This window comes from Callithrix jacchus, chromosome 13, assembly GCF_049354715.1.
Source record: "Callithrix jacchus isolate 240 chromosome 13, calJac240_pri, whole genome shotgun sequence".
In the NCBI taxonomy this organism is placed as follows: domain Eukaryota; kingdom Metazoa; phylum Chordata; class Mammalia; order Primates; family Cebidae; genus Callithrix; species Callithrix jacchus.
The window spans coordinates 87924258-89019396 of record NC_133514.1 but is presented as its reverse complement, the minus strand read 5'-3'; the positions used below and the strand labels follow the sequence as shown (position 1 = coordinate 89019396).

Genomic DNA, 1095139 nt, shown 5'->3' with positions numbered 1-1095139 from the left:
TTAATTGTTCAAGGCTAGGTGTGGTGGTACACACCTATAATCCCAGCACTTTGGGAGGCTGAGGCAGGTGGATCATCTGAGGCCAGGAGTTTGTGACCAGCCTGACTAACATGGTGAAACCTGTCTCTACTAAAAAAAAAAAAAAAAAAAAGCTGATGTGGTGATGCATGCCTGTAATCCAAGCTACTTGGGAGGCTGAGACAGAAGAATCACTTGTACCTGGGAGGTGGAGGTTGCAGTGAGCCAAGATCACACTCCAGCCTGGGCAACAAGAACAAAACTCCATCGCAAAAAAAAAAAAAAATGATTGTTCAAAGTCTGACTTCTTTTTTAGATGGAAACCCCAGTGGTAGCAGGGCCCTCGTCTATCCTTTTTCCTGCTGTTTCTCCAGCACCTGGCACATAGTAGTGACCATGAAAGAATTAGTGCAACCATTGTGGAAGACAGTGTGGCGATTCATCAAGGACCTAGAAATAGAAATTCCATTTGACCCAGCAATCCCGTTACTGGGTATATGCCCAAAGGATTATAAATCATTCTATTATAAGGACACATGCACACATATGTTCATTGTGGCACTGTTTACAATAGCAAAGACCTGGAACCAACCCAAATGCCCATCGATGATAGACTGGACAAGGAAAATGTGGCACATATACACCATGGAATACTATTCAGCCATAAAAAATGATGAGTTCGTGTACTTTGTATGGACATGGATGAATCTGGAAACCATCATTCTCAGCAAACTGACACAAGAACAGAAAATCAAACACCACATGTTCTCACTCATAGGTGGGTGTTGAACAATGAGAACACATGAACACAGGGAGGGGAGCACTGCACACTGGGGTCTGTTATGGGGGGTCAAGGGAGGAACGGTGGGAAGGTGGGGCGGTTGGGGAGGGATAACATGGGGAGAAATGGCAGATGTGGGTGATGGGGGGATGGAGGCAGCAAACCACATTGCCATGTGTTTACCTATGCAACAATGCTGCATGATCTGCACGTGTACCCCAGAACCTAAAGGACAATTAAAAAAAAAAGAATTAGTGGCCCATAAGAAAACATAGCTAGAGAAATAAACACTTGAAAGAGAAATAAGCAGTGCAAAGTGAGTGAAGCTAGTCAAGCAAGTACGTGTGCTAAATTCAGTAAATGGGAGCTATTTTGTAGACTGTTGGCGTATTAATTCGGGTTCCATCAGAAGCAGACCCTGAGATAAGGATTTGTGTGGAAGTACTTTTTCTGGAGGGTGATTCCAGAAGTGGGGATACAAGATAGGGAAAGGGAGGAAGGCAAAAGAAAGCATGCATTATCAAGCAAGCTACACGGCAGGCAGCTGGAGCTTACTCCTGTTGAAGACTCCCAGGAAACAGTGCAGAACACACAATTAGGGCTGGGCGCAGTGGCTCACGCCTGTAATCGCAGCACTTTGGGAGGCCAAAGCAGGTGGATCACCCAAGGTCTGGAGTTTGAGACCAGCTTGGCCAACATGGTGAAATCCTGTCTCTACTAAAATTTAAAAAACTAGCTGGGCCGGGTGCGGTGGCTCACACCTGTAATCCCAGCACTTTGGGAGGGCGAGGCAGGCAGATCACTTGAGATCAGGAGTTCAGACCAGCCTGACCAACATGGAGAAGCCCTATCTCTACTAAAAATACAAAATTAGCTGGGCATGGTGGTTCATGCCTATAATCCCAGCTAGTCAGGAGACTGAGGGAGGAGAATCTCTTGAACCGGGAGGTGGAGGGTGCAGTGAGCCAAGATCATATCAATTGCATTCCAGTCTGGGCAACAAGAGCGAAAGGGTCTCAAAAACAAAATAAAATAAAAAAGGTGTCGCATGAGCTTTTGCACCTGTTTCACCCAAATTCACCACTGGTGAGGCCTCGTTAACTGTGATTCTGCAGCACAGTTTTTTGTGGCTGCCTGTGCCTCCTTAATCATGACATCATATTGAGACTGAACCACAAGGGTTTGGCATTCTAATGGCTTGCATTACATATGAACATAATTGAAATGCACTGTGGTAATCGAGGCATTTACAAAGACCTGTAAAGTTCAAAGGAAAAATAATTATTTCTCATGAATGGGTCAAAGAGAATGAAGCATTTGAATACTGGTAAAGTGGTGTCACAGGGGTTTCTTGTACAGATTATTTCGTCACCCAGGTACTAAGCCTAGTACCCAATAGCTATTTTTTGAGACAGAGTCTCGTTCTGTTGCCCAGGCCAGGATGCAGTGGCATTATCTCAGTTCACTGAAACTCTACCTCCCTAGACTCAAGTGATCATCCCACCTCAGCATCCTGAGCAGCTGGGACTATAGGCATGTGCCACTACTCCTGGATAATTTCTGTGTTTTTTATAGAGACAGGGTTTGCCATGTTACCCAGGCTGGTCTTGGACTCCTGGGCTCAAGCGATCCTCCAGCCCTCAACCTCCCAAAATGCTGGGATTAGAAGTGTGAGCCACAGTGCCAGGCTCCAGTAGTGATCTTTCTAATCCTCTCCCTCCTCCCACTGTCCACCCTTAAATAGGCCCCATGTTCTCTTCTCTGTGTCCATATGCTCTCAACATTTAGCTCCCACTTATAAGTGAGAACATGTGGTTTTTGGTTTTCTATTCCTGCACTAGTTTGCTAAAGATAATGGTTTCCAGCTGTTCCCAGGAGGGACATGACCTCGTTCTTTTTTATGGTGCAGCACAGATGTTATCACCATTTTATTTCGCCCTGATTGAGACCGCCTTTACAAAAATAATAACTGAGAAGATTGTGACAGTGAAAGATATCAGACCTAACTGACCCCCTCTTGCGTCTAACCCCTAAACTGTCCTTGTTCATTCCTGGGCATAGGCCGAACTGGCTTTCAGAAGGGATTTAGTGTATAGTTTGTATGTTAGCCTTTTCCAAAAAGCTAAATTGTTCTTGTAAAATGGGCACCAGTCACCAAGTCAAGATGAGAAGGGCTGGGATTCTTTTTTTTTTTTTTTGAGATGGAATCTTGCTCTGTTATCCAGGCTGGAGTGCAGTGGCACAATCTCAGCTCACTGCAACCTCCGCCTCCCTCACTGCAACCTCAACCTCACTGCAACTTCTGCTCAAGCTATTCTCCTGCCTCAGCCTCCTGAGTAATTGAGATTACAGGCACCTGTCATGACACCCAGCTAATTTTTGTATTTTTAGTAAAGACTGAGTTTCACCATCTTGGCCAGGCTGGTCTTGAACTCCTGACCTCGTGATCCACCCACCTTGGCCTCCCAAAGTGCTGGGATTACAGGTGAGTCACCACATCCAGCCTTTTTTTTTTTTTTTTAAGATGGAGTCTTGCTCTTGTCACCCAGGCTGGAGTGCAATGGAGCAATCTCAGCTCACTGCAACCTCCACCTCCTAGGTTCAAGTGATTGTCCTGCCTCAGCCTCCCGAGTAGCTGGGATTACAGGCACCCACCACCATGCCTGGCTAATTTTTGAACTTTTTGTAGAGATGGGGTTTCACCAAGTTGGCTAGGCTGGTCTCGAACTCCTGATGTTGTAATTCGTCTGCCTCAGCCTCCCAAAGTGCTGGGATTACAGGCATAGCCAGAGTGCCCATGGCCCAAATTCCTCATTTCCTTAAGGACAACAGTGGTATTGGATTAGGGCCTATCCTTCTGACTTCATTTTAACTTGATTACCTCTCTAAAGAGCCTGTCTCCAAATAGGGTTACATTCTGAGGTACTGGGGGTTTGGACTTCAACATAAGAAGTTGCAGGGAGGGACAGAATTCAACCCACAACTGTACACATATGCCAGCTCCCATCCGTCATTGGCTGAGGGTTGCTCTCAGTTTGGGGGAATGCGCTATTTCCCTGGAACTTTCAGCCTACTGAACATGGACGCTCTGAGGCAGAGATGCTAGTTATTGGAATTTAGGAATGAACACTCAGAAATGGTAAGTGACACGGGATACGAGTGGGACACCAGCAGTGTCTGGTGCTCTAAGGGTGCAAATAACTACACTTGACCCTTGAAAAACACAGGTTTGAACCATGTGGGTCCACTTATACACAGATCTTCTGCCTCTGCCACCTGAGATAAGCACAACCCCTCCTCTTCCTTCTCCTCCTCTCTCTGCTCGACATGAAGATGATGAGGATGAAGACCCTTTGATGATCTACTTTCACTTCATGAACAGTAAATATATTTTATCTCATGCTTTCTTTTTTCTTTTTTTTTTTTGAGATGGAGTTTTACTCTTATTGCTCAGGCTGGAGTACAGCGGCCTGATCTCGGCTCACTGCAACCTCCACCCCCCGGGTTCAAGCCATTCTCCTGCCTCAGCCTCCCTAGTAGCTGGGATTACAGGCGCCCACCACCATGCCCAGCTAATTTTTTGTATTTTTAGTAGAGATGGGGTTTCACTATGTTGGTCAGGCTGCTTTCGAACTCCTGACCTCAGGTGATCTATCTACCCACCTCAGCCTCCCAAAGTGTTGGGATTAAGGTGTGAGCCACTGTGCCTGGCTTATGATTTTCTTAATAACTTATTTTCTCTAGTGTACTGTAAGAATACAGTATATTTTATATATATATAACATGCAAGATATGTGTTAATTGTTTACTTTATCAATAAGGCATCTGGCCAACAATAGGCTATTAGTAAAGTTCTGGGGTGCCAGGTGTGGTGGCTCATGTCTGTAATCCCAGCATTTTGGGAGGCTGAGGTGGGTGGATCACCTGAGGTCAGGAGTCTGAGACCAGCCTAACATGGTGAAACCCTGTCTCTACTAAAAACACAAAATTAGCCGGGCATGGTGGCGCATGCCTGTAATCCCAGCTACTTAGGAGGCTGAGGCAGGAGACTTGCTTGAACCCGGGAAGCAGAGGTTGCAGTGAGCTGAGATCATGACATGCACTCCAGCCTGGGCAACAAGAGCGAAACTCCAACTCAAAAAATAAAAAGTAAAGTTTAGGGGAGTCAAAAGTTATATGCAGATTTCAAGTTTGTGGCATATCAGTGGCCCTAATCCCTGCATTGTTGAAGGATCAACTGTGCTTGTCTGACTCATTTAATGTTTGGAGATTATGAGAGGGGGAATAATAGGAAAAAAGGACAAACATTATATGATTTGCTGCCTATGGAAGCAGAGTCTGCTAATGGAAAAAAATGCACCTATGGAAGAGAGTTTATTAGGAAAACGTAGGTTGCACATTTTTGGTACCTACTTGTTCTGCGAGCTAATTGTCTCAAGAAACTAAAATAATTTAGAAGTAACCTGATTCTTTCGCAATTTTGCAAAATGTATTTAGTAATGAAGAATGACAAAATAATGCCTCGTGCAGTTATGATATACAGAAAGTAACTACTTTAAGCATTAATGACTTCTCGGAAATCATATGTAAAGGGTTTCACCAATCGGGCATTGCCACCAGATGGCAACAGAGACTCGGGAATGGAATTTTGCAAGGGGCTTTAAGAAGGAAGGGTCAACCCAGCGCACCTTCTAGAGTTCAGCAGCTTTCACTGAACCCTATTTTTACCCTGTTCCACATGCTGGCTGACTTACGAATCCTAGTCATAATATATTATGAAATGCCATATGTGAGTTACAGTCTTTTTTTGAATGCCTTGTTCTTGTTTTTTTTTTGAGAGGGAGTTTTGCTTTTGTTGCCCAGGCTGGAGTGCAATGGCACAATCTTGGCTCACTGCAACCTCCATTTCCTGGGTTCAAGTGATTCTTCTGCCTCAGCCTCCCGAGTAGCTGGGATTATAGGCATGTACCACTACACTGGCTAATTTTTGTATTTTTAATAGAGACAGGGTTTCTCCATGTTGGTCAGGCTGGTCTCAAACTCCCGACCTCAGATGAGCCACCTGCCTTGGCCTCCCAAAGTGCTGGGATTACAGGCATGAGCCACAATGCCCAGCTGCCTTGTTCTTGTTTTTAATTGATCAGGATTTTAATCATGAGATTAAAAACTATTTTAAATTCTTAAAGCCACAGTGATAATTAATACAGCCTATTAGAGGGAAATCTGATAAATATTTACCAAAATTAAAAATGAGAATGCCTCTCTGATCAGCAATTTTAAATCTAGGAATTGATTTTATAGAAATAAACATGCATAAAAATATATTAGTGGTTATATATAAGCACTGTTTTTAATTGTAAAACATTGAAAACAACTCAATGGCCATCAAAAGTCTGTTTAAATATGTTTAAATAAGTTTATGGAGTATTTTATTAATTAAAGGAAAAACGAAGTGAAGGCATCTGTTCTTACAAGGAAATAGCTCTAGGATTCATTAATTAAAAAAGGTCACAATCTATACCTAGACATGGAATATTTGAGAGTGTGATTTCGCATATGGACAGAGAAAAGTCTTTAAGGACATATACTGAACTGTTAATGTTAACTCTGGGAAGAGGAGTATTAATTTACTATCATGGGCACTTCTATATTGTTTGCAGGCACATTTAGAAAAATAATTTAATACAAAAATTAGCTGGGTGCGGCGCCATGTTCCTGTAGTCCCAGCTACTTGGGAGGCTGAGGCAGGAGAATCACGTGAAACTGGGAAGTGGAGGTTGCAGTGAGCTGAGATGGAGATCGCTCCATTGTACTCTAGTCTGGGTGTCACAGTGAGACTGTCTCAAAACAAACAAACAAAACAAACAACAAAAAGAAAGATTATAATTTAAAATGATTATAGACATTTTTGAAGATAAGAAAAAAACAACCTTGACATCCAGCAGTCAACTCTGTCACTATTATGATGAATACAGTTTTATGAATACAGATTCATCACTATTATGATGAATCTTTTAAATGAAATATTTCTGATAGTAATCTTGGCCCCAGTGTATAAGTATTGAATATTGCAAACATGGAGACAGTAAGCCTGGCTTCCTCTTCCAAGCCCATTTATATTGTATAACTGCGTTCGTTCAAATCCCAGCTCCACCACTTACATAAGCTATGCAACCTTAGGCAAATAAGTCAATCTCTCTGAGTCTTAGTTATCTTTTTATAAAATGAAAACAATAAAATCCCCAACTTTGCAGGGTTGTTGGAAGAATCCAATGAGTTAATATGTGAAAAGTACTCAGACCAGTGCCCAGCAGAGAGTAAGAGCTTAGGAAGTGTTGGTGATGATTATTATAGCCCCAAGTAGCAAACCCTTCTCTCCTAATAATGCTTATGATGAAACTTGCTTGCTGTCAAGGTGGATTTCTTTAGTATCTCTGCAAACAATACTTATGCAGAGAAAGCACATTTGCTGTTATTTTGCTTTTTCAAATTAGTATTTTAAATTATTTAAAAATTAATATTAAATTTATTAAGCCCCTACACTTTCTAAAATTAGTTTCTGTTAAGTGTTTTTTTTTAGACAGGGTCTTGCTCTGTTGCCCAGGCCGGAATGCACTGGTGCGATCTCAGCCCACTGGAACTCTGCCTCCTAGGTTCAAGCAATTCTCACGTCTCAGCCTCTCAAGTAGCTGGGATTACAGGCATGCACCACCTCGCCTGGTTAATTTTGGTATTTTTAGTAGGGACGTGGTTTCACCATGTTGGCCAGGCTGGTCTCAAACTACTGACCTCAGGTGATCCACCCGCCTTGCCTCCCAAAGTGCTGTGATTACAGGCATGAGCCACTGTGCCCAGCCACAAATTCAGTTTATAAATATGATAGATCTCAGTTTCTTAGAGATATTCCATGATTATGTAAGCTGTGTAAAATTATCTTATTTTTTACCTAAAAAATATGTAATCTAAAATCAGGTGGTAAAATACGTATTTTAATTTGGAATCACAAGGTCTGTATCCTTTAATTTCCCAAATTACCTTAACCAGTGCAAGCACTTTAAATACAAAAGACACAGTTTATTCTCAATTTAACACAGAAGGATTATGCTGTTGGCTTTATCTGCTTTGTATTTGATTCTAAACTTTCCTGAGATGATACTTTACTTCCAGGAAGTAGTTTACTTTTTTTTTATTTTTAAGCCGGGGTCTTGCTCTGTCACCCAGGCTGGAGTGCAATGGCACCATCTTGGTTCACTGCAACCCTCCGCCTTCCAGGTTCAAGTGATTCTCCTGCCTCACCTTCCCCAGTAGCTGGTATTACATGCTTGTGCCATGATGCCCGGCTAATTTCGGTATTTTTTAGTAGAGATAGGGTTTCGCCATGTTGGCCAGGTTGGTCTCCTGACTTCAAGTGATCTGCCCCCCTCTGCCTCCCAAAGTGCTGGGATAACAGGTGTGAGCCACCACTGGTGACCAATTTACTTTTTCAAGCTACTGCCTCAACAAGTTGGGTTTAGCAGCCTTGGAAACTCAGATTGCTTATCAGTTTTCTAGCTGAGACATGAAATCCTTGACTGCATGTTCAGGAACTTTTCTGAGTCCCTACTCCCCTTCTCCCTTTTAAAATTATATCCTTCAAAAAGAGTCTTTTCAAAACCACCTTCTGGGTTCAAATTACATCATTACCCAACTGATTGTTGCTTTATCCTTTGTTTGGATTCTACTGATCTCTTTGCTTCCTGATTGAATTTGACACTTTCTCTAATATACAACTTGAATTGTCTGGCTGTTTGGTCCAATATCTGAAATTATTCCAATGACAGATAACTTCATGATGGAAAATGTACCGGGCGACTGGGTCCCCACCTCCTCTTGTCTGGTTCCTAAATCTCTGCTTATACAGAGCAATTTGGTTCTTTCTGGCCTCTTCAGTCATCATATTCACATTCACTATCTTAAGAAGTGCAGTAAGCCACATAAACGCAACAGAAGTACCTTTTAATGCAGTCCTGGGAGGTTGCGGTGGTGGCTTTTAGTGCCCAGGGTGATTTAGTGCCCAGGTTGTGATTTTTACTTAGTTACAGACTAGCTTCTTTGAGTTGCTTTTTAAATAACCTTCATTTCTTTCCTTCTCTTTTTTCCTTGTCCAGCGCAACCCAAGACACCTGCGCGCGGGGCGGAGCCAGAGCTAGAGGTGGGGCCTGGGCTCCGGGAAGGGGGCGGGGCAGCCGTCCTCCAGGGCAAATGCGTCCCGGAGTGGTTTGTCCTACGTTGCGGCCCGTAGAGGCTTCGAGTCACCGCCTCTTCTCCGGGAGTGGCGGAAATTCGATCATGTGACAGTTCGGAGGCCAGAACTGGGCAGGTTGCGTGAAGCGCAAGGGTTTGACAAAAACAAACGGTGACGGCGCCGCGGCAGGGTCTATGGCCGAGGCGGTGAGGCCCCAGCGCCGGGCCAAGGCTAAGGCCAGCCGGACTAAAACAAAGGTGAGGATCTCCCCACCCTCCCGAGGCTCTGGCTGTGTGCTCTGTCTCCCTGCTGCTCTCTTCGGCCTGCCCAGCCAGCTCTACTCCCGTTCCCTGAGCCATCTGCATGCTGTGCCTCCACCTTCCAAGTATTTGATCCCACCCCGCCGTTCACACCGGCCTTTCTCCATTCCTTCTCCACACCTCCCTGCCACACTCTGTGAGGAGCCCATTTTCTCTTCTCCCTCCTATGACTTCACTGGCCTCTTCTTTTTCTGTTTCCTTCTTGGCTTTCCTTATCTGGGTCTGGTTTCCTGCCGTGAAGTAATTTTTCTCTTTCCAACCCCATCGGTGACTCTCACTTTACTCCTTTACATCCTAGAAACATTTTCAGTCCCTGCCATGCAAAAAGAGGGAAGGTTCCTCTCCTCCACGCGGAGAAGGTACCTTTGGCAAAACTTCATGGATAGTCACAGATGTAAAGTAGACTAGTGGTGTGCCGTTTCTCATCACTTTGAAAGTTCAGGATGACAGTGGTGCTGCCTGTTTATTTCATATTATCTTGATTGTTTATATGGGGCACGAATGACTAGAAATCAACCCAGAGCGGATCTCACACAGTAGGGACATATTTCAATTTTCTGGGTTTCCTGTATTAGACTACATGTGGTATTAGAGTGATTTTAAGTGGATTTGTTTATAAGTGCACTCTGGATATTCATTTTATTTATATATTTTTTCTAAAATGGACAGATTAAATACTGCTCCCAGATGGCCAGACCCCATAAACTTGGCTTACCTGAAACAGTTTACATTGGGGAAATGTGGAAGATAGAAGTACAGAAAACTTTTTTCCCAAGAAGTGGATGATGTTCCAAAGCAAGTGTAATTTAAACATCCTATAATCTGATTTTCTCATGGGAAGGCGGTTTTAACAGGAGGTTCATAGGTACCATTTTTAATAGACTGAAATTGACTTATGTGGATTCCTTTCATTATGATGCTTTTTGTTCTTTCCAACTTTTATTTTAGGTTTAGAGGGTATATGTGCAGATTTGTTACATGGGCAAATTGCATGTCTTGGTGGTTTACTGTACAGATAATTTTATCACACAGGTAATGGGCATAGTACCTTACACGTGTTTTTTTTTAATCCTTACCTTCTTCCCATGTTCCACCCTCAAGTAGGTCCTGGTATCTATTATTCCCTTCTTTGTGTCCATGTGTACTTAATGTTTAGCTCCCACTTTTAAGTGAGAACATGTGGTATTTTGTTTTCTGTTTCTGCATTAATTTGCTTAGGATAATGGCCTCTAACTGCATCCATGTTGCTGCAGAGGACACAGTTTTGTTCTTTTTAATGGCTGCATAGTATTCCACGGCAAATATTTATGACATTTTCTTTATATGACTTTTTAAAAGGCAGTAGTGGACATATTGGTGTATCCAGGTCTGTGAGGAGTTATTCTGGTGAGAAAGTAATTCTGGTACCAAATTTCAGAAGTATTTTCAAGAGAAATGCTTTTCCATTGTATTGGGTTGGTGAAGAACCATCCAGGCCCAGGAGGAAGAAAAAAGCCATTGGCCGGCTATAAGATCCCTGAACCTGCCTAACAATGAGGCTACAAAAAAAAAAAAAATTCCTGAACCTAGAATGCAGTGGTGCATGACACATAAATGTTAGTTGTCTGTCTGTGGAGAGCAGAATCTTAAGTCTTTTTTTTTTTTTTAAGACGGAGTCTCACTCTGTTGCCCAGGCTGGAGTGCAGTGGCATAGTCTTGGGTCACTGCAACCTCCATATCCCAGGCTCAAGTGATTCTCCCACCTCAGTCTCCCTAGTAGCTGGGACTACAGGCACCTGCCACCATGCCTGGCAAATTTTTCTATTTTTTGTAGAGATACGGTTTCACCATGTTGGCCAGGCTGGTCTTGAACTCCTGACCTCAAGTGATCCTCCTGCCTCAGCCTCCCAAGGTGCTGGGATTACAGGCATGAACCACTGCACTTGAATCAGGCCAGAATCTTAAGTCTTGATCTCTAGTTATTTTCCCCAAGATAATGAAGAAACTAAAGCCTCCAGAGGTTAAATATTGCACAATGTCATGCAGTTTATGAGAGGACTCAGGTTAAAGCCAGAAATTCTGACTCTTAATCCGGGAGCTTAATAGTTATTTCATATATCTATATGTCTTTGTCTTTCCACAGATAGCATGTTACAAATGCTTAAAAAGGCGTCTGTTAAGGGGATTCTCTCTTATTTTGTTTAAAACAGAATTTCTTAAATTAAATAAAAAATTAAAAAGCTTTTAGATACGTCATGAAAAACCAATTGATTATATTTTTGTATCTTAGGCAACTTTTCTATACAAATGTACATTAATTTTTTTTGTTCGAGTTTATGAAGAGGCCTTTATTTCAGAGGCATTTGGTCAAACCAAAAATTTTTGATATCTACTTTTTCTTACCCACTAAATCTAATCATTCACGAAGTCTTGCCAATTGCATTTTCTAAATATTCTTTTGAGTCTGCATTTCCTCTCCATCCTAACTACTACGACCTTCCTCCAAGGGGGGATTTCTTCTAAACTGGCCTGTTTACATTCATTCTTGCTGCCCATTCTCTAAACTGAGCTGGATATATATTTTCCAAACAAAACTGATCATGTTACTCTCCTTAAAACCTTTCAAAGGTTTCCCATCACCCAGAGGCTAGAGTTCAAAGCATGGACTAAGGGTTTTGTATGATCTTGCCTCTGTCTTCCTCTTCAGCCTCAGTTCTACCACCTCTTCTACCTCTCTCTCCCTCTCTCCCTCTCTCTCTCTCTCTCTCTCTCTCTCTCTCTCTCTCTGTCTCTCTCTCTTTGAGACAGAGTCTCACTCTGTTGCCCAGGCTGGAGTGCAGTGGTGTGATCTCAGCTCACTGCAACCTCTGCCTCCTGGTTCAACTGATTCTCCTGCCTCAGCCTCCCGAGCAGCTGGGATTACAGGTGCCCACCACCATGCGGGGCTAATTTTTGTATTTTTAGTAGAGACTGAGTTTTACCGTGTTGGCCAGGCTCTTCTCAAACTACTGGCCTCAGGTGATCCATCTGCCTCAGTCTCCCGAAGTTCTCTTTTGATTCTTTTTCTGTTTTGTTTTTGAGAATGGAGTTTCGCTCTTGCTGCCTAGGCTAGAATACAGTGGCTTGATCTCAACTCACTGCAAACTCTGCCACCCAGGTTCAAATGATTCTCTTGCCTCAACCTCCTGGGTAGCTGGGATTATAGGCACCTGCAACCTCGCCCGGCTAATTTTTTTGTAGTTTTTAGTAGAGACAGGGTTTCACCATCTTGGCCAGGGTGATCTTGAACTCCTGACCTCGTGATCTACCTGCCTCAGCCTCTCAAAGTGCTGGGATTACAGGCATGAGCTACCACACCTGGCTCTCTTTTGATTCTTAACCTTTATGTCCTTTCCTGCTTCAGGGCCTTTCCTTGTGTCGTTTCCTTCGACACCCCTTTCTGTCCTTCTTTACCTAGCCAACTACTCATTTATGAGGTGTCAGCTAAACAGTACCTTGTCAGAGAAACTTTTTCTCATCACCCTCATGTCACTACCCCCTCCAGTAGCACTCTGCTCCCCTTTCTGCCACTCATTTCATTTGAAGTTTCTCTGTCAACATTTTTCTTCTTCCTTAGATTTTGAACTCATTGACGGAGGGACCTGTCTTGTTCTCAGTACCCTTCACAGCCTTTTTATCACTTGATAATGTTCGTCGAACGATGAAGTAAATGCCAGTAATGAAGAATATTCCCAAGCGTTGTCACTCAGAAGAATTTACTCTAGTAAATTTCCTCTGACTAGTTTGAGAAAACAAATGGAAAAAGTCCATGACATTAGCAAGGTCCCCATCCTTGTCAATGTAGAAAGTTAGTTCTTTTAGAATAAAACCATCTAGATAGAAAGTTAATTCTTTTAGAGTAAATCGATACACTTCTTAGTGCTGTTGTGGTTCGGTTATGGTTATCAAGTCCTACATTAACAAAACCTTTACCATCTGTAGTATAATTTGGCAGCTATGTAGGGAACCACAAACTGGTTCAAAGGCTCAGTTGAGGAAGTGGATAGTGTCATGTGCTGTTGGCTTTAGACAGTGAGTGGCTTCAGGATTTAACCCAGCAGCTGACCTGCATTCCTCAATGTTAATCATCTGATAGCTAACCTCAGCTGCTAGGTTATGGTTGGGCATGTGGCACTTATTGCCTGATGCCTAAGAGATAGTCCTAATGTTTTTATTCTTTTAGTATCATTCTCTGCTATAAAATCCCCCAACTGTGAGGACCCTGACTTCATTGATCTTGATAAATTACGCGTTAAGTGCAGTAGATTCTTAGATTTGGACTTACTTTGCAGAAGAAGTCATTTTCTAGTGTTTTATAAAGTTAATGTTAAATTCTGAATTCCAGCAACTTATCAATAGTGAGAGTATCTGGTAATTGCTAAGGACAGGCAGATGTATCCCAGAAGGTCACAGGAAAACCTTTTCAATTCCCATCCCCGCTTGTGCCATGCCTAGATGATTGATTTCTCCCTCTAGTCCCTTTCCACCAGGAGTGGTTTGGTGTGAAGCTGGGGGACACTACATAGTATTATTTAGCTTCTTTTGTGCCTCCTAAGAGCAAATTCATTTATTAAACAAACACTTATTGATCACCAACTGTGTTCTAAAAACTATTCTAGGTACTTGGGATGTAAAAGAGAAAAAACCCAAAGATCCTGGCATTAGTGGAACTTAACGTTCTAGAGGGAGAAGACAAAAAACAAGCAAGCTAAACAAACAAAAACCCATGAAGAATAAAATATATCAGGCCTTGTAAGTGCAATGGAAAAAAGAAAAAGGACAGGTCAAAGATTTGGGGAAGGCAGGGCACGGTGGCTCACGCCTGTAATCCCAGCACTTTGGGAGTCCAAGGCGGACAGATCACCTGAGGTCGGGAGTTCGAGGCCAGCCTGACCAACATGGAGAAACCCTGTCTCTACTAAAAATACAAAAATTAATCGGGCATGGTGGCCCATGCCTGTAATCCCAGTTATGTGGGTGGCTGAGGCAGGAGAATCACTTGAACCCAGGAGGCAGAGATTGTGGTGAGCTGAGATTGCTCCATTGCACTCCAGCCTGGGCAACAAGAATGAAACTCCATCTCAAAAAGAAAAGAGGGGGTTTGGGAGTACTGTTGAGAGGTTAGGATGGGTGGTCTGGATAGATCTTATTGAAGGTGACATTTAAGTAAAGACATGAAATGGAAGAGGGAGTTCGCTATGTGGTTATTTGAGGGAAGAGTGTTTCAGGCAGAGGGACTAGCCAGGAAAAGGCCATCAGGCAGTGGCATGCTAGACCTGTTCTAGGAACTGCAAGGGGGCAGTGTGGTTAGGGTGGAGTGAGTGAGGGAGAATAGTAGGGGATGAAGTCAGAAACATAGCAGAGCCAGATCATGTCGGGCTTTGCATAAGCTTTTACCCAAGTGACATGGAATCAACTCAGGGTTTTGAGCAGAGGAGTGACATGATTCCACTTGTGCTTTAAAGGATCACTGTGTCTGCCTTTTTGGAGAATAGACTGTAAGGGGGCAAGGGTAGAAGCAGAGACCATCAGAGGCTATTGCAGTCATCCGGGCAAGTGGTGATGGTGCCTTGAGCCAGGGTTGTCAGAAAGAAGGTGGTGAGGAGTGTTTGAAGTCTGAGAGCCAAGAGGGTTTGCTGAGGTTTGGATGTGAGGTTTGAGAGAAAAAATCAAGGAAGACCCTAAGAAGGGGAAAGCTGTAGGTGGAACGGGTTTCAGGGGGAAAATCAGGAGTTTGGTTTTAGATATGTTAATTTTGAAATAAACATGTAAAGATGTAGAGTAGGCCTGGACATGTGAATCCAAGCCTGCTCCACATCTCTACATGTCTATTTCAAACGATGAATAAAAACTTCCCATTTATTTTCCAAAACTTGAGAAAATTTTTATTTTTAAATGATTTCTTTCTGATTCCTCATTGCTTAAAGTGTGTATGAGGGTACACACACACACACACACACACACACACACACACACACTCTATACAGCTCAGAAATGAGATGCCCAGAATTCTGGCTCCTGGAAATAACTGTTGGTAATAGTTTGTTGTATTTTTCTTTAGGTTTCCCCCCTTGTACCCACACTCTAGGGCATATTTACTGTAATATATAGTTAAGTATGTTTTTCTGTGTTTATCAACTCTTTCTGTATTATTTGCTGTTTATTATTTCTTCATTTGAATGATTTAAAAATTGGTATTTTACCTGTATGTAACTTATGTGGAGATCAAAAATAAAGAAATAGATTCTTCTTAATCTGCCTGGCCATTTTTATTGTAAGAAATTTCTTTTGTCAGTGTGATGGTACCAGCCTGTAGTCCCAACTACTAGGAAGGCTAGGGAGGAGGACTGCTTGAACAAAGGAGTTCAGGGCTGCAGCATGCTATGATTGTGCCATCAAATAGCCGGTACACTCTAGCTTGGACAACATAGTGAGACTCTATCTCTAATTTTTTTTTTTTTAAGACAGAGTCTATCTCTGTTGCCAGACTGTAGAGCAGTGGTGTGATCTTGGCTCACTGCAGCCTCCGCCTCTCGGGTTCAAGCGATTCTCCTGCCTCAGCCTGCCAAGTAGCTGGGAATACAGACAAGCACCACCACACCCAGCTAATTTTTTGTATTTTTAGTAGAGATGGGGTTTCACCACGTTGGCCAAGATTGTCTCAAACTCCTGACCTTGTGATCTGTCCGGCCGCCTCAGCCTACCAAAGTGCTGGGATTACAGGTGTGAGCCATTATACCCGATCCTGTCTCTAATTTTCTTTGAAAAAGGAAATAGCTTTTGCTTAAATTATGTTACTTGATACACATGGAATTAATACACATAGAGTCGTCTGAATTTTATTTTGTGATCTATAATGATATTATATATACATTATGTCCTCCTTCTGTGTCTTTATTTTTATAAAAACAGAGATGGGATCTCCCTGTGTTGGCCAGGCTGGTCTCAAACTCCTGGGCTCAACAGATCTTCTCGCTTTGGCCTCCCAAAGTGCTAGGATTACAGGTGTGAGCCACTGCACCTGACCTTTATTTCTTTTTAACTGAAGTGGGCAGGGTAATTGGAAGCTGGCTTTCTTTTTTATTTTATTTTATATTTATTTATTTTGAGACAGAGTTTTGCTCTTGTTGCCCACGCTGGAGTACAGGGGCACAATCTCAGCTCACTGCAACCTCTGCCTCCTGGATTCGACAGATTCTCCTGCCTCAGCCTCCCAAGTAGCTGGGATTACAGGCGCTTGCCACCACACCGAGCTTATTTTTTGTTTTTGGTAGAGATGGGGTTTCACTGTGTTGGTCACGCTGGTCTCGAACTCTTCACCTTAGGTGATCCACCCACCTCGGCCTCCCAAAGTGCTGGATTTACAGGTGTGAGCCACCATGCCCAGCCCTATTTATTTATTTTTTGAGACAGAGTCTCACTCTGTTGCCCAGGCTGGAATGCAGTGGCCAGATCTCGGCTCACTGTAACCTCTGCCTCTCAGGTTCAAGCAGTTCTCCTGCCTCAGCCTCCTGAGTATCTGGGATTACAGGTGCCAGCCACCATGCCTGGCTAATTTTGTAACTGCCCAAGGGGTTCACCTTGTCTTCTGCCTAGACAGGGCTGATTCATCAAGACAGGAGAATTGCAGTAGAGAAAGTAATTCATGCAGGGCCAGCTGTGCGGGAGACTGGAGTTTTATTACTACACAAATCAGTCTCTCCAGCATTCAGGGAGCAGAGTTTTTAAGGATAACTTGGTGGGTGGGGGAAGCCAGTGAGCCAGGAGGGCTGATTGGTTAGAGATGAAATCATAGGGAGTTGGAGCTGTCTCCTTGTGCTGAGTCAGTTCCTGGGTGGGGGCCACAAGATCAGATGAGCCAGTTTGTTGATCAGCTGGTGCCAGCTGATCCATCAAATGCAGGGTCTGTAAAATATCTCAAGCACTGATCTTAGGAGCAGTTTGGGGAGGGTCAGAATCTTATAGCCCCCAGTTGCTTGACTCCTAAACCGTAATTTCTAGTCTTGTGGTTAATGTTAGTCCTACAAAGGCAATCTAGTCCCCAAGCAGGAAGGAGATCTGCTTTGGGAAAGGCTGTTACTGTCTTTGTTTAAACTATAAACTAAATTCCTCCAAAGTTAGTTCATCCTATGCCAAGGAATGAACAAGGACAGCTTGGAGGTTAGAAGCAAGATGGAGTCAGTTAAGTTAGATTTCTTTTACTCTCTCAGTCATAATTTTGCAAAGGCACAGTTTCAATTTTTGTACTTTTACTAGACATGGGGTTTCACCAGGTTGGCCAGGCTGATCTTGAACTCCTGACCTCAAATGATCTGCCTGCCTTGGCCTCCCAAAGTGCTGGGATTACAGGCATGAGCCACTGTGCCTGGCCTTTTTTTTTTTTTTTAATGAGATGAAATTTTGTGTATTAACTATAAGAATAGATTCAGACTTGAGCATGAAAGTTCATTTTCTTCTGAATTAATTGGATTTTTTCCTTTGCTTTTTGACATGCATATGAAAATAAAGTTTTGAATGTGCCAGAGCATGTGGTAAATATACATATTCTTTTGATGATTCGACAGTTTCTTTACCTTAAAATTCTAGTACTTAGGACAAAGTTTAGCATGCACTTGTTACTCCCAGGTCATCACTACTGCCTCAAGAAACACTTAAAACACAGAGGCAGATCAGATCCAGACAGGTATAAAGTACAGCCCAATATACTTGTGGTTATTTGGGAGACAGAACATAAAGATTAATAACAATGAGGTAGCACCTGACCAGGGCTTGATGACAAATATCTGTTGCAGGGCTCACAGGAAAGCCCACATGGAAAGGTTTGTGTTGGGACAGGATCATAACTGAGTCATCGAGGGCACTGAATGTCAGAGTTAAGAGTCAGTCATTAAAGTGAAGAGCTGGGACTGCTTTTGTGGTGTTCCGAGCAGTGATTTAGGGAAACTAGTCTTACAGTGATGTTTGGATTGAATTGGTGGTAGAGCAGAGGCTGGAGGCTTGGAGACATTCAGGACCTGCCCCCTATTCTGCTCTTTGGAGAAGTGACATGAGCCACAGGGAGGCTTCACCACTGCTTTTGGTGTTCGTGACCATCAACAGGTGCTCTCTCTTTCCATATGCATCCCAGAACTCCTGTTCCTATCTCAGATTTGTAAGGGAGCAGGAACAGGCCTGTGCCACCTGCTCAGGCAGTTGTGCTTCCGCCAGCTGTCCACACCTTCCTCCCGCCTGCCTCCCTTAGTGTGGCTAGTCCATTCTTTGAATTAAAGCATTAGCTTCTCCTTTTCCCCTGCCTGCTTCCCTGAGGCAACTCCAGGTTAATTCCCTTATTAGCTCTAACTTCCTTTGTTGGACCTAATTCTAATTAATTCCCTTATTGGACCTAACTTCCCTATTGTTAGATATAGTGAACGCCAGGTTTCTCTTCAGAGAGTTGGTATGTAAGTATGTTCAGCTCTCTTATTCTTTAATTCTCCATTTTAAAGTTTAACTTCAGTAAACAATCTTTTCTACCAGTTCTAATTAGTAGTTCACATCTGTTCCCCTGGTCCTCTGCTCTGTCCTGACTCATTCCAGTCACCTGCTCTGTTCACCTACCCTGGTCACCTACTTTGAGCTGAGTCACCCCTGGTCACTTGCTCTGACCTGTCCCATGACCATCCTTCCCTCCAAACTACCCACCCTGCCACTCTAGCTTGTACCCCGCTCTCTTTAAAATAGCCATTTGGAATTAGTTTAGACTGTGTGCTGTAACCCAGCCAATAGGGGAATGACAAAGCAGTAGGGGCTACCTGCATCAGGAATAAGAACTTCCCCTCCCTTGTTCAGATGTGCACTTGCCATTGTTCCATCTGTGAGCTGCACCCCTTCTATAGAAGTAAATTGCCTTGCTGAGGAAATTTATATTTGAGTACTGCTATTTTTCTGGCACTGAAAATTTACATATAACACTAACAAACTCAGGGGTAGGAAGTTTTCTTTGGTAACACTTTTGAAACCCTGGGAGGTGAGTTCCACCCTTAGAGAAAATAAAAACCTGAACAGGCTTCTGTGTTCTTCATGGAGGGAGTAGGAAGGTTAAAATAGTCTTTATCGATTATTTAACCCCCAGCTGTTGCCATTATTATGGTTATGATGATTCCTGATAGGGTAAATCTGCAGGGTGTGGGTGGACAAGTTTAGGACTTGTAGCTGGTGAAGGGAAAGAACGTGAAATTTCTTTTTTTAAAAAAAATTTTTTAAATTGCATTTTAGGTTTTGGGGTACATGTGAAGAACATGCAAGATTGTTGCATAGGTACACGTGTGGCAGTGTGATTTACTGCCTTCCTCCCCTTCACCTATATTTGGCATTTCTCCGGATGCTCTCTCTCCCCAACTCCCCACCTCCCACTGTCCTTCCCCTATTTCCCCCCAACAGACCCCAGTGTGTAGTGCTCCCCCCCGTGTCCATGTGTTCTCATTGTTCAACACCCACCTATGAGTGAGAATATGTGGTGTTTGATTTTCTGTTCTTGTGTCAGTTTGCTGAGAATGATGGTCTCCAGGTTCATCCATGTTCCTATAAAGGACATGAACTCATCATTTTTGATGGCTGCATAATATTCCATGGTGTATATGTGCCACATTTTCCCTGTCCAGTCTGTCATTGATGGGCATTTGGGTTGTTTCCTGGTCTTTGCTATCGTAAACTGTGCTGCAATGAACATTCGTGTGCATGTGTCCTTATAGTAGAACAATTGATAATCCTTTGGATATATACCCAGTAATGGGATTGCTGGGTCAAATGGAATTTCTATTTCTAGGTCGTTGAGGAATTGCCACACTATCTTCCACACTGGTTGAACTAACTTACACTCCCACCAACAGTGTAAAAGTGTTCCTATTTCTCCACATCCTCTCCAGCATCTGTTGTCTCCAGATTTTTAATGATCGCCATTCTAACTGGTGTGAGATGGTATCTCAATGTAGTTTTGATTTGCATTTCTCTAATTACCAGTGATGATGAGCAGTTTTTCATATGTTTGTTGGCCTCATGTATGTCTTCTTTTGTAAAGTGTCTGTTCATATCCTTTGCCCACTTTTGAATGGGCTTGTTTTTTTCTTGTAAATCTGTTTTAGTTCTTTGTGGATTCTGGATATCAGCCCTTTGTCAGATGGGTAAACTGCAAAAATTTTTTCTTACTCTGCTGGTTACCAGTTCACTCTAATGACTGTTTCTTTTGCCATGCAGAAGCTGTGGAGTTTGATTAGGTCCCATTTGTCTATTTTGGCTTTTGTTGCCAATGCTTTTGGTGTTTTAGTCATGAAGTCCTTGCCTATGCCTATGTCCTGAATGGTTTTGCCTAGATTTTCTCCTAGGGTTTTTATGGTGTTAGGTCTTACATTTAAGTCTTTAATCCATCTGGAGTTAATTTTAGTATAAGGTGTCAGGAAGGGGTCCAGTTTCTGCTTTCTGCACATGGCTAGTCAGTTTTCCCAACACCATTTATTAAACAGGGAATCCTTTCCCCATTGCTTGTTTTTGTCAGGTTTGTCAAAGATTGTATGGTTGTAGATATGTTGTGTTGCCTCCGAGGCCTCTGTTCTGTTCCATTGGTCTATATCTCTGTTTTGGTACCAGTACCATGCTGTTTTGATTACTGTAGCCTTGTAGTATAGTTTGAAGTTTGGTAGTGTGATGCCTCCAGCTTTGTTCTTTTTGCTTAGAATTGAGTTGGCTATGCGGACTCTCTTTTGGTTCCATATGAAGTTTAAGTTCTGTGAAGAAGGTCATTGGTAGCTTGATGGGGATAGTGTTGAATCTGTAAATTACTTTGGGCAGTATGGCCATTTTCATGATATTGATTCTTCCTGAATGAACATGGAATGTTTCTCCATCTGTTTGTGTCCTCTCTTATTTCGTTGAGCAGTGGCTTGTAGTTCTCCTTGAAGAGGTCCTTGTTAATGTAAATTCCTTGTTAGTTGTATTCCTAGGTATTTTATTCTCTTTGTAGCAATTGTGAATGGCAGTTCATTCTTGATTTGGCTCTCTTTAAGTCTGTTATTGGTATATAGGAATGCTTGTGATTTTTGCACATTGATTTTGTATCCTGAGACTTTGCTGAAGTTGCTTATCAGTTTCGGGAGATTTGGGGCTGAGACAATGGGGTCTTCTAGATATACAATCATGTCGTCTGCAAATAGAGACAATTTGGCTTCCTCCTTTCCTATTTGAATACCTTTTATTTCTTTTTCTTGCCTGATTGCTCTGGCTAGAACTTCCATTACTATATTGAATAGGAGTGGTGAGAGAGGGCATCCTTGTCTAGTGCCAGATTTCAAAGGGAATGCTTCCAGTTTTTGCCCATTCAGTATGATATTGGCTGTTGGTTTGTTGTAAATAGCTTTTATTATTTTAAGATACGTTCCATCAATACCGAGTTTATTGAGGGTTTTTAGCGTAAAGGGCTGTTGAATTTTGTCAAAGGTCTTCTCTGCGTCAATTGAGATAATCATGTGGTTTTTGTCTTTGGTTCTGTTTATGTGGTGAATTACATTTATAGACTTGCATATGTTGAACCAGAAGAATGTGAAATTTAAAGGTCAATCCTGGTATGGGGAAAGGAAGCAAAGAGATGGTTTGGGGTGAGGTGGTGAGAGGGATAAAGGGAAGTTAAAAACTGCCTGAGGGGGCCGGGCGCGGTGGCTCACGCCTGTAATCCCAGCACTTTGGGAGGCCGAGGTGGGTGGATCACGAGGTCAAGAGATCGAGACCATCCTGGTCAACATGGTGAAACCCTGTCTCTACTAAAAATACAAAAAATTAGCTGGGCACGGTGGCGCGTGCCTGTAATCTCAGCTATTTAGGAGGCTAAGGCAGGAGAATTGCCTGAACCCAAGAGGCGGAGGTTGTGGTGAGCTGAGATCGCGCCATTGCACTCCAGCCTGGGTAACAAGAGCGAAACTCGGTCTCAAAAAAACAAAAAACTGCTTGAGGGACAGGCTAGGGAAGAAGCCTTGGATTGGCTTGAGGGCTTGTTTGCTATGCCAGGATCCTGTGGCCCAGCCTGTGATTGTCCCCTGCCTTCTGTCTTTCCCCTAGTTAGCATTTAAGGTCTCAGAGTTCTCCTACAGCTTCAGAAAACAGAAAAAAAAATTTCCACCCTCTACTTCCTTTTCATTCATTCATTTATTTTTTTGAGATGGAGTGTTTCTCTTGTCATCCAGGCTGGAGTGCAGTGGCATAATCTTGGCTTTCTGCAGCCTTCGTCTCTGGGTTCAAGGTGCTCCCTCAATCTCCCTAGTAGGTGGGATTACAGGCATGCACCACCACTCCCAGCTAATTTTTGTATTTTTAGTAGAGAGCAGGTTTCACCATGTTAGCCAGGCTAGTCTTAAACTCCTGACCTCAGGTGATCCACCCACCTCAGCCTCCCAAAGTGTTGGGATTATAGACATTAGCCACTGTGCCTGGCCCTTTTCATTCATTTCTTAACTCATTAAATACTCTTAATCTTTTTTTAACAGCATTATTGTGATATAATTCACAAACTATGCAGTTGACCTAAAGTGTATAATCCAGTGGTTTTTCATATGATCACAAGGTTGTGCAGGCATTCCAACCTGTTTTCCATTGTGACTGCATCATGTTACATTCATTCCTACCAGCAGTATTCCTTCTAATTTTTCTATGGCCTTGTCAAAACTTGTTGTTATTTGACTTTTTAAATAGTCATCCTCATGGATGTGGCATGGTATCTCACTGTGGTTTTGATTTGCATTTCTCTTTTAATGTACCATTTGTTTATCTTCTTTGGAGAATTATCTATGCAGATCTTTTGCCTGTTTTAAAATTCAGTTGAGTATCTTTTTATTATTATTGAGTTAAAAGAGTTGGTTCTATATTCTAGATGTAAGCCCCTTATAAGATATTTGCTTTGCAAATATTTGTCTCCATTTTGTGATCTTTTTACTTATTATTATTTATCTTAATGGAGTCTCGATCTGTTGCCCAGGCTGGAGGCAGTGGTGCAATCTTGGCTCACTGCAACCTCTGCCTCCTGGGTTCAAGCGATTTTCCTGTCTTAGCCTCCTGAATAGCTGGGATTATTGGTGTGTGGCACCAGGCCTGGCTAATTTTTTGTATTTTTGGTAGAGGCGGGGTTTCAGCGTGTTAGCCAGGATGGTCTCAATCTCCTGACCTCATGATTCACCTGCCTCGGCCTCCCAAAATGTTGGGATTACAGGTGTGTGCCACTGTGCCTGGCCCTTTTCACTTTCTTGATGGTATTTGCAGCATGAAAGTTTTTAATTTTGATGAAATCCAGTTGATCTTTTTCTAGCGAATCTCCAGATTTAACACACTCAATATTGGCCAATACGACATATGAAACACATTGCTTGCAAAGTGAATTTAGGTTTCATTTGTTAAATGAAGAAATTTAGATTTTATTTGCAAGTTTAAAATTCCTCCTGCTGAAAGCCTCAATTATTGTTATAAATTATTTCACATTATATATCTTGTTTTTAGGAAAAGAAGAAATATGAAACCCCTCAGAGGGAAGAGTCCGATGAAGTCTTCCTTCCAAAAACCTCCAGAGAGCAGGAAATTCCTTCTCCAGCCTGTGAATTCAAAGGAGACCATCTGAAGGTGGTGACTGATTTCCAGCTTCAGGATGATGCCAGTGGACAAAATGAGAGTGAAATGTTTGATGTACCACTCACCTCCTTAACTATAAGCAATGAAGAGTCCCTGATGTGTAACACAGAGCCCCCAAAGGAAGGGGAAGAGGCCAGACCCTGTGTAGGGGACAGTGCAGTCAAGCCAAAGATTGACCCTGGAGGCAGTGTTGGAACTAAAGTAGAAACTCCCAAGAACTTTACAGAGGTAGAGGAAAATAAATCGGTACAATGTGGACTTTCAGAAAGTATACCCCAGTCGAATTCTTATACTCAGCCAGAAATGGAAAGTGTAAAAGTCAGAGAAACTCAGAATAGCAAAGAAGACAAACAATTCCTGGTTTGTTCTTCAGAGGTGCCACAGAACGTTGGTGTGCAGAGTTCCTGCGAAGCCAAACATGTTTTTCCGACACCTAAAGTGAAGAAACTGTATCCCCAGTTGCCAGCTGAAATTGCCGGAGAAGTACCCACTTTGGTGGCAGTGAAACCCTTGCTTCGTAGTGAGCGACTCTACCCAGAAATCCCATCTCAACCAGAACTAGTACCATTTACTAAAGAACAGCTCAAAATCTTGGAGCCTGGTTCATGGCTGGAAAACGTCGAGTCATATTTAGAAGAATTTGACAGCATGGCTCACCAAGATAGGCATGAATTTTATGAGTTGCTTTTGAATTACTCACGATGTAGGAAGCAACTGCTGCTGGCCGAAGCTGAGCTGCTCGCTCTGATGTCTGATTGCCAAAATGCTAAAAGTCGGCTGTGGCAGTTTAAAGAGGAACAAATGTCTGTACAGGTATTTTGATCAGAAGTCTGGGATATTTGCAGTGGAGCTGCTATTCCTGGGGTGCCGTCCAGGTCTGGAGTCTGTTCCGTACACCCACACTGACCCTGCCTCAGGCTATAGTAGCGCAGGGCAGGGATCACAAAGTCAAATGCCTGCAGGAGCCAGGTGTATAACCTGGAGGAGTGAAGCAGGCTGATTGGACAGTGGTCACTGGGTCAGCGCATGCCTGGTTTAGGGGGACAGCCACTATTGAGTTCTGCTTGATTGTTGTTGTGAGGTTGTGGTGGTTCAGCATTGCCACATCTTACGATTTTCTAAGAAAAACTAGAAATCTGGATTTTTGTGTGAGGAATGGTAATGTGCAAATGTTAGCAACTAATCTGACACATGCACACACATACACACACATTATAGGCTAAGCAAATCATGTCTCCAGCTGAAATTGAGCCCATGGGCCATTAGTTTGTGACCTTGGGCATAATGCCACCAACATCCAGTGGGTAGAGAGTGTCAAGGTTGAGAGTGGAAGAGGAAACTGAAGGTGTTATGATCACGTTGGCCTCCATAGGGTTGCATGTAATGGTCTTCCCCATCCATTGAGAGGACATGAGGAATCTGAAGGTGATAACTGATCCCCAGCTCCAGGATGATGGCAGTGGAGAAAATGAGAGTGAAACTCGCCTCCTGATCTCTAAGCAATGGAGAATCCCTGATGTGTAACACAGAGCCCCCAAAGGAAGGGGGAGACGTCTCTTCGAGGTAGAGAGGGGAGGGGGAAGACTATTAGATGCAACCCTGTGGAGGCCAAAGGATTTTGGCCATTTCATAAGCCATTTCATAGTGGCTTGGGAGAGATGGCAAGGAAGACGAGGTTACTCTTGACAAGTTTTGCAGTGAAGGGAAGCTGGAGGAGATATTGGAGAGAAACGTGATTCCCCCATCCCTAATCCTTGTTCATTGGCAGACCTATATATCTCTGTAGATAGGAAAGAGGGAAACATTTGGAAATACTGTATTGAGAAAGAGAGGACAGAATCAAGAACACAGCTGAAGTTAATACTGGAGAGGAGAGGTTTTTCCTTCTTTTGAGCAGAGCTACAAAGAATGATGAGGGTAGATTCAGAGGTGTTTTGAGGTACCGTGAAGTTTAGGGAATATCACATTGGCTTTATGTTAGTAAAATAGAAGGCAAGATCATCAGCCTGAGTTGTTCTGTTATTTGCTTGCAGCTTTCACTGCTGACTACTTCTTAAAGTTACTCTTCCATCCTCTGAACTTGTGATGTATTTGTTATTGGTTTTATGATCCTTTGCACCTGATCATATATTTGCTGGTAATGTTCTGTGCACATTAATATGTCCCCTCACCATGATTGTAAGCTCTTTGAAGATGGTACTGAAGCCTGTGTATCTTATACTTGCTGCCTGCTTCAAATGGAAAGAGTAACTGATTTCGTACTTTACCTTTTTGTCCACCGGTAGGGTATCTGTGCAGATCAAGTGAAAGTTTCCAGCTATCATCGCTACCAAAGAGTAGAAATGAATGAAAATGCACTTGGGGAGCTGAAGAAGCTATTTGATGCCAAATCTGAGCACCTTCACCAGACCCTGGCCCTTCATTCTTATACTTCTGTGCTCTCAAGATTGCAAGTGGAGTCTTACATCTATGCATTGCTCAGTAGTTCAGCTGTTCTGAGATCTTTAGTAATTCACCAGCAAGGCCGAGGTGTGTAAGTAATGAAGGTCTCACTCTTTCCTGTGTTTTGAAATAAAAAAAAAAAATTGAGGGATGTAGTCTGGTTGAATCGACTATGTAGTAATTGGCCTTACAAGGTGCTGTTTGTGCTTGCAGTTTTACTATGCTTCCCTCCGCGTAGGATTGAGATCTGCCTTAATGACATTTCTTGGGAATGTTGCCAGGTCTCTTTTCTCTGTGGTTGTCTTTCTCTGCTTCTCTAGGATGCCAGAACTCTATCACTATCTATCATTAATGTCCTTTGCTTTCCTAGTTTATGTGCTTGTTACCAACTTGAGTCCAAATACAGGTTTTGATTATAAAATGAATCATCAGAATACTTTTTCACCCTTTATCTTTTGTGCTTTATTTGGACGCTTTTTTTATAGGGCTCTTTTGTTTAATTTTCCAACAGAAGATTAATAATGTTCTGAATTTTTCATCTTATTTTGGATTTTAAGAAATTAGCCTTAACGACACAATATTAACTATTAAGTATGCTTATTGAATTATGCAGTTTTTATTTTTGGGGAATATATTAGGATACTTTAACGTAAAAGTCCCCCTCATTTTCTTAACTAATCAAAGAACTGGGGGTAAGTCAGAGATCTACTGATTTTCAAAAAAAAAAAAAATGGATTATGGTCAGGCATGGTGGCTCGCATGTGTGATCCCAGCACTTTGGGATGCTGAGGTGGGTGGATCACGAGGTCAGGAGTTCGAGACCAGCCTGGCCAACATTGTAAAGCCCCATCTCTACTGAAAATACAAAAACTAGCTGGGCATGGTGGTGGGTGTCAGTAATCCCAGCTACTCAAGATGCTGAGGCAGGAGAATGGCTTGAACCTGAGAAGTGGAGGTTGCAGTGAGTTGAGATCATGCCACTGCACTCCAGCCTGGGTGACAGAATGAGACTCTGTCCCAAAAAGAAAAAACAATGAATTGTGATGAGGTTGATTTTTCCTTTATTTTGAAATACTTCAGTGTTAAATACATTTTTGGCTTGGCTGTTTATAAAAATTTAAATATTTTGATATGACTTTTCTCCTTTTATTTTTATCTGCACTAAGTATTTTTAAGGTTTTTTTTGTTGTTGTTGGTTTAAGTGAAGACACTAAAAATTCCCCCAAAAACACCATTTGTGAGGGACTCCTTTAATTTCTTTCATTTACAGCTTCTAAGCAGACAGAAAGCATTCCCTCTGATCTGTGTCAACTAAAGGAATGCATTAGTGTCTTATTCATGTTCACCAGGAGAGTTAATGAAGATACTCAGTTTCATGATGATATTCTTCTCTGGCTGCAGAAATTGGTAAGTGGACAGAAATACATAGAGTAGTCTGTTTTATTTCTCTTATAATTTAGGAATTATCTGTTATTTCATCATATTTGGACTTCAACAGCTTTAAGGGGACAGAAATAAACACAGTAGTCTTCGTTTTATTTCTCTCATAATGTAGGAAATATCTGTTATTTCATCATATTTGGTCTTCAACAGTTTTTTCCAGCTAATTTATATAATGAGTTAGTGACTTTTCTTTGATGATGATACGTGGTAGTAAGTTATCTAGTGCATTATTGAGCACAAAGTATGTTTCTCTGTAATAAACATGTTAAATGAGCTCTGGACTTCAACTTTGGAAGAAATGGAAATGCAGGAAGTTTGCTAAATTGAAGACTAGATGTATATTCAGAATATAGGCACAGGTTGAGCGTTCCTAATTTAGAAATCTGAAACAATCCAAAATTCCAAACTTTTTGAGTGCCGATGTGATGCCACAAGTGGCAAATTCCACACGTAAGTACTTAATAAAAACTTTGTCTGATGTACAAAATTATAAAGAATTTTGTATAGCCTGACGTTCAGGCTGTATATAATAAGGTATATATGAAACAAATGAATATTGTGTTTAGACTTGTGTTTCATCCCCAAATGTATTAGTCCTTTTTCACACTGTTGTTAAAGACATACCCGAGACTGGGAAGAAAAGGAGGTTTAGTTTGACTTACAGTTCCACAGGACTGGGGAGGCCTCAGAATCATGGCGGAGGGCAAAAGGCACTTCTTACATGATGGCAGCAAGAGAGAATGAGGAAGAAGCAAAAGCAGAAACCCCTGATAAACCCATCAGATCTTGTGAGACTTATTCACTGTCACGACATTAGCATGGGAAAGACCAGACCCCATGATTCAGTTACCCCACACTGGGTCTTTATCGTAACACATGGGAATTCTGGGAGATAAAATTCAAGTTGAGATTTGGGTGGGGACATAGCCAAACCATATCACTAAGATATCTTATTATGTTTATGCAAATATTCCAAACTCTGAAAAAATCTGAAATATTTCAGGTCTTGTCCATTTTAGATAAGGTATCTGATCAAAAAATTTTCTGTATCTCACTCTTTTTGTCAGTTGATATTTAATGTTGTGCTTTAAAAAGTTTCTTTTAAGAGAAAGAAGAAAGGCATAAGGATTTGGAAAACTTAGGGAAGATGTTAGGTGTGTTATGGGAAGAGAGGTGTTTGTTTATTGATTATGTTTCTCAATGGGGCTGTCTTGGATGCCTGTTTTTAGATTTGTACTAGAGTTCTTAAATGTGGGGTAATGTTTCAAGCATACTTATCTGGATTTAAGAAACTAGCTTATTTGACTCATGTATCTATTCACTTGTGGCCAGGAACATTAGTGACTTATAATTTGCCAGAGAAGAAAAAAATAGATTTGTAGAGAAACTGCTTGGGTGTTATCATAGCACTCACAGATTCACTGGCCTCTGATGCGCCTCTGTGGTAGAAACTCCGCCAGAGAATAGTGTATCTTGTGTTTGGTTACTCTTTTGAAAGATTGCATGTATTTAAGCATTGGATGAATGACTTTACTAGACCCCTAGATAAATTATTCTTGATTTAAAAAATAGTGAGATCATATGACCTTTATTGTTCAGGTATCAGTCCTGCACAGAGTTGGCTGTCCTGGAGATCACCTCTTCCTTCTAAACCATATTCTTCGATGCCCTGCTGGTGTTAGTAAATGGGCTGTTCCTTTCATCCAGGTATGATGAATGGTCAATTCTTTCCGAGGGGTTGGGGGAGAGCTTTTATTAGACATTTTTCCTGAAGAAATTGTGAAAAAAAGACTGTTTAAAGAATAGTAATATTTTAAATAAAATTCTTAAAATATATCCAGTATACATTTATAAAAATTTTAATGCTGAAACTTGTTGGGCCACCCATAATTGATAGAATTGTACTAGTTTGCTTGTAGTCTGGCTGGGTAGGTTCAGTCATATTTAATTCTACACAATTTCTGTGCAGGAAGGCTCACTAGGACTTTTTCATGGTATTCAGTACAGCTTCCTAAGTCAATCTGTCTTACACCACAGTTGGTACAGGTCAAACAGAAGCCTCCGCATCTCAGAGTTCTTTAATACTAGCAGAGATCTCAGGTCTGTTTGATCAACTCTTGTATTCTTAGGAGTTGACAATGTGGTTTTTAGATTCTCCTCTCTGCTGTTGCCTTTGGGTCAATTTGTTACTCATAGCAACCACTTAGAATGGGCAGGACCAAAATGTTTCCCAAATTCAGCTTCTCCACATCTCCTTTTTTTTTTTAGTATTTCTGGTGGCAAGAAGTCTGAATCTTATTAGTTAGAAGGAGGATTTTTTTGGTTTTTGTTTTGTCTCTCTTTGGATTAAAGTAGCAGTCGTGTCCTTCATCCCATGTTGTTATGGATAATTGAGCGAACTGCCCAGCTACCTCTGTTCTTTGAGTGCAGCTGACTCAGCGCTGCCAGGTAACCCATGGGCTGTGCTTGACTCTTGTGTACTAGGTACCAGTGTCAGCCTTGTTCTCTTAACAGCAACTTTGGTTAGAACACTTGTGAACCGCGACTGCAGACACCTGGTTTATTTCTTTTCTACAGTATGCTTTTTGCTCTTCTGATTTCAGATCACAGTGTTGCATAACCCATCAGGGGTCTTTCATTTTATGCAGTCCCTTGCGCTGCTGATGTCTCCTGTCAAGTAAGTGTGGAGGAGCTTTGCGAAGTAGACGTTGAAATGCTTCCTTCTTCTAAGGGATTGGCTTCTGAAACTGCCTAGATCCAAAGAGGAACAGCTAAGGGAAGTTTGGCATTCTCGAATTTAACATTGCAGATTTTCTTTGGGTTTGATACTTGTTTCAAAGTGACCCTTCAACTGCTTATATGTAAACAACCATTTTTATGGGTTCCCCTGTTCGGTGGGTTTGCCTCTCTTGTCATATATACTATTGTGAAAGGTGCTGCAGACAAAAAGGTGATCTGTTTCTTGGAAAAAGAGGTTTAGTGCCAGAAGAGAAATAGCACAGAGAGATTTAAGTGTTAAATTGTGAAGCTATGCAATAGAAATGAAGAGGATAAAGAGTTGAGTGGAGGAGTCAGAGAGGGTTTCATGGTAAATGAGCTATGTTTGGAGAATGGATTGGACTGGACATGGTGGCTCATGCCTGTAATCCCAGCACTTTAGGAGGCCGAGGCAGGTGGATCACCTGAGGTCAGGAGTTTGAGATCAACCTGGCCAACATGGTGAAACCCCATCTCAACTAAAAATACAAAAATTAACCAGGCATGGTGGTGTGATCACCTGTAGTCCCAGCTACTCAGCAGGGTGAGGCAGGATACTTGCATGAACCCTAGAGGCAGAGGTTGCAGTGAGCCAATATCATGCCACTGCACTCCAGCCTGTAACAGAGCGAAGCTCCATCTGAAGAAAAAAAAAAAAGAATGGATTGGATTTCAGTAGGCGAAAAGGACAAGAGAGAACACGTAGGTGGGAGAACAGTGTGAGCAAAGGCCCCAACACAGGTTAGGATAGCTGTGCAGAGCATAGGTAGATTAGTGTGGCTGAAGCTAAGGTGTGTGCAGGAGCTGGTAATAAAGGTGAAGAACTCGGGTGGGTTGGATTATATAAGTCCTTGAAATTAAGATGAGGAATTTAGATGTGATGATTCCTTTCCCTTACTGCCTTGGATACAAGGGGCTGCTCCTGCCTGTGGTAGATTATGATTTGACTCACAAGTTTTCACATTTATATCTATGTTTTGGCTGTAAAGAAGCCTCTCCATTCTCCTTTTTTCACTCAGTAAGTCATAGTTGCTAAAATAGTTTCCCTGGCAACACTCGTTTGAGTTAAGTTCCGCAGCATATGTATTGAGGTCCTGCGTCATGCAGGGAGCTGTGCTAGTGTAGCTGCTTTTCTGCAGTTACTCATCATTACTAATTCAGAATAGTTGCATTCTCCACCAAAATTAGTGCAGTTTTAGTAGCCTTGGTTTTTGGCCAGTTCTTATTTCTTATTTACTAATTTAAACCATTTGAAGATTGGGTTGATGTGTGGCTCTTGTTCAGGGTGAGGAGATACTCCAGAAAACAATAACGTGGGGCTTCATGTAAGTGATGGGAGTGATCATTCTTGTCCTTTAGAAATCGAGCTGAGTTTATGTGCCACATGAAGCCCAGCGAGCAGAAGCCATCCTCCTCAGGGCCTGGATCTGGGACCTGGACGCTAGTAGACGAAGGAGGAGAAGAGGTAACTTGTCATGTCTGTATCATTTTGATGAATCATTATGAACCCTTCTTATGCCCCAGGTATTGTTCTAAGCACTTTTTACATAGTATCTCATTTAAAACATAGTATCTCATTTAATTCTTCCAGCAACCCCATGAGCTAAAGACTCTGATTCCCATTTTATAGATGAGGAAACTGAGGTGCATGAGTTTGAAGTATGTTCTCTCAAACCATAGAGTCATTAAATGCCGAGCCCCTAGAGCTTGTGCTTTGAGCCAGTGTGCTGTGTTGCACCCCTTCTCTAAAATATCATTCTGTTCAGCTGGGAGAACTTGGCACCTGGAAGTTAAAGTCATATTATATAAGATGTATATGAGGAGTTTCTTTATGTCGTAACAAGTTTCTGGGGTTCGAGCCTCACCTACAGATGATATGAATCTGAATATTAAAAAGCTGGAACTTAGCAGGATTTTCCCTTAACTCATAAACTTCTTATCCAGAAATTCTCAATTGAAAGGTGGATGATGATTTTCCATTTGTGGTGAGAATTTAATGATCAAAATCCAGCTTCCTGAGATCGCCCTTGTTACTTTTCCTTTCTACTATACCCATCATGCGTATATTTATAAGTAGTTTTGTTCTCCAGCTAATGATCAGTTCTAGTCCTTTGTTCTGGTCTGAATCATGATTTGGTGTTCTGGTCTAGGATGCTGAGTGACCAGATTTGTTACAATCCCTCTCTTAAAAGGAGATGAAAGTGTGCAGCAGACAGTTCTCAGAATGACAGCCATGGCAGCTGTGGGATCATGTCTGTGTATCTCCCAGAGTGCTCCTTTAGAAGTGAGGATCCCCCTTCACAGTTGTTTTTCTCTTCCCGAGACTTGCAGGAGGAGGTGGTTAGGTGGTGGGAAATGACGTGGATGTGCAAGCGTCTTTGCTAGAAACTGAGGAGTCATTCTGAAGCAAGCTTCTCAGGAGCCAGTAAAGATTGGTCTTTTAAAGATTGTAGTGGAGCAATGTGTTTTTTTTTTTTGAGTGGTCTTTCTTGGGGGAGAAGTCTTTTTTCTGGTAGGTTTCCTGCATTTAATCCCAGACAGATAATGATTAAGGAGCATTATAAATACTTTATTGTTTAGTTAAATCATTACAAGTTACTGGAAGTGTTTTAAATACTTCCAGTCAAAGTATTTGATTAATTATCTCACCCTGCATTGGGTGCCTGGTTCCTGTTTAGCACTCCCTAAATATTCAGTGAATTCAAGAATATGGGGAGTAGATGAGAAAGTTGGGAGTGCCATTGCCTCAGAAAAGCTGTGGGGAGGAAGGCGTTCTGAATTATCCACATCAGTGGTTTCTTGATACTAGCCATATACTAGAATCACCTGGACAACTAACAAACCTTGCCCAGGCCCATACCCAGACATCCAGATATTTCAAAGCCTCCCTGGGGATTAAATGTAAGGCTGAGTTAAGAACAGCTAAGTTGAGATCTACTGCCTTAAGTAGAGTTCCTAAAATTCTTGTTTGTTAGCCATTTTAGATACATAGAGGTAAAAAATTGAGTGGCTTAAGAAAATTATGAATGGCTGGCATCAGTCCCTTGTTGAAATTCAGGTGATATATTCTTCAGGTTCTCAGGATCTTTTCACTTCCTTCCCTTTTTCATGTAGCATGTCTCAGGACATAAATCAACTTGGTTTTAAGGTGACTTTAGTGCACTGTGTCAAACAAAAAGACCATGAAGATTTCCCCTATGTAATAATTTTATATGACCACAGTTATCTTATACTGCTTTTCGCAGCACTAGTTGACAACAGAACTTCAGTCATCCATAGCAAATGTCAATTGCTTCCTCTTAAGTCTCTTGAATATTAGATAGACCTTGATTTTGGGGGAAAAGAATTGTAGCTAACACAACTTGAACTCTCATCTATGGTTCTGTTTTTTTTTTTTTTGAGATGGAGTCTCGCTCTGTCATCCAGGCTGGAGTGCAGTGGTGCGATCTCTCGGCCCACTGCAACCTCTGCCTCCCAGGTTGAAGCAATTCTCATACCTCGGCCTCCAGAGTAGCTAGGATTACAGGCGCACACCACCACCTCTGGCTAATTTTTGTATTTTTAGTAGAGATGGGGTTTTACCATGTTGCCCAGGCTGCTCTTGAACCGCCCACCTTGGCCTCCCAAAGTGCTGGCATTACAGGCATGAGCCACAGCTCGAGGTCCATCTGTGGTTCTTTAATTGATGTTATCAAACCACTGATCCCTATAGTAAGGTCCTCACTCTAGAGAATTTCTTGTTTTCTATTTTCTTTGGGATGGACATTTAATGAGAGCAGTTTCAGTCACTGGCTATGACCCAGTTGCATGTAAAATTGTGCTTGCAATTTCAGGGGATTTACTGTGGAACTATCTGTGGAACTGAGACTATACATTTCTGTCCTGGAGAAAAGGTCTATGAAGACTCATGAGGATATCACATGTATACCATTGAGACCTGTAATAATTTAGCTCTTGTAACTCTAGACCATAGTGTGATCTGATCAAACCAGCTGACATGATTTTTTGTCTTTTCCCTTAGGATGAAGACCCTGAGAGCAGTTGGATTCTCCTTAATGAAGATGATTTGGTGACCCTTTTAGCACAGTTCCCGTTTCATGAACTCTTTCAGCATCTTCTTGGGTTTCAAGTGAAAGGTAGACTAATTTGTCTTGTCATGTGTAAAATGTGGTAGCGACAAGTGCAAACACAGTAACTCTGCATCGAGTCTTACTTCCTGTGCAGGCTCTAACTCAGGTTTCTTGTGCCGAGCTGTACTAGGCTTCTCTTGTGCTTGTAATTTCCCACTTGGTGTTGAGATGTGAGAAGGCTAACTAGCTTGTACATTGCCCAGCTTAAATGAATTGTTTCTAATTTTCACTTTGTCTCAAGTTTTTTCCCATTTCATGTTGATATGGGAGCCAGGGTAATAATATTGTCAGTTCTTCTCCATCTTGGCTTTGGGTGTTCATTAAAATATTTATATAGCTGTATGTGTTCATGTGTTTTCATAGTAATTATGATGTTTTTCTTTTATCTGGTTAACTTCTAGGTGATTATTTACCTGAAACAACAAGACCTCAAGAGATGATGAAAATTTTTGCCTTTGCCAACTCACTAGTGGAACTTCTGGCTGTGGGGTTAGAAACCTTTAATAGAGCCCGCTATAGGCAGTTTGTGAAGCGGATTGGTTATATGATCAGGTAATACTGCTGTTGGTCTATCTTTCTCTGTTACTTTCACCCTGGTCAGACACAGAATCTGTATAATTGGGATGATGGACATTTTAGTTGTAAACCTCAGGTCTTATTTTTTATAAAAGTTAACATTTTTTCCTTCACTATCTGTAAGATGGGAATTTCATAAGTGCTTCCAGTCAGAATATTTTTTTGAATTATCTCAAATTTAACTGGCTTGCTAGATGATTGTTCTGGGAGTTGAGATCCTCAACGCTGCTGCTGGGTTGAAGTCTGGGCAAGAGAGAAGGCATCTAGGAAGATGCAGGCTCTTAGTGCTTCTGATGTCTTGATAAATTCAGAGAATATGTACTGCTTTTCTTTGAATTAATTTTATACTCTTTTTTTTGCTTTATTTTTCTGTCTTTACTGGATAATTTCCTACAGCATATACAGATGCTATTATTCAACTTCCTTCTCCACCCAAAAGAAACTTCAGAATCTAGCCGTGTCTTCCCATCTTCACTGCTCACATCCCATTTCATTCCTAAGTCTCCTGACTTATCTTCCTGCTTCTGACTGCCCACTGCTCCCTTCCGCCCTTTCCCCACTTCAGTGTATTCTCAAACATCCAGTGTTCCTTATGAGTCATGAGTCAGCCCAGTCACTGTCTGCCCAGAAGTCTACCGTGCTCCCCACTGCACTCAGGGAAAGGGCCGAGGTCCTCACTGTGGCCTGCCGGGCCCTTCACAATCTGGTTTCCTGCTACTTCTCTGTTTCATCTCCAGCCAGTCTCCCTCTCAGCACTCTGGCCACTGGCCTCGTTGCTGTTCCCTAAACATATCTGACACCCCTCAGAGCTTTTGCTTTGGCTGTTTGTTCTATGTGGCCACTCTTCTCATAGATACTCTTGTGACTCCTTACTGTTTTCTGGACATTATCAAATGTCCCTCTTTTTTTTTTTTTTGAGAGAGTCTTACTCTGTTGCCCAGGCTGGATGGAGTGCAATGGTGCAATCTCAGCTCACTGTAACCCCTGCCTCCTGGGTTTAAGCAATTCTCTGCCTCAGCCTCCCAAGTTGCTGGGATTACAGGCATGTGCCATCACACCCAGCTAATTTTTGTATTTTAAGTAGATGTGGGGTTTCACCATCTTGGCCAGGCCGTTCTTTAACTCCTGACCTTGTGATCTATCCACTTTAGCCTCCCAAAGTGCTGGGATTACAGGCGTGAGCCACCATGCCTGGCCCAAATGTCCCTCTTTAGTGAAGCCTCTTGTGCTCCCAACTCACCTCCTCACCCTGCCCACTCCTCCATCTCCAGACATACCTTATTCTCTCTGGCTTTATTTCTCTCAGTGTCACTTACAACCATGTGACAGACTATATATTACTTTATTTGTTGTCTCTTTGCCCTTCACCAAATGTAAGCTCCATGAAGGTAGGATTTTATTTAATTTTTAAAATTTATTTTTGTTTCTATTTTTGGAGATGGAGTCTCACTCTGTCACCAGGTTGGAGTGCAGTGGTGCCATCTGGGCTCATTGCAACCTCCACCTCCTAGGTTCAAGTGATTCTCCTGCCTCAGCCTCCTGAGTAGCTGGGATTACAGGCATACCACACCCAGCTAATTTTTGTATTTTTAGTAGAGATGGTGTCTCACCATGTTGGCCAGGCTGGTCTTGATCTCTTGACGTTGTGATCTGCCTGCCTTGGCCTCCCAAAGTGTTGGTATTACAGGCGTGAGCTGCTGCACCTGGTGGAAGGTAGGATTTTATTTTTTCCATTTCATTATCTTCAGAACCTGGACGATAGTAGGAGCTCAATAAATATGGGTTGAGTAAATGAATGTTGTAAATGTAATAGAAAGGTGCAGCTATTGAGCTAATGAAAAGTACTGTATTATCTTTCCTCATCTCAGAATGACCCTTGGTTATGTAAGTGACCATTGGGCACAGTATGTGAACCATAACCGAAGCTCAGAATTGGCCCAGCAGCCCTACTCTGTGGAGAAACTACAGGTTGAATTTGATGAGCTGTTTTTGAGGGCTGTCCTACATGTGCTGAAGGCCAAAAGGTAAGTCATATGATGATATTTAGTGAGAAGTAACTTCCTCACTAGTGAGAATATTTGAGTGAAAGCCACTAAGTAGGTCTTTTGTAATAGTTTTTTCAGTATATTTCACCTATTATCTAGGGCAAATTCTTGGGCCTTCGTGTCCATATCTGTTATATCCCCCTGTTGACTGAAATGATCTTCCTCTCAATTCTTTCTGTTAACACTACTATTCTGGTGTCTCAGTTTTTTGCCACCTTGAACTTTTGGGGCAGCCTTGAACAGGGGAAAACAAGGATAGATTCTCTCTATCACCTTCCCCTTGCAGTGCCTGCGGTGAGATGCAGTAGGTGCGCAGCATGTGGTACAAGTGATTGACTGATTTTATTGTTCAGTTTGCCTTCCTGCAAGGGTTATAAGGTCTGGGAATGATATGGATCTTGGTCCTCTGCCTGGGCTTTGTAAATGGTATCTTTGGATCATGCTATCTGTGCCACTGCTTACAGCCTAGGACCTCTTTGAGGCATAGGCAGGGACACAGTGATGCGTCCCGTGTTCCCTTCCCTGAGCCACTGGCCACGTTGAGGAGGGGATTCTGCTGCAGGATTATGCCTTTCACTAGGAGATGCTGGCCCGCCTCCACCCCCACCCAGCTTGGCTTATAAACTGCTGGCTTTCCCCAACTTTGGCCATGTCCTGGGCTAGCTGTCTACACTCCCTCTTGCCATGTGACTCTTAGCCTCAGACCCCAATTTATTCTGTGTTGTGTAGTAAGTTTGAGTCTTGGTCTGCCATTTACTGTTACCCTGGAAAAGTCACTTAATATTTGTGGTCTTACTTTCTTCATTGATAAGACTGAGGTGGTGATAATGATACTGCTGTTCCATTAACCTCATGGATATGTGATAAGGGTGAATTGTGGTAATGTGAGGAAATATATTTTAAACCATAAAGAACTTTTCAAATGTGACTACGGGTTGTTCTAACGTGGTTTCATATGGGGAACAGAATAATCTAGAGACTTAGAGACTAAGATCAGGAGTTCTTAGCTAAGTGTTAACCACTTTTAGACACTGTGAAGGTGTGAGTCTAACTTAAATAGAACTTTGGTATAGAAATTTATCTTTTTTATTTTTATTTTTTTTTTGAGACAGTCTCACTTTGTTTCCCAGGCTGGAGTGTAGTAGCATGATTTCAGCTCACTGCAACTTCCACGTCCTGGGTTGAAGAGACTTTCTCACCTCAGTCTCCTGAGTTGCTGGGATTACAGGCACTTGCCACCATGCCCGGCTAAATTTTTGTGTTTTTAGTAGAGACAGGGTTTTACTGTGTTGGTCAGGTTGGTCTCAAATTCCTGACCTCAAGTGATCACCCGCCGTAGCCTCCCAAAGTGCTGCGATTACAGATATGAGCCACCACAGCCAGCCTTATCTTTAGATTCTTCCTGTTACATGGGTACCATAAATTTGCTGGTCTCATGAGATGCACCAAATCCTGTTGGGAACAGTGTCAGGGTGTCAGTGCAGTAGCACCTGCCCACTGATGCCAGCCTGGTGCCTGGAGAGTCTTCCTTCTTTATCTCCTTCACTTTTTCTTGACCTTTCTTAGGTGAGAGGCAACGCTTTCATCCTAGTTACTTACTAGGTCTTATGTGTTGAGCTGTGAACCCTTCCTGTAACATTATATATATAATTCACAGAGACAATTGTTTAAAAATATTGGCAGCCATTGTTCTTCAGTTTATTTTAGGAAACAAATTATATGAGAACCAGATATTTAAAGCTATGAAATTTAAATTTATTTGTGACTCAAATGGAAATTTCTGACAATAGCTATCCCTTCAACCTAAAACAAAGGTAAATATACTTAAAAACAAACAACAAAAATATAAGCTATGGCTGGGCATGGTGGCTGACGCATGTAATCCCAGCACGTTGGGAGGCTGAGGCAGGCCGATCACCTGAGGTCAGGAGTTCGAGGCCAGCCTGGCCAACATGGTGAAACCTCGTCTCTACTAAAAATACAAAAATTAGCCAGGCATGGTGGCAGACTCCTGTAATCCCAGCTACTCAGGAGGTTGAGGCAGGAGAGTCACTGGAACTTGGGAGGTGGAAGTTGCAGTGAGCTGAGATCGCGCCACTGCACTCCAACCTGGACAGCAGCACAAGACTCTCTCTCAAAAAAAAAAGTACATATATATATATATATATATATTTTTTTTTTTATACAAATTCATATATATATATTTGAGATGGAGTCTTTCTCTGTTGCCTAGGCTGGAGTGTGATAGCACAGTCTTAGCTCACTGCAACCTCTGTATCCCGGGTTCAAGTGACTCTCCCACCTCATATATTTATATATGTATATATTTATATATATGTATATGTGCCAGACTTCCCTGAATGCCTGCCATATAGGGAATTTTATAGCCTGAAATATACCCTGTTTGTGATGTTACTTTTAAGTCCTCTACAATTTCCCTTTATTGTTTTGGGGTTTTAAAACAGCGTCAGGTCCCATGTGAAGTGTTGGGATAATTAATTTATAAGATAGAAACCTGGCCCACCTGGCCTTAGAGAATTTTCTTAGTCTCTTGGTCAGGAGTCTAGCTGGTGGTGTTTTCAGAGTCCAGGTCAATGTGGGTTTGGCTGCCAGTTGCCTGTTTAGGTTCATAGGTGTGAATTATGCATACACTATTCATTTCTTTCTTAAATTTGGTTTATTTGTAATTAGATAATTTGTAACTGGATAATTTGTAGTTGTGCCTCAAATATGGCAACAGCTTTGAGTGCCTCATATATATATGTTTTTTTAATTTAACAGTTGGTAAGTTGCTATACATACCTTAGCAGATTTTATTTTGAAGTGGAGTCTCACTGTGTCCCTCAACATGGAGTGCAGTGGTGTGATCACTGCAACCCCTGCCTCCCGGATTCAAGCAATTCTCCTGCCTCAGCTTCCTGAGTAGCTGGGACTACAGGCATACATCATCACGCCTGGCTAATTTTTGTATATTTAGTAGAGATGATGTTTTACTATGTTGGCCGGGGCTCGAACTCCTGACCTCAAATGATCTATCTGCGTTGGCCTCCCAAAGTGTGATTACATGCCTGAGCCACTGTGCCCAGCCAGTCCTTAGCAGATTCTGACTTCCATGACCACCATCCTGCTACAAGTTTGTTTTTTTTTTTAAAATCATGATGACATTCACATACAATTTTAATAAGCATCCATTGAGTGCTGAGTGTTTTTGAGATACTGGTTTAGATAGCAGATAATTAAAAGACAAGGTTCTAATTATAAACTGGTTTATATAAAAATGAACAAGACCTGGTTTCTGCTCTCAAATTGCTGTTAGGCTAGTATGTTATATATAAATTACAGTACCTTGAGGTGTTTCTCACATTGTAGTTTAAGAATCACTTGAGTCCGCGTCACCAAGGGTGACTATTAAAAGGCTCAAATTCTTGTGCCCCAGAATTTGTGACCTACAAAGTCAGGGTCTCTATAGGTGAGGCTTGGGAATCTGCATTTTCCACAGTCCCCAGGTGGTTTTTCTGCCACTGCAGTGTGAGGATCCCTGATGACGCCAAAGTCAGGTACGGGTAGAGTTTTGTAAAAGTGCAGAGAAGTCCAAGGAGGGCTTCACCCATGGAAGAAGCCAGCCTGGAGGTGTGGGGTCTCTCCAGGCTTCTTGGATCGCAGTGGTAACTGAAGGAAGGCAGAGAGGGCTCTGGTTGGAAATACGGGCCAGAGCCGTACTATGGAAGCCTTTGAGTTTGGGCTGAGGAGTTTGAACTTGGTTCAGTGCTCAGAGAGGAGTTACTGGATGGATTTCAGTTTTTCTCCCACCCACTGCACGTGTGTCTGTGTGCATATGTATACCTGTACGTTTGCTCAGACACACACATCCACAGCCGGCCTGCCACCCACTACCAACTGTGCCTTAGTAGCTTGTGTGTGTTGGGGCTAATATCCATCATAATAATAATTTTTGAGACAAGAGTTTCGCTCTTGTTGCCTAGGCTGCAGTGCAGTGGTACAATCCTGACTCACTGCAACCTCTGCCTCCCAGGTTCAAGCAATTCACCTGCCTCAGTCTCCCAAGTAGCTAGGATTACAGGCATGCACTGCCACACTCTGCTAATTTTGCATTTTTAGTAGAGATAGGGTTTCATCATGTTGGTCAGGCTGGTCCTGAACTCCTGGCCTAAAGTGATCCACCTGCCTTGGCCTCCTAAAGTGCTGGGATTTCAGGCATGAGCCACCGTGCCTGGCCATATCCATAATTATTGTCTTGGTTTTTGTGAGGATGAATTGAGTTCATATCGTACATATATGTATACACACACACATGCACACATTGTCGTGGTTAGAACAGTACCTGGCACAGGCTCAGTGGTTTATATTTGCTGTTAATGTTATCCATCCTTGAGGTGTTTATGACTAAAGCATATTAGAAAAATTGTAGTGTGATTTAAGAATCTTTTTTCCGTGAGAGCCAATGGTTTGTCTACTTTCTTAGTGAAATGAAGCTGACTAATACATAAAATGATTCCTGCTTACATGCAGACTTGGCATTTGGCTGTTTATGTCGGAGATGCCCTTCGGGACGCTCTCTGTGCAAATGCTCTGGAAGCTCTTCTACCTCATGCACCAGGTGGAGCACGAGAACCTGCAGCAGCTCTCCTCCTCCCTGCAGCCCTCCCAGTGCAAGCAGCAGCTCCAAGGTACAGCCCCTCAGAGCAGGCGGCATCCAGCTCTCCCTGTCATTGTGTGCTTCTCTTCATAGCTTAATTTTTACTTTTAGAAGGACTAAGAGAAAATATTTTACTCTACGTACTCAAGTGTAATGATTTTGAAATTCAAGAGACTGCTTCACAGTTTTGATGTATTAAATAGCAACTAGCGTATCTGAAATCAAAGTTTGGTGAGTCGCAAACAGTATGCCAGTGAACACAATATTCCGACTTTTAGAAGCACTTTTTTTATGTGTGTGTGTGAAATTATTCTAGTTGACATTTGTATTAACAGAAATGTATTAATTATCTAGAAATTTGTTAAGGCTTTGTGCCCAGCTGCTCCACTAATATCTTTCTTTTATTGCTGTTTTTTTAAAAGTTGTATCGTTTTTATGAATGATGTAGACAGGTATACTTTAAAAATTAATTTTGTTGAAAACATAAGTTTTAGCATCATACCACCTCTAAACTATAGGATATTGATTTATTTTTATTTTTTTTTGAGACTGGGTCTCACTCTGTCACCCAGGCTGGAGTGCAGTGGTACACTCTTCGCTCACTGCAACTACCACCTCCTGGGTTCAAATGATTCTCATGCCTCAGCCTCCTGAGTAGCTGGGCTTACAGGTCCATGCCACGACACCTGGCTAATTTTTGTATTTTTAGTAGAGATAGGGTTTCATCATGGTTCCCATGCTGGTATTGAACTCCTGACCGCAGGTGATCTGCCCACCTTGGTCTCCCAAAGTGCTGGGATTGCAGGCGTGAGCCACTGTGCCTGGCCATGATATTTATTTATAACAAAATTATAATGTTCAAAATGAAAAACACTATTTAATTGGATGTATGTTGTAGTGATTTCTAAAAGTTACCATGTACATTAAAAAATGATAGACAATATATTGAAATACTAACAAATTAAAAAAAAACAAAAGATAATTATATTTTTGAAATGTTTTTTCCTTAACAACAGGAAGTAAAGACTGTTTTCCAAATTTTAAAATGTCCGTATCACTTAAAGCCATACACTTTAAAAATTATTGAGCCCCTATTGTTTGCAAAGTAGTTTCTGCAGACATTCAGTATTTGTTTTTTTTCAATTTCCTTTTTTTCTTTTTGAGAAGGAGTCTTGCTCTGTTGTCCAGGCTGGAGTATAGTGGTACAATCTTGGCTCACTGCAACCTCTGCCTCCCAGGTTCAAATGATTCTCTTGCCTCTGCCTCTTGAGTAGCTGGGATTACAGGTGGGCACCACCACATCCAGCTAATTTTTATATTTTAGTAGAGACAAGGTTTCACCATGTTGGCCAGGCTGGTCTTGAACTCCTGACCTCAAGTGATTTGCCTTTCTTGGCCTCCCAAAGTGCTGGGATTACAGGTGTGAGCCACCACACCTGGCTTCCATTTCTATCTCTCTAGATTGATGTCTTTATTCTTCTGTTTCTTTTTTTTATTTTCTGGTGCTCTGCATGCATTCTTTTTTGTCTCTTTCTGTTTTTCTTTTTACCTTTTTAGTGATAGCTGTGGACTCCTTTACATATGTTCTGCTTTGTAAAATGCTTCTCCACTGTCCTAGGGGCAGTGCTTCTGTTAGACTGGTTGGACCTGGGCTTACACAGTGAGCTAGGTGAGAGGTCTCACAGTCATTGTCTGTCCTCTGGCAGCTATTTCTGTGGGTGAAATAGCTAACACAGAAGACAGACATTTCCTTTGGAAGTGCCTGGGATGGTCAGCAGCACTTCTTTGTTAGCTTGAGTCCTGGGAGGTCTCCTTTGTAGAGTCATCTCCCTTCATTTCGGACTTACTATCTGCCAGGCTACCTATTAGCACATGTGGCAGATGGAGCTGGTGTCGAACAGCTCAGCTCTGTAGTGAATGAGATTCCAGACCCTGAAGTGACAGTACCAGCCTCGCCTCAGCCTGGAGCTTTGGATTCTGGGGCTGGAGTCTTCTGTCTGGATTCCAGACTCCTGCGGCACTTTTTATCTTTATCTCCCTTGGGGCCTGTATCACCTGACATGGGAGTTACTGTGTCACAGCAGAGAAGTTTCATTTGCCTTATTACGTTCTAACCTTGAGAGTGGAGACTTTGCAAACTTTAATCCACCTGCTCTAATTTGCTGTTTTTTCATCTTCTCTTTTGCTTAATCTTTTATATACCAATTTTTTTAGGAGGCTTGATTTTTATTGTTAATAGAAGAATAAGGCTTCCTAATGTATTTGACCTTTCCAACATTTTATATTTAGTAAACGCCAGAAGTACTTACTCTTCACAACCAATTCTTACTTATCTGTGGTAATGTGGGTAAGGTGAGCCTGAAATCAGTTTCTAAGGAACAAATTTTAACTAGTTTTAACATTTCCTGACTAGCAGATTTCTCAGCAGTGATTGTTCAAAACTGGTCTGTTTTAATTTGGCTTCTTTTTGTTTATTTATTTCGAATCTGATCAACATTCTGGCTACTAGTAAAGTGTAGCCATAAGCAAATTTGATGATAAATAAATGTAGAAATGTGTTGATCTTGTTTGTCCTTGTAGTTAATATTTTAAATGCTAATTAGAAAGTTATTTCACTTTTCCATTGTTTTTCCTATAGAGTTATTTAAAATATAAGGCCTTTTCCTTGTTTTGTACCTTAAACATTATAAGTTTGAATGATAATTCTTTTTTTTTTCCTTTTTAAATATCTTTTCACAATGTAAGTTAGAATAGTCATGGCAATTTTCATTATTCTGGGAATGCTATGTGTAATAATTTCCACTACAAATACAGTTTGGAGATCGAAAATGAAAATTGGTTTGGTATATGTCCCAGAGTTACTTTGAAAATGCAGATTTGGTGAGCTACCTTGGTTTCTCAAATGTGTAGATATGAGAATGATTTTTGGCTTGTTGCCTTCTTACTGTGAAAAGTTCCCTCATATATATATATATATATATATATAATTTTTTTTTTTTTTTTTTTTGAAAGGGAGTCTTGCTCTGTTGCCTAGGCAGCAGTGCAGTGGTGTTATCTTGGCTCACTGCAACCTCTACCTTCCAGGTTCAAGCGATTCTCCTGCATCAGTCTCTTGAGTAGCTGGGACTACAGGCATGTGCCACCACACTAGCTAATTTTTGTAATTTTAGTAGAGATGGGACTTCACCATGTTGGCTAGACTGGCCTCAAACTCCTGACTCAAATGATCTGCCCACCTCGGCCTCCAAAAGTGCTGGGATTACAGGTGTGAGCCACTGTGCTTGGCCAAGGACATATATTTTTAGAATGGGCTTTTTTTCCTTTCCGCTGTGGAACTTTGCAACATCCAGTTTACTGTCATTTATATTTGTGAATATTGCCTCCTAGTGGCAGAATTTAGTATTGCTTACACAGCATCCTTTGCCATATAGGCAAAACATATCACATTTATTATATTGTTTATGACATTCATCAGTAATTCAGTTACGGTTATAACTAATTTCTTGCCCCCAGTTTTTCTTTGTAAGCAAATCTCTTTTTTTTGGAATGACTTGTTTGCCAAGTAGTTTTCTAGTATTAGCAGTTTTCATTAGTCAGGTCTTTGTTTGTCTGACGGTTACCAAGTAGCTTCAAGTGTGCCTTTGAAGGTGACTGCCTAGTGACAGCAGCACTGCTTTTCAGTTAACAAAGCACGTCACCAGTGACATACTATTTAATCTTCTTATTAAATAACCTTTTGAGACAGAGGTGGGAACTGAAGCTTAGAGATGGTAAATGTCTCCTGTGAGATTACATTATGTTTAGAGTTTGTTGGAATTTCAGGGGCTGTCTGGTCCAGCCTTCTTCCTGATGCCTGCAGAAATCTATTTTGGAACAAAGAAAGACCTTTTGTATCTTTAAATATTCCTAAATCTTTTTCTCTAGAAGAGTGATTGAAGATATACATTTATTCTTTCCCTACTTTAATTTTCTTGATGTGAATTTGCAGACCCAGAACATTTTACCAACTTTGAGAAGTGTCTTTCTTCTATGAATAGCTCAGAAGAGATTTGCCTTCTGACTACCTTTGCTCAGATGGCTCAGGCCAGAAGAACCAATGTGGATGAAGACTTCGTAAAAATTATTGTTCTGGAGATATATGAGGTTAGAATGTGAAGTTTTATGAATCAGCTAAAAAGTGGATTCTTTTGCATTGTCTAGTGACTTTTTGGGGGGATTGCTTTTACAAATTGTGACTTATTTAGCTACTGTCTATACTTTTGAGAAGGAATAATCAGTGGAACATTATTTTACTATAGTGAATATTGAGAATGTGAATTATATCCATTCCATTCCCCAGTACATATTATCTTTTGAAATTTGTCGCACCTGTTTCAGTAAGGAAGAGACAATGTATTGAACAGCCTAATAAAGTTTTTATGTGGCATGTTTTCCTCGCCCCACCCCTTAAACTAAACTCTTCCCCTCCTGCTAGTAGCAGGAACCTAGCTTCCAAGCCAGTTGAAATGAGATGGTGGGAAGAACATTGAACCTGGAGTTAGGATACCTGAGTTTTAACTCTGCTATTAATTGGCCATCTCACATCAAAAAAATTAACTTACCACCCCAGGCTTCATTTTCCTCATCTAAAATATGAAATTACAGGCTGGGGTAAGATCTTTGCTCTCTTTACCTTTTCACTGAGCCATCCCTGATGGTGGAAGGGAGTGAAATTTGGACTGCTGAGCATCTCGGGACTTGCCCACAGTGGTTACCAAAACATTCGTTGGAGTTTTTTGTATACTTAAACAGTCCTGTACATTTTACACTTTAGGCTGTCATTGATCTGTTGCTCTGCATACAAAGTATCTCCTCCAAAGTATTCAAGTATACGCAAGTAAAATTATGTTTGAAGATGATTATTTGGGTTTTATTACCTTCCCTTAATAATCCAGTTTGACAGTGACAAACTTGGATGTTCTTTCCAGGATCAAATACTTGATTCAGCTGTTCCTATACCAAAACTTCATAATCTTGCAAAAAGTTAAGATATTGATGGATCTGGAATTCAAACCATTGTCACGATCTGAAAAATCTGGGTAGAGAAGACATACTTTTATATACATTAAGTGACGTTCTCAAGATCTATTGCTAAAGGAATATTTATGCTCTTGAGTAATGTTTCCAGTGTTTTGACCAGGAGTCACAATAAAAATTACATTCCATATTGCAGTCTGATCCTGTGTGTGTATGTACAATTGAAGCAATACTTGCTCTTCCTGTGATGCACTATTACATTTTTCTATTTTATTCTCTGCTATTTTTCTGTTTATTCCATTGTGTTTAAAAATACCATTGGCATTAATGGATTGTAACCTATACTTTGAAAGACGTAATTCAAAAGGAGTTGGTAAACATTAATGTTTTAGAAGATCTTGTAGTTTAGGGATCTTATTTTGTAGGGGAAGATAGGCATTTCCATGAAATGCATTCTGATTTTCGTCATTGTAGTGATTTCCTCAAATTTAGAAAAGTTTTGAAACTGTAGGAACTGTTTTATTGCTACTGACAAACTTGGGATATACTTTTTGAATTCACACTTGAAGCCATTGTTGTAAAAAGCTGCCATTCTCTCTTTTTTTTTTTTGAGACGGAGTTTCGCTCTTGTTACCCAGGCTGGAGTGCAATGGCGCGATCTCGGCTCACCGCAACCTCTGCCTCCTGGGTTCAGGCAATTCTCCTGCCTCAGCCTCCTGAGTAGCTGGGACTACAGGCACGCGCCACCATGCCCAGCTAATTTTTTGTATTTTTAGTAGAGACGGGGTTTCACCTTGTTGACCAGGATGGTCTCGATCTCTTGACCTGGTGATCCACCCACCTCGGCCTCCCAAAGTGCTGGGATTACAGGCTTGAGCCACCACGCCCGGCCTGCCATTCTTTTATATACCCTCTCCCACCACCTTTCAGCCTGAGTAGACAGTTGCCTATATGAAGTTTTAACATTTTTTGGAAGATAGTGTCAACTAAAGCTCAATGTAATATTCTTTCTGTTTTGCTTGAAAAAACCATATAAGTGTCTTTTGACTGATAATTGGTATTAAAAGTGCCGTCTTCTTCCCCCTGCCCCCCATTTAGGTATCTTACGTCACCCTGTCTACCAGAGAGACTTTTTCAAAAGTTGGTCGAGAGCTTTTAGGGACCATCACAGCTGTTCACCCTGAGATAATTTCTATCCTTTTAGATAGAGTTCAAGAAACCATTGACCAGGTTGGAATGGTAAGAGCGCTGATTTTGTTTGTTTTTGTTTTTCTCAGTCTTGGGGTAATGGGACATTGGCAAAAATAGGAAGGTTCTTGGGAATTACTTTGTCACTTGGGGGTATAACAGGACGAAAGGAACTAGCATTTATTCTGCTGGGTTCTGTGCCGTTGACCACGCCAGTTTGGGATTAACTGCTGCATATAAAAAGCTGTGATTATTTCTGTCAAAATCAAGGTTGACTTGTCCACCTCCAGTAACATATCTTTACTTATGACCTATAGTTAATTAACAATTTTTATTTCATAGTTTTCCTGTTTTATACTTGGCAGAAATAACTGACAAAGAAGGTCCTATTTAAAGTCAGTCAAAAACAAAATAAATAGTATGCAGTAACTTAAGTTGAGGAGGATGCAGATTTAATTTGTTTCTGTCATTTGTCACAATCCCTTTTGCAATCTTCATATTGTTTTTCAAAAGTTTTCTTGAGATACAATTCACATACTATACAATTTACCTATTTAAAATGTGTAAGTCAGTGGTTTTTAGTCAGTTCACAGATATGTACAACTCTCACCACAGTCAATTTTAGAGCATTTTCACCACCTCAGAAAGAAATCCCACAAACTTCAGCTATCACTCTTCTTTTTTTTTTTTGAGACACAATTTTGCTCTTGTTGCCTAGGCTGGAGTGCAGTGGCTTGATCTCTGCTCACTGCAACCTCTGCCTCCCAGGTTTAAATGATTCTCCTGCCTCAGCCTCCCAAGTGGCTGGGTTTGCAGGTACCCACCACCACATCCAGCCAATTTTTTTGTATTTTTAGTAGAGATAGGGTTTCACCACGTTGGTCAGGCTGGTCTCAAACTCCTGACCTTAGTTGATCCACCTGCCTTGGTTTCCCAAAGTGCTGCGATTACAGGTGTGAGCCACCGCGCCTGGCCCTAGCTATCACTCTTACTCTTCTGTCTCTTTCAGCCCTAAGCATCTTTCTTAGATTAGGGCCCTAAGCAGCTTTCATACATTGGGGCCCTATGCTGTCTCTAGATTTTGCCTATTTCAGACATTTCATATTAATGGAACTATATAATATGTGGTCTTCGTGACTGGTTTATTTCACCTAGCATAATATATCCTCAAGGTTCATCCATGTTGTAATATGAGTCAGCATTTACTTTGTTTTTAAGCTTGTATAATAATTCCTTTGTGCATGTGTGTTTGTGTGTGTGTGTGTTTGTGTATATATATATATATATATATATATATATATATAACTTTTTGTTTATCCATTCATTCATTGATGGGGACTTGGGTTGCTTCTGCCTTTTGACTATTGTGAATAAAGTTTCTATGAACATGGATGTACAGATACCTCTTTGAGGCTTTGCTTTCAGTTCTTTTGGGTATATTCCCAGAAGTGGAATTACTGGATCATGTCATAATTCTATTTTTAATCTTTTGAGGAGCCATGATAATTGTTCTCCATAGTGGCAGTACATGGTACATTTTCCTTTTAGGAAAAACATTGTATGCTACTGCAAGATGATTATATTGAGATACAAAGCTTTTCATAGACAGTTCCGTGAAGTAGGAAGTTTTCTGTTGCTCCTTCTTTAGTGATTATCTAGTGGATAAATTCCAGAGAAATGTACAGTGGATCATATGATTCTTTCAGTTTGAGCTTATGACATTTTTTCTCAAGGGTTTTCTTGTTTTTGGTTACATTTTTTTTTTTTCTGAGACATAGTCTTGCTCTGTCTCCCAGGCTGGAGTGCAGTGGTACAATCTAGGTTCACTGCAACCTCCACCTCTTGGGTTCAAGTGATTCTCCTGCCTCCCGAGTAGCTGGACTTAGAGGCATATGCCACTATGCCCAGCTAATTTTTGTATTGTTAGTAGAGATGAGGTTTCACCATGTTGGCCAGGCTAGTCTTGAACTCCTGATCTTGTGATCCACCCACTTCAGCCTCCCAAAGTGCTGGGATTACAGGTGTGAGCCACTGCATCTGGCCCTACGTTAATTTTTTTTACTTTGGCCTTTGGCCTTAATACTTCTAGTAGTAAATTGTGCCCAGAGATTTGCTTAAAGTTAAGTGTGAAAATTGAAGCCACAATGTTTCAGTGTAAGTTGCCTCCACTCCTGTTTATACCTATGTTTCCATTGTGCTCTATGAACTTGTAAGGTTTTTGGAGGAAATTGTTTAAGCCCCTATGCTTTCAGATGGATATGATGGCTTTGAATATTTTCGCAGTGACCTTGGGCTAATCTGGAATCAGACCCTAGCTCCAGAGTCAGAATGTGCTATGACTGGGGGCTCTGAACTTTCAGTGACACACTTGGAGTATGTCTGAAGAGAACTTTCTATTCTAGAGGCCTAGCATGAGAGGCACATTCTATGTAGAAATTGCTGTGGGATAGGATAATTGTTGATAAAGACAAAACCTTTTGGTATATAGCTTGTTTGGAGGTTCTAGCAGGGGAGTGCAGCTACTCGTATACCCTTGACTGAAGACCAGTCCTCCTCTATCGGGGATGGTAGTCCTCTTTGATTGAGCGCGCAGCTTTGGGAGGGACGCACATGGAGCAGTGAGGGAGGAAGGGGACACCTGCCTAGCCAGCCAGATCAGCCGAATCAACCCTGGCGATCAATGGGGTGACAGATGTCGCAGCCAGATCGCCCTCACATCCGATCCCCGAGTACAAAATGCAGAAATTTATTTGGTAACAACCTGCAAATTGATGTCAGATTTTTCTTTTGGCCTATTGTATAATTTCAAAAATTGGCTCACTTTGGAGGACACGTTCTACTTTCAGTTGTGAAATCCATGCATCTTTCCTTTAACCTCTTCAGGTAGAATTAGTGATACTTTGACTTTCAGTAAAAACATAAATATATTTTAAAATATACTAGGTAAATCCTGTTTTGTTGAGAACTCTAACTAGAATTCTTAATTGGATTTTCTTTCTAATTGCTACGCCTTTAATTTCTTTTTCTTGCCTTAGTGCATTGACTCTAAGCCCTTTATTACAATATTGAATAGAATTAGTGCGAATGGACATTCTTGCCTAATTACCTGTCATAGAGGGAAGGGTTTAAAAGTTCACTTTTAAGTATAGATTTCACTGATGCTTTATATTAGGCTAAGGAACTGTTTTTCTGTTTCCAGTTTGCTGAGTTTTCTTCATGAATGAGTATTCAAGTGGTTTTTGCACATTCATATGAGATAATCGTATGATTTCTTCCTTTATTCTCTTTGTTGATGAATTTCATTGACCAGTTTTCTAATATTGAACTGTCATTGTGTGTTTCTGAAAAAAAAACAAAAAACAAAAAAACCCTTTTGTGTATTATTACTTTTTTGAGGTATTGCTAGATTCTATTTGAGACTATTTTATTGGCAGTTTTTACATATATCCATGAGGGATGCTGCTGTATCATTTCATTTCTTGTTATGTCTTTATTAGGTTTTAGTTTTAGAGCTATGTTAGCCTCATAACATGAGTTGGAAAGCATTTGCTCCTCCTCTGTTGTTTGAAAGAATTTTTCAATAATTGCTATTAATTCTTCTTTGACTGTTTGATATAATTTACCAGGGAAATCATCTGGTCTGGAGTTTCCTTTGTGGAAAGTCTTTTGATGATACATTCGATTTTTTTTTTTAAATAATTTTTTATTGCATTTTAGGTTTTGGGGTACATGTGCAGAACATGCAAGACAGTTGCATAGGTACATACATGGCAGTGTGTTTTGCTTCCTTTCTCCCCTTCACCCATATTTGCCATTTCTCCCCAGGCTATCCTTCCCCAGCGCCCCCACTGCTGGCCCTCCCCTTTTCCCCCAATAGATCCCAGTGTTTAGTACTCCCCTCCCTGTGTCCATGTGTTCTCATTTTTCATCACCCACCTATGAGTGAGAATATGTGGTATTTCATTTTCTGTTCTTGTGTCAGTTTGCTGAGAATGATGTTCTCCAGATTCATCCATGTCCCTACAAATGACACTAACTCATCATTTCTGATTGCTGCATAATATTCCATGGTGTATATGTGCCACATTTTCCCAATCCAGTCTATCATCAGTGGGCATTTGGGTTGGTTCCAGGTCTTTGCTATTGTAAACAGTGCTGCAGTGAACATTCGTGTGCATGTGTCCTTATAGTAGAACGATTTATAGTCCTTTGGATATATGCCCAGTAATGGGATTGCTGGGTCAAATGGAATTTCTATTTCTAAGGCCTTGAGGAATCGCCACACTGTCTTCCACAATGGTTGAACTAATTTACACTCCCACCAACAGTGTGACAGTGTTCCTTTTTCTCCACATCCTTTCCAGCATCTGTTGTCTCCAGATTTTTAAATGATCGCCATTCTAACTGGTGTGAGATGGTATCTCAATGTGGTTTTGATTTGCATCTCTCTAATGACCAGTGATGATGAGCATTTTTTCATATGATTGTTGGCCTCATATATGTCTTCTTTTGTAAAGTGTCTGTTCATATCCTTTGCCCATTTTTGAATGGGCTTGTTTGTTTTTTTCCTGTAAATCTGTTTGAGTTCTTTGTAAATTCTGGATATAAGCCCTTTGTCAGATGGGTACACTGCAAAAATTTTTTCCCATTCTGTTGGTTGCCGATTCACTCTAGTGACTGTTTCTTTTGCCATGCAGAAGCTGTGGAGTTTGATTAGGTCCCATTTGTCTATTTTGGCTTTTGTTGCCAATGCTTTTGGTGTTTTGTTCATGAAGTCCTTGCCTACTCCTATGTCCTGGATGGTTTTCTAGATTTTCTTCTAGGGTTTTTATGGTGCCAGGTCTTATGTTTAAGTCTTTAATCCATCTGGAGTTAATTTTAGTGTAAGGTGTCAGGAAGGGGTCCAGTTTCTGCTTTCTGCACATGGCTAGCCAGTTTTCCCAACACCATTTGTTAAATAGGGAATCCTTTCCCCATTGCTTGTTTTTGTCAGGTTTATCACAGATTGTATGGTTGTAGATATGTTGTGTGATTTTTTTTTTTTTTTTTTTTTTGAGATGGAGTTTTGCTCTTGTTACCCAGGCTGGAGTGCAATGGCGTGATCTTGGCTCACCACAACCTCTGCCTCCTGGGTTCAGGCAATTCTCCTGCCTCAACCTCCTGAGTAGCTGGGATTACAGGCACGCGCCACCATGCCCAGCTAATTTTTTGTATTTTTAGTAGAGACAGGGTTTCACCATGTTGACCAGGATGGTCTCGATCTCTTGACCTTGTGATCCACCCACCTTGGCCTCTCAAAGTGCTGGGATTACAGGCTTGAGCCACCACGCCTGGCCTTACATGCGATTTTTTTTTTTTGTTTTTTGAGACAGACACTCTGTCGCCCACGCTGGAGTGCAATGGCACAATCTCGGCTCACTGCAACCTCTGCCTCCTAGGTTCAAGCAATTCTCCTGCCTCAGTCTCCTGAGTAGCTGGAATTACAGGCACATGTCACTACGCCTGGCTAATTTTTGTATTTTTCGTAGAGATACAGTTTCACCATGTTGGCTAGACTTGTCTTGAACTCCTGATCTCAGGTCATCTATCCGCGTTAGCCTCCCAAAGTGCTGGGATTACAGGCATGAACCACCACGCCTGGCCAACACAGTGGATTTCTTTGTTTTTTGAGATGGAGTCTTGTTCTGTCACCCAGGCTGGAGTGCGGTGGCTCGATCTTGGCTCATTGCAACCACTGCAGTCGTGTTCAGCAATTCTCCTGCCTCTGCCTCCTCAGTAGCTGAGATTACAGGCACATGCCACCACACCTGTCTAATTTTGTATTTTTAGTAGAGATGGGGTTTCACCATGTTGGCCAGGCTGGTCTCGAACTCCTGACCTCCAGTGATCTGCCTGCCTTGGCCTCCCAAACTGCTGGGATTACAGGCGTGAGCCACTGTGTCTGGCAACAATTGGATTTCTTTAACAGATGGGACTATTCAGATTTTTTTTTTTTTTTGAGTCAGTTTTGGTAAGATGTTTTTAAAGGGATTTTCCCATTTAATCTAACTTGTTGAATGTATTGGCATAGAGTTGTTTATGGTAGTCTCTTGTTAATCTTTTAATGTCTCTGGGGTCTTTCATTATAGCTTCACTTTCATTCTTGATGGACAGATATATGACATGCCATTGGGACAGATGCTTCACAGACAGATCTCATTGCTATATTGTGCTGACACTACTATTTTGCTCTTCCTGTCAGATACCTGCAACACACAGTAGGACTTTTCAGTTTTTGAAATTATCATTTTACCATTTTATTTGAAAGATGCAAGACCTATATTAATGAATCCTCACGAAAATTTAAGCACACAGAAAAATTAAAAAAGGAAAGGAAGGGTTTCTTTAAAATTCACTGTTTCTACTGTTTGTAAAAATTTTGTTTTGGGTAATGGGGATCATTTTTACCTCAAACCTCAGCGTCTGCATAGTATACCTATGTAACACCTGCACATGTACCTTGTGAATGTAAAAGTTGAAATTATATTAAAAAATTTTGTTTTGGCTTCAGGTTAGAACAGTGAAGGAACCTGATAAATGCAATATCTAGACGTTTGTTGTTTGATATGATAGCTGCTAGACACTCATGACTATAGATGGAGCTCTTGAAATGTGGCTGGTCCAAGTTCAAACCTGCTCTAAGTGTAAAATATTCACTGAGGTTTGAAGACTTTGCATTCACCAAAGAATGTAACACATCTCAGTTTCATGTAATAGTTATATGTTGTAATGATAATGTTTTGGACCGCAGATTAAATAAAATACATTATTAAAATTAATTTTCCCCGTTTCTTTGGGCTTTTAAAAATGTAGCTGTTAGAAAACTTAAAATTGCATATATGAGTTACATTGTTTTTCCATTGTACAGCACTATTCTAACTATTCTAGACGTTGTAAAATGAATTGCTCTTCTGATCAGTCTCCCTTAAAGCAAACTTTATTCAGTGAACTTAGATTTATTTATTTATTTATTTATTTATTTATTTATTTACTTACTTACTTACTTACTTATTTGAGATGGAGTGCTGGGATTGTATCACTGTACTCTGTCGTCCAGTCTGGAGCACAGTGGCACAATCTCAGTTCATGGACACTTTCCAGGCTCAAGTGATTCTCCGGCCTCAGCCTCCTGATAGTTGGGACTACAGGCACCCACCACTCTGTCTGGCTGATTTTTGTATTTGTAGTATTGATGGGGTTTCACCATGTTGGCCAGGCTGGTCTTGAACTCCTGACCTCAGGTGATCTGCCCGCTTCAGCCTCCCAAAGTGCTGGGATTACAGGTGTAAGCCATCATGCCTTACCCAGATTTTTCTTAATTTGCACACTTGGATGTATTATTTTAAAAGTAGTGCTGTAGACTTTTTGTAAATAGGATTTAAAAACTTTTTATTGTGGATTATCTCAAATGCATATGAAAATAGTATGGTATAATGACTTATCATCAAGTTTTAACAGTAACTGTCAACTCTTGGTCTCGTTATTAATCTTGTTTCATCTTACCACCCTTCCCCTAACCCCACCATGGCCTAGATGGCTTGGAAACCAATAGAGTATCTTTTCAAATGCCATAGAATAAATAATCACCTAAAGTGCTAAATTGTTTTGCACTTTAAGTAATTAAAGTGAATAGCTGTCCCCCGCTTTATCCTGACTTTAAAAATGTACATTAGTATGGTGATTTACCTAAATTGAAGCATGTCAATTTGAATATTTTAAAATGATTGATCTTTACAAAGGATTACAAAATGTACTTTTGATGTATCATCAATTTTAATGCCTACTTGATTTGGTTGGCCATAATTTCCATTTTACTTGTCTAAAAATCAAACAAAACCCCAGTTCCTTTTGGAGAATTTTTTTTTTTTGAGACAGAGTGTCCCACTGTTACCCAGGCTGGAGTGCAATGGTGCAATCTTGGCTCACTGCAACCTCTGCCTCCCGGGTTCATGTGATTCTCCTGCCTCAGCCTCTTGAGTAGCTGGGATTACAGGCTAACACCACTATACCTGACTAAATTATTTTTATTTTTATTTTTAGTAGTGACAAAGTTTCACTGTGTTGGCCAGACTTGTCTTGAACTCCTGACCTTGTGATCTACCCGCCTCAGCCTCCCAAAGTGCTAAGATTGCAGGTGTGAGCCACCACACCTGGCTGGAGAAAATTTTTTACAAGCAGTTTAATAATATAGTATTGTAGTAGTATAGCATTGTTCCTAAGTCTTTATTTTAATGATTATTGTTTTCTTTTTAATAAGGTTTCTTTATACTTGTTTAAAGAACTGCCTTTGTATCTTTGGCGACCTTCTGCATCTGAGATAGCTGTGATTCGGGATTGGTTATTGAATTACAACCTGACAGTGGTGAAGAATAAACTGGCCTGTGTTATTCTTGAAGGACTGAATTGGGGATTTGCTAAACAGGTATGTGTTCAAACCATTCTCTGGAGACTGGAGGTCGTACCTGCATCAGTTTCAAAGAAGCGTTCTCTCAAAACACTAAAACACTTCTGAGTATCATTTGCAAGGTCCACAAATTCTTTTAGCTGTGTCAGAGTTAGGATTTTCTCTTCAATTCTCTTTTGTAGAACGAGCAACTGTGAAATGAAGATAAATTTTTCCATGTTGAAAATCTTCCCTTTTTCCTTATGCGCTTGTATCTATTTGTATGTATGTATGTATGTATTTATTTATTTATTGAGATGAAGTCTTGCTCTGTTGCCTAGGCTGGCTCACTGCAACCTCTGCCTCCCAGGTTCAAGTGATTCTCCTGCCTCAGCCTCCCAAGTAGCTGGGATTACATGTGCATGCCACCACGCCTGACTAATTTTTGTATTTTTAGTAGAGATGAGGTTTTACCATGTTGGTTAGGCTGGGTTCTAACTCCTGACTTCAAGTGATCAGCCTGCCTCGGCTTCCCAAAGTGCTGGGATTATAGGCATGAGCCACCACGCCTGGACGTATCTGTTGTTTTGTCTCTGGTTAGTTACTTTTAACAAGTGATACAACAAGAAAAGAGAATGCAGACATAATTTATTAAATATCTTTCTTTCTTTTCTTTTTTTTTTTGAGACGGAGTTTCGCTCTTGTTACCCAGGCTGGAGTGCAATGGTGCGATCTCGGCTCACTGCAGCCTCCGCTTCCTGGGTTCAGGCAATTCTCCTGCCTCAGTCTCCCGAGTAGCTGGGATTACAGGCACACGCCACCATGCCCAGCTAATTTTTTGTATCTTTAATAGAGACCGGGTTTCACCATTTTGACCAGGATGGTCTCGATCTCTTGACCTCGTGATCCACCTGCCTCGGCCTCCCAAAGTGCTGGGATTACAGGCTTGAGCCACCGCGCCCGGCCTTTTTTTTTTTTATTTTTTCGAGTTAGAATCTCTCTCTGTCACCCAGGCTGGAGTGCGGTGTCATGATCTTAACTCACTGCAACCTCTGCCTCCTGGGTTCAATCTATTCTTCTGCTTCAGCCTCCCAAGTAGCTGGGACTACAGGTGTGTGCCACCACACCTGGCTAATTTTTGTATTTTTAGTAGAGATGTGATTTCACCATGTTTGTCAGGCTAATCTTGAGCTCCTGACTTCGTGATCTGTCCGTCTTGGCTTCCCAAAGTGCTGGAATTACAGGCGTGAGCCACCATGCCCAGCCAGTTTATTAAATATTTTTCTGTTTATCTAAGTAAGCATCTTCCTGGTTTGTGGCATTGCCCTGGACCCAAAGTGTTTGCAGAGATTCTTGGGTGGAATGGGGAATAACACTTAAAGATACCTTTTTTGGCTGGAGTAGGGATTAAATCAGGTTCAAACCTGTCTAGGTACAGGTTCAAACCTATCCAGGCTCTTGACAGTTATTTGTCTGTTGTCATTTTATAGCTTCAGTGTGTTGAAGGTGATTTTTGGAACATTTAGCTTCTGTGTCAGATATTCTTTTTTACTCTTCTGCCTTCTGTACCTTGTTTGAAACATATGAAAACAAAGCAAAACCAAGGTTGTATGTTTGTGATTATTTTTCTCTTTAAAAGGGTACCCTTCATCTGGATCAAGCAGTCCATGCTGAAGTGGCTTTAATGGTTCTTGAAGCTTATCAGAAGTACCTTGCTCAGAAGCCATATGCTGGGATTCTTTCTGAAAGTATGAAGCAGGTATTTCTTTCTCTTCTGTATTGAGAACTTGAATCTTTATCTTCCCAAGACATTTAGAGATAAAGATGAAAAACTTATATGATTGACCATTAGGTATCCTAAGAACATTTCTGGCAATTTAAGATATTATAATTGACTTCTATGGTTTGGTAAAGATTCTTCCTTAATAAATAGCCTTTATATAACTATTCTAATATTACAGAATTTGAGTTGAACTGCAATGATGTGTTCCGGCTTGGCTGTACTGGCTCTGGAGAACTGGCTTAAATTTTCAGGAACTTTGCAAGCCAGGTCATTAAGCTGTTGGTAGCTTAAAATTGACTCTGGTGGGAAATTTTACACCAATAAAATTGGCAAATGCTATAAATGAGACTCCTGCCCTGATTTCCTGATTGTTAAACGTATTTATCAGCACACCATTCATTGAGTATCAACTTTTATGTTACTTTTCTTTTGCACGAGCTAAGATCAGGCTCACAAAGTGACTAGTAAGTAAGCAGAAGGGGTGAGTGTGAAATCGCTTTCATATAGTGCAATAAACATTAATTGGAGACCAGCAAGTAGAATATTCCTCGCTTTTGAGGACATTGTTGGTCACAAAAGGTGATGAGTGTTTGAGCTTCCTGATTTCATTTGTGTGTGACTAATGTGGCTTAAAATAAATAATTGTTCTAGGTTTCATATTTGGCCAGTATTGTTCGATATGGAGAGACGCCCGAGACCTCATTTAACCAATGGGCCTGGAGTTTAATCTTGAGGTTAAAACTGCACAAAAACGATTATGGAATACAGCAGAATTGTCCAGCTGTTCCTTTCTCCAGCACTGTGCCCGACATGACAGAGTCACCCACGTTTCATCCTCTCTTGAAGGCTGTGAAAGCGGGCATGCCCATTGGCTGTTATCTAGCCTTATCTATGACAGCTGTGGGCCACAGGTACAGTGTTGGGCTGAACTTCTAGGGTTGCTGAACCTTGTAGATAGTTCTAGAATTTTATCTTTCATATCCCAAGTTCTGGGCCTCTGTCAAACCTACTGAGGAGTAATTAGGGCCTAGCAATAGTCCTTGATTAACAGCTTATCAAGGGGAGATGCTGCCCAAATTCACATTCTTCAGATTCGTACAAGCGAGTCACCTCGTTACGTTATGAAGAGAGTTCTGCTTGTCTCCTGGAGTGGAATGTTCATGTAAAATAAATGTTAGTGATCAAATACAAATAATTGATCACCTGTAGTAAAAATTTTGAAAAATTGATGGCAGCCCAACTCAGGCTTCTTAACTAGAGGTTTCCTTAACTGTCCAGAAGAATGAAATGCCTGACCAGGTCACGTGCCTTTCTGGTATGAGCCCAGAGCTGTCTGTTTCTTCCACTGGAGCATTTATCACACTATATCATTGTTAATCTGTTTAATTTTCTCAGAGATTCAGTTATATATAACTTCTATGAGAGAAGTGTCCAGAAATGGCATTTAGCTTGTGTTACCATTTTATCCCTTGTGACGAAGACCATATCTGGTACAGTAAATAATTGGCATGAATTACTTCTCAGTTGATTAAACATCCTTTTCTTTAAAGTTTCTTTTCTTATGCATTATTTTTTTTCTAGCCTATTCATTTTCTTCAGACTCTTTGACCTCTGCTTTCTGATGTCTCACTGTCTAAAACACAATTTAGCATCCTCATTTCAACATCTTGTTCCACAGTAATTGTAATTTCAGTGGGATACCAGTTGCGATCAGCTGTAGTGTTCAACCTTGTGTTATGAAGTAGGAGAGACACAGAATTGTTTTTTTTTTTTTTTTTTTTTTTTGAGACGGAGTTTCGCTCTTGTTACCCAGGCTGGAGTGCAATGGCGCGATCTCGGCTCACCGCAACCTCCGCCTCCTGGGTTCAGGCAATTCTCCTGCCTCAGCCTCCCGAGTAGCTGGGATTACAGGCACGCGCCACCATGCCCAGCTAATTTTTTGTATTTTAGTAGAGACGGGGTTTCACCATGTTGACCAGGTTGGTCTCGATCTCTCGACCTCGTGATCCACCCGCCTTGGCCTCCCAAAGTGCTGGGATTACAGGCTTGAGCCACCGCGCCCGGCCAGAATTGTTTGATAGCTTCCCTTGGTTGTTGACAGTTTAGTGGAGATGATAGACCTAAGACAATCGGCAGTCCTATAGAATATAATTGCAGGCCGAATGATATGTGGAGAGCAGTGGTTCTCAAATTCTATTCTTCTTTAGATTCACTTTTAGAGCCTTTAAAAAATCCCAGTGCAGGGGAAAAGGGTGAGAATCCTGGCCTAAGTGGGCTGGGGTCCAGTGCTCTAGATACCTTTAAAGTACACCCTGGATTGAGAGCCACTTAGAAGCTGAGCAGAAAGAATGTAAAGGAGAGAAGAGTAGAGTGGGATACCTTCATAGAGGAGCTGAGGTTTGGAAAGGAGTCTTCAATTGGACAAGACATCTGCTGTAGTTTGGGTGTTTGTCCCCCTAAACCTCATGTTGACATTTGATCTTCAGTGTTGGAGATGGGGCCTAACGGGAGGTGTTTGGGTCATGCAGCCTGATCCCTCATGAGTGTTTTAGTGCCATCCTCTCAATGAATGAGTTCTCATTCTCTTAGTTCCCATGAGAGCTGGTTGTTAAAAAGAGCCTGGCACCTCGCCTCTATTATGCCATGTGATCTCTGTACCTGCCAGCTTCTGTTGGCCTTCTGCCATGTATGGAAGCAGCCTGAGGTTCTCACCAGATGCTCAGTCTTCCAGCCAGCAGAATTATGACCCAAATAAATCTTTTTTCTTTATAAATTGCACAGTCTCAGTGCTATTTCCTTTATAGCAATGCAACATGGACATCCTAGGCTAATGAACAGAGTGATGATACATTTCTCTTACAGTTACTTAATGCCCACAGTTTGTTGAAGATTCAGCTCAAGGCCATCTCCTGCCACCTGCAGCCCCTGTACATTCTGAACAGCATGCTCACTGTGTTTTATTGTCATTGTAATCTCCCCCATTCCTCATGGACTGTTTAGGAAATTAGGAAAGCGGAGAAAAAGCCACTCACTTCTGCCACTCTTCTACAATGACTATTTTGTTGTGACATTGTCCCTGTATTCCCCTCTCTAGTAGTTATGATCATGAGTATAAAATTTTATGTTTTATTCCCTAGTATCTATATAGCAGATGTGTTTTTCCATATGGCCTTTGGTCATCTTGTACGTTATTTTAAAATGATGCAGTAACATTTCCAATTAAATCGATTTTTCTAAAATTTCCTTAAGTCTCTGAGTTTTAGAGTTAAAAACAAACCTGAAAAGCACATCTTTACATGGATCATCTTTTATATTTTTTTCCATACTTGAGATTATTTCTGAAGGATAGATTTTTTTGAAGTGAGGCAGAGAATAAGAAAAGTTTTATGCCAAATTGTTTTTAGCAGAATTTTGCAGTTTATTCACTTCAAGTATCCCTAATCTGAAAATAAGCTTTGAAATGCTCCAAAATCGGAAACTTTAAGTTCTGACATTGCACTCAAAGGAAATGTTCATTGGAGTATTTAGGGTTTTTGACTTTTGAGTTAGGGATGCTCAGCTTATAAGTATGTTACAAGTTCTCCAAAATATAAATAAGTTCGAAATCTGAAGTGCTTTTGGTCTCAAGCATTTCATGTAAGGGATAGTCAACCTGTACTGACAGATTGAGCTCACTTTTGAGTCTTCTCTTTGCTATGATACCTTGTGGGAATATCCAGATGAGGAGAACCCTTGTGGCCCTTAGGAGAAGCTCTGTTTGAGAAACAAAATATGGTAGTGGAGAGTGCTGTGGATTAGAAATTTGTAAACTGGGGTTCTCATTTTGACCTTACCCTAGGAAATTATGTGAATTTGGGCACGATACTTCACCTTCCTCATCCACAAAATGAAAATATAGCTTAACTTTTAAGTTCCTTTGTAATTCTAGAATTCTGGGTCTAGTATTTCTGTGTCAAGATACAGTATAAAACATGTGTTGGAGACCTGAGATAACCCAAGGTATTGAAGGCTGATAACTCATTGGGAGAACAGGATTTTATGAACCAGCTACCTAGTATATTCATTGCCTTTCTCTTTTTTCATAGCATTGAGAAGTTCTGTGCAGAAGGCATTCCACTGTTGGGAATTCTGGTCCAGTCGAGACATTTGAGAACAGTGGTCCATGTCCTGGATAAGATTCTACCTTTATTTTACCCTTGCCAGTATTACCTTCTGAAAAATGAGCAGTAAGTGTGTTCCATCTGTGGCAGAAGACACTCTTTAGAAACAGTCCAGCAAGTACAAATCACTGTGTCTTCTGGTTTCTTAAGTAAAATAAAGGGAGCGCTATTTCAACAGTATATTATGGGGCAAAAATATTCTGCACCCCTGTTTAGAATGCAGGTTGATGAACAGTGATTCTAATAATGTCTCCAGTTTTATTACCATAAAAGATATTTTGTTTTTCATCTATTAGAACTTTGAATTGCTTATGAAAGCTTATTAGTATATGAAGGAGCAGTTGTTTCCCTGAGATTCTGGGAATCGTGCTTCTGATATTGGGCAGCAAATGGCTTTGCCATTGTCACAATAGAAAACATTGTTTTTAATTGTTTAGTGTACACAGTGCAGTGTTGCAAACAGATAAGATGTGTAGGAAGGTGGGAAGAGAACAGCTTGTCTAGGGAGTAGAGAGTGGAGCATCTGGCTGGGGCCTGTTGAAGAGTGATGAAAGGGGAGGTGAGGCCTCACCCCATGTGGAGGAACCCTGTACAGTGGGGACACTTAGTATATCCAGAGGCACAAGGGGAGATTACAGTTTTCCTGTTGTGTGTCTTTTCAAGCAGTATGTCTCTAACTTGCCCAAAAGAGCTTATTAAATATGGATTCCCCCTTTCTCCCTTGGAGATTTTAGTTTAGTAGGAATGGGTTAAGTCCTGGGACCTACTCACCCAACCCCTGAACCCTCTTTTTAAGAACCAGCACCCTGGGCATGAGGCAAGTTTGGTAACAGTTTGGAAACATCTCTGCCTTTATTTGTGGGCATGGGGAGTGTGGAGGGGAGAGTGATGCCTTTGGGTGTTTTTCCTCTAATGCTCTTTAACTAGCATGTGTTTGTGTGCTGTTGATGTGTTCTTAAACCTCTGCGGGTAGACAGAATTCCTCTTAACCCATGCTAAATGTGAAAACTTTATTCTTCAAGAGTCTCTTCTTAAATAGTGCTTTTGTCTAACAATGAGACCAATTTTAGAGCTTTCTGTTTCCTCATAAGTAATTAGGGAAAATTCTGTTGACTCCTGATCGGAAAATAAAGTATGGCCTACTGTGTGCTTGGCAGGTTTTTGTCACACTTCCTCTCGTTCCTACACTTGGACAGTGGTGTCCCTCAGGGTGTCACGCAACAGGTCACCCACAAGGTGGCACAGCACCTGACAGGAGCCAGCCATGGGGACAACGTGAAGCTTCTCAACAGCATGATCCAGGTGAGGGCCCTTGTAAGCCCCTAAATACACTCTCCTGTCTTCCCAACCAAGACCTCGAATGTTAGCACACTTACGCTTTAGTCATTTCAGATCACTTGGCTCAGTGTGCTTTTGGGCAAGAAAGGCAACAGATTTGGGCTTGTAGTGGAGGTAGATATGATTTTGTTGCTATTTAAAAAATGAGAGGCTGGGCTGGGCATGGTGGCCCACGCCTGTGATCCCAGAGCTTTGGGAGCCTGAGGCGGGTAGATCGCGAGGTCAAGAGATTGAGACCATCCTAGCCAACGTAGTGAAACCCCATCTCTACAAAAATACAAAAATTAGCTGGGTGTGGTGGCGCACACCTGTAGTCCCACCTACTCGGGAGGCTGAAGCAGGAGAATTGCTTGAACCCAGGAGGTGGTGGTTGCAATGAGCCGAGATCGTGCCACTGCACTCCACCCTGGCGCCTGGTGATAGAGCAAGATTCTGTCTCAAAAAAGAAATAAAAAGAGAGTCTGGTTATTACCTTTCCCATCACATGAGCCTTTTCTCTGCAGGCACACATCTCTGTAAGCACTCAGCCCAATGAAGTGGGCCCCGTTGCTGTGTTGGAGTTCTGGGTTCAGGCTCTCATAAGCCAACATCTCTGGTACCGGGAACAACCTATCCTCTTCCTCATGGACCACTTGTGTAAAGCAGCTTTTCAGCTGATGCAGGAAGACTGCATACAGAAATTACTCTACCAGCAACATAAGGTAAAAAACCTGTTAGAGAATTCATCTTTCAGTGAGTGATGTAGTAGCTAGATATAGTAGCTTTCTACAAAGATTCCCCCAAATGCAGTTTTCAGAACCACTCTGTGGCCATTGCCTTCTGTAAGCTTTGCCTTAATGGTATTTTATCCCAATAATTATAGTCCACTAGCATAGATCCCAGGGAAGTTAAAGGAAAGGACTTCCCAGGAAGAGTCCTGCTCATTATATTTGGCTGTAATGCTCTGCCTTGGACTGTTGCTGCTGGTGGACTCATCCTTGAAATCTCTGTCAGAATCTTATGTTGTAGTAAGACAGTTGCTGATACTCTTGTAAAGGTCATTGATAAGATTTTTCTTAAAGCCTCCTCTCTCTACTCCACATCTCCTGGTGTAGAATGCCTTGGGTTACCACTGTGATCGGAGTCTGCTCTCATCTTTGGTGAGCTGGATTGTGGCAGGCAACATCACTCCTTCCTTTGTGGAGGGCTTGGCCACGCCCACTCAGGTAGGAAATTGAGAGCCGTTTGTTAACTTTAATCTCATGATTATCCTTATAAGAAATTACTAATAGGTTAAACTAACTTGCATTTCACACTTTTAGTCTTCACAGTAGCCCTTTGCTGAGGTTGTGCTATTGCCATTCCTATTTTACAGAGGAGTTAACCGAGTTTTTTTTTAATTAAAAAAAATTTCTGGAGACAGGGTCTCACTTCGTTGCCCAGGCTGGTCATCTCAGTCTCCTGTTGTTAAGTGATTCTCCTGCTCCCAAGTATTTGGGAACTACAGGCACACACTACTGTGCCTAGTAAACTGTGGCTAAGGTTCAGTGGACTTAAGGGCTGTCTCAGGAATAGACAGCTCTTGATTGGACTCCAGCCAGCTGATTGCAGAGACTGCCCCGCAGCACTGCAGAGAAGTTTGGTGTAGGCACTGGAGCCAGACAGCCTGGGTTTCAATCTGGGTTCTGCTGTTTGTTAGCTCTGTGCCTTGGGCAGCTTGCTGCCTACCCTCTGTCCTCAGTTTTCTCCACTGTCAAGTGGGAATAATGATGGCACCTATGTGTAGAGCATTTAGAACGGTGCTTAGCACATAGCCAGTGCTCGCTGAGTGTTGGCCATTGTTATTGTCATCATCATCAGCAGCAGCAGCATAATTTTTATCATTACTACCTCTTAGACTTTGTGTATAGAATTACACCTGTTTCATCACTTCGGTCAGCAGTAACATTCTTCAACCTCCTATCCCTCTTAGTACTTGCTCTTCTTCCCACCTGAGTCTCATGGATTGAGCTGTTTAACAGATTCCTTGATGTACCTAGACACATCCCTGACTTTTCCTCTTTTTGTCTCTGCCTAGGAGATTCTCTTACCAGCATGCCTTTCCCTCCGATCTCTACATAGAACCATCTCTGATATAGCACTTCACCTTGACTCAATCCTCACTACTGCTCAACTTCACGTTTTGGTGACTTTCATATTAGTCTTGTCTGCTCCAGGAGATGGAAAACTTCTTAAAGACAGAGCCTCTGTCTGGTCCTCTTTCCTATTCCTCTTGCACACGAATGTTGCCCAGTAAATATGGAATAAATGAACATCTTGTACTAAAGTAGCCTTTCCAAAGGAATGTAACATTTTCCAGTGATCTATTTTATATAAATTTATATCCATGACAAGACTATATCTAGGTATAAAAATGTGTTAATTTTAGAAACTGCAAATATTTGCTGATTGAGATTGAGATAGGAAGAGAGTTGAAATTGTGGAATATCGATGTATTTTGCCAGTAGGTTGAGCTGCTCATTCCCCTCCCCTTTGTCTGGTGTCATTGCAGGTCTGGTTTGCATGGACAGTGCTGAACATGGAATCCATCTTTGAAGAGGACTCCCAGCTCCGGAGGGTTATTGAAGGGGAGTTGGTGATAAACTCTGCTTTCACCCCTGACCAAGCTCTGAAGGTATAAATAGCAGTTCTGCATTTGTGTGGTAGAAGGTGGCTTAGACTTTGATGCTGATGGATTCACCTGTAGCTTTCGGGCTTTTGTGTTTTCTTTTGTTGTGAATGTTTGGAAAGCTCAGCAACCAAACCAATACTTAAAACTGTGCAATTGAAGAGTACTTGCTTCTCAACATTTGTTTAACAAGAGTCTCAGCCTAATATTTGCAGACCGGATCATTGCACATGTGACAGGAGTTGCCATTGCATCCCACGTATGTCCAAATCCCCTGGAGAGCTTGTTAAAAAGCAGATTCCTAGACCTCACTTTCTGAGATTTGGAGTCTCTGAGTCTGGAGTGGGACCAGAAGTTTATTTTTTAAAACTCCCTAGCTGATTCTTAGGCTTACTAATGTGTGGGAAAGACTGGAATAAGGCTTTAAAGACCTGCTGTCTTAGTATAGATTTTGCTTTGGGATTTCAGAGCCTGTCAAAGAATTCAGCATTCTTGAATATCCTTTTGAAATCCGAATTTTCAAAAGATTGATGAAGTTTGACAGTCTCATAGTCACATTTACTTTTTTTTGGAGACGGAGTCTTACTCTGTTGCCCAGGCTGGAATGTTGCAGTGGTACTATCTCAGCTCACTGCAACCTCCATCTTCCAGATTCAAGCGATTGTCATGCCTCAGCCTCATGAGTAGCTGGGATTACAGGTGTGCACCACTACACCCAGCTACTTTTTGTATTTTTAGTAGAGACAGGGTTTTGCCATGCTGGCCAGGCTGGTCTTGAACTCCTGACCTCAAGTGATCCACCTGCTTTAGCCTCCCAAAGGGCTGAGATCACAGGCATGAGCCACTGTGCCAGGCCTTACTTTTGGTTTTCATATTATTCTACTCCCTTGCACTACAATGTTGTATTTGCAAAGGAATTTTGGAAATGAAAATGATGTTAGACTAGATGACTTTTAAGACCAGTACCCATTCTGGGTTCTGTGAAATGTTTTGACAGAAAAAAAGCTGCCTTACATGTCTTGCTACCAACGGGGTTAAAACATTAACTAGTGGATAGGAGAAGTGAGTTTATATGACTTAAAAAAATTATTATTGAATTGAAAACAATGTCGTGTGTTTCATTTGGATCACTTAGAAGGAGCAAACTGTTTGCATTTGTGTTCATTTTGTGGTAACTCAAAGCCCTTCCTTTTTTGTAGAAAGCCCAGACCCAGCTGAAGCTCCCCATCGTGCCATCCCTCCAGAGGCTGCTGATTTATCGCTGGGCCCACCAGGCCCTGGTCACGCCTTCGGATCACCCTCTCCTGCCACTCATTTGGCAGAAGTTCTTCCTTCTGTATCTTCATCGCCCTGGACCACAATATGGGTATGGAACTCAGTATTGTAGTAGGTTTCTGTGAATCCATTTCTGCCTTTGCGCTGCTCTCATTCTGTGTGTTTTTAGACTGTGGAGTGTGAGTTGGAATAATTCTTTGGTGATCTCTGGCAAGTATTCTTTCTCTCTCTTTAACATTTATTAGACTGGACCTTTTTTGAGTTGGCAGGGTCTTATGGCAGCTTCTCTTTACCATCTTCCATAACCAGTGTGGTAATGACAACACTCTGGAACTGGGCGAGGCTTCACATAGAACGTCTGGAGATGCAAAGAGAGAGCAACCACCTCAAACTGAGGCTTTCTGTGTGACCATCATGGGTCTTGTGTGAGGGGACTTTGTGATGAGTGGTTCAGGTGTGAACAAAGGCCAGGCGTGTCTGATACCTGTGGGTTGTGCTTAGGAATATTCAGCGTATTCGTATGAAGATACTCCACCCAACCCGCTGCATCCACTATTACCAACTATTGCTCTCTAACTCCTGCCTCAGTTCCTTGTTCCCTTAACTCATTCATTTGAAATATGTAGATATTGGTCAGACATGGTGACTCATGCCTGTAATCCCAGCACTTTGGGAGGCCTAGGCGGGCAGATCACTTGAGGTCAGGAGTTTGAGAGAAGCCTTGGCCAACATGGTGATACCCTGGATCTACTAAAAATACAAAAATTAGTCCAGTGGGGTAGCATATGCATGTAATCCCAGCGACTCTGGAGGCTGAGGCAGGGGAATTGCTTGAACCTAGGAGGCAGGCAGAGGTTGTAGTGAGCTGAGATTGTGCCACTGCACTCCAGCTTGGGCGACAAAGTGAGACTCTGTCTCAAAAAGTATATATATAATATAAAAAATATACATAAAAATGTATATATAAAAATATATAGAATATACATAAAAATGTATATATATAAAAATAGATTCTTAGTGACTTCAATTTTTTTTTTGCCAGATTGCAAGTTTTTCAAGAACACAGACCATCTTTAGTCTATGCTGTACTTCTAAGTAGTGGTGATGTCTTAAATTTGTGCAGCATTTCACACTTTTAAAACTTTCATATACACTATCTTGTTGGATCATCAAAATAATCTTTGAGGTAGAAATAATAGATATTAATTTAATGGTGTATATACACAATCACAATAAATTACCTTGATAATTGACGGCTATTTTATGCCATACAGAAAGTGCATCTTGTGTCGAAAGGTTATAGATCTGTGCTTGTGTTTTTTAAGGTTACCCATAGATGGTTGTATTGGGAGAAGGTTTTTTCAAAGTCCTACTTATATCAGTTTGTTGAAAGAAATGAAGAGGCGTTTGACAGAGGTGGCCGACTTCCACCATGCTGCAAGCAAGGCCCTCCGTGTACCAGCAGAGGGCAGTGAAGGGCTGCCAGAGAGCCAGGCTGGCACCCCTGGTTACCTGACTTCACCAGAACTGCACACGGAGCTGGTGAGGTGAGTATGGTTATTTAGCCACTTACATTGTTGATTACAGCACAAGTACTGTGCTGGCACAGTTAACTGTGTTACAAACTGCTAGATGTTCTCTTAACATGGTTAGATTGAATATGCAAGGTGGCTTTAATATAGATTTGCATCTTGAAATGTTTCTCTCTTATATTCCTCAAGAGAAGTGAATCAACAGTTTGGATGTACTTGTATCGAGTGGCTGGAGTCTCTTCTATTTCTTTATGTAAAAATAGAAATAAATGAAATTTTATCATAGCAGGTAAACAACTATTAAAGCCTGCTAGACAGCCTGGGCAACATAGTGAGACCCTGCCTCAAAAAAAAAAAAAAAATTAGCCAAGCCTGGTGGCATGCTCCTGTGATTCCAGCTACTTGGGAGGCTGAGGTGGGAGGATCCCTTAAGCCTAGGAGGTCAAGGCATAATCATGCAGTGAGCCATAATCATGCCACTGCACTCCAACCTGGGCAACAGAGTGAGACTTCATTTCAAAAAAACCTTGCTAGGATAGTTCTTTTTAATTTTTTTTTAAGAAGGAATGTCTCACTATGTTGCCCAGGCTGGAGTGCAGTGGGTTTTCGTAGGCACAACCGTAGTGAGACGATTATAGCGCACTTCAGCCTTGAACTCCTGGGCTTGAGTGATCTTCCTGAGCAGTTGAAACTGCAGGTGTGTGCCACCACACCTAGCTTAGAACAGCTCTTCAAAAGGAACACATGACCAAGGCAGGGCTCTTTAAGTGTGATTCACAGATCCTCCACAGGATTCAGGGATCCACCTGGGATGGGGGTTTAGTGATCTTCCCAAAATATGTGCCCTATAAAATCAGGATACAATATTTGCCTCCTCTTAAAGGTTAAGAACGCTGAAGTAAGTTTGGATTCTTTTCACACTATTCCTTCACCTTTCATTTATAAGTTTGGTATAAACCAAATACTAGTCTTAGAAATAAGACTTAATAAAAATGGCTCTTAATGATTAATCCTGAATACACAATAGCTTGGTGAGGCCCCCATTTCATCTAGCACTGAGGCCTCAGGCTTGCTTGCCCTCAAGCTCTCAGGGCTCTCTCTCAGCCTCCAGAATGATTTCTCCCCTTATTTTACTTGTTGAAGGAAAGCTTATTTTTAACCAGCCTTAGCCTGTGGAAGGCTTTCTCAGTGAACATTTTAGATAAGCCAAAAAAGTCTTTGATACTCCCTTCTGCTTCTCTTACATTTTCCTTCCTGGGATGTGTTCATAAAGGGGCCATCTATTTCACTGAGTCAGAAGCTGGGGGAGAGAACTACCTAGCAATCTCTTCCCTGTAAGAACCCCAATGCCCTGTCCTTGTCTCTCTTCCTGGACTGAATGTTACAGAGGTAAAGGAGGAAATTTTCCACTTTATTGAGTGAAGTCACTCCAGGCCACCTCCCAGTCATTTGTGTATTGCTGACTATTTTTCTAGTACTGCTGGTAAAAACAAAATAAAAATGAAGGAAGTATCATATTTTGTAAAAAGTTTTTACTGGAAAATTGAAACTTTTTTTTTTTTTTCTTGAGACAGAGTCTCATTCTGTCGCCCAGGCTGGAGTGCAGAGGCGCAATCTGGGCTCACTGCAACATCCACCTCCTGGGTTCAAGTGATTCTCCTGCCTCAGCCTTCTGAGTAACTGGGATTACAGGCATGTTCCACTACACTCAGCTAATTTTTGTATTTTTAGTAGAGAACAGGTTTCATCATGTTGATCAGGCTGGTCTCGACTTCCTGACCTCGTGATCTGCCTGCCTCGGCCTCCCAAAGGGCTAGGATTACAGGTGTGAGCCACCATGCCTGGCTAGAACTTTTATTTTTTTAAGTTTGATTTTATTTTATTCCTTCTAGATGAGAGCAGGATATACACATGCTGTGATATTTATTTGCGATTCTTTGAGGCGGGAGACGGTTCTTGAGCCTAAAGCTGGAAAGTTTCTACAATGCAAAAGTTTAAAAGCTCTTAATATTTTCTCTGAAAATGTTTTTGTTTGAGTGTTATTATGTTACTGTGACTAAATTGCCCAGGAAAGAAAAGCTCCGAATTCAGATTCTGGGTCTGATAAAAATCGCCTTTTCCAGTTATTTCCTTCTATGTGCTGTGTTTAAATCAACTTTAAGAATGGTTGGTAGAGCACCTGGTTTCAAATGCTTTGTTTGAGCAGTTCTCATATCATATTTGAATGATACATGAACACGTCTCCCCTGCTGGACCAAGAGTTCCCTGGGACCCGTGCTTTTGTTGGCCACATTTTCATATTATGGGCTTTCTTTACTCTCATGTGGTAGTACCAGTGTTCCTAGAGATGTAAGAAACTTCATTTACATGCTCATCTTTTTATATTTCATGTAATTATGTTTTTATCTTTTAGGCTCTTCAATGTATACATATTATGGCTAGAAGATGAGAATTTTCAAAAAGGAGATACCTATATCCCTTCTCTACCAAAGCATTATGATATTCACAGGCTAGCAAAAGTGATGCAGAATCAGCAGGTGAAACTATGGCACTGTCTTTCTTGTAATTTGAACTGATCATATTCATAATGGTAAAACCATTTATTGATAAGAAAATGGATAGTCACTCGGATGGTCATTGTTTCTGTGGGTTTTGTCAGTATCTAAGTGATTATATTGACGGAATATTCCCCTTTGAATTTCCTGCCTCACTGGACCTTCTACCTGAAGGCTTAAAGCTTGTTCTAGGGCTTTTTACAACCTCATAAACATAACCTTCTCCTGACTGTGTTTTTTTTTTAATTTGAAGTTGTTAGTAGCTGAACACCTTTAAGCAATTATCTCTACTCGCATTCTTACAAGCAGTGTAAGAATTTGTAAGGATCCATATGTGATGTAGGAGGTCAGTTGCATGGAGGAGATCAGGAGCTCACCTTTGATTGGCTTTGGAGGTGCTTACTTGTCATTGTCACAGTTCTGGTGTCTCTTCTGGAGCCACTCGATTTCAGTCTTCATATGTCCTAAGCTCTTCTCTCCCAGGCATTCAAAGATGTCTGTGATCCTTTTTTAGACCAAAACTTCTTGTAATCTCAGTTTTCTCTAAGTTTCTCTAGCCATCTTGGGGATAGGGAAGAGGGGTTGGGAAAGACAATTCTCTTCTATTCTAGTTCTTTTTTTTTTTTCTAGGATTGCACTCTCTTGAGCATTGTCCAGCACCAGGATGGGATTTAGGAATCTAAAACTTGAGACACTTTCATTTGGATCCTTAAACCTTCCTACTTTCACATTCTGTGTATATTTCATCTCAGTAGGTATCTTTTTCTTGTTTTCTTTCTTTCTTTCCTTGCCTTCTTTCTTCTTGCTTTCCTTTCCTTTTGTGAGTATTTATTGAGTGTCTTCTAAATGCCAGGTGCCAAAGATACAAAAAGAAATCTGATATGTCCCTGCCTCCAAAGAGCTTATTGTCAAACAGGAGACTAAACAATTATTACATTTTGCGATCAAGATTGTGGGCTGGGCAAGTGGCTCATGTCTGTAATCCCAGCACTTTGGGAGGCTGAGGCGGGTGGTCCTGAGGTCAGGAGTTAAAGACCAGCCTGGCCAACATGGCATCTCTACTAAAAAATGCAAAAAATTAGCTGGGCCTGGTGGTGGTTGCCTGTAATCCCAGCAACTTAGGAGGCTGAGGCAGGAGAATCGGTTAAACCTGGGAGTCAAGAGATTGCAATGGGCTGAGATTGTGCCACTGCACTCCAGCCTGGGCAACAGAGAGACACTCTGTCTCAAAGAAAAAATAAAAAAGGGTTGTGAGAGTGGAATGCACAGGGTACTGTGGGAACATAGAGGAATAGCCCCTGATTTGGATTGGGCCTGGAGTGGTGACCTTTGAGCTGATCCCTGAAGGACATATGGGAATTGGGCAGGTGGAAAGGAAAGGTATGGTGTTAGCGAGTGGCAGAGAGGATGTTAATGGGCAGAAAGACCAGTGTGTGCAGAGACATAGCAGGTGAGAGAGGTTAGGGCATGTTCAGAAAGGTGCAGGGTAGGGCAAAGCACCTGAGGCGGGACAGATGAAACCAGAGAGGTGAGTAGGAGTGAAATCCCTAAGGGCCATGTATACTTTTCTAAAGAATTTGGATTTTATTTTGAATTCTTTGGAGAGCTCTTGAAATAGAAGCAGTTGCTAATCAAATGGATGAATTAAAATATTTTGAGGAAGAATCAGATACCCAAAGACTTCCACATTTCTAACTTTGGTCCCCAGAGATAAACACTGGAAGAGGAGGTGTCTGAGGGGCTTCAGAGAGCTCTGTATCAAGGAGTTGGTCAGAAGGGAGATAGAGATCTAGAATTCAGGAATGAGGCAAAGTAGGATATATGGATTTAGTGGTAAGACAATACGTAGACAAAGAAGAGGACTGAAGATGGAACCCTGAGAAATAACAACATTTAAGGCACGGAGAAATAGGACTGAGAATATAGAGCCAGAGAAACAAGAAAAATAAACATGAGACCTTGATGTCCTGACATCCTTTAGTGCAGTTCTATCCTTATCTTTTTATGCTTGACTCATCCTTATCCAAGGCTTTGTACATAGTAGGTACTTGGTTAGTGTGTGTGTGTGTGTTTTTTTTTTTTAATTCAGCCATAGCTTTCTTGGTTCTCTGAGATTTATCCTGGTTCCTCAGCAGTTGCAGAATTAATTGCTCTCTTTGCTCTCTTTCTCCCTCCTTTTCTTTTTAAGTCAGTCTTTGCTTGACGTTTGAAGTCTAATTTCTTGATCTGTAATTCAAGCTTAGGGTTGTTTTGTATTTTTATGGTGTCTAAGACATCTCTGCTTACCTATCATTAATTCCTAGTATTTGCTCTAATCATTAGCCTCTGTTAACAGTTACTTAGCATAGAGGCAGAGAAAGTGACATAGTGACCCTCTTTAAAGGAGTGTGTACACAATAGGAGGATCTGGCCCAGCACATTGAATAGTCAGCTGCATGTAGGATTCAGGATTATGATCAGGATTGTTACATTACAGCTGCTCCTCTGAGTCTGGAATGCCTTGCGCTGTGGGATTCGTTTGGAAATAATGATTTGGGACTTCACAGCAGCGTGCTTTATTGAAAAACAAGGGACATTTTTTGTTTTAGAGGAATTCTTGTGCCTTTAGAACACTTAAAATCCAAAAAAAAATTATGGTCTACAAACTCATAGTCCCTATTTGCTCACTTGCTATTACTATTTGAAGTTCACTGACAATTTGACTTTTTTGTTGTTATTAAAGACAGTCCCCATTCTAATATGTAGTGATCACCAAAGTGAAATAAATATAATTCAGAATATATAAGACAGCCCACAGGAGTTGGATAGTAGGGAGAGGATACTATAGCTGCTATATTTATTTTTTTCTCATTTATTCACTTATATGATACCTGTTATTATGAAAAAAATTCAGTCATACAGGAAAATAGGCAGACCAGTATAATGGGCATGCTCTTCTTCCCCCTTCACACGTACCCTGTGTCCAGTTTCATCTATAGCCCATCCACTTCCTCTTCCATATTATCTCGGAGGTAATCCCAGAGAGCACTTGATACATGAAGATTTTAAAAGATAAGGTTAAAAAATGATATAACCCAATAGCATACCTAAACATATTAGAAATAATTTTAATATCAAATATTTAGTCAGTGTTCAAGTTTCCAGCTTTCTCTTAAATGTCATAAAAGTTTTATTTTTATTTATTTTTATAGTTCAAATCAGGATCCACATGTGTGATTCGTTGATATGTCTTATAAATCTATTTAATCTTCAAGTCCTCCCCTTATCCCTTTACTTTTCCTTGCAATTTATTTGTTGTAGAAACTGAGTAGTTTGTCCATAGAGCTTCCCCACATTATGGATTTTGCTAACTGTATCTTCATGGTGTAGTTTAACATGTTTTTCTGTCCCCTGTATTTACCATAAATTGATAGTTGCATTTAGTGTCTTGATCTAATTCAGATTTGATTATTTTTAATATTTTATTTTTTATCTCTTTAAGATTTGCTATTTTTTACCTATGTCTTGTAGTATATGTAATGTATTGGCTGTATACTGTATGTATGTAATTTATAAATATAAATATGGGGCTGTTAAAATTTTTTCTAATCATGATACACAATCAAAAAAGTTCTATAGCTACTTCAGAGATTGTTAGAGTGGTCATTTTCATGGCAATTTATCCTAATCCTGGAGAACTTGGAGTAGACCACTTCATGTTGAAACTTACTGGTTCAGTTTATAGTTAAATATATAGTTTTATATGTGAATCTGTGACTTGTCTGTCAGAGTTAAAATACTGTCTTTCTGTTCCAGGATCTGTGGATGGAGTATTTGAACATGGAGCGCATCTATCATGAGTTTCAGGAGACTGTTGGTCTGTGGACGCAGGCCAAGCTTGAATCCCATTCCACACCCTGCAATTTGTCAGTGCAGCTGGACTTCACTGATCCTTTGCTGGGTGGGTCCTGTGAGCACCTGCCTCTTCCATTGAGTGAATGAATGATTGAGTCAGAGCCATTGAGGGTTGAGGCTGATATACTTTATTCCTCCAGTGTCCCTTTTTTCCCTGGTGCTTTCAGTTTACTTTTACAGTGGTGTAAAGTGCAACTGTAAATGCCATTACTTTGGGTTTGCAGTTTTAAAAATCAGAAGTCTGTCTTTTTCTTTCATAAATTCTTTTCTTTTCTACCTGGAACCCTTACCATACAAATGAATCAGATTCCTGAAGTTTTTAAGGTGCTTGTTTCTCCCAGTACATTTTTTTTTAGAGAAACAGTGTTATAAATTGTCAGTTTTCTCTCAGGCCACAAAAGCCCATTTAACCTATAAAGTTGCTGATATTTGGGGTCACCTATTAATTTTAATACTGAATACATTTCAAAAATATGGGACCTACAGTTGTAAATTCAATTGTCAACCAAAATATTTATTATAATATGTAGTGTAATAGGACCCTGAAGTGATTCAGAGAAATGCAAAAATACCTTCTTATTGCAGCTTGTCACTAACCAATGCACTAGTTATATGAAGAGAGAGAAGTAAGAACTTCCGTGGACTTTACTTCATTCATCTGTAAAATGGTGCTGACTGGTCTCTTCTAAGGCTCTAAAATTTTTCCCTCCAATGTTCCTCTCCCTGCATTTTTTCTTAAAACGATAACATTTTGTGATTATAAAAGTTATATCTATTAATTTAAAAATTAAATGATATAGAAAGGTATATAGAGGAAGGGATAAAAATTGCCCTCAAGCCGACCACATAGATTCTCATTTTTCTATTGCTAAAAGTTTGTTAAATGAGAAGAAGAAATATGTGAGTAGATCTGGGAACTATAAAATGCTTTCTGTTCATGCCCTTTTATTTGTAGTGTTTCCACGTTGCCTGAACACGGCCCTAGAAGGCGAATTGTTTTCACCAGAGTTAAGCTAGTAATTTATGAAGCCCCTAGTTTGTTCCAAGCACTGTATCAGTGCTTTATATGCATTAACTCAGTCCTCACAAAAACCCTATGTTGTGAGGTTATTCCACTGAGCAGATAAGAAACCCAGTTTGTAAGCTGGTTAGCTGACCTGCCTGCATGGGCCACATAGCTGGTTGTTGGGCAGAGCCGTCTGACTCCAGAGACCTGCTGTTCACCACTCAGTATTCTACCTCCTGGGTCTGGCAATCACTATACCTTGCACTTCTAAACAAAATTAGGGCCTAGATTTCTAAATAATGAGTTTCAGGTTTTTCTCAGATATAAGAGTTAGTTGATGATTATATTAAATGATTGAATTTGTGGTTGTGATTGGTTGTAGGAAAAGTTTCACTAGCACTCTTTTGATAACAGTTTCTTTTTCTTAAACTAAATTTGTTTTATTGGCTTCAACATTTTTATCAGTTGTAGTACAGAGTGGGGCTTACTGTTAAATATGAATTTGATTTTTTGTTTGTTTTTAAAATATCCCTGGTTTTTCTTTTATGGTAACTTACATTGGGTTTGAAAGAGCCCCCAGTTTTCCTTTAGCATCATGGCCTCTTATGTTGCTTGAAAGGAACTTTAACATAAATAGTCACAAGTCTTATCCAGTGATGAATACCCAGCTTGGTTACATCTGTGCAAAAAGTGGTAGTTCTAATGGAAAAACACCAGCTATAAGGGACAGTGCTGTATTCAACCTATTTGTAATGCTAATTCTGTTTGGGGTACGAACAATACAAGTCTCCTTATGCCAAGTAAAGTCATGGCTATTAATTTTTCTCAACAAGAATAGAAAATTGAATGTTTCATCTGGAATGTAATAGGAAATTCATAGTAGTCCCTTAAGTACTTGTTGACTTTTTGACTTGATATTCCCTTGAACACTGCCTTCCTCTGTTTCTTGCTATTGAAAAGAATTGGGTAGGTAGCAGCATTTTTCTTCATGTTATTCAGTCCCCACCTGCTGTGTGGTATGTGTATAGTGTGGTGAAGGAAGCGAGAGGGAGGAAAGGAATCTATTGGATACCTACTGTGTATTCAGCTCTGTACTAAGTCTAGAAGTATCAAACATTTAAATTTGATTAAACAGTGTGAGATCATGTGTAATCTAGGGCAAAGTTGTATGGTAGAGATTCACTTTTGTGTGCATGTGTGTGTGTGGGGGGGGCACTGGATTGCTTATTTGGACTCCATTAATCATTTGTTGAGTGAATGAATAAGTAAATGACTGATGGACTCTCTGACTACATAAATAGAAATGCTGAAGGAGCTTATGTGTATGTCTTTATTCATTTTATCTCTTACTGCATCAAGTCTTCCTGTTCAAACCTTGACCTGATTGCAGATTTTGACTCAGCTGTATTCCATAATTCTTATTTATTTTTCTTCTGTTCCTCTGAATTCTGGATGATGGCATTAAACCCTTAACCAGCCTCCAGATCTACTCCATTCACCTAAACTATTATTCAGATGATAGCTACCATCTGACTCAAGCTTGCATAGAGCTGTTCATTAGATTCACATGATATTATTGTAAAGTACTAGATACTAACTTTACACTAATATCAAGTCCAAACTTCTTAGCATGTCATGCAAGGCCTGTCTAGGGTAACAATTTAAGATCATGAGGTTTAACTTTGTCATAAGACTATCATCATTTTGAGGATAGGAATTCTACTGAATTGTACCATATACTTCTGATCGCCTGCTAATTCACCTGATTGCTCAGTATATATGACTTACTTTTCTTTCAGCTAAAGAAAGGGTTTTAAGTAACTTGCAGAAGCATGAGGCTCCCCAGCCTCCTCTTGTTCTGCACCCGATGAAGCCTCCCGTGCCAGTTATTTCCTCTGCTGCGCTATTGAGTCAGAAGGATGCCACCCAGCTGGTGTGCACAGACCTGAATCTGTTGCAACAGCAGGCCAGGTAAGACTGTGCAGCCTCAAGGATCATGTTCCCATGCTGGTAGCTTTGACAGCCTGGATGATTTGCTACCTGGAGTGGCTTCCTCATCAGCATTTTTACCATGAGAACAGTTTAATCAAACTGGCCTAGACGGTTCACTTGGTTAACCAAGTTGTGACAGGTCTTACAATTTCACCTTGAAATTGTGTGGTATTCTCGCCAACTATCAGTTTCACGTTTCCTGTGGTAGCATTTCTGGGTGTCAGTAGTGCCAGTTAAGATTTTCTTACACTTCTCGTGAAGAGATCTTATGATACTGGAAAGATGGTGTGGGCAAGGTGCAAAGCGAGAGTTCCTTTCTTTTCTCATTGCTGTACTCTCTGCCTCTCCATATTCTTTAAAAAACTGACATAAACATTGATTGAAGTGTGGAAAAGTCATTAAATGTTTTGATTTTACATGGTAGATACAAAATGATCAACAGTTTAAGGTTTTGATCCAACTTGAGTTCTTGCGTGAAGGAGCGTATGTGGAATAAGTCTGTTTCGTTAACAGTAAGCGAGCCTCACTGTTACATATCCTATGTGAATCGATTTCTTATTGATATTTTTCGTTGGCTGTTTTTGGTCCAGACATTTATTGAGTGTGTGTTGAGTGCACATATAAGCACCTGCCCGTTAATATAATGATAAATACAGTTAGACCAGTTTTGACACCCCGTGAATGCCATTAGCTTTCTTGGTCTTTGATGTTTCACTTCGAGTTGCTAATACCTAAGAAGTCGTTGGCACTTACAAGTAAGGCACCCCCTGTTAAGTTAGGATGGAATTCTCATTGGTTCTTGTAGGGTCTGTTTAAAAAGTGTTGTTGATATAACATGGATTCTAAAGGGAGCTTTGTTTGTGGCTATAATGTTGTCTCACTTTTCTATAGGTTTTTCTTTCATTTCTTAGCTTTCTCTTTAGCCTTTCTGCCAGGGAGACAATTTGGGTAAGCCTTGGCTCACAACCTTTCGTCCTCTGTTACTGTGGAGTGTGCGTATCTTGCTGCACTATCATGCTGGCTGTGGGTAACTAGAAGCCTTTATCACTTATCATATAACCTTTCCTAAGACTTTCCTTTACCTCCTGATGATGTTTTTCAGAACTGCAGCTCTTCGGGAATCTCAGCAGGTTGCTCTGGATGGTGAGCTGTTGGACATAATGCCCAGGCAGTATGTGAATCGTGAAGAACAGGCCACACTACATTTGGAGTGCAGAGGCAGCAGCGGTAAGAAATGCCAAGGAGCTGCAGTTGTCACGGTTCAGGTAAGTGTTTAAATTTCTTCAGAATTTATAGAATTTTAATTGAGTCTGTAATGTTGACGTATCACTGAGAAAGATCGAAAGACCTATAGCACACTGTCTGTGTCCCAAACATTTACTAATTTGGGGGGACATGAAAACACTCGTAGAGCTAATCACACATTTCTGTAGGTACCAGATGAGTCCTGTGAGACAGATAATCAAATAGGAATTCAAAGTAAAATAGAATCATTGAGAATATTTCTAGAGAGAGGGGCTTCAACTGATTCTTAAAAGACTTTGGTGATGATACAGTTGGAAGGAATGTGGAAATGGAGTGGCCATGATGTCATTTAGGGGTCAGTGGCTAGGTGAGCCTGTTTCAAGTGTTTTGTGGGTGATGGTGGGAATTCACATTGGAGTTCCCATGTCTGCTGTATGTGTCAGGGAGCCCCTGAAGATGAACATGGGAAGGGAAGCAGATTAATTGGGTGGAGCTTGCTGATGGGCAGAGGAGAGACATGCACCAACGTGACTGAAACTTGAACCGCCTCTCAGAGTTACTTTCTTGCGCGCTGGAACAGAGGCAGAATTTGGATCTGTGATACCATATGGACTTCACAATGGAAGCTTAGCTGAAGCTAACATGTCATAGCATTTACTTTATGCCAGGCGCTGTCTAAACACTTTAAATACCTTTTCCTCACAACAATTCTGTGAGGTGGCCATTGTCATCTTCATTCCTCAGGTAAGGAAGTAGAGTCACAGAGAAGTTAATTAAGTCACACACCTGAAGTGCCACAGCCTGTAAGTGGCAGAGCCAGAAAGGCCCAGGCAGTCCAGCTCCAGAGCCAGTGCTCTTTTAAAAAAAAATTTTGTAGTAGAGATGGGGTTTTGCTCCATTGCCCAGGGTGGTCTCAAACTTCTGGGCCCAAGCAATCTGCCTGCCTTGGACTCCCAAAGTGCTGGGATTGCAGGCCTGAGCCACTGCACCCAGCCAGCCTGTGTTCATTAATCCCCGCACTGTATTTCTCCTTTGAGTGAAGTCATGATTCCGTAAGCTGAAAGAGCAATGCTTGGTTGTGGGCACTGCCTGTCTAAATCTGTCTATACACAAATGACTCTTTTTTGTTAGCATTTGGAAATTGGAAAAAATTTATTTTACTCACCCTTGTTTGTCTTTCAGAAATTTCCCTTCTTTTTTTTTTTGCTAATTTTCATTGTAACTATTTCAATGTATTCTCCATCAAAATCCTTGGGAAACTCTTTCCCACAAAATGTCTTCTCTCAAATAATCTTCTATATGTGTTGTAGTTTTCACTACTTTCAAAATGTAGCTCTGATTTTTCAACATAGTTGTATAATTTCGAAATTTGACCTAAAAGTTAGGATGAGTCTAACTTATTTTCCTGGATGTTATTGTAATATGTGCGACTCCTAAACAGTGAGTTATGATTGACCAAGTGCTTTATACAGTTAGTTTTCTTTTGGTGTATTTTTGTCCCAGTTACTAACGCTGTGGTAGTAAAACCAAGGTAGAAATATTTACGAAAAAATATCTTGCCGAAGTAATAAAACTGGGAGAAAAGTTTGCCAATATTGGGTGGAGTTCAAGTTAGTGAGGAAAATACTGAAAATCCGGTTATAATTTAAAAAGGGATGTCATCACCAATCTGTGTTTTTCCATATTTTCAAACTACGTATCTTTGCCAGGCTGTTGATTTTATATAGAGAAGAGAATTCTAAAATGCATTTTGTAAGTGACAAGTGAGATAACTATAAAGAAATGTTTTTCCAATTCTGGCTGATAGCTTGCTCTGTGAAGACTTGTAAATATTTGCTGCTTAGCCAAGGAACAGGTCTCTTACCCTGCCTGACCTCCTGGTAACTCTCTGGGTCTTGCAGTGGAAAATACCACCAGACAGGCCAGGCAGCTGTAGCTCTAAGCCTACCGGTGACTTGTCTCCTTTCCTTTACAGAAAAAGGGATCACAGTATTATATTATTTGCCTGAACCCTTGAATTGAGATTTTAAACATAATCTTTTGCTTTGTTAATTCTGAAATAAAAAGTTACACCTTTTCTTTTTTTTTTTTGAGACGGAGTTTCGCTCTTGTTACCCAGGCTGGAGTGCAATGGCATGATCTCGGCTCACCACAACCTCCGCCTCCTGGGTTCAGGCAATTCTCCTGCCTCAGCCTCCTGAGTAGCTGGGATTATAGGCACGCTCCACCATGCCCAGCTAATTTTTTGTATTTTTAGTAGAGACGGGGTTTCACCATGTTGACCAGGATGGTCTCGATCACTTGACCTCGTGATCCACCCGCCTCAGCCTCCCAAAGTGCTGGGATTACAGGCTTAAGCCACCACACCCGGCCTACACCTTTTCTAAAATGTCTTCTAGGTAATTTTGATTGGAGGGAGGTTAAAAAAAAAAGATGGTTTATGATAAGGACTGATGTGAATGTGGCTTAGATGTTTTTATAAACATACTGAAGTTCTTGTGCTTTCCTTTCTTCAAAGAAAATTGGGCTGGGCGTGGTGGCTCATTCATGTAATCCCAGCACTTTGGGAGGTTGAGGTGAACAGATTGCTTGAGCTCAGGAGTTCAGCAGCCTGGGCAACATGGATTAACTCTGCCTCTACAAATAATATTATATAAAAATCAACCAGGCTAGTGATGGCATATGCCTGTGGTCCAAGCAGCCTCCGCCTCCTGGGTTCAAGTGATTCTCTCTGAGTAGCTGGGACTACAGGGGCGTACCACTATGCCCAGCTGATTTTTGTATTTTTAGGAGACGTGGAGTTTTACCAGTTGGCCAGGCCAGTCTCGACCGTCTGACCTCAAGTGATCCGCCCACCTTGGCCTCCCAAAGTGGTGAGATTACAGGCGTGGGGCACTATGCCTGGTCTATCCTACTTAATCTTCACAGAATGAGGATAAGTTCAGAGAAACATGTTCAGAGACACTATGAGACTTGCCAGAGTCACATAACTAGTGAGTAGCTCTGTCAGGATTCAGGTCTGCATGTGTCTAAGTTCAAGACCCCTACTTTTCCCATTCAGTATTGCTAGGCCATTTTGCTTCAGCTGTTTCAGCTGCAGCTTCTGAATACTCACAGTGTGATTCTGAGTAAGCTGATCATGACAGTTAAATCTCCTGTAAGTGAATGTAGGTACCATTTTATTTTCTCTCTGAGTCTGCATAATAGTATTGCCTTCTTTTTTCATTCTTAACGTTCTTAACATTTCAGTCTTAACATTCTAGATTAGATCAGTTTTTCAAAATTAGCTTTATGGGAAATGACATCAGGTTTTAAATATACTTTTTTTTTTTTTTTTTTGAAATGGAGTCTTGCTCTGTTGCCCAGGCTGGCGTGCAATGGTGCAATCTCAGTTCACTGCAATCTCTGCCACCCAGGTTCAAGCAGTTCTCCTGCCTCAGCCTCCGGAGTAGCTGGGATTACAGGTGTGCACCACCACACCCAGCTAATTTTTACAGTTTTTGTAGAAATGGGGTTTCACCAGGTTGGCCAGGATGGTCTCTAACTCCTGACCTCAGGTGATCCACCTGTCTTGGCCTCCCAAAGTGCTGGGATTACAAGTGTAAGCCACTGTGCCCAGCCTTAAATATAATTTTTAATGGCTTCTTTATAAAGAGTTCAAGTTATATCATGAACATATTTGTTCCTTAATAGAATTTTTCTGAGAAAGAATGTCCTGGAATTTTCCAGCTATTTGCAAGCAGTTGAACTTGTATGGCTTGTTTGGGGTATACAAAGGCAAATGTATTTTAGGAAGACATGCTTCTTTCTGTGTTCTCTCTTCCCAATAGAAGCCTTTAACAATTCAGTGATGTCCCCTGGGGAAATGGGGTGATTTATAATTGTTTTTTTTTTTTTAATGTACTTTGGTATTGTGGGTAGTTTGCTGGCCCCAGGATTGATTTATTATCATGTGAAAAATTTGTTTATTCCTAGAAATGACCGATGGAAAAGACCCACTGAGGGCCTCACATTATTGTAAAAACTGGCTAGAGGACATGCTTTGTCAGAGTTTTAAATTTAGACAAGGAAACTTTTAAATTTCTGTTCTACTTAAAATGACTCAAGTGAAGGGGCTTCCGCCATACTACTTTGTTCTATTGTCTATGACTTCTCGTAATTATGAACTGATGGTCATTCAATTTCTCTCACCTTCATTGTAGTAATAAAATAAATCTTTCAGCAGTAGTGGGAAAAATAAACAAAAATAAATAGAATGGAAAATAAAGATAATTTGGGGATGTTTTTCGTGAGAGAGTCTAAACTTTCCTAAATTAGCTGATTTTCTTTTAGTAGTTTCTACAACATGGAATGGCAATTGTAACATTTGGGTCACAAAGCAGTTTTAGTCCTGTCTCTGCATTTTCCAATCAAGTGGTCTCTGGATCCTTCGCCTTTCCACCTCCCTTCATTCTGTGTCTTCTTTCCTTATCTCAGATTCTCTCTTTTCCTGTTTGCCTGCTTTCTCTCCAGGCCAGCTGGGCAATTCTGTATGCAATGGTCCCAGTCTAACTGTATTTGGTGACATATTGAACAAAAAGGCTGACTGCAGATACTACTAATCACATTTTAGGATATTAAACATTGGTCTATTATTTAAAAGATTTAAAATTTAATTCAGATACTTGTATTGATTTATTATCTAGTTAAATACAAGTAATTCATTTTTTAATCTTTCTCCAATAGTAAAAAAGTAATTATTGTTAACATTGTATTTCTTGAGTATTTACTTTCATGCATTTTGATGTCATGGAGCTTTTTTTTTTTTAAGGAAGTTAAGTAAAGATTTTGGTGAGTTTTATATAAGGAAGTTATCACAATCATAAAAAATAGGTGCTCAGTGTATTGTCAGAGTTGTGCTGTGCTGAGGTTCTGGGTAAGTAAAAACAAATAGGACCATTGCCCTTCAGGAACCTTTTTTTTTTTTCGAGACTGTCTTATGCTGTTGCCCAGGCTGGAGTGCAGTGGCGTGATCTCAGCTCACTGCAACCTCTGCCTCCTAGGTTCAAGCAATTCTCCTGCCTCACCCTTCTGAGTACCTGGGACTACAGGTACCTGCCACCACATCTGGCTAATGTTTGTATTTTTAGGAGAGACAGGGTTTCACCATGTTGGCCAGGCTTGTTTCCAACTCCTGACCTCAAGTGATCCGCTTACCTCAGCTTCCCAAAGTGCTGGGATTATAGGCGTGAGCTACCACCCTTTAGGAACTTTTAATACAGAATTTGTGATAATAACCCCGGGCCTCATAAGTGACATAAGGGCTTCAGGTAATAAGTTTGTGAATTAAATATTTACATTATTTACAAAGGATACCTTTAATCATTGCAGTGATGGCGTAAGACGGGGTTTGGACAGGGAAATGTAAAGGAAAACCGTAGACCCTACTGCTCACCCATGTGATTGGGGAAGACTGTAGGAGGAAAATGTAGAATTTAGAACTCTTGCCTTCTAAATGTTCTGGTCTCTTCAGCTGTGCCTGTAAGATAATTCCAGACTTCCTGGCCTGCTATTCAAACCCTCCCCAAGAGGCTCTCCCAGCTCCCCAGTCAGATTTTACTGTACCCTGCAACCCTGGCCGGGCTCCTCGTCCCTGGCTCTCTGTCTTACATTAGCCACGGCTGTCACGTCAGTCCTGTGTTTGTGTTACAGCCTGGGCCCCGGATGTCTTCTCTTTTCTTCTGCCTCTATCCACATCCAAAAAAATGACACAAAAATGGCATAAACGAACCAGTTATGTATGTCACTGTCAGATAAAGGGTTTGTTGATAGCTCTTCAAGTCAGGCTAATCTTAAAAAAGAATAATCTTTGAGTTGAAAAAAATTTAGTTTTTTTTAAAGTTCAATAAATTCTCCTTATTTTTCACACCTTTACTGAAAACCAATAAAAGTTTTATCAAAGATCAGTTTTTAGGAACCTAAATTGGTGAATTTAGGAATTAGCCAATTGCTCTTTCCTTGGCATGCAGTTGGTTTAGGCTTTTCCCCATATTTTATCTTATTTTGTTGTTTGTGTTATGATTGTATATATTTTCTTCCTTTCAAAACTGCATTTGTGAGCAGCATCTGTGTCATCTTTTTTTCATGCTGGGCACACATGTCTGCAGCCGAGTGTTTCGAGTTGAGTTGTGTGTGTGTTGGAGTGAGAGCACACAGAAGGACTATGGCTAGGGAGGCAGGATCAGCAGAGGAGGGGCTTTCTGTGCTGCAAGAAAAGCTTCAGCCAGGCACAGTGGCTCACACCTGTAATCCCAGCACTTTGGGAGGCTGTGGCAGGTGGATCACGAGGTCAGGAGTTCGAGACCAGCCTGGCCAATATGGTGAAACCCCATCTCTACTAAAAATACAAAAATTGGCCAGGTGTGGTGGTGCATGCCTGTAGTCCCAGCTACTTGGGAGGCTAAGGCAGGAGAATCACTTGAACCCAGGAAGCAGAAGAGGCAGTGAGCTGAGATCACACCACTGCACTCCAGCCTGGGTGACACAGCGAGACTCTGTCTCAAAAGATAAAAAAAAGAAAAGCATCTCTGGTGGAAGACGTGGGGTCTGTTTTTGATGAGGATTTGAGGAGTTGAAACATAAGTGAAATAGTATCCTACAAAAGACTTTGAACTATTGATAAATTAATTCGAGATCTTATCAGTTTGTAAGGCAGTCATATAAAGAGATACACATTTTAGTATTTTTATAAGATAATAATTTTATTTAATTTAAGTTTGATTCTTCACAGAAAACCTGAGATTCTTTTTTTCTTTAAGTAGAGATGCAGTTTCACCATGTTGCCCTGGGTGGTCTTGAACTCCTGAGCTCAAGTGATTCACCTGCCTTGGCCTTTCGAAGTTCTTCCATCACCTTGAAGTTCAACTGAAAGTTTTAAATTAAATTATAATATTAGTTGTAATAGTATTCTTTGTTATATGCCTAGTGTATTCATAATAAAATATCTGTTCTAGAAACATGGGGGGAAATGTCTTTTGGTAACTTTAATTCTTGTTAGTTTGAAGGCATGCATAAGAATGAAGCAGTAACCCAACAGCTTCATGTTTTACGGAAAGAAGTGAAGCAGTTGCAAGCAGAAGCTGCTAAACCACCATCACTTAATATTGTGGAAGCCGCTGTACATGCAGAAAACCTGATCACGTAAGTTTTTTGGGCATTATAATTTGATGTTTTGTTATTATTAATAGTAATCATACATGCTACTATGCCACTACCACCCTGCAGCACCCACAGATTAATTTAGTACAGAGCTCAGCAGACTATGGCCTTTGGGTCAAATCTGGCCTGCTACTTATTTTTATAAATAAAGTTTTATTGGAACACAGCCATCTGCATTTATTTATAATTTCTATGGTTTTTATGCTTTAACAGCAGAGTTGAGTGGTTCTAACAGAGGTATAAAGCAGAAAATATTAACTATCTGGCCCTATATAGAAAAAGTTTGCTGACCCCTGAATTATGATATGATGCAGTGCATTGAAATTCAGTTGTGGAGAGAATTAGTGCTTATGTTTTATAGCAAAGTCACATTTACCCAGGAACTTATTATTGTCAACTCAGATTACTGAACAAAGTTCATAGCACAGTTACTTAGGGGAATCAGGGCCCTCAAGTGTGATTGTGAACTTGGATTTGACGATAGTGGTTTTCTTTTGGATTTCATTGTGGTTTACTCTCACTGTCCTCTTTTCTTTCCAAAGCCACCATGACATGACTTGGGAGGTGGGGGTTGACTCTCTGCCTTTACTTTAAGGTGACTGGCTCCACATTTAGTTCCAGCACCTGATTCCCTCAGTAGAGTAGGATGGTCTATGGAGGGGAACATTGAGTCCTTTTGTGTGTTGGGCTGGGGAGTCTGGGAAAGAGAAGGAGACCAGGCAAACAAGAGGTTGATATTTCTTTTACTGGGAAAGGGACACAAAAAGGTATGAGAATTGGAAGGGATATCTTTATTCTAGGATCTTATTCTATAGAGAAATCTTTATCTCAGCTTTAGTCAGTGTTTTGGATTTTAAAACAGAGAGAAATCAGGGTTGTGTTTAAAAAAATTATATGAAGAATACAAAAAGTTAAATAACATGAATTACATGCAAAATGGACATTTTTAATCAGGATGAGAATGTTAATTAGTTCTTATAGCTGATTTTTTTCTCTAGGAGAATATGAAGTCATTACTAAATATTGAAAATCGGCCAGGCACAGTAGCTCATGCCTGTAATCCCAACACTTTGAGAGGTTGAGGTGGGCAGATCACTTGAGGTCAGGAGCTCGGCAAAAGCCTGGCCAACATGGTGAAACCCCGTCTCTAGTAAAAATACAAAATTGGCTGGGTGCTTTAGCTCATGCCTGTAATCCCAGCACTTTGGGAGGCCCAGGCAGGTGGATCACCTGAGATCAGGAGTTCAAGACCAGGCTGGCCAACATGGTGAAACACTGTCTCTACAAAAGTACAAAAAAATTAGCCAGGCATGATGGCGGGTGCCTGTAATCCCAGCTCCTTGGGAGGCTGAGGTGGTAGAATTGCTTGAACCTGGGAAGTGGAGGTTGCAGTGAATTGAGATTGTGCCATTGCACTCCAGCCCAGGCAACAGAGTGAGACTCTGTCAAAATAAATAAACAAGTAAATAAAATAAAAATAAAAAATTAACTGGGCATGGTGACATGTACCTGTAATCCCAACTACTCAGAAGGCTGAGGCAGGAGAATCACTCAAACCTGGCAAGCTGAGTTTGCCGTGAGCCGAGATCATGCCACTGCATTTTGAGACTCTTGTCTCAAAAAAAAAAAAAAGAAAAAAAAAATCAATTGTCAGTGAAGTTTGAAGATACATATTTAGTCCATGAAATATTTCTAAAGTGACATTTTCATGGGAGCTCTGAGGACTCTTAGGAATATTTCCTGAGAAACATAGGGTATCAAAGAAGGTCTTGTGAGTATGGAATCTTTAACTGTGAGCAGTAGTCTTACCCACATTTTCCCACAGGGCCTTAGTGAATGCCTACAAGTTGCAGCCTACACCTGGGATTCAGAAAGTTGGCATTAGCCTCTTCTTTACCATTGTGGATTACGTCAGTGATGAGACGCAGCGTCATCCCCCCACGAGGCAGTTCTTTACTTCATGCATTGAGATCTTGGGACAGGTAAGGTTATTTCTACCTTTTGCCTTGATCAGATAAAATGAGTCCCCGAGATGTCTTCGTTAGAGATAGTCAGCATTGACTTCAGACTTACATTACAGGTTCAGAGTCTTACCCAAGTCAGAACCCCTTGGAGCTGTAGGCTTCTCAAGATATGATTAGAATTTTTGGTATAGAATTTTGCTTCTCAATAAGGGAGAATAAATTATTCGTATTTGAAAGTCTGTGGAGATGTCAGAATTTGTCATATATCCTTGGTGTTCTTAACAATAACATTACCAAAGCTCTTTATTGCTTGTAAAAATACTTTCCTGTTTATTTCATCCTCATGGGGAATCTGTGTGATTGAGATTCCCATCTTAAAGATGAGAAAACTAGGTTCTAGAAGATTAAGTGACTGGCTTCAAGAATTCATCTGGTGAGTGTGGAGCTGAGACTGGATCTCAGGGCTTCTGACAACACTCAGTGCTCACCCCGCGTCCCCACTGCTGTGTCCTGGTTGCTAGTCTTGGTCAGCATTTGTTTGTTTGTTTATTTATTTGACTTGCAGTTGCATAGATGGATATTTAACAAGGGCAAAGGCTGGCTAATCATGCCAATTTATGAAATGTGTCATAAAAGAAAGGAAAACTTCTTGTTTGAAATATGTAAACATTAATGAACCATGTACTCTCACCCCAAATTCAACTGAATGAGTACTTACTTATTGGATGCTTTAAGAAAGTGATGCTGAAAAGTTATTATCATTGATTTTTTTTTTGTAGGAAGTTTTTTATCCTGATCATACAATTAATGTGTGCAGACCGGGGATGGTGGCTCACGTCTGTAATCCCAGCACTTTGAGAGGCTGAGGCAGTTGTATTACCCGAGGTTGGGAGTTTGGCACCAGCCTGACCAACAAGGAGAAACTCCATTTCTACTGAAAATACAATATTAGCCAGGTGTGGTGGCACATGCCTGTAATCCCAGCTATTTGGGAGGCCAAGGCAGGAGAATCGCTTGAACCCAGGAGGTGGAGGTTGCAGTGAGCCAAGATTGCGCCATTGCGCTCCAGTCTGGGCATCAAGAGCGAAACTATGCCTCAAAAAAAAAAAAAAAAAAGAATGTGTGCTGATTATAAGCAATGCAGACAGTGTGGAAAGTATGAAGAAGAAAAATTTCTTATAATCCTAACTACCTGGAGCTACTGCTTACATAGCTAACATTTCATTATGGTTTGTCTTGTGTATGTGTGTCTATTTGTGTGTATTTATATGTAAACATGAGATTTAATTTCTACATATACAGAGATATATAGAGAGGCACTTAAAAATGGGCACATGCTATTTTGTAACCTCCTTTTTCATTTAAACACATCTCTTAGATATGATTTCGTGTTAATAAATACAGACCTATATCATGACCTTGCATGTCTGTGTAGTGTTCCATGAGACAGATTTAGTACAGTGTGTCCAGCTAGTGCTTGATGGATGGATATTTAGATAAATTGTTTTGTTACAATAAGGCTGAGGTAAATATTCTTGTATGTCTTTGTGAACTTCTTGGGCTATTTTAAGATAATTTCTTAGAGGTATGCTTGCTGTGTCAGGAATTTGATGTACATTGTGTATTTGACGTTTTACATCATACTTGATATATATTTTCACACTGCCTTCCCTGGGAAGTTTGCACCTATTTATGCTATCACAGCAGTGTTTGAGTTTGTTGTTCTTCATAGCATAACCAACATTAGGAATTCTCATTCTTTTTAAGTTTTGCTAATCGGATAAGGAAGTAGTATTTCATTATTATTTTAATTTGTGCTTCTTTAAGTACTTGTTAAGTTATACACCTTTTCATGTGTTTATTGGCCATTTATATACGTTTGTGAATTGCTGATTGTCATCCTTGGTACACTTTCCTGTGAGAATTTCTTGTTTTCTGATTGCTTTGAAAGAGCTCCTCACACTGTTAACCTGGCATCTGGAATGTGTTATAAATACATTTTTCTAGTTTGTCATTTTTTTTCTTTAACTTTATGATGCTTTTGCCTTACAGAAGTTAAAATTTTAATATATTCAAGCTTATCAGTCTTGTTCTTTTATTATTTCTGTTTTTGGTCAGCCATATGAAAGCCTTCCTGCCAGTGAAATTGTTTCAATTTTTGCTTATATTCCGGTCCTTTTTAATACTAGAACCAAGTTAAAACAAGATGACATTATTTTGATTATATATTACTATGAAAGTTAGTTTTCGAAAGGTGTTAAATATGCCTCTCAGTAACATCTGTGACCTGGAAGTTTTGTTTTCCTGATGTAATGCAGCACCAGGTTGGGTACCTTAGTAATCGTGGTAAGCACAATTGCACGTTTGTGGATTCCAATTACCTCAATATTTTAATCTCTTAAAAATCTTGTAGTACGGTTAACTCAGCATTTTCTTTTCTTTTTTCTTTTTTTTTTTTTTAATTGACATGGCATCTCATTCTATCACCCAGGCTAGAGTGCGATGGCATGATGTCAGCTCACTGAAACCTCCACCTCACGGGTTCAAGCAATTCTCCTCCCTCAGCCTCACGAGTAGCTGGGATTACAGGTGCCTGCCACTGTGCCAGGCTAATTTTTGTATTTTTAGTAGAGACGGGGTTTCACCATGTTGGTCAGGCTGGTCTCCACCTCCTGACCTCAGGTGATCCACCTGCCTTGGCCTCCCAAAGTGCTGGGATTACAGACAAGTGTGAGCCACCACACCTGGTCCACCTCAGGATGTTCTATATATGGTTTGTCCAGATCAGATTAATGGATTATCCAGAATTTCTAATATTACCTACCTTGGAAGCAATAGGCTTATCTATGTTGATTTTAGCTCTTTTGATTGTTTCAGACTTTCATTTAGAAAAAATATCCTATGCACTCTATTTGGTGCCCCTTAAAAATATGCTTGCTCAAATAAAGTTTGAGAGGGAAGAATCTGGTGACATTTTTCCTTTTGATTTTTCCAAGGTGTTTATCAGTGGCACTAAATCAGAGTGCAAAAAAGTACTTGCAACCATTCTGAAGAACAGCAGGCTCTGCTCCCTGTTGTCTCCTTTCTTCACTCCCAATGCCGCGCCCGCGGAGTTCATACAGCTGTATGAGAAAGTGGTGAAGTTCCTAAGTGAGGACAATAGTGATATGATTTTTATGCTGCTAACCAAGGTAAGATGTGATTCCGTCCTCATCGTGTTGTTGAAATGTAGCAACAATTGTTCTTCCTACTCCATAGAAATGAAAGGACCTCTGAAGTTTTGTTTCCAGGTACAGCAGTGGCTGAGAGGCCTTTTTCACATTTTGCATGAGCTTCAAGCAATCTGACCCTACAGCAGCTTCTTAGTGGGGGTGGAGCATTGGTTGTGTTGCATAGCGGTGGTCTTCAACCTTTTTGGCACCAGAGACCAGTTTTATGGAATACAGTTTTTCCATGGACTAGAGTAGGCGGGATGTTTTTGGGATGGTTCCACCTCAGATCATCAGACATTAGATGGAGCGTGCACCCTAGATCCTTCACATGCAAAGGTTGCAATAGGGTTCATGCCCCTATGAGAATCTAATGCCACGGCTGATCTAGGTAGTCTTATTTCACTTAGTATAAAAAGGACCTAATTCCCGCCCCTCTGAAAAACTTAATACAGTTTTGAAAATATTCATAATAGTAGTTTAGTACATCCTTCTTTTAAATTTATCCTGAATTTATGCCTAAACAGTGTTTGATAAAAGTTTTAATTTGTTAGTCTTTCTCATATTTAGAATAAGCTGGATCTAAGCAAATTGCCTTTTAGCTCATTCTGAATAGGATATTGACTCTGGTAAGGTAGTGAGTTTACTTAATCAGTTGAGAATTTCAGAGTCTTAGCTACTTTGCCTTCACTTGTATTTCTCTTACGTCTATGAATCAACAAAACCTTGGCAGTTTTGGCCAGGTGTGGTGGCTTATGTGTGTGATCCCAGCACTTTGGGAGGCCAAGGCATGAAGATTGCTTGAGCGTAGGTGTTTGAGACCAGCCTGGCCAACTAGAGACCCTGTCTTTCCAAAAAAATTAAAAAAAAATAAAAAAAATAGCTGGGCTAGTGATACTCTCAGCTACTTGGGAGGCTGATGTGGGAGAATTGCTTAAGCCCTGGAGGTTGAGGCTGCAGTGAGCTATGATTACACCACTGTACTCCAGCCTGGGTGATGGAGTGAGACCTGCTGCCAAACAACAACAAAACACAAAAAGCCTTGGCAATTTTAGGGCCTGGAGATTGATCTCAGTCTGTAATGGAGGAGAGCATGTTTCATGCTTTGGGATTTTGGAAGAGAGTATCAACAGTCTGAATTTTATTAACTGAGGCAGGTAACTGATGCAGACCCAGAAACATGGCTGTTAAATTGAGACAGTTCCATAAAGTGGCTGCTTGTTTGTGGCACTGTGACCAGTGAAGGAGAGCTACAAAGTTCTGATCCAGGTCTTGGAGAGGAAACTTAATATAAGACAGAAAGAATATGAGTCTTTCAGGAACAGTGTAAAATGACAAGCCAATAATGAATGGTCAGTAAGATTTTTAAATTGTAAGAAAAGCACACCGAGCTAACAAAACTCTGCCTCTGAGATTCTAGATAGTAACATAGAAATAGATGCATAATGGCACCAATTAGTGAACTTCCTATATTCTTTTATGTACTTCTCTATTTATTTATTTATTTTGCAGTTAGCTTCCTCCGGTTGACTCTTTTATGTAATTGTTTATACATTTTAGTTTTAATTTTTATAAGATGCTAGGTAATTTTTTGATCTTTAAACTGAATTTACACAGACCTCTCTCCTCCTAAACTATTTTTCTAGAGTAAATAAAACTGCTTCTTGTTTCTTTTTCTTTTTAGTTCGATCTTAAACAATGGTTAAGCGCCACTAAACCTGCTCTGTCTGATCGTACCAGGCTTCTGGAGTCCATTCACTTGGCACTTACTGCCTGGGGCCTTGAACCAGATGAGGATATTTTGATGCCATTTAATCTTTTCTGTAAGCACTGGACTTACCTTCTTCTCTACCAGTTTCCTGACCAGTACAGTGACATTCTCAGGCTGCTGATGCAAAGTAAGTGTTTTCATATAATTGTAACTAAGTAGATCTTAGTGAATATTTAATATTACATTTTTCATTTTACGGATGTCATTCAAAGATATGAAAGTAATACTGGGATGGGCATGGTGGCTCGCGCCTATAATCCCAGTACTTTGGGAGGCCGAGGTGGGCCACCTAAGGTTGGGAGTTCAAGACCAGCCTGACCAACATGGAGAAACCCTGTCTCTACTAAAAGTGCAAAGTTAGCTGGCTGTGGTGGTGTGTACCTGTAATCCCAGCTACCCAGGAGGCTGTGGCAGGAGAATAGCTTGAACCCAGGAGGCAGAAGTTGGGGTGAGCTGAGATCACATCATTGTATTCCTGCCTGGGCAACAAGAGCGAAACTCTGTCTCCCCCCCCCGGCCAAAAAAAAAGAAAAATGGAAGTAATACCAGTATAGGAGTTTAGAATCACTAGCTGTCACCTTAAAGGGCTTGATGAACAATGCCCAAAGAGCTATTACTGTAAATATGGTCAATTGTTGTCCTAAATATGAGTGGGGGCTCTAATTGGGCAAGGCAGCTCCTAGAGTTTGGTGGAGTCCACAGTCATGCACCCACTTCTTCGCCTTGACTTTTCAGCTACGTTGAAGTGGAGTGGGAAAGGACCGGCTTACTCTGCAGACGACAGATCTTGCAAGGGAGGGAGGTTGTGACTTATGATATGTTTAATATGATGCTTTCTCGGTAGTTCCAAACATTTTGGGATTTTTTTCCTTTCTAATTTTTTTACTCTTTTTTTTTTTTTAACAAGTTAATTTTATCCATATATAATGATAGACTTTATATTTACAGAGGAAAAGAGCAGCATTAAAATGTCCACATTCTTACCTTTTTCTCTTCCCTCCTTCTAATGATTTTCTATAGGAGTTTTAGAGTTTAGAGAAGAAATCAATAGGGTAGGCTTTTTTATTTTTGGAGTTTCACTAGGCAGTAATTTAAAGTTTGATAAATGAGATAGTATTTACTTTTTTCATGCAAACTTTATGTGGTTTATAGATATAATAGAAAATGAAATTTTGCTTTATACCAAATTTTTGTGTTACATATAGGAATTGTTTAATGGATACGTTAATGATGCAGTGTATTGGGTTACCCGAAGGACCCTGAAATGTGCAGTCTCTCATTTTCAAAGCACTTCAAGCTTTAATTGTTTTCTCCAGAGGCAGCTTGCAGGGTGGGTGGAGAATAGTGGTAGGGAAATACATTTGTACAAATTTCAGTGAATATGTGCCTAGCTAATTTTTGCTCTAAACTTTTAAAGTTTGATACAGTGTGTGTTGTGGATTTTTCCCTGAAATCTTTTAAAGAGATTGTACACCATTTATATTAGACCAGCATTGACTTGAATTTAGCAGGAAATTTATTCTTACCAAGAAAAGAAATTCAGACCTAAGAACAACAACGTGACACCTCTCAGATGTCATGACCTGCTGTCTCCTGGTTTCTTTCTTCTCCCTGGCTACCATGTTGATGTCCCCCTGGGAACACCCTTTGTTCTTCCACTGCATTCATTCCCTCTGGGTGAGCCCATCATTTTCCATGATGTCACTGCCGTGTGATTTCCACAGTGATAGCTTAATTTCGGGGTGCTGTTCTAAGATCCAGACCCCGGTGGCCATTGGACGGAGACTGCTCACTGTCCCCAAGTACCTCACACTGGACATACTGTACTGGCCTCACCATCGTTCCTTTCAGACCTGCTCCTGTGAACCTCTGTGATTTTATTTGATTCTCATGTTTGCTCTGGGTGGAAAGTACTTTAGGAGATATTATTCCTGTCCTGTGGGATGGGAGGTTATTAAGTAGTGGAGCTGGGACTAGGTCAGATTACAGGCTGCTGGACTTGCCCAGCTTTTCCGTGCTGCCTCTGGGTCTTGGTTTCAGGGAATTTGGGGACCGGTAAGAGATTCCTCCCTGAGAGCCCAGGCCCTGAGTCGCCTTCCGCACGTAGTCTCTGTGCGACTGCAACCGCACGTTGTGAGAGCACTGTTGTTTCTGTCACACCCATAGATAGCTGTGGTCCCCCAGCCAGGAGAGTGGCACTGCCGTCATTCCCCAGCTAGGGTCGGAGGGTCGGGTCCCCCCACCCCTGTGAGTGTAGCTCCACCAGCTTCAGCAGTGCTCACTCCCGGCAGGGTCACCAGGAATGACGAGAACCAAATGTGCGGGAGGTCATTTCTTCTCATAGGTTCTCTTGATTTGGGCCTCCTCACTCCAGGTATCCCCGTGAGTTTGTTTTGGATTTTTGCTTAATTTTTATTCCTTTGCAAGGTACTCGTGTTCTTTGATACAAGCTAAAATACTTCATTTGGGAAAGCCGCTGACTTGCTCTTCCTGTCCCTGCTGGCAGGCTCCGCGGAGCAGCTACTGAGCCCCGAGTGTTGGAAAGCGACTCTGCGAGCCCTGGGCTGCTGCGCCCCCAGTTGCCAGCAGGGGGCAGCGTCTGCCGAGGGCACTGTGCTTCCCAGCTCTTCTGATGCTCTGCTGTCAGACAAGCAGGTAGGTGTGTAGCTTCCGTGTTTGTACATTTCTTTTAATTTTCTCTTGCTATTTATTTTTTAAACAGTTGGAAAACTTTTGTGCATTGTGTTTTTCTTTGTTAAGTCCTTTGCTTTCCTCATGTCCCCTCTGTCCAGCCCACCCTAGTCCATTGGACTCCACCCTGAGACCACTGGTCAGGTTTCTATGATGTAGTGTCCCGTGGAGCTCTCTGTTTTATCTGTTCTGTCTGATAGGGGATTGCTTGAGAATTTATTTGAAATAATGGTTCCACTGCTTTAGACGCGGTGGCTCATATCTATAATTCCAGAACTTTGGGAGGCCGAGGTGGGTAGATCACTTGAGGCCAGGAGTTTGAGACCAGCCTGGACAACATGGTGAAACCCTGTCTCTACTAAAGAATATAAAAGTGAGGTGGGCATGGTGGTGCACACTCAGGAGGCTGAGGCAGGAGAATCCCTTGTACCTAGGAGGTTGAGGTTGCAATGAGCCAAGATCATGCCACTGCACTCTACCCTGTGTGACAGACTCCACCTCAAAAAATAAAAAAAATTAAAAACCCAGAAAAAAAACCCATTGATTTATTTCTCATATGCTTCACATCTTTGCAACTCTTTTTATAAAGTCAAAGGCCTACTATATACAACCCCCATCACAGTGTGTTATAATACTTTGCTAAAAGTAGACATTTAGTAAACATTTTTTGACTAGTTGTCTCTTCTAGGTAATGGAGACGATTCAGTGGCTTTCAGACTTTTTTTATAAGCTTCGGTTATCCAAGTTGGACTTTAAAAGCTTTGGTTTATTCTCAAAATGGAGTCCTTATATGGCTGATGTGAAGACATTCTTGGGCTATCTTGTGAAAAGGCTGATTGACTCAGAAATGGCCTGTTTGGCCCAAGACACAACTGCGAGCAGGAAAACAGGTAATACTTTTAGTGCAATGTGAAGTTAGGTGTTTGGACTTTTCATTAAAGAAATTTTAAATAGACACACCAATAGATTTATGATGAGTGTCAAAGAGAGAAAATATATACAACAGGCATGAGCCCATATATGTGTCATATATGTGTCACGATATATGAATGGATATATTCACTGCATAGTGAATGTAGGGTGCTTTCTACAGCTTGTTTCTGCCCCTCCTTTGCAGGGTAGGGTATAAAGAGATAGTTTCAATTTCCATCCCTTTCTGTCATTTTTCTTACTAAGGAAAGGTTCTGAATATTTCTACATTTATCTTCTTTTAAAATATGTTATAAAATTATCTATGATATTGTGGTGTATACAAATTCTTCAATTCAGAGAAATTCCAATGTAGCAAATGAAAATGTAAACATACGTAGTTAACACTAAGCGTGTTGTTTGTATATTAACATAGGTTTATGAACCTAGAGATAATAAGAGGTAGATTTTTATATATAATGTGATCAGTGTTATTGACAAATGATGAGCTTGGTTTTTTGTCTCTGAAAATTTTTAGTGCTGAAATCCCTACATTCAGTAATCATTCAGCTCTTTAAGCCATGGATCCTGGTGTTAGAGGACAGTGAAAGGTAAATAGTTTTTCAGATATTCAAATTCCTTTGGCATTTGTAGACTTACAATCCTAATGGTATTTGGTAGAAGTGATGAGTTCTTGGTAGAAGTGATGAGTGACAGATTGAATTTTTAGTGTAAGGCCATGTTTAAATTTAGAAAAGGCTTCTTTTCAAAACATAAGACATATTCTATATATGAAACTGCTATTGTGGGTGATCAGAGATATTATCTTGTTATGAATTTTGAAACAAAACTGGACACTCATTTCTAGTTTTCCACAATAAAGAAGTTGAATAAATTTTAATGTTTACCCAGAAAAACGGATGCTGTTCTCCTGAGGGTTCGCTTAGAATTTTATGAGACTGATTTTTCTGTGCTATATCAGTTGTGTTTGGAACTAAGCTGGCTATAAAATTATTGGGTGGGAATTACCTTTAAATATGGAACTCTGCAATTAAAGTATTATTTCACAAGCATTTGAAATACTTAGAGGTACAGAGCTATCCAAATTCAGTGAGTTGCCTTCTGAGTCTTTTATTCCCTAAAAGTATACAAGCAGAAGCTAGTTGAACTTGTCAGGGTTTTATAAAAATTATGACAGTGGTAAACATCACATTATAGGAGGTATTTTCAAAACCATGAATTTGATTCTGAGACTCAGAGAAAATGAATGTCATACTGAAGTCTCATAGCTGGTTGCTTAGTGCCAAAGCTGGGACTAATGCTGAGGTCTTAGACTTCCGTTTCTAGACTCTTTGCATTAACCCATCCTGCTTTAGGAGCCACTTAGGGAAAGTGTAAAAGGTTCTGGATATTTGCATTTGCTAGAGGGCTATCTGAATAACTGGAAGCTTCAGGATTTTGTAGTGACTGTATATATAGACTGCTTATCATAAGTGCTAGCTGCTTGTTTATTTCCAGTAAAAATTAATGGAACTTATTTGGATATAGAGTTTTCTAGACCAGAGTCAGAAAATTAAAAAAAAATAATTTCTTTTTGAGACAGAGTCTCACTCTGTTGCCCAGGCTTGAGTGCAGTGATGTGATCTTGGCTCACTACAACCTCTGTCTCCCAGGTTCAAGCTATTCCCCTACCTTAGCCTCTTCAGTAGCTGGGATTACAGGTATGCACCACCACGCCTACCTTCACCTCTGGGATTCAAGCAACTCTTCTCCATCAGCCTCCTGAGTAGCTGGGATTACAGGTGCTGACCACCACACCCAGCTAATTTTTGTATTTTTAGTAGAGACAGTGTTCTGCTATGTTGGCCAGGCTGATCTCAAGCTCCTGACTTCAAGCAGTTTGCTCAGTTCTGCCTCCCAAAGTGCTGGGATTACAGGCATGAGCCACCATGGCCAGCCAATTAAAATTTTCATATAAGGAATTTCTTTGGGCCAGGCACAGTGGCTCACGCCTGTAATCCCAATATTTTGGGAGGCCAAGGCAGGCCAATCACTTGAGGTCAGGAGTTCAAGACAAGCCTGGCCAACATGGTGAAACCCTGTTTCTACTAAAAATACTAAAATTAGCTGGTTGTGGTGGTTGACGCCTGTAATCCCAGCTACTCAGGAGGCGGATGCAGAAGAGTTGCTTGAACCCAGGATGTGAAGGTTGCAGTGAGCTGAGATCCCATCACTGCACTCCAGCCTGGGTGACAGAGAAAGTCAGTCTCTCCCTCTCTCTCTATATATATCTTTCTCTCTCCTTCTCTCTCTCTCAAAAAAAGAATTTCATTGGTCATTTTATATCTATTAATTTTGGCCATCTCTTTGTTACATGAATTTGATTTTTTTTTTTGAATGCTTTGAGTAGGGAAAACTGTTGAAGCTGCCTTAGGGTGCTTTTCTAAGGCATTTGAAATGTAACCAAAATGTCCAAGGGTCTAAATTCGATGTAAAAAGATCCTAATTTAAGGATAATTTAGCTTGCACATTTTTGAAATCTAATTGCATTGGAATAAAGGATAGGAAGGAGAGGAAATAAAATTATATGGTTGGTGTTACAAGCTACAATTTGCCTGCAGGTATTTACAGCCTTTGAAGTGTTCTAAATGTGTGTTAGGCCTACATAATGGACAGGTTTCCAGGACTTAGGCCAGCCCTAGACCCTGGGACTTACAGGAATTTAATCACAGTTGCATTCCTAAGTGTGTGTTTCTTTTTTTTAAAGCAGCCAACAGCGCCATTACCCCTGGCTAGAGAGTGATACTGTGGTGGCCTCAAGCATTGTGCAGCTGTTCACTGACAGTATTGACTCACTGCATGAAAGTTTTAAAGGTAAGAAGATGTCAGGCTGTCTCTACTTAGTTTAATTTTTCTCTCAGTCATTCAATCAGTCTTTTCCTTCTACTTTTCGCTATTTAATTTTTAGTTAATAGGCAGTTATCTGTGACTGAAGAAAGGTCACTGATACAATTATTTAGTGTTAAGTGTGTTTGTGAGGTTGCTCTTAATTTCTCAGTTATGGAAAATTTGCAGCCTTTCTCTCTTCCAATATCGTCTATCCTGCATGTTGAGTTTCTTCCTGTCCTCCCTGACTCTTAACCTCTTTTTTGTATTTTCTGGGTTTTTTTTTGCTGTGTTCTGGGTAATTTCTAGATATCTTTCTTCCAGTTCTTCAGTCTCTGTCTTCAGCTGTGTCTTATCTGCTTAAAATATATCAAGTGAATTTTTCATTTCAGTGATTATTTTTTCCATTTCTAGATCTATTTGTTTGTTTTTCAAATCTACCCTGATCCTTTTTGGTAGTATCTTTTTTTTCTTTTATTTAAAATTCTTTTTTTTTGAGATGGAGTTTCGCTCTTGTTACCCAGGCTGGAGTGCAATAGCGTGATCTCGGCTCACCGCAACCTCCGCCTCCTGAGCAGCTGGGATTCTCAGGCACGCGCCACCATGCCCAGCTAATTTTTTGTATTTTTAGTAGAGATGGGGTTTCACTGTGTTGACCAGGATGGTCTTGATCTCTTGACCTCGTGATCCACCCACCTCGGCCTCCCAAAGTGCTGGGATTACAGGCTTGAGCCACCGCGCCCGGCCCTAAAATTCTATTTTTTATTTTCTTAAAATGTGTAAACATGCTTACTTTATGATGTATATTATAGTAATTTCATTATTGGAAATTCCTGTTGGGGATTGCCTTATGCTGCTATTTAATTTTCCTTTGGACTCTTGTTCTTGGAGGCTTGTCTTCTTGTGTGTTTTGTAATCTTGTATTGTGAGCCCATATTTGGAGAGACTGTTGGGAATCCTCTAAGACCTAGGCTGAGGGTATGTAAGGCCTCCAGAGAGGATCCACATTTGTTGTCAATTGGAACTATGTAACTTCTTGGCTTGGGGTGTTTCACGCTACAAGTTATATGAAGTTAAACCCCAGACTCACTTGCAGGCTGGCCTCAATTCTCACAGTAAACTTTTTGATCTCCCCTGACTCACAGTCTAGAATAAAGCAGAGAAGTTTCCTCTTTTCCCCCAGTCTGCCCTTTCAATAAGAATATATTCCTTAGAAAACCTTGTGTTCTGTCCTCTTGCACTGTTAGAACTCAGCAGGCAAATAGTAACAGGTTGGCTGGTTTCAGCATCTGTTTTACATTCTGGCTTCCTCTTTGCTTCTGGCTCATGGTGTTTTCTTCCACTGAATGCACCTAGTGCCCCTGTGGTTGCCATGTGTTTGTGTGGTATTTAGTTATAGAGTGATGTGGTTTGGCTGTGTCCCCACCTAAATGTCATCTTGAATTGTAGCTCCTATGATTCCCATGTGTTGTGGGAAGGAGCCAGTGGGAGATGATTGAATCATGGGGGTGGTTTCCCTCATACTGTTATCATGGTGGTGAATGAGTCTCACAAGATCTGGTGGTTTGATAAGGGGTTCCCCCTGTCGCTTGGCTCTCATTTCCTCTCTTGCCTGCTGCCATGTAAAATGTGCCTTTTGCTTTCTGCCATGATTGTGAGGCCTCCCTAGTCATGTGGAACTGTGAGTCTGTTACATCTCTTTTTCTTTGTAAATTACCCAGTCTTGGGTATGTCTTTAACAGCAATATGAAAACGGACTAATACATAGAGTTAACCATATGTCATCCAGTTTTGTTTTTTTTTCATAATAGATTTGATTTTTTGTTTAACAGATTTTATTTTTTAGAGCAGTTTTAGATTTACAGCAAAATTAAGTAGAAAGTACAAGAATTCCTATATAACCTCTGCCCCCATATATGCTCAAGCCTTCCCCACTCGAGACATTCCACACCAGGGTGATAAATTTGTTGTAATTGATGAACCTACATTAAGGCATTGTTATCACCTAAAGCCCATAGTTTACATTAGAATTCACTCTAGGTGATACATTCAGTGGATTTTGACAAATGACAGATAACATGTACCCACCTTTCTAGATTCATGCAGAGCAGTTTTACTGCCCTAAAATTCTCTGGGCTCTGCCTGTTTATCTCTCCTTCCCGCCAACCCCTAATCCTTTTACTATCTCCATAGTGTTACCTTTCTAGAATGTCCTATGGTTGGAACATAGCATTTTCGGATTAACTTCTTTCACTTAGTAATATGCATTGAGGTCTCTATGCCTTTTCATGGCTGGAGAGCTCATTTCATTTTGTTTGGCTGCATCTTATTTGTATTTCTGATTTATTTTTTGCTTATCTGATGTTTCTTGAAGAGGTGTAAACTCTTAATAGAATAACAGAAATGTTACTCTTTGCTGCTTTTTGTCCCTTACAAAACTGAGGTAATGCCATATTCTCAGTGTGTGTTTGATAAACAGTGGTTCAATAACACATTAAATCCTAGTAGTACTCACTTTTTTTTTTGAAAGGCTGCTTTTTACCATCCAGAATATATTGATTACTGAGAAAAAGATTTGAGCACTGAATTATAGTCATAAAGGCTATATGTTTAAGTTCTTAGTATGAGGAAAGCATCCCAAGGCTCTTTTGCCTGTGTATATAAATAAGAAAGTGGCAAGAGGGACAGGAGGGTACACAGACAACATCAAGACTTGGTAGCTGGGTTCAAAGAAAGGAAACAGGAGAGCTTTGCAAGGTGGGATGAAGAAGTATTGTACCTTTTTAGTGAGCTTATCTGATCCACTAGCTCCTTCTATTGATGAGGAAAGTGAAGGCCTGAAAAGTGAAAAGAATTTACCTGACATCACGGAATTTGTGTCTTGGCTGGAACTGTTAGCTCAGTCTTATCCTAAGACATCCTTCTGGATATCTTCTACATACTTACCCAACTTTATCTAAACAAAACTGCCTTTTATCTATATGTAAACAAATGCTATCATTAACCTCTGTCTTGAAGGTTGTTAAAAATGTGCTTTCCTGTTTCATGCTGGGTTGTGGAATTGACGGCACACGCATGTTAAAAATGAGAGTTGTCTAGTACAATGTGTTGATGCTCATTTGGCTTTTCTTTTTTGGAGGAATCTCACTCTGTCGCCCAGGCTGGAGTGCAGTGGCATGATCTCTGTCACTGTAACCTCTGCCTCCCGGGTTCAAGCAATTCCCCCAACTCAGCCTTCTGCATAGCTGGGATTACAGGCGCCCACTACTACACCTGGCTAATTTTTGCATTTTTGGTAGAGATGGAGTTTCACCATATTGATCAGGTTGTTCTTAAACTCCTGACCTCAGGTAATCTGCCTGCCTCAGCCTCCCCAGTGCCGGCATTACAGGTGTGAGCCACTGCACCCAGCCTTATTGGCCATTTTGTAAAGATTTGTGTGGAGGGACACCATCAGGTTTCTGTTGCTGACGGTGTGTGGCTCTGTCTTCTTGACTGCATTCCACTTGCATAGAACCAGAAAGTCTGAAACCACTTGTTTTAGCTAAACGTTTCGTATATTAGTCATTAGACCTTGAAGACATTAATGGAATTGATACTTGTGAAGATAATACTGAGTAATAATCCAGGTCTCAGAAAAGCATGAGATTTATTTTAGAATGACTTACATGAGTGACAGTTATTAGGCTAGTTTCATTGCACGAAGGGTTAGTTAAGTTTTAGTCATTTGGAACATTTCCACCCTTTTTAAAATTAAAAAAATAGTAATGTTATCTTTGATCGACAAATGATAATTATATACATTGGTGGGGTACAATGTGATTTACAATGTGATGTGATTAAATCAAGCTAATTAAGATACCCATCACCTTGCTTACCTATCATTGTTTATGGTGAGACCTTTGAAGTTTATTCTCTTCTTATTTTGAAATACGTAATGCATTGTTATGGATGGTAGTCACCCTGCTGTACAATAGATCCTGAAACCTACTCCTGCTGCTCTGTGAAACTCTGTACCCTTTTGATCAGCAACTCCTCATTTCCTCCCTCTTCCCCTGACACCCCACAGCCTCTGGTAACCATCATTCTACTTCCTACTTCGATGAGTTCAACTCTATTAGATTCCACGTATGAGTAAGATCATGTAACATTTGTCTTTCTGTTCCTGGTTTTCTTCACTTAGCATGGTGTCCTCCAGACTCATTCATTTTGTTGCAGATGACAGGATTTCCTCCTCTCCTAAGGCAGACTGGTATTCCATTGTGTATATCCACCACATTTAGAAATACCCATTCATCTGTTGAGGATGCTTAGCTTGTTTCCCTATCTTGGATATTGCGAATAATGCTACAATGAACATGGGAATGCAGTTATCCCGTCAACATATTGACTTCCTTTCTTTTTGAAATATACCCACAAGTGAAATTACTGGATCACATGGTAGTCTACTTTTAGTTTTTTGAGGAACCTCCATGCCTTTTTCAATAATGGTTGTAGTAATTACACTCTCACCAACAATGTTTAAGATTTCCTTCTCTCCAGATCCTCTCTAACACTCGTTATCTTTCACCTTCTTGGTACCAGCTATCCTAACAGCTGTGCAGTGACATCTTGTTGCAGTTTTAGTTTGCATTTTCCTAATGATCAGTGATGCTGAGCATTTCTTCATGCACCTGTTGGCCATTTGTATGTCTTCTTTGAAAGAAAAAAGGAACATTTCCTTTTGAGGAAGATTGGATTTCTCCTGAGTGTCAAATGAATGAAGCACTAAATGTGTAAGACTGAGTAGATGCTGAGGGCAACAGGCCGTAGGAGAGTATTTCAGTTAAAAAGTCATATATTTAGAAATTTTGAAGAAGAGCTGATTATTTCCCACACACCATCTGCTCATTCCAGTTACCCAAGTGAGTAAAGTATCATCCTTTATGTCCCCTTAACCACTCTCCCCACTCAAAAATCTTTGAAATTGAGTCAGTAACGAGAACCTTAGATTTTAGACCTTTAGTTCAAATTTGCATTTTGTCTTTTTTTTTTAAAGGTAAACCAAAGATCTTCAGCTCTTTTTTTTTTTTTTTTAATTCTAGATAAGCTGTTGCCAGGTGATGAAGGAGCCCTTTGGTTACACTTGATGCACTATTGTGAAGCATGTACAGCACCCAAAATGCCAGAGTTCATCCTGTGCACTTTCCATAGTGCGTACCAGAAACTGCCGTGGAAGGACCTGCACCCTGACCAGATGCTCATGGAGGCCTTCTTCAAAGTAAGCCCTTCACTCTCTGGGTCGCAGCCTAGAGAGATCTGGCTTCTAGTGAGCAGCCTGGTCACTGTGGTTGTTAGGCATAGTTGCAGTGTGAGTGGACTGTGAATACATTCTGTGTTGCTTCAGTGGTGCTTGTGGAAAACGGTGTCCCACAGAAGTCATTTCATTGTGTTAAAACATCTACAGGACCATTTTTAAAACCCAGAGAAAGATCTTCTCTATAATATGTCAGTCATCCCCGAGACTTTGAAATGTTGAGTGAGTACACAGTTTAATGCCTCCATCACACTTAATCGTGGTTGTTGTTTATGGATTTGTGTCGTTACAGTTTGTGTCAACAACTGCTTATTGTGGAATGTTCTAGTAAAGCAAAATGTAAATTGGTACTGAAGCTATTAGTTTCTTTTAGCAGTTATGCAAGTGAATAATTCGATTATAGGAGATAAAATGCATTGTGACAACTGACGATGCATCATAATCGTGTACAGACCTGAAATGACCTGAAAACAGTGCCAGTCAGTGCATGCGAGTCTTTGCAGTAGAAGTAATGGTTACAAAAGCCAGACAACAGTGTGGTGTAACTTACATGCCAGTCAGGTATTTGGAGCTATTACTGTTTTTCTATTTTTTTTTTAAATTATACTCTTGTCTTAGGTTTTTATGGTGGTTTCAGTTCATTTGTCCATAGTCTCATGAGTTACTTTGTGTTTACTCTTACTGTCAAATTGATTAGTGAGACACCTTAAGTGCTTTGATACAGATCTGTAGTTATTTATGACAGTTAGCAGAATGTACTCAACTTTTGTAGTGCCCTTAATGGAACCCCATCTGTGCTGCTCTTGTCAGCCACTCCTCGGTAGCTGAAATGCAAGGAAAGCTGAGGGCAGTTGTTCTAGAGAAATCCAAGGCTTAAGAATGATTTTATAGCTAGATTTAGTATATGAGACAGGCATTAAATAAGTATTTGTCACCGTTATGAACATATTAGAGAAAGGTGGTTTAAAGAACTATAAGATGAAATTTTAACTAAGTAAAAGGATGGCCTTAACTATAAGACAGATTAAATAGTAGCATGGCCTGTTAAGGGATGCTGTAGACTCTATCTCTAGGAGTTCTATTCCAATGGTAGATGGCCCTGACCTCCCCAGAAGCTGGGGATCTTTAATTCTTTGTGTCTTGTTGGCATAATAAACCATATTTTTTTGGTGAGGTTGAGGGTGAGGATAGAGAACAGATTATAAAGGACAATGAAGAATCATTTTCTAAAAGAAAGAGAATTAGTAGTTTTCATGATATAATAACAGTAATGGGAAGAAATGAATCATCACCAAATTCCATTGGTCATGCTTTTATAAATAGAATAGAGCTTTTAATCTTCATTTTGAAAGGAAAAATTCATGAGTAGCCATGTTTTATTTTAGACAAATTAGAAGTATTAAATAGCTTGTAAAAGATCTTTGAGGTTTCTTATATACTTTATAGTACATCTGTTCCTCATTCTCTAATATATTTTAAATGGAATTTAAGCGTTATATAGTCATGAAAAATTATGAAGACTAATAATATGGAGACATTGTTATAGTAGAAAATTACATTAAAAAGGCAATATAAGTAACATATACTAGCGTAATGCATCTTAAAGTGGTAGGGTTGTTGGGACAGCAGCATCAGTATTACCTGGGAGCTTACACATTCCTGCTCTCCAACCATATCTGCAAAATTAAAAGCTCTAGGGGTAGGTCCAGCAATCTCTTTCAATACACCTTCCACTTGGTTCTGATACACACTTAAGTTTGGGGACTACTGACTAGTAACTTCAGCATTGCCCTGTGCTGGGACACCTGAGGATTCGGATTTACTCCCTACAGCTCCAGTGACTTACTGTGGCAGTGATTCTCTACCCAGGGTGGGGTTAGGAAAGGTCATTTCTCTCTTGATAACAGTGATTGGAATAAATGATGAAATCCGAACAGACAAACTAAAATATATACACATACACTGCAGAAGGAAAGATATTACAAATATCAAGTCTAAATCTCTAGGAGGTGAGATTGTAAGTGGTATAATCTGGGGAAAAAGTGTTTTTTAAAAACATAATTATGAAACAATTTACATACATTTTCCAGGTACTTAGACAGCACAAGGCAACACATTGATTTTAATTCTTTTCCTTTTAGGTGGAACGAGGAAGCCCCAAGAGCTGTTTCTTATTTTTGGGGTCTGTACTCTGTGAAGTCAATTGGGTTAGCGTTCTCTCTGATGCCTGGAATCCCAGTCCTCACCCAGAAACCCGCAGGATGATTGTCTGCCTCCTTTTTATGATGATTTTATTGGCAAAGGAAGTTCAACTGGTAGACCAAACAGTAAGTTTGGGAAGTTTATGGCAAAAACCTGGCGAGGCTGCTTAGATCTTTGCTTTCTACTAGGTTGTAGTTTTTCAGTTGTTTTTCCACTGCCCCTATCAGTATGAACAGATGCTTGGCATGTGAGACGTACCTTTAACCAGATGCCTGATTTTCTTGGATAGCTCATTATCTGATTCTAAATTATGCAAAGAACCACACTGAGTTAGAATATATTAATCAACTTTATTTTACATCTCATAAAATCTCTTGTATGCTTCTTGAAGCCATTTTGGCATGTCCCACCAGAACAGAGAGTTCTTTTGAAAGAAAAGAACTTTGGTTCCAAATACTTAATAAATCTTAATATGAATGTGTTTTTGCCAAGACTTTGGTTATTGCTCTCACTAGTACACCTAATTCGAGTAGATACTTGACATCATAACTGTCCTGTGCTTACCATAGGCTGTCTTAGTGGTTATTCCACAGACTACTTAGCGACACACATTTCTGGTAAAACTGGGGCTCTGGAACTAAAGGAATATGTGTTTTATTTTTAGGATTCACCTTTACTTAATCTCCTTGGACAGACAAGCTCACTTTCATGGCATCTTGTGGATATTGTGTCGTACCAGAGTGTGCTAGGTTATTTCAGCAGCCATTACCCGCCATCCATCATCCTGACAAAGGAATCTTTTGCTGAATTAATCATGAAGCTCCTAAAAGTGTCTGCAGGCCTTTCCATTCCTACTGACAGCCAGAAGCATCTCGTAAGTTGAGAGGTAGTTTAGAAGGTGGGGACTTTTCTTGGAGATTGGTAGTAACGTAAGTGCTACAAAGGACAGTCTTGAACCTAGGAACTGCTCAGCAGAGGAAGTCACAGGATGTGTATTATTATACACTCATATTTTGGCCCTGGAGATCTTTTGGGTTGAGTTCTCCCTTTGGGTGAGCCTTTACTTACTAGCAGTGTCACACGTTGATGAAAGGTCAAAAGGATTGAGAGCTGCCAGTAAGCTACTGGTTTCATGATCTGAACATTACTGGCAACAGAATAGCAGGCAGGGAGGCTGGGTGGTAGTATGAGCTTGAGGTCTGACAGGGCAAGTCTTTCAGTTTTCTTATCTAATTAGAAATAGTACTTTGCAAAGGCTGGGCATGGTGGCTCACGCCTGTAATCCCAGTACTTTAGAAGGCTGAGGTTGGCGGATCACCTGAGGTCAGGAGTTCGAGACCAGCCTGGCCAACATGGTGAAATCCCATCTCTACTCAAAATACAAAAATTAGACAGGCATGGTGGCAGGTGCCTGTAGTCCCAGCTACTTGGGAGGCCGAGGTGGGAAAATTGCTTGAACCCAGGAGGTGGAGGTTGCAGTGAGCCAGGATCACACCACACCACTGCAATACAGCCTGGGTGACAGAGCAAGACTCCATCTCAAAAAAAAAAAAAAAAAAAGTACCTTGCCTCAAAGTGGTGTTGTGAGGATTGAATTAGATAATGAACATAAAAGTTTTTGGAAAAGTTTCCGGCAAGTAGTTAGTGTTTGGTTAATGTTGTTATTCTTACAGTAAAAAAGGAAGAGTATTCTGCCAGAATTTGGGAAAACATGGGCCCTGGCCAAAGTGTTACCATAGATTTACCTTTTACTAGAGACAGGGCCCTTGGGCCATGTGGTCCCCTCTACTCCCTACCCAAGCATTCAGTGCAGTGCCATACTCCCAGGAAATGTGCAGTTAACACTCCTTGCTTGGATTTGTTTGAATGATTTTTTTTTTTTTTTCTGTCAGGATGCAGTTCCAAAATGCCAAGCTTTTACTCATCAGATGGTTCAATTCCTCAGCACTCTGGAACAAAATGGAAAAATCACCTTAGCAGTCCTAGAACAGGAAATGTCTAAGCTCTTAGATGATATCATTGTCTTTAACCCGCCCGGTAAGTGACCATTCAGAACTCCTGTATTCATTCAGTCAATGCATTCCTGCTGTGTGTGAGGCACTGTGAGATCAGGAGGACGTTCAGGACACTGGCACTCCTCTTTCTAGAGAAGCAATGGTCAGACAGGTGTTTGGACACCAGGGACTCAGCGGTGGGGAAGGATTGACCCTGACAGATGCTGGTGTGTGTTGGGCGAGACTGTGTTAAGTTACTTGATGGGATCTAATGATTGGGAAATTCAGACACCTTCCAGTGAGCTATATTTCTAGGAATTTTGGTCTTTAACTGGGAGGGCACTTCAGAATCACCTGTAGACTTGTCAAGAACCTGTGTATGGAGAACTTGTGCTCCTGGCAGTTCGGTAGACTAGACATGCTGACTGCCTCTCCTGCTGAAGACAAGTGGGTGCTGGATGAAATGCTTTTAAGAAACCAGAAATTTAATAAATCTCCGGTTTATTAAAGTGGCAAAAAGGTAAGGAAATCTCAGAGGCCAGAACCTAAGTGAAAGGAGAAACCCATAAATGTAGGTGGAGTACTGAGACAGCTGTCACCCTGAAGAATTTTGCTGAATATGTTTAGATATTAGGGGAAGGCGTTGAAGCCCAGGGCCTGCCTAAGATAGGAGTCTAAAAGGAAATCCCATACATAATCCATAGGGTGACATTTTCACTGTAAAGATGAGCTAGAAGTAAACCTGCTCCTGTGAGAGTAAGGCAAAGACAGTTATCCGTTTTTGCCTTGTTGTTAGGTTAAATGTTTATGTGGCAGGAAAAGAGATACCAATTTTAAGAATTGATAACAAGCTGACCCTCATGTGGTTTTGAAGCAAGAATTCAGGCTACCTAGGTTGTTAAAGTCAGCAAAACCTAAAGTGCAATAAAATATATATATAAGTCAGCAATAATAACAACCACCTCTCGGTTGGCACTGCCACCAGCATTCGGCAAAAAGCAACTATAGATCCTGTTTGGAGAAACCAGTCTTTAACTCAAGCCTCAAAGTTCCAAGAAACTCATAGTAAAAAAAATCACAAAAAAAACAGCAGTGTCAGATATGAAATGATTAAAGATAGTGGAATAGTTAGTATAGTAAGCCAAAAAGGTATTTTTATTATATGCTGAAATAAGAGAGAATTGAAGATCTCAGTAAGAAGCAAGGGATTGTAGAAATACGCAGATTTGAGAGACTTATTTATTTTAGAAATGAAAAATATGAAGATAATAAACTTAACAGATAAGTTCAAAGATAGATTAAACCCATCTGAAGAAAAATTGGTAAACTGGAAAATAAATCTGAAGAAAATACTCAGATTGCAGCACAGGGGAACAGAGAAGGAATGTAAAAGTGAGCTGAGCATGGTGGCACATGGGACTACTTGGCAGGAGATTGAGGCAGGAGAATTGCTTAAGGCCAGGAGTTCGAGGCCACAGGGTCCAATGATTGTGTATGAATAGCCACTACACTCCAGCCTGGGCAACATAGTGAGACCCCTTCTCTAAAACAAGCAAGAAGACCATGAAAGTGAGGTTAAAGGGCACAGAAGGTAGGCTGAGAAGGTCAGTAAACATCCTGTTATCCAAGTGGAATTCCAGAAGCAGAGGAGATACTTAACTGGGGAGAAGCAATATCTGGAGTTAGCATGGGTGAAAATTTTCAGGGCTGATGAAGACAACAATCCTCAAATTCAGTAAACCCAGCAAATCCCAAACAAGATATAGAGAAAAAATTCAGACTTGTGTACACTGTAGTTAACCTGCAGAAGCACCCGTGGCAAAGTTAAAAAAAACAAAAATGAAAAAACCCTTTACATCCAGGAAGGAAAGGCAGATTGCCTACCAAGGAGCAGCGTTTAGACTGATGGCTGACTTCCCAGTATCGAGTAACAGAATCTGTAAGGCAGTGGAATAACAGCTTCAATATGCTATGAGAAAATGACTCATAACCTAGAATTGTAAACTAAGAAACTACCCTTTAATGACGAAGGTGAGGTAAAGAACCATAATTTCATTCAGCACTGAGAGAGTTTGTCCCAGTAGATGTCACTAAAGGAAATACTAAAGCATGCTCAGTAGGAGGTTGAGTTAAAAGTGTTCTACAGGAGGCTGAGGCAGGAGAATTGCCCGAACCCAGGAGGCGGAGGTTGCGGTGAGCCAAGATCGCACCATTGCACTCCAGCCTGGGTAACAAGAGCAAAACTCCATCTCAAAAAAAAAAAAAAAAAAGTGTTCTAAAGTTGTACTGTTTAGTGGGTCAAGAGATTAACTTGATACCTTGATAAAGTATGACTATAAAAATTTCAAGAACTTAACCAAAAGAATAGAAATTAAAATGGACAATTACCAAGTTAGTAGAGGGAGATCAAAAGGAATGTCTAAAATGTGTTCAGTCCAAAGAAGGCAAGAAAGGAAGCCTGGAGAAAGTGAGAAAAATAACCAGAATAAGGTGATAAAATTCAAATGTGTTGGTAAAGAGACTAATGTTCAAAAGACGTTAGTTAAAAGACAAAGATTGTTAAAGTAGATTAATAACCAACAACGTCTAGCTTTAAGCTGTTTATAAGAAATACATCAAAAGCATAAAGATATAGAAAGCTTTCCACAAGGTGATTATATCAGGCAAATATTAAAATACAAAGCTGGCATAGCATATTAATATCAGATAAATAGAACTGTAAGGCAGAAAACTTTGTAAGAGCCAGATGATCTCTAACTGTGTATTTCTGCCCAAGTTTGAGACAGATGAACTGTTATTATCTCTCTCTCTCAAACTTGTTTTTTAAGTCCTGGCTTCATAATAAGGAGGTCGCACAGGAAGATCAAGTGAAGGTTTATTTAACCCTGCATAAGTAGATGAATTTGTTTTGATAGATGTGATGAATAAGATCTCTCTCTCAATTTTTTACCATTCCTATTGTCGTAAATACTGAATCCTTGTTGTGTGAAAACTACAGTTCTACTCCTTTAAAAAAAAATGTCCCCAACTTAAGGAAAGCTAAAGAGTTTGCAAAAATTATTCTGGTCAACTCTTAGTCAACAATATTTTCTGTTTCTGAGTATGAAAGAAGGAATCTACCTCAGTGACCTTCTGTTATTTGAAATTCTCTTGTAAGATAAATCTGTTCTTTTTCTTAAATTCCTCTTTGCCTCCAATTTTTTTCAAAAAATTATCAGTCTGTTTATTTTCCTTATTTAAATAACAAAGAAATAATAGAGCTACTATTAGGAGCCTTTACAAAGGTTTTCCTTATATTTATATTTAGTTTTAAGTAATAACCTTTCACGTGTGTAAATCACCCTAGAATATTGACATTGGTGGCAGTGATAGTGAGTACTATTGCTTCTTGGTTTACTGAATGACTGGTGAGATCTACATATTTGGTTTTCCAGGAGTAAAGGATGGAAAATAGAGACTGACTAGGCATGTTCTGCTAAGTTACTCTTTCACGCCAGCTTCAGATTTGTCTATTTATTAAAGTATTGCTCTGCTATGCTGCTGTACCCAGGGAACTCACTGTAGTTCCTGCACTTACTCTTATAAACTGTGTACTGCATTCTATACAGAGAAGCTCAATGCCATCCAGAACCTTCCTTCCGGTCCCTTGCAGTCAGCTACTAGCACTGTAAAATCTGCCTGGAGAGCAGCTAAGATTGAAGCACTGTTATTCTCCTGATTGCATGGATATCACCTTTCTGGTAGCCATTCTTGAGTGTGTCTATGTTCCTTTCAGACATGGACAGCCAGACCCGCCACATGGCCCTCAGCAGTCTCTTTATGGAAGTCCTGATGATGATGAACAATGCGACTATTCCAACAGCAGAGTTCCTTCGGGGCAGTATCCGGACCTGGATTGGCCAAAAAATGCATGGGCTGGTGGTGCTGCCCCTTTTAACAGCAGCCTGCCAGAGCCTGGCGTCTGTCCGCCACATGGCTGAGACTACAGAAGCCTGTATCACTGCCTACTTCAATGAAAGTAAGAGGAGGTCACCTTTCGCTCCCATTGTATTGGTCTTTTCCAGAAAGATTAAAGCATTGTCATCAGGAGATATCTTTCCAGATCCTTCCCAGTGAGGGATTTGCCATTCTAATTTTCTGCTCTGCAAATGTTGTGGACATTTCTGAATATATGTATTTTTGATAAGGATCTGCAGTTAGCGTGAGGACCTGTGGCCATGTCTGTTGGTACGATCATGTTTCAAGGGAAAAAAAGCTCTAATTCACTTCACATTTGTTTGGGAATGTGAGACATGCAAACTGTGTTATGTCACGGGCCAAGTCATAGTTCTCAAAACAAATGCTGTAAACCAGAATCTATATCATCATGATCCAGGAGGTTACTTTTCCCTGTTTTTGTCACTTTTGGTAAAAGGAGTTTTCATAGAAGTTTTTAAAATTGCTGCTTATCAGATCTTTTTAAAGCATTATGAAGGGCTCATTCATACTCCTTTTTAAAAATCTTTTCTACTTTCTGCCTCTAAACTCTGAGACTCTGGAAGTAGCTTAATCTGATTAAGAATTGCTGAAGAATAGGCCAGGAGTGGTGGCTCACACCTGTAATCTCTGCACTTTGGGAGGCCGAGGAGGGCGGATGTTTTGAGATCAGGAGTTTAAGAGCAGCCTGACTAACATGGTGAAACCCTGTCTCTGCTAAAAATACAAAAAAATAGCCGGGCATGGTGATGCATGCCTGTAGTCCCAGCTACTTGGGAGGCTGAGGCAGGAGAATTGCTTGAACCCAGGCGGCGGAGGTTGCAGTGAGCCAAGATCACGCTGCTGCACTCCAAGCTGGGCGACAGAGTGAGACTGTCTCAAAAAACAAAACAGAATTGCTGAGAATAGCACTTCTCAACTCTGCTATCCAGATACACATCATACTGCAGTCAGTGGGAGAGAAGGAGGGGTAAAAAGGAGAGCTACTGGAGCGAGGATCCAGGAAGTGCCCACAACTTGCCATCTGCCCTGTCCTGACCACCCATGAATAGCATGTGTCCACCCATAGAGGTGGTGTGCATGGCACCATGCCATCCTCACTCCCCCAAAGAGTGGAGAACCATTAGGATAACACTGCTATTCCAAACTCATCAGTGTTACTAAAATCAAACAGTTTCAATATGTGAGTTAAACTAAGCTTTGATAACTAAAACTACTCATGGATTAAGTGGTAACAGTTTCCTGTGGAAAAGCATGAGTGTTCATATGTTCTTAAAAAGGGTATTAAAGTTAAAACTCTTAACTGACCAGGACAGGCAGTGTCTACATGTGTTTTTAAGGACCATAATGTGATAGAAAGCTGATTTTTACCTATGCAGCCCTGAATTCTGATTTCTTAAATCTTTCTTGTGGCTATGCTGGGGACAGGCATCTGGCCCGAGGGCTTCCCAGTCCGAGCCCTGAGGTACGTTTCACTTTTGCAGCCTCCAGGGTCATGAAGCTCATTATCTCATAGATTGCTATGTCAAAAAAACAAATGAAGCTTAAAGTGAAAATATTCGCTAGAGTTGTCAGGTAATTAGATTCCTGCCTATATCTTGATATCTCTCTCCCCTTCGTGTTCTAGGCTCTCTCAAACAGAATTCAGGATGGGGCCCCATTCTGGTGTCCCTTCAGGTTCCCGAGCTCACCATGGAAGAGTTCCTGCAGGAGTGCCTCGCCCTGGGCAGTTACTTGACACTTTACGTCTACCTACTTCAGTGTTTAAACACCGAACAGACTCTAAGGAATGAAATGAAAGTGCTGCTTATCTTAAGCAAGTGGCTGGAACAGGTGTACCCAGGGTATGTTGGCCCTCAGGCTGTGACATCAAATTTGCTGTATCTGGTTAACTTGGAATTTAGAGTTTAAGTGTAGATTTAAGTACACAGAACCAAGTGATGCATAAAATATTAGATTTTAAGGTATGGTGACATATGTTTTGGAAATATTCTTTTTTTTTTTGAGATGATCTCTTTCTTTCACCCAGGCTGGAGTGCGATGGCGCAATCTCAGCTTCCTGCAACCTCCACCTCCTGGGTTCAGGTGATTCTTCTGTCTCAGCCTCCCGAGTACCTGGAAGTACAGGCATGTGCCACCACGCCTGGCTAATTTTTTGTGTTTTTAGTAGAGACTGGGTTTCACCATATTGGCCGGGCTGATGTCGAACTCTTGACCTCGTGACCCACCTACCTCGGCCTCCCAAAGTGCTGAGATTACAGGTGTGAGTCACTGCGCCCGGCCTGGAAGGATTCTTAATTTGATGGGCCAGTTTTCTGAGCAGATTTTTTGTTTCCTGAAACTGGCATTTTGAAACAACAAGCATCAGTTTTCTTACCAGTTAAGTCGAGACAGTAACCCCTACCTGATAGGGCTGTTATGAGGGTTAAGTAGAAGCACAGAAAGTCCATCACAGTGGCGTGGAGTAAGTGTCCATAGATGGTGGTGGTTCTAATCCCATTGCTTTATTAACATTGGCCGTTAGTCTGTGCTTTTGAAGTCCTGAATGTCTCCTATCCTTAAAACTCTGATGTGGACTTGCAGTTAAATGGGAGTGGAAAAAATTCATTTCTAATTTTATTTTCCTCCGGTGCCTCCCCTAGCTCCATGGAGGAAGAGGCAAAGCTATTTTTGTGGTGGCACCAAGTCCTGCAGCTGTCCCTCATTCAGACAGAGCAGAATGACTCCGTCCTGACAGAATCTGTCATTCGAATTCTGCTCATGCTTCAGAGCAGGCAGAGCCTCGTGGCTGAGGAGAGGCTCAGCTCCGGGATCCTGGGGGCGATCGGGTTGGGCCGGAAGTCGCCCTTGTCTAACAGGTGAGGAAGCGCCTTTCTAATACTGTTCTTCTAAATAGGCCTCAGACATCTGTACCTACTTACAGGTTGTGATACTTTCGTAGGTTTTTCGACTTAGGATCTAGGTTTTCCAGAAAGATTAATGGAAAAAAAAACCCACCAGAGCCTGATTACATCTTTACATTCTAAAAAGCATTTTTATTTTTTCTTACCTTTTTAAAAAATTTTAAGTTCAAACAGTATTTTTAATAGTGTCTCCTGTTGTGTTTTGACTTTGTTACCTAACTGCACTACTGGTTTCTTTTTGGTTTTGAGCCATTCATGAATGGTATGTGAGCTTAGTTTAAAAGCCAAGTCAGGCCGGGTGCAGTGGCTCACACCTGTAATCTCAGTGCTTTGGGAGGCCGGGTTGGGCAGATCGTGAGGTCAGGAGATTGAGACCATCCTGGCCAATATGGTGAAACCTCATCTCTACTAAAAAAATTAATAAATAAAAAATACAAAAATTAGCTAGGCGTGGTGGTGTGTGCCTGTAGTCCCAGCTACTCAGGAGGCTGAGGCAGGAGAATTGCTTGAACCTGGGAGGCAGAGGTTACAGTGAGCCAAGATTGCACCACTCTACACTAGCCTGGTGACAGAGTGAGACTCCATCTCAAAAAAAAAAAGCCAAATCAGCTGGGCACTGATGCATTCAGAAAAATCCAAAACCTGTGAAGGACTCAGTTTGGTGAACATTAAGTTGTCAAGCTGGGTTAATATCTGCTGGTGGCCAGATGTAGTGGTTCACGCCTGTAATCCCAGCACTTTGGGAGGCCAAGGCAGGCAGATCACTTGAGGTCAGGAGTTTGAGACCAGCCTGGCCAACATGGTGAAACCCCATCTCTAACAAAAAATACAGAAATTAGTCAGGCATGGTGGTGCACGCCTGTAGTCTCAGCTACTCCGGAGGCTGAGGTGGGAGAATCACTCGAACCTAGGAGACAGAGATTGCAGTGAGCTGAACTTATGCCATTGCACTCCAGCCTAGGCAACAGAGTGAGACCCTATCTCAAAAATAAATAAAAATACAAACACAAATACAAAAATTAGCTGGGTGTGGTGGCAAGCATCTGTAGTCCCGGCTACTCAGGAGGCTGAGACAGGAGAATTGCTTGAACCCGGGAGGCAGAGGTTACAGTGAGCTGTTATCATACCACTGCACTCCAACCGGGGTGACAGAGCAGGACTCTCTCTCTCTCTCTCTCTCTCTCAAAAAAAAAGGTCTTTTGGTAAGAAAGATAAGTAATGAGAAACAAGTCTGGATTTTTGTTGCAAAAAATCCCAAGGCATGAAAGAATTTGCCAATAGCTTCCCATTTTCTCTCATAATACTTACATCATGGTTTTCTTTTCAAGCCCCTGTCAGTGTTGAAGAGTTTGCAGACTTGATGATGTCAGCATTCTTGTGGAATAGCCCATTTTGGTGGTGTTGCTTTGGGAATCACTCATTCCAAACCAGTTTACATCACGTTTCTTTGTTTGCGGTGAACTTAACAGGACTGTTGTGATTTTGTTTTACTTAAATTTGGCTTGTGTCTTTTATTCTTTTTTAAAAAAATTACGATAAGATACACATAACTTAAAACTTTCCATGGTACCTGTTTTAATATGCACGGTTCAGTGACATTTAGAACATCCACAGTATCACCGCAATCTAGCCTCAGAACATTTTCATCACTCTACTACACCCATTAAGTAGGCACCTCCATTCCCTTCAACTCGCACTCTCTGGCAACCACTAATTGACATTATGACTTTATGTATTAAATCCTGTTTTGGACACTTTATATAAATGGAATCATATAATGTGTGGCCCCTTATGTCTGACTTTTTTCACTTAACATAAAGTTTTCAAGGTTTATTCATGTTATAGCATGTATCTGCACTTCATTTTCTTTTATGGCTGAATACTATTCCATTGTATTCCACGTTTTGTTTATTCATTCATTAGGTGATGGACATTTGGGCGTTTGGATTGATGGACCTTTTGGCTATTGCAGATAATGCTGCTATGAGCATTTGCTTACCAGTTTTGTTAGAACATCTGTTTTAGTTTTTGGTGTATACCCATGAGTGGAGTTGCTGGGTCCTCTGGTAACTCTATGCTTCAATTGTTGAGGAACTGCCAAACTGTTTTCTCTAGAGCCTGCACCATTTACACTCCCACCAGCAATGTGCAGGGGTTCCAGTTATTTCCCATCTTTGCCAACACTTTCATTCTTGAATCTGAATTATACATATATTGTTTGGATGGTGATAGTGGATAAATTCTTCTTGATCATATTTAAGATTTTCCTGAGAAGGTGAACAGCACAGTAGATCTTGAAATGTGTTAATCTTGTTTTGTGATAGAAAATATGGTGTTTATTTCAAAATGCTTACTTTACTAATCATTTACTTCTCCCGACCTCTCCCTAATGCTGAAGGTTTCGAGTGGTTGCCCGAAGCATGGCTGCCTTCCTTTCAATTCAGGTTCCTATGGAAGACCAAATCCGTTTGAAGCCTGGCTCTGAGTTACATCTGACCCCCAAAGCTCAGCAGGTCAGTATATACAATGAAGGGTTAGAAGTTTGCTCGCACATCTTCCCTAGAAGGCAGGGAGGTGGCAGCTGTAGCCTGTGGGCATCACGACATGGTGGTCTGTGGTGATAGCACAGTGTTCCCTTTCACGGTGTTTCAGTAGTGCCCTACTTATTAGAAAATGATTACATGTGCCCCCCTCCAGATTTTTGTAGGCAGTTGTCTAGATCACTGTTACTGTCACTGCAGAAGAAGTAAGGTCAAAGGAAAGCCTGTCTAGGATTAAATTTGGTTTTGACAGTGTGAATACGCACTGATCTACCCCAGGCTTGGGCTGAGGCAGGGGCTGGAGCTGGGGGCTAGGATCTCACACAGAAGATGTGACTACAGATGGGATGAATGGAAATAAGCTGAACTTTAGCTTAGAACCGAGAAAGTAGTTCCTGTTTTGTGAGTCTGAAGGTTGGCTATTGTTGGCTGATGCTAGAATAACCTAACATGGACAGAATGGTAACTATGAGAGATGACAGCTTCTTCTAAAAACATGGAAGGCCGCATTCCTGTAACCTGTGGACATGCTGGTCAGGTACAAAGGTGCACAGTATAAAATGATGGTCAGCATTTGTGAGTACTTCCTATGTGCCAAGTATTGTTATAAGTTTTAACTTGATCAATATTAATGAGTTAAAGCTTTAACTAATTTAATCCTCATAACAATGCTATAGCACGGAAACTATTTTATTTTTTAAGACAGGGTTTTATTCTGTTGCCCAGGCAGGAGTGCCGTGGTGTGATCACACCTCACTGCAGCCTTGAACTCCTGTGCTCATCGATCCTCCCACCTTGGCCTCCCAAGTAGCTTGCACTACAGGCATGCACTGCCACTACTGGCTAATTTAAATTTTATTTTTGTAGAGACAGATCTCACTTTGTTGCTGAAGTTGGTCTCAAACTCCTGGCTTCAAGCGATCCTCTTCGCCTCAGCCTCCCAAAGTGATGGTATTATAGGCATAAGTCATTGCATCCAGCTGGGAACTGTTATTATCCTGGTTTTTTGGAAGAGGAAAGAGAGATAGAGAAAGGCCAAGTAATTTGTCTCAAACCACACACCCTAAGCATTGGGCCTGGAATTCACACTGGCTGGTCTGGCTCCTGGTCTTACCCATTCCCCACTCTGTAGGGCTGTCTCTGTAAGTGGTCAGAGCTTAAACACCCCAGCCCCTCTGCTGGGGCAGCTTTATCATGTTTAAGCCAGCTACGTACAATGTCAGATCTTGGTTATTAAGAGCAAGGATCAGACAGAACAATTAGCAGGTTCTTCATAGGTATCTAGGCTTATAAAATACCTGTTAGTTGTCACTTACTGCCTAGGCAGCTGCTGTTTGAATCCCCTATTGTCTTACATGAAATGGCACAGTGGGCAGATTAATATCCTGAGGGCAGGTTGTGAAGTCAGTGAGATGCAGGGTGTATTTGAGAAGGCTATGTCTCCTGTGGCCACCAGTACCTGGAGGGTCAGTTTCCTGCTTTAGCTGGGGGCCCCAGGCTGCCCAGGCCTGGCCTCTTTGCCTGCATTTCTTAGACTTCAGGCGATGACTCCTTCTATGTCCCATACATATTTGTCGTCAGGATTTTCAGATTTAAAGAAAGTTATCTTTTTAGAAAATGATTATTCTTAGGTAAACTGTCAAAGTAGACTGTTTGGGGGACTAAATTTAAAGAAGGAAAGAAGAGGGAGAGAGAGAGGGAGACTGTGGTTCATGGGAATGCCTGTCCCAATTGATTGCTATTCTTAAATTAAACTGTGTTTACATAGGTCTTAATTTGGTACCCAGATGCCTTCAGTTTATTTTCAACCTAAAGACTTCCATCTACAGCCCTCCTGGTAGTTAATTTATAAAATTCTAGTTTATTATCCTCAAAAAAATAATTGTTTTTGAATCAAGCACATTCCATCTTCTAATACATATTTTCTAGTGCAGTGGTTTCTGTAAAAGGAACCAGGAGGGAGTGGGGGACTCCATGGTGGGGGATGTGCCCCGGTGAGGAGGAGGACACCGTCAGAAGCCTGGGGGTGGATGAGCTTATTAAGTTGGAAAAAAAATTCTCCACCCTCAAGAGCCACTGTTGATTTTTTGTTTTCTCCATAGACAGTCTCTTCCCCTTCTCTTCTCCTACTCTGAAGAAAGGAATAATCAAAATTATGAAGTCAAAGAATGTTTTTCTTTCCTTCTTCTGAAGAGAGGCATGGGAACACTTTCTGCCATGATTTTGTGTCATTTGTCAGATGGATTCGGGAGGAATCTGATCTGTACTTTATGCTTGTGGGTTGATTTAACAACCTTCTCACTTGCTCTTGGCAGCAGTTAGTAACTGGTTCCTCTAGAATTCCTTTCCGTTATAGTTTCATGTGACATTATCTCATAACCTAGGAACATACCCAAAAGCAGAGGCTGGTGCCTGGGATTTCCGGTTGGGATCAGGAACGGAAGAAGCAGACAATCTGGTGGGGAGGACCCCACAGCTGGGACTGGGGAGAACAAGGACAAGGCAGGCTTTAGAAACGGGTGTGACAGATGAGGGGCTGGCAACAAGAGCAGCCTGCCACAGCAGTGGCTCTCAGTAAGGAAAGGTTGGGAAATAGCACAGAACAGGAAGAGGGAAGGCTGGGTGTGGGATGCTGCAAAGGCTAGAGAAGCTTGGGCTGCTGACCTTGTTCTGGTTGTGGTAATCACCGTCTGCCTTCCAGGCTCCTAACCTCAGTTCTGTGGCTTCCTTCCCATAGGGCTCACAGTTGAAGTACATAGTAATAATGGGTGTGCTGCACCTGTGGCAGTCATGTTACGTGCCTCTGTGGAGTTAACCCTCTCGTCTTCCATGTCTTTTAGGCTCTGAATGCTCTTGAATCCATGGCAACAAGTAAGCAGTACATTGAATACCAGGATCAAATATTGCAAGCCACTCAATTTGTAAGGCATCCTGGCCATTGCCTTCAAGATGGGAAAAGCTTCTTGGCTCTTCTCGTTAACTGTCTGTATCCAGAAGTGCATTATTTGGACCACATACGATAGTAACACTGAGGCTCTTGGAAAACCCCGTTGCTGTTTATGTTTACATTTAACTCTGCTATTACATAAGTAACTTTGCTCAATTTCACTGCAGAACGCAGTTCGGCCAATGTGTAGTTGACTGAGATGCAAGTTGGGAGACATTAGATATTAGATAATTCTGTGTGCGTGTGTGTGCGCATGTGTGCGTGTGTGTGTGTGTGTTTTCTTAGCTCTTAAGACCTTCTGGGGACTTTTTAAGTTTTTATGTTTCTCCGCAAGAGAAACTTACTAAGTTCCACTTGGGTCCAGAGCCACTCATGGCTGCCCAGTGTCATCTCACAAGACCTCCAGATGGAGTTCTTTGTATGTTTCCACTTCTGTCTCCGTTTTATTTAAATGTTCCAGATCTGACAACCTTGGAAGTCACATAGTACTCTTACTTTTAAACCCCATTTGTGTTCCTTTAAAGTAAAAAAGTCAGTTTTGAAGATTTCTTTATTTCTCAAATGTGGGGAAATACAATAGCTTTAAAGTATTGTCTTTCTCAGAAGGGAGTAAAAATGCTGAGTTAGTTAAAGTGGGTCATGTGTAAAATATGACCACTTGATCGTGGTTATAGTGGGCAGTAGAGATGATGACAAGTCCATTTCCATCCAGCCACGTGTCGTCATGGAGAAGGAGCTGCCTGTCTGAATCAGAGTGGCAAGCTGGCCGTCTGGGAGGAGCCTGTTTTGCACAGATGTTTTGTTTGGTACACTTGGTGAGGAGTGCAGACAGGGCTGACTCTCCAGTCACCAGAGTCCCTGCATTCCCTCGGGCCCTGACCCTTGCCTCATTTGCATCACTTGCCCCTGTTGACACCTAAGTTTGCACTCTTTGATAGACACCACATTTGGTATCTGAAAGGCTTACTGTCAGGAGACTGAGACCGAGGGAGACTGAAGACCTGATTCTCTGTTCCCTGCTTGTTTTTTCACTTCATATTTCAACTCAGATGAGGCCAGTGGACCTGCTGAAACACTTGTCTGTGGAAACTGGTTCAGGTCAGGAGCTCTACTGAAATTTGGCTTTTTTTCAATAGCCACGTGCCTTCTGTTGTTGACAGTTCATTCATTACCAAAGCCTGGGTGTAACTTTGCCTTGTTCCGTGGCCATCTTCTTGCTCATGTTACTTCTCCCAGGAATGAGCAGTTTGACTTCTGTCATCACGTTCCTCATTCTGTCAGTTCTAGATGGATTTTGCCTGCACAGCTGGCTTAATGTGTCTTTATGTGTGGGTAGTTTGTAGCTCGAGAATATTTACCTAAAATTATCTAAACAGCTACCAAGAACGTTTATAGGGGTATAGTGATGGAGTTAACAGAGTGTTAATCTCTTCTCAGATATCCTTTTGGAATGCTTCCCCCAAAATTGGGAAGTTGGGAGGAGCTTTTCTTTATTTCAAATTTCTTTAGTTGGACAGGACTATTCTGTCTTACACACATGCTTTGCAGCTCTGATAAAGAACATCCCTCTTCCGTCTCTTGAGTTTTACAGGCCACAAAACGTCCATCTCAGAGGGACTGTCTCAACTTTTCTTATTTTTGCTTCTCTCCATTTTCAAAATCAGTCATCTTGTTCTGTGTATATGAAAATTTGAGAAGCTGTGGACAGTTTAATAGTCTGATCTGGCAACAGTGATTTTTATTTGGAAATATTTTGTGTTTTCTTTGAGGAGGATATAATTATTGATATCCTAGAATGTGAAATTTTTGAGTGACAGTATGTACATTTTAAAGAAAATTATGATCTGTATAATGTTTTTGGTCTGTAAAAATTATAAAAAATAAATAAATCTTTGGCTGTAACTGGTAAGAATTAAGTTATAGGGATATCATATTATCTTGTAAAATGCTTCAGCTGTTAAAGTTTATGTCGGTTTTTATGCCTGATGTCATCTAATTTATTTGACATTGAACTTCATTCATCATCAGAGATGGTCAGTAAAAGCTCTTCCTCTTTAACTCCTTCTTGCTTAACCTTGGAAGGTTGACTCAAAACTCATAGGTTTCTATGGGAAACTCTGGGCTAGGAACGTGTTATAAAGACACTGACAGTTCAGACATGGCCATGCTGCTGTAGCCTCCTGGGAAAGAAGGGCGGCAGAGAGACCAGCCTGCCCATTGTCTTGAAGGGGTAATGAACCTTTGCCTGAAAAAACTGTTGGCCTCCAGAGAGCACGGGGCTATGGGTTCGGAATCAGTGATGGGTGCTGCACATCAGTATTGGAATCAAGCAAGACCAAGGCCTCATGGACTGAGCAGCGTGGAGGGTGAACTGCTGCAGGCTCCAGACTTCACCTTAGGGCGGCCAACAGTGGCATCGGGACCTGATAATAAGGATGTCTAACAGCTTCCTGGGAGCAGGAGGAGGCAGCCTTCTGGTCACCATGAAAAGCATCTCTCTGGCTGTCCATCACTCCCCATCCTGCAGTGCACAGGTGGGTTGCAGAGGCAGACTGCATCTCTGAATCATGTTGTCCCACCACCTATTAATAGAACAAGTGAAGGTCAGGATGCTGGAACACACCAGACATGGAGGGAGGTCCTGCCTGATGAGTCTACACAGCTGTCTACACAGCATGACAGTAGCAGTGGAGCCGGGACCCACCTGTACATGTTTCTAAAGCTCCTGCACACTCAAGTCCTCCAAGGCATGACTTGTTTCTTAGACTCACCACCCGTTTGTTGGTTCAGTCATCCCATACCTCTGCCCCACTGGGGTTGTGTGCCTGAGTCTCTCACTTCTTTGAGGGGAAGTAAAAGTCCTGAAGATGAAAACCCAGAGACCAGCCTAACTTCCTTTCAACCAAGTGATGGCCTTCTTGTTCCTCCCAGTTCATCACCAAAAGCAGCATGTCCGTGTCCTACAAGCCAAGAGTGTTCATGTCCTTGCTCCTTTCAAATGAAGGTGATACACACGTTTTCACTGAGTTTTTATTCCTGAAATTCTTTCTTCTGGAGCAGGAAGCAAATGTCCTGGAATCATAGACTTTTAAGGTCAGAAGGGTCATTCAAGTTCATCTAATGCCCCTCTCTGCAGGGATCTTCCCGGCTCTCCTTTACCCCTGTCCAGTGCCTGGTGGTCCAGCCTGTGATGGGCAGGCCCACGCTGCCATTGGCAGGCTCTGTAGTTCTGCTTTCTATTGAACTGAGATGTTTCCTGGTCACATTGCCTATTGGTTGTGGTTCTGCTTAGAGCAGTTCAGGTTGGGGCTGCTTTCTTGCCCCTCCTTGAGGCAGACTTTTAGACATTTCCAGTTTTCATTCCATGTCTGACACCACTTCCACCCCACCCCCTCACCTTTTAGTCCTCTCCAGGTTAAATCCCCCAGTGTCTTTTGTTAGTCCTTTTCCACCATCATGTCTAACTGGGCTGCAATTTGGGGAAAGTGTCCAAATTAGTCCATGTTATCCTAAGAGGGGTATGCCCAGGATTAGCAAGGCCAAGGCTAGGGTGAGACAAATGAGGCACTGGGGCACACAGTTAAGTCGGTGCTTTCCTGCAGGTGCCAAGAGGGTGCTTCCTTGTATTTACACCCATGGTGCCTCCCTTACCTCACTCTGGCTCCGGTCCTGGGGTTAAAGTCGTGCCAGTGTGGTCCAAGCAGTTTAATTCTCTCTCCTAGATGCTTGGGCAGCATCAGCTTTCAGTAGCTGTGCCCCGTGTTGGGCACATTAAGCTAGCGGCAAGTTCAGAATGCAGACCTGAGCTTAACATCAGCTGTTCCCCAAGACAGATGTCATCCCACATCTTCATGACAGGCCTAACAACAAGGCACTTTGCCCTTCATCCTCTGCTACTACCTGCTCTTCATATTGGGCCAACTGCACAGCTTATTTTGAGATACTAGCTGATCATTTTTCTGATCAGTTAACTTTGTCTTATTAAGCAAAGCGGAGAATATAATGTTGGGAAATAAGTGTGTTGTTTAAAAAAAAAAATAGTATCTCCTGCCATCTTCCAAGTGTCTGGGTCATACTGGGTGAAATTCTAGACTTACTAACGCCGACTTCATTCTGGTCCAGTTTCCACAGCATGCCTTGGGCATCAGTGTCCAGGAATAGCTGTATTTGAGGTTTCCTTCACTCTGGTAGGTTCCTGATTAAAGTAACTTGAAGAAAAAATTATACTACTGATCCTCTTTTGGGATAATGAAATTGCTAAGGAATATTGTTGATTATAACTTTTATTTTTTAATGTACAGATGTAATATCTCTCACTGAGCACTGAGAGTTAGAATTTATTTTTCTTTCAGTAGTTTAAAATCATTAATGTGGAGACACATACTTCTTAAGTATGTTCAACTCTTTTTCTTCCCACAAATCTAGTGTGAACTTTAAAAACCACAACTCTATTTTGAACTTTAAATGTGCAATATTCACTACTTATTCATTGTTCAGCTTTTTTCATACTTGTACAAAGGGTGAGTTTTTATGTCATGGTGAGAAACAGGAAGAAATGACAATTGGTTAAGTAAAATTCTGCAAATAAACTAGATTCAAGTTTAATTTACACATGGTGGGCATGTCTCATTGTTTCCTGCAAGTTGGTTGACAGTTTTTTCATCCGTAAATCACAATAAGAAAAATTTTTTATGAGAAACTTTGAAATGGATAGAGTCTTCATTCTGTGACCTTTCACCACTATGGGTGAGGCCTCTAATTTCAAATAGAAGTTTTAACTTGAGAATTTAAGAACTGGCAGGGACAGGAGACCCACCTGGTGATCCCAGCGAGGTCAAGAAGTCTATACCATGGCCTTGGGCTTGTTATAGCCCAGAGCCATGTTACAGCCAAGAGCAGGGCCATAAGAGTTGCACAAATGAGGTGGGAGTGGGGGTGCTTCTGGCAGTGTAACCCCAGCTTGGTCCTGGTCTGCTGGGGAAATCCACCTTCAGTGATAGGAGGGCCAGGGAGTTCTTGGTGTTATTTTTCACTCACATTTGTAAGATACACTTTGAATGGGCCAAGGTGTGGAGAAGGGTCTGCACATTCCATTTGAAAATAACACCAACGCCTTTCTGGGAGTGGGTTATGGCTCCTTCATCCTTGTCTAAGCTTGGTAGCTTTGAAACCAGAGGGAACCACAGGATTTAAGGGTTGGAAAGTGGCCTAGAGGCAGGTTGTCTCACTTCCTTCTCATGCAGCCTTCAGCTTAACTGCCTCCAGACCGGTGCAGACACTCTGAAAGGAACGATCTTTCTCCAAAAATGCTCCTCTTCTGAAGACAGCCCTTTTCCCTCTTGGTCTTTCCTTGCCAGCCTAAACTTTTTCAGGAAACAGACCCATATTCCTGGTCCATTGGTGAGAGTGGACTAAGTTGGTCTCTGACTTGGACACCATATTTTAATGTAGTCTAAATTTGTGTCTTAGATCAGATTTACCTTGGAATCCCCCAGCCTTCTCTAGTTGACCTGCTCTCTGCCACTTCCTGCTTAATCAGCATTTCTTAAGGCCTCTTCCTCTACTTCCTCTACTTTTTCCTTTCCCCAATCCTTCCCCTTCCCCACCCATCCTGCTCTTCCTCACCCTGAGATCACAGTCAGACTCAGCTGCCTCTGCTGGAGGTTCAGAGGTGAGTGTCCCCATAGGGACCTTCCTGGGGAATCTTCAGCTCTGGTGGCCTTTGAGGTCATTAGCAGTCAGGACTTGTTATCAAACAGAGCATAGCACTTACCTGGCTCAGTAAGGTCAAATGCTCCACGCCAAGGATTGCGGTAGGAGAAAGAAAGCTGTTTATTGTTTTTGTTGGGTGCCAAACAAGGAGAACTGGGCAGCTCACACTTAAATCCTGGCCTCCCAGATGGGGTTTTAAGCGGGGTGAGGTAGAAGTTATAGGCAAAGTCATAAATAAATACATGGAGGCTGTATATGGCTTTGACCTAAAAGTGGGACATCTCAAAGCAAGGGCGCATGGGTCAAGATTCTTTGATTTGCAATTGGTTTAGGAGGCAAAGCTTGTCCAAAAATTTGGGATAAGCAGAAAATAATGTTAGCTCTGGCTCGTGGGCCTGACCTACTCTAGGGCCCTCAGGAAGAAATTTAGTACAAAGGACAGAGATCAAAGTTCAGTTCTCACTTTCCCTTTACCTGAGGCCTGTGTGGCAGCAGGATCCATTTGGCGGGGGTCTGGGTTTCAGAAAAACAACTCGGGCATATGTGAAGATTTTTATCTGTAGTTTCTATAGGGGAACAAAATGTCCTGCAATTCTAACTTTCTTGGCTATTATGCAAGCTACTATTAATCTTTTTTCTTATCAAGTTGTTTATTTACTTCTCAGGACTAGCTGGAATTTTTTTGAAGGAAATCAAGATTTTATTTCCATGCTTAGGGAAACCCATAGGCCCCTAAGAGGAGTCCCTGTTCCATCTCAGACTTGGGGATAAGCTGTGGAGGAGGAAGGCCTGGGAACCCAAACCCTGAAAACCTGGAGAGTCCCCACCCCAAGTAATTCTGTACCCTTGTATTGGCAGATCATGTGTTTTTTTGGTTCCTGAAATACGGAGGAAGGAGCCCAGGGGAAGGGGAAAGAACTGGGAGTGAAAACAAGGGAAGAAGGCAGCAGGTGATGTGGAAGGCAGGCACACTGCCAGGAGCTGGACCCAGAGCTGCCAGCCCTGGATTCTAATCACAGTTTTGTTGCTAAACTCGTATGTCCTTGGCCAGATTGTCAGATGCATTTGAACCAGAGCAACTCCATCTTGAGTAGGGTCTGGGTAAAATGAAGCTGAGACCTCCTGGGCTGCATTCTCAGGAGGTTAAGTCATTCTTAGTCACAGGCTGATGAGATAGGAGGTTGGCACAAGATACAGGTCATAAAGACCTTGCTTATAAAACAGGTTGCAGTAAAGAAGACGTCCAAGACCCAACAAAACCAAGAGGGCGACGAGTGACCTCTGGTCATCCTTACTGCTACACTCCTACCAGCACCGTGACAGCTTACAAATGCCATGGCAACACCAGGAAGTTACCCTGTCTATAAAGGGGAGGCCTGAATCATCCACCCCTTGTTTAGCATATCATCAAGAAATAACTTAAAAAGAAAAAAAAGGGCAACCTGTAGCCCTCAGGGCGACTCTGACTTTCTTAAACTTGCTTTCGCTTTGCACTGTGGACTCACCCTGAATTCTTTCTTGCTCAAGATCCAAGAACCCTCTCTTAGGGTCTGGATTAGGATTCCTTTCTAGTAACAAGATCTCTTTCCTCCCTGGGGCTTTCCCTCATTTTAAAATGAGGATAATTCCAGTCTTACCTCCTGGGTTCTTAGAACCCATGAGATCTTTTTTTTTTTTTTTTTTTTGAGACAGTGTTTCGCTCTTGTTGCCCAGGCTGGAGTGCAGTGGCACTATCTTGGCTCACTGCAACCTCCGCCTCCTGGGTTCAAGCAATTCTCATGCCTCAGCCTCCTGAGTAGCTGGGATAACAGGTGCCCACCACCATGCCTGGATAATTTTTGTATTTTTAGTAGAGATTGGGTTTCACTATGTTGGCTAGGCTGGTTTTGAACTCCTGACCTCAGGTGATCCGCCCACCTTGGCCTCCCAAAGTGCTGGGATATAGTATGAGCCGCCATGCCTAGCCCCCACTGAGATCTTATAGGGCTTCGGGGATTGCAGGGGGCCCAGAAACATGAGGGGCTGTTATTAAGGAGGGGGTGGGACTAGACCTAAGTGACCAGCACTGGAGCTGGGGACAAAACCCAGGACCTCTAACTCTTGTCTAAGGAGCCTTCCAGCCTGAGGCCTCTGTGACTGGTGGGGGACCAAACACCCACTCTGACCCTGGCTCTCTTATCCTGTCTGACCAGTGAGGTGCAAGTGAAACTCAGCCCACAGAGTCTCCAGCCAAGTCATTTCCATCTCAAGGCAGGGCCTACTTTCACTGCAGATGAGCCCCTGGGCAGTTTCTTCTCATGTAGCTACATCTAGTTTTAAATTTCAGTGGGCAGCAGGGAATGTGTGTTGGGCTCTCGGTGGACACGGGAGATCACCCAGGTAGTTGTCGGCCACTTCCTCTCACTGCTGTCTTCAAAGTCTGGTGGGCACTGACCACAGAGGGAGGCCTGCAGGCTGCAGCCTGCTCAGCAGAAGCCCCTGGAAAGAGCAGTGTTCATGGAACGCTGTGCCGAGGCCAAGGAAGGCTCTAGCCCTGTACCCTACACTACAACAGGAACTCCAGTCTTGAAAACACCATGTCTTTCGGGTCATTACTCTCCTTGACTCTGTGCCCCAGGACACTGTGCTGACTCAGCCTGCCGCTTGTGTCTCTGGTCTTTGTTGCCAGCGACAGAGCCTGAGTACTCTGAGAGGGAGGGCAGGGGAAAACAGGCAGCTCTGCTCCACCCAGGCCCCTTACAGGGACAGTGCTAGGCTCTGAGGTCAGCCCAGAGGGTCTGGGAGGGCTGAGTGCTATCCCCTCACCACCCTCCCCTCTCACCCTAGGAGCAGCTGCTTTATCAGGAGGCCAGGCTGGGGGCTGCCTGTGCACTGTGTGTGGTTGTTAAACGGGGTGCCAGCTGGCTGTCCCTCCTCAATGTGCTTCCCACAGCTGTCACTGCATCTGAAACCACGCCATCAGAGGTGCGTCCCTCTGAGGAATGGTGCTTCTTCCGGTCCCAAGAAGCCCTGCTTCAAAGTGCCAGTACCGCAAGAGGGTAAGTATCAGCTATCACCAGCTGATTACCTGGCACCCTTACACATCTGCACTGCCATGCTGACGCCAGGCACACCCAGAGCTGCAGTCTCAACCATTAGCTTAAGAATCACCTGGAGTCAACTGCTTCCTGCTTAAAAACAACAAACTCAAAAAGGCATTTTGAAGACAGTTGGGGAAATCTGAATATGGACTGTAAAGGGATACTGAATTCAAGTTAATGATCTCAAGTGTGGTGATGGTATTGGGGTGATAGAGGAGAATATTTAGGGGTCAGGTATTTAAGGCTGAAGAACTGATGTCTGCTGCTTACTCACTAATGGGTCAGCCAAACACATACAGGTACATTAAGCAAATATGGCAAAATAGGAGTTGCCACTGAATGGAGGGGGTAGGTCCATGGGGGGTTAGCTAACTTTTTAAAGCCTTTTGGGTGTCTGTTAAAAAGATCATAATACAAAGATAATACAAAATCACCTGATTATTTAGAATTCCAGGCCTTCTCCCTCCACATCCCTGCCCCCAACCTGTAGCTCAGCAGGCCCTGGTGGTGCTCAGATGGGCACTTGGACAAGCTCTCCAGGTGCTCCTGACTCGGGTGCCCCTCAGAGCCCACTGAGAGACACTGCTGAGTGCCCAGGGCTCAGCCTCAGAGCATTCTGGCTCTGAGAAGGCAGTGGTCAGATGGGTGAAACCCACCATGCTGAGTACAAGAAGCCCAGCACTGAGCTGGAGCTGTGGGCCACTCTGGTTCCCTTCTGTACTCTCATCCCTGCTGGGGGCAGCACTATGCACCAGCTTGAGGCATCCTACTGCTGCAGGCCATGCCCTGCGTCTACCCTCATCCTCCAGCAGCTTTCAAGCACTTATGCACCATGCTGGCTCCAACCTCGTGGTCTTTGCTCAGACTGTTCTTTCTGCTGAGAGCCTTTCTCACCTATCTCCCAACCCCTATTCTCCCCCTATAAACTCCCCCATTTGCATAGCTAATGCATACCATCCATGTATACTCTTCCAGGAAGCCTTCCCGAGATGGGCCAGTTATCCCTTTTGGGTGCTCCTATAGCACCCTCAGCTACCTCCACTGTGGCCCTTACCTGATTTCCACTTACTGTGCCACTCACTGGTGTGAGAGACTCTCTAGTCTCCCTGTGGAGTTACCCAGTGCTGTTCCCAAGCGTTCCTGGCTTTCCCCGTCCAAGTAGCATGTAGCATTGCACTGCCTGGTCTCTTACAGGTGTGTGGGACACATGGCTAGTTCTGACTCATGATCTGCTATCACAAGGGGAGGCCCTCCAGGACTTCCTCTTAACCTCTCATCCAGCAATCACAGCATCAGAGATGGTGGATCCCTGGGAGCTGGGTCCCTGATAGCAATCATGAGCAACACCTCCCTGCTGATCTGCAATGGGCATGTAGCTTTGGACAGAAAGAAATACCTGTTGTTTTCAACCATGGTGACTTGGGGGGTGGTTTGTTATCACAGCACAACCTAGCCCACCCTGATACAGATGCCGTATTCATTTTTGTCCCCAAAGATCTAGCCTGATTCTTAGCACAAAGCAGATCTTAAGAAATAATTCCTATTGCAATTTTTCTTGGCTGTGAAACTGGCCTCAAAGACCAGGCAGATGTTGCAATACACACCACTCCTGTGTCTGTAACTTCTTTCCTGGTGATGCAGGACTCTCCATGGAGGTGCCCCAAAGCATCCCTATACTAGGAGATATACATACTCCTGTGACCTCTTAACAGCTCAGGATCCTGGATGAATCCCAAGTTAATCAGGAGCTACCTCTTGCCCTGGTGAAGGCTCTGGTGAGGAGTGGAGCTTTGCAACCCACTGGCCTGCGTAATAACTTGTGAAGATCTTGTGAAGATTCCTTGACCTTCAGACCATCTGCCTGGAAAAAGCATCGCTGCCTCTTTCTTTAAAATATATTTTTAATTAGCATGGGTATATAATAGCTGCATAAATGTATAGGGTACATGTGGTGTTTCGATACGGGCATACGGTGTGCAGTGATCAAATCAGGGGGATTAGCGTATCCAACACCTCAAGTATTTAACATTCCAGTTCCACTCTTAGTTATTTTAAAATATGTAAGTTGTTAAGTATAGTCACCCTCTTGTGCTAGCAAATACTAGATCTTACTCATTCTTCCTAACTGCTATCCTTCCCAGCCCGTCACCCATTATCCTATTATCTCCGTGAGTTCAATTTCAACTTTTGTTTAGCTTCCTCATATGAGTGCCAACATGTGATATTTAGCTTTCTGTACCTGACTTATTTCCCTAAACATAATGGCTGCCAGTTCCATCCATGTTTTTGCAAGTGATAGGATTTCATTCTTTTTTATGGCTGAATTATATTTAATTGTGTTCATTTTCTTTATTCATTCATTCCTTGATGGACACTTAAGCTGATTCCATATCTTGGCTATTGTAAATAACACTGTAGTGAAGTACTGGTATCTTTTTCAATATACTGATTTCCTTGCTGATGGATTCCCAGCAGTGGGACTGCTGGATTATATGGTAGGTCTTTTTTTTTTTTTTTTGACAGAGACTCACTCTATTGCCCAGGCTAGAGTGCAGTGGCACAATCTCAGCTTACTGCAACCTCCACCTCCTGGGTTCAATTCTTCTGCATCAGCCCCCCAAGTAGTTGGGATTACAAGTATGTGCCACTATGCTTGGCTAATTTTTGCATTTTCAGTAGAGATAGCGTTTCACCATGTTGGCCAGGCTGGTCTCGAACAGCTGACCTCAGGTGAACCGCCCACCTCGGCCTCCCAGAGTGATGGGATTATAGGCGTGAGCCACCATGCCTGGCCTATTTTTAGTTTTTTGAGGAAACTAGGATTCTCCATGTGGCTGCACTAATTTACATTCTCATCAATGGTGTATGGGGATTCCTCTCTCTCCACATTCTCACCAGCATTTGTTACTAACTGTCTTTAGGATAAAAGCCGTTGTAACTGGGTTGTAATGTCTTGTTCCTGGCCTCGTTAGTCCCTAGCCTGTGGCCCTTTCCTCTTGCCAGCTCTCCTAGGACTCCCTAAATCTCCCTCCTCTCCCTAAGCCCCAAGAACTTATTCACCCTTGGGGCATAAATAGGGAAGCAGCACCCCTCAAAGTCAGCCTGGCCACGTAAGGGCAAAGGGGGTGAAGTTGCCAGTGCATTTGGACTTTGCATGCCCTGAGAGGTTGCAGGTCAGAGAGAGGTCAGAGCCGTAGCTGCTTTACCCACAGGGACCCTCCAGCCAGACCTCCCCTCAGATCTCCTGGCTTCAGCCCCTGAGACAATGGTTCCCAGATGCCTTGAGAGAGGGGAGCTTGGCTTCCTTTTCCTAGGGGTCCCAGCTCAAGGCAATGCAGGGCAGCTGATGGGGCAAGAGTTGGGCAGAGGGTGTGGGAGAGTCACAGTGGAGATCCCGGGGGCATGGGGGAAAGGCCCCAGGTCTCTCCCTGCCACCAAATTTCCAGGATTCGATGTTCCTCTGACTACAGGTTCACACAGCCCCTGCCCCAGGCTTGTTGTCTGGAGCTCTGTGTTCTCTGTGACACTGCTGCAGGGGCCACACTTCTGCATGTCCAAAGGTCACTCTGCAAGGAGGGGCCTGTCATGCCCCTCGCGAGTAGATGGCTTTGTGCTTTCCAGAGCCCTTCACATCCATTGTTTCCTCAGACCTTGGCAGGCCAGAGGGAAGAATATTATTGTCCGTGTTCAAGAGTAAATGAACTGAGGCCTAGAGAAGGAAGAAAGTGTCCCAGGTCCACACAGCAAGTCGGCGACAGAGGAGGACAAGACTGGGCCTCCAGACCTGTAAACAGTTTCCTGTCTGCTTTACTAGACCAGGTGTTCTAGGTAAGAAAGGGCAGGGGAACATTTCTGGAAGTTTTGTGCTTAGGTTGATGAATGTACACACACACACAGACACACACACATGCACACACTTTCAAAATGCTTAATATCATAAATATCAGGGAGCTTCGAAGTGGTTGTCCACATAGGAGGCCAAATGAGTCTCCCTGAGCAGGGTCTTGACCCTGAAGTGGGGAGGAGTCACCCAGGTGGGGGCTGCCAAGGTGCCCAGGAACCAGGATGGGCCATACCAGCCAAGCCTCGCACTGGCCTTTATTCTTTATGGTGCAGAAATGGATGCTGGTGGCTAAGGGACCCCTCACGGTGAGCACACAGCAGCTGGTGGGCTCCGGGGGTTCATCTGGTTCAAATTTTCATAATTGGACTCCTGGGCCTGGGGCCTGTGGACAGGAGAAAGTTGAATGACCACCCAAGACAGGTGGAGGTCCCCAACTACCCAAACAACATGCCAGCAGCGGGCCAAGAAGAAGAGACATGCTGGGAAGCAGTGCAGCTGGAACTGGCAGGGCTCAGAGGCGAACAGCATCCGAGGCTGGGCAGAGTCACTAATAGGGAGGGGCTCACAAAGGTCAGGGCAGCCCAGACAGTAGAGTCTCTATCTCCACCTGAGGCCTCAAGACTGGCTCCATGTCCCTGATCTACAAATCTCCAGGCCTGGCCTCCGGGTCCCTAACTGCTTTCCTGACCTCGCCTAGGACATCTCAGTGGGAATCTCAAATCTCAATGTCCAGGGTGCTGCAAGTGACCCTCACACCTGCCCCACTCTCTTCTTCTCTTGCCTTTATCTCAGAAAGTGGCACTCAGGGCTCAGGCTCCCAACCTGGGCAGCCTGGCTCCCTCACACACTATGTGCTGCCCACTGGGCCCTTGGGCAAGCCCTCCCTCCAGTCTGTCCACCTCCCTGCATTTTGTCCAAGCAGCCAAGCCAGCCTCAGCCTTGCCAATGGCCTCCAGCCATTTCTCCCTGGCCTGCTTGTTCTGATGGGGGTACTGGTCTGCTTAAAACCATTTGGTGACTTCCCACTGCACCCACAATAAACCCCCACGCCTTTCCTGCCTTCCTCCTGCCCACCCTCCAGAAATGCCTGCCTTCTTCCTGGGCCTTGCCTGAGCCTTTCTACTTACCTTTTCCTCTCCTGGGCCTCCTGACTCCAATCCCTGTTTTACATCCACACTCCAATGGGGCCTGCTCTCTGGAATTCCACCCCCGACTCCTGCCCAGGCCCCAGACTTCATCCTCAGGTCCTCTCAATGTCATGTCCTCCAAGAAAACTTGATCTAAAGCAGCCTCAGCTCAGCAGTGGGCCCCCTCCCCAGGGGATCTGCCGCATCGCTGTGTCTATTTCCTCACAGCTCGCTCTTTACAACGTCAGGCCACCGGTTTCTGTATTTATTAAAATTCTCCACAATAGGATGTGAGTTCTGTTAGAGCAGGGATTTTGCTGTGTCTTTAGTACCAGTGGGTGGTACACAGTAGGTACTCAATAAGTATTTGTTAAATGACTGAACAACAGTCGGCTTTCAGATTCGGGGCATTGATGTGGCAGTAAATCAGCAAACAGGGACATAGGACAGGTTGTAGGGCTGCGGAGAGGTCAGCAGGCAGCTCACCAGAGGAGCCGCCAGCAGTGTGGCACCTCCAGCCCTCAGGGCACAGGTGGGTGCAGTTACGGGAGTGCCTGGGCTCCTCCTCCCACTCCTATCACCCCTGCCAGGATCAGCCACAGCCTGTCCAGGGTCTATGAATTGGGTTCTTTCTCCTTCAACACCAGCCTTCACAGGGGCAGATGCCACAGAAGAGGAGAGTGTGACCCAAGAGTAAGTGATTTCCTAGGGGACCCCGGGCCCCTCACCTAGGCCCTCAGAACGCCTAAGGGCTCTTTTGTTTGCAAAGTCTTCAGCAGAGTGCTGGGGAGAGGCAGGGATGAGTGTCCCCAATGTGGCTTTTGTGTGAATCTGCCTGTTCCAGAATGTGGAGGGGAAACTACAGGAAGAAATACAGCCTGGGGTTGTGGAGGAGGAGCAGGTCAGCAACCTGGTCCATCCAGGGAAGGGCCTGGTGGGCTGCAAGGAGGGACCAGCCTCTGGTCAAGGCAGGACGCTGGTCCCAGCTCTTTGCCATTTCTTACTCCTCCTGCCTGAATACCCTGGCTGATGGGGACTAGGTGGGTGGGGTAGGGTGGAGGTGGGGAGCTCACTTACCTTGGGGGGATGTCCGGGGTGTCAGGGTGCTCTGTGGAAGGGACAGTGAAAGAGGAGGCATGAATCTCTACTGAAGTCTGCAGCCTACACACCTGCCCCCACCCATGCCATGTGGCAGGGGTCTCAAGAAACCACTGTGAAGCAAACAGCAGACTAGCAGGGTATGAAGCTGCACCATGAAAATCCTGCCCGGGAGCTAGTGGGGGGAGGGGTGGACTGAGGAGCAGTCCCGTAAAAAGTCCCCTCTTCTAAGCACCCTGAGCACAAAACACTTGGTGAGTTCAAAGAACAGGCAAGAAAGCCACCGTGGCCACAGCAGCAGGCAGGGCCACTGTGATAAGTGTGGATCTCTAATAGTGAAGAGTGTGAGGCTAGTGCTATGGAGCTAGGGGTTCTGAGGGGCTCTGAGAAGCTCCCTCCCTCTCTGGGGCACAGGGCAGACTTCTGATCTAGCTCAGCGTCAGCAGTGGTGGCTCTCTCAGGACACCCTGCTAGTCAAGGTGCCATAATCTCTGCTAGGAAGAGCATCACTCCTTGTTTTTCTAGCTCATGCCTACTTACATCTTTTTATTTAGCCCTCCCAGTACGGCTGGTGTGAAGCCTTCTTTAGAGCCCCACCAGTGGGAGGCATACCTCCTCTGGCTTCTGCAGACCTGGGGTCTAGGAGAGCCCTTCTCATAAAGCACATTGCAATGATCTTCCTACTTGTCAGCGCCTACTGCAGGGCAGGGAACCATGCCTTATTCATCTCTGTATTCCCAGCACCCACACAGCACAATAATGGCTAAGCGGCCATTATTGTCGCAGAGCAGGGTGGGGGCTAGAGTGGAGCCACTGCTCTAGGGATGGGACCCTGATTCAGGCCTCTTTGTATCTCAGGGTCTGGCAAAATGCCTGGCACTACTTGGAGGGTTCTCTGTGCACTCCTGGGTAGAGGGGCTCAGAGTATCTTAGGGCTGGTAGCACACACCCATTGCACTTCTTGCCATATTTAGGATGACCATTCACTTGTTTTCCTCTCCGCTTTAGTCTGAGAGCCACTGGGGACTCCCCACATAGTAGGTCCTCAGGATGTTTCTCCTATCATGATGGGAAGGTGCTGTTTAGGAAGGTCAGACCTCCAGAGGAATCATTTGCGAGGTGGTGGTAAAGGGGTGGCTCTAGAGTTAGACGGGTCTGGGTCTCCATCTCTGTGCCTCTTTCAAAAGGCAGGTTACATAATCTCTGAGCCTCAGCTTCCTTAATGCAAAATGGGACTTTTTTTCACGCTGGTTACACCTGCTGAGCTTCACGCAAAGAGAGCAAAGCGCCCGATGCACAGGGCAAAAAACCGACATTCTGGTAGTGCCAGGTGGTTTCATCTAAGAGGAGAATCCTGGCCCAGCCCCTCGCGCCCACCCAGGACTGGGGTGCACCCACCTGGGCGGCGGCGGGCGGCGCCGGCGGCCAGGACCCCAAGCAGCAGTAGCGCCTTGAGGCCGAGGGCGCCGAGCAGGAGGGTGACCATGCAGACTCCGCTGGCGCCGTGGAAGCGGAACAGGTAGACGCTGGCCTCCGAGCGGCCCAGGCTGTTGGTGGCTGTACATGTATAGCGGCCGTCGTGGGTCAGCGCGGGCAGCTCGGCGGTCACCAGGTGACCGTGACCCTGACCCAGGCTCGGGGCGGCGGTAGAGCCGTCGCCTAGGGCCGGGCCGGACCAGGCGAGGGCGGGCGGCGGCTCCCCTTCGGCAGTGCAGAGCGCGCGGAAGGCGTGCGCCTGGCCGGGCAGCACCGAGATGTTGACGATCCGCGGCGCAGCTGTAGGGAAGAGGGCAGACGACCGTCACTAGCCGCGGTCAAGGTGCGGTGAGTATAGGGTTAGAAAGCGGATCGCAGTGCGCAAGCGGCGGGTAAAGGCAAAAGCACCCCTCCCCTTAGCCTTTTGGACTCCAGAGCCGGAGGGGTGGGGGCGGTTCAGAAGGGAGGAACGGGCACTTGGGTGCCAGGCTGCCCCCGTCCCAATACACGCGTGGCCTTGGGAGAACGATGCTACCGTCTGTGCTTCAGTTTCTCCATGTGTAAAGTGAGGATCATGATAGCAGTTGCCTTGAGGGGTTGCTGAAAAGATTTGGCAAATTAATACTTGTGGGTGATTGGACTAGGTCCTGGCCCCCTAGCAAAAGCTAAGTGGCCATTATTGTCGCAGAGCAGGGTGGGGGCTAGAGTGGAGAGCCACTGCTCTAGGGACGAGACCCTGGTTCAGGCCTCTTTGTATCTCAGGGTCTGGCAAAGTGCCTGGCACTACTTGGTGGGTTCTCTGTGCACCCCCTGGGTAGAGGGGCTACGAGTGTCTTTTAGGGCTGGTAGCACACACCCATTGCACCACTTGCCATATTTAGGATGGCCATTCACTTGTCTTCCTCTCCGCTTTAGTCTGAGAGCCACTGGGGACTCTCCACGAGAGTCACTGCGATCCTATCCCGGGGCCCACCTCAGCCCTTCCTGGGACCTGGATTCTGCATTTCCCAGGTGGTCCTGAACCACCCCCAAGTGTGAGGCCCCTGGGGTAGCGAGGAGGGCTGGGTCTCGTAGCCCTTCCTGGCGCAGCGGCAGGCACAGCGCCTGGCACCCAGGAAGCCCTCGGGGCTGGACCAGCGGGCAGGGAGGCCGGGCCCGCCCCCGCACCGCCTCACCGGTCACGTGCAGCCGGACGCCGTGGCGGCTCTCGTAGCGGTCGTGGACGTCGCCGGCGAACTCGACGCGGCAGAAGTAGCGGCGGTCGTCGGTTAGGGCTAGGCGCTCGACGCGCAGCGAGAGGTCGTTGCGGCGTGGGTTGCCCAGCAGGCGGAAGCGGCCGTGTAGGCTCAGCGCAGTCTGGCAGAGCTCGCTGCCCCGCGCCACCGCGCAGCGGAACACCTGCGGGCCGGCGTAGGGCTCGCCCGCGCGCCAGATGGCAGTCAGCGGCCCGTCGTAGTGGCGGTGCGGGTGCGTGAAGGTGCAGGGCAGCACAGCCGCGTCGCCTGCCGCCGCGCTCACCTCGGCCGGCACCTGCATGGACCAGCGCTGCGCCGGCGAGTCTGCGGGCGGGGCGGGCTGCGTCAGGCTCCGGGCGCGGGGTGCCCGCACCCGGGGCCTGGAAACCCCACGACCTAGGAAGCGCTCTCCCCACTTCCAGCCTGGAAACCCCAGGACTCAGGAATCATCCCCCATTTCCAGGGGAGCTAGAACTCCACCTCCTGACTTGAGGGGCAATTCCTGGTGCCTGCAATTTTTTTTTCTTTTTGAGATGGAGTTTCGCTCTTGTTGCCCAGGCTGGAGTGCGATGGCGCGTTCTCAGCTCACTGCAACCTACGCCTCCCGGGTTCAAGCGATTCTCCTGCCTCAGCCTCCCGAGTAGCTGCGATTACAGGCATGTGCCACCATGCCCAGCTAGTTTTGTGTTTTTAGTAGAGACGGGGTTTCTTCATGTTAGTCAGGCTGGTCTTGAACTCCTGACCTCAGGTCATCCGTCCACCTGGGCCTCCCAAAGTACCGGGATTACAGGCATGAGCCACCGAGCCAGGCCGGTGCCTGCACTTTCAGGGCCTGTATTCCCATGAGTTGGGAGGTACCTGGGTTCCCCTGGCTTTTCCCTGGGACTATTCTCCTCTTTGCTTTCTAACTCACCTGCAGGCCCCTTGACCCCATACGCTTACCCTTAGTTCTTCCCCATCAAAACCCGCCCTGTCGAAAAGCACTGGGATCCCGTGGTTACAACAGACTCCCAAGATCCCCAGGATGGTGATAATAATAGCACTTACTGTGTGCCTCTGTGTCGAGCAAGTTCTCCGTGGTATCTATTTTAGTTCTCACAAATGAGCCTACAGAGAAGCACAGTTATCCTTGGGTTACATGTGAGTAAACTGAGGCTCAGAGGAGTTAAGTAACTGAAGTCAGGCAGCCAGGATGAGGCCACGCCAGCGTTCAGGATTGCTTCACTCCACAGTCTGTACACTAAAGTACTAGAGATCAGGAACTCTGGGGCTCCTCCGAGGACACCAGCCCTTCCACTTAGAGAGAAGGGGAAACGGGCCCTGCGAGGGGACAGTATGTTTGGAAGCTAATGCGTAGAGTTGGTGCATGAGATTCCTCTAGAATCCAGGTACACCCAAGTGAACTGTGCCCTGACTGGCTTCCCGAGTGCCTGGGCAGGGAGGGAGCTAAGAGACCAGAAAGATGGGCTGTTTTGATGCCTCTGTGCTGTGCAAACACCTCTGGACACAGTTTCCCTGTTCCCCACGTTGCAAGCCATGGAAGTGCAGTCGAGTCAAGGTCTGGAAGCGGAGCTGTGCTTCCAGCTCACAGAGGCCTGGTGAGCTGCAGGGTATGTGTGGTTGCCTATGCGTGCTGCTTTGGGGGAGAGGGGGGCCCGCCTCAGAGGATTAGGCCAGGGGTGGTGCCTCCCAAGGAGAGAGGGCAGTCTTAGAAGCTTGCCCAGTGTGTATCCCAGGGTGCAGTTCACAAAAGGATAAGGGCTTTAAAGTTTACACAGCACTTTCATAGATACCATGTCATGTGACCCTCAAAACACCCAGTGCAGAAAGGCAGGGCAGCTATTGTTAAAGGCGAGAAAATGAAGGCTCAGAGTCACACATGTCGAAGATAGGAGAAATCTTGCTTTTCTGACTCCAAGCCCAGTGCTCTCTGCTCTTTGAGGTAATTTATCCCAATTCGCTTCTTGGGCAGGAGTCCTCTCAGCTCTATCCACTGCTGGCCAACCATCCTCCATGGGGACCATCTATCTATGAATAACCACAGGTCAGGACATTCCTGCAGCACAGAACCAAAATATCCCACTGCTGCAGGACCACCATGGCTCTCTGGGGTGTGCATATCACCTTCCCATGATAGCCCCTTGCAGGGTCTTGTCATGACTATCCTGGACCCATTGAGCCTTCTCTTTTCTGGTGGAAAAATCCCAGTCCCTCTGCTGCCCTTCCTTATCCTCACTGTCTTCTTCCTTCATTGTAGTGTCCCGAGCCTGGGGGCTCCAAGTATGCGCTCTAGGTGTGCTGGACCTGCGGAGTCGTGAGTCCTGTAGTGCTGCCCTGGGCTGTGGGTGCTGTGCCTGGAAAACAATCCCACTGTGTGTTCATGTCCAGCTTGCCATCAAGTAAAACTGCTACCAGATGGTGCCTCGAGGTTCCAGGTTCTTGGTGCCACAAAGAATTGGACATGACAAAAACAGCAAAGCAAAACAGCAAGAGTGTATGAAGCACAGTGTCACCCTCTTGGAGTGGGAGAGTGGACTGATCTCTACAAAATAAGATCAGCACCAGTTTGTTACATTTCATGGCCTTTTATATGTTTTTTCTCTTCCAAGCTGCCTAATCTTTAGCCAGAATCTGCCCTTTGATTGTTAAGTTGCTTAGTTACTTCTACCTTTGTGCGCTTGCAGTCACCTCCATCCCATAATTTTAAGTACATGCATGAGGTACAGTCCATATGCATGGATCTTAAATACTAATTACTATACAGGGTCATTTTAAGTATGCTTTTCTTTCTAATGCGCATGCCCATCTCTGAGAAGCTTATCTTTACTGGTCTGGTCTGGATCTTGCTGGCCATGGGGTTTCTTACTTGTTTCTTTATCTCCATCAAAAGATAAAGATTTATTTTGCCTTGTTTTGGCTGCTCAACTTCTGCCTCTTCTCTTGTTTCCTGCTCACCTGCCCCTTCACTTTGCTTCTGTTTCTACTTATTCTCCTGCTTCAACCTCCAGTTCCCTCTGCTATTCTCCTGCCTCAAAACTCCAAGTTCTTTTTTCATACAACCTGTTTTTAGGCCTAATCTCTCTTTTTTTCTGGACAAATGTAATTACATTTTGAACCCGAGCAGAGGACCTAACATTTCATCTCCAGAAAGAGCTTGTTTGTTCAGTTGTTAATCATCAAAGAACCTTGTTCCAAATTTGAGAAACCCTGTCTGAGGGTTTTGCTGGTTCAGTCAGTACTTCTAGCTGCAGAAAGCATCTCTCCAATCTTGAGGCTGAGCTCCTGCCTTAGTTTCCCTGCTGCTTCCCCCTTTCTGTGACCTCAGCCTCCTCTGACGTCTTGCACTGTATGGGCAATGCAGAGCCAGGCACAGATTCCCCACATAGTACTTGCTATTGTGCAGTCATCAATTCAGCAAGCATTTATTGGACACTTGCCCACTTTATGCCAGGTCCTGGGGTACAAGCTGTGGTGACAAAGGTGAACAGAATACCTTATCATCCTGCTGGGGCTCACAGCTTAGAAAGGGAGACAGATTTGTAGGCACATAATTACGCTACAGTTTGCCAGGTGCCATAAAGATGGGCTTGAACAATATCCCTTCTGTCTGAACATGGCTTCTGGCCTATTTCACTCACCAGCTCCTCCTCTTCATCCTCAGGGCTCCACTGAGTCTTTCCTACAGCAGGGGGAGTTCCCTGAGCCCCAAGCCCTCCGTCCCCTGTGCCCCAGAGCTGGCATAGGTATTTCCTCAGTATGAGCATTGCCTTTGAACTGTATGTCTTGCCCAGACACCCAGAAGCTCTGACAGGGCAGGGACCACATCTGTCTGGTTCTGTTTGTGTTGATGTTGCCCAGCATGGTACCTGCCTCCGAGTAATTGACATTGGATTGACTTGCTATGTGAGAGCAGAAGGGTGGGTGGCCAGGCTGACAGAAGAGGGTGGTTAGAGTAGGGGTGTGTTGGGCAGGCAGGGATTGGAGAACCCTTGAGAGAGATGTCACTTCAGCAGAACCTTGAGAAAGGGAGGGGACTGTGCGAAGCCTTGAGGTAGCATTCTAGGTAAAAGGATCAGCTGAGCAAAACCACAAGGCATGGCCATCAGTCAGCATAGAGGTTGCCAGACATGCAAGCATAATGAGGACAGAGCACACAGTGCTTTGGGGAGTCCTCATCTCATTAAGAAACAATACTCCGTCATGTGTCATGTTTCCATGGGGTCATGGATTTTTTTTCTGTATATTTTGGTCAATTTGTTCCCCTCTGTATCAATGCAGCATGTCGTGTTCTTCATCACTACAGTGCTCTAATGAATCTGGATGGTTCCCTCACCTTTTCCCTCTTATTCAATCCTACAGTCCTATATATCTATACCTGGGTCTTTTCCCCGCCCCCCCCCCCCCGCTTTTTTGAGATGGAATTTCACACTTGTTGCCCAGGCTGGAGTGCAATGGTGTGATCTTGGCTCACCACAACCTCTGCCTCCCAAGTTCAAGTGATTCTCCTGCCTCAGCCTTCCAAGTAGCTGGGATTATAGGCATGCGCCACCATGCCTGGCTAATTTTGTATTTTTAGTAGAGAAGGGGTTTCTCCATGTTGGTCAGGCTGGTCTTGAACTCCTGACCTCAGGTAATCCGCCAATCTTGGCCTCCCAAAGTGCTGGGATTACAGGCGTGAGCCACTGTGTACAGCCATGCCCTTTTATAGAAATTTTAGTTTATGAACAATAATGAGAGCAGCAAACTTTTCTTGAGAATTTGCTTGGTTTGCATTAAATCTGTACATCAGTTTAAAAAGGACTGACATTCTCAAATGATATTCTCATCTCATTTAAAGTGCATAGGAGGCTGGGTGAGGTGGCTCACACCTGTAATTCCAGCACTTTGGGAGGCTGAGGTGGGCAGAACACTTGAAGTCAGGAGTTCCAGACCAGCCTGGCTAACATGGTGAAACCATATCTCTACTAAAAATACAGAAATTAGCCAGGCGTGGTGGTGGTCGCCTGTCATCCCAGCTACTTGGGAGGCTGAGGCATGAGAATTGCTTGAGCCCGGGAGGTGGAGGTTGCAGTGAGCTGAGATTGCATCACTGCACTCCAGCCTGGACAACACAGCAAGACTCTGCCTCAAAGTAAACAAACAAACAAACAAATAAATAAAAAATAAAATGCACAACCACCCCATCAGGTGCTCTCATTAGCTCCCTCTTAGAGAAGGAGAAGCTGGGGAGAAACTACTTGCAGAACTGAAACCACTTGGTGAAGTCACAGAGCCAAGGCTTCACTCTGGGTAGTTTTACCTCCTTTGTTCAAAGGACTTTTACCTTTACCTGTAGGCTCCATGGCTCAAGTCCAGTTTGAAAATGGCCTGAAATGTGCTATGAATGACAGGTCTGGGCCCCTCCCTCCCTGAGTGGGCTTTGCTCTAGGAGCAGAAAAGGAACACAGAGGCTCTTTCACCAAAGGTTACGATCTTGGCTTCCATTAGACAGAGATTTGTCTTTCCTGTTTACCTGCTGACTGGGATTCAAAGAAGCGGGCACTTGGACTCCCACTTACACAGAAACCTTTGGATGAGGCTGCCCAGGGGACTCAGGATGAGGGTGGGAAGGACTCAGCAGGATTTGCCCAAGGAAAAAAATGCATTTGCTTTGGCTGGAATCCAAGCTCCCAGTGACATTAAATGTCTCCTGTGACATTTACCATTCCCTTTGGCAGCTTATGCCTATCTGCTAAGACAGAGGAGGGAGGATTCCTGAACTGGAATCATGGCCCCTTACTGTAGGGTCTCTAATCTCTCTGCTTTATCTCTGTCAACCTTCAGGAGTCATCAGGAGACCCCCATTTCCTGTTGTCCAAAATACCCTCTGGGCATTCTTCATCAGACTTTTATCAAGCACCCAATCTGTGCTTGGCACATCCTAGGCTCCTTCACGTACTGGGTGATCTTTGGCCAAGTTAAGTAATATCCCAGGTCTCATGGTCCTGTGCTGCAAAATGGGGAACATAGTACCTTCCACATAGGATTGAGGATCGAATGAAACCATGTATGTAAAGCACCCAGCACAGTGCCTGACACACAGCAAATGCTCCATATGTGTCAGTTCCCTTCCGTCACTAGTCCTGCACAGGGGATGTGAACAGAGTGGTGGAGAAGTGCTCAGGGTGATGCCACAGGGGGTTAAGATGTTGGATTGAGTACCGTGGCTCACGCCTGTAATCCCAGCACTTTGGGAGTCCAAGGAGGGTGGATCACCTGAAGTCAGGAGTTCGAGACCAGCCTGGCCAACATGGTGAAATCCCATCTCCCCTAAAAATACAAAAATTAGCTGGGCATGGTAGTGTGTACCTGTAATCCCAGCTACTTGGGAGGCTGAGGCAGGAGAATCACTTGAAACTGGGAAGCGGAAGTTGCAGTGAGCCGAGATCACACCACTGTACTCTAGCCCAGGCAACAAGAGTGAAACTCCCCCTGAAAAAAAAAAAAAAAAAAGATGTTGGTACCTGGACACGGCACCATTTACAGTTGAATTTAGCATGTTGGACCAGCTGAAGTACAATAGCCCAGTCCTTGTCCTTAACTCACCTGGAAATTCTTCATTGATTTATTCACGTATTCACTCCATAGGTATTTACTGAGAGTTTACCATGTGCTAGAGAGTGCTGGGTACTGGGGATACAGTGGCAGTGGCAATTAACAGCCTTCTCGTTACGTTGACAGTTTGGCCATCGCTCAGCCACTATTTGTTTTTAATTTATGCATAATTTTTTTTTTTCCTTTTTTGAGATGAAGTCTCACCCTGCTGCCCAGGCTGGAGTGCAATGGTGCGACCTCAGCTCACTGTAACCCCCACCTCCCGGCTTCAAAAGATTCTCCTGTCTCAGCCTCCTGAGTAACTGGGATTACAGGTCTCCACTACCATGCCCACCTAAGTTTTGTATTTTTAGTAGAGCTGGGGTTTCATCATGTTGGCCAGGCTGGTCTAGAACTCCTGACCTTGTCATCCACCCTCCTCAGCCTCCCAAAGTGCTAGGATTACAGGCATGAGCCACCACGCCGGGCCTAATTTATGCACAATTCTCACACAGTTATTTGGTTAGTTTCTCAGCCCAGGGACATGAAAATTGAAAAGCTAGAATGTGGTTTCTGTTTGTAGACTCATGGAAAGCTGCAAGAAATGAGAGTTGCCATTCAATGAGGGGGAAAAGTTTCAGTAAAAGATTATGGAAAGACAGCGTAGGCAGAAATGATGACTGTACAGGGTCAAAGGGGCCGTTTGGAGAAGGAGTGAACCCAGAAGGCTTTGAGCCATCACAACACTGCAGCAGGTGAGAGTAGCAGGTGCACATGGGGAGGGCCTGAGTCACCATGGAGGGGTTCACTGCTGCGAGAGGCATCCTGCTTTAGTGACATGCCCCTCAGAGGGGGTGTCGGGTCTGTCTGAGGCTCCAGTCCTAGCTCTGATGCTGACTTTGGGACCTTAGGAAGTCCTCACAGTTCTCTGGCGTCATAGTCTCATCCATGAGTTGATGACTCTAGATATTTACTAAGGTGACATTAAATTTTAAAAATCTGTCTGAAAATGATACTTGGATAAAAATGACAAGAAAGCACATAAAACATTTAAGAAAAATGTCTAGCTAAAAGAAATCAAAGGACTTTTAGGTATTCAAAAATAAGCCACTAGCAATTCAGAAACGTGACTTGGAAAGAAGCATTCATGCCTTGATGGTCTTTCACAGCAAAACTCCCCCTGTAGCTCCCTTCATGCTTCCTCGTGTGACCAGTCTACAGGAGGAAGGATTGGGGCTGCAGCATCGGCCAATAGCTCCACGTCATTAGAATCATTGGAATCACGATTCCACTAGGGAGTAGTTGATTGACGCCGAACCTACTCTCCCAAAGCCCCCTACCTGTGGTGACAGAGTCGGCAGAGAGCTCCAGGGAGACAGAAACGGAGCTGGGGAACCTAGACCAGCAGAAGCTGCAATTGGATGGGGTCAGAAACAGAAACCTTGGTTTTGCCATAGCTGACCAAAGATTTCCACCTGTTCCTCGTGAGGAAGAAAGCAAAGCAAGAAACTGCATGGGAACCTCTATGTAGACCTTTTGTGGGCATAATCATGCTTATGTTAACTAGAGAGAAAGCTGCTTGTCGGTTTCGTGGTGGATCACGGGTCATGTCTGTGGATGTTTTCCTAATGCCTGGAATTAAAAACCCTCTCCAGAGTGTCACAGACAGGAAAGTGAGTCCCGTGGGTGGAATAATGGCCAGAGGGGGTGCCCTTACAGAATGGCACTTTAACAAGAATTATGTCTGCTTGGGTGGGTTTTATGTGACATGGATTTTGAGGGATTGAGGGAAGGATGGAGTCAGGTGGGCGGTCACCATAGGGAGACCACACCTCCAGGAGGGACAGCATTGTGGCCCTCAGAGCTGGAGTCCCTCAGACCTCTCTTGTGCCCCTGCCCCCACAACATGGCTGACATTACCAGCTGATGAGTGGCCAATCTGTGGAGCCCAACAATCTGTGAGGGGGCTGCTCTCCTTGAGGACACCTGGGCATGCCGACAGGGTGCCCCCAGAGAGCGGCTCCGGTGGTAGCCCTTCTGGCATTGTGGCACTTGGAGGGCCAGGAGAGGGCATTTTGGGGGAAAGGAGAGACACGCGTTGGCTGTCGACCTCACCTGTGGGTATGTGGGTGGAGCTGAGGCTCACTGCAGCTCAGCCCATCCCCTCCTGTCCCTCCGTTTGCTCCCTACAAATCTTTCTCTGGGCTTGCAGGTTGTCAAGATAGGTTATCAGAGGACAAAGGGCAAGAATGGGGTGGAGATCAGAGAGCAGAGGAGGGAGAGGAAGCAGGAATTCCATCTGTAAGCACAAACCAGACCCTGAAGGTTCCAGGGAAGGGGTGAGGTGTGAGTAGTGAGTGAAAGGCCACTGATCTCCATCTGCCTCAGGGTTATCTGGCTTCCCCTTTAATCCATGCCTCTGCTGCAGGTTGTAAGTGTGACGTGGATGTGGCCCTGCTTACCTGAGCTGATGGAGAGGCAGGGCCACAGGCTGACCCTGCCATGGTGCCTGTGCCCACCCCAGGGTGCTGCTCTTCAGAGTCCCAAGGTAGCCTGTCTCTGCTGGTGCCCCCACCCCCTTCCCCAGCCTCCATAGAGGGCCCTGCTCCTTTCACTCCTCCCCTTTCTGCCCCACTTTCTCTCTGGGAGTGAAATGCCCCAGCTCATTAAAACCCCCATTTCCTCTTGGGCTACGACAGCAACCCATCTCCTCCCTGACCTTTCCCAGCCTCCCACATAAGCACCCCTGCATCTTTGGGTGACCACTGCTATTTGTCTTGCCATTTGGGTTTGTTTTTCTGCGGCAGTTCAGAACTAGTTAAGTAAATAGTTTTCCACACCAAGCTTTGCCCAGGCTTCTTGCCCACTGCAGGAGGGCGCGGGAGAGGTCCTCTAGTTCCCATTAAGGCTAAACACTCCAGCAAAGTCACCGAACCCCCAATGCAGAGGCCAGGAACCTCACTTACAAGGCTGTGCTGAAGAGTAAATGAACTGTCACAGGCCTGGCACAAGGGGTCCTGAAGATGACAGTGGTTGTGACACCTGCCTATCACAGGCTTGAGGACCACCTGAGGACTGGTCCAAGGGTCACCTGGGTGGTCGGAGCTTCAAGGCCAGTGTTCTTCCCCCTGCCCCATGTTCCCTGGCATCTCCAGCTTTCTAAAAGCAGATATAGGGAGAGAGGCGGGGAGGACGAGGGAGACTGTGTAGGGAGCCCCTGGGATATTAGGGGCTGCTGAGCACTGCATGTCAAGTATGGGGGTCTCCGGCATGGAGGGGAGGCCATGGAAAGTGGAAGGGGCCTTTCTAGGACAAATTCTTCCCACTTTTCTCTCACCAAGAGCCTGTCCTGGGTCAGGGAAGGGACTGTGACCTGTGGGTCCCCACGTCACAGAGCCCCTGGTTCACACACAGCGGTGAAGCCGAGCCTGCCCGTTGGGCCTCCTGCACAGGCCGTGGCCTGGACATCTTCTGGCTGAGCCACGAGGAGAGGCTCTCAGGCAAAGAGCGGCCAGAAGGGCCTCAGGAAGTGGGAGCCTGGACCACCTTGGTTCTAACAGTGAAGCAGCTGCTGTTTGTAAAGAAAATGACTGCAGCTGAATCTGCTCACGCGCGTGGCTTGGCCGCCCTCAGTCATCTCAACAGAGCAGGTGTGTGGTTTGGCATTTGTTTTTAATCATGTGACTGCACAGCCCATGCTTCCCCTAAATCCTTTGTCTTTTGCTGATTCACAGCAGCTGACTCGTATCAGGAGAAAAAAAAAAAAAAAATCACACCAAACCTAAGATCCCCAAAGCCTAGCCTATCTGGAAACAGTGTGACTTTGGCAAGGTTTCGTGACCATTTATTGCACAGCTACTGAGGACCAGGGCCTTTGAGGTGGCATCTAATTAACCTCCGCAGCACCTCTTAAAGGTGGCAGGGACCCCATTTTACAGGAACTCAAGAAAGGTGGGCCAGCTGCCCAAGACCTTGCAGCCAGTAAACAGCAGAGGCAGGCTTCAGACCTGCCCCGAGGCCAGCATCCACACCCTCAACCCTCTCCCATAGGCCACTCAGGTCTGGTCACTGTCTAAGGGGGACCTAACCCTAAATCATCCCAGAAAGATGGCTAAGTTAGGTCAACTTGGGAAAAGATAGCTCCTTCCCTGTCAGTGCCCACCGAAGGTCCATGGCTGTGTGGGGTGGGGGGTGGGGGGCCCAGCCAAGAGCTCCACACCCATGGGTTCAAATCCCAGCTCCACCTCTGCCACTTCCTGAGCCTCTCTGGGCCGCATGTTCTTCATCTGTGAAAAAGAGAATGTTTCATAGGGAAGAGTTCCTTTCTCTCTGCCGGGCACTGTGGCTCACACCTGTAATTTCAGCATTTTGGGAGACCAAGGCGGGCTGATCACTTGAGGTCAGGAGTTTGAGACCAGCCTGGCCAACAAGGAAAAATTCCATCTCTACTAAAAATTAAAAAAATTAGCCAGGCATGGTGGCACACGCTTGGAATCCCAACTACTTGGGAGGCTGAGGCATAAGAATCACTTGAACCTGGGAGGCGGAGTTTGTATGTGAGCGGAGGTTGTGCCACTGAACTCTCCAGCCTGGGTGATAGAGTAAGACTGGGATCTGGAGAGAGGGGCTCTGAGGATTGCCCTTGTCATTAATCCCAGGTGCCTTCAACTGCATCGAGCATCAGAATCACCTAAGGTGGTGAAAATGCAGATTCCCAGGCCCTGCTGTCTGATATTCTGATTTTGCAGATCTGGAGTGAAGCCAAAGAACCTGCATTTTAGCAGATGCCCTCTCCTCACCCTGGGGCTTCTGATGCAGATGGCCCCTGTGCCCTTTGAAACACTTCATAGGGACACCAAGTCACCAAGCTAAGTGACTGATGATTATTGCTTAAACTTGCCACAGAGTTCCCACCCACCCATGGAGGTTTCTGCTGGGAAGGCCTCTATCCCTCACTATGTCCCCCACATGAAATCACCTTCTTCTCTCCCCTTTTTCCTTCCCTTATCCCATACCCCAGCACTGTCCCCAAATGCCCATGTGCTCTCCTCCCTTCTTCCCTTCATGCTGTTCACGTCGACACACAGCACTTGGGTGACAGCAACATTTGAAGCTTGTTCAGAGCCTGTGATGTCCTCTCTGTACTTGGCCTAATGTCCCCTGGATCCTGACAGCAATGGGTGGGGCAAGTAGCTTTTATATAGATGGCCACCCTGAGGCCAGAGACATTGGGCACCTGTCTCAAGTCACCTGAAATCCAAGACAAAGCACTGATTCAAACTTCTTGTGTCTGTCACCACAGCCCCCAAGCGCAGCTCTTCCTCCTCCACAGGCCTGGAGGCCCTGTGCACACCCACTTCCTGCCTTCCAAGGGAGACTGTACCTAAGATGCTGTCAACATCTACTCTGTCCTGAGCATGGGCCAGAAAGTGTAGCACTTACCTGTTGGGAGGACACACGCAAAGTAGGCCAGCAGCCAGATGGACGTTTCCATGCTGCGAGCATCCAAACACCCCAGGCCAGACCCCCTCTGGGCCACCTCCCCAGTGACGGCCCTCCCAGGTGTGATGGGGGAAGGAAGGTGGGAGGGGGTGGGCAGGGCACCCAGATCTGCAAGCCCCTGTGGGCTCTGTGGGAGCTGGAGGGACTAGGGAGACGCAGCCTGGAAGCTTAAGGTCTGATCATTCAAGCCCCGTGGAGTTTAGTCATGTGGAAAACCAAGAGGGGAACTGCTGGGATGATTTTCCGGGACAGGAAACAGTAAAGAGGATGGGAAAAAAACAGGGTCATTTCCTGTGGCTGCCATCCTGTCACAGAAAACTGTTGCTTATATGCTGTTTATATGCTGCTTGCCCTCCCTGCTTGCTTGCTTCCTTCCTTCCTTCCTTCCTTCCTTCCTTCCTTCCTTCCTTCCTTCCTTCCTTCCTTCCTCTCCATCTTTCCCTTCATTGCCCCCTCTTCCTCCCTTTTTCTCTCCCTTCTTCCATCCCTTCCTCCCTTCTTCTCTTCCCTTTTTCCTTCCCTTATTCCTCCCTTCCTCCCTTCTTTCCCTCTCTCTCTCCTTCCTTCCTTTCCTCCCTTCCTACCTCCCTTCCCAAAGCTTGGGCTGGGTCTCCAGGGCCTGGTCAAGAATGCACAGAGAAGATACACAGATGTTTGCTCTGACCCAACTATGGATCAGTTTCTTCCTTAGATAGTGACCCGACACCCCCTGCTAGCTGCCTCCCTGTCCCTCTGTCCCCTTCCCTCAGCACTTGGGGGTCCTCTTAGTCTCCTGAACCTGCATCTCCAACTCAGCTGTGAGTCCCCAGAGCCAGACCCATTTCTTCAGCTGCCTGTAGACTTCTCTGCCTCAATATGCCCACAGAGCCTGTCCTGAGCATGGGCCAGAAAGATACCCCCTCTGCCTCCTCTTGTCCCCCACCTTCTAGGTTCTGTGATTCAGTGGATGACAGCCTTCTCCTTCCAGGAAGGCCGAGCCAGAAACGCGCAAGTCCCCCTTGACACCACCTCCTCCTCACTGCGCACAGCCAGTCCCATGTTCTGTTCCTTCTTCCTTTGACCATCCCTGCCTTGGCTCAGGCTGTATCCCTTCTCATGGGACTCCTTCAACTTCTTGGTCACTTTCTGCAAGCACAGAGACTCTTGAAAATGATGAAACTGGTAATTTCTCTTCCCTGCTTAAAACTCTTTCATGACATTTCATGGTTCTCTTCTTCAAGTTCCAACTGGAGATTGACACAGGAGGCCCTTCAGATTCAGAACCCAGGACAGAGGCTGGTCTACTGTCTGTGACTCCCCTCCCTCACCTGCCCACATCCAGCCAGAGTTCCCAAGCCCGTCTTTGCACCTGTGGTCTTCCCAATCCCTTCTCATCCTCTGGGTCGGCTCCTTCTTAACCCTCAGTCCTCAGCATCATCTCTGCCTGAAATGACATTATTTGTTTTCTTGTTTACTGTTCCCCTTGCCCCCAGGCGGAAGGTCCATGTGCTCGGCACTAGTTGCCATGTGATTCTTATCACCTAGAGTGCCACTTGGTATCCCATAGGTGCTGGAGAGGTATTCGAAAGAACACAGGGCATTTGCTCCCTGTGTGTAGACCTCCTCATCACATGTGCTGTGCTGTGTTGTCATTGTCTGTTGCGGGTCTGCTCCATCCCCTTTCCTACCTCCCCTTCTTTTTCTGGGCCATAATTATGGAGGAGAGAACCATGTTTCTGGTCTGTATCACAGGACTTTATGCAGCCTAGCAATTAGATAAATCAATTAGATGAATAAAATAAAATAATAAAATAATGAACAAAATAAAATATTGTCCTCAGGAAGATACTTCAAGCTCACTCACACTCAGTGTAAATGGCCTAGGGTCACCAAGAGTATGACTCCGTTCTTCCAGGGTGATGCAGTGGTCAAGTGTTCACAGTTGTTTATTGGGGTTAAGGAAATACAGCTTTAGTGATGGAATGCCAAATGTCATTGAACTGGTGAGAGTGGTAATTTAGGGACAAGGGGTCCCAATTCTGCTAGGAAAACTCAAGTTGCCTCTAAGACTTTCCAGTACCACCTCCACACTGTGGCTGTCAGAGTGAACGTTCTAAAGTGAAAATCTGATTATGTCCCTCTCACCCATCTCAGGTGTCTCCAGAGGTACCTTAAAACCTCAGTATCAACCTCAAATTCCTAAATTTGATGTTAAAACAACTCCCGTCTACCTTCCATACTGTTTTTTCTGCCTGGAGTACCCCCACTCCTACCCCATTGAATCTCAGTAACTCCTAGCTTGTTATTCAAAACTCATTCCCATGGTCACCTCTCCTAGGAAACCTTCCTTGGCATCCCTATCTGATCTGGCTGCCCGCCTGTGTTTTTCCACTGTTCTCTGTGAACCCCTACCCCTAGGTATATCCCTTTGACCTAGGATCTTTGATATTTTTGTCTAGCTTTCCTCTAGACTTTAGGGAACTTGTGGGTGTGGCTGTGACTTTACATCTCCCTCACCAAGCACAGGGTCAAACCATAGGGGGTACCTAGTAATTAGTCCTGGAAGGCATGAATGCCTCAGTGAAAGGACACCCCACTTGCAGCCTGATTATATTCTGTCGTGATTTATTTTCCAGTTGTTTCTTGGGCTAATCTGTTTTCTCTGATTGGATTTTCAAGGAGAGACATATGTAATAAATATTCTTTTAAAAATCTTTAATTTTTTAAATTAAAAAATTTTAATGGACACAAATTTGTTCATATTTATGGGGTACATAGTAATTTTTTGATATATACAATGTCTCGTGACCACATCAGGGCTATTAGCATATCCATCATCTTAAACATTTATTATTTCTTTGTGTTGGGAACATCCAATATCCTTCTTGCAGCTATTTGAAACTACATAACCATATTGTTAATTATAATCATCCTACAGTGCAATAGAACACCAGAATTTATTCCTCCTATCTAGCTGTAATTTTATATCTTTTAACAAATCTCTCCCTATCCTCTCCTTTCCCTGCCCTTCCCAAACTCTAGTATCCTCTGTTCTACTTTTTACTTCTATGACATCAACTTTTCTAGCTTCTGCATGAGTGAGAACATATAGCATTTCACTTTTTGTTTCTGGCTTACTTCACTTAACATCCTCCAGGTCTATCTATGTTGCCACGAATGATGGGATTTCATTTTTTATGGCTGAATAGTATTCCACTGTGTATACCACATATTCTTTCTCCATTCATCTGGTGTCGGACACCCAGGCTGGTTCTATATCTTGGCTCTTGTGATTAGTGCTGCCGGAAACGTGGAAGTGAAGATGTCTTTTTCATATGCTGAGTTTCTTTTCTTTGGATAAATGTCCCCTACTAGGATTCCTGGATCATATGGTAGTTCTATTTGTAGTTTTTTTGAGGAACCTCCATATTGTCCTCTATAGTGGTTTCACTATATGTTATTTTTTTGTCCTTTTGGTAATAGCTATTCTAACAGGGGTGAGACAATATCTCATTGTGGGTTTGATTTGCATTTCCATCATTATTAGTGATGGAAGCATTATTAGTGATGTGGAACATTTGTTCATATACCTGTTGGCCATTTGTATGTCTTCTTTTGAGAAATTCTGTTCAGATCATTTGCCCGTTTTTAATCGCATTGTTTGTTTTGTTGCTGTTGAGATGTTTGAGTTCCTTATGTATTCTGGGTATTAACCCCCTGTAGAGGATGTATAGTTTGCAAATATTTACTCCCATTCTATAGGTTGTCTTTTCACTCTGCTGATGATTTCCTTTACTACGCAGAAGGTTTTTAGTTTGATAGAATTTCCCTTGCTTATTTTTGCTTTTGTTGCCTGTGTTTTTCAGGTCTTACTCATTAAATCCTTTCCAAGATGTATGTCCTGAAGTGTTTCCCATATGTTTTTTTCTGGTGTTTTATAGCTTCAGGTTTTACGTTTAGGTTAGATATTCTTATATAAAATGCCTTCTTTTTTGTCTTAAGCACCTTGTGATACATTAATATATATTCATTCATTAATTTGATTCATAATCTTACTGATTTTAAAATAATTCCACATATAGTAACTTTGCATAAAGAGGATAAAGTTGGTTTGTTTTTAGATATCCTTGGCACTGCCACACATTGCTGCATTATAGTGCATCCATTTCTCAGGATTTCTCACAGTCCTGCAGAGAGCACAGGAAACATCTTCACAGGTTCTCAGAGAACATAAAATCCATTCTCCAAAGATACTGCTTTGCTGAGAGTCATCAACGAGAAAATCGATCTCATTCCTTGACACTTTTACTTTGCAATGGATTTTCACATCCACGAGTCTGTCCTACTCTTATAATATTTCTGGGAAGTGAGCAGGCTAGAACTTATTTATCTGCACTTGACAGATGTGTACAATGAAATACTGTGGCAGCAGTCTCTGAACTTCTATCAGATGACCCCTGGTTTTCATTGGTTCTTTTCTTGATTCTCAAATACAATGTCCCAGGGGACTACTATTTAGGGACTTGGTAATGAGTTTTTCCCAGATAAATTCTCAAACAGGTAAGAATATGTGAATCAGGAACCATTGTGATTTATATTCCCCATGAGGTTGTGCAGTATACAACCTGCACAGGGGTATGCGATAATCTTGTGTGAATGTTGGGGAAAAGGTAAGGAAGGGTTGGGACGTGAAACCAGGATTGTTTCTTGGGAGCTTAAGGGCCTCGCTCAGCCACCTGCCACTTGCAAACAGATTTAATTTGATGAAGATAAACCCTCAGCTGGCCCAGGTCAGTGTAACAGGCGCGTCAAATTCAGTAGCAGCAGGTGGCCGTGTAGGAGCAAGGAGGAATGGCAGAAGAAGCCTGCGGGAATCTCCAGTGGGAGGGTGCAGGGATCCAGGCTGAAATGAATTTCTAATTCCTCAGCACCTGCCAACTCCATGCCTAACCCCAGCCAGGTAAGGTGATGCTCCAAAATTCAGTGGGCCCCAGAACCAGGGCCAGCTACAAGGCTTGGGTGGTTAGGAAGCCAGGGAGGTCAAATCTGGTCTCTGCCTAGAGGCTACCAGAGAGCAGAACATTTCCTAATACATGACATGGGGAACTTGACTGAGGTCAGTGGAACACCAGCTTATATCACACTTAGGTTGGGAAGAAGGACAGAATGCTTGGAAGGACAGAATAGCTAAGTCATTCTCTGTCAGAGTCCATGAGGCCATGTCCTCCTGCTCATTCTGGATGAAGATGGTCATTCCTCTCCCTGCCTCCTCTTCTCTGGAAAACCCAGTTATTTTCAGTTTCCCATGCTGTTTTTCCTCTACCCTATCCATCATCTGGGAAAGGCCGTATTGTGTTCTGGCAAGAGCACAGTTTCTGCACCAGACGGGGCTGGAACTGGGTCCCGGCTTTCTCCCTAACTACAGAATGACTTTGGGCAAATACATATTTTATTTCCTATGCAAAATGAGGATAATAATGGCCTCCTCATGGTTTTGCTACAAGGACAATAAGGTGATATAAAAAGGGGTGATGCCCAGTGCCTGGCTCACAGTAAGTTCTCAACTAATCAGGAAAATGCAGCATGATCTTTTTATTTTGGATCCCACTTGTGTGGAATACACATTAATTCACATCTATCCTGAAAACAACAACATATTTTAGAAAAAAACAACATGAGTTCAAGAATTAGACAGAAGATAGTGGAAAACAGATACCTATGAGAGGCTGAAATGATTTCAAGCACTTTAGAAACATTTGGTGCACTAATTAACACATCTATCTTCTATTAATTAATGTGCATCCTCTGAGGACCTGGACAAGTCTTCATTGTTGGTTTTAGTTGTTTTGAGAAGCAACACAGTTGCTTTTTAAAATACAATTATATAATTTAGATATCTATCTGTTTTCTGCACTCTCAGTGCTCCCTAAATCCTCTCCACAATTCCTTATCACTTCGCAGCTGTGTTTACTTGCTGTGAAGAAAACTTCAGCTCCACAACATTTTTCCTCCTCTCAGTACTTCAAAAATTTCCCTTAAGGGGATACTTCAGATCAATGAAACAAAGCAGAGAATTTATAAATAGTCTGCCAAGCAGAGGGAAACATAGCATAAGATATCATTTCAAATTATTGGACAGAAGTAGATTATTTAATAATTGGTATTGGGAAAACTATTTGAATATAATTAAAGCTAGATATTCTTCTCAATTCTTAATCAATATCCCAGATGGAGTAATTACTTAAAGGTAAAAATCAAAATCATAAAAATTCTAGAAGAAAACACAGGTGATACTTAAATGAGTCATGAAATGAAGATCTAAGTTTGAGAAAAAAACCCAGAAACCATAAAAGTTTGATAAATTTGACCTCTTAAAAATTTTGCTTTAAACTTGACTATTTAAAAGTTTAGTCCAGGTGTGGTGGCTCACTCCTGTAATCTCGACACTTTTGGAGGCCAAGGCAGGTGGATCATTTGTGGTCAGGAGTATGAGACTAGCCTGGCCAACCCGGTGAAATCCTATCTCTACTAAAAATACAAAAGTTAGCTGGGTGTGGTGGTGAGTGTCTGTAACTCCAATTATTTGGGATGCAGAAGCAAGAGAATCTCTTGAACTCAGAAGGCAGCAGTTGCAGAGGCCCGAGATTGTGCCACTGCACTCTGGAGCAAGACTCCATCTCAAAAAAAAAAAAAAGTTATGCAAAAAAACCCGAATTAAAGTCAAAAGGCAAATGACAAAGTAGGGGAAAATATTTGCAGCATGTATGGTAGATAAAGTTTCTTTTGTTTTACACATTAACACAATACAGAAAGGAAATAAAAATGGCTGATAAATGTACTTAATGGTAATTAAAGAACTGCAAATTCAATGGATGATGAAATACTGTGTTTCACCTATCAGAATGGCAAACATTGTAAAGACAGATGAAAACCTTACAAGAGTAGGGAAAGGGACTCTTAGCAATACAGGTGAATGTATCAACCAGTCATCTTTTTAGAAACAATTAGGCATAATTAAACAAGATTGCAAATGTGTGTATCCTCTCACCCAGCAATTCTACTCCAAGGACTTTATTCTCTAGATGTTTTCACATAAATTGGCAAAAATAGGTATATTAAAATCTTCCTTACAGTATTGTTTTGCTATAGTAGACAACTGTAAACAACCTGTATTACCATTAGCAGGGACTGGTCAAGTATTTAAATACTCATATAATTATATGGTTTAAATCTATTAAAAAGATTAGAACAGATCTGTATGTGCTGATTTAGGAAGATTCTCAAGATAATATTGAATGGAAAAAACAAGGTATAGAATAGTCTATACAGTGAGATTTTACTTACATTAAAAGGAAAAGGGGCTATAAGCTTGTGTATGCATAAATACTTTCTAGAAAGACTCAGAAGAAACAATTACAGTTATTTTCTCTGGGGAGGTGTGATAGTTTAAATATTTGTACACAAGTATACTCCTTCCTTCCTTCAAAAGATGGAGATTTATTCTCCAGGGGACTGGACTTATTGACTCACTTCTAATGAACAGAATGTGGCAGAAATGACAGTGTGTAACACCTTAAATGTATCATAAAAGTCAATGTGGCTTTCTCCTTTCTCTCTCTTTTTTTACTCTGGGAGAAGTCAGCTGACGTGTCATGAGGACACTCAAGCAGCACTGGGGAGAGGCCCAAGTGCTGAAGAACTGAGCCCTCTTACCAATAGCAGTGAGGGCCTGAGACTACCTGTCAAAAGTCAGATGAATAAAATAACCTAGAAGCAGATCCTCCAGCCTCAGTTATGCATAACTTCAGATGACTGCAGCCCTGAAGATGTTGACATCTTAGCTGCAATCTCATGAAAGACTCTGGGCTCAACCACTCAGCTAAGTGCCTCATGAATTCCTCACTCACAGAATTATAAAATAAATGTTTGTTAATTTAAGCCATTAGGTTTTGGTGTACCTTGTAATTAGCAACAAACAGCTAATATAGAAGTAGAAGTAGTGGTAGAGAAAAGAAAGGAAATAAACTAAAGTTTTTCTAGAAAAGAAAAGAAACATTTTTATTTTTCTATTCTTTCATTAAAAAAAATAGTTCCATAAGTTATTGGAGAACAGGTAGTGTTTGGTTACATGAGTAGGTTATTCAGTGGTGATTTGTGAGATTTTGGTACACCCGTCACCTGAGCAGTATCCGCTGCATCCTATTTGTAGTCTTTATACCTTACCCACTTCTCACCCTTTCCCTTTGACTACCCAGAGTTTATTGTGTAATTCTTATGCCTTTGCATCCTCATAGCTTAGCTCCCACTTATGAATGAGAACATAAGATGTTTGGTTTTCCATTCCTGAGTTATTTCACTTAGAATAATTGTCTCCAGTCTCATCCAGGTTGCTGCAAATGCCATTAACCCATTCCTTTTTATGACTGAGTAGTATTCCATCATATAAATCACAGTTTCTTTATCCACTCATTGACTGATGGACATTTAGATTATTTCCACTTTTTTTGCAATTGCAAATTGTATTGCTATAAATATGCATGTGAAAGTATCTTTTTCATATGATGAATTCTTTTCCTCTGGGTAGATACCCAGTAGTGGGATTGCTGGATCAAATGGTAGTTCTACTTTTAGTTCTATAAGGAATCATCACACTGTTTTCCATAGTGGCTGTACTAGTTTACATTCCCACCAGCAGTGTAGAAGTGTCCTCCTTCACCGCATCCACTCCAACATCTACTATTTTTTGATTTTTTTATTATGGCCATTCTTGCAGGAGTAAGGCATTATGGTTTTGGTTTGCATTTCCCTAATCACTAGTGATGTTGAGCATTTTTTCTTTTTTTTTTTTTTCTTTTTTTTTTTTGGGGGGGGGGAGGAAGGCAGGAAGGAAGGGAAGAAGGACGGTAGGGAGGAAGGAAGGGATGAAGGAAGGAAGGAAGGGAGGAAGCGGGGAGGGAGGGAGGGAGGAAGGGAAGGGAAGAAAGAAAATCAGGCAATGAAAGAGACATTGCCGACCTGGATCTAGAGGTTTACAAGTTGATTTATTTTTTTTTGAGAGAAGGAAAGAAAAAAAAAAAAAAGTAAAGGAGAGGAAGAAAGAGGAAGAGAAAGAGGGAGAGTAAATGGAAATATTGCTTTATTTTGAAAAAAATTGGGTATTAATAATGGCCAATCAATGTTTCATTTAAACTAATGGGTAGGTGTGATGTGGTATAGACAAGAATGTATATTTTGTGTATTTGAAGTGGAGAGCTCTATAAATATTTATTAAGTTTACTTGTTCTGGATCTGAGTTCGAGTCCTTGATATCCTTATTAATTTTCTGTCTCATTGAATCTAAGTCTCCTATCTGGGTGTTAGAATCATTAGCTCTTGTTGTTGCATTGATCCTTTTACCACTATATCTTTGTTGCTTTAAAATCTATTTTATCCGATACAAGAATTGCAACTCCTGCTTTTTATTTATTTATTATTTATTTTTGCTCTCCATTTGGTTGGTAAATCTTTCTCCATCCCTTTGTTTTGAGTCTTTGTGTATCCTTGCATGTGAAACAGGTCTGGATGTAACATGCCGTTGGGTTTTGGCTGTGTCTTTTGATTGGGAATTTAGTCAATTTAAATTTAGGGTTACTGCCATTTGATGTTGACTGGCTGTTTTATCCATGTGTTGGTGTAAATTCTTCTTTATGTTGGTGCTCTTTACTTTTTGGTGTATTTTTAGAAAGGCTAATACTGGTTGTTTCTTTCTGTGTGTAATGCTTCTTTCAGAAGCTCTTGTAAAGCAGGCCTGGTGGTAATAAAATCTCTGAGTTCTTGCTTGTTCATAAAAGATTTTATTTTTCCTTCAGTTGTGAAGCTTAGTTTGGCTGGATATGAAATTCTGGGCTGAAGGTTCTGTTCTTTGAGGATGTTGAATGTTGGCCCCCACTCTCTTCTGGCCTGTAGAGTTTCTGCCGAGAGATCTGCTGTAAGTCTGATAGGCTTGCCTTTGTGGGTTATCCGACCTTTCTCTCTGGCTGCCCTTAGTATCCTCTCCTTCGTTTCAGCCCTGGTGAATCTAACGATTATGTGCCTTGGGGTTGGTCTTCTTGAGGAATATCTTTGTGGTGTTCTCTGTATTACCTGGGGTTGAATGTTGACCTGCTTTGCTAGTTTAGGAAAATTTTCCTGAATAATATCCTGAAGGGTATTTTCCAGCTTGGATTCATTCTCTCCGTTGCATTCGGGTACACCTATCAAATGTAAATTTGGTCTTTTCACATAGTCCCACATTTCTTGGAGACTTTGCTCATTCCTTTTTATCCTTTTTTCTCTAATCTTTTCTTCACGTTTTATTTCATTAAGTTGGACTTTGACCTCTGATATCCCTTCTTCTGCTTGAACAATTCGAGTGTTTAAACCTGTGCATACTTCTCGGAGTTCCTGTATTGTATTCTTCAGTTCCATTAATTCACTCATACTCCTCTCTAAGTTGTCTATTCTCAATAGGATTTCATCAAGCCTTTTGTCAAAGTTCCTAGTTTCTTTACGTTGGGCTACAACATGTTCTTTTAACTCACCGAAGTTTGTTATTATCCATTCCTTGAAGAGTGATTCTGTCATCAGGAGGCGCTCGTTCTCCATCAAGCCTTGTTCCATTGTTGATGTGGAACTGTGATCATCTTTAGAGGGAGAGGCGTTCTGACTTTGAGTATTCTCAGCTTTTTACGCTGGTTTCTTCCCGTCATTGTAAATTTATCCTCCTCTCGTCTTTGAAATTACCAACTTTCAGATTAGGTCTCTTGAGTGGACGTCCAGGTTGTTAGTTCCCAGGGCCAGAGCAGCGGCGTTAAAACTGATGGTGCTTTTCTGCCCAGGATTCTCCTGTCGGGCTTCCTTCTTGTTTCCGTAGTAGGCGACTCTGCCTTCCCGGGGCTCCAAACCTCGGTCAGAAGGGGAACCGGTCTTGTTTACCCTGCGCCGAGAGCTGCCGCGCCAAGGTGCCGGCGGAACCGCTGCACCGACCACGAGAGTCGCGCTGGCAACCCGTGTGTTTCCACCACTGGGGGATCTTCTGCTCTGTGAGCGACCAGACTTTGTCTGAAAGTGTGGCGTCCTCTAGTTCTCCGCGCCTTCCCTGAGAGCTGCAATCCCGGGATGTTAGCGATCGGCCATCTTGGATCGTTCTCGCATTTTTTCATATGTTTGTTGGCTATTTGTATATCTTCTTTTGAGAATTATCTATTTATGTCCTTTTGATGGGCTTGTTTGCTTTTTTCTAGCTGATTTGTTTGGGTTCGTTGTAGATTCTGGATATTGGTCCTTTGTCAGATGTATAGATTGTGAATATTTTCTTCCACTCTGTAGATTGTCCGTTTACTCTGCTGACTTCATTTTGCTGTGCAAAAGCTCTTTAGTTTAATTAAGTTCAATCTATTTATTTATTTATTTATTTTTTCGAGACGGAGTTTCGCTCTTTTGACCGAGGCTGGAGCGCAATGGCACGATCTCGGCTCACCGCAACCTCTGCCTCCTGGGTTCAGGCAATTCTCCTGCCTCAGCCTTCTTAGTAGCTGGGATTACAGGCACTCACCACCATGCCCAGCTAATTTTTTGTATGTTTAGTAGAGTCGGGGTTTCACCATGTTGACCAGGATGGTCTCGATATCTTGACCTCGAGATCTACCCCCCTCGGCCTCCCAAAGTGCTGGGATTACATGCGTGAGCCACCGCACCCGGCCTTATTTTATTTATTTATTTATTTATTTATTTATTTATTTATTTATTTATTTAATTGCATTTACTTTTGGGTTCTTGGTCACTAAATCTTTGCCTAAGCCAACGTATAGAAGAGTTTTTCCATTGTGATTTTCCAGAATGTTTATAGTTTCAGATATTAGGTTTAAGTCCTTAATCCATCTTGAGTTGATTTTTATATAAGGTGAGAGATGAGGATCCAGTTTCATTCTTCTACATGTGGCTAGCCAGTTATTCCCCAGTACCATTTGTTGAAAAGGGTGTCCTTTCTCCACTTTATGTTTTTATTTACTTTTTTGAGGCTTGGTTGGCTGTAAGTATTTGGCTTTATTTCTGGGTTCTCTGTTCTGTTCCATTGGTCTATGTGCCTATGTTTATGCCAGTACCATGCTGTTTTTGTGACTATGGCCTTACGGTATGGTTTGAAATCAGGTAATGTGCTGCCTCAAGATTTGTTCTTTTTGCTTAGTCTTGCTTTGGCTATGTGGGCTCTTTTTTTGGTTCTATATAAACTTTAGAATTAGTTTTTCAAATTCTGTGAAGAATGATGGTGGTGTTTTCATGGGAATTGTGTTGAATTTGTAGATAGCTCTTGGCAGTATGATCATTTTCACAATGTTGGTTCTACCCGTACATGAGCATGGGATGTGTTTCCATTTGTTTGTGTCATCTATGGTTTCTTTCAGCAATATTTTGTAGCTTCCTTTGTAGAAGTCTTTTACTTCCTTGGTTAGGTAGATTCTTAGGTATTTTATTTTATTTTACTGTAGCTATTGTGAAAGGGGTTAAGTTCTTGATTTAATTTTCAGCTTGGTTGCTGTTGATGCATAGAAGAGCTACTGATTTGTATACATTAATTCTGTATCTGGAAACTGCTGAATTTTTTTTATCAGTTCTAGGGGCTTTCTGGAGGAGTCATTAAGGTTTTCTAGGTAAACATTATATCATCAACAAACAGTGACAGTTTGGCTTCCTCTTTGCTGATTTGGATGCCCTTTATTTCTTTCTCTCTTCTGATTTCCCTGGCTAGGAATTTCAGTATTACGTTGAAGAGGAGGGGTGAGAGTGGGCATGCTTATCTTGTTCTAGATCTCAGAGGGAATGCTTTAAACTTTTACTCATTCAGTATTACATTGACTATGGGCTTGTCATAGATGGCCTTTATTACATTGAGATATGTCCCTTGTATGCTGATTTTTTGAGAGTTTTAATTATAAGGGGATTTTGTCAAATGCTTTTTCTGCATCTATTGAGAAAATTATTTGATTTGTTTTTAATTCTGTTTATGTGGTGTATCACATTTATTAACTTGCATATGTTAAACCACCCCTGCCTCCCTAATATGTAACTCACTTGATCATGGTGGATTTTTTTTTAAATTTTTTATTGGATTATAGGTTTTGGGGTACATGAGCAGAGCATGCAAGACAGTTGCGTAGGTACACACATGGCAGTGTGCTTTGCTTTTCTTCTCCCCTTCACCCACATTTGGCATTTCTCCCCAGGCTATCCCTCCCCACCTCCCCCTCCCACTGGCCCTCCACTTTTCCCCCCAATAGACCCCAGTGTTTAGTACTCCCCTCCCTGTGTCCATGTGTTCTCATTTTTCATCACCCACCTATGAGTGAGAATATGCGGTGTTTCATTTTCTGTTCTTGTGTCAGTTTGCTGAGGATGATGTTTTCCAGATTCATCCATGTCCCTACAAACGACACGAACTCATCATTTCTGATTGCTGCATAATATTCCATGGTGTATATGTGCCACATTTTTCCAATCCAGTCTATTATCAATGGGCATTTGGGTTGATTCCAGGTCTTTGCTATTGTAAACAGTGCTGCAATGAACATTCGTGTACATGTGTCCTTATAGTAGAACGATTTATAGTCTTTTGGATATATACCCAGTAATGGGATTGCTGGGTCAAATGGAATTTCTATTTCTAAGGCCTTGAGGAATCGCCACACCGTCTTCCACAATGGTTGAACTAATTTACACTCCCACCAACAGTGTAAAAGTGTTCCTTTTTCTCCACATCCTCTCCAGCATCTGTTGTCTCCAGATTTTTTAATGATCGCCATTCTAACTGGCGTGAGATGGTATCTCAATGTGGTTTTGATTTGCATCTCTCTGATGACTAGTGACGATGAGCATTTTTTCATATGATTGTTGGCCTCATATATGTCTTCTTTCGTAAAGTATCTGTTCATATCCTTTGTCCACTTTTGAATGGGCTTGTTTGTTTTTTCCTGTAAATCTGCTTGAGTTGTTTGTAAATTCTGGATATCAGCCCTTTGTCAGATGGGTAGACTGCGAAAATTTTTTCCCATTCTGTTGGTTGCCTATCCACTCTAGTGACTGTTTCTTTTGCCGTGCAGAAGCTGTGGAGTTTCATTAGGTCCCATTTGTCTATTTTGGCTTTTGTTGCCAATGCTCTTGGTGTTTTGTTCATGAAGTCCTTGCCTACTCCTATGTCCTGGATAGTTTTGCCTAGATTTCCTTCTAGGGTTTTTATGGTGCCAGGTCTTATGTTTAAGTCTTTAATCCATCTGGAGTTAATTTTAGTGTAAGGTGTCAGGAAGGGGTCCAGTTTCTGCTTTCTGCACATGGCTAGCCAGTTTTCCCAACACCATTTGTTAAACATGGAATCCTTGCCCCATTGCTTCTTTTTGTCAGGTTTATCAAAGATTGTATAGTTGTATGTATGTTGTGTTGCCTCCGGTGCCTCTGTTTTGTTCCATTGGTCTATATCTCTGTTTTGGTACCAGTACCATGCTGTTTTGATTACTGTAGTCTTGTAGTATAGTTTGAAATCCGGTAGTGTGATGCCCCCCGCTGTGTTCTTTTTGCTTAGAATTGACTTGGCTATGCGGGCTCTCTTTTGGTTCCATATGAAGTTCATGGTGGTTTTTTCCAGTTCTGTGAAGAAAGTCAATGGTAGCTTGATGGGGATAGCGTTGATTCTGTAAATTACTTTGGGCAGTATAGCCATTTTCACGATATTAATTCTTCCTAACCATGAACATGGAATGTTTCTCCATCTGTTTGTGTCCTCTCTGATTTCGTTGAGCAGTGGTTTGTAGTTCTCCTTGAAGAGGTCCCTTACGTTCCTTGTGAGTTGTATTCCAAGGTATTTTATTCTTTTTGTAGCAATTGTGAATGGCAGTTCGCTCTTGATTTGGCTTTCTTTAAGTCTGTTATTGCTGTAGACGAATGCTTGTGATTTTTGCACATTGATTTTATATCCTGAGACTTTGCTGAAGTTGTTTATCAGTTTCAGGAGTTTTTGGGCTGAGGCGATGGGGTCTTCTAGGTATACTATCATGTCGTCTGCAAATAGAGACAATTTGGCTTCCACCTTTCCTATTTGAATACCCTTTATTTCTTTTTCTTGCCTGATTGCTCTGGCTAGAACTTCCAGTACTATATTGAATAGGAGTGGTGAGAGAGGGCATCCTTGTCTAGTACCAGATTTCAAAGGGAATGGTTCCAGTTTTTGCCCATTCAGTATGATATTGGCTGTTGGTTTGTCATAAATAGCTTTTATTACTTTGAGATACGTTCCATCGATACCGAGTTTATTGAGGGTTTTTAGCATAAAGGGCTGTTGAATTTTGTCAAATGCCTTCTCTGCGTCAATTGCGATAATCATGTGGTTTTTGTTTTTGGTTCTGTTTATGTGGTGAATTACATTGATAGACTTGCGTATGTTGAACCAGCCTTGCATCCCTGGGATGAATCCTACTTGATCATGATGAATAAGTTTTTTGATTTGCTGTTGCAATCGGCTTGCCAATATTTTATTGAAGATTTTTGCATCTATGTTCATCATGGATATTGGCCTGAAGTTTTCTTTTCTCGTTGGGTCTCTGCCGGGTTTTGGTATCAGGATGATGTTGGTCTCATAAAATGATTTGGGAAGGATTCCCTCTTTTTGGATTGTTTGAAATAGTTTTAGAAGGAATGGTACCAGCTCCTCCTTGTGTGTCTGGTAGAATTCGGCTGTGAACCCGTCTGGACCTGGGCTTTTTTTGTGAGGTAGGCTTTTAATTGCTGCCTCAACTTCAGACCTTGTTATTGGTCTATTCATAGTTTCAGCTTCCTCCTGGTTTAGGCTTGGGAGGACACAGGAGTCCAGGAATTTATCCATTTCTTCCAGGTTTACTAGTTTATGTGCATAGAGTTGTTTGTAATATTCTCTGATGATGGTTTGAATTTCTGTGGAATCTGTGGTGATTTCCCCTTTATCATTTTTTATTGCATCTATTTGGTTGTTCTCTCTTTTATTTTTAATCAATCTGGCTAGTGGTCTATTTTGTTGATCTTTTCAAAAAACCAGCTCTTGGATTTATTGATTTTTTGAAGGGTTTTTCGTGTCTCAATCTCCTTCAGCTCAGCTCTGATCTTAGTAATTTCTTGTCTTCTGCTGGGTTTTGAGTTTTTTTGATCTTGCTCCTCTAGCTCTTTCAATTTTGACGATAGGGTGTCAATTTTGGATCTCTCCATTCTCCTCATATGGGCACTTATTGCTATATACTTTCCTCTAGAGACTGCTTTAAATGTGTCCCAGAGGTTCTGGCACGTTGTGTCTTCATTCTCATTGGTTTCGAAGAACTTCTTTATTTCTGCCTTCATTTCATTGTTTACCCAGTCAACATTCAAGAGCCAGTTGTTCAGTTTCCATGAAGCTGTGCGGTTCTGGGTCGGTTTCTGAATTCTGAGTTCTAACTTGATTGCACTATGGTCTGAGAGGCTGTTTGTTATGATTTCAGTTGTTTTGCATTTGTTGAGCAGTGCTTTACTTCCAATTATGTGGTCAATTTTAGAGTAGGTGTGATGCGGTGCTGAGAAGAATGTGTATTCTGTGGATTTGGGGTGGAGAGTTCTGTAAATGTCCACCAGGTTTGCTTGCTCCAGGTCTGAGTTCAAGCCCTGGGTATCCTTGTTGATTTTCTGTCTGGTTGATCTGTCTAGTATTGACAGTGGAGTGTTAAAGTCTCCCACTATTATTGTGTGGGAGTCTAAGTCCTTCTGTAAGTCATTATGAACTTGCCTTATGTATCTGGGTGCTCCTGTGTTGGGTCCATATATGTTTAGGATCGTTAGCTCTTCTTGTTGTATCGATCCTTTTACCATTATGTAATGGCCTTCTTTGTCTCTTTTGATCTTTGTTGCTTTAAAGTCTATTTTATCAGAGATGAGAATTGCAACTCCTACTTTTTTTTGCTTTCCATTAGCTTGGTAAATCTTCCTCCATCCCTTTATTTTGAGCCTTTGTGTATCCTTGCATGTGAGATGGGTTTCCTGGATACAGCACACTGATGGGTTTTGGATTTTTATCCAATTTGCCAGTCTGTGTCTTTTGATTGGTGCATTTAGTCCATTTACATTTAGGGTTAATATTGTTATGTGTGAATTTGATACTGCCATTTTGATTCTAAGTGGCTGTTTTGCCTGTTAGTTGTTGTAGATTCTTCATTATGTTGAAGCTCTTTAGCATTCAGTGTGATTTTGGAATGGCTGGTACTGATTGATCCTTTCTATGTGTAGTGCCTCTTTTAGGAGCTCTTGTAAAGCAGGCCTGGTGGTGACAAAATCTCTGAGTACTTGCTTGTTCACAAAGGATTTTATTCTTCCTTCACTTCTGAAGCTCAGTTTGGCTGGATATGAAATTCTGGGTTGAAAGTTCTTTTCTTTAAGAATGTTGAATATTGGCCCCCACTCTCTTCTGGCTTGTAGTGTTTCTGCCGAGAGATCTGCTGTGAGTCTGATGGGCTTCCCTTTGTGGGTGACCCGACCTTTCTCTCTGGCTGCCCTTAGTATTCTCTCCTTTATTTCAACCCTGTTGAATCTGACAATTATGTGCCTTGGGGTTGCTCTTCTTGCGGAATATCTTTGTGGTGTTCTCTGTATTTCCTGCATTTGAGTGTTGGTTTGTCTTCCTAGGTGGGGGAAATTTTCCTGGATGATGTCCTGAAGAGTATTTTCCAGCTGGGATTCATTCTCTTCGTCCCCTTCTGGTACACCTATCAAACGTAGGTTAGGTCTTTTCACATAGTCCCACATTTCTTGGAGACTTTGTTCATTCCTTTTTGCGCTTTTTTCTCTGATCTTGGTTTCTCGTTTTATTTCATTGAGTTGGTCTTCGACTTCAGATATTCTTTCTTCTGCTTGTTCAATTCAGCTATTGAAACTTGCGTTTGCTTCACGAAGTTCTCGTATTGTGTTTTTCAGCTCCTTTAATTCATTCATATTCCTCTCTAAGGTATCCATTCTTGTTATCATTTCCTCGAATCTTTTTTCAAATCTTTTTTCAAGGTTCTTAGTGTCTTTGCATTGATTTAATACATGATCTTTTAGCTCACAAAAGTTTCTCATTATCCATCTTCTGAAGTCTAATTCCGTCATTTCGTCACAGTCATTCTCCGTCCAGCTTTGTTCCCTTGCTGGTGAGGAGTTTTGGTCCTTTCTAGGAGGCGATGTGTTCTGGTTTCGGGTGTTTTCCTCCTTTTTGCGCTGGTTTCTTCCCATCTTTGTGGATTTGTCCGCTGGTGGTCTGCGTAGTTGCTGACTTTTCGTTTGGGTCTCTGAGTGGACACCCAGAATGTTGATGATGAAGTATTTCTGTTGCTTGGTTTTCCTTCTACCAGTCTAGCCCCTTCGCTGTACGACTGTTGAGGTCCGCTCCAGACCCTGCTTGTCTGGGGTGCACCTCTAGTAGCCGTGGCACAGCGAGGGATGCTACCAGTTTCTTTTTCTGCTCTCTGTCCCAGGATGATGCCTGCCTAATGACAGTCTTTTGGATATAGAGGGGTCAGGGAGCTGCTTGAGGAGACAGTTTGTACTTTATAGGGGTTTAACTGCTGAGCTGTGCACTCTGTTGTTCATTCAGGGCTGTTAGGCTGCTATGTTTGATTCTGCTGCAACACAGCTCATTAAACAACCCTTTTTTTTTTCTCAAATGCTCTGTGTTGAGGGGTTTGGGCTTTATTTTTGGATGTCTGATCAGGTGTCCTGCCCAGCTCGAAGGCAGACTAGCCACTGTTTGGCTGCCGAGGCTCCGCCCTGCTGTTGTGTGATTCCCGCTGTTCCTGCCGGCTCTGCTGTGGTCTCCGCCATGCCCTGCGGCGGAGTCTCTTCGTTGTAGCATGTTGCCTCAGCAACGGCAGGCTGCGTCAGCAGTGGGCGTGTATCTCAGTAGGGACGGGTTGCCTCGGCAACGGCTGGCTGCGTCAGCAGTGGGCGTGTATCTCAGTTGGGGCGGGTTGCCTCCGTAGTGGTGGACGCCCCTCCCCCACAGAGCGTCTCGGACCGTCTGCCCGGGATAGTTTGAAATCGCGGTTTTGTTCGTCCCACTGGGTATCTCAAGCGATCTGTCCCTGCAATCCCCTGGGCTGGGCTACTGTGCAAGTCTCGTTCAGTCTCAAGTCCAGCCCTCTCAAGTCTCAGGTTGCCGGTTCAACAAGGCACCCGGACAAGCGCGCCCTGTGGGGATTGCTGGGTAGGGCCGGCCGCCGCCGCCCCGGCTGCCGGCTTCGCCAGGCAGACCTACTGCCTGGCGTCCCGTGTCTTTTTATACTTGGGAGTTTCCCCGTTCTGTGGGCAACAAAGATCAGTCTGGAAATGCAGCACTGACTCACCGTTTGCGAATTCAACGCGGGCTCCAATCCTGGGTTGTTCTCACAGCGCCATCTTGAGTCCCCTCCTCGGATTTTTTTTTTAAGACTGAATTCCAATCTGTTGCCCAGGTTGGAGTGCAGTGGTGCGATTTGGGCTCACTGCAACCTCCGCCTCCCGGGTTCAAGTGATTTTCCTGCCTCAGTCTCCCAAGTAGCTGGGATTACAGGTGTGCACCACAATTCCTGGATAATTTTTGTATTTTTAGTAGAGATGGGATTTCACCATGTTGACCAGGCTGGTCTCGAACTCCTGACCTCAGGTCATCTGCCCACCTGGGCCTCCCAAAGTGCTGGGATTATAGGTGTGAGCCACCATGCCTGGCTAGATTATCTTTTTGATATGTTGTTAGCTTTGGTTAGCTAGAATTTTGTTAAATATTTTAGCATCTATGTTCATTGAGGATACTGATCTGTAGTTTTCTTTTCTGTTTATGTCCTTTCCTGGTTGTGGTATTAGGATGATACTGGCTTCATAGAATAATTTAGGAAGGATTCCCTCTTTCTCTATCTTGTGGAACAGTGTCAGTAGGATTGGTACCAGTTCTTTCTTGAATGTCTGGTAGAATTCAGCTGTGACTCCATCTGGTCCTGGACTTTTTTTGTTGGTAATTTAAATTATCATTTCAATCTTACTGCTTGATATTCGTCTGTTCAGGGCATCTAATTCTTCCTGATTTAAGATAGGAAATTTGCATCTTTCTAGGAATTTATTCATCTCTTCTAGGTTTTCTAGTTTATGTACATAAAGATGTTCATAGTTGACTTGAATGATCTTTTTTATTTCTGTGGTTTCAGCTATAATGTCTCCCATTTCATTTCTTATTGGGCTTATTTGGATTTTCTCTCTTCTCTTCTTGGTTAATCTTGTTAATGATCTATCAATTTTATTTATCTTTTTGAACAATGAGGCTTTTGTTTTATTTATCTTTTGTATTTTTTGTTTCAATTTCATTTAGTTCTGCTCTAATCTTGGTTATTTCCTTTCTTCTGCTGGGTTTGGGTTTGCTTTGTTCTTACTTCTCTAGTTCCTTCAGGTATGACCTTGGATGATTTGTTTATGCTTTTTCATACTTTTTGATGTAGGCATTTAGGGCTATGAACTTTCCTCTTAGCACTGCCTTTGCTCTGTCACAGAAGTTTTGATAGGTTATGTCACTATTGTCATTTAGTTTGAAGAATTTTTAAATTTTCATCTTGATTTCATTTCTGATCCAATGATCATTCAGTAACAGGTTATTTAATTTCCATGTATTTGTATGGTTTTGAAGGTTTCTTTTGGAATTGATTTTCAGTTTTACTTCACTGTGGTCTGAGAGAGTGCTTGATATAATTTCAATTTTCTTAACTTTGTTGAGGCTCATTTTGTGGTCTATCATATGGTCTGTCTTCGAGAAAGTTCCACGTATGGTTGAATAGAATGTATATTTTGTGGTTGTTCGATGAATGTTCTGTATATATCTGTTAATTCCATTTGTTCTAGGGTATGGTTTAAATCCATTTTTTTGTTGACTTTCTGCCTTGATGACCTCTCTAGTGCTGTCAGTGGAGTACTGAAGTCCCCCACTATTATTGTGTTGCTGTTCGTATATTTCTTATGTCTATTTGTAATTGTTTTATAAATTTGGGAGCTCCAGTGTTAGATGCATATGTGTTTAGGATTGTGATGTTTTCCTGTTGGATGAGGCCTTTTATCATTATATAATGTCCTCTGTCCTTTAAACTGCTGTTGTTTTAAAGTTTGTTTTGTCTAATGTAAGAATAGCTACCCCTTCTTGCTTTTGGTGTCAATTTGTATGAAATGTCTTTTTCCACCTCTTTACTTTAAGTTCATGTGAGTCCTTATGTGTTAGGTGAGTCTCCTGAAGACAGCAGATAGTTGGTTGGTGAATTCTATCCACTCTGAAATTCTGTGTCTTTTAAGTGGGGCATTTGGGGCATTTACACTCAATGTTAGTATTGAGATATGAGGTACCATTTCATTCATCATGCTATTTGTTACCTGTATATCTTAGTTTTTTGTTTTTATTTTTAAATTGTATTTTTGTTTTATAGGTCCTGTAAATTTATGCTTTAAAGAGGTCTGTTTTGATGTGTTTCCAGGATTTGTTTCAAGATTTAGAATTCCTTATAGTAGTTCTTAGAGAGGTGGCTTGGTAGTGGCAAATTCTCTTAGCATTTGTTTGTCTGAAAAAAAAAAAACTGTATCTTTCCTTTGTATATGAAGCTTAATTTTACTGGCTACAAAATTCTTGGTTGATAACTGTTTTGTTTGAGGAGGCTGAATATAGGTCTCCAATCCCTTCTGGCTTGTAGGTTTTCTGCTGAGAAATCTGCTGTTAATCTGATGGTTTTCCTTTTTAGGTTACCTGGTGCTTTTGTCTCACAGCTCCTAAGATTCTTTCCTTCATCTTAACTTTAGATAACCTGATGACAATGTGCATAGGTGATGACTTTTTTGTGATAAATTTCCCAGGTGTTCTTTGTGTTTCTTGTATTTGGATGTCTACATGTTTCTAGCAAGACTGGGGAAGTTTTCCTTGATTATTCCCCCAAATATGTTTTCCAAACTTTCAAATGTCTGTTCTTCCTCAGGAACACTGATTATTCTAGGTTTGATCATTTAACATAATCCCAGACTGCTTGGAAGCTTTGTTCATATTTTCTTATCCTTTTTTGTCTTTGTTGGATTGGGTTATTTTGAAGACCTTGTCTTCAAGCTCTGAATTTCTTCTATTTGTTCATTTCTATTGCTGAGATTTTCCAGAGAATTTTGTATTTCTGTAAGTGTGTCCATTGCTTCCTGAAGTTTCTGTTGTTATTTATTTATGTTATCTGTTTCATTGAATATTTCTCCCTTCACTTCTTGTATCATTTTTTAAAATGTCTTTACATCGGGCTTTGCCTTTCTCTGATGCCTCCATGATTAGCTTAATAACTAACCTCCTGAATTTTTTTTTTTCAGGTAAATCGGATTTTTTTCTTGGTTTGGATTCACTGCTGGTGAGCTAGTGTGATTTTTTGGGAGTTTTAAAAACCTTGTTTTGCCACATTACCAGAGTTGGTTTTCTGGTTCCTTCTCATTTGGGTAGGCTCTGTCAGAGAAAAGGTCTAGGGCTGAAGGCTGTTGTTCAGATTCTTTTGTCCCAAGGGATTTTCCCTTGGGATGTAGAACTCTCCCCCTTTTCCTATGTATGTGGCTTCCTGAGAGCCGAGCTGTAGTGATTGTTTTCTCTCTTCAGGATCTAGCGACCCAGTAAGTCTACCAGGCTTGGGGCTAGTATTGGGGTTTTCTTTTTGCACAGAGTATTGGGATGTGAACTGTCTGTGGGTCTCTCAGCCACTGATACCAGCACCTGTTCTGGTGGAGGTGGCAGCAGGTGAAATGGACTCTGTGAGGGTTCTTAGCTTTGGTGGTTTAATGCACTATTTTTGTGCTTGTTGGCCTTCTCTCAGGAGGTGGCGCTTTCCAGAGCATATCAGCTGCAGTAGTATGGGGAGGACTAGGTGGTGGACAGGGACCTAGAACTCCCAAGAGTATATGCCCTTTGTCTTCAGTTACCAGGGTGAGTAGGGAAGGATCACTGTGTTGGGGCAGGGCTAGGCCTGTCTAAGCGCAGACTCTCCTTGGGCGGGTCTTGCTGCACCTGCTGTGGAGGATGGGGATGATGTTCCCAGGTCAATGGAGTTATGTTCCTAGGAGGATTATGCCTGTCTTTACTGTGTCATGCAGGTTGTCAGAGAAGTGAGGGGATGCCGGCTTTCACAGGTCTCACCCAGCTCCCACGAAATCTGAAGGCCTGTCTCACTTTCATTGTGCCTTCTAACCCCCAACAGAACTGAGTGTGTTTCCAGGCAATGGGTGAGCAGGGCTGAGAACTTGCCCCAGGATACCTGCCTCCCAGCTATTAAAGCAAGTATGTCTTTCCTTCTTCCCCCAGCCTGTGGAGTCTGCACACCGGATTCACGCCCTCCCCTGAGTTCTGACCAGGAGACTTCTTGATCAGTTCAAAATGTTTCAAACTTCAGCTGGAGATTTCCTTCTCCCTGTGGCCTTTTTCTGGTGCCTCTGGGAGCCTCCCCAAAGGATCCCTGTGAGGCCAGGCAAAAACGGTTTGCTAGGGGACCCAGCAAGCTCACAGGTCTTTCCCTGCTGCTTTCCCTACCCCTGTATTTTGCTCAGCTCTCTAAATTGACACAGCTCCAGGTAAGGCGAGAGTCTTCTCCTGTAATCTAGACATTCAGTTTCCCCAGTGAGGGTATGTGTTCAGAGGCAGACAATCTCCCTTTCCCACTTCTACAGTTTGGGGACTCACAGTAATTGATGTGTCTCCTGGGTTCTGAGGGTCTTCCTTCAGAGGGTCTATGGGTCCTCTCAGGTTTCCTGATTTATTCTTGCAGTAATTCTGAAGCAAAAATTTACCATGCAAGCCTCCATATGCTGCTCTACCCATCTGAGTCAGAACTGCAATCTAGTCCAGCCTCCTGTTCACTATGATCCCCTTATCTTTCTATTCTTTTATACTGTTTTCACTTTTCTATTATCTGAATATATTAATTTAGAATATAAATAGTTTTCCCTTATGTTCAGATCTTGAAAATCTGCTCTTCATTGCACCCAAACTAGCCAACATTAGTACACAACTATTAATTAAGTGCCAGACTTTATTCAGATTTCTTTGTTTCTTCACAAATAACATTTTTTTTCCTGTTCCAGAAGCCAATCTAGGGTATCCTATTGCATATAGTGCCTTTTAAAAATTATTATTTGGACATGTTTTAGAATGTCTGTTAATTTACATATTAATGTTTTTGCTATAAATTATTAAATTTTTTCCCTGTGGCCACTCTAAGAATCATGATATATATTCTTAACTTCTCATAATCGAATTTGAGTTTACATTGTTCCACTAGGCATAAAATATACAAATCTTGCAATCATATAGATCCTCTTATACCTGCCCGAGCATTTCCTTTGTGCTATGATTGTCATATGACATGTATGTACATTACACATCCTACAATGCAATGTCATAATTTTTGCCTTGACTAGTGATATATATTGGAAAGGAATTAAGCTAGAAAAGCAGTCTTTTATATTTGCTAGTCTCGATGTTCTTCATGTCTTTCTAAAGATCCATATTTTAATTTGATATCATTTATCTTTAGGCCAAAGCACTTCCTTTAGCATTTCTTATAATACTAGTCTGTTAGTAATAAATTCTCATCTCCCTGCGCGCATCAGTGCACCGCCTGAGGCTGTCTAAGGAGTCGGCGGCCATTTTGTTCTTCTTGTGGTTCCAGTGGGGATAGAAGGAGGAAGCAGGGAGCGGGGCAGTGGTGGGGGACCCGTCGCAGCTGCTGCCACCGCCGCCGTCACCGCCTCTGCTCGTGGCGTGGGAAAGGAGGTGTGAGTTCTGGGCGTGAGCTGGCTGTGGTGCCTCTGAGGGAGGGTGGGCGGTGGGAGGGCGATGGCGGATTTAGATAAACTCAACATAGACAACATCATCCAACAGCTGCTGGAAGTGAGAGGGTCCAAGCCTGGTAAGAATGTCCAGCTTCAGGAGAATGAAATCAGAGGACTGTGCTTAAAGTCTCGTGAGATCTTTCTCAGTCAGCCTTCCTACTAGAACTTGAAGCACCACTCAAAATATGTGATGACATCCATGGGCAATACTATGATTTGCTACAACTTTTTGAGTATGGTGGTTTCCCTCCAGAAAACAACTACCTGTTTCTTGGGTACTATGTGGACAGGGGAAAGCAGTCATTGGAGACAATCTGCCTCTTACTGGCCTACAAAATCAAATATCCTGAGAAATTTTCTTCTCAGAGGGAACCATGAATGTGCCAGCATCAACAGAATTTATGGATTTTATGGATGAATGTAAAAAGATACAACATTAAACTATGGAAAACTTTCACAGACTGTTTTAACTGTTTACAGATAGCAGTGATTGTGGGTGAGAAGATATTCTGCTGTGATGGAGGTTTATCACCAGATCTTCAATCTATGGAGCAGATTCAGTGAATTATGCAACCAACTGATGTACCAGATCAAGGTCTTCTTTGTGATCTTTTGTGGTGTGACCCCGATAAAGATGTCTTAGGCTGGGCTGAAAATGACAGAGTGTCCTTCACATTTGGTGCAGAAGTGGTTGCAAAATTTCTCCATAAGCATGATTTGGATCTTATATGTAGAGCCCATCAGGTGGTTGAAGATAGATATGAATTTTTTGCAAAGAGGCAGTTGGTCACTCTGTTTTCTGCACCCAATTATTGTGGAGAGTTTGACAATGCAGTTGCCATGATGAGTGTAGACGAAACACTAATGTGTTCTTTTCAGATTTTAAAGCCTGCAGAGAAAAAGAAGCCAATTGCCACGAGACCTGTAACACCTCCAAGGGGTATGATCACAAAACAAGCAAAGAAATGGATGTCATTTTGACCCTACCTAGTTGGGGCTTGTAACATAGAGTATATAACTGTCATTTTTAGACTGTAATGTGTACTGGTCAGCTTGCTCAGATAGATCTGTGTTTGTGGGGGCCCTTCCTTCCATTTTTGATTTAGTGAATGGCATTTGCTGGTTATAACAGCAAATGAAAGGCTTCACTCCAAAAAGTGTTTTTTTTAATTTTTTATTCCTTTTGCAAACAATTTTAATGATGGTGTTAAAGCTGTACACCCCAGGACAGTTTATCTTTTCTGAGGGGTAAGTGTACAATTGATCTTTTTTTAATTCAGTGCAACCCATAATCATGTAAATGCTCATTTTTTTAGGACAAAAAGAGAGCCCTAGGGTGCTCCAGATCTGTACATGTTCTTGTCATAAAATGTATACTGTTGATACAAACCACTGTGAACTTTTTTTTTTTTTTAAGACGGAGTTTTGCTCTTGTTACTCAGGCTGGAGTGCAATGGTGCGATCTCGGCTCACTGCAACCTCCACCTCCTGGGTTCAGGCAATTCTCCTGCCTTAGCCTCCTGAGTAGCTGGGATTACAGGCACACGCCACCATGCCCAGTTAATTTTTTGTATTTTTAGTAGAGGCGGGGTTTCACCATGTTGACCAGGATGGTCTCAATCTGTTGACCTCGTGATCCACCCTCCTCGGCCTCCCAAAGTGCTGGGATTACAGGCGTGAGCCACCGCGCCCGACCAACATTTTTTATTTGAGAATTTTGTTTCAAAGGGACTGCTTTTCCCTCTCATTGTCTTGTTACGTACAAACTAGTTTTTATAGCTATCAACATTAGGAGTAACTTTCAACCTTGCCAGCATCACTGGTATGATGTATATTTAATTAAAGTACACTTTTCCCCTACCGTATACTTAAAATGATGATTAAAGCCATTCTTTTAAATATTTGTGACTCTTTCCTAAAGCCAGAGTTTCTGTTGAATTATGTATTGACACGCCCCTAAGTACAAGGTGGTATGGTTGTGTACACATGCTACCTTCTTGGGGATTCAAAAATACATTTTTGATTTTGAATAGCAATTAGCGATATAGTGCTGTTTAAGCTACTAATGATTAAAGGTAATAACATTTTGTAAATTTCCATATAGTCTATTCATTAAGTAATCTTTTTACAGTTACATCAGGCCTGAACCCGTCCATTCAGAAAGCTTCAAATTATAGAAACAATACTGTTCTATACGAGTGACTGATTATGCTTTCTTTGGCCTACATTCTTTATTCTGCGGTGAAGTTGAGGCTTATAAGTTAAAACAAAGGATCTAACCAGTTTATACAGAACTCACAGTATCTATCTATGACTTTTTTAAACCAAGATCTGTTAAAAAAGAAATCTGTTTCAACAGATGACCATGTACAATACCATGTGGTGAAAATGAATTCAGACTTATTAAATGATGAATTTGTCAAAAAAAATAAAATAAATTCTCTTAGTTTTCTTATATTTGGAAAGTCTTTATTCTGCTTTTATATTTGATAGATATTTTATCTGGATATTAAATTCTGGGATGACAGATCTATTATGCTTTTAGTGCTTTAAGAATGTTGGTTCATTGTGTTGGCCTCCATTGTTCCTGATATAAGAAATCAGCAGCCATTTGAATCATCATTTCCCTCTGTGTAATGTTCTGTTTCTCGCTGCATGCTTTTGACACTTTACCATTCGACTCTGATGTGCATAGACAGAGTTTTCTTTTATTTAACTTGATTGGGATTTGCTGATCTTCTTATATTTGTAAATTTGTGTCTTTTGCCAAATTTGGGGATTTTTTTGGCCATTATTTATTCAAAAAATTTTTTTCTATCCCATTTCCTCTGTTCTTCTAGGAGTTCAATTGTACATATATCAGACCTTTGAATACCATCCTTCAGATACTATCATTTTAATTTCTGTATTTCAGATTGGATATTTTCTGTTGATCTCTCTTTAGATTTATCTACTCTTTCATCTGTTTTAAAAAATTTTGTTAAGCCCCATCCAGTAATTTTTAAAAAATTAGATATTGTATTTTTCAGTTATAGAATTTTTATTTGATATTTTTAGTTGTCTCTATGTGATATTTACTATGTTTTCATCATTATAAGCACATTTTTCTTTATGTCATTTCGTATAGTAAGAATTTCCATTTAAAATAAATTTCTGCTAATTTTAGTATCTGTGTCATCTTGAGCTTGACTTTTGTCTATTTTATTTACTCTTGAGAATGCATCACATTTTCCTGCCTCTCAATGTGTCAAGAAATTTTGGATTGTGCCCTGGACATTGTGAATGTCATGTTGTAGAGACTGGATTGTGTTGCATTCTTTCAAACAGTTTTGGATTTTTGTCTTAATAAGCAATTAACTTGGTAGGGTTTAAATGGCAAATTCTGTTTTTTGGGTGGCCTCTTATATCTGTTTTCTGTTCTTTCACCCTAAGATAGGGTGCTTACAATCTCTCCTGTACATGGGTGATTGGGGATCAGGCAAAAATTGGGGCAGACTTTACACTTGGAATTTAGGATTTTTTTTCTCTGGTGCTCTCCTTTCCAGGATTCTCCCTCACTTTTCAGCAGCTGGGCTTGCCCCCAAACTCTGTCTGCCAGTTCTTCAGGCCAGAAAGATGCTTAGTATCCTCTTCGTTTTAGCTGCCCCTCAGGACAGTGACTGTACCTGACCCTCAGGCCAAAAGTGGTAAAAACAGGAGACTGACCTCATAGTAATCCCTTCTTGCAAGTGTTAACTTCCCTCTGGAGCCTGCATGCTCTTGTGTACTCTCCCAGGCCTTCAGATAGATTTTAACTTCCCGCAAACCCTGAGTTTATAGTTGTTATTGGCAGGAAGCTCAGTACAGTAAGCATTTACTCAGCCACACCAGAAGTGGAACTCAATCTAGATCCTGATTCCTAGCCTCTGAGTTGGACTGACTATCACTTAGTAAAATGGCTCTTCTGGCCTCATCACATATTCTATAAAGGATCATTGCTCTGAGAAATGTCACAAATGGTAGGTTTTCAGATATTATGTAAGGCTGATATTGTCTTTGGAGATGGGGACTTTTCATCAATACTTTTCAAATTACAATGCCTAGTCCATTTATAAGACAAGCCCCGCTCCGCTTCCTTTTTTTCCTATAGAGAAAGTCATGACTATATACACAAACAGGAGATACTGACTCATGAACGGCTAAGCTGGCCTCTGTGAGTGACTCACTATGCCTTCAGAGGCCAGGGGAAGTGGCCATGTGGTCAGGCCACCTACTAATGCTTGATTCTAACTTGACTAGATGTAGAGCAAATTGACTCTGATTTGGGAAAGGTATAAACTTGATTTACCAGGTCATTAGAAGACATTTGTTGTTCACTTTTATTTACCATCAAGAGAGCATAAGATCCTAGGATGTGATTAGAAATGAGCAAATAAATGCAATTTGAATTAAGTCATTTAGTCATGCAGCGTGAGGGTGGGGTCAAGATGAGGGGAGGCACTAGGACAGTGTGAGAAAAGGTACTGGGCACAATTGGGCCCTCCTGGGCTTAGTCCCCATCTCCTCCCTTCTCTGGGCACTGGGGTGGGATTGGATGTTTGAAGGTAGCTAGAAAGGACCAGAGACTTTTTTTGAAATGGAATCTTGCTCTGTCACCCAGGCTGGAGTGCAGTCTCAGCTTACTGCAATCTCCACCTCCCAGGTTCAAGAGAATCTCCTGCCTCAGCTGCTTGAATAGCTGGGACAACAGGTGCTTGCCACCTTGTCCAATTAATTTTCATATTTTAATAGAGACAGGGTTTCACCATGTTGGCCAGGCTGGTCTTGAACTCCTGATCTCAAATGATCCGCCTGCCTCAGCTTCCCGAAGTGCTGGGATTACAGCCGTGAGCCACTGCATCTGGCCTGGACCAGAGTTGTAAGGCAGTGCCAGCACTTGTTGTAGCTGCAGTCTTCCCTGACTGGAGAGTGTTGGGGTCTTAGGTTGTTCCAGGGAGTCTCCAAGGAAGGGCCACACCACATCAGCACTCCACTGAGGGAGGATCACAGGGAACAGGAGGCAAGACAGGAGGGGCTGGGGGCAGGAGGGAGTGGACACTGCAGGGTGATGTGCCACAGGCCAAAGCCATCCTTGCTGTTCCCTGTCAACCCTTCTGACAGGATGCACCCATCAACCTGTCATTAGAGCTGATGAGGCAGGACTAAGAGAGCCCTCTGAGAGTGTGATAAAGCTCAGCCCTCCCTGTGGTGGGCACTGCTCCTGCCTCTCAGGAGAGCCCTGACGGCAGTGGATGCCAAAGCCGACTCCTAGTGGCTGTAGCTGCCATGTGAACTCCTGCCATCTGGGCTTCCTTCCTGTGGACTAAGTAGCTTCAGCTGCAGACAGCAACATTAGGGAGGAGAAATTCACTTTCTTGCACCCCTTCTTCCTGGGAGTGGGACTCTAAGTGATTAAGGGAGTGGGAGAAGGGAAGGAATGGGGGGATTAAAGGCTGAGAAAGGAACTGAAGGGAGAGAGGGAAATAAAACTGACAGGAATAACAAGAGGATGTGTCATGCAGTTGTCACAGATTCTGGATTGCAGACTGAACTCAGCTCAGTGCCATCTCCTCTTCCCTGGCACCACCTCCTCCTCCAAGTTTGGGCAGGTTCTTTTCCTGCTGGTTTCCTGTTTCATAACTATTGAGTTTTGCTCACCAGCACCCTCCATCAAATGTTTAAAAGCTAGCTACTGGGGAGGTCAAGAGAGGAGGATTGCTTTAACTCAGGAGTTTGAGACCAGCCTGGACAACATAGTGAAACCCTGTTTCAAAAAACAAACACAGAGCCGGGTGTGGTAGCTTATGCCTGTAATCCTAGCACTTGGGAGGCTGAAGCAGGCAGATCACTTGAGGTCAGGAGTTCAAGACCAACCTGGTCAACATGGTGAAACCCCATCTCTACTTAAAATACAAAAATCAGCCAGGTGTGGGAGCATGCACCTGTAATCCCAGCTACTCAGGAGGCTGAGGCAGGATAACTACTTAAACTCCGGAGGCAGAGGTGGCAGTGAGCCAAGATCACACCATTGTACTCCAGTCTGGGTGACAGAGGGAGACTGTCCCAAACCAAAACAAAACAAAAGCCAAAACAAAGCACAACTCCATTCCAAGAAGCAAAAACCCAAACACACAAATAAAAAAACTTAAGAAAGTAGGAGGAGGATGCTTTGGCATCTATACACCACCCCTTTTAAATTTTTAGATTTTTCACCTGAATTTCCCTCAACCAGTGTTCCCTCCTTCCAAACAGGTATCAAGATCTCACCTTCTAAAGGGCTTGCCCTAACTGGAGTGCTGGAGCCTGAACTTTCTTTGAACATTGTTTGATCTCAGATGCAGCCAGTCTCTGCATAGCCTGACAGCATGGAATGCACACGGTCCCCATGTGATTCCCCTGGGTAGCTTAGCTGAGGAAAACAGCTTTCTCCATGCAAAGAAGGCAGCACAGGAAGAAGAAATGCCAACATCAAGAGTGTGAGGGCTGCAAATTCATCAAGAGCTGCCACCTCCAACCAAAAATGTGCAGTTATGGATAAACAAAACCAGCTTTTGTTTCAATTTTTGACTTTTTGATTTTTAGCTTTTTCCTCCCTAGCCACTGTGGTGCTGTATGCCCATTGTAGAAATCTGAGAAAATGATAAAGAGATTGATGAATTGTCTATAAACTTACTACCCACTGTATTTTTCATCTATTTTTTCTTTTATACCCGAGAGAAAATAGTATATACTAATTTTTTTTTTTCTTTTTGTGAGAGAGGGTCTCATTACATTGCCCGGCTGGTCTTGAACTCCTGGCTCAAGGGATCCTTCTGCCTCAGGCTCCTGAGTAGCTGAGATTACAGTTATATACCATACATTCAGCTATCCTATTTATACTGCTTTAAAAACTTAACTTCATGTCAATAAAATTTTCCCATGACATTAAAACTCTGTAAGCATCGTTTTCAATGGCTGCATGACAACCTGCCAAAAGTATTTGCTTATTTTGCTTAACAAATTTGCTTGCTTTTTGCATACTTGAGTTGTTTCCAACTCTACCTTACTTTTAAGTTATTGTAAGTAAATCTGAAATGAACATTTTGGTGCACAAGTCCTTTAGGACAGACTTCTAGGAGTGGGATGACCAGGACAGGTTTCCCTTAATCCTGGGAGGCTGAGTCTCAACCTCCACTCCTCTGCCCTTTGCATTCTTAAGCCAGTTACTATCTTCCACCTCATTATTTCCCCATATCACCCAAGTTTGTATCCGTTCACATTCCCACCAGCCCTGGGTGGAAATTCAGGTTATTTTGAGAGGTCATTTGCAAGCTGGAAAAACCCTTCTATTGCTCTGATCACAAGGAAAGTCACACATCTCCCTGACCTCCCATCAGGCCCAGTCTCCTGAGCCTGTCCCTCAAACAATGACACAATTAACGATCACAAGAGAATCAACAAATCTGTAGTAAATTTCAACTTCATTCTGTTTTGCGTGAGTAATCTAATCCTTAATGCAACCTTGGCAGATTGCAATATTCCCCATTCCAGTTTTATAGATGAAGGCGCAGAGGTTCAGAGATGGGAACTTGCCCAAGGGGACACAGGTGGTGAAAGTCAAAGGGAGGAGGCAGCCAGGTTGGCTAGCTCCAAAAACCTGTGCTCTTTCTACACACTGCAGGGCTTTAAAAGCAGAGAGGAAAGGACTTGTGGCTGAATGCCGAGAGCTGACTTTCTAAGAGTTTGAGAGTCATTTGTGAGTCAGGGGAAATGGGACCTGGTGAGGTTTTCTGGATTTTGGTTTCCATTGTGGTTTTGGCTCTAACATTTGGGTCACCTGCCACAGAGATGGAGGCCGACAGGTGGTCGCTCAAGGCTGTGCTGTTGGAAGGACAGGTCTTGTTATGCTTTTGATGTAGTCAGAGACTTTCGAAAATGGATGTTTCTCTCCCAGTTACCTGGTCTAGGCTGCAGGGCCCTCAGGACCGGGTTTCCTGGAATTGAGCAGTGCAGCTGCTCTACTGCTCTGAAAAACAAGATACTTTCAACTTAATACCCTTGGATATCTAACCTCCTGCAAACACAAATTTAATAGCTGCAAAAATATGGCTATATATATACTCATCTGCATGTCATTTCCCCCCTTTGTTGTTTTTCGATCTGCTCTTTCTTTCTTTCTTTTTTTCCTTCGGTAACTGCCCAGTGGTTCCCTTCCTCCTGTAACTGTTGGGCTGTTTCTTGCCCACTGCCTAGACAGTGGTGACTTATCCAGGCAGGGGAATTGCAGTGGAAAGAGAGCAATTCACGCAGACAGCAGGCTGTGCAGGAGACTGGAGTTTTATTGCTTAAATCAGTCTCCCCAAACATTCAGGGATCATAGTTTTTAAGGTTAATTTGGTGGGTGGGGGGAGTTTAGTGAGTTTGAGAGTGCTGATTGGTTGGGTCGGAGATAAAATCATGGTAAACAGAAGCTGTCCTCTTGAGCTGAGTCAGATCCTGGTTGGGGGCCACAAGATGAGAGGAGCCAGTTTATCTATCTGGGTGGTGCCAGCTGATACATCAAGTGCAGGGTCTGCAAAATATGTCAGGCACTGATCTTGGGAGTAGTTTAGAGAGGATCAGAATCTTGTAGCCTCCATCTTCATGACTCCTAAACTGTAATTTCTAATCTTGTGGCTAATTTTGTTAGTCCTACAAAGACAGTCTAGCCCCCAGGCAAGACAGGGTTTTGTTTTGGGAGAGGGCTATTACCATCTTTGTTTTAAACTATAAACTAAGTTCCTCCCAAAGTTAGTTCAGCCTATGCCCAGGAATGAACAAGGACAGTTTGGAGGTTAGAAGCAAGATGGAGTTGGTTAGGACATATCTCTTTCACTGTCTCAGTTATAATTCTGCAATGGCAATTTCACTCCTTCCACACCATTATCCTGCCCCCAACCTCAGGTAAACCATGTTTACAACAATTCACTCTGCCATATTTCTTCATGCCATATATGTATGTATATATATGATAGATATGTATACATATAATCCATGCATATATATGTACATCCAAACATTTACATATACAGCATTTTGAGGCAATTAACTTATTAAAATGGATCAAGTTATGAACATTTGACTGTGGTTTGATTTTCTTACTTAATGATGTTTTCTGAAGACCTCTTTAAGCTATTTGTGATATCTGATTAATTCTTTTAAACGATGGCATAATATTCCATGGTGTGGCTATACACAAACTTATATAGCTACGTCTCTATTAATGGTAATTTCATTTGTTTTTGTTTTCCCCCCACTATGAAAAATCCTGTATGAAACACCCTCACACATATATCCTCATGTACTAGCAATTTTATTTTTTTATTATTATACTTTAAGTTCTAGGGTACACATACAGAATGTGCAGGTTTGTTACATAGGTATACACGTGCCATGGTGGTTTACTGTACCCATCAACCTGTCATCTACATTAGGTATTTCTCATAATGCTATCCTTCCCCTAGACCCCCAACCCCTGACAGGCCCTGGTGTGTGATATTCCCCTTCTTGCATCCCTGTGTTATCATTATTCAACTCCCACTTATGAGTGAGAATGTGCAGTATTTGGTTTTCTGTTCTTGTGTTAGTTTGCTGAGAATGATAGCTTCCACCTTCATCCATGTCTCTGCAAAGGACATGAACTCATCATTTCTTATGGCTGCATAGTATTACATGGTGTCTATGTGCCACATTTTCTTTAACTAGTCTATCATTGATGGGCATTTGGGTTGGTTATGAGTCTTTGCTATTGTGAATAGTGTTGCAATAAACATAAGTGTGCATGTGTCTTTAGAGTAGAATGATTTATAATCCTTTGGGTAATGGGATTGTTGGGTCAAATGGTTTTTCTGGTTCTAGGTCCTTGAGGAATTGCCACACTGTCTTCCACAATGGTTGAACTAATTTACCCTCCCACCAACAGTGTAAAAGCATTCCTGTTTCTCCACATCCTCTCCAGCATCTGTTCCCTGACTTTTTAATGACAACCATTCTAACTGGTGTGAGATGGTATCTCATTGTGGTTTTGATTTGCATTTCTCTAATGACCACAGATGATGAGGTTTTTTTCATATGTTTGTTGGCTGCATAAAAGCCTTCTTTTCAGAAGTGTCTGTTCATATCCTTTGCTCACTTTTTGATGAGGATGTTTATTTTTTTCTCGTAAATTTGTTTAAGTTCTTTGTAGATTCTGGATATTAGCCTTTTGTCAGATGGATAGATTGCAAAAATTGTCTCCCATTCTGTAGGTGCACTCTGATAATAGTTTTTTTTTTGTTGTTGTTTTTTGTGCTGTGCAGAGGCTCTTTAGTTTAATTAGATCCCACTTGTCTATTTTGTATTTTGTTGCCATTGGTTTTGGTGTTTTAGTCATGAATTCTTTGCCCATGCCTAGTTCTGAGTGGTATTGTTTAGGTTTTCTTCTAGGGTTTTTATTGTTTTAGGTCTTATGTTTAAGTCTTCAATCCATCTTGAGTTAATTTTTGTATAAGGTGTAAGGAAGGGGTCCAGTTTCAGTTTCCTGCACAAGGCTAGCCAGTTTTTCCAACACCATTTATTAAGTAGGAATCCTTTCCCCATTGCTTGTTTTTGTCAGGTTTGTCAAATATCAGATGGTTGTAGATGTGTGGTATTATTTCTGAGGCCTCTGTTCTGTTCCATTGATCTATCTATGTGTTTTGGTAACAGTACCATGCTGTTTTGGTTACTGTAACCTTGTAGTATAGTTTGAAGTCAGGTAATGTGATGCCTCTAGCTTCATTCTTTTTGCTTAGGATTGTCTTGGCTATGTGAGCTCTTTTTGGTTTCATATGAATTTAAAGTAGTTTTTTAAAAAAATTCTGTGAAGAAAGTCAGTGGTAGCTTGATGGAGTTAGCATTGAATCTATAAATTACTCTGGGCAGTATGGCTATTTTCACGATATTGATTCTTTCTATCCATGAACATGGAATGCTTTTCCATTTGTTTTTGTCCTCTCTTATTTCTTTAAGCAGTAGTTTGTAGTTCTCCTTGAAGAGGTCCTTCACATCCCTTGTAAGCTGTATTCCTAGGTATTTTATTCTCTTTGTAGAATAAAGAGAATGGGAGTTCATTCATGATTTGGCTCTCTGTTTGTCTATTATTGATGTATAGGAATGCTTGTAATTTTTGCACATTGATTTGTACCCTGAAACTTTGCTGAAGTTGCTGATAAGCTTAAGGAGATTTTGGGCTGAGACAATGGGGTTTTCTAAATATACAATCATGTCATCTGCAAAAAGAGATAATTTGACTTCCTCTTTTCCTATTTGAATACTATTTATTTCTTTCTCTTGCCTGATTGCCCTGGATGGAACTCCCAATACTGTGTTGAATAGGAGTAATGAGAGAGGGCATCACTGTCTTGTGCCAGTTTTCAAAGGGAATGCTTCCAGTTTTTGCTAATTCAGTATGATACTCACTGTGGGTTTGTAATAAATAGCTCTTATTTTGAGATATGCTCCATCATTACCTGGTTTATTGAGAATTTTCAGCATGAAGCACTGTTGAATTTTTCTTGAAGGCCTTTTCTGCATCTATTGAGATAATCATGTGGTTTTTGTGATGGATTATGTTTATTGATTTGTATATGTTGAACCAGCCTTGCATCCCAGGAATGAAGCTGACTTGATCGTGATGGACAAGCTTTTTGATGTGCTGCTGGATTCTGTTTGCCAGTATTTTATTAAAGATTTTTGAATCAGTGTTCATCAGGGATATTGGCATGAAATTTTCTTTTTTTGTGTCTCTGCCAGGTTTTGGTATCAGGATGAGGCTGGCCTCATAAAATGAGTGAAGGAGGATTCCCTCTTCTTCTTTTGTTTGGAATAGTTTCAGAAGGAACGGTACCAGCTCCTTTGCTTACCTCTGGTATAATTCGGCTGTGAATCTGTCTGGTCCTGGACTGTTTTTTGGTTGGTAGGCTATTAATTACTGCCTCAATTTCAGAACTTGTTATTGGTCTATTCAGGGATTTGACTTCTTCCTGGTTTAGACTTGGGAGGGTGTATGTGTCCAGGAATTTATCCATTTCTTCTAGATTTTCAAGTTTATTTGCATAGAGATGTTTATAGTATTCTCTGATGGTAGTTTGTATTTCTGTGGGATCAGCGGTGATATCCCCTTTATCATTTTTTTATTGTGTCTATGTGATTCTTCTCTCTTTTCCTCTTTATTAGTCTGGCTAGCAGTCTATCTGTTTTTTGATCTTTTCACAAAACCAGCTCCTGGATTCATTAATTTTTTTGAAGGGCTTTTTGTGTCTCTGTTTCCCTCACTTCTGCTCTGATCTTAGTTATTTCTTTGTTTTCAGTTGGCTTTTGAATTCGTTTGCTCTTCCTTCTCCAGTTCTTTTAATTGTGATGTTAGGGTGTCAATTGTAGATCTTTCTTGCTTTCTCTTGTGGACATTTAGTGCTGTAAATTTCCCTCTAGAGACTGCTTTAAATGTGTCCTAGAGATTCTGGTATGTTGTGTCTTTGTTCTCATTGGTTTCAAAGAACTTCTTTATTTCTGCCTTAATTTTGTTATTTATCCAGTAGTCATTCAGGAACAGGTTGTTCAGTTTCCATGTAGTTGTGTGGTTTTGAGTGAGTCTCTTAATCCTGAGTTCTAATTTGATAGCACCGTGGTATGAAGACTGTTATTATTTCCATTCTTTTGCATTTGCCTAGGAGTATTTTACTTCCAATTATGTGGCCAATTTTAGAATAAGTGTGATGTGGTTCTGAGAAGAATGTGTATTCTGTTGATTTGGGGTGGAGAGTTCTGTAGGTGTCTATTAGGTCCACTTGGCCCAGAGCTGAGTTCAAGTCTTGAATATTCTTGTTAATTTTCTGTCTTGTTGATCTAATACTGACAGTGTGGGGTGTCAAAGTCTCCTACTATTTTGTGTGGGAGCCTGAGTCTCTTGGTAGGTCTCTAAGAACTTGGTTTATGAATCTGGGTGCTCCTGTATTGGGTGCATATGTATTTAGGATAGTTAGCTCTTCTTGTTGCATTGATTGCTTTACCATTATGTGATGTCCTTCTTTGTCTCTTTTGATCTTTGTTGGTTTAAAGTCTGTTTTCTAGGGTTGCAACTTCTGCTTCTTTTTTGCTTCTCATTTGCTTAGTAAATATTCTTTCATCCCTTTATTTTGAGCCTATGTGTGTCTTTGCATGTAAGATGGGTCTCCTGAATATAGCACACCAATGGGTATTGATACTTTATCCAATGTGCCAGTCTGTGCCTTTTAATTGGGGCACAGCCTGTTTACATTTAAGGTTAATATTGTTATATGTGAATTCGATCATGTCAATATGAAGCTAGCTGGATATTTTGCCTATTCGTTGATGCAGTTTCTTCATAGTGTTGACGGTCTTTAAAATTTGGTAGTTTTTGCAGTGGCTGGTAACAGTTGTTCATTTCCATGTTTAGTGATTCCTTCAGGAGCTCTTGTAAAGCAAGCCTGGTGTTGACAAAATCTCTCAGCATTTCCTTGTCCATAAAGGATTTTATTTCTCCTTTGCTTATGAAGTTTACTTTGGCTGGATATGAAATTCTCAGTTGAAAATTCTTGTCTTTAAGAATGTTGAATATTGGCCCCCACTCTCTTCTGGCTTGTAGGGTTTCTGTAGAGAGATCTGCTGTTAGTCTGATGGGCTTCCCTTTGCGGGCAGCCCAACTTTTCTCTCTGGCTGCCCTTAACATTTTTTCCTTCATTTTAACTTTGGTGAATCTGACAATTATGTGTTTTGAGGTTGCTCTTTTCAAGGAGTATCTTTGAGGTGTTCTCTGTATTTCCTGAATTTGAATGTTGACCTGTCTTGCTAGGTTGGGGAAGTTCTCCTGGATAATATTCTAAAGTGTGTTTTCCAACTTGGTTCCATTCTCCCTGTTACTTTCAGGTACATCAATCAAACATAGGTTTGGTCTTTTCACACAGTCCCATATTTCTTGGAGGTTTTGTTCATTCCTTTTCATTCTATTTTTCTCTAATGTTGTCTTCTCACTTTATTTCATTAAGTTGAACTTCAATCTCTGAAATCCTTTCTTCTGCTTGATTGATTTGGGCTATTGATACTTGTGTATGCTTCATGAAGTTCTTGTGCTGTGTTTTTCCAGCTCCATCATGTCATTTGTGTTCTTCTCTAAACTGGTTATTCTAGTTAGCAATTCTGCTAACCATTTTTCAAGGTTTTTAGTTTCTTTGCATTGGATTAGAATATGCTTCTTTAGCTCAGAGGAGTTTGTTATTACCCACCTTCTGAAGTCTACTTCTGTCAATTCATCAAACTCATTCTCCATCCAGTTTTGTTCCCTTGCTGGGGAGGAGTTGTGATCCTTTGGAGGAGAAGAGTCATTCTGGTTTTTGAAATTTTCAGCCTTTTTATGCTGGTTTCTCTCCATCTTCATGGATTTATCTACCTTTGGTCTTTGATATTAGTGGCCTTTGGATGGGGTCTCTGAGTGGACATCTGTTTTCTTGATGTTGATGCTATTCCTTTCTGTTTGTTAGTTTTTCTTCTAACAGTCAGGCCCCTCTGCTGCAGGTCTGCTGGAGTTTGCTGAAGGTCCACTCCAGTTGCTGTTTGCCTGGGTATAACCAGCAGAGGCTGCAGAACAGCAAAGATTGCTGCCTGTTCCTTCCTCTGGAAGCTTTGTTCCAGAGGGTCACCTAACAGGTGCAAACCAGAGGTCTCTTGTATGAGGTGTCTGTCAGCCCCTACTGGGAGCTGTCTCTCAATCAGGAGTTAGGGGGATTAGGGACCCACTTGAGGAGGCAGTCTGACCCTTAGCAGAGCTCAAATGATGTGCTAGAAGTTCTGCTGCTCTCTTCAGAGCCACCAGGCAGGGGTGTTTAAGTCTGGTGAAGTTGTACCTACAGCCGCCCCTTTCCCCAGGTTCTGTGTCTCAGGAAGATGGGGGTTTTATCTATAAGCCCCTGACTGGAGCTGCTGCCTTTTTTTTTTTCAGAGAGCAATTTTCATTTTATAAGATGGATTCCCAGAAGTGGGATTGTTAAGCCAAAGGGTATATACACCTTTTTTTTTTTTTTTGAGATGGAGTTGTGCTCTGTCACCCAGGAGTGCAGTGGTACGATCTTGGCTCACTGCAGCCTCTGCCTTCTGGGTTCAAGCAATTCTCCTGCTTCAGCCTTCTGAGTAGCTGGGATTACAAGTGCCCACCACTACACCCTGCTATTTTTTGTATTTTTAGTAGCAATGGGGTTCACCATGTTGGCCAGGCTGGTCTCAAACTTCTCACCTCAGGTGATCCACCTGCCTCAGCCTCCCAAATTCCTGGGATTATGGGCATGAACCACCACACCTGGCCATACAGTTTTAATTTTAGTGATAACCCCAGTTGGCTACGATTCTGATATGTCACTTTTCCACTCTAAATAGAGGAAAATGCCACATATTTCTCTACATCCACACCAGCAATAGGAGTTCTAAGTTTTAATTTTCTTTTCTCATTAGAAGGGCATATAATAATGTTTTGTAACTATGTAAAATTTATTTCTATGGCTGTGAGTGAATTTGAGCATGTTTGCTGGCTTTTTGGGTTTGCTCCTATGTGGGTTTTAAAATAATTTGATTGTCCACTTTTCTTTGTGATGATTGTCTTTTTCTTGTCACACTTGTAAGAGCTGTTTGCATGTTTTATGAACTAAACATCTGCATTAGAAATATTTTCCTTTGGGCAGTTGCGTTACTCTAAAGTTGACCCTTGAGTAATATGGGTTTGAACTGCATGGGTCCACTTATATCCAGATTTTTTTCAGTGAAAATTGGATTGAAAATACAATAATTACAGGATGCAAAAATTTCATATACAAAAAGCTGACTTTTCATATATGCCAGTTCTGCAGGACTAACTATTGTTATAAGAGAGAGTCCCGAAACCAATCCCCTGTGTATGCTAAGGGACAACTGTAGTTTGTTTATGGGATCTTTTACTGTACAAAAGTTCTTGTTTTCTTTGTAATTTTCAATGGTCAAAATATGTCCATCTTTTTAAAAAATTTTCTTTCCTATTTTTTTTTTTTTTTTGTTTAAACAGCTTCTAGGTTCTCAGTTTTGGTTATGAAGTCCTTCTCTGCTATTTCATATATATCATGTCTTAGTCTGCTTGGTATATCATTCAGAACACTGTAGACTGGGTTGATTAAATATCAGAAATTTATTTCTCACCATTCTGGAGGCTGGGATGTCCAAGATCAAGGTGCTGGCAAATTTAGTTTCTGCTGAGAGCTCTGTTCTGGGTTTGCAGATGGCCACACAGCAGAGAGAAAGGAAGAGAGAGAGAGACAGAGGGAGAAAATGAGTGAGGGAGCGAGAGAGCTCATGAGTGCTCTGGTGTCTCTTCCTCTTCTTATAAATACATTAATCTCATCATGAAGGCCTCACCCTCATGAACTCATTTGACCTGAATTACCTCCCAAAGGCCCCATCTCCTGCTACCATTACACTGGGGTTTGGTGCTTTAACATATGAATTTGGAGGTGGTACACAAATATTCAGTCAATAATATATTGTCTACTAGATTCTCTTTGTGAGTTTTTTTTTTTGCATTTCTGAAGTACAGGAATGAGCACTAATTAAGGTAACAAAACACTCCAAAGCCTCAGTGGCCAGCACAAGAGAAGCTTAGCTTTCAATCAGTCTTATCAGGTGTGGGACAGTCAACCCAGAGCAATGAGTTGGGGACACAAATACTTGCCATTTGTGATGGATCTTCAACATGTGACTCCCACAGTCACTGCAGAACAGGATGAGAGAGTGAGAGAGGGGACACCTACTCAAAGGATTTTTTGTGTTCTCTGTTACTTCCTCCTATATTCCACTGCATGGAACCCAGCCCCATGGTCTCAACCAAACTGGAAGAGAGGCTAGGAAATGTCTTTCTCAGTGCTCAGAAAACGGAAAAGGATTAATCAGCAGCTAGCCAGCCTCTACCATATTTATTTTTAATATTCAACCTTTTAATTCAAATGGGGTTATATGTGTTCATTTTTATTTTCTTCTAGATGCAGCAGCAGCAACGCCATATATTAATTAGCTTATTCTCTTTAGGCTGAATTGAATTACTGCTTTAAATTTTTATTACTTTTAAAATTTTTTACATGAAAGCTTTTAGTTTATTAATCTGCTCAGGAAAAATCCACACGATGTCTGCCGATGATGTCACTGTGGCAGCTTTACTCTTTTGGCTTTTTGCCAGCACCAATATTAGCCTTTGAAGTTTCCCTGACTTTCTTCATTTTGTTCTTGTGCTTCTTTCACTGCTTTTGTGAGGTCTTCTTCTTCTCATACAGACCATGCCTTGCAAGTCTGTGTTTGTACCCAGGCTGGCGTGTGGTAGCTATTCACAGATGGGATCGTAGTTCACTCCAGCTTTGATCTCCTGAGCTCAAGCCATCCTCCCACCTTGGCCTCTCGAGTATCTGGGACTATAGGTGTGTGTCATGCTCTTGACTTCTAGTGTGTTCTTAACCTTCTGGATTTGCATTTTTAAAATCTTTCTAGCCTCTGTGGAATTATCTTTCTTTCCCGCTGGCTCATAAATATCTTTTAAAAATCTAACATTTTTAGTGTGCTGTATGGGAGGTCTTTTGCTGAGCATCTTGTCAGCAACGTGATTGGAAAATCTAACCTCCCATCATGAAGCATAATGGCTGCTTATTTTTATGTGGCCAACTTTGTTCAGTTTCTCTCAGTGCAGCATCCTCTGCTAGACACTGTGGGACACAAAGATAAATAAACATTGGTCTTGTCTCTCAGGGAAGCTTATGCTCTAACAAGGGGATACAAGAAGAGATGGGGTTTGAAGGCCATGCTGAGTGCAAGAAGCCGTTCTGAACTGTGTCAGCAAGTTGAGATGCACATGGGCTGCCCTTCAGGAACTACCTCCATGCAGTTCTCAGTTAGAGGGAGGTTTTCTTTCACCTGAGTGAAATCTCCTTCCCCCTATCTCAGCTCTGCCCTTTGGAGCTCTGCTGAGTGATCCAGCTCTGCAGATGTTGAAGACACACACAGTTAGCCTGTGGTAGTTTGTTTGGCTTTCAGCTGCTTCTCAGTCCCATCTCTATTTGGGAGAATTCCCCACTGTGTGACTTAGTGGGAAGCGTTCCCTTCCAAGTATGGCATATGCCAAGGGCCAGCTTTCTCTCTCTGCCCTTGGCAGCTCAGGGTGGGTTCGTGACTAAGTCTGGGCTATTGAAGGATCTCATCTGGACTCTGAGCCTATAAGGAACGATGCAATTTGCAGGGACAGGTTATAGGTTACTGATCAGTAAAGGTGGAGACAAGGATCCAGAGACAGTGGCAGCATCAGCCCAGAACCAGCAGTACCAGAAGTGCCCTGCCAATTAGGGTGCCCCTCATGGCTGTATCAGCTGTATGACTTCCTGCCTAGCCTCCCTGGTTTGCCATCCAAGCCTAATTTTCCAGTATTCCAGTCATTTCTATAATCTACCAATATGTTCTTTTGTGTGTGTGTGTGATAGGGTCTCACTCTGTCACCCAGGGTGGAGGGCAGAGGTGTGATCTCACCTCACTGCAACCTCTGCCTCTCAGGTTCAAGCAATTCTTCTGCCTCAGCCTCCCGAGTAGCTGGGATGACAGGCACCTGCCACCATGCCCAGCTAATTTTTGCATTTTTAGCACAGACAGGTTTTCACCATGTTGGCCAGGCTGGTCTCAAACTCCTGACCTCAAGTGATCCACCTGCCTTGGCCCTCAAAGTGCTGGGATTACAGGTGTGAGCCACTGTGCCTGGCTGATCTACTAGTATGTTTTTTTCTGCCTAAGTTAGCCAGAGTTGATTTTTATTATTGACAGCAAGAGCTACAACTGGTACAAAAACTCATATGCCCCGCACGAGGACCCCCCCTTTCAGTTATAATGCCAAATATTGCTGCCCTGGCTTCTGCCCTTCTGTGAGGGTTGCCAGCCATTAGAATGTTCTCAGATATCAAAGGGGCTCACTCCACGGTAGGGTAGACAGTAGAGGCTTTTCCAGGGCCTTACCTAAGACCGGCACTGTCCCTCTGCTAACTATTCCTGGGGGCCCCTATGGAACCAATTCCTTGGAAGGTGTACAAAGGCTTTGGTGTACCTTATTTAAGTACAATAAGCAGTGACTACCATTAATCCAGATTTGCTTTCATTGAGAGGGAAAAAAGATTTACATGGAAGCATCAGGGGACTCAGGCCTATGTTGGGGATTTTTCAGAGGGTCTTTCAAAACACTGCTTGTCCTCATTAAAGAAATGTATGTTTCCTTTTCAAATATGTCCTATTTTTTATAATTTACCAATATTACTGTTGATCAATCTGATGATACTTAAGACATTTATTTTAAAAATAATAGGGTGTAAAATATTTTATGTGTGTTGGGATACACAGAATAAGACAGACACAGTCTCTGTTCTCAAGGAACTCACTGCTCATGTATACCTCTGCATTTATTCATACCATTCCCTCTGCCTGGCCTTCTCTCCATGTATTCCAGGGTTTCTCAACTTGGACACTATTGGGGAATTTTAGGCTGGATAATGCCTTGTTGTGGGAAACTTTCCTGTGCATTATAGGACTTTAAGCAGCATCACTGGCTTCTACCCTCTAAATGCTACCCCTCATCCCTGGTTGTGACATCCAAAAATGTTTCTAGACATTGCCAAATGTCCCCTGGGGGCCAATGGAACCACTGATCCATTTTGAGTTTATTCAACTTTCGTGACCTCATTGAAATCCCACCTCTTCCATGAAGCTTGCTTTGGTTAATTCTGATCATGCTAATTTCTCCTTTATTTGTTTTCCTGTGCAAATTATTGCTGCTGCTTTCCAACTTACCATGTAATAATCCACTTCCTTCTTTTGATCACAGTTTGGAAGGAAACAGCCTCGAGAATGGTTCTGGAGATGTGGATTTTATTCAGGAACCATTGCAAATCTGTTATATCTCCTAGAATAAGTGGCTTCCATTCTGCCATGAAGACCCCAGTTTTCTCAGCTGTCAAATCAATTGCAGTGCTATTCAGAAATGTTCAGCCACAAATCGTCAAAGATATGGAGGGGCCAACTGCACAGGTTTCTTAAAATGAAGCAGATTTTATGTTTTATACATTGAGTCTCTGTATGGTGTTGGGATGGTATCATGGCTGACACATGTCCAAAACCACTAAATCATCTTAAAGGCTTTTCTAACATTTGATCATGATCATGAGATTTCATTTGTATTAAATTCTGTCTCTTAATTAGGGTGTGAATGCCTTCAGTGCCTGCTACCTTAGTGATTTCCATAGTGCCACCTAGCTAAGTGCTGGTTTCACAAGAAGTTCAATATTTGCTGTTTGATCATGTTTTTAATCCTAAAGCCGAAGATGATTTTGCTCTGATGCTGGGTCCTGACATTAGGAATCTCCCTGCATCAATCAGGAGTGCTTTTATTTGCAAATTATAGAAAGCCTACCCACAGTAGCTTTAAACCAGAGTGTTTTTTTTCTCACATAAGAGAAAAGCAATGTTAGTACCTTTGAGATTTTCTGAGCCTTTCCCTCCTGCATGTTTCCTCATAGTCATGAAAAGGCTGCTTCAACTCTAAGGGACATATCTGCATCAAGTCTAGGATCAATACCAGGATCAGTGCCAGCTCATCTGTCTCTTATCAGCAAAGCTAAAGCTTTCCCAGAACCCTCCCACCAAACTTCTGATTACATCTCATTGGCCAGAACTGTATCACATGACCACTCTATGATACCAGGATATTGGAAGAGTGAATATTTAGCTACTGAAGACTTTCTAATGGAAAAAAGTAAAGAAAAAAAAGGTAGAGGATGGCTGCTATGCTGCTATAGCATCAGGGTCTGCTATCACCCCATTCGAAAACTCCAGCACCTATAGCCCTGAAAGGCAGGCAGCCAGAGGACCACATCATAGGGTGCTGCACCTTGACTGGAGTTTCTGTCTCAGCAGTGCAGCCTTGATCCCCTGAACTCACCCACTGCCCTGGCATGGCTCCAGGTGGTTCTCTGAGAGCAGGGACAATGGTTCAGTGCTCCTAGAGTAGGGGTTAATCCATCTGTGGTTTAGGTTTCTCTTTTCTCTTGGCAGAGTTTGCAGTTGGAATCAAAGGCTCCCCAACAAGGAAACAACTAAGTAAGTTAAACAATACTTACTGCTCTTGAAACCCCATGGGTTTAACTGGGATTAGAAGTACCAGTTTGAGCATTAGCCCAATAAATTCTTTGATCCTTTATGCTGGCTGAAGCAAGGGAAGGAAATCAACAAAAAGAATATTTTTCTTCTGTTCTTATTTCTCTACTGACCCCTGAAACAGCCCCCTCAAATGATCATACACATCGCTTTCTGATTCATTTTTCTGTTTCTGTCCCTCTATTCCTAAAAAATTCTGATCCTCATTTCTATCCAAAGTCCGTATCAGACTTCTTCTAATAGAGGCAGCCTAGCTAACATAGACCAAACTTCCCTCCGAAAACAACTACCAAATTCGGAGAAAACAGTAAAAAATTTCTCCCTAAAATATGAAAAACTAATACGATAGTCAGGAAGCAACCAAGATCTAGAAGAAGATGAAGCTCTAGAGAGGCAAGCTTAGCATTTAGGGCTACTTTTGCCCAGGGGGCATTTGCTCATCTAAAAGGAAGACTGAGACATGAGCCAAGTTTTTGAAAACTGTGGGTGGCTAGGTGCCCATAAGTTCGAATCTACTGCTTAATTTCTTTTCCTGGGTGGAGGTCCTGGTAAACTACTTGGCATTCAGAGTTGTGGCCTGAAAGGGCTGCTCTGTCAGACTGGAATTAAACTTCACATGGAGTCTAGCCTAGCGTAGTCATCTGGGTGGCTCTAGAAAATTTGAAGCTTTGACTTTGAATTGAAGCAATCTTGGTTAGATTGCTAGTGCCCCTGGATGCCTGGCATAGAAACTGAAAATCATGTCCAGAAGAAGATATCATCCTAAGTCTCATATTATTTCTATAAATACTTTGTCAAACATAATGTTCAACACACAGTAATAACTAACCAAGCAAATGAGAAATGAAGACAACATTCAAAGATTAGCACAAACAGGAAGTGACAGAAAGATATTCATGGTCATTCTTGACAGTGCGATTACTATGCACAGCAACATTATAATATCCTAAAGCAACGCAATATACTCAAGAAAATAAAAGCCAAACTTGAAATTTGTTTGCAGGGATTGAAAGTTATAAAAAGTAATTGTCCACATTTGATAGAGAACCTCCAGAAACTCTCTAATTAAAAATATAATAAACAAAATCAAGATCTCAATGGACGTATTTAGCAGCAAATAAATACAGTTAATGAAAGAACTAGGAGAAAGGTCAAAAGCAACTATTCAGACTTAGCTCAGAAAAAAGCATGAAAATTTAGAAGAGTCAGAGACATATGCAGTTTAATCAGACTATAAACTAAATGTGTACATATCCAAATGGAGTTCCCAAAGGAGAGAAGAGAGAGAACATTTGAAAAAAAATAGTGGTTGAGAATTTCCCCAAACAGATAAAAATCCTATGAATCTTAAGCAGCATAAATAAAAGGTACTCATACCTAGACATATGGCAGTCCAATTTCAGAAAACCAAAATCAAAGGGAAAAATTTTAAAAGCAGACAAGTGACACAGACAGAAGCAAGAGTTAGAATGGTGGTAAACCAGGTGTGGCGACTGCCTGTATTCCTAACTACTGAAGGGGCTGAGGAGGGTGGGAGCATTGCTTGAGGCCAGGAGTTTGAGGCTACAATGAGCTATGATTACACCTGTGACTAGCCATGTCTCTACAACCTGAGCAACACAGTGAGACCCTCATCTTCAAGAATGAAAAGAATGACAGCAAACTTCTCAAAAATGATAATGGAAATAAGAAGAGATAGAACGATATTTTCCATTTGGTCAATCTAGAATTCTACACCTAGTAAAAATATTCTTCAGTAATAACGGTAAAATAAAGTCAGTGAAATAAAAACTGAAAGGAACTGCCACTAAGAGACCTGCACGAAAGGAAATCCTGACAGATATTCTTTGGGTAAAGAGAAAATGATCCCAGATGGAAGCTTGAAGATGAAGAAGGAAAAACTGAAGAAAATGGAAACAATGCAGGTAAATATAAAAGAATACTGACTATACATAATGAAAATAATAATGGCTAGTGAGGTTTAAAATACATACTCAAGAGACATAACAATAGCAAGTCAGATGTAGGGGTAAATGGAGTTGAAGTGTTCTAAGCTTCTTGCATTGTCTTGGAGGAGGGAAAAGTAAGAGTTAACATTAATGTTTAATAAATCGGTGATGTATGTTGTAATTTCAAGAGTGGCCACTAATAGCATAATAAAAGTGTGAAAAATCCTCCCATCAAGCCCACCTTCAGTGGCATATGTAGTGCCACCACCGGTTATATCTTTGACTTTCACAGCTCCTCTTCACAGCATCTCTGCTATTTGCTACAGCTATTAGATCTAGTCACTGCCCCCAACTATGTATTGTTCCAGCCTCTGTTCATTTATTAATCTATTCTCTTCTCCTAGGAGGGTTTCTTCTTACATCTGTTCACATCCTTTTCTTTCAGGCATCATGCAATTTCTGCCTCTGCCCCAATCATGTTTCCCCTAACTACTCTGACACCCACAGTTCCTCTGTCCACCAAACTCCTAGATCCTTAATGGAATGACTCATTCAAGATTGGATTTTTTGTACACTTATTACATTGTGGCTATTTGGAGAATATGTTTTATTTTTCCTAAAATAGAGGTTCCTGGAGGATAAGGATCATGTCTTTAATAACTTTTGTATCTCCTATGTGTCTATCACTATGCCTTGCCAAGGAGACACTTTGTTTTATTTGTACTCTTTTAAAATAATTTTTACAGAAATAGGTAACCATAGAAAGCTATTTAATATCTGTGAGTCATTTTGCAGCGGTTAAAATGATTAAAACAATACCTACTCTAATTCATAAGGTTGATGATAAGTTGAAATGGGCTAATAGATATGAAATAATTTGTATTATATAACGTACTATAAAGAATTGCTAGCAGTGGCTGGGAGTGGTGGCTCATGCCTATAATCCCAGCACTTTGGGATCCCAGCCGAGGTGGGTGGATCACCTGAGGTCAGGAGTTTGAGGTCATGTAGCCTGGCCAACATGGTAAAACCCCATCTCTACTAAAAATACAAAAATTTAGCTGGGTGTAGTGGCAGGCGCCCGTAATCCCAGCTACTCAGAGGCTGAGGCAGGAGAACTGCTTGAACACAGGAGGCAGAGGTTGCAGTGAGCTGAGACTGACCCATTGCACTCCAGCTTGGGTGACAAGAGTGAAACTCCATCTCAAAAGAAAAAAATTACTAACAGCAATAAGCATTGATGATCAAGCTTGGGATAACATGAAGAGCATTAAACCATAAATGATCAGAGAGCAAAAACAATCAGAAAGCCATTATCTAAGCCCTCAGTTGACAAAAGGATTCAAGTCATCCATTCATTCATTCATGCATTGATGTTTACTGAGGACATACTGTAGTGGCTAACATTGTGTCAGACACTGAATGTACAGAAGTACAAGTTTCTGCTCACACCTCGCTCAGTCTGGTGGGTGACCTTAAGGTGGTAAATGGATATAACAGATTCATAAGGTGCTACAAGAATACAAAAGGGAGACACCTGACCTAGGAAGGGAGGTGTGAGGTGGCCTTCCTGGAAGAGGTAGTCAAAAAACAAGTCTTGAAGGACAAATAGGAGATAGTAATGGAAGAAAAAGGCTATGTCAGGAAGAAGGAGAGGCATCTGTAAAGGCTGGGTTTCAAAGAGCAAATCGCTTTAGAGAAAGTTTTAGCAGTTTTATGTAGATGAGGAAGACTGTTGCCTTAAGAAACTGGACAGTTACATGAGGACCAGATTAGCGAGGGCCTTGTATGGCCTCATGAGCCACATTAAAATGTATGAGCTCTCTTTTCTGCAAGGGACTTGCCAGATCATTTAGTCGTTTGTTCTCAAACTAGAGCATGAATCAGAAACACTTGGAGGGCTGTTGAAAGACTGGGCTTTCTGCTGAGTTTCTGATTTAGTAGATCTAGGACTGGCCAATAGTTTTTATTTCTAAGCAGTTCCCAGGGATGCCGATGTTGCTGGTCCGGGGACCACTTTGAGAATCACTGCTGTAGAACAGCCTTTTCTTTCAGATAAACCACTGGGATCTACAGGTGAAATTCATTAACCAAAGTCATCAGTTGAAATAGGGCAAACGTGCCAAGCAACCAGAGCTGACACCAGCTTCCTCCCCGCCCCTCACAGTGGAGCTGTTCCTTCTAGGACCATCAACAGCTTTACCTCTCTCTTCCTCCTTCCCCCCTCAAGAATTCCACCCTTTCAGTGCTCTGCTTTCAGCGTCTGTAAGGGAAGGAAATCGGTTGCTCCAACTTATATTAGGATTTACTTTTAAAGAGGATCCTTGAAAAGGACAGCGTTTTAACCTAAGGGAGTGCATTTTCGGGCAGGGAGCGAAGCAGGCATTTCCCGACATGCCCGTGGGCAAGACCTGATCACTGCCCAGAAACCCTGCTTTGCAGACGGTGACCACCCCGGCCCGGGAGAACGGGGCCCAAGCTGCGAGCCGCCGCCGTGACTCGGTCATAAGACCCGCCAGACAGGTGAGGTTTCCGGTCCCAGGCCGCCCCTTCGGCCCCGCGCAGCTTCCGGACCTCGCCCCGCTGCTGGGCTTCGCGCTGCAAAGCGTGGGCCCAAATACTGCGGCTCTTGAGTCATAGCTTCATAAGTGACTTTCCTGAGAAGGCTAGGGCTGGGGATCATGATAGCAAGAAACCCAGCTTCCGGAGCCCAGTGCGTTGCCCTTCTCCTTCCCCCATTTCCTCCCACCCAGGCAAGAGTGTCCGGCAAACCCTTCCCGTCTGCCTGCAACCCAACAGTTCCGCCCTCCTGAGGGTTCTCAACCTCAGGGTCTTTCAACCTTCGGAACAAATACAGCGTTCTACCTAGGAGGTGTTTCTTAAGGTTGTTGAATTCTCTGAGTCTTGAAGCTTGTAGGGCATCCCCTGTATCTGTCTTGTTCTCTGCAGTTTAAGACTGGCTTAATAATAGCAACTAATTTTATTATTATTAACAGCTGCCTGTACAATGTTATGCCCTGTCTCTTTAATTCAGTGTATTGATCATGGGTCTTCCATTTACATTGTCCTTTATTAGGCATGTGGGGCATTCAAACATGGACAGCACACACTTTCTGCACTACAGGAACTTTAAAAGATAATGTTGGGAAAATAAATACCACAGGAAGAGTTAAAACACCATTCTCCAGCATTTTAGGTAGGAATGATACAGACTGAACACATGTTACCATGTGGAAACAGAAGAAGAAAGTCACCTGAGTGGTCAGGGAGGCTTCAGAGAGTGGGTAGAGCTTGAAGTGTACTTTGGTGGGCTAGGTAGCCATTAGCTGGGTGGACAGGAGAAGAGGGGCCATTCCAGATTGGAAGTGGAGTGAAGGGGAAGTGAGGTGAGGAATGACATGACCAAGGTTGGGGTGGGAAAACTCACATAGGTGGGAAGTGTATGTTGACATGTAAACGCTTATCTCCAGAGATGCAGTCCTATCTTTGATTTTGCATCACCAGCAGCCTTAGTAATGCAACAAGATGTGACACTCCTCTCCCTATCTGGCTCCACCTGAGACCTAAGACAAAGAGGAGTAACACAATCCTGTGGGCTCTGGCTTCCATGCCTCCCTCAAAGCCACTGGGAAATGGCACATACCCTTGGCAGGCACATGAGGTCCAAACAGAGAAGCAGGAAGCTATGTGGGTTTTATGGACAGCCACATAATAGAAGAATGATGTTTGGCAGGGCGCGGTGGCTCAAGCCTGTAATCCCAGCACTTTGGGAGGCCGAGGCGGGTGAATCATGAGGTCAAGAGATCGAGACTATCCTGGTCAACATGGTGAAACCCCGTCTCTACTAAAAATACAAAGAAATTAGCTGGGCGTGGTGGCGCATGCCTGTAATCCCAGCTACTTGGGAGGCTGAGGCAGGAGAATTGCCTGAACCCAGGAGGCGGAGGTAGCAGTGAGCCGAGATTGTGCCATTGCACTCCAGCCTGGGTGACAAGAGCGAAACTTTGTCTCAAAAAAAAAAAAAAGAATGATGTTTGTCTTCTAGGGTGATGTTTATGATTAAGAAGACCTGTTTAAACATGGTTAGTGGCTTATTCAAACCCCATTTAGGGAGAGCTAAAGGAAACCTTAGTTTCTATGGTTTCTTAGTTAATAATCACAGCAGGGCTGGAAGAGGGCAGATTGTGATAAGCAGAGTGGAAGAGAGAGGATTCCCAGGGGAAGACTAAAGTTGGTAAGACACTCTGAACAATACTTCATATACTAAGGCTTTATTTATTCTAGCAGATCTTTTCTCCTTGAAAATATAATAAAATCTGTAATATCACTTCAAAGGAAAGGAAACATTAAATCATTTTAGATTCAGAAGGTAACAAGTTTTAATGAGGACTTACAACAGGGAGAGGGAGTGGGAGTGGGCACCTTCTCACATCTGGTGTAAAATCGATCATCTTTTTCTGGTTTGTATAGAAGGCTATGAATAGAAGATGGAGAAGAACCACCAGGAGACTGCCTCAGGCCCTTTCCTCCTAAGTCTCTACACAAATGCTGCATTGATTTCTCTCCTTCTAGTCTTTGCCTTGGATTCTTTAGGGCTACTAAATTCCTCCTTCAAGGTGGGATGTGATGGCTCACACCTGTAACCCCAGCACATTGGGAGGCTGAGACAGGCAAATCATTTCAGGTCAGGAGTTCGAGCCCAGCCTGGCCAACATGGTGAAACCCTGTCTCTACTAAAAATACAAAAAAATTAGCAGGGCTGGGTGGTACATGCCTGTAATATCAGCTGAGGCTGAGGCAGGAGAATTGCTTGCAGGAGGCTGAGGTTGCAGTGAGCTGAGATCAAGCCACTGCACTCCAGCCTGGGCGATAGAGTGAGACCCTATTTAAAAAAAAAATTCTTCCTTTAAAATGAAATACACTTTAATGGGAGGAGATGAAGGATAACAGAAGGATAAAGAAGGTGGAAGATCCACCTGGCAAACATGATGAAACTCTGTCACTGCTAACAATACAAAAATTAAGCTGGTGTAGTGGCACACACCTGTAATCCCAGCTACACTGGAGGCTGAGGTGGAAGGATTGCTTGAACCCAGGAGTTGGAGGTTGCAGTGAGCTGAGATTATGCCATTGCACTCTAGCCTGGGCAACAAGAGTGAAACTCCATGTTCAAAAAAAAAACAAAAAAAAAAAGAAAGAAAAAGGAAGAAGAAGGGAGGGATAAGACTTGAAGGATTCTAAGCATAAGGGCACCTTGAGGGAAGAAGATCTGAGAGGGGATCTTCAGAGGACCTTGTAGAGAACTGGATTGTTGGGAAAAATCATCAACAAAGAACTGGGAATGCACTCGGACAGACTTTGCCTGATGTGTGGTCAGTGTTAATACAAAAATTGTGTTAAATGCCAACTATGAGAAAATTGCTTCAGAACTCATGAGGGTTTTTCAGATTTCTCTTGACACCTGCAAAACTAATCAAAAACTTAATTACTTGAATCAATAAGTCCATTGTGTTGTGTCTAATGATTTTGGAGGTCAGAAATGAGGGGGGGACTCTGCTAGAAGATTCTGCTATTCTATGTGGAGGCTATAAAGGTCACCCAATGGTTCTCTGCTACCATTTAAGAGGAAGAAATGGAAAAAGTCAACTAATCAACATTCTTTGAGCACCTACTTAGCATGGCACAGGCTCTGTTGTCAGAATGGAGCAGTCTCTTCCAACCTGCATGTCCTTGCAAGAGTCACTTAACCTCTCTAAGTGTTCAGTTTTGTAGAGAAACTTCCTCATGGTATTATTATGAAGTTCAAATGAGATTTTATATATATATATGTGTGTGTGTGTGTGTATATGTATATATACATATATATGTAAAAGTTACTGCTGTTGTTTTTGTTCTTTGGGAAAGTTATCTTGCTTATGTGTGGAGGCACAAAGATAAAGTAGATGTGATTTCTATTATTAAGCAGCTTAGAGAGACAAGCCCTACACCACAGATGGATAAGATGGCAATGCACAGTAGCTGTGACAAGTGCTGGCTTAACATGGGAGATTAGTGGGAGGGAAATGACTGTGATCCTACAGGACTTCATGGAAGGTGAACGTGTTTCAGATGAATGAGTAGAAGAAGGGCATTCCAGGCTATAGGGGAAGCAGAGATAAAGGGGAAAGCTGAAGGGATGTAGCAGTTGTATCATGTAAGGTTCTTGTGGGGAGGTGGGGTTAGCTAAGTCTGGAAAGCAAGTGGGATGGACTGGAAGGTCTGAAATTCCATCAAAAGCCATTTATCCTGTTTCAAGTTGTTTTTCATAAACTTCTATTGAAATATTCTAAATAGGAGCTTGCTGGAGTCCAAAGCCATACCACAAGCAAGACATCCCATGGAAGTCTCATATTTTATCTTAGAAGTTCCTGTAGTTTTTGTGTTTTGCTCAGCAGTGTCTTCAGATTTACTTTTTCATATGAAAATGATCTTTTAAATTACTTATATTGAGTGAAAGGGAAGGACCCAGTGTTGTATTCTATAGCTTCCCTTCTTCCAGGTGCATGGTCTCATGCTGCTGTGGGGGAGACCCCGGTGTGAGACATAAGACCATGTAGGGTCTGGGTGACTACAGACTGGAATGAAAGCAATGTTCATAAATAGTCTATCTATTGTGGGGGTGGGGGTGGGGGTGGCGTGGAGACTAGTGGAGTTGCTAGAGGAGGGCGCCTGAGAGTCTGAAATGAAGGGCTCACTAGAATTGGTGAGAGGACATGTTAATGTCTACGGATCCAAGTTGACATCCGGAGGCAGTCACTTACTGGCTGTATGGCATGGTGAAGGTGTAACGTTTCTCAACCTCAGAGCCCTTACTCACTGGTACAGCCAAACTTTATAATAATGTCTTTCTTGAGGGGTTGGTGGGATTTGATTATAGGACATTCATATGGTTTGGCTGTGTCGCCACCCAAATCTCATCTTGAATTGCAGCTCCCCAAATTCACACATGCTGTGGGAGGGACCAGGAGGGAGATAATTGAATCATGGGGCAGTTTCTCCCATACTGTTCTTGAGATAGTGAATAAGTTTCACAAGGTCTGATGGTTTGATAAGGGGTTTCCTCTTTCATTGGTTCTCATTCTCTCTTGCCTGCTGTCATGTAAGACATGCCTTTCAGGCCAGACACAGTGGCTCACACCTGTAATTCCAGCACTTTGGGAGGCTGAGGCAGGTGGATCACCTGAGTGCAAGACCAGACTGGCCAACATGGTGAAACCCTGCCTCTACTAAAAATACAAAAATTAGCCAGGCATGGTGGTAGGCACCTGTAATCCCAGCTATTCAGGAGGCTGAGGCAGGAGAATCGCTTGAACCTGGGAGGTGGAGGTTGGAGTGAGCCTAGATATGGCACTCCAGCATGGGCAACAAGAGTGAAACTCCATCTAAAAAAAAAAAATACATGCCATTCACCTTCCACCACGATTGTGCCATATGGAATTGTGAGTCTGTTAAATCTGTTTCCCTTAAAATGACCCAGTCTTGGGTATGTCTTTGACAGCAGCATGAGAACAGACTAATACAGTGATAATGTGCATAAAGAGATTATCTAACAGTTCCTGCTCCTAACGGGGACTTAGGAGTGTGAGTATTCCTTTCCAATCCTCTTTTTCTTCTTTCTCTTCCTGCCTCCCTGCATGATGAAGTGGCAGTGGGAATTCAGGGAAGAAGTAATGGCTATATTTCCTCTTCCAGAGCCTCCCATCAATTTCCCCTATGTTTCTGAGTCATTTAGCCTCAGTGCCAGTTTCCACATCTTTAGAATGGGAAAACTTCCTCATGGATATTAGGAGGTTCAAATGAGATCACATATGAATACTCAGTAAATTTAAATGATTAAAAATAGTCCCAAGTGCCTCCCATCTTTAAAAGAATCACCTTCCCATCTCCTATCCAGCTCTGGTTGTTGCCCTCTTTTAATCTCTTTACAGATTAGCTTCACCAAAGTTTTCCAAGTGACTGTCCTCACTTCCTACCTCCCATTCTCTCTGAAATCTAAGGCTCTCTGGCTTTGCTCCCATCCCTCCAAGCTGTGGGGGGTCATCAGGGACCTCTTCCTTGTAGAATCTCAGGGACGACCTTTTGAAAACAGTAGCCACGATTAAACTCCTTTCTTAAAATCTGTTCATCCTTTGAATTTTGTTGTAACCACTCTCATAGTTTTCCTTCTGCCTCTCTGGCTACTCTTCCTCAGTTTTTCTTATGCCCATTTTCTTCTGTTGCAGCTTAAAGGCTGATTTTTTCCCCCTGGGGTTCCCTGTTCATCTTCTTCTCACTCTTAATTCTTTCGGGAGGTCATCTTATTGACTTGTGGTTTGATTTATTATTTCCTGCCTAAATCACTCTCCTAAGTATCAGGCCATTATGGTCAACTGCCTCCTGGGAGCCTTTACTTGGATTCTTCTGCCCCTGCCTTTGCAACTTGCTTCCTTTCTGTGTTTGACTTTTCACTGACTGTCACCACCTCAGGTGCCTAAGATAGTCATTGCTGACTACTCCCTTTGTCTTATTCTTCATGTGAAATCAATCACTAAGTCTTCATTCTACCACTCAAAGTACTTTAGGAACTTTTCCTTTTATCCACCCCAATACCATTCTCTTGTGTCAGACTTTCATCATTTCCTACCTGGAGTGTTACACTAGCTTTCTTAATAGTCTCCCTACTTGGAATACTGCTCTGCTACAGCCCATTCTCTACATGCAGCTCGAGTTGCTCCCCAGCCTTGAACCTTCCAGTGCCTCTCCATTGCCCTCAAGGCAAAACCCACATTCCTGTACTTGTGTGCAATGAAGGCCACTCCGGCTCTGGCCTTGCTTACCTTTCCAGCTTCCCCTTTCACCACTCTGGGAGAGGTTTCAAATGAATGAACTACCTGTAGTTTGTATACATCATTGGATGATTTACTTTCAGCTCTTGGTGTATGTTAGTTCTCCTGGCCAGTATCCTCCAATTCCTCCAACTCTTTTGTGACTAACACGTATTAAGCCTTCAGAATTCAGCTCTGTGGATGTCTTCTTGGATAAGCCTTTGATAATCTTATGTTCTAGGTCTGTTCTAGGTCTCAGTTGGGACCTCATTGTACTTGGATTATTTTGATGGTAGTAAGATATGCAAATGTAGGACCTCAAGAGACAGAGACCTGTAGGGGACTTATATTTTCTCTTTATTCTATGTCCATTTAAATTTGAATACCACTAAGAGTATTAGGTGCACTGCTTCCAAACCTTTGTAGGCATGGTTCTTTAATGAACCAAGCTGTCTTGAGCCCAGGGTCTGGCATAGCTTTCTTGGTGCTGGGGGAATATGTAGAGAGGCTTCTCTACATCCTTTAGCCAATCTCTACTCGTGATTATTCTAGCAAGTAGGTGTAGGGAGTCCTGATTCCTTTTATTCTCCCTCTGGCAAAAATTATGGGCTCATAGTGACGTAGAATTATGACTTTTTTTTCCTTTAGTGTAGTCTCAGAGCTCAGAAAATCCATCTTTGTAAAAAGTGCCTTTTATAATGTTGTTATTCATTTCCTATGCCAGTAATAGAAAATGCCTTCCCAGACCTGAAGTACTTGATTCGTAATGCTTTTGGTAGAAATGATGCCTTCTTATTTTCTGTGACTTTGCAAGCTCTTGTTTTACATCTGGGTGTGTAGTGTCTCCTGAAACATTACAGGAACTTTCTCATGCTACACGAATGTGGATTTGTTTCTACATCCAAGATGTTGGACTGTTAGAGCTAAGAAGGATTTCTACTAGTCCAGTAATTCTCACAGCTACTGGGCATGAGAACATATGCACTTAAGGAAAAACACACAGATTCTCAGCTCCCACTATAGAGTTTCTTAATCTATGGAGTTAGAATAATTCTATAGATTAAGAATAATGATCTTAGAATTTGGAGTGAGCCCAGGAATCTGCATTTTGAGTACACTTCTAAGTTGATTCATGCAGGTAGCTCAGTGCTGGCCTGGGAAACCTCTGGATCCAAGCCTTAGACTTGCAAAGGTGAAAATAGACATGCAGGTAGGATATGGGTTGCTGAAGGTCGTATGAACGGGTAGTGGGTTCAGAATGGCCTCAGGGATTGGTGACTGCACTGCTGTTTCTTCCACAGGTATGTTCCTGCAAGACTTCTCTCTTTCCCTGGGGGCTTCATCACAGACATCTCTAGGTTTGCCTTGGCCATGATGTCCAAGTGGTCTGCTTGGTCCCATGTCTGTGTCTGAGCTGGCTCTGTGGGAGGTGCCAAGCTGCCTTCAACCTGTGCATAGCACTTTAAAGCGCTCAATAAATATTTGTCAAGTGAAGTCAATGAAGCAGGAAAGGATCTCAACTAGCTTTGAGTTAATGGTTCAAGATGACATTCTTTCTTCCTAAGGCAACAATTCTCAAAGCGGGGATGGGGAAAGCAACCACTTCTTGGCAGGGAGGGGAATGATTTTTTTTTTAACCACTAGTCGTGGGAAAGGTGGCAAGAGGAGGAAGACAAATTTAATTTGAAAAATCATGTCCAATATAAGTACTGTGTCAAAGACTCAGTTTCTGACTAAGCACATTGCTGCTAAGGATAAGGACTACATTTTTCAGCTATATGTGGCCATGTGATTAAGCTTTGGTGAACAGAATATACGTGGAATTGTGTGGAAGCTTCTAGAAACTTTCCTTGTCAGCTGGCATATGCCTTTTGCCCCTTTCTTCTGTATGCTGACCTGCTTCTTCGATCACAGGTGTGATGGACAGAGTGAGAACTGGGTGCCTCAGCCTCCACACTGTTCCCACGTTGGGCTTAGATAATTCTTTGTTGCCGTGGGTTGTAGGACAACATTTAACAGCATCCCTGGCCTCTACTTATTTGATGCCAATTTCACCTCCTCCCCAGTGTGACAAGAAAAAATGTCTCTAGACATTGCCAACTGTCCTTTAGGGGAAAATAATATCTGTGATGAAGAGCCACTGATCCAGAACCATCGTAGACTGGGAGGTAGTCTTGGGAAAGATAGAAGGAGCCTGGGTCCTCAACTCCTTGGTGGGGCACCAACTGCAGGGAGCCTGTCTCCAGATTTTCCAAATAGGAGAAATAAATAACCCACGATTACTTTGAATCTATGCTAGTTGCAGTCATACTTAATTCTAATTGATTAAATTGCCTGTTTTTTTTGAAATACAAAACAAAGCTCAACAGAATTTATTTGGCAGCCATAAAAAATGAAATCATGTCCTTCGCAGCAAGATGAATGGAATTGGAGGCCAGTATCCTTGGTGAACTAACTCAGGAAGTCAAATACCATGTGTTCTCACTCATGAGTGGGAGATAAATAATGGGTAAACATAGACATAAGATAGAAATGACAGACACTGGGTACTCCAGAAAGAGGGAGGTTGGAAGGAGGGCGAGGGTTGAAAAATTACCCATTGGGTACAATGTTCACTATTTGGGTAATGGGTACACTAGAAGCCCAGTCCCCACCAATACAAAATATACTCAGGTGACAAACATGCACACGTACCTCCTGAATCTAAAATATTATAAAATAATAAATTGCATTACTGTTAAAATAGCAAAGCATCGGAAGCAACTTGAACCAGTAATAGAACACTTAAATGAACTACCATATATCCATAGGATGAAATTATATTTGCTGAAAAAGGAATGACAAATATCTCTGATTGGTACATGTACATATGTTTGTTTGTATGTATGTATTTAGGTATGTAGGTATTGACTCATGGTTTTCTATATTATTTGAGAGGATGTAATCTATTACTGTCATTATTTATTTTCATGCTCAAACGGTCCGAAGTTTGGCTAGTGGAAGTTCTTTCAAACTGACTCCTGTGTCTTTATCAGTTTTCCCCAATATTCTTTGATCACTATTTGGTTCTTTTGTTCCTTGTTGTTACTTTAAGTTCTGGTATACATGCGCAGAACGTGCAGGTTTTAAGAATGGCATTTAGAAGCCAAGCTCTTAGTGCTAGGTATGCTCACTGCTTTTGGCATGTAAAACAACCAAGCCCTCTCAAGTGGGCACTGTAGGAAATATTATATATGTGCAATAGGTTGAATAGTGTGCCTCTAAAGCTAATGTCTATCCAGAACCTCAGAATGTGACTTTATTGGGAAACAGAGCCTTTGCAGATATAAATAGTTAAGATGAGGTTATATTGGATTAGGGTGGGTCCTAAATCCAATGACTGGCATCTTTGTAAGCAAAAAGAGACGAAGACATGAAGCCACAGAGACACAGGCCACGAAGAGAAGACCATCTGAAGACAGAAACACAAAGGTTGGAGTGATGCCACTGCAAGCCAAGGAATGCCAGAGAACCTCAAGGATTGCTGGCTACCACCAGGAGCTAGTCAACAGGGAATAGTTTTTCTCAGGGAAAAACCCAACTCTGCCAATACCTTAATTTTGGATTTCTAGACTCCAGAACTGTGAAAGAATAAATTTCTATTGTTTTAACTGCCCCTCCCCCGCCACACACACACACACACACACACACACTCAAATTCATTCTATTGGGAGGATATATAAACAGAATGAGAAAGTACTGTGAAGAACATGGGTTTAAGAAAGTTTAACTCAAATGTTAAGGAATGGTTAATTAGTTGAAAGTGTCAGTTATACTTTCTATATTAGCTTAAGTAGAAAAGGCAAGGAAGCTCGTACGTAGAATCTAAAGCAGACTTGCAGGAATCTCTGGTGACCTCTGGGACTTGAACCAGAGAACTGGGGCCCCTAGAACACACACTCTCTCCCTACTTCACCTACCCCACTGTCTAATTCTCTCCTACTCCACATGATCTTTCTCCACATAGTGGAGAACATGGCCCCTGAGACAGCCTTGGACTCACATGGCAACAGCTGGGTCAAGAAGGAAAGGCATGAAGCGGGCAGGTCACCTGAGGTCAGGAGTTTGAGACCAGCCTGGCCAACATGGTGAAACTCCATCTCTACTGAAAATACAAAAATTAGGCTAGCGTGGTGGCACACACCTGTAATCCCAGCTACTCAGGAAGCTGAGGCAGGAGAATTGCTTGAACCTGGGAGGCAGAGGTTGCAGTGAGCGGATGTCGCACCACTGCACTCCAGTAGAAAGGCATTCGCTCCTACCAGCTGCACGCAGAAGCACTGAGATTGGCACTTGCTGTGATAAGACCGTCCTGAGTCAGTCACTGTGGTCGAGGTAAAGTGCTGTGATTGTTCCAGCCTGGCTCATGCCCTTCCTCTGCAGTTAAGGGTTCAAGGCCTGAGACTAGAAGAGCCAGGGGTGGGAAGTGGGCACAGACAACACTACTTTGCTGCCCAATTCACACGCAACTTTCTTCACACATGCACAATCTCAAAGATATGTGTGCTTAAAATAGCACCAAGTTGTTTATACCTCCTTCCCCAGGAGAAAACCGCCACCCCAGTGCACCCAATATAGAAACCGTGGTGGAGGAGAAACAAGATAATAAAAGCTTTTATTTTTAAAAAGGGGAAAGGGAACAGAAGAAGGCAGCCACTGGCGGAGAGCACAGTGTCCTGCTTGTCAGGAAGAGTGAGTCAGCAGGCAGACAGTTCCTTGGTTGTTCCAGCCTGGTTGTGGGTGAGTCTGTGGTCGGTCAGTATGGCTTCCCTGTTGCTGGGATCTCCCATCAAGGACTCACCTCAGACATGCCTGAGGAGCACCTGGGAAGATTTTGCTGCTGGGATTGTCCTGCCTTGAGGCCCACTCCCTTCTGGCATGGGCTCTGGGGCCTGGGGTTGACAATCATATGCACCTATATGTTCAGCTTAAGGTTTCTCTGACAATACAGCCTCATAAAACTCCCACTCATTTCATTGGTTCGAATCTGTGCCCAATCTTGCAGTTCTGTCCCTTAGCTCATTTCCTTAATTCTCAGCTTAATGGCATTGTCGGCTGTTGCCTTAGATCCAGGGCCCAGAGCTTGCTACTTCCTATGAGGCCCTCTCTGAGCCTGTTTATGAGGCTGGGGCAAGAGCTCAAAAATAAGTCCCTTGTCCACTCCATCTTCTCTTTCCACTGGACTCTGTTCTGCTCAGTGGGGCCCCATGCAAGCATATGGACAACTCAGTGGGCATGTCCAAACTCCATTCACACCCAGCCTCCATCAGCATCTCTTAGTAGCACCTCAGGCTAAGGGGTGTGTTACCTGGAAGCCCAATGCCCTTTTAGAAGGAGGATTTGGAGAAGGGACCCTAATGGGAACGGAAAGCAAGCTCTGGGCCATTTGGGCAGGGCATTCTGTGGTCCTAGGTGCTTGGAGCATGGTCTAGAAGAGAGTCCCAGGCTCCAGGTTGACATATCCTCTTGGACCCATGAGCTCCTTGTCTATAGGGAAGGGGCAGAGGAATGGCTAGAGGGAGGTCAGATTGGGACATTTTAAAGCATTAAGGGTTAATATAGGGTCCTTCTTGCACCGGCATAAGGTCAGTACGGCCTCTGTCCCCAGGCTGCTCCCAAGTGAGTGACACCTAATCATGGCCAGGAATTGCTAGCATTTTTTTTTTTTTGGCAATGAAAACATTTAGAATAGAAGGTGTTTGGGTTCAGAATTCCCCATTTCTTTTCATCCTCCCAGGTAGTCACTTCCTAGTCAGGACATTAATTTTAATCAGGGTCAGGGACAGAACTCACTGAGGAAGGAATGACGCAGCTGGTGCTGAACTGTTTAAGGGGGCCTGATGAGTCAGGTTGTGGGAAAGTGACAAGGAGTTGGAAACTACTGCTGAAAGGGGCCAATCCCTCTCCCCTCCATTCTCCCTGTATTTCACCCTGTTGGCAGAATCCAACAGGCAAAGGAAAACTGTGTGTTGGGTCGGGTGCGGTTGCTTACACCTGTAATCTCAGGACTTTGGGAGGGCGAGGTGGGCAGATCACCTGAAGTCAGGAGTTCAAGACCAGCCTGGCCAATGTGGCAAAAACCCATATCTACTAAAAATACAAAAACTAGTTGGGTGTGCTAGCAGATGCCTGTAATCCCAGCTACTAGGGAAGCTGAGGCAGGAGAATCACTTGAACCTGGAAAGCAGAGGCGGCAGTGAGCCAAGATCATGACACTGCACTCCAGCCTGGGTGACAGAGAGAGTGAGACTCCATCTTTAAAAAAGAAAGACAGAAAACAGTGGGTTGCAGAGTCCCTGCCATCACAGATTAGCGTGTAGAAGGGTGGGCTTAGAACTAGGAGACAATAACTTAATACCTGCTCAGGCAGGGAGCTCAGTCATTCTCCCCCACCCAGCCCCCGGGTCTTGGAGCATTAGCTAAAGGCAGAAAGAGGCAATTCTAATATGTCCATGCATCCTGCTTTAGTCTAACTAAAATGAGCAGTCAGAGCGCTCTAATATTCTGACATTTTCCTACCAAGCCTTTTCTAATGCTTTAGGCATGGGTACACACGATTTGGATCACAGTATATATCAGCTAGTCGTTTAACCATGTAGCAAGGACTGTCAGATCCCCAGCACTTCTTGACTCTACCTATTCCATCTTCTAGAGATGTCACTTGTAACATTCTGTATCAATTTTGGTTGTGGTTGCAATGACACAGATTCTAACTTAAGTACCAATTGAGTTTATTGGAAGATAGGGGGATGGGGGAGAGTTGATGTTATTACATCAAAGTAATAGCAACCTGGGCTTGGGAGGGAAGGAAACCAGGATGACTCTGGGTATCTCTTGGCATTTCTCCTACAGCACTGTTGTCAGACCCAGTCCCAATTTCCCTTCATTCTGCATGTCTGTGTACTTAAGGGTTCAAATTCCTTCAGGGAAGAATCTTATTGGCTAAGTTTGGGTTAAGTGTCTGTCCCTTGGGCCAATCCCCATGGCCAGGGGATTGGAGTACCATGATTGATTACACCTGAGTCACTGACTCTATTTTGAGAGTGTGGTATTGAGGCCGGCAGACCCCATGGGATGGGAAAGGAGCAGATCCCATAAGGAAGGGAAGGCGCTGTTACTAGAAGGTGGGAAGCGTGCAGGGAAGACAAAAACAAGAAATGATGATTACAGCAGGCCAGCTGGGATTTGAAGATTATGAGAAGAGGAAGTAACCAGATTGTAAAAGGCATGGAGGAGGGAAGATGCTTCTTAGCCCAGGCTCACACCTCATTGACTGATAAGTCAAATCCTTCCTGACTGGATTGTCTCTTCACTGCAATGTGTTCAGGGGAACACGACTTAAATGACACATTGTCCTGGGTTTCCTCTTGTATGCCCTCTTCCACCTTGTTCTTTTCCTTTGCGTGATACTGCCCTAATTCTGGATGGCCCCCCTCCTTGGATTTCCCATCAAAACTAATCTTTCTAGAGTCTTTTTCCTATAGGACTTTCTCTTTTTTTTCCTTATGACTGAGTCTTGCTCTGTTGCACAGGCTATAGGGCAGTGGTGTAATGTTAGCTCATTGCAGCCTCTGCCTCCCAGGTTCAAGTGATTCTTTTGCCTGAGCCTCTTGAGTAGCTGGGATTACAGTTGCCCTCCCCTACACCTGGCTAATTTTCTATTTTTACTAGAGACAGGGTTTCGCCATGTTGACCAGGCTGGTCTCCTCCTGACCTCAAGTGATCCACCCACCTTAGCCTCCCAAAGTGCTGGGATTACAGGCCTGAGCCACCACACTGGCCAGGACTTTCTCTTGCTATTAGATGGGAAGAGATTGAGAAGAGACCAGGTAAAACTAGTTCAATTAGGATGTTAATATCTAAGATCTTACTGTGTTGCTTCTCTCACTGAAAATCCAGGGAATGAGTGGAGAAATGTTAGGCTCCATGGTGGGCTGCTGGTAAAGGCATCTTAGGGGATAAATTTTGCTGCCTCTCAGTCGCATCATCCAGATGCTGGCTTGATGTGGGTGTGACTGCACGATCCTGATGCCAGGTGTTTGCATGCCCTCGTGCACCTGACGCTGAGTCTGGAGTCCTTAGACTCCATCTTGCAGCCTCAAAAGAAATGATTATTTGCATTCAATTACAATCAGCATTAGGCATATAAAATCTGTCTGCCATGTGGTGCCAGGGTGACATTTAAAACCTTAATCGGCTGGACATGGTGGCTCACTCCTGTAATCTCAGCACTTTGGGAGGCTGAGGCATGCGAATCTCGAGGTCAGGAGTTCAAGACCAGCCTGACCAATATGGTGACACCCCATCTCTACTAAAAATACAAAAACAAACAAACAAACAAACATAATTAGCCAGGTGTGGTGGTGCACACCTGTAGTCCCAGCTACTCAAGAGGCTGAGGCAGGAGAATCGCTGGAACCCGGGAGGCAGAGGCTGCAGTGAGCTGAGATCGCACCACTGCACTCCAACTTTGCCAACAAGGGCAAAACTCTGCCTCAACAACAACAAAAAGGCTGTTGGTACCTGGACACTGCACCATTTGCAGCTCAGTTTAGCATGTTGGACCAGCTGAAGTACAATAGCTCAGTCCTTGTTCTTACCTGGAAATTCTTCATTGATTGATTCATGTATTTACTCCATAGGTATTTATTGAGAGTTTACCATGTGCTAGAGACTGTGAGACTCCCTCTCAAAACAAAACAAAACAACCCTTAATCACCTGGTAAGGTGAGGGGACTGACCAATCAGAACTATTGCTGGAGCTCTCAGCTGTGCTGTGTGTTAACCGTTTGGTTGCTGGATTATGGAGAAATTCCTGAAGGTCCTAGAGAGAGACTAAGGTGATAGGGCTCAGAGCAGTGACTGCTTCTCACAAAGCGTGCAACATATTTCAATATTTTAACAATTTGAATGTCTGCACTGGTGTGAATCAGGAGGCAGTCAGTCCTAGATGTGGGTATAGGGAAGAATAATCTGGAGTCCTGAAGGTCAAAAGGGCCTGAATTTGGAAGTTCCTAGGATGAGCAGATAGGTGTGGAGGAAGGGGGTCCTTAGGCTACCATTGGCCTTGTGGCTTGGAGCTTGCAGGGTGCTGTGCATGGCAGTGCGGGGCAGGGCTGCAGGTGATGGGTGCTGTCCATGAGGAATGTGTTGGTCAGAGGTGGGACAAGTGGGATGGGTGTGGCAGTTAAAGGAGGTCCCAGGAGAAGGAAAGAGAAGCACAAGCCTTCCTCACAAGTGGGGAGTTGGAGGCAGGAAATGGTAGGGGGAGGGCCTGGGAATGACAGTATTGGCTGCTGCTTTAGGCAGTTCTGTATTTATGTAAAATATGGTTATATATTTCTAGGTCCTCCTCACAGTTGAAAAGGCATAAGCACACAGCAGCCCATGAGGGTGATTAAGACAAACGCCATGACATTGCCTTGGCTCTGTCAAGGTGGGGTGGGAGCTAAATGGGGAAAGAAGGAAGGCTATTATGGGCTGACTTGACATACAGAAGCTTTCAGCATTTAAAAACGTAGATTCTGTGCCATGGCTCCTTCCTTCTGCTCTGGCCACCTTCTGTAGACACTGCCTGAATGATGAATCTTAGGACCCCCCACAACATGGCCCTTGGGTAAAAGCATCATTTCTTTGGTCCTTAGCAGTGGTTCTGGAAAGGGCGTGGTTGGGGGTCCAGGAGGAGCCCCGATGAGCTTCTAAAGCCAAGTCTAGGTGAGCCAGGGAGGGAATGTGTCAGAAAGAGGCCAGAGTCACACCTCCTCCAGGAAGCCATCCTCATTTACTCCAGCCTCCAGGGGACTCTGAATTTTCTGAATGTGCAATTGCTTTTATGTAGGAGGGTCTATTATGTCAACCGAGAAAAAGATGAGACAAGCCTCAATCATTTTAGGAGGTTTACTTGCCAAAGTTAAGGACACACACCTGGGTGACAGGTCTATGCTTTTCTCTGAAGATGATTTTGAGGGCTCCAAATTTAAAGGGGAAAGGGCAGGATATTGAGAAGTACACAGTTTTCATGCAAGAGGGAGGTAGGGAGAAAATAGTCATTTATGCCTTTGGCTCAGTGAATCTGTACTTTTACATAAGATAATATAGCCAAATGGGACTGGGGAAATGCAGGGAACCTGCACTTTTACAGAAGTTAACATAGACAAATGGGGCAGGGGAACAGTCAGGTGTGCATTTGTGTCAGGTGGGGAGAGGGGTGATTGCATCTGTAAAGATAAGTGAGCATTTACATTGTCATGGTGAGTTTTAACAAAAATGCTTTAAAGATCTTCAAGCTCACTAGGGATTTCTTTCTTTCTTTTTTTTTTTCTTATTTTTTTATTGCATTTTAGGTTTGGGGGTACATGTGCAGAACATGCAAGACATTTGCATAGGGCTCACTAGGGATTTCTATGTGGGCAAAATATTAGGGAGGTATGTGGCTTTTCATCTTGTAGCCATCTTATTTAGGAATCAAGGGGAGGCAGTTCTGTGTGACCCAGTTCCCAGCTTAACTTTCCCTTTGGCTTAATGAGTTTGGGGTCTTGAGATTTATTTTCCTTTCACATTTTGAATTATCTGTAGTACCTTTAGCAATTCAAATTCAGAAGGTCTAAGAGGAGATGGAATGACTGAATTTTTTCAAAGGCCCTGAGGCATAATTCTGATAAATGCCCCTGGTTATGAAGCATTGTAGAGCTTTCATAAGAGCTGCCTGGAAATAGAACTTGCAAAATGAAGCCCACCAAAGAAATCCAGCTCCCAAATGTGCTTTGTTTGTTTACCATAGTGTTAAAAAAAATCTGAATGTGAATGCTTTTAGGTGAGGGCATGAAATCTTCATTTTGCTACAGTCTCCTCTATTCCCTATTGCCTTATACCCAAGTACTTCACTTTTTTCATAGCTTATGACTGATGAGCACTTGTACATCCAGGTTAGAGTTATCCTGCACATGGACACATGGGGAGGCAGCCTGTTTTTCCCAGTAGTACTGTCTGAGGGCCAAATATTTCTGAGGCTGTTCTTCAGGTACTGCCTTCAGAATAACTTAGTATCACACACAGGAAAACCAGACTCCTCACTCTGTAGCCATGTCATGGTTATTTTAAGAAATGACATCCTCAGGGTGCACAGCATTTAGTCCTCCTGGAAAAGTACAAAATTTTACCTGAAATTGACATTAAGAATCTTTGAATTGATGAATTTGAGATAAAGACCCCAGAATCAGTAAGCTCTGTCTCCACGATGAGACAGAAGAGAGGCCTCTTTTCCATGCATTATTTCTGGGGGAAGAATGAATGAATTCTCCAGAAGTTGAATTCCATCAGCTCAATGCCATCTAAGTTGCTATGGAGACTTTGTAAACCACTAAGAACCCAGGGCTGGGGCACTCTCTAGCTCTCTCACATTCAACAGAAGTACAATGTGAGCCACAAGTGCAAGTCATTTGTATAATTTTAGATTTTCAAAAGTGGTCATCTTAAAAAAAAGTATTTAAAAAGTTGAAGTTAATTTTAACAATATATTTTGTCATTTAAAAATTTAACAAATATAGAGAATCATTGAGATATTTTTCCTCTTTTGTTATAAGTGTTTGGAACCCAGTGTGCAATTTACACTAGAACATATCTCAGTTTGGACCAGGTTCACTGCAAGTGCTACACATGGGTAGTGGCTACTGCATTCAACAGTGCAGATCTACCCTCTCATGGAGAGGCCAACATGGGGAGGGAGGTCTCAGAATGTGGAAAGACCTTCTTGGGTTGGCCAGTTCCATGGCCTGCCTGTGTGTGCTCTTGTTGCCCCAAATGCACTGGCAGTTGGACCATTGACTCATGTGCTAGCTGCCATTGTTTCCTTTGGACTGAGGGACTTAATTTTAGCCCGGTTTCCTGGCACTGTGCCAACTTTCCTCTGCGCTTCATTTCTTCCCTCTCTAGTCCTTGCATGTCATTGCAACATAATTCAAAGCTTTGATGGGCTAGGATCCAATGTACCCAACCCAAACAGGAAACTGGCTTCCTCATTATTTATTTGAAACTTATTTAAAATCATGAACCAGAAAATGTTGGACACTTGTTTTCAGTACTTCATTGAGCTGTAACTGAATTGAACCTCAGCAATTTCCAGTGGGGCTTCCGATGTGGAATGATTTAGAAGCCTGAACTGTGAGATCAAGAGAACTAATTAGAACATGAATTGACCCTAAGTTTTCCCTGCCTGAGCATGATCACATCTTGTCCTTTGCTTAGAATCTTATTGGTTAGAGGTTATACAACCTTGTATGAGTCTAGGGTATCCCAAAATACTCTGGGACTATTCCCACCAGTATTCCATAAAGAATCTGTTGCGTAAAAGTTCTTCGTCTAGATTTCTGTCCCAAATCCCTTTGTGAATCCCACAAAAGACAGTCTTACCTGTCACCGTGTCTCTTTCTTGTGTGTGCACATAGGAACTATGCACTATATGGTGGTACTATATACCATGTAGCGGCCATGTTGGCTGCCTGTCCAATGGCCATTCCGCTTGCTTTTGCTCCAATATGGCAGAGTTCACCTGTTACGAGAGAAGCTGCATACCAGACGCACACTTTCTCAGACATTTTGGCAGCCATGAATGGCCATACAACCCAGTTCTGCCAAAAAGACACAAGTGAAAGTATTTTGGAGGAGCCTCTAAGAAGGATTTCCCTCCCTGATAAAGAAGAGGAACAGGAGAGAATGACCCTCTTGAAACTCTGTTTGCCCACCTTCTTCTTGATGTGGTTATGATGTATGTAAGCAGGGCAGTCATATCATGACTATGAGGCAACAAGCTCTAGGATGAAAGTGAAGCTTTCTGAGGATGCTGAGAACGATGAAGAAGATGGAAAAAATTGCACCCTTGATTACATCATTGAGGACCAAACCTGGAACTTCCTACGTTTAGGAATAAAATTTCTGTCATTTTAATCACTTTTTTGTCAGGTATTTTGCTACTAGCAGGCAAAGGCATCCTAACTGGTATGGATGCCTGGTACTTGATGATATATTCTTGCCTTCGTTTTTTAGAAGAAAGAGGAGGTCACTGACATACTCTTCCCTCACCTTGTCACCTGGCTGACTCTTACTCATCATGATCACCACACTATATTATATTACTCCTTTACTTGTCAGTTTACCTCATAAAGTTTTTGTGAGGGAAGAGACCATGGCTGTCTGGTTCACTATTGTAGTTTACAGTTCCTGTTATGTAGTAAACGGTAATTCAATAAGTGAATGAATGAATGAATGGGGGCTATCAAGGAGGTGGGACCCTCAGCGCTTGGGTATCTATTTCCTGGAGGTGAGAGAATGAAGACAAGGATGGCATCCTGTTTCTGGCTTTTCCAGTTGGGTGGAGGGTGCTGCCTTTCTCCATGAGTCAACATGAGAGGGAGAGAATAATCTAAAAAGATGAGTTTTGTCCTGGATTTGTTGAGTTTGAGGAAGTGCTTTAGAAACAGTCCCTGTAGGGAGTTGAAGATAAGGTCTAGATTGAAGCATGAGAAGGATGAGATTGGCAAGGATGAATGTACAGCATGAAAGGAGAAGTGAGCCTTCAGTGCTCCATTGATGATGTGGCACCACCATTCACCTTATGGCCCAAGCTAGAAATCAGGAAGTTGTCCTTGTCACCTCCCTCTCCCTCATCCTGCAAATCAACTCATCACCAAGTTCTGGTGATTCTGCCTCCTGTCTGTCATATCCATGAATGTCTCTCCAACACCACTGGAGTCCAAGTCACCATCACTTCTCTCCTGTACTACTGCAGTGGCCTCCCAGTTGGTTTGTCGAATTCACTCCAGTGCCCTTTCATTCATCATAATCCAGCCACAGCAATCTTCTCACTCCTTGAAAGCACCAATCTCCTTGTCTCAAGGCCTTTATCCACAAGGTTCCCTTTGCCAAGGGTACCTCTCCCTCCACACTCCACCTTCTTACACCTCCTGCCTATTCCCTAGATCTCTGCCTAAACCTCACTTCCTCATGGAGGCCTTCCCTAACTACACACCCCCTCACCCTATTGACCTTTGGGGCTTCAGAAACTTAACTTTTTTTGGAGCACCATGTGGAGGGTGTGTGATTTTGTGATCTGTAAAGTTCGTTAAGTAAAAATTTAAAAGACATACATAAAAATTAGAATTATCAACCAAAGTGAGAAATGTAGCTATCAAGGATCAGAACTCATCAGTGTGGACACATGTGTTTTTTACCCTGTAAGACAAGTTGACACAGGAAGCCAAATAGCTTGTGAGTACAGGATTGGACAAGAAACAAAAGTTGCTTGGTTTAAATAGTTCAATTTACTAAACCATAATACCCCCAGTGCCATTTCCCCTACAGAGCTCACCCTTGACACATGTGGCTGTCCCACCCCCCCCCAAACTTCCAGTACTGAAGACCCCCTTCCTAGGTTTTCCTCCTTCCCCTGAGCCTCAGTGGTTGACTTGCTACCCATCAGGTGGACTTAAGCTTGCTTTAGATATGTTCACACCTACCGGGTTAATATTAAACAAGGTTAAGTCAGTCCTGGGAGCAATTTTCTCTGTTAGATGACTTTGTACATGTCTGCTCTGATCTACTACATCTACCTTTTAGTTTTATTAAGAGCTGCGAAAGCAGACCATACTTATATTTCATTCTTTAAAAGTCTATTATTTACTATATTCATTTATTCAGCCTTAAATTCCTTCAGGATCTGAATTGTTGATTGTTTTGGAAAGTGGAACTCCACGGCCTTGAAGCTATTAGCCCTCCTAATGGTCTGGGGATTGTCAGTGTAGATTCAAAACGAAGATGAAACTAAGGAGGGAAGCTGTTTGGAAGGAAGTGGATACGGAGAAAGGCTGAAAACAGTCCTGTGTATGAAATCTTGTCTTATGTTTACTAACCACAAAAATACTCTTGCAAAGTTGTTTATAAGAAGCTTCCTTAGAAATTCCTGGTTTCTTTTAAAAGTAGCTTTGATCTTGACGTATTCCATGCTAATCACATATCATGGGTAACAGGCAAGTTGGCTCCTGTAGCTCCTGAAGGTATAGCGTGTCTTCAGCATAAGAGCCTCACAACCTGTCTTTTGTCACCCAGACAAAAGAAGACATAGAATGACCAGATCACTCTGGTAAATTTATTTGATTTTACCTTGAAACCATAGGTAGGAGAGGTTTTATTGTGACAGAGGGCACTTCAATAGGGACAGCCCATTGTGGCTTCTTTAGTTTCCTTTTAGGGCTGATTTGGAACTTATCATTCAAATTTGTTGAAGTAAATTTCCCTTCTTAGCATATTTTCTTTCAAATCTGCCAACTGTGGTGAAGGGAGGTGGAAGAGAAGTGCTTCTGTGGCAGAGACAAGCATGGATGTGGGTTCAGCCTCAGGGTCTAACATTCTGATAAGTGGCTTGTCCTAGAGAGCTGACCCCTGAGGCATGCTGTGGCCCAGGGTCAGCCCTGATGGGGGTGCCCAGGACCTGTCTGGGAATGCATGGAAGTGGCTCTCAGGATATTGATCTCAAAGTGTTAGGAGCATGTCCTGAACAACTGTCTTCAGTTACTCATTCTCATGAGTTGAAAGAACAATGGATAATTGAGAGGATACCCAAGGGGAGTAAACCTCCAATCGAACAGGGTTTACTCCACTATACAGCTGGTACTATTACCAAGTAAAGGAAAGAATAAGGATAGAACATAAGCAATACCTACTTATGCTTGTGATTGTTCATCTACATGATGGCTATGAATGGCACATACACATTATGAGCTGTGGGCATAATTTATTCACATACTTGCATAGAAATGTGTTATACAGACATTAGGAAAACATATAAGTGCTCCCTACAAATACTCAATTTTAGGATAATAGTAACAAATATAGCTTGAGAAAATGAATATTATTTAAATTAGACAATGTACAAGGCTTTGCAATGTTCCTGTTTAAGGATTTGTGTGAGCACAAGAAGATGCTGCACAGCAGTGCCCTTTTCTGAAGATCAACTTGGGTCCATGTTAGAGGCCTCTGGTTCACTCAGCCACAGCCTAGATTCTTCACTGCAGATGATCTTTGGTTATACTTGCTTTTTTTTCACCTACAATTCTTCTTTCACACATTCCCTAACAAGAAAGGTTTCAGTTCAAACACTGAAAATTGAGCTTCCCTATAGCAAGATCCATAAACTACGACAGTTGCAAAGTTCATAGTTTCAAAGGCTTTGGTCAAAAGGTTTTAAAATTGGAACAGTGTGTGCTTGTTTGCTTTCCTGAGAAAGGGAAGAAGTGAGCTTCTCCCTAAAATATTTGTAAGTTTACTTCCTTATTTCTGTTTATTCATTCAGCAAACTGTATATTGTGCACTGAGCACTGCAAACTCGAAGTGGAAAAAACCTTCAGGATTCCGAAGTTTCACTTTCCAACCTCCAAAACACTGCACGATACATACTGAAGTGGAAGGCAAATGAACATGACTTCCTTTTTAAATTAATTAATTAATTATTTTAGAGAGAGGTTCTTGCTCTGTCACACAGGCTGGAGTGCAGTGACATGATCATAGCTTACTGCAGCCTCAAACTCCTGTGCTCAAGCTATCTTTCCACCTCAGCCTCCTGAGTAGCTGCTGCAGACGTGTGTTGCCACACTTGGCTGATGTTATTTTTGTTTTTTTAGAGATGGGGTCTTGCTGTGTTGCCCAAGCTGGGCTCCAGAGATCCTTTTGCCTCCATCTTCGAAAGTGCTGGGATTACAGGTGTGAGCCACTGTGCCCAGCCCCTGAACATGACTTCTGTTGCTGTCTTCAGCATGTTTGGTCACAGAGCCTTTACAGAACTGATAACTTTTAAATTAAGGAGAGGAAAACAGGAGAATCCTTACCTGTATTTTTTCTTTTTTTCCTGAGACAGGGTCTCACTCTCTCTCCCAGGCTGGAGTGCATGGTGTGATCTCAGTTCACTGCAGCCTCCATCTCCTGGACTCAAGTGATTCTCTCACCTTAGCCTCCTGAGTAGCTGGAACTACAGGCGCCCACCACCACGCCTGGCTAATTTTTGTAATTTTTGTAGATACGGGGTTTCAACACGCTGTCCAGGCTGGTCTTGAACTCCTGGGTTCAAGCAATCTGTCCACCTCAGCTCCCCAAAGTGCTGGATTATAGGCGTGAGCCACCATGCTCAGCCTTCATTTCTTTTTGGTGGTTCAAATGCCATTGGTTTCTGAGAGAGAATATTGTGAGTGTGCAGAAAATAATGAACTTTTATTCATTAAGAAATTCAACAACTTATAAAAATAACACCCATAAGCAATCTGACCTTCGCCCTCAGTTTTTATAAGACATCCTCAAATGAATAAGAAATATGATTTTAAAGAGCCCTTTGGAGGTTGGTAACAATTCTATGCATTTGTGGCACTTACAAAATCAATGTAGGGGCTAAAGTGAAAATACCTGAGTATTTCTTAAATACAGTATGTAAGTTTTCTTTGATATCTAAGAACAGGTTAAGCCAGGAACTTCTCCTATTTTGTCTCTTTTAAAACAGATCATTTTTCATATGGAAAAATAATCTCTACCTAAAAAATCCTTTACCGTCTGTGAGAAAAGTTGCAATACAGAATAATTTTGCTGGACAAAATTCCTTTCTCCCTCTTGCAGTCCCATCAGTCTGAAAAACTCCAACTATGTCCCATGAGAGAATGCCACACACACAAGGGACAGGGTGCAGGCCATTGTTTGCAGGAAGTGGGGACCGAGCTCAGCTGTCAGCTTGCACCTCTGCAATACTGACACAGGCTGTAATTTGTAACTTGCATTGATTTTTTTTTTTTAAAGCCAAATTGCTTATCACAGAATTGTGAATTAACTTCAATTTTGTGACTGTGAATTCCATAAGGCTTAGTTGGTTTATGGGGTTTAATTTTTAATACTGTTAACATCATCCGGCTAGTGAAACACCAAGAATATCAATAAATACCAATAGTTTGTTTTTACTTCCTCCTCCTGTTGGAGCACTTTGACTTTCTATATGTTCCAGTCTTAGTGCCAAGCCCCCACTGGGCTTTCCAATTCCATATCAGAGCATATCACCTAGATGTGGGTCTCATATGCTTGAGAATATTCCTGGAGTTGAACGGAAAATATAAAATGAGCATAAGAACAGATCGCAGATGCGTTAGTACGAAAGTTGATAGTCTTGAAAAACAGCAGTTTGCTGAGACCCAGGAAGTTAGCTGGAGCAGTCAGGCAGAAATGACTCGTGACCATGGCTGCAGATGGGGCTTATTCTCACAAAGGGCTTTCCACTATCCTTTTCTTGGTTTGCAGGTAGAAGATGCGGTTTTCTTCAGGATAAGTAACTTTACTGAGGGGCATCTTGTAGATGTTGGAATTTTTTGTGGTCATGATGAGGAACAATAACGTGGCCAAGCAGAAGGGCCAGGTACAAGCTGGCAATCCAATCTAGGAAAGAAGAGAAAGCCACATGCTCCTTTCAGATCCCATCTGACAGCTGGGCTGCACAAAGCATCCCTCTCTACTCGCATTCAGCCCAGGGGGATGAACCACTGGGGACACTGCTATGGATTCTGTGCATGCTCATGGAGACTGAGTCTACAGTCTCAGGACACTGAGCAGTTGGAATGTTGACATCCATTTTTTAGGGTAGCCACTTATGTCTCTATCTTGTATGTCTTTCTCTCCCTCTTGTATATTCAGATTTCCTGTACCAGATGTGCCAAAAGGACACTTGACAGCCAGAGATGACACTTGCAAACTGAGATGGCCCCTGACCACTCATCATGTATGCAAGGCCTTCTTTGATTAGTTCAACCCACAGTGACCTCTCTAACCTTGACTTTTGCCTGGTCTAGGTCTTAGACTTGACTTACTTTGTTTCTTTCGATTCTGTTTCCCAAATAGACTCTAAGTTCCTTGAGGGTAGGCCCTCTTTGTGTTGCCCATGGAAACACATAATTCTGAGCAATACACCATTGGTTAGCTCTGGCCAATGCATGGACCTCCCCAGGGTGTGATGGAGTGTAGGGGTACCCTAACATGACTTTACATAGAATCATCTGGGGTAGTTAAAAAAACACATATGCTTGAGCATCATACAAGACCTACTCTATCAGAAATACCAAAGGACAGGGCCTAAGGCTCCATATTTTTCTGCCTTCCTAGCTGACTCTGGTGTGCAGTTTGCCCATTTGGGTCCATGGACTGACGCCTGTGAACCTTCTTCGTTGACATGTGAAGGGCCCCCTGTGCTCTGATATACTCTCCATCATGCATGGCTGTAATGGGACTTCGGCTTTCTACCAGAAAGACACTCTGTCTCCTTAGGGACCCTCCCAGATAATATCTCCATGCTTCTGCCAAGAGGGCTAGATACTGCCTTGACTCCTCAGCATCCATGACCATGTCAGCCTGGACTGAGCTAACAGAAACTGGCCCGGCATCACCTGCAATGGAATATCTGGTTTTCTGGTTAAGTGAAAGATATCCTAAAGTCTACTTCTTATCACTCAGAGTTAGTCTCTGAACTTGATAATATATTATACAACCCAAGTTTCATTTTTTTTTTAACCAAGCAATCTGATATTTGTAACATACTGGGTGATTGTGGATTAGACTAAAATTTGCTGTGATGCTGAAAGAAAGGCCAGGCAGCTCCAGCAGAAGGGAGAGCAGTGTTTCTCATGGTCATGGGTCCTGCCACTGGATGCCACTACAGTGGACTTCAGGAGCGCTTCCCATATAATTGAAAGCTGGTCAGTTATGCTAATAAAAAGTGAGATTAAAGCAAACTCACCCCAGCCATTAAGTTTGCCATGCCGACTCCAAGATAGGCTGTGAACAGGGCTATAGAAAAAAAAAAAAAAGAGAGAGAGAGAGAGAGAACAATGCTTGGTAGATGCACTTGTAATCACAGGAAAGGCTTTCTTCCAATATAAATCACCTAGAATGCACAGTGCCCTGGTTACAAGCATGAGCCTAAAGTCAGCAGTCCTGGGTTCAAATCCTGGCTCCACCACTTAGGAGCTCCAGGGACTCTGTTTTAACCCTCCATTTCCTCACCTGTACAATAAAAATAAGAGGAATATTTCTTTCATGGTGTTGGTGTGAGCTTGAAAGTAAATAATGCATGTGTTTAGCACACAGTAAGTGCTCAATAAAGGTAGTTTTCTGTGGTTACTATTTTGTTGTTATTGCTGATACTTAAGGGAAAGTCCTTCCATGGCAATTAACTTCTCTGATGTTTATCCAAGCAAGGCTGAATTAAAATGAAACTTCTGAATGTTTCTTGAGATAGCATGGTTTCTAAACAATCTCTCTGCCTCTAGGATTCTCATATTAATGAACTGAACTCCCAGCTACAAAAAATCACAGTGCTTGCTTTGGCAGCCCATGTACTCACAACCGAAACCAAACCATGTACACCAAAATAAGAAGGAAAGAACTCAGAGAACAGCAGGAACTGAACACCAACTCAGGATTCCTCCCCTTGATAACATCTCCAATACCATTAAAATCAATGAATAGATGCCTTATGTTTTTATTTACTTTGAGTGGCCAAAAAAATTGTAGAGTCAGTAATTTGAGTATAGGCGTGACTTTCCATGTAAAACAACAAAAGCAAAGATCCCAACCAGCGAATTACCTATTCCTCAGTTTTGGTTGAAGAGGAGGCTCACGGAGGCTCAGGGAAGCCCTCAGGTTTCATGGGGACAGCCTGAAGAATGGCCTTCATATAATGGCCACACAGCCACTTGGGCCACCAGAGCTCACCGTTAGACATACTCCCCATCTCGTCTTCATGTCTGGTGAGAAATCACATCAGCTGTCTTGGTGTGTGGGGATGTAGCAGGACATGGTGGGAGGGCCTCTGTGACCCTCACTTACTTTACCATAGACTTCTGTCCTTTTACTAATATGTTATCTTTTTATCCTGGTGTTCCTTATTCAATAGTAGATCAAATGTTTTCAGGTCTGAATTGTCTCCCACTAGCAGGAAGGGCTGGTCTTTGGAAACAGTACTGGTTTCAAATCCCAGCTCTGCCATTTGATTTGTTGTATAACAAATCACTGAATGTCTTGGAATTTAGTTTTATCATCTGTGAAAAGCAACTTGAAGATCTGCCTTACTGGGAGGTGATGAATCTCAAATGAGAGGTTGTATTTCCACAAACAGATGTGAATGCATCTCTTTCACCATGGGACTAAGCTACTGCTCTGAGCAGAAGGGTGCTCATGGCTTGGCTTAGAAGGGTTTCTCTACTCAGTCACATCAATTCCATTCATTGTTAAAGTTTTATTAATCAATTAATTCCACAACTATTCATTGGCCCTCTGCTAAGCACCGGGGCCCTTTGTCCCTGCTCTCTTGAGTGCCCCCTCTGCCACAACACTGCCCTTGAGCACATGAGACCTTATTACCTTCTCTCTTTTTGAGTCCCACTATGATAACCCAGCCAATCGAGAATACAAAATGTGTTTACAGTTTCCACTAATAAAGAACAACATTGAGATATTCTCTGCAGTTGTTCTGGCTTAGAGGCCAGATAAGAGCAGTGCCAGGTTCTGTTAGTTTCCCGAGTCCACTTCCTGATAAAGTCACTGGGAGCTAATGAAAAAATAGCTCTGTAAGAAACGTCTGCCATTTATTTACCTTGGCTGACAGGGTTGGTCTTTTGTTTGGCAGTATCAGGGTGCTGTGGACAAGCTGAAACTTGCTGTGGCATTTTACATGTGAGATTCGCGTGAGAAGAGGTGCTGGAGATCTGTCTTAAAAATCCATGCACAGAGATTTAAAAGTCTGATTGTACCCTGTGGGGACCCAACAGGCACTGTCACACACTGTTGGCAGCAGTGAAAACTGGTATGGCCCTTTTGGAGATGAAGTTGGCATCCATTGAAATTAAAATTGGCATTCCCTTTAACCCATCAATTCAGCTTCTTGGAAAAACAGTGAATCTTCTTTCTTACAGAAATGCTTGTACAAAGTACACAAGGACATTTGTACCAAAAATATTCATTGCAGGACTATTTGTAATGGTTTCAAACTAGAAGCAATCTGAACTTCCCCCAGTGAGAGGGCACTTATCATATAAAGTGTCTACACAGCCACCATCTCCATGGCCTTGAGCAGTGGAGGTTCTACACCCTGCAGCATGGGCCTCCCTTTTTTCTTAGATAGACCAGGAAAAATGCAGCTCAGGCCTGGGCTTCCACTCTCCACTCAGGGACTCACCCAGACAGCTGATATCCTGAGGGAAACATGAGCTCCCAGGACAAGGAAAGGGGACATCCTAGGAGAGCAAACACCGTAAAAGAAGGACAATAAACCGAACAACCTACAGTTGATACATTTTTTTTTGAGACAGTCTAGCTCTGTCACCAGGATGGAGTGCAGTGGTGCCATCTTGGCTCACTGTAACCTCCGCCTTCCAGGTTCAAGCAATTATCCCGAGTAGCTGGGATTACAGGAGTGTGCCACCATGCCCAGCTAATTTTTGTATTTTTAGTAGAGACAGGGTTTCACCATGATGGCTAGGATGGTCTCGGTCTCTTGACCTCATGATCCACCCACCTCAGTCTCCCAAAGTGCTGGGATTACAGGCGTCAGTCACTGTGCCTGGCCAATAAAATTTAATTAATGTACCAGAAATGAAGAACTCAATGGATGATGTGGTCAGCACAACGGACAGAGTCAAAGAATGATGGGGCTGATCAACTGAACTGAAGGGCCTCATGAAAACATAGAGGTAAAATATTAAGAAAAAGTCAAGAGTTATGAAAAAAATAGAGTATTGCCTCAAATACTAGAAATCACAGAAGGAGAGGGGAAAAAATGGAAAAGATTTGACAAAGTGAAAACTGATATTGTTCCCAGAATTAAAGAAAGATATGAGGGCTCACACTGAGGGGACCTGAGTACCAAGTAGCATAGAAAAAAAAGCTACATCTAGACAGATAACAGTGAAATAGAACTATGTATATATCTATCTAATATGCGAAGAGAAAATTCAGAGAGTCCAAAGAGAAAGATAAAATCAACTTTAACAAGAATCAGTTTCTTTTCAGACATCTTAACGATTCAGGGTATAAGAAGACAACGGAGTAGACAATTATCAAAATATTGAGAAAAAATGTTAAATCTTGAGTTTGGTAGCCAGCAAAACTAAAATTTAAATGAAGGTGAAATGAAGATATTCTCCAGCATACAAGGTCTCTTTGCAAACCCTCTTTGAAGAAAACAAAACTCTCTTTGCAAACCCTCTTTGAAAAAGTAATCCAGCAGGAAGACACATAAATACAGAAGGTTGCTGAGCACAGTGGCTCATGCCTATAACCTCAGCATTTTGGGAGGCTGAGGCTGGCAGATCACTTGAGGTCAGGAGTTTGAGACCAGCCTGGCCAACATGGCAAAACCCTGTCTTTACAAAAAATACAAAAAATTAGCTGGGTATGGTGGCAGATGCCTGTAATCTCAGCTACTTGGGAGTCTGAGGTATAAGAATCACTTGAACCTAGGAGGCGGAGGCTGCCGTGAGCTGAGATTGCAGCACTGCACTCCAGCCTGGGGAATGGAATGAGACTCTGTCAAAAAAAAACAAAAAACAAAAAAAAACAGAAGGTTAATATGAACTAAGTCAGAGTGAATAAACAAGTTAATAAAGTTTACAGTTGCCTAAATAAGCAAGTATCACAAACAAAACCCATACTTACAATTAATCCAAAATAAAAATTCTATCCAGTATCAACAGTGTTAGTAGTTGTTAGGGGGTGGGCCTTCTCAGAGGAAGTAAAAGCAGGCCCGGGTATTAGCTGTATTTGGGGAGAAGATACAGGTGTTGATGAACTTAAGAAATTGAGAGGAGAAAATAAACAAGTTTGATTCTTATTAAGTTATGCAAAGCCACCAGAAAAACTTTTTTTCAGAATTTTAAATAGTGCTTACTGAGTACTACACACTATTTATTCATTGAGTTTTACACACACATTAATTTAATCATCAGAACAACTATATGAATTAAATATGGTAACTTCCATTTTTTAAGATGGGAAAACTGAGGCACGGAAAGGTTTAGTAATTTGCTTAAGTTCATAAGCGAATACACTAGTAAGTAGCAGAACTGCTGGAATTGAATCCAGGCTATCTGGCACCAGAGTCTGAGCTCTTAACTAGTTTGGTATACTGCCTTAACCATTATGCTACACCAGTGGGAAAAAAAAACCCACATCTATCCAAAGGAAGGTGAGTGTGGTAGGAAGAATAATGGTCCCCAAAGGTGTCCACATCTTAAGCCTCAGAACCTGAGACTATGTGACCTCAAATGCAAAAGGGACTTAGTAGCAGCTGTGATTAAGTTAAAGACCTTGAGATGGGGAGAGTATCCTAGACTATTGAATGGACCCAATGTAATCACAAGGATCCTCATAAGAAAGGAGCAAAAAGTCCTTTCTAGGGAGTAAGATGGAGTGTTTCCACTTTCTGTTGTATACATTTCTATACAGATTACATTTTTGTTTTGTTTTATACAATTAACCTGTGCTGCTGCTTCTATAATTGAGAAAATGTCAAAGATATTCCCACTTGGGGAAGCACATGTCAAGAGCTTTGGCTGCTTCCTTCTCCATGGTCTGCCAAAACCTCATCACCATGTCCTGTGCTCAAGATGGCTTCTCCTTGATGTTGAAGGACATGCTCAGGCTGTCCCCAGGCGGCCTGCACCACCCTTTCCACCAAACAGAATTCTTCCTCTTATTTTCTAGCATTTATGGAAAAGCCCCCTTCTCTAGGAGGCACTTTCTGATCATTCTGAATGGAAATGGCCCCCTGGAGAATTCTGTACTGTGGACTTCTCCTTCTTCTCCCACAAAGATTGCATGGTGTCCTTTGGGCTCCCTCCCTTGCCTGGCTTCTGCCCTCTACTGTAATGCTCTGTGCATAGGAACTGCAGAGGACCTAAAGCTTCTAAACCACTTGCTCTTCCTGGTACGGTCTCAATTGTATCATGTGTGTTTAATGCATATTTGTGGCTACGGCCCCCAGGAAAATAAAGGTATGCATCCCAAATAAAGGTTTGAAACCCCTAATGAATCTCAGAATAAAGCTGAAAGGTTGTAGGATAAACATTCTAAGCCAGCTGAACTCAGGTGACTACAGCACCTGTCCATAACCCTCTCCTTTACCCTAAGCTTCTGAACAAATATGGAGAAGGAGCACAACATTTAAACAGAACCGTTAGGTGAAATAACTGAGTAACAGTAAAGAATTTTACAAAATGACATCTACATGGCTATAGCACAGCAACCTCAGTTGTTACCCTTGCTATAGCATCCAATCAAAATGGAATGGGTCTTTAAAAACCGTTGGTATCATCCCATTTTCTGCCAGTGCAGAAACCTATCCTAAACATTGCCTGATACATGGTCCACCATTTTAATAACTGCTCAGATACCTTGATTAATCTGGTGATAAACTTACTATAGACATATGTTTTCACTAGATTAGAAATAATTTCTCCACATTCCACTATCCTTCTTCCTTTTTGTTCCCAAGGGATTCTCATTCTCTCCACTCTAGAAGATTATCTTAAATGCTTATACTTTTGTTGAATTAGGGATGCCAGAGGCTATGGGTGAATGAGCCTCCATTCACAATCCACCTGGGACATCCATTAGCTTTTCAGATTTAAATCACATGCAGCCTGTTTTCACCTAAGAGGTTGCCTTGCAGGCCTAAATGCTACAAAAGGGAAGCAGAGGAGTGCAGTCCGATGACTCTGGAGGTGAATGGTAAGTGTGGGTTCTGGGTGTGAATTTACCCCTCACTGCCCAGATGCCCTACAGCACATCCCTTAGCCTCTCTGGCCTCAGGACCCCAAGAGTAAAGTGACAAGGATGGAGTGGAAGTCTCCAGAATGCCTTCTTGCTCTGACAGGCTGAGTCTGGCAAGAACACTTGGGGTCAGAAAGGAGACAACAGTTCTTGAAATGTGATCCCAAGAAAAACAGCATCAGCACCGCCTGAGAACTTGTTAGAAGTGGAAATTCTGAGGGCGCAGTGGCTCAAGCCTGTAATCTCAGCACTTTGGGAGGTGAAGGTGGGAGGACTGCTTAAGCCCAGGAATTCAAGACCAGCCCGGGCAACATAGGAAGACCCCGTCTCTATTGAGCTGTGTTCATGCCACTGCACTCCAGCCTGGGCAACAGAATGAGACCCTTTTTCAGGAAAAAAAAAAAAAAAAAAATCTTCGCCCCCACCTCTAACACTGAATCAGAGACTGAGGCAGGGCAAGAGGGGACAGCAATTTGTGTTTTAACAGGTCTTTCAGGTGATTCTGATGCACTCTCAAGCTTTAGAATGGCTGGATTACTGTGATGCTCAAAGAGCCAAATGTAATCAACCCTGATTGACTAGGGGATGTTGCTCTGTATTTAGCTGGTGTTATTTCCCTTTAGTTTCTTGGGTCAAACAACTATTTTGAAGAAGGTAGGACAAGTCATTTCTATCCTCCCAAACATCCATATTTTTGTACGTTAATATGACTCAACAGGCTCTTGCCTTCACAATCACCAGGGAGGTAGGCAGAGGCGACTTTAATGCTCTCAGAGAAGGGGTGTCACTTGTCCTGTTCACACACTTAGACAGCAAGTGGGCCCAAGCCAGACCCCTGGCCCTGATTTTTATTGCTTTTCCTTTATTTGGATCCTGTAGTCATGAGCAGCCCTCCCCCAGGTGTGCGGGAGACTCACCACAGCCAAGAGCCAGGAGGTGGGTTTGCCAAGTGAGTGCCATGAACATTCCTCCCATTGCAATGCAGGCCAGAGAGCTGTTGAAACCCCAGAGTCCAAAGTAGATGTCCTCAAACGGGGCTGCAAGACTGAGTCCTGTTAAACAAGACAGGAGGGGTCATAGTTTAGGACTAAAGGCAGGATGTTGTGGAAGGAGACTGAGGGTGGGATTGGAGGTTAGCAGGAAGCATCTCGAGAACTCCCATTGGTTGGTAGGAAGCCAAGACCTCAAGAAAGATCTGGAGCACAGGAGATGCCTGAGACTGCATGGGATGGAGGAGGTGCTTGATATTTGGTAAGGGCCCTTATGCTTACCTGCTGCTATGCCCAGCAAGGATCCAATGGCAGCATGCAGGCACATGAGTGGGGAGGAGAGCAGGATGGCTCCCAGGAAAATGCCCCCTGTCCACGGATTATCACAGCCATAGATCTGACCAACCCCCACTGGTATAGATTTCAATAACTGCAAAAGAAATTTTAAAAAATGAGGCCGCCAAAACAACTGAACAGAAACCCCCCAGGACACCCACAAACTCCTACGATGTAATTTTAGACCTGACATACCTTATCTTTTTCAAGAACAGTGTTACTGCCTTTTAAAATTCTCTCTTTCATTGCAGAAAAATCCCAGCCATTCTTCAGCTTTATCCCTAGAGACACACCAGCCCTTCCCTGGTGCATGCCATGCGTGCCTTCTCAAAGCTCCCCCTGGCTCTCCTGCTTGCACTGACACTTGGCCTTGGTCACCAATAAGCTTCCAGTGTGATGCCACTCACTGGTCCTGGCTGTGAGGATCTGCCATGCTTACCCCTGGGGATGGCAGGGACCACAGCTGATACTTCTTTTGCTTTCAACTGTCCGTCAGTGCTGAGGGCAATCTATTCTATCCATTCATCCCTATGTTCAATAGAGACATTATTATCACCATGTAATTTGGATGCTTACACTAAAGCCAGAGACCCAAAGCCGGGTTATCTTATCCACAATTTAGAAGCAATTATTAGCAAGTTTGTGAATTTACTTTTCTATCTTTAAATGGAACATGTATTCATTTAAACCAAGATATCTTTAGCTTATTCTAGTTATGCACAACTGTTAAGCAGGTCTCAAAACACAAAAATACATGGAAATGTCACAATTCTACTTTCTGGCTGAGGCCTGAATTTAGTTATTCTGTTCATAGAGTGGCAGTTCTCAGGAGTGAACAAGGGTTTGGCCGCACCTAACAGGTGATCATTCTTTACAGCTGAGCTTCTGGTAGGGCTAGAATAGACATAATTAGCCTTTTGAGCAAGGCCATTTACTGAAAGATGTTTTCCCCAGCTCCCATCTTGCCCTCTTCGCCATTTCTAGGTCGTATGTGCACCAAAGACCTTCTGGAGGCAGTGACTCTGCCAGAGGCAGCCCCAGCTTTGACACAAGGGGAAGTGTCTTCTCTCTTCTTATAGTAGGCTGAGCCTAACATCGGCTAAGTGCACTGACCATAGTGTGAGTTTGCCTCTATCCTAAGATATAGACTCTAAATTCTTCCAGCCCATGCTGGGTCTTCATGTCTAAAGATTTGCTATTTCTATACCAGGAAACTTGGCAACGATGGCATAGGCTTTTTTTTTTTTTTCCCCTTTGGACTTGATTGCAGAACTCTCTCTCTCAGGTAGCTATGGGGTTGGGGTTGGTGCTGATGATGGGCTGGTCGTTCAGAGTGAAGAGAAGGACAAGGTTTCCCCTGCCCCAGATCAGCACTGTGCAGGAGAATTTTCCGAGACGATGCAATAGTCTGTATCTGTGATGTCTAATACAGTGGGTTCTAGCCACGTGTAGCTATCAAGCACCTGAGATGTGGCTAGAGAGGTTGAGGAACTCAATTTTTAATTAATTTACATCTATATTTATATAGCCACATGGGGTTGCTGGCTCCTGTGTTAGTGTGGTTCTAGATAGATTAATGCTATTTTATACTGTTATTTTTCATGGGTAGATCTAATGAATCTTTGATTTTCCTTCTGAATTATTTCTAGGTGCTTCCTCTCATTTTCTGGCAATAAGCTAAAGAAAAGGTGACTTGAGCTTCTCATGTGTTTTGATCACTCAACAAGACAGAAAAGGGTGTTCCATAATCTAATAGTGGGAGAGCACATTGAAAAAGGTAAGGTTTCTTTGGTTTTCTTCTAATTTCAGGTGTTCTCTTGTTCTTGACAATCCAGAAACCTTAAGCAGATTCATTAAACACCAACAGGAAGGGCTGGAATTTGATTTGGGTTAACTAGGTTTTAAAAATACAGGATCTCTTTATGGCCATCTTTAAAGAGATACATAGGATGCATCCCTTGATACAGCGGTTCTCAAACTCTGGCCTGCATCACAATTTGGGGAGTTTGTTAAAACAGGTTCCAGGCCCCACCCTTAGAGATTATGACTTAGAGTGTCTGAGATGAAGCCTGTTTGGGTATTTAAAAAAAATTGCCCAGGTGATTCTGATGCCTATCAAAGCTTGTGAACCCTAAATTATTCTACATGTTCTATGGGCTATGACATAAGGAAAAGCAGAATAGTGGGGTGCTGTCATGAGCTCTAACAGTAAGCATCCAGTTTTTTGATTGGAGGAAGTAGATTGTGGAAGATTTAAAACCAGGCGGGAGGCCACATGCCTTAAGGGCTGGCTCCCATCACCTCACCCCCAAGCTTACGATAGAGTGACTCCCAGTGGAACTACACTCTGGGGTTAGCACTGTAGATGTTTAGAGTAAAAGGCAGAAAAATTAGCTTGACTAAATAGTAATTTTTAAAAAAGTCCTTAGATCTTAATGCTCTGGAGTAGAACAAATGCCTTAAATGGCAAGATGAAGGCAGAAAGGCCACCAAAGTTCTGAGCATCTAGGAGACTCTGACATCCATGGACAATTGACTAGGAGGCCATTATCTATCTTGGAGAGCCAGGGAGAATGTGAGAAGCCAGTGTCTCTTACCTCCAGGGCACTTAGATCAGACCAGGAGATATTTGGCGGTGAAGTTACAGGTGTGACCAATTTGCCTGGAAAGAATGGATTGAAATGTCCTGTGGCTGAAAGGTACATTGACAATGCCATGTTGAAAGGGAGGGTGAAGACAGGGAGGTCCCATCTGCTGAGCATGGAACTCAATGCGCTTGAGAAAATTGGGCTAAAAAAAGAACAGAGCAGAAGAACATGCATGTGACAAACCAGGCTGACACATGGAATCACTATACTCCAGAGGGACTTTGTTTCACCTGCCAATAGGTCCCTCACATGTTGTGTTGGCAAATTTGCCACAGAAAGAATACTTGGGATAAATCCTATTATCGAGACAGTAAATATTGCATAAAGTAAAAACTCACCTCTCAGCTTATTTGGCTTTTGAAAAATTCTACTTGGAGTTGCTCAGAGTGAGCTACATATTGAGATTTAAAAAATAATTTTGAAGTACTTATTACATACAAAATAAAATATTGTCTACATATTTAAAGTCCACTTTGTACCTCCTCTTACTCTTATGTCCCTCCCTCCCCACTAGGGGCAACCTCAATCCTGAATTTGGCATATCTCATTTTTTTCATGTATCTATCTTTGGAAAAGAGAAACAATTGTTCAAAGATGCCGGTAGTGTGAGCAAGAGGAAACAGATCTCAGAGTGTGCGTCCTCTTCAGTCTCTAAGCCTGTAAACTGGGGGGCTGGGCTGCATGGTGCCCAGGTCCCTATAGGCTCTCATTTGTTGGCCCAATCAAGGAGCCATCGCTTAAAGACCAGAACTCCCATTTTCCTGGATTGTGGAAGGGAGTGTGGTGAGCACTTGAAGGCGAGGCCTCCTTCCCATGAACCTATTCTTCAGAGCAGGTCCCAAATTACCTCCTGAGGAGGTTGGCTCTATAGGTAGGTCCTCATCCACACACCTGTGAGTGGGTGAGTGGCCTTTCCGCAGATACTGCCCACAGCAGGCTGTGCTTCTCATTTATGTGCATATTAGTATTTTATATTTAATTGCAATATAGAAAGAAGGAAATCTTTGTTTCCAGAAAAAGGATTTAAGACAATATCAACATAAAAACTAGTTTGAAGGATTTGAGTTTGAAAAAAAAATGAATTAAATTCCATGGAAAAAATTTTCTAAGGGAGTGCTGGGGGGCAGGTGGGTAAGGAGAATTCACGTAGGCACAGTGGTTCTCCCAGCATCACCTGGAAATGTGTTAGAAATGCAAATGATCAGTCCCCACCCCAGATAGACTAAATCAGAAACCCTGGGGATGGGGAGCAGGTGCCTGTGTTTTAACAACCACTGCAGGTGATTCTGATAGTGCTCAAGTTTGAGAAGCAATGATGAAGGAAGTGGGTCTGAACTTAGGCTATGCTGTAGAGTCACCTGGGAAGCTTTAGAAACTCCCAGTGCCCAGGTGCTAATGCAGACAAATGACAGCAGAGTCTCGGGACGGAGAAGTTGGGTGTGTGAGGGGCCACGTGCATCAGTGTGTTTCTACCAAAAAGACACCTGCACTCGTATATTCACTGCAGCAGGGTTTCTGCTCCCCACGGAAGTGTCAGCGTGCAGCCAGGGTTGAGAACCTCTGGTTGAGAGGTATCGGTGGATGTGTAGCCAGATTAGGCAAAAGGCCAAGTAACTGGTTGTAAGGAAATATACATCTTATAAAATAGTTGTTTTTGTTGCCGACAGAATCTAAAGGAATCCAATTTTAAATTTACCATTTTAGCCATTTTCCCTCCTCTTCCCCCTCCTGCTTCTCCTCTTCCCTTCCCTCTCCCTCCTTCTCCTCCTCCTGCTCTTTCTTCTGTTCATTCTGACCAAGCAAGGAGGCTCTGGAAACTGGAGTGCAGTGATGCAATCATAGCTTACTGCAGCCCCTAACTCCTGGGCTCAAGTGATCCTTCCCCCTCAGCCTTCTGAGTAGTTTGAACTACAAGCGAGAGCCACTGCACCTGGCTAACCGTTTTAAGTGTGCAGTTCAGTGACATTAAGAATAATCACATTGTTGTACAACCATCACCACTATCAATTTGCAGAAAATTTTTCATCTTGCAAAACTGAAACTCTATGCCCATATGAAAATAATGCCCATTCCCCCTCCTGCCATATTTTTTTTTTAAAAAGGCATTTTGGAAACCAGTTGTAACTTACCAAGTCATGGACATAGCACATACAGGGAATAATAACCACCAGAAATAGTCTCCCTTGTCCGAAAAGACAGCCATGAGTATTCCCACCAGGGTAGCATTGTAGCCATAGAGCCCAGACGCTATTGATGACCTGTGGGGCAAGAGACACAGCATGGACATTTTCTGGGTGGGCTTTGGTTGCACTTGCATATAAATAACACTAGTAACTTTCAGATCATAATCATATTAAAAAACGAGTTTATATTTTGAAATGTATTTCAAAATCTATATAAGTATTTTATAAATACTAATAAAAACATGAAATGAAATATACACAGATAAAAATATAAATGTGCATTTAGATCTGTGGTCCCCAACCTTTTTGGGACCAGGGACAGGTTTCATGGAAGACAATTTTCCATGCATGGGGAATGGGGGATGATTTCGGGATGAAACTGTTCCACCTCAGATCATCAGGCAATTGTTAGATTCTCACAAGGAGCATTCAATCTAGATCCCTTGCATGTGCAGTTCACAATAGGGTTTGTGCTCCTAAGAGAATCTAATGCCACTGCTGATGTGACAGGAGGTGGAGCCAGGCGGTAATGCTCACCTGCCCATGCTCACCTCCTGCTGTGTGGCCTGGTTCACAGCAGGCCACAGACTAGTACTCGTCTCTAGCCCAGGGGTTGGGGGACCCCTGAGATAGAATGACTCCCTCCACAGGTGTCACGGCTAAAGACAGGTCTACAGTGGCTGAGAGAGGAAAGGGGAGTTTAGCAAGGCAATCTGCTGTTTCCTTTTAGCCTTTCCTTTGGAAAGTTATTCTTTGTTTTAAATCAAGAGCCTCTGACTTGAATAGCGCCTTTAGCATACGAAACTGTTTCCTAAGTTTGATTTCTTGGTGAAAGATACAAGATTCCTGAAATGTAAATTCACTTTCATAGTGCCTTTGATCTTATAAACATTCATCTTCCAACTTAGCATACATTTTTGTGTTCTGATGCTTCTATTTTGTTATCTCCAGTTGTACATTTTCAAGTTATTACAAAGAAAACAATTGCTTTTCTCTTACTTGGAGAAGTACCCCATTTAATTATGTGCATGTTGAGCATCCATTTCTTTCTGAGGTTGCTTTTTGCTTAGTATTCAATCTCACTTCTTCCCTGTCTTTTCCTTCTTCTACTCCTCCTCCTTCTGCTGCTGCTTTTTTAGATTGAGGGGGTGCGTGTGCAGGTTTGTTACATGGACATATTGCATGATGCTGACTGAGGTTTGGGCTTCTATTGAACCCTTCACCCAAATGTTGAACATAGTACCCGATAGGTAGCTTTTCAACCCTTGTTTCCCTTCCTCTCCTCTTTTGAAGTCCCAGATGTCTACTATTTCCGTCTTTGTGTCCATGTTTACTCAATGTTTAGCTCCTGCTTATAAGTGAAAAGGTGCGGTATTTGATTTTCTGTTACTATGTTAATTCACTTAGGATAACGGCCTCCAGATGCATCCATGTTGCTGCAAAGGACATGATTTCAATCTTTTTTATGGCTATGTAGTACTTCATGGTGTATATGTACCACATATTCTTTATCTGCTCCACTGTTGATGGGCACTTAGATTGATTCCATGTGTTTGCTATTGTGAACAGTGTTGAATTGAACATGTGAGTGCAGATGTCTTTTGGGTAGAATAATTTCTTTTCCTTTGGGTATATTTCCAGTAATAGGATTGCTGGGTCAAGTGGTAATTCTATTTTAGTACTTTGAGAAATCTCCAAACTGCTTTCCACAGGGGCTGAGCTAATTTACATTTCTACCAACAGTGTATAAGCATTCTATTCTGACCAAAATGGTCCTGGTTTCATAATTGGTAAGTAGAAGCCCCCTAGTGAGAAATGGAAGAATTTCCACAGACTAAGCTCTAAGGCTGACAAACCAGGTCCCCCATAGCTCTGAGAGTTGACAACGTCTGGCACAGGATCCACTTCCCAAGGGCCTGGCACTCAAGGGCGATGTCTGTAGGGGACGGGGGAGTAAAGAATGGTGAAGTGAGTGGGTGAGGTCTAATGCTGGGCTTGAGCAGGAGGTGCTACAATTGGTGAGCCATGCTGCAGGGGCTGGTACAGGATAGCGTGACAGCTGCTGCTTGGCTTGTTTCTAACTGGGCCAGGAGGCACTGTTGCAACAGGCAAGATGATGTCACATACATTAATCTGGATGAACATTAGAGGTGGGACTCCCTGTTCAAAAGTTCTTTGTCTCCCTTAAATAATCCTTGAGGGCATATTGGAGGTGATGCAATTTGCGATGATGCAACCCGGAAATTGGGACCACACATGATGACAATGGAGAGCTATGCAGACTTCTCTCAGCAGTTGACTTGGAGATGTTAATGCTTGAATCTGATGAGTGGAAAATTAATGGCAACATCTATAAGTTGTAGAATGTCATAGTTAAAGCCACAGCAAGACATATATTTACTTACAACAGATGATTGCCATTTTAATGCAGTCTTTTCAGACCAAGGAAAATAAAACATTTGAAACTAATACATATACATATGACTTGTCTTCTAAGTAATATCTGACAAAAAATAGTTGATCATGTTTCATCAGAGCAAAACAATAAGGGAATATTCAATATGGCGCAAATCTAGATTCCATCCCCAAACTGAGAAGACCTTTTCTTGGCCTGCCTTGGAACAGAGTTTAACCTAAGCTATACAATTCCCTTCTACAGAGAGCAAATCAGCCTCCTTGAAATTGATTAAAAAGTGAAACATTTGCTAAGTATCTCCCCATGGATCTCTTCAGGCAATTTGCAGCATGTGTTACAAGAGCTTAGTTGTGTAATGACCACACTGGGGATTATGCATGAATCCCAGACACCTGGAATACTGGTTCCCTCCCTGAAGGAACTGGCTAGTGAGGCGCTGTCTACTGTCCTGGTGAGAGTCAGCTCATCACTTCTTCAATGACAGATCAATTTATAACGTACATGCTATTTTTATTCTAATGCATGTATTGGAAGTTTCGCTGAGGCGTCTTAAGTCAGAATCTACTAACTTGGAATTTATAGTTATTCTTTTCTCCAGGAGCTGATCTGCCCTTTGCATTGTCTATGAAGAATGAGTTTGCCAAACTCATCACGGCAACAAGCCATAATGGGGGTTATTAAGCCACTAAAACTTTTCCTGAACTCGTATCCACTTTTGCTCGAATAGAATGCTGATGACAAATAATTTTATCAATCATTAAAGAAGATGCCTTCAGAACCTCTCCAGGGAATTACTTGTAGTTTAGTTCTGGTTAGCACATAATGCTATAAGAATCTGGCATTATTTAGACCAGCCACTTATTCAGATATCAAAAGTAAGAGACTGTAACTGATTCTCTGACCTCTGACTAAAGGCAAATATAAAGAGTTCTGTGGGCTAAAGGTTGTTTCTCCTGGGAAGGATGTGGCTTTATTACTGTTGTTCATAGTAACTTGTCAGCCCCTGTGTCTTAGAAGGGAGCTGAGAAGTCTGGAAAGGGTACACCTACCTGTCCTGGCTGAGCAAGAGGGCCATCAGAGTGGAGACCACTGTTCCCAGCCAGCCAGTGAGAGCCCACCAGGGGTTCTGAACAAGAAGTCCCACCAGAATCAGGATTCCACTGATGGAGTTGTTGACAAACACCACTTGGGATATGCCCCGAAGAATCCAGTCGACGAACTGGAGCACCACAGGTTTGTCTGGAAGGGATGAGATAAAGCAGAGCTAAGGAAGCAGCCAGCTGACACTCTTCAACCACAGGCCCACCCTGAGCAAAATCAGCAAAATATCCTGGAAGTAAAATGTATTTTTGATATTTCCTTCTTTCTTTCTCTCTGAATGCGTTGTCCCCTTAGTGGCACCCAGATCCCTGCATCTATCTACCATATGCTCCACTCACATGGCCCCTCCCAGAATCTAAGCTCCTGAAAGCATCGAATGCACTTATTTACCGTGCTTACAGGCACGAACTCTGAAGCCAAAGGAATGAATTGCTAATAGTAAATTTAACTTTTAAGTACTGAAACTACAGGATGAAGCCAGGTGCCTTCTTCTAATATGAGCTGGGCCCTGGCCACTGTCTCCGTAAGAAAAAAAAAAGTCTGCAGATTAAAAGATAAAAAGTAGAAAAACAGTGAGTAAAGAGATCTATAAAGTGTTGGAGAATATAACTAAAGATATAAGTAGAAGTACCAGGACACCATTTCCCCCAAAGCTACTTCTCCCGTCTTTCCAAAAGATGAAAGCATAAATACCTTTAAGCCAGTTGGCAAGTTCTTTCATATCACCGGTGACATAGCCAAGAGCTTTGGGGAAGCACCTTCTCCCTCGACATGGTGAAACTTGGTTTTCACCCCTGTCCACTCTAACCATAGTGGGGCTATCCTCCATGGCTATCTCTTTCTCTGGCTCCTTGAGGGAAGGACAGAGTTCATAAGTATCCCTAAAGCAGAGCCTTCCAAATTGGCCAGCTTTGGGCCTGGTTATAGTAGAAGATCTTGACCATTATGTTCCATAGAACTTAAGAGAGCACCATTTTCCTCCTGAGATACCACCACAGAGCTTATTGTTCAAACCCAAATCCCACAGTACCTTTGTCATCAGTGTCTCTAATGCTACCATGAGAAGTTTATGGTCTTTAATTTCATAATGTTCAGTGTCTGGTCCAACAAACATTTACTGAGCACATATTTACTGCTCTTAAGAGCTCAGTCTAGCTGAGAAGACTGAAAAACAATAATGTCCACAGAATGAGTCAAATCATATAGAAAGAGCTAAAATCCAGTGCTTAGTCTCCATGCTGTCAATTAAGGATCAAGAAATCATGTTATGGAATGGCCTGCTCACCAATGCAGGCTGATCAGCTACTTGCCAAGACCTTTTGAAATTCAGTTTTTATTTTACGAAAGTTTTATTTTTAAAAGATTGAAAGGGAAGAAATTTTAAAAATTTTGTGTGTTGACACTGCCTCCCCATTCTATGCTAGTCCAAGATTGCTTGAATTTGTCCTTATGTCATATGACTGCCTCAGATACACTTTACTTTTGGAACTTGTTATTTAAATGTGTAAAACCAGGCAAGAATGCTATTTCACCAAGGTAGAGAAACTGGGACAGATGGAATTGGACAAAGCTGTTGGAAACCAAAGAGCTGTAATCTAAGGATTGCATGATAGAAAAATGTACAGGGCATAATTATAGTAAACACACCTCTGGAACATATGAACACTGTAAGCATGACTGTGTTCACTACGGGACCATTCGCTTCTCATGATAGATTTCTTTTTCTGCAAGAAAGCAACAATATCACCAGAATTTGGTACCTTGAAGACAAAAATGATTTCATAGTGCTGATGGTAGACACAAAAGAGTACCAGTGGCATAATCCCAGAGGCAGGCTGAGGGAGGAAGCCAATGGCAAAACCACCTTGAGTGTGCAAGAACAGCCAACAGCACAGCCAGGTCAATTGGGAAGCAGGGAAACACCAAAATCATCAGACCCTGGAAGGCATAATTGTGGAACGTTGAAGCCACAGCCACATAAGACATGAGTACATGACTAAAGAAACACTGAAAGCCCACGCAGAGAAACCAGTCCATGTTCTCCATGTTGCCAGGCTGTGATCAAATGGTCCTCATGGCTATTTCTGGCCCCATCATTGTTCCATTTATCATATCTAACAAATTACCTAACAAATAGCAATGAATAGATAGTAAGTTATATCTATTTTAAAAAATTGAACTCTAGATTTGGCTTCTATTAATCCCAGTAAGGAAATCAATATGAGTAACTGATTTATTGCTAACAATTACATTTCAATTGCATTACCTCACTGCCCAGCTAACCATTCTGCTTTTTAAACAATGATGAACTATTAATTGTTGCACAAAAAAAAGCAGCTATTTATACACAGCATTCCAGACCGAGGTCATTTTGTCTTGGCAAAACAGTGTTGACACCAACATCTGTGTGACTTGCAGTGAATCTTGGCTGTCAGGAACCAAAACTAAGTCTATGTGGAGCTGAGTTGGCTCCATAGTTAAAGGTGAAAAATTGTATGAATAATGAAGCACCTATGAAAAATTACTTTTTATTTCATAATCCGTCTAAGTGGTGGCTATCATTTATTTTCAGATCATCTCCCTTTTCAAATTTCATAGCTGAAAATATTGCTTGGTAAGCCCCTGCCTCTGCTGCAGTGACCCATTTTTAAAGCCATACCAACTTATGGGAGGCATCAGGCTTCAGCTCATGCAAGGACAAGCAGCCCAAAGACATAACTGCCTTGAGTTTCTGGAACTGAATCTATGAAGCAGTATCAAATGCAAACACTCAGGTGGCATTTTCCATCAACTACCAAAGCAGGAACTTGGGCTATTTCAGAATAAATGAATTCATATTCTCAAAATTTCCAGCATATATTTATTTTAAAGAGGTTTAAATATCCCATCACCTCAGAGATTTTAGAGATACAGATTCGAAACCTGATAATATAACTGGCCAGACGTGATCGAGAACCTGAATGGCCTGAGTCTCCTGTTGAGCCACCCAAAGTTAAGTAAAGATTAAACTAGTTTTCTCTAAATCTATAGCCCAACATATAGAAGACTTATTGCAATTTCTGAATCTAATTTCAACATAATTGGGGTTGGTTTAGGGCTAGGATGTCCTGCAGAGAAGGGTCTTCTCATGACCGGAGCAGACAGTTGCTGCTGTTTCAGAGTCCCCAGGAACCATTTATTTCGAACTGCTGAACCCTTCTGGAGCCCCTGGGAGCCCTGGCTACTTGCTCCAGAAGTCAGGCATGAGAACTCCTTAGGAAAAAATAACTTAAAATTGTAGTTCACCCTAGAATTTTGCCATGCTAGAATATCTGCATCTCTTGGGGAACTTTAAGAGTCCACACATCCTAACTGGGAAGACAGTGCAAAGCTATGGAGCCAGGACCTTCTGCCGATGCTCAGACATTTTAGCCCCAGTGAAGCAGGCCATTAATTTCAACTAAGAAGAAGGGACAATAAATAAAAGTCATTCTAATAAAGTAGACACAGGGTAAATGTAAAACCACAGGTGACTTCCCCCAGCTTTTCCATGGCTGTCAAAACTCCTCAGCTCAATGGTCCAGCCTCCAAACCAAGATGACCACCGCAGCGCTTTTTGGACCAAGATCCCTGTGCTTTTGGCTCATCTCACAGCCAACCCCGACTTCCCAAGCTCTGCCCAGAAAAGACACACCAGAGTTTGGAGCAGGCTCCCAGGTTCTCCGAGCCAGAAGCTGCATGAAGGAAGCATACCTGTTCCTGCGACCCATCTGCCAGGGCCAGGCTTAGCTGGTCAATGTCTCTGTGTGCTGCCTCACCAGCTTTAGTTCCGAAAGGGTCCTTCCAAACAGGACCATGACGGGCATCACCAGCGCCGCCAATCAAAGACCGTCTATTCATCCTTCCTTTTTATTAATATGTGACAAAGGGCAAAAATATGTGAATCAGCGTGATGTGTGCTCTAGCTCCTAGCAAAAGGCAAGTTGAGGGAGGCTGGAGCGCGCCCAGCGGGTTCCTGGTGAGGGAAGACGTGGCCCCACACGGGAGACCTCTAACAGAGAAGGAGGACATCCCCTTCACCAAAGAGCTCGCATTGGGTGGAGGGACATCCAGCTGACCACGGATATTAAATGTTCATTTACTTTGCCTAAGAAAAAATATTAACAATGGCAAGCCATCCTACACGGAGACCAATGCCCAGATTTTGTTCTGCTGTGTGTCTCCGCTGGTGGATCTGAAGCTGCCTGTTCCAGAGGGGAGAATGGGCTTCATATTCTGAAACATTTGGGGGCAGATTGTAAAGGCTGCATCTTGGGGACTAACACCAATGCAACAGGTTGCCTCACAACAGGTTCCCCTGGTCTTGTTTATGAAACATGGGAAGAAGGATGCATGATGTGGGCTCTATTTTCTGTAATAAGACACTAGCCACAGTTTGTATGCATGCACAAGCCTGCTTTGAGAATCTCCTAATAGGTGTTGTTTTTTTTTGCCTATGCCACCACATCCAGCTAATTTTCAAAATTATGGTTATTATTATTTTTCGCAGAGACGAAGTCTCATTGTGTTGTCCAGGCTGGTTTTAAATTCCTGGCCTCAAGTGATCATCCCACCTCAGCCTCCCAAAGCACTGGGGATTACAGGAATAAGTCACTATGCCAGGCCAGGAACTCTTAAATTTTGAACATTACTTTGTTTATAATAAACAGTTTTTATTTGAATTCTACAAATGTGGCAGGTTTTTATAAATTTTCTTTTTCCTTTTTAAAAATTCATTGCATCCAAGAATATCATTCTTTTTCCAGAAGTTTCAAAAAAGTTGTGTGTGTGGTATTTCTCTTTTTCTCCCTCTGTTGTTTGTTCTAGTTTTACTATTTTCTACTGGCTTGGCCTGAAACCTGAAAACCTACTCTTTACCAGAGTGACTCAGAAAAATCCATAATTTTGGAAAATACTTCTGATGTGTCTCAGGTAAAATTGTGCGTGTGCATGCATGTGTATTTGCCTATGGTAAACTAGCTAGCTAGTTCTGCACCACACTGATGTGCCTGCATGTTGCATTATGAGTACTTTTATTTGATCAAGTACAAATGGTTAAGAAACCCAGTGGTAAGGCTCTCATGTTATATAAAGCTAAAAACAAAGAAATAAGAAAGAATGAAGAATGAAAAAGAGACAAGCAGGGGTTGTCACATTCTCTCAGTGTAGACACCTTCCCCTTCTGCCCCTGCCTGGTGCCTGCCTTTCCCCTACCATGAAAATCACACATCTTGGAGAACCACTTCCTTGAGCTCAACATTAGTGTTTTCCTAGAACCAAGAGATTGGGGAATTTGAGAGCTAGGTAGGATTTTAGAGACCATATAGTTCAAGCTTTCTTCTTCTTCTTCTTCTTCTTTTTTTTCTTTTTTTTTTTTTTGAGACAGAGTTTTGTGCTTGTCACCCAGGCTGGAGTGCAATGGCACGATCTCAGCTCACTGCATCCTCTGCCTCCCAAGTTCAAGTGGTTCTCCTGCCTCAGCCTCCTGAGTAGCTGGGATTATAGACATGTATCACCACACCCGGCTAATTTTGTATTTTTATTAGAGACAGGGTTTTACCATGTTGGTCAGGCTGGTCTCGAACTCCTGACCTCAAATGATCTACCTGCCTTGGCCTCCCAAAGTGCTGGAATTACAGGCATGAGCCACGATGCTGGCCCAAGCCTTCATTTTATAGAAGAGAAAACTGAGGTTCAGAGTGGGCACCATCCAAATTCACTCAGCATGTGGCAGGCAGAGTGGGTCTTGTGAAATAGGTCAGCTCTGGTGGTTCTTAACTTTTCAGTCTGGGGCCAGGCACATTAATGCCACACAAGGTTCTGTTCAAGTCAACAAATAAGTGAAGCAGCAGTTTCTGTGGGCTGGAGTCTGCAGCAGGGGCCAGGAGTAGACGATGCAGTGGGCACAGACTGTCTTCACACTTCCTTTGAACTATTCTTGGGGTGGGGGTTGAATAACCCCAAAGAAAGGGCTCTGCCATCCCCAGTTTTACCCCATGCTCTTGCCAGAAACAGTTACTCTCTGACAGACAAATGTTCCCTTGTGCCTCAAAGCTGGCACAGCAAGGCTTGTGTGTGCTGAAGTTAACATCCCGAGGATATTCTGGAAGCTGTGCCTGAAGAGCTTCCCAGCAGAAGCCAAAAGCACTTTTTCATCCCCCAGATCACTAGTAAAATGAAGCAGTGCTTAGCATTTTAATACAAGGCAGTATCAAGATTTCAATTCAACTAGTCTTCCCTATTTTATCACATGAAATAAAATGTATTCTACTGCTGGCATGTATTGGAAATTTGTGCAATTGGAGAGACCTACAGTCTTCAATTTTCCATGCCTCAGCTATTGTTTTTAAAAATAATATGAAGTGTTGGCTATGAATATGGAAGAAAGCATTTAAACACTCATACTCCAGCATAATAAACAGATCTTCAGCATTGGCACTTATTTGGTACTTACTATAATCTTTATTTTAGGTAGTTTTTGATTTGAAGTGGCAGGAGATGCCCAGTTTTCTTTAAAGCTGTAATCAGAAGCAAATAAAACATTGTCAGATATTCCTGTGTCCTGGTTAAAACACTTCCCTCCTTAGAAAACGCTACTCTCAGAAGTCTTGGTTCCACACATCGGAAAGTGCAGCTGCAAGGAAACTGCCGAATTCGTGGCTTCAGTTGTGACTGACTCGTTCTCCTGATGGGTGCACAAGAACATTTCCTTCAGCATGACGGTGCACGCAGAGGAGTCCATAAATCCATCATTGGAAAGGGCCATTCCCAGTTGCCTACTTTTTTCTTTTGAGTCATGTAGACACTTGCCTCAAATTTATTTCAAGAACACAGTCTGAATTGTTATTTCAAGAACACAGCTCAAAACTCCTAATAGTGTCAATTAACTCAGAATGATTGGTCACCTCGGGTGGACACCTCCCTCCAAACCCTCTTCCATATCGGCTCAGGTGCTGCATGCACCTTGCTTCAGAAATTGCGAATGAAGCATGCCTTTGAGCTTCCAAGAAGAAGCCTGTGGCTTTGGTAAATTGCTTTCTTGTCTATCAGAACTCTGGTTTTGCTGCTTCTAATCAAGTCTGGTATAGAAAACATTTTCTCCATTAAGAAAAAGAGAAAAACTTAGGACCGCGAAGACAAGCTCCAAATGGTGAATAGTGGGAAATGAATAGAAATGAGAATAGGTACTTACGCCACTCTAGCTGGCTTCCTGATGGCAGAAGGCAGTGGCTGATAAAGATTTGCCCGGCTCCACTACAAGGGAGAGTGCGTCCCAGGAGATAGTGCTGGAGGGAGGCACCTAACATTTATACACCCAGAGCCCTGCTCTGCTCAGTGTGTTTGTGGGCTCAGCTTTCTCCTCCCACTGCAAGCACTAATGCCAAAGCAACACCAAGGAACTGGTCCCCTGGCTTCAGTGCCCGATGTCTCTCTCTCTCTCACTGTTCTTGACACGGTGCCAGCTGCTTTGCCATTGTTTCCACGGCATTCCAAGATCTTTGACCAGCAGGAATCCTACCAAAATGCATCTTTTCCTTCTCCTATTCCTCTGGCCCCCTACTCATGTTTTTGGAAAGATTTACAACTGAATAAAGGATCAACAGTATTAAAGTAAAAACCACAGGGCAGGTTGCTGCCATGTGGGCTTGGAGGCTAAGTGGCTGCTCCCGGGGTAAAATTGTCTTGGACTTACTTGACACAACTTCTGTGCAGATATAAGACTCTAGCAAGAGCCCGAGGGGCTGCTGGGAGGGTGGGGAAGAGAAAGTACATGCAAGTTGTTTCCTGTAAGCCAGGCACCCTTTTCTCCGGTGAGGAGAAAACAAAAATATCAGTGTTTCCCTGGAATGTCCCTCTTTCCAGTTGAGAATTCTTGGACATACTCTGCTGCTTCTTAAAAGTCAGGAGGCAAACATTCCATAGCAGGGGAATCTAAAACTGAATCAAAATATCTCCTCCTTCCTCCTCCTTATTAAATTTCAGTTTTGTGGCTTGTTCTGTTATGGCAAAAATCTAACTGAAATGTACTTTTATGAGCACAGAATTAAAAAAAAAAATGTAATCCCACAGTCAGCCATGCAGATGTCATAGGTCTTCTTTCGTCTGGGTCTCTCGTCTGCTTGGATGTGCAGATAGCACTTATCAGCCTTCAGCAAGGTGGCCTGTGGCTGGGAGCTCTCTGGCTCCACCCACTGGACACCCGCCAGACCACAGGTTCCTTGTCTGCTTGGGACATCCTTCCTCCAAGTGCCTCTGGAGCACTGGGGCCTGAGGGGGCACCCATAGGTCCAGGTTTATAATAAGAGTTTTGAGGTTCAGGCAGATCTCCTTCCAACATTTTTTCCCCGGTAAAAAAAAAGGAGAAAATAAGCTCCTAGGGTTTCCCTGATGGAGTATAATGAATAACCAGGAGACAGTGTGAGTGGCCTGCTTTGGGAATGAAAGGAATCATATGAGTGTCTCCACGACTTCCTTATGCAAATGGGCCACTGTCCCTGATAGAAATAATCAAGGTAGTGAGAATAAGAATTGCCACAAATGGTTAAGCATTTGCAAAAATCCTATGTTATACGATTGTCCCCATTTTGTAGATGAGCAAACTGAGGCTCAGAGTTTAAATAACTTGCTCAAAGTCTGACTCAGCCTTTGTACTTTTAACCACTCGAGTGCTGCCCAATATTTCCAACTTCTGCCCATATGTTTGCTTTTCATTCATTCATTCACTCAACTCAGCCATGATGCATATTTATGGACCTCATCCTGAAGCTGCTTCCACACGACACCCATGCAGCCTTCTGCCTCAGTGGCACTGGTCAGGGCTGAGGGTGTGTAGTGAGTCTCAGGCCTTCTTGGAAAAACCACCTTCTTCTTTACCCACCCTCCCTCCCTGGCCTTTCTACTTGTCCCTGTAAAGCCACACCTCAAGTAGGGGGTCACAGAACATAGCCTTGCCATATTGTATGCACAAGGCAGTTCAAAGCACATGGAATTTCAAGTTGGATAGACCTGAGTTTGAATACTGGCTTTTTTCTGGCAAGCTCTATGACCTTAGGCTTGTTACTCACTGTCTCTGAGCCTCAGATTCCTCAGTGTAAAGTGGGATAATTTTACTTCCTTTATAAAGTCGTGATGAGGGATGACATCTTTAAAGCACCATGCTGAACATGTAGAGGTGCCACCATTCTGATGCCTGCCCCTCTTAATCAGCATTGGTGTTCTTTGGGAATTTCCAAATGGGACCTTCCTCCGGCTTCAATAGGGGACAAGCTTCTCCTTGGCTTTGACATCAGAAGGGGTGCAGTTATGTGTACAGAGGAAATCATTTGCTTCATTCAAGAACTGTAAACTAGGTAGGTTTCTGATGCAGGGCTTGCCAAGTTCTCACACTGCAGGATCCTGAGATGCCAGGGTCCGCTGCCACCCTGTTGCTGTAGACAACTGGGCGCTCAATATTTTGTGCATACATGTGTTCTCTGTGCTTTTAAGCAGCCTAATTGCACAATACAATGACCTTTTCTCTGTTATTTCTACAGTAGCTCCTTTATTATTTCCAGAGAGTCATTTGCTACGTATTTATGCCCTAACATTGTTTTTCCTTGGTCTTTCCCATGCATCTCCTTTTTGGGTGCCCCTCTCTGTTCTTGTTCCAAGTGAATGCACCTTCCAGCACTCTGCATAGAATGATCACAAATGAACATACAAAAAGTTGCTCTCCTCTTCCACTTTCTCCTTGGAGTTTCTGCCCCTAGGATGTTTTCTCTCTCCTCCTCCTCCTCCTCATGCTCCACCCAAATCAGTTTGGATTTCCAAGTGGGCTTCTCTGCACTTAAAGCAATTTACATCTCTGTTCCTCATTGAGCATGAAATCATGCCCCCCAGCCCTGAAAACGTTCTGGTAGTGCCTTTTATTTTTAAAATATATCTTATAATGCACAGTCCCACCTGGGCTGGAAGGTATTAGATGATGAAGTCAGGATCCAATAGCTCTCTGTATTCATAATGGACCTCCCTCTTTCCAGAAAGATGTTGAGGCAGTTCAACAGATATATGTAAGAGGATATAAGGACTAGGTGACAAAATGGAGAAGGGAGAATGCAACTATGGATAAAACACAATTTTAATATTTTTTCTATACCTTGCATTTGTAGGTATTTCTAAATTTGTGTTGTTTTAATCAAATTATTATAACACTGTTTCATTTGATTGCTGCTTGATATTGATCTGTGCATAGGCAATTTGATGTTGCAAATAATTGACACCTCAAGAGTATGTAATTGGGTGGTGCCCACACTGAGAAATTCTACAAGATATTCTCATGCTTCCCTGTCTCCTCACCCCCCATGAAGAGAGTAGCAAGGACTACAAGCATGGAACAGAATGTTCCTTTGTAGTGTGTTCTGAGCCTACTGACTTCTTCGGTTTGGAAAACAGACAAAAAGGCACCAGATGAGAGCCCAAACTCCCAGAATAACACTTGGAGGATACCCTTTGTGATAGGCATTCCCTAGAGCGAAGCCAAGGGCCAAGCTGGAGCAGAGTGCAAACGTCTCACTCAAACCTCCTCCACCCGCCCTTGCTGGGGGAACACAATGATGGGTGATGGCAGGAGGCACTGAGGTCCCCAAGATTTTAGTTCTTAAATGCAATCCTGCAATTATTCCATCCATTTTAGGAGTAAAAGGGGATCAATAGCTGGGAATATCCAGAGATGTTGTTCCTCTGGCACAAAGCAGAGGGTCCAGGTAATCTCCATCCTTACCTACAGCTTTTGTCAGATGCCCACCTGTCACCTTTCCAGGTTTTAAATTAAAATCAGACCAGTGTAAGACTCATAATGTAGTCTCTGGTGTCCTGGGCCAATGTGTGAGGATGTGTAGGTCGTGCACTACAAAAATGCACCACCTCTAAGGGGTCACTGTTAATGTCCTAGACATTTATGTGTTTATTGCAACAAAGTTCGTGCAGATGGCACTAAAATGTCTTCAGAAAAGGGGTGCTAGAATGTCTTTATGCAAGGAACCATATTGTCAAGCAATACCATAAATACCCTGAGCTTTAAAAATTTTTCATTTTTTTGAACTCTGAGAAGCTAGCTTTTGTTTCTTTTTGCTTTCTTTCTTTCTTTTTTAGAAAGAGTCATGCTGTCTTGCCCAGGCTGGAGTGCAATGGTGCAATCTAGGCTCACTGCAACCTCTACCTCCCGGGTTCAAGCGATTCTCCTGCCTCAGCTTTCTGAGTAGCTGAGATTACAGGCCTGCACCAGCATGCCTGGCTAATTTTGCATTTTTAGTAGTGATGGGATTTCACCATGTTGGCCAGGCTGGTCTTGAACTCCTGACCTCAAGTGATCCACAAACCTCAGCTTCCCAAAGTGCTGGGATTATAGGCATGAGCCACTACACCTGGTAAGAAGAAAGGCTTCCCTGATCGGGAACTGAACCAGGGCTATGGAGGTGAGAGCACCAAATCCTACCCACTAGACCACCCGCGGCATCATCCTCCCTCCCAGGCTTGTGCTTTTTGTTTCTTTAAAATTAAAAAAAAAAAAAAAAACACTTATCAACGAGGACAATAGGGAAAGAAGTAGGAAGAGAATCATTTCAATCTCTTTAGGCTCAGATGAAAGGGAGAGTAAAGTGTTGGGGCAAATGAGGGATGGGGACTGGCATGGCTGTAGTTCCTAGTCCCTCTTTTGAGGGTAAACCACACACATTGGATTGTTCTCTCACTTTGAAAGATACGGGGATGCTGGCCCCAAGCTCAGGAAGTTGAGCTCGATTCGATAATTGGGCCAGGAAGAAGAGGTGCGATGGTCTGGCATCACCGTTGCAAATGGGGTTTGCTGGACACCCAGATCTATCTGCTGCCATTTTGTCTAAAGGTTTACCAAACCAAAACATCAGTGGGCTCAGAACACACTGCAAAGGAATGTTCTGTTCCAATCTTGGAGTCCTTGCTATTCTTTGTGGTGGGGGGTGGGGAGCAAGGGGACAGAGAAAGATGAGAATGTCTTGTAGAATTCCTGAGTGTGCGTGCTGCCCAATTACATACTCTTGAAGTGCACATTATGTGTAACATTAAACTCAGGATCTGAGTTACTCACCAGGGGCCTGGCTGGGATGGGGCAGGTGTGTTAAAGTGCAGCTGCTCTCTGGTGCTGCGGAGGTGGCAGCAGGCTCAGGCCCCTTCCTATCATTTGTCTCAACTGGAGACTTGAGTGTCTGCCGGATACACAGTTTTGTCTGTTCAGCCTGATTTAAGGACCTTTTGTAGTTATTAGGAATCCTCACTGTTACTGTTCCCGAGCCTTATATGAATTGGCAGCCAAGAGCTGGAGAGTGATACAGACTCCCTTGGCCCTGTCCCCTCCTCCCATTCCCCTGCCTCTTCCTTCCTTCTCCCCCACCCCCCACCCCGCCCCCAATGCTCTGTCCAGGCTCTGGGCAATCAGGGTGGATGGGGACTGGAAACCCTGAACCCTCAGGGTTCAGGACAGAAGGTTCCAGCTTGGAATCTCAGTATTTCTGGGTTTTGTGTGCACCTGGGACCTTCCTGGTGGGGTAAAACAGGAGGGTGTTTGCCCTTCCCAGCCTGAGTGAAGAGGACATGGGGCTTGTGTTCTTCTGTTCTGATCAGGAAAAGAGCTCTGAGGGCTGGCCCTGCACAGAGGAGGGGGCACTGGAGACTCATTGACCCACTGCTGTACCTTCTGCATCTGCACTCACTGCCCACCACCTTTTCTCTTCCTTGCAGGTGGCTTCTGCATGTGTGCCAGCTCCTGCAAATGCAAAGAGTGCAAATGCACCTCCTGCAAGAAGAGTGAGTGTTGGGCCATCTCCAGGAATCGGGGGCTGTGGCTAAGGTTGAGAGGGAACTCTAGGCTGGCCCTGAGTACATAATTCTGGGGAACTGGGCTTTCTTTGCCCCTGTTGGCTGTGTCATTTTCTCTCAGAGGGCTTTGTGCCCTCTGGGTCTGGGGTCTGAGCTGGAGCCAAGCTTGCTATTAGGGAGGTGCCTGGTCAAGTCAGCTCACCTCTCATTCTTCCCTTTCACCTCAGGCTGCTGTTCCTGTTGCCCCATGGGCTCTGCCTAGTGTGCCCAGGGCTGCATCTGCAAAGGGGCATCTGAGAAGTGCAGCCACTGTGCCTGATGTGGGGACAGCTCTGCTCTAGATGTAAATAGACCAACCTGCACAAACTTGGATTTTTTAAAAAATATAACCCTAAGCTGTTTGCTGCATTTCTTTTTCTCTTAAATATGTGAGTGACAATAAAACGACTTGAATCTTATCTGGCCTTTTTTGTGTGTCTTGGAATAAATGGACTGGGGTGGGAGTTGAGCCAGGAGTTTAAAGACCAGGCTCTGGGTGGAAATGTGAGCCACTAACAATGCGAACACCTTTGGGAAGCCAGGTTACCTCACTGAGTCTGCACTGCTGTAAAATGGCATTGCATTGTGCCACATCAAATGGGTGGGGTGTTACAGATGATCGTTTCCAGTCTCAATTGTCAAACATGACCCATTTTTTAGATTCAACGAGGAAAAATGCAGTGAATACATGAAGAAACAACAGGAAAAACGAAAGATGTACAAATTTTGACGACATGATGATGTGGAAGGCAACCTCAGGGAAACTGGGAAAGGCGGCCAGGACCTTGGGGACCTGGCGTACCTCCAGGCACACAGCCCTTTCTGCGAGAGCGAGCAGGCGCCAAAGGCGCGGACCCACGGTGTGCACCAAGCAGAGCGCAGGGAGTGGTGCGCCTGGCCCCTCTGCCGCGCACAGCCCAGCCCGGCCCAGCCCAGGACCTATTTCCTTGAAGTAAGCACTTATCATGCTTCTTAATTTAATGCAGAGTCATCACATCAGGGCAAAGTTCTCTCCCTTGGTGACGTCCCAAGCTTTGGACGTCCTTGGTCTTGGTGGGCCATCTAGGCTGTGGGAAGCCCAAAAGAAGTTAAAAAGCAAAAGAGGACTTAAACAAATGTACCCATCACCCTCTCAGGAGTGGAGGATGGAAGGGAGGGAGGCAGGGCCCTGTGTCTGGCCTGTTGCTGTGAAGAGGAGAAACGAGGCCAAAGGACCTGGATGACTATGAAGGTGGGTCGAAGGTCACATGGGAGGCTGGTCCTCTGCACACAACTCCCTTGCTGCGCTTCCTGCCTCGGTCCTATCTAGGAACTAGGCTGGGGTTGCACACGGATTCCCACAGAGGCGAAGTTAGGTCACTGGTGCCGGGTGCGAGGGCGGGGATATGGCCACCACCTGAGGCTGGGTTCCTGGACCGCCCAGGACAGGAGTGGACTGCAATCTAAGGGAAATTCGGGAGGGCCAGGATTATAGTCAGGACGCCGCGTAATGCCGGGAGCACAGCCCCCCAAAGCCAGCGAGAGCCAAAGGGCCGCCCTCAGGGTGCATCCTGCTCCGGGAGAGGATCCTGCGCTCGGCCCGCCTGCAGCGTGCAGTCAGGCCCTGAACCCAGGGTCGGCGCTGACACTGTGCGGGGTGGCTGCCAGACCTGGGCCAGGGCGTCTGTGCCCGGCACCCTGCCCTGACTCTAAAGTCAGAGGCCTGATCCTGGGCTCTGTTCCGCCTCCCACCGGCCAGCCTGCTTTTTTTTTTTTTTTTTTGCCTCTGGTTTAGGAACTCCAGCCTCATCTGACCTCCAAATGGACCCCAACTGCTCCTGTGCCGTTGGTAAGGAATGCCGGGTTTCGGGGCTTAGGGTCTTCATTTTCATACTCCAGAATAGAAGGTTGCTGGGGCAGGAGGCAGGTGCATTTTGAGCTCTACCTAAAACGGACTCCTTTGCTTTGCACTTCTGGAGCTTTCTCCCCGCCAAGCACCTTCATCACTACTCGGAACACTGCCATCTTCTCACTGCCTCCCATTTCTGAGGTGAGAGGACAGGCTGAGAATTGGCCGGCTCTAGGTCACCCTCAAGGCCAGAGGTGTGCTGAACTAGGACCCAGTGCTTTGTCCAGCATTTGAGCTGCCTGAGGTGGATGGGAGGTATGACACTCACCGCTCACTGCCTTTTTCTTCCTTGCAGGTGGCTCCTGCACCTGTGCCAGCTCCTGCAAATGCAGAGTGCACATGCACCTCCTGTAAGAAGAGTGAGCGCAGGACCATCTCCAGGAATATGGGGGCTGGGCAGAGTCAAAGGAGGGATCTCCACAGGTCAGAGCCAACCAATGATGAGCCTCCCACATCTCCTTGCTTCAGCAAATGACTTAGGATCACAGCTGGAAGGACACTAGAGATGGTTAATTCCCAATCTTCATTCTTACCATGGGGAAGCTGACACCAAGAGCGCACACCAGCATCTCAAGCACAGACCTGATACTTGAGGACTTTCCTCACTTAAGTGTATCATTCTAGGAGACTGTCCTTCCTTTTACTGCAAATAGCATGTCACTCTCTCTCCAGGCTTCTACCATGTCCTGGGCACAGGAGGGGTGGGCAGCTTTTTCATGGCAAGACTCTCACCCCAAAGATTCAGGAGTTGTCTCCTGACAAGCAATGCCACCCTGAACTAAGGGTCCTTGGGCTGGAGGCAAAGCTTGAGCCAGTCCTCTGTTGGGGCAGGGAGGTCACTGTTTGAGTCTGCTCTGACCTCTTACTCTCCCCTTCTTCCCCAGGCTGCTGCTCCTGCTGCTCTGTGGGCTGTGCCAACTGTGCCCAGGGCTGGGTATGCAAAGCGGTATCAGAGAGGTCCAGCTGCTGTGCCTGATATCAGATGTAAATAACAAAACCCTTACAAACCTAGAGGTTTTTTCAAATACAAGCATAACCCATTTACTGTGTCTGTTTTCTCAAGTGAAACATGGGAATGACAATAAACATTGTTGGCCTTATTCTGCCTCAATGGTTTTTTTGAGGGGTGTCCTGACATAACAGACCCCAGACCCAGCAGAGCTGGGATCCTCCTATATACTGAGTGCCCTAAAGCAAGTTGGGTTACCTGTCTCTGGTCAGTTTCCTAGCTAAAAACGTAAGAGCATCATGCCAGATGATTTGAGGGCACAGGAATCAGTCATGGACCTAAGCTTTGGTGAGATAAATAGAATGAATGAGTATGAAAAATAAAAATGCAGGCCGGGCACGGTGGCTCATGCCTGTAATCCCAGCACTTTGGGAGGCCAAGGCGGGTGGATCACAAGGTCAAGAGATCAAGACCATCCTGGTCAACATGGTGAAACCCCGTCTCTACTAAAAATACAAAAAATTAGCTGGGCATGGTGGCACGTGCCTGTAATCCCAGCTACTCAGGAGGCTGAGGCAGGAGAACTGCCTGAACCCAGGAGGTGGAGGTTGCGGTGAGCCGAGATCGCACCATTGCACTCCAGCCTGGGTAACAAGAGCAAAACTCCATCTAAAAAAAAAAAAAAAGAAAAAAGAAAAAAATAACAGGAAAAAACTACTAATGCTGCACATCTGTTATAAGGTGTAGTGATACTCAGTAGGAAGGAGGAAGGCCCTGGGTATCTTGTAATTCATGGCAACTGTTTGTTTTCTGGCTATTTGGTGAGGCAATTGATGTTTGATGTTCAAAGAGGAAGAGGAGTCACGTGGCCCAAGAGTAAGCATCATGCTGCCTTAAAGTGCTTTGTGAATAAGGGATTTCAGAAGGTAGTTTGGCCGGGTGCAGTGGCTCATGTCATGCTCTGCTCAAGCCAAGGCAGGAGGATTGCCTGAGGTCAGAAGTTTGAGACCAGCCTGGGTAACTTAGTGAGAACCCCTCTCTATGTAAAACAAAACATTAACATAAAAGAAGAAGAGAAGGCAGCCTGGCCAAGTGCAGGTGGTTTGGTGTCACACAAGTGGGTTCACAGCCCACTTCACCCCTTACTGGCTGCGTGACCGGGGCAAGGTGCTTAACCTCTCTGAGACTGCATTTACCCATTTGTAGAAAGAAGATTCTATCTCTACTTTGGGATGAAATGTGTTAGTGGCCTAGCACCTGGCTAGGACTCAGTGAAGAGTGCTGTTATAATCATTTGTCCACATGGACTTTGCAGACAGAGAATCCTATTGGATCTCATCAAGCTCCTTGGGAAAGGACCACCAGTTCCTTGGAAGCATGACTATGGAGTGGAAGTTGGGAATGTGTTTGAAGTCTTGCTGGTCTGGTCTTAAGGGTATGTGGATGACTTCCTGCACCAACTCCCCAGCATAAGACACTGCTCCAGCATCTGGACAGAGAACAAGCCTTTCCCACCCTTCAAGTCATTTGATCTTCACACAAACCAGAGAGACAGTATGTGCAGAGGCTGGATATGTAGGGGAACACTGTCCTCTAGAGTAGTTAAGAACCTTCCCAAGGTCACACAACTCACAAGGTCATCCAACTACAGGTTGGATGAACTTATGGTACAGCTGTCCTCAAACCCTCTCCAGAGCTGGCACATCATTGTGTAAGTGGATGCTAAGCCCTTCCCATCACAGTTCTTAGCTGGAAGTGCCTTTGGTGAGTTGGCCTAATTGTGCCCTGACTGGAAAGAGGCATACTGATGCCCAGGAAGGTTAAGAGCTATGAAGAGGGATTGATTGCCAGCTATTACTCTTCCCTCTGCTGTCCTTGCGCCAGGTTTTCTGTGTCCTTGTGTTTTACATGACATAGGGTGCTGGTTGAGGCAATGACGTTGCGTGAGTGCAAATTTCAGCTGTGTCATTTATACGTGGGTAACACAACCACTCTGTGGTTCAGGCTCCTACCCTGTTCCATGCATAATAACAGGATCTGGCTGGTAGGACCACATCAGTTAATTCATATAAAGAACCTAATACAGTGTTCAGTGTGTCTCAAGTAGTCTGTAATAGCTATGCTTTTATTATATTTATAGGAACATTTTAGTACCTCCAGACAAATAAGCCAGTCCTGATAGGCTTAGCTGTGTGTCCCATGTTGTTCCCATCAATAACATGAGCATATGACATATGGATCCGAGAGGGAACCCTACCCATCCACAAATAGGGATCTACGCTGCATATATATAAAGCCATAAGTAAGATAGTCTGTGTCCGCATAACAGATGTGAAAGGATTCTTGCCATTTCTGCCAACACCTGCACTGTTATTTTCCTTAACATTTTCCTTTAAAGAATCCTATTTTTTAAAATGTATTTACAGAAAAAGCAAACTCTCTGACACTACTGAAAATAAGAATCAGTCACCTTGCAGACATGAAAGGTAGCCACACAGTTATATATATCCCTCTGTATCACTTCTGTTGCTCTTGGGATTGAAGTTGACATTTGTTTTTGTTTAAAGATTTCAAGCAGTGAAGAGGTGCTGAAGACATAGCAAGGGCAAAGGGAAGTTTCATCACTGACCTCTTTTCCTTGAAAAGCTGAGTGGTGGCTGGGTGCGGTGGCTCAAGCCTGTAATCCCAACACTTTGGGAGGCCGAGGTGAGCAGATCGCCATGTCAAGAGATCGAGACCATCCTGGCCAACATGGCGAAACCTCGTCTCTACTAAAAATACAAAAATTAGCTGGGCATGGTGGCGTGCGCCTGTAATCCCAGCTACTCGGGAGGCCGAGGCAGGAGAATTGCTTGAACCCAGGAGGTGGAGGTTGCAGTGAGCCGAGATTGTGCCACTGCTCTCCAGCCTGGCGCCTGGCAACAGAGCAAGACTCTGTCTCAACAACAACAACAACAACAACAAAGCTGAGTGGCTTCAAACCTGCAGCACTGCTTTCACTCTCTGTCCTGGGCTAGCTACTTGTCTCCTTGTGTTGTCCTTGTCTGATTAGTAAGACGCTGTCATAAAGAGTATTTTCCTTGAGGGTTGCTGTGAGGGTTGAAACAGCCAAAGTGAATAAACAGGGTCTGGCTGAGTCTAAAAGCTCTGTAATAGTTAAGAATCCTGAAAGTAATAACTACTTTTCATGCTTCTTAATTTAATGCAAGGGTGAGCACATCAGGAAAAAGATCCCTCCCTTGGGAACATTCCAAGTTTTGGGAAGCTCCATCCTTGGGCCTGGTGGGCCAGCTAGGCTGTGGGAAGCCCCAAGAAGTTATAGCAAAGGAGGATGTGGACAAACGTGCCCATCACCTTCCCAGGAGTGGGGAATGGAAGGGAGGGAAGCAGGGCACTATGTCTGCTCTGTTGCTGTGAATAAGACAAACGTGGCCAAAGGAACTGGGTGGCAATGCAGGTGAGGCAAAGGTCACATGGGAGGCTGGTCCGCTGCACACAACTCCTTCGCTGCACTTCCCTATCTAGAGATGCAAGCACTAGGCTGGGGTTGCACATGGACTCCAACAGAGGTGAGGCTCAGGTTACTGGTGCAGGGTGCTGGGCAGGGGACACCGCGACCACCTGTGGCTGGGTTGCCGGACCGCGCAGGGGCAGGAGTGGACCACAATTTCTAAGAAATTCGGGTGGGCTGGGATTATAGCAGGGACACCGCCTAATGCCAGGCATGCAGCCCCTTCAAAGCGAGTGGGAGCCAAAGGGCCGCCCGCAGGGTGCACACCAGCCTCGCTAGGGAGGATCCTCCACTTGGCCCATCTGCTGCGCACAGCTGGGCCCTGAACCCAGGGTTCCTCTGACACTGCTGGAGCCAGAGCCAGACCTTGGGTGGGACCTCTGCACCCAGCACCTCTCCCCAACTACAAAGCCAGCTCCCGCTGGCTTGCCTGCTTCTTCAGCTCTGGCATAGGTGCTCCAGCCTCACCTGCTCTCCAGATGGACCCCAACTGCTCCTGCGCCACTGGTAAAGTATGCCAGGTTTCAGGGCCTTTAGGATCCCTGATTTTTAATGGGGGATTAAGAAAATGCAGAAGGCAGGTGCATTTTGAGCTCTACCTAAAGTGGATTTTTTTTTTTTTTACTTTGTACTTCTGTTGCTTTTTTTCTTACCAGAAACCTTTATTATTATCACTGAAAACCTTACCATGGTCCCAGTGCCTCCCATTTCCAAGGAGAGAGGAATGAGGCTCAAAACTGCCCCTGCTCCAGGTCACCCATAGGCCAGAGGTATGCTGAGCTGGGAGCCAATGCTCTGTCCAGCATTTGAGCTGCCTGGGCAGGTAGGGAGGTGGGAGACATTGCTTCTTCAAGATTCCCCACTTAAGTCTCTGTGTCGTATTAAAAAGGAGGGCACCTGCCCATTTGAGCCTGTGGGGAGGGAAGCTGGGCTTCCCGTGCCTGGATGGAACTAGGTAACAGGTTTCCCGTGCAGTGAGCAGGATGCTGAGAGGCTGCTTCTAACCTTGCACCACACTCACTGCTCACTGCCTTTTTCTCTTCTCTGCAGGTGGCTCCTACACCTGCACCAGCTCCTGCAAATGCAAAGAGTGCACCTGCACCTCCTACAGGAAGAGTGAGTTCGGGGCCTTCCCTGAGAATCTGGGGGCTGAGCAGAGTCAGAGGAGGGAACCCAGAGCTTAGTGGGCAGGAGCGGGACAGTGACCAGCTTTCCACATCTCCTTTCCTGGCAACTGATTCAGGATCACAGCTGGAAAAACAAGATGGTTGATTCCCAACTTTCATTCTTAAAATAGGGAAACTGAGGCCACACGAATGCACCAGCCTGCCAAGCACAGACCTGATACTTCAGGACTTTTCTCACTTAAGTCAATGGTTCTGGGGAACTGGTTTTCCTTTGTCTCTGTCACCCCAGCCACTGCCTCTCCAGTCTTCTGTCCTCTCCTGGGTATAGGTTGTGCTGGGCAGCTTTTCACTGGAAGACCCTCACTCCAAAGATCCAGCTGATTCCTCATAGAGCAATGCCACTGTAGACTAAGGGTCCTCTGGAGCTGGACATAGGGCTTGAGCCAGGCCTCTGTTGGGGCAGAGAGGTCTTTAGTCAAGTCTGCTCTGACCTCTGACTCTCCCCTTCTTTCTCAGGCTGCTGTTCCTGCTGCCCTGTGGGCTGTGCCAACTGTGCCCAGGGCTGCATCTGCAAAGAGGCATCAGACAAGTGCAGCTGCTGTGCCTCATGTCAGGGCAGCCCTGCTATAGATGTGGAAAGAGTTACCTAAACAAATTTGGAATTTTTTTCCATACAACCATGGCCTTACTATATTTGTCTCTCTTTTATAAAATATGTGAATGATAATAAAAGTTGTTGCCTTTATTCTGGTTCTGGTTTTCTTTGTGTGCCTTGGAAATAGTTTCCCAGGTTGGGTAGCACTCTCACTCACCACCTCCCTTGGCTCGGGGGTGGAAGCTCCCTGTCCTGTGTGGCTCTCAGCTGAGCCACTGCACTGACCCTGCTGACACCTTGGTCTTGAACTTCCAGCCTCCAGAATTGTGAGAACACATTTCTGTTGTTTCTGCCCCCCAGTCTGTGGTACTTTGATATGGCACACCTAGAAAACTAATAGAGACGGCTGGCATAATAAACTTAAAACTCAGATGTTACATGCAGCTTTAAATATACCAGTTCCTTCTTACAAAAAACTGCAGTAAGATTTCTTATTAAAACTGTTTAACTGTGTTGTCTACTAAGGTAATTTGCTAGTTTTATTTTATAAGGTTAAGTATTCTCAAACATGAAACTAACCGTCAAAAATGCCATATTACACATTTCTGACATTAATACATTGTTTCAAGTTATATACTAAGGGGGTCAGGAACCTTTAAAACTAACGTACTAGGCTGGGTGCGGTGGCTCACGCCTATAATCCCAGCACTTTGGGAGGCCGAGGCGGGCCACGAGGTCAGGAGATCGAGATCATCCTGGTCAACACGGCGAAACCCCAACTCTACTAAAATACCAAAAATTAACCAGGCTTCGTGGCATGTGCCTGCAGTCCCAACTACTCAGGAGGTTGAGGCAGGGGAAATCACTTGAACTCAGGAGACGGAAGTTGCAGTGAACCAAGATCACGCCATTGCACTCCAGCCTGGTGACAGGGTGAGAATCCATCTCAAAATAAATAAATAAATAAATAAATAAATAAATAAATAAATAAATAAATAAAACTAACCTACCATAAAATGGCATTTCTGTCATTTAATATTTATGGCCTGTAACAAACTTCCAAGTTAGTTCAGACATACTTTTACTAGGCTTAAAAACAGGCGTTTAAAAATGCCACTCAATCTATTTTTAACAAACAAGTGAATTTTACAACTTTCACTATAAATGAACATGAAGGCTTTGCAAAGCTGACACAGGCACTTTATAATAAATAGGTAACTACACAAAAATATGAAATAACTGAACAACCTGCCAAGGTGCCCTTTATCTTGCAGCAATGTGTGGAGTAGATCAAGCCTCCTGGCGTGAAGGAGGTGGGCATCTACTGCGGGTCTGGAGTGGCCACGGACATCCAGGTGCTGAAGGCAGCCTTTGTCATCAGCCGGATCATGTCGTGATGGAGGTGCGGGCGTCAATGTCCACAGTGAGATCTCACAGCGCTCCACGGCCAGGTCACATCACATTCTTCACTGTGTCTTTTCTTCATTTACTGTTTTATTATTTTTTAAAAAGAGAAGACAAGAGTTGTAGAAGGAGCTTCTGTAGAAACCAGTTCTTGAACCATCCTACCCACCCATGTCACTTGCTGGGTGGACCCAGGGCTGCCAGGGGGCCTTGGCCTTCCTGCCTTGAGGGTGGACATGAGGTACGGAAGCCTGGGACTCAGTGTGTTTTGTCTACTGCCCTGTGTGAGGATGTGGTGGGCAGAGGGCACTGAGGGGACCCAGCTCAGGCTAAGGCTGCACCACCTCCACCTCCATCCCACCACCCCTCAGAGTATTAAGGACCTGGACCTGCCCCAAATGCCAGGGGAGGGCACTGAGAACCCAGAGTGTCCTTGTCCAGCAACTTCAAAGCAACAGGACTTTGTGCCTGTGACCTTTCTTTGGGGCACACAGCACTCACCCAGACCAGGACCCCTAGAATGCCCAGCACGCCTGGGTGGGCCGTGTGGTAGTTTCAGTTCCCTCTGGAGGCCCAGGATGGATCTGGCCTGTGGTGGGGAGGTCAGCTCCAGTGGCCAACTGGATCCAAAGGAAGACACTGGTTCAAACACTGGAACCCATCAGATTCTCCCACAGCCTTCCTGCTGTCAGAAGACTGGTACAGGGGTGGTTGCTATGAACAGGGCAGAGCCACCTGATTCCCATGCAGGCTCGGAGTCCCACCAGGCTTCCTCCTGGACATCACATTGGGCTAAGCAGGCGAGAAATATGGGAATGCACACACCCCTTCATCATCTCTACACAGACACAGAACCATGCACAACTCTTGGGAGGAGGAAGATGAGCTGCTTAAAGCCAGGGAGGGACCCGCACAGTGGCCAGCGTGGCAGGGATGGTGCTTTAGCCAAGGCAGGGATGGTGGGAGACCTACTTGGGATCCTCAAGGAGGCTGCAGCACTTCCATGTTCTTTCCAGATAACAGGGATGTGTCAATGATGATGAGTGAGATGGACATACATGCCATCGCAGACATGCTGAAGCTCTACTTCCATGAACTGCCTGAGCCCCTCTTCACTGACAAGTTCTACCCAGTACTTGGTGAGCACTGGAGGCCTTGGCATCATAGGAGGCATCTCCTCCATGTGCACTACTGCAGTTAGGGGCTGTGGAAAGTGTGGTGTGAGAACCCAAGCTGTGTCCTTTCTGCCATGGTCAGTGTTTTAACCAAGCTCAGAAAGCAGGGGCCACAACTGAGGCCGTTGTGTAAGTCCTCGTCTGTCCCCAGAGGACTCCTTGTCCTATTTCTCAAGGAGACCACAAGAGTAAAATGCTCATCACTGCTGTGCTGTGGGGTCGTAAAGTCTGCTGTCCCCCTTCCAGCAGACCAGGGCTGAGCGAGGGCTCCCAGGTGTTCTAGCCACGGGTCCTGGCCCAGTCAAGCACAGGAGCAAACCTGGCCTGACCCCGAGTCAACCTGCAGGCTGATGTCTAAGCAGGGCACTGGCGTGTGCAGCCCTGTATCCTCCGCATGACCCTTAGGGCAGGCCTGCCTCCCGCACCCACGCCCAGGGGACCTGGTCTACCAGCCTGGGGTGCCCCTGCGGAGTCTAGGGTGAAGAGAGGGTTTCTGCTTAGTTTGTGGGGCTGGGGCCACCCACCTCCCACCTCCTTGTGTCCCTCACTCCCCTTTTTCATTTTATGCTGAGCCTCCACTACTCTGGGCTGCCCTCGGGAGGGGGTGGCAGCTGCAGTTTCCCACGGGCAGCTCTGCCCATGAGCCACTGCTCTCACACCACCTCCTGCTGCTGTTCTCCAGGTGCTGCTGACCCCTGTGGGGCAGAGAAAAGGGATTCAGGTGGCTCATACCCCACACTGGTGCCCTTCACAGGTCCTCATTGGAGCCCAGTGCTGTGGGAGTGAGGATGATGACGAGCCTAGGCTGTTCAGGAACACGTGTTCCGGATGCTCCATGTCACCAACTCTGTAGAGGTCTCCAGCTCGTTGTGACCATGAGAAGTAACCCACTGCCTTCTACAGTAATTTCAGACCCTGCTGCAAAGGAGAACTCCATGCTTAACCTGCCCTTGTCCCGGCTGGAGGCCAACCTGCTCACCTTCCTTTTCCTTCTGGACCACCTGAAAAGGTAGCCCGCTCTCTCATGGCTGCCCAGGGAGGGCTACAAAAACTCAGGCCACAGGGTGCCCCTCTGCTCACATCAGACCCCTAGCACTGAGGACCTTTTACCCCAACCCATCTACAGTTCCTCACTGCCTCTGGGAACAAGCGCCACTGCCAACCCTACCCCAGCCTCTCCTCTTTGCCCTGCTCCCCCCTCTGCACTGTGGCTTCACAAAGAGCTTAGAGCTTTGGCCATGACCAGCAGTGCACTTGAATACCCCAACTCCCTCACTCCCTGACAGTGGAGGAGACCTCCTCACCAGCCCAGAGCTAACCCCTTGTCCTGGGCCACTGAGACCCACAAATACCAGGGCTGGAATCAACTTGCAGCACAGCCAGGGTTGAGGTTGCTCCCTCCCAGAGGACTCCAGCACAGCCCAGCCCCTCTGCCTCTTTCCTGGTGGTGGCGTAGAAATAGCACCCTCTGCTTTGGTCCTGCACAGGGTGGTAAGAAAAAGGCAGTCAATAAAAGTCCCTGCTCAACCTCGCCATGGTCTTTGGCCCCACACTGCTTCAGCCTCAGAGGAGAGCAAGCTCTCTGCCAATCCCACTGGCCCATCACCATGACCTACAGCTGGTCCTTGGAGGTCATGACCTACGTGTGGGAAGACAGGCTCCAGCCAGCCCATGCCACCCCGACCTGACAGAGGTGGCCTCTGCCTGCTACACCTCCAGTCCTGCTCTGCCCAGCTTCCTACTTGCATTGTCGGTGGTGGTGCCTGAGATTCAGAGAGAGAAACTTGCCTAGGTCTGCATGGATGAGAGTGTTGGGGAGGCCCAGACCACCTCTTGGTCCTGCTGGTGCACCTTACTGGGGGCTTAAAACCGCCCTAAGTGTTTGGGTGTGGAGGCTCATGTCTGTAATCCCAGCGCTTTGAGAGACTGTGGCAGGATAACTGAACCCAGGTGTTTGAGACCAGTCTGGACAATGCAGCAAACCCCATCTCTAGAATAGAGAAAAGGAAAAATTAGTCAGGCATTGTGGCACACACCTGTAGTCCTAGCTACTGGGGAGGCTGACACAGGAGGATGGCTTGAGCCTAGCAGTTAAGAGGCTGGAGTGATCCATGATGGAGCCACTGTACTCCAGCGTGGGTGACAGAGCAAGGCCCTGTGCACCTCTAAAATAACCCCCCCAAGTCATGCCTTGTCCGCATCCACACCCCCACCTCCCGTCTCACTGTAAAGGCTTCATGGCAGCAGCAGAGGACCCAGCACCTGAGCTGGACTTGGGGGCTAAAGATCACCAGCTGTGAGCACCCTCTGAGCCTCTCTCCTCTTTCCCACTCTTTCTGGCAGGTCCAGGTGCTGCTGTACTTCCTGCAGCTGGAGGCCATCCCTGCCCCAGTAAGAGACAGAGCATCCTGTTCTCAACTGAAGTCTTAAGGCCCCTGTCCATCTCCAGAAGGCAGATAGATGTCCCTAAAACATCTGGATAATCAGCCCATTGTAGAGTGGGAACCAAACCTTCCTGAGGTGTCTTTGGGCCAGCCCCAAGCATCAGGCCATTTGCCAAGGGACAGTGAGACAAAGCAGAAGGACAGGTGGCCTGGGGACATCCTGGCCAGGTCTGGAAGCCCCAGACTGGCCCTAAACTGTGGTTTCTCACACGGCCACCTGAGGCCACCCCAAGCCAGTGTATCTCAGAGTCTGGGCCAGGTCCTGGGGGACAGAGTGAAGGGAGTGGTTTTAGGAACTTACATGTCTCCTGGATCACTTCTCGAGATGTGCCCTCTCCGGGGAGACAGGAGTGTGATGGGATCCCCTCACTGCTGTATCTTGAATAAATGCTGCTGCTTCATCCTCTGGGGTCATGGCCCTGTCCCTGTGCAGGAGGGGCCTTTTCCATTCCCTGACTAGGAAAGCACACTCCATTTAGAAAAGAATTGAGAGGCTAAGTCAGCACTGGATAACATTTTGACTCCATTCATGGCTTTCTTTTTTCTTCTTTCCAGAAGGACTTTTGTGCAGAAATGGATCTTTTCTTGCTGTGTTTGTCCTTATTGGAAGGCAGCTCCAGGAGGCCTGTGAAATGTTGGGGGACTGGACCCCAGGGGAGGGAGTCCCAGGCTGTGCACTTTAGGATTTCTCCTCCAGGGAGAGCGACCTCATCCCCGATCCTGACCGCCCTCCTGGCTCACGCTCTCCTGTTTGGCTTCTACAGGCTGAGACTTCTCTGGCTTCCCTCTGCCCACACTCTCCCTGCCTCAAGTGTCCCCAGCACAGGTGGCTTCATTTTTCTCTCAACTCAGGGAACTTGCTCAACTTCTGTAAAAGTCCCCACTTAGTGGTAGAAGCTCACTGATGGCATGTTTTAAAACTTTGATTCAAATAACCTTTTAATACTTGAATATTTTAAGTTTTATACATAGTTCCTAATTTTTTTCCTAACAGATTCAGATACCTAATAAGATCCTAGAATGACACCATTTTGTCTTTCTCTAAGTGCCTGGCTCTGCTCTCAGGAGTGAGTTCTGAGGTCTCTGGACTATAGGATATTCAGAAGGTCAGGAAGAAGCCCAGCCTAGGGATGAGGGGCAGGAGGACGGCCGTCTTCCTTGAGCAGGCAGAGGCACAGCACCACCTGCCGCCCCCTCTGCCAACACCTGTGTGGGAGCCCAGGCATCCTTTGTAACCCTGCATTACCAGCAGGCTGAAAGAAAACAGAAGCGTGGAGGCAGCCACTTATTTTCAACAAATAAACCCATAAACAATTCCCTAACTTTTTCAGAAAAAGGAGGTTGGGGCAAGGAGAAGGGAGAAGGGAGATGAAACCCAGAACTGAGTTTCCAGAAAACCCTGCAGGAGAAAAGGATGCAGCTGCCCAGAGGAGGGAAGCAGGATCACACTCAGGAAAGTGTGTGGGGTCCTGGATGACACCAACACCCAGTGCCGTTCTGTCCAGTGACCTCTCCCAAGGTGGGGAAGGTGAGTGTTCCCTGGATGTCTGTGGGCAGATCCTGCTGAGCATGCAGCATGTTGGGGAGTCTGACACTGGAGCCATTCTCCTCCACTCCAGGCAATTCCAGACAAGGCCAGGCCAGGCCAGGCCAGACCAGGCCGGGAAAGGAAATTTGAGGCAAGGCAATTCCAGGTAAGTCAAGGCAAGGCAATTTTAGGGAAAGTAACTCCAGGAGAGGCAAGGCAAGGCAAGGCAATTCCAGGCAAGTCAAGGCAAGGCTATTCCAGTCAATGCAAGGTAAGGCAAAGCAAAAAATTCCAGGCAAGGAAATTACAGGCAAGGCCAGGCCAGGCCAGGCCAGGCCGGCAGGCAATTCTGGGAAAGGCAATTCCAGGAAAGGAAATTTGAGGCAAGGCAAGGCAAGGTAATTCCAGAGAAGGTAACTCCAGGCAATTCCAGGCAAGGCAATTCCAGGCAAGGCAAGGCAATGAGGGCAAGGCAACTCCAGGCAAGTCAAGGCAAGGCTATTTCAGGCAAGGCAATTCCAGGTAATGCAAGGTAAGGCAAAGCAAAAAATTCCAGGCAAGGAAATTCCCTGCAAGGCAAGGCAAGGCAAAGCAAGGCAAGGCAAGACCAATCCGGGCAAGTCAATTTCAGGCAAGGCAAGGCAATTCCAGGGAAGACAATTCAAGGCAAGGCAAGGGAATGCAATTCCAGGCAAGGCAACTTCAGGCAAAGCAAGACAAGGCAATTTCAGGCAAGGCAATTCCAGGCAAGGGAAGGCAAAGCAAGGCAATTCGAAGCAAGACAAGGAAAGGCAACTCAAGGCAATTTCATGCATGCAAGGCAAGGCAATTCCAGGTAAGGCAAACCAAGGCAAGGCAAGGCCTAGGAATTCCAGGCAAGGCAAGAAAAGGCAAGACAAGGCAAGGCAATTCCAGCGAGAAAATTCCAGTCAAGCAAGGCAAGAAAACGTAATTCCAGGCAAGGCAATTCCAGGCAAGGTAAGGCAGGGCAATTCCAGTAAAGACGATTCCAGGCAAGGCAAGGCAGGGCAACGCAATGCAATTCCAAGCAAGAAAATTCCAGGCAAGACAAGGCAAGGCAATTCCAGGCAAGGTAATTTCAGACAACAAAAGCAAAGGTAATTACAGGCAAGGCAAAACAAGGCAAAAAAGGGCCATTCCAGGCAAGGCGATTTCAGGCAAGGCAAGGCAATGCAATTCCAGGCAAGGCAAGGCAAGACAAGGCAAGGCAATTCCAGACAAAGTAATTCCAGGAAAGGCAAGGCAATTTGCCTGGAATTGCCTTGCCTAGAATTGCCTTGCCTTGCCTAGCCTTGACTGGAATAGGGTTGCTTAGAATTGCCTTGACCTGCCTTAGTGGGAATTGCCTTGCCTGGAATTGCCTTTCCCTGCTTTTTCTTGCCTTTCCTGGCCTGGAATGCCATTCCAGCAATTGCCTTGCCTGGAATTGCCTTGCCTTTCATTGCCTGGAATTGCCTTGCCTGGAATTGCATTGCCTTGCTTTGCCTTGCCTAGTTTTGCCTGGAATTACCTGGCCTAGAATTGCATTGTCTTGCCTTACCTTGCCTTGCCTGGAATTGCCTTGCCTGGAATTGCCTTTCCTGGAATTACCTTGTCTGAAATTACCTTGTCTGGAATTGCCTTGCCTTGTCTTGCCTGGTATTTTCTTGCTTGGAATTGCATTACATTGCATTGCATTGCCTTACCTTGCCTGAAATTGCCCTGCCTGGAATGACGTTGCCTCTCCTTTCCTTTCCTTTCCTTGTCTGAAATTACCTTGTCTGGAATTGCCTTGTCTTGCCTGGAATTTCCTTGCTTGGAATTGCATTGCATTGCATTGCCTTGCCTTGCCTGGAATGACCTTGCCTCTCCTTGCCTGGAATTTGTTTGCCTTGCCTTGCCTTGCATTGCATTGCCTAGAATTCCCTTGCCTGGAATAGATTTGCCTTCCCTTGCCTGGAATTGCCTTACCGTGCATTGCCTTGCCTTCCTTGGAATTACCTTGCCTGATATTGCCTTTCCCTGCCTTGTCTTGCCTTGCCTAGCCTGAAATTGCCTTTCCTGCAATTGCCTAGCCTGGAATTGCATTGCATTGCCTTGCCTTGCCTTTTTTTGCCTTGCCTGGAATTGCTTTGACTTGCATTGCCGTGCCTGGAATTGAAATGCCTGGAATTGCCTTGCCTTGCCTTACCTGAAATTGCCTTGCCTGGAATTGCATTGCATTACCTTGCTTCTCTTTGGCTGGAATTGCCCTGCCTTGCCTTCCCTGGAATAGCCTTGCCTTGACTGGAATTGCCTTGTTTCAAGTTGCCTTGGCTTGCCTTTCCTCGCATGGAATTGCCTTGCCTAGAATTTCCTTGCCTGGCATTGCATTGCCTTGCCTTGACTGGAATTGCCTTGCCTGGAATTACCTTGCCTTGCCTTAGTGGGAATTGCCTTGCCTGGAATTGCCTTTCCCTGCCTTTTCTTGCCTTGCCTGGTCTGAAATTGCCTTTCCAGCAATTACGTTGCCTGGAATTGCCTTGCCTTGCCTTGCTTGGAATTGCCTTTCCCGAAATTGCCTTGCCTTGCCTTGATTTGCCTTGGATTGCCTTGCCTGGAATTGCCTTGCCTTACCTTGCCTGGAATGGTCTTCACTGGAATTGCTCTGCCTTGCCCTACCTGGAATTTCCTTGCCTGGAATTACCTTGTCTTGTCTTGCTTGACTGGAATTTTCTTGCCTTGCTGTGCCTTGCCTTGCCGTGCCTTGTCTCCTTGCCTGGAATTGCCTTGACTTGCCTTGCTCTGCCTGGAATTTTCTTTCCTTGCCTTGCCTTTCCTTGCATGGAATTGCCTTGAGTTGCCTTTTATTTCCTTGCCTGGAATTGCCTTGTCTTGCCTTGTCTTGCCTTGCCTGGAGTTGCCTTGCCTGGAATTGCATTGCCTTGCCTTGCCTTGGATTGCCTTCCCTGGAATTGCCTTGCCTTGACTGAAATTGCCTTGCCTGGATTGGCCTTGCCTTGCCTTTCCTTGCCTGGAATTTTTTTGTCTTGCCTTGCCTTGCATTACCTGGAATTGCTTTTCTTGGAATAGCCTTGCCTTGTCTTGTCTGGAATTGCCTTGCCTTGCCTTGCCTGTAGTTACCTTTCCTAGAATTGCCTAGCCTTGCACTCCTCTCTGCTTATGGATCTGGTGAGGCAGGGAGCAGAAAATAAAGCCACATGAAAGTTTTCTATATCTGCGTGTAGTGTTGATTTAGTTGTGCTTTTTTCTTGCTGGGAGAGCACAGCCACTGTTTGCAAGAAGTGTTGCCCTCATGGGTGGGAGAACAGAACAGGAAGGAGCCTCTGCCCTCTGTACCTTTCTGGGCCCGCTGGGCTCCCCTGTCCTGGCTTCCATCTCTGTCTGTCTCCACAACCCTCCAGCCCTGCAAGGGAACACATGTAACTTAGAAAAGCCAAATCCAGCCTTTGTCTCAGTCTTCCGTGTTCTCATGATGTGCATCTGCCACCTTGAAACTGGAAAGCAATCTGTCGATGTCTGTGTCAATTTCCATTCCCTGCCTCACTTCTGTCCCCATGCAACTTATATTTATGTATGATGTGTGCTGTCTATCGATGGGATGACCATACTTTCCATGTTCTAAAAGGGCTCCTTTCCTGCTTGGCCCCAGGGGTGATGGTTGCTTTGATCTGAGGCTGTGTCTCTTACCTGCCTCCTGCCTCAAAAGCCTGTGCAGTGGCAAAGCTGGTGCAGGGCTGGGAAATGAAGGGTTCTCCGGGACAGGGAATTGGCTCTTCCCCTGAAATGCAGGCAAAGGCCTGGACGCCAGTGTGATCTCCCACAAGGCATGGCTGCTTGCTAGACTTTCCGACCACAACTGATGCTTTTTTGCATCAGGCTCTGGGTTTGAAGCAGCCTGACTTTCTCTCTCGGTAAGTGGCTGGTGTCTTAGCAGCTGCAATGGAGCTCATCCACCTACACACCACCATGAGGGAAAGAACTGCCCACACTTTCATTAAAGTTATCTGAGATGACTTGCGTGCATGTCGATTTTATCATCAGAGCCACTGGATAGAAGCCCTAAGCTGGTGGGGCTGAAAGCAGCAGGTGCAGGGATGGGCTGGGTGCCCAGGAGACCTCAGTGCTCAATCAGGCAAAGATGGCCATGCACAGGCCACAGAGAAGGCAGGCCTGGCAATGGGGAAGGGTGTGGGTGAGCACAGGCAGGCACCAGCTGGACAGCATTGGATATTGGAGCAGCAGCTGTAACTCCACTGAGGCAGGCAGTCTGGTTGGGGCGGTGAACACTGTTGCTTTCCTGGAGAGAGACAATCACCTGTTAGGAGAGGCTGTTCTGCCCCTGCAGGTGGGTCCCAGACAGATCCTGCCAGGATGACGTGGCTGGTGCTCCATTGCTGTGCTGGGCCCTGGGACAGGGAGGACTCCCGCCACACACAGCCCAGCCCCAGGTTCTTACCTGCAGCCTCCGCTCTGGCATGAGCCCCTCAGCCTTGGGATGTTTCTGCTTGGTCTGGGGTTTGGTGTGGCTGCTGAGTCCAGCCTTTCCTTGTGGCTGTGTCGAAGCCAAGGCCAGGTAACTGTCATGGCCCAGGGAGCAGGACCATTCACTTCTGCCCCAAATCTGAGATCATTCCACCTCAAAGAGACTTTCTCATTTAATCCCTTTATTTGATAACTGGGGAGACCAAGGTGCACAGAGCACCCCCAGCTCACTTGCGGTCTCATGAGCAGAGGCTGAGATCCTGGGATCTCATCCCCCTGCCTCCCCGCAAGCTCGCTTCCTTTCTGCTGGATGAGATGGGGCTGGACCTCTACCGGCAGCCCTGCCTGGACATGACGGCTCATGCAGGTGCTTGGGCCGAGATGTCCTGGCATCGTGTATTATATTATTATTCTGAGACAGAGTCTTGCTCTGTCACCCAGGCTGGAGTGCAGTGGCACGATCTTGGCTCAGTGCAACCTCTGCCTCCCAGGTTAAAGTGATTCTCCTGTCTCAGCCTTTCAAGTAACTGGGACTACAGGCTCACACCACCACGCCTGGCTAATTTTTGTATTCTTAGTAGAGGCGGGCTTTCCCCATTTTGGCCAGGGTGGTGTTGAACTCAGGTGATCTGCCTGCCTTGGCATTCCAAAGTGGTGGCATTACAGGTGTGAACTACCCCATGATTCAAATGTAGTGAGAGGCCAGGCACCGTGGCTCACCCTGATAATCCCAATATTTTGATACAATGAGGCAAGCAGATCACCTGAGGTCAGGAGTTGGAGACCAGTGAGGCCAACCTGGTGAAACCCCGTCTCTACAAAAAATAGAAAAAAATTATCCCTGCCTGGTGGGGCACACCTATAGTCCTAGTTACTCTGGAGACTAAGGCATGAGAATCGCTTGGACCCCAGAGGCAGAGACTGCAGTGAGCTGAGATGCAGCCACTGCACTTGTTGCCTGGGCAACAATGTGAGACCCTGTCTCTAAATAAATAAATAAATGTGGCAGAGCATGGTGGCTCATGCCTGTAATCCCAGCACTTTGAGAGGCCGAGGCAGGCAGATAATGAAGTCAGGAGTTTGAGACCAGCCTGGCCAAAATGGTGAAATTTAGTCTTTACTAAAAATACAAAAATTAGCAGGACGAGGTGGCATTTGCCTTTATACCCAGGTACTGTTGACACTGAGGCAGGAGAATCGCTTGAACCCAGGAAGCAGAGGTGCAGTGAGCCAAGTTTGGGCCACTGCACTCTAGCCAGAATGATTGCTCAAAACTCCAGCTCAAATAAATAAGAAATAAATAAATGTAAGCCTGTAATTCTATCACTTTGGGAGGCTCCGGTAGGTAGTTCATAGTTCACCTGAAGTCAGGAGTTTGAGATCAGCCTGGTCAATATGGGGAAACCCCGTCTCTACCAAAAATATAAATACTAGCTGGGTGTTGTGGCATGCGCCTGTAGTCTCAGCTGCTCAGGAAGCTGAGACAGGAGAATTACTTGAACCCAGCAGGCAGAGGTTGCAGTAGCCAAGATCATGCCACTGCACTTCAGCCTGGGCGACAGAGCCAGACTCCGTCTCAAAATAAATAAATAAATCAAATTAAAAATTAAAAAAAAAATGTAGTAAGATTGCAGTCGTGCAGCGGAAGTGTGCTAGTCCTATCCAGGTGGTGAAGGCAGACTTCATATACAAATCTCACAAGAACTTTTATATCCACCCCTGAAAGAAAGCCCTGATTGTCTTCTAAGGAAGCAGTACATGGATAAATGCATGGGCTGTCCCAAACAGCACTGGACAGATCAAGAGAAAACAGGGATTGACATCCTCAGCCCTTGAGGCCAAAGTGCCCTTTTTCAGAGCAGCTGCCAGAAGACAGCGAGCAGGATCGGGTTGGAGGTCACCTGTGGGTGAAGGGGAGAATGGTCAGATCTGGGCAGGGGTGTAGGAGCCTGGCATCCTCACTGGAATAGAAGAGAGCTGCTCCGTGATGCTCAGCTGATAGGCAAATCCAAGTTCTCATGGTACAGAGAGGCCAGCCAAGGTGAGGACAAAGACAGGCATGCACAGGAATGGTTTCCTGGAGGACAGGGCCCAGTTACATCTCTCAGATGGGACCAGATTGGTAGGAAGATCAGCTGCTTTGGGCAACTGAGGTCGCTTCTGGGTGAGCTCCCAAACTAGATGGTGCCAGAGGCCCTGGACCAGGCAGCTGGATTGGACATCTCATGGTCCCATATTCCAGGGAACAGCATCTAGCACTTGTCTGGCCAGTTTTCCAAAAGAACCATCCACATGCCATCTTTCCATTTCCCCCCGGTTCACAGGCTGGCCAGGGCCTGACCAGAAACTTTCCCTTAGGGTTTTCAGTCACTGCCAAAATCGGAGCCCGGCAGTGAGGAGGTGATGTTAACATGTGACTCTGGGCCAGGCACTGCCTCATGCTGAAAACCCACTGCTTTTGGGAAGCTGAGCTGGGAGGATCACTTGACATCAGCAGTTCAAGACCAACCTGAGGAACATAGATCTCTACAAAAAAAAAATAAATAAATAAAAATTACCAAGCTCTGGTGACATGCACCCAGAGTCCCAGCTACTTGGGAGGCTGAGGTGGCTGGAGCTCAGGAGTTCAAAGCTGTAGCTCTGATGTTGCCGCTGCACTCCAACATGAAAGATGGAGTGAGGCCATATCCTGAAAAAGGAACAAACACGCTAGGCATAAAAGAAACATACCTGAAAATGGCTGGGCGTGTGGCTCACGCCTGTAATCCCAGAACTTTGAGAGGCTGAGGTGAGTGGATCACCTGACGTCAGGAATTCAAGAGCAGCCTGGCCAACATGGTGAAACCCCATCTCTACTAAAAGTACAAAAATTAGCTGGGCATGGTGGAGGGCACCTGTAAACCCAGCCACTCAGGACTCTGAGGCAGGAGAATTGCTGGAACCTGGGAGACGGAGGTTGCAGTGAACTGAGATCTTGCCATTGCACTGCAACCTGGGTGAAAAGAGCAATACTTCATCTAAAATAGAAAAAAAACACAACCAACATACCTGAAAATAATGAAAGCTGTTTATGACAAAGCCATGCCTAACCTACTACATAATGAGGAAACGTTGAAAGCATTTCCTCTGTAAACAGGAACAACACAAGGATGCCCATTCTCACCACTGCTATTCAACATCACACAATCAGGCAAGAGGAAAAAACAAAAGCCATCCACATTGGAAAGAGGACATCAAGTTATCCTTATCTGATGAAGATATGATCTTGTATTTAGAAACATGTAAAGGTTCCACCAGAAAACCCCTAGAGTTGATCAATAAATAAATACAGTTATTGCAGGATACAGAATCAATGTACCAAAATCAGCAGCATTTCTATACACCAATAATGGTCTAGTTGGGAAGGAAATTAAGAAGGCAATCCGATTTACAGTAGCAACAAAACGAAAAAAAGATATGCCACAGAATAAATTTGACAAGAAGTTTGAAGATTTCATCAAGAAAAACTACAAAACACTGATGAAAAACTAATAGGACAGAAAGAAATGGACAATCATCCCATGCTAATGGATGGAAGAAACTCATAGCATTAAAATGACCATACTGCCCAAAGCAGCCTAGAGATTTAATACAACCCCTGCCAAAATACCAGTGTAATCACTCACAGAATTAAAAAATCATACAATTTATATGGAACCAAAAAAGAGCTCAGAGTCAAAGCCTTCCTCAGCAAATAGAAAAAAAACTAGAGGCACCCCATTTCACTACAAATTAGAACGACAAAATTTTTGACAAGTGCGTGGTAACTAAAACAGCATGGCACTAGCAGGAAAGTAGACACATAGATCAATGGGACACATGACAGAGCCCAGAAAGGCAGCCACATATTCACAGCCAATTGATCTTTGACACAGCTGACAGAAACACACACTGGGGAAAGGACACCCTCTTCAGTGAATGGTATTGGGAGGGCTGGATAGCCACATGCCGAAGAATGAAACTGGACACTTCTTCTCTCACCGTATACAAACATCACCTCCAGATAGATCTGAGACTTGAACACAAGATACGAAACTAGAAAAATATTAGAAGGAAACCTAGAGAAAACTCTTCCGGACCTTGTTTAACGCAGTCGCCTAACTTTGGCAGGTGTACAGTCCGAGGAGGCAGCACGTGCATCACGGGGAGAGGAAAAAGATGGGTTAGAAAGGGTCCCAGCCTGGCTCGAGGTGGAAGTGGTGGGTAAGGAAGCCCCTGTGGCTGAGTGTGCTGTGGTGCCCTGGGCTGGCTGTCTTGGAGCAGAAGATAAGGCCTGGGCTGCAGCTGAAGCAGCTGGATGGGAATATGGACAAACCTGCCTCAAGGTGCGGGTTCCCTGCTGCTGTCCATGAAGGACCACAGGTTTGGGCTGAGTGATGGCTGCAGCCATAACGGCAAGTTTCCATAGTGAGGTGTGACCACTGACCCTCGGTCTGGCCAGGGTGGTGATGAGAGAGGCAGAAGATGGGTTAGAAAGGGTCCCAGCTGGGCCTGTATCCCAGGTCAACTTTCTTTTGGTGGGGGGGCTCAAGGCTGAAGCAGCTGGATCTGAAGACAGACGAACCCACTTCAAGCCGCGGGTTCCCTGCTGCTGTCCATGACGGATCACAGGTTTGGGCTGGGTGATGGCTGCAGCGGTCACGGAAAGTTTCAGTACTGAGGTGGGATCACTGATCCTCAGTCTGGCCAGGGTGGTGATGAGAGAGTCAGAAGATGGGTTAGAAAGGGTCCCAGCCAGGCTCCAGGTGGAAGTGGTGAGTAAGGAAACCCCTGCAGCTGAGTGTGCTGTGGTGCCCTGGGCTGGCTGTCTTGGATCAGAAGATGAGGCCTGGGCTGCAGCTGAAGCAGCTGGACAGGAATATGGATGAACCCGCTTCAAGGTGCGGGTTCCCTGCTGCTGTCCATGAAGGACCACAGGTTTGGGCTGGGTGATGGCTGCAGTGATAGTGGCAAGTTTCTATAGTAAGGCAAAACCACTGACCCTCTGTCTGGCCAGGGTGCTGGCATGAGAGGCAGAAGATGGGTTAGAAAGGCTCCCAGCCAGGCTCCAGGTGGAAGTGGTGGGTAAGGAAACCCCCGCGGCTGAGTGTGCTGTGGTGCCCTGGGCTGGCTGTCTTGGAGCAGAAGATGAGGCCTGGGCTGCAGCTGAAGCAGCTGGATGGGAATATGGATGAGGCTGCTTCAAACCGTGGGTTCCCTGCTGCTTTCCATGAAGGACCACAGGTTTGGGCTGGGTGGTGGCTGCATCGGTAATGGGAAGTTTCAGTAGTGAGGTGGGACCACTGACCCTCTGTCTGGCCAGGGTGGTGGTGGGAGAGGCAGAAGATGGGTCAGGAAGGCTCCCAGCCAGGTCTGCAGCCCAGGCCTCATCTTCTTCCCAGACTTTCTTTTGGTGCGGGGGCTTGAGGTGGAAGTGGTGGGTAAGGAAGCCCCTGTGGCTGAGTGTGCTGTGGTGCCCTGGGCTGGCTGTGTTGGAGCAGACAATGAGGCCTAGGCTGAGTCCCAGGAGTGTGCAGAGGTGGCAGAAAGGGTGTCTGAGGAGGAGAATAGGGGACCTGCTGACCTTCACTTCCTCCCCGACGCAGGAGGTCTAGAGGGGACCCTGCAGCAGATGCTTGGAGGGCCATGGGGTCCAGACCATCTTGGGACTTGCATCTCTCCTGCTGTGCTTCCGTGCTGGGTGCTTTAGGGACAGCAAGAAGAGAAAAGATGTCCCTCTTGCCGGTGAGGACAAAGCATGGGAAAGCAGTGAGGCTCTGCAATCCCAGAGAGATTTTTCCTCACCCTGCAGTGCACTGTTTAGCCACAAAATTTCGGCATTTTTCTCCAGGTCCAGGTCTTCAGTGGTGACCAGGAATCCCAGCTGTAAGGGAGGTGGCAGCATCAGAGGCTCCCCATACCTGCGTGGCAGCAGAGGGAACTTTCGTTTACGAGGACTAGAGGCCTGATATGTCGGGGAGCCACTCCTGGGGGCCGGTTTCTCCCCAGATGCTGAATCTGCTGCTTTTCACACTGGGCCTGACCCTGAGAGACAGCCTGAGGGCTGACCTCACTCACTGTCTTTGAAGAAGTGAGGGGCAGCTGACAGTGGGATGAGGCTGGCCCCTTCCTCCTCTTTAGCCACGGGAAGCCTCCCGTGGAGCTGTAGGAGCTGGAGATGGAATTGTGTTTGACGCAGCAGCTCATCCTGGAGGACTGGGATGTCTTGTCAGATGGGATTTCTGACCTCTGGGTATGGAGGTCTCTCTGAAGGGGCCCGGGCCTGGGTACGAAGGGAGAGAGGCCTCCACTGTCCCTCAGGGGTCTAAATGCAGACCGTGCATCCCTGGTGCCCTCAGGGCCCCCTTTCTGATCATCAGGCTTCTCTTGGACTCTGGGGTCCTTGTCCTGCTCAGGCATCCTTGCCCCACTCTCCATGAGGGCCCTCGACATGATCTCTGGATGGGAGTGTGGGGTAGAGCTGGGTGTTCTGGGCCCCAAAAAGGCGATTACCTCCTTCAGGGCCTCTCTGAGAGTCCTTAGGATCCGTGCAATTGCTGTGCTGCCGGACATTCTGGTATAGCGAGCACACAGCACTGGATTGCTGCAGTACCTGTGCCTCAAATTGAAGGCAGGATCGCTGGACGGAACACAGGGCTTGTAAGATACAGAAATCCTTGGAGTTGTTTCAACACCAGGCTGATTCCAAATGTCTGGGTACTTGTAGGAAGGCTCTCCGTCCAGGGGCAGGAGCAACGGAGAGATCCCACAAGCAAAGTGAAGTGAGGGATGCGGGCAGTAGGCTCAAGGCAACTGAGTCCTACTGGCAGGTCCTCGGCCCCAGGAAGGGACCGGGACAGGGATAAAGGGCACAGAGTACCCAGGTAACCACTCCTGGGAGCAGTGGGGTATTTTTGGATCATTGAACTCTCAAGAGCTGGGCTCTGAGCATCCTCCTGTCTGCTGCCAACTGGCGAAGGGAGCATTCTCCTGTTGCCAGGAAACGCATCATTCAAACCTGAGCGAGTGGGGCGCGTGCAAAGACGAGCGAGCACAAGAACCAGATCCGCGTTGGAAGGGCGACCTTAAGGAATTCCCACTACAAGGTATGCGCACCAGGCACCCGCTGACAATGCGGAGTCGGTGGCGGTGGTGGTGGGGGGGGGGGTCAAAATATGCACGCGAGGCACCTGCGAGCAATGGCGGCGGGGGAAGGCACGGGGTAGAAGGGGCGCCTGATAGGTGCTAGAAGGAGAGGCACGCACACAAAGGACGCCAGACGTTAATGGTTTGGCCTGCAAGGTTGGCGCACAAGGTACCTGATGGCAATGGAAGGGGCGGCGTGCACAAAGGGTACTGTAAGGAGAGGCGCGTGCTCTAAGGACCTGGGACCTTAACGAATTGGCGGGGCAAGGTATGGGCACAAGGCAGCTACTGGCAACTGCGGGATTGGGGGCGGGGTAGGGAGCGGCACGCGCACTAGGTACGAATATTAGCTGGTAGTGGTGGCACGCGCCTGTAGTCTCAGCTACTCGGGAGGCTGAGGCAGAAGAATCGCTTGAACCTGGGATGCGGAGGTTACAGTGAGCTGAGGTCGTGCCACTGCACTCCAGCCTGGCAACAGAACGGGACTCTGTCAAAAGAAAAAGGAAAAAGAACCAGCAGAGCCTTGTCCACACACAGCGCCACAGCGTCGACGAGCTGGAGCGGCGGCTCGACGGAGCTGAGCGCGGAGAATTGCTGCTTGTGGGAGCATCAGCAGCTGCTGCAAGCGTAGCCTCCGCCAGGATTCTTTACCTGGTGGTCTTCGGGCTGCCGGCCTCCTAGGCACCGCTGCCGGGGCCCAGGAACCTCTTCAGCACTAAGGACAGCGCTCTTTCGCCCAGTCACAGCCCGCGCCCCCCTACCGGCATCGTTTCAGAACCATGGACAGCTCCTGGCGCAACCCCAACCGGGCCCTGGCGGCAGGGCTCACACACCCCAGGCAACCTTTCTGCTTCTGCCTCCAAAAGTTTTGGGATTACTGGCATAACCCCCACCATGTCCCTCCTAAATATTTTTGAGATTCATAGAGATGAGTAGGTCATGATAATAGTTCACAACTTGTAGTTACGTTTAAAATCTTTTGAAATTACTCTGCCACCCCCATTGTAATTTAAAGGATTTGTTCCGGACCTGGCTTTACTTGTCGGTGAGGGTTGCTGACCCCTTGGACAATATTCCATGACTGAAGCAGTGATAATAAACCCGCAGCTGCCTCCAGAGGGCGCTGTGCGTAGGTTCACAAAAGGACCTGGGCGGTCTCTGGTGCAGATGTGGGTGCAGCTTCCATTCTACTTTCTGACACCCCAACCACGGGACCAGGCTTAATGTGACTCCATCACTGCTTAGCTCGCTACACATTATTATTATTATTATTTTTTGGAGAGGGAGACTCTCTGTCTAAAAAAAAAAAAAAAAAAAAAAAAAAAAAAAAAAAAAAAAAAGACCAGGAACGGTGACTCATGCCTGTAATCCCAGCACTTTGGGAGGTTGAGGTAGGCGGATCACCTGAGGTCGGGAGTTCAAGACCAGCCTGGCCAAAATAGGAAACCTTGTCTCTACTAAAAATACAAAAGTTAGTTGGGCATAGTGGCGCACACCTGTAGTTCCACCTACTCTAGAGGCTGAGGCAGGAGAATCGGTTGACCCTGGCGGGCAAAGGTTGTGGTGAGCTCAGATCACACCACTGCACTTCATCCTGGGCAAAAGGGTGAGACTCCGACTTGAGAGAGAGAGAGAGAGAGAGAGAGAGAGAGAGCTGTTAATTTAATGCGCTTATATGCTTGTGTTCTTCAATTTGCTTGGAGACACCCACACTTGAGAGCTGGGACCATGGTCCTGATTGTGGACATGAAATATATGTTTTCTGGCAAAAAAAAAAAAAAAGACACTGAATAACTACGATTTAATTGAGCTAGATATCCATTTGGTTTCTTCTATATTTTTCCAAATTTTTACCCTAATTATTTTTTCCTTTTTTTTCTTTATTTCTTGAGACAAAGTTTCACTCTTGCTCCTCAGGCTGGATTGCAATGGAGTGATCATGGCTCACTGTGACCTCCGCCCTTCAAGTGATTGTCCTGTGTCAGCCTCTCTTGTAGCTGGGATTACAGGCAAATACCACCACACCTGGTTAATTTTTGTGTTTTTAGTAGAGACAGGGTTTCTACTAAAAACCTGGACAGGCTGGTCTCAAACTACTGACCTCAAGTGATCTGCCTGTCTTGGCCTCCCAAAGTGCTAGGATTACAGGCGTGAGCCACAGTGCCTGGCCCCATCCTAATATTTTAATGATGTTAGAATTATATATAAATCATTCCTGATCTCTATACAATATCATAATTCTTGCTATGTATGTGATAATTTTTCATTTCCAGATGATTTCAAACCTGAGAGAGGAATTATGAAACAATAAAATGGCAAGAAAGAGAAATAGTAGTTACCTTTGACATTGAGGTACCCCTTCAACGTTATAAATGCTATGTTCTGTAAAGTATAGAAAAAAATGCACTCTTCTCTGGACACCAAGGAAATCCAAATGCATATGTTCCATTAGGATTGACCAAAAATGAAAAGCTGCCTAAAAAGATTTCATTAATCACAAATATGTGGATATAAAATTGAGTCTTCGATAAAACAAACAGCTTGTGATTTATTGGAACTTGAAATATCCTTTATTTCTTCTGTACTTTCTGATAAAAATTTTAGAAAAGACCTGTTATTATCTAGTTTCTGGTGAGTCTGGGGACATTTTCTGCTTTTTGTTAATAAAGTTCTAAAACTACACCTCTGTGATCACCTAGAAAAGTATTTTTGAAGAAATAAATGTGTCTACTGAGTGGCATTTTTAGAAAACCCTTCTGATGATTTGGGAGGCTGAGGTGGGATGGTGGTTTGAGGTTAGGAGTTTGAGACCAGCCTGGGAAATGTAGCAAGTTCCTTGTTCTTCAATAATAGTAATAATAATAATAAATTAAAATTAAAAAAAATTAGGCTGGTGGAGCACACCTCTAGTCCTAACTACTCAGGAGTCTGAGTCATGAGGATCTCTTGAGTCCAGGAGCTTCAGGTTGCAGTGAGTCATGATCCTGCCACTGCACTCCAGACTGGGGGACACAGTAAGACTCTGCCTCTGAAATGAAAGAAACAGAGAGATAACTTTTCTCAGAAAGTTTCATTACTTTTCTTGACTAAACTGAGACCATTTTTATTTCTATGGATCTCTGACTGCATTCCATACACGTAGATGTGATCTCATTCATATTTGGTTAAAAGACCCCATGAGGCATCCCCAATTCTCTTAGATCTCCAGATCTAATAGGCAGGGTAAAAGCCAGAGGCTGTCAACCTCAGCACTACTGATATTTTGGGGTGGATAATTTTTTAGGAAGGCAGGTTGTGCATAGTAGGATGGTTAGCAGCGTCGCTCCTCTACACACCAGATGTCCAAGTCCATATTATGAAAAATACGCTTTAGTCCTTGTGTGAGCTCTCCTTCAATTATGTCCTGGAGTCAGGCTTGGCTTGCTGGGTTCATTTCTTTGGTGACCACTTCCACAACAGTCTACAGAAGCAAAGAGGTGCTCACTAAAAAATGGAGCAAGCTGGAAGGACACAGGAGCCCATCTCAAGGAGCTCCCAATGGCCAGACCTGAAAGCATCTTAGCTAGAAAGTGAGTATTGATAGTATTAAATTAGAAGCCATACAATAAAGTAAGTATCAGCAAGTCTATACAGACAGAAATAAACAACTGAATGAATAAACAAGTGTAGAAAAAGGGACCAGTCATCCTTAAGGAAGATTTCCAATTAATAAATGTAGAAAGAATGAGAGAAATAAGAATCACATTGAAGCAAGAAATACAGGAATCACTGTTGCAGACAAGAATCTTCCAAGGAGCCTAAAATCTCTAAGCAGAATTCTGAAAAGGCTCAGGACATTGACATAAACTCAATGGGCTGTCTCCAAAGTATGCCTGACCTATGAAAGTTAATACCACCATCTGGGCATGGTGGCTCATGCCTGTAATCCTAGCACTTTGGGAGGCCAAGGTGGTTGGATCACCTGAGGTCAAGAGTTCAAGACCAGCCTGGACAATGTGGTGAAATCCTATCTCCACTAAAAATGCAAAAAAAAAAAAAAAAAAAAAATTAGTTGGGCATAGTGGTGCATGCCTGGAATACCAGCTACTTAGGAGGCTGAGACATAAGAATTTCTTGAACCTAAGAGGCAGAGCTTGCAGTGAGCAGAGATTGCACTACTGCACTTCAGTCTTGGCAACAGAACCAGAGTCCATCAAAAGAAATAGAGGGAGAAAGAGAGAGAGAGAAGAGAAGAGAAGAGAAGAGAAGGGAAGAGAAGAGAAGAGAAGAGAAGAGAAGAGAAGAGAAGAGAAGAGAAGAGAAGAGAAGAGAAGAGAAGAGTAAGTAAGTTAGGAACACCAAAAAAATAACACTAATAACTTTCCCATATAAAAACATGGCAGATACTGCATGAACTTTGTGATCAAGTTAATATCACCTACAAACAAGACACAGCAACATCAGGTACCCTCTGATGTGACACATGAGGGAAAAGAAAACAAAGTAATTTGTAGATTCAATGCTATCCCTATCAAGCTACCATTGACTTTCTTCATAGTATTGGAATGAAAATAAGAGCCAATATAGCCAAGACAATCCTAAGCAAAAAGAACAAAGCTGGAGGCATCACGCTACCTGACTTCAGACTATGCTAAAAGGCTGCAATAACAAGAATAGCATGGTACTGGTATCAAAACAGATATACAGATCCATGGAACAGAAAAGAGGCCTCAGAAATAACACCACACATCTACAACCATCTGACCTTTGACAAACCTGACAAAAGCAAGTAATGGGGAAAGGATTTTCTATTTATAATAAATGGTGTTGGGAACACTGACTAGTCATATGCAGAAAACTGAAACTGGACCCCTTCCTTTCACATTATACAAAAATTTACTGAAGATGGATTAAAGACTTAAACATAAGATTTAAAACCATAAAAACCTTAGAAGGAAACCTAGGCAGTACTGTTCAGGACAGGCATGGGCAAAGACTTCATGACTACAACACCAAAAGCAATTGCAACAAAAGCCAAAATTGACAAATGGGATCTATTTAAACTAAAAAGCTTCTGCAGAACAAAAGAAGGTATCATCAGAGTGAACAGACAACCTACAGAATGGGAGAAAATTTTTGCAATCTACCCATCTGACAGAGGCTAATATCCAGAATTTACAAGGAACTTAAGGAAATCTACTTAAAAAAAAATCCCAGCTGGGTTCATGCCTATAATCCCAGCACTTTGTGAGGCCGAGGTGGGTGGATCACGAGGTCAAGAGATCGAGACCATCCTGATCAACATGGTGAAACCCCGTCTCTACTAAAAATACAAAAATTAGCTGGGCATGGTGGCACATGCCTGTAGTCCCAGCTACTCGGGAGGCTGAGGCAAGAGAATTGCTTGAACCCAGGAGGTGGAAGTTGCAGTGAGCCATGATCGCGCCATTGCACTCCAGCCTGGGTAACAAGAGTGAAACTCCATCTCGAAAAAAAAAATCCCATCAAAAAGTGGGTGAAGGATAAGAACAGACACATCTCAAAAGAAGGGACTTCTGTAGCCTACAAACAAATTAAAAATAAAAAAGCTCCTCATCACTGATAATTAGGGAAATGTAAATCAAAACTACAATGAGATATCATCTCACACCAGTTAGAATGGCGATCATTAAATAGTCAGGAAACAGGGCAAGCATGGTGGCTCACATCTGTAATTCAAGTGCTTTGGGAAACTGAGACAGGCAGATCACCTGAGATCAGGAGTTTGAGACCAGTCTGATAAACAAGGTGAAACACCACCTCTACTAAAAATGCAAGACTAGCCAGACATGGTGGTACATGCCTGTAATCCTAGCTATTCAGGAGGCTGAGGTAGGAAAATCACTTGCACCTGGGAGGCAGAGGTTGCAGTGAGCACAGATCACACCATTACAGTCCAGCCTGGGCAACAAAGAGTGAGACTCCATCTAAAATAAGATTTAAAACTACAAAAATTAGCCTGGCACAGTGGCAGGTGTCTGTATTCCCAGCTAGTCGGGAGGCTGAGGCACAGGAATCCCTGGAACCTGGGAGGTGGGGGTTGCAGTGAGCCAAGATCAGGACATGGCACTCCAGCCTGGGCAACAGAGCAAGATTCTATCTAAAAAAACAAACAAACAAACAAACAAACAAAACAAAAACAGATCAGGAAACAGCAGATGCTGGAGAGATTGTGGAGAAATAGAAGTGCTTTTACACTGTTGGTGGGAGTGAAAATTAGTTCAGCCATTGTGGAAGACAGTGTGGGAATTCCTCAAGGATCTAGACCCAGAAATACCCTTTGACCCAGGAATCCCATTTCTAGGTATATACTGAAAGGAGTATAAATCATTCTACTGTAAAGACATATGCACACCTATGTTCATTGCAGCACTATTTATAATAGCAAAGACTTGGAACCAATCCAAATGCCCATCAATGATACACTGGATAAAGAAAATGTGGCACATATACACCATGGAATACTCTGCAGTCATAAAAAAGAATGAGTTCATGTCTTTTGCAAGGACATGGATGAAGCTGGAAACCATCATTCTCAGCAAACTAGCATAGGGACAGAAAACCACACACCATGTATTCTCACTCATAAGTGTGAGTTCAACAATGAAAACACAAGGACGCAGGGAGGGGAACATCACATATTTGGGCATGTCAGGGGGTGGAGGGCAAGGTGAAGGATAGCATTAGGAGAAACACCTAATGCATGCAGGGCTTAAAACCTAGATGATGGGTTGATGAGTGCAGCAAACCACCATGGTTCATGTATATCTATAGAACAAACCTGCACGTTCTGTACATTTATCCCAGAAGTTAAAGTATATATATATAACAAAACCGCAATGAGATATCATCTTACCTCAGTCACAATGACTATGATTAAGGGGTGAAAAATAAAGAGCTGTTGGCAAGGATATGGAGAAAGGAGAGCTCTTTTTCATGCCCTTGGTGGGAATGTAAATTAGTACAGCTTCTATGGAAAGCAGTATGGTTCCTCAAAGAACTAAAACTAGAACTACATTTCCATGGAGCAGTCCTACTACTGGGTTATCTTCCCAAAGGAAAAGTAGTCAGTGTATCAAATACATACCTTGATCTGTATGTTTATTGTAGCAACATTCACAGTAACAAAGACATTGAATCAACCAAAGTATCCATCAATGAATGACTGGATTAAAAATGTAATTATATATACGCAATGACATACTACTTAGTCATAAAGAGAGAATGAAATCACTCTCTTTCATAAAGAGACAATGAAATCACCATATTTTATGGTAATATGGATAGAACTAGGGGTCATTTTCTTAAGTAAAACAGGCTAGATACAGAAAATTAAATATAACAGGTTCTCATTCATAAGCAGTTACTAAAGAATGTGTTTACATGGATGAAGAGAGTGATATGATAGACAATGATGACTTGGATGTGTGGGAGCAGAGGGGTTGAATAGTGTGATATTAATTAATAAATACAGTGCTTTTTATTTGAATAATCAATACCCTAATGTCATGTCTTAAGCACTATATAATGTATGTAACAAAATCAAACTTGTAATACGTACATTTGTGCAAATAAAAGTTTTCAAAAATTGACAGAAAATCTAGACATACTGCTCCCCCATCCCCACCATAGAAAGAAGACTATGACCAGTGTGGCCATAGCAGGATGAATTAAGTATAGAGCAGCCCCCAATTCGAGAGATAATTACAGCTCAATACATAGGACCTTAGCATAGCAAAAAATTAGCATCTTGATTTTAGAGAGTAAAAGTTGTGGCAATCAACTGGAAAACATAGAAAAGTAAAACAATTTTTAAGTGGTTACTGTGGGGAATTCACTTTTGGGAAATAAATAGAGCTGCTATTTGATGTAACTTCAGATGAGGCTTGCTGAGATGGGCTGATAGAAATGGAAGTGATGAAACCAGCTGCAGTAGGAAATGACTCTGAAGCTTGAACCTCACAATGATCACATAGCTTATTTGACTAGACGTAATGTAATGTAATAGGGAAAGAGAAGAGGCAAGAATAAATCCTAGTTTGCTTAGTTAATTAGGTAAATTATTACCAAGACCAAATAGAGTTGGAAGAGGAAGAACTTTGTAGTTGAAGGAGGGAAGAGGCGGAGGTGGGAGAAACCCCAGGAGATAGTGGGAGGTTCCTGGAAAGATTGATGGAGTGTTCCCCGAACAAGGGTAGGATCAATGGTGTTAAACTGCAGAGGGGTCACAGGAGATGCAGAACTGAGAACTGATTCCTAAAATAAGTGAAATGGAGACACTAGAAGACAGACGTGGAGTGAAAAGAATGAAACCATCTTTAATGTGTGTGTAAGAAAAAAATAGGAGGTGAGGGGATGGGCAAATAATTATATACATATGTGTTAAGAACTTTTACAATAAAAACGGCAGACAAATAATATGGTAGGAAAGAAGCACTAAGAGTCTTAGGAAGCCCTCTGTAGAAATGGGTGATGTTTCAGCAGGTCTTTGCTGATGGAAATAATTTCATAGTGTATAGATGTAAGAATCAGGAGACAAAAGGGTCACATGCAGAAGCAAAATTCTCGATTGGGTAATGTGGCACAGAATCAAGAGGGAAGGTGAGAGATGGGGGTAGGGAAGCTTCACCTATGATAGTAGGAGAGAAGCCAGAGACCTGGAATTGAACTGAATGTAGGTTGGTCAACTTGGTGGTGGTTATGGTGAGGTCTTCTGTTCTGATTTTTCTGACTTCTTCGTGAATTCTCTGAGGCTATCAGTGGGCACACGGGCAGTTTTCTAATATTGAACCCTCCTTGCTTGAGAAGCAGAAATGCCAATCTCTGCAAGGTGTTTGGTATGTATGTTATCTCATCAGTCTTTATTCTCTAAGATAATTGCTATGATTATTCTCATTATAGATGAGGAAATTTAAGCTCTGAGAAACCAACTAGCTTTTTTTTTTTTTTTTTAATTTTTTATTGGATTTTAGGTTTTGGGGTACATGAGCATAGCATGCAAGACAGTTGCGTAGGTACACACATGGCAGTGTGTTTTGCTTTTCTTCTCCCCTTCACCCACATTTGGCATTTCTCCCCAGGCTATCCCTCCCCACCTCCCCCTCCCACTGGCCCTCCCCTTTTCTCCCCAATAGACCCCAGTGTTTAGTACTCCCCTTTCTGTGTCCATGTGTTCTCATTTTTCGTCACCCACCTATGAGTGAGAATATGCGGTGTTTCATTTTCTGTTCTTGTGTCAGTTTGCTGAGGATGATGTTCTCCAGATTCATCCATGTCCCTACAAACCCAACTAGCTTTTTAAGAGTCCAAAGCTAGAAAGAAAAAGAATTATGTCTTAACTAAAATCTGAGAGTGTCCAAATTCTTTGCTCCTTAAAACCATGCTGCCTCCTTGATGAAATCCACTCAGTTTTCATTGAAGAATGGTGAGGAACATCAGGGGGGAGAGAAGGGATCACTGTTAAAATTGGGTAAATGGGATAGAGCGGGTTCTGGGAATAAGACGCATACAACCATATTCATTCCCTTGAAAATCAAACTCAGTTTCTTCAAAATTATAAGGATTTCGTTCAGCTTCTGGGACTTTTTTGCGTTTGTTGTGTTTTTTATCCTTTAGATTACTGGAATATCACTAGATAATCTAAAAACAATGTTAAAATTTCAATTTGTGCAATGGAAATCAGGGATGGCCCAGGTGTGGTGGCTCACGCCCATAAGTCCAACACATTGGGAGGCTAAGGCAGCGGATCACTTGAAGTCAGAAGTTCGAGCCTAGTCTGGCCAACAGGGTGAAATCCCATTTCAACTAAAAATACACACACACAGAAAATATCTGGCTGTAATGGTGGGTACCTGTAATCCCAGCTACTCTGAAGGCTGAGGCAGGAGAATAGCTTGAACCCAGGAAATGCAAGTTGCAATGAGCTGAGACCTCACCATTGCACTCCAACCCAGGCGATAGAGCGAGACTCTATCTTGGTTGGTGCAGGGAATAGAAATTGGAAGTAGAGAAACAGCACATTTTTCATGGAAGCTGGCTAAATTAGGATTAAGGAGGAGGAAACTAAACTAATTACAATTAAGGAGAAGGGACCCTAGATGTTTTTATAATGTGTTCTTGATCCTCACATTCCACCTTCACAAACACTGAGAAAGAGACCACAATCAAAAATTGCAAGCTGATTATTTTATTGGTATATTAAAGGTAAAGTTATGATGACGTTGTTTCAATGCCATGCCATGTGATGCAATTGAACTATTTGAATAACGGATATCTTCTTATTCACTTCCTGAAAGAAACAAACAAGGAAGTTCCCAGAGCAGACTTGGGATGGCAGGAAATGTCTAATTCCTCACCGGAGTTACTGCAGTAGAGTACGTGAGCCCACCCTCTCTCCCCATATCACTTCTACCTCTTGTTTCCTTCCTAATTTTTCTGTGTTCACCCTTTTGATGCCCTTGCACACAGTGTGCTCCAAAGTGTTGCTTAGAAGATGAAGAGAGAAGATCATTCTTAGGTTGTTATGACTCCTTGTGGTTGAATTTGTTCAGGGATATATTTATACAGATGGTAACTGGAACATATTATCCCCCCAACTCCTAAGACAGGATCTTGTTCTGTCTCCCAGGCTGGAGTTCAGTGGTGCAATTATAACTCATTGTAACCTCGAACTCCTGGGCTCATGTGATCCTCCCACTGCAGCCTTCCAAGTTATCTTGGACTAGAGGCACGTACTACCATGTCTGGTTACGTTTTAAAATTTTTTATAGGCAGGGTCTTCCTGTATTGCCCAGGCTGATCTCAAACTCCTAGCTTCAGGTGATTCTCCTGCCCCAGCCTCCCAAAGTGCTGGAACTCCAGGCATGAGCCTCTGTGTCCATCTGAATGGCTATTATCTGAAAGTTTTTTGTATTGTTAAGCTACCCCTTTCCTAGTCCTCTGGCAAAAGAGAGCAGGATTTTGTTGGTGCTTTTGTATATGCGGCTATTGGCATTTCTGGGTTGCTAGTGTCTTCAGTTCCAAGTCTGGGATATATGAAGCCAAAAAAATAAAATAAAATAAAAACCAAAAAGCAAAAAACCATACACCACCACGTTGTTCCTTGGGTCTTTTTTTTTTTGAGACGGAGTCTTACTCTGTTGCCTAGGCTGGAGTGCAGTGGAAACATCTCGGCTCACTGTAACCTCAGCCTCCCCAGTTCAAGCAGTTCTTCTCCCTCAGCCTCCTGGGTAGCTGGGATCATAGGTGTGTGCCACAACAACCGGTTATTTTTTGTGTATGTTTTTAGTAGAGGTGGGGTTTCACCGTATTGGCCAGGCTGGTCTCGAACTCCTTACCTTGTGATCTGCCTGCCTTGGCCTCCCAAAGTGCTGGGCTTACAGGCGTGAGCCACTGCACCCGGTCCCCTTGGGTCTTAAGGTTCCCAGTTGCTTTGCCTTCTTCCCTCTGTCTTTCACAGTGTTCTTACGTTTGTTTTACATGTAATGCCTAGGGGTTTTAGCTGTGCTTAGCAGGAGGAATAGGGAAAAGTGTGCTTACTTTATCTTCCTGGAAGTGGAAATCCTTCCTTAAATTTTGAATCTCATTGTCTCCTGCTAGACTGGTGGTCTTCCCAAATAGGGAGGATGCAGAAAAGTCCAAGAATGAATGTTGATGGAGGCCCCTGGGTGCTCTGTGCTTCTGCATGTGCAAGTTCACTGAGTTCTCATGAGCTGGTGAGGATGGTTTATTACTCCCTCTTTACAGGTATGAATAACCTGAGGCTCAGAGAGGGTAGGTTCAAGCAGGCAGGCGGGGCTGGCCTGGCCTTGAACGCAGGCTTCCTGACTTCAGCACACATGCCTTTTCTACCACAGGTCACTCAGCAGCTAAAATCTAGGTTTGCTATTAGTACCATGAGACCTGGAAACATTGTTTATAACTGCTTCTTCTTTTTTTTTTTTTTTTTTTTGAGACAGGGTCTTGTTCTGTCATCCAGGCCGGAGTGCAGTGACACAATCTTGGCCCACTGCAACCTCTGTCCCTACCCTGGGCTCAAGGAATCCTCCCACCTCAGCCTCCTGAGTAACTGGGACTACAGGTGCCTGCCCCCACATATGGCTAATTTTTGTGCTTTTTGTAGAGATGTGGTTTTGGCACGTTGCCTAGGTTGGTTTCAAACTTGTGGGCTCAAGCGATCTGCCTGCCTCAGCCTCCCAAAGTGCTGGAATTACTGGTGTGAGCCACAACACCTGACTGTTATCTTTTTGGCAGCACCTTTTGTGTTCCCCCTTAATAGAGATGACATTTGACTGTATTGCCCAGGCTGATCTCAAACTCCTGGGCTCAAGTGATTCTCCCACCTTGGCCTCTCAAAGTGCTGAGATTACAGGTGTGAACCACCATACCTAGCCCACAGAAACATTTTAAAATAAATTATATCAAGATATTCACTCCTGTGTCATCATACATCTCCCGAAATCCCCACATTTTCCTATATAATCACAAGAACATTATTGCAACTGAAAAAATTAATATTTTCTAATATCTAATCCATTAAAATTTTGTCTATTGTCCCCCAAATGTCTCTTTAGACATTCATTACTGCATTGGTTGTTTGGTCCCTTTGTCTTTTTAACCTGGGTTGGTTTCTGACATTTGGAGAGTTTTGTTTTGGCTAATTTTGGTGGAGGGGGTAGAAAGGAGCAGAGGTACTTGGGGTCAAAGCTGGGACTGCCTGACTCAGTTTCTGTCTGGGGCCCTCTGGTCAGAGTTCTCCATGGGATCCTATCTTTTTTTTTTTTTTTTTTTTTTTTTGAGATGGAGTCTTGTTCTGTTGCGCAGACTGGAGTTCTGTGGTGCGATCTCGGCTCACTGCAACCTCTGACTCCCTGGTTCAAGCAACTCTCCTGCCTCAGCCTCCCAAGTAGCTGGGATCACAGGCATGCACCACCATGCCCAGCTAATTTTTTTTTTTTCGTATTTTTAGTAGAGACAGGATTTTACCATGTTGGCCAGGATGGTCTCGGTCTCCTGACCTCGTGATCTGCCCACCTTGGCCTCCTAAAGTGCTGAGATTTACAGGTGTGAGCCACCACACCCGGCGAGGATCCTATCTTTCTTGTAAGCAGGCAAGCTATGGCACAGGAGAGGGCCTGAGAAGTCATCCTCACATACTCAGGGTTTAGATTTAGGACAATTTAGACCTTGCACACCAGCTCCTGCCCTGGCCCCCCAGAGTCTAACAAGAAAACCTCAGTTGCCAGTTCCAAATGAAAGAACAAATATTGACCGTGCTATTTCTTGAGAAGCCGGAGCAGTGGGTGCAAGTGAAAGTGACTGTTTCCTTCTACTGCAAAGGATGTATCATGCCCATAAGTACTGCACGGTGGCCTGCTTGTGAGGTGGGCCCTTGGAATCAGTGGACCGATGCTGTCCAATCTCCACGAACGTCTAAGCTCCTGCCCCATGTTGGGGTGGCTGAGTGCATGGGCTCAGGCAGCTGGGATGGCAGAAGGTTCTTTGGGGTTTCAGGGGTGGGCACAGGGGCAAGGGCTGAGGTATGTGGGTACTGGGGCTGACATCTGTGAGTGCAGGCTCTGGAAGCCCCTCTCCTCAGACGAACTGAGGATGCGGTAGCTGTTCTGTGTTGGGCTTTCTGTAGCCAACAGAGGGTGTAGGCTGCAGATGGAGGAATAGCATCTGTCTTACAGCTGGATGCCACTGGCTAGTCCCTTCAGGCCCTGGAGGGTGAAAAGACCAGGTCAGCATGGGTGAAAGAAGTGGTGTCTTTTTCTAACATGGTTTATACCTGCCTTCTGTATGCTGCCTCGGTGCCAAATGGGCCAGGCCATCACCTTTGAGAGGGTACTTCCCTGCCTGTGGGGGCCAGAGCTTCTGGAGAGGGGAGCAGAGTCCTGCCTGGCAGTCCTGAGAGAAACTGACCAGTCAGGAAGGAAATCCAGCCACAGGCACGAAGGAAGTTTTCAGAAAGGGAAGGACTTCCTCGACGTTCTGTGTTGAGTGGGCAGTTGGGGATCAGGGTGTTGTTGCTCAGAGACACTGCGGGAAGTTGTGGGTGGGGGCAGAGGTAGGCATGCTGGGGCCAGGGCTGCCCCTGGGGGTGGTGGAGACTGCAGAGCAGACTGCCAGGCCAGCTGCAGTGGGCTCCTTCCCTCTGGAGGGGCTGGAGTGCTGCCCACTCTTCATTCTGCCTAAGTGGCTATTATCCAGGAGAACGGAGCCCAGCCTTACTGTGGAGGGTCATGGTGCCCGCTCACCGTGGGTGTGATTGCTCTCCACTGCCGTTGAATATTTCATTGTGAAAACACAGGGGTCCAAATCGGCTGCCAAGCTGGCACTGGGCACTGATGACTCTAATGGGTGGTGGCTGTGTGTGTGGTGTGTGTACGCATTTGGGGTTGTGTATGCACGTATTTGTCTACATGCATAGTAGGTGTGCACATATAGGGTATTGGTGCATGCATATGTGATGAGTGTGTGTGTATCACTGTGTGTGCGTGTGTGTGTATGTACATTGGGGGTCTCAGCACTTACCATGGCTTCAGCCCCCATCTGCTATTCCTTCTTTGTGGAATTCTTCCCTGGGAGCCACCCCACCCCACCAGGATCAAGAACTAGGTCTGGAGGCAGGGTTTTTTTTTTTTTTTTTGAGATACAGTCTTGCTTTGTAGCCCACGCTGGAGTGCAGTGGCTTGATCTCAGCTCACTGCAACTTCCACCTCCCAGGTTCAAGCAATACTTCTGCCTCAGCCTCCTGAGTAGCTGATGTTACAGGCCTGTGCTACCACGCCCAGCTAATTTTTTTTTTTTTTTTATTTTTAGTAGAAACGAGGTTTCACCATATTGGCCAGGCTGGTCTTGAACTCCTGACTTCATGATCTGCCTACCTCAGCCTTCCAAAGTGCTGAGATTACAGGCGTGAGTCACTGCAGCTGGCCTGGAGGCAGGTTTCTAATCACAGGCCACACGTGAGGGTGTGGAGACATTAGATGGAAGAACAGTGTTCCACATCACTGCAGAGTCGCAGTGGTTCTTTTGTTACACTCTCCTTTCTAGCTGTGGTTTCGCAGCTCCTCCATCACCCCCTCATCCTGTGAACCTCACCCCTGTCCAGCCCTGCTTGGCCTCAGCACCCCTGGGTGCCGTGTGCCTCATCCTGCCATTTAATCTACCTGGTGTCTCCTACCCTGTGTCAATCCCTCTCTACCCCACAACCTTCTGAGAGCAACTGTGGGTGGGGGCTTCCTTTGCACCCTTGGAACAGCCTCTCCAGCCCCACATTCAGCAGGAGGAGGGAGTGGGAAAGATAACAGTGGAGGAGGGGCTGTGCTCCTGAGGCTGAGGCCTAGAGGAAGAAAGGGGTGAGAAGGATGGAGGAGCTGGGCTTGGGGTGGGATGACAGAGAAGCGTGGACCTCACTGGGGTCTGCAGAGTTCCAGGTACCTAACTACCCAAGTGGTGAGGACCTCTGATCATGGCCTGTCATCACACACCAGGGCTGGTCCTTTGGAGACCTTTTCCTTATGATCCTGAGTCATGCGGTGTCTGTATGGTCCTGACTCTACCCCCCACCCCACCTTCTGGATGAGATGTAGCTGCAGGGGCAGCCCAGCCATCTGGCTTTGGGCTTGTGTCTGAATACTGTTTGGCAGTGGGGAGGGCTGAGGGGTGCTTTGGATCTCATTGGCAGTGATCTCTAAGGATAGCCTGACCTCACCCAAGACTCCATGAAGCATGCTGGAATTTTAAGGCAGGGAGGAGCCTCAGAGGTGATTCACCAACCCCTTTCTCAGTGTGGGCTTACTCTTACCCCACCCACTTCTGCATCCACCTCCAGAGTCAGGAATCACCCCACTTTGTGGTTGAACAGCCAGACTGATAGGAAAGTTCTGCCTTAAGTCTAACGTCACTCCTTCATGTAGGAGTATAACCTCTTTTTACTCTTCCAGTGGAGATGGAGGTGTCTGCTGTTGTCACAGCCTCCGTGCTGGCTAGCCTAGGCTCTGTCATTCCTGTCATCTCCCTGGAACTAAGCCATGGCGGGGAGGGTAACTGATGACGAGGTAAGACCCCTGAATTACTAGGGGAAAATAACTACCTAGGAAAAGTATCATCATTTCCCTGGAAGAAACCCTACCTGATTGTCCCCTAGAGATTTTTACAAGGAGTGAAAAAATGTAAGCAAGCAGGAATCAATACATACAATTCAGATTTCAAAACAGTCCTTGAGTTCACAGTACAAGCTATCATAAGAAAACCACTGTTTGGTTCTGTTTTATTTGTGTAAATGTGTGGGGGGAAAAGGGGAGGGCCAGTGGGGTGGGAGGTGGGGAGCGATAGCCTGGGGAGAAACGCCAAATGTGGGTGAAGGGGTGAAAGCAAACAGAACACACTGCCATGTATGTACCTATGCAACTGCATTGCATGCTCTGCACATGTACCCCAAAACCTAAAATGCAATAAAAAAATAAGGAAAAAAAAATAAATAAAAGTTGTTCTTTTTTTTTTGAGATGAAGTTTCGCTGTGGTTGCCCAGGCTGGAGAGCAATGGTGAAATCTCAGCTCACCACAACCTCTGCCTCCTGGGTTCAAGCTATTCTCCTGCCTCAGGCTCCCAAGTAGCTAGGATTACTGGCATGTGCCACCACACCTGGCTAATTTTTTGCATTTTTAGTAGAGACTGGGGTTCTCCATGTTGGTCATGCTGGTCTTGAACTCCTCAGGTGATCTGCCCACCTCTGCCTCCCAAAGTGCTGGTATTACAGGTATGAGCCACTGCACCTGGTCAAAACTTGTTCTTTGTAGAAAACTACAAAAACCCAGAAACATATAAAGTAGAAAACCAAAATCAGCTGTGATTCCACAAAGCAGGGCCTAGCTCAGTGCCACACACAGAAGGAGCGTCACTGGAGAATTGTTGAACTGGTGAAGGAGGCAAAGAAAGCTCTGGCAACATTTTGGAATGTTTCTTTCCAGGCTTTTTTTCTGTGCATATTGATGTATTCATAGTTGAGATTATACTGTATATAGATTTGTGTATAGGTCTGCTTTTGCATTTCATCTTATAGCTTGAGAATTTTTTAATGTTATTAGAAGGTTGCAATTGGCTGCTGATAGATCAGCTTGGAGATATACCATACTATTTTTTTTTTTTTGCCAGACCCCTACAGGTAGATATTTAGATTGTTTCTAGTTTAGACTATATTTTATAATATTTCAAAGGACTTTTTCACATTGTTAGTGTGTCTTTTTTGGTTGTTTTTTTTATTTTTTATTTTTTTGAGACAGAGTCTCGCTCTGTTGCCCAGGCTGGAGTGCAGTGGTGTGATCTCAGCTCATTGCAACCTCCTCCTCCCAGGTTCAAGTGATTCTCCTGCCTCAGTCTCCCAAGTAGCTGGGACTACAGTGCTTACCACCATGCCCAGCTAATTTTTGTATTTTCAGTAGAGATGGGGTTTCACCACGTTAGCCAGGATGGTCTCGATTTCCTGACCTCGTGATCCGCCTGCCTTGGCCTCCCAAAGTGCTGAAATTACAGGCATGAGCCACCGTGCCTGGCCTTGTTTTTTTGTTTTTAAGATGAGATCTGATTCTGCTGCCCAGGCTGAAGTGCAGTGGTGCAGTCATAGCTCACTGCAGCCTCACCCTCCTGGGCCAAAACAATCCTCCTGCGTAGCTGGGACCACAGGCATGCACCACTATGCCCAGTGAATTTTTAAATTTTTTTTAGTAATGTTGGTGTATCTTAACTACACAACTACCCACATAAGTAGAGACCTGGGGCTTAGGCCTTGGCTCCGAGCCCAGGAACCAGTTCTGGCTGTGGGAGCCTCTGGACTGGCTTGGGGAGCAAAGGTCTCTGTCCAGCTGATGGCCAGTCAGTATACTGAGGCCTCTGAAACATCAAAGCAGGAGAGCAAGCCAGAGATTGACAGCAAACAGCAGCAGAGTGGAGATTTGAGGGGCATGGATGCTAGAAAAACACCCAGGGCACTAGGACTGGGAGGGAGAAGATTTTCAGCAGCGCCTTCTGCATTTTTTGGATTATCCATTGTTCTTTTTGACAGTACCTTTGAACTCCACTCCAATATACGTCAACGTATCCATGGGGTATGTATGTAGTACTTACCAATGAACACTAAATATTTAATAAAATTATTTTTCTCCACTTAGAGAAAATAATACACACAGGAGATTTGTATTTTGCCCCTTGCGAGCCACAGATCCCTTTGCCCCTTTGGAGAACACCTGCTGTCAAGGGTGGGGGCTGAGCCAGGCCAGGCAGAGGCTGTGGGGCCCCAGTGAAATTAGGAAGACCACCAGATGGAGAGAAAGGGGCTCTGGGTGAATTCAGAGTCACACCCAGTGGCTTACTCCAGGATGATTATTTAACTTTTACACGTGATTTAAAAATCAGTGTTCAGGCTGGGTGTGGTGGTGCACGCCTGTAATCCCAGCACTTTGGGAGGCCACGGCAGGCAGATGGCTTGAGCCCAGGAGTTTGAGAGCAACCTGGGCCACAGAGTGAGACACAGTCTCTAAAAACAAAAAAGAGGCCAGGCGTGATGGCTTATGCCAGTAATCCAGCACTCTGGGAGGTGAGGTGAGTGAATCATTTGAGGTCAGGAGTTTGAGACCAGCCTGGCCAACGTGATGAAACCTCATCTGTATTAAAAACACACAAAAAATTAGCCGGATGTGGTGGTACATGCCCATAGTCCCAACTACTAGGGATGCTGAGGCAGGAGAATCACTTGAACCCAGGAGATGGAGGCTACAGTGAGCCGAGATTGCACCACTGTACTCCAGTCTGGGTGACAGAGTGAGACTGTCTCAAACAAACAAACAAAAGGAAAGTGACTTTGATGAATGAGCTTCAGGCTTGCTAGTGATGTTGAGATCACATGGTGGTGATGTACCATGGTGGTGAAGTACCAAGGTGGGAACAAACAGCTATGGGGGAAACTGAAGAGCTTTGTGCCTCATCAGAGAAATGGTAGATGGGGGCGAACTGTCTGAGTATAAACAGATACACAGCAGTGGTTTCCAACCCAGGGTCACTTTAAGACGTGTACCCAGAATTTCCAAAATACTCTCCCTGCCACTATTGAATGTTTATCTCTGTCAAGGGACCGGTTTTCTCTGCTTTTATTTTACACTGTCAAGTTCACATGGTAGGTGGTCTTCACGCTGGTCAGAGCTCTTGACTGGTAGTTATGATTTGGTTAAAATTGGAAAAAGGATTTCAATTCTTTATTTATGTGTTTATTTATTGCTATGGGGTCTTGTTGTATTGCCCGGGCTGGTCTTGAACTCCTGGGCTCTAGCCATCCTCCCACCTCAGCTTTCTAAGTAACTGGGATTACAGGCATGCGCCGCCGTGCCCATCTTTCAATTATTTCTTGATACATGCAACTTGTTCTGTGGGCGAAGTTTCTTGAAACTTGGAAGCCTTGTTAAGTGGGTGGCTCAGGAGGATTCGTTAAAGAGGTCCTTATTGGAAGAAATATTGAACTGCTGCTAAGATGTAAGCTACCCATCAGGACACAGTGAAGGACACAGAAATTTTGAAGGCTGTATAGATATAGTTGGAACTTAAAAACATCAGCTCCCTGAAAACAGTGGCCCCAAAGTCAGGGAAAATTTGCGTTTGATGAACTTGGAGCTGAATGGGAATATACTGTCCTGCTGAGACATCACAAAGCCTTTGATGATCACATCAGACTCTCATGAATCAGAGATCTTGCCCAGTATTAAGATTTACTAAATAATTTCAAGGATATAGGTAATCAGGAAGCACAAATGAAACAGACGGAGGTCTGGGACCACTGCATATCTCAGCAAGTCTTTTTTCCTTCCATCAGAACTTCCTCTGCCCAGATTTACATATGATGTATCTGAGTATGTGGCTCCATTACTCACACAGAAGAGAACTATTTTAGTTTTGAAAAATCTCCAGCGTACACTCAGAGTTACATAGCTTATGTGACAAAAGGGATCCATGCTCTGTAAATGTGTAGATTTCCATATTTATTTGCCATAAGCAATCCTAGACACTCATATAAATGAGGTGCATCTGCTTAAAGCATTCCACAGATAAGGACGTACTGTTAGCAAACACCGTTGGTTTGTGTTTAGAGTTCTGTCGTCTGTCTCTAGCGTGTTTCTAAGGGACTGTCATGTTTCTTTCCCAGGACCCCTCCACCTTTCCCCTTAATCATTTCCTTTTTAGGAAACCACTTTGAGCCATGATACCTACAGTTGCCACAGGCAATAGTTTCTGGTCTTAGTGACCTTAATTCCTGGTTGAAAGCAGATGGAGTGAATGCCACACTTTAGGTAAATCACGAAATAGCCGTTCTTCTCACTCTAAACATGTCTGCACCCAAATAGGTAGAGTGGCCTTTCTAACCAGAAATCTGCTGCAGATCTCTTCCTACCCCTGCTTAAAACTTTTTGATAATTCCTGCCACACTGAGGATAATGTCCCAAATTCCTTTTTTCCCCCGAGATGAGTCTAGCTGTGTCACCTAGGCTGGAGTGCAATGGCGTGATCTTGGCTCACTGCAACCTCTACCTCCCAGGTTCAAGTGATTCTCCTGCCTCAGTCTCTCAAGGAGCTGGGACTACAGGCACGTGCCACCATGTCCGGCTGATTTTTGTATTTTTAGTAGAGACGGGGTTTCTCCATGTTGGCCAGGCTGGTCTCGAACTCTAACCTCAGGTGATCCACTCACCTTGGCTTCCTGAAGTGCTGGGATTACAGGTGTGAGCCACCGCACCCAACTCCAAGTCTTTAATATGGGCCTGCACATGTACCACCTGCCTGCCTTCCCAGTCTCATCTCCCAGCACTGGTTCTCCCGAGTTCCAGCCGCACTGGACTTCTTTTGGTGCTCTGAGTGCTCCGTGTGCCCTCCAGCCTCAGGGCCTTTGCACACACCATTTCCTCAGCTTGGAAAGCTCTTCCCACCACTTACCCCACTCTGGTGAACTCCTGCTCATCCCGTGGTGCACAGCTTACACAGACACCGCTTCAGCCTCACTCCACATCTTCTCCCCAGACATCTTACTCCAGCCCCTGCTGTGGTGACCAGTTGCACACAGGCTTTGACCAGCTTTGCATAGATGTCACCTGATAGGGCTCCACCGTGGCCCGTTCCACATCCTTTTGCTTCCTGTCCCAGGGCTTTTCTGACACAGGTGGGAGACCTCTGAGGGCGCCCACAGACTGGTGTCGAAGTTCGGGGCTTAACACCAGCAGTGTGGCTGTCCAGAGCACTGATGGACAAATGCTTCCCCATCTCATTTCCTGGAAGACCTGAAACCCTCCCTAGGAGCTCAAGTGGGATGGAGCCCAGTTGCCGACAGCACTGGCCTATAGCTGTATTTGCTCTCCTTCCTTCCTTCTCTGTTTCTCTCCTCCTGAACCTCTCTCTTGCCCTGTGGGATCACCTCCCGAATAAACAACATGCACACATGCCTTTGTGTTAGATTTGCTTGTGGGAACCCAGGCTAAGGCACAACCCAAATGTGACTTCCTTAGGGAGAGCTTCCGTGACGGCCCCCCACTGAGAGTCTGTATTGTCTGCTCTTACTGTTACACATCCCTGAACTTTTATGTCTTAGAATGTTGTTGTGGATGATGTTACTTAAAAATTCAGATGTGGAAGTCCTAACCCCCAATTCCTCAGAATGTGACTGTATTTGGAGATAGGCCTTTAAAAAGGTAAGGAGTGTAAAATTAGTTCATATACATGGGCCTTAATCCAGTCTGTCTGGGATTGTCATAAGAAGACTTTAAGAAGCAGATTTCTGGTTAAGAAGCAGATGTAGGGAGAAGATGGTACCTACAAGCCAAGGAGAGAGGCCTCAGAATGAAAGCAGTCCCACAGGCGCCCTGATCTTACACTTCTAACCTCTGGAACTGGGAGGAAATACATTTCTTTCTTTTTTGTTTCAAAAACAGTGGACATGACTAGACCTCGTGCCACTTACAATCTGGCAGGCTAACCGAGGCTTAATAGGGTTGTCAAGAGGAGCAGGTGAGGACAAGTCCAAACACACCAACATGTTCAAAACTTGGCTTTGCATGCTGGGCGCGGTGGCACGTGCCTGTAGTCCCAGCTACTCGGGAGGCTGAGGTGGGAAGATCGCTTGAGCCCAGGAGTTCTGGGCTGTAGTGTACTATGCCGATCGGGTGTCCGCACTAAGTTCAGCATCAATATGGTGACCTCCCGGGAGTGGGGGACCACCAGATTGCCTAAGGAGGGGTGAACCGGCCCAGGGCAGAAACGGAGCAGGTCAAAACTCCCGTGCTGATTGGTAGTGGGATCGCACCTGTGAATAGCCACTGCACTCCAGCCTGGGCAATACAGTGAGACCCTGTCCCTAAAAAAAAAAAAAACAAAAACAAACAAACAAAAAACTTCGCTTTGCATTCTTTTATTTATTTATTTATTTATTTTAGAAACGACTTTAATTTTTGTTTTAATTATTTTTAATTTCAATAGTGTTTGGGGAACAAGTGGTGTTTGGTTACACGAATAAGTTATTTAGCAGTGATTTCTGAGATTTTGGTGCATGCATCACCTGAGCAGTGTACACTGTACCCAGGGTGTAATCTTTTATCCCTCACCCTCTCCCCTGAGTCCCAAAGTCCATTGTATTCTTTTTTTTTTCTTTGAGACAGAGTCTTGCTCTATCTCGCCTAGGCTGGAGTGCAGTGGTATGATCTCGGCTCACTGCAGCCTCTACCTCCCGGTTCAAGAGATTCTCCTGTCTCAGCTTCCTGAGTAGCTGGGACTACAGATGTGTGCCACCACGCCAGACTAATTTTGTATTTTTAGTAGCAACAGGGTTTCACTATGTTGGCCAGGCTGGTCTCAAACTCCTGACCTCAGGTGATCCACCTGCCTCGGCCTCCCAAAGTGCTGGGATTACAGACATGAGCCAACGTGCCTGGCCCATTGTATCATTCTTATGTCTCTGCATCCTCATAGCTTAGCTCCCACTTATGAGTGAGAACATATGATATTGGGTTTTCTATTCCGGAGTCACTTCCCTTAGAATAGTGGTCTCCAGCTCCATCCAGGTTGCTGCAAATGCCATTATTTCATTCCTTTTTATGGCTGAGTAGTATTCCAATGGTATATACACCACATTTTCTTTATGCACTCATTGATGGATAGGCATTTGAGCTGGTTCCATGTTTTTGCAATTGCAAATTTGTACTGCTATAAACGTGTGCAAGCATGTTTTTTTGTATAATGACATATTTTCCTCTGGATAGATACCTAGTAGTGGGCTCAGCAGTGTGAGCAAACTAATATACAGCCTTCCCTTGGTGTATGTGGGACGTATACTGATCCATTCCCTCGTATACCAAATTCCACACACACTCAGGTTCTAAGGTTGAACCTGTGGAACCCATGTATACAAAGTCAGCCCTCTATGTCCTTGGTTTCCCATCCCACAAATACTGCTTTTGATCTATGTTTGATTGGGGAGAAAAAGCCTCTGGGTAAGTGGACTCTTGAGGTTCATGAGTCAACTGTAAATGTATTATAGTTAGTATTTACATACTTCTATAATTATGCTATTATATTCCTCTCCTGGAGGACTGTAATCTCCATGAATTAGGGTCTGCACCTACTTTACTTACCATTGTACCTCTTGTGCTTAGCACAGTGTCTGGCACTTAGTAGGTGCTGAACAGGTTTCTGTTGCATGAATGAATGAATGAGTGGAGAGCTTTGAAAGGGTCCAGTCACTGTGCAGCAGGGTGAACACAGATGAGTCTGCTTCAGTCTGGGCCCAGGCATCTAGAGGGAGGATGTGAGCACCACATGGAGATTCACAATGGGTTTAAGGTCAAAGAACCGGCCTTTTGCCATACCTAGAAGTAGCTAAGAGACTTCATGAAATGTTAAAATAATATATTTAGCGTGGGTTCTGAATATATGGCCTTTGTATACTGAGGGTTTGTTAATACATGGTACTAATCTGAAAATAGAACCGGATTTAAGGACATATCGATCCAGGGATGGTCTGCTTCATTCCAGTGAATATTTCCCAATTTAGGGAAGACTGGAATGTTTGGGAATGTCCTTGGTAGTGCCTTGGTACTGACCCATGGGCAGTTCTCTGGCTGAAGGGTAATTAATGGGCCGTGGGGGAGGGATATTTTGGACGGATTTATGCCCCTCCCTTTCGTTAAGGCCAGCACTGTTCCAAATGCTAATTTGGACTTTTTGTTGCAAATTTTACTTTCTCATATGTCATTATTATTATCATCCCATTTTAAAGATGAAGCTGAGGTTTGGCAAGGTTAGGTAACTTGCCTTATGTCATATACCTAGTGGGTTAAGAAGGAACTGTTTGAGTCTGGGTTTTCTGACTCGATATTTTCTTTCCATGGTGTCTTGGGGTGGGTTCCTGAGAAGCAGAGCTTCAGACAGGGATCTGTGAGCAGGTGTTGCACTGAGCAGGCTCTCCAGAGAAGGAGTATGAGCGAGGAGGTCTTGTCCAGCCTGATTGCAAGGTGACTCCACAGTGGAAATTGCACCATGGTCTCTGTCTTGAAGGAAGGGAGCTGAGCTTTTGTGCCTGGTCCTTGTCAGTTGCTGGCCACACCGGGATGGGGTGGGGAGGGATGGGCTCCAAAAGCCTCCACTAAAAGCAGCTTCCATCACTGGAGCATGGCTCCCGAGCAGACAGCAGCTGGGGGATGGGCAAATTAGATAGTAAAACGGTCTCCAGGAGATCTGGGAAGGATGCACTCGTGATAAAGGGGTCGGGAAAAATGGTGGGCAGGGCACCAACAAGGTCCTCGTGGGAGCACCAGGCTTTGGTTGATGTGAAATATGCAGAGTCCTTTGAGGCTCAAAGAGTGTCACTCCGTGTGTTCCTCGCAGGCTCAGATCTGGGCTGGCACATGCCATTCTCAAGTCTCCCCACCCCTTAGACTTCCCAGGCATGTTTCTCAGCAGAGCTTCTGTGTGTGTACATACCTGTGTTTGGAGTGATCGTGCCCGTCTGGCAAAGGGGCACTGTTTTATTTTTCAGGTGAACCCCGCACTTGTCCACTCAAATGAATGCATGACCTGACTCATCTAGTGGGACTCAAGGTCAAATGTGGGTTTGAGGACTAGAACAGGAGAGACACAGAAGGAGGTCAGGGCCTTGTCTCCCTCTGAAAAAGCCAACTTATGGTTTAATGAGGGGTTTGCTCACTGCCCTCTTGGCCTCTTTTGTTTTCTATCTTCCTGCTTCTTTCTAAAACAATCAGAAAACACTCTCCTGCATTTCTGGTTTAACTGACATGTAGAAGGATCCCTGGAGGGTACTATCTTTTGGGATAGGGCCCTGGCTCAGACTGGGGACTCCTCCTGATGGAGACGCAGGGCTGAGGCTCCTCCATCAGGCTGGCAGCTCTCTTGGGGCAAGAACTGGGTCTTCCTGTCTGGCAGGGAGCTCCCCTCAGTAGGAGATGCATCAGACTGGGAGCTGTCTGTGGTCGGGGCTGTGTCTTTCCCATCAGACCAGTGTCTCTGGCAAGGAAAGGCTGAGTCTCTTCTGTCAGCTAAGGGAGAGACTGAAGGCAGAAGCTGTCTCTTCTTTCCGACTGGGAACTTCCTGGAACAAGGGCTGTGTCTCACTGGACTGGCAGTGGAGGAGAGGCTATGTCTCCCCTGTCAGACTGGGAGCTACCTGGGCCCAGGGCTGTGCCTCTCCATTGGACTGGCAGTTCCCTGGGTGGTAGGAGCTGTGTGTCCTCTATCAGACTGGGAGCTCTCTGGGGACAGGGGCTGTGTCTCCCTCATTAGACTAGTGTCTCTTTCAAAACCAGGCTGTCTCCTCTGTGAAGTGGGGCCCAGTTGGTGGAGGAAGTGGTGAGTAATTGCCACTGTCCACCATCCGTTCACCAGATATGAAAAGCGGGGTGCTCATTTCCAAAGCCAACTCCTTTCCGAGTGAGGGAAGCTGTGGGCATGTCTTAGCCTTTGGGTCTTACTTTGGATCAGAAGGCAGAGGAGAAAAACAAGGTCTCAGTGTCCTTTCGTGGCCCAGGGTTAGGCACGGGCTGTGAAGGCCGCCCAAAGGGTGCAGAGTCAGGTTCCACAGCAGTGGAAGTGCAAGGGGGATGTAGTTCTGCCCCTTCCTGTTCATAGGGGAGAGAGAATAGGATCGTGGCCCCTCTGAGGAATGGAAGTTGGCTTTCTGAAGAGGGTCCCTGCTTGGGATGGCGGGATCTGGGGATTGTCCACTGTGAGAGCTAGAACTCTTCCCGTGAGCCTGGCAGGGTCAGGGAGGCCACACTACAGCCTTTCCCCTGCCTTTCTCCTGGTTTAAACTTGTGTGTTCCAATCCCGTGGACTTAGGGCCCTGCTGCTTTTACTTCACTAAAGCCCCCCCCCTTTTTTTTTTTTTCTTGTAACCCCAGCATTCTGGGAGGTCAAGGTGGGCAGATCACTTGAGGTCAGGAATTCAAGACCAGCCTGACCAACATGGTGAAACCCTTTCTCTCCTAAAAACACAAAAATTAGCATGCCTGTAGTCCCAGCTACTTGGGAGGCTGAGGTGGGAGAATCACTTGAACTGGGGAGGCAGAGATTGCAGTGAGCCAAGATCATGCCATTGCACTCCAGCCTGGGTGACAGAGTGAGAACTTGTCTCAAAAAGAAAAGAAAAGAAAAGAAAATTGCAAACAATGGTTTCTTCTACATATAAAGTGCAAGAAAAATTAAAAAGGGGACCGGGTACAGTGGCCCATGCCTGTAGTCCCAGTTACTCAGGAGGCTGGAGTAGGAGGATCTCTTGATCCCAGGAATTCAGGTCCAGTCTGGGCAACATTTTGGGACTCTTTCTTTAAAAATACCTTTTTGTTTTAGGTGGGGTCTAGTGGCTCACACCTGTAATACCAGCACTTGGGGAGGCTGAGGCGGGAGGATTGCTAGAGCCCAAAAATTCAAGACCAGCCTGGGCATTAGAGTGAGACCTTGTCTCTTAAAAAAATATATATATATATTTTTTAAGAAGAAAGAGAAAGAAAAAGAGGGAAAAAGAGAAAAAGAGGGAAAAAGAAATATTACTTCATTCCTAAAATGGGTATCAATAATGGCCGATCAATATTTTGTGTGTTTAAAGTGGATAATATATATTTTGTGTGTTTAAAATGGAGAGCTCTATTGAGTTTATTTGTTCTGGATCTGAGTTCAAGTCCTGGATATCGTTATCAATTTTCTGTCTCGTTGAATCTAAATCTCATTATGGGTCTTATGTATCTGGGTGTTCAAATCTCTTATTATTACATTAATCCTTTTACCCTTGTATCCTTGTAGCTTTGAAATCTATTTTATTAATTGTGAGAATTGCAACTCCTGCTTTTTATTTATTTATTTTTGCTCTCCATTTAATTGGTAAGTTTTTTTCCAACCCTTTATTTTGAGTCTTTGTGTATCTTTAGATATACCGTTAGATTTTGTCTGTATCTTTTGATTGGGGTATTTAGTCGATTGAAATTTAGGGTTACTGCCATTTGATATTAACTGTCTATTTTATCCTTTCGTTGATGTAAATTTTTCTTTATGTTAATGCTCTTTACTTTTTGGTGTATTTTTAGAAAGGCTCATACTGGTTGTTCCTTTCTATGTATAATGCTTCTTTTAGAAGTTCTTGTAAGGCAGGCCTGGTGGTAATAAAATTTCTGAGTACTTGCTTGTTCCTAAAAGATTTTATTTTTCCTTCAATTGTAAAGCTTAAATTGGCAGGATATGAAATTCTGGGCTGAAAGTTCTGTTCTTTAAGTATATTGAATATTGGCCCCCACTCTCTTCTAGCTTGTAGGGTTTCCGCTGAGAGATCTGCTGTAAGCCTAATAGGCTTCCCTTTATGGGTAACCTGATCTTTCCCTCTGGCTGCCCTTAATATTTTCTCCTTCGTTTCAACCCTGGTGAATCTAATGATTATGTGCCTTGGGGTTGGTCTTCTTGAGGAATATCTTTGTGGTGTTCTCTGTATTGCCTGGGGTTGAATAGTGTCCTGGTTTGCTAAATTAGGAAAATTTTCCTGGATAATATCCTGAAGAATATTTTCCAGCTTGAATTCATTCTCTCCATCACATTCAGGTACACCAGTCAAATGTATATTAGGTCTTTTCACATAGTTCTATATTTCTTGAAGACTTTGCTCATTCCCTTTTATCCTTTTTTCTCTAGTCTTGTCGTTTTATTTCATTAAATTGGTCTTCGACCTCTGATATCCTTTCTTCTGCTTGATCCATTCGGCTATTTAAGCTTGTACATATTTCACTAAGTTCTCGTGTTGTATTTTTCAACTCCATAAGTTCATTTGTATTCCTCTCTATATTGTCTATTCTTTTCATCATTTCATCTAACCTTTTTTCAAAGTTCTTAGTTTCTTTACATTGGGTTAGAACAAGTTCCTTGAACTCCCAGAAGTTTCTCATCATCCACCTTTTAAAGTCTACTTCAGATAATGGAACACAGTCTTTTTCCATCAGGACTTGTTCTGCTGCTGATGAGTCCTTTTCCATCAGGGCTTGTTCCGTTGCTGATGGGTTCTGATTTTGAGTATACTCGGCCTTCTTAGGCTGTTTTTTTCCCTTCATTGTAGATGAACTGCCTTTCTAATTAGGTTTCTGAGTTGACGTCCGATTTATTGATTCCCAGTGCTGGGATCTGAGCAACCCACTGTGGCGGCCTAAATAGCAGTGATAAGACTGATGGTGCTCTTCTGCCCGGGAATCTCTGGTCTGGCTTCCCTATTGAGTCCGCAACAAGCGGCTCTGACTTCCCGGAGCTCCAAACTCCGGTCAGTAGGGGTAGCAGTCCCGTTTGCTCTGCATGAAGAGCTGCTGTGCCGAGGCGCCTGCAAAACCGCTGCGGCGGCCACAAGAGTCTAGCTGGCGACCCGTGGGGCTCCTCCACTGGGAATTGGCTGATCCGTGAGTGACGAAAATTTGTCTAAAAGTGTGGCATCGTCTCGTTCTCTGAGCTTTCACTGGGAGCTACAATCCCGAGCTGTTAGTGATTGGCCATCTTGGATCATATATCCACCAAAGCCCTTTCATGCTCACTGTCCTCTGAGGTCGGTGGGTAGGAGGTGTTCTCCCATTTTGCAGATGAAGAAACAGAGTCAGGGAGGCTCAGTAGCTTCTTCTGTGGTATACACAGCTGGGAAGTGACAGAGCTGGCATCAGAACACAGGTCTTTGTGAACCACAGCCCATACCATTCCTCTCTATCGCACCACTGCCAGGTGCCATTTTGCCAATGAATAGCTAGTACCAAATTATAGAACAGTTTGATGTTGGTGACATTTACGGAGGCAAATCGTATAGTGAAAAGGGCCCCATGCCAGGAATCAGAAGATTCTTCCTATGAGCTAGTGATTTTAGGTGAATCAGATTCACAGAAATGCTGGCTCCTCATCTCCAATGTTTGTGGGATGGCCGAGAGGCCTGCCTGGTATCGTGTTATAGCGGTGGTTCAGAGGCAAATCCCAGCTGTTACCTTCTAATCCTGTGACCTTGGGCAAATTATGTAGCCTTTCTGAACCTGTTTTTCTCATCTGCCAATTAGGGTAATTATAACACCTATATCCTAGGTTTGTTATGAAGATTTTATTTTCTTTCTTTCTTTTTTTTTTTTTTTTTTGAGACGGAGTTTTGCTCTGTCACCAAGGCTGGAGTACAATGGCGTGATCTTGGCTCACTGCAACCTCTAGCTCTCCAGTTCAAGTGATTCTTGTGCCTCAGCCTCCCAAGCTGGGATTACAGGTGTGCAACACCACACCTGGCCAATTTTTATTTTTAGTAGAGACTGGGTTTCGCCCTGTTGGCCAGGCTGGACTCCAACTCCTGACCTCAAGTGATCTGCCCGCCTTGGCCTCTCAAGGTGCTGAGATTATAGGTGTGAGCCACCTCACCCGACCATTATGAAGATTTTAGCATAATGCCTTGGCCAGAGTAAGCCCTCAATATTTGTTGAACTACCATTTATGTAGTAGGTCTTTTTATTAAGATTGTAACCTGGGTATCCACTGGGGTCCCCTTGAAATCTGGATAAGAAAGTGTTGTTCCCATGCCCTCCTCGAGGGGGCATCTGAACTGGGTTGATGGCTTGATCTGCACTGCGGCTGTGAATACCGGGGACTCTCAGTGGTTACCCCTCATTGTTCCTGTGCCCCACCCCATCTTGCCTTCCTCTCCCCTCAGGAGGAAAGCGGATGAGAACCCTGCCTTGGCACTGCCTCAGTGCTGCTCCTTCTGCGGTTGCCAGCCTTAGCACCCCCCCACTCCCCACCCTCAGGGTCCAGGTCCCCCAGCCAGTATATCAAAGGCTTTCTTCCCCCAGAGGCGTGCTGGTGCCAGCTGTTAAGACAATGGATTTTCCCACTCAACTATGTGCTGCACAGCATCCATTGAAACCCCTGTATAGAAGCTTAGAGTCAGGAGGGACCTGGAAAGTCAGCCGAATCCTTTGTGCTTTGGCCTTGAGAATGTGTCAATAATCAATTGAATGACCAGCCTGGAGAGCAGCTCTTCCTCCAGCGGGGGCTTAGACTTCATCATGGTCCCTGCGGCAGGATGGGACAGCAAAGTAGGGTTTTCGCTGTTTATTTTATTGTTTTGGCTGGGGGAATACTCCGTTCCTTCTTCAGAGGCAGCCCTGCATCTTAAGTCTGGCCTGATCTGGGGGGAGAAACATGCTTTTCTTCCATCCCTGGAAGTCCAGCCGGGCTGTGTCCTCACCTCCAGCAGTTTCTCTCCAGGCTGTAGTGTTATAATAAAGCCTCCCCTGTGAACACTCCGTGAAGCCTGATGTTAGGTTGGAATACAATTGCAGCAGGTGGGACAATAAATAAGCCAATTAATTTTATTTCACCTGCTTGGAGTTGGGGTCTTTTTTGAATCAAAAGAATCAAATTTATGCAAATGTAATGCAAATTAGATCCTTCCTGGACTAATAAAAAGAAAATTGAAGTCCTGGGTAGTGCCCAGGGCCTGACATAGAACGGACTGTATTGTGAATCTCAGTGTGCTGCAGGGGGTGAATGGGGGTGCCAGGGAGGGCATGTGTATCCTGAGATTCACAGTGGGGTGAGGCTGTCAGGTCACCTCTGGAGGTCTCAGGTAGGCAAGGATCTCAGGTGTGGCAATTTTGAGGAGTGCGTGGTCACCCACAAACCCTCTTCCCCCACTCCTTACCCTTTCTACCTACTAGGGACCTTGCTTGGTCTAGTCTCAAATGTGTCTGGGGAGGACCTCTGAAAGGCCCCCTAACCCCTGCTCCTTTCTCCTTCCTTGGTCACAAAGGGCTCAGTTCTGCTCTTACCAATCCCCATAGATACTCTACATCTTCCCTTGGACCTGGCTTCTAGAAAAACTTACACCTGCAGTCCTAGTGACTCAGAAGGCCGAGGTGGAAGGATCGCTTGAGGCCAGGAGTTTGAGACCAGCCTGGGCAACATAGCAAGACCACCACTTCTACAAAATAAAAAAGAGAAAAGCCCCGTTTAGTGTCTACCCTAAATCCTTCCAGTTGCAGAATAATCCATGCCATTGTGTTATATCCTAATGGAGACAGATTAGCACCGAAGTCCTTAACTGTGGCTGCACATTGGAGTCACCCGGAGAGCCTTAGACATACTGAGATCCAGATGTGATTGCTCTGGGGGCCGTATGAGCGGCAGGAGTTCTCAGAGCGCCCTGAGGATTCCAGTGTGCAGCCCACTGAGAACTACTAGCTTAACATGTCACTGGGCTTTATACAATTACTTTATTCTTATTTTAGCTTTTGGAGACAATGTCTCTCTCTATCACCCAGGCTGGAGTGCAGTGGTGCAATCATAGCTCACTGCAGCCTTGACTCCGGGGCTCAAGTGATCCTCCCATTTCAGCCTCCTGAGAAGAATATGATTGCTTTCGAATAGGGATCTATCTATCTTATCTATCTATCATCTATCTATCTATCTATCTATCTATCTATCTATCTATCTATCTATCTACCTACCTATCTGAGATGAAGTCCTGCTCTGTTGCTCAGGCTGGAGTGCAATGGCATGATCTTGGCTCACTGCAACCTCCGCTTCCCGGGTTCAAGCAATTCTTCTGCCTCAGCCTCCCTAGTAACTGAGATTATGGGAGCATGCCACCATGCCCAGCTAATTTTTTGGGTTTTTAGTAGAGACAGGGTTTTGCCATGTTGCTCAGGGTGGTCTCAAACTCCTGACCTTGTGATTCATCCCCCTCAGCCTCCCCAAGTGTTGGGATTACAAATGTGAGCCACCACATCTGGCCTCGAGTAGGGATTTAATGTCCCTCATCTTTCCCCTGTTGCTCATTGGAACTCTAAGGTCCCATTATTTGAGTACCTATTAAGTGCCAGGGGCTTTAGATATGTTGTCCCCCGCAAGCCTCTAAACAGCCCTGCGGGAAGTACCATCTCCATCTTTTCCATGAGGAAACCGAGGCTCAGAAAGGTGAGGTTTCTTTCCCAATGTTATGCATCAGGGAAGCAGCAGAGGCAGGATGAGACTCCAGTGGCATCCTCTTCTGTGCCTCCTCTCATTGTCCTTCCTGGGGATTAGCCCAGCAGAGCTGAGAGGGCTCCTGCAGGGCTCAGGGTCGCAGGGCTGCAGGCCTGGGTTTACTGCTTATCACCTGTGTGATGTTGGGCCTAAACCCCACCTTCCCCATGTGCACGTTGGGGATAGCAACGCGGGGCCCCTCCAGCGGTCGTGAGGATTAAAGAGAAGGAGCAGGTGCTCTGTAAACCATGAAGTGCTACACCCACATTCATTATATTTATGACACGTCCCCTTCCCACTGGCATCCGTCCCCCTCCCCTTAACCTCCATCCCACCCCAGCAGGCTGAGGGCTTCTGAAGCTTGGATTCCTTGGCCTCCCCTCCCTAGTGCCAGAGGATTCTGCTTAATCCTCTGCACTCCACAGAACACAAGTGACTGCCTCCCTGGGAGAATGGGGCAGTATTAGGTTAAATAATTTAAAGTAACTTTTAATTTTTAAATAATCCTAATTTGCATTTGTGCAATTTACTTTTCTTCTCTCCCCATCCCTCCTCCCCCATGGCTTTCCTGGTATTATTTGTTTGTTTAAAGTTTTTTTATTTTTCTTTTTCCTGGATAACCCATTTGCTTCAAATGGCAACTAGCCAGCTCCACTCAGAATCATCACAGCTTGTAAGGCAAAGGTAGGAGGCAAAATCTGCTGACTGGGAAGCATCTGAAAGACAACTTTGTCCAGCCTGGCAACCCCCTTTAGGAAAGGAGGATAAGGAAAAAATTTGTGCTTGTGGTTAACTTCCGATTTTCTGCAATGGTGTCCCCTCAGTGTTTGGTACCTGGTGCTCGGTGGCAGCTAGGAAAAAGTCCAGAAGGTCTCTGTCCTCAGTGGGTAGACAATGGCCAGTAGGTGGAGGGGAGGAGAGGGCCAGAGTCTGCGCACTGGGTCCAGGTACTGGCATCTACTGGTGCTCCCAGCTGCAATGCCTCGGGCAAGGTGGACCCTCCCTCTGAGCCTTGGGCTCCCCATCTGCAAAGTGGCGAAACCAGAACCAAGCCAGTGTGGGGTTTCCATGAGCATGTGTGTGGGAAGGCCTAGCGGGGTCTGACCCGCAGTTAAATGCTCTCCGCTGTGGGATCCCTGACCCATGAGCAAAGGGAGTTAGGGCTTTGGGGCAGACAGAGAAAGGCTGTAATCTGGCAAGTTTTCTTGGCGATTCTAATGTGCTGGCAAGGCTGAGAACCACTATGCTAAATCTACCTAACCCTAATTCTCCACTCTCCGAAACAAGGAACTGCATCACAGTGGGATCAGATAGATTGTGGAGTTTAAAAGACTAGATTCAATTTCTAGCCCGCAATAGCACCTCAGGGAAAATTGCCTCACCTTTTTGAGTTTAATTTCACTATGAAATTAATTAAGATTAATAAAATTTACCCACCAAATATAAGGATTAAAAAGATCATAGAACAGTACAGGCATTCAAGCAAAGGTAATTATTATTATTTTCTCCTAAAACAGTTCCTGTCTCTGACTTCATTATTTCTGCCAATGGTGTTACCATTATCTCAGTTCCTAGACTTGACAAATGCTTGCACAGCGAGCACCAGATTGTAGAGCTGATCATCCTCCCTCATGAAGGAGAAAGGAAGGTTTAATTTCACTGCCTTTGGTGAATGTTTTCAGGTCTTGCTATTCAGAATGTGGTCCACAGATCAGCAGCATTGACCTCCCTTGGACCTTGTTCAGAAAGGAGGCATCTCAGCACCTGCCCACACCCCCGCCCCACCCCACCTCTGACCTTCAGGATCAGAATTCACATTAAGTAGATCCCCTAGGGGATTTGTGTGCACATTACTGTTTGGAAAGCACTGCTCTAAAGCATCCCTGTCCTCAAGACTAGGTGAAAAGGCATGAGTTTACCTCCTGGAGTGGTGACAGTTTACAAATTCCAAAGTCTTGTTTGGAGATGCCATGGTGGCCCAAGTGAGTCATGGTGGTATTCCAGCTGGCAGCAGGGAATGTGCTGTCGCATGCTGGGTCATGCAAGTGGAAGGCAACACTCTAGGCCAAGCCTTATCATCCCATTAAACTCTGTCAAGTCACTCCATCAGGTTCCGCCCTCTGTGTGGTACTGGTTGCTTCATATAGGTTTGGTGGGTGCCTTGAGGCCATCAGTTACCATGAGAGATCATCACATGTTACGGGATGGTGATGCTTGCATGCACAGGGGCAGGGCTTCCTCCAGCCCAGGGATCCTGGCAGCACCTCCTATGGTCTAGCCAGAGGCCTCTGCATTCTGCCCTCCCACAGGACTGACACCCACTGCACTGCAGAAGAAATCCCCACCCCAGGGTTTCTGAAGCATTTTCTTGGTGGGCCCCATGCCCTGGTTTTTCCACCTTGGATTCTTTGACCTTTGTACACTCAGGGACCCCTCAATAATTCTCTCCCATGACACCCCAGAATACATACAACTTCTTTAGCCAGAAGGCCAAAAACTAAAGCACCGTGTGGTACTGTACTTTCTATAGCCTATATTACAATAATAGACATGTTGAAGGCAATTTCCTAAACGACACTGCCATCCCATCTGCTGTCCCTCCTACCCCAGGACAGGAGTGGGTAAGCATCGTCCATTATGACTCCTGTTGGAGGAAAGGTGAAACTTCAGGCCACAACCATTGGCATGCATCTCCCAAAATATATCTCTTTCCTCTCACCATAATTACAGGATTTTGCTAGTGCATGCTTTACAGAGCTTCCCCACTTGCTGGCTAGCTTCCTGAGAGCAGAGCCTGGGATGGTCTTGTTTACTGCTGTAGCCTCAGGTTCAGTGTCCGGCTCATAGACATTCACAATAGTTATTTGTTGAATATATGGATGAATAAATGGGTGAATGACTCTGACACTTGAAGACTAGAAGGAGTTCCTGCGAGGTCCTGAGATAGGGTGTGTGTGTCTCTAGGGTGGCAAGGAAGTGGGAGTAGAATACCCCCAAATATGGCCCTCAAAACAGGACTCCCGAATTATGACTGGGACAGGTAGCCCAGGGTCAATGCTCTTGCCACTGTGTTCACACACACAGCTCACAGCTCCTGTGGCAGATAAATCAGCCTTATACACCAAGCTCCCAGGATGCCGGCCTTGCAGATCTACCCCGAGGAGAGAGGCTTTAGCTGGCTTCTAGGACTGCCCTAAACCTGGAAAGTGTGTCAAACCTCAGCTCCAGGTGCATAGATTGGCCAGTTCTGGGAACACCTGAGCCATTCTGAGGATGGCAAGCAGGAAGGAAGCCTGTATCTTCAGGACCTCTTTGGCGGGGATCATTGTGGATGACACAGGACAATCCCAATCCCAGCTGGCAACAGGAGGCTTGAGGTCCCTAAGGATCAGGTGTGGAATGGGACTGGTCCGCCTGCCTTTACATCTTGGTCACAAGCTGTAAACTCATGATGCCTTGGCCAGTTTGCCACCTTCCTATTTTCCAAACTCAGCACCTTCTCTCAGGCTGCTGGCCATGCCCTGACAGCTTCCTTCCAAGTGACTGCCATTTGTTCACCCCAAGTTTCCCATCCTACTGAGTTTCTGGGTAAGTCCTCAGGACTCCAGGGAATGGTGTGAGGTGTGAGATAGTTCTCACACCTGGGGCAGCAATAAGACACAGGAGCGTCAGTGAAAATCAAGGCTGCAGAAGATCAATGGTGACATCGGGGCAGAATAATGCTTCTTCCTTAGTGCACAAAGGGTTTGTAATATCATTAGCTAAAAGGGAACCCATTGTGTGGTATTCCAGACAGGGACAGGATGCCTGTCAAGGTCAATCAAGAACTGCCATGTTTTAAGTCTCCCTTAAATGATACTACGTGATGTGCCATTAAGTGTTAAATTGTGGGCAGACACAACTTAGGATGAGGAGAGTTTGGGTGATATCGGTAGTGTCTAGAGTGAGCAGAGGAACTTAAGATGCCGGCCTAAGAAGGCCCTTAATATTTGAGTAGCATTTAGCAAAGGCAGGAAAAAAGAGAACGGCCTTTAGGGCAGAGACTTAAGTATAAGCTGAGAGAAGCATGGCTTGTTTTAGGGACCACAAACAGCCTTGTGATCAGACTAGAGGGTGTGTGCTGTGAGTTATGGCCTGTGGATCTAGCCACCACCTATGTCCACAAGGAAAGTAGTGCTCCTTCATGTTTACACAAGGCATCAGAACTGGTAGCCTCCTCTGACATTCCCTTCCTCATGGTGCTATAGAATGACCAGGCATGGAGCCCCTGCTGCCCCTACCAAAGAACTCAGCATCAAATAAAGTACAGTAAGAAAAATACTACATTATCAAAGACAAGATGCAACTATGAACCCCTATGCCATTTAAAATAGCAAATTATGTTCTACATTCTATAACATGGGCCGTATGAACTAGAATGCACTGGGATTTCCTATAGAAAGTGCACATTCAAATAGTATCTATAATAAACTGTAAGCCAACATTAAACACACAGCAGTTTGACTTGCTTCTTAACCTGTGGGAGAGATAAGTGTCATTTGCCTGCTCTCCATTTTCCATGTATTTCTATGATTCCTTGTAATAATGGAAGGTTTTAAAAACTTTCTACTGGTCTAAAACCTCCCTCAACCGGGCATGGTGGCTCACATCTGTAATCCCAGCACTTTGGGAGGCCAAGACATGCAGATCATGTGAGGTCTGGAGTTTGAGACCAGCTTGGCTAACATGGTGAAACCCCATCTCTATTAAAAATACAAAAATTAGCCAGGCATGGTGGTGGGTGCCTGTAATCCCAGCTACTCACAGGGCTGAGGTAAGACAATTGCTTGAACCCAGGAGGCGGAGGTTGCAGTGAGCCGAGATTGTGCCATTGCACTCCGGCCTGGGTGACAAAGCGAGATTCCATCTCAAAAAATTAAAAAATAAAAATAAAACCTCCCTAAATGTGGCAGATGCTTGATGATTGTAGCTAATGAAGATGTTTCTCTCACTGAGACACAGTTTTAAAACCAGGGATGACTTGAAATTTCTCTGTATTACCTGCTTTTCTCCTGTCCAGTTACTATCCAAAGTTCTGCCTGCTTTCATATCAAATAAATAATACCAATAAATGAGAAGTGGTGGCTGCCACTTTAAGAAAGTTATGAAAACCTGCCAAGTCATTAGAATTTTTAAAAAGTTCTTTACAACTTGAGGCTTCTCTGAAAACAAGGGTGTTGGAACAAGTTCTCTGAGGCTTTGCCACCACTAACCCTCTCCAGCTAGTGGGAAGGCAATGTTCCTTACAGAATGGCTAATAAAGAAGACCGTTTTCCTGCCAAGCAAGCTGGTGTTGGAGACTTACTGGAAGAGAGATGATGGCATTGGAAAATGACATGTGGGAATTATGGAGCCCGAAGGAAAAATGAGGTCATCTTGATCATTGACCAGTTTGCAGAGTCTTAAAAACCAGACAAACAGATACAGCTCTAAAGTGACTAGAGATCAGGTGTGACTGAAGTTCTGTGGACAGAAACAAGAGGAAAAAAGGAGCATTTAGGGAGATTATCTGGGAGCAGTCCAGGGGGCAGCCATAGCCAGGGAATCTGACTACGAGCTCTCCTGAAGCAGGGCAGTACTGAGAGGAAAGGGCTGAAAATATGAGTTAACTCTGGAGGAAAAAGAAATACCTTAGGCATGGGGGTGATGGGAGGGTGAATCAAAAATGGCATCAAGTGTTGGTGAGGAAGTGGAGTTGTTAAATCTTATACATGCTGCAGGTAGAAATGTACATTGATACGGCTACTTTAGAAACTGCTGGCACTGGCTGGGTGTGGTGGCTCACACCTGAAATCCCAGCATTTTGGTAGGCTAAGGTACTGAGGTCAGGTGTTTGAGACCTGCCTGGCCAACATGGTGAAACCCCACCTCTACTAAAAATAAAAGAAAAAGTAGCCAAGTGTGGTGATGGGTGTCTGTAATCCCAGCTACCTGGGAGGCTGAAGCAGGACAATTGCTTGAACCAGGGAAGTGGAGGTTGCAGTGAGCCAAGATCATGCCACTGCATTCCAGCATTCCAGCCTGAGTGACAGAGTGAGACTCCATCTCAAAAAAAAATGAATAAAAATAAATAAAAGAAAAGAAAATGCTGCTGGCAGCATCTATGAGAGCAGATATGCATACTCTATGGCCCAGCAATTCCTTCTTGGGACTATATACAAAAGAAATGCATACATACAGTTACAAAAAAAGACATGCACTATCAAGTTTAATACAGCAGGACTCATTGTAGCCACCACAGGGAAATAATCTGATTGCCATCATCAGTAGACTGGGTAAGTAATGCTGTAGTTGCACAGCAAGAGAATGGGTGGTCTACACCTCCATGCGATGGTATGAATGAATCTCACTGTGTTGACCAAAAGAATCCAGACATGGAAGAGAACAGACTGTATAATTTCACTTACACAAAGTTCAAAAACAGGCTAAGCAGACAGAAGTCAGGCCATTGGTCACCCATGAAAAGGGGCCCTGGGGCACTTCTGGGGTACTGATAATGTACTGCTGCTTGATCTGATTCTTGCTATGCGGGTGAGTCCATTAAGGAAGGTTCATCAAGCTGTCTGCTTATGATGTGTGCACATCAATGTAAATCTATCACACCTTAATAAAAATTTTAGAATGAAAATAGAAAGTGGAGCATAGGGAAGTGGGAGTCCATTCTGTGAGAGTCTGAGGTGTCTGGACAGGCAGGTGGACGTGGCCAGGGTGTAGCTGGAGATGTGGGATTCTGGTCTGTGTAAAAATCCAGGGCTGGAGACACTGAATTTGGGAATCATTTACACAGAAGTGACAGGGAAGATGACAGCATGGGCATAGGGCAGTTAGAATCAACTAGAAGCAATTGGAGCCAGCTAGAAGCAACTAGAACCAGTTAGCCATTAAAGGCAGGAGGCTGAGGAGTGCCCAGAGCCATTCATCATAGGTATGTTCAGCACTTTTCCCCCATTAGGTCCCTGCGCTTGACTCTGCCAGCCGTGATTTTGGTCCTTCATGACTTATGTTTTGATGGGGTGTGGCAGGTGATTCTTCATCATTTCATGTGGCATCATCTTTGTTTTACAAGCTGAGGAAACAGAGGGTGGGTGAGGTGAGCTGTCCAGGGCTGGTGAGGGGTGGAATGAGGGCACCTGTCCAGCCTCCCACGTACTTCAGGGTATGCAGTGCCTCTAACCCTGCAGCTCTCAACAGCGGAGGGCAGCAAGGCCCCTGGGCAGGTCAGCTGGCCTCACAGAAGGGCCCTAAAGGTCAGCCGAGGGGGTGATGAGCAACATGCTACTCTGCACCCCTCCCTGGAGTACAGGACCTCTTGAGATAAAGGAGGAATGTGTTGGAACCCATGTTCACACACAGCAGTGACGCAGGCTTTTTCCCCACTGCCTCATGTGAGCTGCTGGCCTTGTGCTTTTCCTGTAAGCACATTAGGCCAGGAGATCAGGGTGCCATTCCAAACCCCTGTGTGCTGCTGGGGGCCAGGGTGATGTGTCAGTAACAGAGCCAGTACATTTTCTCTCAGAAAATCCCAGGGCAGTGGGGACTACCAAACACACCCACATGAAACATCAAGACATCTGCAGAAGAAATGCAGAATAAAAACTACACATCAAGATCTCACACACATGCACAAATTCTTCTCAACCATCACACGTGAAGGGGCAGGAAGGGTGAAGTAGCAGGTTGGGGCCAGTGAGAGATGCCCTCCATCAAAGCTCCTCTACCTGTTTTCAGGACTCTCCCTCTGTAATGGGGCATGACTCCACCCCTCCAGGCTTAACTCTCATTACTCTTCAATGGGATGTTGCATGTGGGTGTCAGTTCCCAGATAGGCGAAGTGCCCGGGGACAAATTGTCCTTATTCCCATCCTGGGCCTTTGCCTGTGCTGTTCTAGGAAGATGCACTGGGGAGCCAAATGGGTTGAGATCCTGGTTTGGGGGCTTCTCAGCATCATAATATGTAGATTTGGGACAAGTCCTGTTACCTCTCTCTTTTCTTTAAAAGGGGGATGGCCCTCTCAGTGGTATCAGTGAGATGGTATACGTGAAGTCCTTAGTGCAGAGACCAGTACAGAGTTGGCAGGCAAGCAATCATAGTTGTTCTCCACCTCACTTCCCTTATCTCTTGCTTGGAATGTCCTGGTAGTTGATGTCATCTTGTTCTCCAAACATCTCCAGTTGTTTTGAAACTGACCCAGTTGCCACATAGATAGTTTTCTTTTTTTTTTGTAAACATAGAAATGAATGCCACTTGTCTTAAAAATTGAAACTTACCTATGTTTTCTTTTCTTTTTTTTTTTTTTGAGATGGAGTTTCGCTCTCATTACCCAGGCTGGAGTGCAATGGCGCGATCTCGGCTCACCGCAACCTCCACCTCCTGGGTTCAGGCAATTCTCCTGCCTCAGCCTCCTTAGTAGCTGGGATTACAGGCATGCGCCACCATGCCCAGCTAATTTTTTGTATTTTTAGTAGAGACGGGGTTTAACCATGTTGACCAGGATGGTCTCGATCTCTTGACCTCGTGATCTACCTGCCTTGGCCTCCCAAAGTGCTGGGATTACAGAAACTTACCTATGTTTTATCTGAGTTTCTTTTTTCAGGAAATGGCCTTCTTGCTGCATCCAGACAATGAGATGCCAAATCCCTCATTCATCATCATTGCTTACCTGCCCCTCCCTAGTTCCTGTTTTCTTACACATTGTTACATCTCTTTTCTGCTATGTAAACCCCGACTTTTAGTCAGTGAGGGAGATGGATTTGAGTCTGAGCTCCCATCTCCTTGGCTGCAACACCTGATTAAAGCCTTCTTCCTTGGCAACACTCATCACTTCAGTCATGGGCTTTCTGTGGGGTGATCAGTAGGACCTAGACTGGACTCCTGGTGTTTTGGTAACAGTTTCACTCAGGTAGATAATGCACTTGCTTCTCCTGCACCTGGCTCAGCTTCAAGGCTCAGGTGTATTCACAGTGGGCCCCAGGTGACTTGAGGGCTTGGGTTTTTCTTTGGAATGGAACACAGTGTCTCCAGACCCTTAGAGTGACTTCCTCCGTGGCATTTTCATTTCTGTAACTTCTAAAATGTCTTCAAAAAGCTAAAGAACTACTTGCATATTTGAAATTTGATAACTTTTAATAAGTTTAAATAGTTAAAATGCATTTTTCTGTACAATTATTGAGGATCTTCTGGAAACTGGTAACATTCTGTTTCTTGACTCACATGCTGGTTACATTGGTGTGTTTATGGGAAATTTGTTGATTAAGTGGTACATTTATGATTTGCTCACTTTTCTGGATAGATGTTATATTTTACGAAAAACATGAAAAACCAAAAAACTTGTTATAGTGTTTCTGAGCCCAGAGCACATCTTGCCCTGCTGCTCAGCCTCGTAGTAAGTGTGCAATCCTGTAATGGACTGACTGCTGGCTTGCCCTGAGAAGCATCCCTGTTTTGCTTTGTTTCTCAAAGGGAATTGTTCCAGCTTTTGTTTATTTAGTATGATGTCGGCTGTGGGTTTGTCATAGATGGCTCTTATTATTTTGAGGTGTGTTTCTTCATTGCTTAGTTTATTGAGGGTTTTAAACATGAAAAGATAATGGATTTTATTGAAAGACTTCTGCATCTATTGAGATGATCATGTGTTTTTCATTTTTAGTTCTGTTTATGTGATGAATCACATTTATTTATTGATTTGCATATGTTGAACCAACCTTGCATCTCAGGTATAAAGCCTACTTGATTGTGGTGGATTAGCTTTTTGATATGCCACTGGCTTCAGTTTGCTAGTATTTTGTTGAATATTTTTGCATCTATGGTCATCAAAGATATTGGCTTGAAGTTCTTTTGGTTGTGTCTCTGCCATGTTTTGGTATCAGGATGATGCTGGCCTCATTGAATGAGTTGTGGAGGAGTCCCTTCTCATTTTTTTTTTTTTGGAGTATTTTTCAGTAGGAACAGTACCCCCTCTTTTTTTATACATCTGGCAGAATTCAGCAGTGAATCCCTCTGGTCCTTGGTCTTTTCTGGTTGATAGGCTTCTTTTATGGATTCAATTTCAGAACTTGCTATTGGTATCTTCAGAGATTTAGTTTCTTCGTGGTTCAATTTTAGGAGGTTGCATGTTTCCAGGGATTTATCTATTTCTTCTGGATTTTCTAGTTTGTGTGAATAGAAATGTTCCCAGTAGTGTTGGAGGGCTTTTTTTTTTTTTTGCATTTCTCTGGGACCAATGGTAATCTCCCTTTGCTATTTCTGATTGTGTTTATTTGGATCTTCTCTTTTTTATTCACCTAGTTAGCAGTCTATTATTCATTCTTTTAAACAACGAATTCCTGGATTTGTTGACCTTTTGTATGGTTTCTCACACCTCAGTTTACTTCAGTTCAACTCTGATTTTAATTATTTATTGTCTTCTGTAACTTTGGGGTTGGTTTGCTTTTGTTTCTCTAGTTCTTCTATATGTGAATTAGGTTGTTAATTTGAGATCTTTCTAACTTTTTGGTGTAGGATAGTGCTATAGAACTCCCTCTTAACACTGCTTTAGGTGTGTCCCAGAAATTCTGGTATGTACTATCTTTGTTTTCATTAGTTTCAAATAATTTCTTGATTTCTGCTTCAATTTTATTGTGTATTTTAAAGTCATTTATGAACAGGTTGTTTAATTTTCTTGTATGGTTTTGAGCAATCATCTCCTCCTCCTCTTCCTCTTTCTTCTTCCTCCTTCCTTCTTATCTTTCTCCTTCATCCTCTTCCTCCTCTTGTTCCTCCTCTTCTTCCCTCTTCCTCTTTCTTTCTCTCTTTTCTTTCCTTCTCTTTCTTTCGTTTCTCTTTCTTTCTTTCTTTTTCTTTCTCTCTTTCTCTCTCTCTCTCTCTCTCTCTCTTCCTTCCTTCCTTCCTTCCTTCCTTCCTTCCTTCCTTCCTTCCTTCCTTTCTTTTTTTCTTTCTTTCTTTCTTTCTTTCCTTTCTTTCTTTCTTCTCTCTCTCCCTCTCTCGTTCTGTCACCCAGGCTGGAGTGCAATGCCATGATATCAGCTCACTGCAACCTCTGCCTCCTGGGTTCAAGTGATTCTCCCATTTCAGCCTCCTGAGTAGCTAGGACTACAGGCATGTGCCACCACACCCAGCTAATGTTTGTATTTTTAGTAGAGACAGGGTTTTACCATGTTGAACAGGCTGGTATCGAACTCCTGACCTTAGGTGATCCTCCTGCCTCAGCCTCCCCAAGTGCTGGGATTACACCTGTGAACTACCACACCTGCCCCCTTAGTATTGATTTCTATTTTATTGCTCTGTGATCTGAGAATGTGTGTGGTATGATTTTGGATATTTTGAATTTGACAATATTGTTTCATGGTCTGTTGTGTAATTGATTTTAGAGTATGTGCCATGTGCAGATGATAAGAATGTATATTCTGGTTTTGGGTAGAGAGTTCCATAGATGTCTGTTAGGTCCATTTGATCAAATGTTGAGATCGGGTCCTGAATGATGTCTTTGTTTGTTTTCTGCCTTGATGATATGTTAAATACTTTCAGTGGGGTGTTGAAGTCTCTAACTATTATTGTGTAGTTATCTAAGTCTCTTCATAGGTCTCTGAAAACTTGCTTCATGAATCTAGGTGCTCTTGTGTTGGGTGCATACCTATTTAGGATAGTTAGGTCTTCTTGTTGAATTGAACCATTTACTATCATGTAATTCATTCTTCGTCTTTTAAAAATTATTTTTGGTTTAAAGATGATTTTATCTGAAATTAGAATAGCAACCTCTGCTTTTTTTCTGCTTATTGTTTGTTTGGCAGATTTCTCTCTATCCCTTTACTTCGAGCTTATGAATGCCATTGCATGTGAGATGGGTCCCTTGAAGACAGCATATATTTGGGTCTTTCTTCTTCATGTAGCTTGCCACTTTATGCCTTTTAACTGGGGCATTTAGCCTGTTTTCATTCAAGATTAATATTGTTATGTGTGGATTTGATCCTGGCATTCTGTTGTTAGCTGGTTATTATGCAGACTTGATTGTGTGGTTGCTTTATGGTGCCAATGGTCTATGTACCTAAGTGTGTTTTTGTGGTTGTCAGTAACGGCCTTTCCTTGAGGTAGGTCTGGTGGCAATGAATTCCAAGAGCATTTCCCTGTCTAAAAACGATCTTATTTTTTCCATTGCTTATGAAGTTTAGTTAGACTGCATATGAAGTTCTGGATTGGAATTTGTTTTCTTTAAGAAGGCTGAATATAGGCTCCCAATCTCTTCTTGCTTATAGAGTTTCTGCTGAAAGATCCACTGCTAGCCTAATGGGATTTCCTTTGTATGTGACCTGCCCCTTCCTTCTAGCTGCCTTTAACATTTTGTTTTTTATTTTGACCTTGAAGAATCTGATGACTATGTACCTTGGGGATGATCATCTTATATAGTATCTTGCAAGGGTTATCTGCATTTCCTAAATTTGAATGTTGGCCTCTCTAGTGAGATTGGGGAAATTTTCATGGATGATATCCTCAAATGTTTTCCAAGTTGCTTTCTCTCTCCAGTAAGTTGTAGATTTGGTCTCTTTACATAATCCCATATTTCTCAGAGGTTTTGTTTATTTTTCTTTATTATTTTTTTGTGTCTGAGTTATTTTGTAGAACTAGCCTTCAAACTCTGAGGTTCTTTCCTCAGCTTGGTTGATTCTGCTATTAATATTTGTGATTGTATTATGAAATTCTTGAAGTGAGTTTTTCATGTCCATCATATCAATTTGGTTCTTTCTCAAAATGCCATTTCATATGTTATCTACTGTATTGTTTTATTCCTTAGATTCCTTGGATTGGGTTTCAACTTTCTCCTGGATGCCAATCATCTGTCTTCCTATCCATAATCTGAATACTTTTTCTGTCATTTCAGCCATTTCAGCCCAGTTTAGGGACCATTGCTGGGGAACTCGTGTGGTCATTTGGAGGTAAAAAGACATTCTGGTGTTTTGAGTTGCCAGAGTTCTTGTTCTGATGCCTCTTCATCTGTGTGGGCTGATGTTCCCTCAGTCTCTGAAGTTGCTATCCTTTCAATGTTTTTTTTTCTTTTCTTTTCTCTTCTTTGATGCTGTTGGGATTTTGTTATAAGACTTGTTTGTTTCTGGAAGATTTTAGGGGCCAAGGCTCAGCTCAACACTCCTGGTGGACTCTAACTCTGGGAGCTGGTACTGGGACTCCAGCTTTGTTATCTGGCCCCCCGAGATTGGGAACCTGCTGCATCAGAGGGGCCAAAGTGTTCCTAGTCCACTGGCCACACCCTTTGATGGGTGGTGCTAGACAAAGTTCTTCTCTGTGGCCGTGGCAGCAGGATCTGTGCTCACTCACGTGTTCTAGCACCTGTGGCAGCACAGCAGGGTGCTTATGACTTGGCAGGGGTGGGGTGCTAGTGGAAGTAGAGCTGCTGCATTCCTGTGTGCCCTTGTACCAGTGTCCATGCTTACGCTTGCACCAGTGGTGGCAGGGGCAGGGTGCTGGTGGTTGCTGGGCTGCTGACTTTCGTGGGCATATTTGCCTGTTACCTCATTTAACCATCAAAAGAACTACAATAACAGGCTAAGAAATTAGTTCCTTGTTAGGATGAGAAATTTGGGCTCAGAGGCATTAAACAAATTTCCAGGCCCACAATAAGTGAGTTTCTTAGCAGCTGTTTACTCTCTTGAGATCCAACGTCTCTTTGAGAATCAATGAGGCGGGGGGACAGGTCTAAGCCTGGAAACTAGATGCCTGCAATAGAATGCAAAAACCTGGAGCGCAAACGGAAGGCAAGGAGCAAATGGAACCTTCTTTTGGAGGGGCTTTTGGAGGGGCTCTGGCGCCCTCTGCTGACAGTGTGAAGGTTTCATAAGCCAAGAAGTGTGCAGTGTGTCCAAGTCCATTGATTATACGGGAGGGATGTGTCAACATGCAAAAGGGCACAGAATGTGGGCAGTAAGTAGAGATGAAGAAAGGAAGGGACAAAGGCACAGAAAGAGCCATCTTGGTCCTAGGTACATGTCAGCCTCTGTCCCCTATCTCTTTGCAAACAACGGGGTTCACTTTCTCTTAATTTCAAGGAAAAGCATGCTTTTCAAACTTCGACGTACACAGGAATCACCAAGGATCCTAGGGGAGTACAGTCTGGGCTCCAGCCCCAGTGTTTTTGATTATTAGGTCTGATGGGCCTTAGAGATCTGCACTTTTTAACTACACCCAAGTGATTCTGATTCAAGTGGTTCTTGGACCACACTTTCAAAAAGCAAAACAAAACAAAAACACAGTCTTTAATATTTAACTTTTAAAAAATTGACACTTCAGAAACAAACTAAAATTGTGGCTTCTACATTCAGTTGCTAGAAAAACCCAGAGGAATTCACAGGTCATGGTATTCTTTCTGCTCTGGCCTTAAAGATAAAAGCTACAACTCTACAAAACACACAAACCCCAGCCATCCAGTTGGCCTAACTCTCCAAGATGAAATTAGAACAATCCAATACCATTCAAGTCAGTAGTCTATTCCCGCAAAAGAGTGATCCCAAAACTTGAGGTGTTGGGAAGTGTACTCGAGATATTAATATGTGGACACACACACACACACACACACACACACGCACACACACACACATGGCCTTCTCTGACAAAAGAAGGATGAGTGATTCGGTGAAAGCACACTGGCATTCAAGTCTTTGAGAAGCCAATGGTAACAAATGATGTTTAACTTTATTTGGCTGAAGGTACCTGGATCTTGTTGGATCATGTGACTTTTTCTTATTTTACATTTTTTCTTTTGGATATGTATTTATTAAGGTCCATGACTGACGAGTTCTGGAAATTCTACCTTAGAGTAAGAGGAAATGTAAATTAAACGTATTTTTTTTTTTTTTGGATTCTGAAAAAAAAATCCCATATGCAAAAAGAATAGTCTTTTCAATAAATAGCACTGGGACAACTGAATATTCACTTGCAAAAGACTGAGGACTCCGCTACTGTATACAAAAATTAACTCAAAGTGGATCAAAGACCTAAGTATAAGCACTAAAGCTATGAAACTTTCAGAAGAGTTTCATCTCCTCCCTAGCCTGAGCCCTTAACACTCAGACAGTTTCCCTCTCTCCATGGAAGCCATTCAGCACCTTTTATTCTCCTCAGATAACAGTCTCAGAACCAGGAGTTCAAATAGCACCTGAATCAAGCAGCAAGGATATCCTGTGCTCAGTGGTGTGTTTGGTCTCCAAAGTATGTTGTGTTTAAGTAATTATAAGATGAGGTCTTTGACCTCAGAGTTTCCCACCTTGCTGAGCAAATAAGACCCTCCACCCAGATGACAAGTGATACCAGATAATGTAAAATTAAATGTTGAATTATGTGGTCAATATTAAATTTTATGTGAAAACTATAGTTTTCTTAAAGAATACAGAAGCTACTAGGACATTCATGACGGAGGTAAATTGAAGTTTTTGGGGTGTGAGAGGCACAAACCATTTATATGTCCCTCAAGTTATCCCAAATCATATTTCCATTCTTTCCCACGAGTGTGAACAGTAACAGTGGTTCCCATGAGCTCTCTGGGCCCTTGGGGCCACTGCTGTGATGGTGATGAGGGAGGGTGGGCATGGGCCACAGAGGCATGGACCCAGCCGCAGGTCTGCTGCTGCTTTTGGCAGACAGTAGCCACCTGCCTTGACCCCACCCCCTGCAACCCCAGTCCCCATCAGGGACTTTCTAGGACAAGGCCTTAGAATTACTGAATTTGCAAACTGCACACTGACCCATGGCCACACATGCAATTATGTCCTGGGCTTCTATGTGAATTTGACTCACATCCCTGTGCTGAGGCCCCGCTCTCTGCCCACCTCCTTCAGTTCTTCAGACAGCCAGGAGCATCAGCCTTCTGAAGTGACTTGTGATGCACGTAAAAATGCAGATACCCTGTCACCTACTGAATTTCAATATCTTGGGGTTCAGGGGAGGTGCTAGAATCTGCATTTTTATTAAACATTACTTTGTTTAATATATACCTTCTGGAATTAATTCCAGGCTTACAGGGATGTTGAATTAGGGGTCCATCTGTCAGTAAATGTGTATCCAGCATTTATCATATGCCAGGCCTGGATATGGGGGCCGTAATGATACATAATCTGGCCCCTTAGAGGTTATAACATGGTGGGGAAGATGGGTTACTGAACGAGCTGTGGTGTGATGTGTTGGGCAGGAAGCCAGGTCATGGTGGTGCTCCCCGCTCACACACGCTCCTGATTGGGTAAAATCCGGCTAAACGTCGATTCAAGGAACACCCAGGGGAGTGTGTAGGGATCAGGAAAAGGCTGGCTGCTGTTTCTGCCTTTCTCCAGCAGGACGTTTCATGATCTGATTATGAGTAGGGTCTATCTGGGTCTTTCATTTGCTCCAGGTGGAAAATCCATAAATATTTTGGTTGCTGGGTATCTTCCCAGTTTGTTCCAGTCCCTGAGCCATGGAGCCTGGGTGTGCTGGGTCTTCAGAGTGGAGGGTGCCACCTCTCTCTGCATTTCCTTTGCTCCCTGGGGTGCTTGTCAAGTGAGTATCACACAAGTGAGGCTCTGTGTACATCAGCTGTCATGGGTGAGGAAGGAGTTTGAAAGCAGAGAACTAGCCCAGGGGGACAGTGAATGCAGCCATGGGAGAGCAAGCTCTAGTTGCCACCAAGAGCTCTGTGCAGGACCAGCTAAGTAATTCATGGGACCCAGTACAAAATGCAAATATGGGTCCACTTGTTCGAAAGCTATTAAGATTTGAAAGACTCTGATGGGAGGACAGATGACAACAGAGAAGGCAATGCCTCTGTTTTGCTGGATGTGACTTAGAGGACCTGCTTTAGTATAACAGTGTCATTCACTCACTCATTCACTCCACTGGGGAGAGAGACCCCAGATAGGGAAATGTACAAAACTCATCCCTGTTCACAAGGAGCTTACAGTCTGTTCATGTTGAGAACCTGGGGCTAAGGCCAAGGAGCCAGGGTGGGGCCTGGGAGAACAGGAATTCAGCCCCTGAAGGTGGCTTGTGGCCCAGGAATGGTGGTAGGTGTTCCAGCCACAGCCCAGTGTCCCTGTCCTGCCCTCTAGATTGTTACTTTAATCTTGTGTCCTGAGCTCTCCATCTTGCTGTATGCTAGGGTTGTTAGAAACTAGCTGGGCATCAATGTCTCTTTGGAAGCTTAAAAACAAGAACTAGGCCAGGCGTGGTGGCTCACGCCTGTAATCCCAGCACTTTGGGAGGCCGAGGCAGGTGGATCACGAGGTCAAGAGATCGAGACCATCCTGGACAACATGGTGAAACCCCGTCTCTACTAAATATACAAAAATTAGCCGGGTGTTTGGCACATGTCTGTAGTCCCAGCTACTCGGGAGGCTAAGGTGGAAGAATCGCTTGAACCCGGGAGGCAGAGGTTGCAGTGAGCCAAGATTGTACCACTATGCTCCAGCCTGGCAACAAAGCAAGACTCCGTCTCAAAAAAAAAAAAAAAAACAAACCCACCAAGAACTACACACAGATGAGCAGAAGAGGATTTACAGGTCTCTAGAGGGCCCAAGAGCACAGCTTACATTTGTCCAGATCCAGCGGTTAAGAACCGCATGGTTACAGGCCTCCTCTGACCCCAGGGACAGAGACAATCTCTGCTTGACAAAATCATGCTGCCCGGGGTTCCTTCCACTTGAGAGCTCTCTAGAGAATCTTCTCCCTGCAGCCCTGCACAGCACCAAGCGCCTCTCCTACCTTCTACCGAGGGGGCTCCCTGGAGAGCTTTGGAAACCACCCAGGCCTGTGTTGCCCCTAAAATTCTGATAGAGCTGGTCTGGGCTGTTGCCTGGACACCAGGGTTTGTAATGCTTTGCCGCCCGACTGGCACATTTCCCCACCCTGTGACACACCTTGCAACTACTGCTTAGGCCGTGCTGTAAGTGACAGATGGATCCTAGTGACCCAGACTGACCCCTCAAGAAGCAAGCATGGAGGGAAGGAGTGAGAGCCACCCCATTCCTCTCCCATCTCCAACCCTGGCCCCACCAGGCAGTTCGCAGAGGGGTGGAGCCTCACCCCACCACCAAAACTGTTGTTATTTTTGCCCTCTTCCTGTTACAGTATCAGCGGGCTGCTGTACAGCACCAGCACCTGTGCTCTGCATGGCCCCATGTTCTGCTCTTCTTTACCTTCTTAACCCCTGATGGCAGATGTCTGCCTGCGCAGGGTTCCCTGCATGCCTGTCTCAATGGAGCTGCTTTTCTATGCCCACCACCCGCTGCTGGCTTGCCCTCTTACAACAGCTGCTGCCATCACCATTTCCCCCAACTTCCACCTACTGCCCCATTCCAGGGCAACCCTTACTCCATCCTACCTGCTCATAGGGCACACCTGCTGCATCTCACCTGGGGCCACGCCTCTGATCTCTAGCCAACTCTGCCAGTATGGTCAGAGGGGCTCTGGACAACCCCCTGCTCCACTTTTCTAAGGCCAAGTCGCTCACTCAGCAGGCTTCTAGGGCCAAAGTGAAACCTTGCTTTTGCGCTCAGCCTACTGAGCCGGATGTTTCTGGTTAGTGGTTTTATTTATCTAGTCCTCTTTGGGGTACAGGGCTGGCCCCCAACAGTGAGAAAGAGAGAAACTTCTCTTTGGAGGATTCTCTGTACTGTCTGTGCTCCTCCTGCCTCAGTGCCCAGTGCTTCTTACTACATCCCATACCAGGTTCAGATAAGGGGTAGCCCTTATCTGAACCCGTTTGGGGACTCAGGATGGGGACTGGGGGTTAACGGAGGGCTGAGTAGTGACTCAAATTGGAAACAGTTGGGGTCCAAGAAATAGGCAGCACAGTTGTTTTCCTGCCGCAGTTGCCTGTTAGAATCACCCCAGGAGCTTTAAAAAAATTACCTGTGCCCAGGCCCATTGCTGGCCTAATTGGCCTGATGTAGGGCCTGGCCATCAGAATCAGTGGATCCTAATCTAGCCAAGAGTAAGAACCTGTGCAATGAGCTCTGGCCCTGGATCAGGTGCACTGAGAGTTTGTTAGAAGCTCAGATTTTTGGTGCTGCCGAGATCTAGTGAATCTAAATCTCTGAGGTTGAGGCCCAGGGATGTGTGTTTCAATAAGCCTTGCAGATGATTCTCAGATGCACAACCAGTGCATTACAATATGCAATGAAAGGGAAATAAATGAGTGGAGGCAGCATCCTATTTCTATCTCCCGGCTCTCAAAGTATGGGCCCCCAGACCACAGAATCAATATCTGCAGAGAACTTGTTAGAAAAGGAAATTCTCAGGCTTTGCCTCAGGTCTGCTGACTGACACCCTTGGAATAGGGCCCACTAATCTGTGTTAAATAAGGCTTCCAGGTGATTCTGATACATGCTCAAGTTTGAGAAATCCACATCTATCTACCTGCGCCTCACCTGAGACCGTTACATAGTTTGAGGGTCTGAATCATAAAGGCTCTGTAACGAAAGGATGATGGCAGAAGACCATTTGCAAAAGAGGCTTGAAGTTATTTCTCATAAAATGATGGAATGCTGAGGGCTCCATGCCGTGCACCACTCTGAAAAGTTCTTCCTCTGAACCCTACACAGGTGTTTTGGGAGAAGGCTACAGGCAGTAAGTGTTGGAGGCAAGTCAGTTGGCCTACTTGAGGGCCTGCGTGTCTAAGTACATTGTTGTGTGCATGAAACAGTTTTCCAATTCCAGCCAATAGGGAGAGTCTATTCTCTCTACAGAGTCTATTCTGTAGAGAAAATAGAAAAGTAGCTCCATTGAGACAGAGGGGTAGGAGGGTGTTTCAGTCAATTACTCAGTCACTATTTCTCAGGGCCATTATGTGCCATCAATGGGCTACTTCAGTGAAGGAAAAAAACTGTACATGTATGCGTGTGCATATGTGTACATACATGTAGCACACACACTGCCCCAACCAGTTAAAAAATTTTTCTGACAGTTGAGTTAATCATGTGTTTTAGTCTCTGGCATATCTTCATGGTCCCATACAAGGCCCCCCTCTGAGATATAAGGTGTGTATGTCCTTTTATTTTTATACCCCACTCCCTTTTCCCTCTCACATTCCTGTGTACCTTTGTGTGTGTGCTTGTAAAACATGTGTTGGTGTTTTATGTGCAGGCCCAGATTTGTAGAGTTTGCTGATTTCTGTGATGTAAAGACTCCCACCATGGCCGGTTTCAGGCTATCAATGTGATGTCACTGAATGGCATGGGGAGGAATGTGCCCACTTGCACAGTGGGCTCTCAGGAGCCGGTGGCGCCAGCTTAGCTCTCCACTGTTGGTGCTTAATTGAAGTGCCGGGCTAGACTGGCTACTTTGGTATGCTATAGACCTTGTATGTTTTCACAGGTCAAATTCTTCTACCCCATCTATTTCTACTTTGCTTGGGCCAACTCAGCTTGCTTTATAGGCCAGGATATTGAAATGCTTTGAACAGCTGAAGGGTTTTATTAGTGGTCAGTAACCAGAACAGCATGCACGGGAAGGGTTTCCTGCTCTTAATAAAACCAGGTTATAACACTTTGGTGGGAAATACATGAAAACTGGTACTTAATAGTTATCATCACTTGGAAGTTCTGGGGCAACTGAGTGAGCTGTGAGCATAAACAGCCTTCTGGTGAAATTCCTGGATGCTTAATCCTCAGAGAGCACTAATTCCATGGTCATTAAAATACAGCCTGAGACCTTCTTGGCCTTGAGGTGTGATTGCAAACTCAGAGGTAGCCTCTGGAGTGTGACTCGTTTGCTTTTTCTATGTGGAAGATTTGTTTCCATCCTTAACTGCTGCATTTTCCTGGAGAAGTCATATAGGCTAGATATAATTTGGAAGAGAAATATGTGGCCCGGTGCTCTTGGGCTGCTAAAAGATGGCCAAAATCTTGGGGGCAGATTGAGAAAAGGTAAACATAGAAATTAACTTTTTCTAAATGATGAATTTGCTACAATGTCATTCTTTCCTTAAAGCTATGGTTATAGAGGGTCTGTCCCCCCTCTTCTCCCCCATTCCCTCTTGTGTCCTTATCCCCATGACACTAAACTGGGAGTGCGTGTGTGCTGGGGTGTGGTGGGAGGCCCTGCTGTGGCAAAGGGGTTCATTCCCCTCTGGAGAAGGGGTGGGAAGGCCAGGCCACATGGAGTTCCACAAAGAAGGTTTGTGGCTTAGGAGCTTGAAGCTATAACCAGAGTGACTAAGGAAGAGTGACTGGCCACTCCAGACTGGCTTGATTTGTAGTTTGGGGGCACAAAGCTAAAAGACTGTACCCTAAAAAGTGAGGTGGGTTATGAACAATCTGTGCTTCAACTCAAACAGAAAACCATGTCCAAGGTCATTTCTGTATAATTCCCTCCGTAAGCAAATCAGACCCTGTTATGATTTTTAGCCCACCCTTGTCTCTTTTCAGGCACATGCTTGACCATGGAAAACCCCTCAAGTGAGCAATGTATGAACCTCTAGGTGAGCCCATTTTAAGAAAACCCTGATGCTGTCTTGCAAATTTAAGTCGTTTAATGAGAGTATGATGATAAATATTACAAAGGGGAATACATTTGTTTATAATATGATTTGAGTGTTGATAAAGATCAGTTTTCATCTGACACTTCCAGAAATAATTCTATAATGTAAAGGAAAGCACATTGGCATTTTCAGTGAATTTAGGTTCCTAACCCCAAGTCTGGAGAGAGCCTTTAAATGACCCAAGAATAAACCTTTGTTAACATTGTCCTGCCTCTTCTTGGGCAACCCTTCTGTCCTTTACTTAAAATAATTACTTGTTGTCACGCTGACTTCATCAGATTGTAGGAGAGAATAATCAACATTTCTGTGGAAAGGACTTTCAAATCCCTCCCTGTCATGAAACGGATTAAGAAAGCAAGGGTGAGAGTGGGGAAGGACTTACTCAACATGGTAGGGTTCATTAGCAGCAGAGCTGGGCAGAATCAGCCCTCTGGCCTTCCAGGCTAAGGCACAGTTCTTGGTACTGTGCTTTGCTATATTAAATGACTGAGTTGGGTGACCATGTCACTGGCCTCTATCCCTTTCTTGGTGACTTCTCTTTAAGGACGAGGCTTGTTTTGTAGAAGATGGCAAGTTCCCCACAAAGCGAGCTCTTACAGACAAACTATGGGCATAAAGACTGAACTAAGCTTATCTTTCATGAGCGTTGTGCATGTTAGAACAGGGAGGTTCTGGAATAGTGACTACATACATGTTTCTTTGTGCTTGGAGAGAGAGTCATAGAACAGACCAAAAGGATAAGTGGCCCCTTATCCTGGTGACATGGACTGCTGGCTGGAGGCTGAATTTACAGTGATGTGTTTTAGAGAGGGAAACCTAGGAGATGTCATAGGCCTGGTACTTTGTTATGGTTGATGCCCTTCTGTTTCTCTCCTGGGACAGATAGTAGATGCGGTTGGCCTCTGGGTAGGTGACTTTGCTGAGTGGAATCTTGTAGATGGCAGGGTTGTTGGTTGTCAGGAGCAGGAACATGAGAGCTGAGAGACAGAAGGGCCAAGTGCAGGGTGGCAATCCAAACTGGGGGGAAAGAACACAGATAAGTCTTGGTCACATTAGGTGCTTGTGCTGGTTTAATCAGGCTTTATCAATCACCTACAGCCCTGGTGACAAGAGGGACTGCTTTGTGGGCATTGATAAAGATATTTCATTGGTGACCAAATAAAATCATGCCAGTGCTTTTCATCTTTATTGTAACAGGTGAATACACAGTCTTCAAAATGCAGCCACTGGAACCCTAATAGGGGCTAATATGCTCTTATGTAGAAGTCATCAAAGCATCATATGCCTTTTGTAGAGGCTGTGTTTTGTCAGAAGCCATGTTTCTGGCCAGGTTAGACTTCTAACTCTAGGAACTATGGCTATCCTGTGTCTTCTCTCATCAGCCCCTGTTGGAGAAGTATCTTTGGCAACCATTTGGTAGCTCACGACTTTTTTTTGTTTGATCATAGCTGATTGGACTAGAGAGAGGCACCTGACAGAAACACCACTTCCCATAGGCAGGTGAACGTGCCCTTGGCCAGCAGGATCCCTCTCTTGAGAAGTTGAACGAAGAGGCATAAATATTGTTCTACATGGTTCTGGAACTGAAAAAACTGGAGAACAAACCAGTGACGGTGGCCAATGGGGGATGTGTGCAGTAGAAGAGACACAGGGAAAGTGAGCAGAGAGATGGAGAGAGGCAAAGGTGTGGCATCATCATCCCAGGGAGCTGGGAACAACGCAGCTGCCACTCTTCTCAAGGGCTCTCCCATCCCTAGCTCTTTTTCTCATGATGTTGACTTGTTTTTATTTCTTGAGATGCTCTAAGACTTTTTAGTACTCTTCACCACTCTTTATTTGAGATAGCTTGAATGGATAATTTGCTAACAACAAGCCTGCAACTTGAGTTATGAGGTAGATCAGATATACCCCCTCTTGCCAAAATGTCATCTTAACAAACAGTTAAAACCTCAGATACTACTGTGGGAGTAACAATGCCAGTCCTGTGTGTGTCCAGAGATGGCACTGTTGGGTGGGTCTTGGGAAACAACAAAGACAGCCTGCTACCAGTGCTGAGGCTGTCAAAGGCACCCATGAGTGATGAGTTCCATTCAGTAAGTCTTCCGAAGCCCCTTGGAATGGCACAAGGTGTTTGGGAAGCACCCTTGGAGTCCTACATTGGGAAGGATGTTGGTTTGGAGTTCCACAGACTCAGATCATCTTGTTATGGCCATTTAACCCTTCTGAGACTTCGACAGTGAAATAGGAATAATAAGGCCTACTCAGAGAATTGGTGCCTAGTGTATACTAAGTACTCAATGTAGGATCAATACAAATGATCCTAAATATGTGGTTATTATCATCAAGTGGATGACGGCATTGTTGAAGACACGAGGCTGTACATACATGTGCCAGTTAGAAAACGAGAGTACAGCTCCTTTATGCTCTTCTGAGGGCTTGAATGGTCCCATAAATATTGTTCAACATTTTTGATATCCTGTTCCTCAATGACATTATGGAATATTCCTTCACGTGAGTTAATAGCCTGTACGTTTCTGTATGTCAGACAGTGGTCAGCACAATGTCTTAAACATAGTGGGCAAATGGGGCAAACTTGGCTTTGTTTTGAAAACTGTCTAAATTGAGTGGTCTAATCTGTAACTTCTCTGAAAACGGAGGGAAGAGCCAGTCATCACTGTGAACATCTATCATCAGGAATCACAGTTCCCCATTTTGCATTTCTTTCAGTGCGTTGTCAAGGAAGGCACAGATTTAGTGGATGAACGATTGGGTGAATGGATGGGTGTAGGAGGAGATGATAAAGTCTGAAAGGAGCCTCAGAGCCCGTATTCCATGCTTTTCTTCCCTCTCAGGATTTCTGACGCTTTGCTATTCAGGCCCCACTCTAATGTACCCCATTGTAGAGGCTCACTACCTTAGGGAGCCTCAGAGCCTATATTCCATGCTCTTCTTCCCTCTCAGGATTTCTGATTCTTTGCTATTCAGGCCCACTCTAATACACCCCCTTGTAGAGGCTCACTACCTTAGGGCTTCATTCATCCAGTATTTCTTGAGCACCTACTATGTGTTGAAGACTGTAACAGATACTAGAGATAAAGATAATATGATAGGCTCTTTGTTCCAAGGGAGAGCACTGGCTAAGGGTGGAAGAAGACCAATGGGTACTAGCCTCATCACAAAACTGTACGACATCAGGTGTTTAGCTGAGGTGCCCACAAATGCAGTGAGGCCCAGAAGAGAGATTTAGTTCATTGGGGGAGACAGGATAGTACAGGGAAGGCAAATTCTACTGCTTAGAAACATTCCTTCCTATGCTAAGTCCAAACCGTTCATTTCCACTAAAGGTAGAGGGAGAGATTTAGGCATGTGTGAATAGAATGCCCATCCCATCCTTATCTGTAGGATCACCTGGACTTCTCCTAGTTGTCCATGCGAGGTATGCCCTTGTGCTTTTATCCGAGAAGGGGAGGCACCAACTGCAAGTGGGGCCCTGAGCCCTCTGCACTGGGGCTGGGGGCCAGCACGGGCTCCTCCTGACCTCACACATCACCCTACACTGGAGCCCAGATGAGGAAGGGGTTTTCAGACTGTGGCCAGTGAACTTAAGCCACAGCTCTGGCTTCACTCTGGCCTGGCTGGGGCTTGACTCCCCTTCTATCAAGGGGAGTCAAGTTGCCGTGGGACAAAGATACATGCTGGCTCAGAGGCTAGTTGGATGGACACACACAAATTGAATAATAAAGATTTAAACATATTTATAGAAGACGATGGAAGGGAGTTTGATTTATAAGATCATGCTCCTCAGTTGTCCTCTAAGGAGCTCCTGGCCTACTGATGATAAGAATGGATTGGCCCATAGTTGAAATGTAAACTTTTAGGGCCTGGCTCCTTTTGTCTAGTTGGTGCTAAGGTAAATAGTGTGACTTGAAATAAGGGAGATGAATTGGGGAAGGGTTCATAGAGGAGAGGTTTTCAGCAGGTTTGGGAAGCAAGAGGACACCAGAAAAGATGTTGTAGACATCTTCTGAGCCCGTGTTGACTCACCACAGATAACATGTTAGCCAGGGCAGCACTCAGGTAGGCAGCAAACAGTGCTAGAAAAAAACCAAGAAATAGACCAGTACCTATTTATTAGCACCTCAAGATTAGTCTACATGTTCTCTTCCCATCAGTTTTATGCCACAGATGCTATCTCTCAGATTTAAAAAAAATTAATCGTGTTTCCATTGCTTGGCAGCTTTGAAAGTGTTAAATTCCATGCAAATGCCGGTGCAGCAAAGACAGCAGATGAACTTGTTAAAAAGCGCCAGAATTGAGTTGTTATGGTTCTCTTGGGTCCCACCACCTTGCATTCCAGTAAAGGTACATTTAACAGCATAAACCATAAATGAAAATTTTACTATACGGTGAAGGCAAGTGAATCCCAGAACTCCCTCCTGGAATATTTCATCACGAGTTATTAACATAATATGAGTTTCTAGGGAGGAGCAGCATTCTGAAAACTTGAGGAAGATAGACATGCCCAGTGCCTTGCCGTCTAGGCTCTGTGAAAGGCATAACGAGGCTGGCCACTGGGAAAAGCCCAGCGCCGGCAACAGGGGAGAAGCTATTAAAATGTGCTAGTGTAATTGACCTTTGCGTCCAAACCCCTAATTTCACACTGAGAGCATCCCAATTGTCCTTGGGATTATATTAACAAGAGCTAACCTTTATTAGAGTGTTCTTGTGTGCCCAGCTGGTAGCAACACTACCATAGCTTTCGGCATTCCTGCAGTGTAAGCATTATTATTGTCTTCATTTCACACATGAGAGAACTGAGGCTCAGGGAGGTGAAATAATATGACTGGCCCGTATTTCAGTTGAAGTCCCTAATGTTTTGGAGGTGGAGATTCAAAGTGGAAAGTAGGTGAGATTAAAGAATGAATTACGCTGGCTGGTTGTGGTGGCTCATGACTGTCATCCCAGCACTTGAGGAGGCCCAGGTTGGAGGATCACTTGAGCCCAGGAGTTTGAGACCAGTCTGGATAACAAAGCAAGATCCCATCTCTACAAAAACCAAAAACATTAGCTGGTTTGGTGGCATGTGCCTGTAATCTCAGCTACTCGGGAGGCTGAGGCAGGAGGATGGCTTGAGCCCAGAAGTTTGAGGCTGCAGTGAGCTATGAGAATGCTACTGCGCTCTAGCCTGGGTGACAGAGGAAGACTTTGTCTCAACAAACAAATAAATAAAAGAGAATGAGTTAATGAGTTCTATGAAGTGGAGTGTGGGGCTATTGACGGGTTTCGTTGGTCACACCAGGCAGCTTGTTCTCTGAGGGAATAGGAGCTCATGTTATCCTTTGTTTGCTGAATCCTCATTAATTAATATACATCGTTCAACTAGAGATAATAGAGCTCAGCACTTACTGCACACTCCCTATGTGTCAGGATTATTCTCTTCATGTTCACAAATGATCGAATTTGATTCTGACAACAGCTATAGGAGTTGGCCACTGTTATCAGGCATGGAGAGTTTCAAGCAACTTGCCCGGGATTACATGGCTAACAAATGGTAGACTGGCCATCTTTCTCTGGGACTGGGCTCTTAACTAGCCTCTCAGATCTGAGGTTAGAAAGAGGGGATAAACCAAGCACCACCAAGGCCCCCAGAATAGAGGGAAGCCAGATGGTCTGAGCAGGACTCTGGGCTTGCTCTGTGAAGAATGGCAGACTCCAACTCTGTCTGTCTTCCCTGGGATGCAGAGCCAAAGAATTCATTCTCTCTCTTCTCCCACTGATATCGGCTATTTTATCAAATTTGGTGTAGCTACAGCAGGAAAACCCTCTGAAAACCTTGTGTGGGCTCCTGTGTGGCTGTAGGGCTTTCGGAGTAGGGAGAGAGGAGGAAGGATAGAAGGAAGAAGACGAAATGAGACAGGCTGTGGTGGAAGGAAGCTTTGCTTTAATGCCTGGCCACTTGGCCTGTCCTATCCGTCACTGACTGTGTGATGATGGAAAAGGGCCGGACTGTTCTGGGCTTGGATTTTTGTCACAGATAGAAAAAGCACTGGCTTCAGGAAACAGTGTGGTGTCCTGCAAAGAGCACTGCCTTTTACTGTCAGGCAGCCCTGACTTCAAGCAATGTATTTCGCTTCATTTAGCCTCATTTCTCCATCTGTGAAGTGGGGTTATTAATATCCACATACTTTATGGGGTTGGAGGGAAGATTAAATGAGACGACCTCTACCAAATTCACAGCTCTGGCTCTGTGGACACTTCGGATGGGCAATTCTTTATTGCAGGGGACTGTCCTGCGCATATCAGGGTGTTTAGCAGCATCTCTGGCCTTTACCCATTCGATGCCTTTAGCACTTCCCCCAACCTCAGGTACGACACACAAAAATGTCATGAGACATTGCCAAACGTTCCTGGGGAAGGGGAAAATCACCTTGGTTGAGAACCACCAGGGTAATGTCTGACATAAGTTAGGCATTTAAGATTTGTTTGTTGAACATGAATATTCCTTAGTAAGTTGGTAGCCAGGGATATCCTGTAATGTCTCTTCCCAGCTGGCATCCTTGATGTCCTTGTCCTCTGAGACTCTGGACAGAAGTTACAGCTCCAGGCTCTGGATGCAGCTGCTCCCCACCCAACATCCCCCTAGCAAACCAGGCCACCTGCTCTGATCCTATGTGGAGTTCATGGGCCACTGAGAGAGCCTAGAGTGGCAGAGTCTTGACTCTGAATCTTTAAACATTTCAGGACTCCTTGACTTTTCATTTCTATCATTTAGACTTTTTATTTTTAATGGGATAAGGGCCAAACCAATTTAATAATATAAATGACTACTAATTTTAAAGATGTCTGAGCATTTAGAATTTTAGTCATTGGGACATTTTTATGGAAGGAAGTAATTTATGCATAGATCTGGTTTCAGGTCATGTAAAAATGCTGGCCTATTAAGAAGTTAAAGTTAATTTAAATTAAGATATTCACTGTGACATTTATTTCCAGTGGGGCTGTTCTGCCTGATGAAGGAGCTATCAGTCCCTCCTGCTCGCACTGTCCCCTGGTTGCCTATCAATGGGCCCTACATGCAAATAAGCTTGACCATGTGTTCCAGATTTTCTAGATGGCCTCAACTTCCTATTTTCATTAAACCTATTAAAAACAGTTGTTTGTGAGACTGAGCGGGCAGATCACTTGAGCTCAGAACCAGCCTGGGCAACATAGTGCAGCCCTGTCTCTACAGCAATACACACACACACACACACACACACACACACACACACACACACACACACACATTAGCTGGGAATGGTGGTGCATGCCTATAGCATCAGCTACTCAGGAGGCTGAGGTGGGATGATCTCTTGAGCCTGGGAGGTTGAGGCTTCAGTGAGCTGTGATTGTGCCACTGTACTCCAGCCTGGGCAACAGATGAGACCCTGTCTCAAAACAACAACAACAATAAAATGGCCCCCAAACCCCACTTGTATGTGTTATAGACTGCTTTCCCATTTTTGTTCTATAAGTACAGCGCTGGATGCTTCCAGATCTTTCTTTAACTTGTAGAAGGTGTGTTGACTCTACCTCTGCCCCCGGGCAAGTCCTTTTACATCCCTAAGCCTTAGGCACCATAGCTACAAAATAGAGCTGGAGTTTTCAGCTTCTTAAAATGATCTAATGTAGTAATATTTAGAAAAGTATTTTGGTGAAAACCAATAAATGTCAGACATTACTATGGTGTAGTATGTCTAGAGGTTCAAAGATCCACCTAAAGAGGCTTAAAATTCCTTCACTTTAGAGTATTCTTGTGTTTCTTGAGGTTGTTAGGCCCATTGGAACTGTTGGGAGATAATGTGACTCAGTTTCCTTGAAACCAATGAGTGCACCTTGATTCATCAGAGGCTTCTGGAACAGAGAGAGGTGCAATGGTAGGAAAGGGGGTGGGGAGCTTAGAGCATGAGATCGGACTGAGGAAGACCTAGGTTGTCTCAGCCTTGTCTTTTACTACACGGTTGAGCTGCTTCACCTCTTTGACAAGGCTGGGACGTGGGGAGCTGAGTGAAGCACCTGGGTGCAAAATTTCAGGTGACCCTCACTCTCAGGGTGGGGGTGGGGTGGGGTATGTTAGTCACGGTCATCACCTGCTCGGCCCTGAGAGTAAGCACCTCCTTACATTTTGCATCCCAGATGTCTCCCTTGTCTCATCCTAGTCTTGCTCTTTGATGCAACTTTTCTCTTTGCGAAATGTGAATAGTAATACTAACCTTGAAGAATTAGTGATAGAGGTAGAGATGAGGTATTTAAATTGCCTACTTTGTGGTGGGTGTTAGGTGAATGACTACCTTCTATTCGGGCAACATGACAGTCACTATTTTTTTTAAAGTAACTACTGTGTGCTGGCCTTAGGTTGGGGTAGCAAAAAATAATTTTAAGAAAAGCTAATGAAATAGAGCAGCTTTCCCTTCACATCTTGTTTAGAGTTGGTAAAAGAAAATATATTTACAAATTATCTTAAGGAAACAAATATATGGCCATAGCTGATCCAGAACATCTTCCCTAGCAAAGACTATTTGGAAAACTTTTAATATATATTTATTAAAAAAAGATTATATAGATAATGTTCACAGAATCTATAGATATACGGAAATAGAACTTCTGTTTTAAATGTTCTCCTTCTCAAAAGGAGTCTTTTTTTGGTTTCCACTCATATAACATCAAGAAATAATGGATGTTCAAGGATGAGGACATAGAAATCTACCGAATTGTTACTGTTGATCTAATTTCCTGGGACTCTGAACGAATATATAACCAACAGGGATCATTTGAAGGGCCTGCGGTTAATGTTTGCATCCTTAAGGCTGATGGGGGCTACTGTAGATGATGTAAATCCCCCAATTCCACGTGTAAGGAATAACCTGCATAAAAGTTGCTTGGTCAGTTTGCTCCAGCCCCTGCCAGGAGAGCAGCCATCATAGGAGGCAGCCCAGGAACAACCAAACCTTCACTACCTGTCTTCATGTGACTGAGCATTGTGTACTCAGTGAAAATAGTGTTGTTTTTTGTTTTTAGATGGAGTCTCACTCTGGAGTGCAGTGGTGCGATCTCGGCTCACAGCAACTTTCACCATCTCGGTTCAAGTGAATCTCCTGCCTCAGCCTCCTGAACAGCTGGGATTACAGGTGCGTACCACCATGTCCAGCTACTAGAATTTTTGCAGGGTGGTTTTCTTTGTCTGGATAGACATAGGCATCGTCTGAGATAGTCAGGGAACTTTGTGGGCAGGACCTACCACAGGCGACGGCGAGGAGGTGTGTCTGCCAGGTGATGACGTAGAACATGCCTCCTATTGCTATGCACGCGAGACTGCTGTTGAAGCCACACAGGCCGAAGTAGATGGAGTCAAAGGGCGTTGCAATAGTGAGCGCTGTGAGAGAAGGCAGGCATCAGGGTTGAGTCTGGGGTCTTATGGGGCCCATGTGCTGGCCTTGAAACCTACCACAGCCCTCAAGGCCCAGAGCCGGTTATCTTCTTAAGTAGTTATACAAAAAAGACTTCTGGCTTTATTCTTTTTTTTTTTGAGACGGAGTTTCGCTCTTGTTACCCAGGCTGGAGAGCAATGGCGCAATCTCGGCTCACTGCAACCTCCGCCTCCTGGGTTAAGACAATTCTCCTGTCTCAGCATCCTGAGTAGCTGGGATTACAGACACGTGCCACCATGCCCAGTCAATTTTTTGTATTTTTTAGTAGAGCCGGGGTTTCACCATGTTGACCAGGATGGTCTCCATCTCTTGACCTCGTGATCCATCCGCCTCAGCATCCCAAAGTGCTGGGATTACAGGCTTGTGCCACCATGCCCAGCCTTCTGGCTTTATTCTTAAACATCTAAACAAACAAATGGCCAGAGAGCCCCTTGAATACTAGGAGTTAAGCTGGCATTTTTGAATGTTTGAAGAGATTCTTTGAGTAAGGACAGAAGTCTGATTTAAACAGCCCAGAGAATGTCCTTCCCCTGCCAAGAAAGAGAACCTCTCCTTTGTCATTGATACCTTAATTCTCTAATGGAGAACAACTCTTTATTCTTGTCATTAGAGATGATTAACATGAAAATATGCCTGGAATAAACTCCCAAATTTTAAATGTAGACTAAGGTATAAATGACTAATACCAAAACCTTTCTTGAGGGCAGCTGTGGCTCAGGGGACGATGAAGGGACTAGACCAAAAATGGAGAAACAAGGGACAACAGAGGGAGAGAGTTCACAGGAATCAGCAGGTGGAGTGTTGAAGACGAGAGTCACCATTTTATTTGAAGCCGGCCCCAGGCTCTAACCCCCTCACCCTCTAACCTCAGGGAAGTAAGGACACAGACCTGCTAGCATCCCCATGGTGGATCCAATTGCTGCATGCAGGCAAATGAGAGGCGAGGAGATGAACAGAGCTACGAGGAAGATGCCTCCAGTCCAGGGGTTATCACAGCCGTACACTTGGCCAATTCCAACGGGGATGGCTCTCAAAAGCTATAGGCACAACAGGATTACAGGCTTATTATGGAGGCAAAAGAGACAACTTGACCTTGGCTGCAAAAGACTTGCATCGAACCCTCCCCACTAATGTTTTGCAACAGATTTCCAAGATTTCTATTCAAATAGGTTAACTCTAAAAGGAACAAAAGTTTTATTATCTTAGTCTTGAGTTCTTAGAACACTGATGGATTAGGATGTTGAGTTTCCTTTATTTGGAAATATGAGTGTGAGGCATTTATCCCCCAGGGAAGAGAAACTGAAAACCTTTAAACTGAAAACCTTTCAAAGTAGAGTACTGTTCATGAGAAAAGTAATATATACCTGATCAAAGTTGGAGTTTAAAAACCCTTTGTGAATTTTTTCTTAAAGCTAAAAAGATGATTAGAAGGCAAAATTAGACAGAAAAATGGCCCTGTATGTTTTCAAGAGCAACATGTTTGGGGTGTGATTGTGTTAGTAAGGTCTGGGGGAGGAATTGGGACTGGTGTCTGCAGAAGCGGCCAGGAGAAGGTAGCATCACCCAGCATCTGCTGTTTTGATGAGTATAGCCCCGGGGTACCCTGCTGGATCAGTCCTCCATCTGTCCCTGGGTCTGGTGGGGCCTGCCTTGTGGGGAACTGCATAAGGGTCCTAGAGTTTGGAAAGAGGATCCTGGAAATGCCAGCTTCCCTAGCGACAGGGACTGTGTTTTGGAGGGTCTGGCAAAGGCCCTTGAGCAGGAAGCTGAGGAGAGGCAGTGTTCCTGGGTGAGCCTGTGTATAGGTTATGGCAAGGATGCTCTTCTCTAGAGAACTCTTGCAGCTGGGCATGGCAGGGGAGGGAGATCCTGAAGCGCTGGGGCCCTCATGCCACAGTGAGTGTGTGGGTACAGGACACAGGCGGAGTGGGTTAGGCTGTGGGCTCAGTTTCCTGTTACCCAGGACAGAGAAGAGAATGAGGGCTCTGGCCTCACCATGCAGGGCAAGGGGGACAGGCGAGAGAGTGTTGTACACAGAGGCAGCAGCATGGGCAGTTTTGTCCCCAGCCAGTTGCACCCTTCAGGGGGGCTCTCAGTAGCCACAAGAGCAGAGGAACCCGTGGGGACTCAATATTGCTGGAAAGTTTAGACACTCCCTGTGACATTCACCACTTATCAGAAACAGAAGGCTCTAATTTAAAGGTCAAAAAGACAAAATGTATGAATCATTGCCATAATCCAATTGACCAAAAAGTAACTTCTTAAAGAACAATGCCACGAAATTGATTTTTCTTTCCTGGAAGGTTGGCGGGGTTGGGGGAATTGTCTAAAGTGTTTGTACAGGATTATCCCTTTTTTCCATTTCTATAAAATTTTAAAATATCTTCTCAACTGAAATTGTGACATAGAGAATGAAATATCTAAAATTTGCATTTTCTAACACCATCTCCTCATAGCACACCACTTAGAGCAAGTTCATCTCCAGAAGATATTAATTGGGTACACTAAGAATGGGCAGCTTAAGAAGCTGAGCTGCCAGCCCAGCACCTTTTCTTGTTTCTGGTCCAAGAAGGTCCTCACACATACAAAATAATTAACAAACAAGGATGCAACTAACACAAATAGTTCTCAGCCAGGTGCAATGGTTCATGCCTGTAATTCCAGCACTTTAGGAGGCTTAGGTGGGGTGACCACTTGAGGCCAGAGGTTTGAGACCAGCCTGGGCACCATGACAAGAGCCCATCTCTACAAAAAATCTAAAGAATTAACTGGGTCTGGTGGTGCATGCCTGTAGTCCCAGAAACTCACAAGCCTGAGGCAGGAGGATCACTGGAGCCCAGGAGTTTGAAGCTGCAGTGAGCGGTGATTGTGTCATGCATTTCAGCCTGGGTGATAGAGTGAGACTCTGTCTCCAAAATGAAATGAAAGCCCCAAATCAAATAGTTTTCTTGCTAAATACTGGTGCTTCTCAGTATAAATTCAGGGCTCTTTCTACTACATCGTGGTGTTGCCTGCTGTGGAAGGTTAAGAGAAATAAGGCACCATTATTTCAGAGAGAGTTCCTTCAACAAGCCCCATGACTTTGTGGTCAGATGATGAGTTGCCAATAACGAAGTCTCAGAGTAAGCACCAGACTGTGGGGCTGTTCACGTAACGGAAAGCAGGAGGGCCTCGGAGAAAACTGGCCTGTTAGATAAGGCAGCTAATGGGCACATTTCTCCAGGCTGACTTACACTGTGAGTACAGCTTCTTATTAATCACCTTGGCTGACTTCCAGAGGTCAGGCTTATATACAGAATACTTATTTAAAAAAACTTTAAAAGCTCTGTTATATGTTTCTTAATGAAGGAACACCTGCGCTTTAAAATGTGAGTAAGCTTTGGACAGCGAAGGGAATAAACTCTGCAGGTTGGAACAGTGACTTCTTAAGCCAATAGATGGTAGCATGGTGTGTATGACTTGGACGATTCTGGGTGATTGGATGAAAGAAAATGCACACTGTAAGCTGTAAGCATCAGAAAGACTTTTTAAATATCCACAAAGAGCCCAGGCCTGGAAGTCAGGAGGCTGGAGTTCTAGTCTTGACTTTGCTCCTTCCTGATTGGCTGTAAGACCTAAGGCAGGTCTCTTAACTCAGCCTCAGTTTCTTTCTCTGTGCTATCATAGGGTGGGACCAAAACTAAGCCTTTTTGCTCTCAGAAGCAGAAAACGGTGGTAGCTCATGAGATATGTATGCAGAGTGCCTGTAACTGTGTAATTGTTAACAATGATTACTTGTGGATGTTTCTGATGTACAAGATATGCAAATGCCACTAACCTCCAGTGTGGACAGACACTGCCCTTCCTCCTTCCATGATACCTACCAAGGGCACTTGGACCTCTGACCAGGTGATGTTGGGCACAGTGGATGCAGGCTGCAGCAGCATTGTGGGGAAGAAAAGGTTGTAGTGGCCCATGGCTGCCAGGTACAAAGTCACAGTGATATTGAAGGGCAGTGTGAAGACTGGGAGGTCCCACTTGCTGAAGATGGTACCCAGGGCACTGGAGAGGATGGGGCTGGTGGCAGAAGCATGAGAGATGCTGGTTAGGAACCTGCCTGGTCCAAACACCAGACTGTGCTTCAGTGGGGGCTTCCTGTGGCTCCCTAGAGAAAAGCAGCCCGCTGGGTATTCTCTGGAACCTGATTGGCCCTGAGCAGTTTTCCCCCCAGGCCTTCTCCTCCCTGCATAGTGATAGGGTGGGGCACCCAGACTCAACTTCAGAAGGAGATATAAGGCAGTTGGTCTCAGAACTTCCTTGAGGAGTCCTATAGCTCCATCCCCAGGCATCAGGAGGAGGGAAGCTTGGGGAAGCAGAGGGGAGGGAATCACATTCTTTCAACAAATGTTTTTTGAGTGGCCATGTGCATTGGCTTTGTGGCTAGGGTGCCCTGTGTTCTCTCGGCATGGGGTAGAGCAGGCACTGGCGGCTAGCCTGTGGCTGGGTCTTCAGCCTACCCTAGGAGGTGGTTTTGGTCTGCTCAGCAGTCCCAGGGATTTAGAAAAGCTGGGGTGGGGGAGTATTGAAAAGAGTTCCAGAAACTGACAGGACCCTATAGTGTAGCTCTTAACCCATGTGGGCCTCAGTTTCTTTCTCTGGTCCCTGGCAGGATGAGACCAAAAATGCTTTAATCTTAAAGAAAAATTAATAAAGGGTGGTTGCTAATGGGATACTGTATATAGACCTAGCATGGGGCTGCCATGGTATAAACGTGGTCATAATTTCCAGTGGGCATTTCTGATGTGCAAGCCAAATACACGTTACTTCAGCCTTGCGTTTAGACAGGTGGTCATGGGGTCGGGCTGAAATGGTTGGTAGCCTTTGATAGGAACCCACAACCCCTCAAAAGCAAACTTACCAAGACATGGACATGATGATGACGGGGAGCAAAAGCCACCAGTAGTAGTCACCTTTGTCTGAGAACACAGCCATCAGCAGCCCCACCAGCACCCCGTTGTAGCCATGAAGTCCTGCCGCGATGGCCGACCTGGTGGGAGAGGGAGGGCAGGTGGAGCAGGGGCTTCCCCAGGGCCTTTGACATTTTCCTACTGAGTCAGATTCTTTTTATCTGGGGTCTGACTACACACGCCTTTAAACAGACCACCCTTCTGGGAGTGAGGAGGGAAGACCACCCTATGAATCCTTCATATTTCTCAAGACCATGTGTTGCTATGAAAAAATAACCAGGAAACAGTCATTTTTAGTTATCAGTGTCCTTGTTTTGCAGGGTTGCTGAGCTGGGAAGAGGAAGAATGGTCCCCGATGGGAGGACTTCTTGGCTGCATGCTCGGACTCTGAGCCTCTGGCACTTACTTGTCCTGACTCAGGATGAGGGCTGTCAAAGTGGACACGATGGTACCCAGGCAGCCCGAGATGGCCCACCAGGGGTTCTGGACGAAGAGGCCGAGGATGATGAGGATGCCGCTGAGGGGGTTGTTCACAAACATCACCTGAGATGTGCCTCGGAGGACCCAGTCAAGGAACTGGAACACTGGGGACTTGTCTGAAATGGAACCGGGGCAGGATGTAGGCAGGAGCTCACTGTGGGAGGCCCTAAGTGGGCAGGCAGAGGGTGTGAGGGAATCTAGATATCCAACGTGCGTTTGCAGGAAGCCACCTGCTGTCGCCTGCCAGCAAAGACAGTAAACAAAGAAGCCAAGAGAGCATCTGACTGCCTAGAAAACTCTTGAGACCCATTGCCAGCTGGATGTGACCTTCAGGTGGTTTTTCTGGCAGGGGAGATTAGGAACCTTGAGCACTCTCTGCCCCCTATGATGGAACCATGAATTTTCAAGAAAATGCTCTTGCTGCATAGAGGGCATTAAACCCATGGCCTGAGCTCTGGAAAGACTGCCAAAGGGCACCTATTGGCATGGTAGACACAGCTCTCCCATGAGCCATCCAGATGGTATTCGTTTAGAATGTTGGCTCTAGAATCCCAATGTGAAAAACACCCATCTGCAATATTCAGATGGGATATTTGAGACAGCAGAACTGTTGTGTTCAGAATTAAGAGCTCATGAGTTCACACTCTTATGGATCGCTCTTTATATTCCAAGAGGCTGTATGTCTGTTTTAATGGCAAAACCCCCAGCTTCCAGGAAAGACTACAGTCACAGAGCTCAGTCTGGTCTAAGTCTAGTCTATAGGGAACCCCCATGGCAATGGGTTTTCTGGGGATGGCTGGAGGTGACCTTTTTAGGGTGAGGGTCAGGGTTGCTTTCATAGATTTTACCTTTGAGTCCCTCTCCACACTCCTTCATCTCTCCTGTGATGTAGCTGAGGGCTTTGCTGACCCTTTTCCCACCGGCAGCCACAGAACTCCGAAGCCAGGATGTCTTGGAAGTGTTTGTTTCCACTTTTATCTCAGAGCTCTCCTCCATGGTGTCCAGATTCTGTCCAGGACAGAGATAGGCAGGAGTCCCCCACATTGGGTGGTTCTTACACTGAGAATTCATGTTTGTGGTCACTCAGGGACCACGTAAGATTTTCATTTGAATTCTTCACTGAATTGCTATTTAACCTTCTGTTTCTGTAGATTAGACTGTCTTTTGTTTGACACATTACCTCATCTGATAGGTTTACTACTGTGAGGTACAATAAGGTAACATGCTTATTCTCATTTTGTGGATGAGGATTCCAGCATGTGGGGGTTCTCATTTTCAAAGGTCAAACAGGAGAACTGAGATTAACCACAGATTTTTAGTCTTTTTTTTTTTTTAAACATAACTCTTACTGTACTATACTCTTTACAGAAGAAATAGCTTTCTCTCTAGCATGTCTAGTCTTTAAGATGTAATGTTTATAAACATAAGGGTATGAAATTGAACATGTAAAAAGATTCTGTTTTGGAAAATGGGCACCAGCTTATTTCCTAAATGCTTGAATACTGGGTTTAAAGGAAGCCTGTTAAGAAATAAGTCAAATAAAAGGAATATGAAAAGTCACAAAGGAAACCACAAAAAAGACGTTTTTGTCCCAGGTAATTTACATTTTGGAAATATGAACTCTAGGAAAGTTCGCCTCAATTGGAGAGCATTGTTTTCGGCTCTCAGCTCCTTCATCCGCTGTGGGCTGTGTGACTGCAGGGCGCTGTCCCTGATTCAGAGCCCTCAGTACTCACCAGCAGCTCGACCGTGGGCTTCCGGTATTGATAGGGAAACGGGTCTTTCGTTTGTCTCTCCTGATGTTCGCCTTTCCCAAACACTGGAGTTAGAAGGAAAGAGCATCATCACTTAGGACGCCTCTACTCTGGCACCTCAGAGGCTCATGTCCTGTGAGTCTCAAGAGGTGTCAGACTATGCAGTATTCCCTGTTCCTCCTGATGAGGCCATCACCGAGCCTTGCAGCTGGAAGGCTCTTTTGTTCTTTTACTGGTCATGGATGCATCTGGGCCCTTCCTTTGGGGAAAAAAACTATACATACATATCAACAGAGCATTTTATAAGGAATTTAGGGAGCTCAGAGATTTCACTAACTTTTAATTAAGAAGCCCTCATTTAGCTCAACCTTGATATTTTTTAGATGAGGAAACAGTAGCCTGGAAGGACAGTGACTTATGTGTGATCTCTGAATCCGGGGTTCTTTCTCCTGTTCCACGTGGAGAACTTGCAGGGAAACAAAAAACAGCAACAACAAAAAAACAAACTTGGATGTTGGTGAAGCCCTTCATTTCCTGTTCACAAAGTATGAAGCTGCCTGAGCCATGAGCCACGCACGATCTGTGTTTGAATTTGGCCATGGCTCTCCTTACCTGAATAACCTCAGGCTGTTCTTTTTTTAAAGGTATTTTAGTAGCAATGGCTGGTTGGATAAGGACAAGAGACATCCATGTAATCACTTGAAGCAGATTTTGGTAAGCCCTTGTAATTCTAGAAAACGCTTATGATGTGTCTCTAAACATATATTTTTTTTGTTATTACAGGTAATTTATGTTTAGAGACGACCAATTTCAGTAGGGTTTTATGCATCATGAAAGATGTTCAGGCCCTTGGAAGTTTTGGCCTTGATGCTTTGGTTCCCTCCTGTGGTCAAGTGTGAGAATAGCAGGCTGGGCTCTGACTACACTGTGTTTTCAGACTGAATTGCCTGATGCCCCCCACCCCGTTCTGCACTCACAAGTTGTTGGGGTGTCAAAACACTAGAAGGGATGCATCAGAGACACTGTGTTCCCACTTGTGAAGGAGTAGGGACTGCAGATAACAGTGTGGTTTGGAGGTGACACCATTCAGGAGAAACACATTCATTTTGAAAGCTTTGAAATGAAGAGTAGGAAGCAGAGAGGATCCCTTGAACTTGGAGGCCTGTGTGTGATATGCCCACTGACCCGCTGCTTCTGTCTGAAGCTCCTCTCTGACTGCTGGTGCCGCAGGGTGCTCTACCATGCTCTCTCCGACCCCAGGCCCTATCCTGTGATGATATTAGGAGGAAGTTCTTAAGCCTTTGAGGCAAACCATGGTCTCTTCCACACTCTGCTGGGGTCCCCTGTCAAAGACAAACTCCTGAGCTGCAGGGGCCCTTGAGACAGGCAGTGTTCTCGGTAATGCCCTCCCCACCCTGTGTATTTTCCCATAATCCATTCCTCTGGGCTGGCTGACTTTTGGTATAAAATGATGCGACTTGGAGGAACTGGAGGAGGAAGGTCTCAGGCATCTTCTGGGGAGCATGTGATACTGCACTAACTCGGGAATCACTTTTATTCCCAGCAATGGCCCTAGCCAGCTGTGTGACGCTGTGCAATTCTGTCCCCCTCTCTGGGGGTTGCGGGCCTCTCTGGGATTAGATTGCCCCTCTGTCCTGGATCTTCACAAGGCTGCTCCAACCTTGCAGCTGGTTGAGGAATTCCCCCTAGACTCCTGTTGGCAACCACACGTTCTCAGCTTCCACACCCAAGTTTCTGGCTTCTCCACCTGTTCAGCTTTAGCAGCCTTGGATACCCTCTTCCTGGCCTTTGGCATCCCTTTCCCCACCATGGGCCTCTACCATTGCCAAAGGTGGGAACTTTCCATCTCTGGCCTCCTAGACCAATGGTTTTTGATGTGATGGCAAGTTAGAATCTCCTGGAGAGCTTTAAAAGCTCCAGATGCCCACCCAGGCTGCTCCACAGATGTATTAAATGAGTCACTGGAGATGGGATCCCAGTGATTCTAATGTGCAGCCAAGTTGAGACCCCAGAAGCTCACTGCCTGTCCCAGCGCCAGTCTCTCCAAGACCCAGGGGACATCCAGACACATCCAGAGAACTGTGGCTTTGGTCAGGGGGCAGAGGTCAGGTGTGAGAGGTCAAGTCTGACTCCAGTGGGTCTCCCCACCACCCTGTGAAGTAGGTATTGCCATTGTCCCTGTTTTGTTATAGACTAGGAAGGCAGGGATCCAAGTGTGAGTGGGAGGAAATGCACACCTTTGCTCCTCCTCCGAATGGATGACCACTCGATGTGAAATACACTCCTGTGCTTGGACAGCACAGCCTCCAAGCCCTCCTCCACCTTTGGGCCTGCTGTGGGTGGCTGCTCCCCACCTCCACCTAGCCAGGGGCAAAACAAGACAGGTCAGTGTCCCACTTGGTCTGCACCTGAGAGAGCCAAGCAGAGAGCCAGGAAAAATCACACACATGCTGGGAAGGAGAGAGCAGTGAAGCCTGAAGCTGGAGTAGTAATTGCATTGGTCCCTGCATAAAACACCTAGCTTCTCTATTTCTCCCATGAAAACTTCTGCTTTCTCTCCCCACAGTAACCTAGGTTATAACCTGCCAAAAGATGGATGAGCAGTTTGCCTTCTTTCTCTAGCAAGGAAGCATTCTAAGACCCACTTAAGTGCAACTTGAGCTGGCATGAGCAGGTGGCAGCCAGCATCTTGGACTTCATCTGTGGCAGGGAGTCCCAAAGCTGCCTGCATGTTAGCATCACCCAGGTGCTTTAAAAGAAATGCCTCAGTGAATTTTGGGACTTCCCCCAAGATGGCCGAATAGGAACAGCTTCGGCCCATGGTTCCAGCTAGAGCGACCCAGAAGGCCAGTGATCTCCACATTTCCAACTGAGCTCTTAAGGGAGCAACAGATCTTCCAGAATAGCACTTGAGCTCTGAAAACGGACAGATGGCCTCTTCAAGTGGCTCCCTGATTCCCATTTATCCTGACTGGGAGACACCTCTTACAGAAGAGCACAGGCTGACATCTGACGGGTACACTTCTGGGATGAAGCTACCAGAGGAAGGAACAGGCAGCAATCTTTGCTGTTCTTCAGCTCCTGTGGGTGATTGCCAAGCAAGCAGGGTTTGGAGTGGACCTCCAGCAAACTCCAACAGACCTGCAGCAGAGTGGCCTGTTAGAAGGAAAACTTAAAAAAAAAAAAAGCAGAAATAGTTTCAACATCAACAGAAAAGATGTTCACTCAGAGATTCCATCCAAAAGTCACCAACCTCAAAGACCAAAGGTAGATAAATCCACCAAGATGGGAAGAAACCAGCACAAAAAGGCTGAAATTGCCCAAAACAAAAATGCCTCTTTTCCTCCAAGGGATCACAACTTATCAACAAGGGAATAAAGCTGGATAGAGAAAGAATTTTATGAATTGACAGAAACAGGCTTCAGAAGGTAGGTAATAACAAACTTCTCCGAGCTAAAGGAACATGTTCTAACCCAGTGCAAGGAAACTAAGAACATTGAAAAAAGGTTAGATGAAATGCTAACTAGAATAACCAGTCTAGAAGAGAATATATATGACTTGATGGAGCTGAAAAACACAGCACGAGAACTTCGTGAAGCATACAGAAGTTTCAATAGCCAAATAAATTAAGTGGAAGAAAGGATATCAGAGATTGAAGATCAACTTGATGAAATAAAGAAAGAAGGCAAGATTAGAGAAAAAAATGAGTGAAAAGAAATGAACAAAACCTCTAAGAAATATGGGATTATGTGAAAAGACAAAATCTACATTTGATTGGTGTACATGAATGTGACAGGGAGAATGAAACCAAGTTGGAAAACACTCTTCAGAATATTATCCAGGAGAACTTTTCCAACCTAGCAAGGCAGGCCAACATTCAAATTCAGGAAATACAGGGAACATCACAGATATTCTGTGAGAAGAGTAACCCCAAGGCACATAATTGTCAGCTCCACCAGCGTTGAAATGAAGAAAAAAATGCTAAGGGCAGCCAGAGAGAAAGGTCGGGTCACCCACAAAGGGAAACCCATCAGACTCATAGTGGATCTCTTGGCAGAAACCCTGCAAGCCAGAAGAGAGTGGGGGCCAATATTCAATATCCTTAAAGAAAATAATTTTCAACCCAGAATTTCATATCCAGTCAAACTAACCTACATAAGTGAAGGAGAAATAAAATCATTTACAGACAAGCAAATGCTAAGAGATTTTGTCACCACCAGGCCTGCCTTATAAGAGCTCCTGAAGGAAGCACTAAACATGGAAAGGAATAACCAGTATCAGCCACTGCAAACACATACCAAATTGTAAAGGCCATTGACACTGTGAAGAAACTGCATCACATATGGGCAAATCAACCAGCTAGCATCAAAATGGCAGGATAAAATTCACACATAACAATATTAACCTTAAATGTAAATCGGCTAAATGCCCCAATCAAAAGACACAGACTGACAAATTTGATAAACAGTCAAGACCCATTGGTGTGCTGTATTCAGGAGACCCATTTCACGTGCAAAGACACACTTAGGCTTAAAATAAAGGGATGGAGGAAGATTTACTAAGCAAATGGAGAGCGAAAAAAAAGCAGATGTTGCAATCCTAGTCTCTAATAAAAAAGACTTTAATCCAATGAAGATCAAAAGAGACAAAGAAGGGCATTATATAATGGTGAAGGGATCAATGCAACAAGAACTATACTAAATATGCACCCAATACAGGACCACCCAGATACATAAAGCAAGTTCTTAATGACCTACAAAGAGACTTAGACTCCCACACAATAGTAGTGGGAGACTTTAACACCCCACTGTCAATATTAAATCAATGAGACAAAATTAAAAAGGATATCCAGGACTTCTATGACCAGGTGTACCTAACAAACATCTACAGAACTCTCCACCCCAAATCCATAGAATATACATTCTTCTCAGTACCACATCACACTTACTCTAAAATTGACCACATAATTGGAAGTAAGTAACTCCTCAGCAAATGCAAAAGAATGGAAATCATAACAAACAGTTTCTCAGACCACAGTGCAATCAAATTAGAACTCAGGATTAAGAAACTCACTAAAAACTGCACAACTACATGGAAACATGCTCCTGAATGACTACTGGATAAATAATGAAATGAAGGCAGAAATAAAAATATTATTCAAAACCAATGAGAACAAAGACACAATGTACCAGAATCTCTGGGAAACATTTAAAGCAGTGTCTAGAGGGAAATTTATAGCACTAAATACCGATATGAGAAGTGAGGAAAGATCTAAAATCAACACCCTAATGTCACAGTTAAAAGAACTAGAGGAACAAGATCAAACATATTCAAAAGCTAGCAGAAAACAAGGAATAACTAAGATCAGAGCAGAACTGAAGGAAATAGAGACATAAAAAACACTTCAAAAAAATAAATCCAGGAGCTGGTTTTTTGAAAAGATCAACAAAATAGACTGCTAGCCAGATTAATAAAAAAGAAAAGAAGAATCAAATAGATGCAATAAAAAATGATAAAGGGCATATCACTACTGATCTCACAGAAATGCAAACTACCATCAGAGATTACTATAAACACCTCTATGCAAATAAACCAGTAAATCTAGAAGAAATGGATAAATTCCTGGACACTTACACCCTCCCAAGACTAAACCAGCAAGAAGTTGAATTCCTGAGTAGACCAACAACAAGGTCTGAAATTGAGGCAGTAATTAGTAGCCTACCAACTAAAAAGAAGTCCAGGACCAAATGGGTTGACAGCTGAATTCTAACAGAGGTACAAAGAGGAGCTGGTACCACTCCTTCTGAAACTATTCCAAACAATACAAAAAGAGGGATTCCTCCCTAACCCATTTATGAGACTAACATCATTCTGATACCAAAAACTGGCAGAGACATAACTAAAAAAGAAAATTTTACGCTAATATCCACGATAAACATTGATGTGAAAATCCTCCATAAAATACTGGCAAACTGAATCCAATAGCACATTCAAAAAGTTTATCCATCATGATCAAGTAGGCGTCATCCCTGGGATGCAAGCCTGGTTCAATATATGCAAATCTATAAACATAATCGATCACATAAACAGAATCAATGACAAAAACCACATAATTAGCTCAACAGATTTAAAGAAGGCCTTCAACAAAATTCAATAGCCCTTTATGCTAAAAACTCTCAATAAACTAGGTATCGATGGAACATATCTCAAAATAAAAGGAGTTATTTATGACAGACCCACAGCCAATATCATACTGAATGGGCAAAAACTGGAAGCATTCCCTTTGAAAGATGGCACAAGACAAGCATGCCCTCTCTCACCCTCCTATTCAACATAGAATTGGAAGTTCTGGCCAGAGCAATCAGGCAAGAAAAAGAAAGGGTATTCAATTAGGAAAAGATGAAGTCAAATTGTCTCTATTTGCAGATGACATGACTGTATATTTAGAAGACCCCATTGTCTCAGCCCAGAATCTCCTTAAGCTGATAAACAACTTCAGCAAAGTCTCAGGATATAAAATCAATGTGCAACAATCACAAGCATTCCTATATACAAATAACAGACAACAGAGAGCCAAATCATGAGTGAACTCCCATTCACAATTGCTACAAAGAGAACAAAATACTTAGGAATACAACTAACAAGGGATGTGAAGGACCTCTTCAAGAAGAACTAACTATAAACCACTGCTCAAGGAAATGAGAGGACACAAACAAATGGAAAAAAATTCCATGCTCATGGTTAGAAAGAATCAACATTGTAAAAATGGCCATATTGCTCAAAGTAATTTATAGATTCAATGCTATCTCAATCAAGATACCATTGATTTTCTTCACAGAATTGGAAAAAACCACTTTAAAGTTCATATGGAACTATAAAAGAGCACACATAGCCAAAACAATCCTAAGAGAGAAAAAAAAAAAAAAGCTGGAAGCATCATGCTACCTGACTTCAAACTACACTACAAGGCTACAGTAATTAAAACAGTATGGTACTGTTACAATACAAAACACATAGATAGATCAATGGAACAGAACAGAGGCCTCAGAAATAACATCACACATCTACAACCATCTGATCTTCGACAGACCTGACAAAAACAAGCAATGGGAAAGGATTCTCTATTTAACAAATGGTATTGGGAAAACTGGCTAGTCATATGCAGAAAGCTGAAACTGGATCCCTTCCTTACACCTTATACAAAAATTAACTCCAGATGGAGTAAAGATTTAAGCATAAGCCCTAACACCGTAAAAACCCTAGAAGAAAAAAACCTAGGCATGGGCAAGGACTTCATGACTAAAACATGAAAAGCAATGGCAATAAAAGCCAAAATAGACAAATGGGATATAATTAAACTAAAGAGCTTCTGCACAGCAAAAGAAACTGTCATTAGAGTGAACTGGCAACCAACAGAATGGGAAAAAATTTTTGCAGTCTACCCATCTGACAAAGGGCTAATATCCAGAATCTATAAAGAACTGAAATTTACAAGAAAAAAACAACCCCATCAAAAAGTGGGCAAAGGATATGAATAGACACTTTTCAAAAGAAGACATTTATGAAGCCAACAAACATGAAAAAAGCTCATCTTCACTGGTCATTACAGAAATGCAAATCAAAACTACAATGAGAAATCATCTCACACTAGTTAGAATGGCAATCATTAGAAAATCAGGAGACAACAGATGCTGGAGAGGATGTGGAGAAATAGGAACACTTTTACACTGTTGGTGGGAGTGTAAATTAGTTCAACCATTATGGAAGACAGTGTGGTGTTTCCTCAAGGATCCAGAACTAGAAATACCATTTGACCCAGCAATCCCATTACTGGGTATATACCCACAGGATTATAAATCATTCTATTATAAAGACACATGCACACGTATGCTCACTGCAGCACTGTTTACACTAGCAAAGACTTGTAACCAACCCCAATGCCCATCAGTGATGGACTGGATAAAGAACATGTGGCACATATACACCATGGAATACTATGCAGCCATAAGAAAGGATGAGTTCATGTCCTTTGCAGGGTAATGCATAAAGCTGGAAACCACCATTCTCAGCAAACTGACACAAGAACAGAAAACGAAACACTGCATGTTCTCACTCATAAGTGGATGCTGACCAATGAGAACACATGGACACAGGGAGGGGAACACCACACACTGGGGCTTATCAGGGGGTGGGGGGGCTAGGGGAGGGATCATGGGGTGAGAGGATTGGGGAGGGCTAACATTAGGAGAAATACCTAATGCAGATGACAGGTTGATAGGTAGAGCAAACCACCATGGCATGTGTATACCTATGTAAAAACCTGCATGTTCTGCACATGTACCCCAGAATTTAAAGTATAATAATTAAAAAATGCCTGAGCTCCACTCCAGATCAGTTTTAAAAAATTAAGGTTTCAAATGCCCATAATATTTAAAAGACAGCTCCAATATGCAGCTTGGGCTGAGAACTATTGACATTGGTTCTTGCTACTCAAAGGGTGGTCCCTGTACCAGCAACATCAGCATCATCTGCCTGGGAGCTTGTTAGAAATGCAGAATCTCACACCTTATCCCAGACTGGTGGAATCAGAATCTGTATTTTAACAAGATCCACTGGCTGAATTCTGTGCTTATTAAAGTTTGACCAATACCAATTTATGGGGAGCTAAGAGTCCTGAATCTGTGATCATCTACAAGAAGCTCTCTGCTGTACCTTATTATCTTCAATTTTCTCACTATCTGGAGGGCGGAGCACTCTTATCACTTGGGATACAGTTTCTCAATGTATGGTTTGAGAACTGACAGCATTGAATTGCCTTGGTGTCTTGTTAAAGTGCATGCTCCTATCCCCAGTCCCTCACCCCCAGGTCTATTAGTTAGAGAATCTGGTAGTCCTGGGGGGCATGTAGTTTTAACTTGCTCTTCTTAGGGCTCCAGTACACACTGGAGTTAGATGGTCCAGCAGTTGCTTGGAACAGTAGAAAACAATCACACTGTTACATTTGCACACTTTCTAGGTTGACTCACTTGGCCCTTTCAGTAGTGCCTTGAAATGAATAGAACGGGCACTATATATTATCACTAAAAAGTGGAAAATTGAGGCTCAGAATGATTTCTTTAGCATCGTACAAATGGTGAATCACATGACTCAGCTCCCAGTCCTTTTCTCTGCATCTTTGCTATTCAGAGTCTGGTTTGTGGACCAGGGAGCTTGCCTGGAATTCAGAATCTCAGGCTCCACCCCAGAACTACTGAATTTGAATTGTCTTTTAACAAGATCCCCAGCTGATTCATGTGCATATAAAAGCTGGAAAGCACTGGTGTAGATCACGCTGCTTATGTAGAAACAACTTTGGCAAAGCTCAGAACATAGCAGGGCCAACAACCAGAGAGTCTGTGGGGGACACATGATTAAGGAAACAGGTCTCCTCTACGCTTTCATACTGAAAGCTAACCTGATCATGTCCCTTCCCTCTGGCTCAGGATGGAGAAGCAGCTACTGTTTCAGCATCCTGCCTAGGGGTGAGTGTTGAGCTGTAACTCCTGAGGCTGGGAAGTACCCCTCAACTCTGTACTTCAGAGACACCTGGAATGTCAACTTGTCCTGGGACGTGTAGGCAAGGTTCAGGCAGGATGAGAACTGAGGGGTATCATTGCATCACCTGACCAAGCGGAGCATGCTCCCATAGTGCCATTCCCCAGAGCACGTTTGCCAGCTTGGGAAGGCACCTCTGCCAGTCTACTGCTTCTTGTGCCTCATATGCCAAGTGCTGCTACCCCAGTCATCCCCTTGGTAACCATAGTTTGACCTTAGAATCAAACTCAGAATGGAATGGGAGCTTCAAGATCACAGTTCATTTTCCTCATTCAGAGAAATTAACTCACATAAATCATACAGTTCATCAATCATGGCAAAGCCAGGAATTGCATTTGGGTCTCTCAGTTCACCATTCACTGCTCTTTCCACCCTGATGCTGCATTATACTGAATGACACAGACCTGTTTGGTGCAAGAAAGAAATTTTTTAGGGCCTGGACCTGGATACCGGAGAGTATGACAAACACCATTTACTGACCAATGTTATTCTTCATATATCCAAAGAGGTACTCCAGTTTAACAAAACAAAGCAACATCTAGCTGGAAAGTTATTGGTTGTTAAGATACTCCAGATTTGTTCACTGAGGAGTCAGCCATAGTAACACAGGTGAAGAGTGCTGGGCTTGCTGATGGAAGGTCTTTGGGTGGGTGGGTAGGTGATTCTCCTGGCGGAGCTTACAGATGGCTATAGGCAGCCAGTGGCTCAGTCTCCACTCCCTGACTCTTCACTGTTAGCAGCCCAGATTCTGCATTCTGTGTTTCTAGAGTTGATGGCCCAGCTGCAAAAATAAAAAACAAAAAGTACCTTTCTTATGTGGCCAAGACTGGAGTGCTGGGCTATAGACCACCTAGGGAGGGCAGCATCTCCTCATGATGTGCCAGCCAAGAGTTGAGAATGGAAGAGGGGAACAGATGCCACAAACAAGATTGGAGATAAAATAGCAAACTTCTCAAGGCTGTGCAAACACTTACAGTAAAGATGATAGCAATTTACCACTGGCCTCTCAGACAAATTCTTAGGAGTTTCGCCATGGATAAAGATACTTTCAAGAATATTATGAACATGTTTATCAAATGTTTAGAAACAAGACATGCCATTGGTGAGGTGGGGAGAAAAGAAAACATTAACAGCAGCTGGGAACCAGAAGTCACTAATTTCTGCATGGTGTTTTGCAAGTTCCATAATCCTATTGACAGTTTCCTCAATTGCAGGCACGAAATTCTCCCAGAAAGAAATATATAGAAACTGTAGGGTTGACCTTGCAAACCCAAACTATAAATAATGACAGATATCTCAGAGGGGTACCTGCCATTTCTTTCTCACACTGTTATGGAAATGAGATAATGCTTACAAAATGCTCTGGAAAGTAACTTTGCAGTGTTCACACATTAGGTATCTCCTTAGGGAGGACAGATTCCCATTCCTTGGACGGAACGAGGCCCCTCTGCTCCAGGCAAGATAGCTCCTTATCCTTAGGCACACCTGGCTTTTACACCTAACCACATTGACTCTTACCTTGCTAAGAGTTAATTATGTGTTCTTGACTGTCACCTTTATAGGATGGTGAGATCCTTGACAGCCAGGATTATGCCATTTTACCTTGGCTCCCCACTATCATGAATCTGGTATACTGTAGGCACTCAGAAATGTTTGTTGAACACATAAGTCAGGGATAATTATCCTATGTATTTTAATATATTTTTTTGAGACAGGATCTTGCTTTGATGTCCAGGCGGGAGCGCAGTGGTACAATCACAGCTCACTGCAGCCTAAAAGTCCTGAACACAAGTGATCCTCTCACCTTAGCCTCCTGGATAGTTGGGACTATAAGCGTCCCTCACCATATGTGGCTAATTTTTTTTTTTGGTAGAGCCAGGGTCTCACTATGTTGACAAAGCTGGTCTCAAACTCCTGGGCTCAAGTTATCCTCCTGCCTTGGCGTCCCAAAGTGTTGGGATTACAGGCACGAGCCGCCACATCAAGCCTGCATTTTAATTTCTGAATAGCATAATGGACAAAATCATTAGATATTTCAGGGTATAAATAATTTTTAAAAATGATGTATCTTAGGGTAAATGTTAAATATTTGATAGACACTGAAATGTAGGTGAGGATCCTTCACAGACTGATAAAAGTTATAGCTGAATTGTGTAAAGTTTTGGAAATTGCAGGGCAAATATTATTTCTAGCATTTCTCTCTTGGATAAAAGAGAAGTTTATAGATGGTAATATGATGGTTGGTCATTTATGATCAACTAATCAGAAACCTAGAAGCTCTGGAAGAGTAGCTGAAGGAACTCAGTTAGTGAAAGAGAAGAAAATAGGCCACTGAAGATGGAGATCTGGATATTTGCTATTTATTTTGGTCATTAAGATATTACATAGGTCCATTCCATCTGGTTGTGAAACCCTAAGCTCTTTGAGGTGGGGCTGGGTATTCTGTAGCCCAAGAGTAAATTTTGTTTATAATACACACTCAATAATTGCCTTAATCAGTTTTTTCACCCTTCTTCCCACCTCCAATATCATGGCACACATAGAAAATAATATTTGCACAGCATGGTGCAGTAAATAGATGATGTTTATGGCCAGAGGGCCTGGGTCCAGGGACTCTGTCACAGCGCCTGGCTGATTGGAGGTCAGGGGTGGCTCTCTTGGACAGCTACATGCATGTTCTGGAAAACCTGTGGGTGAGCCTCAGCAGCTGAGTAACTCCTCAGCGTGCCTGCCTGGTGTAGGAGCTGCTGCTCTCCCCTCCTCTAAAAAGCCTTATTAAGTGTCCCGGTGCATGTAGCTTTACCCTGGGGGCCATTCAGGACCATTTCAGGGGCATAGTCCCTGCCTTCAGGGATTGCCACCAACCTGTATTTTAACAGGAAAGGGGCCAATGGTGATTTCTGCTAATTGACTCAGAGAAGAAAAGAAGAGTTATAAGCCATGATGATTTAATCAGGAACAATTTTCCTTGGGAGTAGTGATCCCAAAGTACTCAGACCTCTGCCTACTCATGCCAACTGTTTAAATATCAGTGGTTTTAAAAAAAAGCAGTTAATAGAAGAGTGAACTGGTGAAATAAAGTTATAATGCATATTACAATTTCTTCAAGAGAAACAAAATAAACCTAAACCGTATGTGACTTCTTTCAGAGGGGAAATAATAATCTACTCTCTTTCTGAAAATCAGCTTTTACCCAAACAGGTCATGCCTATACACTTTCTGTGAGTTGTCTTTCTCAGTTTTTTTTTTTTTTTTTTAAGATGGAGTCCTGCTCTGTTGCCCAGGCTGGGGTGCAGTGGCACAATCTTGGCTCACTGCAATCTCTGCCTTCTAGGTTCAAGCAATTCTCCTGTCTCAGCTTCTTAAGTAGCTGGGACTACAGGCACCCACCACCACACTCAGCTAATTTTTTGTATTTTTAGTAGAGGTCAGGTTTCATCATATTGGTCAGGCTGGTCTCAAACTCCTGACCTCAGGTGATCCGCCCACCTTGGCCTCCCAAAGTGCTGGAATTACAGGCATGAGCCACCATGCCTGGCCCTTTCGCAGGTTTTGAACAGGTTTTACTGTCTCTTGGGAGTAGATTGATGTTGTCCATCTTTGACTTGCAATGTACAACATAAGGAGCATGAGAAGCTACCATCAAGGCCTATTTGCCATCCCTCCGCAACTTCCTGGGCCTCTTACTCCTCTGATCTGTTGTTTGTAGATGCACCCACCCACCACAAGGCAATTTCCTGGCGGCAATACCGGAACAACTTTCTTTGACACATCATATATAATTTGATCTTTTTTTTTTTCTGCAACTCGATCTATGCTTTGACTGACTATGGTTTGGCCACAGTCTGGACAAATGTTTCCCCATATGGAAGTTGAGCTTTGCACTAAGACTTGTCATTTCCCGGGCTACTCTCTGTGTGTGTGATATAGATGCTTGTGGGTGGTAAGTGGGGTGGTACCTTTTTCTATGATGTTATATTTAGTTGAAATTTTAAAAGATCATTCTGTAAACTCCCTAAGGCATTGGATGTTAGAATTGGAAAAGGCTTTGAGATGATCTTGTCCAGCTCTCTCATTTTACGTATTTGGAAACTGAGCCCTCCAAAAATGGAATGACTCACCCGAAGGCACATAGCTATTGGTAGAGCTGAGCGTAGATACAACATAGGTCTCTTTTCTCTCTTACCTTGTAGTCTAAGATTTATTTCCCTAAACCTTACTCCTTATTAGGAGTTTAGTTTAAATCTTTCAATTCAACTCTGCTTTGGAATGTAATGGCCTAAGTAGGTATTCTAGAATTGATTTCTCCTCAAACTATGGTTCCCTTTCCTCAAGAAAAACCATAGTGTTCCTGAGACTTCCTATCTGAACTGGGAGGTGGGATGGGAGATGCATGGAAAGAAGAGGAAGACCAGGTCCATGAAAACACCTGGAGATAAATTACTTGGAAGCCTCAACTTCTTAGTCCATTAGCAAATTTTTAATATTTATTTATTTACTTATTTATTTTTGAGATGGAGTCTTGCTCTGTCACCAGGCTGGAGTGCAGTGGCACCATCTCGACTCACTGCAAACTCACCTCCTGGGTTCAAGTGATTCTCCTGCCTCAGCCTCCCGAGTAGCTGGGACTATAGGCATGCACCACCACAACCAGCTAATTATTGTATTTTTAGTACAGATGGGGTTTCACCACGTTGGCCAGGATGGTCTCAATCTCTTGACCTTGTGATCCACCTGCCTGGGCTTCCCAAGGTAGAGATTACAGGCGTGAGCCACTGCACCCAGCTGCATTTTTTTTATTTTTAAGAAGGTGGGGGTATGAGTCACTGTTATTTTGAAAGAAGCGAGACTCATCCTCATAGCAAATGCTTTAAACTTTCTCTTCTCCTTCCCACACAGCTCACTTGTTCACCCACGGCCTACCCTAGATCTCATTTCTTTGGGTGTTTTTGGCTCATTCCATGGGGAAGTCGTTAATTAGCATAAATGAGTTGATGCCTTATTGAACCTCATGACACCTGTTGATAGCCTTATAAATGAGGTTACAGAGAGTACAAAGGTCAGAGCACCCTATCTGTAACTGTGGGACACCTGACTGATTTTTCTCCAGAATGACTTTGCATCCTCTTCTCACCGTTCCTACCGTGGCCCACACCCTCAGAATTGAATGTCTGTATCATCAGTCTCCCTAATTTTGATCTTTCCCCTTTCAATCCATTCTAAGCTTCACTCATATTATTATGTCACTCTCTTACTCAGTAACCTACATGGCTCCCTGTTGCCAAGAGTATTATGCTCAGATTCCTCTGCCTGGCTTTCCTGATGTTCTTACAATCACTTCATCATTAAGCCTCACCCTTTTCTTTCCCAACGCAAAACCTGCCAAGGTGTTCTGGCCTTATCACTGGCCCTCTGTGCTTCCTCCATCCCTCGTCTCGCCTAAGTTCCATCCATCTTTCAAGGTCTGGTTTGTGTTCTACTTCCTCCATGAAGCCATCCTTGGCTTATTTGGTCAAATGGATCATTCTAGCCCTTGAATTCCCATTGCCCTTGCAGGAGGTACTCTTGACTATATCTTTTGAGGTTGGGATCACAGTGGAGTTTCATACTGACAGTTACAATGCACATAAAAAGTATTTAATACATACATTCCAATCCGATGAAACAATTTGGAAACAGCAATTCTGTCTAACCAAGTGACCTCTGAGTTCAAGCATTGGCAAAAATGAATGGAGACCCAGAGATAAGTGGCTTACCTGAGGCCACACAGCTGGTCAGTTAGGAAGCAAGGTTTTAACCTCCTGGTTTTGGATTCTTTACTCCTGCAATGTAGGTGTTTTATGGACAGTTTGAGCCTTCTCAAATGATATCAATGGATTTGCAACTTTTTAAATTAAAAAATTAAGAATTACTTTGTATCTCAAAAGGAGTTATGAAAATTACCAAAAATAAGGAACACCTGTGTGTCATCACATTTGTAATCACTGAAAGGCCATAGAAAGTCCCAAGCCATTGCATACGGCTTCTTCTCTTTCATATTTCCTTTCTCCACATGCTCTTCAATGTCTTCTTCTGCACTACCTATGGCAGATACAGCTATGCAAAACTACGGCAACCTATGGCAGACATAGCTAATTGATCCCAGCACTATTTCCCTGTAAGTCTAGACACAGTCTCAGAATCCTCAACACAAAGATCCTGAAAGCCAATACCAATCAGGCAGAGTTGGCACTTAAGAGTAAATGTATTTTTCCCTATAGCCACACAGAAGGGTGTGGACGTTGTATGCATCTGAGAGAAGGGGTACAATGAGGCCAGAGTGGTGATAGTAGGAAGAGGCCTGACACTACCTACTGTTTCTGGGCACATCGACACCTCACAGGATGGCTTTCCCTTACCAAGTTCACTAAGGCTTATATCCTTTGGTGCTGGTTTTGGAGGTTATCATATATTTTACAAGGCTGTCCATTCTCTGATCAGAGAACATCAATATTCTGGACTATTGTTCCTTATGGCATGGTTGTCTTCCAGAAACATCCACTGTCAGTAGCTACATAGAATAGGTCTGCAGTAATATGAGTATGTAAAAGAGGGTTCCTGAGGAGACAGGTTGTTAGGAGCTGGGATGTCAAGGTGTTTGTGGACACTGGAGGACCCAGTTCTATTGGTGTTTCTGAGGTAGGGGTACAGGACCTGAGGAGAGAGGCCAAGAAGCCTGGAGCAGAAGCGTCTTCCCTGGAAGCAGCAGGTAATGAATCATGGGCAGAAGGTATTCAGCTCTATCTCATTAGCCAGAGGTGATATCCCAGAAGCCCAGCTCAGCACAGTGCTGCCCTGGAAACCAAACTGATATCAGAGCTCTGGGTCATAGAGTCCTGGAAAGGATGACAGATAACATGAAGTCTCATCCAGTGGGTGTGTGGGATGGTGAGGGATTGAAGGGTTGGTGGATATGTCTGGTTTCAGCAGCAGGTGAGCAGGAAGTTCTCAGAGTTATAAGTTAGGACACTTGAACTTCTGCCCAGCCTCTTTTATCACCTGGACAAGTCTCTGGAAAAGACGTGGTTTCCTCATCTATAAAATAAGAGGTTTGAATTATAAATATTGAAAATCCTATCCAGCTTGAAGCTTCCAAAATCTACATTCTCTCTGGAGTTCTTGGTAAGGTTCCCATCCCAGGACTGTCTTCCCCAGGTGCAGTTCAACCGAAGGGAGAAACAGAACATGACCAGCCTTTCTTTCTTCTCTTCCTTAAAAAAGTTAAGTAGTCTTATTGGCTAGGACATCTACCTAGTTCAGCTCTCTTCCCCAGGACCTCTTACCTGGGCTCCTTTTGATTTCCTGCGCGTAGTGGAAGGAATCTAGACCATCTGGACTAGAAAGCAGCAGCAACTTCCTTCTGATTGGGCGACGTCTCTCGTCCTCAACTCCAGGTGCTGAGGCTTCTCCTAAACACCAACCCTTTCACCTGCCTGAGCCTCCAGCTCATCCTCTGGCTGACTTGCTATAAATTCACTAGCTTCCATTCCCTGAACCTGTGCCTGGCGCACAGCTGCCAATTAAGAAAGGGTACCATGGAGGATCGGGGAGAAGAAAGACATGCCCCTTCTGCAGCTCAACCATATAGCCCTAGCCTTCCTGCCAAAAGACTGTTTCCTAAACTCCTTGGGGAGGACTAGCTTCAGCTGCCATGGTTCCCCTGACCTGGTTGGATCAGACAGGTTTCCTTTAAAGAGGCAGAGCTGCCGACTGTCTGGTAAGCTTCCCTGTTATCCCACAAGTTACCTCCTAGTTGTACCTCTCATTTGCCTTTGAAGCAATTATTTAAGTGTTATCTCCTCAGAGGGCCAATTTGCCTTCCCACCTCCATAAACTCCCTTAATTCCCCATAGGGGCAGGGCGCAGGCTGGGGCACAGGATTGCCATCAGCATCTGGATGGAAATTTCTGCACAGCCCAATACTAGATGTTGCCTTTCTAGTTCTATGGAAAATTTCAGACCTTTCTTCCTTCTGATTCCTGCTGACTGGGGTCCTAAAAACCTGGAAGCTCACTGCAGGACCCTCTCAGAGCAAGAAGGGTGTCACGAATCCCCACCAGCAGGAAGGACTCTGAGATCTATATATTAGGGAGCTGGCCCTTGCAAGTCCCATGAGGCCGTAGGGTCTGGGGGCCTGCAGTCTGGGGAGGGGCCCCAATCCAAACATGTTTTGTTTGGCTTTGTAAGTATGATGGGTCATGCATCAACCTCCAAACTTGTGCCCTGCCCTCCTCCACACACACACACATACACACACACGCACACACTCAGTGGTTGGGTGTGAGGCAGCCTACCCAGGTTCAGAAGCAAAACCTCACACTGAGGAAATTAGCTACACCTGAGTAGACAAACTCCCCCACTGACGTCAAAGGCCCCCTTCCCACCATGCCAGGTGTTTTGGAACTGTTGAAGAGGGGTCCTAATCACGGAGGGCCTTCTAAAGAAGAAAAGCAAACAAAGGGGGTGGGAGGAGCCCAGGAGGCCCCACATTCCAGGAAGAGGTGGGAAATGGTGTGGAGGGGAGGTCGGTTGCGGGCACGGGGGCCTGTCTTGTGTTGCTAGTTCAGGGCCCATGGCTATCTGCTGGCAATACGGAGCCTTCACATTTTTCTTTTCTCAGCTGGCTGGTCTCTTGGCTCAGCCCTCGCTGCTGTCTCTTGTTCTCTTGCCCTGACCTCTCCCAAGGGCTCCTGAACTTCTTGAGATAAGCTCATTCCAACTACTTATGCATCCACCTACCCCAGACGTTACAGGGAGCCACCTGTGAGCAATATGTCATTAATTTGAAAAGACAAGAAATGATGATTCCTTAAGAAGGCTTTCAGAAAGTTCATACACATTCCATGAGCCAGATGGAACCATGGTTCTTCAAGGTGTAGTGAGTATCTGTCTCACACACACTAGACTCATGGTGGGGCAATAAAGTGCTGTCTTGGAAAGCAGAAGGCCATGTTGGAATCTTGTCCCCAACAGGTCCCACTAAAGGCTGGAGCTCAGATACCAAGGACTCTTCAAGAGATCAATTTATGCCTACAGACTCTTTGAAGGCTCAATGGGAATTCACTTCAGAGCGAGGTTTTCTTCACAATGCTCATGGCTTCCTTCATTCTACATTTCCTCCAGCCTTACAGAGAGGGGAGGCCTGCATTGACCACCAGGAGCTAAACTTGGGGAGGTCAAATCCTCCAGGGAAAGGGCCCAAGCCCAAGTGGAATAAATGCAAACTGGAGCTAGAAGTTCTCCAAAGGGCTGTTTACTTTGCTTCATTCTGCTCCAGCAGCCCATGCAGCAGTAGAAGGGGGTGGGGGGGTCCTTATTATCAATTTGCAGAGGGTTAAAAAGACTTGTCATTTTCCCCCTTGCCCCCTTCTTGTGGTCTTGGAATTTCTAGCTCCACTTGGGGTAGAAGGGTTCCCTGTGGATTCTTCCATCCTCTCTGAATGGCTAGAGACAGGAAAAACCAGACAAGACAAAGAAGTCTCACATAAAATGTGAATGCCTTTAAAGTGACCAGATGCGACCATGGTTTATTGAGTAAAATTCACACCCACACTGAGACTGCCAGCCCCCACCTGGTTTTAGATTAGTGCTGTCCCCAGTCCCTCATAACCTTTGTGACCCAAGGAAACAAAGCTCAGACTCATACAGGAAAGCATAAACAAATGTTCCATGATGTTTGCACACTGGTCTGATGTAACCGCAAGCAAACTCAGGCTGTGAAGACATAGTTTCCTGACAGGCAAATCTTAGAGGGACCAGAAAGAGAGTCCCTTCAGAGGGGAGAGTGATGGGGAGGAGAAAGACAATGCCAAGCTGCAGTTGAATAATGGTGGTCCCCTGCTTTCGTCCACGCAAGCAACCATGTTGAGCACTTTGGTAAAGTGGCCAAATAGCTAACTGGTCAAGCTCTAGAAAAGTAGTAAAGGCACATGTGGTATATTTTTGGAACACATGGTCCTCATATTCTTACCTTTTTAATCACCTCAGTGATACCTCCTCTTTATTCCTCTGTAGGAACTCAGGACCACAGAATCACAGAAACTTGGAATTGGAAAAAAGAGGCTGCGGTGGTCATCTGGTCTGGTCAGTCACTCAAACAAGCATCTCCAACCGGCCTCCACACCCTGCTTCATCTCTATCAGGGCAAGAAACCTAGGACCTCAAAGGACATTATCTCTCAAGCAACTTCCATTGTTAAAAAGCACCCTTCTCCACTGATTCAAAGTCTGTTTCCTTATCACTCCCACCTAGTGCACTCCCCCTGTCCTCTGGAGAAACACTGAGCAAATTGACTTCTTCCACATGCATTGCCTAATGCTGCAGACAGATACGGCCCTAGCTATTTCATCTCTTCTCCAGGCCAAGCACACCAGCTTCATCATCATCCCCTCTGAGATGAGGGTGCTCCAGGCCCTCATCCACTCAGCTTTGCCTCATCTTGGGATGCCCTCCTTTGCCAAAGACCCCCTCAAAATGTGTCATCCATTTTTCTTTGTATTCTGTCTTCCCTTTTCATTATACCTGTTCTCAGAAATGGCTCCTTTGACCTAAGATACAAATGATTGATCGTGCTTACTGTGGTACCTTTCCAGGACTGTTTACAGTTGAACAGTTTCAAAGCCCTAAACTGATGGAATGGGTGGGAATGCTTGGGCAGCAGGTAATGGAAAGATAGGGATACAAGGGGAAGAGGCACTGAAAGTTTCCTTGAACCCTTAAAATCTTGCCTAAAACGCTTTTTTTTGAGACGGAGTTTCGCTCTTGTTACCCAGGCTGGAGTGCAATGGCGCAATCTCGGCTCACCGCAACCTCCGCCTCCTGGGTTCAGGCAATTCTCCTGCTTCAGCCTCTTGAGTAGCTGGGATTACAGGCATGCACCATGCCCAGCTGATTTTTTGTATTTTTAGTAGAGACGGGGTTTCACCATGTTGACCAGGATGGTCTCGATCTCTTGACCTTATGATCCACCCGCCTCAGCCTCCCAAAGTGCTGGGATTACAGGCGTGAGCCATCGTGCCCGACCCCAAAACACTTTTTTTAAACAGAAGATCAGCCTGACAAGATAATTTATTCAAGATAGAAAGTGGTGCTGTGAGCTTTAGTGGGCTCAGGCAGTCTGTAGCCTCATCTTCACCTCAGGTGAGACTACTCATCTGGCCAGGTAAATTCCCATAAAATGAATTCCTTGAAGGCAGGAGCTGGTCTGATTCTTTCCTGGTTTGTTGTCAATCCTGGGGCCTGAGTAACACATTAATAGTTCCTCATGCAATGTCTTCTGGATGAGTGAGTGAATGGGGTTAGGCCATGAAGCAGAGAGTTCCTTGGCTCATGAAAGTTGACAAATGGCCCTGGGCAGGCTACACAGGGGCCCATCTGTGATGGATTAACGGGAATGGCCAGAAGCTTGGGGCCAGGAGTTATGAGAAACTGTATCTGATTTCTGGAGCAAGAGGAAATAGAAAATGAAAAAAAAAAAAAAAAAATAAGCACACATGGCCCCCATCTCAAAGATTTTCTGGAACTAAAAACATACTTTTTAAACTAAAAAAATTTCAACTTATCTGTTAAATTGAAGAAAAGAAAGGTTATTGTTGGGACCTAAATCAGTGGCCTCAAAGGTCAAGTGGAAGGAATATCTCAAATCAGAGCAAAAATACAAATGATAAATATTATGAAGAAGAACACAAGCACCTTGAAATAGAGATCAAGGAAGCCTAACACGTGAATATAGGAGTTCCAGCGCCAGAAAAAGGAAGAGTTGGAGGAAAACCAACAATCAAGTCTTAGAAGAAAAGTCACTAAGCTGAAGAAAGACTTGAATTTGCAGATTAAAAGGCAGGATTGATAAGAAAAGTCACACCCCCTGGGCTTAGCTTCATAAAATTCTCAAACTCTGCAGATAAAAAGGACACCTAACATTCATCTAGAAAGAAAGAAAGGTTATTTACAAAGAAAAGAGAACAAGATTGGCACCACATTTCTCATGTGTAACACTCGGAAGCCAGAAGATGAAGGAACAGCATCTATAGACCACTGAGGGGAGAGACGGCAGGGCAGGAGCCCCACACCTCCAAAATGGCGCATGTTTGCTGGGGTAAGAAGTTCTGTGGACATGCAGAGGGTGGAAGAAAAGGTCAACACGTTCTTTCATATTACTTGAAAAAATTACAAGAGTTTTAAGCAAGTGATAAATGAATTGGAACAGAGATAGCAAGGCAGTGGAAGAAGAACAGAGGAAAGAGTAACAAAAGGGAAATACTCAGTACAAATAGTAAACTCTAAATGGGCAATAGAATTGCTGGGAATGTGTGATGTAGGGGATCCATAAGCATTCTTGTGAAAAAAAGAGGCATATTGCAAGGGGAAAATTATTAAAAATCATACATGATCTTAGCACAATTTAGGAGTGGGAGGTGGCTGGAGAAGTAAATGCATTTTAGGGACTGGGGCACTGGGGAGGGGAATCGTGAAATTATTTCAGGGGTCTTAGTTCCTTGGGGTAGGGAAAGATCAATGGAGAAATGGGGTATCTTGTTAGGGAAAAGGAAAAGTATTTTTCATCTTGTTTTTATATAACAAGAGAGAAATATGCTTTTGATTATGAGTGTTGAAAAAAGGGCAATAACCACTAGCAGAATGGAAAACAACAATAGACCTTCCAAATTAACAAAGGGAAGAAAGAAAGGAAGGTAGTAACATGATCAAACTTGTAAAATGAGAAAAATGAAAAAAACCAAACAGCAAAGAAAAATGAACAGTAAAAAATAAAATGAAAGAAAAAAACTAGCATATTAGTTATTACACAAGATGGGAAGAGGCTAACCTATTAAAGTATAGAAACACTAAATTAGATAAAAACATGAAACATTGAAACATTGCTATATGTTATTTTTAAGGAATATAGTTAAAAGTAAACGAGTTAAAAATTAAAAAGAAATGATAAAGGTTAAAACAAAGGGATAAGAAAATATCAGAAAGAAAGAAGGTACAACAATATTAATATTGGTTAAGTTGGAGTGATGGTTAGAAGCACTAATTAGAATAAAGAGGGTAATTTGTAATAAAAGGCAAAATTTATGAAGAATCAATGGTTGTCATAAATTCATAGGCATTCAACAATGTGATAACTAATTATCTGAGGTAAATGTTTTAGAAATGCAAAAAGAAATTAATAAAACTGTACAATTATAGTTGATTTTTAACACATCCTTTTCAGAATTAAGATCCCAAATAAAAAAAATAAGAACAGAGAAATTGAATAATACAACAAATCAATTTAATATGTATTTCTTTCGAAGTAAAAAGTTTGATTTTATATGTCCAAGATCAATCAGGTACTTGGAAACCAAGAAAAATTCACACAATTTTAAGATAAAGATTTTACAGGCCATATTTCTGCTCATAATCCAATAAAACTACACATAGAAAGTTAAAAAAACAAGATTCCTAAATACTAGAAATTAAGAAATGTATTATGAAATAATCCTCAAGTAACCAAAGAAAAATAAAAATTAAAATTATACACTATTAAAAAGTGAGAAATGTATACTTCTTTATTCTAAAACCTATAGTTCCAGCTACAGTTGTACTCAGGAGAAAGTTAATGGCTGTAAATGGCTTTGCTGTTAAAAGAGACCTCAAATGAAGGAATCTGACATCAACTTTAAAACATTAGAATTAAATGAGCCATAAGAAAACAGGAAAAATAAATAGAAAACAAACCCAAACAAGTAAAAAGGGTACACATAAATCTAAAATTGCTTCTTTGAAAAAGTCAGTAAAATCAATGAACCCCTTGCAAACCTGATTAAAGAAGAGAGATAACAAAATTACGTGAGATTAGAAACGAGAAGGAGATAAAACCGTGCATACAGGAGAGGCTGAGATTATGAAAACATTATAAGTAACTCTATGTCAACAAACATTTAAAGCTAAAGAAAATGGATTATATCTTAGCAGACAAATGCTCAAGCTGGACTCAAGAGGAAGTCTAGAACTTAACTATGTCAACTATTGAAGAAATTAGAAAGGTGATTTAAGATCTGCCATTTTAAAGTGCAGCAGGACAAGACTGCTATGGCTGATAGAATTCATCAGTGTTGCATGAGAGGAGATAAAAATGGGAGAAAGTGTTGAGGAGAGCATAGGAAGAGGGGATGAGAAGACTGGGAGAGGGAGAGTGGAAGACAGGTGTGGTAGGAGAAGAGTTTGAGACACAGACTCATCTAAAGTCCCTTTCTCGCCAAACAGACATATTGTAATGATTGCATATTTATGTTCAACATAGACACTATCATTTGTACAACCAAGAGCTGTTGCTGGTAGTTTTGGGTGATGGTAGAAAAACTGCCAGAATATGGGTCCCCACGCCCTTCTTCTTTCATGGTGGCCTGCTCCCATGCAACCTCATGTTGGTGCTGTGAATCTGTAAGTTTAGAGATCTTTGACCTCCTCATTCAGCAGGTGGATGAGGTGGGGAAGTCCTGGGGAAGGTGGGACAGGATCACTCCAGAAACTCTCTAGTTTCATCAGATGAGGTGAAGAGTTGGCGGGGGTTGGGGAGATGGGGGGAGTTGGTGTGAAAAGAAAGAGATAATCTTGTCCATGTTGGCTGAAATAATTTTTTACATCCGGTTTTCCTTTCCTAGGGATCCAGTAAGCATGGCTAAAAGACAGTTCCCAGTGAGATCCAATGCTTTGGGTGGACAGCCTCATAGGGCTTAATGAAGACAGGAGGGGATTTTTCTAGGGCAATGAATGGGATCTCTGGTTCTGTTTATCTGTTGTTAAAATGCTTTGGGAGTCTCACCTCCATTTTGGGTAATTGAACCCTTTCTGGAATTGTGGCAGAGAACTGAAGCCCTTATCCAAATATTATAGAGGTTTTCATGCAGCATGGAATGGGACCACCTGATCTTCACACACCCTTCCAACCTTGGAATTCTCTGAAACTGCCTGTCCTTTCTATCCGGCAAACTCCAGCACTGAAGAGTCATCATTTGTTCTTCGTTCAAGGGTGCTGTGCTTTCTGGCAGATGGAGAACAACACAATAAGAGGTTAGAGAAGAGTGAGCCTTAGAAATAATTCCCAGACGATGTGGAAGGCAGGTCTTGGTTTAAAACTGCATCCCTTAGTGCACATCACTGGGTCTTCCAGTTCTCTGGTAGCCCCAGAGCAGGTCCTCCTGAATCCAGTCACGTTACTCACTTTTCTGGATGTCTTCATTTCCTGAGGGTTTTCCCACCATCACCCAGCATGTAAAACCCCTTTGCTATGTTTGTTACAAGGGACTTGGTGGTGTCCATTTGGGCCTGTGCTCTGCCCACCAGTTTGTAAGCAATAGTATATTGACTGTCTCTATCAGGGATCTGCAAACTACAGCTTGTGGGTCAAATCTACCTCACTGCCTGTTTAATAAAGTTTTATTGGCACATAGCCATACTCATTCATTTACATGTTGCGTATGGCTACTTTTATACTACAATGACAGAGTTAAAACTTTGCCAAAGAGAATATATGGTCTCCCAGCAGAAAATATTTCCTATCTGGCTCGTTACAGAAAAAGTTTGCTGACCCTAGACCTATATATATATTTAAAGACCAAATGAAAGCTATTGACTATAGTTAGGAAATCAAATTATGAAATTCATAGATAACTGTTTGTCTTCCTACAGTCAAGGCTACCTATTTGTTTTAAATATCATATACTTCATAAAGCCTCCCATGTTCATAAGCAAATAGAAACATAAAATAAATTTCCCAAGCTTTTTACACACGGAACTCAGGTACTTTCCTTAAAACTGAAATCTCTGCTTGGAGATGCTGGTTTGATTTGTCCCAGCAATCCCATTATTGGGTATATACTCAAAGGATTATAAATCATTCTGTTACAAAGACACATGCACATGTATGTTTATCACAGCACTATATACAATAGTAAAGACTTGGAACCAATGCAAATGCCCATTAGTGATAGACTGGATAAAGAAAAGATGGCACATATACACCATGGAATACTATGTAGGAATGAAAAAGAATGAGTTAATGTCCTTTGCAGGGACATGGATGAAGTTGGAAGCCATCATTCTCAGTAAACTAACACAGGAACAGAAAACCAAACACAGCATGTTCTCACTGATAAGTGGGAGTTGAACAATGAGAACACATGGACACAGGTAGGGGATCATCACACACTGGGGCCTTTCAGGGGGTGGGGAGCAAGGGGAGGAAAAGCATTAGGACAAATACCTAATGCATGTGGGGTTTAAAACCTAGATGATGGGTTGACAGGTGTAGCAAACCACCATGGCACATGTATACCTATGTAACAAACCTGCACGTTCTGCATATGTACCCCAGAACTTAAAGTAAAAAAAATAAATAAAAAAGAGATGCTGGTTTGACCTAAACCAATACATGCTATCCTCCATATTGAAGTCACATATAGGGTTCTAATTTATTAATTCCTCCCTGCTATGGAATGTCACTGAATGTTCAAGATTTCTTATTTAGATACTTTCATGCCCCAATTGTCCCTATTTTGACTTTAAAATTCCATCAGTGTGAAATTCCTCTCTTTATGGTCATTAGCCTCTAGCTCAGTCACTAAGAGAGCCTTCCCTTCCTAGCCTGTGTCCCCTCACTTTATCCCCAACTCTGTGTCTGCCTAGGAACCACTCAACAAATTTTATTTTAGTATAACATGCCAAGAATATCACCTGTTAATTACCTTTCCAAAAGACTACTGTTTTTGTTTTAAGTCAACAACATTTAAGACATACTCCTTATTGCTAACTCCAGTGACCTTACTGTAATACCAACTTCCCTTAATGTCTCACAATAAGTAGTTATGGAGATTTGGGCAGAGAATGAAAATCAGCTTCAGGTAAAGAAAGTTACAGGTGTGCTTGATTCTACATAGGTGCAAGGAGGGCAAAGAAGGTGAGTGTTGCAACCGATTGAACCAGAGCTGAGAACACAGGGAGCAGACATCACATCAGGCAAAGAGCATTCTTCCTGGAATGGGGCTAGTCACCGCTGGGGGCCTTCTCTTCTTCACTGCTTTTCACTGTCAGGTAGTAGATGCGGTTGGCCTCGGGGTAGGTGACTTTGCTGAGTGGGAGCCTGAAGATGGCCGGGTTGTTGGTTGTCAGGAGCAGGAAGATGATGGTGGCAAGGCAGAAGGCCCAGGTGCCTGGTGGCACGCCCACCTGGAAACAAAAGCATTGGGGGCTGAAGGATGTTTCTAGTTTCCTGTGTTGGGCTGGCAACCCTGGGGGAGAAGGATGTGATAGGCGTTGAGGATGGAGATCCTCCCTCCAGTGAAGGCATTGATATGCCTGGATTCAGAATGTCACAGTAGTTGGTCAAAGAATTTGGGGCTGGGTGCAGTGGCTCATGCCTGTAATCCTAGCACTTTGGGAGGCCAAGGTGGGAGGATCACTTGAGCCCAGACCAGCCTTGGCAAGAAAGTGAGACCTCATCTCTACAAAAAAATACAAAAGACAGCTGGGCATGGTGGTGCATGCCTGTAGTCCCAGCTACTTGGGAAGCTGAAGTGGGAGGATGGCTTGAGTCCTGGGAGGTTGGGGCTGCAGTGAGCCAAGATTGCACCACTACACTCCAGCCTGGACAACTGTGAGAGACCCTGTCTTGCAAAGAAAACAAAACAAAACAAGTAATTTGAGGAACAATCAGAATATTTCAATGATGGAGCTGAGAATTGGCCTGAGGATGGTCTCCCACATCCAGCCACATGGCTCCATCTGTCCGTCTGTTTTTTCCACAGCTAGTTACATTGCAATCTTTCAACACACACACACACACACACACACACACACACACACACACACACACACACACCTCCCTCCCCTAGAGGTACATGTATGCAATTGTCAATCCTTCTCTGGACAACCTTAGATAAACCTTGACAGAGATGTTGTGTGAGCACCAGCTACCATTACTCCTGCAGTGTTCTTCTACTAGATCCCACAACCCTGTGTGTCCAGAAGCTCTGGTTAGGGAAGAGCATTTTGGGGTAGCATTCAGGAGAATCCACACTTACCACTGACATGATGTTGGAGATGGCTGCTCCCATGTATGCACAGAACAGGGCTGTGGAGGAACAAGGATCACCAGAATCAGCTTCCCAGAGCCTTCCCACTAAGCCACTACCATTGCAGGACAGAGAGCCCATACCAAAAATGAGAGTCCCACCCTGTCTCCTGCAGCCTCAGATTCTGCACCATGACCTGACATCTGGGAAAGCTGCCTGGAATTAGTTATCTCTGTAGATAGGTGAGGCCTGTCTCCCACCAGACTGCACGTTCTTTGGACAGGGATTAAAACTTACATTTCCTTTTGTCCCCTTCCTGCTTCCACAGTGGCCTTGCACAGAGTCAGGGGTCAATAAACATTATTTACTTGTCTATACTGATGGTAGGGATGGGCTAGCACAGGCTGGATGATTGTTGTTGGAGAAGAGTGGTCAGACTATATGCGCTCCTGCCAAGGTCCCTCCTATTCAAGACTCTGAGTAGCTGTGATGCTGCTTGATGCTCACTGGGTCTCACTAGGGCTGAACATTACTGGGCCCCTGAACCAGTACTTAGGAGCCAGGTAGCTGGGTTCCCTCATGGGAGCCGGGTCCTGAGGACAGTCAGGAGAGCTCATCCACGTAGCTGATGCCTCTGGCCAAGCTCGTTCTGCTCTGTAGCTTTGCCCTTTCTCCTTCTCTGTCCAGAACACCTCTTCCCTCTCTCTTTGCCAACTCAAATACTACCAGAAGTACTGAGATAAACCCCAGCCTCCCCCTGTAGGCTTCCCAGATGATTCCAGCCACTGGAATCTGCCACTTCTTTGAAGGCCAAAGGCAGTTACAGCCTGAACTTAAAATAGCAGGCACTTTTGACTTGACAAATATTTCCGGGGCCCCCTGTCTCCATGCCCAGCCTCATGCTGGCTGCTGAGGGGGTACAAAGGATATGGAAGCCATTCTCAGTCTCCATGCATAAGTGGGAAAAAAACAAAAGAGAAGTTGTTCTAGATGCTATTCTTCTGTTTCCTTCACTCCAGTTTTATGTATTAATGTCCTGTCCTGCTTCCAGAAAACAATGCCAGGAGGGGAAAGCTGGTGGGAAGCTGGGGCTGGAGTTGACTCTCCCTTTTGCCATTAATAGCTATATTCTAGGGCAAGTTAATTAGCCCCTCTGAGTCTCATTTCCTTATCTGTAAAATGGGCCAGGCAGGCTATGCCTGGTGGTATTCTTGGGGGGATTACATGAGTTTATATATTTATATAACAGGGTCAGGTGCTGGGATACAGGTATATGAGAAGGACTATGCCTGATTTCCCTTCTGGCAGCATATTCTCTATTTACTCCATGGAAATTGAGCTTCCATAACATCATTATGATTTTTAGTGCTCCTCGTACATCACCTCACTGGATCGTTCCAACAACCTTTGTGGATGCTGCAGCCTTAATAACTATTTGTGCAATTACTTCTCTTCTCCTAGGCTGTAGCTTCATAAGGATGTGGTCACCATGGTATCTTCTATGCCTAGACTAGGTACTGGCAATTGGTGGCACCGTGTAAACAGTTGTTGAATAAGAGTTATAGAGAGAATGCTGTCACTAGCACACAAGGAAATGTACATGTGATTTCCTTGTTAACTTGACAACACTGTGTAAGTATAACACCGTGAGGTGGTTGTGATCCCATTTGACAGAAAAGGAATCTGAACTCCCCAGGTGTTAAGGGCAACACTGGTGTTAGGATGCAAGCCATTGGCCTTTCTGTCACTGCTGAACAGTATTGCTTAGTGGTCACCGTGGGTTTCACATAAACAAGGGGAGAAGAAATAGAGTGACCTGGTTGTCAGCTTTTCTGAACACCTACCGCAGATGATGGCCAGCAGGTGAGTCTGCCAGGTGAGGGCATAGAACATGCCCCCAATGGCAATGCAGGAGAGGACGCAGTTGTAGCTCCAGAGGCCTGTGTAGACGGTCTTGAAGGGCGTGGCCACTGACAGGGCTGTGGAACAAGGGGTGGTATTTCTGTCTGATTTGGGGCCACAGAGCGAAGACCACCCTGTGGCTGGTGCTAGGTCTCCAGGTTCACCCCACACCTCCAAACCTGCCCATCAAAAGAGCCTCTACAAATGGCATCTGGTCTTAGGAGACCTTCAATGAGAAGAGAACAGTGGTTTCCAAACCATTTATCAAAGCCACAAGCTTCACTTGGAGGTACGACTACTTCCTCCTGTGTGAGAAGAGGAAGGAGGTGGGATTCGAGGCCCCTTCCTACTCCTTTGACCCCAGCAACTGCAGTCTGAGCAAGAAAGATTCCAAAAAGGTCTGAAGATTTAAACAAATATTATTTAAAAGTTCTGTTTCAAATAATCCGGAAAAATATTTCTATACACATATGGACCTATGTAAATAGATGAAGGATACAGCAGGAGCAAGATGTGAACAGTGGGGAAACAACGAACAGATGCCTCATATTGTTTTTATTTTTACTGTTTTTTGATGAGTTGAAAATTATTTCCAAATAAAAAAATACTTTAAAAAGTTTTACTTCCAAAAAATCTTTCAAAAGTTTTGGAAGAAGTCTAAAATAGGTTTCTACTCCCAATGCTCCTACCCCAATCTCTGACTCTGTTGTCAGAAAGAGCTAATACCTATGTAAACGCATGTCCATACATATACACAGGTAGAAATCTTCAATCACATGTGTCAAATGGTGCACATGATTGAGAACAATATTCTTTGTATCTTACCAAAAGTTTCAAAGTGCTGGGCCATTTATTAATATACCACAGTTGGTCTTGGTTATTGCTCCTGCCCCCCACCCTGTGTCCGTCCTGCACCCTCAGCTTCAGGGGCTCAGTTTGCAGGCCAACTCGGTCCTTACCCCCTTGCCTCTCTCCACATGTCCTGCTTCTGCAGTCTGACTCAAGAAAGGAAAAAAAAAGAAATCCCCACCCCTGACAGTGTTTTTTTTTTTTTTTTTTTTTGAGACAAAGTCTCACTCTATTGCCAAGGCTGGAGTGAAATAGTACGATGGCTCATTGCAACCTCTACCTTCTAGGTTCAAGCGATTCTCCTGCCTCAGCTTCCCAAATGGCTGGGATTACAGGTGCCCACCACCTCAAGCCCAGCTAATTTTTGTATTTTTTTGATTTTGTTTTTTTAGTAGAGACAGGGTTTCACTCTGACCTCAGGTAATCCATCCTCCTTGGCTTCCCAAAGTGCTGGGATTACAGGCATGAGCCACAGTGCCTGTCTCCCTGAAAGTATTTTAAAACTCTAGGGAAGAGAATGTCTGGAAGATTTGCTATATGTGGGGAAAAAGTGATCTTGAGTGAATTATCCTGAGGACATGAAGAGGAGGGAGCTCTGTCCTACCTGCTAGCATCCCCACAATTGAGCCAATGGCTGCATGCAAGCAGATGAGTGGCGAGGAGATGAACAGAGCCACCAGGAACACGCCGCCTGTCCAGGGATTGTCACAGCCATACACCTGGCCGACCCCAACAGGGATGGCTTGTAACAGCTGCAAAGTTAACAGAATACAGGTCACTGGAGCATGGGCCAATAATGCAAAAACCAGACTCCGGGCCAGATTTGAGCCATTCCTCGGGGAGTAATGGAGTGGAACGGGAGGATGACTGCACCCTCCAGCCTGTAAGAGAACATGGGAGGCATGCATGAGCTGGAACAAACAGCTCCTCACTCCACCACCCAGCAGGCATCTGAGAATCCCTCATACAAAGCCAGGTCTCCCAACACGGGCTGGGCATGGATCCTTCTGAGGAACACATGGCTTCTGCTTTGATGGGACTGGAATGCACCTCTTCCCTAGAATGCCATGTTTCAGGGCTCTAGGGGATTTCCTCTAGACCTTCTGAAATCCATAGAAATATTCTGGGAATATTGAAAATATACTATGCCATATTGATGTATGATTTAACTAAAAGGCACCCAGCCTGATGGTAGCCAAGTGTAGGCTAGAGGCTCTGAGCTTGACCCCTAGCTGAGGTCTGAGGTCTTTGTCACTCTTTCTGTCTCTTTATCCAGCCACTGCTGACACGTCCTCTTTGGTGGCCCCTGCCCATTTACTGCTACCCTGGGGGTTGTGAGCCCTTGGAAAGGAGGAGTAGGCATGTTTCCTGCTCTTGAGGACTGCAGAGCATTGTGGAAAGGTAGTATGTGGCACATCTGGAGAATGGCCTAAAGCCCAAACATCCCTGAGCCTGAGAGTAACTTGGTGGTACTGGAATCAGGGAGGATTGTTCAGCAGTGCTGTCAGACGGCTTTCTCTGGCCAGGCTGAATTGTCCATATTTTTGCAGTCCTTCGAGGGCAGAAAAAGAAAGGAAGGGGAATGGCATGGCAGTCAGATTACTGGCCCTGGAGTGGAGTGTTCCAGCTTTCAGCAGGATTCTGCACAGTTCATTGTGTGACTGTGAGCTTGTCACAGCCTCATCTGTAACATGAAGAGGCTGGTTTGGTGGATGATTTGCCAGCTTTAAGACTTTGTAGTTCTTTTCCCCATTGCCAGGTCACATGACCTCTGTGAGGACAGGGCTCTTTATGCCCAGGTATATCATAGGTGCTTAACAAATAGGAACTGATTAGGTCAGTGGTTCCCAAACTTTGCTGTACAGTGGAATCCCCTGGGAATCTTTAAACAAATACGGATACCCAGCTCTTCTCTAGACATTCTGATTTAATTGATATGGGGCAGGGCATGTCCTCAGGTGAGTCTAGCATGCAATGGAGATTAGTTATAGACGATCTACTGTAGATGTTGGGAATAATTTAGTTCTCCCTTTGGACGAAAATTTGTACTTTTTGACAATTTGATTTAATTCTGGAATAAATATCATTTCTTCAGGGAGTAGTATTTAAAGAGCCCAAAGGGCTCTTAAACTTTGCCCACTCTTGTTTCTGAATGAATGGCCTTTTAATAACCAAACACTGGACCAGAATCTATAAACTTGTGAAAGAAATGGCAAGGGAGGGGGTGCTCAATCATATTTATATGAACCCAGAAAACACTTTGTACCAGACTGGGGAACTCAGCTTAAATGATGGGAACAGGCTGGAAGTCTACTTAATAAATAGCCCATGATTGCCAACATCTGAGGAATGTGGGATGCTGAGGGGAGTTCATGTTCTCCTTTCCATCTGGGAATGCAGATTTTAAGCCCAAGCAGTCAAGAATGAGAGGAATGAGGGAATGGGTGACCTTGGAATGGAGTCTGGGTTTAGAATGAAGCTTCCTCTGCTGGGATCCATATTTCAGCCTGGTGAGCTGTGCCCCAGGGTGGCCTTCCCTCCTAGCATGCTGCTCCCAGGCCACAGCTGACACCCTGGTGTGAAGGGCAGTCAGGTGTGCCATGGAAATTTACTGAGCACTGGGCCTTCTCCACACTCTGTATAATTCTTATATAGCGACAACAAGCTGGTTAAACAAAAGGAAAGCTCCTTCCCTGTTGTTTCAAAGAGAAAGAGGGAAGTGGCATTGATTCTCCAAAGCTCAGATTCAGACGGTAGCAAGAGAAGGAACATGGTTGTCAGAGTGGTGGGCTGGTGGGGCATTAGGAGGGTGGGTATGAGCCTTAGGATGCCAGGTTTGGGTCCTATGATTTTCTTTCTTTCTTTTTTTTTTTTTTTTGAGACAAAGTTTCACTCTTGTTGTCCAGGTGAAACTCCGTCTCAAACAAAACAAAACAAACAAACAAATAAACAAAAAAATGCTCTTGTTATCCCTGCCTGAGAACCACTGAGAGAGTGTATCAAAATTAAATTAACCCTCTGTCTTCTATGCGAATCCCTTTACAATTTCAATTTTAAATGTTCATTTTAGTATCTTGCCCAGGCTGGAGCACAATGGCGTGATCTCAGCTTATCGCAACCTCTGCCTCCTAGGTTCAAGGGATTCTCCTGTCTTAGCCTGCTGAATAGCTGGGATTATAGGCATGTGCCACCATGCCCGGCTAATTTTTTTTTTTTTTTTTTTGAGACGGAGTTTCGCTCTTGTTACCCAGGCTGGAGTGCAATGGCGCGTTCTCGGCTCATCGCAACCTCCGCCTCCTGGGTTCAGGCAATTCTCCTGCCTCAGCCTCCTGAGTAGCTGGGATTACAGGCACGCGCCACCGTGCCCAGCTAATTTTTTTGTATTTTTAGTGGAGACAGGGCTTCTCCATGTTGGTCAGGCTGGTCTTGAACTCCTGACCTCAGGTGATCCATCCACCTTGGCCTTCCAAAGTGCTGGGATTACAGGTGTGACCCACTGCATCTGGCTGGGTCCTACCACTTTCTAACTATTTATTTTGAAGTTGAACAACAGGTATCTTTTTTCTGTGACCCTCACCACACTGGGGTCCTCGGGCTGGGTTGCCCGGCCTTGCAGCGTGGAGTCGGGGCTCAGAGAGCCTTTCTTCCTGGTTGTGCCACATGTGCCTTTGGCCTTTACTCTGGCAAAGGGATCCCTATACCTCATGCATAGGGATCAGGGACAGCATGTGGCCTGATTGCCAGATGGCCCATCACCGATGCTCCTGGAAAACCTTTGCGTGTTGTACCTGCTCCGGCCCTGCCTGTTTTCCACCTGAGAAGGTGGGCGTTCCCTTAAATGTAGAGCTCTGTCTTTGCCATTTTCTTGGGTTACGCCCTAACCCTGCCACGCCTGCCTCAGCCCCAACCTCTGACACAACTTGAAGAGGTTTTGCATTGTTTGCAGCAGTATTAACCACAAGGGCTGGGGGAGCATCTCATTTTCTGCTGGGTTTAGGTTTAGAGTGTGGCTGTCCTTGGAGGACACTGAAGTGGTTGGTCCAGAGCTGAGTACAGCAGCAGGCTACACTGAGGTGGCAGCACACCTAGATGGCGTCAGGGCTCAAGCATCATATCACACAAAAGATATTTAAGGACTTAGGTTATGGTGTCATACTTATTCCAGAATTAAATCAAACTGTCAAACAGTACAAGATTTGGTCCAAAGAGAGAAACCAAATTATTCCCAGCATCTACAGTAGATCATCTATAACTAATCTCCATTGCATGCTAGACTCACCCAAGGTCCCGCCATGCCCCATATCAATTAAATCAGAATGTCTAGGGAAGAGCTGGGCATCAGTATTTGTTTAAAGATTCCCAGGGGATTCCACTGTACAGCAAAGTCTGGGACCCACTGACCTAATCAATTCCTATTTGTTAAGCACCTATGATTGTCTTTTAATATTTGAAAGACTATCACAGAAACAATATCCTGAATTACTCTAGAAAGCAGACTAGAACCAATGAATGAAAGATGAAAGGGAGATGGATTTCTGAGGAATATAAAGAACACCCCAACACTGACGGAGTGGACTCCACCGAAAAGCAGAGGATTTTGCCTCACTGGGATTGTTCAAGCTGCAGGTATGTGTCCTGCCTTGGACTAGGCAGGTGGTGATTCAAAGCTTAGGTTTTGTGTCAGGCTGCCTGGATTTTAAGAATGGGCACTATCTGCAATTGGACCTTGGGCAACTAACCCTCTCTGTGCCTTAGTTTCTCACCTCTAAAATAGGGATAACGATCGCACCTACAGAATTAGCTTATATTATGAGGGCTAAATGAGTTAATATGTCAAGGGCTTGGAACAGTGTCTGATACATAGAAAGCATGTTAAGTATTAGCTATTCGCTCTCTCTAAGTTCATTAACAAGGCCAAAGTGTTACAACTGTAATTAATCTTAGGCTAGATTTTTATTACAGTCCTCTATCCCCAGTGTCTAGAGATCAGCAGAATAAATGAACACGGACATTTACGACGTAAGGACAGAAACCAGGGTTTCTTCACTTTGGCCCTGTTGATGCTGTGTTCTGTATTCCTCTCTGCAGGGGCAGGGAGACGCTGTCCTGTGCGTCGTAGGATGTTTGGCAGCATCCCTGGCCCCTACTCATTAGATGTCAGTGGCACCTCTTGGGTCTTGACAATAAAAATGTCTCCAGACATTGCCTAATGTCTTCAAGGGGAAAAATTATCCCTGCCTGAGGACCACTGAGATAGTTTATCAAAATTCACCCTCTGTCTTCTATGCTAATGCCTTTAAAATTCCAAGTTTAAATGTTTACTTTAGTATCTCTCCTCTTTATCTGACTTTACATTTTATCTAATATTTTTCACTCAACCACCACAATTCTGTGCTGTCAGCTTAACACTTATCTGTTCGCTTGTGTATGATCTGTTTCCCTGTGTAGAATTTAGGCTTCGTAAGAGCAGGATGTCGTTGTCTTGTATTCTTAGTATATGAAAAAGTGCCTAGGCCATGTTACATGCTTAATGAGTACTTGTTGAAAGGATTTATGGACGAGGCAGCAACCTTTTCTGATACTCTGGTGAGACCCATCATCTGGTAGAGATGTTTCTAGAGAAGCTGAGAGCATGGGTAATCCACAAATTGGTTGGCGAGAAGCCTGTGGTGGAATCTGGGGGTCTCAACTCATCACCACTGGGTAACTTACCAAGGGCATTTCCATCTCTGTCCAGGTGATATTGGGCACTGAAGACACAGGCTCTACCAGTGTCGTGGGGAAGAAGAGGTTGTAGTGGCCTGTGGCTGCAAGGTACGAGGTGACTGCAATGTTGAAGGGCAGTGTGAAGACCGGGAGGTCCCACTTGCTGAAGATGGAATTCAAGGCACTCGAAAGAACTGGGCTGAAGATGGAAGAGACAAAGGGTTAATCCCTGTGACATTCTGAGATCTACATTGTCTCAGCGGCTCTGGCCACCATATCATCCACTACCTCTTCTCCTAGGCACAGCATTCCTGGCTCCCTTGAGAGTCCAGTGGTCCACTGATCCGGGATAGGGAGTAAGGTATTCAATTTAAGCTCACACCTATTTCTTTCTTCTTCCAATTTATTGTAATCTGCTTCATAAGCTTACACCTCTGAGAAACAAATTTAAAAAATATCATAACTTTATTTTGGGTAAAATGCTTTATAAAATGGAACTATTTCCTTGTGTTTTAAACTGAGAAAACTAAACAAAATGTGATCCTTACAAAATGTAATGTATTGCCTTTGAAGTACCAAGGTGTACAATGACTATTGTTCGGGGCTGTGATAACATTTTAAAGGACTGATCTTCTAGGAGGAGAAGATGCAATGGCATATGGGTAATTTGCAGGTCTAGTTTCAGCAAAAATAGTTAAAGCTACTCTGGAAACTACCAGGGGAAACTAGAACCTTCAGTTGTTCATACCCTCTGTCTTCTTCACCTTTTCCTTGGAAAGAGAATGGATGGAGACAGATGAAGCTTAGTGCAAATCCTAACTCACTCCTATACATACAGGCTGAATGAACAATGTTAGGTAATTAATCTTCCTTAGCTTCAGTTTCCTCTGGAAGGCATCAGCCACCCTAGAATCCAAATACCCCACATCACCCACACTCATTGACCTGCTGGGCAAAACCTGAAGTCGCATGAGTTGTTTAAATGGGCTGCTTTTAATGAATGACCGTGAATTTCAAAAAGGCATTTAAGACTTCCTGAAAACCCTTCTACACATCCCTAGCCAATTAACTCTCCAACTTGCTGAGACAAGTATTTCACATTTTCACCTTTCTCCTCAAATCTTTACTGTCTGCTTCCCTTTTGTCTCAGCCAACCACCTGGCTTTACTTCATTAAGAAAATAGAAGTGACAAGATGAGAAATGCTTGTTTCCCTAGCCATAAAATCTACACCCTGTCTGCTTTCTTCACACATACTCTGCCTCTCTACCTTTTTCATTCTTTTCTCTGTTCTTTGGATCTAATCTGCCTCAAGGACTTCATTCCTGTAATTTTCTCCTTGTTCTCCTGTACCTTCAAACTCTTCTTTTTCTTCAGATCATTCTTATCAGGATATAACACACTCTAGTATCTTCTACCTTTAAACATCCTCCCCCTTTAACCTGATGTCCACTCCAGCTATGGATCCATTTCTCTTCTTCCCTTCAGGGCAATATCCCTCAAAATGATTGGCTTTCTATGCTATCCCCAATCTTTCTCCTCTTAGTCTTTCCCAAACTCACTCCAGTCAGGTGTGTGTCCTCATTACACCATGGAAATGGCTCTTGTCCATTTCACCAATGGCATCTATATTGCCAAGTCCATGATCATTCCCTGTTGCTTTGATTTGACAGTTGGACCTGCCCACGACATTGAAATACTTTCTGCCTGGGCTACCATGACATTGGATTTTCTTAGTTCTCTTCTTGCCTGCTCTTTCTTAGTCTCTCTTGATGGTTTTTCCCCTATCTTGCCAGACTTCTAAACATTGGAAGAGACTATGACTCTGTCTTGAATCTTTTCTCTGTCATTTAAAAAATCTTCTCTTTTGAGCAATAGCCTTAAATTAAGTAACATGGATGAAAGCTTCTGCCTCCCAAATCTTGATCATATCACTACATTCCACATGTGTACATCCAATTTCCTTTATAATATCTCTGCTTGGAAGTCTATAGTATAATGTGTCCAAACAGAATTCTTGATTTGCATCTTGTCTTCTGCCACCAACCAGTTCTTCTCTTGGTCTTCTGTATCAACCCAGGTACTCAGGCAAATTATAGGAATGTATTCAATTTTATTTTTTCTCTCCCTGGTATTACATAACCTCCTAACAAGTTGTGTTGCCTCTATCTTCCTTAAAATATACCCCAGACCCACTCCTCACCATGCTCATAGATACCACTCTAAACACTCTCATTCCTGTGGGATTTTGTAGCAGATAATTGTAGATTATCATAGCAGATGCTTCCAGCATCCACTCTTGCTCTAGTTAAAATCTATCTCCATCCTGCAAGCAGATTGATTTGTTTAGATTTAAACCATATCCCATCAAATTTCTGCCTAAAACTCTCTAACTGCTTTCTATCACAGCTGATACAGAAATCAAAAGGGTTACTGGGCCTACAGGGTATACCTGGCCTGACCCTCATCAATTGCCTATCCTCTCCTCCTGCCACTCCTCCATCCTTCACTGGGCTTCTGCCACACCAGTCTTGTCTCTCTTCCTAGAACACATCACACTTCCCCAGTTGGGGGCTGCTTCTGCCTGCAACGTCCTCCACTCACATCTTCAGATGACAGATGCCTTCTTACCATTTAGGCGACAGCTCAAATGTCCCCTCTGCAAAGTTGTCTTCCCCAATCACCCATGTCTGGAATCATTTGCTGTCCCATTTAGCCTCTCTTCCTTTCCTCAAAGCATTTATTATATCTTGAAACGATCCCTTTTATTAACTAGTTTATGAGTTTATTTTTGTCTAAGTCAAGAAGAATGTAAGCTCCAAGGGGATAGAGACGTGTCCTTGTTTACAAATATTCTCAGGATCCAGGATTGACCTTTCACTCAACAAATAGTTTCAGGCAATCAACAAATATTTGTTTATTGGATGAATCTGGAAAATGGCACTACTAATGCCTACCCTATGACTTGAATTTCAGGGTCCATATAAATGGATTAATGAATACACTGGAGTAGTAGCACAGAGCCCCAGGGTGGGGTGCTCAGTGCTTTTTGTCCTTTAAATTGAGAAATGAGATGGGAGGCACTGATGTCTAATTGCTACCCAGTGCCATGTGGCTGAGGAGCTGTGCTGAGGGGCTTAATCTATGCAGTTATAAACCAAATGTAGGCAAATGAAGGCTAGTTCTTTTTCTCACAGGCAGGAACATGGGATGCATTAAGAAAAATCCCCATAGAAATGACTATCTTGGCTTTTTGTCCCAACGGATAAAGAAAGAAACCCTAAGAAGAAACTAAATTGCCCAGAATGTTTAATGCAGTAATTTATTTGCAAGCACTACTAAAAAGTAATAAAACAGTACTTAAGCTAAATTAAACTAACTTGTTTTAGTAACTGCAGACTTTGAAACCAAAGAAAGACCTTTACATCTTAGAGACATTAAAAATAAATTGTCATGTCTGACTTATTGCTGAGAATGGGAATAAATCGCCCTGTTTGAGGGGAGTTGAGAACGGGGTGGTATACACATGTGAAGTCAGGGGCTGGCGGACAAAGGTTCACCACCACAGTGAGCACACTGCAGAGACCCCAAGATGCTTGACAGACCTGCTGTAGATTCACGTGAACTAAGGATCGCATGTGTGAATGGCCCAGTACACCCTTCACTCGGGGAATATTTGTTCCTAACTCCCTTTTATCTTAACCTTCCTATTTCAACTACAGTATGAAGTGACTGCCCAGCAAGATCTCAACTGATACTTCCAGTTCAAAGATTCTATGCTTTACATATAAATATTCTGTTCTAAGAAAGCTCTCTGCTTCTACCACAAGCAGGTTTTCAGTTTTTAGGTCTTGGTCAGGCCACATAATAGATGATTCCCATGCAACCTGGGGTTTAATAGTACAGATTGGATTTGGAATGCCAGCATCAAATACTTTCATAAAGGACAACCTGGTGCAAGTGACTTAATCTCTGCATGCCTTGGTCTTCCTTTTGGTAAACTGTGGGCAAATGTAACTATACTTAGCACTATGTAAGCCTTGCTTAGTGCTCTGCTGAGCACGTAGGAATAACTTAGGAACTGTTGAGCTTTATTACTAAGAATGTCCTTGGATCATCTCAGGCCGGCATGCTGGCTTGCTCCTCAAGGGTTATATTCTGGGACTTCAAGAAACTAGTCTTCTTTTACTCCTGGTGCATGCTTGTTATGCCACACTCACAGGATGACTTAGAAATAGACCATGCCAAAAATGGCAGCTGTAGGATCATTGTCTCTAGAAGATTTTTCTCTAGAACTGCTGACCTTTATTACTAAGAATGTCATTCAGGAAGTTGCAATAAAAACATGTTGTCTTTTGTTGCTTTAAAGCATCCTCCTAATTCCACATCCCCAAATGACAGAAGAAGTCATGGGCTTTCATGGTGTCAGACAAGCTAACCTGGCAATGAAGAGGCTGGGTCCCACATGTGCATGTCCTGTCTCTGGCCAGTGTAAGACACAAGTACCCTGGGGCCCCACGGAGCTGTGAACAGAAAACATGAGGTGCCTCACCAGGCCATGGCTGTGAAAGTCACAGGAAACAGAAGCCACCAGTAGTAGTCTAACTTCTCCGAGAACACAGCCATCAGCAGTCCCACCAGCATCCCGTTGTACCCATGGAGTCCTGAGGCAATGGCAGACCTGGCGGTGAAACAGAGTGATTCTGCATTTGAAGTTGCTGGTGCTTGCTGGGCCCCTCCCTCCTGGTGTTCTGAGGATATGCTTCCTTTAGATGATTCCTTTAATAATAATGCTTCGAAAAACAGTCAGTTCACTCAATGAACATTGGGCAGCCACATAGCTGCCAGCACCTTTCCTGATGCTAAAACACACCCACACACCCACAGATCTTTGTCTTTCTGGTTAACAATTAAAATTATGCACTTTGTCTGTGGCTAAACTCTTTTTTGCTTATCAGGGGAGACTTAGATTGCTAAGTATAGAGGGAAATATAATAGAAACCTAAGGTGTGACACAAGGAAGTTGTGTGTGGGAGTAGGGAAGAGGAAGGGAGAGATAAGAGAGGGAAGGAGAAAGTGTTATGATTATATTGTGTAAAATTCTCTGTAGGTGGCCAGGCACAGTGGTTCATGCCTGTAATCCCTGCACTTTGGGAGTCCAAGGTGAGAGGATGACTTGATCCCAGGAGTTCAACCCTCCTGGGCAACATGGTGAAACCCCATCTCTACTAAAAATACAAAAATCAGCCAGGCGTGGTAGTACATGCCTGTAGTCCCAGCTACTTGGGAAGCTGAGATGGGTGGATCACTTGAGCTCAGGAGGTGGAGGCTGCAGTAACCCAAGATCTCACCACTGCACTCCAGCCTGGGTGACTGAGCAAGACCCTGTCTCAAAAAAACAAAAAACAAACAACCGAAAAAGCAATTCTCTGTAGTTGGAGTCTGGGCACTTCCCCTCACTGCACGTCTGCACCAGAGTGAATGAGCTGGTTTAGCTTTGGGTTCCCAGGTGCCCCTAGGTGAGAAGCAGCCTGGAAGTGTGGTAGAACCTAAGTGTGAATGTAGCACCTCTCTCTTTTCCAGAGGAGAAGCTGATGTGCATCTATGCTTCTCCTCCCGATCCTAATAAACACTGTCCTTGACCTTTCTAATTGCTCTGCTGGATGAGGGGCATGCGCTGTGGGTGAGAGAGGGAGGGGTGTGGGCAGCTTGTGCTGTAAGACCCCTGCCAAGGAATGACCTGTGTGTGCTTGTGGTCAGTCCCTCAGCCCCTCTGCACCTGCCTTAGTTCTAAGAGGGCTGAAGTATGTCTGCATGTCTGTTGCTGTGGCCCAGTAACCCAGCAATGTCAAGAGAATTTGTGCATGGAGGATGCCTAGCCAGTATTTGTTGAATGAACATGTGAACATGCTAAACTTTATCATGTATTGGCTGTTCTTGCATGGCAGAAGCTTCTGGAAACTTCCCTGAGATGCAAGAAGGGAATTCTGGCTAGAAGAGGGCTCCGACCTGGCAGAGACTGTGGCTTAGGTCTGGAAGGGGGAGAACCTTTCACCTCTGTAGTGACCAGGAATTCTAGTGACCTAGATAAGAGGAGAGCAGGATGACAGGAAAGGGGCAGGAGAGAGCATATCTAGGCAGCTTCCTGCAAGAAAGCTGTAGCACAAGGCACATGTGTGGACACAGGACAAGCTGTGTCCTCAGCTGCTCCTGAGGCCAGGAAGATCTGGGGGCAGCTGGAGACAGGCAGTAGGTGGAGTGGAGGGAGGTGGCAGAGAAGACCATCGGGGAGCAGAAATCCATGCTTTTCATAATTTCATCTATTATTTTTAGTGTGTTCACATTTTCTCTACATTTTCCCATTTGTGTCTGGGGATAGAATTTAGTGCTTTTTTGTTTTAATACCAATAGCTGCCCCACCCTGTGGAAAGTGTCCTTCCAGAACTCTTGTTTTTACTAAAATTTTGGTGGCTTCTGGATTTAGTTGTCAAAGAGAAACCCATTTCCTTATATTCCCTCCCTGACTATAACAAAATCGAGTTCAACTCCAATGCCATAAAGGTCTTCATTAAGACCACATTCCATCAGAACACTGCAGCGCTGGTGTTGACCTTCAGTTACCATCTGTAAAGTACAGTCTCGGTCTAGTGGGAAAAGGGGGTGGTGACAGCGGGGGTGATTAAAGGGTAGTGGGGGTGGTGGAGGTTAGGTTAGAATATGCAGCTGTGTCAGTGTTTACTGTAGACAGCAGTGAGCTTGTGGCTCCTTAGAAGGTGTGTGTGTGTATGATGTGTCCAGTGGCTGCAGCTTTGAGCCTATGGCATTGAAAAGGCACTGACCTGTCAGTAACAAAGCCTAGATCTTTCCTATGCACTGTGGGCATATATGGAACATTGAAAACCAACTTCTTCTCCTGAACATGCTTAGCATATAGCCAGAGAAAGAAGAATCAGAGAAAATTAAAGAACAATTTAATCTAGTGCCAGGATGTGTTCTGTGATTGTTCAGAGAGAAGAAGGGTTCAGAGAGCACGGAGAGAGTCAGGAGTGGCTCCCTAGGGGAGGAAGGATTCCAGGGAGTGGTAGAATTAGATGGGCAGAGGTATGGCTGGCTTCAGGGACAGAAGCAAAAGTACTTAACTGGGGACAAGTGTGATGCTGAGTGAGCACTAGGTAGTGTGGGACCCATCAAACGAAACTTGGGGAGCCCAGCTGAGGGGCCGGGCTTTTATCTGATGCATATTTGTCTTAAATTCTTAATCAGGGTGTTTGTGAGGATTAGGCATGCCTGGTGTGTCTCCCCTTGTAAAACTGAAGTCTGTGATGCGACTCTGAATGGCTTGGCAAGTTTACCAGTAGATTATTGGTGGGGAGGATCATCAAAGAGTCAGAGCATCAGTGCAGGGAGGGTCTTGTGCTCATCTCACTGGACTGTAGATTATACAGATGACGATAATGGGGCTGGAGGGGGAAGTGCCTGCCTGAGTCACAGAGTTAAGAAGGCAGGTAAATTTACCCCAGGTAAATTTCAGCACACAGTGATGAAGCAGTGAGGCAGGGGTTGATCTGCTGGGGCCCAGTTCTGTGCCAGCTACCCATGGTCAATAGGTAGATGGAAGAAGGAATAGGAGGCCCGCTAACCAAAGCAGACACAAGGCCCTGGCTGGAGCCTATTTTTCATCTCACCCACCAGTCTGCACACAAAAGCTTTAATCCTCTCATTCATCTGACCTCGAATGGCCTTCTAGCATGCTAGAGTCCGAGTGGGCCCCCAATGCCACCCTAGAGGCACACGAGCGGCTTCTCACCAGGGCCAGGCTGACTCGTGCATTTTCCTCTGTGGAAGGAGGAATGTCAGCTGGGCCTGAGGTTGGTGATGGTGCATCCAACCCTGATTACTTTGGGTTCACTGACGGACCTCTGGCCATGTTGTCCCCACAGGTGCCATGATGGGGACAGCATGACCTTGAGCCCAGAAGATGCAGGTCATGCCTCCAAGTCTGAGTCCTGCCACCCACTGACCGTGGCTCCTTTGGTAGGTATCGCTCCCCTTCCAGCCTCCTTTCCCTCACTTGCAAGATGCAGACTCTGCTGCCTTCACAGTGTTGTGAAGTAGTGGGAAGAGTCACAGTTATCAAAATATGACAGGGCTTCTCAGGTTTTTTTTTTTGAGAGAAACCCACTGTAAGAAATGCATTTTATATTGTGACATAGCTTTCACTTTCTTTCTTTCTCTCTCTCTCACATACACAACCCCAACATAAATGAAACAAAAATTTCACCAAGTAATATTTGCCATGACCACACATGGATTACTCTCATTGGTTTCATTTTATATATTGTTTTAACTTAAAAACCGCTGCTGACAATTAATTCATGATCTGCAAATGGGTTGGTGACCCCAAAATGGAAAAACACTAAGATAGGGGATAATCCAGCGTTTTCCAAACTTCTCTGACCACCGGAAGCATCTAGGAAGACCTTGTTAAAAGTACACGCTCCGGATCTACTGAATTGGCATGGCTATGAGAGGAACGGGGAGGGGTGGGGCTGAAACTATTTCTTAACAACTACCTTATGTGATTCTGACCATCAGGAAAGTTTGGGAACCACTGGAATTATATGCAGCAAAGTTGGAGGAAGTGGTCAAATTCTATAAAATGCGAGTTGTTTTGTTTTCTTTCTTTTCCCTTCCCTTCCCTTTCTTTCTTTTTCCTTCTCTCCCTCCCATCCATTCATCCATCCATCCATCCATCCTTCCTTCCTTCCTTCCTCTTTCTCTCTCTCTACCTGCCCCCCATCCCAAGCTGAAGTGCAGCGATGTGATCTCAGCTCACTGCAACCTCTGCCTCCCAGGTTCAAGAGATCCGCAGCCTCCCTCCCAAGTAGCTAGGATTACAGGGGTGCGCCATGACGCACAGCTAATGTTTATATTTTTAGTAGAGACAGGGTTTCACCATGTTGGCTGAGCTGGTCTCAAACTCTTTTGGCCTCAAGTGACTTGCCTGCCTCAGCCTCACAAAGTGCTAAGATTATAGGCGTAAGCCACTGTGCCCCGCCCTTGTTATTGTTACTTGACTTCCACCAGCCAGTGTGAGGCCAGCTTCTGGCTCCACACCTGTGTTCTATGCCTCCTGCTGGCCCTGTTTGCTCCGCTTCTTCAGTTCCCCCTCCCACACTGTCCTCTCCTCTCTTCTTGCCTTCTCTCCCATTCCCCATACCCAAGCTTTCTAACTCAGAGGTAACCTCTCTGATCTTCCTCACGCTTGGTGATGTCTGTCTTCTCTGAACTAAATTATATACTGTCCTGTATTATTCTGAGACATTTATTGCTTGTTAATCTTGTCTCCTTCAACTAGATGGTAGGCTGTGTGAGGGAAGAACAGCTTAGCTTTTCCTCTGCACCTCCCTTTGAGACAGTGTTTGCAGAAGTCTCCACAGTCAAATGAAGCTCGGCACTGTCACATGCTGTGAGCAGGAGCAGTGCAATTCTGCAAGGACCCTAATGACCTGCTCAAAGTTGATGCTCAGGAGACTTTGGGTGGCTGAGAGGGTAAGGTTCGCTGGTTACTCAAGTAAACATCTCTCTTCTTTCCGTCCAACACATCTTGCTAAGATCCGTATAGAGAGGGACCCACCTGTCTTGGCTCAAGGCGAGAGCTGTTAGGGTTGAGACCACTGTCCCCAGGGCACCAGTGATTGTCCACCAGGGATTCTGGATCAGTAGCCCTATGAAGATGATGAGGCCGCTGAGAGGATTGTTGACAAACATCACCTGAGCGGTCCCCCTCAGGACCCAGTCTATGAACTGGAGGGCGAGGTGCTTGTCTGAAAGAGAGAGAGAGAGAGCCATCAGCAGGTCCAGGCTGGGCTGCTCTGCTGACTGAACTGCTGGTTGGCATGGCAACCAAGGCAAACAGGGATGCATAAGCCAGGCCTTACTTCCCATTTAGCCAGGCCCGGGGTGGGGGTGAGGGGTGAGGGGTGGCGGGGAGGCTGGTGCCCAGCCCAAGTCTCTCAGTGGCCCAGCAATCATTCTGCAGTGGGTGGTAGTTTTTGCCGTATAGACAGAGGCACCGTGCTGAGACCAATTTAACGCTGTTCCAGCCACTGGCTTGGTTGGAAAAGAAGCCCCAGGAGCATTCCAAGGGAAATTCACTGATCCAAAAGAAAACGTGGGGAAGGTGGGGGAGGGCAGGAAACTCTTTTTTTCTGTAGTGCTGGATGACTCAGTGGAGGGCTGGTATCTGAGCAGCAAAGAAAGTAGCCTGAAGAAAAGACACTGGGGAAGAAATTGTTATAGCCCTGCTGTGAAAATCAGTACTGAGTCAGGGCCTGGGGGAAGCCAGGTATGGGAGAGAGGCATACGTTCTGCCTTGTTTGCTGGTTTGGTTTCCAGGACAACTTGTGCAGGTGACCGGGCTAGTGGGAGGGGAAGTGTGTGGTGTCTCTTTCAGTATTTAGTTCCAGAAGAAGTTAAAAGGAGAGAATCCTGGAGCTCTGGGAAGGATGATGCCAATACTTTTTTGGCACATAGTAGGCACATGGGCTGTGGAACAAGTGGCTCGAGTGAAGGAACGATCATTCAGCCAGCTTGGGAAATGGCTTATATGTTGCTAATATAGTTGTCCTATATCTATTTAATATAGGAAGGAGCAATTTGCAAAGAACTAAGATCAATGCATTTAATTCTGAAACCATGAGAATTCCAGGCCAGTAGGGTGTATCATATCTGCCTGGAGTCAGCTCAGGGCTGAAGGCCCCCCAGCTGTGGACTGCAGCCCAGCCCTGGGTGAGGTCCAGTCCTGGGTGAATCTACCCAGGGCGAAGGTGAATGAGTGAGGGAGCAGCTCTGGACCAAATTGGAGAGAGGGGTGTCTCCCCAGCCTGGCCTGGTCTGGCTGCCCCTCCTTAGGGTATTTTCCTACCTTTCAGCCAGCTTCTGTACTCCTTCATGTCACCTGTGAGGTAGCCCACTGCTTGGGAGAGGCTGATGCCCCCCTGGCCTGCAGAGTCCTGATGGGCGACCTCACTTTCTTTCCTTTTACTCCTTTCGCTGGGCTTTTCGATCTTCACAATGTGGATGTCTTCATTGGAAGACCGGAGATCCTTTTAGGAGAAATCAATAAGACATCAAATGATACAGCTTTCTGAGGGCAGGGGCATTTGGGGATAGAGAAGGGTGGCAGGTGTTTTTTATAAATAAAGTATCATGTGACAAAGAGTGAAACACACGCCCATTGTCTATGGCCCATAGAGTGCCATGTGCAAGCCTGCTCTTCCCAGGACCATGCACCTTCTTCAGAGCTGCTTTTCTTCACCTTGGCCCCACGGGTCCCTTTTGGCAGTTTGGCAAAGCCCATGAGCTTCTTTCCAGAATAATGTTTGTAAATGCAAAGGTAAGATAAATAGGACTACAAACCAAACCAATTATACTGAAATGCAGTTATAATCATACTAAAAATTATGATATACATGTATGTACAGCAGATCAAATACCTTCTATAATTCCTTTTTTTTTTTTTTCCGAGACAGACTCTCACTCTTGTCGCCAAGGCTGGAGTGCAATGGCATGATCTCAGCTCACTGCAATCTCTACCTCCTGGGTTCAAGCAATTTGTCTGCCTCAGCCTCCTGAGTAGGTGGGATTACAGGCATGTGCCACCATGCTTGGGTAATTTTTGTATTTTTAGTACAACCTCCACCTCCTAGGTTCAAGTGATTCTCCTGCCTCAGCCTCCAAGTAGCTGGGATTACAGGCATGTGCCACCACACTCGGCTAATGTATTTTTAGTAGAGACGGGGTTTCTCATGTTGGTCAGGCTGGTCTTGAACTCCCAAACTCAGCCTCCGAAAGTGCTGGGATTACAGTTGTGAGCCACCGCACCTGGCCACCTTCTGTAATTTCAAAGTAGTAATGAGTGAATATACGGGACCTCCTCACTGCAAATCAGGGCATCTCCTCAAGGCCATCCCAGCAGTCTTGAGTCCCTCTGCACTGCGGCAGCATCCAGCCAGTCTACCTCTATGTTACCACTGAGGATGCTAACAGCCTGCATTTCAGCAAAGGCCTTTCCTTTGCAGACAGTAGGGTAGTTCATGGGATCAGGTTTGAGGGGAAAGATTTTGGAGACTGTTTGGAAGACTGGTGAGTGAATGCCTGTATTCTCTACTTGTACTTAAAACCATGTCTCACAAAGAGCCACATTTTCTATCTAAGGCCAGGTAGGACCCACCATAGGTGTCAGCATGTGCCGACTGGGGCAGATTCTCCCTGGGCAGTGTCACTTCCTCAGTGTGCTAAGTTCATTGGGAAGCCAGGAGAGCAGCATCTTTTACCCACCTTTTTCCATCCCCTCCGTCCCAGGAAACATCCTGGGAGAGACACTCCTTACCTTTTCTTCAGGCATTTCCAGGAGAGGCAGAGCTGGGTGAGTATCCGGGGAGCTTGGGCTGGTGAACTCTGCCTCATAGAGTTTGTATCTGCTGGAAAGTGGCTCTGGCAGGAGAGGGCTGCTGTGGGTGTCAGACATTCCTTCAGGGTGCAGCTGCTCTTCTATCAGTGAACTGGACAGAAGGAGAGGGAATGAGCTATTGAGTCAGGACAGGGCCCAGAGGAACCTGGCTGAGGCTGCACTCAGACCTCAGGTCTGTCCTGGGGGTTGGACAGTGACACAGGTGGGACCTACTGTTTCTATAGCTTGTCCTACCAGAAAGAGTTGAGGCCATTTCTCTACCTCATTACTTTTCCAAATATCCCTGACCACTAAGTTAGAATGGAAGTCTGTCTTTTGCTCTCGATCACCGAGTGTTTTTCCTCTGCCTTTCATATTGCCTGTTGTGCCATCCTGTTGTGGTACTTAGTGGTACATGTATTTTCCTCTTGATACATACACATAGATCCAGTACTGATTGGAGGTGTGGGGGTGGGGGGTGTCTAACAGAAACTCTTTCTGAATTTCCATGGAGACTACATTGCTTACAATTGATCTCTAGTTTTCCTTCTTTCCTCCTCCCTTTCCAGCCCCTTCCCTCTATCCCTTCCACAGAAACAGAAGAAAGTGCTGGTCTATTCTTCTGCGAGCTGTGTGCATCCCAGCTGAAGGAGTTTCCCTTCCACATGGGGCTCCTGCCCCTGTACCACTAGGGTCAGGGCTTATGCCATGACTTGCTTTTGGAACATCCGTTGCCCAGGGTCCTCAGTTTCCTGGTTTTGTCTGGCTGCCCCTTGAGAGTGCTGTACTCTCTCCTTCCCGTTCAGCCATTTGTGCCATTATTCTTTAGCCTCCTCCAGCTCAGTTATGTCTTTTTACTGATTTGAGAGGTGGTTTTGGAGCTGCACGCAGTCTCCTCTCCACATGACCTAGAGCTTTCCCCCGTGCTCCTTACTCCCTGCTGCGTTCCCTGAGTGTAGGGCAGTCTCCCTCAGGGCAGGGATCATAGAGACTTAACATGGGTGCTGCCATTCCTTACACTCAGTATTCCAGACACCACTCAAAGACTGCAGGGTTCCCTTCCAAAGCGGATAAAGTCCCTTTTCTAATTTTGCATTAATTCCATTTCTCTGGGCTATTACCTCTCCTACTCCTAATGTGAGGAATTCTGACTCTCCAGTTTCTTCTGGCCACCACTCACCTTGCTTGTGCAGAAACCTTTCTTTGAGGCTTAACAGGCATAGCATCCTCTCCACCTGCTCACTGCTGTGTTACTGACTGCTCACTCCCTCATTCAGTGAAGACTTGAGTTGCTCCAATAGTCTTTATGCCCACTCCAGAACTTTAAGCAGCTTCAATATCCAGGCAGGTAACTTATCATCCTATTCTCCATCTTCTCAGGTCCTTTTCCACCTCATCTCTGGCAGACCTTTTCACCTCCGCTTTTCAGCCACCCCACAGCCCCAGCATGGGCTTGATATCACACACACTTGAAATCTCAAAAGTCAGATCTCTCCTCTGGCCACTTCCTCCTGTACCTCTGGCTCACCTGCTCAGGTGCCCCTTCTCATAGCCCTTTAGCTCCCACTGCCACCTGCCTTGCCTTCCCTCCTTGACCAATTTAAATTCATGGCTGCTCATATAACTTCCTTTAACTCTCTTGCTCCTGTTTCCCTCCTTCATGCTTGTATGGTGAAATTCCAGTCAGGATAAACCCAAATGTCTAACTGTCCCATGCTTTCACCAGACTGCTGAACATGGCTAGAGAACCACGGTGAGTTGGATTGCCGTCCTCAGGTGAACACTGGGTGCTTCCCTATCTCTCCATAGCCCAGCTCAGTCTACTTTCTGCTACAGCTGCTGTTGCTGTGGCCTCTAAGGCCTCGACGGCAAGTCCACTTTCCTCCCACCAGGCTGGTGGGTGGGGTTCTGAGAGCTGATCGCCCCTCCTTGACACACTCTCTGGCCTTTACACTGAATCCTCTCTCGCTGCTCCTTCACACTCTCTTTGGCAGCTCTTCCTGGTGTAATGGGCATTTTGCAGACCCCTGTTCCAGACCCTCTTCTGAGCCCTAGTGCTCCTACCCAGGGGACATCAGCTCTCGCCATGGCTTCGTTTTCCATCTCCATGCCGATGACTCTCAAATCTCACATCTCCAGCCCAGTTTTGAGCACTGGATTAATAGATTTAATTGACTACTTTACACTCGCATGTAGATGTTCCAGAAGAATCTTAACGTTACTTTGCCAAAACAGTCTCACAATGTTGCCTTCCCAAATCCTATCCTCCCTCACAGGTGACCATCCTAGGAAAAATCATCTCCTCTTTCCAAACCATTCCTTCAGAACACTCAGAAGTCATACTTAACACTCCCTTCTTCCTCTCCAAATTCAACAATCCTGTCTCTAAAATCTACCTTCACGTTCATAGTCACCAGTTAGCCACTGTCACCTCTTACCACTTCTTCAATGACTCTCATTTGGCTATCCCTATTTTTCCCCAGGTTTCTCCTCCAAGCCATGCCCTGCAGGGAAGAGCTGTCATATTAATATTCAAATCCACTCATGTTGGATCCCTGCTTAAAACCCATCAATGGTTTCAGATGGAAAACCATGTCTTTGGCAGGGTGTGCCAGGCTCTAAGCTCCCGCTGTGCTTTAGTGAGTCACTTGCTCTTGGATCCATAAGTCCAGGCCCCATGCTGGCCTCTTCTTAGTGCTTGCGAAGTGTGGAACACTTTTCACCCAGGGCCTCTGCAAGTGCAAGTCCATTGGTCTGAAGACCTTTCCCTCACTCTTTCTGGTCCACCCCTACACTTCCTCTAGGCTTTGTCTCAATGGTCACTTGCTAATAAATCTTCGCAGACCCACCTGCCTTGTTCTCCTGTCACATACTCTCATGGGACCAGGTACTTTTCCTTGTAGCAGATTTGTATATTTATTTGTATACTTTCTATCTCCTCACCAGAACTTCAGTTTCATGAGGACGGTGGCCTCCTCTGTTCTATTGCTGCATCCCCAGCTCCTAGCACAGTGCCTGGCATGTAGTAAAGGCTCAATAAACAAATATGGAAGGAAGAGAGGGAGGGAGGGATTGATTGTGAGCAAGGCTACAGCTGACTGCTACATAGGGAACACTTTCCTGGATAACTTTATAAATCCCTCTGGGTCTCAGGAGTCTCCAGTGGCTTCAGAAAAGTGTAGGACCACCCACCAGCTGTGCATTTTCTGTAGGGAGAACCCCCTGTTGGGTCTAGCACCAATCTCATTCCCAGGAGGAGCTCCTTAGGCCATTGTGAATTTTTGTGTAGGTCTGAAACTGTCATTCAGATCTAACTAACCCTGATGCTGCCATCACTCCAGAATGGAGGCCTTTCCTTGTATTCTGACCCTGTAGATAGGGTTTCAGTAAGGGGTGGGCACGCTGCCATGGAGGGGGCATGCTGGAAAGGTTTAGGAGTCCGTGAAATCTGACAAGCCCGGAGAACCTGTTCCTCTCCAATGCACTCTCTCCCTCTGGTGGCCAAGAGGTGATACAGCATCCCTAACCCTTGGTAAAAAATTCCCTCCAAGCCAACCACATGAATAGTAAGCACTGGCAATCAGATATCTAGACACAGAGCATGCATGACAACATCCGTCTGGATGAACCAGAAATGTTCTGAAAAGGCTTTGTGTCAAATTCAGTGGCTATGAAATCTATTAAAAGTCTAGTTGAAAGGTGGTAATGATAAAGTTTTTTTTCCTAAACACATTTCAGGGAATCTAAGAGGTTATCAGCTATTAGCACTATTTTATATATTATCAAGAAAGAAGAAAATGCCTCCATCTATAATTACAAGATGCATCCTGATTTTAGAAATGTTAAAATATGAAAATAATATACGTCACATAATCAAAGAATTATAGCGTTCTTTTAAGTGATGGGGCTGAAATGTACAGGTAGGAGTTGAGGTATATTCAGAAATTATTTTCTAACCACATACTTCAAAAATTTTTATATTTCTTTTGATGAAAAAATGTGTCTACATTATAATCCCTTTATGAATAGGGGCCATTAGCTTGTTAATTTCTGCATTTGTACCACCCAGCAGAAAGCCTGACACCTTAAAATCCCTTTATTATTATTACTGCATAAGGGAAGTTCTTTCTGGGGTACTCTTCAAAAGGCACTTTATTCTCTACCCTTGAGTCCCTTCTGTATGCAGACAATATTCCCATTTACAGATAAATCAAGGCCGTGAAAAGCAAAAAAGGAATTGTTTCTCGCGTGTGTGTTGCTCTCTGCATTTTCCAGTGCAAGCTCACCTCATTGTAATGTTTGCAGGATGCAGAGACCCAGAAAATGAGCAGCTTGCTGCATTGTAAAGATTAGACCCAATTCCCCACGTGGCTCTCTGTTATTCTGTCTGCCTGGATGGGCAATGCAGAGCCCAGTGGCTGGCCCTCGAGGGCCTGGGTCCAGGGCCTCAGCCCAGTGTTGTTTCTCAAGTCTACGTATCTTCTGCAGGAGCAGGGCGTTGCATCTCCTCTAGGGAATACAGTGTTCCTTTGTCACAGGAATGTGCATCCTGTTGCAATGGGGAATTTTGGCTTTGGGTTAGAGTCGAGATGTGCAGCATCAATGGCCCGGTGGAGAGCAGATCGCTGCATCTGGAAGGAGCACAGGCTGCGAGGTGGGGCTGCTCCAGTCTCCCTGCTCTGCCACTCCGGGGCTGCATGGGCCTCCCTGTCTCCTCCTCGAAGGGCAATGAAGGTTTCTCAGGACAGTGAAATTGCTGACTTGGTTACTGGCACACAGTAGGCACTTAGTGATTTTAATTTTCCCTCTTCTTGTGCTCCCAAATTGAAGGGAGACAGGGTGAGAGCAGCCAGATGAAGTACAAGCTGGCTGGTCTGAAACAGAACAGCTTTCAAAAGTTTCCATAAGGCGTCGCCACTTGTTAGAACTGGAGATGAAATCCCTGCCCGAGCCACGTCCCGGCTGAGGGCCTCAGAGACCGTTCCCAGCTCAGCTCAGTGCCAGTGTATTAAACCTGCTTCCAAGAACACATAATGATCTGCTTGGCGTGCTCAGACTCTCCTTGGCTGCCCACACCTCCTCTTCTCCTTCAGAAATATGGACAGAGAGAGAGAGGGCTGTTTGAATCAGTCTCACATCTCTCCAAAAACCATGCCTCGAATGTCTGGCAAGGGTCTCCACAAACAGACCAGCTCCTCCATCCTCTTTGTAAGAACCCTCCTTGTTAAATATCTACTGTGTGCCTGTGAGCTACCCTGGAGGGGTTAGAGCTGGAAGGCCCAGGCCTTGCCAGCAAAGGGCTCACATTCACGTGGCCAGGAGGAGCAGTGAGCAGGCACTGGGTCCTGAGGGGGAGGCACAGGGCAGAGGGCAAGAGGGCAGTGCAGAGAGTGCAGAGCAGCTACCCTGCCCAGCTGCCCTGCCCTCCCAGCCCTGGGGAGACCAGGCTCAGCTTTCATGTCAGGACTTGGCTGAGCAGGCAAGAAAGAGGAGCATACTCCAGAGAAATGCCTGAGAAAAGACATGATTTGGGCCAGCAAGTCCCAGCGTGGACCTTTCTGCAGCATGGGAGAGACGTCAGCAGATAATCAAAGATAAAACTAGGGCATCAGAACCAGACTTTGAGGAGTCCTTAGTGTCTAGGTTTGAACCCAAATTCTTCCAATGGTTAGAAACAATGTGGCTCCTGCTCTACTGTACTAATTTTGAAATTCTTCTCCTGATTGTTTTCTCCTAAAGACCGTCCATCTCCAGTGGAACTGCAGAAACATGCCCATGGCCCATGAAGAGGGACTGTGCCCTATTTCCGGTGCTCCTGCTGCCCTGGGATGGGAGAGGCCCAGGCTTAAAAGGGTTTCTTGAATGCTGGTGTGAATTAGGGCAGAGTCAAAGCTCTCTCCCTATCCCTGGTCTCTTGGGTTTAAGTATACCAGCACCCTGGTCATCTGGGGGTAAATCTCAAATGGCCTCATTTACTTCATCTTCTAACCAACTGAGTTATTGAGGTCACAGCAGCTCTGGAGAAGTAAAAGTGATTAGCAGGTTCCCCAAAATGTTAGTTGGATTGATATATTTTGCCTAAGACCTTGTAATTGATGCAAGTAGAGTTTCCATAGATTTCTACAACCTTAGAACCAAGAGGGATGTTCTTTGCCCTCTGTCAAATAATGAAGGAATCCATCCTCCAACACCTCTGGATACCTAGCTTCTCCTGGCTGGGGTACCTTGCCCATGAGGCAGGTTGTTCTTGTGAATGGCCTGCTTGCTAGAAACCCTTGTATCTGTGGAACTGACATCAAGTCCCTGGGACTTTTTGTCCTTGCTGTTTCCGGTTCTGTCCATTATGCCTGCCAAACACAGCCCCCAGCCTCTCTGCCATCTTGCCACCAGAATCTCAGTGACAGCATCACTCTGAAAGGACCTTTCTGAGTGAGTCAGGCTGGGTCCCTGGGCGTGCTGGCTTCAGTCCTCCTGAGTTGGTAGGTTCTGAAGGTGAAAAATTGGGTGTGTGGGGCTAGGTGGATGTTTGGTCAGGCTGCCAGAATGGGGACAGACAAGGGCCCTGGACTGGTAGATCACACCCCAGGGAGATTAGGGAGGGGGGAATTCAGGAGATGCCCGGGCACTAGGAGGACAGGGCAAGTAAACAGGCCAGTAGCTGGGCTAAGGTGAGAGGCACCTTGCCCAGGGATGGGTTGTATAAGAGGCTGGCTGAGTGCCGGCTTTTATTAGGGGTGGCTCAGAGTTTTCTTGGCATCTCCAACTTAGTCTGATCTGGGCTGAGAGGAGACTGACTCACTGAGGCCAGAGGGTCAGACTGGGTGGGGCAGGAGTCAGAGGCAGTACTACCTCCTCTGGGTCATTTGAGGACTGGCTGGGGTTAGACACAGTTAGTGGCCAGTGGGTCGGGGGCTTTATCTTTCTGGTTTTTGCTGCAGGGCCAGGGCTGGGATTCTGCAACTGAGAATCCAACCAGAGCCTGGCAGGGGAATTCTGGCCTCCAGTGGAAAGGCTCTGAGGAGCCTGCAGTGGCTGTGAGGTGAGGTGGGGGACAGAGCAGACCACCAGGCCTCCTTTGACGTTCCTCTTTAGCTTGTGTTTGGAAGAATCTTACAGAATCTCGCCATACCTCTTATGTGACACTTCTAAAGTGGGATGACCCTTCAATGTTCCACATATTGAGCCTTCTCATCCCACAAATAAATGGCTATTTATTGATTGATTGCCTCTTGCATTCCATCAATTGCAATTACTCAGCCATCGAATTCTCCTTCAGAGCCCTCACTCTGGATCAGCCCATTCTCTCCCTTTGAGCCAGGCTCTCCCCAATGCAGATCACCTTCCAGCTGATTTCTCTCACTTCAGACTCCCCAGTTTTTCTCCACTTTGCCACTGGTGATGGATACATTAATATTAAAACATGACTTGGTCATGCCACTGCTCAAAAACCTTTTGAGGTGCTCCATGTTTGAGTTCTTTGCTCCTGGAACTGGGCATGAAACTCTGAGCCAGGGTAGCCAATGCTCAGGGCACAGAGAAACACAGTTTTCTGGAATGCTAATTAGGCTTGATACGAACTAATATATTTAAGCAAACATGGGTTATAAAAGAGTTAGATGCAACTCTGTATATTATTAACAAAATATAAAGGGAAGAAATATAGTCTACAGGTGGCTGCTTCAGGCTGTGCCTTCTGACTACCTATGGGTAATGTGTCAATTCTCCCCATCAGTTGAGGCTTCTTAGGGGGAGAAGTTAAGAAGCTCTGAAGATAGCAACTGTTCTCAGTCTCCCACAGTTCTACCCAGGGGTGCTCCACTTGTGTCTAAGACAATTTTTACCTTCTCTGCAGCATGTGCCACTATTCTGGGCAGGTGGCCTCCTCAGGCCCCATAGCTACCTCCAGCTCAGTTCTGCATGCACAAACGTTGATCTCCTTTACCCACACACATCCTGCTCACACATGCAGCCCTACAATGGCCATGGTGCCTTCTTGGCCTCTTATGAGCATGGAGACCTCTGCTCTGGCTTGTGTGGTAGACTATTTCACAATGTAGTAGTCTTTCTCTCTTTCACACCCACAAAGACATACATACACAGATGCATGCAGGTACGCCCTTATATACACCATGAGCTGCCCCGAGGTGGCTCTGGGTAGTTAAGTTTAGTGTTATTCGACAGAGGTGGTAGAGTGGAGACAGAATACTTGGATTCAAATTCTGGCTCCCCCACTATCTTAGTCCTTTCTCACACTGCTATAAAGAATTGCCTGAGACTGGGCACAGCTACTCCTCCAGCTACTCAGGAGGCTGAGACAGGGGAATCACTTGAACCTGGGAGATGGAGCTTGCAGTAAGCTGAGATCACACCACTACACTCCAGCCTGGTGACAGAGCAAGACTGCATCTCAAAAAAAAAAAAAAAAGAAAAAAAGAAGAGATTTAGTATACTCACACTTCCACATGGTTGTGAAGGCCTCAGGAAACTTGCAGTCATGGTGGAAGGAGAAGGGGAAGCAAAATTGGACCTTCTCAAATGATGGCAGGAGAGAGAGTGTGTGTGAAGTAGGAACTTGCCAAACACTTATAGAACCATCAGATCTTGTGAGAACTCGCTTACTATCACGAGAACAGCATGGGGGAAACCGCTCCCATGATCCGGCCACCTCACACTGGGTCCTGCCCTCAACGTGTTGGGATAATTGGGATTACAATTTGAGATGATATTTGGGTGTGGACACACAGCCAAACCATATCATTCTGCCCTGGCCCCTCCCAGATTTCATGTCCTTTATACATTTCAAAATACAATCATTCCTTAGCAACAGTCTCCCAATGTCTGAACTCATTCCAGCATTAACTCAAAAGTTAAAGTCCAAAGTTTCATCAGAGGCAAGGAAAGTCCTTTCCACCTACGAGCCTACAAAATCAAAAGCAAATGGCTTGGTGCAGTGGCCCATGCCTGTAATCCCAGCACTTTGGGAGGCCAAGTTGGGCGGATCACTTGAGGTTAGAAGTTCGAGACCAGCCTGGCCAATGTGGTAAAACCCTGTCTCTACTAAAAATACAAAAATTAGCAGGGTGTGGTGTCATGCACCTGTAGTCCCAGCTACTAGGAAGCTGAGGCAGAAAAACCTCTTGAACTGGGGAGGTGGAGGTTGCAGCCAATATAGTGTCACTGTATTCTAACCTGGGTGACAGAGCAAGACTCTGTCTTAAAGAAAAAAAAAGCAAGTTAGTTACTTCCAAGATACAATGGAAGTAATGGGGGCATAGGAGGCATTGGATAAATGCTCCCATTCCAATGGGAGAAATTGGCCAAAACAAGGGGCTATAGGCCCCATGCAAATCCAAAATTCAGTGGTGGTATAGTCATTAAATCCTAAAGCTCTAAAATAATCTCCTTTGACTCCATATCTCACATCCAGGTCATGCTGATGCAAGATGTGGGCTCCCACAGGCTCAGGTAGCTCTGCCCCTGTGTCTTTGCAGGGTACAACACCCCTTCCAGTTTCTTTCACAAGCTGGTGTTGAGTATCTGCGGCTTTTCCAGGTGCATGGTGCAAGCTGTCAGTGGATTTACCATTCTGGGGTCTGGAGGACAGTGGCCCTCTTCTCACAGCTCACTAGACAGTGCTCCCGTGGGGACTCTGTGTGGAGGCTCCAACCCTACATTTCCCTTCTGCACTGCCCTAGCAGAGGTTCTCTATGAGGTCTCCATACCTGCAGCAAACTTCTGCCTGGACATCCAAGCATTTCCATATATCCTCTGAAATCTAGGTGGAGGTTCCCAAACCTCAATTCTTGACTTCTGTGCACCCACAGGCCCAACACCATGTGGAAGCTGCCACAGCTTGGGGCTTGCACCCTCTGAAGCTATGGCTTGAGCTGTACGTTGGCCCCTTTTAGCCATGGCTGGAATGCAGGCTACCAAGTCCTGAGGCTGCACAGAGCAGCAGCATGGCCCTGGGTAAGCCCAGTTTTTCCTGACATGCCCTGGAGAAATTTTCCCCATTGTCTTGGCAATTAACATGTGGCCCCTGGTTACTTATGCAAATTTCTGCAGCTAGCTTAAATTTTTCCCCAGAAAATGGGTTTTTCTTTTTCATCACACCATCAGGCTTCAAATTTTCAACCTTTTATGCTCTGCTTGCCTTTTAAATATAAGTTCCAATTTTAAACCATCTCTTTGTGAGTGCATAAAATTGAATCCTTTTAAGAGCACCAGGGTCACCTCTTGAATACTTTGCTGCTTAGAAATTTCTTCTGGCAGATACCCTAAATCATCTCTCTCAAGCTCAAAGTTCCACAGATCTCTAGGGCAGTGGCAAAATGCCACCAGTCGCTCTGCTAAAGCATAGCAAAAGTGACCTTTATTCCAGTTCCCAACAAGTTCCTTATCTCCAGTTGAGACCTCCTCAGCCTGGACTTCATTGTCCATATCACTACCAGCATTTTGGTTAAAACTATTCAACATGTCTCCAGGAAGTTCCAAACCTTCCCACATCTTTCTGTCTTCTTCTGAGCTCTCTAAACTGCTCCAGCCTCTGCCTGTTACCCAGTTTCCAAGCTGCTTCCACATTTTCAAGTATCTTTATAGCAGTGCCCTACTACCTCCGTACCAATTTACTGTATTAGTCTGTTTTCATACTTTTATAAGGAACTGCCCAAGATTGGGTAATTCATAAAGGAAAGAGGTTTAATTGACTCACAGTTCCACATGGCTGGGGAAGCCTGAGGAAACTTACAGTCATGGCAGAAGGTGAAGGGGAAGCAAACTTGGACCTTGTCATATAGCAGCAGGAGAGAGAGAGTGTGTGAGAAGGAAGAACTTGCCAAACACAAATAAAACTATCAGATCTTGTGAGATCTCACTCACTATCATGAGAACAGCATAGGGAAACTGCCCCAATGATCCAATCACCTCCCACTGGGTCTGCCCTTGACATGTGGGGAATATGAGGATTGAAATACAAGATAATATTTGGGAGGGGACACAGAGCCACATCATATCATCCACCTACTTAGCTGTGCATCCTTGGGGAAGCCCCACAACCTCTCTGTGCCTGGTTTTCTCATCTCATCTTTGAGGTGAGGACAATAATAGTGCCTATCTCATAAGATTGTTTTAGAAGAAATAATGCATGCAAGTTGCTTAGTGCAATGCCTGGCACATAATAAGTAGCCAATAAACATAAGTAATTTTAATTGTTCATGCTTGTGCTGCAAGTGATGTATTCATGTGGGTGTCGCTGAACATCTTGAGGGCTGTTGTCCAAGAAGCCTAGATCAAAAGTGGATTCAGGCAGTAGAGAGATAAGTAAGGAGTCTAAATGCTTTTTTTGCACGGTCTAAGAAGTTAAACTTGCCATGTTGGAATGTCATGGGCATATTATATTCTGATCAGCTGAATTGCTTGTCTTGCCAGCCCACACAGTCTGAGCCATCCTTGCTCTTTCCCATTGAACTCTGGGCAGTTTTTTCTGTTGACCTTGGGCTGTAAGGTCTCTGAGTAAATACCTGTAAATGGAGGCTGGGAGCAGCAGCACCTACTTGAGAGTTCTTCATCTTTCCTTTTTCTAGGCCTCAGCTCTCTGTTGTTGCTGTTTATGTATATGTCCCATCTCTAGGAGACAGATGGGAGCTCTTTATGGGCAGTTTCCTTGTTTTCTTGAAGTATAGCATCTTGCTCACAATAGGTGCTCAATAGATATTTGATGAATGAGTGAAGTATTCACTGGAGATTGCAGACTGTGAACTTTACAAATTCTGCACTGTTTGAAGTCATCACGCACATGGTATTTTATATGTTACAAAGCACTTTCCTTCCTCAAACGGCATTATTTCCTCAATTCCATGATGGGAGGTAAGCTTAGATGGTGCTCTTCTTCTCATTTTGCAGGCTCAGAGATGTGAGGTTACCTGCCACACAGGCCACACAGTGAGTTGACACAGGACTAAGACTGTCTCAGCCTCCTTGGCTCAACAGCATTCCCAACCTCCTTGTGTTGGGCCCTGGACTCTTCCCTGACTGTGGGCATGTGGGTCCTTGATTCTTCTCCCTGGAGCTGGGCATTATGTAGCTTAAGCTTTTTGTCTTTGGATTCAATGTATACAAACATACATCTCCTTTCAGGTGCTATGCCATGGTGTGATACTGGGTATTCCTGTGTGCAAGCTGGTCTGGTATGTAGACCTTCTCCTTCCTTTTGGCAAGGACACACTTCTCCTGCATCTGACCTCTGTAAGGGCTCAGTGTGGCATGTCCTTTAGGCTTTTGAGCTACCCTCTACCTTTTCAACAGAACCTTGATCCCCTTTTCCTGCATAGATGCTGTTTTTCTTTTTCTTTATTTTTTGAGACGGAATCTTGCTCTGTCACCAGGCTGAAGTGCAGTGGCACCATCTTGGCTCACTACAACCTCTGCTTCCTGGGTTCAAGCGATTCTTCTGCCCCAGCCTCTGTAGTAGCTGGGATTATAGGTGCCCGCCACCATGCCCAGCTAATTTTTGTATTTTTAGTAGAGATGGGGTTTCGCCATGTTTGCAGGCTGGTCTATAACTCCTGACCTCGTGATTGATCTGCCCACCTCAGCCTCCCAAAGTGCTGGGATTACAGGCATGAGCCACCAGGCCCAGCCAAATGTTTGTTTTCTAAGAACAACATGGCTTTGGAGTCAAGAGGAACGGTTATCCCTGGAAGGGGGTGGAGTTGGGACAGATCCCATCGGGGCTGTCCCAAGAGCTTCTTATGCAGGTAAAACTGAGTCAGATGATTATTAAAGGCATTCTTGGTGGGGAAAAGGATAACTTGTAGTCAGAATAAGGGTGTTTGGAATGGGAGGAGACTGGTGTTTGGTGAGGGTAGGGAAAATGCTTAATGGGCTGGTGGTGAATCTCAGATCTCCTTAAGTACCAGCTGACAGGCTCAACAGGGCTGAGTTCTCCTAGTGCAGCACCTGGGTGTGCCCATCCTCTGTGCCTTACATGGTGTTTCTCATCATGGCAAAATGTGTTTTAGGGTCATTGTAGGCAGTAAACCTACAGTCCTTTAAGACTGGCTTCCAGCACACATTTTCTGCTTAAGGAGATCCTGAGCCATGCTTTTATCCTGACTTGGCAGAAAACGCACAGGTAGTAGGTGGTGATGTTGCCACCTTGCTGGTGATCTGTGGGTGTTGGGAAAGACCAGGGTTAGAGCAAAACAAACCTTTAGGTGAAAGAAAACTATCAATGGATGCGTGCGGCCATAATAGGCCAGCCTGGAATTCCATGCAGTGATAAAATTATAGAGCTTTGCAAAGTCCACTGTTACAACATATGTCTCCTGCTGGCCTGTTGACAAGAGCTGAAACCTACCATGGGACAGGGGTTCTTCTCAGTTCAGTTACAGCCTTGTTTCTAGAATGCCCTCCCCTTCCCCTTTAGCTGGATTTGAACACTCCTTCCTTGAAGCCCTGAGAGCTGAGATCCTCAACCTTGACAGCACATAATTGTCTTTATCTAGGGGACTTTAAAAAATGCTGATGACCTAGTCCCTTCCCCAGAGATTCTGACTTAATTGGTGTAACCCGGGCACTGGAATTTTTAAAAGCTCCCTAGGTGATGGTAATATTCAGCCAGTTGAAAACTCCTGACCTAGATCTTTGTGTCTGTGCTCTTTCTGCACACATGTTATGCCCTTGCTGCTCCAGGTGAGTGAAGGGTCAGCATCAGCTTCCCCTGGGACTTTTTAGAAATGCAGGCTCTCAGTCCCACCCCCATAACAGAATCTGTATTTTGAACAACACCTTAGGCGATTCCTATGTTCACTCAGGTTCGCACACAGGCTTCTCGGGGTGTAAAGGGGCAGTGCTGGGGTGCAACATCTATTAAGAAGGGGCAGGGGATGGTGGGAGAGAGGCTGGAAATGCTCTTCATTTATTTTAGAATTTTTGCTTAGTGGTCAAAGCATTTGGTAAGCAAGCAAAATCAGATTAGATTTAGCAACAGCAAAAGAAACTAAAACAAAAGCTAGATTTATGGCTTCAATTAAATGCCATTTACATCCTGCATCTCCAAATGAAAGGAAGTGGCAAGCACCTCAGTCTTTTTCAGCATGTGTCTTGGCCAGTGGAAGTTAAATCACTGCTTCCTATGCAAAGTGCTCAGGGTCATAGCATGGCATACTCCTGAGGAATCTAGTTATAGGTGGTATACAGTTTCAGAAATAAAAGTGTTTCACCTTTGGAAATGAAGTCTTACTCCATTAATGAAATAACCAAATGAGATGCTCACCTTTGCTTTGTAAACCCACACAAGAGCATAGAGAGGAGAGATGGATGGGTTACTGATTTGCCCAGCCCTGAAGGGAACAGAAAGAAGCGTGGGCCCTCTGGACTTAGGTTGAGATGAACTGAAGTTAGGAGGCTTTAATTGTGGCATCCTCATGGAGTCTTGCTATAAACTTCAATGAGGTATGCTGGTAGTGGCCGGTGGATGCTTTAATAGAGAGCTCTAGTAAAAACCCTAAGTAGTTGAACAATAACTGTGCGATACCAAAGAAGAAAGGACATAAAAAGTCCTACCTGGAGAGAAAAGGGACATTTTGCAGAGGCAGTGAGAAGAGAAATGTAGTTGTGATTGGTGCAAAGGAAGGAAAGAGTGAAAGGACTGGAAAATTTTCGATAGATACAAAAAAGAAAGGAAGGAAAATAAAGAGAAAGTGGGTAAAGGAGGAGAGGAGTGAAGAGACAATGAAGCCACAGTGCAGGAGCAGTGGGAGTGCTGGTGGGAAGGGATGTGCCAAGAAGGAAGCCAAACACAGCTGAAGAGGAAGTGGGAGCAGGGAGACAGGGAGACAGGGAGACGGATGGATGCTCCTGAGCCATTTGTCCCTGCTCTGAATGGGGGCAACAGCCTTCGAGTTGCTGAAGACCCCCTGGTGGGGCTTCTTCCCCTCCTCCCTCCCTTCTTCCATGAATCCTGTGTAGGATGAAGCAGCTATCTTCCCTGAGAAGCAACACTGGGGTTCTTCTTTTCCATTGCACTATGACTCCTTGGCAAACCAGCTGGACTTTGAAATAGACATCCTCTGGACCAGCAACCCAAGACGAAATGCAGAGGGGACCTGGCATGGAGAAAGGACTTTGCAAATTCCAGCTTTACTCCATGCCCCCCTCACGCCTAACCAGATTTACAAAATGAGCTTTCATTATATTCCTGAAGAAGCTACTTAGAGTTGCATTAGTTGAGCATTAAGGGATGTGTGCATGCTGGAAGTGGCTGAAGGCATTTGCCAAGATGCTTGTCGTCTGACTACTCTGAAGCTTGACTGAGGTAATGGGACAGATAAGTTGGCTATATTTAAACAGCCAAAACTCTGAAAAGATGGAATTTGTCTGGACATCACTGGAAAGTAAATTGAGCTTGTTATGAAATCTCCGAAGATATGTTTTCCGAAAGGAGGGTGAGTGTTGATGAGCAAAACCCACTGGGATGGTCACAGCGGGTGAAATAAAAAGAGCATGGACCCAGGAGCACAGCCAAATTGCAGCTTTTCTACTTACTCTGGAGCCATGTTAGGCACAGAATCCTCCTTATCCATGAGGCAGGGATGGTGAGAAGTACCTTTTAAGGCAGCACACAGAGGGCCCAGTGTACTGCCTGGTATATAGTATGTGTCAACACTGTCAGTTTTCACCTCCCTCCTCCCATCTTTTCTGGGGTTGTTGACAAATGCTAAAGACTTCAACCATCAGGGATTGAATGACAGTGGATCTGCGGAAGTAATTATTTAGGAAGGTTAATCACTCTAAAGCATCAATTTCTCTATAGTACATCCTGTACTAGAGAGTGTTTGTTCAAAAGTGTTTGGTGAGCACCTACTATGTACCAGTCACAGGGGGTTCAAGAGAGAACAAGAAAAAGCTCATCATACTCTAATGAAAACCAGAAAGTAACTATTAATGCCCAGGAATGGGGTCGTAGCAGTTCCCACTGTAGGGTGGGAGTAGAGAATGGAGGTGTTGGGGAGAATCGTTTGGTTGTTTCAAGGACTAAGAGATCCTGCATCTCCAAATGAAAGGAAGTGGCAAGCACCTCAGTATTTTTCAGCATGTGTCTTGTTACTTTCAGCATGTCAGTTATTGTTACTAAGAGGCACTCTTGGGTCACTTGCTCTGGGAAACTGCTGCCATGTTATGACAACACACAAGCAGCCTTATGGAGTTCCTTACAGGGGAACTAAGACCTCTTGTCATCAACTTGCCAGCATGTAACTGAGCAACTTTGAGAATGGATCCTCTAGCCCCAGTCAAGCCTTCAGATGACAGCAGCCCTGACTGACATCTTGACTGCAATCTCATTAGAGACCCTCAGCCAGAAAAACCCAGTTCTGCTCCTCCTAGATTTCTTTCCAGGAACATTAAGAAAATAATACATGTTTATTGTGGTTTTATGTTGCTAAGTTTGGGAAATTTGATAGATAACTAATACATTAGCTATAATAGCTCTTTAAGAATTAGATTAGCTGGTCTTCTAGCAGAAACTCAAAAAAGGTATGCATTTTGTGGAGGAAAGGGTTCTTGGTGAAAGGAGATAACTAATATTTGTTGAGTACCTACTATGTGGTAGGTGCTGGAACCTATGTTATCTTATTTATTCCTGCTAACAACCATGAAGAATAGTGTAGAGGGCACTTGCCTATAAATTTGGAGGTAGTCTGCTGACAAAATTAGATGACAGACAATGTAAGAAAGATCTGTTGGTTTCACAGTTTTGCTGGAAATTGGTTTCCTATTGGATGAGTCTCATGGGCATAAAAGTCTCTTGGGGAAAAAGTGCTGACTAGGGTCTGGTTTTGAAGATACAGTCAACCCACTAATTGAAGAATGTACATATCAAACCCTCTGGCTACACCTTGGGGACATACCCAAGAAGTACTTAACCAACATTGCCTTCAAAGATACTGAATGCAGAGACAACACTTAAATGCATGAAAAAAAAGTCAGTAAGAAAATATTAAAACAGTTGAAGTGCTCCATCATTTAATTATTTGTCCATCCTTAGCAAGAACCTCTCATTTCCAATGTCTATAGCTTTGAGGATGGAAAATACATGATTCCTACCCTTCAGAAACTGAGGGGTGATCAGATACATAAAAACATAGGATTATTATGTGGAAAATTCCTGTGGTGGAACCTGAGCCTGGCTTGCTCAATCCTCCTGCTAGTGTACTTTACTATACCTGAGAAGCTAGATAATTAAAAATTAGATTTCTTAGCATTCCTTGCAGCCAGTGTGTTTTTTTAAGCTAGACTTTGTCAATTATAGGAATTTAGGTAAAATTTAGCAGGTGAGAGTGAAACAGAAGACTTTTTTCTGCTCTTTTTGACTATTTTCTGATGAAAGTAAGTAAGGTCATGGGCATATGATGTTTTCCTGCCATTCAGTTCTCATCCACCAGTTTTATGGAGTTCAAGAAGCAGTAGCTACAGTGGGGTCATGATTGTGGCTGATTCCTGGAATAGTGATGGGTTCTTGATAGTTTCATTCGTGACCTTGGATAGTAGCTCCTATGGTAGATCAGTTTTGCAGAGCTCCAGGAATAATTTCTGGCCCACCCCTAGCACTCCCTCCTGCAACCCTGACTCAAATTTTGTAAACCCTTATATCTGTCTATTAAATCTTTTTCTGCTTAAAATACCTGTAGTGATTTCTGTTTCCTATGCTGAACTGTGACTGATAGATACCATGAGAAAGGAACCAGATATGAGATTGGGGCAAGGGAGGGGAGGGATGCAATAATTAGAAAGGAATTTTTGGAGGAGGTAACTTTTTAGCATAAAGGAGTAAGGATTTCAAACAGCCCAGAAGGAGAGATGAGGGTTCCCTGGTGGGAGTGATTAAAAGGGGCTGTTTCTTTTTCCCCCAACTTGATACTTCCTCATCACCTTCCACCCTCCAGCTGGATGGGTTATGGTTTTCATTAAGGTCTGGACTTGAATAAATAGTTACTTGGAGTTTCTGTTTGTTGTCAGTGGGAAATGTGTTATTTCAATATGGAACTCAATACCCAGAAAACAGCTTTTCATGGAGTGGTCTCATGGATCCTGCAAAGATAAATGTATCTGGAAAAGGCAGTGCATTTCCTCTCCTGTAGCATTCCTTCATCACCCTGCTGGAGGCTGCAGGCTGCCATCCCATGCTAGGCTCCTGATAACCTATCTTTCTGGAAGAGTATAAAATGGAGGGACCAGGTGTTCTCTGACATGGCAAATCAGAAGAAAAATCACTGCATTGGGAGTGAGGAGACCTGGGATCTAAATTTAGTTCTGCTGCCTACCAGCTGTTTAACCTTGGCCAGGTTTAATTAATAACCAAATCTTTAATATTTTGTGACTCTGCCCACTTCTCTCCAGTTTCAAGGCTGCAACCTTATCTCAGACCACTATTATTTCTCCTGTTATCTGTGCATCCTCTACAGTCCATTCTTCTTACTGTACCCAGAATAATCATCTGATAATCATTGAATCCTGTCACCTCTCATTTAAGATTCTTTAATGTTGCCTGGTGCCCCTGGGAAATCAAAACTCCTGGGCAGAACATAAAGTCTGATTTGTCTCAGTTGGCATCTTCACCCTCTTCTCCAGAGGAAGTTGTGCTTTAAGGTGAACTAAAACCAGTGATCCCCAAAGTGGGGATTTTGCCCTGAGGGGTACATGAGACAGTCCTTCAGGGCATGAGTAGAAAATATTAGAGCTTTTATGTATTTCTTAATCCAAAGATTAAGAAGGAAATTAAGCTTTACTAGCCTGGCTAGGATTGTCTTTCAAGTTGTTGCCTGTCACATGTGGTCCTTGTCTACTGTGCGTGAAGATCAGCATTGCATAGTTAAGATGTTGGTAGTTGCTTGTGAAGGCTCTGGAGCCAGATTGCCTGGATAAGTGCTTCCTATTGGTTATGAATAGTGTATTATGGTGATGATCACTGTGGGGAAGAGTGGAAGCCTCATTGTGCAGAAGGATGTATACAAAATTGACACTCAGATTAATAAGACTCTTGCAAAGAAGCCTAATGAAGGCCCAAATAATTCATATGAAAGTGGTAGGGCTATTGCTTCCTTAGTTCTCATTACAAGCTCATCACCATCTACATTGCAAAATAAAGGCAATGACAATCTAATCAGCCATGATGAGAATTAGGCCCTCCAAAATGTCAAAACTGTGAAGGCTACTTTAAACAAGGGTTTACATTCACTCTCATTAAAGATGGCCCTTACCTAAGAGTGTATTGTGACTTGATATATTAGCTGAATACATGACTGAGTGTGTAATTTATATTTAAACAAACATATTGGGGGTGACTGCCCAAACATATTTTTCTAGTGGAATTGCACAGTAAATAAATTTGGAGACCACTGAAGTAGGCACATGCTTAGTTCTAACTGTACAGAGTTTCCCTGGACCCCATACGTATCCTCTGATGTAACAAGAATGTGAGCCTGTTGGTTACTGATGTTCCAGATGCATTTATAAGGCAGGCTTGATTCTCTGTACTATATTTTCAATGAGTTTTAAAGGAGTAGACTGTATGATTTGGAGTATTTTAACTGCAAACTCATTTGATCTGGATATTGTCAGATATTTACTTAGAATTTTAAAATGGGAAATATTATGTACCATAAAAATTACATTGCTGATTGGATGGGCTATGTTAACATGCCTCCACATGATGGTGAATGGCTTCCTAGCATTAGGGTTAACTGGATCTCACACAAATTTCACCATTTAGAACCCAGTGAGAAATGACCTTTTTGCGTTATATTCACTCTTGAAGGAATTTGTTTACCCCAGCCATCAAAACTCCGTCAATAAACCATGGGGATTGATGAAATGGCACTGTATATGCAACAGAGAAAAATTGGAACAGCGAATTATAGGTGTGAGTGACTAGTAATAAAGATGTTTATTCAGCTTATTCCTGTTGCAGAAGTGTCTGTGACCAGGAGAAAATCTGACCAGTGGAAAATCTGAATCCAACAAAAGTGAGCCACTTAATTCTGGATGAAGACATTTGAGAGTAAATATGTTCTGGTTCTCTAAGTAAGATGGTTCTTCAAATACACGGTTTTGTTAAAAGTATGTCTTCTGACCCTTAGACCCTCTCCAGGTACCTGGCATTTGAAATTATAGCATTAGTGACTCACTCCTTTGGGCTAAACATAGACCACTTGAGGTATCTTCTTTTGAAAACCAAGTACCCCTGGTAAGAGCTAGCACATGAAGTCAATGACTCCTTAGGGCGAGTTACTCTATTTGATAATTCCTCCACTGGGAAAGCTCTGGGACAGTGTTGGGGTTCTGGGAATCCTGGGAGGGGCTGTATGAGACGGGATGACTGCTGAGGGTTGGAAAGGAGTAAAGGCAGAAGGGGGAGAGTGGAAAAGGCTAGCTATAATGGTTTCAGTTTTGACAAAGAAATACCCTGATTTTAACCCTTTAGTTCAGGTCTAAAAGAGACTACACCAACAACTGGATTTATCATAACACTCTGGTCTCAGGTAGAATTCACATCTTTCAGAATTAATTTAATGTAATACAATACTCAAAACATCATCCTCAGCAAACTGACACAAGAACAGAAAATGAAACACCGCATATTCTCACTCATAGGTGGGTGATGAAAAATGAGAACACATGGACACAGAAAGGGGAGTACTAAACACTGGGGTCTATTGGGGGGAAAAGGGGAGGGCCAGTGGGAGGGGGAGGTGGGGAGGGATAGCCTGGGGAGAAATGCCAAATGTGGGTGAAGGGGAGAAGAAAAGCAAAGCACACTGCCATGTGTGTACCTACGCAACTGTCTTGCATGCTCTGCTCATGTACCCCAAAGCCTATAATCCAATAAAAAATTAAAAAAAAAAAAAAAAGAGAGAACCCAATAAATACAGTGAACTCAGTTTTCAGTGACTCTGTCACCTGCTTGTTGATTGTCAATGGGCAATCTAGGACAAAGATCAGACCACTTTCTGGGAAATCATGCCCACGTTCTTATCAATTATGGACCAACAAGAGACAGGAAGAGCAAATTTCTAGAAAGAATAGAAAAATGCTCTTCAAAGCACAAAATTGCTGTGATTGGGGATCACCTGTCATACACTTATCAGGATTCAATTTCTCACTGTTGTTGTGAATGATTGAGCAGTGGCTAGTCTGATGAAATCTTTGTGATGATTCATTTCTGATGTTCACCTCCCTGCCTGTTCAGCAAGCTGACACATCTGTTCAATACCACCCCATCCCAACAACTGATTGATTCAGTAGATTCAATGAAAAAAAAATTAAAGTTGTTTGACAAAATGTACTTTTTGATAGAATCTATCAGTCAGTTGCTAACTAAATTGATGGGTTATTTTTATCTTGATTTTTTATTTTTGTTTTTGGAAATAACAAGTTAGCTAACTAAAAAGACCAGGTGTCTAATCGACTTGGCTGGTTGTGCTGACAGATATTTGAGATGACATCAATTGGCTAAACTGATGGGAATTTGAATGAGTTCAGTGAAAATGTTTGAATCCATCAGCAGGGAGTGTCAACCAAGTTTTGCTTAGGAGAAAGCACACAAATGTCTGCATTTTACCATGAGGAAGCAGAAGCCTTTTGGCCTCAATACACAAAAAGAAGATAATTCTTTGAAAGAGCTCTGAAATGTTGTATCTTCTGATCTCTTGCAAGGGCCTGAGTTTCTCAAGGAAAGACCAACTTCTCTACCCCAGCACAGTCATGTTTCAAGTCTCTGGGGAGGATAGAGCAGCTGAAGTGAGTATGCAGGTAAAAGTGTTTTTCATGTAACACCAAAGACCCCTATGCTAACTCCATCCTTTGGTTGAGGCCAGAGCTCATCCATGGAAAAGCCACACAGCAGGTGAAGTGGCTTTTCAGTTTACTGTAATCTTTGCTCCTGCCTTCTTACCCTGCTTCAAATTCCTTTTTAAATCTTCCTCCACTTTCCTCAGGGTATCCAATGCCCTCATTCTCTCCCTATCCAGGGCAGATGTCCTCTAATCTCTCTGTACGGAATGACTGACAGGTCATTCTGCTCACTAACCCTCTCCAAGAAAGATGACATTTTCATTAAGGACTGACACTAGTTGAACACCTATTTGTACCAGACACTGTGCTGGGCACTTCACACACATTGTCTCCTTTAATGCACATATCTATTTACCATTGTATGGCTCACCCATGGTCTTTTGATATTTTGTGAAATAAACTTCTTTGACTGAGGTTTAGTACTGAAGGTCTGGTGGATTTTTGCATATTTTTGGCTTGTTCTGGGAGGTGAATGAGTACTCCTAGAGTGGGCTTGAATTCCCAGAAAGAAGGAGACCCCTAGGTATCATGTACAGTCATACATGCCCTCACCCAACAGAATGACCAATACCAAAGGCTCTGACATTTCACATCTTTCAGCCAGTCATGCCTGAGGAGATGCTTCTTGGATAAGACCAAAGAAAATTCTTGCAACCTTGTCCAAGGAAGGGTAAGTCACTATAGCTCAGCTGAAAAGACTTAAAGATTGAGGATCTCCATGGTGTTGCTTCATCATGCTACAGATTTGGAGTCCCTTCAAGTCAATGCTTATTAATGGGGCAGTCTGATCAATTGATTTCAGAAAGAATTTCCCTCAATGATGTTCATTTAGAAAACATGGCTTAGGCTCAATTGGGGAATTCCTTCTGGATCATGAATGGAGAGCACTAGCCAGTTGGACCGAAAGAGAGAGAGGAAAGAAAAACTCCACTGGAATTAAGAGGACAAAGTCAAAGTAGTTATACACAGACCCAGAAAATATTATAGCCCTGAGTGGTGAATGGATCCAACCTTGTCCCTTTCTTACTATGTGGCCACAGAACAATTTGACGGCAGAGCATTCACACTGTCCTCTTGAAAATTCAGTCAGTTGCTCAGAGGGTTGGGGAAAAGCCTGGGAAAGGAGGAGATGGCAGAGAGATCTGGGCTCTGGTTAGGACTCTCCCACTAGACACTTACGGCTTTGCTAGAATTGTACCTTTATGACCCCTTAGGTTTTTCTCTGCAGTGCCTTCATGTGGTAGGTTAGGATAAAGCTCAGAAAAGTGAAGTGACTTGCCAAAGTCATGAAGCCAGTTGGTAGCCACTTAGCATGAAGCTGCAGGTTGGGCCAAGTATTCTTTTTTGTTTTTCCACCATACTATGTGGGGCAGCACTGATCATCCTGAGGGGAGGCAGTCAGGTTTGGTGGAATAAGAGACGGCTTAGGGAAGGGGTAAAGAATGAGGCTCTGGAGGTAGATGACTGAGTTTGAGTCTTGGTCACTCCTCCCATCCCATCCCGCTTCTTTCATTATGACTTTGGGCAGAATACAAAGCTTGAGTTCTTTCAAATGGGGATGGCCATGAAATTGACCCAGAGTTGGCTTCATGGACCTGTAACCAGTGCAATTGCATATGGCCCTCCATGAAAAAGGGCTCTAGAGTCACCATCTTGAAATCCATAATAATTCAAATATTTTCAATTATTTAAAAGCTTACATTTGCATTTCATAAGGGAAGTCCAGTGGGACAATGGTGCATGAACCACTAGATCTTCTGGTTACGCTCGGTCCTACCTCCTGCTGCCTCCCTTGGTTCATGGAGGTTCCTGAGTGCCTATTTCCCACCTCTTGGAGCCCAGAGTCCTGACCAGCCTCTTCCTCCTTGCCCCCAACCCAGTGACTACTGCTGCCTTCCGTGCAGATATGTACACAGGTATTAGAGAAGGTCAGAGTTGAGTGCATGTACCATGCACCATCGTAGCCCAATCCTGGTGCCAAGTGTATCCTGGCATTGAGATTACTATACCCTGCTTGTTCACTGTGTGTTGTAGAGGAGGTGAAGGGCCTGTGGAGAAGAAGATATGCCTGACTCAATGTCTCCACTCCTGGTTGGACACAGCAGGTCAGTCTGACGGCTGGTGTGTGTGTTGGGGAACCTGGCAGCCAGTGGGCTCTTTGGGAGTACACTGAGTTGCAAAATGAGGCCCCTGGGTGCCCGTGATAGTCTTTACTCATCTAGCAAGTATTTTTGTGTCCCAAGCATTGTGACAATAAGTAGCAAATAAAAACACCATGAGAGGGAGGGAGAGAGAAAGAGAGCACTCACAGAAGAAAGAAAGAAGTTTTAGGAACTTTAACTGCCTCTTATTTTCTCTGCTTTTTAACAAGGGCCCTACATTTTCATTTCATCAATCATATAGCTGGCTCTGTATCTACCTCATGGGCTGTTGGGATTAGATGAGCAAGTACCTGAGAAGGGCTCTGATATGGTTTGCCTGTGTCCCTACCCAAATCTCATCTTGAATACCCATGTGTTGTGGGAGGGACCCAGTGAATCATGGGGGCAAGTCTTTCCCATGCTGTTTTCATGATGGTGAATAAGTCTCATAAGATCTGACGATTTTATAAGTGGGGAGTTCCCTGCATGAGCTCTCTCTTTGCCTGCTGACATCCATGTAAGACGTGACTTGCTCCTCCTTGCCTTCTGCCATGATTGTGAGGCTTCCCAGCCACATGAACTGTAAGTCCATTAAACCTCTTTCTATTGTAAATTGCCCAGTCTTGGGTATGTCTTTATCAGCAGCATGAGAACAGACTAATACAGGCTCAGAACAGTGCCTGTTGCTCAGACGGTTCTCAGTGTCCTCTTCACCTGCCTCCCTGCTGGAGGTGCAGAGTGGCTGGGTTATGCTCGCAGCACTCTGGAGAGGGAGGGACACACTCATGCTCCACGGGAGGGTGTCCCTCCATTCAACAAGCCCATCATGAAACAGAATTGTCTGTTCACTTCCTAAATCCTGACTTACTTCTTTAAATTGGGCCAGAAAAGTAACTACTTTTGCAATAGTCAGAGCAGGTCAGGGATGGGACTGTGTCAGGCATCTCACTGAACCCAACTGGAAGAAGAGCAAGGGGGATTGTCATATGGCCACATCCTCTGTGATTCAACTCATTGCCAGCATGATAATGAATTCAAGAATGAGCTTCTGAAATGAACTCTTGATCAGGAGGGAGGCAGTAATTGTGCTGGTTATTAGCGATTACTCCTGGATGGGGGTTAGGGGTGTGAGCAATAGAATTAAATGAATTTCCTTTGAAAGTTCTGCTGTGCAAAGTAAGAGATATAAATGCTACATTATGTGTTTAAAATGCCTCCAGGGTTTGGTTTATAGACTTGTTTATATTTATATATTTATTTGAATGTTTATGACTTTCTCTTTGTCATTTTCACATTGGTATCTTCATACTCATTACGGTTTTATGGCTGCTTTTTGGAAACCAGTGGCTGCATACACCAGCACATGATTTGATGAGAGAAGAAGATCCAGAAAGGGAAAATGAATTTAATATTACACTTGGGAAGAAGAGCCTTCCCTTGGGATAAGAAAGTTAAAAATGAAGCAAATGGTCTGCATGCTTTAGTTAGAATACCGAGGAATTATTGCCTGAAGGCAGCTGAAATATGCTCCTTAGAAAGGTAAGGAAAGAGGAGCCTTGAGTGGTGGAGGGACTGATCGGAGGTCTCAGAGAGAATTGTTAGAAAGTCAGGACAAGTGCCCAGGTCCCTGATGCCCAGTGCCAATGCAGATCCACCTCTTTTCCTTCCTAGACAGAAGGTCGACTTAGCCACTGTGCCTAAAATCCATGATCCTTTTAAGAGCCCACAAAAATGCCTTAATTTCTTTTAAAATCAGGAGAAAAAAATGCATAGTATCCTACTTGCATTATATTTGCCTCATACCAACACAGCCATGGAATATAATTTTTGTTTTTATTTTTATGGAGGGAGGGACCTACAAAAGAAAGTGCCTAGGGCTCCCGCTAGTCATAATGCAGTGCAGTCCATGTAGCCTGTCTAAGAGATTTGTGGGAGAAACACTGGGGCCCATCTCCTGAGCAGACCCAAGCTACATCGCTGCGTCATCACCCCTCCCCTTCTCCACCGCTTTGAAGTCCTGAGGTCTTAAATGCCTTTTTGTCTTTTTCTCTCTACAGTGAGATCATTTCAAACAGGGGACTGGAGTTTCTGGGTAATCTATTCTGATGGGGAAAATGAGACAGAGGTGACCTACATGGGCATATACACACTAACGGTAGGGACTGGCTGATTCCATTTTGACTAGGAGGCCCTTGAGGAGGGACTGGGCCTTGGGTCTCCACAGTACAGTACGTGTGAGCTGTAACTGCTGCATAAATGTGTAGGTGGCCCATTTGTAGAAAGTCCCACTTGGTAAAATGCAAGATGTGTTGGGCATGTCTGACTGCGTGTACATGACTGGCCTACACCTCTCCACACCTCGTCCTCCCACGAGTCTCCCTGGTCTCAGTACAAGGGACTGTCACTTGCCTGGTGGCTCAGGCCTCTCCTTCACACACCACACCTCAATGCACCAGCAATTCCCATTAGTGCCGCCTCTAAATTATGTCTGGAACGAGCTTTTTTCATCATCTTTACTGCTAAGTGAGTGAGTTGAAGGCACCACCATCCCTCTCCTGGATTAGGTGAATAGGCTCCAGACCAGTCTTTCTCCATCCTCCTGTGCCTGCTGTCAGCCCATATTCCACACAGTAGCCTGAGCGTTCCTTTGACTACGTAGCAGACGCCTTCTCCTGCTCAAAACCTCTGCAGACACCTCCCAGCTCACTCAGACACAAGTGCAAGTCCTTCCATGGCCCACTGGTCTCTGGCTACTTCTCTGACATCATCTTTTACCTCCTGCTTTCATCCCCCCAATTTTCCAACCCTTTTAGCTAATATTTTTCCCAAAACACTTGCCACTAGCTGACATTCTTGGGGAACTACCAGGTAGTCACTGGGATGAGGGTTCCCCTAGAGCGGGGTCTGTAAAAAATGCCATAATCAAATAATATTTACTGAATGGATGAAGACTGTGACTATAAACTCCATTTTTTTTTTTGAGATGGAGTTTTACTCTTTTTGCCTAGGCTGGAGTGCAGTGGCGGCATCTTGGCTCACTGCAACCTCCACCACCGGGGTTCAAGTGATTCTCCTGCCTCAGCTTCCCGAGTGGATGGAACTACAGGCATGCACCACCATGCCTGGCTAATTTTTTATTTTTGGCAGAGATGGGGTTTCACTATGTTGGCTAGGCTGGTCTCGAACTCCTGACCTCAAGTGATCCACCTGCCTCAGGCTCCCAAAGTGCTGGGATTACAGGTGTGAGCCATCACGGCTGGCCAACTCCATTTCTTTAAAAACTGTCTGAACATCTGCCTGTACAGGCAGGTTTTCCATTTCCTTGCAGTCTCAGATCCTCAAATAAAGCTTGTTGATTCCTCCTGGTCTCCCAGGGGCCCCTGCCTAGTTCCATCTCTCGTGACTTCTCAGGTACTCCAGTTCCTCAAACAACCCGGGAACTGGTCTCCCTGCCTCAGTCTCATGTTGCCCATGGTGGGTGGCTCTAAGTCAGAATATGGGCCTGTCTCTCCCATGCCGAGTTCCCTCAGAGGCTCCTTGGAACTTTCCAGCCTGCTTCTCACCTGTTCACTTCCCCCTCTTGGCTGTCACCAGCCTGAGGGTTTTCAGTTCCTGCAAATGGCCCCACTGTCCCAAGCCATCACTTTTATATCACACATTGTCATGACATGAGTATTGTTCAAAACAGTTCTCAAATTGACAAGGCAGGAAAGGGGAGAAGAAAAAAATCACTCAACTAAATTTCAGATTGAACCATGGGAAGAGTAAGAGATGAAGACAACCAGCCAACAGAGCTGGAGAGGAAACGAAGGGAGTGGGATTGTTCACAGGCAAATATTCTGTTACTTCACAGGACACTTCTGGAGCACACACAGCCAGGTGGATAACAGGATGGGCACTGGGGGGGGGGACCAGGGCACACTGCCCATCAGTTAGTGGCAGGCAGGTAGTCATGTGCGGGGTGAGGAGGGTCCCAGTGGAGGAAGCACAGGGTGAGAGCTCTCTGAGCTAGTCTTCAATGGAAGGAAGAAGTGGGTGAGTCAAAGATTTGGGGGAAGTTCAGAGCAGTGTGAGGGCTTCAGTGCAGAGGACTGAGCCTATGTGGCTAGTTTCAGGGTCCATGACAGCACAGGATGGCTGCAGCAAAGAGGGTGAGGTTGGCAGGGTGAGAAGGCAGCTAGACATCATTCTGCGGAGTGCGTGGTTCACCTTGGAAGGTTGTGGACCTTCAAGGCAGGGGACTTAACACAGAAAGCCTGATCCACCTCTTGCTTAGAGATATACTCTCTCAGAAGTATGGATTAAAAGAGAGCAGTTGGGAGGCCACTTCGGGAACTCACTTTAGAAGTTATAACAAACAGCAAGAAGGCATGCAACCAACCTTCTCTGAAGACTTGTCTGAGGTTTTGATGGTTTTGGTTGATAGATGGCTCAAAGACCATTTCTAGGGGACGGGACATCATGGAGGCAGTAGAGGAGGTAGGTGGGGGCTGCGTGGTAAGGAGTGCAGAGCAGCTGTGAAGGCAGTTTTTGTGTCATCTTGGTGAGGCCACAGTCCCCAGTTGATTAATTAAACACTGATGCAAGTGATGGTGTGGGAAGGCACTTTGTAGCTGTATTAAGGTTCATAATCAGTTGACTTTAAGAGAGATTATCTTTGATGATCTGGATGGGCCTGATATAATCAGTTGAAAGGCCTGAAAAGTAGCACTGAAGCTTTCTTGAGAAAATAGAAATTCTGCATTTAAACAGCAGCTTCAGCTTTTGCCCAAGAGTTCCAGTGGCCCTTTCTTATGGGCACACACACACATGCCATGGTAGGATGACTCTTGTCTCTCAGAGACACCCAAACCAACAAAGCCCTACAGGCCTCATGTTATAAGCTATCTCCTTCTCTAGTTCAACTCCTTGGTAATTCCCACTGGGTTTCATATATCACAGGAAATGCCTGTTCCAGCCATCTTCCTTCCCTTTTAATTCTAATATCTCAATGTTCCCCAATAAGGGTTTGAAATATACCCGCAGTGTTTTGAATGAAGATCCTGTTCTAGCTGCGCATGCCTCCATTAACCAAGATCAAGCTCAGGAGTCCTGGGGGTGAGATTAATTTTGTTCTAGGTAGCTGTGCCAATTTTCACTGCTTCCAATAGTATTTCAAACTTATTGAGAGCACTTGGCAAGCCAGGCCTTTCCACATGGTTTACCCACATTAATTAATTTAGCCTTATGCCACTGTGGCAAGATAGGAGAGGGCAACTGAGACACACAGGCAGAGTTTATGGGGGAGTTGGAGGGAGAGGTGCCTTGTGAACAGAGGGAGGGGAGGGTCTTTATGGAACAGATGCATTCCTCCAGTCCATAATGGGCAGTTTTCTTTTTCTTGGATGAAGTCTGTACTACTCGGCAGGAGGGCTCCAGGAAGCATGAGCAACGTGGGCCCCGTGACCTCATTTCTGCATCGCATCTTCATGATTTGAGAGAGGGACCCTCCTCAATGAACACCCTGGGGGCAGCCAGCTCAGTCTGATGTTGGCTCCAAACATCAGAGATTGAGTTGAACAAGGATGTTCAAGGCTTCAGAGTGTGGGGAATGGAGGAGGACTGGGAGCAAAGAGGCCAAAGGCTGCTACTAACTGTGTACCTCGCACCTGCCAGGCCATGCCTGAGAGCCTTTCTTGGTCCTAATAATCACAGCAACCCTGTTAGGTAATTATTACTATTTCCTTTTTATAGATGGGGAAATAGAGGCTCTGCCTGGCATTACAGTCTTTGCTGTCTCAGGTACACATGGAAAGGAGAATCTAATTGCAAAGAGGCCATGAGATTCAGCGAAGAGTATGCAATTTCTAGCCTCAACCATGTGACTTCAAGTAATTCACTTAATGCCTGGGTACCCCTGTTTACTTAATGGTTAAGTGGAAAAGACAGTTAAAAAAGACAGTTTGCAGTGGCAAAAATGTGGGGTTTGTTTTAGAATCTTCTATGCTTCAGCTTTAAAAAAAACAGCAAAATGGGAATGAGAATATAAATCATGCCTACTTTATAGGGTTATTAATGAAATGAGATACTGCATATAAAGTGCTTAGCACAGGAGTGCAAAATAAATGTTAACTATCATTAATTCCTCACAGAGCTGTTGTGAAGATTGTCTTTCTTTCCTTCTTTCCTTCCTTCCTTCCTTGTTCCTTCCTTCCTTCCTTCCTTCCTTCCTTCCTTCCTTCCTTCCTTCCTTCCTTCCTTCCTTCTTCCTTCCTTCTTCCTTCCTTCCTTTCCTTCCTTCTCTCTCTCTCTCTCTCTCTCTTTTGAGATGGAGTCTTGCTCTGTTGCCCAGTGGTGCGATCGCAGCCCACTGCAACCTCCATCTCTTGGGTTCAAGCAATTTTCTGCTTCAGCCTCCTGAGTAGCTGGGATTACAGGTACCCGCAACCACACCTGGCTATTTTTCATACTTTTAGTAGAGACGGGGTTTCACCATCTTGGCCAGGCTGGTCTTGAACTCCTGACCTCATGATCCACCTGCCTCGATCTCTCAAAGTACTGGGATTACAGGCATGAGTCACTGTGCCCCACTGAAGATAGTTTTTCTAGCCCATTTTTAACCAAGACCCTGCTTTTTGCATAATATTACGCTTAGCACTCTAACATATGCAAACACATAGAAAGGGGGTAAAGCATACTATTATTTTTATAATGCAAGCTAATGGCTTAAAAAGGCAGTTGTGCCATCAGGTGAAAATGTTGAGATGGTTGAGTAAATGAGATGGTCGGATTTCCAGGTGGTTAATGCAGAAAGGTTTCATGGCAGAGTGAATGTCTGGGTAGGGCTTGGAAAGAGGAAAGGATTACATTCTGGAGAAGGAAGCAGTTATTTTTGGAGGGGATAAAGTTTCGCAGGGGTCAGGGGCTGGTTGCGGGGAGGTTGTACACATGTGGCATGCATAGTTGCCTGGTGGGATTCTGTTCTGACCAGGACGTGACTGCTGCTGGGGGTCGTGGAGCCAGGATAGCAATGAACCATGAAGTCTGTGTGGGAGAATCCCACTTTGGTGACAAGACTTAGGCTCCAGAGTTCTGGCTTGTTTCCAAGAGTTCCAGAGTTTAGAGCTAGAAGACATATGATTCAGCCTCCCATCTATCGGGCTAGAAAATAGTATCCCAATTTTTACAAGGAATAAACAAGTAAGGCGCCATAAGCTGTGATGGGTCTAGTTTCTGCACGGCTGGAAGGCTGTGCCCACTCTGCCTGGGTCCACCCTGCTGTCCAGATGCCTTTTTATTCACAAAGGCAATGACTGGTTCAGGAGAGAAAGGAGAGGATGGGATCAGAGAGGGAGGGACAAGCTGAACCTTTCAATCCTAACAGTCAAATAAGAATCAAAGAAAGCTTGGCAGGTGATCTTTGAGTTCATGGAGAAATCCTGCAGTGCCATTTTCAGACCAGATGAGGCCATGGATTGTTCAAATTCTGCTTTCCCCAGCCTCCATGACCTGATTCCCTCGAACCTCATATCTAATGTCCAAGCATTCTTTGATGTGTCTTACACTGAAATATCCCATTGCTATAATGCATTTCCTAATACTTTGCATCCCGGTACTGTGTGCTTGTGGTCCTCCTCAAACCCTCTGCTTTAGCAGTGACTAGTCTGTGACATAAAAATTAACCCTTCGCTCTGTCCCCCAACAGCCTATGTTCCAAATCTTGTGCTCATGCAGTTTGCATCCTCCCAGCACACTCTGCTCTGATAATCAAGGTTCTCTCCTTGTTCAAATCAAAAATTAAAAAAATAAACAGCACTAAACACCTCACTGGTTGAGAAACTCTGGCAGGTGCTTTTTTGGGTTGCCCACTGCCCTCTCCACTGGTCAGTTGTAGTTCTGGAAATTTTTACTGAAGGAGCTTAGGGGCAATGGTCTGGCCAGAAGTGGAGGAACATGCTAATGTCTTAGGAGTCATACTGTAGAGTTTTTACACAGCTCAAATACTAAAGATCAATAAAAATAGCATAGTTTTCTAAAACGTCTTTTATTCACCCTTTACATAAGATTAAGAAAATGCTTAGTTATCATATCTCAGAATGTCATTCTTGGGATTTCACTGTTATTATTATTGTTTTTGGGGAGTTGTAAGAGATGATAGGAGGGCTCTGGCCTGCATCTCTCCCCAGCAGCTCACACTGCCTCACATTTATGGTCCACTTGTTATTTCTACTGGACAGCTCTGGTCTAGAACTTTGGATCTTCAGTTTGACAATGCAGGTTCCAAGTAATCCCCTTGGATTCCATCAGGTTGGAGAGCAAATCCAGACAGTGTCTGATTTGTTGCCAACAGTCACTCAAAGGAATAGCTTCACATTATTGCCCACCTACTCTGTGCCTTAAGATCACAGAGGTTACAAATACATAACCCAGACATGGGAGAGCAAGGATTTGGGCTCAGCTCTGCTGGACTGGAACTGTTCACTGGGCCTCCCGGGCCCTCATTAGGCCATTGTGCTTAGCTTCCCATTGCCAGAGACAGTCAGACAGAACAGGTTAGGGATCAAGTGCTGCCTCTTGCTGCCCTCAAATGCCCGTATCTTTGGATGTGCAAAGAATTCAGAGCTGGTAGGAATATAAAGAGCTGGTGCATTTTGGCTGTGAAGCAGAGCTCTGGGGACCAATAGACTGCTTTCTAGTCTTGGGTTTCAGGCAGCATGCTTGGCCACTATGGGAAACCAAACTTCCTGTACCTGCTTCCCAAGATGGGACTGGGAATGGGTGCTTAGGGTTGTGTGGAAGCTGTGATTTTATGGCACTCAGCTTCCAGCTGGAAACAAAACTGGTTTGTCTGATATTTTGATGCATGGTATTGGCAACAATGACATCAGAATACTGAGACACCAGGGAGTTGGTGGATTTTTATTTATTATATGGGCTTCTATAGACTCCTAGATTGGGGATGAGGTGGGGAGAGAGGTTGAAAATCATCTAATTTTCTCATTTTACATTAAAGAAAACAAAAAACAAAACCAGAAAGGTTAAATGTCTGTCCTATCTCTCCCAGCAAGAAGGTGGAAACTGCCATTACTGGGCCAATTCCTCTTGGTCAGCAACCTTTCCTCCAGGATGGAAGGGAGGCACTTGGTGCTGACTGTTCTTGACCTCAGTGGTTATTGTACATTTACTACTGCCCTGTTATGGGCATAGAGATATTGGACTCTCTGTTCCTGTGTCATCTGGCTGTTGCATGCTGCTAAAGAGATTAAAATCAAAGGGCTTCTAGGGGTTCCAAAGACTCTGCACTCTTCCCTATGTCTACTAGTGCCTGGCACTTGAAGTTTGGAAATCTAGTGGCTCTGCTGATGGGTAGCAAATGGGCTAACCTGGACCACAGCTGTGAAACTGATGAAATGTCTTTGGCCCTCCCAGGTACCTTCTTCTGTTCACTCCATGTACCCATAACTCTTAGTGTATAGTGGGGCCTCTTTTGGTGGAGAGAAGCACTCAGGTAAATAGCCTAGAGCCTTGCTACTCAAAAGCGTGCTTTACCACCCAGCAGCAGCACTGGCTTGTTAGACATATTGTGATCTCAGACTCCCCCACAGACCTACTGAATGAGAATCTGCATTTGAACAGGCTGCTGGGGGTATGTGCATGCCCATTACAGTTGGAGAAGCATTGGCTTAGCTTATTAGTGACTTAAGATATTACCACTCTCAGCTGGGCACGGTGGCTCATGCCTGTAATTCCAGCATTTTGGGAGGCTGAGGTGAGCAGATCACCTGAGGTCAGGAGTTTGTGACCAGTCTGGCCAACATGGTGAAACCCCATCTCTATTAAAAATACAAAAAAAAAATTATCTGGATGTGGTGGCATGTGCCTGTAATCCCAGTTACTTGGGAGGTTGAGGCAGGGGAATTGCTTGAACCAGGTAGGTGGAGGTTGCAGTGAGCTGAGATCATACCACTACACTCCAGCCTGGGTGACAGAGTAAGACTCTGTCTCAAAAAACAAACAAGCAAGCAAACAAACAAACAAAGATATTACCACTCTCAGGGGTATTTGCATATTGGAAGAGTAAGGAGAGGGTATGAAAAGTTTGATTTAGAAAACCTCCAGTGGGGGTGAGAATGAGGAGCGTTAAGACTTCAGTGACTGACACCTGATATTTAGGTCTGTTAGGTTGGTATGTTTGAGGTGGGGATAGGGGTGGGATTGGGAGTGGGGAGGAGTGGCAATTTGAGAGCTCAGACTCTGGAGCACATGTGCTGCTGAGGTTCAAATAATGGCTCAGTCACTTATGTTGGTTCTGTGATCTTAATCTGTTGTGAGACCTTGGGCGACTTGCCTCAATTTTGTCCTCTGCAGGATGGGGATGATATCACTACATTGTAGGGTTGTTAGGATGAAGTGATTTAATCCATGTCTAGAATAGTGCTTTAGCACATTGTAAGCACTCAATCAATGTGAGCTTTTACTCTGATACTTTTCTAGGCATGAAGCTGGCCCTGGCAGCTGGGTCACAGATGCTGCCAATTGCAGGGTGTGACATTCCTATTTCAGGGACCTTTGCATGGAGAGCAGTTGGGTCCTGATGTTCCTATTTGCCCTTACATTCCAGGGGCCTAGACTTTAGATCCATAAGATGCCAAGACCTGGGACAGGAGAGCCCTGCTTGGCTTTCTGCAAGACAAACTCTGTACACACATGTGAGCTCCTGCAATTGCCCACGTCCTGTGGTGGTTTCCAGAAAGCAAAACCAATTCACCTCCAGATTCCTCACCCTGTTCTGTTTGAAAATAAACATGCAATAGTTTTATGATGTGAATTATAGTCCAATGGGAAATGAACTAAGACTGTCCAACTTCTTTAGGATGGACCATTGCACAGCTGGGGGGAGTATGGGCCTGTGAGTTTATTAAAAAAACAAAAACAAAACAAAACCCCAATGTTGTCAGCAGCTCTGATCTAAGGCAGAGAGAGCCAGCGCCGGCAGTGAAGCTCTCCATCTCATTTATCCAGGGAAGGGACATGCTGTGGTCGAAAGAACTAAATTGGGATTCAGGAACTCAGGGTTTTCAAATTGGTGGACCTTGGGCAAGTTATCCCTTCTCTCTCTCTCTGCCTTTGGCCCCTCAGCTAGAAGACAAGGGGAAGCAGAGCCTTAATGTCTGCCAAGGAGTTGCTGGAGTCTTGTGTGCTCTGAAACAAATCATCCCAGCAGCTAAAGTGGTCAGAGTGAGATGTTCACCAGCCTGGGAGAGGAATCATGGTGATCGCCTCCTTTTCTGAGAAAAGCCAAACCTCAAGAAAACCCAGTTCTGCTGGGGTCCTGAGGAGCTCTCACACTCAGACGTAGAAATCTGCAAGCTCTTCAGAATTCCCTACCTTTCTGAAAGAACTCCTCTTTCTTCAATAGCACCTCCCTCCTCCCCTCCCTGCCCCAGCCTTGCCACTTCCCTCTTCTTCAGCAACTTAACCAAATTCCCTCTTCATGGACAGTTCAATGGAAAGTTAGTCTGAAACGACAGTATATCATATTTCATGAATTTAATAGGGTTTTCATGATTTTACAAAGTGCCTCCACCAGACACTCACAGCTGGAGGCAGCTCAGCGGGAGGCTGAAACCCTGCATCTGGGTTTTTCAACTCTTGCCAAAATCCATTGAATTTGATCCGGAATGACTCTGAATCTTTGGAATGTACAGTCCCTTTTCTCTTGCCTTATCCAAATAAAAAAAGGGTAGTGGGGAGGGTGGTACGGGGAAATGTCCTATGAGAATTCCATATGGAAACACTAAACGTGTATTATAAAGGATTTCCTATAAACAAAATCACAGTCAGAGATGTTGGCCCCTCACCACGTTGAAAACAAAGGGCCCTTGTGGTGTGTGTTTGCGTGTACTTGAAGACATACACGTATATTCATTTGGGGTGCCCTGCAGTCCCTCTTTCTCTCTCTAGTTAACTTTCTCCCATTCCAGCTCCCCATCCCCAGAACTAGCCCCCAACTCTTAACAAGAGCAAACTTTAATCGTTCCGCACAGTAAATCCCCTACAAATAAATATCCAGGGCAACTTCAAACAGGCTTAATTGGAAGCACATGGGAAGAACTCCATAGTCCTGGCCGAGGCTGCGGAGTTGTAATTTAATGTTATGATCTGCCATAAATATGCGCCATAATGAGCGCAGTTTGGGTTTCCCTTCTGTGTATCAGAAAACTGAAGGTTTGAGTTTTTTCAGTCTTTATTCTCCTTTGCTCTCTTTGTTCAGTCATCAAACTTCACATTTAACAGCCCCCACCCACCAACGCCAAGCAAAAAAAGACAACCACAATCTAAACAAATCTTCCTCTCCCTTTCACCTCTCCCTGTAACTCCCTTGCTCCAAACTGTGCATGACTGTACTGTCTTTCCCTTTGCTGTAAAAGAATTAATGGTTTAGGTTTTACAGGATTTTAGAAAAAATGTCTTCAATCACCAGAATGGGAGAAGTGAGGCTAAACCACCTCTGGGCCCTCTAATGGCTTGATCATAGAATTGTAACTGGAACAGGCTGGAGGAAACTGGGAAAGGTGATGAAATCCATCCCCCTGCCTGCACACTGCTTTATCCAAAGCCCCGAGGCCCATGGGTACCCCCATTCTACTCAAAGATCACCCAGTGAAGAGTTTCAGTAACACCCCCTGGCAACTGCACCCCACCTCTAAGCTCATAACATAGCAAGTCTTTTATGGGGCCACATGTGACAAAGGATGTCATATGACTTAAGGCCATTTCTTCTCATCTCATCCTTAAGGGATGGAAGTCATTCAGTTGCAATCCTTTGGGATTGCTTCATTAGGTAGAATGCCTCCAGCCATGTGGGTGGGAGAAACTCTTTTTTGGGACAGAATCCAATGCCAAGTCCCCTGTAAACAGAATTGCTACATATTAGGCCTGAAGGAAACTTCAGATGCTGTTCAATCCAATGGCCCCTGGAGCCAGAGTCCCTTTAGTAGTGCCCCTGACTTCCTGACCTCAGCCTTGGTCCAGGACATCTCAGAAATTGGGAGCCCACCATTTCCGCAGTCAGTTCTTTCTATTTTCAGAGAGCCCTAGTGATCAGACAACTCTCCTTCCTGTTGCTCCCAGGTCTTCATTCTTGCTCCTTGCTTCTGCCGGTCCTGATTCTGCCTCTGGAGCTACATAGAAGAACGCAAATTCTTCTCTGAATGACAGTCTTTCCATGATTATATTCACTTTAGTGTTCCCCTTTTCAAGTATTAAAAAAGGGTCGACCCAGCATTTTCAATCATCTCCCTGCCACTCCAGCCCCCTTGCAACATACGGTCCCAACCACTAGGCAGAATCTTGGGCTCCATTTATTCTAGTTATAAAATGGGGATAGTTGTGGCATCTGTTCCTGCCTTCTAGGATGGCTATGAGGATTGCAATGAGATGAAGAGGTTTGTGTCCTCTGCATTTTTTTTAACACCAACATCGCAGAGCATGGACTGGTGAGGGTGGGAGCTTCCACATATAGCCTCTCAGCCTCACTATCTTCACCTGCTTTTCCTAGCTGGGTGGTCCCAGACCAGTCACTTCACCTCCCTGGGGATCAGTTTCTTCCTCTGGGAAATCAGAGAGCTGGATTAAGTGACTTCCAAGATCCCTTCTGGCTCAACAGCCTCATAGGTGCAGGTTTTGATGGCAGCTCACACCTTGAAAAGTTCTGTATCTCAGATCATGCTACCCTCTGCTCATCTGTCCACTGGTGCTGACAGTGGAGGAGAAGGTGCAGTTCTTGCCTCCTGGGAATCCACCTTTAGGTTCATGGGATTAAAAATAGGCAAAAGGACAGAATCAAAGGGCTGAACAAGACATTTTATAATCATATGCTCCTAAAGGTATCCTGGAAGGGGGTTCTCAACCCCGGTGTTGACATTCTGGTGAAAGCAACTGATTGTGTGCTGGTACCTTGCAAGCTATTACTGTGTTATTAGTAAGTTAAGATAGTGAGTGTATGAGTACATAATTTAAAAATTAAAGAAGGTGGCTCATGTCTATAATCCCAGCACTTTGGGAGGCCGAGGCAGGCAGATTACTTGAGGCCAGGAGTTCAAAACCAGCCTGGCCAATATGGTAAAACCCTGTCTCTAATGAAAATAAAAAATTAGCCAGGTGTGGTGGTGTGTGCCTATAATCCCAGCTACTGGATAGGCTGAGGCAGGAGAATCTCTTGAACGTGGGAGGCAGAGGTTAAAGTGGGCTGAGATTATGCAACTGCAATCCAGCCTGGGTGATACAGCCAGACTTTGTCTCAAAAAAAAAAAAAAAAAATTAAGGAAGAATAAATTTTTTTTTCCAGAAAGGGCAATTATTCTCACTCATGCATATTCTATGATGGGTTCCTAAATTGATAGGGAAAGGGGCAAAGTTATAATTGGCACTTTATCTCCACAGTTACTCATACCCCCGAAGCTCCCCCTCTAAACCCTGCCAGTGTCCCGTGCCTGGAAGCGTGTGGTCTGTGGGATCCTCATTCAACTGGCAGGTGGGGAAACCAAAGGCTGCAAACCACTGACATACCTGACTGAAGATTGGGGAATGGAGGAAAGGGACCTGTGGACTCTGAGGGACGAGCAGGGCCTCAAAAGGTGGACAAGCTTGCAGGACACCAGAGCACGAGGAAGGGCAAGCAGTCAGGACCTGGGCAGGTCACCCCCCTGTGTCACCTGGACTGGTGCAATGTCCTGTCCTTCTGCCTCCACTCTTGTTCCCCTACAGAATATTCTCCATTCAGCAGCCAGAAGGATCCTTTGCAAACCTAAGTTAGATCATGGAGCTTCCCTTCTCTGGACCCCTTAATCCCTTTCTAGCACACTAGGAACAAAATCCCAATCAGTGCCAAGGCCTTCGAAGTTTATGAGCATCAGCTTCTAGCAATTTCTCCCGCTTCCTCTCCTCTTCTCCCCACTCCTTCACTATACTGAAATCTGAGGCTCCTTGGACAAGGCAGGCACACTCCTGCCTCAGGGCCTTTTCACTGATTGTTTCCAGGTGTGGGACTTGCACCCTCACTTCACCGAGGTCTCCTCTGGGCAGGCTTCTCTAACCACCTCACCTAGAGTGGCACTCCCTGCCGTTCTCTTGCCTAACCACCTCACTTTAAAAATACTGAGAGCAATAGCAAAACCGCAATTACTTTTGCACCAACCTAATAGTATTTATCACCAGCTGACAATGTATTATATATTTATTAACATATTTGTTTGTTACTTGTCTGTGTCACAGGAGAGCAGGCACTTTGTCTTGTCTGCTTCCATATTTCCCAACACACTCAATACATGTTGACTCAATAAGTGAGTGAATAAAGTCTTACTTTTCCTAGTGAGAGGTGGCATCACAGGAACCCTTGAGCCTGCTCTAAGTGTGGGATAGGATGTAACCAGTCCTGCTCAGGAACAGGCACTGAGGGACTCTCATGGAGCCATTGCTCAGAGCAGGCCATGAGAGCATCTCTGAGAACTGCTCATGCAGAGGGAGAAGGAGGGCAGATGGGCACTGGGGTGTCTGCAGTAGGGAGGGAGTGGAGTTGAGGACCGGAGGAGCAGGCAGTGTGAATGGGAGGCTGTGGTCATCAGACCAAGGAGGTCACACTGTTAGTTTTACTTCCCTGGGCTCAGGGGTCTAGGGTAACTAAGCTGGATCTGCCTTGTAGGATGGGTAATTCAGGTACACCTATGATAAGTTTCTAAAATTTTGGCTCTCAACTTCTCTGGTAGAATGTTAATTTTTATTAGCAGGAAACCATAATCTTAGAATGTTAGAGCCAGAATGGTTCCCATTCATTCAACTAATATTTGTTGAGGATCTATGGTGTGCTGTTTTTGGTACTGGAAATATACCAGGTTAAGAAAATGACAAAAATTTCTGTCTTTATGGAGATTATATTCTAGAGAGGAAAGGCAACAATCAAAGCCTATCAGTAGATGATGTATTATGCTAGGGAGGTGATAATTGCTATAAAGGAAATATAATAGGGGAAGGAGTGACAATTTAAAATAGAGCAGTCAGGGAACACCTTGCTGAAAGGTGTCCTGTGAATGAGACGTGAGGGTCAAGAGAATAGCAAGAAGGCCAGAATGTCTGATGCCCAGGCAGAAGGAGGAGGTGGAGGACATGGTGTTAGAGAGATGGGGTGTGGGAATCTGACTCTGAGGGAGATGGGAAGCCACTGGATGGTGTAAGGAGAGGGCGTCATGATCTAATTTCCATTGGTCACCTAGACTGGCCCTTTCCTTCTAGTGATCAGAGAGATTAAATGACTGGTCCACAGACTATTTTTGATGGAGCCAAGAAAAGAACTCATGTTCTGTGCATCTCCTACTAAGGTCTGCTGCTTTTGATCTCAAGATTCCAATACTTAACATTTTTTTCAAAGCATTTTCATAAACATCATGTTGTTCTATATTCAGAAACCTGCTACCAGAGTCTTAAAGTCAGATTACAGAAGCAGAGGCCAAACAACAGAGATGAAGGGATTTTCTAGCTTACACAAAGATAGAGCTGGATTCCATAACTTCTGATGCCTAGGCCTCTGCTTCGAAGTTGCAAACTCTCTTTTCAAAAAAGAAGACCTTACATTCTCTGCCTTGAGGCTCCTAAGAGGCAGCTCAACTCCTTGGCTAATCAACAAGTACATTTCTGAACATTGTGCATTCACATCTAGCTTCTGAAAAATCAAGCCTCATTCTGTGATGGAAGGAGCAATTCTGGAAGGAGGGCCATTTCTGATGCTGAATTGCCACATGGTGCAGAGAAAAAAAATTGCTATAGGCGGTTCATTAGCTGCCTTCAACCCCACATACAAAGCCAGAAAGGATATGTGGTAATTAATAAGTGTGGGCATGTGGTGTAGGATCCTGATGGAGCAGACATATGGTTGAGATGAAGCATGAGTTTCTGTTAAAGTGTAAAATATCTGGGATCCTCCTAAATTAATCTAGCCCAGGAGACAAGTACTGTTTCTGCCTGAAGTTGTAAAAATGCGACACCATCTGAAAAATCACCATATAGACAAAATCTTAAAAAGAGAAAAGCTATAGTGGCCAGGTTACTCCATCACTGTGTAGCTCTGATTCTGTGAGTCTATCCCTGTAGTGTTTTAATACAGTTGCCATTAGGCACATACGGCAAGTTCAAGTTGAGAGGTACTGCAGTATGAATACATACAGAATTCAAAGACTGTGTGTGAAACCAAGAGTGTAAACTCAGTAATAATTGTAAAACTATTTTGGGTCTATTGGGCTAAATAAACACATTATTAAATGTTTTGGCTACTTCTTTTTACAATTTTTAATGTGATTACTAGAAAATTAAAATTACACATGTGGCTTGCATGCAATGGTGTGCTGGAGCCAGCTCATAGCAGTTCGTAAGAGTCATTTGTGTGTCTCTCCTCTCAGTTTCTGTGTTTAGTGAGGTCAGGATGGTAGTGTGAAATCAACCACAGTGGGTGTTTTTATACCATGGAAATTGGGGCTTATTTTTTTTGTGAGATGGTTTACCAGCATATCACTCCTGACATATTTCTCAGTCATTGCCATTGTATATGTTTTATTTCCCAAGATTTCTTATCTGGGTGTGCAGGTTGAGTGTGGGAATTTTGAATGCTTTCTTTTGTTTCTTTCCCCTAATGCCTGTATTATTACATTCGTTTATTTATTCATTCATCCACAATCATTGAATAAATACCATGTATATGTACTGTTTTAGACCATGTAGATTTAAGATGAATAAAGCACAATCCTGCTCTTAGGCACTCAGGAGCTAGTGAGAATAATGATCCAGAACAGAACAGAAATTGGGGCATATTTCCATGGTAAAGATAAATGCGAGACCCAGTAAATAGGACAGACTGTAGTGCTTGGACTAGGTTGAGATGCAGGGACAGAAAAAGCTTCAGACAGGAAGGGCTGTTTAAGCTGGATCTTTAAGGATGGATAGGAGTTTGTCAAGAGAGAAGCTGGGGAAGATCATTTCAGGTGTAATGGGGTGGCCAAGTGCCTTGGAGTTGCCAAGGCCTGGGAGGTAGGAACAGGCGGTCTGGTTAAATGAGACTGAAACAGGATGTAGAGCACAAGGAGGAAAGCTGTGTAGAAGATGCTAAAAAGTCACACACACACACACACACACACACACACACACACACACGTATTTGCTCTACTTCTCCAATGTCTCTTTCCATCAAAGGTTAATTGGAATGTGGAGCATCTAACCTTTAAGCCTCATGTCCCAAGGATCAAGATTCCATGCAAGAAACAAGGCTTTGATGCCAGACCCAGGTGGGTGGGTGGTGAGGAGATCAGACTACCTGGAGACCCCTCTACAAGGGCCAGGAAGAAGATGAGACTCCATGAGTGGTGGCTGGACAGGGGGTGGTTCCATTTTGTCATCTGGAGTATTCCTAAGGGGGTGAGTAACTTTGAAATTCCCAGGGGTGTGTCACATTGGAGATGTTATGTGAAGATGCCCATCGGTGACAGCGTCAGTGTGGGAATGACAGGGATGAGCCAGCACGAGTAAGTCACAGATAATGACATTATAGTAAAGGGTGGTGGGAGAGGACATGGTCAGAAAGCTTTCTGTGTGACCCCAGAATATCATCCCCTCTCTGGACTTCAGTTTCCTCATCTCTAAAATGAGCAAGTTGGACTAAAGTTTATGTGTTTTAATGTTTATTGTAATTGTTGATTATTTTACATTCCCTTTTCTTAAGTTTTAAGCATAGGGGTATTTCTTATAAGATAATCTTGAAATGAATTTATTTTTTATTGATATGGCTTTTGTCAGTATCACAAATGGTCAATAGCACATAACAGAAAAAAATCCTTTCTTGTCTCTGAGTGTTATACTACCTGCTCTGATATGTCTGATAATGCTAAGTGCAGAATTTCTAACCTGGAAGCAGAGGAGTCTGCACATTTCCTAGCCTCTCTAGCCCAATATCATTTTCTTAATATGTAAGGAGCCATCTCAATCCCTTCTGAGGTCAGGAATTATACTATTTAGATGCTAGAGGTGGGGGCTCCGCTCCCTGGACCACATGCCCATGGTGAACCCTTCTTGTTCATCATCTTCTGGTGTCTGGTAGATTCTTGCTGCTTTGGAAGTCAGTAGATCAAGAGCAATTGAACTGAATGGCATCTTGCATGTTCATTTAGACTTTTCTCTTTTCATCTGTATCTCACTGCTCAGGCCACTCTGCCCACTTCTGTAAGAAAAGTGCTTCTAAATTAAAGCTTTTGCTTGTTTTTCTTTTTCTCTGCCTTATAGACACCAGTGGTTTCCTGGAGGAGACAGAGGCACATGCTTGTCTCAGGCAAGTGAGGCTCTACTGAGCTGGCCTCAGCTTCATTTTTCTAGCTTTAGTCTTCTATATCTATCCTCCAGCCTGCTCCCAAGACTCTTCTTTTCCTCCACCTGTGATTTGGTCATCTCCATCCACCCTAAGTCCAGAGACACCTCCGGTTTCCTTTCTGCCACCTCAATTTCTTCAAGAGTTTTGAAGGTTCTCTTCTTTGTGAAATTCCCCTTAGTCTCTAGCCTGCAGACCCTTTGCATGTCTACAAACACTTGTGATGGGTCTTCTCTTGGTCTCTCCTGCCTGTATCTTGTTTTCCCAAATAGGCAGTGAATCTGGGAGTGTGAGGATCTGTAAGTGGAGGAGCAGAACAAGTCGCTGCCCTGCCATGAATGGACCACATAACACTGAACACTTATATTTCACCTCTTTGGCAACCTCAATTGATTTGTTTATCAAATGGGAATACTATCGTCCATCCTCCTTCACAGAGATGTTTTGATGATCAAATGGACAATAGATAATAGGAGTTGAAGGGCTTTGACAATGACTAAGGAGTACGTGGGGCTAAGGTGCCTCTGGTGGGCCTTGTGCTCCACATCCCTTGGCGAGCACTTGCTGATAGATCAAGCATCATGACAGTTGTTCCAGCAATATTCCCCTCAAGCTATTTCTCTAACAAACACATAAGCAGGAAAAATTGGATGTGGATCTGTTCGGAACTGAGCATGTTTAGTTTTTTTAAAAAGGAAGGAAAGGCATAAGGTGATGAGTAAACATGGTGATAGCTGTTTTCAAACATTTTGGGGGCTGTCAGGTGGCTGGATAGTTGAGTTATTCTTCCTGGAGCTGGAGGGTAGAAAGAGGCTGTAGATGATCAGAAAGAGGCAGGTGTCTTAGGGAGAAAAGCAATTTCTAAGAAGTGGAGCTGCCCATGGGGCCTGGAGCCAAGAGCACAGAGATCCCAGGAGGCCCTGGGGAGAGAGTGTAGACAACAGGGTGCTATAGTTTGAACCTGTGCATCAAAAGTTCATGTGCTGGAAACCTAATTGCAATTGTAACAATACTAGGAGGTGGGGCCTTTCAGAGGACATTAGGCCATGAGGGCTCTGACCTTATGAATGGACTAATGCTGTTATCATGGGTATGGGATCCTGAAACAAAGGAAAAGTTTGGCTCCCATTTTCTTTCTGTCTCCTGTGCGCACTTTCTCACCATGTGGTGCTTTCTGCCATGGGATGACCCTCACCAGATGCTGGCACCATGCTCTTGGACTTCCCAGCATCTAGAGCTGTGAGCTGACTAAACTTCCATTCACTATAAATTACCCATTCTGTGGTATTCTGGTATAGCAATGGAAAATGAACTAAGACAGAGGGCTTATTCATCAGGCTGAGCACACAATAGGGAAATGAAGGCAGCTTCTCTGGAGGACTAAAAACAGATCAAGCTGTGATTCTCTTTGGGCATATTACAGGTAGTGCTGCTCAGAGACTAGATCAAGTGACTATCCTCTAGGCTCATTCAGGACTCAGAGTCCACTTGATAACAATACAGAAACATCAACAACAACACAGCTAACAGTGACTACTTATATGTCCAGCACTTCTCCCAACAACTGTGTGAGTAGAATTATTATATCCATTCTGAGAATGAGAAAACTGAGACTCAGAAGAGATACACCACTTACCGGGTGAAAGGCAGAGTCAGGATTAAAACCCAGTCTGTGTGACTCAGGGCCCTTGATGTTGGTGCTGGTTTTGGTCACCACCCAATGCATGTGGAGGCGTTTCTCTTCACCATTGACTTCTAGCTTGCCTTGACTCTTAGGACTCTTGAGCTTGCCACTTCTCAGTTCCTTCTCTTCTCTCCCCACGGGTATGGACTCTCCTGACTCCATGGCCTCTCTCCTTAGCTTAGCTACTAAGGCTGGACATTCCAGAGGGTCTCTCTAGGAACTTGGGTTCCTTGCTTCTCTGTCTGTCCTACACTTGTCCTTTGTCCCTGCAGCCCTGTGCAAGGCACACATGTGCCTTGTCCATGTCCATCAGATGGCCCATGTCCATCAGATGCTCTAATCACTGGGCCCACACCCCTCTGCCCTCTGCTCTAATCTCCCTTTCTCATTCCCAACATGCCCACTCTAGACAGTCACTGCTCTTTTCGTCCCCATAGACCCTCACTCCACCCTCCCTGCAAAGTGAGAGAAGATGACACTTCATGGAGAAATCAGGAAGTGCCTTCTACATTCCCTCCCTTCCCCATGGCCCTGGTCTCCCTCCCTCTCTGCCAGGTCTCCTTTCAAGGCCTGTCTTCCTTCCAGGTGTCCTGCAGAACACCTGTGCCTCCTGCCTCCTGCTTAGCCTGGTTTTGCCTGAGTATCTCCCTCTTCTGCCTTCAACCCTTCTCTAGCAGCAGTTTCCTCTTCACCTGCAAACGTGCCTGCTTCTCTCATCCTAAAGATCAGTCCCTTGCCCACTGTCCCCCTTACATTACAGTCTTGTCTCTCCTGTCACCACAGCCTCAGTCTGAATCTCAGCTTTGCCCCTTATCCATTCTGTGACCTCAAGCAGGTTATATAACCTCCCTGTGCCTCCATTTTCTCATCTTTAAAATGGGGCTCATAGCATTACCTGCAATATATGGCTGCTGTGATTAAAGAAGTTTAATACATGCAAAACAGCCAGAATGAGGCTGGCACATGCTAAGCCATGGCTGAGAACTAGCTACAATTATTCTCCTCCCATGCTCCCTAGGCTGTCTTCTGTGACGGCTAGGCACCATTTTCCTTCAGGCATCCCTCTCTCCTAAGGCTGAGACTTCTAGGGCTCTTATGCAGTAAACACCTCCTCCTCAGACTCTCCCTTAAGGCTGGTACTCTTCAGGACTGTCCTCTCCTAACCTTCCTTGCCTCAGCCTCTCTGTATGTTCTTCCCCAGTGATCCCCATCCACTCCCGTGACTTTAGCTAAGACAGAGCTGCTAATGATGACCACATTTCTTTTTTCAAATTCTGGCATGTATACTGTACATGCAATCATGTTCATCATAAAAAAATGCAAAATGTAGATAAGTGCTACCTCCTTCCTGTCCCCACCGGCCCAGCTATGGTTTGGTTTACATTGGCTCATTTCGTACATGATCAAAACCTTCCCTGCTGCCCACAGACATCTTCCTAAACGCAAAGTCTGATCTCGTGGTTTTGCTTAAGGATTGAGGTATTGTGGCTCTTATAATCTGCCCCAATGTAGTTCTCTAAGATCAATATCCCATCTCTCCCTCCTATGTCCCATACCTGTTTCCAGGCAACCTCAGGGCTTCTCAAATCCCCCATTCCCTTTCACAACTCCATGCTTTTGGCACATGGTGTTTCTTCCACCTGGTATTCTTTCTTCTTGAGTCTCTGCATGGTGCACACTCCCTCTTTTTCTTTAGAACCCAGCTTACTTTTGCTGCAAAGACTTTCCTGACACCCCCAAGTAAAATTTGCTGCTCCTCTTTCTGTTTTCTACAAGTTTTGGTTCATACTTCCAACACTTTGCACTGATCGATGAGCATCCTGAGAGCAGGGATGAGGTTTTATTTGACACTATAGCTCTAGTGCCTGTTGTGAGCCTCTTGCAACTGGTGTCTGGCCCATGCCTAGTGAATGAATGAGTGAACTCTTGAATTCATGCTGCTGACACGAAAGCCTAGAAAGGCATGACATTAATATAGACCTAAAAAAGACAGAGCTTTGAACCATAAATGCAGATTTATTTTTTTTCTTTAGAAGAAAACATGATTTTGAAACATTTGAAAATAACTAGCTTATAAAACCACTTAAAGAGGGAAAAGCAAGTTTTCCATTTTCTTTACAGTCCTGTTAGTATGAAGACCTGAATGTATCTGAGAGCCTCACTATCATCCTCAACCCTACTGATGAGAAAAAAAAAATCTTTCATGATAATATTTATCCCTTGCATGAAGCTGTGTGTTTCTTCAGAGATCTCTACATTTGTAATCTCATTTGATCTTCATAACCTCCCTGTGATAGACTGCAAAAATGGTCTCAATTCTCCATGTGCCCATGCATCCAAACCCATACAAAGAGCCTTTGTAGCCTTTCCCATCAAGAGGTGTAATCTATTTTCCCATCCCTTGGATCTAGGCTGACCTTGTGATTTGCTGTGATCAGTAAAATATGGCAGAAGTGACATTTTCTTTCCTGGTCCTGAGTGTAGGCCTCCAAAGGCCTTGCACCTTCTGCTTTCTGTGTTGGACACCTGTGACTACCATGTAAATAAGTTTGGGCCAGCCTACTGAAGAATAAGAGACCACATGGAGCAGAGCGGAGCCAGCTGATTCACTCAACCAAGACCTCTGGTACTTGAACAAGCTGAGTAAAGCCAACTGGTAGCCGATCTTCTAGCTGCCAACAGTCACATGAGCAAGGCCATTCTAGACCAGCTGGCCCTGCAACCTTTGGCTTCTACTAAATAAATTGTGGGTTTAAGCCAACAGGTTTGATGTGGTTCGTTACACAGCTCTAGCTAACTGATACACTCTGTGAGAAAAAAGTAGGACAGGAGTAACAATTATCTGCATTACTGGAATGAGAAATCAGAGGCTCAAAGAGACAAAGCTTCAGTTCCTAGTTCAATGCTGTGTCTATAACATGGGTGTTTTTTTTTTTTTTTTTTGAGATGGAGTTTCACTCTTGTTACCCAGGCTGGAGTGCAATGGTGTGATCTCGGCTCACGGCAACCTCTGCCTCCTGGGTTCAGGCAATTCTTCTGCCTCAGCCTCCTGAGTAGCTGGGATTACAGGCATGCGCCACCATGCCCAGCTAATTTTTTTTTTTTGTATTTTTAGTAGAGACGGGGTTTCACTGTATTGACCAGGATGGTCTCGATCTCTTGACCTTGTGATTCACCCGCCTCGGCCTCCCAAAGTGCTGGGATTACAGGCGTGAACAACCGCGCCTGGCCACATGGGTGGCTTTCAATAATTGGTTGGACACAGAGTTCTATCTTCAAGCAAAACTGTATGTATTACAGTATGGAAAGCCAGTCAAAAGAGTACCTATTCTGTTGAAGCTGGCATAGGGCCCCAGAACCCCATACTTTTATTTCTCCTTGGCTTTTTTTCTGCAGGGTGGTCCCGGATCAACACAGTTCGACAACACTACATTTATACCACCAGTTGACCACCCCCAAATATACATGGAGTAGCTACTGTATGCTTACACTTGGCCTTGAGACAGTGGGTGGCATTCGGGGTGAGCAGAATGTGTGGTTTATGGTCTTGCAATAACCTAAATCAAGACGGAGAAAAACAAATCTATGAAATAATGACAAACCACATGCAAACGGTGACATGTAAGTGAATGAGGAAATTTGTGGTAGAAGGTCTAGGCCCTAAGTGTGTGGTAGAGAGGGTGAAGGTGTTTGGGAGAAGTCAAAAAGGGGCTCCTGGAGAAAAGGGACCCCAAAGTAGCTCAGGACTTGAATGGTTAAAGGATTTCTCTTCTCTCTCAAGAAGAGACTTTCAGACAGGGAAGGGAACAGCAGGGTCTAGGGGAAGCAGGTGCATATTTTATTTGTGGGACAGTTCAGGAAATATGGCCCACAGGGCTGAAGAATTTTCAGGGTCTTAGAATGGAGTGAGTTATCTATGGAAGTGGATGTGAGCTGCCTAAATGTCCTTTAAGGTCCACCTTTTCCATCAAGCCTTCTCTTATTAATTCCCAAAAACTAATTATTATTTTTCTGAATGCCATGGTCCTTCATTAAGTAATTTATGACTTTTCCCCTCCACTAGAATGCAAATTCCAGTAGGGCACAGATCGTTTTCTCCTTTCTTTATATTATTCATGGAGTTGACTTAGGAGAGTTTGGCCTGCCTACTCTGACTAATGATAAACTTCACTATGGACAATTCCTGTACTTCACAGCAATGGGATCACAACTTCTCAGTCTCAACCCCTGTCATTTTACAGTCAGAACAGTATCACCCTGTCTGGCATTTTGGCCTGGGAAACAGGGTGCTAACAGATGGGCAAATGGATATAGCACCTTTTGAGTCAAAGGCTTCTGGGTTCTAAGGGATGAGGTGAGGGACCCATTAATCGCAAATGATGTTTTGTGAATACTCTATTAAGAAAGATTGCTGGTTTTAAAACAAATTCTTTGACGCTTCTTCTATCAACAGGTGGAGTCCAATTCTCTTGATTATGAGCTGGCCTTAGTGACTCTCTTCTTGCAAATAGAAAGTAGCAGAAGTGATACTGCATGACTTTGAAATTACCTCATAAAAGGCAAGATAGCTTCTGCCTGGCTCTCTGTAGCTCTGGAGAAGCTCTTGGATCCCTGATCCACCATGTGTATTAGGTATGTTTTTATTGTCTATATTTTGATGCTTTGATGTCTGAGGCCTTGCTTACTCTGGAGGTTAGCTAATTAACCCTCCAAGGGTTAGCTAATTCCTAGAGATAAGAAACAACTCCCTGGGAGGATGCCCTTCATATGCAAACCAAATAACCAGAGCCCATGCCCAACCACCTCTTTTATGCATCTCTCTCACTCCAGTCCTTTCTGTTTCAGGCCTAATCACCCCAGGGCCAATACCAGACAACTAAGAAGAGCTGCTGTGCCCTAGAGCCCACTGAAATTATTCAAACTAGCTAATCCCAAACCTACTTGCCCTGCCTCCCTTGCCCATTCCTTTTCATAAGAACACAATAAAGGCTTGCCCAAATTCCAGCCTGGCAGCCCCAGTGCCTGTGTTTCTCATGTGGCTCTCCTGGGTGTGCCATGCCCCTCCCTTTGGCATCTCTGAGTATAACAAACTGTCCTTGCAATAGCACTTGTCTCTTGATCCATTGGCCTCACCTCATCTAAATAATGTGGATTACATTTTAAAACACCATGTAGGCAGTCCGCCAAGCTGGATGGACCACATGGAGAGGCCAAAAAGAGAAGGAGGGAGAGGCCCAAGGAGCCCCTGCTGTTCCAGCCTTCTCAGCCCAGGTACCAGACACTGAGAAAGCATTTAAGAAGACCCCTGTTCCAGCCACCTTTTGACTGAAACTGCCTGGGTGCTTCCAAGCAAGAACTGCCCATCAGTTTCTAGAACCAGGAGAGACAATCATAATAAATGATTATTGTTTTATAACACTAACTTGGGACACTTTGTTACACAGTCATAGGTGTCTGAAAGAGGAGAGGTGATCAGTTACAGTTCTGCAGATTTCATTTCATTTCTATTCCCTTTGACTGCCAAATCACTATTTATGACTCTTCAAGATCATTTAATTCTTAAAATTTGAAATCCTTCAGGTTAGAGCAAGAGGCTGTAAATGGCCCCTACTCCCCACCTAGGGTACCAGGAATCTCTCTCTTGTATTGCTTGGTGGCAGTGTCTCAAAGAAAACATCAAAAACTACTCAGAAATATTTCTCAGGGCACCAGGAGGAAATTTAGAGCTCAGCATGGCCAATAAGAAAACAAGTAAGAAGAATTAAAAAAAAAAAGAAAACAAGACAAACTAGGCTTTCAAAGAAAATTGAGGATCTGGAGAGCCTTCAACTATTTTGATTTATATTTAAACATTTCTTGAGATTGAAGTCTTGATTAGCCAGTTCTCTCAAGTTCTGCCTCAGCCCTGATTTATGGGAAGGCCAGCCAGAACAAAATGAAAGCAAAATGAGGTGTTCTGTAAAATTACCTTGGAGCACTTGAAGGAGAGCACAAGTGCCCACGTGGAGACTGAAAAGGAAGCAATGAGATGAGCTTCTGAAGCCCTCAATCTGCGGGTGCCTCGTGTGTGGAGAGGGAGACTGTGAAGGATGAACTACAGTCTCTGCAGGTGAAAGCCCTGCAGGATGCTTTGTTTGACTTGGTTCCCCATAGGCTGAGTTCTCTCCATCAAAGTGGGGATCTGAGAGCCCAGGCTGGCAGCTTTGATTTAGTGACCCTCCCATCACCAGCTAGAGGGAGAAACTTTGGGGAGAATGACAGGAGCATGGAGGGAGGGGGCTTCCTGGCAGTGGGTTGTGGTAGAGGAATTTAGACTCACTGTGGCTCAGGGATGGAATCACCCTCTCTCCCAAGCAAGAGAGCTCTCAGATTCAGATTCCCCACCCCGATCTTCCCCATGCCTTTTCATGGTCAAGAAACCCACAGGGCCAAGAAGATGTGCTCACCTGGAGCTCTCTGCGTCTTTTTGACCTCACTAGGAGTACCTGGGATCTGCAATTCCTTGAATAAATGGGCCCAGACCCACTTCCATTGCCAGTGTGGGCAGAGCTCCTCCTTGGTCCATCTTTCTGAGGATAGATATCACTGGTGCTATGTACATTTCAGGACGTGAAGATAGCCAGTGGTGGCTATTTATAGGAGGCTATAGAAAAGCTTGGACTCATGGCTTAGGATGTTCATATGCATATGCCCAAGTCCCTTAAAATGTAGGATGGAGACAAGGGTGGGAAGAGAGGAGAGGTACAGGCCAGAGGCCTCCAGCTTTGCTACAGAAAACTGAGAATTCTGAGAATTTGAAATTCAAACATGGCTTTTCAGGTTGTTGAAAAGGTGTATTTGTCAATGAAGGAGGAAGGAGCATATTGTATTTGACGTTTGTTCTTGATTTATAACTCTTGCGTATTTAGCCACATGGTATATGTGAGCCTCCCTATGTGCCTGTGCCCTAGGCATGCAAATGTTAGGAGAGGGTCTGTGCAGAGGGCAGTGGCAGGGTGTGTCGTTGGTCTATTGTGTCAACCCGCGGAGAGCTCAGTCTTTCTCCAGCCCTCTGCCTTGAGGTTGGGTCAGTTTTTGTGGGGTGGTATTGCTCTCAACTTTAAATCCACTCCCAAACCACCTCAAGAGTCAGCAATGGCTGCTTCCATCTATAGGAAGAATCCTGAAGACCTATGGAATATTCTGGACCTGATCTACTGCCTTTAGCCTACCTCTCACCACTATCCTCTTCTCCTCCATGAACCTTCTGTGTGGTAGCACAAGCCCCTTACTTCTCCATGCTCCTCTTACATAACTTCCCTCCATTACACACACATTCATACACACACAAGCACACATGGACACAGGTGCACACACACACGCACATACGTGCAGGTAAGCAGGTTCCTTCCTGTCAATTGACTCGTGACACAAATTCTGTCTCAAATACCATTCATTTTCCTCTCCATCCCATCCAAATCCTATCCATTTAAAAAGATCCAGCTTAAGTTAAAACTTTCTAGATAAGCTTTATTCATTAGTTAATTCATTCAATGACTAGTAATTGACACTGCACTAAGCCCTAGCTTACGGCCATGAATACATATTTTTTTAATCCAGTTTGCCTTGATCTCTATTTTCTGAACATCTATATTATAAAATGTCATTTCTACTAAATTTTAACCAAATTTCAACACTGTTCTCTAAATTTTCTCAGTTGTAGATTTTGTCTCAAACTAGATGATATGTTTTTGATGGACAGGAACTCCATGCTGGGCCACTTTTATATTTTACTAATCGACCTACAGAATTTAATGGCATAAAGTTGATACACAGAAAAGGGCCACTGATTAAGTAATAGGCAGGTTGATGGGGAGATCAATTGATTTGCTGCCAAGCCGCATTCCATGTAAGGGAATTTTCAGAGTATGGGTGGTCTGGCTTCCACTCTTTCTCTGCCATTTTAAATGAATTTTTTCTAATGTATTATGTATGTATAATGCCTGAATTTATTTCAGCCTCTTTGAACATACTGATATTTTAGCCTGAAGTCTTAATAAGAATGATTTCTTCGACTTTGAGTTTTTATTTGTAACTTATAACAAATTACTCTTGTAGAAAATCTTTTGTTGAAATAAATACATTCATTTATTTATTATTTCTTATTATTTCCATATGACATTTGGTTTGCTTTTCTAACATCTCTTCTAGTGGGGCTGGAACCCCTGTTTATATCTCTCTTCTTTTAGGAAAGAAGCTTATATTGAAGCAGTATTTCCCAAAAGTATGGAGCCTGGGTCAGTACCATAAGCATCATCTAGAAACCTGCTAGAAATGCAGTTATCAGGACCCAGTCCAGACCTATCATTTGAACAAGCCTTCTAGGTGATTCCGACACATGCTAAAATCTGTGAATCACTATTAGTTGAAAGAACACTGAGCTGGCAGTATAGACCCTGAATTTTGGCTCTGGCTATGTTATTAGAGGCTGTGTGATTCACTCTACATCTTGGTTTCCTTGTGCCCATTTTTCTGTCTTGGTGTTTTGGGGGATAAATATAGATTATTCTCCTAGTTTTTTTTTAACAACTGCTGACATGGTAACAATAATAGGTTGCCTTAAAGATCAAATAATTTATTACATACCCATCCTTATGGAATTTTTTTAAACCTCTCGGGATAAAGGGATCCCAGTCTTTCATTATTTATTTCATTGTGTTGCACAATCAAGAAATCTTGATTTTCACCATATGTAAGCGTTACAGCCCACTGGGGAATGCACACACACTTGCCCATAGAATGCATATACCTGAAGTGCCCCAATAAATGGTACATATGATGACAATAACCTCAGAAGAGGGAGCAGCTTCCGAGAGCTGGAGTGGTCACACAGAGAAGGTTGCACCTCAAAGATGAGTTCTGGATTGAGACTTAAAGATAGGTTACAGAGAGACGAATAGTGAGGAGGGGCACTCCTGGTCAGCCCAGGCAGGAAAATGCCTGGGTTAAACATGGCAGACTAAAATGGGGGTGCAAAGTGGAGAAAATGAGTAGACCAATTTCCAGGAATGGGGTGTGTGTTGAGAGATTTGGTGGAAGAAAACTTGGAAAAGATGTTGGGAGCAGGTGTTGAGGGTCTTGATAGAAGGCAAAAGAATCTGAAAACTCCAAGAGAGAACACTAGCATAAGAGGTCACTGGTTATGTTTTAGATATCTTCAGGGTCAGTAGGATAATTACTTGGTGATTTGTCGGGGGCTTCTCCTCACATGCTTTTAGGAAAGTTAGTTGTGAATCCTTGAATTCTATTTTGGGAATTGCCTCGCCTGGCTCAACGGAGCCAGTCTAAATGCATTCGTGTTAATTAACTCTGAGCAGCTTTAAAGACTGACCTAACCACAAAGTTTCAGATACCCCAGAGGAAAGGAAGCAAGTTCATCATAGCAGTAGCTCTCAGCTCTGGCTGCATATTAGAATCACTGGGGAGTTTTAAAAAAATCCTTATCTGGACCCTACCCCAGAGATTTTGGGTTAATTGGTCCAGGATGGGGTCTATACACTATTTTAAAAGCTCCCCAGGTGGTTCTAATGTGCAGCCAGGGAGTGAATTACTGCCCCAGGAGGAGCAAGCAGGTATAATTGTAGGTACCAAATGTTCAACCACCCTATCAACCCATATTATGTCCTGCTCAATGAGGAAATGTTTCTGTTGTTTCAGACATCAGCTGTCTCTGATTTTTGGTGACTCTTAAAGGAATGGACCAGACTGCCATGGTCTTGGCAGGCTGGAGAATCTGGCAGACATGAGTGATCTTGGCTGGCATAATAAAAAATATGGACCCAGAGAAGAAAACATAAGGTATGGGCTCTATTGAGTGGAGCAGTGGAAAGGCCATCTTAAGACTTCTGTGTAACACTCAGCAAGGAGTCAGGAGCTACAAACTAGGACCATAGCTGTGAAGACATTGTCTGATTTCTTAGAATTTTATAATGATCACATGTTTATTTTTAATACTCCCTTCTGTAGCCTCAAAGCATCTGCCAGTAAATCCTTGAAATTGAAAAAGGCCGTGCGGCTCGTTGTCAGGAGAGGAGAACCGGAGAGCTTTACGGCATAGTATCTTGGAGGGAAGAACCCCCAGGCAGAGCCTGGATGTGGATAGCTTTCCGGAGAAAAGAGCAGGCTGCCAGGAAGAAAGCCCCCTGGGAGCAACAGTCCCTCATGGCTTCATTGTGTTTAAAAGTACAAGTAACCCAATACCCAGTACTAAGAATTTATTAAATAAATGTTTGTCAAATTGACATGTGTCCTGTCCTGGTCTTCATTATTTATGGATTGTGTGTCCTCGAGTGTGTTATTTATTCATCTACAGCACTAGCTTCCTCCTCCTTAAAGGGGAGTTACTCGGTCTTCAGGAAGGGCCCCAAAGGCACAGGAGAAACAACCAATAAACTCTGAGGAGCCTAGAGTTAGAGCCTAAAGTGACATACCTTTGATGACATGTCATTTTCCCAAAGCTTCAAGTTTTACCTTAACAACTCATATACAATGTTCTTTCATCCATTCGTCATAATTTCACTGAGTGCCTACTATGTGCATGGCACTCCTCTAAGTCCTTGGGACTCGGCACAGAGCAACAATAAAAAATACCCTAGTTTTATGTTGTTCTATTCTAGTGGAATGACACGCAATAAATTCCATGATTTATCTGTGTTTGTTCAAAATAGAAACAAGGAAATATTATTTACAGCTTCAAATTTCTAAACACTCTCCTTGTCTCATTTCATAATCTCAGTATCAAATGATACTCCAGGAGGAGGTGCATGGTCCAGGCTCCTGGCCTGCTGCCATGTATTACCAAGGCATGTGGTCCCAAATGGGAGGACGGAGAATAAGGGTGTTGTTAGGATCAAGTAAAAGGATAGAGGTTATATTGCTTAATCAACATCCTATGTAAACTGTAAGGGATGGCTACAATTTTTAAGAGTTTCATAATTCCAAGTGACTAATGTATCATGTGCCATAATACAATGAACTCAGTACCTGCAGCTATGTTTTTGCTTAAGTGCTCTTATTCTCTTCTCACTCTCAGACCCTGGTATCTGGAGACATGTAGGTGTGGATGGACTTAGAGGAGGGTGCTTTAAGATCTATCATCTGGCTAAATGCTAGCCATATAATCCAAGAGGAGCTTCATTTCAAGGTGAGATAGGTGAGGGTATAGGGAATCTGCAGCCTGGGTCTTAAAGACCACATCAGGGCTGGGTGCAGTGGCTCATGCTTGTAATCTCAGCTTTGGGAGACTGAGGTGGGGGGATCACCTGAGGTCAGGAGTTTGAGACCAGCCTGACCAATATGATGAAATCCCATCTACTAAAAGTACAAAAATTAGCCTGGCATGGTGGTGCATGACTATAATCTCAGCTACCTGGGAGGCTGAGGCAGGAGAATCACTTGAACTCAGTAAGTGGAGATTGCAGTGAGCTGAGATTGCACCATTGAACTCCGGCCTGGGCAACAAGAGCGAAAAACTCCATCTCAAAAAAATAAAAGATTTAAAAAAAAGAACATATCAGATGTCATAGAATTTTGGAACCAAAGGGTAGCCCTGAGTGATTAAGTGATAGGTTTAAAGTCACACAGAAAATTAGGGATGGAGCTCAGATGAGGACAGAGGGCTGTGTTCTTTCCTCCTTCTTTGCTGTTAAGAGATGCTGACCACATACTAGTCCACATCACTCCCTCTCCAGCTGGTGCCCCTCGATGGCACATACTTGCTATAGGATGAAACATGCTTTTCCTGATCGTCTAGAACCATTTGATACAGTTCCAATTTTTTCTTCATTTTTAATGACTCTATAATTTAGTACAGAAAACAATGATGAGAGTCAAATAACTTTGCAGTTTTAAAAGCCATGGCAGGGCTTTTAGTCAAACTCCCTTGATTAAGAGTGAAGGGGCGTAGGCTGCAAACTGAAGTCGGTAGAAGGAATGTGACCAGCCCAAGGTCACACAGCTGGTTGGTCGACAGCTGGAAAGGGTCCCGGGGACTCCTGGCTTCTTTCTCAGGGCTGTATCATCCACTGTCATGTGGGGTGGCTATTGGTACGGACTCACACTCTTGGTAGGCAGATTATTTAATGAACCAGGTAACTTTGAAATCATGGCATGAGCATTTGGTAGTAAATCAGGTCAATTGTCACTAGAGCTTACCTAATTACCCACATGTAGCCAGCTAGGGTGAACTTTTTCCTTGAAGTCCTTATTTCATAGAATATTGGTTTCCCAGATATATTGTTGTGAGATGGCTAATGCTAGCCAGTGTTGAGATATGAAGTCCGAATTAAGTACACCTTGACTTGCTGTTTATGGCGCTGGATCTCTAAATCTTGAATTTTATTTTCTAAGGAGGAAGCTCATAGTAGATTCTAAGGGAGTAAGTAAGTGTAGCACTGGTAGATTAATGAATCATTTAGAATGGAGTAAAGGGGTTAGTTCAAAGTTAAGAGATGAGTTTTATTTCAAATAGGGAGATAGTTGAGAGTATTTATAGGATGTTGGTGAGAAACCAGTAGGGAGAGGGGACTGGGTTTAGGCAGGAGGAGAGCAACAGACTTCTTCAGACTGGAGGTAAGGATGGAGAAGATAGAACTAAGTAGAAGATTGAAGCTGTGTGTTGAGAAGCAGTTGGGATAAGGACAGGAGAGCATAAGGGGTGCAACTGAAAGCCCATGTCCTCCTAACTAATGAAATCTTGGAAGCACAACTTAGGCTAGAATCAGTACCTACTGTTTAGAAAGAAATGGGAGAGGTGTGCACTTCCTCTTATTTCCATCAAGCAAATTAAAATCCTACTCAGGCTTTTGGAAATGCTCTCAGTCCATACCAGACTACAATAAATTTCTCTTCTTTTACTGCATCCAGAATTTACCACCAATTCCATAGCGTCTGAAACATAACTATCCACATCCCTGTATTACTCTTGTTTTATTCCAGATTGATATGCCACACATTTCTGTATCAGTCAGGATAGGTTAGGTTGTGCTGCAGTAACGACCCCTCAAGCCTCTGTGCATTAAGACAACCAAGGGTTAGCTCTTGTTCATACTATAATATGTAGGTGGGTGCTGGCCTCTGCTCAGTGTTGTCATTCAGGGACTTGGGCTGCTCATCAGGCAGGCTATGTGACAAAGGAACTGCCTTCTTGAATGTTGCTGGTACCTCATGCCAAGGATAAAATAATGCTTTCTGAAGTCTTGCCTTAGCAATTAATTCTGTGGCTCAGAAGCAACATGACATTTTTGCTCACAATTCATTCTTCAGAATCACTCTCATGGCTCTGCTCAACACAATGAGCAGGAAGTACAGTCTTACCATGTGCCACAAATGGGGAAGGACTGTAACATATTTAGCCAGCAGTACTCCTCCAGCTAGACAGCACATTCCCTGAAGGCAAGGAGAGAACAACTCCCTGCTTCTCTGCTGGCGATGCTATATGGGGCAGCTGTGGCTCTAATCACAAGTCAGGGACATACTGTCTGTACCCATAGAGCTCATCAGTTAGCCTAGTCCTGCAGACCATAGGTCAGGAGGCTCATTAGGCAGGCGAGGTGAGGCGGGGGCAAGGCACAAGCCTGCCTGCTGGGGATGGCAGTGGGAGTGAAGGATCCCTCAGGAAGACACAGGAGTGGGGCTGCTCATGGTGACTGAGACCCATTTTGAGGGGTCTGGTGCCACAGCACCTCTCAAGATTAGGAACTTGGCACTTTCATGAATGTTTGAGTGAGGGCATCAGGACAGCTGAACACCCATGTTGGTCTGACTGCAGTGAACTGAGTATAATAGCACTGGAAAGACCCACCTGGGATAAGCCTAGGACACCTCCCCTGACCTAGGAACTGAAGAACAGGTTGTGAGGGATGTGGCTGGCCTTCTGCACATCTTCATCATCTTCTCCTGAAAGATCCTAGGGTGGGTCTGTTATTCATGAATCACCTGCACTCGCCTGTTAAAAAGGTTTTAGCATCTTTTTCATAGGCCCTCCTCTTGAAGTACTGACCATTTTGACTTTGAAACCCAATAACCGTCCAATGAAGTGATCGGAAAAGGCAGAGGCTGAGAGAGGTGGGCAGCTTGCTTGAGGCAGGACAGCTAAAGACCAGGAGTTCTGTCTTCCTCACACTCCCCACTGTGCTCACACTCACCAGGCTAACCCCTGGACACAGGTTAGCTTTTTCAGAAATAGATTAGAAGTAGCCTCATTTTCTGAATTTAAGGGACACTCTGACTCCTCTCCAGTTTTTAAGATATCCTAGATATGGAATAAAACAGAGACTCTTCCCTTTGTTCAAGAACAACACCCTAAAATCAACAGACAGATCTGGGCTGTCCAGCCAGCTTGCTTTCTATCAGTCAGGGTCCCTTTAAGATGCAAAACTTGGAGGTAGGGAGGTCAAACGCAGGCCAGTGGAAGTTTCCACACTCTGTCTGCCTGGGCCAGCGTCTGTCTCTGTCTATCTAGGCTTGGGAAGGGTGGGTCCTCTTCCCACAGGCTTGAGATTTATGACTTTAGTCTGGGATTGGGAGCAGGGTGGCCTTCTCTACAGGAGCAAGTGGGTCTCTTCAATGGTAAACAGAGCTACAAAGAAAATTCCAAATGGGTAACCCTCAATCTATGTGAGGCTTGCTCTCTGATCCTTTTTATCCTTGTGAGTTGCACACACACACACACACACACACACACGCAATGTGCAAACGTCCTAAGCTATAGAATGAGGTAGAATGATAGTGGTTTGTGTCTATGTGTCCTCAAATCCTCAGCTGAAATAAATCACCAGATTCCCACTGACTACGTAAGGCAGCAACTTTTAGTTGTTACCTGAAAATACATTAAACCCACACAAACACACATGCACGCCCCATTCTGAAAGCTTCTCACCTTGCCTTCTGGCCCTCACCAGTACTTCTCATAAATCTGACCTTCAGAGTAAAGCAGGAAGTATTCTCTCCCTGCACCGCCCTGCAGTTATCTGTTCATGGAGATATCATCTCCCTGCTCCCAAGATTCTTCTTTTAATATACTGAAATTTTGAGAGCTATAAGTATTGAAGTACCTTGTGGAGATTAAACGGGAGTCAGAGATCAGCAACTAGCTGGCTGCAGCCTTAATTGTCAGTGGAGGGACAGTCACAAGGAAGGAATATGGGCTGAGTTAGGGAGGCTGGGGTGAGCAGTGACATGGATACTATGTGTGTGTGTATGTGCATGTTGAAGATGACAATAGGGAGAGTTTTTAAATGGTCCCGTGTTTTAGGGGATCTGAATAAAGTTTTACGCTTATGGGAGAATTCTCCCTACTTTCTTCCATTGAAGGCAGCATACCCTAATGAGAACACAGGCTCTGAAATCAGACCATCTGAATCTAAATCCTGGCCCTGTGATTTCTAGCTGTGTGACTTGGGCAAACTCCTACACTTCTTTAAGCCTCAGTTTCCTTGTCTGTAAAATGGATATAATCAGAGCATTGACATTATAGAGCTGGGACTGCTGAACATCAAGCACAGGGAGGGAAATTTGACAATTCCTTGATTTTCTATCTGAATTGACATTTGAGTTATTCCATATTTTTATTTCCTTACCTGTAACAACTCATAAACCATCCAAAGTTTGTACTTCCACAAGAGAAATGCTTTCTTTCCTTAAGGAAGCAGTGCACAAACTGCCCACTACTATGCCACTGAAACAAAACACCCATCTCCCCACCTGACACTCTAGTGCCTTATGACTAACTGGGGACAAAGCTGGAGCTGAGTGAGGTGTAAAGGTACAAGGGCAAGGCAACTTTCTTGTCTCCACAGGATGGAATTGACATTCCTTTCTGTGCCTAGAAGGGTGCTCTGCCCACGAAGAAGCAGGTCAGGGTGCACTGATTCAGCCCTGGCTGTATACAGGTAGGAACTGATGTGTGTGATGTGGTGGAGAACATCCTGCACACGCTATCAGGAGGCCTGGGGATAGCTCGGGTTCTGCCATCCACCAGACATGCAGTCTTGAGCAAGCTGCTTCGCTTTCCGGAGTCTCACTGTCCTTAGGTGTCAGGCTGATGTCCACCAGATGCCACCCCATTTCTCCTGCAGACTTTATGACAATCCCTTCATTCCCTCCCTACACACGCTCACATATGCGTGTGCACATGCACGCTCATGTAGCAGCACATGCATGCATGCTCACAGTACACCTCAGGTGTAGGCACTCACGTCCATAAACACATGCATGCACAGATGCACACACATACACCCACATGTGCTCTTCCACAGCCATCTGACTCATCTCTAGTTCAAATTCTACCTCCTGACTTCCTGAGCCTTCCCATACTACCCTCATCACTAGCTTGTCTCAACTTCAAAGCCTTGACATACAAAGTCTCACTTCCGTTACCTTGCCATGTTTGAATTACTGTACTTCTGTGTTGTTTTTGTCTGTCCAAATGCAGTTCATTCCCTGACAGCCTCAGGTTCAAAGATCTCTCCCCGAGAACGTCCATAGCACGCACAAGTAAATTTCCTGTCATGCTAATGATGCTTAAACTCCAGGGCCCTTCATTGGCACAATGCATGTACAGAGTCACACGTTTTTATGTAGCTGGCAAAAGTAAGATAGTTCAACTACAATCGCTTAAAACCATTGTTTCTCCCTGGCATGTTCCCCCCAGCACCCCCTTTCTCACTCTGGGGGGCATTGGTGCTGCCACTTTGAAAACTAGGTAAGGGGCAGTTGAGTTGGGGCCGTGTTTGGTTTAGGTTCAGTGGGAGGTGTCTGTGTAGTTTTAGTCACCTCTCTGTGTAACTCACTCATCAGTAGCTGTCACCATGTGGAAAAGGCTTCCAGGAGCACTCCCATTGCCCACTGTGCAGACATCCTCTGTGTTGTGCCATGAAGGGAATGAAGTTGTGCAGAGACCTGAGTACCTGTGTCCTGTGAAGCCCAGCACTGAAAGCATATATGTGGTGAAAGAGAGACAAGTTTTTAAAGGCCCAGAGCCAGAAGCTACTTGGTGGGAAATTCCTCCAATCATTAGGTATGTAAAATCACAAGTGGAGCATTCTCATCACTATCTCATCAAAATAAAAGTTCTCTCTTGTCAAGAATATACTCGATCATGCAAAGTAATATAATTGTATATGCACCATTCATCTTGTTTCTTTTTTGATGGGAATTACGGACTTAAATTTATCAGAATCCCCATGTTTAAATGTCTTGCTGATTTGACAGGAAATACTGACATTGACGGAGATAACATAAAACTCATTATACGCCACTACAATGAGGGCATGGATGACAATCTGGTTCACAAGTTTCATAAATTCAAAGAGGATTTTAGATTTGTTGCTGTGAAAGAAAAGTTGAAATGCCCTGAAATCTCATAGCTCAAATGTGAAAGATACTTGACAGAGGTTTTCCCAAAGTTGATAACCATCCTGAAAATTCGCATGGCATCACCAGTGATGAACTGTGAGACCGAAAGAAACCTTTCCAAACCGTGAATTTGGAAATTTGATCAACTTGTTAGAAGATAGACGGAATTATCTTTGTATTCCCTCTATAAAGTGATATTGAAAAATTATAGTCATTTAAAGAGATGATCAAAGAGTTTGCAGTTTGGTAAAAGATAGACTGAATTATCTTTGTATTCTCTCTATAAAAACGATATTGAAAAATTATAGTCATTTAAAGAGATGATCAAAGAGTTTGTAGCCAAAAAAAAAAAAAATGTAGGAAGAAAAGCATTACAGATGTGTCAGACAGTTATTTTAGATTCTGTAGTGCCTGTAGAGTTTGTCAGTTTTTTAAAATGTGTAATTTGTTGTGACTTTACTCTTTCTCAATAAAATTGCAGTTTCGAATGTAATTTTGTATTTGGGATTTTGAATTCTTTTTCTTTAAGAGGGCCTTCTGAATTATGGAAGCTTCTGGCCCCACAACCTTGGTCTGCCCTTTTGCTCCCAGCTCCTACAGAGAGCTCCCCGTCACGGCACTCTTTGACCTGTGGCTGCCAGTACAGACTTTGGCCATGAGGGTGGTGTCTGGGGCAGCATTGACAAGGCTCCCATCCTGAGCCAGTTGGGGATGCAGGTCTGGCTGACCTCATACATCTTTAGAGACCACCTGCTTCTCATTCTACAAGGGGCAAAACTTTTGTCACCCCACCTCAGAGGGCCCAAACCTTCTTACCAACAATCTTGTCAGGGCCTGGCTCGGCCCTGCCAGCCCCTCTGCGTTTCCTTTTAATAAAATTTAATGTTTTCATTTTCAAAGACCTAGAAAATCCAAACACTTTTTAAAAGCCCCGAGGAACTATAAAAATTAATAGCACAGGGATAATTTCTTTTTCAGTGGCGACTCAATTAAACCTGCCAAAGTCAGACAGTGTGATTTAAATGCACCACTTGCAGAGGGACCAGAGCAGAGCAAGCAAACATGGAATGAAACAATAATATTTACCAATTACCCTCTTGGTTGTTTCCCACCCAGCCCCTTCCCCCCAGGGAGAATTTTTTCCTTCCCTCCCTCCTCTCTGGGGACCAGAGCTCAGCATCCCTAATTGTTTTCTCCTTGAATGGTCATATTGCTATCAACAAGTGACTGAACTTCTTCTCTGCTCAGAGTAATGGAAAAATACCACCCGGGCTGGCTGCCCGGGGCAACAAGCCACATGGACATCATCCCGAATATGGGGCTAAGTTCAACTTTGAAAACAGAAGAATGGCTCCAAGTGCAGTCCAGCCAGACACTTCAGCCAGACAAGACATCTCACATTCCATGCTTAGTCCTGCCCCAGGGCACTTGCTTCTGCTGTCCTCTGCCAGGAATGCCCTCTCTCCTATTCATTGAACACTTGCTACTGAGCACCTGAAGCTCAAGTTCTTTTAGGAAAGCTTTCCTGATAAGACCCATATCCATGCAGATTTCATCCTTCATTTGTCTACCTTCAGCTCTTCTGTATCAGGTCAACTCACATGATCTTTTAGTTACTTATAAACTGGGCACTGTCCTAGAACTTTTAACATGTAGATTTGCAGCAGGCTGATTATCCCTTCTGCTAGACTGTAAGCTCCTTAAAGGCAGAAACTCTTCTGAACGCATCTGTTAGCATTATTCAGCATATTTAGTCTGGTGTTGTGCAACCAATGGAGGTTTACTAATTGCATTTGAACTGGAATGGGGAGTCTCAACATTTTCTCTACGACAGGAGAGAGAATTGTGTGCCTTAGGAAATAGGAATGAGAATTTAAATGCAGCGCTGTTTGCATAAAAAAATACCTGAGCTAAATGTCCATCAATGGGGTAATGGATAAAGAAATTATGGAATGTGATGACTTGTCATAGAGAAGTTAAATGAAAATAGAGTCAAATCATTAAGCTGTATAGATCCCCAAATAGAAATGCTGAGTGAAAAAGACAAGTTTCAGAATAATGTTAAGATACAATTTATGTAAATTCAGTGCCATATTGACTGATACTACATAGTGTTTTAGAGATCCATATGAATATATCCATCTGAGAACACATGGATGAAAAAGAAGTATATGCAATTCATAGGAGGATTGTTGCTGGGGGTGGGGGAATAGGGAATGGGACTCAAAGTTTTTAATTCCTTCTGAATATTTTTCATTTTTATTAAAACATATGAAGCAAATAAGAGAATGTTAACATTCACTATTTCTGCTGGGTGAGTACATAGGTGTTTGTGAAGTAAAGACAAGCAGGATATCCACCCAATGGGCTGCTCCTCCTCCTGGCACAAGGCAGGATACCCTTTCCCTGCCTCATCTGCAGTGAGCTGCAGCCATGCGGCCATGGCCAGGCCAGGAATGTGGATTGGTGTGACAGATGGCAGTTCTAGGGTCTGGCCTCTGGAACACTTGGTCTGGGGTCTGCAGCCCTAGCTGTAGGCAAACTGGTCACTTGTTTTGCTGTCACTCTTTTGCAGAGAGCATCCCCAGACTAAGTGGGACCATAGGGAACAGGGAGAGGGAAGCATGACCAGTGAGCAAAGTCCCAAGGCCTTCTTCTGCCTACAGGATGGATTTCTGGTTGATGCCCCGACAGGCATGTTGCCCATTCATTCACCCTCCGAGCCAGAACATCCTCCCTACAGCTGTTATGGCACATACTCAACCTTAAGACTCTTCTGCCTGGTTCAGGCCACTGTTCCTGGTGACAGTGGCCTCCCAAGCCCCATTCCTCACTCCTTACATCCTCCCTCCAGTCCTTAGAAATCTTATCTGCACTGCGTGCTGTCTTTCACCACACACTATCCTGTGCTGTTGCTTATGTCTTGGTGACAGGAACAATGCCTTATCTTTGTATCGCTCTGTCAGGAAAAGACCTAAGTTGACTTTTCCATGTTAAGCAGAAGAGAAGAGAATAGCAGTATTTAATTTGGTCTTCCTCTAGGAGCCCAGTGAGTTCACAGCATATTGGTCTCTTCAGAGGCTAGAATTTCCAGAATTGGGGCCAAAGGGAACCTTCCTGGAGAGAGGTGGGGACAAGCAGGAATGCAACCCAAGGACATGTAGGAGGTGATGACATGGGGGCCTGGACAGTGAGCTGAATTGGGGAAGAGGCTGAATTTTATTCTCATTTCAGAGAGGATCAAGGCTAACTGTAGCCAGGGTTGCTTGCATTGCTTTAAACTTTATGGCTTCTTGTGTTTCTTATTTTTGTTACCACTTTTCATTCCTCCATAGGGGCTTCAGATAAGATCCCTTAGAATGCAAGGGGATTGTTTGTTTCTGAGGCAGCTAAGCAAGTGGGGGAGATATCTGGAATCGGCTTCCTATTCGTCAGCCTATCCTAGAGGAGAAGGCTCTGTTGAGAGGGTTAGAGACCATGGCTAAGAAGAAGGGCCAAAAGGGGCTAAATCCCTGAGGTATATGGATAAGAAGGAGGTGGCAGTGGGAAAGTCCAGGATGGAGAGGAGGATCCTGGGGGCAGAAAAGGGGTCTTCGTCTGTGGTGGAGTAATGGTCAGCTGCTGACCTTTTGGCTTTGGACAAAACTATTTAGTCTCTCTAAGACTCAGGTTCCTTATTTTTAGATAAGAGATAATCCAACTTGTCTGGTCTGCTAAGGTTTTAATGAATAAAATAGGTAAAAGCATTAACAACCATTGGGTGCTATCCAAATATATGCTATTGCCCTTGCTAATGCAGTAGATGCCAGATAAATGCAGGCCAGTCAGAATGAATAGGCAGATGATAATAGAGCAATGAGCTCCCTGAGAGGGGGCATGTGTTCACAGGTGAGTCCAGAGGTCAGACATGTAGGCAGAGGCAGTATCCAGGCAAGGACATATAATAAGGACTTGGGCCACACCCAGAAAGCCTCTGCTCCATGACCTTGATGTGGTGGTCCCTTATCTCCTGAAGGCCAGACAGCTTGAGTCAAACATTCTCTTCCCTAAGGAAAAGTGTTTGGGCTGAAACCTGGTACTTGCAGCTAATGGTGGATCCTATGGCTTCTAGTACTACAGCTGGAGGCTACAGTGGAGTGCACCCCAAGGAAGACAGGGAAAACAAAGCAGTCTCTTGGATGTTAGTCATCCAGTCTAGACTGAGTTTAGTCAATAACACCAGAGCACCATAACCACATGTTTAGAAAATAAAACAATAGCAATGAAGGTGACTAGAGAAGGCTCGGGTACAAATCCATGTTGGAAATATTTTGGAGGGGAGTAGGAGGACCGTACACGTTTTATACCATGGGGCTTTGTCTACCTGAAACACCTAATTTCCCATTTTTCTGGGAGGTGAAGTCTGAACATCCTATTTGGACAGTGGAACCTCCCGCAAATTGCTGGATGGTCTTTCTGGTGATCTCTCCTACTTCGGCTGTCCTGCACAAGCCTCCTCCCTGCTGAGTGAGCAGAGCACACCGACCCATTTTAATGTGCCATCTGGTTCCTTCCTTCCTAGCCAACTCTACTGTATCATCAGAGCCCAGCTCAGATCTCACCTTCTTCTACAGGATTAAGGGGTTCAACTTCAATGACGCCTCTCGGTCATGACCACTGTTCTAACCTTCCCGAATGCTCAGGGCCTCTTTCCTTCATCTGACTTTTCAGCATTCTCCACCTAACACAGTGGCTGCTTACATATCTCATCTTTTCTTTCATACTATGAGCACCCTGAGAGAACTCATTGTGGTTAGCCCATAACCCCTCTAATCTACCTAGCACAATGCTGGGCACCTAAGAAACTCAAAGGATTCTATCTCTTGGAAAGATAGAACACTTAGTGACCAAGTAATCCTTTGTCCTTTGGTATCTATGGTCAAATTTACACCTGTGGGGAATTCAAACTTTTCATTCTTTCTAAGGTGCAAGCACTAGCAGGTGACTAACGCCTGGCTCTGGCTCCCACTGCCATAGTTTCCAACCAACCCAGTGAGGCTAAAACTCACAGTTATTTCCTACAGAACACGCAACATCTGTGGCGATACTGTTTTTGTGGTTTCTTCTCTGCTCTACACTCAGTTTCTAACCACTTTCCTTCCACTCCTGGGACACAAACTCGTAGCCCAGAGTGAGATATCATGAGACCCTCCTTGCCAGTGCCATTCCTCTCTCATTTCCGTCTTCTTTGCACAGTGTCTACTGCTCCAATGCATACTGTTTAGCTGGGGTGAGTGGGATGAGCCAGACTCACAGATTAATACTGTATGAGGCAGGGTCATACTGGAGACATAAGTGATGCTGTCCAGAGAGACTGAGCTTGCTTCAAGCGGGTGTCTCAGGGGTGTACAAAGGAGATGGCATTTGAACTGAGCCTTGAGGACAGGTGGGATTTGGAAGGGTAAAGGAAAGAGAAAGGTACCAAACCAAGAGCCAAGGGTGTCAAAAAAGTGACTAGACCAAGTGGCTGGAAAGGAGGGAATGCAAGAGGTGGGGAAGAAAGGTGGATGAAGGGCCAGGGATAAATATATCTGAAGTGGTTTCTGAGTGTCTGTGATTGCCCAGCCTCAGTGTGTCACTTATGAAAATGCCCCCATCTTCAGGCATGGGGTGAATTCACCAGCAGTTAAAGAGAGGATGTCCTCATGGGTCTACAGTGATCCCAGTCTAGGAAGGGTCTCTCCTAACTGCCATCCACACTGATGCCAGTCTAGGGAGGGTCTCTCCTAAGTGCAGGTTAGGAGAGACCCTCCCTAGACTGGCATCAGTGTAGATGGTGTCTAGGTAGAATTAATTAAATGGGCAAGAAACTATGGCTAGGCTCCTTGCAAGGACAATGAGAAAGCATGTGCTAGGCAGAACAGGCAAAATAAGGGAGGAAGACCACCTTAGGAGGGGATGCCTAACTCACAAACTTCAGCCCAATATATGGGGCTTCTGACATTGTTTTAGGAAGGGAAAAACTTCTCATGTCCATCATCCAACTTCTGAGAAGCTGAGAACAGGGACCCTGAAAGAAGCAGCACCTGGGGACATTTTTGGGAGGTGAGAGGAGAATGTGAGTCAGACCCAGCTGCTCAAGGCTATTTCCAAATGCCTTTTACTTGGGAAGTTCAAGAGCACATAGTCACAGAACCTGAGCCTACAGTGTGTGACAGGATGCCAGGAAAATAAGTGCAATGTAGACACATTAATGGAGCTCGGCAGCCTGGCTTGGGCAAGTTAGGCAAACAGTTAGAGAAGGGAAAACAGCTAGCATGGCATGAGAAGATGGGTTGAGAATGATGGAGGTTACAGAGCTGTGGCAATCAAATGTCTGATGAACTGTCACTGGGGGAGGATCCACACTGTGGGCAGTGCTTCCAGGACAGCACAGCTAAGAATGCAGAGGATATTGGCTTCCAAATACCCGAGACTGTACAAGAAGCAAAGGTGCTGGCTGCACTAGCATTACCTACTCTTTCTTGAATACTTACCCTAAGCAGGGACGGATGCTTTAGTTCATTGCAGCATAAACCTGATTGGACGCAGGTTTGCAGATCTGTGACTTTGGGTATATTTGGAACATGTGGGAATGCTTTCTTTTGGTGAGTGCCTTCTAAAGATTGCTCATATGTGTAAAGTTTTCGGCAATAACAGTGTAGGAGTGGTGTGTCTCAGGAGTGGGAAAGTCACAACCATGCTCTCCTATGGGTGCTCAATATTGGAATCAACTGCCTACATCATTTTTGGCAGGCACACTCAACGCGTTCTCAGATTTAGCTATATACAGATTGCATAGAATGTCACAGGTAGGTAAATATAAACTGTATTGCATAAATATAGAGTTTTATAGCAGGAAAATCACAATATATATTGTCTCATTTAATCTTCACATGAATCCCATGATTTAACTACTGTTATCTTCATTTTACAGAAAGAGAAGTCAAGACATAGAGATTAAATAAATCGCTCATGCTTAATTTGCTGGTTAGTGTCTGAGGTAGGACCAGAACCCAGGTCTGCTTGATTGCCTTAGTTTCTATGCTCTCCTGGAAGTATCTAAACAAGGCATACAGGATGACTTGTCAGGGATGCTGATGAGTGAATTTTTGCCTTAGGGAAAGGGGTTGGTAAAATTTCTTCCATGTCTTTAGTTCTGTGGTGTGGCCTCTGTGGTTTGAGGCCATGCTATTGACCTGCAGAGGCAAACACTAAAACATACGCTAAGGTGGGTGCTGTGGTCTGGATGAAGGATTTCCCCCAAATTCATAACTTGAAATCCCAACTCTCAAGGTGTTGATACTAGGCGGTGATGCGGTAATGAAGGAAAGTGCTCGTGAATGCAATAACTGTCCTTACAAGAGGGGCTTCAGAAGTGTCTTTTTCCCTTTCACCACATGAGAATGTAATGAGGAGAAAATGGGAGCCTGCAACCCAGAAGAGGGCCTTCACTAGAACCTGACCATGCTGGCACTAGTTTTTGGCCTTCCAGCTTTCAGAACTATGAGAAATAAAGGTCTGTTGTTTATAAGCCATCCAGTCCAGGGTAATTTGTTATAGCAGCCCAAATGAACTAAGACAATGAGCTGGACCCTGCATACTCCAATGCAATGCCAAGGATGCAGAACTGGGCCCAAATGAACTAAGACAATGAGCTGGACCCTGCATACTCCAATGAAATGCCAAGGATGCAGAACTGGGCAGGCAGTCTGGCACAAGGGCAAGGTGTGTGAAGTCTGTTTACACTCCCAGAATCTCTGTTTTCATTGTAATTTGTCCTTGCTGTTTCTTTAATATTACCCAGCCCTTGGCAACCCAAGTAGCTGATCTATTTCCAAGAGGAAACATTAAGCAGCCAAAGAGAGAAACTCAAGCGGCAGGCCTCAAATCCATCCACTCAAAGTTTCTAAGCCTTTTTTGACTCATAATAAAAAAAATTCCCCTCCTTGTCTTGGAGAGCCAGAGATGCCCTGGTTTCTGGTGGGATGGGAAGTGCCCATTTTGAATTCTAAGATTGGTTTATGTACGAATCCTCATCAGCCATGAAGAATCTATTGAACTTTTTTCTGTAGATTGTATTAAGGAAGTCACAGGCAGACTCTGGTTTTCAAAGACAGCTGCTCTCCGACTTACTTTTTTGACTTACGGTATTTTCAATTTTCAGCGGGTTTATCCAGATGTACCCATCTTAAGTCAAAGACTGTACTGAATATGTATCACTTTTACACTGTCACAAAGTTGAAAAATCATAAGTCAAGCCATTGTAAGTTGGAGACCGTGTGTATAAAACTGTATTATACCATTGAATGTTCTTATTAAAACCATGAATGCTCTCTTCTCCCCTCCCCATGGAATTGTGATATACTCCTTATGAGGATGTGATACCTTGTGCCTCTCCCTCACAATTGAGAATCACTGGTCTATTGGAGCCCTTATAGCTGAGAAACAAGAGATATGAATTAATTTATTCACAGCCAAAAAATAACTCATTTAGCTCATTCAATTTGGTTCTAGTCAACAAGTATTTATTGAGCAACTTACGTGCCTGGTATCCTAAAGGAAACAGGTACATTTGCAGTTTCAAATCCATCTCAAGGGAAGAAATTCTCTGACCAAAGGACTGAATGGTAGAATTTTGGTACTGGTGGGGAATAGTGTTACTAAAATCTCACATTACAGACAAATGTCTGTACAACTAATATAAAACGAGAACACATGGACACAGGAAGGGGAGCATCACACACTGGGGTCTGTGGGGGCTAACTAGGGGAGGGACAGTGGAGGGTGGGGAGTTGGGGAGGGATAACAAGGGGAGAAATGCCAGCTATAGGTGATGGGGATTGCCATGTATGTACCTATGCAAAAATCTTGCATGTTCTTCACATGTACCCCAAAACCTAAAACACAATATATATATATTTTATAAAAAAGATACATATATATGAGATATATATCTTATATTTATCTTTTACATAAAAGATACATATATAAGATTATATATATATGTCTTATATATAATCTTATATATGTATCTTTTATATTATATATATATGGACCAGCTCTGCCTGGATACCCAGGTTTGAAGATGGCAAGAAATGAAGGGGTTGGGAGATCTCTCCCTAAAGTAGCAGCATACCTGCTGCCCCTCTCTTGTCAACACCCTTCTCCTTGGAATTGGTCTTATGCCCTGCCTGCTGTTTCCTTTGTTGTCTTTTATTCCCACCATGCTGGGCAGAAGGGCACCCCCCTCCTTTCCCCCCCTCATCCTTCCCAGCACAAGGTTCCATTCTTTATTAATGCTGTTTTAAAGCCAGCACGGAGCTGTTTTCCAGATGTGGCCATGCGCAGACAGTAATTGTGCTCTGTGATCCCTTCCAGCTGCTCCCGTTGCTTGCCAACAAACTCCCTCCACCCCCACCCTACAGCCCCAGGAGTCCATGTTTTGGGGCTGCAAATTAGGGCAAACGTTGTAAAATGATCATGTGCTACCCATGGCCTTCCCCACAAGAATTATGGACTTTATAACTGAGCTAATTGGCATTAGGTCTTGCCTGAAAGGTCAACAGAGTGGCAGAGAAACAGAATCTTTGTAAATTGATCGGTTGGTTTCCCCCTTCTTCCCCCCAACTCCCTTTCCAGTTTTGAAATATGGACTACCTGCCCCGTGGAATTGCTGACTCTTGTAAATTACTGCTTTGACTGTATGGGACTGTGACACATTGTCTCATATCACGTGGAAGCCCAGTGGGGATGTTGAAGGGATGCATAATTATACCCTGCAAATTCTTCTACCATACCGCAAGCTTCAGCCTTCACGCACCTCTGTGAAGGGGGGCATTGTAATGCTCTTGACCTTCAAATCAAGCATGATTTATCCAAGAGTTGCATACAGCTTTTGGCTTTTTAATTTATTTATTTTTGCTCCAAATACATGAGTTCATTTTGAATGATCTTGCAGCACAGCATACACCATTGCCTTTCTGTTGTTTCTCAGAGGGAACCCTTGCATGGCATTTTATCATTCCACAAATTCTTATTGAGCGTATTATTGGCAGGGCCCATGACTGACTTTGGGAGGGAAAGAAAGCTGTGTCCTGGCATCAGAAATGTTGTATCCTAGCTATAGATTGTGTGAGTCCCTTTCTGCTTAGGGCCAGTTGAAGCCTTATGGTTTTGAAATGTCTGTCCTTCCCCCATCTGGCACTCACTGTTTGGGGTTAAGCACTGAAAGTCCTTCCTAAAACATATATACTATTTGGGAGGAATCTCATTAAACTTGTGGTTCTTGCCTCCCTCCCCTTTTTTTCTTAATAAGGGGCCCTTGAGAATCTAATGAAAGTTGACCTCATACAGCACACACTCACCACACTCACAGCCATTTTGCCTACAATTTCCGGCTGCTCTTGGCTCTTCAAATCTCAGCTATAGATCAATTCTAAGTTAGGAATCCCCTGCTTAGCTGTCATCCTCACCCATCAACACTACGGCCCACTTAAGTTGATTAAGTCCCTTCTAGCAGAAAGATTGGAGGAAACAGGGCTTAGGCTGGTCAAGGGAATGGGGAAAGTGAGGAAAATGAAGTTTCAGTGGCTTACTTTTGGGCCACAAGGCCATAGGGGGCCTGAAAATCATCTATTTGTACGTACATTTCTTTCTCAAATGTATGGAAGCCCTGTTGGGCTATGAACAATTGTGGATTTGTTGACAAATGTGGACATCAAGTGTTTGCCCAATCCACAAATGCCAAAATGGTAACTGTTATTAGGCTGGGAAGAATTTATAAGGTTATTATATGACAAACAGGGTTCTTTGAGCTGGGAAATTTGGGAGCCCCTGATCCACCCTGTCACCTGGTCCAGGTCACCATCATCTCTCATCTCATTGCCACCTTAGCCTGAGAACATTCTCCTTTCTTCTATCCCTGGCCAACGCTGCAGCCAGGATGGTCCTTTTAAAATATCAGGTCTTCCTAAGTTGAACCCTCCCATGGCTGCTCTCTCACCCGGAGCTAAAGCCAAACTTTTGCCATGGCCTCATGCTCTGGCCTGATCTGCTGTTCTCCCCTTTGCTTGCTTTACCCCAGCTCTGCAGACCCCTGCTGTTCCTCAAACATGCTGGGCAAGTGCCCATCTCATGTCATTTACACTGGCTGATATTCTGCCCATCACACACCTGTCCCATGTCTTCAAATAGCTGGTCTCCTTCCCCTTTCCAGGTCTCTTCTCCTCAGAGCCTTTATCCCTCCTCTTTTTGTCTAACCACTGCCTACCATAGCACTCTTCCTCCCTGTTTTGTTTTTCCCAACACATCCAGGATCACATACTTCATAGTTATTTTTGTTTATATCTTCCCACCAGGATATTAGCTCCATGAGAACCGGTACTTTGTCCAAGGTGTCTACGGCTTCAGGCTAAGTTGGTATTTGTGAAATGAATGAGTGTCCCAGCTTGAGGACATGGGGCTGGGGGGTGCGAGAGCAAGAAAGGAGAAGGGAAACTCACACAAAGAAAATGCAAGGTACGGTGGGGGAGAGGAGGAGCCTGGGGCTGGCAGGGCCTGGCTGCATTCCCCTTCTCCCTGCTGCTGTGGGGGCCCTGGGAGTCAGAGGACTGAGGCTCAGTCACTCAAACTCGTGGCACCTCCTCTATCACATAGAGCATGTCCCCTGTTGTCCTTTCTGCTCTAATGCAAGCTGCATGGAGAGTTTGCTTGGGCCCATTTCATTCTCCTGTGTCCCTTGTATCTTTCAACCTGGAGGAAGGGTGGACTAATGATTAAGAACATATATGGGCAAGAGTTCTGTATGGGTCACAGATCTGCTTCTAACAAGTTAGTTATTTCACTTTTCTGGGTCTTCTTTCTAAAGCTACAGAATAGAAGGATTTGTTAAGAAAAATCTCAAAATCTAAGTGATTCTATCATGAAAAGAAATGTGAGATGCAAATTAACTTTAAACTGTTCAGAATTCCATGCAACAGAATACCATCCTCGGCAATATCAGCTGAGGATCAGTGTTCCAGAAGGTGGCATTCAGATGGACAAAGGGAGTCTCCACATAAGTCTCTCCTTCCAACTCTGGGATGTGGTGCAGATGACAGTAAATGTGGATGAGACCAGCTTTCCACTGTGAAGCCAGTGTGGCAACATTTGTGGCCACTAGACACCCAGAAGTGCTGCCTTTCACAGTCACTGCCCTGCCCTCCTCTGGGTCAGCCTTCCTCCCACACATGCACTCGCCACTCTTCCCTTCTGTACATTTCCTGCATCTTTCAGCCTTCCTGTTGGATAGCCCTCATGTCGATGCATCTCACTTCTCCAACATAGAGGAAGAAGAAATGCAGGGGACCTGGACTGACATTGAGGGCAAGCCTCCACAGACCCTGGTCAGAAGGGAGCCTCCCCAGATGGTTTGGGCTCTGTTGTCCCAACAGTGGTAGCTGCTTTCTTATTGGTGAGCTCCAAGTCCGTGGCCCCCAATCTGCTGCAGCTCTGCGCTTTGAGCATCACACTGCAGCTTTTCCTTAAAAGGTTTTCACAAGTTCAGAGCAGTCCTGGGTATTGGGGAGTTGGAATTATTTTTTACCCATGTGCAGCTGAAATAGCCATCTGCCATCACACCGCCCAATTCCCTCCTGTGTTTAAAATCCATCTGGAGTTCTTCTTTTTTTTTTTCAATTCCCCATATTAAAAAAAAGTGTTTTAGTGCAAAGGAAGGTATTTCTTCATGTCTTTTCTGCCTGCAGCACAACTTGTCCCAGAGTACAGAATGAACTCAGGGCTGCTCGTTGCTTGTTCTAAGCCATATTGATTAATTATTGGTTCTAGGCCCATGATATTCCTTGTCCTCGGGTTGTCTATCTTTCTGTATCTAAATATAATTCACAGCACAGCTCATGTCACCTCCTCCATGAAGCCTTCCTGATTATTCTAGCCCTCCATTCTTTGAAGTCACCACAGCAGAAACGGGTAGTTTCTTAGCTCTTAATCCTTAATTTTCTATTTGCCTCAGCTGTGTTGGCTTTGTATCTCTCAGCTCTGTGAAAACTGGGACTATGCCTCATGTTGATCTTGCAGTCATCACAGAATCCAACCCAGAAGGAAGCCTTCTACAGAGTCTTGGAATGTTCTCTAATCCCTTCTTTTCTGTCAAGGCTCCTCAGATCCTGCCTTAAAACACTCATATTACACACACTTGGACTCCTGTAATGTCAATTTTCATTCCTCCTGTAATGAAATTTCCAGAATTCAGTATCATGCACATTCTCTGTCAAGACCCATGAGGGCTCAGTAAATGACTCTGATAAAATTAAGATGGTGATAATGATTGAGCCATTCGTTAGGCTCACAAATAAGGGTCCTAATAAGTGCCAGGCACACAGGCAGGTGCTGGGGCTCAGGGGATGAATATGCCACACTCCCTACCTTCAGAGAGCTCACAGTCTAGTGGAGGAGATAGGTTAGGCAAAATATGAGCATTTCAAAGCGATTTCAGAGGGGGGAGCAATTAATTCAAATGGGATTTTCAAATTTTGATATTTGAACTTGAGGGTTCAGGAAGAGGATGCACAAGGGCATGGAAGTGGGTGGAACTGGGGGTTCAGGAGCAGCCATGGTTCTGTGTGGCTAAGGCAAAGGAGACGTGGGAGATACTGAGAGGTCAGCCTGGAAAGCAGGAGGGTGAGGAAGGGAGCCTCAACTTGCTTAGCAAGAGACTCCCACCCCAGGCTTCCTCAGTCATCATTCAAACTGCAATGGGTACATTTATTAATGAGAGCTTTTCTTTGGAAATGAGGTCTACGAGTTTTTCCTCTTCTACATGTAGAAGGACTTCCTTTGATTCATCTTATATTTTTCACTTCCAACTCTCTGTGAAGTCTGGTGTAGTTAACACCCTTTACGCTCCTCATTGCCCTTAGTCCGGTTACAAGCTTTTTAAAAAACATAAGACATACATGGAAAAACATTTGGAAACTAGGAATTCAGAGCTATATCTATCTATTATTCTCATGACTTTGGACAATTTTTAAAACTCCTTTAGGCCTCAGTCTTGTCACCTAAAAAATAGGGAAAATAACACCAGAGCCACCTACTGTACTGGATGGTTATGAGGCTCAAAATATAATAAGAGATGCAAGAAAACCTCAACACACAAGAAACTCAGTGCAAACACAATGGCTTATTACTTTGATGGAAGGAGCCAGTTACTCCTTCCACCCGCAGACTCCCCTGCCAGGCTGCAAAACTTCACTGGGCCCCTCGGTCTCCCATGGCAACTGGCCATAGCATCCCACTGGCATTTTTGCCTCCACATAGGACGGCATTTGCTCATTAGGCATAACAAATTACCCATGCTCCATTGGGGTGAAGACGGAAAGCTGTGAGGTAGAGTGGATTTCTTCCCTGCTTCCCTCCCTTTCCCTTTTCACTTTCACAAGTGCTCTTGAACAAGATGTCTCCTGTCTGTGGAAGGCAGAGCCGAGGCCGCACTGAAGTGGGGCTCAGGATTTGAGAAGGTAGCTGCTTCATCCTTCCTCCCAAATGCTTTCTGCAGCTTGGCTGGCTCTGGCCCTGCCATGCTTGTAGCACATCTGAATATCAGTTGTTTGCAGAAATCATGAGCCCAGCACATTGTAGCTCTTCTTTTCAGGCACCCAAGTTTAGTGGCTCCAGGAATCCACTGAGGGCAGAACATAGATGGACCAGAAGCCAAGTTCCTACTTCTCTGACTACTCCACTTCTAGGGAATGATGAAGCCCCTTGTGGCCACATTTCCAGTTCTTTGCCCATTTTACTTCTATTCAAGCAGCACCACACATCCAAATCATGACTGTGAAGACAGGGGAATTGGCAGCATAGAAAGAAGGATGAAGGAGGGACCAAATTGTGACACTAACCATAAATGCCACTCCTGGTCTACTCTCCAGTCCCTTTCACCTTCATCTTGGTGCACAGGATCTTTACAATACCTGCTGCAGATGCTCCAACATGCCATCCAGTCCTGTTGCCAGAGTCCTACACTTGGCTGCATCTAGATTACCATCAAGGGGTCAAGAGGTCACCAAAGGCTGGAGACCTGCCTTCCGGTTACAGGTTAAGTGGCATCACTTCAGCTTGTGTACAGCAAGCGCAGTGAGTTGGGGAGGGATGGACTCTGATTCCGGGTAGCTGTAACCTGTGTGATTCTTTTTGTCATTTGTCTTCAGGATCTCATTCCATTGTCCAGCCTGGAGTGTAGTGGGATGACAATAGATCACTGCAGCCCCAAACACCTGGGTTCAAGCAATAGTTCCGGTCAGCTCACAGGTGCATGTCACTACGCCTGGCTAAGTTTTTGAATTTTTGTACAGACAGGGTCTCACTTTGTTGCCCAGCCTGTTCTCAAACTCCTGGGCTCAAGCAATCCACCTGTTTCAGCCTCCCAAAATGTTGGGATTATAGGTGCGAGGCACTTTGCCCTGCCGAATTTGCGATAATTTAATCAAGTTCCTCTACTACTCTTTTCCCCTAATCAAAAGTCATTTTTCTTGTGGTCCATCCCAGTCTTGTTTCTCACTGAAGGAAGTCTTTTTCCTGTGCTAATGGAAAAGCTGATGCCACAAAGGGTCTTTCTTGCAGCCTCAGTTCTTTACTCCAAACTCCACCGTTAGCCTAAGCCCAGGATGACATCACAGGGCAGGCCTGCTTTCCTGTCAGTGGATAACAGCACTACATTCACTGCTATCATGGGTCATTTCGACTCCTGCCTCCCACAAACAGATGACCCTGCCTCACTCAAACAGATTCCTGAGTTTCCTGACACCAGAAATCAAGCTGGCACCAGGCTGGGCCCTTGGAAGGTTTTCATAACAATGTTTTGAATAACTGATTTCTTGGAAAAGACTCCAAGTTCTGGGCTCAAAGTCCAGAATTGGTTCAAAGTCCTATTTGAACCCATTCTCCTAGCCTATGCTGTCTGCCTTTCCATCTTAGCTTCCTCTGTTCACCCCAGGCTAACCTTTTTGCTCTTCGGGACCTCATAGACTTTCTCATTATCTGTCTGCTGTGCAGCCCTTCTGTTCCCCAAAGACCCTTTCTACAAAAAGTCTTCCTGAGTCAGATCAGTTCACACTGGGCTTCAGTTTCATTTCTTAATTACAATTCCTCACAGTCATATAAGTATTTTATCAGCCACTTTCATAGAGATCATTTCATTTTATCATCTCCTAGACATTAATATCCCAGTTTTAAAAGTGAGTAGACCAAGGGTCAAGGAGACTAAAGGAGCCCAAGATCACAAGGCAGTCATCAGAGGGCCTACACGGGGCTGGACAGGGACTCAGATACCATTCCCAGGGCCCAAGCTAAGAGTTTTTTCAGTTGCAACCTAGGCAGTGAAGCTCATGCATCACTGGGGTTGTGATGCTCCTATGCTCTGGCTTAGTTTATTCCAGAGTGGCTTGCTCCCTGTTCTATGGCTCTCTTGGCTGAAGATACTCTAAGAGTCAGAGGAGGAACTGATGCAGGATGAGATAGACTGGAAGGGCACTGGAGGGAAAGGGCTTGGACACAGGGCATTGCAGGGGTACAAAGTCAGGCTTTGAGGGTCCCTGAAAAAATTTTCTCTTTAACAAGAGAAAACTCATTAAAGGTGGGAATGAGGTTCTCTGGTGTTCAAAGTAATGGGTTTCTAAACATCATGATGCCTCTTAAGCCAAAATAAATAACAATTTTCTATTTCTTTTTTCCTTTTATTTAGCTCAGATAGCAAAATTCTTGGTTTTGTAACTACTGGAACTGGTTGGTCTGGTAGCTACTGCTACCCGGAACATGAAGGAGCCCTGGATGATCTGATTAGCCCATGCCCTAGTCAGAAAGGGATTTAGAAAGTGCTCTCTGCTCAGATTGGCTCAAGAGGGTCCAGAGACCATAGAACAGTCCCTGGGTTGAGAAGGCTGGGCATGGTCTGATTATGTCTTTCCTATGCCTTCAAATAGCAGCAAGAGCACCCAGCCCATAGGAAGGAATGAAAATCAAGGTGGACCTTGCTTTAGAGACATCTAAAAGCATCCAAGAGAACAAGTGAAATCAAAAGCTCTCATTGAGAACTTAATATTTGCCTGGCAATGTGAAATGTGTATATATATATTTTTCTGCATTGTAACCTCATGAGGTAAGTGCTATTATTATACCCATTTTACAGATGAGGAAATTGGGGTGCAGAAGTTTAAATGCCCAAGGTTAACAGCTAGTGAGTGGTAGATTTGAAGTCAGTCTGGCTTCAAGGCAATCCCTTGACTATTAAGCTCTTTGGCCTTTCAGGGCTCAGATACGCTTTTTGTAAAAGAATTGCCCACAGGTTTCCTTTCCATAGCTGGGGCTCTCCCGCTCCAGTAATGCTGACCACAGATTACAGGGTCTGTGTTAGACACAGAGGCAGCTTAAGACAGAGAGGTAAAAGCATAGCCCAGTGTTTTTAGAGATTCAATTTGATTTACTTCGATTCGATTAAATTCAACTCAGTTCCACATTGAATTCAGCATCACTGTGTGTCAGGCAGATTGCTCTGTCTTTAGGATTCTCAAATGAAGCTGAATCAATTCAGAAATAATTTTTAAAAGCCTTGAATGTTTAAATGACTTCTCTCAGCAATTCTTCTAGGAGCTTATTCTGAGGGTATAAAATCTTGAATGCAGGGAATATTAGCTCTGAAGATGCTCCTCTTTGTTTATTAAATAGCAAAAGTTACAGGTAAGTTGTTGGGATAGGGAGAGACTATTATAATACATACAACTAACACAGGCATCATAAGCTGCAATGACACAGTGGCCTTGTGGGCTGAGACCAGTGAGGCAGAAATGAGGTCAGCCTGCAGTGTCTTTAGTTCCACAGGCAATATTCAAAAGGTTTCCAAACTCTCTCCATAATAGTTTCATAGCATTTCTAGGCTAAAAATAAATGCTTCATTGTTAGGTTTATTAAGTATATGAGTGCAAATAAACTAGGAAGTATTTACGTCCTAGCAACTTAATAGCTGTTTAAAAAATGTTAAACACAATTTGAAAGAAAAAATATTCAAATCTCATTCTTAAATATGTTTACTAGTGGGATATTTGTACCTGTTGAGCATGGTACAATTAGTTAAACCAGAGTCAGATTGGACACCTCTATCTTTGTTTCCTGTTTGATATTTCCCATGGTACTTGCTTTTTAACAGTGACCAATGAAAACCCAGCTATGTAAAGATATGATGATACCAAGTGTAGCGTGATCTATTGTTAAAAAGCTGAACTCACTCAAGCTGCTACTTTGCATGGTGTCTGACAATAGTGACTATCATGGTGTGTTTCTTGATAATTATAAAAACCCTAAACTGTCCTCGTGGTTTTCCTGTGGCACCCTTGGGTTCCTTGGTGCACAGTTTGGGGACTGCAGAGATATGTTCTTTTCTATTTTGATAGACATAGGAGGGCAAGAACCATTTCACTTCCCTCTTGACTAAAGCAAACAAAAATCAGCCCAAGAGCATGATAAATAGCAAGTAACTTCAGCCTGAGTTTTAGGGAGGCCACAGGGAATGGGAGGGACTACAGCAAACAGCACCAGCAGCTTCCACTCAGCTCCACCTATTGGGCCGACAGGGATGTGGTGTTACCATTTTAAAAATAAAAGCTTAAAATATTAACTCTAAAATATTATTTATAACCATTGGGCAGGCCAATGCTATGTTATGCAAACAAAGCATGTCTGCAGATGGTGTTCAGCTTGAAAGTTTGGGACATGTAATATAACAAATTATCAGGCAACCATTAAAATGACATTATCAATAAATATATAATCACATCAATACATATTTATGATATGTTTAAAAAGTAACTCATAAAAATATCATTTTTATAAAAGCCAATTATGGATATCAAGAGGACTAAAAGGATATATAACTAAGGGTAATGAAGATGATTATTCCTGGGTAAGAAAACACGGATGATTTTAATTGTTTTTTTCTTTGGCTTTTTTGTATTTTCTAAATTTTAAAAATAACCACACATTGCACCCAGAAATTTTGATGTTTTTGTGTTTTTTTATTTTATAAAGAAACTTAGAATGATTACTATGGACAAGACAACATCAGGAACAACAAATGGAATGGAAAGTTGTGTAAGAAACAGTCCCTGGTTTTATAGAGACTTAATGAGCGGGACAGAGATACTGTTTATTACTAGTACTGTATATACACTAATTGACAAAACAAACAGAAGAGCTAAATGATTATATGTATATGTAAGTTGCTGAAAAGGTTCAGGATAGGAAGAAAATTGGAGGCTGGGATGATCACAGAAGAAAGCCGTATATGGGGTACCCAAGACCATCTCGAATGCACTGACTTACTAAAGAGCTTACAGGACTCAGCATACTGTTATACTCATTGCTAAGGTTTATTACAGCTAAGGAACATAAAGCAAAATTAGCTAAAGGGAAGGTGCATTGGGTGACTTACCGAGGAAACTAGGCACAAATTTCCAGAATCCTCTCCCAGTGGAGTCACATAGGATGTGCTTAATTCGTCCAGAATTGGATTGTGGTAAGTGTAAAGTGTTATCTACCAGGGAAACCCAGTACAGACTGAGTGCCCAGGGTTTTGACTTGGGGCTGGCCACACAGCCACCCTTTGCCTCCACCTGCCAACATTTCAGAATGTAAGTGTTTAGCATAAACCATATGGTTTGTACAAACAGTATAGGCACAGTGAGCCATACTTTTCAGTTAGGCAATGGTAGGAACACGTGTAAAATCCAAGTTCCTTGATACCAGCCAAAGGCCAACATTGCAACAGGCTTTTCTAAGCATAGCAGTCTCTCATATCTGCCATGTTGGCTTTTTTCTGTACCAAAACCTTCCTGGAAAGGTGAGTCGGAGCTGAGCCATGTTTTAGGAAGATAGAACAAGGGAAAGGGTTACAGGTGTGGCCAGTACTCACAAAACTGAAGCTCATTTTAAAAGTCAGAAAATATTAATATTGGAAAGGGTTTACAGGTCATTAGCCCAGTACTTTCCAAAGGATAAGCATTTACCACTAGTGGTACGCAAGATGATTCAGGCCATCTATGGATGAACAGTTTGCATTTTAGTGTTCATATATTTTGATATGTATTTAAGAGTCTCATGATCTATCAACTGAGTTAGCCAGCTTCTATTTTGATGTGTATTTAAGTATATAAGATAACAATATAATTATATATATGTATGTGTATTTTTTCCCTAAAACCCTGGTACCACAGATATTATCTTGAGTAAGGCTATTATTCTAAAAAATATGAGTCAATTTAAAGACACAGGCTGGGCATGGTGGCTTATGCCTGTAATCCCAGCACTTCGGGAGGTTGCAGCAGGAAGACTGTTTGAGGTCAGGCATTTGAAACCAGCCTGATCAACATGGTAAAACGCTGTCTCTATTAAAAATGCAAAAACTATCCAAGTGTGGTGGCTCACACCTGAAATTCTAGCTACTTGGGAGGTTGAGACAGGAGGATCACTTGAACCTGGGAAGCAGAGGTTACAGTGAGTCAAGATTGCCCCACTGCACTCCAGCCTGGGCAACAGAGTGAATTCTCTCCCATCTCAAAAAAAAAAAGAAAAAAGAAACAGGTATTAAATAATATTAAATATTAATAGTTAAAAATAAGATTTAACATTACATAAAAATACTAAATAATAGTAAATATTAAATAAGGAACAGCCCAGGGATAAGAGACCACATCCAACCCCTCAAAGGCAGTGAGATGAGCAAATGGTGGATACTAGTCCTCACCCTCTCTTCCTGCAGAAACCTCACTGTCATGTTCTCCCTTTTGCTATAGACTCTCCCAGTTTCAGATGCTATATCTGTAAAGTAGGAGATCTGAGCTAAGCCTCTAGGGTACCTTTCAGATCTACTAGACAATACTTCACTGATTCTCTGAGACTTCGTAATGGAAGTCAGAGGGAAAATGAAATTCAATTTTTATTTAATATTTTTCAGGAATCCTTTTTTTTCTCATATAAAACAAGATACATCTTTATGGATGCTATCATTGATTATCCACTGAAGGAGCTTCATGGAGGAAAGAGAATACACAAATCACCACAAAACTTTCTGCTGCAACCACTGTCAGTATCTTAAATCTAACTTCTTCATTTCTCCATTCTTTTGCCAAATTCTACTCAAATACTTTTTATACTCTGGACTCTGGCATTGCTGAGTTAGCCTGACTCTGCCTTCCCCTTGCCCATCCTTGGAGATATAGTCCTTGGCAGCAATCTTTTGGCTGTGATGTCTGCCTTGGGTTCCCCTGGGACTTCCAAAGCCACTCATAGCAGTTCTCAGCCATGCCCTCTGAGAATTAGAAGCCCATTGAGATCAGAAAGTTATTATTAAGCAGGGAAACATCCTTTGTGATACTGCTAGAGGCTATTTTAGGCAAGAGAGCTAAAACCTAAGCTAGGCTTTCTGATTGCTGAAGCCAAGGAGACTCAAAAGAAAAAAAAAACAACACCAACAAAACAAACCCCTTTCTCTTTCATCTAACAAGCCCCTAGGAAAGATGCTCCTTGTAATGTCTGTCAAAGAAGTTAGCCTGCTACGAGCAAGAGGTCTCTGCCTTTCAACACTACTGATTCCTTCACCGCACAAGTACCTATTTTGTGCAAGACCCTGTTTAATGCACTGGCAACACACAGTAAACAGGGTGCCCATCACACCTGATCATATGGAAATCATATCTCATGAAGCCCCAGTCATAGGTGAAAATAGACAATGCAGTAACCTCATATGCTCTGACCTGCCTCTGTATCTCCTACCAATTATCTCCCCTTCGTTCAGATTTGAACACCTAGATCTTGCCTTATCCATAAGGCTTGAATGTCTAATGTCCAGTAGGCAGGGATGGGTCTGGCTCTTAGGTCAATCATTATCTCAGGCCTAGAATTGTATCTTCTGAGTTACACTTGAACTAACTTTTAAGGCTCAACCCAGATTAAGTCTTTTCTGTGAACTGTTCTGTACCAGAAGCCCTAAGAAAGCTGTTCTTCTTCAGTTCCACAGACACAGGTCTGGCCCATGGCTTTTACCTGAACAGCAAAGCTGATTTCTGTAAGCCTGTTCTTTGGAGACAGTTAATGGATCTAGCGTGGGCACCAGATTCAGGGGCAGCCTGTCTCTAGGGGGTCTTGGTTTGGGAGATTTGTCTAAAGGAACAAAGGGACCATATGATTTCAGTGGACCAATTGAATCTCGATGATGGGCTTATCACGCTGTCAGTAATGGCAGCAGATATGGGCACAGGTGCACGGGTGTGCATACACACACACACACGCACACACGGCTGAATCATGGGAGTGAAGAACACTGGCAAGAAGACAAAGAATCTTGTTGTTGAGGGGTACAAACTATCCCTGTTTCCTGAATGGCTTAGATCCCTAGACTCTGAGCTTCCCATTTGTCATGGTACCCTGGGAGGAAGCCCCTGTGCTTAACGCATACTGAGCTTGTGTCCTTCCCAAAGGGCTGAGATAAGACATTCCTCCTTGTCCTTTAGTCTCAACCTTCCATCTCATTACCCTCTTTCACAGGCTATTTCTTGCTTCTCTAAGTTGGAACCTAACAGAATCCTTGATTCTTAGCTTCTTAAGGTCAAGTACAAGGCTTCATGAAGTTTTACTGTGGGCCCAGCCCTGTGACAGGTGGCAAGAGGAAAAAGAAAGGAATGAAGATGTCCCACCCAGGCCCTCAGGGAGCTTCTACCCTGATAGACTATTACTACTATTATTATTATTGAGATGAAGTCTTGCTCTGTTGTCGAGGCTAGAGTGCAGTGGCATGATCTCAACTCACTGCAACCTCCACCTCCCAGGTTCAAGCGTTTCTCCTGCCTCAACCTCCTGAGTAGCTGGAATTACAGGTGCCCACCACCACACTGACTAATTTTATTTGTATTTTTAGTAGAAATGAGCTTTCATCTGTTGGTCAGGTTGGTCTCGAACTCTTGACCTCAAGTGATCTGCCCACCTTGGCCTCCCAAAATGCTGGGATTGCAGGCTTGAGCCACCACAAACCTGTCCACCCTGGCAGATGATAAAGCCAGTGAGCAGCAGCTTGCTAATTCCCAAAGCAGCATGTGACTGCCCTGAACAGGGTGCATTTGGAGTAAGGCTCAGAGGCAGCCTGGGGCACTGGGGGTGGATGGAAAGGTTCTCCCGAGACTGAGAACAGCAGGAGCAGACCCAAGGAAAGGGATGCCACTGGGCAAGGGGGCCAGGAGGAGAATCCAAATGGCATGTGGGGGCTGGGGGGTGCTGCCCCCTGCAGTCCTTACCCTGCCATTAAATCAGGGCAGCAGCAAAATGGGTGTCCTGGCCACTCTGCCCTTTCAGTCACCTCATCAGGCACAAAGTGCCCAGGATTAAAAAAGAAAGAAAGAAAAAAAGAAAGGAAAGGAAAGCCCTCATTATATGGTTGGAAATCCTCATACCAGAGATAAAATTTTACGAGTTGCCTATTGCTCAGCACCCCGTATTTTTGACATTCTCTGTTTCACATACAGTATTTTAAACACATGAGATGCAGACATTACTGTTTTTCTAAAATTTTTTAAACTCTTTTTATTTTTTTTTTTCTGTCATGGCTTAGTGGGTAGCTCTGAAGTTTTTAATACTGAAGGGTCCATTTCATGTTATTTATTACCCTGCTTGCTTGAAAGCTGAGGACTATAAATCGTCAACACAGGCCGTCTAATTCCAGCAACAGCAAGGTTTCGTCACATGTAATTAAAAGATCCCAAAGCCATTGGAATGTAATGGATTTGGAAATGACACCATGGGGGCAAGGGGAACAGGCCCAGGAAAAGGCAGCCGTATTTCAAAGGCTCTCCTGCATGGTCTGGGATCGATGGGGCTGCCTGGCTGGACTCCAGCAGGGCTGGCTGACATGGGGATAGACTCGGGGTCTGGATTTGATCTGATCCTCAGCTCTGAGACCAGGCCCTTGCACGTCCCACCTGTGTGGAGGGGCACCAAGCTTCTGAATCCACAAACTCTGTTGGCAAACCTAACTAGGCTTCTCCCTCATTCCTGACCTCAGAAACTCTGTGAGCAAATGAGTGTTACTTTAGGTTTCTAAGTCTGGGAGTAATGTATTACTCAGTGACCCCCACAGACACCATCTATATGTTGATGGCAGCACATTCTTATTTCCAGCCCAGAACTCTCTGCTGAACTCCGGAACTGTATATCCCACTGTCTTTTTTACATCTCCTTCCTTTATTCCAAAACTCAACTCCTGGTCATTCTCCCAACCTGCTGCTCCATAGATTTCCCTGTTACTGTTGGAGGCATCTCTTATGTGGTTGCTTGCTACCAGCTTCTATCTGCGTCTTGCTTCTTCCTGTGGCCAATGCAGCCTATTCCCTGCACAGCAGCCAGTGATTCTGACCAAATGTAAGTCAGATCATGACACTCCTCTGAACAAAATTCACCAATGGCTTCCTCATTTCACAGAACAAAGGCTAGAGTCCTTAAATATCCTACAAAACTGTCTTCTGTCCCTCTCTGACCTCACCTCCTACTTCTCTTCCCACTTGCTCTTTTCCCAGGGGCCACACTGACCATTTTGCTGCCAGCACACTGCCACTTTAGGGCTTTGCGCTGGCTCTGCTCCCTGCCCAGAACTCTCCTCCCTGGTTACCTGCATGGCTCACTCCCTTGCCTTCTTCACATCTTTGTCCAAAGTCACCCTGAAGTCTATCTTGATAGTTCAGCCCCCAGAACTCCCAGACTTCATTACCCTGTTCTCTTTTTTGTCTCCTTTTACACAGCACTTAAAATCTTCAAAAGTATTCTAAAATGATTTGGGAAGGATTTCCTCTTTTTGGATTGTTTGGAATAGTTTTAGAAGGAATGGTACCAGCTCCTCTTTGTACATCTGGTAGAATTCAGCTGTGAACCCATCTGGATCTGGACTTTTTTTGGTTGGTAGGCTATTAATTGCTGCCTCAACTTCAGCCCTTGTTATTGGTCTGTTCAAGGTTTCAACTTCTTCCTGGCTTAGGCTTGAGAGGGTGCAAGTGTCCAGGAATTCATCCATTTCTTCCAGGTTTACTGGTTTGTGTGCATAGAATTGTTTGTAGTAGTCTGACTGTAATTTGTATTTCTGTGGAGTCAGTGGTGATATCCTCTTTATCATTTTTTATTGCATATATTTGATTCTTCTCCCTTTTCTTTTTTATTAATCTGGCTAGCAGTCTATTTTGTTGATCTTTTCAAAAAACCAGCTCCTGGATTTACTGATTTTTTGAAGGATTTTTTGTGTCTCTATCTCCTTCAGGTCCGCTCTGATCTTAGTTATTTCTTGTCTTCTGCTAGCTTTTGAGTTTTTTTAAATCTTGCTTCTCTAGCTCTTTCAAATTTGATAATAGGGTGTCAACTTTAGATCTTTCCTCGCATCTCTGGTGGGCATTTATTGCTATAAATTTCCCTCTAGACACTGCTTTAAATGTGTCCCAGAGATTCTGATACATTGTGTCTTCATTCTCATTGGTTTTGAAAACATCTTTCTTTCTGCCTTCATTTCATTATTTATCCAGTTGACATTCAGGGCCAGTTGTTCAGTTTCCATGAGGTTGTGCGGTTCTGAGTTAGTTTATTAATTCTGAGTTCTAACTTGATTGCACTGTGGTCTGAGAGACGGTTTGTTATGATTTCCATTCTTTTGCATTTGCTGAGGAGTGATCTACTTCCAATTATGTGGTCAGTTTTAGAGTAGGTGAGATGTGGTGCTGAGAAGAATGTATATTCTGTGGATTTGGGGTGGAGAGTTCTGCAGATGTCTATTAGGTCTGCTTGGTCCAGATCTTAGTTCAAGTCCTGGATATCCTTGTTAATTTTCTGTCTTGTTGATCTGTCTAATATTGACAGTGGAGTGTTAAAGTCTCCCACTATTATTGTGTGGGAGTCTAAGTCTCTTTGTAGGTCATTAAGAACTTGCTTTATGAACCTGGGTGCTTCTGTATTGGGTGCGTATATATTTAGGATTGTTAGCTCTTCTTGATGCATTGATCCTTTTCAAGCAATGGGAAAATGATTTCCTGTTTAATAAACGGCATTAGGAAAACTGGCTAGCAGAGTGCAGAAAGCAGAAACTGGACCCTTTCTTGACACCTTCCACTAAAATTAACTTCAAATGGATTAAAGACTTAAACATAAAACCTAACACCATAAAAACCCTAGAAGAAAACCTAGGCAAAACCATTCAGGACATAGGCATAGGCAAGGACTTCATGACTAAAACACCAAAAGCATTGGCAACAAAAGCCAAAATAGACAAATGGGACCTAATTAAACTCCAGAGCTCTTGCACAGCAAAAGAAACAATCATTAGAGTGAACCGGCAACCAACAGAATGGGAAAAAGTTTTTGCAATCTACCCATCTGACAAAGGACTTATATCCAGAATCTACAAAGAACTAAAACAGATTTACAAGATAAAAACAAACAAACCCATCCAAAAGTGGGTGAAGGATATGAACAGACACTTTTCAAAATAAGACATATATGAGGCCAATAAACGTGAAAAAATGCTCATCATCACTCATTATTAGAGAAATGCAAATCAAAACCACATTGAGATACCATCTCACTCCAGTTAGAATGGTGATCATTAAAAAATCTGGAGACAACAGATGCTGGAGAGGATGTGGAGAAATAGAAACACTTTTACACTGTTGGTGGGAGTGTAAATTAGATCAACCAGTGTGGAACACAGTGTGGTGCTTCCTCAAGGACCTAGAAATAGAAATTCCATTGACCCAGCAATCCCATTACTGGGTATATACCCAAAGGATTATAAATCATTCTATTATATGGACACATGCACACATATGTTCATAGTGGCACTGTTTACAATAGCAAAGACCTGGAACCAACCCAAATGCCCATCGACAATAGACTGGACAGGAAAATGTGGCGCATATACACCATGGAATACTATGCAGCCATAAGAAACGATGAGTTCCTGTCCTTTGTAGGGATGTGGATGAACCTGGAAACCTTCATTCTCAGCACACTGACATAAGAACAGAAAATCAAACACTGCATGTTCTCACTCATAGGTTAGTGTTAAACAATAAGAACACATGGACACAGGGACATCACACACTGGGGTCTGTTGAGGGGGGCCAAGGGAGAGACAGCAGCAGTTGGTGGGGGGAAGTCAGGGAGGGATAACATGGGGAGAAATGCCAGATGTGGGTGACCAGGGGATGGAGGCAGCAAACCACATTGCCATGTGTGTACCTATGCAACAATCCTGCATGATCTGCACATGTACCCCAGAACCTAAAGTACAAAAAAAGTATTCTATGATTAATTTATTATGCTTATTATTTATTTTCTCATCTCTGCCATTATGTAAGTAGCTCCTGAGAGCAGGTACTCTTTGCTGTTGTTGCTTTTGTGTCTATTTTATTCATCGGTATATCTTCAGCACCTAGAACAGAATACCTAGGACAATGTGTCTGGCAAATAATGGTCTTTGAATACTTATTGAAGAAAGAAAGGAAGGAAGGAAGGAAGAGAGAGGGAAGAACCACCTGGTGATAAGTCTGCACTGTGGTCTGAATGATTGTTTAGCAAATGCAGTTCTCCTCGCTAGACCACAAGATCCTTGAAGGCCTGCAAGGATGCCCACCCAGGATACCCAGTGTCCAGGACAGGCCCTGCTGAGACCAGCTTCAGAGAATGTCTTTGACTGAATTGCTTTTGGTAGCCCAGGAGGCTCCCAATTTCATTGCCCTTACAATCTGACAAATCTGGATATTTTTACTTCCTTGGGTTTTTGCTGCCATTTATATGTAGCTTTTCTTGCTTTGTCATGGGTTGAATTGTACCCTCCAAAAGATATGTTTAAGTCCCAACCCCCAATACCTTAGAATGTGACTTTATTTGGCAATGGGATTGTTGTGGATGTCAGTATCTAAATTAAGATGAGAACATACTGGAGAAGAGGGGCTCTTAATCTGACATGACTGGTGTCCTCTGGAGAAGAAGAAAGAGACACATATAGAGAAGGCCATGTGAAGGCAAAGTCACAGGTTAGAGTCATGCATCCACAGTCAGTGGACACCAAGGACTGCCGGCTATCAACAGAAGCCAGACAGAGGCATGGAATGGATTCTCCCGCATAGTCCTCAGAAGGAGCCAACCTTGCCAACACCTTGATTTCAGACTTCTAGCTTCTCACACTGTGAAAGGTTACATTTCTGTTGTTATAAGCTACCCAGTTTGTGGAATTATGTTAATGTCAGAGTACCCAGGTACTGGGAAACTAATATACATCTTATGCTTTCTTCTTCAAGCCCACCCCACTCTTGTCTCAGAGCCTCTCAGCATTAACAGACTGCTGGGCACCACCTCAGGGCACCACCAGCACGCTCTCTAGAGTGTTTCCTCTCATATACGATACAATACCTCCTCCAAGAAGCATTCCTGGACAATAAGAAGGAAAAAGGAAGTCAATGTTCTTCGTGTCCCTGAATTTTTAGGTTAAAATTTTAATTCAGAGTTGATGTACATCCTATTGGCTTAACATTTCAACAGTTTATCTTATCTATTTATCTTCACTTGTTAATTCATTGCCGTGTTGCTGCTTTGATTAAATATCCTTAGGGCAAAAAACAGATCTGTCTCTTTCATTGCCTATAGTTCCAAGTCCAGCTATGGCAAAGGAGAAGCACTTGGGTGAGGGGATAAAAACTGCTTACTAAGTAGGGATCTGGTTCACTTCTCTCCTTTTCCTATTTTACAAATGAGGAAACTGAGGCCCAGGCAGAAAAAGTGACCCTAAAAGATTAAGAGCCATGAAACTTTTTCATTTTGCATTCATGCAAGAGTTCGAACATCAGGCTTTTGCTCAAACAATTGGAACATACCCCTCGTCACTTGCACAGTCTCTGCTAACCCTGGACTCAGAGCTAGGTTCAATCCCAGCCCCATTATTCCTTCTTTGCACAATCTTGGACAAGTTATTTAACCTCTCTGAGCCTCAGATTTCTCATCTGTAAGATGAGAATGGAAATATATATCTCATGGGATGATCAGAACAATACCATAAGCGTACTATGAATTAAGGAATTCGTGTACTGTATGGAGTCCTTGTACTGTAGATCAGTGAGCCATCATTCCTTAACTATTATTCTGATCACATAAACTCCAGAGAGAAAAAGGTAGAAACCAATAAGGCTTCCAACAAACTCTTTTTCTATTTGTCACATTCAGCTCAAGTTGGAAAAGTTGTCAGAAATGATGGAGGTAAGTAAAATAATATCTTCCAGCTTTGTCATTACTAGCAAGTGTTATGTAGTGCTAACAAGCTCCTTCCCCAGCGAACGAAGGCCAGTGATACTCACCAGACTGACTGACTAGAAAAGACAATGGGAATCTGACATTTTCAAAAGATCTCCAAACACCAGAGTAGAAATAGAGAAAGCTTTTTGGTTGCTTCTTTGCAAAGGATCAGATATCATAGCAGATGGGAAAATGGGCAAGAATTACAGACATTCACCAGACCTCGGGTCTCATTAACCAGCTAATTCATTTAACCAGAATGCCTCATTTCCTGAGAATTCCAGTAAATTGAGATTTTGCAGTATGTTAATGCTCGCAGGTTGCGTTTTTCTTCCCATCAGTGACTACAAAGATGCCCTGTGGTGCAGTCAATGGCACATAAGGCTGAAAATGATCTACCATTAGCTGACCCATGAACTAATTAGTTCTCCTCTGTGATCTGGGGGTCACCTTTCATCTAATGCAGGGTTGGAAAAATGATCTCTGAGGTTCCTAAGTTTATAATTTTATATATTCTTGTTCTGACTTCAACCCTTTGCCTACATCCCACGTCCTCCATGAACACCCAACTTATCCCTTGCTTGGCCTTGAGTGAGCATCTGTAAAATGTGAGAGTTGGCCCAGTTGAACTCTAAAGTTCTTGACATGCTATTCTTTCAGGGTTTACTCTGTTATTATTATTATTCATTAGAGAATTAAATTTACGAGGCCTTGATCTCAAGTGTTTGTGGTGAAATAAAATGAAGAGGCTCAGAGTCCAACTTACACAGTATGGGAGAAACACCACTGGGCTGGTTTTAGCTCTTTTTTCAGCTGGTAACCAGCCCTGCTGCCCCAGGCATGTCCTGTCTGTATCTCTATGAGCTTTTTTTCCTTTCAACTATAAATTTAGGTGCTGGAGAGCTAGTCTCTTGCCCTTCTAGCCGCTGTTTCTAAGACTAGCTGCTCTGCTGTAGAATCATCCCTCCAACCTCAGTGAAGGCTTATAAGGAAGTGCTCTGCAGTGATGAGGAGGGGAGAGTGAAATTCGTGGAGGGAGCGCATGTGAAATGAACCCCTTTAGGTCTCTCCCAGCTCCAAAGTTGCAGCTTTGCTTCTCAGACTCAAAGTACCTTCTCAAGCAAAATCACAATTTTACCATACCTCTCTCTTCCCTTGATGCACAAAAGCTTCCCTTTTGAAGCACAAAAGCTGAAGAACTGGACAGCTCAAAAACCTAAAGAAGAGTGTTTGTCTTCTTGTTTTTTTCTTTTCCACATTCTTCCTGATTTGTGTTCTTGGTCTGGAATGTTTGGCTTTATAAAACTGTTGAGCCAGATTTAGTCATTAGAAAAGGTAGTAGACAGAATTTTTCAATAACTAAAGCTCATGGACCTTCTTCTCTTCTTAGGCTCTCAAGCAGCACTTTATTGGCCCTTGTTTGATACACATTTCTAACATGTTTAGACATAGATGGTTGCCAAGGCTTACAGAAGACTAGATATGGAGAATCTGAATAGCAAGTGGGTTATGAGAGGCACTGGCATTAGGAAGAAATGAAGCTGACAGTATGAGGTATAAAAGAAAACCTGTTTATATCCAACACAAAAACACAGAAATACAGGGACATTTCTAAGCTTTTGTAGACTTAGTAGTCTGTGATATTTTTATCCCATTTAACAATGAATTATGGGGAAGAGCCTTTATTTTATTTCAGCATTTGCTTTATACAAAAGTAGGGAGGAAATAATCTCTGTCAGGAGAATTGACAACAAAAATCATCCAATTTTTTTTAAAAAGGTTATTGTTAATGAGATTCACTTGAACACAGGAAACTTGATTTGTATTCTGTGTCCCGAGTACCTAGTACACAGCGAATATTCAATAAACACTTTATGAATGAATGAAAAGAAGGGCTGTTTCAATGGCTGTGTTTTTTAATTTCTGGGAAATTCACTTATGTACCATATCGTGTTTTCTAATGAACTGCTGAACAAAAATTTGTATGAGACACTATGAACTAGGCAGGCAAGGTCCACTTCTCAGTGAATGGTGCTGGATCAATAAGGGCAGCTTCTTGTAGTAATAGATGTGAACCATCTTGGTGCCTGGCTTAGAAGACTGGGAATACGTTAGGATTCTGGCACTGCTTGATGGCTATTTTGAGGAATTGAAGACTATAGGAAACTCCATCCCAGGCACTCTTTTACTTTAAACGGTCACATACAAGACAGCCCCCAATCAAAAGGCTTCAGAGAGAAAATTCCATGCAGGAATGATGTGCTGAAGAGAACATGCAAGGTGACCATGTCATCCCATTGTCCTAGGCCTTGGGCTCTTAAGTTGAAACTCCTTTTCTCTTGCTGACCAAGAGACTCCAATTCAACCCTAAGTCTTGGGCCTCAATGTAAGAGGACTCAAGATTGAGAGGGAGAGGGTGGAACAAACTGGGGATTGAAATTTGAGTTAAACTTTAGAAAATCAATTCATTTATATTTATTGATGAACCATATGTGCTGGGCATAATATGCAGAGCTCTTTAATAGATGAGTGACAAACAAATAGAAGACATCACCTTTTTCTTATGGAAAACCATCTAGGGTGGAGGAAGTACCAGGTTGTAGGAACCACTACTTCTCTGTTTTGGAGTCCCTCCAGTCCACATGATTTTTCATATAGGGTTTCGTGTGCAATACCTGGGTCAGTATATGGCCAGACCACCAGTGAGAAAGTGGACCATAGTGAGATGTTTGCTTTTAAAAACAATATTTTACTGCACAAGGTTAAATAGCTGTTTTGACTGTGTTAATTTTCTTACCAGTAGTTTTGTTTCAGTTATTGCTGCCTAACCAACAGCCCCAAACTATGTTTTTCTCATGACTCTGCAGGTCAGAAATTTGAGCAGGGCTCTTGGCTAGGTGGCTCTTTTGTTCTCTCAGGTCACTTAGCTGCATTCAGCTAATGGTAGAGCTGGAAGATGCAAGAAGGCCTCACTCATGTTTGGTATTTTGATGCTCCTCCATGTGGCCTCTCTCTCTCCATGTGGTATCTAACCCCTCAGAAGTTTAGCCTATGCTTCTTTAGAGCCGCTAGTTTCCCCAAAAAGTAGAAAAGTGGAAGCTTCTAGTCTAAACTTGAAATTGCCACAGCATCATGTTCACCACACATAGTTTACTGGTCAAAGAAAGTCATGAGGCCAGCCCCAGATGGGGTGAACTAGCCTCTGCTTCTTGATGATGGGAGCATATAAAGAAAGGAAGAATTGATGCAGCCATCCGTGAGTGCTATTTGGCACAGATTTGATCTTTTTCAGCCAAGTGAATAGATTTTGAGACTCTTAAGTAACTTGAGTGCCAGGATCAGGGCTTGTTCATCTGTGTATCTCCACCATCTTCCATGACTCTGTTTCAGATTGAACCTATCAGGGTTTGATTGATCCAAGTGTGTGTGTATGGTGTGTGTGTGTGTGTGTGTGTATGTATGTGTGTGTGTTTTAATGGGGGCGAGGAGAAATAGGGTTCCTATTGGCTGAATAATTAATTCATGAAGTAAACTGAGATAAAGAACAACTGTTTGTGATTTATGATCCTGTGCGGTGAGTGCTCCTGGACAGCATGGATGTTCAAAAGTCTTCAATCCAGGTAAGGTGACTGGTGGGATCCCAAGATGTCAGGATGTCAGTGAGTCGTTTTCTACATCAATTCTGAAATCAGATCTGAAACTACAGGAATGATACTGAAAGCTTAATGGCGGCTTTAAATATCCACCTCCCTGTATAAACCTAGAACAATCTTACGCCTTCCAGATAAAAAGGATATCTCTTGGGAGTAATTTCTGAGATGTTTCTGAAATCTTTAAATATAGACACACACACACGCACACACATACACACACACACACACACACACACACACAGCTGTTGTGAGCCATTGTACCCTTGGTCAAAAGAATAAGTGTGGTCTGAAGCCAAACCTGTGTTCCACAAGTCAGCATGGGGCTGCATCTGCCTGGAGGGCAGAGGAAATAATACCTACAAGGATGTCATAAGGGCCTTTTAGCCTAGTGGCGGCCCTCTGGGCACACACATGCGTGCATACACATGTGCCCTTGATTATGGGACGATGTTCCCAGGACGCAGTGTCAAGACTTTACATCAATAAGCAAATATTTTTTCTTGGAAAGAGCTGTTGATTTGGTCACAAGAATAGCTTTCCAGGAGAGAAATTATGGGTGGTAGAGAAGAGTTACGACCTGTAATCATCCACATTTGTACGTCCATTTACAGGTTTGCAAAGCACTTAAAAATATATAATTGCATTAAATCCTCACAGTTCTATAAGATACTGAACTTTACAGTTGAGAAAAATAAACTTAGAACAAATGACTTGCCTAAATGGACCTGGTTGCTGTAAGTATCCAGGCTAGAACTTAACCTGAGGCTTTGGACTCGAAATGCCACATCCTTTCCATATCATGAGTCTGCAGAAAAGACTCAAACTACGTATTTCCTCTAAATGTTGTCTTTATTCTTGCAAAAAGTTGAATAGATTAAGGCATAAATTGAGTGATTTATGGAATTCTATTGTTATTGCTAACTTTAAGGGAAGTCTGTCTTTTGTTTTCTCTTAAAACACCATCAACATCATCTGCAATAAATATGACGTCTAAGGAGGTGTGAGTTAAGATTTTTGAGATGAAAAATGGGATCATAAAAGCGACTTTACTCCTAATCATCTCAAGCCTCGCATTTGTTAGTGTCATCTCAGGAGCTGAGAGGTGCCACCTAAGGGCTCAATAGAACCTTGATAAATCTGCCATCCCAACGCCTCTCGTCAGGACATGAAGCACCTAGATTCCTCAGGACAGAGAGCCAAGTTTCCTTTTCTTGGAAGATTCTTAGGAACAGATAGTGAAAGATCTTAGCTCTGACATTAACCAGCTATGTGACTTTTGGGTAAGTCATGCCCCTCTGTGGGCCTTACTTTTCTGGTCTGTAAAATGAAGGTTTTGGTAGATTATACCTAAGATCCTTGTAGGTTTGACATTTTTTGTTTATAACCTTCCATTACTACCCGTTCAGTGTCCCTTATTCTGATTTTCAAGAATCTTCTTCCTGTCTGATTCCTTGTTCCATAATTAAGTTTTCTCTATTTGTGTTCTATGTGGGGACGTGGTGAATGTCTTAGTAACTCCCTCCTTGTCCATAAAGTTCCTGATCCAAAGAATCCACCTACTTTGCCTGGCTCAGGCCTTACAATCTTGCTCCATTCTGCTTCACCACAATGTATTTCCCCTTCCTCCTCCCCACAAACTTTCTGTTCCAGCTAAGTCAGAATTCTACCCATCTCCCCCTTCTTTATGACTCAGTTCTCTAACATTATGCACCCTGTGATCCCTTACTGACCTCTCAAATTCACTACAAAATCACTTCGTATCAGAAGCACTAGCGTGGCCCTACTGTTTTTCATTTACTGGATTTTCTGGTTAGTTTCTTTATCTTTCCAAGTAAATTACAAGCTACGTGACTCAGATATCCTGTGATTCTTTCTTCTGTATCCATAGTGCCAAGCACACTTAGTCTGGTGTTATTGATTGGTGAGGATGTCTGATGGCACCAAGCTATTGGTTAATGCCTTCAGAAAAGCCTGCCTCTCAGGCACCAATGAGGAATGAACACTTTGCTGCAGTATCAAGGCATCCTGAGAATGACTTCTGGCTGTATACAAGGTGCTCTCAGATCATAGCAGCTAAGAGGATTTTTTTATTCCCTTCAGCTGGACAGAGAATTCCAGTGACCATAAGCCATGAGGGGTCACTGTTGGGAAGAGAATGGTCGTGCAGGCTAAGATATGCTACACTAAAGACCCTCCCTGCATAACTCACATACTTATAGCCACAATGTAAGTTCATTTTCTCTGAAGCTATCTCTCATATGGAGAGTGTTTCAATAGTTTACTGCCTTCTTTCTTTCTTTAACCAAGTAAAATGATGCTTTTGTTTACCATTTAGCATTTTTACATTTTCCTGTCTTTTTGCTTACAAATACTCTTTGAACTAGTGAACTGATTTGGTGAGATTTATTATAGTGTGAAAGAGTCTGAAGATGCACCTGGAATTCTATCATGTCTCAGCAAACACCTAGAAACAAAATGGCCACCATCAACTATTTTAAAACCAGCGCTTCTCCTGCAAATGTGAATTTGTACAATTGTAAGTGGGCAGTTGCTATTGCATTGTGATCAACGGTATGTTTATGGGTCACAGTTCCTATGGACACAACCAGAAAATACACTCCTGCTGTCAGGAAGCATCACCTAAAATGTGTTAATACTCTTGGGCAGATCTGCCAAATGCTAATTGGGATGCATTGCAAATGAGTTTGGGAGCATTTTGAAATTATCATGGGTGATATAAGCATATTTTTATCACTAGTGTTTAATAAAAGCCATTTCTGTGTCTGGACCAAGGGCCTTGGCACACTTTCAGAACAAGTCAAAGGAGTTAATAACCAGTAATAAAGGCAAATGGAGCCAAGGCATAGCTAAGCTGCATGTCTCTAGGGATCTTGGAAGTGGTAGGAGAAGGGACTTTCCTCAAGACCTGCAGGGTGGATGCACCAGCAGTGCTGCAGTCACTCACTTCAAGCCTAATCCACTCAACCTTTCCCAAAAGAGGAGTCAGGGAGACAGAAGTCCAGGGATGAGCCTATGAAGTCCTGTTTCATTTGCTTAGTTTTATGATTAACTGCAAGATATTACATTTGATTCATTACCAATAGGAGCCACATTTTAAAAAAATACCTTAGGTAGGTCAGAGGGAACATTTTTAGGGGATGGACAAAGAGCTGAAGGGAGGGCAGCTGTGTGAGTGTGTGTGAGTGTGTGTGTGTTTGTGTGTGTGTGCATGTGTCTATATGCAAAGATTTCAAAAACATCTCAGGAATTACCCCCAAGAGGTATCCTTTTTGTCTGGAAGGCATAAGATAGTTCTAAATTTAAACAGGGAGGTAGATATTAAAAGCTGCCTTGGAGCTTTCTATATCATCCCTGTAGTTTCAAATTTGACTTCAATATTTCATCTTGATAATAATCTCCTCTCTCTCTCTCTCTCTCTCTCTCTCTCTCTCTCTCACACACACACACACACACACACACACACACACACACACACACAGAGTTATCTGCCTCGAAATTTGTAAATTATTCAATTTCTGGTGACCCGCGTGTGGTCAGAATGTAGGTGAGATGCTTTAAGTCTCCCAATTTAGTCCTACAAGAAATCTCACCAAAGTTGGAAGAAAACTTTCCTTCAATTCCAAATGCTAGGGTGAGGAAAAAAAGGCAGGAAACTGGGCAGGGGCTCGCTGGGAAAGGGTGGGCACGTGGTGGGGTGGGCATAGTGCCTACATCTCATTTTGCATATGAGATGTAGAGGAGCAGCTGAGGCCAGAGAAGGCAGGTGAGGCATTTAAGAGCTTAGCAGAGTTAGGTCTACACCTGTGTGTTTTCATATCCAGTCCTGTGCTCTTTCCATGAAGACATCACGTACCCATTTCTCTAAATGAGCCCTGAATTAAGAAGAACGAAACGCCGATGTTTGATGTGTATGTGTCACCTGTTGGCCTTCTGATGTGGACATATGGGTCTGGATGGGGAACTAGGTTCAGTGTACCTTGCCTACCATTCAAGCTGTTTGGGCTTCCCTGAGGCCAGTGTCCAACCCTTTCTCTCACCTCAAGTCCTGCTGGGCTGGTCCCACACTCTGTCAGGGACGCATCCCTCTCACTGCCTTTATCTTTTCTTTCTCATATTCAATTCACACCCTGCTGGGTCTTCAGGTCCCAGCTGAGTTCAACACAATGCAATGGAATGGAACAAGCATTTATTGAGGACCTCATCAGTACAAAACATTGAGTAGTCAGACACTTGTTGGGGTGTTTCGGGCACTAAGTGAATAAAATCTACTCTCCACTTGAGGTTCAAGAGGAAGACAGGTCTGTGAACAATCAAGTCCCACAGCCTGAGGCTGAGAGTAGGAGTAATAAGGATCACTTATTGAGCACCTACTAAGTACCAGACTCCATCCCAGGTGCTTTGTATTTGTTACTGCCAATCCTTACAATAGCCAGGAAAGACAGGAATTAGAGGCAGCCCAGCGTATTCAGGCAAGCTCTAGTTTTGTGTTCAGTCCTGAGGTTCAATTCAACTTCATCCTTTACAAATTATGTGTCTTTGGGGCAAGTTCTTTAATTTTTCTGCATCTCTCATTCCCTCATCTGCAAAATAAGGGTGACAAAATCTTCTTCAAAGGACAGATATGAGGATTAAACAGTAAAATGCACACGAACAGCCTAGTGTAGGGTAAGTTCTTGACAAATGTGGCCAGAGATCTGGATGCCCCAAAAGCAAAATAGTGCCCTTAAAGGAAGCCGTCAGCGGAGTTCCAGGCAGTGGCTGTGTTAGAGCAGAGGCAGGCGGCAGGTGGGGAGGGTTATAGGCAGGATGCATCATTTGCACTGGGTCTCTAGAGACAGGGGAGATTTGGTGGGGTTGAAGAATGTTGACTCGTGATGAGAGTACTCATTGCTGTTGCCCCGGGTGATCTGTCTTTGGATACTTACCCACATCTCAAGGTGTGTGCACCAGGTTATCCACTCAGCACAGGGGCAGGGGCTGGAATAACTTTCTTGGCATTTCCCTCCTTTAAAAAATTTTTTTTTCTCAAATTGAGTGTGAACTACAATTCTCACCAGCTGGAACAATGGAGAACTCCCACCCCACGCCCCACCAGTGACCAGTGTAGACCACAGCCTGCCGTAGACCACTTGCAGGGTTATGGTAAGAGAGTCTGCCCTCCCACCCATGAATTGGATAGATCAGTTTTTTGGCTACACATGTGCCAAGCCATGGCACACTGCATTGGAACTTAGTAGCAATGGGAACCCCAAGCAACCCAGATGCTTAAACCAGGTGTCCTCAACAAAATGGCCTCTGACTTCTATTGCCCAAGGCAATAGGTTATAGCTGTTTGGTAATATGATTTTCTAATGATCTACATGTTAATAAGAATTGGGGAACCCAATGAGAGCCTGAGTCAAGTGAGCAAGCAAGCAAACAGAAATCTTCACACAAGAAACAACAACCACAACAACAAGCATACTGTAGAAAATTCAGAATATTTGTGGCCTAGAATAAATGAATGAACATGAATGGAATTTCCTGAAGAAAGTGCTATTACCAAAACCATCATCTATTTTAGAGGTCGATGGAGAACTAGGCCTATTTCCCGGGAACTGTCAGTGCAGAATTAAATGTGCTTTGTGGCATTCCCATTCCGGGTAGTGAGTTAAGTAGGATTGTTCCCGCCCCAAGCTCGGGGCCACCTCCAGCAGAATGAGAGGCAGGGACTGAGGGATGGTGCCGGGAAGCTGCTGCTCTGAGGAGGGCATGGCTGAAACTCTCCCAGGTCTGCAATGTCAAGGGCACACCTTCTGGGGTTACTTTCTCAAGTTTATCACTGCAAGCTGGACATTTTCTCATGGGATCATAGTGTTTATGCTTCTAGGGCTTAGCTGTTTTGGATAGTAAGGCTAAACATAAAAAATGCTTCCTTTTCACAACACATCATACCCAGAACTTGATGCCAACTTTCCTATAGCACTTTCTATTTCTTAAGGTGCTTGAATATGCATGCTCCCATTTGAAACCCACGATAACCCCATATGAAGGATTGCGGTTTCCACTGATATGATGTACAAACTGAAGGTCAGAAAGGCACATAACTGCTTTACATTACTCAAGGGACAAATAGTCCAGGCAGGATTAGAACATGAGTCTGCTGACTCCCAGTCCAGCATGCTTTCCTCCATGGCAAGCTGCCCTCATATGAGACATAGCTCAAAGAGTAATGATGTCTAAGGCAGTTACCTCATAGCCCTCTGGGAAAATGCCTCTTACCTTCTGGATGGATGTGCCCACTCATAATCAGCCACACCCCCTCCTGCCTCCCTCAGCTTGAGTCCCAGAATCACTTGGCTGTTTAGTACAAATGCATTAATGAAGGCCAGTCCCAGAGATTCTGATTCTGTAGGAACCTGCATTTTTGACACATTCACCAAGTGATTCTGATACACATTAAATCTTGCAACTTGCTGGAATACAATGGATTTTAAAGTTCACTTGAGCTAGATATAATCTCATATGTAAGTCTGTTTCCTCAAAAGCCAACTTTATTAAAAAAAAAAGAAAAAGAAAAAAAGGAAAAAGGAAACAGGCTTATTTTCTGGAGTCTTTTCCAAAGTTATTCCTTGTATTTATATGTCCTCTCTCTTTGTTCTCACTTTTCTCAATTTTCCAAGTCTTTTTTGTACGTTTCCTGTGTTACTCTCTCTGGTCCCTGAGCTGCATCCTGCTTACCACACTGTCCATTCACTGAGCATCAGTCTTGTGTGAGTTTCTGTCCCTAACCCTGTGTACTCTTTGGGAGTTATGTATTCTGTATTCCCAGTAGTTCCTAACACAATGCCAGAGGCTGCAAATATGCTTTTGCCAAAATCTTGGAATAAGTCATTCAACTCTATTGGACTCAGTACCTAGCACTACTCTTCATCAGTAAGGATAATCAAGATGTTGTAGAAGCAAAGTCCATCATCAAACAGGTACTGTGTCCCTACCAGGTTAAAGCCTCAACTAAGCTCTAAAAAATTCCCTTCAAATTATATGGGTGTACAAGCATGACTGTTGACAGGTCACTTGATATAGAATGTGAGTGATGGGAGGGACAGGTCATGGTTCCAGGCCACAGGTGGACCTTTTGGATGGTCAAAGACACTACTATGGCCTGGGCCAGCTGTTCAGATTTTAGAGTACCTGTGAGGAACTAACTGGTGGGAAGAGGAAGGCTCACCCATTCCCACTGCTGGGGAAGCACCCAGACACCAAGGCCCTGTCACCTGTGCAGATTTTCTGTCATGGTAATAATCGTGATCCTAACAGCTTGTATATGCACTGGGCTTTGCATTGAGAAGGTAAGTCTTTCTTTTATCTTCTCACAGTTTCCCACAAATTAGATTGTTCTCTCTGGTCTAGAGAGGAAGAAATAGATCTTCCCAGAGGTTAAGGTAATTGCCCTAGGTCACATAGCTAGATGTGTGAGAACTCACATTTTCTGATGCTGAAATTTCATGCTCTCCCAAGGATACCATGTTGCTTACTGTTCCATGGGCCACACCTCCTCAGGATGGAAACTCCCAGAAAAAAAATTTCCTGTAAAGATCTAACTCATTTTACATGCAGAGTTTATTCCATACATTTTAATCAAAAAGAATAGAAATAAGTGCAATTTTAAATGCATTTACTCAGTCATTCAAAAGGTATTTATTTAGTGCTTAGTACTATTAAAAGCCCAGTAGCAGGCACTGGGATGGGGGTCAGGGGACAGCGGGCTGTGTTTAAGGCATGCCCATGGACTCATAACCTGCATCATCCATTATCCTAGGTCTCTGCCAGGTGATTTGCCAACAATCAAGTGCAGCACACTTATATTTCTGAAAGGAATTTTTGAGATTTTAGTTGAGGCTTTATACCTGGTAGGGACTTGATGTTAATTTCAGGTGGGCTCTGCTTCTGTAACAACCACATCTTGATTCTCTACAGTGAAGCAGGGAATAGTGCTAGGCACTGAGTCCAACAGGGTTGAATGACTCATTTCAAGATTATAGTTAAAGCTTCTTTTTACTCTCTATGGACATACCAAATATGGTTCCCTCCCTCTAGGTACTTCAACCAAGTGGTATGTACAAGATACACCCATTGGCCTAAAGAGCTCTAAGCATGCCACAGGTGTGATTTCCCATGTGTGAAAGTGGCAGTAGCTGCCAGCTCTTGTCCATGTATGGCAAGGACCTGCTAACACCCAGAGTAGCCTGATACCACTGCCAGGTGTTGGTAGCAACAGCCAGTTAATTCCTAATGCAGGAGTCCCATCTGATTCTGGTTTCTTTCAGAGACCTTCCCTTAGTGTAGAACCCAGAGTGACCTCATAGGCAAAGGACTTCTATACCACAGGCTCCTGGGGATGAGTAGATCCTGGAGTAACAGTGTGGGTGGGATTTCTCTGAGCCTTTAGCTTAACTTCTTAGAATTATCAGCCAGGAGATCTTTGGTTTAGCCCCTTTTTTACTGCCAAGTGCACAAGTTGGGGTTTATGAGCTCCCTTGTTCTTCGTGCTTACACTGTCCCCTTATTACAATTAGTTCTCTGCCAGAGAATCTTCCCCAGCTAGCAGCTAACAGTAAATTATGTGTCTGGGATTCCCCCAGGGGTGAATGAGTGAGGTGTGTGTGTGTGTGCTCGTGCTCATGCATGGGCATGGGGGTGCTGAAGTGGGAAAGGATGATCCAAGTTCAAAACTAACATTGGAGACTTTGTGAATGGGCAGATAAAGAATAATTTCCCCTGAGGGTTGTGCTTGGCCTTGGAGCATTCCATCTCCTACAAGAAGCAATCAAATGGAACTATGCTTGATTCAGGGGTAGCTAATCTACAAGGGAGATTTTTTTTCGGTCCACACCCCACCTTGCTTTCTGTTGCCTTCATGGGTTTCAGTTCATTTATACATGGATCCAGTTGCTTGTTAGAGTGCTCTGCAGGGCTTCCCTAAGGATATAACTCTGCAGATGGACGACATTTTTTATTTTATTTTCTTAGTATTACTCTTGGCTTTTTGGAGGATTTTTAAAAATGATTATTCCTCCTGGTATTATTTTAGTTTCCAATTACAATGTGGGTATATTCTAGCACACTGCTATTTTGTAAATGGATGTATATGCTTATTGTTAATTGATTCCCCAAACAGGCCACAAACTCTTACATTTAGATTGTATATTATATTACCTGCATGCCACCAGGCTGGCCCCTTGCCAGCTGGGACTCTCAGCTTAACCAGAATCACAGTGGACACATCTCGTTTTCCCTGACACCTGTGCAAAGCAGCTTGCTTGCCCTGGGCTTTGTTCTCCAGTGAGAGGGAGCTAAGGCAGCCCTCTCTTGAAGAGTTGTCAAAAAACCTGAGGTCCTCCTGTTCTTTCTTCTAAGAAAAGAATTCGAAAAAAAAATTCAATTGTAGTCACCTAGATTATCTATCTTTTTCTGAAACACAAAGGAAGGGTGAACTTTGGTCTTAAACCCTGATCATCAGTGGCCAAGTCCAGACACCACAGTTTAAGCCACTCCTCTGTAAAGCTTTTCCAGGGATCCCAGCCAAGTTAACGAGTGCCTTTCTGTGGGTTCTCTCTGACATGACTCAATTCCAGCAGTAACAGGGCTATTTTAATTACTAATGTCTATTTCACCTCTGGACTGTGAACTTGGTTTGGGACCTTTGCTTTCTACCAGTGTCCATGCTGTACTTGACAGTTGGTAACAGGCTGAATGAATGAATGAATTAATGCCATTGCTATCATAGAGGAGTTATGTTCGAGTTTGACACTGGGTACATGCAAACAACAGATGTGTAATTTTATTATTATTCATTCAAAAATCAAAATATTTAATAGTATGAAAGCTGAAGTTTGTCTCATGTGGGGAACAGAGACTCTGTTTTCATCAGCTGTGAAGTAAGATGGACAATCTCAAAGATGTTTCGGAAGCCTAAAAGCAACCCAGAACTGTGTGATACAAGCTTTGTTAGGTAACAGGTTTTTTTTTTATATAATAGGATAGCAATTAGGAAATATATACCCTATTCCATTCCATAAGATGGAGTAGAAAACAGACTGAATCTAGATGTTGTGTTAATTATTGCTATTATTATTATTTTGGAGTTAAGATATCTAATTTAAGATGTCAGAGTTAAGATATGAGTTAATTAAGAGTTAATTTGTAAATTCCAGTTCAACAATCATCTACAGCAGTTACAATAAAGCACATTATTCTTATATCACTTACCCTCTTGAGCAAGCTGGTGTTTTCTAATTGTTCTCTGTAACTAGTGAACTTCTATTTTTTGTACCCCTATGAACTTAAGCTAATATTTTCTCCCAGGGCAAGAGAGATTAAAGTTTTCAGTGGAATGCCCTAAGGTCCCAAAGGTAGAATTTCAGGCATCAGTCAAAAGGAGAGAAAGTCCTGGGAGGGAAGGTCAGGGTATGGAGTTCCTCGAGTTCCAGGATTTACAACTTCCAGCCAAGCACTGGTGGCCGCCTTCACCTCTGGGTGAGACTGGCTCTGGCCATGATAAAGTCTGTCAAAAGAAGCAAATTCGGCAAGCTGGATCGCAGCATGAATGTTGATGTAATTCCAGCCTGACATTTAATGCCACAATTAAAAGAATAACAAACCCTCCTGCTGAGAAGCCTTTTGGCCACTCCAGACCCTTTAATTCCCATCAGAAAACAGCACGTCACTTCCAAGGGTTACCCACAACAGGGCTTGCTTTGGAGACCTAGAGGCGTAATTATCTATTGGGAGGGGGGAGGCTGAGGTCAGCCTGGCTGGGGTGAGGGCCTGCCCTTTGTGCAAATATTGGAATGTCTCGGAATTCCTGCCAAACCCAATCAACCAGGGCCGCGTCTCATGAGAAGTTACTTCGGGAGGTTATTTGTCTGCCCTGCTGCTGACTCAGGCAGCCTTCCCTAAGCTAACCAGAGGCAGATGAATCTGTGGGAAAAGCTCTGTCTTCACCATGAAGCCCACCAGACTGAGGTGGGTCCTGAGCCCTCTGTGTCCTTTGGTGAGTTGTGCGCAGCGCACTGAACTGTGTGCTCCAGGAGAGCAGGGACTCCGCCAGTCTCATTAACCTCTGTGTCCCTGTGCCCAGTTCACAGCACGCAGTAAGAGCCTAGGGAGAGAAGAAGTAGCTTTCCCTGTCTGCACAGTGTTTTCTCTTCTCTTCTAGATATTGTTCACTTTCCAAGGCTCAAGTTCCACCCCCATGTGAAGCTGTCTCTGCTCACAGCAGCCCATTTTGATCTATTTCTTCCCAGAGGGCTTTATCTTCTGGTGCCCCAGCTTAACTAACTTAATGCTCGCTGGTTAATCTTGAAGCTGAGTGAGCTCCTTGGAGCTGATGCTTATACTTCTCCCATCTTGTAGCATCAGATACAATGTCTTTTTCCTCATAACAGAAATCAATAAACAGGAGAAACCTATAGCCCTGGAGTGGGAAAGTACCATCCAGATCAACTAGGCTAGTGGGTTTCTAATTTTTTTCCTATTAAGCAGCAAAAAGAACCCTGTGTTCTTTTCAAATGAATGATTATGGAGTCTCCTCCCCTGCATATAAAAGGAATGAAGTTTGCTTCTTTGGGTTGAAGAGTGTGTACAGGCTCGGAATGTCCATCTCTTATCTTTCTCTCCCACTCTGGCCCCTGGGGCAGTGTTAAAAAAATCACACAGATCTGTTCAGACCCTTCATTTTACAAATGAGGAAGCTGAAGGCCAGAGAAAAAGAGTGGCTTGGCCAGGTTCACACATTTATTTTAATGGCAAATTTGGGAGGGGAACCAAGGTCTTCAAACTGTTACCCAAGTGACCTTTCAATTCTGTGACATTGACTAACTTTTGGCTGAAAGAAAGAGAAAGAAAAAAGGGAAGAAGGGAGGGAGGAAAGAAAGGGTAACAGTAGGGAGAGGGGAAAGAAATAAAGGAAAAAATAGATATTCAATACATCATGGAGAGTTTATTTTCCTCTGTCTGACCTCAGCATCAACACAGCCTTATGCCTGGTATAGCAGAGCTCCTCTCCTCCTAAAAGTTCAAAGATTAAGTTTTGTATGGAGAATTTCAGAAAAGAAATTAAGTACAAATATTAATGGTTAACTCAAATAGTTATTAATACTAAACCTTCACATTGCCTATCAACTTGAATTCTTACAGTTAGTAATTCCTGTACTCACCATAATGGCTTGGGTATTTGAAGCTATGTTCCATGGATAACTTCAAGGAGAGGCATGCAGAGCAGACCCTGCTTCATTCACAAGAACAGCCTGTCTGAATCCTCCTTTCTCTGGTTCTGTTTGTTGTGATGCATGGCTTTCTGAAGTCCGAACCCAATGACTGCACCAATTTGTGCCTTTGCCCAGGCCTCCTCTCCCAGGCCCCATGTGTCTACATCCATAGGGATGAGTTGCGGAGGTTGCCTGAGTGTTAACCAGGCTATGCCTGCTTTTTTTCTTCCCTCTCTGTCTGCAGAGTGGGACTTTCTCTTCTCTTCTAGATCCTGCTCACCTTTCAAGGCTCAAGTTCCACCTCCATGTGAAGCTTTCTATGCTCACAGCGGCCCACATGCTGATCTCTTCCTTCACAGAACGTTGTGTCTCCAGTGGTTCTGTTGATTACTTTGTACTCCATTTCCCAGTCTACTTAATGAGAAAACGGAAGCTCAGAAAGGTTAAAAGACCTGCCCAAGGCCAACCTGGCTAGTTAGTATTAATCAAGCTTAGAATCTATGTTTTTGATGCCAAATTGACACTCTTGTCTACACTGTCAGTCATCACTCCTTAAATTTCATTTTAGCTCAGTGAGGCTAGAGTCAGTATGACAAAGCAGTTACTTTAAAATCATAATATCCAGATTTCACAGTTGTATTAAAACCACTTTAAATGTCTTCTATTTTTAATTGCTGTTTTTTTTTTCCAGTTTCACTCTTGTTGCCCAGGTTGGAGTGTAATGGCATGATCTCGGCTCACTGCAACCTCCACCTCCTAGGTGTGATTCTCGTGTTTCAGCCTCCCAAGTAGCTCGGATTTGAACAAATATTTATCCACAAACTACTGAGTCAGACACTATTGTCGTGGCTGGCATATACTTTAGGCCACTTTAACATGTATGTGAAAGGCATGCTAATTCTGCTCAGTCAGCATGTTCTTCTCCACCTATCCCAGGAAAAATCAGTGCTCTCAGGATGCTTCATGGGGTTCTGGTTTTCTTATTGTGTTTCAAGAGAATCATTGAACTTGGTGCTTGCACTTCTATTTGACAAAATGTGGAATGGGGAAAGAATGTAGCATGATGGATAGAAATAAATGGATTTATGTATTACTGCCAGTATAGTAAAAGCAATCATGAGATTGTGGTAGTTACTACATGGGTGTTTCCCCATCTACATCTTGAGGATATGGGTTGGGCTTTACTCATCTTTGTATCCTTCATAGAATGAAATCTTGCACATACATCATAGAGGCTCAATAAAGTTGCTGATGGACAGGTATGCTTCTTATATTACCTTATGCTTACCAAAGAATATAGGTCGGGTCTACATTAGGAAGCTCACTTAATGTAGGCATCCACAGTGTTTTCTAATAGATTCACAGCATTTTATAATACATCAAGTTCATCTACAAGGCCAGTTTTAAGTGATTGATACCTCTGATATGGTTTGGCTCTATGTCTCCACCCAAATCTCATGTTGAATTATAATTCCCAATGTTGGAGATGGGGCCTTGTGGGAGGTGACTGGATCGTGGGGATGGTTTCTAATAGTTTAGCACCATTCCTGTAGTGTTATCTCACGATAGAGTTCTCACAAGTTCTGGTTGTTTGCAAGTGTGTAGCACCCTCCCGTTTGCATGCTGTCTCTCTCCTGTCAGCCAGGTGAAGATGTACCTGCTTCTCCTTCACCTTTCACCATGATTGTAAGTTTCCTGAGGCCTCCCCAGAAGCAGAAGCCTGTACAGCCTGCAGAGCCCATTAAACCTCTTTTTTAAATAAATTACCCAGTCTTAGCATGTCTTTATAGCAGTGTAAGAAGGGACTAATACAATTTCCATGATATCGTCCTTGGAAAAAAATTTTTTAAAGAATTTTTCCTCCATATACTGGCTAATGCTACCAACTTTTTAGTTCCAGAGATGAAACTAGGAACTGTAAGTTAGAAAGGGTAGGATCTCTACCTGAAGATGAACATAAATAGCACAATTTTTCACTATTCCAGGCAGAGCTCTCTATGTGTTAGGTGGAGAAGTGGGTGGAGATGGTCTCTTAGTCTGTGGGGTCCTTGTGGAAACTGGGTCCATTTTTGGCTGATCAAGAGAGAACCCTCCTTCACTATGGGTCTGAGTCAATACAGTAAGAATGAAATATACTATATGAGTATCTAATTTCCTCAGGCTGCCCCAGAGATATGTCATTGTGTCCTATTTGTGGGGCCACAGCCCTAATTGTTGTTGAGAATGCTGAGACAACTGGAGCCAGGCAATAGGGGCACAATTCATCCATAAATTCTTTATGTGGATATGGATAAAATCTCAACACACTTACCCTTCAACCTTTGCATTTGGGGCTACATTCAAACTGCTGTGTATCACAGTCAACTTCTAATTACAGTCCTATTGGCCTCGACTAATTTAGAAGAAAGGAAGTCTCATTGCACAATGGGGTGTGTAGTGTTATTACAATGGAAGTAGCATTGAAAACCATGCTTTGATCCTGGTATACATTCCCTCTAACATCTTTTCAATATAATGATGCTGGAAATGTCTTTATCACATATTGGGCGATAAGGCTTAAAATGAATGTTTCTCTGAGAAAGGGAACTTCACGATTTATATTTACATGAGGTAAATGATAGGTTTGAAAGTTTTTCTACAGCAGATTTTGATCTAGACACACACAGAGTCAGAAGTAAAATCTGGGGAGAGGGTGGTATGTAAGATCAAGATATGCCTCAGAAGGAATCTGAGAGCAAGTATCTGCTAAAAGCTGGCCTTGCTGACCTTCAAGGTAACCCCATGACATAAACTTTCAGGATACCACTTCACTGGGTCTGCGGTACAGGCACAGAATAGTGTAGCCATTGTTGGTGACCACATAGGCTAATAGTAAGTTTCTGGGCTCTATCTATAAAGAAGCTTGGTCAACAGAGACCCTTGAAGAATCACTTGCTTGATTTCACCCTGAGTAGACAGAACCTTGGATTTACCTGAAAGTTACTGACAGAAAGTACTTGAAAACGTTCTGAACTAGCCATGGTCGTTGTTGTTGAGAAATGATGTCTGGGAATTCCACTCTGCCTTCCCACCCTTCCAGCTCCCTGCAATCCAGTAATGGCTTTGTGATCTCATCCTCTAAGAGAGATTTTGCAGGCAGAGTGAGTCTGATGTATGTAAATCTTGTGCCCTCGCCAGACTCTCCCAGGGAGGCTGCCTTGAAGAAAATCTATTGCCCTAATCAATTACCAAACTTCCAAATGAAATAGATTGTTCTCTCTTGCTGGAAGACCATCAAGCTGTCATTTTTCTTGGTAATGAGCAGCAGTGCAGGAGGGGAATTGCACTTTCTTTGTGGCACTGGATGAAGGGTTCCAGTAAGCAAGGGCTGGCCAGGAAATCAGGGAGTTACCTGCCAAAATGATGGAAAGGTATCTGGAAGCCTCTCTCTTTTAAACTGTACTCCAACAAATTTCTGTTGACTCTTTAGTATGCATCAAGCAATTTCCTGGGTATGGCAGATGTAAAATGGAGACAGGACTCTTCTCCCTGGCCAAGGCATCCCCCATCTGACTTTGATTTTTTGTTCTCTACTCCTTCCATGCTAGTCTGGTTCACTCCTAATTCCTGAGCTATACCCGAAGAGGACAATAACTCATTTGGGAGCCTTACCTCCACCATCTGATGGGGACTGGAATTCGTCTGCTGCCCAGGAATGCTCCATGGAGATTGGTGTATAGTCTTCAAGAATTTCTCTTTCTGCCGAAATGTGCTCCTGTACCTGCATCTGGGCTCCTGCCTTGGTTTATTCTTCATTTTGTTTGGGGCTTGGAATAGCACCTCAAGCTTTAGTCTGTTTGCCTGAGCTCTACCTAGATTCCTTCCCTGAGAGCATAGAGCCCATTTTTCTACTTTCCTCTTTCTTCAGGGTCAATGCCTTGATGCCACATTTTACCTGTATTCAAACACTGCTCCTCCCCTGAGTATTTTCTTGCCATAGTGCTTTACCTCCCAACGTGAACTCCCTGGTATGCAGATAGAGGCTTGAACCCTATGTGGTATCATCAAGCACCTTGGGATCTGTACTCTTTATCCAAAGTGCTTTTTATAAGACCCCTTCCAGGGAGCAGTACTTAACACAAATGGAAGAACTCCTATGGCTAGAAATTGGGACGCTTGGGTTAGTTTCCTCTTCCCTTTCCATCTAGTTTCAACTTCCTTCTTTCTCAAGCATATACACCTGAGACCCCAGCTCATCCTGCAAGCTTTTCCTGGTTATGGCACTTACTCACCTCCCAAGGTGCTCACTTTCCAAATGGAGAGACAGCTAGATATTTAAATATGAACCACTGTGGTAAGGCAATCTGTAAGGTGTGTACTAAGGGTGGTGGGAGAGAGCCCAGGGAAGGGATGTCATAAAGAAAAGATTGCAAGTGGGCCTTAATGGAGGAGTAGGAGTCAACTTAAGGGACAAGGGTCTTCTAGGGAAAAGTTGACCTAAAAGGATCCACTCCTGAGTGGTATCAGACAGTCTGAAAAATTAAAGTTTAAGCTACTACATACATTCTAGAATTTCAGAGATCCATTGCCCCAAAATATAGAGGTGTATCAATATTCTCCCCATAGGAGCTATCACCAAGTTGGAGAGAAAATTTTCTCACACAGTAAATAGTAAAATAATAATGTAAGGCTATACAGAATAAAGTGCTACTTTAAATAGAAACAAGTGCCAAGGATATGTCAAGTGCAAAGATGTCTGGGCCAGATAATGCCCCTTGCAGAAGGCTGGAGGGAAAAGACAATAATGGGTGAGTTAACACAAGAGCTAAGAATGGGGACCTTTCTGCTGTCTGCAAATTATATGATGTGGATGGCTGCCCTCTTGGCCTCTGCCCTGCAGAGAACTCTATTGGATTTTCAGAAGAGGAGGGGGAAAAGGAAGTCCTATTAAAAATAACAGCATTTGGTGTGCATGTGTGTGAGTGCTGTGTCCAAAGACACATCTAACAGTGCAGCCACTCTGAGCACTGGCTGGTGGGGAAGAGTCCTGAATGCAAAGTGAGGCAAGTGGCCTTTGCAAATGCCAGCTGCAAATGCTGCACTGCTGTGTAAGCAGGACAAGAACAAGCTTGGGAGCTGTCACCTCTCCAAATAGATTCTCTCAATGATGGTTTCATCTGGCTGCTCTGAGAGGGCGTTTTGGGCATCTCTATGCCTCTCCCTTGGTGGATAGAAACCCAAGTATGAGAACATGGCTGAATGCCTCTTGATTCTGGGTGGGACATTGGCCTAGATCACTTTTGGGAGGCAGGACCCTGATCAGCAGGCAAAGGGGAAGGCAACATTGTGACATTCCATGAAAGAGTGGGCCAGGCTGTCCTCCTGTGGGCACCACTCCACTCATGGCAGGGTTGGACTGGAGGTACTCCCTGCCTCCACAGTAGAAGCTGCATGGAGGGGCCTGGGAGTATAGAGAGCCTGATCTCTGGTTCTGCATTCCTTCTCATTTTCCTCCAAAATCTACACTTAGTACAGCTTGGGAGGCACAGATAAACCACTCTATGAGTTGCATGATCTTTAGGAATTGACTTATCTCAGAGAGACTCATTTTATTTCTCCCTGATCGCATGGGAGTTTTAATGACGACTGTAAAACACAAATCTGTTGTCACATTTAAGCATGAGAATAATTATTAAAAACACGTAGCACCTCTAAGAAGCCATTCAAAATGCTCACTTCCGTGCCCCTAATTTGACAGAAAAGAGCTTGGAGACTCAGAGAGGTTAAATGTCTCACTTGAAGTTGCCCATCCAAGATGAAACTGAGGCTGGAACCTGGGAAGGACAGTGAAAAGGTGAGGGAGAAATGTCTGGGGCTTGGCTCTGGCCCTAACAGTGGGTAAAATTATAGACAACCCCTCCACTCAGGCTTCAGGTTCCCTCTCTGTTAGGCGGAGAGGATGGATGGGATCCTCTCCAAGGTCCCTCATGTTCTAACATGGAATCAGCAATAATTCTTCCTCCATGCAGCAGAAGCCTTGCCCGTGACCTACAAAACTCTGCATTCCATGGAGACGCCAAAATGTGGGCTCCTGGGTCAGACATCTCTACAAATAAAGTTCATTGCAATGGAACTTCTCAAGGGCTTTGGCCCCTGGAACCTCCCTGGAGAACTGTCCAAAGGATACAGGGATGGGGGCCCACAGCATGCAGAGTAGTGGCCACTGGAGTGGCAGATTGCCAACACCACGTGACCTGGCTCCCCAGTCTCAACATTTCCATTCTATCTAGTTTATTTTTATTTCCCTGTCCCCTCCATGACCTGAAATGCTATCACAACCATATCTGGGATTTTCTGTAAATGTCTTTTTTTTTTTTTAATTTTAAACCTTGATCACTTTCATTCTAATAAACTAGAACCAAAGCTTACTGAGACAAGAGAAATGGGTTTCCCTGAAAAACATTTCTGTGTGGGTAACAGAAAGAGACAGATTGAGAGACAGAAAGACAGAGGTAATGAGAGAAAACCACAGGAAGGAAGCTTATGGAGAATTTGAAAGAGAGAGAGACAAGCAGGTATTGATGACCAGAAAGATAGAGATATATAGAGGGAAGAGATGACTGAGGTAAATTAGACAGAGACAGGGAGATTTGTGTCCCTGTCTACAAAGAGGGATGTGATGGAAACTGTCAAATCCACAGAAGAGTTGGGTAAGATTGGGCAAGGTATTCCATGAAGGGACACATAGTCTTCATTTTCCTTCTCCTTCTTGGACTCTTTCAAAGGATTGCAAGACCACTGGTTATACAGGAGGATCCAGGACAGAGTCATGACCCTCTGACGTCCCTGAGTTCAAGGCCTTGGGTCCTCTATCGTAGCATTTTGCCTTAGCTAGATTTGAAAGTCTGGGGGATACTGGCAGTGCCATTCATGAAATCAACTCAAAGGTCATCTATCACCCCCAACATCTTGACATTTTATAATTCTGTTTACATTTTTATACATTTGTATCTCATTTGCAGGACCAGATTGTTAATTCCCTGAAGCAGGCATTTTCGTGTGTGCATGATGCCTTGAACCTAGTAGGCCTTTGATAATATCCAGTTAAGGGACTGGGCCTGTCAGACAGCTTCCAATGGCCCATCAGAATGGAGGGATTCCAGAATAAGGGCACCCATATAATGGACACTGGTCATGCTACAGAAACATCTTGCATAGACCATGAGTGGGCTGGCAAGCAAAGAAAAGAAGAAGGCTGTATTAGTCTGTTTTCAGACATATAATAAAGATATACCTGAGACTGGGCAATTTACATAAGAAAGAGGTTTAATAGACTTAAGTTCCACATGGCTGGAGAGGCCTCACGATCATGGCAGAAGGTGAAAGGCATGTCTCGCACAGCAGCAGACAAGAGAAGAGAGTTTGTGCAGGGAAACTCCCCTTTTAAAAACCAGCAGATCTTGTGAGACTTATTCACTATCACAAGAACAGCATGGGAAAAACCTGCCACCATGATTCAAAATCTCCCACTGGGTTCCCTCCCAAACATGTGGGAATTCAAGATGAGATTTGGGTGGGGACACAGCCAAACCATATCAAAGGCCCTGCTCTCTTCCAAAGACTAAGAGAGGGAGAGAAGAGTCACAGCAAGAATCTGAGTGAAGACTGGCCTGTAAACAAGTCAACACAGGAAGACTCAGGAGATCAGCCCCAGCTAGAATATGAGATCTGCATGAAGCAATTGTTCAGAGCGCTGAGATGTCTCTGTTGAACATGTTGGACGATGGTGTTTCTAAGTATTCCAGTCTTTTGTACCTTTGAGATAAGCTGAGTACGTGGAATCTATTTTAAGCTTGCATTATAGGATTGGAGTGGTACCTGGCAGACTCTTGTTTGTGCAGGGATATTTGCCCCAGTGCCAGATGGCCCAGATTGCCATATTTTCTAATTGGTTCTTCTTACCTTTTCTCATGGTTCCTATTTATTCCTGTTGTATATTTCTGCTTCCTCACTTTATACAGTCTCACATGAGGGAGAGTTACAGGGACGCTCTCACCATTCCTGTCAACTGGCCAATTTTATTTATTTCTCAAATAGCTTAAATGTCCCTTCATCCAGGAAGATGTCCCAGCCCTGCAAACAGCAGCAGAAGCTCCTCTGTGCATTTTTCTGCCTAAATACCGACCTCTCTGAACACAGTTACATGCTCAATGGGCTGCCTCCACCATAAGATTGTATGCCCACTGAGGACAGAGGCTGCGTCCCTACAGACTCGTTAGTGCCCAGGACACTGCAGGATGACAGTGAGTGCTCAATCCATATTTCTTTAATGTAGATGTGTGTGACGTAAGGGTCAGCCTGGTCTCTCCTATGGAGGAAAGCACTTCCCTCTACAGTGATCCGTAGCTATGGAGCAGAGGTTACCAAAGGCCGCTTTCTGGGTGAGTTTTGATGTGGTGCTCCTGTGATCCTCTCTGCCCTAGCCTGGCTTGTTTCCTCCTTGTCACTCTCTCATCTGACCTCTGCACATTGACTTCTCTGTGCGGTCATCAATGCCCTTCCTCCTCCTCCATTTTAGCAAACTGCCCTTGAGCTCAGAGACACCTCGCCTGGGACCTTCCCTGAATCTACTCAGACCCTCCCATCCTAGAGTCTGTAATGCTCTTTTCAGTGTGCTTCTCATGGTGGGGACTCAGAGTTATGATGCCATTATCCTGTGTAGCTATAACCTCCCTTTCTTACACAAAAAAGATAACACTGGAGCTGCAGGGGTTCATAGACCTTGTCCTGTCTATCCTTTTCAATGTATAGAAAAGGGCAGTGAAGCCAGGGAGCTCAAGTGACCTCCTTGGGGGCATAGCTGTCAAGTGGCAATATCCCCTTGAGGAGTGCGAAAGTCAGGTCCCCTCACTTTAGGACCAGACAGACTCCAGTTCCCCTTCACTCCTAGGATTTTGTATACCATGTTTCCCTAGCCAGGGCTTGTACATCAGGCCCAGAGTTTGTATATCAGTTTCTTAGGACTGCTGTGACAAATTACCAATAAACTCGGTGTTTCAGCACAAGAGAAATTTATTCTTTCAAAGTTCTGAAGCTAGAAATCCATAATTAAGGTATTGGCAGGGCCATGCTCCCTCTGGAGGCTCTAAAGAAAAAATTTGCTTGACCTTTCCGACTTCTAGTGGTTCCTGACATTCCTTGGCTTGTGGCGGCATCACTCCATTCTCCGCCTCTGTCTTCACATGCCCTTTGTTTCTCTCTGCCCTATCTTTTTCTGTCCCTTCTATTATTGGATTTTGGGTCCACACTACCTAGGATGATTTCATTTGGAGATCCTTAACTTATTTGCAAAAATCCTTATTCCAAATGAATTCACATTTAAGGTTCTGTGTAGAACTGTTTTTCTTTTGAAGGGACACGATTGGACCCACGACAGCTTGGAATTCAGCAAACATCCAGTTGCCACTGGATTACTGATGGATGGTGGCTCAGCTGGTGTGTGATCAGGAGAACTGAACAACTAGAGGAAGCCCTGTGGAGGTGGTTGGGTTTGAGGTGAAGAAGACAGATGGGTTTTCTAAGTGAGGATAAAGTGAAAGGTAGGTCTCAGGGCTGCTGGAAGCAGGACTCCTGGGAGATTTGAGGACAGGGCCTCAACTGGTATGTGAGTCAGAGCTGGGAGGGGTACAGGGCTGGACCTGGTACCTTCAAGGTCCCCCTACAGCCTTAAAGCTGGCTGCAGCCTTGAAGCTGGAAGCCAGACCTCCTGCTAGGAGACTAGCGGACACTTTGCAGTAAGCAGGAAGTGTTAAGCCTCCCTCCTTCAGGACATTTTTTTCAGGAAGGTGCTTTTCTGTTTTCAGCTTGGCCCTCCCTCCCCACCCCAGTTCTGCGGAGAGAAATCCACATCAGAACAGACAGGGTGAAGGCAAGTGGCCCCATTGCATGTCCTAGTCAGCTACTTGAGAAGAAAATGAGAGCGGAGGCAAGGCTAGGCTTTGTGAAACATGTAGGCGGGTCTGTACACAAACATCGGCTCATACAAATAAACCGAACCTGGCCAAAAATAACAGAAAAGGCAACAGATGCTTCCAATTAAAATGTCAGCGTCTCCTGAGAAGCTGGGTTCTCACGTGGTGTGGGTGCTCAGGGGGCCGAGGACTACTGGAAGGGACCACATATGGAAATCTGTTTGCATTATACCATGTCCCAGATGCCACGTAAGACACTGGCCTGACCTTGCAATTAGCACATTGGCTGTTTCTGGGGTGAGGTATGTGGATGCAGGGAAAAATCAGGAAGTTGTGAAAGAGAGTGATTGTTCCTCCTGGGTCCGATAGGAAGCAAGGGACCCAGGAGCATTCTCAGGGAACATTACTCTGTGGGCTTCCTCACCTCCTCTATCTTCTCTCTTTTTTGCCTTTATTTTCCCATATTCTTTGACATCATTTTGAAAGGAAAATGAATTTTATGGAAAGCAGGCAGTCTTAATGGGAAAAGACTGTCAAAGTCTGTCACAAGGATGTGGCAGGGGTGTGGGGGGAGAGAGGGACAATCCCGGCCCCACGCTCTTGGTAGTGGTGGTGAAGTGTGTAAGACACTGGACTATCCAAACAGCCTCTCCCTAGCCTGCTGTACTTCCGAATCCCTCATAAAATTGTTTTCTTTCAAATGTGCTTTGCTGTTTACTCGTCATAGGTCCTCATTTCCCTTTGATCCTAGAGTCATTTTGCTTTTATTTTTCCTTTCCTAACTTTCTTTTAGCCTTATTGGGTAACTGTTTAGGAAACCTACAAAGGCAGCAAGGAAACGGCAGATTCTTTCCCAAATCTCACTGTCTCAGCACATCAAGAGGGAGTGTGTATTTGGAAGGGTGCCTTATTCTGATAAATGAATCTCCTTCTTCTCCTAATTATTTTTATTATCATCGCTATTATAATAAAATCTACATTTTACAGCTAAAGATCCAACTAGAGTAATGTCTGCAGAAAGGAAGAACAATGGGGAAATTAATGAACTGAATCCTCATTTGTGTTTCTATAGGGGATGATGATAATTTGTTGGTTTTAATAAGTTCCTGGATGGAGTTACTTCCACAGGCCAGTGCTGCTAGGCCCAGGTACCCACTGGGTAATGCAAGATGTATAACTCAAATATTTTTATGTGGATTCAAACACATTTTCATTTCTTAATGGTCACTATTACTGACCAGATAAGAAAGAATTATTCGCATAAGGAAAACAATGATTGGTTTTGACAACAGAAGCTTAAACAGGATGCTAATTAGCAGCCATAGAGATGGGAAGGTTCTGGATATAAACAGTTTTTCAGACAAATGCACAGTATAGCGGCAATGTACCAGGATCCCATCCCTTACCATATGGCTGTGGTCTGGCAAATGACTCGCTGGCAATTCATTACCATATCACTTAGAACTCAGGAGCAAACCATTTATGATTAGCCAATTCATTGTGCTATCCTTGGTACCCCGAGGGGACCCTGTGGGCTTTCCTCCCCTGTTGTGTTATTCTAAGGACATATGACAGGGAAGGAACAGCCCTTCCTTTTACAGCTGCCTCAAAGTACTATTTGCTGGAAAGTTTGCCAGAATCTAGATAGAATCTCTCAAAGAAAATAAACAAGCAAAAAGTCCCCACAGTCATGAACTGTAGCCACAGCTGGAACTATTGGAACATTCCAGGAGATGAAAACAAAGATTCCCTGCTCCTTGCCTTCTGCCTTACTGAGGACACATCAGCCACCCTTGTGAGTGCACTTTAGCTACAGCAAGAGCATGATCAGAGAGAAATAAGGACATATGACCATTAGACCAGGAGACAGAAAGCAATGGTTCTGGAAGGGGCTCTTCCCCTTCCAGACTTTGGGTAAGTCAGCTGGATCCTTGATCCTGAGTTTTTGAACCTGCAAAATGGATACACTCCTCTCTGTCTTACCTACTTCCATTGGTGTGGGAAACATCATGAGAACAGGGACTTTGATGAGGAAAATTACTCTGAATCTACCAGGCTGATTAAGTCACAGCAGATCAGCATGTGAGCTATTGGAGAGATTTATTTTCAAATCACTGGCAAAGGTAGGCAAGAAGAAAGGGGCACCAGTCTCTCTCTACTATCAATAGGGTCTGCCCACCTCTATAATTTAGCATTTTAACTAGAGTTGCCAAGAAAAAGTATGTGGAGCTTTGTATAAGGTGAAAAGTGGAGATTGTGTCTGAGAACTGACTAATGGGAATGTGTTTTGCCGAGACTAAAACTTGATGGAGTAGTCAGAATTCCTGAAGGGGCAGAAAAGCATTAAGACAGGAGGGTTACAATGGCAAACAGAAAAGGGAAGGAGGATAAATAGGAACCAGACACTGAGTTAGTCAAGTTGGGGTGATTTGTTAAGCATTTAGCTGGGAAGGGCTGTGGCAGTGCTGAAGGGAAACTTGCTCAGTAATCACAGAGCATGGAATTGACCCCATTTGGGTTAATATGCATAATGTGGAGAGACCCTTTTGGTAGAGCTTGTTTCCTGAAGCCCATGGTAGCCTGTTCCCTAATCCTACAAAGCCTACCTCTAAGTAAAAATCTCAGGGTTGATACAAGGGCCCTAATACCCTAAAAACACACACAACACTCACAAACACTATCACTCCCCTGCATCATCAATCTGACCTAAAAGAAGCATGCTTGCCACAGTCAACACTAATTACACATTTAATTAACTCTCAGTTTGTTTCCTTCTTAAAATTCCAAGGGGCTCTGGGAAAGACTTTCCATGGACCACATCTCTGGAAAGCGCTGCCCAGGGATCTTTAAAATGATGCCTTCTCTTCTGATAAATTTCACTAGCAAGCAGTAAGAGCATTACAAAAGAAAAGATTTTATTAATAATTCTGTTAAAAAAAGAAACCCAGAAATAAGACATACAGGTCCTTATCAGAATCTTGTGGTTTGTAAAAAGCACCACCTAGAAAATCTAGGAACCTGGGTCTGAGTTCTGGGTCTGACACTGATTAATGATGCAACATTGAATGTGTCAGTTAATTTCTTTATGCTTCAGTTTTCCCAACTACAAAGTGATTGTGAGGTAAACTTTATTACATTGACTAGATGTGCTCTCACAGGTTATTTCTTGGAGCATAATCTTACTATTCCCAGTGATTGCAGAGGTCCAGAGTTTTTCCTTTGCTTTATGAATGTTAAAGAATGAATTAGGGTACTTTTCAGCTTGATCACTCTAGCATCCCATGATGCAACATTGTTTCCCATATTTATGATATATGAAGATACAGTGACTCTTGTCCACAACACAAATCCTAGACATGCAATTGTTACTATGGGAATGAGATATAGTTTGTGATCTTCCAGGTCTGTTGAGTCCAACCAAACACCTACGGCATGCCAGCTATTCTGCTAGGCTCCGTGGTACCGGGATGAGAAGGCATAGTCCTTGCCCTGGAGGAGCTTATGTTCTCATGGAGGCAGCTAAATCTCTAAACACATAACTTTAGTACAGGATGATATGTGAAACAATAGAGTATCAGAGGGTTTCTCAAAGATTTTCCCTCAAGGATCAACTGTATTGGAAACAACCAGTGAGTCTGTTAAACAACCTCATGCCTCATCTTCCCATATCTGAATCTTTCAGGTGGAATTTGGGAATCTGCCTGTTTCACAAGTCTTCCAGCTTCTTCTGCCCCACACCAAAGTCACCATAGGAAAAGTTAACTATGGGAACTCACATACAAATGCCACAGAATCCTGCCTTTAGGGACCACTGATTTGAGCTCTATGCTCTTCTAAGCCCTGTGAAAAATCCAATAACATTTACTATAGAATCCATTACCTCTAGGAGCTTATATTTTTCTCAAGAGCCATAAAACCAGGATATCACATCCAAGATAAGAAGAAGAGATCAGAGTTGGAGCTCATGCCTTATGATGTTATTGCCCTAGCCAAGACTTGCAGGTTTCTTTCTTCATGATTATTTTATTCCCCAGGGCAGAAGTCTCTTGCCCCACCATGGGAAAATGTAGCTCTGCCCAAGACTCTGGGACCACTCTGTTCCTGGGAAGGTGTTGAGCAACCTTTCAGGAATCCCTTGTCACTGCCAGTCCTGCTTTGACTTGGTACTTCATTATCGGATCTTGGCTATGTTCTGGGTACTCTGAAGCCACCTTTATCCTTGCCCAGTGTCCTGGCATCTCTATGGCCCTTGCTCTTCTGTGTCTTTGCCAGGGACATGCCCTTCGTCTGCACCCCATTCAACAGAGACAATGACACTTCTCTACCTGGCAACGCAGCCAAATGCAGGCGGAAGATGAAGCACTTACAAAAAGCATTGCATTGGAACTACATAGCAACTTGCTTGTTTTCCAGAAACATAATATTATGTTCACTTTATTGATATATTTTAAGGACTTAATTCACAAAGCTGGTAGGTGGAAGACTCAAGTCTCAGATTGGCCCTGACTCACTCATAGTTTGTGGCCCTCATCATAGTCACAGGTCTCTTACAAGGGGAGTGTTCATGGACAGGACACAAGTGGAGAGTTACTCTCTTTTCCTGGGTGTCCTCACCTTTGGTGAGCCGATTTGCCAGAGTGAAAATTGTCTGGCATTTGGATTCTTCTTTGTTCATTATTCTCTGTGTGATCTTGGGCATGTGGTAGCCTTTTTGACCCTCAGGTTCTCTGCTTGTAAAATGGGACAATACACACATACCAGAGGGTACTGATGAGTGGACTGAATGAAATAATACAGGTAATATCTTTAGCTCAATAAGGTTAGCTTCTCTCCCATTTCCTTTTTGTCCTGCCCTATCATGTGGAGCCCCAGACACTTGTCTTTCCTCATTCTAGCAAAAGAGGGACTTTTGAGAAATACTTCTTGCTATGTTATCTGAAAGCGAACAGACATGTTCTCAGAAGACAATAGCTGATCCCTCCCTCTCACAGTGCTATGGAACTCCCACCTCTTCCCCAAACCAGATAGAACCTGGTGAAAATGCAGAGATGGGTCCACTTTACTTTGCTTGTCTGTTTGCATCAGTCCCTGACCTTTATATTCTGAGCCTTGGCTGGGTACAGTGAAGCAAAGAAGGGGCTGGGCACAATGAATGCACAATGGTTCCAGTCACCATGCTTTCTTGAGGAACTGAAAACCTGCTAGAGGTTACTAACACTAATGCATCAGGATAAGGGAAGGATGTCAAGCCAGAAAGTATTTTATAGCAACTCAGCATGCCAGAGAGACACCAGCACTCCTTGGGGTGGGTTCCAACATAGGCCAGGAGGAGTGATTATTTCTACAAAGGATAATCTTTCTTGTACACTGTATTCTTTCTCTCCATGCCCCTTTTTAAGAAATAATAAGTAGCCAATTATTATCAATTTATTTGCTGCTGCTTATAATTACATTATCCATGATTAACTCACTGGAGTCTAATTTGACTCTAGAGTTATTTTGTAGGAATGCTCCATCGTTGAGCACGGTAGGACTCTTGTGAGATCAGGCTCACTTTGTTTGGCTCATGGAGTTCAATTAATGCACATTGAGAGGGACGAAGAAGAGGATGAGAAATGGCAGGTGCCCCAGTCTTGCTGAGTTGTAAAGTCCCTCCACATTCATTATTTCATTTGATACTTATGCTAGCTCTGCGAGGTATCCAGGATACCTATGATCATCTCCAGTCTACAATCTGGGACATGGACCCGGGTCAAATCACAATGTGGTGCCCAAAATGGGATAAAAACGCAATGTCAACACCCTACTGGCCCCTCCCCACCACACACCATAGCTCCAAGAATATTGATCAATAATTTTGATAGTGATCATTTCTGTAATACTTCAAAGTTTCCAAAATATTTCAAATTCCTGATCATATTAAATCTTTACAACAGTCCTGTGAGGCAGAGAAGAAATTATAATACCCATTTTTATAGAGGAGATAACTTTGGTTTAGAGAGGTGACTTGCCCAAGATCACACAGCCTTGAAGGTGTGAAAACCAGATGAGAATCCTGGGATCAGCCTTCTGATAAAATGTTTTATTCTATTTTACCACCCCTGAATATCAATGTTCACCAGAAAGGTGTGGTTTAAGAATAGTATGGATCAGCCACATGATGTCATAGTTATATTTTGCAAAAACAGCTATTTTCTGTGACAGAGGCTTTTCTTAATTTACAGATCTTTTGAGATAATGTGTACATATGTATACACATATGTTTGTATATGAACATGTACCAATAAAATGACATTTTGGGGAGACTCTAAAATTACCACCAGAGTCTCAAAGGAGTGTGTGTCCCCCAAACCACCAGTGAGTTTGGTGATTCTCATCTCCTCTCCACCAATGAAGAATTAAGGTGGTGGTGGTGGTGTTTGGGACTGGGAAGAAGGTGAGAAGGCTTTAGGGAAGACCAGGGGGACAGAGTCATGCGGGCTAAACAAGGCAAAAGTTTAAAGCTGCTGGGTCCAAGTAATGGTTATAGGGACAAAACTGCTGAGGCTAAGGGCTTAAATAAGTTGACATATTCAGCAGTTTGAGAAGTTTTAGTGGAGTTGTGGGAACAGAAAGCTGACTGTGGGTGTTAAAGAAGGTGGAGAGGAGGAAGGAGAGACAGTGAGTATGGAAACCTTTCTTTACAATCTGGCAATTAAGGAAAGTGGAGAGATGTGATGCTAGCTTTGGGGGGAAAGCAGGACCAAGAAAGTTCTCTCTCTCTTTTTTTTCTTTGCCTTAAAAATGGGAAGAAGACTGTAATTGAAAGGGAGAGCCTAGCTGTGGGAGAAGGAGCCTAATTAGGAGACAGGAGGAGATGAATCCTGAACTGAGACGGAGGTTAACTTCAGAGCAGATCTGAGACACTCCAGGAACAGGAGTGGAGATGGGAGGGAGAGGTGAAGACACAGAGGAAGTGTGAGCTTCTTGCATGATTCCTGCCAATTTCATTTATCACAGAACTTACAGTGTTGCAGCAAATGGCAAATGACACCATCCAGCCAGGCTGCTTCCTGTCACCCCGGGCACAAGGCCTCTTGGCTCTGGGCATCTGGCAGCTTCTTGCTGCCCTTCCCTGTCTGTTCTGTATCCTTATTTCCCAGCTTCAGGCACTGACCCTGTCAGGTGCTTCTTTCTCCTTGAGCTCTCAGCCTCACAGAACTCTTCTGAGGGTGATTTCAGTAGTAAAATACAGAAATATGGTCCTGGGAAATATGTACCTGGGAAATTGTTTTCTTTGTTGTTGATTTATTTGATTGCCAAATCTTTTTTAAAAACTTGCACTATACAATGTAGAGATATATTGCATTATAGTTATAAAACAGATATTTGTCACTTTCTGTTTTTGAAGATTTTTTCTGGTTCTTCAGTAGGAATGAACTTCTATATTGTTTCTAAGTCATGATCAGAGTCTTCCTCTTATTTTACTTTTAGCACCTTTCCCAAAACAACCTCCTAAGTCTATGAAGGAAACATTTTCATTGAAACCTTGAAGCACATCTAAAGGCCTTTCCCCCTGTCCTCCTCCTGCAATTCTCCAGCTATTATATTTCTCATAGAAGATATTCAGAAGGTGTTCAAAGGTGGAATCTGATTGCATGGACAGCTTCCTTAAGCACCTGAGTCATTGGGCCATTTTCGCTGGGGACAGACCCATCACCTAAAATCATCTCCGCTTATTAAGCTACTTAGTGGCCACCCCATTCTACTTGTGAAACTGCCACATGGCAGGACTCTGGCAGTTTTGGGGGTTACTTTTGAATCCTCCCTCCTCAATGGGAATGCCTCATCGTTCTTTGTCTCTAATGTTCTCATTGTCAGCCCCTTGCTACACTGTGGGTACAAGTAAGGCATACATAAAGGTTGGAATGGATTTTGTTGGAAAGCCCAAAGCCAGGTGTCAACAGAGAGGCCTTGTCTGGCCACCCTTGAAAAACAAAACCTATTCTCTTGCTCCATTGCTCTCTGTTTCGCTTGCCCTGTTTTACTATTTTGCACAGGACATAGAATGTATTGCCCTCTGCCTGATAGATTGCATGTCTGTCTCTTCAGCTGAATATAAGCCCCCCACAGGATAAGAAACATTTTCTGTTTTGAACCTTCTGTATCCTCACTTGCCTAACACAGTGTTTGGTTCCTGGGAGGGGCTGAATACGTAATTGTTAAATTAATTGTTGAATGACTGTAACTATCAGATCCTTGCTTACAAGAGTCCAGGAAGCAGTGTAGTGAAGAAAGAGCCAAACTGACAACCAAGAAATCCAGCATCACTTTCTGCCTCTGTCATCAGCTAGTATGCATGCATGCATGTATGTATGTATGTATGTATATATGTGTGTGTGTGTGCATGTGTGCACGTGTGTGTACATGTATATATGCAATAAATTCCTGTATATATGGGAGTGTATGTGTGTGTATGAAATTAAGTGTGTTATTTATATCTGTATAGATACACACACACACATACACTCCCATATATACATATCTATATAGATACACACACACACACATATACATACTCCCATATATATGGGAGTTTATTAGAGAGAGTTGGCTTCACACTTCTACAAGGCAAAGTCCCACAATAGGTTGTCTGCAGATGGGGAAGAGAGAAGCTGATAGTAGCTCAGTCTGAGTCAGAAAGCTTCAATCCAGAAAAGCTGACAGTGCAGCCTTCAGTCTGTAGCCAAAGGCCTGAGAGCCTCTGGCAAGCCACTGGTGAAAGTCCCAGAGTCACAAAGCCGATGAACCTGGAGTCTAATGTCCAAGGGCAGGAGGAGAAAGAGGAAGTATCCAGCACAGAAGAGAGAAGGTAGCCAGAAGACCCAGCAAGCAGTTATCCCACCTTCTTCTTTTCTTCTTCTTCTTTTTTTTTTTTGAGACAGAGTCTCGCTCTTATTACCCAGGCTGGAGTGCAGTGGCACAATCTCGGTTCACTGCAACCTCCACCTCCTGGGTTTAAGCAATTCTCCTACCTCAACTGGGATTACAGGCACACACCACCATGCCTGGCTAATTTTTGTATTTTTTGTAGAGATGGGGTTTCACCATGTTGGCCAGGCTGGTTTCTAACTCCTGGACTCAGGTGATCTACCTGCCTTGGTCTCCCAAAGTATTGGGATTACAGGCATGAGCCACCATGCCCAGCCAAGGTTATCATACCTTCTTCTGCCTGCTTTGTTCTAGCTACCCTGGCAGCCAATTGGGTGGTGCCCACCCACATGGACAGTGGGTCTTCCTCTTCCAGTCCACTGACTCAAATGTCAATCTCCTCTGCAACATCCTCACAGACACACTCATGAACAATAATTTACCAGCTATTTAGGCATCCTTCAATCCATCCAATCATTGACACCTAATATTAACCATCACAGCTGGAAATTTTACTTCTTTGAATTTCAGACCCTTTTGTTTAATAAGGAAAACACTTCTTTCATAAGAGGGTTGTGAGCACAGAATGAAATTGTGTGAAGAATTGAGTTTGTTCACATTTGCCACTACTATTAGGGATCAAGCTGCACTTGGTGATGGGAATCATCTCTGCTCATTCTTCTTTTTCACTTGAACTGTCTCACTTTCAATGGTTTGAAAACAGATCATCACATTAATAGGCATGAAGCATTGCCCCCAGGGAACTAGTGTTGCCACATGGAGTTTCACAAGGCCTTTGCTCACATGAATTGCTAAAGTGCCTTTGGGTGGTCTTCAAGATTTCATCAAGAGGGTCAGACCTGGGAGCTGGAGCTTGCCAAGGCGCTGGGATAGCAGCATTTGGTCTCATGGCAAAGGCATTCCATGTTCTTTCCACTCTTTTCTCTGTGCTCTGGGCTGCTACATTGCAGATGATAATTATTTTACCAGTTCAGCCCCAAATCTAACTGACTTCTCTTAAGAGCCATTACATATAAGTGACCTAAATCCATCAAGAAATAGAGCCAAGTTATCAAGAAGTGTACCTTTCCCAGGGTGTCATGGAGAGGACTAGGGGAGAAGGGGGCTAACATAGGCAAGAGACCTTCAATAAGAAGGCAAGAGGACCCTGTGTCCTTAGAAATGCACATTGACACTATTCCAAGTTTGATGCAAGACTCAGTCTTGGCTTTAATCACCAATCCTGTGATGTGTCCTCAAGGCTTCAACCCCTCACCTTGTTTTGTAGGATCACCTGGTGGCTGGGTGGCATTCTGAGGTCTACAGTTCTCTCTGGGGACCAGTCAAGTGAGGTTTATACCCTAGAATTTAATTTAAAATAAAAATATGCCACCAGGGTCTTTGAAACGATGCTGTGAGGCCCCAGCCTTAGTATTTTGTTTGTTTGCTTGTTTGATTTTGTTTTGTTTTTTATTTCCTATTTTTCTGCCCGGGACAAACTTTCTTACTTAATCCACATGCCCAGGTTTTCTTTTTGTTACTTTCATCACTCCTTCTTTCTTCTCCTCCTGCATTCAAATTCACTCATGCATTTGACCAATATTGACTGAGAGGTAGGGACAGAGAGAGTCAGACAGGATGCAGCCTATGCAGAAATGCACAATTTAGAGGATACTGGATTGGAGTGAGGAAATGTGAAGTTGGGAGAAAAGCAATGGCCAGACATTGAACAACCTGGCTTTCCATTTTATGAGTTTTGACTTTGTCTCAAAGCTTATGTTATGGAGATCCATTGAGAGAGAAAGAGAGAGGAGAGAGGAGAGAGGAGAGAGGAGAGAGGAGAGAGGAGAGAGGAGAGAGGAGAGAGGAGAGAGGAGAGAGGAGAGAGGAGAGAGGAGAGAGGAGAGAGGAGAGAGGAGAGAGGAGAGAGGAGAGAGGAGAGAGGAGAGAGGAGAGAGGAGAGAGGAGAGAGGAGAGAGGAGAGAGGAGAGAGGAGAGAGGAGAGAGGAGAGAGGAGAGAGGAGAGAGGAGAGAGGAGAGAGGAGAGAGGAGAGAGAGAAGAGTAACATGACCTGATTATGTTTTAAAAAGCTCTGGCTTCCTTACACCAAAAATGGGCTGGAAGGTGCTGGCTAGAAACAAAGTGTAGACTAATGGTGGGGAGTAGACAGACTGAAGAGAGGTGAAAGAGGAACAGCAGAGCACAGTGACTGTCTCAATGATGGTGCAGAGGGAGAAAGAGGAGTCAAAGATGACTACTAGGCTGGGTGCAGTAGCTTACGCCTGTAACCCCAGCACTTTGGGAGGCCGAGGCAGGCAGAGCAACCTGATGTCAGGAGTTTGAGACCAGCTTGGCCAACATGGTGAGACCCATCTCTACTAAAAAAAAAAAAAAAAAAATTGCTGAGCTTGGTGGTGCATGCCTGTGGTCCCACCTACTTGGGAGGCTAAGGCAGGAGAATAACTCAAACCCAAGAGGTGGAGGTTGCAGTGAGCTGAGATTGCATCACTGCACTCCAGTCTGGGTGACGGGGTGAGGAAAAAAAATGACTACAAGTTTTGGCTTGATCACAAGGGTGCATGGTATTGCTGATAACAGAGAAGCAGCAACAGCACTTCTTTTTTCTTGTCAGAGTTAATGATGAGTGACTATGGACATGATGAAGAATAGCCCAAATTGAGGGGGGCTATGAATGTACAGTAGGTACCAATCTGGGGAGTGTGTGATTTCTCCTGTAGAGTTCAACTGCCCAGATAGAAAGGTGGACATGGACAAACTGGGCTTTGCAATGGTCACCCAATTCTCGCCTTCCTGGTCCCTGGATCACCCTTTCTATACCACCACTCTGGAGAAAGAAGTACAGAACACTAGCAAGATACAGCCATTTCTACCCTGCCAGAACTTGACTTAAAAGATGAACATGCACAGAACGTTGCCCAAGATGCTTGCCTTTCCTCTTTGCAGACATGATTTGGCAGGAATGTAGTTTTCCATTTAGGTGATTAAGGATGTGGCTTGATGTTTCCATTTAGTCTTTATGCAGTGGCCTTCGTGAGCCAAGTAAAATCTCATCAAAGTTTCAAGTGAAAAGCAGTCATTCCCTGCCCACTGAACTCAAATATTTTATCAAAAGTCTTCATTAAATGCCTAATGTATACAGCAAAAAAATAAATATGAGCCACAAAAAAACTTTTAAATAAACAAATCCAGAATCCATAAGTAAAAACTAGTATAAAGCAAATCAAAGAAGATAATTTCAGCCTAGGAGTTAGAGGACTAGAATTATTCAGGCCACGTGGCTTAAATGCTTATAGAATAGTGTTTTCTGGCACAGTCTCTCAAGTCAGAATGCCTAGTTCAAATCCTGGCTCTTTCCTTTACTGCCTATGCAACTTTGGGTTACCACAAAGTTTAATTAATATACATAAAACACTCACACCAGTATTTCACACAGAGGGTAAGTGTTAGCTAATGCTGTTGTTATTATTGGTGTTGCTAGTATGAGCATACAACATGAACATTTCAATTCTATCTTTAGGCAACCATGTCTTTATTCATAAAATGAGGGTAAGATATTATCTTTTCTAACTATGTTCTGAGATGACTTGGGGCTCCTCTGCCCCACCCCATTCTACATTTTATTTACTTTATCCATCATCTTGGGGTTTCATATATGTTTTTACCTGCATAAAGGGCTCTGAAAAACAAGTTGCAGATCACTAGGCCAGATGGTCTAAGGTCCGTCTTCCACAAAAGTTTTGATTTTTGGAGTGAAAAACATGCTCTTTACAATAATATAGTGGGATAAAGTGGTTTCAGAGGAGGTGGCCACATGCCAGGGAAAGCTTCTTGGAAGAAGTGAGTTGGAAAGTTAAAATCTGAGTGTTTCCAGCAGTTAGTGAACCTGGAAGAGAAGTTGTAATACCCAAAGAGAGCTGAGTGTGGAACATAAATACAGAACCAAAACTATGCAGGGAGAAAACATTTCAAAGACCTAAATCCCTGCAATGAGGGAAAAAGAATGAGTAGACATGGGCATCAAGATAATTGTCTCAAGTTGAAGTTCAATTAAAACTTGAAGCAATGAACAAGGTGAGAAAAGGTGATTGTCTTCCTTGAAGAAAGCAGCACCTCATCTATTCTCTGTTTTGCCTGAACAGGAAAGTAATGGTCAGAGGAAGCAAGCCCTTGTCCGTGGGCACACAATTAGTCACCGACTGTGGTAGCCATTATTAGCTGTGAACAACTAGCCATTCCACTTTTCTCTTGGCCACAGTAATCCCAACTTTTTAGCTAGGCACGTTGCTGTTGAATTAAAGAAATATTTCTGATATGGGTTGGCTCTGTGTCCCCACCCAAATCTCATCTTTAATTATAATCCCCACATGTGGAGTGAGGGAAGTGATTGGATTATGGGGGCGGTTTCCCCCACGCTGTTTTTGTGACAGTGACTTCTCACAAGATCTGATGGTTTTATAAATGGTAGTTTTCCCTGCACTCACACACGCTCTCACTCACTTGCTGCCATCCATGTACAACATGCCTGCTTCCCCTTCTGCCAAGACTGTAAGTTTCCTGAGGCCTCACTAGTCATGGGGAACTGTGAGTCAATTAAACCTCCTTTGTTTATAAATTACCCAGTCTCAATTATGTCTTTATAGCAGTGTGAAAACAGACTAATGCAATTTCCTAGCCTCCCTTGACATTAGAGATGACCCAAAAATGTACATGCAAGTTAAGGGCCTCCAGGAAAGAATTTTTAGAGGAGTATAGTCAGCCAACAGGGACCATTTTGCCCTCCTCATCTTCACTTCTTCTAGAGTCTCAGCAGCATGGCTTGGAGTGGTAGTGGTCACCTCAGATCTTAAGGTCACTTTGGAGATGGAACCCATGTGACTAAGAATGGCAGAACAGAATGGTGGAAAGAGCTTGAGTCCTGGGGACATCGTATAGTCACCATCCTAGCCTTGTACCACCTACCTCTGGACTTCTTTTAAGTTGAGAGAAACAACCTCCTACCATAATAAGTCATTTGGTATTCTAAACCCCATTCCTAACCCTGGAATGCCCTGGCAGAGCTGGTGCTGGCTGCGCCCCCAGTGCTCCTTGGTGACCTTGCTTGGCAGTGCTCTGTCGACAAATCACCCCGCTACTCCTGTGTGTGGAACTATCTTGGTGTGTGTGTGTGCATGAGCATGCATCCACAGCCAAGTGATTTTCAAAGCTGTCAGCTCTGCTTTCCTGCAGTCTTCTGCTCCCCACTGCCTTCTCATTTCCACAAGAGGGAAGTGAGGCTGCTGGTGAGGAGCTTTTTCTTTTCCGTTTCTTCTTTTCTGAATCGTTGACTATATTAAACACTCAATATCCACTGCCCAGAATATTGTTATGCTAACATCTCGCTGATTTATGTTTATTTTTATTTGTAATTAAAGAAATAAAACATTATAGGTACAATTGCATCCCTTTTATCCTCTCTGTGAGCCTATTCTACTCCATCTTTGAAAAAAGCATTCTTTTGAACTTGCATGTATTCTTCTGTTTTTATGCTTCTATTATGCATATGTCTGAATCCATACGTGATTGATAACATTGTTTCATATGTTTTACATATGTGTGTAAGCGGTATATTAATGTGGTTTAATGTTTTACACACATCTCGGGTTTTTTCAAGATCAGCCTTCTTGATGCCTGCGTCTAGCTCACGGGAACTCACTGCTGTGCCTGTACAGTGCTTTCCCATTGCTCTATTGATGAGCATTTAAATTGTTTTCCAATTTTCAATATTGCAAATAATGCAATAATAAACATCATCTTGCCTATCCTATTACACACAGGAGTTTTTCTAGGAATTATATTTAGACATAAAACTAGTTGTCATAGGATATGCATACCCTTACTTTTACAAGATATTTCTAAATTGCTTTCTAAAGAGATGAAAACAATTTGCACTTCCTCTAGGATGGCAGTGCCCATTTCCCATAAAAACTTGGCATTGCTGAACCTTTACATTTTTGACAGTTGAATAAGTGTGAAATACTGTTTGCTTTTTAATGGGCATTTCCCTGATTATTAATGAGGTAGGGCAGAGTTTCATATTTTATAGGCCATTTTGATTTTCATTTCTGTGAACTACCTGCTCTTATATTTTGTTCGTTTTTCTGTTGGACTGCTTGTCTTTTACTTATCATAGACTCCATCTGACCACCCATCCCATATACACACATTTTCAGAGATCAGCTCTTGTCAGGCCACAGGCATTGCAAACTTGTCCTCCAAATCTCTCACTTGTCTTTTAGCTTTGTTCAGGGTGACTTTGTTCATACAAGACTATAAATTTGGTCTTAAATTTTAACATAGTCAAATTTATTGGTCTTTTTCTATACTTTTGTGTTCTCAAAAATTTTTTCTTGATCAGATATTATAAAACTATCCTCCTGAATATTCTTTGAATAGTTTAAAAGATGAATTTTTTATTTTTACTTATAATCCATCTGGAAATTGTTTGCAATATTTCTTGTTATTCTGCATATGAAATTGAGCTCTAATGTTAATTTTCCAATATGAAGAGCTAATTTCTATGACACTGTTTATCAAACAGTCTGTACCTTCCCTATTTATTTGTAATCACCCCCTCATGTACCAGTTTTCCAAAATGGTTGGGTCTCTTTCTAGACTTTCTAGTTTATTCCACTGGTATCTCTATCCTGGTACTTTTCTTACACAATTTTATCCTGTGCTTTGATGTCTGCAGTGAAAATTCATCTTCTTCATATCTTTTTCAAATTTATTTTGACTATTCTTGGCCCTTGGCCCCCAAATAAATTTTGATTAGTCTTTTAATAAAATGTTTCCATTCTACCTCATTCAGCACATACTTGTCTCCCATCTTATTCCTATTCTGAAGGCTACTGCTCTCAAAGATCTAGATTCCAGCCTTGTATCTGCCACCAAATGCCCATCTATTATTGCGCAAGTCCCCTAACCTCTCTGAGTTTCAGTTTCTTCATGTGTCAGGTCTGCTCTGCCTACATCACAGGGTTGCTGAGCTAATCCAATGAGATAAGGATGAGAGATACTTTGAACAGTTCAAAATGCCAAGTTAAAGTTAAAAGTTAAAAACAATAATGTCTAGATGTTCTGAGACAAAATGTGAAATTCAGATTATTTCTCCCCCAGCTTTTTCTACCCTTTGTGACACTCCTTTCTGCCAAACTTTCAGTGCTGTGAGATGCAAAGCTTTTCTGTTCAGGGTAGTATTACCGTAATGGGTTGAGGACAGTTGGGATTTTATGTACCCTGGGTCCCATTTCGGACTCTCACTTTGCGACCTAATGTAAGGCACTTAAACTCTTGGAATCTCAATTTCTTCACCTTTAAAAAGAGTATTAACAATTTTCTCCTGCAAGTAGTATTGTGTTTTATTTTGTTTTTGAGACAGAGTCTTGTTCTGTCACCCAGGCAGAAGTGTAGTGGCGTGATCTTGGCTCACTGCAATGTCTGCCTCTGGGATTCAAGCAATTCTCATGCCTCAGCCTACCAAGTAGCTGGGAGCACAGGAGCACACCATGAGACCTAGCTATTTTTTATATTTTTAGTAGATATGGGGTTTCCCCATGTTGACCAGGCTGGTCTTAAACTCCTCACCTCAAATGATCTGGCAGCCTCAACCTTCCAAAATGTTGGGATTACAAGTAGTATTGTGACATTCAAAAGATATAGCATAGGTTAAGTGTATGTAAAATATGAAGTGCCCTATAAGACACATGAGGCATTATTATGAGTGTTCTTGCTGACATTTACATGTAGAAAGGACTTACAGAAAGGCAATGATGTTTCTCACCACTTGCATCAAATCATGTAGGATAATAAAAACCATTTTTGTCTACAAGTATGGTTAACTCAGTGCAATGTATTCACCGTGTTCTAGAAGATGCAAGAAGCCTTTTCACAAAATACTATTTCCTTTAGGCTCTGCAGCCTGAATGTGTGGAAAAGTGGAGGTGGGTAGGGAGTTCGTCTTGTCTATCTGGACAAACAGGAAGAACTATACATATGTAGATGCTGGCTCACCATTGACCTGAGGGAGTGAGAAATTGGGGACTAATGAGTGGGAACAAATCAGTCTGTGCCTTCCTTGCTGAGTGTGGATACCGGTCAGTTAGAATGAACATTGAGGTCAGCCCTGATGTAAAGTGAGAGCACCTCCCCTGGAGTGAGCAGATGGTTTTGCCTTCCTGGCCCCTTCTATCTTTTTAACCCTTACTATTCAGGTGACTGGAGCATCTTTATTTCCTGCATCAAGATCAGACTTGGGCTTGAGCCAAATTACATTCATGGGCCAGATGACGCAAAGCTGTAGTCCACCTGTTTACTATTACACGGAATGTCCTTTTCCCCAGTATGTTCTCACCCTTTCCTCAGTTCTGCTGAAATAAGATTTCTTACCTGTTCTTCAGCCATTCATTGCTGACCATGAACTCTACTCTTTTGAGTACCTGCTGAAAGTTGCTGGAATGTCAGGACTACTTAGCCTGCCCTGCCCTCAGCCTCTGCCAATGCCACATTTTGCCATTGTTTGGGCAGAACACTAGATTTGGACATTGGTTTGGCTCTTAGTCCCCAGACCTCACGATCTGCCTGTTTTTTATTCTGGGGTCCACACTGTATCCAACCCAATGTCATTCTGCTATGCTCATGTAATTGCTGCCTGCTCTTGCTCCCATATTCATGCATCCTCAAAGATTCCACTCTCCTTCAAGGCCCTCACTCATTTCTCCTTACACTGTAGATGAAACACGTGACTCTTTTCCTTCTGATTCCTAAGGTCTGAGTCTAGGACCACTTTGTGAGATCTACCAGTCAGGTTTCATTCCAGACCACAGCTGACCTTTTATTTTTTTCACAAGTAAAAATGAAGCTTAGGAACAGGTATTCTAGCAGTAGCTATAATTAGTGGCTTAAATCGTCTTTCATAAATGAAAGACATATTACCCTAGCTATTGGGAGTTGACCTTGGCAGAAGAAAGCTGACTTGGTTACACCTGAAATTCTTCCCAACACACACACACACACACACACACACACACACACACACACACACAGAAGCTCATATCCTGTGACTGCTTGATACAGTCATAGCAATCAAAGAAAGAATTTAAAATCTCAGCCAGATGACACTGAGAGGCCACCCCATTTTAAGGACCCCTGTGGGGTCAGCTGAGACTTTGTAATGGGCCCACAGTCCAGCTCCTCCCTCTGCCTATTCTGCCTCCATTAATTCTGCTCCTCTGCAGTGACTGATCCCAAAAGCTCTCTTACTTTCAATGCACACACCCCTCTGTCTCAGAGTTTGATACTTGAGGACCCCAACATGCAACAGGTATCCACAGCTATTTTCTTGCTCAACCAACCAACTCTCTACTGACTCACCAACTTTCCTCCCCCTGGTAGGCAGAATAATGCCTAACTCCACTCAAAGATGCCTTTGCCCTAACCCCCAGGAACTTGCGAATGTGTGGCTTTATATGGCAAGAGGGACTTTGCAGATGTAATTAAAAGTCACTGAACTCAAGATAGGGAGATTATTCTGCATTGTTCATGTGGATCCAGCCTAATCATATGAGTCATTAAAAGTGGAAAATCTTTCTTGGCTGTGGCCACAGATGTGACTACAGAAGACTGGTCAGGGAGAAGCAATGTTGCTGCATTTGAAGATGGAAGAAGGAGGCATGATGCAACCTCTAGAAGCTGGAAGGGGCAAGGAATTAGATTCTTTTCAGAGTCTCCAGAAAGGTACTCAGCACTGCTGTTACCTTGATTTTAGTCCAGGGTGACCTTGTCAGACCTCTGAACTACAGAACTGTATATAAAACAATGAGTTGGTGTTGCTTTAAGCCACTATAATTTGCAGTAATTCATTATAGTAGCAATAGGAAACTGAAACACTCCCTTAGTCGTCATCTTAATACTTGCTCTTTTGCGTGATCTTGGACATGTCCTTCACTGCTCTGAGCCTGAATTTTCTCACCTGTAAAATGACCATCTTAGACTACATGCTGCAAAGCCTTTTTCAACCTGACATTTTATTATTCTAACTGTATGGATTACATACATTGCAACATTTATCTCTTTCTTCTAATACGGCAGTGTTTACTTGTCTTTTTGATCATGCTGAGGAAAACCTATTTGCGATGCTGCAGAAGCAACAGAATGGCCATACACCAGGATCAGGAGTGAGATTCTCTTTTTCTTTGCCCAACTTCTGGCCTGTCTTTATGTTGATTTCTAAGATTTCTATTCCATAACTCCTATGGCCATGGGAAAAATTGCTTCTCAGCTGGTGACCAATTTGTGAAATAAAGCTTGATGACTAATGGATTCTGTGATTTTTCTTTTTAGTAGTGGACTTGAAAACACATTTTAATTTTTTGGTTATGCTGAAAATAATTTGTGAAAAGTGGTAGTTACCATGCTTAGAAGTGGGATCAAAGGTAACAGTGTTCTGGCTGCTGGTGAAAGTTAAGTCAGTCTTTAGGAAATTCCACCACTTTACAGATAAAAAAAAAATCCCTGGCCTGAATTTTGTCAGGAGAAAGTATAATAAAATGCCACTGTAATTAAAATACTTATAAACCCACAAGACATAGCTGTGTGAACAGAAAACAGGACACTACAATGGGATAAAAGTAGACTCTTATTTGGCTCCTTCACCCTCCTAGTGGGTATCTAACATGGTTGCCACTTCATTAACTACTTTGTGTTAAGGAAAACTGAGCTGACCCCAAACCAATAATGGCAGTAGCAGAATTCTAATAATGACTTTCTGCTACTCTTATCTAGATGGCATGCTTTTCAAAGCACTCTCTGTCTACTCACTTATAGGAGCCTCAAGTTCTCAGTATTTCCCTATGAAAGTGGGGGAAGTGGAGAGGATGAACATTATCCACTTGATTTGATAGATGAGAAAATCGTGGCTTACTCTGAGTCTAAATTAAACTTGTATAATCACAGCAGTGAAGGGCAGGTCTGGGGCCGGTGGCTGGTTTCCATGTTGAGGTCTATGTCGACTATAGCTCATTGCTCCTGGCAGCTGGGGTCACCGAACACAGGGTTAAACCCAGTCTCCAAAGAATTTACACTGCAAACCTAGAGCCACTGTAACAATTTTTGCACTCAGTAGAAAAAAATAAAGTCCCTGGAGAATTATTCACTAAAGTTAGCTAGGAAAAGGCCAAAGAGTTGAAGGGAAGAAAAAACTATAAGAAACCAAGAAGTGAATTTCAGACTGTCGCCTGCCTACTAGGGTTTTTGATGCTGGCCATGCAGTGTGGTTTCCTAACATACCAAACTAGAGGGCACCCCTTTTCTTCCCTTTTGGGAAATTGGAGAAATTTCCAAAAACCCTCTACATTATGACCTCTGTAAATTGATGTAATCAACATTAACACTATTTGCTCCTCCTCACCAACCCAGTTGCAATTAGGTTAATAAACCGTGAGAAAAGTAAGATGATCAGTAGCATGTAGTGGAATAAAAAAATAATTTTCCCGGGTTTTTCAACTCATCTGAACAATGAGGAATTGAGACTAAGTCTTTTCAAAGATTCCATTTATTTTGGTAAGATCCCATTTTACATTTGGTGTAGTAACACAATTTTGACTTAAAAGGCCAGGGTTTGGGAATGAAGTGGCCACCTTGACTGGGCTATCATGTGATCCTCTTGGTCATTATCCCTTGGTTTCCCTGACGGTCAGTTCTTTCATCTATGAAATAGATGTGATCGTAGCGAGTCTCTTTTTTACTATACAAGGTTGTCATGAGAGTCAAATAAATAAATGCTAAAGCACTATGGAAGAGATGTTATGATTTTATCTTTGGCAGTAGTACTAATCATTATAATAGTAGCCTATCAATAACAATGATATTACAAGAATCAGCAATTGTGGTAGTATTGTTAAGGCACTTCTGGGATTATTTATATATGTGGCTACTTGCTGGAAAAGCCACTCATGTGTTGAGATAATGTGTATTGTGCTCTTTCTTGAATTACTTCCTTGGGACTTTACATCAACCCCAAGAGGTATATCTTATTATTGTCATTACACACACACACCAAAAAACAAACAAACAAACATGCAAACCAAAAACTAAAGCAGAGAGAGAGAGAGAGAGAGTTTGAAAGCTAGTATTTTGAGACCCCAGTGAGTTCTGCTGACTTCCAGCACTGGCAGGCACACCTAGCACTTCCAGTGGAGAACAACCTTGAGACCTAGAATCTTTAGGACCTTGTTGCCAGTGGCTTATTGCCTTAATCAATGAAAGGAGATACAGCTGGAATTAGAAATTCCTCCATATAGGGAAGAACAATTGACCAGCCAAAGAGTCACTGATAAGTTAGCTAATCCCAGCTCTGTGAGGTTTATATGAATGCTAGTTAACATTTCCTCAGCAAGAAGGTTCTAATGCTATGATCTTTTCCCAGTGCCTACAGTGTGTGCTGCCCTTCTGCACAGTGGAATTGTGGGGAAGTAACTACCAGCCAGAGACTACCTCAAGGCCTCTTTCATCAAGGAGAGGCCCGTATTAGTTTTCAACAGTGAGGTACGAATGAAAGTGATGTATGCTAATTTTATGCCAAAGTGGGTAGGAAGTGGGGGTGTCATCTTCACTTTCTCCTTCCCAATCAACCCAGATAGATACAGAGGACCCAACATACAACTCAGAGGGCCTAGAAGATGGAGAAACCACAGACAAGAAGCAGGTGGGCTTCTGAACCATCACTTGGACAATAATTCTTTTGGTTATTATATGAATGAAAAATGATCCATTTTGTTAAGCCATCAAAGTTTGTTATCTGTTACAACAACTCTTCTATTATAGATCCCAGTGAGAAGAGATCCACCAATATTTCAGACCTAGTCCTAATCCTCTGCCATCTTGGAAGCTATTACCCTCCTCCCCAACTGATGCCAATGTACCCATCTTGAGCAGCTTTCTTTGTGCTCTATATAAGTATAGAACAGCTGGTCTGCTTGTCAAACAACCAATCAATTGGTACCTGGCAAAGCAGTAGTTTTATCAGCAAGTAACCTTAAGATATCTTTCCAACCCCAAATCAGTGGCATCCCAACTCAGCCCCCCACCGAGAGCATGAAGCAGGAAAACTAATAAAGTATGGAAGTTACTAATGGCTTTATCTTTTCTCTTACCCATTCCCTCTCCTTTTTCAAATTTGCAATTATGTTCAGCAGTGTCAGATCTGTTCACCTATTTTTGACATATAAATAGAATCTATTCCTTTTTAATTTTGCAGAGGAGATGAGCATGTGATTATTGTTGGCGTGTGTCTGGAAGCAACCAGAATGGAATGGGGAAGACTCAAGGAGAAGATCTTCACAGGAGCCACCTCTCATCACAGCTCCCATGTGGTTGTAATCACCCCAGAGCAAAATAAAATTTCAGGGTTTTATGGTTTCATTACTGGTAATAGCAGCTGTTTTGAAGACACAAAACACAGCAGCAAGTTCTAGAACATACTCACAGTTTCCTTGGTCACAGTTGTGTCAGTGGTTCTATGAAGGTCTTAGAAACCTCTGCTTAGTTGACTGCAAGTAGTAAGCAAGAAAACAGTCCTGTGAAGGGAGTGAAGGTCAGAATCAAGAAGTCTGGAGGGTTTAAATTGCATTTTGAAAAATGTAATAATATATACTATTTTAAATATCATAAACAACACACTTCTCTTACCAAAAAAAGAAAGAAAAATTAGAAAATAGGACATAAAACTCATCTACTATACCACCATCCAGATACAACTACTGTTAACCTAGAAACACTTGAAGAATGTTTCATGAATATTTATATATGCATATATATTTTCTATTGGTGTTAGTTTACAAAACAAGGATCCTATCGTCCATGCTGTTTTGTGACGCTTCTTTCATTGAAGAAGATATTAATAAATATCCGTTGCCAGTAAATAAACCTCAGCTTTGTGGTAGACAGGTTCTTTTTTTTTTTTTTGAGACAGAGTTTAGCTCTCGCTACCCAGGCTGGATCTCGGCTCACCGCAACCTCCGCCTCCTGGGTTCAGGCAATTCTCCTGCCTCAGCCTCCTGAGTAGCTGGGATTACAGGCATGCGCCACCATGCCCAGCTAATTTTTTGTATTTTTAGTAGAGATGGGGTTTCACCATGTTGACCAGGATGGTCTCGATCTCTTGACCTTGTGATCTGCCTGCCTCGGCCTCCCAAAGTGCTGGGATTACAGGCTTGAGCCACCGTGCCCAGCCGGTAGACAGGTTCTAAGATGATTTCCTTTGATCCCGATCCCCTGTGTTCTCACCATTGTGTAACTGTGTGATCCATTCTACCTGAGTGTTTGCTGAACCTCTGACTTACATCCAACCAATAGAATATTGCAAATGTTTTGGGATATAATTTCTGAGATTAGGTTACAAAAGGACTCTATCTTCTTGCTCGCCCTGTCTTATTCTCTGTCTTGCTTTCTTCAATGGAGCCAACTGCCATGTCACAGAGGGGCTGCCCTATAGAAATGTCCATGTGACAAGGAGCTAAGGGAGACCAGCACAGGATGAGCTCAATCCTGCCAAGAATCACTTGAGTGAACTTGAGAGTGAATCCTCTCTAAGTTAAGCCTTGAGGTGACTGTAGCTCCAGCAAACACCTTCATTTAACCTTGTGAGAGAGCTGAGTCAGAGGGATTCAGTGAAGCCACGCCCGGATTCCAGACCCTCAGAAACTGTGAGATAAGAAATTTATCTTTCTAATTAGCTAAGTTTTGGTATAAAACAACCATTGATAACTGACACAAATCACATAAGTTCTAAAAGCTGCTTCATATTTTAATATGCCTGTACCATAACTTACTCAATCTTTTGTTGTTGCACAGTTTGGTTATTTGGTTTTGCTATTATAAACAGGGTTGCAATGAATATTATTGTACTTAAACATTGGTACACATTCTTCTTTCCTAAGGATAAAGCCCTTGAAGTAGAACAGCTGGCTTTCAAGGGGTATGCATTTTTTTTAAAGCTTTTGATACGCTATTCCCCAATCACTTTCTGGAAGGATTGCATTCTTTTACGCTCCTGCTGGCTGTAGTTTGGAGTGGGTTTTTGGTTAATTTCAACTACTTTATCTTGAACTGTCTCTATGATAACCAGTTAGAAACCAAAACCAAAGCCCCAAACAAGAATCCAAGAAAGAAAACGAAGGTTGAATCTTGAAAAGTATGAGATAAATTTGAAGCTATACAGTTTCTAAAGTACCATTGTTTTGAAATAAGTCTGATAAATTCAACCACCCTCAAATCGTTATTCTTATGTTTCAGTGGACACATAAGTCCTGAAAATGTGATGGTACTCATAGTCCCCATGAACTCAGAGAGGGAAAGCAGCAATTTCCCTGGTTGAAGTAAACATAACAATAGGCTAGTGTGAAAATCCTGGTTTGTTTTTTGTTTTTTTCAGTTGCACAAAAGATTGTCAATAAATTCAACTTATTAAATTACCAAGATGGATAAACTGAACTCAACAGATTTTTTTCTAAGCATTTTGTGTACATAGATACCACCACCATTTTTAAATTGCAATCCTTACTGTTGGGGAAGAGCAAATATTTTAATGAATGCTATATATTTTAACAAACTCCGAACTCTGCGGTTGGTTTAAGCTAAGGGTGCAATTTCAGGCATCTAAATAAGTAAATAAATGAGGAAGAAAATCCATGTTAATTGCAGTAATTTGCGGCACTTTAAAATTCTTAATTAGGAAATAAAATAGGATTCATTAGCCATGCCCAGTGTAGATGGCATACATAGATCACCATTATGACCAGACCCAAGACCTGAAGTCATTGCCATAAATGAAATAACAGAGAAAAATCACTGGTGCATTATTGGCCAGAATATGCAGGCAAAAAGAGGGAGGAGAGAGGGGAGAGAGACACACAAAATGCCTGTCCTCCAAAACTTGGACTGGGTATTGCATTATCCCAAAACATCTCCCCTGAGCCTGGAGTCCTGCCTCTTCCTCCTAATTTTTGGGATTGGTTTTGCCCTCAAGCCTCACACAAAAGTTCTCTTAGCCTGTCTGACACCCTTGCCAGTGCTTGCTTCTTAAACGTAATCAATCATCTGTTCCAGGTTTTCTGTGTACCTAGACTTCAGGTCTCTCTGCCTGCCTCATTTTCTTAGTGAGTCCATATATATATATATATTTCCCAGTTTGTAATATGTATATATACATTACAAACTGGGAAGAAGAAAAGAACTTTGGTTATAACCAGAAGCATTCTGACTCATGCTGCTTTTAAAAAATTAAACATTAAATTAGAGAGAACATATAATTTACTATTAGAAAATTTACTTTTGACTGGGACAAACGTTTTTCTGGACAGGGCACCAGACATGAATTGAGACTGTTCTTGGCAAGCCAAGATGCTTGATGCCCCTAATGAGAGCCCATGCAGGCCCCCAGGGGAAGGGGAAGGTGGCAGTGGGCATGGGTTTCAGGCATGTAAGGGAAGCCCTGCTTGTGGGCTGTGGGGGTAATCTCAATGTGTGCTTGTTTGTAAGAAAGAGCACTGATGTACCTGGCTGTGGGCAGAGATGGCTGGTCATTGTGTTCCTTGTGAGAACACTAATGTAAACTATAGGCATATACCTCTTAAGTCTTCCCTTTCCTGCTGTTCTACCTATCTTAGTGTTGATATTCAGGTAGGCATGAACACTCTATGGAGATAGGCACAGGCAGTTGTGGGCAGCCAATTGCATTCAGCTCAGCAGTGAGAAGGGTACAGAGTACAGGCCATGAGCAATTTGAAGAGGTCTGGAAATTCAAGGTGGAGAAAGAAAAGAAAGAAAATAATCCAGCCGGGTGCGGTGGCTCAGGCCTGTAATCCCAGCACTTTGGGAGGCCGAGGCGGGTGGATCACGAGGTCAAGAGATCAAGACCATCCTGGTCAACGTGGTGAAACCCCGTCTCTATTAAAAATACAAAAAATTAGCTGGGCATGGTGGCACGTGCCTGTAATCCCAGCTACTCAGGAGGCTGAGGCAGGAGAATTGCCTGAACCCAGGAGGCGGAGGTTGCGGTGAGCCGAGATCGCGCCATTGCACTCCAGCCTGGGTAACAACAGCGAAACGCCGTCTCAAAAATAAAATAAAATAAAAATAAAAAAACAACAACCAAAAAAAGGAAGGCAGCAAAACACACTGCCATGTGTATACCTATGCAACTATCTTACATGTTCTGCACATGTACCCCAAAACCTAAAACGCAATAAAAAATAAAAAATAAAAGAAAATAATTCATTGAAGATCTCTAAAAGAAATGAAGAATCTTGTCTGGGATTAGACATTGAAGTATTTTAGGCAGGTAGCAAAGATTTTAGTGTTACTTGTAGACTCAAGCAAATCAGAAATGAGCATACTTTTCAAAACCTATTATATCTTCATATGGAAGGCATAAGAATAGTCTGAGACATATTTGTTGTTCTCGGGAGACTTAAGAGTAGCTTCCTTAAGTCAAAGGCTCCCTTTGTTTTGAAAGGGAAATCAGAGAGAAACCTGGACTCTGCTAGCCCTACTTACTAAACCATGCAGACCCTTTCTTGCGGGAGGCCATCCACTATTGCACACCCATAATGAAGACCGCCATGGAATTTACGAGAACTGAAATAAGTGTTCATGTCTTGCCATGTTCCAGTTCCCAGAGGATCCCCCCTCCCTGGCTGCATCTGGACAGAGTCCAGACCTTTGGGGGCTCAGAGGCCTGGTGCTGTGGGTAATGTGAATGATTATTTCCATTTCTTACCAAAACAGGGTTAGAACACCATGATTATACCTTTAATTTTCTGAATATTTATGGTAAAGCAGATACAGAGCTTTTACAATTTCAGAAGTAAGCCAGAGAGAATCAAATTCAAAATGCATCCATAAAGACTAAGACTAGATATCAGACTAGGAAAAGAAAAATCCACTATATAGAGTCTTCCTGTAGAATTCACTTTTCCTGTGCTAGGTACTCTGACTTGGCACAGATAGTGAGTGAGAACAGTGTGCTGAAAAGACATAACAAAGATGGGAAAAGGGTAGGCAGGAGATGCAGAACATGACAAGCCCTGGGAAGTATGCTTTATTATGCTGCTGCAAGGAACACCAAGGAGAATTTGTTGCTAAAGTTCTTTTGAAGACAGGCCTGAAATGCAGTTATCTCAATTATTACACTTGAGAATTGTTTATTCATTCTTTTATTTATTCATTTTATTATATTAGCTATTAATATTAACCAAAATAATTGAGCACTTTCTCTTTGTCAGATATAGTGTTAGGTCCTAGAGATTTAGGGGAGGCAAAATTGGGGTATATAGCCTTTTACAAAGAGCTTTAAGACAGTGGTGTTTAGATAGCCCTGCTCACTTCCTTTTGAATTTGTTCCAAGATGATAAGAACATTAAGAAGCACAAATGCAAACCTCACCTTTGTTGAGGAAGGGCTGCCAAAAGCAGTAAAGTTCCAACCCATGGCAGGTAGATCCTGAAAGATGTCTGCTGCCAAAGACATCAAGGAAAGCTAGAAGAGCACAGAGTTTGTCAGAGAGGACAGAACCAACACCGTCTTTTGGGGGATAGCCCATCTAAGGTGAATGGGCTGCCTGTGAAAGCATCCCTAGACTTTGCTTGGCTCCGTTAAGAAGAGGGGAGCTGGTATAAATAAGAAAACAAGTAAAAATTCCATCTAAGTTTATCTGCTGGGATGGCAGGTTAGAGAAGATAGGTTCCACATTAACTGGTCTTAGCAACTGCCAGTCTCTTCCTTCTTCTGGAAAAAGGTAAAGGCTAAATCAACATGTACACATATCCATACACACGACCTTGTGTGTTCTCAGGCACATCCCTATAAACTAGAGAAGAGAGACTCTACTGGATGGCATTATAGGCTAGCCCTTCATGCCATACATTTTCTGCAAAATAGCTGTTTAAGAAAGAGCTTATCTCAGTCAAATATGAGCCAGAAACAAACAGAAGCATCAGAAGAATGCTACAAAGATACTGTAAGAAAAGAAGGTAATGATCAAAGAAAACAGATAAAGAACACATTCCAAATTGTGTTACCATCAAGCTAAAGAAAACTGTGCTAAGCAAACTGTCATAGACAGTGGCTGGCAAGATGGCTGAATAGAAACAGCTCTGGTCTGCAGCTTCCAGCAAGATCAACACAGAAGGTGAGTGATTTCTGCATTTCCAATTGAGGTACCTGGCTCATCTCATTGGGACTGGTCAGACAGTGGGTATAGCCCATTGAGAGTGACCCTCAGCAGGGTGGAGTGTCACCTCACCCAGAAGTACAAGGGGTTGGGGAACTCCCTCCTTTAGTCAAGAAATGCTGTGAGGGACTGTCATGAAGATGGTACATTCCAGCCCAGATACCATGCCTTTCCCATGGTCTTCACAACCTACAGACCAGGAGAGTCCCTCAGGTACCTATACCACCAGGACCCTGGGTTTCAAGCACAAGACTGGGCGGCCATTTGGGCAGACACTGAGCTGACTGCAGGAGTTCTTTTTTTTTTTTCCATACCCTAGTGGCACCTGGAACACCAGTGAGACAGAACTGTTCACTCCCCTGGAAAGGGGGCTGAAGCAAGGGAGCCAAGTAGTCTAGCTCAGTGGATTCCACCCACATGGAGCCCAGCAAGCTAAGATCCACTGGCTCGAAATTCTCACTGCCAGCAGAGCAGCCTGAAGTTGATCTGGGACACTGGATCTTGGTGTGGAGAGGGGCGTCCACCATTAATGATGTGCTAGTAGGTGGTTTTCCCCTCATAGTGTAAACAAAGCCACTGGGAAGTTCAAACTGGGAAGTTCACCACAGCTAGGCAAACCCCCTATAGCCAGACTGCCTCTCTAGATTCCTCCCCCTCTGGGCAGGGTATCTTTGAAAGAAAGGCAGCAGTCCCAGTGAGGGGCTTATAGATGAAATTCCCATCTCCCTGGGACAGCGCACCTAGGGGAAGGGGTGGCTCTGGGCACAGCTTTAGCAGACTTAAACATTTCTGCCTGGCAGCTCTGAAAAGACAAGTGTATTTCCTAGAATAGCACTTGATCTCTAGTAAGGGACAGCTGCCTCCTCAAGTGGGTCCCTGACCCCCACACCTCCTGAATGGGAGACACCTTGCAGCAGGGGTTGACAGACACTTCATATACAACGGCTACCAATGGCATCTGGCAGGTGTCCCTCTGGGACAAAACTTCCAGAGGAAGGAACAGGCAGCAATCTTTGCTATTCTGCAGCCTCTGCTGGTGTGATACCCAGGCAAACAGGGTCTGGAGTGGACCTCCAGCAGACTCTAGCAGACCTGCAACAGAGGGGTCTGACTGTTAGAAGGAGAACTAACAAACAGAAAGGAATAGCATCGACATCAACAAAAAGGATATCCACATAAAAAGGTTATCAACATCAAAGACCAAAGGTAGATAAGTTCACCAAGATGAGGAAAAACCAGCACAGAAACACTGAAAATTCCAAAATCCAGCATGCTTTTTCTTCTCCAAACGATCACAACTCTTCACAGCAAGTGAACAAAACTGGACAGAGAATGAGTTTGATGAATTGACAGAAGTAGGCTTCAGAAGGAGGGTAATAACAAACTCCTCCAAGCTAAAGGAGCATGTTCTAATCCAATGCAAGGAAGCTAAGAACCTTGAAAAAAGATTAGAGGGATTGCTGACTAGAATAACCAGTTTAGAGAAGAACATAAATGACCTGATGGAGCTGAAAAACACAGCATGAGGACGTTGTGAGGCATACATAAGAATCACTAGCTGAGTCAATCAAGCAGAAGAAAGGATAGAGGTTGGAGACAGACTTAATGAAATAAAGTAAGAAGACAAGATTAGAGAAAAAAGAATGAAAAGGCATGAACAAACCCTCCAAGAAATATGGGACTATGTGAAAAGACCAAACCTATGTTTGACAGCTGTACCTGAAAGTGATGGCAAGAATGGAGTCACATTAGAAAACACTCTTCTGGATATTATCCAGGAGACCTTTCCCAACAAAGCAAGACAGGCCAACATTCAAATTCAGGATATACAGAGACCACCACAAAGATACTCATCAAGAAGAGCAACTCCAGTACACATAATCGTCATATTCACCAAGGTTGAAATGAAGGAAAAAATGTTAAGGGCAGCCAGAGAGAAAGGTCGGGTTACCCACAAAGGGTAACCCATCAGACTCACAGTGGATCTCTGTGGAGAAACCCTACAAACCAGCAGCTAGTGGAAGCCAATATTCAACATGCTTAAAAAAAAACAATTTTCAACCCTGAATTTCATATCCAGACAAACTAAGCTTCATAAACGAAGGAGAAATAAAATCCTGTACAGACAAGCAAATGCTGAGAGATTTTGTCATCACCAGGCCTGCCTTATAGGAGCTCCTGAAGGAAGCACTACATATAGAAAGGAAAAACCAGTACCAGCCACTGCAAAAACATTCCAGATTGTAAAGACCATTGACACTATGAAGAAACTGCATCAACCAATGGGCAAAATAACCAGCTAGCATCATAATGACAGGATCAAATTCACATATAACAATATTAACCTTACATGTAAATGGGCTAAATGCCCTAGTTAAAAGACACAGACTGGTAAATTGGATCAGGAGTCAAGACCCATTGGTATGTTGTATTCAGGAGACCCATCTCATGTGCAAAGGCTGAAAATAAAGGAATGGCGAAATATTTACCAAGCAAATGGAAAGCAAAAAAAAAAATAAAAAAAAAAAAAGAAAGAAAAAGCAGGGGTTGCAATCTAGTCTCTGATAAAGCAGACTTTAAACCAACAAAGATCAAAAAAGATAAGAAGTGCATTACATAATGGTAAAGGGATCAACACAACAAGAAGAGCTAACCAGCCTAAATATATATGCATCCAATACAGGAGCTCCCAGATTCATAAAGGAAGTTCTTAGAGACCTACAAAGAGACTCAGACTCCCACACAATAATAGTGGGAGATGTTAACACCCCACTGTCAATATTAGACAGATCAATGAGTCAGAAAATTAACAAGGATATTCAGGTCTTGAACTCAGCTCTGAACCAAGCAGACCTAATAGACATCTATAGAACTCTCCACCCCAAATCAACAGAATATACATTTTTCTTAGCACCACATTATACTTATTCTAAAATTGACCATATAATTGGAAGTAAAACACTCCTCAGCAAATGTGAAAGAATGGAAATCATAACAAACAGTCTCTCAGACCACAGTGCAATCAAATTAGAACTCAGGATTAAGAAAGTCACTCAAAACTGCACAATTACTATGGAAACTGAACAGCCTGCTTCTGAATGACTACTGGGTAAATAACAAAATTAAGGGATAAACAAACAAGTTCTATGAAACCAGTGGGATAGAACATACAAGAATATCTGGGACACAGCTAAAGCTGTGTGTAGAGGGAAATTTATGGCACGAAGTGCCCACAGAAGAAAGTGGAAAAGATCTAAAATAGACACCCTAACATACCAATTAAAAAAACTAGAGAAGCAAGAGCAAACAAATTCAAAAGCTAGCAGAAAATTACTAAGATCTGAGCAGCTTATCCACCACAATCAAGTTGACTTCATCCCTGGGATACAAGACTGGTTCAACATATGCAAATCAATAAACGTAATCCATCACATAAACAAAACCAATGACAAAAACCACATGATTATCTCAATAGATGCAGAAAAGTCCTTCAATGAAATTCAACACCCTTTCATGCTAAAAACTCTTCAAAAAATCAATGAATCAAGAAGCTGGCTTTTTGAAAAGATTAATAAAAGAGATAGACTGCTAGCCAGACTATTAAAGAAGAAAAGAGAGAAGAATCAAATAGACACAATAAAAAAGGATAAAGTGTTATCACCACTGATGCCACAGAAATACAAACTACCATCAGAGAATACTATAAACACCTCTACACAAATAAACTAGAAAATCTAGAATGAATGGATAAATTCTTGGATCCATACACCCTCTTAAGACTAAACCAGGAAGAAGTTGAATCCCTGAACAGACCAATAAAAAATTCTCAGAGTGAGTCAGTAATTAATAGCCTATCAACCAAAAAAAAGCCCAGGACCAGAAAGATTCAGAGCTGAATTCTACCAGAGGTACAAAGAGGAGCTGGTACCATTCCTTCTGAAACTATTCCAAACAGTACAAAAAGAGGGACTCCTTTCTAACTTGTTTTATGAGGCCAACAACATCCTGACACCAAAACCCGGCAGAGCACAACAACAAAAAATATTTCAGGCCAATATTCCTGATGAACATTTATGCAAAAATCCTCAATAAAATACTGGCAAACCATATCCAGCAGCACATCAAAAAACTTATCCACCATGATCAAGTTGACTTCATCCCTGGGATGCAAGACTGGTTCAACATATGCAAATCAATAAATGTAATCCATCACATAAACAGAACCAATGACATGATTATCTCAATAGATGCAGAAAAGTCCTTTGATGAAATTCAACACTCTTCATGCTAAAAAATCTCAACAAACTAGGTGTTGATGAAATGTATCTCAAAATAATAAGAGCTATTTATGATGAACCCACAGCCAATATCATACTGAATGGGCAAAAGCTAGAAGCATTCCCTTTGAAAACTGGCACAAGACAAGGATGCCCTTTCTCACCATTCCTATTCAATATAGTATCGGAAGTTCTAGCCAGGGTAATCAGGCAAGAGAAAGAAATGAAAGGTATTCAAGTAGGAAGAGAGGAAGTCAAATTGTCTATGTTTGCAGAGGACATGACTGTAAATTTAGAAAACCCCATTGTCTCAGCCCAAAATCTCCTTAAGCTGATCAGCAACTTTGCAAAGTCTCAGGATACAAAATAAATGTGCAAAAACCACAAGCCTTCATACACCAATAATAGAGCACCAAATCATGAGTGAACTCCCATTCACAATTGCTACAAAGAGAATAAAATATCTAGGAATACAACAAACGAGGGATGTGAAGGACCTCTTCAAGAAGAATTACAAACCACTGCTTAAGGAAATAAGAGAGGAGGACACAAACAAATGGAAAAACATTCCATGCTCATAGATAGAATTGATATCATGAAAATAGCCATACTACCCAAGTAATTTATAGATTCAATGCTATCTTCATCAAGCTACCATTGACTTTCTTCACAGAATTAGAAAAAACTACTTTAAATTTCAGATGGAACCCAAAAGGACCCTGTATAGCCAAGAAAATCCTAAGCAAAAAGAACAAAGCTGGAGGCATCATGCTACCTGACTTCAATCTATACTACAAGGCTACAGTGACCAAAACAGCATGGTGCTGGTACCAAAACAGATATATAGACCAATGAAACAGAACAGAGGCCTCAGAAATAATGCCACATGACTACAACCATCTAATCTTTGACAAACCTGACAAAAACAAGCAATGGAAAAAGAATTTCCTATTTAATAAATGATGTTAGGAAAACTGGCTAGCCATACGCAGAAAACTGCAACTAGACCCCTTTCTTACATCTTATACAAAAATTTACTCAAGATAGATGGAAGACTTAAACATAAGACCTAAACCCATGAAAACCCTAGAAGAAAACCTAGGCAATACATTCAGGACATAGGCATGGGCAAAGGCTTCATGGCTAAAATGCCAAAAACAGTGGCAACAAAAGCCAAAATTGATAAATGGGATCTAATGAAAGTAGAGAGCTTCTGCTCAGCAAAAGAAACTATCATCAGAGTGAACTAGCAACCTAAAGAATGGGAGAAAATTTTTGCAATCTGTTCATCTGACAAAGGGTTAATATTCAGAATTTACAAAGAAATTAAACAAATTTACAAGGAAAAAACAACCCTATCAAAGAGTGAGCAAAGAATATGAACAGACACTTCTCAAAAGTAGACATTCATGTGGTCCACAAACATATGAAAAAAACTCATCGTCACTAGTCATTAGAGAAATGCAAATCAAAACCGCAATGAGATACCATCTCACACTAGTCAGGATGGCAATCATTTAAAAGTCAGGAAAAAACAGATGCTGGAGAGGATGTGGAGAAATAGGAATGCTTTTACACTGTTGGTGGGAGTGTAAATTAGTTCAACCATTATGGAAAACTGTGTGGTGATTCCTCAAGGATCTAGAACCAGAAATACCATTTGACCCAGCATATACCCAAAGGACTATAAATCATTCTGCTTTAAAGACACATGCACATGTATGTTTATTGCAGCACTATTCACAATAGTAAAGACTTGGAACCAACCCAAATCCCCATCAGTGATAGACTGGATAAAGAAAATGTGGCACATATACACCATGGAATACTATGCAGCCATAAAAAAGGATGAGTTCATGTCCTTGCAGGGATATGGATGAAGCTGGAAATCATTCTCAGCAAACTAACACAGGAACAGAAAACCAAACACCGCATGTTCTCACTCATACATGGGAGTTTAACAATGAGAACACATGGACACAGGGAGGAAAACATCACACAGTGGGGCCTGTTGTGGGGTGGGAGTGATAACATTAGGAGAAATACCTAATGTAAATGACAGGTTGATGAGTGCAGAAAACCACCATGGCACATGAATACCTATGTAACAAACCTTATCATAGACAAACATACAAATAAAAAACTATGAGTCCTAATGAAAAAAATTACTTAAATAAAATCTCAAGAAAGTATTGTCAAGACAACTGAAAGAGAACAAAAAATGAGCTAGCAGAGCTCAAGAAAGATGTAGAGGAGAAACAAAAGAGTCATCACCAAAATTAGGGACCCATCAGCAGCAACAAGAAAATGAAAGGAGACTGCTCAAGATACAGAAACAGACATAAGAACAGAATTGATCAAGTGAGAAAAACATGATGGAAACAGATAGTTAAAAAGGTATAAGGAAGAACATGTAAGAAATGGAAGATAAACTAGATACAATAGATCTATGCTTATGCATAAATGTAGTACTTGAAGAATACAAAAATTATAGAATATAAAACGTATTTGGAGAAGTATAATTACAAAACATTTTTCAAAAATATTTAAATCTACCTACAAAGCAAGGAAAAACAAAGCAAAAAAGGAAAAATTGATACAGAAATGATACCCAACAGTAAAGAGGCACTTTTGCCAACAAACAAAAAACAAAACAAACAAAACAAAGCCAAGATCAAAACCAGAATTTCTTTTCTAAGAGGGAAAATTATGCTGGTGTCGGAGTTTTCCATAGCAACATGATGCTTATAAAACCTCACTAAGAACAAATAAGAAATGATAAAAATCTGTTAAACTCAAACTGTTGTTCAAGTACAAATGCTTCACCACACATCCTAATAATGCAGAAAATGTAGTTATCTGATCTAGTCTTGAAGAAATTAGAGGCTGAACTTTAACAATAAAAAATGAAGAAACTATGACAGAAGAATTGGTGGTGAGTTCGTAATGACTCTAGGATTACAACACACACACACACACACACACAGACACATGAACTGTGGCAATTATGATTTGAGAAAACTATGCAAATATAATGAACTGTAATAACATTTTAAAACACTGAAACTAAAAAAATTCAGAAGTTGAAAAGAAAGAGATGGTAGCTAAGGGTCAAAGGTTACCACTTAGTGCTAATGAATCAATAGAAGGAAATGTTTATTAAAAAGTATAAGGTTGAGATTAGCAGAAATATCATCATAAACATCATCATCATTAATTAAAATGTGGTAAGAGTAGGAAAGTGAGAGGCTACAGAAGAGGAAATATACACATTTCATTATCTTGCAGAGCTGAACAGTCAGTAACTACTAAGGATACAGAGGATTAAATACACTATATAACTATTGCAAAAATAAACATTAAGAATGAAAAATAAAAGACCTAGAAATAGAAATTCCATTTGACCCAGGAATTCCATTACTGGACATATATCCAAAGGATTATAAATCATTCTATTATAAAGACACATGCACATGCACATTCATTGTGGCACTGTTTACAATAGCAAAGACCTGGAACCAACACAAATGCCCAGTGATGATAGACTGGACAAGGAAAATATGGCACATATACACCATGGAATACTATGCAGCCATAAAAAAACTATGAATTTGTGTCCTTTGTAGGGACATGGATGAATCTGGAAACCATCATTCTCAGCAAACTGACACAAGAACAGAAAGTCAAACACCACATGTTCTCACTCACAGGCGGGTGTTGAACAATGAGAACACATGGACATAGGGAGGGGAGCATCACACACTGGGGTCTATTTGGGGGGGTATAGGGGAGGGACAGTTGGGGGTAGGGAGGTTGAGGAGGGATAACATGCAGAGAAATGCCAGATATAGGTAACAGGGGGATGGAAGCAGCAAACCACATTGCCATGTATGTACCTATGCAACAATCCTGCATGTTCTGCACGTGTACCCCAGAACCTAAAGTGCAATAAGATATATATGTATATATATGAAGAATGAAAAATGTTAAAGCCTTCCAAAGTATCTCTATAAACCTACACACAAACCAAATTAAAATATAACAAACTATAACTGTTAGTGAGAGACAAAAAGAGGCAATAGAGGCAGAAAGTAGGTGATGTCTAGACTGAGTCCAAATCCATCTATGACATCAAAAAATATGAAAGTAAAAATGGATTAGTCAAAATAAATAGGTTCTCCATTTAAGTTACAATGTAAAGAACAATTTTCTGCTGTGAGCAAAGGACACAATTAAAATAAACTGACTGGAAAGTTGAAAATAAAAGGAAGCAAAAGGCAAACAAGTAAATAAAAACAAAAACTAGAAATCCTAGTTTAAATATCAGACATGTATCAGACAGGTTGAGTTCAGGGCACAAAACAGTAAATGACACAAAGATAGAAACTTTATTGCAATCTGCAATGATGCGCTAAGCATTATAAATATTTATGCACCAAAACACATAGCAACAACTTTTATTAAGCTAAAAGACAGTACATATAAAGACAAAAGGCAGATGTAGAAAGAGTAAGAGAGCAATACGATTCCTTCAGTTTAAAGAAATCAGAATCCTTTTAGAGTCACATTATTCTTCATTGGGAATTATCTCTACTTTTCAACTCCCTGTATTTTTAAAAACAGCTATAAAAGAATCCCACAGTATCTTTTTCCTGCTACCATTCCTTCCATAGCTCCCCATACCTGCTGCGTAAGTCCAAGTTCCTTTATAATGTAGCCCTGCCTACCTCTCTAACCTTCTCCCACTCTTCAGGTGTTCATAGACCTGCCTGAAACTGGGAAGTTTCCTTTTCACACCTCCTTGCCTTTGCCTTGGTCCATGCTGTTTCCTTTCTCTGGATGCTCTTCACTCCCTCTGACAACAGGTAGACATAACTTTTAAGACTTCACAAACCCTTCACAATTTTTTAAGTCTTCACAAAGACTTCCTCTAACAATACATGCTTACACCAGTGTCTGCTTGTTGTCCAATACTCTTTACACTAGAACAAGCTCTGCCTCTTCTCTAAGTTTCTGGAACTCTTCTCTGGATGATTAAAAGCCTTTCGAAAGCACTGAATTTTGCTAAATTTTTTCCTTACTTTGCTTGATTTTTCCTTCTGAGTGAAGATACTGCGTTTTCCTTGATCGTAAGCACTCCTTTTCTTCCATGAATGATGGCTTCACTCTATTCTCCTTTGGTTCTCTTTGCCCGAGTTTCCATTTAGCCCCACCAGCCCCTGGAGAACTGTTTTGGTTCATGCCTCCTGCATCCTTTCAAATTGTTCTTGTTCCTTAGCTCAGGATTTCCTGCAAGGTTGGCCTTCTCAGCAAATGAAGGGCCTCCAGTGGAAGGCACTTCTGACCAAGTTTCCTGGTCCTGCTGGGAGGTGGGAGCGGTGGCTGGTAGAAGAGGGTGTGCAGTCTTGCCTTGATACTCTGGGAACACAGGCAGGTGGTTGTGCTGATGTAGCTCTGGTGAGCCCTGGAACTTGCTTGTACCTGGTTTGGTTCTGACCAACCCCACTCTCCCCATACCTCCCTCACTGTGTCTTTAGAATGACCTACCTCCCTCTCCTGAGGATAGCTCATTCACAGTGTGTTTTTTGGTTCTCTAAGTCATATGTATCACTTTTTAATCTGTGTGTGGGAGAGGGTGGAGTGGGTGGGTAACATTTACCAATGTCCTAGACTAACTGAGTAAGAACTACCTTATATATATTACGTATCTCAAATGGATACTGGGGTCACCCCTTAGCATAACTGTCCTTTAGGTAAAGTGAGTTTTCAGTTGTCTCAATCCCAGTTGTGTATATCTATTAGTTTTGTTTCCCTTTCTCTCCCTATAACCATGAAGGGGACCAGGTAACTCAGCCTGAGTACAGCACAGACGCTCACCTTCCTGGCTGTGGGATTGGCCTGTGAAGAGATGGGCAAATGACCCAAGCCAGGCCTGTCAGAGTCTTTCTCTGTGAGTTTCAAAGTGGAGCTGGACAGAGGAAGCCAGATTTTCTCCCTGGCTATTAAACAGTCAGGATATGAGGTTGCAGGGGCTTATGCCAAATCTCCAAAACAGCCAATATGGGGGAAATGACATAATATCCACAGAGAAATATAAATGAGGATTGAGGAATGGGTAGCATTAGAACCCCAATACCAGTTATTTGTGAGGCCAGCTCCCACCCCTAGGTTTTAAGGAGCTTAGCTATATGAGCCTGTAAATTCCCCTCTACTGCTGATGCCAGTTTGATTTGTTAAATGCAATCAAGAGAATCCTGTCTAATATAATCCCTTCTGTTGGTGACTTCTCCTGTCACAAGTCCCAGATGCTCTTGTGCCGTCCCTGGCTACCCCAAATAAGTGTCCTTACACAGCATCACTGTGGGTTCCTTGGGGGTTGACTCCTGTCTGCCTAGGTACCCCAAAAGTCACACCCACACATGAATGCTGTGCCATCATCAGTAGATAAGAAATAAAATACAAATCCCTGCAAGAATTAGAGCTCCATGGGAGCAGTATTCTCTACCTACTTTGTTAACAGATGTGCCCATCTTTCTAGATGAGGCCGGGCACACAGAGGGCACAGGATATATATTTGCTGAATGGAAGAATCAGTGAATATGGTTATTCATTCACGGGGGTATAGAGGGTGATGGGCTACCTCTGTTTTTCTGCTCAGTCACCTCCAATCTCTGCCCATTGCATTCCAAATTTAACTCTCTCTTTTATCCACCTTCAATCTACTTGGCTAGCCTTCTCTATTATGACTCCCCTGCTTGCTCAAAGAGCCTCCTAGTGTGCAGCAGGACATTAGGTCACGTGACTTTTTAGTCTGTTTCTGCAGACTCTGTGCCTTGGCTTGGGCAATCCATCTATTTAGGATGCATCTTCTTTCTGTACTTCACGATCCCACGTCTTGAACTCATGTCAAGGCCCAGCTCAGATGAAACTCATGACCTATTCCTCTCATTGAGAAAGAATCTTACACACTGCTAAATTTTCCTAGCACATTCTTCAGTCTTCATACTCTCTTACTTGTACTGATAAGAGTTACCGGTGCACATGCCCCCACCCCTCTGGCAGACTCTATGCTCCCCGGGTGCAGCCCTCTTTCTGCCTCTCTTTGTCTTTGTCCCATCTGGAGGGAGGAGTTAAACTGCAGTGATTCGTCCATTGGTATGGTGGTGTCAGAGTCGTTAGTGGTGAAGGTTCGAGACAGAAGCTCTTCTCGCTGCCTCTCCTGCTGTTCCCTTGCATGGCGCCGATGCTGGAAGTTTCTGAGAGCAGTCTGCAGGTGCTGGACATCATACTTTAAGTGGTCAACCTGAAGTTTGGCATTCTGCCTTTTGTTAGGGGGCTCCTTGCTGGACAAAATCTCCAGGCGTTCTAGATGGCTGAATATCTGGTCTATGCTTGCTTGGATTTTGTTGTTTCCCTCTAGCCCCTTCTTCTCTACCACACTCCCTGTCCTGCCCCGTACTCAGTCAACCATGTCCTAGCACAGAGTCTCACACAAACTGGATGTCCATGTAATAGAATACATGAGTAAATCTGTGTAAGTTAGTACAAAACGATACACTCTGGCCTGACTGAGATAAGCACAGAATCAGGCTGCAGGGGTCATTGCAAAGTGGGGATAATAATACTACAGACCTTATGGGGCATGGCTGATAAAATCTATAGTTTAACCCAATGCCAGGCATTATTTAAAGCATTCAGTAAATGTTAGTTGTTATTTTTATTAACAGGTCTTGGGCTACCTAGAAGGTCAGGAGGACACTTTCCTTTTTATTTCCTGTCCAGTGGACAGCTCTTATATTTGTAACACTTTTCCCCATTTCATACTTCGCAATGTGGCTTCCCACACATCCATGCCCTTCTAGGGTCCTCCCCTATGGCTGCCTCTTAGTCAGCCAGGCAGCTGGCTGCTCCTTCCATCATAGTTCATCCCTTGTCACAGCTGCTCCATCTCTTGGAAAGCATTTCCTGGGTCAGGTGGGCTCCCCGCTGACCGATTCTGGGAGCCCATTGTCCCAAGCATGCTTTCATGGTTTTCTCAAGATAGGACCCCGAGGAAGGGAGAAGGAGAAGGGTGGATGGACGCATGCATGATGGATGGATGGTTGCATGCATGATGGATGGATGAAGGGAGGGGTGGAGGGAGGCTTCTGGCCAAAGTCTGAGATGACAAGATACTTTCGGTTTTGGGAGGCCAGGGGAGGAGGGAAGAAAAGATCACCCCTGCCATGGACTCCTGGCCCATCCCCATCACTTCCCTGCCCTAGGCCTTGGAGAGATGATAGAAAATTGGGCTGGGAGGCAAGCCTGGCTGCCTCAATGAAATCCCCTTTGCTATCAAACTGCCAACAGTGCCGCTCCATGAGGAAATGGATCTGTTGGGTGCTTTCTTTTATTTTTCCCTCTGCACACGTATGCAGTTGACTCTGAAAGCACTCCCTCTCTTGTTGAACCCCCAAATATCTCCAGAGGTTTGCAATGGGATGACACTCTGTGACAGTTTTCTCTTCTCTACTTTTGTTTCTGCATTTCTTTCTCTCTCTCTCTCTGACCCTGCTCTGTCCGTTTTACTCTGTATCTGTGTTTTCTGTCTTTAGCTGGTACCTGCGTGACTATCATCTCTTGTCTTCCTATTATTTCTTAGCTGTCCCTTCCGTTTTCTGTTTCTGTCTCTCTCCTTCTGAGGTTGCCCCTTTCCTTGAGCCCTTCCCTGCTTCTCTCCTGCCCACCTGCATTTTGGCTTTCCTTCTCACTGCCATGATGCTGTCACAGTGAGAAGGGGACAATCTATCTGTCAGAGACAGGCTCCGCCAACCTCCACCATCTCCCTCCTGCTGCCAGCAATTATCTGGAGGTTGGCATTAGGCCTGGAAACTGCCACTTGTACCACCCCATGGCTGGGGGGCTGCTCCTCCACACCAGCGCCCTTAGAGGATCACTTGGTGCCGTGCCCAGGATGTGTCTACCTGCAAAGGTCACACACACTCGCAAGAAGATGGACTGCTCTACAAGTGGAATTGACAGTGGGCAGATCTGCAGATGTCCCTCTAGATTTTCTAGCATTTCATAAAGGCGGGCAAAGAGCAGCAAAAAATAGAAATTACACACAGCATTGGCCCTCTCCACCTGAACATCTGCCACTCATGCCGGTTCTTATTTCTTTGTTTCTTTATTACAAAAGTGGCTTTTGAATCTATCTTTCTTGTCATTTTATAACTGAATTATAATTCATCCACAGGCATCATTGAACGTTGACAGTATGCTGGGTACCAGGTGGGAGCTGACCTTACATTTATAGGATGCTATGCAGTTCTGCAAACAGAGTCACGGATCTGACCTGAAACACACACTCTCTCCCTCAGAGGTCCATGGGGTTTCAGAGCTTACAGGGACTTGTGAGGTTATTTAATCCAAACCATTCCTGTTGGAGATGGGAAACGTGAGGTCCAGAGAGGCTAAGTTACCCTAAGTCAGCCAGTTAGTTGGTAGCAAAGACCAGACAAGAACTCAGATATTTAGGCTCCTGAGGAAATGTTCATTTTACTCTTTACCCCAGTACTTCTGTTGGGCAGGCATGGTGGAATTATTATCTTTTCGCTGCAGAACTGGAATTCAAGTGTCAAGCCACCTGCTTCCAAAGCTTCTCCATCTACCACATGGCTCTCAAGGAAAGCCATTGCTGATTAGAAAGCTTTCCTACTAAATAATTAAAACTTCAGAATTGTCCCAGTACTTAGAGGGATACATTTCAATTACCTGGAACAGTCACTGAGGCAGAGCAGCATCCCTGGCTACACTCTTCCTCGGCCCTCCGTCTCAAATTGTGTACCTCAGAACCCTCACACTCTAGTCGACAATACAGACCTCCTGCCTGGCAGCATCACAAGGGGACTCTAAAGCCAGGGGATTTATGGGCCCCGCTAGACAGTGTCCAAGTCCCTCGCCTGCTCAGAATGTGGGTCTCTGGCCTGTGGACCCTCCCTGGAAACCAGGGCTTGTTTCCAGCAAGTTGTCTGGCTCTAAAAGTCTATGCCTTTTGTGCTGAGGTTTTATTTTCCTTTTTGATGCTGTTATGGGGGACAGTTGAAGAGGAAATTCCCTGTAGTTCAACAGAATCTAGATTTATAGAGTAGTATGAAAATATTTGCCCTGTGTTTGAAGCTGTTTAAGAGGGAAAAAATGCTACTTTCTATGGATTTATGAAAACAGGAAGATTGATTGGTTTTGTTTCCAGTTTTTCACTCCTTTAATGATAACCTACAGTTTTCTGGTGCTTGGAGAGTGCCAGGTTTCCTGTAGGTAGCACTGGCAGCTAGGAAAACTGTGCGGTTTGCTTCTCACATGCTCCACCCACTGTATCTCTCCTACCACATCTTCCCTTTTTAATCTCCACCTACACTGATCCCAGGCCCCACATCACCTCAGACTCTCCCAGGGAGGAAAACAATCTAGCATTAATTATGAAGTAATTATGAAGAATTGATGAGTTGCAATCTTTTATAAATTTTTTGTCTTTTAAAAAATGCTGAAGATGAGTAATTCTCTTTAACCCAAATAGATGATTACTCTCAAATGATGACATTTTAGGCACTTTTGAGAGAAGTAAGTTTGGGCAGAATTTCAAGGTCTTTTGGTTGCCCTTCATGTCGTATCACACAGGCAATGATGGGCTTTGTCTAAATATGAGGCTGGTTCTGACTGTGCACATGGATTTTGCTTCAGAATGACCTCTTTATAGAGCCGAAACTATTCTAGGCACTTTGATCTCAAATATCTGTGTGAGCCTTTCTAGTAGAATGAAGGGACCGGTCCCAGGGCTTTGTTCCATAAATTAGATAAGGTTCTAAGGAATAGATTGTAGTCTGGAGGTCCCAAAGGATGGCCAGGATGCTGTCCTTTGCAGGAGAGAAGAAAGATAAATGCAATTCTCATTAATAAATTGCTCAATTACACTCAACCTAGGCAGCTACTGTCCACCTAGGTTCATCCTCACATGGTCCAATGTCCTTTAATGCAAAGGAGCATCTCTGAAAGGTAACCACAGTGATATTTTCCCCAATGCAAGTTTCCCCAATGCAATACAAGCTTCTAGTAGACTCAGATTTACCTCTGTTAGAGCCACTGTTACCTGCAATTTTCAGTACTGGGAGTAATAAGAAACTGAAGGACATGGGAAAGGTGGAGTAGAAAATAGAAAATAGGGAAAATTGGGTGGAAGGGAGGAGTGAGGTTTGAGGGGCAATAAAGAGGAATTGTGGAAAGTAATCTTGGCCTCAGATGGCCTTTGTAAGGGAGTGGGGAGGTAAGATCTTGTAGGAAAGTTTGGGTCAGGTGCTTGGATTTAGGATACCAGGTAGTGGGAAGGGGTTCATAAAACACCTACTCAGCTTCACCAAATAAGTCAAATAAAGGTGATCCAAAGCCTTTTCTCCTTCCAGCTTCTAAGTCACATAGTGTGACCCAGGAGGCAGGAGCCAATAAAATCTTAAAGACACCCAAGATGACTGAACAGGGAAAATGTGGCACATATATACCATGGAATACTATGCAGTCATAAAAACCGATGAGTTCGTATCCTTTGTAGGGACATGGATGAACCCGGAAACCATCATTCTCAGCAAACTGACACAAGAACAGAAAATCAAACACTGCATGTTCTCACTCATAGATGGGTGTTGAACAATGAGAACACATGGACACAGGGAGGGGAGCATCACACACTGGGGTCTGTCGGGGGGAAATAGGGGAGGGACAGTGGGGAGGTGGGGAGTTGGGGAGAGATAGCATGGGGAGAAATGCCAGATATATGTGATTGGGAGGAAGGTAGCAAATCACACTGCCATGTATGTACCTATGCAACAATCTTACATGTTCTTCACATGTACTCCAAAACTTAAAATGCAATTAAAAAAAAAAGACACCAAAGATCAAGGCCCACTCATTTTAAGTGCTTCTTAGGGTGAATATTTTCTGCCACAAAGCTAAATGGATTTACATGTATCCCATTAAAACAGCAGGGGAGGAAGAACATGAAAAATTGCCAAGGAGAGAGGGATTGTAAATGGAATTAACAGTACAGAACTCATTAGTGCCTATTATTACTAATTTAAGAAACATGAACTATTAGTCATATTTTCTTTATTTAGTGCATAGCCTTTGTTGTTGGGTAGAGTAAACTTCATTAGGGCTTTTTGAGCTTGTCTTATAGTTCAGACCTGCCAACCCTATTTTCCCATGAGTTGGGAGTTTCACAAAGGAAAATTCTCCTACCGTGACAGGCTTTCAGGAAAAGTCAGGAAGGTCCCTTGAATTCCAAATTCTGGGCTAACCCTTATGCCAGGTGGTACACACTGGGCAGTCCTAGTGTGTACATGTGGAGACAGCACCTGAATAGGAAGACTTCATTGGAGAGTGCAGCATGGGTGGGTGGTGGGTGGATTGGGTGAAGTGTCAGTATAGATTTCATGGAGGACCATCAGTAAGGACTCTCATCTTCTACCTCCTCTCCTTCGCCTGGCTTTGGTGGCTGCCTGTAATGGAGCCATGGTGGAGCCATGCTAGAGCCATCATTGCGTTAAGGCAGCATTATTTTCTTTTGGATGGGAATATGCTGGAGAATGGACTAGATCACTCACATCTTCATGTCAGTGGTAACTCAATCTCTCAGAACCCAATGGCTCTGTTTCAGAGAGCAGTTTTGAGTATTAAAGGAAGCTGGAAGAGTCCAGGATATTGGGTGCTGACGAAAAAGAGTGAACCTGGGTAGGGCAAAACGAGAGCCCCAGGTGCCTGCTGGGAAACAGGCTAAGGTTTTGAGGAAGAGGCGGCAAAGGGGAGGTTGAAGATACTTGAGCTGAATGCAGCCATCTCCAGGTCTCTGCTGTTTCTTCAAATTCATTTTTCTTACAGCTGAGTCAGGCCAAGCTTTCAACATGTTTATAGATCTTTCTAAATGGGGATGCTACCCTCAAAGCCATGATAGAAGCCACAAACTTAAATGAAGAAACCCATAGTATGAGAGCTTGTAGTTTCCAAACCTAGTCTCTGAATGTCAGGCCAGGATGGGGCTGGAGATGCCTTGATTCTGTGCGTGCATTCTGAGCAGCCTGGTGCAGCAGGCACTGGGCGAGGCCCTGGGAATAGCAGGCTGCAGGTGACATATGCTTTTAGTCCAGCTGCTCATCTTCCTTTTTTCTTGGTTGAGAGACCTAAGGCCCAGCCAAGGAGGTGATGTGCTCAAGTCGCATAGTTTGTTTGAGGCAGAGAAGACACACATTTGTGTGGCATCACAACAACCACCCCCAGTGTGGCCAAGTGAGAAGTTCTTTGAAGGGTAAAGTCTCTTTGAAAAAGGAAGATGAAGGTACCACAACCATAGAGTTTTTATCCTCCTCTAGGGATCCTGGAAGCAAGGTCAAATAAGCCAAAGTCTATAGAGATGGAGCTCAGCAACTGCCCCACTTGCTGGGGTGCTCTCACTTTGGGGCTTACAAGAAGGCCCTCTCAGTCTCTAACCAAAGACTCCCATTTGCTTGGAAGGGGGATCCTTGGCCGGGGGTGGGGCGGCGGGTGGCGAAGGGCAAGTGAGTGTCTTCAAGCTGGGCTGGTGCTCTTTCCATTTCTGAGGAAGATTCTGGATTCTAATATTACTCTTACGAAACCACTCAGCAGATGTCTGCACTAACAAACTCAGGGATCTGAGAAAATCAACACTTATCCAGAATGGACTGCCACACCTTGTCCTCCCATCTCAGAACTTCTCCCACTATCTACTTCTGTTGGGTTTCTAGAGAGCACCTTATTATCATTGTCCTATTTTACTGTCTTTGTATCCCCAAAATATAGCTTTCTGTACATCAGTATATCCATTGCCGAAAACCACTTGTAAATTCTCTAACTTTACTGGAATTGTGAAAAGTAATGAGGAAGGTTCACCTGGACATCTGATGACATGTGACTCTGCCCCCACTAACTCTGTCACAATTCAAAAATGTATGCGGACACTGGGACTCAGGCTGTCAAGTGGTGAGTAAACATGTCCCTGGGCAATTAAAAAAATTTATCTGGTTCTCAGTTTCCCCTTCTGCAAAAAGAGGAGGCTGGACTAGATATGTTCTAAGCTTTCTTCCAGTTATAAGTTAATCCACTGAAGCAGAAATGACTGATGGACCAGGAGAGGCTTTTATAAAATCAAATGCATCAATAGGCTCATCTTTCAAGCAGGACGTCAGGGAGAGAAAAAGGAGACTTTTAAGTGTGGGAGTGGAGAGATTAGGGAGTGTAGAGCCCCCACAGCCAGAAGGAAAGTGCTTCTTCTGCTGAGTGTTATCCCCTGAGTGTGGGGTACCCTGCCCAGAAGCTGCAGGCCACTCTGGGTTTTCCTATATGCCAATTTCCCTTTCCTAATGTTCCAGTAAGAACATTTTCATGGAAGACAAATCACTGGTCCTTGACCCCTGTGACAGCAAATGGAGACTAATGAGAGGAGCTAGGACTTGCAAGATGCTTTTATATTAATGCCCATTGCTGCAAACCATTTCCAGAAAGCTCCTTTGTGCTGCCCAGCTTTTGTTGGCTCCACTCTAGGGGCTGCAGATGGCAGGTGCTAGGCAGCGGTGTTTCCCTTGGGCAGGCATTTCTTTTCTGTCTATCTCCCTTCAGGGATAAGGCCTGAAATCCCCAGTCCAGGCTCTTTGCTATTACCTTACATTCAGAACAAATTCCCAATGTCAAATCAGCATTCTTTTTCTGACCCCATTCTCCTAGGAAGGCTCACACGTGTGTCTACAGCTTCCCTGCCACCTCTCCCAGCAACTTTCCTTTCTGATTCTTGGTGCTCATCTCCCTATTGGAGAGCATCTGACTCCAGGATGCTTCTTCTCCTCCCACCGCCCCAGGGGTAGCTCCTCTCATGATCTCTACTTTACAGATGGTTAGACAGAGGCACAATGAGGTAGTGACCTGCCCAAGGACACACAGGTGGTACGTGGTAAAGTCAGAATCGGAAATCCAGTCAGTCTAGCTCCTGAGCCGGTGCTCTTGGTCACACAGATTTCCTGCCTTTTTTTTTTTCTTAATCTCTGCAACCTTCCTGACTGCCATTCACAATGTCCTGATCCCCAAACAGGTCACCACCGCCACCAGTGACCTTCTCTAACCTGTTGCTTTCAAACCAATGCTCATAGGATTTTAGAACACTCAAATGCCTCTGGGCTTGAGAAATGCAGCCCAACTGCAATTCAAAGCAAGCCTGGCCACTTTCATGAAACTCCCTTTGCCACCTCAGCTACCAACACTGAGGATCCTTGAGGAAATTGAGCTGGTTTGCATTCTTTTTATTTTTTCCCCCCTCTGTATATATATGCAGTTGACTTTGGAGACTCCCTGCATATTGCTTCTCTCTAAATCCATGGCCAGGGACATGTCTCAAACCAGGGATGCTGCACATCTGGGATGGCAGGAGGGCTTTCAGGAACCATTGTCCAACAAATTGGCTGAAAAGGGGATATGTTTGTTTACTCTATTAATCCAATCTTAAATAAGATTTAGTCTGATTTGGTAGCTGAATCTGAGACTCAGTGAAATTAAATATGTTTTTAAAAAAACTTTTATATACTGCAAAGTACTAGGCAAGATGTGCTCTGTTGTAACGTATTAATATTCAACTTTCGCCCAAAGTGAAATTGATTTTTAAAAATCTGTATTACTGTGTGCTCCCTAACTGGGGGGAGATCCTGGTAGCCCTGAGGTCTCCAGGTCCCTGCATCTTGCGAGTCCTGCAGGTATATTCTCTATAAAGGCTCCGTCCCTCCAGGCACATCTTGGCTGGAATAATAAGGCATTTCCTCACGTTTCCCAATCCCACTGCCCATCTTGCATTTATTCCAAAGGCTGTCTTTACCTCAGCTTTGAAAATCTGCAACAGCCCTGCAGCTGGGAAGAGAGTATATCATTTGGCTTTTTGCCCAGAAAATAAGATGCTTCAAAAAGGTCATCAAAAAAGAAAAAAAAAAAAAAAGTTTCTTGGGGAAGAAAAAGAAAAAATACCCTCTCTCTCAAGGTTAATTGAGTGGAAGGCGAACTTTCATCACAAGCTGTCCCTTTGAGAAAGCTACACATCCTCCAGTACATGGAGAGGGTAATTCACTGGGGACATGGGCTGGGCTGGGCTGTGGTATGAAATCGCATTGTTCTCTTAGAACTGGCACCAATCCCTGAGCACTCAGAGAGAGTGTCTTCACCATGGAGGAGCAGATGAGAGGTATAGACATGCAGCCACCTTACTGAGGAGCCCAGGCCTCTTTAGGAACCGAGGTGTAAGGCTAGACTCCTGCCCTCAGGGAGCTTTTGCTGCTGTGGATGGAAGGAGACCAACAGCCAGCATAAAATGGATCAGAGGACAGTGTCCCCTGAGGGCACTGACTCTGCAGAGCTGTAGATGCTTAGAATGAGCTAAAATGAATGGTCACAGATGGGGCTGGCTCTGAGGTGTGAGAAGCCTGACTTATCTGTAGACTTTGCACTTCCTCTTCCTCAGCCTAGCCCTGTGGTTCTGAACAGGGGATAATTTTAGCCCCCACGGTAAATTTGGCTATGTCTGGGGACACTTTTGATTGTCACAGCTGGGAGGGAGGTGCTACCAGCACCCCATAGGTAGAGGCCAGGGAGCTGCTAAACATTCTACAAGGCACAGGTCAGCCTCTCACAATAAAAAATTACCCAAAATGTTAATAGTGCCCAAGTGCCCTTTATGTGTGTGCTCAAAGTCCCCGTACCAGAAATCCCTTCATGACCATCTTACACTAAGAAAAGCCTTGTTTCTCACTCCATCACTCTTTCCTCTGTATCTTGCTTCAAATTTCTCAGTTTTTCTTTGTCTACTATATGTACCTGTATCTGTGTTCAATCATTTATTAACTGCCTTCCTCAAACTAGAATGTAAGTTCTATGAGACCAGGGACATTGTCTCATTTGTTCATTACTGTAGTCCCAATGTCTAAAACAGAAGGTGGAGCAAATGCTCAATAGACATTTCTTAAGTTAGGCAATAAATGGATGTTAGCCCCAGACAGCTTTGTGAACCTGGATCGGGCACTTAACTAGTCTAACATGCATTTGGATCCTTATGTAAAAAAAAGAAAGTTGAGGATTACAATGTTTCATTGTGGGGTTTTATTCCCCCCCCAGCTCTAAGCTTCTTTGATTCTATAAGAAAGTGGCAGTTGCTGTGGGAATTTTGGTTGAGGGAGAGGGCAGGTTTCGGTGAGGCAGGCACTGTGAATGCAAGGTGAGCATGCCTGAGCCCCTACTTCATGTGGATGAGTGAGTGGCAGCCATTGTTGTCTATGCAGAATGACACTAGCCTTAAGCACAAAGTTTACAGGGTCACAAAAATACTCAGAAATCATAAATAATATTTTAATGCAATATTTAAAGATGGAAATTAATGCAAAAATCTATGCTAAGTGAAACATCACTATGTTACTTAAAGATGAGATTGGTATTACTGGTTTTTCCTTTTGGTTCGGGCTCTAATCTGGCTCAACACAGCACTGCTCTTGATCTTGTCTTTATTTAAAAATTTTAATATTTTATCATAAATTTTTGGAATTTTGATTGGAAAAATAATGCATTAAAGGCTGATTTGTCCTGATTACTGAGTTTGTGTCACCTCTGTCAATTTTGTGCCCAGAGGGAGTGCCTCACTTGCATTGCTCTAGTATCTGCCCTCAGCTAGGGGATGCCGGAGAGCAATGGGCACAGTTAGAGGCAGAGGGGAGCCTCCTGCCATCTATCCCTAGGAAAGAAAAATGGTGAGAGAGAGCTTTGGGGACAGCTAGTGGGGCCTTGGAATTTGAGGGCTGAAATTCCCAGGCAGAATGAAGCTGAGTAGGTGGGTCTGAATTTCCAAGTAAAAAGAAGACATCCTCAAGGCTAGGGGCGATCTAGGTCCTGGTTTGCCTGGGACATTCCTGGTTGCACCAGTTGTCTCAAGGCAGTTATTAATGGTGCCTGCTCTTGCTCTCTAAGATGTCCAGGGTTGAACGCTAAGTATATGGTCACCCTGGGTCAGGCTGCTGTCTAAGCAATTGCTGCAGTGGGCCACTCCTGAGTGCTACAAAGGAGAAAGATGTTGACCTTCACTTGAGTTCTAATCTCTGTGGATCTCTGGTGCTGCTGAAGAATTCCTCAAACACCACTTTCGACCTTAGCTAAGCTTCATAGCTCTTACCCCTTGCCCTGCAGCTATTTTTTATGTGTCTGACCTTGCCCTTGTCTTGCTAGAGTCTTAGCGCCTCATGGCTTTGACTTGTGACCTAATGCCAGCTCCACAGAGTGGCTGTCCTGGGAGCAACACTCACAAAGAAGCATTTTCGTGAGTGCATGGCATTTTTCCAGTCCAAGGTGTTGGAGAGAAAAATGTAAATGACAAGAAAACTAATAAATGTGTACAATTAATGTCACTTTTTAAAGGCCTGATTTCTATGGCATTCACCTAATGTTAGATTCCTTTTTTGTTGCTATGTTTCTCCTGAACCTAAAATGTAGATATTGGCTAAAATGTAACATACCTGGTAAGAAATGCTAAATTCCATCTCACGCACACACAAACAAGGGATGAAGGATATAATACATAAAATCCAGTGGTAATAAATACTGAAACCAAGGGGATGTGTACCCTTAGTTGATTGGCAATAATGCACTTTTTAAAAAAATGCACTTGTATTTTATTATCATTGTATTTTGTTAGTATCTCAGGCACTGTGTTTCATATTTTACAGGCACTGTCCTGTCTGATAAATGGCAGACCTGGGATTCAAACTCAGGTATCTCTGAGTCCAAGCTTTTGGCTAAACTTCTACACTGTCTTGCCTCTCATCCAGGGTCAAATCAGAACTTGAGAGTGTCTCTTACACGCACATTTAGTCCTTTGTCAAAGGGATATGTGACCAGATATCCCCCCAGCTGTCCCCACTCTTTTATGAGTATCCCCCATATTTTTGATCTGGAAAATACTGCATTGAAAGGCGATTTGTTTTGATTACTGAGCTTTTCATAATCTCTGTCAGTTTTGTGGTTAACTGAGTTTCTGATTAACTGTGTTGTGGTTAACTTAGGTGTGACTTGCAGAATAGGCCAACAGATAAACTGGGGAGCCACCATTCACCAAACCCATAGTATCACCTTTCAAAGTAAAATGTACTTGGTCTTTTGAATAGTTTGTTTCTGACCCATAATTCTTAAAATTCTCAGATGGGAAAGGAATTTAGAAGTTATCTGGTGCAAATATCTCTGACTATTGAGTTGAAATACCAAGAAATTTGGAGTGCAACTGCAGGAGTGAACATGAACAGGAGAAAAGAGAGCTCAGTAGATTCAAGTTAATTATTTAAGTTGGGCTTTTATATTCAATTTTGGGAATAAGTAAATTTCATCATATTCCTTCTTCCCCTCTTTTAACTAATCCAAATTCTACCCATTCTTCAAATTCTAATTTAATTCTAAGCTTTTTCATGGAGTTCTTCCAGTGATCAGACAGTTATTTTTCCATCCCTTGAATTTGTATTTTGCTTAGTCTTCACTATGGCACTTAATATTTAATTGTTGAATTGCTTTCTGATACTTTTATTCTTCCAAATTTATGTAATTCCATGAACACAGGAAGTGTATCTTCAACTTTTGGCTGCCCCCGAACCCCCTTTTTCAGAGACAGGCTTTACAGCAGATTCTTTCAGGGCTCTGTGTATTTTACACTGGGCATTCAGTTGGAAAATCCCTGAAGGGGTCAGGGTTAGTTGACTGAACCATTCAACTAACTTACAGCTGCCAATATTGACATCTTTGTGCTTGAAGGCTCTTTTTCTCCAGCCTCAATTGGAGAAAGCGTGCTGTGTGTATATATGGCAGGCCAGAACAAAGAATTATTACCCCTCAGGAGTAGCCCTCAAACCAATGACTCTCGGGAGCTGGTGTATAAACACCCTGGCTCCCTCTCCCCTTGATGTGGTTGAGCCGTGTGTTTCGCACCATTTCCCAGAGCTTCCCCAAGAGTTAAGGCTCCAGTGGCCCACAGCAGGAGCTGGTTGAATGATGTACCCTTTATTTTCTGCCCTTTCTCCTCATACTACTTTCCCCAGTTGTCTCCTGGTGTTACCTACAATTCTTGACTAAATGTTTTGAACTCAAACTAAGACAAGCAAAGAGGCTATTGACTTGTTGATCGGATAATAGATGGTCAGAGTGTAACCTTGCAGATATGGGGATTGTGCATTCTCTATTCAGAGGGTGTGATGCCATCCCCTGCAGTGGTACTCATTTAATTCCAGTTGAATGGAACAACAATGATGGGCAAGGGTCCCACCCCAAGTTCATCTGGTTCTGTTCACTAATCTGTATTGGTGATCTATTGCTGGCTCTGGTAAGCAGTGGAAAGCCAAGGGGAATTAAGTCAAACCCCTATAACCCCTCTCACATCCCTGCTGCTACCAGCTGTATATAATTCTCAAGTTGTATTGTCTTCAGAGTGATTACCTCCTGACAAGGCCAAGAAGAAATGTTGACCCTGAGTTAAGACTAAACCAAAGGCCCCTTCCCTTTGGAAGCCCAAAAGGATGGGAAAATGCACACCAGCGAGATGTTTCCTAACCGGGCCATGTCAAATTTATAGATAAATAAAATATCAGAGAGCAAATGAGGCTAGATCAGCTGTTTGGACCTCTCCCCAACCAAGCAGAGAATGTGCTGTCTGACTCTGTCTTGGACTGATTTCCAGCTTTGTGATTCACAGCTGCAGCCAGGCAGAGCACTTCCAACAATGCTATTTGTTTTCCACTTTTTAAAAAAGGCTGGGAAATATATAAATGGTTCATAGAAGAAACGGGCATTAGCAGACAGTCAGTCTGACCATAGTGAGATAGGCAGATGGTTCGTGGGACCGACGCCAGCTGGGTGTTTCTGTAAGTGATCGTGTATCTCCTCTCTGTGCCCCAGCTCCCTGCTTGATTAAGAGGTCAGAAGGAGGCCGCTGCAGCACGAGGCTGGAGCACACATGATCTACGACCCACCCGTTGGTCGCCTAGAAACAGCTCTCTAAAAAGGCCCAAAGACAATTCAATTTATAAGCCCACAAGTTTTGGGCCAAGTAGCACTGGCTGCTATTAAAACATGAAGTTTGATTCTTGGGGTTTGTTTTCCTGAATGCCACTTAGCCCCTTTAACTTTTGCCTTCCATCAATTCCTTTTCATCTTAATATGATGACATCTTTTAATAAGTGACAATATCCTTCAGGTGGGATTCTGGGAAGCGAGTGAAACAGGCAGGCAGTCAGGAGAAAGAAGGGGTCAGGGAAAACTGGGGGAGGTCCGATTTTCCCTTTCTGCACTTGCTGAGTCCTGACTGTGTGCCCAGCACTTGGGGGAAATGTAGGAAAAGGAGATCACATCATCTTTCCCTGGGAGCAGGAGGTTTATGTGGATAAGGCAGAGCAACCCAAGGATGCCAAAGATCCAAATGAGAGGTATGAACAATGTGTTTTTGAAATGATCAGAGAGGGGGTCAGGAGAAGGCTTCAGAGAAGAGGTGGAATGTGGGATAGGTGAGATTCTCAAAGAAGAAGAGACGGGATTTGCAGAGACACCCCTCACACTCCACTAACCTTAAGAAAATCTCAATCTATATGCTCTTTGATAGTCCTTATCCTTGTTTATTTAAAGAGCACAGGATGAAGAACTGTCCAGACAAAGGACTCAAAGAAAAACAATGCTCAGGCAATATACTGCAGGGTAGATGAAGCACTGTCCTGCCTGGAATGGGCCTTGAGGCTTTGCTCATTGATTTGCCAGTTAAATCCCACTCTTGAGCAATTCTCACAGCTGACCTGAATGGCCTTTGGGATGGCCACCTGCTGGCTGCACCTTCCTCTGCTTATGTCCACTCCACAGGCCCATCTGCTCGGTTACAGATTCCAGTCACTGATCCTGGACTGAAATTTCACCCTCTCTTCTGATCAGAAAGACAAGTGATTATGCTTCCCAGCTATTTAGTAAATATTTACTGGGTACCTACTTTTAGCAAGGCACCAGGGTAAAAATGTTTAAATATCTAAAAATCTGCAAATACAGTCTGTCTCTTTCCTCAAAGAATTTGCAGCCTCCTTAAGGAGTGGAGTTAAAAATAAATACATGAATGAAGATGCTGCAGCCAGTGAGACATGCACCCAGAGAGGTGTAAGCAAAGAGGTGGGGGTTAGAGGGAGCAGCTGTCACTTGATGGAGGGACCAGGGCAGGTTTTCTGGGGAAGTCTGCACAGCCCAACACTTCTTGAAATTGAGGGAAGGCAGAGGTCTAGGTTTTTATCTAAAATTTTACATGTGGAGTGGCAGTCAGTAGCTGATTCTCATATCATTTCTTTCTCAAATCATTTCATGTATTTTCATTACTGAAAACAACCCATCTAGATAGAAAAAGGCCATGCCAATTTTTGGAAAAAGGCCATGCTAATGTCTGGTTTACCTAGGGCCCTCCCAGTTTATGTATTATTAATAAACCTTCTTTCATTGTACAAATTGTCATGATTTGGGAAATGAACTATATAGGCGTCTTAATTCTAGATAATGCTTTCAGCGGCCTTTCAGAAATTCTAAGATCACAATGTTGGATTAGCTGTTTTGAGCTGTGAGCAACATGGTAGATTTTAGAAAGGGGTGTAAGCTTGAACCAAGAAATCCCCTTAATTTTGCTTCTAAATCAACAAATACAAATCAACAAAAAGAAAAAGGTAAGTCATCCTTTTCACCTAGAATAAACCAAGCAATGGAAGCAGGTGGGTGTGCCAGTCATACACTCACTGCTGAGGTATGCTGATAACACAGCAATGATCATGGATAATCTATTAACACACTCAAGCCATACTCAGCCTTGCTTTGCAGATAAACATAGTCTGTGACTATTTTATAACATTGTTAAGGTGCTGGAGGTTGTCCCTCATTTATTACTTGACTAATAAATACTTTAATTACACTTAATAAATAATGTAAGCAGGACTCACTGAAGTGGTAATTCTTTAAATTAATTATTAACTGCATGCAAAAGGCTGCACTGCCAGTACCACTAAAAGAAAATTTAGCCTTTAATCTAGTGATTATTCATTATCTGGTATAAAGGCTCCATTTGCATATTATTAGGGAAATAAACTTTGGCCTCCTTGGCAATACAGATAGATCTCAAAGTCCATGCATTATGAATCTCCAAATACTATAGCAATGATAAACAATATGTAATAAAATCTCCAGTTTATAGCTTTATAACAGCTGGTTTTTGATTTTTCAAATATATTACAATGACAAAGTGACCAGTTAATGTATAAGCTCTTTGTGAAAGGTGGTGCCTACAGATGGTCGACTGATGGGAAACAGTAAATGTGAAAACTGCTCATTTCCCTTGAGATTGGAGTCATAAAATGATCTCAGTAAGATATGAGAAGAAAATACCCATTTAACCCTTTTCTCTGCAGCAACCCAAACATGGTACGGCACTGAATTGTTTTGTATGTGTCTGTTTCTCCTCTCCTCTCTGGCTCCCCATCTTCACTTTGGAAAAGTGGAATATCTGTCACCACACATGGCGGTGTCCTTGATGCTATCTTGGGGCAAAGAAGCCAGGTAAGGTTCTCATCAAAAGAGAGAGATGATTTCTAAAACAGCAAAAGGCTAAAATTCATGCACCCTTGCATTTTCTAGCGAAGTACTCCCTCCTTGAGCCTGGGCAGCTCTCAGGGACTGCCTGCCTGCCGCCACCCACACCCCTCGCTCACCAGGAGCTATGGCTGAAGAACAAGCACAAGAAGCAGCCTCCCAACATCCCAAACTATAAAGTACTGAGAGCAAATTAATGACTCAAAAACAGGTTTCCAGAGGAGAATTACTCTCTCTTCCTCTGGTCTTCTGGCACAAAGTGGTGGTGGGGATGAGAAGCAGGGTGGGGAGGAGGATGGGGGAGGATATAGGAAGCCGAGGGCTCATCAAAGTGCTGACAGTCACAAGGAAGCAGGAATGACCTCTTTTCCCATTTCCTGTCCTGTCCTATTCATCTAGCTGAGCCCCATTTCAGGACTACCTCTTTCCAGTGGCCTTCCCTAATCCCCTGTTCATTCCAGTATCATCTGTAGTGTGGATCAGTCAATACTGCACAGACTTGTGGGAGGTGGGGAAAGGGCTGCAAGAAGATGAATTGTGTCCTTTAAAGTGGACATTTTGTGAGCTGAAGCTGTTTCAATAATGCTGATACTGCTGGAAATAGTATTGAGAGATAGATCTGCTTTTCATGTTTCTATTAGTCAGCTTGGGCTGCTATAACAAATATCCTAGGTTGGATGACTTAAGTAACAGACAGTTATTTCTCACCGTTCTGGAGGCTGGAAGTCTAAGACAAGGGTGCCAGCATGGTTGGGTCTTTGGTGAGGGCCTTCCTCCTGGCTTGCAGACAGCTACTTTCTCACTGTATTCTTACATGGTACAAAAAGAGAGCTCTGGTCTTTTTCTTTATTTATAAAGACGCTAATCCCATCGTGGGGGCCCCACCCTAATGACATGACCATATCTTAACCTAACCACCTCCCAAGAGTCCAAAACCCATCATTATATGGAGTTAGGGCTTCAACATATGAATGGGGGGGGCACAAACATTCCATTCATAACAATGTTCTTATGAACATTTTCAATGGGAGAACAACTACATCAACAACTCTCTAACTGAACATGAACCCTGCATACCAGGAGTTTCACTTACATTATCCCATATTATCCCCATGGTAACACCAAAAGGTGAAAATCATTAACCTCTTTACAAGAGAGAACACTAAGCTATTGGAGAAAATGATGTAGCCTAAGTTAGAACCCAGTGACTCCAAAGGCAAGGGTTTAATGTCGGTCTTTGCTTACTGCTCTGTCTTCTGAAAGTAGGTTGAAGTTCGAGAAATAACCAGTGTTTTTTTTCCAAGAAAACCTACTTTCATGAAAGTGTTCCTTTTCATGTGTCACTAATGTGACTTCTCTGGGCATTTTCTATAGCTCGAAGAGCTAAGAGCAGGAATTTTAGAAACACTACAGGTTATTGGGATAGTATTTGGGAGGGAAGGGCCTCATCTGCCTCTTGATATTATGCCATAAAAGGCAACTGCCTACTTCGTTTGTGATACCCACATAGGACCAACTCTGTTCTCATCTAACTTAATCTGTAGCTTATAGGGCCACAAATGACAATGTTTGCACACATTAGTCATTCAGTCTTTCAATCATTCCTATGAGTTAGGTTGGTATTCTTATTATCCCTGTTTCAAAGATGAGAAAACTGAGGCACAGAGAGACTGGGCAACCTCCCCAAGTTTACACAGCAAGTGAAGGTAAGAGTACCACGGACTCAAATGTAGGCATCTCTGTTTTTATCACTAAGAAATAGTCAATTGGATCCTCTATCACAAATGTCTCTTACGTCCTATCAAAAACGATGTCAGGCCAGGCTTGGTGGCTCATGCCTGTAATCCTAGCACTTTGGGTGGCTGAGGCGGGCAGATCATGAGGTCAGAAGTTCAAGACCAGCTTGGCCAACATAATGAAACTCCATCTCTACTAAAAGCACAAAAATTGGCTGGGCATGGTGGTGCACACCTGTAGTCCTAGCTACTTGGGAGGCTGGAAGCAGAGGATGCAATGAGCTGAGATTGTGCCACTGCATTCCAGTCTGGGGGACAGGGCAGTATTCTGTCTCAAAAAACAAAAACAAAAACAAAAACAAATATACTCCAAAAAACAGATGTCAATTTGCCACAAAGAGTTAAACATTTATCTGCACATTTTACTCCCTTACCTACAAGATTCCCATCCATTTATTTTGGATTCCCTCATAGTTCCACTCACTCACTGATTAATTCATTTAACAAATATTTTTGAAGCACATTACTTGGTGCCAGTCATTGTACTAATACCAATGGGCTATTAACTGAATTGACAGTGATCCAATTACTTTGGTGTTGGTAGAGACCTCTCCACTTTCTCAACCTCCCATAGGCTCCGGAAGAGAAGCGGTCTTAAAAAGAGCTGTAGAGGCACAACTACCTGTGAGGCTCATCACTGGCTCCGACTTTTAAAGAGATGATGGCACGATTTCTGATTACAGCCATTAGACAAAATAAAACAGAAAGCTGGCTCACCAGTTTCATCCTGCTTAATCAAATAGCCTAATTCATCATATTCACTCACATGATAGTGCCTTTCCACACTTCAAAGACAGGCATGCATAAGCCCAGTTCAGGCTTCCGTCCAACAGCAACTCACTCCTTTTTAAATACAGACAGATAATTTTTTCTTCTTTCCCTTTCTGAAAGCCTGCTTCAGATCCAGCCTGGAAGAAACCTATGCTGGGAATAGCATTATCCTTCATGACAGAATTCAGCAGAATTTCTTTCTTACTGAATTTGGGACTGGAGTGGGGTCTGAGCCAGGATCAGAAAATCAAAGCATGTCAGAACTGGCAGGGTCCAAAGGGAGAAGGTGGTCCATCCACTCACTTTACAGATAAGAAAACCTACAAGATTGCCACAAAGCAGAAGCAGAGTCTTAGCTTCCGGACTCCCCAGCCAGAGCTCTCAACTTATCTTATCTCTAGGATTGCTGTTAGCACCTCAGAAAACCCTGGAACAGGACTTCCAGTTGGTTCTTCAGCACACGCACAAAAGCCTGCCCTCAGATACATTGCTGATGGTTTCACAGAGTACCCAAGCTTTATTATTTTATGTCAGAAGCAAATTTGCCAAGTTGGTGATAGTTGCTCTACTGTGCTTCCATTTCCTCTCCCTGTCCCTCCTTACTTTTTCTAGGGACCCACCCCCCAGGTGTGTTTCCAGAAATTTTGTGCTGCCAATTGCACCTGCTATCTCTCAATAAGGCCCAGGTCCTAGAAAGACTTCTTTCTCCTTCCCTTTCAAAGCTCCTCTGCACCTAGCTACCTATTATCACTTCAAATAAAGAGGGAAATGCCTTATACCCTTATTTAAAATGAGATCTGAGTGACTAGTGTAGGGTCTCAAAAAACCATACCCCAAAACAAAGGACTCAGAAGTAGCCTCAGAAGCAAAAGTCTTTCTCGGCCCTTCTTCTGCCCTCCTGTTTCTGGCCTCTCATTCTCCCCAAGGCTAGCCATAGAAACTAGAACCCCTCTGCCCTACAGAGGATCATACAAGCTAGAACTCCATTTCCCCCAACCCAGCCATAAAGTCTAAAAATATTATTCTAACTCTTCCTCCTACCCCCACTGCCTTTCTGTGTAAATCAAGACGGCCATCAAGAAATTATCTGACCTATCTTCTTTGACTGTAGGTCATAAGACATCCATTTCAGAGATGGTTCTGCCACATACTCATGGAAGGAATGTGTATTCAAAGAGGTCAAGAAGAATCAAGACAGACAGGCCTTGCTGGGCATCCCCACTCAGTTCATCAACATCAGATGACGCCTTGTTGTCCAATCGCATTTCTACGTAGTTGTCCTTACTTTGCCGAACCTAAGCATAGAAATGGACAGTTTTCCCTGCATCTTTGGGTCTTCATTTTGAAAGTTCCTGTGTCATGGGAAACAATGACCACACACATTTATATGCCTCTTCTCCTATTAATTTGTCTCTTGTCAGTGATTTTCAGTAAACTTTCAGAGGGTAAACCTTCATCTTTGCCTTCTCCTTCAGTGAACCCACACTGCCAAAAGAGGGGTCTGAGAACAGAGAAATGGCAGCGCATTTGGATTTTATTCCATTTCCAAATCATTTGAATATAATGCCCCGCCACAAGAGGGCATTGTAGACTTATCCTTGGAATCTCTGCATGAAAGAGCCATTTCTCAACATTTCCCAATCTGAAAAATTATGTAAAACTATATCTTTTTTAAAAAAGGCACTTCACTATTTTCTGGCCAGTCAGGCTGGAATACTGGCGTGAGTAGAATGCAGTCAAAGATAGCCAAAGTGGAAAAAGAGACAGAGGGCATGGCTGTGCCTGGGAAGGGACAGTCAGGAACAGGCAGAAATAGTCAAATGGTTTCAAATCAACAGGTCAGCCCCAGAGAGTGGGCAAAAACAGGAGACCAGAAATAGAGAAGTAAGTCAATGGCGGAGCAAAACATAATGCCACACCAACAAGGCAGATCCTCAGACAGGACATGCTTTACTGCCTCTTTATTCTCCCTGCATTTGAGTCCTAGATCAATGCTGGGCTCAGACCTAAGGACTCAAAGTGTCTCAATTCCTGGTAGTTCTCATCTATGACTTAAGTGACAATAGCAACAACGATTTCCCTTTATTGTATAATGTCTCTGTGTTCTGGGTTGCTCCAAGTGCTTTATTTTTGATGTAGGTTCTATTACTCCCCTCATTACAAATGACAAATGGAAGCTCTGAGAGAGGCCAATTTTCCAAATGTCATGTACCTTCTAAGCGACAGTACCAGGACTCCAGTGAGGCATGTCTCATTCTTGGAATTCTGTCTACCAAGTCAGGAATGCACTTTCGAACCTGTTGTCTTGAGCCCATGTCCTCTGGTAGGTTTGCCTCTCCCTGACTAGGCTTACTGGGTTCACTTTCAACCTAACTGCTAATGTGAACATGTGGTCTGGAACCCAGAGAAACGTTCTGATTTCCAGCAAGCTGGAACAGCTCTGCTGGTGGGGAGTGAAAGGAAACCCAGACAACCCAACTTCTCAGCACTATGGTCTTGGAGTAAATGTCTGTTGATAAACCTGGCGGAGGTGGGGGTAGTGGTGAATGGAGGGTTAGAGGACAACCACGTGGGGTTCACTATATATGTTGGCAAAAGTCACAGAGCAACACTGCTGAATTTAGTACAACTGTCAAGAAGAAACTAAAAAAAACTTGAAAAACAATTTCTCTGAAACAGTGTTTGCATAGCAAGATATTGGGCTGAGTTGCCCAGAGGGGTCCTGTATTCATACTCCTTTGGAAGAGCCAGCCGTCCATTTTCATTAGTTTATGATTTGATCAACCAACACAGGTCTCTTTTTACTTTCCAGTGAAAAGCAATATTATGACTGGGCTTAAATAATGCCCAAGCAATTCATGCAAAAGGGAAACATTCAGTTAAACCAGTCACAGGACACTGCAACTAGCTGTCCAATGCTGACTTACTCTCCTGTAAGGAAATGATCTTGCTTAGTGAGAACAAAGCTGAAAATCTCCAAGAATTGCTCTGTGCAGGGTAGAGCCTAAGGGAAGGCTCTCCAGGTGTAAAGGGCCAACTGGTGTCTTGTCTTTCCCTGGAGTAGTCTCTTCTCTGTTGGATTCTGGCAAATTGGGATTCCTGTGTCTCCCTCACCCCTCAACCTTGTGCTGATGTGGATGTGGTGCCATTCCCTTCCTAACTCTCCACCAAGTATAGGCAAAACTCTTTTTCATGTTTTTCCTTAGTGCAGCAGAGCAGAGACCAGTGTATAATTATTTAGGTAATTATAGGCAATTATTTCATTGGCATTTCTTCCTCACTAGACTATGAGCATCATAAGAGTAAGAACCAGGTTGGTTGTGTTCATCCCTGAATCCTTAACACCTCCACAGTGCCATACATATTGTAGATGTGCAATAAATAGCTGTTCATGGACATTTTTTCAAAGAGAAAACAAAAACAAATCCAGAATATATATATGGCATGAGAATCAGTAAAGTTTTCTTACTGAACACTTTTCTGAGCACCAAATCCCTTGGCTAATCCTCTAGTAACCAGGTTACTACCTAAGTTACAACATGCTGAAATCTTACAAGCAAATCAGGCAACTTCGCCTGGCATTTTTTTTTTTTTTAAGAGATAGTCTTGCTCTGTTGCCCAGGCTATAGTGCAGTGGTGCCTCCATGGTTCACTCTAAACTCAAACTTCTGGGCTCAAGTAATCTTCCCTCCTCAGCCTCCTGAGTAGCTAGGTGTGCATCACCATACCCAGCTAATTTTTTAATTATTATTTTTGTAGAGATGTTACCTGGCTATGTTTCCTAGGCTGGTCTCGAACTCCTAGCCTCAGGTGATCCTCCTCTTTGGCCTCCCAAAGTTCTGGGATTGTAGGCATAAGCCATCATGCCTTGTCTGTTTGGGTTTTAATACCAGGACTACCACTGTCTTCTCTTACTCTTGAGAGGTTAAAGGCCCTAAAGAACATTGACTTTACAGAGGATCACTGGGAAAATTGAAGGAGATATTGTTCAGAAAGTGCCTAATGCCTGATATGGGAATAATGAACTATGAGTGTATCCCCCATAACCCCATGATGAATTCTTAAATGGACAGGAATTCTTGAAGGATGAATTCTTAAATCACAGGAAGACAGCTAGTATTCCTGTCCATTTTCCTATCATAGATATACATAAGCCTGTAATTTCAACTTTCTTGCTAGATCATTCAGATATTTTAATTCTTTGTTTCCAATCTGAGGGACATAGTTCATTCATAGTTTGAGTAGAAATGGTATTATTTAGCCTCCAGCAGGACAAGTTTATTTTAAACAGTTTCTTTGGCTATTATAAATCATCATAAATACTGTCTTTAGATCTCTCTCTCTCCCCCGCCCCGTTCTCTCTTTTGCTCTTTCTCTTGCGCACACACATGCATGAACTCCCAAACACAGATGGAGCCTTTCTTTGACTTGCCCCTGAATGTTCTCAAACCAGTTTATATGTATATAAACAGATAACAGGAGGTAAATGCTGCTACCTGTGGAAAAAAAAATATTTCTTTGTGTTTTTCAGGCCGGCTTGTGGCTGCAATAGGAATAGAAGGGACTCCCCTACTCCCATCCCACCCTACCCCCTCATCCTGCCTCAACCAGTCATGCAGAGAGATGCTGAATGCCTGCCTACTCTCAGAGGAATGATTTTTGGAGGTTTCATGAAAATAATTCAATCAATCAAGTTCAACAAATATTCATTGAGCACCCACCATAGTAAAGAACTTACTACATGTTATATGTACTGGCAGTCTTTATTTCGTCTCTCCAGGTCCTCGAGAATACCTTGCTGATGTTCCCTACTGCAATTTCAGTCTTAGCACAGACCCTCACAGGTAGTAAGGGCCCAATAAATGCTTTGTTGGATATATGACTGTAGATAGAAGGGCAACAGGAAGTCAAGGGGGTCAGCAGAGTATCACATATATTAAGAGCATGTGTTTTGCTCTCAGTATGAATATGAATCCTCATACTTGGAGTTATTATCTGCCAAGAAGTTAACTATCCTCTTCTGGTTTCAATTTTCTTATCCAAAAAAAATGGGACACAACAAGTGATTTTTGAGGGCAAAGATGTCGATGATGTGCTTAGCACACAGTGTCGGGCACAGTGAACATTCAACATGACAGCCCTGAGGTGGTCAGAGCTTAGTCAGTGCATAGTGAGCACACCACACAACTGCTGTTGCGGTTGGAGGGCAGCGGCCAAGTTCTTCTTGCATGGCCAGTACTTCGCCACCTCCAGTGTCAGCTGGCGTGCATGGGGAATCCAATGACAGGCTTCAAGCACTATGTTGAAAGGGCAATAAGAATGGGAGAGAATTGGAAAGATCAAAATAAAGGGCAAAGCAGAGGGATGTGCGCTCATGCATACGTTCATTCATGCATGTGTGTCTGTACGTCCACATGTGTCTGTGTGTGCGGGAAGTGGGGCTGGCAGGGCAGTGGGAAGAGCTCTTGCTCAGAAGAGGGCTCCATTCTCTGATCTCCTGTGTGGCCCAACCTAGAATCAGAGGAACAATACGCTTTGGGAGATAAAGTTCAAATGTGTCTTCCTTTGACATTTGCATCTCAGGTCAATGGTATTATATCCCCTTTTCTTTGCAGCCACCTTTTACTATGAATATGCATTTTTGGGGGGGTTAACTTTCTCTACTCCCATAGCTTTGCTTTTGGCTAAAAAAAAAAAAAATACAATCTCCAGCCATTCTCAGCTTCTGCTTTAATTATCCAATTATTGAAGCTATCCAACCTATTTATTCAGGGCAATCAAGGCTTTAAATGCATGGATTTATCATCACCTCAAATCACCTGTCACTGTGATGGAACAAAAATAGAAAGGTAACCAGGATGCTGTAAGAGGTTTGAATCAACATACTTTTCCTGGTCAGTTCACTGTTTTAAAGACTCTTTTAGGAGAAGAAAAAAATTGTAGGGGGAGGAGATAGGAGAGAAGAAAGAAGTGACAGAGGGAAAGGGAATGAAGACTGAAAGTGTTTCATCTCTGTTCCTGTAAAGATTGATCTGTAATGTTCTTGGGTTTTCTCTAAATTCCCTCCTTTCTAGCTCTTCCCTCTGTGGAGAAATTACCATCATTGCTGCCCCAGCTAAGAGATACAAAACTGGGGGTCAGCAGAGGGCAGAGAAGGTGGTCTGTAGATCCATGCTGTTACTGGAACTGCATCTGCTTTCTGGATTCACCCAGAGTAAGTCCATTTGCACGTTGACCTGATTGCCCCTAACGTATTTGAAAATAGACTGTTCTTTTTAACATAAACAACATAATTTTTTTCAGTCACTGCTCATTCACCATTCTGGACATTTTACTTCAATTTATCAACTTCTTTATTAAAAGCTGGTGCCCCCAAATGTAACAGTGTGTTGTGTTCAGTATCAGCTCCCTCTGTCTGGCCATGGCCTTGGGCTCTCTATTACCAGTACTAGAGCTGCAAAGCTTCTAAAACTCCTCTGGCATGTCACATGCTGCTGTTTAGCCACATCTTCCCTGTCATGTGCTCTTTGATTGTGAGTTTTTGAGAAACCTAAATATAGGAATTTATATTTATCCACGTACATTTTAATGGGTTAAATCAGGCCCACTTTTGCCAGCCACAGAAACCAGTTTGGATTGCAACATACCTTTCTATATATCTACCATTTTACTTAAACTGGGGTTTTGTATCCTCTATATCTTCACCCTAGTTATTAACACTCTTGACCAGAACAGGTTGATATAGAGCCCTGGGACAAGCCACTAAGTACTACCCAGTGGATTGCTATTTCTTTATTAATCAGAATTTTTGGAGTTTATGTCCCAGCCAAAGGCAAACTCTTCAGCTGGAAGGTTAAAGGGACATCATCAGTGCTGTTATTCTTATTATAAAAATAACAACAATCAGTCTTGCCAAAATTGTCTGAGTACCATGCCAGTTTAAAAGGGAACTCAATCGAGCACAGAGCCATCCTACAACTTAACTTTTTGGTGTGTGTGATATAATACTAGCTGATGAAATACTCGTTTTTCATGCACAGGTTTCTCAGTAACACACTATGTAATAATAAATGTAATTGACCTATTCTATTCCTTTTCCCCAAAGTAATTTAAGCTTCTCTCTTGTTTCCTTTGCCTTTGCGTTTGGCTAATATCTTCCTGCTAGCATATTTCCATCTGTGAGATTGGTCAAAGCAACTTTATCTGCAAAATTTTGAAGAATCAGCTTCATCTCCGCTTGGCAGCATGTGGTAAATGAAGGTATTTCTGGTAAGATTTATTGTATCATCTTCTGGGAAACTAACTCCAGAGAGGACCTGATTGCAGAGAACTATATATTAAAGTTTTTCTCCCTATCTCCAGGCCCAGGTGGAGGGGACAAATGGATTCCTACCTGACTGCAAAATATGATATATTATTATAAACAGAGTCTTGAATTATAGAAAATACTAGTTAGCATAATTACATTACCATATTTTTATATGGAGATTATTATTCAAATACCAAACAGGCAATCTTCCATTGGAAGAAACCAATAAACACTCTCAATCCAGACTTCCATAGTTATGTATGTCAGAGTACAAAACAATTTTAAAGTTTAAAACCCATTACATTACAAGAGCTATTCACTTCAAGTAGGTGGCAATTTGCTTCATTTTTTCACCCCACGTTTTGATAGCTATTCACCTCTATCAATTCTTATCTTGCCCATTCTTTAGAAACCAATTGCAGTTTAAAAAGTGCCCATCTATTTCTGATTGAAATCTTCACGTGCTGGTTTTTTAAACTATTTTTCAATCTCTTAATAAAATAGATTGCCTTCAGGCTGCCAGTTAGTAAACCTGCTAACAATGCAGAGATTCCAAGGACTGCTGTGGCTCTTAGGTTTTCCCCGCTCGTGGTTCTGTGTGGGAAATCCACTGGTGCTATGTGCACGTGCAAACAGTTTAATGGATGGAGCTTATTTAAAATCATGCAAACAACAAGAACAAAGCTCTGAAAAATATTCTGATGAAACTGAGTTAAACTGCCAGCCTTTTCAGTACACAAAATATAAAATGGGTCTTACAGCTTTTTCCTTTCCCTGTTAACGGTTTTTATTGTTGACATCTCAGAGTCATCAGACGGACAGTGTCTCTGTATCATTGAGGATAATCTCGATTTGTAAGTGGGACTCTCAACCCATCAGTCTTGGAACAAGTATTTCTTAAGGACCTGCTTTGTGGCTGGCCATAAATCAAGTAAAGGAAGGTCTGCCTCTGAGGGCTTATGCTTTAGAGAGAGAACAATATGGGACAATCTACAGAGTTAAGAGTAGAGGGATGTTCAGGCTATAGGGTTCCATGTGATTCAGAGATAGAAGAAATCAGGAGTCAAGGGAATGCTCTCCTAAACCCAGAAGAACCCTTAGAGATGGGGATGCAGTTCTGTTAGGTGTAAAAGACTATCTGCATTGAGGGAAGACACTGGAGCCCTGAGTAAGTATTACAAGCATGGGATAAACTGAAGGCAGTGAAAAGCTGACCAGACTAACACCAGCCCTTCCTGTGTCTAGGTGGCCACCATCCATCTTCTCCCTTACAGGGGAAGAAAAGCCACATTTTCTTTTCTTTTTAAAACTATTGTCATCCTCAGTGTCCACTCAGGATTTCCATACCCATTCCCTAGACTTGGTCTCATCAATACTGAGTGCTTAAAAGCAACATTCCCATTCTCTTAGTTTGAATCAGATTAAGTTAAACGTCACTCTAGCCCCAAATAATCAAGGAACTTTAAGATAATGCAGGTCAAAACACACTTATTTTTCTCATATTATGGCTGGATGTTGCATTGCCTCTTTCCAGCTTTCCAGATCCTTTTAACCCAGTAGCAGGTACAAGGTGGAGAAGTGTGATAGAATAAGGTAATTGCCTCAAGAGTAGTGTGGAGTCCCCTGGTGTTTCAGAACTAAAGAAAGCATATCCATCCAGAGCACTGGAGAAAGGTGAATGCCTTTGAGATGCTTCTCAAACATGACTAAGGCTTTTGTATCCATCATAGGAGAAGGCCTAGGAAGATAAAGGAAGAGTGGACATAGGCAATCTGAGACTGTATTCAAAGGAAAGTTCATGTTATTTGGTTAATATTAGTAATATAATATTATTAATTATAAAATAATATTTATTGCATACTCTGTCTTATAGGAACCACATTATGTTCTTTCCTTTTTTTTTTTTTTTTTTTGAGATGGAGTTTCGCTCTTTTTACCCAGGCTGGAGTGCAATAGTGCCATCTCGGCTCACTGCAACCTCCGCCTCCTGGGTTCAGGCAATTCTCCTGCCTCAGCCTCCTGAGTAGCTGGGATTACAGGCATGCGCCACCATGCCCAGCTAATTTTTTGCATTTTTAGTAGAGACGGGGTTTCACCATGTTGACCAGGATGGTCTCGATCTCTTGACCTTGTGATCCACCCGCCTCGGCCTCCCAAAGTGCCACATTATGTTCTTTATAGCCACAAGGGATAACATTAGGAGAAATACCTAATGTAGATGACGGGGGGATAGATGGAGCAAACCACCAAGGCACCTGTATACCTATGTAACAAACCTGTATGTTCTGCACATGTACCCAGAACTTAGAGTATAATTAAAAAAAATAACTTTTACAACAGCATGTTGAGGGGATACTATATTCCCCACTGCATGCACGGAAAGACTGAGGCTTAGGTAAGAAAAGGATCCTGCCTGCAGTCCTTCAGTAGTAAATGTTGGGGCCAGGACTCAAACCCATGTCTATCTAATCCATATTGAGAAGGTTATAGTTCAGAGGAGGTAAATATTTGTTTTGAGGAAGTGAAAAAGAAAAGTTGATGGAGGTTATCTTCAGAGAGTGAGGGAAGGATGAGGAGAATTTAGAGGACAGAAAGAGTAGAAAACAGTTAGCAAACCTGTGGTGGCAAAAAGAGCCTTTGGACTCTCGTTTACCTATTTATTTTTTGCCCAAAATATTGCAAAAGGGATTTATTTGCTAATACATGGAAATCAAACTCCCAGACAAACTCCTGCCCATGAGGTTGGATTTAATGACCCAGGGTCAATGCAATAAGTTCTTGGTGACTAATGCTGTGTCTATGTGGCCATCAAATGCTATCTTAGGATCATGAGAATATCCTGGCATCCACAAGACCCTGTACTGAGAAGGCTCAAATGCTGGGTTGATGCGGTCCAGGTCTGTGCAGAAATCAGGAACACATCAAAGTCTACTCACAAGGCCAAAGTCAGGGTAGAAAGTCAGGACCTGGCTGTTAGGCTGCTGTAGAGTAACTACAGTTGGTGCTTCTTTTGGGCTCTGTCTCCTCTAGATCACTCTGATTATTTTCCAGCACTGTGGTTAGAACTTCTGGCCTCCTGAATTAGGATGCACATCCCCAGGGGACTCCTTGGGTTGCAGCAATCTGTGTATAATGGGCGAGGGGCTTATTAGGGACTGGAGTATTCTTGGCCAATTGCTAATTAATCACCTTCTAGTTTTCTAGTTACATTCTTTGGAGGATGGTTTTATAATGGCAACTTCCCAAAACCTATACCAGAAGCTTTATTCAGTCACCTGAGTCCTGCCTGCCCCTGTGACCTTATCATTCTGCACAGGAGTGTCTGTCATTTTCATTCCTTCATTGCCATGCAGAACACTGTGCGGGGAGGGTTCCGTGCTGGGAGTGTTGTTATCTGTTCCAACACTGCTATTTTTATTATAAAAGAGGGAGAAATAGTAGGAGGTTAATGGCTGCTCAGAATAAAAACAAATAGTGACTAAGAACAAATATTCAAACAAGGCATTGTCTTGTGGGGGAGTGATATTCAACAGTAAAGTGCTGCACTCAGTTTTCATCTCCCTCTTTGACTACATAAAGCAGGGGCTGTGTGTACTCAGTTCTGGCATTGCACTGCCTTCCACTCTCAAGTCACCTCACAAAAGAGACTGTGGGAAGCACAAGAACCTTCCAAAGGCCAAGGGTTCTAATCAGGGAAGTTTGTTCTTCCTCCCCCCAATATCACACTTCCCATTTCCTTCATTCTATTGAATGGATTGTCACCTCTCATTGGTTACCATGGGCCCCTTGCAAAGCCCAGTTCTCTGCAAAGAGGAGCAAAGTGGTCATGTGGACCATAGCTCTGACCGTATTCACTGACCTGTGGGCACTGCTTGCTCCCTATGCCCAAAGCACATTGCACACCCATTAACCTATGACCTCCAGTTTCTAACTGAGCTGTCCATTCAGGCTGAGGTGGTACCCTAACCTCCAGCTTTCCATGTCCCCCTGCCCAGTGTCCCCCTAATGTGCTATTCTTTGCCAGGTAACTGTTGGTAGTAAAGAGGAAAGAGAACTAACATTATTTGGGTACATACTATGTGCTAGGCACTGCACACAGTAAATTTTTTTTAAATCATATTTCTTTTGTTAATCCTACCAGGTAAGTGTCACTATCTTTATTTCACTGGAGAGAAACTAAGGCATAGAGAGGTTTAGTAAATTATCCAGCTGTGCAAGGTGGCTCATGCCTGTAATTCCAGCACTTTGTTAGCCTGAGGTGGGTGGATTATTTGAGATCAGGAGTTCAAGACCAGCCTGACCAACATGGTGAAACCCTGTCTCGACCAAAAATACACACACACACAAAATTAGCCAGGTGTGGTGGTGCATACCTGTAGTCCCAGCCACTTGGGAGGCATAGGCAGGAGAATCACTTGAACCCAGGAGGCGGAGGTTGCAGTGAGCCGAGATGGCACCACTGTACTCCAGCCTAGGCAACAGAGTGAGACTCTGTCTCAAAAAGAAAAAAAAAAGTAAATTTATCCAATATTACTGAACTAGTTAGTGAGGGGGCCAGGATTCATTCATTAATCAGACAGTGCACACACTCACACACACACACGCACACACACACACACACCATAGACAACATACTCATCCACTTGCTAGATATGTAACACATTTTTAAAATATAACATCTTAATTCTTTCAAAATTAATTCTTTCAATACTGACGCCAGAAATCCCTTGAGAAGAGAGTGTAATGCTTACCTAGCCTATAACAGAAAGAATGCCATATAGAGAGATATTCCCTCTGCCTAATCAGCATTAAACCTTGTGTAATTACCACTCCAAATGAGATATTCTATTACTGTTTCCAAATAAAAGGTAAGAATCTAAAGAGATTATAGACTCCAATACTTCTTATCTCATGCCTGGATCCTGAATTTCCCCCTTGAACATTTTCTTCCCCTCTAAAAAGTCATCAGCACCCAGCCAGAGGAGTCACATTGGGCAAAGGCTGAAAGGTCCCTCTGGGTGTCCATTCCACCCATCAGCTCCACAGATCCATAGATCCCTAGTCTGTGGGCAGTGAGAAGACTCTGCAAGCCCTCTGTGTATCTGGGTTCTGTTCTACTTTCTACATCTTCTCAAGCTTATTTCATTGTCTTCCTGATATTACAGTTACCTTCCACAGAAAGAGTCAGTCCAATTATCCCTATCCACACAAATCTCTCCCTTTTCTGAAATCTTTAGTTAGTGATATGTGAGTTATCACAAGATCCCTCTCATTTCCCTTATGTGTGTATTCAACTTGATTTATAGACATGAGGGTAGGGGCTATGTCTTATACTTTTCTCCAACCCTTCTTAGCAAATGTCCAATAACTATAACCGTCAAAAGGAAGCTGCAGTAAGAAAGAACACTTGGTTAGTAATTTGGAAACTTGTTTTTTGTTCCAGCATTGCTACTAACCAGCTATGTGAGTTGGGGGAAGTTACCTAACTCTCAAAGATTGTTTTCCCCATCTGCAAAAATGACCATGCTTGAGCAATGTACCTTTAAGACCTTTCCTGAAGTTATAATTATACTTTAATACATTGATTAAACATTTGAAGAAAAAAAGTAATTTTCAAAGAAAGCCCCACCCCAGACCTGACTTGCTTAACATCTGAGTGTTCTAAGAATGGAGGCTGAGTGTGACATCTATGAATAGAGACAGTATAATCAGTTGCTTAGGGCATATTATTGAGTTTCCACAAAGCCTTAAGCATCATAGGGCCAATGAATGCCTCTGATTCCTTAGGAAGGGATTGAAACAACTTCAGGAGCAAGGGGACCCAGGTTCTTTCTGTTCCTCAACCACAGACCTTTACTGGACCAGACCACAACAGAAGGTCTTCCCATTACTGAGATCTGAACTCAGCCACCCTAGGGGACTCACAGAAGGACACTTCCAGGTGCCCCAGGAGGTAACTTGGCTTCAAGGATCAAACTCGCACATTTCTGTCTTCCTTTCCCTCTAGACTCTTGTCAAAGACTAGACTCCATCTCTGAGGCTGAAATGTACACAAAAATATGATTTGATGCTACTGTAAGACTGGTCAGGCTGGAGAGGCCTCTGTGACTCTAATGGGAGTCTTAGGAGCTACTTGCTGTCCATATCACGAAGGCTTGACAACAGGGAATCAAGTGATGGGCTAGATTCCTTCCTTATGGCTTTCCCTGTGCTCACTGTAGAATCCCTTAACAGTGAGTGCAATAGATGGTCCACCCTGCGCCCTGCCAGCTTGCTTCTGCTCAGAGAGGTCCATGCCTCTCAAATCACTCTGCACAAAGAGCAACTTCCTCTGCTCAGCCATGCCCAGCCTCAGTCACAGGGACGTGCTGCTCAGACTTCACAGTCTCCTGGCTTGATGGATTTAGACTTTAAAAACGTAAATGTTTATTCATGTAATAAGTGGATTTTTTTTTCTGCAAATAATGAAAACATATAGCATATATTGTTTTATAAGGTAATTTAAAATTTAGTAATATATTGTAATCATTTCTTCATGCCAGTAAATGTGGAACTCTGGCATCAATGTCCTCACTTCCATCCTAACTTCATTCTTGGTCAGGGACAATGTTCCTCCAAATACATGAAAAAGTAAATCCTGCTGTTGACCCCTTTACTCTCTTCCTGTCCTTGTTCAGCAATGCACCACCTGATACTCTATCATCTCAATCAAGTGGTGACAGGGTGTTTTCATGCATTTAGGAAAAGCGAATAGATTCTCTAATGAGAACAATCGATCCCCATCTCTTCCCAGGAATCTAGAACCAACAGTGGGGACTTGTCAAAAACCATGTGGTCATCCTGAATGACCTCAGAGAAGCTGAATTTGTATGTCTCCTATACTTATTAAACAGAACTCAAATGAAAGTTTTATTTAATTTTTCTTCTTTTGTCTTGGGTACTAGGTGGGGCAGGCTCTTGTGTCAAGGGTTGTCTCAAGGGTTGGTCCATTCTGTCATTAAACTTGCTATTTCCTTCTGCTCAACTCTACCCAGATGCCAGTATCACTTCAACATGTTTCCCTCCTTTCTACTTTTCCAATTACACTCCATGTTTTAGGACCAACTTGGGGGGTATGTTCCCTGGGGTACCCATGACTGCCAGCCTATAGGAGTTGCTCCTCTTCAGCCCTCAGGGATTTCCCTTCCTGAGCTTCTGTGATGCCTGTTATCTGTGTTATGTTCATGTTAGCACCCTCTCCTCCACACTTCCAATATTGTGCACATTGTTTTTTGTTACAATCCTGAAAAGCAGATTTTAAAAGTTATGATCAGTGGTTGCCATTTTATAGCTTCTTAAACATGGATCATTTCTATCCAACAATTCAAAGAAATGACACTGTGCCATTGAAAGGTGTTACTTCAGTTAGATATAATATTGCTAAAATATATGCTATCTCAGGAGATGGGCTGTATTTGGAATTTTCCCTGTAAATGTCTAGCTTCCATACTTAATTCCCAGGCTGGTGCTTGGCTCCTTGGGATGAATGACACAACTTCCAGAAGAAATACAGGTGTAGTACCCAGGTGATTTACATATAATCTCTCCCTCTGGCACTCTCTCTTAGGAGGGTGAGTTTCTTACATGGAATGAGTGGCCTTCAGTCCAGGCAGATGTGTTAAAACAGTGAACTCTTTCTTACTTGGATGGCGTTGTGCATTTGTCAATGCTCTTTCATGCATATTGTTTGAGATGTTCACTGCACCTTTGTGGGAAAAGCAGGGCAGTTATTTTCATCCCCATGTGACAGATGAGGACAGTGAAGCCCTGAGAGATCTTATGGCTTTCCTAAGATCGCATGGTTTGCGGCCAAAGCTAGAACCTGATACCAGGTCTCCTGCTTGTCCTGTCCTCTTGGTAACACACATGAGGATGCTCTGATAGCCACTACTGTTTCCTCACATCCTTTTACTTCCCAAATGTGGCTACATTTCTAATTCTATCTAATTCTTACAAGAGCCCTGGGAGAAACCCCTGGGTGGAGGTTATCTGAATCATTATTTACAACCTAAAGAAACAAACACAGTAACTTAAGGGACTTTCCTGGTCACACATGGATCAGCGGATAAGATGGGACAGAACTCAGTTCCTAGACCCGTCAGGTGGAACTTTGACACCTCTCTGCACACACACCATGTGCCTCAGATGTTGGTCTCCCTATAGCCAATAATTTTAAGTAGAAAGCATGACTGTCAGTAGGAACTTCAGGGTGGTCTTCATGGGAAATGCTGGCATCCAAATGAAGCCATTGCTTGGGACTTAGTGACAGGCAGGTGTGCAAGTGTGTAAGTGTGTGGTCCAGTGGAAAGAATCAGGTGGGGGGGCCTTGGGCACAGAGCCAGGGTGAGAGCCAGGCCTCCTGATTTCCAAGAGAGTCCTTTTTTTTGTTTCCTTTCTTTTCTAATCCCACTAATAGAAGAAGTCAACAGCTTTCTCCATGAAGAAAAATTAAGGGAATGTCAGATCAGGGGTTTGATTTCCCTCATGACAAATACAAAGAACTACTCCACATTCTTCCAGTGAAAGGTGGGTGAGGTGTCCATTTCTCCTGCTACTTCTGTTCCTCAGCAGGTATGTCGGAATGACTGGGTCATTGTTAACTGGGTAAATGACCCACAGTCTCAGCTCAGCCAATACAAATATTTCCCCAAATCTATGTTGAAGAAAAGATGAAAAAACTTGGCATCTGAAGAGGTGAAAGGAGGTGATGGCAATGCAGTCATTCCCCGATGGAAAAGAGCAGATGGACACATTTCCTGTTTCTGCAATAGGTGGTCCAGAATCGGTCAAGAAGGGGCTTCCTCACACACACTCAGGTGACCAGTGCAGGTTCCCAGGGGCAGAACCAGGAACAACACTCTGCTTCCCTTAGAAAATGCCCAATTAATTTTGTTCAAGGGCTGTTTTTCCATTGAGTGTGTGTGTATGTATATATGTGTGTGTATATATATATTTAGCTCATTCAGCTCTGCTTTGTGTTACCAGGGATAAAACATACAAAGGTGTGCTCTGCTTGGATACCAGTTTTTAAACAAGCAAGCAAGCAAACAAACAAACAAACAAATGAAGTGTCAGACAGACCTCCTTCATTTATATTAATATAAAGCACAGAGAGGACCAGAGCTGAAGGAGATCTGTCTTCTGCCTTCAGGAAACCCGCACTCCGGTTGAAAAATGATTACGCACTCAGTACGTTAGATGATTATAGGCTTTGTAAGTTAGCATCAATTTCAAGGCTAACAATGACAAGATGTGGCACTCAGCAAGGAACAGAAAGATTGACTGTGGTAGTCCAGAACAGGGAGAGGATAAACCAAGGTGGGATAGTTCAGGAAGAATCAGAGGCAGAGGTGGAACTCAAGTTAGGTCTTGACTGCTGGATAATAGGTGGGTTCAGGGCTGCGGGACCAGGGAGATGTGGGGGAATGAGTGGAAGAGTTGGCCTGGCTCACTTCTCATAACACAGACTTCCCCTTTGCTCCCAGGGACTTGCTCTCTTTAAATCACAAAGAAAGGATGTAAGGGAGTATGAGTGGCTCAGACAAACTTGCCTCTACTTCCAGAGGCTCAGAGTGCATCCTGGGTGCTAAGGGAGGAGAAGCACCTTTTCTGAAGTCAGGGACAGCACAGAGCTTTTCATTCAAGTGAAACCCACCTTCTCCTTTTAAAAAAAATACCCCAGGACTGTTTACCTATCCATGAGAAAGTCTTAAAGGAAAACATAGAAATGGGGATTGCTTTGAGAATCTGTAGAAGGTTGGCAGAATATATACAAACTAGAAAGTGCTTGACAACTTACTATTATACCTAGGGGCCTGACTGAGGGACTGAATTCCAGGAGAGACCACGCTACAAGAAGGTACTTAAGTACTTTCAGTGAGTCTACCTTGTGTGTCCTTAGCAGCAGAGTGAATCTGAGCACAAGCTAGTTCAAATCCTCTCCCAGAGCAGACATCTCTTTTACACCCGTCTCTAGGGCTTGCCATCCCATCTCTGTTTGTTTGACAGCCTGTTTCACTGATGTACTGGTAATCCATCAGGGAGACTAACAGGGGCAGAACCAAGGATACAGTTCTTGGGTGGAGGAGTCTGCAGAATCACGGTGCTGAGAAGGTGGAGAGAAGACAGCACTGGCAGGGTAGATGGCATTCACACATGATTCGCCTATTTCAAATCAAAGCCAAAGCCTGGGCCTGGTGCCCTCATCTACTGCTGTTATAGCCATGCCACATAGAATTAATAATCTTAGAATTGTTACATCTCTCCTAAGTCATTAATTGTAGGGTTGGAAGATCATCTTAAAATAAGAGCGCTGTGGAGGGGTCAGCATTTGGGTGGAATATTTATTACCATTGCCAGGACAGTTTGTCCATGGCATATTTAGAAGTGTCTTTTGAAAACTTCTATTTGCGCCTCAAAAATCTCAACTCCTAAAGGGAACTGGATGTTCAGTCAAGACACATAGAGATAGAAGTGAGCTTTGCCATGAGGTTGCCGTGCCTGGGATTTAGCTGGTGAATCATGGGTGCTCTAAGGGTTTGCTGAATGAATAGAAAACTCAGGGAAAATCTCTTCAGTTTCCCCATCTCTAAACCAAGAGAAATAGCCCCTCCCACTCCCAACTGACAGGCCTTCAGCAGGATAAAATATATGTTACAAGTAAAAATGTCTGTAGAAATATAAGTGGTTGCTATAGCAAACTGAGTTGGTAAAGGCCTGTGACTAGGACCTAGAGACCTTTGGGTCTTGTCCAGATCAGCCCTTGGAAAATCTCTTATTTTCCTGGGGCTTCAGTGACCTCATTTGTAAACACGTTATAATAGAATCTGTTTACTTCACAGGGTGTTTGAAAGTCAATGGAGATGATTACATATTGGACCCTTGGTGAGCAATGAAAAAGTAAGTGTGGGTGTCCACTTACTCATGCCTGTGCAGTTGTGATTTTAGAGACAATTTGCTCCTGAAGAACTGAAGCCTTGATGGGAAGCCCCTGGGCCTGCTGACCCTATCCCCTTTCTTCCAGCCTTCGGGCATCCACATCATGTGCTTCCCATTAGCCTTGCCTTAACATTCCCCTTCTGTGTTCTTAGAAATCACTGTTCACCATCTCCTGGGTGCACAGTCCCCATAGACCCCCAGAATATGAGCACTCAATGGGGTCTCAGTCTACAGAATGAATCCTTTTTATGCATGAGGAGATGGAGGCTCCCAAAAGTCATGTAGCTATTTGATGGTAAAATAGATCCGAGGTTCAAGTTCATAGCTCTTTTTAATGTCTCGTATCCCAGGCCTTTTAAACAGTGTACTTAGTGTACTTCTCAAACCAGTTTTATTACAGGAAATCCCATCTGCCCAGAATTCAGCTAGGATTCAAAAGTGATGCTGTTATGTGACATTTTCACCCTCCCTCCCTCTACCCATCTCAGGGACCTCTCCAGAAGCCAGTCCCAAGAGTGGCGTTGGTTAGCCTCAGACACCATGAGAGAAGCCTTTTAGCTCAGCTCCAGTTATCTCTCTCTTGTAGAAAACAAAAAGAAAGATAAATAAGGGATGAAAAAATACTCCACATGTACTCAATAAATCTTGGGTGAAATGATATAGTGTGACAAGGTAAATAAAAAAATGGAGCACTCCAGCATCAGCATGGGGATGAGACGAGGACATGCCAATTACCAGGACTTCTGCCTGCTTTGCTGTGTCAACACAAAACATTAAGTTAGAATCACCATATGTCATCATCTGTGGGTTTTTGTTCCTATTAGTATAGTTGACTAGATATGCTAGATGTCATATTTATGATGCGTTTAACAAAATATTTTTTTTGTGTGTGACTGCCAAAAAGCTTGGTTTCCGGCCCAGAGGTCATCCTTGTCTATGTCCCTCACCAGTCACATTTCTTATCCAAGCTTCATTCTCTTCGCCCATAAGAGACGTGGGATAGGCTGGGTGTTCACTAAGGAATCGTCTGGTGAGAATGTTTCCTTGTACCCCCCGCTTCAATTTGTGCATGTCTTCATTACATAGGACAGCATTTTACAACATTAGCGGCCACTTTGAGCCACTGCAGAAGCTCCTCCATACAAGGGCTCCTGAGCAAGGGGCTCTCCCCAGGACAGGATTGTGAACTCGCTGTCAGACTGTTGCAGAGATTTTCCTCTGTTGCAGCTACTGTTTCCTGACAATTCATATAACCACCTTTCAGAAGGACATGATAATATAGCATCTTGATTGTAAAACTGCTCATAAAACATTATGGGATTGTGAGAAGTTTGGGTCCCTGTAAGGATGGTGCTGGAATACAACTTGAGCCTGAGTGGAAAATAAATAATGAGCTATTTGAAACCGTCATCATTTCCCTAAACGGAGCAGAGAGAGTGAAACTAAATGGAAATACCATCAATTACTGTTTTTCCCAAAAGCAAAGTGATAAAAATATTTAAAGGACGTGTGACACAATGGAGTGTGTTCTAATGGAGGGGCTCCTGTCCTTAACGAGGTAGAAAAGTAAGGCAGTGGAAGGAGTGGAAAAGTTAGGAGGGGAGAGCAAAGAAAAGCAGAAATGAGAGTCGGGGGAGGGGGACTGAGCCTACACATGACAGCAGTGTACAAATTGCTCCAGTGAGGCCTAATTGCTTGTCCTCTAAATGGAGACCCAGAAAAGAAAGACAGAGGCCCAGAAGGAGATGAGGAAATGAAAAGCTGGGAGGTGGCCTTTAAGAGTTTAGATAGCAACACCTCTAGCTGCCTTTTCTGGGTCATGAAAAGGTCTTGCTCCATTGATGGAGCAGGGGCTCTGGCCATGGCTTAGTCTTGACATTGGCCTTCTGTCTCTCCATAGGATCTTCCCGAGAGGCCTCACCTGCCCATGTCTGGGGCCTCTCACAGGCTGTTCTGTGGGTGGTTCCTGAATCTGCCCCTCTCACTGGCTCAATCCTCTCCTGTCTCTAACCTTCCGCTAGTCCTCTCCACCCCTCCCCTTCCACCTCACACTCAGCCTAAATCTGTGCTCCTCACTTCCTCATATACACTGGTTCCCTTTTCCATGTTTTCATACGGTATGAGTGGCACCAGCTACTTCTTCTAACTCCCTAGACTCAAATTTGCCTTCCTTCTACTTACCTCCCCTGTCTTATAGTTCCCAAATCCAGTTATGTTTTGCTAGTGAAATCTCTGTATTCACAGACTGCACCTTTGCTGGGACTCCCCATACCTCATTTTCCAACTGCTGTAATAGCCCCTGAAAACTGGCCTTGGCTCCAGCTTCTTCCCACTTGAGTCTACCCAATGTCCTTTCACCAGACTGACTGTCCTCAAACACCTCATTAGTCATGCTACTCCCCTGCTCAGAAACCTGTCATAGCTCCCTATTTCCAATAGTCTAGACCCTCGGGCCTCTTTGGCCCTACCTTCTCTGAAAAATCATGTTTTCAGCTTCTTTTCTCTGTGTTCTACCTGCTATTCAACAAATACTCCTTCCCCACTCATTCTCATTTCTGTGGTATAACCTCCTGTTCCATTGGATGTGTCATATTTGATTCAAGTCCAACGTCAAGACCTCCTCCTCCAGGAAGCCTACCCTGCATGCTGAAAATGGTGCTGATGCACTTATGTCTGGGTGTTATCATTTAGCATTGGATTAGCAGCTGATTCACATTGACTTTGTAAGGTTTGGGACCCAAACTAATTAACTCTTAGGCTTTCATCTTCCCATTCTTTGAGGTCTTCAAAGGTCATGTAGGTCATCGTACATGCTTGGTGAGGAGAGCATCGTGAGTTCACTGGTAGTGTGTGATTGTCTGGTCAGCTGACGGTCAGTGCATTTATTTGCACATATTTGATTTTTGAGAAAAGGATAAAAGATTAGCCATGACAATGCAAATTTTTAAGGAAATTGAAATTAAGTAAAAATACTGACCAAAAACATTGCCTTAACACATGGCCACTTAGCTGATGCTGTTCATTGTATCTTCAAGACATTTGGATGAACCCGTAGGGCTAGCACACTCCTCTGTGCTGGTACACACCACTCAGACCTGTTGAGCTGTGTGCTTCCCAAGAATCAATTGTGTTTGTTCCCAAACCTTTTTATGCTGGTTGTAGTTATAATTTATGTAATTTATTTAAATATTATGCAAAACTGTGAACTATGAATGCAAAGAGGGTTGTTGATTTGACAAAAAACCAAGTTGATTGCTTTGGAAAGAGCCAGTAAACAAGAAATTGATTTTTTAAAAAAAGTATTGATGTTAAATTGAATGTGGAGGGGACAACTCTTAAGAGATTAGTTAAAAATAATAAAAATCTGCATGTAGATAGCTCAGAAAATACATTTTAGGTTCTTGATTCACTTTAAAGAAACCAAAGCTAGATAATGTAAATAATGTATTCTCGGAATGATTTGTTGGGGGAAAGCATGCAGAACTTTAATGAGAAGAACTTTATTTTTTAAAAAATCAAGCCAGGCGTGCTGGCTCCCTCCTGTAATCCCAGCACTTTGGGAGGCCAAAGCAGGCAGATCATGAGGTCAAGAGATCGAGACCATCCTGGCCAACATGGTGAAACCCTTTCTACTAAAAATACAAAATTAGCTGGGTGGGTGTGCATCTGGAGTCCCAGCTACTTGGGAGCCTGAGGCAGGAGAACTGTTGAACCCAGGAGGTGGACTTTGCAGTGAGCTGAGATGGTGCCACTGCACTCCAGCCTGGCAACAGAGCAAGACTCTGTCTCAAAAAAAAAAAAAAAAAAAAAAAATCAACCTATACCAAATGATTGGCAAATAAGTAAATATTTATGAGTTTAAAAGCATGTTAAAAATAATTTGACCATCCTTTCCTATTATCAACCATTATTCAAGATTATATCAGATTAAAGGGTTTTTTTACTTAGTACCACTCAACCTCAGCATGGGTAGAACATTTTCCAGTTGAGGGGCAGAATCAGGGCAGTATCATCTTCTGAATATGAGAACCTGACACATCCACATTTAAGCTGCAAAGATACACATCTGTGATACTTAGCATTCAAGACATGCCCCCTCCCAACACCATCCTCATATGGATCTATGGATCTTTATCTGCTGGAGTTCACACCTTGTATAATTCTCACTCTCATTGAACCAGGCTGTCCTGTATTCAGTCCTGTGTTGGGCCTTCAGCCTGAACAGCCCAAATAGATCAATAGAATACACCAGCAGTTATGGAGTATTACTTCCAAGGCTGGTTCACAAAGACTTCTTGCTTAGTTTCTTGAATAACTCACTCTGAGAGAAGCCAGCCACCATGTTTTGAGGCCACTCAAGCAGCCCTGTGGAGAGACTTGGGTGGGGAACTGAGGACTCCTGCCATCAGCCAGCACCAACTTTCCAGCCATGTGAGGGAGCTGACTTGGAAGCATATCCTCTAGCCCCTGTCAGGTCCTCAGATGACTGCAGCCGTAGCCGTCATCTCATGAGAGATCCCAAGGCAGAACTACCTGGCCAAGCTGTTCCCAGATTTGTGACCCATGGAAACTGGGAGAAATATCAAGTTACTATTATTGTTTTAAGCCTTTATATTTTGGAACAATCTGCTATGCAGTTTTAGACAACACAGAATTTCCCAAACTGAGCAGTTGTTTCTAAGCAGAAAGACCCTGAGGAGGCTCACACTGAGTACAAGAACGCCCACTCTACTGAAAGTGCAAAGGACACACTGCTTTTTGTCCTCATGAATTATACATAATGAAAAAGGAGATTTTTTTTTTGAGATAGAGTCTTGCTCTGTTGCCCAGGCTTGAGTGCGGTGGTGTGATTTCAGCTCACTGCAATCTCCACCTCCTGGGTTCAAGCAATTCTCCTGCCTCAGCCTCCAGGGTAGCTGGGAATACAGGCATGCGCCAACTCCCGCCCTGACTACTTTTTGTATTTTTAGTAGAGATGGAGTTTCACCATGTTGGCCAGGCTGGTCTCAAACTTCTGACCTCAGGTGATCTGCCCACCTTGGTCTCTCAAAGTGCTGGGAATATAGGCATAAGCCACCATGCCTGGTTTGAGAAAGTATTTTAAAAATTCATTTTGAACTGCTTCTGGGACAGAACCACAATACAAAACAAATTTGCTTGACAGTTTTATAATCAAAAGTAAAGGAAGAGTGAAGGGGCATCAGAGAATCATTTTCCTTCTATTCATACGTTAAACCTCAGCTACACACATCATACCCCTTACAGAATAAAAGAGGCCAGTGAGAAACCCTAGGGATCATCCGAGTCAGGGTATGCTTTAGGAACCCTGGGTTCCCAGCACAATTCCATAAAGATTCTCTACCTCATAGAGTGAATATGTTTCTCTTGTTAGTATAAAAGGATGGCACTTTTATAATAATAGTAGGCCTAATAGCAGCAATGCTCATTGGCAGGTTGGTCATAGCTTAGTGAGCACTGGTCAAAAATATCTATCACTTTTTTCCTCTTCACAAAACACATGTTAAAGCTTGAGAGATCAAATGATGAGACTCTAGCTGTATCTCCTGCTTCAGCCTGAACAGCCCCAATGGAATCAGTTGCATTTTCCTAACTGTCCTCGCACCCGAATGCTAAGCCACGGACCTGATGCTTGCACCAGGAGTGGATCCTCTTCCTACCTGTGACATAGTATCTCAAAATCACCACCAAAAGGGAGATGCCTCTTCTTTTTCCTTAGCAGGAAAATAAGAGAAAGCGAGTTGAGCAGGGATTGAAGGTAAACCCACCTCCTCAGATGATAAAGCAATTTCTAAAATGTCTTTGTTCCTCCTTCTCACCCCAGGCTCATTTAAATTTTCTATCACTTTGATGACATCAATACTCTGCTTAAGAGCCTGAAATCACTTCCTGATGCCATCCAAATAAATGACCAAGCATATTAGGAAGCTATTCAAGACCTCTGGTAACCAAGCTTCAAATGTGACCCGAAGGTACCATTCTAGTCTTATCTCTACTGACAACTCATGGACATGAACCTGGATCCTTGACAAATGCTGGCTTTTCTCAGACCCTATGAAACACTTGTATGTCTCCTGCTTCACTCCTGCTATCCTCTTTCCCTGGAATGCTCTCCTTCCAATCACCAGCCTTCCATACTTTCCTGTGGCTTAATTGTTCCAACACCACATGCTACAGATACCCTCCAATGACAACAACAGAGATGGCTGCCACCTCTAGCGGCACTTCTGTGCCACTCACAAGACATTTGTTTCTAATTAATAGTCCAGTAACTATCCAGGTTAGTTTATAACTGCAAGCTTATAAGTACCCACAGGATAAGAATCAGATTTCTTTTATTGCTGTTCCCCCACACACCTAGCAGTGTCCTTGGCATTTACAAAGAACATAATATGATGAATAAGCAAATATTCTTGCTTTCTTAAAACTTATTTGATTACTTGTATATACATTTATTTCAAAGAAAAAACAACAAAAAGACAAGAGCAGGGATGGGACATGAGTTGGATGATGCCATTTCCCTGAATAGCTGCCCCCAAATCTTCCTACTTAGCTGTTTTTCATCTTCACTTCCAATCACTTAGCTTCATTTGATTGGAATGACTCCAGGTTCTTCTCATAAAAAAGCATTTGAAGATGGTAATATGGTGGCTTCCTAGAAGGTATGACTAGATGTAATCCCAGCACTTTGGGAGGCCGAGGCGGGTGGATCATGAGGTCAAGAGATCGAGATCATCCTGGCCAACATGGTGAAACCCTGTCTCTACTAAAAACACAAAAATTAGCTGGGCATGGTTGTGTGTGCCTGTAGTCCCAGCTACTCAGGAGGCTGAGGCAGGAGAATTGCTTGAACCTGGGAGGTGGAGGTTGCAGTGAGCCGAGATTGTGCCACTGCCCTCCAGCCTGGCGCCTGGCAACAGAGTAAGAGCCTGTCTCAAAAAAAAAAAAGTTCCTTTCCTCCTTGAATAAATTCTTTCAAAAATATTATTTGCTGATTTCTGAAATTCTTCCATTTGAGATTTTTTTTTAAAGTAACTATCTTCAGGAGAGGTAACACTTAAGGCAATGACAATTATTGTCAACAGTAATGGTGATGAAAGGTGACATGGTTTGGCTACGTCCCTACCCAAATCTCATCTTGAATTGTAGTTCCCATAATCTTCACATGTCATGGGATAGGTCTGGTGGGAGGTAATTGAATCATTGGGGCGGTTACCCCCACACTGCCGTTCTTGTGATAATGAGTTCTCACAAGGTCTGATGGCTTTATATGGGACTTTTCCCTCTTTGCTTGGTGGTTCTTCTTCCTGCCATCATGTGATGAAGAACGTGTTTGCTTTCTCTTCTGCCATGACTGTAGGTTTCCTGAGGCCTTCTGAGCCATGCAGAACTGTGAGTCAATCAAACCTCTGTCTTTTCTAAATTACCCAGTCTCTGGCTGTTCTTTATAGCAGCGTGAGAATGGACTAATACAACAGACCTGTAAGAAATAAGACCTAGGACCAAGGTAGTACAAAAAGAAAAGGTAAGAGAAAGGATCACCAAAAATGGGAGGTGTTAAGATGCTCAAACAACCTCATAATATGTTGAATTTGCTGAAGCCTGGCCTTATCCCTAGTAGAATTTTGTAAGGCATCTTTTCACAGATCAGAAAACCTCTCTGCTAATAAATAACCAAAATCCTGATTTTTTTAAACCCACTACCCCCAGCTCTAACATAATTGCATGTGATAGAGAGCCAGCTGTATCCCTGTGATGTAATTATTTTCTTTCTAGGATTAATCTCTCGGATTTGTATGGATGTGCACCAGTACCACATGTGTGTACACACACCTGCTGCGTAGGCACCAGGACCTCACTGATCCTTTACACCCCACTCATTTTCCCTCCTCAGATGATACATCAGAAGCACATTGTGATTTCTGGGACTGTATTAAAACATGATCTATGGAAAATATATTAACCTAATAAAATACATTCAAATGATCAAATGTCCTATAAAGGTAATTTGAGAGAGGAAAAAACCTGCTGGTTTTGATGGCAGCTTAAAATATCTATTATTTCTCATAAATAATAGGGTAGTTAAATATCCATTTTACTTATATCATGTTAATGAGTTCTAGATGCCATTCCCAAATGCTCATCCTTCTCTCATTTAAGCCTTTCCAATAATAGTGACAATAACAATAACAACGTTGATCACATACAACAAAGACCAAAGATCACTGGAAAGTTTTCTTCCCCCAAAGAGAAATTTTTGAATGGCTGCACTCTGCGCCTTGAATACATTATGGTTAATTTCAGATTCCGAGGATGATTAACTCTGACTGGTGGAATAAAAGGCCACGACCAATTATTATTCAGAAAAATCCTGCTGTTTAGCCAAAGAGTGTACAGTGCAATCCAGTCCTTGATGTTCCTGTGATAAATGCTCACATGACAAGGTTATTTGGTGTAGAGCAGCCAGAGTGGTTGCTATGGCAACCTGTTCACAATGCTCATAAATCTGAGGTGTAGTTATCCTTGCTGTGTATGCAAAAAAAAAAAAAAAAAAGAGGAAACAAAAAAGAAACCTACAAAGCCAACTCAAGCGGTTTAATTTACAGTGCTGCCTTAAAAAGGAAAAAAATGGGCAAATGAATTCTAAGATAATAGACCTCTCCATATTATATTCTTTCACAATACAGGCACTTAGGACTCAAACGCTCTCTTCAATGCCAAAAAGACTTTTAAGATAATCATTATGGTAGAGAATATAGGTCATCATTAGCACCAGGAGTGACAAAAATAAAAGAGGTGGTTAGAAATTCAAGTGTGCCAGCATCAATTGTTTTCCCTTGGTGCAGTTAGCAATGCAAACAGCTGTTGACAGCACATCAGGACAGGTACATTCGATGGGGAGCAAATGGCTTTTTTAGTTGCTGCTTCCCAGAAATGATGGGCTGTAAGTCTAATGGGCCAAAGGTCAAGCAGACAATGATGAAATATCCCCCACAGACCCAATGTCAGGTGGTTCGATGTTAAGATCACTCTGATATGGTCTCTCGGCCTTGATTTCAGTTCCACTCAGCCCCATTAGAAATAAGGGCAGCCTATTAAACCAGCGGGTAGCAAGGCTTTTCTCATTTCGGGTACAAGCTCCCTGGCCACCTGGCTTTTTGACCCCCTGTGGCTTATTTCAACCATTGTCAGTTTTCTAAATAAAAATTGGGGAACAGTTGAGCCCATTGAAGTGGCAATTCTTTAACACTTGGAATGTGAGAACCAATAGCTTTGCAGTCATCAAGAATGACAGAGAAGTCTAATATGATAATGGCCTGGTTCAAATTAAGACTAATATTTGACTTATGCTATCAAATAGTGAAGATGGCTCGATTAGAGAGCTTTGATGGGCGAATTCATTATGTCTTCAAGTCCCAGAGTATACACACATACCGGGGGACACTCCATGAGTACAAGAAATGACACATTTGTTTGGGCAATACAGAAGTGCTCAGATGTATAAAATTGGAGAGAATGAGTATAGAAAACACCCCCCTGCCTCTAGGTCTCTATTCTGATCCAAAGCATAAGTTTCTTTCCTAGTGTGTGGTAAAGAGTAACTACAAGACATGGGGTTTTCCAGAAAGCTGCACAAAAGGCCAAGAAGTATCCTCACCAAGACATTTTTGGTAGCTACATACCTGGCTCATTGCAGGGTTAGTGAGTATATATACAATTTATAAAAATTTGCTTCACTTAAATTTTCAAACAGGTCTAAAATTCTCAAAATAACATTTTTGGTTTAAGATACAGCATCTCCTTTAAGAAGGCAGACACTCTTGCAATTTGGAGAGGTTAAATGTGGCCTTTTGTACAAAGAAGTTGATCAGACTCTTTGCTGAAAATAAATTAACACATTGTGCACTTAGGAGGCAAGGAGCTCTGGAAAGAGAGAAGGGAAGGCTGGGGATTACAAAAGTTACCTTTTCTCTGAGACTATGAGATCCTTGAGGGTATGAACTGTATTTTTAATTTTTTTTTTTTTTACCTTCAGTACCTTGCACAGCACCTGGCATGTGAAAAGGTCCACTGTATCCTTGATGAATTGATGCACTTATATACTTATTTGAAAGAAGACTAACTTTCCTCTGAAAAAGTGGATTGTGTAAATCCCCAAATATTCTTTTTTCTTTTTTAATTTTAAGTTCTGGGATACATGTGCAGAATGTGCAGTTTTGTTACATAGGTATATATGTACCAAAATATTTTAATTCAGATTCTGTTGAATACACAGATGAATAGGTAGGAAGAGAGATGAGACTGATGAGAGAAGGAGGACTTTTTTCCCTTTTAAATTGTTGGGTACTTCAGAAGAGTCCCCTGTGCCCAAACAGTTCATTATTCTAGAGTTCCAAAAATCATGGAAAATTCTTAGTGTGCCATTGTTTATTACTTAGCTAGGGACACTTTCCAACTGAGAACCTCCCAAGGTGGGGTATTAGTTGACTTTTATGCACTATACCTCAACTCAGTCCAGCAATTGTGCATGTTGAATGCCAGGCTTGACATCCATGCCTGGAGTGACACACTTTTCTCTTGGCCAGGGCAAAGCTCATTCACCACTGTGATAATAAATCAGGGTTTTCCTAGACTGACTTGCTCCATTTGCAGTAAATTATAAATTATGCAGATTCGTATTTTCACAGTACTCCACAGCAAGGAATGATTCATGTCCCTATTTGGTAATACTGATGTTGACTTTCTTTAGTTGAATACTTCTTTGTGTGAGGTACAGGTCTCATTCTTCACATAAAGACCTCCACATGATCTTCTTCCTTTTCACACTCTGTTAGTATGCCTATGGAGTTTTTACTCACATAATGTTTACCTGTATGATCTCATTTGATTTTCACAAAACACCTGACAAGCAGGCACTATGGTTACTTTATTTTACACATGAGATAACTGAGTCTTAGGGACCAAGTTAAGTATTTTTTCTGAAGTCATACAGCTGGTATGAGAAGTTAGTAGAACTGGGATCCAAACTGTTGCTTTGGAACGCCACACATTAACTACCATAGCTCAGCATTGGTAGAAAGAGAATTTATGATCAACTTGGCCAAATAACAGTGCTGGAGCTCAAGCAGCCATGTTTTGTAAGGCAGTGGAATTTCAAATCTACAGTGTTGCCATTACCTTATAATTCTGACAGCTCCTTCTTAAGCAAGACAAGGAAAGAGTGCCACACTGAAAGTCAGGAACTAGGGTCTGAGTCCAGATGAGGAAAAAGAAAAAAGAAAAGGGAGCTGAAGAATGCTAAAATAGTATCATTGCTTGAATATATTAGTTTTAACTCAGGCATGTCTTTGATGGAACCACTGTCATTGGCCTCTACACCATGTTGCAACATAACTCTACAAGTATCTCTACAGCTTTACTGTCTCAGCAAAAGACCCTATTGGTTTAAAAAAAAAAAAAAAAAAAAAAAGTCCTTTTCTGGTGTAGAAACAATTGAGTTTCTTGTTACTAAAGAGAGGAGATTCTCCCCAACAAATTTGCTTAAGGAAACCTCCCAATGCCCTTTCTCTGTAGATCATATGATAGCATTAGATAACAAGCTACTGTGTATAATTACCTTTTTATACATAAGCATTAGCTCCCCTCCTGAACCATAAACTTCTTTCAGATGGACCCTAGCTAGGTTCTATCTTTATCTATCTCTATTTATCTTTATCTTCTCCCTAATGATTGACAAAAACCTTTCAGAAAGGCAACAGTAATGACAAACAAACAATCTTAATTAAGATAGTTTCTGATTTCAAGAAACCAGATTGCTTGAAAACAAATCTGGTTTCTATACTTCTACTTTCTCTTGAAAAATCAGAAGATCTAGTGACATTGGTCCCAAATTCTTGCAGGGAGCTGAATAGCAGTGACTCCCTTCAGTTAGGGCTTGCCACACTTCCACCCTGTCACTTCCACTTACTTACACCACCTGCCTGGCCATATGAGCATTTGGTTGTGAGAACCCCACAACAAAACGGTGAAAAAAAGGAAAGGGCAAGTCTCTATGGCCCAGCCTCGTAGCATTCTTCTACCATCTCAGGGGTGGCTACTGGGATACAGCTCATTTCCCATGATGTTCGCCAGTGACTTCTGTCCCACTTGGGTGCGCTTTATCTTACTGTTCATCCCAAGAGAGAAGGGGTCCTCATGGCAAGAACATTTCAGAGGACTGAGAAGAAGCAGTTGATCCCTCTGGGGAGTGAGGTTCTGGGTTGGATCTGGAAGTGATGAAAGGAGCCACATAAGCCCTTGCTCCTATGAAAATACCCAGTTTTAGCCAAGAATGTAGGCCAACCTGCCAGGACCAAAGCTTGCATTTAGGTAGAAGATCTGAAACCTTCCTCTTTTCTCTCTTTTCAGTTCTAGTGACTGCTAATTTACTAGTTATTAAGTCAAAGAGTTACAAAATAAAAAACATGGTGAACAAAAATACCTATGGGATGTACACTGATTTCCCAGGATAAAACACTATTCATTGTGGAAAAAAATCCCCACAATACTCTGACCTTGCATACTCTCCTAGCAAAGCTGTCACTCTATGAATAAGCCCTTGGCTTTACTTTGCAATCTTCACCCAGTTGTTCAGCAGCTTATGCCAGGCAAGTCTTGAGGCAGTGGGAGATGCAACTGCAAACTAACAACAATACTTGGCTCCGGCTTTTAGAGGCATATGCTCCATTTGTGGAGACAAAAACTGATTAAATAAGTGCCAGGATGGAAGGAAAAAGGAAACCTATGGACAGATTCAGACTTTATCTTGGTTGGGAGTATATGTGTTCATGGTGTCTCTAGGGAAAGCTTCCTTGAAAAACTGGACTTTGAGGATACTGGCTGATACTGACTCAATCATTCATGATGCTTGTTCTGGTGCTCTGCACAGAGTAAGTGCTGTGGACCTTTGCACCAGAAGATCCCACCAAGACTATCGTACTAACTGCTCCTCATCTCTAAGGTCAAGCGTCTCATCTTCTGGTGGCTTTAACTGACATTCACTGTTCATCCCTGGCTGAGTGGTCCTCAGCAGCCTCCCAGTATTTTCTCTCAGCTCATTACACATGTGGTAATTGTAAGCCAAGGACTTATCATCTTTATTATCTGTGCATTGGAATCTGGATGAATATTTTGGGTGAATGTGGATGGTGATCTAGAAGAGAACACAGGTGACATGGTTCGCACTTTGGGTGGTTTGGGGGAGCTGAATCTGTGTGATATGGGGAAGACTCAAATCTGTTTTGTGCTCACAAAGGTGAACAGCAACATCCCTTTACTGTGCTTATGTTGTATAATTTCCTTGATTAGAGTTTTTAACAAAATTAAGTTTCATTTCTAAGGCTAATTCCTTTGTGTCCTAAGACTGAGCTGATGTGATTTCATTTATCTTAATATAAGCAAAGAAACTAATTTAAATTAGCAATTTCTGGTGAGATTAACAGGCTAAATACAAAAGCACTGGATAAATTTACACATTAAGCTCCTGTATAGTCAGCGTCTGGTACTTAAATCAATTACACATACACACATATAGCACATAGAGTCCATTCTCATTGTTTGCAATCGTTACGCTTTACAAAGTTGCTGCAAACACTGAATTGGTGAATTCCAAACTATTGCTCTTAGGGGAATACAGGGTTAGGTTACTGCAAGATTGTCGTCACAAAATTTTGGCCAATCAATACATAATCTTGCTTGGTGTTTATGTTTAAAGTATAAGAGCTGATACAAGAAGGCAGAGCATAGCTTTATTTGATCTCAACTGGAAATGTGCACATCAAGTGACTCAAAGTTTTCACCACTCTGCATATATCTGTGAAAACACTGGATGATTGATTTTGGGGTCACAAATACATTTTAGGGAGTAGGCTAATTTGTAAATATGGAATCCACAACCAATGAGGATCAATTTTGTATATAATATATAGAAAGAAATATATCTGTATACTTAAGTATATTCATTCGTCAATGCTGTAGCTGGCTATATTGAGTGCCCAATAAACACTTTTTACATAAATAAGATTTGTTATTCAATATAGTAGAAAAATAAAATATTCTGTTTAAGAGAGTTTATATATATGAGGTAATGCAGTCATGCACATTTAGTAGTAAATGCTACCAAACCTAATTTAATTATTTTTCTTTATTTTATAGGTTTATATTAAGACCATTCTGAATGACTTGCCCATGAAAGTTTATGAAGTTCTCTTAAAGTAAAATAAGTTATCTAGAACAAGGGTCCCCAACCCTTGAGCTACAGACTGGTACTGGAGTGTAGCCTGATAGAAACTAGGCCACACAGCAGAAGGTGAGCAGCAGGCCAGTGAGTGAAGCTTCTCTGTATTGACAGCCACTCCCTGTGGCTTACATCTGAGCACCTGAGCACCACCTGAGCTCCGCCTCCTGTCAGATCAGCAGCATTAGATTCTTATAGGAGCACAAGCCCTGTTGTGAACTGTGCATGTGAGGGCTCCAGGTTGTGTGCTCCTTATGAGAATCTAATTCCTGATGATCTGTCACTGTCTCCCATCACCACCTGCCCCTAACCCCCACCGTGGTACCATCTAGTTACAGGAAAACAAGCTCAGGGTTCCCACTGATTCTACATTATGGTGAATTGCATAATTATTTTATTATATATTACAATGTAATAATAATAGAAATAAAGTACACAATAAATGTAATGTGCTTTAATCATCCTGAAGCGACACACCCCCCTCCACCCCCAGAGCCTGGTCTGCAGAAAAATTTTCTTCCACAAAACCAGTCCCTGGTGACAAAAATGTTGGGAACTGTTGCTCTAGATATACTCCTCGTGCTGATTTAGAAAAAAGAAAAAGCTCAAATCATTTTTACTTGATCTTTTGCTTCTTCATTTTCATCTAAAGACCATCCGGAAAACTGTCTTCTGGGAAAGGGGAGGTGGAAGGAAAGCTCCTCAGGAGGCTCAGTGGCTGGGTTGATTTTGAGAGGGGCAATGTCGCCTTGTGAAACTTTACAGCTCTCTTTCTGTTTTATTTTCACTATCAAAGTCATAAAATGGTTCAATAATAGTTTGGGGACTGAAGAATTATGGATACCAAAAGGTTTGCTAATAAATACCTTGCTTTATATTTAGAAAAATACAGACTCAAGAATGAGGATTACAGTAGGCAGAGAAGAAAGGAAGGAAGGTAAATAGATGACAGAGTAGCTGTTGGCATTGAAATGCCTACAGAACCAATTTTTGGTGGCCCAGGGTGAAAATAATAAAAACAAGAACAGTAGCTCACATATACATTACACTCTTCTGCCCTCACATAAAACATCTTGCTTAGTCCTCATAACAGCTCCTTGCAGTAGATTATCATGTCTACATTTTAAGAAAGAGAACCTGGAGACTCAGATGCATTTGTTGACTTCTAGGACCTTGCTTCATGCAGCAGAGTAGAAAGCAGGACTCATCAATCCAAGCCCAGGGCTCTTCCACTTCTCCTTGGGGATCTATAACTGGACAACTGGAGATCTCAGACAAACGTCTGACATACAGAAGTCAAAAGATATGTGAACAGTCCAAGTAACCAGGCAACTCCCAGATTCCATTTTGTTAAATTCAAGGTCTCAGAGCATTGGTTAAATAAAACGACTGTTGGGGTCAATGTTCTACGCCTCCCATTTTTAAGATAAGAAATCCAAGGCCCAGAGAGGTAAAGTAATTTACACAAAGTCACACAGCTAGTTAGTCATAGAACCTGGTCTTGAACTCATGTCTCCATATTCTGGGTCATCTTCCTGTCAGTCTTACATTATTTCTATACGTATCACATTCTTTTCTTCCCACTTTCAATAGCTTCACAATTTTGAATTTTCATGATGGAGTTTCAAATACATGGTATGGGGAAACCCTCTCTGTGGTCCACAGATAAGAATTGCAGACTTCCCCGCTGTATTAATTAATGGCCTCATTAATCCACATTTAACTGTTCAATTAAATGTTTAATGTAATGCTTAAAGGTGCCATCAATTACCATGTGAGAAGCAACTCTTTGAGATCCCAGGCTGGAAGCTGCTATGTACATGTGCAAAATCGCTGTCATTCAGACACACCATGTCATCTCATGGTGCTCTATTCAGCTCCAGCTTTACTCAGGGCGGATTAAATCAGTGCATTAGAGAAGAACTGAATTAAATGCTTTGCTGTAATGACTCACATCCTCACAAGTACTACTCATTAATTGTAGGTGCTACATGACATGAATGTTCTAGGGGATAGCAAATATAATATTTTGAATGCTTTTCTTTCCCAGAATTACCCCAGAGAGAGAGAAAAATGATCTCAGTGGTGGTTACTGAAAACATATGCCAGCTTGATTTCCCCAGCAATGAGATGAACAGTGAAGAACAAAGCATTCGTGTCTCATTTCAAAGAAAGGTGGCTTGATTTCCACCAAATGAATTTCAACCTGACTTAGGTGTTACAGGCATACCTTGTTTGATTGCATTTCACAGATATTACATTGTTTACAGATTGAAGGTTTGTGGCCACCCTGCCTTGAACGAGTCTATTGGCACCATTTTTTTTTCCAACAGCATGTGCTCACTTCATGTCTCCGTGTCACAATTCGGTAATTATTGCAATATTCCAGACTGTTCCGTTACCATTATATCTGTTATGATGATCTGTGATCAGTGATCTTTGATGTTACTGTTGTAATTGTTTGGAAGTGCCATGAACAGCACCCACATAGGATTGTGAACTTAATCCATAAGTGCTGCATGTGTTCTGGCTGCTCCACTGATGGCCATTTCTCTATCTCTCTCTTGCCATAGCCTCCCTATTCCCCGAGACACAACAATATTGAAATTAGGCCAATTAAGGACCCTACAATGGCCTCTAAGTGTTCAAGTAAAACAAAGAGTCATGTGTCTCTCACTTTAAATAAGCAGTTAGACATGATTTTTTGAGGATGGCATGTCAAAGGCCAAGACAGGCTGAAAGCTAGGACTCTTGAGCCAGTTGGCCAAGTTGTGAATATAAAGGAAAAGTTCTTGAAGGACATTACAGATGCTACTCCAGTGAACCCATGAATGATAAGAAAGCAAAACAGCCTTACTGCTTATATGAAGAAAGTTTGAGTGGCCTAGACAGAAGATCAACACAGCCACAACATTCCCCAAGCCTAATCCAGAGCAAAGCTCTAACATTTCAATTCTATGAAAGATGAGAAAGGCGAGGAAACTTCAGAGGAAAAGTTTGAAACTAGAAGAGGTTAGGTCATGAGGCTTAAAAAAAAATGCTCCATAGCATTAAAGTGCAAGGCAAAGCAGCAAGTGCTGATGTAGAAGCTGAAGCATGTTTTCCAGAGGATCTAGCCACGATCATTGATGAAAGTGGCTACACTAAACAAGACATATTCAACATAATAAAAGAGCCTTATACTTGAAGAAGATGCCATCTAAGACTTTCATAGCTAGAGAGAAGTCAATGTCTGGCTTCAAAGCTTCAAAGGACAGGGTGACTCTCTTGTTAGGTGCGAATGCAGCTGATGGATTTAGATGGAAGCCAGTGTTCATTTACCATTGTGAAAATCCCAGGGCCCTTAAGAATTACACTAAATCAACTATGTCTATGTTCTATCAATGCAACTACAAAGCCTGAATGATAGTATATCTGTTTACACTCTGGTTGAATGAATATTTTAAGCCCACTGTTGAGACTCACTGCTCAGAAAAAGATTTCTTTAAAAATATACTTTCTTATTAACAATGTGTCTAGTCACTCAAGAACTGTGATGGAGATGTAGGAGATGTACAAGGAGATTAATGTTGTTTCCATAGCTACTAACACAACAATCACTGTAGATTATCATGTCTACATTTTACATGTAGTAGATTATCATGTCTACATCCACGGTGTTAGTAGGCATGGGAACAATATTATGGATCAAGGAGTTATGAATCAAGGAGTAATTTTGACTTTCAAGTTTTATTATTCAAGAAATATGTTTTGTAAAGCTTCCACAGATAATGATTCCTCTGATGGATCTGGGCAAAGTATATAAAAAACCTTCTGGAGAGGATTCACTGCTCTAGATGCCATTAAGAACATTTATGATTCACGGGAAGAGGTCAAAATTACAACATTAACAGGAATTTGGAGGACACTGATTCCAACTCTTACAGATGACTTTGAGGAGTTCAAGATTTTAGTGGAGGAAGTAACTGCAGATGTGGTAGAATTGTAAGATAACTAGAATTAGAAGTGGAGACCGAAGATGAGACTGAATTGCTGCAATGTCATGATCAAACTTTAGCAAATGAGGAGTTGCTTCTTATGAATGAGCAAAAGAAGTGGTTCCTTGAGATGGAATTTATTCCTAGCGGAGATATTGTGAACATAGCTGAAATGAACAGCAAAGGATTTAGGGTATTCCATAAACTCAGTTAATAAAGCAGTGGCGGAGTTTTAGAGGATTGATTTCAATTTTTGAAAGAAGTTCTACAGTGAGTAAAAGACTAACAAATAGCATATATGCTATAGAGAAATCTCTTAAGAAAGTAAGAGTCTATTGATACAGCAGAGTTCACTGTTGTCTTATTTTAAGAAATTTCTGTGGCTACTTCAACCTCTAGCAACCATCAACATTGAGGCAAGACCCTCTACTCTACCAGCAAAGAAGTTACAACTCGCTGAAGCTTAGGTGATTGTTAGCACTTTTTTTTTTTTTTTTTTTTTTTTGAGATGAAATCTCACTCTGTCACCCAGGCTGGAGTACAGTGGCGTGATCTCAGCTCCCTGCAACCCACGTCTCCCGGGTTCAAGTGATTCTCATGCCTCAGCCTCTCCAGTAGCTGGGACTACAGGTGTGCACCACAATGCCCAAATAATTCTTTTGTATTTTTAGTAGAGATAGGGTTTTACTATGTTGGCCAGGCTGGTCTGGAACTCCTGACTTCAAATGATCCCTCTGCCTCGGCCTCCCAAAGTGCTGGAACTACAGGCATGAGCCACCACACCCAGCCAATAGTTGACATGTTTTAGCAATAAAGTACTTCCAAATTAAGATATGTACATCAATTTTTTAGACTCAGAGATATTGCACACTTATAGACTACAGTAAAGAATATAACATTTATATGCACTGGGAAACCAGGCACTTCATGTTCTTGCTTTCATGTGATACTCACTTTATTGTGGTCACCTGGAACCAGTTTGGCTCCTCTGTTCCTCCTGCTGACCTCTGTTTGAGCACTAAGCACACATAGATTTCTGACTGAGACACATAGGTGTTTAGATTCTCCTTTGGTTTCAATCCTTTGCTATTTAAAACAAATAGCAAAGCAAATAGCAAAACTCCTGGCTTAGTTTGCCAACTTGCCCTGTTCTTTTCCCTGTATCTTTTGGATATCAGAACTCCAAAGATGATACCAAGTCTTCTTTTGCCTTTTTTTTGCGGGGGGAGAGGGGGAGCTGTTCCCTTCACATTCTCAGACTGCTCTCCTGCCCTGGGGAATGTTCGCTAACTTCCCAGACTCTGTCTAGAAAGTGACTGGTGGGCTTCTTTCCAGGTGCAAAATGCCACAACTGGTAGGGACATGGATATTCTAGTTTAGAATTTTTCATGTTATATGCTAGAGAGCCCTAGAGGTTCCATGTGGAAGTGCCTTGAGAACTTTGCACCTCAGGGCAGTGCTGGTGGCACTGAGAACAAGGATGAATAAGGAGTCCTCTTCACCCTCAAACATTGCAACCCTGCTTTTTTCTGTTTTACATACTGGGCCTCTGTGCAAGATTTTGTCCCACTGCTAAGAAAACAAGGTTGACAAATGCCAATCCAGTTGCACCTTCTCCACGCACAGAAAACTGGTTAAAAGCTAAAGAGGGGCCGGGCGCGGTGGCTCACGCCTGTAATCCCAGCACTTTGGGAGGCCAAGGCGGGTGGATCACGAGGTCAAGAGATTGAGACCATCCTGGTCAACATGGTGAAACCCCATCTCTACTAAAAATACAAAAAATTAGCTGGGCACAGTGGCGTGTGCCTGTAATCCCAGCTACTCAGGAGGCTGAGGCAGGAGAATTGCCTGAACCCAGGAGGCAGAGGTTGCGGTGAGCCAAGATCGTGCCATTGCACTCCAGCCTGGGTAACAAGAGCAAAATTCCATCTCAAAAATAAATAAATAAATAAAAAATTAAAAGCTAAAGAGGAAAGTGACCTTCCCAAGGACACTCTGCTCATCAGTGGCCAGATCAAGTGAAGGTCCAGCTTTAGGCTCCTTTCCATTATAAGAGTAGTTCCCACCCTGGGAGCACCGGAGAGCATCGCAGAAGTAGCTGGGGTCTGTCCTTGATAGACTGACTCACTAGCAATGGGGGTTTGTGCCTTGGGGAAGATGTGATCATATTGAATTGTAACTTTCTCAGGAGACTGGTATATTTGAGAATTATTGCATTATGTGCTCTAATCTTCAGGCTTCCCATTCTAGCAGGTATGAAGCAACATAAGGAAGACACTTCACTACTAATGGAAAGAAGGAAGAAAAGGAGAAAAGTCAGGAGTCATTCAAATTTTCTGAGCCCTCAAGACCATTACTTGTCTTACATAGGTGGGTATTGCACTGGCTTTTATGGATTAAAAATATAGCCTTACTATTATATAATATGAAAATTTCTATCATAGTACATTTGGCTCATTAATCCATAGTATACCTGGCTTTGTGCTAGGCAGTAAGAACCCATGGAGAAATGAGTCATCCCATAACTAAAAGGAGGGAGACAGACAAGTTAATGGATACATATAAACCGAGGTAAGGTTCAGATAGGAAGCAATGAGAGCCCAGGAAATGGGAGAACCCCTCAAATTTGGATTAGGTGATAGAGTCCTAATGCCCAAACTCAGTTAACCAGATAAGACAGGTTCCTTACAGGCAGTGGGAACAGCGTGACAAAAGACACAAAGGCATGGAAAAGCTTTAGGCATTCTGAAAGGTGCAAGATGCTTAGTGTGGACAGAGTTATAGGAAGAAAGCGGTCATTGCCAAAATGGGAAGTGCTGGAAGGGTAGAACACAGTCAAGTCACAGAAGTGCTTGTCCTTCATCTTGTGGGTGATGGAGAGTCACAGAGGCATCTTAAGCAGGGGAACTAGGTGATCAAATCTGACTCATAGAATGTTCATTCATTCATTCATTCATTCATCACTGATTAAATTGTTACTCTGTGCCAGAACCTGTTTCTGACTCTGGGGATACAAAAAAGAAAAATACAAAATGGTTTTTGTTGTTGTTGCTGTTGTTTGTTTGTTTGTTTTTGCCTAGAGTGCAGGGTGAATTAGGCCATGGAGCGTCCATTTAAGTCCTGCCTGCTGTCATGCTCGGTCTGTGCACACTGCACAACCCCTCCAGCCAGCTCACATGAGGAGGAGGGGCCAGGCATGCAGAGCACTCAGAGACAATCCAAAGCATAGGCCTGAGAGGCACCACTGTGTCCCTGCCCCACAGCCATGGGGCACCATTGTCGTCTCTAAGCAATTATTGCTATTACTAGCTTAAACATTTTAAAATGAGGTTCCATGATAGAATTAAATTATTATCCCATGTTATGGACTGAATTTTGTGCTCCCCATATTCCTGTGTTGAAGCCCTAATCCCCAGTATGACTGTATTTGAAGGTGAAGCCTTTAAGGAGTTAATTAATGAGGTTGTAAGAGTGGACCCCTAATCTGATAGGATTGATGTCTTTATAAGAAGAGGAAGAGCCACCAGAGATCTGTCTCTCCTCATGCACAGAGGAAAGAACTCATGAGGATGCGGCAAGAAAGCAGCTACCTGTAAGCTGAGAGGGGAGCCTTCACCAGAAACTAACCCTACTGGAGCCTTAATCTTGGATTTCCAACCTCAGAACGGTGAGAAAATAAATTTCTGTTGTTTAAGCCACCCAGTCTATAACAATTTGTTAAGGCAGCTCTAGCAGATCAAAACATCCTGTTAGGTGATATTGCAGTGCCTTACAAACAGTAAGACTGTATTTAAGAACTAGAAGTTGAGGTAGAAGCTTCCCAGTAGTGCGCACAGGGATGGTGAAGCTTTAATCACCACTCTCTGAAATGATTCATGACTGTGATAGAAACTGAATTTCATTTAAGATGATTACGTCTTGCTACAGTTTACCATTCTAGATTCATCCAAGAGATCTGATCTGGTCTCAACTCTGTCACTAACAAGCTGTGTCAGCTCCTCCCAGTAATTCAGATTCTTTTCTTGCAAAACAAGATGGCAGGTGGGAGTGGAGTGGAGGGGAGTGGCTAAATTCTCCCAAAGTCCTTTATAGTGCCAAGGCACAATGATTTTATGATTCTTTTCCTTTTAGGCTCCTGGATAGATATTTCAATGTTGACAAGATCTATTGGGACATTCGCCAGATAAACACACAAATGGTATAGTTATCTAGAAGTGGCCCACTTGCAATAAACCTGATTAGGAAAAGAAATGGACAATTAATTTCAGGCAAACAATAAAAATGTATGAAAATTAAAGATGTAGAGAAACTAATAATGACAGAGATGAGGGCTGGCTCTGCCTTTATTAGCGTCTTTTGTGTTCTTTTATGAAATGTCTATTATCAACGAACTGGCTGATTATTCTCTCATAATTACTTCATACGGAATAATTAAATAAAATGCAGACAATAATCTTTTATAGACAATTACAAAGAGAAACTTTTTTTTTTTTTTCAGGAGAAAAGGAAGGGAGGGGTGCTAGGCAAGAAGGCTGGAATGTGATTCTCATTCCTGGACCTTCCTGGGGGTTCCCCTGACAGTGCCCAGGTCTCTATTAAGACCTCCAAAGGAACTGTGGGCTTCTGTCTCACATGCTCAGGATCCACATCATCACTTCACTGGCTAGAAGGGGATTTGGCTTGCTCGTAGGTGGAGAGGCTTTGGCAGATTTTACAAAGCAACTCTTGATCCAAATATTCACCTCTCAAGCCTTGTTCTTTGTCTTTGGCCATCCGGGGATGTCAAGGCAGTTACCTTAACAGGGCCTGAAGCAGACACATCCAGATTTAACTTCCTCTTATTTAAACACAATCTGGGGATGATCAGTGACACGTATCTCTTCCTCACCCATCATATCTAATGTATCACTAGTGGTTGTAGGGGATCTTGTCTCTAAAATATTTCCTAAATCTTCTACCATTATATTACTGCCACCACCATAGTTCATTCAATCCCTCTCAGGCCACTGAAATTTTTGTATAAGCATTCCTACTAAAATTTTTGCCCCAAATAATTGTTTCTCCATTTAGTAAACAGTGTAATCTTTGAAAAACATAAGATAGATTAGGCCATTCCTGTATCTGAAATCCTACAGGGACTTCCTGTTGCACTCATAATGAAATGCACCAAATTCTTTTGCTTAGCTTCAAACTCTGCCCTCATTTCCACCACTCTCCCATCCTCAGTCATCAGCCTCAGCCTCCTGACATTTTCTGCATGGCTGTGGCATTCTTCATCTTAGGGCCATTATGCATATTCCCTCTTCGCTTTTTCTTGGGTAATTTCTGTTATCTTTCACATTCATTAATGCGGACAAGGATTTTCATTTGTTTAGGTCACCTAAAACAGTGCCTACCCTCATGACACCTATTTTTTTGGGGCGGGGGAGCATAATAAAGTAAACATATAAAAACATTCATAGCATTATAGATTGACAGTGATAGAAACAAGTTAAAGTGAGGAAGAGAGATGTACTATGGTAAGGGATGATGTCAGAGGTTGTAATTTTAAATAGGGTAAACAGGAAAGGCCTTGTAAGGTGATATTTTAATGAAGACTTCACGGAAATGAGGAGTGAGCTGTGAGCTCAGTCAGCTGAGATCTTCCACGCAACAATACCCTAGAAGATCTGAGTACATCTACCACCCAGATCTTAGCTTCTAAAGGCCCTGCTTCACTGAAAAGACCAAGGGGTCCTTAGGAAATGGCTGACTACATAGCTAGGGCAGAGAAAGTACAATTCAAATAAATTACTTAAAGAATGAGACAGCCAGATGCAAAGGACACGGGATCCCGTTCGAAGGGGCTCCTTCTGGCCAAATCTAGGACAAGTCCGAGCATCAAAACAAATAATGTTAGAAATAAGTTATGATTCATTGAATAAAATGGAAATCCATGAGTAAGCCTTGATATAAACAAACAAATAAATTTAAAACATGGGAAGAAAATAAAGCTCTTCCCTACAGCAGAATGACAACTAATAAATGCAGAAGGAATAATGGAAATAAAAAAATCGCCATTTGGCAACAATCATAATAATAATTAACTCAGGCAAGAAATATTGATGGATAATAAAACTAGCACGTGACAGTGGGGGTAATGGAAGAGATCTCAAAGTATTTCCACAGAAAATAATTATTAAATGCAAAGGAAAAAAGTAATGTAAGTGGAGAAACTGAAAGATACCACCTAAATCAAGTGATTAAAGTTACTATTATCATGAATGGGACAAAGTATTATTTCTTGCCACCTAGGGAATACCAGTGAGAAGAAGACAGCATTACCTTTGGGATATTCCTGAATGAAATGCACCACTTGGGTCTAATTATGAGAACTGATTGGATCAACCCAAGTTAAGGGATAGTCTACAAAATGACTGCCTTGTAATCATAAAAAAAAAAAAATCAAGAATAGGAGACTAAAGTCAAGAGTCAAGGACTGTTCGAGACTGAAGGAAATCAGAGAGATGTAACAACTGACTATAATCCATAATTCTGAATTGGTCCCTTTTGCTATAAAAAATACCACTGGGGCATTTGGTGTAACTTGATCGGGGTCTCTGTGTGAGGAATGTAGGCTCCCACACTCCTTGTTCTTGTCCTGTTTTTGCCAATTTTTTTAAGTTTAAACTTGTTTCAAATAATATTACATTAAAAAATTATACTCGAAACTTCCATGCTTTAACAATTGCCAGTGACAAGTTCTTTGCAACACAAATTACAACTGACTATGATATGGCCATGAGTGGTGATAAGACAGTTAATTGACTCACATCTGCAGGACCTTTGGGGATCAGCCAAGTGTGATGAGGATGAGGAAGAAGAAAAGAGGGAAGAGGAGGTTGATGGGGTGGCTTTGTCACTCACTGGCTTTTCATACTAAGTCTCATTTGCAAATTCCTCTCCAGGAATAGTAGCATAATCAGAACCCTTTTAACTCCAAATGTAATCTCACCAGTTGTCTTCCTGTGTGGTTGGGTGTGTGTGGGTGGCAGCAAATAGAAGAAACATCTGAAAAAGTAGAAAAAAATAGATAACAAATGGGGGAAAAAATCCTACCATAATATATATTCTTTCTTCTCCCCTTACAATCCTATCAAACAGAATAATGAAAGGAAAAAAAATCGGCCACCACCCGGAAATTTCCCAGGTTCTTGTGTGCCAAGCAAAAGGCAAGGAAGTGGCATCTCACCCACATGGCTGTCTTGTCAATGGACCTCAGCTAGATTACCCACATCTGGAACATTTACAGGGCTCTGAGAAGGCATTCAGAACTGGAGGCAAACTCAAAGCCCTGCCTCTTAGAGAAGTGTGGCGGTGGCTTCTAGGGCTACCTTCCTGCTTTGGGCTCAGGTGCCCACAATCTCAGGCTCAGGACTGCAGGTTTGCCGCTTGGAGCACCTCAACCATGGCCCAGGGAAGGTGCCCAGTTGCCTAAAGTCCGAGGTTCTCTTAAGAATCTGGAATGATAGTTTGCTTTACCAGGTATAGCATAAACTCAGAAGCCAGACTGCATGGGTTCAAATTCTGACTCCAGCTCTTACCATCTGTGTAAACCCATGTTAGTTTGTTAACTTCTTTCTGCCTCAGTGTTCTCATCTAAAATTGGGGGCAATAATAGAACTTACTTTTTGAGATTCTTGTGACGATAAAATGAGACTTAGCATCCAATAAGTGTCATTATACTATTTCTTTTTGGGCTAAGTATTTTTCATCTTGGTAAAAAACACTTCATTCACCATTTTAATCATGTTTAAATGTTCATTCAATGACATAAAGTGTATACTCATTGTTGTGCAATCATTACTACCACTTATCTCCAAAACTGTTTCAGCATCCTAAACTGAAAGTCTGTAAACATTGAACAGTGACTGTTTATTCTGTCTCTCAACTTTCAGCTTCTGCCAATCACCATTGCACTTTCTGTCTCTATGAGTTTGAGTGCTCTAAGTGCCCTAAGCTGGTTGGGTGGAGAGACAATGAATCATATATAGCACTTGTCCTTTTTGGATTGACTGGCTTATTTCACTCAGCATAATGTCCTCAAGGGTCATCCAAGTTGTAGCATGAGTCAGAGTTTCGTTCCTTTTTGTGGCTGAATTCTATTTTGGTGTGTGTGTGTGTGTGTATGTGTGTGTGTGTATAAAAACATGTTTATCCATTCATCTATCATTGAACATTTGGGTTGTTTCTACCCTTTATCTATTTTGAATAATGCTGCCATGAACACTGTTATACAAATATCCCTCTGAATCTCCCCTTTCAATTCTTTTGATTTTACTATTGTTTCATGCAAAACCTCTGCCTGCCCAATCCCTGCTGTTTTCTGATAATAACCTCATCCAACCCTGATACAGCCTGGAAATAGTGCTGCTGTCTTGTTTCCCTCAGGAATCTCAGCTTTCATTGTTTGATTTTGGTAGGAAATTAATGTCTATCCTTGATCTCAGCCACACACTCAATGCAGAGAAAAAGAAGAGAAGTTGATGAAAAGGACAAGAGCTTTAGACTCAGAAAGAACACCATGAGAATCCTCGTTCTGTTATGTTAAAGTTGTGTGAGCCTTTCATTCATTTAATCCCTAAAAGTCTCAGTTTTCCTATATATACAATGATTTATATGCATAAATATAAACTTTTTGTAAAAATTAACTGAGATTATATTACAGTTGGCTTATAGTTGGCCCTCCATAAATATTACTGCGTAACCTCCTTGCTAGGATTAATGCAAAAAATGATGTAAACTGGCAGTTACATGATTTATTTATATCATAATCACATCATCACTCATACTTGAGGGCTTATTATGGGATGGGCACTGAACTAAGTTTTTTAAATAGATTATTCAATTTTCTCAATATCTCTTTGAAAAGGTAGGTACTATTGTTATCTCTGATGTGGGAAGTGTGACTTAGAGAGATTCATTATTTTGCTCAAGTTTCCATAGCTAGTAAGTGGCAGAGCCAGGATTCAAATATAGCAGGTGGACTCCAAAAGCAATTGCAACAAAAGCAAAAAATGATTAGAGACATCTAATTAAATTTAAGAGCTTCTGCACAGCCAAAGAAACTATCAACAGCATAAACAGACAACCTACAGAATGGGAGAAAATATTTGCAAACTGCATCTGACAAAGACCTATATCCAACATTTATAAGGAACTCAACAAATTTACAAGAGAAAAACAAACAACCTCATTAAAAAGTGGGCAAAAGACATGAACAGACAATTTTCAAAGGAAGACATACATGCAACCAATGAGTATATGGGGGGAAAAAAAACTCAACATCACGGAGCATTAGATAAATGCATGTCAAAACCACAATGAGAAACCATCTCATACAAGTTAGAATGGCTATTATTAAAAACTCAAAAAAATCAGATGTTGGCAAGGTTGTGGAGAAAATGGAACACTTATACAGTATTGGTGGGAGTGTACATTAGTTCAAGCACTGTGGAAGGCAGTATGGCAATTCCTCAAAGAGCTACAAGCAGAACTACCATTCAACCCTGCAATCTCACTACTGTTTATATCCCAGAGTAATATAAATCATTCAACCGTAAAGTCACATGCACATATATGTTTCATTGCTGCACTATTCACAGCAGCAAAGACACGGAATTAACCTAAATGTCCGTCAATGACAGATTGGATACAGAAATGTGGTATAAAAACACCAAGGAATACTACGTGACCATAAAAAGAATGAGATCAGGTCTACTGTATAAACATGGGTGGGGCTGGAGGCTATTATATTTAGCAAACTAAGGCAGGAACAGAAAACCTAATATCACATTTATCACTTATAAGTTGGGGCTAATGATGAGAACTCATGAGTACAAAGGGAACAACAGACACTGGGGTCTACTTGAGGGTGAAGGGTGGTAGGAGGTTGAGGAGCAGAAAAGACAATTATTGGGTACTAGGCTTAATACCTGGGTGACAGAATAATCTATACAACAAACCCCCATGACATGAGTTTACCCGTGTAACAAACCTTCACATGTGCCTCCAAACCTAAAATAAAAAGTTAAAAAGAAGAAGAAAAGAAGGAAAAAAAATCAGGTTGACTCCCAAGCTGTATTCTGTACTTTCACACTCTACTACCTCTACAAATAAAGAAACAAATAAATTGAAAAACTCCCAAAACAAAACAAAAAAAAAATCACAGAAAGTGACAGAAAAGGGGAAGCATTTTGACATTTTTAAGTATGTGTTGACAAGCAGAGGAGCAATGAGGATGACAGTACAGTTGGGTGAATATGTATCTGAGTAAAGGATTGACATCGGAGTACACTTTAATGGACTGTTAGAAAGATGGAGAAAAGTCTCTAGAAGAGTTCCTCAGGACTCTTCCCCGGACATGCTCAGCAGTTTTATTTTATTGATAACTTGCATGAAGTCATAGAAAGGATTGTAGGATCACACAGATCTGGGAAGACTAGCTATTGGATGGCAAATAGTTCTTAGTATACGACACAGATGAAGAATAAACAATATGCATTTTAATGAGGATAAACATAAATATCTGAACTCAGGTAAAAGGAAAACTGCTCAACTGGAACATGGATAAGCTGATTTGCCAGAAGTTAAATGAAAAAAGGATTAAGAATGATTTATTTGACCAGAAAGGTTTTATACTACAGTTATGGGATGTGCTAGCCAAATGCCATATAGTCCCTTAGCCCCTGAAATTGGCAGTATAGTATTCAGGCACAGATGAAGACCATTGCATTAATTTAATCACATCTAGAACAATGTGTTCCATGCTAAGAGTCCTTCCCAAAGAAGGGTCTGAACAAAGAGTGTTTATACAGATGAGGGCAGAGAGAATAGTTAGGGTGAAAAGAGATCTGAAAAGCACATCCCTCATGACCTGTGGTTGAGAGGGCTAACCCAAAGAAAAAATACTTAGCTTGGAAAGAAGATTTATAGGGACATAATGAGATGGCAGTTCTGGGCATACAGTAGGGGCAGGGCTCTGAGTGGGTGGGTAAATTCAGTTATTTTTCCTTAACTGGCTTTGTGACTTCAGAAAGCCACCTTTTAACTCTCAGTCTTTTTCATCTGCAAAAAAAAAAAAAAAAAAAAAAGAAAAAAGAAAAAAGGGGCTGGGTTAGATAATTGCTTTCTTGTTTATTATGCGGCAAAAAAACCCCCACATATTAAGAAATCTACTTTCTTAACAAATTTTTCAGTGTACAGAACAGTTTTGCTGACTACATGCGCCTTGTTGTGCAGCAGATCTCCAGAACTTTTTCAAGTTGCATGACTGACATTTCATACCCATTACACAGCAACTCCCATTCTACTCAGCTTCCAATTGGAGGCTTCCTCCAGCCTCTGACAACCACCATTCTTCTTTCTGCTTCTCCGAGTTTGACTACTTCAGATAACTCACATAAATGGAATCACATAATATTTGTCCTTCTGTGACTGGCTCGTTTCATTTAGCATGTCTGTAAAGCTCATTCATATTATAGCCTATGACAGGATTTTCTACTTTTTAAGGCAAAATAATATTCCATAGTATGTACATAACACTTTTCAAAAATCCATTCATTCATTGATGGACATTTAGGTTGTTTCCCTCTCTTGGCTATTGTGAATAATGTTGCAATAAATATAGTAGTAAAAATGTCTTTTCAAGATCCTGATTTCAATTATTTTTGGTCATTACCTGCCTGATTTCAATTCTTTTTGGTAAGTACCCAGAAGTGTAGTTGCTGGATCATATGATAGGACTATTTTAAATTTTCTGAGGAGCCTGCATTATGTTTTTTAAATTTTTTGAGGAGCCTGCATACCATCTCACATTCCTATCAACAGTGCACAAGAGTTCCAATTTCAGCAAAGTAAACAATAACGGAGTGAAAAAGCCACCCACAAAATAGGAGAAAATATTTGCAAACCATATATCTGATAAGAAGTTAGCATCAAAAATACATAAGAAACTCCTACAGCTCAGCGACAACAACAAATACCCAAATAACTAGATTAAAAAATGGGCAAAAGCCTTGAATGAACATTTCTCCAAAGAAGACATAGAAATTGCCAACCTGTATCACTAATCATTAGGAAAATGCAAATCAAAACCACAGCACCAACACCTCTTAGGATGGATGGCCATTATTTTTAAAAATAGACAATTTCTTAAAAGTAATTTCTAACTTTTGTAGCCTGTGACTCCAAATTTAAAGTAACCAAAATAGTTTCAAAGAATGCTACAAATTTCATGTGTTATTTGTGTGAAGGCTGATGACTGGATTCAGAGTCTTTTTATTTTCAATTTACATACAATTTTAAGGAGCATGATTCTGTGGTTTCCAGCACCCTAACAGATTATATGAAGGCCATTAAGAGGGCATAAGGATGTCCAAAGTAGTGAACCGATGGCAGTTCAAAGTGACTGCTGACAGCTTGATATACAAGAGAACAACAAGAAAAAAATAGAGATGAGGATTGAAAGAATTTAATTTTGCAAACAATTCATTAGTCCCATGTAATACTTGGGCTAACAAAGGTATCATTGCATCACAGTACAGAAAAGTAATCAATGTACATAATATTTTTGGTTTAAGAAGGCAAATAAAATCCTGAGTTGCCCTAAGAGGGTAAACCTGAATGAATTCAGATCATCTGAAAGACAAGAGTGGAGAGGGGCTAGGATCTTAGAGCCATTTAGACCTGAATCTGGATCCTGTCTCCATCACTTACTAATGATGATGACTCAGGTCTCTGTTTCCTCTTCCATAAAATAAGGATGATGATACCATAGAGGAATCTGGGGAGGATTTCAGACGATCAGAGTCCATGTGTGTGTCCCACAGTGAGAACTCAGTGAGCACTGGCTGCTGCTCTGAAAAGGATATAAGTCGCTGGTAGAATTGTGCATCCAGCCTGCAAAGCAGGCCAGAGCTATCCAAGAAGGAGTGGGGTAGAGCAAGAAGGTGCTCCCCAGACCATTTGGAGAAGGCTGAGCCAGAGTGGATGAACTGGGTCCACTCCTAGTGCTTGTGTTACTCCCAAGAGCTTCCACTGCCTCTGACCTTCATGGGATAGTGATCTTTTAAAGGTTTTTGAGTATTTCCACGTGGCAGACTTTGGGTTTCCATGATGCACAAGGGATAATCTGTTGTCACAATTTTTGCTTTGGCAAAAAATGAACTGGCACATGTTTTCCTATTGAAGCAACGGATGTATCATGTCTCCCAGGAGTGCATACACTTTATAAATTTGTGCTTAAGAGGACAAGGCTTTGATCAAGGGGATAAATCAACCGCTGGCAAAAATTCAGGCACAGATTGACAGAGGGGAACAAGGCATGTTTAGGAGTTTGGGTCTTCCTGGACTCATTTAAGCTGCATCACTTCCCTATTCACACTCACCCTCCAACATTTTATATACAGATACCCTATTTTATTCATGCATCTTTTATTTTTATGTCTCTTAGATAATAAGACATAAGCTCGATAGGAATAAGCTTTTTGTCTTTCTGTTCACTACCAGAACAATGTCCGAAAGTCTACTGGAGACTTTTCTCCATCTTTATAGTGGTCCACCAACCTACACTCTGAACTCAATCACTTACTCAGATATAAAGTGTATAGTCTTCTGAAATACTGGTTGTGATCATATGCATAAAATTAGCTCTAAAAACATATTAACAGAAAAAATTAATATTAAACAATATGATCACATAAGGTATAAGGGGAGACATTGAGAGTGGAGAGGGATTCCAGCCATTTTTTTTTTCTAGAAAGAATGCTGAAGGAGCTTATGAAAGAAAATCTTTCATCCTTTATCTTCACTTACTAAGAACTTCTTACTTTGTTAAAAAGAATATAGATTTATTTACATTATTAGAAAACAAATGTGATCTTAATACAAGTTAATTCAAATAATTTAAATAAAGATTGGACTTCTAATTGTATATGTATTTTTATTTCAAAGTGAGATTTAAAAATGACATATATTTGTACTAAATGTAGGTCCATATGTGTAAATGTTGGGGAAAGCCCAGCAGCTGTCCTGAGGTTCTCTGGGGGCTACAGAGACCTCGGGTAGCTTGAATGTCTTGCACTTGGCCCACTCCGAGGATGTAATGCAGCACAGTACTAAGGATTCTGAAGTTTTAATTCTGCTTTCACTACTTTCTGTGTGTCCCAGGACAAGTTATTAAACTTCGCTGGACATTGTTTACCTCATCTCTAAGATGGGCATAACCAGATTGAGTGCCTCACCTTGTTATTGTGAACATTATACAATCTGGGTGAAAGGTGCTCAGCTTGGTGCCTGTCTCCAGCAGCCATTCCATGACAAGTAGCAATTGTGGTCATTTCCTTTAGATCTTCCAGACCTGACTATCCCATCTGAAACTGTACCTTTTCCCTATTCACACTCACCTTCCAACACTTTATGTATACTATCTCATGTAAGCATCTTTTATTATTATCTCTCTCAGATAATAACATATAAGGTCCATTAGGATAGGATTTTTTGTCTCTCTTTACTAACAGAGCAATATCTGGTATTTATTAGGTGCTCTGTGAATATTTGTTTAATGATAAATAAATGAATTCACATACTAGGGTGAAGGGCAGACAGTACTGTGAACAGCACAGTGGAGCACCATTTCTACCATGAAGCTTAGCAGATGGGAACATCACTCAGTTTACCCTTAGTGTCCCATTCTTGGAGACCTACAAGCACTGAGGAAGTGATTAGATACTCCTGAGATGATTCACTGGTGGCTTCATGAAGCCCAGTGACGAGATGGAGCGCAGGACCAGAGGAAGCAGGACAAATGAAGATCTCCTGTTGGTACCAACTGGACATATCAGAGCTGGTCCCAGAACCTGGTTTTCTCCCAATGCTCATGTCGATCTCTGTCATGTCTGCAACCTTGTGTGCAGGCAGCATAAGCACTCCCTATGTTCTGCAGTTCCAGGGCCTATAGCAAAGCCTTTTCATCCTCTCAAATTCCCCCCCAAATACCAATGAGATTTTTTTCTAACTTTATATTTTTAGAGCAGTTTTAGGTTCACTTTTCATTTTATTTCTTTGGAATAGTTTTAGGTTTCATTTTAGCAAAATTGAGAGGAAGGAGGAAGGTATAGAGATATCCCAATGGGACTTTTATGCGCTACAATTACCTTCTTGAAGCTTAAAGTTTGGATATCCACCAAAATTGCAGGGCCAGTGTTTTTACTCCTTAGAGTGGGCATGGGATTTAACTCATAGAGATTTTGGAATGGGAGTGACTGTGGAACAAGAGGAGAGAAGTATGGTGGAGAAACCCATTAGGTTCATGCCAAACTTTAACCGTTTTCTTATTTTGATAAGGCTTAGGCCTGTATTGTCCCTGGCACTGCAGGCAAATACTCTCAACTATAAAGCACCTTTTAGCTCTTTAGTTGAGCAACTCTTTAAGAGACCTTTGGTAGAAAATTCCTAAAAGATCACACTTTTTAACCTATTAACTTAACCCAAGAAAGAGAGAATGCTGGTTGAGATTGATTTGGGAGCGTGAAGTAACTGTAAGAATAATGCTTTTTATGCTGCAAGAATGGTCAGTCTCTGAATATGAGAAAATAGTGTCATTTGATGAATAATGAGACAATCCTTTTGGAAAAGCTTCATTTGGTCACTGGATTGACCATTACTTTTGAAGAGAGAGAGCTACGTTACATGGCTCAAAAAAGGATGTCGATGGATTCTGTAGCCCATATTTATGAGATAGAAAAATTATAAAGCATCAAACAAAAAAGCAAATTTAGTCAGGAAAACAAGTTGCAAACTTGTCTTGCAATTAGCATACATTCCACTCCACGACTCAAGCTGTGAGCTTCCGTAGCCAGTCCAATAGCTGGTCAGAAAGATGCTTTTTGTCACCAGCACATAGTTTCAAGATGGTCAGTTTTCTCTACATACCAGGCCTTGAACAGTTGTCATACATTTTATGAAAATTTCCTTCAAAATGATTTGAAATCAAAAGGTTTTGCCTCTCAAAGGGTTAATGCTCATTCTCATCCATGCCAGATTACTGTCTCTATTTATATGCACCTATTTATATATGAATATTTAACTTCTATTTTCCTGTAATTATTTATTCAATATTTTAATATCTTCACTAGATGCTAGCACATCAACATGTCTTCTTTGAAGAAGCCAACCCACATTTGGATGCATAATAATTCCTTTGCTTTATCATCCTATCACTCACAAGTACATATTTGTGTACACCTGTGGCCTTTAGTGACCTTCTGTCTTCATAGGTCACACTGAGGTGTTTGCAAAGAGTTTGTACCTCTTCTCCATGCAAGTGCCAATATGCCCTTCTGTCTAGCTGGTGTCTTGGATGAGAAACACGGAGTAGCATTCCTATTCTTAAGTGTTCTCTTGGGGAATATAATGGGAAAGGGGCAGAGAGAAAGGATTAGAGATTCTGCAACTCAATATATAAAAATCTTCAACCCCGGCTATTCACAATCTTGGGGCATTGAAGGGAACAGGTCAAAAATAGCCCCAGATATCAGGAAGGAATGGAAGACGCTATCTAACCAGCCTATGCCCTGTCTGTTATCATAACAGCTCTTGCTGTCAAGAGCTAAGGAGTGAAATTGTTTTCCACCCATAGTAAAGCAAGGCTTCATTTTAGATCTGTGGTTTCCTTAAGACATGAGCAAGGTGAGCTTAGATAATCCACAACTTCATCCTCCTTTGAACCTTCCCAAGCTGTATACTGCCTTTAAAAAATGACCTCCCGTGCATATAACCCCACTGCAAAAATGACCTCCTTTGCACATAACCTGACCTCAAAAATGACCTCTTTGTACATAGCCTGACCTCATGAGGGATTCCCCCACTTTTCAGGGTGTCCTATCAACAAAGCATATACCAGCTTTCATGCATTTTTGACAAATAGCCTCAGATTTTCTTCCAGCTGTTTCATGTGTAAATGCTGTTTAGTGTGTGAATCAGTTTCCTAAAGGCAAATAAACCTTCTCAGTTATTGACTATCATAATAGCACATACAACTTTCTATATTCAAAAACACATGAGGTGGACATGAGAGAAATAAAGTTCTACCCTGTCCCCAAAGTTGTCCCTTCTGACTTGCCCTGAGGATACCTGAAATTTCTACTAGCAGTCATTAAGAAATTTTTGAAATGGATATGTATTTCAAGATATGATACTGATTGAGAGAGATAACCTGATTGTGAGCTAATACATTTGTTCAGTTATTCACCAAAGATTTCTACTGTGCATTGACGGCGTATGAAGCACACTGCTAGGGAGACTTAGAATTAGAGACTGCCCTTGCTTTCCAGAGTGTGGTAGTCATCTGTCATTCTCACCAATATCTGGTCCTCCTAACTTGTGGGAGTGACATGGTGATGTGAGAGGGTGGCATTCGCTGCCTCCTTGTTTTAGGGGCAGGGCATAGGGCTAGTTCTGGCTGAGTAATTGTGGCAAGTTGTGGGTTAAATACTTTGAAATTTGGGTTTCCAGCTGGGTGTAGTGGCTCACGCCTCTAATCTCAGTACTTTGGGAGGCCAAGGTGGGTGGATCACAAGGTCAGGAGATCAAGACCATTCTGACTAACACAGTGAAACCCCATCTCTACTAAAAATACAAAGCATTAGCTGGGTATGGTGGCACGTGCCTTATAGGCACGTTCCAGCTACTCAGAAGGTGGAAGCAGGAGAATCGCTTGAACCTGGAAGGCAGAGGTTGCAGTGAGACACAGTTCTGCATTCCAGTCTGAGCAACACAGCAAGACTCCATTTCAAAAAAAAAAGAAAGAAATTTGGGGTTGCTAGATGCTATAGCAGAAACTTGCCTATTGACTGACATAAGCAGCTTACCCTTTTAAGACAGATAAAAGAGATGGGCATACATGGTTATAACATAAGGAAGTTGTAAGGGAGATACAGCAAAATTTTTATAGAGATTTCCTCAATGGGTAGAACATTGGTGAAGGCCCCATGGAAATAGCAGCAACTAGGCTGAGCCCAGTTTAGAGAAAAATAGGAACTCAGAAAAGATTACACCACAAACAATTTAAGCCAAGGGCTAGAGGGAGAGAAAGTTAATATTCATAAAGTGTCATAGCAAGTAATTCAGACTGAATCACAATTATACTAATAATAACAAGCTGCCATTTACTGCCTGTGCTCACCATGTGCCTGGTTATGTGCTAAGTGGTTTACACAAATCATCGACATCCATCTTCACAATGTCCCTGGGAGGTAGATACTATCAGCATCTCAATTCTACAGTTGAGGAAACTGAGGCTTTGGGAGGTTAATAACAGTTTGAGGTCCCACAGCCAGTTGGTACTACTGTAGAGGCTCAAATTCTGGCCTGGCTCCAAAGTCTATGCTTTCAACCATGGTGTTGTTCTAATTGTGAAAGCAGGCAACTTGGCAGCTGTTGAGTGGAGGAGGAGTCTGGGCTATGTGTTAGCAGGACTCAGTTTATCTGCTAATGCAGCCTCGCCCACAGCCATGGGGCAGGAAACACATCTTTTCAGGATGGTACCCAGCCAGGTGAGCCATAGTGGAGGAAGAACAGAGAGAATCCAGGTACGGAGGGAATGCTTCGGTCCATTAGGGGGCGCCGCGTGCCTGCAGACCACAAGCTTATGGTTGGCTTCGGCTTTTGCAAGACCCTCCTGAGGTCTTTGAGTTCTAGAAGATACTTCAGAAAACAGAGTTCCAGTTCCCAAAGCCACAAAAGCTGAGTTCCTCATGCTGGCCTGGCCTTCTCTATGGTTTTAGAAATGAAATTTCCATGAGACATTTGACCTTTCAGTTTTAAAAGCCAGCCAAAAGTAGATTCCAGGTGCAATATTTGAACCAACTCCAGCTAGACAGATGTAGCTTCTCATCTGGGACTCCTCGTTTGCCCCAGAATAACTCACCACCATCACTTTCACCTCAATAACTTGGCTTATGCTCTTCTCTCTGCTGATTTGAATCATCCTTGTACGTCAAATACAGCCCTCATCTCTGAGCCCTATAGCATCTCTCATTTCCGGCCCAAACAACCTTCAAATAGACCCTAAGCTCCTGTGGTCAGTCACTGTGCTTTCTGCTTTACCCACAGTCCTTAACCCTATCGTGCGGATAGGGCAGGGGCTCAGTGAAAACTTCAGCTCCTTTAAGCCCGTTTTATTTAGATCTTTTCTGATGCCATCAACTGCCTTATGTTTCCTCGTATTTTTCTACATAACCCCTGGAAAACCCTAACATCTGCATTGTCTTATTTGAACCCCAATTCTTTCAGATTGTGTACTTTGAAGGTCTTTAAGTCAGTCCTCATCAACATCAGTCCAATTTAAATCATACAATCATAATTTTCTTGCTAAGACATCTTGAGCAAGTCACTGAAACCTCAGTTCTTTCATCTGCAGAATAGGAAGATAGTGGTAGCAACCATGTACTGATATGGGAGGATTAGTGGGACATAAAATATTCAACACTTGATGCATATGAACTACTAGATGGGTTTTTCTAATCTCCCACTCTCCCTCTATTGTGTTTTCAAGCCTCACTAGCAACAACCTTGTTCCTCTTCATTTACTAAATCCATCTCCCCTCTCCCCTGCTCAGTTCTGTTTTCTGCTGATTTGAACCTGTGTCTCAGCACCCTGGGAAGAAGGATGGAGGTATGTTTCTTAGGAAGGTCATGACCCAGGAGGGAACACCTTGCTGTGGAGCTTGCAGCAGTCCAGATCCCTTAGCATCGAGCCCTGTGATTCCTGCACACTTGAAAGCATTATCAACTTGCAGGGAATTTAGTAGTGCTAATCAAACATTTGCTGCATGCCACCTGGAAGTGGTGTGTACTTTAAGATAATGTCTGGCTTCAGATCGGATGCTGGTGATTAGAGCAGTAAATCAGTCCCACTTCTCGGCTGCAGGTTTTCTTGGCCCACTTAATGCATCGGAGCAGATTTCAGTGTGCAGATGTTTTTCCGTTTCCCTTTTCATCTCTGAGGAGAACAATTACAATATCCTGATGTTCTCCTAACATCCAACTATTCCCATTCTGTTTCCGCATTTTAGCTCATCGATAATAAAAGGCAAGAGAAGCTTAAAAGCTCCCTGTTCATCTTTGCTTGAAGGTTCCATCATGCTGGAAACCTGTGTGTGGTTTTCAACTGAGTGGGACCTTGGTTAAGGTCTCACTGAAGTCATTGAAGAACTTTCACCTAATTGACAGCAATTGGCTATTTGGATTTTCACTCACTTCCCATCTCCCGCCACAATCACACATACACACACCCTCCCAGGGCCTTAGGCTTTTTTGTAGTTTTCCATTTGCAACAGATGCAAGACAGGTCACCATTGTGGGGCCAACAAGAGGGCAGCCCCTGGAAGCTGGGGGTTGAGGGGTGAAAGGGACAGAACACCTTGGTGTGTGTGGTGGGGGGAGGGGGGGTAGTTGGCTACATACCACCCAGCAGAGGGCAGCAGTGCCTAACAGTCAATCCTAAATTCCTTCCTTTATTCAGATTCAGGTTAAGGCAGGTTGGGGGTGACTTTCGGGTGTCCCCTGCAGCCCCCCCAAATTGTGGAGTATTTCCCTTATGAGGTGTGTGGGCTTATTCCTACCGAGAAACTTACAAAATCTTAGAGCCAGGAAGCTCTTTATGGAGCAAAGTTCTGACCCTTTTATTTTACAGCAAGAGAGTTTGTTCTTGGATTCCCAGACTTGTCCATGGTGGGTGCTTTCCAGTATGCCATGTCGCTATTTACTTTGAAGGTGAAATTACCAGCTGCAGGAGGTGAGCCTATAGCAGCCAGTGCACAAGTTATGTGTGGCCCCCTCATTTGTTCTTACTCCTCCTCTTAGTGCAGTGGGTTAGGTCCTAGTGGTTTAAGAGAAAGTGCAAAGGCTTCTAGTCCTCTTTCATTTTCAGACAAATGCAATTTACCTCCAATCTCTATTTTCCTGTGTAGTGCCTATGCTAGCATGTCTTGCATCTAAAAGCAATTCTCTTCCTCCTCTGCTCAAACCAGGACCTTCCTTGACTCTCTAAACTTGTTCATTTTCTGGGGATTTACCCTTTATATTGGTCTTTCTCTTCAAATCCATCCTGCAAATGAATCTCAGATTAACCTCACTCATCCTTCTCACCTCACATTACTGTCAGGGGCTTCTTGAGGGTGTAGGGAGGAGAGAGGAGAGAATCGATGAATTCAGAAGTAGAGGAAATAAAGCAGCCCAGGCAAACAGAGCCCAGGGCAGCCACCCGAGGCTATTTTTCAGATTGCTCTCCTAACACATGCCACTGGGATGGTGGTTTAGAAACTGTGACACATGGAACAACTTGGGGTAAGATTAAGCCTGGGTGGCAGGTCTAACTGGATCCAGAGCGTCAAGAGGTTATGAATACCTGGAGGCTTGTGAGAGGAGCCCCAGGAGACAAGGGAGAAGTAGAGAAGGGAAGGAAGGTGAGAGCCTAACACATGTAAATCTCGCCTGCATGAAAATGTTGTGGAGGGCTGTCAGGGAACCTGTAGACAAGACCTTGCACTGGTGAGTGTTTGGTCTTCGTAACCTCTAAGACCCTCTAAACCCAGCCTCTGGGATTCTATGGACTGGATGGAGTTTTGAAATGCCTTAGGCTGAAGGAGATTCCATAAGGTCACTAAGTTTCCCACCTGGAGCTGAGCTGTTTTAGTATATAGTAGGCCAGTTCTTCCATTTTCCACCCATCAACTGCATAGAATCTCTTTGGTGCTTCTGGGAGCCACATGGGATTATGGGAAAGGCACTCTACTTGAATCAGGAGACCCAGGTCTTGGTCCTGCTTTTCTCATTAACTCATTCTGTGATCTTAGGCAAGTCATTTTACTTCTTTGGTTTTTAGTTTGCTTTTCTATCAAATATAGTGGTTGAAATACCTCAGGGCAGGCAAATGTGCAGCACACCTGAAGCCAAGCAGTCTGTTCCCATAGCACATATTGCTATGGGTAGAGCATTCATTCCCTCTGAAAAACACTTGGAATCCTTCTCAACACTGCATCGGAGACAACCAATTTCAACCAAATAGAGCTTTTCTCTGAGATTAAAACTACTTACTATTATTGGACTAGATAATTTTAAACTTGATTTGCAGTTTGAAAGTAAACTCTTCCCTTCTCATATACTGCCCATGAATGCCATGGTCATAGAAAAAATGGATATCTACAGCTTTTTAAAAGAGCTATATGAAGTAAAAGAGAGACATCTGAAGATCTTGGTGTCAATTAGAAGTATTTAGTAAGTGCCTACCAAGTGTCTAGAAGTTTTTAAAATTCTTTATAGAGATTCAGCTTAAGATACAACTATTTCAGGGACTAATAGCGATAGCCTTAAACTCACTCTGATTCATAAGTGCACAGAATTCTTTTCTACAATCAAACCAGGATAGGAAATCATTTAGTCTCTAGGTAACAAAAGCAGGGTGGAGAAAGTTAAGTAATACGAAGAACAGGGAGGCATAACATGGTGGCTAAGTGTATTGCAGACCAAGTCATGTAGACTAATGCTAACATACATGCCTATTTTGCATGCAGTCTTCCCCTATATTTTCAAGCAGAATAAAATCCCATTGTCCTCAACCCCCATTATACTACTCAATAGATTCTGCCATGTACTAACTTTCCGTAAAAGTCTGAGCTGTTTAAAACTAGAGTGTCTATTAAGTTCTCTATATGTATTCCCAACATCCAGCACAAGTGTTTGTATGGTAAACACACCTGAGAGCAGTAACTTAAGTATACTCTGAGGATGACCCTATATGGAAGATGCACAGAAGGTGTGTACTCAGAATTCAGAGCTAGAGAATCTGGGAGTAGCCAGCCAGAGATTCATTCCTTGTCTATAAGTATCATCTGAGCCCCTGGCTTGTCCTGTAGAATACAATTGTACAGGAGATCGAGGTCCCAAATATTGGATTGAATGAAGGTTTCCAGGTAGGGGTTATTAGGGGGAGGGTGCTAAGTGAAAATGTTATGTAAACTCTATGTCTTTTGCAAGCAGTTGTGGTTTTTCAGCCCAGGCCATTGTCCCTGGATGGTGCAGTTCTCCTGTCCAGCCTGCTACCACTGAACTGCATGTAAAATGGTTCTCCTGTCCAGCCCGCCACCACTGGACTCTCTCCCCTGTATGTAAGTCCCCCACAAAACCTCATGTCTCATTTGCTAGTTGTGGCTCTCTCATTTGGCCTTCCAGACCTGGTGCCACTCCCGCCCCTGCCCCCCGCCCCGAGTGGATAGAAGTTTGGCACAACAAAAAAAGTGTTATTTCCAAATGTTACTTGAATTGAGTTAAGATAAAAATTTTGTTCCCAGTCGGTCTGTTCCTATGAGGAGCTTATAGTCCATATAACTGGAACAACAAAAAACTAAGCCTAAGACGCATAGGACAAGAAAGAAAGAAAATATGGGCTTAAGTGTAAAAGTCCTCAACTGGCTGAGGTTGGGATCTAGAAGCAAAGGAACTGTATCGGACTCAGTCCTGTGTCTTTGTGGGTTATGCAGTTTGGGGTGGCTGTGTGAAGAGACCACAGAAAATAAGTTTAGGAGGTTGTCTCCTCTCTGATCCTTAATTTGCTCAACTACAAAATAAGAGGTTTGGTCAAGTGTATGTTTGTTTTCCAAATCTAATGTCCCATGATGTTTTAACTCAGAGTCTGTAATTATTTATTAACCAAATATAAGCCAGTCATCACTATCAGACTGCATTGCATGAGATGGTGGATTCAGACTTGCCAGATTCTGCCCTACTAGAGAGCTCAGCTCTAGCTGGTAGGGGAGGTAATTCACTTTAACGAATGCAGAGTACTGGCTGGCTCCATCTGTGGAGAGAGGTTTGTCATAAGAGTTCAAGAACAGCTTCCTTGGAGTACTCAAGCTATGAAGCTACAGGTGAGATTTCTCTTCTAAGGGGTGACAGCCTAATGGTGCCCAGAAAAATTCAAGAAAGTCCACAGATCTAGATCCTGGAGACTAGAGCTGGACAGGGGAGCTACATATGTATCAAACAACTTCAGGGTTGACAAAGCATTTCGTAAGTGCTGCCACTACGTTGATCCCTGACAACAAGGCTAAGAGTTATTATTTCTATTTTCTAGATGAGGTAGCTGAGATTCAAGGTCAACAAGTAGTTAAACAGATTTTGAGAAAGAGAAAAGAGCAGCTTCTGATGTCCAAAAGCTGGTCTGGCACTCATAGCCAGGCCATGTTACTCTCCTATTGGACATAAACAATCTCAAAGTATACTAACCCCCAACTAGTTTACTCTGAAACTAAGACAAAGTGAGACAAAGCACAGCGACTTCATAATTTTGTCTAAACATAGACAAAAACAAGACCCCCATCCACTCTAATATATCAAACACCCCCTCTCGGGTAGAATGAACGCATTCTACTTTTTTAACTAGTTGCAGATTTATTCTCATCCTCACTATAGAAATAATTTATTGAGATTGTTAACCATAGACTTGTCTCTACTTTCTGGCAGCATTCAATCTTAACAAACCTTTATTTCCTTAGACCCTCCCCCAAATCACTGAACCAAGGCCCAAATTCTGTAACACGTTCCTTATAACATTCTCTTATTCAGATGCCCATACTTTCTTATGGTTTCTGCTCTCTATTGCTACAAAGAGTAATAAACCCAACTAAGTCTACCACAGGTATGTTTTTGATGGTCTTTGGCTAGATGGCATTGATAATTTCCATAAGGTTAACTGGATTTCCATGGTCACACAATTAGTAAGGTCGCTTTTTATGATATCTAGCCCCTGGTTCTTTACAGGACACCACACTGGAAAGAAACAAGGCTCACTCACCACTATCATAAGAGAGAGGCCCAGAAAGTGTAGTGGTGCCATCAAGAGATAGTTGAAAGGCTCTAGGATATAAGAAAAATGAATCATCTGAATAATTTCCATCTGAGTCATTATTTTGATTTTTCAAATCCTTTTCAAATCCTATGATTCCAGTTGAGCCTTATATTACTCTGGCAAGAAAGGTGGGGCGGGCATTACTGTGCCATTTGGTAGGTGGGATGAAAAGTGATTTACATGGTTCCTTAGCTACTTAGGGAAGAACTCCTTTCCTTATCAACCATACCTCTACAGGTCCATGTATGAAAAGGAGTACATGCATGACATTCTTTTTGGTCATGGTCATGTTCTGACATAACAGCAAAATTAGAGGTGGGAGACTCAGTGGGTAGGATTTTATATAAAATGGTCATAAAGGTTTAAAATAATCACACACTTGGTGTGAGTCAACAGTGATTTAGCTTTCATAAAATCTGATGTACTCTTAGGCTTCATTAAAAGGTGGACAGGGTTCATTCACACTGTGGAAAGTAACTCTCCAGACTGAGAGAACTCTCCAGAGCTCCTGGAACCTTTTAGAGGATCATGGATAAGTGGCATGCATTCAGATAAGAGTAATGACTCTGAAGGGTGGATGTGAAGCGAGGTGAATGGAGGAATGGTTAAGGCAATGGGGGTGGAGAGGTAGCTTGGAGAATAGTTCCATGTAGTGCAGATCTGATAGCTGTCTTCAGACATGGGAAAGGCCATCACACAGAAGAGAAAATAGACTTTCACTATCTTACACTGGAGGCAGAATTAGGACCAGTGGGCGGAATTTATAAGAAGCCAGCTTTTGGCCCAATATAGGAATTGCCTTTTTAACATAGAAAGCTGTCCAACAATGTAGATGGCAGTAAGCTTATTATTCCTGAGGGAATTTAAGTATAACCTGGAGAACGTTTTGTAAGGGACACTTGAGAGCAGATTGTGTGCCGGTTGAAGGTTTGTACTCCAGGACACTTGCGGTTGTTCCATCTCTGATGTGTCCTGTTAGGTCACCCCGGGCACTGTTAGGCTTTGGGAAAAAGTGAAAGTGGGGTAGAGAATTCAAGGATTAATAATATGCTGTTACTTTTCTATGTTTTGTTTTTCATTGGCTTATTCACTACCTTGGAATTTAATTTAATTAGCTCTTTTGTCAGGTATCTTCTTACCATAAGATTCATTTGATCAAAACACATTGAGCGACAGGGAGTGGTGGCTCATGCCTGTAATCCCAGCACTTTGGGAGGCTGAGGTGGGGCAGATCACCTGAGGTCAGGAGTTCTAGACCAGCCTGGCCAACATGGTGAAACCCTATCCTAAAATACAAAACAACAACAGCAGCAACAAACAGAAACAAAATACGTTGAGCATTTGTGTGTTGCAGGCCCTATGAATACCTTGGTGAGTAAAACAGACATGACCCCCCCCCCCGCCCCCTGCCATAGAGTTCCATCAAAACCTGAAACATGACAGCAGAAATGGTAACAAAATCTAATTTTTTAAAGTCTTTTGGAGCATTAGTAAAATGTGGTCCTTTAACATGATTGCATATGAAAGAACAAATTAGAATTCAGGACAAGTGATGTCCAACTCTAAAACACTTTCTGCTGAATCACTTGCCTCTATCATGTCATCTCAGCACTGTAAAGGAAAAACTACTTCCAGAAATTGTTGAGGTCAGTTTTCTATAGAGATAGGGGATGGCCATCCAAGCTCAATTCTAAATGTTAGCTGTGCTGTAACAGCTCATAGATTCTTCTCAAGAAGTAGTTCTCCTAAGATTTTACTCTGGAGACTACAATAAAAGGAGCTGTCTTCAGACCTCTTTACCAGTAATTCAATTCAGTTCAGTTCAATTCAACTCAATTCAATTCTTAATAGGAGCCTTTAAGGCACTATGCTAAATACTCCAGAGAATTCAGAAATAAATAAGACCCAGTCCCAAGCCTTAAGAGCTTACTGTAGTTTGGAGTCCACAGATAAATAACTATAAATTCAAAGTAAAGTCTCTAAGTGCCTTAGGGGAGAAACAAGGAGATAGAGATTACACTGGTTTCTGGGTTCCAGAAGGAAATGCAATTTCACAAGAATTTTGAAAGATGTGTGCATTTTTTATGGTGATTGTTGGGGCAGGATTTTCTAGGAAGACAGATAAACAAGCCACAGAAATGGGAATTTCTGAGATTTCCTTGGAGGGATTCCTGTAACTGGGAGGTTGGTAGGTAGCTGTAGCAAGTAAAGCGGGAAGATGGGACCATAGAAGACAGAGTATTGGATATTCAGACCAAGGGTTCATTTTAAGTATAGTAGTTAATAGAGAATAATGGAAGGTTCTCACCCAGAGAAGAAAAACAATTAGAGTTATAGCACAGAAAAAGTGCATCTGGAAGTTTGCGATAGAATGGAAGTGAGAGTGACAATGTAGATGTCTTAGAGACGGAAAACACCCAAACCAGAGTGACCGAGTGAAATGGAAAGAAGGGGGGGTGAATCTGAGATGCTGAGAAGGAGGAACCTGTGACGCTTAACCTTTGAAGTAAGTGTGGTTGGAAAAGGAGAGGGAGAAATGAGTGAAATGGGGAGGAGGAAGAGTGCAGTCAAGGTCAAATGACAAGCACTAGGTTTTAGACTTTAGTTTCGAGGTGCTGATAGGACTCCAGGCTGAGAGTTTATTTGGCAGCTGGAAGCCAGTGTCTAAAGTTTCAGATAAGAGTTGGGATTAATACTGGGGATTTAAAAGTCATCTGAAGAGAAGCCAATGTTATATGAAAAGATGTAACCATCAAGGGATTGAGTATAGGGAGATTTAAGGGAATATCTGTGTTTAGGGGAAAAGAAGAGAAGAAAAGAGTAAAAAAATTAAAATAAAAGAAGTCACCATTGAGCAGACCACAGAAACAAGAAGAGACATTTCAAGAGATAGAAGCTGAGGGTTAATATACATCAAACAGCAGCAGAGGTCACACAGGACGAGGAATGACTTCCGATTCTGGCAATTGCGGGTGTTTTGATGACCTTTAGAAAGCAGCATAAGTACATGGTGGAAGAGGCAGTCAGATGGCAATGGGTTGTTCAGGCATGGGGGCAGTGATGTAAGCTGCATTTTAAAGGGGATAGGAAGTAAAGGAACATTTTAAGAGGACAGCAAGGTTAACAATGTGTTTTATTAAGACAGGAGAGACAGAGACAATAACTTATTTTTTGGAAGAAGTGTGTAGAAACTAAGAGGTGAAAAGTATGAGCAAGTGAAAAAAATTAAAACTCCAGTAAAGTGTCTAGCGTTATAAAGTCTCTATTGAATCGACCATCAGCAATCAGCACCTGCCACTCCAGGGGTCGCCATTTCCCATGCCCAGATAGTTGGTATACAAGCCTAGCTTCAAAGCATGCCTTGGCTCACAGAGTCATCTCCTTTTGAGATGTCCCCACCCTGTGCCCATCTCAAAGCCATCGAGAACCATCCCTAAATGTCACATCTGGCAGTGATCTCTCTTTTCTCTGAAGCCTTGTTGCATCAGCAGTTAGAACCACCCAGAGTAGCCTGATAGGATTTTTTTCCTGAGTCTGTTTGTCTTTTCAACTAAACTCCTGGGGCCTGGGAGCAGTTTTTGTACTTACCCTAGTTCTCAGTAACCCTTTGCAGAATCTGAGCACACAGCAGGTATTTAATAATATCTTAGTCATAGAATTAAGTTGACAAAGTCCAAGTACCTCATTTCCCTGATGTGGGAATTGAAGTCTGGAGAGGCTTATGACCTAATTTATTGATTCTGTCATTTTTCAAACACTTGCTGAGCATTTATCTGTGCCAGACACTGTGCAAGGGGCTCAGGACCTTCACAATTTAGGCTGCAAGAAAGATATAAACAGCTCAGCAAAATACAAATTGTACAAAGTAAAATGGTGGTGTGCATAAACTAGAGCAGGATAAGATGCTATTAATTGAATTTGAGAAGTGAGGTTAACTCCAGAAAAGCATCAAGGAGTGGAAACTACATGCCCTGTACCTTAAAGAAAGATTAAGGACTTAAGGCTGGCTTGTTAATGTCCATGCAAGGATGTGGCCCAGCCTCCCGGATCCACATTGCTACTCTTCCAACTTGGGCAATTACCTGATTGAATAACTGATTTCTCTGTAGCCATCCAGAGTTTCCCAGCCTGTCCTGGTCAGCAGGCATATGGACATGCACTGTTACTTGTTAGCTATTTGGGTGACCAGAGGGAGCCCCTGTCCCTCTAGGGAAGGGGAGAAGAACCATATTGGAAGTAGTGAGGCTGCCTAGGATTGTCTGGAGAGATAAGGATGAAAAGGATAGCGATGGGGGAACATAGTCATGGATTGCTCACAGAGCCTGCCCTGCACTTCCTCAATGCTGGTGGTTCAGTAGTAGTAATATTGTTAACAGTCCAATGGGTTCACCTTACTTGCTGCCTAGACAGAGCCGATTTATCAAGGCAGGGGAATTGCAATAGAGAAAGAATAATTCACGCAAAGCTGGCTGTGCAGATCGGAGTTTCATTATTACTCAAATCAGTCTCCCCTAGCCTTCAGGAATCAGAAGTTTTTAAGGATAACTTGGTAGATGTGGGGGAAGTCAGTGAGCCAGGAGTGCTAATTGGTTAGGTAGGAGATGAAATCATGGGAAGCTGAAGCTGTCCTCTTGTGTTGAGTCAGTTCCTGGGTGGGGGCCACAACATCAGATGAGCCAGTTAATTGATCTGGGTGGTGCCAGCTGATCTATCAAGGGCAGGGTCTGCAAAGCATCTCAGCACTAATCTTAGAAGCAGTTTAGGGAGAGTCAGAATCCTGTAGCCTCCAGCTACATGACTCCTAAACCATAATTTCTAATCTTGTGGCTAACTTGTAAGTTCTACAACGGGAGTCTAGTCTCCAGGCAAGAAGGAGGTTTGTTTTGGGAAGGCTGTTATTGTCTTTGTTTTAAAGTATAAACGAAGTTCCTCCCAAAGTTAGTTCAGTCTACACCCAAGAAGGAACAAGTTCAGCTTAAAGGTTAGAAGCAAGATAGAGTTGGATAGATTAGATCTCATTCACTGTCTCTCAGTCATAATTTTGCAAAGGTGGTTTTAATATTACCTTGTAAATCTGAGGCTTTATTTATTCAAGTGTGTGTGTGTGTGTGTGTGTGTGTGTGTGTGTGTGTTCAAGAGTCTCTCTACTTCCAGAGCAGAGGAGCTCAGCTCAACCCTGGGGTTGTATCTTAGCTTAACTCACAAATGGCAACCTTGTTTGGGATCAGATGCTTTTGGTCTGAGTCCCCTAATCCTTTTTCTTGCAGTCCTAGAATTTTTTCTTAAATAGAAGATGTCCTCTAGCAGTCCTAGAATTTGGTTCCCTAGGTTAGAAGTCCAAATCAGCAAAAGGAGTTCAACTCTGAAGGATGGGAGGTAGAGGAGGGAGTACAATCCCACAGGGACGACTAAAGTTTTAGCAGTTGAGGCTGGGAGTCTGTAACTGGCTTGTGATCTTAGTTTTGCATCTAACAGCACAGTAAACTTGGGAAGCTCTATGCCTCTCTGGATTTCTGACTCCTCATCCTGAATCTGAGAGGTGGGGATGGAAGGAGGGATTGAACAGCTTCTGAGGTCCCTTCCAACTCTGGTGGTCTCCAGATATCTAACTGCAACCCCAGGAAGACAGCAGCTTGTCATTCTCTCTTCTCACCTCAAGAGGAGTCAGAAAATATTTGGCTCTGGCTCTTTAGCATGGGAAGTGGTGGCCCACAGACATCACAGTTGAGATATTAATAGATTATTCCAAATGTTATATTTGCATAGATGCACCACTCATTATGCAGATTGCCAATTATGAATTATTTGTTCTTTCTTCCAGGAGAGAAGTTGTTTATTTGCAAACTGCACAAGGGTGACTTTGGGCAGCATGGAGACAAGCCTGTCACTTCACATATCTTTTTGTGGGCCTGTCTGCAATAACCTGTTCTTTGACAGGCTTTTATAAATAGCCAGGTGAAGGTCAGCAGTGGGTGCTGGTAGGAAGGTGAGGAGAAGGAAGCAAGCAACAGCATCTAAAGAGGACTAAAATGAGAAGGTCTTGAGGTTGTTATAATCAGATGGCTAATGTGAAGTAGAAACAGTTTTGCTATAAGTTAGGCACAACCCACAGTGTGTTCACTCCTTTTTAGCCACAGTATTTCTTCTGCCTGAGCCATGCAATGAAAATTAGATCCCATCTTCTCAATTTAAAAACCACCAACTTTAATAGTTGAGCACTGGGTTGGGTGCAGTGACTCACGCCTGTAATCCCAGCACTTTGGGAAGCCGAGGCAGGCCGATCACCTGAGGTTAGGAATTTGAGATAAGCCTGACCAACATGGATAAACCCCATCTCTACTAAAAATACAAAATTAGCTGGGTATGGTGGTTCGTGCCTATAACCCCAGCTACTTGGGAGACCAAGGCAGGAGAATCGCTTGAACCCGGGAGGTGGAGGCTGTGGAGAGCCAAGATCATGCCATTGCACTCCAGCCTGGGCAACAAGAACAAAACTCCATCTCAAAAAAAAAAAAAAAAAAAAAGTTGAGTACTGACTATGTAGGGGCACTGCCTTTTAAGTCCTTTACTTCTGTTGTCTCTTTCACCTACCTCTTAGGAGAACTGAAGCACAGAGGATTTACATACTTGTCCTTTGCTGAGCTGGTATGTGATCACAGGCTGTCTGATCCCAGAGCCTGTACACTTAACCATTACACTATACTCTTCCATAGATACTTTGACCATAGGCCATTTTTCTTAGGGCCATATATAAACACAAGACTGAGTTCTGTGGGCACATAGAAACAGGAGCATCTGATATAGTGCCCCCAGTTGTCCTCTATTAGACTCTGGTGTTCCACTTAAGCCTCTAAATCTGAGAGTAGCCTGAAGTTGGCTCCAGAGGGAGCATGTAGGTGATTAATGAGTTTTTAAAAGAGGAAATGAGGGAGGGCTGCAGGAACTATTTGCTATGAAGAAAAAGAGGAATCTGAGAAGTTATCTGGGGCAATCACTGCAGCTAGTGTTGGGATGGATAAAATCATAGACTTTTGGGAGAAAAAGCTTCAAAGTCAGCTAATCTAACATCATCCAGTGCAGTAACTATGCTAGAGAGAGAGCCTGGAGCCGAATAATATAAATGTGTGAAGTTATTGGAGGAAAGGACATTTTTCCAAAGAGAGAAGCAGAAGAAGAAATCAGTTAATGAGTTATAAGGAACTTCGGCTCTGTATATGCCCACACCTACTGTCATGGGGCATACACAGCAATAAGCCCAGTTTTTATGGAGGAGCTGGTCTAGTAGGGTTTAAAGACTTCAAAATGAAATAGACTCCATCAGATAGTCTACAAGTGACAGAAGTGTGGTCTAAAGCCATTCTGGCCAACGTGATCCCTACTAGCCACGTGTGTCTATTGAGTATTCAGAATGTGACTGGTCCAAATTGTGCTGAAAATTTAAAACTTCATACTAGATGTAAAAGACTTAGCATGAAAGAAGAATGTAAAATATCTAACTATATTTTGTCTTGATTATATGTTGAAATAACATGGTGCACATATTAGATTAAATACATTATATACTTGAAATAATCTTTTTTAAAGTTTAAAAAATGTGGCTACTAGAAAATTAAAAAATACATCTGTGGCTTGCATTGTATTTCTATTAGATAGTGCTGGTTTAGATCCCGGCTACCTTAGGTACAGTCCATGGATGACTGGCACAAGTATCCCCGGGGAGCTTGTTAGGAATGCAGAATCTCAGGCCCTACCCTGCATCGGAATTTGCATGTTCACATTACTGCAGTTGATTTGTATGCACACAAAAGTTTGAAAAGCACTCGCCTCTACCCATGGCTCTGGGTCTCCTTTGTGGATATTTTCTGGTGCCCACACTTTAAAGAATGCCAGCTCTGGCAGTAACTTCCTAAATGACCAAGGACAAGGCCCATCCTCAGTCTGACCTTAGCTTTCCCATCTAAGGAGCTATGCTAGACGTTTCCAGATCACCTCCAGCTCTATCCAGCACACTACGACCCTATGATTATAGTGTAGAAGTTTATCTAATAGAAATTATTATTATTAGTATTGAGGCAGGGTCTCACTCTGTCATCCAGGCTGGAGTGCAGTGGCACGATCTTGACTCACTGCAACCTCTGCCTCCTGGGCTCAAGTGATTCTCCTGCCTCAGACTCCTGAGTAGCTGGGATTACAGAAAAGCACCACCACGCCTGGCTAATTTTGTATTTTTAGCAGAAATGGGGTTTTCCCATGTTGGCCAGGTTGGTCTTGAACTCCCAACCTCAGGTGATCTGCCCACCTCAGCCTCCAAAAGCACTGGGATTACAGGTGTGAGCCACTACGCATGGCCTAATAGAAATTAATTACTCATTGTAACACTTAATTTTAGAAGCTCTAGTTCCCACCCAAGGTCTTATCTAAGTAGGTAGTACTATTCCTTTTCAAGAACATTTGTTAACGCTGTATCAGATAACCCTGTTCTAGACCCTTTAAAAACCTTATCCTGGTACACATACGCATCAGTGAATTTACTTGTAAAGCAAGTAGTAAAGATTTCAGTATTTGGAAAACAGACACTGAGTAGAGAAAATAAGCAGATATGAAACTAATGAACATTTACAACAGGCTTTTTGGACTTCCTCTCGGGGCTAGATTTGCACAATGGGCATTTATCAATTCCTCTTCAGGAGAGAGACAGCAAGCAAACACTGAGGGGGATAGAAAAGGACAGGGTTTAGAGAATAGGCTCTAGGGTCAGAAGGACCAAATTGTGTATATAGGCTCTGCCTTTATGTGTAATCTTAGATACATGTGTAAACTTAGACATAACTAGCCAAGTCTCAGTTTGTTCCTCTGCAAAAGGGATTGAATGCTATCATTGTTTATTCACTCAATAGATTGTATAAGGATTAAATTAGTTTTGTATGGTGTTAGGGTTTCACAAATATTGGCTATTTTTATTATTGTTATTAATGGAAATTAATATAGTATGGGGCTAGATATTATGTGGGTGAAGAATTACAGAAAGGTCCCACTAATTTTTCAACACTGCGTGGGGAAAGTGGAATTTGAAAAGGTCTTTGAGGTATAATAAGGTTTGGAGAACAGGAGACAGTCCAGATTGGTGAACAGGAGACAGTGGGAATTACGGCTCAAAAGGCTGGTTGGATTCTTTGTGTGGAAACTGAGGTAGAAGCGATGTTTCAGGGCTTTAGGATTAAACATTTTTGACTCATGCTGAGAAAATGGGTGTCTGTACCACCAAGCCAGGGTGCAGAGCTCCTTCACCTCTGGGGGGTGTTGTTTTGTTTTGCCTTGGGAGACAACAGATTAGTCCATCAGCTCATCTCTCCAGCCTGTCTTCTCCTAACCAGGCTATTGGCGATCAGATCTTGCTCCCACGCTGACATTTCCCTGAGACTCATTTCATGCTGTTTCTTCACGGGGCATCTGGGCTGACAATGCAAAGAGACTTTTCCCACATAATTGAAAGGAATTTCTGATTATGCGCGGGGATGTCAGCCATGATGAGGTCTTGGACCGTTTCCAATTCCAGCCGCTCTGATGACAGTGTTCCGGTCGCTCTCTCTCCCACTCCCTGGCATTCTCCCTATGAACTTTTTGCTCCCTTCTGGGAGTGATTTCTCAAGATAATATGCTGTTTCCAAGCTTCCCTTTCTCCCACCAGATTGATGGGTCCCGCGTGAAGTGCACTCTTTCAGGGCACCCTGCTCCAAAGCACTGCTATTTTGCAAACCTGCAAAAATTTTCCTGGTGGTTACGCTGTCGTGTCCGTATCTGGAACCCTGTGCCTGACAGGAAAAGGTTGAGTGAACACACATATATTTTGGGTCTTTCTTTAGAGAAGTTCTTTTGAATATGCAGAACAAAGTGAGGGCTGCATTTATCTCTGACCTTTTCCGGCTCTTTTCTTGCATCTGTTAAGGGAAAAACAGGCCTCTGAGCTCACCAGCCTGGTCTCCCACGGAGCAGATGATAGAGTTGCCTGGATTCACTTCTTCACCAGCCCTCATTCCGGAGGCCTGCCTGAATCTTCTCTTGCGGCTGATTCTCCCATTGGGGTCTCTTGGGGAAAAATAAGGCACTTTGAGGGGTGGTTGAGGTAGGGGCTAAACATTCATGACCTTTGACCTTTGGTTTCTCCATGTGTTCAGACTTTATATCCCTTTTCCAGGAAGGGCAGTAACCTATTTCTGTTCCTTTCGTGTTTTCTAGTAGGGTTGCCTCTGACATGGGTAAAGACTGTTTGGCAGGAACAGGGAAGGCAAAGGTAGAGAAAGCATGAAAATCAACTTGACTCCTCAGTGCTGATTAGAGAAGATGGCTTTGCTTAGAGCCTTCACAGCTCTGGTTCTCAGTCCATAGAGTTTCATAAAGGATCCGGTTTGGTCTAGGGATTCCTTTAGGGGGAAAAATCTACCAGTACACATTTCTTACAACTTCCCCTGGGCAACAGCCATAGCGCAGTAGAAAGAATTCTGGATTTGTGATGAGGATTTGATTCTGCTAGACAATGTAGAGGGTATGTGTATTAGACTCCAAGCTCACCACAGAGTCACCATGTTTGCTTGGCTTCCCATTGTATTCTCAGAGCTTAGCACTGAGCCTCGTACACTGTAGCTGTTCACTAATAAAAATATAACCTGGAGCTGGAGCAAGTTTATATGTAAAGTGTGTATTTGTATAAATATACACACACAAACACACCTTTCTGACACCTTTGCTTTTACTATTAAAAGAAAATTACATGAAAGCACTATAGAACAATGATCTTAGTATAAAACATTTACATATGTAAAATCAAACTTGGTTTATCCTCTGTTTGAACACGATTCTTCAGTCAACCCAACCATATATAATATACCAATCTTTGGTCCGTAGGATTTCACTATTAAGCTTATGATATTTCCTTGGATTAAACCCTACATTTTCCTAATAACCTCTTTTAAAATGCAAATGTACCTGGGTGAGGCATCACATTAAGTCAAATATGTGAATTAGTTGGAAAAATAACTTTTCTAAGAAAAACAGAAGAGACCAAACACCCTCATTGTTTAACCCTAAAGGGAAGTGCATAGGTAGAAAGATACTGGAAAAGAAAGCTGGAAGTGGAATTTTCTTCATCAGAGACTGAATTGCCCTCATCTTTCTGCTCTAGGCAATCAAGCCTAATTTTCTTTTATATGATGAGGAGCAGGGTTAGTGATGGGTACATTAAGGAAAAGATGAGCAGTGTTAGTGTTTATTTGCCTTTCCCGTGTGGGCTGAGACCCATGCAGAATAATTACTTTCACTTCATGGAGAATCTTAGCCTTTCCTAGGTAGACTAGCTATAACCACTCATTCAATTTAGGTACCCCCATTACAACATTCTAAAAGCCTGAGTTGTTGCTCAGCTTTTTCTTGGCTGAAGATGATAAGAATGTATACTTTTTAAGGCCTGTCATTCTAGTCTAGATGGCTGAAAAGTTTTAAAAAGTCAAATTTAATTAGATTACTAAAATTTTTGGTTTTTATTGGCTATTAACGTTACTTGGAACCCTTCAGTGTCCATCAGGATCAATTTCTCACTGGTATGAGAGAAGCAAACAGTTAAGCCAATCCAAAACAGAATTCAGAGCAGGCTGCGATTTGTCCTGAGCCCTTTCGTCTCCATTTGTGTTTTGTATTTCTCCCTTGCCTGCATGGCCTTTCCTCTCTGACCCCAACACCGGGGCCCCAAACCTGTCTAGGTTTAACATTTGCGAAGTTTCATGGATTGTTAAACCGAGATGATAAATCTGACTTCCCAAATGCTTAACAAGGGAAACGACATTATCAAGTCATATGCCCAATGTGGCAGGAAATAGCCTGTGGGTTCTTCCTTAAATCTTGCCATGAAAGTGATCACCTACTCCACCCACATCTCAGTCTCTGACTCCTGGTGGCTTATGTCCAGGGAAAAGCTACGAATGGATCTAAGGGATCAGCATTTCTGAGTTCTTGGTATGCAAGGCTATGGCTGTTAAGTATTCTGTTTTCCCTCCTACACTCTCACTCTCAACTCATGCTTTTTCTATATATTTGAATATCATGAAACTCAACAGCAACATGGCAAATTATACATTCACAGGAAATTAACTATAAGTGTGGGCATGTCACTGTCTTGAGGGGCCTTCCTCATAAGCACTGCTCAGGATACCTGCAGAAAGTTTCAGGTGCCCTTTATTTAGGCAAAGGGAAAACATCAGTGTGTGTCTTCTCCATGTCTCCCAAGTTAAATCTGCTTGAAGAATGCATCTGTTATCTTCTGTCCTCCTGGATCCCCACAGTAGGAATTCCCACTGTGCACAGAGAAGCAAAGAGACATGAAGGATCACAGCCACCCAGATGTTCCTGTTTTCAATCCAAGGTGTCAACCAGGGAGCTCAAGATTTGCCTTTGATTAATCAAAAAGAGCATTAAGCCTTTGGTGCCTCTTTCTCTAAATGAAAAGCTGCCACTTTGTTCTGATTACAAGTCCTGAACTCAGGAGCTGGAGGTAAGTTGAGCCAAGATGCCCTCTGATACAGAGTAAACAGAGCCCCTGGGCAGGAAGAAAACTTATAAAGCAGCTCAACAGCAACAAAAGAGCTTTGCTTTGTAGCACTTGCTGATTTCCATGCTGTAAATACTTGTGTCATGGCCAATATTAAACTACCAGTACGAGGTTACTGAAGTTGGAGTTGGGGAATGTTCACAACTGGCTTGGTATGACAGCCCCAGCATAATTCCGGACTTCTGGGGGAAAGTGACCTTTGGAAGGTCACGGGGCCATTACAATGTTGAGGCCACAGGTTGACACGATGTTCTAGTCTGCTTGCTCACTGATTTGGTCAATGTGCCATTTAAATGGGAAGATGCAATTCTTTATATGCACTAAATAATTTTTTCTTTACTTTTTCTTTTCATTGTTTTTGGACATGATGAATCAGCTGGTTTCTGAGAACCTAAAAACCCAGGAGAAAGATAAAAGGAGGCAAGGAAGCTCATTCTTCCATAACCTATAGGAAGCCCAGTTCCATCATAAATACAGGAAATCTTGGTAGTCCCCTCCAAATCCATAAGCTACCACTTTGCTTGGGGCTTTGGGCAAGTCCTTTTTCCCTTTCTGGCTTGCTGTTTTCACACTATAAAATGAAAAGGGTGGAATGCAAAATTTCTCTCATAGTTCTAACATTTCTCTTACTCCAAACTAAAAATACAAAAGCTACAGATTCAAAATATAAAACCAATGTGACAATTTCAAATCAAAGAAACACCTTCATTTACATGCTGCTGTGAGTTGCCTGCCCTACAGCTAAATGGAGCTGTGATTCTGACAGATTTTACTTCTCACTCCTCGTGTAAGGCCTCTGCGCGCTGTGTGATTGAAAGGATACCAGTAAGCCCCAACCCTGCCCTTAAACACTCCTCCCACAGGTCTGTTACTTGGTCTGATATCCTACCTTTACACATAAACTCTGTTCCATTCTGAAGGGGGTAGATGGCTGTTATAAAGCACATCCAGCCTGAATGCTTTTGTATCCATAAGTACTCCACCAGATACCAGCATTCCCTCAATCATGAGACACACACCCCAGGTAAGCATGGAAGTAAGGAAGTGGGAGAGAAAGATTCATGCATGCATCCTGGTGGGGCAGAGGAATGTCCTAGGCAGAAAGCCATAGATAATTTTTCTGGGCAGTTGGAATGCAGCTTGTTGGCAGCTTCTGGGTGGTGGGAGAGGAGAAGGCACTATAGGAAGAGAAAAGATGTTGAAGAGGGACGTAGAAGTGATGAATAGCTCTCTAATTCACAGTTTGCTGAGGATCTTTCCACACTGCAAACTGTCTTTGTAGGTGGGAGTGGCTACACAGTGTATCCAGCATGAGTATATTAGTGCCTTTGTCTCTTTGATTGCCACATGCATTTTCCCGCCTGGTAGCACCTGGCTGGACAGAGCTCAGAGTCTGTTTATACCAAACCTTTCTTAAGGAGAGGAGAGCAGTCGTGGAAGAAGGCCAAGGAAGCCCCTGGGTGAAATGGGGGACTGAGCCCAGAAAGGATGGTGTGATGGCGGTGACAGCTGTGGCTAGCCAGCGCAGGGAGCTAGAGGACTCTGCTGAGGAAGTCAAGGTGCTTGGGTCAGCCACCTGACCAGGGAGGCAGCTGTGTTGTGTTTTCTGCTCCAGGTCACGCTGTGCTTCATGGTAAGTTATTTGGAAAAGAAAAACTAAAAACTGTAGTGGTGCTTACTCTACTCATGCTAGAGGAATTTTTTGATTACAAAACTAAGTTTATTGAAGGTGACTTCTTTTTTTTTTTTTTTTTTTTGGTCCTTTTGCTTTCCTTGGGTGTATGTGCTTAGTCTGTTTATGGGATAATCTAGCCTCAGCTGCAACCCTAAACTGGCTGATTGGACAGATTCTGTGTGCTAAGTGTATAAGAGAGAGCCCACTCACTGTGATGGAAAAACAATGACTAGTTACAATACTATTAATAGTAACAGTAACAATAGATAACACAGACAATGCTTGCTCTAAGCCAGGTGGTAGCGCTGTGATCTGAATGCAGGCCTTTTGGCTCTAAAGTCTGTGTTCATAACCATCAAAAGACACACCTCTTCACCAAAAGTGTCACCCAAGTGACACAGGGAAAGAGCACTGAGTGGGGAGGTATAGGTGATCTGGAACCTCTGTGATGCTGGACATGACACAAAATCTCTCTAATCCTCAGTTACTTCTCTAAGTAAGAGTATCAAGGAAGACAACCAAGACCAGGATGTCACAGAAGCCTGAATGGGTTATGCATTTTCTTTATGTGTGCTGTCCTGCCAGCTTCACAAGAGCAGGCACACATGCCTGTTTTGTTCCTCTCCATGAAGTACAAAGTACTTCCTAGCACAAAGTAAGTGCTCAATAAATTAAGTGGATGAACTGTCTAACAAGACACTTAATACACATGGTCTTATTGGATTTTGCAGCAACCCTATAGGATACATCAAGTAAGAAGTTCCTATAATGACTATTGCCTAGGCAGGGTTACAAAGATTCCTATGGAGAAATGATCTCACAAGGTCACAGAGCTAAAAAAAAAGAATTGGGACCTGCACCCAGAATTTTCTAACTCTAGCTCTGTAAAACTGGGACATTGGAGAAGCAGAGTGTAGTATTCCTCTGAGCTTGGGAGCTTAGAAGTCCACTTGGGGCTGCTGGAGTGGGGAGAGGAGATAGAGGCAGGAAGAGGATACAAGGCCCCTATTCCCCTATTCTCATTCAATCAGAGAGGGTTCCTCGACTCATTTACCTTCCTATAATTTCATCTGAGGAGAATTCTATGACTCCCCAAAATTTGTGATTCACTCTGCTCCAGTTCTGTTACTCTTCATATCTGGAGCTTGAACTGGGCTTCAGATCACTGTCACAAGAGGTGACCAGAGAATGGTGCTTGAGTTAGTTCTTTTTAATTAAAGTTTGCTGGCAAGGTCCTGTGAATGAGTTCCTGTTTGTAAAAGAGAACCCATTCCTACTCCTGGAGAAAAAAACTCGAGAAAACATTGATAATAAAAATGAGTAAAACATGTCATGCTTACTAGGTGCCAAGCGCAATTCTAAAAATTGTGCATCCCCCAGTCTCTGCTTCTTGTAAACCCTGTAGTTGTTTTTCTTTATAACAACTGGACACATCATGGACATTGTTCAGAAGAAAACTGTTTTCTCTCTTGCTACAATTGTTCTGTTCAATCACATCCATCCCCATTTCATATGTGTATATGTATATAAACATTTTTGTGTATACACACATATATATGCACATATGAATACATAGGTATACATAAATTCATGTGTAAGTTAATTCTTATAATTTGTCTACCTGCAACATACTACACACTACAGAGAAACAACTCCTTTTCTCTTCTACCCTCACAATGCTTAAGAGAAATCAACCAACCAACCATCAGAAAACGCCTTCACACCTAGTATAGTGAAATTTTTAGATATTTGAAGAGTCAGAAGACACTGAATTTCAGTCTTAGCTTGGGCCAGTCATTTTTCTATTCAAACAATTAATTGCCTTCTAAGCATAGAAAAGGACAGGGAATACCAGAAGCAAATGATGCGGTCCCTGACCCCTGCAATCATCCATGTACAGCAGGGAATAAAATATCCAAAACCTGTGGTAGGAGACAAGGGCTGATGAGTTGAGGGAGTGGCTCAGAGAGCTACAGAGCATGGGGAAGAGCTGAGGGATGGAGGGAGCTGAGGTGAGATGGGAAGGCTTTAAGGAGGCATGGGCATTTGAAATAAACCTGGAAGGATGGGTACAGTCATTACCTATACATGGCCTCTTTCAGCAAAGCGATTGAGGAGACTGCATTGTAATGGTGAGGCAGGCCATTCTGGGGAGGCAGGAGGCCCAGGTCAATGGGTGCCTGCTACAGCCCCTTCCTCCACCAAGCCTCACCTCTCATCTGTGAAAGGAGAAGTGAGGCCTGAGGAGGTGACTTATCCCCATCCCCAGTGTGACACTCCAGGAAGTGGCTTATGCCCAGGTAGCTTCCATCCTCCACAGCTGCCGGAGGAGCATAGCCCCTCCCCTTCAGCACCACCTGGCAAAGACCCAATGTGTTACTTTTGTCTTAATCCATGTCATTCAGGAATAAACCTCCGAGTTTCTCCATCTTCCACTTCTAAGCACGGCCTCATTGATATTCAGCAAACTTTCCTGCCCTCTTCTTTTTTAATTCTGTGAGAAGACATTTCAATGAGTCTGAGCTGGGACAATTTAGGGCTGAGACTCCGATCTCTATTCACAGGCTGGGTACATTCTCACAAGATTTGAGTCAGGAGGCTAAGCTTTTTAGATCCCCCAGTGGCATTGTCTCCAAGTTTCTCGGGGCCAGGCTGCCAAGTTCATGTGAGGTGCTGATCTCCCTCCTTTCACAGACCTACTTATTAGCAGCTTTCTTTCTTTCTTTATTTTTTCCCCCTTCTAGGCCCATAGATACAATTATTAGAAATTCCTGGTTTTGTGCCCATATTGAAAGAAGGCCTGAATGGGTATGCTAAGGACCCGAAAGTGAGCCACTCTCCCTAACTCCAGCTTCTGTGGTTAATTAGATTTGGATGGTTTCAGAGGAGCAGCTGGAGTTTTCAGAAAATGGAAGCGATAAAAAGGGACTATTCAAGGTATTTTGGAGGGGCCATATAAAACAATATCGCTGTGAGATGGGGTTTGGGAAATACAATGCTCTTGATTTGGCTGGGGGTGGGGGGGTCGTTGCACAGGGGAGGGCAGGCAGGGGCAGAGAGGAATGGATGTGAGCAGGCACAAAAGTGCCAGGCTCTGGTGGATTTTATTATGCTGGAGGTTGTCAAGCTGGTGCCCTTGCAGTGAGCTCCAGTCTCATGGCAGATCTGTCCCTAGGGTGGGGGAGCAGCTAGCTCCATCTAGCATACACCAGAGGCAGGTAAATTAGGAAAGGTGGGAATTAAATATTCGTCTTGGAGTCCAAGGCCACTTACCTGTGGCTGAAACGATCAGATTTTATCAGGAAAAAAGTTTCTGTAACACCAGCTATTCACCCAGGCAGTGTGGGTGATGATATACCAGCTGCTCCTGGATACCTAGAAAAACCTATACTTTCTGCCTTGGACAGAAAGTGGACCTACCTGGAAGTAGCTAATGCCCTAAGTCCTCTGATTTCCCTGGTTTTGCTTAGTGTGATATTTTATATTTTAAACTTGTAAACATGAAAAGACCCCGAAGAGAATGAGTCTTTACAGCCACCACCTAGTTACGTGTCTCTGCGCATGTCACTTTGTAATTTTTAGTAGATTTCATCATCTCTAAGTCCAGGGAGTTGGTCTGGATGCTAATAGCCCTGCTGACTCTCACACTCAGTTATTCACTCCCGGGAAAGAAAAACATTAATGGAAAAGTCTGGAAGTGGGTTGGGGACACCGGAGGATTCCTGTCAGCGGAGATCAATTGGCAGCCACATTTCCCAGCTCACATTCTACTGCCCAGTTGTATTAGTTTGTTTTCATATTTCTGTAAAGAACTACCTGAGACTGGGTAATTTATAAAGAAAAGAGGTTAAATTGACTCAGTGTTCTGCATGGCTGGGGAGGCCTCAGGAAACTTACAATCATGATGGAGGGTGAGGAGAAGCAAGTACCTTCTTCATAAGGTAGCAGGAGAGAGAGCGAGTGAAGAGGTGCTAGGCTTTTAAACCATCGTACCTTGTGAGAACTCACCCACTCCCATGGGAACAGCATGGGGGGACTACCCTATAATCCAGTCGCCTCCCACCAGCTCTCTCCCTTGACACGTGGGGATTATTATTCGAGATGTGATTTGGGTCGGGACATAGAGCCCAACCATATAACCAGTGATTCATAGTCTAAAGAGGCTCTTGGAAAAGTGGTCAAGGGGTGTTCCTGGGGAGAAGATGGACCTAGGGCCATGTCATTTTGTTCCATGCAGCAAGTATTATGAAACTTGGTTTTAATTAAGTCATTTTCAAGATTTTTTTAAACGAAGTATTGCAAGCCTTTCTTCAAGCAAACTCTTACCTGGAATCTCAGACTGTAAAGCAGGGAGAAGCCGAGCAGCCCTGGCCAAGAAGGAGAGGGCTACCAGGGCTGTGCTTGAGTCAACCTAGCTCTTACGTCCAACAATGTCCCTTGGGTGCAGGCACAGAGTTCTGGGGCCACTTGGGGTTGCTACAAGTCCTCTGCATACAACAAAGTGGTTTCTGCCAAGCCCAGAAGTTTTAAACTGTCCCATCTGTTTTTTATATTAGGGCTCTGACTGCGATTCCATTCAATAAAATTGCAGAGGTGCCTTTTTCCTTGATTCTTAATTCTAATCGAGTCAATGTGTGAGACTGTCTGGTTGTGTAGGTGGGAACTGGGTGGGATCAAAATATGGTGATTAGTATCAATGTGTCCACGGGCTGCCAAGGCCTGGAGAGAATCATGGTTTCAAATGGCAGCTGACTCATTCCTTTACCAGAAGACCAACCCCTTATACCAAAAAACACTGCATTCTGTCCCGTGGCTACTGGGTGATGAATGAGACCCAGTCTCTTCTATTAAGGATTTATTCTCAAATAAGGGATAGAAACCACACACATGATGACTACAATCCAGGGCGACTTCATCTGTGCTGTATCAGAGGGACACAAAATGCTCTCAGGTCTCAGAGAGAGGAGAGGGCACTTCCAGCTGGGTGGTCTGACAGGAATGACACAATGTGCTACCCAGTTTCAGGGTAAGAGAACAGAAACTGACAGACATGGATGCTGTCCATTGCATTTTATTTCCATGTTTTTTTAAAGTTTAAATATTGGAAGCAAGGGAGCAAGTAGAAAAAAAAAGTGAATACATTAGGGGTGACACAGAGGGACAAAGAGGAAAAGAGAGAGAGGAACTGCTTTAATAAGCTTTCAATGTACAGCACTACAAAATCTCCCCTTCCTGTTCAGAGCCCTGATATTTTAAAAATAATGTCTGCCCTTAGTTCTTGTCTTTTCCATTGCCCTTTCTCTCTGTAGCATATTTTTAAAGTTGTTGGCTTCTAAAAGACAAAGATGATGGTCACCTATTTTAATAAATCAGTTTACAATGCAAGTTATTCCCTTCTTAGAAATCAGATCACCAGCTGGAGAGCCTTTAGGCAAACAGAAGACACACTGAGCGCCTATTTTCTATGTTGCCTGGGTAAGCACACATAAGACATGCCCCATTCTTAGAAACAGAGTGTTTGGAGAGAAAGGACTGACTGATCACAAGCCTTTAGAAAATGGGATGTTGCCTCTGAGTATAACTAGCATTGAGGATTTGAGCGGCTAGAAGAGATTTTGGCAAAGCAGGGAAGATCCTGAGCTCTGCAGAAGATTTAGGAGTTAGGAGAGGTAGGAAATTAAATAAGTAGTTATTCGGTGCCCAGACTTTCCTCTTAGATACTATGGGGGACACAAAGAAATAAAAGACCTTTGAGGGTCTTTCTATTTTTCTTTGGGGAGGGATGTGTAATGAGCCCAGGAAGTCATCATTGCCCACTGAAGTGTCCATAGGGATGCACGCTTGGCTTCTGTGGTTCCAACAATGCCTGGGCAGAAACAGGAAAAATCTCTCTGGGGCTGGGGCAGCTGTCAGGGTAGGAAGTGCATGTTGATGAAGACAGGGAATCTGGAGAAATAAAAAACCAAACAGAGGAGCTTTTCCTGAGAAGGGAGGAGGTGAGGATAGATTGGGCAGAAGTCTGGAGCTAAGTAGAGCTCATCTGGGCTAAAATGAAGTCATCTCCTGACAGGAGTGCAGGGCCTGGGCTGGAAGTGAACTTGAGAGGAATCCAGGCAAAGATTTTGAGTGGAGGCTGCAGTGAGTTTGGAAATCAGGAGGACTTGAATTCCAAGCTAAAATGTGAATTTTACCATATAGGAGAGGGAAGCTCTGTTTCAGTACAGAAACCTGAGCCCCTATCATTTCATCAATTGGAGAGGAGCCCTTGCCAGTGACTGGGCAACAGACCCATGCCATGCCAGGACACCCTGCTCCATTTGATGGCAGCACAGACATAATGGGCTGGAAGCAGCTTGCCATAATTGGTGCTCTCCAGGCTGCTGGCTGGTTTGAGAGGAGAGGCGATGCTCCCCCCTGCACACTGTGATTGCTGGCCCAAAATAGCCTGGCACCTGCTCTGAGATGCCTGTGAGATAATTTCAGCTTCCAAGGAAACTGCCCTGATTGGTGTTGATTTTTCATGACCTCCCTTTAGGCGAACACCTGGAGATAAGCACCTGATCACAGAGGTGTGCCCTTGAGAGCCCAGGGCACTGAGGTATGCAGCCTGGGCCTGTCCGGGAGGCCAACTCCTTATCTCCTCCCTGAAGAAGGAGGCACCACAGGGTTAGACATTAACTGGATGATGCAGAGGGGCAGGGGAGGAGGAGGGGAGCTGGAACAGGAATCATTGCCCTAGGGAGCCACTTTGGAAGAAATGGGAGACCTGTGGGCCTGCTTCCCATCTCCTTTCACACTCCAACCCCAAACTCTCTTCTCAGCTTATCTTCCACCTCGGCCCACTCTTCCATTTCAGCTCAAACCAGCCCTATAAAAAGGGGACCTGAGAGAAATCCAAACAACTGGCTTGAAAATTGGGAAGAATCCTAGATGGAGCTGTGAGTCAGCATCACCTTTAGGTCACCGGATTGCTGCTTGGTACATTTCAGAGACTGTATCTCATCTGATTCTCCCCCAAGCTCTAGGCAGCAGGTGTAGGAATCCTTGCTTCCATTTTGCAGTTGTTTATTAACTTGCCCAAAGCCAGACAACTAGAATTATTAGGAGTCAGGTTTGGATCTGATATTCAAAATTCACCTTCTTTCTCTGTGCTACATAGGTTTGGTCATACATTGTACATTTAATTATGGAGAAAGAGGCTGGGTGTGGTGTTTCATGCCTATAATCCTAGAACTTTGGGATATCAACGTGGGAGGGTTGTTTGAGGTCAGGAGTTCAAGACCAGCAGCATGGCAGACTTCCATCTTTACAAAAAAATACAAAAATGTTAGCTGGGTGCAGTGGTGTATGGCTGTAGTCTCTGTACTCAGGAGGCTGAGGCAGGAGGACTGCTTGAGCCTAAGAGGTCAAGGCTACAGTGAGCCATGATTATGTCACTGCTATTCAGACTGGGCAATACAGAAATACCCTGTTTCTTAAAAAATATGTGGAGAAAGAAAGGCTGCTTGTAGTAAGTTTTATGACAGTGTTTCATTATATTCCTCTAGTGTGCCAATGGGGTTCTGCAGATTCTTACTAATATTCTCATTTTACTGAGTTTCATCTGAACCCAAGCAGGTGCTCCAGAAGGAGCAACCTGACAGGAGTGGCCTGTAAGAGCAGGGAGTGGTTTCGGGGCCTTTTCTTTTTCATAGAAATGAAGCCCCAGTAGCAGAAATATAAAGTGGATGAGGCATCATCTGTCACAACAAAGCAACCAGGCTACTGTCCAGGCGTCATTAATCACAGGTCACCTAGCACATTACAGAGTGTGGCTGCAAAAGTAATCAATGCACGCGGTAAACAGACTTCCGCCAGGGAAACCAAGCTGCTTTCCACTCTTTCTTCCCTTCCAAAGCACACCATTCACTGCAACTCAGTTCCTCTGGCAAATTTTGGAAGATTTAATGTGGAGTCCTCGTTTGGGCACTTCACTGAGCAAATTGGGTAGACGACCAAACCTCTCTGCCTCTGTCTCTCTCTCTCTCTCTCTCTCTCTCTTTCTCTCTCTCTCTCTCTCTCTGTCCTTCAGAGAGCTTATTTTTAATTTTTTTTCTTAAACTGAAGATATGCACAATCAACTACATTGATTGGGGAATTATATGGCCCTTGCCAGCTCATCTGTGCTGATTCACTAACTTTGTCTTGTCTCCAAGGAGAGTTATTTGTGATTTATTTTTGCATTTGTGGTTACCAAAAACACCGTGCATCAGAGCTGCGGGCTTTCTGGAAGTCTCCTAAGACGTAGCAGGGAAATCACCTTTTTTCAGCCTTTCACAAGAGCTCCTGTGAGTCCACTGGCTGAGTCTTCCTTGATGTCCCTGTAGTCATGAGCCCTGGAGGTGTGGCTCATCTCAGGCTTACACTTCGCCTCCTTCCTCTCACCGAAGATGCAGAGGGCTCCACATCCTGCAGACCCACATACTATGGGGTGATCTTCTTTTTCCCTCCACCCCTTCCTTCTTATGTCTTTATTTTTATTTCTTTGAGACAGGGTATTACTCTGTCACCAAGGCTGGAGTGCAGTGGTGCTATCACAGTTCACTGCAGCCTCAAACTCCCGGGCTCAGGCAGGTGCCACCATACCCAGCTAATTTTTAGAAACACTTTCTTGAGAGATGGGGTCTGGCTGTGTTGTCCAGGCTGGTCGCAAACTCCTGGGCTCAAGCAATTCTCCTGCCTCGGTCTCTCAAAGTGCTAGGATTACAGGTATGAGCACTGTGCCTGGCCTCCTCCTTCTAATTCCACCATTATTTCCCTGTCAAGATCTGTTTTTGCAACCTGTCCTGATAGTATTACTAGCAAAAAAACAAAAAACAAACAAACAAAAAAAACCCTGTGTTCCACGGCCACTGCCCCAGGAAAGAATGAGGGAAAGAGAGAGGAGAGAAAAGCTGCTGCCTTAGTCTTACCCTCAGCCACTCTTTCTGGTCCCCCTTCTTAGCACTGTAGCTTTCCCTCTCCTCCTATCTCTAGACTCTCTCTCTCCAACATCCCCAAAGAAAGTCCCTATCCTTCTAGAATGTATATAACCTAATTAAACAAATAGTCAAAATCCACAGGCCAGTGAAGCCTGCTGCATCATCTTTCCTGCTGTGCTCCAGCACCTGGTGCCCCTATGGTGGTTCAGCCTGCTTCCCTGACTCTTGATCCTGCAATGCTGATGGCTTCTTTTATCTGTCTCTGAGACTTGGTACAGACCTCTCGTTTCCAACCTGGCTGGCTGATCCTGCCAATCGCTTCAGAAATTTTACAAACATTTGTCCCATACACTACCCAGAGTTTCTGATTCAACAGGCCTATATTTCTATAAAAGCTCCTGGGTAATTCTAGTGACTGCCAGCCAGGTTTGAGTACCTCTGATACAGGCCACTAAATATTATGTTTTTCCTAACCCACATCTTCATGTTTGGGTTCTAGACTTTTGGCCTACATTTTATTTATTTCCTTTCTTCCAGCTGTGACTTTAAGGAGAGCCAGCTTTCTGGTCTCAGGTTTGATCACTTCCCACATGGTTTCCCATATCTCATTAGTCCAATTCATCACTGTCTGTGCTGATGTGACAGGTTTCTTCCATGGCATCTGTAAGTGGGATACGATCACACTCTGGGGAAATCGCATAAGTAGGATAAAAGTCTGTTGAATGGGTTTTGCTATTTAACAAGCACCCGTATACAGTGATGATTATTAAAACTCTAATAATCAGTCATAATAGTAGCCTGTCATAGAAAACAAAGCTGTTCTATATCCATGATCTCATTTTGTCCCACGAAAATCTTTAAGACACAGCAATGGCAGTCCTGTTGTACAGATTTCCAAACTGAGACTTGGAGAAGGTACTGAACATGCTCCAGGAGCCACAGAACCATCCTTCTAAATTTTTGGAGCATCAGAGTTCACACCACACTGAGTGAATGAAGTTTTGGTTTCAGTCAATGGTAAGGCAGTCTGAAACTTGGCATGTCCACAAAGCCCTCACACACCCCATCAACGCTGTCACAAAAGCAGTCAAAAAACAGCGCAATGCTCTCAGCAGTCCTGGACTGTTCCCCAACCTCTGCCCCAGTTATGTCTCAGTCTCCATATTCTGATCTTCTCTTTGCCTCTAGTCTCCCCAGTTCCTGCATTCAGCTCCTGACTTGCATCTTGGTTGAGATTTACCCCTCTGGGTCTCTTTAACTCTTGCTTCCTGGAGGACTAAGCTTGCCCTGACTGTCCTCTCAGAAACCAAACGTGACCATGCTCCCTAGTCAGCCCACCCAGTGCTCTGAGATGACTGGATACATTCAGACAATAGTGTTCAGAGGTTTCCTATCCAGACATTCTGTCTGAAGCAACAGTAAGCCTTATGTAGCCTGATTGTGGAAGTGTGGGTCAGGGGTCTTTGAATGTCGTATCTAAAAATACCTTTCCTCCCAACTGCCTTGGCAGCTAAAAAAAACCCAGGTCTCTTATATCTCTATGGGATTAGAGTCATTATCAGCATTGTAAAGGTTGCCATTGTTTGAGCACTCACTATGGGCCAGGCCCAGTGCATGGTGTACATTGTCTCCTTACAAAAAGTGGATTATGATCGTCACCATTTCATGGACTGGGATATTTGGGCTCAAAGAGATTAACATGGAAATCCATGAACATCTCTTCCCTAGGCTGCAGAACCAGGAGGTGAAGGAGCCCTGTTTTCACCTCTCAAAGGCAGGTCAGATTCAATTGTTTCTTCCATAATATTGTCTTTCCTCAGTTCTACCAATATATGCTCCATTTAAGATATCATACTTAAAAAAAAAAGAAAACCATAGAATTATCAGTTATTGACACCTTTTAGTGAGTTTCCAGTCCACACAGCTGATGTCCTTTGGGATTTTAATAGGGGTAAACCAGAGATAATTTGGAGGTTGAGCCACTTTGTGGAATAGTAGACCCAGTAGGCTACATGGAGAGTGAAGGTTTGGGAACTGCAGCATATAGCATGAAATTTGGAAACCTTCATCTCCTTCCTAATTTTTCCTCATCTGGCCATTTCCATGGAAATTTACTTTACCAGAGCAGTGGCTTTGCCAAGACACTGCCAAGCTGACCCCTCCAGATAACTGAGCATCACCAGCTGTGGTACAGCTCCCTGACTCCACCACACAGGGCTCCAGGCACCCCGCTAGGAACTGAGTTAATGCTTGCAAGCTTGTCTGCTTCCTTGCTCCCTTGGACTGGGAGCCTCCACAAGTCCGGCATGGCTTTTTTCTTGTGTTGCTCACATGGCAGACCTTTACTCAAGATGGGCTGAAGTGGTGAGTGGAGGAAAGGATCACAGCCACCCCTGCTGCCACCTATCACCCAGAAGCCAGTACGTCTCAGCTCTATTTCCCAAGGTCCCTCAGAAATCAGGTTCCTCCCAGTGTTTAGGAGCTCTGCTGATTGATTCACTGGGGACTCTTGAGGCTTATTGATCTGGTAAATAGAATGCTAACAAGTTGGACTGGTGATCCAGGGAACATCAATAGCTTAGAGGAGCTTGAATCAGTGACTTCTACTGGTTATACCGTAGGTAATTTGTCTTTATATTTACTTAGTATTGATGTTAAAGAGAACAATTATTCATTCACCGTGTAGCTTATGTCAATCCTACCTCCTGCAAAAATTACCTCCCGTACCTTCAATATTTTAGAGATGAAGGGAAGAGTTTTGCCTCTTTTTCATGATGGATGGAGAGCACAAACACTTCCCACTGTCTCCACCATTGTGCCTTTCTTGGAAGAGTCCCCTTGCATCTTCCTAAAAATCTTTTTAACCTCAGGGAAAAGAAAACAACTAGTAACTAATTTAATCTCCATTTAACATAAAAATCTAAGATTTTAGAGTAAAGCAAGCCTAAAGCAGCCATAGGTAGACTAATATAAAAGGTTGGACAATCCAGGGGTCTATATTTAGTCTTGGAAGATGCTGAGAAGGAAACCACCAGTCAGCTCTCATGCATGCCTGCCACACCCAGTCCCTCTCAAATACACCGGTCCTAGGGATCCTCCACACTTAGTATATATTCTTTTTGTTGTCTTGTTGAGGCTTAACGATGTGGCAGGAAGGAAGCCACTTCTGGTCCCAGGTCACTAGGGATAATTCATGGATGGATAGCTAAGAAGAACAGCAATTTTAATCTGAAGTTATAACTGGAGCTTCGGGAGAACTGTGCTTTACCAGGTCACATGGATCCAGGCATAAATATGTTCTGTAACGTAACTGACCTATAAGGACAGTAACCTTCCCATCTTCCCAAAGAACTGTACACATTCAGAATGGTACTATTTAAGGAAATATCAGGTCCCCACATTTCACCAGTTTGCCGCCATTTTTTCCTGTATCCCTAGTCATGAATTATGAACCTAATTCAACTGTCTTCCATCATTGTGGATATATACAATTGTTGGCATTTCCTAGAGTTTTCTTTCCATTTCTCCCATGTGTAGTCTTCCCTCTGTTAAAGGAAATTAACTATGGCCTAAAAAGGACTACGTACTTCTATATTTGAGTCCTTGTGAATGGTAACCTCACTTAATAGGCAGACAAGATTGAAATCTAACTTAGGTGTATGTGCCTGTTACAATAGCTGAGTCTTGGCCAATCCCAGCAGCCATACTTCAACCACTCATAGACTCCTGAGTGTTCAAACTGTGTTCAAATAAAACAGAGGCCAACCTATAACCAATCCAGTTGTTTCTGTACCTCACTTCTGATTTCTGTCCGTCACTTCCCTTTATTTGTCTATAAATTTGTTCTGACCAAATTTTGCATGAGGCATCCCTGGAGTCTCTCTAAATCTGCTGTGATTCTGGGAGCTGCTGTTTCCTCTTCCTGGAATATGACTTAATATTATTCCTTCTCTCCCGATCTCTTGACCCTTGTCACTGACACCCCCTTTCACCTGGTTACTCCCCCTGAACCCCAAATCTTAGCCCAACTCTCCTTTCTTCAGGGAAGCTTGTTCCTGTCTCCATCATAGCCTCAATCTGGGGTTCCTCTTACCTGTCCTTACCACTTCTTTTATTTTCCTTTGGTGTCACTTGTAGACATTTATTTGTGAGAGTATTTGGCTAATGTCTGTCTTTCTCAATGGGCCGTAAGCTATACGGGAGCAAGGATCACATCTGCCCTTGCACATCATTATGTCTGTGGGACCTAGCCCGAGTGCCCGGGTCCTCAGTAAATCAATTTGAAAGATAGAATGGGAAGTATGAAAAGACAGAAGAGAAAAAAATTAATAAAGCTTTCAATTTTAAAGTTTGGTTTACTTCTTGTGCCTCTTCCTCCTCTTTGGGGGATGAATGACTATGTCCTGAACAATTCTATCTCTACCTAAAAGAGGAAAACTTGCTCTCTGGACAGAGGATTATAAGAAAGAACGGGGGTGGGGTACAGGGGTACAGGTGTGTATGTCATTCCCTTTCTAGAAGCCCCTTCCCCATGTCCTATCCGAAAATTTAGCTCTAACACAGGACTGGACTCAGTGCCGTCTCTTTGAAGTCTTCCCTGGTGACTGAAGCCCTCATGCATGTGCACCTTCTGCAGATTCCTAAAACACATAAAGAACTTGAGGTTTGGGCCGGGCACCATGGCTCATGCCTGTGATCCCAGCACTTTGGGAGGCCGAGGTGGGTGGATCACCTGAGGTCAGGAGTTCAAGACCAGAAAACCCATCTCTACTAAAAACACAAAAATTAGCTGGGTGTGGTGGTGGGAGGGATTATAGTAGCACAGCCTGTAATCCCAGCTACTCAGGCGGCTGAGGTAGGAGAATCGCTTGAACCTGGGAGTTGGAGGTTGCAGTGAGCAGAGATCATGCTATCGCACTCCAGTCTGGGCAACAGAGCCAGACTCCATCTCAAAAAAAAGAACTTGAGGTTTGAATGGACCAGTCGCATGCCCGTCCAGTGCAGCAAGTCCCCCACCACAGCCCTGTCCATGAGTTTCTCGTACGCATCACCTCCTGTGGTCAGATGACTTTTTTAATGGATTGAGGTGTTTTCTTTACATTGACTCAGTATCTGTCTCCCTGATGGTCCCATGCCTTGAGTCCATTTATGTTCCCAAAGCTCTCCTGTTTATCTACTCCTTTTCTGTTACAATCCTTCTGATATTTGAATATAGGTGTTCCATTTGCTCCCTTTCTTATCTCTCCTGCCCCATACTAACTCTGTAGTTTTCTTAATAGTCCTCTGTTTCATGTCTGTTTCATCTCTCCATGTAGAGTGTAAGTTCTTAGTGAAAAATTTCCCTTCTGCCTCTTTTATATACTTTTCAAACCCAATAATTGGCTGTCAATAGAGTATATGGTAGGTATTAAGAGTACATAAGTAGGCTGGGCACAGTGGCGCACGCCTGTAATACCAGCACTTTGGGAGGCCAAGGCAGGAGGATCACTTGAGTCCAGGAGTTCAAGACCAGCCTGGAAAACATAGTGAACCCTTGTCTTTACAAAAAATGAACAAAATGAGCTGGGTATGGTGGTACATGCCTGTAGTCCCAGCTATTCAGGAGGCTGAGCCAGGAAGGTTGCTTGAGCTTGGAAGGTCAAGACAGTAGTGAGCCAGGATCGCACCACTGCACACCAGCGGTAGCAACAGAGCGAGACTCTGTCTCCAAAAACGGACAACAACAACAACAACAACAACAACAATGCACAAGCAGAGTAGAGAAGGGCTTGCATGGGAAAAAATGAGGCTATTTGAGTTGGAGGAGACCCAAGAAGGATAGGGTTCTCTTCTTTTGCCTTGGTGTCAAACTAATCAGTGTCGAGATTTTTCTGCCACCTTATATGAGGCCCCTTTCCTTCAATATTAAATATTGAAATTCCCTCAGTAAAGAAATACAAACACTCGATTGGGAGATAAAGAGGTGATTTTGTTTCCAGCAACTGGTACCAGAATAAAAGACCAAAGAACACCATCATCAGAAAGCACAGGAACTGAGAACACAAAGACAATTACACACATAGATAAAATGATCAAGAAGGAAGAATAAAGGAAGAGATAGTGTGGTGTTAGGAAAGTCAAACCAGGAGTGCTGAGATTTCTCTGGTATCCTCTACCCCAGTCCCAGAGGATGCATTAGGTTTAATGCAGAAAATGACTGACAAATTACTAGGTCACTGAGTGTGAAATTTATATTTTTTGCTTCTTGCCTTCTCTCATCCTATAATTGTATCGACCTAAACAGTAAAAATATTGCTATTGTCTTCTTTATTATGGTGCCTCTGTAAGGGGAATGGCTTAGGGAACTCTTTTTTTTTTTCCCCCTGGATAAATCTTTTCCTTGTGATAAATAAATCTCCTAATAGGGTCTTATTTAAATAACACAGTGCTGGGAGTGAGACAGAAATCAAAAGATGAACCATTAAGCCTAGTAATAGGAAAGTGGTGTGCGTCAGCAGCATTACCACATCCCGAGAAGCCACATCAATTAGGTACCTAATGTGTGACCCATCACATAAACCAGTCCAGCCACACACCCCTCATGCTCTCACTATCGATTGTTGCCCAGATATTTGGAATTAAACTGAGCCTCCTAATTATCTAGCATGCAGAGCTGTGCTGGTCCTGCTGTCAGGAGACTGAACTGCAGCCTCTTCCCAAGGAATTTCCCTCACTGTGATGAACGTGCTGTCCCTGTGACCTTGAGCTATGAGTGTGTTTGTTTTATAATCAACCGTATCTGAGCCATGGGGCTGTTCTCGGGAATCAGAGACATCAGAAGTGGTGGCTGTTTAGTGTATCTCGGTAACTAATGCATTGTGATTTCTGAGGTTTTATCCAGAATGATTTTTAGCGACATTTATTCACTTTTAAGAAAACACTCTAAATCTGTTTCTCACACGTTTCTCTGGCTATTTGGCTACCTGAGGTCATAGGAAATGCTCTCTGCCCTGAACTCTTTTAGCAAGCTGTCAGTCTCATTCACTGGATTCTGCTCAAGGGTATGTTTTGTCTTTTTAGTTCATACTAAAATGAAATGGTGAGGGCAGTAATGACTTATTTTGCCTTTGTTTTAAATCCTTTTTGGTGCCCAGCCTGGGGTTGGACAAATAGTAGAACCTCAATAAAAAGTTGATAATATTGATTATTTTGACGACTTCTAATTTCTTATACTACTTTAAGCAGTCAATGTTTCCTGCCATTGATACATTTAGATGTTGCCTTTTGCCAAATTACCTAAGCATATAAAATCCTTGGAGATGGCTTTTAGGTCCCCTGGCATTTTCATTTAGCTATGTTGTGTCTAGTTAGTTCTCTTAATCTTCATCTATGTTCCACTTCTTGCCTTTTAATTTTTTTATAATCTAGAGATGACAACACCTTGGACAATTCCAGGGAAACATTTGGGGAAATGCCCAGAAGAAGAGAGTGCTGTAACCAAGATGGGTTATGTTGGTGCCATCTTCCCATTCTTGCTGCATTCACTGCACAGCCTGTGAGAGTTGAATTGCCTCATGAGACCTGGGGACAACTGTTGCTGTCTGCCTCTGCTTGACCTTTGCTGTGTTCTGGAATGGATATGCTGGTCTACTGCCAAGGAAGTCCACTGATATATATATTCTCTCTCTAGGAGAAGGTTGGAATGTGGCCAGCCAATCAAAACACAGGACAGGGGAAAAGGGGAGTGCTAGCAAACTTTTTAAAACAACAATATCTATTTCTATCACTGCAACATGGTCAATGGGCCCAGCATGCCTCTTTTGGTACACAGCAACATTCTAATGTGGCTACAAAAGAAAATAGATCTGCCTTGGAACATTTCTATATATTCCCGATTATGTAACATTTCTCCTGTTTGATCTAATTCCCAGGCTGCATCATGTGTTTTTCATCAAGTGAAGCTTTTCAGTGAACTGGCAGTCCTTCCAAATATGATCTGCTGTAACCAAATGGACAGGGAACATGAAGCACCTTTATGAACAAGAAAGCAAAATAAGCACAGAGAAATTGGGCAGAACATGGTGAAACTCCATTATACACTGTCTCAGGCTATCATGGATGGTACTGCACGTCCAACACTTTCTTCAGAGTCAACAGGTTTATCACTGACACAAGAGACCAGCAGGAGCCTGCAGCAAGCTGACATCTCTGACATGAGCGTTCTGGTCAACTGCTGCTGATTTCAGAGTCTTCTATGACTAGCCATGCAAAAGGAAGGCAGAGCCACAAAACTGGTCTGTGTGCAAAGGAAAGAATGATCCAGGAAAGAGATTCTTGAGCTTGCCAATTAGAGCCAGAACTATCAGCCTTTGCTTTTTTACTTCCTGCAGCATTTTTCTGGGGAAGTCACTCAAGCTCTCTGGGGCTCGGTTTCCTTATTTATAAAAGAGAGAATTTGTCTTCTAAACCAGTAAATTTGAGTAAGAAAAAGACAACCCGGGCACCAGGCACAGTAGATCATACCTGTAATCCCAGCACTTTTGGAGGCTGAGGTGGGTAGATCCCCTGAGGTCAGGAGTTCAAGACCAGCCTGGCCAACATGGCAAAAACCCATCTCTACTAAAAATACCAAAAGTTAGCAGGATGTGGTGGCACACGCCTGTTATCCCAGCTACCTGGGAGGCTGAGGTGAGAGAATTGCTTGAACCTGGGAGGAGGAGGTTGCAGTGAGCTGAGATTGTGCCACTGCACTCCAGCCTAAGCAGCAGAGTGACTCCATCTCAAAGAAAAAACAAAGACAATCCAGTAGAAAAGAAGACAAAACTTATAAATAGGCAATTCATAGAAGAGAAAATACAGATCACAAAAACATATGTGAACAGAAGTTCCTTTTATCAGGGAAATGCAGAGTAAACTATGGTGAGATACAGTTTCTCATCCATAATACTGGCTAACATTTTAAAGTCTGACAATTCCAAGTGTTGAGAAGGAGGCAGACTGATGGAAACTCTCATTTACTATTAGTGGGAGTATAAATTGGTACCACCATTTTGAAGAGCAGCTGGCATTTTCTAGTAAATTTAAATATGCACATTTCCTATATTCTTGCAATTCTGCATGTAAGTATTTTCTCTAGATTAACACTCACAGAGAGGTAATGGAGGCACATATATGAATTGTTGCAGAATGTACAACTGGAAATAACTTGCAGATCTGTCAAAGGAGCTTGATTAAGTAGGTATTGCATACATTTATTTATCCAGATTTATCAAAGGAGATTGGCAGATCTAAATAAATAATCTGTGGAATGGTCCTACAATTGAATGATATAGAACAGTGCCCATGATGCACAAGGATTATGCTTATAAATGAAGTACATAAGAAATACCTGGTGGGAGAGGTTTGCCTGAGGACTAAAAAGAGCAGGGTAATAAAAGGGAAAAGAGTCAGGGCTGCACCTTTGTAGGGAAGCTTTTGCAGAACGTCATGTGCATGGTGTGATCTGAGCAGGCTTCTCTCCTGAACACCTGTCCATCAGTTATCTGAAGTGACATCATTAGAGGAAAGGGACTCTGCCTTAAAAAAAAATCTATGTCTCCCTGGCACCTATCAGAGTTCCTAACATAAAGTAAATTATCAATAATGTATTTTAAGATGCATGACTAATGATTACAATGAATTTTTCTCTTCTTTGTAGAAAGAAACACAGAGTGAATACGGGATGTTCTCTGAGACTATTCTCATGCCATTCACTTCCTGGTCAGACAGCTTTCTTTATTTCTCACTGTAGGTCTTCACAAAGTGAAAGTGCTTACTGACTCTATCCTTTTGACAACATTTCTTGGATTTGCTTCTTCCCCCTTGCATCTAAAATATCTGCTTGTTGAACCCTTCTAGACCTTGCTCTCAGTATCTCTTCATTTGGTTGTTTATTTGTATCCTTTATAATAAACTACTAATTGTGAACACTGAAGTTTTCCAAGTTCTGTGAGTTCTTATAGGGAATTATCAAAATTAAGGGTATTATGGGACACTGTATTGTAGCCAGTTAGCCAGCCAGCCAGAGAAGCTTCGGGTTACCCTGACTTTTGGCTGCTGTTGGAATTAGGGGCAGTTTTCCAGGCTAGAGCTTTTTGCTTATGGGGTCATAGAGAACTTCAGGTAGTTAGTGTCAGAATTGATTTGAATTCTACAACATCTAAGTGGTATTGGAGGACTGGCCCCAAAGACATAGAAATTAAGTAGTCCCCCAATGAATACATCAATGTATATTGATTTAGTGAAAGAGATATGTGGGAGACTGCCAGGTACTATGGGGCATAGTACGAATCATAATAATATAATGACAATGATTGTGACAAATTCTGACTAGACAATTACGCAGAGGGCTTTCACATACTTTGATGAAAGTTATTAGGCCAGCACATTGTAGCTACTTTTATGCACAAATTACATCACAAGCATTGCTTTCTTGGCAGAAGAGCCCTCACACAGTCTCCCTACTTTCCCTCCAGAGACTATAGTTTCAGGATGCCTGAGGTCTCATATAATCAGATATGGCTATCACACAAGTCTAGTCTTGTCATCACTCCACAAATTGTCCCTTTTGGATCCTTCATATATTTGGTACAGACGGTGATTTCAAATTTTTCTGATCTCATGGTGTGTGCAATGTCTAAGGCCCTTTGATTACTCAAAGGAATCACAGGGCCACAACTTGACAGAGTCAGGGACTCAGGAACCCTTTCAAAGGCTTCACAAAGGCAAGAGAGAATTCCTTCAGCCAAAATTAAATCATAGCATTTTATTTTTATCAGATACTTGCTATCACTTCCCCCCTCCCTTTGCTTCCATAAAAATTGAGAAACTGGGAATCCAATTACAAAGGTGAGATTAAAAAAGGAAGATAGTAAAACATTTTAATTGGATGGACAGACTCCGAATTCTGTGGGTCTGAGAGTGCTTCGAACTCTCCCTGTGTCACAGCAGCATTGCAGGGGGTCAAAGGAGGCAGGAGTAGTGAGGCAAGAGGAGAGAAAGAGACTGCAGGTGGGAGCATTCAATCAATGAGGGGACCACCCAGGCAGCACCCCGGCGCCCTGGCATTGGTCACCTCTGGATCACCTGAACCAACATGATGGCAAGCACAAGGCAGCTCAAACAAAATAACACATCTCCTCTGTGAAACTCATTTTAGATGCAGATTCTCAAAGCTGGAAGAGAGACTCAATGCAAACTTCAATAAATGAAGGTAGCTTTGAGGAGCTTCCCTTGGATTTGGGGTAGGGTTTTGCTTATGAGAGAAAGAAATTAAAAAAAAAAAAAAACCCACACCAGAATCAAAGAGAGAGAGAACAGTTTTCAGCAGCAGCATGGATAGGACTAACTCAGGTAGGTTGTGCGGCCCAGATTTAGGTTCCCGTACCCAGTTTTCTGGCCTCCAGATACTGTGAGTTTCAGCAACTCATCAGGGTTTTGGAGAACGGGGACAATGGTTCAGAGTTTGTAATCCAGGTATCAAAGAAAAACTGATTAAAGGCCTGATTAATGGTTACATGGAGATTGATAGACCTGGTGCTTCCTACTCTAGAAACATTTCTATAACCACAAGTAGATCTGGAAGTTCTACATTTCCTCCAAGGACAGAACTCAAGTTTCAGAGAATCACCAGTCACTAGAAGGCATTGTCATGAAATATTTTCTTTGTAAGGCACATCACAGCCTTCTTGTGCTTAGAAACACTAGACAGTGGGGCCAGGTGCTGAGGCTCATGCTTGTAATCCCAGCACTTTGGGAGGCCAGCGGGGGGTCAGGAGTTCAAGATCAGCCTGGCCAACCTGGCATGCACCTATAGTCCTAGCTACTCGGGAGGCTGAGGGAGGAGAATCACATGAACCCAGGAGGCCGGAGTTGTAGTGAGCCAAGACCATACCACTGTGCTCTAGCTTGCATGGCCAAGTGAGACTCCAACTCAAAAAAAAAACAAGTAATACTAGACAGTGCCTCAACACTAGGCTTGGGGGCTATTTTAAAAAGTGAATTCACCAACAAAATGTGAAAAAATGAGAAAACATGTGGCACCAAATTGAATGTGAAAAAGACATTTGTTTATTAGGAGGAGAGATGAAATAAATCAGAGTCACCTTGTTAAACTTCAGCTGGGAACTTGCTTTCCAGGACACACTAAGGTTTCAGCACTCTGTGCATGACTGCAAATGAGGCTACCAGTGTATTTTAGTGAGCAGGCAAATTTGCAAATATGGAACTGGCAAATAATGAAGATCAATTGTCGTTTATCCTCCACTGAGGTAAGGCAGGTCTTTGAGGGTTGTTAATTTTTTGCTTTACACTTGACCCACAGGACCTAACCATGCCTAGGAAGTGGTAGATGCTTAATAAATAGATGTTCAGAAAAGAAAATGAGAAATGCTTGAGGCAATATATTGAAAAAATAAACCGCAATCCTGGTCAGTTGTCTATTCATGTAAAGAAATGATGCAAGCCTTTCTACAGCCACCCTTGGGAGCTTGACCTGAGATGGACTTCCTGGCTGGATGATGGGAGGATGTTCAGAATTATTTTTCGAATCTTCTCCAGCTCAGCACCTCTGTTAAGGGACTGCCTACCTCTGGTCTAATCCTTCATTGACTCTGTGTGTTCCCAGCAGGGACCGCTCTTTGGGGTTGCAGGCTGTGAAAGCTGGCTTCACCCTTACCGTGCCGTGATTTGCCCAAAGTGATACACATAAGCCAGGAACCAGAATTCAAGGTTTCTGACTTCCACACAATACTCTTTTCCCACACTACAGAATTCCCTTTCTGACAAACACAGTGTTTGTGGTTACAGCTTATATTTCATTACTCTACTAATTACTGCAGAGAAAGAATGCTTCCAATTCAGAATCTCTGGTCTACAAAAGACCAAGAAAGTTGTATTCTAATTTTTACCACTAAATTGCTTTAGGGTCCAGAACAAATATACCTTGAATTAATTCCCTTGGTAAGACTTTTCCATTAGGCATTCTATGGTGGACTGTGATTGAATAGCAGAGATACCCTATCCTCATGATTGGTACAACAAATTCTCTGACTTTTCAGGGAATTTCTCACCTCCCTTTATCTTCACAAACTCTGGAATAAAAGTATGGTGGCTGTTTATCTCCTTCTTTGACAGATAGGCAGGGCATGTACCTCTCAGGGCGACCAGGAGGAATGAGATAATATAGTAAAAAGCTGCCTGGTTACAGTGGCTCATGTCTGTAATCCCAGCACTTTGGAAGGCCAAGGTGGGCAGATCGCCTGATGTCAGAGTTCGAGACCAGCCTGGCCAACATTGCAAAACCCTATCTCTACTAAAAATATAAAATTAGCCGGGTGTGGTGGGACATCCTGATAATCCCAGCTACTTGGGAGGCTGAGGCAGGGGAATTGCTTGAACCCCGGAGGCAGAGGTTGCAGTGAGCTGAGATCATGCCATTCCACTACAGCCTGGACAACAAGAGCAAAATTCCATCTCAAAAAAAGAAAGAAAGGAAGAAAGAAAGAAAGAAAGAAAGAAAGAAAGAAAGAAAGAAAGAAAGAAAGAAAGAAGGAAAGAAAGAAAAGAAAAGAAAAGAAAAAAAGAAAAAGCCTCTATCAGCCCTCAGTAATCTCTAAATCTCAGGCCCAGAGAAGTAACTGCCCAAAGTTGTATAAGCAAAATGGTAAGGGAGGTAATTTTTTTCTGTCATGCAATTGCATGACATATCCGGACAAGCCAAAATATGGAGATGATGAACATGTTCAGGAAATGCTGCTTGGAGAAAGGTAGGATGCCATGCAGTCATAGATGAATAAGTGTGGGAAAATTAATCAAAGCATAGTCAAAGACAGTTTCCTTCCCAGGTACCCCAGGTGACCTACACCAAGCCACCCAGGAGTCTTTGCTGTGCACAGGTAAGCAGAGGCTACGCTCTGATGTCTGATGGATGAGTCGTCTTCAAATTAAGCTTCATCAGCTTCACCATGTTTTCCTTATCCCATGACCACAGCTAAGTTGACCATATGCCTTGTCTGCCTAGGACAGTACCAGTTGACATCTGTTGTCCTGGCACTATTAACAGTGCATCCTTTTACTCTCTGAAGAGTCCCCCTTTTGGACAATAAATTATATGGTCACCCTACCCATGGACTATGCCATCAAACCTGCTCAGCCTGGAATCCAATGCATCATCAATCTGCCAAAAACCTGCCCACACAACCTGCTCTCTCCTTTCTTCCCACCATCCATTGCTCAGCTGATGCTCTTTTCATTGTCCACAATCCAGATCATTCTCTTCGCCACATAGTTATATTATTTGTAATTTACTTCAAAATGCAGATAGCATAGTGTGTGTGTGTGTTCATTTTAATCTACACCCTAGAGGTGATTGATGAGTATGTGTAGTTCCTTGATAAGGGCTGCATACTTCAGAGGTGCATAGTTAGTATTTTAAAAACTCAAAGAAGAAACTGTAGCTCCAGAGGCATCTATGGCAGGCATTCAGCCTTCTTTATTTCTGGTTATGACCAGTGGCTGTGTTAATTAGAATAATGGACATGAGAAAGCATGCTTTCATTGATGGCTAGAATATGGAATTGGCTTGCAGTGTCGTACAAACCATACACGCAGTCTTGTCCTTGTACAAATAAGGTATAAGGAGCCAGGTTCAGTGGCTCACTTCTGTAATCCCAGCACTTTGAGAGGTAAAGGTGGGCGGATCACCCAAGGCCGGGAGTTTGAGACCAGCCTGGCCAACACAGCAAAACCCTGTCTCTACTGAAAAAAGAACGGAGAGAGAGAGAGAGAGAGAGAGAGAGAGAGAGAGAGAGAGAGAGAGAGAGAGAGAGAGACAGAGAGATAGAGAGAGATTAGCCAAGCATGGTGGCACATGCCTATAATCCCAGCCATTTGGGAGGCTGAGGTGGGAGAATTGCTTGAACCTGGGAGGAGGAGGCTGGAGTGAGCCAAAATCACACCACTGCACTTCAGCACTCCAGCCTGGGCAACAGAGCAAGATTCCATCTCAAGGAAAAAAAAAAAACAAGAAAAAAATAAGGTGTAAGAATCTTGTGGAAGCAATTTTCCCGTCACTTTGGAATAGTGTCCCTGGGGTTAAGAATTCAATGAGTTCCATATCTTTCCTTATCAGATTAGGTCACCAGAACTGTGCCACAAGAGTATTGCTGCATCTGCCTCAGTGCACACTTTCACACAAGGACAGAGGGACAAGGCCCATGTTGCTGACAGGACAGGTTGTTCACAGAAATAAATAAACTGTAAAAAAAAAAAAAGAAAAAAAAAGAGGTTTTTCTGTGAGCCAGTGTGAGTGACTGTGGCCTGAGGAACAGTTTCAAAAGGTCCTGAGAAACTGAGCCTGTGGTGGTGAGGTTACACATTGTTTTTATACTTCAGGGAGGCAGAAATTGTGGGTAAAATCATGAATCGATACATAAAAGGTATATATTGGTTCAGCCTAAAGAGGTGGGATAACTTGAAGTGGAGGGGGGGCAGTGATTAGCTTCCAGGTCATAGGTAGATTAAAATATTTTCTGACTGGTAATTGGTTGAAAGAGTTAAGCTTTGTCTAAACACTTGAAGTCAGTAGAAAGAAATGCTTGAGTTAAGATATAAGGGGGATGTGGAGAACAGGGTTCTCATTATGTAGATGAAGCCTCCAGGTTACAGCCTTCAGAAAGAATAACTGGCAAATGTCTCTTTTGGGATCTTAAAGGTGTCATACACTTAGTTAATCTCTCCTAGACCTGGGAAAAGCCCAGCTGCATTATTGGAGAATCTCTACAGATGCAAATTTCCCCCACTAAAGATGGCTTTGCAGGGCCATTTCAAAATATATCAAAGAAAGATATTGTGGGGTTAAATATTTTGATTTCTTTCAGGGTCTGCTAGCTGCCATGTGATGCTGTGCCAGAGTCAGTTTGGAATTTGGTGTCTTATTGCCAAAAGGACTCTGTGGTCAGTCTTATGATCTCTATTTTAGTGTTGATGCTGGTCAGCTCTGCCTAAACTCCAGAAGGAGGAGGGTATAACAAGGTATAATGAGGCATGTCCCACTGCTTTCCTGTTATGGCAGAGAATTCAGGTTTTCAGGTTTCTCTGGGGTTCTGTTGGCCCAGAGGGTATCTGGTCAGTTGGTTGAGGAGACTTGGGATTTTATTTTTGGCTTACAGGCTGTGTGACTGTTTTCAACTTGCCTTCTAATAAACTTGTATGCATATGGCAGAATCAAGTACTACAAGGAGGGCTGACTACTTGGTAAATTATAACCTGGAAGCAAGTTAGTGGGAAAACTGGCACTTATCCCTTTTCTACCTTTTACTTTGAAGACAACCAATATCTACAAACAGTAACTAAATAATTGGCATGGGTCAATTTGCAAGGAATTCCATGCCTCTTTGCATGTGGTCTCCTCTACCAGATTAACCCTCCTTCATATTCTCCATCCTAATTTGTTCTCATCCTTCCAAGCCCAGTTCAAGTACTCCTTATAACCAAAGAGTCTCCTGGCTATTCCAGCCCTTTTGAATTCTTCTTCTGAACTCCTACCCTGCTTATCAATACCTGGTTATATAATCTAAGTTGTTTTTTTTATTTTTATATGCATCTTTTTGAAAAAACTAGGCTATAAACATCCTGAGTGTGGAAATGTATTCCCCTTCCCCTGGAGCCAGTTTAACAGCCTGATCCCAAGGTAAACGCATATCATATACTCAGTAAATACTTGCTGGTCAATCAACTGACTTAAGAACCTGAACCAATAGGCCTTGAGCCTCCATGTATTTGGGCTGTGAGGAAAGACAGAGGCCAGTTGATGAAGGATGCTGAATTCTAGGCTACAGATTTAGTTTTGGTGGTGGATGAAATTAGGAGCCATCATAGGCAGTTATTGTTACATTTCCATGTGAAATATGGGGCCAGAGGAACAATCCCAGAACATCTGTCCAGGGCTGGAGGCCAATACATATCCTCCAGATGTTACTCAGGATCTATGAATGTACTCTTCCTGCTCTGTTGGCAATGAGGTAACAGAGGGAAGGAGGCAAGATCCAGGGAGAAAACTGGTGAAATAAAAGAGACACTATAAGGTGCACCATCCGAGAGTAGTCGATTTCTATGTTCTGAATACTGTGCTGTAAATATCAGCATCTTAGAATCTCAGAGTGAGAAGGGGCCCTGGGAGATCACCTGGCCCAGGCTCCTTCCCAGTGCAGGATTATTAACCATGGCAGGCTGATGTTAATTAGGGTCCCCTGCTGCTTCTCCTGGAAAGCTCCTTTTCTCAAGGGTCTGTCCCTCAACTTTTATATCCGGTTAGGCGACTGCCCAGAGGACATTTTCCCAGTACAAATACCCTTTGTTTCCTTTTGGATTCACTTCTTTTAAGTGTTTTCCTTACAAATAAAACAACACAGAAGCGGGTGTCCAGGTGGTGCATGTTGTATCTCCTTTGCTACCCCTCATTTTTCTAATTAATTGGTCCATTTTCAAAGCAAAAGCTGGCAGGCGCTTGCTCCTTTAGGGTCTTTCTACCTCTGCCAAGAACAGCCATGTTAAAAAACCTATTTTATAACTAGATTTTCCAAAGTTACAGCCTCTCTCATTCCAACCAGCTTGGCGAGAAGGAGGCCAAAACACAGATTAAGCCATTTTCTCCTCGTTATCGCCCCATTAAGCTTGCAAAGATGCTGAGGAAGCCCAGCGCTTCATCTACCTGTTCTGGCCAGGGAACCAGCAAGAATTTAGCACCTTCCTCTGAAAGGAGCCATTTATCCAATGAGTCAGGGAGAGGCTCCGCCTTTCCTGGCTGGAAGAAGAAACCCTACAAGTAAAATGCAGTAAAACCTTGGCGGCTCAGAACCTGTGGGGAATGAATCATTCTGGCAAGGAAAGTTTTTCAGGGTTGTTAGGGTGACTTCTTTTTTTTTTTCCTTGAGATGGAGTCTTGCTCTGTCACCAGGCTGGAGTGCAGTGGTGCAATTTTAGCTCACTGCAACCTCCGCCTCCTGGGTTCAAGCGACTCTTCTGCCTTAGCCTCCCGAGTAGCTGAGACCACGGGCACCTGCCACCATGCCTGGCTAATTTTTCTATTTTTAGTAGAGACCAGATTTCACCATGTTGTCCAGGATGGTCTCAATCTCTTGACCTCGTGATCCGCCTGCTTCAGCCACCCAAAGTGCTGGGATTACAGGTGTAAGCCACCGTGCCTGGCCAGGGTGACTTCTTTAGTCTTCAAAATTCAAAATAATTACAGCTATTTTGGAAGAAAAAAATTTTTTTTAGATGGAGTTTTACTCTTGTTGCACAGGCTGGAGTGGAATGGTGTGATCTCTGCTAACCATAACCTCCACCTCCCAGGTTCAAGTGATTCTCCTACCTCAGCCTCCTAAGTAGCTTGGATTATAGGTGTCAGCCATCACACTTGGCTAATTTTTTGTATTTTTGTATTTTTAGGTTTCTCCATGTTGGCCAGGCTGGTCTCAAACTCCTGACCCCAGCTGATCCTCCCGTGTCAGCTTCCCAAAGTGCTGGGATTACAAGCCACTGTGCCCAGCTTGGAAAAAATTTCTGTAGGGTATGTTCTGTATTTCCATGTCTTCTTAAATAGAGAATACTGACCACAAGTTGATCTTGTCTTGATTGCTGAAAGCCATCTTTATTGGCATCTATTCTCCTGGCTTAAATGAATGATGTGAGGCATGAAAGACTGGTAGTTACACCCAGAATGCAAAATGCTTTGCATTCTCACACCTGCATATAATAGTGTTTATGCCATTTACATGAAACTCTAGTGAGGGCAATGTCATCTCTTTTGACAAAAACCTGATCAGAGACTTATTGGAGTGGGTGGCAGGGAAGGAAAAGGAGTAGGAAGGATGGAAAGGAGGGATGGCAAAGGGGCATCAGGTAATTTGGGGGAAAGATGGGTATTTCATTATTTTGATTGTGGTGATGATCTCAAGAATGTATATGTTTGTCAAAATTTAGTAAATCGCATACTTTAATAAGTGCCGTTCATTTTATATTAATTGTGCTTCTGTGAAGGCATTTGGCTACATACATACGTAAATAAAAACTGCACCAAAATTCTTGTGAGAGCACTTGTGTACCAAGTCAGGAGGTGAACATTTGGTGAGAAGGAGGAGCTACAAGAGGCAGGAAAACACAGGGCTGTCTGGGCAGACCCCTCAGCCAGCAGGGTGGCAGGGGCCCCTGCACTATAGTGTGCGGATCTCAAAGAAAAGAGGAATGCCAGTCACAGTCGCCATTCGCCTAGGGCTACCTCTGCCACAGGCTTGCTCTCAGCACCTCGCAGGTGCTGACTCATTTACTCCTCAGGACAACTCCAGGACACAGAGGAGCACAAAATTTTTACCTATTTTATGGGCAAAAGAAAAGAAAGATTAAGGCAAAATGGGCTCTAAATGTGAGAGGTCCTCTAGAATGTACATTTAAAAGATGGTTTCCAAAGTTCTGTGACTTTGCAGACCAAGAAGACCCACAGAAGTAAATCTATTTATACGTTGTTGTGACTAAAGTGCTTAAGAACTTTATTTCTTATTCTTCAGTTGGTATAATGAGAATTTGGGAACTGCCTTTACTGCTGCCACTGCAGTAAAGGAAGTTGCCAAAAATTTTTTTAAAAGTAATATATGCAGCTGTCACATGAACTGAAACGTGGCTACTGCATGCACACCCCCAATGTCGTCAGTGCTTCCTCGTGCTACTGGCTGGGGTCTAAAGTGGCTGTAATGGAGGGTTAACAGGAAATTCTCATTCAATAGGCAAAGCAAAATGCAATTGTTCTTTGGGGTCCTAATATGCAGACTTCCACTTACCATGAAGGGCAATGCCTGTGATTCCATTTTTATGTAGGTTCTATTATTACATACAAATCCTGAGACGAACCATTCAGCACTGACCATACCTCAAGGAACAAAAGCAACACAGGCTTTTGAACAGGATGCTGAACAAACACGAGGCCAGAAATAGTCCCTTTACCTTGAATTATTAGTTTCCATAAGAAGAAACTGAGACTAATGTCAGAACCTGTTTGTATGGTATACCACCATGTACAGTAAACTATATACAGTTCTCATGTTAAAATTGGACTTCATCAGTTTCAACACACACTTTAAGTTAAAAAAAAACATTTCAAAGATTATTATTAATAGGGGTCAATGCTGGGTGGGCTTAGTGCAGAGCTCAGTGCCTGGCACCCAATAAACACTTACTAAATCAATGAATGGAGTCAAGATCCAGTTGCCCAAAATAAGCACAAACTTTAGCTTACCCTTGTCTTCTAATTGGACAAGGTGTGTTAAAGACTAGTTGGCTATAAGTGGCATAAGCTTCTTTAGACATACAGCAGGAATTTTACCTCTTCAAACTTCCCACCATGCCTAGCAAAAAGGTGATGTTCTTCATGAGTCTTCAGCAAAGATTTATGAGCGAACTGACTGTAATTTACTGACTCTACAATTTTTCTCAAGACCAGTTCTGGTACAGATCCACTATTATTTTCTAGGTATATTTTAGAATATAAATTATACTGTCAATACAAATTAAAGGGCCTTAAACTATGCTTTGAATTTCAAGAAAATACCCTTAAAATTATCTTAGATAGCTCCTACCTGCATTATGACTCTTTCCCAAACACCTCTTTTCTAGTATAACTTCTGCAGATTTACTCTTAGAGTCAGTCACCGGCTTTATTGCAGGCTGTAGCCACTACTACAGATAAGGCTTTTTTTTTTTCCTCTCTCTAAATATTTTCATCTTTTGGTTCCAGACTCCTCTGCTTGATCCTCTGAGAAGGCAAATAATTTCTTCTGTCAATGGATATGATTCCCTAGAAGATATTGATGCATTTGGGAGTATAATTTGGCTGAGGAAGGAGATAACCTGAAACCACAAACTATCCTAAACACTCTATTATTAGCAAAGAGAAAAAAGCCAAATTGAGTTGGAGAAAAGCCTTGCTGAATGATAAATTGCCAGAGCTGTGTAGCTCAGGAGATTTCAGCCCATTTATCCCAGCTGCATTCTTATGAATTCTTGAGGAAAGAACTTTGAAATAGAAAGACTAATAGTCAGGATCTGAGTGGCTGCATTTGCTCCCAAAGGTGGCTTGAATCTTCAGAAACATGGCTGGGAAATTTACTGTGCAAATGTCGCCAGAACCAAGCCTTTATGTTGTTCTCCTAGTGCAAAACTGCATCACCCCAATGGTTGCCAGCACTTTTATTTCAATTGAAGCTCTAGCCTTAGTTTAGGAACCATAATTCCAGAAATTTTTCTGCAGGCCAGGATAGCAGTTGTCAACCTGGATTGAGACTTTGACTCAACTTTGCGTTTTTAAAATTCCTCCTTAGGTCTTTAATTCTCTTTGATGTATGGTTATGCATGTACTTGTCTTATTTCCTCTCTCCTACTGTTTTGGAAGTCTCTTGAGAGAAGTTTCTACAGCATCCATCCAGGACCTGGTCCTTAATTATTAATGGGCACAATTATATGCAGTCATTCCTGAGTATTTGTGGGAGACTGAGCAAGATCTCCCATGGATAACAAAATCCATGGATACTCAAGTCCCTTATATAAAATGGTATCATATTTTCACATAACTTATACACATCATTCCATGTAATTTTCTTAATCTTTAGATTACTTATAATACCTAACACAGTGTAAATGCCATATAAATAGTTATGTTGTATTGTGTAGGGAATAGTGACAAGAAAAGAAGTTCGTACATGTTTAGTACAGGTGCTAACATTTTTAGTACAGGTTCAGATGTTTTTGATCCACAGTTGGTTGAATCTACAGATGTATAACCCAAAGAGGCAGAGGGCCAACCGTATTTGAAACACAGCATTGATTGCCAAGGAGAAATCTAGCAGTATGAAAAGAAAGTAAATCCACCACATTAGTTGATTGGAATGTTACAGCTTCCCTTAACTTTAGAGGAGTTTTCGAAGACAGGCAGGAATAGACATGGATTTTGAAGGGGACAGGATTTATTCTCTACAAATAGCTAAGTTTTTTAGGCCCACCCAGCTGTACTCAAGAGCAGAGCTAATGCCTCTCATTGTTAACCTCACCTGCTGTCTGCACAGAGGAAGGTTAAATAGGGCCTGAACTCCAATGATAAGAAGAGATCACTTCATATTTATAAGTAAAAAATATTTGTGTTTCTGTTTTTGGTGCAGGAAAATAGATGGAACAAGAATGCTAGAATGTTGAGGATTACTCAAGTAACGGTACATGAGGGTATATGAAGGACTAAATATTTTTAAAATTATGTAAAAATGAGAAAAGAAAGGGTTACTTCCTTGCCACCCTTAGAAATGTGCTGAGGGAAGAGCAGCCCCCTGCTGCTTGTCAAAATTTTTATGTAGTTTAAAATAATTTTGTGTCTGTATAAGGGGATATTACAGAAGACCAGACCTTAGGTTTTACTTCACTGGGTTCCCAAATCTGAAGACAAAGGGAGTTAGATGTCCATATATTCTAAAGAGGGATGCCTGAACATCTATGCAGTTCTTGCTAGGAATATGGCTGTTGTGTGGTGAATGGTGTCATATATGTCTCCGATCATTTCAAAAGTCTTACGGAATTTGGGGCACAAAAATATTTATCAATAATTTTAGCTATGTATTTTCTTATGTTCCTTGGACTTATACCACCATTCATATATTTTTCCATCACATATTTTTTGAAAATGCATGAAGCACTTCCATGTTTGTGTGGTATGTGTAATTTAGTCCTCACAACAACCACATAAACTCAGGAAGTCAGAGATATCTCAAACTTTTAGCTCAAGAATTGGAGACTCAGCGCAACAGCTTCTCTAGCTAGTGAGTGGTAATGAAAGACTTGATCCATGATCTTCTTGTTTCAAAACCCAATATTCTGTAACACAAGACTTCCTGAATTGGAAACGGCCTGAGTGACAGCATGTTAAGGGTTTGAGGGTGAAGACTTGCCTGGGTGTGCCACACCATGACCTCACATCTGTGTGCAGAGTGTGAAAAGGATCTATGTGTGCTAATTCATGAAGCCCATACTCCATGTTCCTGTGTCCTATCTGGGACGGGCAGGCATTCTGCCTTCTCTAGTACATCCTCCATCACTCAAAGATAGGGCATGGCTAACATTCCACATTCATCTCTTCTCACCCTCTGGCAACCATGCACCACCATCATTTACACACAAAAATGTTTTCCCAGCCTCCCATCAGAAGACGCATGTGCTCTGAAATGTAGCCTCAAGCCTAATGATAAATTTTCCCCCAGCTACCCACACTCTTTTGCCTGTGACCAATTGCCTGTGACCAATTTCAAGTCCAGCTGGCCAGGCTTAGGGATATAATTGGAAGCCAAAAAAAGAGTCTATCTTGATGTAACACAAACACTCAGAGTCACTGTCATGGCCCTGGCCTCACTAGCTCCTTGCTTGACCCCAGTGAATGAGCTGGCTGGGACATCAGTTCTGCTTGCTTTCCAGATCTCAGCTTATATACCCAAAGACTCATCAACCCAGCTGGTTTGGACCCACTTCAGTCACTGAAATCCAAAATTATTTAATTCTTTGAGCCTCAGTTTCCTCATCTGTAGAATGAGATATTTATTTCCTTTTTGCTGAATGATTATGAAGATTAAGTGAGATTATGTATATAAAGCACTTGTCACTGCACATAGCATAACCTCAATAAATGGTGCCCATGATAACAAGGATAAGTTTACAAGTATTATTTATTATATTGTAAACCGTGATGGCTTGGAATTTAAACTGGGTGTCTGCTTGAGTTTACCTATTTTTTTTTTTTTTGGCTCAATGCAAATATAATGTCTCATTCTATACTTTTCCTTCGCAAATAAACATCTGGTTCTGGTCAAGCACTGTGCTGGGCACTGTGGGAGTTACAAAGAAGAAAAAGATGCATTTCCAGACTTGTAGGAATTTAGAATCTCACAGCAGAGGCAAGGAATACTCAAATGAAACAACTGGGTAACAATACAGCCTGGTGGCAATTGAGAAAAGTGAAAAAACAAAACCCTTTCATTCTTGCTCCACTGAGTCTTACCCCCTCCAAATAAATTAACTCAGGTGTCAGTCACCAGCTTTGGCACCAAATGCTCAATGGAAGCTTCCCTGGCACACAGTCTTTTCTATTTTTAGAGGGTACTGCAGTATACAAATTAATGATTCTTTGAAGATATGCTAGGGAGGAGGACGATGATCATTGCAGAGACGGGGGTGCTGCTAACATGCACACATACACACATACACACTCATCATCCCCAAGGCTCCCCAAGTTCAGTCTCTTTGAAATGAACTTGCCTCACTATCTTGCAAGGAATATATAATTGTATGGCCATTTTCTCCATCATAATCTGCTCCATAATACAGAAGAAATGCTACCTTGCCAAAGGAAATAAGACATTGGCAATCAGCATGTCTCCCCAGACCTTGTCAAAGCGCCATAACTGTAACAAAATAAACAAATAGATCATCAAAACATTTCTTTCCCTTTCCCCTCACTTGTCTCCTTTTTTTCTTTCACTTTGAATGCTCCATTAGAGTGTAGAAAATTTCACAGTTTTCTCCAGCTCTGGAAAAATCGTTAGGCCCTTCTGCTGGTCGGCTTTGGAAACATTTGGAACAAATTATCTCTACTTTTGGAATCTGAATAAAGGAATGTGAGCCTCACTGGAGAAATGTGAAATCTAGGGCGGGATTCGCAAAATGGTTTAAGGTTTGCTTTTGCACACATACTTTTTTTGAGTTTGTTTGGGTTTGGAACATATTATAAGAAAAATAACAAGATTTGCAATGTGCTTTTCATAATTCCTTTGCTTTTCATAAAAACCAATTGGCTCCTCCTCCAGTGCTCTCCCATCACCTTGCAGGAGCTCCCATCTTTAGTATTAGGTATATGCTTCTTACATAACATGAAATCTACCAGTTAGGATCAGAGAAGAGGAGAAAGATTTTCTGGGAATTTGTTCTTGACCAAATCACAGATTTAATCCTATTGTTATTGTATCAACTTCTTGATACCCAAATACCTCTCCAAGAAGTTAATGCAGCCGCTGAGGAAATTACTGAGACTTCATGGATCTCAGTACTGAGTTGTCTTATCTGAGCTCCAGAGCAGCTGTCTCAGAGTATAACCTCAGTGCAACTCAAGCCCTGAAAAGGCTCTGACAGAGCTGGCTTTTGTCCGGTGCTGTTTTCCATGGCTTTGCCCATCATTCCTGCCTCTGGCTCTATGGTTGATGTTCAGTGGTAACAAGGTAGAAGGCCTATAAGGCTGAAAGATGGCACAGACTTCCTACCTCAGCCATATGCAGCTTTCTGAGATGCTTTTGCTGGGGTCTTCAGGGTCACACTTCCTTCTTGCTCTGCAGACACAAACACCTTCAGAAGGAGAAGACACTCGCTTTCACACAAAAGGCAGGAATAAAGAGTCAGATAACCAGGCCTGGGAAAAGGGAGCATGAGGAGGACAGAGAACAGAGCGCTCTAAAACCTCTGTTCCAGGAGGAAAAGCCTTATGGGGTAACATTTTCCTTCTTCCACTTTGTCTCTTCAGTTGTCAAGAGAGCTCTGTTTACCAAACCTGCTTAGCTGTCCAGATAGTATATTTCCAACATTTTCTTCAGCTATCCCCATACAAACTTGATGTCTGTCAAGTTATGTCCTTCTCATTCTTCATTCAGAAAAAGGTAGGCACCATAATCTTTCTATAGTTTATGAAGCCTTATTCAGAGGCTCTCTATGAATTTGCCAGACCTTATCATTCCCTTCCCTCACTCCTACCCCTACAATTTAGGTAAATATACATCACACTCAACCAATGGCCTGAAAAAAGTGCCTGGCCTAGTCCATCAATGAATAAACACATAAATAAAATGTCTTCAGACTCAAAAAGGAAGAAAATTCTGACACATGCTACAATGTAGATGAACCTTGAAAACCTTATGCTATGTGAAAGAGACCAGACACAAAGGACAAATATGTATATGATTCCACTTACATGAAGTACCTAGAGTAGTTAAATTTATACAGACAGAGGTAGAATAGAGGGTACCACAGACTGGAATGGGGAGGAGAGGAGGGACTGAGGGTTTTTTAATGGGTGAAGGGTTCCTGTCTGAGTATGGGTTTCTGGTTTTTGTTTGGGATGATGACAAAGGTCTGGAGGCGGACAGTGGTGAAGGCTGCCTGGCACTGTGAATGTGCTTAATGCCACCGAGCTGTATACTTAAAATGGTAAAAATGGAGAAATTTGCATGTAAATTCTACCAAAAAAAACACCTGGGCTATTGACTTGCAGGCTCTTATTACAAGAAAAGGAGCCCAAATGCACATTCTTCAAGAGTAAAAATATACATTAACTACATTATTGCTGCTACCAAGTAGGTGGAATAGCTAGCTCATAGTGGGGAACTGTGGTGCTTAAAACCTTGCTCAAATCAGGAACATCTTGAATTGAGCATATTTTATTAAGAACAGGGCTGTGTAACTCTCTACTCCCTCCACTGCCAGGAATTTCCTAATGAGAGAGCTGGCCAGTTGGATGGATGGATGGATGGATGGATGGATGGATGGATGGATGGATGGATGGAGGATGGATGGATGTATGGATAGATGAATAGATAGACAGACAGACAGATGCTAGATAGAATTATAGATAGGTAGATTGACTGATTGATAGATAAACAGATAGGTCTCAAATAGAGGAGAAGGGCAAACAAAATCTGGTTCTGTGAAGTCCTGGTTATTGTAGGAAAAGCTGACTTTGTGCTCTCCACTCTCACCTACACCTAAGACCCTCTATTAAAATCTAGACAAAAAAATACAGTTTAGACACGAGGCCTCAACAAGGCTTCCTACTTGGACAGGAATTGGGGGTAGGAAATGTGTAGAGCCTGTCCTAAGTCCATTCATCCAACCTGCACGAGGTAAGAGGTGTGCCTGGAAAGGCCAGCCTTCATGGCTTACCACTTGGGTTCAGGAAGCACAGGGTGCTAGTGCTAGTAAAATGTGTCTAATCACTAGTAAAATGTGTCTGCATAAAGGACCTTACTTCTAAGCAATTCCTTTAGCTTCTCCTTCCTTTGAGTGCCAGGAGAGTAGGGAGAGATAACGCAAAAGGAGTGACTGAAGGAGCAGAGAAGTTGGGAAGAAGTGTTTTGCTCCTCCCCTCAACGTAACTTCTATGCAGTCTGGAGTCCTTTCTCTTCTTCATCAGTGCTTTCCCAAACATTTTAGATATTGATATATGATTCCCACATTCAATGGTATACTCCTACAGTATTGAGAAGATACAGAGAATCCAAAGGAGGTGCCACCAAGAGAAAAAGGGAATCATTATTTATAAGGATCCTAGCCAAATTTTGGGACTGAGGAGTAAGACCTGTGAAAAATGTACATTCAGGTGGAAAATTGCGGTGCTTGGAACTTTATTCATACATGAATTTCGGACAGAGCATCTCACTGTTTTTCTTCTGGCTAAGAAGATTCAAGGAAAAAGATAGTTTAAAACAAATGACACCATCTTGGTAATCCCCTTTTTAATTTAGTAAGATGGTAGGAAAGTGTGAAAGAGAGGCCACCTAGCTAGAAATCAGGAGGCCTGGGTGGGTGTGAATGAAAGCTCTGTCATTGTATGTGGCTCTGAGTAAATCACATCCCTGCTTGAATCATCAGCCTAAATCTAGAGCAGTGGTGTAAACCAGGTGTTCTTTACAATAACTTGGAGTGTTTTTCTCTAAAAAGCATGTATGACTGGACTTCACCCTCACTCACTGATTTAGTTGCTGTATGTTGGAGGGTGCAGCAAGAATTGAGGAGTATGCTGGGGAAAGGAACACAGGCACATAGGCTTGGAAAGAGTTCTCCGGATAAATTAACATGCATCCCTGGTTAGCGACCACTGATCAAGATTACAGCTTAGGTCACCTTTAGTTCAGTATTCCTATGATTCTATAAAAATAGAGACTGAATACCCACCAAGACCATTAAACATGGCTGTTACAAGGATCAAATGAGAAAATAATGCATATGGATGTTCTAGAAGATAGTGCCAGACAAATGTAAGCAATTATTAGGACTCCCATAATTCTGTGCATTATCCAAGTGGTTCATCAAATATTAACCAAACCTTCTTAGATTAGAAATTCTGCAATGTAGGTCTGGAGAATAGGATCTACACTTGGCACTTTTGTTTGAGTTTCTCCTAGGGAGAGGACTTACCAGTGTAATAATATCCTTGCTTGTTTTCTGTTCATGTGAATGTATGTAAGTCACAAGAGGACAGTCCTATGAATGTATCCATTTCCCAGCAAAGGGGAGCTGTGGAAAACCTGGTACCTATGTAAAACCTGCCCATTTTCCCCAGCTCAGAAGCTGTGTGTCCTGAAAGTTTCTGGTCCTCTGGGTGTGGGTCACTGACATTGACACCACCCATTCCTCAGAAGCTGAGACTCACCCCTTGACTTCTAGAGGGAAGTCTTTGCCTAGAAACCTTCATTTCCATTGAGCTAATGAGAGCGCTGTCACCTAAATTTTCATTGTTTTAAGAGCAAGTGGAGGCTGACAGTTTCCTTTCAAGCTTGAATGATGAAGAGAAAACATCCCACGGCCTCATCTGGCTGGCTTGCTGCGAGGTAATGAGCCCTGCACAGCACCCATCTTTGCTAGACTGGGATGACCTTATGTCTGGTAATGCATCAGGGAGGAGTGAAAAACGCACCGTAGGTCCCGCCAACAATTCCCCCAGGATATGCTGAATGTGCCAAACAGTTTAGTAAATAGATCTCGAGTTACGGCATTGAAACATATTCCAACATATTGCAACAGAGAATGTCTCAATCTAAAGGTCATACTTTACTTTTCAAAGACCCAGTGTGAAGGGGTTTAGTGAGGGGTAGGGGGAGAGTGGCTGAAAGGGGAATGTCATGGAGGTGAGGGTCAGGAGATAAAATATTCATAGCATTTAAAAACAAATTTCACAACCTTCCCTGGCTAATTGCATTCTAGTCTCAGTCCAGACAGGGCATTTCATTTGCTGCCAGTCTTTGTTCCAAGACTTGCTGGAATTTCTTGGGATAGGGTAACAGCCCCAGGAGGTGGGGTGAGGGGGTGGAAGGGGAGCTGAGCCTATCTTGCAGAAGCTAGGAGGGTGTGACATGATGGAGCGAGGCCAGGATGGAGTTCAGAGGCTTCAACTCTCCTGACTTCTTGTTTTCTTTGCTTCTAGAGTCCTTGGGGGAGGAATAAAAAGGACTTAGAGATGTGAATCTTGCTTAAAATAATTGTTGGAGATTGCTTGGGTGCAGAAAAGAGTAAAAAGATTGAAAAAACTTGGACCAAAACTGGTTTTGCAAGTACAAGGAAACAGTGGCTGCCTTCATGGCATGGCTTAAAAAATACATGGAGAAGGGACATTCTGGACCCATTATTATGGCTTCACTACTGAGGATTCTTAACAAAATGTTTTACTTTCACTCAACAGATACTTACTGAACAGCTATTATGTCTCTAGTAATGTATCAGGCATGGAAAGTTCGATATCTACCTTTGAGAAACTTCCTCCAATTTATAGATGGGCATATACCCCACAAACCCATTAAACAACGTGTTTTTTTGTGCTTTCAAATTACAATATCTCTTTCACGTTTTCTCTTTTGCCTTCCTTCCCCATGGCCATTAAACCTGAACTCTCTCTTGCACGTATATTACATGGAGTACTAAGCGTAGTTCAACAGTCATCTCTAAGAAGAGTGATGAAAACCCAGAGAAAAACCTGCAACTTCTCAATGTCTATTAGTGCAAATGCCCCAGAAAACACAATGTATTTTTGGTCTTGGGAGGTGGAAGGCAGGATAAGGCTATATATTGGTGTTTGGAACCTGCCTTGGCAAACAAGTCCATTGAGGTAGGAACCTTAATTCAATCGGGCGGCACACAGGAAGTGCTTGGATGCTGTGGGGCATCCCCGGTTTCCCCAGAACACACTGACTCCATGTCATTAGGCTGAATCCTATTAAACTGCTAATGTTTAACTGTTTTTAAACTACAAAAATGACAATATATGTTCTCTCGGTCCTGCTAAATGTAAAAACAAAACAAACAAATATACCACCTGGCCGCATCCTAATGAATAGTGGCCTTGAGGTGTGCAATTCAGACCTTATGGACCTCACAAGGCTATTTTTTCAGGGTAAACTAATTTAATATAAATTTAATATAAAGCCAAATTTGAAAGAAGCATGATGAAAGCAAACACAATAAAAAGAAGAAGAGAGAAAAAATATGGTCAGATTTAGGAATTTGTACTTCTTAAATCTCCATTTCTCTCTCTTCTTCCCTTTGTCCTTCCCAAACTTGTTAAATCTTTATGGGCAAATACTTTAAGGGAGGATATAGCTGGCTGAGAAAAGTTTCTAAAGGATGATGTTTAACACAATGGTAGCTTCTGGGGAGAGGTCCTCTACAAGGAACAGGGAGAAATAATTGGGAAGGAGAGGAGACATTGCAAAAGACATATCTGCTTTTTTCATAGATCTGTAAATAATCAGTTTACTGAGGTTATTGTTCCAACACTCTCAACGTGTTTGCATTCATTAGAATGCATTGTTGAATATATATAGTATTTATGCAGCAAAAGCCTAGTTTGGTTCCTATCATAATTAGTTTACCCTGAAAAAATAGCCTTGCGAGGTCCATAAGATCTGAATTGCACACCTCAAGACCACTATTCATTAGGATGCAGCCAGGTGGTATTTTTGTTTGTTTTTACATTGAGCAGGACCAAGAGAATATAGTTTCAAGTTTGCATTCATCTCTGTTGTCTAATTTTGCATTTCAAAATAATTATTAGAAAACATTTGTGTGATCTTCTAGTTGATCAATTCAAGCGTTGACAAAAACAGGTTACGCTGGATGACTTCTAAGATTCTTCCAACTCAAAGAACCTCAGTGTCTCTGATAAAGTGAAAAAAGCACTGGGCTGGGAGTCACATATCTAGGTTTCAAGTTAACTCTGCAAATAGATTACTGTGTGGACTTGAGAAGTAGGCTTGATCAAGATCATTTTGCCAATCCATGTCAGGAGGGGAACGGACCAGATACCTCATGAGAGTTCAACATAAAATTCCTTGAGAGGCTAAAAATAAAAAGAATTTTCTAATTGCAGATGGGAGAAGAGGAGGTGGTAGATCAGGAAATGACATTTGCTGACCTGATATGTTATGAATCTACCTGAAAGGTCAAACAAATGTGTAACATTTATCAGATCGATGGTGTTCACTTTGACGGGAAATTCCACATGTCAGAACGTTCTGTAAGTCCCATTCTATTCTTAGGCATGAAGTTGATGTCATTAGCCAATTGTCCACACTTGGAAATGTCTCTTTAAGCCCTCAGTTAGTGTTCACTATGATTCCTTATTTGAAAATAAGAACTGATACACTGAGTCACAGAGTGTTTAGGTATTCTGTCTAAATGGCCACAGCCTCCGGGCTCCAGGCTTTCGTTATGATGACCTAACCAATATACATCCAACACTAAATTAGATAATTTATTCTATCCGCAAACGTAAGATGTGACAATCCTAAACAGGAGGACATTTTTGCAGCTGGATAAAATGAATAAGGTGAAAGTATTTGCCATTTATTCCTACTTTGAGCTGCTCCAGACTAAGCCCTGGAGAACAAACTGTTCTTCTATTTTCTAGGATTAAAATAATCTAAATTTTAAAATATGTGTTCTGCCATCAAAAACATCACTGACAGATCAAAATAATCCTCCTTATCACCCCCTTGTTTCACACCATCCAGCATGTCTCCATCCCATTCTCAACCAAAAATCAAAGCAAAACAAAAATGTCAGACTGCCTAAGTCTTCAATGACTCAGTTGATAGGGCATTGCAGAATCAGCCAGACAGAACATGCTGAAACCTCTCCACCTTCCTACTGACTGGTGCCCTTTAGGAGCCTCTCCAAATGTCCTTCTGCTCTTTGCAGCAGCTCTAAAAATAGTGGATGACTGGTACAGGTGCTGTTTGTGCAAATGTTCTCTTTGCATTTAGCCTGCCTGCCTCTGTGATTAGTGCTCTGCAGACACACAGCATCCCCCGGACTCTGCTGTGTCAGCTCTTCTTTATAATAGCGCGGGCACTGGAGGATAATTCCGGGACTGCTGTTTATAGGGACTCTGTCTTTCCCTCGGAACACAGAGCAGTTTTCTTCTCTCACCCCACCCCTCAGGGCTCCATGCTCCAGAACAGCCTAGAGGGAACTTCAGGATGTATCAGTGACTACAGTTTCCCACAGAATGGACTAGCTTTTTAAAAAGGCATCTACTTTTCACCTAGAACTGGAATGCATGGGTGAGGAATAAAACAATCAAGAGGTCAAAAGTATAGTTCTGTTCCTAGCTATTGTTCCTCGTGGACCTTGTAGTAATAATACATTCATAAAATCGTAAGACCATATTTCTGGATAGAAGCTCTGAGATCATCTGGTTCCCTTGTTGTGGTTGTTGAGCCTTAGTATGCTTAATAATCCTGTAGTAAGGTTGTATCACCTGCTGATTTCCATGACCTACTCCTTCATATTCCTAGTCAATAGATCTTGGGGAAGCCCAGGGATCTGCCTTTATAAACATAAATCCACATGATCTGGCTGCAGTCCATCCTTAGACCAAATAGTGAGAACCACTTCTCCCAACTAATTCTCCTGTGTAAACACAAGAAACCAGTCCCAGAATGTGGAAGCAGTTCTCTCACTAGGGCTGCAGCTAAGAACCCTGGTTCAATGTCTTGTTGCCCTGAATTCTCCCCATGTGAAATTGCATAGTTTCCACTCAGTTCAAGCCCATGAGCACTGATGATGCAATCTTCATGCAGATGATGATGTAGTCAAAGTTCAAAGGCACTTTTAGATGAGGAGGCAGTTTTCCTTCTGGAAAAGGAGTGGGTATTGTAGCGACATATCCTGACCACTGAATTTGGGGGGTTTCTTGGGCCAGCCACCATACCTCTCTTAGTCCATATTTCAAAAATAGCTTAATAAAATAGCTGTCTTTCTTACCTTATGATTGCAAGCAATGGTATGTAGCTGAAAGCACTTGATCTGGGTCCTTAACTAAATCTCAGCTGCAAGTCTAGACCATTTCAGACTTGACATTCACCATTCCTGCCAAGCTCAAAATCCCTGCACCAGGATCACAAAGTGAGGTCAGTGTAATGCACTGCGAGGTGTCAGCCCCAGTCTGGGGTTCACAGGAAAGCAGAAAGACATTCTTGCCAAAAAAAAAAAAGACTATTAGGACTATGGGAAATTTCTCCAGCAGGGAGTCATGTCTTTGGGGAATAAGTGCCTCTGGAGCTTCTTTCTTAGAGTTGCATGTGGACAAGTTTGGGTTTTGTGACTCATGTGATGGGAGCACATGAAAGGCATTAGCCTCACCTTGGGAGAGAGATCTCACCCAGGGGTCAAAGGGTACAAAGCTTCGAACTCAAACCTTTTAGAAACTGAAACCTGTAGCAAAAATTAGAGACCATCCAGTCCAGACTCCTTATTAAGATTAACTCCACCATCCTAGTTAGCTTACAGGTCCAGGAAACAAGAGATGAAGCCCATGAATAAGCTTCATAAACAGTTAAAAGTTGGTACCTCTGAAAGTATGTTTTAATTTTTGCAATATTATTAAACAAACTAGAAAACTGAGGCAACTTCAGTGAATCTGCTGAGGACTCACAGGAATTTAATGGTGGAGTCTGGTCTCCCGACCCTGGGAAGAAAGTTTTCCCAAGACATCAGTCACAGATTTCCTAATTTTTTCAAGTACCAAACCTACCGCTGGATATGCTATATTTATCTTCTCTTCTTGTATGTAGTAGAAAAAAAGCTCATTAGTTGCAGATGTTCTGATTGCACCAGAGCAAAGGAGAAAACCCAGCCTTTCTGGAAAAAAAAAAATATACCCTACTGAAGCTATTTATGTACAACTACCGCCCCCAGCACAGCAATGTGAGGCGAGCACAGTTTTATGATGTGGGGGCTCTGGACAGTTGCAGATCAAGCGTGTGAGGAGAGGCCTGGATTGAGAGAACAAGGTGTTTACTGGAATAAGAGATCTCACCCAGGCAAAGTCTATAACCTTCAGAAGCCAAGACTGCCTTGTTCATTCACTCAACAGTATTTATTGAACACCTCCTAGATGCGGGACATGTGCTAGGCATCAGGCTAATGGAAAGATGACCAAGGTCCCAGTTCTCCTGGTGCTCTGGCCTACTGGACAGTGCACACAAATACACAGGCAGTCCCCATCATGGTATACTTGTGAGTAATGTAATGTAGGGGTACAGAGATTTTATAGCCAACCAAGATAGGCAGTATGGTAGAAGTCAGGGAAGTCTTCCTACAAGAGCCATGATTTGCCTGATGCCGTGTGAGATGCTAGGAATACAACCAAGGCTGCCTTTAAGAGGCCTCCCTTCTGGAGGGGAAGGTGAATATATATAACAAGGTGATAAGTGCTATCACAGGAGTGGGTAACACAGAAGACCAGAAGACGGAGGGTTGTAGGGTTATCCTCATCAAGGAGACTGTCTTTGAGCTGACCCTCAAAGCATGGAGGAGAATGGAGAGTCAGTGGTCCTAAAAAGGAGTGGGGGCTCTTGCAGAAACTGGAGGTGAGGGTCAAAGTTGGGCAGAAGTCACGTGAGAGAAGTCTTTTCATGTGGAAGCCAGCCTGACGCTCACCTGGCAGGAGCGGGAAACCTGCTACAGAGATAGCACTGGGGTCTCTGTACTGGGGTCTCTGAGTTGGATCTGATTCAACTCAGAATCAGATTCTCTAGTCCCTTTGACAATGTCCTCATCCCCACAAGCTCAGGGGTGACTCTGAATCTGGTGGTGCATTTGGCCTTTCCTGGCATTCAATGAGGCCTTCTTGGAAGCAAACACTGGTGCTGAGTGATGTCCCAGTCTGGGAGGACCTGTGAAATTTTTTTTTTTTTTGAGAAGTTTTGCTCTTATTGCCCAGGCTGGCGTGCAATGGTGTGATCTTGGTTCATGCAACCTCCATCTCCTGGGTTCAAGCAATTCTCCTGCCTCAGCCTCTCAAGTAACTGGGATTACAGGTGCCCACCACCATGCCCAGCTAATTTTGTTTTTAGTAGAGATGGAACTTCACTATGTTGGTCAGGCTGGTCTCAAACTCATGACCTTAGGTGATCTGCCCACCTCAGACTCCCAAAGTGTGCAGAGATTATAGGCATGAGTCACCCCACTCAAGAGGTCGTTTTTAACAATGCTCCATGAAGGACAGTGCTCCTATCATATATAAAGAACTTTCACATGGACTCACTCACTTGGGCTGCACAACAGTTGTCAGCTGCCCCAAGCCTGTGTCCCTTTTTCTCAGCTGAGCCTTGTTGTTCAGGAGGGCAGGGCCTGGAGCATACCACCCAGTCCTGAGAAAAGCATCCCAAACCTGAGCCTCCTCTCTCATGGAAGGGAAGGGGCAAGCTGCCTTCCCTAAGTGCTTCTGGCTGGTCCTCTCCTGGTCGAGGCTGGATCTCCCCATAGCGTGTCTGTCTTTTGGGCCTTTGTTGCTGTCTCCTTGGTGCTCAGAGCCAGCTGCCTCTCACTCCCAGAAGCCTGCCAGCATCACCCTCCAAAGAGGCACATCTCAATCAAATTCTTTATTCAACTAATCAAAAAGGAAATAACGTATACAGTCTTTCCCAGATCCCAGATCCCACCAAGGCTAGGAAGCAGGAGACACAAGGAAAGAGCTCTTGAGGTGGGGCTCCAAAGGAAGATGAATCATGAGCCTTGTCATCCATGTGGCTCAGAAGCCCCCACTGCAATCCAAAGAAGGAAATGGACAAAGCAAGAGGCTGAGCTCAGATCGAAGCCGTGGGTAATGCCACTGGAAATAAACCAGCGGAGAAGACAGAAGGGGAACCACCTGCGAAGCCCAGGGCATTCAGAGTGTGGGGTCCCGGGGCTCCAGAAACCCAAAATGGATGGCAAAAGCTGAGGATACACAGCTGGCTGCCTGGGCTAGAGGCAATTTTCTCCATGTTTCTTCCTGCCTCGGGGCTCTGACCAGAAATAATCCCTCCCCAGATCACAACCTCCTTATATTTTGCCAGCTCTTGTTTATCTTTCAAATCTTAGCTAAAATGACACTTTAGAAGGGAGGCCTTCTCTGACCTTCTAATCTAAAACAAGCTCCCGTTATTCTCTCTCATGGATCTTTCGCTCCCTACCTAACATTTTACTGTAAATTGAAGAGCCATTTGCAAGTTTTTTTTTCTTAAGGACTAATTTCCACAGTGGACTACAAGCTTTACTAGGGCAGAGACCGAGATCTCTCTTAAGATCTTTGAGAACCTAGCATGAAGTCTGGCACATAGTAGATGCTCAGTGACTTGGCCTGATATAATGACATAATGTGTGCATGTGTATCTCATGTCTTCACTATTTCTATGCTGAATCTATCTATTGGACTCTAAGTTTCCTGAACAAAAGGGGGATGTGTCTTATAATGCTTCATTTTCCCCCAACTAGCAAGGCAAATTATAATCTAAGGTGGTTTTCACATTAGCACCACAATGCACACAGTCAGGGATAGAGGAGGTATTAGAATGCAGTGGTACAGAGCTCAGAATTTGGAATCAGCTGAACCTAGGTTCTAATGCCTTAGTTTTTTTGTGTCTCAGTTTTCCTATCAGTGAACAGAGAAATGCCCAGTTCATATGTTTGCTGCGAACATAAATGAGGAAAGCCGTGATCACTGTAGGGCCTATGGAGTGAACACACTTCAGCTGGGTACCTTCACTAGCTCACCCTAGGGAGGAGAGCACGGAGATTAGTGTTGGCTATTTGCAGATGCCTTCATGGAGCCACGTCCTGAACTGATTCTTGAAGGATGGACAGGGTTTGGGAACTGGAGGTGAAGGGACAGGTAGTTTTGTCCATGGAAGATTCCTATGCAAACAGAGTCCTTCAGGGCATATGTGTAGTTGGTGACTGCAAAGGTCAGAGCACCCAGAGTACTGCTGTGCTCTCCTAGAAACCTCACTTCAGCATTCTCACACTTGTAAATGTCTGAAGGTCCTGGGAGGTTTACGCATCACAAGAAGTCTAAATGCAGGATCTCCAAACTTTTACATCAGATCCTCAGATGCCCTCAAGCAGTCAGTTTCTTTGAAACATATGACAAATCCAATTTCCTATGTTAGATTTCAAATGCCAGACAGGCTGATGCATTTACTGAAGCAAATGGCTATGTGCCTTGGGCAAGCCCTTCACCTTCCCGGCTGGGTCACTTGACCTCTGAGATCCCACACTCTGACCTCCTCTTCCCTTTGTCTCAACCTCTGATGTACTGCAGTGTGGGCAGCCTCCTGGTGGCTGTTATTTGCTCTGCCTCTGAGGGTCTTTTTGACTGAGACGTTACGTTCTTCCTAGGGCATTCTCAGGAAGGAAAAATGGAGACAGAGCCCATGTTCACCTGCTGAGAGATTGTGAGGCTGCAGAAATTTCCAAGGGGACTCTGCTGGCCTCTGCTTTCTACCTTTCTCTTCTGGGCTCTCCTTTGGTTCAACAGTTCCCCAAGCCAGGAGGGAGGCAGAAATGGCATAGGGTGCAGGGCACCTGCTCCCTCTGGGGTCCCTAATAGCCCCCTACTTCTTCCATAAGAGTCAGCAATCAGAGAGGAGGCACAGAGAAAAGTCTTAATGAGCAAAATCTCTCCTAAATGCAGATGGCAATTCATGGGGACCCCCTTCCAGGGGTGCGTATATTCTCACTGCAGTAACATCTCATTCAAAAGGAGCCATGGATCTTTGTTGCCCACAGAACGGGGAAACTCCCAAGTATAAAAAAGACACGGGACGCCAGGCAGTAGGTCTGCCTGGCGAAGCTGGCAGCCGGGGCGGCGGCGGCCGGCCCTACCCAGCAATCCCCACAGGGCGCGCTTGTCCGGGTGCCCTGTTGAACCGGCAACCTGAGACTTGAGAGGGCTGGACTTGAGACTGAAAGAGACTTGGACAGTAGGCCAGCCCAGGGGATTGCAGGGATTGGGATACCCAGTGGGACGAACAAAACCGCGATTTCAAACTACCCCGAGCAGACGGTCCGAGACGCTCTGTGGGGGAGGGGCATCCACCACTACCGAGGCAACCCGCCCCAACTGAGATACACGCCCATTGCTGACGCAGCCAGCCGTTGCCGAGGCAACCCGTCCCTACTGAGATACACGCCCACTGCTGACGCAGCCTGCCCTTGCTGAGGCAACACGCTACAACAAAGAGACTCCGCTGCAGGGCGTGGCGGAGACCACAGCAGAGCCGGCAGGAACAGCGCGAATCACACAACAGCAGGGCGGAGCCTCGGCAGCCAAACAGTGGCTAGTCTGCCTTCTAGCTGGGCAGGACACCTGATCGGACATCCAAAAATAAAGCCCAAACCCCTCAACACAGAGCATTTGAGAAAAAAAAAAAAGGGTTTTTTAATGAGCTCTGTTGCAGCAGAATAAAACATAGCCGCCTAACAGCCCTGAATGAACAACAGAGTGCACAGCTCAGCAATTAAACCTCTATAAAGTACAAACTGTCTCCTCAAGTAGCTCCCTGACCCCTCTATATCCAAAAGACTGACATTAGGCAGGCATCATCCTGGGACAAAGAGAGCAGAAAAAGAAACTGGTAGCATCCCTCGCTGTGCCACAGCTACTAGAGGTGCACCCCAGACAAGCAGGGTCTGGAACGGACCTCAGCAGTCGTACAGCGAAGGGGCTAGACTGGTAGAAGGAAAACCAAGCAACAGAAATACTTCATCATCAACATTCTGGGTGTCCACTCAGAGACCCAAATGAAAAGTCAGCAACTACACAGACGACCAGCGGACAAATCCACAAAGATGGGAAGAAACCAGCGCAAAAAGGAGGAAAACACCCGAAACCAGAACACCTCGCCTCCTAGAAAGGACCAAAACTCCTCACCAGCAAGGGAGCAAAGCTGGACGGAGAATGACTGTGACGCAATGACGGAATTAGACTTCAGAAGATGGATAATGAGAAACTTTTGTGAGCTAAAAGATCATGTATTATATCAATGCAAAGAAACTAAGAACCTTGAAAAAAGATTTGAAAAAAGATTCGAGGAAATGATAACAAGAATGGATACCTTAGAGAGGAATATGAATGAATTAAAGGAGCTGAAAAACACAATACGAGAACTTCGCGAAGCAAACGCAAGTTTCAATAGCCGAATTGACCAAGCAGAAGAAAGAATATCTGAAGTCGAAGACCAACTCAATGAAATAAAACGAGAAACCAAGATCAGAGAAAAAAGCGCAAAAAGGAATGAACAAAGTCTCCAAGAAATGTGGGACTATGTGAAAAGACCTAACCTACGTTTGATAGGTGTACCAAAAGGGGACGAAGAGAATGAATCCAAGCTGGAAAATACTCTTCAGGACATCATCCAGGAAAATTTCCCCCACCTAGCAAGACAAGCCAACACTCAATTGCAGGAAATACAGAGAACACCACAAAGATATTCCGCAAGAAGAGCAACCCCAAGGCACATAATCGTCAGATTCAACAGGGTTGAAATAAAGGAGAGAATACTAAGGGCAGCCAGAGAGAAAGGTCAGGTCACCCACAAAGGGAAGCCCATCAGACTCACAGCAGATCTCTCGGCAGAAACACTACAAGCCAGAAGAGAGTGGGGGCCAATATTCAACATTCTTAAAGAAAAGAACTTTCAACCCAGAATTTCATATCCAGCCAAACTGAGCTTCAGAAGTGAAGGAAGAATAAAATCCTTTGTGAACAAGCAAGTACTCAGAGATTTTGTCACCACCAGGCCTGCTTTACAAGAGCTCCTAAAAGAGGCACTACACATAGAAAGGATCAATCAGTACCAGCCATTCCAAAATCACACTGAATGCTAAAGAGCTTCAACATAATGAAGAATCTACAACAACTAACAGGCAAAACAGCCACTTAGCATCAAAATGGCAGTATCAAATTCACACATAACAATATTAACCCTAAATGTAAATGGGTAAATGCACCAATCAAAAGACACAGACTGGCAAATTGGATAAAAATCCAAAACCCATCAGTGTGCTGTATCCAGGAAACCCATCTCACATGCAAGGATACACAAAGGCTCAAAATAAAGGGATGGAGGAAGACTTACCAAGCTAATGGAAAGCAAAAAAAAGCAGGAGTTGCAATTCTCATGTCTGATAAAATAGACTTTAAAGCAACAAAGATCAAAAGAGACAAAGAAGGCCATTACATAATGGTAAAAGGATCGATACAACAAGAAGAGCTAACGATCCTAAACATATATGGACCCAACACAGGAGCACCCAGATACATAAGGCAAGTTCTTGATGACTTACAAAAGGACTTAGACTCCCACACAATAATAGTGGGAGACTTTAACACTCCACTGTCAATACTAGACAGATCAACCAGACAGAAAATCAACAAGGATATCCAGGGCTTGAACTCAGACCTGGAGCAAGCAAACCTGGTGGACATTTACAGAACTCTCCACCCCAAATCCACAGAATACACATTCTTCTCAGCACCACATCACACCTACTCTAAAATTGACCACATAATTGGAAGTAAAGCACTGCTCAACAAATGCAAAACAACTGAAATCATAACAAACAGCCTCTCAGACCATAGTGCAATCAAGTTAGAACTCAGAATTCAGAAACCGACCCAGAACCGCACAGCTTCATGGAAACTGAACAACTGGCTCTTGAATGTTGACTGGGTAAACAACGAAATGAAGGCAGAAATAAAGAAGTTCTTCGAAACCAATGAGAACGAAGACACAACGTGCCAGAACCTCTGGGACACATTTAAAGCAGTCTCTAGAGGAAAGTATATAGCAATAAGTGCCCATATGAGGAGAATGGAGAGATCCAAAATTGACACCCTATCATCAAAATTGAAAGAGCTAGAGGAGCAAGATCAAAAAAACTCAAAACCCAGCAGAAGACAAGAAATTACTAAGATCAGAGCTGAGCTGAAGGAGATTGAGACACGAAAAACCCTTCAAAAAATCAATAAATCCAAGAGCTGGTTTTTTGAAAAGATCAACAAAATAGACAGACCACTAGCCAGATTGATTAAAAAGAAAAGAGAGAACAACCAAATAGATGCAATAAAAAATGATAAAGGGGAAATCACCACAGATTCCACAGAAATTCAAACCATCATCAGAGAATATTACAAACAACTATATGCGCATAAACTAGTAAACCTGGAAGAAATGGATAAATTCCTGGACTCCTGTGTCCTCCCAAGCCTAAACCAGAAGGAAGCTGAAACTATGAATAGACCAATAACAAAGTCTGAAGTTGAGGCAGCAATTAAGAGCCTACCTCACAAAAAAAGCCCAGGTCCAGATGGGTTCACAGCCGAATTCTACCAGACACACAAGGAGGAGCTGGTACCATTCCTTCTAAAACTATTTCAAACAATCCAAAAAGAGGGAATCCTTCCCAAATCATTTTATGAGACCAACATCATCCTGATACCAAAACCCGGCAGAGACCCAATGAGAAAAGAAAACTTCAGGCCAATATCCATGATGAACATAGATGCAAAAATCTTCAATAAAATATTGGCAAGCCGATTGCAACAGCAAATCAAAAAACTTATTCATCATGATCAAGTAGGATTCATCCCGGGGATGCAAGGCTGGTTCAACATACGCAAGTCTATCAACGTAATTCACCACATAAACAGAACCAAAAACAAAAACCACATGATTATCTCAATTGACGCAGAGAAGGCATTTGACAAAATTCAGCAGCCCTTTATGCTAAAAACCCTCAATAAACTCGGTATCGATGGAACATATCTCAAAGTAATAAAAGCTATTTATGACAAACCAACAGCCAATATCATACTGAATGGACAAAAACTGGAAGCATTCCCTTTGAAATCTGGCACTAGACAAGGATGCCCTCTCTCACCACTCCTATTCAATATAGTACTGGAAGTTCTAGCCAGAGCAATCAGGCAAGAAAAAGAAATAAAGGGTATTCAAATAGGAAAGGTGGAAGCCAAATTGTCTCTATTTGCAGACGACATGATAGTATACCTAGAAGACCCCATTGCCTCAGCCCAAAAACTCCTGAAACTGATAAACAACTTCAGCAAAGTCTCAGGATATAAAATCAATGTGCAAAAATCACAAGCATTCGTCTACACCAACAACAGACTTAAAGAAAGCCAAATCAAGAGCGAACTGCCATTTGCAATTGCTACAAAAAGAATAAAATACCTTGGAATACAACTCACAAGGAACGTAAGGGACCTCTTCAAGGAGAACTACAAACCACTGCTCAACGAAATCAGAGAGGACACAAACAGATGGAGAAACATTCCATGTTCATGGTTAGGAAGAATTAATATCGTGAAAATGGCTATACTGCCCAAAGTAATTTACAGAATCAACGCTATCCCCATCAAGCTACCATTGACTTTCTTCACAGAACTGGAAAAAACCACCATGAACTTCGTATGGAACCAAAAGAGAGCCCGCATAGCCAAGTCAATTCTAAGCAAAAAGAACACAGCGGGGGGCATCACACTACCGGATTTCAAACTATACTACAAGGCTACAGTAATCAAAACAGCATGGTACTGGTACCAAAACAGAGATATAGACCAATGGAACAAAACAGAGGCACCGGAGGCAACACAACATACATACAACTATACAATCTTTGATAAACCTGACAAAAACAAGCAAGGGGGAAAGGATTCCATGTTTAACAAATGGTGTTGGGAAAACTGGCTAGCCATGTGCAGAAAGCAGAAACTGGACCCCTTCCTGACACCTTACGCTAAAATTAACTCCAGATGGATTAAAGACTTAAACATAAGACCTGGCACCATAAAAACCCTAGAAGGAAATCTAGGCAAAACTATCCAGGACATAGGAGTAGGCAAGGACTTCATGAACAAAACACCAAGAGCATTGGCAACAAAAGCCAAAATAGACAAATGGGACCTAATGAAACTCCACAGCTTCTGCACGGCAAAAGAAACAGTCACTAGAGTGGATCGGCAACCAACAGAATGGGAAAAAATTTTCGCAGTCTACCCATCTGACAAAGGGCTGATATCCAGAATTTACAAAGAACTCAAGCAGATTTACAGGAAAAAAACAAACAAGCCCATTCAAAAGTGGGCAAAGGATATGAACAGATACTTTACGAAAGAAGACATATATGAGGCCAACAACCATATGAAAAAATGCTCATCAGAGAGATGCAAATCAAAACCACATTGAGATACCATCTCACGCCAGTTAGAATGGCGATCATTAAAAAATCTGGAGACAACTGATGCTGGAGAGGATGTGGAGAAAAAGGAACACTTTTACACTGTTGGTGGGAGTGTAAATTAGTTCAACCATTGTGGAAGACAGTGTGGCGATTCCTCAAGGCCTTAGAAATAGAAATTCCATTTGACCCAGCAATCCCATTACTGGGTATATATCCAAAAGACTATAAATCGTTCTACTATAAGGACACAGGTACACGAATGTTCATTGCAGCACTGTTTACAATAGCAAAGACCTGGAATCAACCCAAATGCCCATTGATAATAGACTGGATTGGAAAAATGTGGCACATATACACCATGGAATATTATGCAGCAATCAGAAATGATGAGTTCGTGTCGTTTGTAGGGACATGGATGAATCTGGAGAACATCATCCTCAGCAAACTGACACAAGAACAGAAAATGAAACACCGCATATTCTCACTCATAGGTGGGTGATGAAAAATGAGAACACATGGACACAGAAAGGGGAGTACTAAACACTGGGGTCTATTGGGGGGAAAAGGGGAGGGCCAGTGGGAGGGGGAGGTGGGGAGGGATAGCCTGGGGAGAAATGCCAAATGTGGGTGAAGGGGAGAAGAAAAGCAAAGCACACTGCCATGTGTGTACCTACGCAACTGTCTTGCATGCTCTGCTCATGTACCCCAAAACCTATAATCCAATAAAAAATTAAAAAAAAAATAAAAAACAAAAGGAGCCATGGAATATGGCTTCTGAAGGCACTGTGTGCTACCCTTTCCACACTCACCTCTTCTCCTTTAGCTCTACATATTTCTATCTAGAGAAAATCTGGATAGATTTTCTATGCAAATGAACTTCAGGTAAACCCTGAAGGAGAGAACTACCATGTGATGCCTGCTTGAGGATAATTGACGGTTTGTGGACTACTTGAATCTCACCTCATTCCCTTCTTTTGCTTCAGCCAACATACCAGCATTTAGGGAACCTTCAAGCCCCCAGTCAGGAGTACCCATGTATTACTGAGCCATGGGATGGGATGGTTCTGAGACACAAAGATATAATTAGGGAGGAGGGTTGCTCAGCTTCCTTCAAGTCAGGAAAACTCTCAGCCTCTTGTTCACCTCCCAATCAGACTCCACTTATTGGTTGTCTAACCTGTGAGCACTGGCCAAACAGAGGAGTCATGGAGAATATTCAGATGGTAATGTTTTTATCCCAAACTTTCTTTTTTTCCCCTCCTTCTGCTGTGCAAGGCACTAAGCAATCATCTTCCCTGTGCTGGAGTGTTAGAGTCTCCCTGTCATCACAGCCAAATGACCTTTCCAATTAGACCACAACTGGAATCAGATCTGATGCATCCTGCGTTTTCTGGTGCCTTTGATCCTGACACTCCTGTCTGAAATCCCTTGTCCCACTAATCCAATGATTTGACTTCTCCCTTCTGGAGTCCCCTGTAGGTTCCCCTGCCTCCTGAAGCTTCCTCTGATGACTCCTACCTGTGGTGAGATACAGTTCCTCTTATTGTCAGGGAGCCATTGATGTGCCTTCTGGGGTCATCTCTTACCTGGTTCTGTTTTTGTATGCTTAACTCCAGCCCACCATTTGTAGACTAACCTCCTCTCAAACTCTAAGCCACATTCAGTCCATGCAACCCAGGTAGTCAGTCACCATGTGCTAACATGAGGTTTGCTTCTGTGGACACTCATATTATCTTCTTAATTTGTGATGCATCAGAAAGCAGGGACAGTATCTTCCTCATCTCTGTGCCCCCTTTTATAACTCTACTCCAGCATCTCACATGCATTAAGTGCTTATTAGCTTGCTGTTGCTTTATTGCTGGTACTATTAATTTTCCCCATACTTCCGAAGACATTACAACATTGTTGAAGGATATTTGTTCTTTTATCTCCAGGTTATGCAGCCCCACCTAGTACATCACAAAATGCGCCTATTCTCTGCAATTGACAACAGTCAGTGGAGCAACTGTGTCAGAAGAGATACCCCTTATTTCATGGAGGTATAGATTAGTATGGTAGAGAGAGGAGAGGACCTCAAGGCAAGAGACATAGGGTCACACCCCAACAGTGTAACCTTGGGCAAGTCCCTCAATCCTTCATTATCCTGGTGTCCTGATCTGCAGTATAGAACTGTCCACACAGTGCTTTACATACTGCAGGGTGCTGTTTCAACATCGGGTTGCATTATTATGGTTAGGATGACTACTTATGAGGAGTATGGCTTCCCTGAGGACAGGCACACTCTCTGTATCTTCAGTATTTGGTATTTTAACCAGCAGGAGCTTACTACATACTTATGAAGATTCCACTGAGAACATATGTAGTGGTGTCCCTTGTACAGAGGCAAAGTGGCTTTACCCCATGCTTTAGTGGATTAAAATAAGACTGGTATTGTTTCCCTGAGAAGAAATGCCAGTCCTTCTCATGATCAAGGGTAAGGAAATTTTCTTTTCACTTGGTTCTTTGGCCTCTGCGGCCTTGAAGACCACATCTGGTCTCTTCTGCTGTGCTCTCTGGTGCTCTACCACATATTCAAAATGCACTGTGTCAGGCCTGTGCTGGTCACTGGAGAGACAGAGACAAATAAGGTAAGCTTCCTGCCATTGCATGAATGGGCATCCATGACTTTAAATCTTCTGCTCTTCTCTCAATTAAAAGGGAACCCCAGGCCTTTCCAAATACTGAAATTCCCCTCTTAGATTTTCTTTCTTTTCTTTTCTCCCTCCTTCCACCCTCCCTTCTTTCTTTCTCTCTCTCCTTCATTCACTCATTCATTTTTGTGATGGAGTTTTGCTCTTGTTGCCCAGGCTGTAGTGCAGTGGCACAATCTCAGCTCACTGTGACCTCTGCCTCCCAGGTTCAAGTGATTCTCCTGCCTCAGCCTCCCAAGTAGCTGGGATTATAGGCATGTGCCACCACACTGGGCTAATTTCTGTATTTTTAGTAGAGATGAAGTTTCTCCATGTTAGTCAGGCTGGTCTCGAACTCCCGACCTCAGGTGATCCACTGGCTTTGGTCTCCCAAAGTGCTGGGATTACAGATGTGAGCCACTGTGCCTGGCCATCCCTCTTAGACTTTCAATAATAAAAGCAGGATAGATGGCATAGTGAAGGCAAGGGAACAGAAAGCCCTTTTTTAGGAGAACAGAAATACCTGATCACACACAAATAATCTTCTGATAAGAACAGGTAAGATGTTGAAAATATCCCAAATAATAACACTAATAATAGTTAATGTTTACTGAGCACTTAGTTATGCCAGGCAGTGTTCTAAGCACTTTACATGTATTAACTAGTTTGATAGTCATAATAAGCTTATAGGTTATATGCTATTTTTACAGATAAAAAAACAAAGGCACTGAGAGGGTTAAGTAGCTTGTGAAATATTACTTAGCTAGAACTAGGATTTGAATTCAGGAAGGCTAACATCAGGATCCCTGCTCACAGTTAACTATCAAGGAGAAGATAATTAATTCTTTCATGAGGTCTATATAATTTCACACATTATACAGACCTAATGAGAGATGGCATAGCAGAAAGTACTGGGAGGGGAATGGGGTCTTTGTGAGTCTGAGGCCTAGTTAAGAGTCTAGTTGCCTCTATGACTCTGAGCAAATGACTTCTCTTGGGTCTCAGGCCCTGCAGTCATGAAGAAAGAAGGTGGGAGTAATGTAGCTCCCATTTCTCATATTCCTAGTGTGGAGCAGGAAGGGAGGCCATCCCAGCCTTCCTCCAGTCCCTTCCTAGAAGTGGGCATCTAGTCCTCCTCTTGAAAAAGATACGTATTCTGCCTTCACCAGAGGAGAATCCCCTCAGCTCATCAAATTAGTCTGTTCCATGTGGATGTCATCTGGTTTTGTGGCTCTCCATTTGCCCCAGTGGAAGCTCCATCAGAAACCAGGGCATCATCAAACTTGAGAGGAAAAAGCCAGCTGCACTGCACCAGCAGGTGCTCATTTGTCTTAGAAGAAAGATCTGGAGCACCAACCCTGGGCGTGTAGTGGTGGAGGGTGTGCACCATATGTGTCCTCTGTCAGCATCACTGCCCAGGCCAACCAGCTTCCCTGAGTCTTTGGTCTTGGGGCAAGAACCGCGCACCTGCAGTCAGCACAATCCCTCCCTCTGTGGTCTGCAACTCTGGGTTGCGAAGCTGGGGAGAGGGTGGGGTAAGGCCTGAGAGGAGCCTGAGCTCTCTCTTTGGCTAAGTAGACTGGAAAACTTGAAATTAACACACATTGTTTATTTCACGCTCTCAGCCTTGCCTGCACAATAGCACAAATTAAATTCTGCACTAACCAGACGAGCAATTAGCCCACAGCGAAGATAAGGCTTTCAGCTGATTGCAGAGGCATTCCATTCACACTATTTATGAAGGGAACAAACTTACTGAAAATATTTTTGTAGCAATAATTTTTTCTGATCCACATTTTCCCCCCATTTGCTGCATTACCCCACACTTCCTGGTATTTGAGATGATTTGGGTAGGTTTTCTGAAGAGCAGTATGGAGTTCATCAAAGAGAAATTCATCTTGGGTCAATACCCAGTAATTAGCATCATTTTCATTGAAAACGAAGCTGCTGTCATTTTGAAAAAAAGCAGGTTTTTTTTTTTCCTAGTCTGTAGGTAGCCTGTAGAAGGATCAGAGATCTTGCCACATCTAAAACCAAAATCTCAAAATCTTAGCTGATTGTCTTTCATATTGCTCACGCAACCAATTTACCTATCCTATCAATAAAAGTAATAAGAGCTAACATTGATATTGTATTGTGAGAAAAACACTATGATAAGTGCTATGTATGTATAACCACCCAATGATGGAGGGCCTATCATTATTTTCATTTTATAAATGAGACAAACAAGGTCCAGAAAGGTTAGAAACTTCCCTATAGTCACACAGCTTGTAAGGGATAGAGCAAGGATTCAAACCAGAGCTCATGTGTCACCCACTATGGTGGACTCAATGGCATGAGGACTTGGTCACTCACTAAGCCTTCCTGCCTTGAAGGTATTCGTGAATGTTTTTAGATAGTTGTAGTTTGTCTCCAGCATCAATGACTTATTTCATTTCTGTTCTCCCATTCTGACCCGGCTCTCATCTCTCATATCTTGGACATGGGAGATAGGTATACTTTTACTGACATTTATAGAGTAGGGAACTGAACACAGAAAGGTTAAATCTCTGCACAATCTGCCACTCTCTCCCCATCTCCACTCCTTTGACTTCCTTAGCCCCGGTCAAAAAGTACAATTGCCTGATCGATCCTCCTAAACCACTACTTTGGTTACAACACCGCCTTTCTCAAAAACTCAACTTCGTGGAGGTTGTCAGCCTATCAGAACCAAGTGACTACCAACAGCTGACACAGTGGCTGTCAACCAAGAATGCACATCAGAATTACCCAGGGAGTTTTTCAGTTTTTCAGAAACATCAAGTCTGAACATCCAGTGGTGGGCCAGGCATTTGAGTATTTTAAAAATAAGCCATATGTCTTTAACTCACCTCTACTTAGGAGCTCCAAGACCCTGTAGTGGGAGTAGAGCATGGTGGTCAGGACCCACGATCCTATAGTTACCCTGCCTTGGTCCAAAGCTTGACTCTGACACTGAGAAAACTGAGATTTGGGGTAAGTCTTAACCTTTCTGTGCCCAGTTTCCTCCTCTATAAATGTGGCTAAAAGTATACCTGTCTCATACAGTCACTGAGAGGATTAAATGAGATTGTATGTTTAGAGTGTGCAGAGCCTAGACTATAGCAAGGGCTAAGTGTGCTGATAGGATTACTGGGGGATATTTCAGTGACTTTGCTCAGCATTCAAGGCTCCCTACCACAGCCTTATCCCTTCAGCCTTAAAGCTGCCGTGCCCCACCACGAACTCTTCCATCGTGTTGACTTCTTTTTAGTATGTGCTGTGTATGCAAAGCCTAAAATGCTTTTTTCTTTCTTGTTCTTGCTGGTTGACTGGATATCAAGCCTGAGGCAAAAATTGGGGCTTATACCTATTATCTCAGTATATCCCAGTGTCTGAAGCTGGCAGACACATGGCAAAAGTTTGTACAGGTCTCACCTTCTGGATCTGATTAGTAGCCATTGTCCCAGGCCTCTCTAGGCCAACAAACAGTGTTAAGGGAATTGCCACTGCCTTCTCTGTGCTATTTGTCTATAAACCCTCTCTAAGGAACTGCTCCAGTAACCCTGCTGGCATTTGGTCTGCTGTACCCCACCATCCTGCTTGCTTTGTCCTGTAGTCACTGATCTGTCTTGGCTTTAACATCTGCCTTAGCCTTGCTGGCCAGCAAGTCATCATATCTTTGCCCTGGTCATCTGTGCCTTTTTCTCACCCACAGGTCAGCAGGACACATATCTTTGAGCACATCTTGAAAGTTGGGTTGACTTTCTATTTCCATAACTTGTACCTCAGCCACACTGTTTACTGTCCAGCTGGGCTGCTGCTTGTAGTTTTCACTTGATCTTCTATTCAGTGACTGGCTCCCTGAGAGTGTGGGATAGATCCATGTCAGTAGAACCACAGGATTACATGTCTTGCTGTTATAGAGACTGACATAGTGTACATGTCACTTATAACTCTGAAATCAGCACAGGTCCAAACTGCAAACCACTTTACCTTGTCTCCATTAACACAGGCAATTACATTTCCTAGCAATGCCCCATGGCACCTAGGATAGTGCTCTTTTCAAACTAATGTCTAGGAAATACTGGCTAATGGCTAATATCAGTGGACCAAATTCTAACTCCTGTCAAGGAGTTTGCATTCTTGTCAGGACTATGTAGCTTATTCAGGCCAGTTAACTTTAATTAAGTTTAGTTTTCTGCATGCTAATATAAATTAGCATAATGATGCCTGCTTTGCCCAGAACAATGATGATCATACCTATCAGGCTGGCAAAGAATGATACAACTAAGTGTGGGTGAAAAGGTAGCACCATGGACCCCTTCAGCGACTGCTAGTGGGATAACATGCCAATTTAAAAAGCAATACGGTGATATCTTATGTAACTGAAGATCCACATACCTTACAACCAAGCAGTGTTACTTTTAGGCAAACTCTAGAGAAACAAGAGCTTAGGTGACAAATACAATGTTCATTGAATCATCATTACAATGGCAAATATGAGAAAGAACCTAAATGCCCATCAACAGTAGGTCGAGTAAATAAATAGAACATCCATTGACAGGAACAGCACAGAGCATAGAAAAACATGAATTATAGTCCTATGCATCAATATGGATGAATTTCAAAAACCAAACTGTGAGTGGAAAGAAATCAGGATACCTACATCATAGGAAGCATTTACATGAAATTTAACAAAACGCAAACTGATATTGTTGTGTAGGGCTATATATTTATAAATGGAGAAAGATGAAGTCAAATTTGGAATAATGATTACTTCTGAGGCAGAAGGAGGGACAGGGGTTGGGAATTATACAAGAATGTGCAAGCTGATATCTGCAATGTTCTATTTCTGAAGTTGGGTAGTGGCTACAAAAATGTTCATTACCCAATGAATCAAACTCTTGTAATGTATCTGAGGTATTTCACTTAAAAATGAGCAAAAAACCAAATTTTTTTTAAAAGAAAACTAATGCTCTGAGCACTTTTATCACAAAGTTCTACACTATGAGCAGGTAACAGTCTGCAGAGAAAAGGGCAGTGGACAAGGAGTGACTTTCCACTGGACTGTAAAAAGTCAGGGTTGATTTTGAACACATTGTTTCATCTACCTTGGAGTCAGTTTTTTCATCTGTACATGGGAATCAATGCAGGAGGATTGCTCGAGCCCAGAAATTGGAGGCTGTATTTAGCTATGATTGCGCCACGCCAGCCTAGGTGACAGAGAAAGACCCTTTCTAAAAAATACAAGTGCTCCTGAGAATTATAGTTACCCATGTTAAGTGAAGTCCTGGTCCAATGGGAGGGGAAAGATTAGGAAAATGAGATTAAGAAATGAAAAGCCTTCACTGTGGAATAAGGATGCCTTCCAAATGACAGGATGGTGGTTCTAAAATTTTGGAGCATCTGCCTATGTGAAGCCCCTTATTCTGTACAGTTCTAGAGGACAGAACCTTGGCATCGAGAAAGGAGGAGCTTCCTACAAAACAAATCTCTTGATTACTGGATCAGAAAGCTCCAAAACTGAGGCTGACCTGCCAGATATTCTGTAGAAATAATGCTAGGAGAACAGGAAGGGAGATGTAGGGATGCCTGGGTTCCGCCTAAGTCTTAGATCCTATTCAGCAGTCCCAGTACTTTCCAAAATGCTTCCTGTGCTATCCCAGTCATGGAAACCCCAAAATAACCAAGCCACTGAAATGATGTCAAGAACTGATAGGAAACAGCAGATGGCCATGGTGGCATTTTAAAGCATTGTGTTTTTGTTATGTTCAGAACAGGGGGAAAGAAAATCCTGAATTAAATCATAAATATTAGCTTTAGTTAACCAATTATCTTTATAATGGAGTTATGATTTGGCCATCTGGATGGAATCATACTGCAAGGGATGGCAAGGCAACCTGACAGGAAGAGGGGGAGGCAAACTGACAGCTCGGAGGAAAATCACCTCCTGGATTCCAGGACACAAGCATCCTCCCTCCAGGAAAGTTGTGAATGAGGGGTGGAAAGCATGTGGCTGGAGAGGCAATCTCATACAGAGATAAAGGAGGGGCAGCTACACAGGATGTGTAATATGGCAGTTCAGGTGAGCTCTTTAAAATATGTTACTTCTAGGCTGGGTACAGTGGCTCACATCTGTAATCCCAGCACTTTGATGTGAGGTGGAGGCAGGTGGATCACCTGAGGTCAGGAGTTGGAGACCAGCCTGACCAACATGGAGAAACCACATGTCTACTAAAAATACAAAATTAGCTGGGTGTGATGGTACATGCCTGTAATTCCAGGTATTTGGGAGGCTGAGGCAGGAGAATCATTTGAACCCGGAAGGCAGAGGTTGTGGTGAGCCAAGATCATGCCATTGCACTCCAGCCTGGGCAACAAGAGTGAAACTCCATCTCTAAAGAAAAAAAAAGTTTATTCTACTTACTGATTCTCCAAATTGCACTATTCAGTAGAGTTAGACCATGTGGGTTCCAATTCCAGCCCTGCCTCTTAATAGGTGGTGACTTCGTACAACTTACTTGGGTTTCTTAGGTCTTCTTTAGCTGCAAAAGAAGGATTTTTAGGTGGAAAACGATGCACATACACACGTAAACATGGATGCAGAGCTTGGCACATAGTAAACAACTCGTATGGTTTGGGTGTGCGATCCCTCCAAATCTCATGTGGAAATGTGATCCCCAGTGTTAGAGGTGGGATGTACTGGGAAGTGTTTGGGTCATGGGTGCAGATCCCTTGTGAATGGCTTCATGCCCTCCTCATGGTAATGAGTGATTCTCATTCTGAATTCACATAAGTTCTAGCTATTTAAAAGAGTGTGGCACCTCTCTCATCTCTCTGGGGCTCCCATTCTTTCCATGTGACATGTCTGCTACCTCTTCACCTTCAGCTGTGATTAGAAGCTCCCTGAGGTCCTCACCAGAAGCAGATGCCGGCGCCATGTTTCCTGTACAGCTTGGAGAACTATAAGCCAATTCAACCCCATTTCTTTATAAATTACTCAGCTGCAGGTATTTATGGCAACAAAAACTGGCTAATATAGCATTTAATAAATGTTGGTTCTTACAGTTTATCAAGGCCTAATTTCTCTTGCTTTCTCTTGTTTTACAAGTTTTCAACAGTTGCCTTCATCTTGACATTCATGATGAAATTATGTCCTTATTATGAGGCTAGGTTTTTAAAGAAAGTAGAAGAGTATGAAAGGAGAGACCTGGCTGTGGAAAGATAGAGAGGAGAATGGGGCACTGGAGGGAGATCACCCTCATTTCAGTCTTGAGAACAGAGTTGAGGGCCAGCCTTTGGGAGGAGAGACATGTTTTCTGCTCCACAGCAGGCCATTTGCCTCTGAATTCTTTGTGTTTCCCCTAGAGGCTATTCTAGGTGGGTTTTTTAAATGAACACTGATGCCCTCAAGAAAATGGAGGTTCCAGAGAACAGAGGAAGAAATTTTTCCTATGGCCGCCCTGGCAAGAGTGGAGCTCTTAACTCCTGTGCTGCAGACTGTAAGCCACAAGTATTCCTGAGCTGCCTTTGCCCTGCTTCCACTTTGTCTCCTGATGATGGAGGTGAGGAATTACTTTAAGAGAGAAGGAAGAAATGAGAACAGATGGTTCTTGTGGCCTCCAGAAAGAGTACCTGAACAAGTTACTCATGCAGAAGGAATCACTTGTCTTTAGAACAAGATTTTAGCTACCACCCAGGCGAAACCTTTATCTTACAAATGAAGAAGCTGGTTCCCAAAATAATGCGGCAGCTTTCCCCAGTGACCTAGTGGCAAAGCTGGAAGGAGACCCCAGGTCCACTGACCTCGGCTCTGAACTCTTCTACTCAAGCCACATTTGCCAGACTCTGACTGTTGGCCAAATCACGAGAATGGTTTTTACATTTTTAAATGGTTGAAAAAGATCCAATGAGGAACAGTATTTCATCATGTGAAAAAATTATATGAAATTAAAATTTCGGTGCCCATGAAGTGTTATTGGAATACTGTTAGTCTCATTCATTTACATATTGGCTGTGACTGCTTTCACACTACAGAGTCCAGTAGCTATGACAAAGCCCGAATGGCCCCTGCAGCCTAAAACCTTTTCTCCCTGGACCGGTACAGAAAAAATTTAAAGATACATGCACTAAAGCATTTTACTCCTGTGCATGGAGAAATAGATTTGAGGTGGAAGATGAAATGAGGTACCTTTAAGGGACTTAGTTTTAAAAATCCTGTCTGAGCTTTGAAAGGGCTTGTTCAGAAAATCTGTGCTGTGCATCTTTCATACCCAGTGGTACCACACTCCTGCTCACTGCAGTGGGGAAGCTAATAATGAGATTGTTAACTGTGTTCCTGCCCAATATTCCATAATGGGCTTCTACTCTATTGGAAAGAGAGTAGACGGAAAGGAAGATGTGGCTGTTCTATCCATCAGTGAGAACCAAGGAACCCATGCCTCAGTCCCTCCCTCTCTGAAAGGATCCTGATCAAATGTTATTAGATATTAAATATGCATTACTGAGAGCATTAATTGAGGATTTAATATGCTCCCTAATTAAAATTTGGTGGTGAGAAGTTCATCATATTTAGAAACACAGTATTAAAAATCCTCAGAAACTTAATAAAATTATAAATTGGAGTATCTTCTCTGAAATTAATGAGCCAAAATATTATAGCCAAGCAGGAGTCAGCCATGTCTGGAATTCTGAAGGTCATTTGGAGTCATAAAAATGCAGTTTTCAGTTTTATGGTTTCCGAACAATAATAAGGCTGACAAGAAATCTGGCAGGGGAAAAAAATCATCTTCTCTACACACGGCAATTAATAAAAGAAGAAGAAGCCAAGAGAGTTCTTCTTTTATTGAGACTTCAAGTGGTGGGTGGAAGTGGAATGGGTGGTGGGCCAGGGAGGCTTGGGAAAGGCTGGTGATGAAGAGGGAAAGAAAACAGGAGAAGAGAAGCATCAGAGAGGCAGAGGGAGAAAAGCCTAATATTAATAATAAAACCCATCCTAAAGAAGCAAGAACCCTCAGTGGAGAATTCTGTCCAGGATCCTAAGGTGGAGAGTCCCACTCTAAAAGTAAATGCCGAACTAGATGGTATCCCAGTGCACATCAGCAGTAAGACTTTGAAATCCGGTGACCACTGATGGACACATTCAGCTAGAAAGTGGTAATAACACTAAATCGTTGTATTGTTTTGCCTCACCCTGGGTGTCCCCTAAATAGGCTCAGGGACCTTAGACTCCTTCCTTACCCCACAGGTCCATTTTATGCTTTATCCTGTCTCTCGAGCCACCAGGCTCTCTGCCCCACCTCTCACCTAGACTTGCTATTACTCCTGAAATGCTCTAGCCTCCCCATCCCCATCCCATTAGCTTTCTACATCTGGATCAGCACCTTCCCAACCCAGCTCACAAGTCAGGCTAGAGGTACTCATTTGTATTTGACCACAAACACAGAATGATTCTCAGGAGTAGTTTCTGCTTCTCCAACAGTATCTTACAGGCCCTGCAAGGGCGAGGAAACACATATGTATTCTCTAACAGAGCACTCTTTGAGCCATGTTAGACACAATTCATGTGCTAAGGAAGAGTTGCCCCACATTCCTTAATGAAACAGGGAGCCAGACTTTCACTCAGAGCAGGTTCATGAACTTCTTGGGCCTCTGAGTCCTCTTTTCCAGCTGTTAAATCCAGACTCGGGCTTCATCCTGACTGTTACCTACGTCTCAGGGTCCTTGGAGTAGGACCCTGTAGTTAGATGATCCCTCTTTTCCCAATACACAGACCACCTTTCACCTAGCTTTGCATTTTTAACAAGTTACAAAGCCTCACACTAAATTCTAACCATTGAAGTGGCAGAAAAGTCTGAAGGGCCTTAAAGCTTTCTTTATACCACTCAAAATATCTCATTTCAGCATCTATTTAAATGCAGACTTGCCCATCCCTTCTTGAAAACAGCTTAGAAACAGAGACAAAAACAATACCGCATTGCTGGCCGTGGCACAAAGCAGAATCCTTGTCCATGAAGGAGAACCAGTAAGCTTGTGGCTCATTGAATCTCACCATTTCCATCCCTTATGCCATGAGAACCCACAAGCAATAGTCTGAGTTTGTTCTTACATTTTCTACACTGATTCTTAATATATTTTAACATAAAAATCCTTATGAAAAGTAAAATACATTTTTGCATACCCCAGCTGACTTTTGTTACATGTTTATGAGGAAAAAGCAGATGCACGTGTGCAATTCAAATTTCCCCGTAATGGCTTCTTGGTCTTCCTAGGGAACAGTGGCATATAGGTTAGAAAATTCTGCTTTGTACCATTAAACTTCATTTGGAGAAAAAAATACAAACCCTGAATAATGTAATCTGTGAGTCATCTCTTCTAACAGTTGAGATGTTGAATCATTAGAAAAACACTTCAATTGTTAATTCATCACCACATCTTCTTAAAGCTTCTGCCATTTGCAAGACTCTGTGCTAGATGCTGGAGTAGCAATGGGAAAGATAAAACACAGGTTCTACCTTCAGTGGGCTTGGACTCTAGTTGGGAGCAATGTAAACCAAAGGCAGTCTATAGAGACGGCCACGGGAACAGTGCAGGAAGCAGGCACAATGGATGCCAGATGAAGCCAGAACTGTTGGGCAAGAAAACTGGAGAATAACATCCTGAAGCTCTTTGGGGAGAATTGCCCTTAATGTGCTCAATGTATCTTACACAAACTGCAAAAAAAAAAAAAAGAAGAAGAAAAAGGAAAACTGCTTCATGAACCAAAGAGCTGGGTTTCTTCAACACTTGATTTTCTCAAATTGTTTAAGGAATATACCTTTCAAATTATAATTACAAAAGTCCAACTGGTATATGGTCAACATATTTTTAACAGCTAAGTCCAATTCGTCTGTTGCTACAAGAATGCAGAAATTTTTCAAGGAGAATGCACATTTCACATGTCCAGGATAACAGGTCTAAGTGGCTGGGGATGAACGCATCATTGACTGGTGGGAACAGGTGAACCTCACGCCGACATTTGAGTTTCATGGACCACCTTGGTCTTTTAGCTGGAATCTTGATCTTTTGGTCAAATAGAAGGAAGAAAAACGTTAATAACATATTGATAACAGACACATTTACAAATTAGCACGTACGTTTTACCTGTTCAACTGGCCTATCACTGATTTGCCAAGGTGTTTCTGTCACAAATATTATTAAGATATTCCAGACCCACAAATATCAAGAATACAAGTCATTTTGTGAGAATTAGAGATACCTCCCCTTATGGCACATCTTGGACACATGTCAAGCCTGTGCATATGCCACCAGGAAGACAGGAGCAACCAGAGCACCTAGCACTGGTGACTATTCCCAGCAATGTCCACACGAGGCCCTGTCTTGCCCAAGCTCCCCATCCCTGGACACTGTAGTGTGTTAAAGCAAACTGAACATGACCTGAGAAGAACTACATACTTGTATATTTGAGTCCTTGTGGATGAATGGTAACTTAATAGTCAGACAATCTTGAAAACTTAATTTAGGAGCATGTGCTGTAACAATAGCTGAGTCTTGGCCAATCCCAGTGGCCCTACTTCAACCATTCATAGACTGCTAAGTGTTCAAACTACAGTTAAATAAGGCAAGTGCCAGCCAGTAACCAATCCAGCTGTTTCTGTACCTCACTGCCAATTTCTGTACCTCACTGCCAATTTCTGTACGCCGTTTCCCTTTTTTGGTCTGTAAATCATCTACCACGTGGCTACGTTGGAGTCTCTGTGAATCTTGTGATTTTGGGGACTGCCTGATTTGTAAATCATTCATTGGTCATTTAAACATTTAAACTCCTTTAAATTTAATTCAGCTGAAGTTTTTTGTTGTTGTTTTATTTCGTTTTTAATCAAGTGAAAGTTCCTTGATTAACCACAACCTCAGACCCTGGCTTTGTCATCTGTTGTGCAAGACTGGCTTTTACCCACAGCTACCTAGCACTACCTGCTATAGGAGAGCTCTTCCTGAGGAATTGTTTTGGTAGCTTGGCTGGTTAATGCAATTTGGATATTCATCACTTACTACTTTATATTTTTGTTAACATTTTATATAAACACGTCCTATCTCCTTATGCATTATTCCACATGTATTTTATAAGTAAAGACTGCATCTAATATGTTTTAGATTTCTCATAGTGGATTGTTGTATACCAGGCATATGAGAGTACAGCGAATATTATTTTTCTCACAGTAATAGAACCTGAGTGTCTGTAGGCTACAGAAAGAAGACCCTAACTCAGGACTGAAAAATACAAAGAATAGATGACTAAAGAAGAAATAAAGACCTCTGTTCCTTCAGGAGAACAGACATCATGGAAATATTAGAACTAAGATGGAAAAATAGACAAAGGGCCCAGACGAGGAATCTTGAGGCCTCTGTCCATAACGTTCTGAGAGAATTTGGACAAATTCACTTTCCCTCTGGGCTTCAAGGACCACATTTACAGAACAAAGTTATTTAGAAAGCTACTCTGGAAGGTTCCTACTAGTGCTGACATCTGAGAATTCTTATGGCTCCCAACTGCCTGCAAGCAGGAGTACAGACCAACTCTTATTCCACTTATGCCAACCTATAGCAGCCAGCGACGTTGTCTTCTAAGAAGAGACCTGCTGAAGATCTCACCTCAAGCCATCTTTCATCAATTGTAACATATACTGCCCGAGAGCCTTAAATTATGCTATATTTCTGAAAGGGCTACCAAGCATCAGGCATGGTCTCTTCCCCTCTGAGGTTTCCAGTATAGATGATGACCCAGGAAACTTAAAAACAGATGATGGTTGTTATGTGCAGAAAGCATAAATACCGAAGTGGCCTGCAAGACCTGCAAGAACCCAACCGAGGGAGTGAGACTTCGGGGCTGGCATTGTGGAGAAAGTTTCAAAGACAGGTGACTCTGGGGTGGAATTTCAGAGAAAGGTCTGACCTAAGAAAGAGAAGAATAGGCTTAGGAGAGAATCATAAGTAAAAGCATGATGTTGAGAATGTTTACGGCACACTTAGGGACAGATAAATGGGCCAGACTGGTTGGGGTAAAGGTTTCCAGGGTGAAGTGACAGGAGACTGTTCAGGATACAAAATCATTCTAACAGACCCACTTGATGTTATGGAGACAGAGCAACCTGGTCAGTAGATTGCATTTTCTTTTTTTGAAGCTATTATTTTGGCTTATAGCTTCACCACACAAACAAACCTTTGACTGAATTGAGCAAAAAAAACGCATTTCTTGTATCAGTCACAAATTCTCTAGCCAAGTGCAGGCACAAATATAGGTGTCTATGACGCCAATAACCAGTTTTTCTTAATTTTTATCAGTGACATCATGGGGGTAGGATAGAGAGGTGGGGCCTCAGGACACAGGCCTGACAGGAATCTGTGAATGGAGGTAGCCTCTGGCTGATGCCAGTGGGACTCCAGGGACAACTGCTGCTGCCTCTGGAAGTCTGAGTTGTCTTTTTCCACCAGAAGTGGTCACAGCATGGAAGCTCAGTGGAGCTGAAACAGGAGACCGATGCAGCAAATAATTCTCTTGAGATGGCAGAGTTAAGAACCACAGTGTCAGGGTTCTAGTCCTGACTCAACTATTAACTCCATTATATGATCCTGGGCCAGTCTCTCATCCTCAGTGAGCCTCAGTTTCCTGATCTCTGAAGTGGGATACTATTACTCACCCTGCCCACATTAGCAGCGAAGATGCTAAATGGCCAAGTGTGTTAAGAAGAGTGGTGAGCACTGTGCCTCTGGTAGACAATCATACAGACGATCTGCTTATAGAGGACATCACATCATCATCTACTCGTTGTTGGCCCCAAATCCTTCCTATGCTTCCATGCCAAAGTCATAATCTCCCCTTCCCATCCGTCAGGCAGTATCTCCTGTGGTATAGCTGAGATCTTCATGCATACAACTGCCTCCTTCATCAGGCTGCCAGCTCCCAGGGAGAGCAGAGTCGGGGTTGCAGAGCACAGGTTCTCATCAGAAAGCACTGAGTTCAAATCCAGGGTCTAACTCACACTAGCTGGGTGATCTTAGGCAAGGAATGCACTTCCCAGCTATGCTTCCACTTTTTCTTCCGTAAAATGAGGATCATAATAGAACCTATCTCAGAGATGTTCTGAGGATTAATCATATTCATGTATGTAAAATGCTTAAAAGAGTACCTGGTTTATAAAATTATAGTCCACATTAGCTATCAATTATTTTTATTTATGGAAAAAAGTGTTTTTTTGTTTTGTTTTGTTTTGTTTGAGGTGGAGAGTCTCGCTCTGTTGCCAGGCTGGAGAGCGGTGGTGTGATCTTAGCTCACTGCAATCTCTGCCTCCTGGGTTCAAGAGATTCCCCTTCCTCAGCCTCCCAAGTAGCTGCAACTACAGGCACATGCCACCATGCCCACCTAATTCTTTTGTATTTTAGTACAAACAGGGTTTCAACACATTGGTCAAGATGATCTCTATCTCTTGACTTTGTGATCTGCCCACCTCAGCCTCCCAAAGTGCTGGGATTGCAGGTGTGAGCCACCACACCCAGTCAAAAGAAGTGTTTTTTTTAAAAAACTTCATATCCCCTGTATCGTCTAGCCCAGTAACCTGCACATAATGGTTAAAAAAAAAACAACTTTTTTTGAATAAGCAAATAAATAACTACAAGTCCATATTGTCATTAGTTTCAGATGAAATGGAAAAGAAATTCTGCAACTTCTTGGGACTTTAATTTGGGAGGGTTCGGCAGAATAGCATATTGGTTAATTATAAGGACTTGAGGCAGACACAGAAGGCTCTGTCATTTAACTGACTGTGCAAACTTGAGCCAGTTACTTAACCTCTCTGAGCCTTAGTGCCTTCTGCTGTAAAATGAAGATACAACAGTCCCTAACTCACTAGTCCTGTTGAAAAATGGGAAGACATGGTAAACATACAACACACAGGAGACTGCAGCCCCTCTGAGAGGGCTCAACACTGACCAGAAGGGTAATTGTGATAAAGAACAAACTGAGGCCAAATAGGATGGTCTTTTTTTTTTTTCTCCTTTTTCACAATAGCCTTCTCTTCTGAAATGTACCCAGGTCAAACCGAGGACTGACCCTGAGACAGACATGTAAGGATATCTGATTAAGATGTCTGAGAGACTCTTTCTCTGGCTGCCCAAGATGCATAAGGCGAAATCATAAACCCAATTACCAGCCAAATAACTAAAATATCACCACCTTGCACGTCTTCACCCCAGCCACAACCATCAGCATCCCTGCGGACAGCATCAGAGAACAGGCCAAGACACAAGTACTAGAAACTTTCTGCCTCTCTCAGGCCAGGATTGAGACAAGGAAGGGGCAATTGAGGGGACTTGGTGCTGCTGCCTTTTCCTCAACTACATTCAAAGTAAGAAGGATGTGCCAGGCACAGTGGCTCATGCCTGTAATCCCAGTACTTTGGAGGCCAAGGTAGAAGGATCACCTGAGGTGAGGAGTTCAAGACCAGCTTGGCCAACATGGCAAACCCCCGTCTCTACTGAAAATACAAAAATTAGCCAGGTACGGTGGTGCGTGCCTGTAATCCCAGCTACTTGGGAGACCAAGGCAGGAGAATCACTGGAACCCAGGAGGCAGAGGTTGCAGTAAGCCAGGACTGTGCCACTGTACTCCAGCCTGGACAGCAACAAAGCGAGACTCTATCTCAAAGAAAAAAACCCAAAACCCAAACAAACAATGAAGTAAGATGGCTGTTTGTGTGTGCACACCTGCATGTGTGCGTGTGCCCCTGGCTTTGCCTGGGAGCTAATCTGTGTCGAAGGACAACAGAAAAGATGGCAAGAAGACAGTAGGCAACCTGGCATGCAAAGTGTTGCTCTCTAATTCCCAGTCTTTACATAGAACATTAGAAACTTGCTAATGTGCAGAACGCTGGAATTCTAAAAAGAAAGGGATTCTCATTTACCAGGGGCAGCTTGGCCTCATCAGCAGTTACTGTGGAGCCTGAATGTACCCCACTGGTTTATGTATTAGGAGCTGAGCTACCTTCTGGTGAACATTGCCTGTTCAGACCCAGGCTGAATGCTGTTATCTCTTTGACTGAATTCCTAATGCGTCAAAGAATCTAATTTGCAAAGCAAAACTACACCTTTTAGCTAGAAGGCTTGTGTTTGACTTTATCAGTTATTCTGTTTTTTTTTTTTTTTTTTTTACAGCTAAATAATGGCTTTCAACCAATGGGTCAAGTAACTCAGCTCCAGATTGTGTCTTTGAAAACACAAAAACTTTTGAGAATTGTTTCTTCTTTGAGAATGAGAAAGATGTAATTTTCATATTTAAAAAGCAAGGAATAAAACTGGGTCTTTGGGAGCTCGAGTCCCCCAACTCCTCCCAGTGAATTAGGTCAGAGAATCCTCTTTCCTTCTCTCCCAGAGAATCATAGAGAAGGCTGAGATTTAAATTGGGTATCTTTATTTAACTTTCTGTTTTCATAATTAAAATGATGTTAATATACAATCAAACATTAATCACATTCTGATGTTTGCTAACCTCAGTTGAAAGCCAGTAGACAGATGGTCTTTGATCAGGTTTACTCATCTAAACAGGAGGAAGAAAATTAAGTGATTAGGGCCACAGGCTGGGGAATGGAAAGTGGGCTAAAGGGGCCTCAAGGAAAGAAAATTCTATGTTGAAATGATCTAATCCAAAGGTAGTAAACAGGTCTTCACACCTAACTTCTTTTTTTTTTTTTTTTTGAGACAGAGTCTTGCTCTGTCGCCAGGCTGGAGTACAGTGGTGTGATCTTGGGTAACTCTAACCTCTGCCTCCCAGGTTCAAGCAATTCTCTTGCCTCAGCCTCCCAAGTAGCTGGGACTACAGGCATGCACCACCAGGCACAGCTAATTTTTGTATTTTTAGTAGAGACAGGGTTTTACCATATTGGCCAGGGTGGTCTCCATCTCTGGACCTCATGATCTGCCTGCCTCGGCCTCCCAAAGTACTAGGATTACAGGTGTGATCCATCGTGCCCGGCCCACACCACACTTCTTGATACGTCCTTGGATAGGTGTAGCCTAGACTCCCAGCAGATTTTTGCAATGCTACATGGTTATATTTGCATTAAAGGGGAAACAAACAAACAAAGAAACCATTTTTTAAAAACGGTTATTTTCATTAGCCTTTTCTCCAAGTAACAGCAACAAGCCTGTTACCTGGATCACTGGCTTTTCCAGCGTTGCTCCACCAGTTACAGAGATGTCTCCTCGAATGAACGGTACTGGAACACATTTTCCTAGATCTGAAATGATCTCTCTTGCTATTTGATAGGGAATGGTGTTAGGAATTTTTTTTTTTTTTTTTGAGATGGAGTTTCGCTCTTGTTACCAGGCTGGAGTACAATGGCACAATCTCGGCTCACTGCAACCTCCGCCTCCTGGGTTCAGGCAATTCTCCTGCCTCAGCCTCCTGAGTAGCTGGGATTACAGGCACACGCCACCATGCCCAGCTAAGTTTTCGTATTTTTAGTAGAGACGGGGTTTCACCATGTTGACCAGCATGGTCTCGATCTCTCGACCTCATGATCCACCCGCCTCGGCATCCCAAAGTGCTGGGATTACAGGCTTGAGCCACCACGCCCAGCCTAGGAATTTTTTTTAAATGATGCTTATGGGCAGTTAAAGGTAATAAATATTCAGAAGATACTATATTGTGATTATAGGTTTTCATGGCTCTCACTGTGGCTTGATGTATTTTGTCAAAGACAAAATACATTTGTCTTTGAAGGATTGTTCCATTTACTTTTAAAATAGAGACACAGACATAAAGTTTAAAATGCCTCTTTGTCTTTAAAATGAACTTCTTTTGACCTTTTGAGTGAGTGGCTTGTCACATTTTATCTGTCTCCTAAACAGGATTGTAAAGTGTCTCCTTCAGGGTGATGCCCACACCCCACAGCTGAGCCATGTGGTCAGTTCCACAGGTTGATTGGGTGCCTGCTATGTGCAGAAACACCTGACCTGGACCCTGGAAAAGACTGGTCAAGATTTCTCTATGTGTCCAGCCGGGAATGGTGTCTCTGGTCATTCAGGAACCGACTCTAACATGTTCAACGATTTAAAGTTTAGAACATGCGCCTACATGTACATTGTTTTCCAGTGAGCCATCCCAGTAATCCTGTTGGGTCAACAGATTGGCTATATTTACTCCCATTTTATAAATTAAGCAATTGAGACCCAGGAAGATCAAATGATTTGTCCTAAATCCATAGCTAGCAAGTGATGGAGTAGGGACTAGGACTGGGTAACTTCCAGCATGGAGCATACAGGCTGATATGCTACCCACCCATCTTTACCAGCAAAACACTCTCATCCAAGTTAGTTCTTTGAAGACACAATCTTCAAAATGCCATCCTGGATAAGAGTCCTGTCGAAGGATGCTAATCAAATCTGGCCTGATTTGATGCCCGCTCTGTCATTCATCTGTGCTTTAAACTAAGCTGTTATTAATACGTAAAAGATGATGATTACACTGAATTAGACAATCTATCAAGAGAAACCACAGTTTTAGACTGCCTTTCAATAGTTGCTGCACCTTCTAGAAATACTACTTTCTAACAAGGCATTATTGGGTTAATAGACTATCTACACATCACCCATGATCTCTTGTATTGATTGTTAATGTCCAATATCTTTCTTCTTTCATTTGCCAATGACACAGCTTCCTGTTCATCTTCCAACCTTCTTTCCTTCTTCCAACACTGTACTTTTATTGTTTTCTTTCATAGGGGAGCATGTAACTTTAAATCAAAATAAGAGGCAGAATAATAAAGGGTCTCACATCTGGCTTCCTGACTTAGTATCAAAATATCTTACAAGACCTCCAAAAGAAGCTATCAAAGAGGCATAAAGGAAACAATAAACATGAAAAGAACAATAGGATATTTGAAAAATATCTCAGCCAGCAGAGACTGACATTTTTATGATGGTTACCCTGGGAAAAATACATTCAGAAAAAAGTTGTCATACATTTCTCCCTAAACTGTGGAAGTCGAGACCACTGCGCTTCAGCAACAAGTCTTCATCACTTTCCCGTAAAACAGAGCCCGGGGACTATCTTACCTCTACCAGAGGGCCTAGAGAGCTGTCTGGGTGCCTAGCAGGGGAATACAGTTACTTATGATTGATGGGCCAACAGCAACATTCCAGAGGGAAGACTGACTCCCTAATCCAGCATGCAGTTTAAAGTGGTCACCTGGAAGATGGAAAGGACCAAGACACTGGCTTAGTGAATCCTAAAATACTTCATTAACTCCTGGGTGCCAGATGTTCTAACCAGGTTAGCTTCACATCTGGCTTCTCTATTTAATGCTAGAGAAACACTCCTGTCAATCTGGCATTCAATTATATCCCAACTTACCTTACTACCTGAATACAAAGCTGATGTCTCTGAACAGCAGAGAAGTTTTAGGGTCTTTGGAAGACAAGAAGTATTCTTTCCTACATTTATACCAATCCCACCTCATGTCAGGACCTGGCACAGGAAAGAACTCGGGTCCTTTGCTCCTTTACTTCCTTCTGGGGGCAGGGTTCTTAGCCTGTTTACCTTTATTTCCCCAGATGGGCAAAGCCTCGCACATCATGGGTAGTTATCAAATATTTGCTAATTTGCATGTCTGGTGCTCAGTTAAGCCTTGTTTAATGCAAATAGAAGGTTAGGCTTCAAAAATTACTTCCAAATCTGCCTCTGACAAAAACAGCTTAGAAATAATAAGAATAAAAATACGGCTCATGCTCACTACCTACTAGATTCCCCACTAAGTATCTTCCTTTTGTCATAGTATTTATGCTCACAACAGCCCCTTGAGGTCAGTATTAGGTATCATTCCCATTTTGCAGATGAGCAAATTTAGTGGTTAATGCAGTCGTATAGCTACAGTCAGGATCGAAAGTCATGTTTCTTTGATAAAAGAGAACAGAGAGGAAAAGTGTAAATCTGGTCTTTTACCCACTTCTGTGGTCCTTCAGATAGTTCCCATAGCCAATGTGATTGGTGGTGCAGAAATCAGTTATCAAGGTGAAAAGGCAGGCTTCAGATAGATAAGACCTGTAAAAATGGACTGAACATGACATGCCTCGCTGGGAGGACTGATGATGGAAAGGATTGGGATTGCTTCTGAGAAATGTGCTGATTCTTATCCAGCAGTGACTATGCTCTGACCTCTTCTAAGGAAACACATCTAGGAAAATGTTTGTAATGAGCCCTTTACTAGTTCTCCTCTTCAGCAGTGGAAAGCTACAGCCTGGGAAGAGAATGAACAGCTACTTAATGATGACCTTGGGCAGCCATATGACAACCCGTAATAATGCTCGTCATGGTCACAGTCACGCAGTTGCAAGTGGGGGGTCCAGGGACTTAGAGGACTGTGAACAGCTGCATTTTCCATGAGTATCCCCCTATTCCTAGAAAACATGCTTTAAAAGTGTGTATTAATTACATGTTAAGGGGATGCTGTGTAAATGGACAATGGGGAACCAATTTGAGAAAATAACCCACCATTGGTCTATAGTACAGTCTCCCAGTGGTCCAAAACAGAATGGGAAGGGCCTGCCCATCTGTGCCAGGAGTGGCCTGGGGACTCCACTCCAGCCCCACTTACCACTTTGCTCTGCAAGCGCATGCTTTCTTATTAGCTGCTGCCCTTGAACTGTGGGCTCCCACCACATTACCTGCCCACTGGAGGTAATCAATGCATGTAAATGAGTAAAGGAATGAAACAATAAGTATCAGGGCTCATTAAGGATTCACTTTAAAGAACGTTGTATGCTTTCAAAAAGTGAAAAACAAATAGACATATTTCAAATGTTTTTTTAAAAAAGCTTTGAAATGAACTGGTTTTCCCAAACTGCATTTTACAGATGCTTCCATGTGTTTGGTCAAAAATTGAGTGAGGATGGAGGAAGGTCCAAGATCAACTAAGCTTGAAAATGCAGAGTTAAATCAAGACAAGTTTGATTAAAGCGGGATTCCAGGTTTGTGAGATGCCAATGTGCACTGTGTTTCTTTATGAAGAGGTTTTATTGTGCAGCTAAATCTATTTGATCATGGAAAATCATTTTCAGCTTATACCTATTAACATTTGTGAAACTCCTCTACAGAAGACAACATAGCTTAGAAAGCACTTAAGAAATGCACAGGGCCAAAGCATGCCACATTGCATGTTAGTTATCCTGTATACAGTCCTTCCAGAAATTCTACAATATCCATATAGTTCTAAAAGATAACGGAGTGAGATGCAAAACAAGTAACAGCTTGTTTGTCCTTAAATGTCCTACAGTTGAACAGGAGCAGGTAATCTAATGTTAATACCCGCTAATATAAATTCACAGCTTAAAGTGACAAAAATACACAAAATACAGGATGTTTTCATTAGAAAGAAACTGTGTTCAGAAATAAAGGAAGTAAATAAATTAGTCTAGCCCCTATGGCATAGCTGAGACGTTACTTTCTTAAGTAAAAATCTAATACTTGCTTAATGACTCTCTCTATATATATTTCCTCACGAGGGAAAAGCAGAAATAAAAATATCTGGCCATGATATTTTAACACATATTTAAATTTCTGAAAAATGTGAAGATTCTCATTTTATGTGGAGGGCATCCTTTGATAACTCACTACTCACATGAATGATAAAAGCAATGACTCTTTTAAGATGGCATCTATTTTTCCCCCAAGGTGAGGGACAGGGTGAACTCTTCTCTTGATCCTACCCACTTTCTTTAAATTCTGTAGTCCCAGCAAACTCCTGTGGCATGAATAGGACAAAGTTAATGTTGTCCCCTTCTGTGTGAAATACAATTCCCCTACTCTTCCCTGACTGTCCTCTCTTCTCCCAATTCTCAGCTTAAATGGCACTTCTCGGGGGGACCTTGCCTGACACCTCTAATTGAAATAGGCACTTGCCTTTAGTCTCTCTCATTGTCTCTAGTTCTTATAATTGCATACATATATTTTAATATATGTCTTCTCCTCCTAAATTGAACTTTATGAAGACAGGTGTGTTGTATCCATCATATTGACCACTTTTCCCCCAGTACCTGCGACTCCTCCTGGCAAGTGCTTTATGCATACTCAATAAATACTGGATGAATGAATGAAAGAAATTATAACACCAGACTTAAAACTGAAATATGGTTACAAACTCATACACCTAAGCACACACATTGGAGTGTTTTGCACATCAAAAAAAGTTCCCCATGGGACATTTTCTGCTTACTCTAGTCTTGTAATTAATTTCTGCCTTAAATATCTTTAGAATTCTCCTTTCGGAAGGATCTTTAGAGTTTGATTCAGGGTGTTTTGATTTCATTAAACAGCCAGAAATCACGAAGACCTGAATCTGGAAAGCATGAATGAAGTTGAGTCACATTTTGGCAGGGGAGTCAAGCAACAAAGCTTGTCGTTTAACTTAAAGGACAATTTTTGAACTGAAAATTCTGGCACATCACACATCATCTTGAAGATCATTAAGGAACCAATGGGAGTGTACATGAAAGAAGGTGATACTTACTTGAATATTGATTAAAAATGAGTGTCTTGACTTAAAAGTTTTATTTCCTAACTACCTTACAGGGCTAATGAAACATCAGAACAAAAGTAACTAATGCATCCCAATCTTGTCAATGGTTTCTAATTGCTCAGGCAATATATAGGCCAATCTAGCATGTCCCACCACCAACAGGGTTTCAAAGTCATTGTTCGCAGGGTGTTATCAATTTCCTGTAAGACTTATTTGGGGGACCCTATTTAAGGAGAAAGAATGATGTCTGAATGGTGTAATGGAGATTCATCTGGTCTGGTACAACTGCCCCCAAAACCCATTCCTTTCTTGCACCATAATGAGATCATGTGTGAAAGCCTAAATTATGTAAATGAAAAGGCTCCACTAATACTGCTGAAATATTCCCGGAGTGTTACACTTGACAACCTCAAAGTACATTTCACACTGCTAATGACTTCATCACTAACACAACTGCCATGAGTCAAGCAGTTTCCATGGCAACGCCCTAGTACAGCTGTTTACCCATATAAAGTATTGCACCTACTTAGTTACATATACAGACAGATCACTAGATTCCTAGGTACTGAAATTGAAATAATTCAATTTTCAATGTCTCTCTTTATGAAGTGATTCTGCCAGCTATAGGGATTAGCATATCAATGTGACTTTGACAGGGGTTGCTGCAAAAGACATATTTTGCAGGCACTTCATGTCAATTAGAGCCCTAACTGTTTCATGGAATAATCATTCCTGCCAGATTAAGGTCGGGCTGCAAGGTAATTTAATTGGTGCCATTATATGGAGGAAAAAAATGCTCTAATAGAGTGCATACACTGTCTCCTCCAGGAAAGGGGAGGGCTGCACAAAGCGAATGGCTGAAAAGAATTGCCTTCTTAGCCATTTACAACGGTTTTAAAAACACCACACATGCCAAGATGGGAACCTCTGAGATGCTGTTTCCTGAATTATCTGGGAGGAGAACTTTGAAGGAGAGAGAGGACGTTGGCCAGTTTGTGGTTTTCTCCAAAGCTGTTTTTTTTCCCCCCTGGAGAAACCCAGAATAGCACAATGACAATTTGATTGATTTGTCACCGTGACTCCTATGTAGGCTTGAAATGCTCTGGTCACATGTGCTGATGGGACATTCATTCTCGTGCTGGAGGGAGGAACATCCACAAAGCAGAGAGGGAAGATCCCCAACATGCCATCGAGTTGTGTTCAACCACGACTTCCTTCCTCTCCTGAAGAGTGGCTGATGCTTCTACTGTCCTTTGCTGTCAGGATTTTCTAATGTCATCCCCTCTTATCTCTGAGGACACTGGCACTGTTCCTGGCTTCCCACCCTGGGGGGTTAGGAGAAAACAGCTGAGGTTCTGCATAGCCAGGGGGAATAAGTAGCACCATCTACATTTCCTGATCTTGCTGGGGAAAACGTTGGGAAAATATTCTTGGAAGGAAAGGTAATGGATCAGAAGGCGTGTTCTGTTACAAATAACACGTTTAGTTCATTCACCTTCACTCATCATTTTCCATTATTAACATGCAACTCCTTATGGGAGAGAAAGAATCCTCTCGTCTTTGTTTTTGTTCTCACTCTCACTTGCTGCGAGAAGTAGTCTCCCAATTTGAAGTGTTTTGAACCTGTTAAAGCCTTATGCGTCCTATACTGTGAGAAAAACCAACTTGACAATTAATTGCACATGACTATATTAGTAGTAATTGTTTTATGTTTTCACATCTTGTATCTTCACCCCTAGAATCTGTGACATGAAGGCAGGAACTGTTTTTAATGTCTATATAGTGCCTGGTTGCCAACATGTGACCCACATAACAGAAGTCTCTAACATTCAAAATTCTCTAACATTGATTGATGACTCTGGGAACCATATCAAAGGAACCAATGAATCTTGGAGGACATAGTTCATGCAAGGAAATTACTGATTGCCAGAGATGGTCTCTAATGAACCTAATTTTCCAAATTAGAGATGCTGTACAGCTTTGTGTCAGGCAGCGCTGTGTTCTACATTTCATAGGAATACAACGCAAGCCACATGTGAAATTTAAAATTTTCTAGTAGCCACAGTAAAAAAGTAAAAATACACAAATGAAATTAATAATATATTTTGTTTGACCCAAAATATCAAAACAGTATCATGACAACATGTAGTCAACAGAAAATCATTAGCAAGATAATTTACATTATTTGTTCATGTCAAGTCTTTAAAACCCAGTGTGTGTTTCACACTTACAGCAGATCTCAGCTGAGACTAGCCACACTTCAAGTTCTTAGTAGTCACATGGGGCTGGAACCTACTGTGTTGAACAGCACAGACCTAAAGTCTCATTGCCAGTTAGTAGCCAAGCCAGGAACAGAATCTACATCTCCTAACCCTCTGGCAAATATTCTTTCCACTCCCTGTTGCAAGCTCAACCCAGCAAATGCCTCTAAAAAGACCCTAGTCACATAAAGCCTCTAAGAAGTATCAAGAGAAATCTAGTCTGTCTTGCTTTTAACAATATGGGCATTAAAAATTGTGCAATGGCATGGACATAAAGAATGGGACAATAGACTACTGGGGACTTCTAGTGGGAGTAGGGAGGTAGGTGAGGAGCAAGTGTGAACAAAATACCTACTGGGTACTATGTTTATTACCTTGGGGACAGAATCCGTCATACCCCAAACCTCAGCATCATGCAATACACCTGTAATAAACTTGCACATATGACCCCCAAATCTAAAATAAAAGTTGAAATTTAAAAGAACTTCAAAACAATAAAATAATAGTGCAATGAAACCTTTTGAAGGTTGACGGGAGAGGGAAAACCAGCCACAGATGAGATCTTGGCAATTGAAGATCTGTCAAAGTTATTATCAAGATCTCATTGAATCTGTCCATTTTGTCATCGAGCGAGGCTTCGCCCCAGGTACTATGTTTCTCTTTCTCAGTGTAAACAATTCATCTATCAGGTCACTGAGCGATCTTCTCGAGTTGTTCAGGTCTTGCGTCTGACTTTGACAGTAACCATTTCAGTGATGTTCAAAGGAAGCAAAAACCCTCCCTTGCGTGACACATTGACACTTCTCAAAGGAGAGAGTCTTTGTGACTTAACATTTCAACCTGGGGAACAGACACTGCCTCCTTTCTGCTCAGCCCAGGGAGAAGGATGCTTTTCGGGGAAACACACATGCTTGGGACAGACAAAGGGACACATAGGATGCCAAAGGACTTTTTCATTTGGGGAGACAGATTATATTCTAGAAATTTAGACAAATTGCACCTACAGCAAGACTCCAAGGTGCTCTGGCTAAAGGATGGGGAGAGGGTATGGAACAGTGGCCTGTGGTTCATTAGAGTTTATCAGCTTTGTCAGCTTTTAAAAAAGCAGGATTGTCATCCTTCTATATTGACAGGTAGATTTTTATGTCATGGAAATCCCCAGAAGATTTAATTAAGGCATTTTCATTAAATTCCATCCCCCAGGAAGCTCAAAGAACCACTATGGAGGTAACTGGAGGCAGGGGTAAGGTGCCAGCTCTCCTTTGCCTGAGTCCTCCAGCAGCCCCCACACTGCCTCCCACCTTGGGCTGGTGGGGATCACCCACCAGGCTAAAAGGAAAAGGTAAAGAAGAAGATTAAAAAAGTGATAAGAAAATAAGCAATAGAATATAATAAAAGAGCGGTGGATAGAATAGTTAAAGCAAATGATGAGCAGCATTCCCAGCCCCTGCCAGCACTTGTCCACCTCTCCTGTAGAGAAGGAAGGTGGCTGTTGTTGTTGAGGTGGCTGAGAATGAACAGCAAGTGTCCAGGGCCCCTGCTTGCTCAGGGCTTGGGGTTACTCTTGAAAGTCCCCAACATATGCTCAGACAATGAGATCCGCGGTTAGTCAGCAGCAGGCAAAGAACCCTGGGGCTCCTTCATTTAGGTTTAACATGAGTTTGTAGCATATGCTATTACTGCATTAAGGCAGGTTGAATCCCCACGGGAGCTACAAGTAGGATTAGGGACACCTCTAGCCCTGTTTCCATATATTCTCCTTGGGGGTGAGAGCAGGGAGGCAGGTGGGGACTGGGAAAGGCACGATCGAACATGTAGAAGAGGAAAAGCACAGGTTGTCTGCACTTGCAGAATGATACTCTCTCAGTCACTTAATCATTATCTCAGTTGACCCTCAAAATTGGGATGAGGAAGAAACTATGATTCTTTCCATTTCTGCAGCTCCCTAATGGCTGCATGAGAAGGCTAAAACCTTCTCAATCTTCTGATGTGTTTTAGGGTTACTCTTGAAAGTCCTCAACATATGCTCAGACAATGAGATCCGGGGTTAGTCAGCAGCAGGCAAAGAGCCCTGGGGTCTGGCAACTTAGACCACATAGAGAAGCTAGAAATTATGGGTAAAGATATTCACACTTGCCCCACCTCTATCCAGAAGCTTCCAGGGCACTAGAACAGAGGTGCCTACAGGGGCAGGTCCTCTCCACAGGCACGGAGAGTAAACTCTACCCCAAAGTGAAAGCCAATATTGTCACCATTGCTACTCCCGTCCAGCTGAGGGTGCAGTGGGGAGCCCAGCATGACATCTGTTTGTTCACGAGTCTAGGGTGAAGCAGCTCACATGTCAACAAGTAGAACTGATCCTGAAGCACAGAGTTAATCACTGGGAGGACATGAGATTTGCTTCAGTATTTAGCAGTGAACCCTTGTCAACCCATCAGAAACACAAGGAGGCATTCCTAAGGAGGAGGGTCAGTATCAACAAATGCTACCGTTTGCCCCAGTGAAGGTCTTTGTAGCATTCACTTTCGTCATCTCATTTAAGCTTACAGAAACCCTTTGAAATAAATATTCCTGTATCTAAGATGGTTGCTCCCATACTGTTCCTGTGTAGGGAAGAGAGATGGAGGCACACAGAACTAAAGCAACTTGCTCAAAGCCACTGGGCAGAGACAAAGGGAGCTAGGACTGCAGGGCAGTTACTCTGCTCTTAGAATGGCATACTGGGACTGTCCCATGGTCTTCCCCAGCCCCACAGGACTTAGGCTAGCACAGCCAGCCAATGGCCACAGCTGGCTGTGCTAGTGTAGATCCCCTGGGGCTGGGGAAGACCATGTTTCATCCACAGCAGCTGGTATCAGCAGAGGGAGAGGACTAGGTGGTGTCTGAAAGAAGGTCAAAGCAGAGAGTGCTGCCCAAATGGTGCAAGAAGCAGGAAGCCCAGGCAAGGATCCAAAGAGTCTGGAAGCCAGCACAGGTGGAAGTTCACAACAGCCAGCAAGGTAGGCAGGCAGGAGGATGGGGCAGAATGAGGAGTGAGTGTTTGGTTTTCATGCCCACTCTGTGGCCTCTGCTTCCATCCTTGAAGTCTATAGAATGTTCATAGTGTCAGCACTTGAGAGAGAAAAGCCACAGGGAGCAAAGTCCAGGAGAGCCACTATTGCCCTATCCCCGTGAGCTCCCCTGGTCTCACAATGAACTCCCTTGCTGTGGGCCGCGAGTTGCTGCTCCTCACATGTTCACATGATGCTCTGCAGGCCCTTGACCAGCACGCTATGTTTGCAGCACTTGCATTCCAAATCCAATTGGTACATTTGTTTCTCTGAGCTGATGTGGGTGACAATCAATATGTTGTTCTTGCAAGTTGCAGTAATTTTTCCCAAAAATATTTACCAGATTCTACCTCTTTTTAATTAATGCTGGCAGGTAATCCCTCCTCCCCAAAGGAAACAATTCCCTCTTCTAAGCAGGTGTGCAGCTATCCTTCATCCATGGCAGCTTAGACACAGGCAAACAGGAACAACACACAACACCGTCCAGAAGCTATTCAGGTAAAGGTCTTTCTGTTTTGTTTTGAGTCTCTGTGGGGTTGGTTGGTTTGTTTTAAATGAGACAACGTGCAAATGGCTCTCCTTAGGAGAAGGGAGTTCTAATGAACAAGGCTGGCCCATTTTCCACTGGGTAATGAATGCGCACAGGTAGCTGCGGGGAACAGTGATGTATTCAGTTGTCACCCTGATTTTACACTGGAGCTGGGTGGCCTGTTTAATATATGAACATAAATCTATCACCTGTTTTTACAGGTTCATATGTGGGGAGCCAAAGTCCTAGAATAATGCATGCTTGTTGTTTGCGAGATTGGCATAGCCCTTCCATCATTTCTGTAACCTCTACAAGCATTGAGAGGTACTGTATATTACAGACTCTAACACACACACACACACACACACACACACACACACACACAAGTTGGGGGGAGTGAGATTGAGAGAAACGGTGTTATGCATGCATTAAAACTGTGAGTGTCTATAAGAAAAGAGGAATTTGTCAACACTGGGAAAACCCTAGTCTCTCAACTTTTTAGAAGTAAAAGTATGAGATGAGCAAGGGCAATATTTGATCTAAAATTGAAGCAGGCATTTTTAGTACTCTATAAAATGAGAACAGACATGGTCTTAGTTTATTCCATCACCAACATTTTTGCATTCTAAGAGTTGGAACTTGGTGTAAATGAGAAATTACAAATCGAGTTTTAGTAAAGGAGAGAAGAAAGGCCACCAGAAAATGAGAGCTTTGGGCATGTGCAGACATGGATGCAACAAGTGGCACTGAGGGAGGAGGCTGGAGGTGGCAGAGACTACATTTGACACATTGCTGAATCCAAGCATCTCTGAGGACTGAATCAAGGCCATGTGATTATAGGAAGAAAGATGGATACAATGAACCATGGTAAAGAGGAGATAGATACTCAGTTGTATACTAGCAGTGATAAAGGTGGCTGGGCAGTTCCCAGATGAGAGATTGAATGTTTCCTAGGAAGTTTGGAAGACCAGTCTTGGAAGAGCTCCTGGCCAATATACTGTGCATGAAGACTTACACTCAGATCAGCATTCTGCTCCCCATGACAGCTACAGGAATTGTTAAGCCATAAGTGCCAACTTCTAGAGCTACTGTACCCTCTAGGGCAGTGGTAGGGAGCTTTTTAAAATTACCAACATCCAGGCTCCAAACCGGACCAATTAGGTGAGAAGCTGCACCTGGGCACATGCATTGTGCAAACGTCCCAGGTGACTCTAGTGGGAAGCCATGGCTGAGAACCGCGGCTCTGAGGAAATGTAGCACAGATTCCTCCAATCAGTGGCCAAACTGTGCCCCAAAGAAGAGACCACACAGGCACAGGCCCTGAGAAATGTCATACATGAAACTGACTATGGTTCCCTTTGTCAGCAGGTAAATTCCTCTGCTCCAAGTACAGTGCAGTGACTGACGGAACAGTCCCTGGGGTGCAAACTGCTCTCCATTGTAGTCCAGTACCTGGACTGTAATTTATATTAAGTGAATGAATAAAAGTAACTTAGCTTCTCTGGGTATTAGGTTTCTTATATCAAAAATAAATAAAATTAAAGGATTAAACCATACCATCTCCAAGACTCCTCCAAATTCTAAAATTTGGAAACCAATACAGATCATCTATAATCTATCTCTATTTTACCAATAGAACTTCTCACCCTTCACATTTAAAATAAACCTTCCGAGGAACGATAGTTATGTAAGGTGTTAATATTAGGGGAAGCTAGGTCAGATGTGTGTGGGAAATCCCTATTCTGATTTTGCAACTTTTTTTGCAAACTCGGGACGCTCCAAATTATTCCAGAATTAAAAGTGTATTTAAAAAAGAACCTCCCTGGTTGCGGTAAGCTGAGATTGTGCCACTGCACTCCAGCCTGCATAAAAGAAGGAGACTCCTCCAAAGCAAGCAAACAAACAAAAAACCAGCCTCCTCATCCCTTCAGGTGGTTTATTCCCTCTCTTCTGAACAGGCCATGCAAATAACCGTGTTTGAGCTTTTCCCTAGGCTAGCCTCCTCTTCTGAATGTTTCTTTCCTTTTCCCTCTGTCTCTTCCCGCATCATTCCCATTTGCATTCCATACTTCTAGTTCATAGATGCACTAACTCACCTCTGACATCCTTTCAGCCCCAGGCTCTCATTTTGTATTTCACCATCTCCTCCAGCCCTTTCTGTTCTCTTCCTTCCTTCAGGATTTTTTTCATCAGTCAACACCCAACCAGGAAAAGAGAAACAGAGGGAATCTGTGACAGAATTAACGCGAAAGATGAAAAGTAAAATGGGGAGTGAGAGTGAGACTGCAATGAAAACAGTAGGAAGTCACCCTCTGCAGGCTGGAAGGATGAAGGGTGAAGGTAGAGCCTCTAGAGCGCAGAGTCCGGCTGCCGCTTTACCTGGTGGGAATTGGAGCCCAGGGCCTGGTGGGGCAAGGCATGGAGCAGAGACCTAGAGCATGAAGGAGACAGAGCACCTGCCAAAGCACTGTCTACCAGAGAGGGGAGAAACACACTACTTTCTCCTTTCTTCCTGCCTTCCAGTCTCCGAACAGTGCCTCCCCCTGGCCAAACCAACCCAAAAACCAGATGTCATGGAAATCTGGGAAACGAGGTATTACAGGAGTCAGCCCCTGTGTGATAGCAGCGAAGAAGGAGAGCATAAGGACTGGCTCTGAAGGCAGAAGGCCAAGAATCCACAGAGTTCTGTGTGTTATCTGTGTCACACTCTATAATGCCTGATTGTATAATGTTTTGTCCAATAGAAATATAATGCAAGCCATGAAACATGAGCCACATATGCTATTTTAAATTTTATAGCCGCATTTAAAAATAAAAGTACATGCAATAAATTTTAATAATATATTTTATTTCATCCAGTATGTGCAAAATATTATCATTTGAATGTGTAATCAATATTACCAGGTTAAATGAGATATTTTCCATTTTTTTCACACTAAGTCGTTGAAATCCAGTATATGTTTTACACACACACTTAGACATTTCGCAGCAGTCACAGAGGGCTAGTGGCTTCCTACTAGGAAGCACAGCTTTAAGAGCTTCAAGGGATTTCTCATGATTTCGGGTTTTGGGAAAGCATATGATCCTTGAGATAAGACGAGAACCCACCACGGAGCCTATCTCCGTATCCTAAAAAAGACCTTAGATAAGTGTAAGTTTCAACAAATTCTTACTGAACTCAGAATTGTAAAAGGAAGAAGCAAACACAAGGGAGACCTGCTGATACACATCGTAGATGTCTGAGAAAAACAGTGCTATATATACCAGATTTAATAACATTTAGAACCATTTCACACATCATATTGATGAGTTTCAGCATTGTCAGCTGTGCTAGTGACTGCAGCATTTCTTTAGATGATGTTGGATGATGATATATCAGTTTTTAATGCTTCCAATTTTATCAATAAGGAGACTAGAAGTGTTCAGAAACTTCTCTCACGTACCCGTCTCAGGGTTGAAGGGAAATTTTCCTTAGAGCGGGTATTAAGTCAGTACCTGGGCACTTTGGGCTTACAGACATCTCAATAAGTCAGAAGGATCACAGTCAGATACACACAATGTGGGGTCATGGTTTGTTCTCATGGAGGAGGGCAAAGAAAGAAGCCGGGGCTTAAAGCTGTGACCATGTGACGTGTCTTTAACCGAGCCATGGGTCCCTCACTGTTGACAGTATTTCTAGTCTTCACACCCTATGCATATTTTACAAACGTTTTGTATTCTTTTGAAACTCAGCAAAATCACAAAGGGCACTTGCACAAATGCACAAGTTAATGAGAAAGATCTAAGAAAAGGAAGGAAGGAAGGAAGAAAAGGGAAGGAGGGAGGGAGGAAGGGAAGAAATAAATTAAATGAATCCAAACAAAAGCAGGATATACAACTAGTATAAGTTGACTTCACACAGAGCACAATAACTAAAGAGATGCCTTGCTGTATTTGGAAAATCCCATCTTTATGGTTTTCCCACTGTCCAGCCTCACACAGCCAGGGTGGTGTCTCCTAGATGGGCAGATGTGCTGTAGGGTAGATAAGCCTGGCCCACAGCATTGCCCTCTACCCTTTAGCAGGGGGTTATCTTTTGACGGTCCTGTGTTCTCCAAGAGATCATTCTTTGAAGACAGACCTTTGGGTTGGCTTTTATAAGAGAAAAGGACAGGCACATAGTTTCAAAAATAAGGGTGTGGTGGAAAAATAGAACCTTGGTTCCAAGGCCAGCTGAGCCCATCATAGATCAGGGACAGTTCCTGGATTCTTAGAATAACTCCAGGCTTGAGGAAAACAACCCACAGAACTAAGTTGGGGTCCAAGTAGCTCTTGAGCACCCCATGACTCATAACTGAAGCACTCCAGCTGCTCGTCTTCTCTCACTCACAGCTGACTCTTTAGGCCATTTTAAGTCAGCCTTGACTAAGAAGGACCTGACGGACTTCTCTTCCGAAGCTGTCACCAGCTCTCAAGCCCTGCTCTGGACTCAAACCTGGGGTGCAATGGCTCAGCGTGTCATTTTCTCTGCATTAGCTCAGTGATATCACTTCCGTGACCAAAGGCGTCTGCTGCCACAGGGAAGAGAGCTGCACCAAGACTCGGCATTCCAGGAACAGATTCAAGAAAAAGGAAGTCAAGGTAGGTAGGAGATCAGCTTCATGGGAAAGCTGCAAGCAGAAACCAGGTCAGAGAGATGCCAAGGGTGGCAGCCAGGTGTCTGGGATCTGGCAAGTGACAGCCTGAGCCGCTGAGCTCTGGTGAACAAGGCTGACCTCTAATCCTGTTTCACCTTCCTATTTTACATTCTCAACTGCATGGCAGTGGTATCAGTAGACCTAGAAGTGTTTTGCATTAACAGAAAGGTGTCAGCTTTGGTAAGAGACTCCTATTCCTGACACAGGCAGGATGAGTTCACTCTCCTTAGCCATTAAGTGCCCCTGTTTCTACTAAGTAGAGAAAGTGATAGGCATGTTTTATTTACCAAGAGATACTTCTAAATTTCCTCCCAGCACCCGAGAGAGGAGAGAGAGAAAACGATGACAACCGTTCTCAACATATTTCAACTGACAGAGTCACAAAACGAAATTTGGATTGGAAAGAGCCTGAAGAAACAAACAAAAAATATCTAAGCTTATTCCATATTTTGTTTTTCTTCCCAATAATTCAAATGGCCTTTGAAGGCAGGAATGATCTCATTTTGTTGTTCACGTAACATGCAGACCAATGATAACCCTGTCTGGTGCTGATGGCAGTGATGGTATGGCCCCGTCATTGCTGATGTGTCTGGGCATGTGCACATGTGTGTATGGTATGCACGTGTGTGTGTAAGTGTGTATATATATGATACTAGCAGCATACAAATAAGGTTGCTGAGTTGGAGACATAGTGAGTAAACTCCAAGAATAGCAGGGACACTGTTAACCCCCAGAAAAATGATTTGGAATTTAAATAGCAAGTGTTCAGACGTGATAGGCAAAATAAACCTGGAAGACTGCTTGTGATACAGATGGGATCTGATGCTCTACGAGCAGGGAGAGGCGCTGTCAGTATTTTGACAGACACGGAATGACTGTTTAGACTGATGTTCAAAGTACAGCGCCAAGGAGGGGCTGCTTGGTGGGGCTTGGCACGTTGGGAAGGGAGGAGGCTGGAGACCTCGGGTGACAGATTGACAAGCCTGCACAGGAATTCTTTTTGAAGTGGAGGGAGGAGAGAGAAAGAAAAGAAAGATAAAGGCACAGCAATGCTGGGACGGTGGGATGCTGGTGGCAGGGTGAGGTGAGAAGGGCAGAATTGCATTTACCAGGTCTACTTCTTCAGGGATTCTTCAAGAGGAAAAGGCAGGGGCCAAAAGCCAGACCACAGGGGTATAAGCATCACTTCCTAGTGCTTTATTTCTCTTCAAAGCTTGTGGCACCTGGAGCTTAGCTTGTTTAGAGCTCCAGGCAGGGAAATCCCAATGACAAATGCCTCCCTGGAGGGCTGAGGGTCAGGGAACAGAGCTCAACCAGAGGCAGCCATCCAGAAAGAAAGTGTCCCTCGCCCTGGACCTGCAGACACATCACCCAGAATGGAAACTAGAGCCTGAACTGGTATCAAGGCACCGTAATCTGTGGCCTTCGAGGCTGGAGACCCCCGTGTGGTGGTGGAAATGTCACCCCCACAATTGTGTAACCTCAGTCTACCCAAATCAAACCATTCCCTGCCACTTCCACCCTGCTTGTGGCCCCTTAACACCCTTATATACCTTGAACCCGGCTGTGTGCCTCCCTCCCTGAGCCCTCCTGTCTGTGCTGAGGTCCCTCTCCCCACCATGCCCAGCCTCTTCTGGTGACTGTGGAGTCCTTGTGATTTCTGTTGTGCACAGCAGTAGCTCCCGTAGCTCCCAGCAGGCAGAGGGGCTACACCCCACTGAAGTTAGGAAGGCTCCTTTCAAATCTTACCTCTGCCTCTCATTAGTTGTGTGCTCTTGAACAAAACATTTACCCTCTTGGAGCCTTAGTTTCCTGGTTTGAGAAGTGAATATTACACAGCATGAATAGCACGTTTGTTGGAACTAGATCAGCGCTTTTCCAGCAGGGGGCATTTGGAAATGTGTAGAGACCTTTTTTTGGTTGTGACAACCACAGAGCTGTGGGTGTGGATTTTGGCATCGAGTAAGCAGAGACTAGGGAAGCTGCTAAATATCCCAAAGGCACAGGACACCCTCCAACCTCCACATCAAAGAATTATGCAGCCTAGAATGTGAACAGTGCTGAGGGTACTTATGAAATGTCTGGTGCAGAGTGGATTCTTCATTGATGACAACTTCTACTCTCATGAGTCACTTTGTGTTTTTTATGTTTGTGAATCTTGGATGGTTGTATGTTTCTTAAGGGCAGGCAGAGGCAGAGGCTGCGTCTAAAGCTTCTTTGTTTCGCATTCAGAGCTTTGCACGGTGAAAAGTCTCAAAGGCCATCACCTGCTTGGTAAAAGGAACCACAGAAAAGACTGTGACTCTCCTGGCAAAAGGATCATCTGCTTTGGTTCCACTGGTTCATCTGCTCAAGGCATGAGATGGAAGTAAATGACACACTATGCGTCTCCACCCAACAAAACCCAATAGTAGATCACATGGAAACCACATTCAGATCACTTGAAAATGGTTCAAAAGAGAAAAATAAAGTCAAGTTCCTGCTTTCCAACAGGTTGCCAACAAAGGAAAGGCTGTTTGACTCCATCCATCCATTTTTACGCAAGCCATCAAATTGATATATGAGGAAGGCCTGAGCAGTAGGAGGAAACTTCACCTTTGCACATAAATTCATCAGAAACGTTTTGTGACCCATTTTTGCTAGAAAATATTGTAGGTAAATTTCAGGGTCTTCCAATTGCTGCTTCATAATTATCCTAAAATATCTCAGACAACCTGTTACTGCTGTCCCATGCTCCCTTTGTCCCTTGACGTCCTGCATGGAACCTGGCCCACTGGATGGCCAGTAGATTTCTGCTGAAGGGGTGCTGAACCCTCCACATGGCCTGCAGAACTGACCAGAGCCAGGCCCTGGGCCAGCAGACCTGGGCAGGTCTCACTTTCCCAATTTACTGCCTGTGACCTTGGTCAAGTTACTTATCATCTCTCTTGCACTTGTTTCTATCTATGGATTGGACATGTACATCACCTGTCTTTGGGGGCTGTTGTGGAATCATACATACAAAGTGTTTTACATTAAGCCTCCCATACAGTGGCTGTGCAGTGGTAAACACCAGTTAGCAACCACACCATTTAGAAAAGTTAACTGCAGGGCACAGTGGCTCACACCTGTAATCCCAGAACTTTGGGAGGCTGAGGTGGGTGGATTGCCTGAGCTCAGGAGTTCAAGAGCAGCCTGGGCAACATGGTGAAACCCCTTCTCTACTAAAATATAAAAAGTTAGCTGGGCTTGGTGGTATGCACCTTAGTCCCAGCTACTCAGGAGGCTGAGGCATGAGAATTGCTTGAACCTGGGAGGTGGAGGTTGTAGTGTGCTGAGATGACACCACTGCACTCCAGCTTGGGTGACAGAGTGAGACTGTCAAAAAAAAAAAATGTTAAGTGAGGAATGATCTCCCTTCAGGTTTTGGGTGGAAAATTATAATTGATAATACAGCTGATCCTTGAACAACACGGGTTTGAACTGTGCAGGTCCATTTATATATGGATTTTTCTCAACTAGTTACATACTGAAAATATCGTATTTGTGGATGCAAAATCCAAGTGTATACAAGTTCCACAGGGCCAACTATGGGGCTAGAGTATGCATGGATTGTGGTATACCTAGGGGTCCTGAAACCAATCCCCTGTGTATACTGAGAAATGAGAGTATTGGCACAGCACTTTATAAGCTCCTTTTCTTTAGCCCATTGCAATGACTCTGTGATATGGGTGAGCCAATGTTATTATTTCCCACACAGGTCAGGTGCTCAGTCAGGGTCAAAGTCAGAATTCCTGCATTGGAAGCTCTAACATTGTGGTTTCAAATTTCTCTGCCTCAGGGGATATATGACAATTGGTGGGTGCTATTGGTATCCAATGGCCAGAGCCAAGGATTCTGCTGAACATCATGCAATGCCCAGGGCAGGTTCTCACAACAAAAAGTGGTCCGACCCCCAATATCACTAGTGCTGAGATTAAGAAACCCTTCCTTAACAGGGAATCTCATGTTCTTTCCACCAAAAGCACAAGAATGTCACACTGAATAAATATCAGAAAACTCTACACTCTACAAGGAAGTCATTGATTCATCTCAAGGGCTGTGAGTTACCATGGAAAACTCCTGGAAATAGCTCTTTCTTTGTCAATTACCATATGTTCACTAAACCTCAGAGTCACCACGGTTATTACAGAATTTAGGTGTGTTTGGGGAACACCCTAACTATATATGAGTTTGACCTCATAGGTAAAGTTCTCCTGCATGAGTTCAGTTATAAAAAGTCAGTCTGCCATGAAGAGGGAGGTGGAGTAAAAGCAGTGTGTATTTACTGGGAGAAATCCACAATGTGAGACTGTTTATATAAATGTTAAATATGTTCAGAAGGTGGGAAAAAGGAAACTCCTTTAGAATAAAGAATAAGAAAGTACAGAAACTTTTTGTTCTCTGCACATTTTTGTGTGCCTCTTGTATATCATATCCTGTGTTACAAAGTTTTCCCATTTTCTTCAAAGAAACCTTATTAGGTAGAACCTGAGGCTTAGACAAACTAGGTAGGCCAGTTGCAGTGGTTCATGCCTGTAAGCTCAACACTTTGGGAGGCCAACGCAGGTGGTTTGCTTGAGCCCAGGAGTTTAAGACCAACCTGGGCAACATGGCAAGACTCTGTCTCTACAAAAATAAAAATAAAAAGTTGACTGGGTGTGGTGGCACACGTGTATAGTACCAACTACTCAGGAGGCTAAGGTAGAAGGATCGCTTGAGTCTAAGAGCTGACGGATGCAGTGACCTATTACTGCACCACTGCACTTCAGCCTTCAGGAGCCTGTTTCTAAAAAAAGAAAAAAGAAAAAAACCTACTATATACTTTTCAGATTTTAAACAAATATAGTTTCACATTTTAACATTCTGGAATAGATATGCATTATAAAGTTCTGGCATTTATGATGTGTTGGGCTTTTTTCCTTTTATATTTTAATGTGTATGATTAAGGATGTATCTGACGATCTTTGGATTCTTAAATTCATAAAATATGGTCACTTGTCCAAGGTCATACAGCTAATATGTAGCAAAGCTAGAAACCATAAGATGTTACATGTATGTTATTTATTTCTTATCCACCAAGGAAATTCAAGTGGCAGGTGTCAATCTTCTGGGAAAGTCAGCTAAGAAATGTTTGTTCCTGAGATGACTGGTTGGCTCCAGTGACAGGTTAAGGAAAATGGCACATTCGTGTTATTCTCTGTTTTTAGAACAGTTTTAACTAATGGGAGAGAATGAAGAAGATAAAGGCCAAAGGTCCAGGATCACTATTATTAACATCAATAATGAGATATTGGATCTAGGTCTACCAGAGAAGGCAAGCAATTAAAGCAAAGTGATATCACTGGTTGAAGCAGCCAGAGCTAGAGTGGAAAGTCAGGTCTAAACCTTTATGCTGTAGCTTGTCCTGGGCACTCGTACAGTAATGCAGTTTTGCACTGGAGGTTGCAGACCAATAAAATAATAAAATAAAATGTCACTTAAGAGTACTTGATAATAATTCAGTTATTTCTTTTTTTTTTTTGAGACGGAGTTTCGCTCTTGTTGCCCAGGCTCGAGTGCAATGGCGCGATCTTGGCTCACTGCAACCTCCGCCTCCTGGGTTCAGGCAATTCTCCTGCCTCAGCCTCCTGAATAGCTGGGATTACAGGCACACGCCACCATGCCCAGCTAATTTTTTGTATTTTTAGTAGAGATGGGGTTTCACCATGTTGACCAGGATGGTCTCGATCTCTTAACCTCGTGATCCACCCGCCATGGCCTCCCAAAGTGCTGGGATTACAGGTTTGAGCCACCGCGCCCAGCCGATAATTCAGTTATTTCCATGGCCCAGTCTGTGCTTAGGAATAAAGTTTATTTTAAGCTTGTTCCAAATTGTATTCTAACTCAATGTTAACACAGGTAGGTAAAGTCTAATAAATTTTTGTTCAATACAAATTAAAGAAATAAAATCATATGCAGTATTGCAGGCTGTTTCTATCAGATATCAATTGTGTTCTTGAATGAGAACACTCTCCATTGTCTGACCACTGCTATCTGGAGTGTTCACCTTACCTTCCTTGCTCTCCACCTCTTTGTTTGCATAGAAAACTATTCAACCTTCACTTCTCGAAATTGATATTCTGAAAGTCTTTTTTGACTTTCTTAGATTTCACAGCCTCTTCTATGCCCACTTTGTACTTTGAACACACCTGTTATAATAATCAGGTATGTGCACTGAAAATTCTGCATTTCTATGGAGTCCCTATCAGCATAGCATCTGATTTACACATGACAGTGAACTTGCTGAAGGAATAAATAAATGAAATGCGTCCCCTGCAAAAGATTTTCTTATCACAACCTACAAGGATCTAGATGATTTGCCCCAGCTGCCCCACAGACTACACTTACCAATACTCTCTGCCTCACACACTTCTAACCAAACCCACTGTCCACAAGCCGTCAGCCCCAGGGCCTTTGCACTTGCTGCTACAACTGTCTGGAACACTTTTCCCTCAGTTATCTGCCATGACTCATTTCGTCTCTTGATGTAGATCTCTGCTTCTTAAATGCCATCTTTGAAAACAGGTTTTCCTCATCATATTGTAAAAAAAAAAAAAAGCACCTTTATTCTTTATTTTCTGTTTCATCCTGCCTTTTCTTCTTAGCATTTCTCAATGACCTGCATATTTTGGATTTATTTATTTTAAAAAATTTTATCTGTCTCCCTCATTGAAATGGAAGCTCAGTGAAGACAGGGATTTTGATCTCCAAATTATAAACAAATGATAACTCAATTAGTAAAAAGTAAATGAAATCTATTACTATCTTTAATGAGACTACTGCCTGGTGGTAGAGAACAGAACTGCAGGCATAGTACCTCTAGGGGAAGTCACTTTTTTGGAGCACCTTCAATAAGATGCACAATTTTAAGATCTTTACACATATTGTCTAGTTCATTAATCACAAATAGTTCTAGCATATGCGTACCTTAATCCCCTATTTAAAAAGAGGAAACCATGATCTTTCTTCTGAATCCCACGCACTTTCTTTTATACCCTGCTTTCTTTGCACTATCTCATTGTTACAGGACAGAGAGGAGTAGTGTGTGGAATAGATAAAGGTAAGTAAGACTGGTTTGCAAATCTGCTCCATCATCTTTATTCAATAATTCACTTAGTACCTATTGAGTTTATCTTATATATTTCCTTTGTGAGAGATGAATACAACAATTTGTCTTACATGTTTGAACAAATATCAAACTTTTTCCAATGTAGTGGAGATAGTTTTTCAAAACCGTTTAAGAAAATTTCAAAGTATGTTTCAACTTTCTATTCTTTACACATACTTTTTCATTATTACTCATTTTCATCCAACAATAAAGTCACTGTGAATGTGAAACTTCCACATGTTCTCTGAAATGTGAAAAACAGTGGTTTACTTGCCTCCACCCCCAACCCTTTTCCAAGCCCTATGTTCTATAATGTTTTGATTTAAATAAAGTATTGAAGAGAAACATAATCATAAATTGGAAAAAGGAAAAAAATCATAACTAAGGAGAGATCTTAAGAAAGAATTTAGTCAACACATCTCTACAGCTTCTCCCTGGAAGAGATCTTCAAATGCATCTATCAAACAGAGAATCAAGTCTGGAAAAACTGTTCTTGGAAGAGCTCTGCTTGAGAAACACACACCAAAAATAACATTCTCAAGGGAGCTGGGGATGTGTTCAATAAGGAGCAAATGATGTTCAAGAGGACAAATGAATTGAGTTATCAAGGAAGTCACAGAGAATTAAGTGGCCAGACTCCCTTGGGCAAGGCCCAAACTACTACTACAGAATTAATTATATGTTTGGATCTGAGGATGTTGCTGTAAATCTTGGGTTGTGGTAGTCCCAACCCAGACATCTGCTGACCGGCAGTATCCTGCCCTGAGAAAGGAAGAATTTGTTAGAGCTTGGATTTCCTCTTCTGTGAGTGACTCAAAGAACAAACGCAGCTTAACAAAATGTTGCATTGATAACCATGGAGTAATGAGACATTTGGAAAACCTGGACCTTGTGAAAGCCTGGAATACAACTATAAGGAAAGATTTAAAAAAGATCGATAGCTGAGTCTCAGCCTTGACAAACAATGCTCAAGGCAGCATTTAACCCCAAAGACTTCCAGAAGTGAAGCAGGGAAAAAAAAAAAAAACCCTTAAGCTTAGTAGATTGTTTAGAGTTTGCTATTTGAGCAAGTAGACGACTAAAATTTTCTCATTAAGCCAGATGTTTAGAATCATTAACAAGAACAACACACATCTTGCACGAATTGACCCAGGAAAGGTCAAGATGGGTGAGAGAATCCAGCCAAATAACAGCTGATTCACGTATTTAGCCTCCCCTACCCCTAAATACTATACAGAAGATCTCAAAGCTGTGGGTGTCACTGCTGATCAAGTTAGGCTGTGCTATCACCAATACAAGGGATTCTTGGCAAGCCTGTTACTGCATAAATGGAATCAAATACATGAGAGAGTAGTGTGTATTGTATTACATTTTTCTTGCACCTAATTCTCATTAGTCCTGTCTTAGAATTATAACTCGAATCAAATAAAATGCATCAAATGTTAAATATAACAAATGTATAGCATAATGGAATCTCAGTATTCAGTTGCTCTAAATTTTCTTCACCATTGGATGTTGTTCTATAGATGCTCACACTGAGTCCAGAGAAGAAAAATGTCTTGCAGATGTCACAGTTAAGCTTTAATTTCTAAACGGGATGAGAATTTTGTCACCCAAAGTACAATCTGTGCGAACACATTGGATTCAGCTTGTTTTTCAAGCTGTTGGCCTACATCTTGCCTCCTAGCTCATGGTTAATGCTTTTTTAAAAGGACTGTTGGACTTTCTTTGCAAACCCAATTACCTCTGCTCCCCTGTTTCTGTTTCCCCCTTCTCCTCTTGGCTGCTCCTTTCCACAAATACACACACATTATCAGAAAAAAAGTCGAGTCCAGAGTATAGGGGTATTTGATGGTTGTACTGCACACTACCCATTCCCTCTTCATCCCTCTTTATTCTGACCTTCATCTGAACCCTTTTCTCCTGGGAAATTCTTTTCCTGCCTATTTAAGTCTCTATGGTTTGAACGTTATCTTGATTTTATCTCCAGACAAGATGACTCAAGCCTAACCAATCATAGCATCCCATTTCTTGTCTACAGTGAATGGTTCAGGGATGAGAATGTGACCCAATCAGAGACAACAAGGCAGTTACAAGACTTCTGAGACTATTTTGAGAAAATTGTTCTCTCTTTACTGCTGATCATACATCTGTGAGGATGTAAACCCAGAACCATTGGATGGTCATTTTACTTCTGCAATGGATGAAGCCACTGAAAATGAAACCAGTACATAGCAAAACGAAAGAGGAGTGATGGAGGAAAAAACCCATTCTGATGATATTAGAACTCCTTGATCCACCTGAACTTGAAACTCTTGAAACTCTTCGAGATTTCAGTTAGATGAGTGAAAAAAAAAATCATGCTTCTGTTTAAGTCAATCAAGTCCATTATTTTGATATTTGCAATTGCAAGATTCCTGATGGATATTGCAGTATAGAGTTTACTTAATGACTAGGCTCCCTATAAATGATTCAGTTGCTGGCTTAGGTAGCTTTTATTTTGCTTTATTTTTATTTATTTATTTTGAGGAGGTGTCTCTGTCACCCAGGCTGGAATGCAGTGGCATGTTCTTGGCTCACTGCAACTTCTGCCTCCTGGGTTCAAGCAATTCTCCTGCTTCAGACTCCTGAGTAGCTGGGATTACAGGCACACAACATGCCTAGCTATTTTTTTGTATTTTTAGTAGAGATGGGGTTTCACAATGTAGGTCAGGCTTGTCTCAAACTTCTGAACTTGTGATCTGCCCATCTTGGCCTCCCAAAGTACTGGGATTATAGACATGAATAAGCCATTTAGTCTGGCCCAGGTAGCTTTTATTTTTAAAAAAATTTTGTGGGTGCATAGGTGTATATATTTGTGGGGTACATGAGATGTTTTGATACAGGCATGCAATACGAAATAAGCACAACAAGGAGAATGGGGTATTCATCCTCTAACTCATTTATCCTTTGAACTACAAACAACCCAGTTATACTCTTTAAGTTGCTTTAAAACATGCAACTAAGTTAGTATTCACTATAGTCACCTTACTGTGCTTCTAAATAGGTCTTATTCATTCATTCTTTCTATTTTTTGTATGCACTGATCATCCTCATCTCCCTCTCAACCTCCTATTATCCTTCCCAGCCTCTGGTAACCATTCTTTCACTTTCTATGCCCATGAAAGTAGAAGGATACTACTACTAAAAATCAATTGATTTTATTTTTAGATCCCAAATAAGTGAGAAATATGATGTCTGTCTTTCTGTGCCTGGCTTGTTTCACTTAACATAGTAAAATGTTGTTGCAACATTTGCAGTAATATGGATGGAATATATTGACCTCCAGTTCCATCCATGTTGATGCAAATGACTGGATTTCATTCTTTGTTATGGCTGAATAGTACTCCATTGTGTATATGCACCACATGTTCTTTATCCGTTCATCTGTTGATGGACACTTAGGTTGCTTTCAAATCTTAGCTATTGCAAACAGTGCTGTAACAAACATAGGAGTACAGACATCTCTTCAGTATACTGACTCACTTTCTTTTGGGTATATACCCAGCAGTGGGATTGCTGGATAACATCGTAGCTGAATTTTCAGTTTTTTGAGGAACCTCTAAACTGTTCTTCATAGAGAATTTACATTCTCACCAACAGTGTAGAAGGGTTCTCTTTCCTCCACATCCTTATCAGCATTTGTTATTGCTTGTCTTTTGTATGTAAGCCATTTTAACTGGAGTGAGAGATCTCATTGTAGTTTTGACTTACATTTCTCTCGTGATCAGTGGTGCTGAGCACCTTTTCATATGCCTGTTAGCCATTTGTATGTCTTCTTTTGTGAGATGTCTATTCAAATCTTTTGCCCATTTTTAATTGGGTTAATAGATTTTTTTTTCCTGTAGAGTTTTTGTGTTCCTTAAATATTCTGGTGATTAATGTCTTGTCAGAGAGATCGTTTTCAAGTACTTTCTCCCATTGTGTTTGTATTTTTTTTTGCACCTTGTTGTTTGTATTTTTTTAGCTGTACAGAAGCTTTTTAATTTGATGTTATCACATTTGCTTATGTTTGATTTGATTGCCTGTGTTTGCGGGGTATTGCTCAAGAAATTTTTGCCCAGACCTGTGTCCTGGAGATTTTCATTAATGTTTTCTTGTAGTAGTTTTATAGTTTGAGGTGTTAGATTTTTAAGTCTTTAAACCACTTTGATTTGATTTTCATATATAGTAAGAGATAGGGGTCTAGTTTCATTCTTTTGTATATGGCTATCAGCCTTCCCAGCACCATTTATTGAAGAGACTCTTTCCTCAGTGTATGTTTTTGATATCTTTGTCAAAAATGAGTTTATGATACATGTGTGGATTTGTTTCTGAGTTCTCTATTCTGTTCCATTAGTGTATGTGTTTATTATTACGCCACTACCATGCTGTTCTGGATACTGTCGCTCTGTAGTATAATTTGAAGTCAGGCAATGTGGTTCCTACAGTTTTATTCTTTTTGCTTAGGACACCTTTGGCTATTCTGGTTCTTTTATGACCAATATAAATTTTAGGATATTTTTCTATTTCTTTGAAGAATGTCATTGATATTTTGATATTTTGATAGGGGTTGCACTGGATCTGTAGTATGGACATTTTAACAATATTGATTCTTCCAATCCATAAACATGGAATAATTTTCCATTTTTTGGTGTCCTTTTCAATTTCCTTCATCAGTATTTTGTTTCATTTATTTCATTATAGAGTTCTTTCACTTCTTTGGTTAATTTCTAGGTATTTAATTTGTGGCTATTGTAAAGGGGATTACCTTTTTTATTTTTATTTTTTCCAGATTATTCACTGTAGGTAGCTTTTTATCGTTGTATGTTTTGGTAATACTTTTAAAGTTGTGTTCCAGCTGCTATCTTCTTTTGAATAATGTCATGAATTACAATTAATTATCAGTCTGCATTTCTATTCAAGTCATGCATTTCCTGATTTTTCTAGGATCTAAGCTAAGATGGCCTTTTAGCTCCTACAATTACCTCCCAAGGGAAAAGGAAAAATCGGTCATTTCTAGAGAGAACTAAAACTGGACTGGCCCAGTCACTAAGATGTCTACACAACAGAGGCCACTTCCTTTGGGGAAGAGCTGACAAGAACTACTTGCTTGGATAAGAAGTACTTTTTTCTTGCTCTTCTAACTTGGTTAGGCTCTGCAAATGTCACTTGATTTTCAAGCAGAAGTATCACCAATATTCTTTATCTGAAAGTGCGATACACCACCTAAGCTGCAGGGGAACCAAGTGTGTGGGAAGCAGAAAAGGGAAATTGCTACGGAACTGTTTTACCTTACACAAACAAAAGAAGGTATTTTCCTGCTATAATTACTGATATCCTGCTGAAAGCTACATTTGTGTTTGCTTAAAATCAGCAAGGCTTTCTTTTGGGCTTTCTTACTTTTTTAGAGTATTTTTGCATTTGCTGGTTTTGGTGAATGAAGCCCAAGATCTAGTTGTAGACTTAGCCTGATCTATTTCATCAGCAGTCAAAGGCAGTTTGACTTATGATGAGGGGTTGGTGGCTGGAACTTAGGCACTAACCCCTGGTACCCAGGCAGTCTCAAGGACTTGTGACAAGATGTCATATGAGGAACAATGAGACTGGGGGCTGTGTATACTGGTACTATCAGCTATACTCCCCACCTATCTGCCCTCTACTTCTTGCTCTAAATGGAAGGATTTGAAGAACAGTCTCACTAATGTACAAATGACAGTTAAAACCTTATTGTGTTTTTCTACATGGGATATCCTTACTTCAAAACAAAATATTATACCAGAGGAATGTCTTTAGTCATCAGCTGCATTGAGAAGAACCTTCCTAGCACAACTGAAATTCCGCCCATCCACTCTGCTTTTGAGTGAAGAGGGCCCTAGTAGTGAAAGTGAAAGGGGAAAGCCTTGGGAATGAGGTCCAAATCATTTTCATTGTTTATCTTGATTTGGTCTATACAGCTTGGATCATTCAGATCTCTTTTGGGAAGAAGAAATTCCCCTCAGGGTTTCTCTCCTGTCAATGATCATTGTTAGTGACCCACGCCTCCTCCTTTCCCATTTTGTATACACACACACACACACACACACACACACGCACACTCTAGCATAAAGGACACAAACTGATACTGAAGATTCTTTCCAACCAGATCAGAACTCCCCTTGGTGCCTCCACTCCAGTTCCTCTACCTTTGCTGCTCTAACCTGCTGGACAATAGACCTTTCCAATTATTCTCATAGTTCACGCTTGACTGTCCAGCCTCATCTGTCATATGAACCTCAGCCTTTGGCCAGTCTGAGCCATGGTGGATACCAGATCGCTACCCTTCTCCATTCAATAGATGAAATGCCTACAGTCCAGACTGTTTACCACCTGTCCACTACCTTTTAGTCAAGACCATAGCTGCTCATAATTGCTTGTACTAAGTGCTTCCAAATCTCTTACATGCCACACATTTAGACTTCATGTAACTGTGTCGCTATCCCAAAAAGACAGCAGGACAAAGCAGGAAAAAATCAGAGCATTCTTTTTCACATTAGCTGAGATAAAATCTTCTGTTGGTTTGAGTCCAACTGTTTATGAAACAAAGCACTCAATTGCATAGATCATATCATACCATTTATTTATCACATATTACAGACTCTTTTTGATCTCTTTTTTGCTATTTGTGAGTATTGCTTCTCAGAATTTCTATTTAACTCTTATATGAACATTTAACTACTTGTGGCCTTTCTTCTACTTCTCCTATAGTTTGAGGAAAAACATATTTACACTCTCCAGATCCTAGGGTAGGGCTTAGATATCTGTGTTAAATAAACCCATAGTTTATCAACACATAGTCATCGGGCACTTGGTATTTGCTTCAACTTCGTTCTAGTTACTGTGAGATTTACAGAATAGAATTTTATAATGCTCTCCCTTCCCTGGAGATGACAATTTTTTGCAGGGGAGAGGGTGGACGTGATTAATGAGTATGAAACAAATAAAGATGAACGCACGACATTTGACGGTCAAAGGCTGCATTGTAGGCATTGAACTATGTTTGCTATTGAGGCATAAAAACAAACTGAAATCCCTGAGAAAATAAAATTTTTACAGTCATGGACTTGAGATGAAAGAACACAAAACAGGCCCATCTTTCAGTCCATGCCAAACTGTTCTCTACAATTTATCTCTTTATAATTCTGTTTAGTCTAGTCTTGAATGCTGCTAAGGATCCGGTTTCCATCACAGTCATTGGAAAACACCTTTGCAATCTAAGTGTCCTCGGCGTCAGGATGTTTGGTTTCTTGCCTTTATATTTCCCATAACAATAGTGATCATATTTCTGTCCAGGAATGTCCTCCACATTACATAAATGGCAAGTATGGGTGTGATTCACAGGATCCAGAGAACTTTAGAAACAAGAGATATGATATTCTGTGACATCTGAACATTTGCAGTTCATGATTATATCTCAGTGCCTGGCACTGGCACACAGTAGACATTCAATAGTGATTGCATTACTGTTAATGATAAATGTTTGAAAATGACTGCCCGTTGATGTGCAGGCTAGCTCACACTCCTTAAAGTACCCAGTTTCCCCAACAATGGATGCCATGAGCCTAAAAAGGGTTGATAGAACAGTAGAATAGAGCATGATGCTGGGGCTAGGAAGAGTGTGGTGAGGAGAACCAGAAGGGTAGGAGTTCAGAAAATGTTGTGGAGTTGTCAAATGAGGCAGCAGAGCATGGAGACCCAGAGGTCTGAACTGGGGGGCAAAGTCAGGCTCTCAGCTCCACCTCCTGTCAGCTGCAGGAGGGGATCAGATCTCAGCAGATCTGCTCTGACATTCCCACCTACCTCATGTTTGAAAACGTGACTCTACTGGACAGGCCTGTGTCCGGATGTGTTGTCAGAATTTTTTGAATTGAATAATTGGAATTTTTGGCAGAACACTCAATACGAAATGTTCCTAAACAAGTTGTCCACGAGGAGAATGCATTACTAGTACCATTGGAGAATCTCCCAGTGCCCATAAAAGCTTCCACATTAGTGTACACACGGTTTGCCTGGTTTCCCTTCAGATCTATGCCATGTTTGAGGAGATGTGGCACTGCCCCGACTCCAGTCTCTTATTAGCTCAAAAGGCAATGTTCTCACATGTTATAAAATAATACCGGATGTTAGGCTGGCAGTTTTTGATCACACACTATATTCCTTACCCCTGACCTATAGCAGAAGTATTCATATCACGCAGCTCAGCATTTGGCCTGACAGCTACAGCTATACAATTATGGGTCCTCAGTTGTAATGAAGTTATTTTGTACATGTGGTTGTATGTATGGTTTGGCAATGTATCTGCAAAGGGTAATTGGCACCCAGAGAACTGCCACATACCAACTGATAATCTCTAGTTTGTAGAGAGATTTTCACCGCATTATGGCCATAAAATGCTATAAGAAAAGTATGAACTACCTGATTTTTTTTGAAGGGAGTTTAGGTGGAATTCTCCATAAAAATAAAGCCTTGGTTAATAATTATGAATAGGCCCTATACTCAGTAAAGTGTAGTTAACTCGTCTGGACAGAAGTTTAGAGAATACAATGAAAGGATCCCAGATTTGTGAATCAAATCAATGACTTTAAAGAACCCTGTAGTTCGCATGGCATGGCCAAGACCTGCTCCCCTTCTCAGGCTTTAGTGCAATGTGAGTAGGAGATGAACTTGTTAGAACTGAAATCCCAAATTAAATGCCATTAGATGGAGCAGCACGGGTGGAATGTGCCCACTTCCTCTCTTAGCTCATTAGTCAGAGCTGATTGCACGGTCTCACTGGAGCAGGAGGGAACCAGGAAAAACAGTTCCAGCATGCTCCTCAGGATGCACAGCTGGCAGCAATGACCTCCATGCCTCCTGTAGGTCTCCAGTCAAGGTCACCTTCAGGAGATTCACTCTGAACTCCTCTTCATTTTACATGACAACCTTCTACCCCGGTGAGCCTTGTTCTTACCCTGTTTTTTTTTTTTTTTAATCAGTTTTATGCATCAACTTTAACCTACCATATACTTTAATTAACTACTGTCTGTCCCTGCCTAGTAGGAGGTACACTCCCTGATAGCAAGGATTTTTGTTTATTTTGATAACTCTTCTGTCCCCGGCACCGAAAATGAAACCCAGCACATATTAAGTGCTTGACAAATATTTGTTGACCTGTAATCAATTCCAAAAACAGTGACAATAGGGCAACTTACTCTCTGCTTATAAGTTACCTTTGTCTCCACTTCTTTCCCAAATGATGGACTTACCCTCTCCTCAGGCTTATTACTAAAGCACCTCTTACTCAGCCAGTAAATACTAAATGATGGCTAAAGCATCCAATTTTAAATGTCTAGGTTATAATTTCCTTTCCCTCTTAATATGACAGAATCTGTTACTCATGTGCAGATCTTGCAGTCTCTGATGGTGCTCTATCAAGCCTTTGACAAGAGTCCAAATAAAATGAAAGAGTAGGCAGACACAAGGCCAATGACTATCTGGCTGTTAAGGGCTATGTTATAGAACCACAGAAAATCGTACTTCAAAAGAACCTTAGAGGACTTTGTTTCAACTTCCTAGCCTCTGACAGAGTTTTCCAGCAATGAGGATCGTAACTCTGCAAGATGGCCCATTTAATTGTTGGACCATTCTAAGAATTATTGTTTCTTACTAAAATTTGCTTCACTCTAAATTCTGCCCATTGGTCTTGGTTTGGCTCTGTGAAGGTAGTTAGGAAAAAGTCTAATTCTTATTCTACATGAGAACTCTTCATAAGCTTGAAGAAAATTGTCATAGCCTTACTCTGACTTCTGATTCAACCTCAACAATCCCACTATTTTGTTGCTAATAGAATATGGTATGTTGTATATGCCAAATAAATGATTTCAATGGGCAAGTGGACCAGTAATAACTGAATGAATGTACAGGTGCATCCAAAGATGTGGCCCCTTCACTGGGTTAATGAATGTCATGTTTCTGAAATCCTCAACATCTTAACCAACTTTTCTGGACATTCTCTTCTTTGCTGGCATCCCTCTTAAACTTAAATCTCTAGAACATAACCCTCCAGGAGAGATATGGCCCGCACACAGAACAGTACAGCTGAAAACTCAAGTTAAGTTTCTGTTTTTCAAAACTCAAAAACCATATACTAAATGAAATGGTTTGGCTGTGCACCCACCCAAATCTCATCTTGAATTGTAGCTCCCATAACTCCCATGTGTTGTGGGAGGGACCCAGTGGGAGACAAATGAATCATGGAGGCAGTTTCTTCCATATTGTTCTCATGGTAGGGAGTAAGTCTCACAAGCTCTGATGATTTTATAAGGGATTTCTCCTTCCAGTTGTCTCTCATTCTCCCAGCCTGCCACCATGTAAGACATGGCTTTGCTCCTCCTTTGCCTTCTGCTGTGATTGTGAGGCCTCCCCAGCCATGTGGAACTGTGAGTCCATTAAACCTTTTCTTCTTTATTGATTACCCAGTCTCAGATATATCTTTATCAGCAGTGTAAAAATGGACTAATACGCTAAGGCTAAAGATAAACTACATAAAAATACTGTGATATAGTTAGTAAATGTATTTCTCAAAAGAGGATGGGTTAATAATTCTGAAAACACTTGATGGGCATTATAGCTTTGAAGAAGTAATATATTGTCGAAAATGAGGGCAGGTTGGAAAAACCTAACATCCTGTTGGAAAAAAAACTGTTCCTTTTCACTGCAGGAAAATGAATAAACAAAAAAATAATGAGCAATAAAAATAAAAAGGAAAATAGGAGGGCTATAATGAACTCTATGGTACTGGATTAGAATCAGAGGTGTATGAACTCATATCTGATAGTTAGATGATAAATATGTAGATCTACTGATGTCTTTGATTCAGACTGTTCATAATGACACTTTTGATTCTAATAGAGATAGATGGATAGATAGAAAAGACAGTGTGTATGCTTGTGTTAATAGCCTGTGAGTGTGTGTGTGTGTATTTTTTTTTTTTTTTTTTTTGAGACGGAGTCTTGCTGTCACCCAGGCTGGAGTGCAGTGGGATGATCTCTGCTCACCACAAGCTCCATCTCCTGGGTTCAAGCAATTCTCCTGCCTCAGCCTCCAGAGTAGCTGGGATTTCTGGCATGTGCCACCACACTCAGCTAATTTTTTTGTATTTTTAGTAGAGAATGGGTTTTACCATGTTGGCCAGGCTGGTCTCAAACTCCTGACCCTGTGATCCACCTAGCTCAACCTCCCAAAGTGCTGGGATTACAGGTGTGAGCCATTGCAACTGGCCTGCCATTTGTATATTTTTAAGCTCTGTCTGCTCAGGGGACTTAGGAGTAATGTCACAACAGTAGCAATGGGTATACCTAGTGCCCAAATCTTGGTTTCTAAATACCATTTCCCAATAAAAGGAATCCTGGTTTATTGGAGTCCTTAGAGACCTGGTTGATTCCAAAGTTGTGGTAAGGAAAATACAAAATGATCCTGGAACATATTGCAGTGGCCAAAACCAAGAAAGTGCTTTAAACAGAATGTGGGCAGATCAAAAGGGCAGAAAAACCAACCTGAAGGAGTTCTCAATGACCCAATCTGCAACAGCAGAATACAACAAATATCCATGAGCTAAAACTGATACATATAAACACTTAAATAAAAAACCTAAAATGCAATAAAAATTTTTTAAAAATAGCAGAAGAAACAGCTCTTCCTTCCAGATGAGTTTTACTCAGTAAATATAGGAAAATGGGGAAAATAAAGAATAATCATTGAAACTCTGCATTAGAATTGGTACAGGCAAGATCCATCAATGTGTGCTAAAAACAGTGGAAGAAAGTTTGCAGAGAAACAGGATATTTGTATAATCTCAAACTATCTCCTCTAAGATGTCCATAAATTTCAAATGAGAAGAAAAGAAACTTTACAGTGGAGCAACTCAGCAAGCACCAATTAACCAAGTAATAAAGGTTAATATTGCCTCCATCAATGGCTCCATCAATATCACTAACCCCTGATCTTATACCCTGAGAAGAACACATCACTTCGTTGGTAAATTTCTTACTAAAAATGCATAACCACAATCTAATCATGAGAAAACATCAGCTGCCTTACACTGAGGAACATTCTCCAAAATTTATGACCAAGACTTTTCAGAAGTTTCAAGGTCATGAAAGATGAGGAAAGACCGAGGACTTGACACAGATCGGAGGAGATTTAGAAACGAGGAGAACTAAATATGACGTAGGTCCCTGGATTAGATTCTGAAACAGAAAACAAAATCTGGAAAAACTAGTGAAATCCAAATAAAGTCTTGAATTTGTGAATAATATTATACCAACATTTATCTCTCAGTTTTAACATTTGTGTTATGTGTATGCAGGATGTTAACAGTAGGAGAAGCTGGAGGAAGTGCGTCTGGGAATTTTCTGTACTACTTTTGCAGCTTTTCTGTAAGTCCAAAATTCTTTCAAAATACAAGGTGTAAAGCCATGATCAAGGTCTCAGGGGTTGGCCACTGTTTCTGGCTCATGCTGGAGATGCCTTTGTTCCATCCTGTTCTTGATGTTCAGACTGCAGCAGTGTGATTAATGTTGTCTAATGAAGAAATGATAGTAAGGTAGCTGGTACTCAGGACAGGGCCTTGTGCCTAGCTTACAAAGTGAGATGGCCCCCTGTACAAGAGGAAAGTGTTCACTACCATGTAGGATCTTATTTCTTTCATGTTCTGCCTTCACCAAATTGTTGTTTGGGGTGGTATGACCTTGAGAAATTTGTTCAATCCTTTCTATCGTAGACATGGGCATTAATTAATAGGGGCCTATCCTCTCTGCCTCCCAGGGCTATGGCTAGGCTCAAAGCACACAATGAGAGTCCAGACCAGAAAGATGACTGTGGCATCCCCTTCCTCAGAATCCCTGCAGTGTGACTGCCTAGATAACTCCCCTTTTGCTGGACATCACAGTGTTCCACAAGGAGCAGCAGGTACAGTGGTGGAGGGCCCATGCTCTAGGTTGCTGGTTCCCATCCTATTCCAGTGCTGACCAGCTATGTCATAATTTCCTAATCTACAAAATGAGAGTAATGACAGAATTGACCTCATAAGCTTGTCTTAAAGATAAAAGGATGTAATCTGCAAAGGTTTTATATTTTATTTTTTTAATTTTAAAAAATTATTTTATTTTGGATTCAGAGGGTACATGTACAGGTTTGTGACATGGGTATATTGCATGATATTGAGATTTGGGGTATGGATGGTTCTGTTACCTTGGTAATAAGCAATAGTTCTTAATGTATAGTTTTTTAGCCCTTTCCCCACTCCATTCCTTCCCACCCTAGTAGTCCCAGTATCTGCTGTTCCTATCATTGTATCCATGTATAGTCAATGTTTAGCTCCCGTTAATAAGTAAAAATATGTGGCATTTGACTGTTTCTGCACTGTTAATTCACTTACAATAATGACCTCCAGCTGCGTCCATGTAGTTACAAAGGACATGATATCTCATTATTTTTTAGGCTGAGTAGTATGCCATGTTATATATGTACCACATTCTCTTTATCCAACCCACTCTTGATGAGCACCTAGGTTGATTCCATGTTTTTCTACTGTGAATAGCACTGCGATGAACATATGAGTGCACGTGCACATGTCTTTTGACAGAACAATTTATTTTCCTTTGGGTATGTATCCAGTAGCAGGGTAAATGGGTGTAAAGCTTTTAAAAGTTGACCTGCAACACAGTAAATGCTACAGAGTGTTCACTTTTAACATTTAAAGATCTCAGTAAGATCTTTCTTCCTGTTGCTTCATGATGTCACTCAGAATACTATTTAATTCTTCTGAGTATGGCAACTTGCACCTTCCTAAACTATAGGTTGTTCGAGGGCAGGGACACATGTGATTTGTGCTTTTTCCTTCCCTAGTACAACGCACTGTGCAGAGGAGCTGCTCAATAAATATCCGATAATGGATTGATTCATAAGGCCTAAAGCCAATGTTCTCTTATTTCACAATTTTGCTTCAGGTCAACTTGTCATCTGTATATATTTAAACAAACTTGGAAAACAGAAAACTCTCTAGTGCTAGAACTGGTCTTTCCTGAAGTCTGTCAGAGTTTGCTAAGGGAGTAGTTAGCTTTTTGACATCCCTCTCTCCTATCCCCCCTCTACCAAAAAACCATTCCATCAGCACCATATCTGAGAAGACAAATTCAGAAATAGTGAGCCCAGTGCTCAAGCTTTGTGCTCTACCCTTCTTTTTTCTCTTGTCTGGGGGACAAAAAAAAAAAATCCTGCCATCTACTTCCCCAAATTACTCTTTTATGTTCTTTTCTTCCAAGAATATGCCTTCAGAGTCAACTCAAGCTTCAATGCTTGGCAGTTACTAAAGAAATAAAATATCACCCTTGTTAAGCATTTTGGCCACATTCTTCTTGGTTCCATTTTTAATATCTAAAGTGCCGTGCTCCTTCAGTGCCCTTGAAGACATACTTGTTTCCACTGAATGCATTATTCCATAGAGGGAAAAAAATCATCATTCAACTTATGAATCACTCTTATCTTTACTCTTCACCTTTCCTTCTCCTTGTATTTCTCCCACTTACATACTTCTAAATTATTTCTGGCCAAACATAAGGCAGCCAACTTGGAATCCTGAGTCTGTAGCTATATTTATGATCATTCTTTTGGTGCCATTTGTATGAAATGAAGTCCCATAGACTTGGGGCACACTGCAAACTCCTTTCATTTTTGCAGACAGCAGCAATTGTGCCATGGAGAATTATCCCAATACTGTTTCTCTCTTTCACCCTGGGTTGTCATTTCTTTCCAACAAATTATTTTTTCCTGTTTGGCCTCTATGACTCTACAGTGGACATAATTCATGATTCCAAGGAATTTGATTGCTGTCCTAACTCTAAAAATTATTCCAGAGTGATAGGGATCCTTCTCTACTTTCTGATGAGGAGAGGAGATAAAACTGTAGCAGTTTTACCTGTCTCCAAACCTCCCTTTCTTTTCTCTCATTTTCTTTTTTTCTTTTCTTTTCTGCCTGATGTCTTGCAGGCCAAAACAACTGCCTTCTATTTGAAGAGCAACTATAGGGGTTAGAAGGCAGTGTAGCTGCAGAGCTCAGGGGAACCCACATGTGAGTGTGGCAATGTCAGCATGCGGAGGGACACACTCCAAGGAGACTGCTAGTTCCTGGATGAGATGTTGCACTTCTCTGAGGGGATGCAGAGATTAAGGCAGCTGAGAGAAGTAGAAGGTCTGGATTTGAAAAGCCTACAATGAGTTCCAGTTCTTCCACCTTCAAATTCTCTAGGAGCCTGATCAAGTCACCTCCCTGGTCATCTTTGGAAAGGGGAGAGTCAACTTGCATCTCCTCCACTGAGCTGTCATGGGGATCGATGATATCAGTACTGGTCAAGCATTTGCAAACTGCAAAGGGCCATGTGGATGATGTTACCAGAAAATAAGATTCTATAGCAAAGAATAAAAGGATGGTTGCTAAAATGGTCATCCAAATCAATTGATTAATATAATTTGCACTTACTAAGTCAGGATGAAGCATTAGGAAGGGCTCTTGCCCACAAGAAGCTTAAAGTTCAGTTGAGAAGACAAAAGTACCTAGCTTGTTCAGACTTACACAGCTGGATCCATAAGAAAGCAGATAAAATCAGGTGCTAAATTGTGGGCTATAGCATAGTCTGCAATGGTTCTAAGATTTCAGAGGTTTAAATACTTCAGATAGGAAATAATGATATTGACCAAATGTTCCTACTCCTGATACTGGTAATGTTTTCACTATTGTAACAGGGGCAGCTCATGGGATGCGGACACTTCTGGACTTATGGTAGACTCCTGGGCATTGTGTCCTACCATTGTCAACCTTCCATCACAGAAAGGAGGAATGGAAGCCCAATGTGACAGTGCAGAGTCCAGGCGTTAGTGTCAGTCAGCCTCGTTCAAGTCATATCTCCTAAAGTAAGAGCTCATGACCTTGGAAAAGTGATTTGTACCCTTTATGCCTTGGGGGTTATAACTGTAGCTCTCTCAAAGGATGGTAGTGAGGATGAAACAGGTGTCTAGGACATCCCATGTATGAAGAATAGTGCTTGGCATCTACTGTGTACTCAGTAATGCTCGTAACAGTTGTGACTATTGTTGTTGCTATTATGACCAGTATTATTACAAAGTGTTTTCCAAAGTGCTTCATTTGGGAGCAATAGTCCTTGTGAGCACTAGTTGTGCCTGATATTCCTCCCAGAGGGTATTCTGTGGTTCAAATACGTGATAACTGCCACCTTTTACATGAAAAAGAATGTACACTAATATTGAAACTTGGGAGAAGACTTTAAAGAAAGAGACTGAACTTTAGCCAACCCAAGTAATACAAACATACTTGACTTTGGGGCCCAGTGAGCTTATGCCTTCTCAATAGGGCACACTTCCAGGAACCTCCTTTATGAGGTTGAAGAAACAGGAAATCTCCAATATATTGATATTTTCAGCTCACCAAGAGCTACACAGAAATAAGGAAATCAATGGAAAATAATATTAACCATTTGTGAGTAATTTTTTAAAACTCATGACTTACATATTTTAATTATTAGCTCATTATTTGATAGATTAAATTTGATTGAAATATTGACTTTTTTTCTCTCTGGCCAATGGCTGACTGGCAATTTTATGAAAAGAAGAGAGAAAGAGCTTAATAATTGACATACAAAGTCGCAATAACGGCAGAAGGGCCATAAGGAATGCATTAGCATTACATGTGTCTCATGCACTGGTAAACACAAAAGTTAGGAATAACTTCCTAGGCAATTTAGCCTATTATATGTGGATTTATCAAAAATTCCTCAGTGTCAATCATCCCTGGAACAATTAATTTCCAAAATCAAGTTGCCACCTTATAAAATAAAGTCAATGGATCCAAATGCAGTGATCGGATTAATGTTCACTTACATCTGTTTAAAAACGTGTCACCACTACCAGCTTCGGCACAAGCCCACCTTGACTACATTGTCCCTCTTTCAGATGGGTCCTTCAGAAGAACATGGTCAGTCAGGAAAGAAGATAAAGGTAGCAGGAGCCGACAAAAGTTAATGTCTGACATTGTCTATAGAAATGTAAACAAATATGATTTTTCCACATTAGAACATGCAATCTGCAGACAAGAGCAACACCAGTCTGTGTAAAGGGATAACATATGGCCATTTCATGGGCTTGACCATGAGCACCAGGCTAAGGGACCTCACAGGGTACTTATGATGTCTGGCTGACCTTCCAAGGTCTTTCCAGAGCTGACGTTCCAAAAATCCTAATTTAGGTTATTCCTGAGATTTAATCCTTTTCCCTTTCTTTCCCAACACAGTCAAGAAAGTTTTGAGAAGTAAAAACTGCAAACCACTAGGTTCTGATTTTGGTCATCAACTGGTGGTAGCAAGTTTCCTGTTGGATTTGAACCTTACAGAATCTGTCTTAATGATAATTCTGTCATTGGTAACTAGGCCTTTGTTAAAATCGAATTATCCCATCAGAGGAGCAACATAAAAGTATGATCAGTTAAGATGCCTTCACTAAATTGAGTTTATCTCTTCCTTTGCACAGGATTGGCTAAGAAGGAATGAGACATTGGATTTGCGAGAATCACAGAGAAGGACAGACAGAACACAGAAGGCCATTCTCGGCCCTGCACCACATACCTATAAGGAGTTCTCCAGACAGTTGGACTGTCATTAAAAAAAAGTGCCAAGTTCCAGTGGAATTCAAAGAGGTGTAAGGAGGTGATTGAAATGAAGATGTTGTCATCCTATTTTTCCCCACAATTTTGCTTTGGGCTGGCCCTGTCACTGATACCTCATTCTTCTGTAGCAGCCATAGTTTATCTGACTATTTCTGTTCCTTTAACTCCCCATGAGGCATTAACAATCCAAATACTTCAATAAGAGTTTTTTTCTCTCTCCTCTACCATCTGAGATCGAACTAGGGAATTTTAGATAAAAGGTACCACCAGTCTCTTCACCAGGAAAAATCAAGGACCCTGGGGATAGGGGTGGACATTTGTTCCGGCACCTCCAGAACGCTGAGCCCCATAGCCCAGCTCGTCAGTGGGAGAGACAAAGGGAGGTGTCAGGAATCAAAAGTACAATGACTGCCCCAATTATGAAAGGCTGAAGTCAATTCAAAAGGCTTAGTCTTTTAAGATCTCTAGAAAGTCATTCATCTGGGCCTTTCTGTGCTCTCTGGGATCCTTCTGCCTGGAGGTTTCTGAGAGGTAAAGGGCGGAGGAGCTGCCCACAAAACTCCGCCAAGAACACCATTGAAGGAGGTACCAGGGCTGGTGGCTTATGTATTTCCTTTTTAAATACACACACACACACACACACACGCACACACACGCGCACACACACACACACATTATATTTTTCCCTCTGCTAGTTAAAACCACAAGTATTTGAAATAATCCCAGAGGAATGAAATCTCAGATCTGTGGAATGTCAGTTGTGGAAATTAAATGGACACCACGTGACCGAGCACATGCCACTGTGGAAAATAAACATGTGGTCCTGAGCAGACCTGCTGTTGACTCTAACATCTTGAGATGACAGGCAGTTGCTTTCTGAAACCATGGCCAGAGGTAGAGTTCTCCAAAGGTTTCAGTCAAGAGTTTTTTTAAAGCAAATTGTGTATTTATCCATGATTCTCCGGCAAATTAAGGATCTGCTCTTGAATGCTGGACAACGGAGCTCTGGACAAAGCTGCGACACACACACAAACACACTCTCTCTTTCTGGCCACAAAAGACCATGTCATAAAGAACCGTCTTGCGCAATCCTGCTTGCAGCTGTGCAAAATCAAGATCTCTCTATTTAAAAGGAGCAATGAGGATGGCTTAACTCTGGTGTGACGCTAGAGGTGATGAGAGCCAGCAGTGGGAAGAGAAAACATGGGGGTGTGAGAAGGGCCCCCGGGAAAGAAGGAAAGGATGGGGAGATATAAAGTCAGAGCCAGAAAAGATGCAGAGAGGAGGAAGGGTAGCACAGTGTGTTTGGGAGGAATGGGAGGATGGAAAGTGGAGAGAGGGAATGGGAAAAGAAGAGAGAGAAGGCAAGAAGTAGGAAATGGAAGTGAGTATGGTGAGAGAACTGGCAAGATGGCCATGTGGAGGTGAAGGGGATGGGTAGGGGAGTGAACCTGCTGGTACTCCTTTCCCTTCACACAGCATTACTAATACAGAAGGCCAGGCCAGCCAGGCACTGTGCAGCTGGAATCAATCTGAGTAAATGTGGGCGGCTGCCCAGGACTGCCCCAGGGAAGGGGTGGGAAGTCCTTACCTCTGGTTTGGCAAAGTTTGGCTTGAGCCTGCCAGTATCACTGGCCTCCTTGGGGCAGCGGTGGGGGTGCAGAAAGAATGTGGCTCACTCCGAGCTGCTGCAGACAGAAACCCAGGCCCCAGAGGATGGCTTAGGGTCCCCCCACCCGACTCCTCCATGACTTCTTATTTTTACCAAGATTGCTGAAATAAAGAAGATTCAAATAGAGGATTTCTCTCCTTGAACATAGAGATGAGGGAGTGTGGATTCTTCCCAGAGAAAAAGCAAAATCCAGTCAGCTGCCTGCAGGCCTTCAAAGCATGAAAATTGAGGTCATTTCACAGTCTATGGAAGCAAAATCTTCACCAAATTGTGCCGTTGGATGGTTTGTATTTATACTTCTCTCCTCCTCCCCTGAGGACCCCTTTCCAAATTTTCAGCATCTCAGTCATATGATGGAAATATGTGTGTGGCCTCCAATACATTAGCTCACTTGCTCTGGGCCGGAGATGCCTAGTGACTGACATGTACCCAGGGCTTGTCTTCAGGCTGCTTTCGAGCTCCTCTAGGTTCCTAGGTCTCTCCTCAGGGTGCCAGGACTTGGAGTCAAAACCAAAGACAGGGCACGACAATTTACCCAGTTAATAGAAATGGAGTTCTATTGGTTTTTTGAGGAGGCACACAGCCAGCTGGCAAGAGCATTCAGACTGTGAATGAGACAAGCTGGTTGACAGCCCCAGGATGGGCACTGCCTGGGTGTGTGATGCTTGGCACAGGTATCGTCCCAGGACTGGGGAATTCCTATCCGTAAAGTAAAGCTATGGTTCTGGATGACCCCAGGGCCCCTTCTAGCACGTGATTTTTTGGTTCTTCTATGAAACCTCCTCATGCCCCCTGCATGTCCACTTCCACCAATCTCCAACAAAAGCCTTGAATTCAAATACGACATAATCAGCCCAGATTTCTTTCTAGATACAGAATACAATCTCCTCACCCACTCAGGAACACGAGAACTCTACAGTAAAAATGAAACAAACTATTATTTACCATAAAAATTTAATTTAGAAAATAGGAATTAAATATTTCTTAAATCACTTTAATGAGTTTACAAAACTAAAGTAAATCTATTTGTTCTCTGAAGTCTTGGAGCCAGAGGTTCAGTTCCATCTTTCAAACAGCTTGGGTTGGGGGTGAAGGAGAGAGAAGTATATTCGTATCTAAAAATGATTAAATGAAAATGTAATCCTTGATTATCCTCCTAACAGCTGGTGATGGAAAATCATGTGTACTCCACCAAATTTTAAAGTGCCTGGGCTCTGTGCTTTCAAATTAAGATTTTTTTTTTTTTTTGCAGTCATTTGACTTTTAAAGTTGTAATGAATGTCTGTTTTCAAAGCATCCAGCATAATGCAGAGAGCACTTATTTTAAGAAGTATTGTGTAGAAGTAATCTGCTCATATCCCCAAATCCCTGGATCTCTCCGTACTCTCTTGGAGCTGCTTCTTGGTCTGCATTCTGTCCTTCCTCCATTGCATTTTCTGTCTCCCCATTTGCTCTCTCCTGCCTCCCAATACTGGATGGTCAAGATGCTCCACTTCTCAGACTGTGTTGGAGCAAGAGTTCTCAACGTGTTGCCCTCCAGCCAGCAGCACCACCACCACCTGGGAAATCATTAGCAATGTGAAATACTGGGTCCTACCCTGACCTGTAGAATCAGAAACTCTGGATATACTTTGTCCAAACAATCTGGTTTTAATGTGTCCTCTGGGTGATTCTGAAGCAGAAGGGATTAAGAATTGGAGTAGGAAAAGACAGTAGAGCAGAAGGATGTAGCCTTTATTATTTCATCAGTCATTGCTTTGCTTCCTGAGCACCCCAACACCCGTCTTTTATGAATGGCTGCCCTTATGTTAGTTTATCTGTAGAAATGCTCAAATCTTACATTGAAAAACATGATGGGAGGAAACTGGCATCTTTTGCAATTTTTGCTTTATTGCAGCCCAATCATCCTTTTTAATTCCTATGACCTCTCTCCATTGAGCTTTCTCATTTGAAAAAAAAAAAAAAAAAAGTCAATATTGCTATGAGTATGTTGGCACCAAGGTAAAATTCAAAGTGAAACGTGTAACTTTGATTTTAATGTTTCTCAAATTGAGTTTGTAGAGAGTCTGGACTTTCTCAAGTGTGAACATCACTGATCTAGGACAGTGAGGGTTTCAAACATGAGTCAGCAGACGGCTCCTGATCCACACTGAAGTTCTTGACAGAATAAGGCAAGATGTTTAAGTGAAGAGTGTTTTTGTCTTGTTTGCCTTTGTTTGCCTGCTTATTGGGACAAACTATTCCATTTAAATATCTGGTTATGGTCTGGATTATACCCATCTAACTTTTTGTTGTTAATACATCATTTATATTCATTGATGCCTATCTATATTTGACAAAGCAAAAAATTGGGAGCTCTGAGGGATACGCCTCTTAAAAATTGTTGGTGGAAAAATGCAAAAATCCCGGGAAACACAGATACAGATAATTTCCAAGGTCTCCGTGTGCTTTCAAAATTCTATCATCTCATCCTCATCTTTCTACTTTCCCAATATCAGGTGAAAATAGATTTCAAATCTTCTCATGGTAGAAGTGATTCCTGGGCTTTTTCATGAAGAAAATAAGTCTATGGTCCTGATACAGATGTTCAGAGGGCAGGGTCTGTCTAGGCCAGAGCTTAACATGAAAGTCAGCACACCCTTGGTAGGATTCTCATTGCTGGTCACAATGGAGACCAAGGGTTTCTATTGCAGGAATAGCTTTCTATCAGTAACAGAGCCTCTGAGGCAAGCAGTTGCATTAAAGCAAAGAATCCAGGTATGTGTTTCCTCCATCACAATTTTAATGTTTTCCAAGTGAATGCTTCTCAGATTCTCCGGACTCCACAGCAGGAAAGACTCTGTCATCATCATTAACTAGAGGCTGCTATATTTGCATAGATGTTCTATTCACTACATGTCATGGGCTGATTCTGTGCTCCCAAAATTCATATGCTGAAACCTTACCCCAATACCTGACAATGTGGCTGCATTTGGAGACAGAGTCTTTAAGACGTAATTAAGCTAAAACAAGGTCATTAGCATAGGCCTTAATCCAATATGACTGGTGTCATTATAAAAGAAGGAAATTAGGACACAGATATATACATTACAGAGGGGAAGCCATGTGAAGACACAGGAAGATGGTCTTCCACAAGCTAAGGTGACCGGCCTCAGAAGAAACAACCCTGCAGACAACTAGGTCTTGGACTTTTAGTCTCCAGGATTGGTACTTTAAATATCTGTTGTTTAAACCATTCACTATATTTTGTTGTTGTTATTGTTGTTATGGCAATCCTAGGAAACTGACATACTACCCAGATGGTGAATCAGGATGCATGTGCAGGAGAAGAGTCCTTTTCTGACCAAAAGAGGGTAGTTTGGGTCTCTTGAGTATAGTGGAAAGTCTGTCTAAGATTCTTTTCCAGGAATGAATCAATGGCATTTGCAGCACCTGGATGAAACTGAAGACTATTATTCTAAGTGAAGTAACTCAGGAATGAAAAAGGAAACATAGTATGTTCTCACTCATAAGAGGGAGATAAACTATGAGGATGCAAAGGTATAAGAATGAGACAATGGAGTTTGGGAATACAGAGGGAAGGGGCGGGAAAAGGGTGAGGGATAAGACTATAAACTGGGTTCAGTGTATACTGCTTGGGTGATGGGTGCCTCAAAATCTCATAAACCACCACTAAAGAGCTTATGTAACCAAGTACTACCTGTTCCCCCAAAACCTATGGAAATAAAAAATTAATTTTAAAAAAGGTTCTTTTCTAATATCTATGGCTGAACTATGAAGTTTTCTCAACCTGATTCTCTGCAGCCTTCCGCTAACTCAGAGGAGCAGTGAGTATTATTTCTGGTGGGGCCTACACATTTTTCCAGTTAACTTGCCTCAGGCATCTCATCTTTAAAGTTTCTAATAATGTTCACAACTCGCTTTCAGTTCAGGAAAATCATCCTATAAAGATAACACTTCTTTCTTGCCCCAAGATGTCTCCAACAACAAGAAGAAAAAAAGCCACTGGCCAGAGGATTCGTTTGTAAGAGCAGTACAGGAACATTCAGCCCTTTTGACCTCCTGGGCCTTTCTCAATCCCAGGGCAGTACAATCCAGTGGGTTTCCCATGGAAAATCCTGACCTAATTCTATCCACCCCCAGTTAGTGCTTTGGAGACAGGGGAAATGGGAAGGATGTTTAGAAAGTAGGAAGAACAGGAAGTGAGTACAGCAAGGATGGAAAAGAAAAACTCAAAGTGAGAGAGAAAACAAGAGTCATAAAAATTAGCACAAAAGGAGAAGAGAAAAAAGAACAAAGAGGAAAAAGATAAGAACAAAAGTAACAAGTGGGGAAAGAATTAGGATACATATGACAATCCAGTGTTTTAAAGTAGTCATGAAAGTGAGAAAAAATACCACAGAGGACTAGTTAAAAATACCACAGAGGACTAGTTAAAAATACCACAGAGGACTAGTTAAAAACGTAGCCCCAAATGTGCACCTGTGTGCGTGTTTGTCAGTAATACTCGTGATCTAAAACCCAAAGATCAAACTGGAGCTAATGCTCTGAGCAGAAAAGCATGATACAAATGCTCATTAGTACTGCTTTAAGTGCCTTCTGTTTAGTCACTTGTTTCTTTAAAGTGACCGTATTTTCAGTAGTGTGATCAATGCTTGTTAGTAAATCACATTGTTTGAGTTTCCACATGTGGGTTCACATTCCCCTTTATTTTCTTTCAAATTCAGGATCTGGCCTTAGTGCGGGTCCATTTTTTCTTCTGGTGGCTATGAGGTTGATAATTTAGTCAAGGACTGTGATTCGTAGAATGAATTCAGCATTTTCTTTCTTTTCTTTTTAGAGACAGTCTTGATCTGTCACCCAGGCTAGAGTGCAGCAACACAATCATAGCTTACTCCAGTCTTGAACTCCTGGGCACAAGGGATCCTCCTTTCTCAGCCTCTTAGTAGCTAGGACTACAGGTGTAAACTAAAGTGCCAAGCTAATTTTTTTTTTTTAATTTGTAGTAAAGACAAAGTCTTGCTTTGTTGTCCAATCTGGTCATGAACTCCTGGGCTCAAGCAATCCTCTTGCCTTAGCCTCTTAAAGTGCTGGGGTTACAGGTGTAAGCCACCATGCCTGACCAAATAGGTATTTTCTAAAGGAATTGTAGCATTCATCGTTGTCAAGGATTGTTGCCTGGATGCTCCTTGGACAGAAGAGGACATAAAACCAGAGAGGCCAGATGTTTCTTAAAAGACCACACATTCATTGTAATTCAGACCAGTTACTCAACTTCTGTGAGATCAACTTTTCTCAAATGAATGTTATAGTAGTTGTTTCAAGAATTTTTGAGAATTTTTTTTTTTAAAAAAACAATGCTTGGAAAGTAAATAGCACAAACCCAGAGCAGGTGCTCAATGCATGTTCAGCACACACACAAGCACACATACACAATTAGCCACACCCCGCCCTTTGCATGTACATACAGGGCAGATAAAAAATAAGGCTGGCACATTGACTACCACCACTATGTAAGAAAATTTTATGAATGTTCCTAATGAAGGAAACATCTTAAAAATGTTCTTATATAAAATGTTTCCTTCTCTGTGGATATGTATATACAAACAGTAATTCTGTTTTTAAGTGCAAGCACACTTATAAATGGAGTTATCAGTTGCTCTCAAGTGAAGCTGCTTACACACATGAACAGACACATGTGTATATATAGTCTTGTGCTGTGCTCACTATCTTGGAGGCAACTCCCAAAGGACACTGGCTCCCTTCTTCTATTTCCTTGAAAAGACACTAAAGGGAATTTAAAAGAGAAAAATTATGGAAAGTGGACAGCAATGAAAATATCATTTCACTCAGGTTCATAAATCATTTAAAAAATTCGTGTCTCATTTCCCGCCGCCCAGCAGATTTATTGAAAAGTTATCACCAGTCCTTTTAGGGAAGCTTTTCCCTGTTTAGAAGAGAGAGGAGAATTTTGACCTAAATTGCTTAAGAGCTAAGCCAGAATACTGTTGAAGTTCTGTGGCTCCATTTCAAAACTAGCCTGTGTTTTACAGAATTTCAAACATCCAAGTCACTTCCAGTCACAGGAGCTAAAATTGGCCAGGGTGGAACTTGTGGCTGTCAGAACTGATAAACATTTCCTGAATGCCAATTGGTTGGAGAGCCATGTCTCTGCATGCCATTAAAATAGTCTGAAGTCTACCTCAATATGTAACCCCAAGTTCTAACTCCTTGTCGGGAAATTGAGACTTTGTTTGAACAAGCTCAACCAATTTTTTTAGTCCCACATTCTGTGGTCCAGGGGTCTTATGAGGGCTGAGATCTTGCGGGGAATGGGCCAAGTTCTCCTGTTTCACGCTGGGATAAGAATAATCAAGCTCCAATCCCTTGTGCCCAGGGATCAGGAACTGTCTGCATGGACTAGTGCCTTTCATGAACCTCAGCATGTCTCAAGAACGGAAGAAATCAAAATCGATTCAACGCGTACAGTATTTTCTGTGGGTGGGAGGACAAAATGGGTTTGACAATGGCTATGGCTTCGTAGTGTGTTGGAGGGGCTTTTTCTTTTAGGCAGTTTATCCTTGGTGAAACTGGGAGAGGCTGTTGCTTTTTTGCCACCTCCCTGCCTTTTCTTCCTCTACCAAGCAGTGACTCTTGCCAGCTAAGCATTTACTGCGCAAATCTAAATTGTCCTGCTACTGTCTTCCCAATGGATTATTGATATACACTCTCAAAACTTCACTGATAGAAAGGGATCTTCTGCTCCCTATTGACATATTCAACCAGAGCTAGAGAGAACTCAGGCACAGAGAGAACTTATAAGCTCAACTGGATACAGAAAGGGCATGGCTGTTATGGGTCTCAGGGACATCTGGAATCAGGAATTGTAATTCCACCACCTTCCTCCCCCACTGATGCTTCTGTCTGTGTCAGCTTCATTCTCTCCTACCACAGACTAGCTTCTTTTGTAATGAGAGACATGGTTGCTTACAACTCCAGTGCCTCATATTGCATTGCTAGAAAATTTCTTTTGGAACCTGAGTTCAAAAGTGCTGAAAAGGTACTTTGACTGTATTAATATATTTTAAAAGGCCCACATTGCCAGAATAACCAACTGATGTCCGCAGGCTAAGGTTCTATAATTGGCCCAGCTTGTTCATGTGTGAGTTCTATTAGAACATGGCAGAACCCACTTGAACTACTGAGAAGGGAAGAGGAATACTGTATTTCTAGAAGCAGGAGAAATATACAAAGTTATATATGTTTATCAGAGAAATTAGTAAATGCTTGTAAAACAAATCTTTCTCCAAATTTAAACTGAATACAGATAAGTAACTGAGACCAGAACCCAGGGATGTTTAGGTCACAGGTTCTAGGCCTCCACTATCCATTGAAGGAAGCCACACGCTATTAGTCTCCTTATCAGCATCTCTTCAACATTATTTGCTTGATTCTAGCAAAGTTATGTAACTTTCTACACAATAGATATGTTTATGGAAAATGTGTGTAAATCATTTTTTTCTAAAGAGAGAATCAAATTTTGACTGTACTGGGGAGTTCGGTGTTGAAACAAATTTTAAAACAAAGTAGTAATTCTGCTAACAGTGCTGAAATAGCCTTAGAATTTACCTTGTGTTTACACATTTTATATTGGGTGTGCTGAAATTCTAGGGGTGGTCAGGGTAGGAAGCATCTACACATTAAACTTGATGTTCTGTTAATCCGATGCTCTGAAAAACATCTGTGGTTATATCATGGGTGTTTTCCTGTCACTGTAGGTAAGGCAGTCCTTTGGGGTATATAGAATTCAGTTCCAGTTTCTTTTTCAAACTGGGTGGTTTGAACAAGTCACTTATCCCTGTTAAGACTCATTTCCCTCCTCTGCAAAAATGGGGATTATAATAATAGTCGTACTTTTAGTAGAGATGGGGCTTCACCATATTGGCCAGACTGGTCTTGAACTCCTGACATTGTGATCTGCCTGCCTTGGCCTCCCAAAGTGTTGGGATTACAGGCATGTAGCACCACACTCAGCATAATCTCAGCTACTTGAGAGAGTAAGGCAGAAATGCTTGAACCTGGCAGGTGGAGGTTGTAGGGAGCTGAGATTGTGGCACTGCACTACAGCCTAGGGGACAGAGCAAGACCATCTCACAAACAACAGCAACAAAAATAATAGTTAATTCTACTCTGCGATGCTAGTGAGAGGTTTGAAATGAGATAAGCCTATGAAATGACAGTTTAAATGGAATATTACTGTAAGATACTAACAATACGTTATATAAAATATGTATTCTTTAATATCGTAAGTTTTTTATTACCTAGGACCATGTTACATTATCCCTCCTTACAGTAAGTATTAGTCTACTCAGGCTGTCCTAACAAAATACCACAGATTGGGTGGCTTAGACTACAGAAATTTACTTGCTCACAGTTCTGAAGGCTGGAAGTCCAAGACTAAGGTGTTCATTGGTTTTGTTTGTCCTGAGGCCTCCCATCTTGGCTTGCTGACAGCAACCTTCTCATTGTGTCCTCATGTGGCCTTTCCTCTCTGTGTGAATGTATTTCTGGTGTCTCTTCCTCTTTTTGTAAGGATACAAGTTCTACTAGATTAGGACCCCTCCTTTATAACGTCATTTAACTTTAATTGTCTCCTTAAAGACTCTATCTCCAAATGCAATCACGTTGGGTTTTGTGATGGGAAGGAAACACAATTCAGTTCATAACCCCATTTGATTAAAATCTATACAGAAGCTGCTCTAGAAACATGACTTACTTTTCAAAGCATCTTTTAAAAGAGTAAAACAATAGTATATGTTCATGAAGAAAATACACCAAGACAGGGAGCCTGAAAATTCCACCAGCTTGTAGTTTTGTAGAAGAGGTGTTCAATAAAACTCAATACATGAATATAGAAATGAATGAGTAATTAGAAATTGATGATGAATGACTGAATGAGTGAATGGATAGTATTTTATGAAGAAATGATGAGTTCAATTGTGTAGAAATGATCTCTTCTCCATACTGTTTCCACAGAGCAAACTGGCAGCACTTACTGAAAATACCTTCCCTTCCACTGCACTCCACCTGGCCACTTCGTGGCCAGTTGAGACCAGCAAGTAAAAGCCAAGTCAACATATGCACAGCAATCCAGAGGCATGAAGACAGGATGCTCAGAGAGCGTCCTGAATTTCCTTTGTTTTTCTGACATTGCCTCTGATGAAATTATACTGCACAGAACTTTGGCAAATTCAAGAGATTAGATGATCATGAAGTCTGATGGAGAAATGGCGAGGCAAGGGTCATAGCGATGGTGACAAGAGACAATAAAAGCAGTTACTGCAGCACAGAGAACACAGTGGAGACCTCACAGACTCCAGCTGCTGTGAAGTCCTAGGGAAAATCTCCAGCTACTTTCTTAAAATTATTCACACATAAGGCAAACCAGGGTTATAAAATGATTCGAGGGCTGTAGAAATCCCCAGGTCCTAAACCCCAAACCCCTTTCCCACTTCTAACTGGAAACCTCAATTCAAAGTTTGTTCCAATGCCTGTTATAGACTCCTCGATCCTGCAGAAAAGAGGTGCAGGAAAAGGCTAGGGTGGAAGGCGTCACAGGAGTTTGAGAGAGGCACTCTTCATGCCATTGTGTGATGAGTATGTCACGGCCTGGCACGTGGCATAAAACATTTAGCAAGAAGAGTTGGATTGCCTTGCCAATAGAATCATCACCTTCCACTTACATTCCTAGGTTCAACAGTGTTTGGCACATGACTAATTCTTGGTAGGTACTGGCTGGAATGAATGGATGGATGGATGGATGGATGGATGGATGGATGGATGGATGAGTAGACGAATGAATGAATAGATGTGAGACAATTGGGTCTTCCTTTGACAAAAAATTTTAGAGAGTTTAAAACTGTCTTTCTTATTTTTTCTGCCTCTTTCCACCATAACTTCCCTGTACCTTATTCATTCAGTACTCTGATCATAGCAGGATGCCATATCATCTTTCTTGCTGATTTGGGCTTTCCTCATACAGACATATCTGTTTATTTCAAAGCCCTCTACCCACCTTTGCTTTTGAGACAGAGTCTAACTCTATCGCCCAGGCTAGAGTACAGTGGCGCACTCTCAGCTCACTGCAACCTCTCCCTCCTGGGTTCAAGAGATTCTCTTGCCTCAGCCTCCCAAGTAACTGAGATTACAGGCACGTACGACCACGCTTGGCTAATTTCTGCATTTTTAGTAGAGACGGAGTTTCACCATATTGTCCAGGTTGGTCTCAAACTCCTGACCTCACATGATCCACCCACCTCGGCCTCCCAAGGAATGGATTACAGGAGTGAACCACTGTGCCCGGCACCCTCCCCTTTTTTTAAAAGAGTATGAAATAACTTAATTATAAGACACAACTAAAACTGAACAAATAAAATAGTGACCAGCGGACTCAGAATCATCGTTAAAGAAAACAGAGCATAATAATTTATAAAGAAACTCATAAAAATGTGAATAAATGTAAAGTTACATATTGAGGAAAGGCGATTGCTGGCCTGCCCTGGGGACCTCGGCGACTTGCCTTCTAAGCTCCTGGAACTTGGCAGTCCAGGATTTGACTCTCAGCTTTGCAGTCTCAGAAACTTGGTTTGGTAAGCTCCCATGAATGAGTAGGCTGGCCAGGAATGGTCTCCAGTTAACCACAGAGACACTGTATAAATCAGACGGTTCATTAATTAATCTACCCAGATACCATAACTCTTGTGCCAATCAGATTGGGTATAGCCAGTACATTTCTGCCTATAGACAGACATACCTGGGATGCCAAAACCAAACCAAAAGGCTTCTTGGTGAGCACAGTAACAGAACAGGGGAATTCTGACAGTCAGTGAATTTATATTCAGATGCCAACAGAACTGTGGTGGGCAAGGCCCAGCTATGACACCCGGTCTCTCAGCCACACCAGCCTCCTTGATTTCCAGTGGGTCGGTGCTTCTCTTGCTGAACAATATTCCTTCTTGATCCATTTTTCCTAAGTATGACTCAAAACTCCTAATACATTTACCAACAAAACCGTCTTGTTTGGAAACTTTTCTCTCTATAAGGAACAACTAATCTCTGTTCTGATATGCCATGTGTTTCTACTCTCAGGGAAACCCTAGTTTCCTAATTTCAGATCCTTGTGAGCACCCATGTGATCATTCCTTGGGATGGGAGATGGGGCTGCTGGTTCTGGGGTCACAGAGATCTGATTTCAAATCCAAGATGGGTGAACACAGACCAGTCTTTTAACTTCTATGAGCCTGCTTCTTCATCTGTAAAATGGTCATGAAAATGGCTGAGAAGACTATTGTTAGGATTAATTACGGTAACGTTTGTGAAGCACTTGGCACACTTGCAAGCTCTCACTCACAGTAAGCAATAATAAATGTGACTATTCTTCATTATCTCTCATGCCTCTATTCAGCCTTCCCTCACTGAGCACCCACTGAATGTGCCTGGCCTCATGCTAGGCCAGGAATCCATTGCAGAGTAATTACTACAAATGAATATTAAATTTAGCTCTTAGCTTCCCGGCTGCCAAGGCCCAAAGGGCCAAATTAATTATTGCTAAGGTTTTTTCAGAGCTCCAGTTTTTTCAATCCTACGATACTTATACAAGGAGCTCAGTACAAAAAGGTTTAAGCTCAAAAGGAATGGCTATCTCATTATGGACTTTCAGATACTGAGATAATCAGATGAGGTTGACATCTCAATACTTAGCTCAATAGGCCAAACTTGGGGTAGCACAAACCAGCTCATGTACACAATACCCCATGCTTCTCTGCACTTCCAACATAGCCTAAAAATACATAAACTAAATATACAGGTGACTTGTTGCAACATCTCACTCTTTGAAAATAGGATTTGTCTTTCTGGCAGATAAGAACATGTAGGTTTAGGCTAATCGAGCTGTGACCCTAACTATAAATTACTTCTTTACAATTTTAGATACATTGCTTAAAAAATGAATTCACATGGCTAAGACGCATGTATGCATTCATTTATCCTGATGTTGAGTCATTCACATTAATAAGAAAGACACAGGGCCCCATCTCACCGTATGCCAGCAGTCACTTTACTGGACTCAAGGTAGAAGAATCAAAGTAATTGCTCCATAAAGTAAAGCATTTAGTAATAACCTAAACTCCAAAAGCCCTTTAATTTTCTGATTCATATCTTTAATCAATTTGCAACATGGAGCAATTGAGTTTTCCCTCTAGTTTCCCAATTGTTTGCTCAAAAGGGCTGCTCCACCGCCTTTGATTGACGTGACATTATTGCATTTATATTGACTTTTACGGCAGTTTTTACAACATTTGAGGTGCATAAGTTACATGAAAATGTAGCACAGGAACATTTCAAGATGAAAGTAAGCCATAAAGAGTGCCGGGCTGTAATGTCTACAATTTACGGTGTGAGAAAATTACAAATGGAGTAGAGCAAACTGGGCCCAGGCTTAGCGTCGTCTGCTTCCAAACCCCCAGGAATTATTCAAGCCACCTCCCCCAGAACCAGGACCAGAAAAAAGCCAAAATCATCTGGCTGCTTTTGGCTTTGTTGTGCAGTGAGGCACTCCGAAACACTGTCCTAGGCATGCAGAATGCGTAAGCTTTCAGTTTCAAGGTTGTGAAAGGAGAGTTTTGGGAGAAGGTGCTGATGGGGCAAGATTGTTTTGAAAATCAAGTAAGTCCGCAAAGGCTGAGAAGAGGTCAGAGGACTGCTTGAAGATGGTAGCTACCGCTGCCAGCCTCTTTTCAGGCTGTACCTCGGTCTTCACCACTCACTTCCTACCAGGGACCCCACGCGAAGCAGAAGCAGATAGAAGGTGGTTTCTTATCTACCAAGGGCCTTTTGTTTCCATTGTCCTCTCTCACTCAGATGACTCCACCTAATTCAGTGCCTCAGCATCTCTTATCTAACTGGCCTCTAAATCTTCATTCTCGCTCCTCTTACATTCAGTCTTCCTGTCCTCACCAGAGATATTTTTCTAAGACAGCAGCCAAAGCACGTTACTCCTTTTCTGAAAACAAGTCCAGTGGCTTCCCGATTCTTCGAATGAAGTTCCTAGTCCTTTACTCAGTGGCCAAGGACCACCCCACTGCAGTACCAACTCATCACCCAAGGGTTGCTGCCTCTATTGCAGCCATGCCAGTGGAGTAACCGTTCAGCATGTTTTATCTTTGGTGTCCACACCTTTCCTTTTCCTGTGGCTCATTACTCCTCCTGTAGTTCATTATTCCTCCACTTACTTAAAGGTTCTCAGAGGCTAGGAGCAGGTCTCTAGTGCCAGATTCCCTGGGTTGAAGCTGAGTGTTACCACTTTCTCCCTCTGCCTAGGAAAATTACTTAACTTTTCTGTGCCTCAGTTTCCTCATCTGTAAAATGGGTATAGTAGCAGTATTTAGATCATAGAAGATCTAAAAGGGGATGTTTCAGTATAAAGGTTTCTCAAAAAACTAAAGATAGAATTACCATGTAATCCAGCAATCACATATATACTGAACATCCTATCCAGGGAAAAGGAAATTGGTATATTGAGAAGATATTTGCACTCTTATGTTTATTGTAGCACTACTCACAATACCCAAGACATGGAATCAACCTAATTGTCCGCTGATGAATGAGGAAAGAAAATGTGGTATGATACACAATTAAACGTTGTTCGGCCATAGAAAAGAATCAAATCCTGTCATTTGTGACAGCATGGATGGTCCTGGAGGACATGATGGTAAGTAAAATAAACCTCACTGGATTGTTACAAGGATTCATTCATTCACTCTATGTAAAGATCCTCAGTTAGAACCTGGCAGTGCAAGGGCTATTTAAATGTTAGCCCCTATTTGAGTATTAGATTTTGCATTTTGTTTTTCTATAATAACCTTCCCATGTTCTCTACTAATTAAAATTCAATCCTTCAATGATTAGCAAAAAAGTTCCCTCTCCAGTGAAGCCATCTTAGAGTTTTCCATCAGAATAAGGCACCCTCCTTTGCCATCTCCACCCTTCACATGTGTTTTTGAACTTTTATTGATACTCTACAGCATGTGTCTCTGCCCTGACGGGCATGGTTTTCAGCAGCAGCAGCAGGAACACAGCAGGCACCTTGCACAGAGCATCAGCCTAGCTTGCCCTCCTCACCCTTGAGGAGTGCCACCTCAGGGATCCTGCCCTGGGTTGCATAAACACACGCAGTGAAAAGTTCATTTATGTTACCTTATCTCTAGTTAGTCTTGACACATGGCAAACAAAGCTCAATGTTCCTGGGAAAATTCACATAAATAAAGCTACCAAAATCTTCCCCTAGACCAGCCCTAATACACCTATATAGGTCTCTGTTCCAACAGATGGACAGTAGTAGTGGGATTGGAATGGAGGCCTAGAAAGAGTTGGTTTGTCTGTGACACTACCTGGGGGATCCTGGACTGGCTTGTAGTTCCCTCCTTATGTGGGTGGATCTGGGGAGGAGCCGCCCTAGAACCTAAAGAGTGGATTCACTAGCAGGCGTTACTCTAGAAAGGGAAGAAAGAAGTCGAAGCCCTGGTGGGAAATTTTCTTTCAACATGCAGCCCTTTTTTCATATATACTTCTTTTCTTTTTATCTTACATATACTCATTGAAGATACCTTCATATGCCAATGGTGTTTTAATTTTATTTTTTCTGATAGTGTTGTTAATGCTTCTTTGTCTTCTGACCTGGGCTATAAGGTCTCTGAGGACCTTGCCTTTCAGGTATTAATTTTTGAGTAGTTTGTTTTTAAAATAAAAAACAAACAAACAAAATTACATCTAACCTGACTGTTAATACAATGTAAAATTAGAATACATACAACTAATAGCAATGTTGGCGGGGGTGCCTCTTTCTACCCCCACCGACATTGCCATTAGTTGTATGTGTGTTTCCTAAAATTCCCCAATTTTTTTAGTTATTTCTATTATCTTTTATTATCTACCTACCTACCTGCCTACTCACATCTGTTTATCTACATTTATAATATATGCATACAATCTCAAACATGTACACATACGTTTATAAAAATAAAATCGTTGCTCTAAAGATGTTTTTCCCCATTGAATGCTACACAGTGGTCATCTTTTCCAAGTCACCTGTGTCTACTCATTTCTGTTACTGGCTGCATTCCTAGAAGTAGAGTGACAGGGCCATGAAGCATGAGCATGTGGGAACAGCAATCCCCCAAAATCCTCAACAGTGTGCTGCCATCTCACCTTTGCCTCTTGCTTTCTGCACTCTATCCAGTCTCCCAGGTTTGCAGAGACCAGACTGTTTCTTAAACAGAGTCTGCCCTTTCATTTTGTGCCTTATTAGTCTTTATTCACCTTCCTTCACGCTCAGTGTCCCATAGAGTGCTGTGTACATGGCAAGTGCTCAATAAAAGCCGGTTATAAGAATGAATGGGCATGCCGGAAGCCCGATATAATACTACCCAATCAAGACCATAACCATCTGCTAGGCAGACAGCACATGTAACTCAGGGACTTTCTGTATTGCTTTCAGGAAGTTACTGAGCTTTTTTTGTTTCCTCAGTTTACAATTCATCCAATAAGTCTAGAGATATTGGCTTGTCTCCCCGGAGACCTTGGGTGGAATCTGGTATTTCAAAGTGCTTAATGGTGCTGTTCAGTAAATAAAAGATGTCATTAATATGCATGAAGCTATTTCATCAAGAGGCCAACAGAGCACATTTAAAAGCTATCTTCAAGGGAAAAGAACTAAACTCCCATTATCATGCATACTACCAACCACAATGGAAGTCTGTGGGAGCCAGGACGATGCACTCCCAGGGGCCCTGCAGACTCTGCTGAAACCTTAAGGTGCTCTGGGTCTTACTGTTAGCCTCTTAGGAAGGGTCTGGAGAAGGAGACTCATCTTTTACCTCCAGAATCCCACAAGCAAGACAAGAGTTCTCAGCATTTCAGAACTGTGCCTAAGGGCCCTAAGATGATGCATCTAATGGTTTCCAAGAACTATCCCTAAAAATATAAAAAATTAGATGGGAAACAACCAACGCTTGGGCAGGAAAAAACCTCAGGAGGATTTATGATTTGCCACCACTCCAAGGTCACATGTCCACTCAGAGGCATGAGGAATGGGGAATGTAGTTAAGGCAGAGTCATTAGGAGTGAATCCAGTGTGCTATGCCTACTAGAGAACTAACAAGGGGCTAGAAAGGAAAACTGCGTGCTGGGATCTGCATGGCCATGTGACCTCGGGCAACATCCTCCAACTGTTTACCTAGAACCTATACCTCACCTCATCTGTAGGTAACCAGGGATACTCTCCTGGGGATCCTGGATGTTCATATAAGCAAGGGGTCTAGTGTTTTCCTCCTGAGGCTTATTTAGTTATCCAGGAAGTTCTGCCAAATGGGCTAATTTTCATTTCAAATATCAGAAGAGAGAGAATTTGGGGCCCTCATGTGTTTATTAGTGAGTTCCCAGTTGATCTGCCTTTGTTTCTATTGTCACCAGGTGAAAATAGCCATATACCACATAGTATTCTCTGTTCTTTCTATGGCTGAACTGATGCCTTTTCTGGTCTACATTCTGCTATTGGCTGTAATGGATCTCCTCGCTGGTGACCTCCTAGTTACAGCTGTCAGTGGTTACACTCATATGCCCAGCAGCACAAGTTCTAAGCCCTCCCCCAAGACTTCCAGGCCCCAGGGTTGAGACCAGACCAATAGCTTCAGCTGTTTAAAGTTATTTCCCACCCATAGACATCAGCTGACTCCCCTAAACTATCATAGAAGATCTAAAAGGGGATGTTTCAGCATAAAGCTTCCTCAGAAAACCAAAAATAAAGCTGCCATATAATCCAGCAATCCCACTACTGGGTATATATCCAAAGGAAAGGAAGCCACAATGTTTAAGAGAGATATGCACTTCTGCGTTTATTGTAGCACTATTCGTAATAGCTAAGATATGGAATCAGGATAAGTGTCCATTGATGAATGAAGGACAAAGCATGTGTGTGTATATACTTTTTTTCCATTGTGCAATACACACACACACACACACACACACACACACAATTCATTCATAAAACAAATGAAATCTTGTCATTTGCAGCAACATGGATGAGGTTGAAGAACATTATATTAAGTGAAATAAGCCAGGGATAGAAACACAAATATCACATGTTCTCAGTCATATAATGGGGACCAAACAAATTGATCTCATAGAAAGTAGAGAGTAGAATGGTGGCTGCCAGAGAGTAGAAAGGTAGAGAGGAGAAGGGAATAGACAGAGGTTGGTTAAAGGATACAAAATTACAGCCAGATAGGAGGAATAAATTCTAGTGTTCTATAGTACCGTACGGTGACCGTAGTTACAATTTATTACATATTTTCAGACAGCTAGAAGACATGATTTTTAATTTTCCCAACACTAAGATATAAATGTTTGAAATGATGGATATTCTAATTACCTTGATTTGATCATTGCATATATTGAAAATATATTGTTGGAATGCTACTTGTTCAAGGTAAAAGCATGTTTCCTCTACAGCCTGTGGAATTGTGAGTCAGTTAAACATCTTTTCTCATCAACTACCCAGTCTTAGGTAGTTCTTTCCAGCAGTGTGAGAATGGACTAATACACTTCCCTTTATGCTCCCATAGCTTCGACCCTGGTTCATTCACTCATTTTGCTTTTCTTTTTTTTTTTTTACTATTACAATGGACTCTTAGTTGTAATCCTTTAGCTTGGTTCTCAAGGCATTATATGAAAGGCTTCCAACTTCATTAGTTGCTTCTTCCCAAAGTAGCCTGTGTTTCTTCTTTATTAACACTTTTCACACACGTACTTATTTATTTGAAGAATTGTTCTCATCACCACACTATAAACACTCCAGGAGGGCAGCAGGGGAACTCGTAACACTTACAGATGCTCAGTAACTACTCATTGAATGAACTACCAAATTCCTCATATACACTGCATAGCATAACATAACTGAAGTGTGTGCCATTCTCCAAACATAAGCCCCAACTTGCCTGCACTATTATTGATCATGCTATTTGCATATGATCATATTAGGAAAATATGTCATAGATGGTATGAAGACAATTGGGCATAATTTGAGTGTTTAATGATGAGAAAGGAATGATCAGAGTATCCTGACTGGAGACAAGGAAGAGTTTTCAGGATTATAAGCCGTGAGAAAATACTAGCTTAATCATCAAGATACCAAGATGGGATGGGTGTAGTGGTTCACACCTGTAATCACAGCACTTCCCACTTGGGAGGCCAAAGCAAGAAGATTGCTTGAGGCCAGGAGTTCAAGACCTGCCTGGACAACATAGCAAGAGCCTCCAGGAGTTCAAGACCTGCCTATCTCTACAAAAAAGTAAAATAATTAGCCAGGCGTGGTGATGCACACTAGCAGTCTCAGGTACTCAGGAGTCTGAGGTGGGAGGATAGCTTGAGTCCAGGATGTCAACTCTGCAGTGAGCTATGATTGCACCACCACACTCCAGCCTGGGTGACATAGCAAGACTCTGTCTCAAACTAAATAACTAAAAATAAAAACAATATCAAGATGTTGTTATTCCTGAGTTATCCACTGTGACTTTAAACAAGTTACTCAGCTCCTCTGTGCATCAATTTCTTACCATGCAAAGCCTGGATAGCAATGCCCTTCTATTCTAGGAGGCTGGTAACATAACGCAAAACACTCTAGACTTCAGCACTCCTGCCAGTACACTTTTTTTGTTGTTGTTATTCTTGTTAAAGATTTAACATAATTGAAACCTGGGCTCAAAAAAATATTTTTTTCTGCCTGAGGTATTAACTCAAAAGAACATGATATTTCAATAATTTGTACAAATAATATTAAGCATTGATGTTCTGGAAGACAACTACCAGCTCTTTGGAACTCTCCTGCAGTCTTCCTTTCCTCATACTCTACAATTGGATTCAGTTCAACATTTCTTAAAAGCATTTTTACGCCAACCCTTGCAAGGAATACTTAGGGGAAAAAAGAAGATCTGCCTTCAAGGACCTTGTGGTACACAGAATACCCACATTCCAATCTCCAGAACCTATTAATATGTTGCATTAGATGGATAAAGAAACTTTGCAGATGTGATTAAATTAAGGGCCTTTAGATGGGGTGATTTTTCTGGATTAACCAGTCTGGGTGGGCACAATCTGATTTCACAGCTCCTTCATAGAAACCCTTTCCTGGCTGTGACCAGAGAAAGAGGCATGAAGATGGAAGAACAGATAGATGCAATGTCACTGTCCTTGAAAATGGAAGACAGGGCACACAGGCTGAGTAATGCAGGTGGTCTAGAAGCTGGAAAAAGCAAGATAATGGACACTCCCTTAGACGCCCCCCAAAGCAGTGCCAATACCTTGATATTAGCCCAGCAAGGCCCATGGTCAGCTTCTGCCTCACAGAACTTTACAATAATACCTTTGGGGTGTTTAAGCAACCAAGCCTGTGGTAATTTTTTATTGGCAGCAATAGAAAACTAATACAGACCTCATGAAGTAACAAAGGAGGAACAAAGACAGAAGTCACAACAATTGAATGGCATCTGGGATGAATTCTGCAAGAGTGGGATCAGCCAACAATATTAATGACGATGATGGCAATAACCCTCAAATAGAGCTTACCATGCACCAAGCCCCATCTTAAGCCATATACAGACTAATTTATGTAATGCTTGATATATTTTATTGTTGACCCTATTTTACAGATGGAAACTGAGGCCTGAGAATATTAATTGACTTGCCCAAGGCTATGTAGCAAGCATGTGCCAGTCCAGGATTTGAATCCAAGCAGTCTAGCTTTGGCACTTATGCTTTTAATCATGTTCACTTCACAGGGCAAAGAGTTGCACCTGGGAACCCAGAAGCAACCTCCCAGGTTAAATAGGGTTGCTTGACCTTAAACTGCTAAGTAGGATTTTGAGTCAAGAGACCATTGAGACCATTATGTGGCTAAAGTAACATGAACAATGTCATAGGAACACCTCTGCGGTTGGGGAAAGATGAGTTTGAGCTGACACCACGCAGAATGCAGGAGGGTATGCCAGTAGTTGCAAGTAGGAAAATTGGCTTCAAAACAATCATGTAGGTCTGACCATGCTAGGCACTCAGGTTCTAATCTGTAGGTAGATAGAAAGTTTCAGAGTAAAGAAGTAACACAGCAAAACTCATTTAGCTCTCACCTGACCTATCAAGAAAGCAAGAGTGGGAATGCAGTGGGAGAGGGCTTTTTTTGTTTGTTTGTTTGTAGAAAGTGATTTATTTAAAGAGAGAGAGAAACAGAAGAAGGAGAGAAAAAGAAACAGCTAACTCTTACACTGAGTGAGAGAATCCCAAAAGATGGAATCCAGGAGAGGAAAGCAGCTCCCAGGCGAGTGTGTTAGGGAATAGAGAGAGATAGAGTTTAAGAGGATAAGACAGGCTTCCATGGGAGAGTGCAGAAGGGGACTACAGAGGGAAAATCCAGGAGAAAGATCTGTTTGTTTTTTGTTTTTTGTAAGCCTATGAGAATAATTGCCATCTTAACTTGCAGGTAATCTATATCTATAACTATTATCTACTTGACAAATTCTGCTTCTTTTCCTCAACATTTAACCTCTTAGTTATTGTCTCTGACTTCTGGCCCTCTGGAAGGCAGGACCTGGCTTCAATCTGCATGTATTCCCAGCACGGACTACAGAGCCTAAATCAGCACAGGGCCTTACTAGAAAAGAATTCAGTAAATACATGAAGACTTGAGTCATATGTTCTTGAACGTATTTTATTGAGGATGTGTGCCTTGTCTGCTTTCAGAAAAGACTACAGGCCAATAATTCACAGTACAAAATAGGGAAACATACACATGGTAAACAGTTTTTTAAAAGTTGGAGAGGGTCTTTGGATACCATATTTGGCAGTTTCCATGATTTCTTCTCCGGGACAGATGGCAATATTTGTGGGGGATGTGTGTGCTGGGGAAGGCCCTGGAAAACACTGGTGGTGGAACTGGGCCAATGCTTAGTCACATGACAGGAGTTTGGGTGTTAAAGGAGAGGGGCTTGAGAAGCATGAGGTTCAGGCCAGATAGCTAGAGCCTTCGCCATAGCACTGGAGCCTCCCAAAGCCTCTGTCAAGGTCCTAAGCTTATAGTGTTGAACACGATTAGCTTTCTTAAGGAAAATGGTGATGAGTGGCATTTTACATTAGTATATGATGAGAGTGAAAGACAATCTGATGCCAGGGAACAGTTCGAGAGAGGACCTTGTGGAGACACCTTAAACTTTGGGTTTTCCTGCAGGTTAGTAAAGGAAGTTTCCCCTGTCCCATAATAGAAAAAAGAAGAGGGAAGGCCCAGAGATCCCTATGAAGAAATCTCCTATAAAGAGGGACACTGACCTGCATCCTGAGTTCCTGGCAGTCAAGTCACCTGGGCATGACCTCTGTGTCACCCAGAGACTACAATAGCCATAGAGAGTCCAGTCTGGAAGAACACAAGAGCCAAAGCAGGCCTCCCATGGTGACAGTGGGCCTCACCTGGGGAGAAGGGCATTGCACATCAAGGCAGGGTGAAGAGAGGATTGACCATATATTTACTAAGACTCATCCTCCTCTTCTAGAAACACTGTCACAGCAATTTGACCATATATTCTTTTCCAATGACCCTAAATATTTCCTCGTTTTAACCAAAATAAAATTCAACTTTCGTGAAAATGTTGTAATAGTAATAAATCATCCCCTATCCTGTCACCTAACACAACAGCTATTGTCATTGTCTCTTAATCCCTTTAATCAATGGCAGATTCTTTCTTGTCTTATGGAAAGAACATTGCCAATGGCAATGAGAAAATGGAAGTAGAAAAGGAAGAATTAATCTATTATCAATTTAAAGTGATACAATCCACTTTAAATGAAACACAAAGGATCTCTTTATATATGAACTTAAAATCTTTTTTCCTGCAATGAAATTCAGCTCCAAGCCTTGGGATAAGTACTTTGAAATTTAGCAAATTAAAGTCACTAACACATGTATCTTGTTAAAGAAAGGAGCAAGAGAATGAGGCTGACAGGAGTGTGGAAACAACAGTACATGCCTATAAAGATGAAGCTTGGCTTTCTGCATTGGTACGTACATTGCATCACAGTCTAAGTCCCAGTTGGCTTTCCAATTTATTCTCCCACCAGTTCTCCACATTAACCCCAGTCCAGACCCAGAAGTGCTTCACCATTTGTCATAGTCTCAATGTGGCCTCTCCAACAGTCAGGTGTTGCTAATGTGATGGTGTTAAAAGGTGGGGCCTTTACAAGAGATTAGGCCAGGAGCTCCTCAGTCATTAATGGGATTGAGAACCAAATAAAAGACGCTTCTTTTGGCTAGCTTGCCCTCTGCCTTCTGCTATCTGATAATGAAGCAAGAAGGGTCTCACCAGACCAAATGCTAGTGCCTTGAGCTTGGACTTCCCATCCTTCAGAATTGTGAGAAATAAATTTCTGTTCTTTGTAAATCACCCAGTCTGTGGTGTTCTTTTATAATAGCACAAATGGACTGAGATACTATCGTCATACTTGCAACTTTTGCCTTTAGCATTTTCTCCTTTTTGACCATCCAATGCCCATCAGCCATTCCTGTCCTTCCACTGCAGGGCATGGAGAGACAAATTTCTGCTTTCTTCAGGCTGCTTTTCAGCTTGAGAGGCTAGTGTGTGTCTTTCTCACCAGTAAGACAGAAGTCTGATTTTGCTGGGGAAAGAAAGGCATTTTCTTTCCTGCTAGAAGATGACAGACACCAATCTTTCTACTTTCCTTCTTCTTGCCTTGAATACAGATGTGATATCTGGAGGTGCACAGCCTTCTTGTGAGAAGTTGCTGACCATGAGAGAAAGGACACAAGAACAGCCTCTGTCACTGAGCTGTTGAATATGTGCCAGCTGCTGCCCACCTCTGGAATCTTATTAGGAGTAGAAAATGAACTATTCATTTATGTGACAATTAGTCCAGTTGTTATTACTTGCAATCAAAACTATTCTTAACTGATAGAACTACTCTCATCAGCCTTCCCTAACCAGAGGCAATGTCCATAATGGATACAAACTTGAGTTCTCCAAGCCAATCAGTTTTGAATCCCAGGTCTGTCACTTACTAGCTGTATGAACTTGGGAAAGCTACCTAATTTCCACAACTTTGTTTTACTCATCCAAAATATAGGAATAACAGTGTGATGTGCTCATATAAATACCAAATGAGATAATTCACATAAAATGCTTAAAACACTGGCTGGCAGATCAGTGTGAAATAACACTGGTTTTCCTAGTAGAGGTGGTTCTATCATCCCCCAGCACCCACTGAAGACCAAGATTTCTGAAGATTTCCGGTCTCCCATAGCCGGTCCCGCACACACAGCCCTCAAAGCCCCATGTTCTGACTCTGTAGTGTGAAGTGTGAATTCATAGCCATCATCCCACCTATCTGTCCTGACCTGCCTCTTGTGGGCCTCCAATCTGGTGCCTGATTGGCCATGATAAGCTTTCACGGTTGCTATTCTTACTCCCACAGCTGATTTGGGGCTTCATCCCGTTCTGCCTATCAGTTTTTTAAAGGGAGGACTAGTAGCAGAGAGATGGGAAGAAGAGTGTTATGAGACCATTTCCCATCTCCCTGCCTCCCAGCAGCCTATAGTGGGGCAGCCGAGAGGCTCTGGCTGTTGCCATGGCAGTGGGCTCTAGGACACCGCATGGCAGCCTCTTGGTTTCCCTCGCACTTAAAGAATGGGAAAAATAAATTGTTCAAAGAGTCTCTTTCCCCCTTGGGAACTAAGGATTATGCTGAAACTTTATTATTACTTTAAATAAATAAATCACTCTCTTGAAGCCAATGAAAACATGCTCTTATTAAATTTTTTAAAGAAGGAAAGGAATTGGGGGAGAATAAAATCAAAGGTGCCCAAATGGATTGAAGTGGCTTCTCAGAAGCTGATGTAATAGCAATTTGTATGTATATTGTGCTTCTCATCAAAGAGCATTTCACAAGGACCTGTTTCCCTGGAGTTGCCCCACAGAGCTCAACTTCAGCTCAGAAGAGTCTAGAGCCCTGAAGGTCTCACTGCTTCCAAAGCCCCACCTCAGGGCTCTGGCCAAGGCAATTGACCTCCTGACTTGACCTCAGAGGTCTGGCTGAGTCTCAGAGCCCTTAAGGGAGCTAGGAGAGGGCATGTGTGTCCCCACTGGTCAATGGGAAAGAGATCTACCTCCCACATAAGTACTCCTTGGGGTGATTAGCCATGGAAGCCTAGCCAGCAGAGGGGGTCTGTGTACCTCCCACCAACACACACACTATGAAAACTAACCACTGGAAAGAAGAGCCTGTTTGAGATTGAGTTTCCTCCCTGACTATCCATTAGCAGAAACCAGAATTTCTGACAATGTTTGGTTTTCCGTAATTATTTCTGACATTCAGGCCAGTAATAAAGAACATTTTTTTCCCTTGTGTTCTAGGTGGGTGACCACACACACAGACACATACACATATGCATCTATCAAGGGATCCTCTTTATTTGTCTCTCTCCTTTTCTCCATTGTGCTTGATACATGACCCTTGGTAGGCTGTTTCCCTTCCTGAGCTTCAATCATTATGACCTCTCACATGCAGTGATTATGAGCTCCCTGCAATCAGAGACAAGAGCCTAAGTCCCAGTTCCATCAGTTACCATCTTGTGACCTTGGGTGGGTCAGTGAACCTCCCTAAGCAATATTCTCCTCATTTGAAATAATACAAACCCCATCTTACAAGGCTGCTGGAAGGGTTAAATGAAATAACTACAAAGCCTTAGCATAGAGAACCTGGCATGTAGTCCTGTTGGCCATGATGATTCATGGTGATGAGTATGAAGGTCAAGATGGCAGCACTGACACCCTCCTCATGTAGTGTTAGTCTTGATGGGCTGGCTGTGGCCCTGAACAGAACTGAGTGGGAAGGAAAGGGTTTTCTGTGGCCTTGACTGAGTATCATTGGGGAGTGCAGGCACTGAGAAAGGGAGGGCACTGTCCAAGCCCCATAAATGGCTGTTTTATTTGAGTAGGACTAACTTCTAGGGAAGTTGATCCCATCAGACGAATAATAAGTATTAAACAAAGGAATAAACATGGCCTGGAATACTTAGCATTCCTGGAAATAGATAGTATGCAGTGATATCAGAGGGGCAGCTGGTGATCTTTGCAGGCCTGAATGCCTTCTCCTTGAATAAGCTTTTCTCTTTTCCAATTCTGCCTTCTTGTTCATACCTCATCCAGCTGGTAACCAATCCCCATTCTCTACAACCTCCCTCCTTATCTTTGCCTATATTAACCACAGTCATCCTCAACATCCAGTTGAAATCCTACTTGTTCTGTCAAGCTTTTCTCACCACTCTTCTCCAAATGCCCCTCTCCTTCCTCTGAGCCCTTGAAACAGAACTGACTGTACTTCCCACATGTCAGTCTCAGTATGGTGACCTGGCACTAATATTCCATTGTTCACATTTAAGCCCTGATGATTAGCCTGCAATTCTTCATGGACAGGACTCATGCCAAATGCAGAATTTTGCATTCCAAAACTGAGGTCAGCACTGAGGCCAGATGGAGCTGGTAACCAGTGTTCAAGCAACATACTCATACTTTTTTGGACAGAAAGATAAGTAGTAACTAATTGACCTGGTAGGATCCTAAACATTCATACTGTCCAAATTCATTTGCAATAAACAATTAAACTGAGAACCAAAGAGAAGAAGTTTCTAGACCAAAGTCACAGTTAATGTCTTATCCCAGACTAGTATTTCTCTACTCAAACTAAGGGAAATGTTAAACTCTATAAGAGAACCAAACCAAATTAAGCTCTCCATCTTCTCTCTTTGTATCTTAATGGAATTCTGAGCTTTGTTGTTTCATTGAGAAAACAGCCCAAAATGTATGCTCAGTTTTGATCCACCATGGGTCTTCCAACTTTTGCTTACTTTGAGAAGGTGTACTCTCCAACTTCAACTTTTATATTTCATGCCACTATCATGAAACTCCTATAGCTCTCCTAAAACTTCTACATAAGCCTTTGCCTACCTTTCCCATGCCTTACTTTACATGGCTAGGCTTCTTCTCCTTGGGCTAGCTTGAAGACCCTTTCCTGTGGGAAGTCTCTGCTGACCTCTACACACTCCAAGATTCTGTTGGATGCTCCCACCAAGGGCTGTCCTAAAACCCTTTGCATGGTTTCTGAAGGTTATGTGAGAACTCTATTCAGGGTGCTTCTTACGTTGCATTTAAACTTTCCTGCTGACTTAATGGTCTTTGACCCCCAGAAGACACATTGAGTATCTGTATGGGTCACACTTATTCTGGTGGTAAGCTTGTCTGGGAGAACTCCTCTTCCTTGCATCCTGCTCATTCTTGAAATACGTTTCAGATGAGGGCTGCTATTTGGATTACACCCTGCCGCCTTGGTGGCAGTGACTGATCTGGTGGTGAGTACCGGCTGGTTCTGGGCCAATTGAAGTGTCTCACTCCCATGCCATACTGGCCCGTAGGAGACCACCGGATGCAAGATAGGCCAATCAGAGGCTTTCCCCTGGACTTTTCTAACACAAACTGGGAGGAGGGCACTTCTTTTTATCTTGAATAATGCAATAAGGATGTGAGGCCAGAGGTTCTGGAAGCCATAAACTGTTCTGGAATAATGAAGCAGACTGAAAGAAGGGAGCAAAGACAACACCCTATTTAGAGGATGAGAATCTTGACCACGTTTGATTTCTCATTTTCCTAGTCCAGCTGTACCCCTTGCACTTAGACAGTTTGATCAAATAATCCTGTTACAGACTGAACTGTGCCCTCACCTTACAAATTCGTATGTTGAAGCCTGAACCCCCAAAATCTCAGAATGTGACTGTAGTTGGAGATAGGGCTCTTAAAGAGGTGATTCAATTGAAATAAGACTGTTAGGATGATGGTCCCTAATCCAATATGACTGATGTCCTTACAAGAAGAGGAAGCTTGGGCACATAGAGACTCCAGGAATGCACATACACAGAGAAAAGTCCATGTGAGGACATTGTGAGGAGGTGCCCTCTGTAAACCGAAAAGAGAGGGCTCAGGAGAAACCAGTTTTGCCAACATCTTGATCTTGGCCCTCCAGCCTCCAGAATGAAAAGAAAATAAATACCTATTGCTGAAGCTACCTAGTCTATGGTATTTTGTTATGGTAGCTCTAGCAAATATAGATCCTAACATTTCCCTTTCCGGTTCAAATTAGTTCAGGATCAGTCTCTAAGTCTTGCAATCAAAGGGTACGAGTGCAGGATGTCAAATGCCTTCAGCTAATATAATGGTGATTTGTATCCTACTAAATGACTTCTTACCCTGTCCACAGGTCCAATGCCTGTGACAACGGAAAGATAGACATCTTCCCTGCAGACTCATTTAGGGACCCAGGTCAAGCTTAAAATAGGTAAGTTTAAAACCCTGCCTCAGTTTGATGAATTAGTGGCTGCCCAAAATTTTTTGTTTACTAAACATCTTTTCCCCTTAAAAGAACCCAGAAACCCAGGACTAAGTAATGACAAAACTGACCTTGGTCTGTGTATAATAAAGGCCTGATAACTCTGATCACAAAAACCACTTGGCATTTCCTTCTAGTGGGTGTTTACTTCAGACAGACTCTCCTGCAAGATAAGCCCAGTGAAGGTGGCCACTTGGCTAAGACCAGGTGATTTGGTTTAAACAGGACTGGATGACAGTTCCTTCCAGGGCCATTTTTCCAACTTCCAAATCAGCTACTTGCTTACTATCAGGAATGGGTACTTCCTAGCTCTATTAGGAATAACTTTACCTGGTAGAGAGCAATACTATTTTTTTCTTCTAATAATGTTATCTAAGTTAGACTCCCATTCATTTACCAGATGGCTACTGCATACCTACTATCTATCAGCAAGGTAGCATGGCCACCTTAACTTCCTACAGAAAATCTGTCATTGAGCTAAGATTCAGAGTCTTAACCCTCTGCAAGTATTGGCCATGTGCAGTACTTCCTAGACCTTAAATAGCTTCCTGGTCTATTTACATTTGATTTTGTTTGTTGGTTGTTTTTCCTCCTCTGCAGTCTTTTTCTATCACTGCTCACTCATCCATTCTATTGCAAGGATTCTTCCCTTCCTAAAATATGGTTTCTGCATGTATTTTTCTACCTCCCTGTTCCTCAATAACCCTGGTGTTTGTTTAAAAGTAAACTAAAAGTATTTACTTAGAAAAATTTGAAAAATACAGGTGAAAGGCAAACAGTAAGAAATTTACTAAGTTATGAAAAGTCCTTGGTAACTGGTATTTCAGGCTTTTAGAAGCGTGAAAACAAGGACTTCTTTTTTAAGCTATTTTTGCTATTTTGCAAATCTGTCTTTCTCCATGAGTCTCATATACCCCTGAATATTTTACCCACGGCACTGATAACCATTCGCCTTCCACCTCCTCTTACTCTCTAGATTCTACCACTTGAGGACAGATCCCATGGTTAACGATCAGTTTCCTTTGTGGTGAATATGCTGCTAACAAGGGACTTACCTGCCTTCAGTTATTACTTGCTCCGTAGAGCAAAAGACTATAGGAAAAATTTTATTTACATAGCGTTTTAAACAAATTTGTATAAAAACATTGCTATACATCTTTCACAAAAAGTGTTTACTACATTGATTTTTCTATGTTCTTTATGCAGACAAAGTAAATTCTTCAGTTTAAAGGATTTCAAAATGAATACTATGAATTACCTCGCTATGAATCTAACTAACTTTGTCCTAACGATGGGAAAAACTGAGGCAAATTTATTTGTCTGTAGATCACAATCCACTCGAGTCAGCACTCTGAGGGGACTCACTTATACATTTTCTTTTTTCAGATGTCTTGACTTTTGTTATCTTCCTAAAGATTTTACCCTGTTTTAATCCAGCATATTTCAAAGTATTACCAGAATAACAACTAAAAAATAATTCTGAGTTCGGATGTGTTTGGAAAATGCTGAGTAAAGTCAATTAGGCATTTTTTTTTTAAAGCAGCAAAACTTCTCAGAGATTTAATACATGTGGACCAAGAGGACCTGCAAGGGCTGCTACCGAAAGCTACACTCACAAATCGATTTGACCTTCATACTGCTTTTGTGCAGGGCATCTTTTTAGGACCAGCAGTCTGAGGAACTCGTGTTCCTCCAGCTAGTGGTTGATGTCACTAGCCACTTCAAAGATTTGCAGAAGAAAGAAAGCTTAAAGACATAAAATTAAAAAAAGTTTTGTTTTCTTTTAAAAATCCGAGCTATTACTCTACTTGACCTCAGAACTACTATTTATTGCCTCAGAGGAGATACTATTTCTGGTTGGTACCACATGGCATATATTTTTAGGAAGGTCCATATTCAAGCTCTTAAGCCAAACAGTCATCTATTTCACAATATAAGGTGAATCAAGTCACCAAAAATACCGACATGGATATAGATGCCCATTGGACAGTAACAAGCATTTTATCTTCCATATGACCTTGAGGTGAGAGAGAAACAAAATGGGGCCTATGCATACAATAGGATATTACTCAGCCTTAAAAAGGAAGTAAATTCTGATATATGCTACAACAGGGAAGAAATTTAAAGATGTTTTGCTAAGCCAAATAAGGTAGAACAAAAGAAAAAAGATTTTATGATTCCACTTATGTAAGTACTTAGAATCAAATTTATAGAGACATAAATAATGGTGGCTGGCAGGGGCTAAGGGAAGGGGTGAGGAGTTACTATCTAATGACTGTAGAGTTTCATTTTGGGGAGATGAAGTTCTGGAGGCAGATAGGCAATGGCTGTACAACAATGTAAATGTACTTAATGTCCATGAACTGTGTACACTCAAAGATGATTAAAATGGTCAATTTTATGTTATTTATGTTTTACTACAATAAAACGAGCACCTGGAGGTGACCACCTTATGGAAATTCCACAGATCAGAGGGGTGAACACAAAGGAGAATCTGAATAACTGGTTTTTGAAGAACATTTAAGGCAAATCTCTCTCTGGATATCTTTTCTGAAAATATTCTTCTGTGATACAGGAGGTAAAGCAACACAGAACCTTTGAAATGGAGAGCTAAGAGAAAAATAATTTTAACACTCTAAGTTTTTAGCAGGTTAACTTTGGAATATAATGACAGACCAACCATATATAAGCACAGGGCTGGAAAACAGTACAGGCAGAAAGACAAAATACAAAACATTGCTATTCCAATCCTCAGGTAATTTATAATCTTACAGGAAAACACGTCCATGAGTAACTTGGTGATAATGAAGACTGTGCTAAATGTGCATGAGTTATAAATATAGAGCTCTAGGCGTGTGGGGGAGCAAGATATGAAGTCTGATTGAGAACCCTTTCCCTCTTCTTCTCTATGCTAATTCATGAGGTCCAAATGAAGGTCCACTGCCTATAAGAAGCCATTTCTCATTGTTCTAACCCACTGTGGCTACTATAATCACATTCATAACTACATGGAGACATGTTCTTCTTATTCAATGGTTTTTGGTAGATGTTGTAATTTGGCATATATATTACATATTATATAATATGCAGCATGTATGTGTAATATATGTATATAGTATATAATAGATGTGTAACTTGGCTTATATAAACATATATAAATATCCATATTTATGTATTTTAATGTTCTCTCCATGTTTGGTTAGAGGCATCTGTTGCTTTGGGCATGATTAAGATTATTAAAATAGGAGTGCAAGAAAAAGGAGGAATATTGGGTTTTAAATCTATAGAGACAAAGAAGGTTATGAAAGTCAAGCTTGGTCAAGAGAAAAGGGCTTTTTGAAATTCCAAAATGTCCCCTTTCCAGATCAGAAGCAAAGCCTGGCGACTCGGTGTTAGACTATTACCCTAACTTAGAGTGTAGAGAATAGACAAGAAGGGAAGTTCTCACCAGAAAGGAAGATAAGAGGGCTTTACCAGGTAAGGAGGAGGAAACTTTTGTGGGGATGTCCCCAGATAAGAAAACAGTTTGATTCTCTGAGAATCAAAGACCCTAGCCTTCTTGGGCCTTGGCCAAAGGTGGGAAGTGAGTTGACTGAAACATTGGACTAGACAAAATGAGGTCTTCCAGAACACCCAGGACTGCTGCTTGGCCCCTCTGTGTCCAAGATAGCTGGACGTCTCAGATAGGTGGGTCACAGTGAGAGCTCTGAGTACACATGATGTGTGAATTGCATGCAGGGGTGCCATGAGTTCCCATATACCCCAGATTGTGAGGTAGGGAACACAGGGGTGCTGAGATTCTGTAACACTGGGTTAGATGAGAAGAATAAAAAATACAGGGGCCTCTCCAACATGGGATTCAGATGTGAGCACCAATACAACACCCCCAGAAAATAGATGAGATTAGCCATAGCAGGCAGAAGCCAGCACTAAGTATTCAGGAATCAGACCAGACCGGCCTCACTCTGGTGGCCAGCAGTAAAGACAGCCCACAGGCACTCCCTCATCCTAGAAAATATGGCTTTGCCTACACACATCAACATCTTGGGAAGGGACCTAGAGATGCTTCTTGCAAAAGGGAAAACTACCCTGATTGAACATTTACACTTGAGATTCACTAAATATTTGCCCAAATTTGACCAAATCACACTTGAAAAACTATTTTAAAATAAAAAATATTGAATTGGCTTGAATTGGAACACTTACATCTACTCTACTATTATTAGTAGAAGTGAGGATACAAGTTATGGGGGGGGAGTTTATGTTTTCATTTTCTGACCCATTAACTTAGAGTATGTGAGTGTTCATTCCTTTTCACATGTTTGACACAACAAGCAGGCTGGAGTTTCCTGGAGATTTGTGGAATACTTCATGTATGTACTCAATAGGTGTCCCTAAATGTATGCTGTATGAAGAAACAAAAAGAAGAAAGTCTGGATTTCGTTTCTTTCCTGCCGCTCATTCCACCAAAGCCAAAATAAATTATAAAACAGAGAGACAAAGAAAAAAATACCATTATAGAAATCACAGAGAGAGTTCTGTAAAAAGAACTGGTACTGGGAAAGTCATAGGGCTTAGTCCTTAGAATATTAATAATCATAACCACAGACAGTCTTCCTGCAAAGCTTTCTGTCAATAAGCTGAGGCAAATATCTATCTGGACCAGCGAAGTCCCACAGAAGTAATAAGCAAAGTTTTCAATCTTCAAAAATGTTTGAGCATCTCTCTCTTATGGAGGAAAAACCCTAGAACTTCTCATAAATGGATATTTCCCTTGGGGTACTAATATCCTCTCCAGGGTCAAACTTGACTTCTTATGATACGATGAAGCAACATTCACAAGGAAGTTATGCTTTTTTTCCCCTTTCCTATTTTTTAATCTTAAAATTCATTTAACCTTAAGAAGCCATTGAACATACATTTCTTTTACTAGGGCTTTCAATAAAGGAAAAACTAGGGCAAATTTTAGACAAAGCAAAAGACAGTCTTAAAAGTTGACTAGGCCACAGAAATCTAAATGACGAAGTTAACAGAGCTGACTTTTCCTTGGTGTGCAAGACAGGCGTGCAAGGCTATTAACAATAGAACTCAGCACAAAGCTCTGTGGAAAGCAGGTGAATATTGATTCTTAGTCTTAAACTCATGAATGATTTATAAGGCAATTGTGTTTAAAGATACAGGCATTGTTTTTTTCTTTTCCTGGCACAATGGTTTTTAGAAACTCACTATATTCAGTATCCCATAAAAAGAGTCTACTCATCTATAAGTCACTCAAATTTCATCTCATTCCTACAGCCTCCCCTGACCATCTAGTCCTCACCAATCACTCCCTTCTCTAAACTCCAAGAGTATTTATTGCCTGTAGTACTCACTGGACATGAGCTATTAGGTATCTCCTTTTCACTCTTCTTTTTTTTTTCTTTCTTTTTAAACAGACATGATCCAATAGATAATAAAACACTCTAGGGTAGGGGTCACATTACATTTCTCTTATTATTCCCAGCACCTAGCCTGGAGCATGATCCACAGACCTAAGTGTTTCAATAAAGGTTTGTTGCTAATGATGATATGCTGTAGAGACATCTGAAACATAATCTGGATAAACACAATACCGGAAAAGTGCAAATCATCATCTAACAAACATGCAAGCCAAGAAATCAATATGAGAGAGCTGTCTGAGAAGCAAGTGAAAGACACAGCAATACCCTCTTCCCTGCCCCAACATCTAACATGGTGATGGATTAGGCTACACAAAATTATCGATAAAGACCAACACAGTCACAGTGATTTCTAAGCAGTAGCAAAAAATATTAGATACAAAACATAACATTACAACAAAGGCAGCAGAACTGTGAGGCCATGGTGGAATAGCAGATACATTCATCTGATGAGGAATCTCTCTGCAAAGTAATTTCAAGCATAATGAAAGCACAGTGCTTTCCTTTCCTCCTTCTCTATCTTCCCAACCCAGAGACTGAGATTCTGATTTCCTTCAAGATATACAGAATGCACGTCACTTGCCCCTTAAACAAAGAAGAAGGAAGGCAAACTTGCGCATTCAACTGTTGCCAAAACAAACCCAAGCCTTTCAAATGTGTTAAGTTCTCATGATATGAGTCAGGTTGAGTAAATTTATACAATTCCCATTTACGTACACAAAAAGAACAAAACAATCTACTTATTTCTTGTCTGAATTCCTGTCTTCTTCAGTAAGGTTTGACTTATTAAAGTAGCAGCAGAAGTTTAGGCCAAATCTACCCAGCAATGAACCTCATCTTGCCTATCCCTGCCACTCTTGTGTACCCTTCCCCTACCTGCACCCTTCCTTTTATCCTGGCAGGTGGGGAATGCTTATGCAGACAGCTCCGCCATTTCTACTTAGCATATAGGTAACATTTTCAGCACTAGCACTGGTCTGACAAATGTGAAGCAATAATAAAATCAATCAGTTCAGATGTCCCTGGGTCCTGGCAGAGATCTGGGGCAGATGACGGGAGAGCGAGAATCATAGGTTTATACTTTCCCTCCACAACTTGGATATGCCTTATGGTTACATAAACAGCCTGAACAGGATAATATAACTGGTCACTCCATTGGAATATTGGGAAGGATTTGACTGGTTTTTAATAGCATTTACTAGTTATTTGAACGAATCCACCAATCAATTAGGTTTGAACCAGTACATTTACTCTTCATCTCATCCACTTCCATGTTGCTCAGTCACCTTGAACATTTTGAATGGGATAAAGAACTTGCAAAACTAATTAGCCATATAGACACAGGCTGTAATGGTCTCCATTTTCTCCACTATTATTGCTTTTGGTATATAAAATCTACTAGTTAAAAAAATGAAAATTGAATACCATGGGGTAATCTAGGTACAGTAGTAACAATTCCTAAAACCAGCTTGGCTTCCTTCATGGCTAAAGGATGACCAATACCATCTCATCTCTTTGAAACAATTAACTGGTGGCATCTTTTGGTGGGTCAATATTCTCATTAAAAGAAATAATGTATCTTTTCCCTGAAAAAAAATTCCTAAGTTTAGTGAATTTAGAAAGCCACATAATTACAGTATACATAGTTTTCCTTCTAGATCCTGAAGACATGGACTTAGAAATGATGCAGGGTAACTCACAGTCATTTAGGTCCTGGTGGCACAATGGAGGTGCTGCAAGCCTTTTCCTTGTCTGTAGGTAGAGGCGCGAATATTTCAATGAGATATATTCCGGTCCAGAAACACCCAGGATGAAAACTGGAAAGGTTCTGCAAAGAAATACAGAGAAGCTCTTTCAGCAAGATCGTTTTTTAGGACGATGGAGGCAGCCTACAAAATGGTGAGTTGGAGCAATGGCTGGACCCAGCTAAGGAGGCACTATGGGGCAGAAAGTTGGATCCCCCACTAGATGGCGCCAGGACACATCTGTGGCATACGTGGGTCCTGTTACTGTGGCAGAAGAGAGGAATGGATCGAATGAGTTTTCACAACTCTGTATAGGCCAGGTCCCATTTGGAGTATAAACGGACTAAAGTGAGTGTATGTGGGTGTTGCATACTTTCTTAGATTGAACCCTACATTGGGTACACCTAGGGTGGCATATGTGTATGTTCTTTGGAGTATGATTACCTATGTGGTTGTGAGTGTATCTCCACACATGTGCAAACACATACAATATACACACATGTACATTAGATCATATAGATGTGGGATCAGTATAGGTGTAGCTACAGATTGGGGGCCATTATTACAATAAATGAAGATCATGCACAGGGAAGGGAATTAGCTTCTGTTGCGTGTACTGTGTGCCAGGGCTTTTCATGTGCTTTCTCATGTAACCTTCACAACAGCTGCAAGAGGTGGCTACTACTGCCCCATTTTCACCAAAGGAAATCTGATGGACTTTGCATAGGTGAAGGAACTTGTCCAAGGTCACACAGCTAGGGAGTTACAGGGCTTGGATTAAAACCCAGTTCTGCTAAGCTTCCAAACCATAATACAGTCATGCCTCACACCACATTGACTCGCTACAGTTTCTTACAATGTGCAAATTAACTCCAGGGAATATGGTCTGTGGTATGTTTGCACAAATAATACTGACATATGCATTATATAAAATGAAAATACCTTATTTGCAAAAGTTTGATCTATGTTGGATTACAAATATACATAAAAAGTTGAGTAAACAAGGAATTCCACTTTCCCCTCTTCACTCCAGGATAATTATTGAAGAACTCCATCATAGAAAAATACATAAGAATTAATTCCAATATATGATTCAATTAAAAAGGGGGTGTTTTAAAAGAATATTAGCCAATTTTAATGTGGATATATCAAACCCACATGCATACATAAATGAAGCCATTCACTATTTGCCTAGCATTAAAGTAACAATACCAGTTCCATTTATATTGTAGGAAAAGCCTTTTCTATTGAGATGGTTGGCTCTCATCTTAACTCAGCCCACTCAGCTACGGTCTATTGTAACTGGAGACTTTGTAGCCTTTGGGCACCAGCCTTTTGATTTTCTTTTTGTCCAGAAAATGTATTGTTCTGTACATTGACTTTTCACGAGACAGACTAAAGAATGTAGTGTACATTAAGTATTTAGCACAGTGTCTGGCAAACAGTAAGTGCTGAATAAAAGTCAACAATAGTGATTATGATAACCGTAAGGAAGGAGAAAAAAGAAGCAGAGGAGGGAGAGAGCAGAAAGAAGAGAAGGAAAGTAAGGAGGAAAAGGCAAGAAAGTAAGAAGAAAGAAGATGGGGAGAAGGTAAAATTTTGAAGAGATCAAAGTGACAATTAATTTGAATTAATTTGCAATTTTTTTCTTCCCCCCAAAGGTTAAACGAGTTGTCTAAAACAATGTGGAATTTGAAACATATGCCCAGCACACTGCAGATTATTCTATTTTTCACCTTAAACATTGTGCCATTTTCTGTTTGGTCTAAAAGACTGGTTAGTTTTCCTATAGGCTAAAGAATAATGTGCTGAGAACTGAGCCCCCGGCTGAGACTGTGGGATTGAAAAGGGGGAGAAAGACAAACAGCATTTTATCAAGTTGTCCTTTGGGCACTGGGAAAATATGTTGGTTGTGCTGTTAACAAATTGACTTTTTGGCTGCATGATAAAAACTCTGGTACTCCAAACCGGATGGAAGTCACAATAGCGCCCTCTAGAAAAGTCAAAGCAAAACAGAGATATTTTCTCTGGTGCTTCAGATGATTACCTGAAAAGACAGATCACAACTCAGGAAAAGAGGGAAAAGCAACATATTCTCTGTTGCCTTTAATAATAAAATTCCAATTAGCAAATTTCTTAAGTAGATTTTTGTCATTCCAGGCCTCAGTCTTTTTTTCTTTCATTTGTGTTAGAGAATGTTTGAAATTGTATTGAGTAAAAAATAGTAGTGTTAATAAAGTCTAATATTAATGAATCATTTACAGAATGCACAGCACCGCATTTCATATTTTACATCACATTATGTTCAATACGACCCTATACATTAGTACCATATTACAGATGAGAAAACTAGGCTCAGAATTTAAATGGTTTGGTTAAAGTTACACTAGCAGATGGCAGAGCAAAAACTCAAAACCAAGGGCAAGCAGAAGCCAATACCAATTTTGTGGTCCATGATGCTGTACTTAGATGACATTCAAAACACCTATGGCACACGGTAGGCACATGGCAATAGTCACCTTCACTTTCTTTTAAAGCAGCATCTTGCTCTGCTGCCCAGGTTGGAGTGCAGTGGCGCAATCATCCCTCACTGCAGCCTCAAACTCCTGGGTTCAAGCAATCCTCCTGCCTTAGCCTACTGAATAGCTAGAACTACAGGTGTACACCACCATGCCCATCTAATTTTTAAATATTTGTAGAGTTAGGGTCTCACTATGTTGTCCAGGCTTCTCTCAAACCCTTAGCTTCAAGCAGTCCTCCCAAAGTGCTGCGATTATAGGAATGAGCCAGCACACCAGGCCACCTTTGTTTTCTTTAAAGGACTACTGCTCTTGGAGTGTTACCTCTTTTAGTAAAGCTCCATTTTAATCTGTACACAGTTTTAGAGAATATCAGATGCAGAAAGTGATACCAACTTCAATCTAAGGATATGAAATACTCATTCTATCCTAGATGTTTCTATTTTGCAGACCTTAGATCTTGGTATAAAATCCTAGCATCCTTCCCTAGGCTCAAGCAACCATAATCTGGTGACAACAGTAGGGGTTGCCTGCATGGATATTTGAGGAAGTGAGACATGCATTGGTGAGAAGGAATACTTCTGATGCTATTGGGCTTTCTCTTTCTATTCCATTTGGAGACATTTGTACTGACTTAATCACATGGTATGCACAAAATTGTAAAACTAGGGGAAAATTCTAAAGCTTGGTCTTGTTTCCAGCATATAATCTCCTGAGATATTAGAGGACTACAGCAAGTGGAATCAGGAGCACTGGACATAGTTACCACCAATTAATTATTGCCTCAATAAGAGAACATGTCCATCAGCTATGCTTGCTGTTGAATAAATCGCTGTCTTGATTCTTTTCCTGCAGTCTCTTTTTATCGCCTTAATCTTGAAAAATAGGATAGCAAAATGAATGAAGAAATCAAGGTCTGTAGCAGTACAAGTTTACAGCATTAGATTCTAACTAAATTGAAACCTAGGTTTCTTATTTCCCAGTCAATAGTCTTTAAGTCATTTCTACAAATTCTAAAAGATACTCTACTGGTTAAAAAAAAAGGCAAGGAGGAGAGTCTCATTAGTTTAAAATGTTTAGAAAATACAGCATTCTCTATCATCCTTTCAGAAATTTCAAATGTATATTTTATGTAATAAAGTCTCTCATAAATCTTGCTGTAAATTTTTAAAACTTGATTTTACCTGTAATTTCTATACATTTTGACCACAGGTTTTAAAAAAATGCCTGCTAATTTCCAGAGGCATCAGTATTCCTCAAAACTCATTTTTGATCATACATCTCAAAATGATTCAGAGCCAGTTCTAGCAATGCTCCTTATTAATAGTAGAAATAATATTTTTTTTGCTGGTGTTTGTTTGTTCATACTACCTCATCCCATAATACTGCCATATCTTTGTAACAGGTCTTTCCCCAACTTTTTCTATATGATTGATTCTCCATGCTCCTGCTAGATTTGTCCTCCCTAAATACACTCTGCCCTCTTTCAACTCTGTCATCCTTTATGATACCTGACTCTTCCCAGAATAAAACCCAACTTCTCAATCTGCCATTTCAGTCTCTTTCTCTCTCTTTCTCTCTCTCTCCTCACTCCACTGCTCTGTAAGGCGGGCCCTTCAGTTTAACTAATGAGGCTTACTCTGATCCCTAACCTGGGCACACACATTCCTGAGTCTCCTGCCTTTAAGGTCTCTCCTTCTCCCTTCTTTCCACATGTGCAGGTATGTTTCTCAACAGACCACAGGTTTTTCTGAAAGCAGAGGTGGACCCAGGGATGTTGGAACCACTATAGTGGTTATAACCTGCGTTAACTTACCTCTTAAGCCTGTCATTAACTCATGTCTCTCAAAAATGAATGTCCATAAGCAGGGTCACTGTTGATGACTCAGCAAGTCATATGATTTTATTTCTTAACTTTATCATGACATAGCTTTATTATAGAAGTTAGAAATACTTAAAAGAATTGCATTTGAGGAAAAAATACATATTTTAGTTCTGTATTGTAAACAATTTTATTGTAATTCTAGATCTCCAAGCCCAAGCTTTTGTGTTGGTTATGCAAGTAGCTTTAGGTGGCTATGGGCTTGTGACAAGTGCATATCTGTTCTCCAGGCTGTTACAGCTTTGCTATATAGAGGTAACTGCAGAAGCCTCAATGAATGTGAAGGCAGAGAGGCTGAGATACAAGGACAATTCATAGTAAAAAGGTCTGCTTTGGGTCCCAGTTTTATGGCTGACTCCTGAATGATTTTGAGAAAAGCCCCTTAACCTCCTGAGTAGCAGTTCCTTCAGCTGTAAAATAGGAATTCTAATATTTAAACTCATAGGGTTACTGTGGGAATTAACTTTAATTGCTGTAAATGCCTTGTCAATTATAAGGGGCTCTGCAAATGTTAGTTATTATTAAGAAAACATTCTGGGTATCTCTAGCTTTTCAAAATGTAATACTAGAAGTGTTTCTAACCACCCTGAAATGTGGTTCCCATATGTCTGCCTGATTGCTCTATGACCCATCTCTAACTCTCTTCACATTACATTTGGCAGAGTCAACTTAACAAAAAGTTATTCTCCCTTTATTGTTTGAAGGCTGATGCACAAGCTGTTGTTTAGCCACCCAGTTAAGATTTATGACTGAAATTTCCATTTTAGATTTTGATTCCATCCATAGATTTTCACCTATTCACATGCCACACACACATATGTAGACACATTATTAGGCTGAATTTTCCCCTCTCCTCGCCTTCCTTTCACTTTCCTTCCCCTCTTCCATCTCTTACTCTTTCTTTTCTTTTTCTATTCTTCTTCCCTTCCTTCCTTCCCTTCCTTCCTGTCTTCTTTCTTTTCTGTTTCTTCTGCTCTCCCTTATCCCTACTTTTCTCCCTCTCTTCCCCCTTTTCCCTTCCCTTCCTCCTCTCCCTTACCCCTCCTTTTCTCCCTCTTCCCCCTTTTCCTTCCCTCCCTCCTCTCCCTTATCCCTCCTTTTCTCCCTCTTCCCCCTTTTCCTTCCCTCCTCCTCTCCCTTATCCCTCCTTTTCTCCCTCTTCCCCCTTTCCCCTTCCCTCCCTCCTCTCCCTTATCCCTCCTTTTCTCCCTCTTCCCCCTTTTCCTTCCCTCCTCCTCTCCCTTATCCCTCCTTTTCTCCCTCTTCCCCCTTTCCCCTTCCCTCCCTCCTCTCCCTTATCCCTCCTTTTCTCCCTCTCTTCCCCCTTTCCCCTTCCCTCCCTCCTCTCCCTTATATCTCCTTTTCTCCCTCTCTTCCCCCTTTTCCCTTCCCTCCCTCCTCTCCCTTATCCCTCCTTTTCTCCCTCTTCCCCCTTTTCCTTCCCTCCCTCCTCTCCCTTATCCCTCCTTTTCTCCCTCTTCCCCCTTTCCCCTTCCCTCCCTCCTCTCCCTTATCCCTCCTTTTCTCCCTCTTCCCCCTTTTCCTTCCCTCCCTCCTCTCCCTTATCCCTCCTTTTCTCCCTCTTCCCCCTTTTCCTTCCCTCCTCCTCTCCCTTATCCCTCCTTTTCTCCCTCTTCCCCCTTTTCCTTCCCTCCCTCCTCTCCCTTATCCCTCCTTTTCTCCCTCTCTTCCCCCTTTCCCCTTCCCTCCCTCCCCTCCCTTATATCTCCTTTTCTCCCTCTCTTCCCCCTTTCCCCTTCCCTCCCTTCTCTCCCTTATCCCTCCTTTTCTCCCTCTCTTCCCCCTTTCCCCTTCCCTCCCTCCTCTCCCTTATCCCTCCTTTTCTCCCTCTCTTCCCCCTTTCCCCTTCCCTCCCTCCCCTCCCTTATATCTCCTTTTCTCCCTCTCTTCCCCCTTTCCCCTTCCCTCCCTTCTCTCCCTTATCCCTCCTTTTCTCCCTCTCTTCCCCCTTTCCCCTTCCCTCCCTCCTCTCCCTTATCCCTCCTTTTCTCCCTCTTCCCTTTTCCTTCCCTCCCTCCTCTCCCTTATCCCTCCTTTTCTCCCTCTTCCCTCTTTCCCCTTCCCTCCCTCCTCTCCCTTATCCCTCCTTTTCTCCCTCTCTTCCCCTTTCCCCTTCCCTCCCTCCTACCTTTCTCTTTTTCCTTTAAGCCTCCATCTCTCCCTTTCCTCTAAGAGGAACCAAGAAACATTCAAATAAGAAAATTCTACATGAATCTTTGACTAAAGTGGGATATTTTACTTCTACCCTGCCTGTCTGCTTAAAATGCTCACAAAGCCTCACAATGTTTTCTACAGTAAAGATATGCTCTAGTAGTTAAAAATGTACCTAACTGTATGTTATTTACCATTAGGTACCAGAGTAAATGATATAGTTAATATATTAGCCACTATGCAGAACACTTGAATACTGATGAACATTCCCCAGGCATTCCATGTCCTATTGGGGCAATATCTTTTCTGTGATATGATGAGAATGATTGCTTCACTGGACCAGAATACTCTTGGAGTCCACATAAAGGCCCTTATTTCCACAATGGATTGAAAGCCAGCAGGCTCTGATGTTTTGCATTTCCAGTTTGTAGATTGCTGATCTGTTAATGAATCAAGTCAGCATCCTTTAGGTACCTTTAGCTCTGAGTTTGTGTAACCCCTGTCCAGAGGCCCGAGTTGCAGAACTCCCCAAACTACCACCTGCCTACCAGCTCCTCATGGCACCTTGTACCACCTGCCTACCAGCTCTTCATGGCACTCACGGGCTCAGATTATTTTTGTCTTTAAAGTGCAGTGTTTCAGCTCTCCTTAAAACATATGCAGGAAAAGTAATATACCCTAGCAAATAATGAGAGAATTATAATATATGCTCAATTATAAAGAAGAACAGCCTATAAAAATATAATCATAGAATTTTCAAACTGGATGAAATGTAACAAAATTATTTGCAAGTTATTGCACAGTAAGGCTAACCTTGCTGGATAGCCTTAGGCAAGACTCATTTTAGACCACGTGTTTCTCTCTCTCTCTCTCTCTCTTTCTCTGTGTGTATCTGTACTGATTTTTCTGGAGGATCATTGTTAGAGCCTCTTTAATCAAATACTCTCTTGTCACACATGAAAAAGGGACCGGGAGAGGTGAGAAAGGTGGGCCAAGAATCTGGTCTTTCAGATTTCCAGGATTATAGCCTTTCCGTTGCACCAACAGTCTCCCAGAAACGTTGGTTCCCCAGTGACTGAGCTATACGAACTACTTGGAACACTGCATGAAAAGGCCAAAATCTTGATTTCATTTCATTGCCATCTGGTCTACTAGAACAATTATCTTTTACATTTCAGTGTAAAGTTCAACTCTGTTTTCAATGACCACTATCTCTCATATGCAGATGAAGCAACATACTTTGCTCCTCTATTTTCATGGTCTATCTGTCTCCACCGGCCTCTTCAAATGATCTTTTGGATTCACACTCCAATGGAAAGCCTTCTCCTTAATGCAGAGCTTTAAGCTGGAACTAGTGGATGGAATCATCCACTCTCTCTATGCTGCTGTCCTCCTGTACTAGCATGGAAGGGGATAGCAACAAATTCCTTTGTTGAAATCACAGGGATTCACATAGGGTAAGGGCTCACTGTATGTTTGTTGAATAAAAGAATTAATGGATTCCTGGATAGGTCCAGCCAGGGACTGTACTATAAGACCTTGTTCTCTGAAGGATCCACAGAATCTTCAAGTTTATGATATATGTAAGATAGAATAGATTTTTAAACCCACTAGGTAGGTTCACTAGTGATAGGATTTTAGCTTCAATGCAAGCAGTGAAGTATTGAGTGGTGTGTCTTTGAATTGCATCTACCCAATCTATTTTTCTATCAAGGGCTCATAAGCACCACAGCAACAATGACCTTTTCCCTACTACTGTGTTTAACCCCCAACGGTCCTCATTATATTGCTCGGTTCAACAAATGCTGATGTCCAGCTTTTTCTGCTCCTTCCATCCCCAGATAATTTAGAGTTGACGCTAATAAAATGTTTTGCAACTTACAGCATGAAGTCATTAAAGATCCTCTGTCAGGTAATTGATAAAATAACTGTCCTTCACATTCACTAGCTTAAAGTTCATGCAACCTGTACTTGTACATATCATTCCTAAACCACCTTTGGCCTGCTTATTTGAGAATATCATCCATCATCCCTCAGTGGATGAATGGTGATACTAATCTCTGGTTCTCTTTGCTGCCTGAAAGCTGGTGCTGCTAGGGGAAGGTCTAGGCCCGCATGCCACTAGGATGCCGGCATGCTGGAGAAGAGAATCTTGACACAGGGAGGTCCCTATGTCCAGCACAAAGTGGAAACTCCCAGTTCTTACCCAGTTCCACATCATGGCCAGGGACATAACTGTGCCTTAATATTTACATCTCCTATTGAGGTCTTCTGAGCAAAGCTGAGGGAGCTGCTATCCAAGGCAGGTATTTCCTCACTCAACCAACTCTCTCCTCCCTTATTTCTTCATGCAAACTTCTCTCTTCATGCAAAATTAGGATGTGTGGAGTTTGAGGCAGAGGAAATTTTCTGGCAAGCAATGAAGTAAGCACCTTCTCTGGCAAAGAATTTTTTAAGTCTCAATGACAAGCTTAGAATTGGAAGCTGCTTTTAATTCTTGAAAATGCATTGGCTGAATTTGACTCACTGATATAAAATCATGGCTTATACACATCCAATAAATTTTCCCTTGGCATCAGCCAGTTAACCTGAATATAAGGCAATAATTTGTTGACTATCCTTCTTTTATTGCTAATACCAATGAGAACTTGGCTTTTTAGCCATAATAACATTACAACATATGCATTACTCTCGAGAGTGTTATTTATAAGACAAAATAAGAATACATGGTCTCCATCATTGACTTTAAACCCACACTTATACAGAATCTAAACACACTGATAAGCAATGTTTCGGAGGTCATCAAATACCAACTCTCCATCAGCCCAGTCAGTCATTTCCACAGTCCACAGGGACAGCACAAGCCAGCTCTACAATCACACATGGTGAAGGTGAAGCTGACAATCAGGTAGACCAGAAGGTTTCCATTTAACAGCCATTCAATACACCTAAATAGCTAGGATAGATGTTTGAACTTTCTCCCATGTGCACAGATAGAGCTGTAAATATGTCCTCTTGTTCTCCTGATAGTTGCCTCAAGAGGTTGATTTTCATCTGTACCAAATAAACTTGTTGGAACTCTTGGGAGATCCCTTTTAGATTTTTGTTACCACTCTGGAATAATGTGCAAATAATTATGTGACAGCCTACCCTTTGTTTGAATGAACATTGTTAAATATACAACAGTTATCACATATAGTATATTCTATGTGCAAACAAGCCCTTAGAATAATGCATATTTCCAACCTCTACAGAAAAATATATGAATTATTAATATTCACTCTTCAAGCTCTGTGAAACTAACTCTCAGATCATGGCACTAAACACTCACTGCTCTGGCACCCACACAGGCTGGCTGGAGAATTCGTGCACTGTAGTGTTTGACACACTCGTTCTCTCAGGTGAAATACTGCAGGAAAGACTGCATAATTCATTAGGCTGATACAGCTAGGCTGAATAATTAGATCATCTCTGTACAAGGCTACATTTTATGATGATATTTTAACATTATAATCTAAATTGGTGTTGGATTAAGGTATGGGGGGAGTTAAAAGCAAACTAATTAGAAACTGGACAATGCCATATGTGAAACCATGGCTATATTACTCCATGCCACCAAAAGTAGTATCCCGTCTTCAAAAGGCTTGCAAATTATCTAGACTATTCACTGACAAGCACATCAGATATTTTCGTAATAGGAAAGTGATGTACTTACATACACACAGTGTTGTATTTTTATTTTAGTAGGTAGGGAGAAAAAAGAAACTTAGAAACCAATAATTTCTTCCATGAACAGGTAGAAAAGAAGGATCTCCAAATGTTAGCAAGAAGAGACAACATTAAAGGAAGAGCTATGCCTTACCCCACAGTTCCACCTGAACCTTGAAGTGATGATTTTGAGAAGACCAGTCAATGTCACCTACGAGACAACACTGGGTAAGAATGTGGAATCCTTCTCAGGTGATCAAGGCAAAGAAGACAGCCGACTTGGAAGGTATGTGGGCGTCCAGGGGCTTGCTCTCCTGGCTCACTCAGTCCTTCCCCACTTCTTCTTAGTCCCTCAGTACTAATGTGGGTTCGTCATTTGAGGAGATTTGCTTTTGAAGTGCCTCTCCTTAGACTACTCTCATTAGCATCCCGTTCTCCTTCAGTGGCCAAGTGATAAGTGAGGACTGGATTGTTTTCCCATTGGAAAATTTGCTTCTTAAGTAGCCAGACAACCCATCTCAGGGGCCCCGGCCAGAACCACTGGAAGGGTGATTCTTCCTGTGGCCACTCTGGTTCTGCTTGGTCTCCCCTCTGCCATATGGTTTCCTCCTTTTTTTCTTTACACATTACTGAGAGGTTAAATTTTTACAAATCTTATATTCATAAGACATTTTTGTCTTTGAACTGATGGAAGATAAGAAGGACTTGTACACCTGGCCTTCTCAGGGTGGAAAACTCCATTTGAGAAACTAATTGGCTATGTTTAATGTTGGTATATGAGCATACTTTATGATGAAACTCAGGTGGGAGAGCCAGGTTCAAAGAAGAGGTCAAGAGAAACCCTTTCCATAGAATCTGATCCCTTTTCTCTCAGAGAGGACCAGACCCAAGTCCAGTTACATCACTGTGATAATTTCCAAACTGAAATAACTTACGACTAGGAGACTACAGTCCTAGATGTCATCATCTTCATTTCATTCTCCTCCACTTTGTTATAATTATCACAAAAGAAACAAAAATAATATTTTACTCCCCAGTGTTATGTTTCATAACATAGAACAGAATGACTTGCATATATTTTCCTTAAGATAGGGTAAAAACTAAGGCTTGCTTGTATTCACTGTTTCCTTTGAACATCACATAATTGGTCCCTAGATTTCTCTGAAAACCTTACATTAGCTATGACTTTATCCTAAGGATCAACCCTCGTTAAGCCTCAATGTCTACTCCTTGCCTTTGGAAATGAAACTGTTTTTCCAAAGGCTCAGCATGCTGTCCTTTGGGCTTTTGCTACATCTATAGCAACCACTCTGTTGGGGAACTTTACAAATAAAACCAAGCTTTGGAGTCTGGGCACATAGAAAAGATACATTGCAACAATAAACATTTAAGTTTCTTTGTTTAAACCAGCAACAATAGCTTATTAATAGCGCCGAAGTATTGCCCTAAGTTCTGATTAAAGGGAAAGGATTTTGTTTCTTGAAATTTAGTATATCTCCAAGTTAATTTGCTCTTGCATTTAAGAAATGTTCATCTGATAATTATTAGACTCATTCTTAAAAGAGATGAGTGGTCTCAACGGCCAGTTAAGGGTGAAGTTCTCTGTGATCTTGGCTGAATTTCTTAATTTCCTCCAGAAGTTACTTTTCTCCATTTTGAAGGTCTTTGTTTTCAAATAAATCTAATGACTTTTATGAGGCCATTCACCCTATTCCTGTGAAACTGACAGGAGAAAAAGTACCAAATATTTTGTAAATAAGAAACGATAAAAAAAAATAGTGTCCAGTCATGTTGGATTCAATGCCGTATTTCTTTTAAGTCAATAATCTACTCACTAAAAGAAACACAGACTCCTTGGAGAAATGGCTGATTCTAAGGCTCAAACAGGAAGTATGCAAAATGAATGTAGAGAATCTTGCAATGCCAAAAAGCAAGAAGTATTTAAGCACACACGTACACATATAAACAGAGGCATTAGATATGGCACAGGAGCGCAAGCACCAAGAGCTTCCAATGACCAAAGCTGAAACCATTTGAACAACAAAATAAAGAAGTAAAATAAATATTCCATGAGTCCATATTGATATAAATGAATTATTAAATAAAAAAATGGGTAGAATAGTCAAATTTTGTATTCAGAATAATTCCAAATAATTGATGTGGATACTCAGCTGTCAAGAAGACAGAATATAACTCCGCACTCTTTAAGTGAGCTGCCCAGAATGCCTACCTTCCAAAGACTGCATACAGCATGCTCAGGGGAAAGGGGAGATTTCCTACTAACACTACCTCAGAGATCACAAGTGATTTCATCTTTTTGTACCCTTGATAGGGAATGATGAGAATAGCACTTTTTCTCTGTGGTCTTCCTCTAAAAAATGATAACACCACTCTAATCAGAGTTACAACATGAGACAAATTTACAGAATACCTCACTCTTAGTCCTTAAAACTGTTACGGTCATCAAAAAAGGAAAGTCTAAGAAATTGTCATAGCCGGGAGAAGCTTAAAGAGACATAATGACTAAATGTAATGTGGAACAGAAGACAAGAGGTAAACACTAATAAAAGTATTTTAATGGATCAATATTATTCATTAATCATGATAAATACACCATATTAACAATAGAAGTTGTTAATGGGGCAAACAGGTATTGGGTACTGGGGATATCTGACCTTGTAATATTTCTATATATATAAAACTATTCTTTAAAATTTCTTTTAAAAAAAAAGAAATCTACATATTGCATCATAGGCAAAGCCTAAGTACATGGACAGAATGGCATTCAACAGGTGTTTGTTGAATGTATAAACGTAAAATTTGTTCCTTATTCCCTGTGAGTTTCCCCAAAGTAACTTTCTACTCAAGAGTTCTTTAATACTAAAAATGACTTTGAGGGTTAAAATGGCATAAGAAAAAGCAAATTCTATGGTAGAAAAATAAAAAATAATTTCCTAGCCGTGAAAATAAATATTGACATTACTTATAAGCACAGTAGAACTTAAAATGATGATGCTCATAAGAGACTAAACTTTATTTCAAAATACTTCCACATTTATCTGTAATGTCAGATTACTGTACTAATGTATTGATAAAGGTAAGGCAGGCATTACTTTCTCTATTTTGACATCAAAATCCTGGGGCAAAGAGACACATATGAAATGTGTTTAAGGCGGAGAAATGTTTTCTAATCTACATATTGACCACAATATGCGGCTGTGGCTTAGGCAAGCTATTTCAATTTTCTTGGGTTTACTTTTCCTGTCTGAAAAATGAAGGATACTTAATGGCAGAGGAAGGTTCATGTATAACCTTTCCTCCAACTTCAAACACATAGAATGTAATAAATTTATTTATATTTTAATATTTTAAAATAAAAATCTGCACTAAATATTAAAAAAAAATTCAAGGATACCCCCCACCACCAAAAAAGAAAGAAAGAAAGAAAGAAAGAAAGAAAGAAAGAAAGAAAGAAAGAGAAAGAAAAAAAGAAAGAAAGAGAGAAAATTTAGAAGTATAGGCAGAGGCTAAAGCCCCATGGCTACCAGGGAGTTGAGACTAGCTCTATGGGTGGTCCAGTGGGGTCCTTTAATGGGGACACGTGGGCTCCTGATTGGACACAAACTGTGCTTCACAGAGATTGGAACATACCCTCTTGTCTGCCCAGGGTGGCTTCTAGAAACATGGTGTTTTCCAAAACCTACTGCCAAAGTCAAGATTCTCACATGATCATGGTTCCTAGGCTACTGTAGGGAAGAGCATTGAGAATGGAATTGTCATCTTTTATGAAGGAAAGACTTTAGCTTAGCTGCTAATATAAGGCTTCCTATAAACCCAGAAAACCAAGAGGTTTGAGGTGACATCAAATGCCTTTATAGGAAAGGACACAAGAGAAAACTTCCTAAGATGACTGAAACCAAAGAAATTGGAGGTTCCTATTCAAGGAAATAGAAATAATGGGGAAATCTGAAAGTAAGTTTTAAAATGAGTATTTATGAAATCCTTAAAGAAATTAGGGAAGGAAGTGAGAAACTCAACAATGAGTTAAATACTAGGCTGACACAATTAATGGAATTACAAAATGAAAGAAAGAACTGAACGAATTTTCCAGGATGAAAAGAGAGAGAGAATATAATTTGAAAAAATGAAAGAGAAATTAACAGACATGGAGGCTGAGAAGCACCAATATCTGTCTGATAAGAATTTCAGAAGAAAGAAAAATCCAAATAATGGGAGAGAGGGTCTAAAAGAGATAGGTAATAACCGAAATTTTCTAAAATTAAAGACACAGGAGTCTTCAGATGTGAAAAGCCCAATATGTATACACAGCAGGAGAAATAAAAATAAACCCGCACATGAACCTTGCGATGAAGAGACCATGAAACACACCAATCTGGTTGGCTTATTTTTCATTAATAACAGAACCTGGTGAAAGTGTTATGTGAAAATAATTGTGAACATAGAATTTTATGCCTTCAAAAGTAAATGTAAAATGGAAAGACGTCTTTAGACATTTAAGGACCAAGTTTAATACTATCAAATCCTCATTGCAAAAGCACCTCTAGGATATAATTCATCAGAAAAAAAATAGTCCAGAAGAAGAGGGGATCAAGAAAATTGGTGCACAAAGAAATTAGGTATTGTGATGATAAAAATACATAGGTGTTTTCTGTAAATAATTGAGAAAATATACTTCTCTTTATCTTTAAAACATGTTGGAATTATAATTCCAGACAGCAGTAGCATGAAAATTTGGAGAGAGGAGATCTAAGAGATATGAGGTGTACTAAGGTCCTTCTTGGCGCATTTTGTTATCAAAAAATAGTAATGGCACAGATACATTAAAAATTTAGAGGACAACCACTAAAAGAACAAAAATAAAATGTACAACTTAACAAAGCAGTGTAAGAGAGAAAAGAACAAAGAGGAAATTATACTGTATCAATTCAATAAAGACTGCTAATGAGGGAAATAGATAAGTAAAGCAAAAGTATATAAAGAGAGAACACAAAATAACATGGTAGAAATGAGTCCAAAAGTACATGGAGAAGCAAGTTACAGAATAAGACTTCGTATATAGCACTGATGCCTATTATATAAAATTTTAAAATCCATAATAAAATAATTATAATGCACACACACCATATATGTGATCAACTACATACAATGCTTTAAATAGACTGAAAGAATCAAACTCATCCAACTCATGATAGTGGCAGAGTACTGGGTGAGTGGTCCAGGAAAACTTTATCTATACATTCATAATTTGTGGATTAAAAAAGAGACAACATAAATATAGCAAAATATTCACGCTTATTAATGAGGGGTGACAGAAACCAAGGTATTATTAAAATTTTTTGCATATCTTATGTTCTATTTTTAACAAAAAATATGTGGACTGGATTATCATTCTATGTCTAACAATTTTTTAACTCCAAAACACCCAGGTAGCTATAGGCAGAACCAGGACTAAGACCAACATTTCCTGATTTCACATCCATGTCTTTTTTTCCCCCGATTATACCAATATTCTAGGTGTTCTAGTTATAATCAGTGCAACTTATATTCAGTATGACTTGGTCTGTATGTTATCTACTCCCTAAGGGCCTTTAGAAATGTCTTTTGAAAGTTCCTACACGCTTTAGATTTTCATTTTTTCTTCTACTCTCAATGCCTAGATTGGCACCAATTTACCCTGGAGAGGTTCTTGTGAGCCTTAATTGAGAACCACAAAAGATAGCAAGATCTTTAAGTGAGTAGCTCTGAATAATTTCCCCAAACAGATCACTCTGCAGAATTTCATTTTCAACATGAATGGTTACACTTCAAGCAATGAATAAGATGCATTGTTCAGGGGGAAATGACGCACTCAATTCTGTAGTGCTGCTCAAGAGTCTGGTTTGACTCAGGAGTGCGTCAGCATTTTCGTTATAAACCCATCAGTGGGATGTAAGTGCCCAGAGGCTGCCTCTGAAATCAATTTGCTGAGTCACTGCTGAGAAGGGTTGGCTGGATAGAACACACAAGACTGTCACAATCACAAACTCAACTTCTTCCAGGATGTCTTCTATGACTATACTGCTCTTCATCTTGACCTGTTTTCGACCCTGAATATTTTCCTTGTATAGAGCTGGATAGTTTGAATCTTATTGACTGATATTTGACAGGCTCTTACTTCTCTTACTGGGTCACACCTTTTCCTCATCAGTTGGAAAAAATCTGAGAATATTTAGAAAGTCTTTTATACATCATGCAGCTCTCTATAAAGATAAGTTAATGTTGCATACCACAGGTTTTTGAGCTAGTACAGCTGAATGAGAAAGGTAATCATCAATCTAAAATGTAATTGTATTTAGATACAAGAAAAATTCTCTCTTCATTGTCCTAGATTAACTCCCAGCTTAGAGAATTAGTTGGAATGTACAATAGGCTGTTATTTTTTTCCTGGAGTGTGGACATGATGGAGGATACATGTGTGTGGCACATCCAAATCTATGTCTAATGTCTTTTGAGTCTGAAATGCCCCTACCTTTAACCTCTGGATTTCTGAAGCCAGGACACCCTTCATAATTATTCCAACATTTGCCCAAGTGTACCTCAGAGACATCTTCCCCATTGGCTCATCCTTTTTCTGTTTCTGCTAAACTTTTTTTGCACTTCTATTATGCTGCATACAGCAGCTTAGCTCTTCTTTATATGTTGTCTTAGGGTCTGAGTTTTTTTCAAGGATATTAGTTCTATTTGCCAAGTAAATGGAAAAACTCCTTGAGAACAGCCCCTAGCTCCAGGTATGAAACACAGTTTGAGAAGTTTGCTGACAACCTACAAGGCACTAGAGAATTAACTCTGTGTTGATTGATTGCTGTTGAGACAAAAACACAAAATTCACTCCTCTGGCTTAGGCTTCCTTCAAAGTCACAGTTGCTGGGTTGAGTTGGGGCACAGAGCACCCTCAGATGGTCTACAATCATGCTTCTCCACTGTCCTGCAAAGGCAGCTGCCTGTTTTGAGAAATATTCCTCAATATTCCCTTAAGGTTGGCAAACTGACAGCAGATTTTGACTTAGAGAAAGAACCTCAGCCACAGAAGTAAACCTTTCCTTCATAATTTCTTCTGCCACTTCAGAGAATCACAGCTTCACAGAGGGAAAGTCCTTTAGCTGAGTAGCTTCAAAATTCTTCAACTGTAAGCCACAATAAGTAACATCTTTTACATTGTGACTCAGTACAAAGATGTGATTGAATGAGAAAGAAAGAGAATGAGAATGAAAAAAAGTCTCAGCAAACTCTTAACTACTGTATGTGGTGCATTTCATATTGTTAAATCAACTTTAGCATAGAACTGTCCCCTTACCCCTTTTAACTTGACTCGAAAGGTGTCTGCATACATAGTACACTATAACCTAAATGGAGTATTAACAAACTGTAACCTATTTTTGTGCCAATCACTGAGTTTTGGCCAGTGAAAGAGAGCCAACTGTGCTGGGCGTGGTGGCTCATGCCTGTTATCCCAGCTCTTTGAGAGGCCGAGATGGGCGGATCACCTGAGGTCGGGAGTTCGAGACCAGCCTGGCCAACATGGAGAAACCCCATCTTTATTAAAAATACAAAAACTTGAGCCAAACTTGAGCCAGGCAAGGTGGTGTATGCCTGTAATCCCAGCTACTCGGGAGGCTGAGGCATGAGAATCACTTGAACTTGGGAGGCAGACGTTGCTGTGAGCCAAGATCGCACCATTGCACTCCAGCCTGGGCAATGGGAGAAACTCCATCTCAAAAAAGAGCCAATTGTTCAAACAGTGTTCAAATAAGGCAAACGCTGAGCAGTAACCGATCTAGCATACCTGAAGCCAGGTAAGGGAGACCTCCAAGAATATTATTCACAAAGATTTGGAAAGTCTACAAGGTCAATATTAAAGAAAACTATAGACTAATATCCCTCATAGAGATACAAAGATAATAAGACAAATTTGGCAAATTAGATCTCACAATACATAAAAAGGAGACTACTTCATGTCCAAATAGAGTTTACCCTGAGAATGCAAGGTTAAATTAACACTGGAAAATAAATGTAATTTACCTTATCAAGAAAAACTAAAATCTAAATAAATGAGCAAAAATAACCCACATAATTATTTCCATTGCACTTGACAAAAATCTAACACCTATTTCTGATAATTGTCATAAATTAGGACCAGAAGAGGACTTTCTCAACCTGATGGGGACCCTATAAAATAATCTACAACTAACCTTATACCTCTTGGTAAAAAATTTAAAGGCTTTCTCCCTAGGATCAGGAACAAGGCAAGGTTTTTGCTCTTGTTGCTTCTAGGCAGTATTGTTCTGGAGATTCTAGTCAATGTAATATAGTGAGAAAGGAAATAAGGGCATTCATATAGGAAAGAAAGAATGGAAACTATCTTTATTCACTGATGATATAATCATTTATGGAGAAAATACAATAGAATCTACAAAAAAGTATATTATGGGGGAGTTGATCAAGGCTACAGAATAAAAAATCAATATACAGAACTCAACTGTATTTTTATACAGATTGGAACTTAGGAAATGCCAATTATGATAACATAAAAATGTGCAGTATTTGGGAAAAATCAGACAAAATATGGGTAAGATTTATACACTGAAAAATACAAAATGTTACTGAGAGAAGTTAAAGGACTAAGTAAGTGGACAGAGATACTGTAGTCATGGAATAGAAAGCTCAATATTGTCAAAGTGTTATTCTCCTCAGATTACTCTCTAGAATAAATGCAATTCTAATCAAAATCCCACCAGGAATTTTTGTAACAATTGGCAAACTGGTGCTAAAATTTCTCTGAAAATACAAAGAACCTAAAAAAATCAAAATAACTTTGAAAAACAAGAATAAAGGTGGGTAACTAACACTACATGATTTCAAGGTATGTTATAAAGCTACAGTAATTAAAATAGTGTCCTAGTTATAGAAAGATAGACAAATTTATCAATGAACAGAATGGAGGGTCCAGAAATAAATTGCTACATATATGACCAACTTATTTTCTGAAAAGGTACAAAATTCAGTGTGGAAAGATGATCTTTCATAGAAAAGGTGCTGGAATAATTAGATAAACCTATGCAAAAAGGAAAAGCAAACTTGATTTTTTGCCCTATATGCAAGTCAAAAAGGATTATAAATGTAAATCTTAAAACAACAGAACTACTAGAAAAAAAAATATGAAAAACTGTTTCCCTAGCTTAGGCAATAATTTCTTGTGTATAACATCAAAAGTACCATCCATAAAAGAAAAATTTAGTAAACTGGATTTCATAATAATTACAGATGTTGCTCTTTGAAAGATACTCTTACAAGAATGAAAAGAGGAGTTACAGATTGGGACAAAATATTGGCAAATACATGTCTGCTAAAGGACTTGTATTCAGAATATATAAAAAAAATACTGAAGCACCATAATAAAATAATCAACTCAATGCAAATATGAGCAAAAGATTTCAACAGACATTTTACCAAAGAAAATAACAGGTTTAAAATAAGTATATGAAAAGATACTCATTAGGGAAAGGAAAATATAAACCACAATAAGATAGCACTACCTGCCTATTCAAATGGTTAAAATTTAAAAGATTTACCATACTAAGTATTGGCAAGGATGTGGAGGAATCGGAACACTGCCATGGAGATGCAAAATGATACAAGCACTTTTGGAAACGATGTAGCATTTCTCAAAAAGTTAATGCCTACTATTATCATTTAATCCTAAGTACTCCAATCCTTATTACTCAAGACCAATAAAAGCATATATTTACACAAGGATTTGCACATGGATGCTCACAGCAGCTTTATTGGTAATAGCCAAGAAGTGGAAACACCCTATATGTCTATGAGCCAGAAAACCGATAAACAAATTGGGGTATAGCTATACAATGAAATACTAGGCAGCTAAATAAAAAAAGGAATAAACACTTGAGTATCTCACACTAGGAGCTGAGATTTGTAGATGAATCTCAAAATAATTTTGTTGGGTGAAAGGAGCTAGACAAAAAAAGAATACATAGCATAAAATTCCCTTTACATAAAATAGGAAATGCAAATCAATGTATAGTGACAGAAAGCAGATTATTGTCTGAGGACAAGGTTGGGGAGAAATGATCACAGAAGAGATTGATTGCAATAAAGCAAAAGAAAACTTTTGGGATGATGGATATGTTCACTATCTTGATTTCAGTGATAGTTTCATGGATCTATACATATGTCAAAACATAACAAATTGTATTATTTAAGTATAGGCCGTTTGAAACATGCCAATTAGGCTTCAATAAAACTGAAAAATAATGTTTTGAATATATGCCTAATGCCCTACCTTCAAGTACACTAAAAAGAAAAAGGGTCAAAACTACTCGAGTAAATTTCACCATGTTAGAATGAGGACAAGATGTCCGTTGCTATTCTGCAGGGAAGAGGGGTTCAGTGAAGCACAGTTGAAAGCTGAGAAAAGAAAAATAAAAAGCCATAGCATGTGGAAATTCTCATGAGTTGGGATTCCTCAATAGACAAGTTTTATTTACACACACAGACTGTAATTCCTCTTTTGGGGCTATTTCTTCTTCCTCCTAACAGTTCATCATATACACTAAGGCAGCTGTCCTAAGTCCTCTTAGGATGCCTCTTGTCCAGAATAAACATTCCCAGTTTCTGCAGAGGCAAGACACGGTCTCCGGATCTACTCATGGTTTTTTCCTCTTGTTTCTACCTGGTTTCTCCCAATCACTACATAAGTTACCCAGTGGGTGGGTGGATTTTGTGTGCATTCTTGATGCTCCCAGGTCTCATACCACAAGTGAGGACAAGCTCTTAGAGTCTCCAGGTTCAGATGGAAGGCCAGGTATGTTTGGAGAAAAACCTGGAATTTCCCCCAAAAGGGAACTAGTTTGTGGAGATTGATGTCCCCGAGAAACATCCCAAACTGGATTTGAGAACAAAGATATATCATTTAATTGAATACTTAAAATGTTACTTTTTGTGGGGAGCGGGGACATGGCTTAGAAACTGTTCCATGATTGAAGATATTCTGAAACAATTTTTATGTGGATTTATACATTCGTTTAATTTCCACCTTGGGCATTCTTATGCTTCTGGGACCCCAGGAAGAACTGACAGTTCAGGAGATATGTGTTGAATGTCTCTTTAATTCAGTCTTATCTGGGACTCCTTAATTCATATGCTTCCATTTTATTTATTCTCTTACACAATTCACTGCATGTAACATGTGAATGAGACTGTGGATCAGGTATCACTGCTGGGCTATCAGAGGGGAACTGGGATAAACATGACCTCAACAGGGCACAGCCTCTTCGTTCAAGGAGCTTAGTCTACTGGGGGAGAGGACTGGGGTCAGAATTTAGGATAGAATGTGGCTTGGAGAGAGTTGAGCCAAGAGGTGGAAAGCTGGGGGGGCAGGGAGCTGAACGCCAGCTGGGATATTGTCCTGTCTCCCCATTGAGCTATAGGCACTTCAGCTCAAGAAGCACGTTTTCTCCCTCTGTAATGTGTCACTGAGAGCCAAAATGCCCTTCCTGGTGCAAGGGAAACGTGATATATTTTCCTTCTAAACAAGGCCACATGGAGTTGCAGAAAATAGACCTGGTTTGTGATCCTGACCATGCAGTTCTTAGCTGTGAGGCCTTGGGCAAGTTATTTTCCACCTCTGAGTGCTAGTTTTTTCATCTGTAACACCTGGATAATAATTATACTTTCATTTTTGGTTGATCAGTTAAATGATATCCATTAGGTTATATAAAAGTGCCTGACTCTTAGTGGATGCTTTATACAAACTAAGCTGGCAGGGTAGACTTCCTTTGTCTCATGGGATTGGTAGAAATGTGTCTGGTTCTCACGGAACTGAATGCAATGGAAAGATACTGGCCTGGGGATCAGGAGTTGTGGATTCTGGTCAACTTTGTGTCACTGCCACGGCCCATCTCTATTACAAACCAGCAGGTGAACCAGTTGACCAATTTGGTTTTTGATTCAGTAGCAGAAATTCTACTTGGAGTGACCTGAAATGCTGATCCTCAGACTTAACTGCTCACACTCATAATCTAGGACATCTGTTAAAAATGTAGACGATTAGACCCACCCAGAGGCTCTATTTCATTCAGCCAGGATGGGGGTAGGGAAACTACGTTTTGAATATCTACTTCAGGAGTCGAAAGCAGGATTTGTAAATGTGTTCCCCTTTGAGATCTGTCAGTTTAAATACAAAGTGCCGGTACTCATTTATTTGTCTGTTCCCAGAAAAGGATTTTGAGAACTTTTGTAGTTTAATTTTGCTGCTTCTCCAAGAAAGATCTAAAGGAAGAGTTTATAGAGAGAATTATTATGTGAACAGGAAAATATTTAGCCTACTAAAGAAGAAAGGTCAACAAATGTTCCCTAGTAATTATAAAAATCACTTTGTATGCAAATAATGCTGCTAAACAAAGAATGTGCTAATTACAAATTATTCTTATCTCACCTGCAAAGCCTTCCCCTATGTTCAAATGTGGCCCATAGACTTCTGTCCTATTCAGCACCCAGGCATCAGCTGTATCTTGGGAAAAACCAGGACCATCATCTCAGCTTTTGTGCTTTGGGGAATCTTCTGGGGCCAAAAGGCAACATTTCCCAGGGAACTCTGAGGGCTGGGGCTCATCTAAATGTAAACTAGGATGGGACTGCCCTAGGGATGTGACAACCTGCCTACTGACACACATACCCCTGGCTCTTTGTCAGTTTGTGATTTTGCATCCATTATTATCCAACCAGAGGTCCTAAACTCCCTCCACATGGATTACTGGTTTCATCATCTGTCACTGAGCACTTACTAAGCACTAAGCACTGCTTTAAGCATTTGGCATACTTTATCTTAACAATTATGTGAAGCATACATGATTATCATGCCTAATGGACATACAAAGTCAGGCTGTGAGAGGTTAAATAATTATGCCAGTGTCACACAACTAATGAGACAACTAAAGCCCTAGTGTGAGTCCCAGGGTCTCAATCATTCTACTCCACTTTTTCATACTTTTGTAATATCTCCATTTTATCTACTGATGACAGTTTCTCCATAGGCTATATCCTCTTACACTTGGCTGCCAGATTTATTTTCTATTAACAAGAAATTCAACACTTATTGACATACTGTAACATGCCAGGGACACTTCCAAGTGCTTTTCCGCCTTATCCCATTCAACCATCCTAAGAATATTATAAAGCAGACTGTATTGTTATCCCCATTCCACTGAAATAACCTGATCCCCAGATGAGTTTGCTCTCAGGGTTGAAGAGCTTATAATTGAGTTTGGATTTGAACTCAAGTCTTCTGACTACAAAGCTCAAGCATGTGATCTTTGAGCATACTTCCAGTCCTCTATAATATGTGTCAGTATCTTTCGTCACACATCACATCCAGTTTGCCACTTACTAGCTTTTCACATAAATCAATTGTTTCTACATCAGGATTATTGGTTGGCTTTTGCCTGGAAAACAGCTATAAAACCCAAACCTAGGAAAAGGCATGTAACAAACTAGCATGCTGCATTCCATGTAACAGAGCTCAAAAAATATTCATGGAATCATTCAATAGGAGGCCTGCAAGCAGAGGTATTCCCACTTTCAGCTGTTCCTTGGCATGTTGTCAAATAGCTCATACTTTATTTCCAACCTTGCCTTTGTATTGCCTCTGACACCACAGGGTGTCCTGAACTCTCAATTATTCAAATACATTTGATTTTTTGGCTCTTACTTCATCTCTTTATTTTGGGAATTTCCCTGGTCTGGCTGCTTTCAAACTCCATCCCAGGCAGATTGGTTGGACAGGAAAGAAAGTTTCACGTCTGGGAGGGACAAGGCAAACCCTCATTGTAGAATTTGACTTATAGCTCCTAGAAACAGGAAAATCTAGGAGGAGGTAAAAGAAAAAATGTTCAGGCAGGGCATTGAAATCTGGAATCTTGGAGATCCTGTGATGGGCAATACTAATGTCAGCAGGGAGCACCCAGAGTCTATGAAGACAAGTCACTGGAATACAGAGATAAGGGCAGGAAATTCTAGGAGGATGCTCAATTGCAGTCCTAGAACACCCTGGCTTGCAGGTAGGTTACCAAAACAGTGAATTATACAAAAAGAAAAAGATGGTAACCTACTAATAAGATACAGGATATATCAACAAGCTCAGGATCAATGGCCAGGATGAATTAGTGATGATCATCACTGAGTAGGTATGCAAAGATTCTGCTAATCCTTACCTGAGCACGTTGGCAGAATAGGAGATAGGTAACGAGGCAAGATATAGCACAACTTTCGGTTGTCTACAAAGTTTTACCTCTCTTATACCTCCTTCAGACTATATTTTTGATTTACCAACACTAACTCTCCATCTTCTACCATCTTTTTTTTTTTTTTTTTTTTTTTTTTTTTGAGACGGAGTTTCGCTCTTGTTACCCAGGCTGGAGTGCAATGGCGCGATCTCGGCTCACCGCAACCTCCGCCTCCTGGGTTCAGGCAATTCTCCTGCCCCAGCCTCCTGAGTAGCTGGGATTACAGGCATGCACCACCATGCCCAGCTAATTTTTTGTATTTTTGGTAGAAAAGGGGTTTCACCATGTTGACCTCGTGGTCTTGATCTCTTGACCTCGTGATCCACCCGCCTCGGCCTCCCAAAGTGCTTGGATTACAGGCTTGAGCCACCGCGCCCGGCCATCTTCTACCATCATAAATTCAAATGTCTATGTCTGATTTATAAAGGCTATCAGATTATAGACGTACTGAACTGTTTAATTTCCAACATCCTTTAAAGTACACCCTCCCAACAGGGAAATTTGGTGACCCAGGATATGTAAGCATTCTGTGTAGCCTGACTTAACTTTCACTTTGCCCATGGAGACTGCTCTGAAAGTTCACTTGCCTTAAAAAGAAAGGACCCTACAGTAAAATGACTTGCTATAACATGGACCTGTCTGATGAATTAGGTAATACCCTCTATTATCACTGACAGGACACTTCCTAAGTAGCCACAGAAGTCCTGAATTCCCAATATAATGTAGAAAAAAATGGAACCTACTATTTCATAGACTCTTTAAGAAACTTTTCTGAATTTGTAACACCCATTGGCATAAGATGACTCAAGCTTACCTGAGAAGATGTATTTTCACAAAGATAAACATTTTATATGATATCCTCCAAAAACAGAACCCTCTTATTATCAAAACAAATAATTTTTTTTCAGAAAAAGAAATATGGGATGGGAGTAATTAGCAGAACATAGAGAAGAAGTGATCTGCAAGTTATGCCTTTGCCCTAAGTCATAGATAATTTTCTGGTTGGGCATCATCAGGTGGCTTCATCTCCTCTGGGGCTCTTAGCGACCAACCATTAATGCCATAAAAGTGCTAGATGATCTAAGCATCTCTCAACACCATGGTGCCAAGATTATCTCCTTCTCAGCCTCCAATAAACAAGGATATTTATTCATCCTAAGAGGAGTATCCTAGGGGATATATCATAGTTCACAATTTTAGTCCCCCCAACTTAAAACCTTTTTTGTTCTACAATTTATTTCTAATTGGGAATCCTATTCTCTTGGAGTTGGTGGCAGACACTTCACTTTATTCATTTGGCATTCTTTCCATCTCAATCTCAAAGGCTGTCTTTAAAATTGGGCTGCATACATGGTCCCAGGCAATGTGAAGGCCCCATCTAAACATTTGAGGTTGCCTGTCTTCCCAGTTAATCGCAGAACTCACACAAATCTCCGGGATCCTCGGTGATTGATCCATACAGGACACTGCTGAGGCTTTTTGTGTTTCTGCCATTGTTACCACAGTAGACTAAACATTCTAAGATAAAGGAAATGCAGAATATTCCTGGATGGTGATTTAACTTTTAGAGCAATTCACGCTTTTCAAACGAGGTCTTCTTTGGGATAGCAGCCCAGGCAATGCTGTTGTGGGCAACAGTAATTTCTGAAAACCATCTAAAGGCATCCCTGCAGTGACTGTAGGGGATTATTCTGGCAGAGAAAGTGATTCATGTCAAGGAATCTTATGATGAAGAAGAGTTTTGGAGTTATGTGATGTTTCGGCTACAGGAGATACGTAGAGCCATGAGAGGATCTTCACCAGAAAAACCTGGTAGAATCCTGGATGGAAAGTTCACAGAAATTTGGTGGCTCTTTCTAAAATTACAGCCTGTGGGAGTTTCTTACTCTCACACTAGTTTATAGCCAGTCTTCAACAATTCATCGCAATTACCTTGTAAGTATTCTTACTAGTTTACGACTATAATGGTGTATGCTCCAGGTAAGCAGTTGTTAGCTATGACTCTCTGGATGCTTCTGTCTCTCCAGATTTGGGAGTGGCAGTTTGTTCTCCAACAACAGTCCTCTGATGGGTTCAAAAAAATCCTTGCTATTCTGTTTGTCCAGCTATTCATGTAAGGAAGGAAATGAGGACTTCTTAGCTGTCTACACTCATGAGTTAAAAGTCTCTAGATTCTCCCTATGTTTTCTTCTATAAGTTTTATAGTTTCAGGTTTTACATTTAAATCGCTGATTCATTTTGAGTTAATGTTTGTAGATGTGAGGTATTAACTTTTTTGCCTATAAATATCCAATTGTTTCCCATCATATATGAGGAAAAAATAGCCTATCCTTTTCGATCAAGTTTCCTTTTGCACCCTTGTACAAAACCAATAAGCCACATAAAAGTGGCCCTATGTTCTGTCCTATTGATCTTATGTCTATTTTTAAACCAGTATTATATAGTCTTTATTACTGCAGATTTGTAATAAGAATTGAAATCACATAACGTTATTACTCCAAATTTGTGTTTTTCAAAGCTGTTTTGGATTCTAGGTACTTTGCATTTTCATAGGAATTTTAGAATCATTTTCCCAATTTCAACAACAAAAAAAGATTACTGGCATCTCTATTGAGATTGTATTGAATTTAGAGACTAATAAGGAGGTAACTGACATCTTAACAATACTGAATCTACCTACGTATAAACAATGTATACTGTTCCAATTATTTAGATCTTTATTTTCTCACAGCAATATTTTGTGGGTTTTTTTGTATTGGTCTTATTTTGGTCAAACTTATGCCTAAATATTTTATATATTTTAATGCTATGTGGCATTTTAAAATTTCAGTTTACTATTGTTGCTTGTATATAGAAATGCAGTTGATTTTTATATTAATTTTTTAATCCTGATACCTTGTTAAATTCACTTATTTGTTCTAGTAGCTTTTTATTTCATTAGATTTTTTACATGAATAATTATATTTTCTGCAAGTAAAGATAGTGTTTATTTTTCTCTTTCAAATTTGGACGCATTTCTTTCTTGCCATGTTGCACTGGCTAGAACTTTTAGCGCAATGTTGGAATAGAAGTGATAGGGTAGATATCCTTGTCTTCTTCCTAACCTTAGAGAGACAGCATTCTGTAAGACATTTGCTGTAGGTTTATTGTAGATGCCCTTCATCAGATTAAGAAAGTTTCCTTCTATTCCTCCCGATTCTGGAGCAAAGGCCGCTTATTCTTATACCAGGATCCTCGGAGGTAACCAGGTCTGTGTAGACTCTGGCCAGCCTCAGGTGGCCACAATCTGAGAGGGTCACACTGCATGCCTTTTGTCTCATGCGCCACATCTTTCCTGTGGATATGAAGCATGTGAGACCATGGACCATCCAAAGCATGCACAACCTGCAAGTTCAGGAAAAATATCCCCATGCGGAACAATCCTTTGACCCTGAGACAAGTGACAAATACATTCTTTCTCCTTTCCTAGGAAGGACCGTTTTGAGAAACAACTGTTCCTGGAGCACTAAGTGGATCAAGCGTGAGATGAAGTGAAACAATCTACATTGCTTGATTGGAAGCAGAGGCCAGTTAGAGAACTGGCTCTCCACTCACTGCTGCTCCACTCTCACTTTTCCTCACTCCGACTTTCCTTCAGTTATACTTTCTAATAAAACAGGAGCACATAAGTCTCTTCCTTCTGGGAAATCCAAGCCAAGAAGGTATGCAGATGTGAAACCCGGACCTCCCATATTTATTTTTCCCAACATGAGAAGAACTTGCCAATCCCCAGGCACGGAAGAAGCTGAATTGATCACAAAGAGAAGAAACTGAGCCCTCTGGACGAAGTCAATGCTCTGAACCTGCTCTGCTTCTAGATTTGTGTGTTGTGAAACAAGACCATATTTTTTATTGTTTAAGCCATTTATAAAGTTGGATTTTCTGTTACTAGCAGCTGTCTAATTCTTCAGTTATTATGTGTGATTTCTTCCTTTACTTTTATACTTAAAAAGTGGTTTCCTATTGCAAGATTAAATAAGTAAGTATCTACCCTTTCTTCTTTGGCATCTCAATGTTTTAAATTAAGATGTTTCATCCATGTGGAATTGTTTTGTGTGCATGATGTGAAACAAGGATCCAATTTTCTCCCCATTCTGAATAGTTAAGTACTGTGTTTGCACAAATCATTTCTTCATTTATTTCTCCCAATTGGTGATGACATTGTTATGGAGTCTCCTCTGTTATGAACTTAAATAGGAATCAAGCTAAGTCCCAGGGAAAGAGTATTTTGACTACACCTGCCACGAAGAAGTGGCATTAGTGGTCACCTCTGGTCATTTCAGTTCATTTACTACATGTATTTTCTTTCTTCATTGCTAAATTTGAGTTTTCTAACATCATTAACCCTATTATATCTGATGAAGACAACAGCTGTGTGAATATAATAAGATAATGACAGAAACAAAAGTAGAGATCATTTTTAAGGAGAGTTTTAGAAAATAGAACATTACAAACAATTGTAAGCCCTCAGAAACTGGTAAATATTGCACACATGTGTAGAACGAATCGTTCTGCAGTTAGAAATGACTCTGATGGCTGGGCATGGTGGCTCATGCCTGTAATCTCAGCACTTTGGGAAGCCAAGGTGGGGGGTTTTTCTTGAGGCCAGGAGTTTGAGACTAGCCTGGACAACACAGTGAGGCCCCATGTCTAATAAATAATAAAAATAGAAAATCAGCTAGGTGAGGTGGTGCTGCCTGCAGTCCCAGCTTCTTGGGAGGCTGAGAAGGGAGGATAGCTTGAGCCCCAGAGTTGGATGCTGCAGTGAGCTATGATCACACCACTGCACTCCAGCCTGAGCCACAGGGCAAGACCCTGTCTCTAAGAAAAGAAAGAAAGAAAATAAGTGACTCCAATGGACAAAAGCAAACTGTGCCAGCTGGGAAGGTGCCAGACTCCTCCGCAATAAACAATAATCTACACTAGCACACGAAGCTAATGGGAAATAATTTGGACGTGGGCTAAAGAAAGATTATCAACATCAGAGGCTCATCTGTTAAATGTTCTAAGAAGATAGGAGTTTCAGAAAATAAAAGCTCTATATGGTGCGAGTAGGTTGTCGATCCATCCCAGTTCAAGGCTCATTCAAATCAGCACATCAAAGTGTGCGGCAAGATAAAAGGTGAGGTTGTTTTAACTGCTGAGGGTCTCCAAGCACATACAGAGATGTTCAAGGAAGGAGCAGCCTACCCTGAGAGGTGTTATCAGCCTTCAAGGAACTGACATGGTTTCCTAAAGGATAAGCCATTGCAGAGGATCAGCAAGAAGCTGAAGGGTGTGCATGGGTTTAAAGCACTGAAAGACGACCTCTCAATCTGGTTCAGTGGGAACGCATTGGGGGAAGCCAGCGTAAACAGTACCCTCATCATCACTTGGGCTTACGAACAGATGGACCCAGGAACTACATTTCCAAATCTAACTGTTCATAATTCTAATCTATACCAGTCTCTGTTTTTGGCCATTTATACTGTTCTAGTCACCAATCTGTCAAGTCTAGCACCAATACCGTACTGTTTTAATTATTCTCTCATGATTTTTATTTAAAAAAAAAAATCTTGGCAATCTGTAGCCTTTATTCTTCCAGATAAATTCTAGAATCACTTCAGATTGAATTAACCTGTCATATTCATATGAATTTTCCTATGTATAAATGTAGCATATTTCTCATGTATTAAGACATAGCTCATGCCTTTCAGACAACTGCGTGATTTTCTTAATGAAATTAGAGCACATTTTATATTCTTCTACTTTATATATTTTTTGTTGTTCATTTATATACTTTTGTATTTTCTTTCAAAGGATTTGTTTTTTTTATCTGATTTTTTTGTGACATATAGGAAAGCTTCTGATGTCTACATACCTTTTCTATATTATAAAATATTCTTATTGGCCTTAGGAGATTTAAAGTCAATTTTTTTTTCTTTTACTAATTACTTTTTATCTTTTTCTATGCCCTGGTGAAACATGAGAATTATTTATCTTTTCAAAGTTTGAAATAACACATTTCTCAAATCAGCTTCAGTCTTTAAGATTTTTTTCAGTTAATTTTTTCTTTTTAGATCAATGTTGAAAGGTCTTTTTCAAGAAAACAATCCCTTTCTTTGAATTTATCACGACAGTGTTTTATACAGTATTGTGGTACTTTAAAAGTTCTCTCTTCTATCTTTTTTCCTGATTTAATTTTTCTAAGGTCATTTATTTTATTATGATTATTTTTTTCTAATGTACCAAATACTAATTTTTAAAAGTCTGTTTATCTAATTTCCTATTTCACAATTCATTAATTTTTATTTTATATATGCTCTTTAACTCTTTATTTTTTAGGTTAGCGTTAATCCTCTAAAACTTATTTACTTGGCTTCTTAATTTATTATTTTCATTTCTTATTGCTTAATAAGCAAAAACCTACAATGGTGTGAATTTGCCAGTGATCCTCTTTTGATTATAAATCATGCATTTTGATAAATACTTCTCTCATTTTAGGAACTTTTTAACTAGTTTGTAATTATGCTTTTGGTTTCCTCTTAAACCCAGGTTTTTAAAGAGAAATTGCACAGGTTAAAAAATAAACTCTTAATACATATTAACAGAACCTGATAATTATATTCAAATTATCTTAATTTACTTAATAAAGAGTCACACAGATATAGTAAAGTAACCTATTTTTGTGTAAATTTCTTTTTATATTGCTTATGGGTTTTAAATAGATACTGCTGTTATTAATTAGTACATAAATCTGTTTCAGATTACATCAGTTATCAAATAAAATGACCGTCTGTCTTACTTTGTGTTTTCTTTTAATTTTACTTTATCTGAAATTAATAATGTCATTTGTTATTTTTTTGTGCTTGAATCTGCTTGATTCTGTTCCATATGTATCTGGGAATTTTATAAACTGAGAACCTGATAAGAGGATGTTTGGGAGAATTTACATTCCCTCTTGCCATCTTTTATTTGTCTCTCCATGGGGGTAATTGAACACACCACTCAGTGACCCAGTGTGTGAAACTACCTTCCTCTGAGAAACCATGGTGCCCCACCCACAACTCCTTCTTGAGGCTTTGTACCTCTACCACCCAGAGCAGAGAGCGGCACCTGATCCAAAGAGAGCCTCTGAAACAGTTTCACCCAAGATTTCAACAGGTTTCCCCATAGGAGTATTGAGTGGGCAACTCAATTATTCCCTCACCTGAAGGAGTTTGAAAGCAAGACAGAGAGAATCCCTTAGTCAACAGAGATGTACAAAGCCCTGTGGACATTCAGACTGTGTGTGCAAGTCCTATAGAGGAGATGAGATGAGAGAGCATCTGGGTTGGTGGCATCTGGGGACATTAGGCAGTGTCATGGACACAGTGATGGTCTGCAGTGATGAACCAGTGAGGGAACAAGTGCTCTGGTTGGGGAGCTACCTGAGGCTGGAAAACAGAGCATAGCCAGGCCCACAGAGTATAGCATACCAGGTCTCCATCGAGTCATTTGGGATGGTGTCCTGTGCCCCTACTTCCCTGAGTCCCCTTCTCACCCTAGATGACCCAAGAGTCTCTCAACAACACATTGCTTCCCATGTTCTATTCATTATGCTTCTGTAAACTTTCTTTTCTTATTTTTCTATGCAAAATATATTGTTTGATTTTATATGTGCCAGAAACTTGAAAGGATTATATCATGTTCTGAATTCTTCAGTTTTTCAAAAATATCATTTTTCTAAGTTTTAATTGATATTTTTATAACAATTAAAATTTTTTTTAAATGGAACGGAATCTCTTGACTCCTTGCTGTACAAGAAAAAAAATTTAGCATGGTTTTATTACGCTTCCCTGACACCCCTTTTTCCTTTAAAATATAAACTGAGATTTTTACAGAGCTCGGTAATAAATTACTATTCTTATTACAATTCTTAACTCATGTTTCAAATTCTTTAACACTGATATTATTTTTAAGCAACTATGTTTACAAGAATTATTCCGTTTTAATTCTATGTTTAAGTGAATGATTTCAAAGCTTATTTTTTCCATTTTTTATACTTCAACTTCCACATTTTCTATTATAATTAATGAATACCTGCATAGTGATTTCTAGGTACCAATAATTTTAAGCACATCAGAATAACGCAGTTAATCCTCATAACAACCCTATGAGATAAGTGCTAATATTGGCCTCATTTTATAGATGGACAGAGGCACAGAGGTAACCTGCTCTAGTGACCTGACTAGCTGGCAGGAGAGATAGCATTTAAGACTCAGCAGTCAATCAGACTCCAGGCCCATGTTTCATTTTGCTTTCTGTTTTTCAGACAGGGTTTCACTCTGCAGCCAAGGCTGGAGCGCAGTGGCATGGTCATGTCCCACTGCAGCCCCAACCTCCCTCACTTGAGCTATCCTCCAACCTCAGCCTCCTGAGAGGCTGAAACTACAGGTGCATGCCACTGAATTTGGCTAATTTTTTATTTTTTGTAGACTCGAGGTCTCACTAGGTTGTCCAGGCTGGCCTTGAACTCCTGGCCTCAAGTAATCTGCCTGTCTTGTGAGCCATTGCACCCAACCCATGCTCATGTTTTTTGTTTTTTGTTTTTTTAAATAGCAGATCTGCTCTGTCTATAATTTGTAAGTTCTTAATTTTAATTAATCTTTCTACAGATTCTTGTCAATTTTTTTCAAAAATAGTACTTAAGTGGCATATTTTCTGGACCCTTATATGCCAGAGAATGGTTTTTACTTTCTTTCATGCATGAAATCAAATTAATTGTGTTTAAGTTCACCTGGAGAATATTCTTTAAACACAAAGAAATTCTGCTATAACCTTGCTGTGTACTCTTTTGGCATTCAGTGATACTGAGGAAAGGTTTGATGTCAGCTGGATGTTTAGGAGAATTTTAAAAATCTTTATTCTTAGCAATGTGACAAAAGCATTATGTACAGAATAACCTTTAGAACAATAACCCTGTGTTTTGTTTTTGCTTTTTTCTTTTTCTTCAAAATAATGCATTGAGAAACTGCCTGAGCCAGAAGGTGAGACTCTGGAGGCATGTTCCTATGGCAAAGGAAGCTGCTTACACTTTCAGCTTGAGGCCATGGTGGCAGAGAGGAGAGAAATGGGCTAATGGGGCAAGGAGAGAGGGAAGCCAGTGCAATGACTGAGGTCACATCATGCTCTACAATGCCCCCTCAGACCTTTGCTGAGTCTCTAAACTCATAGATGCAAATAGATTATTTGGTGTGCTATGATACAGGATCCCTGGAAACTGATGAAGGGCCTGAGTCTGCCATGTAAATGGATAAGGGTAGAATGGGCAGTGTCTGGGAAGAGGCTAAAGAGGAAGTCAGCTCCCTGGGAATTTTCAGAAATCTCTTGTGAAGATTTCAGTCTGTCTTAGGCAACAGAATCGGGGATTAAAAACTGTTTACTTGTATCTGTCAGAGGCAGAGAGGCTCCAGGTGACATTTCTAGTAATCATCTATTTTACACATTTCTCTGGATGTAGACTTGTAGCAGTATTCTACTGATCAATTTTACTGAGAAACTGATTAAGACCTTCCATCTACATGATCAGATGTTTTCTTCAGCTCAAAAATATTTTATTAAATAATCACGGTAATTAGGAGCGCAGGCGCTGGAGTCAAATAGCTAGAGTATGCATCAAAGATTTCATGTGTGAGTTGAGGAACCTTTTGCAAATTACTTTGCCTCTTGGTGCCTCAGTTTTCTCATTTGTAGAGATAAACTTTGCTTCTACTTGTACTGTTCCATGCAGCAGAAATGATGTGCTTATGATGATGCTTTAGCATGGACCTGGCACAGCAAAACGGTTTGATCAAAGTTAAATACTATCATTGGGTATTTGACTAGTGATTCTATTCCAATTACTCTAACTCCTTCCTCAGGAGAATTATGTGCCTATGATTCTTTTGCTATTTCTCAGAGGCATTTATATCTTTTCTCTTTTTTTCATAATTTACTTTGCTTGTGTTCCTATTAATATAAAACTTATCAGGTTTGTTCTCCAAAATACTGGTCTAATTTTTTATTATTTATCTCTTGTTCTTTAATTTCAATAAAGTATGCTTTTGTTTTGCTATGTTTTCTTGCAGTTTTTTTATCTTACCTAGCTCTCATTCATCCACTTATGTTTTTATTTCATTACTTTTCTTCCTGAAATGACTGTTACTCTTTTATGTAGACTGAATTCTAGTGCTTAAGAATACAAAACTCTTTTCAAATTTTCCTCATTTCTGTATTAAATGGTTCTTCATAGCTGTTCATTTTTTATATTTTGATATGCAATTTTGCTATTACTTTAAGTGTTTTGTTTATATATAAACAAATACTAAACAAATTCCTGCTTCTTCTTGAAAGGGAAATCGAGCCCAATCTTCTGGTTACCCATAAGCAGGCTCTGTTGTTTACCCATGCTTCCTCTCTCTGCTTCCCGGGTATGAGTAGAATCTTGGGCTTACAGCTTAACATCAGGCTGAAATATAATCTGAAACATAGGCTGAAGAAGACATTTTTCTGATATGGAACTGCTCCATCTTCTATAATTTTGGCTTTGATAGTGTGAGTAAGTCAAACACATAAAAATTCAGGGGATATCATGGTACCAGTGCCCTTACTCTGCCTTCATCTAAAATCTTTACTTTGGCTTATCCCTTTCATTTATTCATTCAAACAAATGGATATTTAGTAACTATGAACTGCATGTCTACTCTATGCTAAGCACTAGTAATAAACTACTAATGAAAACATTTGATCTTATCTCTCAGGAAGGACCCACAAATAATCCCACAAATACATAGTTGTGAATTATTGAGTACTGCAAGGGGAAAGAGTCATAGAGTGGACTTATATTCCAGAACAGAAACAAATCCAATCTTGGAAGTGATCAAGGCAGACTCCTCTGGCACTAACATTTAATCTGATAATTGAAGGGTGAATGGGAGCTATTCGAAAGAATGGGAGGGAGAGCATTCCAGATGGGGAAACAGTACATGCAACACACATTGGGGTAGGACTGAAAGAAAATCTGTGGCTGGAACATGACGTATAAGAGGAAGGATAGAATGCCATGCTTGGAAAAGAAGCCTAGGCCAACTCAGGTAGGCCTTGCCAGCTCTTTTCATTCTGAAACCAATGAAATGCCACTAACCAGGCTTCAAGCAATGTAGTGATTGATGCGCTAGAATTGATCTTTAGAGGATCAACCTGATTGAAGAGAAAAACATGAATTAGGGAGTCTACTATGGACACAATGAAACCAGCTAATGGCTAGTTGACTGCATGAGAGAAGATGGTAGCTTCTACCAGGGTGGTTGGGTAAGAATGGCAGGAAGTGGTCAGAATGAAGAGATTTTATGAAAAGCAACATAACATAATGTGCTAAAGAATGGAGTCAAAGAAGAGTAAGGGGTCCAGAATGCCCCTTAGGTCCTGGTTTGTGCAGCTTCACTGGTAGAGTTTTTCATTTCGATAAGTTTTAAAAATAGTTTTGGAAAGAAAAAACGTGAAGTTATTTTTAGTAAGATTGCAATTAGAGGAGCTATGAAGACATCCAAGTAGAAATGTCAAAAGGCAGTTAAAATACAGATCTGAGCTCAAAATAAAGGTTTGGGCTTAATTTGGAAGATTTGTGAGTCTTTGGCAAATGGACTTGTGCTTTGGATGTCCTTGAGATCTCCAAGAAAGAGGAATTAACTTGCATAGAGAAATGGATTAGGACCGAGCCATGTGGAACTCCACATTCATTGGCTAAGGAGAAAGATGAGCCAGCAAATTAGATCAGGCAAGAGAGGTCCACAATGCAGAGAGAAAGTCAGGAGAGGCGTGTGAATGCAGCCGTAGGAAGAGGGGAGCTTCTGGAAGGAATAATGGTGAACAATGTCAAATAAGACATTTTGTCACCTTTAGCCTTTCTTTCCTAGTTTTTTAGCCAGGATTGTAAAAAATGTTATTCTGGGGATTTCCATCTGTGAGTAGCCATAGAAATGGAAGTATTCATTGGAAAAGGGAGGAAATAAATAAAATATTTAAGGCTGGACAACGAGTACTTAATTGTGTAAAATTTTTCTCTATGGTGCAAATCTTGTTTCTCAACCTGAGAAAGGGACTAGGACTGAGGGCAAGATTACAGACTTTAGAGTTAGATTGCCTGGGTTTAAATCCTGCTTCTGCTTCTTCACTAGCTAAGGAAACGAGCAAGTTTTCTGTGCTCAGTCTCCTCATATATAAAATGGAAATATAAATATTACTTATCACATATTGTGGTTGTGAGAATTCAGTGAATCAGCATTTGCAAGGTATTCTGCTGATCCCTGACACTTAGAAACCCTTACTAATTATTAGCTGTGCTTACAACGTCAAGTGTGTCAGCTCATTCTCTTCCTAGGGGCTGGCAGAGGCAGACAGCCAGTGAGGACCTCAGTGGAGGCTCCATGGAAGTCTGCTCACTGGCATCCTCTTATCTGGTTGCAAAGATATATTTTCTAATGTTTCTTCACATGAATTTTATAGGGCAGCAATAGAAGGTTATTAGCCAGAGAACTGTCATATGGTATAGTTCTAAAATTTTATTTATTTGACCAGATACCTGAAGTAGTAATCAGCCCCTCATAACAGGCAGAGTTAATTGTCACATAGACTGCCAATTAAGAGCTCAGCAAGCTGATAAGACTCTTATGTTTTACTCCCCTGAACAAATAATGTAACTCCTTTCAAGAGGATGCTGTCAGCACCCTTTACAGCAGGCTCTTCAAGGTTGCTCACCTCGTGGCCCAATAGTAAGTCAACATCACAGAATACTCCACAGTGTTATAACTCGTCACAAGGAACAGCTTGTGGTGTGACTTACTGAACCTAAGTCGTATTTTTTTTTTCCTGTCACCTTAGAAAACAGCTTATTCAAGATCTTAGGCCTGTGGTCCTATTTTCCATGGAATATGATCCATTCCTAAGTCACAAAAGTCAAACAGTATGAAGAGTGAAGAGACCCATTCCTTTTTCCCCACCTGCCCAGTTAACACAAAAAGATCTCAGCATTGCACATGCAACTGATGGTATTGGCCACTCCTAATTCTTCCAGAGGATTTTTAAAAATCTTTTCTCACCCCTACCTTTCAAATCACTAAATGTAGTATATTATGACACTGACGTATTTTACCTTTAAAAAAATATCTTGGAGAGCTTTCTATATTGGTACACAAAGAACTCTCTTCTAAAGTTACATATTATTTCACTGTGTGGATATATGATAATTTATTTTAAAGGCTCTTATTGATAGACTTCTGGTGTGTTTCCAGCCCTTTGCTATTACAAACAAGTCTGCAATTAACAATGTAGGTATATTATTTTGCACCTGTGCAAGTATATCTGTGGGATAAATTCCCAGAACTGGGATTACAGGTCAAAGGGTATTTGCATTACTAATTTTGACAGATATCACCAAATTGCCCTCCATAGGGGTTGTACGCATTTGATTTCCCACCAGCAATGTCTAAGAAGGGTCTGTTTCCCCACAGCCTTGACAACAGGGTATGTTTGTGGTCTCGTGGTGTTTTGCCAATCTGATAAGTAAAAAATGGGATTGCGGTGTGATTTTAATTTCCATTTCTCTTATTATGTATGAGTTTGTGCATCTTTTCATTTAAGAGCCTTTTGCATTTCCTTTTCTGTTAGCTCTCTGTTCATATGCATGATCCATCCATCCATCCATAGGGTTGTTCTTTTTCTCAAATATTTTAAACATGTTCAGTCCTTCTCCTGCCTCCTTCTACCTGCCTAATTTTTAATGCACCATCCTAGGGCCCAATTCTTGTGCTTTTGGTCAAGACTCTTTCCTGAATTCCCTATTAATAAGCACAAGAGCGTGTGTGTGTGTGTGTGTGCAGAAGCACACATGAGACTATTATTAGAAGTGGAATGAAGCAGGGACGGATGGCAATTTAGGACTGACATTCAAACTCTGCCTTTTTTTTTTAGTGGTGATTCTGGCAGACTCTCTCCACTTTAGCAGTGCTTTGTTTCTTCCCAGTTCTGAGAGAAATGTGCAAATTAGAGAATATGTGTAACCTCACTAGAGTGGTCCCCCTAGAACAATTACTCTCAAGATACTAGTTAGGAAAATGGTGGAGCAAAGAATAGAATTTGGAGGAAATTATCAAGGAGGAATTACCCTTACAACCACCTGTCAGTCACCTGGAAATCCATTGGCAAAGAAGAAAAATAGCCAGGACTCTGTCATCACTAGGGGGAAGGCAGAGTGAGTGTCAGTCTTAATAGAGATGCTGACACGGTGGGAGAGATCCTCTGTGACATGCTCCCTGCCAGGAAGAAAACTCATTTCCTAGGTGTACATATCTGATCTGCACTGTGCTTTAAAATAGAAATGATGAGCCCAGGTCAGGGACTGCCCTGGGGTGGGAGGGAAATATAATCAATGCAAAAATTGACCTGGTAACATACACTCACGTGAGGTAATGGCTTACTCCATAAAACCCTTTAAAGTGAAACTTAGAAAATGGTTTAATATATGACCACCAATTCAATCAAAATAAAACCAGGCAACTTTGATCTTAATCTAAGCTCTATCACTTATTAGCTATGTGTCCTGAGACAGCTTGTTGAACTACTTTGGGGCTCAGTTTCCTCTTCTGCAAAATGGAGGGGTGTGTTGCAGCATCTCAGGGCCCTCTTTCGGCTTCATGCATTGGGATTCTCTGCAGCAACACAGTCAGGGTGCTAGCAAACAGAGCCCTACATTTAGTTCTAAGCATATAAAGGAAATTTCCTTTTACATGGTAGTTATCACTAGCGGAAAGATAACTGAAAATTATTCGTGGTCATCCATTTCATGCTTTAAGTTGCAGTTTGGGTTTCAAAAACTGCCAAGTTGCCACTGACAAGTTATTGGCCTCCTCGCCAACCCATCAGCACACAAACACCTGGGCTCACAGCAGACCTGACTTCTCTCCGGTTATTTTGCTGAGTCATCTTCCCATTTCCAGCCAGTAAGTTTTTCCTTTTTATTTTCTTTTTGTAAAAAGAGAAATTCTCAGGCAATCTCCTTTACTCTTGACACTTTGGCTCTCACTTGCATGCCGATGAAAGGATAGCATGATTAAATTGATACTGACCTTCTATATTTAAGCAGTACTATGGTTAGGCTTCTTACATAATGCCTCACTCATGTTGTTATTGTCATTGCTTCTAGATTAAAAAGATCAGATGTGGGTTTTCCTTTAGTATTTAGTATTTCTGATCACAGAATCCTAGAGCTAGAAGAAACATTAAATACATCTTCCAGCTCCATCTCTTACGCATTTCAAAATTTCCTATACAGTATCCTTGCCAAAGTCCTGTAGTTGCTGAATACTACAACTGAATAGAAACTCACTACTGCACAGGCAGCGAATCACATTGGTATCTTAATAATGGTAGTATGTGGCTTCCCATTTTACCCCTTTAGAAGCAGTGTGACATTGATCCATTGCTCTTTATGCCTTTTTTCATCCTAAACTATTAGGAAACAGAAACTCAGAAAGAAGAGTGACTTATCCTAAAATCACTACTTTCTCCAAATTAGGAGAAAGCATTTGGCAGTTGGTAATGTCAATTTAGTGTTTATTTGACAGTAAAAGTGCCAAATGCCAGCTGTAATCTTTAGTAGCTGTTTTGTGTTGGGGAAGTAATTCTAATGATTACATTTTATGAACTCATTTTCATCAGGGTTGAGACAATCTATGGACTAGTCTGGATTGGAGGACAGGAGAAGTAGGATTTTGTCATAGCTCTGTTCATAAGATGTGACTTTAGGGAAATTTACTTCTTTTTCTGAGTTTTGGTTTCCTCAGAGTATATAAAGAGAGACTAGACAATTTCTAAACATCACCTCTTTTAAGTTTTCTTTTTTTCCTTTTTTAGATGAAGTCTCACTCTGTCACTACGCTGAAATGCAGTGGCACGATCTCAGCTCACTGCAACCTCTGCCTCCTGGGTTCGAGCAAGTCTCCTGCCTCAGCCTCCCAAGTAGCTGGTACTACAGGTGCACACCACCACGCCCAGCTAAGTTTTGTATCTTCAGTAGAAATCAGGTTTCGCTATGTTGGCCAGGATGGTCTGGATCTCTTGACCCCATGATCCACCCACCTCAGCCTTCCAAAGTGCAGGGATTACAGGTATGAGCCACCGTGCCCAGCCAGCTATAACTTTTAACAAGGCAATGACAGTGCTATATAAATGGAAGATACCAAAACCACCAATAAATAAATGAATGAATGAACTGAAGGAATTTTTATGACCCAACAAACATATAACAAGGCAGGTAACCATCCACAAAACATGGGGTCGGGGCTGCCAGAAAATGTTTGGTTATCACCAATATCCATGAACATTCAGATCAAGCATGACTTTCAATCCTTGGTGACTTCTGAGATGAATTTCCATTTCAGACTCTTCAGTCTTTTATGGCATTAGTGATGCTAGCTCATAATAAATATCATCACACCTGGAAGGGGAACACTGAATTAACCTTATGAATTATTGGGCTCTTTTCAAGAAATTGTTTTGATGGTGGTTGAATGTACTGGTTGGCCTAGGAAAGGGAGTGGGTCACATGAGCTGCTGCCAGGTTAGTGCTAGGGTCCCTGTGGAGAGTGCAAAGAGGAGTGAAGTAACTAAGGGAATAATTCTTTGAGTGAAGCCAAATCTTATTTGCATGCTTGGCCCCGGCCAGTCACTGTTTACGACATTGATACACATGGAAGATTATTTTCTGGCACAAATCTATGTGTGGAGAATTTAGTTGTCTGTGGAAAATAACAACTACCAGAATTCCAGAGAAAAACTGCCTCCCTAAACTTTGTAAGATATCAGTAGTGTTTTGCCCCACTGAGGGCTAATGAAAGAAGCTGGGCCTTAGGGAATAATCTGAACACCCAAGAAAGATTTCCAAAGTTGAGATTTGAGTGATTCATGATAGAATTTAGCAAAGAATTTCATTACTTAGCTTTCACCACCATGTCCTAATAAATTGTTGGTTTGGCCCATTGTTTATCTGGTATTACTCACTTGAGAAATAAGAAAAATATAATTAGCATGGAGAAGAGGAATAACATTGGCCTGAGAATTAGGAGATCAGAGTTCTCATTCCTGTTCAGTGATTTAGGGCTGTGCTTTTTTCATCTGTAAATGAGGGGAGAGAAGACTGCTAGTGTTTCTTCCTGCATTAACAGTCCATATGCTTTTATTAAAAAAAATCTACCTAAATATCACATCTTCAATCCAGAAGTAATTAAACGTATCCACTTAAAATTTCTATATAATTCAAGTGGTAAATTCCCACCAGTCCACACATCTCTTCAAGATAAGCTCTTAATTCTAGACTACATATTTTACTTACCCTTCCTTTGCAAATGGTAGTCACCTTTTAAACATTATATACCTTCCTTTTTCCTCTAAAGATTTCATTTTTTTTCAAAAGGTTTTTACATCCACGAAGCCATAGGATAAAGTACTTTTTCTCTAAAATGTCCCCTGACCAGATTTGTCAGAGAAAATGCAGGACACACACTTACATTTGAATTTCAGATAAACAATAGTGTTTTAGTGTAAGTATGTTTCATGAACATATGTGTGATAAAAATTATCTGTTATTTATCTGAAATTCAAATGTAAGTGGCATCCTGTATTTTGATTTGCCAACTCTAACAACCCTATCTTTGACCAGACTTTTCTCTTCTACTTCCCAGATCCTATAGATCTGTTTGAGTCATTCCATGTGTACTTACATTATTATTCATCAGTTTGAGCGTCTGTGTCTGTCTGATTTCCCTAACTAGATTAGAAATCCTGTGAGAGACACAACTGGGCGTTATGTATTTTACATCTTCTCCTTCCCCAATGGTGCCTTTTATCATTTTGTAATTGGTATATTCCTGTGGGACTCCACGACCGACGGACTTGCTCCCAGTTATTAAAACATGGGCTGCCTCTTCCTCAAGCAGACTCAGACAACATAATCATGTCATATTTGCCTAGACCTGCAGGAAAATAGGATGAGACTCAATGAAAATTTTCCACAGCAGTTGATCACTGTGACCAGCAATAATGAAAAATAGAAAGTAATCTAATTATTACTACTGAATTTAAAAAGTTCTATGAGGTCACTGCCGAGCTGCATTCTTGGCTTGCTAATTTTGTCCTAGCTACCCTTTAACCTACAGTTTCTGTCTTGCAGGACATTGAATCAACTTCCTCAAGTATTTGAAATGTCTTGTAAGGTCCTGAGTTTCTTTTTGTGTCCATGTGCAAACATTCAATGTTATTCATTCCTGCTCTCAGAAATCCAAGGGCATCAACCCACCTTTCTCCTCAAAGTTCTTTACTTTAACTTCTTTTCATACTCAATCTATTTTTTTCCATTTTGAGTCTTACCTCCTTACTCAATATGTCCCAAACACACCTTGAACCTTTGCCTGCCATTCTGCCTCTATCTCCAATACTCCTCATATCTGCCTCTCCAAATCCTCCCCATTTATAGAATCACTGGTCTGTGAAGCTGTAGAGCAAATGCAGCCCTAGGAATCTGGTCTAACTGAAAAGCAATGAACCTCAGGTCTATGCAACCACACTCAGCCCCAGGGTGACAGATCCATGACTCAAAAGTGACCCCAAAAGCCTGGGCACAGTGGCTCAAGCCTGTAATCCCAGCACTTTGGGAGGCCGAGGCGGGTGGATCACGAGGTCAAGAGATCGAGACCATCCTGGTCAACATGGTAAAACTCCGTCTCTACTAAAAATACAAAAAATTAGCTGGGCATGGTGGCGTGTGCCTATAATCCCAGCTACTCAGGAGGCTGAGGTAGGAGAATTGCCTGAACCCAGGAGGTGGAGGTTGCGGTGAGCTGAGATCGCGCCATTGCACTCCAGCCTGGGTAACAAGAGCGAAACTCTGTCTCAAAAAAAAAAGAAAAAAAAGTGACCCCAAAGTTTTTTATTTGTTCCCTTTCCATGTTCCTTCTTCAAGAATCATTTTTAGCTACTATACCATCTCTTTCTAAAGGATTTTACTCATCACTGCGGCCTCAGGTGGCATTTTGGTTGTCACCCCCTTGAGATACTCAGTCCTTTTGTTTTTGTTATTGGCCAGTTTCCAAGAGAAAGCTATTCCCTGTGCTAAGAGCAAGGATACTGGGTGGGCCCTGGGGTGCTGTTTTCCTAATGGCCTGATGGTGCAACTGGAAAGAATAATGAGTAGATGGCATTGCCCAATAGCTAGATAATATGACTAAGGCTTGAGTAAGCAAGGGCTATGACTATCCTTAACATCCTGGGCAATGTTTAGGGTAAAGAAGCAACTGTGGGAAAAGGGAATAGGGTTTCCTGGATGATTCCAGGGTTACAGGTTAAGTGTGGTGAGGAAGAAATGGTCTTGGGCAGAATGTCATCATATCTTGTTACATTCAACGTAAACCCAGGATAACGTGTCATAAAGAGAGACACATAAAATGCAAAAACCTTATGTAACTGTGACTCTGTTATTAGAGCCTTATCCAAAAGCTATGGAGGTAACACCAGTGGGAGCAACCTTAGCAGAGAAATGAGTTGGTAAGGGGCAGGAAAGCTGAGAGCTGGCGCTGACAATGTCAGCATCAGACCAACAATGGAGTGAGCTGTGTAAGTGCACCTGTGGCAGCCTCAGGTCTCAATGTCAGAATGAACTGGCTCACCAAAGAGTGTCAACAAAAATTCCAGACAACAGTAGATTACAGTAAAATTTAAGAAAAAAGTATACTTCATACAGGAAGTTTTGCATCAACAATCTACCTTGTGGCTATTAATCGACTTTAAAGAACATGGCTTTTTATCAACATCATTTTCTTTCCATTTTTTTCCCCCAAAATGTTGAAATAAGAGGAATGCATGTAGAGTCAACAACTACTCATGGCTAATCTCTCAGTAAGTCAAACTCTCAAATCCTTGCCTTCAGCAGTTGTGTATCCAGTCTACAAACACCCAAGGGTGGCTCCTACGTGTCAGGCATGGAGCCAGGCCCCATATACAGCAGAAAATGAAGCAGGCAGGACCTCTGTCATCATTGAATTTGGTTTCATGATGCAAAACCTTAAAAACACCCTTTATACATGATTTGACACAAGAATTAAAATATCCAAAGTGTTAATATAGAGAGAGCAGGAGATTTTATAATGGAAAACCCCTGTTTTTTCATTTTTAGGACTGTTTCATTATCAGATGTGAGCACCACATTCAACGCACTGAGTGCTTCATAAAAAGGGAGTTCCTTTTCCACCAAAACAATGCCCTGATTTGAGTGCTTCATCAAATGAGAAAGATTGCTCATGATCAACCATGTTCTAAACACTTAGATCACAATAAAGTAAATTTTCAAAAGGAAGTCACTTTTGCCAAGAGATAAGGGCTCATGTACATAAATTCTATGCTTCAAATACATTTCAAAAATATTTTTAAACACTATTATTAATGAGTGCTTCTTATATGCCTGCTATTGTTCTCATTCTTTCTGTGGTTGAATTAGTCTATACACAACTGTAAGGAATAGGCATGACTTGTTATTTTCATTTTACACTTGAGGAAACTGAGGCACTCGGTTTTCACATATACAAAAACTAATATGAGGTTCAGTTAAAATTCAAATACCAAATGTCTGGCTCCAAAGCCCACATGCTATTCACCATAAATAGAAATTTCATACTAGAAATCATATTGTTTTCTTTCCCTCTGGAGCAATTTAGGAAATACATTAAAAGCTTTAGAGTGGTGATTTAAAGCGACTCACCTTTTTGCAAGTTATGTGTTACCTTAAGAGAAAACTGTAAGAAATTAGAAAGATAAAGCTTGATAAAGATGACACTATCATGAATCACATGAAAAGAAAAGAGGACTATTTAGCATACTGAATATGAAGTTGTAGATTCAGGGCAACATCAAGATGGATGAACTCCCCCACTAAGCTGTTTAACAAACTGGCTCTCCGTCAAGCTGGCCATGCCGAGTAGAAGCAGATCTGCAATGATGCCTCTACCAACCTCATGATTATACAAATGGCAAAGCAGCTGGACAGCACATAGAAGAGGGCTACACAGAAGATACCAGCTCCAGTCAGGTCATGACACAAAGCCACAGAACTTAACTGGGAAATGACAGATGCTTATGTGTCTAGCATTGTTTCGGTTGGTTTCCCATGCAGAGAGCTCAACGAACATCCTATCTGATGCAAACCAGGCAACAACTAAGGACAAGGACCAGCCAAAATCATCAGAAGGGTAGCACAGTTGCTGCCATCAGGTAGGTGGATTACCTGGGATGCTTGAAAGGTGAGACTTGTGGGCAGATGGTCTAAGGTCCCAAGTTTCAGTGGGGAGTTCTCAAGCCAGAAATCACCCATTGATCATTCATACCCAGACTTCTCTATCCTTGGAAACAGGAATTACAGATTTATTTATAGATACATCTCACCATCTCTATAAAAGCCTTGATAAGGAAGACCACACAACTCAAGTTGGTTTGTAGCCCTGATGCTTCACACACTGAGTGCAATAATTGTTTGTCAGATGTATTGTATCTGTGCCTTCTTGTTTGAGTTTACAGGAGGAAAACAATAGCCCCCAAATGCTTGGTTTGCCTTCCTTTTGGTTGTGCTCAGTTGTTGAGAGATGTGCCCAATGACTTGTGGTAAAGATCTGACATCCAGGTCTACACTGAGGCTTGATGTTGACTCAACTGAATGTAAAAATCAACAAGAATAGCGATGTCACTCTGTAGTATATGTTGTGTAGTAAAAAACAAACTATCAATATGTTTGAAAGTCATTACATCCCACACTGTCAACATAAAATATATCAAGAGGCTGATTGAGGCAATAATCTTTTTTTTATAGAGCACTAGGAAGCAGAGATAAGGATGTTCTCTGAGCAGTTGTCACAATGCAGGGCCAGATGTTGCTAGTGGACATTTCCCTCATTGATTATAACATCTCCCTAGGAATCCTGATGGGCAGTTCCAGGTTCCTGACAGTAGCCTAATTCACCACATCAAGAGAGTTATGAGGCCTGACCAGAGAGCCACTGAACCTCACAGAGGCAGCCAGGCTGGTGCTGCCCTCTCTGGGCCTCTTGCCAAACCAGCTCAGAGACAGGGCCAAGGCTTGAGTCCTGGGGGAACAGGATAAGTAACCATATGTAGTCTAGGGGGAGTGAGAGTAACATTTAATGATCGTGCGTTGGGAGTGAGTCTTGGTACCACGAGCCCCCTCTGTATTCACTGCTTCATTCTTCCCAGTTGTTACGAGATGTTGGCATTGCTATCTCTGTAGCAACTGTGGGACGTCTGGGGCTTATGTGAACTGCTCTGATGCCACAAGTCTGGTGAGTCCTGAGACTGAAATTTGGCCTCAGTCTGTGGATATCAGAGCAGATCAGCATTTTTGCTAGGTCCAGACAATTAAACTCAAGAATAGAATCTGAGTCAGGACCAAGAAAGATCTTGAGGATAACATGCCTATATTGTACAAGTGTGTTATATCACATTTTTAAATAGTTTGCAAAAAGAAAGAAAACAATTATAGAAGACCTGAGCACACACTGAGTCAGATCATAAGTCCTATGACCATCCTACCCTGGAGAGCCTCATCCTCCGACACAAGCACTGTCGCAGGGTTGACATTCTTTAGAGCAGCTTTCAACACTGGTAAGAGGAACCCACCCAAGCCAGGACTATCATGGCAAATTCACTTTTAGATTTATTTGTACAGTACTTTAAACTTCTGAGGCAAGGCCTCTAGAGACCTCCCAACACATATATTCTCTCCTGCTTGAAGAAACAAGTGGAGTTAGTCCAACAATTCATTTATCTTGACTCCCACGATCATATTTAGATGCTCTCTAGACATGTGTATCATCATTCTCTGTATTTCAGAAGAAAGTTTCCCAGCTGACCCAGATCATGACTCTAGACAGTAACTGTTCAACACACTTTGTTGTGGTTTCAGGAATTTGGAGGGCGGTGTGCTCAGGAGCAAACCCTTTGATGGTCTATTTTACCCTCCATGCAACTCGCTAATGAAAGTCAGTTTCCCTCTCAAATTCCCAGATGTGGCTCAGTCCTGTTTTACCTCTTGAGTATTTCCGAAAACAGAGCAGAGACAGAATGAGAAACACCGAGACTCAGAGAAGAATGAGCCAGTGTTGAAGCAAGCCTGCTGAGGAGCCTTGTGTAAGACCTTCAACCCTTTCTTTTACACAACTGGCTCCCATTTTAATTCCCTTTCCTTCTCTTTATGAAAATGTATTCCCAGCTGGCTTGGCATAAAATATGAATTCTTCAGGTGCAGGCTTCCCTGCACATACTCTCTACATGTTTTATCTCTACTATGCATCTGCTTGGTTCCCTCTGGCTTTGAGTTCTATCCCTGTGTATGTGTGCTGCTGTTGAGGAGGAATAGGGAGAGAGAAAGGAAAATCTGTTTGGTCCTCAGTTTGCAACTTCTCACAGAAGTGAAGGGGTGAGGGTATGGGCCAGGGAGGAGGAAAAGGGTTTGTGTGTGCAAGGTATAGGCTGGACAGATCTCCAAAGGCCTCTATTTAACCCAGTTTCATAAGGTACGCTGGCAACTGGTTGTGTCTGCTGTGGACTTAGCAGCTGGTCTCAAAGGTTAGGCAAGATTTTTTTTCTTGACAGGACTAAAAAATTGTTTGTAAAACATTATGTTTCAGGCAAAAAGAATGATTAAAAATGAATTATGAATAACTATATATTTCATTACAAAATAGTTTATGAATAATTAGCTATCAATAATGTCCAGTGGTGTTCTAATATCATCTCCTAGTTTTGTCTCATAAAGAGACATGTTGGTTGTTCTCACTCATAAGGGGGAGTTGAACAATGAGAACACATGGACACGGTGGGAACATCACACACTAGGGCCTGTCGGGGGCCTAGGGGATGGATAGCATTAGAAGAAATACCTAATGTAGATGATGGGTTGGTGGGTGCAGCAAAACACCATGGCACATGTATACCTGTGTAACAAACCTGCATGCTCTGCACATGTACCCCAGAAATTAAAGTCTAATAAAAAAAAGAAGAAAAAAGATATGCTGGTAACTTTTTCCTAAGGTCACCAATAACATTATTGTCTGTTCTGGATCAGAGAGCAATGCCCTTTCTCCTACATCCCATTTCTGCTGATTCATCAAGATCTTTCCTCAGTGGACTGATTGTTTTCCATTCCAGGTCTCTTATTAATAATTTTAATTTTTTCCATCTGCACATGCCCAAACTTCAATGGCAGCTTATGCTTCTGAAGGGAGCACTGACTTTCCTTCCTCTGTTGTGAAAAAGGCTAGCTACCTGGTCTTCTTAATTCTAGAAATGATTTTGATGTGCCTGCAGTTCCCTCCTGCTCCAGCTTCAGCCTTCTGCACTCCCTATATTCTCTCTGCTTCACTTTTTCACTCCTCTTCACTATGATGAAGTCAGGGACAGACTTCCTAATTTGGAATAGAGCTCATGCCATAAAGCATCTTCCCTGAAGCCATGGATGGAGCAAGCATCTCCATCCCATCACATCCAATAGTATGAGCTAAATAACAATAGACTCATGAGATTTCCTCAAGCCACATGTTAGTGTTAATATAACGGCTTCCTTAAATATATTTTGTTAAAACATTTCAGCATTTTCTAATTATTTTCACACGCATTTCATTGCTTAAAAATACTAGCAGGACCCGTGTTATTCTCATTTTGCAGATAAGAAAATGAAGCCTCAGAGAGGTACACTGTGTGTTTAAGTTCAAAACCAGTGTCAGAAAAACAAGAATTATTGTCTTCTAAAACTCAGTTCATGATTCTTCTTGCCAGATGTGCTTATGGAAAACTATTGTGTGAAATGACTTCTGGCAAATAAAATCAGTTGGCCCAGGGGAAACAGGCTATTTAAAGGAGTCCCACTGTGAATCATTTTGTGAAGTAAATATTCTCTAATGCATCCATTTTGCAAATCTGGATTTTCAAACAATGTGTATCTGCTGAAAGTAGGGTACCTGTGAGCCTCCACATTTCAGACACTGAATAAGCCTTCCCGTCTCTCCTGATTGGAGGTGGCTACAGGCTGGCCAAGTCTGTGATGTGTGTAATCAGCCACAGCAGAGGGGCAGACAGAGGCTCTGACAGGCACTTGAGCAAGCCTAGTGCCTGGATTTGGCCATTGATCAGCTACTATCTTTTATCCACCCAGGAAATGATTCCTCCCAGGTCTGAAGGGTTGAAGAGCTGGGCCCAGGTCAGCATAAGGCTTGTGTTCATTACCTCTTTGCTTGATCCTGTCTCACCTTCCTCTGTCTCCTAACCTCCTGGTGCCAGACTCCCAATCCCAATGGAGGATTTTGTTATAAACATGACCCTTGATCATACTTTTCCCGTCTATGTTTTTGTCTAAACCTTTCCCCCAACCTTGTTTCTTCTGATCCTGCTAGTTGCAGATTCCTCAGCTCAAATAATTCTCAGCCCAGGATGTATCTTAAACTAATGTGGGGAGCTTTAACAAATTTTCTAATACTGGGGCTCCTAGCTGAAAATCCAACTTAATTGCTCAGGTATGGGGCTTGAATGCAATTTCTTTTGTTGTTTGATTTGGATGCTATGTAGGTGAATGGAACATACAACAAAAGGGAAGATTTGTGATATACCTGATGGCCTGATCTTGATCCTGACTCCTGATTATCAAATGGTCCTTGCATTGGGTTGAATTATGTCTCCCAAAATTCATATAGTAAAGTTCTAACCCCCTCAGAATGTGACCTTATTTGGAGATAAGGTCTTCACAGAGACCATAAAATTAAAATAAAGCCATTAGGGTAGGCTGTAATCCAACATGACTGGCATTTTTTAAAACAGAGGAAATTTGGAGACAGACACATATGCAGAGAGAATGCCATGTGAACATAGAGATAGCTATCTACAACCAAGGGAAGAACCCTGGAACAGATCCCTCCCTCACAGCCTTCAGCAAGAACTAACTTTGCCTATACCTTGATTTTAGAGCTCTGGCCTCCAGAACAGTAAAACAGTAACTTTCCGTTGTTTAAGCCACCCAGTTTGTGGTACTTTTTTATAGGAGCCTCAGCAAATACATATTTTCCCCAAGACCTCGTTGCAATTGTCCTGATCCTAGAGCATAGCTGGAGTGACCCACTTGTTTCAGTTTGCCTAGGACTTTCCTGGTTTTAGCAATGAATGTTCTATGTAACAGGAACCTGTTCAATTCTAGGCAAACCAGGACAGTTGATCACCCTAAACAAAGCATAATGATTGTGTGTATAAGTTGCAAGGCCAGACAATCTGGCTTTAAAACCCATCTCTGCTCATTCTTGACTATGTTGCTTTCTGCCTCACTTTCTTCAGCTGAAAAATGACCTATCTTGTAGTGACATTGTGTGGATAACCTGGACCAATATGTGTAAAACTCATAGAACATTTCCTGATACAGAGTGAGTACTCAGTAATATTAATTAATATTTTAGACACAATTAAAATCAGAAAATAGTCATACAAAGATATTTCCTTTTGTTATCATAAGACAGTTAAATGGCCTTGCTTCAAGAGCTGAATGTAGGCAGTTACTTGACTGCCATTCATTCATTCCAATCTTAGTTTTTCTTTGTATCTGACTATAGTGTGTCCTTGGCATTTCTCAATACTTCTACTATTCTTATTACCACAAGACTGGCTCTAGAAATCAAAACAAATAGTAAAAGGACTTGTCTTAACCACTGCATGTGTTTATTTCCCATCTCCTTGTAATACCATGAGGAAACCACTCATGGGCAACAGGTAACAGGCATGACCTGGTCTGATGGTGAAACTTGTAACCAGTCAGAACCAAAAAGGTTCACTCTGGAAAGAAAGCAGGCTTGCAAATGAGGGAAGTGTCAGTTCTCTGAGGACAGACAGAGGTCAGGAAGAGAATTAACAGAGGGATGCTACTGAGATAGAATTGCTCAGGAAGCAAAGGCATTGCCGGGCAGCTATGGAGGATTGGGGTTAGATCAGACAAAGGGACCCACACCAGTAAAGACAGGAAGATATGAAACTGCCTGGCATGTTAGGAGACTGGAAATAGAAGATCACTCGTAAAGGGAGGAAGAAATGTCATGTCTTTACACTCTGGCTTCTCTAGAGTATGGGAACATGTGGGGACCCAGCAAGAGATGAATTCAACCAATCCTAACTTTTCCCACTTTGGCATAAGGCTAAATCACATAATCAACACTTTCTGAGAATTGCCTCCAAAACTGTATTTTTAATTCACTGAGGATAGGTGCAGTAATTTTTACTTTTAAAAAATCTTCTGGCCGGGCACAGTGGCTCATGCCTGTAATCCCAGCACTTTGGGAGGCAGGTGGATCACCTGAGGTCTGGAGTTCGAGACTAGCCCAACATGGTGAAATCCCATCTCTATCAAAAATACAAAAGTTAGACAGGCATGGTGATAGGCACCCGTAATCCCAGCTACTAGGGTGGCTGAGGCAGAAGAATTGCTTGAACACGGGAGGCGGTCATTGCAGTGAGTCGAGATCGTGCTACTGCATGATCTAGCCCGGGTGACAGAGCAAGACTCTGCCTCCAAAAAAAAAAAAAAAAAAAAAAAAAAAGCCTTCCTAGTAAAATTTTGGTATTAGTAAAAGTAGTTAATTGTGTCAATAACTCTTTGCAAGATGGACAGATGTTGGACACATATATATTCTAAAATTGTTTTATTTGGAATCTGTGTGTTATCTTGTAGAATTTATTGTGCCAAACCCCTTTCACCACCCTTCTCACCCTTGGGCTTCTTTGGAATCTGAATCTGAAATCTGCCTCACTGTATTCCGGCCACAACTCCAAATTGACTTCTGTGAGCCCTGGTAGAATATAAAACTAGGGCTTTGAACAAAAAGGTCATATTTAGAATAAAGGTTGCACTGCGTTCACATCTAAAGCCATTCTTATAATCTTATTTTAGTTGTCTCTTTAGTGCTCGATTTTTAATTTTACTTTTATTCCTAGCAATATTTGACTGTCTTTGATTTCTCTTTTCTGGATCTCTTTGCTTTTCTCCATATTAACTGGTCCCTGATCTAAACTTATGGATTTTTCTGGATGTATAGTCACCGCCAAAGCCTTTCTATTCAAAAGGTTTCAGGGATTCTTGCCCCTGGCTATGCATGAGAAAAGCACGTGAATCACACTTGTTGCATAGCCTCTGCTCAGGCAATTTTAATTCAGTAGAAATACAAGGAGTACCTGTACCTGTAAAACAACAACAACAAAAAAAACAAAACACATCAAACAAGAACAGGGAAAAAACCCATAAATCATTCTCATGTGCAAGCTGGGATAAGAAGTATTCAAGTGAACATACTTTCTTAATTTCCATAGGCCTGCCATTTTCTATTGCTGCATAAATCCCAAATTGTATTGCTCATCACAGTATAACAAAGAGAAAGACAGAGGAGGCCCTATGTCCCCAGGTACCTGTTTATGGGACTGCTACAAATTCACTAGTCTTCCCAAATTTTAGTGCAGAAGCAATATCTGTAGGGAGAGGAGATACAAACATCTTCTATTTCTATCTGGCCTACTAATTACACCCTGGATAAGTATTAGGAGATTTGGGGGTTAGGGGAGGGTCAGAACATAACCCTAATAATAACATAAAACCTTTTTGGAAAGCCAGGTAAGTTTTTAGTCTTGTGAGTTATTGTGAAGGTCACTGAACATGAACATTCTTGGAAACCAGGTGCTTTTAACAAAATCTTGAGATTCAAAGCTGTAGGCTTTTAGAAAAGAAAAACTGGAGGGTGGTTTGGTCATCTCGCTGCCTTCAGTGGGGAACATGGTCCAAGCATGAGAGGCCATGGTGACCTTCACTAAGCATGGCCCATCTCTTCTGCTGCCACTTCCCCTCGGTGTGGCTCTTTAATCTTCAAAGCATGCTGACATTGTTCATTATCCCAGACACCAACAATATTCAATTGGTTTCTACAGGGATGTCCATTTTATGAAGCTGAATGTGAATGAAAGACCTTGGTGTAAGTGGTGCACTTATCAAACCAAGACTTTACCATGTTATTCATTAAGCAAATGAATTAATGTCAGACCTCCTTATCTATTGGACCATCAAGGGACAGACCAGCTCCTTGACAGGATTCTTTTATGAACAGTTATTTGTGTGAGAGAGAAGATCTTAGTGAAAGCCTGAAGGGAAGTGCCAATGAATTAAAGTATTTTCTGCAGAACAGATGCTCTATGAACAGGGAAGGAAAGCTGCATCGTAAGACTTAATGTTTCATGTGCTGCCTTGACATCTTCGAGCCTCATAGGACCACAAGGCCCTCACTGTGAGTTCTGCTCTCTCCAGATATGTCCCCAACCCAGTAGAAAGGCTTTCCACCTGGCTAGTTCTACTATCAACTAGACAAGCTGCACCCCTCCCAGTCCTTAACCTAATGGGTTTCACCTACCTACCAGGCAGCAGTTATGCAAACAAGCCAATCACATCCTTCTGTGGAAGCCAGAGATCTCCTTACCCGCTTATTACAAAGCCTGCTCCCATATCCCCTGCTGGTTCACTCTGTCCTGAGTGCAACCTCCTGGTGGCCATACATGGTGTGTGGTGTCCTGGCCCCCTGGAATGTGAGTACATATGACTAATAAACTGCTGCCAGCCTCATCTGTACAGTGTCAAAGTGTCAGGTGTACAGCCATCTAGTATTAATTTAAGGTGGGGATGTCTTCCATCACCAAAGGGGCAAATAGGAGGTAATCAGAACAGAGGCTCAAGTTCTCTCTGTCTGTGGCAGCACTTTGGCCTTGGTGATCACAAAATAGGCAGCCAGGAACCTGGTTTCCAAGACAAGCATTTCCAATCAGGTCTGTAACATGAAGCCCCTAAGTCTCAGTTTTCTATCTGATACACAGACATCATGATGCTGGTCTCCACCTGCTGCACAGGCTTTTGTTTGTGAGAGTCTCACTCTTTTTCCCAGGCTGGAGTGCAGTGGCATGATCTTAGCTCACTGTAACCTCTGCCTCTCAGGTTCAAGCTATTCTCCTGCCTCAGCCTCCTGAGTGGCTGGGATTACAGGTGTGTGCCACCATACCCAGTTAATTTTTGTACTATAGTAGAGATGGGGGTTTCACCATGTTGGTCAGGTTGGTCTCAAACCCCTGACCTTGTGATCCACCCACCTCAGCCTCCCAAAGTCCTGGGATTACAGGTGTAAGCCACTGCGCCAAGCCTGCATAGGTTTTTATGACATCTAACAATGGTGCTTTTAAACATTATCAACACTAAAAATCTGTAGAGCAATAATGACTGAGTTGTGTTTTTAGAATCATTTTCTTCACTTAGTCTAGGATGGAATGGGGTTACCAAAAGCAACTGAGCAGTGCCTTCTGAGTGGTCTATAAAATTCTTTCTTAGCCTTCCTACACATTTCCCTGACATGTACTTGAAGGAGGAGGAGTCAGAGGAGAGGGAGAGCAGAAAGGAGAGAGAATAGTATGCAGCCAAAGTGACAGAGTAGTGTTTTTTCTTTGCAATATTCTAAGACAAATATGCCTAATTATACCACTTCACCTCTGCTTATAGAGCATAGTTTGGGCATGAGGTACAGGGATGGGGGAGATCAAGAGTCAAGAATTAGACATGCATTAACTATAAAAGACATTATCATATAACTTGGGTGACAGCTTTACGTGTCTTATAAAACATTATATGAACAAGCAAATATTGATATATCTTTTTCTCTCTGCTTTTCTCAAACTCCTTCATCTTTCAATTTCTATGGCTACATCAAAAGCCTTCCCCAAAACTCCATTCCTCAATGATTGCACAAACTGACAGAAGTTTGGGATTGACACAGACTTCAAAGATCAGTTATGCCAACCCTGATCTCCCCTCCCAACTTGCATGGAGTACAGATGTTAAAATAAGCAAGTGTGTGGGGTGAGAATAAAATACCTATGACTAGAGGCTTGGGGGTGGGGAGAGAAGGCTGCATAATGGGCAACTGGGGGGATTTGCCACATAACACAGTGGGGAAAGAGGACTTGAGGGAGAGGGAAGATCACCTGTAAAGGGAAGAAGAGAAATCATGGAAGGCAAATGGCAAGGTCAGGAGGCCTGGAGGGTGAAGTCCATGTGAAAGGGAGCCTGTAAATAAGACGGAAGGGTGGCTGATTCTGGAATACCTTATTCCCTTTACTTAAAAAATAATAATTTCATATTGGAGATAATGAAGAAGCTTTAATATGGGGTGTGTTTGTGTGTATGTTGCGATCAGACATGTGCTTTAAGAAGCTCACTGTGGCAGTAAGTAAAATGAGATTGCACTGGCAAATTGAAAACTGGGGAGGACTGGTTTGAGATTCAAAGTCGGAAATGGGGAGGGATCAATCCATAGCTATAGCTGCCATGAAAGGAAGAAGTGGGTTTGGTTTACGTACACTTTGTGTGAAAGTAGAATTCAGTATGCAGTATGTACAGCTCTGTGTTCCTACACAAACTTTTCTATTTTGTACCTGGGTCACGTAGGGCAAGTTCTTCTCTTTCTTTAGGACTCTTTTTCCTCCTCTGTAAAATGAGAGGTTAAATTAGATGTATTATGATCACTTCCAGCTCTTAACACTAAGACTACGATACTGGTCCAATTTGAATGGCATCCAAGGAAATTTGGTTAGAGGAATTCCCAAAAGAGCTCATTATAAAGCAGTCCCATAGATTAGAGTCCCAGGACAGCTATGGCAAGACTTAAGAAGACTGTTACTGAAGATAATAATAGTGTTTTGTTTTTATACAACACTTTCACACCTATAATCACCTATAATCTTCATTAATCTTCACCCCATCATTTTGAGATAAAGTGGTATGGTGATTATTATCCTCATTTTAAAGAGGAGGTATTGAGTCCTTGAAAGCTCAAAAGATCCGCCTGAGGTCCCAAACAAGTCATGTTTGAGTCTGCACTGGCATCCATGTCTCGGAGGCCATAACACAGCTCTTTACATTGCGTGGAGCTGCCTCTGGGCCCGCCTAAGCCTTCCAGGTGCCTGCCTAATTGAAACCTCACCCAGTCCCCTTCAATGAGCCCTCAGGTCCACAGTTACCAAAATTCACTTCAGCTTGGTTTGTTAGATTGGAAAGAATGGCTTGAGTATTTATAAACTATTCAGGGTAGAGAAATATTACCGAGAAGAGGTTCCAAGCAGCTTCATTTTGAGAAGAAAGGAACCCTCAATACGGTTACATGCAAACAACATCTGAAATGCTCTCATTTTTTATGTGAATTACAAGTCAAAAATGCAACTTCTTGGCATTTTTCCAAGTGGCTCAGAGAGCTTCACAGTTTATTTTCAGCCAAGTGTTCTGGCCTAGGAAATAAGATTTTGTGGGAGGGTGGTTGTAGAAACTTTTAAGATCAAGAATCCTTCCCTGTCCTTTCTTCTGCTTCTCTACCATATTGCAAGGAAGACCTATCAGAGGTCTGTGATGGAAGGAGAGAATAAACTGCTTACAGAATTCCTGTTCCTTACCAGATGGGCAAGATCATAGTAGACTGTTTTCCTTTCCTGCATACTCTCTGGCTCCAACTCAATCTATTGCTCACTCTAGCCTCTGTATCCTCCATTCCCTGTCACAAGTTCCACATGGACTGATCAGAGATTAGGTGATTTTTATGGAAGGAACCAAAGATGGGGAAGAAGATGAGTTAATGTATTTATAATATTTAATGGGTACCTAATGGGTGCCAGGCACTGTGCAACTATTTTATATATATTATCTTTTTTTTTTCTCACAATAATCCTATGAAATATTACTATTGTAAAGATTAAATGAAAGGAGCAACTAACTTAAGGATACATGGGTAAGTGAAGTGGGAATTTGAAACCAGGAATGTATGAATCCCATTTTTTTCCATCTTACCATGCTATTGCTCAGTCCCATTGGTCAGCTTGATGCTGACTTTGAAAGTTTAAGCAAACCACTTCAAGTTTGCACAGTATGACTAAAATCTTGGAGTCATAAAGGACAGAAGAATGAAGCCAGTGAAGTTTAGGTAAGGATCTGATTAATATTTACACAGATTTTTTCATACTCTTTAAATAACCTTATCTTGATTCATCTCTTGTTACTTCTGATGAGAAAACTGAGGCAGATAAGAGTTATGTGCAACAAAGCCAGTCAATTTTCAGCACCAGGATTTGAACCCAAACATTCTGCCCTCATTGTAGGGCTAATTTCCCTTTACTGTGCTCTTATCTCATGTAACTCTTTATCCACCCATGGTCAAGAGACAGTAATGGTGATAAATACAGCTTCTTCAACATTTTAATGGTTCCAGTGATAGTGGTATTCTTCTTTTATTAAGATCTCTATAAATGCTGTCCTTGAAATTACCCAAGATAAAGATAATAACTTCACAGACAAAGCTGCAGGAGTGCATTCATTGGCAGTCTTACCAGTTTTCTTCTTGTTCCGGAAGAGTTCAAATGGTATGAGATTAAGGAATGTGTTTTTAAGGTAATTTGGTCCAGAAGGTTCCAAAAGAAAATTAAAAGAAATAGTTTCCACACTCCCAAATCAAAAATATCCATCTTACTCCCTTAAAAAAGGAAGTAAGGAAATGGCAGGAGAAGCTCTAACAGAGTCTTCATGAAAAAGACTCAATCGCTTGTAATTAATGGGAACCTCTAAAATCAGAAGCCAAGGCTATTAATCATTCAACCAGCTTTCCATAAGGTTGGCATCCTCCACTCACCCACACACCTGTAATGACTCAATTCAACAGGCAAACTTGAACTGCAGGAATGGTCCCCAGAACAGCATTTTAAAACTATTGCTAGTGGAATGTGGATGATCTCATTAAATCAACGAGTTTGTTCTCTTTCTAGTCTGTAAATGTGGCTTAAAGGCCATTTTTAAGGCTGGGCTTAGGGGAATTGCAATTGCTTCCAGGATTGGAAGTGATAGATAGAGAGATTTTTATCTCAATGTATGGTAGGAATTCTTGGGGTATGTTATCAGATAGTGAGCTTGGTATGTCTGAGTGCCCATGATGCTGGAAGAAAGGAGTGCAGGAGAAAGGCCACCTGTATGGGGCGGGAGATAGGATTAGATATCTTTCCAATTCAAAACTATTTCTGTCTTAGTTATTTCTTGGTATGACATAATTAATCAAGAGACACATAATGGAGCAAGCTCCTCCAGGGTGTTCCAGATGGATTGTAAGAGCACAGTGGCTCTCCCTGGAGAAAACTCATGGGAATAGTGGTTGTTTCAAACTAGATGACTCCCCTAGCCCAAGGTATTCTGTGTAAGGGTGACCACAAATCTTCTGGTGGAGTAAAAAAATGTCTTCTATCAATTGCATCTGAATACTCCTGAGTTCTTCATTGAATCTTAGTAAGCTAGAGATCTTCTGACTGGAATGTTTCATTACGTGAACCTTATTACACTAAGCATTTAAGTTTGCCAGTAAAGGGCAAAAAATTCTAGATGAAGAAATTTTTAAAAATATAGGTTGTCTGGAAGTCAGTACAGACTCAGGATCCTCTTTATCCAAAAGACATTTAAAAAGTATGAACTACAAAATAGGATTTGTGATAGATACTTTATAGATAACAACTCTGAAAATAGCATCATAAGACAGTTGTGAAATTTCCATTTTACAGTGGAAGATACAGAGATGCAAAGAAGTTGAATGACAATCCCAAGATGGCTCTAACCTTCTTCACGATTTTAGATGGAATATTCACTCCCAGGCCCCAAGCACCGTCATTAGTGAGGAAAAATAAATAATGATAACCAACAGACTTTAATTACAAGGAACTAATGTGGCGGAACCACTGGGATTTTCTACTTGACCTACAATTATACAAAAAATTAAATTCATTTGGGGAATTCTAATGAATAGAGTTCCTAAGTATATCATGACTTGGTTATATTTTCTTCAGTTCTAAGGACATTATCTATAATGAGCTAAATTGTATTCCCATAAAATTCATATGCTGAAGCCCTAACTCCCCAATACCTTTGAATGTGACTGTATTTGGTGATAAGGCCTTTAAATAGTTAAGTTAAAAATAGGATGTTAGGACACCTAATGCAATATGACTGGTGTCCTTGTAAGAAAAGAAAATATGGACAGGCATAAGGAACAGCAAGGATGAGCCCATGCTGACAAAGACGAGGTGAAGAGCCAGCATGACAATGGCCATCTGCAAGCCAAGCAGAGAGGAAGACTCAGAGGAAACAAACATGCTGGCTTCTTGCTCTTGAACAGGGAGGTACAGGGCACTGTACAGTTGGGACTACTTCAAATGGACATTCAGCAGTGAAGAACTCACAGCCCATTCCTATGATTTTAGCTGAAGGATCTAAACAAATATAGTCAATATATTAAAAAACTACATTCTTGTTTTTTTGCTATCATATTCCATATTGCTTACTGAAGAAATTCTGCATCATACATGAAATCACACACACACACACGCACACGCACGCACACACACACACACACGAGTGCATATATTAGGAGAGATTCTGCTTATATCTCTGGAATCTCAATGATCCAAATAACTATGGCATCCAACAGAAATTTCTGTGATAAAAATGTTGTATATCTGTGCTGTCCTTTGTGATAACTGCTATCCACTGGCTACTGAGCCTTTGAAATGTGGCTAATGTTACAAAGAAACTGACTTTTCAATTTTAGTTTATTTTAATTAAGTTAAATTTGAATAGCTCTAGGTGGCTAGTGGCTACCATATTTGATACAGCATTTCTAAATCATGTGGAAAAATTAAAATGTGGCATTGATTTTGTTTATAAATGAATAACAAGGCTAAACACAAACCTCAAAAAAACCCTCCATGTTCAGTAATATTTTAGTACAGACTCCATTCTGTTTAGCAAACACCAGTTTGACCTTTTTCAGAAATGGAAATCAAAAAGAAGATTTAAAACCTAGAAACTGTGCCTTAACATGCAGTTATATGCCTAAGGGAACATAAAAAATTGTAACATTTTAGACCTATAGGAGATCTTATAAAGAAGCAGTTATGGATTTCTAATTTCTAAAAAGTGGACTGAGTACTTTCTGAAGTCTTCACTTCTTGCACAAAACCTTTGCATATGTAAGAAAGAAATCAATTACTGCAAAGGCATACATTGTAGTAAAAAAAAAAAAGGAAGAAACTTCCTTAAAAGAGACACTCACAGGAGAAACCACTGCCATGGTGATATTGAGGGCAGAACAGCATTGCTTTGCCACCTGACAGGGAGACTTCACAGATAATGAACATTAGATGGGGAAATTCATGTGGAAAAATTGTTTTGAAGGTAAGCATTTCACCAACAACTACCAGTAATATGAAGAAAGTTAACACCATAAAAGGAAATAGATAACTGAGTCATTTGAAAAGCTCTTAATATATTTAAACATCCTCAGAGAGATAATGGATGAAATCATATTGTTGAAAAACAGCCTATGAAACAAAAACAGGAGATTAAAATAAAAGCAGGTACCTGAATGCCCATCAATCAACAAGTGAATAAAGAAAATGCGGGATATATACATACCATGGAATACTACTCAGCCATAAAGAGGAATGAAATAAAGGCATTCACAGCGACCTGGATGGAATTGAAGACCATTATTCAAAGTGAAGTAACTCAGGAATGGAAAACCAAACATCTTCTGTTCTTACTCCTTAGAGGGAGCTAAGCTGTAAGGATACAAAGAATGATACAATGGATTTGGGGGACTCAGGTGGAGGAGTGAAGGATAAAAGACTCCAAATTGGGTACAGCGTATACTGCTCAGGTGATGGGTACCCCAAAATCTCAGAAATCACCACAAAAGAACTTATTCATGTAACCAAACACCACCTGTTTCTCGAAAACCAAAGGAAAAAAGTAGGTACCTATGACAAAAAATCTTAAAGGTATAAATAAAAAAATACATAATTTAAAAATCTAGACACAACTGAAGGGTAAACCAGTAAGGTGGATGTTAGGTTGAATTCACACAGAAGACAGGGAAACAGAACCTAGAGACCAAAATTAAGGGGTGTGGAAACTTGATGTATAAATTCCAAATGTGCTTAATATGAGTTCTAGAAATAGTGTCTTTAGCAATCATTATCCCTCCCATAATTCTTTTCACATCTAAATATCCTCTGAAGCATCTGAATACTCATGCCCTCTTCTTGACATTCCTGATATAAAGTTTCTATTCCAAGAAAGCAGATTTGCGCACTCACTCTCTCACACACTACACCTACCCTGATCTCAGTGAAGAGCGCTATGCCTAAAATGTGTGATCCCAGAGAGATGCTGATCTGAACTCCACCATCCTGCAAGGGCCACCTGCCGGCACTTCTCCCACGCTAAGCCACATCTGGCTTATAGTGATCCTCTCCTCAGCTTTCAAACATGCGATAGTTATTTAATACATCATGGCATTTTCTACATTGTCTCAATGATTTCACTCATAACTGACACTAAATGCTTAGTCTGTGCCTAATGTTTTATATTTGCTATTCAACTTTATACTCAAAACAGTGTTGTTAAGTAGACATCATTTCTCCCATTTTACAGGTAAGAAAGATGTAGCTTGGGGAATAATTGGTTAAACATCACAGGGAAAATAAGTATTAGAGCCAGGATAGACCAAGAACTGCAGCACACAGCTGTGCAACTTAGGCACTGTGCAAAGGGAGGCAAGAAGGAGACAAGTAGGCCCGATAACCATCCTCTGCTCAACAAGCCCACAGGATGCCCTGCCCGGGGAAAAGGATGTCTTACTCTAATTTGTCAAAGGCACACTTTTGGGATTTTTACTGCAAGAGACTTTTTTTTAATTGCATTTTTGGTTTTGGGGTACATGTGAAGAACATTCAAGATAGTTGCATAGGTACACATGTGGCAGTGTGATTTGCTGCCTTCCTCCCCTTCACCTATATCTGGCATTTCTCCCCATGCTATCTGTCCCCAACTCCCCAGCCCCCGCTGTCCCTCCCCTATTCCCCCCCAACAGACCCCAGTGTGTAGTGCTCCCCTCCCTGTGTCCATGTATTCCCATTGTTCAACACCCACCTATGAGTGAGAACATGCGGTATTTCATTTTCTGTTCTTGTGTCAGTTTGCTGAGAATGATGTTCTCCAGGTTCATCCATGTCCCTACAAAGGACACGAACTCATTAAGTCTATCTGCCTCTTACCTCTACACCACACCCCTTATTTAAAAGAAGACGTAATGAATCCCAGAGAAATGAAGTGATTTTCCAGAGCCTACAGAGCTAGTGGAATCTGAGCTGGCATTTCAGACATTCTACTGCTTTCTGTCACCCTACCTGAATTGCATTTCATTTGCATTTTGTTCTCTACTGTTTATCGTTGCTTTATGATTGTCTCTTTGGTTTATCTTATGCCTACAGTAAACTGTGAACTCCTAGAGGTCAAGGACCATTTCTTATACTATTCCAGAATCATATGCCCTACACTGAGGCATAGAGAAGATTCCAGCGGACATTCCTCAATTCGAATAGAATGCTTCTTAGAATGAAGTTGCCCCATGGGCCAGTAGGTACCTCTGCAGCAGCACTTGGTCATAGGGTCTTGAGAACATTCCAGTCTGTACTCATTCCTCTGGGAGTAAGATTGCATCAGCTCCTAGCCAAGAAGTAGTTCTGTCATTTTGAATCTTTATCGTTATCACTGACTTCCAAACAGGGGCAACCTTATCTGGGAAAAATTCTTTGAAAATTTCCTTTATCCCTTTCCTTTAGTTCATGCGCAAATCCATCTTTAAAGCAGTATAAAGAGGTATAAAGAATGACTGTGGAATCAGACCTTACAGATTCCAAGAATAATAACTTATATATGTCTTGAAAGGTGTAGGTGTAAGATAAATGACATAAGCTCCAGGCATAGTTATGGAGTGAAGAAAAGCAATATTATTTTATATAAATATATGGAGATATATATATATATCCACATATATTTGTATTTTATGAAAGAATAAATGGGAGCTCTTAGTTCTCATGCCTGAGGTCATGTGCTAATAAGTGGAAGATCTTGGAAGGAACTCCTAGTCTATCTAACTCTCAAACCAGTGTTCCCCTCTCTCATCACAACTGCTGTGACCTGGGGGGCAAGGAAAACCCGGTCCCCTAAAATTCCATCAAAGGTTACTGCTTAAACATTGCCCTCAGCCATATATAAAGGCTAAATCAGATAAAGTCTCCGGGAAGTGTGCAACAGGTAAGGCATCTTGGAGAATTAAAAATAAATTTTTCTAATCGTCCTTTAGAACATTAAAGGAAGAGATCATATCAGAGCCCGGTAAAAATTCAATAATATCTTCCCTATAGCAAAGGAAAATGATCAAGAAAGTCAACTTTGATCCAACCCACAGGCAATCGCAGCCATTCTCAAAAAGGATCCCCTCTTCCCAAAATAAATGTCTGCTCCACTTGAGTTAAAATTAGACATATGTCAATTCTGGCTGTTGACACAAAAGCCTCTGGCAAGCAGGGTAGAATCCAGGATCTTCTACAGAGATGACCAATCTCTGTAGACATCCCCCAAGATACCTGAGGCTGAAGAAATCATGTGTCTCACTATTTCTTCCACATCGGTATTCCCTATCCCCGCCCCACAACCGGCTACACTTAGGTGCCACAGTATGAGAGAAAAGCTGCCTCTCTCTGTGACTGATTTCTAACATGAAATGGCACAAACATGAGATAGTTTTACTTTTTAAATTAATTAATATATTTATTTGAGCCAGAGTTTCCCTCTTGTTGCCCAGTCTGGAGTGCAATGGCGCAATCTGGGCTCTGAAAGATTGCAATCACTGCAACCTTGGCCTCCCAGGTTCAAGCGATTCTCCTGTCTCAGCCTCCCAAGTAGCTGGGATTAGAGCCATGTACCATGACACCCAGCTAATCTATTTTTAGTAGAGATGGGGTCTTCATGTTGGACGGGCTGGTCTCTAACTCCTGACCTCAGGTGATCTGCCTGACTCAGCCTCCCAAAGTGGTGGGATTACAGGTGTGAGCCACCACACCCAGCCAAGATACTTTTATTTTTATAATGGTGTTGATTTATAAGATCTGTAGACTTGTCTCAGCAATATACATTGTCTCCTTTATGAATTCTTCAGACAAATATTTACTGATTGTCTGCTACTAGATTGTGCTAAGTATTGGGACATAAGATAAGGTCCCAATTCTCAGTAGCCCCATGAGTAAGCTATGGGAAATATTATTCTTTCTTTGATGAATAAGGAAATAGACATTAGGAAAGGGGAAGTGACTTTCCAATGTTAGTGTTGCAGGAGAAGAAAAGTCCAACTCTTTTCGAGATGTGACTTCCCTTTAATCCTCATTCCATTCCAGGCAGAAGCAGCTCTCATTACCACCTCATTCATGCTGCTATTATAGTTTACCCCCAAGAGTATTAAAGATGCATGAATAATCAGGGGATGGACACTTATTTTTGAACTTGGGGCAATAATTTTTTGTGTGATAAAGAAAAAAAGTAGAATTTACCCCAAACTTCATTTTAAACTTCTTTTTTTCTGTATGAGCTATTTTGATATGGAAAACCACCTGCTGAGACAACTGTTTTTGTTTTGTACTGGTTTACTATAATTCTGGTTGTCATTCCAGGCCTGTGTTCCTACAACAGCTTCAGAACTGGTCTTGTTTCTAATAACTTCTTATGCAAATATAGACAGAAAAGCATTAATATTCCTAGAAAAGAATATCTATTTAATTCATTTTGTCTAGGAACTTCACTTTTTTTCTGTAGAACAAAGTCTTTGTAAAGGATGGAGGTCAAACTCCTTCAAAATTATTCCAATAATCAGGCCCAGTCTTCCTACACATTCAATCAATATTTATTAAGAATTTAGGTTTGGGATACAACAGTATGAAACCCCGAGTCTTTGTATCTAAGAAACTCCTGGGTTGGCAGGTGGGGAGAGTAAACAGGAGCAGAACAGTAAGCAAATAATTACAATGCAGTTTGAAAACTCCCTAGTAAGAGCCCCCGGTAGGCAGAGAAATAAGTCATCAGGAGAAGTGATTAACTCAGTCTAAAGATGAGTGAATAAGAAAGGCCTCCTGCATATTGCCAAGCAACCCTACAGATGCAATGCGATTCCTATTAAACTATCAGTGACATTCATCACAGAACTGGAACAAACTATTTTAGAATTCATATGGAACCAAAAAAGAGCCCAACATAAGAATGATACAATGGATTTTGGGGACTTAGGGAAAAGGAGGGGGGGTGAGGGAGTACACACTGGGTACAGTGTACACTGCTCAGGTGATGGGTTCACCAGAATCTCCAAAATCATCACTAAATAGCTTATTTATGTAACTAAACACCACCCATTCCCCAAAAGCCTATTGAAATAAATGAAAATAAAAATAAAAGATCCTGAATGGCCAAGGCAATTCTAAGCAAAAAGAACAAAACTGGAAGCATCATGTTACCTGACTTCAAACTATACTACAAAGATAAGTTACAGAAACAGCATGATACTGCTACAGACACATAGGCCAATGGAACAGAATAGAGCCTAGCAATAACGCTGTACACCTACAGCCATCTGATCTTTAACAAAAATAACCAATGGGGAAAGGAGTTTCTATTCAATAAAGAGCATTGGGATCACTGGCCAGCCATATGCAGAAGATTGAAACTGGACCCCTTCCTTGTAACATATACAAAACATCAACTCAAGGTGGACTAAAGACTTCAGCCTAAAACTATAAAAACTCTGTGAAAACAACCTATGAAATACCAGTCTGCACATAGGCCCTGGCAAAGATTTCATGATGAAGATGCTAAAAGCAATTGCAACAAGAAACAAACGTTAAGTGGGGCCTAATTAAACTAAAGAGCTTCTGCGTAGCAAAAGAAACTATCAACAGAGTAGACATACAATGAACAGAATGGGAGAAAATATTTGCCAACTATGCATCCATCAAAGGTCTAATATCCAGAAATAAAAATATACTTAAATAAATGTACAAGCAAAAAAGAAACGACCCATTAAAAAGTGGGCAAAGGACATGAACAGTTTTCAAAATAAGACATTCACATGGCCAAAAAGCATATGAAAAATGTTCAACGTCACTAATCAGTAGAAACATGTCAATCAACACCACAATGAAATACTATCTCACACCAGTCAGAATGGTTATTATTAAAAAGTCAAACAATCACAGATGCTGGTGAGGTTGTGGAATAAAAGGAAGCATTTATACACTCATGGTGGGAAAGTAATTTAGTTCAGCCATTGCGGAAAGCAGTTTGGCAATTTCTCAAAGGACTTAAAAAAGGATTACTATTCAAGCCAGAAATCCCATTATTGGGTATATACCCTAAGGAATATAAATTGTTCTACCATAAAGACACATGCGTGCATATGCTCATTGCAGCACTATTTACAATAGCAAAGACATGGAATCAACCTAAATGCCCATCAGTGGTAGACTGAAATGAAAAATGTGGTACATATACACAATAGAATACTATGTAGCCATAAAAATAATAAGCTATGTCTTTTGCAGCAACATGGATGGAGCTGAAGGCCATTATCCTAAGCAAAGTACCACAGGAACAGAAAGCCAAATATAACATGTTCTCACTTACAATTGGGAGCTAAGCTCTGAGTACATATGAACACAAAGAAGGGAACAGCAGCCACCACAGCCTACTTGAGGGTGGAGGGTGGGAGGAGGGTGATGACTGAAGAACTACCTATCAGCTGCTATGTTTATTACCTAGGTGACCAAATAAGCTGTACCCCAATTCCCACAATACACAGTAACAAACCTGCACATGCACCCCTGAACCTAAAATAAACGTTTAAACAAATTAAGCATATAAAAAATAAATTTTAAAAACAGAAAGGCTTCCCGGAAGAGGAAATGTTTGAATTCTTCTCCAACCAGTCTTCCTTTTCAGTCAAGCCAGGCTTCTTCCTATTCAATGTGCCAATCATGTATGTTTCTGCCTTTTATTTTGGTTTAATTCAATGACTACTATTTATTGAACATTTACTATGTCCTAGACATTGTGTTAGGGATACAAGATTTTATCACATCATCCCTCAAAACACTTGAAGTTATTGAGAAAACTAACTTTCCATATTCCTCATGTATTTACTCAATACATTTAAAAGACTTAAAATATATACAAAATATTGACATTTGACATAATTATTTCCTTTGTCCAAATACCCATCTTCAAGGACATGTCCTCTGTGAGTTTGTTGCATTATCTCCCCAGACTCAGAACTACCCCTGCACATCTAGGGCCCCATTATGCACTGTTTCATTCTCCTGTGGTGTTATCTATGTAGATTGCGTTTCTGTATGGTGTCAATAGTCAATAATGAGGAATCTCATAAGAAAGACCTCCAAGGAGTATGTGCCGTGTCACTACCCAAATAATTTTGTAAAGTGTATAAATTCTTTTACTCAGAGTCCTCTTTATGATGGCTAATAGTCCTCTTTATGAGATGTTCCTAGTGTTAATGTTAGGAGAGTTCTGGGTCTCCTGAACAAGTCATTTTTTTGAAGCTGATAAGACACTACAGAATTTACATGATTCATCAGGCTTTTTTCCAGGGAAACTAAATTATATCTTATAACCAAATTTGTGGCCAACACATAGAAAGTATTTGTGAAATGTTTGGTTCCCTTTCTCTCCTCTCTCCTCTCTTTCTCTCTCCTCTTCCTTTCTTTCTTCCTTTTTTCTTTTCTACCTTCTTTCCTTTATTGACCATTTTGCTGTTTTTTACATAACCTGGTAAGGTACCTGAAGTATCTTCTAGACCAAAAAAGTCCCCCATAAATAAATAAAAATATTATTTGCACTGTTCTTTAGTTATCTAATTCTACAACACAAGGCTACTATGGGACTAGGGTCTTACATAACTTTAAGGGTTGGATTTTCTGAGAAATGTCTGGCAGTTTTCATATACTATGAATGGTAGAAAATGTAAGCAGAGTCCTTTGAAGGAAAACAGAAGCAAAGCTCTTCTTTTGCTTCATAATAAGAGCAAATTGAAACAAAGCTGAGGTATAACTTTCAAAGAACAATCCTCAAGTCATTGAACCTGAGGAGAAAAAGATGAATTCAGGCCTTGAAGTTCACATCTACTGGGAGAAAGTAAGAAATGCGGAAAACTGAACCGTATTAAGGTTCCCGATTTGCCACGCTTTAACGATATTCCCTTCCTTGAACTTGACTGATTTTGATCAACTCTGAACTCTTGCTTTAGGGAAGACCATAGGGGTATATATTTTTATGTAAAAAAGTGTAGAATCAACATTTGTTCTTTGCTAAAAACCTGCAGAAGATATGGAGAACATGCTTATTGAAAAATGATTTAGCAACCAACACTCAGTGAAGCACAGGAAACCAATGATTAGCTTCAGGCAGCTGGAATCAGCCAGGTCTCAGTGACCTTCTCTGCAGAGTGCATTCCATTTCATTGAATCTCCAAGCCTAGCTACCCAATAAGACAAAAATAATGCTACCCCACATGCATGTTTCTATCTTCCAGGTTTTAGACTATCTAGGCAAGTTGTTGATTCAGCATCCAGTTCTCTTCTGCCTATAGCTTACATCAAAGCAAGTTGGTCTTCTAGGCCAACTGTTACCTGGCTTTGTAAAAGAGATAGGTAATAAGACATTGGAGGGTTCCTTAGAAGAGTCCCTCTCTGTCTTCCTTTTTTCCCCCATAGACTACATTTGATACTCTCCTGTGGAGATAAGATCTTTTGTCTTAAAGGATTGCTTCTTTGGATTCAAATGCTTCTGTCCTTCTAAGCCTCCATATGTCTGTAAAAATGAGTTTTTCTAGAGGGTTTTATCCTGAAAGTTTGCCTTCCTAAAAGTATGGGACAATTGCCTTGTTATTAAAATGAAGAAAGGAAAAGGGCAGGGGAGGGAAGGAAGAGGGAGAGAGGAAAAAAGAGAAAAAGAATTCAATTCCAAGAGGACAGAGAAGTATGGATGTATGTCCTATCTTTTAATCCCCGGGATGATCAAAGAAACCATGCAAGAATAGATTTAAAGTGATTCTCAGCTTATGGTGCCCTGGGGATTCAGGAAAAAGAAGCAAACTTTTTCCAGAGAAAAATATATTCATCCTAATTATTTGAGATACTGCATAGAGATGTTTTTGAGAGAAAGGACTATCCCACCATCAAAATAAACAGGGACACAAAACAAGTGAATACATCCACAAAGCAGCAGAAACAACAAAGAAACAAATATACTCACAAAGACTTTATAGTTGTATAAATATCACACAACTACTACAATAGAACCACGTTTACTACGCCTATGTATACAAATATTAAAAACTTTAGAAAATAAATTTAGGGAATGGGATACCCCTGAAAAGAGCTTGGCACATTAAACAACTACTTACAGATACCTGGCTTCTGCTTAAGGGTGCAGAAAATGGAAAAATACCGTCATTCTTAGAAAAAAGAGAAGTGGATAATCTATGAAAACATTATTTTTTCTCGAAGTCATCAGAGAGCTGAGTTTACAGGACAACTTACTAGCCTGAAATCTACAGGAAGGAAGAAGTCTCCAAGAAAAGACAGGACACAGCACTTGCTCATCTGGGGCAGGTGCCTGGCATACTGCAATCTAGTAAAAAGTCCTTGGCTAAAATTTGCAACAACTGCTAAAGAATAATCACTTCTAAAGGATAATGTGAAAATATAGAAACATTGGGAGAAAATATAGAAACTCACATAGAGAAAATTAGTACAAACTCTCAGGATCTTTTCCATGGACCATACTGGTGACTCACAAGAAAGATGCAGGCAAGGTGAGAAAGATCAGAGAACGCCTCCTGTGTGTTGCATGCCTGGAGGACGGAAACAGCAGTAACTTTAGGAAAGGCAACAAGCCCCACCTGGATTCTCCTCTTCTAGCTGCATTGCAGAACAAAAGGCTCAAGCTGCTGAAAGAAGGGCAAAAAACCTCGTACCTCTCAGGGCACAAGTGGAAACACATCATAGCTGGGGAAATAGAAAAAAAAAAATCTTAATCCCTAGGGAAGGGAAGAGGTCAGAAAAACATCTCTTGGTTAGAGCAAAATAACTTGTACTACTGAGGGAGAGGCAGGATCATGGAGAAGGACCCGCACATGAGACCCAGGGACAAAAAATTTTCCTAAGACTAGGGCTGAATAAGGACAACAGCATTCTCACCTGCTGTTCCCTCCCCAAGCAGCCTAGCAAATATTAAGGAGGAAATAACAGCAGTTTACGTGGAGGGAAAAGGTAAGAAAAACCAGGCTGAGGCTCTCTGAGCCTGAGGCACAAAGAGAAGACCCAATGCTAATGGTGAATTAGACATTGTCTTAGTCCGTTTATGTGGCTATAATGGAATACCTGAGACTGGGTAATTAATAATAACAAAAAAAGGTTTATTTCGGTAAGAATTCTGATGTCTGAAAAAGTTTAAGATTGAACATCTGATGAGGGCCACAGACTGCTTCCATTCATGGCAGAAGGTGAAGGGGAGCCAGCTGTGCAGAGATTACATGGTAAGAGAAGAAGTGAGCGATAGAGGTGCCAGGTTCTTTTTAATAACCAGATCTCATGGAAATGAATAGAGAGCTCACTCATTCATTACCATGAGGACAGCATGGAGGGAAACAAGTCATTCATGAGGGATCCACCCCCATAATCTAAACATTTTCTATTAAACCACACCTCCAACATGAGACATGAACTTTTATCACAAGATTTGGAGCAGTCAGACAAACCAAATTATAGCAAACATTAAGAAAATAACCAGTTCTTGTTTCATGCACAAGGTAATGCTAGAGGAATTTGAAGCCTGTGGTAAATGGAAGATAAATACAGCAGTAACGAAATCCAAACCCAGTTAAATTCCAAACTAGATTGACTCAACATCTCCACCACCACTGCTAAAGGCATAGGAATGATAAAGCAAAAAGCATATCTATTTCTAATAGAAAATACTATTTGTCTTAGCCTTTATAGTCCTACACAAGATGCTCATCTTCCCAAAAAAATATAAAGCAAAAATTCAAACACCACACTATCAAGAAAAAAAGTCAATAAAATCAGACTCAGATATCTCCATATGCTTCAACTACAAGATAAGAAATTTAAAGTAACTATAATTAATAGGCTTAAAGCCTTAGTGGAAAAGGCAGAGATGCATGAACATATAGAAAATTTTAGAGAACAGAAAGAAAGATGGAAATTATAAGACTGAACCAAATGAAAATGCCAAAAATTAAAAAAAGAGAAAATATACAAAAATGTCTTTGATGTACACAGAGTAACACAGAATAGGACTTCAGTAAACTTGAAGATAGGTCAACAAAAAGTACCCAAACTAGAAAAAGAAAAAAAGAAAGAAAAGAAATGGAAAAGGATCCCATAACTGTGGGACAATGTGAAACAGTCTAATGTAAATGCAATTGAAATTTCAGAAAAATAAAAGAAAGAAAAGAAAAAATGTGAAAGAGATATGACCAAGAATTTTTCAAAACTAATGAAAACATCCAAATCACAATTCCAAGAAGCACAGAGAACACCAATTAAGATATTTCTACCCCCTTCCCCAGAATACACCTAAACAAATAATATTTGAACTGTTGCAAATAAAAGATAAAGAGAAAACTCTAGAGGGAGCTGGGGGAAAGTGGGTGGGAGATACATTACATATATTGAAAAAAAGATAAGAATTGCAGAAGACTACTCATCAGAAATTATGAAAGCCATAAGACAATAGGGAATAATTTCAAACTGCTAAATTTTTAAGACATCAACAGACAGTTTTCTACCAAGTGAAAATATCTTTTAAAAATAAAACTAAAATAAAGCTAAAAAATTTCTTATACAAGCAAAAACTGAAAAAATTTACTACCACCAACACACTTACACTGCAAGAAATGTTAAAAGAAGTTTTTTTGGCAGAGGCAATATAATACCAGAGAATAAACTGAATCTACAGAAGGAAATGAAAAGTCATAAAAATGACATAGGATATAAAATTTTAATTTTTATTACTGTACATATAACTTTCTAAGGCAAAATAGTAACAATGTATTTTGTGTTTATTGCATATAGTAACAGCATAATGTATAATAACTATAGCATAAAAGACAGATGGAAAGAAGTGGGAGAATGGTGTCATAATGTGCTTGCACTACACATGGAGTGTCATACTGTCATTTGAAGGCAGTCTGTGACTAATGGAAGATGTGTACTGTAAATCCTGAGGCAACTGCTGAAAAGAAAATTTTAAAAGAGATATAAATAATGAGTCAACAATAAAGAAAATGGCACAAAATCAGAAACATAAACAAATGAAATGGCACAGTGAACCTAGAAATTAGTCTACATATGTACAGCCAACTGATTTTTGACAAAAGAACCAAGAACATACATTGGGGAAAGAAAAATCTCTTCAGTAAATGGTGTTGGAAAAATTGGATATCCATGTGGCGAAGAATAAAACTAGACCCTCACTTCTCACCCTAGTACAAAAATTAACTCCAAACGAATCAAAGAGCTCAGTAAGACCTGTAACTATAAAACTAGTAGAAGAAAACATGTAAGAAGCACTTTGGGGCATTGGTCTAGGAAAATATTTTATGAATAAGGCCTCAAAAGCACAGACACCAAAAGAAAAAGTGGACAAATGGATTATATGAATCCAAAAATCATCTGTATATTAAAAGAAGCAATCAATACAGTTAAAAGACATTGTACATAATAGGAGAAAATATTTGCAAAGTATACATCTGACAGGGAATTAATATCCATAATATACAAGAAACTCAACAGAAGAAAAAAAAAGAAACCACACACTCTGATTTAAAAATGGGCAAATGATCTGAATGGACATTCCTCAGAAGGATATACATGAATGACCAATAAATATATTTAAAAATGCTCAGTGTCTCTAATCATCAGGGGACTGCAAATAGGAATCACAGTGAGGTATCATCTCACCCCAGTTAGTCTGGCTATCAGGGAAGAACAGATGCAGGTGAGGATGTGGAGAAAAGTGAATTCTTATACACTGCTGATGAAAATGTAAAGTAGTTCAGCCACTTTGAAGAACAGTATGGAGGTTCCTCAAAAACTTCAAATAGAACTACCATATAATTCAGATACTGAGCAATTATCCAAAGGAAAGTAAATCTATATCTTGAAGAGACCTCTGCACCCACATGTTTATCGCAGCACTGTTCATAATAACCAAGATAAGGAATCAACCCAGGTGTCCAACAACAGACGACTGAAGAAAATTTGCTGTACACGATGGGATACTATTCAGCCATAAAAAAATGAAATCTTTTTATTCAAAGCAATATGGAACTGGAGGACATCATGTTAAGTGAAATAAGCCAGGAACAGAAAGTTGAACATCACATATTCTCACTCATATGTGGAAGCTAAAAAAAACTTGAACTTACATAAGTAAAAAGTAGAACAGAGGATACTAGAGATTGAAAAGGGTGAGAGTGAGGAGAATAAAGAGAGATTTGCTAAAGGATTGAAAATTATAACATGATAAGAGTAATAAGTTCTAGTGTTGTACAGCACTGTAGGATGGCTATAGTTAACAATAATATATTGTATAGTTTCAAAGAGCTAGGAGGAGGATACCCAGGGCTGGGTATGGTAGCTCACACTTATAATCTAGCACTTTGGGAGGCTGAGGTGGGAAAATTACTTTAGCCCCTGAATTCTAGACCAGCCTGGTCAACACAATGATTAAGTCTGAATAAGGACAACAGAGAATTCCCACCTGCTCTTCCCTCCCCAACCAGCCTAGCAAATATTAAGGAAGAAATAACAACAATTTAAGGGGAGGGGAGAGGCAAGAACAACCAGAGCGAGCCTCTCTGGGCCTTAGGCACAAGGAAAAGACCTGATGCTAATGGTGAATTAGACACTGTCTTAGTCAATTTATATTGCTATAAAGGAATATCTGAGACTGGGTAATTAATAATAGAGAAAAAGGGTTTATTTGGGTAACAATTCTGATGTCTGAAAAAGTTTAAACTGGACATCTGATGAGGGCCACAGGCGGCTTATCCCATCTCTACTAAAAATTAAAAATTAGCTGGGCATGATGGCTGGTGCCTTTAATCCCAGCTATTCAGGAGGCAGAGGCGGTAGAATCGCTTGAACCCAGGAAGCAGAGGTTGCAGTGAGCCAAGGTTGCATCACTGCACTCCAGCCTGGGCAACAGAGCAAGACTCCACCTCAAAACAAAATTAGCTTGGCATGGTGGCACATGCCTGTAGCTCCGGCTACTCAGGAGGCTGAGACAATCTACATTCCTAGGCACCCTGGTCCTAGTATGAAAGACACACGCATTAGCCAACATTTTTTCAGAATTATAGATGCTACATAAAACTGGGGAAGATTTTTTAAAATAGAGTACTAAATGGGCAGATGGCAGCTGATCCCAGTGTTCTAGTATTGACATTTTAACATGTTATACCTTAGCAAGGCTTTGGTATTTATTCCATTCTCTCTGAACCACCTTTTGTCTTGTGCTAGCTCTGAGGTCTAGGCTTAAATCTCAAAAGCTCTAAAGCCTCTTGGACATCTGTTCTTTTCACCATTTGACTGTCTGTATTCCTAATGTTGAGCCTGGTGATCCACATTCTGCCTGTTCATTCCCATCCTATGTAGGAATAAGTTTCTGCTCTCCTGCTGCCCCCTCATTACCTGATATTCTCCCTAAGAGCCAATCTCTTCCCCTCACCTACTCAACTGTGTTGTCCTGCCTAAGCATATTCCTCCATATCTTACCAACCTTGTAAAATCCAATTATGCTGGTCCTTTTTGGTGAACATCACCATTACACCACAGTAACCCAGTCCTGCCTATATGAATCTTGAACCACAAGAATATACTAAGGAGACCAACAAAAAATTAGGAGAAGCACAACATCGCAGCAATTTTTAGTTATGATGAGATAAGAAGAACTATAACATGGGACAGACAGTAACTTTGCTATACAGTTATTCCAGGCTGTATCTGGAACAGGCAGTGAAGCATGTTTGTTTTTTTTTTATAATTGGTATGTGCTGTTGTTCAAGGGTGGGCAGTTGCATTTCCACAATATATTACTCTGCAAGTCCCTGACATACCTTTCTTTCTGGCTTCTCTGGACTGGAAGGAACTCATTTATTGCTATTATTATTGATGTTGTTTCTCTAACTTTACTTTTCTCTTTCATTCGCATTAATTAAAGGGTCCTGGGGATACAAAGCAGGCAGAAATTTAGTCACAAGGAAGCCATGATGCAGCCCCCAGGCTCTCTGACAGCACAAAAGCAGAAGTTCCAATGAGAAGACATCAAACATAATTTTTCTAATTCGTCAGAACATGAGAATGCTTTGTGATTGTCCAGCTTCAGATAACAGATGAGCAAGTCACTCGAGGACCCACCACAACCAGACATAATGGGCTTCTCAGCCCAGGTCAGGACACTCATCTATAGTCAAGGAAGCTTGTGATATAATTAGCAGGTAAAGCAAGGGTGACAAGTTCAGTTTGGCAGCAGACAGGACGTGGGTAGTCCTGTGTTTCAGAGACATGGAAGAGTGAGAGTAACACCCTATTCACCACAGGAGAGGAAAAGTTCTTATAGGATGTGTGAAGGTGAAGGAAAGATTAAACATCCCTAAAACAAAACAGAATGTATGATCAATATTATTCTTCACAAAAGACATCTTTGCGTCTTAAAGTAGTAGAAAGAATAGTTTTCTAGGAATGAGTTAATTGGGGTTCTAAGCCAGGCTTTGTGCTTCTGGAATTATACGTCATGGAACAATCTACCTCTGCCCCTCTTTCAGTTGCAGTTTCTTCATTTGCAAAATTAAGAGTTTGTACCACGTGGTTTCTCAGTTCTCACTCCCCTTTCACATGCTGCCATGCTACTATTCTGTCTGACTAAATACAGTTCTAGAATGCCCCTTTTCAGTGCCTTCAACGCTTATTTACGTGTTTGGCCATGTGCGCGCGTGCGCGCGCACACACACACACACACACGCAGTCGAGGCAACATTTCAGGGATACATCTTGCTTATTCATAACCCAAATCGTATCTCTAAGTCTGACCATTCATCTTATTTCCATCTTGGCTCCAAGAGGCTTTTAATTTTTCTAAATATTGAATCAGATATGGAATCAAATAGTTTTTACTTAAATGCTTACTATATACCAACATTCTGCCAGGAAGTTTCATTTATGTCCTTTTTGACTATTCTCATACTAAAGACACATGAGATCAACAATGCTATCCCCATTTAATAAAGGAGGAAAACAAGGTTTAATACCTTGCTAAATTGTACAACTGCAAGGGATAAATATATTTTATATTTTGTAACTACAAATTAAAGGATATTTATTTACCAATATTTATCAATATCTTGGAAATATTTTAATGCCTATTGACAATTTCATCTCTATGACATTCTCCCTGTCTATTTCAGCTCTGTCTTCAGAAGCAATTGTTCCACCCACTGGGAATGTCTCCCACCATCTCATCCTCTGGTGCACGATTCCCTTTTTTTTTTTAAGTCTGACTTTGTTGCCCAGGCTGGATTACAATGGCACCATCTCAGCTCACTACAACCTTCAACTCCTAGGCTCAAGTGATCCTCCCACCTCAGCCACCCAAATAGCTAGGAACAGGTACATGCCGGCAGGCCCTGCCATTGTGTGTGTGTGTGTAGCTAGGGGAGTAGAAACAGGTTTTGCCATGCTGCCCAGCCTGATCTCGAACTCTTGACTCAAGTGATCTGCCCACCTCAGCTTCCCAAAGTTCTGGAATTACAGGTGTGACCCACCTCGCCTGTCTGGTACATAATTCTTATTCGAATGTGAGCTCCATGAGGACAGAAATTACATCTTATAACTTATTCTGGAGTCCCTAGTACAGATCACAAAACCAAGAAAATTATAGATACCCAATAAGGAAGAAATGAATAACCATAACTCTTTCTGTAGCCTAGTTGTATTCGCAGGCATATAAAGTCAAATTCCATCGTTTCTCATATGTGCTTCTCATTCATCCCTCAATGAAAGCTGTAAGAGAAAGCAGAAGTCCCAACACATTCATTGCAGAAACATGAAAGAAGGTATGAAGGGTGAAGATTCTGATAATCTTTCTTTCTTTCTCTCTGTTAATGGGATGGTGAAGGACAGAGCAGAACACACTGTACTTGATGCAGATTCTGTTCAGTGAAACAATGATTACAATCAATTTGACTACTAATGTGACTTATCTTGTAAATTGCTGGGTCATTAACTTCAACAACATCAATGTGCTGTCACTATCCAATTCCACCAAATTAGTGTCCGAGGTAATAGGAGAACGAATGTATTAGTGCATTATTGGTGGCTAATAGAGACAGCAAGTCTTTAATGTGCTGCAGAGAGCAGCTGAGGCGCCAGGGACCAAAACAACAAGTCTAAGAGAATATATGAAGAGATCAGGATCTGTGACATGGTGGCGCATCAGAGCTGCTGCAGGGACTTACCTGCCCTCTTTTCATTGGTGCCTGAGATGGCAGAAGAGCTGGGTACTGGGGAGATCTCAATCTATGGCAGAAAGAAGAAACATTCTCACTTGGGACAAGAGTGCTAAAAGGCATAGTACTGGATCATCCAAGAATAATGGGCATGTCTTGAGGTCAGGTTCTTAGAGCAGGACATTTTCCTGCCAGCCCTGCAGTCACAGAATGCAGGGAGCACTTACTCATGCTGCACACACAGGTGCAGCCCTCATAACCTGAATCTAAAGTCACTGTAGCAATACCAAGCCCTATCATGGAAGTTACTTAGCAAATTGCATTCATATGCAGCTTGAGGATTCCTTGACATTTATTTCTGGAGAAAATAAAATATTTGCCTTCATGTTCTAGAGGTAGCCATTTTGCCCTTCCTGCTCACTCTTTCTTGTGCAGAAGCTACTATACTCACAGCCCAACAGGGACAGCATCCAACCATGTGATCCCACCCCTTTGCCACAGTTCTTTGAACCAGAGATGAAAACTTCATTGAGGTTGGTCAAGCATATCCAGTCTTTTAGGAGAGTAGAATTGAAGTGTGGAGACTGAGGCAGTCAGTAAGTATCATACACTGGAACTGACAAAGTGGAATTGGTGCCAGGATACCAGAGCCACTTTCATGCCAACATTATGGGGGAGCAGAATCTAAGAGCCTTGCAGAAGATGTCTTTACACAGAAAGGAGAAAGAAAAGTTCCAGCAGAAGTACAGAGAGAAGTTGAGTCTCAGAGACGGAGGAAGAAAGGCCTTCTGTTTTTGTTTTGAAACAGTTTCATACTTGTCACCCAGGCTGGAGTGCAGTGGTACAATCTTGGCTTGCTGCAACCTCCGTCGCCCAGATTCAAGTGATTCTCCTGCCTCAGCCTCCTGAGTAGCTGGAATTACAGACGCCCTCCACCACACCTGGCTAATTTCTGTATTTTTAGTAGAGATGGGGCTTCACCACATTGGCCAGGCTGATCTTGAACTTATGACCTCAGGTAATCCACTTGCTTTGGCCTCCAAAAGTGCTGGGTTTATAGGTGTGAGCCACTGCACTGGCCAAGAATGGCCCTTTAATAACTTTCCAGGTGGTGAGCATAATAACCATTGTATATATGCAATTGGGTTCTATGCACTTCTCCTGTATCCTTTTTCTAACTGGCTTTGGTGGGTTTCTGCTTCATGCACCCAGCCAGCCCCTATAATACCTTTCTTCATGACTGTCAACAAATATTTATTGATCACTTGCTGTGAGTAGCCACTAAACCCTGCTAGAGACATACAAAACTAAACAAGAAGGTGATTGCTTTTCAGGGAATTTTAACTGAATTGAAGAGCTTTTACTTATTGAGCAGAATTGTACCTTTCTTAGTTGAAAGGTACAATTTCAACCAAGAGAGATACCAGGGTTGGTGATCTGTATTGTCCTTCCTATGGCTTCGTATCAAGGTGGAAAATGTTAAAAAGAGCACATGCAAGACATACTGTGTGGGGCTGGATTCAACAGTCCTGAAACCATCATCACCACCAGCATTGCTGGCTACCTTCAACTGTGGGCCCCTTAGGAAACTGGGTCTAGGCTTCTGTACTCTTCACAGCTTCTATGTGAGGTAGTTACTGCGAATGTATCTGTCGTAAAAGGTGGTACAAGGACCAGGCTAGCCCAGCTAGCAAGCAACAAACTGGGATTTAAACCCAACTAGGATGTCTGCAGAGTCCACTGTCAGCCATTTCCTCCGTCTCCCTTCTCCATGTCTACCTCTCTTTGGAGGACGAGCCCCAACCCCTTTTCAGGTGACCCTTGGCCTTCTTAATCAAACCTCTAATCATGAATATGCTTTATATCAGTAATTTAAAACTCTTAAGAAAAATTTAAGGCATCATTTTTCTTCCCTCTAGGGGAATGTGTAGTGCTTCTGATATCTGCATCTGAAAGGAAGTGTATTTTCTCCCGGTCACAAAAATTCAGGCATCAAGAAGACAGATAAAAGCCAACATCTTTCATGATGGTCCTAAAATCTCACCCTTCTCTGCCTGCAAATAAAGATTGTTCTAAAAGTTTGAACTCTTTAGGAATGGTTTTAGAATTTTCCTGAATTCCTGTGTTTTCTTTACCTTCATTACTATATAGGGCAGAAAACCATGTTTATTGATCATATTTAGGTTTCAGTTAGTTTATTTTGGAATGTGCTATAGTCCCTTACCTAAGGAAGAGATGCATTAGTATGTTGAGATTGATCATTGGCAGATGTCAGTATAATCGATGCATATGCATCATGAACAATTATCTATATCCAAGACCTATTCTATACAAAGTATGTAGCATGTGGGGAAGCCAGCTGTCACAAGTAAGATGTAAGTCTGTCACTTACAGTCATTGATGGAGATAGGTATAAACCATGGCTTTGGGCTTAAGGTTAATCCTGAATAGATTTTCCACATCATAACAAAGAATTACCATCACAGAGATGCCACAAGGTGACAGATATGGCTGAGTATAAATACTTGCCTCAATGGATCAGATATAGAAATTATAACACAGGTAGATACAAAGTTTTATAAAACATTTTATTGAAAAATAGATATATAGTCACAGAGGGCTGCAAAAACATGTACAGTGAAGTCCCAGTGCACCATTTCCCCAGCCTCCTCCAACCGTAACATTTTACACAACTCTGGTATGATACTAAAGCCAGAAATCTGATATTAGTATAATCCATAGAGTTTATTCAAACTTTACCAGTTATATATGCACTCATTTGTGTGTGTTGAGGGATGCATATTTATAGTTCTATGAAATATTATCACACATGTAGCTTTGCATAAGCACCATCACAATCAAGATACTCAGTTATACCATCACCGTGAAGATTTCTCTTATGCTATCCCTTTATAGCCACGCTCACTCTTTCCTTAGCTTTACCAATATCCCTAATCCCTGGAAACCACTAATTTATTCTCCATCTCTATAAGTAGGTTATTGCATGAAAGCCACAAAAATAGAATCAATATATATCCTTCTGAGATTGGCTTGTTTTCACTTAGCATAATTTTCCTGAGGTTCATCCAAGTTTTGTTTATCAATAGTTTGTTCCTTTTTCTTGCTGAATGGTATTCCAGGGTCTGGTTAGCCACTGTTTATTTAACTATGCACCCATTGAAGGACATATGGGTAGTTTCTAGTTTGAGTTATTATGAATGAATCTGCTATGAACATTTGGGTGCATGAAAATAAGGCTATTTCTCTGGAATAAATACCCAAGACTGAAATTTCTGGGTGTATGTTAAGTAGATTTTCAGTGTTGAAAGAAACTGCCAAACTGTTCTGATGTCGCTGTATCAGTTTACATTCCTACCGGCAATGTATGAATGATCTGGCTTTTTTGCATCCTTGCCAACATTTTCCCTTGCCATTATTTTTCATTTTAGCCCTTCTGATAGGTGTGTAGTGATATCTCATTGTAGTTTAAATTTACATTTCACTAATGGCTAATGATGCTTACTATCTTTTCATTTGTTTACTTCACATCTGTGTATCCTCTTTAATAAAATGTGCATGTTTTTGCCCATTTTCTGGTTGGAGTTTTTAAAAATATTTAATTTTGGGACACACAGTGTTTTTGCTTTTACTTTAAGCCTTCTATTTGGAAGATAATTTTTTCAAAATATTTATAAATTATAATCTTGATTACATTTAATCTTGACCTGGTTATTCTTTAAAAAGTGATGCACAGTAATAGGCATCAGCTGTTTTCCTTTGCATTCACTTGTAAAACCTAATGAGTACCCTGCCTATTTTCATAAATTAATCAATCATGTATCTAAATTATATGTTAAATATCTAATTCATTGGTATGTCCCTCTGCAATCTACTGCATCCTATTTCTTCAACTTCATCTTTCGCTACGCTGTTCACTGACTCCTGTGTTTAATTACCTTCAACTTCCAACTTCACCTCAAACACTCCATTATCTTTCTTGACTCTGCATCTAAACAAATTGCTTTCTTGAGCTGGGGTAACTTTTGCTCCTTTCTTCATGTAGAAAACTCCTACTCAAACATGAAGATCTAGTTCAAATACCATCACCTCTGTGAAACCTCGAAATCCCCCAGCCCTTTAGTCACTCTCACTCCATTTTGCTTGACCCTAGTTTACAGCATTTACTGACCTCGTAAGCTTTTTGATATATCAAATGACAAAATTTTCACATGAACATATGGTATTTTCCTCAGTAAAGTAGCTGACAGGGCACACTGAAAATGGGAGGCTGGTACCCCCTTTGAGTGCATACCTTGGCCCTGAGAACTGACTGTGTGTTCCCAGGTTTGGTAGTTGAACTTTTCATGGTGATTATGTAATTAAATCATGTATTTAAACTGATGAAATATAAGTGTGAAAAATAAGAGTTGTTGTTTTTCTGAAAATTAATTTAATTGGTCTGGAAAGACTTGATAAAAGCAAGTCAAATTAGTTATGAGTGAAAAGCTGTAAAAGAGTAGGGGTAAAAATAAAACATTCTAGAGGTATTCAGAGCTCAGACTGTTTTGATGTAAATATTTTTAACTTTTCACTCCCCAAAGCAAAAACTCTAAAATTAGAGATTGGATATAATGCATTATAGACATGGTTTATGCAAAAAGACCATGTAAAACACCAGCTAATGAACTGATAAACAAAACACATTGATGTTACATTAAAATTGATGAATTAATGATCATTTAAAGTTAAACAAACCGTATTTATGACATTAGCAATTTAACAATTAAGTTTCTCAATAAACAAAATACTGGTTTAAATTATATCAGTCGATATGGCTTCTATTATGTTTTCCATTGAAGCCTATCATTCAAAAAACCTTTTTGTTTACATGTTTTCTCACTAGATTGAGAGCTCCTTAATGTCAGGAACCTGGCATTTTGCCTGACACATCATGAGCACTCAATAAATTATTATTGAATGAATGAAATCTGTAAAACAAATTCATAAAAATCAAAAGAAAATTGTATCTTATAATCTTCATGCAATTATTTAATCCAATTTATTCAAAGAAGTTATCAGTTTCAATTATCAATAATCAGTTCAGAGGACTTTATTCTCTTTCTTCCTTGCACAACTCCACATGCCCAACAGAATTTGGACCTCTTTGATGCTGTTAGCTAGTCTTTCTAAATGTGTGTGTGTGTGTGTGTGTGTAAAATATGGACCTATAAATTTAACCATATCTTCCTATAAAAAAGCCAGCCTGTCAGCATAAAGATGTTCTGTTTCTTAACTATTATTATTTTTCTACATACCTTCTGTAAGATGGTCGTGATGTAGCTTAAAATAACCTGGATATCTAAAATAAAACATTTTAAAAGGCAAGCCTAAATCCAACCCTGTGAATTTCATCCAGAGTATAGTGTATTACTCATAAGCCAATTTTTAATCTAGACAGTTGCTCCAGGCAGCATCCATAATATCCATGTGCAATCCAGCTAGCTATGTGAGGTGTTTGGCATCAGCTTTTTGCTAAGTGACGGAGACATCTTCAAGCTCTGAGGGATATCCTTAGCCCCACCATTGGTCCAATTAACACAGGATAGAAAAAATTGAGAGTGCTTTGTCTATACCTCTGTCATCAAGTGATTTGATTGGCCAAAGATTTTTAGGATCTCATTTTGCCATTTCAAAAAGCATTGGAAAAAAATGAATGAGACCATGTATTTTTGATTGCCTTCAGCTCACCTCCTGTTACTACTTTCTCACTCTGGAGAACCAGTGACACAATATACTTTGGGATGAGTGTCAGCCATCTTGTCTTTCAACTAGAAAGCTAGAAGTGACAGCATGGTATATTAAGAGGTCTCTGCTTGAATAAATTGATGTCAAGTTTCATTATATGTAGACCAAGCTAGGAGGCACAAGACAACCACTCAACAACTATGTATTAAACAACAAAATGGTATACAGCAGTATTTCAAGTTGTTGAAATAAAGATAGGAACAGGCAAAAACTATTCTCTAGAAGGCTGAAGTTCGCCAAAGAAAATGCACAGTAAACACAAATCAAGATACTTATAAGATCCTTATGGTGTTAAAATCAACCACTCTCTTGTCTTTATGGCTTGGAGCATGGGTGAGATTCTTCAAAGAGATATCACCTAGAAGCACTAAGACTTTCTAGACATTTAAAGAAATATGGCACTAAAATAAAGTAAGTAAGCCTGAGGGAAGTGGCTCATACTCATGACTTGGTTTAAGAAAGAAATAAATGAGATTAAGAAAAGATTTTCAAATAAAAACCATTTCCCAGAATGGCAAAACAGAAAGATACAAATTAATACCACTAGCATTAAAAAAACAAACAAAAACTATGTAACACTTGCTAGATTCTAGAAGAGTATTTTTTTCAGACCAAGGTTTGCATTCCCAACAGAGAATTGAAAGATCACTATTTATTTTTTTGAAAAATGAAGTAAAATAAAATAGAAAACATCAGAATATCTCACATATAATAAAAGTAGGTATTTCTTTCAATTACGGTGTGCAGGGCACTGGGTCAGAGTATAAAAATATATTTCTGTGCACTGTAGCAAAAGAAATTTAAAATATTCTCTAGAAAGTTCTTTGCAAACTTCGCTAACAATCAAAACTATCTAAGAGCTATAAAAATATATAATTTTTCAGGTCTCCTTGTAAGAAGAGGAGCCAGAGATCTGTGGAGAAAGCCTCAGAAAATGCTACAAACCATGAATCATTTACCCTAATTAGAATGAACAGCGAAAAAATTAACAGTAGTGAGAAAATATGATACAACCTAAGCATCACGACCCACAAGCAGCATTAAAGAGTCATGAGTGTGGGGATAAGTTCATCATAGAAAACTGTTAAGAGGAGATTTGATGAACACCAGTCACAGCAGTATATGAAGATACTGAAGGCATTGCAATTTGAGGAGGAAAAGATAAAACACACACACAAAGCTTGATGCTTCAAGATATTGTTAATGTCATAAGTACCAGTAAGTGAGGAAAAATAGGATTTCAGGAAAGAGTCCACCAGGGATAAACACGTGAAGGAGATAAGACTTGCCTTGGCTGAGCCTTAAAGAATGATTCAGACAAAGGTTTCTTGGGGGAAGGGAATGTCTTCCTGGAATTGTATGCCGATTGCTGAGAACATAGTAACATGGTAAGTGGTGGTGAAGTAGGGAAAGCCAGTGGAGGAAAAGTGAGAAAACGAGTGAGAAAGGTAGACCTAGATGGTAAATTCAAACTTTTTATATTTATATTTGAGAGAAGTAAGAGAAGTAACATGAGAAAAACAAACAAATACAATCAAGACAATTAAGTTTTTCTATTTCTTCTTTTGGACTCTGCAGCAAAATTTCACAGAAATATTTTTTAAAAAGAATCCAAACATACTTTCTAAAATACTTGGCTGGAAGAGGCTGGGAGCTCAGGTTTAACTGACAGGTTTGCAAAGGATTCTGTTTTAAGGCTCTAAGAGAATTCACACATATAGTGTTCCAGTACTGGTTTAATATTCTCCATCACAGCAGGGGTTCTCAACCTGAAAGAATCTGGGAGCTTTTAAAATTCCCAGTGCTTAGGCTCCTCCCCAAGGAAACTAAATCGGAGTATCTGGGGATAGGTCAGGAGCATACAGGCTTTTGAAAAGTGCCTCAGGTAACTCTCACACACAGCCAGGCTTGAGAACCATTGAAAAGTAAATCCTAAAATTCACACTGTTAACACAGAGCAGAGTTTATGCTCTCTTTCTTGCTTTTCCACAGAAGAAATCAGACTGACATTTATTTTTTTTTTCAACCTTGCCCTAGGGCATACCCACAATAGAACCATGGACAGCAATGATTCTTTTCCTTAACTCTGTAGGCAAAACCAAAGATGAGCTTTTAAGCTGAAGCTCCTGACAGCTGCTTCTGCTCAATGCCAATTATACTAACCTAGACATCCTCCCCTTTCCAGCTTTATGGCACACCATTGTGAGACTTTCATATTCAGAAATCTTTGATGGCCCTGAACTGTTTAAAGGCAAAGCCCAAACTCTTCATCCAGGCACTCCTGGCCCTTCACAATCTGGCTCCAAACATTTGCTCATGCTGTGGTCTCAGAATTCTGTCTATAGAGTTGCCTTACTGTTTCCATAAATACCACATCCTTCTGTCTGTCTCTTGTTCTTGTCTGCATCTGCAATGACAACAGTCCTATTCTTACACTCAATTCATCCATGTGTTTCTATTCAATGTCAAAATTGAGTTTAAGTCCCTGCTTGACTCTCAATAGTCCAACACTCTACAATTTCTATGAAGGTTCTTTCTTACTACTCCCAGCACCAGGAAAGATATCAGATTTAATGACACAAACAGAACTGCAGTTTTTCAGAGAAGAAATTTTATTGTATTTGGACTATTATTCAGTATTATGATTCTGCGATATGGCTGCCTGGGACCAAACCCTACTTCTTTTACTAGTTTATTGAGTGACCTCTCAATTCTTTGCATGTAAAGTGAATAATTTCACTTTATGAATAAGATTTCCTATCTTAGAGGTGAGGATTAAATTAGATAATAAAAAAAAATTGTTTAGCACTGTACCTGGTCCCTACTGAATCTTCAATAAATTCTAGCTATTTTTGTTTGTATGTTCATGTAGTCTGATGAATACATCTTGTCTGCATTATGTTCATTCTCATACTGCTATAAAAATACTACCTGACACTGGGTTATTTATAAATGAAAGAGATTTAATTGACTCAGTTCCACATGGCTGGGGAGGCCTCAGGAAACTTACAATCATGGCAGAAGGGGAAGACACAGACTTTACATGGCAGCAGTCAAGAGTAAGGGTAGAGAAACCTGCTTTATAAAACCATCAGATCTTGTGAGAATTCATTCACTATCACAGAAACAGCGTGGGGAGGACTGCCCCCATGATCCAATCACTTCCCACCTGGTTCCTTCTTCCACATTGGGGATTATGGGAATTACAATTTGAGATGAGATTTGGGTGGAGACACAGCCAAACCCTACCATTGTTGCTTCAGCGAAACTGGAAGAATGCTTAAGGGCAGAATATACTTTGTAAACTTTAGCACATGGATCAAAATACTGTAAGAAAACAAGAGTTTGAAATCAGAGCATTGAACTTCAAGTTTCAGCTCAGCCATCCACTTCTTACTTGATTGTTGCCTGTTTTTTCACTGATCTGAACCTCAATTACCTAATATCTAAAATGATAATTATAGTTATAATTGTATTTACTATATTCTGAAGTTTAAAGAAGCTAATACACCAAACCTTTATTTATCTCATAAGTATTACTCAAAAAAGTATAGTTGTAGTTATAGTAGTATGTTTATTATTTCACAACATCTAAATTTGATATTAAACATCAATACATACATTTACTTACTGAAAATATTGGCTCTTTGTGTATTTGTGAATTTAGAAATAAAAAGTGGATGTGAATTTTATATCTTAATTTCTTCATCTGTAATATAATAGTGCTAAGCAGGAAGAAAGATCTTTAAGGTCTTTCTAAGTCTAAGTTCTAGATTTTGGAAAGTGCTTATGCTTCTCAGTTTAAAAATGCAACTAAAGGTACATACATGAACACACACAAATATTTATCTTACAAAAATTTCCCAAGCTTTTTATGTGTATGTTATACATGAAAAAAAAACCCAGAAAAATAATAGGTATATGCTATTGGTGGCTACCTCTAGATGAAGCATTTACAGGTGATTTAAACATTTTCTACCTTTATTTCAAATGTTCTACCATGACATTATAGTTACTTTAGATTTTTTAAATGTTATTCTTAAAAACATTCACTGAGGCATAGAAGTCCATCCTAAATATTAACATACATGTGTCTATGCATGTGCATACAGGAAGATCTTTTAGGACAAGCAACTGGCAGCATCCTATGACTGTGCCTCCTCACCAAATGTTTATTTTCATTCACTGTTCATTATATTTAGAAAACTGAAGGGACAGAATGAATAGAGTGGGCATACGCAATAAGTCTTACTTGATGTGTTGTAATGAGATTATTACAATCTCATGATTGGAAATTTGACATCATGCAAAAAAGATAAAGCATAAGAACTGTTGCCAGAGAACCCCAGCATATTACAGTGATTGGCAGGATGTGGTACAGTCACCAAGCTCCCTCAGACATTACAACTCATAGGTCCATTGACTTTATTACTTGGTATCAAGGAGGCCAAAAGGAGTTCAAGGACAAAGGTTTAGGATTATATTTGGAAGTGCTGAGAAAGCATGAACCTATTTCAAAAGTAATTATTATGCTCTTCCAAATAGAACAATATCTAACAATTTTCCCTAAATGGGAACATGTCTCCCTCTTTAAAATGCTGTTGAAAATAGGTTTTTATTTTCCATAGAAATAAACTTTACAGACATCTTAGTTGATAGTATATATCATGTACATCAAACAGTATCTACGTATTGTTCATCTGGATTCATTTTGGAGCCTTTAAAGATTATAGTAATTCTTTAATGTGGATGTGTGAGTTGACTGTCAGCAACACACTTAAATGGACATATGGTAATATGGGTTAAAGATTTTCAAGCGGTGATTTGGAATAGGCTATGGGGTGCGTAATATCCTAAAAAATAAGTTAAATTATTTCTGGAAAAGTAACTATAGCTTTCTTCCTTTTGTAAGGAGTTTATGACCCAAAAAGGGCAGGTTAGCCCTGGCTTATTCTACATATCTGGTATAATTTTACCTTTTTTGTGATACAGGATCTCACTCTGTCACCTAGGCTGGAGTGCAGTGGCACAGACCTGGCTCACTGCAGCTTTGGCTTCCCTACTCAGCTTCCTGAATAGCTGGCACCGCAGGTGAGTGTCACTGTGCCCAGCCAATGTCTGAGATAATTTTTATTAGCATATTCTTCACTATTAAAATTGTCCCAGCCTAGATCATAAATCATAAGCTTGCTCTATTTAAGGCCCATGGGTTAAGGCTTTTTTGTTGTTGTTTCATTTCCTTTTTTTGGTGAATGACAATAACAACAAGTATGTCATTATTTAATTGGTAAAAGAGAGGGCAGCTTTGAGATAAGTTACATGAAATTCTTAGAACACAAATGACACACACAACTCTGGGCTTAAACTCTTTCATTTTATATTCTATTTAAATATGGAAAATACAGAAGCAGCTCAATATCTTAGCAATGGTGCATCCACCACCCCAGAATATGTCTGTTCATTTTTTTCTTAGTTACATTATATCTAGTTAGATACTAGGAATGGCAAGTAAAGAAATATTTAAGTTTTTATGCATTCATTCAAGTAGCATTATTAAATATCCATTTAATAATAGCTCTGTGATAGTGAACGGGGAAAAAATGTAAATTAAGATTTCTCCTGTCACTTGTAATCTGTTTGAAGAGATATGGCACATTTGTTAAAAGACAAAACATCTAATGAATGATAGACAGGTAATTAGCGATTTAAGAGTTTGAAGGGAAAACTCACTATAAATTAGGATGTTTAGAAGGACTGAGTGGGATGAGTTTTTGAAAGACCTCAAATGCCAGCCAGTGCTCTGGGGGAAAGATTATCCTCCTCTAGACAATGTAACACCCTCGGACATTTTTAAGCAGAAACTAGAACTTGAGAAATGACTTTGAGGCATGGCTTCCCGAAAATAAATTAATTCCTTAGTTTTCCAATGCAGAGTCACAATAATTTTCAGGCATTATAGAACCTTCCCAGCTCCATAGCACTTGTCAAATTTCTAAGTCTCTCCATTTTGATTTTCTATAGTCAGTTTTTGTTTTGTTTTTTTGAGATGGAGTTTCGCTTTTGTTGTCCAGGCTGGAGTGCAATGGCATGATCTCGGCTTATGGCCACCTCCACCTCCCAGGTTCAAGAGATTCTTTGGCCTCAGCCTCCTGAGTAGCTGGGATTACAGGCATGTGCCACCACATGCGGCTAATTTTGTGTTTTTGGTAGAGAGGAGGTTTCTCCATGTTGGTCAGGATGGTCTCAAACTCCTGACCTCAGGTGATCTGCCCACCTTGGCTTCCCAAAGTGCTGGGATTACAGGCATGAGCCACCACATCCAGCCTGGAATCAGTTATTTAAGTATATTTTGATCTACATACACTTGGGTTTTCCTGTCTTTCTAGAGAGTGCGCCTTAAGGCCAGGGACAATACCTAATTCTACTGTGCTTCTCTATGTAACAAATCTGTCTCTCTGTATCTGTTTATCTTTCTCTCAGACACCTCTCAATCCCCCAGACACATACATACATATCCACCCATACACTAATTGATCTCAAACAGAAGCCAGTCCTGAGACTTCATGCAAGTGGTGGATGGCAGTGGACCAAGGCCTAAGTTTCATTTTAGTGGTCATTTCTCATATTCAAATGAGCAGGAAAGGCTATTGATGGGAAGTGCAATTGCATATGAGGGAAAAGAAAAGTTGCCTGTGTCACAATGGGTATTCTAAATAAAATCCCTTACCCTACTAGACTTACCAGAATTCAAATCATTTGACAGAGCTGATCACTGTCTCTCATCATTCTGAACTGTAAGTGAGAGTTCCAGGGCTTACTTTTTGGTCATCTTCCTCATCTATTTTATCTGGTGAACTTATTCAGTCTCATGGCTTAAATACTAGCTATATGCTGGTGATGCCCAAATTTATATCTCTACCCTTGACCTGTTTCTGATCCCCAGATGCATGGTTATAATATCCTTCTCCACATCCCTACCTGGAGGTCTGATAGGTAACTCAAGCTTTACATGTTTGAAACAAGACTCTTGATTTGAAGCCGTACACCAAAGCCCTCATGCTCTCGCCCTTTCCTGTATCACAAATGGCATCTCCATTCTACCAGCAAGTTGCTCAGATCAAAGAAAAAAACTTAGAGTCTCCTTAATATGAGTCATCTTTAACACGTGTCTCTCTGATGCCACACATATAATTAATCAGCACCGTTTGTCAGCTCACCCTTGGAAATGTACTTAGATTCCAGAACGTGTCTTCCCCATTTCCATTGCTGTGCCCTTAATCTGAAGCCATCCGTTCCCCCTGAGTTATTTAAATTGTCTCCCAACTGGTCTCTCTACTTCCAGTCTTGCCTTCACACAGTGTCTTCTTCACAGTTCAGCAGAGTGAGCCTTCTAAACCCTAACTCAGATCGAGGTGCTCTTCCACTCAAAACCATGCAATGGTTTCCCTCTCAGAGTAGACGCCCAAACACCTACCTTCCTATAAAACGCTGTAATACCAGGTCCTGCCACTGCCCTGATCTCATTTTCCAGCTTTCGTTATTGTACTCTCCACTCACTTGGTGTTCTTAGATGTCCCTCAAACATACCAGGTATGTCTAAAATAGCACCTTCCCCATTTCTCACAATATGTCCTTTCCCCACTCTTCTTTTTCAGATTTCTTAAACTTAGCTTATATATTACCTATTTATTTATGATCTGTCACTATAAGAATATTGGAATATAAATCCTTTCAAAGTCAGGATTCTTATACATTTTATGTGCAGCTAAATCCCCAGTGCAACAGTTCTTCATGCTCAATAGATATTTTTGAACAATGAAATAAATATGTAAATGAATAAGTGAACATTTATTCATAAGTAAACATGCAAATAAATAAACCTCCTGACATACTCATCGATGGAATCTCCATATTTGTCAAAGTAGATTTCTGAAAGTTGCCACACCAGAGACTTAATTCTGCTAACACAAATAACTACACAGATTTTTGTTTCTTTTTTTTCCAAAAAAGAGAACAAGAGTTGCCATGTTTCCTATCACCACTCCCTCTGCACCCTCTTATAATTTACTATCTGTGATTTTTTCCATTTAGAATCATTAAATGATAGAATGAAAAGGGTCATTAGAGATCACCTAGTTCAAATAATCATTTCAGAAGGGAGGAAACTGAGGCTCAAGTTTATGAAATGACTTGCTCAAGTTTACAGAGCTAGTTAAAAGCAGAACTATAATTTGATTTCAGGTCTCTAAATTTTTATGTCTATTTCTTTTTTTATCACCACAAGGATAAGGAATCAGTCTCTTTTTCTCTTTCCTCTTCTTTTTCTCTGTCTCATATGTTGTCCTTGCTACCACTGTTGGTGATCAAAATTCAATAACAACAGTCTTTAAAGAGAGAGCCAGATTTGCAAGTGCTTTTGGAGCTCAATAATGACTTTCTCTGAGTGGGAGAGGCTGGTTATAGGGTCCCCATCACTTTCACAGAACAGAAGAGGCAGGGACTAATCTGTGGGCATTGGCAGGGCTGGTGCTTACTGACAATCCCTGAGAATGGAAATATCCTGCTTGTCCTTTTAACAGGATTTCAGCCAGAGATTTGAGGGAAAAGTACTGCAGTCTAGTGGGCTGTGAATATGAGTGGAAATGTCAGAGCTATGAATCAGTTAACACATTTTTATTTAGCATCTTCCTGTGAAAGAGGATAAAAAGACATGGCTCCTGTGCTCAAATTCCTTATCATTTCAGGGTACAGTCCAGAATAGTACAAGACCCTGTTAGATCTTAGAGGTCCTAGCACTTTCAGACATAAGAGCCATGACCTGGATGGTAAGAATGTGGGGCAGTATTCATAGAGGACACAATGCTTAATCTTGTCATAGAGTGGCTGTGATTTAAGTAGGTGAAGCATATTGTGCTGCATTACTTGCTCCTATTCTCTCTGGACTCAAGCATATTCTTCAGTTTACGGGATCCTTCAACCCTCCCTGGAACACAAGAAAGTCAAAGAGCATATGTCCTATTTTGCACAGAAAAACTGAGACTCCAACCTATATAATAGCCCAAGTTCTCCTATCAGATTAGAGCCAGTGTTCCCCACACTCCTTCCCAGGACACCTTTGAGAATGTCCTGCTGGAAGATTGCTTTTCGGTGTTGTTGTCTACATTCTGAAGATGCAGACACTAATCCAGTCTGAACGACTCTCGAGGAGATCAAACTTGACTTCTCCCCTAAGTTCTGTGACATAATTGTAAAAGGAAAAAAAAGTTCAAGGCATCCCAAGGTGTCAGTTTCCTCTTGGCTGTTCATAACCAAAATGCTTTAATAGCCCTGAGGAGCCATCCACCCATGGGGCTCCCGCTCTTTGAGGCCTATCTGCGGAGGGTGCACAGTTGACCTGGCCCTGCTGATGAGAAAAGCACAGATGTCTACCATCTGGTCAGGGGTCCTTGTGCCTGTGCCAATTTCCTGTCACTGACAGCCAACACTTGATTGATGGAATTTGGTACTCCACCATTTTTTTTCCTTTGTACAATATAACCTCATGAATTCAGATGGCACTTAGCCAAACTGAGAGAATTTGAACTTGGGCAGGGTAAAGTTTACCATCAATGAAATGAGGGTCTGTTAAATAAATTACCAATGTAAACAGGATTGTAAAAGGGACAATTTAATCTACTTACAAGAATGAATTGTTTTCAAGCACTTAAGTTGCATAAATTTACATACAGTGTGCAAATTACAAATGATTGATATCCAGTCATTCAAACACATCTGGTAGGAGCCCTGTTCTCTAACAATTTGTTAGACACTAGATTGCATTACTTGAAATATTTGAAAATGGTATAAATATATCTTTTATATATGTGCATTCACAAACATTTATATAAAAGACAGTCCTTGCTTTTCATAGAGTCATGTCATTGGAAACCACACCACAAAGATTATCAAACACAGATCACTGAGAATCAAGTAAGATTTTTAGATAGGAACAATATTATAATTGGGACTGGTATGTCTGACCCAGGAATCACACCAAGTAAATCACAGAATCAATCAGCATTATAACAACCTAACCTACAAAAACCATGACTAGAGAAGACGACTAATATTTATTGAGCAGTTGCTATATCTGAGTGCTTGATGTACGTTATCTCAGTCACCAGGACATGCCAATCAGGGAACTACTGCCTTCATTTTATGGCACACAGCCCTGAAACTCTAAGAGATTAAGTAATTCACCCTCAATCACATACTTGTAATCAGTGAGTTAGAAATTAAACGTAGGTCTGATTCCAAATCCCATGACTCCTTTTAGAACTATAGCTCTATAAACCTTCCATACTGTTAGATTGTACATAGCTATATGAAGTCTTTATAGTTTACAAAATAGGAAAGAATATGCTGCCATCTTTTATGGATGAAATGTTAGCCCTCAATGAAGATGTGCTGATAAAACAAATCCTCCTCCTTTTATGCAAGTATGTTTTCTAAACTGTGAAACTATTCATATATAAGATATTAATTTAAATACAGCTGCAGTATCTTCAACATATATTAACTTCTATATTTTTTTCAATTGTTGATATACATGTCTTATCGTTTCCAATAGGTATTAGGCTCATTAAAAGTAGAGACTGATATCACTAATCTTTACATATACAGCCCTCCTTTAATCTACCATCTAGAATCAAGTCTTGACTAACAGGTGCTAAAACGTGTTTTTTGCCTGAATTAGTAAATGAATAAATTTTATCTTATCACAAATTATGCCATAAATTTAAAATCAATATATGGCTAATAATAAATATTAGAGTTTAATCTTAAAGATTAATTTGAATTTTAGAAAGTTATTGCTGGTGATAATTGGGAAATGAGGTATTAGGAAATAATTTGGATATCTAGGAAGTGTGAAAATAAATGTTTTCTCTTGAAAAGAGTTCCTATAGCTAGCAATTCAGGTATAATAAATCCCTTCACTTCAGATTTAACATTTAAAAATTTAAGAAAAACGTTATAAAAAGCTGTTTTAAGACATACATAATATAAAACTGACCACTTAAGTTTTAAGTGCACAGCTTAGTGGCACTAAGTACATTCTTATGATGTAGCAATCACCACCCCCATTCATCTCCAGAACTTTTTTATCAGCTCAAACAGAAACTCTGTACCCATTAAGCAATAATTCCCCAGTGTCCCCTCCCACTGCCTGTGCTAACCTCTATTACACTTTGTGTCTCCATGAGTTTGCCTATTTTGGGTACTTCCTATATATGGAATCCTATGATATTTTTTAAACTGCATTTGTATCATCTAAATATTTTAAAACCTCATTATCAACTTCAAAATTGATAGATACACTGGAGGATAGAAATATCTCACCTCTGGTTAATATATAAATATTTATAAATATATAAATATTATTATTTATATATTTTTGTATTTAATAATATAAAAGGCAAACTTGCTGATAAAGAGTCAATAAAGGGAACTAGAAAGAAGTATATATTTACAAATAGAAATAGTTGCCTGTATGCTAGTTGTTCAGGGTGATGAATATCCATCATGATTGCATGTGTAGGATAACTGGTTTCATATTTATCTTTCTCCTCAGGTCCCTGCCTCCTGTCTTTTCTTTTTCTTATTCAGTCATCATTAAAAACCATCAAGGAAACAGGCAATCATGGTGACATGGGGTATAGTCGTAGGTAATGTTGAATAAGAAAAACAGCAAAAGTGGATGTCAATGTGCTGTGGAAGCACCAACATTTCTACTCATTCTGACTATTCTTCCTTCATACTAGTTCACCTAAAACCAAACTCAGGTGCTGAGTGAACCATTCAAATCACTCCATGAACTCTGAGCAAGTGACCAGACACAGGAACAGGAAATGGGACTCAGCCATCAGGTCTAGTCATAAAGTACCATATCGCATCAACTCTTCAAAGTCACAGAGTCTCCATTTTAAGCAAAGCCTTTGAGTTATCTGTTCCCCCTGATTGAGGAAATGTTCTCTTTGTTAATGTCATCCCATTACTCCTCATCACCTCTCCTTGTACTAGGTTGAGTAATTCCTTTGCCTCCTTAGAAGTTAAACACTTCAAATATTTATAGGCTGTAACTTGAAAAGTTTTGGGCTAATGGATCATGTTTCTACCTGAGGGACTCCTTCATTTTCCAAAATTACTGTAGGCACATAATCTTTAATCCTCCATTATTTCTGATTTCTCCAGCTTAAGCATCTGTGGGTGGCAGCAAATTTAGCTGATATCTCCAAGCTGCCTTTTAAAGATAAAGACTTTTCTTCCCTACCTTTAACATTTGAGCTTTCAAGAGAACGAATTGGCTCTGTACTTTCTGGCATAGGAAGTCTGATTCAGCCAAACCAAACATTAAAACTAAAGAGATGCAGCTGTTTCTTGAACCGGAATACAGGTAACTCTTATTACAAAATATTGCTAGAGCTTTACATTATCCAGTGAATGAGCAGCTGTGAATCATCAAATGAGGGAATATCTATGAAAGAAGTTTATAAAATATAAACTATTATAAAAATGAAATATATTAGTATTAATATGAATTGCATCAGGTTGTCTGGATGTTTGGAGTTTTATTAATTTTATACTAAAACCTAAAAAGTAATAGCATTGGGTATACCTAAAATTTACTGCAGAGTAATTTTATCTATAAGGCCATCAAAATGAGCATTATTATTCTAATAAGAGTAGTTCACATTTATTGAAGGTTTACTTCATGGCAGTACATAAAGCTAAGCATTGTACACAGATTCTATCACTCCTTACAGGAAAGACTTATTTCTCTAATGTACAAGGGAGCAATTGGGGGCTTGTAAACTTCACTATCTGAAGCCACATAACTAATGTGAACTTGAACCCAAATCAGTTCAATGACAATATCTAGGTTCTTACAGTACTCTCCTCTTATATTATGATGCTCTTCAGCTACTAAATGCACTTCCTTTTTCCTTAACTAAATGAGTGCAGCTTCCAGGTTATGAGTTCTTCAGAGAGTTTTGTCTTTTACTGTCAGCTATGAGCTGTCTCATCTTCCTCCTGTCTCAGTGACAGTCCCCTCCCTCTACTAATCTGGTGCTGTAGGTCTCCTAAGGACGTGGAAACCAGATGAATATGTTAAAACTGTGCAGTAAATGAAAGTCAACACACACTGAGTGTGGGACTAAGGAGGCTGTCTGAGCAAGACGAGCTGTTGCATAAAGCTGTTGCTTTAAGCAGAAGCAGCTATCAAAATGCTGAAGAGGGTATAGGAGCTGCATTAAGTGAAAAGTGCATGAGAGCCTTTCTGTGGACTTCTCAGTTTAGGCATTTTATGACTCTATGAAGGCAATTCTTATAAGCCTATCGGAATGAACTGTTTGTTCACGGATTCATCAATTCCTTCATTTCACACACTTTACTAAAAACCTGCTCTAAGCCAGTAGCTGTTCTGCCAATCAAACATATAGTTAAGAGAAGAAAAAAATGGAACCCACTCTCAAAGAGAACATTCTCATGGGGAAGAAAGGGCTTAGACCACGAAGGCACAAAAATCAAGATTGTTGCTGAAGAAAAATGCAATCTGAGAATGTAATGGAGCGTGAAGGGTTATGGAAACCTCTCTAAGTGACATTGGAAGTGAATCTTGAATGACAAGGATGGGGAAAGATCTGAGGGAAGAGCTGTTCGGTCTTTCTTCAAATAAAACAAAAGGTCAAGTTTCCAAGGCAGAAACAAGATGGACTTCTGAACAGAAAAGTCAGCACGTTTGGAGCTTGGAGATGGAGAGGAAGAAGACAGAGACCAAATCAGCAGGTGTTGCTAGAACAGTCTTCATGCGACCGGAAGATATTGGAGGCTCTTAAGCTGTGATGAGGCATATGATATGATACACATTTTTATCAGATAAATTTGACTGCTGTAAGAATTACATTAATTTTATTTTACCATACAGCTTTCTAGGATGTATAAACAATTTTGTTAAACTAAAAGCTTAGATCAGACTCATCATTTTATCAGCTTTTGTTTCCTTGGTTTTTTTTTTTGTTTGTTTTTGAGATGAAGTCTTGCTCTGTTGCCAGGTTGGAGTGCAGTGGCTCAATCTCGGCTCACTGCAACCTCTGCCTTCCAGGTTCAAGCAATTCCCCTGCCTCAGCCTCCTGAGTAGCTGGGACTACAAGCATGAACCACAATGCCCAGCTATTTTTTTTTAATTTTTTATTTTAGTAGAGATGGGGTTTCACCATGTTAGCCAGGATGGGCTGCATCTCCTGACCCTGTGATCCATCCGCCTTGTGATCACCCAAGGCCTGAGCCACCGTGCCTGGCCTTTATGGGCTTTTAAATTAAAAAACATAAAGAACGAGTATCTCAGGGAGTTTCTTTTTCTCTTCCTTTGACAAAGTCCCTTTATGTAATCCTCCCTCCTTCTGGGATTGAAAATAGCCTCATCTCCAATGGGCCTAGACTCAGAGTAGAATGTTAGGATTTTAGCAATCTTGTATTCTCAGTCCCCAAGGATTCAGTGGTGGAGAACGACTTCAGGGATGCCTCCCTCACAAGCTCTGGCCTAGTCCTTCCTCACTTACTCTTTAATGCTAGAATTACCAACTTTGGAATTTTGTTTCTTTAGCTCAGAGGTAAGATCTCTTGTTGAGAGGCAAGTGTCTTCGAGGGGAGCAAATTTCAGCTTAATGTCATTGGTTATTATCACCTCACATTGAGGTTTTCCTTGGAAATTGAGAGTTAGAAGAGAGAATGGGAAGAATACTGAGGAGGTCCGAATGCTACCATGACTGGGACAAGATCAAATGTAGAGAATAGGGATGATAAGAAATAAAAGCCTTTGAACTGAAAAGTCATTCAGGGCTGTGGTTCCTTTTATGCTTAATTCCAGCCTTTTCTTCTGGCTAAATGTTAGTTTTTCTTCTTATTCTTCACCCTGCTTGAGTGAACAATAGCTCTTTTGTTTTGAGAAAGATTTAAAAGAAAACTTGCTAAAGCTTATTCCCAAAACTAAGGCAGAGGGGACAGAGGGGAATCTCCGGAGTGCTGCCTAGAACATCTGAATTAGTAGTCAATACTCAGTGCAGCAAGGAACTATGTATCTGTGGATTGGAAAATAGCAGGAAAAAGACCAGTTCCTTCTTGAGATAGACAATTTGGTGCAGCAGGAGGAGCACTGGAAGGGGAAAGTGGAGACCTGTTTTGGAATGCCAGTTCTAGCCTTTACCTTTATGGGACCTTGCTAGAAGGGGAGACTATCTCAAGGAATTCACAGTAAGGAGTTAATGACTGGTGAATTAACCCTCAAAAAAATTCTCAACCAAATAAATCTCCAATAGACTATCTGGCAGTGGGGAGGAAAATCTGTACCTTCTAACCACACAAAACTAACTCTGCCTGCATGAATTAACCCTCAATTGTGTATGTGTTTATGTGTGCATAATTATACATGTGTAGATTTATAAGTAAACCTGTATGCATGTAGATATATATGTTCATTCATGTGTCCATATTTACACACACAAGAAAACTTGAATGCATATATGCATATGCATACACTCATATGTATGTGAGAATACAACTAAACCTGCATATTATGTATGTCTATAAATGAGTTTGAACTTCTCTTTAGTATGGAGACTCTGGCCATGATGGAGTAACTGGTCCTATACTCTCCTGCCCATCAGAAACTATAAAACCTATATAAATTATATCAAATCATTTGTTTGCAGATATCAGAGAACAACCAAATAAAATGGTGTATTCTTTAAGAGAAACAGGTATAGGAGATGATAGCTAATTTCACTCAGAACTTCTCCGAATGACTTTTTGAGGGGTTGATGCATGAAAGAGGAACCCAGTAAATGAGTAAGTGATCTTAATGGCCAAAGGAACCAAAATTAAAGCTTGGACCTGCTAAGGGAAGCTTGGGCTTTTGAAGGCATGTTGCCAGAGATGAAGCATCTCACAAGTCAGTGTGGAAACATGCATCAGACCCTAGACCAACTCCTTGTCTGTGCAAGTACAGCATGAGATTGAGATTATAGGAAGCCTAGAGATAGCAGGGGCCGAGCAGTTGAGAGCTGACCAGAGATTCCAGAAGTCCCACAGATGGCAGGTGGTGTAGCAGTACCTTGACCAACACCTTCACCAGTTAGAGATTGTTAAATGGCCATTCTGTAAAAGGACTGTGCCTGAGAATAATAGTCATTTTTTAAAAAACAGAAATAGTTCTGTTCTAACAAAACTTTTAGTAGGCTTGAAAAGAATCAAGGGGGTTCACCAATGACTAACTACCTGCCAGGATAAAATTCACTTCATGTTAGAAGATAACATCATCGAAAACCTCTGCACTGCATTATAGAAAATGTCCACTATACCATCAAAATTTACTGGACATAAAATGAAACAGAAAAAGTGACTCACAATAAAGAGAAGTTAGCACAATAAAATCCAAGAGACAATCCAGGTGTTGGAATTGACAAACAACAACTTCCAAAAAAATTATGTTGAAAAAAATAGAGCAAAAAATGGACATAATAAACAGATAACATATTTCAGTGGAAAGTAAGAATCTATTAAGAAGTCATTAAATGAACATTCTAGGCATATAAAATAAAATGTCAGTATAATTGTATGTGTTTAACAGCAGACTAGACACAATAAAGGACAGGATTATTGAAACTCAAGAGAGGTTATAAGAAAATACTTCAACCAAAGCATGGGAAGAAGAATAAAAAGAACAAAACAGAAGGGAATGTGTGAGATGAATTAAGCCATCGAATATATACATAATTGTCTTCTTAAGAGAATAGGAAAGAAATAGTATTTGAGGGGAAAAAGCTAGAAAACTTTCCAATACTGATGAAAGACACTAACCCACATATTTAAGAAGCTCAGTAAACCGTAAGTGGTAAAAATGCAAAAATGTTATATCCAGGCACTATAGAGTCAAACTTCTGGAAACAGAACTGAAGAGAAAATTTCCATGGAGAGAAATACTGGCATGAGGGAGGAAGTTTGATTTCTTTAAATAGCCTTTAGATACTGCTTTACTGAGAATCCTTGGCAAATCCTTTGACAGTCTTTAAATGCTTGTTATGATAAAACGGGAGAGAATATTATATGCCCTTCTGGAAGTTACTCAATACCTGCCTCAATTTCACTTCTTCCATAGTATCTTGTCTCACCATTTCAACTCCCCTGAGAGCTAGAACAAAGCCAAGTGTCTCCTTTTTCTTATTCTCACAGTGCTTTATGTCTGTATAGATCATGCCTCTTCATTTCAATGCTCCCCTCCTTAAGGATGCAGACTCTCTCATGAACATTTCGAATAGCTCCTTCAAAGCTTGGCACAATGCTAGAACAAATTACACTCCCTATGAAATTTTGTCACATTGAATTAATTAAAGCGTATTAGTTCTCATAACACAAGACATCATAAAGTTTGCAGGTTTTTTTACTCAGATAATCTGTGCATCCTTTCAATCAATATTTATAATGCCCCTTCTATGTGTGAAGCACTTGTATCTAATAAAACAATTACCATTGTTCCATAAATTTTCAAAATGTACCTATAACAGATCAGATAAATACCAAATTAAGTGTCCTGTTAAACATTATTATCCATTTACAATATCTATTACCCTTTTAAAATCTCAATACCTAAGTCTTTTATAATCAATTGTGATTGCATAAATACACAATAACTTTTTTATTAAATCTGAGTTTAAATATTTGTCGTAAAGCCTTAATTTAAAATCTGACCCTCTTTTGAATGGAACGCCTTTATGAAATTTAATAAAACATGAAGGTCATAAAATGTATTAAACTATTGTGCTCTCCATTTTTAATTCTGAACAGGCACAAGATTCAAAGGGAGCAGACTGCTTTCTTGTAGCAATACAAGGCAAACCGGAAGAGAGGATGCTTTTTCTTCTTCAAAGCTCTCACCCTCAGGAAGATTCCTATCAGCTAGTTCAGAAAAGAGTGAGTACAAAAAGACAGGGTGACCTCCCCGGGACCTTTAAGCCTGAAGATTTCATTACAAATTCTCTTGTGCAAATGAGCCCAAAGAAATTGTAATGAATAGTGAGATCCCAGCTGCTTGTGGTTAAAAGACCATCAACACCATATGAAAGGTTTGTCAGAAACAAATAGTCCAAGTAGAGCAAAACGACCTCCTCAGAGCATAACTGACCAGTTTTTCAGACACTAGATTTTTGGGAAGGGCCTCGGGAAGAAGAAAAAATCAAAAAATTAGTTGTTGCCTCGAAACTAGTGTCTATTCATTCCTTAACGTTATCCCTAGTTGATTATTTATGATACTAAAGAGCTTGATAGACAGTGAGTAAGTACTAATTGAAGAAACAGGTATGGAGTCCTCTTCTTCAACATTTTCTCAGGAATATGATTCAACCTAAAGTGCTTCTGACAACAATTTTGATCCTTTGAAAAAACACTGTTTTTTTTTTTCTCCAACATGTTGTTAAGAAGTTCACTGAATAGCTTGGTTCTCAAACTTTGGTCTTGACCCAAACTAAAGTTGCTGATGCTCTACAAAATGGCTTGGAAGCAGCCCCAGAAAAAGAAACACTTACCCTCCCTGTTCCCAGCCTCCAGGCCAACTGCAAAAGGGCAGGGATCATGGAGTCTTTACCAGAGGGAATCCCACTCTAGCATATTCTCCGCTTGCGCCATGCAAACTGTGGTGGGGCAGAGAGGAACACAACACTTTTTCTTATTAGACAACCACTAGTAGCCCACAGTTGGCTGTTAATGGCATCTTTTGCTTTTGGCCTCTCATCTTAGAGATCAGGAAGGGAAAGAAAGACAGGGTAGTATTGTATTCTTAAATTGTTCATTTATAATGTGACAGACATTGTTCTGTGAAATATAAAGATGAGTAAAACGCTGCTGTCACTCACTTGAAGGAGTTACTTACTATCTGGCAGAGAACTGTGTTGGGTAGCTTCCACTCACCGCTCCTGACTCACCATGCGCCCTCTTCAGTGTCCCAGAATCACAGTACAAACTATATCAAGAGGTTCTTTTGCCCTCAGTTACCTGATGGGTTCAGTTAAAGAGGAACCTTGCAAAGAGAGAGAGGAGACAGAGAATAGAAAGAAAATGGAGAATGTTTATTCCCTGGCTCCCTCCCTGCCTGGTCACCTGGGTTATCTTCATCCCTCAGGGGAATCATGGTCATGATCAGTGGTGCTCTGCAGACCTAGGGGTCCGCCTCCCCTCTCCTCTGCAGACCGAGGGGTCCGCCTCCCCTCTCCTCTGCAGACCGAGGGGTCCGCCTCCCCTCTCCTCTGCAGACCGAGGGGTCCGCCTCCCCTCTCCTCTGCAGACCGAGGGGTCCGCCTCCCCTCTCCTCTGCAGACCGAGGGGTCCGCCTCCCCTCTCCTCTGCAGACCGAGGGGTCCGCCTCCCCTCTCCTCTGCAGACCGAGGGGTCCGCCTCCCCTCTCCTCTGCAGACCGAGGGGTCCGCCTCTCCTCTCCTCTGCAGACCAAGGGGTCTGCCTCCCCTCTCTATTCGCAGGATATTGCACTATCTGTTGTAGTTCACTATAACCTGCACACACTTTGAAAATATTTTTATCAAACTATCCTAAACTTATGCAATTTTATTTTGCCAACTGAAACTGATAACAAAGACTTTTACTTACTTGCAGTGTGACCCTGGCCACATTATCTATCCTCTCCATGCTTCATCATTTCGACTTATAAAATGGAGCTAATGATGTCTATCTTGTATATGTATTTTGAAGATTAGAAAAATATACAAAGCATCTGACTCATAGTAATACCCAGTTGTCTTATTCAGGCATTGGACTTGAATTCAACTATATTGGCTTAGCCAAAATAGAGGAAGATCAAAATATGGTGATTCTGCAGCTCATTCTCCTTCATGAGTGTCTGGTCTGAGATAGTCTCAGTTTGCACGTAACCCTTGTTCTGTGAAAATCTTCCCACACTGACCAGGATTTTGCTGTTTGAGGTTTTTTTTTTTTTTCTTCATGTTTTCATTTTGGTTTTGTTTTGTATTCTCAAGGCCCCTAAACAAAAGCCAGTCATTTCATTGGTGCTCAGCCAGGAAACAGCTCTCTGGTGGAAAAACTGGCTGAGATAGATGTACTAAAAAGTTGTAAGTTGGTTCTCACTGTGGTATTTCCTAAGGGATTTCAAGCGAATGTTGATTTCAAATCATATTTTCTGGCTTTAGAAACTACTCCTCAGATAGGATGGCTCTCCAACATAAGCGTTCAACCACAGGGAGCCATCCCTCTGCCTTTTTTACAGGTTGGACTCTATCTCCAGAGTCCTCTCTCTCCTTTGTACTTGTAGATCCAATTCCTAGCTTAGGTCTTCACACAAAGCAGATAGACACTCAGTACATATGTACTCCACAGATAAGACACAAAAGAGTGGAGACAAATACTTTACAAGGTCATCACAATTCCTAGGGAACTATTCTTCTCTTTTCCCACCAGTGAAGAGCTGAAATGCATGGTGAGTCAAGGAAAGCCAGTAGTTTATTGGATGCTCACTTAAAATAAGAACACTTCAGTTCATTAGAGCTCATGGATGTCAGCGGTGTGGGGAATTCACAGATGCGATGAGAGATTTTCTATAGCTGCTCTACTTCATACAAAGATCACCTCCTCCCTGTGTTTGTGGTTGGCTAACAGGCATACTGTGTTAGCCAAGTTGGTCTAATGATACTTCAGAGTTAAGTGCCAATGGAGAATATTCTGCTTTGAAAACTAAGTAGATTTTATATAACAAAACTAGTTGGCCTCTCTGAATCCTTGATTTATTATTTTAAAATGGAAGAGACTATGCCACTTTCATTCCCTTTGTTGGTATCATTGAAGTAACCTGAGGCTTAGTATTGCATTTTGGCATAACTGAGATGACAGGAAAAGCTGGTGATGCAGCTCTGGGTCCCGGCTGCATTTCCTCCATCTCTTGAAGTGACTTTTTATTTATTGAGTTGTTTGCATCTCCACTTCCAGTTGCAGGAGAATTTTCCTTGGAATGGAGCAGTCTGAATACCAATTCCCATCTGGGAGCGAAGTGCACGTTTCCTCAAAATCCCTTTTGATTCTTTTGAGATGGAGTCTTTATCTGTCATGCAGGCTGCAGTGCAGTGGCATGATCTCGGTTCACTGAAGCCTCCACCTCCCAGGTTCAAGTGATTCTCCTGCCTCAAGCCTCTCGAGTACCTGGGACTAGAGGCACGTGCCACCATGCCAGCTAATTTTTTTGTATTTCTAGTAGAGACAGAGTTTCACTGTGTTAGCCGGGGTGGTCTCCATCACCTGACCTCATGATCAACCCGCCTCAGCCTCCCAAAGTGCTGGGATTACAGGCAAGAGCCACCATGCCTGGCCTCCTTTTGATTCTTTCTGGCCCCCTGGTGTCATCTCCTAGGGTGGCATGCAGTTCTAAAGAGCCTGCAGTTTATAAACAATGCTAACAGGAAAATCCTGACAGCAGAGATTTGTAATTCACTTTCTTGACTTATTTACAAAGATCTCCTTCTCCCTGTGTTTGTGATTGGCTGACAGGCATACTGTGTTAGCCAAGTTGGTCTGATGATCCTTCAGTGTTAAGTGTCACTGTTGAAGGAGAACATTCCACTCCAAAAAATGGGTAATTGAGCCAAACAACTTGGACTCTCAGTGGCCTCAATACTTGGGAACAGAAGTCTTTTGGTAAGTTGATCCTTTAGTATCCTGATCAGTTGATGACAGTTCCATCAATATAGAACATAAACTCACTTTATCTAAAAGACTATCTCATTAGCTATTTAAATCAGTTTAAATTTCTGGCTATGTGCCATTCATCATTCATTCATTCATTCATTCATTCATTCAACAAAGTTGAATTGAATTCTGCTATGAGTCAGGACCTGTTATAGCAACCATAGCCATGAATAGAACAAAACAAGTTAGCAAAAGTCCTTGCCCTTATAGAGTTTATGTTCTATGAGAAGCAGATGAGGAATGAACAACATGATTTAAACATTATGTAATATGTTAAAAGATGTTAAGTGCTGTAGGGAAAAATAAAGTGGAAAGATAATAGGAGTGGTTTGGGCAGAGGCTTCTAGTTTCTAAAGGCAGCACTGTAAAAGTTGCCAAGATGGAGTGTGTCTGGCATCTTATTTTCACAAGGATGCCAGTGTGGTGTCAGAAGTATGAGAAAGAGAAAGTATTGTTACAGGTGAGATCAGAGAGGTGATGGGGTCAATGTGTAGGACTTGTGGGTCTTTCTAAATAAACTTTGGATCTTATTCTGAGTAAAATAAGAAGGCACTGAATAGTTTTGGATGAACAAGTGACATATTTGATTTATGTTTTAACAGAATCATGCTGTTGCATCTAGAATGAAGAGTCCAAGGTTAGAAGTAGAAGTTTAGAGAGCCCTACCATAATCTGGGCACAAGATGAAGAGATTTTAGTGATTTAGGTGAGTCAGTAGCAGTACAGGTAGTTGGAAGTGGTCATCCAAGCAAAAATTAGCCGATGGATAGGATGTAGGGTAAGAGAAAGTGAGGAGTCAAGCAAGGATCATACTGAGGTGTTTGGCTTGCACCAGTACCGGAACGATACTGGCTCAAGTATCGTTATCACTAATCAAGACAGAGAGAACTACAGAGGAGTCAGTTTTGGGGCAAAGGTCAAGAACTCCATTTTTGACATATCAGTACCTTCCTGGTGGATCCAATGCTGTGTGAGAAGGAATCCTTGCAAGGACCTAAGCCAAGGGTTCCAAACCAAATGAGTAGTTATTCAGCGAGTCAGTCCATCCTTCAAAAAATATTTGTTGAGTACTTCCTGTATTCTAGGCAGTGTTCTAGGCCCTCAGGCTACAATAATGACTAACACAGACAAATTCTTTTTCATTCTGGGCTTACATTTTTGTGAAGGGATACACAGGTAAAAAATGGATGGCAAAAGATAAGATAGATGGTAAAAATATAAGAACACAGACCTTTATTCTCCTTATTAGTCAGCCATCCTCTGGTTATGAGCACCAGAAGACAGATGGATGAATATATAGATGAATGAGTAGATGGATAGACAGTAATATGATAGATACACGAGATGATTTCAGAAAGTGCTAAGTCCTATGAAGAAAATGAAACAGAATGAAAATAAATTCTAAGAGGAAGAATCCATTGTGCAAGCTTCTTTAGGCAGAGTGGTCAGGAAGTAATTCTCTTAGAAACTGATACATAAACTGAGATCTAAATGACAAGAAAGAACCAGCCCACAGCAAGATCTGGGAGAAAATACTCTTAGTATAGAAGAGGCTAAATCAAAGTCCTGAGCTGATGGTGTTCTTGGTGTGTCCAGGGCACAGAAGGAAGGCCAGTGAGGCTGGAGTGTGGTTAATATGGGATGGAGTGGTAGGAAGGTTGGAAGGACACATAGTGAAACAGGTAGGCAAGTGTTGGATCAAGTAGGACCTGCAGGTTACAGAAGTAGTTTAGATTGTATTGCAGATTTAAAGATAAACCACCACAGGAGTGATTTCAACAGGAGGGTTTCCTAAGCCGATTTGTATTTCTGAAGATCTTTCCAGTGGCTTTGTGAAGAATGGCCATGTAATGAAGCTACAGAATAGAGGAACTGCTGGGCAGCTGTTGGAATGGGTTTTAGCATGGAAATAACAGGGTTGGGATTTGGCAGTATATTCTAGAACCACTCTAGCCAATACAGTAGCTACGACAATGCCACATCTGACTCTATTTACATTTATATTAATTAAAATGAAATATAATCAAATGTTCAGTTTCTTAGTCATGCTAGTCACATTTCAAGTGCTCCATAGCCACATGTGGCTTGTGACTTTTGTGTTGGACAAATATAGAACAGTTCTGTCATTATAGACAGTCCCATTGGGCAGCGCTGCTGCAGGGGTGAAGCCACAGTGTCTCTATATCAACTAGCTGGAACAGCTATAGATAAGACAATGCAAGATTTCATGCCAGACAGATCATCAAGAAAGCAGAAATCGACCAAATGCTTCAGATTTTTTTTTTTTAATCTGAAACAGGCAAAAACTGATGTTGGTTGGTTGAATATCTTCTGTTTCTGTAAGATTACTGGATTATCACACACTGGTGCTTCCTGACCTCCACAGTCCATGCTCCCTCTGTATCTAGCCTTTCATTTTGACAAATTCCTAATGAGAACCTAGACCTTTTTTCTCCTTAGTCAGCTATCCTTTGCTTATGAGCACCAGCAATCTATTCAAACTAGCTTAACTTTTAGAAAGAAGGTATACATGTAAAGATATAACTCATAGAATCCAATGGCTACATAATGGGGCATCACAGACCTGCAGAGTTGGGAGGTACTAAGAGTTTCTCATCTCTGCTTCATTCTTATCTGTCACAGATGAGCTTCTCTACTCATGCATTCGTCATGTAAATCAGAGCAGTACCCAAAAGTGGCCACACCTTGAGTAAAGCACTGATACTGATTAATTTAATCTACTTAATCTAGGAATTCCTTTTTAATTCTGAGAAGAGACATGGATTTCCTCAGCTTGATCTAGTGCAGTTAGCCATGTCTGGGCTTGGGGAACTCCTGGAACTTGGGGTCACATTTGAAAGAGGAGGTTCTCTAGAAGGTGGCATGAAGCGGAAATAGCAGGTAAAGAAATGATTGCTGCTTTTGCCAGCGTCCTGTTCCTACTCTGTATGCATGGAACCTAGTGACGATTATAACAAAGCTACAACAAGCCAGACAGGCACTTACTATTAGACACGTATTTAGCAATAAGCTTGGCATTCTAGAAAACATGAGTTCTATGCTCTAGGTGCTAATCAATTGCTAGACACTACTTAAGCAGAATCCTTACCTTCAGAGGCAGGAAGCAAAAGGAATAAATCAGGCAATTAGCCTTTGATGAGTGTTATTACAAGTAAAGGGAGAGGACACAGAAAACTGGTAATTTCATGAAAGTATTGAAAGAAATAGATATTCTTCTCTCCATGAATACTCAGGCCTTCTCTAGTTTCCTCCCTAATTCCGTGCTCTGAATTCAGATGATGTCTTGTCATCTGGGATCACCTACGGTAACTTCTTGGTAGATGTTCATAACTAGAATCTTGAAGATCAGTCCTATGGCTTCTTTATCCTCTATCCAAAGCACAGTTTCTGGCATAGTAGATGTCCCATAATGTTAAATGCATGGGTGGATGGATGGATGATTAACGCCTCAGTTGAAAAGTTTGGCATTCTTATGAATTCTGCTTAGTCCCCCTGGAGAGACCAGATCCTCTTCTTCATCCACATAGTTATCCTTTTCTTTTCCCAGTCTTTTTCAAGAGCAGGGAATTTGTATTGGTATTGAGGACTTTAGACATTTGTATTACATGGGAATAGCAAAAGACTAACAAAGGGTTCATGTTCACATTAGCCTGACTAGTTTTGAGTAGTCAAGCTAAAACAAAACACCTTTCTCCAAGGGTGTAAATGCAGATTTAGTTTCAAAAATCTGCCTTTTCTTAGAGGCAGAGGGAATGAAAAAGTTTATAACAAAAAAGGTGAGGATTCCTGGTATTGAATTCTAACGGTAATGACCATTACACAGGTTTTTGATTTGTGCTGAATTGTTGCTGAGCATTAAGGATATCCTACCAAAGTCCAGGAAAGTGCTAATTAATCCTGCAGGAGACTACAAAGACACACTTGCCATTCATCCAGCAAGTGCTGTTTAAAAGGCTGTTGTAAGCATCTGAGCGCATTTGGGCTCAAAAGCTCATGGACTAGGTACAACAGGAGCTACACAGCCTGCCAGTACACCACCAGCCCACACCAGAATGCATGTCCCAGCAAACAACTCTCAATTGGCCAATTCGCAACAGAGCACTCGTTAGCCTCTTTGGCTCTTTAGCCCTGGTCATTTCCTTCCCACCATGCCCTTTTGGAGGCATTGACATTGAGCTCAAAACATGTTCAGTGCATTCTGTACAGTGCACCATGTGTACCTTCAACAGCTAAGCTGGCATTTGTTAATGTAATATGAGAATGCAGCAAATAGGCAGGAAGCATGAACTTTGGGTCATTGAATCCAAAATGCTCTCTCACTCCAGCCTGTTTTCTGCACAGCAGGCTTTGGCTCTAATGACTGTTCCTCACTGAACTCCTAGAAGAGTAGCAGTCTCCCTTTACTTCAATGTCTTGCCTGTTTCTCCTTGGGGGAAAATCAGCCTCTTGTGCTTTTTTCATTCTAATGGAATGAGCCTCTAAGAGTTGGCCTCACAAGCTCTTTGGGAGTAAATGCATCTTGAAGATATGAAGACACAATGCAGCCACCAGGAAAGAAATACAGAAATGTACTGTGAAGCTTCATGTGATTAGATTCAGTTTAGTGAGCATATACACAGCCGCTGGGCAGGTGTCAAGGTAGTGAGTGGCAAAATCTTTTGCGAGCTTGCTACAACCTGCACACCAGTACTGGAGCATTACATAAGCCAGCTTAAGTCATACTTCCCTGCTCTGTGAGGCCACACTACAGACTGCATTTTAGACACCAGAAACGGAGAGGTTTGACAACTGGCCCAAATCCCACAGGTAGAAAAGGATTTAAAGCCAGGACCTCACACCAGCATCAAAGCCTAAACTCACTGCATTTTTCCACTGTGTCTTCCTGAGGCTGAAAAGGCACGGGAGAAATGTAAGTCCAGTCAACAAATAATGGATGTGCACATGTGGTTTAACAGAAAGAAAGGAACAGAGCATCCCAGCAGGAGTCTAAAGAAGGAGGAAGGTGAGAGAGGAGAGGCCCGAGTTTGAGGCTCAGTTCTGCTATTCTTTTGCCTTCCTACAAAGCAGGGTGGAGGTAAACCTGAGTTCTCTGTGAGCTGTCCTCCACCTGATAAACTCTCCACCCTATGAGGCCAAATTCTCCCTGCACTTAAGGCTCCACAAATTATCTGCCCGTCTCTCCTCAGAAGCGTCACCAATTCTTGCATTTTTCATTTAATTCAACAAGCATTTATTAAACAATTACTATGCATATTAAATGCATGCTTCCTGCTTATAAACACAGTCATTCAATGCCAAACATTTTATTTGCATGTGTGAAATATATGTCCAATTTTTCATTAAGCAGTATCTTAATAACAAAACAGAGAAGTGGCCAAAATAAATTATAGAACCTCTGTAAAAGTGGTTATTCTGCAGCTATTTTAAAAGCTGCAAACAAAATTCCCAAGACATATTGTTAAATGAAAAAGCAAGATACAGAACATTTACTATGGTGTGTGTGTGTGTGTGTGTGTGTGTGTGTGTGTGTGTGTGTGTGTGTAATACAGGAGACCAATAACATTGATTGCCTCCAGGAGGGAACTGGATAGCTGAGGAACAAAAACAGGAGGAAGACTTTTACCTTACAGAAGTGCTTTACAAGCTACCTATGTGGGAGAAGACCATTATTTTTTCCCCTCATTCATTATAGGCCATTGCACGGTCCTATTACGTATGTTTCTATGTAGCTTGCTTTATATGCTGCTTACCACATGAGTTTGATAATGTTCAAACCCATTTATTCCCTTTTCCTTGACCAAAGTATACTGGTTTCATGCTTGGATGTAGAGACAATGTTACATTGCCACAAAGTTTCTAACTCTTTAATTTTTACTCTGTGGTGTACAACAAGTAATGAATTGTACAATGTAGTTTAACAAAAAAGGGAAGTCCTCACGTGAAAAAAAAAAAGAAGTTCCCAGACAGGCACTGCCATACATCCTTCTGTACTTTTGACTTTGAATATGTTATCTTTCCAGAGGAATGTGCTTTAAAAAAATTGCCAGGGACCCACCCTTAGCAGAAATGAGGGTAGACTTGAGGATGTTGAATTCCCTTGGATGCTGTCTTCTAGCATCAGCTCTCAGCAAAAGTTTGAGAGTGTTCAAGTCTGTCTGTGGCTCTTTCTCCACCTTCTGTAGTAAACAAGACTCTCTGCCCAGTCCTTCTACCTCCTGTGTAGAGGAATCTTCTGGTTCCTTCCTCTGTCCTCTCTGACACTCAATGTGGTGGCCAACTCACTCTTATGTAGATTTACAGTTCTAATATAAAAATACACTATTTCCCTTCCATGTAAACAGAGGAATTGAAAAATATAGCTTTCCAGACTGAAAGAAACAAAGGCTTAGGATTGACTATCAGACTTGAGTATTTTCAGTTGGTCACCACTTGCAGCTGGTCAGCTCTCAGGAAGAGTGCATGAAAAGTCCTGGGAGTGGGATCAGGAGACAGGGGTTCTGAAGACTGATCATGGTAGGGGTGGCATGAAGTTTACAGGAAGAAGATGCTAAAATTGGAGATTAAGGTAAATGAGGCTGGCCTTTGCAGGTTCATGTAATTCAATCAAGTAGTGATTAGAACTAAACTGTGCTAAGTCATCTTAAAGATAGAAAAAGTCACCAGGTCAAAAGTACCCAGGTTGAACATTTTAACAGGTCTAAACGGGGAGAATTCGTCTATCAAAAGCATAACAGTATGGAGTCCCAGGGTCATCTAAGCCATGACCCAGGGAGATGTGTCCATACCTGAGGACAGAACCTACTAGGTCCTGGTGGCAAAGCTGTTCCCACTGCAGAGATAGTAGTATCAACCAGCACAGAGCTCATCCACCCTGTTCTCACGACATATGGATTAAGCAATCTGTTAATACAGGTTGTATCACCATGTGTCTTTGCCTACAGGGAAAGAATGTGTTGGTTCTTCTGTTATATGTCTCATTATAAATTACTAAGCTGGCTCTGTGGTTTATATTTCAGGCTCTTGTAAACCTAAATAATGTGAATCTATTCTGGGGATACAGATCCACTTTTGGTCAAGAGGAAAATGAAAGTAAATGAGCATATGAGGCTAAAGAACTGACAACGTAGCTCACGCCTGTAATCCCAGAACTTTGGGAGGCCAAGGAGGGTGGATCACCTGAGGTCAGGAGTTCGAGATCAGCCTGGCCAACATGGTGAAACCCTGCTTTTTCTAAAAATACAAAAATTCGCTGGGCATTATGTCAGGCACCTGTAATCCTCGCTACTCGGGAGGCTGAGGCAGGAGAATGGCTTGAATCCAGGGGGCAAAGGTTGCAGTGAGCAGAGATCACGACACTGCTGCACTCCAGCCTGGGTGACAGAGCAAGACTCTATCTCCAAAAAAAAAGGAAAAAAAGAAAGAATTGACCAGGGGCAGGGTTTATTCCAACATGGTAAAGCTACATGAAGCCTTGTGGCAGTCGGATGGCTAAAGACTGGGAAGCTGACCTCACAAAGTCCTCAAAGCCTTTCTCTCAAAGTCCTCATGTACTTTTGGTAAAAGCAGAAGCTCTGGACATAATCTTCTGGCTTCTGTACTGGTTTTGATGTGGCATGGCTCAGCAATGAATATCTGCAGTGTGTCTGACATGCAATTGTACAGTTACAATAGTTGTACGTGAATGACAAGGTTAAAAATGCCCCATGTCAAAACATCCAAGACAAAAAGCCATATACTTGGTAAACCCCGTTTTAAATTTTAAAAAATTGAGATAATTCATGTATGTTTCAAATTTCAATACATATTTTTAAAGTACAGTGGGAAGTATCCCACTCTTGCCTTCTTTGCCCAGTTTCCAGAGTAATCCCTGTGACTAATTTACTATCCATTCTTGTAAATAGTTTGGCATATTCAATCCAATAAAATGTATGTTTTTATATATTTCTTTTTTGACACAAAGCCGCATGCTCTGTGCTGTCTTGCATATTGTGATGATTTTTCCATATCAATACAAAAATTTCTTTCAGGAAGTCGTATCATTCTTGCAGTAAACAACGTAAGAACACAGGATTTGGCATCAGACAGACACATCTTCAACAGTTATTTAAGTGCCTTAAGTGGTGTTTTAAACTCTGGTAAATTTTAAATTTCTAAATCTACTGAACAAGGGAAAAACACCCTGTTTACAAGGTTTTTATTAGGTCTAAATATATAGGTGGAACCCTTCACATGTTTTCATGCACATGGTCACAGGAAAGGAGGAGAGGAAGGAAGGAAGAAAGCAGAACAAGAGGGAGGAGGAGGAGGATTTCCTACTAGCCTGATTTTCAGGTTCCTGCAATTCAACCAGCTGGGTCTTGGATAGATCAGTTTCCTCCTGTGAGCTTTAGTGCCCTCATTTCCAAGTGAGAGAAGAAATAGACTGGACAGTTTACAAAGCTTCGCTGGTAAAATTGTTGCAGTTTAATGCCCTCGAGGAATTCATTAAACTTTCCATTTTAAAAATATTTAACATGCATTTATTATGTGCCTGCTATATAATAAAAAAGGGTTAGGAAAAAAGGTGAATGGAACATGTCACTGCTCTTTGGAAAAATTTACAGGTTGGATATGGGCAGGGAAAATACAAAGGAGGGGGGCAAGAAAAGGGGGAGAAAAGAAAACTTCTTAAAGGTTCCATTTGAAAGAGATGAACAGAAGTTTCCTTTGGGAACAACGGAGCTGGCTTTGAAGCCTGTCCAGTGGGTTTTCTGGCAGCAGAGGCCTGGTGAATCACTTTGTTTTTAACTTTTATCTCAGAAATATGATGGGGGAAAGGGAACGCCCTCTTGGATCTAAGGCACTATAAGCAGCAACACAGACATCAAGAAAAACTGGCTCAGTTCATCTTTGAACTCACGACTTAATCAAAATTGATTTACATGTATTAAGCCCTTGTACATACTAGCTTTGTAAACTTGGGCAACTCACCTTCTCAACACTTCAATTTTCTCACCTGTAAAATAGGAATAGTAATAGAAGTCTACCTCCTGGGACTGTTGACAAGATTAAATTAGTTAATATGTGGAAAGCACTTGGAATAGTATTTGGCCCCTAATTAGTTCTGCATAAATACTTGCTATCCTTGTTACTGTTATTTGGGCCCAGGAACAGAACTTATTGCTAGAGGGAGATATGAAGATCCATTAGATAGCATCCTTGCTCTCAAAGAGAGGGATCCACATGATGGCTGAAGCTACTTCTTTGGAGACTTACCTTAATTATATAGGGTTGGGTTCACTACACTCTCTAAGATAAAGTCTTTCTGACTTAACTGGACAACCTGGGTGATTAGTCTCTGTATCATGGACTTTAGACAAACTTAAATCTTCAACGTTGTCTGTCAATCAGCTATTGTCCACAAGGTAGAGAGAGCTGGTATACTTTCTAAAGAGACTGGAGAACTAGAAGACAAAATGAGTAGATACTGCTGGATTTAATGCCAAAATGCTATGATTCCATTTTCACTGGGGAGCCCATGAGGATAAAATACTCAGTACATTATTCCTTTCAAGACGATATAACCAAGATGGCACTAACCCACATCTACAGCTTCAAGTCATTTGTAAATATTACTCCAGAAAATTGAATAGTGTGGCGGTGGCATTGTTCTTGGGGGAACTCTTCATGGAACTTTTCTTGTGGTTGAAATAAAATAGCTTTTTTAGCAACTCTAAGGCAAATGGCCAATATCTCAATATACAGAGGTGGGTTTTTTTCTTTACTCATACTTTTTTTTTCCTAAAGGGAATTAACAAGAAACAGGGGTAATTATGTATGTTATCACTCCTCTGGCCTCCTCCAATCTCTGTCCCCCTGCCCTCCCCAAACCATCAGAAACACAAAAATGATCAGCAGTCAGTCACAGCAAAATCAGCTGAAAGTGGGTTATTTGCAGTTGAGTATATGGGACTAATTGCTGTGATAAATGTTCTTTTAAGCAGCCAGTTCTGCAAAAGATATAGATTGTTTACGTATGATTAATTAAGAAATAATTATCTTTGACTGGAGGAATATGAGACAATTAATCGACCATAAAATCTAAATAAACACTCGGGCTGCTGCCTTTACTTTCAATTGGTGCCAAGGAGATTTATTATTTGTATAAAAAGACTTGATAACCACCCCCCCACACACGTCCACCCACTTTTTCCAAAATCCAAAGGCATTGTGAAATCACAGTTGACACAATTATCTGTTTATCCCATATTCACTGCCTGCTGGTGTGTCACATTAAAAGAGCATAGTAATACACAGTTATTATGATGCTCTCATTTTCCATGTGTTGAATAGCTGTGTCTTAGAGGTTATTATCAGTGCCTTTCTCCACCACATCTTTACATGTTTCTTGGTCTATAGAAGCGGTCCAGTTTCCCCAGGATCTAGTGCTCCCTGTCAGTCCACCTTGCATTCTGCTGCTAGTTACATCCACCTTGAACATGGTACTCTCATGTGCAAAAGCAAGCCAACAAACCTCTCCAAATGTTCAACGACATTTTTTTTAAATCTAGGGAATAAAATCCAGACTGTTTAGTCTGGCCTTCAAGTCTCTGTCTTTCATGAATTCATGCATTTAACAATTGAATCCTCACATGGGACAAGCATGTAGTAGGAATGTAAATACAAGCAATACATGTTCCTTGATTCTTGGACCTTATACTTCTAATAGAAAAAGAAAGGTAAACAAACATAAGTGCACCAAAGTTGAGTTCAACAAGAGAAAAATGTACAGGACATGGTGCATACACACACAGAAAGAATCGTATTTTTCTTAAGAAAACCTAGAAAGCTTTTTACTAGGAGGATGATAGTTTCAATGAGGAAGCTGAGAGGATTAATATTGAATGACAGGTGTTCTCCAGAATACAAGTTAGAAAAGGGAATCCCAAGTGAAGGGTGCTGTGGGAAATTTGGAATTGAGTTTCAGAGTGGCTGGGAGCTTAATTTGGGGACAAGAAAATATGCTGGAGGCAAAAGCAAATCACACGAAAATGAAGTTTAAAGAGGTAAGAATGATCTCAGTGTAGCATAGGAGATTTTTTGAAGCCAGGTAGCAACATGGACAGGTTTTAAGCAATGTAGTAACATCCTTGAATTTTTGTTTTATAAAAATTACTCTAAATGTTGATAAGAGATTGACAGAGAACAAGAAGGGCAGTAGGGAGACTGTTTAAACATCGCAGGAGTCCACAGGAAAGATTTTAAGATCTCAAACGGCAAATTGCAAGAGTACTCTGCAAAGAGCATTGACTTAAGAACTAGATGAACCTGGGATGCTACTTAGAAACGATGTGAGCCATGCTAAGTCACTTCACCTAACTAGGCCTACATTTCATCAGCTGTAGAATAGAAATAACATTGCCTACCTCCCTGGATTGAAGATAAACTGAAATAATCTTCAAAAAGGGTGTAAAGGCCGGGTGAGGTGGCTCAGGCCTGTAATCCAAGCATTTTGGGAGGCTGAGGCAGGCAGATCATGAGATCAGGGGTTTGAAACCAGCCTGGCCAACATGGTGAAACCGTCTCTACTAAAATACAAAAAATTATCCTGGCGTGGTGGCACGCCCCTGTAGTCTCAGCTACTCAGGAGGCTGAGGCAGGGAAATTGCTTGAACCTGGGAGGTGGAGGTTGCAGTGTGCTGAGATCATGCCACTGCACTCCAGCCTTGTGACAGAGTGAAAGTCCATCTGAAAAAAAAAAAAGGATTTAACACAGTATCTCACATATATAGGGACTCAACAAACAGTAGCTCCTATAAAGGCGCAGCAGTGGGGATGGAGGATGTAAGGGTGTAACAGATGCCAAAGAATTAGTGTCCTGGATAGGAACTGGTCCCTGTTATTAGTCCATTTTCATACTGCTATAAAGAACTGCCCAAGACTGGGTAATTTATAAAAGAAAGAGGCTTAATTGACTCACAGTTCAGCAAAGCTGCAGAGGCCCCAGGAAACTTACAATAACGGTGGAAGATGAAGAGAAAGCAACGCTCCTTCCTCACAAAGAAGCAGGAAGACGTACCAAGTGAAGAAGGAAGAGCCCCTTATAACATCATCAGATCTCGTGAGAACTTGCTCACTATTATGAGAATAGCATGGGGAACTGCTCCCATGATCCAATTACCTCCACCTGGTCTCTCCCTTGACACGTGGTAATTATGGGAATTACATTCAGGTTAGAAAGCTAGGAAGTCATTGATAACACGTGCTCAAGCAGTTTCCTTGGATTTCTAGGGGCCAAAGCCTTATGCGGACAGGGAAGTGAGCAGGTGAGGAAACGGCAAAGATGAGTGAAAAATATTATCTGGAAGAGGGTATGAAAAAAGAGAAAGGCATATGTAGGAGGAAATAAAGACTGAAAGGGGGTTTTAAGAGCTGGAGAGAAACCAGGAGATGCTTTCAGGATTTGAGTAAGGAGCCATGGGGAAACATTTATAAATATATGCAAGAGAGAAAATAACTGATGGATGAGGTGAAGAATCTAGACTACAGGTGAAGGGATTAGAAGGAGTAGGTGGTGAAACAGGTCTTTAGTGTTGATAAAATAGTCCCATAAGCATGCCAGCTGTGACAGGCAAAGAAAATTCCCCAGTGGTGTCCACACTCATATCCCTAGAACCTATGACTACATGTTACATGGCAAAAGAAACTCTGCAGGTGCAAGTAAGGTTTTGAGCCTTTGAATAGGAGATGCACCTGGATTCTTCCACTGAGTACAATTTAATCACGAGTCTTTAAAGCAGAGAACTTTCTCCGGCTAAGTCGGAGAGATACAACAGAGAAAAAATGTTTCAGAAATTTGAAGTGTGAGAGGAACTTCACTCACTGTAACTAGAAGAGGCTGCATGGAAAGCGTAAGAAATGCAGGCACATGCACACGTTTGTTCATTGCAGCACTGTTTAGCCAATACCGGGAACCAACCCAAATGCCCATCAATGGTAGACTGGACAGGGAAAATGTGGCACATACACACCATAGAATACTATGCGCCATCAAAAACAATGAGTTTGTGTCCTTTGTAGGGAGATGGATGAATCTGGAAACCATCATTCTCAGCAAACTGACACAAGAACAGAAAATCAAACACCGCATGTTCTCACTCATAGGCAGGCATTGAACAGTGAGAACACATGGACACAGGGAGGGGAGCATCACACACTGGGGTCTGTTGTGGGGGAATAGAGGAAGGACAGCAAGGGGTAGGGAGGTTAGGGAGGGATAACATGGGGAGAAATGCCAGATATAGGTGACGGGGGGATGGAGGCAGCAAACCACGTTGCCATGTATGTACCTATGCAACAGTCCTGCACATGTACCCCAGAACCTAAAGTGCAATAAAAAAAAAGAAGAAGAAGAAATGCAGGCAGGTTTTAAGAGAAAAGATTAGCCCTGGGATGACAGCCACTGAGGAAACAGGGACTTCAGTCCCAAAATTGCAAGATGTGAATGTGGCCAACAATCTGAATGAACTTGGAATGGGATTTATTCCCAGGGCCTTAGACAGAAACACAGCCTTGCTGACACTTTAATCTCAGCCTTGTGAGACTAAACAGAGGATCCAACTGAGCCACATTGTGCCCATACTTTCCCCACACAGGACTGATTGCTAAGTTTGTGGTAATTTGTTATGGCAGCAATAGAAAACTAATACAACAGCTGGCAATCTGTTGGGAAGAGAGCTGAGGTGGCAATGAATGCCAGAGGGCAACTAGACCCTTGTACCTATTTTTCAGTTTCTCACCCAGCAAAGCTTTTGACCTGCCCTGGTGGTCTGGGCTCTTGCTGAGGACTTATGGCACAAAGTGCAGGCAATGGTTATCCCAAAGAACGTTACTGCTGGAACAGCTGAGAGCCAAATGTAACCTTTTTTAAAAAACTTTTATTTTAGATTCAGGGATACATGTGCAGGTTTGTTATATAGGTAAGCTTGTGTCATGGGGGTTTGTTGTACAGATTACTTTATTATCCAGGTACTAAGCCTAGTACCCAAAAGTTATTTTTTCTAATTGTCTCCCTCCTCCAACCTTCTACCCTCAAGTATGCCCCAGTGTCTGTTGTTTCCCTCTTTGTGCCCATGTGTTCTCATTATTTAGCTCCTACTTATAAGCGAGAATATGCAGTACATGGTTTTCTGTCACTGCATTAGTATGCTGAGGATAATGGCTTCCAGCCCCATCCATGTTCCTGCAAAAGACATGACCTCATTCTTTTTAATGGCTGCATAGTACTCCATGGTGTATACGTGTCACATTTTCTTTATTCAATTTGTCATGGATGGATATCAGGTTAATTCCATGCTTAGCTATTGTGAATAGTGTTTAACCAAAGCTTTTTCTTCGATTTCACCTGTAGGTGCACCCTGTAACCACATCCTCTCAATACACTAGTCTCTCAGATATTCTTCACTTGTGGCTGTTATTATTTCCTGAAATCCATATTAATCTTTGCTCCTACAGTTTTTCAAGAGTTGATCTGGGAGGAAGCCGGTGACTGCCCAATTTCTCCATCTTGGCAGAATGGAACCAGTGAATTCACCTGATGTGTCAGGATCTCACAATCTCATTTAATCAATTACCAGCCCTGCATGATAGGTGATGTACCACTGTTTAATAAAGAAGTAAACCAGATTACAGTACGTAATAGTAGCTGCAGGGTACACAGCTAGTAGATGACACAGCCAGTTGATCCTGGGTGTTTCTAAATGTGAAAACTGTTGTCTTAGTCACAGTAGCATGCTGTCACATAAAGCTCTGCATTTCCAGTCCTAGCACTTACTGAAGAAAGGTGTTGACCCTGGTAAAGGTATTTCAGGGGTTGGAGGTCCTGGCAGGCTGAGAAGGTATTCACACCCTGTTGATAGCTTCCTATTTTGCCAACGCATGGGGTTGGCTTAATGAAGGAAGAGAAAACACAAACAGTTATGAGATAAAAGCCACCAGGTGATTGACCTTTTTCTACATCTTTCTCAAGCCTGGGATAAAAGATATGTCACTGTTCTCTGCAACAATAGTCCAGGATGCTTATGGATAAACGTTAGAGGCTGCTTTCCACCTGGGATGGAGCTCTGGATTTGGGCCTTTTGCCTTTATCAGCTGCGGGATTACGGTTGGCTCACTTGAACTACTGTGCTTTAGTTTGCTTATCAGGTAACTGGGGATAATAATGGCAGGTTTTCCAGCAGCAGAAGTCTGAATAAGATGACCCCTCAGGATCCTTTTACACCTAATAAGTAGAGCCCTATAATTAACAATTTAGGGCTGGGTGCAGTGGCTCACGCCTGTAATCCCAGCATTTGGGGAGGCCGAGGCGGGTGGATCACGAGGTCAAGAGATCGAGACCATCCTGGTCAACATGGTGAAACCCCGTCTCTACTAAAAATACAAAAAATCAGCTGGGCATGGTGGTACATGCCTGTAATCCCAGCTACTCAGGAGGCTGAGGCAGGAGAATTGCCTGAACTCAGGAGGCGGAGGTTACGATGAGCCAAGATCGCGCCATTGCACTCCAGCCTGGGTAACAAGAGCTAAACTCCGTCTCAAAAAAACAAAACAAAACAAAAAACAAAAAAACCACAATTTAGCCTCATGAAAACTCTTCTACAGACAATTGGATTGGCAACAATGTCACAGGAGAAACTCATCCCAACTAAAAAGTAATCTTTCTGCACTTGAATAAATCTGACTTCTTAAACCTTTCCCTATACTTAATTCACTTTGACAAGCAGCAATGAACTTCCAAGTTACCTCTCTGTGAATAATGTTCTATCACATATCTGCATCATCATTGCATGTCACAGAGGAACTCCATAAAGCTAACGTATGACCCAGGTGTCAAAATACCATTTCAGGAAATAACTCGGAAATGAATTTTGATCACCAGGACACAGTCCATCCATTCAGCACAGGGAGTCTCAGTGCTTCCTGTGGCTCACTCAGCTCTTAAAATACCATCCTACAGCAAATGTTGAGGAAGCAATTAATTGTGTAAAATAACACAAAGATTTTATCCTGAATTGCAAGATCATGTTTACTCAAATCCTCCTGGGACTTTTATAAGCGTTTTCTTTCTCCATATTGAGGAAGTCTAAGCCAGCCAAGAAAATGACCATTGGTTAAACTGTTCCTGGACTAGAGAAGTGGAGGAGAGAGGCCCTAATGAAACTTTAAACACAGTCTGTCTTTCTTCATTTTTTCTTCATGAAATTCTAAGTCCTAGAGAATGCTTTCCTTCTCTCTTTTTTTGCCCCTCTCTTTCTTTCCTTTCCACTTTCTCCCTCCCTAGGTTTAGTGTTTTTATTCTACTTCATCTATCATGTTTGTTTTATTGACCAAGATCAAATCCTTTCCCAAGAGTAAGTTTTGATGGGAGAGACATGGAAGACAATAGAAAGACATTAGTTATGCTTAGGTGAATGCCATAGACAAAATAAAATGAGAGATGCATGTAAAATGGTAATAATGGTAATAAGACTAATAGTTGATACAGGGTTAGACTGGCAAAATGTTGGTTCTTTCTGACATCAAGAAGAGTGCTACTACAAATGCTACTGCTATGGCTACTACTAGAACAAATATTACTACTAATGAAAACCCATTGAAAGTACTGTAACTTTCCATTTTTCAAAGCTTCCTTCCATTGTTAGTTTTGTCTGACTCTCACACTTGGATGAAGTAAGAGAGAAGCTGTGGTTATATTATCCCTTGCTTGGCTGACACTGGAGGCAGTTAGGCTTAGAGATGGTAATGATGACACTCCAGTGCACAGTGGGACTAAAGACCAAACCCAGGTCCTTGGATTCAGTGTTTGGCTCATTGCATTGCATGTCACTCTAAGGCTTGATTAATGATATCAGATTCACAGGAAAGCACATTTTCAGGGACCATAACAGGAGAGAACAACATTTAGAGGCAGAAGAGAGCAAAGTCATAAAAGGAAGATTCATGGGCTTGGGAGTCCAATTTAGTCTTCTTGGCCATTTTGACTCTTGGTTAACTTATAATCATACTGTAGATGAGCTTCCCTGACCAGAGGCTGCTTCTGCAAGTGAATGTTTATGTGACTGGGTGTCAGAGAAACCACAGGGTGAACTTTGCAACTGATTTCTTCTGGCTCAGCCTACCTCCTGTGTTCTGTCAGCAAAAAAGGAACAGACAGGGGTGATGTTTCTATTGAAAATCAACTCACCCAATGAGCACAAGATCCCAACTACATGGCACCCAAATGGGCCAGTTCCCTGCGATTTTCCACGGAATTACCCTCCATTTGTCTTCACGGTCAACTAAGCTTATCTCTTGGAGAAAACAGAGTCCAGGGTGGCTGGGTTACACTCCCATGCCAACTCTAAAATTTCCTGTTGTCCTGACAGCTTGCGAAACAAGTAAGGAAAATGCTGCCCATGCTGGAGTCGCCAAGCAGAGCATCTGACATCAAAGCACCTGAAATCCCATGCCAAGCAAATAAAAGAAGGAGCATGCAGGCTTGGATCAGGCCAACCACCAATTTCCCAGGTGTAACTTAAAGATTTGGGGGAGGCAAATAAAACAAACCCAACACAACAAAACTCAGTCTTTCCTTGGAAAGAAATTGTACAATTTTAGGACAGTGTTTGCTGGTGCCCTAAGTAATAGTTACAAACCTAGTTGTCCTACCGTTGACTCGTAATTGTAAGTGACATGTCTGAATAATGCTTTTATGTCTCCAAAGGACATGTACCTGCAGGATCTCACTTGGGTCCCACAGTAAACACAGGAGCAACTTGTAAGGCATTTCATTGCTATCTTCTTGGTGAGCAAACCAAAACACTAAAATTCCAGATGGTTGTGCTAGGCCACACATGAATTGGTCATGGAGCCAGGCTCTGAACTAGAACTCCTGACAACTGTCCAGTGGCTTTTCTCTGTCGCCTATGCCTGGCTATTTTGTCTCTCAAGAACCAGTTCTTTTCTCAGTTTCTGTGAGTTCAGTGGCATCTCTAAGGGCATGGAACAGGGCACTAGCATAAAGCAGGAATTCTTGTTTTTCAGGCAGTCCTTGCCAGACTACAACACAGAGTACTGTTTTAAGAACACATTCTGATAGAAATAGGGCCAGGTTCTGTGAAATATACATCCTACAGATCTGGAGGCAACTCATCCCTCTGTGTGTCCAGGGCCCATGTCTACTCGCCTCCATTTCTGTCCTCAAGGCTGAATATTCTTGCACACGCTCCTAAATTTCTGAATCTTGAATTTGTATTCTCTGTAGCACTGAATTTCCTGCTGTCAATCCAAAACCTATTATCCAATTTTACTTTTCAGCCTCCCTGTACCTACCTTTTAAATTTTATAGTCACTCCTATGAGTTTAGACTTTTTTACTCTGTTTGAGTTCCTTCCCTGGACAAGCATTTTTGGCTCTGCACTAGACCCACCACACAGTTTCTTTACTTCTATCCTCCTAGTTTCTTAGTAAATCCTTGCCGTTTTTAACTGGCTAGACCCATGGACTCTTAACTCATTCCGCAAAGTCTCACGGGACACCTACCAGGCATTGCTGCACAGGCCAGTGCTGTCTCAGCAATGTTTGAAGAGACTAGTGTCTTTATTCTTGGTCTGGTGGAGAGAGAAGCCACTGAGGCATTTTATCTTAACATCTTGTCCTTATTTCAGCAGTCCCAAGGCAGAATAAATGGAGCTGGATAGCATTCCCCATTTGGAGGGATGTTGGTATGACTGCTTAATAGGTTTGGGAGGAGGCTCTATTGCAATTCTTCATTTCCTTTGTCTATTGTTGAAGGTTTTCATTAACCTTTGAGGTTGTCTTCATTTTGTGGTTTGCATTTTAAGCATTTTCTGATTTGGAACTGCACAGTAAATAATTTATTTTGATCTAACTGCTTCCATCAATTACTATTATATTTAACTGTTTTGTAAAATTGCAAACTCTACACTCCCTGCATATCTCGGGACATCTTCCCACCTATTGGTGACCCCTGAAGTTCAGGGTTTCATTTAGGAACTGAGCTTTGTGCACCTGAGGAAATTATCTCCTAATGTTTAGGTTCCTGCTTCTCTTTTCAGCAGGGCTGTTATTTTCTTCTTGTAGTCCTAAAAGAAAGGAAGAAATATACAAAGATATACGGAAGAAGGAGGGAGGGAAGAAGGGAAGGAAGGAGGGAAGAATGGAAGGAAGGGGAAAAAGAAGAAAGGAAGGAAAGGAGAAATGAAAGAAGGTAGGAAGGGAGGGAGAAGATGAAGAGAGAGACAGGGAAGGAGAGAGGGAGAAAAAAATAAAGTAGATGAACAGATGAGTACATTGAATATTTGGCATGTGGTTGGTTACAAGTGTATAGTTGGCTCTTACTGGTTGCTCCTAAGTTGGAAGAACGGTCAAAAATTAGGGAAATGTCAGTTATTAATAGAGTCCTGGGTATTTTGGACTGATTGTTACAGAAGTTATTGTTTAGCATCCCAGGTTGTCACTAGAAACAGAGGTCTGGCTTCCGGTAAATCTGACTTAGACGAGGTGTGTTTTTCCTGGGTTGTCAAAAAGGAGTTGGTTTCTGGGCAGGTTACTGCTGGTCACGTGTTAAAGTTTTTTTTCTCTCTCTCTCTCTCTTTTTCTTCTTTTTTTTTTTTTTTTTGAGATGAAGTTTCGCTCTTGTAACCCAGGCTGGAATGCAATGGTGCGATCTCGGCTCACCGCAACCTCCGCCTCCTGGGTTCAGGCAATTCTCCTGCCTCAGCCTCCTGAGTAGCTGAGTGGGTGGGCTACCCATGCCCCGCTAATTTTTTGTATCTTTAGTAGAGACGGGGTTTCACCATTTTGACCAGGATGGTCTCAATCTCTTGACCTCGTGATCCACCCACCTCGGCCTCCCAAAGTGCTGGGATTACAGGCTTGAGCCACCGCGCCCGGCCTCTCTCTCTTTTTTTTTGAGATGGTGCCTTACTCTGTTGCCCAGACTGGAGTGTGGTGGCACGATCTCTGCTCACTGCAACCTCTGCCTCTCAGGTTAGAGTGGTTCTCCCTGCCTCATCCTTCCAAGTAGCTGGGATAACAGGTACTCACCACCACATCCTGCAAATTATTTTTGTATTTTTAGTAGAGATGGTGTTTTCCCATGTTGGCCAGGCTGGTTTCAAAATTCTGACCTCAGGTGATCCAGCCACCTCAGCCTCTCAAAGTGCTGGGATTACAAGCGTGAGCCACCGCACCCAGCCAAGTTTTCCCTTTTTATATATGGTCTGATCATTGTCCATTTGTATATTCAGTCTCTCACAGGGAAGTATAGAGTTAATGTGGAAAGGGAAGGACTGGAAGTTTAGAAGGTATCTAGAAGAACAGCCTTGAGGATTTGGACTTAATCAAATACTTTTGTCTGCACACAACTGTCTGTAAAACAATTTTGAGTAGGCATCTCATATATATCAATCTTTAGGCATATCTAAATTTTATACTGTTCCACTGTATTCATGTTTTTAAGAAAGAACAAAGAAAGTTTCTATACATTGTTGTTAATTTTAGTGGCATTTTGCAAAGAACTAGATTATCACATCACTCTAAATGTTGCTAAAGATTCATAGTTCGACACTGTGTTGTCAAAGCTATTTTTTTCCCTCAGTTTTGAGTAGTTAATACATTCATATTGTTCCAAAGTCACTGTCATCTCAGAAGGTTGAAATGAAAAGTCCCTCCCCCTCTAGTCCCATCCATCCATCCTCTTTGCCCGAACAATGAACAACTTTTATTAGCCTTTAAGTTTATTTATACAAATAAAACCTTCTAATATTTATGCAAATAGAGCAAATGCACATATATATAAATATATACATATTGTTATTTATCTCTTTTTCTTTTACAAAATGATGACTCCAGAGGCTTTAAATGTTTCGGAATTATCATGTAAGTATTAGATTCTGTTTCAAGGCAATTCATATGCTCGGGATGTGATCTTAAGGGGTAGTCTAGTGTTAATTGTGGTAGATCTAAACACCTGTTTGGAGCAAACTTCTTCAGGACTTAAAACGTGTTTTAGCCTCCTTATCAGACCTCTTTAGGTTCTTGTTACTTAGGCTATCGTTATTATTTAGGTTACTGTTATTACTTTGTACTGGAGCCGATGAAGGTCACATAGCGGGATAAGACCTGGAAAAATGACAATTTTATTTTATCTTGTTTACTCATATATTTCCTCATACCTGCAAGATGAAGATTATCTTCAACTAGCAAGATTTTTGGAAGCAGCGAATTGTTTACACCAGTTGTTCTTGTGTAGAGGCTGGTTTAGATAGTTTAAATAGCATACCCTCAAATCCACTTAACTTCCCTATGTCTCAGGGTCCTAATGCCAGTGGATGCCTGGAGGGGCCATCATCAGTGTGTGCTACCTCCCTTTCTTGTGAAGACCTTACCTGCCCTGATGACAATCTGACATATGGATTAATGTCATACCCTATGAAACTGTATGTTAGCTCTATCAGTAAAGATTCATTTTTCTTACTTTTTAGAAAAATATATTCAGAAAAGTTCTAGTATTTTCTCCCCAGAGTCCTACGCCCTCTTGAAGATTCTGCTGTCGGCAGCAGTGAGCCACTGAAGATTAGTCAGAAAGTGGCAGGATTTTGAGGAGCTCCAGTATTACAAAGATTTGCTGCTCAGACAGGCATGAGTTTTAACGGAAGTTAAGAGGACTGGTAAGAGGCTAGATGGGGCAAGGCGGTGGTGATTCAGGGAAGGAGAGAAGGCCAGCTGAAGATTCAAGAGGGTGAATCTTCAGGAGTTACCTAGCTTGGATTTGGGCAACAAAAAGGACTCCTGTCAGGAATGTTTGCATTTTAAGAGAGACTGCCTAGGCGAATTGTGAACTACCTTCAGGGCAAGACGTATTTTAATGTTCTTGGTAGAGTAGGGTTACATCATCCTGTTCGCAGTCACCTGTGCCTGTGTGCAGAAACCCTGCTGTTCACCTTGCAGGAGCTTCCTAGATGTCTTGGGGGCTTGGGATTTATTGTCTTTCAGGGACCCTTCTCAAAGGACTGTCCTGGATTTTCAACTCCCAGGATAGCCATTACCTGAAATTCACTGGAGGAGGGCAGGCCATTTTCAGCAAGGGAAAGCCACTGAGTCAGAAAAGAGGGTTCCGGGGGAATTGGAGGATTGTTTCACTACTCATTCCCTACTGCCAGGGCCATTCTCTGCCAGGTTGGAAGGAGAATCAATATACAAGTAAAAATCAGGATGTGAGTCCATTGTTCCCTTCCCATTTAATCATATGCCTGTGAAATTGTAGTGTTCTAACAAAGAAATGACAGAAGTGATTTAAAAAAATGGCTATAGTAATGCAGCATCCACCCTTCCACCATAGGGCACTATGTAATGGTGTAATGAACACAAGAATCAGTTTTGTTCACTGTGGTGTTCTCAGTACCTAAAGCACTGCCTGGCATTCAGAGAGTCTTCAACAGACATTCTTGTAGAAGTAAATCAATGGCTGAATGCCTGAAGTCTATCCATCTAGGTGTTCATCTCTGTCTCCTTTGACATTTCCTGAGACAATGTCTTCACTGTTTCCCATGATGGTATTTTGCACTGTTTGACAATTACATTAAGAGCAAGTTCTCCTTATCCTGTAATGAAATCGCTTTCATTTACTTACCAGTGAACAATTCTAACTCTAATCCGGCTCTGTGGTCTTGAGTTTTCACTGGAGGCACTAGGAATAAGGCTACCTCCTATTCCACATGACAAACCTTTGCATCCTTAAAGATAGTTATTTTCCCATTGAGATATTTGTACAGTCCAAATGCCAGCTGGGTTATTCAGTTATTCCTCTGAGATATGATGTGGTTTCCAAATTCTTCACCTGGTCATCCATCCCTTTGATTGGCATATCAAGTAATATTTGCAGGGCTAGTGGCCATAGTCATAGTAAGTATATCTGTAGCCACATAGTTAGTACCCCAGGCTTCTTAGTAATGTTTTCTGCTTGGATAGCGGTAAATAAAGTACTTTCACAAACAGTGTCTGACTTCACTTTCAAGGTAACAACAGGAGGTAGATACAATGGTCTTTCATTTTACAGAAGAAGGAAATGAACATAATGCTTTCCCAAGGTCTCACACAAGAGAACCTGCTGGTTGGTAACTTGCTGGCACAATGTTTTTTTTGTGTGTGTGTTTTGTAAATGTGTCACCAAACCAGAACTCGGTACCTTCCTGGGACAATGTTTTTGTGTGTGTGTGTTGTTTAAAACTTTGTCACCAAACATCAAATACCTGATGTGTGGCCAGAAACAGCATAAATATTGATGAGAAAAGAAGCAGAAAAGGGGGCAGTACCAAGAAACCATTGCTGTGGGTGTGGGAGTGTGTGAAGGGGCCTGGGCTAGGTGGCTGGCTTACAAGTGTCCCTGCTTCTCTCCTTCATCTTCCTTCCCTCTTCCTCCATGCCGGGCCTCAGACTTTTCTTCCTCTAGGTAATTAGAGAGAGCTTTCAAAATGGGCTGGCTGGGGAGTCACTTGCCAGTGACCTGCTACAAATTCCTCAGGTCTGCCCTGGCCCCCTCCCTGGGCCCTGGTTTCACCCCAGTTCCATTGTGCAAGCAGCCACTCTGTGCTAACCACTGGGCCACACATCTCTGGGTGTCCTGGAAAATTCAAGTCATGAATTTATAATACATATTTCAGTTCACTCAAACATCGCACTGTGCAGTGTTGGGTAGCCTGTATTTTCTTGCAAAATTCGGAAAGGCATGAGATTTAGAAGCATATCGCACATCTGACCTCACTGGCTGGCCCATCCTACCTGCGCTGGGAGAAGTCAACCCCCAGTGGCGCCAAATGTGCAGAAACACAATGTTCTCTTGTGATGGGGATTTCAAAGCATCCCTTTCCTGGAATGGGGGCAAGTGACCCAAAGGGGGAGGCTGGAAAAGGCCCTCAGGATTTATGAGCCTGCTGAGACTCAGCGCGCTTGCTTGTGTAACAAGAGGAAGACAGAACGTCCTGTCACCACGTCAGGTTCTTATGCACCAGGCTTTCTGGAAATGTTTTCTCAGCCTCGGAATAGAAGGCAGATGGAGGCAAGTTGCTTTGGTTCACTTGCTCCACCTTCTCCCCTTCTCAAATGCGATTTAAGTCCAGTGAACCCAGAAGGGGCATGAAGGAGAAAGGGCACAAAACTAATGGACACTTCCCAAAGCACAGCCCACGTAGCAGCCTTTCTGATCGCTCCTCTTTTACCCCAGGCTGCTCCTCTACTAGCCCAGCTGCTCCATCAGTCCATCAATGAATCAATCAGCAAAGGCATCTTGATTGTGTACCAATGGGCGTAGTGGCCCTAGGTAGGAGGGACGGAAGAAAATGCTCAGGAGAGCCTCTTTCCTAGAGGTGTTCCCTTCAGACTTCAGCAGACACTCAACACAGCTGACAGCAATGAGAAACAGTTCATTATTAATCAAGGCTAGATGATCTGACCTCACAGCCTAAATGCTCCAGCAGGGCAGAAGGGCAATTGTTTCCATCTGGCAGAACACAGGTTAGGGTGGGAATGTAGAGGCCAGGAGGCTTTAACATGACTGGAAGCCTGGACACAATTGAAACATTAGGAGGTTAGTGAGAGCAATCTAAATGAATACCAGCTTATGCAAGGACCCAGAAGCTCGCATGATTGAGGGATGCCAAAGAATGGTGACCTGGCTTGGAAGAAAAGTGACTGGGTTGGAAGGTTATAAAAAACAAGGTAGGGATTGTTATTGTTTCCTCTCAGGAGCTGAGTAAAATGCTGCAAGGCGAATTTCATAATGAGCTGAATTATGTTCATACAATCTGTGTTTCAACTTTCTGGGGACCAACAATTTATGTTAGTCTATGCTACAGGTCAGCACACTTTTTGTGCAAAGGGCCAGATAGTAAATGTTTCAGGCTTTCTGGGCTAAACAATCTCTTGTGCAACTATTCAGGTTTGTTGTGTCACAAATGCAGCTGCAGATAACATACAAATGAATGCGTAAGGCTGTGTTCAAGTAAATTGATGGGCACTGAAATCTAAATTTCATATAACTTTCATGTGCAGAAAAATATTATTCTTCTTTTGATTTTTTTTCCCATTTGAAAATATAAAAACCATTGGCTTCTGGGCCATACAAAATAGCAGGCTGGATTTGGCCCAGGGGCCATTGTTTATCAGCCTCTGGTCTGGTAGGAACAGTATCATATTCATGTTGGAAAAAGAGGGAAGGAGAGGAAGAGGGAAAAAAATAGCATTTATTAAGTGCTGACATCTACTTCCATCTGCGTTTAAACTCATTTGCTCTTTGCTTGCTTTACATATTTAAATGAGTCTTGAAAATAATATTTCTTAAACATACGTTTTAAAAGGTGTATTTTTTTTTTTTTACCTTAAGCCATGCTGATGGTCATTCACAGCCACACTGATTTGTGAATTTTTTATCTCAACTGTCTTAGACATCATTGGCTATTTTTTCCTGAGGGCCAGCACCTGTTTTAAGACCATTAAAAAATCTGGAGACAACAGATGCTGGAGAGGATGTGGAGAAAAAGGAACACTTTTGCACTGTTGGTGGGAGTGTAAATTAGTCCAACCATTGTGGAAGACGGTGTGGCGATTCCTCAAGGCCTTGGAAATAGAAATCCCATTTGACCCAGCAATCCCATTACTGGGTATATATCCAAAGGACTATAAATCATTCTACTACAAGGACATATGCACATGAATGTTCATTGCAGCACTGTTTACAATAGCAAAGACCTGGAATCAACCCAAATGCCCATCGACGATAGACTGGATTGGGAAAATGTGGCACATATACACCATGGAATATTATGCAGCAATCAGAAATGATGAGTTCGTGTCATTTGTAGGGACATGGATGAATCTGGAGAACATCATTCTCAGCAAACTGACACAAGAACAGAAAATGAAACACCGCATATTCTCACTCATAGGCGGGTGATGAAAAATGGGAACACATGGACACAGAGAGGGGAGTACTAAACACTGGGGTTTATAGGGGGGAAAAGGGGAGGGCCAGTGGGAGGGGGAGGTGGGGAGGGATTGCCTGGGGGAGAAATACCAAATGTGGGTGAAGGGGAGAAAGCGAACCAAGCACACTGCCATGTGTGTACCTATGCAACTGTATTGCATGCTCTGCACATGTACCCCAAAACCTAAAATGCAATAAAAATATATTAAAAAAAAAAAAAAGACCAGTGCATTTATATTGGCTTGCAAAAACTTTTTTTTTTATTTTTTTGGAGTATACCTATAGTAATTTACTGTTGTATTGAATCAGCAAACTTCAGAGCATTGTATATGCAAGGTACTAGGTATAAAAAAGAACACATAATCAAAATATAAGACTTGGCCCATCAACCATAAACCAATCTCTCTGGAATTTTGAATCCTGGTTTATTGTTTTTAAAATGTATCATAAATGCTAAGCAATTTCAGCCCAATTTTCTTTCTTTTTAACATTATGATCCCCTTCTACTTATTCACTTACATTCCGCACTGACCCCTCTCTTTCATCCTTCTTCTGTGGCACTTTACCTCACTAGCCAATCGGATCTCCTCTCTGTTCCATAATTTTGTATGGACACCTCCTTTTTTTTTTTTTTTTTTTGAGAGAATCTCTGTCACCTAGACTAGAGTAGTGCAGTGAGTGGTTCAATCATGGCTCTCTGAAACCTCCACCTCCTAAGTTCAAGTGATTCTCATGCCTCAGACTCTCAAGTAGCTGGGATTACAGGTGCCTGCCACCACATCTGCCTAATGTTTGTATTTCTAGTAGAAATGGGGTTTATCCATGTTGACCAGACTAGTCTCAAACTTCTGGCCTGAAGAGATCTGCCCACCTCGGCCTCCCAAAATGCTGGGATTACAGGTGTGAGCCACTGTGCCTGCTCCTGTGCATAACTCTTAACAACATATTTGCATGTATTTCCTTTCTCCACTCCACCCCAATTTTGGCACATGCCAGGGAATGCCTCACCTTTGCAAAGGTTCTCAAGTTCAGTGAGACAGAACAGTCACACCACATGTCAAGCAAAGTAAACTTTTTACTCACAGAGAGGCAGCAAGAACAAATAGAAGTCTAGGATCCATGGGGAGCCAGACTTAATGGTTTGGAAAATTGCCCCAGGCAGATGGAGTTCCAGCTGCACATGCTCTATGTTTCACCGCAGCTGAGTGGCCCAGAGAGCACTCTGCTCTGGGTTTTATACCCTGGGTGTTACTTGGTTTGCTGAGCCCAAGTGTTGCAGAGCATCCTGTTTTAGGAGGGATGAAGATATAGATTGGGTTGCCCTGGACACTTCCTCTTTATTTCAGGATGTTGCATTCTTAGAACATTCTACAGTTATTCTGAGAAATGCAAACGGGAGGAAGGAGAACTGGATTGGCCAGGGCCATCTGTAGACCTGTTTGCCTACATTCTTTATTTTTTCAGGCAGTCCATATCTACTCTTTAAGGTTAAACTCAGTTCCTATTTACATCTAGATATATTATTTTTCTCTCCTTAACTCTGCAAATGTGGGCAGTCTGGCCCATTTATTTTGTGTGGCATACCCACAGTTAAACTTGGAAAGACACTTAACTTCTGATAGGAGATGGGCTCTAGTCCCTCTTAAAATCTACCAGCATGTAGGGTGTGGTCAACACGCTCAATAGTCATGTCATTTAAAATGACATAAGAGAAGTTAGGAACCATATAAAAGATGGAAGGAGGAGGTTCAAATAAAAGTGGGCGAGGGAAACAGAGCCAAGAAATCCTAGAAAGCAAATGAACATTTTTCACACCACAGGGAAACGACAGAAGATGGAGTGTTGCAAAATTAGAAAAACTATCCTGGACACTGTCTCTTTCTAAAAGTTTAGGAAAACTAATTTCACATAAAAATTAAAAAGTATCAACTTCTTGAACAATGAGAACACATGGACACAAGGAGGGGATCATCACACGCTGGGGTATGTTGCGGGGTGGGGAGCTAGGGGAGGGATAGCAGGGGGTGGGGAGGTTGGGCATTAGGAGAAATACCTAACATAGGTGATGGTGGGATGGAGGCAGCAAACCACCATGGCATGGTATACCTGTGTAGCAATCCTGCAAGATCTGCACATGTACCCCAGAACTTTAAGTAAAATAATTTTTAAAAAGTATCAACATCAAAATCCTATAAAAGTTAATAAAAGGAAAAGAGAAAAAGAGACAGAATTAAAAACATATCAGTAAAATATGCCCACAAAACAAATCAGCACTCTAATTCACTGTTTCAAAATGAGCCAAAAGATATTAAAAACATAAGATACAGGAAAGAATGACATAATTTATAATTAGGAAAACTCAGAAATAAAGTGACAGAAGACAGAGAAATTGAAAATGCAGTTGAGCCTTGAACAACATGGGGGTTAGAGATATCGAGACCCTCACAGTCAAAAATCTGTGTATAACTTTTGACTCCCCCAAAACTTAACTACTAGTAGCCTTCTGTTGACTATATAAGCCTTACCAATAACATAAACAGTCAATTAACACGTGTTTTGTATGTTATACGTATTATATACTGAATTCTTATGATAAAGTTAGAGAGAAGAAAATGCGACTAAGAAAATTGTAGGGAAAAAAATATATATTTTCTATTCACTAAGTGGAAGTGAATTGTCATAAAGTTCCTTGTCTTCACATTGAGGATCCTGAGGAGGAGAGCTGTGAGAGAGAACTTTTTACTGCGATATGTGATTTACTGGAGAGATGAACTGTTCATATGGTGATGATTAGTGTCGCAGGACATGTTAAGCGGATACTTGCAACACTTGAGCTCACTACAATAGAAACTGGAGATGGCTGAGAAATTATTATAGTAGGATATTGTGTACTATTTTCAATTTTATGCAGTTATGATTTAATGCTGCATCTTTACTTTGTTTACATTTCTCTCGACTGTGAATAGTGTTGTGTATGGTCTATAAGTATGTATAAGATTTGATGAGTTTTAACCTCTTATAATGGATTTGCATATATTTTATGATAGCAAATGATTAAATAGACTAGTATCTACATATATTTTATGCATTAACAATTTATATTTTTGTCTTTTTTGATATCTCTAGGCTACTTGTTTCACCTGTCAGTTTTTGCAAATTGTTGCAAATCTCCCCAAAATTTTCCAACATGCTTATTGAAAAACATCTCTACATAAATAAACTGGCACAGTTCAAATTCATGCTATTCAGGGGTCAACTGTATATAAAAATATAATGTCAATGATGAAGATAAAATCAGCAGGAATACAAGAGTGAATAAACACAACAGAAAATACCTGAAGAGAAATAGAAGGTTAAGTGGAGGAAAATTTTGGAAAAAGGGTGAAAAGAACTTATGTAACAGTCACTAAAATTGAAGCTACACAAAGAAAATCCCTGAAGGTAACTGAAATGCCTGAAGAAGAAAACCATCACAAGGAAAGAGAATAAATAATCAAAAATGCAATTCAGGAAAATGTTACTTAACAAATATTGAAACAGTTATCTAAAGAGACCATTAACCAAACCAAAATATATTCTAGTAAAACTATTGGATTTTAAGAGAAAAGAAAATATTCTTTGTGTATCTAAACAGAAAGAACAAGTGGCATAAGGGAAAGAAAATTAGATTATAATTAGGTTTTTCAAAAGCAGCATTTCATGCCAAATGAGAATGGAGGAACTTATTTAAAATACTTAAGAACTTGTGAGCCAAGAATTTTATATTCAGCCATTGGACTTTCAAGTATAAAGGGTACAACTCTTATTAACATGCAAGAACTCAGGAAGCTTTATTTCCATGAGCGTTTTCTTAGGGATTTACTTGAGCATGAGTTTCAGGCTACCCACATGACTGGAGGCATTGACAGAAGTCTGGTTGTGAGCACTAAATAGTTACTTTTAGAATTAAGATTAAATGTGTGTTGAAAGGGAGCAGATAGATATGCTCATTATGTTCTGAAATGTAGATATAGAACAACTATAAAAATGTGAGAAGGAGGAAAACATATGCTATTTTTCTATGTTTTTAGTAATCATATCGATAATTGTATTATGGCTGTTTCCCTTTTTTATGGGTGTTTTTAAATTATGGCTGTTTATGTTTTGTATATATGATGTGGAGTAAATAAACCAAAATAATATGTTTTCCTTTTAATTCTTTTAGAAGTTACAGATGTAAGCTTTAGTAAAAAACATTTTACAATTCAGATACAAAAATTTAAAGTATATTTGAATTAGAAATATTAGTATAGATATACACATACCCACATTGATGCTGATATTTACAACTCAAATTTTATTTCAGATTCTATTTATCTATTATCTATCTATCTATCTATCTATCTATCTATCTATCTATCTATCTATGTATCTATCCATTCCTAGGGTCCAAATTGTGATCTTGAAACACCATTTCCCAGTTAAAAAATAAAGTAAGTATTCTTGAAGAGATGGCTCATTTCAGGTCTTCAGAAAAAAATTATAAGATAAACATAGAGCATCTTGTAACATCGTATATCCAAAAGGCCACCAAAGCTTACTAGATTACAGAAAACAGCTGGGGTTATGGGAAAAATGACTCAGGAACCAACTTGAAGAGACTCCAATGTGCCACACATGGGCCAATTTAAGCTTCAATAATTACAGCAATTACAATGATTGAAACCCTTCAAATATGGCTAAATCCATGCCTTCAAGATGAGATTAAAATCAAAAGTCTAGCTGATCATCTTTGGAGGACCATAGGGAATACATTGTCTTGAAAATTGAAGAAAGAATCAATAGCAAAGACTTAGAACCAACCCAAGTGCCCATCAGTAATAGACTGGATAAGAAAATGTGGCACATACACACCATGGAATACTATGCAGCCATAAAAAAGGATGAGTTCATGTCCTTTGCAAGGACATGGATAAAGCTGGAAACTATCATTCTCAGTAAATTGACACAAGAACAGAAAACCAAATACCACATGTTCTCACTCACAAGTGGGTGTTGGACAATGAGAACACATGGACACAGGGATGGGAACATCACACACTGGGGCCTGTTTGGCATGGGGGCTAGGGGAGGGACAGAAGGGAGTGGGGGGATAGGGGAGGGATAGCATTAGGAGAAATACCTAATGTAGATGATGGGGGAATGGATGCAGCAAGCAAACCACCATGGCACATGTATACCTATGTAACAAACCTGCACATTCTGCACATGTACACAAGAACTTAAAGTATAATAAAATAAGAAAATTAAAAAGTAAAAATAAATAAAACTACAAAAAAAATCAAAAATATTTATCCTGCTCTTCCTGTGAGTTGTGCCAAGAGGTAACCAAAGAGTTGACAAGGGGAAGCATCTCTTTGTGAAAGCATACCAATTAATCAGTGAAAAACTAACAATTGTTAAAACATCACCACTTTGCAATCTCTCATCAATTAATAGACCTTGGCATTAAAGCATCAATGGCTGTGAACATCACAAACAGAGAACCAGACATGTGTACCTGTTGCTGTAAGAACACAATGCCACCCTTAATCTTGCCAAAGGGATCAAACCTACATTTAATTCTAGCTCTAGATCCGGGGGATTTTCTAGGAATTCTGAGGACAGAGGAGCATGTTGAACTGCATCTTGAGTGTGCATTCAGCAGCATCTACACGGGCAACCCTATAAGTCAAATAGTCTAGTTCTTCAACAAGGACATCTCAGGAAAAGAAAGGAATGTCAGGGGGAGATATAGATTCAGAGACTTAAAAGAACTAACGCATTTAAAAGTGAGCAAGACTAATCATTGATGTGTAGAAAATCACTAGGATGATAAAACCATATTATAAAAAACCCATGAAGGCAAGTAACGAGAGTGGCTGCCTTAGGGCTGGGCTGGGATAGGATGAGGTATGTGGAGGGCCTTCTGGATAGTTTGATTTATTCTATTTCTTTACTTGGGTGGTGCGTATTAAAGGTTTACTTTATGATAATTCATGAAGCCACATTTTATATGGTTTATAAATTGATGTTTTATTTTACAATGTAGGATTTTAAAATAAAATATGTACCCAAAGATTCAGAGAATTCTTCAGAGAGCCCTTGAGGGCTTGGTGATTATTTCTAAACATGCACGTTTCCCTGGTCACCATGGACAGAAACTTATAACTTCCTAAGCCAAAGGCTTTGGCTCTGACAGAATGAGAAGCAAAGCCTTTTCCGTAGCTGTGTGTCATCCCCACTGTACCCCAGCCTGGATCTAGATGCGTGTTTGCCTGGATGTGTGTGGGAAGGTGAGAGAGTGGGAAGGTGAGAGAGATGGCGATGGTGATAAAGGGTACAACGGAAAGTATAGGCATAAAATGCTGAACTGAGGAGTGAGTATAAGTTTGAGTCCAGGTGGCAGTACACTATTAGGCACAATCAGCCTCTAATGTGATTGTCACAGATATTTCAGGGAAATAAATAACAAATCTGTCTTGGGGTACAGTGATGACATTCACATGGCATTGGCAACACCCTTGCATTCTTACTGAAGAAACCTCTAAGGCTTTCCTTGGTGACCCATGCCCACATCACTTCTTTTGGTGCCATTTGCTTTCTACTGCATTTCTTCACTTTCCTTCACCCTCTCCAAGGTAAAGAGCTCCTTTCTGATCTATTCATTATCGTTTTCCTTCCCTAACATCTTAGGACATGAGCATGCCAGACATGGTGGGATTTGAGGAATGCTGAGAAATGTGGTAGAGTAGGGACAGAATTAGATGAGGCGTCCAGGCCTCAGACTCTAGGCTGGGAGTCACTGATAATTGTGATAAGCCATGTGGATAGTGCAGGTTCACTTTATCTCCTTGCGCTTCAGTTCTTTCCATTGTAAATTCAGGAACTTCAGCTTTAAGCTTTCTAAGGTTCCTTGCAAAATCATAGTCTGTTACTAATCCAAAGGCTCTTTGGCACCAGAGAAGGAAATGAATGACCAAATGTGATGTAACCAAGATTACTTTTCATTGTAGAAAAGTATTTGACTGTGAATGAATGTACTGGGTTCTAATCCCAGCTATGCCCTTTATAGGTGTGTATTTCAAAAACAAGTCACTTCATCTTGATAACCTTGTTCTCTCTCTCACACTAAAATGTAACATTAGTGTTTCAGGGGATACTTCAGGACTTAAAATGTAAACAGAAAGACAAATTATAGACTGAAAAAAATTTGCAAGTCACATATACAACAAAAGCTTTCTATTAGGATATATAAAAATTATCAAAAGCAGTATGTCAAAATCAACAATCCTATTAGAAAATGAGCAGAATACATACCAAAACAGTTTACTGTAAAAATTGTACAAATGGCAGAAAACAAAAACAAACAATCAAAAACTGCATGAAAACTTGCTCAGCATCCTTGGCCATTATAGAAATGCAAATTTAACCATGTGAGTTATTACTACTACTAAGGTCCAAATGGTTGTGTTTTCCCTGTAAATTTAGATGTTAAAATCCTAACCCCCAAGATGATGGCATTAGGAGGTGGGTCCTTTTGGGAAGAGATTAGTCATAAGAGTGGAGCCCTTGAGAACAGAATGAGTGTCCTTATAAACGAGGCCCATTTCCCGCTTCCACCGCATTAGGGTACAGCAAGAAGACACCATCCATAAACCAGAAAGTGGGGCCTTCACCAGCCACTAAATCAGCCAGTGTCTTGATCTTGGACTTACCAGGCCTGAGAACTGTGAGAAATGAATGTGTTATTTATAAATCATCCAGTTTGTACTATTTTGTAATAGCCTCCAGAATGGACTAAGGCAGCTACATATCTATCAGAATGATTATAAGAAAAAATAGTATTAACATCAAATACTGATGAGGATGCAGAGAAGTTGGATAATTCATACATTGCTGGTAGGAATGTAAGATGGTGTAACTACTCTGGAGAATAGTTTGGCTTCAAAACTAAAAATGGACTTACCATATAGCCCAGAAATTGCAGTTTGGGGAAATTTTCCAGGGAAATGAAATTTTATTTTCCCATAAGTCCTTGTATATGAATTTCATAGCAGCTTTATTTAAAATTGCTACAAAATCAATACTACTGAAATGTCTTTGAATGAATAAAGAGTGGAACAAATCCTGATATACCCATGTGGTGGAATACTACTCAATAATAAAAAGAAACCAACTATTGGTACCCATAATAACTTGGGAGAGCCTTAAGAAATTATGTTAAGTAAGAGAAGGATAGATGTGTGTTAGCTGTTCTGATACTGCTATACTGGAATTAAACACATAGGTAAATAAATGGCAGATGGTAAGATTGGCTTTTTCAGTGTCTAGTGGAGATTATAGCCAAGCAAAGGGGAGGAGGCTAGAATAATCCATGGAGTAATAGATTAGAGTTAGAGGTAGCAGTCTAGACTTATGTTTATAATGTAGATAGAAATGAATACGTATAGAAGTATTCATAGATTTGTGGTGAATATATATACAAGTTAGTATACACGCATGTATTTCCTTGCTGTGTCAACTGAGAGGGCCTAGAAACAATACCCCAGTAGCAATGAGCACACCTGGCACTCAGGACTTGGTTTCTAACATCCTTCTCCAATAAAAGGAAGCAGAGCTCTTAGAGAAATGACTAATTCTAGGACTGTCCCAGCATACATACGAAATGAGCTCTCATACAACAGGAGCATACTGTGGTATGAGAAAGTAAAACAAAACAAAATAAAACTAAAACCCCACCACAATGATGGGAGTATGTCAAAAGGACACAGGAATCCAGAGAAAGAGCTCTCGATGGCCACAGCTCTACTAAGTTGAGCAACAAAATAAAGTGGTGTTGGATTATAACGCAAAATATAAAGCAGGTGTCCATGAGTCTATACTGATACAAACAAATCATCGAGTAAATGAGTAAATGAAGGATAAAAGACAAGCCTCTTATCTGAGGTATCCAGAGTAGTCAAACTCGTGGAGACAGAAGGAGAAAATTGTGGTTTCTAGGGACTGGGGAGATGGGGACGTGTGGGGGGAGTTTTTTCATGGGTGTTCATAGAGTTTCAGTGTTGCAAGATGAAAAAGTTCTGGAGATTGGTTGCACAATCTCCAGTGAATATAATTAACACCACTGAACTATACATTTAAACTGGTTATGATGATAAATTTTATGTTATGTGTATTTTACCACAACTTATATTTGTCAAAATGTTTCAAAACGGCATAATTGGAAGAACTGGTGAAATGAGGTCTACAGTGAGGCTAATGGTACTGTACCACAGTTAATTTCTGAGTTTTGATCATTGTACTATGGTTATATAAGATGTTAACATCAGAGGAAGCTGGGTGAAGGCATTAAATAGAATTCTGTACTGTTTTTGCATCTTTTCTGTAAGTCTAAAATTATTTCAAAATCAAAAGTGTTAAAAACCCAAATCTCCTGTGCATAAGAATTCCAAATAATTTATGTATGTATGCAGACCTTGAGGAGGTGGTGCATAACTCCACATTTTCTTAAGTGTGGGCTCCATAAAGTGACTTCCTTCCAAAGAATACAGTTTGAAAATGGAGAGGACTGGGTGCAGTGGCACATACCTGTAGTTTCAGTGATTTGGGAGGCCAAGGTGGGAGGATTGCTTGAGGCCAGAAGTTCAAGACCAGCCTGGGCAACATAGCCAGCTCCTGTTTAGTTTAGTTTCACAAAAACTAAAAAAAAAAAAAAAATAGCCAGATGTGGTGGTGCACACCTGTAGTCCCAACTACTTGGGAGGCTGGGGCAGAAGCGTCACTTGAGCACAGGAGTTTGGGCTGCAGTGAGATATGATTGCACCACTGCTCTCTACCCTGGGCAACAGAGTGAGACCTCGTCTCTTAAAAAAAGAAAAAAGAGAAAAGCAGGGTAACTTTACAGTGGATAAACTGAAGAGCTACTACGTCTACCAGGTGATGAAGATTAGCATCAACAATGATGCATCATGTTGGTAGTAGGTACCCTTGATAGGAAGTGAGGAGAATCCCACTTTACCCTTGTGGTCTTTCTCCCCAAAGCATATGACCCCATCCTAATTGTGAGAAAATCATCAGGCAAACCCAATGGAAGGATATTCAACAAAATATCTGACCAGTGTTCCTCAAAACTGCCAGGGCATCACAAATACGGAAAGTCTGAAAAACCGATATAGCCAAGAGAAGCCTAAGGAGACATTAGTATTAAATATAATATGGTATCCAGGGTGGAAACTTGTAACTGAAAAAGATTAGCTAAAAACTAAGGGCATCTGAAGATAGTGTGGATGTTATTAATAATGATGTAATGGTATTGTTTCATGAATTGTAACAAATGTACCACATTACTGTATGAAGTTAATACTGAGGGAAACTAGGTGCAGGGTTCATGGGAACTCTCTGTACTAGCTTCAGAACTTTTTCTAAATCTAAAACTTTTCTAAAAATGGGCTTTACTTTAAGAAAGATACATATTGCATGATTCTATTATGTAACGTTCTTGAAATAACAGAATTATAGAGATGGAGAAGGCATTTGTGGTTGCTAGGGGTTAAGGATGGTGAGGGGAACTCAAAGGCGTATGACCACAGGGGAAGCTCTGTGGCTATGGTGCAACTGAATATCTTGACTGTGGTGACTGATTCATAAGGCTATATACATGTGACAAAACTGCACAGATTCATAAGGCTATATACATGTGACAAAACTGCACAGATCTCTGCACTTACAACCGCCCGCACAAACACACAAACATAAATGAAATCATGTATATGTGGTGAAATCTGAATAAGCTCTACGGATTGGGCCCATATCAATGTTTTGGTTTTTATATTGTACTGTGGTTGTGTGGGATGTTGGCATGGAATGGGATGGGGAGAGTTAGGAGACACTTGCACAGGACTTAGTATATTCTTTAGCAACCTCCTGTGACTCTGTAATTATGTAAAAATAAAAATTTTAAAAGTCTTTGGAAAATTGAAGACTTTGTGATATGTCGGATGCCAGCATCTTTGTAAACTGTCCTCATGAGGATGTGACACTGAACCTAGCTGACATATTTGTGCAAGGCTGTTTTCTGGTGTCATCATTTTCTTCAAACTTCTCCTGGAAGAAAGCTGGGGCAATTGTTAAGTTTGGAAATGGTTCCTGAGTCTTCTAGAGTATAGAGTATTACTGACTATAATGGTGGTGGTAGGATTTCCTGGATTTGCGAGTGGCTATGGAGGCCTTGAGGCAAGGGCAGCGTGGATGGTTTGAGTGGGAAGAAGAGGCAGATACTATTCTGCTAGTTTATTCTGCTTTACAAAGATACACAGTAGATCTTGAATTTTTTTAAGGGTTCTGTTCTTGCAAAAGAAATTTTGTGAAAATGAGAAAAAGATGCCCACTCAGGGTGGACACCACAGCAAGGGAGCAGATCTTGGCAAGAGAAGTTCAGGCTGGATTTCAGCCTTGATTCTGTCAGCCAAGTTCCCTTGTGCAGAGAGCAACCGGTACTACCTTATATGACAGCCCTGGTTGACAATTATACTCTTTCATATGTGGAATATTAAGGGCAGTTACCAAATGAGTGGTACAAGAGATAAAGAGGTGTTTCTGGACTGTGGTCATAAGATTTCCTGGAGAAGGTGGAGTTGGAATTACACCTTAAAAATAGATAGAATTTGAATAGGCAGAGAATATAGGGAGGGTAGTCATGAACTAGGACTATTTGCTTGAATAAAACTCAACCAGGCCTTGTCTTTCTTGCTCATTCTTCCAACTTTGGTACCTAGCAATGTGCAAGCAGGGAAGGAAAGAAGGGAGGAAGGAATGAAGGAGGAGAAGAAGGAAGGAAAGATTTAACTGTATGTCCTCATTCTATTTTTTTCATTAACTTCTTCCATACTAACACATAGTATTAAGATAGGATAGACTGCTAAGACAACAATCCCAGAGTGTTGCTGGCTTTTCACAATCATGGAGAATGAAGTTGAAAATCAAAGGTAGGTTCTGTTTAGAAGGTACAAAGATGAGAGAATCAGAGATTTTTGATTTAAAAAATATCGTAGACGCCATTGAGAGTTTAACCTCCCATCTTATGTAGTAGGCAGATGAGACTCAAAGAAGTTTTGCTCCTGTATACAGAGTTCTTCAGTGACCAAGAACGAACATATCCCATGTCACTTGACCCTTATTCCAGTGTTCTGTTCCCTAAAAAGTAGAGAATTAAGCTTTAAAATAGCAAGCTTTATAATGAGAGGATGTATGGTTTCCAACTCTTTTGAGGTTTTAACACTTATCATTTGTTACTTCCCAATCTTCCCATATGTGAATATAACACTTTGGAACTAGTTTTTTCTTTAATTAATCCAAAAGGAAAGCCCTTATGACACTTTAGAAAAGCTTGATAACAATTTAAAACTGGGTATTGGCATTTCCATAAAAGTGAAAGGATTAGTAATAAGGATCGGAAATGCACACGCCACTTTCACACACCACGGTTTTCCACCTGCCCACTGCCTTTTATAGCCATTCATTGTTTCATCTGACCTGTAAAGAGACTTTCATGATCGAGGGCAAATCTTTCAGCCCTTCGCCTCCCATTGTCCTCACACCCTATTGCATGTGTGACAGGTTACATTTTTCCACGTGGCAACTAATCTTCAGCATCCTCACTATTCTAGTGGTTGCTTCACCCCAGTACAGGCAGCGAGGCTGGTTTGTGCTTATCCCCTCAAGGCACGTTTCTGACAGCAAAAAGCAGGGAAAAACATGAAAAATATTTTCTGGCTTCAAATATCTAGAAACTTAGGAAATAGGAATTGGGCACAGAGAAACAATTTGGAAGAAAGCTGGATCCAGGCTTTCCAGAACCCCTCCTTCCTTCCCCTCCAGATTAGAAAAATGATTCCCTGGCTCTGCAAGTAAGATTCTGCTATATGCTGGTGGAATGAGGCCTTGAAAATTCATAAAGTCGAGCTGGAGAAAATATTAAAAAGTATATATTCCTCCCACCCATCAATTTCTTGCCTGAGATTTGTGCCAGCCACATGTGGACACATCCAACTTTCCTGAGAATCTTTGTCAGCACATTGCTCCACTATGGACTGATTAAAAACTTTAGTGTTGAGCCAATCCATTCCTAAGCAACAGCTTTGTCCCTGCATGAGAAGCTGGTAGAAAGAGATTAGGGCCACTCTCGGAAGTCACGACCGATTTCAGAAATACCGTTGAAACTAATGAGCCCAAGTTAGCATGAGGATTATAGAATGCTTTAAATTGTCCTAGTTCAGTGCAAGATAGTCAGAGGAGGAAAGGAAAAAGGAGGCAAGTTCTATTCTACCAGAGGTTGCTGACCAAATTCTCTGAGTCTTACTGGAGTAGGAGTATGTCACTCCTCCTACGGTGCTCTCTAATACTCTAACCCTGAAGACGTCTACTGACTGCTGTAATGCTACTGCAGGGGCTGCAAATAGCGAAATCACAGGGGATGTTATGTTGGGTCAGATGGATGGTTAGGGATGGGGAGCAGCTCATAACTTCCTGCCTATTTTGTTGGCTTTGGCTTTTGGAAGACACACATCCAAAGGTAAGACAAAGAAAGAAGGCAAAAAATACATAAATGCATGTATATTCACATACAATTAGTAATGTGCAAAGTACTTAAGACAGGCTTTTAAAACCCACTTATAAATACAAACTAAAAACTGGAACAGAAAGAGTGGAAAAAGCAGGCAGCGAAGCAACGAAGACTCCACCTTTCTTCTGAGACCCCATCACTCTCTCACCACTGGCCATATTCTGCTTCACACTGCTAGTTTCATTTTTCAAATGTAGGTCTAATAAGTCCCTTTAGAGCAAGGACTCTCAGCATAGGCACTGGGTAGGTAATCAGTAACTGTCTGTCATTTATTAAGTAGCCCCTCCTGTCACTCTGGTAAAACTTTAAGTGCAGCCAGGGATCCTTCCTTCAGATGTCTGTCATCATGGGCTATTTAATAAGAAAGCTTAATCCCTATCTGTAATGCTCTTCTAAAAATGTAAGACAGGGTGGGTCTTCAACATCTTACAGTATCTTTTGATTGCTCTCAGCAGAGGTCTGACCGGTTCTATGAATCAGCCCTGGCTTGGTGGCCAGTTAGTGCAATACTCTGTGACCAGTAACCCAGTAAATCAGACTCGACTCTTACCCAGAATGTGCTTCCCAGTATCATACACAAGATAGAAGTTTTGTTAAAATTTTCTCAATGATTCTGTATCCAGTTGGTGTGAGCAAAGACCCCCAAATGCTATTAAACTCCTTAGTGATGTGAACCAGATGGAAAATAAAACAAAAGAATTCACAACTCACATTAGACTGAATTGAATGTCTTTAATTTCACACAATGAATAACATATGAATAGGATTAACTTTTTTTTTTTTAATAGTTAAGTGCTGTATACTGTGCTAACCTGATCTGGTAGCGAAAAAGACTGAGCTTTCTTTTAGAAAAAAATGTTTAAAACCCAACATCTAAGACCATGGGGGAGCATGACAGTAAGCATGCTAGATGGATCTACGCCTCAAATAACAGCAAGTCCATGTTCATTTTAAATGTACAAAAATGCTTTATGAATAAAAACTGTTACAAAAAGAACATTTCAAACAATGTACAATTTTTCTTGCCTCTATATTCAATAAAATACAAATACATTTTTTGTTCTAAAATATGTTTACATACAATCAAAGTAGAACATGCAAATTACACTTTAAAAAAGGCTTTTAAAAACCACTTATGAATACAAACTAAAAATTAGCCAGCACGACTTGTAAGACAATCTTGTGCCCCATTTTTTTCTTTTGAAATATATATGTACATATTTAACATGTCATGTGCATTTATTATTATTTAAGAAATAGATTTTTTTTTTTAAAAAAGGAAGAAAAAGAAAGACCAATCTAGGGTGGAACTGCCCTTCTGCATTGATCAGCTGGCAGCTCCTTTCAATTTCCCCCCTTAGTGTTTATTATACCTGGGCAAGTGGGCAATAGATATCCAGGAAGTTTCTTCCTTGGTTGATATGTGCTTCTAAGACTGTTCCCCAAATGAGTGAGTCCAACAGGGAAAGAAGACTCATCAGTGGGGTGAACTCTCCAAGAAACAAGAGGCAGAGAGGACCTTGTATTGTGGAAAGAAACTTTAAGAAACACCAAGAAAATGCTACGGTATATTACAGTTCGAGTTTCTAGGCACTGTGATGACATTATCTGTAAGCTCTGGCATTTGGACCACTGTGATACTATAGGGTAGTGTTGAGAATAACGTCTATATTTATCTACTTTTACATAACGAGAAGGACTGAAAATCCTGCAACGTAACACTTAAATGGCTTTTGAGGCATTTCAGCTTCTGCCACCCCTCTCTCTCTATGCTACGGTTGGTATTTAAAGGCTTTGGAAATATGTATATAGACTTTAGACAGTTCCCAGGTAAATCTTTCTAGTGACAGGAAAAAAAAAAATATTCTCCAAAAGCTCATTATCTGAATATTGCTGGGTAATAAGCTAGGAGTGGGATTTTCTACTTAAGTCTTAAAACCAAATCCTTTATGATCTGCATGTAGTACATCACCTTATTCTATAATTCTGTCACCACTTGCTTATCATATTTATAGACCCAGCAATGTGCAGAACACAAATTCTGACTGCCATTGAATATGGCCTCCTACTCCGGACAGCAGCCAAGTTAACATGCTAATAATCTTCTGCCAGCCCTTAGTCACCTTCTTTGAGCTGTCAGTGGCTGCTGATTCCTGGTCCTGCCAAGTCACAAACCAGCCCCTGACATGCTTTTCTTTCCTTTCCGTTGACCTTTCTTCCTTGGGTTTTAGCCAGAGCCAGGCTATTTGAGGAAGTTAAACTTCTGCTCCTCTCATTTGAGATCAGGGGTGGAAAAGCAAGTGGCTCTTCCAGATACTTAGTCAGGTGGATTAAAGATCCATCATCACCTTCAAGGAAGCTTTTGTATCTAGATTTCATCCTTTTCTTATCACTAACCAGACTCCTTACAAGTGGGCACATATCTGCTTACTGAAGGCAAGTAATCCAGAAAACAAAATAAAAATAAATAAAATCAAAGGATTTCTCTTATAAAATATTTTGTGAAGCTGTATACGGAGTACCATGTATCCCAAATGACCTCTTCTAAAAAAGAAATGCAGCCCCAGAAGGCAGTGTTGGGTGGCCAGAGACCTCCACAATCTGGGTTGGGAGAGCTGGGTCCTTTCCAGCTCTGCAACCAACTGGCTGTGAAGCTGCACTGTCCCACTGCTGAGCTGAGTTTGGACAGGAGGGGAGATGCTAATGGAATCGGGGTAGTTAGAGAATCAGAAAATGGTTGTACTGATGAGATGAGTAAGGTTAGTGAAAAGCAGCAGAAAACAATAACATGATACTGAGGGAGAAACTGGGTGGTGGAGAGAGGAGGTTGCGTAGGTGATGGAACTTGCTTTTGCCTTCCAGCGGCTGTTTAGCATGCCTCAGCTTTGGTCCTCTGCAGTATTCCAATCTATATCTAGGGTCATATATGTAGAGGATTCGAATTTAACTCACATGACCATCGTAGACCAGAGTTCACGTGTAAGTTGCAACGCGCTGTTAAATCTCTTGAAATATCTTTCAGAGGTTTGGAAATTCTAATGTACTCAAAGGTGTTTTGGGAATTTCTCACCTACTAGAGGTTAATGTCAATTAAATTTTGGGTCCTTATTAAAGAAGTCTGCAGAGTGCCTGCCAGCTCATCCTTCTCTGCAAGAAGGTTTATTCTGCTTATAGATGTGGTTGGAGAGATAGCACAACATAGGAAGGAAGAAGGGCAAATGAAAGAAAGAAGGAAATGATTTTAAAATCCAGTAAGAGAAACCTCTTTATGGCTGAATTGGAATGAAAATGGTTGCTGTTTCATAACAATGGGGGGAGGGCGAGAGGGGTCAATTTAAACCTTCCTTTCAGGTGACTTTGGAACCACTCAGAGCTTGGGAATGACGAATTAAAAATGGCTGCTTTGATTTTGCTGTTCAACTTGTATGAAATGCCAAAGGTCAACCTAGGTCATAAACTGAGCACCTAGGATGTAAGCTTTAAAGAACAGGGGAAGGCAGTCCTTTAAACTTACATATTGCTAGGATTAAATGCGATTGACTAGTGGGCAGCAAATGATGTGAAGTCAATGGAGACAGACCAGAAGAGTATGACTATGTGGATAATTTCAACCAACTGCTGGTGCCATGATGCAACAGTGATGTATGCAAGCATATTAACTTGGAACTTAAAAATTTTCTCACATAAATACCCCATCACTTATTCTTTAATGTTGCCAATAAAAATCCATCTCTAAGGAAATAATATTGTGTTCTGAAGTGATAATACAATTTCCAGCTGGTCCCAACTTCCTGTAAAGAAACTTAATTTGGAGGTAAACCAGATATTCTAATTACCATTAGAAAATTTAATTCTCTCTCTCAGTGTCTCTTTCTGTAATCTACCACGCCAGGTGTTTGATGTCTTGAGGAAGGTAAGGGGGAGTGAGGGAGGAAATTGAAAATACTTATTTGAAATTTCCACAATCTGACTTTTAGAAAACATCTACGGAAATGGAATTCTTCATATTCATTCTGAGCCTGCTTAACATATTTTATTCGGGCTGTGGAAATGGGTAATAGAGATGGAATATCTGTCGACGCTAAACCAATGGCTAGAGTACAACTTCGATGAGAAATGTACAGCTGAAATTGACCATTTAAAAGACGATTTGTCACACACAGTTTGCATCCATGCAGACTGATAGATTTATAATTACATTATGTACAATAATGTTTTAGTTTATTAAGGCAACCACAGTTTGGATACTTTGTCCAAGGTGGCTTGATATAATTGAAGTGGTGATACCCTTTGAGCATTTTCTTTTTTTTCCAAATAAGAACACTTACTCCCACTTGCTTTTAAGAAATAATTTTCAAGGGATAATGGACTTCTTCTATTGTCTTTTTGTTTCCTTTTTTTGAACAACCTATGACAATCATTTGTATGAAAAAGATCAGGTAACAAGGCATTGCTAGACACTTGTCTTTCTGGTGGGTCTGGGGTTTCAGTTTTTGGTGGTTTGTCAGTTATTCCATTTGCTGTGTGGTCTTAAAACCATTTTATTCTGCCTATGCTCTGCTGATATGTTTTAAGTATAAAAATAGCCTGGTTGACATCTGGGTCAACATATCCTTGGCTGCTCTGCATCACTTATTAAAAAGGTTTTATCAATACTGAGTGTTTCACAATGATTGGGATTTAAAGCCAGCTTCTTGGAACAGCATGCCAAGGGTGAACTTTACAGCACAGGTTAAGGATTACATTATTTAAATGTGTACCAAGAAAAACAAAAAAGGCAGCAAATAAGTTAATGAAAAGGCATATGGAAGTACAATGGGCAAAGGAAAAGTAGGAACAGACAGTGCTAAAAATCAGTGTATGTGCGATAGAGGAGGCACACAGAACATGAATGCGGGTCTAAGGTCGCCTATCACTAGAATTCCACCTTCTGATCACACAATTCCATCTGAGAAACTGCACGGTTAAGGGAAAGATTCAGGTCACCCGAAGATGACGTTGGTACCCAAAGCTTAGCAGAGCTTGAAAACCAAAAGAAAAAAAACCAATTAAATGGAAACGGGTTACAGCAATGCCAGTTGAGCAATCTGCAGCTTTTCTCCCTTGGAATGTTTCCTAATTGAGGGTATTTCCCTTTCGATTTCCCTGGCCAGCAAATGAAATCCGAGTCGAGGGCGCACCGTGGCAGCGGGAGGTCAAGAGAGCGCCACCAGCCTGCTCCTCCGGGGGGGCCTTCTGCTGGCCTGTGGAGGATCCAGCCGCACTGGAGCGCCGCGTGGTGGGAGCTGCGGTGAGGCTCAGACAAGCTTCTTCTGAAGGTGTCTCCCTGCTTTGCTTTCCCAAGAGCTCCGGATGGCTCAGCCCCGTCTTCTGGCCCGATTCTGCCTGCCCAGCTTCTGGAGAGAAGGGCGTGGGTGTCCCTGCAGCGGGGAGATGACATCCCCGCCCCGGCTCACTGCGCTTCCCACGTGTCAGTTCCCTAGGCCCCAGGTGCAGACGCCCAGACCCGCCCTAGGGAAGGACCTCGCTCTCACTCCCTCGGGACTTCCTCTGCCTTTTGGCTTTCACCTCCTCTTCCTGGGGAAGGGGCTGCTGAGGGGGCGGCTGCTGTGGGGGCTGAGCGGGGGCCTGCGGTTTGTGTTTCCTCTTTCCGCCTCGGGGGGTCTTGGGTAGAGCGGGCGGCGGGGGTAGGGGTGGTGGTGGAGGGGGCGGCAGGGGCGGCGGTGGCGGCGGGGGCAGGGGCGGCGCCTCCCGGGCCATGTGGATGACGGCCTCGATGGTGGCCATGATGGTGTCTTGGCTGGCGGTGGGCTCCAGCACCAGCGGGCTCAGGCTGGGCTTCTGGCCCCTTTTGCTGGGCAGGTCGATGCATTTTTCCAGCACCGGCATTTGGTCTCTGGAGTCCTCATCGAACTGGGTGGGCTGCTTCCTGGGACGCCCGCGCCTCTTCTTGACGAAGTTGTTGCCTGTTTTTGATTGTCTCTGCAGCCGCTTGGCCTTCAGGATCTTGTTCACGTGGTCCAGGTTCTTCTTGGTGGACAGGATCTTGGTGTAGTTGCACATCTTCCGCACTTCGCACTGGATGGCTTCGATCTCCCGCCGCTTGAACCTCTTCTTCAGGGAGGAGCCGACTGCAGGAGGGGAAGAGAGAAGAAATTGAGCACAAGATGGAGCTGCCTTCAACCCAGCCTCTTCACTGACAGCTAGCATTCTACTTAGCTATAAAGATTATGGAGAATTAATGCTATGGGTGTGTCTCCATGCCCAAGATGTATTCTTCCTTTTTATTTATTGAATTAAACATTTGTCATATATTTATTGTGTATGCAAAGTACTTCTATTTACATTATTTCAGTCCTCTCAACAATTATGTGAAATACTGTCATTCCCTTTTTAAAGATGTGGAAACTGAGGCTCACGCTGTTGAGGTAGACTGGCCTAGAGCCATGGGACTCAATGGCAGAATCACAATATCAATCTTCTCATTATTTCTCTTATTATAGAGATACTTTTTTATTCAGCCCTTTTGACATTTGATCTGATTCAATTTAGCACAGGATTAGATTTTTTTCTCTTTTGTAGGTGTTGGATGAATAAAAAGCACATGGGCCTCCATATGAAGTAATCGGGATCGTGCAGATGTACTATTGATCTCATGGAAGAGATGCCTTGGCCAGATCAAGAATAAGATCGTGTAACTGAAACACTTTATTCCTAAGCCTTCTCTACTGACACGGGCTTATTTGCTGGAGCACTCTAGCTGTGATGGTATCATCTCCATGCTTTTTCCCCAGTGTTCTGGACTAGTCAAGGTGCCTGATGGCATTCAGTTAACCAGGTCCTTCATAACCAGTGTATCCTCTGGGAACCTCAGGGGAAGTATCAGCCAGATGTTTCTGAGTCATTTACACTACCCCTCCCTGGTGGTGTTTGCAAAGAGCTCTTTTCATGTCTTTTTGGCCAGCTGCATCTCTATTTTATGAGCCGAACTTCTTGTCTCAGGAAGTCCTGCACTGCCGCCACTAAATGGCCTTCAGAACTGCTTAGTTTTGAAGTTCAGACACCATAAAATGTGAATGGCTTCAAGACATAGCCATTTCTCCGGCAGAGCATTCTTTCTCCTTGTGTTGTTCATGAGCAGGCATATGTGTGATACCTGTGTGCACATGCACACATATACACAAATGGGCACAAACACACAGACTCCATGGCCCTACCTTCAAGGTGGTCACTCCCCCTGGCTGTTTATAAACATCAGAAGTGTGTCTTCACTGAGTTCTTTGCTGCTGTGATTTATGCTACATGTTCAACCCCAAAGAAGCCCATGTGGAAGACCCACGCATGGAGGAGAGTGTGTTGTGTTTTGGCATTTTGGTTTGTTGCTTCCTCTCATTATTTCTTTTTTGTAGCTACTAATAAAGAAGCAGAATAAATATCTTAAGCGGGGGGGGGGGCGGGGGGAGATGCTTAAAACATGGATACCATTCTCACTTATTCTTGGGTACTCCCACTTGATTCTTTCCCCTGCTTTGTCCCATTTCTCTCTCATGCTGTGCCTAGCACAGATTGCCAGGAGGGTTTTATTTGAAGTTATTTACACCCCCAGCTTCATGGAGTGGGAAGGGCTGAGCCCCACAGGCCAGGTCAAAATGTTACTGCTTTTGGCCAAAGGTCAGTAAGACTGACCGAGCAATGAATAACTGCTGAATGATCTTTAAAATAAGTTATAAAGATCAAAATAGAACAAAGCCAGAGTGAGCTTCTGACTATAAAAATAAAATTTCTGTAGTTAGTTTTGTAAAAGAAAAGGGTTGCCCGGTTTTAAGTTATCAGAGGCAAGAACCAATGCTTGTCTGTCTTTATGTTCCTCAAAGGGCCTAGCAGGGTGCCTTGTATATAAAAGAGATTTAAGAATTGTTTCTGGACTGACAAATCAGGCTAATCAGGCCTTGTAGTCGTATTCTTTAGAAGAGTTCTAGTTTGGATTTTTAAAGTGATCACTGCAAATATAGTGATACTAAAACTGAGCCCGCCTCCCTGTCAGTGACAGATAATTTATCTTGTCCACATAGCTCATAAGTCAATGGCAACGAGTCAGTAATGCTCCGCAAAACCTGACACTAATCCAAGCAAAGGCTTCATTTACAGTTTGCCCTCTCTTTACTTTATATCATCCATAGAGGAAGCAAATGCTATGTGATATATTATATAATATATCATCCATAGAGGAAGCAAATGCTATGGTATGTATTATATAATATAGCATGAAAGTATAACATAAATCACCTTGCTGACATGTAATATAACATAGAGGAATAAAATGAATGAATTAGTTGGCAATACTGTATTTGACCAAGTTAAGCTTGATGGAAATATTCCAGGAGCTGCAGGTCATCTGGAGAAAATGTAAGCAATGGATTGTCACCCTATGTGTTGTCTTTTAAAAATGAAATGCCAAAATAAATAAATAAACCACCAAAACAAAATCCCCAAACCAAAACAAAGAAATAAACAAACAGAAACCTCGCAGATAGCAGATAATTCCATATCCAAAAATATGTGCTGTCTAATTTTTTTTGAAGTGGGGCTCTTTACAGTGAAACTGTATAATTTTTATTACATCTTTACATTAAAAAAGATTATAAAATAAAAATTAATTCTGATAGTGTAAAGCTACCAAACAATGCTAAAAAATGACATAACCAACTCTTCTGTGCCCACCATTCACATTTAACAAATGTTAACTTTTTGTCATTTTTTTTCTCAATAAGAAAGAAAACATTGCAGATTGAGCTAAGTCATGACTCCCTTCTCCATTCCTTTGCCTTTCTTTTTTATGCTTGTTTTAATCCTTTTGCTGCATATACATGAGCTCCTATTGGTAATGAGGTAAGAAACTGGGAACATTCGCATACTGTTGGTGGGAGTGTAAATTGTTATAATCATTTTGGAGCGTGATTGTGCAATAACTGTTAAGAATTAAAGATGTCCGCATGCAATGTCCCAGAAATTTCATGTCAAGCTTGCCTCCTTTACTCATATGTAACAGGACACAAAAGTATACAATGATGTTCCTTGAATCTCAGTGTATGACACAGAAAACTGAAAACTGTCTAATTCATCAACTGTGATATATAAAGCAATGCAACATTATACATCGATTAAAATGAATAAACTACACACAAATATCTCAACATGGTTAATTCTCATTTAAAGAGTTGAGTAATGAAGGAAATCAGAAAAATATGCTTAGGTATACTACTTATATAACTTTAAAAACACACATATTGCCTGAACATTTATTTTATCTTCAGAGTCCTGTTGTGGAGGTTTAAAGTGACTGCTGTGTAGGAGATCAACTGTGAGTCAAAGACTTGGTGGATGACTCATCTACTACTCAATGTCTACTTCCCCAAAGCAACCTCATAGAGTTTTATCAAACCTCTAGAGTAGGGTTGTCCAACAGTTTTCCGAGATGGTGAAAATGTTCTGTATGTATGTGCTGTCTATAGGTAGCCATTAGCCACTTGTGGCTACTGAGCACTTGAAATATGGCTGGTGTGACTTAGAAACTGAATTTTTATTAGCACTTCATTTTCATTTAAATAGCTACAGTGTGGCTAGTGGCTACCCTGTGGGGCAGCACAGCTCTAGAACTAACTACCTTGAAATACAGAGGACCAAGGACACAGGGATTCATTCTGTAAAATGTGGACTGTGGGAGACTCTAGGCAAACAAACTGCTGTTTTCAACAAATAAATTGTAGGGCAGGGGGAAGATGAAACTGTTCCTTCAAAGAGGCTAAAGAGATAAAGTGACCTTATTTGGATGTCAATTTGAACAAACAGTTAAAAGAGATCATAAAATAAATGGAAATTTGAACATTGGGCATTTCATGATATAATTACTGTTAATTTTCCTAAGTGTGATAATTGCATCGTGAGCATGCTTTTTGAGTACCTATCTTTTAGAGATGCACACTAAAACATTTATAGATGAAATCACATGCTATCATCTGGGATTGACTTTAAAATATTAAGAAAGGGAGGAAGTAGGTGGAAATATTGATGAAACAAGATTGACTAAATTGATATTGTTGAAGCTGAAGTTGGTATAGATGGGTACATGAGGTTTAATGCTATTCTGCCTACTTTGATGTATGCCTGACATTTTCCATAATGCAAAGTTAAAAAATTATTTTAAAAAATGGCAATAAAACATCTTAAAATCTTAGGGCTGGACAGTGCTCTAATTTCCACCCTCTCGGAAATTTTCACCCCTTTCACCTATTTTTTTTTTTGTTGTTTGAGATGGAGTCTCAGTCTGTCACCAGGCTGGAGCACAGTGGCATGATCTCAGCTCACTGCAACCTCTGCCTCCTGGGTTCAATAAATTCTCCTGCCTCAGCTTCCAGAATAGCTGGGACTACAGGTGCATACCACCATGCCCAGCTGTTTTGTACTTTTAGTAGAGATGGGGTTTCACTGTATTGGCCAGGATGGTCTTGATCTCCTGACCTCATGATCCGCCCGCCTTGGTCTCCCAAAGTGCTGGGATTGTAGGTGTGAGCCACTGTGCCTGGCCTATTTCACCTAAATATTTTTTGAAGAATAAGAGGAAATGTTCTCAATGAAGGTCATGCATTCACCATCTCCCTAGAAGGCTTACGCTAATAGCTGCCCTCCTGGCTTAATGGCATAGAAAATGAATTAGTTCTCTGTGTTTTATGCTTTGACCAACAGCATAAATAAAAATATGCCATTAGCCAATCTCCACTGATGGCAGCAGGTATTATGACTTAGTATCCCTCTTTGTTTTGCACATTATAATCTTTGGAGTTTTTCACGTGTACCAAACATCTGAATTCCATTTATTTTTCCTTTATGTTTATTATACAAACTTTCAGTTCAGATTTATTAACCCTCCATGTGAACAATGGAAGAATATGGTATAGAAGAAAGGACTCTGTGTAGAAGAAGCTGGAAAACAGTGGGAACGGAGATAAATCCCTTAACCCCTCCGTTTCTGTTTCTTCATCTGTTACACTGGAAGGCTGAAGCAGATGCTCTTCGAAGTTCCCTTCTACATTTAGATTGCCATATTTCTTTTCTATACTCATGATCAATTGTGCCCCCAAATGTGGGGTGGCTTTCCAAATATTTATTTAATTGAATAATTCTGAAATCTTAGTATGGAGGGAGAACTTTGGACTTGGCAGGGTTTGATATTCACAAATCTTTCCCCTTATTGCTTATGATTTCACTGTCCCTCTAAATGTTTACAGATTTTTCTCTCTTCAAATTGTTTCATGATTGGACAGTCATTTCTGGGCTCTTGCTGCAAGATTGATTCCATATTTGCTCTCCTTCCCATAACTGTCCTATATCTTGCTTGCTCTTTGTAGTTTTAAAGAATAATTATTGAGTGGCCCAGGCAAAATGCAAATTCAATTCTTCATAACGGCAATACAAGTTTTCAGACTCTATCTATATTTGAAATTGCCATGCAAATGGTTGAGCTGGGTTTGATCCAGATCTAGACATTCTATCTTTTCACTCCCATTATCAGAAGAGTAGCTCATCAACACTGTTGATTTTGTCAAGTCGTTTATGGTAACTGGAGAATGGACTTAGCACTGCTTTTTTGGATGCAAAATTTGTAGATGTAGTAGGCCCCCTGGCCAAGGGCTAACAAGGTTAGTTACATAGAATATTTCCAAGAAATAGATACTCATGTTTATAAACTGTACTTTGCCCAGTTCTATTCTATTCTACAAGAGCTTTGGGTGGATTGTGGAGGGAGGCAAATTTATTTCTAGACTCCTTAGAGTTTTTCTTGCTGTTTGAATGTTCCTAAGGAGAGGTGGAAAGATGTTGAGGAAGGCTGAACTGCCTGGAGTTGGGGTGCATTTCAGGGCAGAGAGAGATGAAATATCCTGTGCTTCAAACAAGGCAGAGAGCTGCGGTGTGAATTATTTTGTGTGCTGATACATGTTAGAAGATTCCCTGAAGGCAAAGTCCACATCTTTTTTTTTTTTTTCTGCTTTCAGAATTTCCAGCACAGTCCATTGATACAGCAGTACCTGATCTGGTGCATACTATGTGGTCAGCAAATACAAGCTCAATGGGATTCAAATGTCTCATGTTCTCCAATGTAAATTGTGCATTTTATTTTATTTTATTTTTTACTTTGTACTTGTGCTTGCCTTGGTAATGGTCTCTTATTTTCATAATGCTGCTTTTTATTTTTAATGAGGAGAATGAGGCAACCTGCCTTGGCACGCAAACTTTTTTCTTCCATCTTTAGAATCTAAATTAACCTTCCACAGCCCTGGCCTTTAAAGCTCTTTGAAAAAGATGGCAAGTTGCCTCTGCTGGTGAGGCCTCTGCAAGGTAGGGGGCATCTGAGTTGCTGCTTGTTATCAACACAAGTGCTAGAGGATTGCTAAGTTTAAAGCAGTAATTTAGAATTAAGAGTTAGCAGATGTGGGGGATTTGTCGTAATATGACAGTGTTTTCATCCTGTTCTTAATGTCGTCTTACCATACTTTGCAGCGTCTTTGAAAACATGACTAGCTTGTTTGAAGCCTAGTAACTGCTTGACTATTCAAACAACAACTTATTCTTAGGGGTTTATTGTGAAAGAAATTTGTATCGCAGTTGTAATGGCTTGAAGACTCTGGTCTTTGTTCTGCTCCTATTTCACATTTTTTCCTGGGATGAGGTAGGGGGAAGAGGTGGGGAGACTGGCTGATAGAGAGGTGAAGCAATGGGTATGTAGGTGTGAGCATGTTTATGTGTGTGAGCTCTGAAGTGGACTAGGCCACCAAACAGTTAGTGCCCCAGGGCATCTCCCTGATCTCAGGAATGGTGTTGGATTTAGAAACCTGCTCTCCTGCTCCTGCCACCTTGCTCACACTGTTCACCTCCTCTCTGCCTCTCTAAATTCAACCAGCAGCCTCCCAAGTGGGGTGCACATTCCCTCCAGAGGAAGCCAGACAATTTACTGTGCTGCAGAAAGAACAAATTAATAATTTGTATTTACATTACTGATATTTTACCTAAATAATTCTAATGCTTAATATATGGAACTCCAGCCATGCCCTTACTTGTGCTGCTCATCAGATGATGGGTCACCTGTCACACTTGGGCATGAGAGAAGTGCCCTTCCTGGGAGAAGGAGAGGCACATATATTCAAGGGATTGACAGGGGATCTCACTGGTGAGTTCCTTTCAGGGTGCTGCCAGTGTCCTTTATTTTAAATTTTGCAGGCCAGCCCACATGGTAATTTTAGAAGAGCAAGACCTTTCAACAGAAAACAATTCCAAAATACTTTGTAATGAGATAAAGAATACCCATACAATATTTTATATACCACACAGAGTTCTGTTGGTTATCTCACACCAAACTGTACACATGAGTTGCCGTTTTCAAAGATGAATTTGGCATTTTCTTGTACGAAAAGACAAGGGTTCCAAATTTTCTTAACTCTTTTAGGCTGTTGGGCTGTCAGTAATGTTACCTAGCAGATGTTAAAAGACAAAACGCTTAATGTCCCTCTACAGTAAACTGGGTCAGAAAGTAACTGCTTTTGGAAAGACACTCATGCTATCAAAAGAGCAGTTTGGGAAATTTATTGCAAATGTTTCCACTGTTTGGCAATTTTGTTGCTGAAAACAATAAAACCTACAAAACCCCTTTAATCTGAAAATGTGAATACCTTATAAGCAGAACTGACTTCCGAATGAAGAGCCGGACTAAAAAAATGACCATCTAATTGTTAACAAAGAGGATGGTTTACCAAGTTTCAGCACAAATCTTGGTTAACTGATAGATGAGACTGGAAAAAAGAAGGCCTGATTTAAACACAGTCAACAATGTACTTTATTCTTTTGAATCTCTGTGTATGTGCAATATTCTTTTACCCTGCAACATCTACTAAAGACTGTTGAAACAAATTAAATTCAGAATGAGAACTTTAAATTACTTAACACAAGTACTTAAAAAACCAAGATTTTCAAAAACAAACATACAAATTCAATTGCTTGGCCCTTCTTAAAACATTATTAAAAACACTAACAACAGTATAACATTCTGATAGCCACAAAAATACTTTTGTTTCATTAATAATAGCAGGTAAAATACATGTAAATTTATTTTAAGAATAAAATATATTTCAAGTATATCTCATCATCTTAAAAGTTTATATTTAAGAAAAAGAGGGCACATATTTTTAGTATGTATTTAAATGGCATGACTATTCAAAATTATGATACTGATATCACGGCATGATCAAAAAATATGGAGCCCCTGCTTTAAATTTGTCCTTTCTTTTAAAACTTCTCAAGAGTTTATTCACTCGCTTAGTATTTAATCCTCAAAGATCTTAACTTTCTATGGCCTAGGCAGCATTAAAGCTTGTTGAAGACAGCATGTGTTGTCCTTTTTCATACCCTTCAAAACAAAGAACATACTTCTTGTGTCATTGTAGATGCTTAATTAATATTTCCTTCTAGATTGTTTCAGACTGTAAACTCCTAGAGCTGAAATCCTGGAGAGCATTCATCTTTATATTCCCCAGAACACCCTTAATTGAGTTGTATGCAATTCCATGGCAGTGAGGGGTGGCCTATCCATGGAGAGCTCCTCAAATGGGATTTAATGCTGACATATTTTATTTGGTTAGGTGATTCAGAGGTCCTAGTGTGCAGCTTTCAGAGTCCTTTACTTCTCTGACCATTAGGAAATAACGCCAGTTATTTCACGGGCCCACGGGTTAGACAAACCACCTGGGACTTTGGACAGATAAAGACAGTGGCGACTCATTCCAGAGAGAATCTAAGCTGAGTTAAAAACATTGCTAGGATTGCTCAAGCGGGGGACTTCTAAGGAGGGCAACCTACATTTTGGCAGTCCTGAAAAAAACTGGGCAAAAGAAAAATCTTAGAGATAAGAGAACCAGTGAAAGATGAGATTATAGGTCCCTGTAAGGTGAGTCATGAGTGTTCATCACAAGGGATTGCCCACGAGGGATGAACAGAGGAGTCTTAAGTATGGGGGATTTTCTGGAGGTACTATTTATTTATAAGTTACTTAGAAATAGTCGCTTCCTAGGCTTTTGGTAAGGAGCGAATTGGGAATGGCAGCATTAGTAAACTGAGAAATATGAGGGCACTTAGCCCTCTCTGTTTCCTTCAACTTTGGCTTTTGTTTGTTGTAATGTGGATTGAGTCCCAACACTGAAGAGACAACATGGAAGCCCGGGTAGAAATGTAGTTAACGCCAAAAAGTTTGAAGCTACATCTGTTGAGTCTCACAGCATGCCAGTTGGTCACACAGCGGGGGTGGTTGCACCCTCTCAAAGGGCTCTTTATATTTCTTTTTTATTTCCTCTCAAATGTGGTATCACTTTATCCTTAACCATAAATACCATCTCTTACATAATACCCCAACTATTGTGCATGCATGTTCTTACCTGATTGTGAGACATTTCTTTGTCTCTTTAAAACTTTGGGGGAAAAATACATGGAAAAACAAAGACCCATGTAACAAACATGAATGTAAGAAAATTTCCACATTTTAAATATTTAGGCTCAGATAAAAGAAGTCCTGTTAACCATGCTAGAACCCCAGGAATTACATATAATGGTAGGTATCTCTGTTTTGTTTTCTTCCTGGTCTTAATAGCAACTGCATTTGTTCACGTAGTAGCCAGCATACTTCGCAATCTGATATAAAACATGTTGACCAGCACATTAGAAGAATGAGGTTCTGGTCTTAGCTTATCACCTCTCAGTTCTATGTCTCCAGACAAATCTCTCAATTTTTTAAAAGAAGCCTTGCTTCTCAATAAATATAATTCAGTAAAAGTCATATACCTCCAAGTTTTCTGTACTCTAGGTAAGATAAGACATCCTCAAATCCTTCACCTGTGTTTCTTACAAGGTGAATTCTAGATCAAAACAAATTTTTTATTTTAACCACTCTCTGGAGATTATATCATCCGCCAAAGATGATCTGAAATTTTATTGCCTAGAATTGAACTGATTTTCCAGATATGAAGTGATTAGTACAGAAAAATTGGTTTAATTTCTGTGATAAAGACACCACAGCTACAGTAATAAAAGGTACATTTTTTAAACTGCATTTTTTCCCGCACAATATCCTACTGTTGCCTCATGTTAAATGGACGCTCAATTAACTCCCTTAAAACACTTTCATATACACAGCTACCAATACTGGCCATTGCTGTGTGGAACTGGGATTTAAGCTTAAGTGCAAGCCTTCTATTTAAATCTGCAAAGTTTAATTTTATTACTTTTAGTCCAGGATTCTAGTCTGTTGTGAACATTTGGAAACTTAATCTTGTTTTTTCAAAGAGTTCTTAGATTGTTAGGAATTTTCAAAGGGCTTGAATACCCTAAAAGTTAATGCCTGTCCTTTTAACTACCTCTGGGCTGGATTCAAGTGACTAAAAGGCATGCTCTCATTTTCTTTTCTTTATTGAAATTTTTAAAGAAAATGATGTCAATTTACAAAATTAACTATCTTTGTATTCTCCCTAAAAGCAATAAGCAATTTACACCCATTGCTTTAGACTTTCTCATGTCTGTCTGGTTAGCAGATGATGGATGGACCCCAGAAACAATAACTTTGCAGAGCCTACAGGTGTGTGCCCAACTCAATTATTTCTGTAAGTGTTAGAGAGGATATTGCATTTGATGTTGAATAGGGGAAAAACTCCTGCATTTTTCTTTTATCCAGATGCAACTCTTCCGCCCTAGTGAAAAAAACATAAAAGATACAAAACAAAGCAATACCAGGCATTGTTCCAGTGCTTCCAAATTTCCACTGGAATTCAGTTTATAATTCAGTCTTAAAACTTTTTTTTTTTGAATTTTCCAAACTGTATTTGGAACTGACAAAGTCTTCCTAGAGACAAGGCCCGAATCTTAAAACTTTTTATGAATACCTCATGTCTTCGTATATTCCACTCATTCTTTAAAACTCCAATTAAGTCCTCTTCCTAAAAGCCATCCGTGGACTCTCATTTCAGCATTAATCTGTCTGCCCTTCTCTATGTTGCCTGTATCTCCCTGATTGCACTTCATTTAGTCTGTTCTCTATTGTGATTATGGGATTAATCTATATTTAGCGCTCCTCTTAAATTGTATTTTCATAAGGGACAAGGACCATGTCTTAGCCATTCTTATCCTTGCTTGGAACAAACACTGATTGAGGTCCAGTTTGTGCCAGGCACTGTACAGGGACATGGAACGCCGCGCCTTTCCCCTAGTGAGCAGCAGAGAGTCTGGCTGACTTACTTGAATTGAAACCGACCTACGTGACTGACTTGAACAGCACTTATCTTCTATTTTGTAAACTCTGCATATGAGGCATGAAAGGTTTTTTTGGAGATTCAAATCACCGTCAATTAAGTTAGGTCCTCACATATTTCGGCGGTTCCCTACTCTGTTCAGCGCACCATTAACTGAAAAGTGTCTCAGTTATAACCAAAAGTCCTGTGAAATACAGACCAATAACTAAACTTAACTCCAGAAGAGAAGTGGAGTTTCAATGACAAATACATGGACTAAAGCAAGTTTGGAATTTATTAAGAGTCACTAAGAAAACCAGCTTGAACATTTAAGGACATTGAAAATGCTTAAGAATATTAAGATTGACTGAAATGACAGGTCCCCTGGAAAAGGAACACATGTACTTATTATATAGTAAAGGGAGAGAGAGAAGCAGGGGAAGGAGTGGCCTTTTTTGTTGTTTTTAAATAGACTTTACTTTTTAGAGCAGTTTTAGATTCATAGCTAAATTAAACTAAAGGTACAGAGACAGAGGTTTCCCATATATTCCCTTGCCCCAGCGTATGTATAGCCTCTACCATGAATGGTCTTTTCATTGCCAAGCCTGTGAATCAGAATCATAATGGTTTATTATGGGAGAAGGGTCATATGCTCTCTTGGCAAATATATATATACATTCATGTTCTGAGTGCTATACCAGGAGTTTTTTGAAAAAAGAAATTGCTTTAACTTTTTTCCTTTTTTCAAGTATAAGCTTGAACAGACTCAAGACGGCAAACACTCCCTCCTCAATTTAAGATTTGACAATTTAAGAAGAAAACGCTCATTCATCATCCTTCCCTTTTAGAGACCATAAATTATTGGCTCATACACCATGTGGCTTGGATTCTAGGAAAAGTTAGTGTAAACAAACCCAAGTTACAATGCGTGGAGTAGGAGAGTGAGTCATAAACAAAACACAGACATATGCTCTCATATAAATAAGGGCCTGGATCATCAGCTTCCCAGAGTCTGCTTCCCATTAATTACACAACAAAATGAACTTTCCATATGTAAAGCCCAAATCACTTAACTCTGGCAACTTGTATAAGACAGAGACCAGGATTGTGACTACGTAGGCACTAACAAAACTAGATTTCAAAATAAAAAATGTCCTCTCAAAATATCTTCAGGCATTGGAGAACAAGAAGATCCCCTGGAGGAGAATTTTTGAGTAACGAAACTATACCCTGGCACCCCGGGAAGACTGCTAGGAGGCTAATATGGATCTCCTGCTGAATTTATAGGTAATATTAGGCGTACTCTCTTTTGTTCTGAGTCCTGCCATCTTTCTGATGCCGGCTAGCCCTGGGTGTAGGCCACACAGTGTGTTCACCCACATTGCTGGGACCACTGAAAAGTTTAAATTCCTTCTCTCAGAGATCAGTTCCTTCTCTCTGTGTTTTGAAACTATCCATTGGTAGCACTAACTCACATTGCCTCATTGTCTCATGAAGACTGTCTGGTCTCTTTTAGTTTAAAGAGGTATTAAGGAAAACGTAGTTCCTGGAGCAGAGTATTCTTCAACAGGTCAGACACCTCAAGAGAGGTGGGAAGTGAGGTCTTTCTTTATGTCCCTTTCAAAAGCTGATTTCATAAAACAAATTAACATAGTTTGGGCCATGGCTGTCATTTTTCTATCACCGTCAGTGAGAATATTTACCCTGTCTTATTCTAGACTTTTGGGTACTCCATCTTTTGATCACAAATTTCCCTTCCAGACTCACCTGCCATTATTTCCATATAAATGCTCTTTCCTATCTCCTAGCTTCTGTCTGCTTACCTAATTCAGTTTATCTTCAGAAGTCCAGCTTAACTCTTCTCTTCCCAAATCATCTCACTGTCATCAGAAATCTCTTAGTAGCATTCAGTTGAAAATTCATGACCAATCAACTGCTGAATAATAGTCTTGTTAGTATCTCAGATTGTTATTTAATCTATTCATTTAAAAACACTATTTGTTCCAATGGACATTAAAACAACAGAGCTTAAGCTTCAGGTGTCCTGGATAGGGGAGAGAGGAGGGAAACCACTTTTACTCCTTACTAGTTGTGGGGATGAGGAGGCAGTTTTCAACCATTCATATGCTCTGCGACTAGTTTTGTAACATCTATGCTTTGTATCATACCGTAACACCATACAAGGCAACTAGAATGCATTGTTCTTGCCCTCAAATGAAGAGGAAGAAGAAGGAACTAACATTTTTGGAAAACCTACAGTGTATGTTGCAGTTTTTCATATATTTCCTCATTTAATTGTGATAGCAACCACTTGAGGACCCTGATTAGTATCCCTCAGTTTCTCTACAGTACAGAGATGAAAATCAAGTATTTTTCCCAAGGGCATACATCTCAGAAGCTGTGAACACAATAATTTAAGCAAGGGCTGAACCATTTCAAAGCTAGTTTCATAATACATTTCCTTAAAAAAGCAAAGAAGACAGGGAGCTAGAAAAAGACTGATAAAACCTGGGGTTCCTTGTTAATTTTATACTCTCGTCTGCATTGGAGTGCCAAATTTCTCCAAATTTCACCACCTCGAAGGCCTCTTCCAACCCCCTAAATTCCATAATGAAATAACAGAAGATATTCCTGCAGATTACACATCATTGCTGCTGGATTAACTGTTCCTGCACGTTGTTTTGATCCTGCTCCAGTTCAGTGCCTTCACTGGTTCCCTGTTGGGAGCCAGACATTCAACATACTGAGAGAAGCTGGTCAGGATTATGAAGAAAAGTAGTGGTGGGGGAGGTAGGGCATGATAAACACAAGAGACTATGACACACTTAATGGGGCAAAAAATGCCCCCCCCCCAATACGATAGCCTATTCCAATCAATTTTTGTCAGTTAGAAATCTGAGCCTAAAGTTGACAGTTTCATAAAGCCAGAAATCTTGATTATTATGTAAAACTTCTGATGTTCATAGCTGCTAATTAATTTTTAAAAATCTATAATCTTCTGTAGGCCAACCACATCACAACTGTAGACAGCAATTGGGCCATGGCTGTCATTTGGCTATCACTGCTGGTCAGAATAGTCACCCTGTCTTATTCTAGACTTTTGGTTACTCCATCTACTGATCTCAAATTTCCCTTCCAGACTCACCTGCCATTGTTTCCATATAAATGCTCTATCCTATCTCCTAGCTTCTGTCTGCTTACCTAATTCAGTTTATCTTCAGAAGTCCAGCTTAACTCTTCTCTTCCCAAATCATCTCACTGTCTTCAGAAATCTCTTAGTAGCATTCAGTTGAAAATTCATGACCAATCGGCTGCTGAATAATAGTCCTGTTTACTAGTATCTCAGATTGTTACTCGATCTATTTATTTAAAAACACTATTTGGTCATCTCATGTTTTGGAGGCAGGTCTTCCCATGTAGTGTTTAAGCTTCTCTGAGGCAGGAACTAATCTTCTATTTTCATACATCATTCATAGGATTGAGTGTAGTACGGCAGGTTCTTAAAAAAAAAGCCTCACGATTTTTACCAGTCTTAGAGATTTTGGATAAAATGAGCTTGATATAGCTACTAATGCCCTCAAGGGTAGGGGGTTTGGACTGTGTCCTGAGATAAGAGTATTTGGAAGAGAGAGTGAGGATACATATCATTTCCTAAAGGATAATGGATAGTCATCACATGGCTAAATTGTGACTTCACATGATTAAATCCTGACATGACAACTTCAGATCTGATGAGAGGGTTTCATAAAATACTTACATATCAAGTTTTGAATATGTGATTGGTGTTTTCACCTGCTATTTCATTCCTTTCTTGTTACTGCCTAGAAGGCAGAAATTATTTTTCTCATTTCATTGACGAGAAAACTAGAACTCAGAAGGTTCGGTGAGACTTTGTGACTTATCTAAGGGGATGGATGCAGTACTGTAATGAGAACTCCGCAATAACCCTGACCCTTGAATTTCAAATCCAGTTTTACTCTGCCTCAATGTGGTGGCCAGAAAGAGTCCAAGTTTCCTAGTTCCCAGTCAGGCAATATTTGTAACCCTTCTGGTCTCAATTTTCTCATCTGCAACGAAGGGCAAAGGTCCCTTCTAGTTTATTGTAATCCAGGTTTGTCTAGTCTGTTCCAATTGAAGCAGTAGGAGGAGACTTCTTGGGAGGATGTGTTGGGATGACTCCAGCGTTTCCCAGGGAGAGAATGGATAGAGCAGATAGGTGAGTGATCTCTCTCTCTCTGTCACACTTGTCTCACAATACTTCCTCTATTCTCTCTACCTACCTCTTCTCTGTCTCTCTGCTCTTAGACTGACTACAGCCTGCCTGGACCACTCAAGATCATTCTTAATGACAGCCATTACATAGTTCTTCTGCATTGCCTGAGGTCACTTCTGCAGCAATGAGCAGGAAAGACTTTGCCCTGCCACCCCCCTACTCCTGTACCTGGGCTCACTATGCCAACTTTATTGGAACCAAGAAGTTTTTCAAAAACTCCCCACTAATTACAGGAAACCCAAAGCACAGTGCCCCCTTCTCATTAACACAGTTGCTTTTAGTAGCCACTAAATTATCTCGCCACCATTATACCAACAATCTAATTAGACTACTGGAAATGGAAAGTGCCAGTGACCAAGGCAGGCACCACACTTTCATCTCAAAACTGATCATAAAATATCTGTGTCCTTTCATTCTTTGCCGCATAAACTCTGCCCCTATAAGAGTCTCCTTTCATTCTCTCCCATTTATAAAGAGGAGCTTGAATATTTGATATAAAATGAGTATCTTAATAGAAATCGCTTCACGTGTGGGAGGTTTTCTTCTCCGTATTTCGCCCGAGTGTGAAGTCATTACAATAATCGCACCTGAATCCCCTGGCATCTGATGCCTCACAGCCAAACCTCCCACTGGGCTTCAATAGATGTGTGAATGATACTATCACTGGGAAGAAGATAAAATGTATTATTATCATTACTCTATTTTTAAGAGGGTCTGACTATGGCATGAGGTAGTTGGGAGCATAATCTGTCTGAAGCATTCAAAGAAGATAAATTGAGTTAAACTTCTCAAGACACAGCACTTTCAAACCTGTTATTAAACCTCTGTGTTTCCTAAAATCTCAGCTCAGGAGAGAAAATAATTAGCTAAGTGAAGTCCAGACATGTCTACTGAGTATCTTCTATGCACCCAACATTGTGTAAGGTTCCTGACATTCAAATAACATGAGTTCAACAGCAAGGCTCCTGGCTTTGTTTCTCTTGTTTTCATTCCATACATCCCAAGGTTCTGGGAATTCATGAGATGCCCAATACTTGTTGAGTGAGACAAAACCTAAATATGAAACGGTTGCTTTCATAGTGAAACCAATACTATGGCCACAATGCAAGACTATCACATACAAAATAATTAAAGTACTACATAGGCTGATGTACTCTGCAGTTTTCCATTGAGTGGCATGTCCTGAAAATCTCACAGAACTTCTGAGTGAAGGAAGGCACATATGCATGCATATTCCTCCTTCTCTGAGTAAATACATGCTCCTGTAGTGCACATAGGCTGAATCTTTAACTCAAGAATAATCTTCCCCAATACTCCAGGGGACGAACCAAGGGCTGGGCTGCTATTAATGAACGAAGGAGGCTAGAGTCCTCCCACGTTGCTCCAGGTTGCTCCTTTGTTGAACGTTCTTAGGATAGTTTCCTGCTTCTGGTTCTGATTTAGAAACTGAAAGCAAATCACTGCCGGAGTTCTTATACTTTAGAGTGTATCTTTTCATGACCCAAACACTTTTGTGCAGTAAACAGTTGTTCAACACACTTTGGCCAACATTTAACAATTACCTATTGTTTGCCTACCTCAGTGCTAGGTAAAGTTGAGTAAGATCTGGCCACAGGGAATATACGATCCTCTAGGCAACTGTGGGACACAATTGGAGCAAGACACTACATTAAATGTAGGAATCAATGATCAATGAGCTTATGCGGAGCCAGGGAGGCACAGAGGATGTGGCATTCAACTTGACCTTGGTGTGGTTCTCAGTATGGGTGTCAGAGAAGGCTTGTTAGAGCTGAAGGATCCTATGCTGAGGCTTGAAGAAGCATCACGAATTAGCCATTCAAAGGGCATGAGAGGCGGGCAAGGGAGAAAAAAAAATTCCAGGGTAGAAAATAGATGACATCATCAACAGTAGCAGCAGCAAAAACTTGTCAAACTCTTACTATGTGTCAGTTTCTTTGCGATGGTGTTCCCAAGGATTATCTCCTTTACTCCTCACCATAATCCTCGACACTAGGTGATATCTTTCAGACATGAATACCGAAGTCTTGAGATTACCCAGCTGGTGAGTGCAGCACTGAGATTTCAATACAAGCAATATAAAGCCAGACACATGCATTCAACTGGAGCATTTCATGGCCCATGTGTGGTGTGTAGAAAAATGAGCCAAAACTTAGAAACAAGGCAAATGGACGGAGACAGTCCTTTCAAGTTTCCCTAAGGATTATTAACTGTACAGGAAAATGTGCTCTTGTTGGGCTTGCTGTCCACTACTGGTTAGAGGCACGGAATCCGCCAGCTTTTTTTTCTTGAGAGAGAGATCTCGCTCTGTTGCCCAGGCTGGAGTGCAGTAGCACAATCTTGGCTCACTGCAACCTCTGTTTCCTGGGTCCAAGCCATTTTCCTGCTTTGGCCTCCTGAGTAGCTGGAATTACAGACACGCACCATCATGTGCAGCTAATTTTTTTTTTTTTTTTTTTTTTTTAATAGTAGAGACAGGGTTTCACCATGTTGGCCAGGCTGGTATAGAACTCCTGACCTCAGGTGATCCACCCACCTTGGCCTCCCAAAGCACCTGGCCAATCTACCACATTTTACATTAACTTGTGGGCTTTTGCCTAGCAAGGAGGCAAATGATTTTCGTCTGGTAGAAGAGATCGACCCTGAGGTTATGATTTTGGTGCCTGTTAGGATATTAACTGAGTAACTTGCTCTATATGCTTTCTCCAGCGCCTGCATTCTCATAAAGTCCCGTTCTCTAACTCTCCTTTGGGCTGGCTTTACCACCATGCTGTCTTCTGCATTAAAGAGTTATGAGTCTTTGAAATAACTTTGTAGTTTTTTGAAAATAATACTGTGGCAGTGGAAATCCCAAAGGTGTTGAAATTTGGTTGAAATTTCCAAGAAGATGAGGCTGGGGCAGAAGGCAGGGCCAGATTCTGGAAGATTTGGTGCCTCTCCGGGCTGTTTATAGCCTTGGCCGTAGGAATGGCTCAGCTGCTCCAGGATGTTCAGATTAAATCAGAAAAGGGCTTATTTCTCCTTTTAAGGTGAAAATAACAATAAGCTTTGGAAGTTTTTCAGAAGGCCTTTGGTGTGTGATGGGGAAACAGCAGTTTCCAACCCTGCTGAGTCCCTTAGTAGCCCAGAGCTGGGGGAGGCGCTGCCTTTCATGGGCCTGTCATATTCAGCACAGCTTTCTGGGCAAACGGGCTCATTTTGTGATGCTTCCACGTGAGCCCATAGGTAGCACTTTTCAGACAACTTGAATGATTGCTTTACATTTAAGCTTTGTTTGCTCTGGCTCTTCTCTGGGAGGTTTTCAACCGAATATTTTAAGAGATTAGTCTGGGCAGATAGGAATGTATTTTACAATTTGAAGACTTCCTCAATGTATATATTTATAATCCCTGGATGTTCCAAATCCTTTTAAATTGCACATTTATTTCTTCTATTTTGGTTCTTCTAAACATAAGATTTTGGCTGACTTGACCTGTTATTTTGGTTAGGGGCTTCAGATCCTGGTTCCATATAACAAAGAAAGAAATAAAATAAATAACTGCATCATTCTTAAATTTCTGTCCATTGCTCTTTTTTGTAGCTGGATATTATTTCATTACTCTGGGCCTCTTCCCACAGATGGCAGGTGGCTAAGAGAAAACTTAGGTATCATAGAATTTGGGAGCCGAAAGCAATTTTCACAACCATTTTGTTCCAGCTACTACCATATTGAATTTCATTCTGATTTCATTAGTATTAAGAATTCCCACTGTTATTTGTAAAGGTAATTAATTTTTCAAGATTAAAGTTTTGCATCTTGACTACAGGTATCACTTCTGTTTGGACTGCTGGTTTGGCTAATAACAGAATGATTTACCTAATATTAGTTTCTGCCATGAGAAACAAAATGCCTAAAAATGCAATAGACTTATGAAATTTAAGTATTTTCAGTTCTTCATGGGCTCTGGTAATTTTAAACATGGTAGATGATATAGTTGAGATAATAATGGATTAGCCTTGATACAAAACAGAAGCTAAGAGCAGGGCTCACTGTACTTCCTTGTTATCTCGAACTGAGCTACACCTGGAGCAGTTGAGATCTGATGATAGCTTGGCTGATACATGTTTGCTTTCTTTACTCCTTGGACTTAAGATGAGAGAATATTGACGGGTATCTTTCTTTCTTTCTCTCTCTGTCGTGAGTGTGTGTGTGTGTGTGTGTGTGTGCGCGCTCATGACACGTGCATGAGAGAGAACAAGAAGGGTAGGTATACTTGTTTTCCCATTATTGCTAGTCTAGTCTTTCAGGTGCAAAACCATACAGATTTTGTTTCCTTGATGTTTTACTGAATTCTTACCACCATTTGGAATCTGCTTATTAATATAGACTCATCTTAGACATAAGGGGAAAAAACATGTTACTGCAATGAAATCTCAAATTCTCTATACATTACATGATCTTCTTGAGATGTTAGTTCAATATCTAGAAACTCAGAAAAATCAGCCTGGCTTATTCAGGTATGGATTACCCGATATGATTATGAAATCATTATTGGGCTAGGGTAATAGAAGTTGTTGCAAATTATGCCTCACTTTGAGCAAACTTTAGTGGCGCTTTTATTGCATTAGCCCTAATTACTCACAATAATGATGCAGTGCTCCCTTGAATCAGACCTCCTTTGCTGCACCAGGGAACAGCAGCTCATCAATAGCTATTGAGCAGTTTGATCACCAAGGCTGATCTGTTTGAGCACCTACAGCAGCCACTGCCATCCTCCCTCCCAGTAGCTCACAAACTGACATGTTCCCAGCTCACCACTCTCTCCTGCATCTCCTCGACGGTGCCCTTCTACAAATCAATAATGTCATAATCAGTATGCCTCTGAGATTCTGAGAAGGTAAAAAATTGCCTGAAACAAAATACTTGGGGAACCCATGGAGCAAATGCATGCACAGGCTAGAAAATACTAATTTGTAAACCTTTGACCCATATTTTTTTCTCCCACATTGTAATGTTTATAAAATAAGGTGGGAATGTTCCTTTATTGTACTTTTACCAAAGATCACCTGTTTGAAAAAAGTACTGTTCTTACTATAGACTGAGGAACTATTTGGCAAGTATTTTCCAGGAGGCTACAAAGTGCCTGTCAAATGTTTTCCATTTACTTGTTAAGCAGTTCCAAGACTATGTTTTTCTCAGATGTCTCTCAGCATATTTAGCACTGTAAAAGCACACAGCTACTGCCTCTCAACCATTCCTTTCACTCAGTGATTATTTACTGAGCATGTATTATGGATCAGAAACTGTACTAGGTATTTTTGCATCCACTCTTCTTTTTTAATTTTTAATTTTTTTGAGACGTGAGTTTTGCTTTGTCACCTAGACTGCAGTTCAGGGGCGTGATCTTGGCTCACTGCAGCCTCTGCCTTCCAGGTTCAAGCAATTCTCCTGCCTAAGCCTCCCAAGTAGCTGGGATTACAGGGCTGTGTCACCATGACCTGCTAATTTTTGTATTTTTAGTAGAGGTTTCACTATGTTGGCCATGCTGGTCTCGAACTCCTGACCTCACGTGATCCAACAGCCTTGGCCTCCCAAAGTGCTGGGACTACAGGTGTAAGCCACTACCTCTGACCTGCATCCATTATTTCTAAATAAAATTTCTAATTAATTGAATTACTTCAGTACATTATCTCAAGACATGATTTCTTAAATTATATTTTCTTTACAAGCCACTTAGTTTAACTCTTCTTTCCTTTTTTTTTCCTCCCTGCAATTGTCCGGGTTTCCAAAACCATTCTATAGAAATGATAACCTATTAGAAAACAAGCTGATTCCTGCCTAAAGCCAGAAGTAACTCTACCTTACTTATGGTGAAAGATGAAAACCGGTGCTCTAAAGAAAACAAAAGTCAAGTGAGTTGTTTCATCAGAAATATATATTACTGCACTATATAAATGTTACTGTATATTACATGCACCTAATTAAATAAGATTGAATCCAGAAACTATTCACTATCCACTATGTGCTTGGCTTTGGCTAAAGCTATCTACCTCATTGAATTAGGAGTTTCATTCACTGTTCTCCAAAAGAAGTAGGAGTCCATATGTATGGAGGAAAATATCTGCCTTTGCTCATGTTGGGACTATGACAAAAGTGGGAATCCACTGGAAACCAGACTGTAAATCGGGAAATTTGGGTTCCAATCCAATTGTATGACCTCATGCAAATCTCTGAATCTCGAGAGGCCTCAGTTTCTTCATGTGTAAAACAGAGCATTGGCCACAAGCCCAGCCTGTGTGTTTTCTAGCTCTCCCAGGTTTGTGGGAAGCTTTCTATCTGTCGGGAGTGAAATCGTAAGAAGGTCTGTCTTCCAGCACCTGGGGCAGATATCTGGCCTATTTCCCCCCAAAAGTCCAGCTCAGCAGCCAGAGACCCGGATATGGACTAAATGTGTAAAATTCTCATGAGGGTCTCGTTTAAGTACTGCCAAAAATAAACAGCCCGTTCTCAGATGCTGGAACAGGGGAGTCTGGACTCAGCTCCGATTACCAGGGAGGCACGTATAAAAGTGTAATACCCACCTGTTTCTACTGCCCATTTGGCATATTTGTAAATTATTTACTGGATGCACTAGAGAAGGCAAGCCCATAGAAGCACGTGATCCCAAAAATAGATTATCTTACATTGAAGGGAAAGAGCGCAGGGGAGCAAAATGGGGGACCACCTGTCCTTGGCCTCACAGAAATATCTGTGCATGGCAAGCAAAGCCAGAAACACAAAGCCTAATTTAATTCCTCAATCCATAAAGGGAAGTCTCCAGTGCTTAATCAACAAGGTCGAATACCCACTTATCTGGGTGGGTGCAGACCGTAGCCTAAATCTTTTGCTTAAGCCAAATTATGTCTTCCTTGAAGTCAGCCGCGGCACCAGTTCCCACTTCCAGGACTCTGCCCAACTTGTTTCCTTTGTTTAGACACCCTCCCACCAAGGTGCTACTAATCCATCAAGTCTCAGTGGTAACTTGCTCTGCATTTCTCTGTGACTTTCAATCCTTTGTCTTCCTGTACTCTTCACCGGCACCATTTACCTGGCAATTCCACCAAAAACATTTTGTTTCACACCAAATGAAGGCTCATTATAATACCTGAGAGATGACCCTATTCCTTCAGAGCAAGAATTTTCAAATGGCTGGAGAGAACACCATTTCCAGGAGAGTTAGGAGACAGTTCCAGAAAAATGGGTTGTGTGGTTAGATACAATTGTGTAATTCGGTGTCTTCCTCCTAGGACCTCACAATGCACATTGGTCAATGCAAGACCTGAAAAGCCCTGCAGGAAGGCGCCAGGGGTAAGGCAGCAGCTTTTCTACATCTACTTTTCCATGAAAACGTTCTTTATCACAAAACACCTACTAGTAGTTTGCTGAATTCAACTGGGGAAGTGTCATTCCAAGTGTTCCTTTCTTTTATTCCAACTGGCTCATTTTCTAATAACCAGTGATTTCCATGAAGGAGGTAGGTATGTAGACAAGTTGAGTTCTTTGCTTAAAGCAAACTGCTAAATTAGAAAAGGAATTTGGAGTAAATATTAAGAATGAGTCTCTTCTTGGGTTTCTAACTATAACAGGCCTTTCTAAATATTGCAATGTGCTTGCCACATTTACATTAATATGTTAATTCAAGAAATATCTATGCAACATTGCCCTGCTACGTGTCAGGAAGATAGCAAGAATCTAAATGGTTGTCTCTGCCTCTGAGGTATGTGCAATTTTGTTACATGTGAGAAGCTGTTAAATCATCAACACTTTTTTTAATGCAGTCTATGAAATGTTAGGAACTGCATGGTAGAGATTCTGGATATCCTAGAGGAGCTGTGTCTATCTGGGTTTTAAGGACTTGTAGGACGTCATTAGGAATTGAGGAAGGCTGTCTCCAAGTTCAGGTGTTGAGCCAAACCCAAGGCCTGTCTTCCTGGGGGCAGGAATGAGCTTCACACAATGGAGGTGGGCATAGGGGCTGGCGGGAGGCCCGGTGGGGAAAAGAGGTAGAAAGGGCCAGGCTGTGGATAACCTGAGATATCTAAATATGGAGTTTATATTTTATCCTCTGCTAGCGAGGACTCTGAGAACTATTGAGAATTTCATGAATCCATGGGCAGAAGGTACTGATGCATCAAGGAAACAGTAATTACTGTCTTTCAAGTCCCATAAGCATGGGAGGCAATGAAACGCACTGGGTTGAGAACAAGGGCTTTGGAATCCTCACTTTGGATCTTTATTCTTAGCGTCCTTTTCTGAAAATGAGAATACAAGTGTTTACTTTATGAGTTGCAAGAAATAACATATATGAGGCCCTTGACGCAGAGATCAGTAATTCCTAAGGCTTGATAAAGAGTGATTAATCATGTTAGCATTTAGTTGCTACTCAGCTGACCAGTATTAGAATAAAGTGAACAGCTTTCCAGAGTACACTGCCCTCCACATTCCCAGGAGATCTTCTTTTCTAAGATCTCCTCCCACTTGAAAGACCCAGTGTTGAAACAGCTCCTGTGTTCAGAGTGTATGGGAGGTTGGCAAAACAGAGAACTCTTACCTGTATTCAACAGGACATTCTCAGTGGGCTTTGTCCACATTGGTCTTGCCTGGAGTGAACCCAGAGCATCTGAAAAGCGCTCACCTGCGTCCGACGTCGCTGTGGATGCAGCAAGGAGAGATAACATGGGGGCTGGTGGGATTGTAACACTGTCAACTGCGGCTGGCTTCTTCCTGGTCATCATGGTGGGCACAGAGCCTTCGTTCTTACTATGCACTGCTGTCTGGTCCACTTTTAAGTGGGGACTTGGCATTCCTAAAAAATAACCCCAAAACTTTCAGTCACTCTAAGGGAACAGGAAGATAGACAACATATAACCTGAACATGATCTGAGGATATGGTCAAATGATTTGAACACCTCCTTCTGGTACAAGAAGAATAAAATTTAAAAATGCTTAAAGAGAAAAAATAGCTATGACCGGTTTTGGTTTTGTGGCTGAGGTTAGGAGTGACACCATTCTAGGTTGGCTGCGTGGAAAAGGTGGGGTCACAGCATAGGCCTCATGAAGCAGAATGATCCATCAGGTGCCCTTTTGCCTTCTGAGGATGTATATTCCCATCTTTACAGAGGCGGTGCTGTGTGGAGCATGAAGGCAAGTTCAGAGTGGAGGAGACATGGCTCCCATCCTAGTAAGACTTCTCATCTTATCCAGCTGGAGAAACAAGACTGAATGAGAAGAAAATATTGGACAACAAGTTTGTGTAGGCATGTGTGTTACTTATCCTAGGTGTTTGGGGCGTTCTAAGGATGTGGAGATCTGTACTGAAACAAGTGAGGAAAAGCTATACAGAAGCTTCAAGGGTGAGGGAAAGGCATTCTCAGTAAGGGCATAGGCTAAGGCATGGGTGGGGAGTAAACATGATCCAGATGAGGCCAGCACACTGGAGGGGGAGATGCACTCTGGGGATTAGTGTGTAATCAGCCTGTAGGGTAAGGAGAGCTGATCTGAGGGCCTTTGATTGCCGGTTCATATCAGGCATCATATGTCATGTCATGACGATGCTGAAAAGCCAGAGTAGACAGGAGGTGCCCCTGTAAGGGCTTGGAAATTTCCTGTGTAACTAACAGTAAGAGCTATTCTGCAATCTCATTTCCTGAGCTTGAATACAGGCTCTGCCACTTTCCAACTCTGTGATGAAGAGCAAGTTACTTAATCTCTCCAAGTTTTAAACTTCTTTACTTGTAAAAATGGGGTGGTGATGATAGTACCTTGTAGGGACTGTTGTGATCATCCAACAAGTCAATCGATGTAAAGAGCTTACAGCAGTGCCCAGTGCATAGCCCATGCTATAAAAGTGCCTAACATTGTTTTTATCCCTATTATTGTTGCTGTCATTACTATGACCTGCTGCTTCCTCAGAACCAATTGTAACCAGCAAGCAAAGGCTCAGCTGTTTTCCCTGACATGACTAAGAATGTATGGGCACCTTTCCCCACCAATGCAAAAACAAGGCTCTCTAACTCACCCAATGTAAGCCCAGAGGCTGAGGATATGCATGTGAATCCATTTCAGATAGCCACCTATTCAGAGTTTCTTCATCTGTAGGCTACATAACTTGACAGCAACAAAAACAAATTGGGCCTTATCATATTGGTTCTTGACTCATTTTTTTCTATCCCAACTAACCTGAATGATGTAGTCCCCTCCCAGAGTAACATTATCTCAATGCCATAGTGAGAGCAGCTTCTCTTGGGCCTCGTGGAAACCCCGTGAAGCATGTAGTGTGGGTATTACAATTTTTTCAATTTTACAGATGAAGAGAACACATTTCTAAAAGGTTAAAGGAAAACTGAACTCACTCATACAGCTTTTATTGTCAAGGCTGGAAGTTTCCAGGTAGCCAGATACTAAACCTAGGGATCATATTGGTCCACCTGGCCATACTTTAATACCTGATGATGACCCCAGTTTGTTGACAGCATATATCATCCTGAGGATGAAGAGGCCCCAGCATCTTACCTGGATAAGGCATCTGTAATTACCTACGGAATACAGTCATGCTGACATTTAACACCTTCCTTCTTCTTATTCTCCATTCCAGTCTCTGAAACTCTCAGTTGTGATGCCATGAGCAAAAATGCCACTTACGCTTTTCTTGGACTTTATATGTCATAGCATTTTGAAGGTGGAGATAGGCAAACATCAAATTCTATGACAGACAGATTGCAAGGCACAGCCATCAAGAAACTAGAAAGTGTATAATATGCCTTATTTGTAAAATATGCAGGTGTGCTCATCATGGGCTAGGTATAGACATATATTTAAAATGCATTCAAAATCATCTGTAGAGAGACACATCCAAATAGGTAGCAGTGGTTATTCTGAGGAAGGAGATCTCAGAGACTGATGAGGAAGAGGAAGTGTTTTTTACTTCTCAGCCTTCTTCACTGTTAATATTTTTAAAAACCACAAACGTATTAAATTTTTCTTTCCTTTAAGAAAATAAACACAGTTTAGAAAATATCCAGAAGCCTATGGGCACTGAGGCAGAATGACTGATATGTTTTCACAACTGGCTGCTAAAAAATCTGATAATGGGCAGAGCAGGCATAAGTCTGATGAAAATTTCCCGTTTTGGTACACTGCACCACCAAGGCATTCCCACCAAATGGATGGAAGCAGAGTTTCCATAGAACATCTCAGGATATCTAAGCTGTCAGGTTTCTATTGAATGGCAGCTCCTCTGGAAAAACTCACTAATATGTCATCTTTGTACCTGTGGACACAAGCTAGGAAGGGAATTCTTTGTTCAAATTATGATATGCTTGGAGCATGAAGGCCATAAACAGGATTAGCAGTCAGATATTTAACTTTCACTTGGGAATAAACTGATTCAAGTCACTTTAGTTGTACCCATTTTTATGCAAATGCTCACAATCCAAATTAGTCTCCATCCACATCAATTCATTAGAGTTGATCCAATCAGACCTCTCATGGGTATACTTTGCTCCTTAAGTGTTTATGTTACAGAATATACTAAAAGAAATAAAATGATACTTAAAATGCTCTATAATTTAGATGGTCACTATTAGCTCTGTTGAAAACCCTAGATAATCTAGAATTTTCTAGATTATAGTACTGCTTGCTAGTTGCCACCCAATGATTTTGAAAACAAATTTAAAAAGAAAAAGAAAGCCCTGACTTTTTCTCATTTTTGGATTTTGAAAGGATAAGGGAAACAACTCCAGAAATAACACAAACAATATTATGTAAACTTTAAACAAAGACTAATCTATGAACACTTATTAATCCACAAAATCTGTCTGAGGGCAAAGGTGTCAGAAGACAGTGATGGGGGTCCTTGGGAGAGTGCATTGGGCAGGCTGGCCTCTGGAAGTCTCTTCATTTCCCTTCATTCCAGGTGGCTACTAATACTCTGTGATGAGCAAAAGCAAAGTGGTGGGGGGCATTTGAAAAGTTTCTTCCCAGCATGAACCAGGCTTCTATCAATGGGAGAAAGATTTTTGATGCTAGAGGGTGATGATAAAGAAACCCAGATATAATAACCCTGTAATGACGGGACCATTGAGATATAGCACCACTGCTTACACGGAGACAATTAGTAATAGCATGGGTTTGCTCTAACAAGGGATCACTGTCTCAAACTCAGAAAGCAGACTGTATGGAGAGCACTGTTGGTAGGCGTGTTCAGAGCATCCCTAAACCCCAACATGAGACAAATTACACTGAGGATTGCCTATTTGGAGGCCAGTATGTTTTTAAAGAGGAAAATAACAATGCTAATAACTTGGTGAATCCAACATCTGTTCTTAATTAAAAGACACAGCCAGGAGGAAATATAAAAAAAGTTAAACCTACAGGGAAAACATTCTGCTATAACCTGTTGACCTCTATTGATAATTTTTTTTTAAAGTCTTTGAAACTGTGCTGTAGCCTATGTAGAAATAGTCACTCATTTTCAAAGGTAATTTCTCATAGACCACTTATCCCCTCAAACCTCTACCTGCACACCGTGTTTGCATTAGGGACTTGATTTATGGATTCCTTCTCCTTCGATGCAGAAGCTGACTTCCTGTTGCCTTGGTTACTTGGAGCTCAGTTCAAGGTTAAACTACTCCCAAATCAAAATCAGTGGCAGGCGCTGCATCTAGCGGCCAGGTTATTGACTGCCCCAGGATGCGAAAAGGTCAGAGACCAAAGCATTGTTTACTGCCTTAAGGGTGAGTCAATAGCTTCAATATTTCGATTCTGTTTCTTCCGAAGTAGTAGTTGCTGCTCAGTTACCTCTTCCTTGGGTTGCTCAAGGTCACAGAGTTCACGAAGGAAAAGTAGGGTCTATGGTGGCTGACTTTCCCAGGATTCCTTTAATGAGCTCTATGACCTTGGGTAATAAAAACCAGCCTCACCTTAGAGAATTTGTATGTTGTTCTATGGTTCATACAGCTAGTTATCTACTTTACATCATTTCTCTATAGGAAGAAAAGCAAACAGAAAGCCTTTGTGGGATGGCTACTAGTTGCTACCATTTCCTAGATAAGAAAGTCAAGGGGTTCAAAGAGTTTATCTGATCTATCTAAAATCACACAGCTGTAAGGAGTGGGAAGATCTAGATTCTCTCATTCCCTGTTGGTTCTTCATTCTGCACAGTTTCTTTAAAATAAAAGAGCTGATGGAGTCATCATCAAGGGATCCATATGTAATTTATTTTGTAACATCCGCTGCAGAGCACAGTATATCTGGCAGATAGTATGTGATTAATATAGGCTTGTTGAACACTTTAATTAATTTTCTAATTCCAAGATTTGCAAATGTAGCTATTTCCTGGTGACAAAGACCAGGCTGCAATGGTCGAAGAGACTGACACCACTGGGATGGCTGGTCCCTTTAGTCATCTTCCTGGCTCCCTTTACACTGCAGAAGGGAGGTTTTGGCATAGACTGGGAGTTATATTGAGCAGTCAGTGGTTTTTAAACTTTCAAAGAGCTTTCAAATGCATTATGCTATTTGTCCCTTGCAGCATCCCTGTGGATGCCAAGAGGCAAACGGTGAAACCCCTAATTTGAGAAAAGGAAATAAAGGCACAGAAGACCAAGTGATTTGCCCGAGCTTACATATCATATGTGTGGATGAAGCAATGCTGAAATCCATGTCTCTTGACTTAATTCAATGTTCTTTTTTCTCTATAACAAATAGACTTTTGAGCAAACCAGTAAATGAGATATTTTTCACAAGAAATAAACTATTCTTGAAAACTTAATAATAATTCCCTTGCTAATATATTGGTTGTCTATTCAGATTCTTCTATTGTTCTTTTTTCTTGTTTGCAAATGAACTTCATTCATGGCAATAAGGGGAATCTACATTACAGCAGAAAGTGAATCAAGTAATAGATACCTGTAGATTTTGGGAAATAATATTTTTCTGTGCCAAAGTCAATAAAAATTTTATTTTTGTTGAACTGGCCTATTCATTAATTCAACAAATATTACTGAACATCTACCATAACAGAGATAAGGCACTGGTCAAAACAGTTAAAGTCCCTTTTTCTCAAGATTTACATTTTAATAATTTTTGAGTAGCATAAGGGTAGCTGTGGCTTTTTATAAGGGCAATGAAAGATCTTAAAGCACTTTTTTAATCATCAGAAGACAGAAACCTCTGCTGCTACTCATATGGCATCTTTAGAAAAAGACAAATTCTCCAGGTGAATATATAGCTCCATGAACTCAGAGCTTAGCAAAGAGAGGGCACCTTTGAGCAAATTAGAAAAGGACACAGGTTTCTATATGCACATGCATCCTAGAGGCTCATAGCTTGGGGAGAGGAGCACAGGATGAATTTTGGCTCCATTCCCCTCAAGCCAGGCACTTGTGAACAGCAAACAACCTGTTTAATCAGAGGTGGTGACCCTATCAACATTAGTTTTATGTCAAATGAGTTTTACTTCATTCTAGGATGAATGAAGAATGAATGAGGAAATTTATCATCATCACCTTCATTCAAGGATAAATTACATCTTTTAAGATGAAAGTTACTCTTGGGCAGAATACTATTCAGTGAGTTTAGAATAAATCATTTTGAATTTAACAATTATTTGTGAGTTGACTAGCAAAACTTGGAAGTTGTGAACTCTGCCTTCACAGAGATGGTTTAGAAGTGGAGAGTGGGGTAAGACAGTAACACCTACAAAATTGATAAGCCAAACAATGAAGGAAGCCCAATGAGTCCTTTACAAATTAGGAGGCATATGAGATCTGAATGCAATCTGAAGTGACCTCCTGCTCATCCATTTATTATTTCAACATTCATTAGGAACCCGAAAGTGACAAGCACCATCAGGCCTCAGGAACTTGAGTCCTTCTGAATGGAGTCAACCATCCACTCAGGCAGATACACAGTGGTACAAAATTCCCAATCTTAAAAATTGGGTAGAATTCTACAACAGAAGGAGGGCCTGCCAGGGCTGGAAAATGACCAGAGCAAAAGCAGAAATTACATTTCTTTGTGCAGCTGTGAGAAGAGTGCTTTGGATGAGTTATAAAAACACAAATACTGAGCTTTGCCTGTAAAGGCATCTGGGAAAAATTAAAACCACATCTACTTGTCAGGTAGAGTTAAGGCCTCCTTCCTGTCTGTCGTCTCACCATCGTGAACACACTTCTGTAACAGAATATACCTCCTGTTTCATACTTATTTGTTTACTTCTCTGTCAATTTTTCTAGGCAACTGAAAAATTTTTGAGGTTAGGAACCATGTCTCACTCCCTTTTTGTTCCACAGCACCAAGCTTGGTAGATATTAGGTACTTACAAATGTTAGATGGACAACGAGATCACACATCTACCTTTCTAGGCTCAAACTTTTTAGGAAACTGTGCTAATTACTTCATCCCACATATTCCTCTATTCTAAAACTCCTTTATTTCCATTAAAGTATATAGAGTATACATGCTATAAAATATAGCAAATAGGTGAAGAATATATTCTCTGGAGTGAGAATACCGGCCTTAATAGCTGTGTGATCTTAAGAAAGTTATATTAACTTTCCATGCCTTAGTTTTCTCATGTGTTAATGAGTTTGCTGTGTGGATTAAAGGAGTTTACATATTGGGTAAACAGAAAATAATGTTTCTCCACCAATGCTGTCCACATCCAAACTCATTGAACCTGTGAATATGACAAAGACAAATTAAGACTGTAAATAAAAATTAATGCTGCTAATCAGCTGACCTTAAGATAGAGTGAGTACTCTTAATTATCTAGATAGTCACAATGCAATCACAAAAGCCCATTCAAATGAAAGAAGGCTGAAGAGAAGAATTAGTAAAAAGAGATACGATGATTGAAACAGAGTCAGAGAGATGCTATATTGCTGGCCCTGAAGATTGAGAAATAAAGCCATGGTCAAGGAATGCAGATGGCCTCTAGAAGCTGGAAAACAAGGAAATGGATTCTTCCCTACAGTTTCCAGAAAGAAATGGAGCTCATCTTGATTTTAGCTCAGTGAGACCCATTTCACACTTCTGACCTCCAATACTGAAAGATGATGCATTTGTGTTGTTGAAAGCACTAAGTTTTTGGAAATTTGTTATATCAGCAAGAGAAAACTAACATACATGTAAGAACATTTCCTTTGGTGCCTAGTTATAGTAAACAATTGCATTAACCATGATTATTTCTTAGCACTACACTTAGTAGAAACTGTCTGATTTTAAACTTATTTCTTATGTATGTTAAAGTTATGTGTGTCCCCTACAAGATTTTAATTCCTGAGAAAGCAGAGACTTTATATTCTTTTTCTGTATCTTGTTATCAGAAGACTGATTCAAAGAAATTATTCAATGAATATTTATTGTTAATAACTTACATAAGAGAGAAATAATTTGCTAATATAAAAGATTGAAATTGTGAGACATTGGGTTGTTGCAAGCTCTTACCCATGACTGTTAGATGAACTTGGACAAGACTTGGAATCTCATTCTGTTTTGTTTTCCTCCTGGTCAGAATAAATTACTCTTCTGATTCTGAGCTTTCTAGATTCAGAGAAACCACTATATACAGTCTGGCTAGTTCTTGCCTTCTTAATTAAGAAGTGCAGAAATAGGCTGAGAACATAACAGTTTTCTTCACTAGAAACTAAAATATTTACATTAAAGAGTATTTTACTCTATGCAGTAAATTCTGATGATGCAGAAGTCACTCTCTCTTGATTCTACAGTGGAAAGATTAAAGAAGTGTTTTCTAGAAGTGCCCGATGACATAATTTAGAATGGAGATGTATTAGACATCAAAATTGTAAAGAGGAGACATCTTAAGTTAAAGGTTTTAATTTTTCTGCCTCTCCAACATCAGACTCTATTCTTGCCAGGGTCAGTGGTGCTGGGGGAGGGAGAAGCACATGTATACACAGAACCCAGCTTAAAGTTCATAGATATTTTTAAGCTCAGTTAGAATTCTTGCCTAAGTTGGTTTGTACACACAGGCGTGCACACACACACACTACAGAAGGACAAAGCATAGACAGAACCAAACAAAATGTTGATGTAATTGCAGTCATGCTTTTAAAAGTGCAGAGACAATAGGGTGGTAACTATTCTCTGAAAAGTACAACAAAGGGAGTTGCAAAAGGTACTAACAAGGGAAAAACCAATGCATACATGCAGTTAAGACCAATTCAGTGGTACAATGTACCAAGTATGTAGGTTATATCCTTGATAATCAGGTAGGTTAAGAATTTGCTACAGTAATGGACATAAAGCATGTTACAGGCTACTGCTGAATACATTGGAGCTTCAGTAAAGTAAAATCAAGATACGTTAACTTTGGAAGAAAGCTAGTTCAGTCCTTCCTGGTATTTGAGTCCCAGAAAGGGGATGTGACTTGCTGTGCCAAATGTCACATACAGAGGGTGGCAGAGGCATGATTCTGACACTAGTCATGTCCTTGGATCATCTCAGGCTGGCATGCTGGCTTGCTCCTCAAGGGTTATATTCTGGGACTTCAAGAAACTAGTCTTCTTTTACTCCTGGTGCATGCTTGTTATGCCACACTCACAGGATGGCTTAGAAATAGACCATGCCAAAAATGGCAGCTGTAGGATCATTGTCTCTAGAAGATTCTTCTCTAGATTCTTCCTAATGTGAAAGGCTTAGTAATCAATGCCAGTTAATATAAGCATCTTTTGTAGTGTCTTCCTTTTTACCTCTAGAGCACATAGTCACAGAGCACATCTGCATGGTAATACAGATCTCAATGCTAACTGGGTCACCTTATTTGCATTTTGATTACTGCTTATTTAGAAGCCACACTGAAAAAAGAGCTTGGTATTAGGAGCTTAGTGCATGCGTGCACATAAATATATGTAAAAACAGATAAATGCACATTTACTGGCTTGTGAAAGATTAGTACAACATGTCCTCACCTTTTATGGACATATCTGTAGAAGTTTGGCCAGGTATCCATGTTGGGATTATAAATATTGTTATGGAATATAATTAATCTTTCTCAGCAAAAGATCACCCACTGCTTATGGCTTGAGAAATCAATTTAGCATACATTCCCCTTGCTAAGTAGTCATGTCTTTTGATATGAGAGAGTTGCATTGCTTTAAGTGCTTTACTGGGTGTCTTTTCTTCAAACCATCTACATTATTTCACTATTTGAATTCCTTTTGTAGAATACAAGTACATCGTGATTGTATGTAGGCATGCACATGTAGACACAGAATGTGTGCTAGAAAAGCTCTCCTCTTTGCAATAGAAGTGAAAAAAATCAGAGAAACTCAGACTCATCATTAGATAGATCTCCTAATCTTTATCTCTAGTAGTTCAGTCAGACGAGCTAATACCATGATGATGGCTTTGAAATCTCTTAGGAATTGGATGAGGAGAAGCGATAGTGATGAACTCCCAGCTAATAAACACAGAGTGCTTATTTCGGCAGAATGATCAATTTCTAGATGTCCTGAGGCTTGTCTGATACAGTTGATTTACTCATCCTCGCTTACCTCACTAATAAAGCCGAAGTCCACCATCAGATTACAGAGGTGCCTGGGATTTCTTAAAGGGACAGGAGAAAGCCAAGGTAGTATACATCACCTCCCTTTAAGCATCTCTGAGCATCTGCAGCCCATGGAACCCCGGCTGCCTTCCTCGGCTGATACTCTGTACTCAATAGACTTTGGGCTAGTATAGTAATACAGACAATTAATTTGTTATCTTGTTAGTGGAAATTTAATGCAATGATCTAAAAGAATTCTTACATATTGTGATAAACTTTAGTGCCTCCAGGCGGCTCCCCTCACATTGGGCTCATTTCACATCTCATCCATTATGTAAATGAGATTTGGAAATAGTTGCATTTCACTAATGTAGCTCAACCCTGATGGATTGGAGAGAGTCAGTCCTACTGAAACTAATGAGGTTAAATGCATCTCCACATTTCTTTCTACTTGGTTGATTCTGCAAGCCCCTGTTTAAGAAATGGATACTGTTCATTTCTTTCTACCCTCCTCTAAGGTAATTTCAGTGTTGCCTGGCCCCAAAGTGGTCCAAAGGAAGTCTGATTTGGATGATGCCAGTGTTGGTACAAACCACTGCATGATGCGCAGATCTCATAGACAACCTGACATCACACTGTAGCAAGACTGACGATTTAATATAAAGGGGAAGGATTTTAATAGTAACTGTATCCGAGGAGGTCTTTAGGTCATCCAGAGAAGAGTAGTGGGAAGTTTGCAGAAGTGGACAAAGAGCCCTTGGTGGGGCTTGAGCTAAGAGAGGACACTGTCACTGGGGATGTTTGGAACTGGTAGAGAGACTAATGCCTCTAAAAGTTTCACAGACTGCTATGGGGGCAGAATGCCATTAAAAAAAGAAGTATTTCAGGAAAAGCAGCCTCACACTATTATTCAGTATCATGGGACCAGAGAGGTGAGTACAGGATGCTAGTTTAAAATAAAAAATTGTATTTTTTGATTCTGAATTGGCATCTTTGCTCCAGTCTTTGAAACTCCCATTTTTCAGCCTTCCAAATAAAATCCCAAGTACAGAAGTTCTTATTCTGCATCCCTGTCTCAAGACATAAGAAACAGCCTGTGAAATTTTTTCATATTGATTTTAAAGGGGAGAGGGGTTAGGAGGAGGAGAGTAAAGCAAAGACATGGAGACAGAAGCATTCTGTGTAATAATCAAAATCCAAATACATTAATGAGTAACGGGGAAATATGCCACTTATGAGAAAAGGAGTTTTCAGCTGGTGGAGAAGGCCATGATCCTGGAGCCAGACAGTCCTTGGTTTAAATCCCAGCTTTGTCACTTAACTAGGTATTTGATCTCGTTTAAATGATTTAACCTCTCAAAGCTTCAGTTTCCTTATTTTTTGTAAAGTGTAATAAACCTCCTACCTCAGAGGGCTATCATAGGGATTAAATGAGATAATGCCAATAAAATGCTTAGCAAAGTGGCTGGCACAGAGAATATGCTCAGAACAGGCCAGCCAGGAATAAATCTGAAGAACTTTGAATATGTAAAAGGTATTTAGGATGGAGGCTACCAAATACCTGACTAAAGGGCTTGCAATTTGGATGACAGCTGGCTGGCCAACTAATTGCTCCATCTCTGCCATCCTAACTTTGAACTCTCTGAACACTGGGACCCCAATAAGCCAGGTTTTGTCAATGTCTAAATACTCAATTTGATGCTACATTCTCAATAAACTGCTCGTAGTTGAGTATAAGGAAGCAGTTTTGTGCATGTGTTAATTTATTCAGCAAAACTTTCAGTGCCTACTGTAAACACAGCAGCTCCATGTCCTTTGGGGGACTGTAAAATACAAGAAACTAGTCTAGTCTTTGGGTAGCCAAATATCTAGTTGATGAAACAAGATGCCAGAACAAGAAATTTAAATAAAAATAACAATCTCCCCTGAGCCAAAAAGATCACCCATATTACCTTCCATTGTACCTGGGACCACACTAGAGATTTATGGAAGTAACTTGAACTGGCATATTCTAGCACAATCATTAGAAATGGAATTTATTTACTATATAACTCAGATACAAACATAAATAATTGATCTGGTTGATTAAGAATCAGAATTTATGGTAATATTGATACCACAGTAAAAGTAACAAGGTAACCATTATGATAATTTTTATGAAAAAGCAGCATTTCATAGTGGTTAAGAGGATAAGCTCTGAGCCCACATTCCCCGTGTTCAAATCACAGTTCTACAAGCTCCTGGTTCTTCAGGCCTGGTTAAGTTATTTAGCCTCTCTGTGCTTCAGTTTACTCATCAATAATAGAATTAATAGTAGTACCTATCTCCCAGGCTTAAGAGTGAGGCTACTAAAATACAAAGATACATTTCTATCTTCAAAGGGCCAGAGGCAAACATGTAAATGCTAATTTTATTTATTTATTTTTAGTTTTTGAGATGGAGTCTTGCTCTGCTGCCCAGACTGGAGTGCGGTGGTGCGATCTAGGCTCACTGCAACCTCTGCTTCCTGGGTTCCAGTGATTCTCCTGCCTCAGCCTCCCATGTAGGTATGATTACAGGCACCCACTACTGCGCCTGGCTAATTTTTTGTATTTTTAATAGAGATGGGGTTTTACTATGTTGGCCAGGCTGGTCTTGAACTCCTGATCTCAAGTGGTCTGCCCACCTTGGCCTCCCGAAGTGCTGGGATTACAGGTGTGGACCACCGCGCCTGGCCTGTAAATGCTAATGTGAATACTCGGTGAGGAAGATCACAGGCTCATGTATCAAAGCCATGACTACCTGAAGAATAAGTGACTTCGCTGTTAGGGAGGAAGGATATCACTGAGAAGGTGGTTGCACTCAGGTCTTATTTGGAAGCGTTCACTAAAAGGAGATGAAAGACTTTCCAGGAAGAAAGGCCAACCAGCATAAAGGCATGAAGCATACAACAGTACCGCATGTCTGGGGAAAAGAGAATTTTTATGTGGCCAGCGTATGGGTTTCTGGGGTGGCCAGGTGAAGCATAACAGAAGACTGGGCTTGGAATCAGGCAAGAAATAGTGCCTGGAGTTGTGGGTCACATGCAATCATGAAAGACGTCTATGTAGATCCCCAAACACTCAGCGGTGGAAAAGAGGTGGTTTGTTCTCTGTGTGTCCAACTTGGATTACAAGGGACAAAATCTGCTCCTAGTAGGTTTCAAGAAATTGGCCAAGAGATTATGACACTTTTGAATCAAGGGTAGAAACTGAACTTTTGATATAGCATGTTTAACTGGTGTGCTCTATTGCACATAATTCCTATTTGCCTTCCTTTGGTTTCCTTTTCTTGTCCTCAACCTTTATTGGACAAATTCTGCATTAGAAGTTTCTTTTTAGGCACTATGAAGGATATACTAATGAGTAAGTTATGTCTTTTGCTCAGAGGACACCTAAACTCATGCTCAAATAATTCTTTTTGCAAACCAAATCTTAATTTATTCATAGGACAGCTCATGTTTAGAGAAAGCTGAAGAGGAGAGCTTAGAGAGAGTCATGTTTTCAAGAAAGTAAGCCCCTCCCTCTCAGTGTATGTGATCTGCAAATGTGAATTTTTATATATTTGCTCTGGGGTTTTTGATTTTTCTTTATCTCTTTATGAGTTGTGAATTTGACATAGTTTTGAAGGACTTCATTCCCAGCACAAAATCACCTATTAAAGCTCATTCTCCAATTATGAAAAAGCTTTGAACGCAGGAAGGAAAATGGGAGGTTTGGGGAGAGAAGAGAAACAACTCAATAATAATGACAGGAAGCGAACATTTCATTGGTCTAAGAGAACAGATGTGCAGACAGAAAAACCCTACAGGCAGTTTAACCAGGAAAGCAGAGATGGGGAGGCCATTAGACAAGGCTGCGGGATTAATGTCAATTCCTAAAGAAGCAAATGCATCATAGATTTAAACTGTGGTATTCTAAAAACTGATTAAAAATAGTCAAAATAGTTGACGGTTGGCATACAGACCCCAAACTAAATTGTTTTACTAAATTCAAATTTCACGGCTTGTTTAATTTGCAAGCTGACATCAGATACACTGAATTGATATGTGTTGGGATGTTAATATATTTATTCATTTATCTATTTACTTGTTCAACAGACATCGATTGAGCATCTATATTGAAGAAAGATGTCTGGCAGACCTTAGTAAACATGCCATTACAAAATGAGATAAAGATGAGGAAGAATTGGTATAACAATCAAGAAAGGGCAGTGATGATTATCACTCTAACTAAAGACAAACCACACTTATTGAATTTCTGACCACTATAGAAACAAGAGGATTGAACACTGAGATGAGTTCAATACACAAACACCCCACATTTGTGGATGGATATGCAATAGAGAACAAAGCGCATTGCACTGATGCCTGGAATGTTCTGCATACTGGCCCAGTGATTCATTTGCAGACCATGTTGGACAGGAGCATCTCCATACAGGGGTGACTTCAGGTGTTCAGTGCACGGTTTCTGATCATTAAAGAGAACTGCATGGGGGGAGGACAGAGATTCAGGACATGGGATTTGCAGACTCACTTATCTTTAGCTCTGCGACTTTGAGCATGTGACTTCTTTTTGTCCTGAGTTTATTTAGTCTCTAATTCCTTCTGATTCTGCATTTTGGGTAGACAGAAGAGTTTCCTCTGATCCTAAACTGTAGGAAATGCACCTGGCAACCTTAAGGGAAGATCTGAGAGGCAAATTTGGGAAATATTCCTATTTTTTAGAAGACAACAAAGATCTCATTTTTTTCTTTAGATAAACCAAATAAAGAGTAATAGTTTTCGGGCATGGAAAGGTCTGGGAAACCCAGTCAGGTCTAGGCTTGTCTGGGTGTTTCTATGATGTAAGTGTGGGTGTCTCATAGTAAAAATGACTCAGAAGGACATGCCCCAGTGTTGCCTTTAGGAAAAGCCACTTTTTAACAAAGTCCATTTGGTTATTTCAGGACCAACTAATCATCCATGGTTGAAGATCAAATAATTGCATGAGTAACTTTACATCTAAAGCTCCCACACCCTGTGAGGTAGATAATACCAACCGTGTTTTATATATATGGAAAATGAAGCTGCAATGTTCAGAAGCATTCAGAGGTCTCACAACTAAATGTGACCAGTAATTTGAACCCAAGTCTCTATGGCAGGTGCTTTTTCTTAAACAGTTTTCCTTTCCCATGGCCACTGGAAATACAAATTGATAATTTAGTGTGTGGACTCCAAAAACAGGGAGAGAGAATGAGAGGTGTTTTTTATGCATGTCCTTTAGGCAGAGGTGTAGGAAAAGAATTCTTCTCAACAAATGGCTTCTTACTTCTTAGTTAGCCTTGGGTTCAAGCAGGTAATGGCCTAATGTGGGATTAAGAAGTTGCAAGACCTGTTTAAAAAATAGTAATTCTGACTGAATGTGCAATTAGGCCACAATTATGGAAAATCTCCATGTACTCAGAGCTAAAAAATAACTGTCAGGTTTGACAGGAACCTGAGAATTAAGCTTCCTGAAGAGTAGAAAGGAAGCTGAAATCAGGATTTGGAGAGCAAACGAAATAGTCAAGAACTGCCAATGAAGCAAATGCCAGACTTTTAAAGAGATTAGAAAAAATTACTTACAGAAAAGTGATAAATATGTGAGTCAATGCATGTTAATTAGCTCAATTTAGCCATTCCACAATAGATACATGTTTCAAAACAGCATGTTGTATAGGATAAATATATGTAATTTTTATTTGTGAAGTAAAAAGAAATTCCCTGACTGTATTCCCCAAACCTGGAAATTATTACATTTCCCAACTAACAAACCTGACAGTAAAACATTACTTTCTCCAGCCTTGGTTATGTAATATGTGGAATGTGTTTGTTTTTGAAAGCACAATTTTTAAAACAATCAGTTATCTGAGGGCAGCCCTTTGGTCAAGCCAAAATTTTGCTTGAAGGACATCCAGCATAAAGAGTTCCTGGGTTCTAGGCTTGAGCAGGAGAAAGCTTCCTGTCCCCAGTGGTCTCACCAGAGGCTTGTCTGTCACTGAAGACACTGTGGGGTGGCAATGGTTTTCCAGTGTTTCTTTGAATATCTCTCATCAGGAGTCTACACTCTCCTTCTCACCTCTGGATCAGTGCCTCCTCTCTATTGTCCTAGGTTCCTTCCAGCTCATTCCTATCAGAGCAGGTAACCTCCCTTACTCAGAGCTTCCACATCCTTGACCTTAGAGAGAGCACCAGCCTATACCACAGCTCTGTAGACTTTGCTTGTGTTCGGCTTAATACTTAGCTGCATGGCATTTCAAATGCACAGAATCAATCAGATACATCTTTAACCACTACTCCGTTTTGAGCAGAAAAATTATCTGAAACCTTAGATTCCTTGTCTGAAAATGGGAATAAAACGAGATATCTCAAGGAATTTGTTGTGAGGCTTAAATGAAGTAAAAATCTATCCAGTACATAATGTACCACCTGGCTCCTAACTAGCATGCTGTTATTAACATGATTACTATTACACATAACAATCGTGACTTCCCAATAAGATAATTAGTAAGTTGAAGAAAGAGACAATGTCATATATTTCTCCTATGTTTCCAAGAGTATCCACCCAGCAAAGGGCTAGTGAGAGGTCACATGATCAACAGAGATGTGTTTAATGGAAGTACACAGTGTTTGGTGAAGGGCACAGACAAGAACAGCTCCACACAGACAAAACCACACAACTAACACTACCATTTGAAATGGAAACAAGATGGTAATTTTCCTCAGTCTGCATAAAAACTGTTTTACGAGTCTATAAATATTATAAATAAGAGAATTCAATTTTTATGATTTGAGGATTCACAGCAGAAATAAGGGTTATTTATTATTCCATTTCCCATTTAAAGAAAGTGAAAAACAGAGCAAGTGTTTAACCATGAGTGTCTTTAATTCTGAAATGGAGGGCCAGATGTGGTAAGGGAGAATCACTCAAAGTCTGTAGCCCAGATGTTAGAATACCAGACTATTAGGACTAAAAAGGATCATTAAGTGGATTCCAACATTCCACTGATGAGGAAACCAAGGCTCCCAGAAGTCACACTACGTTGTTGGTGACACTGTCCCAACCCAGATCTCTACAGGCTGGTCCTCTTCCTAATGCACTGAGAGCAGCCAGGCCTTTCATGTGATTTTCCTGCCCAGGTTCCTGACTTTGCAGTTTCTTTGCTTATTTTGCTAATGATTGTGAAGGTCCATTTAGGGAATGAGGTGTGGATGGAGTATGGTGGGCAGACTCCTGCAGAGCAATGTGTGATATGCTTTTGCAAGTAATTCCAAGACAGGAGGGACACAGAGGGGCTTCTGACATCAATAAAAGTCACTGGTCATAATGGAAAAGATCAGACCATGGCTCGCACTTAAAAAAAAAATTAGTGGTGGCGTCCATTAGTAATGAGGCAGCGTTTGCCAAAAACCTTGATAGATGGGATCTTTACAGCTGCCTCTTTGTCTCTGGCACCAATGGAAAACCCTATCCCAGTCCCTAAAATTGCCCTTCCCTGAACGGTTCCTTCTTTTTGAGGGGTTTCTCAGATGCCAACCAATAATGCAGCTAAGTGTGCACCATGGGCACCGGACTTCGGACTTGCAGGTTCTTAGAGCTGGAGGGGGTCTTAATGATCATTTTCCTGCTGATAGAGGCTGGGGCCACCCAAGGGGACATATTTTGCAGAGTCCACAGTTTTGCCCTATGTTGGCCACATTTACTGCAGGGTGGGGTCTCGAGCTGTGTGCCTCAGGTCTGCTGTCAGCCAGGTTCATCCTCCTTCCACTCCTTCTGAGAAAGTGTGTTGTGCCCAGATCACCTTGGCCTGGGTCCCTCTCCCTGTTTTTTTCCTAGCTCTCCAAAGCCTGGAGCACTGGCTGTGTGGTTGTGGTAAAAATCAATTCTGAGTCCTTTTATCTCCACATTAAGCCTCCATAGCCAGCTGTTTTTATATGGAAGTCCCCACAGCCTGGGTCCAGTCTAGTGACCATTTGCAAGAAAACAAAGAAAGAGACAAAAAGGCTGATGATGGCAGTTTTTAGAGGTGGGTACAGCAATTCCAATGGAGGGGGGAAAATTTAAAGATGGCACTTCCACGCAGCCATGAAAGGAGATGGAGGAGTCCTTCCTCTCCTTGAACAATAAAAGGCTCCTGCTAATTTTTACCAGAGTCTGCTCGGAAAACCTGCAGTTGACTGTGAGTCACTGGCCCCTCTGGGGAATAGGAGGTGGGGAGGTGGGGGTGGGGTGAGAGCTCCGTGTGTGTGTGTGTGTGTGTGTGTGTGTGTGTGTGTGCACCAGTGTGTATAATCTCACAGTGCCCAGAGCCCTGGAGATCCTGGAACACTTCAGTAGCACAGGCCAGATTCATTAAAAACCCTGGCTACAGGCCAGCAGTTAAAATTGAAGCAGCATATTTATTGCATTTTGTTCAAATAAATCTGAAAACGTGTGAATCATATTCCTTGGAGAGATTGGGAGAAGAAGTAAACAACATCAGGCTAATACTTACAAGCCGTGGCGGAGAGAGAACAAAGATACAGAAGGTTCCGCCACGACAGGAACTCAGCAGGATGCTCGCCCTTCATGGGTGGGGGCTGGAGGGGTCCACACTCTCCCCTACCACTTTCTCTATGGGTTGGGTCCTGACCTTGGTGTTATGTTAGGGCATGGGCTCTGCTCTCTTCCCTGGGTTTCGCAGATGCACCCTGGCTTATCCCGCCCTGCTGTCTTCTAGACGCTGTGGCTGTCATCCTGCTTTCTAATGGCAGCTGCAGAAATTACATTCAATTATGAGTTTTCCTAAAAATAGTGTGTAAGGGAAAACCTCCCCACCCTCTCCAGCCCAGTTCATATGAAATTCGGCAACAGCTCAAACTAATTGTTTGCCTCTATCAAGCAAAATTAAGTAGCTGGTCAGTTCTATCATGCATGGGCTGTATTTTCTTTTGTTGTTTGGTATCTTTCAGTGATGCTAGGATGGATTGTCTGTTTAGGAAGGAACCTCCTTGAGGATGGAGGCTGTGGATAGGACTTTTGGCTTCAGTTTTCTTAAGTGTAAAATGGTGGTAATTCTTCTTCTATTGTAATTATGAGGACCGAATACATGTGATATCTTGTAAAAGCATGTAACCCAAGAACAAAATATCCCCATGACTAAATGTCAAATCTCTTATATTTCTCTCTGCAAAAGAAATGATTTATGAGCATAAGTATGTAATATTTATGATCTCTTTTTCTCTGTGCACCCCAAGATTGATTCTATAGGTCAATTCTGCTGCTGACTCCCTCCCTCATTGCCTTTTACTACACACGTGCTTGTTGGTGTGAAACATTGATAAAGGTGGACGAACAAGTATAAAGTGTAATCTAATATTCTTCTCTTACTTCTCACAAACACAACTGTTTGTACATCTTCAAAAACCCTCTGACCTTCTGCCAGTTTTATCAGGCTTGGGGCATAAGTGGGTGTTTGGATGCATGCTGAGGGTCCCCCAAGAAAAGTAGGTGCATGTCTTTTATATTTTAAGGCCTTTCGAAAGGTAAGTGTGCTTCTAAGCACCTTATACCTATTCACTGAGGTTAGGTTCTTATGTGAAGATTTCATGGTGATAGAGGTAAATGCAGATCGAGACCTATGGAGCAGTTGCCAATCCACAGATCTCACAGGGGGGCAGGTTTCTGAATTGGAGCCAAAATAGGAGATGGCCTGACGCACCTGATGGAACAACCCATCTTGCCCCCAAGAGTGGAGATTTTTATTCTAGTACCTTGATACCTCTTCTGTTTCAGTGTTGAGTCTCCCTCTTTTCTGCACTGGCCAGGTTGGGGTAGCGCCTTTCTACTTACTGTGACTTGGACCCTGAAAAAACTATGGCAAGTTGATCTAGCCCCCAAGAACATCCTCTCCGAGCCCTGGCATGCTAAGCACTGATCAGGAAACCCCTAATGTCAAGGCAGAGAGTCTAGAGCAGGTACCCCACTGATGTTTGAAGCATGCATTCCAGTTCCTAAAACTCTTCATCTCACAGCTACACTGGTAATAGCAATAATCAATACTTCAATTGCAGGGACACCACGCAAAGATAGTCTCCAAGACCTTTTCACGTATTAACTCATTTATATTTATAACAAGCTTATTTGTTTCAGCATTATATTCATTCCCATTTTATGGAGGAGAAAACTGAGGCACAGAAAACGTAAGTGATTTACCCTTTATTACCGCAACTGGTGGGTGGCAGGGTCAGACTGTTAATGCATGCAAGTTGGCTACAAAGTCTTAACCACTAAACAATGCCATACGGTCCTCATTTCTTGACCCCATCAAGAATTAGACATTGAGTTCTCTCGATGGTTTTGTTTCCTGGGCGTGTGCGGGGGGTTATTCAGCAAGCCATCCTCAGACCAGGTGACGACAGGAAGCCAAACTACTTCACCAGTTAAACAAGAGCATATTTGTTCATTTATTCCAATCTGCATGAACCTGTCCCTGGCTGTATGTGCTTAAGTGTGCTGCCCTAATCTGGCAGCAGGAGGATGTAATCGGAATTATTTCTCCCTTGTTGGGAAATGTGCCCTGAGTCACCAGCACAGATTCCTCCTCCTTGGCTTCTTTCCTGCAAGTTGACAGGTCAGAGCTAGGGGAAGTCTGTGGCCCATGAAGTATATCAGACCTAACTAGATGGCATGGCTGAAACTGATTTCTCTGATCTCCACCTCCTTGCTATGGACAAGCTTTCCTTATGAAGCTCAGCTGTTTCTTAATGGATGGGCACAGGCTGTTTTACTACCTCCCTCAGCCTACATTCTGGCTGCTGATTGTACAGCAGACACTGCCTTTCCACAGCCCTCCTCCCTTGGAGAACTTGAGTCCCAATGCTCAATGATTCATTTTGCTGTACTGTCTCAGAATTCAGAAAAAAAAAAAAATTCTTTCTGTCAAACATCCTTTGCTTGTTGAATGAAAGAGTGAATGGATTATTGAATTAAGGTAGAACCTGAGAAGAAACCAAGTTGTTTAAATACATCTGTGTATTCCCAAGTGTCTTGGACACCACATGCCTTTTCTTAAAAGTAAATTTAAAAACACAGCAGAAAGAAACATGGTGAGTGAGTTTTGTCTGTCCATTACAACCATCGGAGCTTCAGACTTCACAGCAGGATTGGGATGCCTGGGAACTGACAGTGGGCAAGGGCACTGACAGTGGGCAAGGGAACTGACAGTGGGCAAGGGAACTGACAGTGGGCAAGGGCACTGACAGTGGGCAAGGGAACTGACAGTGGGCAAGGGCACTGACAGTGGGCAAGGGCACTCAGTGGGCAAGGGCACTCAGTGGCTGCTGCACAGAAACAGTTAGATACAGTTCCCTAAGAGGTCTGTGTCTAAGTGGACTCCAGCTCTAGAAACAGGACAGTGTTTGAGAGCAAAATTTCCACTGGGCTGAGGCAACTGGATTTTCCTAGCACCCCTCATGGTGTATTATCAAAAGTAGAGCACGTAGGCAGGGTGGGGTCCGAGGAAGTAAGCTCCAGGCCTCCCCATGTTATGTGAGCCTCCGGGGATGGCAGGAGGCTGCAGGCCCTGGGGCTGGCACAGACCCAGCATCCCACTCTCCACTGTGCAGGTGCCACGGGACTCAACTTGGAGTGCGTGTGGTTGTGAACTTGACAAAGCCATCGCCTTGCCTTTCCTAAATACTGACTCTACTACTGTGGCTACCCAGGACTCAGTGCCAGGTGTATTAATGTTTTTTAAAACGTTTGAATAAATCTAGGAGTTACAAAGTGTAGCTTGTTACATGGCTATACTGTATAATGGTGAAGTCTGGGCTTTTAGTGGTAATTTTTCATCTCTCATCCCCCTTCCACTCGCCTACCCTTTCAAGTTCTCCATGTCTATCAGTCCACAGTCTATGTGTATGTATATATACTATTTAGCTCTTGCTTATCAGTGAAAACATGCAGCATTTGACTTTCTGATTCTGGGTTATTTCACTTAAGATAATAGCTGGTAGTTCCATCCATTTTATTGCAAAAGACGTGATTTTATTTTTTTATTGCTGAATAGCGTGTGCATCTGTACCACATTTTCTTTTATTTTCTGTCTTTTATGATACTTGGACAAATCTTGCTGACTCTGGAGATATGTCTCTTCCCAGGGCTAGCGAATTCCTAGAGCTGGCAAAGGACTCCCCTGAGAATGCATCTTTCACATGCAAACGAACCAATCCAGAGCCCACATCTACCAACCACTTCCTTTATGAGGCTCTCACAGGATGAGTCACAATTCCCCACACTAGCATCACCCCAGGGCAAGGTACCAGACAACTAGGGGGAATCTCTATACCCTGGAGGCCCCCGAAATTATTCCAACCAGCCAACTCTGAATCTGCCTACCCAACCTCCCTAATTCCATCGCATGATAACCACAATAAAGGTTTTAGCTTACGCTTTTCCTTCATCCCTTTGCCTCTTGATTGACCCTGGTTCTTCCCCCAGTGGCTGTGTCTGGTGTGCCAAACCTCCTGTTTCCAGATCTGTGAGTATAAAACCCCCCTCCTTCATCCTTCATGACAGTCATTCCATATCTGCATCTCTTACCATATACGATTGAAACAAATACTGAGTGCATTGTATCATATCAAGATTCTGTCTATCTCTCTTCAACTCTCCTGGGTCAAGCCTGGAGAATTATGAATGTCACTCTTCTACCATTTCTTGAGCCCTCAATATGAGGTAGGATCTTTATTTTACTACGATCTTTATTTTTTAAAAATAAATCTCTCTAGAGTTTCTAACATCATCAACAACCACAGCAATAAGGGGTACCAGGTACAAAATCTTACTGTGAGTTGGGCATTTTCTATGGATTATTTTCCTTAATTCAGATAATCTCCATCTGTCAGTTTTCTGAGACTGATTGGCCAAGATTGCACAGCTGGACAGAGGTGGCATTCAGAACCACGTGGTCTGACTCCCGGGGCAGCGCAAAGAGCCAGTGCACATGCAGGGGCAGCCACACCTGAGGAGTATGTTTTGATAGTCTTTAGAAGACTATTGAATAGTGCACAGCTCTAGAATAGTACAAAGCCTGGTTAGCAATCTGGCTGTTGGTCAGCAGACAATTACCTAGCCCCCAAGAGAAAGAGAGGCTACACTTGTGCGTAAATCAAGTATGATGCTGAGCAGGCTGTTTAGCGCAGCATTTATATTTTTTCCCAGTGAGACTCTGTGGATGGAGGAAGCAGGTGGCAATTTCCACGGAAGCACCCTTTCCTTATATTGCTGTCTTGGATTAGCACTTTGAATGCACCCCTGCTATAAGATGGCATAGGCTGCCCCACTCTCTCTGAAGACCTGGGGCTGCTGCTTTGAGAATTCTTGCACTGGAGAGGAGATTTATCTAGACGATCTTGCTGGTTTATTTGTTTAATCATTGACCAGATCTTTATCGGGGAGCTCACCTCAGGTCTGATAGGTGGTGCCTGTTATTGACATGACATACATCCCTGGAGTACAAGTTTCTGGTACCCTGAGAGTCTACGATTCTAACAGCGTAGTCCTGTTCCAATCAAATCAGAATCATCATTTGTGATTTATGTTTTCACGTGTTTATATCTTATTTACCCTTAACAGATTGTAGACTCTTTAATCCTAGAACTGTGCTGCATATTTCCTTGGCATCACCACAGCATCCATATCAGCAAATTGTTTGATTTCACTTGATCACATGAATTATGTCTTTTTACTGAATATCATATGTAATCCTATCAACATCCAGTTATAAAATTATCATTTGCCTTTTAAAATTAGGACTTTGCTTTCCTTTAGACTCCAGAATAAATCCACACCAGATATGACAGCCATGACCTTGAGAAATTACTTAACCCACTTAAGCCTGAATTTCCTCATCTGTAAATATTAGTAGTGCCCAACTCTATAGGGTTGTTGTAAGGAATGAATAAAACATGAGTATTTATAAATGCATAGTATTAAGCACAATCTCTAGCTCATGGTAAATGCTCAGTTAGTATTTGCTAGTATTATTGTCCTTTTCAGTTAGTTGTAAATTATGAGGAGAAATTCTAGAAACCATTTTTGTACGAACACCAATGAGAACCATGAAAGATACATGCTGTTTCAGCATTAGGTTTTGGAAAAATGTCTGGGATGCCTTTATATGTGCTTAGTTATTTATTTAAGGAATGTAAACACATTTTAACACCTGCTTAAGCCAAAAAATGTCATGACACTTAATCACTGTCACATTCTTAAGAAGTTATAGAAAAAAGCTATAGGAAGCATTTGTGCGTGTGGGTGCACATATGTAATTTACTTAACTAACTGGGGATTATCAGCTTCTATGAATTTCCCAGGCTCATGCCTCCTCCTAAATTGAGAAGAATTAAAAGTTAACCGTCTACTAGAGTATGAGTTTACCAATATGACGGAGGCGAAGGCATCAGATGATGTTTATTCAATGTGCTTTTGGGTTCAGGAGTTAAGCCACCCTTGATGTCTCACTTATCCTGAATCTCAGACAGCCATAGCAGTTCATGTCAAAACAAGCTTCGTGGGATAGGCTAGAAGCAGGTGGAGATGGGGCCCACAGTGCCAGAGAGTGCGTGGAGTAAAGGGGAATGGTGCACCGGTGGAGATGCTTTTATAATTCAGGGTTTTTCCTTTCTTTTTCCTCCAGTCGTGCTCAGTAACAGAACCTCCCAGGCGAGGAACTGTGGTTAACAGGCATTGATCTGTGTACCAAAGGCAAGACCACAACCGATCAGAGGAAAGGACATGTGATTAAACAGTTCACTGCCAACTGGAAACAAAAACACAGGGCTAGCAGGAGGCATGAGCAGCATGGTAGATTGGAAAGAATAAGCCACTGAGACTCAGAAGATCTGATCTGGGGTCCTAGCTCCAGAACAGGCATGGTTTGCAACAAAGGCAGGTCACTCTCTGAGCCTCAGTTTACACATCAAACAGAACAGGTTAGCAATGCCCAATCTCTGTATCTCTCTCTCTCTGATTATTTCATAGAGAGGATCAAATTAAGATCCTAGATGTGAACCTTTCTGCAAAACATACAAATGTAGACTTGAGTTACCACGTGGCCGGAAGCTATGCCCTCCTGGTGTCATAAATATGTTAGCCAAGGGCCTGAGCAAACCCATGAATGATAATGAATCAGACTGAATGATGACAGCAAAAGTGAAAAAAAAATCTCTCAAACAAAAAACAACAAGCATGTTACAATCTTCCATACCCTCTAAAAGCCACTGCTACTGCTGAACCACCCGCTGAGGTTATATAATGCCCCATAAAAACCAGCGCAGTCATTATCTTCCCACCATGGGGAAACAGCTCCACTCCATGCTTCGGGCCACAGGCATCTGAGATGAAGGCCGTTTCTCCAAGGCTGAGCTGCTAACCTGGCGTACACTGCGTTGCCACAGGGAACCTGGCAGCCAGCACCTGCTGCTGCAGCTGCAGCCTGAGCTTCCCTATTGGCAAACACCAAAAAGCATTTTGTGAGGTTGGCTGCAGGGCCCAATGCTGAGAGTGAAGCTCCTTCCGGTGCCCTGTAGGTACGGTTGGCAGCTGGGAGGGAACACACTTCTTCCTGCATTCTCCCATGTGCGAACACAACTTCTGAGGAGCCCTCATTAAAAGGCATGTTGCCACCACAGTGCATGGTGGCAACAGCCTCCCCAGTCTCCTGTTTTCTCATCTGTGGAAGCCAGCTCCAGGGGAGGCACTACATCCTGCTCCACAGCCGAGGGGAGACTAGCTGTTCTGCCTCTTCATCTTCACTCCTCTGCTGCTAGCGCTGTCCTAAACACTCATCAGCTCCAAACCCAACCTAGACAGTGGTGAGAGTGCAGGGCTGGGTTTCCTCCTCCCCACCTGGCTGGCTCAGTGCTGACCACTAAACCCACACCAGGAGTTAGGGTCTGCTCTTATTAGCTCATAGGGCAGTTAGAGCCTTGCCTTTATCTAGAAGAATGAGAACCACTGAGTTCTGGGATTTAATTTTGCTCTGTGCTTCATATCATGATTGTTTCCATTTCTCTGAAGAGGATATTGAGGCTTAGATATCTGAACTATTTTGCCCAAGGTCAGACCTAGTAAAAAGTTGGAACTCAAAGTAGAAATCTGGTCGTTAAATTGCAAAGTTCTTTTTCTTTCCACTTCTGCAAGCTGCTTTTTCTTTTGAGAGAGCAACACGGATGGAATCTTCAGCATCATTACTTCCCCAAGAGCAGACCCTGGGCCCCATTCTTGGAAATACATCTAGGTTGTATTTATAATAAATATCATAAATACACCTGATACATGCATGGGAGAAGAGATGCAAATATCAGGGTAAAATTTCCGTACAATTCATGGTGAACATACACGGTCTCTGATGGAGACTACACATCATTTTAAAAGTCAGCTTCTGGCCAGACCCCTCAGGATCCCTGTGAGTTATCACTGAGACTTTATAATTATTTAATATATATGTAACACCCATGAGATTGGTGAAGAAAACCTTTTCCCCTAGGGACAGGATAGAGTTTGGTTTCTGCTGTTCAGACCACAAGAAAAAGGGGGCAAATCAAATAAAGATGTCTAGAGAGGTGTCTTGAGCTCTTTCTGAATCTTTGTTGCATCAGCACAAACTGGAGGGCTTACGATTTCTCAGGAAGTCTTGGAAGGCTTCAGGGATTCACAGAGACAATGTGAAGACAGCTTTGCTGTCTTGTAGCACAGGAGCTCTCAAGAAGCCCTTGCCAAGCCTCAGAAGGATCTAGAGGCAGTACTGGATCATTCCTTCAAGAGGCTCGGTGAAAATACCTGCCTTTCATATGACTTCTGGGCTCTGGATGGACAAATCCTCTTTGACCTGAGGTGGGCCAGCCCTGATTCAACTGGATGCATTCTACATCCTCAGAATAGCTTCAAAGGTTACTCTATCATGTTAGATTCAAGAAATAGTTTGGCTTTAACAAAGAGACAAAATATGGCCAGCTGACTTAATTTTGAGGAGGAAATTACTTTCTGAGTGTTTTTAAGGATCAACATTGCCAGGTTAAATGTGTGAGTTAATCTCAGTAATGGTAGGAAAACTGGGAAATGGAAAAAGTTCACAACTATGAGGTGGGAAAGATGGGATGTGAAAGATGAGGAGACCACATCCTGGTGCAGAGGATTTATGTGGGTACATCATGGAAGGTGGTAAGCAAGGAACACAGAGCATGGTCTGGGGGCCTCATACGGTTTACCTAGTAGGCTCTTGGGAGCCTATGTTAATTTTCAAACCAGAGAATAATAATCAAAGTGAGGCTTTAAGCATTACTGGAGATCTTTTGCTCCATTTCATCCACAAACCCTCAAGATGTGCATTGTTTTCTGGCAAGTTCATTTAGAAGAAGATAGAACAAGACAGATGAAGAAACACTTATCTAATACAGTATGTTACGGCGCAGGACAAACGAAAGAGATACAAGTAACAACTGCATAAAACAAATACGATCCATTGACTAGGAGTGGCTGGAAGTGGAAACTGATTCAGGAGGAGATGTGGGCCAGGCAAGTCGTTGGCTCAGGACTGAGATGAATGAGGGTGGAATGTTAACTTTTCCACTAGCAGCATGGTTGAGTCAGTTTTCCTAACTTCACAGTTTATAGTGAGGAAGTTTATAACTGGGAAAAGTGGGGTGTATCTTGACAGAAGTTCTTAAATGATAATCTCTTGCAAACCAGCCCTCTGCAACTCGGTGAGAGATGAGTCCTTGAGCTGGACAGACCACATGTTTGTGGCTCCACGTTGTACTTATGATCAATCAAGAAACTTGCTACTTGCTGTAGAGTTCACTTGGTGCAACAGAGGATGCGATGCGTGAATATAAGGCAATTCCTATTCTTGAGACCTTAAGGTTACTTGTTATTTTGGGTTGAATTGTGTCCCCCCCAAGAAAGATATATGGCCTTCTAACCCCATTACCTCAGAAGGTGACCTTATGTGAGAGAGTCTTTATAATCAAAGTAAAATGAGGTAAATGACTAAGAGAAAACTTCAACACAGACCTGTACACAGGGTAAATGCCATGAGAAATGAAGGCAGAGTTAGGAGCAATGCACACATAAGACAAAGAATGCCAGAGGTTGCCAGCAAACCACCAAATGCAAGGAGAGAAGCATGGAACACCCTCTCTTAATGTCCTAAAAAGGAACCAACTCTGCAGACACCTTGATCTTGGACTTCCAGCCTCCAGATCTGTAAGACAATACATTTCAGGTGTTTAAGCCCCCAGCTTGTGACACTTGGTTGTGACAGCCCTGGCAACCTGATATGGTGCAAAGACTCCAAGCAAACCTACAAGGAACAATTAAAGAACAAGTCAGTAGGAACAGATATGTATGAAGTAGGGGTGCTGAGTGAAGGGGGGAAATAAGCTGCCTAGGAAAGATTTTAAGACTTCATGGAGGCAGGAAGGCTTGAGTCAGGCCAGGAATCCCTCTGAAGGCTTATTCCCTGATTTGGCGAATCTGCAAGTGGTTTTGTATTCTGTTTCTTCTGAACACTGCTATGGAGTCTACAGCTCTTTCTCTGGGTGATATTTCACAACTCCTTTTTTTTTTGAGACAGAGTTTCACTTTTGTTACCCAGGCTGGAGTGCAATGGCGTGATCTTGGCTCACCGCAACCTCCGCCTCCTGGATTCAGGCAATTCTCCTGCCTCAGCCTCCTGAGTAGCTGAGATTACAGGCACGCGCCACCATGCCCAGCTAATTTTTTGTATTTTTAGTAGACATGGGGTTTCACCATGTTGACCAGGATGGTCTCAATCTCTTGACCTTGTGTTCCACCCGCCTCGGCCTCCCAAAGTGCTGGGATTACAGGCGTGAACCACCGCGCCCGGCCACAACTCCTTTTTTATATAAAGTCTTCAGCTCAGATCTAGCACATATCTTCTGAGTGCACTTAGAAATTCTTTCCCAATTTAAAAAATCTGTCGACTCATGGTCTTATGACCCTATTACAGGCATCATCCTACACCAAATCCAACTTCTGGCTGGTGAGGTGAATATTCTTCTTTTCAGTTTTCCCACCAGAAAAAACGACGACCATATCTCCTTTCACTTACGTTGTGGTGCGTCTAAGAATGGTTTGAAAAGCACCTTAATTAGGGGGACTTTTAAACGTTAACCATCAAGATTCTTGTTTTAGTAAATGCCCAGGGAACACAATGGGACGACGTAGTACATGGAGACCGTATTTTCTTCCTATACATTTTTATTTCTTGTGAAGTGATGATGGTTGGCCCCTGTCTTGTCATAACATTAGTTTCACTCCTTCACTGAGATGCTCTGCAAAGCCCTTTTAGGACTTTGCAGATCACTTGGCTTCTTCTATTTACTTTTAAAATAACAATCACATTCCATGAAATTCCTTTGTCCCATACCAGCTATGTTTCTGGTATGTTCTCTGACCATGATGGTGGAGATGCTTATCAGGATCACTCCCAATGTCAATTAATGATGTTTTAAGAATTGACTTTGAGAGTGAAGTGAAGAAAGCAAACTATTATCTAATCTTGGCAGAAAAGTCAGGGATTGAGCTTTACAGTTCAGAGACTCTGCAGGGTCCAGCAGCAGAGGGAAATAAGCTCTCATCCTTGAGTGAAGGCTGTGATTTCACTGACTGGGTCTGTAAAAAGATATGTTATGAGCCAGAAACACTGGGTCTGGGGCCACCACTCTCTGCCTACAAGATGGAGGAGTGGTGGAAAGGCAGTGAGGTGGGTACCAGGTTATACCTCAGGACACCTGGTCCTAACCCTGTTTCTTTTTCATTTACCCTAAGAGTTACCCGCATTCTTATGATTCCTGTTTCCTCACAGGTAGGATAACCAGAAGAGACTCTTATACTCTGATATTCTTTGATTCTGTAACAGGCAGCTGGTTACATAATAGAAAGTGAACTTTACGTAAACTTGGACAGCAGAGATGCTGTTTCTTCCATACACTGCATGTGAAAGGATGCACCACATCCAAGGTACAATGAGGCCAATCCTCACACCAAACATTGGTGTAGAAAAGATGAACTTGGGATGCCAAGGGCAACATCTACCTGGATTATTCCTGTTTTTATGGCATGAATAAAAAAAAAAAACCCACAATAATTGGTCCCCATACTAAGTCTTGCTCAAACAAGGCAGGAATGCACACATTTTTCCAGGGCTATATTCACGCATATGCCATATGCTACCTTGGTGTTCATCAGGTGAAATACATTCTGGTGCAGGATTTCTCCATTTCAGCACTCCTGACATTTAGATGAGATAATTCTCTGTTACAGGGTGGGGTAAAAGCTGTTCCATGCCTTGTATGGTATTCAGCAGCATCCCTGGCTTCTACTCACTAGATGCCAGCAGAAATCCCCACTTAGCTGTAGTAAATGTATCACCAGACATTGCCAAAAGTCTCCTGGGGGGCTAAATAAACCCAGGCGAGAATCACTGGTGTAGTGGGATACTATCTTATGAAAGGACTACCCACACCCAAATCATAAAGCACAGTGTTAAGAAATGTTACCCCTTCTGGAATTCGAAAGAATGTCACCACATTTAGATTACTAAGGTCAACAGACATTTGGGTGCCTACGCAACGAGACCTTGTAAAGATTTAGGAAATGTGACTTTCAGATCACTGCTGTTTTCTTTTTTTCATGACATTACTATTGTTCCAGCATCTAATGTGGAAAGAGATATGGTGTTTTTTATTGGCCTAATATGAGCATGGTTTGGCAGCGGAGACATGGGCAGGCTACTTGCTTGCTCACATATTTACAGTCAGAAGCACCTCCTGCGAGGCTGTGCCTAGAGTAAACATTGCCCGTGCAGCTGGTTCATGATGGCATTGGGCTGCATAGACTGCTGTCTAATCACGCTCCTTGAATAGGACAAAGGCCCACTGAGTAGGCTTGAACTCACATACATACCTGACTTGTAATGGAAGGGAGTAATCACAGAAAGCAAACTACTAATTGCAATGACACTGCCATTGTTCTAATGTCACTTGGAGTCTGAAGCCACTAGAATCAGAATGTAAGCCAATCAACAAAGCCCAGGATCCTGTATAATCATGGATCAGGAACTAAAAAAATACAGATTCACTAGTATTGTGCACAGGTGGTTTTTGAAAGCTTACGTATCTTTGTTTTCTCAGAGGGTGAAAATTTTCTCTCTGATGAGTAATATTTAAAAGGAAACATACCCAAATGTCTGGAGACAACTTCAGAAATATTCCAAAGTACTTTGATCAATGACAGCTTTGTGGAATGTGATGTATCCTTTTGAGAAAAAGACCTATTCATTGCGTTTGGTACATATCAGTGAATTTCTTAAATGGACTAATCTAATTACTAAATACTAATTTCTCACATATACCAAGGTGCTCAGCTCCCACCTCCACCCCAACAACCCAAGTTCTTAACTACCAATCGTCAAAGAGGCAGTGAGTTAAGAGGACTCACTCTTTCAATTTTTAGCCAAGTCTACACTGTCCCTTCTCAGATGACATTTTCAACTGAGCCCTTAAAACTAGCCTGAAAGGGTAAAACGAATGAACACCTTTCTATAAAAAGAAAAGAATCTCAATAATATCTCTCCAAATGACAGAGTTGCTGGAGTTTGAGCACCTTGGAGAAGGAAATGCAACACGCCACCCAAACTGGAAGCTACAGGTATGAGGGCACAACCACCCACCAAAGGCAGTAACAAGCAGTGCCTAGAATTTGGCATTGTTCTTGGAAATATTTATACACTTAAAAGTATAATCATAAAAGACAGAAGGTATGGAGGGAGAGATGAAAGAAAAGAGAAGAAGAATGTAAGGACTGTTCTATTCCTGGCCACCATTAACACCACCAAATTAAAATAAATCCCAGATGAATAGGACAAACAGTATTGAGGCAAACACTGAATTCCAGCGGGGACTAGGCCTGTGTTGTAAAAACAGGACCACGTGCTTTGGGAGGAATGCTGTGTGCTCAGCCTTGTTTATAACACGGCAAAGGACTAAAGAATGGAATCTGTTCCTCTTGACCAAAAAAAAAAAAAAAAACCCTCACCCTCCACTGCCTTCTACTCTTTAATTTTTTTAGATCCCAGATCTGAAAGCTGGGATTCTAGGGTAAGTTTTTGAAATGCTTTGTTTTGGCCTGTTTTCATCCATGTACCTAGAAGGTAGAGAGGAATGGGTGGCGGGGCAGGGAGCCAGGGAACTGAACCATGAGGGAGAAAGCTTTGTTTTTTCAAAAAGAGATCAACGTACGGAAGTGAAGCATTTCTGAAGGAGCTTTCCAGACTTTTTGGATCTGTGGTATTTTAAGCAGATTATTATTATGATTATTATTTTGGATAATGTATGAGATCTGGAGATTCAAAGAAGAAAAGCTCCCTCTCACTTTTGTGAAACAAAATCTCACCCTGACTTTACTCTGTCTTAGGTAAATTTCCTGAGGATCCTTTAGTCTCAGGATGGGTTAACTCAGCATGAAGGTAGTACAGTGAAAAAAGTATGAATTTAGGAGTCTAAGGTCTTTTCTAACTCTTCCTGGTTGCAGCATCTCGGTATGTTACCCGTTCCTGTGAAGCCAAAAGGAGAATAGTAATATCTTCATTGCAGGAGTTTCTCAAGGCTCAAATTAGAATACATCTATAAAGTAACCAGCAGCAGGCTCAGCACACAGGGTACAAGAGAAATGGTAGGCTTCTTCCTGCTGCTCCTCCTCAAAGACGAGCCTCTTCTACAGTATCCCTAATACTGGAATATACATTCTGCTTGAACACAGGCAGAGATGAACAGCTCCCCACCTCCTTGGGGAGGCTACTCTGTATAGATAGCTCTCCTTGTTGTGAAGAAGAGCTACTGGGAGCAAGTATTGGCCTTCCTCTACTTTGTACTGACAGAATAGTGTCATTTAACTGCAAGAACACAAACAACTAATGCACATTTATTGTGCATTTACTTTGCATACTGGCCTAAGAGCTTTTCAGGCATTACAGAATTTAATCCTTAAAACACTCAATAAAGTAGGAGTTAATATTGCCCTAGTTTTACATTTGGGGAAACTGAGGCTTTGAGTGGTGACACAACTTATCAAAAATGTCTTACTCCACAAGTGGAAGAGCTGAGACTTGAACCCAAGTCACCATCAGTCCCAATTCATGCTACAATCCCAGAGTACGCTGCTGTCCTTGGTGGGGCAAGCATTTAGTGTAGTGTTGGATTCAGAGGGGTATCCAGCAAATGGAGAACAAATGAATGAATGACCATACCACACATATTAAAGGAAGCATTCTACTTGCAAAGTACTCAGGACCTGGGCTGTATCAACCTTTATTTTGTTGGGGTCCCACTTTCCATACACTCTGGCCTCATCTTTATTCCTTAGGCTGTCTTTGTAACTTAGTACTGCTTTTTATTTTTTTGAGATGGAGTCTTGCACTGTCACCTGGGCAAGAGTGCAATGGCGTGATCTCGGCTCACTGCAACCTCCACCTCCTGGGTTCACATGATTCTCTTGCCTCAGCCTGCTGAGTAGCTGGATTAAAGGCACACACAACCATGCCAGGCTAATTTTTTGTATTTTTAGTAGAGATGGGGTTTCACTATGTTGGCCAGACGGGTCTTGAACTCCAGACCTTGTGAACTGCCTCCCTTGGCCTCTCAAAGTGTTGGAATTACAGGTGTGAGCCACCAGGCCTGGCCAGTACTGCTCTAAGGAGACAAAAATGTATAGCATGCACTCTGTCTAGTGTAAAGCTTCCTGGAGTGTGGGGGGGGGGAGAGAGAGGTGTGTGTTGCGTGCATTCCCATTGATGTGCTGTTCTAGTCACACAGATTTTTAGCAGCATGTCATTTACTGTTTAAGGTTTTCATCATATTCCCTTACAATTTCTCTGCTTTTTCTTTTATTTTTTTCCAATGAAAAATTATAAGATGAAAAGCTATGGAATTTTGGGAGGTTTCCTTATCAAGCCTTAAAATACACATGTATATTTTTTATTTTAAGATTATATTTGGTACAATTTAGACAGACACATTTTCAACAAATTTGGTGGTAGTGATGAAGGAGTGGGGCTTTGCAGTGATCCACAGAGCTCTGTCTAACTGCAGTCTCCAACCTCCCCCTATACTTACCATGCCCTGTTTCCAGGCAGAAACATGCTCAGGAGGCCTCAGGGCAATACATGGGCTGCCCAACATCCTGGCTGCTCACTGTGGCCCCTGCTCTGTCCCTGGGACTATTTCTCATCCCTGAGCTCTTGCTTTTTCCCTGTGACTCTTGGCCTAATGACTTGACTCTACTAACATAAGTGTGTTTTTGTCTGTCAGAGTTCAAATGCCTGAGTACCTAATAACCAAGACCAGCCACCTCTTTCAACCTCTACTAGGAATGTGTGTCTTGGCTCAAAAGCCCATCTAGTAACTTCATCCTAAATCATATCCCTCCTACTCAAACATCACCTGATGTCCTTTACTGACATTCGTGCCAATGAGGAGGTTAGAGTGCAGTGCCACTAGGACAGGCTGCTGAGCCAACAGTTCAGTCATATAACGTAATGTTGGACTACAGATAGGAGAATTTTGGAAAGAATAATATCCGGTAAAAAAAAAGAAAGACTAACATGATTTTTGTGTTTTGCTTATTCTTTCTTTTGATTAAACTTCTTAACTTGGCTGCATTTTCGCTATGATCAGTCACGAGCTCTCTTAGACTGTAAACTATTAGTGGCAGGGCATAACTATTATCTTACTAGTTTCAGTGTCAATTATCTAGCATTACATGATGCAGAATTACATCCTTAAAAATAATTATGTGTGCTATTGGGGGCTGTGCATACACAGAAGAATTGAATCAACTGGTATGAAATGAATTCACCAGTTTTAGCTGACTTTAGCAATGCAGGCAACCTAATAACTATTACTTCCCTATTTTTTGCTATGAGTGTTAGTAAGTAAGATAGCTGTGAGTTGTCTCTGAGGTGGTTCTGACTTTCTATCCTACTGTACCTGTGTAGACAGACACCAACCTCATGTTCTATGCCAGTGGTGTGGATGTACACTGCACACATCCCAGAGTTTTTTCTTCAGATATCACTCAGTAGACAATGTTAAGATCACAGGCTTTTCACTTTCCCACTCACTCACACCACATAACATATAAAATACTAAGAGCAAAACAGGAGAGATTAAGGTGAGATTTATCTACTTTCAAAGGGTCATTCTTATACTGAGTTCTGGATGCTCTTCAATGCTAACTGTCAACAAATCATAACTTCTGGAAACTTTTTGTTCACAGCTTGGTTCAGCCACGATAGGGTTGATGAGGAATGTGACACATGAGGACTTCTGATTCTAAATAACCAACAACCTGACTAAGGAGGCCAGACTATTACGCTAAGATTATCATCGGGTAACTTGGAACCACACATACACGAGTCTCATAGTAGTAATCAGAGCTTTAGGAGAAAAAGAAAAAAAAAATTCTGCTTTACAAAAGAATGAGGTGTTAGCTGAGGCCAGAAGGATATTCAGGATTGTTTTATATATGTTACATAAAAACCAGAAGATTCTACATCTGAATAAATAAAGTTAACATTAATAGCTTAAGACATTAGTAGCTCTGATTCAGCTTGGTGTCTAGAAAGCTCTGGCCATGTCTATTTTCTCATCAAGCCATCAAACCTGACATGTCAAAATGGTAGAGTAACAAGTGTTTTCTGTTAGGGCTATTTTAGAACTGCTTCTCATAAAACAGCAGTGAATAATATTGTTTATGGAGTTCTACTACTGTAGGTGGGTACACCATAAACCAACATCCCTGTGGATTTACTTCCCTGTATCCAACCTTCCCCATCATCATCCTGAGTGCTTAACTTCAGACTGCTCCACAGCACAGACAGGAGGGCAGAAGACCCACTGGAGCATATTTCTACTGCATCTTCCAATTGAGGCCTAGAGCGCTATCTACAGATCTCGCTGTACATGAAAAAGGAACGGCAGTCGTTGAGATCAGCACTGGAAGCTGTGAATATAGTCAATATGTCTACTGAACGGTACATATGTTTGACTAGAAACAGACACATGGGTTTATGTGTATACAGTTTTATTCTGTGTAGGGCAAGTGAAATCTCTGGGGTCTTTAATGCTAACCACTCAACCTTGAAGAGGAAAGCTCTGTAACTCTCCCAAGGTTGGGAAGAGGTCGCCACAGAGTCAAGTATGGGGCAAATGCCTGGTGTGAGGAGAGACTCCCCGGAAACGGGGCTACCACTCCACTCAGGTGTTTTCCATACACACTGTGACTGCTAGAGATGCTCCTGTCAATGATTAGCTTGGCCCTGGATTCAACATTATTCGCTCTGCCCTGAACCATCATATTATAACAAGAACTTTCTCAACACAGTGCCCACCCACCACTGGCCTGGCTTATTAAAAGCCCCAAAGAACTATAACGGTCCCAGCCTCCCTTCTCTTTAACTAGAACAGGGGCTGCTAAACGGCCTCTCGCTGCCTTTTGCGTGTGGTGCTAATTAACATGATCCAAGTTACAATATGTGCTAAAGATTCCAGTTTTGTTACTTATTTAATGAGCTTCGTGGGATTTGAACATGAGGCTCAAAGTAGCAGGGGAAACCTCATAATTAGTTTCAATTACAAGAAGTTCCTACGCATTAAGACTATTTGATGAACTGCAAAGGGAAGGAACTACCGACCAGATACAAATCACTAATTTTGTTTCATTTATTATTATACTTATTTTCTTCCTAATTAGTGCTGATTGGCTTATGATCCTAATGAATGCAAAGGAATTTGGAATGGTATACAATGGTATGGCTTAGAAGATGCCAGCATGTACAACTGCTAAATTATTGCTAATTGTTATTTACATGAGGCCTGGAAGACTAAGCAATGCAATGCCTAATTAGCATTAAAGATATGGTATCCATTTCCAATTTACACTAAGGCAATGGAGATCAAATCATTAGTCTAAAAACCTCAATCTTTGGATCTCAAGAATTGCACCATTGTATAGTGACCTCTACCTAAGGGGAAACTGTTTTGTCTTCTGTTGCATCTTGCCAGGGCTTGGCTAGAACTTTGCAAAAAAGTAACACAGGAACACTCAGCATAACACTGGCAATGGGCTGCAGTATTTAATGATTAGAGCTGGGAGCCACCTGGCAAATAGACCAAGCATAAGGCCTGGGTTTCTTCCAACACTGGAAGGTGTGTGTGCTTGCTGGGGAGTGCAGTCTGGAGATGGCAGGTTTCTGGGAAGGCCTAAGGCCATCCTGACATCATGGTGCTTATGAGCGATATCTATAGAAGATGAAGGATGCCTATTTTGAAGGGCTGGAGGCTCAGCTAGTATCACAGGGGCAGATGCTGCCAGTCTGATGGAGGCTGTAGTGATACAAAGAACAAAGAGATGGTCCTCGAACTGGGAGACCTACCCTTCAACTCTTAGTTCAAAACTTTCCCAAGACGTCCTGCTCATCCCTGATTACACCACCTCTGTTATGGCAAATGTTTCCCCTCATTATAATCTGATCTTCCCTAGTCAATAAAGAGTCTCAAAGGAAACACTCTGGGATACTTGCTTCAGCTGAGTCCTGCCTGTACTCCCTCTCACTGCTTTTTGCACAGGAGTGTCCATCATTTTGCCTTTTACCTACCCTTTTTCTTCCACCAGCACCATATTTTTTCCTGTTGTCTTCTCCCTTGCCTCTGCCTTAACCCAATGCTCTGTGGGCTGGAAGAGTATTGGAGTAGCAGCCAGAAGACCGCCCTGCCTTCATGTTACAAGAGTAATTTCACCTCTCAGGACATGAGGTTCCCCATCTTGTAAAACGGAAATGCTAACATCTACCGCTCCATCCCTTTCTCACAGAGTGTGTGGAAGCACAAATGGGATAACATATGGGAAAGCCCTTTGGAAATCAGAAAGTTGGATATGAATGGGGAGGATTCTGAGAGTCAGTTTAGCAGTTTTATCTTCATGGGTAGTTTCTCAGTGCCTCACAGAGTTAAAATCCAGTCTGTAAATACTTCCCCTTTTCACTGTCAGGCCTACATGTGGACAGAGAGGCACCTCCTGGAGGTGACTCAGCAGAGCTGAATGGAGCCGAGGAGAGAAAGCTGGCTCTGCCCAGACCCCTGAACTTTACCCCACAAGTTCCTCTTCTCTGAGTATCTTGTAGGTGGAGAGATTTGCTTTACTGACAGTCTGGCCCAGGGCAAGCAGGCTGTAGTCTCTGTAATTCTCTGAGAGATTCTTTGGAGAAGTTTTCATGTGTTCAGGCAAATATAGCTCCTGGCTATCAGGCTTTATTTAAACATCGAATTCTCTGCAGCCTCATAAGTATTTTAAACTTTTTGAGAGAGAGAAAGAGAAAAGGAGGGAGAGAGAGAGGAAGAAACAAGAACAGCAGCTACCTGATGTTTAATACACATCAACTCTGTATTGGGTTTTTGGGGATGCTTCATTTGAACTTCACTGTCGGCCTGTTGAATTTTGTTTCTCAAAGTTGATAAAACATTTTCCCGAAACATATCAGTTCAAATCATTTGCTAAGTGTTATGGCCAGTATGTGAGCCATAAAAATTCAGATGTTGGAAACAATCCTCAGTGTAACACTGCTGGGAGGAGGAGCCTAATGGGAGGTGTTTAGGGCCCAGCCTCATGAATGGATTAATGCTGCTATTTAATATAACAAGGGCTTTTGGGAGTTGGGTTGCTTTCTTCTGCTATTCAGTCACATGAGGAGATCTTTCTTTATTACTTTTCACCATGTGAGGATGCACCAAGAGGGTCCTTGGCAGACACTAATGCCAGCATCTTGATTTTGGACTTCCCAGCCTCCAGAGCTGTGATAAATACATTTCTGTTCTTTATGAATTGCCTAGTCTGCAGTATTCTGCTTTAGCAGCATAAATGGATGAAGACAGGTTAAATTATCTATGCATCTTTTATACACACACATAAACATACACACTAAAGTCTGCATATGTGCATTTAAAAAATGTGGTCTTCATATGTAAGTCTGCATATTTACATATGCATGTATGCATATTTATGTTTAAAATGTACATTAAAAATGTAAATAACATGGTCAGTCATCTACCACCACTCAGCTTAAGACAGATAATCTTGCTAATACCTTCAAGACTCCCACGTGTGTTACTCCCAACCCACACCCGGCTCCTTTGGGTAAACTTAAGAAAAGTACCTTTTTTGTCCTAGTGAAGTGAATTCCCATACCTGGGCAAAAGGCTTGGGAGTATCTTGAAGGGCTGATATTTAGCTCTAATCACTCCCTTGGCTGGAAATCCTTGTGCAGTGTACAACCATACATGAAAACCTTAACCAATCGCCCTTCGACAGTTTTAGCATACGTATGGATCTTGAACAATATGTTTTTTTTCACATTTTTAAATTTTATAGATATTGGGCCACATGTTCTCTTGCTCAACATGCTATTTCTAAGATTCAGCTAATACGTGTAGATGTGGCTCACTCATTTTCTTGGCTAATAATCTTCTTTTGTATGGATATTCCATCATGTGTTTATCTACATTATTGTCAATGGGCAACCAAGTTGTGTCCAGTGTTTAGTTCTCACAAAAAAATTTTTCCCTGTGACCACTTTGGTATTATCTTCTATGAATGAGGGCAAGAGTTTCGCCAGAATAGACATGGATGAATGAAACCGTTAGATAAGACATGCAAAATGTATATCTTTAACTACATAATGCCAGATAGTTTTTCAAAATTTTTGTGTCAACTGATATTCATCCTAGCAGAGTAAAAAGGAATTATCATTACTCCCATAATTCTTTAATCTTTAGCATTCACAGATTTCAATTTTTGCGAGTGTGGGTGATTGTGGCTTTAATTTGGATTTTTCTGATTATAATTTCACTGGAACAAGAATAATCCTGTAATTTAATTTGGATTTTCCTGATTATAATTATCAGAAAAATTACTGGACATTTTTTTTTTCTGTGTCCTCTCATGTAAAGTACCTTTCATGTCTTTTACCCAGGTTTTTTTTTTTTTTAAACCTAAGGTTGAAAGTCTTTTCTTTATTAAACTCTAGCAGTTCTTTAAATATTCCGAATTCTCCTTTGTTGGTAATATAAAATGCAAATGTTTTCACAGTTGATATCATTATCTTTTGTATGTCTTTTGATAAACAGTTTTCATTAAGATAGTCAGATTAATTTGTGTGATTTGCATTTATGTCTTAAGAATACTTTCCTATCCTGGCACCATAATGTGTTGCTCTATATTTTCTAAAAGGACAAAGTTTCAACTATCACAGTTAATGTAATCCATCTAAAAGTGGGTTTTGTATACTTTAATATCTTGTAGGGTAAGTACTTCACCTTTTCTTCTTTAAGAGTATTTTAGTTATTTCTATAACTTTCATATAGGCTTTTACATGAGTATAGAATTATCTTATAAAGTTCCAAATCTCCTTGTTGAAATTTTGACTGGAATTTCATTAACTCTATAGATAAATTTGAGGAAAACTGACACTTTCATGATAATGCATCTTTCCATTCATCGACATATTTTTCTCAATTTTATTTTTTAATAAACTTCAACAAGACTCATTTTTAAAAATGAAATCCTATATGTATTTTGTTGGATGTATTTCTAGGTATCATATTATTTTTGTTCTTACAAATATCCATTTCTATACATCAGCATAAGTACGAAAATATAACAAAAGGATTTTCTGTATTTAATCACTTTTAGTCTTATATGTTTATTAATTTTGACAACTTGTTTATATATTCTTTCTGGATTTCATTGTAGTCATAGCATAGGAGAATAATCAGAGTTTTATTTTTATTTTTCCAAACCTTGTATTTCTAATTTGTTTTACTTTTCTTTGTTACATTACAGGCCGAGACTCTGAATAGACATGAGAACACTGGGCCTCTGCCTTGTTTCTGATATTAAAGAGAAGGCTTTTAATGTCTCATTGTTAGGTCTGATGCCTACTACACGGTTTTTTTCTTGGTATCTCTTATCAGGATAAAGAAGTTTATTTGTATTCTTAGTTTGCTGAGAACCTTTGTCATAAATGAATGTTGGCTGTTAGTGAATGACTTCTGTATCAATTGAGATAATCATTTGTCTTTTCTGTTCTGTTATTATGGGAAATTATATTTATTTTCTAATGTTAGATCAAAATTGCACTCCTGAGGTAAATTTAACATAGTCATAATGTATTATCCTTAAAATATATTTCTAAATTATGTTTGCTATTATTTTGCTTGGAATTTTTTATCTATGTTTACAGGTAAACTTGGCCTACTATTATTTCCTTTTTCTCATTCTGTGTTTGAGAGTGATCAAGTTTCCATCCTGGGAAAGTTCTTTCTTCTATAATCTGAACAAGTTTGTGTAATAATGGAATTCTTGGCAGAACTAATTGTACCTTTAAGCTAGTTTTATTTGAAAGATTTTAAACTTGATTCAATTTATTTAATGATTAAAGAAAAATGTGGCCTATTTCTTCTTGAATTGACATTTTTAAGTATATTCTTTTCCCAATCTATGTCTGTGCCATCTAAGTGTTCAAATATGTTGATATACAGTTGTTCATAATGCATTAGTCTTTTCATCTCAATTGCATTTGCAGTTACATACTCTCCATAACACTGTTTTTTACTTTTTACTTCTCTCCCTAATTTTTTTCTTTGCATTCTGTCCTGCCTTTGTCCCTCAATTATTATTGCCATTTTTATTAGTTTTGATATCAATCATAATTTTAAACTTAATCATAAATATAATGTTCATCATAATTTTGTATCACTTGATCTTAGCCAAAGGCTGAGAAGCAATTTTTTTGATCTATCAGTCTTTAAAAAAATTGTTGGCTTTATTCATCCTCTCTATAGCATGTTTTACATTTTATTGATTTCTGTTTTTATCTTTATACATTCCTTTCAAAAATAATTTCCAATTTCTTAAGTCATATGGTCTTTCTTGTTTTAGCCTTTCTTATTTTCTAATGTAAATCTTTAAACTTCTATACTTCTCTCCAAGAACCAGCCTAGCTGCACCCTACATGTTTTGACATGCAGTATTTTCACTATTATTTAGTTCTAAATATTTTAACCCATGAATTAAATAGAAGTGTTTTCTAACTTCCAATGATTTGGGGCTTTTAATGTTATCTTTTTATTACTCAGCTTAATCTGTTTTTTGTTAGAAAATATAATCTCTATGACACTGACTCTTTGAAATTTGTTAGGCATGCTCTATAGCCCAGTATGTCATCAATTATTATTGTTCTACATGTGCTTTGTTGTATTTTCTACTAGTTGGAATGTGACACTTATGTATGTTTATTATAATTAGATCTGCAAATTGTTTTTCTCCAATTTGTTATATTCTTACTCATTTGTGTTTTGTTTGATTCATTACTGATAAAGATTTGTTTTTTAAAATGCTCTATTCTGAGATCAAGTTTGTGAATTTCTCCTTTGTCATCTTTATGTAGTTGTAAACTATGTTATTATGTGCATATTAGTCGAAATTTTAAAATTTCTTGGTTTTCATTCTGAATATTCCATCATTTCAGCTGTGCTATGACCCCTTTTGCTGTCAACCACTTTAAGAAAAAAGTCATTAAAGACTATTTTGGATGGTATTTATCTAAGTATACACAATTTCTATTCCAATTTATCTGATATATCTTTTTTCATACCTTTCATTTCAGTCATATATTTTCATATATTTTAGGTAAATGTTTTATAACAAGCATATTTCTAGATTATAAATTTGAAGATCCAATATGGCCTTTTTAAAGCTTTTATGTTTGCTGTTTTTATTGTTTTTGGATTACTTCATTATTTATATTGTCCAATTTTCCATTTCTTATGTTTTTTCCTTTTTTTTTTTTTTTAATTTGAGATGGGAGTCTCACTCTGTTGCCCAGGCTGGCGTTTGGTGTCTCAATCTTGGTTCACTGCAACCTCCACCTCCCGGGTTCAAGCAATTCTCCTCCCTTAGCTTCCTGAGAAGCTGGGACTACAGGTGCATGACACCATGTCTAGCTAATTTTTGTATTTTTAGTATAGACACGGTTTCACTATGTTGGTCTCAAACTCCCAACCTCAGGTAATCTGTCTGCCTTGGCTTCCCAAAGTGTTGGGATTACAGGCGTGAGCCACCACTCCCGGTCCATTTCTTCCCTTTTGGTTTTTTTTTCTCTCTCCTTCCTCCCTCCCTCCTTCCCTCCCTCCCTCCCTCCCTTCCTTCCTTCCTTTCTTTTTTTGAGATGGAGTTTCGCTCTTGTTACCCAGGCCGGAGTGCAATGGCGCGATCTCGGCTCACCGCAACTTCCGCCTCCCAGGTTCAGGCAATTCTCCTGCCTCAGCCTCCTGAGTAGCTGGGATTACAGGCACGCACCACCATGCCCAGCTAATTTTTTGTATTTTTAGTAGAGACGGGGTTTCACCATGTTGACCAGGATGGTCTCGATATCTTGACCTCGTGATCCACCCGCCTTGGCCTCCCAAAGTGCTGGGATTACAGGCTTGAGCCACCGTGCCCAGCCCTTCTCTCTCTTTCTAATGGTTTGTAAGTTATACCTTTAGTTCTATCTGTTTAGTGGCCAACCTAGATATTATAAAACCCAAATTTAATGTAACAACATGAAAAGAATCTTTATCCTTTTCTAAAACAATAAGACAACTTTTGAATATTTTAACCTGATTACTGCTATTAAAACATTGCTATTTAGTACTTCCTATGCTTTTCCTAACATTAAAAATTGAACATTATTTCTATTTTTATTTTTTAAATTAATTAATTAAAATTTTTTTAAAGACAGGGTTTCACCATGTTGGTCAGGCTGGTCTTGAACTCCCGACCTCAGGTGATCCACTCACCTTGACCTTCAAAGTGCTTGGATAAAAGGCATGAGCCACCATGCCTGGCCCAAAAATTGAACATTATTTTTAATGTTTTGTAGAGCCAGAGTGTGAGTGTGTGTGTGTGTGTGTGTTTATGTGTATTTTATTTATTTATTTATTTATTTTTGAGATAGGGTCTTTCTCTATTGCCCAGGCTACAGTACAGTGATATGATTATAGCTCATTGCAAACTTGAAATTCTGAGCTCCGGCAATCCTCCCACTTCAGCCTCCTGAGTAGCTGGGACTACAGGCACACATCACCCATGCCCAGCTAATTTTTTATTTTTGTAAAGACAGGGTCTGATTATATTGCCCAGGCTGATCTTAAACTCTTGTACTCAACTGATTCTCCCACTTTGCCATCCTAACATACTGGAATTTCAGGGACGAGTCCCTGTTCCTGGCCAATTTTCAGGTATTTAAATATAAGTTTATCCATATTTTTCTATTCTCTTTGTTCACTGTACCCTTCCACATCTCCAACCTTATTTCTGGAAAATGTTTTATCTTTCTGCAGTATACACTTTGGAAATCTCTCTTTAGGTCGAGTCTATTGCTAGAAAATACTCTCAATTTTGTTAGACTTAAAGCATCTTTAATCTTGCTTTTGAAAGATAATAACTGCTCTGGATTTTTCTCTGGCTTCACAAGTTATTTTTCTCTATATACTTTGAAGGTAGTTTCTAACCGTGTACTGGATTTCCTTGTTACTGTTGAGATGTTGGCTAAAAGCCTAATGATTGTTTGTTTTGAAGGTTATCTATCTTTTCCTCCTGGTTTTTGTTTGACTACAGAGTGTCCACTTAATTTTTTTTAATCCTGTTTGGAATTTCTTCTGCTTTCAGGTTCTGAGGATTGATGCCTTTCATTACTTCCAGAAATTCTTAAGGATCACATATTCAAATTCTTTTCATCCTATTCCTTTTACTATCTCTTTTCTGGAGCTTCAATAAAATGTATGAAAAATCTGTTCTTTAACTTATGATTCTCTTAACCTTTGTTTCTACTATTTTCTGTCTATATTACATATATTTTCTTTGGATCTATCTTCAAGTTCAGTGAGTCTCTCTTTAACCATTCCTAATTTGCTACAGCATCCATCACTGTGTTTCTAATTAAAATTATTATGTATTTCACTTTTAGACATTCTATTTGGGTAGTTTTCAAGTCTTGCTGTATTTCATAATCTATTATTATACTTATGCTTTTGATGTTATTCTTTACTTTTTTTAAACATATTGAGCTTACTTAGCTTGTAGTTGAGGGGATTCATATTTTTGCAGACATAGTGGGTCTAATTTTACTCCTGTTGCTTCTGCTGATGCTTATAAAAATTTGTTTCCTCATGTATTTTGCATTATGATATTTTATCATGATTTATGTTTTTGGCATTTCTTCTATGAAAATTATTTGAGTCATAGTTACTAAGTGCATTTTTCCAGAGACATGCACTTGCATTTGCTAGGTGCCTAGGGGTTCCACCAAACCAGGAGTATTTTAAACCAAAAATTTCATTTGGTCATTTTTAGTGACAAATAGAGTATTGATTTTGACCCTCCTCCCCTGTGCCCCCTGTCATATGAGAACTGCCTTGAGATTGAGATTTCTCAGAGGTTACTGGTCCCTGCAACTATAGCGAAGACAATGATGGACTATATACTATTTTAGTCTTTTGCTGAGAGTTTTGCCTTATAAAATCTACTCTTTTTGAAGGAATTTTTGGTCATACTTCCTATATTGCATGGGAATTACATTTGTTTTCTCTCCCTCTAAGCAACCAAATAAACAAAACAGTATGAACATTTAGAAATAGGCAAATGTCTGCAGAAAAAGCCCACCACCTTTAAGACTAGCTACCTCTTTGTATTAAAGGTTTCTTGTCAATTTCAGCCTCTGAGAACCCCTACCCATGCTTCTAACCCGAAAATACATGTAATCTCTTGCACCTCATTCAGCTTTTGAGTGTTTTATATTAGAAGGGTTTTGAGGTATATCTTGCCTACTGTATCTTGAAAACAGAAGCCTGTTATGTGATTTGAATCCCAATGTCAATACGCAGTGACGCACTGACTTCTCTCTTTCTCCATTCTCATCACTTACTTGTTCTTAGCTTTATTCAGACAACCTGAAATTCCATTAATTAACTAGAGATGCTATATAATAAATAATGTACAGTATCTATTGAAAAGTCATTTTTAACTTAGTTTTGTAAATATATCCTATAATGTGAATTTTAAGCCACTTTTCAAATCCTAGGTCAAAAGTTCGAAATGTGATATTTGTGTGTCCTTTTTTCCAAATCATATGAATGTGTATATATTTCTATTTTTTCTACAAAATGGTGCATACTTTCCAGCAGATTCTAAAAGAAATATGCAGCCTTTTTAAAAAAGGTTAAAAATTACTTATCTTAGAAGAATATCAACAGTTAAACAGGTTCACATTTATAGGAGAATTCTGGAAACTATGTCTGGGAAAAGGGAAAGAAAAAATATCCCATGAGAAACACAGTATATATAGCTGTATCTATATATGTCTGTCTATCTGGCTGTAGATTGATTTGCCTATTTTCATATAATCAAACACACATGGCCACACTCTCACACACACATGAACATGCTGCTGTGCTACAACATAATAGTAAATAGGGCAAGGGACTGGGAATATCAATATTAAATTTGTTTTAATTATGTGTATTTTTACATAGAAAGCTTAAAGATAATAAACTGCTTTATCTTCATGGAGGACCAAACCAATCATTGCTGAGAAAACTGACAGCACTCCTATCTAAAATGGGTAATTCTAAACTAACATTACCCATCTTGACCTCCGGGCCAGACTTGGCTCCGAGTGATTTGGCTGTTTCCATAAATCACATCTTCCTTTCAAAGACAATGACATTTCAGATGTTTAGAAGAATGTGGCAGAGCTTGAAAGAATTTCCAAGAAAGCTCCAAAGCATTTTAAGCAGAGGCAGCTAAACCAGAATCTATGGTGTCTAGTGACTGTTATTGATGGACAGGCAATAATACTAATTGCGGGTTTGTGTGCCACTGACTTCATGAGTCTCCGTGTTTTATCACATCTTATTGCTGTTTCTCTCAAACATGTGTGACTAGAGAGCTTTCAGAAGGAAAACTCTGGGGGCTCTTCCGGAGAAGGAGCTTTAACTACAGTCATACATGGCATAACATTTTGGTCAATGATGGACCACATATATGATAGTGGTCTCATAAAATTGTGGTGAAATTGAAAAATTTCTAAAATGCCTGGTGATGTTGTAAGCTACTGTACTATCATAGAGGCTATTATAAAATGCTTTACACAAGTGTTTGTGGTGATGGTGGCATAAACAGATTTACTGCACTGCTAGTCATATGTAAGTCTAGCACATAGGATTATGTACAGTACATAATACTTAATAATAATAAATGACTATGTTACTGGTTTTAGTTACTATACTATCTATTATTATTTTAGAGTACACTCCTTGTACTTATAAAAAAAAAAGTTAAGCCCCAGGCAGATCCTTTGGGAGGCATTTCAGAACAAGGCATTGTTATCATAGGAGATAGGAATTCCATATGTGTGATTGCCCCTGAAGACCTTCCAGTAGGACAAGACTCACACTGGTGAGCCTGGCCCTGTGTAGGCTCAGAATGTTTGTGCCTCAGTTTTTAACCGAAAAGTTTAAAAGGAAAAAAAAAATCAAAATAATAAAAGGCTTATAGAATAAAAATATAAGAAATATTTTGTACAACTGTACAATGTTTTAAATGTATTACAAAAGTGAAAAAGCAAAAAACAACTTAAGCTTATAAAGTTAAAAGTTATAGTCAGCTATATTTAATTTTTAATGAAGACAATTTTTTATACATTTAGGGCACAGCATTTATAAAATCTATAGTAGTATATAAATGTCCTAGGCCTTCACAATCATTCACCACTGCCTCACTGACTCACCCAGAGAAACTTCCAGTCCTATAATCTCCATTCACAGTAAGTACCCTAGAGAGATGTACCATTATTTATCTTTGACACTGTAGTTTTACTGTACCTTTTCTATGTTTAGATACTCAAATGCTTACCATTGTGTTACAATTATCTATAGTAATTTGGTACATTAACATGCTGAGAAGGTTTGTATGCTAGGAGCAAAAGGCTACACTATATACGTTGGATGTGCAGCAGGCTATGCTATATAGATTTGACTTAGTACACTATGATGTTCACCCTGGGATGGGATGGAGAGGTTTGGTTATGCACACTAGAAGAGGCAACATCATTTTATAGTTGTTCCTCACCTACTCTCTGTCATAATGTATATTTGTTTCTAACTCACTTTAAAACTAAAAATCTATAAATTGGTTGCTCTTTCCCTCTGGGAACAAGACTCTAGTGGAGTACTGAATACTCTGGTTCTCTGCTCCATATATTGTTTCTAAAACAAAAAGTCTTATATTAGCTTCCCCTGTAGGATCTCTGTGGCCTTCACTATAAATCTGTGAGGAAATCATGGTACTTTTGGCAATGCAGCTTGCTAAAAGTTGAACAGTGAAAATGAACAGTGGAGAATTCACAGCCCTAAGAGCTGATTACAAGTAATCCTGCAGATACTAAATGGTGGATTACAGAGTGATTATTGACAAATTGATGGACTGGCACCAAGACATTGTAAAAACTAAACAGTTGTATTGAAGATTTAAGTTAAGAACATTTAATAGCAGAAAAAGAATCATCACACAAGCAACTCTGCCCTTGCGTGAGATTCACACAAAATAAATAAGACTGTGCTCCTTGATTGATTCCACAGCTTAAAATAGTTCAACATTAATAAGTGTATTAAACCTAAGCCAGAATTATTATTACTGTTATATTATCACATGTACAGTTGTCTGGGCCACTTAAGACAGAGACAAAGGAATAGTATAGCTCTAGAGAAATAAAATCTGAAAAAACTAGACTCTGAACAAGTTACAAGTTATCTGAAAATGGAAACAATAGTGCCCACTGCTTAGCTCTGAGGCATTGCCCTTTTTCTGCAAATTAAGCACATAAACTTTCTTTTTTGAGATCGAGTCTTGCTCTGTCATTCAGGCTGTAGTGCAATGATATGATCTCAGCTCACTGCAACCTCCGCCTCCCGGGTTCAAGCGATTCTCGTGCCTCAGCCTCCTGAGTAGCTGGGATTACAGGCACCATGACCAGCTAGTTTTTGTATTTTCAGTAGAGACGGGGTTTCACCATGTTGGCCAGGCTGGTCTCAAACTCCTGACCTCAGGTGATCTGCCCGCTTCAGTCTCCCAAAGTGCTGGGATTACAGGTGGGAGCCACCATGCCCAGCCTAAGTATACAAACTTTAAATCATGTAATCTTAAAATTCATGCGTTCTCTGCAAATTAGGCATGTAAACTTTAAATCACTGCAAGGTACATTAGCAATGATAATAATTAGTAACACGATAACCAACCAACTCATAGTGCTCCTTATGTGTCAGGCACCATGAGAGAAAAATGCTTTACACGTGTGACCTCATTTAATCCACACCACATCCTGAAGACATATAATAATCATGCCAGCATCACTTTATCATTGTACATCATTCTGTAGTTATAGCATATACGGCAGGGGTCCCCAACCCAAGGCCATGGACTGGTAGGCTGTTAGGACATGGGATGCACAGCAGGAGGTAAGTGGCAGGGAGAGGGGAATTGGGCATTTCCATCTGAGCTCCACCTCCTGTCAGATCAACAGCAGCATTGGGCCTGAACCCTACTGTGAACTTCACATGTGAGGGATCTAGGTTGCATGCTCCTAATCAGAATCTAATATCTAATAATCTGAGGTGGAACAGTTTCTTCCTGAAATTACTTTCCCTTCTCCAAACCCCACTCCCCTTCCCTGGCCATATATGGACAGGGCAAAAACCAGTCCCTAGCACTAAAAAGTTGGGGACCACTGTATATATATATGTTTGTATATATACACATACATATACACACACACACACACACCCCCATATATATATATATATATATACACACACACACACACACACATATAGATACAGATATAGATACAGATACAGATATAGATATATCAGTGGCTCTGGAATTGGGCTGGCTTGGAGCAAATCTTGACTCTATTCGCTGTAGGCTCTATGATCTTAGATTGATTGATTCCAAGCCTCAACTGTTTGATTCTTTTTTTCCTGAGACGAAGTCTTCCTCTGTCGCCTAGGCTGGAGTGCAGTGGCGTGATCTTGGCTCTCTACAACCTCCATCTCCCAGGTTCAAGCAATTCTGCCTCAGCTTCCCAAGTAGCAGGGATTATAGGCTCATGCCACCATGCCCAGCTAATTTTGGTATTTTTAGTAGAGATGGGTTTTCACCATGTTGGCCAGGCTGGTCTCAAACTCTGACCTTGTGATTCACTCACCTTGGCCTCCCAAAGTGCTGGGATTACAGGTGTGACCACTGCACCCAGCCTATATTGTATTTTGATTTTATACTTTTATAAGCTGTCCAGGTCAGGAACAATAACCTTTTGACAAATGACAAAATTGAAGTCGGGAAAAAGTGGGTAACTTGTTCAATGACAGACAACAAACAGGTATTTAGTCTCTGGGTTCTTCCCAAAGTTTCATACCATCATGACCAAAGGAAAGGAGTGACAAGCAGGGGGTTAACCAGGTGGATGGCTAATGGCTGTCACCAAACCTAGAAAAGCTAACAGCTGGTACCCACTGATTATCATTTCTGGTGTTCCTCAGCAAGAAAAATAAGGGCTGCTGCTGCAGCAGGAGGGACTGGAAATAAGACTTGAAAATCTGCTCCTACAAAAAGTGCAGTGGTGGAGTGGTTAGTATGGGCTCTGCAACTGGGTTGGCTTGGAGCAAATCTTGGCTCTATTCCCTGTAGGCTCTATGATCTTCAATCGATGGATTCCACAGCTCAAAATAGTTCAACATTACCTCCTCTTTCCATGCCTCATGTGCCTGATAATTCTTAGAGCTGGTTGGTGGAAAAATAGTTGTGCATATGAAACACTTAGAATAGCACCTAACATTTCATAAGCCCTCAAAATTAATTACTATTATTGAAACTTGAACATAACAAAAAATGCATCTGAAGAAGGCTATATCTACCTGTTTTTCACGGATCATATTTTGATATGCACAAACGCCATTTGTTTGAAGAAATGCATCCAACCCTATGATTCTGTAAACTAAAATACTTCTGTTCATGTTCTTTCTCCCCTCATTTGTTCAGTGTTCATAATCATGATTTATTCAATTGACCTGATTTCCAATAAATAAGTTTCCTCCCAGACCTGTCGGTCTGGAGGCTGAGGATCCACAGGAAATATTAGACAGGGGTTTTCAGTGACTTCTCAGGAGACCCACATAACACAACTGCAATTACAGTCAGGGCTGAAGCTAAACATCCTGTGACCTTGTCAAGTCCCTTAATTGTTCTAGGCCTTGGTGTCACCATCTCTAAAATCAGCATAGAAACACAGCTGCCCTCAGACCATGGACTGGGTTTAGCAGAGGACACTAGTACTGGAACTCATGACTCCACTAAAGCTTGGAGTGCCCCCCATGAGTCATACTCACTTCCAAGCCTTTAAAAGTGGAAGTCAAAAGGGTTTTAAGATTAGCCTTCATAAGCCAGCAGAGATTGTATGACCTCCTGGGAACAGAAATAATGTAAGAGGAAGCATCACATATTCTGCTGCAGTAGAAATACATAAATGATAGAGCTTTCAGTCTCTATATTTATCTTCGTTGATCACTACTTTGCTTATCACTCACCAAATCTGTTATTTTACTTGTTTGGATAAACTCAAAAAGCTATGCACTTGCTTGATTGAATATGCTTTTCAACAACTCATGGCAAACTCCGAAGATGAGGGGAAAAAAATGCAAGTCGAACCACAGCCATAAATTTAAAAAGAGTTGAGGCAGGGAATACCCTAAATGATATAATAATCACAGAAACATCGAAATTAAATGCAAAAGCATGGATCTCTGGCTCTGGCCCCCTGAGGTGACTGCTCCAGGAAGCCAAGGTGTATGGATCTTCCAGCCAGTGTCCCCTGCCTCCCAGCCTGGCACTCTGACATATGCTTGCTTTCCAGGCTTTTTGCTTGTGCGCATTTCAATGATGCTACCATTTTCCTCACCCAATTTGTATATTTTACACCTCTATAGGAGGATGTTATTGGAAGTGTCATTTATTCCAGAGCTGTGAAACTACGAATGGTGATTTACTCTACAGCAACTTCAATTCACACAATCAAGCAATTGAGGGGCTTTTACTACCTTCAACTCCACCCTACCTTCCCCAAACTTTTGCTTTATGGGGTGTTTTTTAATGCTTCCTACAATAAGCTTGCTCTGAATATAAATGCACGTTTCCAATGTATATGGCACTTTTGAACAGCGTGAATAGAAAATCTTGGAAAGATGCCACAGTGAAGCAACTGCAAACGTAATACCCTGTTGTTTTTATTACTAATTAGAAACAAAACTCAAGTTTGACCTTATTGTAGGCTAATCAGCTATCGAAACTAAGTGCTTCTTTAAAAAAAAATCAAATCTGGTTGCCTTCTTATACATATGAAAAAGAAAAAAAAAGCAACCAAAAGGGGGCACAGGCTTTAAAATTCTTCCCTTATTCTTCTCTATGCTGATGCAGATTCATTGAGTGGTTCTGATGTAAAATGTAAACGTAGGCAAGACAGCCAGTAGCAGGGCAAAGATGTGGCGGCTGTAAGAAGCCCTGCATGCTCTTGTCTTGCAAAGTCCTGTTATTGTCAGAAAGATGAATTTTAAAACAACTCTATATTGTGCAATCTGCAGATTTTATTGACAAAGGTGTCAAGTCCCGCAGAAGTGAACGTTGTTTCCCTTGTCATAAAATAAATAAGCAAGTTTGCTGGTGCTTCCAGCTTTATTCCGTTTGCTTAGATACGAGGTGACTGTAAGCATTGATTCCATGTAAGACGGGTTATAGATTTTTTTAAGGGAGGTACATGTTCTGGGAGTTAGAGTCACCTACTGAAGCCAACTGGCTTTGTAGCTTGGCTCAGGGATCCAAGGAGAGACAGAAAGAAGCTGATGGAACCTGAGAGAATACGGTGAGAGTGGGGGCTAGTGAGCCGGCTGCATTTTTTAGGGCTCTGCCTCGGGGATTTGCAGGATGCAACAGCTGGAATTAAGGGCCTTGAAGATCAGGCAGAAGTATGTTTCTCAAACTTGAGGGTACATAGGTTGTTAACAGATTATTGTTCTATTGCTTTAGAGGTTCTGATTTAATAGGTCTGAGATGAGGCCTGAGAATTTGCATTTCAAACAAGTTCCCAAGTATGCCAGAGGCTACTGGTCTGGGGACCACTTTAATTTTGGGAACCACTGACTTAATGCAATTCTTTTATTTTACAGATGCATAAACTGAGGCCCAGACAGAAGTACTGATCTGCAAAATCCATACTCAACAGCCTGTCCAGGAGACCTAGGTCTAGACGACCTGTATTTCTTGCTTTCAAATCTGGGCTCCTACTGTTTCCCTAGGGCCATGCTCTGCAACCTCCTACCCTGCTACACATGACTGTAACCGTAATCTAGAGCTGCGGAAACTATTTCTTAAACTGGCAGCAGGGATGGGCTCTCGTCTTCCTGCTGGAGGTCTGCACCTTCTGTGCCTTCAGTGAAGGTGAGCAGCCCCAATGCTTCAGAAAAAGAAAAAATCCTTTTGAGGCTTCTCAGCTTCCCTGCCTCTCCCTCCTCTGACAAGGTTCCCATGTGTCAGATACAGGAGAGGCAGGGAAGGTTGAGGCTATTCAGAAATGAACTTAGTTGTCTTATAAAGTAATGAGTTTCTAGACACTAGATTTTTTCTTTCTTAAAGCATAAGAATGAGTGAATCAGGGAAACTACTTGGGGCTGGATGACCTCTAAATTCTCCTCTAACTTTGAGATTCTATGATCTATGAAATTGGCTCTTCTAATACATATTGCAGTAAAATTTCCTCAATTTCCAATCCTACTAAACTATGGTTTATGACGAGATGCAAGTTGTAATCAAATAATGCTGAGCCCTGAAAACAGTTCACTGTGGAAACTAGCTATTTCCAGAGTCTTATTTCAGCGATCAATTTATAAAATACATGTCCTGACACCACTATCAAAATATTCCCAGCTCACCCAATCACTCTACATCTTCTTAATCTGCTTTGTTGTATACTCAGTACTTATCAATATCTGAGATCATATTACAGACTCCTGGCCTTGCTTATTGTCTGGTTTCACAGAAACAAGAATAGAGAACAAAGCATCACTTCTTGTGGTCACTGCTCTAACCACAACACTCAGTGCTGGGTACCCACTGGCACTGGATCAACATTTGCTGAGTTGACTCTGAAATTCCCATACCTCCAAATTTACACCCACAGAGGTTTTCAAAAGCATGAACTTAGTTATTCAGAAGGAACTACTGTTTGTAAATGTATTAAATGAGGAACATGAATGGAGAACCGAGACAGTCACATAATTCTGTCCTATGAGCCAATATGTGCAATAGATGGTGTTAGGAAAAAATAAGGAATATTCAATGGCATAGAGTGAATTTTCCTGAGCCTTCACCATGTTTTGTTCCTCTGAGAGCCTCCATATGTAAGAGTTATTTGTGATTTTTATATCAGTGTGGACCATTGACTGGCACTTAGGTCTGGAATACTTTCTTCTCAAATTCTTAAAGCAAAACTACCAGCTCAATCAATGACTCAAAATTTCAGATTCATTCAACACACAAATATATGACCCCTTTATCCATAGTAGAATTATATAGCTTTGCAATCACTTTCATGAGTCAGGCTTTACTAAATTATCTTTGAAATTATAGAGGATAATAATATTCAGAAAATTTCATTGACTACCTTTTTGTTTCAAGTTTGTGGATTGAGCATTGAACTAAATGAACCAAACATTGTACAGATATGGCCAGCAGTATACTGAACTTCATTAAAGTAAGGCAGCTGCTCTGAAGTTAACCTAGAACAAGGGGCCAGGCAAATATGAAAGGCTTAGGGGCAAAGTTAAAAACAGACTGCTTCCAGGAATACAGTTTTCAGCACAAAACTTTTAAATATACTGGAGTCGACCTCTTAGATTGCTAAGGGACACAAATGCAGATTCAGTGAGTTGGGTCCCCAGTGGCCAAAAAAGCCTGTGGAAATCCTCTCATGGTGTTGTGGTAGCAGTTGCCAGACAGGAGAGGAAAAGCTTCCTTGGGCTCTCCTACCAAATATTTGTAAAATAAGTGAGTTGTTTAAATCAGCAGCTTGGTAGAGGAGAAAAAGCACCAACTGTGAAGTCAGATAGATTTGAGTTCGAATTCTGGGTCAACTCCTTATAAGACACATGATCTTAGACAATTTATTCACTTCTTGAGGCTCAATATCCTCATCTTAAAATCAGGATAACTGCATCTGCACAATCTTTAAGACATCTGGGATAATTAAAGATTATTTTAATTGTCAAAATTAAATGTCAAATGGCATCACATCCTGTAGCTTAAAAAACTTATCAGTCAATAGCTCTAATTCAAGGTAGACCATCATGGGCAGGCACACCATGTCTGCAGTGCAGGAAACAGAACAGGGTTTGGGAAACGTGTCTCTATGTCCATCTATAAAAGACTCACTATGGTGGGTGTTGCTGACTTTGTTAAGAATGACAGCAATGCAAGCTTCCATTCTGACATTCAGTAATAGCCCTTGTTTGAAATGTTGTCTCCTCATCTGTTAAATCTATTAAATGGGGCTAACCATATTTAACCCAGGCCACCGTGGGCAGTGGCAGATATCGTAAGAATCATGGCAGATAAAGCAGGTGAGTATAAATTAATACTAGGTAGTGTAATACTATTAGGATTGGACTTCTATGGCTTGCTCATTTGGGCTTCAGTTCATTTGGGCTTTGTGATTAATATCACTACAAGATGTCATATAAAATGTTATGGTTTCCCCTGCACAGACAGACAACTTAACCCTGAGCTTGGCTTCCAGTTTCTCTCCTTGATCACTCTGCAGTAGGAACAAAAAAGAAACTGGCATGAAATAAACATGGTAAGGGGCCTCTTGAAAATCAGGGCCTCTTACCCTGTTTATTTCATCAGTTTCTTTATTGAACTCTGAATTGACACTTTTAAAATACAAGCCTGTTCTAGTGTTTTATGTCATCAATTGTGACTGTCAGTTTCCTTTGCGAGCTGAGGAATAATGGAGCTATGTTTTTTCCTTGCTCTTCCTAAACTAATGTTGGCCTGTGGGCTAACTGCAGCCCTGGCTGGCTGAGGTGGGAGGATGGATCTGTTTTAGGAATATGGAAGGTTTTATGATGCTGTATAGTTATCTCAGATTCAAGAACAGGAAGAGCACAGGCCCCAGAGCTGAAAAGTGCACCATGCTGCCGGATGTTCTGATAGATGGAAACTGTTGGGGAAGTTGGGAAAGATTTCACTAATTCACCAGCTCTGCTTACATCAGTAGCAAGCAAAGATCAATCAATCTTGAATAGACATAAGGGGGAGATGAAAAGGCTGGAGGGCAAAGCGAAAGGTGTTCTCTCCTCTCAGCTGGGTTAGACTCTGGGCTGCAACTTCAGGAACACTCATGTTTATAGGCCACATTAGCCTCTCTGCACTGAGCCTGTCATCCCTAAAATCTGTTCCAGGCTACAGGAACATTCTGGGAAACAAGATTTAAACTTCTACCAAGGAAACATAAGAAGCACAGAGATCTACTAATAAATCAGAAGACAATTAAGGCTAAAAAGTCAATGTTCAGGAAACATTGAGTTCTGAATTAAATCAACGTATCAGGGTAATTCCAAGGCTAGTGCCTGGAAGGCAGCATTTTATTCACAATCCAATTCATCCATCAAAAAGTGTTTCCCCACGCGTGGGCCCTCATTCTACAGAATGATTTGGGACATTTGCCAGCCACATTCAGCTTTTCTGGCTGGTGCTCCTCTTGATTGTATATTGGCCACGGTTTATAACCAAAGTTAGATCAGGCTTATCTGCCCTCCCTCCCTTCTTCGCTCCTTTTTATTTTCCCTTTCCCTAGAATATATTAGTTGTCCACACATACTTTCTCCATTTCTTTATTGATATTTATCCAGAGTAGACCACAGCATGCGCAAAAGACATTTCCATGGACTCTATGTGGGATCAGAAGGAACACATCTGGTGAGTACAGAAGGAAAGCTTTTCACTGCCATAGGGGCTGGCTCCATAGTGAAGTTTAAGGAATCATTTCAGGGCCTGGGATGCAGAAAAGCTAGGAGGTAGTAAGAGTTGTCATGTATTGATGATTTACTACAGCTTAGCAACTCTATGTGTTCTTTACATAGATCAGTTCTTTTAATCCTGACATTAAGTCCCAGAATAGACCCAATTTTCCCCCATTTTAGACATGCAGAAGCTGAAGCTTGTAGTGCTTAAACTACATGATAGTCATAGAGTTGGTAAGTCACAGAGTCAGGACTCAATGGCAAGTATATCTGTTTCCAAAGGCTATTTTGGTTCGTTTTGCTTCAACCTCAGAGTCATAGGCCCCACAATAACAGTACTAAAATATTACATACATGAATGCTTTTTGAACACTTCCTATATGCCAGGCTTTGTTCTAGGCACCTTCTATGAAGCCACTCCTTTAATTCTCACATCACATCTATGCCTCTCTATATAATTATTCACAGATTACAGACAAAGGGGCTGGGGTGCAGAGAAGTAAACCCAGATCATCCAGCTAGTGAGTGACAGAACTAGGGTCCCAGTCTAGGCATTTGGAAGCCTGTGACCCTAATAGCTATTAACTATAACCATGACCAATTATTTCCTTTCTTCTCCTGAGCAGTATCTTTGCCCCGAGTACATGAAACTGGGTCACCATTCCAAGGCCCCAAACACAGGATAGCTCAGTCATGTGTCTGGGTTCTGGTGCCTAGACTAGGCACAGTGGGGAGAATGAGGGCCGGTTTAGCAGCCGACTTTCCTGAGTTGACACCAGACCATGTAAATCTTTTCCAATACTGGATTTTTCTTTGTGGTTTATTTGTTTACTCACTCAGGTTCATTTGCTTTGGAGCTTCTTGAATGTCAGAGCTTCATATCTCAAATGCGAGCCAAGCTTTGGCCTTTGCAACAGCCCGGGGTTAATACAGACTGCAAACAAGGAGCCTCCAAAACCCATGGCGGCTCTCCTATGCTGTTCCTCAGCACCTGCTGCCTGCCTCCTGCTCTAGCACATTTCCTGGGCCTTGTGCAAAAGGGGCCTTAATACCCCCAAGGAGCTCTGGTGTCTACATGCATAAGAGTGTGTGACTGTATGTGTGAGTGTGTGTGTGTGTGTGTGTGTATCCCTCCCCAAAAGCTCGACTTATTAAAGACTGAATATACATGCATGCACAGTCTACTGAAGGTGGCAGTGGATATTTTGAGAAATAATTCCTCAAGGTAGAGAGAAAGCGGAAAGAGCCCCAAGCTTGCAGACCTGTATTCTTGTCCAGGATCGGCCACTACTGCTTCACGTCAGCAAGTACACTTAACCCTCTGAGTCTTGATTTTGCCATTTTTAATTTCAGGGGATTAAACTAGCTTAGTATTTCCCAAACCATCTTCTGCAGACTATTAGTATTCTTTGATAGATTAATGGATGGATTTGGAAAAACAAGAGTTATGCAGTCAGATAAATTGGGAAAAGATGACTTTTCCTTCATAGATAAATTTCTGTCACTCATTATGTTGAAAGCTACACGATGTTATGTGGTAATCATATATTTTTGCTTATTCTAGTATTTAATAAATTTATTTGTTAATAAAACTCTTTTTTTTCACAGAACACCTAACAATGCTTCTTGGGGGTACTAAATAATGCTGAATTAGTTTTAGGGTATCAAGATGTCCCAGATACAGTATCTTCACATTCATACCTCAGCAACTCAGTGCTTACTATACTTGTTAAATGATGGAATTGCTAACATAAGGAAAATTTCAACTGGTATTAAAAGTAAATTTATTTTAGTGTGAGGCACTTAATTGACAAGACAGTAGAATTGAAGCCTAAACTCCATCTCTATATAAGTAGCGAATGGTAAATGGTCAGTGAATGTTCCCTGCAGGTAAGGCCGTTAACAGTGCCCTGCATCTAGCAGAACTGTAGATGCAGACAGGGTTATGACACCACATTCACAGGTTCTTCATGATACATTTCTTCTTCAGTGGAGAAAGACTCTGAAGGCCAGAGAAGTGCAAACATTAAAATGGAAGAGGACTTCTCTTTTTGGATCTGAAATTTTCCAATCATTTCTTTGTACCCCTTACTGATCTCTATATACCTTGTGTCATTGATAAGGGAGCGGCATGTATAGAAGTTAATAAACAGGTGGTCAAATCAGATTTCAGGAAGTGCCTTTGTGAAGTCTACATGTTAACAAAGGGCAAAAAGAAAATAACCCAATGTTTAAAAAGAGTCACAGGCCAATTTAGTAAAACTGTATCCTATTTTCACTTAGGTATCTTTGTTTTCTTGCTTTCCTTTTCTCAGTACAGCATATTTTATATGTAAATGGAAAGTGAAATCATAAAATGACTGTTTTCTTCATAAAACTGGTCTGCTTTTGACTTGTCTTGCTCTTAACACCATGGGAGTTTGGTAGGTTCTTACTCTGTTTTAGAAAGATGTACTGTCTTTCTCCTCTTCTAAATATATGCAAATATATATTTGTGGTTTGTTTGGGTTTTGTTTTACCAGGCTTTGGTAAATCTAGTCATCCACCTGTGCACAAGTCCACATCAGTCATTTGGAGAGGTCTACTGAATCTGAAGCAGGGTACCTCTCTGGCTTTTAGTTTAAAACGTCAAATCCTTTTATGTAGTGAAAACACCATAGCAAGTGAGGGTGAATAATCCTAGGCTCCTCCATCCAACTCCCTCTTCTCCACCTTTCTGTAGTCCTGCAGTCTCTATCCTCACCTTCTCTCCCTCTCCTTCTTGCCAACCTTACTCAGCTATGGGGGGCGGGCAGTTTGGCTTCTGAATCTCTTAACTGGATTACTGTAGTTGCTTCCTAGGGGGCTTTCCTGCCTCCCTCTTCCCTCTGAGATGTATTCTTCATTCTTCTGGCAGAGCCACGGTTCTATAGCAATGCGACCTAAATGTGGCCCGTGACCAGGGCCCATACACAGGCTGTTATTGGCCTGTGCTAATTATGGAAATTGAGTGGAAACATTCGGGAACTTTTATAACTATGTGATCCAATAATTTTGTATTCATACAATCTAATAATAAACAAATTTGAATTGTATTTTGTAGGACACTGCACTTTATTTTTACTTCACTTTTTAAAAATTTCCTTTTAATTATATTTTACGTAGGTATTGACCAGCAATGAATTAGTGATTGGAACAACAACAAAATGGTTCCTGTCGATAGTTTGACAAACCCTGTCCTAAGGCAGAGCTCAGAGACTATCGCCCCACAATGGTCCCTCTACCAGCTTAAAATCTTTATGTGCCATCCAAAATACTGTTTTGGTTTTGTTTTGGTTTTTGTTTTTTGAGCCAGAGTCTTGCTCTGTCACCAGGCTGGAGTGCAGGGGTGCAACTTTGGCTCACTGCAATCTCCACCTCCCAGGTTCAAGCAATTCTCCTGCCTCAGCCTCCCGAGTAGCGGGGACTATAGGCACGTGCCACCACACCCAGCTAACTTTTGTACTTTTAGTAGAGACGGGGTTTCACCACGTTAGCCAGCATAGTCTCGATCTCTTGACCTTGTGATCTGCCTACCTCAGCCTACCAAAGTGCCCAAATTGCAGTCTTAACAGTACCAAGTCCTCTCTGTGGCAGAGCCCCCCTCCTCTGTCTGCGTCTCCACTTACTGTGACCACCCCTGCACATCATGCCCCATGAGGCAGCCCTATCAGCATTTTCCTGCCTCTCCCAGGGCTGCCTGCCTCAGGGTTCCTGTCTTTATTCTCACTGCTGCTCTGCCTTTATCTGCTCTTTTTCTCTGTCTTAGCCATTGGGCCCTCAAAACTTAATGAAATGCTGCCTTTTCTAGCCCTCCAGGAAGGATTGACGGCTCTATCCATTTGCCCCCAATGGCCCCACGCTGTCTCAGCACCAAAGACATCAGGGTGCCCTTCTCTGTCTCCAAGAGCATCTCCCTCACCTGGAATGGCAGCCTCCAGAGGGCAGCAATTGCATCATTTGGGTCTCTGTGTATTAGATTCCCAGACACAAAATAGGTAGATGCTTACTACACATTTGTTTAAAAACAAGCCCAGCCAGGCGCAGTGGCTCACATCTGTAATCCCAGCATTTTGGGAGGCCTAGGCAGGTGGATCACCTGAGGTCAGGAGTTTGAGCCTAGACTGACTGACATGGTGAAACCCTGTCTCTCCTAAAAATACAAAATTAGCTAGGTGTGGTAGCTCATGCCTGTAATCCCAGCTACTTGGGAAGCTGAGGCAGGAGAATTGCTTAAACCCAGGAGGTGGAGGTAGCAGTGAGCCAAGATGGCACCATTGTACTCCAGTCTGGGCAACAAGAGTGAAACTCCATCTCAAAAAAATGAAACAAAACAAAAAACTAAGCCCATGCTTTTGCAATTATACCAACAGTGATGTATTTTACTATTGAAAACCAACTAGAATCATGTAAACAAAATATGAAATAAAGGTTGGTATACTATAGGTGCTCAATACATCATTAATGATAATCATTAATAACCACTAACATTTATGCTATATTTCCCATGAGTCAGGCGTTATGCTACAACTTTATAAGCAGACACACCCTCTGAGGTACTAACTACTGTTATCCCTATTTTGGATTTGTGAAAACAGGCAGAGGTTGTTTAAGTCACTTGCCCAAGGCTGCCTGGCTGGATTTCTTTGGTCAGTCTCTTTCTTTTCCCATTTCCTTCCAGTGATAACTCACTGTCCTAAGTCAGTGGGTGCCCATCACTTTTTGGCTTAAGTCCCTGAGCAAAACCACTGAATGTGCTCCCTGGGGAAGTTATATGAGTGCTTGGCTCATGGGGCTATGATGGTCAAGGAGAGAATGCACATGAATGTATTCTGAAAACTATGTCACTATCACAGAGCAGGCAAAATAACCAGACATGGAGACTTAGGATTCTTTGACTCAAGGGCAGTAATAGATTCAGGACATCTGCTTGCCTACGTGACCTCAAGTGGACATGATTTGGGTTTTTCCAGGTGTAGCTACACCTGAGGCCACACTGCTCTGCCTGCTGCAACAAAGTCTAAAGGGAATGTTGCATAGGTGAAATCAGGAGGCAGCTATCAACAGAAGAGGAGGCAGTGCAAGAAGCAGTGGAGTCTGATCTTCAGAGTAATTTCATTTTCCAAGCAATCAGGAGGATGCTGTGAGGGCTTGGGTAAAACTTCCTCTAGGTACACAGCTATTAATTCATAGCTTCCCAAAGTAGGTACTTGGTGTGGGAGGGACAAATGGGGTTTCACAAATAAAGTAAAACCTAGAGCCTGGCCATGCAAATACGCCTGCTTTTCTTGGGGCTGTTCCTCTAGCACGCCCTACCCAGAATCAATGCCAAAGTGCCCAACCTAAAGTCCTTCCTTTATTTGCATAAGAACGTCTCTAAATGCTGAGATTTATAACTTCATAGGACAGGCCTGGGAAGAAGAGAAAGCTTAAAAGAACATTCTGTGTAGAGTTATGATCCTGCCAACAGTTCGTGGGTTGGACAGGGTACTGCGTTCCTCAAGATTAGACATAACTGAGGGTTTTTTCTTCTTCTTTTTTAATAAGGAAATACAAATCATCCCCTTATGTCAGAGTCTCAATTCTTCAGACGTTTTGTATCATTTTCCCCATTCAGGAGTAGCACTGAACTGAAGGGAAATTAGAAAAACTGCAGCTTTTTCCCCCCCTTGAAACCAAAAGAATGCGAAGATACCGAGTTGAGCTTTCTAATTACATTTCTGAGACTTCTATTTTTTAATGAGAGAATTTCAGTGGATATGAGGAGAACGCACATGTTTTTGTGATTACTAGAATTTTGGTGGTTGGTATTTTATGAAAATGTCACAGAGCTGTAGCAGGAGGTATAGTAAAGCATTCAGAGTGAACCCCCACCCCTGACTCCCACCAAAAAGAAATGTCAGCAAGAAATCTGAGCAAGGGAGTTATTTTACTTTTCACATGGAATAGAACACAGATTCTGAACTGTGAAAAGAAATTAAGAGTGAGAAATGTTTTGATTTTACACATGTTCCAAGCCACCTCCTCCTAGTATGCAGGCTATTCCTAGATGACAAACAGGTTTTGGTTGCTGGTGTGTCTCACCAGCACACTCTCAAGGAGAAAGTCATTGAAACTCAATCATTCAGGCAGGGATTCAAGAAAAACTCACTGTTGCCTGCTTGGGAAGAAAGAATTTATGAAGTCATTCAGACATTCATCAAAATTGGAAGATGCTCAGGAACTACTTAAACCATCAAGGTAAGTAACAGTAGGCCATGCTGATCTGCATAAGACACAGTGATCACTCTGCCATTCCTTTGCTCCTGGTGGTTTCCTATTGATGGTAGCCCCCTATCAACACCTACCACTTAGCAGTCCAGATTCTCTGATGAGGCCACTCCTTACTTAGCTGGCTTTCCCCCGGTAGTCCACATGGATAAATTTACCACTGAAGTATAGCAGATCATGCCCACTACACAGCTTCCCTTTCCCAAAACTTATCACATTGAATCATTTAATTATTACATTTGCTTTTTCTTCTTCTTGCACATCTGCTAATAGACTATAAACTCTGTAAGTATTGGAGTCCTAGCTTTTATTTTTCTTGTTCATTCTTGCATTCCTAGGAACTGTTTGTATATGACAAATGAATGCAGTCTTTTCTCAAAGAACACTATACATACATATTCATATTTTCCCTCAGTGGTTCTTCTTTATTCCCTGTGTACCTAACCAGGTACGGTACCACCTCCTTCATGGAGCGTTCCACATGCCAGTCTAAAAATGAACTGTCCTTCTTTACCCTCCTGCTGGGCAATTTTCAGTTCTAGAATTGACATTTTTTTCACTTCATTTTCAAACGTATCCACAAGATAGACCTCCATCCACCAGATCACAAAGAGAAACATACACAGGTAATCAGTCATGAGGCAAAATGCTAGTATCTTCCTCTCTGCAAAGTGTTCTGAGAGAGAGATAGAGCATGTGCAAAAGCCAGAAGGTGTGGGGGAATGTGGTACTTGTATTCAGAGAAGAGCAAGAAATTCCCAGGGGCTGGGTGCAGTGGGGGAGGAGTGTCTAAGACTCACAGAGATTTGACTCTTCTGCGGGATGGTCTATATGGAGAGAAATAGAAGTAATGTGGGTAGCCCCTAGAAGCAAAGGCTAGCAAAAGGTCTCAGACCTAAAACCACAGGAAACTAAGTGGGTCAGCAATTAGATCGACCTCTCAGGTGGGTTCTTCTCCAGAGCCCCTAGTGAGGAACACAACTCGAACCTCACCTGATTTCAGCCCCATAAAATCATAAACAGAGAACCCACCTGTGCCCTCTTGACTTCTGACATACAGATATGGTAAAATAACACATTTGCATTGTTTTAAGCTGCTAAACTTGTGGTTTGTTACAACAACAATAGAATATGAATACACATTTCATTATTTTTCTTATCACTGCATTTTTATGGCTGGGGTGAGCAGATACATTGGTCTGCAAAACAGGTACTACTGAATACTTGTACGCATTCTCCCCGTGACAGTCCTGATGCCAAGAGACAGCGATGACTGCCCTTTCCAGAGAACTCCCAAGTTCTATGGATAATAAACTTTCTGTTATCTTTGGGTGAAATGTGTACTGGGTTACTTTTCCACCACAACGGTATAACCCTGACTCCTTATCTTCATCGTGAACTACAACTGTGGTCCAGCTAATTTCTGCCTTTCCCTGTGCAATAATGTGTTCAGAGCTGGATTTAACCTCATGCCGGTTAGAGTGTAATTGGGCAGGAAAGCCTGCTGTTTAAAGAAGACTTCTATAGCAATCTGTTGTTCTGTATATTCTGTTTGAATATATTATCCAAAGTGGAAGTGAAGGGAAATAAACATTATTGACAACTATATGGTAAGCGATATGCTGGATACTCCCATGTATTCTACTCTTCTTTGGCTCTCATAAAATTCTGTGGTGCGTAATAATAGCTTCATTTTTTGGAGGAGGAAAGGGAGATCTAAAAGCCTAAGTTACCCAAGGTTGAACCGCAAGCAACTGGGATATTTAGCGTCCAAATCTAGATCTGAGTCTTTCTTTGCTCTACTAAGTTGCATTAGAAATTGTTGAATCTGGGCTGGGGGTGGTGGCTCACAACTGTAATCCTAGCACTTTGGGAGGCCGAGGTGGGCAGTTTGGGAGGTCAGGAGATCAGTACCATCCTGGTTAACATGGCGAAACCCTGTCTCTACTAAAAATACAACAAATTATCCGGGCATGGTGGTGGGTGCCTGTAGTCCCAGCTACTTGGGAGGCTGAGGCAAGAGAATTGTTTGAACCCAGGAGGTGGAGGTTGCTGTGAGCCGGAATTGCACCACTGCACTCCAGCCTGGGTGACAGAGCAAGACACTGTCTCAAAAAAAAAAAAAAAAAAAAAAAAAAAAAAAAAAAAGAAAAAGAAAAAAGAAAGAAAGAAAAAGAAGTTGTTGAATTTATTCTTAAGTTAGTGCTTCTTAAAGCATGAGTCAGGAAATGATGGTGGTCTGCAAGGATCAACACAGTCACTTGGCCAGTAATATCTGTGCTAAGCACCATACTAAAGACTGTATTAGCTATGGAAAGGGTATGACATGACTACAATTCTTCTATAACTCAGATTTGATTTGGGTGAATAAGACATCCATACCCAAGACAAAGGTAAACAATACCAGGCCACTAAAATAAGCCCTGAAATGAAAGTGAAAATATTAGTTATATGAGGGAATCAGGAGATGCCAAATTGGCTAAGAAAATTAGTAGGTGAGATTTACAGGCCAGATGGAAAAGTACAGGAAGTTCTACATGAAGAAGCCATGTGGTGACTACACACTCAGTTAAGGGGCTCATTATGATATTTCCTGTAGGCTAAGGAGGAGATTTAGCAGGACTCATAGTGAGAGAATACCTGAAAATGATCAGGAAACAAGGTGAGACCAGCAAGAGTGGACAGTGGAGGGTCTTTCAAGCCAGATAGTTTTAGACTTAATGTAATAGGAATTGATATTTCTGCATTCATTTGACATCAATTATTCATTTACTTATGGCTGCCTTTGTAGGTGTTCCATGAAAAAATATTCCATTCTTTTTCTGTTTCAATAATTAATGTATTTATTTAGTTAGAGCAGTAAGAAGAGACGGATGCAATCAGCTTTGTTTAATTATTGCCCGAAGGATCACCGAAATGAAAAATAAAGCACAGCATCGTTGCTCTGGACCAAGAAGTTGCAACCCTGGTATGATAGAAGGTAAGCTCATGTGAATGAAATGTTTCTAGTGTTCCACAGACACTACAGGTGGAGCTGACATTCAAACCTGGGGACTCACTTGAGGGAGCTACTATTTAAGTCTTCGTCATCAGGAAAGATTCAGAAACAGGATTCTCCTCTCTAAGACAGATACTACAGTAGCCTTACCTCTGTCACATTGAAATTCAAAAATAATGTGGGAAGAGTGAAAGAGAAAAGCTATTCCAGCAATGTGAGCAAACTGTCTGTGATGCTTGCATTACCCATGAAGATTTAAAAAGTCTCCTGGGTCAGGCACGTGGCTCACGCCTATAATCCCGGCACTCTGGGAGGTGGAGGTGGGTGGATCACAAGGTCAAGAGATCCTGGCCAACATGGTGAAACCCTGCCTCTACTAACAATACAAAAATTTAGCCAGGCGTGGTGGCACATGCCTCAAGTCCCAGCTACTCGGGAGGCTGAGGCAAGAGAATTGCTTGAACCCAGGAGGCAGAGGTTGCAGTGAGACGAGATTGTGCCACTGCACTCCAGCCTGGTGACAGAATGAGAATCTGTCTCAAAAAAAAAAAAACAACAACCAGTTTCCTGGAAGATTTTGTTTTCTCCTTTGCCTGACCCCTTGTGCAGAAGTCCAACTGGGAGCATATATAGACGCGGACTTACTGGTTGAGGAGCAATAGAAGAAAAAACAAACAGGAGAGCTGCTTTTTGAAATGGAAAACTATTAGCTTTACAATTTTCTTAGGAATTTCCATAGATACACTAGAATATTTATATAATCAGTAAGCATAAGGTAGTTCTATTATAAGCCTAAAATTAATAGCAAGTGCCTTCTCTCTAAATGCTCTTGGTATGAGTGATGGCAACACTGAGCATTGAGAGTAGCCCTAACTTGATTTGTTCTAAGTGCTCTCTGCGTGTGTGTGTGTGTGTGTGTCTATGTTGTATGTGTGTGAAGTGGGAACGGTATTTGTAACAGAAACTGGCTGATTACATTTTACATTGCTGAGATGAGTTGGAATTTCAAACTTCGAAAAATTTATTGCCTTTCCCCTTGTCTTACACTGCTCTAAGAAGAAACATTCAACACTCAGTGACACTCAAGGAAAATGTTTGGCAATTGTCTTCAGCCCTAATTTTTCTCTTTCTCAGTTGATATCCTGGCACTTGAAATCTGGTGGAGATTTTAAATAAGACAATCTAGAAATCTGTATGGTTTTCATGCCCAATTCAGCCTGCATTTATTTGTAAAAATAGATTCCCCTGTTTGGGTAATGACACAGTATGTAAAAGGAACAGTTATCATGATCAAATCTGGGAAAACATGAGAAAACTGAAAAGACCTCGCAACGATAATGGTGGGGAAAGAGGATACAAAGGATGGAGTGTGGCTTGGCAGGAAGCATGAGTCGATTTTCCTAGGTTAGGCTGGAGAAAGGGCAGATTGGAAGAGGAAGCAAGGTGAGTGCTCACCATCAGCTGGGGACCTGTGTGTTTACATTATGATGGTGGCTATTTCTGGGCAGTGGGATTATAAGTGATTTTATTTTTTTCTGAATTTTTCAAATTTTATTAACAGGGTATTTTTTAGGTAATAAAACATTTTTCAAATAATCCCATGCTGTAGGCTTATAGATGGGAATCGATTTTTATTGTCCTTGTCATTGGGACCTCAAATTAAAAAACAGTATTTAGCACTAAAAAGGTTATTTAGTGGTAGATATACTGACACAGACTTGTAGGACTATGACACATCTACTAAAGAATGACAAGATGTCCCTTACATATTATAGCTGCCACTTTGCCCAGGACTATGTTTTATAAATATCAGGCACTCAATAATTTTTAAACTGTGATTAAAATAAAGTAAAAATATAACAGCACAAAGAAGCCTATCCTGTAAGGGAAACCTTTTTTTGCCTATTGGTCTTACTTGCAATATAAGACATGATAGACAGGCTTTGAACCATAGTTTCTTCAGCCTACACCCTACTTCCTCGTGGACATTCAAACTGAGATGAGGTGTCCACTCTAACAACTTCCCAAACTGTTGAGGTGTAAGCCCAAACTCATGGCTCTCTTAATGGCTGGCTCCATTCTGGTTTTACTTTTAGTGTGTATCACTTTTCTTTTTAAATGGGGTCTTGCTCTGTTACCCATGCTGGAGTGCAGAGTCATGCAGTGGTACAACTGTGGTTTCCTACAGCCTTGAACTCCTGGGCTCAAGGAGTCCTCCCACACCAGCCTCCAAGTAGCTGGGGCTACAGGCATGCACCACCACATCTGACTAATTTTTGCATGCTTTTGTAGAGACGGTGATCTCCCTATGTTACCCAGGCTGGTTTTGAACTCCTGGGCCCAGGCGATCTGCCTGCTTCTGTCTTCCAAAGTGCTGAGATTACAGGTGTGAGCCACTGTGCCCAGTCAGTGTATAGCATTTTTAAAGTGCAAATTTTCATATGTTTGCTAGTAGGTGGGTAAAGTCCCTTAAATTGTAATTTTAAAATCAAAGATTTAAATGTTAGTTTTAGTGCTTTGTAATTTAGCAAACAAGAATATTTTTGTGTACCATTTATGTCTTCCTTGTGATTTTTGGGACATTCATGCTCCATTCAAGTTCTCTTTCCCCAAGTGAGCTGAAGGCTTTGCACATAGAATTAGCATTAGACCCTGGGCTTGGCTAACCTTGGTTCCAAAGAGCTCCCTTTATATATTAAAAAAAAAATCTATTTTTAGCAAAGACCAAATTAGCTATTAACTAGTGCCTTATTCTGGGCTCCTCTGTTTAACACACTGGCAAGGGTTCTTCGGGGATAACGTGGCAGCTATGCTGCACTACTGGTCTGGTCAAATGCTTAAGAAATATCGTGGGAAAACTGGTGGGGGGGATGCTGGGAAAATTCCAGGAAACCTGAGAGCTCGCACTTTTTCTGAACAAAAATGGCCTGGCTACTTGGGGGTTTGATTTCCTTGTCTGTCAAGTGGAAAAGCAACACCTATCTGCAGACCCCACTGGATTTTGAAGATCAAATGAAAGTAAGGAAATGCACTTTGAAAAGCCTAACACCCTGTTCAGATATATGGGACAACTGTGATGTAGCCTCAGGGAAAGCTTTTTATCTCTGGGTCCTCAGATCCTCCATCAGCAAGGTTAGGCCCATCTTCTTATTGACTCACTGCCCACCTTTCTCCCCAGCTCCTGCACTGAAGAGTGTGGAAACCACAGCAAAGGCAGCTCTTGGGACCTGCCTGCTGTACTCGGTCGACCCTGCTTAATGCCACCTTCTTGTTATCCAGCTGGTTCTGAATCTTTCTTGTAACAGGACAAATACCAGTTATCAACTTGCTTTTACAACATGCAGCTTATTTAACTGATAGCTATTTTACGGGTTTCTTTTTTTGTAGAGTGGGCTTTTATTTCTAGTCATTAAGTGCATATACTCCCATTATTCTCGCCAATTGCTTTGGGCATTTGTCTATATCCATCTCTTGTCTCCTGATGGTTGTATAAGGTCTTTGAGGACAGTTTCTTGGTACTTCATCATTCCACTCAGCGCCTAGCACCAAGTTCAAAACATTTCACACTCAGCACCCCTGAACATCACTGTTATCTTCCCTTCCTCTGGGAGGCAGTTCAGTACCCTCTTCACAGCAGTTGTGCCTCTTAAAAATCCATCCCGGGCCAGGCACGGTGGCTAATGCCTGTAATCCCAGCACTTTGGGAGGCTGAGACAGGTGGATCATGAGGTTGAGAGATTGAGACCATCCTGGTCAACATGATGAAACTGTCTGTACTAAAAATACAAATATTAGCTGGATGTGTGGTGCGCACCTGTAGTACCAGCTACTTGGGAAGCTGAGGCAGGAGAATTGCTTGAACCTGGGAGGTGGAGGTTGTGGTGAGCCGAGATGGTGCCATTGCACTCCAGCTTGGGCAGCAAGAGTGAAATTCTTTCTCAAAAAAAAAAAAAAATTCATCCCCACTCAACTGCTAACTTCCATCTAGCCAAGTGCCTTCCTGTATCCCCACATATCTTCACTCCTGCTGTGGTAGCACTTACCATGCACGTACACTCCGAGCTTCAGCCACAGACTTTGTCTTTCACTGTTATCCTTCCTGATCCTGGGTCCCCACAGCTCCCATTGGTGACCAGTGAGTTAGCATGGATTAAACTTGGTCTGCATTTATTTTCTGGTTGTTTTACGAATGCCAACTTAGTCTCTTTCTTGCTTTTTCTTTCCTTCTGGTCTCCCTAATTGTCCCTGGCACTATGCTATATGTTGGGTGACCAAAGACCTCTCAATCATGTTTAGGAGTACAAGCTTTTTATGCACCAGCATATATTTTTTATTCCACAAACTAGTAAAAAGCTCTGTAAGACTGACAGTTAGGCTTTCATCTATAATCCTTTGTACATGGCAAATGTTCAGTCACAGATCAATTTATTAGAACTTGTGATAACTTGTTCATTCTTCCATATATTCACAGAGACACAGAAAACACCCAGGTACCACAAAGAGGAATTTTCAAATAGTCATCACGATGATCAAAAGTTATGTACCTGTGTGTCTGTGAGGCAGGGAAGGGGGAGCTAACCTGAAATCTCTTCCCTCTTTTCAAATACTATAACCTTTACCTTTTCTCCACATGGCCTTTTCGGCCAAATACTATGTCATGAGGGATGACATAGCATAAGGAACATTGGGTTTCTGCTCCCAGAATTGGAGAAACTTTGACTTAAGGCCTATTGAGAATGAAAGCATCACTTCTCATCAAGGGCTGACTTCACAAACAGTCTTCTTAGAAGCTGGGGCACTGCTGGAACCACAGCAACATTTTCATTTTCTGCCCATGAAGCCCCCATTCTCTCATCATTATTCATTAACTCCTTGCTATCCAGCCTAGGCACACAGCCCACGAGGCTCTAAACATACGAGACATCAAATACATAATGTTTAACATTTCTGTTGTCTTCAGGGTCAACAATATGTTAATGCATATTTTCATTCTCCATGAACTTGGCATTTTCTGGCTCTGCTGATCACCTATTTCTTCTTAAATTCATTCTCCAGCATTTCTGGCATTCCTTCTCTGCATCCTTCCTGGTCTCTGCTTCCTCTCCTCTCTGTTTAAAGTGGGTGGCAAGGTCATCTCTTCCACCCTCCTTTGTTCATTCCTTCTGACTCTCTCCTTGGTGAGTCTCTAGGTCTAGCTCTGCACAGCACTGGCAACTGCTGCCTAAACCCCTCATCACTCTGGACACCAGCAGGGTTTCCTCTCTGATTTCTGGGATTCTGTTCACGCACTCCCACCCTCTCAGTGCCTGGAGGCAACACATGAGAATCACCTTTGACTTTAGCTAGAGAAGGAAAGAGCTGAAATCAAGGATGGCTCTTTTTAAATGTATTTTTTGCTTGAGCATCTTTGTAGATAACGATGCTTTCATGATTAGTTATAATCTGGGGGTGGAAGGTGGAGGAGGAAGGGCAGGGTGGTGGGTCCAACTCAAACAAGTGAGTGAATAATTACAACACAGCATGAAGAGTACAGACATGAGGTAAGTTTGCCCAATTGAGGTTAGGGAAAAGGAGTGGTCAGGGAAGAAAGATAAAGTGTAATCTAGTCATTTTTATGACTTTCACTTGTTTAAAAAGTAGCTTCTGGCCAGGCACGGTGGCTCACAGCTATAATCCCAATGCTTTAGGAGGTGGAGGGCAGACCACTTGAGCCCAGGAGTTCAACACTAGCCTGGGCAACAGAGCAAGACCCTGTCTCTATAAAATTAAAAATTAAAAAAAAAAATAGCAGGGTATGATGGCATACACCTGTAGCCCTAGCTACTTGGTGGGGTTGAGGTGGGAGGATCCCTTCAGTCCAGAAGTTGGAGATTTAGTGAGCTAGGATCCTGGGCAATGAAGACTCTGTAATAAATAATAAAATAAAATTTATAATAAAATAAAATAAAAAGTGGCTTGCTACTGCTCGCTTGATTAAGTACAAGCTTCAGAGTATGGGAAGAAGACCCTAACCACAACATTCTTTTCTCACTTTATCTGGCAATGTTCCCCAACTACAGATCCAAACCCCTATAAAATGCACTATGGGCTGGTCATGATGGCTCACGCCTGTAATCTCAGCACTTTGGGAGGCTGAGGCGGATGGATCACTTGAGGTCAGGAGTTCAAGACCAGCCTGGCCAATATGGTGAGACCCCCCCCCCATCTCCACTAAAAATATGAAAATTAGCTGGGTGTGCGCATGGAGTCCCAGTTCTTGGGAGGCTGAAGGAAGAGAATTGCTTGAACCTGGGAGGTGGAGGTTGCAGTGAGGGGAGATTGCACCACTGTATTCCAGCCTGGGCGACAGAGTGAAACTCTGTCTCAATAAAACAAAAACCAAAGCAAAAAACTACACTATACATGTTTTTCCAAATATTTCCTGGGTGTTTCTGCCTGTGTACCTTTGTTTGCTCCTGTGCTAGGTCATACTTCCTACTCCATCTCCCAACCCTACCCATACTGTCTCCACTCTCCAAAAGCGTCTTGCATCATTCAAGACCCACCTCATGTGGTGACAACTATGAAGAGTATTTCCAGATCCCATGTCCCCTCCCCAGCTGAGAACACAGAGGTGGCTCACAAGTCATTTGGACAGCCCTTGCTCTTTCTCTATGGCTTTCTGATGGCTCTTACAGCTGGCTTTATAACATGAGGAGGTGCTGCTGGTTTGTTCCTCTAAATTATAGGGGTCCTCCTGGATTGTAGGCTCTCTGAAGGCAAAAGCATTGAGTTACTCATCTTTGATTTATTCCTGGGATTGCCACAAGCCTTATACATACTAGGCACTGAATAAATCATTTAAAAATTTTGTCTTGTCCTTATCACTTCCACTTGAATTCAGTCAACTTGGATTAAGTGCTATACTGGCTCAAGCCTAGGCCACGATTCTAAAAGTATTCATCACTTGTTCTTTTATGAGGTGAGGAGATGGTTTTCTGGAGTTTCTTCCAAAGGTGCTTAGCTTATCTCTGCCCAGTGACAGGCCAGCCTTTCGAAGGCATGCTTCCTGATTTCTCCAGCCAAGAAAGGATCCGTATTTGAGCAAAGCCAAGTCTGTCAAAATTGTTAACTTCTCTGTACTCACACCTGAATCTGCATAATTTCCCAATCCCACAGAGGTATAAATAAAAATTTTCACCAGGACAGGAGAACATTTGCCAACTGTGGGAAGATAAATGGTTTGGAGACTTCAAGCTCCAAAGGTAGAACTGCTCGATTTCTGATTTTAATGTAGCAAAAGAGATGCCATGAGTCTAAGTTATTTTTTTTTTTGTTTCACTGCTAGAAAGTTATGGGTTATATCCTTTAATTTGATTAATTCTTGGTTTCCAAAAGGAAACATTAGGAGGAGCCTTGGGATGCTCAATAAAATAAGTATGTGCAATTGCTAAGACAGGAAAGGAAAAAAAAATGACTTCCATCAGAGCCCACAAAGATCGTTTCTAGTCCCAAACATGGGTCCCCAGAGATAGCCTGGAAACCAAATTATTGTCAAAGAGATGCTTACCTTTTACAACAGCTCACAGCAAAAGAAAACCTATAGCTTAACATCTCTCCCATGACTCACCTTTGTGTTTTTTTCTCGTATTCATTCTCTCTCTCCCTTTCCCTGCCCCTCTCCCTGATATGAAGGTCCCCAATCTGAGCTCTTCACCCAATTAAATATGTATCATTAGATGAATCACTTGACCTTCTTAAGCCTCAGTGTGCTCATCAGCAGAATGAGGTGCTTGTGCTACATTATTAAGATTCATTTAATTCTGAGTCTAAATACAAATCCAAGCATGCTCTGTCCGTCCCCACAAAATTGTTCATATTTGTGTTCTAACCTATTTGTGTCTCAGATGGAGACTATGGTTTCAGCCTATACAAGGAGCAAGCTCATTTGTTGGTGGGACACAGTACTAGGAATTCCACCTTTTGCAAAGGAGAAATCCAATGGTTAAGTGAAGGGGCTAGAGCTAAAGATGAATGGGTTGAGTCTCATAGATGAATATACAACCAGTGGTATTTGTTTTCAGACTTCATTGAACAACTAATTATTTGGTCAACATGGTCAATAACTGGGATATTTTCTCTGCAACTTCTGCCTGTGCGTGTGTCTGGGGTATGTGTGTGTGTGTGTGTACATGCTGAAATTCCATTGCATAAATTCGAGGCTTTTAGAATCCTAGACTATCAGATCTGATCAGAACTTTCGTTGTCATAGTCCCATTCTGGAAAACTGAAAGTCAAAAAACAGAAGAGGTCTTTCAGCTAGTGAGTGTGAGAGATAAGACTTGGACAGATCTTCCTAATCTTATGTAAACTGCACGGTAGCCATTAGCGAATTAATCTTTCATTTCCTCCCACAAGAGGACTCAGAATTGGACTTGGATTAAGGTTAAAAAGACTGTATTTCATCAGCTTCCCAGGTTTTACTCTCTTTATTCCTGGTCCTAATTTTCTCCTTCCATTAGTCCCCTTCTTCCTTTTATTCCATTTTAAGGAAATGATCCTCAAAGCTTTCTTTCACATAGTTTTCATGACATTTCATGCATGTGGTTAATTCCCTCATCTGGATGACTGCTTGAAGGAGATTTTTGTATTATTTTTGGCTTGGGCATCCATATCCTGCCAGTGAGTGACAGCAGAGACTGCCTCCTCTAATTTCTACAGTGTTGATAAGAGGAGTTGGCAAAGGGCAAGATAGAAGGCACAGGGAGAGGTGGAGGGGACCGGGTACCAAGGAATCCAGCTACCTACATGGCAGGATTTGGATATCTGAGATGTGTGCTCAGAATCAGTTCTCAGCCTCCACTCATCATGAGGAAAGTACTTGACATTTGGGAACTTGGGATGGCCACATTTTTAACAATGGCATGAAACTAAGAGGTACACATGTAGATTCAGTCATCTCACTGTTTTTTAAAAATTATCTGATAGGAGTTTGGACAGCAGTTGTCATGAGGTCTCAGTATCTGGCATAACTTTAGGACAGAGTATGCAAAGATTGTTTCCAAGTGGTCTGAAGAGAAAACGTCACTCATCACTCTTCCACCGCCTTAAGAAAACTTGGCTTTGAGGGCACATGGCATCATTCTGACTATGCACTGTCATCCCTGGGCTATGCATTTGCTCTTCTGGCCCTCTGCTGCATGCTAGTGTGCAAGAGATGGCAATGCCTGCCCACAGAGAGGCCCAAATAGGGGCCAATAAGGCTTATACCAATTCTGAGATTGCACCTTCCCACTATTTATCCATTTTCTGGCCTCAGGCAAGCATTTTTATAAATGGACATTTAGCAGATGGTATGCATTTAGAAAACAGGCCAAAAGAGCCACTGCATTCTGAAACCAAAAAAAGGAGAAGTTAAAATACAGAAAAATGTTCAGGAGTCCGTACTGCATCCTATCTCTAGGTGTATCGGAAGAGGGCTAACAAGATAATGCAGTCATCTGCTGGGCCAGGGAGACAAATGAAAGATTTCCCAAGCAAGAAAAAGGAAATGGAGTGTACAACTGCTGCTATTGCTAAATAGGGTCTCTAATTCCTCTCTCCACAATGGTAATGACTCACATTTATATGGTGTCTTTTTCAGCTCTGATTTTAGGGAACACTCAAAGCCTTCTCTTGACTCTGCTCCTAAATCTGGTACTCAACAGGCTAAAGGATGACATCTATATTTATACTGTATCTATTTTAGAGAAGAATAGCTCATTTGAAATAGGACATTCAGATGCTAAGGAAATGAATCAAGTGTGAAGAAGAAAAAGGTGGAGGGAGAGAAGTTATAGAAAGTGCAGATGCTTATTTCCTATCATGACCCTCAATATTAACCAGCTGAATACACACCTTCATGCACATAAAGTCACTGAAAGCTCTTAATGCATCTAGTAGGCTCAGCCTCATCTCATCTGCCTCCTGTCTTTTCATGGAACTTAGCACTCTTCAGTGTGTATCATAAGGTGAATGCTCCTCAGGGAGTCTTGACAAACTCTGACATTGGATTCTATGTGATGCTAAAGCTATTTTTCTCTCATGCTTTGGGGGCACAGCAATGAAGGAGACATTCGAGATATAGGCAATGTGAGGCTAAGGCTTGGATGGAGGGGAATAAGAGGGAATCTGGTCTGTCTCACTAAGAAGCTCAATGAGATATGCAGGAACATCAGGTATAGCTCACAGAGATGTAGCAGCCACCAACAATTATGATTCATCAAAGTTCCGGGAAAAAAATAAGCTCATAGAGGACAGAGATAGACACAAAACAGTGGCAAAAATAACTCAGAGAGCTGGATGTTAGCAAGGACAGAGGTAGAAGTTATGTCTGTCCATGGTGTGCCTCCAGGCTGATATTCAGAAAAGGTAAGGCCATAAAGATTCCTTCTCCACTGGTCAGGAATTGAATAAAGGATTTCTTCTTTCCTTAATTACTCTCTTCTATAATCATCACATAATCATTGTGCAGACACCTTAGGGAAGGGCATGTGATCTGAGGATGAGTAAGATTCCGAAAGCACAGATATGACATAGAGGAGCACTGGACTGGGCACCAAGGGCTGTGTTCTACATATAGCTTTCACTCGCTCAGTGACAGGCAGTCAAGCTTCAATGCAGCAGGCAAAGTTCTGGGCTTAGAATCAAGACCAATGGCTTTTTGAACCTAGAGAGTTCACTTGATCTCTTTGAGCCTCAGTATCCTGATCTGTAAATATAGGAATAAAAGTGTCAGCCTTCTAAGATTGAAGGAAGGGCGTTACACAGAAACTTATATGAACTGGCTTTCAAAATGGAGGCACACTATACACAAGAGGTCTGGCCCAACCCCTTAAGTTACAGATGGGCAGACAGTACCTGAAAGAAGTGGAATCCATGCCTAAGGCCACACAGAGAATTAGTAACAGAGTTGGACCTTGTATTCAGTTCTTCAGGTGGAATCCAGTTCTCTTTCATGACATTGTCATGATACCTATTTCTCTACACCTCGAGTGTCTGGCAGAAGATCAGAGGAGAAGATGCGACAGGGATGAGGAGGAGTTTTAATGAAGTGATGAGCGTTATATAAATGCAAACATATGAAAAGCAATACAACTAGAGTGGGGGCACACAATGACTGGATGTGAGCCCCAGCTGGGAAACTTTATGAAGTCAACCAGCACTCAGCAATACAGCGTGGCCACAGACAAATCCTGGTAAAATTGCTGAGAAACCTAACTTGCAAGAACATCTGGTTTTAGCTTCTTGAGATTTTTCTCTTTGGGTCTGTTAAGTTAGGATTTTTGCTTGTAGGTTCTTAACAATAACCCCTCATCATTATTTTCTAGCTAAATAAGGCTCATACAATTACAAAAATAACATCTTCTGTCCACAGCTAGAGTAAGTCCCATGAATCAGTTTCATCATGCTGAAAGAGATCAACAGTGTTTCTCATATGTCATGCAAGATCCTGTCCAGGTGGGCTTAGTCTGCTCTCGGCATAAAACCAAGCACCTTCCACAAAGTCTGATGATGAGAAATGATGAAGCCCAGATGAGCATGTCCACTTTGGGCAGACACAAAGTGTAGGTCATTTATTACCTTGAGCAAATGCAGGAGATGTGACTGCTAATTGGTCTCTTCATTAACCAAGGAGAACATCTACCACTACAACTCACAAGCTAGTGGTAATTTGGGGTGATCTTTAAGTGGTTTCTACCTCATAATCATATTTCTTCCTGAAATCTGCTGGCCTAGAAAATGTCTCTAATTCTTCATGAATAGACTATTCCTGCCTTCAAGAAATATGGGCTCCCTGGGAAGGGAGAGGAGAAGTGAGTGGTACACATCATACACAGAAGTGAAATCTTACACGAAACCTTAAACAAATGGATGATTGGTTTTTTAAAGCCTGGCTTTAGTCGGAGCATTTTATATTATTTGGGGGCAGGGGGAACATAATAATTTTTTTTTAGCTTCTGCATCTCCTAGGTAAGAAGTTTCTACTATTTTCCTAATAAATAATATGCTCTAGTCTTCTATACGAGTCTTACCATATATGCTGTAAGGCCAGGGTCAAAGGGATTCTTTTGCAGAAATGTGAGGCCCTAAAAGTGGGGCAGGATTTGTGTGGTTGGGGAGGTTAGCAAGGAAATTATGACAGCAACTGACAAGGAATAGGGTCTTTCTAGTAGCAACCAACAATTCAGTTTAAATTAGTAAGAAAAATCCCTTTCTAGTGGGTATGCAGAGAGACACAGTTATAAGGTCTCCTGGAAGCAGGAGGCACACACCACCTTCCAGCCTGTCTCCTTCCACTTAGTGCACAAAAATGACAAGTATCTGAACGTAGTCAAGTCTTCATTTTAGGGGACTGCCCAGGACAGCTTATCGATGCCCGTGGCAAAAATGGAAACAATATGACCCAGGGCTGTGGCTACCTGATCAGTTAGACTTCAGGATTCACTGGCCATCAGCTTCTAATGGCTCTGCAGAGGACTTCTCACATAAGATGTGCGACTTCTGGAGCTGGCATGCCAGATAAACAAGCTAGTCATTTCCTTCCAGGCTTGGCATTCTTGGATCTTATTGGTATTCCTAATAAGTTTGAGAGGCTATATGCAAACAGTAAACTGTACCATTCGATCAGATGAGGACCCAAGAACAGCCTCTTTAATAAAAAACATAACTGTAGTGTGTATGACTGCAGCCTAGGCAGCTATTAGGGTTACGGCTTCACAGTTTCTCAAACAATGGCTCCAGGAAAGAGGAAAGGTAGTAGATACCAAGTAAACATTCTATAAAATGTGCGGCAAACTCAAATGTGCAAGGAGATCCATTTAAATTTGATTCCCACCTCTTTGCAAGCTAGGGAACACAACATGCCACAGATGTGTCTAAGGTACAAAGCCCAGCAATTAAATAACTAGACAGTCCAAGTCTGAAGAAAAAGTTAGCCTTACCTGGAGACATGGAGGAGTCATAAGAACTTCTCTCCTTGCGGTTCATCTTGAAAGCCTGGATGTCCTTTTCCCTGTACGTCCCAAAGCCTTCATAGCTCCTCCTTTTATTCCCACTCATGTCACTGTCCCACTTGTCATTAGAAGGGTTCATTTCACTGAACACGTCCAGGTTCTCAGATCTCGTGCTGCCACCATCCCCACCACCGCCAGAGTATCTTTTTGTGCATGAGTCCACAGGCTCACTGCTCAAGTCTCCTTTTTCCTTGGCCTGTGTCCAATGCTGGGCATCAGAAAGTGACAGTGTAGACAGGGTGTCCACCTCAAAGTTGTTCTTAGAAGCTTTGTGGCCGGCTTCACTGTGCTGGTGCTTCTGTTTCTCCTTATGCTTGTTCTTCTCACTCACCAGCGGGAGCTCTTTGTCTGCACTACTCAGCCGCTCGCTCAGGATGTGGCTGGAGAAGCCTGTGGCTTTGCCTGCAAAGAGACCGCTCAGGTTGTCATGGGTCCCGAGGAGCCGGTCTTCCTTGTGCTTATGCTTGTGTTTGTGTTTCCTCTTATGGAGCCGACTGCTGGACAGACTGGCACTGCCAACCTTGGGAGGGTTCAGAGAAGGCTGGATGTCACCGAGGCCCATGCTAACAGGTCCCTGCAGGTGTACTCCATGCTTAGCTTTATGCTTAGCTGCACCGGACATCTTTACATGGGAGTTTGTGTGGAACTGAGGTGGTGGCACTGTTGGCCTCATGAATGGGGAGGCTGCTCCAAGCGTGTGCGATAGGTACAAGGGAGCTGGGTACTGACCGTAATAACCAAGGTTCATCATAGGCATTGATGTGTAAGGCATTCCATAGGGTGCATAGTAACTTCCACTGGGAATAGGGTAGCTGAACCCTTGTAAAAAAGGCACCTTTGTCATGGTGTCATTGGTTTTTGCAGGCCTACCACGCTTCTTCTTTGACTTCAAGTCTGAAGTCCTACGAAGATAGAGCAACGGGTCGTACTGGATATATGGCACCGGGTAATAGTGATCAAAATTAATACGAAAAATGCTGGGATATGGATTCTCGTGGTAGAAGGTGTAACTCCGGTGGGAGATTCTGAACACTTGGAACTTGGTGATGAGCTCCTCCAGGTCTGCCAGAAACTGGAGGTCATCGCGGTTTTGCAGGCTTTTCCGTTTCCTCTTGTGCTTTGGCTTCTTGAGGCTTTCGTGGGCCAGAAAGTTGTCCACAATGAGATGCTTCTGCCGGTGGCCATGCCGGTTCTTTGTGCTGGTGTCTGACGGAATGGCCTCCGGGTTGTCCAGGGAGCAGAAGTCAAAAGAGTACCGCCTTCGGGATTCTGAACTCTTCTCCGCTTGGTCAGAAGTGCTATTGTTGTCTGTCCCAATGCCGCTGTCGCTGGGGATCGTCTCCTCACTGTGGGACTCGCTCACAGGGGACAGCGTGATTTCCTTTAGGGAGCCAATCTCGCACAGGTGTGAAGGGGAGTTGGCCATCAGTCTCGGTGGAGACAGCTTCCAGGTTCCACTGTGTATTCCCTTTTGGGTTTTGGTTGGAAGAGCACTGATGGGCTGGAGATTTGGCATAGTTTTCAACTCTGAAAAATTGGTTTCAGTGCTGGCAGGGCTCAGGTTGCCATTTGACCCACCTAACTGTGTTGAAAGTGGGTGCATAGCTGCTGGTGAAGACGCCACAAGTGACTGAAAGTTGGAAGGCACGGCTGGAACATCCGGCTGGCTAGAAACAGGCCTGGGGTGCTTGATGGCTGTTTTGGGTTCTTCGGATGGGGGTGGCAGCTCTGCTCTTGGCTTCCTGCCCCGCTTCTTGCCAATGTAGATGGTTCCCCTCTTACTGACATTAATCTGCTTGCCCAGTTTGCTTTCAATGGCTGCTGCCCCAGGGCTGGTCTCTGGGGGAGCTTTTGCCTTCAGAGCAACGCTGCTGGAACAGGACAAGATTTGGTTCAAGATGTTTTTCCTCTTTAGTGTCTTCATCTTATTGATAGTTTTGATGGTCTTCTTATCCAACACGCCGAGCTTTCCAACTTTCTTGTGAAATTTCATCTCACTCATGGGTTTGTCCTCTCCCGGCACGAGCTGGGCCAACTTCGCTAGATTGCGGCGTCGCTTTCTTTTCTTAGTGCCAGGAAACTCTCGGCTGATGGGACTGACGGGGCTGGTGGAAGTACCCTCATGAATCGTCTCAACTGTGAGCAAAGGCTGCTTCTTTGGTCGTCCCCGCTTCTTTTTGACTGGAGTGATCACAGTAAGACTGTCTGTGTTGGTGTACAGAGGGCTGGATGGGGTGATGGGATACGCAGACGGGGGCTCCAGCATCAGTTTATCAGAGGTGGCCATAACTGCCTCTCGAAGCATGCTGCTGGGTTTCGGTTTGCTGCAAGTCCACCTTCGTTTTGCAGCAAATTTTGGATGTTGGATTTCCGGCAGCTTTCTTGATGGAGAGTGATCTGTGCACGTTGGAGGTGTCATGACCATGGGTGGCTTCCGCGGCTTAGACACACCTCCTGGGATAACTTTCTCAGCATTTCCACCAGTTTCAAGGCCAACTGAGGGGGACTCATTCTCTATCATTTTACCCAACTTAGGGACACGGGGATCCTTCTTATTCCCCTCAGAGCTGGAAAGTATCCTGTTAACGACTTCACTGCTCATAGTGAGTCCAGAAGCCAGGGCTTTCTCTGGGATGATCTTTTCCACCACTGCTTTAATGGACTGTCTCTTTTTCCTCTTATGGTTGGTTGGATCCAGAGAGGGTGCCTTGATGGGGATAGTAATCCGGACATGACTTGGGTCATTTTCAGGATTACTGGCAGAACTCACGTTCTGCCTGGCTGGTGATGCCTCTTGGGCACTATCTGCAGAATAACCTTCCCTTTTCCCTTCTGTATTGTCAAATGCTTTCTGGGTATTCTTGACCCAATCCAGGTCTGGGTTTGGTATGGTCTGAATTATCACATCTTTTTTACTGGACTTTTTCTTGCTGCTCACAGTAGGTGGTTCTGGGGGCTCCTTTGTACCTCCTCCATCTTGATCCAACAAGGGCTGAAGCCCATTGCACTCAGCAGAGCTGCTGGGTGGGGCTGGTGAGCTATGGCTGCTTGGGGATGGAGCCACACCTCCCAAGAGCAGATCTTTGTTACTGTTAGACAACTGACTCCACGTGTTCCCTGCACTGCCTTTCTTACCCTGGGCCTTTGTAAAGGAAGCCACGGGCTCAAGAGCTGGGATCTTGCTGGTGGTTGCAGTTTCTCTGCCAGACTCTGGACTGATGAAGCAATTCTGAGTGACGGGTCCACTGTCAGAGTTGGTGGACCAGTCCATGTGGTTCTGGCTGCTGCTTTTTTGCTGGTGCTTTGGTTTTAAGGTGTCACCGGTGAAGTCCTGTGGGAGGCCTGTGTCATAATGGAGAGCTGAATGTTTCTGGGGCCTCTCGTAAGCCTAGGGGTGAGTGGAGTGAAAAGGTAGAGAGAGAGAGAGAAACAAAGATGAGCATGTTGAAGCTACTTAATATTTAACATCAAAAGTCTGAAAGTTGGAAATGAATACCTACGTGAAGAGCCACCTTTATTGTCAGAATGTTTTACAGAGGTTTTCTCAATCGAAGTGGTAAAGATATATTGCACTGGTTTTGAATATCAGTAAGCATGCTTTAATTGTTGCCTTTTCTCCCAGAGTAAGAGGAATCTTGACCCACCTTGGTTTAATGCAATCTTTAGAGAGAGGAAGGAGGGGCCCTAAAGGTCACTTAGCCCAATGCCTTTTTACATTTTTACAGTTGAAGAAGCTGAGATGAGACCTGAACAACGGAGAGTCCTGCCAAAGAGGGCAAATCCCAGGAGAGAATTGGAACTTCCGGACTCCCTGTGTTCTTTCACCTAACTCTGGCAGCCTCTTATTTCTGTCCCTGTTTCTCTTCAAATGTATGCACTTCCTCCTGTTCCAGTTCATTTGAGCTTGTACTTGGTCTTAGAGTTCAACATCTCTGCACAAGTAGCTTATAAGGAACCACTTTAACCAGTAAAACCAGCCCAGGCTGAGGAATTAAGGGGAGATGGGTGACTCCTACATGGGAGAAAGTGGACTAATCAAGAGCATAGAGAAGAAATGGGAAAGAAAAGAAACATACAAGAATTGTCCTAAGCCTTCAAATCCTTATGGACTCTAGGAGTGTTGCTGTGTTTGGGGGTGAGCGTGCAAAGGAATCTTTAAACTTATATTATGCACTTATTGCATTCTTGAGGAAACTCTTAAGATAGTTTCAAAAGGAACCTTGAGACTGCTAGACAAATGTCAGGAAAAAAAGCCATTGTCATTCAAGATCACTCCTCCGAACTTTGTCAACTGTGTCTCCCCTTCATTGATTCTAAAGGAATGTCTCCAGCATCTTCCTTAGGACTGACTCTCTCCAGCTAAAATTAAAAGCTAAACCTGGTGCTAGAGTCATAACATAATCAGTGTCTACAAAACCACAATGGGAATGGAGAATGAATGCATCGTTTGGAGATTTTAAAGCTATTTTTAATAAAAATATTCTTTCACCGTTCCAGATGGATTTTAAGCCATGCTACTAGTACAAAGAAGCATTCCTTAAGGTTTATTATAAGCCCAAGTTATAGAGTAGTAAACTTACAGGATATATTAGCTTAATAACTATTAAAGAAGCGAAAATATTAGTAAAGTGAAGAACGCTTTGAATAATAATCCCTCTAAGAAGTATATGATAATTGACTTCATGAATTTAGAAACTTTTGGCTGGTAATTATCTATCTATCTATCCATCCATCCATCTATCTATCTATCTTTTTATATCTCATTTTATCTCTATCTATTTTTCATTGAAGCTATATAACTTATGCTTTATAGGAAAACATGTCTTATAGCCCCTGCTAAGAGTCAAAACACAGATGGCATACAGCATTACAGGGACAATTCGAGGGAGTCATGCAACTAGGATTTCCTTCACACTAGCTTCTGGAATCCCTAGGGTTATTTCCTGCCTCCCTGATTTTGTGAAATCCTGTTTATACTTACAGTATTTTCTAAGTATCATAAGATAGTTTCCTCAAGTGAAGCCTGTAAATACCCAGGGGAAAATTAAGAAAACAATTTATTTAATTTTTTTATTCATCTTGCAACTCACAGTAGAAACGCTACCATCATCAACATATAGAGAATTAATCCTACCACTTGAGGGTGTTTACTAGCATTACTGCTGCTGACATAAGCTGCTATTCCATTTTCAACAACAACATAGAAATCTTATTTGTGGCATAAAATATTAAGTGCCACTTACTTATCTTTTATGAATCAGGGCATTGCTAATTTCTATTTATGCTCTGGACCATAGCTGGCACTCTGTGTTTACTCACAGGATCACAGGTTTAGAGGAGCTCATGGAGGTTAAGTTTTTTGCTCCTTAGGATATCAGTGTATGATGAGTCATACTGGAGCATCTTGAGGGTTAGTAGGAGTGATTATTAAAAATAACAGTGAGACAAAAGGTGTGACTGTTTTGGACCTGGGTAAAACAAGACTTGCAGTAGCCTTCTTTCTTCCCACCTCTACCTCCATTACTTTTCTAGTTCTGGGAACCAAAGTCCAGGGAGAGGCTCCATGGTGATGCCCGGCCAGGATCTTGGGCCCTAACTCCTACCATTTTTTCCTCTCTTGTTCCATTATCTCATTCTTGGTACCTACCAGAGTCCCTAATTAATGTTTTCTTCATATTCTGGCTCAATCCTTGGGAGACTCGCCTACCTTACAGAAATACCCCTAATATAAGTTTTCATGAAATCATGTAACATATCTTTGTGGTACTTACCATAGTTTGAGTTTTACATTTGATTTGTCTGCTCATTGAATTAAATGCCTATCTCACCTTCTTGCCTGTACACACCATCACAGAGGTACAGGAAGAGCACTTGGCACACAGTAGGCACTCCACAAAAATCTACTGATTGAATGAAGAAACATACATTTTACTACAAGTATCTCGTTTAGTCAATAGTCAGATAAATGATCTGCAACATGTTGTCTGCAAACACATTGGCTGCCTTGAGCCTAATTTCTTATTCTCTGTATATCTCCTACATGTGCCACTGCCTCCCATAAAGACATCTATCACAGTCTTTATACTGTTAGGTGGCATTTATTTGTGTACTTTTCTGTCTCCTTTTCCTACACTATAAGTACTTTGAGGTCAGAGACTTATCATCTTATCCCCAAGGCCTACTACAAAGCCAAGTACCCAGAAAGCTCTCGATAAATGCTTGTTAAATAAATAGATAAATGGATGAGGTGCCTATTACCACGGCAAAATATACAGCTGCACGCAAAAGACAATACACCACTAATCTGTCATTTGATGATGGCTCCTAATGAAACTGGAACACTGAAATGCATTAAGTGCTAAGCAAGAAATCCTTCCCAAATACTTAAAGACGAAAGGAGCTTATAAGGTAACTCCCCTTCAATGCAATTTTTACTGTTAGTTCTTTCCCATCTCCTAATTGTTTCACTTTTCAATTAACTCTGCCTTTGGAGAAGGCCATGAGACTGTCAGAAGGGTAGATTTCACCCTGGCAGTTGAAAGGTGGGGGCCTGCTCACTTACACCCAGGGCAGACCAGCTGAGAGTAATGCAGTTAAGCATGCCCGGTCCCTGGTGCTTCCCTGGACCACTGCCTGATCGCATTGTTCCTACCATTTCAGCTGCAATCTGCCCTGCTGGGAGTGCTCAGCAATCAAAGTGCGGGGTGGACAAAAGGGAAGCAAAACAAAGGATCAGGGGCAACGGTGTGGGGGAGGAGGGATTGGTGCTTTAAGTTCTTCACTCAGCTGGGCTGCAGAGAAGGGGCAGGGAGGACCCAGAAGGAGCGCTTTCTAAGAGGTCCAAAGAACAAGGCCTCCTCCAGCCTTGGCTGATGGCTATATCCCATTGCAATGTGCTTCATCTGTCAGCCATGACATATTATATACACAATAGTGAGGCTGTCAGTTCCAATATGTCGTTTTCTGAGAATTGAGCACTTACTCCATCCAGACAGAGATGGACAGGGCAAGCTGCAAGAAGCGGGAAGCACATACCACAGCCTCTCCCGCCCGTCCTAGTGGTTCGGAGAGATGATAAATTATTGGGCTCTCTGACTCAGGTCTTTATTAAAGACTCCTCTTGTCTTTAAGTATTTGGGAAGGATTTCTTGTTTAGCACTTAATGCATTTCAGTGTTCCAGTTTCATTAGGAGCCACCATCAAATGACAGGAGATGCAGCACATCTCCTTTTTCTCTTTAGATTGAGGGTTTGGGGGTTTATTTTTGTCTTTTTGATAAGACCTGAGTCCTTTAAAGTCTTTATATTATACTCAGCACTCAGCAGGACTGTCTCCTAAAACAGTTAACATGTGAGCTAACAGTCAATGATGTTCCACATTGAGTACACAATTCTGGTGAAAAACTTTCAATACCAAACTAAGCATGCTTCATGGCTGCCTGGCTGCCTTCCACCTCTCTCCCCATTCCCAAGAGTTGATTGTGAAATTCATGGCTGTTTTGAAGGTGTGGCTCACTTTTATAAGAAAAATGTTTTCCATGCACATCGAGCCTAGGTCGAATGCTTCAGTGAAACTCTGAAAACACTAGGCAGATCTGTGCTTACAGTATTTCTTCAGGGAAGCAAGTTCTTCTGTAAAGAATTCTTTTGTAAAGTAGTTAGCTATTCTCTCCCCTATAAGTTGACTAAATAATATACATTTAAATTGTGTGCAAGTCAGGTTTCTTTTTAAAAAGTATTATTTTTAGTTTTTCAAAACAAATTAGATCACTGAGTAAAATCTTAAAAAATCCAAAAAATGGGAAGAAAATGAGGAACCTATCCTAATCTCAGACTTACCTAAAGCAAAGTTTACTGCAATAAGATGAGTAAATGGTGATTTCAATCTAAGAAAAATCACAAAACTCATTAAAACAAACAAAAAAAAAGCCTTACTTTGCGGGAGATAAACTACTCTTTTGGGTTAGCTATGCCTGTGCTACTTTCTGCTGACACCAATAATTTAAAAGTACTGTTTGTAAGATATTTTGGGTTACATGAGCAGGAAAATATGCCTGGGTATGGAGCAATGAGGGAGGCCTCATCTCTGAATTTGGCACTTGGCACTTCTAATGATGTGCTCCTAGATCACTGCATCAGAATCGCTTAAGGTGCTGGATATAAATACAGGTACCTGGGCCCACTGTAGACACACACATTCAGTCTCTCAGGGACAGAATGAGGAATATGCATTTTTCTCTCCAGGAGAATTCTGATGTACAACCAAGTTTTCAAACCACTAATCTAATGTTTTAACACCACATTTATTCTCTAGGGTAGAGCCCTTCTGTGTTTGCTATAACATTCACAGCAGTTTTTGGTGATAAATATGCAGAACCAACCATCATAGGCCTGTTAGGATATGCAAGTTAACAACACTAAGCATTCCTGTTGTGCTCACTGAACTCTGTAATTTACATAGTAAGAAACTCTAACACAGTTCCCTGTGTAGGTATTCCAAGTGCAAGGTGAAGAGGACAGAAGAACCAATGATTTGAGTGGATAAGGCAGGCCGGGCCTGGTGACTTATGCCTGTAATCCCTGCACTTTGGGAGGCTGAGGTGGGTGGATCACTTGGGGTCAGGAGTTCAAGATCAGTTCAGCCTGAACAACATGAGAAAACGCTGTCTGTACAAAAAATACAAAAATTAGCTGGGTGTCATGGCATGCACATGTAATTCCAGCTACTTGGGAGGCTGAGGCAGGAGAATCACTTGAACCCAAGAAGTGGAAGCTGCAATGCACTGAGAGTGCACCACTGCACTGCAGCCTGGGCAACAAAGAGAGACTCTGTCTCAAAAAAAGGAGGAGGAAAGAAAGAAAAAGAAAGAAAAGAAGGAAGGAAGGAAGAAAGAAGGAAGGAAGGAAGGAAGGAAGAAGGAGGGAGGGAGGGAAGGAGGGAAGGAGGGAAGGAAGGAAGGAAGGAAGGAAGGAAGGAAGGAAGGAAGGAAGGAAGGAAGGAAGGAAGGAAGGAAGGAAGGAGAGAGAAAAAGAAAGAACAAATGAATCAGGAATGTGAGTGTTCATAACCTCCCACCATGGGATTCCAAACCCCTGGGAAATAAGCAAGTGCTCAGACCTCAGCAGGAGCTGTGTGTGGGGAGACAAAGAATGCAACCACAAACTGTGTGACTAGATTAAAGGTTCTCAACTCTGGCTGTATGTTAGAATCATCTAGGAAGTTTTGTAAAGATCAACATACCTGAGATCTGACCCAGTGCAATTAAATCAACATTCTGGAGGTGGAACCTGAACAGTGGTACTTTTTCAAAGCTCTCAGGTGATCCCAATGAGCAGACAGAGTTGAGAACCACTTGATTATATCAAAGACAGGGTCTGGGTTAAGGACTAGAGAGGCTCTGATATTATCAAGAGATGTTTCAGCTCAGTGGTTTCAAATGTGTTTCACAAAGTCCCAGGATTTGGCAAAGACATTTCTGAACTGTAGCCAGTGGATGGGGCAAAAGAAATGTTTCAGACCTTCATTTTAACCCCCAAGCCCCCAATGGAACAAATGAGCCTAGCAAGGGGTTTCATTTAAGAGAGAGATAGAGTGAAACAGTTCTGTCATTTAACTTAAAACATAACTGAAAAATTACCATTTAGGCTCACGAACAGGAGGAATGCATAGGCCAACTTCCGCTGAAATTGTCCCAAAGCTTATCTCTCCTTAGCCCAGTTCATTCCTGCATTTGCTACTGGTAGCTATAGAAGAATGTCACTAAGTATCTTTTTTGTACCATGGTCTTATGATTCTTTGATTCCAATGGACACAGAGAAGCTACCCAGCTCCTAAATGAATATGAAGTTTCCAATTACATATGTAAACTGAACCCATCCTCATATCTTGTCACCCTGGGAATTCACCTGGATGTTATTCCCATAAAATTAATTCTTATTTGCTCTCTAGGGGCTGTGGATGATACTAGAGCACTTCTTTTACTGAAGGTGATAACAGCTCATACATGACTGAAGCCCCTATCATATGTCTCTTTGAGTATACAATAATTCCGCATAACTCAAAATAATCACTGACTTGGTTTCAGCCATGATAGAGTAATAGGTAGGAGATATAACCTTTCTATGGAGATACACATAAAACTAAATAAACAAAATATATATAATAATTGTTTTTAGGCAGTAGACAATAGACAATACAGGCTAAGATTCTGGATAAGGGAAACTCATGAGGTTCCAGGTAGCCCTAGTTTTCTGCCTGGGAGTAATTTCTGATCTGGGCATTGGAAGAAAAGTGCAGATAGCTGTGATTTCGCTGGGCAGACAAAACCAAGATCAGAGTTTGGGGCTCCTAAGGAAAATGGAATTTGCAGGTTAGGATACCTGAGAAAAGGGAGCTATGTAGAAAGGAACCCTAAAAACCTTCATAGGGATTATCTTAAGTCTCGGGAAATGTTTTAATCTTCACTTGAAGGTAAGACCTCACAAAGCCTAGCAGAGATCAGCTACCAGGAGCTGTAAGCTGAACATACAGTCCTTAGGACATATAGTATTGAGAAAGGTTAGATTTCTCACAAGAGCGGGGAGGCTTCAGTGAATATTCCAGGCATTGGACTCTTGGAAATGGAACTCCTTAAGAGCAGAATTATTCCAGCTCTAGAATAAAAGCTACTTGAGTTCCTCCCTAACAAATTCTGAAAAGAACTGTTGATAGCATAAAACTGATCTGCCAATAAATTAACTGCTGGTCAGAAAAAAAGTCAAAACATTTTAAAGGAAAACAACAAAATCCAAACTCTACAATACAGCATCCACAATATACAGGACACAATAAAAAAATTTACTAGACAGGCAAAGAAGCAAGCAAATGTGACCCACAATTAGGAGGGTAAAACCCAATCCAAGGCTCTCAAACAGCTGTTATGAAAATGTGTAAGTATTTAAAAGAATAGAAACACACAATTGACGAACACATGGGAAGTCTCAGCATAGCAATGACTACACTAAAATAATAAAATGAAAATTCTAAATCTGAAAAATACAATATCTGAAACAAAAGAATTCGCTGGAGGGGGTTAACAGCTTCTAGGAAATTGCAAAAGAGAAGTGAAGTAAACATGAAGAGAAAGCAGTAGAAACTATCCAAACTGAAAGACAGAAGGGAAAAGAATAATAATAATTAATAATAATGGAAAGACAGTACCTCACTGATCTGTGGAACAATATCGAGAGGTCTAACATACTGATAATTACAATAGCAGAAGGAAAGGAAAGAGTATTGTATTGTATAAAGACGTATTCACATAGCTAAGAAGCTCAACAAATCCCAGGCAGAATAAACACACCCACAAAAACCACATCTAAGCACACTGTAGACAAATTGATAAAAACCAAAAAATAAAGAGAAAATTTAAAAAAGCAGTCAGAGAAAGAAGAGATTATTTATAGGGGAACAAGAATTATTTCTTATCACACCTGTAACCCCAGCACTTCAGGAAGCCAAGGCAGATGGATCACTTGAGGTGGTCAGGAGTTCAAGATCAGCCTGACCCAACATGGCAAAATTCGTCTCTACTAAAAATATGAAAAAAAAATTAGCAAGGTATCGTGGTGCACACCTATAATCCCAGCTACTTCGGAGGCTGAGGCAACAGAATTGCTTGAGCCCGGGAAGCAGAGGTCACAGTGAGCCGAGATTCCACCACTATACTCCGGCCTGGGCAACAGAATGAGACCCTACCTAAAAAAAAATTAATAATAAAATAAAAAGTCTGACTTCTCATTAATTAGAATATAAACCAGAAGACAATGAGCCAACATCTTTAAAGTACTTTTGAAATGAAAACAAAACAGTCAAATTTCTATATCCAGTGAAAACTTTACAGAAACAATAAAACAAAGAATAAGAGTGCTTTTTCCTTTCCTTTTGGTATGCTCTTTTATGTGAAGGGATATAATATTAGTTCCAAGTAGACTGTGATATTTTAAGGGTGCACATTGTAATCTCTAGGGCAACCAATATTAAAAAAAAGTTGCATATCTAAAATGCTAACAAAAGGAAACATATGGATTGCTAAAAAAATGCTTGATGACTCTAAAAGAAAGCAAAAAAAAAAAAAAGAATGAAGATGGGAAAAACAGAAAATACACAGCAACATAGTAAACTGAAACTCAACAATATCAGTAATTATATAACTCTAGATATGCCAAAAATTGTACACTTCAAGAAAATAAAAGGCAGCTGATCAGAGTGAATAAAAAAGAAAACCTGAATTATATGCTGCTTATAGGAGATACACTTTAAAGACAGATCACTTAAAGGGAAAAGGAAGGAACAAGACATACCAAGAAAACACTAACCATAAGAATGCTGGAGTGATGAAATTAATATAAGGCAAAACAGGCTTTAGAATAAAAAGCATTCCCAGAGATAATTATGGACATTTCAAAATGATACAGAGTCAATTTATCAAGAAGAAACAATAATCCTAAATTTGTTTGTATCTCATAATAGAACCTCAAATATATAAAAAAAACTAAGAGAATTGATGAAATAGATGATTCCACAATCAAATATATTTTAACAATCCTCTCTTTGTAATTGCTGTACAAATTCCCTACAAAATCAGAAAAAACCTGCAGAGGTTTCATCTACTATCAACCAACTTACCCTCACCCAATAACTGTAAAATATCTTTGTCAAAATATGCTGTGCCATAACAAGTAGGAATAGCCAATGAACACATATCAATTTTTCAAACATTATTTTCCATCAAAGAAATGTCAATTAAAACCACAATGAGATACCACTACACATTCACTGGGATGGCTAAGATTAAAAAGACTGAAAACAACAAATGTTGACACGGATCTGAGGCAAATGGCACTCTCAAACATTGCTAGAGGGAGCACAGAACAGTAAAAATCACTTTAGAAGATGTCTGCATGTCTTTTAAAGTTAACCCCTGGACCCAGCAATTTCACTCTTATGTATTTACCCAAGAGAGAAGAAAACATAAATCCACAATTATACCTTTATAAAAACTTCATAGCAGCTTATTCAGAGTTGTTAGCACCTAAAAAATGGTTCAGGTGCTGATCAAAGGGAGAAAAGACAAACTCGTCTATAAAAGGAACCAAGCATGGACACACACTCCCACATGGATAAGCCACACACATACACATAACTGTGCTGAGCTAAAGAAGCCAGACCCCAAGATCCATACTGTACCATTCCATTTATATAAAGCTGTAGATCAGGCAAAACAAACCAGTTATGATAGATGTCAGAACAGTGGTTACTTCCAGGGTAGAGTGTGGTAGGATGGGGGCTGGAAAGGGCTGGAATGGGCATGAGGGAGTTTCAGGGAGTTATAGATGTACTTTGTGTCTTGATAGGAGTGTGAGTCACACAGCTGTGTACATTTGTCAATACTCTGTGAACTGCATACTTAAGATCTGTAAATTTCAGTATATGTACATTTAACCTCAATCACGTTTTAAAAAAGTCAAAGATGATAAATCCATTCAAAAATAATGCCTATGAACTCCCTATCTCTCTCTCTCTCTCTCACACACACACACACACACACACACACACACACACACACAGCCAAGGGCAGAAAGCAGGGGCCTTTTCCTTCCAGTGAAACCTAGAAGCAGCCTGCAAGTCACTCATTGTTTCCCCTTCCCAGGTCCTCACTCTCTTCTGCACAGGGACAGCTGACTGAGTTGATCTCAAAACAATAGAGCCTGAATCAAGAAGTGCTGGTGGCTTCTGCAAACACCACTGTTCTCTCCTCTCCTCCTCCCAGTGGTGTCCCTAACCCGGGCCACCAGATAGAAAGGTGAAGCTCCTCTCCACCCCAACCACAAATTCACCTCTCTCCGAGGTAAGGAAGGAGGCTTGACAAGAACCTGGCTCACAAATCAAAGTTAACACTGCCCCGCCTCCTCTGTAAATCATGTGAGATCCATCTGGGTAATGGCTCCTCCAGTGTAATTCCCTATTAAGAGGCTTTATCTGGAGAGATAAGCAGCTGGTTTCCGTGTCACTAATTGCTGTCTGCTGTGATTTTAAAACATCTGCACCATTGTGCTCTTCATTTTCATATTCTAATCACCCTGAAACTTGAAAAAGGTACATCATTGATTGTTTCTATGGGTTAATTAGTACACAGTCTCCTTGTAGAGACAATTTAGAGGCAGCCAGAACCTCAATCAGGAAGTTTGTTTTAAAAATTAATAACATTGGCAGTGGCTGGAGGGACTGTCACGTTCAGGGACGTCTCGGGACGCTCCTGGTGGGGGAGCCAGCCTTTGTTATCCTCCCCAGAGGAGGGAAGCCAACTGGGGTATGGGACCAGACAGCAGGGAGTAATAGCATTGAGGAATGCAGGGGCCTGGGACCTGGCTTGGTCCAGAGTGGTCCTGACCATGGTGTCTGCCCCCTCAGCTCCCTCCATTGCTCCCTCTCCCCACCCCCACCACCCTTCCAATTAGTGGAGTCCCTTTCCCTGTCAGCACAGATCAGGACTTTGCTGAGGAGAACCAGAATATCTGGAGGTGACAGGAATGTGTTGAAACGCTATGAACATGAGAGATCATTTTATATTTTAAACTCTGTTCATTGTTCTCTTCCCCTTCCACGTTTAACTATGGGAGTGGGGAGAAAGGAAGAATGGAATGGAGAGGAAAGAGCCTGAACGAACAGTGGAGTGAGAACTGCTCACATTCAGATTGTACAAGAGTCACCTGGGGGGTTCTGCTGAACCGCAGATTCTGATTTTGGAAGTTTGAGATGGGCTGCAAGTGTGCATTCTAACAAGCTCCCAGGTGGAGCCCAAGGACTAGCATCTGAGTGCTGTCCTTCTCCTAAGACCTGGATCAGCTTCACTGTTCCTGAGGTCTAAGGAATGGCTGGAAGGCCACACTAGATGGCACTATTCAGGTGCCAAGGACCCACTGCCCCTGTTGGGGAGGGTCAGGCTGTGTGCCCAGGATGGAATCTCAGCCCTATATACCATTAACTGGACATGTCACCTGACCTCTTATACCTGAGCTTCCTCATCTAGAAACTAGTAGTGGCTACTTTAAAGGGAAAGTTGAAAGCATTAGAAGTTGAAGTGTCAAGTATTTAACAGAGTTCTTGGTCCCTAGTAGGCATTATATAAATATAGCTATTATATTCCCATACTTTTCAGCAAACTGTTTTTCTGAAAACAGCATCCAGCAGAAATAGGGTATAGGGTGGAGACATTCACCAGAGAATGCCTCATTTAAAATCAGATGGTTATTTCTTGCAATCTTATTCATTCTGTTCACCCTCTTGGCTGCTGCCTCTCACCACTTTCTACTCCCAACCTAGCCTGATCAGAGCTCGAGATCTTCCTGCACAGCGCCCCTTGGAGCTACCTGACAATACGCAATCACAGAGAGCTCACTTCTGCACAGATTTCCTCGATCTACCTCTTAAATATTGCTTTCCTGTTGAGAGCTGGAGTCTATCTGCCTGTCCTTGGATAACTCTGGCAAGCAGGGGAGACAGGCGTCCCTTTCTGTGTTGCCTGACATCCAAGAACTAGGTCACTGCAACTGAGAGAAAATGTACCCCGGAAGAGACTTCCCAGCACCCCCTCCTATGACTGTTTTTAGCAGGCCTCCAGTGGCCAAGAAATGTGTGGGAAAAATTATAAAAACTGGACTTTTGATAATGTGACTTACAAATAAAAAAACAGCCTCTCAGCAGTAGAGCTGGAAGCTGACTTCAGAAAACTTACGGAAAGAGTGAGGTAAATTAGTGTGGACCTGCAAGGCGACCACTTCAGAGACAGCCAAGGGGCAGACGTGGAGGGGCTAATTGGAACACAGTGGCATCCCTGCATCCTTCCAAGAGGGATGCGGAGGGCTCCAGATTGCACTGTTCAAGTGCCAAGAACCTGCCACCCAGCATTGCACTACAGCACCATGGCTCCATCTTTTCCAGCAGCAGCCTCTACCCTCCCTGCTCAGGCATCTGAAAGCCTCCAGTGGGGTCCTGGGAGCCCTGGACTGGGATCCTGGGGGATGAAGCCAAAATTAGGGTGCCATCCTGATTCAGATACATTCTGCAGTAGGAAAGCATTGAGTGACAACTGCAGACTCATCCTGTCAGAAGAATTATACGGAGCAACATTTCAGTTTTCAAAATGTGTTAGCTATTCTTCACCGAGGCTTTGTTCTCCATTCTACTCCTCTCAAAAAAGAAAGAAACATAACACCTTCTTGTCTCTTCTTTGAGAATTGGTAGCTTACAATGAAGTGGCAAAATTAGTGTGGTGGAACATTCATATGTGAATGTCCTATCTGTAACAACCTGTAGCCCCTTGAGAGGCAGGGCAAGCATGGCAAGGGATCTGAGAAGCCTGCCTCCTGGAGAAAGTTAAATGAATGAAGAGATACGGTCATTAACAGGCCAAAAGTCATTTTCCAGGCTTGCTTATGGTTAAGAATCATCAGTGGCCTCTGCTAAATACACCGCTCACGAGGCCTCCCTTCTGCATAGGTGGAGTCATGGTTCTGGGTTGGGGCCTAGGACTCTGATGTTTTTAACAGGTACTTCTAGAGGGCCTCTTACTTCAGTCAAGTTTGGTCAACACGGTAACGCAAGGGTTTCTATGTGGAAGGAGGTCTGGAATTGTCCAGCTTTGTTCCAGGGTGGAGTGGGTAGAGGGAGACCAGTGAGAGACAGAAGTGCAGGCAGAAGCAGGAGAGGGTTCTAAGATTACGCACAAAGATTATACCTAGCCCGTGGGTATTAGACGAAAAAGAAAAAAAGAGATGGGAGAGGGCAGAGAAAAAGAAGCATCCTTTTCTTCTTTACCTCATGTTTTCTTTTTTTTCTTTTTTATAAATGCTTTTCACTGCCAAACTGGTGCTTCTGGCCATTAGGGCTAAAATAACTGTTGTTTAAAAATCAAGTTTAAAATGTCAAGAAGATGCTGAATTCATCTAAAATTCCAGCTTTTAAGCTTCCCATAAACACTGCAAACTGTGAGCATTTGGTACCTCACTCATTTAGCTCGAGTCCCCTCTGAAAGAAGAAGCGTCCGCATGGAGGCTGGTGGGCAGAGCCAGGATGAGAGGCTGGCCTTGTGGGTAGGGACTGAGCCTTGGATTCCCACTCCTCCCTATAGTGCTACAAGAACAAGTTCATGTCCTGATGGCTTCCCATCACAATGCCACAGGTGCAGTGGACATGTGGGTCCCCATGTCAACCCAGGTCCACTGCCTTCGGAATCTCCTATTTAATCCGTGCTCCTGAACTTTCTTCTAGGAGGCTTCCTGTCGAAGGTAACGTGTCACTTGTGGACTGTCTTCTATCTTTATTCTGAGAGGCAATGGAGCAGAAGTGTATAGCAGTTAGCAGCACAGACTCTTAAGCCAGCATGAACGGTGTCAAATCTGAGATGAGTCCAAATATTACTAGCTGTGTGTCCTTGGGCAAGTTGCTTTGCCTCTGTGTCCCACTTTCCCTATCTGTAAAATGGGGAAAATAATATAGTTACGCTTAAGGTGAGGCCAAGAAGTGAATCAAATAGTCCATATAAAGCACTTTGACCAGTACCTAGTGTCTATGCAGTGGGCAATCCTGGGAGTGCATTCAAACTCTGGAATCACAAAAACAAGTTCAAATCCCAACTTTGCCTCTTACTACCTGTGTGACCTAAGACTTCTCACTTATCTTCTCTACTTCAAAAATGGGAAAAACAGGCTAGGCACAGCAGCTGATGTCTATAATCCCAGCATTTTGAGAGGCCGAGGAGGGCAGATCGCTTGAGGTCAGGAGTTCGAGACCAGCCTGGCCAACATGGTGAAATCCCATCTCTACTAAAAACAAAAAAAATTAGCTGGGTGTGGTGGTGTGCACCTGTAATCCTAGCTACTTGGGAGGCTGAAGCAAGAGAATTGCTTGAACTTGAAAGGTGCAGACTGCAATGAGCTGAGATCGTATCACTGCTCTTCAGCCTGGGCAACAGAGTGAGACTCAGTCTAAAATAAGAAAAACAAATGGGGAAAACAACAGCGCCTACCTGATGGGGTTGCATTAAGAATTAAACAAGACAAGGTTGGTAAAAATGTTATCACAGAACACATTAGAAGTTTTTAACAAATGTCAACTATTAGTAGCCTCCTTTTAAAAATTAATTACCAGTATCAACACTCATCATAAATGCAGTTACCCAGTAACAGGGGTACAGAATGCTGCACCATTTACCCCTAGTCATCCCCACATCCCTTTTGACAACAGTTCCAGTCCAAATTCCTGGCCAGTGATGCCAGGTCTAGGAGAGGTCACTGATAACCACAGTGACAATAACTAGTTTGATGGAGATGCCAGCCCAGACCTGGCTCGGATTACTGCCATGTTTCGATTGGACACACTCACTGGCTGTGATCCTGGGCGAAATGACTCAGCCTCAATCTTCTCTGTCTTCCTAGAGTATAGATACCTTAAGATTGTTTATCAACTATCCAGGAGTTGTGAAATGGACACAGCTTCTCCCCCTTGTCTTAGAGAGTTTTGTCTTTTCCTCTAGCAAAATATAAAAAGCTAGACATTGTACTGTTCTTGAAACAGTGCTTTGGGGTGAGGGTGCTGACATGCTATGAAGTCATGGGGACAAGAGGAACCACATAGCGCTGGCATCTGTCTCTGGGCAGTTGCTGTCATGGAATGGTGACAGGGAAGGTTGAATGTAGGCTGCAGAGCTACATTAGGCCATAGCCTGAGGCCTCTGAGTCTCTTCATCCCAGAATCATTCATTAAGCAAACATACATAATCAGTGGCACTATAGACAAGGCATGGTGCTTTTGTAAATCAATGAAATCTTAGTTGTGAAGGTGTTGGAGACCCTCTTTTATGGATGAAGAGATCAAATCTTAAAAGACTAATGGATTGCTTAGACTCACATGGATACTCAGGGCCAGAACTGGATCCATAGTCTCCCGTCTCCAATCTCAAGCCACGTCTCCTACTTTTCCTGACAGTATCCTCCTCTCATCAGGAGACAGGTGAAAAGCACTGTCATAAAGCCTCTGGGTACCCTGCAAGCCCACACACTTTCCTGCATCTTTCTTACCTATAGAACCTTTCCCAATAGCTCTGGGTTCTTGAACCAACCTCCAATGAAACGCTGACCTGAACCTGAAGCTTTTGCTTAGCTTGATGGCTTGACTATCTCCTGCACAGTTCCTTGACCATTTCTGGTTAGGCAGCTTGGCGTGGATCATTTTGGTTGCTTCTTAAGCAGGCCCCTTCTCAGACACCTGCCCTTCCAATCACTGCTCTGAGGACCTCCTTCCTTGACCCACTAGTTAACCATGTTTTGGGACAGGTGCTTCTGGGGATGCCATTCAGAAATTCACTGCATCCAAGAAGAGATGGGGCACAAGGAAGCTGGGAGAGCCCATGAGGAACCACTGTGTCATGCCATGAGGACACTGCATCCCCAGTCAGGGAAACATCTTTCTGCGGCACTTCCTGATGATGCGGCACTAACCATCAGACAAAATCATGCAGGGAAAAGCTGTCTTCTGTGGCCTTATGGAGGCTCTAGATGTATTAGGCCTTTCTTCTTCCAGCCTTTGATAATTATGCACTGGGCATAAGGCTTTTAAAGACAAAGGCATGTTGTAGCCGTAGGTCAACAGAAACCACCTTTTGTAATATTGACATTTGGGCCAGGCACAGCGGCTCACTTCTGTAATCCCAGCACTTTTGGAGGCCAAGATGGGATGATCACTTGAACCCAGGAGTTTGAGGCTGCAGTGAGCTATGACAGTGCCACTGCATTCTGGCCTGGGTGACAGAGCGAGACCCCCTCTCAAACAAACACAAACTCAAATAAATAAAATGTAGTATCTATATTCAGAATGGTGCCTCAGCCTTGCCTCACCCTCACTGAAATGCCCCCAACAACTTCCCTCTTCCCAGCTGAAGGTCTTAATTTTATTTGCTGTTTATTTATCTGCTTTTTATTTTTCACTCACCCCTTAATTAGTGGCATGACCTTGGGCAAGTAACCTAACCCCTCTGGGTATCACTCCTTTCTATAATAAAGAATTGATCACCCTGCTTCTCCAGGCTGCCCTGAAGTCCTAATGAATGTGAAAACATTTTGGAAACCATGAAAAACTATATAAATGCAGGTTATTGCTGTTGTTTGTTATTGCTTGGTTGAGAGAATTCTTCTAATGATTTGGAGAAGCCAAAAATGCTGAATGTACTCCCTGTAAAATCAGCATGAGATGCAGGGATAAATTAGGATCATGTTTAATATAATCTTTAAAATCATATTATTTCTATGGACATTCTAAGGGCTCCTGAAAACTCACTACCTTCCTTTCTTGTCTCAGCTGAAAAGGAGGGTTTGCGAAGTGGGTAGGAGAACAGAAAACAAAAGCAACAGCCCTCCCCATTCTGGCAGTAAACTTCTAGCTCCAAAAGCAGGTTTTATTTAGTGTGCTATAAAAACAGTCATTTCTCCCATCATAAAAGCAGTCTGACTATCCAGCCTGGTTTTTCTGCAGAGAGTCTGCGAGTTGAGTAGGTCCCAGCTCTGGTGCAGGCTACAGCCTGTCCTCTCCTCTTCAATCCCAATCTCCTTCCCTTGCAGCCCTGTATTTATATGGGGAAATGAAAGGCAATCCTTAAGTATTTTATTATGTGTGAATTTACAGGGTGAAAAAAAAGCATACATTTTTGGAGATGGAACTAAGATTTAGTTGTCTCTCTGCTTTATGGTTACTGCCTCATGGGTATGTACCAGACAGCTTGAATGCTGTGTTTAAAAAAAAAAAAAAATTCAGGCAGGACTGTAGCAACTTTCCCAGCCATTAAGCAGGCCCTGGAAAATTTAGCTCATCTGGAGAAGAAAAAAAAAAAAAAAAAGAAACTCACACAGGCTTAAGAAGGAAAAAGAAGTTGCCTAAGCTGGGCGTACCTATCCTGACTGCTGTCCTGCTCTGCTCTCCCTGGTCTTGAAAGTTAACTATGCTCTTCTGAACCACCTGGGAACACATCTGATGCCACACAGGAGGTGATTTGCTAAAGGGGTATCTAGATGAATCAATTATCCTCAAGAAGGGGGCAGGGGATGAGTAATTTACTTTGGGAGTCTATTTCTTACTAATCAGACAAGGTGGCATAGAAACATCCCTAGGGTCTATGGTATATTTTTAGATTTCTTCTGACTAAACCCATCCCCTGCCATATTAGCAAACTTGACTCCTGGAATGCAAAGGCAACTCAATGCACAGGGGGCATGGTAGGAAAAGCATATCAAACCACCTGGTTCCTGGTGCATTCACTGTCCTCTGAGCCTCAGTTTCCCCATGCATATAATAAATAATAAAATGGCTAGTATGATAAAGGGTGTATACAGTTCTACTCAGTTCTGCCATTATAAATTCTAAAATGCAACTATTCTTAATTTTGGATTAAAGATGGAGTAAAAACTTTAATCTTGAAAGCCCTAAATACAGTACAGGTCATTTTCCCTCTCTAGCCATTTCTTCTAGAGCCCCCTGTGCTGATTCTACACCAAGCCCTAGGCTGTGGATGACATCTGACTCACTGATCCCAGAGCCTGTTTATCAGTGGGAAGGACAGAGTGACAAGAGCCTGGGGAACCAGAATCACACAAGTGCCTAACCCCCAACCTGGCATCATTTATTAACTAGATGGCAGTTGCCCTCTTAGTGCAAGCTGAAAGGAGGCCACAGTCTCAAGGGTCCCACATATACAACTGGGCCATCTTGATGTTTTCCTGTTTGTGTATATCTACAACCAAATAAAAAGCTGGCTGTAGGGATTTTCTGAAAAGCAGAAAATTTGGCAAGAGAAGAAAAAAAATGGACTGAAGTATGGGTATCCCTGGCAGGCATGAGACTTCTGCAAATGCACCTCGACACCTCATTCTCTTAATCCTCAAGCCACCACCATGGTGGCTCATTTTCTCATGGGCATCTGTTATCCCATGTCTTTTAGACTGCACATGCTCCTCCAGGTAGCAACAGGGCACCAAGAGGAATGCCATAGAATTTGTGAATTTCAATGTACTGTATAGCTCATTTTCCATAACAACAAATTCTCAAAGCTTTTACCAGACATAAGAGGAGACTAAGTATTCAATCATGTCCATAGATGGAAGAGAAGCAAAATATATCAAGATAACTGTTAAGTGTTCAATGCTCAAGCTTCCATGCTCAGTAGTGTATTAACTGCTTAATTCTACTTAATATTCCCCCAAATGGAATAACCCTGACTTGTCAGCTGGCTCACAAATGCATACTCTTGGCCATGGAGATAATTAATTTAAAGAACATAGCTGGCTCAGGACAAACTTTTCCCAAGTAAATGGCCAAATGCTTATGACTTAATGCCCTACAAAGACTCATCAACATCAAGAGACTTGCCTGCTTGTCCAGAATGCAATCTTAGATGTCTGGGTGATTCCGGACGTAATATCTGAGTGCTCTGACTTCAGTTTATTCATTAGTTAAATAGAAGTTCTATCCCCTGCCTACTGAAAGCTCAGTCATGTTGCTCAGGAGGAAAGGAGTTAAAGCTACACAAATGGAATTGAACTGAATGAAACTCACACCTTTTATGCAAGGGAAGTTCCACATTCTTCAAATGCCCAGAGGGTCATATTTTTGACCTTCAGTGAGTAACTTCGTTTCTCTCTGTTTCCTCAAATGTAAAACCATATGGTCAGATGAGGTGATCTCTGAAGCTGTCAGTACTGCTATGCTAGAGATCTGTAGTATCATGACACCATTGTTCCTTGCAAGGTAGTAACCAACATGGCAGCTGGCTGATACAATTAGACAAGTGGCTCTTTTCAAGGCTAGGTTAATCTATGGTTTGAGAACCAACCTGTGGAATCTCTGAGCTCTGGGTTAATTATCTCCCAGAGTGGTCCCTGACACACTTCTTCTCATCACTTGGAGGATACAGTGGTCTCTGTAAGTGCCTATCCTAATGCTTCTGCTTCTCCAGAATTTTACAACCGACAGCATCTTAAGTTAGAACATGCACCGTGTAATTAGATTTCCTTGCTTCGGATGCTGTGCCCCTTCCGCTTGAAAGGAGAGAGACACTTCACCCAGAGATGAGAGGTTAGCAATGCTGTGTGTCTGCTCACTAGTGATCACTTCAGCTAGGCAAGAAAAACTCTGTCATTAAAATGGGGCCTTTGTCCTTTCAACAGCTGTTCCAAACAACTAGAGAAAAGAGATTTTTAACTGGGCCGTACAAAGCTAAGATTCTAACCCCAGTGACTTGGGAGAGCAGGAAGCAGGAGATAATTACTCCAGCTCTTTATAAAGGTAATTTGCAACATCAACATTTTATATTCCAACAATGGATGTGGCTCACATGGTAGCATCGGATGCAGCAGAACACATCTCTTTTCCTAGAACCTCAGTGAGGTTCATGGACATGATCAGAATATATTTTATTAGAAAGACCATCCATTTTGTAATTTTGCAGGTGCAAGTTGTTGTTCTGGCTCTATGGTTACTATATGTGAGATCTGGGGCAACTTACTTACCAAAGTCTCTATTCCTCTATTTGCCTATATATAAAATGAGCATGAGAACGGCTTACATGCTGGCAAAGAAACATGATACCAGGAGAGCTAACTCATATATTTTTTCCATCTCTTCCTGTGCGTTCACTCTTTACTATCCTAATCTATAAGCACTTAGAGAATAAGGGGACTGAAATGGAATGTTTGGGTATCTCTTATGCTTATAAGTCTTTGTGGCCACTCTGATTCAGGAATAGAGTTCAAATTCCTCAGTGTGACCAATTGGTCCTTCCAATCTGATGTCTGGAAATGCAGGGGTCACAGTAACCACTTGCATCGTGAAAGATCCTACATACCTGTGACATGAGTTGTGCAGTTCCTTGTGCCCTGGAAAGCCATTTGCTATATTACCCTTGCTTGCCTTGTTTCCATCTGGCAAAAGCCATCTCTAATGCCCCCTCCTTCATAAAGCTTCATGCTGACATTTATCCCTCTGTCCCCTGGGCTCCCACGATACTCATTCTGTATATCCTATAGGGCTTAGCACAGGCAGGCTCATAGTACAGTTACTTGCTGCTGCCCTCCCTCCTGGACTATAAATCTTTTGAGGAGATCCCTTACAACATTTAGTGCAGATCCAAGCAATGACATCTGCACTGACTATGATGATAAAAAAAAATTGCAGAGGCATTTCCAAAGGTATAAAGCACTAACTGAAAGCAAAGTATTTTTGTTCTTTTGATTATGGGTCTCCCCCAGTGTGCTAACCTTCATTTGGGAGAACTCCATGCTTCACTTCTGCTCTGCCTTTAGCCCCTCTAACATGGATGATCTAAGACCCACTGCCACTGGAACCTCAACCCAGTTCCAACAGGCAGTGTCCAGCCCCCTGCTCAGGGCTCATAAGGCTAAGCTCAGAGAAATTCAGCACTTGACACCCACAAGTCACTGATTCTGGAGACTGCTGGACTATCAGAATGAGAGTTCAACTACCTTATGCTTCAAATGGTCTTTGGAAGTTGTACTAGCTAGCCTGGGAGTTTAACCATCATTTATTACACTGTAGGTAGGTTCTTCACAACTGAACTGCCAGACTTTAGGGATTGCCTCCACTTATAAATCAAAGGTTGGCTTTATTAAGAACAAAAATATTGTAGAATTTGAAGATTAAATTGAGAACTAAAGTGCTTACAATTGATGTAAACTGATTACCTCCTTTCATGAATAAAAAAACGGAGAACCATAGAGGTCATCCACCTAGTTAATGATAGAGGAAAGACTGAAACCCAGGCCTCAGATCAGTCAGTTCAGCTCTATTCCAATTATACCATATCCCTGTAATTATTACTAATATTTTAGCAGATGTGAGAACAAAGGAGAAAACTGAAGAATGATGGCCGGGCAAGCAAGTCATTTGCAAAGAAGTAAGGTGACTATGCTGATGCTAGTAGCTAGTTTTTAACTAATCTATCATTATATTCTTAAAGTACAAATTCTGGGGGAGCCTGGCTGGAGGAGCCTTCCATAGACTCCCAGTAAGTAGCTATTGTCCTTGAGCACTCTAACTCATGTGATAGGGACTGTTGTGGCCATTACTGGCAGAGGCTGAAACCACAGTGGACAACCACTGATGACTGACAGCCACCCATATGATGATGGATACGCAGAGAGATTATTTTTAAACCACTGGGCTATTGCTTTTCTCTCTTTCATTAACTCATCTGATCTTCCTGCACCCCTCACTTGCAAGATTTTCTTTCTCCTGCTGGGCTTAGCTGAATTACAATCAGTTTGTAAGTTCTTACACCCAACTCAAGTCCATTTTCTCTCATAAACATTCTTTTATTTATTTGTCCATTCAACAAACATTTTTTGAGCCAAAACTAGATGCCAGCTCTCATTCTAGGATATAAGGATGAGTAGTGCAGTGGTTTACATGCTTTTGTTCCCTTCCAAACCCAGATGTTGGAAATTTAATATCCAATGCAATAGTATCTAGAGATGGGACTAATCAATTTCACTCTCATAAATGGATTCATCCGCTATGGATAACATGGCCTGCCAGAGTGGGTTCACTTTCTTCTTCTCTTCTGCCATGTGAGGACAGTGTTCCTTTCTGAGGATTGCAGCCTTCAAGGCACCATATTGGCAGCAGAGAGATCAGGTAACTTTCTTACATCTTGACCTTGGACTTCTCAGTTTGCAGAACTATGAGAAATAAATTTCTGCTCCTTATAAATTACCCAGTCTGAAGTATACTCTTATAGAAGCAAGACATGACCTAAGACAATTAGTGAACAAAACAGCCTGCCTACTCTCATGAATCTTACATTCTAGTGGGGAAAAAGGAGATAGGAAAACAAACCAAAAACTATGTTTATATCTATATGTATATGTGTTTACACATATATGCATATATCTGACATATATACATATGCATATTTAGATACAAGCTCATGTATGTTTATGCATGTGTGTATATGTATACACAATACACATGTGTATATATTATATACAATAAATATATGTTAATCAAATGACACTAATTATTAAAGAAAAACCAGACAGGATATAGGGACAAAGCTTAAACATGGGGTGATTTGATTTAGATAGGCTGGTTACAGATACCCTTTCTGATAGGGTAACATGCAAGTGGAGACCTAGGTGAAATGAATTCTCACATCTCTAAATAGTTTCTATCTGCAGAGTCAGAACCCTATGGTTAATTCGTTAATTCTCTTAATGTATTATATTTTTATTCAACAAATATTTTCTCAGCATGAACTGTGTGCCAGACCCTGGGGGCTAGATGATGACTACAATGGCAGAGAATGGAATGGACATGGCTATACCTTCGTGAAGCTCAAGGTCTAGTACAGGAGCCAGCATCCTTAACCACATGAGTGTTAAAAGGGCATTGGGCTGAGCTATGCTGACTTTGCTACTTCTTTTTCTCCAGCAGAATCCAAAGTGGGACTGGTATAGATATTAAGCCCTTGAAGAACAGTCTGCTAGAAGTTGACACATCTCAGCAAATTGCTCCAGGAAAAGGGTAGTTTCCCCTGCGGTTCTCTTGAGTCATTTGTGGGGTTGATCCCAGTGGCAGCGCACATAAGATCATCACCTCAGATTTCAAGTTAATAACTGAACACAAATTCTCACATTCTCTTGCCATATTATATAGTCAAATATTTTTATGTACATCTTCTTTTTTAAACATTCTAGCAATTCTGTGCACTAGGTAGACCTGCACAAGAGGCTAGAATTGGAAACATTCACAGTTGAAAAGAACCTTTGAGGATATCTGATCCACCTTTTTACCTACTGATGGGTTCCTATCCTCTGCATTTCTGAGCAAGGACCACCCATCTCTGCCTCAACATCTCTAATGACAAGAAACCTATGATTACGAGGGCGATCTCTTCCATTTCTTGATAGTCCAAGGGCATGTTAGTGGCTGGGTGGGATAAATTCCATGTTTTCTAGCTCAGAGTCAGGTGTTCTTTTCACTGGGATCCTCTCCTGGAAGGCCACTGCTAAGGAAGCCTTTCATGGAGAAGGCCTGGTCTGGGGGAACCTAAGCTCCAGGTCACTCCAGCTGAGCCTGGGCCCCTCTTCCTCAGGATGAGGTGATGGTTCCACCCCAGTGACCCTTGTCCCACAAATGCATGTTGCCAGGAAGTATACCCAGAGCATCGTGACCAGATCCAAATGTAAACACAGATTATGCAGAGGAACAGGCTGTCCCAGGGATTATTATTTTGAAGTAGACTGTACACAGGGGTTCATTTAATCAAATTCTCTGACAACTGTTTATTGAGAAGAAAGTATGAATGGCTATGCAGCACCAGGAAGGATTTTGACTTTCAAACATCTAATCTACTAAGCCCTCCAAAATACAAACCAAAGGCAGCATGCTCTTGGTGGGACATGGTAAATAAGTCCATGTAAGGGCACATGAGCACTAGGAGGCTTTTTTAGGTAAGACACAAGCTCACTGCAGTGAGGGCTGACATGGACAGGGCTTCCTTTCCCCTTCTATTTCCTTCTCCAAATCTGACTCCTGGGAGTCCCAAACATCATGGATAGTGGTAGACTCATCTCCTTGAAGCCCAGTATCCCAGAGCCCTCCCCTGCACAGGCTTTGTGTGCTGAAGCCAAGGACACAGAGCTCCAGGGCACCTCACAGCCTCTGCTGCATGAAACAGACACTGGCAGGTTTGAGGACAAGCTGGAGAGGGTGAGGGGAATGCTGAGGACTCAGAAATCAACAACTCGAGGAAGCAGAGCTCAACCCTCCTGCTGGGAGTGGATGGGGAGGGATCAGAGCATTGAACCCCTTACACATAGACAAGGGAAGAAGATGAAAGAAAGACAACTCACTCAGTAACTGTATCAGAGAACCACAAAGTCGGGCATTTAGATATGACTTGGTCCTGGGTTAAAAAAAATTTTTTAAAGCTTTGTAACCCTTGGTTGAAATAAAATCACAGCTGGAGCATAAACAAATAAAGAAAGTAAAAGCTGAGTAACTCTGGGATCAGAGAGCTGGAAACACTCCCAAATATCCCGCACCAAACTACCTCTCCCCAGGCAGTGACCCTGGAGTGGGCCCTACACAGCACTTGGAAAGCACTGTTCAAAAACTACCAAGTAAGATGCACCACCTTTTCGTTTTACAAATAAGGAAACTGACATCCATCCAGTAAGGGCTTCCAGCTCATTTGTCTCACAGGCATCCTGGTGCACGCTCTTCCTACCCCACATGGAAGCCTGAGAAGGGTGTCCTTCCACTGATATCTACCCAGAGGGACATTTAGGAGATTCTCCAGAGAATAGGGCTATCTCCAAACAGTTACATCTATTAATTTCTTTCCTTGATTGGGTTCCCCAGAACCAATTAACAGGGCATGGTAAAGTTAACGAATCGGCAGGTTGGCCAGCAGCCATGCACTGATGAGGTCTGGGAAACCAGGGAAGTGGCTCATTTGGCATACCTGTGTCACCAGATTCGGGGAAGTGGGGGCCTTCTCCATTTTCACTTATGTTATCCCTCATACCACCCAACACCCCGTAAAGTTCATTAAGAGAGGGATCTATGAGTCCCATTTTATACTTGAAGAAACTGTAGCAGAAAGAGTTCAGATGACTTGTCTGAGGTTGACAGAATGAATAGTAAAGTTGGGAGTTAAATGTAGATTTTCTGACATGGTTTAGGACTCATTCAACCTCCTTATGCTGATGGCTCAGAAAATATGCTCTCCGTGTCTGAGCTGTTTTTTGGATACTTTATCTCGTATTCGCCAAATAGGGCAACATCAGTGCACACTGCCCGTGTAAATAGAAGGTGGTGTCTCAGTCTGAGATTCCATTGTGACCTGGGCTGTAGCAATATTTACAGAAATGAAGTTTAGGATATTTGAATGCTTGAGAAGAACTTAATCAATATTTGTGGAATGAAAGAAAGAAAAGGGGAAGACAGAAACATTTACGGGTGGCAGGCAAAAGATTGTTCTCTATGGGAAAATTCCAAGGAAGCTTTCGGCAGGCAGCATTCTTTGTCTCACAAACTCCAGCCAGCCTGAACATCGGAAATCAGAAAAGAAGCAGATGTTTGTTTGCACTGAGAGTAGCATCAATAAGAAGAATGACTTGGAAAGAAAAAGAGAGCAGTTAAAACTCTTTTTGAGACCGTCTCACTCTGTCACTCAGGCTGGAGTACAAAGGAATGACCTCAGCTCACTGCAACCTCCTCCTTCCAGGTTCAAGCGATTCTCATGCCTCAGCCTCCTGAGTAGCTGGGACACAGGTTCATGCCATCATGCCCGGCTAATTTTTGTATTTTTAGTAGAGTTGGGGTTTCACCATGTTAACCAGGCTGGTCTCAAACTTCTGACCTCAAGTGATCCGCCTGCCTTGGCCTCGCAAAGTGCTGGGACTACAGGCGTGACCCACCATGCCTGGCCAAGAGAAAACTTTTGGAAGTTTCCATTTGGAAGAGTTTAGTCTTAAATTTGGAGTTTAACTGATACCCACTAGTGTGTGATATGGAACAAACATCTAGTCTCTTTGCCCCTTGCCCGGTTTCTTCATCTGTAAAATGAGGATCATATTGTAACAGCCATCTCATGGGGACAGAATAAGATTAAATAAGTGCAATGCTTTGCCTAGGGCACGCAGTAAGTTGTAGCAGGTGCCTGTGCTTGACTCTTCCCAACCGTCTCTTTTCACTGCTTTAACTACATTCTGTTCAAGTCAAGCCCTGCTCTGGTTCCGCCTGGAGCCTTCTCTGAATTCTTGATTGTTCAGCCATCTCCCATCGTGTGCATCGGACACTGATTACTATTAACAGTCAATACTGCACATTTGAGTCCTTAGTTATTAGCTATTATTTTTATGTGTTTTTATCTTTTTTCTTTGAATCAGTGCTCTGAGCTCCTTGAAGGCTGAGATCATATTTGCTCTTATATTCCCATGGCATTTAGCATAGGGCTGCACACATTGTTAAGTGCCTTGTGCATACTTATTAATTGACTCATTGATTAGTTGAATGGCTTGTATCCTCTATTTGCTGCTAACATCCTATAGTCTGGAAGAAAATTTTCATAATTCTTCCCTGAGACACCAAATAAAACTGCATACTTCCTTGGGGGATTGGTCCTTAATGACATTTCTGAAGTCAGAAGAACTGCTTGGAGAGCTGGCATCCTGGAGCATAATGAAGTGAGGGGGAAATGCAGTGGGAAAAGGTTCCCCCGTGCTTCCTCCCAAGGATGCCCTATTATATCAAGGATCTTTAATCACCAAGTTGGGCATGCAGTGGGCAAGATTTCTTCATCATGGATTTCCACAGTTATATTCAAATCAATATAAACCACATATTTACGATGCAGTAACAATATCAGTTACAACCTGAACGATTAACTTAGTAAATTTTAGTATTTTTAAAATAGACTCTTCTGCTTGTCTATGATCTGTGAAAGTATTAAAATAAGTGTTGATTTAAAAAGCCAGAGCTTATTCCAGCAGCCAGCTGCAGAAGCAATTTTCGTCAGGACGTTTGCTTGGGTGGAGTCCTGGGGTTGATAGAGCTTTGGGAAAGCTGGCTGCCAACAGCACTGTTTTGGGAATTGTAGTCCTGGGTTCAAGTCCAATTTCTATTCCTCTAGTACTTCGCCTATAACATGAGGGGGTTGAATTTTTAGGCTCCTTCCAGATATTAACCTTCTAAAAATCTCACCTCAGCCCAATGGCTGTGCAACCAGTGGTATCCATCCTCACCTCTTCCTAACACTTCCCACCACCATTTGATTACATAGACTATGGCATGAACAGTCTCTCCTTCTATTAGAATCTAAAAGGTGACAGTCACTCAAAAAGTGAATAGAATGCCCAATCCATTCATTTACTTCCAGTCTTTACGTATCACACAGAGAAACTGTGACTTTGATCCTGACCAGTGAAAACAACCAAACAAGACGGAAAATAAAACTTCAATCCTTGACGTTGACATGGCAAAGCAAAATACAACGCGTGATTTCTCCAATAGCTCAAGTATGCTCTCTGTTGCCTAAGAGTAGAGTATTTCCTAGAGGGTAGGGAATAGCCTCATTAGAGTCAAGTCCTGTCTTAGGCCAGTGTGTTCATAATCAATAGCTAATGGTGATCCCCATGTTTCTGAATGACATATATTCCCATCACAGGTAACTCACAACACTGCAATTTACTTTGAGTTGACATCTGTGCAAAGCGTGTACAAATTGCAAAAGGAAAACACATATAAAGAATATGGAAGAAAGGCATGTCTGGGAGTAGAGATGATGAGAATGTCTTCTGTAGTTCCAGACAGTCTACACTGAGTCTAACTGTGGACACTGAAAGGCCAGGTCTGAGACTCAGCCTGAGCCTTGCATTACTTTTTTTTGGTTCACCAGAATGACAGTCACGTTCTGTATTGCAAAAGGCTGAGAAAGGAATGGAGGGATAGTGAAAACAAAAAATAAACCAATGAACCACGCCGTTTCAGTAACTAAAAATGGAATGCACCCAGCCATGTTATGGCATCACCCTGATCTTTCCAAAGTTGGCTGTAGTCACTGTGGGCCATTCAAAGATACCTGAGAGACCACATTGAAAAGTCAACATACATATAGCTCTGAGCTGCCCAAGGCAGAGATGAACTCTCTTCTCACTACTCCACCAACACAGGGAGGCTCCACTTTGGACAAGTAATGGTAGCCAGTGTGAGAGCCTGACTAAAGTGCAGGGAAATCACTTTGCTTACCACTCTAGCCCATTCCAAGAACATCTCCTTATGATTTCCAGCTCTTCCTGCCCTGTATGTTCAAGCTGTACTCAGCTTTAAGTCCTGACCCACCTCTAGTCTCTGTCTTCTGGGAAGCTGGCCCTGCACGCTCTATGCACGTCTCTGCTTTCCCACTGCACCCATAGTCTGAACCAGAGAGTTTACACTTGAATATAACCAAGAGAGGTAGCCAGGAGGGCAGAAGCATGGATCTAAATACGGCAGAAGGGCAGGCAGGAGAAGGCTCAGTCCCTGGTGATGTAATGAAGCTGACTCACCAGTCCTGACATTCTTACCCCTAGACTTCCATAATTAAAAGAAAACTCAATTTCTGTCTCGCATGAGACTTGTTCTGTGGGCATATGGGAAGCTGAACTTGGTGTTCATTGATGTAGAAGCCCATCAATGTGCGTTTATGAAGGAAACCTCCCCTACTGACCTGCTGGATCAGGAAAGGCAGATCTTAGAGCCAAGTCAAAATGGGCTTAGAAAAATGGGTTTCTCAAAGAATATATTCTTCCTCTTTTAAACACTCAGCTTCCTAGCTCCAGAACTTGTGGTTCCTCTGGGATAAAAGCCAAAGCCAGAGGGAGGGAACTTCTTGTTTTGTGGTTGCTGACACTGAAGAGAAGTGCCAGGGCCAGACCTCAAGAGCCCTGGGATGACACAGGCACCACCTGTCCTCACTGCATCCTTGGTTATTCTTGACAGACAAGGCCAGTAACCAGGAGAGAGAAGAAAGAAGGGAGGAAGAGAGCAGAAAAGAGAGTGGCTGACAGCCTGTGTACATGATAGTGCACAGATGAGGGGTAAACATTCTCTGCATGTAGAAAAGGTACTGTAAAGAAACATTTCCTTAAAATATGTAGACAGGTGTGCTCAGTGAACATCAAGAAATAAAGTGGGCTTTGAGAAGGAAGGCAATCAGTAGCATTTATTTCACAACATATATGCTCCTCTACAGACTCAACTTAATTAAATTTCATCATTCCTTAGATGCTATTGCTACAAGTTATAAGAGAATCAAGTAAAATTCAGCACTCCCAAAACAAACATCAATTGAGCTATCATTATATGCCTTGAACATGGTCTTTCTCCTTGAAAATCTTCACATATAGTCGAGTCAAAAACCAACGTTTATCAGACAATAAACATATAATCTAGAAAAAGGCTCTCATGAGTAAACCTGAGCTATACTTAAAAGGGAAGCTCAATGCCACTTCCTTCAGAAACAGCTTCCATCTTCTCACTCCTGCTGGAGGTGCTCAATTCTCCTCCAAAACCCCTAGCATTTTCTTTGTATCTGTTATATATTAATTCTCACCTATTGCCGTGAAGTTTGTGCCTGTGTGTGTATGTGTATGCAGGAGCACACACATTTGCACCTTCTCTCTTCCACTATTGTGGAAGTTCCTTGATGATAAATATGAAGGCTGCACATTTGTGGCTCTTCCAAATGTCTGCCCCTGTCCATGGCATGTAGTCAAGCACTGGTAAATATGGGTTGAATGTCTATTAGGGAATAGGTATGGGGTGCTGGACAGCATAGAGCAGGCCCTTTCTGATGAATAATTTCAGTGGAGAGCTCAGAGTGCTCCATGGGTGAGGTTTGGCAGGTCTAGAACTGTAGTAGAATTTAAGCAGGCGAAGCAGAGTGAGGAGAACATTATCACCTAATGGTGAGAAACCCAGAGGGTGGCATCTTTTCTATAACTTGGATAAAATGCTGTTTAACTGGAGGCAGGAGGTTGTAGGCAGCAGAATCATAGCATCAGGATTTTGGCTTTCTGGGTTCTAACGTGAACTCTGTTGAGTGACTTTGGAGGTCGTTTCAGTTCCTTTTATTGTAGAATATCATTTGCAGGATAAAGAACCAGAGTCATGGATTTCTAAGGACCTTTTCAACTCTAGGTTGCTCCAAACATAATTGCTGTTTTTGAAATTAAAAGTAATGCCAAACCCTGCAATTACATTTTTAATATAACGTAATTGTTATATTAATTATATTATATCAAACCTAATATAAATTATCTGTCAGTTATATACTCTAAGACAAGTTCCACTTATGGAGCTAGTGGTATCTCAGTAATGAAAGCCTCAAAGAGCTAAAGATACACCACAGAAAATGAGGGTAATTATATTAGAGCAAAATGACTCATCCCAGATACAACATTTTCAGGTAAGGAATCCTCCCCTCCCCCACTCCAAATTCGAGCCAGGTCCAATGGCCCTTTTGTTTTATGGAAATCGTTCCTCATTTTTCCTTTCTTTCCCAAAGAACTTATGTCTGTACATGCATTGTGTTACACAGCCTTGTGTTACACAGCAATAATGCATATACAGACCTAAGGATGATGACAGTCAGAGTGCTATATTGATACCCACAATTTCCCTGGCCTTCACCTTCCATAACTTCAGACAGTGGCAAGTAAGAATAATGTACGGTGGACAGAAAGGGCGTGAGGGGCAGAGGGCAACCAGAGGCTTGTATACTTGAACACAGGGAAGGACCAGGGGCTGATATCCTTGTGGGGAGGCACTAGAAGAGATCTAAAAGTAGAGAAAACCCCACCCGCTATTAACAACATAAAATGAAATCAGGAGTTCTTATGTATGCTTATGAAACAAAGTAAAATAGACAAAACCCCTCTAGTTTTTTAGTGTGACAGGGCAAGAAATTCAGTTTCTTCAGGGAGAAAAAAAAGTTGCTCATAAAGATGGTAAAGACTTACAATAATGGAGACTCAGGATGCTGATCATGGACAGGACACTGGCCTGTATCACTGACATCAAGACATTGCTCATATCTTGGCCTGATCTTGGATAGACATGGGCAGTTTCAACTCAGTTCAACTCACAGAGGGGCAAATAGGTTATTCAGACAACAGCTTCTTTCATCTTCTTGACTCCATCAAAGAGATAAAGGTTTGGGAAAAGCAGGTCAATCCAGGTTTGGTCTCACTGGAGCTCTGAGGTGAGAAA

The 1095139-nt window shown here is 42.3% G+C and overlaps 5 protein-coding genes, 4 long non-coding RNA genes and 2 pseudogenes across 19 annotated transcripts in view; 5 read left to right on the top strand and 6 right to left on the bottom strand.

Moving 5' to 3' along the window:
* Positions 1 to 9174: 9174 nt before the first annotated feature.
* Positions 9175 to 127197, top strand: EPG5 (ectopic P-granules 5 autophagy tethering factor). Of its 2 annotated transcripts, none has more exons than XM_017963447.4 (44): positions 9175 to 9280; positions 23873 to 24814; positions 26287 to 26530; positions 27714 to 27850; positions 29486 to 29593; positions 30490 to 30563; positions 32003 to 32108; positions 34665 to 34779; positions 35175 to 35325; positions 37218 to 37373; positions 41925 to 42082; positions 46040 to 46194; positions 48166 to 48306; positions 56552 to 56716; positions 58317 to 58436; positions 59112 to 59371; positions 62546 to 62686; positions 63778 to 63922; positions 64462 to 64659; positions 65053 to 65163; positions 66489 to 66611; positions 67805 to 67971; positions 69206 to 69427; positions 71826 to 71949; positions 75763 to 75907; positions 78667 to 78838; positions 79962 to 80124; positions 87141 to 87283; positions 89127 to 89283; positions 92262 to 92456; positions 94159 to 94372; positions 96752 to 96900; positions 97625 to 97826; positions 98384 to 98456; positions 100616 to 100719; positions 105816 to 105991; positions 108169 to 108354; positions 108894 to 109103; positions 110122 to 110266; positions 113999 to 114241; positions 115826 to 116042; positions 116841 to 117056; positions 119500 to 119614; positions 122482 to 127197. In XM_017963447.4, the coding sequence occupies exons 1-44, from the start codon at positions 9218 to 9220 to the stop codon at positions 122662 to 122664; spliced, it is 7734 nt and encodes a 2577-aa protein (XP_017818936.3). In that variant the 5' UTR covers positions 9175 to 9217; the 3' UTR covers positions 122665 to 127197. The 2 variants fall into 2 exon arrangements, with proteins under 2 accessions (XP_017818936.3, XP_002757264.3); XM_002757218.6 differs by having other exon boundaries at positions 100613 to 100719.
* LOC144579053 (uncharacterized) lies at positions 120512 to 122410 on the bottom strand. The gene is made up of 3 exons (XR_013525877.1): positions 122306 to 122410; positions 122034 to 122123; positions 120512 to 120639 (listed from the first exon to the last, which is right to left on the bottom strand). It is a non-coding gene; the product is annotated as an uncharacterized LOC144579053 (long non-coding RNA).
* An 8190-nt stretch (positions 127198 to 135387) lies between the features above and the next one.
* SIGLEC15 (sialic acid binding Ig like lectin 15) lies at positions 135388 to 143924 on the bottom strand. Its single transcript, XM_078346883.1, has 7 exons — positions 143799 to 143924; positions 142285 to 142514; positions 141299 to 141480; positions 140101 to 140583; positions 138848 to 139225; positions 137429 to 137459; positions 135388 to 135606 (listed from the first exon to the last, which is right to left on the bottom strand). The coding sequence occupies exons 1-7, from the start codon at positions 143922 to 143924 to the stop codon at positions 135525 to 135527; spliced, it is 1512 nt and encodes a 503-aa protein (XP_078203009.1). The 3' UTR covers positions 135388 to 135524.
* A 33173-nt stretch (positions 143925 to 177097) lies between these two features.
* LOC100394656 (serine/threonine-protein phosphatase PP1-gamma catalytic subunit-like) lies at positions 177098 to 179510 on the top strand (annotated as a pseudogene). The gene is made up of 2 exons (XR_013525876.1): positions 177098 to 178033; positions 179225 to 179510. The product of XR_013525876.1 is annotated as a serine/threonine-protein phosphatase PP1-gamma catalytic subunit-like (transcript).
* A 22950-nt stretch (positions 179511 to 202460) lies between these two features.
* LOC103791159 (uncharacterized) lies at positions 202461 to 260564 on the top strand. Its single transcript, XR_004733010.3, has 6 exons — positions 202461 to 202820; positions 237990 to 238117; positions 257460 to 257525; positions 258237 to 258528; positions 259351 to 259404; positions 259760 to 260564. It is a non-coding gene; the product is annotated as an uncharacterized LOC103791159 (long non-coding RNA).
* Positions 224947 to 251988, bottom strand: SLC14A1 (solute carrier family 14 member 1 (Kidd blood group)). 4 transcript variants are annotated; one of them, XM_035270927.3, is made up of 10 exons: positions 251899 to 251988; positions 251161 to 251224; positions 245382 to 245538; positions 244637 to 244826; positions 241118 to 241246; positions 238938 to 239130; positions 236287 to 236434; positions 235933 to 236067; positions 228984 to 229033; positions 224947 to 227632 (listed from the first exon to the last, which is right to left on the bottom strand). In XM_035270927.3, the coding sequence occupies exons 3-10, from the start codon at positions 245515 to 245517 to the stop codon at positions 227459 to 227461; spliced, it is 1155 nt and encodes a 384-aa protein (XP_035126818.1). In that variant the 5' UTR covers positions 245518 to 245538; positions 251161 to 251224; positions 251899 to 251988; the 3' UTR covers positions 224947 to 227458. The 4 variants fall into 4 exon arrangements, with proteins under 4 accessions (XP_035126818.1, XP_035126820.1, XP_035126819.1 ...); XM_035270929.3 differs by lacking the exon at positions 245382 to 245538; XM_035270928.3 differs by lacking the exon at positions 251161 to 251224.
* A 6260-nt stretch (positions 260565 to 266824) lies between the features above and the next one.
* On the bottom strand, positions 266825 to 273445 carry LOC144578876 (uncharacterized; annotated as a pseudogene). The gene is made up of 3 exons (XR_013525334.1): positions 270971 to 273445; positions 267552 to 270215; positions 266825 to 267135 (listed from the first exon to the last, which is right to left on the bottom strand). The product of XR_013525334.1 is annotated as an uncharacterized LOC144578876 (transcript).
* Positions 273446 to 283714: 10269 nt separating this feature from the next.
* LOC128929474 (uncharacterized) lies at positions 283715 to 352884 on the top strand. Its single transcript, XR_008476054.2, has 3 exons — positions 283715 to 283806; positions 347024 to 347133; positions 352700 to 352884. It is a non-coding gene; the product is annotated as an uncharacterized LOC128929474 (long non-coding RNA).
* Positions 337960 to 804867, bottom strand: SLC14A2 (solute carrier family 14 member 2). Its single transcript, XM_035270925.3, has 21 exons — positions 804821 to 804867; positions 543382 to 543472; positions 403174 to 403345; positions 401707 to 401887; positions 400417 to 400606; positions 395332 to 395460; positions 390787 to 390979; positions 385679 to 385826; positions 384168 to 384302; positions 382333 to 382382; positions 381304 to 381478; positions 356872 to 356994; positions 354596 to 354678; positions 353708 to 353867; positions 352786 to 352975; positions 352331 to 352459; positions 351297 to 351489; positions 348323 to 348470; positions 347244 to 347378; positions 342011 to 342060; positions 337960 to 338983 (listed from the first exon to the last, which is right to left on the bottom strand). Exons 3-21 carry the CDS (start codon positions 403309 to 403311, stop codon positions 338783 to 338785), a joined length of 2751 nt encoding a protein of 916 aa, XP_035126816.2. The 5' UTR covers positions 403312 to 403345; positions 543382 to 543472; positions 804821 to 804867; the 3' UTR covers positions 337960 to 338782.
* LOC128929473 (uncharacterized) lies at positions 658303 to 674345 on the top strand. Its single transcript, XR_008476052.2, has 2 exons — positions 658303 to 658373; positions 672307 to 674345. It is a non-coding gene; the product is annotated as an uncharacterized LOC128929473 (long non-coding RNA).
* A 146342-nt stretch (positions 804868 to 951209) lies between the features above and the next one.
* The window catches only part of SETBP1 (SET binding protein 1), a 378635-nt gene continuing 234705 nt past the window's right edge, over positions 951210 to 1095139 (bottom strand). For 3 of the 5 annotated variants that reach the window (XM_017963440.4, XM_035270922.3, XM_035270923.3), the window contains exons 4-6: positions 1060208 to 1063667; positions 980761 to 980931; positions 951210 to 956628 (exon numbers count right to left, since the gene is read on the bottom strand). In XM_017963440.4, coding sequence (XP_017818929.3) covers positions 956009 to 956628; positions 980761 to 980931; positions 1060208 to 1063667 — 4251 coding nt within the window. In that variant the 3' untranslated portion in view covers positions 951210 to 956008. Of the gene's footprint in view, positions 956629 to 980676; positions 980932 to 1060207; positions 1063668 to 1095139 lie in introns of all 5 variants that reach the window. The other 2 variants (XM_035270919.3, XM_035270920.3) reach the window with 1 other exon arrangement.

What these genes read in the sequence shown, in the direction of transcription:
- EPG5 (XM_002757218.6), top strand. Translation starts at nt 9,218, where the DNA reads ATGGCCGAGGCGGTGAGGCCCCAGCGCCGGGCCAAGGCTAAGGCCAGC. An exon ending in CCAGCCGGACTAAAACAAAG is followed by an intron (nt 9,281 to 23,872) that starts GTGAGGATCTCC and finishes TCTTGTTTTTAG; the next exon opens with GAAAAGAAGAAATATGAAAC. An exon ending in CCATTGACCAGGTTGGAATG is followed by an intron (nt 48,307 to 56,551) that starts GTAAGAGCGCTG and finishes CTTTTTAATAAG; the next exon opens with GTTTCTTTATACTTGTTTAA.
- SIGLEC15 (XM_078346883.1), bottom strand. Translation starts at nt 143,924, where the DNA reads ATGCTCATACTGAGGAAATACCTATGCCAGCTCTGGGGCACAGGGGAC. An exon ending in AGGATGAAGAGGAGGAGCTG is followed by an intron (nt 142,515 to 143,798) that starts GTGAGTGAAATA and finishes ATTGTTTTCCAG; the next exon opens with GCACAGCACCCACAGCCCAG. An exon ending in CGTCCGGCTGCACGTGACCG is followed by an intron (nt 139,226 to 140,100) that starts GTGAGGCGGTGC and finishes TCTTCCCTACAG; the next exon opens with CTGCGCCGCGGATCGTCAAC.
- SLC14A1 (XM_035270927.3), bottom strand. Translation starts at nt 245,517, where the DNA reads ATGGAGGATAGCCCCACTATGGTTAGAGTGGACAGGGGTGAAAACCAA. An exon ending in ACTTGCCAACTGGCTTAAAG is followed by an intron (nt 244,827 to 245,381) that starts GTATTTATGCTT and finishes CATCCCTTCCAG; the next exon opens with ACAAACCTGTGGTGCTCCAG. An exon ending in CTGATCTAAGTGCCCTGGAG is followed by an intron (nt 236,435 to 238,937) that starts GTAAGAGACACT and finishes TTTCTTTTGCAG; the next exon opens with TTATTGAAATCTATACCAGT.
- SLC14A2 (XM_035270925.3), bottom strand. Translation starts at nt 403,311, where the DNA reads ATGTCTGACACCCACAGCAGCCCTCTCCTGCCAGAGCCACTTTCCAGC. An exon ending in CTCATCCTGAGTCAGGACAA is followed by an intron (nt 352,460 to 352,785) that starts GTAAGTGCCAGA and finishes CTCTCCCACCAG; the next exon opens with GTCGGCCATCGCGGCAGGAC. An exon ending in CCTCCTCGCCGTCGCCTGTG is followed by an intron (nt 342,061 to 347,243) that starts GTAGGTCCTGCC and finishes GTTTTTTTCTAG; the next exon opens with CACTGTTTGCTGCCTACCTG.